The sequence below is a fragment of the Dunckerocampus dactyliophorus genome, chromosome 15 (genome assembly GCF_027744805.1).
Source record: "Dunckerocampus dactyliophorus isolate RoL2022-P2 chromosome 15, RoL_Ddac_1.1, whole genome shotgun sequence".
NCBI lineage: Eukaryota > Metazoa > Chordata > Actinopteri > Syngnathiformes > Syngnathidae > Dunckerocampus > Dunckerocampus dactyliophorus.
The window spans coordinates 13,799,284-14,837,500 of record NC_072833.1 but is presented as its reverse complement, the minus strand read 5'-3'; the positions used below and the strand labels follow the sequence as shown (position 1 = coordinate 14,837,500).

At 41.2% G+C, this 1,038,217-nt stretch overlaps 31 protein-coding genes, 1 long non-coding RNA gene and 1 other non-coding gene across 126 annotated transcripts in view; 20 read left to right on the top strand and 13 right to left on the bottom strand.

Moving 5' to 3' along the window:
* Positions 1–2,887, top strand: part of hacd4 (3-hydroxyacyl-CoA dehydratase 4) — a 6,824-nt gene extending 3,937 nt beyond the window's left edge. For all 3 annotated transcript variants that reach the window (XM_054752455.1, XM_054752456.1, XM_054752457.1), the window contains exon 7: positions 1–2,887. This exon is cut by the window's left edge and continues 55 nt beyond it. In XM_054752455.1, coding sequence (XP_054608430.1) covers positions 1–28 — 28 coding nt within the window. In that variant the 3' untranslated portion in view covers positions 29–2,887.
* Positions 1–20,840, bottom strand: part of focad (focadhesin) — a 24,876-nt gene extending 4,036 nt beyond the window's left edge. For 2 of the 7 annotated variants that reach the window (XM_054752443.1, XM_054752444.1), the window contains exons 1-45: positions 20,754–20,840; positions 19,589–19,705; positions 18,887–18,996; positions 18,685–18,759; positions 18,366–18,520; positions 18,171–18,269; positions 14,952–15,053; positions 14,647–14,860; positions 14,360–14,569; positions 13,794–13,881; positions 13,178–13,371; positions 12,852–13,112; positions 12,069–12,173; positions 11,892–11,993; positions 11,684–11,811; positions 11,482–11,608; positions 9,258–9,392; positions 9,069–9,119; positions 8,905–8,988; positions 8,701–8,824; positions 8,407–8,595; positions 8,209–8,330; positions 8,050–8,142; positions 7,867–7,955; positions 7,694–7,735; positions 7,501–7,609; positions 6,329–6,445; positions 6,010–6,248; positions 5,850–5,939; positions 5,619–5,766; positions 5,414–5,533; positions 5,128–5,250; positions 4,909–4,986; positions 4,224–4,295; positions 4,058–4,160; positions 3,905–3,985; positions 3,681–3,809; positions 3,492–3,607; positions 2,861–3,121; positions 2,699–2,788; positions 2,425–2,602; positions 2,206–2,303; positions 1,813–2,064; positions 1,649–1,724; positions 1–202 (exon numbers count right to left, since the gene is read on the bottom strand). The exon at positions 1–202 is cut by the window's left edge and continues 322 nt beyond it. In XM_054752443.1, coding sequence (XP_054608418.1) covers positions 129–202; positions 1,649–1,724; positions 1,813–2,064; positions 2,206–2,303; positions 2,425–2,602; positions 2,699–2,788; positions 2,861–3,121; positions 3,492–3,607; positions 3,681–3,809; positions 3,905–3,985; positions 4,058–4,160; positions 4,224–4,295; positions 4,909–4,986; positions 5,128–5,250; positions 5,414–5,533; positions 5,619–5,766; positions 5,850–5,939; positions 6,010–6,248; positions 6,329–6,445; positions 7,501–7,609; positions 7,694–7,735; positions 7,867–7,955; positions 8,050–8,142; positions 8,209–8,330; positions 8,407–8,595; positions 8,701–8,824; positions 8,905–8,988; positions 9,069–9,119; positions 9,258–9,392; positions 11,482–11,608; positions 11,684–11,811; positions 11,892–11,993; positions 12,069–12,173; positions 12,852–13,112; positions 13,178–13,371; positions 13,794–13,881; positions 14,360–14,569; positions 14,647–14,860; positions 14,952–15,053; positions 18,171–18,269; positions 18,366–18,520; positions 18,685–18,759; positions 18,887–18,940 — 5,397 coding nt within the window. In that variant the 5' untranslated portion in view covers positions 18,941–18,996; positions 19,589–19,705; positions 20,754–20,840 and the 3' untranslated portion in view covers positions 1–128. Of the gene's footprint in view, positions 203–276; positions 956–1,648; positions 1,725–1,812; positions 2,065–2,205; positions 2,304–2,424; positions 2,603–2,698; positions 2,789–2,860; positions 3,122–3,491; positions 3,608–3,680; positions 3,810–3,904; positions 3,986–4,057; positions 4,161–4,223; positions 4,296–4,908; positions 4,987–5,127; positions 5,251–5,413; positions 5,534–5,618; positions 5,767–5,849; positions 5,940–6,009; positions 6,249–6,328; positions 6,446–7,500; positions 7,610–7,693; positions 7,736–7,866; positions 7,956–8,049; positions 8,143–8,208; positions 8,331–8,406; positions 8,596–8,700; positions 8,825–8,904; positions 8,989–9,068; positions 9,120–9,257; positions 9,393–11,481; positions 11,609–11,683; positions 11,812–11,891; positions 11,994–12,068; positions 12,174–12,851; positions 13,113–13,177; positions 13,372–13,793; positions 13,882–14,359; positions 14,570–14,646; positions 14,861–14,924; positions 15,054–18,170; positions 18,270–18,365; positions 18,521–18,684; positions 18,760–18,886; positions 18,997–19,588; positions 19,706–20,399 lie in introns of those variants that run through there. The other 5 variants (XM_054752445.1, XM_054752441.1, XM_054752446.1 and 2 more) reach the window with 5 other exon arrangements.
* Positions 20,841–21,399: 559 nt separating this feature from the next.
* Positions 21,400–44,943, top strand: mllt3 (MLLT3 super elongation complex subunit). Of its 7 annotated transcripts, none has more exons than XM_054752452.1 (14): positions 21,400–21,540; positions 22,091–22,271; positions 31,544–31,626; positions 31,702–31,845; positions 32,146–32,184; positions 33,539–33,667; positions 35,177–35,713; positions 37,914–37,983; positions 38,857–38,910; positions 40,706–40,844; positions 42,968–43,064; positions 43,137–43,205; positions 43,289–43,360; positions 43,468–44,939. In XM_054752452.1, exons 1-14 carry the CDS (start codon positions 21,529–21,531, stop codon positions 43,597–43,599), a joined length of 1,758 nt encoding a protein of 585 aa, XP_054608427.1. In that variant the 5' UTR covers positions 21,400–21,528; the 3' UTR covers positions 43,600–44,939. The 7 variants fall into 7 exon arrangements, with proteins under 7 accessions (XP_054608427.1, XP_054608424.1, XP_054608429.1 ...); XM_054752451.1 differs by having other exon boundaries at positions 21,491–21,640; positions 43,468–44,941; XM_054752449.1 differs by having other exon boundaries at positions 31,544–31,845; positions 43,468–44,941.
* Positions 44,944–59,874: 14,931 nt separating this feature from the next.
* dvl2 (dishevelled segment polarity protein 2) lies at positions 59,875–72,917 on the top strand. The gene is made up of 15 exons (XM_054753809.1): positions 59,875–60,347; positions 63,322–63,391; positions 64,219–64,379; positions 65,088–65,197; positions 65,326–65,455; positions 65,524–65,614; positions 69,064–69,133; positions 69,210–69,349; positions 69,426–69,502; positions 69,601–69,668; positions 69,749–69,883; positions 70,184–70,315; positions 70,802–70,978; positions 71,138–71,362; positions 71,440–72,917. The coding sequence occupies exons 1-15, from the start codon at positions 60,187–60,189 to the stop codon at positions 71,997–71,999; spliced, it is 2,307 nt and encodes a 768-aa protein (XP_054609784.1). The 5' UTR covers positions 59,875–60,186; the 3' UTR covers positions 72,000–72,917.
* A 708-nt stretch (positions 72,918–73,625) lies between these two features.
* acadvl (acyl-CoA dehydrogenase very long chain) lies at positions 73,626–86,478 on the top strand. The gene is made up of 21 exons (XM_054753469.1): positions 73,626–73,749; positions 73,985–74,072; positions 74,151–74,214; positions 74,890–74,961; positions 75,050–75,122; positions 75,199–75,263; positions 75,355–75,489; positions 75,562–75,706; positions 76,543–76,672; positions 76,747–76,872; positions 77,019–77,217; positions 80,872–80,976; positions 81,045–81,131; positions 81,203–81,265; positions 84,273–84,374; positions 84,439–84,536; positions 84,625–84,697; positions 84,774–84,846; positions 84,930–85,002; positions 85,078–85,153; positions 85,341–86,478. The coding sequence occupies exons 2-21, from the start codon at positions 73,999–74,001 to the stop codon at positions 85,476–85,478; spliced, it is 1,971 nt and encodes a 656-aa protein (XP_054609444.1). The 5' UTR covers positions 73,626–73,749; positions 73,985–73,998; the 3' UTR covers positions 85,479–86,478.
* Positions 86,479–92,475: 5,997 nt separating this feature from the next.
* On the top strand, positions 92,476–125,267 carry dnah2 (dynein, axonemal, heavy chain 2). The gene is made up of 82 exons (XM_054800649.1): positions 92,476–92,614; positions 92,790–93,018; positions 93,100–93,210; positions 93,637–93,872; positions 95,449–95,640; positions 96,343–96,548; positions 96,695–96,824; positions 96,916–97,098; positions 97,176–97,384; positions 97,471–97,617; positions 97,700–97,856; positions 97,998–98,107; positions 98,184–98,313; positions 98,443–98,631; positions 98,713–98,857; positions 98,932–99,124; positions 99,196–99,396; positions 99,495–99,651; positions 99,841–100,015; positions 100,114–100,277; positions 100,356–100,517; positions 100,585–100,688; positions 100,774–100,930; positions 101,015–101,097; positions 101,174–101,354; positions 101,488–101,626; positions 101,710–101,927; positions 102,005–102,097; positions 102,179–102,304; positions 102,383–102,493; positions 102,615–102,803; positions 102,919–103,022; positions 103,094–103,283; positions 103,363–103,543; positions 103,628–103,755; positions 103,843–103,995; positions 104,072–104,197; positions 105,153–105,371; positions 105,465–105,582; positions 106,833–107,107; positions 107,467–107,619; positions 107,694–107,846; positions 107,989–108,080; positions 108,143–108,341; positions 108,426–108,650; positions 108,768–108,872; positions 108,947–109,135; positions 109,213–109,298; positions 109,394–109,524; positions 109,608–109,757; positions 109,853–110,020; positions 110,094–110,394; positions 110,503–110,635; positions 110,805–110,944; positions 111,028–111,238; positions 111,821–111,937; positions 112,010–112,151; positions 112,308–112,477; positions 112,562–112,678; positions 112,760–112,924; positions 113,020–113,142; positions 113,213–113,361; positions 113,743–113,809; positions 113,928–114,078; positions 114,165–114,313; positions 114,433–114,566; positions 114,662–114,806; positions 114,898–115,097; positions 115,182–115,308; positions 115,391–115,577; positions 118,887–119,035; positions 119,104–119,287; positions 119,402–119,592; positions 119,675–119,866; positions 119,996–120,180; positions 120,475–120,709; positions 121,065–121,213; positions 121,339–121,453; positions 122,073–122,249; positions 122,959–123,033; positions 123,106–123,256; positions 123,344–125,267. The coding sequence occupies exons 1-82, from the start codon at positions 92,579–92,581 to the stop codon at positions 123,496–123,498; spliced, it is 12,894 nt and encodes a 4,297-aa protein (XP_054656624.1). The 5' UTR covers positions 92,476–92,578; the 3' UTR covers positions 123,499–125,267.
* A 1,293-nt stretch (positions 125,268–126,560) lies between these two features.
* On the top strand, positions 126,561–191,236 carry LOC129167858 (lysine-specific demethylase 6B-like). 10 transcript variants are annotated; one of them, XM_054752473.1, is made up of 26 exons: positions 126,561–127,102; positions 127,600–127,703; positions 139,910–140,001; positions 167,237–167,287; positions 178,323–178,410; positions 179,530–179,651; positions 181,229–181,352; positions 181,519–181,614; positions 181,699–181,975; positions 182,075–182,152; positions 182,258–182,431; positions 182,509–182,685; positions 182,774–183,283; positions 183,637–186,509; positions 186,587–186,713; positions 187,562–187,667; positions 187,751–187,956; positions 188,031–188,128; positions 188,201–188,269; positions 188,341–188,489; positions 188,684–188,798; positions 188,877–189,064; positions 189,132–189,273; positions 189,344–189,470; positions 189,809–189,979; positions 190,065–191,236. In XM_054752473.1, exons 7-26 carry the CDS (start codon positions 181,234–181,236, stop codon positions 190,089–190,091), a joined length of 5,829 nt encoding a protein of 1,942 aa, XP_054608448.1. In that variant the 5' UTR covers positions 126,561–127,102; positions 127,600–127,703; positions 139,910–140,001; positions 167,237–167,287; positions 178,323–178,410; positions 179,530–179,651; positions 181,229–181,233; the 3' UTR covers positions 190,092–191,236. The 10 variants fall into 10 exon arrangements, with proteins under 10 accessions (XP_054608448.1, XP_054608447.1, XP_054608452.1 ...); XM_054752472.1 differs by lacking the exon at positions 127,600–127,703; XM_054752481.1 differs by lacking the exon at positions 127,600–127,703 and having other exon boundaries at positions 126,562–127,102; positions 182,261–182,431.
* Positions 185,880–197,765, bottom strand: LOC129167867 (uncharacterized). Its single transcript, XR_008566179.1, has 4 exons — positions 197,552–197,765; positions 191,766–191,871; positions 190,034–190,133; positions 185,880–189,258 (listed from the first exon to the last, which is right to left on the bottom strand). It is a non-coding gene; the product is annotated as an uncharacterized LOC129167867 (long non-coding RNA).
* Positions 193,630–202,433, top strand: tmem88b (transmembrane protein 88 b). 3 transcript variants are annotated; one of them, XM_054752502.1, is made up of 3 exons: positions 193,630–193,913; positions 198,516–198,917; positions 201,222–202,433. In XM_054752502.1, exons 2-3 carry the CDS (start codon positions 198,522–198,524, stop codon positions 201,501–201,503), a joined length of 678 nt encoding a protein of 225 aa, XP_054608477.1. In that variant the 5' UTR covers positions 193,630–193,913; positions 198,516–198,521; the 3' UTR covers positions 201,504–202,433. The 3 variants fall into 3 exon arrangements, with proteins under 3 accessions (XP_054608477.1, XP_054608478.1, XP_054608479.1); XM_054752503.1 differs by lacking the exon at positions 193,630–193,913 and adding an exon at positions 196,983–197,055; XM_054752504.1 differs by lacking the exon at positions 193,630–193,913 and adding an exon at positions 197,177–197,224.
* A 4,904-nt stretch (positions 202,434–207,337) lies between these two features.
* Positions 207,338–209,585, top strand: LOC129167866 (calcium-binding protein 2-like). Its single transcript, XM_054752505.1, has 8 exons — positions 207,338–207,504; positions 207,585–207,647; positions 207,727–207,862; positions 208,209–208,239; positions 208,458–208,601; positions 208,889–208,998; positions 209,144–209,291; positions 209,364–209,585. Exons 2-8 carry the CDS (start codon positions 207,586–207,588, stop codon positions 209,390–209,392), a joined length of 660 nt encoding a protein of 219 aa, XP_054608480.1. The 5' UTR covers positions 207,338–207,504; position 207,585; the 3' UTR covers positions 209,393–209,585.
* On the bottom strand, positions 209,343–230,297 carry tdrd7b (tudor domain containing 7 b). Of its 4 annotated transcripts, XM_054752495.1 has the most exons (22): positions 229,893–230,134; positions 227,866–227,961; positions 223,494–223,644; positions 222,280–222,486; positions 222,015–222,159; positions 221,123–221,309; positions 219,635–219,717; positions 219,060–219,268; positions 215,782–216,135; positions 215,398–215,702; positions 215,137–215,329; positions 214,129–214,240; positions 213,855–214,057; positions 213,649–213,783; positions 212,124–212,207; positions 211,852–211,986; positions 211,673–211,783; positions 211,434–211,582; positions 211,127–211,356; positions 210,872–211,055; positions 210,589–210,749; positions 209,344–210,474 (listed from the first exon to the last, which is right to left on the bottom strand). In XM_054752495.1, exons 4-22 carry the CDS (start codon positions 222,484–222,486, stop codon positions 210,254–210,256), a joined length of 3,408 nt encoding a protein of 1,135 aa, XP_054608470.1. In that variant the 5' UTR covers positions 223,494–223,644; positions 227,866–227,961; positions 229,893–230,134; the 3' UTR covers positions 209,344–210,253. The 4 variants fall into 4 exon arrangements, with proteins under 4 accessions (XP_054608471.1, XP_054608470.1, XP_054608469.1 ...); XM_054752494.1 differs by lacking the exons at positions 223,494–223,644; positions 229,893–230,134 and adding an exon at positions 230,229–230,297 and having other exon boundaries at positions 227,866–227,973; XM_054752493.1 differs by lacking the exon at positions 223,494–223,644 and having other exon boundaries at positions 229,893–230,137.
* Positions 223,962–239,355, top strand: LOC129167861 (dynactin subunit 1-like). Of its 6 annotated transcripts, XM_054752487.1 has the most exons (31): positions 223,962–224,093; positions 228,349–228,414; positions 229,909–230,103; positions 230,238–230,319; positions 230,396–230,427; positions 230,527–230,547; positions 232,580–232,603; positions 233,179–233,322; positions 233,470–233,493; positions 233,791–233,988; positions 234,124–234,328; positions 234,396–234,474; positions 234,578–234,737; positions 234,808–234,912; positions 235,043–235,234; positions 235,306–235,422; positions 235,495–235,647; positions 235,736–235,896; positions 235,974–236,142; positions 236,225–236,293; positions 236,399–236,611; positions 236,726–236,887; positions 236,968–237,099; positions 237,179–237,304; positions 237,368–237,510; positions 237,585–237,751; positions 237,857–237,975; positions 238,040–238,235; positions 238,321–238,394; positions 238,465–238,554; positions 238,640–239,354. In XM_054752487.1, exons 2-31 carry the CDS (start codon positions 228,373–228,375, stop codon positions 238,775–238,777), a joined length of 3,732 nt encoding a protein of 1,243 aa, XP_054608462.1. In that variant the 5' UTR covers positions 223,962–224,093; positions 228,349–228,372; the 3' UTR covers positions 238,778–239,354. The 6 variants fall into 6 exon arrangements, with proteins under 6 accessions (XP_054608462.1, XP_054608463.1, XP_054608465.1 ...); XM_054752488.1 differs by lacking the exon at positions 230,527–230,547; XM_054752490.1 differs by lacking the exon at positions 232,580–232,603 and having other exon boundaries at positions 238,640–239,353.
* fam113 (family with sequence similarity 113) lies at positions 233,166–246,704 on the bottom strand. Of its 5 annotated transcripts, none has more exons than XM_054752500.1 (9): positions 246,072–246,581; positions 245,750–245,828; positions 245,168–245,247; positions 244,741–244,973; positions 244,456–244,648; positions 244,097–244,337; positions 243,965–244,021; positions 242,979–243,119; positions 233,166–239,705 (listed from the first exon to the last, which is right to left on the bottom strand). In XM_054752500.1, the coding sequence occupies exons 1-9, from the start codon at positions 246,072–246,074 to the stop codon at positions 239,638–239,640; spliced, it is 1,095 nt and encodes a 364-aa protein (XP_054608475.1). In that variant the 5' UTR covers positions 246,075–246,581; the 3' UTR covers positions 233,166–239,637. The 5 variants fall into 5 exon arrangements, with proteins under 5 accessions (XP_054608475.1, XP_054608473.1, XP_054608472.1 ...); XM_054752498.1 differs by lacking the exons at positions 233,166–239,705; positions 246,072–246,581 and adding exons at positions 239,717–240,104; positions 246,593–246,704; XM_054752497.1 differs by lacking the exon at positions 233,166–239,705 and adding an exon at positions 239,717–240,104.
* A 128-nt stretch (positions 246,705–246,832) lies between these two features.
* On the bottom strand, positions 246,833–262,819 carry rpgrip1 (RPGR interacting protein 1). Of its 5 annotated transcripts, none has more exons than XM_054752485.1 (31): positions 262,687–262,761; positions 262,485–262,614; positions 262,347–262,400; positions 262,156–262,273; positions 261,818–262,023; positions 259,019–259,121; positions 258,805–258,939; positions 258,638–258,743; positions 258,522–258,545; positions 258,292–258,438; positions 258,149–258,222; positions 257,869–258,080; positions 257,076–257,161; positions 256,931–256,981; positions 256,323–256,496; positions 256,125–256,242; positions 255,890–256,053; positions 255,484–255,823; positions 255,245–255,405; positions 254,936–255,171; positions 253,649–253,764; positions 253,413–253,579; positions 253,272–253,328; positions 251,348–251,457; positions 251,190–251,256; positions 251,054–251,120; positions 250,920–250,996; positions 250,649–250,838; positions 250,493–250,577; positions 248,965–249,092; positions 246,833–248,877 (listed from the first exon to the last, which is right to left on the bottom strand). In XM_054752485.1, the coding sequence occupies exons 2-31, from the start codon at positions 262,570–262,572 to the stop codon at positions 248,729–248,731; spliced, it is 3,810 nt and encodes a 1,269-aa protein (XP_054608460.1). In that variant the 5' UTR covers positions 262,573–262,614; positions 262,687–262,761; the 3' UTR covers positions 246,833–248,728. The 5 variants fall into 5 exon arrangements, with proteins under 5 accessions (XP_054608460.1, XP_054608459.1, XP_054608458.1 ...); XM_054752484.1 differs by having other exon boundaries at positions 246,834–248,877; positions 262,485–262,623; positions 262,671–262,819; XM_054752483.1 differs by having other exon boundaries at positions 246,834–248,877; positions 262,671–262,819.
* A 1,348-nt stretch (positions 262,820–264,167) lies between these two features.
* On the top strand, positions 264,168–280,029 carry si:dkey-183c6.8 (protein O-GlcNAcase). The gene is made up of 17 exons (XM_054753648.1): positions 264,168–264,370; positions 265,340–265,391; positions 265,922–266,019; positions 266,075–266,205; positions 266,288–266,459; positions 266,542–266,640; positions 266,706–266,975; positions 271,636–271,722; positions 271,814–272,289; positions 272,354–272,528; positions 272,607–272,663; positions 272,737–272,822; positions 272,888–272,992; positions 273,055–273,146; positions 273,226–273,409; positions 278,317–278,476; positions 278,551–280,029. The coding sequence occupies exons 1-17, from the start codon at positions 264,337–264,339 to the stop codon at positions 278,685–278,687; spliced, it is 2,415 nt and encodes an 804-aa protein (XP_054609623.1). The 5' UTR covers positions 264,168–264,336; the 3' UTR covers positions 278,688–280,029.
* Positions 280,030–280,364: 335 nt separating this feature from the next.
* si:dkey-183c6.7 (urea transporter 1) lies at positions 280,365–290,646 on the bottom strand. The gene is made up of 8 exons (XM_054800648.1): positions 290,509–290,646; positions 289,684–289,873; positions 289,473–289,601; positions 287,068–287,257; positions 286,082–286,229; positions 280,967–281,101; positions 280,630–280,679; positions 280,365–280,547 (listed from the first exon to the last, which is right to left on the bottom strand). The coding sequence occupies exons 1-8, from the start codon at positions 290,633–290,635 to the stop codon at positions 280,365–280,367; spliced, it is 1,152 nt and encodes a 383-aa protein (XP_054656623.1). The 5' UTR covers positions 290,636–290,646.
* Positions 290,647–295,330: 4,684 nt separating this feature from the next.
* syt4 (synaptotagmin IV) lies at positions 295,331–302,251 on the bottom strand. Its single transcript, XM_054752569.1, has 5 exons — positions 301,978–302,251; positions 298,972–299,555; positions 298,580–298,903; positions 296,874–296,994; positions 295,331–296,588 (listed from the first exon to the last, which is right to left on the bottom strand). Exons 1-5 carry the CDS (start codon positions 302,012–302,014, stop codon positions 296,269–296,271), a joined length of 1,386 nt encoding a protein of 461 aa, XP_054608544.1. The 5' UTR covers positions 302,015–302,251; the 3' UTR covers positions 295,331–296,268.
* A 3,201-nt stretch (positions 302,252–305,452) lies between these two features.
* LOC129168085 (carbohydrate sulfotransferase 12-like) lies at positions 305,453–307,398 on the bottom strand. Its single transcript, XM_054752949.1, has 4 exons — positions 306,821–307,398; positions 306,518–306,661; positions 305,848–306,152; positions 305,453–305,764 (listed from the first exon to the last, which is right to left on the bottom strand). The coding sequence occupies exons 1-4, from the start codon at positions 306,977–306,979 to the stop codon at positions 305,518–305,520; spliced, it is 855 nt and encodes a 284-aa protein (XP_054608924.1). The 5' UTR covers positions 306,980–307,398; the 3' UTR covers positions 305,453–305,517.
* Positions 307,399–308,585: 1,187 nt separating this feature from the next.
* sema4f (sema domain, immunoglobulin domain (Ig), transmembrane domain (TM) and short cytoplasmic domain, (semaphorin) 4F) lies at positions 308,586–347,344 on the bottom strand. 2 transcript variants are annotated; one of them, XM_054800793.1, is made up of 15 exons: positions 346,694–347,344; positions 318,594–318,739; positions 318,445–318,504; positions 317,835–317,936; positions 317,645–317,756; positions 317,442–317,561; positions 317,206–317,360; positions 316,950–317,131; positions 316,404–316,533; positions 316,105–316,318; positions 315,236–315,345; positions 315,010–315,161; positions 314,845–314,900; positions 312,293–312,483; positions 308,586–312,217 (listed from the first exon to the last, which is right to left on the bottom strand). In XM_054800793.1, exons 1-15 carry the CDS (start codon positions 346,785–346,787, stop codon positions 311,612–311,614), a joined length of 2,430 nt encoding a protein of 809 aa, XP_054656768.1. In that variant the 5' UTR covers positions 346,788–347,344; the 3' UTR covers positions 308,586–311,611. The 2 variants fall into 2 exon arrangements, 1 of the variants encoding a protein (XP_054656768.1); XR_008573859.1 differs by lacking the exon at positions 314,845–314,900 and having other exon boundaries at positions 312,070–312,217.
* A 539-nt stretch (positions 347,345–347,883) lies between these two features.
* On the top strand, positions 347,884–393,349 carry m1ap (meiosis 1 associated protein). Of its 10 annotated transcripts, XM_054753276.1 has the most exons (15): positions 347,884–347,962; positions 349,749–349,828; positions 351,752–351,855; positions 353,565–353,666; positions 373,856–374,118; positions 374,188–374,385; positions 376,216–376,387; positions 387,858–388,004; positions 388,079–388,238; positions 388,764–388,905; positions 389,880–389,943; positions 390,950–391,092; positions 391,192–391,307; positions 391,390–391,468; positions 392,158–393,349. In XM_054753276.1, the coding sequence occupies exons 5-15, from the start codon at positions 373,861–373,863 to the stop codon at positions 392,371–392,373; spliced, it is 1,695 nt and encodes a 564-aa protein (XP_054609251.1). In that variant the 5' UTR covers positions 347,884–347,962; positions 349,749–349,828; positions 351,752–351,855; positions 353,565–353,666; positions 373,856–373,860; the 3' UTR covers positions 392,374–393,349. The 10 variants fall into 10 exon arrangements, with proteins under 10 accessions (XP_054609251.1, XP_054609250.1, XP_054609248.1 ...); XM_054753275.1 differs by lacking the exon at positions 349,749–349,828; XM_054753273.1 differs by lacking the exon at positions 353,565–353,666.
* dok1b (docking protein 1b) lies at positions 392,189–407,601 on the bottom strand. The gene is made up of 5 exons (XM_054753270.1): positions 407,227–407,601; positions 400,996–401,313; positions 400,741–400,840; positions 399,274–399,446; positions 392,189–398,989 (listed from the first exon to the last, which is right to left on the bottom strand). Exons 1-5 carry the CDS (start codon positions 407,281–407,283, stop codon positions 397,604–397,606), a joined length of 2,034 nt encoding a protein of 677 aa, XP_054609245.1. The 5' UTR covers positions 407,284–407,601; the 3' UTR covers positions 392,189–397,603.
* Positions 407,602–410,310: 2,709 nt separating this feature from the next.
* On the top strand, positions 410,311–417,502 carry nagk (N-acetylglucosamine kinase). The gene is made up of 10 exons (XM_054800926.1): positions 410,311–410,386; positions 413,138–413,222; positions 413,305–413,403; positions 413,466–413,607; positions 413,773–413,883; positions 414,763–414,875; positions 415,924–416,011; positions 416,083–416,180; positions 416,263–416,341; positions 416,416–417,502. The coding sequence occupies exons 1-10, from the start codon at positions 410,358–410,360 to the stop codon at positions 416,625–416,627; spliced, it is 1,056 nt and encodes a 351-aa protein (XP_054656901.1). The 5' UTR covers positions 410,311–410,357; the 3' UTR covers positions 416,628–417,502.
* Positions 417,503–417,542: 40 nt separating this feature from the next.
* On the bottom strand, positions 417,543–422,862 carry paip2b (poly(A) binding protein interacting protein 2B). Of its 2 annotated transcripts, none has more exons than XM_054800928.1 (4): positions 422,696–422,862; positions 419,409–419,575; positions 419,135–419,317; positions 417,543–419,039 (listed from the first exon to the last, which is right to left on the bottom strand). In XM_054800928.1, the coding sequence occupies exons 2-4, from the start codon at positions 419,562–419,564 to the stop codon at positions 418,983–418,985; spliced, it is 396 nt and encodes a 131-aa protein (XP_054656903.1). In that variant the 5' UTR covers positions 419,565–419,575; positions 422,696–422,862; the 3' UTR covers positions 417,543–418,982. The 2 variants fall into 2 exon arrangements, with proteins under 2 accessions (XP_054656903.1, XP_054656902.1); XM_054800927.1 differs by lacking the exon at positions 422,696–422,862 and adding an exon at positions 420,799–420,968.
* hspa12b (heat shock protein 12B) lies at positions 419,411–444,829 on the top strand. 5 transcript variants are annotated; one of them, XM_054800921.1, is made up of 17 exons: positions 419,411–419,599; positions 427,454–427,847; positions 427,987–428,148; positions 428,223–428,402; positions 428,871–428,928; positions 429,128–429,213; positions 433,424–433,548; positions 433,624–433,810; positions 434,957–435,061; positions 435,145–435,261; positions 435,881–436,058; positions 439,015–439,101; positions 439,560–439,664; positions 440,277–440,535; positions 440,607–440,710; positions 441,220–441,410; positions 441,576–444,829. In XM_054800921.1, the coding sequence occupies exons 5-17, from the start codon at positions 428,889–428,891 to the stop codon at positions 442,041–442,043; spliced, it is 2,052 nt and encodes a 683-aa protein (XP_054656896.1). In that variant the 5' UTR covers positions 419,411–419,599; positions 427,454–427,847; positions 427,987–428,148; positions 428,223–428,402; positions 428,871–428,888; the 3' UTR covers positions 442,044–444,829. The 5 variants fall into 5 exon arrangements, with proteins under 5 accessions (XP_054656896.1, XP_054656897.1, XP_054656898.1 ...); XM_054800922.1 differs by lacking the exon at positions 419,411–419,599 and having other exon boundaries at positions 427,517–427,847; positions 428,226–428,402; XM_054800923.1 differs by lacking the exon at positions 419,411–419,599 and having other exon boundaries at positions 427,517–427,847; positions 429,131–429,213.
* Positions 443,232–446,675, bottom strand: cct7 (chaperonin containing TCP1, subunit 7 (eta)). Its single transcript, XM_054800925.1, has 12 exons — positions 446,599–446,675; positions 445,922–446,005; positions 445,787–445,856; positions 445,618–445,724; positions 445,360–445,538; positions 445,113–445,284; positions 444,865–445,029; positions 444,597–444,785; positions 444,437–444,534; positions 444,222–444,354; positions 443,918–444,124; positions 443,232–443,840 (listed from the first exon to the last, which is right to left on the bottom strand). The coding sequence occupies exons 1-12, from the start codon at positions 446,602–446,604 to the stop codon at positions 443,610–443,612; spliced, it is 1,641 nt and encodes a 546-aa protein (XP_054656900.1). The 5' UTR covers positions 446,605–446,675; the 3' UTR covers positions 443,232–443,609.
* Positions 446,676–448,173: 1,498 nt separating this feature from the next.
* haus6 (HAUS augmin-like complex, subunit 6) lies at positions 448,174–456,303 on the top strand. The gene is made up of 16 exons (XM_054752617.1): positions 448,174–448,585; positions 448,673–448,768; positions 448,836–448,914; positions 449,579–449,711; positions 449,782–449,926; positions 451,551–451,610; positions 451,682–451,739; positions 451,808–451,981; positions 452,965–453,161; positions 453,235–453,364; positions 453,436–453,538; positions 453,616–453,676; positions 453,922–454,057; positions 455,154–455,252; positions 455,331–455,466; positions 455,532–456,303. The coding sequence occupies exons 1-16, from the start codon at positions 448,449–448,451 to the stop codon at positions 456,143–456,145; spliced, it is 2,358 nt and encodes a 785-aa protein (XP_054608592.1). The 5' UTR covers positions 448,174–448,448; the 3' UTR covers positions 456,146–456,303.
* On the top strand, positions 453,709–453,839 carry LOC129168582 (small Cajal body-specific RNA 8). Its single transcript, XR_008566295.1, has one exon. It is a non-coding gene; the product is annotated as a small Cajal body-specific RNA 8 (non-coding RNA).
* Positions 456,304–458,346: 2,043 nt separating the features above from the next.
* Positions 458,347–489,202, top strand: dennd4c (DENN/MADD domain containing 4C). Of its 6 annotated transcripts, none has more exons than XM_054752615.1 (34): positions 458,347–458,622; positions 471,973–472,284; positions 473,266–473,518; positions 473,594–473,663; positions 475,954–476,123; positions 476,197–476,438; positions 476,506–476,572; positions 476,651–476,709; positions 477,715–477,859; positions 477,942–478,117; positions 478,222–478,322; positions 478,406–478,630; positions 479,693–479,838; positions 480,026–480,064; positions 480,227–480,357; positions 480,837–480,969; positions 481,057–481,263; positions 481,341–481,469; positions 481,550–481,697; positions 481,767–481,865; positions 481,963–482,076; positions 482,832–482,963; positions 483,032–484,047; positions 484,124–484,310; positions 484,395–484,492; positions 484,562–484,737; positions 486,275–486,427; positions 486,509–486,701; positions 486,776–486,886; positions 486,977–487,114; positions 487,193–487,310; positions 487,385–487,541; positions 488,092–488,156; positions 488,238–489,202. In XM_054752615.1, exons 2-34 carry the CDS (start codon positions 471,986–471,988, stop codon positions 488,372–488,374), a joined length of 5,634 nt encoding a protein of 1,877 aa, XP_054608590.1. In that variant the 5' UTR covers positions 458,347–458,622; positions 471,973–471,985; the 3' UTR covers positions 488,375–489,202. The 6 variants fall into 6 exon arrangements, with proteins under 6 accessions (XP_054608590.1, XP_054608587.1, XP_054608591.1 ...); XM_054752612.1 differs by adding an exon at positions 458,901–459,005 and having other exon boundaries at positions 486,977–487,310; XM_054752616.1 differs by lacking the exon at positions 480,026–480,064.
* Positions 489,203–496,549: 7,347 nt separating this feature from the next.
* On the top strand, positions 496,550–694,122 carry LOC129194612 (adhesion G protein-coupled receptor L3-like). Of its 16 annotated transcripts, none has more exons than XM_054799784.1 (27): positions 496,550–496,823; positions 520,152–520,202; positions 548,850–549,006; positions 566,949–567,162; positions 604,637–604,746; positions 613,161–613,175; positions 615,283–616,083; positions 626,886–627,236; positions 636,110–636,213; positions 636,359–636,544; positions 638,874–638,912; positions 650,933–651,116; positions 652,966–653,088; positions 654,869–655,074; positions 657,139–657,315; positions 660,806–661,015; positions 662,039–662,259; positions 667,386–667,452; positions 670,202–670,293; positions 674,058–674,099; positions 675,705–675,731; positions 677,990–678,158; positions 678,245–678,367; positions 679,621–679,717; positions 687,206–687,325; positions 689,033–689,050; positions 690,241–694,122. In XM_054799784.1, the coding sequence occupies exons 3-27, from the start codon at positions 548,952–548,954 to the stop codon at positions 691,095–691,097; spliced, it is 4,608 nt and encodes a 1,535-aa protein (XP_054655759.1). In that variant the 5' UTR covers positions 496,550–496,823; positions 520,152–520,202; positions 548,850–548,951; the 3' UTR covers positions 691,098–694,122. The 16 variants fall into 16 exon arrangements, with proteins under 16 accessions (XP_054655759.1, XP_054655758.1, XP_054655767.1 ...); XM_054799783.1 differs by having other exon boundaries at positions 613,161–613,176; positions 615,275–616,083; XM_054799792.1 differs by having other exon boundaries at positions 613,161–613,176; positions 615,275–616,083; positions 689,033–689,084; positions 690,241–690,443.
* A 37,452-nt stretch (positions 694,123–731,574) lies between these two features.
* Positions 731,575–837,680, top strand: LOC129195007 (phospholipid-transporting ATPase ABCA1-like). 13 transcript variants are annotated; one of them, XM_054800682.1, is made up of 51 exons: positions 731,575–731,696; positions 734,329–734,459; positions 741,125–741,254; positions 746,708–746,801; positions 746,874–747,015; positions 747,089–747,216; positions 748,874–748,992; positions 749,588–749,785; positions 755,094–755,168; positions 755,250–755,445; positions 763,031–763,170; positions 763,918–764,034; positions 768,076–768,273; positions 769,453–769,658; positions 769,759–769,935; positions 784,045–784,267; positions 785,031–785,252; positions 786,939–787,143; positions 788,366–788,482; positions 789,703–789,874; positions 790,014–790,145; positions 790,219–790,358; positions 791,093–791,230; positions 792,747–792,961; positions 793,579–793,657; positions 794,797–794,999; positions 795,823–795,874; positions 796,108–796,206; positions 796,308–796,340; positions 799,566–799,702; positions 802,229–802,356; positions 804,679–804,777; positions 807,363–807,552; positions 814,358–814,452; positions 815,064–815,169; positions 815,325–815,399; positions 818,947–819,116; positions 819,700–819,877; positions 819,991–820,106; positions 820,912–821,056; positions 821,129–821,252; positions 822,223–822,352; positions 822,431–822,551; positions 822,795–822,857; positions 825,380–825,486; positions 827,351–827,492; positions 827,831–827,965; positions 828,964–829,067; positions 830,104–830,196; positions 834,539–834,782; positions 835,620–837,294. In XM_054800682.1, exons 3-51 carry the CDS (start codon positions 741,189–741,191, stop codon positions 835,761–835,763), a joined length of 6,732 nt encoding a protein of 2,243 aa, XP_054656657.1. In that variant the 5' UTR covers positions 731,575–731,696; positions 734,329–734,459; positions 741,125–741,188; the 3' UTR covers positions 835,764–837,294. The 13 variants fall into 13 exon arrangements, with proteins under 13 accessions (XP_054656657.1, XP_054656659.1, XP_054656663.1 ...); XM_054800684.1 differs by lacking the exon at positions 731,575–731,696 and adding an exon at positions 733,705–733,763; XM_054800688.1 differs by lacking the exons at positions 731,575–731,696; positions 835,620–837,294 and adding an exon at positions 837,315–837,680 and having other exon boundaries at positions 734,240–734,459.
* A 9,500-nt stretch (positions 837,681–847,180) lies between these two features.
* On the top strand, positions 847,181–852,687 carry LOC129168055 (caspase activity and apoptosis inhibitor 1). The gene is made up of 6 exons (XM_054752874.1): positions 847,181–847,363; positions 847,530–847,721; positions 849,747–849,831; positions 849,935–849,989; positions 850,066–850,121; positions 852,137–852,687. Exons 1-6 carry the CDS (start codon positions 847,259–847,261, stop codon positions 852,508–852,510), a joined length of 867 nt encoding a protein of 288 aa, XP_054608849.1. The 5' UTR covers positions 847,181–847,258; the 3' UTR covers positions 852,511–852,687.
* A 69,034-nt stretch (positions 852,688–921,721) lies between these two features.
* On the top strand, positions 921,722–994,180 carry elavl2 (ELAV like neuron-specific RNA binding protein 2). Of its 6 annotated transcripts, none has more exons than XM_054800127.1 (8): positions 921,722–922,178; positions 936,943–937,033; positions 938,002–938,245; positions 965,302–965,405; positions 966,484–966,637; positions 967,510–967,696; positions 967,924–967,962; positions 982,907–994,180. In XM_054800127.1, the coding sequence occupies exons 2-8, from the start codon at positions 936,962–936,964 to the stop codon at positions 983,235–983,237; spliced, it is 1,131 nt and encodes a 376-aa protein (XP_054656102.1). In that variant the 5' UTR covers positions 921,722–922,178; positions 936,943–936,961; the 3' UTR covers positions 983,238–994,180. The 6 variants fall into 6 exon arrangements, with proteins under 6 accessions (XP_054656102.1, XP_054656100.1, XP_054656098.1 ...); XM_054800125.1 differs by having other exon boundaries at positions 921,724–922,178; positions 938,005–938,245; positions 967,510–967,732; positions 982,907–994,179; XM_054800123.1 differs by having other exon boundaries at positions 921,725–922,178; positions 967,510–967,732; positions 982,907–994,179.
* A 23,421-nt stretch (positions 994,181–1,017,601) lies between these two features.
* Positions 1,017,602–1,020,059, bottom strand: LOC129167926 (doublesex- and mab-3-related transcription factor A1-like). The gene is made up of 2 exons (XM_054752626.1): positions 1,019,537–1,020,059; positions 1,017,602–1,018,357 (listed from the first exon to the last, which is right to left on the bottom strand). The coding sequence occupies exons 1-2, from the start codon at positions 1,019,997–1,019,999 to the stop codon at positions 1,017,714–1,017,716; spliced, it is 1,107 nt and encodes a 368-aa protein (XP_054608601.1). The 5' UTR covers positions 1,020,000–1,020,059; the 3' UTR covers positions 1,017,602–1,017,713.
* Positions 1,020,060–1,038,217: the final 18,158 nt, after the last annotated feature.

Here is a 1,038,217-nt window from a genome sequence, read left to right as displayed (position 1 = left end):
GTGGACCAAGAAGACAAAAAAGAAGTGACTGGTGTCTTAGAAAGTAAAGATACAATATAGATGCAAGCGTTCTTTTATTTAGACATCACTGCGTTTGCATGGTCCGAAGCTGTGTTTCTGTGTGTGGACTACCAGCCATATGCCCTGGTCCACACTGACTTCTTCTTGAACTCAGGAGAACACCTTAGGGCCAAGAGAGCAGCTGGAAACAAGGCAGACAAATTTAACAAGCTTATCACAAAATGTTTGTATTTTTTAGTTATTGTCTGAAAAACATTCAGTGGATTTATTCTTTTCCGTAAAATATACAGTACTTCACAAGAGTGAGTGCACCCCCGCTTTTCTGCAAATATTTCATTGTATCTTTTCATGGGACAACACTAAAGAAACAACACTTTGATACAATGTAAAGTAGTCAGTGTAGAGCTTAAATAACTAAACTTACTGTGCCCTCAAAATAACACACAGCCATTAATGTCTAAACCGCTGGCAACAAAAGTGAGTACAACCCTCCTGAAAATGTCCAACTTGTTCCCAAAGTGTGAATATTCAGTGTAGATATCATTATTTTCCAAGACCATTGTAAGTCTCCCAGGCATGGTGTTCACTCATGCTTCACGTTGCCTCTGAGATTCTCTTTCAGGCTTCCATGACATCACAGAGCTCGTGGATGTTAAGACACCCTGCACCACTCCACCTTCCATTTAAGAATCCCCCTCAGATACTCAGTGTGGTTTACGTCTGTCACCTTTACCCTCAGCTTCTTTAGCAAGGCAGTGGTCATCGTGAAGGTGTGTTTGGGGTCCTTATCATGCTGGAATACTGTCCTGCTGCCCAGTTTCCAAAGGGAGGGCATCATGTTCTCCTTCAGTATGTCACAATACATGTTGGTGCTCCCCAGTGCCGGCAGCACTCATGCAGCCCAATGTCATGACACTCCCATCACCATGGTTGACTGTAGGAAAGACATACGTGTCTTTGTAACTCTTCATCTGGTTGCAGACACGCATGCTTGACACCATCTGAACCATATAAATTTATCTTGGCCTCATCAGACAACAGGGCATGGTTCCACTAATCCTAATCCAATGGATCACGGCGAGGCATGTTCTGAGTGGAACCTGTCCTGTTAAAGCATTGTATGGTCTCGGCAACCGTGCTGCAGCTCAGATGCAGGGTGTTGGCATAGCCTCGAACTTCTAGGTCGAGCAACAATTCTCTTTTTCACACCCTCAGAGTTCTTTGCCACGAGGTGCCATGTTGAACTTCCAGTGATAAAGGAACACCAAATTTAATACACCTGCTCCCCATTCACACCTTAGACCTTGGAATAATGAGTCACACGACACCGGGGAGAAAAAATGGCTAATTGGGTCCAATGTGTACAGTTTAACATAGGGGGGAATTTACTTTTGTTGCCAGTGGTTTAGACATTAATGGTTGTGTGTTGAATTATTTTGAGGGGACAGCAAATTTACACTGATTGTAAAATAAAATAGTCAGCTGGGATAACAAAGTGTTGTTTTAGTGTTCTCCAGTAAAAAGAAAATAAAATATTTGCAGAAATTTGGAGGGGTGTACTCACTTTTGTGACACCGTTTATGAAATTGGTTCTTGATGATAATGAGTAGAAAGCACTGTATATCACCTTTGGCTGTGTTGATGGTTGAGCTCGTCAGACTTTGTTCAGGTCCCTCCGTGATGCTGAGAAGCCACTCTATGAACTAACCCACATGCATCCAAGAATATTTAATAACATTTCATAATGGAGTAGCTTTAACATGACACCAAGCTGAGGGTGCTGGTGATGACCTTGTGCGACTGGCAGCTCCATGGTTCTTTGTTGAGAAGTAGGGGCAGGCTGTGTGACAGTCCCAGCAGGCATTGGGGCAGGATGCGCTCTGTCAGCGACTCCTCGCCGTACAGATCGTGCGGGAGGGCAGCGGGCTTGGACACGTGTTGCCATGGGAACCACCAGGTTCTAATGCCGAGCAGGAGGGGCATGGAGTGGTCTCCCCAGGAAACAACGGCGGCGGCAAAGACTTGAAACAGGAAGTCTGTGGCCTGTGGAACATACCATTTGGATAGAGTAAATGTGTGTATTTTAGGGCACTCACACACGTGCATGCAAGCACAAATGCGCGCGCACACACACACACACACACACACACACACACACACACAAAAGATAGATGTCCAACATACCACTTTCGTGTCCACACACGTGACAGAGGTGGAGCCATAGGCAACATTTCGGATGAGTCCCATCAGCTCCAGCAGCCACTCCATTCGTTTGCTTACACCTGGAACACAGCAATCCATTGTGAGGAAAAAACTAACTTTGACGCCCTCTTGTGGGCAAACGTTTTACAGCATGAATTTCATTTCTTGAGTGGCTATTAAAAAACAAAACAAAAGAGTGACCTGTGTGAACGCTGGCAGCCAGACGACATTGGTAGAAGGTATGCACGAGAATCCAGCCCACTCGGTGGCTCGGCCAACCACGGAGCACACTGGCGATGACGTCATTCAGCCCGAGGAGGGGAATTCTGCCCTGGGATGCCAGGTAAGCCAAGACAAAGCAGGTTTTCTCCATCTGAGCCTAAAAAAAGCCCAGTCGTAACATTACGTATAGCAAAGAGTGGGAAAATATTACAAACAGCTCGCGGTACGACTTTTTAAATGGACTACATCGTACCTCAGTGACGCTGGCGATGCGGTCAATCTCAGTATCGGACATCTCACGCAAACATTTGGCGATCCCAACGTACAAATCCACTTCAGTAGCCTAAAACAAATTAGATTTCAAACGCATGTCCAAAGACTGAGGGCTCGCGAATGAGATTCTGTGTCGCCGTACCTTCATTTGGTTGGGCAGGAGGCTGAAGATCTTCTCTGTGGTGGAGCACAGTACCGCCCAGCACACGTTGGGTGGGTTGGGCAGGGCCATGGCCTGAGCAAGGCCCTGCAGCAGGGAGCAACACAGGGCGAGACGCTGGGGTTGAAGGTCATCCTGGAAGGCCTGCAGGCCCAGCATGGCAACATAGAATTGTAGCTTGTCCTCGGCAACATGCTTCATCCACAAGGAGAGATTCTCATAGAGGCAGGCCCGGGTCTGGGACTGGATTAGAGTGAGCAAGACATATTTGGAAAATGTTAGTATTTTTTTAAAATTATTTTATGAGCTCATTGATGTCACTTTTTAAAAATGTTGTAAAAAGGCTTTCTGTTATTAGTGTCAACATTTCAGCTTTTTGTCTTTACAATGTGCCTTTTTCTCTTTTTTTTCTCCCAATTAAAATTAAACAGTAGGTCACAAATGACCACTGGCTGCACTAGTACAAAGTACAAAAAATGCGTACATGTTGGCTGGCAGGTTTGCCATTTAATAGCCTCCACTGGTAATGTATACCTTTGTTTGTACAAACAAAATTTAAACATGGGACAAAAAGACAGTTGGCAAGTGTACCTAATGAAGTGTCGCTACTCACACTGATACTGTACACAAGAGGCGGGGACAGCCAGGAGCTGAGAAAGAGCGATGCATTTTGGGAATACTGAGCTTGAGCTGCAGCCAGCATCACACACTGATGCTGAACCTCCTCGCCTGTCACAGGAGAAAATATTTGAACCTCAGCGTGCACTGATTTGTGATGGACGCAACATCTGTCTACTGTTACCAAAGCTGAGCCTCATCAGAGGGGACAGGACAGTGCTCCAGTTGATGGGGGGGTACTGGAAGCTGGCTCCAACAGAGGCCAGAGCTGTCAGAGCTGTTTTGACCACACTCGGATGGGCAAACTCTGGACCTGCATCACGGCAACAACAACACAGTACTCACTGTTACACACTATGAACTACCGGTATGTTACGTAAACAAGGTGACAAATTAGAGCAAACTAACCTTTCTTTCCAGCTTCTGTGAGCAAGTCCACTACAGCTTTGATGACACTTTTCTCTGAGAGGTAGCTGAAATCCTGAGGCACTGAGTGAATGACAACAACAGCATATCGTCATAAGCAGACACGGTTGTCTCCATTTAAAGTGTGCTATCAACCTGCTGTGTGACTATGGACGGTGAACATGTGCGACAAATGCAAGTGACCCAGCAGGCAGGCACAGTTGGACTGCAAGCCAATCGCTCCTGAGAAGGTTACAATCTGCAAGCACAGAATTGAAACAGCATAATGTGCACAAGGAGAAAAGGGAAATGTGTCTTTTACCTGCGATATGGTGCGAATAACCTCATTAAGTCGGCTCTGCTGATGAGCAGAAAGCTCATGTTCACTCTTGAGCTGGAATACAGAAATACATTACTCACAAAAAGTTAGGGAATATTCTTCTTTCAGGTTAAATTCCAGGATGAATCTAAAATGCACTAAAACATTTACAGGTGAACTTAATTTGACCTTCTCTAAACTTTCGAACACACAATATCAACAATGTTTCAGTAATTTTTTACATAACTTGCTCTTATCTAATAAGGAGCTGAACGGCAAAAAGCAGTTGTCTGATCCACGAATAGACCAATTCATTTTCATTTTTAAGACAAAGTATGCCTTTCTGTGACTTTCCCAGTCTTTCTGTATCTCTGTTGCAAGCTGCCGATGACACTCTATGGCACTCTAAGCTCAGTGGCCACTTCCATCCGAGAACACACTGTTTGAAGCCTTGCAATGGTGAGGTTGATCAATCATTAGGTGTGGTCTTGGTCTCATGATGACAAAATGTGAACAGCATGACGAAGAGGACTGTTTACATACCAAATCTAACTGAACCAGGAAATGCATTCGTCTACACACACACCTGAATTTTGCCATTCAGCTCCTTGTTAGAGAACAGCAAGTTATGTAAAAAGTGCTGAAACATTCAACAGTTGTTTCACAGAAAAACAGATCTGATATTTACCTGAATGAGATAACTCTCTGATCCCACCAAGGCCACTAGTCCATTAACAGCAGCAAGACGCTGCATGGTGGGACATCCCTAAAAAACATCACCACATCACTAACAAATGGAGTTGATGGTTTGGGAGCATCAGTGTGCGTGAAGAATGGGATCAAGGCGCACGCGTGCGCGCACCCACACAACACATAAAATTTAACAGGAGGACTTCAAATGATGCACCTCAGCCAATAAAATCTTGACCCAGGCAGCCAGGAGACGAGGTTGGAGGTCCTCTGCTTTGCCATGACCGCATCGGGACAAGCCATGGACCACTAGGCCCAAAGCCATGGAGAACCCTGGAGTCTGATCATGCAGAGAAACAGAACAGTACAGCCTCTTTGTTATTGTTAGGGCAACTCCATCACATCTACAGTATTTGACTTTTAGTAGTGGTACATGTATACTCCTACTGCTAGTACACATTAACTCTTGTAATGCAAAATGTACACAAAGCCCCTGTGCTGACCTGCTGGCTTTCCTCCGTCCAGGTGCGCAGAGTGTTCATGACCTCCTCTGCCTTGTTGGCATCTATGATTGATCCACTGAAGGCCGAGACGCTGACACATGCCACAGAATATGACAAAACCTGCACAAGACCACCTTTAGTGTAATGTAGTCCAGCAAAAAAAAAGGCTAATTCGTGGTACATTGTTGTATTTTTATTGTTGCACCTCCTGCAGCATGCGCCCCTGCCCACTGCTGTCTTGTAAGGCGCTCAGTAGTTTGTCTAGTGTTTGGGTTACATGGCTGTGATGGTGCGTCTGTCCACTGTTGCAGAAGGCTGAAAGCACCAGACCCAGACCTAACATGCAGCCGGTACTAAGTGAAAAGTAAACATTATGTCAAAGGAGATCATATATTTGTGAGTGAATGGTAGACTCCATGCTTGCTGGTGCACGCACTTGTATTCTACATTGGTGTCAAAACAACAAGCTTCCAGAGCAGAGAGAGTGTCGAGGAGGAGCTCAGCGTCCGGCTGAGTGGAGACATCACTGGATAGCAATTGGAAAGCACCGTGTCAGTAATGGCCAGCATCGTTTTAACACAGAACACTTTCCTGACCTGAGGCGCTGATGGTGCAGGCTGGACAGCACCATACCCAGAGCCAGGCCCGAGTGGAACTGTATGGCCTGAGAGTCGTCTGCAGTGGGCGACCCAGGCAGACCAGTCCGCAGTGTTGACAACACCTGGTTCAGACCGTCTTGGTGCCACAGAACCAGCACCGGGACAAGCAGGGACAGGGCCAGGCTGGCGCAGGATCGAGCGATGGCGCTTGCTGTGTTGTCACCCGAATAGGAGCGCTGTGGAGAAGGTGAAGAAGCGCAAGCTGGAGTTTTCATGTTTTAGTTAATGGACGTAGACAAAGATGTGTACAACTTACATGCAGGTACCATGGAAACACTTGACCTTTGGCTTTGTAGTTGCTGCTGCTGATGCTGAGCAGGGTGTCGAGCACCATGGCCAACCAACTGCTTGTGGGCACAAACTCTGGTCCAGCCTGGTCATCATTGACATCACAGCATTTTTCAAATTACAATGTGTCATGGTCTACATCAGGGCTGTCCAAAGTGCTCCCTGGGGGCCACTTTCAAAAATTAAAAGTAATTCATTATTAATGACATATATTCAATATTGTATTACACTAATTTGCATGTCACTTTCAGCTCAAGGCTAAGATGTTCAGATACTGTAACTCTAAGCAATAAACTGTTTTTTGTACCATACCCCAGACTCTCGTTTCTGCATCAGAGTCCAAAAAACGGCCATCAAAGAAACCATCATGTCCCATCAACATCCCAATCATTGTAATACTTTGAGGCTGCACACCTACAATGGCCAATAGAACACTCATACGCTCCAAACACAGAAATGATACAAATCTACAAAAGTACCATAAAACAAAAGCAACACCAAAATGCTACAAATGTGAAAAACACATACAAACCACAAAAATAACTAACTGCATGACAGAAATGTGGCAAGTTCATGGAACAAAAATGGAAGTTAGCCAGGCTATCAGGGAAGCCAGACCTGAGGGATGTCCGTGTCCAAAGACAGGAGCGAGATGCTTAAAAGAAAGTTGGCTGACTTCTAAAGAGGCTTAATGAAAAGTTACATTTTTGTCGGTCATAATAATTTTCAATATTACACAGCAATAATAATTTTCAATATTACACAGCAACTGATTTACATAGCTAATGTTAGCGTGGCGTAGGTGTGGCTCCCCTGGTAGCCTGGCAAACTTCTGTTGTGTTCTGTGTACTTGCAGCATTCATCTCATGTAGTTGATTTTGGGGTGTGTGAAGGAAAAAAACGCTGCAAATGCCAAACACACCCATTTGCAGCATTTTTCCTTTGCATTTATTTTTTGATCTTGCAACGTTTAGTTGGTTGCCACAGTTTTAATTTGCAGTATTTTCCCGTTGGATTTCTTTTATGGCATTTTTGTGTTTTTGGTTTCCCGTGTTTGGATGGAGCGTTTGTACGTTGCTGCTTGTTTACCCACACCAGCCACCGTACACGTGTGTTAAAAAGAGACTTGGATGATCTTACCCCAAGGCCGGTGTCATTATCAGCTGGTAGGTTGCTCTCATATTTAGTCACGACAGCAGCCAGGGCGCTCAGAGCCAGCACAGAGTTTCCCTGAATAACGGGACTGTCCCTGAACGCCACATTGCACATAGATTATTTGCAGACATTAAGAGCAGCAATCAGATATTGATCAATTCAAGGGGTTTCCACTCACTTTGTTGCACTTTTGATGACATCTGCTAACTGATCTCTGGCCCTGAGAAGAAAATGACAGTCGAGTGGTGAGAGAGCTCTTAGAGTAATTTAGACCCACACTCGTTTTAATGAGTGTTTTATTTTTTATTTGAATCATCTGTGTATATGTCTGTGTGCGTGTGCGATGCTGACCACAGCCATCCACAGTGTTGCTTGTACTGAAGGTCTTCCGGGTTCTCTTTGCCTTGTTTACATATCATTTCCAACTCGGCATGTCGACCCTGAACACAATTCAAGTACAGCAGGTAATGCTGGGTCACCTTAGCAACCACAGAGATGGTATTCTCCTCATTCCTCCATTCCGACCACACACACCTCAAGGACCGCATGGAATGTGCGATTCATGAAGCCACGCCATGCCTGAGGCAGGAGCAGTGCACGGTGCCATTCGGACGGCTGAATGTTCACCTACAGACAATACAAAGAACGTTCAGGCATGTAATCCTGAAAAAGCAAAAGAGCACAAGGTCATACTTCGTGAATAAGAGTGGCCAGGGTCTGCTGATAGCTACGACTGCGGTTGGGAAGAAGGCGATGAATGGGTCGGCCTTCGCGGTCGGTCTGCTGGGGAAGCTCATAGCAAAGCAACAGGCCAGCTGCAGTATACAATAAGATCAATGCATTATTGCATGGAAAGTTTCATATTAGTATGTAAAGGTTGAATTGAACCACCTGCTAGTCCAGGTTTGAGCCCAGGCTGCTTGTTCTTCTCATAGTACTTAAGCATGAAGGACGGGATCCCTGCCACAGTTTTGCCCTGGTCCGAACGAAGGTTGCCCCCCTTGAGGGCAGAGAAATAAACCCCCCTCGGCATCTGGCTCATCTCCTGCTTCACCAGTGATGTTAAGAAGAGCTGGAATGCTGTGGTGGAGAGACAAGAGGAGTGATGGAACATTTAAAACAGTATATAGCGCCCTAATACATCACTCATTTTAAACGATGCGTCATGTGTTTTAAAACATCAACCTGGTAAAACAGGTGAAGCGGTGAGAGCCAGCAGCTTCACATAAGATGAGCCCAGCACGGAAAGGTCCTTCTCCTGTTCATCTTTCTCCTCCTGCTCATCTTCGTGCTTCACAGCAGGCCTGGCCTATACCATGGTCTGAACATTTAGAGCACATTCTCTCTGGGCACACTTGAGAGCAAGATGTGATGCAGATGACCACTTACTGCCTTAGGAAGATGATTTATCGTATGAACCACTTCAGGAAAGTCTGCCAAAGCCCGAAAACCACAGCTGGCCACCTCTGGATCCTGTTGAAAATTGTACATACAGTCATAAAAGCTAATTGGATGGATTGGATCGCATTACTTATTGTTTTCTATACACAAACCTCACTCAGGGCATAACTCCAGAGAAAGCTGACCACCTCCTCCATTAGTTTCTATAATATAGAAGAGGAACATTGTTTATAATAAAAAAAATTAATTAATTATAAGACAATCGCAATTAGTACAGTTTTTTTATGTCATGTCACATCATGTCAGACAGTATCTGCAAGGAAATGCTTTTGCCTCGGCACCTCGTACTCCTCAGACTTGACGGTGAGTTGAGGAACCAGAGCCAGAAGCTGAGCGACGGCCTTGACCATCAGTGGACGAGAGTCACACCTGAGCTCAGGTCCAAGACTTCTCCATGTTGACACCATGTCTACTACCTGCAAAAACAACCCTCTTCCTTAAAATGTCACCTTTAAAGTCACATTGTGGAACAACTACAAGAAGTGACCAAGCTGGTCTGCCACTTTTTAAACAAAATTTGTGAGTTACAAATGGTTCAAAAAGTGTATGCGTATCGATTCAAATATCGATAGTATCGGTACCAGGGTGGTTATTTTCTATGTTTATTTTCACAAATATCTGTATTTTTTGTTGTGTTGTTCAAATATACTGCTCAAAAAATAAAGGAAACACTAAAATAGGACACCCTATATCTGAATTAATGACATATTCTTATTAAATACTTTGGTCTTTACATACCGGTAGTTGAATGTGCCGACAACAAAATCACACAAAAAATATATGTATATTGTATATATTAATATATGGTTACATTGTTTAGAAACTGTAAATAAGTTCTTGGATACACTTTGGGGAAAGTCAAAGTTTTAATAGTTTTACAAATGTAATTTTACATGCAGAAAACTATTCAAAATGCACATGAATACATGTAAATGATGAATGAAAGGGATAAATTAACATTTAAGGTCACTTTTGCCTCCATTGAAGACGTGTTGTTGGCAAAGAGACAATGTGGCAGCAAGATCAATACCTACACCACCTTCGTGTTCTGACATACCGTAAGTTATTTCTTGAAATCAGTAGTGTTTCTCACCGACTGTAAAAGAATGTAAAATAAGATGAGAAACACTATTGAATTCAAGAAATAACTCATGCCTCCCACATCGTGTCTTTGGCAGCACATCACCACGTCTTAAATGAATGCAAAAGTAACATTTAGAATTGTTTTATGCATGTAAAACAATGTTTGTGTTAACATTTTTAAGACTGGTGCCATAACTGTTTTAGTTAGCAAAAAAACTAAAGTCAACTGCTGATGACATCATAGACGGGCAACGAAGCAGACTTCCATTTCCTGTTTCCATGTACAGTCATCCCTTGTTTATCGCAGTTAATTAGTTCCAGACCCAACCGCGATAAGTGAATTTCTGCAAAGTAGGATTCTATATCAATAAATGGAATCGTAGTTAGAGCATACAAAACCTGTTTATTACCTGCTAAATACAGTTTTGACAAATTATTAGAGTCCTGTAGACAATAAGTAACACCCCTTCATACTCCTGTTATTCTTTCTTTACGCCACATTGCGCAACTCTCATGCGCCGGCTACAGGATCTCTGAAGTGACACAAGAGACGGCTGCCCCTTCAACCATAGCAAGCTACCGAGCCAACTAGTTAGCCTCCAATTACTTATTCTAAAAGTAAGAAAGTGTTTAAAATGGAGTGGGGCAGAAGGACAAAGTAAGAAGCCAAATATGTACCACGTCCACACGAAACTGGACAAGAACTTTTTTCCCCACTACGTCATATCGGACTTTGCATCCATGGCTGCAGTGCAAGATAAAATGTAATCTGACCTCATGTCTCAATGTAACATTGCTGACGCTTTGTGACCAGAATACTACATATGACTTGTCTTTCAATATTTTTTGACTAATAATAGGTCATAGTCAACCAGTGATACTTTATTAATTCATTCATTTTTGAAAAACCGCGATAGACTGAGGAAGCAATGTTCGAACCATGAAGTGGCGAGGGACAACTCTAGTAGCAAGCTGCTAAAAGGGACGTTTTGTGATAAAAATACATTAAGAACACATTTGCACTCACAGTGTATTAATAACAAAAGAGGCCATAGTGTAACTGGAAAATGTACACACACAGAGGCAAAATATTGGTGTACATTTTCAATGTTAACCTGAAGTAAATGGGAGCAAACACTAACCCAGGTTCCACTGTATTTACATATTGTTCACAAATAACTTTGATGGCAAAAATAATTAATTTTTGCCTAAAATCTACACCGTGTGTTTTTTACTTTACTTTTATAATCATGATCAGCAAATTAAAGGTAAAAATCACAAAATGAATGCTCATTGATCTTGGGTATCGGCAATACTAGCCCTGTATTTATTTGGTATCGGAACCATACTGACATTTTTAGTATCACCTACCTCTACCGCACACTGTCTACAATCTGGTTACATCCCTGTTTAATGACCAACCTCTGCACGGCACAACTCCTGGAGTCCTTGCACAGCAAGAGCTGCAGGGGTTGCCTGGTCGGGTCTGGTGCACTGATTCAGAGTGAAAGCAATAGAGGCCAACATGTCGCTTCCATGCTGGTAAGGCCTGGGGCGCAAGCACACACACAGTAGGTAAAAGTATGACATGTTTCCTCAGCTCGACTTGTATCAGTGATCAGACCTCTCTCTGCAGATGTCCCGAAGGCAGGCAGCCCTGGCCAGCACCTGCTCCCACTGAGTGTCTCTCCCCATCACCACCCTGTTGTTCTGCTCAGCCATCAGACGCTGCAGCTCAGGGTAAACTCGGTCCTTGTGCAAAGAAACAAGCAGGTAAATAAAACTGATGAGGGATAGGATACCATAATTATTCAGTCACTACTGATTGAAACCTGTTTCTTCCAGAGGACAGTAGTGAGTCGCATGGCTACAGCTTTCAATTTGGGGTTGCTTGCAAGAATGTGGAGTGTCTGCAGCACCATTGGGATGCACAGCTGCAACAATGAACGTGTATGAATACACTTGAGTGTGCAGTGGCAGGTACAGGAGAGGCCAGAGGTGCGCAGTACCTTGTGCGTGCCGAGGTTCGGCAGGCAGTTGAGAACAGCGTGAGCCAGGCCTGGATTCTTTTCTTTGCCCAGCTTTAAGAGCAACACAGGAAGGAGTGACGGGACCTGCAGAAGGGCATGTGGAAGCAGATGAACACTTACACAACAGACTCACTCCTGGGACTGTGCTTCATGATTGGTTATGTCTGGATGTTGGCCTGTCAGGATTCTCAACTATTTAACCCATAGCTGTCATGCTTTGGCATTTCCAAACAAACTGGAGACATGAATGAGGGATGAGGTTATTAAAAGATGTCAGGTCTGTGCATTTGCTTGGCCTACACTGCACAAAACAAACACAATTAACACTGACAACTACAGGACGTAATGTCTGTAGAGGTCAAGGGGTTGCCTGAGGAAGAAAAAGCCAATGGATTCCAAATTCTCAATAGGCTTCTTCTACTACAAAAATAATGTCCTGTGCAAGTAGCACTGTGAGAACAATTAGAATAGCGGGGGGGGGGGGGGGGGGATCTCTTAATGAGCAGCCTTGACACCACGTGTTATTCCACATTATTGTCTGGAGCTTGTGACTAGTGTAGCAGTCCCACAGGCTCAGAGGGACGTCTGTCACTAGCAGAAAGCTAGCAGGCAGGTTTAGCTGTCACGTTTGTTAAAACAACAACAAAAAACACATAAAATGTCAATTAAATAGGAAATTGAGTTTTTATTAAACGCAGAGTATGTCACTGATTCACATTTATTCAGTAACCCAGGTAATAGAAGTGGTCCTCTAACACTAACCTGACGGGGATCCGCCACCGCGATGGCCTGAACGGCGTTCAGAGCCAACTGGCAGACATCCTCCCGACTGGTGATGATGAGGTGTGTGACGATGAGAGTGAGGGAGCTCGGCAGGCACTGGTTGCTGGACAAAGCCGTGGTGAGCGACAGCAGCCAGTCAACAGCTGCTGAAGGATGGTCCACCACTTGACGCAGTATGGACACAGCCACTCTCATCTCACTGAACCAGGAAGTCAAAAGAAGGGCTTCCGGTAGAATAGACTGAGAACAAGGAGAACATAAGACTTCTCGCAGTATTACTACCTGCTCTCCTTGAATAGTATTACCTGTTGGACTCTATCAGTCTGCTTGCTGATGCTGCAGAGCACGCTACCAGCAAGGTTCTTGTTGAGGGCATGCGTGTATCGCTCTGCAAGCGGCTCTGTGAGCTCTGAACAGGACAGAAGTTGCAGCACGGGAAGAACCAGGACTGGACTCAACCAAGGAGACAGCTCAGTGTGCTCGGGCACTAACGTCAACACTTAAAGGTGGAAATAGGCAAAAACACCATTTTAGGTTTTAAATAGGATGTATCATACCGGCACGTTTGTTATGACTAATTCAACATTCATATATTAAAGAGGTTTATGCACATGTAATTGCATGCTGGTGATTTCTTATAAGCCACTGACTGCAATTACATGCAATTATGCTCATGGAAGGAAAAGGTCTGACCGTTCTTCGCTTAACAAAAGGGACATAATTACACAGTGTGTGTCAGGAGCAATTACATGCAAGCGCCTTGTGAAGACATGGAACATCGAGGCAAAAATAAAAAAGATAATATTAAAATAGTACTAATTTGCACAATAAAACGGACCTACTTTCTCTCCAAATAGTATTACAATGATTGGTAGGTCAAAATTTGAACATGACAAGTAAACTTAATACATGTATATTTACCTAGACTGAGCAAGCAACTCTGCTGTGCTGCTGGGGCCTCAAACAGGAGCAAGGCCACGCCCATTAACAGCTCATCCAATGGCAGCTCCTACAAACAACTAGGTTAGCATTATTCGTCGGAATGCATAAAAGATGTACTTAAAAGGTGCTAACCCTTAGTAGCTCCAAATTTGACTTTTTTCAAACAAAAAAATATAAGAACACGACCACCGGCTAGCATACGCCAGCTATATTGGTTGCAGAGAACAGATTGTACAAAAAATGTCTGTATTCTTCATAATTACGAATTAAACTGAATGAGATTTGTCGTTCGGCCCAAAAAAAGGGGAGTGGCGTTAATGTGTCTCTCTCAGGTACATGCCTGTTGTCTGCACGCACATACTGTACACGCAGTCCCAGAGAAGCTCACGTCACCTTACATGGGGTGTGGCTTGCATGCTCGGAGTAGGAAGAAGACGGGATATAGTATGTTTGAATGCTAGCGCTCCCACCGCAAAACCAAAACATGACAGACAGCACCTATAAAGAAGTCTGATATGATTAAAATTCAAGTCATGCTGGTTGACCTGTTGGCACGAAGGGAGGAGCTGCATCATCAAGCTGGCAAGAGGGCGACAATCTCCGTTTAACATGAGGCAGCGCTGACATGTACAGAGCAGCTGGAGCAGGATTTTCACCCTCTCGCTCCTCCAGGGTTCTTCACACCGCTGGAGCAGACTGGGAAGGAGAGCACGGACGAATCCATGCAGCTCCAGCACCGCTTCCACACAATCAACCTGCCAATACAGATACCAAATGTTTATTTTTTTAAATTACAATACGATGAAATGGTCCACTAAGATGTTAGTATTACTGGCATGCGTGGCACCATCTGGCATAGACACTGGAGCAGACTGTCGAACACCAGAGATCGCTTGTCCTGAGGGACAGGCGGACCAACTGGATCTGTGGGGAGCAGCACCCTAAGGAGGCCTTGTCGAAGAAGGGTGTGCTCAGGTCGCCTCTGAGGTTGGCAGTAGAGGAAGCACAGGAGGGGGACCAGCATAGTGATGTAGGCAGGTTCATTTCTGCTTAAGTAGGTTGAATCACAATAGAATAATACTACAGCCATGACTGCATACAGTAACAGACTTTGGACAATGCCTTCAAGGTGCGTGCCTGTCAACAGCCTGCTGAACCAAGTCATCAATCTCGGAGAGAAGGGCCGGCCAGCAGTCCAAACGGTTCTCCAGGGCTGTTATGTATGGATGGGGACTACTCCTATTGAAGAGAAAAGACCACATTCACAGCATGTCCCCATTTGGAGTTGCAACGAGCTGATGGACCTTGAGACACAGAAAATGGATGAGACGTGTTGAGGTTTTATGTTGACAGGCTCAATTTTATTTTGCATCAACAGGCCCAACTCACACACATCCTGACACACACACACACACACACAACTCACAGAAAGTTAGGGATATTTGTCTTTCAGGTAAAATTTCAGGATAAACCTGAAATGCACTGCAGCACAAGTTATAGTGCATTACGTTGATCTGTAAAAGGTTATAGTGAATTTTAGGTTCCTTGTGAAATTTTACCCAAAAGCTGAATATCCCTAACATTTTGTGAGTAGTGTATTTAATGAAAGTAAGATGACCCCACTTCCAAACCACTATCAGACACCCAGGAAGACAACACGTGGACGATGTATCTTAAATGTCCTTGTTTAAAGAGACTGTAAATGATTAAGTGTGACATATTTTAAAGTCTTCCCATCTGTTACCAACCATTGCCCTTGAATCTGCAAGCTCATCGAGTCTAAACAGCTCAGGTCAAATCCAAGGTGAAGTCTTGATGGAGTATTCAGGCCAGAGGTTAACAGTGGCCCCCAGACAACACTCACCCTAAAGGTCCACTTAATTAATCCTTAGTCCCATCAATCTACACTGAAGGAAGTCAAAACCTGACTGACTGAGTGACTTCCCTCCTCCTTGCTCTCTTTCTGCCCAGTTGGAACATGTAACAATCTGATCGACCATCTCTCGCCCTCCTCACGTCCGCCCTGCAGTCATCATCCATCAACCTATCCCACTATTGCCAACCTTTCAACAGCCTCAGGAAGTCACGAAGGCAATATTCCTGCTTTTCACTCAACTGCAAGTTCTGAACTGACATGCTTCTTTTTTAAGATTGCTGCAAGAGGCTGCAGGTCAAACCCTTTCTGTGATAAAGATTTCACTGCGGAGTACCTCAGCAGGCAGACCAGACGGATTATGGGTATTTGGGAAAGCCCTATCAGGCCCGACTAACTCTTGCCAAGGGGCCCAAGCGGCTCCAGGTCTCTGTGGCAGATTACACAGGACACCAGCAAGTAGATGCTAAACAATGGGCAACAGTATGCACCTTCCATTAATCCAGTGACTCAGCAGTGCCAGGCCCAAGCCCATGGCGCCGCCCGGCCCCCCTTAAAACACATTCATCTTCTCACCGGGGAAGTTCAGGCCGGCCAGACAGATGCAGACAGCAGTGAGGGAGCGAGGGAGACGGATGGAAGAAGACAAAAAAAACGAGGAGTAGCCGGCAGGAGAGAAAGAATGCACAGGGTGAAGAAAGTAGCGTTGAAGGTAAGAGAAGGAAGGGAAACGTGAACGACAAAGCAGCTCAGGCTTTTTATGAGCCGCTGTAACTGATTAAGGAGGCCCCAGGATCTTGGCAGAGATTCAGAGTTGGAATAGGAGGAGGAGGTGCAGATTAGACCCCAATGTGGACCCTGGTGACTCTTTACAGTAAAAAAAAAAAAAAAGAGACAACAACAAATGAATAGTACTGACAATGAAAACAAGGTTTGTAAGGTTGCTTTCATGTGAAATTTCAGGATGAACTCGAACCTGTACAAGTGCACTAAGTTGACCTCATCTAAACGTTTGAATGCCCAACTGTTTAATGTTTCAGGACGGTACTTTTTACACAACTTGCTGCTCTCTAACAAGGTGCTGAACGGCAACACTCACAAAGATGTGTGATCCACAAATGTACCACAGAGGAGTGTCCCAATCAGATATTGATTTCAGGCTGATCAGCATAAAAAAAATAGTAGCAGCTTATATCGGCCTGCATCTAAAACATGCGTGTCCAAACTTCTACAAAAAAAAATCAAAAGATGCACGGGGCCACTTTGATATTTTTATTTTTTTCCTAAAAAGGCCAAGAAAAACATAATTTACAGTATATATATTTCAGGTCAAAGCTTTGTGTTATCATATTAGTATCAACACATCAGCGTGTTGCCTTCACATTCTGCTGTTTTAATTACAGTTGGTATGTAAACAGTTCTCTTCATCATGCTGTTTGACATCAGGAGACTAGACTGTCGCTGCGAGGCTTCAAACAAGATGTTCTCAGAGGGAAGTGGCCACTGAGCTTAAAGTGTCACAGAGTGTCATCAGCAGCAGCAGAGAGATACAGAGAGACTGAAAGTAACTGAAAGGCATACTGTATGCCCTTCCGTGAAAATGAAAAACAAATGTCACTTGTTGTGAATTTTGCCGTTCAACGCTTTGTTAGAGAACAGCAGGTTGTGCAAAAAGTAATGAAACATTGAACATGTGCATTAAAAAAAATTGAAGGTAAAATTAAGTTTCTCTGAGAAATGTCAGGCAGGCAGTCATTGTTTTACAACTCTTCATGTTATGATACACTCTCATTAATTAATACTGAACAAAAAGAAAAAGATAACTAGTTACATGCACATGGAGGAAGAATAAGTAGTCATGCGTCGCTACGATGAGGAAGGACAACTTTAGTTTTGTTCTTTTTAGTTAGGTTTTTCCCTTCGTTATGTCTCCCAAGTCTGACGTAGATTGAGGCACAGCGCATCAAAGAAAAGTACCAGTAAAGTGAAAGTGAAGTGAAATTAGACATTGTAAAATGCTCATAAAGAGGAAAAACACATCCACCTTGGCTGCATGTCCAGTCCAAACGCTACGACCATCATCGATGGTATGTTTGAACTTGTGAAAGGATCTGCTCCTATGAAATGGAAGGTGATAACAAAGCAGCGTAGTGGTCTCATTATTATGACTTCCTCCCTTGCAACGCCCCTTCCAGTATGGATACCAACCACAGGGATAAAAGTAAGGAGTACTTTTTTCTCGTTTTTTATTACGGTTTCATTTAATTCTTGCATTTAATTTTTTTTATTACTGTATTTTATACATCCTTCATGTGTTCTGTGTACAGTGTGAGTGACTTAGGGTATAAATTAGATACAAGTTCCAACTTACAGTAAACCTCTGCTTTTAATGCCATCATAGGAACGGAACTTGCAAGTAAAGTGATGTATCACACTTAAATGCCTGGACAAGCACAAATAGGGGCAGAGAGTATATGACTGACCTGATGGTGTAAGGACAGCTGAATTGTATGTCTCTGTCTCTGTGGTCCGCCTGCATCTGTAGCAACTGTCCAATGACTTTGACCAGCCCTTGCACATTTCTGGCCACGGCGTGGAGGCACAGACAAGTGCACAGAAAGGAAACATGAGATTTCTGTGAGGCATGTTTACATCTGGGAGGCGTCCAGGCCGTCTACCTTGAAGAGGGCAGCAAGTTGAGGACGCTGTTCAGGACATAGTGCAGGTCGGCGTGGCATTGGTCCACCAGCAGCACGATAGCGTCGCAGCAAGCTGAGCGCACCAGAGGGCAGTCACTGCAGCACTGCTCCCAAAGGGTCTCCATGGCAGAGCCCTGACACCACCACATTGGTTTAGTATTATTGCAACCATTTGATGTAGTGTACAACACTCATACTGAGCTTTATCATCATTGTCAAGGCAAGATCTGTCACTAGTATGTCTAAAGTCAACATAACTGGATTACCCATAACAAAACATTATTTTGAAGAAACTCACCTGTGTGGAAGACTGGCTGATTTGCTCATTTGGACCTTTCTCTTTAAGCACAGCAGCGACAAGCTTTCTCACTGCCTTCAAAACAAAAAAGCAGGGTACCGCCACATTTTTAAATTAGTTTGAAATCTGATGAATTTAGCTTTCAGTCAAATTGGTGTTTAATATTATTGTTGTTATTATAATATAGTTCTTCACAACTCACCTGAGCTTGTACTATGGGGCTCGCAAAGTCAAAATGTATCTTTAAAGCCTCCATCAAGACTGAGAAACATTACAAGTAGAGCTTAAATGTTGCCTCGGTGCTTCCCCTATCTGAAACATAAAATATCAGGTGTCACACTCTTGACAGACAAGTGATGTAGCCACCTGTTGCTTCATAGAAAGACTCAAAGGATGGCAGCACTCCGATGTATTCAACATGCAAGCCTTTGGAAGATAATCCCTGTCCTGTGTAGTCAAGTTATCAGCCTGAAGCAGTGACATAATTCACCATTAAATTATTCACAAGTCAACTCAATAGCAGCCTCAGCATGCATATGACTATTTGGGCAATTAAAAGCCATTTTAAAGTCACCAACAATGTCATTAGTTACTGTTGTGAACATGTTTTTGTGATTGTGGGTGTATAGTACAGTGCTGCACTGTATCATACTAACAGCTGTTTCCAATGCTGTGGTTATCTTCTAGCTACACAAGAGACAAAATATTAGAAACGCCTCGCACCACAACACAAAACCACAAAAATTAACAAAGGAACACCAATTCCAGTTTTAGCAAATCAAACATGTGCCAGAAGACGACCTTTATTTAGACAAGCAGCAGCATGCGTAAGCCGATATAATGGTTTAGCATTACTAGAAATACAGGCAACACGAGCCCACCCAAAACCCAACCCAACCCCCACCGTTATCTATGTGATAAGCCAGTGTGCTCTACTGTCCAGCAGCAGCACGCCGGCCACTGGGCGTCACTTCCAAAGCTGCCAGAGGTCGACAAGAACAGGTAAGTCAACTGCTCCTTCCTGCAACACAATTGACAAACATGTAAAGTTTTATGACAGAAAACAGCTCTGCTACTTCCTTGTACTTGTCAAAAAGAACATCTGTGAATTTTGCAATGTGCGAAGAGTTCATTTCCCAATCAAACCCGTGACCCAAGCTTTTATATTCTCATTTAAAGTCTATAAACGGTCAGTAAAACCCTTTAGGAGTTTGTGTTCGAGTAGTTTCTGCGGCATATTTTCCATACAGCTGAACAATATAGGCTGGCCTGGACTGCTAAGGTCTGCATTAGCGACAGAGAGGACAATGCTGGAGCACTTGTTGAGCCAACAGAGCTTTAGAAATGACACCAATGAGGCTTTACTGTGCAGGCCACACACACACACACACACACACACACACACACACACACGATTCTGAGCGGCCTTTCAGGTGCCAGAATAACCCTTTCAGGGTAAAGTTGGCATCTTAGAATAACAGCAGAGAAATATTTGGTATTCCTTAAAATACCCCACTATTGTCATCATTAGAAGTGGTTACATGTCAATCATTGCAAGCTGCTATTATAATAATCCATAATATTATAACCAGTACGTCTTATTTCCTCAACATTGCTCTTTTCCTATTCTTATTTATTTTATTGCCACAAAATAGAATACAAAACACATGTAAGAAAAAGAAAGTAACAATGTAGAAACAGTGGCTGACACCCACCCAGCAGCTGTTAAAGCCACCTCACCGCAACTTTTGGATAAACACGTTTTCAGAACAAACGACGTTGGGTTGATTGGAATGATGCCGAATGAAAGCGTATTGTTTGTTCTAACATTCAAACGCCCCGGTGGCATTACAGGTAAAATACAAGAACAAAAAGTGTTTTAGCAATTGGCGAATTTCTACATCATGTTCTGATAAGCTAACCGCGCAGCTATCCAAACATGCTACAATAGGTATACATCTACACATGCAATGTCGGACCTTCCTGGGACTAACTAGCTGAGGCGGGGCATGTAGCACACAAAATAAGATGTTAAGATTTCCATAAAAAAATACAATAAAACTTCCTACTTTGTTGGCAGTGTTTTAACTTTGCCTTATTTACAAAGTGGCTTCACAGCATTGAAGTACGGCGATGACCGAGGGTCAAACTTGCTAGTACAGTTGTTAGATGTCGCATTGTTCAAGATTAATATACAGTGTAATTACCCATGGTCTTAACATTACTGAGCATTCAACTAAACAGAATAATGCATGTGCAATTAACTTGTATGGTAGCCATTCTTTTGTTATTAATTTGAGTTTTAGAAAAGACATGCTGTTTTTTTGTCCCATTTTCCAAGGAGTACACGAAGGCAACATAATCGCTGCTTGTCTCCTGATCTCTCATTGGCTGGTCCTCCGTTGTGCCGCTGTACGTAGTTCTACGCATGCGCCCCTCAGCTCCGGCAAGGTGGACGAATTGAGTACAAGAGTGGCGGAAAAAAATTTACTTGTTGCCTTCAAAATAAAGGCAACGCAGGGCGACTTTGTCAAATAATATAATATCTTCAAGCATATAATAGGTAAATATGTCACTTTCAAATTTTAGTGTTATTAGAATTAATGTGAACAACATTATGTGCAAGCAGCGAAGGCTAGGTTGTGCGAATTGGTGTATTTTGAAAGTCTATAACGGAAGTGTCTCTGGACACATAGTTGTATTGATCACCGGCGAGTCTTCGAAAGTCTTGACTTGAGCTCAGTGGGGAGAGACCATGTTCGCCGTCAGACGCAAATTGTGCTTACCTTCACTCTCATTGCCAAGTCTTTTTTCATGAAATAGCTGCAACGCGGGGCCTCAGGGATGGCCAACTCGGTAAGTAGACCGTTTGGACCACCATGCTGGAATTAAGTCAATGTTTGCATGTTTCTCCGTTCTTGTCACACTGGAGGAGTCCGTGCTTTTTTCCCACTTGGTAAGGATTTAACCAGCACACTGCTAGCTTTAACCTCTGCGTGCTCCATCTTCTTCTTAAAACATGTATTCTTCTTAAATATATCAGGCTGTCCAGGGGCGAAGTAAATTTTCTCTAAACGGAAATGAGTTTGATCGGTGAGAAGAATATTATTTTTTTTATTATAAAGTTAATTGAGGGCCATTCCATTAGGTCTACTTGCACACATCGAGTGAGGTCCAATGCAAGCGGTGCATGCAGAAATTAACATAATAAATTACAGGCATTTCAGAATGTTTGATTAGACGTGCATTGCATCACACTGTGATACTGATGTAGTACCAAAGTATTAGAAACACCTCTTAGTATGAAGCAGTGTTACATGCGCATCTTTGTTGTATATATTATATAATATTAAAACCCTAAACCTTTGCAGCTCATTAATATTGTAATTTGCATCTGCCTCCTCAGGGCGCTGTTCAGGTGAAACTCGAACTCGGCCATCGCGCCCAGGTCCGAAAGAAACCCACGGTGGAAGGCTTCACCCACGACTGGATGGTGTTTGTTCGGGGACCGGAGCACAGCAATATTCAGCACTTTGTGGAGAAAGTTGTCTTTCACCTGCACGAAAGTTTCCCTAAACCCAAAAGAGGTGAGGTGTGCTTCTTTTCAGTCATGTCTCAACTTCGACCTGCTGTAGTAAGACAATATGATGCGTTCAATGCTTAGGAAGGATTTAGTGATCAGCTCTGTGAGGAGGGCAAACTGGTGCTTCCACTGGTGTTTCATTGCATGCATATTGTGCTTAAAGGCGGCGTGCATCATGATTGATTGTTGCTTTTTATCTGCATCATTTTCCCCATCCAAGCTGGAATTGCCTGCTTGTGTATTATATTATATTATACAGTGTGTGTGTATGTGTATATATATATATATATATAATTATAATGAATGATATAATGCTAAAAATGTTAAAATAGCCCACCTCAAAAACAGAGTTTAATTTTGCAGGTTTGTACTGAATAAAACACCCAGACTGTGCAATCAAGTAAAATACAGCAAAAATGAGACAAGCACGGTGAAACATGAAAGCAAAGGGTAAAAAACACCCAAATGTCAGATAAAACATAACTTTTCTGTGGAACTTTGTCATAGGGCTTGAGCCGCCAGCCTGCTCTATGCATGCACAGACCCCCACCCACTCTGCTTTCTTTGAAGCCTCCTCTTCCTGGTGCTGCTGTGACGTAGTCCCTCTGATCACCGTAATGGCCTGTATCACTAGAAAGTGCAGACTGTCGCTTCAGAAACCATTGCCATGTTTTCGCGAGTTCAAGGCTTACAATACTTTGAAAATAGCATTGCAAACCCAATTGCCGGCTACGGCTTTGATGTTAAAGGTTTAAAATCATTTGGAAACGTCCGGCGGGCCGGATTGAACGGCATAATGGGCCGGATATGGCCCGCGTGCCCAATTTTTCCGAGATCTGACATAGGGAGTATGCTGTATATCCCCGTTGTGTTGCGTTATTTATATCGGAGGATGCAGCTATGCAGATGAAGCTCGAAGAAAGAAGAGTGCAGCCGTAGCATGTGTGAAATCACACAGCCGACTGTTTTATGAGCTGTAATAAAACCATGACATGGAAACCGGAAACTTTGGTTATATAAAGTTTCAGGCGTAAAAAAATGTGCAGGGGATTCGCCATTGTTGTTGTTGTTGTTGTTGTTGTTTTTGAATTTGTGACCCCTGCACTCTGCCTTTTGTTAGTTAAAAGACTTCTTTTGTGAGCCTGAGCTTTGGCTGCAGGCCAGCGTTTGATTCCCAATGTAATTACGCAGCACACAGATCTGCATGGATTCACTGCACTTTATTCACCCATTCAGACTGATTTGTGGTAGATGGTCAGATCAAGGAGGTAATGATTGTGCGCTCTTCAAAACGTGCAATAAATAGCTTGTTAGGAATATTGAACAACACAGAGCATGCACGGCACAGAAATGTAATTTTATGTGTAATATGGATACAATTTCACTTGTCGAGATGTAAACGTGCGATGGAATCTCATTGCAGCAAACCGCTGCATTGAGGTGAATGACAAGATGTCTTAATAAAGCCACCGCCGCTGCTTCATGATTACCTCGCGTTTCCATGGGAACAGCCAAATGGCAATGCCTCCCCACCAAATGGAGCCATGGGTGACCCCTGTGCGATTTTTGGCAACCCGCTGCTGGAGCATGTTGTCGTTTGAATGCACTTAATGACGCCTCCTCGTAGGTGTTTGTGTTTTGGATTTTTGTCTTGCGTTTAAAGCTGCTGGTTTATGCCTCCAATGTGAGTCGTTTAAATGACTTCCAGAAAAGAAAGGGCTTACTGTTGGCCAAATTGGCCACCATATACACACTCACACACACACACACACACACGCGCGCGCATGCACACTGTCTGATGCTGTAATGATTGGTCCAACATGTTAGCCCCCTGGCATGAACCCTTTTAACTTCCCTTGTCCCTGCGCCCGTGCTTCATTTGTGGCTTGCCTGTATGCACCAGTCAAATCTGTGACCTCTTACAGATCCCGCACATATCCTTCACATCGGCCAAATATGTCTCAGATGCTCCACGGGTGCCCTCTTTGCTGTGGCTTTCCTAATATGAGCTCTAATCATACTGTATTCTGTTGCATGTGCAGGAACTGTAGCTGTCTGTATTTGTACACTGAGTCTAGATTCATGTAAGCTGTAATATATTATTAGACTGTGTTGTTAATGAGTTGTAAAAGCCAGTGTAGTCATTTTCCGCTTGGCAGCATCTCACAGCCAATTAATTAACTGTCGCTAATAATGACAATAAGTACAAGAAGGATTTTCTGTTTCACTCTATTTTGTATCACTAATACGGCTTATTTTATTGGCTTTCTAGTAAGGATGTTCCGATCAGGGTTTTATGCTCATCAGGGTTTATTGGCCGGAGGTGCTGTATAAAGGGGAAAAGTCAATTCCAACTGCAAGGGCGCCCAAAAAATAGGTACTTGATAATAAAATGAGTAATTAATTAATAGGGGGGGCAACAATGTCTTTTTTTTTTTTTTCATTTTTTTATCCAATATATATCACTCGTGAACCTTCCAGAGGATGAGACGACTTCTTTAAGGAGACTATGGATGTAAGACTACATTGGTGGAGCTGTAGCAGGACTCTTTAGGCTTAGGTGGGCTCCAAGTGAGAGAGCAGTCTGTGAACCCGGTGTCTTCCACCGCTGACAAAGTCTGCTCATCTCATCCGATGAGTTATTTTCAGGGTTATTTGCTTAGCCTTCTGACTATCACGCACACGAGCGAGTGTTGCCCACCATTTAGGCTGCATCAGCTGCCGTTTGACTGATGATCAGACCGTGAGCCTCGAAAACTCACCATACTTCGTCAAGTCTTTGTTCTTCAAATGGAAATGGATTGTTCAATAATATATTTTTTAGTTCAAAATAACAATTAACAAAATAAAATAATTTCAATATTTTTCTTATAGAAGTGTGTGGTGTATAACGAGTATAAATTGAGAGTCCAGGGTTATGATAGGACAGGTGTATCCAACTTGCAGTACTATTAAAACTTCAGAACTGTACATTGACAAAAGGGAAGGTGATGTGATCTATTTGTTTTTTTTTTTTTGACTGACAACATTTAATTTGCACTTTATTTACAACGCACACTTATTTGTCATTAAATAGTCATGTTTGAATACAACACTTGAAGCAAATATTCTTTGGTGAACTACTCAACATCAGCTGGCGAGCCCTGTGATAGTCACATTACGATTTTCCTGTTGAACAACTTAGACACACATCTAGTGTTTTGAAGACAAGCCATAAGTATTATAATGATAACGAGAGAGCAAGATTGTTAAGTGACACTTTAAAAAAGTAAGTTAGCATGAACGTAATAGCCACTGGCTCTTTGACTCTTTGCCTCTCGGCAGCAGATGGCTAGCTCGGAGTGGCAGTGACAGGCGAAATGTTTCAACAAAGATGCCACAAAGTCGAATGACATTGAAACATCAGCGATCACACACGCAGGCTTTGCCTGTGACAAGCTGACGTCAATTCTCACGATAATAAGGCATCAACTCAAGACACGTACTTTATCTGGTCAGACACCCGCAAGTGCTGATTCCGGTGCATGTTTATCAAAGTAAAGCACAGTGAAACATTTTTAGGATATTTTTAAATTGTTTTCAAACTAATTGTGGTCAATATGTGCATAAATAATAAGCTATACATGTCTGTATATAGCATATGCAGCATATGCATTCATAGAATATATTACTTAACATTGTTTAGAACTTTTAAATAACATTTTTAAGGTGTGGCGGGCCGTTACGCTCAATTACATGTAGCGGAAACCATGGGGCCGATACTGATCGGTGGCCGATTGATCGGAGCATGCCTACTTTATAGGTGTTTTTCCTCTATTTTCTATTTTGTAGGTAAGAGTTTGTTTTTAGAGACTCCCCTTAAGCTTTTTATTTTAAAGTTAATTGTGCGTTTTATGCACCTTCCAGTTAGTGTCTGCAAGAATCCAAAGAGCTGTTTTACAGTTGGCCGGCAATCATACCTCCAGGCAAAAGGTGCAATACAAGAGAGAAGTTACGGGTGGCATGAAAGGACTGCGGAGGGGCGGGCTTGCTGATACAGTACTTGGGGCAGCCACCACCAAAGAACAGGAACTGAGCCGTAAATCCCTCTCTCTCTCCCTGGCTTCAGTCAATGAGAGGAGGTTTATTGAAGCATGCTTTATGTGGCCTGTCTGTCTTAAACTCCTTTCTGCCATAAAATATACAGGCTATACTAGCTTTTTTTTGGCTCTATTACATGACATACTCATGTTTAAATGAATAGACGCCAAAAAGCCAAATATATTTGCTGAAAACTCTGAGATATATATATATATATATATATATATATATATATATATAGATATATATATATATATATATATATAGATATATATATAGATATAGTTAGAAACAATTAAAACAATCTCTTGTATTTGGTAGTAACAGTTAAATATCCACACTGACCAAAAGTAAACATCCATATTGACTGACCATCCCCTCATAGCAACATGAAATGGTTTGGTCCACTACTACCTTCACCTGCTTTGTAGCTGTAGCGTGTTGCCTGTCAGTCAGCAGTTTTGGCAGAGTAAAACAATGCTGCCAGCGCTTAGTAAAATAATGTCCGAAAAAAGGAAAGACAGAAAGGTGAGAGGGTCTATATGTAGCCCGTTTTTTTTTTGTAGCTTAGCCAGTCTGTGTGTCACTTGTTAGCTTAATGTTCACAGTGAAATAAGCAGTGCCCATGGTGATTACAAAAAAAATGTTCATAGGGCCCAGAATTCCTGGCACCCTTGTGCAAAATAAAATAATAAGAACGATTCCAGATAAAGCTGGAAATAGTCCACCAAGTCAGGGAAATTGAAGTAAATGTAGCAATACGACATAATAGAGCATGTCATTTAATTTAATGCCATGGCTCGAATGCACTTCTACTGCAGGAAAACATAGATGAAATCCATATACAGTCGTACCTCACTACATTGCTGTTGGGACATCGCGCCCTCACTCTATCGCGGGTTTTCAAAAATTTGTTAATAAACGGTCACTGTTTCGTGGTTGACTATCGCCTATTATTAGTCAAAAATATTGAAAGACAAGTTATATGTAATGTACTGGTCACTGGGCGTCAGTCATGTTACATTGTTGAGACATGTCGTTTTATTACATTGCCTTCACACTGCATGTAATCAGCCATGGCATGTCCAACATAATAGAGTGAAAATAAGTTCTCCTCCCATTCCGTGTGGAAGTGGTACGTTTTTGGCTACTTTGCCCTTCTTCCTCACTCTGTTTGAAACACTTTCTTAAAGGGATTGTTCTGATTTTTTTGACATGAAGTTGTATGACTTCCCCATCAGCATTGTAGTCCATTAACAGCGACTTACCCCCCACTTGGTCTCCCATGTCCGGTTCTGGTCAGGTTTCTGTGACGAAGAACATAGTTCCGCTTAGTTGCTGGTGACAATTAAGTACAGAGTTTGGCTTCTCAAAACAATATGCGTTCAAAAGATTAATCCATTTGCAGCACAAAAATGCCTTATGAATGCCTAATGAATACGTAAATTGGAGAGGTTAACTCGGTGGCTTGCCATGCTCGTGGCGGCTGTCTCGTATGTCCCTGCAGTGGTCCCATAGCCTGCATAATGTAGTGTAAACAAAGAATAATAGGACTGTAAAGATGGCTATAGGGGTGTTATTTAATAATATTGTTAAAAACTAATATTGTTAAAAAACATATTTACAAAGTCATAAACAGGTTTTCTATGCTCTAGCTATAAAAATATTCCTTTTGTTAATATTCAGTCCTACTTTGTGGAAATTCACTTATTGCAGTTGGGTCTGGAGCCAATTAACCGCGATAAACGACGGACGACTGTACACAACAAAAATATAAAGGCAACACCATTTGCCTAAATACCGTATATTTACAGAGATCCAGAGCATCACAAACATGCTCAGTGGGTGACATGCTCAGTGAGTTTGTCGTCCTGTGTTGTGGAGTGGCCCTCTGTAGTGGTGGGGTTATGGTATGGGCAGGCTTATCTTATGGACAGCGAACACAGGTGCGTTTTATTGATGGCATTTTGAATGCACAGAGATAACATGACAAGATCCTGACGCCTATTGTTGTGCCATTTATCCACAGCCATCACCTCATGTTGCAGCATGAGTGCAAGGCCCCATGTTGCAAGGATCTGTACACAGTACCTGGAAACTGAAAACGTCCCAGTGCTTACATGCTCACCCAACATGTCACCCATTGAGCATGTTTGCCACACCTGTGAGCTGGATGAATTATAAATGCTCACTAACACAAATTTAGACAAATTTGTGAACAACAGTTGACAGAAATAAGCCTTTTTTTAACATAGTCTAATTGATTCAAGCAAAGTGACTGCACATTTCTTGTAAACTGACTTTCTGATGTGAGCAATACACCTTGTAGCAGTGCAACAGTATTTCAATGTATTTGTTTTCAAAAAGAACTTAGTATTTCTACAATGATCTTTGTGCTTGTTGTCTCTTGTTCAAGTTCTAAGTCCATGAGAGTCAAACAATGAATATTGACTGTATCTCCTTTTTGGAGTAGCCAAAGGTCGCTAAAGTGATGTCATGTGGTCCAATTCTTGTTACAGTGTTGCATTAGAAGGTGTTTTTGTGGACGCAATGCCAAGCTGTTCTTCAAAGATTTAACCAGAAATCAAGAGTGTGAAGTGAATTGACTGCGTGTGGTCTTATGTAACGCTCCCATTCTCACTCAAAAAAATCCAGTTTCCAGCATTTTTCTCTGAGCGGCCACCTGTGGTGCCTCTTCCGAGTGACTTGGCTGAAAACACAAACTTGGATGTTTCTTTTAATCTTGCCAGATTAATCTTGACCCCGTCTACGTTGTCCAGTCTCTCTGTTAGCTGATTAACGCCAGGCTGTTTGGGTCAGCGGGGCAGTTAAGAAAACATAGTGCCAGCTTGTTTTTGTAAGACTGTGCCCGTTGGAGCGTGCTGCGATGCTTATCACCGCCTACCATTGTGAGGGCACCTTGTGCCATGGTTAAACGTATACACCATAAATTGTAAGATTACACATTAGTGATTGGGTCTTTTGGGTCCTTTTGTGTTGTCTTTATATTGTTACGTCCCACTAGGGCTACACGATTCTGCAAAAAAATGTGAATCATGATTTTCTTTCTTATAATTGAGGTCGAAATTCTCTGCGTTGGTTTTCTTTGCACCATGTTTAGGCCATGTGCTTAAGTTTGAAAGAATAGCATTGTGTTTCCTAATTATTAGTAGGGCTGTCTTCGACTCAGGATTTTCATCGTCGAATGTGATTTGCACGGGCATTACAATTTGTTGAGGATTTTGTAGCACTATGTGCAGAGGCTGACATCTCTTTAGAAAAGTTAGCAAAGCTACATCTGTTTCTAAAATACTGGGCAAAATTGACCAATGATGTTTTGCATCATTAACTGGAAGGATTTTTGCATTTAATTAACGGACATTTTATTCACTGACACAAAAAGCACACATTCTGTGGTGGTAAAATAAGTGGAAAAGATTTTTTTTTTTATAAACGGAATTTTAAAAAATCAAATGGAAAAAATGGAATTTAAGGAAAAAATAAAGAATTTGGAAACAAATAAAATTGATTTCTATAGGGCCCTATGCATCCATCTGAAGTGCTAAGGGCACTCGTGACACTAAGGCTGTTGTTGATGTTGCTGCTGAGATGAATGGCTTCATTGGGATTAGGCTGCATTAGGCGAGTTCTTATTTTTTAGTCTTTTGTTTTCCTGTCTTAAGCTGCCTGTCTACCCTGACCTCATTACAAGGCAGTCTGTGGAGAAAGGCCAAATGCAGAGTGACTGGCATTGTTCTGTGATGGGCATCTCATGTCAAACCAAGAGTGAGTGGATGAACGGTACTTTGGTGGCTGGCTAATTTTCCTCTTACAGGTCACTGGCTACTTTGTGCTTCTTTTCAACTTAAACTGACACATTTATTGGCTTTATGTCCTCAACTTGGAGAAGACATCTTAACAAATCTTCTATCAAGAATTAGTTGCCTGAAAAGTTAATTTATGGGCAATAAAAGAGTCTTAGGGATTGAGAATTTGCCAACATATGGCTTTCCCATAACATTATCCCATAACAGGGGTGTCCACACCTTTTCCACTGAGGGCCACATTCCGAAAAACTGATTGATGCGGGGGACCGATTTGATACATTTTGTGCTCTTTTAACCATATGAATGTGGCGGCCCTCTCACACAATGTTTGCTTTAGAGCATACATGTCAGACTCAGGCCCAGGGGCCAAATCTGGCCCGCACTGCAATTTTCATCCGGCCCGCGGAACTGTTTGGAAAATAGCATTGAGTTGGCCCGTCTCTCGTAGCTTATCAAACAAAGTGCTTACCGCGATCTGCATAATTAAGCGATTCCTAGTAGACTAGTCCTATGGCAGTTTAATTTTAAAAGTGTAAACAATATTGTATATGGCACAAAATTCACAGCGATTCTTAATAAGGGTGCCATATTCAGACCAAATGTCAAAATAACTTAACTGTACATGACTAAAAACAGCAGCATGTTAACTATTACACCCAGTCTGTACAAAATAACACCTTAACGAGGCATAAGACAGTCAAAAGTGATCATTTTAACTACAGCAAAGCATGCTGGGAAATGCATCATCCGCCCATTCCACAGCTGCAAACTCTTCTGGGTTACACATCTCACAGATTGTGATGTTTTTGTGTTGATATAAAATACTGGAGCTTTTGCCCAACCAAAACAACCATAGTCATATATCTGCAGACTATCGGAAAGTAGAAATTTCAAGCAGGAATGAATGGACACACAAAAAAAAATGCACATTTCCCTCCGCTCCAAAAAATGTCCATCCACATGAGTGAAGTTTAAAATCACCAAATCTCCATGTGGTATTCTCTCTGCAGTTTTATAACACATTGAAGGCCTCCATATGCTGTATTCAAGTCCACTGGGAATAGAGACTGACAAACATCTCTGAGTACCTCTGAGGCAAAAACACCTGAGCTCCAGCAGAGTTTGTTTATTCTAAAAGCCCACCAGGGAAAAGGGGGGCAAGTCTTTACCCTGGCAAGACTGACGAGGGGGAATTTTAAGCTTTAGAGCTGATTTTTACTGATACTTTAGCCCAGAACACGGGAATGAGAGTTAATTAGCTCTCATGAGCTTTGCTTGGTGACGAGTAGAAGACTTCCAAGCTGGTTTTATTTCCAAGTGGAATATGGTAATATTAAAATCATCCAGAATATCCTTTTTTTTTTTTTAGTTTGCAAAGATCCACCATACAAAGTAGAGGAATCAGGATACGCCGGCTTCATCTTGCCCATTGAAGTTTACTTCAGGAACAAGGTACACTTTACTGCACCTTGTAAAATGTGCACCTCCACGTACAGCTGCTTCAACATACGCACTGTTTCACCGCAGGAAGAACCGAAGAAAGTTCGCTTTGACTACGACCTCTTCCTCCACCTGGAGGGTCACCCGCCTGTCAATCATCTCCGCTGCGAGAAGCTGACGTTCAACAATCCGGCTGAAGACTTTCGTCGCAAGCTACTGCGAGCCGGGGGGGTAGGTGTGCTGGAGGCTGACGTGCTGAGGTGTGGTCATTGTTGCTGTGATCAGACCCTTGTCGTCTGAAGCTTTTATGACCTGAGCTAAGTGCTCTCTATTTACTTTGCCTCCACCCCTTTCTTAGCCTTCAAAGACAAAATGTCCAAACCCACATTGCCTGTCTGTGTCACTCCTGGAGAGACATTTAGAGCCCTCTCTTACACACATACGCATCTCCTTAAAATGAGTCAGTCGTCATACTGCTATGAGACTTTATCACAGCCTGCTAACGTGGTTTCTTGTTTTTTCTTTTAACAGCAACGGGACCCGCACAAACGAACCTCAGAGGACTCAAAAGTAAGACTTTAAACGTACCAGTCGTCCTCAAGTATTCAGCTTTGCCATTTGTTCTGAGTTCCCTTCCTGCGACGCGCTCCCAAGTCGACTTTCGAACCTACGCCACTCACACTGTACACGAAACACATGAAGGATGTATAAAATACAGTAATAAAAGGATTAATACACAAATTAAATAAACATTATAGTAATCCCTCATTTATCGTAGTTAAATGGTTCGAGACATGACTGTGATAAGTGAATTTCCGCAAAGTAGGATTACTTATTTATCCAATCCAATCCAATCCAATCCAACTTTATTTGTAAATCAAAAAGAGCTAAAATAAAATTATAAAAATGTATATAAGAAATATGTATAAAAATAACAGCCAGAATAAACGACAATAAAAACAAGACACAATTACAAATACAAATACGCATGTGTTTTGACTAATGATAGGCCGTATTTAACCACGAAACAGCATGATTTATTAATTTACAGTCGTCCCTTGTTTATTGAATATCCAGACCCGACAGCAATAAGTGAATTTCCGTGAAGTATGGTTCAATATTAATAAATGTAATATTACAGTAGTGTTAGGGTAATATAATGTAATGTCTCAAACGTTTTGTGTCATTACTGGCGCATAGTGATCAGAATACTTGTCTTTCAATATTTTTTGACTAAAGTAATAATGGACCATGGTCAACCACAAAACAGCGATCATTTATTCATAAATTTTTGAAAAACTGCTAGAGTAAGGGAGTGATGTTCAAACTGCATTGGATGGAGGGACGACTGTATGCTTGAAAAACCATGTTAGAGCGAAGCCGCGAAATTCGAACCGCAAAGTGACGAGGGATGACTGCAGTTAAAAAAGAACATTTTATAGGAGCAGATCCTTTCATATGTTCAAGAACACCATCTTTATCCTTGATAATGCTCACGTCCATTGGACGGCATAGACCAGGGGTGTCAATCTCGTGCCATGGAGGGCCGAGACACTGCAGGTTTTCTTTCCAGCCGGTCACTAAAGCAGGTAATTTCAATGATCACCACTTCCTCTAATTTGAGGGAAGGAGCTCATCAATCGAATCACCTGCTGGAGAAACTGGTTGGAGAAAAAAACTGCAGTGTCTCGGCCCTCCATGGCACGAGATTGACACCCCTGGCATAGACCAAGCCACTTGCGCATGTAACTAGTTCTCAAGTGAGTCCCGTATTTATAAACCAAACCACTTACTGTAGGTCGAACCTAAGTTTTGAAGTAATTTATAGGAATGCATCCTAACCATAAAATGTTGTAAACCGAGGACTTCCTGAAAAGGTAAAGGTTGCGTAGCTCACTGTGTTCTTTGACTGTACTTCTGGTAGGTGATGGTCATGCAGGAGGGCTCGACATCCTTGTTTAGGCAGCACATGAAGCTCCCTGCACTTCCCAACACCTCCTTGACGTCCTCTTTCTCTGATTCCCGGAAGAGCAAAAGCTCCCATGGGTCAAAGGTAAGTTATGGTTCCAGGTACAGCCCAAAAAACAAGAACATGTAAATGCAGTGGGACCTTGGTTAGCGTCATTAATCCTTTCCAGAAGGTCCCACTGTAACTGGAACAGACGCTAACCCAATACATTTTTCACATAAGAAATAATGTAAATCTAATTAATCCGTTCCAGAAAGCCAAAATGTTAACACAAAACAATGGTTTTGTCAATTAGGGATAAACCGTAACATTTAAGGCTATTTTTACCTTCATTGAAGATATGTTAGCAAAGGCATGATACAACACAATGTGGCAGAGAGATCAACACGGACACCACCTTCATGTTTTGCCATGAGTTCAATAGTGTTTCTCACCTCAATAACCCAAAATGGAGCCCAAGAAAGTTGCAAGTGCCAGCATTTGATAAAGAAGATGAGAAACACCATGCAAGTGGGGTCAAAATTGTGTGTGTGTGTGTGTGTGTGTGTGTATGTATATGTATATGTATATGTATATATGTATACATATATACATATATACATATACACATATACATATACACATATACACATATACATATATACATATACATATACATATATATATATATACACATATATATACACACACACACAGACACTTATACTATTGTTCTTGGCACCTCAAAGATCGCGCTGACATGTTTGGCAAAAATGTGCTCCATTCATTTTTGTCATTTGAATGTTAATGGCTGTGCGGTCACTTTGGGTCCCTCGCAAAACACTAAAACAGTTTTTTTATGTTGGCCTGCTGGGGGGGCTGGGGGGCGGTAGTAGTTTGGTAGTTTTACTGCTGTGGCTTGAGTTTAGAATGAGTTGGCAGTTTTACATCCTTAAGGTCCTCAGGTCACCAGAAGATAGGCCAAATAAAAAGCCTCTTGATCGTGTTTGGGAGGTGTAACACAGCCCGTCGTCTAGACTGCTTTAATGGCTTTACGGCATTGATGAAATATTGACTAGATGGCTGGAGGTGAGACCCAGGGACAAATGACCCCCCACCTCCACCAATGGTGAGAATGAATCCATTTCCTCCACGTTGAGATTGGACTGTACATGCTAAGAAACAACACTGCACAACACAATTGTTATTTGAGGATCATAGAGGGGGAAAAAAAAAGTCGAGCACTCTTGCAGCTGTACAAATCCGACCAAGACGAGCCCGCCTCGTGTATACAGCCACCACTTTAGAAATAAGCAGGCTTCGCCACACAACTTAAAATAAAGCTCTGTCAACTATCAGTCAGTCAGCTACAGATGTGGTCATTTTGTTTTTATCTAGGCTAACCTAGCATGATGTTAATATGTGACTGTAAATTTAGCACTGTAGCTCACATGCTAACATTTGTGTCCTCCTGTCCCACTCCTTAGTGTTACATTGTTGTATTACATATATATATGGCATCTATTGCGCTGGACAAGTTACAGTATTGATTTTAGGAAGCAAATCTATCATGTGTAATGGAAGCATTTTTCATTGGTCGGCTTTAATCCACAGGATGGCTCCAAAGGAAGTGGCAGTACGCTCCTCACCACAGCCACAACCACCAGCACCACCAACAGCAGCAGCTTCTCCAAACTCCACAAACCCTGCAAGGACTACAAAGACAAGCCTCCAAAAGACTTGAAAGAGACCAAAAGTGCCTTCAGAGACTCTTGCTGGGAGTCCAGCAAAGCCCCAAAAGAACCTTCCAGAAAACCCAAAGAGAACCAGCCACTTCAAGATATCAGTCCTAAAATGGGATTCAAGGAGCCCAAGTCTTTGTCCAACCATGGCTCAGGCAACAAGCGTTTGTTTGTTCCCGATGTGGACAATCACGTCACCAAAAAAAGCAAAAAGGGATTTGCGGATTCTTCGGGGAAGCAGACGGACGCTCAACATTCTGATAAACTGCTGAAGGAACGATCACAGATGCGGAGTTGTAAATTGCGTCCAGAGGGTGAGCAAGTGGACCACAGGAAGGTATCGACACTTCCTCCCTTCCAGGAAGTGGTGGACCCCAATGACTCTGACATGGAGTCCAGCAAGTCAGATGTGAGTGGGTATTAAACACTTTCGTTCAGTCACATGTGAGCTTTCAAGAAACTTTGCTGTGAAAAAGGGAAAGGGTGTGGAAAGGTATCCCATTCTTCTCCAAGGGGGGAGGGTTTTTTGGTGGTCAGTTGTTCTGTGGTGTTGCAGGGCTGTAAAATCCAATGCCTAACTCGGAGGAAGTCTGCTTTAATGGTGGTCTGCTTGGCAGTAGGGGTCTACGCAGAGGAATCACTAGAAAGGGTGGGCAACAATAAAACAAACAGGAAATAAAACATGTCATGAACTTTCATTTCAAGAGAATGAGAGAAGAGGTTTTTTTATTTAAATAAGTGAGGGGCAACAGACCTTCTGTTGGGGGGCTGTGTTAAAGCCAAATACTGGGATTTATGGTTTTATAACACCTGAGGAAAAGAGGAATCACCGCAGTGATTAGCAACAGAATAGCAAGTTCCTCTTTTAATTCATCAAGCACTTTACTCCCTGCTCTTTCCATTTGTCCATTTACATGAAACCCTTTGTTTTGTCTTAGCTGTGCAGAAGTGCCTTTTAAAGATGGCCTTTGCAGCAAAATAGGCTCGGGGTGTGTTGTAAAGCGGGCTGAGGAGGGGGTTGACAAGCGCCAGGTGTTTGATTCTCTCCAGACTAGCAACCCTGGTGGCCGCAAAGAGCTGCCCCTCGTTTGTCATGTGACCACTTGTTTGATCTGGGCTGTTTTCCACTGCTCACTGGGCCGGAAACTGCAGAGAAGAAGTGGAAATGTGGCGGATTAGGGGGAGAACGTTCCGCTCTTGAGGGAGCCAGCAAGCGCTGTTTCGTGTGTATTTGAAGTTGAAATAGTGAAGCAATGACTGCAAGATTAAATGTCTATTTTAAAGGTGTTCACACGTATAGTCAATGAATTTAAACTTTCCTTATGATGCCTAGAGGGAGAAGATGCAACCACATTTTGTTTACAACAGGGCTGCACGATTCTGTAAAAAATGTGAATCATGATTTTCTTGCTTACACTTCTAAGTGTAAGTGTTGCTTACACTTCTTTGGACGATTGTTTCACTCACACACTATGGTCAGGGCCATATGCTTATGTTTTTAACAAAACCACACTTTTTAAAAAAACTACATTTTTATCCATTTTCTATACCGCTTCTCCTCATGCTGGAGCCTATCCCAGCTGACTTCGGGCAACAGGCGGGGTACACCCTGGACTGGTCGCCAGCCAATCGCAGGGCACATATAGACAAGCAACTATTCACACCTATGGACAATTTAGAGTCGCCAATTAACCTCACATGCATGTTTTTGGAATGTGGGAGGAAACCGGAGTACCCGGAGAAAACCCACGCACACATGGGGAGAACATGCAAACTCCACACAGAAATGCCCAAGGGAGAATCAAACCCAGGTCTTCCCGATATCCAGATTGTTACTGTGTTGGCCAACATGCTAACCACTAGACCAATAAAATAGAAAGACGGAAAAGAATCCATCAAGCATGCTCGCTCACTTCACAGTACATCCATGCACGTAATAAAGATAAGTTAAAAAAAATAAAAGTCAATTAATTCATGTGATTGCTTCTCCTTCGAGCCAGGGCGGTGGAGCTAACTCGCCCTGGCCGGCAAGGCACACTGGGGGACGGGGAGAGTGAGGAGGAACTGTCTGCCATCATGGTAATGACAGTGCAGCGTAAGTTTGGAGTCAAATCGTAGCATTTGTGTTTGATGCACCTTGTTAAGTAAAATACAACATTTAGAAATGAGATCGCATGTTGGTGTGATTTTTTTTTTTTTTTCATTTTTTTGTGCAGCCCTAATTTACATAGCAGCAAACTTCAACTAAAGTCAAAGTGTCTTTGAAAGAAGGCTCCTTTGAGTAAGTTGCTTTAATGTGACATAAAGGTCCTAAAAAGGAGTGGCACTAAGATTTGTGACAGTCTGTCCATGCTGTCCAATAAATCAACAGACCAGCTGTGTGCTGCTGGTTGGCAGGAGGTGACAGCTCTTCCAGTCACTCTGTCTTTTATGGTCATTTCTCTTTTCCAAAATGCAGCTGTATTTTTGTCTCGATGGACATGATTTGACTGTTAATGAACACTGTTAAGCTTTTCTTAGACGCCATTTAATTATTTAAAAACACTTAGGATCGATTAAGAGACATTTTGTGTTTTTATTTACTGCTATTTTTCTCTCCCCGATGCTAGTCTGAACAGCCCAGTCCAGCCAGCTCCAGCTCCAGTTCAGGCTTTGGTCCCACACACCATAAACGCCAAGGTAAAGGACACCTTCTTAAAACATTTCAGTGAATACATTGGAAAGCCAAGTAAACTGTGTTCGGCATTGCACAAAACACACAAAAACATTATCTTAACAGTACAGTCGTCCCTTGTTTATTGCAGTTAATTGGTTCTAGACTCGACCATAAGTGAATTTCCTTGAAGTAGGATTCAATATTAATAAATGGAAATTTTTCGTATTTAGCATAGAAAACCTCTTTATGACTTTCTAAATACGGTAACATTCTTAGAGCCCTATAGACATGTAATAACACCCGTAGTCAACTTTATACCCACCTAATATAGTAGACATGGTAAGTGATAATAAGACGTTAGCATTGGGAAAGTTCCTTGGTGTTGTAGTATCTTGAACATAATTGTTTACACCACATTGCACAACTTTTACATGCAGGCTACAGGATCTCTGCAGGGACACGAGACAGCCACCACTTTAAGCATATCAGGCTACCAAACTAATTTATTGTAAAACTAAGAAAGGTTTTGAAACTGAGTGGGAAAGAAGGACAAAGAAGAAAAAAACATACCACTTGCACACGCATCCATAGCTGACTCTATGCGGTGCAAGTTACGATAATGTAATGTCTCATCAATGTAACATTACTGATGCCTAGTGACCAGGGTGGAATACTACGTATGACTCATCTTTCAATATTTTTTGACTAATAATAAGCCATAGTCAGCCACGAAACAGCGATCATTTATTAATTCATTTAAGAAAAACCGTGGTAGAGGAAGGGACCGATGTTGGAACTGCGAAGTGGCGAGGGACAACTGTAAATGCATATTGCACTGCAATCTTACTGTATCTAAACTTATGGGCACAATGTTTGTAATTTGTCTCTGGATGTAGTCATGGACTTGATCATCAGAAAAAGGGTGGCTATACCTGCCACCACCCACACAGGTAAACATTCCTGCTGGATAGCCCTCACATCCATGGAGGATCATTTTTTCCATCTCCTCTTTGAGCATGAAACCTCATTAAGTAATTTCAGCTGTGTATTACAGATAAAGCACCATGTGCTACCTCAGCAACATATATTGAGCCTACCACATTTACATTTCAACATTTTATAGGTCCCCTAATATTTATACAGTATATTTATATTAGCGGTGTCACAAGATCTCGCACGATGAAGACATGATGAGATTTCTCGTTTGGAGAAAAGCTGTCTCGGGAGAACAGGGCAACCAGAAGCCAATCAGACTGAACTATGGCATCGCTGCTATTAATGTTAGAGTAATATGGAGGTGGCAGTGCGCAAGGCATGATTGGAACCGCACATTGAGTGCGACACGCACACTATTAACCTTGCAATCCAGCCTATGTCGGTGTTCCCAGCGTCAGCGTCAACGAGTGATTTGTGGCTGTTGTTTCCATTGGAGTTGAACAGCTGCCGCCGTGTTAATGCTCCAAGTTAAGAGCAGAAATTAAAGTCAGGTGTGTCCGTGACAATGTATTGGAAGATAAAAAGTTAAGTTGGCGTCAATTTATGGGACACCTGCATTATTTTGTGACTGACTGTTAGTGTCATCTTGTGCATCGTCTCGTCTCTTGAGTTGGGTGTCGTGACACCTCTAATTTATATATATTGGTATACTACACATACCGTCGCTTCTCCACATCCCCTGCATGAAACACCACTGGTTTGTCTTTGTCTATGCTTATTTACAGCATCTCATCCCTCATTTTTGCAAACATTTAATTTTATCTTGTCATAGGACAATACTATGGAAAATAAATGTGTGTGTGTGTGTGTGTGAGTGAGATTAGTGCCTCCGTGCTGTCTTTCAATCCAGCCGTTTCCACCCACTGGTGTTTTTTTCCCCGAGCCGTTTCAATTTGTTGGTGGTACATGCCATGCTGCGGCTTGTGTTTCCATGACAGCCCATTTGGCTCCTCCTCCTTCCTGGGCTTCTGCTGCCTGAAGCATTCACTTAGCCTCAACACACACATCATTATTGTTTAAATAGCTGGCAACATGAATGAGTAAACCTCACAGAGAACATGTCCAAAATGTGAGCACCATTGTTATCTTGCACTGTCTTAATCCTCTTGCATGGAATTCACCAGAGGTGCACATGTTGTCGCTAGAATTCTCTTCCACTGCTCCATTATGACATTATTGGTGGAGATGGTGGATGTTAGACACCTTCCACTCCTCCACCTTCCTTCCTTCCGCTTGAGGATACACCACAGGTACTCAGTTGGGTTCAGGTTTGGAGGAGACCTACTTTGCCACTCCATCACCTTCAGCTTCCTAAGCAAGGCACTTGTCATCTTGGAGGTCTGTTTGGGTTTCTTATCATGTTGGGAAACTGCCATGCGGCCCAGTTTCAGCTTCATCAAGTCATAGCACATGTGGGAATTCATCTTTCCCTCACTGAACCGCAGATCCCCAGTGCTGCCAGCACTCAAGCAGCCCCAGACCATGACGCTACCACCACTATACTTGACTGTAGGCAAGATACAATGAAAGCTGTATTTTTTGTGGATAGTAAATCTATCCTGATGTACACTAACAACTCTAAAATAAGAGTTAAATTTCTCTATTCTATCTATTATCTATCTATTATTGTTCCTTGACAAGATATACTGTAATAAAATGGGTGCTGAAATGTGAGGGGTGTACTCACTTTTCTTTTATCTTTAAAGTGTCATCCCTATATGTTTTGTGTGTGTGCGTGTTCTTGCACAGTGCTGGGCCCGCTGCAGTCGGTGATGCAGGATCTGCACTCTGAAAACAACGACGACGATTCTGAGGACGACGAAGACCTCGACTTGGATTCGGACGCAGAGCGGCCAGCGCACACGCACCTCACACACCACCAGCGCAGGTAGGCTCACTCAAGGCCCATTCAGCTGTGACCCCACTAAAAAATAACACCTCCATAGGGGTGAATCAAAGTCTCACGCGTCTCTAGTCCCTTCATCATGGGAGCTACACTTGCTCATTGCCACTAAGACGGCCGCAAGCTGCACTCACGGACACTCCGAACAACACAACGTCTTTATGATGTGTGGTCTAAATCAGTGGTTCCCGAACTTTTCAGTCGCGTACCCTTCAGACATTTATATTCATCCTACATATCTTTTATTTCAGCTGGATGTTGGGATCCCTCCCTTTTGAATGGGTCGAACTTGAGCTTCACTTGAGCTTCACTTTTGTCCACTCTGGTTTAAGTCTGCATATTAATTTGATACCAAAGAGAAAGTTGAACAAACATGATAAGGCAGTATCCAAAGTACAAAAATACATACAAGCAGCGATAAAGCCTCATTTTCAGGGGAATCCCCACTCTCTCATCCTGACACACACATACTGTACATTGACAGGTTTTCACAGTGCGGTGATTGGAACATCAATGTAAATCAAACCTTTAAGATAAAACACTCTTAATACAATTGAGACAATTGGCGTGCTCCACTTTGGGAAACTGGGGTCTAAATGAACAAAAATACAAAGATAAGTGGATATTCTTATCACTCACTTTGTAACTCTTAATGCAGAAGTACAAGTTGCTGCATCGGTCCAACATTATAGCGTGTATAATTATGTAAAACTAAGACAGTAACAACATCAAATTAAAAGCAAAAAAGGAATGCAGACACACCATCCACCAGTTTGAGCCTGGAGTTTGTTTTTCAGAGGTGATTATTATAATGAGAGGTGATTATTATGTCACTGTTTAATGTTTGTGGTAAAACGCAGTGTGCAAGCATGAATTAACTTGAGGTTGTTCACGAACAAATATGCACATTAGCGCCCAATAACGTCATCAAAACGTACCTTTATGTATTCCCACATACAGTAGTATTAGCATTTGGAACCAAATATGAGGTAAAAGAAAAACGGGAAAAAATTTACTAATAACATAATGGCCCATATTTCCAAAATTTATATGCATTTACACAACATTTTATGTAGTTATTTACACTTTTTTTTTTTATACATGTATTTTTAATTTATTTATTTTTGTAATCATTGCACCTGAAACCTGCTGCCCACGGACCAGTACCGGGCTGCGGCCCGATGGTTGGGGACCCCTGCTTTAAACCATTTCTCCGCAACCTGTATTAACTAAGGAACCTTTACATTACAGTGCTATTGTAACAGGTGCTACCTTCGTACTTTGCTACGACTTCTTTTTTGAATTCAATAGTGTTTCTCCCCTTCTTTGACAAAGGGCTGGCAGTTGGAAATTATATTTACAGCTGTAGATTTGACACTCATTAAAATAATAGGCAGTGCTCTTGAATGCCTCACCAGTATACCGTGCACACTGCTTATTGGAGGAATAAAGGAGACAGATACGAGTTGTTCATCATTCTGCGTGAGTTCTATGAACACATAAACCGCCCACACGCGCGCACATGCACACAATAAAGGTGATTCAAGTGTTCCCTGGCCGGAACCTGACTGTAGTGTCCCAACTCTAAAAAGAACCACTATCCAAGATGCTTTCTTTGGGTTCTCGACTAGTTTCCATGCACTAGTTTGTTAGATGCACTGTTTGTATGATAATCAAGACGGTGTTTGAAAACCGAGACATATTTCTAGAAATCATTTTTATTCAACAGAACCCTACAAAAAAAACAGGTTCCACTTTTTTTTTGGAACACTTTTTCCTTCCTTTATTCTTTCATCATGGTATAAGCCATCTATCCATTGCTACACATTCTCTATTCTTTTTAATGACAAAATGGTGACACTTGATGACAAAGGTGAAGAAACTTTAAATGCCAAATTGAAGCAAAGGAAATATTGTAAGACTCAACATTTAACAGATATGGTGTGAATGAATTATCAATAATAGACATGGAGAAGGAGCGGGATTAACTAAAATCCGCTCCATGTTGAATTGTGCAATTGTAACCACGTGGTGTTCTTTAATAGAACTTTTTAAGCATGTCCCAAACAAATAAACCTTACCATACCATCCTGGGACTACCTTCTCAGGGTCAGTTTGAGTGACGGCAGCGAGAGTGACAGCTCCTCCTCCTCGCCGCTTTCACATACGGATGGCCCGGGTTTATTAAAGACTGCTAATACCCAGGTAATAACCACAATATGTTACATATTTCTAGACAGATGTACCAAATTTTTACAATTAAATTCCTCCCATCAGATACTGGAAGTGAAGAGTCCCAACAAGCAGAGCAAGCAGGACAAAAGCAAAAATATAGATGGTGACAAGGTATACAAGGTTCTTGGAATGTAGTAGTGTGTTATTGGGCGGCAAACACTTGAAGCAATTCTGTGTTTGCGTGTGCTGTGCAGGCTTACCTCGATGAGCTGGTGGAACTGCACAAAAGACTGATGACCTTAAGAGAAGGGCACATTCTGCAACAGGTAAACTGCTGTTGCTGCTTCTCAGAATCATTATTTCATTTTGCCAGAAGGCCTCCACCTTCACCAGAAGGACTCCACGCAGAAATGTCCTCTTTGCTTTTTTCCAGATTGTCAACCTCATCGAAGAGACTGGCCACTTCCACATCACAAATACTACTTTTGATTTCGACCTGTGCTCCTTGGACAGAAGTACAGTTAGGAAACTCCAGAGTTACCTGGAAACTTCCGGACACTTCTGAAGCCCTTTTAGAAGCTGGCAGCTTGATCTCTCCACGTATTTTTTTTTTTTTCTTTTGGAAAATAACTAAATGTTGGATGCAATGCGAAGAGCCCCGCTGTGGTTGGTTGGCTGGATCCAGTTGAATTTGGGGGAGGTTGTGGTGTGGGGATGAGCCCTGATGACCATCGGATCACCCGTAAAGCCTTTGAAACCTTCCAAAACACATGGAGGATCTTTTTGCTCTTAATGAATGTGCAGATGGTTGCCATGTATGCATCGCCAGTTCGGTCCAATCCGGTTTGACACCTGCATGGTCAACATTGCCTTACAAAGCTGTAAAGTCTTATTTATTGAATTTGTGTATGTGTGTGTGTGTGTGTGTGTTACAAACAGCAAAAAAAGAGAGAGAGAAAAAAGGAGACTTTGTTGAAGCACTTCACAGCAGACGTTATGTTTGCGTGACAGTTACTTTGACCCTCAGTCGGTCACTGACTTGAAATCATGTTGATGGAATCACATACAAATCCACTGCACATGTTTACAACAATCTAAAGCTACTTGTAAATGTGCAACTTAAATAAATAAGTATATATTGTATATGCAAAACAGCTGCCTGTGAGGCCAAACTGAGTGGTTCAATGACTAAAGTGAAAGATCACACAATCACACATCTTTTAACCAAATCCAGGAATGATGTGCTGCTCAGTGGCTACAAAGTTTTTGCATTTTTTTTGCCTTTGCCAATAGAACATGCCAAACGCACGAGTGTTTAAGTCACTAAAACTGCTGTTTGATCTGATTGCAAGGATTTCTAACGTTTTGAGGAAATCAGCAGTCAGCCAGAATGCGTAGACTGACGAGAACTGTTACGGGTGTGCGAATAAAATGTTATTTATTTTTTTGTTTGACTTTCAGCTGTTGCCTCAGAGCTCAGCGTCAACATTTCTGAGGACAATTCCTTTTTGTTTTGATTTGTAAGCTGGAATGTCTTGAGATGTTAGGGAACACAGATGGGCCTTTCCAAAAAAACCTAAAAGGGTGTACGTACTCCCTTGTCGTGTGGTTTTTTTGTATATTTTGAAGACATACAATAAATACGCTGTATGGTGTACAGATGAGACGAGCATGTTGTGGAATGTTTTCTTCTTTATCTTTAACGTGAAGTTGTTTAATGTTGCTTGCTGAAGAGCGTGTAATGTCTTTTTCTCAGGTGTAAAAGAGTATCTTGCTGTCTTGAGGTTGGAGCAAGACAGAATGGAACGTCTCCATGTAGAGTCAATCACAGTGCTCTCATATAGTGTAAGCAGGGAGGTACGGGTTCTTTTAAAATAATAAACCTACCATGGCTGACACACACACCCAGCTGTGAAAACTTTGTGAAACTTGAGCATATGGCATGGGTGTACAAATTGTGGCCCATGGGCCATTTTTTTTTTTATTGGCTCTCTGCATAACCTGAAATGTTAATTCTGTATGAATTAGTTATATTATGAAATATTACACTGATTTGCTTTGTCACCGATAACACAAGGTGGATGTTTTGTTCAGAAAGCTTATTGACATCTTTAATGTACATAATGTATTCAAGTGGCCCCAGCATCCTTCAGTTTTTATATATGCGGTCCTCACTGGAAAAACTTTGGCACCCTTTGGTTCATTATTATCATCCACGATTAAAATATCAGAAGAATTGTGATTATTGTGTGGCTAAAAGGAGACTTACAAGCTTTTCATGCATGCCGCACTCGGATGTAGGTGTTGCTAGGTGCTCCTTTAGTATAAGACTATATTTAGGCCTGCTGCAAATCCCAGCTCAGGCCTTTATCTGTCCTAGTTTCTTTTTTGGGTTTCAGGCTTGTGGCAAAATATGCTCACAAACTATGCCCCGTGTTTCTCCTGAGGCTAGTTCACTTCATTCCCACTGGAGAAAGTGAGCATAAAGGCTCACCAATGCGTTCATCAACTGAAAGAATGGAGCCTTCTGGTGGCCCCTCTGGTAGAGGTGGGCGGATCGATCCAAATTGATCTTGATACCAGGGTAATATCAGTATCTGATTGATACAAGCATGATAACGTTGATCATTTTTCAGTTTTTTTCTTTTTTCTGTTTAATTTCACAAATATCTGTTTTTGTTGTGTTTTTCAAATGCATATATATATAATAGAATGAGGGAAATGAAAAAACATTTTTTAAAAGGACTATCGCAATATTTCAAAAAATTAATTAATAATCTCTGTTTCGTGGTTGACTATAGCCACTAGCCGTACAAAAAATAATGAAATACAAGTTATATGTAGTATTCTGGCCACTAGGCGCCAGTAATGACACAAAACATTGATGAGACGTGACATTTCATTACAGTACCGTCACACCGCATGTAGGGAAAGGAAGTTCTCCTCTTATTCCCTGTGGAAGTAAGTTTTTGTGTTGTTTCCCCACTCCGTTTGAAACCCTTTCGTAGTTTTAGAGTGAACAACTTCAAAGCTACCTAGTTATCTCAGTAGCATGCTAGGCAGCTGTGGCTATCTCTTGTGTCCCTGCTGTGATCCCGTAGCCTGTGCAATGTAGCGTAAACAAAGAATTATAGGAGTGTACAAGTGACTACAGGGGTGTTATTTCATAACTACATAGTTCTAATAATGGTAAAAAAAAAAAAAAAAAAAAAAAAACGTATTTAGAAAGTCATAAACAGGTTTTCTATGCTGTAACTAAGAAAATATTGAATTTATTGATATTGAATCCTACTTCGCGGAAACTCACCGCGATCGGGTCTGGAACCACTTAACCGCGATAAATGGAACAACTTATCTATATTGCTTATATACACAAATATGTGTGTTGATGCAAATATTTTTTGTGTGCCTTAAATCTTTGTCCTGTGTTTTATAATGATGATTATAATCATATTAAAAATTAAAGGCAAAAATCACCAACTTATTCAATGAGATTAAAAAATGTTCAACTAAACAATATCAGTATCGGCGATACCAGCCGTGTATTTACTTGATTTCGGATCGATTAAAATATTCGTAGTATTGCCTACCTCTACCGTCTGGCCAGCAGGACATCCCAAATACCATTTCCTCCACTAAGAAAGGGGGTAGACCCTCGCAATCTCTGGAGACTTTGATTGTCACTCTGGCTCAAGTCCAAGACTGAGGAGAAAGGGCGACCGCCCCCACCCCGCTCCACTGAGTCAAAAAGCATCTCAAGGAAGTCATTAAAACTTAAGCATGAGGACAAGGCTGCCCTTCCTCCCTAAATATGACTTACTCGCTGGTATTTCAGACGTGCACTGAAGTAGGAGGTTGCCTTGGCAACTACAAAGATGCTATCATTACAAAGTACTGACATTCAAATACCGTCCAAGCTTTCATTTGAAGGTCAAATTACTGCTGGTGAATTCACAAACATGAATTCATGAATAAGTATGATTATTCTAGATGTGATCTTTAGTTGGAGTATGCACACAAGTACGGTTTGGAAGTCTTTTGATGTGCGTATTCATGGTTGCCAAGGCAACCCTTACCCGTTTCCTCCAGTGGGCACCAGGCACCAAATGAAGACCACCAAAGTATGTTTGACTGCCATTGTCCTCAAATTTGCACAGAGCTACAAAAATTCAAAGACACTTATGGTATGCCCCCCCCCCCCCTTACTTTACCCTGTGGCCAGTCATGTTGACCTTCCTGTGGCCTTCCCTGTGGAATTCTGGGTGGCAGAACGCATACAAATTAGCCTTGACTAAATCACATCACGTTATGTAAAGAACAAAAGCAAGCAGACTTCAAAAAAAGGCGAGGGAAGAGAGACGGATGCTGGATCTGATCATTGTTTTTAACCCTTTTCTCCCCTCCACCAGCAAATAGAGTCCAGCTTTTTGGAGCAGATCCCAATCTTAAAAGTAGTCTTTGATTTCAGGGGCTTTGGCACTGTTCCTTCTCCCCACTGCTTTGTTCCTGTTGATGGATCTAGGCGGCCCAGCGAACCGTGACCCTGCCAGCCCACCCCGACTGTGTGAGACAAACACACACACACACACACACATATGCAGACAATGCCAAAAGGAAAAGAAGGGGAGAATGAGGTTTAAAAAAGGTGGACAAACGTGCTGAAAGAGGATCTCTGAATCCAAGTCTCATCCCTGACATAGATTACAGACGCGCTGAGTGTGGTCACTGCTTTCATTGTGTCCGTTCTGATAAGTTAGCCATGTGTGATGGGCGACGACCAGAGTCTAGACTGTGGCCTATTCAGCTGCTCCCAAACACCTGTCACCACATGGGCCCGGCCGTGAACTTGAACAAGAAAAAGAGAAGAAAAAACACTCAAATTAACAGACCTCCCTCTAGCCTCTTCACTTTCAGTCTTATCGTCTTTTACTAGCGGTCACATGACAGGCGGAGCATCGTGTAGCATGATGACAGTTTAAAAAAAAAAATCTTTTACATCAGACGATCACTTTTTCCATCTTGTCGTTATTTAAACAGCATGCTCGGGTCTTGAGCACAGAATAGCTGCTGCCTGAATTAGGACGCAAGGAAGGAAAATATAACCACTTATTTTGGATGTTTGTGACATATACAGTACGTAATTGCTCTCCACAAGGTATTATGTAAAAACTTTTGGAGTAAATTTTGACGCCTCTTATTTGAGTAAGTAAATACAGGGCCATGCGGATAAGTATACTTCTTATTTGGCATTTTTCATTTTGTGATTTTTGCCTTTGTGATTATATTGAAAATATATTTTTTGGGGAATAATCTAACAACATTTAAAGTGCTGACCCTCTCTGCCTCCAAATTACACTTTTTTAAACCAAAAATGTAAAGAACACCTCCACCAGCTAGCAGTAGTGATTTAAAAGAACATATTGAATTAATAAATACTGTATCTATATTTGTCACATTTCAAAGTCAAACTTTGTACAAAATTTTCCTGCGGACGAATAAGATGATTGGTGTTTATGGATTTCACTCACCTCTGTCTCCTGTACATGTACATGTCCATCACGCATGCACATACACGAAAGCAGTCTCAGTATTGTCATAGTGAGGAAATAGCTATTGCCATTGGGACGTGCAATGTGTCAACGCTGTTGTTGTTGTTGAGCCACAGAAAATGTTTGCCTGAAAGTACAGTATGTTATGCTTATGCACCATTTATTCAAATGTCAAATGTTTAGTTGTCATATTTGGAGGTGTTTGAAGGTTATTAGTAATTACCTATTTTTGGGGCCCCCTGGCAGTCAAAGGACCTTTGAATTATCCTGACTTTTTCCCTTTATACGGCACCCCTGGCCAATAGCACTCATCATAAATACATTGAAAAATGTATCGTTAATCCATGTGATTGGTATCGGTCGATTTCCTGGAAGATCAGAATCGGCAGCATAAAACCCTGATCGGAGCATCCCTAATATACACTCAACAAAAATATAAATGCACACTTTTGTTTTTGCTCACATTTTTTATGAGATGAACCCAAACATACACAATATCATTATTTCTCTCAAATATTGTTCACAAATCTGTCTAAATCTGTGATGGTGAGTACTTCTTTGCTAAAATAATTCATCCCTCTTCACAGGTGTGCCATATCAAGATGCTGATTAGACACCATGATCAGTGCACGGGTGTGCTTTAGACTGCCCACAATAAAGGGCCACTCTGAAATGTGCAGTTTTGTTTTATTGGATGGGATGGGGGGTCTGAGGACTCAGAAAAACAGTCAGTATCTGGTGTGACCACCATTTGCCTCATGCAGTTCAACACATCTCCTTGGCATAGAGTTGATCAGGTTGTCAATTGTGGCCTGTGGAATGTGGAATGGAACTGGTACACACTGTTGTATACGCCAATCCAGAGCATCCCAAACATGCTCAATGGGTGACATGTCTGGTGAGTATGCTGGCCTTGCAAGAACTGGGATGTTGTCAGCTTCCAAGAATCGTGTACAGATCCCTGCAACATGCGGCAGTGCATTATTCTGCTGCAACATGAGGTGATGGATGTACCGCCAAATTCTCTGAAACGCCTTTGGAGACGGCTTATGGTAGAGAAATGAACATTCAATACACGAGCAACAGCTCTGGTTGACATTCCTGCTGTCAGCATGCCAATTGCACGCTCCCTCAAGTCTTGCGACATCTGTGGCATTGTGCTGTGTGATAAAACTGCACATTTCAGAGTGGCCTTTTATTGTGGGCAGTCTAAGGCACACCTGTGCACTAATCATGGTGTCTAATCAGCATCTTCATATGGCACACCTGTGAGGTGGGATGGATTATCTCAGCCAAGAAGAAGTGCTCACTATCACAGATTTAGACAGATTTGTGAACAATGTTTGAGAGAAATGGTGATATTATGTGGAACAAGTTTTAGATCTTTGAGTTCAAGTGTTGCGTTTATATTTTTGTTGAGTGTATATATGTGTATACACACACACACACACAGTATATATATTTTTTCTTTCTACAAAATTTAAAAAATAAATATCAAAGTCTCCCACCCTATCCTTTGCAAAGGATGGGGTGGTACAGTACAGTATATGGACCTACAGCATATTGACTTGTGTGAGAAATTTCAAGTCAATCCAACATATGGTTTTAATATACGTGCTGCCATGTTGTGTATTTGTCAGAAAAATAATAGCATGGGCAACTCTATTGTATTACAAAATCACAGTTTTCCAACTTTTATTTTTCATTTTTCCTGCTGTGCATCCAGGTCATACATAGACTTGAAGGAGATGTTCCTGGTTGAAATTTGGAGGTAGTGTAGTTGCAACAAATCTTCCTCCCGAGCCTCACTTCCAGCCTCCAAACTATCAGACACATCAAAAAGCTCAGTGCTGTTAATTAGCTGCCATGTTTTAATTTTGCTCTCATTCTCCTTGTTTGGACCAACAGATGCTTCCTGACTTGTGTTGTCCCTGCTGTGCATCACCTCCTCCAAGCTTCCGTGAAACAGCCAGGAGCTGGTTGCCAGGAGCCCATCACGACTTAACGCAAGTTCTGTTGTTCTGGTATGGTTTGGAAATGCTGCTGTGCTGGACGTCTGGGTTGTTGGTGTGATGCCTTCCAATGAGACAGCCCCACTAGCGTGACCAGGTTTCTTGGGCAGCCTAACTATGGGTGAGTTCCTGACAGTTGGTATGGTGAAATGTTTGACACCAGTGTAGTTTGCGTCGACGCGAATGCCTCTTACTGTGTTGCTGGTGAAGGAGCCGAGGAGCCTGGCTCTCCTCTCAACAAGCTTCCCTGATGTGCCGTTTGGCCTCAATCTTGCTCTCTTTTCAGCAACTGTGGCGCCCCCTGCCGGTGTGATATAAGCTGATGAGACCACACGACCTAGTAATGATGATAATGCTGCTCTTTGCATTTCCTTGCTGCTGGTCTCATTTTGCTTCTGTGGAGATGTCCTCCGGTTTGGAATTTTGCTAATATTAAGATGCCTCAACTGAGAGCTGTTCTCTTCTAAACCTTCAAAAATCTGCTGAACGACAGACTTGTATGATGATGCGACTTTGGCGACATCTGCTGGTTTAAAAGTGCTCAATGGTGGCAAGCCCAACGTTTTCAACCCTTGTTTCTTTTCGTACTCTCTGATCAGTCTGTGATCCGGATTTTTGGCTTGCTGGAGCCCAGATATGGATGGAGGGTCTGAGTTGTTCTGCGGCACTGGCAGAGTGGCTCTTCTCTGGCTGAAACTATATTTTGATGACAACAAGGGATAATCATTAGCTATTTTGAATGTATGGCCCTGTCCTTTATTCGCTGGAGAGAAGCTGTGAAAGGCCATAGAGGTTGCCCAGTGAGACTGTTTAAAAACCCCTTTAGAGCTGGAGATACTTCCGGTTGGCACGGCACCCAGGCTGTATGATTTCTTGCTGCCGCTTGCGTTGTTCCTCTGGAAATGTGCAACAGGAGGCAGAAAGCTTTGTAACGGTGTGCCTGTGCTAACTCCAGATATGTGCTGAATTGGAGCTAAAAGTGCCACATGCTCGTCTTTACTGTTTGATTGTTCTAAAGAAGGCCTGTACAGTTTAACTCCTTTACCTGTCTGTCTATTTGCTATTGCTGGATATGTACCAAGTGTCTGTGCAACTAAAGATGGCTGCAAGTCTTTGAAGAGAAACGAGTGGACTGTCTTATGTCTCCGAGTGGCATCTCCTGAGGCAGTTTGACTGCCACTGGATGCGAGCTCCTCAGTGTCCATGTGGTCTCCGTGATGTCCCCCTGGCACTGGCAGTGAAGCAGCCGTATAGCGGCCAGTCTGGAATGGACGACGGGGTGATGTTTGCCACACGGTTCTACCTCCCGATTGAACTCTTCTGCTTGCATCCACTCTGGAAGCATCTTCAGACGTATCTTCTGTAGGGTTCTTAGAGCTCTGATGTGAGGGCTGACCGGCTTTTAAAGGAGCTGTTTTCCGGATGAAGGCTGGGTACACACTTTTGCTTTGTCCTCTGTGCTGGGAGGCACTGGAGAAAAGGCTGTTTGTTGGTCCTGGCATCTCTGGTTTGGAGTCTAGACTCAAAGCTTCCTGGCTAGATTGATGTCCAGGAGAGGGCGACAGATACGGGCTGTATGCAGAATACAATGACCTCTTCACTCCTTGGACTTTCACTGGACTGGCTGCAAAGAAATGATTGTCGCTGATTATTTTTGAAGACACTTTTCAAAATAAAAATTAATTATGTATTTATATTATATAACACAAGCTAAATCAGCAGCACTCAATTCAACAGGCAACTTGTTACAATCGGGCCTAAAAACGTGCAGTTTAAGTGAACACAGGTTATATATGATTGTAAGTCATTGCTAGAATTACAACAGGCAAGCAGCATAGATTATGTAGATGCGGCTCGGAGAAACGGCTTCTCTGACAGGTAGCCGCAGCTAGCGGCCTGTGGAGCAGCGAAGCCGCTTACAACTGTCATTATTATTTATTAGTGGGGGTGTACCTGTACATTTAATTTAACATTTGTGCAATACAACTTCAAAGACGTTCATGCTAAACAACAAAAAAACTGCTGAGAGATCTGCTCTTCAGCAAAATATAGATGGGAAAATGAGGAGGATGAGGATGAAAAACAGGATTAAGAAGAAAACAAAAGCTATAGATGTTTGTTGAAGTAATGTCTTTATTATTTACATCATTACATTGAAAGGTTTGCAAGAGCTATTTTTGTTTAAGATTCGCTAATATAGCGAATATTTCATATATATATTTTTGTAATTTATTTTGTCCAGTAAGCCTTGAAAAGAGAGCTATTATTTTCTTACAGGCTGATTTTTCTAATTCAGAAGAAACATTTCTATTATTTCATTCCAGAAGCTATTTTGTCACCATTAAAACTTATCAAAGAGACAATTTTAGGCTTAATATATCATGTTGAGTAACCTCTGAGAAGCTTATCTGAATTTGTGTTATAGATAATATTTTGTAATAACAATTTTCTATCCATACAGAGTAGGCATACTTCAATTGTATTGAAATTATAAGGCATCTTTGAGTAAACTTTGATTATCATTTGAGTATTGCATTGCTGGGCAGAGGGACCTGGTTTTCGGTCATCAAAATATGGTCACATGCTACTATGCAATTAGCTCGTTACCGTTCTTTGTCGCAAGCAAACAATGGCTTGATAGACGGGGAGGGTCCTGGAACTGGATCTAATTACGGTAAGTAATTGCAGTAGTCACTTGTTTTGCAAATGTTGATCCGAAATTGAAGGGAAATGTCAATGTAGCAGCTAGCAGGATTGGTAGGGGGGGGGAATCAGTGTAGTGTGTGGTAGCGCTTAGAGCTGCAACAATTAATCGATTACCCAATTAATCGACAACTGTTTTGGTCATCGATTGATCATTTTTTTATTTAAATATAAAAATCTGATTTCAACCTCTCAAATGTAGATATTTTTTAAATTTCCTTAGTCATCCATTAAATCAGACCTATTATTTTTGTGTTTTAGCCAAAACAAGATATTCACACACATCAGCTTTGACTTTGGAAAAAAGTGATCATTTTTTCCTCTTTTCTGATATGTTGCGGACCCAACCACTAACTGCAGGCATTTGCTTCATATTAATTTAGTCCATCAACGGCCGATTACTCCGTTAATTGAAACAAGCTTCAGATTAATCGACTAAGAAAATGATTGTGATTGTATTTTTCTGTACATTTATTGTTTTACTGAAGCTATTTGACAAACATTTTGATTTTTTATTATTTAACATTATTTTAACAGAATAATCAAGCGGCAACCTGGTGTTTGTGCACTTATTTGCTCTGTCAGTTTAGATCTTCTCTTTCCGAATAAAGAGGGGGATATTAAAATGTGTTTTTTTAATGCGATTCATCAATTAATACAAAAAAATAATCAACAGATTAATCAGTTATTAAAAAAATTGTTAGTTGCAGCCAAAGTAGTGCCTTGATGTAGCAGCATTAGTAGACATTTTATGGATGTTTCGGTTAATTGCGTTTATTTGCTTTTGTGTGTGTTCTTGGAAAGTAACCCCCGAGAATAGAGATTAGTAGGGTTTGTTTTTAAACTCATATTTGCTTATTTTATTTTTTTCCCAACACCTTATCCTTTTTCTTTTATTTTATTCATAACTGCATAAGCTATCCAATGCTACACATTCTCTATTCTTTTCTTTTTAAACCAGAAAATGGTGACACTTAAACACAGGCGGTAGACAAAATGTAAGCAATCAAAATATTGTAACTGTAAACATGTAAAAGACAAGTTGTGAATGAATTATCAGTAATAGATATGGAGAAGGAGTAGTATTAAATAATCTTTGCTCCTTTTTACTCCTTTTTTAGACATGCTGAACCATGCAAATGCAGTCATGCTGTTCTTTTTCATGATGTTCTCTATTGTAACTTGTTAAGCATGTCTGGAACAAATGACCATGACAGTTAAAGACCTCTGTTAAGATAGACATGTGGAGCCAGCAGATTGTGGCCTGTTTTGGGCTCACCTCTTGCAGGACGTGAGCACATGATCAGTGACACGACAGCTGCACAGACCAGCACAAATACACACAGGAGTCTGCAGATGGTGACATATACGACAAAACACTCTGAAGAGCAATGCTGCAACTGGTGATAGTAGTAGATTGCCACCAGCCAAACCCCCACCACAAGTTTACCTGTTGACAAGTAGCATGATGAGCATCTTTATCTGTGGTTTGTGCTGCAGTTCTTTTACCTGTCAACAAACATGGAGTGTTCCTGCTCTGGTGAGTCTGATTGGAGGTAATGCCTTTCACCTGGCCTACTTTCTAGAATAGCAACACCTCTCTTGTCAGTGAAGGTATGCTAATCTTTTAGATAGATTGTTATATTAGAAATGTTTTTTAACAACAGGCTGAATCACAACATTATAGATTAATTTGGATTTTATTTAACAAACATGAAAAAATATCTCACCACTCTGAGGCTCGTCTTGGTCCTGTCACTACCGGCAGACAGACACACAATGACAGACTGACTTTGGGTACCCCTCAGTGGGGAGGCAGAAGAGGGTGAGCAGGCAGCTCCCATAGAAGCTTTGCTTGCAGTCCAGCTGCCTGGGACAAGTCCAGCCCGTGTTGTAAGTCCAGAAACAAACTGGACACTCAAGTTCTGAGTACATTCTTTCTGCTGCTTCAGAGTGTGTGTGAGGAATAAAACCAGCATCCCATATTTATACCCCACGGTGGGAAGAGGGAAGAGCCGGGAACGACTTTCCAATTTTGGGTCAAAGAATCGAATGCATCACTGCATGCAAAATATAGATGATGCAGTGGACTTAAAGGTATGCAAATGGCTCAAGATTACATTTTTTTCCAACCAAAAAAAATATAAAAACACCACCACCGGGTAGCATGTGTTACTGAGTTTATATTTTTTTTCTAATTATGAGTTAAACTGCTTAAAAACTGTCGTAAAAGTTTGTTCGGCCTAAATAAACAAACATTCATGGCTAATTTTAAAGTCATGTTACGATATAAATTCAATTATAGCTAACAAAGCGCTATCATCAGCTGACAACAAAGAAACTAACTAATGCGTGTGCCTGTGTTATGTGGGGCGTAGTTTACGTACTCAAAGTCGGAATATAAGCAGTATAGACATACTGCTTGAAGCACATTCAAAAGTTGGTGCCCACCTCTTTGAAACCCTTATAATGGTCCATGACCACACATGGAAGAAACGTGGAAGGCTTCCAGGTCTGACTGTCAGCAAGCATGTATTGTACACCAGCACAATCCCGTGATGTTTACTACTGTGGCTACATCATGTCTATCCCATCTGGTAAATAAGGAAACCAACAGTTTTTCCAACTTGCACGTCCTGGTTACCTTCATATCTCCAAGGGTTTAATTAACTGCCTGAGTTTACCTCACAGAAGGCCTAATGGGAGTTCTTCCAGGATAGATGCAGACCAGTCAGAGGGAGTAAATGGCATGAAAAGGGAAAAAACTGCCTTCAGATGTGTGTTTCATTTTAAAATTCATGCAAACATAAGAAGTAGGTATTGTTTGGGGTGACGTTCCAGCTCTTAAAGATGAGTCTCATTTGCTTCTTAAGTACATAACAATGGAGGATGCACTGTTTGTTTTGTGTTGGATATGCGCTTGTTGAGATGATTGGTAGCTGTAATCAACAGGAAATCTGGCTTTATCTTAATCCTAAACATACACTTAGACATTAGATTCGTGTCCTATAAGGATAAATGATTGCACATGTGATCCCCAACTCTTTTAAAGCGGGTGTAGTGCCCCTTCAAATAAACATGAGTAGGGAGAAAGGAAGGATGTGCAGAAATCAACACATTTCGTGGCCTGTTACTTCCTTACACAGCTCCTCTGTTGTACTGCTTGTTTTCATTAGCCTCCCAACTAGGTGACGGATGCTGAGTTGTTAAAAGGATGAATGCAATGAGTCACAGTCTGACGATGTCTGAGGATGTGTTTATGCAGCTCAGGAGCATGGAGTTGAAGTGTATTTGCGGAGCTCATTATTCTCATTTTTATTTATAATTAGAAAATTATATAAATAATATATTATTTTGTCTGCTGTTAGGAAACTATCATGAGGTGTAACCAGCCAGTGCACATCCTCATCATGATAGGACAGGCTGTTTCGCCAGCAAAGCCGTCCAAATGCAGACCTGGACACTGCCTCGGTGGAGCCTGTGGATGCTGAATGTCCCATCTGCTACCCGGAATAAAACCAGTGCAACAAATGTACCTGGATGCTGCTCACTGATCTAAAAAAAAGACTGGATCGAGCAACCTATTGTTTTCACGCGCCAAAATTTGAAGCCAGATTTTTTCGATCGCCGCCATCTTGGTGAGACCACCTTACGCGCCACAGCTTTGTGATTGTGCTGGTATACGAACGCAGAATTAGTGAAAAATCATCAAAAACATCAGAAGTGCCAGTGAAGGAAGCGAGGATGAGGAAACCCAACTTAAAAAGCACTTCCCAAGAACCTTCCACTCGTAAGTACTTTTACTTGGCACCTTTTTTTGACCTGATATATGTGCCACTACTTGAACGGCTTTGCTTTGAAAAGTTCTCGAAATGTAACCAAAAGTTAAAATATGAACTTTGATGGGTGGTTTTGCAAGAATTTTCTAGTTACACCTTCCTGTAACAACTAGGCCTTTTTTTGGTGCCTAGCCTAGCAATCAATGATAAAAATTATTTCTATGCAGTTTTTTACAGTAGGCTTTGAGTATTTGCACTTATCTAATGTCTTTTTGTACCAAAAAACAGCTTTTTTAAAAGCTACCACAACTACCAAGTTACATTAATTCTGATACCACACGATTCACGCAAAGGTAGAAGACGTGACAAAATTTCTGCTTTCTTCCTGCCTTAACCTTATCCTGAGATAAAAAAAAATAATGGTTTACCGTAGGAAAATAATTAGACAAAGATAGACTTTAAATTCCGTACGTAAACAATGTTTGCAGGCTGCCACACAGCCAATTTTTCGTCCGTCTCGAAGCTAAAATACATCTTACTAGCTTGATAAATGACACAAAAGCGTATAAATCTGAGTAGTTATAACCTTTAGCAGTTGATTTTGGTGGCTATACGATCAATCGAATTTTTCCCAGTGCGTTGCCATACTGCTGTCTCGCAGCAAAGTGGTCTCACCAAGATGGCCGCCGCAAATTTCCATTGGCTTCAAAAATAAAACAATAGAAGCTCGATCCAGTCTTTTTTTTAAATCAGTGATGCTGCTCCTGTGTATTCTGCTCTGAGTGTCAAGGATCCAGTTCTACCCTCGTGACAGTTTACTGGCCATCCGCTGCCTCTAGTGTCGCCACCTCACTCCTATTCAGAACGGTGATGCCCTCACCTTGCCCCGCAGCCCAACACCTGCTTTTAACCATGGAGACCCGTCTGCATGTTCACCCAAAGAGTGGTGCTCTCCCTGGAGGGTGAAACCAGGGACACCCTTTTCATCATCATGCCCTCCATCAACCTGCAGGTGCAGAAGATGCAGTCAAACAGACAATACGCGAGGTCGCCGAGCCTGATGAGCAAGGAGGGGTTCATTCAGCAGGTAAAGAAGAAATGTGTGTGCGTGCAGATAGTTGCTGTCATCTTCTGGCTGCTCTTTGTCGTCACTTGTGTGGTTGTGGTGGTTTTTGGCCAACATTTATTTAACTACAAATGTTTGCCTTGTGTTCCTCCGTGTAACTGTAGTAGCCATGTTTTGTCTATGCAGCTAATCTTCTGTACATCTAAACCTGTGCAAAGTAGAACCACAAAAATAAACATTGTCAATCTTTGTAAATGCACCATGCTTCTAATATTTTGTCTCCCTAGTTAAGGTTCTAATGCAATGAAGTGCTACACTATTACAAATTAATAATAAATGGGGGATTTAATACTTTATACACTCAAACATATGCAACACTTTTATTTTTCCTACCATTTTTCATGAGCTGAGCTCATAGATGTTTATTGTTCATAACATACACCTATCCATACCATAACCCCACCCCCACCATGGGACACTTGATCCACAACACAGGTGCCTTTTATTGATGGCATTTTGAACGCACAGGGATACCTTGACAAGATCCTAAGGCCTACTGTTGTGCCATTCATCCAATGTATGAGAGAGATAAGCCTTTTGTGTAGACCTTTGAGTTTAGCTCATGTATAAACGTAAAAACAAACACAACAGTCAGTGTTCTTTATTGTTTTGTTTAGTGCACAGTGGGGAATGTAAGTATTTGATCCCTGCTTAATACGTTTACCCCTTTACAAAGGTGAACATGTTACGAAACGGCTGGAAGCCGGAAATGGACCCCAAAGCATAGACGACAAAAGACAGTTTACAAAAATATATTAACATAAAGCGCTCTCAAATTGAGTGGAAAAAATGATTTAAAAAAAGAACAACAAAGTACACCAAAAAGCAGGGCGAAGCCACAGGTAAAAAGGTACTCACAAAGTCTAGTCTGGCGACTAAGGTGAGGCCAAGCACGTCTAATAAAGGCATAGGGAGAAGATTGCTCCCAGGTGTGACCAGATGGCTGCGCACAGACACCCACCCCGTAGATGCAGTGCAACACAGAGGCGATAGGCGGCAGCAGAGTAGCTCAAGCCACACTTAACAGAACAGTACAGAACTTTTGTTTATTGGAATGGAGAGAAACAGAACGTTTAAAAAACACACACAATGTTTTTGTTTTTTTTAATCATGAAATAACAATATAAATTATAGTTTAGAAATTAATTTGTATTTGCATTTAGGAACACATCTTTATCATAATTCTGAAAGAGGACACTTCTTACTTTCTGTGCACAACGCTTTATTTGCAATTGAGTGAATTATTTCTTTGTTTACAATTTAAGTTATTTCTATCTTTATTTATGTATTTATTTTATGTCTTTATCTCCAAATATTCAAAAAAAGCAAAGGAATGAATGAGATAGTGATGCTGCGGTGCTGTATTTTACATCTATTTTTTCAAACCAGTAATGTTTTTCTGTGGTTAGGGGGTACTTTGCTGAAAATAATATCCCTCGGTGAGTACTTGTGGCCACATTTAAATTAAAATTATTCCAGGAAAAAACTCCAACTAATAAATACAAAAAAACGTAAAAATCCAAAAACAATGTCAACGTATTGTATATGATTTTCCCATTAATAATAAAAAGTAGGCATGAGAATTGCTGGGAGCGTACTTAAGGAAAAGTGGGTGTACGTGATTGCGTCACACGCCGCGTTGGCTCGCAAAAAAAGTGGTGAAAACTTTTTAGAGACCCCCACCTCTCCCCTCCCCTTCAGCCGTATGTTTTTGTTGGGGGGGAAGTTGTTCGGAGTTCAGTTGGCGTCAATGTGTCATATATGTAGTTTTTATGTAGTTAAAATGTGATTGTAGACGTTTACTTTTGAAAACCGCTACAAGGCGCTTTGCAAAAAGGAGGGCTTCACTCGGAGTGGAAAAAAATCAGAGCGGCGACCATCGCTTCACCTCGCTAGCTAGCTAGCTAGCCTGCTACAGGCTGCTAGCGGCTGCCAGCTAACTCACCCCTTGTGTGTTTGTGGGAGACAAAAGCAGCCGCGGACATGGCGGAAACTAAAATAATATATCACATTGACGAAGAGGAGACTCCGTATCTGGTGAAGATTCCCATCAGTGCGGAGAGTATCACTCTGCTGGACTTTAAACAAGTCTTGAACAAGCCCAACTACAAGTTCTTCTTCAAATCCATGGACCAGGACTTTGGGTGAGTTTTCCAAATGAGTTGTATTCAGTATGAAGACTTTAACGTTGTTAGGTGCTAACAAGCTTCATGTGACTGGGATTTTTTTATTAAATGATGCTATGAAAAACTTTTTTAATTTTGAGAAAATAGTGCTTTTTTTTAAATAAGCCAGTGTGTGTGAACCAAGCCTTTGTGATCATGAAAAAATAGAAAGTGAGGCTGAACGTGAAAGCATCCATGGTGGCTCAATCCAATATGTCTAATGAGAAACTGCATGTATGCATGTGGAAGTGCTTCTCTCAACAAGTGTGTTCTCAGCAAACATCACCATTACAATTGGGAAGGGGTGGTGGTGGTGGTGGTGGTGGTGATGAGGGGTTGGCTGGCTTAACTGCTTTTTTTGTTGAAATCCTTGCCTATTCTTTTATTTTGTGGTTGCAGCCAGGGTTTTGTCCCCACTCCTTAACGCTTTGGCCTGCCAACAACCCTTTCATTCCCCTACTTCCTCTGCCCCCCATCCTCCACATCCTCCACTTACTCCTCTATCAATTAATCTTTTTGTGTTGGCGGCTAATCCTGCTGCAGAGGAATGCAATGCAATAGGTGAGACCCCTTCTGTAAACCCCAACGTAGACTCTAGGATCTGCTTTGTTTCCCTCCCCCAGTGGAGCCTGTGCCATGCAAGTCCCATTAGGAGACAGAAGTGAAATGAAAAGGCTTTGCAAAAAATGGGTAATTAGAAAAGACCACCCTGTTAACCAATGTACTATGACATGCATTCACTTGTAATTTCTCTGTGATTCCGTAAATATAAGATAACTATCCACTACTACATGTTTTATTATTTTCTCTTTAATACAAAAATGATGACACTTAAACACAGCAAGTGAACAAACCTTAAATTACAAAATGTAAGCAAGTGTAAACATGTAAAATACATAATATGAATGAACAATCAGTATTCGGTAATATTACATAAGCTCTGCTTCTTCCTATTCCCTTTCGGACATGTTGAATTGTACAAATGTAATCACGTGATGTTTTTTAAAGTAGCTGTTAAGTATGTTACAGACAAATAGACCATACTACATGGTGTTATTATTGAGCAGTAGAGTGTGGTCATGTAAAGTGGGTTGGTCCCTTGTCCCCCTTCACAATTGTACAACATTCGCCAATTAAGCACTACCAAATTCTCTTTCTTTGGGAATAAAAAATCAAACTGTGCAGCCTCATTTGAATACTGTATTTCCAACAGAGTTACGATGACAATTTTCAAACACAGCCCAGGGTCAGCTGTCCAATCAAAGCAGGAACAGACCCCACCCCCCCTTTCCATGCGACCCACAGAGGAGTGTGTAATAGAGGTGTGTTTTCATTTGGCCTGGTACGAGGCCAGCTGTCAGCCACAGCAGTGTGTGTGGCGTTTAAGGTGCGAGGGGGTTGCTGGGTTGGCTCAATCCAGGACAGTGTTTGGAAGCTGGGGCCGGACATGAACCATTTCCTGGGTGCCATCCACAGGGAGAGGATCTTGGGGTCCGTGGATGTTGTGGTGAGCCCCAGGCTGGCACCATGGCGTGTTCTCGTTACGTTCATTGTTTCACAAGAGATGCTGAGGAATTTAACATTACAAGGGAGTGGAAAAAGGGAAGTGGGGGTAGACAAGCTCTGGGTTTTGGGTTATCCGACAGGTAATACGTATATTTCTGGGCTGTACCTACCTCATTTAAAGACATTTTCAGTGTTTTTGAAAATATCAGACATTGGGTACGTAATCTTTTTGTAAGTATGAGGATTTAAGAATGTCACGATGGAGGCGTAACAAAACTTCAGTAGCAACACACGGCTCTCGGAAAGATGAGGCTTCCTGCAAACTCTCCTCACCAGTGGCCATAACAATCTGGTCATATGCTCACACCGGGACGCAAAAAACAGATCTTAACAGCTGCTTAAAGCCAGTGGATCCCGACCAACTCTCACACACATTTGGGGGAGGCCGTTGGAGCCTGTGTGTCCTCTTACGCCAACCCGTCTGCCTGTTAACTACTTTAATAATAACATTGTGGTGTGGCTGGGAAATGACATGCAGACACGCACAAATGTCTGCCAAACAGACTCATTCTACTTCCTTTTTACTTTGCTTTTAAGGACTTTAGAATTAAAAGGTTCATGTTCTTGTGAAGTGGTGTCATTTGTAAAAATAAAAAACATTTTAAAGGTTATGTTGCTTAACTGAAATGGAGGCATCATGGATTTACCGAGTAAACAGCTATTAAACTTTGTGAACTGAAACAATAGCAAAGTTTTTCTACATATTGCAAAACATTATTTAGAGACTACGCGACCAGTGGAGAAGCATATGGAGTGAGGTTCCCCAGGCTGGATGCGTTAGCGCAGTGGTTCCCAACCCCCGGGCCGCGGCCCGGTACTGGGCCGTGGGTCATTTGGTACCGGGCCGCACAGAAAGAAAAAATAATTTCCATTATTTCATTTTTTTTAATGTTTTATTTTGAAAAGTGGCCGGATTCTCTCTGTTACATCCGTCTCACTTGACGCATGTCCATTGTGCGTGTACTAACTTTATCTCTCGCCGCACAGATAGACTACTACTGTATTTTTACCATTTTTCTTTCACCTCATATTTGGTCTCAAATGCTGATACTATGTGGGAATGCATAAAGGTAAGTTTTGATGACTTATTGAGCGCTAATGTGCACATTTGTCTCAAGTTAATTCATGCCAGCGCACTGCCTTTTACCACACACGTCAAACAGCGATGTAATAATCTCTCTGGAAAACCTTGACTGGAACTTGAACTGGTGGATGGTGGGTCGGCATTCATTTTGTGCTTTTTAATTTGATGTTATTCATGTCTTAGTTTTACACAATACATAATAAATAAGATAAATTACATCGCTACAATGTTTTCTGCACCGCAGCTACATTAAGAAGATAGAATCATCTATTGCTAAGCTTTACACTCTTCCTGTGTTTTCAGGGTGGTGAAGGAAGAGATTTCAGACGACAACGCCAAGTTGCCGTGCTTCAATGGCCGAGTAGTATCATGGGTAAGACGGTTTTATTCATCTTCCATGAGAAATGACAAGCAGATGCATTTCCTTATTCAAAAAAGTGCAACTGAAGTGGTGTTTCTGTGATTATTCAATGAATAAAATACCATTTAAAAAAATTGAAGACTGCTGTGGAACATCTCAAATACTTTCTAGGAGGTGCAAATTTTCTAAAGGCTTGAAGGAGGGTTTTAAAAAGAGACAAAACCTCTTGTGACTGGACTTGGCCCGGTTTAGCAGGTTTTAGGCTCTAGCATCTGTTAAGTGCATAAGAATGAAGGGAGCGCATTAAAGCGAGGAGACCTAGAGGGAGCGATATGTGATCTGCACGCCAAGAAGGGTGGAGGGATCCCAGAAGACATGCGCTTCATGGTTGCACAGCCATTTGTGTGTGTGTGTGTGTGTGTGTGTGTGTGTGTGTTTTTGGGGAGGTGGGGGGGATTGGGCAGAGACGCTGAAGTGGCTGTTAAATTCAATTTAATTGCATTATTTAGTAAAGGAATGCATGCATTTTACGACAGAAGCCAGGAACTTCTAGAATAGTGTTATATATTATAGTGTTGTTTTATGGCAAGCTTGTACGTCATTGTTGTCCAATAAGTTGAGTGGTTTGTTGGTTTAACTGGAAAGGATACATGTCAAGTGTCGGATAGTGTTTCGGTGATCCCGTGAGACAACCACCTGAAAAGATAGCAGTGTCACCGTGTCAAAATAGTTGACTTCTTACCCCCTTGTGCCGCCTCCTAGACGCCACCTTTTCTCTACTTTTGCTCTACACTCCATCTCACACTGCTTTACTAATTGTTTACGTCTGTTTATGTCAGCTGGTGTCTTCAGATGCTGCAGCGGCAGAGCCTTCATCTCCAGCAGCACTTCCCCCAGCGGACCAGGCGTCCACCCAGCCTTCGCCCCCTCCGCCGCCGCTGCCGCCCCCGCCTGCAGAGAGAACCGGGGGTATTGGAGACTCCAGGCCTCCCTCCTTCCAGTAATCATTCAACCTCTCAATTGAAAATCCATCACTATTCAGTAACATTTAGATGTGATGCTTTCTACTGTAACCACAATACTGTATCTTTCTTCCTGGTTGTCATGCACTCCCACTATCAGGTTGCTCCAAGAAGAGCTCATTTAAAAACCTGATATCAACTGGTGTCGCCCTTATTCACATGACCACCTTGGGAACATTTGTTCTTTTCACTACGCATGAAGCTGTTTTGTTGATTTAAATACTATAAAACACCATTACACTGATTTTTTTTAATGAGTCCTTTTAAAATCCAAACAACAAATCTCATGTTTCAACAGCCAAGAACATTTTAAGTTCTGACTTTTTAGCCCATTGAGTGTACAGTCTAACTGTTCAACATGACTGACCTTATTGATTTGTTTTTTTTCGTCTTTTTGGATCACTTCCTGTCTTTTGTGGCTGCAGGAGGGTGGCCCGGCAGTGTTTATGCATTCACTGTCAAATTATACCATTTCTTTTTTAAACTTCAGTAAATGTGCGGTCTGCAACTGATGAAGTAAGCATGTTGAACTGGAGCAGAGCCAGAGTTCTCTACAAAGGGATCTTTAGAGAATTAAGTTTGCAGACCAAAGGACTTGTCTTTGACTCAAATAAAGATAGACACTTTCAAACCTTTCAGGTCTCTAGTGTGTTGTGAGTCCAACTTTAATCTCTCCTCTTTTGCAGTCCCAATGCGACGGGCAGTGTGGAGACTTTAGACGAGCAGACTGAAACAGAGTCTGTAGTTTCCTTCAGGAGAGAGAGGCCTCGGCACCGAGAGAGCATGGAGCAACATGGTGGGCTATCAAGATGTGGCAAGTCGCCATCTTCCTTGTGATATAATCAAGGAATGGTGGGAAGGCAGGACTGGCTGCGTTGTAAAAGGAGCAAAGCTGAACATCTCCCATGGTCCTTCTGATTTTAGGGCCTCGAATGAATGGCCAGAGCCGTCTGGAGCGCCACCTGGCAGGGTATGAGAGCTCCAGCACGATGATGAGCAGTGAACTGGAGACAACCAGCTTCTGTGACTCTGAGGATGACGACACCATGAGCAGGTGAGGTCACAACTTTTATTCATCTTATTTTGGACACAATTAAGTTATGTTTTGCTTTCATCTTGCAGGTTCAGCAGTGCAACAGAACAGAGTACAGCCTCCAGACTTTTGAAACGACATAGACGACGCAGGAAACAGCGCCCCCCTCGCCTGGAGCGGGTATGCACATCCCGCTCATGCGTCTAATGTACAGTAGATCCCTGCCTCGTCGCGATTCAGCAGTTCTCTCCTTCATATTGGCAGATGACTTCTCAAAAGAATGAAGTTTTGGATTATTTTTTATTTGCTGGAAAACGTCCACATTTTCTCTCCAAAAATAGTTAGCACAAGGTTTTTTCCTGAAACCCCATCTCATTCACTTATAAATAATAAATATCATAGCATGTACAGCATAATCAAAAAAGCAAACAATAACCTGCTACCCAAAAATGTCATACAACACTTTTCAATAGGGATGAGCGAGTACCCCATTATCTGTATCTGTTGACCCATCTAAATTATCCGCTAAAATCTTTAGCTGTACTTGGAGTGGGTGGGGCATAAAGCGGAAGTGGGCTTGGTTTAACCGGAAATGGGTTGTCTGAAATTTACATGGATTAATCAGAAGTTGCTACTGTATATTTATTGTTTGTTATTCAGCTATATACAGTATAATGTTGTGGCCAGTCACTGCAGGTTACTGTTACCACAGTCTGTGTACTGCCAAACAAAATTCTTATATTGTAGGTAGCACGCCTGTTTTATGATGACTTCATGGAATAAGACAAAAATGTGAATACATAATGAGGATTTTCTTTTATCGCGATTATGGATAATGACGAGATGTACTCGTTTCACGCTCGTATTCGGCAAAAATGCATTATCTATATTATCATTATGAGCTAATCACTACTTTTCAACAAGAGGGGAGAAATTTGATCTCAAGGGAAAAATTAAACTTAAAACACTTAAATGCGAGAACAATGCTAAAAACCCACAGCATTTCAGTATCAAATTCTGGAACGGATTGGGTAAGGAAATCAAACAAAGAACCAAGATGAGCGACTTCAAGAAACAATACAAACAGTTGATGTTTGCAAAATACAAGGAAGAAGAGTTTTGAACTACCGTGTACAAAATGTTCTGTCTAAGCACTACAACACTCATTCTTGTGAGTTCATTGTCAGTATTTACCTATTATTACGACTAAGTTCAGTTCTGTCTATTTAAACTGATTATTTATTTACTATTATACTAATTATTGACATATTACTACATGGTTACATTACACTATCATTTTCCGTTGTATCATTTTCCCATGTATTAACTGGTAAAGACTACATCAGAATACAGGAAGTGAATAAATGTATTTCATTTGATGGATGAGAGGTAGTATTTCAATTTCGAGTAGTGTGACCTACACCTCCAAAAAAAATCTTTGAGCTGTTGCTCTGCGGACTGTCTGTGTACGACTCACTGAGAGAGCAGTCAGGCCACCTCTGCAAACGCCTTTTCAACACATTGTTGAGGGGTGTCCAAATTTTTTCTAGCGAGGGCCACATACTGAAAAATGGAAGGGCCGTTTTGATATTTTATACACATGTAGGTATGCATGAAGAAGTTATATATATTTATATTTCAAAATGTGAAAAAGCATATTATTAGTATGAACTTTGGCCTTTGCTTTTTTTGCCATCTTTGATAATTTCATAATTTCCCAAATATTGTAACTTTCTTCTTTAAATCAACTTTGTAAATTTTCTTCTCGTAGTAATATGACTATATTGTCATGATGTTTTGGTTTTATTCCTGTAAAATTACAGTTACAATTACTGTTTTTTCCGTTTTAGCTGTTTTTTTTTTTAATTTGATATAAAAAATGTGATATTGTATTTTTAGAATGTGCCGCGGATCAATAAAAAAACAGCCGCGGGCTGCAAATCACTCCTGGGCCACACTTTGGACACTTCTGAATTGGTTTCATCTGCAATAAAACTCTCCTCTCTTTATTTACCATTGTTCACTAATGACGAGGGAAGCTAACAAGCTAAACCGCAACTCTAAGAGTGGTTGCTCACAGAGTTGACTTCACGTCTCATGCTCGAAGAGCTATAAAAGCAGTGGTGTTCAATGTGCGGCCCAGGGGCCACACGTCTTGTTTGTTATTGGCCCGCGGCGCATTGTAAAAATTAAAGTAAACAAACAAAAAAAACAGCAAAAATTGGATAAATAGAGCAAAAAGGATAATATAAAACAAAAGGCTGAAATGCGCAGAGGCAGACGGAGGGTGTTTTTTTGTTGGGTTTTTTTAGTTTTTATTTTTTTTATTGTTTTTTTTTTTGTTAGCAATTTATCGATTTTTAAGGAGGTGCCTAAGATCAGCATAGAATGACAAACTTTGATGTTTCATTTGTAGATGAAATAGAATATTACAATGTTGGTGTCAGGTTTGAAAGTAGTGAAAGGCTGAGAGCATTCATTCGTGGTTAGCCTCATTAATCTGTTCCAGAAGGCAGAATGTTCGACTCTAACCGAATAAATTTTTCCCATAAGAAATAATGTAACCCCAATTAATCCATCCAGTACATAAAGCACATTGTCATAGTTTTACAATAGTAGTTTTACATTCAGAAACACTTCAAAATGTATTTAAATCCAAATAAATGACAAATGAAAGGGATAAATTATCATTTACTGTCACTTTAACCTTGATTGAAGATGTGATTTTTGACAAAGACGGGGATGTGGCAGCGTGAGCCACTCGGTCACTCTGTGTTTTGCTATTAGTTCTTTCTTGAGTTCAATAATGTTTTTGACCTTCGCTGTCAAAATGCCGGCACTTTCTTTTTTTTTTCTTTTTTGTTTGGCTTCATTGTGAGTTATTTTTGAGTTATCTGTGCTCAAAAGAAAAGTAGAGGCTTTTGGTGTACCTGTGTTAGTTGGCAAAGAATTACAGAGTCAACTGCTGATGACATCATAGACGAGTGACGGAGCTGATTTCCGGTTCCTGTTTCCATGTAGTAGCAAGCTAAAAGACTACTAAGAAGGGCGCTTTATTGTTAAAAAAAACAAATAAAACAGCAAAAAACATTAAGAGCACAGTTGGACAGTGTATTAATACCACGACAAGATGCAAGCACAAACAGAGGAAAAATTTGGCGTAAATTTTGGACGTTAACTGAAAAACATGGTATCCATGGCATACGCTAACCGTGTTTCAACTGTACTTCCTGCAATGCTTGTGGCTTCTTCATAATAATTGTAAGACACAGCAAATTTTATCATCATAAATGTCACACGATTGACTCACTGACCCCTCACTGGGAAAAGCTGAACGAGTGGGGAGGAAAATCTTTCGTTATCATTCATTAGTGGTGAGAATCTATACAGTATGTTTTACAATTTAAAATGCCTGTAAGTGTGAGAGGCATATTATATACAGTAGCATATTATTCACAGTATCTCAAATAGGCATTTTAAGGGCTTTTTTAGAGGTGTCTTGGAACATAATACTCTGTTGTTTATCTACGTTTTTTTAAACTCATGTTTAATTCTTAATGCCCTCTGTGAATTTGATTTCATTTTGAGGGGCATCAAGTAGAAGTTTATGATTTGTTTTCCTGTTCTAGGCTTCCTCCTTCAGCAGTGTGACAGACTCCACCATGTCCTTGAACATCATCACCGTCACACTAAACATGGGTGTGTAGACTGTAGAGCAGTTCTTACTTATCGCGGCTGCATGCACATGTGATGAAGTCTGTTCCCCACAATGCAGAGAAGTACAACTTCCTGGGCATCAGCATTGTAGGCCAGAGCAATGAAAGGGGTGACGGCGGCATTTACATCGGCTCTATCATGAAGGGTGGAGCCGTCGCTGCAGACGGACGGATAGAACCTGGTGACATGCTGTTGCAGGTTAGTAGAGATCCAGATAACTTGATCCGAAATATAACTGTTCTTCTTTGCGCTTAATTGCTTTCAATGATTGAAGGTCAACGACATCAACTTTGAGAATATGAGCAATGACGACGCGGTGCGAGTGCTGAGAGAGATTGTGCACAAGCCGGGGTGAGTTAACTTTACTTAACAGACGCTTGAGCTCAGCGATGGGGGCAACGGCGACGACGACGACGATGATGATGACTATCTCTTGTTGTGTATGTTAGGCCCATTATCCTCACTGTGGCCAAATGCTGGGACCCCTCTCCTCAAGGTTACTTTACCCTGCCGCGTAGTAAGTAGCAAAATGACTTTTATTGTTATGTTGCATTTGTAAGGGGTTTATAACTGTGCTCTTTCCCTCCTGTGGTGAAGATGAACCCATCCGCCCCATTGACCCAGCAGCGTGGGTCAGCCACTCTGTAGCCATGACTGGCGCCTACCCTGCCTTCCCAGGCAGCTCCTCCCTCAGCACCATCACCTCCTCCTCCTCTGTCACAGAGACTGAACGTGAGTATCTTTTTGCTTTGGTGTCTGTGTTGATTAGTACATATCACCCCAATCTTCTCACAAATGTCTCCACTCCGAAAACTTTCACAGCAGCCATTCATGCATTGCTGTAAATTGTTTCCTGTTCCATGGCATTGGCACAAGATCACATCTGTCTCTCTGCTTTTGTCACTGCTCTTATGCGACGTGATAAATGGAGTCTGCTTCCGTCCTCCTTTTTGATCTTTTCAACTCCCTACAGTTTTATTTCTGTCCCTACTTTTTAGTCATGTTCTAATGTTCTCTTCAATCTCTCATCAGGGTTTGACGACTTCAATTTGTCACTCCACTCTGACATGGCCTCTGTAGCCAAGGCTATGGCCTCACCAGAGTCAGGTCTGGAAGTGAGAGATCGCATGTGGCTCAAAATCACCATCCCCAACGCTTTCCTTGGTAAGCAAAATGCAGAAGACCGTGTTAGTTTGCTAACCTTTGTGCTTCACATAACTTCACAGGGCAGGCATTATGTTCCCGGAATTAAAACCGTGTGATTTGTGGGCGATGGGGGAATCAGCGAATGTGTGAGCACTTGTCTTGCCTAAAAACAGTTGTTAAATTGGAATCACCTGCAGCTGAATCATCAGGAGTAATAAAATACATTTTATTATGCATTTTATACTATTTTCTTTTAAATAACATGTTTCCCTTGTCTTCAGTTGCATTCTCAAATGATTATGGTGGTATACTCAAACCTAGTTTCCTCTTTGTTAGTGAATACTTGCCGTTATTGTTTTTAATGTTCTACTTTGGGGAAAAAACATAATTACAATGTTTCCTAGCAGCAAATACCATTTTGGTGAGGGCATTGTGTGTGTGTTTCAACTGGCAATGCTGCTAAATTTCATTTTTATTTACGCTGGACATAATGTGTGCGTGTAGGCTCGGATGTGGTGGAGTGGCTGTTCCACCACATCGAGGGATTCCAGGACCGCCGTGAAGCCAGGAAGTATGCCAGCAATCTGCTGAAGGCTGGCTTCATTCGTCACACGGTCAACAAGATCACCTTCTCGGAACAATGCTATTATGTCTTCGGGGATTTAAGTGACTGTGAGAATTGTAAGTAACTTGTGCAAACCTCAGACTGACATGGAAGGGAACAATCTGTATGATTGTTAGCGTCAGTAAAAATTATGACACATTTGTGCTTCAATGACCATAAAAATACTTTTATGTCAAATCTATGATTTAAAGATCCTCTCATTTCCTTGCACACAGACATGGCCAACCTGTCCCTGAATGACAACGATGGCTCCAGCGGGGCCTCGGATCAGGACACCTTGGCCCCGCTGCCCCTTCCAGGAGCCTCACCGTGGCCCATGATGCACACGTTCCCTTATCAGCCCTACCCCACTCATCCCTACTCCAGCCAGCCACCCCCGTACCATGAGCTTACCAGCTACAGCTACGCCCCTGGAAGTACCGGCAGCCAGCACAGTGAAGGTGTGCATTAATAGCGTCACTGACACTGTTACAAGTGTGGCCGTTTGTATCTAATAATCTTGTGTGTCTGTCCCCAGGTAGCCGAAGCAGTGGATCAACGAGAAGTGAGGGTGAACGGCGCCGCGGCAATAGCAAAGGGCCTGGCAGCACTGTGGGTGGGGGGGAGAAATCTTCCTGTGGCGGGGATGGCGGAGGGGGGGACTCGCGTTCCGGCAGCGGCAGCGAATCCGAATACTCCACCCGCAGCAGCTTGAGGCGGGGCCACGGGTCAGCCGCCCCCAGTGAGCACAGCCACGCCTCCTCCCAGCGTTCGCATCATCACCGCATGCCCCAGCCCCCTCACATGTCCCCCTATCCCCCAGGTATACTACCTTACAACCCCATGATGGTGATGATGGTACCCCAGCACCCACACCCGGCTATGGCCGCCGCTCACGCCCTTCCTCACGCACAGCAGCTGCCCACAGCCCCCATGCACCCGGCTCTGCCCCCGCCCCCCTCTTCAACTCCTGGTGGACCACCTGGTGCTCCGCCCACCCGTGACCTGGGCTCTGTACCCCCAGAACTGACTGCATCGCGCCAGTCCTTCCACTTGGCCATGGGTAACCCCAGCGAGTTCTTTGTGGACGTCATGTAGTCTTGCTTATTTTATTGAGGATCTGGTGGTAGCTTTTTCTGCTCCTTACAAGGGCCTATTGGATCGAGGGCACTTGTTACAAATTTGGTGAGAACAGGGTTACATATTGACAAAATTAGATATGAAAGCAGTGACTCTGGGAGTTAGGATTGATGCGTCTCTGAAGGAATGTCCTTTTTCAAGGGATTTTAACATCTCCCTTGTCTAATGTATGATGTGACCAGTGTCACATCCTGTAACCTGACAGTCTTCTGGACAGTGCTTATTTCACAGTTTTTTTTTTTTATCTGAAATCAAGCTGGAGCTGATCCAGCTACTTGTGTTTGCATTCCCCACACGGAAATTGTTTAGAAAGGGGAACCACATTCACAAATCAGAGACTCAATCCAGGAAGCACACCAAGCTATTTAACACTAAAGGGTACCAGATACACGGATAAGATCCTGTAATTCTGTCTTGACATATTCAGTGGCTCCACTGAGTCTTTTGAGTGCCTTTGCATTTTTATTGACACACTCCAGGTACGTGGCATCACTTGTCTTTGAAAGATTTTTTACGCCATTGTTTGACAATGAACTTGTATGTTTATTCCTACTATTCATATGTACAGTGACACAGTACACAACACCAAGCTCTAATGTGAAGCACAAAAAGACCCAAAAAGGTTGTGTTTAATGAAATGATACTGAAAGTGGTACTTCTTAGGTGTCAAGTAATTGTGATCCAAAAGCCTTAGAGCTTTTCTTATTTTATGTTACTGACTCGCATTATTCACACATTTCTTTTTTTTATGAGTGACTATATAAATCGTGTATAACCAAACTATCAAGGTGCTAAATGAAGAGTCATCATTTTCAAATGCGATTGCATGTCTCTATTTCATATTGCTATCTTTTTGTGTAAAGAGAATAAACTTGATTTTGATGTTCAAAAATGCGCTTGTAGACATGTTTTGACATAATTAGCTTTCTTGCTAGCAAACTGAAAATAATTTTTAATCGTCCTTGAGGACTTTGGGATATGTAGTTTACAGTGACTTAATATCTACAAATAGGATCTTTTTTTTTTTTTTAACCAAAACTTCATTGAAACTTACACACAGTGTAATATACAATAATACAATTTAACAGGATGACAAGGGTACTTAAGACAAACCAAATAAATAAAAGAAATTAATAAAAAAAAAACGAATAACAGTAATGATAATTAAATAATGGGGCTTATTTTCTCAGATTACATTTATTACTTGTACAAAGTCTCTTGGTCCTCATGGCCTTGGAGTTTATAGAATAGGCCAAGTCATCCAAATGTGACATCAATAATACTTTAACCACAACAAATTTTTTGGTCGTTGGTTTGTAAACATTACACAGTGAATACGATATTTAGGTAAAGTTTATGTTCTCAACCTTATTTTAATTTTAGCTATCTCAATTCTGTCAGTTTTACCAAGTCCAAAGAGTTTATGCCCATAGTTATCTTGGATGTGGGTTCAAATCTGGCATTTAGAAAATTGTTTGAGTATGTACAGTCCCAGAACAAATGGGATATTGTTTTCTCTGCACTAGCAATGTACAGTAGTACAAGCCATCTTGAAAGCCGGCTGAACCACCCACCACACGTGACACTACAGATCCCATGAAGCATCGCGGCATCCGGGTAACCCAGCTGTGGGGCGGAGGGAAAAAAACTCATTTTATGGAAGGTCCATTTCTGCTCGTACATAAGGACGTTTAATATAGCCCACACGGTAAGTGATATAAATGTGTCTGCAACTATCTAATAGACATTAAGAAACTCACTGAATGCTTTAGTAAAGTAAATGACAGAAACAAACAGTCGTCACGTAACGTTAGCCGCTGTCATCAAAGCGCTAACTTAGCATAGCCCGTTTACTCTCTGTTTATCGATCATTTGATTTGTTTAGTTTTATCTAGCATTTTTTTTTAACTTGGCTTACTTTTTAAAATATTGTCTCTTTTTAGCTCACGGGGAAATCATGCTGCTTCTAAAAGTGGGACAGTCTTCTGCACTTTGTGGTGCCATTCTGAGGAACACACCCGGTCTGAAAGGGTTTGTAACAATATGTGTAACATTGACTTTTTCAAGTAATACCAAAAGTATATTTACATAAAATTTACTTTTATTTAGGGCTCAATTTCAGACTGTTGTTGCTGTGAAAAACACACGTCTTTATGCAAGTCAAGCAGCACAGGTACGTCGGAGTAATACAAATATTGTATATTTACAGTACATATTGTGTACATTTGCTTAAGTGACTTATTCTGTGAAAAATATATATTGTTTTTGGCACCCTCAGTGCCTTGGTGTTGTTGGTGATATAACATGGTCGTCCCATTCTGGGATAAGTAGAGGAAAGTTCACTGGTCACATGACCCACTTGTAAAGGTGACACTGCAGCTGTCCTGACAGAACTTGTGCAGGAACTCATGTATACTGATAAAAACGTCTTTTAACCCCTAAATGTGCCACGTTTAGATTTTAACACCTCAAGCTTTGAATGAATGTCCTGCTCATAGCTGAATTTATGCTTTGGCAGACATTGGCAAAAGTACAGCACCATCCAAAATCCAAATGCACCAAACACAGAAATGATCCAAAAGCAAACACAAATAAAAATAATAAAACTAATGCAAAATAAAAATGCTACAAATGCCAAAAACAGGCACAACCCCTTATCTTGCAAAATTTATGTGATTGCAGTATTTTTTGTGTTGTGTGTTTTCCCCATGTTGGCCACAGTATTTTTTGTGTTGTGTGTTTTCCCCATGTTGGCCACCCTAAACCGTAAACCGTAAAAGGCACAAGATGTCAGTAAAAACAATGTAATTCTCTTTCTGGAGTGATCAAAATTCTTGTTTTATCATAGGCAGTGTTGGAGAAGCCGGCAGCAATCGGGACTGATTCTGCCAGTGTTGTGGACAAGAAGACTGCTGCAGCTGTATGTTTCTTCCCAAAATGTCAATGTGATGAGTGAACTCAAAGTTTGCATATTGGTGACTAAGATTCTTTCACTTAATGTTGTGTAGGAGTCCAAATCTTTTGCTGTCAACATTTTCAAAGGGCAGATTGCCACATCTCAAGTGTTTCCCTTCCCTTCAGGTAACAAACATTTTATTGAGAAGCTATTAAAGTGTGCAAATAACTTTAACGGACCATTTATCTTGTGTGTGTTTAGTCTTGAATGAAGAGCAGGAGCAGTTTCTCCGGGAGCTCGTTGGACCTGTCTGCAAATTCTTTGAGGTGGAATCCTATCAGTTTGAGCTCTCTTGTCTTCTTTTCTCCGATTGTTGTCGTGCTTAAATAGTCAGTTGTTTCCGCTTCATATCGGCAGGAGGTGAATGATTCGGCCAAGAATGACGCATTGGAGAAAGTGGAGGACCACACCATGCAGGGCCTGAAAGAGATGGGCGCCTTTGGCCTGCAGGTGCCGGCTGACCTGGGTGGGCTCGGCCTCACCAACACTCAGGTGTGTCTGCTTGGTAATGACGTGTGAATGACTTCTACACAGTGAGTGAGAACTTTGTCTATCTCTCCTCAGTATGCCCGCCTAGTGGAGATCGTCGGCACTCACGATCTTGGTGTTGGCATCACGCTTGGTGCCCACCAGTCTATCGGCTTCAAGGGCATTCTGCTTTTTGGGAACGCAGCACAGAAGGAGAAATACCTGCCTAAACTTGCATCCGGTAATCTTGTACTTTAAAATTTGCTGTTTCCATACATGCTGATTAGGGTTGCATTATTCTGCAACATATGAATCACAATTTTCTTGCTTAGAATTAAGATTGCAATTCTCTGGAATGTTTTTTTTTCTCACACATACATGCACACACACACTACATTTAGGGCCATGTACTTTCATTTTAAAGAAACCGCACTTTATTATTATTATTATTGTTGTTATTATTGTCAATATCATTATTGTCATTGTCTTGCTTTGCTTGAAAGAAACTTCCAATGGTCTTTCTGCCATTCTTCATGGGAGGTCCCCGAAGGACAGTTGACTGGGGGCCTTTTTTAATAGAAATTAATAGATACATGCTCATGCACGGAATAAAGACAAGTCGCTTCTCCCTCGAGCTGATGAATGACAGCCAGCGTGCCTCACCGGCCGGTGCAACTTGGGTAGTTAGGAGGACGTGTCGACCATCATGCTAACGAACGTGCACCGTGAGTCCTTGTGTAAAATGGCAGCATTTGTTTCTGATGCAGCTCGTTAAGTAAAATTGTTGCTATTTAGAACTATTTACTCAAATTTTTACTCTAATATTTAGCTATTTAGTCGTGTGTTAGTGTCAATGGAGATATTTTTGCTTGTTTTTTTTTTCAGCCCTAATGCTGATTTAGTATCCCCGCTAAAAGGGTGTATATAAAGGAATTATTAAAAATGCAATCGTGAGTTAGTTTGAATCAAGATATTTTTGTTCAATGTTTTTTTTCAGCACTAATGCTGATTATGTATCCCCGCTAAAAACGTGAATGTAAAGGAATGACGATGAGTGACTTTTGCATGTATGTCCAGGTGAGCACATTGCTGCCTTTTGCCTGACTGAGCCAGCCAGTGGCTCTGACGCTGCCTCCATCAAAACCACAGCTGTCCAGTCCCCCTGCGGACAGTACTTCACTCTAAATGGTAGCAAGATCTGGATCAGGTGAGACCACATGTCCTACATTGTATACTCACATCTCACAGGACTATTTTCTCACTTTTTTGACTTGCTGGCAGCAATGGGGGTCTGGCCGAAATCTTCACAGTTTTTGCCAAGACGCCAATAAAGGATCCGAAGACTGGACAGATGAAGGACAAGATCACAGCTTTTGTTGTGGAGAAGAGCTTCGGTGGTGTAACACAGTGAGACTTTTTGTTTCTTCTGACTGGTGGTCACCAAAATGTTGTGACTAGAGTTGATACATTTTTAGTTTTTTTTGTTTTTGTTTTTGTTTTTTACTAGAGTTGATTAATTTTTTTATTTTTTTTTCCTCCTTCCTAATCTGAAGTGGGCCACCAGAGAAAAAGATGGGCATTAAGGCCTCCAACACGGCAGAAGTTTACTTCGACAATGTTCGTGTGCCGGCCGACTGTGTGCTGGGCGAGATAGGTGGCGGCTTCAAGGTTGCTATGAACATCCTCAACAACGGCCGATTCGGTATGGCAGCTGCCCTCTCTGGCACCATGAAAGGAGCCATCAACAAAGCGGTGAGTTATTAATGTATTATATCAGGGTTGTCCAAACGTTTCCAGCGAGGGCAGCAAACTGAATCAGGTTAGGGGTTGGGTTTAGGTGTTAGGGACCGAAGGCCCTCATCTGTGTTGTAATGACTGGGTTTTTCAAAAGGACAACGCTGCACTTCACAATGTCCGCCAGACAAAGGACTTCCTCCATAGCATGTGTCATACTAGGGCCGAAACACTGCAGTTCACTACAGGTCCAACCAGCTTCTCCAGAAGGTGATTAATTAGCTCCTTCCCTCAAATTGAAGGAGGTGTTGATCATTAAAATCACCTGCTTTTGTAACTGTCAGGAAAGAAAACCTGCAGTGTCTGGGCCCTTCATGGCGCGAGTTTGACACCCCTGTTCCAGAGTAATAACGTCACTCTTTTGAACCACCATGCGTGTTCCCCTGATCTAAATCCAATTGAGAAGATTTGTTGCAAGGGATGTTAACAAAAAATAATTTAAAGACAAAGCTTTGTGTTACGGATCATACTGTGGCCGAGTGGTTAGCATGTTGCCCTCGCAGTCAGGAGACTGAGGGTGCAATCTCCATTTGGGCATCTCTACGTGAAGTTTGCATGTTTTCCGCATGCGTGGCTGTTTTCCGGGTACTCTGGCTTCCTTCCACATTCCAAAAATATGCAAGATGGCCTAGGTCTCACCAACACTCAGGAGTGCAAAATTAATTGTAAATTCTGAATGTGAGTGTCAATGGTTGGTTGTGCCCCTATGTGCCCTCTGATTGGCTTGTTACCAGTCCATCGTGTACCATACAATACCCCGTCTCTTGCCCGAACTCAGCTAGGATAGGCACTAGCTCACCCGTGACCCTAATGAGATGACAAGCAGTATAGAAAATGGATGATGGGATTTGTGTTATTAGTTGTTTATTTGTCAATATTTCAGCTTTTTTTCTGGACATTGCGCTTTTTTGCTGTTTTTTTTTCTTCCAATTTATGCTTTTTTATTTCTACAATGGAGGAGGTGTGGCCGTATACGTGGACAAACATCTGAACTACAAAATGGTAAAGAATTCAAGATTCAAGAGAGTTTTTGTCATGTGCATGGTAAAACAGCAGTTATACCATGCAATGAAAATCTTATTCTGTTCATTCTCCCAAGGAAAAGAAAGAAAAACACAAGAAAGAATAAGAACATAAGAAACATAAACACATATACATAAATACCAAGAAATTAAGCAACAACAACAGAAGAGACATTAATGCAAGTAAATAATACAAATAAATAAATAAATAAATAAAGTGCTATGAGTGTGTGTTGCGTGTGGCGTGTCTGAGTGCTTCATTGAGAAGCCTGATGGCCTGTGGGTAAAAGCTGTTTGCCAGCCTTGTGGTCCTGGACTTCAAACTCCTGTAGCGTCTGCCTGATGGCAGGAGTGTGAATAATGAGTGTTGTGGATGTGTGCTGTCCTTGATGAGGTTGTGTGTTCTGCGTAGGACTCTAGATGTATAAATGTCTTGCAGTGAGGGGAGGGCTGCCCTAACAATGTTCTGTGAGGTCTTGATCACCCGCTGGAGTGCCTTCCTATCACGTGTTGTACAGTTACCGTACCAAACAGTGATGGAGGCGGTAAGGACACTTTCGATGGTGCATCTGTAGAAGCAACTCAGGATTGTGGTGGACATGCCAAATTTCCTCAGTCTTCTCAGGAAGTACAGTCTCCTTTGGGACTTCTTCAGAATTTGTTGGGTGTTGTGAGACCAGGTGAGGTCCTCGCTGATGTGTGTGCCAAGGAACTTGAAGGTTTTCACCCTCTCCACCTCAGTCTCACCAATAAACAGGGGTCTATGTGGCTCCTTTTCCCTTGTTCTTGGGTCGATGATCATCTCTTTAGTCTTATCTGTATTGAGAAGGAGATTGTTATCACGACACCAAGCTATGAGGTCCGCCACCTCTCTTCTGTATGATGTTTCAACACCACCAGTGATCAGTCCGATGACTGTAGTGTCATCCGCAAATTTAATGATGCTGGTGTTGTTCTGGGAGGCCACGCAATCGTAGGTGAAGAGCGTGTAGAGGAGTGGACTCAGCACACACCCCTGTGGGGTCCCAGTGCTCACAATTCTTGAGCTGGATGTGCGGTTGTGGACTCTGACTGACTGGGGCCTGCCTGTGAGAAAGTTAAACACCCAGTTACAGAGGGAGGGAGACAGGCCAAGTGTGAGGAGCTTATTTGTGAGTTTGTGGGGGCTGACTGTATTAAAAGCGGAGCTATAGTCTATAAATAGCATTCTGACGTATGTGTCCTGGCCCTGTAGGTGAGAAAGGGCTGTGTGGATGGCAGTGTTGACTGCATCATCCGTGGACCGGTTCTGGCGATATGCAAACTGTAGAGTATATGGAGGAATATGTCCTTTGTCATTGATAACATTTTAGAATGTATAACAATCGAAAGCTGTAAAGAAAAAAGCAAAAATGTGTTAATAAGTTGTGTGTACAGAACTCCAAAGTCAAAGATTGGAATATTTGAGGATTGGATTAAGACAACGTTTACAGACATAGGTCAAAAAACTACTTTCATATGTGGAGACTTCAATATTGACTTCTTGAACTCACACAAGTGCAAGGAAATAGACGACTTCACAGATACAATGTATAGTTTGAGTTTATATCCTAAAATCATTAGACCAAGCAGAATAACAGACCACTGTGCCACCCTCATTGATAATATATTCACCAATGACTTTGATAACAACACCATCAGTGGCCTGCTAATTAGTGACATCAGTGATCATCTTCCAGTGTTCACAATCTTCAATGAACATTATAAGAAAAAACAGGTGGAGGCAAAAAAGACTTTTCAAAGATTGCGTACAGAGGATAACATCCGTGCCTTCAAGAAAGGACTAGAAGAACAAAGTTGGGAGAGTGTCTACAGTGCAATAGATGTGGACGAGGCATATGACAGCTTCCTTGGTACTTATATAGAGCTCTACGATAAGAACTGTCCCTGGCAAGAAAAGCCCAAGAAGCAAAAGAGAAACAACCAGCCATGGATGACAAAAGGACTAAAAACGCCTGTAAGAAGAAGAACACATTATACAGGACATTCATCATTCAACAAACTAAAGAAGCAGAACAAAAGTATAAGACTTACAAAAATAAGAAAAAAGCTTTGTTCTTTCTTTCTTTATTTATTTAGTATTGTCATTATTATTATTATTATTATTATTATTATTATTATTATTAATGTATATGTGTATGTATATATATAATTTTTTTTCTTTTTCTTTTTTTTGGGGGAGGGCTATCTTACCGTTATCTATTATGTGTTATCCTGACTATCACAGAAAACATGACATGGAATGCAGGAAGTGAACAACATGTACTGTACAAGATGTAGATTTGGATGGGGGGTAGGATTAAATAAGCTTTGCTTCTTCCTACTCCTTTTGGACATGTAGAACTGTGAAAAAATGATTCATAAGATGTATTCCATTGTAACCTTCATGTTCAAATAAACTAAACCAAACCAAACCAAACCAAACAATGTGCCACCAATTTTAAAAAAGCTGCAGGCTGCAAATTGCCCACAGGTTACACTTCGAACACCCCTGCATTATTTGAATTAATCTCTAATGCACAGGTTAATGGTTTTTTCCCATTTTCACTAGGTGGACCATGCAACCAACAGAACTCAGTTTGGAAACAAGATCCACACCTATGGGACCATCCAGGAGAAGCTTGCCCGTATGACCATGCTGCAATACGTCACAGAGGTTGGTAGAACTTCAGCATCAACTTTTAAATCTTTTAATTGACTGATGTACTTTTGTGTATTCTGCAGTCTCTGGCCTACATGATCAGTGGCAACATGGACAGTGGAGCAACTGAGTTCCAGATCGAAGCTGCCATCAGCAAGATCTTTGCCTCTGTGAGTAGCTTTCCATGAACAGGATGTTAAGCCTGGGTTGCAGGTGCTCATTTGCGTATTTTTGTTAACAGGAAGCAGCTTGGACTGTGACTGACGAGTGTATTCAGGTCATGGGCGGCATGGGCTACATGAAGGTGAGGGATCATTCCACATCCACAGAATATACAGTGGAACCCGCTTAAGTTGGTTGCGCTTATGTCGCCAACCCATCTATGTCAATCAAGTCATCAAGTCCCAGTCCACCGTGTTACAATTCTTAATAAAAGTGCCGGCTTAAGTCAGCGTCAACATACTGTACATCAGGGGTCACCAATGTCGTGCCCACGGGCACCAGGTAGCCCCCCATGACCACATGAGGTGCCCGCAAGCCTGCTTTTCATTCAGGTTTTCAGTTAATAATGAAAGAACAGTAGAAAGAAATGCATTCTGAAATACAAAATGTGAGTTGTGGACACCAGCATTTTGTTAATGTTCTGGTAAAACAAGCATATTCACTTTTTTTGGGTTTAAAATAAGCTCTGAAAATAAATGTTACAAAAATGAGTAGCTCTTGGCGATTTTCATTTTGTAAAAGTAGCTCTCACAAGGAAAAACTTTGGTGACCCCTGCTGTACATAGTCGCATAGAAAATATTGTAATGTTGGTGAAATGATGATGAGCCAGCCTTTTATTGGTGTGTGTAAAACAGCATGTCGTCTCTGCAACACTTCATCTCTATAGGCTTGGCTCTAACTAACAAACGCCAATGCTCCCCATAGCCAAACCCCTGAACCATAGCACAAAACCATACACAATACTCCCGTCATTACTATATCATATGAAGACAGAATAACCAAAATAAAAATATGCACAATTGAGGAAAACTATACTAACAAACTGCCATAAGTTCAAAAATACTGGTACTTTATTGCCCATTCGCCGTTGTATCTTGATAGTCACAAGTAAATGTGCAAACAATGGTTAATTTCGGGTATGTCCACAACGGCCAGCGTTAGCCAGCCGGTCTGAAGGTTGTTGAGATAAGCAGGTTTCACTGTACTGAAGTGTGAGTCAGTTTAAAATAATGTTGCTAAAAATGAACCACGTAGCACCCCACTTATCATTGCCAGGCTCGTCACACAATGGATAAAGGCACAGTCACTGAATTTGTTTGGGTCATCAGAGGGGAACGCATTCTTTTCTGCAAGCACTCAAAGGGCACAGGCATGATAACCTGTACACGCTAATGCTGTGCATCACCTTTTTAAAGATCAGATTAACATACCTACAGTATGCGATTGGAAGCCAGTTTGCACATGCATGTACAGTAGATCCCTGCTCTTTATGTGAGTTACATTCCACGCCTACCAGTGAATGGCAAAAGTCTGTGAGTAATTAAAGGGATAGTTAGGATTTTTTGACATGAAGTTGTATGACATCTCCATCAGCAGTGTAGTCCATCAATAGTGACTTACGCCGCACTTGGTCCTGTGAGCCCAGTTCTGGTCGGATTTCGGTGATGAGAAATGTAGTTCCGGTTACTTATTGGGGTTACTTCAGTAAAAAGAGTTTGGCTTCTCAAAACAATATGTGTTCGAAAGAGTAATACATTTGCATAACAAAAATGCCTGCTCAAAAAAATCAGACCTCACAAATCGCTGGATTTATGTAACAGATGCCAGCCTGTGAGGCTGTGCAAGTGTATGTTGGTAAACATCACTCCCTCTGCCTTAAGAGCTGCGCTGAACACGCGGTCGACAGTCCGGGCTTTTGGCCGTGTGGTCAGCGCTCTCGTCTTCCATTGCGAAGGTCCTGTATTCGAGCCCCGGTGCGGGCAGTGTGAAGCAGGACGGGTTACATTTACTTTTGTCGTCATCACTGCATCTTCATCACACACACAACAATGGACAGCTGATAGCGCGCATTAATACGACGTCAGAGAAAGTAACGCCAAGCAATTTGTGAGGTCTGATTTTTTTTTTTTTTTTTTAGGAGGCATTTTTGATATGAAGATGTATTACTCTTTTGAACGCATATTGTTTTGAGAAGCCAAACTCTTAAGTTACTAAAGTAACCCCAATACCTAACAGGACCTACATTTCTCATCACTGTAATCCAATCAGAACTTTGCTCACGGGACTTCACGGGAAGTGTGGGGTAAGATGTCACTCTTAATGGTACACTGCTGATGAGGATGTCATACAACTTAATGTCAAAAAATCGGAACTGTCCCTTCAATACTTCCCTAAATTGTCTATTTTTAACACATAGCTCACTGCAAACCCTCCTGTTTGCTTGACGTTTACGTTATCCTCCGATTTTGGATCAACATTTACAATACAAATCACAGTTGGAATTATTAGATTCAGCTTCAGAACTCTCTCTCCAATTGTCATTGTTTGCCAACGTCCTAAACTAAATGCAAAATTGAGGTTTAAGCCTTAAATATGCCTCATACAATTATTAAATGCATTTAAAGTAGAAGATGTAGAGATGCTGGCTGTTGGCTTTCTTACCCATATCAGATATACCGATATTGTCCATTTCATTATTGATACCAATATCAACCGATACTGATGTAGGCAGCAGCTCTTCCCTCAAAGTAAAGTCAGGTCACATCTCATGTAATAAATGAAGATGTTATGTCTATTTTACTGTGATGCCACTGGATGTTAAATAAGACAAAATACTACAATATGCAATTTAAGTTATAGAAAAAGTGCCATTTATTTTAAACATTTTGTCTCAACAAAGACATTTAAAAAATCATGATCAATTAAAGGAAGACTGCTTACTTCCCCCTCACATACTTACAACTTTCATTGTGAATTGAAGCCATTTTTCTGAGACCCTTATTTTGTTAGATGCCGTCTAACAGGATGTAATGTGCCGTGTTTTTATTGTGAAGGGCGGAAGTGTGCTGTTTTCTCTTTGAGCTCTTGATGGCTGTGTGGTGTGATGGTGGATGGAGCTCCGTGGCCTCGATGGTTGGGGACCCCTGGCATTGACTTTTTAAAGAATGCATGTAAACTGGGATTTCACATAGAAATGTGAAAAATGGAGAAACCAAACTATTTTGTGATTCCGACTGCTTTAGTGTATGTACGTAAATGTCCTGACTATCATGCTCCCGAGCTAAGAAGTACATATGGTCTTCCACAGGACTCTGGAGTGGAGCGAGTGATGAGGGATCTGAGAATTTTTCGCATCTTTGAGGGCACCAACGATATTCTCAGGCTTTTTGTGGCCCTCAATGGCTTCCAGGTGAATACTGTTACATCTGAAAGAGACTGCATCACCTTTGACCCTTGCTTTGTCTGCTCCTCAGAATGCTGGCAACCAATTGAAGAGCTTGCAAAAAGCAATAAAGAACCCACTCGGCAATGCTGGGCTCCTGGCAGGAGAGCTTACCAAGAGAGCTAAAAGGTAACGTCTAAGTGCTCCATTATTTTTAAGTTTCAGTTTGATTCGCCATTACCAAATGGAATAACGCTGGCTTATCTCTCGCTTTTAGGAAGGCAGGCATGAGCACGGGCTTGACACTTCAAGGGACCGTCCACCCTGAATTGGCTCATAGTGGTGAACTGGTGTGTTAATCAGTCTGTTACTTAAATTTACTTTTTTGTGGCACATTAACTTTTTTTTTGTCATTCTGCTACTTAGGCCGTGAAAGCGATTGAACAATTTGGCATGGTCATTGAGGAGCTTCTTATCAAACATGGCAAGAAGATTATTGGTGAGTTTGTAGTAGGCCATGCACAACAATTTCCTCAGTACATTTGAGAAAATGGGGAGATAAACAATATTCTCCTATTGCAGATGAGCAGTTTGTATTGCAGAGAGTTGCCGACTGTGCCATTGACATCTACACCATGGTTGTTGTCCTTGCAAGGTACAGAAACATTCTTCTTGTCTGAGTGTGTCCACTATTATCTGCATAGCCTGGCATGATTGTTGTCCTCCACAGGGCTTCACGCTCACTCAGTCAGGGTCACCCTTCAGCCCAACATGAGAAGGTTTTGTGCGAGACCTGGTGTGTGGAGGTGAGATGTGCTTAAAAAAAACATGCGCACACACACATAACACACAACAGATATCCTCAATATAAGCTTGTATGTTTGGAGAATTCATGCACAAAGGATTTATTTGTATTAAAAGGAATTGACCCTTTATTGCATGATCTCCATTGGGAGATCCGAGTGAGGACATTTTTCTTGTTTGGTTCTTCAGGCCCATGATAGACTCATGCGGGACATCAAGGCGCTGCGTTCCAACCAATCCAGGCATCTCTTCAAGAATTTGCGGGCCATTTCCACGGCGGTGGTGGAGAACGGCGGAACGGTGGCGCCTCACCCGCTGGGTTTCTAAACACTCTTCTCCGATTGTGTCTTTTTTTTTTTTTTTTTTTCTTTTCACCCGCCGGATCTTCGAGCAACATATCACGAAACCTGTGGCTGTGGCACCCCGCCATCAGTATGAAGGGATAGTTCGGATTTTTTGACATGAAGTTGTATGACACCTCCATCAGCAGTGTAGTCAATCAGCAATGACTTACCTCCCACTTGGTCCCGTACACAACAAAGAGAAAGTAAAGCAGAGCGATTTGTGAGGTCTGATTTTTTTCGAGGACCAACTAACCGGAACTAATTTTCTCATCACCAAAATCCTACAAGAACTGGGCTCACGGGACAAAGTGTGGTGTAAGTCCCTGTTGATGGACTACACTGCTAAGGGGGATGTCATACAACTTAATGTAAAAAAATCCAACCTATCCCTTTAAGCTGGTAATGACGTTTTTCCTTCAGCGTGTTTATGGATGTGTTCAGGCTTGATTGTTGTATGTTACTGTTTGAATACTAGAGATGAACTTTAAGCCGTAAAAACCACAGAGTTTAGTCAAAAGCCGGTCAAAGAAAAACCGTGAACACCTCATTTCATAGATGTTGGAGAGCAAATGTCTTCATGATATGATTCTTTGCAGCCTTCCTGTTTGTGCTGAACATTGAACCTGTTGAAAGGGAGTGAAGTGTCATTTTAGAGCAAATATATCCTAGGTGATTTTTCTTTGTACTGCATTTAAAATGTGTTGAAATACTGGTACGGGATGTAAATGTTTTCAGTGCTGCAATTGCATGTTGCATAATTATGGAACATATGACCACGAATAGAGGACTACTGTACTGCCTTGGCCAACACCTAAAACCTGTATTTAACCCCCCATCCCCATGACAACAAAAGCAAATCAGCCAGTCTGATTTATTGCATCATTTTTAGCAAGGAGGGATTTTTTTTTTTTCTACTAAAATTGTTTTGCTGTAACAAAGCAGTTGACAACTCTTATCAATAAAGCTGCCTTAGCACAAATGCGCATTGATGTTGGATTTTTTTAAGTAACTTTCTGCACAGTTAAACAAGACAGATTTAGACTGACTTTCTGGTTCTGTAGCTGCATAGTAACATTTAATTGTTGTGCACTAAAATGCCGCTGCACTAAAATACACTTTGCTTTCACTGCTGGTGGGCCGTTTTAAGTGCTGTCAATTTAAGACCAGGTGCTATTTGGAGATGTGTAACGTTTGTCCTTGTTAGACTGTAGACTTGCATGTCACCTGGGGGTGTCCATAGTGTGGCCATTTATGGCCCATGGCTGTTTTTTTATTAAGCCGCGGCACATTCTGTGTAATACAATGAAACATGAAAACAAAACAAAAAAACTGCAAAAATGGAAAAAAGAGCAGTAATTTTATGGGACTAAAATAAAAAATGATCAAGAGAAAACGGTCATCTTACAAGAAAGAAGTTACATATATGAGGCTGTGGAAATGTAATTTTGGAAGCATGAAGGACAAATATTAAAGAAAAAATATATTTTAAAGTTGTAAAATTGTGTGAGACAGAATCAAGTTGCAATTTTTAGAAAAGTAGTTTGGGAAAAAGTTATGACAATGAAGTTATATTATTAATACAACAACAAAAAAAAAGAAGACAACATGCTTTGTCACCTAGAAACCAAAGCTGACATACAGTTTTTTTTCTTTTCTTGTCTGATAAGGTTTTTCAGTATGTGGCCCTTGATGGAAAAATTTTGGACACACTTGTACCAATTTGAAAACGTATTTAAATTCAGTTTACAAGCCACAATTAAATTGAAGTTAATGTGGTTATTATTATTTCTCGAAAATGATAAAAATCGGTCATTTTCTTTAAAATGATTTTGTTGTGGTTGACATCATTCCGTGACGACATGTTATGACGTCACCATAGGCCGTCATGATGAGTGAGGCGCCCTCGAGCTGACGTGTGCTCACAACCTGCTGTTGATAGCATGTATCTATTTTGAGCTTCCACTTAATATATTTATATTGGGGGGGTGGGAGCTGTCGATTCCTTATAAAAAGGTATGATTATTTATTAATGGCTTCTAAACGTGTGTAGAAAGTTAAGTGTTGTACTTAATGTATTCACTGCGATTTTGTACGCCATAAAATACGCGACTAATTATTCAACACATGCGTGAATTTCATTAATGGCGTTGGACCGGTGTTCTGGTGAAAAGTAAAACTCGGCGTGTTTAGTGTGGTCGCCATGGTGACAGTGTCCGCCCACTCTGCTTGAAAAAACTTAAATCCCGCTAATTTGCGAGTTTAAAGCGCTTCTTTTAAAAACTCGGAAGTCACAACTCAGGAACTTGAAGCTCTTGTGGTTTGTTGAGTTTAAATTCCTAAATAAATGTGAATGCTGGGAGATGGAGTCAGCAAGCGAGGAAACTGTAGAAAGAACTGAGGATGAGGAAGGCAACAATACAGGTTAGTACACATTATATCACAACAATTGCCTTCCTACAGGTGCCCGCAGTTTGATGTATTATCTATATTCACTTCATGGGTTTGGTTCACTTCATTTTAGGTTGTGTTTGCACTTGTAGTCCAGTATTCTGGTCCGGATCAAATAGGAAAAAAATATTCTTGGTGGTCCCTTGTCTGGTTTGCACTGACATGCATTTTTGTCAGCAGACCAAATTATGGTCTCATTTAAGTATACGCACAAAGTGGTGCCTTGAATGGACGGTGTATGTAAGGTCATTGTTCCATGACCTCACACACCCAAAACAACATGACATTTTACAGGTCAGATACTCTTGTAAGACTTTCCTTTCTATGACAATTTTTTCACAAGCTGACATTTTACTGGCTGAGATGTAACAAAGAGGATATAAATGAGTAGCCCCCTTCATGAAATCCAATAAAACCCTTGTCTTTTCAATGAAACGGCCTGATCATAACCCAAATTGTTTACAGTTGTAAACTGTTACAGTTGTAATGTGTGCCCACGAGAACCAAGACAACAGCTGCTATGACCAAATTAACATTTTTATTCATTTTCAGAATTGAAGAAAAAAAAGCCCTGCCCAAAATGATTACCCCCCTGATAATTAATAGTCAATAATATAGCCTTTCTGATTCCAAACTGAAAATAATAATTTCTGGTTGTTTCTTACAATTAGCCCATTCTTCCGTAGCATTTTTTTCAAGACCATGGACCAAATTGCTTGGCCTCCGAGCATGGACCCCAACCCTAACCCTCACCTTGAGCTCCCACCACAGATTGTCCATTGGATTGAGAGCTGGACTCTGACAGGGCCACTCCAGAACCTTAATTTTGGTGACCTTAAAAAACTTCCGGTCTAACTTCAATGCCATTGTCTTGTCGGAAGACCCAGCAATGACCTAAACCTAGACTGAGTGAAGACAGGAAATCCAAACAGACTGAACTACAGTTTTTATCCTCAGGCTATAACTGCACTAAACACAAAACAAAGTTGAGTTTTAAACCAAATGTGCCACAAGTCTTGTGTCTGATGTTTTCATTGCAACAACTTGGTGCGATTATTATGTTCTTGTCTATTTATTATCATGTCACCGACAAGGTTTGTACTGAATTTCTGTTGTACAAAGTGCAATGACACTAAAAACTATTCTGATTCTGAATCAGGTATGTGCAAGTACTGTATTTACAGTTCGAGACTTACATTTATCTCTTATTTGTTGATGATTTCCACTCAGTTTTCTGTTGGGTGTTGCTATGCATCGCCTGGTTATGGTTGCATTTGGTGACATTATATCTGGTTATTTGGTTCGTTGGTGCAGTTGGCATTCACACTTGCTTCACTCAACACTATGTGCTGCAATGTGTGCTGGCAAGCAGACTGAGATCTCTCAAGATGCATTCATTTTTTGTTCGGATAAAATGGACTCGAGTCCTGTTGCTCTGCTGGTTAGTTAGTTTGGTCAAGTGTGAATGCAATCCAGGACCAGAAGGACCAGGCCAAACTGGGATGGAGACCACCAGAGAGATGGGTCTTGGTCTGCCTGCCAGTGGACTTGAATCCTGAGTGAGGCAAGTGAGAACGCTGACCGCACCAATGCACCAGAAATTATGTCATCAAATGCGAGCGTAACCAGGCGATGTAGAGCAACACACAACAAAAATAAATCATCTCAAAATACGAGTTCAATGAAGCCCAGATGCTTAAATACAGTTAAATAAAAATAAAACATATGCCTCTTTTCAATAAAGGAGTCGTGTTGCTCATTACAGTTCACTGAAGTCATCAGGAACGCTGTTTCTTTGCAGCACATCAAATGTCAACTGGTAAAAAAACATAGAAAGGAAAGTTCTACGAGTGTATGTGACCGAGAAAACATCATGTTGTTTTGGGTGCGTGAGGTCATTGGAGAATGTACGCTGTCCAATGAAGGCGCTACTTTATGCATATGTTTAACTGACAGCATTGTAATGGAACCTTGGTTCTCAAATGCCCCAGTTTTCGTATAAGTTGTTGTTTGCCAAAATTTAGCCTTGCTTCTCATACACTGTCTGGGTTATCGCACGATATTGAGCTGCAACAAACTGGTGTATTTTACTCTTTGGCACGTTGAATCTAGTGGTATCAATAAAGATGTGGACGCACTACTCCCAGCAATGATTGTTTATTCAACCACCTTGGATCACACACCCAACAACAAATCTTGCAATACCTTTACACAATATTATGGTATCCTAAGGCACATGTAAGGCACATTCATTCTCTAATACGGATATTACACAAAAGTCAGGTTGCCCACCAGTGACGTGCGGTCAAGGGAGGCAGGTGAGAGAGAGCCTCACCAGCCATGATAAAAAAAAAAGAGTAACATAAAATAAAATGAATATTTGTCCATTAAACTGTATTCCTAATGTATTTTCTGTATGAGTCTAATCGTTAGAGTATGAGAATATGAGTCTAATCATCATTAGTCTTGCTAATCCTACAATGAAATACATAGAAATGTCATTGCCTTTGTCCTTATGTGCCTGTTCGTCTTTATAGTTGCCACAGACATTTATTTGCTGATGTAGTTCTGTATGTTTCTGTTGTTCTGTTCTTGTTGTCACAATTGTTGTTGTTGCTGCTGTTGTCCTTGTCTCTTGTCTCTCTTTTTTTTTTTTTTGTCCCCCTCTCATCTTCGCACCCCGCCCTGTTTTCTTTTCTCTTCTTCTCTGTCCCCTCCTGCTCCAGTCCGGTCGCTCCAAATTTGCTTAATAACAAGCATCAAAGTCAAATAAATTCTGTATAACAGGGGAATTGTATATCACACTTCTCCCTGGCAGAGTAAATCTGTTGAGCACTTGACGGCATTTAGATGTACAATTCTATCTGCTTTAAAGACTGGACAGGACAGGGGTAAAAAAAAAAAACAACATAGAAATGTCATAGGGGAGGCACTAGTACGCCTGCAGCCTGTAAGGGTGAGGTGTGCATGAGTTGGAAGGTGCTTGTCACTGCCATTCTTTCATAGAGGAAAAGCCAGTGTTTTTGTTTTTTTGAGGTTTTTTGACAGCAGCAGCCCTAACTAGCAGAAAGATAAATGCATTCGAGATATTTTTATGCTCTGTTCAATGAATGAATGAATTTGACTGCCAAGAAGGAGGATTATATACCCCAAGCTCACCAGAAGGTGATCAGACATTTGCAACAAAGTATCAGAACTTTTCCTGGAGAAGGAAAGGCTGCATGTAAAAGTAAAAACAGAAATGTTTTCAGTTAATAGAACGTTAAATAAATGGGCCTTTTTAAACAAAAGTTAATTATCTTCTTATTTTTCTTGTTATCCTCTTAATGAGCAACCTGTATTAACATAAAAAAACTCCAAAAGAGTCAGTGCCTCACCAACCGTGAACCTCACCACACGTCACTGTTGCCCACGTATCATTCTGTGGACTTGAGTGCCCATACAAAGAATCCCACACGTCGGTAACTCAGTCTTGTTGTGTTATCAATGCACTCTGTGAGTCCACCTGTGTTCATCATGTGTCTTTATTACAAAATGTGCCTGTTAGCCTGCTCTCAACTCCCACTCGGAAGTCATTGTCCCCCAGCTGCGTTACTGGTTGAGTAGTCACAACACAAGTCTCTTCTTTTTTTTTATTGAGTACGGCTGCACAATAACCAACGAAAGCTGCAAGCACCAGCACTTTGATAAAGAAGGTGAGAAACACTATTGAATTTAAGAAATAACTTGTAGCAAAGTGCGACAGTGTTGTCCGTGTGGCTCAGTCCTCCCCTCCTCCCTCCCCAGTCCTCGCCAATAAGAGACCTCAATCAAGATAAAAGTGAAATGTCCATTTCTCCCTTGCATTGGAATTTATATGCATTTCATATTGTTTTCTGCATGTAAAATTATAATTGTTCTTTGTTTAATTGTTGGATTTACATTGTTTCCTATGGGAATTTTTTTCAGGTTTTGTACAGTTCGATTAATAATGAAAATAATGAAAACCGAGCTACTACTGTGTTTGGTCTACGGACAAAAATGCAAGTGTGAATGCAAACCGTACCACAATAAACTGGCCACCAAGTATCTTTAAAAAAAATTTTGGTCCAGACCAGAGCACAGGACTACAAGTGTGAACGCACCCTTAGTGGTGTGTCCTCAAAATAATTAACAATGCTACCCTCTCTTATTTTTTCCTGTGATTACCTCAGTTACCTCAGAGGAAAAGGAAGACAACACTCACGAGAAGAGCGAAGACATTACCGAGGACGCCAATGAAGACAACAAAAATGGCCCCAATGATGACGATGAGAATATAAATGACACCAATGATGACAATGAAGATAACAACTCACACAACAAAGAAGGCAGCATTGAAGACAACGACAATGTTGACGATAACAAAGATTTCATCAAGATCATTCGTCAGGTAAAACTGGCTAATTTTATTATCTGCCACTAAAAAACACATCTACTGTATAACACATTTACTGTCTCGGTCCCTGCTGCATTTTGCCCTCGCAGAAGTTCATCAGTTGTGCGGACTTTTTGGGTGTCACTAAAGAGTCATGGCTGGAGGACCATGAGAAGGTGCTGGATAACTTCATTGAGGACACATCTATTCCCACTTTGGTGGTCTACTTTGACACAGACATGACACTAAAAGTGGAATATTCCATTCCACCACAGGTACAGTGTATTTCCTCCTCTGTAATTGGTAACTATAGTTCACCAGGATATGAGGTCTATGTCAAAGTGTTGCTTAACCTTACCAACTTCCTCACTAGGTAGAACAACCAAGTCGCTGTGCTTTCACACGGTACTGAACCAAATTGTTGACGTCATCTTCCACATTCCATGTCAGGTGGTGGAGGAGCTGGTCTATTTTATGCGCGAGCCAGGAGCCATGATCACCGCAGAGACCTTCTACTTAGAAGTGGAATATGGGGTGGTGCAGGGTGACCCCACTGAGAGCCTGCTTCACTTCCTGACCAGCTTACATACAGATGACAAGGACATTAGCAGTGACTGGGAGAAGGGCATCAAGGACAATTACACCAACGGCATGCACAATTACCTGGCCATCCTCACAGGTGGAGTGGGGCTCAACTTGATTTATTGTCATTATTGCATCATTAGGAGTATGTAATGTTTTCCATGTCATGTTTGAACAGATGACGTTAGTAAGAAGGAGGGTAAGACTGTGTTGTACATCCCAGTGGAAGGCCTGATTGACAGTGCTGAAGAGGGCAGCAAGGACAGTCATCTGGTGCAGAGGATGGAATGTAAGTACAGTATGTACAGTAAGCACAGTGCTAAGGATTTTCAAAGTAGAATCTGATTCGTTAAATTTTGTCCATAGTCGACTATTTTTTTTTTAGAGCAGAGCTAATGGCGATCCTGAGAAATAAACAGATCTCATTTGACTTTTTCCACCTCAAACAAACAGGCTAAAACACTCAGACAAACAAATAAGCATCGTAGGTGAGCAACAACAGTACCTTAATTTATTTAGTGACACAGAAAGCAGGACAAACATAACCAAAACACAGTCGCTGTCGGCACACATCAGAAAAGTGCACATAAAATAGGAACAACATGACTTGAATCGAATCGTCAAATAGTCGACTATTCTAAGGCACCTCTAGTGCAAGCGCTGAATAATAAAAGTCTCATTGTAGCGTATTCACGATTGCTCTCCACATTTTCAGCTGTCTTGATCCACTGGACGGACCAGATCAAGGAGCTGCTGAACGTCCAAGAAACCACCATGACCGACAACAGTGGTCCACTGCAGGAGATAGCATACTGGGAGCGCCACTCTGCCAAGCTCATGGACATGAGTCATCAGCTGCAGAAGGCCGGAGTCAAGCACATTCAGCACATGCTGGAGCTGGCCAACTCACTCTATGTCAAGCGCTTCTGCAAACTCGCCAAGGAAATGCAGGTGGAGACAGCCATTATTCACTGAGAAATTGTCAAAGAATGACCTTGGTACTTCCTTGGTCTGTCCCCAACCCTCTGACATATAGTAATTGTAATACTCCTAATCAAAATTTTAAAACCAGAAGAATTTACATTTTGCACTGTTGGATCTTAAGGAGGTTCTAAGTAGAGCTTCAAAATGCAAAAAACAGAAATGGTGTGAGACAAAACAAAACATTTGAGTAAGCAGTTTATGACAAACAACCATTACACTGAAATAGGCTGTTCATTAGCTGATCAAAAGTTTAAGACTACAGTCTTTAAAAGTTGAAATCTATGTAATTTTCTGTCAGGTATTCACACATGATCTTTTGATGACAAAGGCAAAAAAGCTTTCCCTCTTTGCATGCGGTCAGATTGTTTAGCTGCTTAAGCAAACCCTCTCACACCGTGCCATTGTTGCTGAGTTTGGACGCAATAAGACTGTCATTTTAAACTTCTTAAAAGTTCATGAGGGTTATGGAACAAAAAAGGAAAAAGGTAGACCCAAAAAAATGTCACTGGCCCTGAGCTGGAGGATCCGATTGGTTTCCCGTCAAGACAAGGGATGACCCTTGGCAAATGAAGGTTGTTACTGGTGCTGAGTGCAGTCCAATAACCAACAGATGACATCTGCGAGAGAAGGGTTTTAAGAACATTGAATGTCTTAAAAGAGCTTGTCTCCTTCAACACCACAAAATTGCGTGTTTGAAATTTGCATGAGAGTACCAAATATGGGACATTGAGTGGAAGAAAGGAAAAGGCAAGAAGCACAGTGGAGGGCACGCCATTATGTTCCAGGGTGCTCTTTCCTTCAATGCAACAATGGAGCGTCAGGTTGTGCAGGGGCATCAAATGTCAGCTGGCAATGTGGATTTCCTGCAGGGTGTAATCCTCATGACTGAAGGCCCTCATCTGTGTGGTAATGACTGGGTTTTTCAACAGGACAACACTGCAGGTCACACTGCCTGCCTGACAAATGACTTCTTCCAGAGGAATGGCACTCTTTTGGGCCATCCTACATGTTCCCCTGATCTAAATCCAATTGACAACATTTTGGTATGGATGGCAAGGAAAGTTTACAAAAATGGACAACAGTTCCAGACAGTGGATTCCCTCCGTGAAGCCATCTTCACCACATGGAACAACATCCTACTAGCCTCCTGGAAACACTGGCATCAAGCATGCCTAAACCAATTTTTTAGATGATTAACAAGAATGGCACAGCTCCTCATTACTGAGTCCTTTTTTGAAAATGTTATTTCTATTTTAGGGAGGCTTCTGGGTTTTTTTGCGCTATGGTCTTTTGATCAGCTGATGAACAGCCTAGTTCAGTTTAATGGTTGTTTGCAATAAGTTGTGTACTCAGATTTTTTTTGTCTCACTCCCATTTCTTCTTTTTGCATTTTGGTGTTCTTAGAAATCTTCTTAAGATCCAATAGTGCAAAATGTAAATTCTTTTTTTATCAGGAATGTATAATGGAAATATAAAACATAACCCCATGGTCAGTGGCAGTAGCACTTGCTCAAATAATTTCTTTGTTGTGTTGCCCACACAGGATTTATCTATGGAGGCACAATCCAACCTGAGATTCCTGTCCTTATTGGTGGAACCCTGTAAAGAACTGGCTCATGTTCAAATAAATGAACTCGCTCCCAAGCTGCAGCACATCGTCAGTCTCATTCGCATCATCTGGACCAACTCCACCTACTACAACACCAACGAGCGGATCACAGGCCTCTTCCTTAAGGTTCATTTACACAATTGGGTGGGCTGTGAGAGGAAGTTGGAGTTTCCAGGGGAAAACCCACACACACATTCATGGGTAGAACATGCATTCTAAGCACAGAGATGGAATGGAGAATCTCCTGACTGTGAAGCCGACATGGTAACCCCTAGGCCACCATTTACAAAATAGTTTGATAAAAATTAGGTCAATTGTCTTCAGTGCTCCAGTATTCTGAAAACATTGTTTGCTGGCAGTTATAAACCTTCTATATGCTGCTGTCTTGCAGACAAGTTACGAGATTATCCACCTGTGCATCAAGAGCATCTCTCTGGACAGGATCTTTGAGGGCTTCGTGACCTCCAGCAAGCAAGCCCTTAACGACTGCATCATGTGCTGCCAGACCTGGAAGAATATCTACGCGCGTGCCGTTGAGGTGCACCATGAGTAAGAGAAGGAAATCCATGCTATTTGGCGAACATATGACTGATGCTTTGCCTTCAGATTAAATTGTTTTGTACACTCCTACTCTTTTTTTTCTACCAGGCAATCTAAAAAAGGCTGGCTTCTGGACCAAACAAACATATTTGTCCCAGTTGATGCCTGTATTCAAAGGTTCAAAGACCTGCTTGAGGTGCACACATTTTAACTATTTGAAATACTGCATGATAGTACCAACTGTTTGTTGTGCGCCATACCAGAGATGCTGTTTGGCTTTCACCTCAGGTATGCGATACGCAGCAGCAGTTTGCCCGCTGGGAAGATGGCAACCAGAGAGCGCTGCCGTGCTTCAGCGGCTATCAGGGCCCCGAGCTTACTCTATCCCTTGTGAAGATTGAGGCCAAGTTTCAGCATGGCCTTCAGATCTTGCGGTCCGTTGACAAAAGCATCCTCGAGGTGGAGAACACTGGATGGCATATTGAGTTCAACAGGTGTGTCCTCCAGTTCAACTATTTTAATTGTAAAATTATAGCTAAATAAGATAGAAAGAATGATGCAACTACAATAATACAATGAAATCAATTTCTAAGGCAGATTAATGTCTGGGGTGTTTACATATGTTTGTGTTTATGCACAGGTTTCGTGCATTTTTAAAAGATCTTGATATAATGCTGCAGAACCTGATCACGTCTGTGTTCAAGACTGTCAACACAGTGGAGGAAGGACTTCGGCTGGTGGACATTTTTAAGCCCATTTCTGCCAGAAAGGTCTTTGCAACATTGCACTCATCCTCAGTGGTCACTGTCTCTATCAGTGCATGCTGCATTCAACTGCTGACCTCTGTCTGCCTTGCCACAGTCTATTAAGAGCAAAATAGACGAGATGGTGGAGGGAATACACAGCATCTTCAAGAAGGAGAACAGCATGCTCACCAGACAGATTGATCCGGAGACGGTGTCCATCCCTAACTATATGCCACCTTTGGCAGGCCAGGCCCACCGAGCGAGGGCCCTCAAATTCCACTTAGAAAGCCTCATGGAAGTCAGTCAGTCTGTTGTATGCAAGTAATTACTGAAACCCTCTTATATTAATAGCTTCTTTCTGCTCTTCCACATCAGGTGCTGAAGAAGATCCCCATCCTGCCCGAGTCACACAGCTGCAGGCAGGCTCTGGTTAACTACAACCAAACCATTCACACTCTGAACGACATGGTGACACAGAAGTTTGCTGAGTGGCGCCAAGGCTTGGAGCTGCAGTATGTCAAGAAGCTCGAGCGACCCCTCTTGCTGCATGGCAAAGACAACAGGATCGAGGTCAACTTTGATACGTGAGGGTCCGAAGTACTCTTCATTGTTGTTGTCCATTGCGCTCTGCAGAGTACCATTCTAGTTTGATGTGTTTTTACCCTCACAGCAACCTGTTGAACCTCTTTGCTGAGATCAAGTCCTGGAGTCAGCAAAATTTTGAAATCCCACAATTTGTGTCCGAGATTTACCAGGATCGGGAAGATCTTCGATGTCTCAGGGAGAGAGCACTGCACTTAGCCCGGGACTATAACAGGTCAGGAGACACAAATATGGACTGAACTATTTATAACAATGGAGCTCCTCCAAATACTCAATGGATGTCTTGTGTGAGTCAGGATCATTGGAATGCTCTCTCCAATTGAGCTGGGTCTGTTTTCCAAGAAAATCCATATGCTCGACAAGAAGATTCAGCCGGGCTTTACCAAACTCTTTTGGATGTTTAAAATATCTGCAAACACCTTCGTCAAGGACTGCATTGTGCATGTTTCCAAGGTTAGAGTTAATTAGAAACAGTCTTTCTGATTGTTTTATGTCCGAATTGGATTCAAGGTAGAACAAAAAAGATTCTAAAAAAGGTCTTTAAAATCCTATCTGAGATGTCTGACAGCCGTCTTCTCCATATTTCTACTACAGGTCCAGGTGATAGTTGACGGCTTCAAAGCATCCAATCTGGCCACTGCTAAACTCTGTCGCCAGATGAGTGAAACACTGCTCGTGAGGCTTGATGGGAAGACTTTGTATAGGTTAGAGATCATCACAAAACACAAATATGTATCAGATTTACCAGAACACAGAGAAAATCAGCATTATCCCTGCCAGGAACTGGGAATTTGAGAATGATCAGCAAACTCACCGACAGCGCCAGCAAGACCAACTACGGTCTGCTCTTCAACGCATTGTTGACATCATGACTTACATACACAACACCTTTTCTAAAGATGGACCTGAGGTACCTCAGCATTGATCGGTGTGTCCATATAGTGTTTTTTTTTTTTACTTAGAGGTGAGATTGTAATTGAAAATGAAACGTAATATCAGTCATCACCAAGCACTGTGCTGTGTAACCCTGTTGCCTCAGGTGCAGGAACACTGGGTCACATACACCGAGAAGGTGGACCACATGCTGGAGGAGGCACTACGCAGCAACGTGAAGCGCTCCATGCAGAAATTAGCACAGGCCATCAACGGAGACCGCAAATCATCACCCACTCCTTTGTTCAGAGTGCTGGTGTCACTGCGCCAGGCGGAACCCAAGGCTGATCTCAGGGTACCAGAAACTATTCTGGCCAATTTCAATAAAGCTGATCCAGATTGGCACTCATTTTAACTGAACATGGAAATGTGACAGGTTGAGTTCTCCCCATCTCTGCGAGAGCTTGCACAAATCTTGGACATTCTGCCTCAGCTCATCAACACTATCTCAAAATTCAAGCGACTGCCCGAGCTCCTCTCCTGCGAACATTCCTCGGAGAATCCCATACACGTCAACATCGGTTTGTGGCAAATGATTACTAGTCGCCAGTTTTACTGAACTGTTGCCAACTCCCCTGTACTTTTGATTGTGTAGCAAATGATGATGAGATAAAAGGCATACAGGCTGCAGTTGGTGCTGGGATGTCAGCCACCGCCAGCCGCCTGAAGGAATATTTGACCACCTGGGACAAATACAGGGACATCTGGGAGACCAACAAGGACTCTTACATACAACGTTACCAAAAACTCAATCAACCGGTTGCTTCTTTTGATGCAGATATACATAGGTACTACCCTGAGTCACACTTTTATTTGTTCTGATACAGGAAAAGATGATAATGAACATCTTTCTTCTCAGGTACACAGAAATAGAAACTAGTATCCAGCAGGAAGAGACAGTCACCAACTTCCAGTTCATCGTGCTGGACTGTTCGCCACTCAAAACCTCACTGGTGCAACACTGTAGTCACTGGCAGTCCAAGTTCATGCAGCTCCTTGTGCGCATCGCAGGCACCCAGCTCAAGGAGCTGCATGCCTCAATGAATCACAACGCCAAGAGGTGGGTAGTACTACAAAGTAACAGTAGTGGTGATGGCTAACAAAGGTGAAGGGAAAAGTAAGATAACAAGGTTTTGTGTGTGTGCGTATCTGTTTCAGGTTGAGTCAACCCAACAAGACACTGGTGGAGCTGAGTGAGAGTCTGCAGCTCCTTGAGTCTCTTCAAGGCCATTTAGTCAAGACAGAGGCTGATATTGTTCTGATTTATGAACAGTTTGCTGTGCTGGACAAATATGGTTTCCCTGTGGAGCCGACTGTAAGCACTTGAGTTATGCAACAGTTGTTCATTGAGATAATTAAGCATGCCCATTACTGTATGTAATATATACTCAGACACTTTATTCGGTACACCTGTATAGTCTAATGGCATCCAAAATGTCTGCCTTGACAAATATATTTGTACTTTGCTGTGGTTTATTTTAGTGCAACTTTTGTGTGCTTGCAGCTTCAGGACTTGCGGGGAACGCTAAACACCAAGTGGGAATGGTTCCAGCAGGTTCTAATCGACAGCGACGTGATGCTGCAAGGGCAAAAACAAAATTTCAAGAGCAGCTACATTGCCTCCTCTGAGGAACTCACCGAGAAGATCCAGACCACTATGCAGGAGTTCACCACTTCAGGTCACTCGCACTTTGTATCTTGTCCATACATGATGTAGAAATGCATGTTGGCTGCGTCTTACATACATCCAACACTATTTGCTTCTTTGTATGTCCAGGTCCATTTGATCCTGCAATCAACACCAAGTTGGCCCTGAGGCTCACATCAGAGCATCATTCCCATCTCGAGGCTCTAAAGGAAGAAGAAAATTCCATTCTGTATGGCCTGAGCTTCTTCAAGATAGAGCAGGAACCTTCCAAAACCATCCAAGCCTTAGAGAAGGTTTGATATATCATCAACAGACATAAGCCTATCCTATCTGAAATAGAGCGAGCTGTTAATTTGGTCCCTATGGTGCAGGACATCAACTACTTGCAGGAAGTGTGGGAGATTACGCAGGATTGGAACTCACACTGGGACAGCTGGAAGGGGGGGCATTTTACATCGCTTCGGACAGAGAATATGGAGAGCACAGCGCAGGAAATCTACAAAACCCTCCACAAGCTGCAGAGGTTACTCAAGGTCAGAGTTCATGAAAAAGCTGCAGATCTGACCTTGATGTGGCTCTACTGAACTTTTGGGTTTGCAGGATAAGCAGTGGGACATTGTTGATTTCTCCAAGAAGAAGGTTGACCAGTTCAGGAGAATCATCCCACTTATTGCTGACATGAGGAACCCGGCCATGAGAGACAGGTACAGCACAGACAGGTCTTGTGGTTTATTTGAATGTACAGTAAATTTGAAGATCATGCTACTCCTCATGCCATGGCTCTTCCAGGCACTGGAAGCAGATCTGTGCTCACGTACAGAGCTCCTTTGACCACACCAGTGATGACTTCACCCTGGAGAAGATCATTTCTCTGGGTTTTGACAAGTATGCAGACTCCATCGGTGAGATCTCTGGGGCCGCCAGCAAGGAACTCTCCATAGAACAGGTCCAGACTCATTAGCAGCAAGGATCAATATGCACTGAGCAAGTTTTTTCACATGGGCTTCCGTATTCCAACTTTTAATTGAAGGGTTTGGAGGAGATTAATAAGACATGGGCGGAATTGACCTTGGATGTTTCCCCGTACAAAGACAAAGGCCATTTTCGTCTGAAGTGAGACTAGACAGAATCGCCTCCACAAGTCCAATATGAAGAGGTATGTTACACTGCATTGTTTTCACTCTTACAGAGGCACAGAGGATGTTTTCCAGGCCCTCGAGGACAACCAGGTGACCTTGTCCACCATGAAGGCTTCTCGGTTTGTCAAAGCTTTTGACAAGGTTGTGGACAACTGGGAACGTCAGCTGTCACAGGTGATGGAAATCATTGAGATGATCCTCACGGTGCAGCGGCAGTGGATATATCTTGAGGTATATTATCACATACAGAAATGAGGCTTACTCTCGCCACATTTTGTTTTCAGATCTTTTATTTTCCCTTTGCCATCGTTGATTTTTGTGCCTGTTTTTCCCCCATCCTTTCCATGATTTTCTACACCTCCAGAATATTTTTCAAGGAAAGGACATCAGGGAGCAGCTGCCACAAGAGTGTAAAGAGTTTGAAGAAATTAGTTCAAGTTGGAAGACCATCATGACTCGACTTCATGAGAACAACAACGCCCTGCAGGGAACGCACCATCCAGGTATCCCAGAAATCGTTACACTAGACATTTGTATCACACTTTTTCTTTACAGATCATTTTAAATCTGGCCTGTGCTTTGTTAGGCTTGCAGGAGACGTTATCCAAAATGAATACCAAGCTGGAAGAGATTCAAAAGGCCTTGGACATGTATCTTGAGTCAAAGAGACAGATATTCCCCAGATTCTACTTCCTGTCTAATGACGATGTTCTGGAGATCCTTGGCCAGTCACAGAACCCGGAGGCAATGCAGCCACATCTAAAGAAGTGTTTCGACAACATCAAGAGCCTGCGCACTGAAAAGGTAAGTCACTTGTTGCAATGAGGATAACTGCACATACTTTACAGAGTGCTGCCATAGTGTGCTGGTGTCTCCTGTAGATGGGCAGAAGGTTGGACGCCACTGCCATGTTCTCCTCTGATGGGGAGATGATTGAATTTATCAAGGCAGTGCCACTGGATAAGCCTGTAGAGGTGCAGTAATCATGAAAAGCAGAATGGATGGCATTAGAACATACAAAAACAAGAGTGATTAATGGCTTGTGTTTTGTGTAGATTTGGCTGTGCGATATTGAGAAGGCCATGCGCAGCACGCTAAAAAATTCACTGCATGACTGCCTGGTGGCACTCAAGAAGATGAAAAGCCAGAGGGACAAGTGGTCCAAAGACTGGCCAGGACAGGTGACTTACCTTCCTTCAACACTCTGAGATCAATCGTCTTTGTCATTTTTAACTAGACTGATATTTCTTTTGTTTTAGATGCTGATCACAGCCAGTCAGATCCAGTGGACAACTGATGTCACCCAGGCATTGATTACCTGCAAGGAATTAGATGACAAGTCTGGCCTTAAAACCATGATGAAGAAACAAGTGCGCTTTTTGTGCCGCTTCATGCAACTTTGCCATTACTTGTCACTCAATGACCATTTGATGGGCTGAACATTTCCGAGCCACAAATAAACTCCTTAATCATACTTGCTTTCTCTCCCAGGTGTCTTTGCTCAGACGATATTCCGAGATGATCCGGAGCAACCTGTCCAAAGTCCTGCGTCTGAAGATTGTAGCTCTGGTCACAGTGGAAGTCCATGCTCGGGATGTCATCGCCAAACTGGCCAAGGCGGGCTGCAATGACGTGAACGCCTTTGAGTGGCTGTGCCAGCTCAGGCTCTACTGGGAGAAGGTTAAAAACAAACAGTATATGGATTAGTGCCAGTCAGAGGAGCACTGCGATAAGGTGTCCACTGACCTTATCACTTAATTTGTCATTTGTCTTTGTCATTTGTTTGTCACCACAGGATTTGAACAACTGCATTATTCGACAGACCAACACACATTTCAAGTATGGCTACGAGTACTTGGGGAACTCTGGAAGGCTTGTCATCACTCCACTTACAGACAGGTGGCCATCACTCATGAAGTGAAAGGATCTTTAAAAACTTGAATAGATTGTAACTCATTAACATTCTGCAGGTGTTACATGACCTTGACAACGGCGCTCCATTTGCATCGGGGTGGCTCTCCCAAAGGGCCCGCTGGCACTGGGAAGACAGAGACCACGAAAGACTTGGGTAAATCTTTGGGGATGTATGTCATCGTCATCAACTGCTCCGAAGGCCTCGACTACAAGTCAATGGGCCGCATGTTCTCTGGCCTGGCACAGGTAGGGAAGGAGGTGTTTGGGGGGGCATTTGCTCGCCATCACGGTCAGATGATCGATTTCCTGCCACCATCCAAACCAGACAGGAGCGTGGGGCTGCTTTGATGAGTTCAACCGAATCAACATTGAAGTGTTGTCCGTGGTGGCCCAGCAGATACTCTCCATCCTGTCCGCCCTCTCGGCGCTCCAAACCAGGTTCCAGTTTGAGGAACACAACATCAACCTGGTTGCGTCATGCGGTGTCTTTATAACGATGAATCCTGGTAGGAGAAATGAGATGTCAACACTGGAAACAGTTCTTATGAAAATGAACCGTTGGCATTAGTTCTGCTCTGTGTTTTTCTCAGGTTATGCTGGTCGTTCTGAGCTTCCAGACAACCTCAAGTCCATGTTCCGACCGATCTCCATGGTGGTGCCAGATTCTACTCTAATTGCTGAGATCATACTGTTTGGAGAGGGCTTTAACGATTGCAAGGTACTGGAAAAAAAATGTTTGCAATAATGTCTCAATCCTAACATCTGCATCCTCTTTTGTCCTTCCCATCCCTCATTTTGTTTCCAGCTCCTGGCTAAGAAAGTGTTCACCCTGTATTCTCTGGCCATGCAGCAGCTGTCAAAGCAGGACCACTACGACTTTGGCCTCCGTGCCCTCACCTCCTTGCTCCGCTACGCTGGCAAGAAGCGGCGAATTTGCCCTAATGTCCCCGGGGAAGAAGTGAGCACTTTAGTCTGTCTTTAAGGCTGCTCCTGTGTTTGTGTCCACATTTAACCTGCACAATTTCTATCCGTAGGTCCTACTCATGGCTATGAAAGATATGAATATTGCTAAACTAACTTCATCTGACCTGCCGTTGTTCAATGGCATCATCCTGGACTTGTTCCCTGATGTAGAAACACCAGCAATAGACTATGGCAAGGTAGGCAACCTTTTTTACTTTACAGGGTGGGTGGGGCAGCTGGGATAGGCTCCAGCATACCCATCATCCTGGACTTGTTCCCTGATGTAGAAACACCAGCAATAGACTATGGCAAGGTATGCAACCTTTTTTACTTCACAGGGGGATGGGGCAGCTGGGATAGGCTTCAGCATACCCCTGTGACCCTAATGAGCATAAGCGGCATAGAAAATGGATGGATGGGAGGGGGGCATTTCATTTAAGGTTATGGTATTAATTAATGAAGTTATTTTGTGTTGTGTATAAAACAAAGACTAGCACAACTTCCGGCCGCCACAATAAAAGCGCTGTGGGTTTCATCATGTCTGACTGCAATGAACAAAATCTGAAAAGTAGCAGTACAACATCATGAATAAAAAGCACAAAATGAATACAGACTCACCATTTGCACGAGCCTGGAGTTTGTTTTCCTGACAAAAGATTATTGTATCGTTGTTTAACTTAATAAACTGCACCGCTCCAACTTAACACAGATATAACGTCATCGCACCTCAACTTTATGCATTCAGACACAGTATCAGCATTTGAGATGAACGAAGAATAGGAAAAATATAAATCTATTTGTGGCATCATCAGAGAAAGATGGAACTTTCACTCCGAGCTCACAACTATGGTGTGTTCAAGGATGCCGAAAAAAGTGAATGAAACAAAACAAAACAACATAAACATACAAAAACTGTGGGGTTTGAAACAGTATATTTTTTAAGTAAAATAATCCTTGTTTCCCAAATTGATATGCATTTACATGAAATTTGATGTAGTTACTAACAAAACAATGTTTAAAAAATGTGTGTCCCGCCCACGGACTGGTACAGGTTGCCCGGTGGTTGGGGACCTCTGGGCTAAGCCAGTCAATACATTTCAAATAATGTTCTGCCTGCATAAAACCTGTGTTTTGCTGACATTTCTCTTTCAGATGAAGGAAGCCATCCAGATAGAACTTCGTCAGAACGGCCTGCAAGTGACTCCTTTTACAATGACCAAAGTCATCGAACTCTTTGAGACCAAAAACTCCCGACACTCGTCCATGTTAGTGGGCAAGACGGGCTGCGGCAAGACGGTCACGTGGAAGACCCTGAAAAGTGCCCTAATTGCCATGCACAACAAGGAAATGGCAGGCTTTGAGCTTGTGCAGGTATTTCATGTTCTCCATGTTAAAACCCTATGTCTTAAAATTGTGACATGCATTCAGTGCTGCTTTTTTGCATTGGGTCTCGCTTTGCAAAAGGATTATCCACTGAACCCCAAAGCCATGAGTCTTGGAGAGCTGTATGGTGAAAATGACTTGTCTACCAATGAGTGGACTGATGGAGTCCTTTCCAGTGTCATGAGAACAGCCTGCGCAGGTAAACGTGCCAAAAACAGATGAATGGTCTAGCTTTAAATTAGGGCTGCAGCTCCTGAATATTTTAGTATTAGTATCCTTAGACTAATCGTGTTATTGGATAAAACGTATTTTAATTATAAATACACAAGAGATAATAAGACATTTCTCTTGATAATGGATGAGCAATTGGTTTAATTTTTAAGATAATCAACAGTTCTATTTTTTAAATTCACATTGTACATAGGAACAAACTGTATTTTCTTGGGTCTGATGGACTACATTGTTGTGTAGTTCAGTTTATCCGAGACTGTTATTTCCTGAAAAAGGAGAGAAATAATTCATTAATTGACAGACTTAATTCCTTATTACAGGATGTTGATGGCTGTCTGTTTATAAACCCTAAACTTAGACAGGCTGACCAGAAATAAGACTAGTATTGTTTATAAGATTTAGAGTTTTTGAGTGTTCAAACTAAAATGAAGACACCTGTAGTGGAACACATTACTCTCAACCAAGCGAATGAGACACAGACTTCCTAGTTCCATTACACATCATTGTCTGCTAGAAATGACCAGCTACTGTTTAGTGAGCTAAAATGTTTTTATTTTCCATCTTCTTAAGTCACAGCGCTGTCTGTTTGCAGATGTTAACCTTAAGGGCAAACCATTGTAATCAACTAGCCACACAATCAGTGTTCATAATTAAGAAAACCCTCGCACCTCCACACAGCTAACATTATGCTCATAAAGTATAAAGTTAATTTCATTGATTTGTGCTACGTCAATTTTACCTTGTCTCTGGTCTTTCGGTTCATTCTGGGTATCTTCGGAGATGCTGCAACATCAAAAGCTCTTCTCTTGTGGTATGTAAGTGGAACGTTACAATGGAAGCACATCATGGTGTTAAACTTGCTGTTTAGCCTGAAATGTTCCGATACTTTCTTTCAACATTTTCTTTCTTTTTTTAATTTTGTTTGCCTTCTCTTTGGTCGTCAATGTTGTTTTCCCTCGTCTTTACTTTCTCTCCACTCCTTCAACCAAACATCTGCTTCTTCCTCTGCATGGGTGACGTAAGTGCATTGGAGACGTAAGCACACGTAAAGATTCAGGGAAAATTTCTCGATTATTTTTTGGAATCAAGGTACTCAAATTACTCGATGAATCGTTTTTCAGTCCATTGCTGTGTGTGTGTATGTGTGTGTGTATTTGTGTGTGTGTGTGTGTGCGTGCGTGTGGGTGTGTGTGTATGTGTGTGACTTGTCATTTTTAGATGACAAACCAGATGAGAAATGGATCGTGTTTGATGGTCCGGTGGACACGCTGTGGATTGAGAGCATGAACTCTGTCATGGATGACAACAAGGTGCTCACACTCATCAACGGAGAGAGAATTTCCATGCCTGAACAGGTGTCCCTGCTGTTTGAAGTGGAGAATCTGGCACAGGCCTCTCCTGCGACAGTGTCGCGCTGTGGGATGGTCTACAATGATTACGTCGACTTGGGATGGAGGCCCTTTGTCCAGTCTTGGCTCGAGAAACGTCAGAGGGTAACCATGATGACAAAATGCAATGTTGCAAAATACACTCAACAAAATAAACACTTGTTTTTGCCTCCATCATTCATGAGCTGAACTCAAACATCCAAAACTTCTTTCTACTGTATGTACATAATAGGCCTAGTTTTCTCAGCATCTTGATATGCCACACACTAGGTCGACGGATTATCTTGGCAAAGGAAAGTGCTCACAAACACAGAGGTAAAAAAAAAAAAAAAAAAAAAGACAGAGAAATAGGTATTTTGTGTACATACAGTAGAAAGGTTGTATGAGTTCAGTTCATGAAAAATGTGAGCTGCGTTTTTGTTTGTAGCGCGTGTCCATTTCCAACATGCACCATGTCTCTGCAGGCAGAGGTGGAACATTTGCAGCCTTTGTTTGACAGTTTCATCGAGAGAACATTGAGCTTCAAGAAGAGTAACTGTAAGGAGTTGATCCCCGTCACGGAACTGAATAGCATTATCTCGCTCTGCCGCCTCTATGAGGCCCTGACCACAAACAAGGTAACACAATGAGAGATGTTTGTAGTGTTTCCCCTCTCTCATGTAGCTAATAACCATTCATACCTCATTGCAAGGTTAACATGTCTGATGCAGACAGCCTGGGTCGGATCGTGGAGCTCTGGTTCACCTTCAGTCTCATCTGGTCCATTTGTGCATCAGTTGATGAGGATGGCCGCAAGAAGATGGATAACTTCCTGCGGGAGTTGGACGGCACCTTTCCCATCAAGGTCCGTGTTTGAGCATCACAACAATGCATTGTCAATCAAACAGTAATTTACATCAACAGTAGGCATCTAAGTGCAGCCTGATTATGAACTTCACAATTAACTAGCTACGATATACTGAATGTTCATATTTTCCATCCTGTAGGACACAGTGTATGAGTACTATGTAAATGTCAAGAACAAAGCCTGGGCTCCGTTTGAAGATAAACTGCCAAAGGGCTGGCGCTACAACCCTAAGTAAGTAGCAAGATGGCATCCAGTAACATAACAAAGCTTTTACAACTTTCCGTCTCTTACAGCTCCCCATTCTATAAGATCATGGTTCCGACAGTGGACACAGTTCGCTACAACTACTTGGTCACAGCAATGGTGAAGGCACAGTATCCAGTGCTGCTCACCGGACCGGTCGGTACCGGGAAGACCTCAGTGGTCCATGGCGTCTTGCATACTCTGGACACTGGCCAGTGGTCCACACTTACTATCAACATGTCCTCACAGGTTGGTGCTAATTGCCTACATAATTTATATGGTACATCTGCACAATTTAGCCTGCGTCAACATTTTAATGTCATGGCTGTCCAGACCACCTCCAACAACGTCCAGGCCATTGTGGAAAGCCGACTGGAGAAGAGGACCAAGGGTGTGTTTGTGCCAGTTGGAGGGAAGGACCTGCTCTGTTTCCTGGATGACCTCAACATGCCAGCGAACGATCTCTTTGGCTCGCAGCCGCCATTAGAGCTGCTGCGTCTCTGGATTGACTACGGCTTCTGGTTTGATCGTCAGAAACAGACGACAACTTATGTCAAAGTAAGAGAAGGCAGGAAGGCGTTTGTTTTTTTACTCTGGTGCTTCCTGTGTTTGTATTACCCTTGCACACCAATACATGCTCTGTATAAGGATGACTTATGATGTCACAACTGTTAGAAAATGTCGCTGCTGGCCTCCATGGGACCCCCTGGCGGGGGAAGGACTCACATTTCTGGCCGCCTGCAGAGTCGTTTCAACCTCATCAACATGACATTCCCACATGTAAGTCCTGCTGACCTTCATTCCAATTTGCAACATTTACAACATGCACAAAACTATGGCACTGATGTGTTCAGGACTCCCAAATCCGCCGCATCTTCAGTACCATGATTAACCAGAAGCTGCAAGGTTTTAAGGAGGACCTCAAGCCATTTGGAGGGTTTCTTACCCAGGCAACCTTAGAGCTGTATTATTCAGTTACAGCTCGTTTTCTTCCCACTCCAGCCAAGACGCACTACCTCTTCAACCTCAGGGATATCTCCAAGGTACATGTTTTAGAAAAGTCTACCTCCAAGCAACCCATATTTCAAATTTTTTTGTCTGTGCCATTCTTTTAATATAGGTGTTTCAAGGTCTGCTGAGAGCACATCCAGAGTTCCATGATAGTAAACAGAATATGGTTAGATTGTGGATCCATGAGTGCTTCAGGTAACCACTCACAAGGTTTAAATAACCCCTGGTGGAGTCGATGTTGATATTTTCCACTTTGTTTACGGTCTAATGACAGTTGTTGTCAATTTCAGGGTTTTCTCTGACCGGCTTATTGACCAGACTGACATAGAAGCCTTTGCCACGTTGCTAGCTGAGAAAATGGGCTCCCTCTTTGACCTTGTTTTCCACAACATCTGCCCTGATAAACAACCTCCAGTATTTGGTAGATTAGTACAGAATTCTCACATAGATATAGGGATGAAGAAAAGATGGTAGCATAAACTGTGATACTCTGGTGTGTTTAAGGTGATTTCCTCAGTGAGTCTGGGGTGTATGAAGACCTTTTGGACATGAATAGTCTCAAGAAATTCATGGAGACTCAACTGGAGGACTACAACCTGACGCCAGGCATAGTGCCCATGAACCTAGTGCTCTTTCGGGATGCCATTGAACACAGTCAGAACACTAGAATACAACTCCAAAATCATATTTAATTTTTTTTATTGGAATATTCCATGACATTCCATAACATTTATGTGTTACTGTCACAGTAACCCGAGTGGTCCGTGTGATCAGCCAGCCAAGGGGCAACATGCTGCTTGTCGGTGTTGGGGGTTCGGGCCGACAGAGCTTGTCCAGGATGGCTGCCTCCATCTGCGAGTACAAGGTGTTTGAGGTGGAAATCACCAAACAGTACCGCAAGCTGGAATTCAGAGAAGGTAGGCTGATCGGAGAGCTCTCTGCCACCCTCTAGTACCACCTTAAACAATGATTTTCCTAACGTGATTCCAGATGTCAAGAAGCTGTACCGTTTGACTGGTGTGGACAACAAGCCCACTGTCTTCCTCTTCAACGACACCCAGATTGTGGATGAATCCTTCCTGGAGGACATCAACAACATCCTGAGCTCCGGAGAGGTCCCCAACCTCTTCAAGCAGGACGAGTTCGTGGAGATCTGCAACGCCCTGTCCGATTCCGCCAGGAAGGAGAATGTGGTGGAGACACCCGAATCCTTATTCTGCTTTCTAATAGAACGCGTCAGGAGCAACCTACACGTTGTTCTCTGCATGAGTCCCGTGGGAGACCCGTTCAGGTATCTTCACACTGCCCCCCACCCTCATCTGCTACTGGAGTCATGCATCCATTTAAATGATGCCAAAGCAAAGTGTCTGTCACTACAAGGATTGCTTGTTGCCTGCAGGAACCGTATTCTACAGTACCCGGCACTTGTCAACTGCACAACCATAGACTGGTTCTGTGAGTGGCCCAAAGATGCCCTACTCGAGGTTGCTGAGCGATACTTGGAGGGACTGGAACTTGGATCCTCTGAGGGGGTGAGAGAAAGATCATTGCAAGCTTCTACATATAGCATTGGTTCATGCCATTAAACCTCTACCAAGGCTGAACAAACCTAATTTAATTTCAACCCATTCTATTAAGTTGTTTTTTGTAAACCTGCCAAATACCAAATACGATAATTACACTTGTTTCATGACCTTGCAGAGTGCAACAAAGGTGGCCTCCATCTTTGTGACCACGCACCAGTCAGTGGTAGAGATGTCACACAGGATGAAAGTGGAACTGAGGAGACATAATTATGTGACACCCACCAACTATCTGGAGCTGGTGACTGGATATAAGAAGTAGGCATTTGTAGAAGTCAACAATGATGGCTGCACTTTGTTTTATGGCTTTGTAGCCTATTTAGTTTCATCTGTTTATTCAGGCTTCTGGGTGAGAAGCGCATTGAGCTGGGGGAGCAGGTGAGCAAACTACAAAATGGTCTTTTTAAGATCAGCGACACAGGTGAGAAGGTGGCAGCCATGACAGTGCAGCTGGAGGAGGCTAATAAGCAGGTGGCTGACTACCAGAAGGAGTGTGACGAGTACTTGACTGTCATTGTACAACAAACCAGGGAGGCGGACACTCAACAGAAGGTCAGATATCCAAGGTACTCAGTGGTGATAATTAGGGCTATCAAATATTTTAGTGTTTGGGTATTCTACTGAAAATTCCTTCAATTAATCAAGTAATCGGATAAAACAATTTTGCTTCTTTTAAGTTTTGCTCGGGCAATTATAAATACACAAGAGAAAATAAGACATTTCACTTAAAATTGAATGGCCAATTGGTTTCATTTATATAATCAGCATTTATATTTCTTAAATTCACATTGTGCGTAGGAACAAACTTAATTTATCCATCATGCTCAATGGGCGCACGTCTTGGGCTATCGTGTTTAAAATGCTATTTGTTAGCTCAGCTGCTTACTTGGGACTTGGTGCTTTTGGAATGCATGTGTCCATCCGAGAGTGTAATAATTTATTGGAAAAGGAGAGAAATAATAATTAGTTAATTGTCATTACTAGACTAACTTACGTGACGTAAGCACGTTAGTGATTTTTATTTATTTTTTGTAATTGACATACTTGAATTACTCCAAAGAATTGTTTCACTCATTGTGATAATACTTTACATAATGTCATGGTTGTGGAAGTCTTTGCCTTTCTGTGTGTTAGACGGTAAGCGCTAAGAAGGAAAAAATTGCAGCAGAAGAGATGCAGTGCAAAGCACTGGCAGAGAATGCACTGAGAGAGCTGGATGAAGCCCTGCCAGCTCTGGATGAAGCCACCAAGGTATGGCTGATCTGCTTGTCTTATCCATCCACTAAATTGTGTCCATCAACTGTGAATTTTTCCACCGCAAAGGCTCTTGAGTCTCTGAATAAGAAGGACATGACAGAGATTAAGTCCTATGGCCGTCCTCCTGCTCTGGTGGAGAAGGTGATGCAGGCGGTCATGACTCTTTTGAACAAAGAGCCCACCTGGGCAGAAGCTAAGAGACAGCTGGGTGAGCAAGGAGCACTGTTTTTTTGTTACTCTCTTCAAGTGTTTCAAGGAAATGAAAGCAAATAAAAAATCATAGGAAAATCAACACCTCTGTTTTCAATACGTACTCTAAAACAAGAATAGTTGGTCAGTCTGTCACTTTGGATGCTTGTGGCAGGTGAGGCCAACTTCATCAAAACCCTGATCAATTTCGACAAGGACAACATCTCAGACCGTGTGTTGAAGAGGATTGGTAACTACTGCAGACAGCCCGACTTCCAGCCAGAGATCATTGGCAAAGTGTCTCTGGCTGCAAAGTCTCTCTGCATGTGGGTCAGAGCCATGGAGGTATGGCTTCTCACCATGAACCATCACAGCAACAACAACAATATGGGACAGAACTGAAAGCAGAGGTGTGTTGCATTGTTGCAGGTGTATGGGTGTGTCTTCAGAGTGGTGGAGCCCAAGCGGGAGCTGCTGAATAATGCCACGGCCCAACTTTCAGAGAAGCAAGCTGAACTACAGGAGTCTGAGAACAAACTGAAAGAGGTACCTACCCACGAGATACATCGGGACAAAGATATATGAGAATAGCTGATATGGTTGGTGATGATAATGGTTTGTGCACAGGTGGGGGACAAACTGGCCATGTTGAACAAACAATACGCCGAAAAAGTGGCAACCAAGGAAGAGTTGAAGAGGAGGTCGGATGATATGGAGGTGAAATTGGACCGAGCTGACAAACTGGTGAAAGGATTGGCTGGGGAAGGGGTCCGCTGGCAGCAGACCGTTAAGGTACGATACAATCTCCCCGCCAATTTGTATGATAGATTTTTTTATACAGTATTCTTGAGTGTGAGGTGAGGTGAGTGTCAATGTGTATGTGTCAGGGTCTTGAAGAGAACATGGGTTACCTGGTTGGAGACTGTTTGCTTGCAGCATCTTTTCTGTCCTATATGGGTCCCTTCCTGTCCAACTATAGAGTGGAACTGCTTGAAATCTGGATGAGAGAGGTGAGAAATACATTCAAGTGTTCAATTGTCACGCAGTATTTAAATGTCTATCTCTCTGCCCTCTCCTCAGGTCCAGCTCCAGGAAATCCCGTGTACCCCAGGATTCAGTTTTGCCACTTTTCTCTCAAACCCTACAGTAGTGAGGGACTGGAATATTCAAGGCCTGCCCTCTGATGCTTTCTCCACAGAGAACGGAGTTATTGTCACCCGTGGCAACCGGTCAGGAAACATACACAAGTGGTGGTTTGAATTAGGGATGTCCCGATCCAATGCGGCTGTATTTTGAAGATCGGATAATATTGGCTTCCGCCACGAGATCGGGTCGATCTGGTTGCCATATAACATCCGTAACTCTGGGCCACACTCCAACACGTTATGTACGGTAATGCGCCTATTTTTGGTCATGCTGTGTAATAAAAAAGTAAATTCAGCAATACTTTGGTTGCGTTATTTTTAATGCTTTGAATAGCTATTTTCAGAACCATATTCAATTCCACAAATTCATGAAGCTAAAAAATGTGGATTGGGACATCCCTAGTGTGAATGGTCATTTGAAAAACAAATGAAACAAAAATTTAAAATTGTGTTTTTCTGGTCAAGATGGCCACTGATGGTGGACCCCCAAGGCCAAGCTCTGAAGTGGATCAAGAAAATGGAGCTGAAGCGAGTAAGTCATACCCCGGATAGTATCTATACAGTATATGTATATATACTATTTAATAAAAATCCGGTAAACGTTAGAATTTTTTTTTCCAATGAATGTTCTTCTGTGTGAATGTGTGCAGGGTCTTAAACTCATCGACTTCCAGATGCCAGATTACTTGCTTATACTGGAGAACGCCATTCAGTTTGGAAATCCTGTCTTGCTGCAGAATGTCCAGGAAGATTTGGATCCTTCTCTCAACCCAGTTCTCAACAAGTCCCTGACACGAATTGGTTAGACGCACATAATTCCTATGTGATGGTCACTGGTCAAGTCGACTTTAAAAGTTTGAAGTGCCTCACTTTGGTTTGCTTCCCAGGTGGCAGGCTATTGTTGAAATTGGGTGACAAGGAATTGGAATATAGTCCAGAATTTCGTTTCTACATCACCACCAAACTGTCCAATCCCCACTACACTCCAGAGATTTCTACAAAGACTACCATTGTCAACTTTGCTGTCAAAGAGCAGGTTGGAGTTTGTTGGGGTTTTTTTGTTTACATTTTTTGTTAGGTGCAGAAGATTTCTTATCATTCATTTCCTTAACTTCTCTGTGAATAATGCGCTAATTTTAATGTGTGTGCTGGCAGGGTCTGGAAGCCCAACTCCTTGGTATTGTGGTGCGTAAGGAGCGTCCAGACCTGGAAGAGCAAAAGGACAATCTGGTGATGAGCATTGCTTCAGGAAAGAGGCGCCTACAAGAGTTGGAAGATGAGATCCTCAGGTGAACACATTAGATTTTCCCCCACTTTCAAAGAAAAAACACTTCTATTTGAAAGTGGATGACGTCAATTACACGACTGTTTTCCCCTCCACCAGGCTGCTGAATGAGGCGAGCGGCTCCCTGCTGGATGACGTGCAGCTGGTGAACACCTTGCAGACGTCCAAAGTGACGGCCTCAGAGGTTTCAGAGCAGCTGGAGACCAGCGAAGTGACTGAAATCAAGATTGACACTGCTCGAGAGGTCTGGCGCAAAAGCAAGCTAACTGTGCTAATCGATCACTTTCTGTTTTTCATGATAAAAATGAATTGAATTAAATTTTTCAATTTGACAGGCCTATCGTGCATGTGCTCAGCGGGCCTCCATCCTCTTCTTCATCCTCAATGACATGGGCCGCATTGATCCGATGTACCAGTTCTCACTGGATGCCTACATCAACCTGTTCAACCTCAGTATTGAGAAGAGCAAGAGCAGTCTAAAGCTGGAGGAAAGGATTATCAACCTCAACGACTTCCACACATATGCGGTGTACAAGTAAGATGCAGGCAGGAGTTGAGATCATCATTTACTGTATCATCATCACCATTAAAATACTTTCTTTTGCACATTTCCTTGCAGGTATGCGTGCCGGGGTCTGTTTGAGATGCACAAGCTCCTCTTCAGCTTCCAAATGTGCGCCAAAATTCTCGAGGTTGCTGGCACACTCAACATGGTCGAGTACAGTTTCTTCCTCCGTGGTGGAATTGTAAGAAAAGCCAGTTGAAGTGCATGAGTGATTCATCAAAATCTTCTGCGATGACCAGCGACTACTGTGTTTGTGTTTCTAGGTACTTGATAAAAGGGATCAACTGGAAAACCCGTGCAGTAATTGGCTCGTGGATTCCAGCTGGGACAATATCACAGAACTGGACAAGCTGCCCAACTTCCATGGCATCATGGCCTCATTTGAAAAACAACCCCGGGACTGGAAGCTTTGGTTCACCAGTGCAGAGCCAGAGAAAGCACCACTACCAGGTTTGATGTATAAGGCGTACTGGTGTTTAAGCCGCACCCACTAAATTTAGAGGAAAAAACAGATTTGTACGTATATAAGCCGCACCGGACTATAAGACGCACATGTCCACATCATAAAATGGCATAAAATGGCGATGGAGGAATGGATGGATGGGTGGATGGCTGCTGAGGTGCTGCAATGCCTCTGTCCACCAGAGGGAGGCTGACATCATTGCAGCTCCCCGGCAGACACCAATGAAATGCATTATGTGAAGATGGTTTAATCTTGAAGATTTCACTTATATTGTGTGCTAAATGGGAGCTGGTCTTCTTGCATGCTGATATGACTAATTACTGCATTTTCTATGAGCCTCAAACGAAGGATGTTCCAAAATTGGCACAAAAATTATTCCAAAAACAGAAGACACAGGAACCTGAAGACAAATGCTTATTAAGTTTTGGAATGTAAAAAATATTTCTGGGGAAACTGTGCCCTCTAAAATCGTAGGAACTTGGGAATTTGAACCACTGTTGTGCATGACGTGTCCAGTTTTACGAGATTAGAGGGTTCACTTTTTTAATTAATTAACGTGCATACTGTATGTTTTGCTTTTTCTTTGGCTTTTTGCATTTCTTTGGCAACACAAATTTAAAAACCCGCCCACATGGCAGTTTCTCAGCGATGAAGTCCCATGTAGCAGAGTACCCTTAAGCCAGTCAAATTAATGGCCCAGTGAAAAACAATGAAAACCAAGACATTTTCGTCACTTTCTAAAAAAAAACAAAAAAGAAAGCCAGAACAGGACAAATCTTGGGAAAACAGGATTTTTGGTCACCCTTATTATGATTTGTTATTTAAAGGGATAGTTCGGATGAAGATGTATGACATCCCCATCAGCAGTGTAGTGCATCAACAGTGACTGACCCCCCAGTTCGTCCCGTGAGCCGAGTTCTGGTCGGATTTTGGTGATGAGGCCGAAGACGAAATCGCGCGATACTTGCATGTGATTGCACAATGCATTGTGGGCCGTGGGCGCCATTTTAGGACAACTGAATTTGTTTATATCAAAGTTGTAGAGAGATTCACGACGTAACAAACACATTGACTGCACAAAAGAGAAAGGCCATGGACCGTCCCGAGACGAGGGTGCATGACTTCTGAATTTTACGGCTTAAAGAGAAGACCATTGTCATTTCAGAGGGAGTGGCTCCATTATCTACTCCGGTTCCCGCGTAACAGTCTATCAACCCGGCAGCGCATCAAAGGTGACACTCTGTGTTTCTGCCTGTCTCATTTTACATCCAACAATCACCACTCATTTCTGCTTCCAACAACAAAACAAAAGCATTCAAACTTACTGTAGCATGTTCGCGGCAGCCGGAGTCAAACATAGCACGTTACCAGGCATCCTCGCCAGTGCACTCCTGCGACGTCACTGCCGCCTGCAGTTGTTGTTGTTCAAGTTACATGTTTATTGGTTCTAAAATGTTGATATTTAGTGGGAAAATTTGCTTTGGTTAGAGTCTGTTTTGGTTTGAGTTGGACCTTCTGGAACGGATTAATGACGTTAACCAAGGCACCACTGTGTTATTTGTTGTTGTTGAACATTTATTTGTTCAAACTGTTCTTTTATATCACTAATGATTACATAAGATAGCCACTAGTGTTCTTCTGGTGGTCTACTGAAAGTGCCAAATATACCAATCCATCCATCCATTTTCCTCTGCTTACCCGGGTCCGGGTCGCGGGGTCAGTAGCCTCAGAAGGGAAGCCCAGAACACATTGCACCGGACCCTTATGCTTGTCCCCGCAAGTGGTGGGTCTATGTGGGGGAGATCCTGTGTGGCTTCTTCGGGCTGGGCCCCATGGGTGAAGGCCTGACCACCAGGCGCTAGCCTGCGAGCCCCTCCTCCGGGCCTGACTCCGCGTATTTATTCATAAGGTCTTCTGAATCACTCTTGGTCTGGCCCGTCACTTAGGACCTGTTAGCCTTGGGAGAACCTACCTGTAGCGACAGTTACGTCTCGTCCTAGTCGCTTCTGGGTGCGGGGAATTCAGGTAATAACGCGCTCCAATAATGCCATGTCCAGACGGATGCTTACGTTGGAATCAATGTGTTTATTGTATAAAAGGAATAAAACAATTAATTACACGTTGAAGATACTAAATGTTATGGCTGGTTGAATGTATGGGAGTGTAAAAGCGGTGCAATGATGTATGTGTGAGCGGTAAAAACCGTGTGACCTCCCGTCACCCTCCTTTCATGCACTATCACATCTGCACCTATATATGCAACACCTCCACACTGCCACCAGTGATCAACCAATCATAACACACCGCAATTACCCTAACACAAACCAGGTGAACTAAACCCAAAGCAACATAAATGGCTCCTACACTACCAGAAGCATATATCCCCAGACAACTTAGCTCCTAGGATCATTTGGGCACTCAAACCCCTCCACCACTATAAGGTGGTGATTCAAGTCAAATATAGTAAAATATAAAAATCAAAAAAACATAATGAAATAACTTCAGTGAATCTTTGCCCTATCAAATGATAAATCAATGAATCAAATACATGCACTTAATACTTTGTATATATACTTTGTAGTTGTATAAAATGTTTTTTCAGCGATTAATCATCATCATGTATATATTGTACATTGCACATATTTTCAGCTGTTTTATATCTAATTATCAGCATGTGACTTGTAACATAGTACATTCATTTGTAAATGACCGGGATCCACAAAGCATGTCGAAGGATTAGCCGTTCATCTCTTAGCAACAACAAAATGATCCTCTAACTTGCATAAAATTACCTACCGACATTGAAATGCATTATTTCAACTACAGAGTGCTCAGTATGTTGCATAACAATCTGCTTTTACAGATATTTACTGACCTTTCGACCTCCACACAATGTGACTTTCCTCGGTTGTTGTACCAACATGCTGACTTGTCCCCTCTGTCTTCCCTGTACCTGCACCACTACACAAGCAGCACCAAAGGCACACTGACATTCAGTGGTATCATTCAGGATTGCATTAATGCTTTACTTCCATTAGGATGCAGCAGCACAAACTTAAGTGCACATTTTGAGTGTGTTTTTGTTATTTGTTTCTAATTAATCATGGAGTGGTGCAGCAATGGACGCAATAATGATTGTTAAATTCAACTGCTGATCTCTCAGGAAGTGTCTTTTATTGCCCATCATCCCTCCAATGGGAGAGTTGTGTCTTTTTTTGAGTCTTTTCGAGTCTTTTTGTTTTTTGTTCCCAAACCGCCCTCGGTTAAGCCATGTTGCCTCTGTCTGCCCCCTGCAGGAGACTGGGAGAACAGCTGTAATGAGCTCCAGAGGATGCTCATAGTCCGTTCTCTGCGGCCAGACCGCGTCTTATTCTGCTCCACCACCTTCATCGTCAACAACCTGGGGCCTCGCTTTGTGGAGCCACCCGTTCTCGACATGAGGGCTGTGAGTACGTCATTTTTTACTTCTTACTACTCGCTCAGTGCTGACCCATAACCCTGTCTTCATACTAGGTTGTAGACGAATCCACGTGCAGGACTCCTCTGGTCTTTGTCTTGTCTCCTGGCGTGGACCCCACAGGAGCCCTGCTGCAGCTGGCTGAGACATCGGGTATGAGTAAACTCTTCCACGCTCTCTCACTGGGTCAGGGCCAGGCTCCCATCGCCAAGAGAATGATCCAAGAGGGCGTGAATAAAGGTAACTAATATTAATATCAGCATCCTAGAGTTTTGTCATTGATTTTACACATGACAAATGACTTGGAAGAGGTCTCACCTGTGAGTGCCTATTTCTTCCATTTGTCTGCTCCAGGTCACTGGGTCTTTCTTGCCAATTGCCACCTCTCACTCTCCTGGATGCCTGAGCTGGACAAGCTGGTGGAGCAGTTGGAGGTGGAGAAGCCCCACACAGACTTCCGACTCTGGCTAAGCTCTTCGCCACATCCCGATTTTCCCATAAACATCCTGCAGGCGGGCATCAAAATGACTACAGAGCCTCCAAAGGTAGAGCCTCGAGCACTGTGTTATCTCCACAATATGGACATATACACATGCATACATGGCTCATGTCCTCTCTCGTCCTCAGGGAGTGAAAGCCAACATGAAGCGTCTCTACCACTTGGTGACTGAGGCTCAGTTCACCCGCTGCTCCAAACCAGTCTTCTACAGGAAGCTGCTCTTCTCCCTCTGCTTTTTTCACAGCATCCTGCTGGAAAGAAAGAAGTTCCTGCAGCTTGGCTGGAACATTATCTACGGATTCAATAATTCAGACTTTGAGGTAACGAATGTTGATGGGGTTATCCATGAAATAATTGGCTTAATGAGCTGAGCTACTCGTGGAACCATGCTGTGCTCAATGTGCACCCGTATCCAATTCAGGCTGTTAACGTCACGTCGTCTCCCGCAGGTTAGCGAGAATCTTCTCAGTCTGTACCTGAACGAGTATGACAACATACCTTGGGATGCCCTCAAGTATCTCATTGCGGAGGTGAATTATGGAGGTCATGTGACTGATGACTGGGACAGACGCCTTCTCACCACATACATCAACGACTACTTCTGCGAGGCAGCTGTCACTGAGCCTTATTTCAAGTAAGAGGCACACAAATGATTCTATACTGTATACAGTACAGCCATAAAGGCCATGTCAAGATTGTCTACCAATTGCATTGGCCTGCGCTCGGCAACCTCCAAATGTGCTTAGACAGCATGGGCTGAGATGATTTTGACCAGTTAATGGAAATACCCTTGTGGCTTTCACTCCTCCTCACATCTGCAGCATGCCAGCACCACCCTGTGGACATGAAGTGGCTGCCACTTTTTTAATGGCGCTGTAGCTCACCAATATGCATTCAAAACACAAACATATTTCAATTATCTTCTTAGGTTGTCAACTTTATCCTCATATTACATCCCCCACGATGGACCCCTTTCCTCCTACAAGGACTTCATCAACATGCTGCCAGCCACAGAGCACCCCGACTTGTTTGGCCAGCACCCCAATGCTGACATTGCCAGCCAGATCGCTGAAACCAGGTCCTTGTTTGACACACTTCTGTCCCTGCAGCCACAAGTGACCAGCGCCAGCACAGCGGGTTCTGGACCAAGTCGTGAGGACAAGGTGTGGTGAAGGACAAAAAGGGAATTAAAGAAATGTGATTCACTTTTTGGGTCAAATTGTCTCTGATACAGCTACATTATACTTGTAATAAGGCCCATAAGGACAATCTCCTAAGTAAACAAACCTTGCCCTGCAACCGAGAGACGCCCATTATTTGGTTATGCAACACTGAGAGATGCTTATCACTGTAACGTGATACAGAATGGACTCCTTCATGGGCCAGCACTGTTCCCCATTACTTGGGTGCATACATTATTGTTCTCCTGCACTCTCCTGTCGCTCCTTTCCTATTGGGCTATATCTCAAATTCATCATCGTCTTCAACTGTGTATCCTTTGATTTGTACTCTCTGTAGGTGCTGGATCTGTTAGCCGACGTGCGCCAGACGATCCCGGCCGTGATCGACTACGAGGGCACCAGCGGACTTTTTCTGGATCCTTCACCGCTCGATGTGGTCCTGCTGCAAGAGATCCAGAGATACAACTCCCTGTTGAGCACTATCATGTATGATCCCCATGCTACATTGTTATTTTCAGCTAGTATAAGTCCAAAACCATCTTCTGTGCAAAATGTGCATAACTGAAGGGGGTAAGAGTAGCAGATTAGCATGTTGAATGTTTGTGTATTAGATCATCCTTAGTGGAGCTGGAGAAGGGAATCAAAGGCTTGGTAGTGATGTCATCGAGCTTGGAGGAGACCTTCAACTGCATGTACGACGCCCGAGTTCCACCATTGTGGGAGAAGGTGACACACACACACACACACACACACACACACGCACACACACTTTCCCTACAGTGACATCTACGTTTTCATCTTTTATCTTGTATTTCTGTTTTTAAAGTTGTTCTTAAATGTGTATTTACCCACTACACTGACTGGCTGTAAATGCTGCAACAAAGCCAACATCTGTGGACCTAATCATAGTGTAATAACCAGAGTAAAGCTTTCAAGGCCTGCCCTTCTTTCTGAAAAAGACCCTGAGCTTATTGAGCGCCAGCCAAAGGCTTATTACTGCTCGGTGTGTGTGTGCGTGCGTGGTTGTGTGTGTGCATGCGTCCGCGCGCGTGCATGTGCATGCGCATTCCATTTTATAAGAGCACTGTAGAGGTCTTAGCTCTGCTACCTCCAGCTGAGCTCCTCTGTTTAACTGACCACTTGCTGCACTGAAAACTTGCTTGTCCATTTCTCATCCCTGCTTTTCCAGTTGTCTTTGTTGTCTTTCTCTTCTCTTTCACTCATTGCAATAACAGCCTGACCGTTCTACTTATTCAACCTTGCCTGCGCACCCTGTAGGCTGCAACGCTAGCTAAAAGCAAACATAGTTGATTAAAAGTGACTGTGCTCTGTCTGGGTCCACCAGGCGTATCCCTCTCTCAAGCCCCTGGCGGCGTGGACCCGTGACCTCTGCCAACGAGTTCTTCAGTTTGCACGCTGGGCAGAGCAGGCACAGCCCCCCAACCTCTTCTGGTTGTCGGGCTTCACCTTCCCCAACGGATTCCTCACCGCCGTGCTGCAGTCAGCCGCTCGGCAGCACAAGGTGAGCAAATGATGCCACACAAGCAATATCATCATCATCATCGTTATTATTACCAGAATGCTCCAATTACAGCAGAGCATTATTTACCCAAACCTCAACAAGGACAGGGCGCTAATTGGAAGCTAGCGATAATTGCAGAGAGTCTGTAATTTCCTAAATATGAAAAGTCATTATATATAACAAGTTCATTTTTTATTTGAATAATGATTTGGAATGCATGAGAAAGTAGCTCTGTTTTGACCACATGGTAATTTATTAACAACTGCATTGGACAACACAGCAGCAACAGAACCAATGCTGTAATAGCGGTACGGAACAAACTGCTGAGCCAGCATTAATAGTGCTGATGAGTTTATTGAAAACAACAGTACGGCAAGTGGAACATGCATGAGTTTCACACCAACAGCCAAGTATCGGAGCCAACATTTTAAAGCGCATGCTGAGCTAGATAAAGCCTTTGGATGCGGCCCAATCATGATACTTATGTCAGAGTCAGCTACTGCCATCTTGTGGAGTTAATAAACACTACATCAGGAGCTTGCCTATGCCACAGCCAATGTTTTATTACGTGACTCTAAAGAAAGACCCAGGTGGTTATTTGCTTGTGTGGACCATGCACCCAGAGACTTGGCGGTTAGTTGAAAAGAGGTGTTAATTGGAGCATTTATGGTGTAGTAGTGTAAACCACAAGTGCCTTCCCTATGTGCAGGTATCAGTTGACACACTGTCCTGGGACTTTACAGTGTCCAGTGTAGATGACAGCCACATCCAGAACCCACCCAAGGTGATATCTTTCTAGCCACACGTTCTTATTTGTTTGCTACTAATATTAAAGTTTCTAATTGGTTGCCTCCAGGATGGAGTGTATGTGCGAGGTTTGCACCTGGAGGGGGCCGCCTGGGACAAGAAGGGCTTGTGCCTGGTAGAGGCCGAGCCCATGCAGATGGTATGTCCCATTCCCGCTATCAACTTCAAGCCAGTGGAGAACCGCAAGAAGATGGCGAAGAGTGAGGACCATGTTTTTGCTTTTTTTTCAACTTTGTGATTGATATTCACTGTCACAGCATTGTATGTCTTTCCATTCTTGTTTGCAGACATTTACCTGTGTCCTTGCTACTACTTTCCCGTGCGTTCGGGTGGGGCAGGCAGAGCCTCGTTTGTGATCGCCGTGGAGCTGAAATCAGGAGCCGTAAACCCGGATCACTGGATCAAGAGAGGAGCAGCTCTCCTAATGAGCCTGGACAGCTAACATACTCACAGGATACAGATGGATCTATGCATTTTTATTTTTATTTGTTCCCTCACAAACTCAAACAACAGTGTGCAGCAATCATGCAAATTCCTGTGCAAACTGGGAGAGGAGAAGAAAAGGACAGAGGCAGGAGGAGTGAACCTATTCAAACAAATGAATTTTAATGAAGCCTCGCAGAAAAGACACAATCTTTCAGACTCTGGACTTCCCTGCTGGCCAGGGAGGGAGAAAAGAAAACAAGAAGTGAGCTGGGAGGAAGAATGATCCGGTAATGAGAGGGGGGGTGGGGGGGTGGGGGGGGTTCAAGGTTGTATTCAGACTTAAGGATTGTCCCCTGAAAGCCCACCAGACTTCCTCTGGCTTTAAGAGGCTCTTTATCGGAGCTGGCTCATTCTGTGTGGAGACACTGGTGGTCTCCTTGTTGGTGGGTGGGAGATGGAAGAGGAGCGGAATTCACATTAAAATAAGCTTGTCCTTCGGGCTGCCTTGTAACATAAACATGTAGCTTGAAAGAAGAAGATACTGTGGGAATTATTTTGCTGGTGTTTGTTGTGAGCTGGGAATGACAAAATGAATATTCCAACACAGGAATGCACATTGCTTTCAGTGAGAAGGCAAATTTGCTCATGATGATAAGTAATGGAACATCTGGCCTTCAGTGAGGACCAGTCCAGTTCTTCTACACCAAAGGCATCCAAGCATGGACCTTCCTCAAAGTTGGAAGTGTTCACAATGCTAAAGAAGACAAAAATGAAGAGTGACGAAGGTGGTCAAGTCTAATGGATTCATTGATTGATTATGAGACTGTTGCCCAACAAGTGTACTGTGTATTATTAGGGTGCCTTCCGGACCAGAAATTTTAAAAAGATAGCATTCACTCTCGTCTTTTTTGTGAGCAGACTAAATAATGCTGTTAAGTATTCGCATAGTCACGCCTTGATTGGACCACTCATGTGACATTTCCGACTCGTCCAAAACAACATGATGTCTTCAAGGTTACTTACACTTGTAGGATGTTTTTTGTGGTGAAACAAAGGGAATAAGTCAAAAAGGTTCCTGGAAAGCATCTTTTGCACCCTAAACGTGCTAGTAGGACTACAAATGTGAACTCACCCTTAAAGTGCAAGTACAGGAGCTCTTCCTAATATTAAATCTTAAAAAAAAAAATTCTGCCAACCTAAGAATAGAATAGGGCTGAAACAAATTCAAATTTTCAAGTAACAAATCTTAAAGCTTACAGAAAGACAGTAACAAGACTGGAACAGTCCAAATGTTCCGCGCGGCAGGTTGGACTTCCAGTTTTGTTTTCATGTGATTTCCTGTTTATAACTCTTAATTTAGTAGTTTATTTTCCTGTTTGGCACTGTAGGCGGCGCCTTTAGTTTGGTTTGTGGATGCTAAGTATGCACAGGGTGCTGATTTGTAATCACTGGACTATTTTAGTGTAGTTGCTTTTGCTAGTTGCTAGTTCATTGTTGGTTTGACCTGTTTGTTGATGTCAACTTGTGCTTTTGCTCGCTTTAAATTTATTTTTTCGTGGACTTCTGCTGTATACCTGCTCTTTGCATTTCAACTGTATTCTGGTTTGCATTAGTTTGAACGCCTGTATTTACGTTCTCTCTTTTTGGTCATGTTTGAGGTTTTTTTTTTTTTCATCACCCTCCACAGTGATCCCATGTTGCTCCTTAGCCAGTTCCTGTGTTTTTGTATTTTTGACTCGGATACTTGTGAATCGTGTCGTACTTCACAAGCGCCCCTCTTTCCCCTAATAAAAGACTCATTTGACTGCAACTTGCAACATGTCCTGGAATCTTGGGGTAGTGCAAAACCTAACATAATGAACCGGCCAGATGAAAGCTACCACTCGAGTATGACTTTGTTGTTTTTGGAATGGTTGGTTTAGTATGAGTACCATAAGCCTGAGAAGTCCATGAAGTGGGGCCCTATCGCCTGCTTACTGCCTGTCTGTCTAGTCACCTCCAGCTGCTGCTTGATGCAAGCCAAAGGCCCAGTCACCCACAACTCTTGCTCAAGGCCACGATAAGTGACTTTCCGTAAAGTATGAATCAGTATTGATAAATGGGATGTTTTTTTAGTTAAAGCACAGAAAACCTATTTATGACTTTTCTAAATACGGTTTTTAACATTAGAGCCATGAGGGATCACTGCAGGGACATAAGAGATGGCCGCCACTGGCATAGCAAGCTACCAAACTAACTATTTACCTTCTCCATTTGACTTATTCTGAACTTAGTTTTTCAAACGGAGTGGGGAAGAAGGACAAAGTAAGAAGCCAAAAACTTACCACTTCCACACGGAATGGGAGAACTGTTTTTCACTCTACCATGCTACTACATGCAGTGTGAAGATAATATAACGTCATGTCTCATCAATGTTACATTATTGACGGCTAGTAACCAGAATACTACATATAACTTTCAATATTTTTTTACTAATAATGGGCCATAGTCAATTACAAAACAGCGACCATTTATGAATTAATTTTTTAAAAACCTCAATAGAATGAGGGAGCGGCATTTGAAACTGTAATGTTGCGAGGGACGACTATCAACATTTCAGCCTTTTCTCATTACATTTTGCTTTGTTTCTCTATGTTTCATGTTTGCCCGTTTTTTTGTTTTATTTTTCATTTATTTAGCCAATGTCCTGTGGGCCAATAAAAAACAAGCCATGGACCGCAAATGACCGCTGGGTCACACGTTGGACACCTCTTATGTAAACTCTTATGTAAACCCGGTATGGTGTATTACATTTTTTTTTTAAATCTTGAAACAGTGTAATCAATGAAGTGGTGATAATAGATGCTCTGCCTTGTGTATTTACCGTACTTAGAGGGACATTTAGACGGAATCAGCTTCTTGTCTGCCTGCTGTTTTCATTTGATTTCAACAGTTATCTCTTTTGGGGAAACATTAGCACTCTGCCATCTCCTCTCCAACTTTTCATTTTTGGAGTGACTCTTAACTGGACGTCCACTTCTGCATAACGACATTTGGGCAGGTTTTTTTTTTTTTTTCTTTTTTGTTTTTTTACAGTATGTGACTATGGAGGCGGGGCAGTCAATGTCCAAGACTCTTCCATCGAAAATAAACCTGCATGAGGGAAGAGAGAAAGGAAAGAAAGGGAGGGACGAGGAGGAAAGGAAGGCAAAGGGCTCTTCAGCGGGCACACACGGGAAAAGAGCCTCTGCGTGTCATCGGAATTAAAACTGCGCAGTTTCTTCTGCGGAGTGCCTGCGTGGACCTTCCTCTGTGGAATGTATTTGTGGAGCGGATCGGATCAGAGGGTTCCGGCAGTCACTTCAGCCTCCGATCCTCAATGATCAGGCAGTTTTTCCACCAGATGGTCTCTCGTAGCGGAGGAGGAGAAGCGATCATGCCTTGCCCATGGGCCAACACCTCCAATGCCTGCCATCGCATGTTTGCACCTCAAGGCGTCATGGATGTGCAGTGGGAGCGATGGGGGTTCTTTGGAGGGGAGAGGTATTTGTTTTTGCGCCAGAGGAGAGGAGATGCAGGTTTTCCGATTAAAAACGACGAGGCAGATCCCCTGGCAGATGTTTGAGGAAGGTGATGTAAAGGTAAGAAATATCAAATAGTACCTGCAAGGCAACATTTTGGGCACACAATCAATAACAGGCTGCAGCTACTGTAACACTCTGTCTCACACAAACACACACACACACACACATACTGTGTATTGTTGCAGGCCTTTTTGGACACAAACTCTCCTTTGTGAAGCATGTTTATGAACATACATCATGTCTGATTTTTGGAGTGCTCATGCACACTATGGAGACCCATTACAAGTTTTGCACACTTGAATGTGTCGATGGTGTTTTCTCCCAAATTCTGTTTTTCAGAAGGTGAGGTGTCGCAATCACCGTTTTAATAAATCAATGCGCAGAGTCGTGCCCACGCTGCGAACTGGCGCAGTGTTGCACAATTTTAGCAGGGGGGTGGGGGGGTAATGGTGGCTTTTTGGATTACATACGCGCTCGTTGTGGAGGAGGAGTGTCGTAGTTTGTCTCCCATATGTCATGTGATTAAGTTGTGGCGGGTTCTCTGCTTTTTCCAGGAAGAGCATTTGAATGTTCTTCCTCGGGATGAAGTCTTGTCTCCACCCCTCTCCCGCTGCACTTCATCCTCGGGGCCACTGGAGGGCGCCCCAGCACCACATTGGTGAGCTGAACGCTCAACGTTTGTTTTGGTATAAAACTTCGCTTTGCAACACTTTGAAACTTATACGCGGTAATAAAACAAAACAAGATCTGCATGTTTGGAGCAACTACTAGACTTTTACTTCAATTTAGTGTCTGTGTGTGTGTCTCTCACAAGAGTACAGTCGTCCTTTTCGATTGCCACCCCCTCGTTATATTGCTGTTTTCCAGAAATTAATTAATTAATACATGATCGCTGTTTCGTGGTAGACTATGATCTATTATACACCAAAAGATATTGAAATACAAGTGAGATTGAAATACAAGTGATATGTAGTATTCTGGTCACTAGGCGTCAGTAATGACACCAAACATTGAGACACCACCTTACATTACATTACCATAACACTACATGAAGTCAGGAAGTTATGTCCGACATCATAGAGTGAAAAAAAGTTATCCTCCCATCCCGTGTGGAAGAGGTAAGTTTTTTTGGCTTCTTTAGTTTAGAAGAAATACATTTAAGCTAACTGGTTAGCTCACTAGCTTGCTAGCTAGCAACCGTTAAGTCCCTGCAGCATAAGAGTTGTGCAATGCGATGTAAACAATGAATAATAGGAGTGTAATGGTGACTATAGGCATGTTATTTCATGTTTACAGGGCCCTAATAATGTTAAAAAACGTATTTAGGAAGTCATAAACGGGTTTTCTATGCCCTAACTATGAAAAGATTTGGTTTATTAACACTGAATCCTGTGTTGCGGATATTCATTTATTGCGGTCGGGTGTGGAACCAATTAACCGGTAGAAACGAGGGACGATCGTACACCCCTCACATTTCCTCAAATATTTTAGGATATCTTTTAAGGGGACAACGCTGAAGAAACAAAACTTGGATACAACATAAAGTAGACAGTGTACAGTTTGGATAACTGTGTAAATTTGCTGTCTTCTCAAAATAAGTACACGCAGTTAAACTGAACATTTTGGAGTGTGCTTTTATTGTGGGCAACCTACAGCACACCTGTGCAACAATCATGCTGTCTAATCAACATCTTCATATGCCACACGTGAGGTGGACAAACTATGAACTATGAACAATGGACGTTCACGAACACAGATTTAGACAGATTACTAATATATATAATATATATATACAATATATCGAGGGAAAGGCTTCTTGAGACGTCATCTGTACTTCTGTAAAGAAGATATATATACAATATATTCAGTATTTGTGAGGCATAGGCCTTTTGTGTACATAGAACAAGTTTTAGATATTTGACTTCAGCTCATGAAAAATGAGAGCAAAAACAGAAGTGTTGCGTTTATATTTTGGAGTGTATACTATAAACAGTACACACAGCAGTATATGGTATACCGTATATACTGTATGCTGTGCGTAATACAACACTTTGTCCAGTAGATGTCGATACATTCACACACATGCTTAAAGGGGCCCTATCCTGCTCGTTTGACAGGCTTTTAAAATAATATTGGTCTGCAGTAGGGCACCATAATAAAGTACAAAATACAAATCTCAAGTTGTGTACAGGGTAAATCTACATTCTTCCCCTTTTGACTGAGGCGAGAGCAGAGGAGCAGTGACCACAAGGTAGATCTTTAACTCCCTAAACACAAAAAAATATTTTCTTTGCTGCCTTACTCCGGTGCAGTAATGAGGCATTCAGTATTAGAGAAATGTGTGCTTTAAAAAAAAAAAACGCCTGCAACAAAACTTCCAAATGCCAGAGTTTTGATAAAAAAGGTGAGAAACACTATTGAATTCAAGAAAGAATTCATAGCAAAGTAGAAAATGTAGCGTTTTATCAACAGGATTGTAATGTAAACATTTATTCGTTAACACAGGTTGTAGGGGGAATGGTTTAAAGCAGGTGTCCCCAACCACTGGGCGGCGGAAAGCTTTAGGTGCAATGATGTAAAAAAATACTTGAAAAATACATTTGTAAATAACTACATCAAATTTTATGTAAATGCATATACATTTTAGAAATATGGCCATTATTTTATTTAAAAAATAGCATACAGTTACAAACCCACAGGTTTTTGCATTTATATGTTGTTTGCTGTGAGCAGCGATACGTCCCACGTTTTCCGGCTGTCTTTGAACGCACCATTGTGGGTGTGCTAACTTTCTCCCACGTTGCACAGATGGACAACTATACTGTATTTTTTTTTTTTTACCGTTTTTCTTTCACTTCATGTTTCCTCCCAAATGCTGATATTCTGTGGGAATGCATGAAGGTAAGGTTTAATGACGCCGTGGCGTGCTAATGTGCATATTTGTCCTGTGCACAAGTTCAACTTAATTAATGCTAGCACACTGCCTGTTTCCACACGCATCAAACAGTGACGTTATAATCTTCTCTCTGAAAAAACTAACTCCGGGCTCGTACCGACGGATGGTTGGTCTGCATTCCTTTTGTGCTGTTAATTCTACGTTGTTCCTGTCTTAGTTTTACACAATACGTAATAAATTAGACGGCTATAATGTACGATTTTTAACCACAACATAACATTTTTCAGGATTCTGAGACATGTAGATGAGGTGGTCCTTAAAATGTTGTATTAATACCACGTACACGTCGTTCTGATTGTGCACATTTTGTCTTAATTATGTTGTGAGTACTTGAAGAGTGTGGAGTTTGGAGAGCTGAGTCAGGATGGATGTGCGTGCGTGCGTGTGCGTGCGTGTGTGTGTGTGTGGATGGCAGGAAGCAGTGGGTGAGGAAGAGGACTCACAGGGGAGTTAGGCACCTTCCTCCTCTTCCCCCTCCTGCTCCTGTCATCATCATCCACGGGGAGGAGAGGCATGTTTGACATCATCCACCTCCGGCTGTTTTGTGAGGGTGTCTTAGCACATTCGACAAGTTAGTATAAAAAGAATAATTAATCAGTAAACATTGGAAAAGAACAGCAATTCAGGAAAGGGTAGAGTTTGAAAATGAAGCTCCTCTGCCTGGAGGCTTATATAACTTTGCCTGCAGGAGAGGGTGTTGGCTTTGTGTGTTGTCATGGCAGTGCTCTTTGGGGGGTGGTGTGATCCTGTGTGTAGGGTGACTCTGACAGCGTTAGCTATGTGGAAAATGCCCAACACGCCTCTGCTGGTAGGCTGACTCAAAATGCAGGAGGTTAGGATTTGTTTGGCCTTGGAAGAGGTCTAGTTCATTCATTCATTCTTCATTCCTGAAGAATATTCAAGAGTATTTGTCCTCTGCACAGTAGAAACACAGTGGTACCACTGACCAATGAAAATCTTACTTTGCAAGTTTCCCTCTACTTAAATAAAGAAGATGAAAGAAAACAGTTACAGAAAAACCTTGGTTAGTGTCATTATTTAAAAAATGATGCTAACCAAATCAAATGTTTCCATAAGAAACAATGAATAATTAATCCATTCCAGAAAGCCAAATAGTTTTCCCACAAAATATGTTTTTAATAGTTTTACAATTATAGTTTTACATGCAGAAAACAATTAGAAAGGCAAATAAATGATGTATGGAAGGATAAATGAACAGACGTGATTCTTGACGTGACTGTTCCAGAAAACACGATGTGGCAGCGAGAGCAGCGACCTTCCACCACGCCTTCAATGAAGTTAAAAGTAGCCTTAAATGTTCATTCGTCATTTATATGCATTTCAAATTATTTTATGCATGTAAAACTATCATCTTAAACCTATAAAAAGCGTGTTTCGTTTTAACAATTTTGAGAGTCACCTGCTGATGACATTGTAGATGAGCGACATAGCTGACTTCCGGTTGCGGTTGCCATTTTGTTAGCAAGCTAAGGATGCTAACAAGACCTTTTTTTAATGACGAACACAGTTGGACTCACCCAGTGTATTAATAACATCACAAGATGTGCACCATATTGTACACTAACTGGAGAATGTACGCAAACCAAGGCGAAAGTTTGGCACAAGTTTCTTATGTCAACAGAAAAACACGCCAACCGGGGCGGATGCTCACCAAGGTTCCCCAGCCTTTCATCCACACGGCAACGGCATTCTGGGTGGCCTGAAACTGTCTCTTAACGCGGGATTGTCGTTGCCGTGTAGAGAAGCAAACCAGTACTTCCTAAAAGCGATGACGTCACCGCCCCTGTCACGTGACCAGAAGTGAGCGCTGCTGACGAGCCAACATAATATCAGAATATTTCGACTGGCGTGGCTCTCCCCAGTTGACATTATAATGACATTTTTAGTCTTAAATGACTCTCAGAATGAATACCACTCCGTCGTCAGTCTAGACAGTGGACAAACCCTGGAAAGCAAAAGACGACGGGCTTTATGCGCATGTGTTCTTTCTTCTTCTATACTTTTCATGTCACGTGGTTCTGACTGTGTGTCTGTTTACAGCGCCAAAGCTAGGTGTGCCTTATGTATTATATTGTTTTTCACCCAGCGACCTGTTCCCGTCTGGTTCTGACTATTTACTAATCCGACACAGTGTGGATGCCATTTTTTTTCTTCAATTCGGCAAAAAAAATATCCCGTGTGGACAGGGCCTCTGTCTTGGCTTTCTGCCTCTCAGGTTTCAATCCCCCCAGCATGCTTCACGCCCCAGTCTACCCCCCCTTTGACCTGTGTGTCTACCCCCATTGCCCTCCCTCTCCCCCGGGCAAAAATCTTTTGTGCCTCCCTCCCCCTCGATTGCTCCCTCCCCAGCACCTCAGCCTTTGTGTGAGAGGCCAACGAGGGGAGAAGAGGAGCGGTGAGGACGTAGAGCGAGACAAGATGAATCCTTTTTTTTTGGTAAAGGCTTTAGATACGATTTTTAGATGTTGAGCTTGTATCTTAGCACCCTCACGCTCCATGTACAGTTGTGGGACTACAATAATCCCTCGTTTATTGCGGTTAATTGGTTCCAGACCCGTAGTTACAGCATAGAAAACCTGCTTACGAGCACTCTAGACATGAAATAACACCCCTGTCATTAGCTTTACACTTGTAACCCAATATAGTAGGCATAATAAGAGTAAATAAGCCATTTAAGACATAAATGAAACTCATGCTCGTGTGTGTTGCTATAATGTGCTTCATAGGGGACCTGATTCGGGGGCGGACAGGAAGTGAGTCAGAGGTTCAGAGTTGAGTTTTAGCTTGTTGTGGGTTACTGCAGCAACAGTTCCCTTTGTTTTTATTCGGGATTATTCTGCCTGTTGTGAGATAACTCAAACCTGCAATAAAAGCCTGTTGTTCTGGTGATCAAGTTTGGTGATTGTGTGTGTCACCGAATATTACAGTAACATTACTGGCACCTAGTGGCCATTGTGGAAAACTAGGAGGATTCCTAGGAGAATTATCCTCCTATTCCTAGGAGGAATAGGAGGATAATTCTAGCTAGCTGTCGCCAAGCTGAGGCAGAGTGACAGCCAGAGAAGGGAATAAATAAAAATGCCAGAAAAGTCGAACAACAATGAGTTTGACTGGCGCTGATTGACTTATCCTGTTATAAGCTGTTTTCGCAAGAATCCATTGACATTTTATATTTTTAATTCTCACGATAATACGGGTCAAAATGCCTTTTCAGCTCAATATGGGACGTGTACTTTTGTTTTTCAATACGTGACGCGTTTCTAAAGGGATGGTTGGCAACCCTAGTTGTATGGTACAGTTGTCCCTCGCTACCTCGTGGTTTGAACATTGCTAATTTATTAATAAATTAATAAATGGTCACTGTTTCATGGTTGACTATGGTCTATTAGTATTAGTCCCAAAAAAATGCATATTTAAGCAAATGTTGTGTATTCTTGGCCTAAATTAAGCAGTTTTAAATTACAAACATGGTCAAACTTTACAGTAAGCAGTTTAAGGCTATGCAAGACATTGATGAACTGTACCACATTGGTCACTGTCGCTAGTAACATGCACCAGACTTGATTGCCAACAACAGGCTTTTATTATTTCAGAATTGTTTATCTCGCAACAGGCACAATAATAACATTATAATACCAACAGTAACATAATAATAACACAGGCTACTGTTGTGGGCGTACTCCAGCAAACACTCAACTCTGAATCCCAGACGTCACTTCCTAGCCACACGTCCAGGAGACATGTATAGAAACACACACAAGCACGAGTCTTATCTATGTCTTACAGTATATGGCTTATTTTCACTCATTATATGTACTATATTGGGTAATATATGTGTAAAGGTGACTACATGGTTGTTATTTCATGTCTAGAGGGCTCCAATAATGGTAAAAATTGTATTTTGGAAATCATAAACTGGTTTTCTTTGCCCTAACTATGAAGATATTCCGTAATAACACTGAATCCTGCTTTGCGGAAATGCACTTATCGCAGTCGTGTCTGGAACCAATTAACAGTGATAAACGAGAGATTACTGTATACAGTTTTATACAAACAGGAGACTCCTTGCAGCTTTTTGTTCAAATAAAGTGTGTTTTATTCAACTTGACTTACTCTATTTTGCTCCTACAGAGGGACAAAATATTAGGAATGGCTCTCAGTACGATGCGGTGCTGTTCTACAAACCCAACAAGTAACACATTGTTAGACTGACAGTGTCAATCCAAAGTGAGCATTATTATTTTGAATCATTTTATGTCCTGAGATTGTGTACTTAATGAAGTGTCTGTTTCAGTGAGTGTGTGCCGATGTTAATATGCCCGTCACCGATAGTCAACATGCATTATGAATTTAACTTCCGTCAGGCCCTCCACATGCATTTTTAAAGTGTGTGTGTGTGTGTTTGTGTACAGTATGTGTAAAATCCACTCTCAGGGCATACAAGAGGAGAGAATATTCCTGGAGAGCCAGCTGCCGCCCTTGTCTGTTATCACAGCTAACTCCATTAGCGGAGCTTGTGCCACCAAGCCTTCCGCTGACACACACACACACACGGAGAGAAGATGATCAAATTTCCCGTGATGTTCAACTTCCCTCCAGTGTCATCGCCAGGCATTGTAGGTAACGTGTGGCCAATGTTATGGCTGTTACAACAAAATGTCAGCTAGCCCTCCTCTACTATCTCCTGTGAGGTGCTGACCTTTACCCACTGTCACACTAATGCTTGATCACTTAGATAAACTCAGGCTGCATACAAGCACAGCCCGTTACTTTGCGGCCTGGTCGTCCCCCTGTAATTAGGCCCTGGGGTAATTAACTGGCTAATTGTCATTGCTTGGTATACTTATACTGCTTATCATCAAATCCACGGGGGAAGCAGCATGGTTGTTATTAATTAGCCGTTCTTGAATTATTGACACACAAACATGCACATGCAACTCCCTCTGTGACCTGGAGGTCCAGTAATAATACTGCGTCTGCCTCTGTGTGTCTCGTGCATTGTTTGTTTGGACTTGTTGCTTTGTCAACTTCGGAGTGCTCTATACACGTGGGCCACATCCAGTGCCAAGTGCAGGCTTGTGTTGCCATGTCAACGCAATCCAAAATGCAGAGCTGCAAGGAGGCCCCTGATTGGCTGTGCTGCCATGCATGGGATTGTGATGCATGCTGTCAGCGGGCCAATGGGGAGCGAGTTGAGCCATGGCTGTTGCTAAGGGGAGTATCTTGGAACACAGTCAGCTGGGTTTACAAACTCTCTCTCTCTTTTCAGTCATTTTCAAGCTTGTTCGCTTGCGCTGCTTTGCCCTCATTGACTCCTTTTCCCCCCTCCTTCCTGTCTTCCCATCCCTCTCTCTCTGCTTTTTTTTTTTTAACACTTCTACATGTGCAAAAGCGGAAAGAGCACATGCTGGAAAAACTCACTGAATATTTAATGCACTCTTGTTCTGTGTGTTTCCTTCTTTGTTTGCGTGACTGTTGGAGCCCCCTCCGCATCCTTTTCGGTACACTGCAGTCAGCCTCATAACCTCCCCGTTGACTCTGCACCTCCCGACTGAGCCCTGCCTTTAAACTTTTGTGACATCATAAACTAAATTCTCCACAGCTGCAATTAGTGTCCCCACGTTGTTATTATTTATATGAAGAGCACTTGTGGTGTTCATATTGCAAACATGTGCGCTAAAATGTATGACAATTACAGATGTGAGGTCATGCAATGCAGAGAAAGAAATAATCTTATTGGTCACTTGTTGCTGATCAGTGGTTGCCAAGCCACCTCTTGAGCAGGCCAAGTATAACTTCATGGCTGTTCATTCCAAGCAGAAGTGTGCGGCATCCAGCTGTTTCTAATATTTAGGCTATACTCTACTCAAACCACAATAATAAACATTGTTGCATTGCCGTTGTAGTCGAACGTGTGATTATTTTTACAGTAGATGAGTCGATAGCAGCATGCTGGCGTGTATTCCGCAGCAGCATCATCCCAGCAGGAATGTTGTACGTCACGCTAACAAAGCATCTGCTCTCTCAACACATTTTCCATTTCCTCCTACCACACTTCCTGTTTCCTGGCGCTTATCCTCCCTTTGTTCATCTCTTAGCCACATTTCTTCCCTCCTTCCGCTGTCATCACTCGCCTCTCCTTCCGCCTCCTCGCCTTTGTGTGTGGAATGGATATGCTTTGCCAAGTGCACCGTCCTGCTTATGAACCACACAAGACGAGGATGTCATGTAAAGACAAGTGTTCATTCATAATAATCCTTAATATGAAGAGAATAGGGAAAACCAAGCAATTACACGTACACACAGACACACACTATTATCGGCTGTGTGTAAAGATGAGATCAAAAGCAGCAGAGCCAGCTGCCTCTGAGCCCCCCCGCTGCTTTAATTTGTGATCTCACCATGTGTGTGTGTGTGTGTGTGTGTACACCATATCAAGTTGTAGTAGCAGATGACAAAAATAGGCAGGAATGAGCACATGAAGACGTCTATTAGTTTCTCTGAAAATGCATGTGCCTGTGGTGTGTCCACCGCTGCAACACAAAGTTTCCTAGTGTGCAGCAGGCAGTGTGATGGCGAGCGAGGGTAAAAATAGAAAATCGCACACTTGGCTCACAGCTGGAAAATAGAATTTTAAAAATCTCAGAAGTCCCACAATAGCCTATTGGAAATGTGTTGTCCAAAATCTAGCCTTGATGTGGGAATTTAGACTTGGTTTTCTCAGCTATTCTTGCATAATCAATGCTCGGAGTTTTTGTTCGTCCACCCGCCGCCTCTTGAGGAATGAACACAAGTCCTCAAAGAGATTAAGGTCTGAGGTGTTTCCTAGCCATGGACCGAAAATGTCGATGTTTTGTTCCTGAGCCAGTTAGTTATGGCTTTTGCCGTATGACAAGTTGCTCCATCATGCTTGAAAAAGCAGTGTTTGTCACCAAACTGTTCTTGGATGGTTGGGAGAAGTTGCTTTCAGTTGTTTTGGTACCATTTTTTATCTATGGTTGTGTTCTTAGGCTAAATTGTGAGTGAGCCCACTCCGTTGATGATTTCAGGATGCTGTACTGTTGGCATGACACAGGACTGTTGGCAGGGCTCGCCTTTTCTTCTCCAGACAAGCTTTTTGCCGGATCCTCAAACAGTGGAAAAGGGGATTCATCAGAGAAAATGGTTTTACCCCAGTCTTCAGGAGCCCAGTCCTTGTACCTTTTACCAGTATCAGTCTGTCCCGGATGTTTTCCTGGAGAGTCGTGGCTTTTTTACTGCCCTTCTTTACACCAGGCCATTTTCCAAAAGTCTTTGCCTCACTGTGTAAACCTGCCTGCTACCATTCCTGAGCAAGCGCTGCACTGGTGGTGCCCCGATTCCGCAGCTGAAACAAGTTTTGGAGACTGTCCTGATGCTTGCTGCACTTTCTTGGGCTCCCTGAAGACTTCATCACAACTAATGAACCGCTGTCCTGGAAGTTCTTGATGATCTGATAAATGTTTGGTTTAGGAGCCATCCTACTAGCAGCAATATCCTTGCCTATGAAGCACTTTTAGTGGTAAGCAATGTTGACTGCACCTGTTTCCTTCCAGGTAACCATGGTTAACAGAGGAAAAACGATTTCAAGCACAACCCTCCTTTTAATGCTTTCAGTCTGCTATTCTCACACAAGATGACGGTCATCTCCCGCTTTTGTCCTTGTCAACACTGTCATCTATGTTACCCAGAGAATCACTAACATGATGTCAGCAGGTCTTTTTGTGGCAGGGCTGAAATGCAGTGCAAATTATGTTTTTGTGATTAAGTTCATTTTCATGACTAAGCGGGACTTTGCAATTCATGGCCATTCATCTTATCACTCTTCGTAACATTCTGGAGTATATGAAAATTGCAATTCTAAAAACCCACGCAGCAGACTTTGTAGAAATTAATATTTGTGTCATTCTGAAAACTTTTGGCCATGACTGTACCTCCGCTAAGGTGTGTCTGCTGCACGGGTAAACAACAGTCACTCGGAGCACGGCCATGTTGTCCGTCTGGCAGTATTCCATCCATCCATCTTCGATGCCGCTTATCCTCAATAGGGTCATGGGTATGCTGGAGCCTATCCCAGATGACGGGGGTACACCCTGGACTGGCCGCCCGTCAATCGCAGGGCACCTATAGACAAACAACTATACACTCTCACATTCATACCTATGGACACTTTAGAGTCGTCAATTAACCTAACATGCATGTTTTAGGAATGTGGGAGGAAACCGGAGTACCCGGAGAACATGCAAACTCCACACAAACTCAAACCCAGAGCTTCCTGATCTCCTGACTGTGTGGCCAACATGCTAACCACTAGCCCACCATGCGGCTCCTAGCAGTATTACACAGTTAAAAAAAAAAAAGAGCAAAGAATCGCAGTTTGTAATTTATGTAAGGCTGAAATAAGTCGTGGTGCAGGTGCAAACAATCAATGCAACAAACCTCATTCAGTCACTTAAGAAACCACCACAGGGTAGAATATGCAGCATTCGAAGCTAGCAATGTAAGCTAAAGCTAGCCAGGCAGCAGCTTTTTCACTCCAGTCCTTTACTTACATCACCACAAAGAGTGGATGATGAGAGCTGTTTATTTGTTCACTTGAACTTTATTCACAACTTTGCAGTAGGTACAATCCTCACATACATAAACATATGCAACTAGCCCGGGTCGCTTCCAGTACGGTGTCACACTCAAAATGTCCTCACCGCAACTTATGCTAACGTGAAACGTTTACATTACAATCCTGTTATAGCAGCGGCACGCTGTTGGTGCTTAGCAGTGAAAAGAGCAAAGCTTCTGTGAGGGAAAATTATGGCGTTCATGGCAGTGAACGACCACCCATTAGTTTGTCCTGTACATTATTATTTTATTAACTCCCTCAAAGTCCGTATTTGAGAGAACTACCTCCACTTCAGTTAAAATAATAAGTTTGTATTCGTTCCCAGGTATTGTTGATTGTTTTTCAACAAAATAAGATTGGAACATTGACGGTGTATGCTGTCAATTTATTTATTTTTTTTAAATCGGTATCAGTCAAAATCGTAGTCAGCAGGTCAGGCTTTTTAAAGATTGGTGATCGGCCAGAAAATTGTGAGTGTGCACCCCTAATTTAGACTTTTTAAAAGTGCTTTTAGTAAGCCTGACTGCTACCATTTTGTGTGTGCTAATGAGCTGTGTTTGTGCACACCTGTCTCTAACAGTGTGTGTCTTCAAGAAGCACTAATGTTCTTTATCCACTTCTTAAATTCTAATTATTTTATCCAGTTTTGGCATGTTGCCTCTCTCATTCAACCATCCTGCCGTTGTGCCATCCTTCGTTGCATGGCAGGCGGGGACAACAAGAGAAAAAGCTGTGAGGGGAAGGCGACGATGCACTCCTGCTGCACACCGCCTCTCCTTTGTAACGTTGTTATTTTTACCTGCGATGTTTACCGCCTGTTTGTTTGCCAATTTTTTTTGTTTTTTTCCACGAGACGACTCTGTGAAGGTTCATCTTCAAACACGATGATCAAATTGCCTCACGCGCGCCGTAGCTTATGTGTGTTGTAGTGGCGACAAAAATGCTTGAAGTGGAAATATTGCGCATATTCTGTTGATTTCAACAACTTCCCCATGATGTCCTCTTCTTTCCCATCTTTGCAATCCCCCCCAGCTCCCTCTGGGCCACTGACCTTCTCAATAAAAAGCTACTTCGGGGAGGGGACAGGGTTGGGCGTCTGTGTGTGTGTGTGTGTGTGTGTGTGAGACCCTGATGGGTCCTTCTAGAATAGTTTGATTAAGAAGAGAGGTTGGGATGGTTGGGATGGAGGGAAAACGGGGAAGATTTTGTATGACTCTCATGTCTTTTTTTGTTCCTGTTCTCCTGCGGCCAGGTGACAAGGAAGTGAGGGATGCTCAATAAGAGGAAGGCGAGAAGGAGGAGGAAGAAGTGGAAGAGTGTTAGCCTCGCCGACTGGAGCCACCGGTAAGCTGATATGTAGACAGAAAGGAAGGGTTGGCGGTAATGTGAGCTGTGGTGATTGTGCGTCCGACACAAAGGTCATTTATGTCGACACACATACGCACACACACATTTTGCCTTGTGGGATGTGTGTGTGTGTCTGGTATACGTGTAAAAAGCCCATTTACACCCCCCCCCCATATCAGTGATGCAATCACGATGCAAAATTGCCATGGCAGCTCATGGCTGATTGTCTATTGTAGCTGCCCTCTGGCTGTTGCACACTCAAACACACAATCCAAAGAAACACACAAATGCTACACAGCCCAAAACTGAACATTACTGCATCTTTGTCAATGAGTAATTTTTGATGCATCGATTTTGAATATGCAGGTGTACCTAATGTTGTTGCAGGAAAGAGAGTGACACCCAAACGGGACGTAAAATAAGCCTCAGTGTTTCATTAGACAAGACCTTGGCCCAGCCTCAAGGTGAAAGTGTATAGCTTTACTCCTCCTTCTCCTTGGGTCCAGGAGGTGTATCCTCCACCCTGCATCTTTCTTCCCACCCCTCTGGGGCCTTCCCCGAGCAGCGTGGCACATCATGCAGCCTGGCGGCAATCCAGGGGAGACGGCCCGCCTGCCTCTGACAGCCTGCCTCCCATGAGAGTGCAGACAAAGCTGGGACGAGGCCAGACACTCTACTCTGTCGCTTTATGGCCTTTTTTTTCCCTCTTCAGTCTTTGGCTGCTACCAATCTCTTTATTTCTTCATCACACCACTTTGTTCACCTTAAGGATTCTTACCTTTTTCCTATGTATAATATCTAAATAACACATACAACCCCTCCTCTCTTTGCAGTGTGTGTTATAGTGCTGTCGTTGTGTGTGGGCCCCCCCACATCAAAAGCAGTAAAGGCGAGCGCTCGTCACCAGGCTCGGCTTGTGTATATCACTCACTGCATGTGTGTGAGTGTGTGTGTGTGCCTATGTGTGTGTTACCCACTCACGCCGTTCTTTCCACCCCTCTTTTTAACATTATCACCAACAAATACACTTTAATTGCACTCCTGGCCCCTCCCTCCTTGTATTTGTAATTAAGAATGTCCGATAATATCGGCTGACCGATATTGCAGTTGCAATTTGCAGTGACTGTAAAGTGTTACGTTTTGCTCTTTGTGCGTAATGAGACTCCACCCAAATAGTAGCGCTGATTACTAACGAGAAACAAGTACCTCTGTATGTGCTTTCCAGCGACCGCAAAGCCGCTGTACATCTCGCCAAAAAAGAAACACAAAACCAAAATAAAAGCATAAAATGAAACGACATGTAAACTAAGGAAGACCAAAACTGAGGTCCAACCTGTCGTACGTCGTACATGACATTAAGTGTTGGATATGAGAGGGGATCTTAAGGTCTCTTCCTTCAATACTTCTAATATCTAATGTCACACTTAAGGAAGAATCACTCACACTCACAAGCAGAATTTTGGCACTTTCTATAACTTACATTGCATATTGTCTTATTTTGCACAAACAGTGTTTACTTGTGATATGTATCCAGCAGTGGTGCGTGATGCATTTGGTATCTGGTCCTTCAGTAGGCATTTAACTGGACAAAACATTTTTCAGCAGACACTGTGAGGGCCACTATCATTAAAAAAGTGATAATAAAAATCATCCATGGCAGAGTTTCAAACCACAATCATCCCTATTAAGCGTAGCTGACATCACCACTTTTAGGGGCGTGAGGGGAACTCCACTTGTCTTCCATTTGTCCGGCTTGTCTAGACTGACGATGAAGTGGAATTACTTCTGCGAGTCACTTTGGAGTATAAGACAAAAAATATCAGGAGAATGTTGACTGGGATTCATGCCAGTCAAAATATTCCGATATTATGTCTGCTTTTCGGCACGTGATGGCGATGGGGCGGTGACGTCATTGTTTTCAGGATGTAGTGGTTTGCTTATCGACATAGCAACAACAAGGCAGTGTTGCCAGATTTTCCCAGTGTGGAAACCGATTAAAAAAAATACCATTTCAGAACACCCAGAACACACGGATGAAAGGCTGAAACGATAAAATACTTTCGACCATTTCGACCTGAAACGTTCCTGTGTGGACAGGCCCTAAGAATAAACTGTTTACACTTTAATGACTGCAGGGCAGATAACAGGGGTCCTTCTTATCACTTTATCTTTTTCTTTGTCCTCCCTACTCAAGGGCATGCTGACCTGTGTGTGTGTGTGTGTGTGTGTGTGTGTGTGTGTGTGTGTGTGTGTGTGTGTGTGTGTGTGTGTGTGTGTGGCGTCAGTATGTCTAATCTGACTGGCCGCCACTTTATCTGCAGGACACTCCACCAGATCAGAGTGAGAGTGAGGTGGGGGCAGAGTGAAGCAGGGTGTTAGGATGATGAGAGAGGAGGAGGATGCTGTGATGAAGGGGAGGGTCCCAAACCAAATGTGTTTGATGTATTAAAAAAAAATGTTTGCTTGGGGCGGAGAGAGGAGGGAACTTCAAACGCTGGATTAGAAAGCTTGTTCACCTCATGTGCCCTTTTCTCCTTACTAGTACACACACACACACACACACACACACACGCATAACTTGAGGATTTCCTCAGATGCACGTGGTGCTGAACACATCCCAAGCACCCACAGTCGCCTTCCCAAGTTACAGCAATGTTTTCCGCTGTTGCCACGGCGCCTCTGTGTGTGTGTGTGTGTGTGTATGTGTGTTTGTGTCACGTGCATCTCTGGTAGACACTCAGGAGCTGCATGTGGTTTGTGTTTGTGTGTCTGACAGTGACTCACACACATACACACGCACACACACACAATGCCACATTCATATTGCCTAAGAGGAGCCAGATGTGCTTCCTCAAACTTTTGTATGTTGGACTTTCCTTTGTTCTCTGTTGCTGCATACACACTTGTGTGACATCCTTGTCTATTACGTGTGTGTCTGTTTGGTCTAGATCTGTAGTGTTCTTCGGTGCATACATGCTGACTCTGCTGCTTTTCGACTTGAATATCACACATTTTGTAGGGACAGTGGTTTGTTGTTTGTTGTGAGAGTTATGTTAGAGGAGAGCAAGTGTCCAGTGTTCACATCCTCTGTTCAGGTCACGAGGGTGAGACCCCGTGAGGTCAAAGATCAGGCCCAGGCATTCAAGCCCCTTGCACGTGTCTCCAGCAGGTGTCCTAGCAACTGGGCCGAGAGGCGCACACACTTGTGCGAAAAACATGTAGACCTCCCCAACTTGTGACATCTCTGTTATTTATGGACGCCATCTACCGACCATTGGTTTGTGTCCTGGCCTTTTGTGTTACTTCTCTTGAGCCAACATTATTTCAGAGCTGGGCGCGTGTAGGGACATGGCCGCCACCCTCATTAGGCGCACTATAACTCATAATGATGGCGTCATAAAAGCAAGTGAGCTGAAGACTTATTAGGAGGCGTAAATCACAGGTTGCCCTTGCCAGGCTGCCTGTGGCGTCTTAGCCCAACACTCCCATAGATCCGCATTGTCAGCAGAATCCTTCCCCCCGCTTTCTTGTGCAATGTGCAAACTGTCACACTCATCTCTGTGGGCATGAACAAGATGTCATGGCGATGGCAGCGAACAAAAGAGCGCATCAGGGTGGAGGCGCGGGGAAAAAGGGTGAGCATATGGGTGGAGCTAATTAAAAGAAAGTTTTAGCTGGGTGTTTATTCCCGCTGGCTCATGGTCCCAGGTGTGTACCAGGGAAGCGAAGACAGTCGTTCCCCATATGTTCTTTCTACTCCTGTCGCCGCCTTTTTTTGCATTCAGACAGAACGACATTGATTTTGTTTTTGCCACCAGTTTCTATCTTACCTGGGTCACGCGCCTCGTCATGAAGATGTGTGTCAGCGTTGCCCCACTCCGGTTTATATTTTAGTGTAGGAATAGGCTTTGACTCCCTAAAAATAGGGACTAAACTTGCTTACCCTTCCCTCAACAGAGCTTCCACTCCAGCCGGATAACCACCCCCGGGTTCTTGGGGTTCCCCACCCTGCTGTGAAATCGGAGCTGCTCCCACTGTAAATTCCACTCCCAGCCAACTACCCTGTTAAACTAGGGAGCAGGGTAAGGAGGGGCAGGGGGGCTTTGTCAAACAAAGGTGGCCAGCAATAGTTTAAAGGGCCTTCTGGTGTCCTAGGGCTCCTTTTTGGTCTCCTTTCCCTTCACTGTGTTGGGACTGTGCATGCATACGCCCCCAGGCTGTTGTCATGCGGAGTGTTGTGACTTACCTCCAGGACATACCTCTGTTTCCTAGTAAGCAGTGAAACAACATAAGAGGGGGAGGGTGTCAACAGAGTGATGGAGCAAGCGCATTCTTAGACGTGCACAAAGCATGTCCGCGGGGGAACTGCAGGCCAGCAGGATTCACAGACTTCTTAAAACAAGATGCCCCCTCTCCTAGTCCTTGTTGCGCCCACTTGGAGTGATTTGAAGCAAAAGATAATCTGTGGAGGAATTCCAGAAGACAAAACTCCAGGGATTATCTGAGGAAAATTGTGGATGATGGAATATTTAAGTGTTTACCCGAAATGATTGCTCAGATCGTGCCTTGAGGTTTGAATTTATGGATGCGTGACAAATTGAAGTTGACAAATGAAGAAAGGAATTTGCCTAAAAATATAACAGTTGTGTTTATTTCAGATCAGCCGTGTCCAGCATAGCAGGGATTTAGAATGGTGTGTTGTCAGATTGTGTTGATGTACACAAGATGCCCTACTTTTACTGGCTCATCAAAACAGGCTTTTCCTCCAATGGCGTCTGATGTTGCACGTTGTTACATCACGCTGGTATCTTGTTTGTTTGGATCTTGCTGTTGTGTCTCGTGCATGTAATTGTCAAAATGTCAACAGCGTGTGGGTGTGCGTCTCGTCTGGTCAGGACATTGTGAGTGTTTCTCTTTGTCTGATGATTAGATTTGTGGATGATGAAAAATCTGGACTCTTTTAAGCTTTTGGACAAGCTGTTTTGGACCCTGAATGAGACCCTCCTCGTGTCTGGTGAAGATGTGATCTCTTGACTCTGTAGAGACTGTTCTCTAAACCAGTGTTAATTGAGCACAGCTGTAGCTCATTAAACATTAATTGACTATTAATCACCTCTCCAACCTCTTCTCCACATAGTTTGAGAGAGAAGGCAACCAAGTTGTTGAGGGTAGCACAAAGAGAGCTTGTTCAGGCCTACTCCCAATCCTCACTCTGTCTGTGACCCATTCAGTTGCTTTTCTTCTAGACAAAACCATTGTGGCAGCTGGGCATAACACTGACAAGATGTAAAAATGGAAGGTGAAAGATCCTCCAGGTTTCCAGCTTTTGGTGGTTGGGGGCACGCAAGTTGACTGTACTGGACTACAGAGTGCACTGGTATGTAAACTGCACCCAGTAAATTTAATGTTTAAAAAAAGATTTGTACATATATAGGCCGCACCTGTTTATAAGCCGCAGGTGTCCACGTCATAACATGTAATATTTAGGACACAGAAATAAAACTTTTGATTAAATAAATGCTCTATTCCAAACAGTGGGAACAGTGCGTTGCAACATGGCTAGTTAAACAATGCTGAACAGTGAGTGTAATATAACTAGTTCAAAAGTAGCCTACTGGAAAAGTCATTCATCGCAGTCCTCCTCCACGTCCTCTTGTAAACTAAAAACACTTGTCAAAAGTCATTTTGACAAGCATCACAATTGAACAGCCTCATAAACTCTTAAGAAGTTGGAGTAATTTTACATTTGATCAAACTTACTTAAGATGTGTCATAGATCGCTGCTTAAGACTTAAAAACATGATATTGGCTTCCACTTCACTTGTACACGTCACTACTTCTTTAAGCTGTACTCTTAGCATTATGGGAAATGTAGTTTTTGCCATAAATTAGCCCCATCACTGTACAAGCCGCAGGGTTCAAAGCATGAGAAAAAAGTAGTGGCTTATACCCCGGAAATTACAGTAATTTGATTGCCCCTCTACAGCTTCATTTGGGATACACACATGCAGGTGCACGAACACAGCGCGTGTGTGTGTCCCCTCATAAAACGGGGAAACACTGGTATACCTGTGAGGTGGTCTGACTCATAGGGCCTGTCCACATGGGAACGTTCTCAGGTTGAAACAGTTTTATTTATTTTATTTGATTTGATAATTTCCGCCTTTCATCCATACAACAACACTATTCTGGGTACCATGAAACTGTATTTTTTGGAAACGGATTCCAGAGAGTGGAAATCTAACAACGGCACGTTGTCGTTGTCGTGTGGGCAAGCAGGAGAACCATGACTTTGGTGCCTTGTCGCCATCACGTGACCAGAAGTGACTGTGTACTGCTGCCAAAAAGCCAACATAATAGCTGAATACTTCGACTGGCATGACTCCTAGTTGACATTGTGTTGGTTTTTTTGTCTTTTATTCCAAAGTGACACGCAGAAATAATTCCACTTCGTCGTCAGTCCAGACAAACCGGACAAGCAGAAGACAGACAATGCATGCTTTCTTTCTTCTTCTATAGTTTTGGTGTGTCACGTAGTTTTGTCTGTGTGTCTGTTTACAGCGCCACATGTAGGAGTGCCTTATGTATTACATCAGTTTCACCCAGTGATTCGTTCCCGTGTGGACAGGACTATTTACTGATCCAACACTGTGTGGCCATGTTTTTTTTTTTTTCAACCCGCCAAAAAACAAACAAACCCAAGAGCGTTCCTGTGTGGACGGGGCCTTAGTGTCACAGTCTGTCTGCAGTGAGCAATTCTTATGTAACAGGAGATTCCATAAAAGGATCGCCTGCGTTGACTTGCATCTCGCCTCCCTCTCTTCCCCCTGCTGATTTGTTCAATGGCTGCTCAATTAAATATTCTCCAAAACACTTTTTTTCCCCTCTTGTCTGCTTCCATGATCCATTGCCTGCTCACTTTATCTCTGTCCCTTTGGCTGCATCCCATGGCCCACCACCACCACCGACCCCTCCAACCACCTCCTATCAGGCCATCTGCTTTCTCATCTCTTTTTGCTCTCCAGCACAAATAGTAAAAATGCTAGCACTTGCTGGCTGTGGGCCAAATCAACATAATGATAATCAATATAGGCAGAGGATTATGTCATGTGCCATCATATGTGACTGTGTAGCACCTGACTCATTTTGTCTTGCTTGTCTTGCTTGTCCTGGACAGCGGGCTGCACGGTGGTTAGCATGTTGGCTACCCAGTCAGGAGATCGGGAAGACCTGGGTTTGAATCTTCGTTGGGCATCTCTGTGTGCCGTTTGCATGTTCTCCCCGTGCATGCGTCCCACATTCCAAAAACATGCATGTTAGGTTAATTGGAGACTCTGAATTGTCCATAGGTGAATGGTGCCCTGCGATTAGTTGGCGACCAGTCCAGGGTGTACCCCGCCACTTGCCCGAAGGCAGCTGGGATAGGCTCTGGGGGGAAAAAAAATGGATGGGTGGATGTCTTGGACAGCTTTGCAGTGCATTGTGGGAAGTTGAGTGAAGTCTTTCCTCCTTAACAGAATTAAAATAAATATCTTTCTTGAACAGACCTTTTGTCCTTAAAACACTATAAATTCAGTTTGGACACTATGCATAGATGTTAAATTAAAAAAACGTACACATAACTTGTGTTTTGAGGACAGGACATAATTATTACAATGACAGCAAAAGCATTACTACTATTGCTATGTTCCTTGTGTGTGTGTGATATCCACTTGTACCTTCCCCAAGCACTGAACTAACCACATTCCTTCTTTTTTAAAAGACAAAACATCACTGCGGTAAAAATTCACATTTGGCATCCGAAGACCAGAAGCTACAGTAGGCGGATAGCTAGCTATCGGCAAGCTGAGGTTGAGTGACAGCCAAGGCAAATGCTAGATGGTGCTTATGCTTATGTAAATGTTTGCCTTTTCCGGTTGACCTTCACATATAAACTCTTGGCCAGTGTTGCAGTGTTGTAGGTCTGCTTATTATAAGTAACAAAGAACGACCGTTCGGCTTCCTTCAGTCATGTTGACTGAACTAATTATGTCTTTAATGCTGCGACAGACACAGTTGTCTGTCTTTCTCTGCATTCTTGAGTGATCTGGCAGTAATTTAGATTGTAGCTAAAGTTATATTAGCTTGAACATCTACTAGCAATGTGCAAGCAGCAAACATTTATTTTTCCACAATTATGACCCACCTGGCCACAATTAATTCAGGGTTATATCCCATCGTGTACTGTAGGCTGATGCTTGCGCAGAACACCGGCTCTGATCTGGTAGTGCTTACATGCAAGAGAGAGAACTAGTTTCCAATTGCATAATCTAGGTATGTTAATCTGATTCTTAAAAGCCAAATATGATCTAATTAAGGTTGTTTACAGTACATGCGTGTTCTAAAGTTAGCTTTAAGCCAATTCATGCAATATTGTGTTTTTTTGTCATGCATGTAAATGTATTAGTCAAAGCCAAAGCCAAACACGATTTAGTTAAGGTGTTAACATTAGGGATGCTCTGATCAGGGTTTTATGCTGCCAATTCCAATACCAATCATCCATGAGTGAGATCGGCCAAAACCGATAACATGGATGAACTGTACATTTTTCAATTTATTTATGATTAGTGCTATTGGCCAGGGTCGCCGTTAGAGAAGTCTAAGGGCCCCAGGCAAATAGGTAATTATTAAAAAATAAACATTTGGGCAGATATATACAGACCTGATCAAAATCTTAAGACCAGTTGAAAAATTGCTAGAATTAGCATTTTGCACATTTTGCACATCATCTTAATGAGGTTTTAAGTAGAGCTACAATATGCAAAAGAAAGAAGGCGGAGTGAGACAAAAAGCACTTTGAAAAAGTATTTATTGAAAAAAACAATTAAACTGAAATAGGCTGTTTATCAGCTGATCAAAAGTTTAAGACCATTGCTTAAGAAAGCTCTCCAAAACCAGAACAAAAAATGTTCCCAGTAGGACTCAGTAATGAGTTGCTTCATCGTTCTTGTTAATCATTGAAAAAATTGGTTTGGGCATGCTTGATGTGAGTGTTTCGTGGAGGCTAGTGGGAACATTGCTCCAAGTGGTGAAGAAGGGCATCAACTGTCTGGAAACTGGAAACTTCCCTTGCCATCCGTCCCCAAATGTTCTCTATGGTATTTAAATGAGGGGAACATGCAGGATGGTCCAAAAGAGTGATGTTATTCTCCCTGAAGAAGTCCTTGGTCAAGCGAGCATTGTGAACTGCAGCGTTATCCTGTTGAAAAAGCCAGCTGTTACCACACGGACGAGGGCCCTCATTCATGATGGATGCCTGCTGCAACATCTGTACGTAAGCAGGCGCCATTTGACGACCCTGCACCACCTGAAGCTCCAGTGTTCCACTGAATGAAAAAGCACCCCAGATCCTGATGGACTCCCCTACACTGTGGCGGGCAGAAAACATCTCAGGTGGGATCTCCTTGTCATGCTAGTAACGTTGGAAGCCATCTGGACCGTCAAGGTTACATTTTTTCCCATCAGACAATAAAACTTTCTTCCACCTTTCAATGTCCCATGTTTAGTGCTCGCTGCCAAATAAAAAAAAAAAATCAGTCTAATGGATGTTTGCTACAAATTACTTGCTCAATTTTTTTTGCCTCACTCCCATTTGTTCTTTTTGCATTTTGAATCTCTACTTAGAACCTCCTTGAGATCCAACAGTGCAAAATGTAGAATCTTCCAATTTTTCAGCTGGTCTTAACATTTTGATCAGGAGTGTAAATGCAGTGTTGGGCAATTTACTTAAAACAAGTAATTAGTTATAGTAACTAGTTACTTGAATTTAATTAGTAACGAAATTACTCCTTAAATGTAATTAGTTACAAGAGTAATTGTTCTGTTAGTTTTTGGAAAAATCATAAAATTTGTCAAAGAATTTGGATGTACCTTTTGTAGTGCTGTTGAGAAATATTTAATGATAAGAGATTTACAAAGGGGGCGGACACATGCATACTCTACATAATATAATATACACTTCACATGTATATTCATGCCTTTTACATCAATAATGCTGAAGTAGTGACTGTACTTCTGTCCTGAAAACAAGTTTTACCTTGACAGACTGCTTCATATTCTTCATTGTTGCCTCTAGTTCTCTTGTGTGGCTGTGGCGCACGTCTTATTACTTGTATGTCTCCCGTCTATGATGTCATCAGCAATTGGAAATACATATAATACATATAAATGATGAATGAAATGCATGTAAATGATGGATGAACATGATAAATGAACATTTATGGTTACTTTTACCTTCATTGAAGACCTGACTGTACCCAAAGACACAATGTGGCAGCAAGATCAACAGGGATCATCTTTGTGGTTTGCCCAATTCAATAGTGTTTCTCACCTTGCTGGCATTTGCATCTTTCTTTGGCTCCATTTTGGGTTATTGAAGTGAGAAAAACTATTGAATTCATAAAATAACTCATGGCAAAACCAGCAGGTAGTGTCCGTGTTTGTCTTGCTCCCACATCGTATCTTTGGGAACAGTCATGTCTTCAGTGAAAGTAAAATTTAATATTTATTTCTCCTTTTCAATCATCATTTATATGTATTTATATGCATTTCAAATGCTATACTGCATGTACAACTAAAATTTACTTTTGTGTATAATATAATTAATATAGTTTTGTGTTAACATTGTGTGCCTTCTGGAATGGATTAATTAGATTTCTTATGTGAAGAAATTATTTGGTTAATGTACGTTTTGGTTAGAGTCAGACGTTCTGGAGTGGATTAACGACGCTAACCAAGGTTCCACTGTATTTAGATTACAGTAACGCTGTGATTTTTAACGTGGCCACTCCCAACACTGGGTATATGTCATCTACTAGTATTATGTTGGACAAGTACAGAGTTACAGTGTATATGTAAAAAGTGGATAAAGTGCACAACAGCGGCCTTAGAGCCACAGGCGTGGACACAGCTCGTTAGCATTAAAGCTACAGACACGCACGACTGTGTTCCCAGTAGGACTTACTAAAACAACTTCCAAACTGTCTAGCATCAAGGCTAGATTTTTCTGTGAAAAATACTGTACTATAAAATGGGACCCTTAAAGACCATCAGAGTCCTCCAGACAGCATCATAAGTGTGTGTATGTTGTGTATGTTTGCAGCTGTTTGTGTTCTACATGTAGTGGTATGTGTGCATGTGCACAGTCAATGTGCAGCATCAGCCACTATAGCTGGCTCATACTCAGCTGCTATGTACCACGGCTCGTGCTTTCTGGAAGTGCTCTGGTACCCCGTCTGCCTCATAAGGAGCAGGAGGGAGCGGTGCTGGTTTGTGTGTGTGTGTGTGTGGGGGGGGGCTCTATAGGAGTAAGCGGGTGCAGTCGGAGCACCTATATTTCCTCCTGCCGCTGCGCTGGTCAGAGAGTGCATGCAGGCGCTCCCTGCTGTATTTTCAATCCCATCATCCTTCTCTCTCCCCCTCTCTCTCTCTTCTGGTTTTTTCTCCACGCTCTGGAATTTCATCTTCCATCCGCACGTGGCTGGCGCTCTGCGTGTGTGTATGTGTGTGTGTGTGTGTGTGTGTGCGCTTCTTTGGAAACATCTCCCAATAAAGAAACGCAAACATGAAATGTGTGTAACATTGCCAACCATGGGACACTTCTTATCCCGCTGTCGTTTGTCAATAGTACCTTTTGTACCATTAAACATGAACAAACATATTTTGAATAAATAGCACATGGTCAAACTCACGTACTGTTCCAGTGTGGGCGCACAATACTACCAGTGGTATTTCTTGCTTATGTGTTATTTAGAGCGCGTCTTTAAAGCAGTTTTATTGTTATTATTGTTACGCAAGACATCCATACTGAATGTCGGGTCAAAGCGCTGCAGCAATCGTGTGCATGAGGCGTGGAGGTAGAGTGTGAACACCAAGTCTCCGTCTGCTCTACAATCCCATCTGTTTGACACACAAGAGGAGTGGGGGGAGTGTGTAGTGGTGGTGGTGGGAGGGAGGAGACGAATGAGAACGAGGCCAGATCAGGCTGAGGGAGGGATGTGGAGGTGGAGAGAGGGTGGGGGGTATTGGTGTGTGTGTGTGTGTGTGCTGTTTAGAAAAAGGCAGGGAGAAAAAAAAAATCAGAGGCTGGGGGGTTGGGCTCCATTGGGCTGCATGTGTGTGTGCGTGTGTGTTTGTGCTCGTGTGTGAGCTCTCTGTTCCTTTCCTTTCTTTGTTTGACTACTGAGTGGGGAAAAAAGCGAGACAGAATATAGAGAGAGGGTGAGCAGGAGAAAACACACAAGAGGGGGAAAAAGATCCCAAACAAGTGTCACTCTTCTTACATATTTTTTTTTTACAAGAAGACAAAGAGGATTTGTTTGATTGGCTTTTTTTCTGCAGACTGCACAAAAATATTTTAGTTACAATTAGTGTCATATCTTGGAGTGGAGTGTGTTTAGTGCATTGACTAGCTGACTGTGTGCGTATTTGAGTGTGTGTGCCTGTGTGTGTGTGTGTGTGTGTGTGTGTGTGAGCCAAGGTAGTGGGGGCAGGCAGCCTGAGCAATTTAAAGGGAAAACACACAGCACACAAAGCTGGGAGTGCAGGCAGGCAGCAGGAACGCTGTGGAGCTGCTGGGAATCTACTGAGCTGGCTGCCGCTTATCCGACGGACCCCTTTTGGATCTTTTTTGTCCCACGCCGAAGTCCCCATCACCTCACCCCAGTGTCCCGTCCAAGCACGGTAAGACAAGCCTTCCCTGCCGGCTGGCCAGCCGTCAGACAATAGCGAAGGGGAAAGTTGTGTACCAGATGGAGAGGAAGCTAAGCTAAAGGCTAGCAGGCAGGAAGGAATGCAGCACAAAGGGAGCTTGTGTGCTCCAGCTGGGTTTATGCATGTGTGTGTGTGTGCCTCTTTGTGGACGGGACGGAATGTTTATGTCACAGGGCGTCCCAAACTTTTGCATGTGAAGGAAGCCAAAAAGCAGGCTTGTACAGAGGAGAAGTCTTGGAATTGTCATGGTGTCGTAAAGCTCAGTTGGAAAGCAGCAGGAATTTGAAACCTCATTTAAAAGGCCAACAAAGGAGTCAGGTTTGCTCCTCAGGCATCAGACATCAGGATTTTGGTGATCCTGTTCTACTGATTTTGATATTTTTGCCTCTTTGTGTCCTTTTTGTCTTACATCCATGCCCACCCACTCCAGTTTGCACAAAGGATTCCTACACTCCTTAGTTCAGCTGATGTGACCATGGTGAATGGTGACAAGTGACTGACAGCTTTACCTTTTCATCTGCATCTCTTATGAGAGTTCAGGAAGTGTGTGTCATGAGATTCAGTGTGTTGTGGTCACTCAGCTTGTTCTGATCACACTCGGCTGGTCTGCGGTCAGCACCTGTTTTGTAAGCATCCAGCTAAAAGTAGCCGGCTCTGTGTGTTTGTGTGTGTGATTGTGTGCTCCCCTTTGTGTAAGAGTGTGAGAAATACAACACTTGTTCTGGTGTCTGCCTGCAGATAATGATTGGCGTGTGTGTGTGTGCGTGCGTGTGCATGTTGTCCCTACGTTTAAATCATTGTAAACGTTCCTAGAATAAAACCGCTTTCTAGACATCTCATGTGTACTACTGTAAACTGATACTGTACGCACGCACACACACACACACACACACACACACACACACACACACGTGAGCACCCGGCTTGCACATGCGCACACTTCTACATGATACACTATTCCATTTGCAGTCCCCCCCACTCCACCTCCTGAGGGGATTTGGTCCTTCATCCTTCTCCGGAAGTGGAGCATCTTCACCTCTTTTTACATTTTCGATCCCCGCCCTTACTTCCCCTTCAGCTGTAGTCATCCCGCAGTGGCGTGCCAGGCACAGTTCAGCCAGGGTTGCCCCATTTGGAACTACAGGGCGCTAATGCTAATCTGTTTACACTTGCACTGCTGCTTCCTATGCAGTCTCCACAACATGCTACATTATTATTATTATTACATTAACTCATATGACCTGCATGCTAAAGTCAGTTAGACTGGAATTGATTAGGATTGAGTTGTGATTGAGTGGAGTAGCTTTATGCTTTCAGTGATTACATTTTTAGCTGTAGATAGTCAAGGCAATATGGCATGGTGAGGTGTTAATTTAGCAGTTTTATTGGAAGCATGCCAGTGTCAGGTCAGTGTGTTATCATGTTGCGCTATAGTATGGCCAAAATTAGAAATGTGTTGCAGATAAATGTGCACGTGATGACAGTGGTCTGTGAAGCCACTTCCTGCTCCGCCCACCCGCGCCCCTGCCTTTTCCTCGCCCTGCTCTTCCTCTGCAGATGTGCACACACACAAGATGTGACATGTAGGGGTGTGTTTTTCTCTGTGTGTGTCGCTCCCTCCTTGTAACCCTCCTCGCCCGCGGGGGCTGTCCCCTCACAGCTGAAGGGGGAGATTGTGCATTCATTGGAATGGAGAGAGAAAGGAGGGAGTGATTGAGTGTGCTGGCTGCATAGAGAAGAAAAAGAGAAAGGGGGGAGGGGCCAGCTGATGCCTTGTGTTTAAAAACAGGAGGGTGGTGGTGGTGGGGTGGAGGCGCAAGGGGTGAGGAGCAGACAGCCGTGGAGGAGGTGAGGGGAGGCTGGCTGGCGCCGTCTACAACGGCTTGCTGTACTGTTATGTTACTCTCGATGTAAATAAATGTACATTTGCTCAGGAAGTGGGGGAAAGCCCTTGTTATTAGGCACACCTGGACCACCTGATGACATCAAAAAGCCACAACCACAAGAATGCACTAAATTTTCACCTCAAAACTGAGCTTTATGTATGCATGCAGGTGTATTTAATGAAGGGACCATTATGAGTATACACAGTGTTCCTATCAGAGCTAAGAGTACACTATATGAAGTCTGGCACCATCTGGCCTCTTTGCAGGGTGTTGTAATTTTCGGCACATGCGTGGAATTGCATACAGGAGTTGTTAAGAGGGAGTATTTTTCCTGACTTTCTGCCAGTTGCTTCATGATCCAAAGGGGGCCGCGGTATATACTATACACACGCTTTAAACAGTAGCTGCATTTTGTTCTAAAGGCCTCGTTGGGTCACTGAGTTCAGTTTGTTACATGGCAGCAGGATTAGCTTTATGTGCTTAATTCTATTATGCATTGGCAGATTAGCTTTTTTGGCCTGGTTACTAATGACAAACGCAAGAGCACACGAGGTAGCCGCGGGTGTAATTAGCCTGGTAGAAGGCGGACTATACGGTGCAGGGGCAAGGATGACAACTTCCAGTGCCATTGGTCGGTTTGAGCCTGCGAGAGAAAGAGCGGAGGGGAGCAGAGGTGGTGTTGTGCTGAGTGTGCACATAGCGTCTTTGTGAGATGTAGCATGGGCGAGCTTTGTTGATGTGATCATGATAATGGCTTCCAGTTGTGCCAGTCGGATCAAGGCTACTTGTGATAGATTGACAGAACTCATGGATGTTGTGTACGCTGTATTGTTGACTGGCTAACACAGGTGTGTGTGCGCTGCATGAAGGTCAGAGGTCTTTAAGCTTGTGTTTGTCAAAGAATAACATGTGATGTTATAATGCATATTCCATACATTCGTCTGCATTGCACAACTGTTGTTACCCTTCCCTTCTTTTTTTCTAATGAATTGTTTGTGGCATTTATCAGGAAGAAAAGTTGACTGCAACATCGTCAGTGTCACTGTTAATGAAGTGCCAGTAAAGTGTTCCCCATGCCTTACCTCACTGGTTGCACTGGTTCCTCTGGTTTCACACACGTTTTCTCTCAGCTACACATATTTGCTTCTACACACTCACGATACAACATGAGATATGAGTGACTCCGCCTTGACTTCTATCAATGCAGATGAATGCATTAACCTGGTTGTGACGGCTCCTTCTCTTCCTCCACCTGTACACCTTCCTCACTGCGGTTCCTCCCCAGGGACAGCCTCTTTAACCCAGTTGCACAGTGAACCCTTACCCCACCGCTGGCTTGTGTAACTCGGAAGATAATGCAGTTTGTGATACTCAAGTCAAGTCAGCACCGTAGCCACACCACGACTCGCTTTTGCTTGGTGAGAATCACATACATTTTTCATACCGTTGTGTCTCTGTTCATTTGTGCTTGATATAGCTGAGTTTTGCAACTCAACGACAATCAGGTCGGAATGTTTCTGAGAATCTCTGTGAGTGTGAGGAGGACAGCGGGTGCACTGTGACCTTTATGGGTCTGGCTCTGCGTGTATACGCCCCCCAGACTGGTAACATGATCTGTCCCGTGTAGTGGAGCCCCTCCATATTCTCCCTGTCTGTCTGCACCCTCCTCCCTCTCCTTCCCCCGTCTTCTTCCTGCAGTGTCTGCTTGCAGCCTTCTCTTATTTCTTTGCCCTCTTTCATCCCTCCATCTCTTGTCTTCTTCTTTTTTTACCAGTGTAAGTCCAGTGTCAGTCAGAGCTAAAGTACAGCTGTCCAATCCCTCAGTGTGGTGGTCCAAACGGCTTTTGGCTCCACACACACACACACACACACACACACACACACACACACACACACACACACACACACACACACACACACACACACACAACTCATTACCTCTTATTACCTTTACAGGCATTAGAAAAACCTGAATTATTGCATGTATTTGGGTGAATTTCTTTGTTAAAACTTATATAAACACCTAAATTAGATTGAGTTGGGCTTTTTAAGGGTCAAATTAACACATGTAGACCATGTGATTGGAAACTGGAGTCCTCTTGTACACACTTACATTACCGTAATAGTGCAGCCTTAATAACATTAATTTCACAAGAGAAGAAGATGTAGTAACCAGTATTTTTAAAATTATATGGATAAAATGGCAGAACAACAGAAGAAGCCAGTTTTATTATGTGACATGGATGCCTGAGCACATCTCCGTTGGGTAGAAATGTATAAAACAGCCATGTTTTAACTCCAAAACAAAATTTTTGTTTTCAACATTGAATTAAAATGGTCTAAAAATAGTCTGCATTTTGTTAGTCACTGATAAATAGACAACAACAATAACGGTGGTAGATAACATAAAACGTATTCTCTGCTTCTTGTTGCCCTAAATAAAGTTTTAAAAAATATTTAATTGATTAAAATATCCGTGAGTGAGAAGAAATACAAACTTTATTTAATGATGTAAGAATGGAATTCCCAATGCCATTGACAAGTAATCCATGAATGAATTATAAGTACAGTCGTTCCCTGTTTCTAGTTATAATTGGTTCCAGACCTGACCGTGATAAGTGAATTTCCGCAATATAGGTTTCAATTCCAGATCTGGGTTCGTGTCTCCGTTTGGGCATTTCTGTATGGAGTTTGCATGTTGTGCTTGCGTGGGTTTTCTCCGGGTACTCCGGTTTCCACCCACATTCCAAAAACATGCATGTTAGGTTAATTGGAGACTCTAAATTGTCCATAGGTATGAATGTGAGTGTGAATGGTTGTTTGTCCTGCATGTAATCCGCCTCTCGCCTGAAGTCAACTGGGATAGGCTCCAGCATACCCCTGTGACCCTATTGCGGACAAGCGGTGTAGAAAATGAATACATTAAAGCATTCAGTGTTAATAAATATAATATTTTTGTAGTTAAAGCATATAAAACCTGTTTATGACTTTCTAAATACATTTTTAGAGCCCTGTAGACATGAAATATCACCCCATAGTCACCTTTACACTCCTATCATTCATTTTTTACACCACATTGTGGAACACTTATGCTGCAGGGACTCGAGAGTGCCGCTAGTTAGCAAGCTAGCGAGCTAAACAGTTAGGCCCGAGTTTATTTCTAAACTTAAGAAGTCAGAAACTTACCACGTCCACATGTAATGGGAGGAGAACTTTTTTCCGCTCTATCATGTCGGACATGCCATGGATGACTTTGTGACTTTATGCAGTGTTAAGGTAATGTAATGTCTCAGTTATTGTCATTACTGCCGCATAGTGAACAGAATACTACATATCACTTATATTTTTAGATGTTTTGACTAATAATAGACCATAGTGTACCACGAAACAGCGATCATTAATTAATACATTTCTGAAAACTTGCGATACAGCGGGAGTGATAATCAAACCGCAATATTGTGAGGCATGAATGTAATTCACTACGTAGTTGAAAGTTTGTTTTTAAATAGTCAGTCAAAGCAACCCACTCAATATATTTCCATAGAAGTTTAAAGTATCATAGACACAATAGGAGCAGTCAGAGGTTTTGCTCTATGCGTTTGAGGAGCACCGTAACTACAAGAGCCAAAGCAAATGTCATTTGAACATACATTAAAACCTTATCAATGGCATGTAACAGCAAAAGGTGGTCTCCTCAGAAATGTATGAATGGGATCCGTTATATTGCGTTGTGGAGACTGACACGTATCGATGGTGGCATATACATGCAAAAGGGAACTGGTTTTTGCTACATGCTTCATAGAACAACAGCAAACAGTGGGAGACGTCTGTGTAGGCTCTCAGTCGTACAGGAGTTGTCCATCGAGGGAAAGGCTTCTTGAGACGTCATCTGTACTTCTGTGAAGAAGGTGTCGGACGTTTCGCTCCTTATCCGAAGAGCTTCGTCAGTGAACAGTGAAGCTCGCTGACGAAGCTCTTCGGATGAGGAGCGAAACGTCTGACACCTTCTTCACAGAAGTACAGATGACGTCTCAAGAAGCCTTTCCCTCGATAAACAGTGGGAGACTTCTTGTCAGTCATACAAACACTTTGTCTCTGTGGGGGAGGCGGGGCCGCTAGCATACACACAGCAAAAGAGTGGAGCCTCGTGAGGAGCAATGCATGTGAGCGTGAATGTGAATGTGCAAGTGCATGTAGTAGAAATTAGGAGGGAAAAGGATGCTTGCAAAGCCAAATGCCATAGCCCCCGTGTGGGAATATTAATGAGCAAGGTCAGCCCATCAACACTAACAAGCCTGCATGCTGAATTTATCCGAAACTGGTAGCAACATAAAAGGAAACAAAACCAACTTGCCCACCTCAAACATATCCACCTGACCCCTCTTTTTCATGGGAAAAAAAACTACACATTGAGATTCAGAGCCTTCGTCCTGACAGTCAACGCTCACTGGGATGTTTGGTCAACAAAGTAAATACAAATGGAACATACATATTAAAGGAAATATTGCATTATTATGATACATGATTAGATACTACTGTTATTATTATTATTATTATTATTATCCAGTGTTCCCTCGTTTATCACAGGGGATAGGTCCCCAAAATAGCCAGCAATAAGTGAAATCCGTGAAGTAGCCAACTTTTTTTCAATGATTATGTAAGTTTTAAGGCTGTAAAACTCCTCGCCATACACTTTATACACTTTTCAGAAAGGCATTACCATTTTTTCACATTTCTCTTGTTTAGATACTCTAAGTTCAAACCTTCGTTTGAATTTTAATGCTCAACCTACGAGGTTGGACACAATTAAGTGACCCACGTGTATTTCACTCCTCTGACCGTGCCTCTTCGTCCTGGTTGCGCTTTGCTGAAGTGTTTTTTTATCCTTGTTAAAACATATAGTTGCTCTAGTCTCGTCCTCCACATTCTCCTTCAACTGAAGATTCATTTACAGTGTTCCGTAATGCCGCTCTACGGCCGCGTAACGTCTACCTCCCTTCAGCATGTCCACAAGTCCAACTTTTTGTGCGATGGTTAGCATCTTCTTCTGCCTGTTGGGTACAGTACGCTTCGTCGACATTGTGGGTCGGGGAGAAAACATGCAAACATGCAGAGTTCAGAGTCTCTGCAAGCTGTTTGCTAGCGATCAGACAACAAGAAACACGGCAGTTCGGCACGGAGATTGAATTGAAAATGGTCTGCAGCCAATCAGGAGGCAGAAGACAATGGGCGGGTTCTCCTTTAGTCAATAAGGACGTACAGCACAATGCGCAGGTTCTCCCTTAACCAATAAGGACGCAGAACACAATGCGCATTCAAACGCTGTAAAAAAAAAAAAAAAAACACAAAAAAAAACGCAAAACAGTGAGTCCGCTAAAGGTGAACTGCGATGGAGTGGGGGACAATGTATATATCATCATAACAGTGGTTTATTTGGTCTCAAAAAATGTTGACAATAATATTGTTTACTGTCCATTTGTGGGACAATATACATTTCAAAACGCACCTGCATTGTTTTGTGACTTGGTTAAAAGGTTCTTTGTCCTGTCACATTTTTTCATTGTACTTTTCTAACAGCCCAAATATACAGGCATTCCTCGTTTATTGTGGTTAATTGGTTCCAGGCCTGACCGTGATAAATGAATTTCTGCAAAGTAGGATTCCTTATTTATAAATAAAATATTTTGCAGTTACAGCATAGAAAACCTGTTTTGGACTTTTTCAAACATATTATTAGAGCCCTCCAGACATGAAATAAAAACGCATACAGTCACCTTTGCACTCGTATTATGCAATATTTTAACATTACTTGTACAAAACTACAGTGACAACTACATGATTGGACAAGCCGACTTTTTAATTTAACTGAGTCACAAAACAATGCAGGTACATTTTTAAATGTATTATAACTTTGCATGCATGACCTAAGCACGATGCTTTTAAATGTGTTAACTTTTTTCCACAAATTGAAACAAAAACTAAAAATCATAAAAGATAAAACAATAACGGTAGTTTTCGCTGCTACTATTAATCATTTATGTTAATGTATAGTTATAAAAAGATTTAATAGTTTTATGTTTACCCTAAAATAACTACAGTTCCCATAATGCATGGTGAGCTTCCAGGAAGTTGTGAAATACTGTAGATGCTATTATCACATGTTTTGAAGTCATATGCAGCGATCATGTTTTGATCTGACGTATTTGAAATAACTTTGTAACTGAAATGACTTTTCCGATGGAAAAAACAGCCAAATGTGACGAGCAAGTAATGCTGGGAACACCTAGTTAGGAAGGTTTACAGTGTGCTTAAAGTTCTTAATGTGCAGTTCCAATCCTGCCTTGCGCATTGCCACTTAAAGATTACTTGTATAAATCATTCACACACTGTAAAATTCAATTGGTTGACCTTACTTAAAAAAACATGCAAATCGAATGCCTTGAAAAACTAAGTAAATGTAACTTTATAGCCATAGTTGACCACAATAGATGTTTATGTTTTACTTGATACACTCAAGTGAGATGAACTTTTAAAAATAAGTTTGTTGTAATCTGAGTTGAGAGTGCTTTTGGATTTTACAGTAGTAGCGATGCCATAGTTCACTGTCTAATTTATATAATATTGCAATTTTGATTGGGTCCGCCTCATTGGAGCATTTGGGTTCTCTTTATTATTTTGGAGCGATGCTGAGGCACAAAGAGGTGGAGGAGAAGTGAGGGCAGGTCCCCAGCATTGCACATCATAAATAAAATGTCAGCAACGCCGGCGCATGTTAGCCAGTGTTCAGGCTAGCGTGAAATCTGCTCTCGCTCCACTCCTCCCTCCCTGTCTTATCTCTCCTCGCTGCCATGCGCTCACCCTTTGTGTGTGTATGTGTGCGTGCGTGCACAGGGTAATTGAGGTGTGTGACCTTGCTGTAGGCCTGGCAGGTGTGACGGGAGGCAGGCAGGAGGGATGGCAGACTGATAGCCTGCTTGTTTTTATATATGTTAATGTGTGCAATTCTGCAGTGGGAAGAAATATAAGTGTGGATGGGGGTTTGTAAGCACATTCTTTCTTGTGTACATGCATAGTGTTACAATTAATACAATTAGACATTTCTAAGACTACATCTTTGCATAATTCATTGGTCGTGTTTGTGTTCATGTTTGCACAGCGCCCTCTATCTGTCGTGTGTGCCGAGCTACACTTGACCTCCTGACACACATAATAAAGCCAAAATTAGAGTGGGCCCATGTGGTGTGCTTATGTAGCTTTGGGTGGATGAGTGGGCTCCAGCACTCAGCCAAGCCCTCAAACGAGCGTCCGGGTGACGTAAGCTCTTTGAATGCATCCGTAATTAAAATAATGTCCCATAATGCTTGATTGATGCGCAGGCCTTTAGCATCTATCTGCATTGCCATGTTGAGGCGGAGCTAAAAGGCAATGTGCCCCCACACGCCCATACCTCCCATCCTCTCTTCTTCTTCATCACGGTTGCTCCATTACACCGCCAAACTCCCCCCACCTCTTCCCTGCCTCTGTGCACAGTGGCAGTATGCATCTGTGTCATGTCACTGGGTTCTGGCGTCCCAGTGTAACCCCTCCTCCCTCTCCCACACACACATATAGCTTCTCTCGCTGTCATCTCCAACCTCTTCATCCTCCGCTTGCCTTCCCCATCCTCGCTCTAGACACACATTCTTTTAATATTCTCCCATCATGCAGTGCAAACACACACGCACACACACGCACACACACGCACACAGTCCTAGTACCAAACATTAAACTGTCCTCCTGCACAATAATAGAAACAAGCTTCTTCATGTCTGTGTGTTATAAAGCTGCATTTTCTGTATGTGTGTGTTTGAGGCCCCTCCGGAGAGAAAAACAGACAGGTGTGCAGCAGATTGGGTTCCGCCTCATTTCCTCTGCCCGGTGCAGCTGGTCAAGGACACGCACATACACAGAAAACACACAAAGACATGCCTTTATCACACATAGAGATGAAGGCTATTACCATGGCTACAGATTTGTGAATGGTGCACATCCATTCAGTCACCGTTACCATTTATACTATCATAATGTTTCTATATTAGTAGACGTAGGTTAGGGCACATTGCACATTTTTGTGTGTGTATGCCACCATGTCAGGCTCACTTGCGCTATGCAGCAAAGCCTTAGTCAATTTGCTTACGCTCATTTTGACTTTCACCTTCATTGATGTGAGGAAACAGAACATTTTCTTTTCACAGAGGCATCCCTGAGTCAACCTAATTGCTATGTGACACTGAAGTTAAATAGCATTGTGCAATTGCATGTTTGCACAGGCTTGGCATGACTTGCATCACACACACATGGTCTTAAATGCACTTTTTAAGTGTTACATTTAAGTGTTACAATTGACCCAGAACATAACACAAAATAACCAATGTTACAAACTAATGGAACTTTAAGTAATACTGTTTTGCTCCTCTGGTTCTAGAAGGATTTTGCGTCCCAAACTACTATCTACTAAATCTATCGAAAAGATTTGGGCAATTAAAAAAAGTGAATAATTTTGAGTGCAACTGTAGGTAAATGCAAAAGACACACTAAACTCAATAAAAAAATGAAGATAATGCTTCCAAAGTATTTGTTTTGTTTGGCTGCTGTGAGCAACAGCAGAGTATTACTCTGACAGCCAAAGCGAGTCGAGGCATGCCGGCAGCCTGCTCGTCTTCATCTGAACTTTGTTGTTTTGAGGTCGCAGAAGTGTCACCTCTTTAGCACTTCAACACCTTTTTCTAAAACAACTTCTCGTAATAAACTCTTCAGTCTCCCTCCTTGATGCTAGACTCCTTCATAACAAGCTTCAATGTGGTGTTTCTTTCCACATTGCGCCGCTAGATGCTCTTTGAACACTAATGTCCTGTTAAAAAGAAGGTTACATTCGGACTGGTAGGGGTCGAGTTATTGGGTAAGATTTGTATTTTAAACTGATATAAAATGACTAAACATCATGTATGATAAACATCTTGTTCATCATCATTTAATTCATCTAACTAAAAACTGAACCCTTTAAATGCCAGTTTTGATCATATACCACTCCCAAACGTAGCACCATGGAATGTTCGACACTAATTAGCCCCTGACACCAGTTATACCAATGGGCATGGAAATCAGTTGACATGTTAACAAAAAAATTCCCAAGAACCCTCTGCCTGAAATGGAACAGGAAGTCAGCCATTTAGATGTGAAGGCGCCATTTTCATGCGCTTTCTGTCATTTCCAGGTGTCGTACCTAAGGGAACTACACCAGGGAGATTCATTATTTGGCAAAATTGAATGAGGCACACTAAATAGAGGGGCGATAAGAAATTATGAAGTTTGTGAGTGCTCACTATGGGGCGTAGCTAAAGGAAAAGTCTGATGATTCACCATGAAACCATCAGCTTTGAGTTCAACATTGTGCCGTGCCACTTGCCGTACTAAAACTGTTATGGGATACTTATTATGTCATGAACATGCAGGCAGCATTCCTTCATTTCCATAATACATTAGCCATTTTTTAGAGTTTTTGTCACAGTGGCCTGTAACGCTGTCGCTCAGGGGTGTCCAGACCTTTTCCAGCGAGGGCCACAAAAATAGAAAGGATGCAAGGCCCACTTGTATATTTTGTAAAGCAGCATATGTCGATATGCTGAGAAGTTATATATATTTCAAGAGAAAAACTACATCTCAACTTGTGATATAGGTGAAAAAGTGTAATTTCATTACAAACTTTGGTTTTTGCTGGGGGGTGGGGGGGTTCCCCATACTTGCCGCTGTTGTCCAAATATTTCAAATTAAATAATCTTTGGAAATTTTCTTCTTTTGTAATATAACTTTTTCCCCAACCTAATTTTCCAAAAATGACTGCTTTATTTAGTTTTTTTTTGTTTCTCATAATATTACAACTTTAAAAAAAAGAACAATTTATTTCTTTAATATTTCAACTGTGCTACGAACATAACATACATTTTTCCTGATAATATGACCAGTTTGTTTTCGTAAAATTGCTTTTTTTCTCGTTAGAATACGACTTTATCTTAATATTTTGACATTTTTCTTAATCATGTGCATGTGTGTGGAAGCAGAAGAGGAGGAAGACCACACATGACTTGTGGTAAAACATCTCACAAATGTAAACACCCTTGTTGTGATTCTGTTTGTCTTTTCAGTGACTGCTCTCCATTGCTGTCTGTCTGACTTCCGACATTATCGTTTTGTGTGTGTCAGAGTCTGTCTGCCACCCTCCTCCTGTTTACGTGGGTGTCATTTCCTCGGCTAGTCCCAGAGAGGAAGTCACTTTGTTGGTTTCCTCAACTTGTGTGTGTTTGCGTGGGTGTCTTGAGTGTGTGTGCTCTGGTGGTGGCTTGTGAGCATGACCTTTCTCTGAGCCGTATGGCAGAGGTTCTGGAGTAAAACCACCCAGACCGCAGTTGGCCTGATGCACATCCGCCACGTCTGTCTGTAGTTCTGCCATATTTATTATTGAACATTTTTTGGACTTTTCATAGTGAGTTACATGTCTATTTTGTCAATTTTGCCTGAAGTCTGTATAGCTTGGAATTGGAATATATGCAGAAAAACCATCATTTGCCCACTTGCATTATCATTTGTGCACACCGTGTAGTTGCAGGAAGTACTTCTTGCATCACAGGCACATGCAAATGTATATAGGAGCCATTGTATAATTAGACTCTCACCTTCAGCACAAGCCCAGCAGCATTGCAAGAGTATGCTCACTCTTTCACTGCATGTGTACACAGCTAGTAGCGTGAAGAAGAAGGCCTAAGCTAGCAAAGAGCTGCCAAAAGTTCATTTAAGGATCTAAGCAGTCATGTCAAGGCATCAGGCTGTGACTTCAGAGCATCTAAATTGCCTGCAAATATTTGTAAAAAGCTAGGAATTTATCGACTGCCTGCTACTTTGTGTGTGCGTGTGTATGCGTGTGCGTGTGTGTGTGTGTGTGTGTGAGCAAGTTGGCCGCAGGCACAAAGCTCGTCGCCCCAACTTGAAGGCAGCCACAGAGTCAGCGGTGACTAAGCAGCTAAACACTGCGACTCGACTCACACCATGCAGGCCTGCACACGCCGCTTGCTACTTGGCCAAAGTTCTCAGTGTGTGCTGGGGTCGGGATGTACTGGATGAGAGGTCAAAGGTCACAGGGGAGAGGGGCGAGGAGAGACAAGTCACGTGTGGAGTTGGCGTGATGTGCATGCTTACAGTTTGTGTGTGTGGTGACATTCAGGCTGAACGAGACTTCATATTTTTCTTTCACTCCCCTCTTATCTTCCTCTCTTTCTTTATGCACCTCAAGGCCTTCCTCCTCCTCCTCCTCCTCCCATCCCTCCCCCACCCGATTCATCCCTTCCTCCCTCCTCCACTTCCTCACCGAGGTCCTTTAAGGCCCCACCCCTCTTCCTGTCTCTGGTGGTGGTTAATGTCAAAGGTAAAGGCTCCCACTGGTTAACCTTTAGTCAAAAGCTTCTGTGAGGCTCCTTCAGGGAATGATGGCAACACTGCAGTCATGTGACAAAACTCCAGTTTAGTGCTTGCCTGGTTGATGATTTACTTCCTGTTTAGTGTCAGACACGTCATCCATTTGTGCTCACATTGAATTGAAGGAGTAAATCCTACACATATAGACTTTCCCAACTGCACACACACACACACACACACACACACACACACACACACACACACACACACACACACACACACACATTACAGTGAGGCCAGGTGTGGCCCTTTAGGGGTTGTGACCTTTGAACTAGAGTTCAGAGGCCGGGGGGCTTTAACCCTCCAGGCTGCGAGATCAGTGAGTGCTGAGCCACTGTAGGTGCACCTTATTGACAAAGCTGTCTCACACATGCCTGAGTGCTGTGTCCATGTGCACGCACTCCATGGCGGCACATATGGACGCCGCTGTGTGTGTGTGTGTTTGATGCTGTGAGCCTGAAGCTAGAGTGTCAGCGGGGTGTGTGTGAGTGTGTGTGTAATGTAAAGACGAGTGCAGAGAATGGTAGAAAAAAATGGCTTCCCATGTGAAATGAATATGCCAAGGCACATCAAAGGAGGGGGAGTGTGTGTGCACCATGAGCACACTTCACAGGTGTCGTGCGTGGTCAGGGCATAAGCGGAGGTGTGTTTTGAGGGCGGGGAAGGACGGCAGAGGGCCACCTGTTCTGTTATGTGGCCTGCCATTGACACTGTGAGTCACACACACGTACACAATGCGGCTTCATAAGCCGGCAACATAATGAGCCCACCTCAAACGTCAAGGCTGCGGGATGAAAATGCGCCGACACCCAGCCCACTGGTTGATCTTTTAACTTTTGACCCTAGTATTAATCCATTGCTGACTGCCGCTTCAACTCACAGCGGAATGTCACAGATATGTTTGACCTACTTTTGGACACACACATGCGCGCGCGCGCGCGCGCGCGCGCGCGCACACACACACACACACACTCCTTATGCTGTTTTAACCAGGAAGTCAATAAAGAGACTACTGTTCCAAAGGAAGTCATGTTCGTTTTAGTGATATTATTTGGCCATTATATTTATCTATATGTTGTCTTATTTTGTAGGAGGCGGAACGTATGATGGTGGCCTGGTGAAATAGCACCCATGATCACCCGGTAAGTCTGCTTCCCTGTTGTTAAATTCTTTTTTGCCAGTTATAATAAGGCTGAATTCACACAGTTGTAGTGTGGCACTCTGGTCAGGACCAAAAGATACTAGGTGGTGTGGGATGGTATGGGATGGTTTCTTTGTTTGCTTGACAAGTTACACTAAGTGCACAATTTAACATGTCTGAAAAGGAGTGGGAAGAAGCAGAGTTTATTTAATCCTACCATTTGTCCATGGCTATTACTGATAATTCATTCACACCATCAACTTTACATGTTGACACTTACACTTGCTTATTTGATCATTTACATTTTGTTCACTTCCTGTATGAAAAGAAGGAGTTCAAATAATAACACTATAAAGCTTGTGCAGTGTTAAGGAAAATTAAGAACTAAACATTGCTAAAATAAGATTAAAATTTCATAAAAGTGATAAAATAGGAGTCAATTCTTCATCAAAATTTAAAAAAGAGACATTAAATTTGTGAGCGGATCAAATAATGCTCAGTAAAACTCACGCCTCGATTAGATCGTATATGTGACGTGTACATTGTGTGATGAAACTTGCATATTCAATCAAGTGAGGAAGATGTAGATAGATTTTTAGTTTGATGGTCAATGTAGCTGTTGAACTTGTGTGTGAGCAAGTGTACAATGTACAAGAAAGAGGCTAGATGTGTTGTAAGAGTGTACCCACGCTGTCATGATACATATCAAGTTGTGTAACGACGGGCGTGTGAGGGCTGACATTGTCTCACACATTCAGTGGCAGTTGCGTAAGTTGTCGAACACTCGTGTTGTTGGTTGTCAAGTACAAAAGGAGAAATGGATTTTGTTTGGCATTCAGAGACCCACAATGTGACGTCATGACAAATATGGTCATACAGGAAGCCCTGATATTGCAGTTTGAGGCATGCAGGGTTTGGACTATATATTATCTGTAGATTTCCTCAAGCACATGTAATGTGACAATAAATTATCATAAAGTGCAGTAATAGTGCAGTTTCTTTGTTCTGTTCTGTCAAAGGTTGCAATTTATACAAAACACTTAACATTTGGAGATTTTTCGACATTTCCCATTAAATAAAGCATGGATCTTAATGACAAAATTTAGGCATATGCATGTGACGTCAACTCCATGTGTCACCAAGGCAACGCTATCCTCCTTGGCCTAGGAAGTACAGCTGATAAGCAACACGTCACAGTGGAGGATTGCAGACGAAACATGAAACATGTCAAGGTAAAATGCCATCTAATATACCTAAAAACCAACCCATGTCTGAATATAAGAAACTAAACCTATATCCAATAAGAAGACAAAATGAACCTATTGGAGCGATCCTCCTTATTACAAGCCAGTGTACCATTTGCCATTTTAAGATGACTGTACGTGTTGAAACGTCAACACTGATATTATCAGTTAGTGTTAGTGCTGGACGCTGTGTCCTTGTATATGAACCCTCATTAGTGTGTTAACGCTGACATGGCGGCTGTGTGTGTGTGTTCATGTGTGGCTGTGTTCAACCAGTCTGTCTGCCTGGGTGGTGCTCTCGTGGTCTCCCACTGTGAGCATGGAAGCAGGCAGAGGTGACTTTTATTATTATTATTATTATTATTATTATTATTATTATGATCTGTCAGTCTCTCAGTGTACCCAAAAGGCTGACTCATGGTATGCCACACACACATGCGTGGTCCCACACAGAGTCCTACATACAGTATGAGAGGCGGAGAAGAGCCATCTGGAGCAGGGACACAGTCTCCTACGACTACACAAGCTGGAATGCATGCTTAATTTTGTCTTTAGTTTTTAAATGACGCAAGAGAGCTGCTAAATGTACAGTATATACAGTATTTTATGATAACTTGTCAAGCGAGTATACTATAGAATTGAAATTTCGATATAACTTGTACAGCTTGTATAGCTGTATAGATTTTATTATCCACTGAAAAAGATTCATCACGCAGCCATTATGGTCTAAATAGCTGGCAACACAAGTGAGTGAGTTTAGAGTGAGCGCCATTGTTATCAAGCACTGCCTTATGGGCTCTGGCCAGTTACTGGAATCCTCTTCTACTCCTCCATGATGACATAAATGGTGGAGCTGGTGTATGTTATACACCTTTTATTCCTCCCCATTTCCTTCCTTCTACTTGAGGATGCCCCACAGGTGCTCAGTTGGGTTCAGGTCTGGAGGAGACATACAGTACTTGGCCACTCTGAAGCTCAGCAAGGCACTTGTCATCTTGGAGCTGTGTTTGGACTCCTTGTCACGTCGGAAAACTGCCATGCGGCCCAGTTTTGGCTTCACAATATCCCAGTACATCAGATGTATGCTGTCCTCAAATGACAGCTCCCCCATGCTGGTGGCACTCAGGCAGCCTCAGACCATGTTGTTACCACCACCATGCCTGACTGCAGGCATGACACAATTTGATACAACTTGATATATTACTTACAGTATATGGCCAGCTATTTAGGCAATAATGTCTGGCTCTTGAGTCATTTTTAGTTGATAGTAAATCTATATTATACTATGTAATACTTTGTGTAGTATTATCCCTTGACAAGATACAGTATACTTGCTTGCTGGAATGGATACTTCTATATATGTGTATGTTTAGGGAACTGAGCACCCCTCCGCCCAACCCCACGCCACTCCACCCCCACGTACACATCAATACAAGAGTGCTAACCATGCACCAGTTGTCACATCCTGCACCACACATTTGGACCCCCCAGATCCATGCTTTGGCATCCTTTGTTGTATGTGACATGTGTTTAATATCTTCTTATACATGGTCTGTGAGCGTGTGGGAGAGTCATGTCCCACCCGTTCCCACATCTGTCAATCATCAAGGCTCTTCCTGTTCCCTTTGCAGGGCTAATGGTCCCCGCCTGCACTTAAATGAAGTGTGATAACAGTAATGTCAATGAATGTCACAAAGGCACACATTCAAGCTGTTTGAATGAGATGTTTATTGTGATATAGACAGTACCTGCACACAAGCATTCACCTTTATTGTGAATACATGACAATGTACTGCTTATTGAACTGTCAGTACCACTTGACAATAGACTCCATTGGACCCTGGTGGCACACACTTCACTGCTCATCACTACAACAACACTTCTGTTATCAGTGAGCAACTTGTTGTGATGTGAGGCAACACAGTGTTCTCATTATATTTGTCTTGTTGTTGTGGTTCAGCTAGCCCAAAATAACCTGTGTGAGCTTGTATTCTTTGTCATCTTCTTGCCATCATCCGTGACACACACACTCCCATTCTCCCTGCGGCAGCTAATTTTGCCTCCCGTTGTCTCACTGAGCCAGGACTTTCTAAAAATAGCCACTGTGTGTTTACACAGTCGCTTTGTCCGGTTTTGCTTTTTTATTACTGACCGCAAAAATGGCCACGTTGGACAGAAAAGCCTGGATGTTTTTGGCCTGTGTAAGAACCACGTTTTGGGTTTTAGAACTTCTGTATTGCACAGAAAACACACTTATCGGGAGGTGGAAGTCTCAGTAATAAGACCACTACACTGCTTCGTTATCACTGTCCATTTCATAAGCGCAGAACCTTTGGGATGATGGTTGCGACAGTGGAACAGCTAAGACTAAGCATGCTGCCAATGTTGGTTGGCATTTTTCCCCTGTCTCAGCATTTTACCATGTCTACATTAACTTCCATGATAGCTTTCCTTTTCTTTGATGCACCGCCGTCAGAAGCGTGTGCTTTGCACTTGGGAGACATAACGAAGAGCAAAAAGTTAATAAAAAAAGAACAAAAGTGACATTTTCCTTCTTCAATGTAGCTACCTGGGACTATGGACAATCATCCCTTGCTACGTCGTGGTTCAAAAATCGCTCCCTCACTCACGTTAAAAAAAAAAAATCACTGTTTCGTGGTTGAGTACAGCCCATTATTAGTAAAAAAAAAAAAAAAAAAAAAAAAAAGCATATATATTCAGCATTTTCAAGCATAAAATGGCTAAATGACTAACTAAATGAACTAAAATACAAATACACGACAGAAGAAGCATTCTAATTGTGAATGTAGTGTTCTACATTGGCCACAGGGGTGCCATTCTTCAGTGAGACAGGCCCTAGACTCGTCACTAAGGTTCCCTACGGAACCTTGGCTTTATTTACATCTTAAATGGAATATTTACTCTTATTTTGTCTACTATATTGGGCAATATAGTAGAGTGTAAATCCATTAAAAGCCACAATTCCAGAAAAAAACAACAAGGAACTGCTAACGGGTGAGTCTTATTTGTGTCTAATATGTCTTATTTTCTCTTATTGGATAATACAAACGTGAAGGGGACTACATGGTGTTATTTCATGTCTTGACGGCTCTCATAAAGTTAAAACCGTATTCAGAAGATCATAAACTGGTTTTCTATGCCATAACTACGAAAATATTTGCATTTATTAATATTGAATCCTACTTTCACTTATCGCACTCGGGTCTGGAGCCAGTTAACCGCGATAAATGAGGGACTACTGTATTATTCAGCCTACGTATTATTCCGCCACGCGCATGTAACTATTTTTTTTTTTTTGTACAGTATTAGTAATTTTTAGAAGTGCATCGTAACCATGAAATGTCATCACATGAAACGCCATAAACCGAGGAACGCTTGTACTAAGAAGATTAGCGTCTTCGCCTCATTCATGGTGACCCCTGGTCATCTTCTTTAGAGTTCTAAAATATTGGTGGACCAGCCAGGACACCTCTCATGTTGTGCTAGGCGGTAGGCGCAAATGTTGCCATTTAAAGTTGTTTGTCGCACATTAGAATGATCTGACAGCGTTTGTGCGAAGACATGATGGGGAACACTGGCTAATTTTATTAGCATTTAGCACAGTGATTGATTGGCTTGACTTATTTTGCTGACAAATACACACAAAATACACAAATGCAATTACCACTGCCTCTTGTGGCTTAAAGGTCAATTACAATTTCCACCGTTAGGGAGCATTTGAGCCCTTTGCAATTATTCCCTGCTGTTTGTTTATGAAAGCTGCTTTATAAAATGAATTCAGTAATGTATATGTGTGTATGTATTGTGTATGAGTGCATTTCAACACACTAAAAATAATATACATGTGGGATAATTGCTGAGTGGGTACATCTAAATATAACAACGCCGTCTAAAAATAGATCGTCACATGGAAATATGCTGGCTAAGTGTCCAAGCAGAAGGCACAGGAGTACACGTGTGCAAGGAGAGTGTGTGTGAAGAGGTGTCAGGTGGGCGGTTCTGGTACTGGGAGTCGTGATGCGGTCTGACTCGGTCCCACTGTGCGCTGTCAGGGAATTCCGGGGCCGTGGGGTGACGTCAGCGTGTGCGTGCGTGGCTGTGTCCCTTTAAAAAGTGAGCGAAGCGTAACCTGATCCGTGCGTGGCTCTAGTGTGAGAAGAGCTCGACGCGGAGGAACATCCCGGCACTCAGGCGGCCAGCTGACCGAAGCACACGCGGAATACTAGACTCCTAGTCGGCCACCTTCTGGCATTTTGTCCCGGTGAAGCACGGCGCTCCTTTTAGGGATTGTCAAGCTGCTTTTCTCGGGGAATTCATTTACCAAATTGCGGATATAAGGACTGTAAACACCTCTAAGGAACCGGATACACTGTTTGGATTGGATACTTTTCCTTAAGAGCGGTGAGTGTTTGGAGACCTAACGTAAGGGAATTGTTTGAAGAATGGCAATGAAACATTAGTTATGTATTAACGCACGAGTGTGTTATTGTAATTCCAGTCTTACATTGAAAATGATCAATGAGGTGGGGGAATTTTGCTGCGTGTTTTTTTTTCCCTGCAGGTGACCACAGTCCCACGCTGTTTTCTTTCTATTTACCACTACACACGTGTGTGTGTTTGGGGGGGGGGATTCCCTCACATTCCTGTAATTTGCTTGCAGAAACACAACTTTTTCTTTGCGATCGTGATTGGTCAGTTTGAGTAGTTTATGGCGAATAGAAAGGGAGAAATGCCTCTGTAAGGAGATCTCACACTATTGTGCGTGAGTTGGGGTGGGGGGTGGGCCGGTAGCCGTATAAAGTGAATGGAGCGCAGCCCCCAACCACCCACTCACCCAAAGTCAATCCTGACGCACACAAAGAGCCGGATTGAAAGGAAGTCATTTGCATCGGGGGGAGGGGCGCGGTTTGGGTGCCTTGGTGGGGATCATCATTGTCATCTAGAAGTAACGGAGGACTTTAATCAGGAGTGGGCCATCGAGGGGGGTGGTTTCGTTGCGTCATCAAAAGCTCTGTTTGCCACGTGCGTCCTGTGCGTATTTTGACGCGCAGCCAAAATGAAACAAAACGCAAAAGGAATATACATGCTATAATGACTCGCCAGTTTTCCGTGACGCGGTCTTTAAAGTTGTTTGCTGATGCGCGCCCCTTTATTGCGGGTCATAAAGTTTCACACCAGCCTCCTGGAGTGTGTTGTCTGTGTGTACGTGTCCAGAAACAAACCCTTTGAAGGCTGACTTCCGATCAGATCGATTGACATGGAAAAAACAGCTCCTTTTCTCTTTGATGTTGAGGTCAAAAAAGCCCCCCACCGCCCTCACGTTTGTCCTATGACAGTCGTAGGTAGGTGTGCGTGTGCGTGTGTGTGAATGAATGAATGAATGAATGAATGAACGAACAACCACCGCCCGTTTTACTATGACGTGAATGGTGACGACTGTTAAAGTGATAACACACATTCCAGCCAATGATGACATTAACCCGTTGTCCACAAAGTTCCTGTATGTCTGCCTTTCCACCACACTTCAAAGTTCAAGCTAATTTATTCCAAATCATCCTGGTGATGTGCGTGTGTGCGTGTAAATATACACAGACAATATTAGGTCCTTTTTTGTTCAAGTGTAAGTCAGTGAAGGGACATTCTTTCCAAATGTCTTCAAGCATGTCCACAGTGTCCAACACAGTCCTCTTAGTGAATGATGAAGTCATGAGTGTCCATTTCATATGTAAATAACAATACAATGTTTACATCACGGCGACAACACGGACAACATCCAGTTGTAGCTTTAGCAGTAGCCTGTTAGCATTAGCATTCTGGTTCACCTGGATTTTTTAACTAAACAAATGGCGTGTCGCCAACTACTGTTACAGTATAGTGAATATTTGATGCCATTTACTTTTTCACTCGTTTACTGCGTCCTCTATTTTGGTACATATCCCCAAGCAGCGGCTTGACTAGTCCTTTATTCTTGATCATCTTAATCTCACATTGCAAGTGTGTTCCATTAATCAGCGTGTTGAAAACTATTGACACTAATGGCCGCCTGGAACTTTTCCAACTGCGAGGAGAACCTTTTTACCCTGGTAGTTTTGGTGGAAACGCAGGGGGGTAACTCAAAATACCAGGGTAAAGTTCCTGAAAAGGGTGTAACGATGTAAGTGAGCCAGATTTTCGTTGAGTCAGTACAAGTAAGTCAATCGGGGTGTCCAAAGTGTGGCCTGAGTTAGTTTTTTCTGGTTTATTGTAAAATTAAATGAAGTCATTCATAATGGGATACATTATTAGATATTACACTATTATGTTTTGTCACAAATAACACAAAGCTAAACTGTTGTGTTCGGATAGCTTAGGATACACTAACCTACATTGGATTGGTTTTTGTTCAAAAAGTGTCCCCTAATTTGTTAATGTTACATTCCCGTTTGTCATATTTTGTTATTTTGTATTTGTTTTGTAGGTCACCACAAATGGGTCAGTGGGTTCCAATAAAGTGTTTACTCATCTTGTTGCCAGGCAACACGAACAAGTTGTTGTTTGCATTGGCTTTTTCGCCAGCAGAGGGGCCTGTGGCGCCTCAAGCATGTTGGGAAGGGTCTTCCCTTGCGTGTCTGAGTGGGTAAAGCGTGTGTATGTATTGGATGTCGCACTTAAATGAAGACAAAAGTGTGTGACACCACTCTGTCGCTGGGCTGGGGTGTCATTTCTTAGCCGCGGAACACCCTACAGAGAGGGCAGGTGTAGAATAACACACACACACACACACACACACACACACAGCAACAGGTCAAGTGTTAAAACACAGCTCGTAGTTGTAACTATACTGAGGCCCTGTCCACACGGGAACCTTCCTGGGATATTTTTTGGCAGGTTGGAAAAAAATGTGCATCCACACTGTGCTGGACCACTGGGTGAAAACATACACAAAGCACACTTACATGTGATGAAACTATAGAAGAAGAAAGAACGCATGCGCATAAGTCCTTCGTCTTCCGGTTTCCAAGGCTCGTCTAGACTTATGACAAAGTGGAAGTACTTCTAGGAGTCATTTTGGAATATAAGACAACAAAATATGAGAATGGGGGTGAGTCATGTCCGTGGAAATATTCAGATATTATGTTGGCTTGTTGTCAAAACGTACTCCTGGTCACGTGACGGTGACAGCGTGGCGACAGGCCGGTGACGTCATTGTTTCTGAAAGAACAGCGGTTCGGCTGTCTACATGAAAACGACAAGCCGCCGTTTTCAGATGTTCCCACACTGGAAGCCGTTTTTAAAAATTAGCGTTTCCGTGTGGATGACGGGTTGAAACGATAAAATACTTTGCCGCTTTGACCTGAAAATGTTTCCTGTGGATAGCCCCTCAGCCTGCTCCCGGGTTCCCCCTACAGTTGTGACTTTCAAAAAAACAACAATGTGATAAATACGCAGAGGCGTCACCATGACGACAAGAGACACTCAAACGACAGCACAGCGTTGCTTCAAACAGGTGAGTGTTTGTTAATGCATCACACCTGAACACCTGTGGCTCCTGCAGACACTTTCTTGTCGTAGTGCAGGAGGTTTTGGCGTCCATGTGTGGAATTCCACCATGCAGTGGAGGCTGACCTGTGTGGTGTTCTTCATCTTAGCAAGACACTTTGGACAACGGAAGCTGAGAACAGGCATGCTTGGATGAGTTTGGTGTGGAAGAAGCCCATCAGACAGCTTTGGAATGAACTTGAATGAACCCCACAAAATCTTCCCAGAAGAGTGGGAGCTGTTAACTGGAGGACCACGTCCACACTTTCTTCCATTTTCACCAGGTGTATTGTCCACATATACCAGTACTTTACTGTCTCTTCATATACCACTCGCTAAAGGTTAGGGATATTTGGTTTTCTAGTGAAATTTCTGGATGAACCTAAGATGTGCTATAACCTTTACATGTGAGCTTCATTTGACCTTTTGAATGTACATGTCCAACAGTTGAAGGTTGCAGTATTTTTCCTTAAATTTCAGTACTTTTCCTTAACACCTTTTGTGTTCTCTAACAAGGCACTGAATGGCAAAATTCACAGGGTGTTAGTGTGGAAGCATGCTTCTTGTTTCGTACTGCTTTGCAGACGTCCATAATTATGAAGCGCTCTGGGACTTTATGGAGCAGTGAGGAAAATGACATGGGTGTAATTTGGAATCAAACGTCATTCCCTCTTCATGTGGTCCGTTGTGGACAAGAGGCAGTAACTTCACCCCAGATTGTGTGTGTGTGTGTGTGTGTGTGTGTGTGTGTGTGTGTGTGTGTGTGTGTGTGTGTGTGTGTGTGTCTCATGAAGACCAACGTGAAGACCAAGCTACTCCGCAGACAGGCCCGGGATGTTCTCTGGACTTTCAAACAAAAAGTCCAAATGTGCCCACTGTTATCGTGTTGTCTGTGTGTTCAACAGCTTCATAAAGCCCAGATATGATTGGTTGCCAAGGCAACTGTTGCCCGGAGAGATTGTTTGATGTGAAGGTGGAGGTTGTCTTAGTCATCACATGAGGCACAAGTAAAACTTTGGGGGCTTTTGAAGAAATGAAAGAGAGGCGCCTACGTCCACTCAGTGGGTGTGTGTTGGCATTAGTGTTGAGTCACTGTGTCTTCTTCTGTCTCACACTTCTTGGTTGAGACAAAGCACAGAAATGTTGAGTAATCTCAGTGGTGACACACACACACACACACACACACACACACGCACACAGCCAAGCAACCTTCACCAGAAGCTTATGTGAGGAGATAAAACAAGGTATTTTTTCTTCGGAGTGACTTAACAGTGCTCTTGTTGTGTGGGTCATGAGTTGTTGCTCATGAGTGCAAGATGACTGTCAGGAGTGCTTTTTTTTTTCTCCAAGAAATGGTGACTTATGCAGAAGCGCATGTCCATTACGTCACCTTCAGCAACATTCTCAAAAGGAACGTACTGTACAACAGGAATGTCCAATCAGGGAGGCCAGTTTCCTCTCTTGCTGTGACGACAGCTTCCTCTACTGTCAGTGCTCTGTGCTTCCTCTTTTTAAACACACACACGTGCATGGTGTATAAAATGACTTTATTCGGTACACATTACCAGAGGTGTATGTGTTTGATGGACATTAGCAATGTTTATTGGCAGACTTGTCCCACAAGGGGAATTTACCACCAAAAATGGGGGTTTTTGACTTTCCTGTGAATTTCTAAATAAGTTTTTTTTTTTTTTTTTGAAGCAGCAAAGGGCTTTTTTTCTGTAGCATCCTGTTTGTATACATACACAATACCGAGGAAACTGATGATGTCACCACGTGTGAGAAACTCCCACTGCTCAAGGAAAGGGGCGGAGTTTAAGGGAAGCAACGTGGTGGGGTAAGCCCTGTCGATGCCGGTCACAACACACAATAATGTACACACTTTCACCGTCTCTGCTGAGCTCGTGATCAGTTTGCTGGCGTCGCCTTACCTGAGCTAGTGTGTTTACGGCGCCGTCTGTGTGCACAAGTTGGTAGGGGTCATGTGACCTGCAAGAGTGAGTGGACTAAGTGTTTGCAACATTTAGGATGGACATAATTTTTCAATGTGTCAAGTTTTTGGAAATGTGGAAAATTCCCTTTTCATTATTCTAAACTTCCTACATATTGCTTTCTTTGTGGGTCCTGTGATTTTTTTTTTTTTTTTTTTTTAGTTTTGGAAGAGGAAGCAGTGTGATAGTGAAATGTGGAGCGGCTCCGTCATGTCTCATTGACAGCTTGACAACAACACCTTTTGTGCTGTGTGTCTTCCAGTGTCCACGAGACCCCCGAGAGATGACAGGCAGACGAAGCTGAGGCGCAACGCGACTGTCAATCAGTAAAGTTGGTGCTGCTCTGGAAGGTAAACTACTTGCCAGTTAAGAGATGCTGGACTATCTGTCTTCACCAAACATCCCCGTGACGCTGGGGAGTAGATAAGCGAGGGCGGCGTCCCCCTGGCGAACTTAAGTGCACCATGATAGAAATATCCATCCTCCCAACTTTAAATAGAGTTTCAGAGATGCAAAGTGGGCGGGTGGATTGCGTAGAGAGCAGAGCTAATTTGGGAGCACAGAAATTAATACAGTATAGCTGGCCACAACATTAGGTACACCTACGCAGTCCTATCGCATCCAATAAAAGTGCTGCATGTTTTCAATGATAAGTAATAATAATAAGCATCATGTTGCATTCATAGCTGAGAGCTTTGCCAGTTGACTGACACTGACAGTTGTGTTCCATTAACTCAAATGAACTTGGTCTGTGTGTTGACACTTTCCATCTATTGTGTTGTCTGCTGGGGTGGGAGGCAGTCACCCAGGTGGTTTCCCCTTGTGTGTGTGTGCGTGTGCGTGCGCAGAGAGAGATGCGAAGGCATGTGGGCATCCTCACTGTCCCTCCATGTCCATCTTTTCTCCTTAATCTATCCTTCCATCCTGTTCAGACCGTCTGTCGCACACCCAGCGCCCCCTCTGTCATGCCTGTTGTAATGGGATTAAACCCCAGTGCGTATCTGCCAGCGGCCCACATTTCACACTTGGCATCACTTCCATGCTTGCATACACTACACTTGGCACATTAAGACTATTGTCATCATCAGAAAGTAGGATACAGTAGGCCAAGGCTGTTCAACTACATCATGAAGAGGGCCACGGTTTCAAAAATGTACAGGCCTAAGGGTGTATGAGGTGTATGTATGAGGGACAGTGAGGATGCCCACACGCCTTCGCATCTCTCTCTGCGCACGCGCACGCACAGACACACACACACACACACACACACACACACACACACACACACACAAGGGGAAACCACCTGGGGGACTGCCTCCCACCCCAGCAGATGACACAATCGATGGAAAGTGTCAACACACAGACAAAGTTCATTTGAGTTAATGGAACACAACTATGGGACGTGTGCTGTCCCATAATACCAGGAATGAAAAGGCACTTTATTGACATAAATGTCTTTGTCCCTCCAGTCACCTGGCTTGTGGGTCAGTGGCGCTGAAGACAGAGGAGTGGGACAGTCAAGATTTTGAAAGTGTTGGAGTGAGGCCCTCTCTGTGGCGCAGTGGAGGGCTTCACAGGCACAGCTAGTTTGGTGAGTACAAGCCCTCCATCACTATAATGTACAATATTCCACACTTGTATTTATTTACTAATATAAGTCATTCAGTCTAAAAGTACAGTACATTCTAAACATGAACATAATAAATCCATTTATCTGTCACGAGATCCAAACATGACTACATTTCTGTCTCGCGATAATAAACAAAACAAACTATCCACCCCACCCAGTTTTCCCATTTGGGGGGAAAAAAAACACCACAGGCAACACTCATTGAGACGCGAGACATTTGAACGGCAAAGTAAATACAAAGTGAACAGAGCACAATGGCGTGTGCGTTCACAATTACTGTAGTTTAATACATCGCCAAAGAAATGCTGCTCATTAATACAGTTGAAAAGCCAGCATTTCAAGAAATGCTGCAAATGTTTTGTGGACAGTACAAATTGCCTGTGAGAACATAATATGTGACGCCACTTCACGCCACAAAAACATTTTAAGTACATCATTTCCAGAAGGCAGTCTTCCCTGGTTCACCGTGCTACGAGACGGCCATTTTTGAAATGACTGCCCATAAGCGCATCGCTTGGCTCTGCCGCATCTTGCTCATGTCCCCATCGTCACTCCATGAGCGCCTGGACTTGCTCATCTGTGTTTTAGTTGGCCAGAGGACCGTGTTTATGGGCCACTGTAAGTTGTTAACGTGTTGGGCATTTCTTCTGCCTGGGTCATGTCAGCTAGATGGATTTTAATATCACAACAACAGGGCCTGTAATGTTTGCGAGCCAACTGTTGAGATATGACCTTCCTTAACAATTTTCTCATAGTAGTGTTGATATGCATTAGTGTTATGTCAGTCATGTACGATACCACCCATTTTGTTTCCAATTCGATACTGTGTAAAACTCAGGCTGGTATCGGCAATACCGATCCGATGCCAATACTTTGTGCAAATTCACGAATGTGTCTGGTAAATTTTTAAAAGTAGTGTATTCCATATCATGGCATAAAAAATACAATACATTCAATTTATTAATTAATTAAATAAATTATTGGTTTAAATAATGTAATAATTAGTTCAAGTAATTAATTTCATTTTAAACCCTGAAGTTTATTGAGGTAGCAGGGTGATTTACAATATAGCCAAGCTAATATACAACAACAGAAAAAACAGGACAAAATCATGTAAAATATGTGAAACTTGTGTTTTAAACAATAAAAAGGGAAAATAGCTAAATTAGTAAAAGCATTCAAATGATTAAGAACTACTATAAGAAAGAAGACTTTATTCACAAGTCACACATGGCTGTGTTTACCATCGCTCACCGTTTCAACAGACAAACGTTTCAGACAAACTTTACCTCAGATGATTGAAGTAACAAAAGTATCGATATTCTGATATGGGAATTGATTTTAGAGCATGAAGAGCTGGTATCGGAACTATCAATCAATATTTCAGTATCGATCCGCACACATCTTGCCAGGTCAACATTGTAAATGAGAAACTGTTCTCAATTGATCTTACCTGGTAAACTTAAGGTGAAATAAAATGTTGGATACTAGTATTGTACAATTGGGTACTAGTATCGGGCCTTTGCTCCTGTGCACAGGCTGGATGCATCACGCAGTAGAGCAGTTTGGCGGCCGTGGCACACGGGATTCCTTCCCTCTGGATGGAATCAACCGGGGACCGTGGACTCCCGTGGGCAGCCGCGCCTGGCAGCCACCTGGCAGGTCAGTTGCCCTGCCAACACACACACACAAACACACACACCAGGGTTAAGCTGTAATTAGAACAATAGCTCTTTGTTGGAAAGCTGACACAAAAGTCAGTTTTACTTGCGGGAGGAAGAAGCATTGCGGAGTAAACGTGTCATGTGATGACTGTGTTGCTCATCAGGTGTTTGCCTGGAATGAACCAACACCAGCTCCTTCCCCATCTACCTCCTGGTCCAATCAATGGACTTAACCAGCCCAGTAAATTCTTTAATAATGGGTGAGTGCACAGCATATTCAGAAAAGAACATGACTGTATGCTTTTGTGTTTCGTGTTTAACTCATTTGGTCCTACCTCTTCCAGGCCTATGCGAGGAGGAGGCGGGGGGGAGAAGCTCGATCTCCCACAGCCAATGTTGCAGAGGGAGCAGCCGAGACCTCATCCACTTCATCCTCCTCCCCCCCACCGGGCGTGGGAGCAACTGGGCCAGCTGTATGAATCCCACCATCCTCCTCAAGGACATCCTAACTTGCCTCTTCCTGACCACTCACTTCGCCTCTATAATGGTGGCTATGTGGGAGGCGGTGGAGCCCCGCCTAATCTGCATCTCCCCCCCAGCAGGCCTAACCAACCTCTGAAGGTGATTTAAAATGCATCATGATTTGTAAGGTGAATTTGTGCGCTGTTGCTGAATGTCCCCCCCCCGTCTCCCCCCCTCCCCCTCTTCTGCCGACTTTAGTTTGGGGGTCCTCAGGAGCACCTTGCTCCTCGGGGGCCGCCACTACTGGGAGACGAGATGTGGGCTCAGGTGCACCAGGTGAGTTCTCCTTAATTGGCTGTGATGTTGTTTCTGCACCCACACCATCAAAAATCACTAGGGCAGTCACACATTCTCTGACTGCTTATGAAACCTTCGTCTTAGCAGCAGAGAGCCCACCCTGGCAAAATGCCCGGGGCTCAGCTGAAGAGACCGGCCTCCCTGCTGGGCGAGCACTCTGTCATCCAGCACACTCCCCTGCCATCCATGCACCCGTCCACCCGCTCAGCCACAGAGGACTGTCCCAGCCCGAGCAAGAGGAAAAAGAGCTCAGATCAGGTAACAGTAAGCTCAATTTTTAAACCTTTTTAAGAATGTGATGTACTCCTTCACTCTGAATGCTTTCATCTGTGCAGGTACACCATCAGGCTCACCAGCGCTTCCCAGGACACAGCCAGGTTTTGTTATCCCAGCCCCATCACCCTCCTCCTAAACCAGCCTTCTGGAGCCCCCTTCACAAGGACAGCAGCACCTGGCAGCCTCAGAGTTCTGATCGCAAGAACCTGCCAATGCAAGACTTCCTAGCAAAAACTGTAAGAATAGTTGAGTTTTATTTGTGTGAATGAGTTGTATTGGCTGCCTGAACTACACTTTAAATGTTGTTTGTAAATCTTTTGTCAGGAGGTCCATAAACAAGCATTAGGAAGCTACCCCCATAAGTTGTCCCCTGCCATGTCCACTCAACCCACAGTGTCGCCTCCTCTGAACTCGTCGCCTCCTAGCTACAACCAGGGATGTGCACCTCCACTGCAGAGAGACCCCTTCCACCCTCAGTCTCCTCACTCCTCCTACCGCAGTCCCACATCCAAGCCTAGTCCTGCTCCCTCCTGCCAGGGCATGGAGCCCCATAGTCAGAGAGGTCCTCAAGGCGGTGGCTTGGCACCCTCTCAGCTGCCATCGACCCCGAGCAGAGGGGACAGAGATCTGCAACGGCGCACGCAGTCGTCACCAGCAAACCCCCCAGCCAGCAACAGCAGTGTGCCTTACAGCCACTTTCAGCCTCACCCAGGACTCGGCCACCATGGCCCCCCTGCACCTCCACCTCCTCCCACCAGCGCCTCCTCAGTACCTCAGCAGAGTGGGCCCTATGAGGTGTGGAGGTGTCAGACCAGGCCCAGCGGTCAGCCCCTGGTGAGTCCCACATTAGTAATCAAAAATGTTTTCTATTGTATTATTTGAATATGTCGGCCTTTTGCAAGCTAACATTTAATTTTCTGGCATACATGTTTAGTTTTGTTGTTAGAGCTGTAGAGTTAACGTTACCTTTTCAGTCAACTTGTAGGATTTGCCAAAGTGGCCTTAGGGGAGATGGCGCCATCTGTTGGTTTGGCATGTGAATAGCTTTTTGTATCTACTCTCGCTATTGCTGCACTGAAGTTAGAAAATAGTTAAAAAATAAATATGATAATGTTAGCCAGGTCATGCTAATGTTGATCCAAATTAGATGTCATGATGTACAGAAGTGATGATCATGTCTGTGGCAGGAGTCGGCCATCTCCAGACGTCCAGGACTGCTACCTCAGCACCAGCAGAGCCACAATCAGCCTAAGACTCACATCAGCTCCACACGGACCCCCGTCATCACTCCCAATTTACCCCATTCTGCTTGCTCCGCCGGTAACCACGGAAACAGCACGTCGTCTTTGTTTTCCCCAGGACCCCCCAGGACAGGCGACGACGTCATTAGCAGCAGTGGGTCAAAGCCTCCTTCAAGGTCTCCTGTGTACTACAACGCTCCTCCTCCTCCTCATCCTCAAGTTTTGACCTCTTCTCAGACATACTCCCCAACACACATTGCTCCCACTGTGGCCCCCCGGCACACCCAGTCCATCGAGGAGGCTCTGGACAAGCTGGACGCAGAGCTGGAGGGCCACATGCGAGCCGAGGAGAGCAGGAGGAGGAGGGACAGGGAGGACGAAGAGAGGCGCAGGAGAGAGCAGGAAGAAGAGAGGAAGAGAAGAGAGCAGGAGAAGAGGGAGGAGGAGGAGAGGAAAAAGCAAGAAGAGGAAGAGAGGAGGAGGCGGAGAGAGTGGGAGCTGCAAGAGAGGAAGAGGAGGCAAGAGGAGGAGGAGAGGAAAAGGAGGGAAGTGGAGAGGCTGCAGGAGGAGGAGAGGAAGAGGAGGGAGTGGGAGAAGCAGGAGCGGGAAAGGAAGAGGAGAGAGTGGGAAAGGCAGGAGGAAGAGAAGAAGAGGAGAGAGTGGGAAAGGCAGGAGGAGGAGAAGAGGAGGAGAGAGTGGGAAAGGCAGGAGGAAGAGAAGAAGAGGAGAGAGTGGGAAAGGCAGGAGGAGGAGAAGAGGAGGAGACAGTGGGAAAGGCAGGAGGAAGAGAAGAAGAGGAGAGAGTGGGAAAGGCAGGAGGAGGAAAAGAGGAGGAAGGAAGCAGAAGAGCGGAAGCAAAGAGAGAGAAAGCAAGAGGAGGAGGAAAAGAGGAGAAAAGAGGAGCTGATGACAACAAAAGCCAAGGAGCAGAATTCCATGAAAAACCTGCAAATACTTCTGTGTGGCCCCCCAGCTGCTGCTCCTCCAGCCACCGCCTCCTCACAGACCTCACCTCCTTACCCGTGGCTGAGCCGTGGCGGCACTCCCTGCCAGGCGCCCGATAGCGGCACTCCTCTAGGAAGACTCCGGCCGCCTCCACTGACACCACAGACGGACTTTGCCCGTGAGAAGCAGAGGCAGCGGGACATGTGGGGTAGCCCCCGCCCCACACACACTACCTCAGGGATGAATAAACCCCCCACCCTTGCCACATCACACCAGTCCAAAGACCCAACGGGTGCTCTTCCGACGCTCCGAGAGCCGCCCAAACTCTATCCGGCTTTTCCTAGAGACAACTTGCCGCCCTCTACTCTGACAGCACACCCCACCAAGACTTCACTCTACAAGGAGTCAGCTGACGGCTCAGACAGTTCTCCCTTTGAGGAAGAGACCTCTGAGTTGTCCACACTGCTCCCAGACGGCCTGGCCAACATCATGGCCATGCTGGATGAGTCCATCCAGAAGGAAGAGGAGATGTACCTATGCGCCCCACCCCTCCTTCCGGCGCTCAAACACCAGGAAGACTTTGGAGCCAATCAGCCTCACGCCAGCCCCCCCGTGCTCAGCCGCCAAGGCTCGCTGGCATCCCCCTGCAGCCGCACGTCTTCCCTCAACGAGGACGAGGACGACTGCCTGAAAGCCTGCCCCCCTGACATGGGAATGGGGAACAGCAGCTACCGCCACAGTGACCTGGCCAAACTTTATGGCCTTCCTGAGCAGGTCAAAAGTGAGCCCGATGACGATGATGAGGATTCTGAGACCCCGTCGTGCTCCCCACCACCTCAAAGGCCCCACCTCCACCAGACGGGGGTCAACAGTATGTTCAAGTCTCTGGCAACGGTCTTGGAGAGCCAGAAGTATGCCTACCGAGGCGGACCTTTCGGGAGGCCGCCGCCATCGGCTCTTGTCGGAGTCAAATATTCCTCGTCGCTGTCGTTGGGTCCGGATATTTGCCGCCAGCAGCAGGGTGGCTCTCCGACGTCCGATTCCACCAATACCCCTTTCAGTCCAGCGGCCCCACCTCCAAAGTCTTCACCACCTTCTCGGCTTGAAGACAGGAATGGAAACGTGGAGTGCGCTAGTGTGGAGCAAAATGGGGAAACTGAGAACACAGCCTGTTCTGTCAAGGAGGGGCATCGTTTGACCACCATCTCAGAGTCGTCGCTGGCAGAGCTGGCAGACAGCTGCCAGGTCATGCTCGCTCGAACACCACTCCTCAATGTGGAAAAAGATGCACGGCCCGGGAAAGTGGAAGGTGGACACAAGACCGAGAAGGTGAAGGAGCGACACAAGGACAGAGAGAGGGAGAAAGAGAAGAAGAGGAAACACGAAGATAGGAAAGAGAGGAAGAAGCACAGAGAAAAGAGGGACGAGGTAGCCTTCTCTTCATCCTCGTCTTCACATTCTAGCAGCAGTCACAAGAAGCACCGGGAGGGAAAGAGCCACAAGGACAAGAAGGACCGGCGGATTCTTTGCGACCTCATCCTCCAGAGCAAAGACGGCTTGGGAAAGAACCGTAATCACGACTCCGATAAAAAGAGGCGCAAGGATACTGCTGGTACGGCCTCCTCTAGCGAGGGTGAGCATGCCGAGTGGCGGTCGAAAAAAGGCGCCCAATCCGGCTCCTCGCTTGATTCCACCAACTTGCTGAGGCTGAAGGCGCTGTCGGACGGGCCCCCGAAGGAGCTGAAGATCCGGCTGATCAAAGTGGAGAGCGGCGACCGAGAGACCTTTATCGCCTCTGAGGTGGAGGACAAGAGGATCCCCTTGGAAGACATCAGCATCAGCAACTCTGCCGCTGAAATCATCTGCTCTTGCAAGTGAGGCCGACACAGGAAGAGCATGCTTTTCTTGTTAACATCTGAGATATGTGAATGTTGTCTGCATCTTGTTCAAGGGGCGCCCGAGTGAAAGGGAAGTTCAGGGAATCTTACCTTCTACCGGCTTTCTCTGTTAAGCCAATCATGGCGTCCGAGGAGCACATTCCAAGCGAGAAACTCAATCCGCCAACTCCCAGCATCTATGTGAGTAGACCACCTCTCACACCCATTTTGGCTTCTGCATGTTATTCCCCAAATAGACCGAAAATTGTAACACCAATGATAGGAAATATTGACAATTGAAATCCCCAGATTTAACATGATAGCTGCAAATGTACAAAAATCAATGCATGTATGATGGGCTTTGACTAATTCAAGATTAGGGGTGTCAAAGTAGTGCATTATTTGCACTTAATTACAGGCATATTGATTGCGTAATTTTAAAAAAAATTGCATTAATCACATTTTTAATCTCTTAATTTTACTGTTACTCTACCAAAGATCAGTGGATCTCAGTTGGTTCAGTGTTCAAGACGTGTATTACTCAGAAAAGTGCTCTGTTTTCTCATGTGTAACGCTTTATATGGACCTGAGGTTTTATCTTACTTTTACTCTCAAATGATATGGAGATTGGCAAAAGAACAGCGATCTTCCCCTGGTGGTCAAAACTAAAGGTTGCAGGCAGCGCTTGGGACTACTGTAGTCTCAAATGGCTGGGACACCTCAAAGTGAGGGCTTTTCTCAGCTATGTGTAGGTGAGATTTAAAAAATACATTAAATCAATTCATTTCTCAATTTTCTTAACACTAATTAGAGTATACAGTATTTAAAATAGATTTCATATATTATTGCACCTTGTAAATGATCAATTTTTTGCTAATGCTATTGAGAAAGTCTAAGGTAGTGTGTAAAAAAAAAAAAAAAAAAAACTATACAACACTAAAATATAAGTATATGGCACATTTGACACAAGCTGATAAAAATGTAAATGTTGACATTTGTCCATGTGTTTGACTAGTCTTATGGTTTCTTGTCCATTTTGTGTTGTGCAGCTGGAGAGCAAGAGGGACGCCTTCTCCCCTGTACTGCTGCAGTTCTGTACTGACCCAAAGAATCCTGTCACAGTCATCAGAGGCCTGGCTGGATCTCTGCGGCTCAGTAAGTTGCTAATTAGATAAAAGTTGCTTTGCGTTTTCGCTCAGCAAATAAACATGCTAACAATGCTCACTCTAATTTTTCAGACTTGGGCTTGTTTTCTACAAAGTCTCTGGTGGAGGCCAACGCAGAGCAGGCGGTGGAGGTGAGGACTCAGGTGCAGCAGCCAGCCGACGAGAACTGGGACCCCAGTGGGACAGGCCAGACGTGGCCTTGCGAGAGCAGCCGCTCACATACCACCATTGCTAAGTACGCTCAGTACCAGGCTTCCAGCTTCCAGGAGAGCCTGCAGGTAAGACAGTACCTTAGCTACACACTACTGGCTCTGTGTTGATCAGCTGACTAATAAACACACGGGTTTGGAAGGAGGAGAAAGGCAGTGACGAGGAGGATGAAGAAGATGACAAGAAGCCATCCAGCAGCTTGGAAGCACTGAGTAAAGACAACACAAAAGACAGTAGCAGGTGAGGAGAGTTGCAAAGTTTTACAAAACACTTGGAAGCAATAGGAATCACACATTGGGTGGTTTTCCACAGCGGTGACCAGAAAGCAGTTGGCAAGATCATTAAATTTGGCACCAACATTGACCTCTCAGACCCCAAGAGGTAAAAGCACCCCAATCAAGATGCTGGCTGTCAGTCACATGACTGCAAGTTGAACAACGGCTGTCTTTTAGGTGGAAGCCCCAGCTGCAGGAATTGCAGAAGCTGCCAGCGTTCATGCGCGTGGCATCCAGTGGGAACATGCTGAGCCATGTGGGACACACCATCCTGGGCATGAACACTGTCCAGCTATACATGAAGGTTCCAGGCAGCAGAACGCCAGGTAAGCTCATCCCGATGGCAAGCTTTTTAATTCTCATATCACAGGGCATGTACTTGTCTGAATGGCAACTAGCATTCCTGCTCATAACTTGTTAACATTTGACTAGGAACCAGTCACAAGTAATAAATGCACAAATGGCACACACAGAGATGCCCCAGCTGGAGTAAAAAGTGTCCTGTTTGTTCACCGCATAGGCCACCAAGAGAACAACAACTTTTGCTCCGTGAACATCAACATTGGCCCTGGAGACTGCGAGTGGTTCTCTGTGCACGAGAACTACTGGCATGCCATCAATGACTTCTGTGAGAAGTGAGTCCTCATGAAGATACCCACTTTTCATTGACTATTATTGAAAATGTGACATGCAATGTGACGTGTCTGACTCAGGCATGGGGTGGATTATTTGACGGGCTCCTGGTGGCCTGTGTTGGAGGACCTCTACAACGCCAAAATCCCAGTGTACCGTTTCATCCAGAGGCCAGGAGACTTGGTGTGGATCAATGCTGGGACCGTTCACTGGGTACAGGCGGTGGGCTGGTGCAACAACATTGCATGGAATGTGGGACCGCTCAATGGTGAGGAGTGCGCCACCTGCAAGCAGAACTAAATCGTCACTCATCAAAATGTCAACTGTGTTTGCAGCTTACCAGTACCAGCTGGCCCTGGAGAGATTTGAGTGGAATGAAGTCAAGAAGGTGAAGTCCATTGTCCCCATGATTCACGTGTCTTGGAATGTGGCCCGAACACTCAAGATCACTGACCCAGACACCTACAAGATGATCAAGTGAGTACATTAAAATGGACGTAGCTCTTCTATCGCATAGATACATTTAGATTAACTTTGTCTCTTGCAGACACTGTCTGTTGCAGTCCATGAAGCACATCCAGATCCTACGTGACCAACTGGTGTCTAAAGGCAAGAAGATCTCCTACCAGAGCAGAGTCAAGGACGAGCCCGCCTACTACTGCAACGAATGCGACGTGAGTACACATTCTACTCCCTCTGTATGTACTGTATGTAGCAGCAACAGCAACTAAGTAGTATGCACGACTGAGTGCACTAATCAAATGCTTAGCTATGTTGTGCGCATACTTGGTAGTACTTACCAATGTAAAGATAATAGTACTAATAGTAAGTATGCATCCATTTACTAGTACGTGCATGGTACATGTACTACAACATAGTGCTTATTATGTGCATGTAATTGGCACTAAGTGTGCATACTTAAGTATACATCCATAGCTGACCTATTAAGGAAGTAAACATGATGCAGCAATGTGTCCAATCATAATCATCGACTGAACGTGTGGTGCCACAGGTGGAGGTGTTCAATTTGTTGTTTGTGACGAGTGAGAGTAGCAGCAAGAAGTCATACGTGGTGCACTGTGAAGACTGTGCACACGAGCGCAGTCCCAACCTGAACAGCGTGGTGGTGCTGGAGCAATATTCAATGGAGGAGCTCATGAGCACTTACGACTCCTTCAGCCTGGTAAGCTAACGCTCTGGTCAAAGAATCCACACTGCTGAGAAAAGACTCCATTACCTGACTGCATGCGTATCATGCTCTCTTCTAGGCCTCATCATCCTCCTCCTCACGGTGACACCACTTCCTTCTCGCACGTCCTCAGCCACAACCAAAACTCCTGCAAGTCAGGACAAAAAGTTAGCTTATTTAAGATTTGGTGTTGTTGTTTTTGTACTACTGCTAAAACTTGCCGGACAGCCAGTTGAATTTGTTTACGCCCTCTTACTGTTTACAAATAAACACACAGCAAGCCGCCAATCAAACTTCAGTTTACTCTCAGATGGTGCTTTGTCTTGAATACTGAACTTTGTACATTTTTTGTGGTGTGCTGTCTTTTTTTCTTTTTTAAATCAAATAATTTATTGTTTTTTTCCTAAACTAGATATATATACCACATTGGCCTTGTCACTTGTATTTAGAAAAGAGCAAATGAAAAAATACTAACAGAGATATGGAGTTTTTTCTAAAGCATTAAGAATTTTAAAATTTACATTTGTTTGGAATGATTCAAGACATACGGGTTTTAATGACTTTTTTGTAGGGGGAGGGGCGATAATTTGTCTGTGTTGTAAAAATTTGTGTTTTTTATGAATTCTACATTTATCTCTCCTGGAAATGATTAACATTCAATTGTTAAACTATCAGGGTTTTTTTCCCCAAAATTCATCTGGTGCTGATTGCAAATTGTACATTTAATTTAAAAGCATTCCCTCTATTTATTGGATATCAAGGTCCTCCCTATTTTGACAGGGTTGTACACACTTCTCATTTTTGATGGTGCTTGCCAATAACATAAAAAACATGTTATGTTTATGTCCAAAATAATGCCACATTTTCCTGTAGACTAGAAACACACTGCTCACCTAATTTGTATGCTGATTAATTAAGGGGATTACTTTTTTCCCCCCCAAAGGTTTTGAGAAATTGCCATTTCTTTTGATCACGTAGGAGATTGTAATAATTTTATGATATAATCTGTTGCATACGATAATGGGATAGATGGTGCTAAAAGTTCTTTTTTTTGAGAAATCTATTTTTCCTGTTGCAATATTACATTTTTTCCTTCTTTGTGCTCATCTATTTATAAGTGCACTGTTTAGAGAGTTCTCACACACACACACAGACACACACACACACCAAACTGAGCCAGACATGTCTTAAAACACTTTGTGAATTTGTGTGACATTACTATGACTTATTAATAAACCTACAAGACTTGTATTCCCTTTCTGTGTGTGTGTGTTCATCATCATCAGGCCTTTTTATATTGTTGCAAAAGCAGCATGGAGGTTTACATTTAGACAAGCACAGTGAATTTAAGGAAGGACAAAATGTCACCACTAGCAGGGCAGGAACTTCAGCTTCCTGTCTTTGACAAAACATTGAAAGTCAAGCAATATGTTAACTCGGTGTGCCAGAACATGTAAGGAAACCTGATGGCAAATCATCAATTAGTGGCTGCTTTATTAGGTGTGACACACGGGAGCTGCTTTATTGGTGAATTCTACCTAGAAACTATAGAGAGTATGTGGATGCATGAGTGGTGAAAGGAAATCCTACGTCCACACAGGAAGGACACAAATGACCTTGTATCTGCGACAGCCATCATGTCACGCACAGGAAGAAGAAAGATGACAGCAAACATAAAATCACGTAGAAGAATGAAACAATCTAACACCCGGTTACAACATTAGGTACACCTGCACAATCCAATGAGAGCCAAGAAGAGAGCAGTATTAATAGTTCTTACATTATATAGAATGCACCTGGTTCATCTTCTTTCCCCCGCCCACTGATTGGATGAAAAATGGCGGCAGGTGAGTCGGAGTCGAGGACGGTGTTGACTGAGACAAGTCCTAGAAGAAGAAAGTATAGGTGTACTTCACGTCAGATGGTAAGAGTGGCCTGTACACTGTAAAACGTCACTGGCATATCACACCCACAACACACAGTTGTTGAAGCCCACAGAAGAGGAAAAGAAAAGGTAAATTGTTAATGAGACAGTGAGCTCGTCTGTACTAGTACTGAGTTGTACAATGACTGTTAAACAGGCTAGTTCACCTCTGGCAGTATGGCTGCATTGATTGAAACTGGTTGCCGGCTGGAAAGTGTTCTTGAGGTGACTTGCTACTGAACATGCATCACTGTCACTCCTTTTTCTTGCAGTCGATCTGTCAGTTTAAGTACATCCATATATATATATATATATATATATATATAATAAATTGTTTTAAGTATCTATTCTACAAATCTTAGACTAGTATGGGGTTTAATGCCAGGGCTCAATAGGAAGCAATCGCTGCTCACGCGTCTTGTATTTTAGCATGTGTTATATCAGTTATCACAACACAATATCAGTGAAGGTAATTATTGTACTACATTTTAAGACAGGTTGAAAAGATTGCAAGAATTTACATTTTGCACTGTGGCCATGTTGTAACTTGGGATATTTACACAGAAAGACACACTTTAAACCTTGCAATCCTACCCACACTTGGTGTTCCCAGCATCACTCATTGCTCCGGTAAGACGTGAGACCCTTTTTTCTCGCTGTTTAACAGCTGCCGGGGTCCAAGCAGTCCAAGCTAAAGCTGTAGTAATTCTACACTTGATCAAACTTATTTTAAGATTCGTCAGATAAAAACACGATCACTGTAGAAGACCTCAAAACATGCAATACACTCCTAATCAAAAGTTTAAGACCAGTTTAAAAACTGCAAGAATTTACATTTACAGGCGGTTCTAAGTAGAGCTTCAAAATGCACAAAGAACAAATGGGAGTGAGACAAAAATATTTTTGAGTAAGAATTTATTGCCAACAACCATGAAACTGAAATAGGCTGTTCATCAGCTAACAAGTTAAAAAAACAAAACAAAACCCTAAATTAGAAATAAAATGCTCAACAAAGACTTGGAAATAAGTACTGCCTTGTTAAGACCTCAAAAATTGGTTAAATTGGCCAATGACCCGAGCTCGTGAGCTTTCTCTGGTGGCCCAGCAGCCATATAGCAGCCATTGGCCAATTAACTACTTTGCTGGGAATAAAGCATTACGGGAAGAAGTTAAAATAGTTCTGTTTTTTCAATTTTAAACACTTATTGGTACTTGTATATTTCTTAGCTACCTTTTGAGTGTTAAGTTGCTGTGTGATGATTTTAGCTTTGAACATCAAATCAAAAAGCTGACGCATAAAGACGAGCACATACAGTAGAGGAGATAATTAACCGCACGATGATGCAAATAAGTCATGTAAAAGTCAACAACATTCTCCAGTTAATTTCCCTGCTGCCCTCATCACACCAACATGGTCAACACGACATGTTCGCTAAGCCAAGCAGGAGAAAGTCTCCATTTTCACACTACACATTCTTCCCTCTCCTCAACTTATCAGACACAGAACCTCGCCCAGACCCCCCCCGACACCCATCCCCCATGAAAAGAGGGGCAGGGTGAAGAGGGGGTGCAACACACACATGCCCTGGTTATGAGAGGTGGAATGCCTGCTGCAGGAGGAGGCATTAGAAGGGGGGGGGGCGATAAGTCTTGTGGGTGGGGTGAAAGTGGGAGAAGGCAGACAGCAGTGTGGACTCCATGAGATGGGGGGGGTGGTTAAAAAGGAGGACAGTTAGAAAAGTGACGTGAAGACAAAGAACACAGCTTATCACCAGCACTGACAGCTGTGGAGAGAAGCAGCAGGCCAGCCAGGCCACGGGAACGTACCGCGCTAGTAGATAAGGCTTCAGGTTTTGAAGCTCAACGCTCTTCCATCAGAAGAAAGGACATTTCCAGAAAGACAGAAACAAGCTTTGAGAACTTTGTTCGACAGAAGCCGCAAGAAAAGCAGTGAGCAAGCTGGAGGAGGAACAGCACGAGGTCCAGCGGGCCCCACACAGCAACGTGAGTGCAGCACCACCCGCACACCCCTTCACATCACACTGGCACCAACAGACACACACAATCAGCAGTCACAATCACCATGTATTTTTGAACACTTTCCTGCCAAGTCCTTCCTGCATTACTTCAACCTCAACAATGGCAACAGCATGCTAGCTGATGTCAGTACAAAGTACACAATTGAAATGAACATAAGCAAGGAAAGTTTGAAAGTTTCCAGCCTTAATCATTTGACCTTACAACTGACTACCAAATCTACACACACTGCTGCATTTCAATGAATTAGAATCTTCGAACAGTCCATTTATTTCTGTACTTCAAAAAGTGAAACTCTTGTATTCTACAGATTTACTACACACAGTGACACATTTCAAGAATGTATTCATTTCGTCATAATTTTGATGATTATAGTTTATAAACAAAAACCTTTTTCTGTAGTAAAAATCAGTAGCTCACGCAATTTGAAAAATTGGCAAAAAGTTCAATATTGTAAATAATTTAATTGTAAATTTTAATAAAAAATAACTGCAAAAACTTCCTGAGCCTTGAATTGATCTGTCTTCATTGAACTCCTCCTCAAATAGCTTTTACACAATTCTACTTTACTGACATGCGCTAGTGATATTAGCTTAGTAGTATAAAGTAAAGTATAGTATAGTAGTATAAAGTGTATGAGTGAGCGTATTTCTACTGCCTTTTCATGTGTTGTCGCAGCTTGTCTTCTTCCTTTGTTGCAGCATAAAAACAAACTAGACCAGCGATATACATTCCTAATGTTTCCATTAAGGAAATTCAGTATGTAGCTGTGTCCCATTTCGGGGTCTGCATCCTTGAAGAACCCAGCCAATGTGGTCGATGAAGGCTGGGTCCTTATGAGAATGCTCCAGGCTTATTTGAACACTTATGCATTAGTTTATAGAGGATCTCATTTGTACTTAGAAGTTTGTGAATGATTACATTGCCTTATTAGTTTGTGTTTATGTAAAAGTGTTAGTAGCATATTGACAGTCAATCAGCTTTGCAAACATACTTGATGATGTGCTGGACATAAACTCTCAAACACGCTGGTTACGCTCCAGATGATGTCCCAGAAAGACAAGTCCTCATGGCGATTGTTGTTGGAGTCCATATTGCAACACTCCTACTCAACTAATGCATATATTGTTTTTATAATACATTGTAATCTGTAAATAGATTTTTTTTCTATAAATGCCCAGGACTGAATTTTTTTAGACCCGCTATAAATGGTAGTAATTTAAACTGTATTAAGTACTGTAGAAGTGATCAACTGCAGTAGCAGAGTATCCTGTATTCCTGAATATTTGCAGGCAAGGCAGAGGAAATTCATGACACCAACAGTAGTTTTAGCACATTAATAACAATCACGGGTAAAAAAAACAAAAACACAACAACTCTGCTTCCAAATGATCTTCCAAAGCTCTACTGTATAAACGTTCTTATTATCCACTTCTTTGTGCATGGGTTGGTGTCCTTCAATTAGTCTTGTGATTCCATTTACTCCTGGAATGTTCTGAACAGAAAACACAAGATCACATTAACAACAGTGATGTAAACATAAAAGTTAACATTTGCCAATAAAATAAAATGTACATGTCCACAAACAATAGTACGTAACCGGATCCTGTCCGTTTACGTACCTAAAACAGTAACGTATAGTTTCACAGTTACAAATATTAGTTACACATAAGTGATACTCAGAAAGTCTATCAACTGCATGAAAAGAGTTGCAGATTTACTTCTAAAAAAAAAGTTCCATGCATGAGGCTGCCTGCACACTTGCACAGCCCCGATATGAGGCTCTCTTTCTGGGTAACAGTGACAGTACAAGTGACCACCACGGTGGTCGATCATAATTATGGTAGTCGAGGTCTGGTATTTTAACTTGAATTTATGTTTCAAATGTCACACAAATCTTTACATATAAGCCATTAAATGTTCTAATGAGTAAATAAACCTATACATGTACTTACGTTACAGGTCGTTTTGCCCTCCGCGTAGTGCCGCCATGTTGAAATACGTTTTCAGAGCTGGGTGCGAAAAGGATCTTGGGATATGGAAGGCCAGTAATGATAGTCCCCATAAACACTTGGAGATAATTGGCAGAGGACAACACATTTGTCGGCTGCGTTTTAAGGACCCTTGGAGCTTTTCCGAATTGGTACAGCCTTCGCGCACCGCGATGACGTCATGCACCCTGCAAATGCGCACTTGAAAGATGTAGCAGTCGCAAGACATCTGTGCACTGTCAGCTCCCGCTGCACGCTGACAACACAGCGGAGATCCACGCATCCATGAATCATGCATGCGCAAGGCACAATGTCGCAGAGTTGGAGCGGGATCTAAAACGTGAATGTTTCTTAATCATCGAATTACTACTCATTACACTCAAGTCTCATTGAGACTAGGTGACTTACCTGTGCAATGGAAGAACAATGTGTGATAAGTTAAACAAGTAGTCCAAACTAAAAGATAAAAGGTGGAGGCTGGAGGCGAGTCAGGATGTAATTATTACGCTGTCCAGACTTTGAGGGGCGCTAGCAAATATAAAATATTGAAGTGATGGCCAATTTTAAATGAACTAAGAATCTAATTTATTTGTAGTTCTAAATGTAATTAAAAGGTGTTTTTACTCACTTTTTTTGTCTCTCATACATAGTTATGCTTTTTTCTTACAGTAGCTGTTCCAAGATATGCAAATAACATGCAAATTAGCCAATGTCATTATCTAGCAATTTCTAGGACAGCCAATAGCCACTTTTCTTACTGAGGAGTTTGCAACAGTGCCCGAAACTATACAGCTAGAATAATGTCTCACTTCACCGCTAGTGTAATGACTAATTAGCTTAGCCGCTGAGCTAGCTACTAGCATGTATGTGGACGCTTACATTACAAAACCCATATTTTAGAGATGAAAAAAATCTGTGGAGAGTCCGTGCGGACGTCCTTAAAATGTATTTTTTTTCATATGATAGTGTATTTTCATTCGTATACATGTTTGTTAGGTAGATTACTTCATCTTCAATTTCTACAGTATATTGAGTGTTGGACCACATCAATTTGTGCTTGGAAAAATTACTTATAGCCTTTCAAATTCATGGACCAGAGCTATGAAAGAAGATAAAAGGTATATGGAAGATTCATTTAATTTATTATCCATCTGCAGACGAAATTTTATTAAAAATGAATTGGCCGTTTTGGGGATTGTTTTGCCCGGAAATACTATGCCGCGTTTGCATTGTGGTTAGTGTGGGGTGAAGACGAATACACAGCGTGCTGTTGCACTGCAGTGTGAGGTATATGCACTTGGCTTTCTTCCCTGGACTTTTTGATGATCAAAAACATGTAAATGGATACTCTGTTGGGTTTTAAAACAGATTTCCACAGCCTAAGTTACATATTTTGTAGTACTGCTGTCCGTGGGTCGATCACAGCGTTTGCCGTGACCCATTGTTAAAGCAATGGGGACCAAAAGGCACTATTTTCCGGTATAAAATCAGCTCTAACTTCTTTAGTATTTGGGGTAGAGAGGTGAATAAGGTGTTAAATTATCAAGCCATGCTTTATCAGATAGAATTAATAAGAGACTTGATTTAAAAAATGTCAACATTTGTAACATTTACCTTTGGTTGTCTTTGGTTCACTGTTCTTCCTCTGTGGTCGACTTATTCTGCCCACCGCCTGATTACAGTTATATATAAAGTCATATATTACCAAATAACTTTTAAACATTTAAAAACCCACGAACAACGACCAGACGATGTGACGCCATTGTGTTCAATCACTAATTGCACTTCCGGCGCAAACACCTGCCAGTGCCCACTAATGTGGCGCAGCGATAATCAGTGGACGTGTAGTGGAATTACAACTTCGTGTAGCTTCGTTCATCGTTAAGTTATCGTTCAGAAACAAACTGACAAAATAACCGTTACTCCAAGCTTTCCAGTCAACGTGGGCAAGTTATTTTTTAATAACCAAACCAACGACGCCATTACACAACCATGAAAGGCCATTTGCACTTCTGGGTTCAACATTGTGCAAAGTGACGTTTTGTGGTTAAGTAGTGGAACTGCAGGTACATTGTTTTTTTCATTTTTCAGCTTTCAGTTTTTAGCTGTTGGTTAGCTTTTTTTTTAAATTAGAAACAAGCAATAGTTTGCCCTAGTGATTAAATAAATTAAAAACTGTATCACATGATTACCATTGGAGCAACAACAGCTTTGAAATGATGATGGGTTGTGGGGGGAAAAAATACATGCTCACTGGTCAGAATATTATACCACTTACTGTATATTACACAAAACTGAAATCTCTAGATGTGTAGAGTAACACTTTGATGGCAGTTAGCCTTCATCTCTGAACAACACAGCATATGCGATAATTACGTGTTAGTTTTCCTTTTGGCCAATTAGCTGGTGATAATCATCAGTTTATAGATGACATGATAGCAACATAAAGCCTCTAACCTCCAAGTGAACCCAGAGCCACCAACATTTGATCTGCATTCAAAGGTTGTGTTGTCCTCTGTGTGCTGCCTCTAATTAACATGATAACACAAGCATTTTGAACATTGTTTATGTCGCACAGTTCACCATGAGTATCACTGGTACTCTGGAGAAGGGGGCACACCACCAGGTCCTGGACCTGTCTGAAGAGTTGCCGCCACAGCACCACCACCACTCTCCTCCTCCTCATCACCATCACAACAACCAGCACCTCCACCAGTCCAACTCGCTGGCCTCCACAGCCGCAGGGGGCAGGGAGACACCTTCTCGTGTCGTGGTGCCTCCCCCGTATTCTGCGGCCGAGGGCGGAGAGGCCCCACTGGAGCTACGGGGGTCCTTGGACTGCTGGGCCTGCTCGGTTCTGGTGACGGCTCAGAACCTTGTCATTGCTGCCATCAACGCTTGCCTGGCCGGGCTGGTATTTGGAATGATCCTGACGCCGGCCATCATCATGGTGGTCTTTGGCTTCCTCTGCCACTCTACAGTAAGATGGAGGGATGGGAGGGTTTGTCATATTATAATGAACATTTCCTGCATTTGGATTTTTTTTCCCACACCTGCCTTTCTAAATGAAACTTCAACTTATCTCCAGACTGGCATAATTAGCCTAGGGCGTTACGTACAAAGCTTGGGGCGGAAAAGTTGCATACGCCGTTTTCCACGCAAAGTACGGTACCTATAGAAACACAACTTGACGTGAGAATGTGCGCACCACTGCGCCACCTTTGTAGTTGGCGTATGCACTTTTTGGAACCTTGGCAAAAAGGCGACGCACATTTCAAGTGGTGAGGTGAAATCATACGTTTGAAAAAAACATGCAATGGAAGCCAGTAAAGATTTATCCATCATTGCATGAAAACATCACGCCGTTATTGACATAAACCATTTGTGGAAAGTGTTGTCATTTGACATGATATGATCGATATCATTTATCATAAACACCATTACGCACAAGTGTATTGTATCCCCACTAAAAGATACATGAAAAACACAACACTTGAATACTTCATAATTTTATTTTATAATCATGACAATATTGTGTTCGATTAATATTAATTAGAATAAACATCAGGTTGTCAAATAATTCCAGGGTTTAAGTTTACAAGGCACAGAGCTAATACATCCTTAGTGCTCAGTTTCTTGCTTTTTTTTGACAATTTATCAAAAAAATAAGATAAGTATGAAGTATGTCATCAATAGCAACATTTATTTACAGTACCTTGGCCTTTATTTGTGTGGACAGTGTCAGGGCCGTGTGCGTAAACTTACTCTTTCCTTTTCCTCTTTCGTGCTTTGAAATAACATACATTAGCTTCTCATAAAATAATTACAATATACCTAATATTTTGATGGTGTTAATGTCCCATTAAATCTAATATTTTTTAATTCTCCATTTTAATTTTCAACATACCTTCATCCCTGTTTTCAGTCATTGAGTCCACCTTTACGTGAAACAGATTTTGTTAAGCTTATATTAATCTAAAATGTGGTATCAATTGGGAAAACTGTACAAACATGCACTAAAAATGGAAATGTGTGTCTTGATATCCGACCACTTTTTTTTTTTTTTTTTAAGTTCTACCACAGTGTCCTCCAAATGTTATGTTTTTACCTCCTGCTCTCCAACTAAGAGTTCCACCTCAGTTTTGGTGAAGTTCCGCTTCTTCGTCTTCGGCTTCTCATGATTCAGAAGACCCGAGCGAAATGCAATCAAGGGTCATTATATATGGACGCCGCATTCATGAGGCACTTTGCTTTGACCATTTGTGGCGAATTGAAGGCTTGGAGAAGGCGCGACGTGGGGTGGAGTTGCGTACGCACATTTGGACAGCAGGTGAAGCACAAATAGTGTGAATGTGTGCGTACGCCACTTTTTTTTAGGTCTGAATAGTTTTGTCCGTACACACATATTGGGTTTCTGACGTATGCTGACTTTTAGTCAGAATTGTACTTTGGTGCGTGGAAAGTCCAACTCACAACGTTGGGTGGGGTTTGTCCTGCTTGCTCAGATGTCAAAGAGATGGCCACACAGCTTAAAAGGACTCTTGGGGACAAGAGACCTGCTGGTTGACCTAGTGGTCGCTTACCATTAGCCTGGCCCAATAGGTTGTTACGGCTCAGTGACCTGTAACAGGCGGCCAACAGACCTTTAGTGAGGCCAGTTAGGTCTGGATTCTCCATGTTCCTTTGACCTCTCATAATGAAACTTCATGTGACAGCAGCTTAGTGAAGGATTACGGCAGACCCGGCAAGGTGGAGAGAAGGAGGGACATCAAAAGAAGAAGGAATGTCTGGATAAAGACCCCCCCCGCTTTTGTTCCAAACATTACATTGCAAGAACCACACTTATTGACTGAACAGCTGCGCCGTTTATCTTCTTAAGTTCAGATAAGTTCTGTGAACACAGTGTCTACTCTGCACCCGTGTTTCTACACCAAACACATCTTCATCTGCTCCCCTCACGCATGTTTTGACTTTTCCCACTGGACGCGTACCATACGTCTTGTGCCTTAATAAACTCACCCTCGAAGCCAGTTCCTCCCTGCACTTCCGCATTCTGGTTGTGCGTCACAAGGTGATAAGGATGATTCAGTCCAGTCCTGACGTTTCCTGTGCCGAGTCTTTCACGCCTTACACAAAGTCCATGTGGCCTTTGACCTATGCACGTACTTTTATCTATTTCTTGCTGTCCTGTTTACATGAGGTGACATCCAAACACTACTTTCAAGCAAAGTTTATAAAAATGACAACAGATAACATTCTCTCTCTCTGCCCTCCCACCCAAAAGGTCCGCCCCCATGGAACCACCAGTTACTGCTCAGACCTGTTGACCGATGGGGGCTGCGTGGCTCTTTTGGTGGTGGGCTTCCTCTTAGTGACCCCTCTGCTGGTCCTGGCACTGGCCGCCTACTGCCGCCTTGCTCGTCATCTGCAGCTGGGCCTGTGTTTCATCCCGTACAGCCGGGCCGTCTACAAGAACCTTCCGGCGAGCCAGCACCGCGGCTTGGGTGCAGGCTGCTGTGGCGGGCAGGACAAGGATGGCGGGGGAAAGGGAAAGGTATGGGTGTAAGAGAGGAGGAAGAAAAATACTATACAATCAAACCGCGGTTTTCGTATGCCGCAATTTTCGTATGATTAGGTTTCTCGGTAAAATTTTGCCTCGATTTTCACGGCCTAGGTTTTCCTATAATATTGCGCATAACAAACTAGTCCGTTTACCATGTACTGTATCATTCCACGGAATCAAGTGCCCAAAGCGCCCTTCGCAGTTCTGACTTACTGTCTGTGCATTTTATATTGAGTGTGACTGCTAAATAACCTATCATGGGCCCAAAGAAACTTGCGTGTGACAGTAGTATGATAAAGGTGAGAAACACTAATACAAGAAATAACTCATCGCAACGTACGAAGTGGGTGTCCTTTCCCCTCCTCCCTTTGCTCATCGGTGTCTTCGTGATGTTAAATGCTCATTTATCCATTTCATTCATCATTTATTATTTTGCATTGCTTTCTGAATGTAAAACTATCATTATTCTCTATATAATTTTTTTTTGTTGATATTTTTCCGTGTCTGGAAGCAGTGGCGATGGCTGGTGAGGCACTGACTCCTTTGGAGTTTTTTTATGTTAATACAGGTTGCTCATTAAGAGGACAAGAAAAGGAAGAGAATGATTCACTTTGGTAAAACAAAAATGTTGTCGATGTTTTCAAATATTTCTTAGTCCCATTTAGTTATTTTTTTTTTTACTAACTGAAAAACATGTATGTTCTTATCTTTTATTTCTATATGAAATACATGCACCCTAATCTTTTCCAGGAAGTCACCCCCTGGTGAGCTTGGATATATACAGTAATCCTCCGTCTTAGCAGTCAAATTACTGTAATTTATTCATTCAACCTAGCATAAAAATATCTTGCATTTCACTTGCTTCTAGCTGGTGCTGGTAAAAAAAATAAAAAAACAAAAACGCTGGCTTTTCCTCTCTATGGAAGGACGGCAGGTACAAGCACCTTCCAGCCCATGCACTCCTTCAGGATGAAGCAAGGTACTGCAAGCACCTCCACATATGACATTTCCATGTATTTTATTGTCCGAGGAAGGATAATGATGTCACACTGCGTTTTTTATTTTACTTTGCCCATCACCCACAATCCTTACGTGAGACATGAACACGTCTTTCTTTACAGTGAGTTCTAAAGATATCAAAACAGCTAAAAAGAGGCAGCTAAGAATACACATAATGGGACGCAGCTCTTCTGCCTTATGAAAAAATTGCCATCTACGCACCATTTACATAACGTGGCCTGCATATTAACCAAACGACAGCGACATTGTTATTATTATTGTCATTAACATTGTTACACCGAAGAACTACTTTACTGGCGTAGTGACAGCTTGCCACACCACACAGGCTAGCTACTCGCCGGCTAACGACTAGCTTCAAGACACACTCGTTCACAACGCCTCAAGCCACTACCGAAAGGTAACACTACATATTGGAGCCGCTGCTGTGTTTTTGTTCTTGGGTTTGGAAAAGTTAACGGTTGGTGTAGCATTCCTTTCTATGTTGCGATGTGAAATCAATGCGCCCAAGAAAGAAGTTCCGGAAATGCTAAAAATGACCAAAGTACGGCAAAATGCTGTAAGTTAGTGACGTGTGATACCACTGATTATGTTTCCGACACCGAGTACAATTCAGGCTGTCGGCGATACCGATCCGATACTTTGCAAATTCAGCTATTATGTCTGATAAATCTTAAAAAGCAGTACATTTCATATCGTAGCATAAATAATACAAGACATTTAATTCATTTATTAATTAAATAAACTATTGATTTAAATACATTAATAATTGAATAATTAATTTAAATTATTTATTTTTAACCCTGATGTATATTGAGGTAGCGGGATTATTTACAATATAGCTAAGCTAATATACAACAAAGGAACAACAGAGGACTAAATCATAAAATATGTGAAAAATGTATTTTAAACAATCTAGAAAATAAGTAAAATAATAAAAACTTTAAAATACATGATTCATTATTAGGAACTACTTTAAGATGACAACTTTATTGACAATTCACACATGGCTCCGTTTATGATCGGTCAATATTTCAACAGACAAACATTACTTCAAATGGAAGAAGTATCGAAAGTACTGATATTTTGATTTGAGAATCAATTTCAGAGGATGAAGAGCTGGTATTGGAAGTATTGATATTTCAGAATCGATAGACACATCACTACTGTATTACGTTATCATTACTGTGCTACATGGTCACAGCATGTATATAAAAGGATAAAACACTGTTGGAGGTGTTTTAATAGCGGGCTTTGTCGGCGGAATAGGTGTGTCCCATTACGTGCATTAAGTAGCTGCCTCTTTTTAACTGTTTCATATGTTTCGAACAGAAAAGAGAAAGACGTTTGTTCATGTATCACATAAGGATTGTGGATGAATTCCAAAATAAGTGCACTTTTCCTTTGAAGACATTACACAGGCTGTAGAAAGTCATGGTGTATAACAAATGTTTCTGCAGCATTATATTATCAGCGACATGCTGACTCGGTGCACAAAACTAATAATAACATCAAATCGTAATAAATGATTGATACAATATAAATATGATACAATATAAATGTATTTTCTTTATGATTCCATTGATCGATTGTTTTTGACATTTTCTTAAGTAAAAATCACTGAATTTGAAACCCCAGATGAGGCCACATTGAGCGTGGCTTCTCGGCTTTGTGCGCCAACCCCGCCTACTGTCTGAGTGACACTGAGTTGGCTCATCGGGCCTGCCAGTTTCTGTTTTTCAGCGTGTCGCCAATATTATAATGTTGCAGAAACATTTATTATCCACCATGACTTTCTACAGCCTGTGTAATATCTTTGATGTAAGCGTCACATCACTATTCTTGCTAATCGGACAATAAAATACACAGAAATGTTGTACGTGGAGGTGCTTGCAGTACTCACTTCATGCTGAAGGGGCGTGTTTGAGCTGGAAGGTAATTGTCCCTGCAGTCCTTCCATAGAGAGGAAAAGCCAGCGTTTTTTTTTTTTTTTTTTTATCAGCACCAGCTGGAGGGGTGCAATTTTATTTTTCATCATCTGCCTCACCTGACTGCAGGTCATTGTCTGGAACGTATGAATTGGATTTACATTCTTATGAGAAAACTTGCCTCAGTTTTTGTATGTTTCAGTTTTTGTTGGACCTTTTCGAACAAATTACATACTATCAAAAAATGAGGTACCACTGTACTGTACTGTTAGTTTTCAATAAAGCAGGAAGACATGTAGGAATAGGAGGAGTCTAAATAGATGGAGGATATTGTAAAAGGCACATTTTAAAAAATCCCTCGTTCATTGCGGTTAATTGGTTCCAAACCCGACCGCGGTAAGTGAATTAGGATAGTAGGATTAAGTAGGATTAATACATGGAATACTGTCGTAGTTAGAGCATAGAAAACCTGTTGATGACTTTCTAAATATGTTTTTTTTTTTTTTTTTTACTATTAGAGACATGTAGACATGAAATAACACCCCTGTAACTACATTTACACTGCTATTATTTTTCGTCTACAACACATTGCTAATGCGCAGGCAACGGAATCACCGCAGGGTTTCTAACGGAGTGAGGAGGAAAGACAAAGTAACAAGCCAAAAACGTACTACTTCCACACAGAATTGGAGGAGAACGTCTTTTCACTCTATCATGTCGGACATGACATGGCTGGCAACATGTAGTGTGACGGTAATGAAATGTCATGTCTCGTCAATGTTTTGTGTCATTACTGACACCAGAATACTACATATAACTTGTATTTCAATATTTTTGACTAATAATGTGCCAAAGTCAACCATAAAACAGCGATAATTAATTAATTAAAACTGTGATAGTGAGGGAGTGAAATTAGAAACACGATTTTGCGAGGGACAATTGTAATACAGTACTAGTAATGTATTAACTCACCCATCTTCTTATTCGTATTATTTGTGCTCTTTCTGAACTGTTTCCACCGATTTGTTTCAACATTGTTTAACTGCCTTTCTAGAATGCTTAGTTTCATATTTTTTTAACATTTTGGATTATTTTGGTCCCATGCACGTGCATGTTTTATTTTTTTAACAAGTTGTCGTTTTTAACAAGTTAGTGAAGATGTTGATGACAATAAACTGCAAACAATTTGAAAATGATTGTGCCAATTCTTTTCTATGTTTAAAACTTGTGAATGCAGTGTCATGTTGTCTTGTTATCATTAAATATTATACTGATTCTCAAATGGCAGTACTAGGACCTCCGGAGGTAGCTGAAGGCACTCCAGGGGGTCATTGAGATTTGAAAATGTATACTGTATACACAGTGGATCGAAAAAGTATTCTAACCCTTCCAACTTTTCCCACATTTTGTCTCAGTACGACCACAAACATTTTGGGATTTTATGTGAAAGACCAACACAAAGTGGCACACACTTGTGAAGCAGAAGGGAAATGTTGCATCTATTTATTTATTTTTTTACAAATAAATTGTGGCGTGTAAAAGTATTCACCCCCTTTTCTCTGAGTGCAACCAATTGCCTTTAGAGGTTACCTGATGATTGCTGAATGATTAAATATTGACCTGTTGATTAAATAGAGTTCACCTGTGTGTAAACTAATCTCAGTATAAATTCAGGTGATCTGTGGCGACCGCAGACGTTTGTTAAGAGAATATTGGGGAGCAAACACCACAATGAAGTCCAAGGAACACACCAGCCATGTCAGGAATGAAGTCTGAAACAGTGTTAGGTTTATGGATAATTAAAGATAATTTACACATACTTCCTCAATAGTTGTGTACATAAACTGAGTACTGGTAATATGTAAATATAGCTACATAACGTTCATTAGGAGACACAGTATTAGCTGTATCACATCCAGCTAGCATTTGCTATCAAACATTACCGATATACAAGAATTGAAAATGATTACGCAAAAGACAATACAGCCGAAGTCAAGGCAACATATTACAAAGGTTTCAGCAATGGGCACATTTTCCATTTCATCATGAAATAATAGTTTAAGAAGCGGACGTGTAGAAAACACTGATTTCTGTAGTGGAGTTCATGACACGAAGCAAAGCCATCAAACAATACACTTTTTTTTCTACATAACTAGCCGCTACAACTGAACAGACAGCTTCTGTTATATATATAAGCATCTTACCACTGAGTTATCCGTAATCAGAATAATAAAGATGAAAGTTGCATCTTAGTGTATACCTTGAAACGCCACGGGGGAGCAAGAGCGAATCAGGAGGACAGCTTAATGTCAGCTGACTGATGTCAAACGACATCTACAAGTGACGTTTACGCGATCGACACAAACTACCTTGGCATCTACCTTTAGCTCGTGATCGACGAAATGGGCACCTTTGATTCAATCCATCAAGGAGTATCGAACAACTGGAAATCTACCAAGACACGGCCGTCCACCGAAACTTGTAGGCAGAACAAGGAGCTCTTATCCGAGACGCAGCCAAGAGGTCCATGGTGACTCGTAACAGTGACATCTAGCGACGCAAATGCGTCGTGTCTGCTCAATGAATGCGCATCCAGTACTACAAGTATATAGCAATACAAAATATAAATCAAAGCCTGTAGGCCAATGAGTACAGTCCAAGAGTTGTATTAATACAATTATGCCAATGCAAAGATTCCAATGTACTCTTTTTTGGACAAGGCTATAGTGGTATTAATACGACAGTACAATTGTGGTTGTAGGCTATTTGTAGTGTTGCAGGAGTGAATACTGGAAGATTGTAAACTAGAGGAGGAGGACAAGCTATTAGAAAGATTTCTCGGAACGGAAAAGTCAGCTGGCCAGGTCGAGTCTGTCACACTGCTGCTCCACGTTTTGCTGTATCTGGCACCACGTTCATCCAGTTATTTACCTGCTAAGCCTCTCCCATGGAAGGAGGTCAAGAGGAAAGGGACAAACAGAAGAGATCGAAGAGAAGACGAACAACAACTCTGGACGGTGTCTTGATTACTTCTCTCACCTTGTGGGGGACGCATAAAGGTAAGAAACAATTAGATGAAAGTGCATAACGTAAGAGAAAGTCCATAGACAGCACACTTCCATGTATTTGTGATCAACAGCATGTCCAAGGCAGTAGAAAGAACTTCTTCTACAATTTCTGCAGACTCCACCACAACAGATGGGTACATTTTAAACTTTTTAATTTTAAAATGAGCCCTTGAGCACTCACCAAGTTTGTTTCCATGTTTGGTCCTGCAAAAGCGGGCCAGCCTCATCTCAGGGGTCTCCATCAGGCTCGGTGTCTGAAACACCAAGGAAATCTTCCAAAAAGTCCAAGAAAAACACAGACAGCATGAACAAAGTCTACAATTCTGTGCTCAACAGTGTTTTTGGAGCTGTAAGTAGCCAACGTTCACATGATTTTTCACGACTATATGTAGTCAATTAGGTGCAGTATGTAGATTGATGATATTTTAAATGTTTTGAACTTGAGATGCTGAGTACAAATGTCAAATATCATAGTGAAGTCAAGCAGCACACTGGCTGATCCGTCTCAGCCTGCTGTATGTGCAGCATTAGCCGCTCGTTAGCTGGAGCTTAACGCCACACTTTGTTAGCGTCAGTGAAAGGTGACTTCTAAATGGCTTCATGTGTAAATCACATAAAATCTATGACAGAACCTGTAAAAATTTGACATTTAAAACGAAAAAAGGTTTTCAAAAGTATTGTCTTTCTTTCAACAGGACAGAGAATTGGCACAAGGTGAATTAGATGGTAAGTCTGGCTGGTCTAATGCAACTTACATGCATGAACAGTAAAATGAAACCTATCGGTGAAAGCTGAATATTGTAGAAAAGTTTGAGTGTGATTTGCATTTAAACTTAGTCCACTCAGGGTGGTTCCCCGCATCACAGCGGGATTAAAGTCAATGAATTAATCCACTCCTTGGACTGCTTCCAAGTGTTTTTTTCAATGCCTGAACCCTCTTACAGAGCTACAAGAGGCCTTCAAGGAATTTGACTACGACCAAGATGGCTACCTGAACTACAAGGATGTGGCTGAGTGCATGAGGACTATGGGATACATGCCCACAGAGATGGAGCTGCTGGAGATAGTGCAGCAGATCAAAATGAGGAGTGAGTTCACTCACATCAGGCGTGTCCAAAGTGCGACGTGGGGGCCATTTTCGGCCCGCAGCTTGTTTTTGATTGGCTCTTGGCATACTGTTAAAATGTAATCAATTTTTTATGAAATATTAGATATTAGACTAGTTGTCATTTATAACACAAAGCTAAGATGTGTCTGTTTTGTTCAGATAATGACGTACATTGGAATTTTAGCCTCTGTAATGTACACAATGTTTACAGTATTTTTAACAGATTTAGAGCTGTAAAACTGACAAGTTCATATTTTCCCCCTAAAGTGGGCGGGCTAATGGACTTTGAGGACTTTATTGAACTGATGGGACCCAGAATGATGGGGGAGACTGCAGACATGCTGGGACTCAAAGAGATCCAGTCAGCCTTCCTACAAGTGAGAATGACGGAAAATAATGCTCATTTTGCACATTTCTGAATTTGGTCATTGATTTCTATGCATTACCTACTGAGAATTGTATTTTATATAGATGATATTTGTAATGGAAACATCTTGGCCACATGGCTCTGTTTATGCAAAGTTTGACCTGGATGGAGATGGGAAGATTACGCAGGATGAAATGAAGGAGGCGATCAAGACCCTGCTAGGCGAGAAGCTGAAGAAAGGAGAGCTGGAGGAGATCCTCAAGGAGTTGGACATAAATGCAGACGGAAACATTGACTTTGAAGGTGAAAATAGGCTCACCCATGTGCATTTTCCTTTTATAAACTCACTGTTGTCATCTCTATGCTCCTCCTCAGAGTTCGTCATGATGCTCTCCATCCGCTAGTGTCCGCCAGCACTTCTGTAACCTCAACCATTGCACACACAGTAAATACTACATGTTGACTGCAACATCTCTTTGTAGTGAAAGATGCAATATATGGTGTGCCTAATTGTGAAGGAATGATAAACGGGGAAGAAATCAACTTGATGTGTAAAAAAAGTGCATGTTTTATTTTAATAAAGAAATTCAAACTGTCTTTCTCTGTTAACTTAAAAAAACATCTCACACAGAAATCGCTACCTCATTAGCTTTATTTAAAAACTCTTAATATCTTATGATATGCACATAGTGGTGGGATATAGCTTCAATAATAAATTAACTCCTGGTCCGTTAGTGCAGCTTAGAGCCTTGTCTACCACGTTTTAAACTTGAAGTAGAAAGTGCAACAACAACAAAATATGGTGTGTACTTTAAAAATCTACATGCTAGCTTTTATCATTCACCTTAAATAATACACGCATACTACTTGGAATGATATGCATAGCATGATTTACACAAGTAAAGGTCATTTGTGCACCAAATGTGTAGCTCACATTGGCAGGGTCATGTTAAAGGGGAGTGGGAGTTAAAGATGCTGCTTGAGATGTACGGTAAATAATTGTCACTGGATTGGTAACTCGAGCTGGACAGCTAAATAAGATGTTTCACTGTTGTTGTGGCACTGCAGTCACTTAAATCACATCCAAATATGGCCAGCAGGCAGGGGCCCACAATGTATTTTTTTTTTATCAATCCTCTTCTGTTCCATGCTCTTTCCTATCATCTTTCAGCCCCCTGAAACGTTTTAGTTGGATAAAGAATTTCCATTTCTATCCAAGCCTCTTTGTGTCTCGATCTAAGACTGCCCACAATGTTACTATACATCTACATGTCGGCAGCGAGCTCATCAGCAAAGTCTGCCATGATGTCATGCACCCAGATGTCTCTTTCTTCCTGTGAGGTGTCGACCAGGAAGACCGTCAACTTCCTGTCCCATGGGTTTGCGGCTTCCTGTGCGGCCTCCAGCTGGGCCACGAGGGGCTTCTTCTCCACGTGATTCCTGAAGACAATGGAGGCTTCCTCAGACCACTGCCTAGTCTTCACTCCTGCAGGTTGAGAGGTTTGTGAGGATAAAGCCAGCCACTATATTGACTTGGGTAAACAAGAGAGTGCCAGGGGGAGCTTAAGAAAAGGTCAAGTTTTGTCATTTTTAAACTCACCAGCCAGTTGAGCGGTGATTCCCTGGAAGGGCAGCTGTCTAAACTCCTTGTCAAGAACTCTGAGCTGTGTGCAGTTGACGAGCTCATGCTTACCGTAGTCCAACTCATACACAGAGACCAGCCCATTGGTGAGAACCCCCTTCACTAAAACCCGATACCAGCTGCAAAGAGGAGACGGTGGCTGAGCAGGTACATGTACGGAGAGCACAGCTGCTTCCGCCTGGCTTATTTAAAATGTACAGTGTATATTGTTTATACCCAAATAAAGCATTGCTTAACTCACTTGTTCTCCACCTTAGCAGCATATATCTGATTCTTCTCCACATTCAAAGGCGTTTTATCAGTTTGGTTATAAAAGAGGATCATCTCCCCCATCATCACCACCAGTTTGTACATATCCCTCCAGGGCTGCAGCACAAAGTGGCCTGGATGACACGCCACCGACACATATACATCTATGTTGTTTCCTGAGAGAGACACAAAAAGTCACCTCTCCGTTGAAATGAACTGCACAGGGAGCCTTTATGGTGATTATGACCTGCAGGGGGTAGCTCCAGCAGTGGTGGCAGCTGGAGAGAAGATGAGGAAGGTTGTGAAGTCTGAGATGGGCTGCTCGAGTTTGCGTTGCTGCCTCCACTGGGTCCTGACAGAACCCTTCTGAGATGAGGCTTGGCCACAACCGAAGTGGACTTTGGACTGCCGTTGGTGATGTCACTGTTGCTCGAAGTCTTGGTGGGTGCAGTGTGTGTGGAGAGCTTGATGGGACTGCTGGATAGGGAAAAAATGGAGGGGCTTTCAATTTTGTGAAAATGAGTGAGGAGAGGTTAAATGTGTGTGTGAGAAACCTGTGGCTTGTCAGGAAAACATCAGGTTGCTGTTTAAACAGGTCAGACTTGGCCATCTGATGGTTGAGACTACGGGCTGGGTCGTGGAAGTTCTTGTCAGTAAAGAGGTGAACGTAGACACACTGCTTGCTTTCGTCTACCTTGGCCACCTTCAGGTGAAAAGTCAGCGTGGGCAAAGGGGTTTATATGACGAACGAGAGACATAAGGACAACATGGGAGGCAGGGTTGCATCCATTACCTTCATGCTGCAGTCAGTGGTGTTGAGCACCTTCTCCCGAAGCCACTGGACAGTGTCTGGAGTCCAAGACCCGATGCTGACAGACAGGTCGGCCAGGCAACACTTGATGGCCTAAACAGAGGAGAAAATATTTGTGGCCATGTCAATTCCCTTCACTGTTTTATGGGCTTTTAACCAACCTGTGGTGGGATGGCCATGAGGTCACGGAGGAATTTCTGTGGGATCTCCCTGAGCTCAAACACCTCCACGGAAGCCTGGACTCCCACATCAATGAAGAGGATATCTAACACTCTGCTTCCATGTAGATTTGTAATCTAAACAGAAATAGTCAAGCATTAGGTACACATGCATTAGCACATTAATTGATGCAGCTCTCGTAATGGATCTCAGATTGTACCTATTGTTCTGGCTGTTGGGTGAATATTTGTTATACAGTCACAGACTGTCTCACCTCAATACGGGACCATTTCCCTTTGTATCGAGCCAGACATCCTTTGCCGCAAAATGGTCTGGATACCAAGAACTCTGACGTTACCTGGGAGAAATATTATATTACTGTTTATATTTTAATATATATTTTATTACACGTTATGTTAGGGGTGTCCAAAGTGTGGCCCGGGGGTCATTTGCGGCACGTGGCCTTTTTTTTATTGGCCCGCGGCACATTCCACAAACATAATTTAACAAGAACACTAACAGCAGCAAAAATGGAAAAATCCTGTCATTTTACAAGAATGAAGTAAAAAAAAAATGAAGAGAAAAAATTCGCAATTTTACAAGACTAAAGTTGTAATATCATGAGGAAAAATCATTTTAGTAGCATAAAGATGAAATATTAAAGAAAAATACTTTTTTAAACTCGCAATATTATGAAAACAAACAAAATGACAAAGTTGTACATTTTGGAAAATTTGGTTGCGAAAAAAGTTAATAATATAATATTATATATATATATATAAAATGTAATATTACGGGAATTATAGCTGAATTTCATAAGAATTATGAAAAGAAAATTTACAAAAACAAAATTGAAATAGTTGGAAAATTTTATACTTTTTAAAACAAATGTAATTAAGAGAAAAAAAAATCATGTTCTAACAAGAAAAAAGTCAACATTTTCCGGGAATAAGATCATAACATAATGAGGAAAAATTTTAACAGCATATAGTTGAAATAAGGATTTTTTTTTTTTAAGTCCAAATATTATGAGAAACAAACAAACAAAGCAAATTTTTGGGAAAATTTGCTTGGGGAAAAGTTATAATAATATGGGAATAAAGTCAAAATATTACAAATATAAAACTTGCAAAAATTATTTCAGAGTAAAGCTAAAATATTTGGGAAAAAAATGTAAAAATGGGGAAAAAAAGAGCAAAGACTAAAATTCATACTAGTAATACGCTTTTGATGCAGTATTTTCTTGAAATGTAAATGTATACACACACACACACACACACACACACACACATATATATAAAAATATTTACTTCTTAGCATATCTACGTGTTGCTTTACAAAATATAAGAGTGGCCCTCACTGGAAAACGTTTGGACACCCCCGCTTTATATTAAAGATGTAGTTATACACTAAGTACATTTTCTTGACAGGGACTCCACATCGCCAGATTTAAAACCTTGTTTACCTAAACACTGACGTAAAGCCTTAAAGGAGAGCAGAGGCACCATGCTGCTCACATCCTAAGTGGCTTGGCGATGCATCAAATCCAGATTATCAACCTAATCTCAATCTGTCCACTAATTTGAGACGGCACAGACACATTCACAAAAGGCTTCAGAGAGGCTGACATGTCAGTTTCATTGTGTTAACCATCACTGGAGATACAACAATGAACTGCAGATGCATGCATGCTACTATAAGCATGTTGTGAGGTAACATGGATTTATTTAAAAAATGGCAACAAGTGCCAGTCCCTTTATTTTAAAACATGTACACTACACATGTGACATAGCGGTAACCTGCGAGTGGAAGTATTTCTCAATATTCTCCAGGATTTCGTTGAGCTTGGCGAGGCCTCTGGAGGGAAGCTGACAATAGATTGTGCCGTCGGAGCAGACGCTGCTGATGGTCACATTCATGTAAGCACTGTTAACCTGAGGAATACACTCAATATAAGTCTAGTGTGCTGCAGACACGCATAAAACGCACCTCTTTCTACCTTTACCTGTAACGGACTGGTCAGGGTCTTATCCTGCAGGGCCTTCATGCAGGCTGCATTGATGTTGACATCGTCATCCTGCGATGTGTCATACAGGACTACCAGAGGGGTCTTCCCTCTCTCCAAGATCTCAGACAAAAGGATCCGGCCATTCGCCATCACCTCAAATTTCTTCAGCACAGCAGGCTCTTGGCAGAAAGGCTCCAGGCCTGGGCACACACGGTTGCATTATGGATGCAAATTATTCAAAAGCAAAGGTAGGGTGGAAAGAAAGTCTCACCTGCTAGTTTGCACTTGGTTGATTGGAAAGGGAGTTTGAAAAACTTCTCATGTAGCTCAAAAAGTTTGGCTTTGCTAATAACCTCTGAGAAGCCGTGGTCCACAAAGTACACCTATGAAGTCAAAGGCAGACCAAATTTATTAGCAATTCCGTTATGATATACCATATACTGAGGGCGGCACAAAAAAAGGAAAAAAATCAATTCATACTAACATGCGATCTAATTTTCTAAATGACAAATTTGACTTTTTTTTTTTTTTTACTGATGCTACATCACAAAAAAAATACTGGCACTTTACTGAAGAACTCACGCTGCACTATCGTTGGCATGATGGCCAACACAAGGCCAGTTGGCTCCACAGCCTTGGTTCTACCCGCTGACTGTGCAACCCAAGCGGCGAGCCTCAGTGGCTATCATTCATCATCTCGTGGGAGGAGGGATTGCATTATATAATTAACTTTACTTTTGACTTGTTTTTATTATGTGCATGAAAGTACTTTCGAGTGAGCGTGCATGCATGTTTTTTTTGTCAGCTGTCCTTCTGGGACCTCCCAAAAACTGCAGAAAGCCCATTGGAATAGACCATTATTAGACAATGATGAGTCCAATATTATTATTCATTCATTTTCTATGCTGCTTAATCCTCACTAGGGTCGCGGGGTATGCTGGAGCCTATCCCAGCTGACTTTGGGTGGGAGGCGGTGTCCAATAAGAGATATTATAATATTATGATATCATATAACAATTAGAAGATAACAATAATAAGATTATAATAATATTACATTAATATTATCATATTCATTATTTAAAAATAAACAAATTTAACATAAGCACGTAGCCCTGAACATGGGGTGTGAAAAAAAAAAATCATACAATCAAATGAATTCTAAATATTAAAAAAATCACAATTCCTATTTTTTGCAGAATTGTGCAGCCCTGCGTATAACTGGCATAAAAGTAGGATAGTTTACTTCACCAAATAGTGGTGGTCCTTGTTGACCACTCACCTTAACCTTATCTTCCATGTCCTCGCAGACCCGTGCCCTCAGAACTTCCTCCTCCTCCTCCGCCCTGACAGCCACAAGTTGGCCCAGGGATGGAGACGACAAACAAGTCAGTTTGCTCTTGTCTAGGTTGTAAAATTCCCTCATTTCATTCTCCATAGACTCCTGTGCCTGTGAGTAGCTCTCACCTATGTATCTATAAAAGAAGAGACATCTGTCAATCAGATCTGTCCAATCAGTTGTGGTTACAAAGCTCTCTCCTACCTGAGAAGGACTTCATTAGTGTTTGTGGCTTCCACCACCAACACAGAGGGATATTCCTCTTTCGGGATCTGCAGGGAAGGTACTGAGTGATCACAGACTCTCGTCTCAGCCTCCTGCTTCACCCTCTGCTCGTCCTCACTGGCCGACGAGCCTCTCCTGTTACAGCTCTCATCCTCTCCTCCACCTCCAGTGCTGCTCTTCCTGTACAGGATGGCCCTCTTTGGGTTGTCAGGCATGGGGTAGTCGATGGTGAAGATGTCGGAGAGGAGGTGAAGATTCTCGAGGACGTGTGCAGGCAATTTAATCTGATAAAAAGATGACAACATAAAGGGATTTACAGCTACAATTTCCCGCAAACCACTCTGTACAGTTTGTGCTGCTGACTTTATAGGTGTCCTGAAAGAGCTGGGGCAGCGCATGTGCCCACAGGCCGCTGGAATACTTCAGCAGCAGCTCCTCGAGCTTCAGCTTCAGCTCAGGGCTGAGGGTAGCAGGCGAAGAGGGAGGACTGGGGGACGACAAGTACCGGGATGGAGGAGGGTGAGAGCCTGAGCGCCTCAACTGGGGTCTCTGTTGGACAGGGGACTGCGAGGGTTTGTCTGCTGGGGAGCTGGAAGATGGGACACGGCCTGTAGTGGGGTTTGATTTGAGGATTAGTGAAGAAGGGGATGAGGTGGTCTGCTCCTTAGCGGGGTAGAGAAGCAGCTCTGATGGGTTACTGCTGCAAGTTCTCTCTACCTGGATGAAGAAATGGAACACACTGATAAGACAACCACTGTATTATGATTACTTTACGGCAGGGGTCAGGAACCTTTTTGGCTAAGAGAGCCATGAAAGCCACATATTTTAAAATGGATTTCATGCATTTTTAAGCAAGACCAACAATTTTAGAACATAATATGTCCCTGAATTTATTGTTTTTAATAATGTTGTTATACTGAAGCTAACCAATAACAAAATAAAATGCTTCTTACCATTAATGCGACTTCTGGTGCTGCATGATTTTGTACGTTACTCCGTATCTTTCTTTCTTTTCACCATCTTCTTCGTCAAAAGAGTTGGCTCTACAGAATTAGCTCACTGACTATTTGATTAAAAGAGGACCGTTTACTTCTTGACCTCTCAATGACCCGGGTAGGCTACCGCATTGTCCAGCAATAATCAAGTTTTGGTGTCTGACCCTGAAAATATTGGAAGGACAGCTGGCATTGGTTCTGGCCACCCGCACTGCGGTAGAAAAAATGCAGAAGAAAGTTTTATATTTTTATTATTATATTTATTTATTATTTTTATTATATTTTTACAAACTTAAATACAGCGTTCCCTCGCAGTTCACCTTTCGCGGCTTTGCTGTTTCACAGGGGTTTTTTGAGTTTTTTTTTTTTTGTAGTATTTAAGTATGAGCGAGGGGTGGAAATCTCTGGCCATCTCACGATTCGATGCAATTACGATTCCGAGGTCTGCGATGCGATGATAAAATATACAGTTTCTTTTTACTCACTGTGTACTACTTAAACAAAGCATATTTGTAATGATCCACAATTAAAATAAACATGAAACAGATTAATTTACTTCCATTATCTTTTAATAATTGGAAGGTTACATCTACCAACATATTTCGCATTGCACAGAACCAGCAGGAAAAGTAAAGTTCACCAGAAGCAGCATGTACAAAATTAACAAATGTCAGCGTATTCTGAGCAACCGACATAAAAAAATCTGCCATTATTCACAAAGTAATAGACTTCTAAATTCCAACTAAAATCTTGAGCATAGAATCTCTGACAAAATAATATTTTTGCTGTATAGCAAAGTCAAAAACAGCTTTCATGCAAAATACAGATTTCTGTACCAGCAGCTCTCATACAATAATAATGCTTGCAGACGTCAGTATATTATGAATAACCAAAAAACTAAGCTGCCCTTATTCACAATTGGTTTGCGTGGAAACGTGCTATGTGGTTTCTCATATTTGCCCATCCATTTTCCTCTGCTTATCCGGGTCAGGTCGCGGGGGCAGCAGTCTCAGTAGGGAAGCCCAGACTTCCTGGTACCCGACCACCTCCTCCAGCTCCACCGGGAGGACACCAAGGTGTTCCCACACCAGCTGTGAGACATAATCCCTCCAGCATGTCCTAGGTCTGCCCGGGGGCCTTGTACTGGCTGGGCACGCCCGGAACACCAGGGAGGTGTCCGGCAGGCATCCGGACAAGATGCCCGAGCCACCTCAACTGGCTCCTCTCGATGTGAAGGAGCAGCGGCTCTACTCTGAGCTCCTCACCCTGTCTCTTAGGGTGAGTCCAGCTACCCTACGGAGGAAACTAATTTCAGCCGCTTGTATCCACGATATCGTTCTTTCGGTCACAACCCAAAGCTCATGACCATAGGTGAGGGGGGGAACATAGATCGACCGGTAAATTGAGAGCTTTGCCTTCCGGCTCAGCTCTCTCTTCACCACGACGGTCAGGTACAGAGGCCGCATTACTGCAGACGCTGCACCGATCCGCCTATCAACCTCAAGCTCCAACCTTCCCTCACTCGTGAACAAGACCCCGAGATACTTGAACTCCTCCATCTGGGGCAGGACCTCATTCCCAACCCAGAGGGAGCAATCCACCCTTTTCCGACTGAGAACCATGTCCTCAGATTTGGAGGTGCTGAGTCTCATCCCAGAAGCTTCACACTCAAACCGCCCCAGTAAACGCTGAAGGTCACAGCCCGATGAGGACATCAGGACCACATCGTTTGCAAATAGCAGGGAGACGAGATCCTAAGACACTGAACTGCATCTAAGAATCGATTATTTTTCCCACCCCAAGTATGAACACGCATTGTATTATGCATCCTTATTGGCTAAGGGAGAAAACGGCCATTATCATCTGCGCCCTGATTGGCTGTAGACCATTGTCAATCAATCTCCTTTGTGCCGGACTGCTGTTTCCTGTTGTGTGTCCGCTAGCAAACATCTTACAGAGACTGTGAAGTCTGTATGCTCGCACGTTTTCTTCCCGACAAAACCCACAATGTCGACGACACGTTCTGCACCCTAAAGGCAGAGGAAGCCAACCATCGCACAAAAAGTTGGACTTCTGGACATGCTGAAGGAAGGTAGAAGTTACGCGGCTGTGGGGCGCCATTACGAATAAATGAATCTTCAGAACAAGGAGGAGGACAAGCAAAATAGGACAACAGCACCAATATGTTTTAACAAGGATACAAAAACGCTTCAGTGGAGCAGCGCCAGGACGAAGAGGCACGGTCAGAGGAGTGAAATATTTGTGAGTCACTTCATAATTTCTTGTGTCCAACCTCGTAGGTTGATCATTAAAATTAAAACGAAAGTTTGGATCTAGATAGTATTTGAACATGATAGAAATGTGAGAAAATATTAATGCCTGTCTGAGAAAAGCGTATTAAGTGTATGGTGAGGTGGAGACCAGCCTTGAAACGAATAATTGTAAAAAATTTAAGTTGGCTACTTTGCGGATTTCACTTATTGCGGGCTATTTTGGGAAGACGAGGGAAGACTGTAAATACATTTTATCGTGTTAAAAAAAAAAAAAGCCAAATGCAGTCATCAAAAGAGTCACATCTGTCTCCCCAGCCATAGGTTCCCTACCCCTGCTCCGTATTGCAAAACATACAGTGCATATGTGACATACAGTGCATATGTGCGTCCAGGTCTCTAGGTCTTTAATGGCCTCAGGAGGCAGGTCTTGTTTATAAAGCTCTTTGTAGATCTGAGGCAGTTTTGAGACCCAGAAACCATTGCTGTACTTGGCCAGGATATCCTTGATACATCTCTGGACCTGCTGAGGGTTGTAGACTTTTCCTTTGCATGAGCCCGAATTCTCATTTAAATGAGAGGGTGCTGGAGGATGTAGACACACAAAAACATGCAATTAGCACTCCAAGTACTTTAGTTTTCTATAGCCAGACACTCAAAGGATGGTTCACCGTTCCCATAAACAACACACTTAAGGCGAGAGATGATTGCTACTTTGCTCCCAAATTCACAATATAATCCTCTTTTATGCATAAACTACACTAAAAAGACTAACATGAAGAGTGCATCAGCATATTGCCAAAAAGCCTAACACAGGCTGGCCTCCTCACTATCAGGAAGTGTTACTCTAGTCTGCCGTTTACAATACATAACTCAATGCTATTTAAGTTTATTAGACGACCGTTTCCTTATGTCCCTAGTTTATTTAGTGACAGAAATTATCCTACTTACGGCTAATTTGTTGGGAATTTCTGGAAAGGTGAGCCTGTACCTCCTTCTGAAACCGAGATGGGAGTGTCATCCTCTTTTCTGACCTGCACAGAGGACCACATCATATTTGATATAGGACTCCACTGACTTACTGTAAATGGGTCTTTCAAAGGTGCTAGCCCTCCTTGGCTCCAAATGATACTTTTTTCCACCAAATAATATAAGAACATCACCACCTGCTAGCATATGTTACCAATAGTGGTTTGAGAGAACAAATAGCACGTTGAGAAAAAACGTACAAGAGAAAGCAGCCAACATAGCATTGGTGGAGTGATCTTTGAGTAAGAAAGTTTTTTAAGTTAAAAATGGATGCGATGGTTGCTATATTTCTGTTGAACCGGTGAGTAAAATTATTTTCCAGAACCTGTTTTCGTAGCATAACGTTATATTGTTTGTGATCTATACTATGGCTAAACAATCCTGTTGTGGATTCCACAAACAAATAAGTCTTTTCTGTTGTTGTGGAAAGATATACATCCGATGATAGCTAAACTTTGTCAAATTGCTATCATTAGCTGACAACAAGCATAACTAACTTTACCCTCATGCAGTTTGTTACAGCCTAAGTGCAATCAGCAATGACATGCATGTTCTTATGTCTTTCAATGTTTCTTATTTCTCTAACAACCTCATTGAGAAAGATGTTGTGGAATTGCATGGTTAGCATTGCATAGCATAGCCAAAACTGGCTAATAATGCTTCTGCCAACATTGTATGTTTCATATGTATTTATTTCTGGCTGTATAACTGCAAGTATTAGCTAAATGTCTGGCTGATGTACTACGTTTTGGTTGTTGCTTGATCACGTTACCTTCTCCTGCACGTGTGTGTGTTACGCTGGGCATGGCTTGCATGCTCGGAGCAGGAAGAGAAGGGGATATCGTACTACGTTCGAACATTTGTGCCCCTGTGCAGTACCTTAGCACGGCAGACAGCACCTTTAAGTTTGTCAAGCATCGCTACAATTGGCTCTGTATGAAATTCCAAATTTCTTATGGAGGAAAAAAATATTTTGGCCGGCATGCAGGATTACAGTGTAAACACAGTGACACTGTTTCAACTAAGAAACGTTTTAATATACAACTTATATACATTTACCTCTTCCTGTGGACACACACACATTGTGCTACAACAGGCCTGCTGTAGAGTGGAAGATCTAGAGGGATCCATTGAATGTGCTGATTCACTGTGTATTGGTTTAGATGTGTTAATCTACCAGAGAATAGAGGGGGATTAGGAAGGTCTGCACTCTGCCAGGTGTGTCCTGCCAACACACTGGGCTGGGACTGGGACCCCCACATTGTGCTGTCGAAGGCCACAAAGCCCACCGGACAGCCATGGTGACAGTGGGTGACATCAGTTGATAATGAATAAGCAAACTGAACACCGGATGAAGTTTATTCCAGGGATAAAACAACTAAGCGCCACATACACTGCAAGTTAATTTACCTGTGGGGTGTGTTCTGATTGGACATCTTTAGTGATTGCACCCCCGTTCTGCCCTCCGTCTGGCCATCCCTCACATCCCTTGATTGTCTTAAGTCTCCATATCCTGCACCTCGACTGCCACCTCCTCCTCCTCTGCCTCCACCCCGTCCACGGTGGCTTGGCTGCCTCAGAGAGTTTTGAGGTTTTGCTGCAGAAAGCACACATACAGACACAAACAGGACGCTGAGGCGAGGCAGTCTCTCAATGGAGGACATGTGTGTCATACATGTGACACCGTGGGTCAACACACGTCTGCTCCCACTCATACACTCCACACCCCCTTTTTTCACCTGTCAGGTTAAACACACACTTCATATACTCCTCTTCCAGTTCTCATTCTTTGTCAAAGTGAGGCTATTATCTCACAAATTACTTCAAGAGGCATGCATATGTACAATGACAGGAATTTAAAAAGGTTATATCATATAGGAAAGCATCACCTCACTGAATCAAGTTACAGTCCGAGGTCTTACTCTCCCTGAATATCAAAATCCCAAGCGCTGAAGCAAAAACGCTGAGGCTGATGCATGAATCAGCTGTTGTTGCTTAGCGCCGAATTCTCAGCTTCTGTTTGCTCGCTGTCACTGTCCCCCGGTGACTCCTCTCCTTTCATGTCATCGGTCCACCCCACACTCCACCATTCTGCTGCATTTCTCCCCACCCCAAGTCTTTTCCTGCTACAACGCCCCTCTCCCCACTGCCACCTCCTCAGAGTCTAAGAATATTCTGCTGAATCACACTCTCTAGTGGAGGCACTGCAAATGATCAGGCCCACAGAATGTGTCTGTATTGCTGCTGCACAGAGCAATGGAACACTGTTCAACCAATTTTAGTATCATGCGTGTTGGCTTACCATTAAGGACGAGCAGGGCGGCTGGCTTGACCCTCATCTGGGTGTTCACCAGGTGGGGTTGTCCAGTCTTCTTGGAGCCCCGCTGGCGAGCCATCACCTTGGCAATGTGCGCCATCTCTTTGTCCACTGAGGCAAAATACACTACCTGGAGACAAAGAAATTCAGATAACTTTAAGCATTGACTTCATACGGTCGATCAAGTGAAGGAGATCTTTCATGTTCAGTTTTCTAAATCTTATCTGTAACGGGATTAGTAACCTTGTACCTCTCCAGAGCGGCTGGGTTCCATGCGAATCACAGAAGGCATGCTTGCTAGCAGAGACTCCAGATGGTTGTGTCCCATCTGTTTATGTGGAATGTGTTCTCCGGTCAGCTCCTTGTACTCTGACTGAAGACGGGACAGCGACATTCCACCCTTGTTAGCTTGGAGGATGACTCTCAGCATTTTCTTTACCAGCTCGTAGTCTGACATCTTCAATAAAAAAAATAAATGCAGAAGGCAAGTTTTGTACAAATACTATGAAATATTTCAGTTTTATTTTGTTCTCCCAAACATGTGATACAGAGACATACTGCATTATGGTCTTAGAGAAAAGTGGCTGATTGGTTAGACGACTTTCATTTAAATACCTATCAGATTGCCAGTTGAAGCTATTTTTTGTAAAGGTTTATGTGTTGATGTAAAGAAAACACAGTTACTAGTCCTGAAATCACACATCCGGTAAGTCATGGGATGATGCAGACATTTTTGGTGAAATGCTGCAAAGTCAGTACATTCTTCGAGAAGACAAGCACTCAACTTTCCGTCAGTGGCTGCTGCCAAACCGCCATGCAAAGGAATTCACAATATGTTTTAAAGTACCAAACTATTATTCGCATAAAATGGTGACCTGATGTAAAAACACATTTGGTACTGGGGATTTATAATCACCCTGCCTGATGTGAAGACACCCCCTTGTGGTTAATATGACGGATAGTTTCGATCACTTGTTGATATTGAGGAAAAGAAGTGAAGGAATGACGTAACGAGTCACGCCCGACGAGCACTAAACTATTTGAATTACTTTTCCCCGGTCTTGTTTATTCGTGCGAGGACACCATCACCAACAGAGAGTCGCAAATATTTGAAAAGTGATTGTCTTGTTGACATTAAGTACTGGGACTATACCGGATCGTTAAATGATATCGAAATTACAAACGAGCAAGCTAACCAGGGAATGCTTGCGAAACACGAAAAACATAACTGTCCTTCAAAACAAACACCCGTATGAGCCACGTTTGCGTTTAAGTCAAGCCTGTTTCGCGCAACTTAACTTTATTTTGTAAGTCAAACAACGGAAGCTACATTTAAACTTCACTAACTTTGAAATACCGAGCTATCGGAGGCTATAAAGAGAAAACACAACCGAAACAACTTAAACAACGCAACGTTTCGTTGAAGTTCCCATAATAGTTAGAAAAAAATAAAAAGTGCTCTACCTTGCCCTCAAAATGCGAAGTTTGACAGGCCAGGTCCGGGATGGTGCAGTGCTGTCACCACCACAGGGTTTAGCGGCCGGATCTGTGGACGCGGTGTGTCAGGCTACCAGCCGGTGCAAGCACAGCCTCTCCGTTATCTGATTGGTCAGATCTGATTTGGATAAATACACGTCAATGAGTGCAGGACAAAACGCATCTCACGTTGACCCATGCATTATAGTGTTAATTTCAGAGAGCAAAATCATAATATAATACTTATTAAAGATTCGAGTGGTTATTCCGTATTTATTCAGCCTTCAACCAAAGCAAGAGAAAGCTATTTTAAAAATCGGATTAACTAGAACCAAATATATTTCAGTTGTTTTTATACGGACTTACAAAATGTCCTTTCTCACTAGAAAGACAATTTGTAGTACCGATTTTGGCTGACAGAGGGTGCTGTTGGAAATTGACCGCACCATTTCACCGGAAGTGACCTACCAAAGGAGACCGGAAAGCAGCAGAAAATCGAAGCCTTGTCAAAAAGTATAAACAATAGGATCCAGTTCAGTTTGCAGCAACAAATTGAGACACATTTGAAGATCGCGTTTTCTGACTGTGGTGAGTTGCAATGTTAAAGTACTACTCAATTTTAGTTTGAAGTGCTGTTATTGGTGTAAGCCTAATTGCCAGCGTTACCGCTAGCTGTGCTAATCTTAGCCACCCTTAACGTGTATGGGTGTTTCCCATGTGTTACTGTTTTACAGTATTATGTATTAGCAGATCCAGTCTTGCTTCAGCATGAATTAAGCCATCCATTAATAATTTTGATGAGCACAATGGCAGGTTAGGAACGTTGTGTCAAATGAAGGAATCTCGAATGGAAGCACATTGGCGTTCCTAAACAGCTTCATTTGACCTTTTAATAAGTATATTTGCATGGGAGGTACAAGTGCAACAGATCAAATATTGTCCTGCCTTTTCCCTGTTTAACTTGGTCATGGGTTGGGCGGATCGGTTCAAACATCGAAGGTATCGATACTAGTGTGGTGATATCGATATTTTCGCTTCTCTTCCACGGTATGTTTTTATCAAATATCTTAGTTCTTTCCTTTTATTTATCATATTGTTTCATTGTTTTCAGCTCATGTCTGGTGAGGCACTGACTCCTTTTGGAGTTTTTTTTTTAAATGTTAATACAGGTTGCTTATTAAGAAGATAACTAAAAAAAAACAAACATTGTTTTCAGAAACTTCTAAGGCCCATTTATTTATTTATTTAACTGAAAAACATCTGTGTTCCATCCATCCATTTTCTGTGAGAACATGCAGACTCCACACAGAGATGCCCAACGGAGATTCTAACCCAGATCTTCTCCTGACTGTGTGGGCAACATGCTAAACTAGGCCACCCTGCGGCCCTCTTATTATCTCTATATGAAATACATGCACACTCCTCCAAGAGAAGTTATGATACTTTGTTGTAAAAGTCTGATCACCTCCTGGTAAGGTTGGGTATTCTTGCATTCACTCAGCACAAGCATAAAAATATCTTGCATTTGGCTTTTTCTAAGTGTAGCTCTAACGGGCACTGCTGTTTGCGTATTTCAATAGGGTTTTTAAATAAGCTGGCTTTTTCTCTGTGCAAGGACGCAATTGACAAGCAAATTCCAGCTCACACATGCCTGACCCCTTCAGGATGCATCAGTACTGCGAGTGCCTCCCATATGACATTTAGGCCATGTCCTTGCAAAGAAGGATAGTTTCTAAAACGCACATTTGCCCTTCTCCAGTGTCAAAAAAAGTCTTCATCCACACAGTGGCGTTTGACAACAATTTCTGTCCACACGAATGCACAATCACAGGCTGTCATGCCCATGCCAAAGTAATGGTGGCGCTGCAGCCTTGGACTGTTAAGGCACTCAGAAGCGGCGATGACGTAATTTCTGTAGACAACACAATAACAAACATGGCGATTCCCCAGGAGAAGATACATGTGGCTTGCCAGCCAAGTAGTTTTACTTTTGAGTAGTTTATTTCACATTTGTCAGCAAAATTTATTGAATATAAAACTAAAAATGTAAGAAACAAGTTCTTTATTAAAATGTAGCAGGTGTTGATCACCACTACCATGCTGTGAAGTGTAGTTCATTTTATCGGTCAAGACACAACTCCATCTGCTGTGACACTATCATTGCTGAAATAATTCTGTGAGTCTGGCAAATTGTCCTTATTTAATTGCCTCCACGACAGTCGTGTAGCACAAAACAGGCATGTATAACAGGGAAGTTTTCAATGCGTGAGCGAAGCAGCTCAGTCAAACACAATCAATGTCCTTGCCATGCGAACATTCTCACGGCATTCTTTAAAGAAAAAAAAAAGACATGCTAGTGCAGTGATTACCAACCAAGGGTACGTGTACTCCTAGTGGTACGTGACCAAATCGCAAGGGGTACTTGGAAACATTTAATTTCCAAGATGATAACTAAATATTCTGTCATTTTAATATAAGCCAGACAATAAAATGAAAGGTGTGCGTTACAACTAGTTTCCCCAGAGAGACAATAACCTGTGGCACAGCTGCACCAAAATCATAACAGTTGTGTTACATTCTACTTTTGGAGAACAACACGTATAAATCAGGGTGCACTCATGGTATAACAAAAGGCTGTGAGGCTACACAAGACAAAATGGTTGGGAAACACTGAGCTAGAGGTCCGATCGGGTCTTGTCCCAAGTCACCGTTGTTGATGGGTGCACAACAGCAGCAGCAGCAGCAGCAGCATCCTCGCAAAGCCCATAATGGCACCATTGTTCGTCAATGTAAAGCGAAAGTTTACTCTTAAGCACACAAAGTCATTTCAGTTTGCTTAAAACCAGCAATGTAATGTTTGCCATTGCACGCATTAAATTATACTGTACTTATCTAGTGTGGAAATGGCGACACATGAATGTTACGACATCTGTCGGCAATAAGCAAAAAGCTCTGTCTTCGCTGTACACACACATACGCAGAAGCGTGTGTGTGTGTGTGTGCGTGCGTATTAAAAAAAATCTGTACTCGTGTGGATTAGTGATTAACAAGAATAATGATATCACAATTACATTAAAGACATTATAAAGGCTGTAGAAAGTCATGGCATACAGTTAGGGATGAGCCGGATACTCGTTTAAGACAAGTATAATGTATAATACGGATAATGCATTTTTGCAGTACGAGCACGAAACGAGTACAATTCGTCATGTCATTATTTGTAATCGTGATGAAGGAAAGTCCTAATCATACTTGTATTCACTCTTCACGCTCTGTGATTGGCCAGTCACACACAGCGACCGTCCCTCCCTAGACAGGCTTCCAACAGCCAGAGAGAGGAGTACGTGGTGAATTTGACAAGACAGAGTTGAAAACGACTCTTTGCGTCGGTCACTGCCGGTGTTTTTTTTTTTTTCCTTCCCATCTGCTTGCTTCTAATTTGGCTGGTGATATAAAGTCAGTTGGAAAACTTACTCGTAGTACTGAACGCGGTGCTTTTGAGAAAACTACAGTGAACAAGGCTGACAGATTATTTCCCCGTTTGCATGAATCACCAACTTCACAAAGATAATAAAAAATAATTAAATTATAAAGTCAACATTGCCAATATTATTGGCAACATGCTGACAAACAGAAACTGGAGGGTAGGCGGGGCCTGCGCACTAAGGCGAGAAGCGACTCAGACTGTGGCCATATTTTAGGTTTCGTCTCTTTATTAGCTCATGAAATTCAAGTTCAGGCACAAGAGATTTAGAGGTAAAAAGTGAAAGGGTTTGAATGCTAGTAGTTTTTCCTTGTTTATTTTCCCTTGAATTGTCCGTAATAAAAAGGGAATAACTATTTGGTTGATATTGTCACAGTCTTAAGCAGTGCTTATATATTGTTAAATTGTTTACAAATGTATGTTGATATAATACTTGGTTTGCCTAGCGTATTTGTCTTGTGTTACATTCTGATTATAATGATTATCAAATTAAACAAAGTAAAAAGTATCTATCTGCTGTACAGACGATACTGGTGTTGGTATCGAATAGATACCACAATTTGCAGTATCACCCACCCCTATTTGGTGATGCATGTTGGACCCCTCCTTTTTAGATGAGTCTCTTATTCTTTCCCTGAAGCATGCAAGGAAACATTGTCAGGGTGGAAAAAAACAGTGGAGCTAAGTAGTTATACAGATTGTGTGAGACTTATTTTTTTTTATTTTATTATTTTTCCAATGGCTTTGAGCAGGAGACATTCGTATACACCGCGGGTAAGTAACCTGAATGTTGAATATCCTACATAATCATGATGAATCACTATGTTATGCTGCGGTTCAATCTAAAACAGTATTATTTAGATTCAGGGCACTCACCATATTACGTAGGTGTGATTCATCTCAGTACATCTTGGGTCTTCATTGTGATGGTGCTTCATCGTGTGTGGGTATAACTCAGGCATATCGGTAAACCTGACGGAACAACTAAATCAGAAACATTTACTGAAATATAAATCAGATGAGTTTATAGCTGCAAAAAACCTGAACTTCACAAACATCTTGCTTCTGCCTGAATGAAGACAACCTTTCTATCCTGTTTTCTCCCCTGTGGTTATAAGCTGTTAGGCAGCATGACTTCACATGTTCTACTTTGTCTTGAATGGCCATCTTTGTGTGAGCTGAACCAAGTAAAAGCCTACTGTGGTCTGAAACATGCCTGTGAAATTCAAATGAGGAATATGTCAGTTATTTTTACCTCACTCAGAAAATACTTTAAATTGGGATAACTAATTTGTTAATTACATTTAATCATGCACGTAAGATATGAGCCCCCATTAAGACTCTTCATGTGTTTTTCAGCTGACCAGCCCATTGATCAGCAAAATGAGCAGCGGGGGAACTAGGGAAAGCGGAAAAGTTCCAAAGGTAACTTGTCAACAGTGTAAATGCCCTGTCACACCTTGACGATTTAGCCAGCTTACGCCAACGTATGAAAAATTTGGCCAATACGCTGGCGTACGTCGAATAAGTTATGGGTAAGTTTTGTATAAATAAGAGCACGCTGAAGCACGCCAGCATACGTCGTAGTACGTCCAAGTCGTCCAAAAATTTTGTGCATCCACAAAACTTTGACGTATGTCAACGTATGATTCATACGTCCCGCATACGCGGGCAATAAGTTATGCGATCGTTTGGATGTAGTAGTAATATTAAACGAGGATAATTAATGAAAAAAACAATAATAAAAATGATACAATCATACGTAATGATAAATGTTATTTGCCTTTGAAGAGGAGTGGTCGAGCATAGTCGTGGTGGAGGAGGAGGAGGAGGAGTTATTGAAAAAAGGACAAATCGTCGTCATCGTTAGACTCTTCTAAAAGAGGTAGTGTTCTGTGGGTGGTGTAGAATTACGCAGGCCTATTAACTCTTTATAAACTTTAATCACACGCTCTGTCCGGGTTGTATCATAAAACTCTTAGCCTTCCTCTCTCCTCTTCCTCGTCTTCCTGTATCTGTTGGTTCCATTAGCAGTGTCACAGTGCCTTCTGCTGGTCAAGCATGTACAGTATAAATATGGGTTTGCCGGTCAACCATGTAGCAGTATAAATATGGACTTATAAGGCAAAACACATGAAAAAATAGACCAGTCGGCTTGTGTTCGTATCTCCGAATGTTTGCACGTCGGATGTTCGTTAGTAGGGGACTTTTTATAAATGAGTCTAAAAGACAGCCGTGAAATACATGATCATCCGTCATAATGACACCACACCCCAGCAATGAACGATAATAAACGTATTCCATTCCTATTGCACAGTGCAACACTTTAATAATACTCAAACAAGTTTGGGGAATGGAACTAACAGGAGGGGAAAGGGGCGTTACAACCTGCGTCATCTCCATCAGAGTGAGAGTGGGAAGGGGAGGCTGTGGGTGGTGATGGATCCCTCTGTCACTGCCCTGATACTTCTTGGCAGCGGTCTTGGAAATTGTCTTCGGCATGATGCTGATGTTGACACTGCCATGTCTAGTGAGGTGAGTCATCAAGTGGCAGCCTTTTTATAGGCTACGGCAAGTCATCGTCGGCCATACGCTGCCGTGCGGTTTAAATAAGTTAGACTGGTGTTGAGCATAAGTTGTGAACGCCGGCAACATGCTACGCAGTCGTTGGTATAAGTTGTCTATAAGTTATAGAAACGTTCTATATCTATACTAATACGTCATGTATACGTCGAAGTCGTTATGAATACGCTATGTATATGCCCCGAATTGAAAAAAACATCCACAGTTCAACCTATGCCATCAAAAAAGCTGGCTAAATCGTGAAGGTGTGACAGGGCCCTAAGGAAGAACATGCTGAACTTTTTTTTTTTTTCTAATTTTGAGAAAAAAATCTAAATTACTTGTCTCCTCTCCTAGATTGGTTCTATAGTAGAGGTGACAGGAAAGGGTCAGCGTGGCACTGTTGCCTTCATTGGAGTGACCCTGTTTGCCTCTGGGAAATGGGTGGGTGTCAGACTTGATGAACCCAATGGCAAGAATGACGGCACCGTCCAGGGGAAGCGCTACTTTCCCTGTGAGGAAAACCATGGAATATTTGTCAGGCAGTCTCAGGTTTGTAAATAAAATTAATTACACGTACACAATGCCTAGCAGAATTTCTGCAGTTTTAACATTTCACAAATGAACATCATTCCTGGTGATTACATTGATCTGGGACTATCTTGCCATGTTCTCACCATATTCAGATCCATGTAGTTGATGATGGCTCCAGTGCAACCTCTCCAGACACTCCAGAGTCTGGTGCTGCCAAGATCCCTAGACAGAAAGGTAAACATGCACACTCTTAAATTCATTTCTACTGCCTTAAACTTAACAACATAATGAAATGTATTTGGCTCACTAGATATTCCAGAGACTCCAAAAACATCTAAACAGGTAGGCACCAATTATCATTTCGTTTCAGTTATCACAACAATATTTTTTTTAAACAAATAAAACAAGTTTCATTGTTGTTTTTCCAAATACTTTTTGCAGACACCTATGAGCGTTAAGAAGGTAGAAATGTTTGCATCCAGCTTTTTTTTGTTGTTTTGGTTGTCACACATAACTATCACTTAACCCATCTTATCCCTCTTTTAAAATATATACAGTAGATCCCCGTCTATTCGTGGAAATTTTTTTCTTTCTATAAAACTGGTGTGAAAAAGTGAAACCTTTCTGATTTCTTTTTTTTTTTTGCATGTTTGTCACACTTATATGTTATGAAAATGAGCAATATTTTAATTTGTTTGATGATCTGAAACACAAGTGTGACAAACATGCAAAAAAAATAAAAGAAATCAGGAAGAGAACACTTTCACACCACTGTACATACATACAGGGTGACTCATTAGTTTCCATACATAAGAATGTTGGACAGCTGTTTTTATTTATATAATGTGCTTCTATGATTACCATTGTTTAAAACCACGTATGTTTTGGCGACCTTGCATTAGCACAGTTGAAGTTATGTTTGTAATGGGGTTGGTGATATGTTCCTTGAGGTGATTTATGTCTCATCTGATACACCATGACTTTCAAGTGCTCCCAAAGATGGAAATCAAGAGCGGAGAGATCCGGGGATCTTATCTAAAACATAAGGAAATATTCACTGTGTATTTTCCTACGTATATATTGAATTTTGCCGTTTCACTCTCACGGTTTTTCAAAAATATATTAATTAATAAATCCTGAAAAAGCTGAAAGTCAAATAGGAACCCCCGACCTCACTTCCTGTCCGCTTCTCTTTCAGGTACCGTGGGGAACACATTTATAGTAACACCCACAAGCACGAGGTTTACCTATATCTTAAATGGCATAATTATTCTTATTTTGTCTACTATATTGGGTAATACGAGTGTAAAGGTGACTATAGGGCTGTTATTTCATGTCTAGAGGGATCTAACAAATGTTTTAAAACATTTAGAAGGTGGTCATCTATGCTCTGATTAAAAGCTAGAGTTCTGACTATGGAAATATGCAATTTATAAAGAAGGAATCCTACTTAGTGAAAATTCACTTATCATGGTCGGGTATGGAACCCATTAACCACGATAAACGAGAGAATATTGTGTGTGTGTGTCTGTGTGTGTGTACAGTATATACACTCCTAATCAAAATCTTAAGGCCAGTTGAAAAATTGCGAGAATTTGCATTTTGCACATTTGGTTGTTAATGAGGTTTTAAGTAGATCTACGATATGCAAAAACAAGACGGGGGAGTGACGCAAAAAACATTTGGAACGTGTAATTTAAACAAAACCAAAAAAAAAAAACTGAAATAGGCTGTTTATCACCTGATCAAAAGTTTAAGACCACAGGCTATAAAAGCCAAAATCTGCTCAAAATTTTCATTTTCTGTCAGGCATTCACACCGTCATGCCCTCCTGATGGCTAAAGCTAAGAAGCATTCTCTTTTTTTAAGTAGTGTGTGTGTGTGTGTGTGTGTATGTGTGTGTGTGTGTATATATATATATATATATATATATATATACACACACACACACACACACACACACACACACATACACTTATACTTTTTTTTTTTTTTTACAGTAACTTAAATAGAAAGTGATTTGATGGTGCAATCTGGAAGGGGAGGTACAGCAGCTATTATGAATCCAGCAGAGCATGTTACCTCCGCGAATAGCAAGGATCTACTGTAAATGTGTTGCCACTACACATGAGGATGTGACATTACACCTTTCCGAAGTTATCATCTGGTTTTCTTTGGCCACCCAGTTTCGCACAGAAGATGCACTGTTGTTTTGTGTGCACATTTTATTTGCATTCTCATAAAAGGCATGCACATTCAGAGGTCATAGCTTGCACTTCATGCCTCACGGACATGCATGTTTGAGGAAAGGAGGCTTTGCAAATATTTAACATGTTTGCATGAGATTGCATTTGTTATTGCACTAATTGGGGCTTTCTTAACTCTGAACAGTCAATGTAATCTAATACGGTGTGCTATTCTTGTGTTGCCAATCTCTTATCATGCGACGCTGGATGTGTCTTTGTGTCTGTGTGTGCTCCTCCTCTCCCTCCAGTCCTCTACCCGCCGTTCTGCCAAGGTGAGATTGTCAACAGTAGACTGGGGAGGTCAAAGGAAATTTGCATGGTTTAAGGAGTCAAGGAAAGGACACCGTTTTTGTGCAATAAGAATGAATGCCATTTTGCAAGTAGGGAACGAAACATACTTGTCAGGTCAAACAGAAAAGCAAGGTTACATTTTTGCTAAACGTAGTATTTTTATGACGGTATAAGCCTCTTTAGAGTTCTATTTTTGGACGTTTCAGTCTTGAGTGTAACACATTCTTAATCACGCTGTGGCAGTGGAGCACGCCGCGGCGTCTAGCACCAGCCACCTCCCTCCCTTCCCTCTTGGTACGCCTCCCTGGCCGCTCCTGTCTGCCACTCATGGTATGCTCCACCACGTCATGTATGTGTCACGGGAAGTGGTGAAACGTGCGGTCACTGAACATGGGTGCATTTGTCCTTTTTGGCTCAATGAAGGCACCAAAAAAGTGAGGGCACAAAAGGGTGGTAAATGTTTGGTCCAGTCAGGAAGTAATGTTAAGAATGCACTACATACTTTTCTTCTTTTCCCACCTCTCAACACTCTTTGACACTTGCCTTCTTTTTTCAGGCTTCTCGTGAGAGTCTGTCATCTGGTGATGTCAACGAGGTGGGCCTGTCCACCCCCCAGGGTGCACTGGGTGCTCCTGTCATCCCTCAGCCTGGTGGATCGCCGACAGCAGCAGCAACATCTGTTCCTGCTACTCCCAGCAAGGTGGGTTACTCAGAAAGAAGGGTGTAACAGTTGGTATTTAAATAACTGTCACTCAAATGTTTTCATATAGGTATGTCACGTTTCCATTTCATATCATTTTAATTTCAATGTATTTTCATTCCATCCATGTTGCTATTGTTGGACCAGGCGGAACCTACCATTTCCAAACAGGTAGTTTTCTAACTGCTGCATGCATGCTGATGGCATGTGTCCACAAACTAACTCAGAATGCACGCTCCTCCACTTTTAATGGTGTGTTTCAATTGAGGGTTTAAATCCCACTTAATTCACTTTGGAGCAAGAACATTTATCATCATTTGTGCTGGTGATGGGTTCTGACCAATGTTGTAAAAAATCTTGGGTAATGGGTGTTATTGTAGCAGGTGCAAATCCTTCCCATAGCAGCACCACAAAATTTAATTTTACCAACCTGCTTTCTTCTACCTATTGTCTGTCTATTGCTTCCAGGAGGAGGAGTCACTGCGGTCACAGGTCAAGGACCTGGAGGAGAAGCTGGAGACGCTGAAGATGAAGCGCACTGAGGACAAGGTCAAACTGAAGGAGCTGGAGAAGCACAAGATCCAACTGGAGCAACTTCAGGAGTGGAAAACCAAAATGCAGGAACAGCAGGCTGACCTGCAGAAGCAACTCAAAGAAGCCAAAAGGGTAAAAACAATATATGGCACAATAAAGTAATAATGTATACTTCAACTGTATGAAGTGAATGAATATTAAAAACTGAGAGGATTAAAGACAAAGCACTGTCACAACAGCTAATTTCTTTTTGTTCCATTCTTCTAGGAAGCACGTGATGCTCAGGAGGCCAAGGACCACTACATGGAAGAGATGTCGGACACAGCAGATGCCATCGAGATGGCTACTCTAGACAAAGAGATGGCTGAAGAGCGAGCAGAGTCACTGCAGGTGGAGGTGGACACACTGAAGGAGAGAGTGGAGGAACTTTCCATGGACCTGGAGATCCTTCGACACGAGATTTCAGAGAAAGGTTTGTACGCCACTCGCCCATTTGACAAATGCGGATTGACTCTTCCCTTCTGTTGTTTCTCCTGCAGGCTCAGATGGCGCTGCCTCCAGTTACCATGTTAAACAGCTAGAGGAGCAGAACAGCAGGCTAAAGGAGGCCCTGGTCAGGTGAGATTGTACAAAAAAACAAAAGTTTTAAGAATGCACTCAGACAAAGTTAAGTTTAAACATGAGCTTAGGCTTAAGCTATAAAGACAACTTTTCTTCCCAGGATGCGTGACCTGTCTGCTTCTGAGAAACAGGAGCATGTGAAGCTGCAAAAGCAGATGGAGAAGAAGAACACAGAGATGGAGACCCTGAGGACTCAGAAGGAAAAATTGCAGGTGGAGGTCAAGCAGGCCGAGGCCACAATCGATGAACTAAAAGAACAGGTGAAACTATTACAAATGTGAATACTTTCTTCAAACTTGTGTCTGAGGGTTTATGTTCATGTTGTACCAGGTGGATGCCGCCCTTGGCTCAGAGGAGATGGTTGAGACTCTGACAGAGAGGAATCTTGACCTTGAGGAGAAAGTCAGAGAGCTGAGAGAAACTGTGACCGATCTGGTCAGTGTGACTTTATTCCTATGGAGTAGGAGTGTCTCTCATTTAAGTTTCTCTACAAAAAGCTTCTTTGATTAAACACAGACACTCGGTGAAAATTACCCCCAAAAAACGGATCCTTCTGTGCCAACAGGAGTCAATTAATGAAATGAATGACGAGCTCCAGGAGAATGCCAGGGAGACTGAAATGGAGCTGAGAGAGCAGCTGGACCTGGGTGCCGCAAAAGTCAGAGAGGCGGACAAGAGGGTGGAGGCTGCCCAGGAGACAGTGGCTGATTACCAGCAGACCATCAGCAAATACAGAGACCTCACTAGTAGACTACAGGTGGGTGTACGTCAAGGTATTGTCAATATGGAAGCACTACGCGCTTTATGTATTTTGATTATGTGCACCAGGAGGCCAACAAAGAGCTGATGACTCAGCAGAGTGCAAGTACTGAACAAGTTCAACAACCTCCAACAGAACTTTTTGACTTCAAGATCAAATTTGCAGAAACAAAGGCGTATGCCAAGGTAGGACGATGCTGCTTCTTCAATGTCCAATGTGCTTCCTTCATTCTGCTGATCAACTGTGTGTGTCTTTAGGCCATTGAGATGGAGCTGAGGAAAATGGAAGTGGCTCAGCTGAACCGGCAAGTATCTCTCCTTACTTCCTTCATGCCCGATTCTTTCCTCCGTCATGGTGGAGACCACGAGTGCATACTGGTGCTCCTGCTCATCCCCAGGATCATTTGCAAGGTAGGAGGGCCAGTTAAAAATCTACCAGTCTACTTTTGGTGGTTGAGCCCATTTCTGTAATGTGCGTCTTCATATCTGTCCAACAAAGGCTGAGCTAATCAGCAAACAGGCGCAGGAAAAATTTGACTTGAATGGGAACCTGGCCCAAGGCACAGCACTCAAGGGGCCTCCAGGAGAACAGCGTAGTTTCGCATCAGGACTGGTGTACTCCCTCAGTTTGCTGCAGGCCACCTTGCACAAATATGAGCAGTAAGGCACATCCTTCATTACTTACAAATACTAGGGTGTAGCAGCATAATTGATAATGTCCTCTCTTGTTCCACCAGAGCTCTGAATATGTGCACAGTGGAGGTTTTTAAGCGCATGGGTACGCTCTACTCTGAAATGAGCTTCCACGAGCGATCTCTGGATTATTTCATCGACTTGCTGCACAAAGACCAACTGGATGAAACTGTTCAGGTGGAACCGCTGACCAAGGCCATCAAATATTACCAGGTAACAGAATATTCTTCTCTGTGCACACAGATTATAGCCCTTGTAATAGAAACTGTCTAAGTCAGTTTGTTCTGGCCTCAAGCAATTGTACAGCGTTCACCTGGCAGATCACACAGAGGACTGCACAGTGCAACTAGCTGACCACATTAAGGTAATTAAAGCCTTTCCTTCAATGGGGCAACATATCCTTGTGAAGTGAATAAGTTTGCTGTGTGGGTACTCACAACCAAATCAGCAATTCAACCTCTGACTGCAGTTTATCCAGAGTGCCTTGGACTGTATGGGAGTGGAGGTAGGTCGTCTGAGGGCATTCCTAGCGGTGGGCCAGGAAAACTCTACACTGGCTGTTCTACTGAAAGACCTGGACACTTCCTGCTCAGACATCAAGCAGTTCTGTAAGAAGATCCGCCGTCGCATGCCTGGTACGGATGCTGTCGGGGCGCCCGCCGCTCTCCATTTTGGACAACAGGTATAACAGGCACACAATATATACAATATTAGGCATACAATGTATACATGACAACTCAGTTGGGCCTTATCATAAAACACAAAAAACAAGCAGAGCTTATTCGTGTTGTGCAAGGTGTCCGAGGGGCTGACTGAGTGCAGACGGCAACTGACCCGTGTGGTTGCCGTGCTCCAGGAAGTGGCAGCAGCTGGAGCTCAGATGATCGCCTCACTTGGTGATCAGGAAGGATTGAATGCTCTTAAATTGGAGGATACTGTATGCAAGGCTGTGGAGCAGGTAGGGGATTATTGAAATTTATTTTGAGACCAGTGGACAGGGGAAGGTTGTTCAAGGTGTTCTCTTTGCATCCCACATAGGTGTATGCTGCTCATGGTCTTAATGGCCCCGAGTGTCTACGTCAGTCTTGCAATGCTATCATCGCTACAATGAACAAGACAGCCACAGCCATGCAGGAAGGAGAGTATGATGCAGACAAACCACAGGGCAAGGTATTTGTCCTTAACTTTGTCTCCTTAATGTACCAGGATATTTGAATCGCACATTAACCTGTAATAACTCTGATATTAGAGTCCTCCAGTGGAAACGAGAGCAGCTACGGTCAGAGCTGAGATGACGGACGCTGAGGGTCTTGGAGTTAAACTAGAAGACAGAGAAACAGTCATCAAGGAGCTTAAGAAGTCCCTCAAGATCAAGGTCTTCCAGTCAAACTATGAAATTCACATTTTGTGTAGAGAAGTTAAACAAAATCTTTTTTAGGGAGAAGAGCTGAGTGAGGCTAACGTCCGTCTGAGCCTGCTTGAGAAAAAGCTGGACACGTCCACCAAGGACGCAGATGAACGTGTGGAGAAGATCCAAACCAAACTGGATAAGAACCTTGACTTGCTGAAGAAGAAAGAAAAGTGAGAAGAGATCATAATTTCTCTCATGTGCCATCCCGTGCTTGCTCACACGCTGTCAATTTTCACAAACGCAGGGAATTTGAGGAGACGATGGATGCTCTCCAAGCTGACATTGACCAGCTGGAAGCAGAGAAGGCTGAGCTGAAACAGCGCATCAATAATCAATCAAAGATGACCATAGAAGGCTTGCGAGGCATGCCTGCTTCTGGAATTGCCTCTGTTGTTCAAGGACCAGCAGGGAGTAAGTGAATGACATGTCCACACAAAGTAATGTGGAAATAGCTTCAGATGTACGCCAAATTATTTTGATGAGGAATCACAGTGCTCCTATGTCCTCCTTCTGCAGCTTTGTCCCAAACAATATCAGGACCAATGCAAGTGGTGGACTCTCCTCTTCTCCAGCAGCAGCTTGAAGCTCAGAGACTCGGCATTAAACGCCTCAAGAACGAAAATAACAGACTTAAGGTATTCTGCTACAACTAAACTGTTCTTGTGATCGTGGATTGACCAAGTGTGTTTCCCCATCCAGGCAGAGAAGATGAGCGCACAACTGGCCTCCCTGCCTCCTCTCTGCCCTCCCAAACTGCCCCAGATTTCCACAGAGAGCTCCACGCCACCTGAGGGACTTAATACAGGCATCTACCGCAGGACTGACCAGCTGCTAGCGACCCTTCTCAAGCTGAGTGCAGAGGTAAAAGTGGTGGACATCACCGGGAAGACGTCAGGTGTGTGCACACGTCACAGCTGTGAAATATTTTTTTCTGGCATTTTCCAAATCTGACTTTCCGGTTTCCCACTTTCTACCACCAGTCAGTGCCAGCTCCCAGCTGCTTGAGCAGACCGCACGGCTGCAAAACCTTAGCGATGCTCTGGCCAAACTCAAGGTAAAAGCATATTGTACTTTAGATGAGCAACACTTGAATGTGGTTCTGAATATTCAAGTTCTTCTTGAAGGGTGAAGTAGCCGAGCATGTGGTGTCCCATCAGCCTGGAGCAAAGGCTGCAACTGACTTTGCCACCTTCCCAGTCTCCTCATTTGTCAAGGTGAGGCCCCACTGGGTGCACACTGTGTACAGTAGCACGCATTCACCAGCATGGCTTTCTCTTCATCTTGTGTACTGTTTCTTAGGCCAAAGAAGAGAAGAATGGCGGAACAGTGTTTGTGGGCCGCGTCGCCATTCCTTGCACCCGGGGACAAGAACAAGTCCACCGTCTTGTCCTGTCGCAGCAGCAACTGCAAAACGTGCACCGCCTCCTCATGGCCTGAGGCGCAACGCATTGCTTCTTTTATTCCCATTCCTACTTGTGATATTTTCTCATGTTTATAGGGTTAATACAAGATTTAGTGATTTGGATTTCACTTGTCACTTTCCAGGGAAATTAGCTAAATTGTCATATACGGGTACATCTCAATGAATTGAAATATGGTGCAAAAGTTACATGATAGGAGTTCAAATCAGACTAACGGAACAACTAAAAGGTTCATGAAGTTTTTGCAGTTCATTTGCCGATTACAGCACAAACCAGTGGTCTACAATACTGGAATTAACGATTTTTCAATTTTTTCTGGGTTAGGCCTTCTGAGTTTGGGGCTTTTGTCAGTTGTAGGCTAATCATCAAAATGATTAATACGTTCAAAATACTTCAAATACTTCATGTTTAACTTTTTGAACTGAATTGCGGAAAAATTCCAGATTCAAATTTGAGATATGCTTGTGTATATACAGTATCTATAATTGCATCAGACACACTCCCTTGTATTTGTAATAATTCCTATAATAAAAGCAACCACTTGACATTAATCTTCTACATGATTTTCATGTTGGAATGTAACTGTACAGTAATTTGTTTGAAATTAATTTCAGTTATAAAAACTAATAATGGCGCCACACGGTGGCCGAGTGGTCAGCATGTTGAGGGTTTGAATCTCCATTTGTGCATCTGACTGGAGTTCTCTCTCTGTGTGTGTGTGTGTGTGTGTGTGTGTTTTCTCCAGGTACTCTGCACACAACTTCCATATTCCAAAAATATGCATGTTCCACTAACTGGGTATTGTAAATTGTCCGTAGGTGTAAATGTGAGTGAGAATGGGTGCTTGTCTATATGTGCCCTGTGATTGGCTGGCGACTAGTCCACCACTAGTTCCCACCTCTCACCCGAAGTCAGCTGGGCTTGGTTACAGCTTGCTCGTGATCCTAATGAATGCAAGCGGTATACAAAATGGATGAGTGGAAAAGCCAAGCATCAGCTTTAATATATCAAAGTAACACATTTGATAATAAATCCTTTAAACCTGCATTTAAAAACAATTTAGGCAATACAAAGACTTCAAAACATCTTAAATAAAAACTGCTGAATGAAATTCAAATGTAACAACTCAAAACACCTCAAGTGGGATGTCAATATTGTAGTACAGATCAGCTAAAAGTCCACTTTGTGGTAAAAGTAATCATTAGAGAAATGCTGCCCGGGTCTGTGATAAGTGTACGGCTTATAGTGGTGCCTGACATGTCTATTCCTCATCACGTGGGGGCGGGTCCAGTCGTAGCAAGCTGCACAATGTGTATTTGAAGGCTCCGGACAATGAGAACACCCTTAACACAAAAAAAAAAGTTGGTTACTTGATCTACTTGCAGCTAGATCAGTGGTCACCGACCAGTCTTTGGACTTTGCCGGTCGATCACGAGAACATTTTGGAAAAAAATGTATCATATCAGTGCCCTCATCTCCCGGACAACGACAAACAGGTACGCATTTTGTCCACTGAACACGCCCGGACGCCTCGCCACTATGCAGGCAGCAACCCACGAGCACCAGCAAGGAATCTAATTCCCAAAACTCCTAAATCTGCATCGCTCGTCCACTACACTGAGCCAACAAGCTAGATAGTTGTGGTTTGCTTGTGAAGCCAACGCCACAACCCCAACCCGGACCAAGAGCCACAAAAGTAGGCGTGCCCAAGGTGCGGCTCAGGGGCCATCTGCTGCCTGTGATTTGTGCATCACTGCAGAAACAAACGGAAAAAAAAAAAACAGCAAAAAAAAGATAAAAAAATAAGCAAAAGGCACAATTACAAAAAGCTGAAATGTTGAAACCAACTAATAAAGCATATATTGTATGTATATATACAGTTGGGCAAAAAAGTATTTATTCAGCCACCAATTGCGCATGTTCTCCCACTTAAAAGATGAGCGAGGTCTCCAATTTTCATCATAGGTATACTATACCTCAACTACGAGAGACAAAATAAGAAAAAAAAATCCAGAAAATCACTGTCTGATTTTTAAAGAATCATTTTGTAATAATTGCTCCCACAGTTTTTTCTTCACACCAAGCTGCTTACCTATTGCAGATTCAGTCTTCCCAGCCTGGTGCAGGTGTACAATTTTGTTTCTGGTGTCCTTTGACAGCTCTTTGGTCTTGGCCATAGTGGAGTTTGGAGTCTGACTATTTCAGGTTGTGGACAGGTGTCTTTTACACTGATAGTTCAAATGTGTAATGAGTTTAAACAGGCGCCATTAATACAGGTAACGAATGGAGGACAGTGGAGTTGTTACAGGTCTGTGAGAGACAGAAATCTTGCTTGTTTGTAGATGACCAAATACTTATTTTCCACCATAATTTGCAAATAAATTCTTTAAAAATCAGACAGTGATTTTCTGGATTTTTTTCTCCCTCATTTTGTGTCTCATAGTTGAGGTATACCTATGATGAAAATTGGAGACCTCGCTCATCTTTTAAGTGGGAGAACGTGCGCAATTAGTGGCTGACTAAATACTTTTTTGTCCCACTGTAAGTGCATGCATATACTGTATACACACACACACACACACACACATACAGTCGTGATCAAAATCTTAAGACCAGTTGAAAAATTGCTAGAATTTGCATTTTGCACATTTGGATCTTTTAATGAGGTTTTAAGTAGAGCTACAATATGCAAAAACAAGAAGGGGGAGTGAGACAAAAAGCACTTTGAAAAAGTAATTTATTGAAAACAAACAGCCTATCCATCCATCATCCATCCATCTTCTATACCGCTAGCCTATTTCAGTTTAATTGTTATCAGCTGATCAAAAGTAAAAAAAAAACAAAAACAAAAAAAAAAACCTCTCCAAACCAGAACAAAAAATGTTCTCAGTAGGACTCAGTAATGAGTAGCTCCACCGTTCTTGTTAATCACTTCAAAAATTGGTTTGGGCATGCTTGATGCGAGTGTTTCCAAGAGGCTTGTGGGAACATTGCTCCAAGTGGTGAAGATGGCTTCACGAAGGGCATCAACTGTCTGGAACTGATGGCCATTTTTATAAACTTCCCTTGCCATCCATCCCCAAATATACTCTATGGTATTTAAATGAGGGGAACATGCAGGATGGTCCAAAAGAGTGATGTTATTCTCCCTGAAGAAGTCCTTGGTCAAGCGAGCATTGTGAACTGCAGCGTTGTCCTGTTGAAAAACCCAGCTGTTTCCACACAGATGAGGGCCTTCAGTCATGAGGGATTTCCACTCTGCAACATCTGCACGTAAGCAGCCGCCGTTTGACGACCCTGCATCACCTGAAGGTCCAGTGTTCCATTGAATGAAAAAGCACCCCAGATCATTAAGGAACCCCCTCCACTGTGCTGAGTAGAAAACATCTAAGGTGGGATCTCCTTGTCATGCCAGTAACGTTGGAAGCCATCTGGACTGTCAAGGTTACACTTTTTTTCATCAGAGAATAAAACTTTTTTTTTTATGTGGCGTTGAAGGAGACGAGGTCTTTGAATTTGTTTGTTTTTTTTTAAACCCTTTTACCAGTAAGGGCCTTAATTTGGGTCGAAGACTGCCTTGTGTCTTGATGGACAGCCAATTGGATCCTCCAGCTCAGCGCAGGTGTGATTTTTTGGGGTCTACCACTTTTTTGTTTCATAATGCTCAGCATCTTTCAAAAAATTTAGGATGACTGTCTTGCTGCGCCCAACCTCAGCTGCGTGAGGCCTTGCATATGCAGCTCGACAATCCGCCCACAAAAAGAGAAAGCTTCTTAGCTTTAGCCATCAGGAGGACATGACAGTGTGAATGCCTGTCAGAAAATGAAAATTTTGAGCAGATTTTGGCTTTTATAGCCTGTGGTCTTAAACTTTTGATCAGTTGATAAACAATTTTAGTTTTTTTTTTTGTTGTTTAAATTACAAACTCCAAATTTTTTTTGTCTCACTCCCTTCTTGTTTTTGCATATTGTAGCTCTACTTAAAACCTCATTAAGATCCAAACATGAAAAATGCAAATTCTAGCAATTTTTCAACTGGTCTTTTGATCAGATCAGAGTTTGATCAGGAGTGTGTATATATACACACACACACACACACACACACACACATCCCGCTTGTTGGGGGGTTGGTAGATCTTGTGCAGGTTCACGACCAAGACCAGGGATCTTGGTCTCAAAAAGGTTGGTGACCACTGAGTTAGATAATACAATGCTTACCGTATGGAAGTGGGTCGTGATGAAAGGAAGATCCATAGAATGCTTCATCTTCATACCAGTATGCTGGTGGGATAGCCTCAAAGTTCATGAAGCCGTTGACGCGAGCAGGATTGGGACAAAAGTTGTTTCTTGGGGGGTGCGCTGTGGAAGACAAGTGACAAACATGTAAAATTAGTAACCTACCAGAGACTGGGGCATTTGGGTAAGAGGCCAGACATTCATTCAGTAAACGTCCAAAGTGTGGCCCAGGACGCTTTTTGTAGCCCGCAGCATCTTATTTTTATTCGCTGACAGCACATTCTAAAAATACAATGAAACAAGACAACTAAAGAAAACAGCAAGTTAACAAAAGAGCAACAAGAAAGTTGAAATGTTTATACTAATAACAATAATAGGCTTGGCAATCATAACAAAGTTACATACACGTAAAAAAAAATAGACCACCCTTGTTCAATTTTTTGTTCATTTTAATGCCTGATACAACTAAAAGGTACCTTTGTCTGGACAAAGAACAATGACAACAACAATAGCTCATAGGAGTTACTTTTTTTTGGCAGTACAATGCTATAGCTATTCATGTAAGAACCAAAAGTGATTTTGGTTATCAAGAAAACCATGGAAGTTGCTCGATATCAGCTCTTTAACTCTTATGAGCTATATTTGTTATTATTATATTTGTCCAAACAAATTTACCTTTAGTTGTACCAGGCATTAAAATGGATCAATAAACTGAAGAAACAAGGGTGGTCTCATCATTTTTTCACTGACTGTATCATGCAATGACCTATGGTTGTATTTTTCAAATTCTGATCCAAAGTGATGATGAACCCAAAATTCAATGACCTATTTAATATTGATTCTGTAATGTTTTTAATAGATTTTTAGATTAATAGATTATTAATAGATTTTATAAGTCTACATCATTTTCCATTTTTGGGTTGCCAAAATAATAATGCTGATCTGGCTTCTTTGAACTTCCATCCTACCTTCATGTCTCTGAACAATTTGCTGGGCTGGCAGCTGATAAGCAACAGGAATTCTTGCTAAAATAAAGCAGAGTTGTCATAAGTAAACAAAATTTAGCAAAATTAATGTTTGCAAGGAGCCTTCCTCGTCACCATTGGAATTAAGCGGCAGTTTCACACCCCAGGCGTCTGCCACGTGCAGTGTCAACAGGGTGGTTATCCGGCGGTGGGCCAGAGCATTCCAGTGGACACCATCTTTAATACGATGATGCAGGGAGAAGCGAAAGTGGAAGTGGAGGTCCAGCACGTCCATCTTGTAGGCGTTGGCTAGGGCTCCGCTGTAGAAGTTGGCTTCGATTACATCGTGACGTAGATTGGCAGCCCTGTCAGAGATCTATGAGAAAGATAAAATAATAAATTACTTTATTTCAATTCACATAAACGGATCAAAATCGGTTGGTTTTGCAGCATCTGAAGTGTTTTGGGTGTGGACTATGTCTGCTCTGAAGTACCTCAGGAACCAAGAAGCCACCTTTGATAGTCTCTGCAAGGGGCATGGTGAGGTTCCATATGACCAAGCTTTCAATTGGGAGGATCTCATTCAACTCTTCAAAGAACCTACTGAGGTTCTCCTTGTAGTTTTCACCCCATTTTAAACCATACCTACAGGGAGGTTCACAACTTACATGAAGGCTGTGACATAAGCTGCAGGAGTACATGATTTACATTTGAATATACTGGGAAGTGACAATTTCAGAACTTAAGACACCCCATCCCCGTCCCAGCTACCCACTTACCTTGAAATGTCCCAAACACAGGAGTTGACGATGACCAAATCTGGTTTCAAACCATGACGGAAGTCATTGAAGATGCTCTCCATGTAGTCTGAGAAGATGCGCGTCACAAAGTAGAACCGAACCAGGTGGTGCGCGGACTGGTACTGCCGGACCTCCCGGTACTCTGTGCCATTGTGCAATAGGCTCAGGCAACCACCTTCTACCAGGCAGTCCTGTTCAAAGCTCATCTCACCCTGCACAGAGAAATACGTGCGAGAAGTACATTGGCCGCCTGGGGCCAAAACGCTTTCAACACAGAAATGATCCAAAACAAAAAACACATCAAACAAACGCAATGGGAAAACGCTGCAAATTAAAAATGCTGCACTCAAACAACACAAAACCAAAAACAAATGTAAACAAAAACACACAAATTATCATCGCTTGCCTTTCGCTTGAGTTGTGCTAAGTTGAGGTATTTCTCCTCCTGTAAAAGCAAGACAAGGTCTTTGTAGACGGACCGCTGAACTGTGGATACAAAAAGGATTCCACACATAAATTAACTAGTTCAGCCAGGTGGCTATTATTCAGAAATAGTCACCAGGGACGTCAGGACACACTCAACTCGACTCAATGCCATGACACACGATATTGGGTTCACGAGAACGAGACAAGACAACACTTTAACATTACTATTTAGAAAACTACAATGACAAAATACAGGAATGGGCAGACTTTATTTAACTGAAGCACAAAACAATGCAGGTACATTCTGAAATGTTGTATAACTTTGCATGTATAATCATAATGCTTGCAAATTGAAACAAAAATAAAAATTATATAAATTATTGCCCCTTATACTATACGTGTATTATTCTCAGTAACCACAGTTTACAGTCAGAGTTCTGGCTTACCGGTTTCTCTAAACGAGAAACGTTTAAATCTCGTGAGATCTCGTGACACCCTGCACAATGTGTGACTATTGGGGTGTCACTACAGGGGAAGGAATGAGTATTAATGGCGTACTTACTAGAGTCTCCCAGCACCACAATGAACTTGTTGTGGAAGAGCTCGCTGACATGATGGTGGCTCACAAACGTCATTTGCTCCTTTTTAAGAAAGTTACATTAATGGCTCTCTCTCAATAAATGCACAAAATGTAGCTAATTACAGCAATCATGACTGATGATTCACCAAGTTGCAGCATTAATAAATACCATTTGTAAACAACCATAGCTCATTAGGCCCACTTTGGTGTTTAACTTTGCTGAATGTTCTGTCATTGTATAAGAAAAAAAATACTTTCGAGCTATTAGCATGAATTATTCGCATCACAACTTCCGGGTACTTACCATTGTGGAAACAAGTGCAACTCGTCGACGTATACTAAAGCTAACTTTTACTAAGCTTTGAAGTTTTGTTTTATATATCGATAATCTGTTGCCGTCTATCAGCCAACGTCAGTTGGACCCTTATTTTTTTTAAGAAATAGCAGAATTTTATATTCGAAAACTAGCGGCTGAGTTTCTGTTGTCAGCAGGTGCTTCCGCGATTGGCCTGATCACGCTGCCTTTGGGGACTCTTGGAATCCATATGATTACTTTCCTTATCACGATTCCACGTAACTCCATGTAGCTAATAGTTTCAAAACATCATTCAAAACATTACCATTCATGTCGTTACATTCTTGATTTCGCAAATAAGTGGAGTAAATAACTCTGTATCTGTACATTTAAAAAGCAATAGCTCTCGTCTGACGGTTGTTCTGATCACGAGGCGTTTCAGGACACTCGGAATTCATACCATTACTTTCTTTATCATGATTCGCCGTGACTCCATTTGTCGCTAATATCTTCAGAACATTCATAATTACCATTCATGTCGGTACATTCTGGATTTCATAAGTACAGTAAATAACTCTGAAAACGTATCTGTACATTTCAAATGCTACAGCTCTCAAAATTCTATAAATAATCTGAATTATACTGTATTGAAGATGACGTCATCTCGACCGCAAGGAAACAGACATACAAAAACAATCGACAACAACGCCACAATAACAACACAGATTATGCCAGTGAAGCCAAGTGAACAATATGAAGCAATATATTTAATTCATTGAATATGACCAAGAAGTTATTACTTCATCTACAGTATATCCAGAAATTCGTCATGAATAGAGTGATTCCGTACAAACTATGACTTCAGTATTTATGTATTTACTCTCAATGTCTTTGCTTACTTGTCTTGTCTTTAATGTCCCAACTTATTCTAACTTTTATTTTGTATTTATTACCAATATATTCCTATTTTGTTATATGTATTAAAATTTCATCGTGTTTTTTTATCTTCCTTTTTCTTAACACTGCTCAAGCTACAGTATGTTGGGTCATTTTCTTAATTCCCATTTGCTTATTGGTATTTTATTTTTTCAACCCCTTACTTTCTATTCACGCCGAAAGTGAATAAAATTTAAATGACAAAATGTAAGCCAAATAAATAGTCACTGTCAACATGTAAAAGATGGGTGAATGATTTATCAGTAATTGATATGGAGAAGGGATTAAATGAGCTCTGCTTCTTCCTAGCCCTGTTCGGACATGTTGAATTGTGCAACTGTAAACACGTGATATTCTTTCATATAACTTGTTAAGCATGTCTGAAACACATAAACAACACCATAAGGGTTAAGTTAACAATACAGTACATAGGCTTTAACAGTTCTGTGATGTCACAAACATATACCCTATTCACAAAAAGTTCATGACTTATCAGCTTTTGTGTGAAATTTCAGGGTGAATGTAAAATGCGCTATGTCCTTTAAGGCCCTGTCCCACCTTGACGATTTAGCCAGCGCATGCCCGACGTGATCATTTTGATGCATACATTGAACTGTCAACGTTTTTTTCAATTTTGGGCGTATACATAGCATTTTCATAACGAGTTCGACGTATACATGACGTGTTAGTAACTTATATAGAACGTTTCTATAACTTATAGACAACTTATACCAACGAATGCGTAGCGTGTTGCCGGCGTTCACAACTTACGCCCAACGCCAGTCTAACTTATGCAAACCGCACAGCAGCATATGGCCGACGATCACGTGCTGTAGCCTATAAAAAGGCTGCCACTTGATGACTCAAATCATAACCTCACTAAACATGGCAGTGTCAACATCACCATCATGCCGAAGAAAATGTGGAAGACCGCTGCCAAGAAGTATCAGGGCAGTGACGGAGGCCGAGGACGTGGACTTAAGAAGGATCCATCACCACCCATAGCCTCCCCCTCCCACTCTCACTCTGATGGAGATGACGCAGGTTCTAACGCCTCTCAGGCATCGTCAATGCTGTCGGAAGCTGCTTCCCAGTGGCCTCCAGCTCCTCTCAGCCAACCCTTGCCAAGAAGAGAGCCAAGAAGACATAGTTTTGTCTCAATGTCCAAGAGGAGCAGCTTATGTGTGATTTCCTTTGTGAGAACACCATCCTCTGGGACATCAAGAAGACTGACTACCGGAGAGTGGACAAGAAGGCAAAGGTATGCTTGATATTATCTTGACGTATTACGAATTGTGCGTAACTTACAAATAATGTGTGTGAACCGGCGTCAACGATCGCATAACTTATTGCCCGCGTATGCGGGACGTATGAATCATACGTTGACATACGTCGAAAAGTGGAAACCTCACAATGGCCAGATAGTGTTGATCCATTGTTAGTGCGGTCTTGGTCTCATGATGTCAAAATGTGAACAGCATGATGAAGAGGACTGTTTAATTAAATTCCAATTCTTATTGAACAAGGACATTTATTGGTCAATTTATAGATTACACACTGCTGTGATTTTTGCCATTCAGCTCCTTGTTCAAGAACAGCAAGTTGTTGTGCAAATAGTGCGAATATTCCTAACTTTTTGTGAATAGCGTAATTAAATTTATGGACACATATTTTGCTTGGAAGTCCTTGACATCATCACAGTCTATTGCCTCTTTCCCCCTCTGCTCTTCCTATCCCTCTTGTTGGCCTTCTTCATCGCTGTTATCTTCAGCATCCTCTGGCCGGTGAAACTCTTGGTAAATACCAGTTAGGGCTTTTGCTGCCTCCAGAGACACTTTGAGGAATCCAATCACCTCCTTCTCATCATCCACGCGCACAACTGGAGAAAACACACAGAGATCAACAAACCCAAGCTGATACTACCTGCCTTGCATTTCATGTCAGTAAAAGTTTCAGAAACACCTACTGTCAATTTGCCGTTCAATGACGTCATTTCCTGTCAGCAGCAGTTCCTGCAGGTCCAAGAAGGAGCATCCGACATCCCAACACTCCTCATCGTCGTCCATTGGCTCGCTGACGACTGTGAACTTTAACCTGAGCAAACACTTTGTGATTTATGTCTGCACAAATCCAAGAAACAAGAAACACAACACACTTTTCTTCACAGTAAACCAGGAGTATCCAAACTTTTTCTATAGAAAAATGAAATGATGCGGGGAGCCTCTTTGATATCCTCTACATCTGAGTTTATAAAACATCCAAAAAACAATCCAGTGTAGGTCATGATATGCTAAGTTATATATAGTTAACTTCATACAAAATAGCGGCCATATCATTTCACTAATTTCTTTCTATTTAAAATTTTAATGAATGCATTTCCTGATCATCCAAATGCTAAATCAATAATACATATCGGCCAATATATTTTTCAGTTATTTAAAGAAATTCAAATAGTAAATTCAAATTGTAAATTCAATAGTAGACAATGGATTACTTTACTTTCAAGGTTTATAATCTACAATTTAAAAAAAAGAAAGTAATCTCTGGCTCATGTACATTTTCATAATCAATTATAACTGTAAATGACTGACTTACATTGTCATTTAAATTGTTCTTGAATATCCCAATCAAGGCCTGTATATACAGTATATATATATATATATATATATATATATATATATATATATATATATATATTACATGGCAAATCACTTTTTCTCATAACTTTTTCAATGTTTTCTTTTTAGTTTTATTTCCTGTTGCAGGTCATGTTTAATGTTAACCCCATGGAGGTGAGGTTTTGCATACTTTTGTGTTTACCTGTACAGTATAGCTCACCTTAAAAGTATAGCTCACCTTATACAGTATAGCTCACCTGTTTATGTTGCCTCACTTGGTTTCTTTTTACAGGCTCATGTGACTGTACATTTTTTTTTTCCATTTTGACACAGCGTATTAACACATTGGGTCTAAAATCCCCCCAAAACCTCAAATCAGAGTAGGGGAAATATTGATGTTGATATATTATAACTGTAAAAATGTCTAACGTGTATTTTTTTTCATCTTCAAAGCCAAGCAAAGCCTCAAGCATCTACAATTTACTAACAGTGTACACAAAGAATAATGTGTCCCCTTCCATTTCCTCAAGAAAGCTGACTATAACATCCTTGATGACCCAGAGGGAAAAGTCAGGCCTGTGTTTCCTTTCAAAGCCATGATGTGCGTCTTTTTTCCACCAATAGGAAGGTGGTGTCATGTTTCATTGCCTCTTTGCTTTCCCTTTGAAACCGTCAGCCTTTGTGCCGAAAGTGCTTACAAATGAAAGGTGACAAAGCAAATTGCTGTAATATATCTCACTAGTAATGAATAATTTTTATTTTCAGAATATGCCCTGGCCAATAATATGCTGAGGGCCAATAAAAAACGAGCTGCGGGTCAAAAATGGCACTCGGGCCGCACTTTGGACACCCCTGCTGTAAACGGACTTACTGTACCTGCCCTTGTTGGGGTCACTGCCTTCCAACATGGTGTAAAGATACTGTCTGAGTGGAGCTGACAGTGAACCATCCACATAGATGACTGGCAGAGACACAGAGAGATGAGCAGATAAGCAAAAAAAAAATGTTGACGCCGCTCTGCAATAAATGCACCTCGTGTGAAGTTGTAGTAAATCTCCTCCCCCTCTGTGGGCTTGCGGAGGGACACGGGCGTCTCTGTTGTTTCCATGGGGACGCCCAGCAGCCGGTATTCCACGTAGACGCGCTGCACCGAATCGTCCAGTGCCACATGAGAGGATGGTTCAAAGGTCAAGGACAGGATCTCCACTCTTAACTTGTCACCCTGAGTGGTGATGCCAATATAATGACTTACTGTACATACTGTATGATGAGCTGTGTTTTCCTCATCATGGTTTTACTTTACCTTTCTTCTCTTTTGTTTGGATGAAACAATCAGTTCGCTTGTTGAGGTCTCAGAGGACTCTGAGGGTTCTTCAGCAGCTGCACAGGAAATTGTGTCAATGAAGACAGACCACAAAGTAAAATGTAGCTTCTTACCACTCTCACTCCTTTCCTCCTTTTCCAGCTCTTCATACACTGACACCAGATCCACAGAGGAAATGTTCTGAACATCAGAACATTTCGTTAACCTCACACTGCCTCCATGACATCAATAGACCCCGTCAACACCTACCTGAGTAGCAGGATCACTAACAGAGCTTCTTCTCGGTGAAGTTCTGGAAGATGTTCCTTCTGATGACCTTGGGAGTTCAGGGAAAGGAGTTGTTTTTGTTTTTTTTTTCTGAGGTCATCTCCATCATTGTGCCACATTCTTCCATTGGCGTAACTTACTTTGTGATTGGTGAATGGGAGAGCACAATAGAGGCTTCCTTGTCATGAAGACCAGGTAACGTCTTACTGGACCTCTTGGTCTGGTCCGGTTTTATGTTGTCAAGTGGAGGCTACCAACAGAGAACACTCTGTTGCATCATAGTGCTTGTTAGTGTTGTGGTTAAAGGAAAACTGCACTTTTGGGGAATTTTGCCCATCATCCACAATCCTTATGTGAAACATGAAAAAGATATGTCTTTCTCTTTTCTGTGCTTTCTAAAGATATAAAAACTAGGGCTGTCAAAAATAACGCGTTAACGACAGTAACTCATTTATAATGATGTTACATTTTTTTGTGCAATTAACGCATGCGCACCAGAGCAAGCATACCTCTCTGTTATGACGGCAGCACAGTGGAGCGTCCCACACAGTCACGCAGAGTCTGACGCTCCTTTATAACTTCATTCTGACCTGAACAGCAGTACAATTCCAACAGCATATACTGTATGTATCTCCAACTCACACACGTCTCTAGTCCCTTCATCCTGGGAACAATACTTCCTCATTCTCATTACAAGAATGAGAGATACATTCAGGGACACTCCGACCGTCACAAAAACGACTTTGTGATGCGCGCGTGTGTGTGTAAATAAACAGGAAGGTAAAGAAAAACATGAAGTGGATAGTCATATCACTCACTTCGTAACTCTTAATTCGGATGTACAATTTGCTACATTTAAATATGCTGGAAAATACACGGAAAACAGGTAAATTTACCTTAAATTACATGAGGTCTTTGAACGTAACCCCTCATTGCTCATAATAACACGGTTTCAAGTGTGATTCAAATGTTCTGCTACTATTAAAGAGCCTAGTGTTAGACTAGACTAGACAAATAGATTTTTAGACTTGTGTGGTATCTTTTAGCTTAACTGACATATTCAGTTCATTTGGAGCTGTTAATACATACAAATATATAGAATCCTGTCCTGTCATTGATCTTTCTGTTCATTAAACACAGTAAAAATGGGCATATTTCAGACATAGTTGATAATGGTGATTAATCCATCCATCCATCCATTTTCTATGCCGCTTCTCGTCATTAGGGTCGAGGAGTATGCTGGAGCCTATCCAAGCTGACTTCGGGCGAGAGGCGGGGTACACCCTGGACCGGTCAGCCAATCGCAGGTGATTAATCATGATTAATTAATTTAAAAACAGTGATTTATCTAATTAAAAGTTTTTATTCATTTGACAGCCCTGATAAAAACAGCTAAAAAAACGCAGCTAAAAATGCATGTAATGGGAAACACTTATTCCACCTATAAAGCCGTCTGAAAAAATACAAAAAGTGCCAACGACGAACCATTTACATATAATGTGATATGCATATTAACCAGCAACATTGTTATTGTTATTATTAATATTGTTACGCTGATCGAACTACGTTACTGGCGTATTGACACCTTGCCACACCACACTGTCAGCTCCTATTGCCGACTAGCTTCACCACACACTTGCCCGCAGCGCGTCACTACCAAAAGGTAACGCTACATATTGGAGCTGCTGCTACTGCTGCTGTGTTTTTGTTTTTGAGTATGGTTGAATAAGTTTACGCTACGTGTAGGCGTTTGTTTTTATGTTGCTATGTGAAATCAATGCGCTTAGGAAGGAAGTTCCTGTAATGCTTAAAAGGATCAAAATATGCCAAAATACTGTAAAATTAATGTACCTGTTACTACATGGTTAGAGCATGTATATAAAACCATAAAACCTTGTAGGCGGCATATGTGTGTCCCATTATGTGCACTTTTTATCTGTTTTTATATCTTTTGAACGCACAGAAAAGAGAAAGACATGTGTTCATGTCTCACATAAGGATTGTGGATGATGGGCAAAATTCGGAAAAAAGTGCAGTTTTCCTTTAAAAGACATTTAACCTTACACAAGCTTTCATCTTCCTCAGCTTTGCTCTGGTTTCTCCTGCCTCAAGTTGATGTGTCTGTGGTAAAACAAGGCAAAAGCTGTAGAATGCAAAATATTGATGTCCTTACAGTAGATAGAAAGTCCACTATTTCAACTACACCTTGACTCTGGGTTTTGCTATCGGCCTTGGTGACTCTTCTGCTTCTCCTTGTCTTCTCACCGAGCTTTCTATCGTATCTACTGGTGGTTGAAAGGGGTACTTCCATTTAATCAGCACCCTGACAGTGCCCCGTGGACCCCCGGCTGGATCCCGCAGAACATAGTCACCTGGAGAACCAGAGAACTCTCCAGGTTTATGCACTTTACTGGGTATAAACTGGAATATTGCTTACTCACCTGTGATCTCCCTGCCGGTAGCCAGCGCTCTCAGTGGAATGGGCGTTTTAGCCAGGTAGGCTGGTGGTATCTGGTCATCGCTGTCATCAAATACATACACCCAAAGACTGCTTGACCTGCGGAATTTAAACATGAATATCGACATTTTGCACGTTCCACTGTGGTGTAATGGTGTACAGTAGGGTCTCGTGATTTGCACCGGCTACAAGACGCCCTGCGAATGGCAAAAAACCACAAATAGTGGATGCACCCATAAAAAGCCCTGGAAAAACATTTTTTTAAAAATCTACTCTAAACCAGGACTATTCAAGTACATAATGAAGAGGGCCACAGTTTAAAAAATGTAAGGGCTCAAGGGTGGGTCATGCGTTGTCCCATTATGCTCACTTGACATGAGAAACCACATTTTAAATGCTTTGACAAACATAGCATTCCACAAACGCTGAACAAAAGTTTTTAAACAAAGTTGTAGTATAACAGCACAATTGCATTTAACAACTAGAAAAGCACTCAGAGAGCGCAGACCTCCGGCAAGCGCCATAGTTCCCACCATATTGTGATTCACACCAAAATAATAATCCTACATTTTGATATATTTCTTGTGGAGTTATATGCACAAATGCCAAAAATGGTCCTCTCTTGCAATGTTAGAGAATCCTTTAAAAAAATAAAAGTAGTCAGTTCTTGCATGTCCCATTTCTGACAATTCCTGAAAATTTAATCCAAATCCATTCACAATTTTTCTAGTTTTTTTTAACACAAACAAACGGACAAACAGATAAACGTCGGCAAAAACATAACCTCTGCATTTGCGCTTTGCGCTTGGTGGAGGTAAAAATAAGGTGCATCACAGCAGTATTTTATGGAAAAGAGAGTTTATCAAATAAAAATAAATAGCATCTTAGCAGTATTTCAAGTAAATTAAAAGTGAAAATTGAAAAAAGTGATAATTGTCTTTCAAAGTTTTTATTTTCTGTGTGCGTGTATACGAACTGAGCGGATGGACTGCGTCAAAATTGTGATGTTTGGATGTGATGGTGATAATCTTTCGCAAAAGCAAATGTTGAGTGAATTGACTTGAGACAGCACCCTCTGCTGGATTCACAGCTGCAGCACTTTTTTACCCATGCAGATAGTGCCATCAAACCACTTTCTATTGAAGTTACAAAAAAACCCCAGAATCATTTACAATTTAAAGCACAAAAAAATAAATCTGTAAATATGTTTGGGAGCAAATGTTGAACCACAAATAGGCGGGGACCTATTGTATGGTGGTTTACAGCCTACCTCAAGTAGCGCAACACATCAGTTGTGACCGCAAGCGGGTAGCTGGAGGAGTCATGGAAAACTGGGTCCACATTACTCCGGACCGTTTGGGACACATGGGGCTGCAGGTCGTAGAATCTGTAGGTTAGGTAGGCATCAGGAAGGAGTCCAGGCCAGCGCCCTCTCAGACCCTCACAGTGCTCCAGCAGCAACACCAGCTCGTTGGGAATCCCTCCGCCAAAGTCATACAACTCCTGCTTTGCATAGAAAGTGATCATTCTAAACAGAACTCATGCATGGGAATCTTTGTAAAAGTTCACTTGGATTTACCACGTGGCCACCATCTTGCCAGCCAAGAGAGATCTGAGCCGGCATTTTCTGTGTTGCTGTGTTCCTGTCATTTTCTCCTACCGCCATGGCGTCCATGGGCTCTGCAGGTGGGAATAGGCGCACCCAGAAATCCACAACACCAACTATTTCCCCCACAGAACCTTGAAGAGAGAGAGACTCGAATTTGATGTCTGACAGTAAACAGACCCTGTCAATCCACTATGTGACTTTTTATGGACCTGTGATGTTCACACGCCCATTAATACGCTCCCCTCTCCTCTCCATGGCAGCCATCAGAGACACATGCCCACTTCCATGCGTCAGAAACCGAACCCCTCCTACTGCCTGGTGGAGCTCCACTCTAACCCTCGAACCCTGGACCTCCAGTCTGCCCAGATCGCGAGCAGTCAAAGCATAATGGGAGGTGAAGCCGTAGTTGGGTTGGCTTCCCGCCACCAGAGGTGTGGAGTGAACTTCAAAGTCCAAAAGGCTGTATGTACAGAAGGTCACCATGTCGTCACCTTGGTCTGGATCCATGCTGCTCATATTTTGAAGACCACCTGGAGTGAAGGTGGCAGCCTGTTGAAGAAAGAGCGCAGCTAGCCTCCAAACAACCATTAATACAATTAATGAAGTACTTTTTACCTTGATGTGAAGTTCTAAGAGGGACTCTCCAACCCTCAGTGGAGAAAAGGAAATATCGTCTTCAACAGGCAGGACTAGTTCCCCTCCTCCTGTTTGCCATGTGTACTGTATTGGTATGGTCTCTTTGTGGTTCTTTGTGTTGTACGCAATAGTTTTCAACTGGGCTTTAGAGTACACATTAAAGGTATTAGGTATTGATACTGATGGACTGTGCTGCTGCTGTTTCAGTTCTTACCTTGTAAGGTGTCGATCTGAAGAGCTCTTTTGGATAGCATTTTCTCTTTCTCCGCCATCCTCACCCTTGCCTCCTCTCTTTCACTCTCCAACCTTCTTTTGACTGTGTCCAACTCCACCTTTAGGTAGAAATACTTTGGGTTACACAGAAAATAGTGTATTGAAGATGCCAGTGCTGATGTTGAAGATGTGCAAGCACCTGAAGGTCTTTACTTATGCGATGCTCCAGCAAAAGAAGGCTCCTGGTTTTCTGTAATTCCAGCACTGTCTCGGCGTGTAAGACCTGATTGTTGGCAAGCTCGGGGTCCTCGTTCTCTCTATTAGCCCCGAGGAGATGTAAGCCCTCTCTGCTTTCCTGCTGCATCCGGAACGCCTGTTCGACATGGGAAGTAAATAAGAACACTTTCTCAAAGATTCAGTATGTTGGAAAAAACAGCCTAGGGCTGTGTCTCAGTTGGAATACAGGACTTCCGTCAGTATGCTTCAGCAAGTGCATTGTGTACACTGTGCAGTGGTGCAAATTTTGGCAGTGTAATGCTGTCCCAAGTCCACTACTGTCGTTGCGCATTTACCGGAAACGTCCTCTTCTTTTTCTTCTCTCTTTTTTAAATTGTGAATTGCAACCACTGAAGTTAGTGACTGGCTACTGTTGAGGGTCCATTACTGTGCACTCGCCATTTTGCATGTTTTGAGTGCAACATCTGGGTATTTACGCAGTGTGAACGCACTTATGCACTCAAAAGGCTAAGTGTAAGTATGGAAGTGGACCAATTGAGACACAACCTTGGGCTTTGTTTACTTACAGACCTTAATCTGAAGAAGTGTTTCGCTGAGCTCTTCATCACTCATGTCAAACTCCTGTAAGACAAGAGGACACAATAATTACAGTCAAGTTATCGAGCAGGTAAAACAGTCATTTATCCCTGTATGTCGTATACTATCATCTACTGACCTTAGTAACAGAGTCGAGTCTGTGCTGCAGAACAGAAATCTCTTCTTTGTACTGGAGTATCTGCTCCTCCAGATGTTCTAGTTTGGCTGAACATTAACAACAACAGGTTGAAAATATATTCCATCAGGGGGGTCCAAATCTTTACCACTATGGGTCACATATCGTCACCCTATTACAATAATGGCCTAAGTCATTTTTTGACAAAAATCAGTTTTTGGCCTAAATCATCTCTTGATAATGCTGGCCATCTCTGGTAAAATTGCCTAAATCCTTACTTCTATAGGACAATGGCCTATGTCAAGAGGGTGACGTAGGCCATTTTATTTTTTGCCTAAGTCAACATTTTTGATTGATTGGTTGGCCAAACATGATGAAATCATGAAACTCCATGGCTCTTACTTCTCATGTATCAGACCAAGCAAAAAAGCAGGAGACCCAACTGTACATGATTTGCGGGCTCTTTGGTTTAGCCCTGATGGCAAGGTCCAGCACAAGCTATCCTTCTCTGAGAACTCTGAGTCGGTTTTCCCAAAAACTTATGATGACTTATGAAAATATGATTTAGGCCATTATTTTAATAGGGTGAGAGAAACTGAAGGATGTGGGGGTCACTTTGACATATTTTAATTCATTAAACACACTAAAATCAACCAAAAGTGGGTCAAGATATGCTAATCTATTAAATAAATTTAAAAAAATAAACAGCTTTGAGGTAGAGGCGACAAAGGGATCCCCTTGAAATTGTTATTACTATTATTGCTATTATTGTTATTAAGTAAATTTCAGCTCCGACCTGCTTCCTGCTCTTTCTGCTCCTCCAGTATCTCCTTCTCTTGTCGGAGCTTTTCCTTCTCAGATTCCAGCCTGCCTGTCTCCTCCCTCTCGGCTTGCAGCACTTCCTCCAGGATCTTCGCGTCCGTCCCAGTGACGATGTTCTCTGGTTTGTCCCTTTTCTCGTACACCACCCTGTGTTCCCCCACAGGGCCGTTGTAAGTAGATAAAGTACTATGGAAGAGAAACGTGGATAAAGCCATTTAAAGTATGCTAAATACCAAGCAGTTTTGTGGTCTTACCTCTCAAGTAGAGAGTCGTAGCTTTCTTTTATCCGATCCTTCTCTCCTTCCAGGTCACTTATACGCTCTTGTAGCTGGAGGACAAAAAAAATACTTTACTGAATAGGTTACTTCAATGAATGAAGTCCTGCGTATGTCCAGACCTTTTCCAGGTTCTGCAGAGACAAACTGGCAGTCGTGAGTTGACCCTCCAGCATCAGGGCTCTCTGCCTTTCCTGCTTCAGCTCCTCACTCTGCTCTTCCACTTTCTCCAGGAGGGCAACCTGGCTTTCCCTCAGCAACATCTGATTCTGAGGTGAAGAAAAATAAAATATTGACATCATTAACAGGAGCAGTCAAGAACCACAGTGTGAGGCTTTCATTGCGTTTTCACCTCCTCCAGCTGTTTCTCATAGGCCTGCCAAGAAAGTAAGCAGAGAGTTGAAATGATGAACATTCTCCTACCCTCCTAGTGTGCCTAACGTTGTGGCCGGATAAACAGCATCACACCTGTTGCAAATCAGTAATCTTCTCTTGGGTTACCCGCAGGGCGGCACTCTTCTCGGAAAGCTGCTTTTGGAGTCGGATCACATCCAGGTTCTCTCTGATGGTTGCTCTGACCATAAAATGAGCAACTGTGACTCAGCTGTTATAAGCAACGACTGTGCTGTCCTCACCTATGTCTTTCAGCCTGTTGCTTCTTCATCTCTCTCATTGTTCCCTCCATCTCTCGTTCTTTATCTTGGAGTGTGTCTCTGAGGCTCTGGGTGGTCAGCTGGAGCTCCATCAACCTCATCTGCTCGCTCACACAGCTGGATGAAGGAGAGGTGGATTTTCAAGGGAGTTAGAAATGAATGGCAATGAAGAGGGATGATTTTTCAAAGATTTTACAATTTCTCCATCTCCCCCCTGGTGTCCTCCGTTGTGGGGCAGTAGCGGGGCGGGGCTGTCTGAGCCGCCCTCCTAACTCCAACATCCACTTCTGCACTTTTAGCTTAGAGGAGGAGAAAGACATGAAAGGGAAGGTCACATCACTGTTGCCAACTCGTCAGTAAGAAAAGTAGCTATTGGCTGACCCAGAAGTCGCTAGATGTTGCTACATGACGTCATTGGCTGATTTGAATATTTTTTGCAGATGACGTAGCAGATACTGTAGGAAAAAAAGCATAACCTCCTAGGAGAGACAAAAAAGTGAGTAAAAACACCTTAATTACGTTTAGAACTACAAATAAACTTGATTTGTGGTTTGTAAATTTAAAATTGGCCATCACTTCATCAAAATAAAAATTATTTTCAGATTTTATCTCGGCCAGTGCCTCTCAACGCCGAGACAGGTTAATAATTACATCTGGATTCACCTCCAGCCTCCACCTTTTATATTGCAGTTAGGACTACGCTAGGTCCCCAACTTACGAACACAATTGGTTCCAGACGACTGTTCTTAAGTCGAATTGTTCTTAAGTCGGGGGAAAGGTAATATTACCAATGATATAGGTACTACATGTACGTGTATACATATACAGTATATGTGTGTGTATGTAAATATGAGTTTGGATGCAGTAGTAATATTAAACGAGGATAATTAATGAAAAAAACAATAATAAAAATGATATAATAATACGTAATGATAAATGTTATTTATCTTTGAAGAGGAGTGGTCGTGGTGGAGGAGGAGTTATTGAAAAAAAGGACAAATCGTCGTCGTCGTTAGGCTCTTCTAAAAGAGGTAGTGTTCTGTGGGTGGTGTAGAATTAAGCAGGCCTATTAACTCTTCATAAACTGTAACCACACGCTCTGTCCGGGTTGTATCATACAGATACAATTTAGCTTTCCATTTAGCTTTCTCTCCCCAGCGTCTAACGCTTCCTCTGTTGGTCCCATTAGCAGTGTCAATCTCTGTCCCCACGATAACAGCTCATCGAAATGTCTGATCAACTTGTGATACTCTTCCTCATCTCTCAAGCAAACCCAACCGTCATTTACAATGGGATCTTGAGCACCACTGCTTCCTCAACCGCTATTATTACATAGATAGATATAAAGTATCTGTTATGCCTGTGAATATTCTCATTCATCCAGGTCATTGTATTCTCAGGTCATATCTATCTATTAGCAGTGCATTTTCTGCTGAGGAGACTCCCGCGGATACTACCACGTATGCCGCTACTGTGGTGTTTTTTTAAATTCCAGTTACCCCCCTCACCATTAGCGGTGTTTTGACAACTCACCACTTTCCCTCCTGCCACACCAAACACGGTGAAGCAAAGCATCAGCTCAAGTATATGCTGTGTATGGACTGTCATGGTGAGACAAAGGGTGGTTAAAAGTCTATAAACTCCTACACTTTGCATAAAAACACAGCCGCAAATGTTGCTCAGATTGAAGTTACAGATGTCTGCCATCTCCTGGTGTAAACTATTAACTACATGAAGCACCATAGTTGCAGAAATGGTTTGTTAAGTTCAGCAATGTCGCTGGTCGCAATTTTGCTATGAAACATTTACGTCTTAAATCCCACTCTAAAACAGGGTGACATCCACCCCGTTGGCATTGTGCATGCGTGATTGATGGCTGCATAGAGCTACACTATGCTCTCAGTGTGCCCGGGAAGCTGACTGTGCACTGACGACTTGTGACTGCTTTGCGGCGGTGCACACCTCTCACCAGCATCCGCTGGTGCTCAGTGAGGTCAGAAACTACATACATGCTTTCACTTTTAAGTCCCCAAATAGCATAAAACTTTCCAACGACACCAGAAAAAGTCTCGCATTTGAGAATGTATGTCACCAAGAGAGTTTGGAATGTCTCCAGAAAAGAAAAGATCAGTTAGGATAATCCATAATGCCGTGTATGGAGAACATACAAATCCTCTATTTCTAAAATCACAAATATTAAAATTTGCTGATCTAGTACATTTTCAATCAGCTAAAATTACGCGTAAAGCAAACAATAACCTGCTACCCAAAAATGTCATACAATACTTTTCAACAAGAGAGTAGAAATATGATCTCAGGGAAAAACTACACTTGAAACACTTATATGTGAGAACAACGCTAAAAACCCACAGCATTCCAGTATGTGTAATCAAATTATAGAACGGATTGAGTAAGGAACTCAAACAAAGCACCAAGATGAGTGATTTCAAGAAACAATACAAGCAGTTGATGTTTGCAAAACAGAAGAAGAGTTTTGAACCACTGTGTACTATGTTTTGAACCACACAAAATGCTATGTCTAATCACGACAACACTCATTACTCTTCATTCTTGTGAGTTCATTGTCAGTACTCACCTATTATTACCACTAAATTCAGTTAGGTCTTTAAACTTATTATTATTTATTTACTATTATACTAATTATGTGATTATTATTTATTATGATTGAAGAAAAACCATGACAATTATGTTACTACACTGTTACATTACCATATCATTTTCCATTGTAACTGGTAAAGACTACATCTGAATACAGGAAGTGAATAAATGTATTGCAGTTGAAGCCTTGCTTCTTCCTATTCCTTTTGGACATGTGGAACTGCAAATTGAACTATGTGATGTATTCCATTGTAACTTGTATGCATGTTCAAGTAAAATTAAACCATTACCATTACCAGATTTAGTCACCAAGTTGGCAACACTGGGTCACATGAGGGCAAAGCTTGGAATACAGCACACATACACACACGCACACCTTTGTTGAACTTGTATGGCGTGCGCCCGCCCAGGTCCAGAATGTGCTGCTTGGCCAGGCTGAGTTTGTTCTGTAAGATGACTTTCTGGCTCTCCAGCGTGGCCACACGGGCTTCCAGCTCCTGCAACGTGTCCTCCGTGTCCCTCTCTTTAGCGCTGCCCGACCCAGGCCGGGCCTGACGGAGACGTATCAGTCTGGTGGACATCCTTCGTAGAGAACGAAGCCAAGGCTATTTTATGCTTTTGTGCCTGTGTATGTATTTAAGGCTTTTTCTTTTGGCATGCATGTTGTACAAATGCATGTATACATTGGAGAACATTCTTTACTGTACATGGCACCTGCGCATCTTCTGCTCCTGTGCTCGTGAGTGCGTTCTCAACACCACATTCTCTTCTTGCAGGTGAAGGCAAAGATCCTCCAGTTGCTCCCTGGGGAAACGAAAGAGCCGCTGAGGATCTGAGGGAGAAAGACGAGAGTAATAAGTAAAAGAATGCACAAAATCATAAAGAAGTTGAAGGTGTGCACTCACCTTTGGTCATCATGATGTGATGCTTCTTCCATGGCTTCACATCACGTGGGGCATCTGCCGAGACAAGACCTTACGTTGTCCAACCCTGCCCACATACGCCCATCCCACATCCTTGTTTTTGAACAATTCTGAACAAACCTGGAACAGTCGGCATAAGTCCTCCCCTCATCAGTCCCACATCTCGGACTGGGAGATCCCCCGCTGTCTCATCCACCACGGGAGACATCACACCATCACACAATCAGCCGATTCAAAGTACCTGGATGGGCTTTAACATCTTAACACGCATGTTAACATATGTTACACATTGTAATTTGAGTTTACCCTGGTTTTCCAGTACTTTCTGCGCTCTGTTCTCTGTGTCTGCTTGGACAACATGAGTTTTAATCCATCTTCATCCTGTTCTCCTCTTGCTGAGCTTCTGCCAGTGTGAGCACTTTGGCTCAAGGTAAACCTGAAGACCACCTCAACGTTCCATCTGTTTGTGCGGGTAATCCTGCCTTTGCACTAATCTGATTACACTGTCCACTCGTGCACGCGAAAGCGAGTTCTCAGGTCAGTTTAACAGTGGGTGAGGAGAGACGTTTCTGTGTCGGAATGCAGGTCTCAGGTCTGTGGTCAAGTTGTGACGTGTTAATGTGTGATGGAGTATGGAGGAGGAGCAAACACAGGTTTGACAGGAAGTAACCAATCTTTTAATACACACAGACATATATATACACACACACAGTATATATATATAAGCTTATATATACACATACAAGAAAGTAAAATATAAAATTGCAAACACCTTTTCAAAGGCATTCACTGAATATACAAATGTACTGATGACACTTCTTCCGCTTCCCCGTCGACATCTACACTGAGCACCTGTTTGCAGGAGATAAAGGCGTGGATGAAGCTCAATTTTCTTCAGCTGAACAATTCCAAAACAGAAGCCATACTAATTGGTACACCACATCAGCTCCGCTCTTCCACCATCACCTGTATCACTTTTTCTGGCCAAAACATCCCCTTTTACACATCCTTCACCAATTCGGGTGTTAAAATGGACCCTCAACTCATCTCTGACACCCACATCAAATCTCTCTGTAAAACCTCCTTCTATCACCTCAGGAACATCGCCAAACTTTGTCCACTATTCTTCCTGACAGATGCAGAGAAGCTTGTCCACGCCTTTGTCTCCTCCAGACTGGACTACTGCAATGCGCTTGCCAGGGATGGCATGCGCATGTACATCCAGAACAGAGCTGCCAGGATCCTGATGAGAAATCACAAATATGATCACATCAACCCCATTGTGAAATCTCTTCACAGGCTTCCTGTCCCAATAGAATTCAAAGTCTTCCTCCTCACCCACCTGTGCCTTCACGGACATGCCCCCCACTAGCTTAAGGAACTCCTCACCCCCCAGACTTCCTTATGCATCGACAGGTCTGTACAACCAAAAACGCCCCTCAAGTCCCCAGAACCAAGCTCCGCACCGGGCCTTCTCCTCTGTGGCTCCAAGGTTGTGGAATGCCCTCCGTGACCACCTAGGGGCCCCACAGACTGTAGATGTTTTAAATCAAGACCTAAAAACTCAGCTTTTTAAAAAAAAGCATTTTTGAAATACCGTGTTAGTTTTAATTTTGTTTATAAACTTCATTTTTTCACTCACTGTAGCACTTTGAGATTGCTAAAATGTAAAATGCAATATAAATAAAATGCATTATTACAAATCTATGATTATTGCGGTCGGAAACGCAAATATAGCAATTAGGTCAAGATGCTGGAAATAACGAGCTTCTGTTGTGCACGTAAAGGCAGCACAGTGAGGTCCAGTATTGAGAGCAGCACAGTGAAGAGGAGGATGAGGGAAGAGGAGGAGGCGGCGAGCGGAGGAAGAAGCATGAAGCATTCAGCCACAAATTAGCCTCAAAGACGGCGGGAGAGCATCGCAGCTTCCCTGGTTGGTTTGCGGCCGACTGGACCCTGGAAGGGAGGCAGGATGGAGAAGCACTTTCTTTGTGGGGTGGTGGAAGGTAAAAGAATCCTTCACCTGTCACATCCTCTCATTTTCCCCACTTCGCTCTCATTCCCTCTCCGCCTTCTCCATCCGTTTGACCTACATTTTGTGTGGGCATGTACTGTAGCTTCCTTGCAGCCTTGAATGTGAAGAAGGTGTTTGTTGGCTGAAGAGCGGCCATGCATGAAGGCAGCACTTCCAGTCCGCTCAGGCAAGGAAAGGCATTGCAAGCCATGAATGTGATGGAAGGAAGGGTGCTGATGTTAGGAATGCGATGATGTTTGGGATGCTGATGAGATGACACTCTCCAGCCACTTCATTAGGTACACCTGATGAGCTCCAGCCATTATTATAATAAATAATGTTTATTACTGTGGGTAAGATGGGAGTGGCAGAACACAAATGTAAAAATAGCTCCCAGTATAATGCAGGTGTACCTAATGTTGTGGCCAGCGACTGAGGAAATTGTGACAGAATGCAAAATGCTAAACAACTAACAGTAATCAATGCAAACTTTGAATTAAAAGCTGTGGGTCATTTTTCAGTTACTACTAGTAATACCCTCTCCTCTGTGGTGTGGTAATTAGTCTTGGCGGGGAGCACTCTGCAGGATGCTTACATCAAAAAGCCACACTCCCTGTCGGCCTGAACCGGAGCAGAGTAATATTAACAGTACTGTATGTCTGATGTACATCTCACACACATATTCAGACACCACAAAGGGAGGAGGGGGACACTGGAGATGCTCCCATTTCTAAAAATAGCAGACATTATGGAGCTTTGAATTATGCCTCTGACAACCACGAGATGAGAGGACAGGCTCTGGTGAACACCACAGAGGTTCTAACTTTGACTTACTTGTACCACTTTAGGGATGAATTGTGATAGCAAATAAGCTAAGGTGGTATGCTGATAGCATACGTTAAATAATATTTGTCTCTATGGCATTTATCATCATTTATTATATTTCATTTTCTTTCTCCAGGTTTTTACGGGAGACCATGGTCAATGGACCAGAGGAAAGTTCTCTTCCATTGGTAAGTGTGCCACCATTGTGTGTTTTGCTAGATTTTTCCATGCACAGTCCAGACAAACAATTGCAAGGTGCCATAGGACAGCACCCCTGAATGTATGTTTGGACACAAGCTACTGTTCTCCTCACAAACAGTGCGTAATCAAATATTTTAGCATGCAGGACTTCACTTCTTCGATGTGTTGGTGTAGCAGCAGCCCCGTATGTGGCCATTGTCGTTATTTATAGATCCACTCTTTTAAGGCGCGAGTGTTCAGTGTTGCATAACTTTGGCAGAGTGGGCATGGCTGCACAGCGTGCGTGCGTGTGTTTGTGTGTGTGAGCGGTATTGTTGTTCATGTACATACCATCTGTCCAGGAAGCAGCATCTACCTACAGCAGACGAGAAAGAAATAAGTTGATGGTGTGAACATTTTCCTCATGCACATATCCGTTTACTCCTAGTACCATGCTATTTATAATTCAGGAGGTAATTTCCGGTAAATTATCCTCGAGATCAATACAGTGCCTGACTAAGTTTGTTCGCTTTGCTAGGATGCAGAACTGGGGTTTGAACACCTACTTGTACGGCCCAAAAGATGACCTAAAACACAGGCTGCTGTGGAGAGAAGTCTATTCACCTGAGGAGGAAGGTAAGAGTGTCCCATTCATCCATGTGTTCAGTCACCAACAATCCTCTCCTCTCAGGTCAGTTGCGTACTCTGATTTCGGAGGCCCATTCAAGAGGCCTCGGGTTCGTTTACGCCCTCTCTCCTGGTCAGGACATTGTCTTCTCGTCCGCCTGTGATCTGACGCTTCTTAAACGCAAGCTGAGACAAGTAGGAAGCGCCCCACAAGTCTCACCACATTGCAGCGTCGCACGCTCTGTCTCCAGCAGCTGTGTCTTCTCCCTGCCTGCAGGTCTCTGATCTCGGCTGCCGGGCATTTGCCATCTTGTTTGATGACATCGATCACTCTTTGTGCCAGGCCGACAGCGAGGCCTTCTCTTCCTTCGCACACGCTCAGGTCACCGTAACCAATGAGATTTATCGCTTCTTGGGGGAGCCACCTGTCTTCCTTTTCTGCCCGACCGGTGTGTGCCATGGACAACCGTGTCAAACCTTTAATTGTCTATTTAGAGATGAAAACTAATAATTTACCCCCTCCCTTTTTAGAGTACTGCGCTTCTCTGTGTTCCCCCAGTGTGTTGAAGTCTCCTTACATGCAGACCATTGGCGAGGACCTGCTTCCCAACATCACAGTCATATGGACAGGTGAGGTGCTTGTTGTTCACATTGCCATCTATCCCACACTTTCATACCCCGTCTGGGTCCCACAGGGAGTAAGGTCATCTCCAGGAAACTGTCTTTGGACTGCCTGGCAGATGTGGAGTCCATACTCCAGCGTCCACCACTCATTTGGGACAACTTGCACGCCAATGACTATGACTCCAGACGCCTCTTTCTGGGTCCGTTCAAGGGACGCGAGCCTCAGCTCAGGGACCGCCTGAGGGGCCTCCTCCTCAACCCCAACTGTGAGTTTGAGGCCAACTACATCCCTCTGCACACGCTCGCAAGCTGGTACAGAGCTGGGAGTGAGGAGAGGAAAGGTGAGGACATAGTTTATTTCCCAAATGTTTGCTTGCACCGACTTCTGTTACCCTTTGGAGTCCAGGGTAGTTTTTAGCGCTTTTACGTACTTTTGTGTTTACCCCTATATGTCACCATAACAACTGCTTATCTTGCTAGTTTCCTTTATTTCAGTACATCATCACGTGTGTGACTGTACAGTTATTTTTTCATTTTGACATCGTGTATCATCATGTATGGCCCTAAAATCCTCCAGAAACCTAAAATCCCAGAAGGGAAAATTAGTATTTTTCCTTGTGTAAAAATGTCTAACAATTGTAATGAACCCTTTTTATAACTAAGAATGCACATATAAAATGTATAATTCAAAAACTCATGTTTTTTCAAAGTTAAATGAAACGAAATACAGTCAAACCTGTCTTAGCAGCCACCTGTATATAACGGCCACCTGCCTAAAGCGGCCGCTGAAAAATCCCTTCCTGTGTATAGCAGTTTGGTTTGGTTTAATTTATTTCGAACATGCATATGTCCGAAAAGGAGTAGGAAGAAGCAGAGCTTATTTAATCCTATCCCCTTTTTGTAGCCCATCAATTGCTAATACATACATGTGTGTACATACACATACAAACACGCACATACATATAGATACACTTACATCTGCACCTACACAAGTACGCACATATATACATATACAGTATACACATATACAGTATACAGGTACACAAATGCTAAAAAAAAAAAAAAATGTTTTTTTTTTTCTCCCCCCTTTTTTCCTCCTTTTCCTTTCCTTTTCCCTATCTATTTATCCTGTCCTTCCTCTCCTGTTGATATCCACATCTTCTTTGGTTTTGCACTGCTAGTGACACTGAGTTTGTATACAAGAGTTCCTTTTATTAACTATGTCAAGGTTATTGCAATTATGCTTATTGTCATAGTCATATGGTCTTTAATATGTATCCAGAACACTGATGTCTTGGACAACAAGCACACTTGCGACTCCTGGACCTTCTTTTAGTTTGATGTAGATTTTCCCGTTAGTGCTCCAAGTGTTTTGAATCTTTCCTTGCTTCCTCAGGTCTTGTGCTTTTTTGGAGATGTCAGAATTGCGTTTTGTGAGATGCTCATTCATGTAGACGTTGGTGCCTCTTAGCTTCTTTCCCTGTTTCAGCAGTGCAGTTTTGGATTCCCTGTTGGTGAACTTAATGATGACAGGTGTGGTGTTGTTCCTGCCATGGAGTGGGACGCAAGTGTCAATACTGTTGACATCGACACCCACCTCCTTGTAGGAAGTTAGCAATCTGTTGCTTTATTGTAGGAACATCTCTTGACTTGGGTGTGATTTGGAGCCCTGTGAGGACCACATCATTCATTCGTGCCATCTGATCCATCTCGTCAATGAAGTTTTTAATTTGCTCCTTGATATTCTCCTTTGCTTCTTTCTCTTCCTCAAGGGTGGTGCGAAAGTCAGCATTGTCCTTCAATAGTGCCTTGATATCATCCTGTAGAATGTTGATATCATTGCATAATGCTCTATTTTCTTCCCTGGGGTCTTTAGCATCCTTAAGATCAGTACCTGAGGCGCCTTCCATATGGTTTATAGCCTTCTTGAGAGCACTGCGCAAGGCAGCATTATCTTCCAATAATGCCCTGATATCATCCTGCAGAACCCTAACATCCTTGCAAAATGCTGTATTTTCTTTACGGTTTATCGCTTCCTGAAGAGCAGAGCGCAAGGCAGCATTGTCATTCAGCAGTACCTTAATGTCATCCTGCAGAGCCTTGATATCTTCCATAGGGTATTTAACCTCCTTAAGAGCAGTGCTCAGGTCTGCAGTTTCATCTTGCAACTTCTTGACTTCTTTTCTTAGTTTTTTGATATACTTGTTCTGTGCTCTATTTTCTTCAGACTGTATCTCTGCAGTTGAATGCAGCTTCTCAGTTGCTCGCATTATTTGTGGTAGAGTGATCTCTCTACTCTCCAAGTGACTAGCGAAGGTTTCGTTGAACTTTTTGGTAGCATTTTTCCACTCTAGGTATCCTGGAATATTTAGGTATCCTGACTCAGAGCCAGAATCATTTTCCTTTGTGTTTGACATTGTTGCTAAGCAACCTCTTTGAACTTCAGCAGTTCGCTAGTTAGCTAGACTTGCTAGCAGGTATCGATAGTTGTATCTGTACCTCTTGACTATCCAAGTTAAAGTTGGGGGATTCAGCAAGCAGCACTGATCTTGTGTTCATGAAGTGTCGTCAGGAAAGCACCAAAATAGTTAAAATTTCCAGTATCATCAACAGAGCTCCTGCCATACACGTCCTTCCCCGTCAAGGAAAAAAAAAACAAAAAAACAAAACCTGTCTAATCACCTGTCTAATTACCTGTCTAGTCACCAGTCTAATGCGGCCAGCGGCCACCCATTTTGTATCCCTTGGTCAATATCTGACCGCATATAGCGGCCAAAATACCGACTCAAGCAGAAGCTTCATGCACGAAAAAGTTTCGTTTTTTTAATCAATGAAGCCGTCGTGTGTAGACTTTAATTACTGAGTCCTAGCTCAGTCACAATCATTCACAAGATCCACACAAACTGTTCGACAGAACAAGTTGTTCGACAGAAAAAAAAGCAGTCTTCTTTGGAGCTTGTTGCAGACAGTGACACCGTTTATTTCCTGTGTGAGACAATGTGCACTGGTCAATACTGTAATGCCCCATGTTGTGGGGAAGGAGAGACTCACGTCGCCGATGCACTTTATTATATGCGCTTTATTAACAGCGGAGAACACTGCAGGACTTTACATCCACGCCAACATAAACACACTTCCCAACTCTTTCGAGATTCAAGATTCAAGATTCAAGAGTTTTATTGTCATATGCACAGTAGTAACAGGTAGTTCTGCTATGCAATGAAATTCTTGTTCTGTTCATTCTCCCAGCAGAAAGAAAGAAAGAAAAACACAAGAAAATGAATAAGTAATAAAGTAATAACAACAAATTAAGCAACAACAACAGAAGAGACATTAGCTTTTCCAAAATGGGGACTTGGAAGAGCCTTCAAAGCACCTTTCATCTTGCTGTAGACTTGGTACAGGATGCTATTTGCCCTCGTGGGAAAGCTTACATGCTGGTAACATTTGGGGAGAACAGTCCCGAGGCTCTGTGTCCACAATACGCCAAAGTCCGATCTCCCCGGCAAGCGGCAAATGTCCCCAACCAGACCGCCGAGTCCGGTAAATCCTCCATCCAGCCAGGCCTCCGCGAACACACAGCACTCCCTGATCTCACGTAGAATCCTTGCTCTCAGCTCGTCCATCCTGTCTTCGAGAGCGCGGATGCTGGCCAGCAGCAGGCTTGGCAGCGGTGGCCCAGTCGCTACAGCCTTTAGCCTAGCACGCAGGCCGCCCCTCCTGCCTCGCCTCCGCCCCGGACACTCCTGGGCATTTAGCTCACCAGGCCCGCAGGCTGCTGCGTCCTCCCGACGCAGAAAGAAGCCAGTCCGAGAGGCTGAACGAAAGGTCATGTACAAAAGTTGTCTCTATGCCGCAATGCAACGCAGCACGTTGAATGTCCAACATGAACAACGAAATAGCAAAAAAATAGAAAAAAAACGGGAGAGTGAAACAGAGACGTCTGCCACGGAGGGCGCCATTCGACACTCACAGCTAGCACTCAGCCTAGCTTGCGCCGTCACTTCCCGTCACTTTCTGATGAACTAAAGCTGTAATGACACTCTGCCGTATATATAGTAGCACAGCTTTGTTCTGTGGGTGGTGTAGAATAACAAGCCTAGTTGTTCTTTACAACTTTTATCCGCAGTCCCACAGTGCCCTCTACTGGTCAACATGTAACAGTATAATTATATGCATCTGCAAACACAACAAGCTTCTAATCACAGACAGGTTAGTATGCGCGCACAAATTCAAAATGGCCGCCAACCTGTCTATAACGGCCACCTGCCTATAGTGGCCACTTTTGCCGTTTCCCTTTAGTGGCCCCTTTAGACAGGTTTGACTGTACTTTTTATAGCAATTTTTCACCGTCAAAGTCAGGCAAGACCTCAGGCAGTTACAGTTAACTATGTACACAACAAATAATGTGTCCCATTCAAAAAAATGTTTTTGTCTACCTCAAGAAAGCTGAATATAACCTTCTTGATCATCCAGAGGCAAAAGTCAGGCCTGTGTTGGCCTTTCAAATCCATGATGTGTGTCAGTTGTGCCAGTTGGCGGTTTGATGGAACTGTTGCCTCACATTTCACCCTCTCCTGCAACCAAACCGCTGTTCATGCTTTGATTGATTGATGACTTTTTTCCAAGATAGTAAGGTGATGTCATGTTTTATTGGCCGTTGACTTTCACTTTTAAAGCAGCTGCCTTCCTGCACTGAAAGCGTTTATAAATGAGAAATAACGTGACAACACAATGACACAACCATGACAAATATTATTGATCATAAATCTGGTTTTACTTGAGCAATTGCAACTATTTAAAGACCCGTGGGCAGTTTGAAGTCTTCACTTTCAGTGTGGGTTGAAAGGTAATGTCTGTGCATCATGCTGCATCACCTATTATGATAAGCCTGCATTTACTGGATTTTTGAGGTCAAAGACTCCTCGAGTTAAAAAGGCTATATCTAATAAAGAAAAATGCTGTTCTGTAAACGGAGCATCATATTTTTTCATCCTCCAGATCAGGAGCCAGATTATTGTCCTGACAGAGCTTTGTCTGCTGCACTCCATGACTGGATGGAAGAACTCAACCAGCCTCTGCAAGCAGGTAAATAAATACTGTAGATGAACTTTTTGCATCATCTTATTCTTGTAAGACCTATCTCTTCATAAAATGACTTCTTTAAATTCTTTCTTAGGTAGGCAGAGTGCACGAACAGATCAACGCTGTTCTGTTGCGGCGTCTCGATGCAAACCCCCGGACAGATCTGACTCCACCTCCACCTTTAGAGGGACCTCTGTGGTGGATAAACTCCCCGTCTTCCCCCTCAACTCTAGCTCGCCACCTCCCTCACCTACTAAGGCCAAAGGGGAGAGGGAGGTTCATGAAGGCGAGAAGTGGAGGCAGAACCATCCAGGCCAAGCCATCCAACAAGCCCTGGGAACCAGGCAAGGAGCACCTTCAGGGGGAGGCCGTGGACATAAGGCCCGGGGTCGTGGGCTCTGTGGTGGGAAGGGCCAACTGAGTGAGTCCCAGGTGCGGCTGCTGGTTGGTCTCCATTATCTTCCTCATGAGCATGGCCCATCAGCGCAGAAACTTCTTCAGGAACTCACCTGGCTGAAAACAAACTGCCACCTTGTCAGCGCTAACAGTAAAAAAAGTTTACCACAGAAGGTACGAGAAGAATCCATTTGTGTGTGGCCTTTTAGCTTCCATGACTCAATGAGTGTGTCCGCAGGTGGACGAATGGCGGGGCAGGGCCGCCGGGTTTCTGTCTCTGTGTGAAGACATAGCGCAGCTACACTGTAGTGTGGTGGGCGGGGCCAACAGGGCAGTACTGTATGACCTTTACCCGTACGTATGGGACCTAAGGAACATGGCACTTGTGGCCAAGGCCTTTGTGTGCTGGCTGGGTGAGGAACACGCACAATGATAATAATATCAATAAGAAAATAAAACAACAATAATAATAATGCTCGCCTGTCACTCAGATGGTCGAATGTTGAATGACAGCGCCACCATGGCCTCCTGGAGGAACTGCTTCCATTGTGAGTAATCATCTTGATCTTGTCATATCAAGTTGGATCCATCAGACTTGCAGGTCATAGTTGTGTGTGGCAGGGTGCGGGAAGGCGTCTGGAGGGGATGTGCTGGGAGAGGAGGCGGAGCCATGGGCGTTTAAAGGGGGCGTGTCTGGGGAAGTGCAGGTTTGTTGTATGTTTCTTTGTCTTCTATCTGTCCATAATTTCATGTGGTTGTGTCTTCTTGTCAGATGCTTCTCCCAGTAGGCAGCAGCAGTGAGCTCTTCACGCACCCTCCTCCTCTGTTCCCCACCTCACGTCTCTACAACATCCGGCCCTACCATAGCAAGGACAAGGTAGGCTAATGATTAAGAGGCCTTTCCCAGTTCCTTTTTCCACGTGGTGTGTATTCAAACAGGTGGAGTTGTATCGGATGGTGCGTCAGCTTCACCTGAGGTCCCAGTGTGGCCCAGAGTCTAGTGCTTCTCACCCCGATGTGGTAGGAGACAGGTGTGTGTCACATGATTGGGCTCGCATGAAAGTCCATCAATGGATCTTAACACAAGGTTTTCTCCTCCTTCATTTTCAGGTGTTTGGGACCCTGCCTGGCCTTGTGCCCCGAGTACAGCTTCATCCTGGAGGATGAGCTGGGCGTGTGCGGTTGCATTTTGGGCATCTTGGATGTGCGCTCTTTTGCCAAGCGCTGTCAGGCCAGCTGGCTGCCTGCCATGAGGGACAAGTACCCACCCAAAGGGGGGCACTCCAACACACAGGTGTGTAAACGTCACAAAGGAGCAGACACAAACCTAATCAAAAATTTGACTAGTTGAAAAAAATGCAAGAATTGTTTGCAATAAAATGCAAGAATTTGCAATTTATTGCAAACAACCATTAAAGTGAAATAGGCTGTTCATCAGCTGATCAAAGTTTCAAAGCATAGCTAAAAAAAAACAAAAGCCCCTAAAATAGAAATAACATTTTCAAAAAGGACTCAGTAATGAGTAGCTGCACCATTCTTGTTCATCCTCTCACAAATTTGTTTGGGCATGCTTGATGCCATTTTTTTCACGAGGCTAGTGGGAATGTTGCTCCAGGTGGTGAAGATGGCTTCATGGAGGGCATCCACTGTCTGGAACTGATGTCCATTTTTAAACTTCCCTTGCCATCCATCCCCAAATGTTCTCCATTGTATTTAGATCAAGTAAACACACAGGATGGTCCAAAAGAGTGAGGTTATTCCTCTGAAAGAAGCCCTTTGTCAGGCGAGCATTGTGAACTGCAGCGTTGTCCTGTTGAAAAACCCAGTCATTACCACACAGACGCGAGGGCCTTCAGTCATGAGGGATGCCTTTTGCAACATCTCCAACATCTCCATATGTGATTTGACACCCCTGCACAACCACAGCTCCATTGTTCCATTGAAGGAAAAAGCACCCCAGATCATGATGGCGCCCCTTCCACTGTGCCGTGTGGAAACCATCTCAGGTGGGATCTCCTTGTCAATGTCAGTAATGTTGGAAGCCATCAGGACCCTCGGCTCCTTCGGCTCAGGGGCTGGTGACATTTTTTTGGCGTCTACCACTTGACTTTTTTATTCCAGGATCTTTTAAGAATTTGAAAATGACTTTTCAACTTTTATTACATCCAACCTCAGCAGCAATGGCATGCCATGAGCTGCCTTGCTTCTGCAGCTCAACGAAAGCTTTTTTGCCTTTGCCATCAAGAGATCATGACAGTGTGAATACAGAAAATTACATTTTTCCCAAGATTTTGGCTTTTAAAGGCTGTGGTCTTAAACTTTTGATCATCTGATGAACAGTCTAGTTCACCTTTAATGATCGTTTGCCATCATTGCTTTCTCAGAAAATGTTTTGTGTCACTCCCATTTTTTCTTTTTGCATTTTGAAGCTCTACTTAGAAACCTCCTTAAGTTCCAACAGTGCAAAATGTAAATTCTTGCATTTTTTTCAACTGGTCTTTTTTTGATCCGGAGTGCATATTGGGTTACGCAGGCGGAATAGGAAGTGAGTGGTCAGGCAAAGAGCCAAACAGTTTCTGACAGTGGAGGACTTGGCTTCATCCTCTCTGCCTACGCTGTGCGTCATAGCAAGCAGACTGTACAGTGCCTTGCTAAAGTATGTCATATACAGTGTTTATTAGGATTTTTTTAGGTCGATATTTCAGCCTTTTATTGCTTTTATAAATGGTATGGTATGGTATGGTTTATTTGTTTCAGACACGCATAACAAGTTGTATTAAGGAACATCACATGGTTACATTTGGTTAAATCCTACCCCTACCCACTTACAGTATTTCACTTGGTTACATTTTGTCATTTACATTTTGTTTTCTTTCTTTGTGAAAAGAAAGGAAGGTGTTAAAAAAAATATGAAGAAACAAATGGGAGTTGAAATAATGACACTATAAACGTTGCACAGTGTTAAGAGAAAAAAATTAATAAAACTTGAAAAATAAGGATAAAATAAGTTTAAAAAATAGAAATATTTTTTAAAGTAATAAATAGGAATAAATTAGAATAAGTGGAGACATTAAATAAAACAAGTAAATCAAAAGCATTGAGGATAAATACAGTATATCAATACTGGAGTAAAAATTTTGACTGAATCACACAATTTTTAAGTAATTTCTGTATATAATAAAACATGTTACTTAATATTGTTGAATTTGGCATCATTGTTGTGAGTTGTTATTGGGGATTGTTGTTGACTTCCTGCTGCATCGAGTTTTTGTGAGTTGTATGTTTAATTTACTTGTAGTTGAGATGATGTCCATCCCTCCATCCATCCATCTTCTTACGCTTATCCGAGATTGGGTTGCGGAGGCAGCAGCCTAAGCCCAGACTTCCCTCTTCCCAGCTACTTTGTCCAGATTCCGGGGGATACCGAGGCGTTCCCAGGCCAGTTGAGAGACAGAGTCTCTCCAACGTGTCCTGGGTCTTCGCCAAGGCCTCCGACTGGTCGGAAGTGCCCTGAACACCTCCCCAGGGAGGCTTCCGGGAGGCATCCTGACCAGATGCTCGAGACGCTGCATTTGCAGCTGTTCTACACCAAGTTTCTCCCGGATGACAGTGCTTCTTACCTTATCTCTAAGCGAGAGAACAGCCATCCTAACTCATTTCGGACGCTTGTACCCGCAATCCTGTCCTTTCGGTCACTACCCAAAAGCTCATGACCATAGGTGAACGTAGATCGACCGGTAAATTCAGAGTTTTGCCTTTCGGCTCAGCTTCGTATTCTCCACAATGGACCGATGCAGAGTCCGCATCACAGCAGATGCCGCACCAATCTGCCTGTCGACCTCGTGTTCCATTCTTCCCTCACTTGTGAACCATACCCCGAACTACTTAAACTCCTCCACTCACTCCTGCCCCGGAGAAGGCACTCCACCTTCCTCCGGGTGAGAACCATGGACTTGGAGATGCTGATTCTCATCCCAGCCGGGATGCAAACCCGTCTAGTGAGAGTTGAAGGTCACGGCTTGATGAAGCCAGCAGGACCACATCATCTACAAAAAGGAGAGACCCAATCCTGCGGCCACCAAACCGGAACCCCTCAACGCCCTGGCTGCGCCTAGAAATTCTGTCCATAAAAGTAACAAACAGAATCGTTGACAACCGGTGTCATTTTCAGTATTTGTCTAGTAATTGACACCAAGTACTTTGGCTTCTTCATGTCCTCCATTTAACTTACTTTCTTTCCGATGTCAGGGTTGGGTTTTGTCAGATGTTCATTCATGTAGACGCTTGGCCCTTTCGGCTTGCTTCTCTGCTTCAGCAATGCCAACTTGTTTTTGCTGTTGGTGAGCTTTATGAAGACGACAGGTGTGGTGGGGTCCATGTGTCAATGTTGTTGACATTTGCGTCCACCTCCTTTGATTGTACAAAGTTGGCCACCTGTTGCTCTGCTGAAGCAACATTATCATGTTCTCTTCTGTTATCAGCTGTGCTGGCATAAGGCATAATTTCTTTCAACCTCCAAGACAACTACACCTTGGGAGATGATTTATCTTCCAGCAACGACCCCAAACTAGTTCAAAGACAACATGGTAAATGTTCTAGAGTGGCCGAGTCAATCCTAGATCTCAAATCAATTGAGAATTTGTGGCTAGACTTGAAAAGAGCTGCTCACACCCGATCCCAGAGCAAACTGACAGCTTGAGCTGTTTTGTAAAAAAGAATAGGGAAAAATTGCTGCGTCCAGATGTGCCAGCCTGATTGAGACATATCCACACAGACTCAGTGCTGCGATTGCACCCAAAGGTGCCTCTATTAGATACTGACCTGAAGACGTTGAATGCTTATGCATTGATTTACATTTCTTGTCAAAAAAGCCAAATACATTGACCATGAGTTCATTTATAAAAGCAATAAAAGGCTGAAATATCACACAGGGATTAATACCTTTGCAAGGCACTGCACATGTCCTTCACTCTGCAAACATGGTTCTAGCAGGCTGGAAAACTTGCATGCCAAATGTGACTCATTACACCATTCAAATTGGCCAAAATGCGGGTTAAAGGAAAACTGCACTTATTTTGGAATTTTGCCCATCATCCACAATCCTTGTGTGAGACATGAACACACGTCTCTCTTTTCTGTATGTTTTAAAGATACAAAAACAGCTCAAAAGAGGCAGGTAATTAATGCACCTAATGGGACACACCTATTCTGCCTAGAAAACCTGCTATTAAAACACCTCCAAAAACCTCCAACAAGGTTTTATGGTTTTATGTACATGCTGTGACCATGTAGTAACAGCTACATTCATGATAACATGTAATACTCACAGTATTTTGCCTTATTTTGGTCACTTAAGCATGACCAGAACTTCCTTCCTGGGTACATTGATTTCACATAGCAACAGAGAAATGAACGCCTTTTCCAAACTCAAAAACACAGCAGCAGTGGCGGCAGCTCCAATGTGTAGCGTTACCTTTCGGTAGTGGCGTGGGGCACTAGCGACTGAGCGTGTGGTGAAGGTAGATGCTAGCATGCGCGCATTCTTAGCTGCCTCTTTTTAGGTGTTTTTATACCTTTAGAACACACAAAAAAGAGAAAAACGTGTGTTCATGCCTCACATAAGGATTGTGGTTGGTGGGCAAAATTCCAGGAAAAGTGCAGTTTTCCTTTAAGGGTTACAAAGTTAAGTTCCGTTTTTATGTAGAGTACATACTGTATGTCAAAGTTCAGCTCATTATTCGCCTTTCGTGGCAGCCTTATGTACCAACGCTTATGCTTACACATGATTGTTCCAACCCAGACGTGGGTTAACTACGGCTAGTGGGTTATTTCAGCCTTGATCAGGCCTACCAAACGTTACAAAATAATTTTTGTTAAACCTTAAACATTCCCGCTGTAGCCGGATGCTCTTCCCTGTAATATATACCGTTCATTACGGTAATCATAGGGACTGCGTCACCGCAGCTCCAGGAAGAGAGCAGAGTGGGGGTTTGTTTACAGAACAGTACAAGCCTATGTGATGGAGGGGGACAGAGAAGCAGGCTTTCTACGACAGTTCTGTAGAAAAGTGGTATTTCATCGGACATTTGGCCGTAATTTTTTTCGTGTTTTGCCATTCTATTGTTATCTTTGCGATGAGCTCATATGTTGAATGAAACTGTCACTCGAGTGTGTACCTACAGTACTTGCTTTTCCACACAGGACTTGATCAAGTTGATGGAGGAGGACCAAGGAGAATACCCGGATTCGCTCGTCTATCATTTCCCCTCTCAGCTGCGTTTGGACGCACTGCCCGAGCTGGTTGATGTCAGTGTCAGCCGCACCCTCCTCGCCGCCCTCCTGACGGCCCTCAAAGCCAACGGTGAGGATGAGTGAGTGTTATTTCCAGAAACATTCGCAATATTGTCTTACCTCGGTGGCCTCTCTCTTATGCAGGTTCGCAGGGTGTGTTCTGTGAGGTGCAGCCGACGGACCGCCAGAGGCTGGAGTTCTTGACAAAACTGGGCTTTCTGGAGATCCTCAGAGGGGAAGCCAGGAGCAGGGAAGGGGTGGTGATGGGCAGGTTGCTCTGAGCACGCACCCCACCCCCACACTCACATGCACACATTCAAACACGCACAGCAACATGTAAAGAAATTTGCACGCATGCAGTACAGTAGATACACCGAGGCACTTACAATACGTGTAAAGGAAACAGTAACTTACGTAAAACCCCTGAGAATGTGTTAGTCTTATGGTGTCTCTCAAGTTCATACCAATCTGGACTTGAATTCAAACTCTACCATAGATCTCTGCCTATTTGCGGTTTAGCATTTGCGACCCTGCATATTCGCTGACTTTTTTCCCTGCCTAAATTGTAATTGCAATTGTTTCTTAATGTGTAAAACTGAAAGCATATACAATGTCATAAATTGACATTTAATGGGTGTGTCTATTATTTGTGGTTTTTCACCATTTATGAGAGGTCTTGGATGGTAACCAGAGAATATCGGAGATCTACCGTACAACATATCCAGGTAAAGGTGTACATCCTGAACATCTGAACTTGACTTCTCCTCACTCCACAACAATAGGATGTTGTTTGCTAGCTCTTGGAGTGTTTGCTTAGTATAGATGAATTTTTACATGCATGAAGAACTAAACATTGTGTCGCTATTCATGGGAAAAGAAAACCCAAAAATCACATAACGCTGTTAGAGCCATCATGGTTAAGTCACACACTCCAAATGCTTGTGCATGTGCATTAAAACCTACACCTACCTAATGTTTGCATCGGGTTTAAGTGAGTAAACCTTCATTTGACATCATTCAATCACAGGTGATAAGAAAAGAGAGATGCCATTCTGCCTTTCTTCGGAAGTAAGTTCCCAAATAGGCAAGCAAACTAACACACACACACACACACACAGAAATACACAAGAAGCACAACACACATCACACGTCAACTGAAAGTACACACTAAGAATGTTCATTTCTTGTAACACATGCAGGAGAAAAGCAGTTGTGTGAGTATTTTGTATTTATACCTTGCTTTTGCTTCTTTTCTACAATTGTGCTCAATCAATCAATCAACCAACCAATCAATCAATTACACACGAAAAGGCACTTTTGTATGTTTCTTATGACCAAACTCATCACATATCAGCACTGTCTGTGATAAAAGAGAAACAATGTGGAATAAAAAAAAAAGAAGAGAAATAACTAGAACAGTCATTTAAAATATGTCTACATGGGGAATAATGGCGGTAAATACTGTATTCTGACAAATAATCAATAAAGGCAACTTGGACCACTGTGAAAAAAAATAATAGTTAACAGTGTCTGTTTTTCTCACTGAGTTTACACACGTGCAGTGAACACATGTCATTTCAACAATGTTTTCACTGACTGACTAATAAAATGTAACCAAAATAACCTGGCAGTGTCCTTGTGTATTATTAATACTGTATATGTATGATTGCATTCTCTTCAGACTTTAAAGCAGAAACACACAAAGGGTTTGAGTATTTCTACACCAGCAGCAACATTTACACATTAATCTATTCTATGGGTTTATTGCCGTATAGTGTCAATAACTTGGGATGCACTGCTATCTTGTGGATGGAGTTATAAACTGCAACGAGTGTTCTAGGTCGAAAATGAATGAACAGATGCACGGCCGCCTCGTGGGCAAGATGAGAAACCGCAATGTGTATGCTCATTTAGAATCAGAGCGCTTGTGTTGATAAAATAAAATAATTAGTCTGTAATTACACGTCAGTGCTGTCTCCTTCCGCAGTGCTGCCGGCTTCCCATCGGCTGCGGGAGCGCAGGTTCTGCTCGGGGGCCCGAACCCGAGCCAGGGGGAGGCGGTGTGCAGCTAGACTGCCTGTCAGCAGCAGCATCAGTGTGGTCGTCAGTGTGGCTGCCCAGCTGCATGCTGGGAGACCCACCTAGGGAGCGTATATGTATTTTGTATATGTATTTTCAACTAGTTTGAAGCGGAATGACCAATATTACATGAAATGTACTTACAGCTCCCAGAAGATTGCTCAACGCTATGTCAGAATAAGCCGAGAGGAAAGCTGAGGAAGACACATGACAAAAGCTACTTTTAACCTTTACATTGTGCATGCATGTGCATACCGACAGGGCCAAAGGCACAGCAATGTCCAAATGCTCCAAACACAGAAATGATCCATACACATGCAAAATAAAGCTCTGGAAAACGCTGCAAATTACTGAAATCACATAAACGCTACAGGATGATAAACAAATGCAAAACAAAAATGTTCTTTATCGTCATCGTTGGTGCTGTTGGACGTTGCTGCATGTTTGCCCCCGTCGGCCACCGTACATGCATGTGTGTTACCACTAGCGATGGCCAACAGGTGAGTCCTCCAGCTGAAAGTGAAGAAAAGTCCTCCAACAGCTATGCAACCCAGAGCTCCATTGAAACCTGAGAGGCCCCGGTAGAGGCACTCATGGCGAACAGCCACGGATAAACCTACACACACACACACACACACACACACACACACACACACACACGCACACACACACACACACACACACAGAATTACATGTAAATAATAATCAGTCATAAATCAAATACTATGAATGGCACACAATCTAGTTAATACACTCAAATCAATACTAAAGGGTTCCAACGGGTGGCCACAAACACAAAGGGCATTTTTACGTTTTTTATTTGGTAAAAAAGGATTACAAAACATTTATACATTATATAAGGTTGGTGTCACCATTGTGTTGTGGGTGACAGAGCGTAATATTCTTATTGTTATTAGTATCAGCATTTCAACTTTTTCTGCTTACATTATGCAATTTTTTTACCCCTGCATTTTATTTTTGGAATTTGCCGTTGGCCACTAAAAAATGAGCCGCAAATGGCCCACTATTCACACTTGGACACCGTTGCACTACACCACTGAATTAACATGTAACCCAATTACAGAATACCACATGAGCCAGTCCATGATTTTATTTTTCTGTTGTTGTTGACTGGAAAGGACGTTCATGGCAAGAGCTCCGCTGTCGCTACTATTTTGGCACTTTTCTGACCACAAGTTGGAATCACAAGATCGGAACAGCTTGCTGACACCTTGGATTCCTTGAAATACACAAATTAGTGCCGATGGGGCCGCATAGTGGCCTAGTGGCCACACAGTCAGGAGATGGGGAAGATCTGGGTTTGAATCTCAGTTGGGCATCTCTGTGCGGAGTTTGCATGTTCTCTGCGTGCGTGGGTTTTCTCCGCGTACTCCAGTTTCCTACCGTATTCCCAAAACATTAGGTTAAGTGGCGACTCTAAATTGTCCATAGGTATGAATGTGAGTGTGAATGGTTGTTTGTCTATATGTGCCCTGGCGACCGGTCCAGGGTGTACCCAGCCTCTTGCCCGAAGTCAGCTGGGATAGGCTCCACCGTACCCGCGACCCAAGTGGGGATAAGCGGCATAGAAGATGAAGGGATGGACAAGTGCCGACAGCCGCTAGCAAGTGAAGCTAACCTGCTAACTGCTATGATCTAAGACATATCACGTGGAAATGGCATAACATTATAACATCGCACATTGCAAATCATAAACACTACAATCAAGAGAATGTAAATGTCTCTCCTTGATTACTTCGCGGACAACCTTCTTGACGTGTTTTGCAATCAAGCAAACCCACTTGCCGTAGTTTGTTCATGTCTGGATTCAAGTTTGTCCTATTACTTTTGTCCTCATGTTGTACTTCCAAAGCCTGTTATGACTGAAATATGGAGAAGCAGGTCAGCGTCTGCCCCCTGTGTGTTGCACCGAACATGCACTGTTGATACAACTGCATCACAGTGAAGCCCAAGAGCACCTTTGACCTTTGAAGTGCAGCTGCAAAGAGATTTCAAAATGGAGTGCAAAAAACCTTTCCTCATCGAAATGTACTAGGGTGTTAGCATTTTCAATCAATTGGACATTTTGCCTAACCAGGTCAGTTACCAAATATGGTTCCTAGCCTGTTAAAGCTAAGGTAGGCCGGCCCTGCCTCATCTGTTTTCTCTCTGCCCTATTCCTTATCATTCTGCTCCACCTACCTCACTGCTATGTGCCCTTCCCTGCTTGCTTCCTCACCCACTCTGCTTCCCCACAGGATCATTAAAGATTAATGAGGAACTGTGATTGATGCTGAAGTGATACTTTCTAATTTCCATTATTCGTTGCACCTGGAATAATGATGATATGCTGAAGGCAGGTTGTTGTTGCTGGATGAATGCAGCATTCAGTTGATTCTACTTTAAACTCCACCGCATTCTTCTTCAGTCTCTTTGCTTAATGCTGTTTTAATTGCAGCACCATGACTGTGTGTGTGTGCGCGTAAACTCCCACATGCATGACTCATAGCTGCACAACAGTGTCTTAGTAAAACTGCAAGTATAAAAAACTTCCATCAACTTTTACTCTCTGCTCTTAATGAATAGAATTGCAGTGAGACACATTAAAACCAAAAAAGAGGCAATCACAGGCTGGCACGACTATTATCGTCACCTCGGCTAATTGCTTGGAGTTTTCTGAGCCGCCTGTGGGCGACAGCGGCTTCTTTTCCGTTTTACAGTTTGGGCTCTTATACGTGCTGCCGACATTCAGTTAGGGTCGCCTGAGAGGGTTTAAAATCTGTAGTCATGTGACCTGGTGCAATGTGAACGTATATTCTATATTAAGGCCCTGTCACACGTTGACGATTTAGCCAGCGCATGCCCGACGTGATCATTTTGATGCATACGTTGAACTGTCGACGTTTTTTTCAATTTTGGGCGTATACATAGCGTATTCATAACGAGTTCGACGTATACATGACGTATTAGTAACTTATATAGAACGTTTCTATAACTTATAGACAACTTATACCAGCAAATGCGTAGCGTGTTGCCGGCGTTCACAACTTACGCCCAACGCCAGTCTAACTTATGCAAACCGCACAGCAGCGTATGGCCGACGATCACGTGCCGTAGCCTATAAAAAGGCTGCCACTTGATGACTCAAATCATAACCTCACTAGACATCGCAGTGTCAACATCACCATCATGCCGAAGAAAATGTGGAAGACCGCTGCCAAGAAGTATCAGGGCAGTCACGGAGGCCGAGGTCGAGGATGTGGACGTAAGCCTCCCCTTCCCACTCTCACTCTGATGGAGATGACGCAGGTTCTAACGCCTCTCAGGCATCGTCAATGCTGTCGGAAGCTGCTTCCCAGTGGCCTCCAGCTCCTCTCAGCCAACCCTTGCCAAGAAGAGAGCCAAGAAGACACAGTTTTGTCTCAAGGTATGTTGACGTATTACGACTTGTGCGTAACTTACAAATAACGTGTGTGAACGGGCGTCAACGATCGCATAACTTATTGCCCGCGTATGCGGGACGTATAATTCATATGTTGACATACGTCAAAAAGTTTTGTGCATGCACAAAATTTTTGGACGACTTGGACGTACTCTGACGTATGCCGGCGTGCTTCAGCGTGCTCTTAACTTATACAAAACTTACCCATAACTTATTTGATGTATGCCAGCGTATTGGCCACATTTTTCATACGTTGGCGTACGCTGGCTAAATCGTCAAGGTGTGACATGGCCTTTATGTCACGCAGGCACATCTCACAAAGGAATACATGGTTCCCCTAGACCAGTGTTTCCCATCCTTTATTGAGCCTCATTAGAAAAATCTCAAAAATGTTGCATGATGGACACAGAGGTTAATTATGTACCATCGCAGGGGTGTCAAACTCACTAAAGCAGGTGATTTTAATGATCAACCCCTCATTCAATTTGAAGGAAGGAGCTCATCAATTAAATCACCTGCTGAAGGGAAAACCTGAGTTTGGCCCCTCCATGGCACGGGTTTGACACATGACGTGATCAAGTGGAAGATCATTTATCTGCCGGTCGCTATACATCGCTGGGATACATCGATGAACAAAAACACAATATTTGTAGGAATCATATAATCATTTTCTAACCAATTAAGTGCAAGCCTGATGATCTGCCACTGCATGGTGGTTAGGAATCAATGATTTAGGTGTGTAACTGTGCTTTACGGCCATCAGCTAACATTATATCAAGTTGGTTCCGAGCCCAATAAGTACAGGTGGGCGGATTGATCCAAATATCGATATTATCAATACCAGGGTAGTATCGGTATTGGATCAATGGTAGCGTGATGCCATCGATATTTTGCAGTTCTGTGCTTTTTGTTCAAATATATTGTATATATTGCAACATTGTTATACTGTTTACAAACTTGGGGAAGTCTCACAGCTTTGGGAACAAAAATCCAAAGGATTTGAATGAGAGTCAACAGTAGCTGTTGCTTCTGTTTACTTATTTTGCAATATGGACATTATTTTGCTCACACAATTGTATTTAGTAAAACAAAATAATTGTATTATTTTGTTGATATTGTTACATTGTGTTCTGTTGTTGTGTTAAATATTGTTCAATCGTTCACAAATCAACAAATTGTTGGTCAGCAATCAACAAAATGATCAACAAATTAAAGGCAAAAATCACAAAATCTTTCAATGGTCTTGGAAAACGTCCAAGTAAAAAGTATTGGTATGATCAATACCAATGACGGGATGTGCAGTTGGTACCTGGGCCTTCAGTGGGCCGGCCAGAATTTTTTCGCCATACACCGTGAAAGCCAGTATAAAAACAAAACAATAATGATAGTAATGATAGATAGTATCTGCCACAGTGGGGCATCGAACAAGGTTCACCAGTGCAGAGCAACAGAGTCGTTCAGGGAGAGGAACTCCAAAACATCCAGCAAGATAGTGGCGACCGAAGACCATAAGACAACAGTCAATCGACAATAATATAAGTCCCCTTATTTTCGGATACATATAGTCACTAATACGCCTGACTCACAGTACTGCTAGTAACTTCGAGTCAGTGACTAATTTCCACTGGTGATCGGTGGTAAAGCTGGCACTCAGCAAAATGTGACGAGCATAAATAGAACGGCTCAGTGATTAAAATCTTCAGACAACTTAAAACATCTAAAGTACAACATCATCTGAAGCAGTTCACAATCAATATTTATCTAATAACGGGACAAAAATATAAAACCTTTTAAGTCAAATACATCTACTCACCAGAGATGTACATTTCTTGCTCCTCAGCCAGCAATTGGGGTCATAACTTATCTTGTTGAACAGTTTTGCTCTGATCAATCAATCACGACTAGGGGCCTGCAAGCTGACCCTAAGAGGCGAATTGAAAGTCTGATTGGCTAAGAAAACCCAGCCCCATTGCTAATAGTGTGTATATGACAGGGATCAGCACCACTTGGTGCGATACTGGGTAGTGGCGATACTGGCAATGCTGGCCTTGTATTTACTTGGTGTCGGATCAATACCAAAATTTGTAGTATCGCCCACCACACTGATAAGTCGACTAGAGTTGACTTAACTCGACTTGAGAGTTTGAAACTCACCGGCCACTGTTCCAACTGCTGAGCCGAGCAGAGCGTGGATGGCCTGCAGGGGGGAGTAAAGGCAGAGTGCGCCCAGGATGAGCAGCGAGGGCCCCAGGGCACCACAGGCGAAGATCTGGCCCACGCCAAGAGGGATGCCTTGCAACACCTGCGCAGGAGAGAGGACGTACCGGGATATTTACATCATAGGTCTATTTCCCGATGGCAGCCAGCCTCAGTGTGTGAGGACTGCATGGTTGCCATGGTGACAGCTCTTTGCTCACATGGCTGCCGAAGGCACAGTCAGAGTTAATACGCTGCTGTTGCGCAGGCATTCTGGGCAGAGTGTGAGATGAAAACATCAAATATAAATAGCATCCACGTCATCACCGCCTATGGTGGGACGAGCGCAGCGGCAGCGGACTACCAGGAAATGTAAATGGGAGAGGGAGAGATGGGGGACCTGGGAATAGCTCTCACATCGCGGGGCATATCAGAGGAAGTGTTGAGAAGAGGAGGGTGAAGTGACGGAGAAGGATGAGGAAACATTGCACTGCAGTGAGATGAATAGAGGACATAAATATGAGACGGGACATAAAAGGGATTTAGATGCTTCAAATCTCTATGAAGGGAATTCTAGCAAGTGACAAAAAGCAATGCTAAACAGAAAAGAGGCAGACAGCAAGAACAAAGAATGTGAAGGAACATCCTGTGCTATGGGAGTGTCATTCTGGACTCTTTTTAGGACAACAAACAATGTGTGTGCGTGTGTGTGAACTTTTAAAAAGTATTTTCAACAACAATTTATCTCATGGAGAAAAGCACTAATGAGTTTCCACCATTGGAGTTGTTAATTAAAGTGACAAATGGAGCTCCATTGCTAAGCGTGAGTCATAGCAGTCTGGATACATGTTCTTCTACCAGCTGGAGACTGCTAATTCTTGTGCAAAAGTAACATTTCAATAACGTTCTGGCAGCAACATGTGTCAAATAACAATTACTATTACCTCGGACGCGCTGAGCCCGGTGATGTTGGGCACCGCCGAGCTGGGCGGTATCGCCACGTGGTGCGGAAAGTAGGGGTTATCGGGGCCGGTGCACAGGAAGTAGAGGATGATGACCGCGTTGAAGGGAAAGACTGCAACTGGCAAGTCCCAGCGGTCCAACACAGGCGAGAAACCACTGAAGAGGAAGACACTAGATAGCGGGAGGGGGTGTGATAAAAAAGTTGAAGATAAAGATGTGTAATAGTAAAGCTAATACAGTTTGTCGACAGATTTTACACTAATATAAATAAAGAAGTAGGAGGAATGAAGCGTGAATAGTCAGTACAGGAGTAAAATTAATTTTAGATGATACATCATGCCTTTCCTTCACACTACACAGGCGTGCAGCAAAAAGCCCAACATGTCTGCTGTGTCAAATGCTTTGCCTAGCTGTCACTCAACAGCAAGCTAGCTAGAGTTAGGTGCATAGCTTCTGGTCTTCGGACGCCAAATGTGACTTTTTACCAAAGTGACATTTTGTTTTCAAAACAAAGGCGCAATGTGGAGAGTTCAGAGCTCGTTTTTGTAGTTTTGGAAAACTACAAGTGGATATCACGTTCATGGGGTACGTACTAACTTTGTGTCACTGAACAACTCTTCTGTTGTCATTGTACTAATTATGTCTTGCCCTCGAAACTCTATTTGAGTGTCATTATTTAATGAACATAAACACATAGTGCGTCCAGCCGTATGATGATGATACTATCAAAGGGGTCTCCATCTCGCCGGCTGATTTTGAGAAGCTCACCAAAGAATGTTTGCTTAATCACTTCGTAGTTTCTAATGGTAACTGTTGAGTTCAGACTTTACGCCTTTATATAATGACAAACTAAGCACAAAATAGCATAAAGACCATGGCCACACTGTTTGAGCGGAGGTCTGCTTGGTAGATAAAGTAGTGTATAATTTAAATGTTGCCAGTCATAAATAAAACACACATTTCTAGTAGTGATGAAAGTTGGAGACCCCTGGAACCTGGGCACTGAATTTATACTGTTTTAAGTTAAGTATGACAGATTTACAGTAATAAAGATATTTATTTGGTTTGGTTTGGTTTGGTTTGGTTTAGTTTATTTGAACATGAAGGTTACAATGGAATACATCTCGTGAATCATTTTTTGACAGTTCCACATGTCCAAAAGGAGTAGGAAGAAGCAAAGCTTATTTAATCCTACCCCCCATCCATTCTACATCTAGTACAGTACATGTAGTTCACTTCCTGGATTCCATGTCATGTTTTCAGTGATAGTCAGGATAACACATAATAGATAACGGTGAGATAACCGTCCCCCCAAAAAAAGAGAGAACATTCATAATAATGATAATATGATGACAATACTAAATAAATAAATAAATAAATAAGAACAAAGCTTTTTTTTTTTTTTTTTTTTAAACACAACAAAGAAAATTATTAAAAAAAATAAATAAATAAATAGAAATAAATAAATAACAAATAAAATTTAATTAAATAAATAAAAAATAAAATAAAATAAAATAAAATAGAAAATAAAAAAATAAATAAATAAAATAAAATAACAAACCTGACAGAACAATCAGGACTCTTCTGCCTTGTATTTGGCAAACATCAACTGCTTGTATTGTTTTTTGAATTTGCTCATCTCTGTACATTGTTTGAGTTCTTTACTCAATCCGTTCCATAATTTAATTCCACACACGGAAATGCTATGGGTTTTCAGCGTTGTTCTCGCATATAAATGTTTTAGGTTTAATTTTCCTCTAAGATCATATTTCTCCTCTCTGATTGAGAAATACTTGATTAGATTTTTGGGTAACGAGTTATTATTAACTTTATACATTATTCTAGCGGTTTGAAAGTGTACTAAATCTGCGAATTTTAATATCTGTGATTTTAAAAATAAAGGGTTTGTATGTTCTCTATACTTGGCATTTGTATTATTTTATTCTGTTCATTTTCTTGAACTAAAAGAAATAAATTATTGAACAATTTATTTCCCATGTATTCGTATTACTCCGAAATATGCATAAAATGTAATTCAAAAGTTTATTTTTTAATACTTACAGTTTTCAATTTATTAATGATAGCGCCCATTGTCCATTGCGCCCCTGGCCAATAGCAACCATCATTAATAAATTGGAACTGTACAGTTGATCCATGTGATCAGTATCGGTATCGGATGATTTCACTGATGGATGATCGGTATCTGAACCGGCAGCATAAAACCCTGATCAGAGCATCATTGTTCATATATAACATTGTATATACAGTATATTATACAAAACAATAGTTCTCTTAGTATATCTATTAGTATGATGCAGTGTAATAGAAGAACACTGCTGAATGAATACCACTTTGAGTAGCACGTGTACCTAATATTGTGTCTCACCTGGTAGTAGAGCCCAAACAAACTGGCAGCAGCAGCCACCAGTACCAGTCTCCAGCAGCGTTAAACACTCCCATTAGCAGAGACACCAGCATGCCATTAAAGCCATATAGGCCTCCACATACCTCTGCACTGTGCACACACAGAAAAGGACACTGAATGACCTAACCTGCACGTGTGTGTGCACGGCGGTGGCTCCATGGTTCAAGACAACCTGTCCTGTCCTAAGATGACCGCTGTCAGCGTGGAGATCATCACGCCCACAGTTCCCAGCAGGCCTTGCCAGGGGGAGGCCCAGTAGAGCGCGACCAGCATGAGAGCACCACTCAGCGGGTTGTTGGCTAGAATCACCCGGGAGACCCCTCTGCAGGCCCACACGGCCAGCTGCAGAATGAACCACTTGTCTGGGGAAAATGTGGCACACACGTGATTGCACTTGAATTTCTATGACCTGCATATCAAAAAGCATCTTAGATGTCAGACACATAAAGTACACCTAATGCAAGACCTGCATTTACATTGGGGAGAGCGGGGGTGGGGGCGGATCAATCCCAAAATCAATAGTATCGATGCTAAGAGTAGTATCGGTATCTACTAGCTAATAAGTTCCAGTATTTTGTAACATTGTTAGACTGTCTTATGTTGTTGTATTTATACTGTATAATTGGTAAGCTGTCCATAAAAAAGATTTTTTGGGGGGTTTGGCTCAAATATTCTGATTTTTTATTGTGATTCATGATCATGATTTTTTTTTTTTTTCATGATCAACAACTTAAATACAAAAAACACAAAATAATTCAATGATCTTGAAAAATGTATTGGCACCACCGGCCCTGTATTTATTTGGTGTCAAACGGATAAGAAAAGTTGCAGTGTTGCAAATTTGCCCATTTACGCAAGACAACAATTAGGTTAACGTCAATCAGTTATTGATTTTGGTGAGCCTGTCAGCTGCACAAGAATGCACCAGCATAATAAACACAAATGATAGATTGCGCTGGTGTGCTTAAAGTAATACAGCACAGAACAGTTTTCCTACCTTGCATGCACTTATCCAGATGCCCCATGTCACCAGTCACCATTATCAAACTGTTCATCAAACACTGAACGGTGCTAGTTGGCTTCCTGCTGGCGTCCTGCGCCCCAGCTTTAGTGTCCATCCACATGGCTGCAGCCTCCGTCCTTAATGTACTCCGGTAATGCTTTGAAAGGATATTTTTGCTGCTCTCGTTGCTTCTTTCAACCTCTTTCTAAGTTCACCCCCCCTTCTCGGTCCCAGGGGTTGACTTATAAAGCAGTAAGTTGGGTAAGGCATTCACTCCACCGAAAACATGGCAGAGAGGAGCAAAGTTCAAGCCCATGAGGAGAAAGACGAGGCTCTGTGTGTCACTATCACCCGTCTTCACACATAGTTGATTTTGGCTACTCATCCACCTTCTTTATGGCGGCATCTGCACCAATGTTTGTCTATTTGCTTCATTTGCAAAGCCATTAGCGGCCACCGTGTTATCACAAGTTGATTCAAAAGGTGTAATATGTAAGCTTTCCCTGCTGCTGCTGACTCATCCTGGACGGCAAAAAAAACACACACACACATTAGGCATACCTGCACAATCTAATGACATTAAAGGGTTGTGTATCACAAATTCTGCCTTCACACAATATTAGAAAGAGCTGTCAACATTATGCATGACAACAAGCTTCGAATGCTTCAAAGCTTGCAGCGCAGATGCATTCTGGAGGACTATTCATCATCTAAAGGCTGAAGGTCACATAAGTGCAACACACATATACACACACAATTGCTGGGTTGCAACTACGTGAACTAAAGGCAGTGTTTCTCACTTACGGGTTTGAAATGTTGGACAAACATTTCAACGTGGCCATCGTTCAGTTACCACAGGCTGCACACTTGAACTTAAAGTGCTCATGACACCAAAACACATGTTATCCTTGTTATTTCCACCATAACAAATAACATTGAAAGACGTATTTCCTATGTTAGATGTGTGTTCGAGTATTGGAGTATTTACTTTTTTTTTTTTTTTGGCACTTCCTTCGGGCGTGGTGGAGGCGGAGCAACGGAATGTCTGAATGTTACAATTTCCTCATAATAACTCAACCGAATGGCATGGGAAAGCTGAGAGAAGCTGCCAAAGATTGAGACGTAACAATTGCAAGAAGAGTGGAGGGTTTAGACCACATGTGTCAAACTCGTGCAATGGAGGGCAGAGACATGGCAGGATTTTTCTCCAACCAGTTTCTCCAGCAGGTGATTTAATTGATGAGCTCCTTCCCTCAAACTGAAGGAGGTGGTGATCATTAAAATCACCTGCTTTTGTGACCAGCTGGAAAGAAAACCTGCAGTGTCTCGGCCCTCCATGGCACGAGTTTGACACCCCTGGTTTAGACTGTGAGTGTCTCTCAGCATTGCCAACAATGAGCTGCTGGAAGAAGAAGAAGAACTGGATGAGGAGATAGCACTAATGAGCAGTCGTCTCCATGTTTCCATGGAGATGTTTCTCTTGCTCTGTCAGCTGTCTGATGTAAGACTATGACAACAGCCTTTTTTCGTTCTTCCTGAAGGCTTGGCAGCGAGCCCTGGAGGATTCTGTCCCCCCCACATGAGGTGTCAAATCAGCATTTTGACTTTGCTCAAGAAGTCACTCAAATAAACACATAAAGTATGTTTCTGGAGAAAAAAAGCAAGCTAGTGTGTCCTCTTCTTGCATTCAAGCATTCTACAATTGTTCATTTTAAATGACTCAACTGTTAGATAGCGCTAAGCTGACAAGATGGATTAATATTCAACACCATTTGAATATTTTAAGATGCCAAGAAGGTGCCAAGTAAATAATACTGTATGAGCACACTTCCAGAAGACACAGTGTTTGTTAAGTGGGTTGGACGCTGGAGCAAAAGGTTTTTTTACTCCAGCCAACACACAACTACAACCATTAGGGGTGGGAGGATGCACCCAGATATCGACAGTGTCAATTCCTAGTGTAGTATAGGTATTGGATTGAAACTAGCTCAATTTCTCTTCTGGTTTTATGCTTAACATAAAAAATGTGCACCCAAATTTTGCCCTGGTTTGCGTACATTTTGTGGTTAGCGTACAATATGGCACACGTCTTGTTGTGTCATTAATACTCTGTGTGAGTCCAACTGTGTTCTTAATGTATTTTTATCACAAAATATTCTTGTTAGAAGCCTATTAGCTTGCTAAACAACAACTGAAGGTCAGCTCCGTTGCCTGTCTATGATGTCATCACCTCTTGACTCGGTAGTTCTTTGCTAACTAACACAGTTATGTCACAGGTCTCAAAAATGTGAACACAAAACATGTTTTTATAGTTTTATATGGTTTAACATGCATAAATCAATTCTAAATGCGTATAAATGACGAAAGAAAGGGATAAACCAACATTTAAGTTTACTTTTACCGTCATCGAAGATGTGATTGACATGACAGTGACATGCAGTGAGATCAACACAGACACCACGTTCGTGTTTTGTCAGAAGTTATTTCTTTCTTCAAATTTATGAAATGCCGGCACTTGCAACTTTTTTTGGTTCGGTTTTGGGTTATTTTGCAGCCGTGATCAAAAGAAGCGGTGAGAAACACTATTGAACTGAACACAAAGGTGGTGTCCGTGTCGATCCCGCTGCCACTTCACTCTCTTTGTCAGCAAGCACGTCTTCAACTCAGGTAAACATAATCTTAAATGTTCCTTTATCTTTTTCATTTATCATTCATATGCATTTTTAGAATTGTTTCTGCACGTAAAACTATCATTGTAAAACTATAAAAACGTGTTTTGTGTTGACATTTTTGGCTTTCTGGAATGGATTGTGAATGGTAGTTATATTATTTTTGATGGGAAACATTTATTCAGTTAGAGTCCATCCTGGAACGGATTAAAACACGCAAACCAAGGTTCCGCTGTACTGCATTGTTGAATTTTGTTGATACAAATTATTTTTTTGTTTGCCTAAAATCTTTATTCTGTCTTTTATTTTGATTTTAATCATGATCAACAAATTAAAAGTAAAATGATCTTGAAACATTTCAAATAAACAGCAATGGTATCAGTATCTGTATCGGCAACACTAGCCTTGAACAGATACTTTGTATCGGATTGATCAAAGCCAATAGTAGTTTTTGCTTTTGTTATTTTGTACTATTGGCAGTATTGATTTTGTGGAAACAACTGTATGCAATACAAAGAATGAGGCAATAATTTTTTATATAAACATGATCAGCAAACTACTTTTGGTCCCGGCTGGGGGCGGAGTTACTGGGCATACCTGATGCTGATTGCTTCCAGCCTTTTTATGCCAAATGCTTGCAACACGTCTCCTTCATTGCACATGTGCAGTAATTCCCTGCTCCCTTGTTAAACTTTGATATTCACCTTTATGGACACTAGTTTGTGCTTGCTACTTTGGAGATGCGTCCAGTAGTTTCCAAACCTTAGTCTGAGCCTTGTGTGTGTGTGTGAATTAAACGCCCTGTATAGCTCCTTCATGGCGGTAATAAAATCAGACATTCAAGTGTGAGGAGAAGCACAGGAAGAGGGATGCAATCAACAGTGGCAACATGAGCAGGTGAGGGATGCTGGGGGGGTCAAGGGTGAGGAAGCTGTGTAACAGCCAGCAGAGAAAAATGAGGAAGGAGCGGAGAGAGGCTATGAGGAAGATCAAACGCTTTAAATTTGACTCCAAATGTTTACCCAAAACCAAAAACCTCAGCTTCTTCCTTTTCCTCCATTTGTTATCCTCTCTTTCACATCAGTCCTTCCCCCTGAAAGGCTCTGTTGCCATGGAGGCAGAGGTGAGGTGGAGGCAATGCTCAACAACCTTGTGATTGTGTGTGCCAGCATCCCATAATGCACACACACACACACACACAGACACACACGAGTGCTTTCTGCACAGGGAAATCAGACAGGCTCTTAGCGTCTGTCTTGTTTGCAGCCTTTGAGTGGCCTTCATGCTGTTGCCATGGCAACTCATATGATTTTGGACGCAACGTCTTGGCTTGTGGCTGGATTGTTTGACAGGATGCAATTTCTTCAGACAGGGGTATCCAAACTTTTTCCACTGAGGTCCACATACTGAAAAATCAAAGCCTGTGGGATATTTTATATATAGATTTTTTTTAATTTTGTGAAAAGGCTAAAAAGGTTCTGTTCTGATTTAGATGTTTATTTCTACACTCTTCTGCAGGACAATAAAAAAACAAACCACACTTTGGAGACCCCTGCCTTAGGAGATATCGCTTTTCATCAGAGATACAATGACTATCACATAACAAAATAGCATAATGTCCTTCCATTGCCAAGTAATACTTATTTGTTTTCCAAAAGCTTCTTTACTGGCTCTCATTAAGCAGTACCAGACTCATTCCCGCATCTGGCTAATCCATTTCTCTGTGCTCTCATGCGGCTGACAAATAACAGGCTGCCATTAAAGCCAGTTAATTAGCCCATTGTGGCCTGCTCAACAGTGCTGAGATGGATGGTGAGCGTCGCTGTGAAAAACGACGGTCAGGGATGCCTATAGCAGGTAGGTGTGGGGGTAACTTTGTTGAAATTGTCTGCCATTTCCATGATGACTCATCCCCTCCGTGCAGGGGCTGGAGAACTTTGTGCAGACAGATAGGATAAATGGTTTGGCGTTGGGCCTGGCTGACAGATTAAATATGGCTCGAAACGACAAGGCAAAAATGGGGGTGAGTCAGAGCAGCTTTGAGAATAATGGAAGACGTCACTTATTCAACATATTCATGCCCCTTTAATGACCTTACATGAAGGGCTGTGCATTGTGGGTCAAGTGCATACAAAGTCGGTGCACTGGAAACAATGTTCCGTCCTCACAGAGGCTTTTAGTCAATATTAAATTCAAACGGGCTGACTTCACCCCGGAGCCACTCAGCCGTTACATCATCAGTCTCAGAGAGCATGGGATGACATCATCCCCGAAGGGGTCCGTTATTTATTATTCATCTTTCTTTGGTTTGCCTCCATGAGCTGTGATGCTTTACTTCAGTATGTTTTTGTTTCAAAATAAATTGTAAGAACATGATGAGTAACACACTCACACAACTTGTTCTCTTCTCTATTTAATTTGAGGGTACCTACATTTACATTTCTTTGTGCTCACAGTAGAGGGGACACAACACAGACAGTAAACATTGCAATGCGCGCACACACACACACGCGCGCTTACCTTTGCAGTCTCAATTTCGGCGCATCAAAAACAAAAACACATGGTCTGCTGCAGTCCTCACTCAAACCACCTAATTTAGGCTTTATACTTAACAATATACTGTAAGAATACCAATTATAATTACAAAACATGTTCAAGTCCACCCAGAAGAGTAAAAAAAAGATAACAAATCAAATCTCTATATTTGTTCATTCTTGTAAAACAAATGGAAATAATGCACATTTTTTTTACAGCTTTTGATAAGGAGGAAGAAATGAAGAGACGTCTAAGCACACGGTTACCATGACAACCTGCCGTGTGTGATGTTGTGATGTCACAAGGTGATCTTGGGTGACAGTCTTTGGGCTCCTTTAACTCTATGGGGTCCTGATAGCCACGTCCCCCCCATTCTCTACACCTATAACTTCAAAGATGAGTGATTGATTGATTGATGACATCACTTTAGTCCCCTCCCCCTACCCTCATTGCCCTCACTTCCAATGGGTACAGGATAAGCAGGACGCTAAATCCTCCCCACGTTCATTCAGTCGCACTATTGGTTGCACCAGACGAGACAGCCAGCGTGTTAATCCTCAGACATAGCGTGCCACTTGGCGATCTGGCGGCGTGGGTGCTCACAGATCTCCCGCCAGTGCTCGCCAGCAGTGCCCACCGCCGACGTGCCCATCACCAGGCGCCCGAGGACCCGCTTTGGGCAGCGGGAGTTGCCTGCATCGGAGTCCATCAGCAGCAGCTCCACACTGTTGTCTCTCAGGCCCTCATCAGAGGGCAGGTCAAAGGTGAAGAGCTCGTTGAAGACGGGGTTGGGGGCGCACTTCTTCACGAGGGTCTTCTTCTTGCACACCCGCTTCTTCCCGTGGTACAGGTTCACTTTCACATACGGATCTATGACGAAAGGCGTAGGACAAGAACAAGGTCAGGAAAGCAATAAAATGGCGTTTGTCCTACAGCGCTTGCAGAGAGTCAAACGATTCTTTAAGAGGATCAATACGGCAATCAATAAGACAAAAATGCATGTCCCTAATGAAATGTGTGTGTCACTAAAGTGCTTTCGACCACACCCTGATCTGATTACAGCGCTGCACTGCTGGTGTTACCATGGCGACCCAGCATCCCCTCTCACTGTTTGGAGCTTTTTCATTCAAGGCTACAAAGTCATAGCTAGTGCACCTGTGGGTCCGTTGTTGTCAGTCTTGGGCAGGTGACGGGCCTTGAGGACGACCACGGTCAGAGTGTTGGTGGTGGACTGGTAACACAAGGAGAGCAGCAGCTCGCCTCGGCCGGAGGACTTCTGTGTGGACACCAAGATAAGACTCAGAGGAGAAGAGCTATCCACCGAGACACACTTCCAAGCTCTCCCTGGAGTATTGGATCATATCAGGCTTTAAACATAATACAGCTCGGCTGTCCAACACGGCTTCTCTTCTCCAGTTACACTGATATTACACTGATCATCTAACGATGCATGTACCACTGCATGCATTGTCATTCAGCATGTCGCCTGCCACATATGAAGTTCTCCAGAACAAATGATCCGTTTGTGGTTGGAGAAGCATCATACTGGAACTAAACCATACTGACCAGTTGGGATCTCACAAGACGATACACAATATTGGGTCTACGAGAACGAGACGAGATGAGATTTTAACATTACTTAAAAAAAAGATTACAATGAAAAAACATTAAAAAATACTAAATATGACAATACATTGCAATCTACTAATTTAATTTCTACTACGTTACACTCTTCTGCACTCTGTGTGTATGCTAGAGGCCCCGCCTCCACCCACCGGGACAAAGAGACTGTGTGACCGGCAAAAGGGCTCGCTCAGTTCATGCCATTGTTCTTTGGAACAAATGCGCCAAGGTGCTGAAACCAATGCACAGAGTGAACTCTCTTCCTGCCTGTTTGGAAACGAGGAAAAAACAGACACGCATGCACATGGCAATATATTGAGGCCGGAAAAATGATCATGTTCATTTTTTATTTATTTATTATCGTCCCAGGCTTAGTATGCACGAGAGATCTTGTCACGTTTTAATCTTGTGAGATCTTATGACACCCCTATTGACCAGCATACCACCTTTCAATGGAGGTAGCACTCCATCTATTCCATACACGGTTGGGATTGCTATGCTATTCCCTTACACCAGGGTTCCTCAATTACATTTGTTCGAGGGCCAGAATTATTCTCTGTAGACGTATTTGTTTAAATGTGAGCCGTCTTCTTCTACTGCTGCTTCATTGTGATGTGTACGCCAATCTCTTGGCCCCTGCAGAGCAGAGGAAGTACTGCACCAACGAGCACCTCTAGTTAAACTGAATGGTTTACATTATCTGGTTGATGTTTGGAGAGCCAAATGAAATGCTTTGGCGGGTCAGCTGTGGCTTCTGCGTTCTGGTGGAAGAGCGTTTACGTATTTGTTCTGTCTGTCACTATATGTCGCTGGAATAAATAGATGAACAAAGGTACATTATTTGTACAAAATAAATTGTAATTTTGGGACCCATTAACTGAAATCGGATCATTTCCATTCTAAAGCGCCCAGCACAGTGGTTGGGAATCACTGCTTTAGCGACAGCAGGAATTCATGTATGTATCATGGGATATACTCAACTGAGCAGGTGACAATACTATAATACTTGTACTGTACTTATATTACCGTCGATGCAGGGGAGGGAATTTTTTTGTACATTAAAGATAGTAATCCAATGTAGGTATCTGATACCTGATAGATATCTGAACAAAACATCCACATATTAACTGTGTGTATAATATCTACTAATGCAGTATATCTGAGAATACTATAAGAAGAAAGTATAAGAATTCATTTCTTTGGTTTTTTTGAGCCAGAGTACATGCAATAATTCTCACCTTGATATTCCTTTTGATGATCTCCCGGCTCATCAGCACGCGGCCTTCAGATAGGTCGATTCCCGATAGCGGCACCAGTGTCTCGCCGATGATCTCGTCCCTGGAGAACCTGTCAAAGCTGAGCACCATGAACTGGAGGGCCAGCTCCGACACCCTGGCCAGTGGGATCCCGTAGAAGCTGAAGGTCTCGTCAAACATCGGGTCCAAAGTCTTCCTCAGGACTCTGGTCTTCACCCGGTGCTTCTTCTCTGGCAGAAGCGTCAGCTTGATATAGGGGTCAGAGGTCAGCGACTGCTCATCAGTCGGACTCAGGCCATGGGCTTCCTGGATTAAAAATTGATCAGTCAAACATTTGTTTTTGAGAAAAAGTTGAAAAATGCACCTGTAGATACCTTAATGTGGACAATGAAGGCCTTCTTCTCTGGTTGGTACTCCAAAGCAAAGTGGAGTGTCCCGAGCCTCCCCTCTCTCTCTTCCACTTGGGGTTTATCCACAGCAGGAGTGGGTGCCTGGCTGGAGAGGGTGCTGGACGGCGAGGGGGGGTCCCGGCAGTCAGTCACACCACACTGGGTGAAACCGGCGTGTGGCGAAGACAGCTCCAGGTCGGGGGAGCTGCGCACCTTGTGGTGGTGGAAGGGTTTGGTAGTGAAGTTGCCATTCAGGTCCCGCTTCTCCAGGTCTAGATGCAGGGCCACCCTGGATCCGCCTGGGCTCAGCTTGGGGCTGGGCGGCATATTCCCATTCACGTCCGTTTTACTGGCTTCATTGCCTGGCACGGTGGTAGGGTCGGCAAAATTCTTCTTGCCGCTGAGGCTCTCTGGGTAGATGTCAACCCCTTTGAGCATGTGCACAAACTTGTACGGGGGCGTCTTTTGGCTTTTGGTGTTTTTGCGCTGGCAGCAGATCCACGCAAAGGCCGACACGGTGAAGACGAGGCCGAAGACGCTCACCACGGCAACACCAGCTGGGACCGCCACTGCAGAGCAGCACAGAGGAGGAGAAATAAATGCAATGAAAAATGGAGTCTTGGACATAAAAGGAACAAACATAAAACCATAAAACCATTCCATACAAAGCAGTAAAAATAACAGTTACAGGAAAACGAAATAAAACAGACACAATAATGCAGTTTCAGTTGCACAGTTACGATGTTCCTGCATTGGAGCAGGGGCTAGCGCAGTGCACTTTTTCCAGTGAAGGCCTGGCTTGGTTCTCGGTTTTGGTTTACTTACATGAATATTTATATTTTTGTTCAAATATACAGTATATATTTACGTCCATCCATTCATTTTCTATGCCGTTTATCCTCATTAGGGTCGGGGGGGGGGGGGGGGGGGGTATGCTGGAGCCTATCCCAGCTGAGAGGCGGGGTACACCCTGGACTGGTCGCCAACCAATGGCAGGGCACATATAGACAAACAGTCATTCACACTCACATTCATACCTATGGACAATTTAGAGTCGCCAATTAACCTAACATGCATGTTTTTGGAATGTGGGAGGAAACCGGAATACGCACGCATGGGGAGAACATGCAAACTCCACACAGAGATTCACCTATGTCTTCCTGATCTCCAAACTGCGTGGCCAACCTGCTAACCACTCGGACACCGTGCGGCCTACATATTTATACAGTATATCCTGTACAAACTCAGGGAATGAAGTCTTTGGACACAGGAGGGCTTTGTTGACTAAAATGAGAGTAGTTTCTCCTTTTGTCGAAGTTTCTGCTTTCGTTATGCTCAAACAATTGTGTGCAATAAAAGGGAATACTTGTATTATTTTGTTGATATTCATTGCTACATTGTCTTATATTGTGGTATTAAATGTGCTTTCAGCATTATAAACCCACCCTCTTTCTGCTCTACCACCGCAAGCCACCCCACGCGCAGCGCACACACACACACACACACACACATGCAACAATTATGTTTGTTGTCAGCTAATTATAGTGATTTGGCAAAGTTTAGCTACTTACGTTAGCTATCATTGAATGTATAGCCTAACACAACCACACATTGACTCAAAATTTTCGGCCGCTTCTCTCAGACTGCTTTTGCATATGTGCACTCACTACAGCGGTGAGCGAAGGCCAATCAATTCATTTGGGCCAAACGACAATTTTTTCCTAAGTTTAACTTCGAATTGTGACATTTATTTGTTCAGTCTGTTCTTTTAAAACACTATTGGGTCTTCTTATATTGTTTGGTTTTAAAACGTGTAATTTGGAGCTGAAGAGGTAGTTTTAGGTATTGTTAAATTGTTCAGAAATAAGTATGTAATAACTCAAATGTGTAATAGGATTTTTTTTTTTTTTTGCCAGGAAAGATTCTATGATCTTGAAAAATGTTAGTATCTTTATCGACAATGCTGTCCCTGTATTCACATGGTATGAGATCAATACCATCATTTGTAGTATCGCCCTACTCTCCTGTGTGCAACCCTTGTCTCATTTTGCTTCAGACTAAATCCAAAAAGACAATCCTGTGGTGCTTGTTCAGTTTAATTACAGTTCATCGTAGCAATACAGAAAAAAACTTGCCATGACAGGAGCTGTTGTTTTTGGACAGATCTTCAGAATTTTTCCACATGATCACAAAAGAGCAAACAGCATCTTATGCAACACCCAAATGGGATTTATGCTGTTTTTAGTGTTCAAGATGAGCCACTGAGGGGGCGTCTTTTGATGTATGACATCATTATCCCAACCAGATCAAATGTTCATTCTTTTCCATGACACCTCACTCCGATTATTGATGATGGACCGGAATGCTGCAGCTTTTTTGTCCAAGTGTGACTCAACGGTTTAATCGCCATGCAGGCCTAATGGCTCCATTGCAATGAGAGGTACGTGGGCCATCTCCTGCTTTTCATGAGATGCTCTACATTCAAAAAGAGCCAGATGAGGAGGGAACGAAAGAGCGGGCCGTCGACTTCCTTTTTGAAAGCCTGTCTCACATTTCTCGATTGACTGGTCTTAATATGCGTTGATTAGCTGCCCCGCCCTCATGTGTATAGCTTAGTCTGCTCTTACCGTATACAACAACATCAATCCACTAAACCGACGCCACAAAGAAGTGTTTAACACGACAAGCAGGCATGTACAGAACACAACGTTTATATTGTTTTGGTGGGTGACAACAGACAGATGGATGCAGCCGTGGGAGGGCTAGGCTGAGGGGACTGACAAGTCAAATCCAAGATAAAATCATAGAAATACTACAATAAAGATGTTTTTGTCGGTAGTTACAGTATATAGGTTTTGTGAAAAACGTACAGCGCACATGACTCAAACACAGCAGTAATTTTGAAGTACAAAAGGAAAGGAGTTACATCAGCGTTGCTCGATGAATTCATGATAGTTCTGGATAGCAAAAGATTCCAGGGTTTCGACTCACCGGGCTGGGTTCCATCCTCCAGCATCATTGGAGCCATGGATGCTGTCCGAGGTTCTGATGGTTCTGAGGTAACGGACGTGTTCAGCGCTTTGATTTCACTAAAATGATGGACAGGGAAGAGGAGGATGGGTGCTGGAAGTGGCCAGGACCAGGATAGAGATAGAGAAGGTTGTTTGCTCCTTTTCCGCGGCTGCTTTTCCTCTGTGTGTAAGAGCGCTTGTCCGTGCGTGTGTGTGCGTGTGTGTGCGTGTGTATTTGGTCAGGGGCGGCGACACCCCACTCTGCCTCCTCCTCATCCTCACCCTCCCTCAATGCGCTGAGCTCATCCGTGTGCTGACGCAGTGGTGACGTCAGAGCTGCCAAGCATCCATCTTCACGCTGATGGAGCAATATATTTTTGGGACTGTATTTTTGTGCACGTGTGATAAAATTCCTCCTGGCAACCATGGCAACATTTGATGTAGTTTTAAGACGCTATAGAATAGATGCTTGAGACAGAGCAGGACTGTGCAATGCATCTGGACAAGCTGTACACTGTCTAAAATAATGCTATGCTGACACCTGGTGTTCAAAAAGTAGAATGCAGTCTTTTGTTTTTAAAATGAATGGGAAAAAACGACCCGCGCCCCTCCTGAGGATTAAGCGGCATAGAAAACAATGAATGAATGGAAGATGAAAAAAGGTCTCTTAACTTTCAATGGTGCAAAAATAATTTTAATATTTCTGGAATTAAAATAATGATATAAATAATGTTGATTCTGTATTAGAAAAATCGGCTTGTAGAAAAATAATATCTCCCTTTTCAAGTTTTACCAGAGAAATAAATAAATGAACAATATTGAAGAATATTAGTTATTTAGTAAGGATAAGTGAGAACACCACTATCTGTATCTGTATCTGTTCACTTATTGTGAGGTTCAAACTCCTGTGGCACTTGTAATTAAAACACAGCAATATTACAGAAGAGACAAGAAAACAAGCATATCTTTTTACTCGCGAGGAGAACGGAGGAACGTACCAGAGTTACATTCCCACACCGCTGTGAATACGCTCTCCGAACTCTCTCTTTTTATTTGGGCATTCCCTATCTACAAGGTTGTGCAACTCTCAAGGATAGGGTGAGCAAGCAGTTGCACAAACTGTACTTGTCTTGTCTATGTGTGTGTTTCTGTGTGTCCATCACAGCCTTGAAGGACATCGGTTGATATGCAACTGCAGCCTTGGAGTCAACAGACACAATGGCGCCATAAGTCGCCACTTTCTCTGTTGCTGGGTCACAGCTGTATTCCTAAAACAGACAATTCTAAAGGGCAAACACACTTTAACACTACTACGACATATATGAGTGATAATTATATGGCTGGTTAATTTATATCCAGTTCCAACGCTCATCTAAAAGTGGGCGGGGCATAAACCGAACGTGGGCGTAGTTTAACCAGAAATGGGTGGGGTTTAAATCGGTGCATTATTTCAAAGGGATAGTTTGATTTTTTGACATGAAGTTGTATGACATTCCCATCAGCATTGTAGTCCATCAACAGCGACTCACTCCCCACATAGTCGTCCAATTCTGGCCGAACGTAGTTCCAGGTAGTTGCTGGGGTTTCACAAGTAAGGAGCTTCTCAAAACAATATGCATTCAAAATACATTTGCATCATAAAAACACCTACCGTACTTGAAAAAATCAGACCTCACAGATCGTTCTGCGTTATATTGTCTCCCGTCGTATCCCTGCGCACTGTTGCCTCTTCATTCTTGTGTATGTGACGAAGACGTTGACATGGATTGATCAGAAGTTGCTGTATTGTTTATTATTCAGCTATATGTGTACTGTGTATGTGTATAAGTGATCTGTAAGACTTTATTCTTTAATAATTCTTTAATGATCTGTGTGAAGTTGGTGATTCATGCAAACATCCACTGATGGCAAACAGGGAAATAATCAGTCAGCCTTGTTCACTGTAGTTTTCTCAAAAGCACCGCATTCAGTACTACAAGCAAAGTTTTTCAACTGACTTGATATCACCAGGCATATTAGAAGCAAGCAGACAAAAAAAAACACCGGCAGATATCAAAGTGAAACTTTCACGTCATAGAAAGACTTAAGACTTTACATCCAAAGGCTCCGCACATCAAACTGTATGCTTGCACAAATGACTTAAAAGCAAATCAATATTTATTAATAAAGTAATACTTACGCTTCTCCCGCTTTGCGCCGTAATGTTGACATTTTTAAGGGGTGGACGGAAGTGCGCAAAGAATTTTGGGATATGACGGGGCACGAAGGATGGTTTCAATGCAGACTTCTTTTCGATGGAGAAGGAGAACACATTTGTCGGCCGCATTTGGAGGAAGAATGTGCCTCAACTCGACAGGACAACACCTAAGACAGGCTCATCAGGAATAGATAATGAGACCTTGTTTGGACATGTAGACTGACTCTGATAAACCAGCCCCGGTGCCCCGGGGGCAAGCGTGTGGAGGCTGGATGTCCCTGATCTTGTCTGGCGGGCTGCTTTCTGGGTGGTGTGGTGGGTGGAGGTTGGGCGGTGCCTTGGTCAAGCGGTGGACGGCCATCCCAGGGTTGGCACAGGCCTCTTGCCTCTTGGGTGGTGTGCGGGGTACCTGCTGTCACTGGGTGGGTCTCCCAGGGCTTCCCCACCCCGGGAAGCCACTGGCAGTGAAAATGACTCCAGTGGGGGTCAGACGGATGCATGCACAGAGTGTTTGACCCTTCGTTATTTATTTTTGTTGCACGTTAGTTGTGGTCGTCACTGTTGACGAAAACAACACGTGTGCTTACAGCAACTGTGTTTCGGCTTTGTTCGTCTTGCTTTCTGTGTCACTGATATGTTAAGGGACTGTTGTTGCACACCTACCATACTTAGCCTGTTTCTTTGAGGTAGAAAAAGTCGCAAATTATTTTATGTTTATTTGTCGTGATCGCCATTAGCTCTGCTCTTAAAAAAAGTTTATTAGTTGTTTATGGACAAAACCTAAAGAATCATATTTGACTATGAAAATCCTTAGTCGAAAACAGCCCTAATAGACTGAATGAACAGCGCCCCTGCTGGTTGAAGCCAAGTACTATACTGCATTTTAGCTTAACTGCAGTTAAGCATCAATGAATGGATGAGCAGTAACCCTTCAAGTGTAAGGGGTTCGTCGTGGGTTTGCTCCCGTATGGAAGAGGAGCAAAATCAAACAACAACCCGTCCTCGTTACTTTTATGTTATTGTTTTGTCTTGTTTTTTTCTATATATCATATATTTCCAAACCTGAAGAAAAGTTTAATGTAAGAAAGGCAGCGTGCAAACATGCAACTTTAGCCATCCAGCATGCAATATAATCAAATTTTTTTCACTATTATAAACATTCTTTATTTTTCAGTTCGGTCACAAAAACCTGAATCAAACATATTCAGGAATTATCTATAAAAGTATGAACCAAATTATGATTATTAAGTCTTCTTGGAGGTGCTGTGCTCCATGTTGAACATCCACCAGAATTAGCAAGTGGCCCAAAAGAGGGCTCCTCCTCTACAGTGTGTCGTTGAGTAAAGTGTGAGGTGTTTCATAGCCAAACAGCTTATAGTCCCTCTCATAGAGCTTGTAGAGCCTCCTTCTGTCCTCCAGTGGCACTGCTTTAAACCAGTCTGACACTGACGAAGGGTTCGTCATGTTTTGGTAAGCCGGAGGAAATTTGATGCGTTCCTCCAGGTTCAAGGCTGTTAGCAGCTGCAATGCATCCTCCGCAAGCGTCTCCTGATGCCCGATAAAGTCATACCTGAGTAAAACAAACCGGGTTTTAGACTGGGTTTGTTTTTCAGCGCTGGAGAAGATGGAGATGATGGAGAAGATACAGCTTACTCGATGAAGCAGGGTTGACACTGGTGGTGAAACTGCTTCCAGTGGGGTTCAAACGGATGCGTGTTTGTCATCGGGTCCAGCAGGTACTGGACAAAGCTATAGAAGGAGGGGCGGATGCCTAACGCAAACGCCTCTGTCACTTTCAGTGGGGGGTCTGGCTGGTTTCCGTAGCGCCGCAGAAAGACTCGGCCATAAACTTCATAATAGTACTGATTGATCTTCAAGAACTTCTCCCGGAAGGCAGAGATGAGGCGCACAAAGGGTTCACGGACAAACATGAATTTGGTGTAGTGCTTCAACTTGGCCTACAAGCAAGATAAGATATTTGCTTCATCATGGCAGCATGATTGTTTACTTGTTTTATGCATCTGACCACATTTCCTTGTTGTTTTTTATATGACGGGAGGATCGCTTTCTCAATGTTCTGAACTCTTGTTTGAATGGCAGTGTTGTTCCACAGCAGAAGTCATGATGTTCTTGAGACTATGATTTCGAGTAGATACTGAATCAACAGCTCCCCTGCTGGTTGAAGCCAAATACTGCACTACATTTTAGCTTAATTGCAGTTCTTAAGCATCAATGAATGGATGAACAATAACCCTTCCTAGGTGGGAACAGTAAGGAAGGGTTATAGTCAACTGTAAACTATAAAACTACTGTAAATGCTCACCTCCCTCTCAACTTTTGGGAAGCTGGCAAGACTGGTCAGACCTTTTGGATTGTGGGCCACTTCGGGAGGTATGCCCTGGGGGTCAGGGTAAGGTTCACCGTGTTTCAGTACTTGCATGAACCTCTTCCAATTACCGCACGCCACCTGGAGAAAGGAACAAGATAAACTGCATCATAATTATAGCACGAACACGATGATCCCATTTAACAGATCAGGTTTTTCCACTCTGAACAAATCTTCACACCGCCTATTTGACAGAACACTTTGTTGCTCATGTTAGTGTGTTGTTTGTGTGGCCCCTACCTTTGGTATAAAGCAGTAAATGATGCCATGTTCGTCATCCACAAGGAGGTTATATAACACTTCATTGATACGTTTATCCTTCTCTTTGGAAAAGGCTTCCTTTTCTTCTTTGCACATGTCTCTCAGAATCGTCTTCCTCAGGTCCTGCTCCTGGACCATCCTCCTCGCTTGGAACCACAAATGGTACACACACAAGATCAAAGATTGCCATGTTCAGGGATCATCCCAAAGCAAGTACAGTACTGCTATGTCAATATAGATTTCGCGGGGAGTACTAGTAATTGCTGGATTTCAACCACGTGACCTAGAGGGAGTGTGTGTCACTTCCGGTGAGCAGACCGGGGGGCAAGCATAAGATATGGCCACATACAGTATAAACTCGGTATGTTTCTGCAATAGTTTGGAGATTAAAGCGAATAATGGTGCATGACATTGAAATTGTTTGCTCCAGTTGTCTGACAAGCGTGTACACGGTGTGATGCATGAAGACATGAAATAGTTGAAAACAAGACCATCAAACAGCAGTGAAAGCTTATCTTCAGCATCATAATGAAAATAATGCTTCCACCATGTCTATTTGCATTCTTACATCAAACCAGTCTGCATGAACACATTGTTATATGTATTCTTCATCGTTTCGCTGCATGCGAGCTCCATAGTCAACTTTCAGCTGGAGTTTACGCACTATTTCCAAGTTTGTTGCAGAAACGGTTTTTTTTCTACTTTATTTTTTAACAACTTTTTGAATAATCATACAGAATTTACAGAGGCAGACAGTCATAACTATAAAATGTACAATATCCCAGGCACAGTTCACATAGATACATGATATCTGATGAGCAAGGGGGTGGGGGGGCCATCAAATGGGTCACAATGACCATTTTCCCTATGAGTCTTGGTTTTTGAGTCCATAGTAGTCCGTTCAGTACCCATGGAATATGCACGTGCCTGCATGCATACTGTACATTTTTCTCTTAGGAGGCAATTCTTTCTGTATTTCACATTTGGAGTGCCAATAATTGTTTTAACTTTGATTTTAATATAAATTGTGCTTGTTGTTGCTCACTGGAAACTATAGCGCGTCCATACTCGGCCCCACCCGCCAAGAGCGACAGGGTTAGCAAACGACGAAAAAGGTGGCCTCTCTGCATTTTTTCGTTGTTTCCTGAACTTTTTTCCCGTGGTGATGGACTACCTAAGTAATAGCGTTTTCCGAAATACATATTTGAATGATTTACACATGCAAGAACAGTGCATGTATGCCGTATTTTTGCTCTAATTTGACATGACTTCTAGTCAAAAATACGCTTGTTTGCTCCCCATCTCTTAGAGGTGGGGCTGCTAACGACTGGATGTGATGTTATGTGAAACCCAGCAATAGAAAGGAAAAGTCAAGTTGACCTCGCTCTTCACCCTCAAGCAGGAGTCATTAAGACAGAAATATCAAACATTTATACCTGTTGGCATGTCCCAATAGTAATTGAGGGCCATCACACTGAATGCCACTAAAGCAAGAAGCATCCAGATATGTCTGCAAGATACCATTGTTGCTGGCCTTGGCCTTGGTTGTGTCACCCTGCCAGGGAAGAAGAATGAGCAAAACCTAGTACTATTTTATTTTAGTCTAGTACTTTTAATGTAAGAGTCGCAGAACTCACCTCGCAGCGTTGCCACCTGCCAGCGCGTCTGTAACGTTGTGATATTATCTCCAGTCAACGACTCGCCTATATACAGAAGTATGGAGGAAACTATTAAAAGGTGTGGTGACTATTGACTCAGAGGCACGGTTTAGTCCGCCTTTCTGTGAGATTGTCAAGGGATGACCACCCAGAGATGGTCAAGTACGAGATAATAATACAAAAAAAATAATACTAAAAAACCCCTAAGATTTATTATGTGGAATAGGTGAAATATGGATTTTCATTTTGCATTACATGTGCAAGAGTTGGGCTTTTTGACCGCAATTAGTGCACAGCAGAAGAACAGGTTTGGCTCATTCAACCTCTCCCAGTTGAGTGTAACATACAGTACTTCCAATTACCAATCATTAAGCAAAGCAGTTTCATAAGTCACAAGCTTTTATTTTAGTTTCATCAAATTGGAAAATGTGCCTTAAGTGGATTGTCTCTCCATATATTGCCATGTGAATGTGTGTTTTCTCCTCGTCTCTCGCCTCCAAACAGGCAGGAAGACGGTTCACTCTGCATTGGTTCAGCGCCTAGGCGCTTTATAGATCGGCGTTCAATATAGTGTAATTTCAGCACCGGTTTTTAAGCCGCACCCACTAAATTTAAAGAAAAACGATTCGTATATATATAGGCTGCACCAATAAGATGCAGGTGCTCATGTTGTAACACAAAAAGGTGTTGCACAAAGATTTTTTAAAAACTTTTTATTAAATAAATGCTCTTTTCCCCAAACAGCGCCGAACAATGTGTGTAATAAGGCTAAACAGTAGCCTACCAGAAAAGCAATTCATCGCGGCCCTCCGAAAGTCATCCACTTCAACTGTTGGAACAGCCAGCCCCACAATTCCCTCAAATGAACACATTTCTTTCACTTTCACAGATTCGCCTTTCCAAGTGTTTTTAAGTGCAATTTGCAATATTTTTTTTAACAGCATATGAACATGCATTGAGTTCTGCGTCCTTGTAGTGTATTTGAAGGGTCTATTGGTGCTGTTGCATGCATGCTATTCTATTTACTACTGTTGCCAGTAGAGGGTGTTGTATACTCATGTTGAAGACGTGTGCAGCTCCACCTAAGTCTGTTTACGTGCTTGCACGAGCAATTAACAACCCACAGCAGACAATTGAAGCCAAATATAGGGCCACAACAGTCCTTATTGGCTAAGGGAGAACCCTCCATTGTGTTCTGCGTCCTCATTGGCTGCAGACTATTGTCATTCAATCTCCTTCGTGCTAGCAAACTGCAGGGGCTGCTTGCTAACCGCCAATAAACAAAAGAAGAAGAAAATAAACCAACTAAATTAATTTTAAATTAATCTGTTCAAGGAGTAGGACGAGGACGAGGAGGGCAGGAGCAATGATTTAATAAGGATACAAAAATGCTACAGCCGAAGGCGCCAAGACAAAGCATGGTCAGAGGAGTGAATATGGTGAGTCACTTATTGTGTCCAATCTAGTAGATTGATCATTAAAGTTCAAATGAAATTTGAGTGTTTAAAATGTGAGAAATGTGAGTTATTGCCTGTCTGAGAAATGTGTATAAAGTGTATTGTGAGGGGTTTTACAGCCTTAAAACATATATAATTGTAAACAAACAAAAAAGGTGGCTTCTTCGGAGATTTCACTTATTTCTGGCTATTTTTGGGAACTTATCGCAGCGATAAACGAGGGAGCACTGTAACTAAATTATTGAGACTTTGTCTAAACCAGTCGTTCCCAAACTTTTACAGTCACGTACCCCTTCAGACATTTGTCTTGAAGCCATGTACCCCTTACTGTTGCACAGTTACAAAACATAAAGCATTTTTACATTTCATTAAATAGAAATATTAAACATGATTAATTGGTTAATTAATTTATATAAAGTAATTCTGGTTCAAACATGTGTATTGTGCATCGTCAAATTTTGTTAAAAATGTTTTACATGAGTACTGATAAATAGAATTTCTCTTGGAGATGAAGAAAGTAAGTATTCATCCTACATATCTTTTATTTCAGTCGGCTGTTGGGACCCTTTGAACGGGTTGAATTTGAGCTTCACTTTTGTCCCCTTGCAATTGCCATGATTTAAATCTGCATATTAATTTGATACCGAATTGAAAGGGAAAGTTGAACAAACGTGATAAAGCAGTATCCAACGCCATCCAAATGCCAATTCCACAACTGTACTGAGTGAAAGATGAAAAATTAAAGGAAATATTGCATTATTATGATGTCATTATTATTATATACTATCATAACATTAGATTATTTGGCCTCAGTGTTGACAATAATATCATTTAGCATCAATTTGTGGGAAAAACTGCACCTGCATTGTTTTGTGACTTAAACAGTTTGTTTGTCCAGCCATATATTAATTTATATACAGTAATATTTTTTTTTCATTGTATTTTTCTTAAAGGTAATGTCAAAATCTTGTCTCTTCTCGTTCTTGCGGACCCAATCTCGTGTATTGTCTCGTCTCATGAGGTGGGTGCCTCGTGACGCCTCTACATGCTTGTTGTAATTACAGATGACTAAAGTGGCATGTTTGCATGTTGCTTTTCTTACATTAACTTCTCTTCTGGTTTGGAAATGTTTTCTGATTTATTAGAAAAAAAAACAGACAATACAATAACACAAAGGGAAGAAGGGTGAGTGGATTTTTGTCCTCTTCCACTTGGGCGTCAAACTCGTCATCCTCAGCAGGCGGAGGAAGAACCCGGTACCGGCAGGTTTTGCTGGTCTCACACCAAAGAGCAAACCACTCAGTCCATCGCTCAGCAGTCCTTTGGTGCCTTTTGGGAGTGACAGAAGCATTGAATGTCAAACTTCTGTTTTTCAGTGCTCTTTGGAGAAAAGAGAGTGTAAGGAGGAGTTGGCCATTGCCTGTCCTTCCGTCATGCTCCAGCACATGAGGGTCATGCCCATGTCTGCATTAGCACGATTGTTGTGACGTACAGTGTATCTCCCCGCTTTTCTCTGGTGTCTTATTATTAGAGCTAACGTATGATTTTTCATTTTTATCTCTGGGGTCTCTCCATGACACCATCCAAAGGCAGTGACAACACTGTGGGCGCCCTTTCTGCTCCGAGTGGCTTCCATTGGGACGAAGATGCTGACATCAAATGGAGCTTTCTTCACATGGAGCGAGGGGTGCTGAAGATTTAAACATGGGAAAGCTGGCAAGCTCTTCCTCTAATCCTGCTATCCCATCCCCCAGGTCCTCGTCCATTTGAGCATCCCTCTCTCCTCCCTCCCTTCTCGCAGTCCGTCCGTCTAGAACGTCTACTGATAAAATATTGTAATTGGTATATGAGGTGTTTCCGCTCCCGTTTATGGCTTTGTTGCATGTCGGTGTGCCGCTAATATTGTTTCCATGGTGACTGCCATTGCCCGTGGTTGTAGACGCTATCCCGTTACGTTTTTCAGTCAGCCGGAATCCCTCATGGAGCAGGCTAGTACTGCATGGCGACTGTGGTGTGGCAGAAGAGCCAAGCATGTCCCGCCCCTTCCCCGGAGGGAGGTGGTCGCATGTGCTACTCGAGTGGCGACGTTTTGCAAAGTGGAAGAGCAGCACCCCAAATACCAAACCCCCGAAAAAGAAGAGGATGTAGAAGGCAACCACGTGGCGTGTGCATCCCCCTATGGCTCCTGCAGTGCTTGGGTCCTCTAACGTCAACTGATAGGCTGCTCTACGGCAGGGGGCGGGGTCATGGATTTGTCCTTCCTATATTGGGTAAAACATATTGATGAGGCCAAATTGTGAATGGAGGAGCTTTTATTAAATGTGTCTTCTCTGTACCTGACATGTGCAAACATAACTTCCCAGACCGTCCTTGGTGACAGTCACCTCTAGGTCTGGGTAACGCTGCTTGGTGAGACTGTGGGGGGGGTACTCCCAGCTACATGGCCTGGGGGACAACTGGGCGCACGGCAACAGGAGATGCAGACCCAGGGAAACGCGTAGTTCCTTGATGACTGGGGAACAACGTCCTAGGCAACAGAAAGAGAAGGGGAGCAGGGTAAGTCTTCCTAGATCACATGGGAAAATATATACAGTATGTAATATACACTCCTGATCAAAATCTTATGACCAGTTGAAAAATTGCTAGAATTTGCATTTTGCATATTTGGATCTTAATGAGGTTTTAAGTAGAGCTACAATATGCAAAAGCAAGAAGGGTGAGTGAGACAAAAAACACTTTGAAAAAGTAATTTATTGAAAACAACAATTAAACTGAAATAGGCTGTTTATCAGCTGATCCAAAGTTTAAGACCCTGGCTCAAAAAAATAACAAAAAACTCTCCAAACCAGAACCAAAAATGTTCTCAGTAGGACTCAGTAATGAGTAGCTCCACCGTTCTTGTTAATCACTTCAAAGATTGGTTTAGGCATGCTTGATGCGAGTGTTTCCAGGAGGCTCGTGGGAACATTACTACAAGAGGTGAAGATGGCTTCATGAAGAGCATCAACTGTCTGGAACTGATGGCCATTTTTAAAAAAACTTCCCTTTCCATTCATCCCCAAATGTTCTCTATGGGATTTAAATGAGGGGAACATGCAGGACGGTCCAAAAGAGTGATGTTATTCTCCCTGAAGAAGTCCTTGGTCAAGCGAGCATTGTGAACTGCAGCGTTGTCCTGTTGAAAAACCCAGCTGTTACCACACAGATGAGGGCCCTCATGAGGGATGCCCGCTGTGAATGAAAAAGCACCCCAGATCATGATGGACCCCCTCTACTGTGCCGGGTAGAAAACATCTCCGGTGGGATCTCCTTGTCATGCCAGTAACGTAGGAAGCCATCTGGACTGTCAAGGTTACATTTTTTGTAATAAAACTTTCTTCCACCTTTCAATGTCCCGTGTTTGATGCTCCCTGGCAAAGTCTAAACAGGCAGTTTTGTGGCATTGAAGGAGATGAAGTCTTTGAATTCCTTTTTGTTTTTTAAACCCTTTTCCCACAGATGCCGTCTGATGATTATTGCGCTGCAGTTGGCACCAGTAAGGGCCTTAATTTGGGTGGAAGACAGCCAATCAGATCCTCCGGCTCAGCGCAGGTGTCATTTTTTTGGGTCTACCACTTCACTTTTTTGTTCCATAATGCTCAGGATCTTTCAAAAAACTTAGAATGACTGTCTTACTGCGCCCAACCTCAGCAGCAATGGCACGCTGTGAGAGGCCTTGCTTATGCAGCTCGACAATCATCAAAACCACCATCAAAAAGAAAAAGCTTCTTAGCTTTAGCCATCAGGAGGGCATGACGTTGTGAATGCCTGACAGAAAATAAAAAATTTTCAGCAGATTTTGGCTTTTATAGCCTGTGGTCTTAAACTTTTGATCAGCTGATTAACAGCCTATATCAGTTGAATTGTTGTTTTCAATAAATGACTTTCTCAAAGTGCTTTTTGTCTCACTCCCCCTTCTTGGTTTTGCATACTGTAGCTATTGTAGCATATTGTGCAAAATGCAAATTCTAGAAATTTCTCAACGAGATTTAAGATTTTGATCAGGAGTGTACAGTTCCACGGCTTGGTTTGTCTGAGATTGACGATAAAGAAAGCTACTTTGTGAAATACGCCTTTACGTCTTTTTGAACCCACTCATATACAAAATGCCACAGAATGGAATTTGGACTACCTCAAGTTCTCAAGTGTTGGACAGGTGTGATACTACAGTGTGCACACCTGATGGTGCTCACAGAGGTCCAAGGAATGCTCAGTTCATTTGTGTCTATGTTCAGACAATTTTAAAATGTCATGTGATGTCAAGTTTCATTTCCTGTTTACTTTCGCAGCGGGTGCCCTTCTTTTCGTCCTGCATCAAATCGAAGGAACAAATGTGGGAAAAGAAAAACGTACAGTGTCACTTGGACACTGTGAACAGCCAGTGGCAACACAATGTTTTGGCTTGATGAAAAATATACCGAAAAATATAACGAAGTCGACGAGGTGCCTGTTTACAAGGCATTAGCTGAGAGCTGCGCCTTTGCCGACGTTACTTGGGAAACCCCCCTTTTTGAAGGAGTTGAGAATGAAATGGTGGCCACCACATCCAAAAGTCATTTTTTTTACAAATTTAACACTAGCTTTTTTAAAAACGAACAACGTAGAACATAATTACAAACAATATAGAAAATATTTATGCAAATTTGAAAAATCATGTCAGTGACCCTTTAAGATTCATGGGAAACTAAGATGTGTGGCCCTACCTGTTTGGCTCAATTAACCAGCCACCTGTTTGACTCAATTAACCAATTATGAGGAGTGTTCCAAGACTTCTGCCCTCGTACATTCCTGTACACAATAATGGGGTGTGTCCCAAGACTTTCACCCACATATATTCCGATACACTCACCCTCCTGGGCATCACATCTCCTCAAGGCGTCTTCTATGAAATCGCCACTACCAGGCCTGAGCGCACACACACACACACACACACACACACACACACACACACACACACACACTGTAGTTGATATTTAAATTTACGAGGCAGCCGAACATTGATGTCAGTACTTACGGCACCATCGAGGACATGCAGGTTCCCTTGCTTGGGTCCCATTCACAGCCCAGTTCTCGGACTCTGGCACACAATTTGCAGCTAAAATAGACTGTGCACTCTTCAGATTGTATGCGAGCAAGAGACCGGGGGCTGCCCACCAGAGCCCAACCCTAACAAACACAGTAGACCACTCAGCTGTACAGAATAGCTCGACATGCAACGTAAGAAAATCCATGGTACTTACTTGGTGCAGGAAAATATTGTTGACAGGCTCTGTTGCGTCAAATAAAGGAATTTCCCGCAGTAAGGTGGCATTCTCGCCCATTACTGCCACCTGGTGGAGCTCACCATAGTCTGCAAAGATGGCAAACAAATCAACAACACATCAAACGCTTCTAGTGTTTAGCATGTTGGCCAACACAGTCACAGTCTGGAGATCGGGAAGACCTGGGTTCGATTCTCCCTTGGGCATTTCTGTGTGGAGTTGCATGTTCTCCCACATTCCAAAAACATGTTAGGTTAATTGGCGACTCTAAATTGTCCATAGGTATGAATGTGAGTGTGAATGGTTGTTTGTCTATATGTGCCCTGCGATTGGCTGGCGACCAGTCCAGGGTGTACCCCGCCTGTCGCCCGAAGTCAGCTTGGATAGGCTCCAGCATACCCCCGCTAACCTAAAGAGGAGAAGTGGTATAACAAATGGATGGATGGATGTATCTGTGTGTAACATTTGTATTATTTTATGCAGTAAATCTTTTAGTACGCATCACTGAGTGTTTAGCATTTGGCTTCAGCGTCAGGAGATCGATGGTTGGAATCTCTGGGCATGTCTGTGTGGAGTTTGCATGATCTCCCTGTGAGTGCGTGGGTTTTCTCCAGGTTCTTCCTCTCACATTCCAAAACATGCATGTTAGACTATTTGGAGACTCTAAATTGTCCATAGGCGTGAATGTGAGTGTGAATGGTTGTTTGTCTATATGTGTCCTGTGACTGGCTGGCAATCAGTCCAGGGTGTAGCTACTCTCTTCTCTTGAGGAGAGGGATAGGCTCCAGCTCACCAATGACTCGAATGAGGACAGGTGTTAAAATGGATGAACGCAATAAATCTTTTACCTGTTCCAAGGTGCATAATTGCTCCTCTTTGGCCCTCGCTGTGGCCCATGAGTGTGACAGCCAGTTTGGTGTACTTGACTCCCTTCCTGACCAGCAGGGGCGCCGCGTTGACACTTTGCTGCATGAGGGGGTGATTCCTCACATATGCCAACAGGTTGTCTGGGATTTTCAGGGATGAGTCAAAGCCCTCGGCCTTAAGAGCGCTGTTCAGGCACTGTTCAGGAAAGAGAAGCTGGTGAGACATTGAAACAGACACCATGCCTTTTCAAACAAACATTGCACGTGTATTGTTTCAGTACCTGGCCAGGCCTCGGCGAGCCCACAGGTGTGGGTGTGTCTGTTTTGTCAATGCGCTTTTTAAATGGCCCGTTCATTACTCTGATGATGTCGGCCACACTGAAAACACACACTGCTGACTGCTCAGGCTCCCTACGACACAGGTAAGAAGAAAGAATTTAATCGATAGCCCCTATTCCACCGCAGGAATTTTAATCTGATTTAATCTGATTTTTAATTTTGAATCGAAACGTGTGCGTTTGGACCATGAGAACTGGGGTCGAACTGAAGTTCCTGGCCATTTTGGAGGAACCAAATTAGGCCCACCTTCAAATGTAATGTTTTTAAAGTTTCTGAAGCCTTTATGCAGGTTTTACAGTGCTGAACAGTGAACATATCTGATTGGGTGGCTACTTTGAAGTGTGCAAATGCAAAACACAATGGGCCACAGGAACTTTTAGTTACTGGAACTATAGTTACCAGGAATTAAATGTTCCTGGACATTTGATGGAAAAGGGGAGGATGATGCTTATCCTAGCTGGAGCAGAAGGCGGGTTTGTTCATCTTACCACTGTGTGGTGAAAAGGCCATAAAAGTGTGTGCTGCCGGCTTCTTGGGCCGAGTGTCGCACGGTGAAAACGTCCTGCAGGATGTCGTAGCGTTGATGTCTGAGTTTGTCCTCGCACACCAGCTCTGCTTTGAGGAAGGTGGTCCAGTGTTGCTGCAGCGTCCTCAGCCCTCCCACGTCAGACTGAAAGAAGTAAAAAAGCTAATCCAGAAATGTCTTCAAATCAGTGAGTAATCCATCACACGTTGGCTCCTCACCCTGCACACCCGTGCCACTCTGGGCACTCTCACTTTGGAATAGAATGTGTACTCCATGGCTGCCTCATTGAAGAAGAAGTAGATCCTGTCGTCCTCTCCCGTCACGTTGTTGTCGGCCGACAGCTCCACAACAGCTGAGCTCACGAAATCGGGTTCTATGCGCCAAGACCACACTAGACTTGCATTAGTACAATAATTTATGCAAGCACGCACGTCTAACTGTGCGCACACCTCACCGTCAAGCCAGTACACTTTTTGTTCGCTTCGGATCTGCTTTTGCTCGGGCCCCGTTGCCCGGGTGATGTCGAATTCTGTGCTGCGGAAGTTGATGGAGGTGGCGGCGTACAGAAGTCCACCTTAGAACGCAATAAATTAAGGATGAAGACGGCTGATTCTACCTGGAAACAAAGAAATGCATTCACCATGCATGCTAACTCACCTGTCATAACAGCTGTGAAGGGCTTCCTGGGGTCAAAGGGCACCTTCTTCCTCCCCATCTCCATGATCACTTGCCCATCCACATCTTTTTTTATAGTGAAGGAGGAAATCTCCTGCAGGACGGCATCAAGGGAAAGAATCTAATTGCAGCTTTGTGTTTGCATGTGACAAATACGATCCCAAACACTGACCAGAAAGGCACACTTTGGGTCAAAGGCATAAGTGCCACACACGTAGATGTGCTGTCCGTCTGAGTGGAACTCCAATAGGAGGATGTAGTTGCGGCAGTCCTCCTGCAGGGAAAGACAAAGAGCCATGAAAAACACAGGGAGCTAAACAGTCTGTCTGCTAACAGTGATTGATCATTTTAGGATTAGCTGATCCAAATTAACCTTGGTCCCACTAATGAGATTAATTGATAATATAGTATGGGCTGGAGGGAATGGAACCTTTCTATCCTGTCTTGTCATTTTAATTATAACGAGAAAGGTTATGTTACTCGGAACAAAAATTAAAAAACAAAAAAAGCATCCATGGTAGTCACTTTTGTGCCGTCTGGTTTGCATTCACGCTTGCGCTTTTGTGAGCAGACCAAATAAGGGTTTCAGTTAAGCACATGCACAAAGTTGCAGCTCGATTAGACGGCACCTGCAGGTAATTCCCCTCTAGTATCTTTCAGTTTACGATTGTGGTTTTTGGGCCACAAACTGCTCCAGAGTGACTTCCTCTCACTCTTTGAATGACTCAAATGACTCAAGCTTCTTACCAGTGTCTTCTCAGCAAACACACTCAATCTCTTACCTCTGTCTTTCCTTTCATCATACATATGTTCCTGCCCTCCTGCGGTACGTCCCAAACCACCTGAAACAAAGGACATTAGACACTGGAGGTTGAGGACATTGTCCTACACCGGCAATCACAGCAATCACCACTCTGTCCAGTGGTCTCACCGTGCGTGGTGTCTCAGTCAGCTTCTTGGTGTCTACTGCCACTATGGTGTCTCTGGCACCCAGGAAAAGCACGCCAGACGTAGGATCCAAGAGGAACGTGCTGAAGTTGGCCACAGCCCTGAACACCTCTGGACCTATGATAGTGTCTGTGGAGAAAGACAAGGAAGTTCCATTGTCATGAGACATACCACTTATTAAAACCAAGGAGGAATACAGCGCTAATACAAGATGAATAATGCAAGATACATTCAAATAGCACATTGTATGTCATCTAGTGTGTGTGTGTGTGTGTGTGTGTGTGTGTGTGTGTGTGCGTGTGTGTGTGCGCACATGCAGGCAGCATCTGACCAAGTTTGCTGATGTGTGCCAGGGATTCCACTGCCTCTTTTAAAGCCCTAAAATGCTTACATTTGACAGATTTTCTCATTTCCTGAGCACTCCTTGTTAACTCAACACAAACACACACACAAACACACACACACCAAAGGACAGGAAGTCACTGAGCCACAGCTTAACCCATCAGCAGGATGAATTCTGATGAATATATCATGTGTTAATTGTAGATAAAAGAAAGAAATTAATATGAATGACTGCAATCACTTTTCAATATATTTGCTCAGTCTGCAACACAATACACAGTAGTACACTTAATCATATATATATATATATATATATATGTCTGATAGTATCGCCCCGATATTGGCATACAAATGTAATATTGGTTGATATCGGTATCAGGTTTTTCTTGATCGTGAAAACCGATAATAAAAAACTGCTGTATATACTGTAAACCTATGGGCTCCCGTACTTGCCGTCATCGAGGCATCCTGCGGCGCCAATACGTGGAAATACTTCTTCACATCATGTGTTATTCCTGGCAGCTGGAACTGGGCCAGATATGTTGAAACCACGGGTGTGGGTGTGCCAGCACAGAGGCCACCAACGTTATCTAACTCGTTAGCTTGTAGCGGGGCCGGCACGGTGTCGTTGTCACTGTTATCAGTCGACATTTTTACCCAGGTCGAGGGTCACCAAATGTGGAGATGAGATTCACAACAACATAGGAGTCGAGGCAGGTGGCACCAATCAGTTTACTCTCCACTCAACTCAACAACAAGCAACAATTCTTTAGCAATAGCTAAGTGGCTACAGCCATAGGCTACAACAACCTCATGACTCGGAAACAGAAGATAGATAGACAGTATCAGTTGATATTGGAATCAAAACTTGAAAGTTGGACAATATCGGCATATCGGTTATTGGCAAAAAAAAAGCCAATATCGGACATCCCTAATATACAGTGTCTCACAAAAGTGAGTAGATTCCTCACATTTCTGAAAATATTTGATATCTTTTCATGGGACAACACTGAAGAAATGAAACTGTTGTACATCTTGTACAACAGTGTCAATTTACTATTCCCTCAAAATAACTCAACACAAAACCATTCATATCTAAACCGCTGGAAACAAAAGTGCGTACAGTTCTAAGTGAAAATGTTGGTTTTATGTTTCCCTCCATTTATATTTGCTTATTAGTCGGTTATTTTCATTGATGTCTATCACTCTGTCCAAGTTTGAAAAACGACCCAACACAACACACACACACACACACACACACACACACACACACAGTCGCTGTGTGTCTGTTTCCATTTCGCATGAATGTCATTCTTCATTCACCAAGAAGCCATCTGTTCAGCTAAAAGCCTCCTGGCACTTAAAAAGCCACTAGCGCTGTGATTTGCCCGCACATGGAGCCTAGCGTCCTGTAACAAGCCTGTGCAGGCTGCTGACGCGACACAACAAAGGCGCACAGACACACACACACACACACACGTACACAAACATGTAGACCAGGGGTCACCAACGTGGTGCCCTCGGGCACCAGGTAGCCCCCACGACCACATGAGGTGCCCGCCAGCCTGCTTTTCATTCAGGTTTTCAGTTAATAATGTGAGAACACTAGAAAGAAAAGTATTCTGAAACATAAAATGTGAGTTGTGGATACCAGCATTTTGTGAATGTTTTGGTAAAACAAGCATATTTGATCTGTTTGGGTTGAAATAAGGTATGAAAATCATTTCTACAAAAATGAGTAGCTCGTGGCCGTTTTCATTTTCTAAAAGTAGCTCTGGCAAGAAAAAACGTTGGTGACCCCTGATGTAGACAGCAATATTGCATATATTGTGTATTGAGTTATACAAATTGGGCAATGACAACAAATATTAAAAGACAATTCAGTGTCATCCATGTTTTCGTAAATGTCAAATGTGGCTTCAGACACACAATAGTTCAGAGAGACGACATGAGTGTTGGTGACAGAGTCCAAAGGCAAGGTCTTCTGGGATGTTCTGGTTCTCAACCTGCCCTCCTTGTGTACACGCATCATTCCTAGAGCGACACCATCTGCTATTTTGCACACAGATAAACTTTTAACATTTACACTTTTGGTGTACAAACAGGAGGTTGAGCCAGAGAATCTAAAGGGGAAAAAAATAAAACTGGTCCTAACATTAAAAAAAAAAAAAAAAAGCTCTTCCTTGGCATGAATCATTCATCATTTATTATACATTAAACATGACGGGGCAGGGAGTGTACGTGAGTGTGTGTCAGGTGAACCTCTGTTCCCCGTAGGGATGTATGATATACTGTAAATCAGTACATATAACCTAAAACATTAAATGAAGCAAAGAATGGAAGGTGGTGTTATTGTGTTGGAGGAGGGAGGCTGTCCATTAAGACTTGAATTAACTGCCTTTCGCTCTGGAGGGGACTCAACCTGCGTGCTCTCCTCTCCCTCCTGTGGGATTGGACCAACCAGGAACTGACAAATTATACCCCGACCCACGCCCCTCCTCACTGTGCTTCATCTGTCAATCAAAACTGATAGAGAGAAGAGAAGAGCCAACGCAGCAGAGCACGCACGCACACACACTGAGCCCTAAGGTGACAGGACACAGCTGTGACACCCCCACATACATTCATAGCAGTATTCCCCACATCCTCTCCGTTGTTCTGAAGCAACAGGATATGGCAGCTTAGTGAGTGTATCATTTACCATCAACATGAACACCTGATGACAGAGGGCGGCCGTCTACACACATCCTGTCGTTAAAGACGACCACAGTGAAAAACGAATGGGTCAGCCCGCATCTGTAGCGTAGACAAAATATCCCTCTGTAGATGTGTTGTCAAAACATTTATCATGGAGGCATAACAGCTCCACAGCATTATGCAAGCTTGCATAAAGACGAGAGGTGTGTTGCTCTGCAGCTGTGGTGTGAAAAAGATCAGTGACAAAACATGGGAGCAGCTGTGTTGATGCACCACTATCCAGCTAGGTGCAACTAAATAAATGTCTGGACAAAGATTTCAGTTTCACTACGCCTCATTTACAGATGCAAGCATGCGCATTTTCATTAAAAGCCGGTGATAACATAGCAAAAAAAAAGGCTGCAAAGGCCACATTAATACGTAAGTATACCGCACAACAGGGCCATCCAGTCTTTGTCCAGCGAGGGCCGCAAAGCAGGGAGGCATTTTGATACATTTTCTACATTAAAGATGCTACAACCAATCCAGTGTAGATCAAAATATGCTAAGCTATCTGAACACAACATTCACATCTTAGCTTTGTTTTCTAATAATATATGAGCCAAGAAGTGTGCGGGCCGCACTTTGGACACCTGTGCTGTATAATAAAAGACACCTGTGCACTCAGTAGCCTTTCTACATTGCACATGGACATGTAGGTGAAGACATCAAATGCACAAAATGACCACACAGTTGTCCTCTCTCCTAACATGCACACACACACACACACACACAGTATTTAGAGCAGGGGTGGGCAACCTTTTTGGGTCTGCATTGAGTTAACAAAATTAGCCGGGGAGTCGGACTATACATGCACACACTATTTTACATGCACACACTATTTTAGGCTTATAATTCTAACAGTCCGCCCGGAATTATTTGTCTTATTTTATCTGTAAGAGTGTCATACAATCTGCTACATGTGCTTGTGTCCCCTTTTTAAACATCAGACCACATCAAATTATGAAATTGAATTTTACAGTTGTTTTTTTTTTACTGAATGCTACACCTGGAATGGACATGAATAAAGGATGTGTGATATACAATATGAACTATGAAGGATAAAACATCGACAATTCATTTTTTACTTCCCAGGCAGTGCAGTGGATAGGTTAAGTTGTGTGTCACATTTGTTGACTTGTGGTTCTTTGCATGTGAAAAGCGACTTAAACAATTAAAAGGTTGTCTCAGATTGACCCTTCCTACTTGCAAGTCATGTTGCCAGTTTATATGTTAAAAGTTTAAATGAATTACTTTGGGAGCAAATGGCGGGCCAGATTCAAACGCTTGGCGGGCCGCATGTGCCCCTTGGGCTGTAGTTTGCCCTCCCCTGATTTAGCGCATGTAGGAAGACAAACATGAAGTAAAACCAACAAGCGATTGTTCACTTTATCAACTATTAGTTTTCATTATTGCTACTCTTAGAATGTTTTCATTCACATCATAGTAAACACCTTTAAAAAAAATAAAATAAAAAAATCACATCCCACATTCTAACCTCCCACGTCATTTTCCCGCTTGCCCAGTTCTCCCACCTCCACCAACCTACTCGCACCCTCTCCGGGGCAGCAGGCGGCTGGCTCGCGCTGATAAGCAGTAGCACTACTAATCAGGCTTGCCCTAAATTCACCCGTGCCTGTCAGAATTGGCATGTGAAAGTGTGTGTGTGTGTGTGTGCGTGCGTGCGCAGAAACCTGCAGCATCCCTCACGAGGGAGGTGTATGTACATAATGAGTGCTCACGCGTGACCACGTTTCACTGTGAATGAGAATCCAAACAATCTTATGATTGATTGAATGATTGTATAGCCCTAATGCAGCCAGCCAGCCACACTGTTGCATAACAAAGACAATATTAACTTAATAATCATAATTTAACCAAATAATTTTTGCACCATTGGTGCTCATAAACAAGCTAACAGGACACATACAGTACTACGGTTAGAACATCTTTAAGATGGCATCCTTTATTGCTGTAAAACCACAAATTTATAATAACACAGTAGGATTTTTGTTTGTTGGCATCACTTTCCTCCATTTGTGCACATTTTTATTTTTATTTTTCTGTTTTCATATGATATTTGTAGCCACGTGTGTATGCTTCTGAGCTGTGATTCAGGGTTTGGGCTACAGGGGGCAGTGGCATTTGCCTGCTAGTTGGAGACAGACCAAGAGAAAATAAATTGAAGTGTGGGGCCTAGCTGTAAGGTAGGGCTGTCTCCAACTAAGGATTTTCATAGTTCAATCTGATTCGTTAGATTCCGTCCATAGTCGACTGTTTTTTTGTGTGTGTGTTTTTTGCAAGATCAGAGCAAATGGCGATTCCCTCAAATGAAGAGATCTCATGTGCAATTTTTCCACCTCAGACAAAGAGGTCATAACACTCTCACTATCAATAAAATCGGATCTAATCGGACGCCAAAAAATGTGGATCAGGGCATTCCTACAGCGTCTGGCTGTGCAGTACAGTTTGAGTCCTCGAATGGTGGCACTTGTTTGTGATGCAGTTAGTTACAAAATATTTTTTTCTAACTGTCGTCATATAGGGGCCGCACGGTGGGGTGAGTGGTTAGCATGTTGGACACACAGTCAGGAGATCGGGAAGAGCTGGGTTCGAATCTCCGCTTGGGGTTTGCATGTTCTCCCGTGCTTGCGTGGGTTTTCTCCGGGTACTCCGGTTTCCTCCCACATTCCAAAAACATTCATGTTAGGTTAATTGGCGACTCTAAATTGTCCATAGGTATGAATGTGAGTGTGAATGGTTGTTTGTCTATATGTGCCCTGTGATTGGCTGGCGACCAGTCCAGGGTGTACCCCGCCTCTCACCCGAAGTCAGCTGGGATGAGCTCCAGCGTGCCCCCACGACCCTAGTGAAGATGAGCGGCATAGAAAATAGATGGATGGGTTTTTTTTCGAAATTAGATTGCATGTTAATGTGAATCAACATTTTTTCTGTTTGTCAGCCCTGTTCTGACTTTTTTGAGCAGTGGTTCATGCACACATGTTGCACACATTGTACACCACACCGCAGCTCGAACCCCTCATCACGCCAGCCCAAAGTTCCTTGCAATAATTATGTCAGCTACCGTAAAAAGTAGCACATCTGGACTCCATGCCAGTGCCCAACCTGCTGTGTAAACCACGCCTGGCCTGTGCCTGCTCCTGACAGCAGAACAAAGTGGACGGTGTGTGACTGAGTTAAATTGACAGATGATTAAAGTGGACAACTTTGACCACCGTCAACTGATTGTCCCAGAGGGGAGGGATGCGTCTGAATGCTTTTAACCCGAATGCCTGTCCTAATTGACATAAAAGTCACTGCACATCTTCCCCACTGACTTCCCTTCAAACTTTCAACATGTAAGTCCAAGTGACAATGCATGTATACTTTGATGACATGACACCCTCTTGGACCCGTGACCCCTCACCCTGTGCCAGCTGAAGCTTTCACATGTGAATCAGCAGCATGGTGCCGCCGCTGCTCAGTCGAACCAAAGCATGCAGAGATTCCACAACAGTGCAGCACTACAACACAGATGAAGTTGTTTTGTGCTTGTACCACCTCTTCCTTCCTTCCTCTCTTTGTCGTTCCGTCTCTACTATCGTCTGTCACTCTGATTGGCCGCCTCTTCAAGGTCAGCTGGATGGCAGTTTGTTTTGACGCTGCTCCAAATAGAATTTGTTTGGTGGCTAACATCATCGTTTTCAATGAGCTACTCACACTGGTCAATACGGGCAAATGGGCAGCAACGTCCAAACACAGAAGTTATCCAAAACCAAAAACACCATTAAACAAATGCAATGGGGAAAATTAAAAATCAGGATGGAAGGATGCAAGATCAACAACAAATGCAAAAGAAAATGCTGCAAATACCCAAAACATACACAAACCCTCCAAAAAAGACTACATGAGAGAAACATTGCAAGTTGATGGAACAAAACAGACGACTGCCAGCCTACAAGTGGAGTAAGACTTCATCTTGAAAGACATGAGCGGGATGCCCAAAACAAAGTTGACTGACTTTTGAAGAGGCGTAATGAAAAGGTACATTTTTTTTCATGTTTTTGTTAAACACTTAGCCGTAACATTTTACAATAATAATATAAAGCAATGGATTTAGTTAGCTAATATTAGTATAGCATAGTTCTGCCTCACCTGGTAGCCTGGCAACCTTCTGTTTTGTTCATGAACTTGCAGCATTTTTCATGTTTAGTTCTTGCCATTTGCAGCCCGTTTCTTTTACATTTGTGTTTTATCTTGCAGCATTATTGTGATGGCAGCATTTTTAATTAGATGCATTTGCCTATTGTATTCGTTCTTTGGTGTTTGTGCGTTTTTGGTACATTTTATATTTACGGTACAACATGTCTGAAAAGGAGTAGGAAGAAGCAGAGCTTACTGAATTCTACCCCCTTTCCATATCACAGCCATCGCCAATGAATTTGTTCACTTCCTGCATTCAATATACATGATTCACAAAAAGCTAGGGACATCAGGCCCTGAGGCGAAATCCCAGGACAAAGCCAAAGCGCACCAAGACCTCTGCATGAAAACCAGACCAACTCCCCACCCCCTGAATACACACGTCCAACTCCCAACGCCCCGGCACCCCCCGCACAACCCACCATCCTCCAACAAGGAGCCGAGCAGAAAAAACCCTCAAACTTCATATCCAATCTGTTTCAAGAATCCCTCGAGAGAGCATGACGCAAACACTGTAACGTCAGAGGCCAAGAAATATTGCATGAGAGTGTGTGTGTGTGTGTGTGTGTGTGTGCATGTGTTACGTCATGACTGTGAATCATAGCCTTCCTTGCCTTCTACTGTGCACTTGAATGCCTTAAGAGCCACACCTCTTAAACACACGAATAAAACATGAGCCAAGAGACCAGGGTGTGTGTCTGTGTCCGTGAAATTGTGTCACAAACAATAGATCAGCACACAGACACAAGGGTCCTCAAATATGATTGTGTGCTTTTATTTATTCATTGGCTACACAGCGCACGCAGTCCTGCAATCCTGAACCATGAGGCTAAATATACTTCACACATGCTTGACTTCTCAGACACCATCTAGAACATTGTGCCAACATTTAATGCACTTGAAGGTGACTCTCCTTACATAACACACATGCACATTTTAGAGCAAGAGTGAACGAAATGTATTCCTTCTAGTGCAATGCATGCACGAGTGTTTTTATTTGGAGGGGTCCAAAAGGTCATTTCCCACGATACCCGACCCCGTGCATCCAGGCTGCTGTTCTGTGATGTCATCATCACCTTGCTCCACGAGAGAGGAACTAAAGAGGCGGGGCTTTTCCTTCCTGGCTAATACAATGGAGACCTCCGTGCCTGCACTCTCTTGTCTGCACTCGTGCAGGGTTTCTAAACATGAGCGTTGTGAACTCCACTGCGCTGTTGTGTCGTCATTAATACAACATTACAGTACGGTGACGTGCTCTGAGGCTCATGGCTGGTGAAGCACTGACTTACACGTCTGAGGTGTAAGACCCCGGAGGTGCTGCAAAGTGCTTCGCTGTTTCAGCTTATGGATTGTCTGATCAGTTTATTGTCTGATCCGCAAGAATAACGATGCCTTACATTGAAGGCATTACACAGGCTGTAGAAAGTCATGGTGTGTAATACATCTTTCTGCAGAACAAAAAAAAAATGGGTATGGCGAGCCACTGCCACACTTCTGGTTTCTAATGTATTTGATCAGGAAATGCGTGTATTCAGTGCTTTTTACTAGAAAATGTTAAAAATAGGGCTGTGGCTCAATTAAAATACTTAATCACGATTAATCAGATTTTGTCAATAGTTAATTCATAATTAATCACACTTAATCACAGATAGAAGTGTGTTTTTATCTATAATAAGTAGGGATGTAAGTCTCTTTGATACACAACTATGATAACGACTTCAAATTTTACGTAAAGGGACATCAATTTTGGAAATATGGGCCATTATTTTATTGAAAAAAATAATATATATATATTTTTTAAAAAATAGGGCCGTTAAAGGAAACTCCCGCTAACTTTCTAGTTAAAAATAATAATAGGTTAGCTTTATATAGTGCCTTTCAAGGTACCAAAAGCACTTCACATTGAACCCATTACTGATTCACTGCTCAGTCACACACCAGTGGTGATAAACTAAATCTGTAGACACAGCTGCCTTGGGGTAGGTTGACGGAAATGTGGCTGCCAATGCGCAGTGACTGGGATGGAGGAAGTGGGGATCGAACAACCAACCATCCGGTTTCTGGGCGAAAATACTGTCATAAAACAGATCAGTGGACAAATACGGTGGAACCTCAGTTTTGGTTGGATTTGAATACGTAATGTGACCAGTAGATGCACGCATTACCTGAGTGAGGAATGAAAAGTGGATAGAAACATTGTGTTTTTTTATACCCTAGTCACACTACAGTAGAGTTAGAATGAGCCAGAATGCCGTCGTGGTTTATTCCTGGATATTTAAAGTGTATTCTAAAAATTCTGACTGCATTCTGTTCCCCTTGAGGAGCAAAATGGTATTACAAGGCTCACTTCCTCAGTGTAAGAGTAGAGGTGTCCCCATACAGCTTTTTCACTTCTGATAGCACTGAATATCGATACCGGTATCGACACAAATCAGCATAGGTTTGGCTCCCTGGTAGCCTGGCTTCCATGTACTTGCGGCATTTCTCATGTAGTTGTTTGTGGGGCTTGTGTGTGCCATTTTTGCCATTTGCAGCCTTTTTCGTTTACATTTGTTCATCTTGCAGCGTTTTTAATGTGCAGCATTTTCCCTCTGCATTTGTTTCATGGTGTATGAGTTTGGGTTTTGGATCGTTCTGTGTTTCTGTGTGGGCCACTGAACAATAGCGTTGGAATACACCACATACAAGACTGCTGACTGCTCGGGAAAGGAAATAAAACCAGTACAGAACTGGGTTTAGGTTTTTTTGTTCCACCATGTACTTCCTAAAATATAAAAAAGGCAGAACAAAAAGCTTGCTGTGAAAAACCAATAAGAGGAAGTATAACGATATAAAGATCACACAGCAAAATGACAGGTGTTCTAGAAACCTGATTCTGGGCTGTTAAAGAATATGACCGACAAAGAAAAGTTGGCATTCTCATGTAACTCACTCTGCCTGGCTTCCAAAGAAAAGAAACTTTACAACAGCGCAGGAAGTGCGCAAGGTGAAAATGTCTCATGCCAACTGAATACATTGTTTTAAACAAGTGATAGTTCTTGTAGGACCTTGCAGAGCGTTACATTATTGCGGCCATCTTTACTACCAAGAATATAAACAAATGAACTTGCCTGGAGGAGACGCTTACAGTGTATCCCCAGGTGTAATCCGCCCACTCATTTTTTTTCCACATGCACCTGCACAACCTGCCCCACAACTGGTGTGTGTGGGCATGTGCTGTAAGTAGAACTAAAAGTGGGTCGCCTGGTGGGGTCAATAGGGTGTCACAAACAAGTTGCAGTACGGTAGAGGCCAGCCTACCCGCGATCCTACATTCACAACGATGCAATTTGTCTGATCAAATAGGAAATTATTATTTGTTAATGGTAACTTAAATAGAAAGTGGTTTGATGGCACTATCTGCAGGAAAAAATCATGGTTTGATGTGTGTAGGTGACAGGCGCAGCATGCTTTTGCCGGATCGGATCCAAAACGTCTTCTATATGGTGTCACGCCTTGTGTGTCAGCCTGCGTGACTGTTTATTTCCCCTTATATGCCGTAGTTGTGGTTTCTATGCCCTATTTTGTTATACTTCCTGTTTTGTTCCACCTAATTTTCTGCCGCCTTTACTTTCTCGTTTTCTTGCACTTGCTGCTTATTTGTGTTCTGCTTATTTAGTTCAGCTGGTAGCGTCCTCCTTGGTTGGAGCAATGTTTGGTTTGTTTGTCGTACGTCTGTTGCCTGTTTCGCATGCTGTTACACGTACCTTTGGGCAAGCTTCCCTTTTTTCTGCTCTACTGCTGCGTGAAATAAACATTTTTACCTTCACTGGGTCCCGTCTCTGCATCCTGAGGTCATCGCCAACAAAACCCCATGCCACGTTGTGACGATATGCCCTTTTTTTTTACTGTATTTTATGAACAAAAAGATAAATTCCATTATATATTTCTATGTATTAACAGCTCCAAATGACCTGAAAATTGTAATCATGCTGAAGTATACCACACATGTCTGAAAATCTAAAACACCAGTCTCTTTGATAGTAGCACAATATTTGAATCACACTTTAACACTGTTATTATGAGCCATGGGGGGTTGCATTCAAAGATATCAAGTTATTTTTTTAAGTTGAATGCACTGTTTTAAGTGTAAATTGTATTTTCTGAGATTTCTGTACTTTCTTAATCAGAGTTACGCTAGTGAGTTATAAGAATATCCACTTACTGTTTTTCTTTGTCTTTCTGTTTATTTAGACCAGGGGTGGGCAAACCTTTTGACTCGTGGGCTGCATTGAGCAAAATTGGCCAGGGGGCCAGACTATATATTAAATAACAGTCCACGTGGAATTATTTTTCTTATTTTGTCTGTAAAAAGTGTCATACAATCTGCTATAGGTGCACATTAAACATCAGACATCAAATAACAAAATTGAATTTTCTAGGGTTTTTTTTTTTTTTTACTGAATAAGACACCCGAAAAATGAACTATGAACGATAAAACATTGACTAATAAAGAGTATGTGAACGTCCCTCCTAAGTTGTGTGTCACATATTTGTTGACTTGTGTTTGTTTGGCACCATGGGTGAGGTAGTTGTCTGGATCGCTGCATGTGAAAAGCTACTTAAACCATCAAAAGCTTGTCTCAGATTGACTGACTCTGACAGAAAGAAGACAGAGCATGAGTTGTTCATTGCTCTGTGTGCATCATATGAACAAATAAGTTCCGTGGATGAACATTTTGTGCATTGAGAGGGTTTCATCTTGAAGATTTAATTTCTATTGGTGTTCCAGTTCCCACACGGCGCAGCGGCGAAAACCTGTCACTGTGAGTGGGGTTTCCTCCAAAAATTAGGCTTTATCGTTGGTTGTATGTATTTCTGTACTTCAGATAATGCTTTATTGTGATTGTTACATTTTCCCCTTCAATTTGGTATTAAATTAATATGCAGACTTACACCATAGCCATCGTGAGTGAGATATGACATGAGTGATTTAAGTCCACCTCACTGGAGCTCCGCCACAGCCCTGTACGTCACCACAGTAGAAACAAAAAGAAGCGCGCCTTCATAAAGTATTGAAAGGATGAGTCTCATTTGGCCGTGTTGTTGCCTGAGGAGGCACTCCCTCCTGAGAGCTGCTGTTTCATTACGTAATCAGATCTGTCAGTCATGTGTGAGGAGGGCCGGCGAGCAGGAACACACAACAGAATCCACATTCACAATGTTTGTTTGTTCTCACACACACACACACACACACACAGGCACACACGCACACAAACACACACACAGGGTGTTATGATATTGAGCTCCACATATTCTTGCCATGGTTTTTCTGCCTCTCTCATCTCCCCGCAGTGTGACTTTCCCCTCAGCCACTCCTCAGCTTCAACCACTCCGCAAGCCAGCGGGGGTGGTCATTCTCGTCAAATAAGCCCCTGTCACACAGATGAGAAATCCCCCCTTGAACCGCTCAGACCAACTGTCTGCTTGATTAAAGCTAAAGGGAGAAGCTGAGAAAGGGACCGATGGACCTCCCTCTTCATCTGCTCTCGGGCCGATGAGACATGGCAGTTCGTCTTGACTTGAGCCAACCTCGTTTTATTACGTTGCTGCTGAGTGAAGGCTCTCTTAGCTTGATTTGTTTTGTTGTTTTTTACTACCTGAGAAAAACCGACGCCTCTTTTCCTCTTTCCCGTTTCAGCCTTCATGTACCGTTGAATTATGTTTTAATTTGTAATAAATTGCAATTGTAATGCAATTATCAGTTGCAGGGCTGTCTTCGACCAAGGATTTTTATAGTCGAATCTTATTCATTAGATTTTGTCAATAGTCGACTAATTGTCGAATATTGCTTTTTTTTTAAGAGCACTGCTAAGGATAATCCCTACAAATAAACAGATCTCATTTGCGACTTTTTCCACCTCAAAGAAAAAGGCTAAAACACTCAGATAAACAAATAAACATGGTAGGTGTACCTTTATTTTTATTTTCTGTAGTTAGTGACGCAAAAAGCATCTGCCTCTGGTCTTGCCAGTGTCAGACCCTGTTCTGTCAGCCCAAGTGTGTGGCGGTCGGCTAGCTCAATAGCATTGTCCGGTACGCCGCTGTTTAGTCATGTCTTGGTTGCAGGCCAAAAGTCTCGTACTGTGGGTGATGGGGAGTCATAACTCATCCATATTATTCATTTATCATTGGTAAGGAGAGTGTGCGGTGTTAGCTTAGCATGTATTCCTCCGCGCCTTCTTCACATTTGTTTACATCTTAGACGCCGCTTGCGGTGACAAAAACATTGCCGTGGCGAAATAAAATATCCAACAGCTCTTGTCGAGTGTAAGATGTTCAAGCAGATCCGATGTGAGCAAAATAATAACTACAAAACTGCTAATCGGGTAGAGACTGCGGGCTCCGCTGTGTGCACACGCTGTCATCTTGTATAGGTCTTCTGTTCATTTTCAATTCTTTAATAACACCAATGAGGCTGAATTTGTATCAAAATAGGCTATTTATAACAAAAATAAATACATTCTATGTAAAAATGTATGCTCACCAGCAGCCATGGGCGCCCCCCATGTAGTCAAAAGCGTACTATCTTGATCACGTGACATTTTCAAATGATTCGACTGGGAGATTGATAATCGAATTAGACTCCTCCGAATCGTCAAATAGTTGACTATTCTAAGACACCCCTAATCAGTTGGAATTGAACAACAAACATCTCATCCACTGTGTGAACAAGAGGAAAACAGCCATGTTTAATCTCCTCTACCCCCTGCTGTCATTATGGCTAACAGGGCTTTAAATCCACACATAAAAACTGCTTCTCCACCCAAACAATCACCAGGAAGAACTCGTTTGTGTGTGTGTGTTTGTGCGTAACACACTTGTGCGCACCACGTGCGCAAACGACGAGTGTTCAAACGCTAAACCAGGAAGAATTCCAGTGGTTGCGGCGTCAGCCATGTCTGTGGCAACAACACATGCATGCACACACAGACATTTGGTTGTGATTGTGGGCATTAAAAGGATAAAACATGAGAGAAAATACATCTCTACTTTAGTCCATAACCTTTGCTTTGTGTGCAATGTTTAACCGAGGTCGATAACAAGCACTTCACAATGGCTGGCTTGATCTGATGACAGGCCATCAGCCAACACACACATGCACATACTGTATACACAGACTCATACAGATAAGGTAAAAGCACAAAGGCACAGGGCAAACAAAGGTGTCATTACGGTGTGTGCTCTCCTCATAGCATATTGTGCAGAAACAAAACACATACTGTACTGTACGTAGAGGTTCATCACACTAATAATTACCGTAAATGCAAGCGTCCATTGTCTTATTTACTGTATGTCTATGTCCGTCTATGCCTCAAGCAAGAGCACATGCAAACCTACACCACATGCAAAACCAGTCAGGTTGACAACAACTGAACCATAGCACATCTCCAATGACACAGCCCCACGCCTCACCTTCAGTTGTGTGTGTACTGCAAGTCTCGTGTGTTTGTGTGCATAATGACTCATGGGAAAAGCCGCCCGATGGATACCCAAAACATCGCCCGTATGCTCCAGTGCACATGCAGGAGACAGCACCCACATGCAGCGCACAAGTCACTGCTGACTGACAAAACTTTTCCACACACAAAGCAGTACACTCCAGGTGCACACACTTGCACTGTCAGTAAGCCGTTTATACTGTTAATCATTGGTCAAACAAAAAGAAGCTCAAAAAGTGTGTGTAATGTGTGCAGATTCTAAACACACCTAGGCAGTACACAAGATTCAAGATTCAAGAGTTTTATTGTCATATGCATGGTAAAACAGGCAGTTATACTATGCAATGAACACACACACCCTGCCCGGATGTAACACACACCACGCTTCGGACTTAAAGCCTATTAGTAGATACCACGCCCCCAAATTACCTCCTAAATCCACACACTGGCACACATATGCACACACAGTGTGAGCTACCCCATATGTTTGGGGAGGGGGGATAAATCCACATTGCCTCTAAGTGTAATGCATTAAGTCCTATAGCTCCCTGTTAGCGCTGGAGCCAGGCCTTGCAAATAACACACACATTAGCAGATTGCTATTGCATTTGATCACTGTATTCTTCTGAGTTTTAGTTACATTATGAATCAAAATATCATACAAAGACATCCTCTTCTGGCTTCCCGTCTAACGGCCTATTTGTATCGTCCATGCTGCTTGCAATCCACACACACTGCGCTTAATATTCCTGCATTACGTCCATTGTGAGTCATCGGGAGCAGCAGCATTTTAATCTCATGAACTGCCGGATCCTATTTCAATTCAGTTCCATTTTGGCCAAGGGAGGACAGATGGGGGGTTATATAAGGAGCACTTAAACTGATGAGATTGCTCGAGATGCTCTTTGACGTCACGGCACCAGCGGGCCGATGACGTGGTACCTCTGCTGTCCAAAGCCCAATGCATTACTTACGACCATTAACTTGTTCATCCTTGTGTCTTTTGAGTCTGTCGTCGTGTTTTGTTGCAACATCATTTCCACATCAGTGTGGGACGCCTGCCTTAACTAAAAGATGAAAGTGTATGGTTTGTGTGCAACTCTAGAGACTCTCTCTATTCCCCCTGTACGCAGATAGACACACATGCACACACATAGCCTCAGCAGACACCTAAATTATGATAATGTGGTTTGCCATTAATGTATCCTTACAGCACTGTGTGTGTGTGTGTGTGTGTGTGTCCCAGACAGGGTGAGAGGCGAGGCAGCTACCGTACAGAGTCTCATTCAGTACACCGTTGTCTACCATTGCACACAAAAATACACTGCCTGGAAAAAAAACCTCTCACTGAGCGAGAGCAGTTTCTCATTTGTGAAACAACTGTGGAAAGACACATTTTGTGGTCGCGGAAAAGATGTCAATCTGTTTCGGAAAGGTGACATAATCGGAATGCATTAAGCATGAGAAAATATCTAAGATTGCTTAAAACACTAAAATCGGGTAAAGAACTGTCCAACTCATTATTAAAAAGTGCACAGTGGAGGAACTATGCCCAGTGGTCCAAATCTTCCATCATCAAAACAGGGTCTTGGCGTGAAATTAACACATCTCTGGACAGACATAAACGTTTGCAGAAGCTTGTTGAAATGATGCCACAGCAAATGAGTAATCACAGCTGAAGGTGGGCCAAGAAATATTAGAGCGTGCCATTTGTTTTGGCCAGGCAGCGTATATCAAACAAGAAAAGAGAAGCTGTACTGAAAATACAAGACAATACATGTAATCGCCAGCACATTCCAAAGATTCTCAATGGGGTTAAGGTCTGGACTCTGTGGTGACCAAGCCACGAGTGAAAATGCTCTTTCACCATTTGAGCCCTGATGGATCCTACAACTTTTGTGCACATAACGTTGTTGAACTGCAGCATCAGTGTGAATTCACACCACTTGTCAAAGCACACCATTTTGGGTCAGTTCTCAAAAAGCCCCTTCTCATGAAAGATGTTGCTACACTCCTCCTGTGCTCTTTCACCGCAGCCATGTTTGTCTTCCCTCATCCTTCCTTCTCTCCCTGCACCTAATTTCCACCTTACACGCTAATTAAAAGCGACCACAATAAAGCGAACAGAGGGGGTGGGAGAATGAGAGTGTGTGTGCACAGAGGGTGAGATTTAATGAGTGTTCACACACACAAAGACCACTTCTACAATGTAGTATTAACACACAAATCTCTAGGAGCAGCACAGTACAGTAGCACCTAGACACAATAGAAAGTGTATGCGTTCATCTGTGAGAGAAGTTTCCTTTGTTTCCTATTCCTGTCATGAAGGCTTTCCTTTAACCCCTACCCCCACCACCACACGCACACGCACACTTTAGACAGACACAGTTATCAGTTCCATTCAGAGGAGCCTCTGTGCACATTTTCCCATATGGTGCGCCACTGAGGTGTAAATGAGCTGCATCTTTCGATGAAAAACTGGTTGAGCCAAAGGCAGTCAGCGCAAACAGGCTCAACCTGATGAGCGAGAAAAAGGGAAAGTATATTTGCGTTATAATCCAGGTAGTAAAGATACATAGCAAAAGCAACACAACAGTTGCTGAGCTGGCATATACAGTACGTACGTAACGCATGGAAACTGTTGAATTACTCTTTTATTTAGTTTAGTCTCTCTCATTTCTGTGCGTGTGGGACCCATGCACAAATACGGCAACACATTACATGTGCACAAATCCTCCTCGTGCTCTATTATGTCTAGTTATTGATTGTATGAGCAGACACTAAGTAGAATGACACAATTAAAGATGTTAATACAAGATAATACACAGACACGCACACACACAGACAGAAGTATTGATCAGCTCATTATTACTTTTATTTTGGATCTTCTAATCAGTCTGAGCAAAGAGCCCCGACTCGCTGAGGTCTGTCTCATTCATGCATGAAACATCCGCAAGGTCAACACGTGGAGAGGATGCCGTCGCTGCCTCAGCGTGACCTTTGACCTTGCCCCAAATCTGGGATGCTGCTGGGTTAAGTCCTGAAGCAGATGGATCAGCCTTGCATTTGTATTAATAATGAACTAATTGATTACTAATTTCATGTCCCCGCACAACTGTAATTCAAATGTGTTGGACAATCATTAAATGACTTCCCTTTGTTATTCGCTATTCTCCTTCGCATCACCTTCAGTAGCAACATGATTGATGATGGTCCCAGACAGTGATCACAAGTAGAAATGCACAAACAAATCGGGGAAAAAAACATTTGCAATCTCGAGTCACACTAACATGCAATCTATTTCCTAAATGATGCAGATTTTTTAAACTTTACTTCATCACTACATCACAAACAAACACTGCCATTGTAATCAAGGACTCAGGCAGTGTTGTTGTTGGCACAACGGCCATCACTTCCTCCTCGCTGTTCACACCATTCAACAGCGAGCCTCGCCGGCCAGGGCAAATTGGCTGCGCTGCCCTGGTTCTACCCGCTGGCGGTCGACACCCTCTACTTAAAACCATCAGCTAAAAAAAAAAAAAAGTCTCAATTGGATTTTTGAATCGTGCAGCCTTTGCCGCAGCTATAGAACTTATCCTGTAGGGTATGACGACAACTACACCTTTAATTCCATCATAGCTCTTGTAAGGATGGTTTGATTTGATAAAAAAAATAGCTAAAAGGCTAGGCTGCACGTTAACTCAAAGTTAAATTGAAAAAGTGCTCGAAAACTCCACGGCTTAAGTGTACCCGCCTGTGTCTAAATGCCCAAAACTGTTCTCTATGAATAATAATTGCTTTCTACTTCTATCTGATAGGATTTCCATGCAACGGAGGGCTGGAAGGAAAGCAAGCTGATAGCTTGGAAGGAATTCCAATGAGCTGATGATTAATGCTCGAGGTGCTATCTTCCAAAACTCTAAAAGCATTTTAAAACTCCAGAGAAACAGCAGCGAGCGACACAAGATGGGTGACAGTGGAACCCGTTTATGTTTATGCAAGCCTCGGACAGGCTGACATAAGCGGATGGGGTGCACAGTCATCCTGCCTTGTCGTCATTCCACCGATATTACAATATTTTATATTCTGTGTGTGTGTGTGTGTGGCCTTTTGACATCTGACTCTGGCTGACCTTCACTCTGCGAGCTTACAGGAGCGCCTGTGTGGGCTGACCCTTGGCAAATAACAACGTGGGGGAGTGCTCCAACCTCAATGTGCGTGTACAGCGCTAATGGAATTCCCTGAGGGGCGGCTTAATGTCAGGGCTACACAGGGGGCGCATTATGGGTAAAAGCATGAAGAAGCGAGGTAATGTTTTCATGTATCCTGTATCGATTTGTGTCTGCTACCTGTTTAGGTAACAAACAAGGTGGGTCTGAAATACTTGTGCCCTCTTCTGGTTGCTTCCAAATAGTGAACTCCATTAGAGCTGCTACAATTTCATCGATTAAATCGAACAAGCTTCAGATTAAGCAACTGAGAAAATAATAGTAGTACTTTATTAATCCCACAGCAGGGAAATTCACCTGTTACAGCAGCAAGCAAGATACACAAGTAAGAATGCATAGTGATATAGTGAATACAAAATGGTTCAGGTGTTGTAGAGCCTGACAGCGGTCGGTATGAAGGACCTGCGGAACCTCTCCTTCTTACACCATGGGTGTAACAGTCTGCTGCTGAAGGAGCTGCCCAGGGAAACAACAGTGTCATGTAGCGGGTGAGAGGTGTTGTCCATGATGGATGTCAGCTTAGCCAACATCCTTCTCTCCCCCACTTCTTACACGGAGTCCAAAGGACCGTCCAGGACAGAGCTCATGACCACCAGCTGTCCTTCAATACGTCTTCTTTGACTCAATAATACAGTTCAGCAATTGCTGTTTGTGACATGTACATGTATACGTTCTCCCAGGCAATTCGTACTCTTTAGCAAACATTTCTAACATTTCTCGAAATGGCTTTTCAACAACATTGAGAGGTTGCATTTCTTTTGCAGTGTAGCGAGCGACACTGTCTGTGAGTGCCCTGTTTCGTTTTATATTTACTTTTCCGATCAAGCCCCTCATTAAGCACTGACTGTCGTGTTGAACGCTGTGCTGCACCGCGCCACACTGGAGCTGTGGCATTTGGCTTAGAAACTGTGGCTTTTGTGCCTTCAGTTATATTAGCGTTTGCTTGCTAACTTGGTAACTGCTAGCACGCTTTCTGTGTATCCACTCACTAGTAGCACCGCCTCCACGTACTGGGGGACATGAGAGGAGGGCTCACTCGCTCCGTTCATTCCACTATAGAACCAATGTGCACAGACACATGCAGAGTGAACCCTCTTGTCATCCAGCCTGTGTGGAACAGAGAGACGATAAAAACAAACAGGCATACATGCACATCTTGTTAAATTATCAACTTATTTTTTTTTGTCGTTTGATTAATCCATTTAGTGATTATCGTGAGAGGCCTGGTGACATCCCTTCAGAACTCCATTATGTCTCTCTATTGCTTCAACATGAAACTTAAAAAAATATTCTCCACACTTTTTGTAAATAGACACTGGCCTGTTTCTGAGCCAAACAAAGACAAAAACAGGAGAAAAGTCAAGCATATCAGAGCAAGTTAAAACAGACGCCAAAAGCCCTAGTGAGGACTCCTTTCCCATGGTAGCACCCAACCACACTAGCCTCTTTCAGCAACAGTATGATGGGAAAGTAATGGGAGGAGAGTGGGACAAGAATGGCAGTGAAATGGAGAACAAGATGCAAGGATGAGAAAGTTCTCCCTTGTTCTGGCATATAAGCCTTCCTTTTTATTTACAATACAGCGGCAGCACAAACACATAATCCACTGTAAGTCCACATGTGTTGTCACCAGCACTCTCCAGCCTGAACCTCCAGTGTGAAAGCATGTCACGCTGAGGATTTAGCACAGCATAACTGGACAAAACACCTGACGACAGCATCAAATCCTCTTGTGACTACTAAGAAACAACAGCAGCCCTCCCATGACAGAGTCTACTAGTTTCTGTTTTTATCTCCTGCATGTAGTAGAACAGAAGCGCTGAAAGGCCTGTGTCTCTCAGTGGGACTTAATTCCCCTTTTTTCCATAAGAAACCACCATCCACGCCCACACAAACACATAGTTTGCCTCTAGCCAAGTGAAAATATTGGCACTGAAGCGCGTGAAACAATAAATGTTCGTGACTAGAGCGACTCATGTTTGAATAAAGAGTCCGCTAAGCTCCACTTGACTATAAACACAGTAAGGCTGCACCATTGTGCAAAAAATATGAATCACAATTTTCTTGCTTAGAAATGAGATCGCAATTCTCTAGGATATTTTTTTTTTTTTTTACATATGTTTATGACCATGTGCTTTGTTGTAAAGAAAGCACACAGTTTTTATATTGTGATTATCACCATTATTATTATTATACTCTTCACTGTGCATGTGAATATTCTCATTCATGCAGGTCATTGTATTTATTCTCAGGGCATTGAATTGATCACAACTGGACTATTCAGGCTGTCCCGAGCAGGCTTAATCAGTTCATGTTCAAAGACTAGATAAGTCTTCTATCTTCTATCTGGTCTTTCATGCTCAAAGACTAGTTAAGTCTTCTATCTAGTCTTCTATCTTCTATCTGGGGGGGGGGGGGGGCAAAACGAAAACGACTTCAAAAACAACCTGAACAGTCCAGTTGTGATCGATTTAATGCCCTGAGACTTCTCATTGTCTTGTTCTGCTTTGAAGAAACTTCCAATGATGTTTATGCCGCTCTTCATGGGAGGTCCCGAAAGTACAGTTAGCAGGTTTCTTCTTTAAAATACAAATTACTAGAAAGACAACATAATCCATCAAGTGACAAACATGGCATGGTCGCTCACTCCACAAGTCAAGAGAAAAAGGTCAGTCAGTTAATGCGATTGCTTCTCCTGTGAGCTGATGAATGATAGCCAGCGCGCCTCGCTGGCCAAGACAGTGGGGTCAATTCAGCCTGGCTGGGGAGGCTCGCTGGAGGCGGAGAGTTAGGAAGAAGTGTCGGTCGTCATGTTAAGGCTAGGTCACAACCTGATGTATAGTTTTTTAGCCATGCCATTTTTAGCATTCCCCAAATTGCTGCATTTTTGTTTGTTTGTGGAGAACGCAGTTGTGGTGACCATGAAGGAGTAGGAATTCGACAAGCAAGGACGTACGAAATATCTGAACTTGCGTTGGCCGCACTAATTACGTATGTGGGGTGCACATGTGGCGTACGACTAGGGTTGGGCATAGAGTCTCGAGCATCGATTGGAACTGGGACTAACATTCAGATTCTCCCGCCATCGTTTAAAAGTTTTTATTTACATTGCTAGTTCCGATGTCCATTTCACCGACTGCAAGAAATAGCCCCGAACACAAACAAAGAAGAAGACGGCCGGCGAGCACCAGCGACAAGGAAGCAGCTAAAAAGAATGTTCACACATTCATGGTGTGGAAATAAGAGTACCTCATCTTTGATGAGCTACGTCGGACTTCCTAAGCAATCGGAATCAATAGTCAAGGGACCTTCTCAACTCACCCAACACACTTCTGGCCTTTAAAATAAGAGCGCTATCCTTGTTTACATGTGTTAACAAAATAAGGGTGAATAAAAAATAGCTTACACCAGTGCTTCCCAAATAGTGGGACGGGCATGAGAGGCAGTGGCAATGGCAGTGTTAGTGCAGACCTGCCAACATGTATGAATTTGTCATACTCCGCATTCAATTTAACTCTTGAACACGCAGTTTCACTGCTCTCCATTTTGTTGCATTTCGCTGGTTTCAGTTTCGAGTTCAGTCTGTACAGTACAGACAAATAAATAGATATTACCAGTTTCTCAATAGTATATCAAATCGCGGGAGGGTGAAAAAACAATTATGTCCCCCAGTGGGGGTATGACAGAAAATAATCAAGAACCACTGGTTTACACAAACATTGAGGCAGAAAACAAAGTATACTACTTTCCATAAGTAAACATCTTTTGTGAAAGTGTACTGCTGTAAAAACAAACTTCATAACTTTTATATTCATGTTGAATTGTTTGATATTTATATACTGGTTGAAAATACCCCTGTAAGAAATAGTAAATAGTAAAGTTGATAAAAAGTTCATATCATTAAAAACTTCATTGAATAGTTCAGACAATTCATCCAAAAATAATTCTGTTTAGCACCCTCATTTAAACCATGCAAACTTTTATGAACCTGCCTTTTAAAAAAAGCATCGGAATCGAGAATAGTTAAGAACCGGAATCAAAACGAGGACTCATATCGGAACCGGAATCATTAAAATTTAAACGATGCCCAACCCTATGTATGACACACATAGGAGTCCGCAAGTGCGACATATGAAAAAATGGACATTTTGCCCGAACCTGACACCAGCAAAATGTACGAAAGACACACGTTGGCCGAAGTGCGCAAGTTTGTCTGGCAACCTGAAAAAACGTAAGCGCCTGTAGAGATTGTTAGACATGACAAAGAACCTCTTTAGCCGGTCTACGGCCAGTCTACGGCTCAAAAATCAGCACGTCACTTTCAGCACGTTTCTTGCGTTTTTTTGCACGTAGACAGCCCGTAGGAGCCCGTACAACCGGTTGTGACCTAGGCTTTAATGCAAGTGCAGTGTGAGTACTTAAATTTAGATATTAGATTGGCTGTCAGTGTGAATCGAGATTTGTTTTTGATCTCATGTGCAGCCCTAAAACACAGAAAGAAATAGGACTGGTTGGCAGTGGACAGACACTTGTGGTGCCGTTAAGAGCAACATAATGCCTGCTAATCGTATGTGCCAGGAGCTCAACTGTAAATGGATCCATGCAGCCGCCGCCCTGCTGGGAGCCAGACCCCCACTCCCTCTCCTTGTGGTGCCGACACCCTAACGAGTTTCACGTGAGGAGCATTAAAAAGTGCTGGCTGACCTGTGGAACTCACTCTGATCCAGTCACAACACTACTATAGCCGGCCCTCTTCCTGCTTCCACATTGCAAGCCACACCCCACGTTTGTGGTCTAGTTACATTAGCTGTCATTGAATGTATAGCCTAGAGGTCAGCAACCTTTAGAATCAAAAGAGCCACTTGAGCACATTTCCACCAAATTAAAATCATTTGGTCTCTGAGACTGCTTTTGTGTACGCGCACGAACTAAAGGCGTGCACATACAGTACATACCAGACAGCGGTGAGTGAAAGACATAAACGCCAGTAATCTTATTTGGCAATTTTTACAGTTTAACTTCAAATTGTGGCAAATGTAATATGCTTTGTTTGAGTTTAGTTCCAACCAGTCCAGGGTATACCCCGCCTCTCACCTGAAGACAGCTGGGATAGGCTCCAGCATACCCCCGCGACCCTAGTGAGGATAAGTGGCATAAAAGATGGATGGATGGATGAGTTTAGTTCATCTGGTTGGTTTTGGGGTTTACTGTGGCATGCTATATTTGGTTGACCACTGGTGGCAGTATCCCTCACTACATCGCAGTTCACCTTTCACGGATTCGCTGTTTCACATATTTTTTTAAGTGCAATTTTGCATATTTTTGTTAACAGCGTATGAGCTCGCATTGTGTTCTGCGTCCTTGTAGTGTATTAGAGCGATGTAGTGGTGCTCTGTTGTATGTGTCTGTTATTGTATTATTGTATTATTGTGCTCCCAGCAGAGGGCGTTGTATACTCATGTGAGAGTTGAAGACTTTGGAGTCATCCCTCCACCTTGCCTGTGTTTATGTGCCTCAACGAGCATATTCGGAACCCACAGTAGACAATGGCCGGCTAAATATAGAACCACAACAGTCCTTATTGGCTAAGGGAGAACCCGCCCATTGCGTTCTGTGTCCTGATTGTCTGTAGACCGTTATCAAGCAATCTCCTTCATGCTGTTTCCTGTTGTGGTCAATGGTTGCTAGCAAACTAGCTAACCGCCAATAAAAAATATATAGGGCGCCATTACAGAATTAATGAATCTTCGGTTCAAGGAGTAGGAAGAGGAGGAGGAAAGTACGACGGCAGGAGCAATAAGTTTTAACAAGATACAAAAACGCTACAGCCGAACGCCCCCAGGACGAGGCAGAGGAGTGAAATACGCGTGAGTTAATCACTTAATCATTTCTGTGTCCAAATTCTGTTAAAATGCAAACAAAATTTGAACTTTGAGAGTGTTTAAACAACAGAGAAATGTGAGAAAATGTTAATGCATGTCTGAAAAAAAGTGTGTAAAAGTGTATTGTGAGGGGTTTTACAGCCTTAAAAAGTATAATAATTGTAAAACATTAAGTTGGCTACTTCGCAGATTTCACTTATTGCGGCCTAATTTGGGAACCTTTTCCCCCGCAATAAACGAGGGAACACTGTAGGGGTGTAACGTTCATATGGATGTATTGAACCGTTTCGGTTCTGCATGTTCGGTTCGGTCCACTTGCGTATCGTTTCAATTAGATTTTATGCTATTTTTCTCATTATATATTTGTTATCATCATCCTATTTGTACAAACAAATGTACCTTTCGTTGTACCAGGCATTAAAATGGAGCAATAAACTGAAGAAACAAGGGTGGTCTCATCATTTTTTCCATGACTGTATATGATTAAAGTCCCTCAATACGAAATACCATCACGTCCTCACTTCAGCCAGAAAGTTATACCAGCACTTTATGAAAATGCTAAAAGTGATGTCGTCAACGAGCTATCACATGTGTCCTCTATTTCACTTACGACAGATGGTTGGATTTCACGTGCAACAGAGAGCTATTTAACTGTCAATTACATTTTGCTACAATGTTTTAAACAATTGTCTAAATACAACTGTTTATTTTATTATTATTTTTCTATTTAAAAAAAACTCAAGAGTCTAATTTATTTGAAACATCATCCAAATGGGTCGCTTTTTATTTTTTTTTTTAAGTTCTGTTTGCATTTTTTTTTTAAATATAAGCATTTTTTCCCTTCTTTTTTGTACCGAAAATTAACCGAACTGAGCACTTCAAGAAACTGAACCGAACCAAAATTACATTTTAGTGTACCGTTACACCCCTACTGCATGTACTGTAGGTGTGGAAGTGACAGGGCTTCGGTTAGGGGGACGGGGATCACACGGTTTTTACGGTGTTCTTATATTTTTTGGTTTATAAAAATTTTATTTGGTGCCGAAGACATACAGCACCTTTAAGGCCACACCACGAGGGCACACACACCTGACCACTTGTTTATATAACATGGACAATCTTTGATTTTTGCGTTTTAACTGCTTCTCTCTCATGCACGGTAATGCGGGGGTAAACGTCACAAAAGGCCTACCTATGTATGTTTTGCACAAATATAGGACACTGTCAGTGTCTGTTGTCAGGCTAGTTGCGTAACCACACACACACGCACACACACCCACACCCACACACACAAAAAGCATACTTACACAAACTGCTGCCTTTCAAAAATGTACCTTGAACATTTATAGCATGCAAGAGTGTGAATTCCAAAGGGTTAATGCTCAGTGCGGAGCGCAGCACTGGAGCAGAGCCCATTAGGGGAGTCATGAAGGTCAACAGCGGACACACACCGTGACGCAACCTCCACATCTTTTCCTCCTCACCGCCTCTGGGTGTAAATACCATCCCATGGTTGTGGCCTTCCTCTTTGTCCAACAAACTTGTGATGAATATTTTTGTTATGATGGAGCTCTCCTCTCTTTCTCTCTTTCTCTTTCCAACTGTCCTTCATTTTGCACAAAACAGGAAGCCTGGCCAATCTGTATCGCTGACCCCGTGGGTCACAAAACAAAGAGGGAGCTTGTTAGAGAGCAGGGCTTGTCTTGCAGTCACACTTGGTTCAGTTGAACCCGCTTAACTCCGTCCCATTTATGTGGACAACTTCATCACGTACCAGTTAAATTTTAATGTCCGTGTTGGCTTACCTTCCCCACTCTCCCTCTGCAACCAAACTGCCTGCAATGCTTTGACTGACTGAAAACAAGCACCAATCAGAAGGTGATGTCATGTTTCATCGCATGCTTTCCTTTCAAAGCGGGTGCCTTTCTTTTCATCCTGCACAAAAGTGCATACGACGACGCCGTTACAAAATCATGGTTGATCATAAGTGTGGATTTACATGACCCATTCAACCCATTTAAAGACCGCTGTGCAGTGTGACGTCTGCACTTTTGACATTAGTAGAAATGGAGTGTCTGTGTGGCTGCGTAATTCTGCTGCGCCACCTATCATGCTGCACCGGTATAGACAACAGATAAAAGACTGTGGACCGCTTACAGTAATTTCGGTCCCGCTTATGTCAACAACCTGTCTATATGAACCAACTCATCAAGTTCTGGTCAGCCGTGTTAAGTGCCTTCTTAAGCTGACACTGGCATAAATGGTCGACCACTTTTGTGGACAGGGGCCATTTCTATGAAAAATGGGTCAGTTTATGTCGACATGCGTTGTAATATTGTTAACCGTCTCATTATCGCTAAGCAGCACAAAACGACAACAGCGGCATAACTACTGTCTATTTACATTAAATTGTGTAGATAGTGACTTCCTGTTCAATGCAAAGTAAGCTTCAAAATAAAAGCACAGCAATATTAACCTGGATTCTATCACAGCACAATACAACCATTTCAATTTTATAAAGATTGTTACCCGCCGGAAAAAAGATTTGCACCTCTTAATCAAGATTTATTGTGATTGTAGTCAAGAGTTAATTTTAGCTTGATGGTGTTTTTCTGCTACTTTCACAAACAATAGTTTAATCCATTCAACAATAACATGCGAATAATAAGAACATATATTAACATAAAATAAATGTAACCTTGTCATTGTGGTTTGAACTGCATACTGGGAGTTTATAATATATTGACTCGCACATGTACTGCATAATAATGTATGAAACACATCACTTTTATTTGCTGGACTTCTCAAGTGTGCACTAGACTAGACGGCACTTTTAACTGTTTATCATAATTTGCACAAAGCTTTTCATTATTGCTGCTACTTCCTCATTTTTTAGTTCCTTTACGTTTTTTTCCACGTTTCACCTGCATTCATGCCATAATGATTGTATCTGGTTTAGGGTTAGGGTCAACTGCTGCAACTGTGAATTTCTCTTGCAAATGATCTCGATAGCTAGCTAAATAAGGTAACCAAAATATTAGAAACACATACCTGTATGCTGCAGCACTGTGTAACAGCCCCACAAAAACAAACACGTTGTTTAGCTGATTATCTTTGTAAAGAAAGGTGTGTGTGTGTGTGTGTACTTAATGTTGTGTTTAGTTAGTCTACTATAAAGATCTGCACCAAGAGGCTACTAGAGCTACTCACCTTGCAATCCGCTTAGAGTCGCTGCCCAGGAGGCGCCGGGGAGCAGACAACACACCAGGAGTAGGATACACATTACCCCGGCAGGACTCATCATAACTCGGCCGTGGAGTGGAGGTCCGCTCGCTTGAGATATTTTCTGCGGTTGTCGTCCCAGACTTTCAGCTCCAGTGCATCCTCATTCAGGTTCTCGGTAAAGTTAAGAATAACACAGGACGGCAGCACTTGTCAAATTCCTGTTAAAACATTGGGAAGAGAGCTCCTGTCACATTGCTCCTGTATGTGCGCGCTCTGCACAAAGCGCGCAAGCAAGAGTGCGTCTACTCATTCATGGCAAATGTGTCGTTTTTGTGTGTCAGGAGGCGATCGGACGTTGACGTTGTATTATCTGCGAGCAATGCCGGTTAGAAACTGCAAAAAAGTAATCCAAAGTCTCGTCATCTCTCGTGGGATTAGTCAACAATATCCGGGATGAGAATAAAATGAAGACTGGCTGTTATGTCTGATTCCCATAGACTAAAACGAGTGGCTTTTCTGTGAAATAGTATGTGGAAATCGCACGGGGGAAAAAAAAAAGTAAAAGGATGTCGAGAGTCCGGTGATCAAAGACACAGCACAGCACTGTACGCCTCTTTGAAGACGATGTGTTGAGTGGTTAAGATGGAGAGAGCGACCACTTGGCCCCGCCCCCCGGAAGAAGCATCACCACAGGTACCGTGGTGACGCCGAGCGACCTGGATATAGATTTTTTTAATCACTCAATTTATCTATAAGACACAGTACATGGTCAGGATTCCCAATACCGACACTGATACCGATACATTTTACTTTAAGATTTTCACCCCCCAAATATTTTTTTATCAACAAATTTATTTGAAAACATTTTAACAAAATATATTGTTGTATATATAGCAATATAGGGCAATGTCCCAATATCAACAAAATACAATACAATTATTCTCTTTTATAACATGCAGTTGTTTTGGCAAAATAACATTAATTGTGCAAAATAACTTGGCTTTTTAATTGCCCCCAAGTCCTTCTGTGTCCAATTATCCCCGAGTATTGTTATATAACAATGTCAATCAACACACAACCAAAAAACACACAGACATTTGTGAAATTAAACGTAGAACTGAAAAAAATCGGTCACCGCTATAGTATCGACCCAATACTGCTATTACCACCCTTGGTATCAATACAGTCAATACTGGATCGATCCGTCGACCTCTGCTATTTTGTGGACACATTACACGCGCTTCGAGCATAAACGTAAGTATGTTTATTCCATCTATTATCCTTTATTCAAATGTGAAAAAAATAATACTGTGTATTTATTTTGTCTATTGAGTAGCCAATATTGGCCGTTCACCGACGTATTAGTGACGTTTCAATTAGCCGACGTTGACATTTATGCTAGTGCTAGTGTTGTTAAAGTAAGCCGTCTTTACTTATAAATCTGTTTTTTCAACTTGACTTATTGCTCTTGGAGGTGTGTAAAAGTTGACTTTGTGTAATTGTCTGTAAAAAGGCTTCTTTAAATGAATACAATATACATTACAGTATATATATTTAGCGACTAAAATGCGAAGGCTGAATGTGCAGAGGAGTTTAACTACTCACGTCTCCGTTATTATTATGATTATTCTCCTTTAATTGCCTTTGTAAAGATTGTGAACTGCACATCATCAATTTCCTTGTCAGCAGTATGAACATTTGCAGCCTTTTTAAATAATACATTTAGCATGTAATCAGATGTTCTATGTCAAATTTGTAACTATCCCTAACAGTGTGTTTTTAGCAAATGGTGATGTGTTTTTACAATAGAGGCATATTAACTTCTGTATGACGGCTATAGCCGTTATGCCCCTTTAGCACTCACCTGTCAATCATCTGATGCCATTCTTGTGGGCTCCGAATAGTAAAGATGATTAAACAGTAATTGAAAAGCCAGTGTCCCACTTCAGCTCCACGGGGTTTATTAGCTGTGATTGAAAGAAATTTCACAAGTCACTTGTCGTTTCTTTATTTAAAAGAAAAAAAAATGCACTGCTTTCTGTTGGCTGCCCTTGGTCTCCTATGAAGAGGCTGGCAATACGTAGGGAGCAATTTCATGGGGCAAAGGAGCAGACATGTACCCTGAGTCTCACACAAAAGAGAGGGGTCACGGAGGAGCCTGGATTAAAGGATTTGTGAGCCCAAGATGGCGAGTCAGGAGGAGGGAGAGGGGTCAGAGGTGAGCGAAGGACGATAAAGAAAAGCCAAGAATGCGGCCAAGAAGTGAACGGTGCCGTCTCTAATCGAGCCTGATTAAACTCACAGAGAACAAAGCTCATCTAAAGGCAACTAACTGCATTTGGATGACTAAACATCACTCTCGCCCATCACAGTGAATGTACAGTATATCTGTGATAGCCACTGCTAGAGCTTGGGCACCTTGAATCAAGTCTGCATGACTTTTGGTTAGGCAGCATATTTTTCTTTTAAAGCATATTTAGACAGACGAATCGCGAGTGGATAGTCAAAAATAAGGAATGCATCTCACTTCACAAGGTTCTCTACTGCCCACTTGTGGACAGGTGAAGCAAATGCTAAAAAAATTATACACAGTTGAGCACTGCTATTGGTGGAGGTTATGGTCCGAGACCCCCACAAATAGCGAAAAAACATATAATGGATGTACCTGTGATGCCTATTTTTTACACGCTAAGCCAGGGGTCTCAAACTCGTGGCCCGTGGGCCATTTGCGCCCCGCGACTTGTCTTCAAATATGACTGTAATACGGCCTGCGACAAGCCAATGTTACTCGTAGGATGCACACATAAGCCTACACTGAGCTAAGAGTGAGTGAGTCACTTAAAAAATGTGGTAAAAAAAATTCCACCCATTTTCTATACCGCTTGTCTTCATTAGGGTCACAGGTAAGCTGGAGCCTATCCCAGCTGAATGCAGCAAAATATATACTGTGAAATTATTTATTTATTTATTTGAGTCACCCTATTACTGTATTAAAATATTATTGTTATTGTGAGCCATGTATCGCATGTCGTATCATGAGGAACCCTGAGATTCCCAGCCCTACTCCCAATACTTGATGCGGCCCAGCCTCACTCAGACTCTACCTCCAGCGGCCCCCAGGTAAATTGTGTTTGAGACCCCTGCTCGAAGCCCTATAATGTGCCACACACTTATTAAACACATTTTAAATTGTACAATTTATAGATAGTACACAAATGAATGATAATGAAAATTCCATCTGTTCAGTAGAACAGATGGAATTTTGTTGAATGTGTTCTTATGCGTAGATTTCACTCTAATATCATCTTCAACGTTCACAATGATTCCTGCATAAGGTTCTTCACGCGAGTTAACAATGCAGAATTGCCCAATATTTTCTCGCTTTCTATCCCTTCCCCAACCTCCCTTTCTTCTTTTTAGGTATTTTGGCTGTTTTTCAGGGTCTGCATGACGCTGTGCTTTGTAGCGCCTTTTCTTCTGCAGATAGCGTACCATTCCCTGACAAATACGCACATGTTGTTTTAATCAATCCTTTTAAGGGAAGTATAAGAACTGTTGCAAAATGGTAACAGAGTGGACAGTAACATGCTGGACATTTTAGACTAAAGTTAGCCATTAATACTCCTGAGATGAGTAACATGCTGGAACCTGGCAACCACAGAGAAGGTTTACAACATATTTATTAACCACATTTTAAAATTTGCCAAAAATAGTCCAATTTATAATCTTTTGGGAGGAGGAGTTCTTCTTTACCACATCAGAGAGACATTCTCTAAGATTGAGAAAGAGTAGAGTGAGGAGGGATATTTACTCTGTTTCTTGTACAACATTTTTCTCCAAATATATTTAGTTAATTTTTTAAGTTCATGTAACCTGAGGAATGGTCATTGGGTGTATTTATGTTGGTGGATTTATGTTTGGAGAGAAAAAGCATGGCTGAAGACTTTTTATTAAAAAGAAATCATCAAATATGCGAGGCCGTGAACGCTGAATCACGAATAGATGGGTATCCACTGTATAACATGAGCTATAGTTTACATAATGCACATTATAAACAGATAAAGCAAGCAGACAGACTGACACCCTCCACTATTATTAACGTGCTGAATTGAAGCGCACATTTGCATACATTGAGTGCCGAGGTTGGCATAAATTAGCTGCAGACCTCAACCAGACAGTAGTATTCCATTAAAGGGATTGCCATGGGTGTTTATTTTCCCCTCACATTAATATTTACACCCTCATATAAGGAAGATGCAATATGTGACCCCACACGCTTATGCATTATTGCATCCAGCCTGTAAGCATTTAAGAACTTGGATCACTCTTTTACTTGAAAATGTGTGTATTGGTTTTAATCCAGGTCACAGTGCATGTGTGTGTGTGTGTGTGTGTGTGTGTCTGTTTGTGTGTGTGAGGTTTAGTGTAGGGTTAGGGCATGGGGTCACTAAAGGATTTATACCCCTCAGAAGCAAATGGTCACATTGCAACACATTTAGTTGAAAACTCTCATTTGCTCAAATATAAATAGTATGTCCACTCCTGACCAATGGCCTTCCCCTGCCCTGGGTTGACTTCACGTCCCTGTATCCCATGACTGCACTTTCCACCTCTTTTTTTTGTGACGTCCCCATTCCCTGGTCATGGTGGGTAGAGGTGTAACGGTGCACTAAAATGTAATTTCGGTTCGGTTCAGTTTCTTGAAGTGCTTGGTTCGGTTAATTTGTTAAAATGTAAACAGAACTTTTTAAAAAAGAAATAAAAGCGACGCTTTTGGGTGATATTGAATCAGTCATCAGTCACGGAGCAAGGAATTGGAACAAAACTTTCACCTCTGATGTTACAACAGTAGACCTTGCTGTGTAAGTGGCTGATGTAGGTCTCAACATTAACCCCAGGTAGCCCTCAAAATTGGATTAGGGCTTGAAGTTAAAGCACTGAACTGGCCACACGCCAACATAATCATCCTTGAATGCATACATTGTTATGCAAAATGTGCATATTATGACATTATGGCATTAAAAATCATGCTTCTTTCTGCAGGTTGCTTCAACCCAGTCTCCATTCTGCCACCAGGCACGAAGTCTCCCAGGAAGTCTGAAGGCTTAGAAAGCGGCCCAAAGGAACCTCGCCTGGCACCACAAAATGTAAGATATTTTCTGACCTGTGAAAGAGTAATCCAATTATTGAATACCAGCCAATCCAAGGGAGTAGTCAAAATACAGACCTGATCATTGCTAGAATTAGCATTTTACACATTTGGATCTTAATGAGGTTTTAAGTAGAGCTACGATATGCAAAAGCAAGAAGGGGGATTGAGACAAAAAACATTTGCAACTTGTAATAAAAAAAAATTCAATAGGTCGTTTATCACCTGATCAAAAGTTTAAGACCACAGGCTATAAAAGCCAAAATCTGCTCAAAATTTTCATTTTCTGTCAGGCATTCACACTGTCATGCCCTCCTGATGGCTAAAGCTAAGAAGCTTTCTCTTTTTGAACGTGGTCGGATTGTCAAGCTGCATAAGCAAGGCCTCTCGTAGCGTGCCATTGCTGCTGAGGTTGGGCGCAGTAAGACATTCATTCATAAGTCATTCTACATTTTTTTGAAAGATTCTGAGCATTATGGAACAAGTCAAGTAGTAGACCCAAAAAAATCACACCTGCGCTGAACCAGAGGGTCCGATTGACTGTCCATCAAGACACAGGGCAGTCTTCGACCCAAATTAAGGCCCTTACTGGTGCCGACTGCAGCGCAATAATCATCAGACAACATCTGTGGGAAAAGGGTTTAAAAAACCAAAAACGTATTCAAAGACCTTGTCTCCTTCAATGCCACAAAACTGCCCGTTTAGACTTTGCCAGGGAGCATCAAACATGGGACATTGAAAGGTGGAAGAAAGTTTTATTCTCTGATGAGGAAAAATGTAACCTTGACGGTCCAGATGGCTTCCAACGTTACTGGCATGACAAGGAGATCCCACCTGAGATGTTTTCTACCCAGCACAGTGGAGGAGGGTCCATCATGATCTGGGGTGCTTTTTCATTCAGTGGAACACTGGAGCTTAAGGTGGTGCAGGGTTGTAAAACGGCGGTGGATTACGTGCAGATGTTGCAGCGGGCATCCCTCATGACTGAGGGCCCTCATCTGTGTGGTAACAGCTGGGTTTTTCAACAGGATAACGCTGCAGTTCACAATGCTCGCTTGACCAAGGACTTCTTCAGGGAGAATAACATCACTCTTTTGGACCATCCTGCATGTTCCCCTCATTTAAATCCCATAGAGAACATTTGGGGATGGATGGCAAGGGAAGTTTTTATAAAAATGGCCATCAGTTCCAGACAGTTGGTGCCCTTTGTGAAGCCATCTTCACCTCTTGTAGCAATGTTCCCACGAGCCTCCTGGAAACACTCGCATCAGGCATGCCCAAACCAATCTTTGAAGTGATTAACAAGAACGGTGGAGCTACTCATTACTGAGTCCTACTGAGAACATTTTTGGTTCTGGTTTGGAGAGTTTTTTGTTATTTTCTGAGCGATAGTCTTAAACTTTTGATCAGCTGATAAACAGCCTATTTCAGTTTAATTGTTGTTTTCAATAAATTACTTTTTCAAAGTGTTTTTTGTCTCACACGCCCTTCTTGCTTTTGCATATTGTAGCTCTACTTAAAACCTCATTAAGATCCAAATGTGCAAATTGCAATTTGTAGCAGTTTTTCAACTGGTCTTCAGATTTTGATCAGGCCTGTATATGCACACACCATGTCCAATTATACAGTTAGTTCCATGTATGGCTATAAATTTAAACACGCTGTAATTCTTTTTAAAACACTGACAAAGAAATTCACCCTTCACAGAGATTTTAAAATAACGAGGAGGAGTAATGACTACACATCCATTCTGTTGTATTGTGGTTGACATGAATGACACCGTTACCGGCTCCTCCTGGTAAAAGAAAGGTAAAATGTAATTAACCGGCACCGCTCTAACCCGATTGCTAACATGTCACATCCTGGTGGATTGATTCCACAGCAGATGGTGTTATCAATTATTGAGCCCGAGAGGACGACACTGGCCTCAATCAGATTAAGTAGATTATGCCAACATTAACCCCCTTAACAGCCACGCTCAGTTTCTATCTGTCTATGCACTGTATGTATGTATCTGTTTGTATGTTTCTGTCTGTCTGTGCCTCTCACTTCTCTTGTTCACATCCCCTGGGTGCATGCATGTGCACTTGCTTAATGTATGCATATATCTTTAAATGTGACCTAAATACGCTACACACTCAGCCCTCCACGTGATATCCCACTCTGTACTCCGGTGCCAGCCTTCCACTCATCTCAATGCAAATGTCCTCTTAATCCAATAAAGCCACCCTCGCAGTGTGGAAGAGGCCGAGAGGGGTCGGCCAGAGCCCTCCGCCCTGCTGCGATCTAATTGTTGAAACAAGTGTGGTGCTGCAAAAGCGGAGTTCCTCGTCTTGCTGTGACATCAATAGTGTGAGGGGAGCTGCAGCGTATAAATCTTAGAACGGGATTGTGAAGGTTGGTGGGGGGTGGAGGAGACGGGAAGCAAATTTATAATCTGCCGACATCGTGTTTAACAAGAACATGGTGGATCACTTTAATGTAGGACATACTGTACTTGGCATGGGGTGACCCACATGATCTGACCGCTATAAGACATATAAATGTCTGTACTGTCAGTTTAGCTGTATGTTGTTTTGATCCACAGCCAGTTCCCTGTCAAAAGAAAAGCACTAAAATCACTATTATGGACACATTTGCTTTTGTAGCGCTAACAGCTGGCGTGCCCAGAGTGTGGCCATTTTCGACCAGCAGCACATTTTTTATTGGCCCTCAGCATGGCCGTGAAATACAATTTTGTAATAATAAGCTATATTGTTAGGTATTACACTAATAACAGTTTGTCAATTACAACACAAAGCTAAAATATCATAGACAGGGGAACCGCTTTATCTCGATGGCCCTCGGACCCTTGATTTGGGTCGTCTGATTTGACTATCAACCGTGGCAGTCAAAGCTTATGAAAATGTCATGTGATCAAGAGTGTACCATTCTAACTACATAGGGGTGCCCACAGCTGCTGCTGAGCATACATTTTTACGTCTTCGTTTTTGTCATGCATAGCCTATTTTGATACAAAATCATCCCAATATGCCTAAAAATGGAAAATGACGGGTGTTAAACAGAAGACTTAATGAGTCGCCAATGAAATCTGTTTATTTGTAGGGATTTCCAGTAGCTGTGCTGTGTGGTGTGTGGTGTGTGTCAAAGTCTTCACACCAATGACAATAAACTTTTCATACATGCTCACTAGGGGTGGGCATCTCTGGCCACCTCATGATTCCATGCGATTATTGACATTTATGAATCGATTAATAATCGTCAATGTCTGCATCATGATGCATCTAAGAATCGATTATTTCCCCCACCCCTAATCTTTCAATGGCTTACAATTGAAAGTAAATAAATGGATGTAGAATCTAGGTTAATACTGCCATGCTTTCATTTTTAAACGTATTTAGCAGTGAACAGGAAGTAACTGTGTGCACATTTTAATGCTATGTAATAAGATTTTTCACAGAAATTACCCATTTGGGTCTGAAATTATGTCGACAAAAGCAGTTGACCATGCGTGTCAACTTAAGCGGGCACTTTTTAGAAATAATAACACGTGGACCGCTACTTGATGAGGTTGACGTAGATGGGTACACTGTAGCTTAGCATGTATCAAGCTACACTGGATTGGTTTGAGCTCAGTCATGCTGGAACATGAAAGGAACTCCCCCAAACTGGTCCCACAAAGTTGGAAACACACAATTGTTCAAAAATGTCAGTCTTCTTCGAGACAACAAGGAAAATATCACGTTTTAATCGTCCCTGCCGGTTCTGTTGTGGACCAGAGCAGATGTGGAACATTCCAAAAAAAATACTTTGCATCGACACTGTGTAAAATCACATTGGTATAATTACCGTACACAGTAGCCAGGGATTACAATGACATGCCGGGAGCAGATTAGTTCATTCAGTGGATTCAGTGTTTGATCACAAAGATTATAGCTCACTATAGATCACTGATTAGGTAATTTAGTGCACATATGTGCAGCTCCCTGCAGTCATCATAGGCTTCAGGCTATCCTTGTGATGTGCAGAAGAAGTGTAATTGGAAATGTTCTCGGTGTATGTAGGGTACAGTGTCTTGTTGAACATGCGCCTCATTAAGTGATGCTACACGCAGCGTTGAAGGCTCTCTCCGTTTGGGGGTGGATGTAATTATAATATTTTCCCTATTTACTATATCAAGGTTCAAGCTGAACCTTGGTAAAGTCCTCGCATAGTGTCATTAAACAGACTTGAACAAATGACTGTGGTTGATGATGGTTTTGGCATTAAATATTCTAATGACCTCTGTTGTATTGCGATGACTGTTGAGCTCCTTACAGAAGATTTGGTAGATACATCTCTTTCGACAGCACAAACAGGTAGTTTTTCAGTGGTAAATTCAACCTGACATAGCAGTGTTCCACCTCGGGCAAAAGTGGCTGAATGCCGATTTGCAGCAGAGGACTGGGGGGATGGAGACAAATCACCAATAGATGCCAGAGCACATTAAATCAGTGTAGCCAGTCACTCAACCCCGCTTCTCTTGAAACGTTGTGACTTTTTGCTTGAATATCTAGTAAACTTGACCACTGACATTAAAAATCTATTTCAGTACATTATGGGCCTGATCTACTAAAGGCTTCCATGCATAAAAACACGCGCAAACTTGATAGGGGGCGCAAAGCTGATCTACTAACAGAGTGCACCGAGGATTGCGTCTGTCAGATGTACAATCCATGTTGCGTTTTGCCTTCATGGATATACAGAATATATGCAGATTTTCATAACTCACACAATACTGGGAGGAGGAGATGCAAATGTAATCATTTAGAACCTTCAATGTCATTTGTCAAACCCTGAAACTGTTTGCAGTTGGTATTTTTGCATCTATTTCTCTCAAGTTTGGAAGGCAGACGCAAACCACAGCATGCAACCACAGGTGCAATGGCAGACAATTGAGAGACACAATCTTCTGTGCAATTGTCAGAAATAAAAATAGTACAGACTATTAGTAGTTGTCACCTCATATTTGGTCGCAAATGCTAATAAAATGTGGGAATTCATAAAGGTAAGATTTGATGATGTTATTGCTTTAGTTAGTGCTTTTAATTTGATGTTGTTCCTGTCTTAGTTTTATGCAATACATAGTAAATAAGATAAATTTGATTGCTATAATGTAGGCGCTGAACTATTTACATTCGTTCTTGTCTTCAGTCATGATCAGCTATGGAGCATGCGCGACAATCCTTTTGCCAGCAGCCCAGGTTCTTGCGTTGTTTGACACGCACTGTTAACTGGTTGCTAGTCTTCCAATACCTGGTGCAAATCTCTACAATCTATTAATCTAAGGATTTACTATTCTTATCAAGCCAGGAGACGGCTACTGCAGCTGTATCTTTCGTTTGGCAAACCGGATATCCGGTCGCATCATATCATTCACAGCCCTAGTTGACATGAATATCATAACCTAATCAATCCTAAATTTGCAGCGTTTAATAGTTTATAGTGTAAATCCTGTTTATTAAATGACAAAATACACTAATATAACATTGTTATGATAATTCAATGTTTCTGCTGGAATTCACCAGTGTGTTTATTTGGCTCCTTCACCAAGACCTCCAACATCATGGCTTACGGCCTCTCTGCTCCACCAAACTCCCCATGGTGACAGCCGGCAGCAGACGCAAGATTCTCTTTTAAATAGGGCGATCCGCACCACTTTTGCGCCTGTTAAAAATTGCACAAGCAATCATAGCAGATGACCTGTAACACACCCACTAATAGTGTGTGCAATTTTTTTGTTTACTCACGCAATTTAGCGCCTGTTATTTGAGATCTTAGTAGATCAGGCCCTATGTGTTTTGTTGAAAGAAACATATACTTAGCCTAGATAAAGTGAATACATTATGGGAATGATTTATATGTTTTAATGTTTAATATTTAATAGACTATAGATGGTTTTCAGCTTGGTGGGTTTACTTGATGTATTCCAGGCTTCCATCGCCAAATCTTTCCTCAGCATCTTGTCTGTCTCCCTCTAGACAGACGCAAAGTAGGCTTGGGGGAGTGGGGAAATACTGTATGCTGATGGGGGGGGTGGAGAGAAAGGTGTGAAGAGCAGGTCTCTTTCTTATACACACACACACACACACACACACAACTGCTGACAGTCTTTCCACACAAACTCCTCCTGGGCTCTCTGCAGTTTAATTGGTGTAATTATATTAGCATAAGGCCGGACTGTTTCAGGGCACACCACACACACACGGCCGTGACGAAATTTTAATAGGCAGCAAATTGAATATTCTAATATTCAATAGTTCTCCTGCTGAGTGCCCTGAAGGCATGCTCTAATCATACTCTGTATATTTATTTTGTCAATTGCCACCAGGTCATGCGTTCATATTCTGAACAAAGATTAATGACTATATAGATTTGTCGGCTGCCGGGGGGAGGGGTTAAGATGATAAAAATGAGGTGACATGAAATTACATGAAATTTGACTTCTCTTTACATTATTTCCATATGTTTTTATTGGTCAGAATGTAGCTGCTGTTGACTGTACAGAGGATGTGCATTGATACAATGCATTAAAAAAATGTGAATCATGATTTTGATACTTAGAATTGACATTGCGATTCTCTGGGACAATTTTTTTCCACGCACACACACCAGGTAAGGGCCATGTGCTTACGTTTTAAATAAATCACACTGAACACCGGAAGAACAGTTAATGGGGGAATTATGAAATAGAAATTAATAGAAAGACTGAAAATAATCTATCAAGTTAAAAAGAAGGCACACTGGCTCACTCCACATTACATTCATAAAGACAAGTCCCTGTCCACAGGGGAACGTTCCTGAGAGTTTTTTTTGTGGCGGGTTGAAAAAATGTTGTGTCCATACTGTGCCGGATTTGTAAATCGGGAACAAATCACTGAGTGAAAATGATGTAATACACAAGCACACCTACGTGTGGCACTGTGAAGAAAAACACAGCCGGAACCACGTGACACACCAAATCATAGAAGAGGAAAGAAAGTCAGTCGTCTTATGTTTTTCAAGACTTCCGGGAGGAGGAATTACTTCTGCGAGTCATTATGGAGTGTAAGTCAAAAAAATATGACCTGAAAACGTTTCTGTGTGGATAGCCCCTTAATGCAATCTCCCACAAACTGACATTGAAAGCCTTTGAGACTGACCGATGGCGTCGGCTGTCAGTGTGTACAACCAGTGCAGCGCAACCAACTTGCCCTGGCCGGTGAGGTTTGCTGGAGGAAGTGTGGATCGTCATGCCAATAACAGTGCAGCGTGAGTGTTTGAATACAATGGTAGCACTGGTTTCTCATACAGCTTGTTAAAGAAAATGTTCAAAATTTGATAGATCGCATGTTAGTGTGACTCCAGATGGCTTTTTTTTTTTTTTTTGTACAGCCCTATTCTGATTCAAATATGACACTATCCCATTTTGCATATGCCATTTCAAGATGTTTCCACTCTTGGACAGACATGAAATCCTCTACTGTTTAAGCCCATATACACTAAGCCCTTCACATATTGATGAAGGCCTATGAACTCACCTCACCTACGCCATCCATCCATACATCCATACATCCATTCATCCGTCCACCCACCCGCTTTTCTTTTCCCGCACATAGCCGTGCCCCTCGCCTTAAAAATGAAATCTGAATTCTCTCTCTGTCGTTCTCTTTTTATTGATGAGGGTCTCTAGGTCTTTTGTTCATCCACCCGCTCATGTGGCCTGCTTCCGTTGCTGTGGCAACCGGCTGTATACACACACACACACACACACATACACACACACACACATACTGTTGCTTCGGGAGGGAGACAAATGGAGATGGAAAAAGGGAATGGGATGCACTTGAGAGGGATGAGCTGCCGCTTCAAAGTCAGAGGGAGGAAGACAGTGAGTTAGTAAAGGACACAAGAGTGGCTAATAGAAGGTTGAAAATCTGTGCATTTTGTTTAGCTCTGCAAACCAAATTTCTTCAAGAAGAACCTGCACAACGAAACCCCCAGAAGAGCCCCAATTAGACTGAGTGCTGCCACCTCAAAGGTTGACTTTGAAAGTTGAAACCAAGAGAGACAAATATTGTCAAAACAAGCTAAACAAGGATCGAGACAATAAATATCGTCATCTACGTCTGAACAGCATCTTCCTCCCGCCAGTCATCTGTGTTTGCCATGTTTGAGGCCCTGTAGGAATCCAAACCCCGCAGACAAGCGGCCATCTGCCATCTTGGCTCCGCTCCAGTGAAGCTTTGCCAAGCCAGAATGGCGCCTGCTGAAGCACAGGGCAATAACTCACTTTTTTACATTTTTAAAGTCTAAAAGCAGACTATTTAAACCTAGAATCATGCGAAGATTATTACAGACTGCGGGCTCAACTTTTAAGTCAATTAGTGGATGTTTTAAATTTGATTTAAATGACAATTTCAAATCTAAATGTATCTAAAGCCTTCACTGTTGTTTCCTACATGCTGCATTGCATTTCCTAATAATATGATTATATTAATCCTTGTCTGGAGTCCCTACTGGTGATAAAATCTGCATTTATGTTGGGCCTATTTCTCACTTTTATCAGGTCAAAAGGATTAAGGGGGTCTCATGTACTATGTCTATATAATTACAGATTACATGTGATTGATTACACAGCACACTCAGATGTGTATGCTGCCGTAATCATCGTCCCCACAGGGGCTGACTTTCTCTTATAACTTTATTCTGACCTGAACACATCAACAGCAGTGCAATTCCAACACCATATACAGTATGTATCTCCAACTCACAAACACGTCTCTAGTCCTCCTCGGAACTAGGTACATTCAGGGGCACGCCGAACATCCAAACAACGTCGAACAGGACGTGCTCCCAGCGACGCTACAATAAAAAAAAAACATACGCTAGCATGCATGCGGCAGCGGGAGCAAAACTGAGTTTGGTTGTACTTTAATTGAAGTATTTTAGAATTTACTCACGTTATTTTTCATCAATCCTCATCCACAAATCCATCAAAGTCCTCATCTTCTGTATTCGACACAAACAAAGCCGTCTTCTTTTCCGTTCGCTACTAGTCTGTTAAGTTGTCAGTGTTATTCAGCTCCAAAGCAAAGAAGGAAACTTCTCCTGTTGCTTCTGCCAACTTTATTTATTGAACGCGGCCACCAGACAGCAGCTCAAAACACACACACATCTCTCAGAATCGTCTCTCCTTCCTGCTTGCCCACAAGGCAAAGGTTAAACAAGCCCCACTACATAGATGTCCCGGCAATGCCTGTAAGAAATGACACCGTTTATTTCCTGGTGTGCACTGGTCAATACTGTAATGCCCCTTGTTGTGGGGAAGGAGAGACTCACGTCGCCGATGCACTTTAATCGCTTTATTAACGGCGGAGAACACTGCAGGACTTTACATCCACGCCAACATAAACACACTTCCCAACTCTCTCCAAACTCACAGCTAGCACTGAGCCTAGCTTTCCTGCTCGGGACGCCCACCGTCACTTCCCGTCACTTCCTGATGAACTAAAGCTGTAATGACACTCTATAAAAAGTAAAATATTAAAAACAAGCGTAAGACATTACTAGCACAGCTTTGTTCTGTGGGTCGTGGATATATGAAACTGATGAGGGGTAGGATTAAATAAGCTTTGCTTCTTCCTACTCCTTTTTTGGACATGCAAAATTGTGAATTGTACTATGTGATGTGCTACTGTTTGACTCATATGCATGTTCAGGATTAAAACCATGAACCATGATAATAACAAGCCTAGTAATGCTGTACAACTTTTATCCGCAGTCCGCAGTGCCCTCTACTGATCAACATTATTATTATTATTATTTTTCCCTTTTTTTCTTTTTTTTCCCTCTCCTGGTCAACATTCAAACTGGACGCCAACCTGTCTATAGAGGCCACCTTTCTATAGCGGCCACTTTTGCAGACTCCCTCTAGTGGCCGCTATAGACAAGTTTGACTGTGTGTGTATGTATATATATATATATATATATATATATATATATATATATATATATATATATAATTGTGTCCTGTCATTTATCTAAAATACAGCAAAAATGGGCATATTTCAAATATAGTGGCGAATGGTGATTAATCATGATTAATTAATTTCAAAACTTTTTTAATTACATTTTTTAATCATTTGACAGCGCTAGTAATTATACATATGCATGTTGTCTCAGTCCAGTTGCGATTGATTCAATGCCCTGAGAATACAATGACTGCATGAATGAGAATATTCACAGGTATACATATGCATGTGTTCTACAGTATGCTAAGTGAAGTCAATGTGAGGTCAAATGCTGTGTAGTGAAGATGCACATGTTTGTGCATAGGGCATGCGTGCTCAAGTAAACATATGTATGTGATATATGGTGTAATGCTGCAGATTATGATAATGTATTCAAATGTATGCACTTCTCAGATGGTGTGAGGATGGGATTGTCACATATAACGATGCTGGTAATAATAGTGTGTGTGCATGAGTGTGTGTGTGTGTGTGTGTGTGTGTGTGTGTGTGTGTGTGTGTGTGGCAGAGTCAGGGATTCATTCATCTGTGGGATTAATGTATTTAGAGTGAGATTAAACTCAACACCAAGCAGGGCCCGTCCTGCAGACATACAGTACAGATTCTTTCAGTTCTTGTAATGGCATGACTGAAGACGATATGATTAATCTAACTTGTTAAATATCAAATTTTATTCAAAATTTTAGTTGTGAACCTTTTCACATCAAATTGTTTTCCTGAACTTTCCAGTTCTGACCATTTTCATACTGTATATTGCTTTTCTTGGGTAAGACACAAACCCAACATGAGTTTGCCTGCAGCTTTGTGTTCATGGTGAATCAATGATTTCTGACATTTCAGTGGGGAAGGAGGATGCACTAACGTGACATGTAAGAAAAACAAAATCTTCCACCAGCTTGACAGGTGATGTCAAATTCTTCTTGCGAGAAAGAATTGGCCTCAGAGGGGCATGCAGAATTTTCCAGTTATCCTTTTCATCTTATAAATGCCTCTACAACCTTGAAAATCTGAATTATGAAAAGTAATAGCGCAGAAAAATAAACTACACAGACAAAATCAATACTTACAGTGATCTATTCATTCCAGTAGGGCACAATAACAAAGAAACTGTGTGACAGTACCACTGGTTCAGTACAATATATGCTGCTAAATAGTCTAAAATTACAATAAAATAATTGCCTCTGTATGTATGTTGGTGTTTGCAAATTGTTTTGCTCTCAGGCCTAATGGACAACTGGGTCCTCCACATCAGTCAATATAGGGACAACATTGTCAATATCAACACAAGTGCCTATTGACACACTTAGGCAATTTGTGGAAAAGGCACTTTAGGCCATGTTTAGTGGCCTCAATAAATGTTTTTAATGCATACCAAATTGCAAAAATAAGCTTCTGTACAGCTCATTCATCATCTAGTTGCTCTGGGCGGCTTAAATGTTATTTACGGTGGAGGAGGTATAAGATACATTGAGGCAATTGGATTTTTTTTTCTTTTCATGCATTATGTTACCTCCAATCTCAGTGATCTTTAACGGCTGCAAAGTTCAGAAGCCTTTTAAAGACAGCTAGATTTGTGCCTGAAAAAGTCATTAATATTTGTAATACTTGTGCATTGGAATAACAAATTGGAAAGATTTTCACCAGTGATTTTCTTCTTCTTTATCAAATATTAGACTGAAAATTACACATTGGTTTTGAATTGTGGTTCAAGAGAACTTAAAAAAATAATAACAATAATTCAGCTCTTTCAACAAATGTTCAGTTGGATTTCAATAAGGGCGCATAGAAGACCACTTCAGAATAGTCCAGTGTTTGGCCCTTTGCCATTCTTGAGGGCTTTTGGCTTTATATTTTGGGTCATTGTCCTGTTAGAGGGCACATCACCTGGGTCAAGACCAAGCTTTCTGACACTGAGCAACACGTTTTAAAGACGCCCTGTGACAGATGCATCAAAGCATCCTTAGAACATAACCGAGTCTGCTCCACGTTTCACAATAAGTATAGCTTTGTTTTCCCTGTATGCTTCATGAGTTCATTTGACTATGCAAAAAGCTTTAGAGTTGCCTCCCTGAAGCTTTGTAGCTTTAGCCTGTCAATGTGCATTTTGGCAAATTATATTATTTTTTATGTCTTACTTTTATCAGTTTCTAGTTATTTTCGTGACCATTGTGGTTTTTTCTTTCTTTCACAAAAGCATACCAGCAAGTTCAACCGAAGGACATTTTTATTACCCATGGATAGTTGAACCCTATCTAATCTGTTTACTGAAGAATCTACACAAAACCAAGGCAAAACAACTGCCAATGAGGTATTAAGTGTATTTGACACAAATACTGTAGTTGTGTCATGGCAAATGTCATCTGTTTCACCCAAAAACAAGGTAACACCCGAAATAACAAGAGTGGCACCAATGCCTTAAGAACGTCTCACAACAATTGGATTGTAGGGGCGTTAACAACCGTGATGGAAAACAACTTAAAGCCTAATATCCTTATTCTAAAATCCTCTTTCTCCACTCACCCCAAAAAAACACTTGCCAAATAATCAGCTTACAGTATGTGAAAAGACTGCTGGGCTTCACTGCTGAAGACAGCTGCAGTTGGACACTCCATGGCCACTTCATTGGGTACACCTGCAAATTCCAGTTAGAGCCAATAAAGTAATGCGGTTATTGTGTTTATCGTTTATTGTGGTTAATTAGTTCCGGACACGACCGTGATAACTGATTTTACGCAAAGTAGGCTTTTTATTAATGAATGGAATATTTTTGTAGTTGGAGCATAGAAAACCTGTTTATGACCTTCTAGGTATTTTTTTAAACATTATTAGAGCCCTCTAGACATGAACCAACACCACTATAGTCACCTATACTTGTATTACCTAATATGGTAGACTTAATAAGAGTAAATAAACCATTTAAGCCATAATTAAGACTTATGTGCGTGTGTGTTCCTATAAATGTGTTTCCTAGGGGAGAAGAGCCAACGGCAGCAGGAAGTGACATCGTGGCTTCAGAGTTGAGTTTCATCTTGCCATAGGTTGCGGCCACAACAGCAGCCTATGTTCTTATTAGGGATTACTGTGCCTTATGAGTATGTGTTCTGGCAATCAAGTCTGGTGATTGTGCATGTCTCACCGAACAGTGCAATAATATCACTGACACCTTGTGACTAGTGTAGAATATTACGTCAGTTGTTTTGAATGCCTTATATTTGTATTTTATTTCATTTAGCCATTTTTATGCTTGAAAATGCTTAATTTATGCTAAGAATATGTAGCATTAGCTTAAATATGCTTATGTTTTGACCAATAAAAACCGTGACAGAGTGAAGTCGCAAAATTCCAACCACAAAGTGGCGAGGGAGGACTGTACATACAATTACTCTATCAGTACAACTCATTGTGTGTGTGTGTAACTAAGTGTACCTAATGAAGTGTCCAGCATGCTTTGGTAGACGCTAATGTTGAGGTTAACTGATTGCGAATGACAAATCCTCTAACATAAGTTTAATCCCCCCCAAGAGGAGCCCCTACCCTGGCATCAGGATACACCCTGCATAACACACACACACACAAACACAGCTGGACAGTCATGAGACACAACCCCTGCTGTGTGGGAACAAACCATCTTGACAGGGAGAGAAGACATACGCACTCATATGCACTCAGTTTTCATTCACCTGTGCGCCTACAATCACACACACTCTTTAAGCTGTGTGTGAGTGCAGAGGACAAGTGCTAACAATGATATCACTTCAGGCTCTGTAAATCTCCTGCTACCTCCCACTGGGCGAGGAGTGCTGGGAGTGAAGAGACGAAAACGGGAGTGTTGGGAATGAAAGGGAAGCCTGTTGGCTCCTACTGGGTGATGAGTGTGTGAGGGAGAACAAGAGGGGGTGAAGTTTAAGAAAGGGCGGACAAGGAATGTCTCTGCATGGTGTGCAGCCGTAGGTCAAGCTTGGAGATTGCAGAGGACTACAGTAAATGGAGAGAAATGAGCTAACGTGATTTGTTCCTTGATGAGTTTCAGATAAAAGCCAGCTGGTGTTTTGCATCATGGCGACACAGAGAAACTCATAATAGATAATCATGTAAAGGGTCCGTTAATTGATGAATAATTAATGTATAATGGATGTAATCTTGTTAGCCTTTAGGTAGGACCACTGTGCTTGGGCCCTATGGAAGGATGCCAACAGAAACGATAAGCAATATAGTTTTGTACCCTTTCCCAAAATGATAAAATTCCGAGCAGTGTGAGTGTCTCTCATTCTTTGGTTCAGGTTTGACAATGTTGCAAGAGCATGAATATTTGGATAAAATGATCCTATTTGCATTAGTGATAGTGTTCATTTGATTGTATTATTCATGGTCTAAATATTTGCTCTCCAGCTGCAGGTGTTATTGTAAACAAAAAAAGCCTTGACCTTGTTTGTACATTATGACACTAAAATACCTGTACCATTTGTTTTGATCCCTTCTCTGATGACAAGTCGATCTAAAAAGCTATTGTCAGGCTTGCATTTTTATTTGAAATTTGTTGCAGGCTATAAAATTAGCCATGAAATTCTTCAAGGCCTTTATTTCTGTAGAGAAACCCAAAATGGACATGGTCATGGGAATGCATTCAACTGACACTTCTTCATCAATACAAAGAGGTGGTTGAGAAGGACTTTCTTAAGAAAGTGAAACATTTACATTTTCCTTGGAGAAACCACTATGATGCAAGTTTTTTCCTTTATTCGCCTTTCCTCTCCACCTTTTCTCCCCCCCAACCTTACTTGAGTCTTTCATGTATGGATCAGAGAATCGTGCCACTTATCGCAGCAGCCTAGAGAGGCTTTGCTACAAAAGGTGCCGTGACATGCCTGATTTAACAGCGTGCACACAAAGACCCCTCTATGGCGCCCCCTCCCTGACTTTTCTTTTTATCCCATCCATACACAGAATAACCCTGGTGCATCCTGTCTTCAAATACACTTTTTCTCAGTGTAGAAATAGTGTTACTCTTGTGGACTGTTGTACTGCTGCACATGCATGTCTATCCAACCTCAGCCCTTGTTCTCTCACAATTGGATTAGCGGGTGGGATTCCTTCATTCCTTTCAAGTGGGCATGCCGCCGATCCACTTACGATAGACTGCCTTGAATGCTGAAAAAGTGAAGAGGCGGGGAGGAAAAAGTAATCCTGAAAAGAGTGCTGAGGACGCAGGAACAGAAGAAGAATCCTTCAGTTGACCTTCAAGAAGTCATAACATTTTTATAAACAGATCAATAATAGACGATGGATATGTCTGTTTTTGTGTCCAACCTGCAGACTGAGCTCCTTTAGTTTGTGCTACCGCAGAAGAGTGCAAATAAGATTGTTCGTTGGTCAGAGCATTGTTCATGAAGTGTGGGTAGATCAAAGAGAGGACAGGGAAAAAAATTGCCAAAAATAATATTTTAGACTCTTAAGCAGAGGTGATTAAATTAAGACACAAGTGCAGAAGTAGACTTGTTGCCAGGGTGACAAGAGGCAGCAAAGCCCCTCTCTCCCCTGCAGCATTTCCTACAATGATGTCATGGATGGGCCCCTGGCCAACAGCACAAAGGCACCAGAGGGTGTCCTCGCTTGCATTCTCTGTCAGGTGCTACCCCACCAAGCCGCTCACTGTCTGTGCCTTTTTTTGTTTCTGACTTATTCAACTTTGGTCAGCAGGCGACCACAGAGGTCGGCAATCGTTTTCTTTTATTTCTGATGAAGAGCGAAGCTGCTTAGATTAACAAGGAGAATATTTCCCAGCAGCAGAGGTCGTTAAAAAGCCAGGAAAGGGCAAGCTTCAAGTTTGTAGGTTCCATTTCAATGGAGCCAAAAAGATAATGTCGATTATGTCGACGCCCCTCGGATGGCTGACTCACATCAATACCTCTGTGGTGGCCTCAGCTATCTTCTATGCTGTAGGCTGCTGGAGAGAGCACGGACAAGGACAGGAGCAGGATCGTTCGTCGACATAGACAGGTCGTCGACATAAGCCAGACCAACTTAAGCGGGTTCCATTGTAATATACAGAAAATGTATGAGGACATACAGACACTAAACGTGCTAAAAATATGGAGTTGATTTCTTGTTTGTAACAACGACATGCCAACATTGTTGTATGTAAACATTATTGAGGTCACAGGTTGAGAGAGAGAAAAGACCACACAAATTTGATGAAAAAGTATGTCTAAACATGGATGGAACCAACACTAGCTTGAAGATGAGTGCAGCAAAAATGAGCAAAATCATTTCTTATCTCTCCATACTCACTCTCTACATGTCGGTCTTATCGTGCTCATTAAAATTGTTTTTTTTTTGCATGGGCACAAAACACACTAAGGCCTTCAGCTTTATCTATTTTGAGATAGCTAAGAACCTAGCCTAGTTTTTTCTGTGTGGATTGAGCACTTTTTTAGCCCAAAGCAATTAGACAAAAGCTATAAGCCCTGTCAGCAGCTCAATGCATTGAGAAACAAATCACCAGACAAATATTTCTACTTTCCTTTCTCCATTCACTACTGCCTTTCTTCTCACTCCATTCCCTTTTTGCCGTTTTGCTGAAATGACTAAAATGATTGACTGCCAAAAATTGCCTGTTAACCTGCCCTCCCCCTTACATACACATCATACACACATACAGTGAGCAGCACACACCAAAAAAGCCAATCTCATCATTCATGTTTCATGCAAACTCTGGTGCACAGAGAGAGCCTAATTTCCATGACAACAGGGCGTAGGATTAGGTTCAACATAATCAAAAGTACCTTCATTCACAAGAGCACTCAGTCCAAAGGATGAGCAGAAGGACCAATAGGCCATTATGGAAAAGAGACGTGTGTGTATAACAGCAAGCTGTTAAGATGCGGAGGGTCTACAGTATTAGAACAAAAAGCATGAAGTGAACTCTAAATACGGACATAAATTTAAAAACCAGCCTGGCAGGAACCTTTAACCATAATGTTTTTTTATGTCTAATAAATTGGTTAAACCTCAAACACACAATACTGGTGGTGAGAACCGAGCAGAAGCAGCTGCAGAATTCAATCTTAGGGAGAAGCAACATCAGGGTGACCAGAGGCAAAGCTAAAGAGAACACGTTGACATTTTTAATGCTGCTTGCTTTGTGGCAGCGGCTAATCTCTCTCAGGCAGAGGCATCGCCAAAAATTGCATGCGCAGTCTGCAGAAATGCAGCCAGGAAGTAAATTCATCTTGTGGAAGCAGGTTGCTTCCTGTCAGTCTGGTTGTGTTATTTTCTGAAGTTTTGAGCCACCTGTGCATATTCTAGCGCCGTACTCTAACTCGCTCAGCTCTTTGCATCACAGCGTTTATGCATTCAATCATTTTCTGCAATTGTTAAATCCTTTCTGACTGTAAACACATAATACTCATTGACATATTGGACCAGCACTGATACTTCCTGGAAAACAGTTGAGAGAATGACACAGCTGATCCATGGGCAGATCAGATGACGCCCTGGAGACTACGAAGTACTAACTCTTTAGTGTCCATCTTCTGATGATGTCATGATGGTAACAAGACACAAAGACAAACATTGTCCACATGCTGGACATCGACATCATCATCATCATCATCATCATCATCAAGTGGTTTTCGTACAATATGGCTAGTCTTGTGATGTTGTGGAATCAGGTTTCATTATTAATCTGAATAACGTCTTGTCGGTCACCACCAAGCCATTTGCCCTGAAGATGTTGATTGCTGATGAGTCATCTGCCTTTACCAGAATCCTCTCCTGGTCTCATGATACATTACAAACAATGACTTATTGATGAGACTGCAGTCACCAGATCATCAGGAGCTTCTGTTTTGGTGGTCAGTGCGTTGCTCTTTACTGTTTTATCTCTCATGAATTTGACGCAAGACCCCTAAGCATGTATATTATTACACTACGGACTACACTTAACTATAGCGAGACAGTCCACCCCTTAGTCAGTTAAATCCATATTTTTCATTTTACCAAGACATCATTCTTCCTGTTTTGAGGCCTCCAGAGCCCTGACCTCAAACCCAAGCAAGCCATAATGTTATACAAGTAACTTTGTAATGAGATACTCATGTGCTCCTTGTGGCTGCACTTCCTGCCACACAAAGCACAACACTCATTATTCCATTAAGCCGCACCCTTTTTAAAACCCTTCCATCAGCTTGTGCATCTTTCTAATATTCTACTATGATTAATATCCTCACTCCAAGTGAGCACCACACACGCATAAAAGATGTTATTACAAGCCCTAAAGTATTCATACTTATCAACATTAAGAGCAAAGTACTTCCCGTTATAACTTTCTTAATCATAACGCTACAAACCAAAATAGGATAAAAGAGCACAAGGCTTTATCTGTATTTCTGAGTTAAAGCCGATTTAAAATGACGTCTACATTGATTTTTTTAAAATTTTTTTTACGTTTAGACTGGTATGAATCCCTTGTTTCTCCAAGCAGGAAGCCTTATCTTCTGTAGCTCTAGTAGGACAGTGGAAGCATGCTAGTCATGCTAGAAACAAACTGGTTTCGCAGGGGATTTTCTTATTTCAAGCTTTTTTTCCCCCATCTTATGGAATTAAACTAAAACCTGCCAAGCCAGTCAACAACAGTGACATCAATCCCACAGTCAATCAACCTTTACTCAACAATGCAACTCAGAATGGAGTGAGAATCATGCTTGTGTGACAACGCAACTGGTGTGTCAAATAAAAAGCTAAAGTACATGCCAAACTTTGCCCCAAATCCCTGAAAGTAAATCAAAAAAGGCACTGTGGATTAGCCTGCTGTTCAAAAGCTCCCATTGACCTAGAAGAGTGTGTGCTCATCACAAATAAATCACGAGACACACCACTGTATTCTTGTGTGTAACCTAATACACTAGATCACCACTATTTGCGGGGGTTATGTTCTCAGACCCCCATTGAATATGGAAAAGCTGCGAATAATGGATGCACCCTTAAAAATGCCTACTTTTGACACACTAAAGCTGATAACAGCCATCACCAAATGGCGAACGTCGGTCCAGATACGGACCCAATGATAGCCCTTTATGGACCTGTGACCAATTAAAGTGAATGGCAAATATAATAATAACACACACAGCACAGCAACATGCAAATGAGTGTTCACTAAGGATTGTATAAATTCTGGAGCAAAATGAAAACTCTCTCACTGACGGGAGAGTTGTGCAGGGGTGCTTCTGTTGAAGAGACCTTCCTCAAAGGTAAACAAAAAGAGGAATTGTGTGACAAATTCAGGCAAATCCCAATGTCAGCTACAACAATAATAAAATGTGAAACTTTAAAGGAAAACTGCTTCTTTTGGAATTTTGCCCATCATCCACAGTCCTAATGTGAGACATGAACACATATGTCTTTCTCTTTTCTGTGCGTTCTAAAGATGAGAGGCATGTAAGTTGTGTAGTGGTGGTGAGGCAACGCTCATGTCTCAGAAGTGGCTCTTGGCGGCAGCCATGATAGCTTCATGGCTGCCGCCCTTTTGTCATGTTGAACTTGCACATCAACAGACATTTTATTATGACCCTCACATACACATATACAATCCAAAAGCGATACTTGGAAATTCCCGACTGCGTGTATGCTAACTGAGGTCGCAAGCTTGTTGCTGTTTGGAGGACGTCATCACACACTCGCCGATATAATCGGCAGAAAAGGTGATACCGATATGAATGGATCTCATTTTTATGCCAGTATCTATCATACTGTACATCCCAAGTACTCACTAGTAATGGACATTAGAAGCAATATACAATAGAAAATATATACATTTGGCTTACGATAGACATTTTAATTCTATCGCCCTATCACGATAATGCATGTTAATGCTGCAATCTACCAGCAAAATTGAGAGCGACAAGCTGTAACAGGCTGCAACGCACCGTCAGCATAACAACTAAACATGGCTGAAAGCGAACTGGAGGAGCTGGTGAAAAAGACCGGTGCAACATCCATCAGTTGGACTTGTCATCCGTCCGGCCATCGGCTGAAAAATATACTGATGGTCATACAGAATATGTGGGCCAACAATTCCAGCAAAGAGCGGTAATACGACCAATTTGTTTTACCACCTCAAAATGTCATTGAATACAAGCAATGACAACTGAGTCGACACTTTGCATCTTTTGTGTCATTTAAAGGGACTGTCCCTCTTCGTGTCCAAATTACACGTTTTTTTTTAAACCAAAAAATATAAGATTGAACAAATAAGTGTCTAGATTGCTGAGTTAGTTTATCCATAATCAGAATAATTATGGTAGCTCGTGATTGACGTAATGGGCACCCCTGGCTTATACCCTTATGCATTTATGAAACATCCATCCATTTTCTATACCACTGGTCCTCATTAGGGTCACAGGTAAGCTGGAGCCTATCTTGGTCCTATCTAGCCAGTCAATCACAGCGCATATATAAACAAACAACCATTCACACTCGCATTCACACCTATGGACAATTTAGGGTTTCCATCCATCCATCCATCCATTTTCCTCCGCTTTTGCGGGTCTGGGTTGCGGGGCAACAGTCTCAGTAGGGAAGCCCAGACTTCCCGGCCCCCGGCCACCTCCTCCAGCTCCACCGGGAGGATGCCAATGCGTTCCCAGGCCAGCTGTGAGACATAATCCTGCCAGCGTGTCCTAGGTCAGCCCCAGGGACTTCTCCCAGCTTGGCATGCCCGGAACACCTTACCAGGGAGGCATCCGGGAAGCATCCGGACTAGATTCCCGAGCCACCTCAACTGGCTCCTCTCGATATGAAGGAGCAGCGGCTCTACTCTGAGCCCCTCGACGCCTTGGCTGCGCCTAGAAATTCTGGCCATGAAAATTATGAACACAATTGGTGACAAAGGGGAGCGTTGGCAGAGGCCAACGTTCACCGGAAACAGGCTCGACTTACTGCTGGCAATGCGAACCAGGCTCCTGCTCCGATTTTGTACAAAGGCCAAATGCTACGTAGTAGTGCGCCATCAATCTCGTACTCCCGGAGCACCCCCCACAGGACACTGCGAGGGACAGGGTCGAATGCCTTTTCCCACCTTTTCCTAGTCCTCAAAGCACATGTAGACCAGTTGGGCAAACTCCCATGTACTCTCCAGTACCCTCGCAAGGGTATAGAGCTGGTTCAGTGTTCCGCGACCATGACGAAAACCACATTTCACCTCCTGTAGCCAAGGTTCAACTAACGGTCGTACTCTTCTCTCCAGCACCCTGGAATAGGCTTTCCCAGGGAGGCTTAGGAGTGTGATCCCCCTATAGTTGGAACACACCCTCCAGTTACCCTTCTTGAAAAGGGCGACCACCACCCCGGTCTGCCAATCCAGAGGTACTGTTCCCGACTTCCACGCAAAGTTGAGGAGTCGTGTCAGCCAAGACAGTTCCTCAACATCCAGAGCCTTGAGAAATTCAGGACGAAAGTCATCCACCCCGGGAGCTTTGCCATTGGGGAGCGTTTTCACTACCCCAAAATACCTCTGCCACGGTGATGGAACTGTCCCTCAAGGTCCTGACTGTTAACCATTAAGCCATCGTGCTGCACTAATCCAAAGGTGCAATTTAAAATAGCACCTTCACGAATTAGGCTATCAATTACGAGACAACTGAGACACTTACAACCAAGATTGTGTTTTGGTTTATGTCCCTTTCTGCTTTTTCTTAATAAGGCTCCTTGCATGGTTCTGCTTACCGCTAAGGCAATGTGCGGGGTCTTTGTTTCTTTTAATAATTTCTGTAATTACTGCTTTGGTTTTCTTCCTTGTTGCCCTCTTATGAAATTACCAATAACATTCCTTTTTGCTATGCTCAGCCCATTTGATTTGAACAGGTTATGCCTATAATGCAGTGTCAGGTTTGTGTGTTACCATTTCGACACTGAAGATGTAAACATACAACATGCTTTTCTTGTTGTTTTTAGGTGACATGGATAACCAAAAGAAGCCATCCAGTTCCCCCAACACTGGAAGCTTGGTGTACTGGTCCTCCTCATTTCTACGGCAACCAGCCCGGGCCCTGATTGTAGAGGCACTGCCGCCCTGGTGGTCCATCACCTGCCCAGTACTCTGCGATGCCCTTGATAACTTCTTGTCCCTGGCCTGTAGTCTGGATGGACCCTGTAGGCTCCCACACCTCAGCTTGTACTCCATCAGCAAGCAGCAGGAATGCCTACTCCCATTTGTGGTAATAAAAATGGAGACAAGAACTTTGGTCATTATTTTCTGGCCTCTCATCTTTTCCGGTCTTTTTCAGCAAGTTCGCGGTAACCTGGCCAGGTTGCGTTCCTGCGTGGAAGAGCTGAGGTCAATACCGAGTGAAGGCTGCAGCAGAGGAGTGGTCAGAGGAGGCGAGATGCTGCGACAGGCGGTGCTGGACAGCCTACAGCAGTTTAAACAGTACATGAAACATATCGGGGCCAACAGCCAGGCCAACCACAACACATGTGTAGAGGTGAGCATGGAAAAACAAACATGATTGTTACATAAGGATTGTTGTTAGTGAGAGAGCTTTTGAAAAGCTCTTGCAGCATGTGCTTCATTTCCAGTGGAGTGAAAATACAGTACATTTTGTGCTTTGTTTTGATAAGGATGTGCTTTAATGTCTCTTCATGGTAAAGTTGTTGAAATCCACATTTTAAAAGTGTAAAAACATGAGTGCCAAACGTCCTTTTAAGCGTGCGTCTCTTTCAAGAGCCTGTCCACCTCAAGGCAGCTTATGTACACTTCAGTGCAGGGAATGGTCTCGTTTCACCAGCCGCTGAGCCATCTGTCCATCTGTCAACTGACATCAGAGAAGCTGCAGCGGTGCTGTTGCTCCAAAAAGATTCAATCAGCCGCAGCAGACTGTCCAATCACATGCTTAACTTTTAGCACCTACTTGTTGTGCATACTTCTTGCATGCACTATCATGGTGGTGCATCAGCATGGTTCTGTTTGTCGCTAAGTTGCTGCTGGCAAACAACATCCTCAATAATAATCATATTGGGATTCTTCCTGTTACCATTACACAAACATGATGATGCCCAGCACATTATAGACATATTTTTAAGTAAAAATTTGAAAAATAGAGCAAAAAGGAACAATATATACAAACAAAGTTGAACTGTTGATTCACAAGATCTCACCATACAAGACGAGATACGTACGTGACGAGATTTCTCATTTTGAGCAAAGCTGTATTGCGAGCACAGGGCAGCCAGAAGCCAATCAAGACTGTGAACTATGTCATTGCTACTATGAATGATAGGAAACATAATATGGAAGTGGCAGTGTGCAAAGCATTATTGGAAGCGCCCATTAAGTGCTTTAGGCACACCTGGCTATCCAACCTAGTGCCCCAGCGTTAGCGAGTGACATGTGGCTGTTTTTTCCATCTGCGTTTAATTAACAATTCTACAGTTCATCAACTTTACTTAAAGATTTGGCAGATCAACCTACGTAGATGTTCGGACTTGTCTGCACCCTTAATCACCGAGTGGTTCTATTGACACTCATTGCATTTGGCCAGCACCAACTTTCAAGTACCACCGGTTCTGTTTCATAACACACCTCATACATTGAAGAAATACGTGTTGACAATTTAGTGACACTCTTGCTATATTAAGCATATAAGTGCACATATAAGTGTTTCTTGCATCATGCATTTATTGGTCTATTAGTATGAATTGAATTCCTCACATCAAATAACTTTTGCACGATACTCCTGATTCGTGGAGATGCACATTTCTTTTATTCTAAACACTGCTTTGCCAGCAACTGTTGTGTTCCTCATGTCACAACATAAGATAACGATTGTCTTTGAGGCCAGATAAAGCCAAGTTTTCTGGCTTCAAATCACACACACACACAGCATCCAGTACGATTTACTAACAGTGTTTTATTGTTTGTCATGTCCCCAAAGTGCAGCCTCCGCTCCAAAGAATGCTTTGTTGAAAAGTCCACAAAACTAAAAAAGAAAAAAAAACAAAAACGCCGGCAGTAAACCTTTAGAAGAAATCTCCAGAGGTTCAAGTTGAACCGAACCATGTGGTTGATTATTCTGCAAAATGTTTGCTCCAGTATCTATTTTATTTATTTATTTATCCTTATATCGTTACTTATTCTAATATGTCTCTCTATTGCTCTGTGGTATTACCATACCACAAATATTATCGTCATATATTTCAGACATGTTGAATTGTGCAAATTTAAACACTTGGTGTTCTTTAATATAACTTGTTAATCATGTCCAAAATAAATAAACCATACCATAGCATACTATACTTTTTTTTTTTTTTTCCAGGTTACCGTGGTGACCAGCCGGCCAGGTCGAGGCGTTGTTCACCTTTTGGAGAAAGGGCTGACAGATGCTGACCTGGTGCCACTCAAACGTCTTTTGGTGGTGCAGCTCCACAGTGAGGCAGAGTGTGATCAAGATGCACCCTCACCTGAAGCCTCTAGTGATGCTAGTCAAGGTAGGAAGGAGGATAAAAACAAATGTGTCTTATTTCTTTCCTGAGCAGACTTGACTCCCCCGCATGTTCCACATACAGTCCCACCTAGCTTGTTCCTCATGGATGAAGCACTGACCCATTTATACTCTGTGTCTCTTAGAGCATGTGCCAATTTCTTCCTTGTAAGACGCCAAAACCGCTGCCGGAATTGAACAAGGCAAATGCCTAATTACAAAAATAAAATGTGTTTGTTGAGGGCCTCACTAAGCATTGTTGTTGTTGAACCCATCTCGCCTCGGGACTACTCTGTAATTGCACTTTAAAAATCTCGGAAGAAGACAGAGAAATGGGAGAGAAATGGGTCATGCAAAGAGGAGACGAGCTATACAAAGAAAAGGAAGAATTGAGTGAGTAAGTCGGAAATGAATATGGTACTAATCAGGAATAAGATGTTAATGTAAAAATTTTTTTGTCAACAATAATGTGGGATGATGCTGAGAATAGCAACGTGCAAGCAGCCTTGCAGTAATTGAAAATGTGTTTATTTAAGAGGAGCAGATAATGTCATTAGCCAGTCTGAATTAAAGCAATTACTAAGGATCCTAAGGAGGATACGAAAGAGAGAAGAGAGAGTAAAATCGTGGTGTCTAAAGGGTGGTCCGCAGGCCATTTTTGGCTCATTTTTTATTGGCCCTCGACATATTGTAATAAATGGAATATTTTTGTAATTACAGAATAGAAAACCTGCTTATGACTTTCTAAATACGTTTTTTAACATTATTAGAGCACTGCAGACATGAAATAACCCGCCAATAAGTCACCTTTACACTCTTTTTATTCATTGTTTACACACATTGCAACTCTTATGCTGCCGGGACGCGAGATGGCCACTAGCTGGCGAGCTAACCAGTTAGCCTCGAATTTATTTCTTCTTAACTTAAGAAGCCAAAAACCTATCACTTCCACATGGAATCGGAGAACTTTTTGTCCACTCTATTATGTCCAGAGTTGTTACTGCTTTGTTGTTGTTATACTGTTATCGCAATGTTGAAGAGATGTCTCAACCAAAACAGTCCTATAACATTCAGAGGAATTCAGGGCGTCCACCCCTGGAACCTTGCCACTGAGGAGTTTTTCGAATACCTCAGCCACCGTGATGGATATTTGTGTTCTCAATCTCTCTATAGAAGGGACTGATAGGGGCCTTGACGTATTCCTTTCACCGTCGGCTTACCGTAATTTCTGATGTATAAGTCACACCCACTAAATTTCAAGGAAAAAACTGATTTGTTCTTATACTGTATAAGCCGCACCGGTTTCTAAGCCGCAGGTGTGCGCTTCATAAAATGGGATATTTAGTGCACAGAAAGCTGTTACACAAAAAGATTTTTCAAACTTTTTATGAAATAAATGCTTTTTTTCCAAACAGTGCGTGCCAGACTGTGGTGCAACACTGCTAATTAACAGTGCAGAACAGTACACAGCCAGTTAAAAACAGTGCCGAATAGTGCCTGTACATACAGTAGCCTACCCTCATCCGTGTCAGAATTGAACAGCGTCCCAATTCCTTCGTCACACACGTTGTCGGCTTTCTCTCTTTTTCGGGGAGCTGTGTCGTCCTTCAACTGGCAGTAGTCCTACACGAAACAGCCATGTTTCCTGTCCTTACAGCCAAATCCATTGCCATACATCCATCCATCTTCTATGCCACTTATCCTCAAATCAAATGACTTTTAACGTGAAAGCGGCATCAATTTCATTTCTTCGTGTATGTTCTATGATGGAAGCTTGCCACTACCGGGTTGTCACTGCGAATGTGCACAACACGTCTACATTCCAGTACAATAGGTGGCAGTATGCACCTAAACGTTGATTGCGACCCGCCATAAACACAAAGCAGAAGAAGAACATCTACATCCGGTTGTTTATTTTCGGTAGTCAGTGGGTTTTTTTTATACATCTCCAAGAGAACAACACAGCATTTTCTGTTTTGTTTTATATGCTTTATTGTGGGCCACGCAGTGTTCTAGTGGTTAGCATGTTGGCCGATCAGGAGATCGGGAAGATCTGGTTTGTATGTTATCCGCGTGCGTGCGTGCGTGGGTTTTCTCCGGTTTCCTCCCACAAAAACATGCATGTTAGGTTAATTGGCGATTCTAAATTGCCCATAGGTATGAATGTGAGTGTGAATGGTTGTTTGTCTATATGTGCCCTGCGATTGGCTGGCGACCAGTCCAGGGTGTACCCCGCCTGTCCCCCAAAGTCAGCTGGGATAGGCTCCAGCATACCCCCGTGACCCTAATGAGGATAAGCGGCATAGAAAATGGATGGCTGGATGCTTTATTGTATCTTTATTTCTATTTATTGATGTATAGTATACGTGAGTTTTGTGTGCCGCTTGGCTTGCCACTACGTCTCATCTGCTTCAGGAGAGCATGGATGGCTTATGGGAATAAACCATCCATGCTCGGTAAGACTCCTTCAGCTTGGTGGGTCCCCTCACAGCTGGTGTCCACCATTGGGTTCGGGGGTTGCTGCCACGACTGGAACCGACCACCTTGCAACCACAGCTCAGCCTCAGCAGCGGAGGCATGGAATGCAGCCCATTCAGACTCAATATCTTGTTTTGACTAATAATAGGTCGTATTCAACCACAAAACAGTGATCATTTATTAATTAATTATTTTTTGAAAAAACGCGATAGAGTAGGGCGCGATGTTTGAGCGAGGAACGACTGTATTACACTTGTGATTACGACTACAAGGACAGAGAATACTAAGTGTGTACTTGTTTTACTTGTACTTTTTGGTGACTTCTCTGGACCTTTCCTCCTCTTCCTTCTTGTGTGTGTGTGTGTGTGTGTGTGTGTGTGTGTGTGTGTGTGGCCTTGGAACAGTGTAATTACACCATATTATTTCCACTTTTCTTTTAATCATACTCTGCTTCAGGGGATCTTAGTTAGCCCCATCAAAGCCGACATGAGAGGACTTTTCCTCTCTCCTTCCTTTTCTTCTCTCTCCTGTGAGTTAATTGCTGTCTCCGCCTCTTCCCTCCCTCCATATATCTCGTTATATGAGAATTAATAGGGCTTCTCTGTTTGTCTCTGCTCCCCTTTTACAGCTTATCAAATCCCATTTCCTGTCTGCTTTTATCTTATTTTTTACATTATCTTTCTTGTTTTAACAGATTCATGCTGCATTAACCCAGGCTGTGACCATAGTCCCTCATTTGAGAGCATTGATGACTTAAATGCAGCAGTCTGCAACTTTTTTTTATCCTGACAGGTTATCAAGTTGTAAGCATGCAGAGAGGACAATGCTTGCTCTTAACATGACAAAGCATAATAGAAAGATAGACAGATGTTGTCGGGCTCCCTGCAGATTTTCAACATCAGATTAGACAACTGATTGTCCTGTAAATACAGCCAAGGTTGTGGGCGTTCTCTTTAGTGTAATAATATGGAGCCTGGAACTGCCTGCAGTAAATGATTTATAGCTTTTCATCATGGTGACTGCCACCTCAAATAACTGAAGCATTTTTTGGGGGGGGGAGAATTGTTTTTCCTGTCTCTGGAACACTTAAGCCATCTTTACACCCCACGCATGTGCATGGATCAGCATACACAACACAAATCCGCTTTGAGCTGCCAGAATAGTGAGTGTTTTAACTTGCTGACTCACAGTTAATGACAGTTAAATAAGTATTGTGTTGCTCTTGTATTATATGACAGCAATCATTGAGACCTGCAGAGAAGTGTGGTGGTGGGATTTTCTATCTGCACAAAATCTTTAGAATGTCTTTTCAACTGCAACAACAGGCTACTGCCTTTTTAAATCTTGCTATCCTGCAAAACCCACATTGTACTCTGCTTGTTTGCTGAACTAAACAAAGCTACCACACAGCCACCTCCCCAATCATTCTGTTTTTATGCAGTCTGCAATATGTGTGATCGGCCTACTGTCCTCCCGTGGGATACTGCTAGACACCATTCCTACTTTTTCAGTAATGGCTTCAATGTAAGAACACCTTCCAGACTTCCTGCGCAGCTTGCGTTTGTGCTCTCTTTCTGGTTCTTTCTGTTAGTTAGTTGGTTTTCCGAGACAGTCAGCTAGTCGGCTTTAATGTGCAGTGGGTTCAAGCGCCTGGAAAGAAACCCCACTGTGAGCTTCTGACAAGCACCAAAATCAGTGGCAAAATGCAGATGAGTGAAGGCTTGTACTTTCTGTCAGCGTTGCAGTTTCGTTATTGATATATTCTTTTATTTAAAAAGAAATAATACAAATTTTAAAAAACCCTGACTGTGTCCGCCAAGAGAAAGATGGTGGCTTATGTCATTCCATGGCCTGCTCAGATTCCCCAAAAGGCTTGCTTGTTATCTTAAATTCCTTGTGTCCTCCTCCTTCCCTGTAAATCTTATCCGTCTAGCGCCTCTGTGAATTCTGTCTGCACAGCCCTTCCACTTCCTGTCAATTTTTGTAGATCATACTCTGCCAGAATCCCAGCACTTGATCTTTTGCCTAGTCTTCACTTTCCTTGTTCGCTATTACACGTAGTCCTTGCCAACATATCAGTATGTTCAGTGACATGTGAGATTCGTGGTCGCACATTAATAGGATAACAAGAAAAAAAAAGAAAATAATTGTAATTATTTGTAATTAATTGTAATAATTAATAAGTAATTTTCAAATACTGCTTCTTCCCGTTTTTTTTTTTTTTTATTGACAGAAAAGCATATGTGTCTTACTTTTTATTTGCATATGAAGTAGGGCTGTCAAAAATAGCTAGTTAATGGCGGTAACTAATTTAATTTATTAAGTTAAAATTTATAGCGCAATTAAGACGTGCGTGCACACCATGTCAAGCCACCCCTTTGTTATGACGTCAGGCCGAGGGACAACAGCTTCCCGACACACAGTCTGAAGCTCTTTTATAACTTTATTCTGACCTTAACACATCAACAGCCGTACAAATCCAACACCATATACTGTATGTACCTCCAAGTCACAAACACATCTCTAGCCCTTCTCAGAATGACACAATGACAATGACAATGACAGCAAGGTGCATTCAGGGGCACTTTGAACATCACATCTTTATTATGCGTGTATGTATGGTCTAGACAGTAGTCTAAGCAGAAATACAAAGAGAAACAATAAGTGTATATTGTTATCACTCACTTTGTAACTCTGTAATGCGGATGTACAATTTGCTGCATTTAAGTTTGCTCGTAAATCCCAGAAAACTACACTCAAAACAGTGAATTCAACTTAAAAAATTTTGTGGTGTCTTCGAATGCAACCCCTCATGGCTCATAATAACACGGTTAAAGTGTGATTCAGATGCTCTCCTACTATTAATTACTATTATATCAAATACTATTATATTAAAGAGACTAGTGTTAAAGAGCATAAAAATATCTTAACTGCATTTGACTTGCTACTCTCCAGCTGGTGCTGGTACTGTCAAAAAAACAGCTGGCTTTTCCTCTATAGCAGTGTTTCACAACCTTTTTTGTCTTGCGTAACCCCAGAGCCTTTTCATCATACCATACCAGTCAGGAGATTGGGAAGATCGGGTTCGAATCTCCGTTTGGCATTTCTATGTGGAGTTTGCATGTTCTTCCTGTGCGTGCGTGGGTTTTCTTCGGGTACTCCCTCCCACATTCCAAAAACATGCATGTTAGGTTAATTGGCGACTCTAAATTGTCCATTGGTATGAATGTGAGTGTGAATGGTTGTTTGTCTATATGTGCCCTGTGATTGGCTGGCGACCAGTCCAGGTTGTGCCTGTCGCCCGAAGTCAGCTGGGATAGGCTACAGCATACCCCTGCGACCCTAATGAGGAGAAGCGGCATAGAAAATGGATGGATGGGGTTTCCACGTATCCCCTGCAATTTGCTAGCCCTGGTTGGTTGGGAATCACTGTTCTATAGTAACAAGTACCTTCCAGCTCACGCACGCCCCCACTCCTTCATGATGAGGAGTGTACTGCAGCTTCTCAGCGTATGACATTTCTCTGTATTATATTGCCCGTTAGCAAGAATAATGATGTCACACCTACATTAAAGCCTTTACACAGTGCTGTAGAAGGTGATGGTATATAATAAATGTTTCTGCAACATTATATTATTGCTGACTGGTTGACAATAGATAAGCTGGGCTTGTGCACTAAGCCCAGAGTAGATGCTCGTGGCAGATTCATCTTAGGTTTATGCCCTGTGTTTGATCAGGAAATGTGTAAATTCAGCAATATTTACTTAAGAAAATGTAAAAAAAAAAAAAAAAAAAAAAAAATCCCAATGGGAATCATATAGAAAATATATTTGACAAATACAACTGACAAATAGTAGTATTTATTTTATGTTATCATTATTCAGTTTTATTATTTTTCAGGGCCTCACCTGTCTCACCTGACCACGCTTCACTGAGTCGGTTGTAGCCCATGAAAGGATTCCCTCCCATTTCATCTTGAGTACCATTCTCCTTTCTCGTTTCACCCTTTTGTCCCAGTGTCCTTTTCAAGTCTCCGTCAAACGCCTGCCATAAAGCAAACGTGCCCACGAGGCAATTAGGTCACACTGCTACTAGTGTGCGGAGTGGCTGTGTTGCAGGCCGGATGATCAATGTGCTATTTGTCACAGTCTCAAACAACATCAATGAGCTATTCACCATTGATGTCCATGGAGAGCAGCATGCAGACTGATGGCTGCTGTGTTGTGTGTCACTTCATAAGGCCACAGTCATATGAACACACGTATGCTAATTAACTTACAGATCATAGACAATGGTAATAAATAGGGGTGCCATGATACACTCAGCTCACGAGACGAGAATCCTCTCAGATTCGCAATTTGCGTGTTTTACACCCATAGACAGCTCTGTAGTTGTCATGATGTTTTCACCTCTAAATGCTGTCTCCAAAGGCACAACCGACTCTACCCAATCTGAGAGTAGGCCTTCAGTGTTATTTATTGATTGAATAAGTAATGCAATAGCACACACCTGGGCAACAAAACATGGCTGTCACTCACATCTTCCAATACTTTTGCTCACATGAAATACACCTTTCAAGCTCCATCAGGTTGGATGGGAAGTGTGGGTATACAAACATTTTCACATCTCTACAGAGATGTTCAAGCGGATTCAAGTTTGGACACGGGCTGGGCCACTCATGGACATTCACAGAGTTGTCCTGAAGCAACTCTTTTGAGGTCTTGGTTGTGTGCTTAGGATTGTTGTTCTGCTGAAAAATGAACTGGCGCGTCTGAGCTGAGGTCTGAGGTCAAGAGAACTCTGGAGCAAGTTTTCATGCAGGATGCCTCTGTTCATTGCTGCATTGATCTTTCCCTCTATCCTGACTAGTCTCCCAATTTGTGCTGCTGAAAAACATTCCCACTGCACATACTTCTATAGACAGGTTACAAATCATGTCCAATCACCTGGATTTTACAATATTTGAACTCCAATTAAGCTTTAAAAACCAGCAGGATGATTAGTGAAATCAGGATGTACCAGAGATCAATTTTCAGCCTCTTGGCATAGGCTGTGAATACTTACGTCAGGGGTGTCCAAAGGTGTCCCGCGGGCCATTTACAGCCTGTGACTGCTTTTTTGTTGGCCCTTTGCACATTCGAAAAATACGACTTAACAAGAAAAAACAGCAAAAATGGGAAAAAAAAAGCTGTCATTTTATAAGAATAAAGAGAAAATATAGAGTAAAGTCATAATATCAAGAGAAAAATAGCTTAAAGTTGAAATATTAAAGGAAAAAAGTCACAATATTTGAAACATACAAAAGAGAGAATAAAGCTGCAAATTTTGGGAAAATTAGGTTGGGTTAAAGATTATAATTTAAAAAAATGTACAAGAAGAAAAAAATACAAATTCAAAAAACAGCAAAAAAATATGTAATGTAAGGAGAAACAATTCATAATAATAATACACTTTGTCACTGATAACAAAAAGCTGATACATGTTTTTTTTCTTTAAATATAAAAAACATCTCTACATATCTACATGGGTTGGTTTAAAAAATCCTAATGGTGACCCCCCCGGAAAAAGTTTGGACATCCTTGACTTACGTTCATGTGATTTCTTCAGGTTTTTTTTATTTTTAATTCGTTTGCAAACATTTCAAAACAACATTTTTTTAATATATTCCATTTTAGAATAAGGCTGTAAGAAAACAAAATGTGGAAAAAGTGAAGCGCTGTGAAAACTTCCCAGATGTACCATGGCCACAGTGGACACTCTGCGTCACGCTGGTGTGGATTTAGCAACGCAAAAGCACACATTCCAGTTCCTTGTTGTCACACAAGAGGGGTAAATGACTGTCACTCATTCTGCTTACCGTACTTTGTGCATGTAATGTCTCACACAGAAGCCTCAGTCCTTTCCCTTTATTGTGGTGTCTCTTGTTTACCTTCTTACATGATATCTCATCTCCCTCTCTTTTTCCTCCTTCTTTCCTCACTGTGATTTATAATATTTTTCCCCTTCTGCTGGGTGTACATCAGCTTTAATAATTCTCCTCTCCCTCCCTCGCTTACAGTACGCTATGTTTCTGCCTTCCCATTCCCAGGCCTCACATCATTGCAGGGAATTGCTATCGATTTGCTTCAACTCGGCTTCCTCCATCTCCATCCGCTCCTCAAGGTTCTTCCTCCTATTTCTCTATTACCGTAACAATGAGAACACACCCTCTGTCTCCTCATCTATCTTTGTAATTTGCTCTCTAACCACACTCTAACCACTTGTACTTCTCTTTCTTTGAATATGTTGGGCCCAAATGTTTTGATCCACCTTCTCTGCTTTGTAAATCTAGATTTAGCACATGCAAGAGTTGGGAGCATCTCCACAAATAAGATGAAACATGGGTGGATTGTGGAAGAACATCAGAAGCAATTGCAACATTATTTAGTCCTTTTGATGTCCTCCTGCTTGCCACCCACAAGGGATCAGACCACAAGTTTACCCCTTAAAACAGTGGTTCTGTCTGTGGGACCCACCATCACCCTTATCACCACCACCACAAGCTGCGACCCAAATTGCGGATTTTTTTAAACGTAAACTTATCAGATATTTTATTCATTTAATAAATAACATTTATATATTTAAATTTGATATGTAAAAAGGCTGTTTGCAACGGTTAGGTGGCTGACTAGAGGGTGCTAACCTTTGAACGTGTTGCAAGCATTATATCCTGCCCCCCTCCTGCTCCGAGCATGTAAGCTGCGCCCCGGGTAACACACACATGTGCAGGAGCCTTTGCTCGGCGCTGGCGGTGTAAATTTGAGTTCGTTGCAGACAGGCCCTTTAATGAAAAGACTAAAGTGCAGTTTGAATTTGAGGTAATGCAAAATAGCACATGGTGTGCCAGCACAAAACAAGTTTCATGATCAGTTCAGCAGCAATACCTTTTTATCCACTTCAACTTCAAAAATGATTTGAAAAAAAAAGTGTGTGTAAAGGTTTTCAGTGCTTGTTATATCTAGGGAGTTGAATCAGAGCCATTTGCACATGGACTTGGATGAGAAGTGAAACAAGAAGATAAAAATCAAGCGAGTCCAGTTTCTCTGATTCAACACTCAGTAGGTAAGTTTAATAGTAAGAGGAGGACCATTTGTTCTGTAGACCACCCCTCTGCCTGGGACAATAGATCGAACTGGGTATTAAACAGTACAGTCATACTCTACCTGGTAGTCTTCATTATGGCCGGAATTCCCTCACGCTACACAACGTGAGCTTTCGCTTTATGGCGTTCTCTTCTCCGGTAGGTATCTAGCTGTGTGTCGTACAGACACAGTCAATGTCCTTTCCCCCATGCTCAAGCTTGACAAAGTCGCCCATAAACATGTCACACACCCTTTGTGGTGTAGTGAGCGAATAGCACAGACACGAAGTGTGTTCGCAGACATTGTGTCATTACGCTATTTTTTTTTTTTTTTTATAAACTAAAAATGGCGATCTACCAGTTGAGAATCACTGCCTTAAAAAGTGACATATACACGCAACAAAAATGTAAATGCAACACTTTTGCTTTTGCTGTCATTTGAGCTGAACTCACAAATGTAAAACTTTTTCTATGGACACAAAGCGCCTATTTCGCTCAAATGTTTTTCACAAATCTGTCTAAATCTGTTTTAGTCAGCACTTCTCCTTTGCCGTGATAATCCATCCACTTCAAAGGTGTGACATATCAAGATGCTGATTAGATAGCATTGTTATTGCACAAAGGCTGGCCACAATAAAAGGTCACTCCAAAAAGTGCAGTTTTAGCACAATGCCACAAATGTTGCAAGTGTTTTGGGAGCGTGCAATAGGCAAGCTGACTGCAGGAATGCTCACCAGAGCTGTGACCCATGAATTGAATGTTCATTTCTCGACCATAAACTGTCTCCAAAGAGAGAGAGAGATTTTGAGAGAGTACATTTTGGAGATTTTGGCAGTACACCCACCCAGCCTCACAACCGCACACCACAGCTGCTGCAACAATCGGTTGGCATAACCAAAGAATTTCTGCACAAACTATTTGAAACCTTCTCAGAGAAGCTCATCTGCATGCTCGTTGCCCTCGTCCAGGTGATGACATGACTGCATTTCGTTGTCGTAACCAACTTGAGTGGGCAAATGCTCACATTCTATGGCTTCTGACACTTTGGAGAAGTGTTCTTTTCATGGATGAATCCCAGTTTTCACTACTGTAGAGGGCAGATACAGCAAACAGTATGTATGCCGCCAAGTGGGTGAGCGGTTTGGTGATGTCAATGCTGTGGATGGAGTGGCCCATGGTGGCCGTGGAGTTATAGTGTGGGCAGTTGTATGTTATGGACAACGAAAACAGGTGCATTTTATTGATAGTATTTTTAATGCACAGAGATACCGTAACCCCCCCCCAGCCTGTGGGAAACCCTGGATGGATTGTCTTGGTAAAGGAGAAGTTTTGACTAATGTTAGTCAGCACTTCCTCTATCAGCACTATCCTCAGATTTAGACAGATTTGTGAACTTGAGAGAAATAGGCCTTTTGTGTATGGAGAAAAAGGCTTTGATATTTGAGTTCACGTCAGGAAATATGGGAGCAAAAACCAAAGTGTTTCCATTATACTTGTATTTTTGTTGAGAGCATATTCTTGGACTTCAGATCAAGTTCTTATTTCTTGATGATTCACTGATTCACCAGTGAAGTTATGTGAAATTTTTCAAATATTTAATACTCTCATCTCCTTCCAATGTCCCCTGTCTCACACTAATGGTGAATGGTCTCACACTAATTTTTGAACACCGGATGGAGGGAATGCGACAAGAAGGACGTTCTCCTGTGCACAAATAAATAGACGTTTGAAATGACAGCACAAATGGAAGGAGAGAAAAGGAAAATAAATGCAAAGGTTTCTCCGTGATCGAGAGCCTGTGTCCCCATCTAGTGGTCAGAATAAAGGATTATTGCATATGGAGTCATACAACGCCATCTAATTAGAAACATTGTTGCAGATCATCTGATGTTAGTGGACCTGCAGCAGGTGGACAACAATGTGATTGCAGTGGAGTCCATGTTAAAAGCATGGCTCCAAGAGCAAGGCGGGGACAAGGAACACCTCAACCTTCTTCTGCCCACCCCACTGGAGAATGCCATTCCAGGTTTGTCCTACTCCCACCATGCATGAAGAATGTTTCCTGCTGTGGCTCATGGCACTTTGGTAGTGTGTGTCTAGTGTGCATTAAGTGTGACAAGCAGGAGCGTCTGATCAGCCCCGCCCTCATCCCACTGACGCCCCACCTCGGAGTGAAGACGGAGAGCATTCGTGACTCTATGTCTGTCTCTAAGGGCTCAGCCAATGAGAGCCAAATACCACAGAAGCTGAGAGCAATCAAGTAAGTAAAAGGGCTAATCTGGTGACATTGTTTTCAAGTAGTATGAAAAAAATGTCCTTGTCCGCCCTCCATCATCTATGATGGGAAGCAGGAAATGTGTGTGTGTGTGTGAACCATGGATGTATTGTGGTTTGTATTCTGTTAACCCTTTTTATCAATGAATGGTTCTATTCTCTGATGGTGCACAGCAGTGAAATACTTCCCGAGATAAAAACCCTTCCCTTTCATCAGAGCCCATTTTGTTCTGCTCAAGTGCTTGGTGCTGAAATCATGTCCTTGTCTCAGTTATGTTGTCCAGAACTTGTTTGTGAGGGAATATTTGGCACACCACTGACAAAAACTGCAAAATGATGGGAAGGGTGGATTGGCTATTTTGGGACTCATACATGAATTGCAACACAAGACGAGAAACCAACAAGGAACATTGCATTCTGTGCATACCAGACAGTTAAAATAGGACACACAATTCTGTCTTTATACTGACCAAGGTTGTGTGTGTGTGTTTGGGTGGGTGGGTGCTTGCAGAGCCCTGCGTGCTGATGGCGTGTGTGAAAGCCTGTTGTATGGCCTGCCGTTGGTGATCCACCCCACCACCTGCTGGCAGCTGGATTGGGATGAGATGGAGAGCAACCACAACTTGTTTCATGCTCTCTGCTACACACTACAGGTGTGTGTGGACCACAAATACTGTAGCAGTTTCTGTACAGTGCATGTGGAAGTATTCACAGTGCTTCACTTTTTCCACATTTTGTTATGTTATATAGCCTTATTCCAAAATGGAATAAATTCATTTTTCCCCTCAAAATTCTTTACACAATACCCCATAATGACAACATGAAAAACATTTTTTTGTGATTTTTGCAAATGTAGTGAAAGTAAAGAACTAACAAATCACAATTACATATTCACAGCCTTTACCCTGAAGCTGAAAATTTAGCTCACACGTATCCTGTTTTCCCTTGAAATGTTTCGATGTACACAGACATCCTGCATTAAAACCTGCTCGAGAGCACTCTTGGCATCAGACTGGGGCTACGGTTAATCTTTCAGCAGGACAACAATCCTAAACACACAGCTAAGATGTCAAAGGAGTGGCTTCAGCACAACTATGTGAATGTCTTTGTGTGACCCAGCCAGAGCCCACACTTGAATCTCATTGAACATCTCTGGAGAGATATGAAAATGGCTGTACACCAACATTTCCCATCCAAACTGATGGGGCTCGAAAGGTGTTGCAACGAGGAATGGACGAAACTGCCCAAAGATACTGTGCGTGTGCCAAGCTTGTGGCATCCTCATCAAAGCTTGAGGCTGTATTTGCTGCTAAAGCTACATTAACAAAGCAGTGAGCAAGGGCTGTGAATACTTGTATTTATTTTATTTTTTTGTTTTGTCATTTTTAATACATTTGCATGTTCACAAAACTTTTTTCATGTTGTCATTATGGGGTGTTATGTGTAGAACATTGAGAAAAAAATGAATATATTTCTTTTTGGAATAAGGCCTGTAACATAACAAAATGTGGAAAAATTTAAGTGCTGTGAACACTGTACTGTTAGCAAAACTGCAACGCTATCAGAGGCCCTTATAGACAAATAGGAAATGTTACCATACCTTTTTTTGGTTGCGTTTGTTTTTCAGAGTCGTGACATGTTCCTGCTGCTACAGGCAGAATCCGCACAGAGGCTGACACCCGGAGGCTCAGGTGCATTAGTTAATTAAAAAGTCACGGTGGGCACCCATACCACAGACAACGTAATCTTCACATATAGATCATGGGTGCCTATTATGTTGATCGCGCGCTACCGGTAGATTGCCATGGTTGTTTGGGTCGATCACATAAACATCATTTTATAGATAACATATGCCATCAGTCAGCTGACATTAAGCTCCCCTCCTGATTCGCTCTTGCCTCCCCCCCCCCGCGGCGTCTGAAGCTACACACAGAGATGCAACTTTCATCTTTGCATGCAATTTGCTTCGTGTCCTTAACTCCACTACAGAAATTAGTGTTTTCTACACCTCTGCTTCTTAAACTATTATTTCATGATGAAATGGAAAACGTGTCCATTGCTGAAACCTTTTCAATATGTTGCTTTGACTTCGGCTCTATTGTCTTTTGCATAACCATTTTCAATTCTTGTACAGTATATCGGTAATGTTTGAAAGCAAATGCTAACTGGATGTAATACATGAACTGTGTGTCCTAATGAACATTACATAGCTAATTTGACTGACATATTACCAGTACTAAGGTTATGTACATAACTATTGAGGAATTATGTGTAATTATCTATATTGCCATATTGAATATAATTATGATATCAGCTACTTTGATTACCTGTAAACTTTCAAAATGTGAAATACTAATCATTAATATTTATAATAGTATTTCAAAGCTTACCAGTCATATTGTAGATATTTTATATGTTTGATAGAAAGAGGTAGATCATTTTGACTTGTACTTGTATGCTGAAAAAGTGCATGCATCCCTGATATACATGTATAATATACATAAATACATAGCCATATTTTTTTATAGAAAAGTAAATATATATATTTTCTATATTTATAGTAGGAGGTAGATCTTTGGGGCTTGGTCATTTTAAAAGTAGCTCGCAGGCCGAAAAGGTGTGAGCACCTCTGGCATAGATAAACAGCAACTTGCGCTAATGCTCTGTGTCCTTTGTGTGTCTTTGAATGCAACACAGGTATGTTTTCTCACTATGTCCTCCAGCCCTCAGCATCTCTCTCCTGCCTCCTGAAGCCAGTGATCTCCAGAGAACTGTTGTTGCCTTGCACACAGTCTCTGCCAGCGCAGGAGCCCGCACCCGAGGCTATGCAGGTCATACAAGTAAGGTCGGCTGTGTACTGCCTAAACAGTTACAAAGGCCCAGAAGCTGATTAGTGCTATTCGTGCACATTTGGGTCATGCTTCATGCCTCTCTGTCAGAGCTGCTTCACCCATTTGGATGAGGAGTGCGTGTTCAATCCCCTCTCTTTGAGCAGCAACCTGTACCAGCACCTCAGGAGCCAAGGCCTCCTCAACCAGCCTCGATATCACTACAGGCCAGTACCATCTCACTGGCTCGACATTTGTCATCGAGCTTTGTAATCCCGAACATCTGCCAATGCCACTTTGTGCTTCTAGGCTGCAGTCGGCTACCCACAGACACCAGCATCAACCACCAGATGGCGGTAAATCCACAGCCAGCAGACAACCCCGGCAGGTAAACAAAAGTTTTGAATTTTAAGGGTTTTTTTTTATTATTGGTGAGCTGCTGCTTATTTTTTTAAATTAATTTAAACATTCTCAATAACTCGTTATGATTGACTATAATGTATAAATGCATGAAATCCCACAGTTTTTATTTGAATCATGTTTAATTTCTGAGAGTTTGTGGAAGTGAGTCAGCATGTAAACAGGCTTTGTGGAACTTCATATGTACTGTAGTTTGAATGTTTTTGGTCGTTTCTCAGAAGACACTGTTTCGTCAGTTGTACGGTATATAAATAGGTCAGCCAAGATCTCTATGGACCATAACAAGGTGTTTCACTCTCCTCTCCCTGTAATAATAGTCCACAATATTAATATTAATGTTTATATCAATTAGGTCTGCAATATTAATGTAGGGCCAGCAATTGTTTTTTAAACTTTTGGCTCTGAACTTTGTGTCAGTTTGTGTTCTTTTGTTGTATCAGCCGAGTGGTCTGAAAGTGTGGCATTTTGGCAGTGTGACTCATTGGGCTCGTTAAGGCCGCTGACAGGCAAATTGTTTGAAAGACAGAATAAATATTCAACCACTCTGCTGACCTTTCTCTCTATTGTTTGGAAATGAATACAAATTCAGGCCTTGGTGGAGGTCTCTGCTTACTGCCATTTAGTTAGACTTTTAAAAAGTGTGTCTCTTCTCTTCAGCAACAAAACCAAGCACGTCAGTTGGGAATGAAAAGCAAGGTCAGGGCCACTGTGTCCCCTATGCCCTCTTCTTGTTCTTCCTCACTGGGACTCCCGCCTGCCAAGGGCTCTCGTCCCATTTTGACCTTCCTGAGTGGTGGCAGCCATCAGGCCTCAGCCCCCGCTCATCAGGAGCGGTGCGACGACAGCTCTGTGGTGAGACTGGAAGAGGACTGATGGGTGAGTGGTGGAAAGCTCAAATTCGGAGCAATACAGATACTAGTTGGAGTACATTTAGCACACCTTCTGGCTACTATTTAGTGACAAGAAGTGTTTCCTTGACACACACAGCACACACACACACCACGCTATCTACATTGTGAGGTTTTCTAATAACACCTCTGTCAAAAGAAGCAAAAGCCACTAAATATCTGGGTCAGCTGACTTAATTCTTCCACTCATCACGAGTCAAATGTCAGCACACTGGCTTAGAATACTGTTTGTGCATGTGTGACAAAGGAACATTAGGACGTCTTCCTAATTCCACCCCATAAACAAGAAAAAGATGAGAAGAAGGGAAACAGCAAGACAACAGACACAAAGGACGAGAGTGTGTTAAAAACAAATGATAAATTAAAGGGGGATTAAAAGTGTGTAACACACAAGCCTTATACGGGAAAAGGACATTTCCAAATGGTATTGACATATAGATATTAACATTGGTCTTAACACAGCTTTGCTGTTAAAGAGACCCAGAAAAAAAGTAGCGCACGAGAGGAGCCTCTATGCTCTCTTTCACCACCGTTCAGAGCTCTCTCTTAGGGGGTTGAAAGGTGCCGTACCACGGGATGAATGGAGGCATCAGATTTTTTTTTTTTTCAGTGTACTTTTGAAAATTGGGAATATGACAAAATCTTTTCTCCAGTTGAGTGTGTGTGTGTGTGTGTGAGAGAGAGAGAAAGAGAGAGAGAGAGAGAGTGAGATGTGTTTGAAATGGAGTCAATGCAAGTTCATGCTTTTACGCAACAGACCCATTTTGCAAGTATTTTCACGCACGTTAAGTAATTGACTCATTCTCCTATTGGTGCGTTGCTCTCATCCAGTATCACTAATTGTATATTCCTCACATAAGAGCCTCATCTCTCACACACACACACACACACACACACACACACACAGTCAGGCTTTAATCAGTCTCCCGCCATTCCACCCCCATGTTGAACCTTGTCACACCAGAAACGACCCAGTGACAAATGACCTCATGGCTTTGTGATGTCACAGGACTTCTGCATTCAGAAATGACAACCACAACGATGCTTTTGTCTCCAAAAAGAATTTGAGCGAACCTCCAAGTTTTCCTAGTGACATTTTGATTTGCTTCTGTCCCTGGTTCTTTGTTTCCACTTGCTACCTTTTTCGTCATTGTATGTAAATTCAGTAAGGTGGTTTGAATAGGAAACGAAAATGCAGTTCCTCTTTCAGCCTGCTAACTGTGAAAGAGAACCGCAATAGCCTAAGTGTGATTTTTGTGTGGGTGGGTGGGTGCATGTACATCTCATTAGTTTAGGAGACTTTAAAAAAAAATGTTCCACCTTTTGACACAAGTGTGACGTTAGATTTGACGCAAGTTTGGTGTTTTCTTCCTGTTTGGCGTTTATATGTTGTTCATTGGTGATGTTTTGTGTTACATACAGTTGTGTCAATGTCATTCCATTGTCAATAAATTGTCTAATTTGGTGGGAGCATTTTAAATACTTATGGATGGTCAAAAAGCTTACAATATTATATAAAAAAGTGCTGCCACTTCCTGCTTTTTTCTTGGCATTTTGTTTCCTTTTTTGTAGTAACAGAATCGGCAGCTCACAAGAACATTTCTTTATCTCCCTCTCGGACTCTGACATGCTGTGTCTTTCCTGCAGTTCTGGCCCCAGTGATAATACGACACAAAGCACTTACTACACAGGTCACAGACTGAGAATAATTAAGTGCATCCCCAGCTGCCCTGAGCGAGAGCAGAAAAAGGAACTGCATCTGCTGAGAGGCAAATCAGAAAGGTTGCACTCCTACGCAGTCTGAAAAGTGGAGTCTGCACATTCACTGCACAATATTATATAGAATATATATAATACAGAAGAAGCATACAAAGGTAGGAGGCAAATGGGTGAATGAAACTACAATAATTTCCAAATGCAACTTCAGGAGACACATTACTCAATTGGTTGCCTAAAATATGCTGCTAAAAATAAAAATTGGTGGTCTGCGGTGAGAGCGTTTCAGGCGTGTTTGCAAGCCTAGCAAACACTCTAATAGCAGAAAAACAGCATGAGACAGACTTGTAGATAATGTGTGCGCCTGAAGATGGATATCACCATGCTGCCTGAGAAGGAACCCGCTAACTCACGCCTACACCCACAGACTGTTTCCTAATACTCAAGCTTGAGCAAGGTATGAAAGAGGGCTTTTTGGTAGTTGCGTTATAGCCAGCATGGCCTGCTGTGCTAAAGTGAAAAACGCCAACAGAAGTTGATGTGAAACTATGATGTGAGGCCATCTTACGCTGGCCAACAGGGGCAAACATGCACCAATGTCCAAATGCTTCAAACACAGAAACTATCCAAAACCACACAATGCAACACACAAACGCATAAAACATGCTGCAATCACATAAACGCTGCAGGATCAAAAACCTTTCCTGGCCACCCAGCAGCATTTCTCTCATGCAGTTGTTTATGGTGTTCGTGTGTGTTTTTGGCATTTGTAGCATTTTTCTTTTGCATTAGTGTTTCATCCTGCAGTTTTATGTGATTTTTAATTTGCAGCATTTTACCATTGCATTTGTTTTATGGCGTTAGTGTGTTTTTGGTTTTGGATCATTTCGGTGTTTGCAGCATTTGGACGTTGCTGGACGTTTGCCCCTGGTGGAGACCTTGAGCATAGTCGCATATCACAACAGAGCATGCGCAATTACCGATGACTTTTTTTTGACAAACCAACCTGTATTAAATACCAAACGCTGCCTCTTAAGCAGGTCTTGAGCAATGAAAGCTCCAAACAGGCCGGCCTGCTGTTGCCGAATGAGGGACAGAGTGAAAAAACATTAACAGTTGATACTACCTTTTGACAGAGTGCACATATGCAGCTAGTTTTGGATACCGGTGAGGAAGTGTTGAGTCATTTCAAGAAGCAGAAAAATCTGACAAATAGGCTACCATGCGCCACATGTGTCTGGCTCTGTTGTCCTAAGTTCAATCAGAGTTGAATGAAAAACACAGAAGTTTGTCTGTCCCCTCTTGGCTTCTTCTTTCTTTCCTGCTCGGCCTGAAGGAACACAGAGGTGGGGATTGGCAGAATTGGGAAGCTCCAAATGTAACGCGGGTATCTTTCACAAAGCACTCCGGTAGCAGTTGAGGAAATAAAAAGCAGAGGGACGAAGGGGAGCTGGAGCCGCGAAGGGAACAGACTGTCCCTGTTTTTCAAGCCAACTGACACATGCAGCTGCTTCTTGCCAACATTCATCGTGTCAACGTCTTTCTCGTCGTCTCTTTTGTAAGCTCTGGAGAAACTCTTTCGTATTCTTCATGCTGCTGATTGGCTTCTTTGGGCTTCCATCATGCGATCTACCTCTGTCTGCACTTGAAATGCACCACACAATCCTGCCCCAGTTTCACCAACTCCACGGCAACCCGAAAAACACAATAGACGCGGTGAGGCAGATGGGGCGGAACAACAAGAAAGTTCAAATGAAAGCCGTTGTTTCATGCCTTGACGGCGTGATTAAGTGGCTGGATACGGAGCGGAACAACAAAAACAGAGCGTGGCAGAGGAGGGGAAGGGGTGGATGAGGTCAGACTTGTTTTTAGCGTCCTGCTCAGTTCGGAACAGAACGTCTGTTTTGCAGAAATAACTGTGACCTTGGTGGCAGAATACTCATGTTGACACTTTTGGAGGACTCTTTGAACTTTTCTGAGACATTGTTTATTGTTAGTTCTACTTCCAGACAGCACAGCTGTTTTTTTACATATACAGGTGCATCTCAGTAAATTACAATATCCTGCAAAAGTTATTTGATGTCAAGACTTCAATTCAAACAAAAGTCTGGATTATGCTCCAGTGTAGCCACTAAACCATCCCTTCCAATGCAGTCTCAGCATTTAGTTCTCTGCCGAAACGTTAGTGTTTCTCAGAGTCGATTCCCCTGCCACTTGTCACTTGACTATTTAATACCATGTTAGGTTCCTTCTTCGTGAGCAAACAATGGCAATTAAAGAGAGACAAGCTTAAACTTATTATTACTTATTGTTGATGCGGACTTCCCGTGCATCCTGTTCAAAAGTGTTCGTCACAATCTTTATCAAAGTGCTGGCACTCGCAAATTTTTTGGCCCAATGGTGGGTTACTGAGCAGTTGCACTCAATAAATAATGTACGAAAAGTGAGTCAGCAATGCATAGGAAGCTTTGTTTGGGCACTCAGTTTTGCGGAATAATACAATACAGGGCAAAACAGAGAGTTATGTGGATTACTGTAGAAAAACCAAGATAGTGTACGAAAAACGAGGCAAAAGATTGACGAAAATTTTCGACTAAAATTGAATCAAACAAAAACTGGTGCATACGAAGTTTGACTGAATATAACTATTGAAATGGTCCCCGCATTCTTTGATTTTTCAGTATTTTGTAAAGGTTTGGACACTTCTGGTGTAGTGGATGTGTAGAATGAGTTTCCCTTTTTTAATTGAACTACTGGGGAAAAACTTTAATCTTCAAAGATATTGTGATTTATTGAGATGCACCTGCATACATTTTATAATTGCAGGCATTCTTAGTTAGATATACAAGAATTAGGGATTCAAATCATTTCTGTCAACCTTCCCCAGCAGTTTAACAACAGCATGACCCCTTTTTGCCTGTTTACTTGAGACAAATAGGGGGTTGAGTTCCCATAGCATGCTTACTGCAAAAGCATAACAAGACGTTTTTCCACCACGTGGAGCCTTGGAATAACATCTAATCCACCTCTGGTATTAGTGCCCTTTTAAATCTCCTGCACTGCTGGAAAGCAAAGTGATGAATTGGTGCAGGAAGCACTAGTTCTTGTGGATCCTGCCGAACCTGTCAAATAAAATCTCCTGGCTGTCCAAAATCTTCTCAGATTGCACGAAGACATAATGCAGCAGTATAGTCCCTTTGTATGGGCCACAGACATTTTGTGAAAGCAGAGCTTAGCTGGTTCCAAAATCGAAGCGTTCTCGTGTGCGTTTGTGTGAAGAGGCAACCACAGAGCCTCGTAGCATCCAAACGAGCGCTCCCTTTTTTTGTGAAAACACCTTGTCTCACAAAAAAGGAGGTGCAGCTAACAAGGAAGACTTGCTCTCAATTATTTAGAGTCCGCAGTGGAAATAATCACAAAATGTGCTAAAAAAAAAAAAAAAAGCTGCCTTGTTTTGTTTGACATGTTTCTGGTGGTAATCAAATATCTCCCAAGTTATCATAGATAATGTCAGGTGACCTCAGCGGTGGCACTTTGGGTTGATTTAACCAGGATTTAGAAGGTGAAGCTTTCTGTTTTGACACTTTGCTGTACAGGTCCTTGTCCCCTCCTCCCCCTTTACCCCACATGTTGTTGTTGTTGTTTACATTACTGACAGGGCCACCATTTTTCCCAAAAGGCAACGGTACAGGCTCCTTACGAGCAAAATTGCCCCTGCTGGGTTTGGGGGTGGTCACAGGTTTGGGCCACCTTGGAGTCGGAGGGTGCTGTGCTCTTCGGTTCGTAGGAGAGTGTTTGTGAGACTCTCCATGGGTGGGGGTGCTGTAATTTCCCTCCGGTCCTGTCAGTGGCGCCGCTTCCTCCGGCCTCTTCTGGCTGGGCGGTTCCAGACGGGTTTCGTCATAAATAACCGTCCCCCGATGTGATGCACAACCCTCCGGCTCATCATAAATATGCTCCAGAGCAGGAGCAGGGGGTGCTCCCTCTGCTTGACCACCGGGGGGTCGCCTGTTACTGTTCACCCCTCTGCCTCCACCTCTGCCACGCCCTCCTGCGTTGGCTGATCCATTCAGACTGAGCATGCTGGTCTTGTGGCTCAGCTCCAGGCTGATGTGGTCATACACGTGTGAATACAGGTCGGGGGCTTTTTTGTGGTCATTGCCCCCATGGTGGTGCTCTGCTTGGACCCCACCTCCGGAGGTCTCGTCACCTGCTGTTCGCAGCCGAGGCGTTGGTACCTGGGGTGTGGATGTGCTGCTAGATGCGTTCTGGCCCTTGATGCTGTCCACTGGGTCAGAGTAGAGTCCGTCAGCAGTGTGCAAAGGCAGACGTACGGCATCAGCTGGCTCTGAATAAAGAGCAGCTTGTTCATGAGCCGGAGAAGAACACTTCGATGCCCCCTGGCCTCTTGGGGACCGTGGAGGTGTGTTTCCTTCACTCACAACCCCCAGTATGGCTGGCAGTTCTGGTAAACTCCTCCCTTTGTGTCTCTCAGCTCCACCACTTCCTTGCCCTCTTCCCCCTCCTCCTCCTCCTCCATCTCCTCCCTCTCTCTTCCCCAGCACGCCGTCTGCAGAGCCCGGCTTGCTTCCTCCCGAATCGCCGTCGGCCTCCCAGCTGCTACAGCTGCTGCTGTCTCCGCTGCCGGGTACAGTGGTACCAGCACTGCGTATGTGCTGCAGTGATGGCGGACACTCGGGATCAAAATAAATGGGGCAGCTCATGGGACGCTCCTCAGCCAGGGCCTTTTGTGACTTGATGGCCTGGTCCACAAGTGTGAAGATCTCGTTGCCTTGCTTGGTGTCAAAGGTGAAGTTACCGGGGCCCGAGTCACAGCGGCGGCCGGCCTCAAAGGAAAACATCACCTGGAGAAGTGACATGAGCCAATTTGAGTCACTGACGTCATAAACATGATGTTCTGAAAGAAAATGAGATAATGCTCGCTAGCTTTTCTCCTTTAGATTTTCATTGCATCTACTTTGCTACTTCATTTCACCTTAATGACTATTTCTGGAGCACGGTGCCGTCTCGCAGATTTTCAGTGTCATTTTTAAACGTCACTTCTCAATTTGCAGCCATCGAGAGGCAAAACCACAGACGCTAAAGCAGAAGATGGTCTGACCACATGTAGTCGTGTTCTTACACCCACCCGATCACGGCCATATCTCCTCAGCAGCTTGTACGGCCAGACAAAGACGTTCCTCTTTGTTTTCGGCTCTTTCAAGACCAAGACGTTGCTTTCAGCTTTCAGCCAGTAGTTCCCTGCCAGCCCGCAGCGACCCGAAGCCTCGGTCCACTGGATGCCAACCCAAAACTCGTTTACTACAGAAAAAACGAAACAGAATGACGATATTTTTTATAAGATATACTATACTGATACTTTTATTTTTTTCTAGATCCTATGTTCATTTTGTGATTTTTGCCATTAATCTGTTGATCCTGAATATAACCAGAATAAAACAAAGGACAACAATTTTAGGCTAAAAAACAAAATCAACAAATTTGTGAAACATGTAACAATGCATAAACACGACAATATAAGACAATGTAACAATATCAACAAACTAATAAAACTACTCCCTCATTTGTTTTTGTTACATGCAACTGTTCAAATCCTTTGGGTGTTTGTCCCCAATGTAACAATACAGTGGAACGTCCGTTTTCGTTATTAAAGGGTCCGTTCCAAAGGGTCCGTCTAAAACCGATTCGCATGAAAACTGAAATACTTCCCTTAGTAAACAATAAAAATCCAATTCTTCCGTTGCGGACACTCAAACATTTTAACAGAAAACACTTTTAATGCAGAGTGATTCTAATTTGACATGCAGAAAACAATGCAAAATAGCTATAAATGAAATACTGTAGATAAATGAAAATTTAACGTCACTTTTATCTTGATTGAAGACTGTGGCGGAGGAGAGAGCCACACGGACAACACCTTCATCCTGTGCTATGAGTTATTTCTTCAATTCAATAGTGTTTCTTAACTTCTTTATCAAAACGCTGGCACTTTCAACTTTCTTTGGCCCCATGGTGTGTTATTTTGCAGACGTACTCAATTGTTGTTTTTTTGTGGTGAAACTGTGTTAGTTAGCAAAAAACTACAGAGTCAACAGGTGATGATGTCAGAGTGTATTAACAACACGACAAGGCTGAGTCTTGCGTGGGATTATTTGTTTGGGCACTCAAGTCCATGGATTAATACATGGGCAAATGGACTAGTTTTTGGTGTTGGGTGTTGATACAAGATCGCTGAATAAATGGAGTAGTCCGTCCACATCTTTGTTAATACCACAAGATTCAATGTGCCAAAAGGTTTTGAAATACAACAGTTTGTTACATGCAATATTGTACGATAACTGAACACTGTATGAAAACCGAGGCAAAATTTTGGCAAAAATTTTCATCGAAAACCAAATCATATGCAAACTGGGGCGTTCGAAAACCGAGGTTCCACTGTATATAAATATCAACAATGTAACTATGTAAAGAATAAATATTTGTGAAAATGAACTAAAAAATATCAATCTCATGATCCATCCAATACTGATATTATCCATAGTATAAATATGTGGATCAATCCGCCCACCCCTAGTTTGTGCTAGAACATCCTTACCCTCCTCTCTGGAGTAATAGATGAGGTTCTCTGACATTTTCAAGTCCTGGGATCCCACGTCCGATTCTCCAACACCACCACTGCTGCTGCCGCTTCCACCCTGGGGAGACAGAAAGATGTCTTCACCAAATGTCTTTTTCATTGACTACAAGACCAATGTTAGTGTTAGGACTTCTGTGAGGTAGTATGGATGGAACGCTGTAAAAATGTTTAGAGCCGTTAGCAAGCCGATGGAAGCCAAAGAAAAAAGGATACCTGAAATGCAATGTCACACATGGTATCCATCCACTCCTTGGCAGTGTTCTTCTCAGCAGCGAACACGTGCGTCTTGTCGTTGGTCTCCACACAGAACACCGCCATGTTGTCTTTGGGACAGCTCTCCGTCAGCGCAGGTAGGATAGAGATGCACTCCGACAACCGGATGATTTTCTTGTCCAGCTTTCGGGTCTTCTCATTGGAGGTGCCGCCCGAACTGCCACCCGCTCCTCCCGACCCGTGCGAGTCGAAGAACTCGAGGCGGGCGATGCCGTTTTGGCTGGCCGGGTAGAGGACGAACCAGTTCTTCTTCCATTTCTGATGGGTACCACAATGTCAGTCAGTATTGTTGACATGATGCTTTTACAGTGAAACCCGCTTATCTTGATGCCCCTCAGACTGGCTGACGGACGTTGATGTAGGCGGTTGTCAACATATCCAAAATTGAAACCGAAACTAACCAATACTTGTGACTGTGGCCAACAACATAAGGAGACTACTGTGTGCGATAAAGCATTTTTAAACCTACTGCAGTTTGCTTCCTCCATTTATACGTTTTTTTTTTAAAGCATTTGGATTCCTTTGTTTTCTAGTAATGTTGTAGCGATGGGAGTGTTGTGTTTGATTCCGAGCTGTAATTCAAGGATTAGCTTAAAGGGGCCTGCTAGTTCGAGCCAGACCAAGAGTGAAGAGTTCAGTGTTGCCACGGCAACTTTCCAAACCCTCTTGGAGACATATTTTCTCAAAAGCAAATCGCGACAAATCGAGCAACTTTTTCTGGCATCATTGGAGCCTTTTGCGGTATTTGGAGATTTAAAAGTGAATCACGTATTGTTCTGCAGGTGCTCACTCAGTAGTCACAAGCGGTCAGCTCCTGCGGCACACTGAGAGCATAGTGGAGCGCTATTTATCCATGAATCATGCATGCGTGAGCGGTATCTAAAATGTAGATGTTTCTTAATATTCATTCAATTACTACTAATGACACTCAGGTCTCGTTCGGGCTCACTTACCTGTCAGTGTGTCAGAACGTGTGATGGGAGAACGTTGTGTGATAAATGAAACAAGTAGGCCTGACTGCAAGATAAAGGATGGAGGCTGGAGGCGATTCCAGATGTAATTATGACACTTATCACGCTATTACGACTAGACTTTAAGAGGCGCTGGCTGTGATCAAATATTAAAGTTCTTTTATTTTGATGAAGTGATGGTCAATTGTAAAATAACAAGCCAAGAATCTGGTTTATTTGGAGTTGTAAATGTAATTAAGGTGCTCATTTTTGTCTCTTACGAGGTTATGCTTTTTTTTTCCTGCAGCATCTATTATAACATCAGATGCAAATTTCCCGATGACATCATCTAGCGACTTCTAGGACAGCCAATAGCTACTTTTCTTACTGAGGAGTTGGCTACAGTGGAAGAGTTGCTGAGCCACGCTGGCCACATTGAAGTGTGGAGTGCTCCTTGCTTTAAGGTAGACCGTGCTGTTTTAGAGACACAAATAAAATCCTGACTCATCGTCATACCAAGGACATTACAATATTTTATACTCTTAACTAACACAGTATGTCTTGACGACAACGACAATAAAGCAGGGCTGTCAAAAATAACGTGTTAACGGCAGTAACTACATTAATTAATTTCATTAAAAATGTTTTGTTTTTTTCCCCCTGTCCTGTCCAGCCTTTAAGCCTTCATTAAAAAATGTTTACGTAATTAACGCATGCACATCATGGCAAGGCATACCTCTCTGTTATGACAGCGGTTGGAGGCAAGTGTAGCGTCCCGCAGAGTCTGATGCTCTTTTAGAACTTTATTCTGACCTGAACACAATAACAGCAGTGCAATTCCAACACCATATACTGTATGTATCTCCAATTCCCTTCTCTCCATCCGTCCTCGAAATAACACTTCAACATTCTACACCACACTCGCGCACGGTGCATTCATTAGTCCGAACATGACATGTTTATTATTTTGTGTTTTTGTTTTTGTTATATTGTGTATGTGTGGTCTGAGTAAACAGAAGGTACTGATATTGATATTGTTTTTTTACTAACACTGAAAAGTAACTGACTGGCACACACTCAATGCTAGTAAAATGAGTGGAAAAGGTGAAAAACAGAATTCTAAAAACTGAATTTTGGAAAAAATGAAACTGATTTCATAGGGGCCTAAGAGAGTTTGGTAAATAAAATGTAATATATGCTAAATCATACCACAAATTGATCTATAATCATGTCAAATGATTAGTCCTACCCTAAAAGTATTTTTCATGCCCATTTTTTCCAATTTTATCATTTATTGGATGGACTGTTATTGGATTTTTTATTACATGAGGGACCTGACTCACAGGTTTGTTACAAAAGCCAAACAATATTGTTGGTCATGCTGTGAAAAAGTAAATTCAGCAATGCTGAATGTATATTCAATTCCATAAATTCGTGTTTGTAACAAAAGCTTATTATAATAAATTATAAAATAAAAAAAGGGATCGGATCAACAAGACTATGAAAGAAATGGGATCGGATCAGAAGCCAAAAAATGTGGATCGGAACATCCCTAATCCATATTCGACTAATAGTGGACTATTTGGTTTGTTTTTTTTTAAGCAGAGCTAATTGCAATCCCGACAAACCGCTCCCATTTGCGACTTTTTCCACTTCAAAGAGGAAGGCTAAAACACTCAGATATCTAACAAATAAAAATGGTAGGTGTGTAACAACAGAACCTTTTATTTATTTAGTGACAGAGAAAGCAAGACGAGTGAAGTCGAACGATCGCTGTCAGCACACATCAGAAAGTGCACATAGAATATGAACAACATGGCTTGAAAAACAACAACTTGCCAAAACTCGCAGTTAGCAGCCTCATTTTTTACATAAAAATTCACTGTCAGAATGTAAAATGAAGTTAGCGTTGGTTGTTATTGTGTCATATGTAAGAAGCTGCTGACACAAGTTGCATTTCACTTTCTGGAGTCATCTTTAACCTTTTCAAATTACTGCCACACTTTGGATGATTTTTTGAGTAGCCTTTATAAACCCATAAGTCCGTTGATGTTGATGGTCTTCCTAGCATTCAAAGCTAGCGCTCACCTCAGCAATTCTGGTTTGTGCCACTGAAGCGGGAGATTTTTATTAATGTGTGGTAAGTATAGGTCTTCTGGTAAACCAGGGGTCGGGAAGCTTTTTGGCTAAGAGAGCCATGAAAGCCACATATTTTAAAATGTTTTGTTTTTCGAGAGCCATATAATATTTTTTAACGCTGAATACCACTGAATGCGTGCATTTTTAACCATTTCAGAATATAAGTCTCCGAAATTACTCTTTTTGTTATACTGATGCTAAAGGCAAAATGTTGATCGCCGTTTTCCAACATCTAAGCTGTTGTGTGTGAATATCTTGTTTTGTTTAAAACACAAAGACGACAGGTCTGATTTCATACATAACTCAGGAAATTAAAGATACTCAGATTTGAGAGGCTGAAATCAGAGGATATTTACATTTTTAAATCAAACAAGGATGAATCGACCACCAAAACTGTAATAGTATTTGTTGCAGCTCTACATGTGAATTCAACTTAAATTACGTGATGATATATACAGTCATCCCTCATTTATAGTGGTTAATTGGTTTCAGACCCGACCGCGAATTTCCGCGAAGTAGAATTCAATATTAAGAAATTGAATATTTTTGTAGTTTGAGCAAAGAAAACCTATTTGTGACTTTCTAAATACAGTTTTTACCATTATTACAGCCCTGTAGACATGAAATAACACCCCTATAGTCACCTTTACACTCCTGTTATTCTTTGATTACACCACATTGCACATGTCCTTTGCGCAGGCTACAGAATTGCTACAGGGACACGAGACGGCCACTGCTTTAAGCATAGCAAACTACCGAGCTTACTAGTCAGGCTCCAATTTATTTATTCTTAACTTCAGAAAGGGTTTCAAACAGAGCGGGGAAGACGGACGAAGTAAGAACTTTTTTCCACTCTATCATGTCAGACATGCCATGGCTGACTACATGCAGTGTGAAGGTAATTTAATATAATGTCATGTCTCATCAATGTAGAATACATCATATAACTTGTCTTTCAATATTTTTGACTAATAATATGCCATAGATAACCATGAAACAGTAAGCGTTTATGAATTCATTTTTGAAAAACCGTGATAGAGTGAGGGAGCCATGTTAGAACCATGAATTGGCAAGGGATGACTATATAATCGTGTCTTGTCATTTATCTTGCTGTTAATACAATTAAGTAAAAATTGGCATATTAGTTGCAAATGGTGATTAATCATAATAGATTAATTTGAAAAGTGTGATTAATCAGATTAAACATTTTACCAATTTGACAGCTGTAGAATAAAGCTTTCATACATGCGGAAAACTTTCTAACAATCTAATAAATAAATGGGTGTAGAATGCAGGTTATTATTGCCGTGTTTTTATTTTGAGGCTTAGTTTGCACTGAACAGGAAGTCATTGTGTGCCCGTTTTAATGCTATGTCACTAGACAGTAGTTACATTGTAGCACTGGTGATAATGTGGACGTTAACAACACAACAACACATGTCAAAATGACACCTTTTGATCTCAAATTTGATGTCAAAGTCAACTTAAACAGGCACTTTATGGCAATAAGAAGAGCACATGGAACGGGACTTGATGAGTCGTTCGACATAGACGGGTTGTCGACATAAGCAGGACCGGCTTCAGTGAATTCCACTGTATTTTGTTTTCACTACGACCACGGCTTAGCGTCTGCAAGCTAAAACCAGGATTGCTCCGTTTCATCTGCCAGTGAGAAAATTGGGCGGCAAGACAGGAAATGGGCTACAGGAAAAACTCCAAACAGAAATCAAAAATGTTGCCACATACATCTGTGCTGTTCAGCGAGAGAACAAGATTCAGGAACCACATGTGTGGATTTCAGGCCACACGCTGTAAGAGCGCCACAAATGACCACTTTTGCATCACGCCAACAAACACAACTCTGCTCAACAGTCTTTTATCAGACATTTTCTCTGCACAATGCAGTGTACAACTGCACAGGTTTCAAATTGGTGACAGCAAACTTTTCATTTATACAGCTTCAAATCGTGGAGTGGTGATTTTCAGGGCAGGAAACGGGACCAAAATGTTTTGTCGGCCCATGTCATATGACTAGAAAGAGGCACGCACCGAGACAAAGACCCTCTTGGAGTTGCTGTGGTCTTATCTAGTGGTGCTTATAGAGTCAGCAGTACTTAAGCAAGTGATGAGTGTACACTGTGACTGCACGATTATGCACAAAATGTGAATCGCTATTTTCTTGAGATCGCACACACACCATGTTCAGGGCCATGTGCTTACATTTGAAAAGAAATAACTTTTTATTATTATAGTTATTATTTCATATTAGACTCCTCATTGTCTCATCGTGCTTTAAAGAAACTTCGAAAGGTCTTTCTTCATAGGAGGTCCCGGAAAAGACAACTGACAGGGGACTTCTTTTGAATAGAAATGAACCAAAAGACATGAGCCATCAAGTCAAAAACACGACACAGTTTCTCACGCCACAGTATATTCGTGCACATAATACGGACAAGTCAAAAGAAGAATTGGTTAATTAATGCAACTGCTTCAACTGCAGGCTAATAAATGAGAGCCAGTGCGCCTTGCCGGCCAGGGCACTGGGTCCAACTCGCCCTGGTCGGCAAGGCTCGCTAAGGGACTGCTGAGTGAAGAGGAAGTGTTGGCCATCATGCTAACAACAGTGCAGCGTGAGTCCACGTGTAAAATTGCTGCATTTGTACGTAATGTAGCGGGACACAAGTTTTAATTGATATTATAGCAATTACACCACATGCAAATCAAGATATTCTGTTTTTGTGCAGCCCGAGTCTCTGTACCTCTTGTTGTCTCAGTGGTTGTGTAAAATCGATTTGAATCTACGTGTGTATGACTGTTTGTAGCTCATAATTATTCCAATGTGTGCTTTATTGGTTTTATTTGTCATGGGCAGAATTTCCTTCTCACTTGGCAGCTCGGAACAGAAAGTCAGCATTACTCATGTCCAGTATTTATCAGCTAATGCTGACAATGTGACTCTATTTATGTATAATAACTTACTTTTCACCAATAATGTATCCCAACGTTCTTCTGATTTATTGTGTCTTATTAGAATTTGATTGTTGTAATAACAATAATAATAATAATAATAAGTGAAGGTTACCTTGCCAAACTTTTGATGCTGAACATAAAGTTGTCCTTCCTTAACGTGGGTGTCCATGTCCAACAGGGACTCTTTCCTCCAGGTCGTCCCAAATTTGAACTTGAACTTGACAGAAAACAAATCACCCTTCAGATTGTTGTTCTTTTAAGATCTACATCCATGAACAACTTCCCCACTTCTCTCACTTCCGCTGCTCGGGCGTGAAGCGGCGATAACGGTATCTACAGGGCGCGGTGGCGAGAAACATGTCGCCGGTGTCTAAAAGGTCCAACAAATCACTGGGTGATCAAGAAGCAACAAAGTAAACAATAAAGTCCACAAAGTTTGGGGTGACTTGTCGACTTGACGCATGTCACGTCGAAGTTTGGGCGTGGGGGAGGGGCTATAATATGAGAAAAGACGAATCTTCTGTTGCAAATTTTCAGCATAAAAGCATCCTTCCTTGTCCCTTAAATGTAACCATTCATGTTAATGTTTTATGCCCTCATGTTTGTATAATGATGTATCTAAACATGTGTGTACGTAATCCATGAAACAAAGGGGAAAGTATGTGGATATGATTTTTTTTAAAACGCCGTTTTATTTTGAAGGTGGCTTGCTTCACATCGTATTTTCTCGTTAATGTTATTTTTTCAGCGCCTTCTTTTTTTTCCCCACACAGTGAACAACATTTAAATGACAAAATGCAAGCAAACTAAAACATTGAAGTGTTAACATGTATAAGATATGGTGTGAATGAATTATTAGCAGTAGACATGGGGAAGGGTTGGATTAAATGAGCTCTGCTTGATTGTGTAAATGTTACCACGTGATGTTTTCTTAATGTAACTTGTCCAGCATGTCTGAAACAAGTAAACCACACCATACAATACCATACCAGACCATCCTCTGTTGCTCTATCGCCACTCCTTCCTCTCCCACCTCCTCACTAGGCTGGGGCTATACTGCATATTTTGGTATCGATCCGATAACATGTAAATAACGGGTAGTATTAGCGGTGCTGATGCTGATACCTTTTTGTTGAACATGTACAAGATCGTTCAATGAGTTTGTGATTTTGCCTTTTAATTTGTTGAATCTCAGTATAATCAGAATAAAACACAGGGCAGAGAAAAAACATCCACACATGTATTTGTGAACAATTTAATAATATAGATATACAACAAAATAAGACAATATCACAACAATGTAAAGAAATAATACTGTATGTTGTTATATTGTAAGTCTTTGGACACAGGAGGTCTTTGGGGGCCAAAAAAATGTGAATGAGAGCCAATACTGTAGTAGTTTTTGCTTATGTTTAGTTAGGCTTGCATTATTTCCTATTTTACTCAAACAATTGTATATATAATAAAAGATAACTGTATTATTTTGTTGCTAATATCACAGTGTGGAATATTTTTTTATTAAATATTATTAAGTGTTTCACAATTCTTCACTGTGTTTTAATCTGAATATAATCCTGATTAAAAAAAAACAAGGGCAAAATGATCCTGAAAATGTTCAAGTAAAATGTATCGGTATCAGTATGTGGCTATAATGTTCCTGTATTTACTTGGTATTGGATCAATACCGAAATTGGTAGTATCGCCAGCCCCTCGTGCCAGGACTGAAAGGAAAACAGAAGTTACACAAGAGCGAGGAGGAGGAGGATCGATTCAAATGTTGAAAGTATCGATATCAAGGATTGCGTCGTTATTGGGTCTGGTCGATGTTTATTTTCCCAAATATCTATATTTTCTGTTGTTCATATTATTACACTGTTTTGTAGGCAAAAGGCCAAAGGATTTAAATCAGAGCCAAAAATTTTTGTTTTTGTTGACTTATTTTGGGCTATTGATGTACTTTGTTCAAACAATTGAATGTAATCAAAATATCAATCCTACTATACTCCTCGGTGTCGATATTTGGATAGATCTGCTCATCTTGTGTAACCTCTTTTGCTGTCAGCCCTGACACACTTACTCACATGCTTACTTGCACCTAGACCTAGTAAATGTTCACACTTTAGTCATGACCCAATGCAAAGTTGTATACAGTACTGTACTGTTTACTAAAACTAGTGGTAGTCTCCTGCTCCTTTAGAAAGCTGAAGTATTAAATCCAAATGGTGGGGACTGTGAACGCTCTGGCAGGAGAAGCTTGAAGCACTTTTTAATGCGCTGCAGATGCCTCCTGTTGGCTCTCAGCATTTGTCCCTGATTTCATCCCAAAACAAGCAGTGTGAACCCTCTGTCATCATTAATCCTGACTTAGAAAGGAGCTCATTCTGTCGATGGCTTTAAAATCTATCTTTGCTTCATTTGCCCTAAATTTGTGGCGCTCCTTGGAGACCACAGCACCCTTAGCATTTGTATATGTTGCCTAATGGGCTGGCCGGCTCTGTCTGGAAAAGAACACAACCCCAAATTCACTTTAGCATACAAACATAACACAGTATTTTATTGTTCCTATCTATGTGTACTTTAATGGATGGCTTTAACGGATATTGTGTGTTATTTACAGTAAATTTTAGTGCAGATTTATATGTGTATTAGGAATGGGCGGATCGATCCAAGTATTGATTGCATCGATACCGAGGATAGTATCAGTCTCAGGTTGTCAGTTTTCTTCTGTTTATTTAAAAAAAAAAAATTGTTTTTTGCTGTCTTTTTGTTATTGTTACATGTTTGAAAGAGAACCGATAGTATTTTTTGCTTTTGCTTAGGTATTTTGCACTACTGACTTTATTTTGCTCAAACAACTGTATGTAGTAAAAGAGAATAATTATGTTATTGTGTTCATAGTGTTTTATTTTATTGTTAAATTGTTCACTAATACATTTGTTGGTAAAATCGTGTTTGTTTGTTTTTTTGCTTGCCTAAAGTGTTCATTCATCACATTAAAGGCAAAATCATAAAATCATTCAATAATATTGAAGGAAAAAAACTCAAGGATCAGTATCGGCAATACTGGCCCAGGCTTTACTTGGTATTGGGTCGATACCAAATCTGGAGCGTCGCCCAGCCCAAGTGCTTATGTAGCGAGAGACACGATGCTGCCACCTACAGGTTGTTTGGTAGCACCGCACAGTCCAAACACAGTTCCTCGTTGATCATCACAGTCACGTGAAGACAATCAGGAAGTGAAACATGGCGTCAGTGTTCGGCGGCGTAGAAGGGTGAGAATGAATTGTTTTCCACAGTTTCACGACATGGATAAATATGTGCCTGTGTAGACGTGTAGCAGAGTGAAATTCATACCAACGTACGATGAAAATGAAGTTTCATGACGGTCTCCGTCAAAACTTGTGGCTTCATTTGCTCTACAAATTAGTATAGCATATTCAGTATATGGCTGAAGGCATCTACTGAACGAAGATATACTGTAGAATGGGCTAAATTATTCCAATTAATTATTGCTTTGTCACATATACAATGATGTCATGCAGGAGTGCACTGGGCCTCCTGCATGACATCATTGATAAACAAGAGACCAAACACACGGACGCTGTATTTATCATATCTGGCAATTTCAACCACTGCAACCTCAGGACTGTTCCCCCAAATATTACCAGCATGTGAGCTTTCCCACGAGGGAAAATAACATCCTGGACCAAGTCTACAGCAACATGAAAGGTGCTTTGAAGGCTGTTCCAAGACCCCATTTTGGAAAAGTCGACCACATCTCCATATTCCCTTATCCAACATACAGACAACTCCTAAAGCAAGCTCCCCCTCTAAGTACAGCTCTTAAAGTGTGGAATGAAGAAACTGATCAAGAGCTTCAGGACTGCTTTGGCTGTACAAACTGGGATGTGTTTAGAACTGCAGCGGTGATCAAAAACAGTGGATGAACTGTGATGTAAGGGCTAAGCTACGTGCTCGTTAGACTGCATTTGTCATGGGCACTGCTGAGGACTACAAAAAGGCCAGATATGACCTCAGGAGGTCCATACGAGAGGCCAAAATACAGTACAGACAGAAGCTGGAGGGCTACTATTCCACCTCAGACCCTCAGCGTATGTGGGCGGGGCTTCAGCACATCAAAGAGTATCGCCAGCGGAGTAGCGTAGCCACATCCAGCCACACCACACTTTCAGACGAGCTGAATGAGTTCTATGCCCGCTTTGAAACCCAAACTCCTGATGAGCAGAGAGGGTGGCTGGGCTTGAGCACACAGGACTCACCTCTCATGGTGACATCAGCTGATGTGCGCAGGGTTCTGAACAAAACAAAAACCCACGAAAAGCAGCAGGCCCAGACAACATCTCAGGCCGTGCACTTCGGGTTTGCTGATCAGAGCTAGCTGATGTGCTTGCTGACATATTTAACCTGTCGCTCGCACAAGCATCTGTACCGACCTGCTTTAAGTCCACCACCATAGTGCCCGTACCCAAAAAGAACAACGTGACCTGCTTGAATGACTATTGCCCTATAGCACTCACTCCTATTGTTATGAAGTGCTTTGAAAGAATAGTCATGACCCACATCAAAAAGAGCATCCCGGCCACTGTGGACCCCCTACAGTTTGCATATTGCCAGAACCGGTCCACGGATGATGCAGTCAACACTGCCATCCACACAGCTCTTTCGCACCTACAGGGCCAGGACACATATGTCAGAATGCTATTTATAGACTATAGCTCTGCATTCAATACAGTCAGCCCCCACAAACTCACAGATAAGCTCCTCACACTTGGCCTGTCTCCCTCCCTCTGTAACTGGGTGTTTAACTTTCTAACAGGCAGGCCCCAGTCAGTCAGAGTTCACAATCGCACATCCAGATCAAGAACTGTGAGCACTGGGACCCCACAGGGGTGTGTGCTGAGTCCTCTCCTCTACACGCTCTTCACCTACAATTGCGTGGCCTCCCAGAACACCAGCAGCATTAAATTTGCGAATGACACTACAGTCATTGTCCTGATCACTGGTGGTGTTGAAACATCATACAGAAGAGAGGTGGCGGACCTCATAGCTTGGTGTCGTGATAACAATCTCCTTCTCAATACAGATAAGACTAAAGAGATGATCATCGACCCAAGAACAAGGGAAAAGGAGCCGCATAGACCCCTGTTTATTGATGAGACTGAGGTGGAGAGGGTGAAAAACTTCAAATTCCTCGGTACATACATCAGCGAGGACCTCACCTGGTCTCACAACACCCAACAAATTCTGAAGAAGTCCCAAAGGAGACTGAACTTCCTGAGAAGACTGAGGAAATTTGGCATGTCCACCAAAATCCTCAGTTGCTTCTACAGATGCACCATCGAAAGTGTCCTTACCGCCTCCATCACTGTTTGGTACGGTAACTGTACAACACGTGATAGGAAGGCACTCCAGCGGGTGATCAAGACCTCACAGAACATTGTTGGGGCAGCCCTCCCCTCACTGCAAGACATTTATAAATCTAGAGTCCTACGCAGAACACACAACCTCATCAAGGACAGCACACGTCCACAACACTCATTATTCACACTCCTACCGTCAGGCAGACGCTACAGGAGTTTGAAGTCCAGGACCACAAGACTGGCAAACAGCTTTTACCCACAGGCCATCAGGCTTCTCAACGAAGCACTCACACACTCATAGCACTTTATTTATTTATTTATTGGTATTAATGTCTCTTCTGTTCTTGCTGCTTAATTTATTGGTATTAATGTTTCTTATGTTCTTATTCATTTTCTTGTGTTTTCTTTCTTTTTTTGGGAGAATGAACAGAATAAGAATTTCATTGCATAGCAGAACCACCTGTTTTACTGTGCATATGACAATAAAACTCTTGAATTTTGTATATACTTTTTTTAATTGAATAAAATTATTGTATATGATGCCAATTAATGTACAATGTCCAACTGCACATTAAAGACACAAAGGCAAGAAAAATCCTAATACTGATTGAAGGAATTGATGTCTGATATCTGTTTCTGTAGTGGCGGTACCCACTCCAAGGCAGTGTTGATGGCAGGAGATGGGAGGATCTTGGCAGAGACAGAGGGGCCCTCCACCAACCACTGGGTGACATAGATCTTGTTCTGTATGAATTTATTGAAGTTTAGGGGGGGGGAAAGTCTGTTCACTTTTTTGTGTGCCTGTATAGTTGGTTGGGTTGGACACGTGTATCCAAACCATCAATGAAATGATCCAGAGAGCCAAGTTGGAGGCAGGGCTGGATCCAAACACACCACTGCGCTCACTGGTCAGTCACAAACTGTTCTGTCCTTGTGCATCTGTATTACAACTACGATGCTCTGTGTGCAGGGCATGTCTCTCAGCGGGGGAGACCAGAAGGATGCCATTGACAAACTCATCGCTCGCATGAAAGACCACTTCCCAAGCCTTAGCCAACATTATCTCATCGCAAATGATGCTATTGGTGCCATGGCAACTGCTCGTGATTGTGGTGAGCAAACCCCTTGCTGGTTGCAATGTTGAAAAACTCCTATCGGCATTTGTATGTTTGTCCAATGCAGAACCAGGTTTGATACGTAGCAGCTGGCTGATTAAGCTTCCCCAACTTTATTATCTCAGATGATCCACATTGTAAAAGTTTGTCTTACGTCACCAGGAGGCATGGTCTTGATTTCGGGCACTGGCTCCAACTGCAAGTTGATTAATCCGGACGGCTCCCAGGTCGGCTGTGGGGGCTGGGGTCACATGATGGGTGATGAAGGATCTGGTGAGAAGGCCAAATATGGAAACTATAGAAATGAATGTTAAATATAGTGGTATTGTGTTCATTTTTAGTGACAACCCTTTATTGATGTCTTCATGCAGGCCTGTCTTACTACAGCTACTCACTATTTCAAGACTCCATGTGAATGGTGAAAAATCACTTCATCATAAAAAGCCCTTAAAGCTGTCTTTTTGATTCTATAAACCAGGGGTGTCCAAACTTTTGCCACAGATGGCCACATACAGAAACAATTAAGGTGTGAGGGGTGACTTTGACACATTTTGTGCCTTTTAAGATGAGAAACCCATTCCAGTGTAGGTCAATGTATGCTAGGCTACAGTATCTGAACAAAACAGTTTTTTAAGTGACAAAATTAGTGTAACATCAAATAATATAGCTCATTAATAATGAATCAATTTTAACACCCCTGCTGTAAACCCTGTAATATGGCTTTCACAGTTATTCGACACATTTTAAATTCAGTTTTACGCTAACAATTACAGGCATACAGTATGCAGTATTATACTTACAAAATGTGCAGTTACACAACATCACGTCTTGTCAAAACATCTTCCTGCTGCAAAATGATGAGTTGACTTGTCAGACAGCGCCTTCAGTTCTAGCATTCAAAATCTATACATATATTTACAATTTCAGCAAGAAAAAAGAAATCTGCAACTATGCAGGTGAGCGAATGTCAAACCTTGACTCAGTGGACATCTACTGTACATGTCTTTTGTTCTTTTAATTGGTCCAACTCCTCATCAGCCATATTACTGTGAACGTTTGCACACTAAATGAAAGCCATATAATAAGGAAACCATTGCAGTGATGGTTATAATGACTTGATTGGTCCTAATCAGCAACTTGTCTTTTTTTCAGCATTCTGGATTTCTCATTTGGCTGTAAAGACGGTGTTCGATGCCAAAGACAAGCTTGCCGATCCACCTCATGACGTTACACACGTGACAAAAGCCATGCAGGAGTATTTCCAGGTGAGAAGGCCACACTGGCCACTGCATCAAGTAAAAACAACCAAGTACAGTGGAACCTACTTAAGTTGGTCTCGCTTATGTTGACAACCCGTCTATGTCGACCTACATACCGACGACTTGTGTCTGCATAAGATTTGATATCCAAAAGCATCATTTTTGAAGCATTGGTCAGTTTATGTCAACGTGTTGTAGTATTAACTACGTAGTGCAAAACAATGCCAGCATGGATCAATGGCAATATTACCATCTCATAACTGGGTGACATTGGTTTGAGACCCTGGCACTTTTTTTTTTTTTTTTTTTTTTTAAAGTCGTCTGCCGGAAAGACGTAGTCGAAGGCCCAGGTACCAAATGCCCCGCCCACCCACTGTTAAAAACGTGTCTTTTAAAATCATTGCTTCTGAAAGTTTTCCTCCCGTGGTTGGGGGAACTCTGGTTTAACAGAAACACATAACAGAACGTGAGGCGGGTCAACGCATGTAATGATGACTGTACCTGCTGCTTAAGTTGACAATAAAGTTCCAATTAGCAAGTATACAGCTCTAACCGTCCACTCTTTCGAGTTACGTTTGTAACGGACTAGAGTGAAACGGCGTTCGCATGACTCTTCCTCCCCTTACCCTGCCCCTTCCACTCATCATGTTCACCACAAGTGTTCAATAAAGATAAAAGTGCATTTGTATATGTGAAAGTGCATTGTGTAGGTATGTATATGTATTTCACATTGTGTTCTGCATGTAAAATAAATTATTCTCTATATAATATGTTGTTTATTAATTTTTCTGGTTGTTTGGAACAGATTAATTGGAATTAATTATTTTCTATGTCCCGGTTTTTGGTTTTGGTTGGACCTTTTGGAACGAATTCGTGATGAAAACCGAGGTTCCACTGTATATGAAAACTACACACAAATGGAGGAAATCGATGTCGACAGCAAAATTCTTTATTTTACCCCGTTCTTGTGCCTCTTGCCAAAGTCAAATGTGCAAGCAACGGCTAATTTCAGTTCCGGTTCTGTTAACAACAGTTTATGGCGAATTCTTTCCAGGTGTCTAATCTAATGGGCATGCTGCCGCACCTCTACAGAAACTTCCAGAAGCCCCATTTTGCTGGTTTCTGCAAGAAGCTAGCGGAAGGTAAGGCAGAGCTGAACCCTTGAAGATGGGTTGAAAATTGCCCTTTTGTTGTGTGTGTGTGCGCGCTAAAGGTGCGGAGGCCGGGGACGCTCTCTGTCGACATGTCTTCACCCAAGCTGGGAGAGTGCTCGCCAAGCACGTGCAAGCGGTCTTACCTGCCGCACAGGAGGTGAAGTCCACACACGTTGTGTTCACACTGAATGATTGATTTCCTTTATGAACATTTCCTTTCCTTCATGCTGCCACGGCAGCCTCTACTGACTGGTGACCTCGGCGTACCCATCCTGTGTGTTGGCTCCGTGTGGAAGAGCTGGAAGTTTCTGAAACCAGGTCAGTGTCCAACATCCAACCATCACTTTCACACAGTCAGCTGAAACTTCCCCCTTCATTGTGTGTCTATAAAGGCTTCACTGAGGTCTTGGATAAGGTGGCATCGTCGGATGAATTCAAGGGCCGTTTCCTTGGCTACAGCCTCATGACTTTGCAACAGTCTTCAGCTCTTGGAGGTGCATGTCTTGGAGCTCAGAGTTTGGGTGATGTCTTAACGATGGATTACGCAGCCAACGCAGCCATCTTCTACCATCACTCCTTCAGTAGCAAGCAGAAAGATCTCTGAACCACCACAGTGCACTGTTAGAACAGTTAATGCACATCTTGTTTACCTGCAAGCTTTGATTACGGTTCTGAAGTCTGTTTAAAGAAAGAACAGTTAATGCACATCTTGTTTACCTGCAGGCTTTGATTACAGTTCTGAAGTCTGTAAAGTTTGTCAAATGATGCTAATGATTCCTAGTTAATGATTCCATTCAATGGCTCCTTGTTTGCTCTGTCAGGTGCCATTTTGGAGAATGTACGTACAGTGCTACAGTATATCTTTGCCTATTTGCAGTTCAGGATTTACTCCGCTGCGTATTCAGATTTTTTAAAACTCCCATTTAAATTTTTTAGTAACTATGAGAGGCGCATTAGGCATTTAGGGCTTTTTATGGATGAGACCATTATTTGTGGCTTTTCACCATTTGTGTAGGGGGGATTTGTGGACATACCTGTCAACGTTTGCATTTTAAAATATGGGAATTTTCCCAAGAATACTTGTAGTGAGCCTCACCTGCAGTGGTGTGGTGCAAGCCATGTTTTACTGGTGTAGGTCTACTGTTCTGATGTTTACAGAGCGTTGTCGAGGCAGAGCAGACACAAACTGCTGCTCAGGCTGCCAGCAGTACCGGAGGCTCTTTTTTTTCCCTCTTGAAGTTAATACAGGAATGGGAGGACACCAGGCAAGGAGGACAAAATGTGAGCGTTTCCTAGAGAAACTGGAGAATTGACAGGTATGGTCTTGGGACATAAGTGCTGAATAGTGGGATCTACTGTACTGTCAGTGATTGTCAAGTGCTGCTATCTGCAGGTAAAAATGACCAATTCAGGTTAATGTGATCTTTACAGTGTTCTGAGAACTGTACACTTTGAAAGAATACATTTTTCTGAACTAAATTTGTCTACTACGTTCTTGGGAAAGAAAACTCCAAACACATTTGTCTTTAGCATCTTTATTCATCTTTTTTCATGACTTTTGTTGATAATGCATACTCTGTGTCTTCTGGATCGCTTTCTTTTTTACTGCTTCGGTCATGTAACTCAAAACAAAAATCACCAAAACTGATTTCATGTTGCACAATCCACCTGGCGGACAATCCATTAGCTTCACTTGGGGGGCCACAAAAAGGAAGTCCTGCTTTGAGCCGAGCCCAGACCAAAAAAAACAGACGAGCCGCACGCGGATTAAAATTACATTTTACTTTTCTCCTAAAGTGCTCAAATGTGATGTTCCTTAAGTAATCAATGTTAACGGATTGGACTTCCTCAAGTAATCAATGTTAACGGATTGGACTTCCTCACACGCATGTTCACCGAGCCAACTTTCTTACAACTCAAAGGAGAAACAGAAAATGTCAGTCCAGAGAATTTCCTCATCAACGATCGGACAGGAGCACAAGCGGTCCGCCATGTAATGCTGTTAAAGCAGGCGGACACTGGTGATGACTATGGCCCCATAAACACATCCTCCCTACACTACAGGCTGCTGAACCCAGTAGATACAGAACGCCTCCATGCTCGGAACTTGAAGCAAACACAAAGAAAACAGGAGGATAGGCTACTTAAAAACCTGATGAGTATGGACGCTTGTTGCAATGCTGGACAATTTGGCAATGGCTGTGTTCCACACCAAACACCGGATTTTCATGTAATTGGCAACCTTTGAGTTGATCTAGCAAGAGAAGCATGAACTATTTGGTTTGGAATTGAGCTATTGAGTTATATGAACATCCTATGGATGCAGAGGAGCTGTGATGAAATCACAGCATGAACGGATCGGACTGTATAGCTGGACAGAGCAGCAAGACATCCACCACATCCCCCGAAAGTACAAGTCACTCTGGAACCTTGTCGGTATGAAAAGCCTTCTAATGTCATGGACTTTTTTTTTTTATTATTCCCAATTTTATGGAACACAAAGGCGTGAATTCTCAAGTTTATTATGACTGTTTTTGGAGGGAGGGCGCGTTTGTCAAGTCTCATATCACTCCATGGTAGCTGCCTTGGTTCCTGTGGGATGTCAGTGGGCGTCCGCGTGCTCTGTGAAGCCTTGACATGTGGCCTGAAATGATGCAATGATGCGCTTAGCGCTCACTGTAGGGCCGGACTGGTGTTACACCCCTCCCCCACCCCATTCCCAAATGTCCCTCAGTTTACAAGAAACAAACAGAAAATAAAAAGGAAAAAAAAACAGAAAAACAAATCCCCCCACCCCCCAACTGGGCCTGCCCACACGATGGTACTGCAAGTTGTGTGTGTGTGTGTGTGTGAGAATCAGTGTGCGCACTCGTGGCCGCCAGAGTCTGAGAATACGTGAGGATTGGTGTGTGTGTGTGTGTGTGTGTGTGCATAGGCTCCATGGGGGTGAGGGGGACTCCTAGTATTTCTTCCCCGGGACAAACTCCTTTGCTTCAGGATTCAAAACGCTCTTCCTCTGCAGCAACAAAAAAGAAGAAAAAACATTCCTGTCTGGGATGGGCTCCAGGTGTACTGCATGTGTTTCCGCCCCCCCCACCATCTTCCACTCACCGCCACTTCCTCCAGGTTGCTGTTGTGTTCACTGACAGACAGGCCGTTGAGCTGCTGCTGCAGTTGCTCCACCCCCTGGTTGTTGAGGTCACGTGACGGGATGAACCAGTGCTGGTCCTCCTCCTCCAGCATTTCCTGGAAGCAGCGCTCCAGGAACTCCTGCTCCAACAGCTCCTCCTCCACCTGAAGAAGATGACACAGAGGAGATGACACGACAATGAAGCACAAACAGGCATACAGGTGTGTATTTATTCAGCTGCACGCTAGCACAAACCTGTCTGTTATACTCCTCCTCATTCTCCATCCACATGTATTCGGCAAAGGGGTTGGTGTCATTGGCGTCGCTCACATGTCCATTAGCCACCGGCTCCTTGCCCTCTTTCCCCGGAGCGCCGCCTCCTGGTGTCTTGGCCACCTCTGGACCACTCATCTCAGCCGGCTCTGCACGAGCAGGACACGGTCACGGTCAGCATGAATGTTTAAGCAACATGGTTTAATTCATTTTGCGTGTGCTTCTGTGCACCCTACAGGGAGCTGCCACAAAAGCAGCCCCTGACCATCTGCTGTGGCTCCGAAGAGTTACTTTTAAGAAATTAAGCAAACAAAGTGTTAAAAATGTAAATCACAATTTTCCTTCTTAGAATTGGGATTAAGATTCTCTGGTATCATTTTTGTGCTTTTGTTCTAAAGAAATCTTTTTAAAAGAAGTCTTTAAGAGAAATAGATAGAAAATGAATCAATTCAAAAAACATGGCACGCTCACTCACTCTACAATATATTCATGCACATAATAAAGACAAGTAAATTTATGCGACCGCTTCTCCCGCAAGTTGATGGACAGCTAGCGTGCATCGCCAGCCAGTGCATTGGAGCCAACCTGCCCTGGGTGACAGTAAGAATGTCGGCCGTTATGCAAACGACAGTTCAATTGTCGTTATTTATTTTAGTAGGTTAGTAGAGGACATAAAGCCTCCCTGGATGAAAGCCATGGGGTGGGTGCTCTGCAAGCTTTGATTACAGTGCTTAGCCATGGGAGTGGACGTTATGTGCTCGCATGAAAAAGCTGCTTAAACTAAGTCAACATTTGGAAAGCGAACCACTCCATGCAAAATACAATCGAGACCAAGTTACAAGAGGTGCGTAACAGACGCCGTTTGGCCTCGCATAGCATCCACGGCTTCGTAACAGGTTATGTAACGTAACCGTGGCTCTCGGCCGGATGCTAGCTGGCTAAAAGCAGGTGTCCACGCAGGCCTACCTGGAAAGTTGGTAAAGGGATTGCACGGTCTAAGCCGTGGTGATGCTAACAGGAGGCTAGCTGGTAAATATACGTCGCACAGTGCTGTCAATGTGCAGGCCTTAAGACGACAGCGACCCCAACAACAACAAAGGGTTGAACGGATTCTTCGCGATTAGCTACAGTTCGCGCGCGTTCAAGGCTGCCCAAACACACACACCGTGCACCGTGAAGACTACACGGCGACTGAAATCATGAAACGTAATACACACGGCCGTGTGTGTGGCGAACAAATCCGAGTGTGTGTTAGCACGATGCTAACAGCATGGCAGCATCACCCAGACAGGTCAACAAAACAAGCCAGCGTTACTGTGTTTTACACAGACAATAAAACACACAACTTGGCTATTATCTGACCCTGCGTTACCTGGCATGGTGCTCTCGGTGTCCTGTTGACAGCGTAACGTGACAAAAAAACTTTGGTCTCTCGCCAAGCGAAATGTGTCTTGCAGTCGTGGGGGTTTCGGTGCAGCAACGCGATGGTGCGCCAGGGAGCTAAATCTTGTTAGCCACCTTGCTAACCGTGGAGAACTACATGATCACGTGATCAGTGTTATGTTTAGGCACTACGTAAATTCGCATTCTGTTTGCATTCTGGTGTTTGTCGTCATCAAGTGTTGTTATGACCAGGCTTGATGGCAGTTACTGTTATTAATTGATATTTATTCACACCTTCATTAATTAGACTCATGCCCTGGGGTCAGCTTCTACAAAAAAGGTAAAGAAATAAGATGAAAATAACTACACTTAAGGGGTGTTGAATGTAGCATGCGAACAAACACTCCGCCCTCCTCCTTTTTCATTATGTTGCCTTCCAGTTTCATTTTAAAGTTGGAATTTTTGCTTTTCTCAATTGGGACGCTGCAGGGTCAGTGTAACGTTTGGTAATTTAATTATCTTTTCGTGAGTGGGAAAAGAAAAAACAAAACCATTTTAGTTCCATTTCATTTTGAAATACAGAAAATAACCATGGGATACAAAGCGTTCTTTTTCTGTGTCAAAAAGCAATTACTACATCTCAAAAACAGTTGGAATTTTATTGTATATTTCATATTACCAAAACAAAATCACCAGTCAACAGTAAGGAAAAAGCAGACCAACTGCGACCTCCCTGTCGGTTCGGCAACACTCGGGTCCAACACTTTCTGTATCCGGTAAAGTCCGGTCTTCAAAATAAAAGCACTTCAGCACAATATAACTCGTTTACACCAAACCTGTATGCTTGTGGCTTTGGAGGCTAAAATGTCTTTGAAGCCCCATACTCAGAAATGATTTCAGACATGGCAAAACGAGACCTGACATCTGCCGAAATCTCTCGCAGAGACACTCTTCATTTGTTTCTGAAAACAACATACTGAGCCATGATTACTGTGTCTTTTTCCGATTGAAGGTACAGCACCACCTACAGGCCAGTCCGGGGCCTTGCATTTAAATAGCAACTAAGCTTTCGGCGGCCGAATATGTTTTAGTATATTTTTTTTTATTTCTGTTGACTGGTGGTTTTATTTTTGTTATATGAAATATACATAAAGCTCCACCCATTTATTCAGATGTATTTATTGCTTTTTGACTCTTAAAGAAGAACGCTTTTTAGGTCAAACCAGTCGTTTTTGTTTATTCCCCATTCACGAAAAGAAAATTAAATGACCAAAAGTCGCATATGACTTTGCCGGAACGGCTCATTGGACACCGAATTCAAAGTCACGAAGACAAGCATATGTTTTGTGCATTAATTTTTTTCCCATAAAAAATATTGTTTGATGTGTTTTGCGAGTCAGTGATCGTCACACGTGTACAATCGTTTATTGGTTAACCGGTGTGACGTACTTCTACCCTTGTGATGTATATGCCCTTATATTGGATATTTTAATGTCTGTGACGTTACGGTAAGTGTGTTCTTAGAAATCTCGCTTTCATATACTCGTCTGTGAACTACTGCAATGTAACGTCATGGCAAGTCAAAATCCCCAGGCACTTGCAACGCAGCATTACTCACAGCAAAAAACAAATGCCTGCGTGGCTTCACGAACCATGGGCATTTGTGTCAACTCCTCACTAACCAGCTACGACAATACATTCCAGTTGATTTTAATGTCATTTCAAATAATATGAGGATGAACAAGTCACGCAAGATCGTGCATTTGCACGGACTTGACAGAGAAAAAACACTTGAAGGTACCACATGTTGCAGAAGTGTCAGTTTGCGTCACCATTTTCTTTTAGTAGCAAAGCTGACTCTTCACATGCAGTCAAAACACACTCACCAAACTACTTCAGCTGTAAACAAGAAGCGAGTCAGTTGGAGAAAACGATCTTCTCTGGTCCTGAATGTCAAGGCTGTGTGAAATTCCCGATCTTTTTTTTTTTAGCCAGCACTTGTTTTCATTGACAGTTTGTTGGCGCTAAAACGGACAAAAAACACTGCAGCGTTGAAGGATAGAATAGCGTTGTGCTATGCCGCGTTTGTCCAGCTGTAGCCTTCGACCATTGGTTGAGAACTACGTCAATCAAATAGTTGGCGCGATACAATTGGCCAGTCGTGCTACACGTATAGTAAGTCAGTAAACAAACAATATATACCGCGTGTTCTTATTGTCCCTCTTTTAGTCAATGTGGCTTGTTAATATTTGACTAAGGCAATGTTTTGTTGCCCCACTTTACTACACAGATTATAACATTTGAGATGCGTTACATTTAAATACTAATGCCTTGTTAAATGTCGTGTCTTCATTTAAAAGTTCCATGTATGTTTTTAATCACCCTTTGGAGTTAACGAAGCAAATGCAGCACAGAGATCAACCTGTGAGTACAGACAGATAAAAAGACAGATTAAAGACAACCTCAGAGGAAACATCTGCCTTTAATAAGAGGATGCAGTACCGTATATCTGCAGTGGAGGGCGACTATAACATGCCAGTAATATCCACTGTACAGTATAGCGCACTCCTTTGGAGTTTTTTATTTTGTTAATACAGGTTGCTCATCTTGAGGATAACAAAACAAAAACGGAATAGTTCACTTTGGTTAAAAATGTCTTCGAATTGTTTTCAAATACTTCTAGTCCCACTGGTATAACGTTATTTCCATTTATCTGTATATGAAGTACATGTACATAATACCATAACATAAAATATTTGTTCTTTGAAATGTATTATATGATTCCAATGGTAACATTTTATTAAGTAAACATTGCTGAATTTGCACATTTCATGATCAAGTACAGAGAACAAACCTAAGATGAGGCTGCCCCCAGTGTCTCTTCTCAGCTTAGTCCGCAAGCCCTGTCTACCGTCAGCATGTTGCCAATAATATAATGTTGCAGAAACATTTACATTATACACAATGACTTTCATACAGACTTTCATACAGAGAAATGTCTGATAGGTGGGGGCATGCATTAGCTGGAAGGTGCTTGTCACTGCCTTCTTTCCTTTAAGAGGAAAAAGCCAACCAATGAATGAACTTGACTGCCTGTGTTTGCCCCCCTTCCTGATTTCTTTTTTTTTCATGTTTGTCACACTTAAATGTTTCATATACTCAAACAAATGTAAACATTAGTCAATGACAACACAACTGAACACAAAAGGCACTTTTTAAATTAAACTTTATATTATTAATGGAGAAAAAAATCCGAACCTACATGGCCCTGCAGCAGGGCAATAATCCAAAACCCACCAGGAAGTCAACCTTTGAATGGCTGAAGAAAAACAAAATGAAGACTTTGGGGTGGCCTAGCCAAAGTCCTGACCTGAATCCTATTGAGATGCTGTGGCATGAACTTAGAAAGGCAGTTCATGGTCGAAAACCCTCCAATATGGCTGAAATACAACAATTCTGCAAAGATGAATAGGCCAAAATTCCTCCATAGCACTGTATTGCAAGTTATCGCAAGCGCTTGATTGCAGTTGTTCAGCTCAGAGTGTATGTATGTATGTATGTACTTTATTTATCCCACAGCGGGGAAATTTACTTGTTACAGCAGCAAGACAAGTAAAGAGTACGGTGTAAAGAATGCATAGTGACTACAACATGGTTCAGGTGGTGCAGGTGTTGTAGACCCTGACAGCGGTCGGTATGAAGGACCTGCGGAACCTCTCCTTCTTACACCGTGGGTGTAACAGTCTGGTGCTGAAGGAGCTGCTCAGGGAAACAACAGTGTCATGTAGCGGGTGAGAGGTGTTGTTCATGATGGATGTCAGCTTAGCCAACATCCTTCTCTCCCCCACTTCCTCCACGGAGTCCAGAGGACCACGGAGTCCAGAGGACCGTCCAGGACAGAGCTAGCTCGCCTGATCAGTCTATTGATCCTGCTCCTGTCCCTGTCCGTGCTGCCCCCTCTCCAGCAGCCCACAGCATAGGCCCAACCAGTTATTAGGTTTAGTTGGCAATTACTTTTTCACCCAGGGTCATGTATGTTTGGATTCACCCCCCCACCCCATAACTAATTTACTAATATTTTAATTTGTTTGATGATATGAAACATTTAAGTGTGCCAAAAAAGGATAGGGTGCATGTACTTCATATACAGATAAAAGGTAAGAACACACGTTTTTCAGTCAACCAAACCAAAGTGAATTATTCTGATGTATTGTATTGTATTGTGTTATGTGCCCTGCGACCAGTCCAGGGTTTACCCCGCCACTTGCCCAAAGTCAGCTGGGCTAAGGTCACCCCATGACCCTAATTAGGATAAACGGGATAGAAAATGGATGGATGATTCTATTCTATTCTACCTATTCTATTAAAGTACTGCATCGTCTTATTAAAGGCAGATGTTTCCACTGAAATTGTATGTATTTAATTTTGTTTTGCTTTGTTACCTACATAGAGTGATTAAAAGCAAATACAGAATTTTTAAAGGAATGCAGACTCTATAAAACATCACATTTAACTATGCATTACTATTTAAATGTAACATTTCTCAAAAGTTACAAATTGTGTGATAATGTGGGCCAACAAAACATTCCCGTTGTCCAATATTAACAAGCCACATTGATTAAAAAGGGGGACAATAAGAACATGCAGTATATTTTGAAGACATTGACCCATAATTCTTTTATAATGACAGGTCCCCTGACTGCATGTCGCTGCTATGTACGCTACTTCCTTTCGACTTACTGTAGCTCCTGAGGGTGTGACAGTGCCGTGCTGTCAAAAATCCTTTACTGTTGTTGCACACTTACCAGAAATGTCAATCTCTTTTCTCTCCTTTGAATTGCAACCATTCAAGTTAGTCCCGCCCCTTTCTGTTAAGTAGCCACGGTGGCGATGAGTCAGGGTGGTTGAAGGTGCTGACCCACTTCGGCTCCAAATTACACTTTTTTAAAACCAAAAAGTATGAGAAGAGCACCACTGGCAACCAGATGTTACCAAAAGTCGTTTAAAAGAACATATTGAACCAATAAATGTCTATTGTTTTTACAATATTAAGTTAGCTTTGTAACAATATTTAATTAAACTAAAATTGATTGGCGTTCATGGGTTTCACTCACTGCTGTCTGTGTTGTATTCACATACATGTCCGTCATGTGTGCACATACACAAAAGCAGTCTCGTAGAAGCGACCGACAATTTGGGGCCATTGTGTAGTTATTAAGTGTGTCACGAGACACCCAGCTCATGAGACAAGACGATATATGAGATTGTGTCGAGAGAGATGAGATTTTAACATAAATTTTTACAAAAGTTTTAAGAAAAGTACAACGAAACAAAATATGACAGGACAAACAAATATTTTTATTTAACCAAGTCACAAAACGATGCAGGCACATTTTGAAATGTTTATTGTCCCACAAACTTGATACAAAGTTATTGTCAACGCAATATTTCCATTAACATGTCATCTTTCACTCTGCAAAATCATTAAAGTGGCGTTTGTGACATGTACTTTATCACAAGCAATTCGTAATATGTGTCAAATGTGTGCAGCAAATTTGGCATACTCGCTCGTCAGTGTTGATGGGCTCACCTTGCTCAATCGGTTTAAAGCCAGAATATTCCCACACTGGGGCTGGAGCATTTTGGTTTGCAAGCATCTTTTTCCCTCTTAATTTTTACTATGTTACCTTGCATTGCTCCTCAAAAGGCTCCATACACTCTTGTGCTGTGTGTGTGCTAGCGGCCCTGCCTCCCCCCCACAGAGACAAAGCTACTACCTGTATATAACTGACAAGAGGGCTCACTCTGTTCATGCTGTTGTTCGATGGAACACTGTTGCTCTATGGAGGATCTAGGTGCTGAACCAATGGATAGTGAACCCTCTTCCTACCTGTTTGGAGGCGAGAGACGAGGAAAACAGACACTCATGCACATGGTAATATATGGAGACCGGCAAAGTTATCCAGTTAATTTTCATTTAGCGTTAATTATTTATTATAGAGAGACAGTTTTTTCTGAACAAGACATCATGTCACATTGTAATCTTGTGACAGCCCTAGTAGTTATTAGTAGTCTACACATTCAGTGATAGCTATCTTTAGAAGCTAAACTTTGCCAGATAGCTATCATTGGTTGACAGCAAACATAACTAATGCGGGTGCGTGTGTGTTACGTGGGGCGTGGCTTTCAAACGCAGAGCAGGAAGATGGCGGGTTAATAATGCTTATTGCACATTCGAAAGTTACCATCCACCCATGCAGTACTTAACCAAGGCAGACAGCACCTTTAAGGCTCCATCGGTGGCCGTGTTGAGTGTAACATCCGGGTACTTTGCCGTACTTCTTTGTGTGAACGCACTAAGAGCGTGAATTGAAGCAAATGTAAGGCGTTGCACCACTTGAGCCACAGTTTGAAAACTGACCTCCTTGATGGCAAGTGTACACTTTAAACTCACACGTCGACATTGAACTGCAGCAGCCTTTCACATCTATATCAAAATAAATGTTTTTCAAGACCTTAAGTTGATTTATTGCTGGAACAGGTGCAGTATTTAGTTGCATGCAGATGTGGCTTAGTATAAAGTAATATCACATTGCATGTGTGTGTGTGTGTGTGTGCGTGTGTGTGTTATGGGTGTGCCTCAGTTTGCTTGAGGACTTCCAGGGTCCCAAAGATAATGTTGGAATTCATGAGAGGATTGCAGCGCGAGGGTTCCTTCCTGTCACCTGACTCCCATCACTTCCCATGTTTGGCTTCCTCCATCGACCTCGAAGGAGAGACGCAGACCTTGAGTCATTCGCCATCTGTTTTATAGTTTGGTGTCGCAGCTACAACACACACAGCTGCAGGCTCCCCAAAATTTGGAATAATGACACCCCCCGAATGTTTTCAAAGGCATGTGTGCAAGGACTCAGAAGAAAAGCACATGTGAGAATAATGGCCCATTGAAGATGCAGGGAAAACAACTAAATGTAAGAAGAAAAGCAATGTGATGGCAGGGGCCTCTTGGATTTGGAGCAATGAGGGGATACATGCCAGGTAATGGCTTCCAGACACACTGATTTCAAAATTCAATTACTGTGTGTGTGTGTGCGTGCCTGTATAACGCAGCGCAGAGCCCCGAAAGCACAACTTGGGTAAATGACATAACTGTGTTGCATGTTCCTTGAATAAATAGATAAGTCACATAAATGGGGACGTGAGAGGCGCCGTTATGGAGAAGATGAAAAGAGCAGAAGAGAGGAAGATCTGATTAAACAGAGGAAGGGCAAGTAATGCCAAGTGGGAGGTCAGAAAGGTAGACCCCCGCCCCCAACTAGGTCTCCATCACACACACAATGTAGGTAACTCCCCCCTCCCATGTGCTGTCAGAGTCCTCCCTCTCTTGTTAACTTTGCCACTTTTCCCTTCCAGCAGTGTAGCGAGGCTTCCAGTTTGAGGCTCAATGCAAACCGGACCTTTTTGTAGGAGGAGGAAGAGTTTTGATCAACATTGGAGCAATTCACAGTTTGCCATTTTCGAGTTCCTCCATCCAGCCAGGAGGAGAGGAGAAGAAGGGGGACAAAGATTCGTGTTGCAGCAGCACTCCAAAGGGTGAGTTGGGATTCCGAACAAACACTTTCACCCACAAACTGACATGTATTGCAAAGCTGAGAGCTCTTGGATAGAAGTAGATGCAAAATGAGTGCAGGTGTATCATCCAAAAGTCATCCTGGTTGCAAGCATTAATAAAGTGTCCCTCAAAGTAAACCTGACATAATATTCTCATTGTTAAAGGAGAATGTTTAGCATAGGCTGCATGTAATGTCATGGAACAGAATGGAATAGAAGTTGATGCCATTAACTTCTGACTACACACACAAACACACGCACACACACACACATGCACACACTCACACAATAACATTTCTGTTTGTCTGATAACAAACAGCCTACGTAAACAAGTCACACTTTATTTACTGTAACATGACACCAACTCCATAAGAATATTTTAACAACTTTTCTAAGACTCTGGAGAACTTTTTTGACACAGACCAGGATTCTTTTCCCATTTTTCCATAGACCCTGGCTCCTGTAAAGATGGCTGATGCGCTGGACCACAGCGGCCCTCCAGTGTCAAGTAAGACTCATTTATGCATGGCTGTGTTATCACTATGGTAACCTGCTCAATTTATACTTTTATTTGCATGTCAGTGGCCGTTGAAGCCCCGCCCCCCTTTCCAATTTATGTTCTAGTGTGGTATTTTTCTATGTTTTGCTCTGGAACTCCGGATTGTTGCACATTAGTTTCTCCTTCTCGGCATTACCTCTCTGATCAGTAGGTGGCAGCTTATCAGTGCCGTCTTCTCCAGCCACACTGAGGAATGACTGCAGCATCATGCCCCTCACACCGTCACCCTCGCCGGTAGACACGCACACACACACACTAACATTCCTACACACCCTTTCCTCTGCTACTTATAGCACTATTGAACAGGCAATTTAAAGCCACATCCACCCCACAGTGTTGTTAGTGGTTTGTAATAACGCGTTAGAGTGAAGCCTGACATAGCGCATCTTGTTTAAAAGGATTCATGTGTTAATCCAGGGGTGTCCAAAGTAAAACCAGATTAATGATCACGGATGTTCACCATGATTTTGTCATTGTGACGTTATCATTTGTTAGTGCTTTCAGCACAGGAAGGCAGCCCCTTTCAGAACGAAAGTAGACAGGCAATGAAGCACCACCTCCCTATTGGTGAATAAAAGCTCGTCATTAATCAATCAAAGCACGAACAGCCATTTGGTTGCAGAAGGAGAGGGGGGAAATGTGAGCCAACACTGGCATCCATTGGCCAGCTGATGCTGATCATGGCTTTGAAAGGCCGACACAGGCCTCACTTTTCTAATGTCACATTAGCACTGACAAATAGATAATTAAGAAGCCTACATACCCTTTATTCAGGCTCCCTGCGCATGCAGTCACGCGGGTGTGTTTGTGTTATCAGGCTCGGATAAAATGCGCATTTATGCGGACATACATTTTTTGCATTTTTTTTTAAACTTCAATCATGTGGATGGAGTTTTTTTTTAATCGGAGTGGGGGAAATGTGCATTTTTTAAAATATCTGTGTTCATGTTCGTTCATTCCTGCTTGAATTGTCTTCTTTCCAATAGTTGCCGATGTTGTGAATGTGTCATGACTGTTGATTGGATGAGCCAGGAAATGGGAGGGGGAGACGGCTGCAGATATGATTAAGGTTGTTTTGGCGTGGTTGTTGGTTTCAATAAAGTGATTGTGGGTCGACCACCTCTTCGTCATTCTCTTAACGTCCGGCCAAAAGCTACAACATTATATGTTTAAAAAAGCCGCAAGATGTGTAACCCGCAAGAGTTTGAAGCTGTAGAATGGGCGCATTACGCATTTCCCACCATGCTTTGTTGTAGTTACATTTCTTTTTGTGTTATGCCTCTTTAAGGTGTTATTTTGTACAGACAGGGTATAATAGTTTTAAAGTGGTGTCTTTTTTAGTCATGTAAAGTTAAACTATAGTTCGTACTTTGAGTGAGAATCTGTATACAATACATGGATAACTGATGCGCATGCGCAGAACGCCGCTCGCGTCACCGCTAAACAAACATTAGCTACAGTTAAGTCAAGGCTAAAGCTAAAGCAGCTAAAGCTAAAATGCCCCGGCGATCTTTCACAGCAGCATTCAAACTCTCCGTCTGCCGGTATGCAGAAGACTTTGGGAACCGGGCAGCAGGACGGCAGCACGGTGTGGACGAGTCAATCATCCGGCGTTGGAGAGCGGACATCGGCAAGTTGACGGCCATGCCTAGATCGAAGAAGGCGATGAGGGGCAGAGCTGCTAAGTGGCCGTCGTTGGAGGAGAAAGTCATCGCCTGGGTTCGTGAAAAACGTAGCGAGGGTCACGCACTAACAACTGTAGAGCTATGCATCAAGGCAAGGTGCATTGCAGAGGCTGACGGGATCCCTGATTTCATTGGGTCTAAGATGTGGGCTTTTCGGTTCATGGCCCGTCACAACATGTCAATGCGGCGGCGAACCCACATCTCCCATCGACTTCCCGACGATTTCGATAACAAGATTACCAAGTTCCAGCGATACATCATCAAACAACGGCAGCTGCATGACTACCCTCTGAGCCGTATCGGCAACGCAGATCAAATGCCGCTCACGTTCGATCTTCCAAGGGGCACCACAATCGCCAGGAAGGCAGAGAGGTCGGTCAGCGTCATCAGCACGGGGCACGAGAAAGATCGCTTCACGGTGATGCTTTCATGCACAGCTGACGGCGGCAAGCTCCCTCCCTACGTGGTTTTCAAACGAAAGACCCTGCCGAAAGAGAAGTTTCCAACGGGAGTCATCGTGAGGGCCCAGGAGAAAGGCTGTTTTGACGAAGATATCACCAAGGACTGGATCAAGAATGTCTGGGCAAAAAGGGTCGGCGGCATCACCAACCGACGCAGCATGCTTGTGCTAGACACTTTCCGTTGCCACAAGACGGAGCAGACCAAAGCCCTTCTTGCCGCCAAGAACGTGGATCTAGTCGTCATTCCGGGTGGTATGACTTCATTACTACAGCCCCTTGATGTCAGTGTCAACAAACACTTCAAGGATGCGCTCCGCCAGCGGTGGTCAGCTTGGATGCAGGAGGGGAAGAAGACGTTTACGAAGTCTGGTCGACAACAGAAAGCTGATCTACCGACGGTCTGCCGATGGGTGCTGGAGGCTTGGAACAGCATCTCCTCTGATCAGATTCAACGTGCATTCTTGAAGTGCTGCATCTCCAACAGCCTCGATGGAATAGCAGATGATATCATCTGGGAGGAGCAAGAAGTCGAGCAGGACTCCGGCTCAGACGACGAGGTACGCGCAGTATGAGAAGATTCATCTGATGAGGAAGACTTCTTTCTTCTAGAGAAAAAGAGAAGCAGTGAAAGATAAGATATCAAAACATCTCTGAAAATTGCAAATTTCTTCATTTTGATTTATTATTATTATTAATCTGTGCTTAGCCATAATATTAAAGATCTAGATGCCGAAGTTTGGCATGAGCGTTATGTTTGAGTGTTACTTTGGTGTGTATATATTATACACAGGTTGGCAGGTTGTGTCGGTAATAAACTTTTCTTCCATGAATTCCATTGCAGATGAATTGATGGACGGCAGATTTCTCCTTTCTTCTTCTTTTTCAAATTGCTTAGTACCTTCACGCGTGTTGATTTGAGATGAACGAATTGGCAAGCATTTATGAACTAAACTTTTTTTTTTTTTCCCCGCCGTGAGCCTGAAAATGGGGGTGCGGTTAATACACGGGTGCGGTACAGTATGCAATTTGTGCTTTTTTTGTGTTAACTTTTGGAAAGTTATGCTGCAGGAATAGTTATAACTGACAGAATTACTTTACTGCACAGATCATCATAAGCACGTTGTTTGATAGGGCTGTCCAAATACAGCTTTCGTAGATCCGATACGATACCGATATTGAAGCCTTGAATACAGGCCGATCCAATATAAACATGAATCATACGTACTTTTATTTATTGTGTGTTTTATCAAGTGTGGAATGTTGTCAAAGCACGAATCATGCACATTTTTATTACTTGTTTTGTTGTGGAATGTTAGAAAAGGCTTGATCAAGTGATATCGCACAAGTAGAGAGCAATAGTCTGCAACAGCAGTGAAGAGAAAAACTCAATCATTTACTTTATGCATGTGGGGTATAGTTTTATCCATAATGTAGTGGCAGCTTGGCATAATATAGCGAGGTTCATGGTGCTCAATGAAGCGTTTAAACCCGCCATCGACAGGGGCTCCTTCTTCTCTGCTGTAGCTAATGACTTTTTGCCGTCCCGATGTGATGCCGCTTCATATGTGCATTGAGGTTCGTCGGATTAAAATGACCCAGTTCTGTGCCACCATGCGAAACTTGTGCACGACAAGTTTTGCACTCAGCCAAAAAGTCTTTTTACTGCCACATGGCTGGCATTACTTGCTCCTTGCTACTTTGTGAGAACGCTAGCAAACACTGTTGGTGTGATCACATGGGCTCTATCCAGTCACTGCTGGATAGACGAGACGTGTTGGGGCAGAGTCTGTAATCGACTCCTTGTATCGGAGATTTGAGATGCAGGCCGATATAATCCTATATTGTTTTTTTGCTGATATTTGACCAATATCAATATCGAATCGGGGCATCCCTTTTGTTTGATTAGGCCCACAAAACGGGCCAACTTAATGCTGTTTTCCAAACACATAAAATGACATGGCAAGCCACATTTGGCCCGGGGCCCTTGAGTTTGACACATTTGGTCTGGATGATCAAAGATGTTATATGCGAGTTTCTGAAGTGGACAAAAAAAAATTGGGGGCGAATGGAACACATTGTTTGTTGTATCCTTTAATTTTGTTGTTTGGACACCCTTGTGTTAGTTGCTTAAGAGCTAAAGAAAAGTGTCTTTGTAACGTAATAAAATGTGAATGCGTGGAGTAGTCTATGCACAATACCGCTCACTAGTAACAATTGTTCATATAAGCATTCAACATCAGCTGTAATTGCCAAAAGAAAGACATCAGCAGTTATTTCAGGTTTTGTTTGCTTCTCCAGAGGGTGGAGGTCAGACCCAGGATGACATGTCCCTTCCTGGTCGTAGTGGCGATAGACTTCGGGACAACCTCGAGCGGCTATGCTTTCAGCTTCACACAGGACTCGGAAATCATCCGCATGATGAAGTAAGAGCCCTCCTTACTTCTATTCCACTGCTTTCTATCACTAATGGTTGTTGTTTTTTTCCCTGTTGTGTGCAGGCGATGGGAGGGCGGGGACCCCGGTGTAGCCAATCAGAAGAGCCCCACGTGCCTGCTGCTGACTCCCGATTTGCGCTTCCACAGTTTTGGGTTTGCGGCGCGAGACTTTTACCATGACCTGGATCCAGATGAGGCATGGCATTGGCTGTACTTTGATAAATTCAAGATGAAGATCCACAGTACTTGTGTAAGCTTGCTTTAAAAAATCCTCATTTAAAAGGTAGCAGCAGGATAATGGTACCCCAGAATCACAGTTGGGTACATACCTTAGATTGGTTCATGTTGAGTAGGATGACCAAATGTCCTGTTTTCCCAGGACATGTCCTGTTTTCATGTCCTATCCTGGCCGTCCTGTTTTGTTTTTTTTAGAAAGTTGACGCAAAGTGCCTGGTTTTCATTGAACTGACCGGCATTAGGGCACTCTGCTGTGTAATGTTTTTTCTGATTTTTTTTGGTGATTTCTTTGTCCAGTAACACTTGAAAAGAGAGCTGCTATTTTCTTACAGGCCAATTTTTCTAATACAGAAGCGAAAATTATTCATTCCAGAGATAAAAGTTATTTTTGCACCATTGAAAATGATCCAAGAAATGCTATTTTAGGCATAATAAAACACATCGAGTAATCTGAATTTGTTTATTTGCTTATATACTATTTTATAATATAACAATTTTCTCTCCATGCAGAGAAGGCATACTTTAAATGTCTTGAAATTACAGTATTAGGAATCTTTGAGTAAACTTTGAGTAACATTTGAGTATCTCATTGCCGGGCCAAGTGTCCTGGTTTTTGGTAATCAAAATACGGTCACCCTAATGTTGGGTACAGTAATGAAACATAAAACCGCTTAGCTTTTCTAAAAATAATAAAAACTAAATGATATATATTCTAATAGTTAATGCACATAAGTGCAACAGTTTGGATTATGATAGCGTTTTTAGTAAATGAAAGTTCCTTATTGGCTGAAGTGCAGCATTTATAGTTCCAGCTTGCTGCCCATTCCCCATCTCTAATGCACAATGGCAGCACACTGCTTTTGTCTTATCCCCCTCATTTTTGTGGTTTACGCATGTCACCTGGAAGTGTTCCCAAACGAGAGACTTTAACCAAGAAGAGGGTTTTCAACCTCTGGCTTCTCCATGGCTAGCCAACGGATGGACTGTACTGTGTTTGTGTTATGGAGAAGATGCATCACTGGGCAGTTCCACTTTTTGTTGCTGCACTGTGTGGGAACTCCAGTACCGAAAAGTCCAATGACGAATCCATGCACGGTTCCACCACGACTCACAGCTTTTTACACAGGTATAATGATATGAAGGCCTGTGTTTCCTGCAGGATCTCACTGTAGAAACAGAGCTGGAGGCCGTCAACGGTCGGAGGGTCCGAGCCATCGAGGTGTTCGCTCATGTCCTGCGCTTCTTCAGGGAGCATGCCCTGAAGGTGCTCACTCACAGAATATTCAATTTAAATTGAGCTTTGCTGGCAACCAACTGCACTTTTTTGTTTGTATGCTGTTGTTGTAGGAGGTGAAGGAGCAGTCCTCGTGCGTGATGGAGGGGGAGGAGATCCGATGGGTGATCACTGTGCCCGCCGTGTGGAGACAGCCTGCCAAGCAGTTTATGAGAGAGGCTGCATACCTGGTAGGAGCACACGTTACTGCAACTAAGTGTGAATCTAAAGAGCTTTATCAAAGATTATAATGCTTACTTTGTATTTACTGAGTGTTTTATTTCACAGCAAAATATTAGGAACATCTCCCGGTACCAAACGTTAGACCTCTTGTGTGTGTTCCTGCTTGCAGTTAATCACACGACATCTTACAAGTAGCACTCGTGCTCCGCTGTAAATACCTTACTGCACACACACTCACATGGAAGCACAGACTGAGCTGATGTGTGTGTGTGTGTGTGTGTGCACTTCCTGCTGGTCATGATGTCATCAGAAGTGAACAATGAGCGAGAGCGGCACACAAACACAGGAAGTTGTGAGGGGACCCCGCCCTATATTGCAGTATATACAGTATCCACTCCTCCACTTGACTTCCAATAGCATCCATTCTTCCTCTGGTCTCTCTTATCCCTCATGTCAGGTTCTCCACCTCTTGTTGCACCTTTCACACTTTGTTTATCATTCCTCATTCATGTTTATGTTGCACAGCTGTCCTTCAGTGTGTTTGGTTCTTCCAGAAATGCCCCCTTGCTGACCTACCTCATTATATGTAGGTCTACACTCTAATTTTCATCCATTCGGTATTCCCAGGCTGGTCTGGTGTCCCCTGACTGTCCCGAGCAGCTCCTCATCGCTCTCGAACCAGAGGCCGCCTCCATATACTGTCGCAAGCTGCGCCTGCATCAGGTGATAGACCTCAGCCTGCAACCAATCGCAAATGGGGTGGACGTCAATGGATCACGGCCGTTTGACTCCGGCTTCAGACAAGGTAGTGTGACAAGTGTGACCTCTGAAAATGAGTAGGTTCACAGCCATGACAATCCAAATAGCTGCCAACACAAGTGAGTACAGTAGTAAGATAACTGTCTGTCTTGCATACTGTCAAACATGGTGGTGGTAGTGTCATGGTGTTAGTCACCACTGTTGTCCTGCACGGTGGCTTATATGATGGGTCATTGGATGCAGTTTGCAACACCTCTGTTAACCCCCTTGTCTTCCACTATGTTTATGGGCCTGCAGTTCATCGCTTTCCACTTGGAACATACGTCATATCAATGTACCGTTATCATTGGTGCCGTCGGGGCATTTTTTGAAAAGAAAATGTAGTATGCATTGGACCCACAACCTTCACATGTTCCTTAATTTTCACATCTCCTCTGCGCTACTCACCGCTCACACCTTGCCCTCCCAGCTACATTGTGTCACCCAAACACAATCACAGCCAATCAATGTCCACTGACCATTGTTTTCCACCTGCAACAACTCAAGCACAAGAAGCCTAATGCATACAATTTTTTTTTTTTTTTTTATAAAAAGGCAACTTGCATACTGAAACTGTAAAGTTAGACATTAAAAATTTGATTAACACAATAAAAATAATAATGCAGTAAATATGACTAGTTTTAGCGGAATTAATGCACTCATTTGAAACTCCTACTTACTTACTACTTACTTAACAAAAAGCCCTTTCCAAATGAGTTCCATCTTACTATTTGAATAACCGGGATGTTTTTTGTGAAGATCATATCCTGTATTTTGATGTGTCTGGTTTTAACACCAATTTAAATTTAGCAAGAGTGCTTTGGATTATATAGAAATCAGACTGAAGATTTTGCAGAGAGAGGGAAATAGAGTAGATGGCTGTGCCATCCACATACAGGTGAATTAAACTGTTTCTGATGCCAACATTGAAATTATCGATGTACACTAGGTCCCCAACTTGCGAACATCCGACTTGCGAACATTCGGAGATACGAACGCAAGCTGACTGGTCTATACTTTCATGTATTTTGCCTTGTAGTAACTCAATATTTATACTGCTACATGCTTGACCAGTAGAGGGCACTGTGACACTGCTAATGGGACCAACAGGTAGAGGAAGAAGGTGGGGAGAGCGTGTAAAGGAGAAATGGAAAGCTAAGTTGTAGCTGTATGATGCAACCCGGACAGAGCGTGTGATTAAAGTTTATGAAGAGTTAATAGGCCTGCTTAATTCTACACCACCCACAGAACACTACCTCTTTTAGAAGAGTCTAACGACAACGACGATTTGTCCTTTTTTTTTAAATAACTCCTCCTCCAACTGCACCACAACGACGTATGCTCGACCACTCCTCTTCAAAGGTAAATAACATTTATCATTACGTATTATTATATCATTTTTATTATTGTTGTTTTTTTTCATTAATTATCCTCGTTTAATATTACTACTACATCCAAACTCATATTTACATACTGTACGCATATGCTGTATATGTATACACGTACATGTAGTACCTATATCATTGGTAATATTACCTTTTGTTGGACTTACGAACAAATCAACTTGCGAACGGTCGTCTGGAACCAATTGTGTTCGTTAGTTGGGGACCTAGTGTATAAGGAAAACTATAGTGGTCCTAAAACAGACCCTTGTGGCACCCCTTTACAAACATTCAGATAGTTCAATGGGAAACCATGAACCACCACAGCTTGAGTTCTGCCTGATAAATTATTCTCAATCCATTTACAGGATTTGTTATCGAAGCCAATTTTGTACAGATGCGCTAGAAGTACAGCATGATCAACTTTGTCAAAAGCTTTAGAAAGATCAAATTACAAGGGCAGCACAATCAAGTTTGTAATATCCAAAGCTCGTGCTATGTCATTCACAACCTTTATGGTTGCTGACACAGTACTGTGTCCATGTCTAAAACCAGACTGGGGGATGTTTAGGGTGTCACATTTTGAATAAGAATGAATAAACAAAATTACTTTGAACTTTAGACGACTATGTATGTGACAGAGGTGCAGCAGAGAGCAGGACAAAGTTGGAAACATGGACCGGGCGAGGGTGATTTCAAACAGAGAAAAGGAGGCAAAGGCATTATTCAGCAAAAGAATATTTTACCTACCCCCACAACCCCCACGTCTGCACAGCTCCACTTACAAGTCACCCAAGGAACATTCAAACACACACACCAAGCCGTACACTAAACACAGGATATTGTAATTGGAACAAGGTGCAGCCATACTATGATCTCACCCCCTCCTGGCTTGTCCTCCATTTGTATTTCAAGCCTTCACTCTCACTCTCTATATTACTAACACACTGCGCACACACACACACACTCAAAAGATAGCACTAGGGAGTAATTTGTACACATACACTGTTTTTTTATGTAAATGGTTTCCAGACTTGCCTTTCATTCCAGCCTCGCACACTTGTGCATGTATCAAGACGGGTACGATTGCGGTGATTTTTGTTGTTGTTGTTCAGCATCATTTGCAATGTGCGTATTCAGCTAGATAGAGTACAGCACGGAAAAGTCACACACGCATCCCAGTGTTAGTCTTTATTAATTTAACTCTGCTGGCCTGAGGAACTTAGACAAACCTGACAGGACACGCACACACACACACACACACACACACACTCGCACACAGCCATAAGTTCACATCACAATTCATCAAGGGACCAAATGGATATTTATTTTGTAATCAGGCTTCTTCCTGTCGCTTCATGGACTATTTATCATCTGGAAGCCATGACATCTCAGCACTCGTGCACGCTGCGTGTTGTGCACTGGCCTCAAGCTCTTATATTTTGACACTGACATAATTTTCCTGTCATTTTGCACCTCTCATGTAACTAAAAAGGAGCAGTTGAAAGATATGCATTAGTGTTCTTTTCTGTCATGATGAGGAAATGCCTTAACGAGTCACATCCATTTTGTGTGTGGCAGTGAGGGAGCAGTTGAGGCGATCCAGACACAGCAGGACCTTCATGGTGGAGAGTGGAACCGGAGAGCTGTGGTCCGAGCTGCAGACGGGTAAGGTTTGGATTGTCCTCCCCTCCGTGTGCTTTACCTTCACCTTTAACACTGACTGGGCAGTTTGAGACACCATTCATATCCTCTCATTGCTGCACGAGTGCTGCTCTCGGAGTAACAAAATTGCTTAGTAAAATGGTAACTAGGGACTCATCAGAGCAAGTGGCTCACTTTGCTGCATTTAAACGCCTGTTGAGTCATGGCAACAATCAAAGCCACGTGCCCCTGCCGACCGTCCTGATGCATTTTCCTGTCTGCACACACACACACACACACACACACACACACAATGCTTTCCTTTTCTGCTGCACTCAGGTTACCCGAACCCAAACCAGACCCTTATCGCTGCTATTATCATAAACAATGTCAGTAATCTGCAATGCCTGGAGGCGCTTGCACAGTGAATTCTGTTGTTGTTAACGGTTGGCAAAGTGTACTTTCATGCTTTTGTTTGGCAGGTGACAAGTACATCGTAGCAGACTGCGGAGGAGGAACAGTCGATCTGACAGTCCATCAAATCGATCAGCCTCTGGGAACTCTTAAAGAGCTCTACAAGGCCTCAGGTAGTGTTTGTTCAAACGTTTTAGGGGGCCCCTCCAGTGAGGTGGGCAATACTGCAGAGTTTGGCAATGAGGCGATAGCGAATTAAGGGCCCTCTATTGGATCATGATTATAAACAGAATAAAACATGAGTTTAGGCAACAAAAGATATTTTTTATCAACAAACTCCTTTGCGAGAAATTTAATAATATTTAATATAATATAAGACAGTGTAACAATATCAACAAAATAATACAATCATTCCCTTTTATTCCATCCAATTTCTAGAACAGAATAAAGTCACTAGTGCAAAATAAGTCAACAAAAGCAAAAACTATTATTGGCTCTCATTCAAATCCTTTGGGTGTTTGCCCTGCTGTGTCCAAGAACTTATGATATTACAATATATAAATATATTTATAACAATATCAACAATGTAACAATATGAACAACACAACAAAAAAATATTTGTGAAAATAAACAGAACTGAAAATATTGATCTCACTACGCTCGTATCGATCCAATACTGATACTGTACTACCCTTGGTTTTGATACTATCAATATTTGTATCTGCCTGCCCCCAAGCTCCAGGTCCTCTCAGGCAGCTTTACCTAAATGTTTATCCTTCCCTCAGGTGGTCCATATGGTGCTGTTGGCGTGGACCTGGCCTTTGAGGCCATGCTCTGCCAGATCTTTGGTGAAGATTTCATCCAGAGCTTCAAAGATAAGCGGCCAGCCGCCTGGGTGGACCTCAACATTGCATTTGAGGCCAGGAAGCGGACGGCAGCGCCGGGCAGGGCCAACGCCCTCAACATCTCCCTGCCCTTCTCTTTCATCGACTACTACAAGAGACACAGGGGCCAGAGCGTGGAGGCTGCCCTGAGGAAGAGCAAGTCAGTGTGTCTGTGTGTCATGGGGCAGAGCATGAATGGCCATCTACAACTACTCCAACTGTGTGTTCTAGCATGAACATTGTCAAGTGGTCATCCCAGGGGATGCTGCGACTCACCCAAGAGGCCATGAACGAGCTCTTCCATCCCACCATCTCTAATATTGTCCGACACATTGGTGAGGTTATGTCCCATTCCTGTACTTTTCTGTCCTGTCAAGGGGCACAGAGAATACATAGGATCTGGATCCAAGGGAACAAAATGTACTGCAATCTGGCATAACAGATATATTAGCAGAAAGTATTAGCGGTTAGTATTAAAGTATTAGCAGAACGTGTTAAATGTGATTTTCCAGATTGGCTTTAATCTGGATCAGATCTGGAACCATTCTTACCCACCATAGAAACCAGGTTGACGTTTCAAAACTTGGACAAGAAGTTCCACGTGATCAAAGCAGATATCCATCCATCCATTTTTAATGCCGGTAGGGTCACAGGAGAGCTGGATCTTATCCCAGCTGACTTGGAGCGAGAGGCGGTGTACACCCTGGACTGGTTGCCAGCCAATCACAGGGCACATATAGACAACCAACCAGGCTGTGATGTGAACCAATAGGCCACCGTGCGGCCCTAAAAGCAGATGTCACTGACAGTAAATCATCACATTTGCGTCTTTTTTGCCTTCTAGACGAGCTGATGTCCAAGCCGGAGGTACGAGGCGTGCGTTTCCTCTTCCTGGTGGGCGGTTTTGCAGAGTCGCCCATGCTGCAGAGAGCTGTCCAAAAAGCACTGGGCCGCACGTGCCGCATCATCATCCCACATGACGTTGGTCTGACCATCCTGAAGGGAGCGGTGCTGTTTGGGCTGGACCCCACCGTGGTGAGGGCGCAGGAGCATATGAAAGAACTTTCTGTCCAACATAGAAATAATCTTAAAACCACTGAAGGAGAAACGTTGCAATACTTCAATAAAAGAACCCCAATGTAATTGTTCTTGTGGAATACACTATGATCGTCGACATTTTTGCCATGTTGTCCATTGCAGGTGCGAGTGCGTCGATGCCCGCTGACATATGGTGTGGGTGTCTTGAACCGCTTTGTGGAGGGACGCCACCCACGGGACAAGCTCCTCATCAAGGATGAGCGCAAGTGGTGCACAGACATCTTGGACCGCTTTGTGTCCGTGGACCAGTCGGTGGCTCTGGGCGAGGTGGTGAGAAGGAGATACACGCCGGCTCGCCGCGGCCAAAGGAAGATCATCATCAACATCTACTGCAGCACCACGGATGATGTGACATACATCTCTGACCCGGGGGTCAGGAAATGCGGGATGATCACTTTGGACCTGCCTGAGCCGTCACCACCAGCAGCAGCATTAGGGGGAGCAGGAGGCCCGGCAAGGAGGGAGATCAGGGTCACCATGCAGTTTGGAGATACAGAGATCAAGGTTACAGCCGTGGATGTCATGTCCAAACGCTCCGTTAAGGCTTCCGTTGACTTCCTGTCTAACTGAAGTATCACAACACCAGCTGACAGGAGGATTTTTGCAAAAAGTGACAGTGTTGTTTTGAACTTCCGATTAGAATCCAATAATGGACGTTTGAAGACTATTACTCCAGAATACTACCTAGAGTCAAACGAGTCCATGTTTTAATCTAAGTATGCAGTGTACCCTCATTTATCACAGGGGGATAGGTTCCCAAAATAGCCGGCAAGAAGTGAAATTTGCAAAGTAGCCAACTTAATTTTTTTACAATTATATGTTTTAAGGCTGTAAACCCCCTCACCATACACTTTATACACTTTTCTCAAACAGCCATTCACATTTTCTCACATTTTAATATCAACCTACGAAATTGGACACAAGAAATTATTAAGAGAAGCATATTTCACTCCTCTGACCGTGCCTCTTCGTCCTGGGGCTGCTTGCTGAAGCGTTTTTGTATCCTTGTTAAAACATGTTGCTGCATCCTCGTTCTCCTCCAACTGAAGATTCACTGACAGTGTTCCGCAATGGCGCCCTAAGGCCGTGTAACATCTACCTTCCTTCAGCATGTCCACAAGTCCCAACTTTGTGGTGGTTAGCATCTTCTTCTGCCTGTTGGGTGCGGAACGTTTCGTCGACATTGTGGGTTTTGACGAGGAGAAAACGTGCAAACATACAGAGTTCTGAGTCTCTGCAAGCGGTTTGCTAGCGATCAGACAACAGAAAACACGGCCACTCCCTTAGCCAATAAGGACGCAGAAGACAATGGGCGGGTTCTCCCTTAGCTAATCAGGACGTAGAACACAATGCACGTTCATATGCTGTAAAAAAAAAAAAAAAACAAAAATTGCACAAAAAAAACTCACTAAACAGCGAGCGCCCCGAAAGGTGAACCGCGATGGAGGGAACACTGTACAGTACATCGTTACTGTAGGCTACTACCAATCAGTCTTGCCAGTGCGCCACTAAGTGGCAGAAAGAAACTACAAAAACGCATTCAATGCATCTTGATATCCTGATAGGCATCTCTCAGTAATGTGCTATGTCATGTTTAAGTACTGGTATAGCCCAAATCAAAGCTCTTGACACCCCACACTGTTTTATTTTCCATAATAGTATATATTTTTTTAACCAAGACCTTTTCAGGTTTCCTTGAGTGGGGCTGCTATGTGGGTGATTCTTGTCCAGATGTAAAAATAACACGCTGCGGTTAAGTCGCCGTCTGAATCTGTGCATTTATTAAGAATGGTCCAATAAATATGCAAGCAGTTAACGAATGTGTAAGCACTTCACATTTCAGTGCATCTCTTTCCATCATTGTCACAAAGATGAGAACTTAGAGCAGCTCCAGCCTTGCAGGAGAAGAACTGGGCCAGAGGTGGAAAGGATTGTGATAACATGATAATGTTGTTAGTCACACACCATTACGCCAAAACTCAGATGGAAAAATAATTAATACATGAAATGTATAAAAATGGGCTGCTTTTGATGACACCTGTTTGCTATGAGTGGGTAACTACAAACTTGGGCAATGATAATCCAAATGCTCACATCTCTAATATTGAGACTTCAAAGCTTGATATTAACTGGGTGTTAGTGCGCATGGGGTCTCCCGCGGCCTCTGCCCCGTCCAGCACCGCCTGGCGGTCCGTCCACACTGCTGCGTGGGTTCTTGATGGTCTCGTCGACTGACAGGATGAGGCACGCCGCCTCTGAGGCTGCAGTCAGAGCGTTGATACGAACAATCGACGGCTCCCACACGCAGGCAGTAAAGTTGTCTGCGATGTCCTCGTTGTTGATGTCCACGCCATACCACATTCCGCCCTGCAGAAGAACCAAGCCTCAAATCCGGAATGCATTTGGAGGCCCACATGGTGCCCTTTTGTGGAAACGATTCCTACCTGAGCGTGTTTAGCGCGCAGCTTGTTGAGGATGTTGGTGGCGTCGAAGCCGGCGTTGTCACACAGCTGTCTGGGGATGACCTCCAGGGCCTTAGCGTATGCACCTATCAAAAGCTGCTGCTTGCCTGGAATGGTTCTAGAATAATCCCTCAGGTACTTGGACAGCTCCATCTCCACGGCGCCGCCTCCTGCGACAACAGAGTCATTCTGGAACAAAAGTTGGACACTCAGCGTCACAGAGCAACAAATAGCCGTCCTCATAGCAGAAGCCAACTTTCATGATCTCATTCATTCATGTTCTCACCTTGATGGCTCTGCGCACAATCATGATGGCGTCATGCAGCGATCGCTCCGTCTCCTCTGTGAACTGTTCTGCGCCGCCCCTCAGGATGATGGTGCACGTCTTGGCCTTGGGACATCCCTTGAAGAAGTTATACCTACAAAAAACAAAAACACCTAAGTTGTCATCTGCTGCTGCAGGAAGCTGTTTAGTGTGTGTGTGGGTTTGTCTTGCTTCACCTTTCTCCTCCCACCTGCACCTCCTCAAAGAGCTCACACTGGCCCAGGACGTCGTCTGTCATATTACCTACTGATGTCTGAATGGAGCCCCCGCAGGCCTGGAGATCACATTACACAAATGAGCTGCTTTACGTTGTTCTTTATATCAATTTTGCCTCACCATCATGGTCCTCTTCAGGTCTTCCTCCTGGACCCTTCCAGCACAGAACAAGTCTCTGTCAGCAAAGTACTGAGTGGCCACGTCCCCAATGGGCAGTTTGGACAGAACCACCTTGGCTCCTGACTGGTAGATCTTCTCCAGCTTGTCGTAAAGAATGTTCCACTCTGCGTCTACAATAGCTTGGTAGTCCTGAAGACGGGGAGGATGATTACTACTTTAGGCAGGGCACGAGAAGAAAAGTGAACATTCTGTGCTGGGGTCTTCATACCTCTACAGATTTTACTCGAACCTCAGCGTTGTCCTTCTCGGCCTTCAGCTCCAGCTCTACGTTAAGCAAGGCAATCTTTGGATTTTCATAACGCTTGGGCTGCATCTCAAAGCCTGCATAGGAGAAAGTCTTCTTGAAGGCAACTCCAGAAATCAATTGGGAATCCTGAGGGAACCAAAAATAGGGCGAGATTAAAGCAAAATTGAGAAAGGCAAGCTTTGCTTTGTGGGAGGAAGAGAGAGGGGCACCTCCAGGCCTCCTCCCTGGACTTTCTTGATGCCAATCATCTTGAGGGACAGTAGCTCGTCAAGAGACATGACAGCGTCCACCACCATCTTGGAGAAGAATTCCTTTTGACCGGCAATCAGCTTGGAGTTGAGCGCAGTGGCCGCACACTTTTCCAAAAGCTGCCTCTGCTCTCTGAGCAGACAAGGTGGAGGATCAGCGGCCGACAAAAAGACTTTGGAAAGAGACGGAGGGGACGTGAACACTCACTGCTTGTCGTCTTTTTTCACAGGTACGGCGATCTCCTTGATCTTGTTGACAGCTAGGCCGGTGGCTGTGCGGAACGCTCGGATGATTGTCTGAGGGTGGAGACCCTCCTCCACGTACGGTTTCAACTGTTTCAGGAACTCTGCAGCTAGAAGAGTGACTGAGGTGGTGCCGTCTCCAACCTGAAGTTGTGTATGAAAGAATGATGGGAGTGTTAATCCATGTGGGAGACAACCACTTAGCTTCAACACCAATAAATACCTCAGCGTCCTGTGACCGAGCGATATCCACCAGGGTCTTGGCTGCAGGGTGAACCACATCCAGCAGCTTCAGGATGGTGGCGCCATCGTTAGAGATGGTGGCCTTCCCTACAAAATAGTTAGCTCCCTTTCATAAGGTTCCTGAAAACCCCTAAACAATTTTCTCTCACCTCTGTTGTCCACCATCAGTTTGTCCATCCCTCTGGGTCCAAGGGTCGTCCTGACTGCCTCAGAGATGACCTGACGAATACACAAGATCATTTCATCCATACTTACTTGCACACACAAGTAGATTGTTTTCCTACCTGGCAGGCATTGATGTTGCTGATTAGCTGAGGGATTCCCTGGGACGTGTCTGTCCCTTCTTTCAGCAGGATAACAGGTGTGGGCTGTGGACACACAGGAGAGTGACGGAGAGGACAGTTACACCTTTCTGGGGCATGGCCATTGCAAAAGAGGCAAGGTTAAAATCAAAGTCAACACAAGTAGCAAATATATAAAGTACTGTTGAATTCGAAGACACATTCAATTCGCCGATTACAGTATGTGTTTTTAGCAGCAGCTCATTTAGCTCTGTCATTGTGCTGCTGCTTCCATCAACACAAAGAGGCTAAATTTACCGCTCTTAAATGTTCACAAAATTACCACACAAAAAAGAACATACAATCTAGTAACAGGGCATATTTACGAAGTGCACTGTGGCTCGTATTTAACTTTGGTCGTTTAAATCACACCGTCACTATCATCAGTGGCTAATATGCTAGGTAGCATAGCAAACGCCCATTGGCAGTTGTTAGCCTGTGGATGCTAACAGAGTCTTGCGTGTTTTTAATGCGCAAATCTCCCCAAATAACTGCACCCCAGCACGGACAACAGAGTGGCATTTCATCGCAGGCTACTTTGAGTGCGATCCAACACAAAAAACACACTGATGACCACGGATTGTGCTTTTGAGTGGAGACGCGAGAGGAAACCCACTCACCATCATCTTTGCAGTTCCTTCGAGAAGCGTCGGACCGGCATTCGACCCCACAATGCTTTGCGGCGGAATGCTGCGTTCAAGAACTTGCGCCAATGTTTGCAATGACGTAATAGACTGGAAACTGGAAAAGGACAACGCTAAAAATGGAACGACTATTAAAAATACATTAAAATTTGATGAAATCACGGTGAAGACATGTAAAGGTTGCTTGCCACTAGTCATAAACACGATATTGGCCGTGTTTTAATTCCCGTACATCCACATTTACCTAGCATTTTAATTTGGAGGCTCATCCAAGTATCGATAACACCGATACCAAGGATAGTATCATTATCTGGTCGATACTAGCGTGGCGAAATTGAGATTTTTCAGTTCTCTTTTATGTTTATTTTCACGAATATCTGTGTTTTTTGTTTTGTTGTTCTTACTATTACATTCGTGATATTGTAATCATTATACATTGTTAGCTTGTTAACAATAATACGTTGTTGCGAATAAGGCGGCCAGTGTTGGCGGTGTTATGGTATCGGCAGGCACATGTTATGGATAACAAACACGGACATTTTGAATGCACAGAGATGTCGTGAAGAGATCCGAAGACACTTTGTTGTCCCATTCATCCACGACCATCACCTCATTCTGCAGCATGATAATGCACGGCCGAATTTTGCAAGGCTCTGTACACAATTCCTGAAAACTGAAAACATCCCAGTTCTTGCATGACTAGCATCCTCACGGGACATGGCACCCAATGTTTGGGATGCCCTGGATCAGCGTGTACAGTTTGGAGTGGCCTTTTATTGTGGCCAGTCCATTGTGGCCAATAATCATGCTGTGAGGTGGATGAATTATGAACGCTCACTAACACAAATTTTGCCATATTTGTGATCAATATTTTGAGAGAGATAGGTCTTTTTGTGTACATAGAAAAAAATGTAGATCTTTCAGTTCAGCTTTAAAAAATGGGAGTAAAAATGTGTTGCATTTATTTTTGTTGAGTGTAGTTTTGACACCATTATCTTACAACAGACTTGTATTGCCAGCTATTTAGACAACAGTGCCTGTATGGTGACTCATTTTCAGTGGATAGTAAATCTATACTGCTATACGAGCTGTACACTGGCTACTCTAAAGCATATCAAAGTTTAGTTCTGTAGTATTGTCCCTTGATAAGATAAATTGCTTGCTGAAATGTAAGATACTGTATCTATGATGTTTTTGTATGTTTTGCTTTAATGGATTAGTTCGACATGTAGCTACCCAGATATTCATGTTTCAAAGTATGTGATTTTTTGGGAACAACTGTACACCAGAAATTATACCTTAATGTGCTGCAAGAAGATTTCATCTTTGGCATCACGTCTTACGTTTTGTAGTGAAAGGATATTTATGTAATTAATGCCCACGTGTGTATTGTAAAACGCGGCATAGAAAGTTGTAATAGCTTAGTTTCCAAAGTACAGTACAGTACCACTATTATTAATGTAACTGCATTTATACTCCCACGCGATAGGAGGCGCGTTGTTAAATGAGCAAAACGGAAGTACAACGACTAACAATGTCCGGGTATATATATGAGACGGTTTGGCGGTTGTTTTATTTTGTTCAGTAGTACGCCTTGTTGACGGTAACGCAGGCGAGTAACTTTAAACTGACAGTTTAGTTGTCGGTTTTTAAATCCTGCTGTTCTTTAAACCGATATTGGGCATTAGTTACTCCTTTTGGCGTTTTTGTAACGTACATTGATCATTTAAAAACAAGCGCCGAAGCTAGCTATAAACGGAATTGTTAGTGTTAGCAAGAAGAATTAGCTAGCTGGCGTGGATACAAAACTTGTGCTTATTCTGGAGATGGCGAGCCAAACATTTTTACAAAAACAGAACGGTAAATATTTGTGGTTTTCTCTCCTCTCATTGGGCTTTCAGCGTGATAATTACCTCTTGTCAAATGTAAGCAAGACCAGCGCAAAACACGTCAACCTGGGACCGTGAGTCTTCTTTTGCAAAAAACAAAACGCCGATTCTTTGTTTTCTCTGCACAAATCGCACTCCCTAATTATCACTTGTTTGGATAGGACTATGTTTGACAAGCCCAACAAAGATGCTTTCTTCATTGTGATTAATTTCCTGTTGGAAAAACTCAATCCAACAAGGTTTCAACAGACATACAGGTAAATGATTTCTCAATCTTCAGTGGTTGTGAGTTTATTTCGTAAAGGAAATCCATTCTTTCTTTAGATTTTGCTGGCCCGTGGTTGGGAGTAAACAAGATGCTGAGTTCCGGAAAGTGACCTGCGCTTGGCTGCGAGAACTGATGGTGAGTAAGAACTAATTGGCTATTAACCTAATGGAGTCCTAGTACCTACAATCTCACGTGTGTGACGATACAGATATTTGAAACTACATTTTTGACAGTGTATTGACACATTGGGCCTTAAATACAAGTAGGGATTTTTTTGTGTGTAAAAATGTCTAATGTGAACACTTCTTATAAGTTAGAATGCAAATATAAAAGGTAGAATTAATAAACTCATGTACAAATTTAGCAAACATCGTTAAATGTGGTGAAATGCTTACAAAATAACAGAAATACTTACAATTTGCTAACTATGTACACAACAATTATGTCTCACTCCCCCATAAATGTATTTGTCCATTTGCCGAATGTAACATCCTTGATCATATAGAGGGAAAAGTCAGTCCTATGTCGGAATTCCAAAGCCATGAAGTGTGTTTTGATGTCAGTTGGCCACTTGGAGACAGTATTGGTTTACCAAACTGCTGTTCATGCTTCGAGTGATGGCAAGCTTGTTCCACCAAAACGAAGGTGGTGTCGCCTTCCTACACGTGAGAGATTGCAAATGAGAAATAGTCACGACACAATGACATGGTGCACAGAGGTTGTGGACTCCTGCAGCTGATTTTTTATTTTATTTTTTTATCTTTCAAGATTCATGCTGTTTCTGTGTCCTCTTCCTTAGGATCAAACTGGATACACAGGCTCCAAAATGGTTGCATCATTGCTACTCTCACCTGGCGGGCCTAAGTTCACCAGTTTGATGCTCCATTTAGCCAAACAGGTGATGCTGCAGGAAATGAAAACTTTGACCACAGGTAGGTCCTCCTGTGTGAACGAGATGAGCCATTTGAAATCAGTTATTTTATCAAGTATGTGTTTTGTTAGGTGACGGCTTTGTGCATGAGGCTGCAGCAATGCCCGCATCTTCACTCGACATGGCGAGCAAGAGACTCCACTTGGCTAAAACCAGGTTTTTGAAAGAAGCTGTACACCAGGATCGCTTACTGCGGGAGTACCACGATCGAGCCAAGTGAGTCCTCGGGGTGCTCATCCAGGGCATTTTCGACATCCTTTTAACTAAACTATTATTGTTATAGTGGTACTCATTACCTCCCATGTTAGGGCCTTAAACATCTTTTTAAAAGGTTTGACCCTTAAATAAGTTTGTACGCTTCGCTGCTCTCATGTAAGCATTTGGCTAGTTGTAGTTTTGAGTTTAGTCTCTGCATGACGTGTAACTTGCACCTCCCCAAAAAAGCTGAGACGCTCACTGTTAAGACTGTGATCGTTCGGCATATAGTGCATTATTTCCGTTTTGTATACCCCCGCGTCCCTAGTGAGGATTAAGCAGCATAGGAAATGGATGGATGAATGGGTGAACCATTGCCCAAAAAAAGTCAGACCTCTCAATCGCTCTGCGTTACTTTCTCTCCTTGCAAACTGTCGCCTGTCCATTGTTGTGTATATGATCCACAATGGATGAAGATGAAATCAAAAATGTGTGTGTGTGTGTGTGTGATTTTTTTTTTTTTATTTACATTTTTTATCTTAAACTGAAAATAAGTACACAGTAGACGCCCCTACAACGTAAATAATCCGTTCCGAGAACCTTTATGTTACAGGGATTTTATGTTATACGAAGCGTAAAATACATGTAAATAGACTAATCTGTTCCAAGATCTTCCCAAACTCACCCCTTTGGCACTTCAAAATATTCAAAGTCCACCAAATATGGTGGGAAAATTAGAAAACATTAGCATAAACATAGTAGAGTAACATTCCAATATAAAATAAGGTAATAAATAAGATTACTGTAAATGAATAAAACTGAAACAAAAACAATCCTACCGTTCACGAGATGTCTTGATCAAGAGCGCAAGTGGAGGCAGGAAGGAGGAGGAGGACTAGTCTGAGTCGAAACGCGACTCAGAGTCTAAGAGTCAGCTGGTCTCACAGACAAACGCACACGCACTACACGATAATGCTGTGTAAAAAAATGTAATTTGTAACTTAACTTAATTAAGTTAGTTTAAGGGCGACTACGAGGAGGAAGGAGTTTGAAGGGACAAGCCTGTCTCTCACAAACTCACATACGTGCTGTATAACTCAGCCAATGAGATGAGAGCGTAGGCGGTGCCCCGTTAATCAGCCAATGAGATGAGAGCGGAGGCGGTGCCCCGAAAATCTGCCAATGAGAGCGTGATGCGTCAGAAGGCGTCACTAAGTGTTAGTCTGAACTTGCACCGACTTGAGACGTTCGACTTGAGGCATTAATAAAGTTGATTGGGGAAAAAAAAAAAAAACTTGCACTGACTTGACGCTTTGTTATATGGAATTTCTTCTGTAATACGAAGCAAAAACTTTACATAAATTCTTTATGTTCAGTGGAATTAATGTAAAAGGAGGTTTATGTTATGCGAGGTAATACTGTATATGATTTAAAGCAGTGATTCTCAACTGGTGGGTAATGTATTGTTCCTGAGCAGGAAGGGGGGGGTATAAAGCTTGCAACACGTTAGAAGGTAAACACAAGGTTGCTGGGTCCCGCAGCCAAACCCGTTAACGTACCTTCTTTATAGTTTGGGGAGCTTGCTAGGTGGTTAATAACGTTAGCTTTGTGTTTACAGGTTAGTGCATCTTTTCATGTCTTTCAGGAGCATTGAGGATTCCCTGCAACACCTCAGAGCTGAGAGTAAGAAGTATGATGTTCTCAAGTAAGGGACTTAGTTTTTTCTAAGTTCTTGCTGCCTTTTGCAAGTTTATTCAGTTTTGTCTTCTATTTAAGACATCGTGTTGGTGATTCCCTCCAACCGGAAGTGTCATTCACAAAGAAAACTGAAATGGTATTCTTTAAATTTGAAAGTTGTGAGCATTTTCTCCAGAAGAGCTCATTATTAATGGTTGTGTTAAGGTTCGATCCCTGTGGACGGCCATCGATGAAATGCGGTTGACTACTGAAGAGAGCCAAAACGTGTTGGAAAGTGTCGTAAAAGGAGCGGTGGACCAGTACATTCTAGATGGCACGGACTGCCGCCTCCAAATTTCTCACAGCCTGCTTGAGAGGATTGAACAACTCCCCCAACAGGTGACTTTTGTGCCTTTTATTAAGCCTGGCTGGCAACACATTGTTTTGGGCATCTGCAGTTTTAAATCTAAAGAGCTGTTTTTGGCCATACAGTCTCCGATAGTATGTGGCTCAGCGTTGCCAGATATAAGATAATCATCATACTATAATTTCACCTTCTTTAATAATTCCAAAAATCTCATAATGCAGAGAAACAGATGTACACATCCTGCACTGCACATGCCGTTGTGTATTGTCTCGTGCCTAGTTTAAAGGTAAAACTGCCTTATAAGCTATACTATACACCAGGGGTGTCCAAACTTTTTTTCCACCGAGGGCCACATACAGACTAATAGAAGGACACGATACGATACATGGTCTCTGTTTGTTTTACGGTTACAGATCGTCCCGAGCAACATCAAATTGGGTATGTATCATAAATTTCCTTTAAAATACGATTGATTTCAAGCTTCTGGTACGCTAATATGGCATTTCCTATCTGGCAACATTAGTGTGGCTCCAAGAAGCCCTGTATCCACTTTTGACATACAGTGTAACTCTGCATGGTGCCATATCTCATACAAAAAGTGTGGGACAGGAGAACACAAATGTTAGCAGCACTAGCATAACTATTTGAGCTACAGTGCTAACATTACTCACATTTTAACAGCAACATCATGCTAGGTTAGTCTGTTCTCTGAAGACAAAACAAAATCATCAAACTTACAGCTCCCACATCTGTAGCTGGCTTGTGTGATCAGTTTTAAGATGTGTAGCAAAGCGTTTAAAAAAAAAAAAACAGTGGTGGGCGTGAACATGGAGTGGGCTCATCTCGCTGGAGTGGGTCACATTGTGGTACGTCCTTGAGGAAGATGGTTTTTTTTTTTTCCTTTTCGTCATGAAAAGTGAAGTTCCTTTTCTTTCAAAAGTGGAGCAAAGAAGTGAGACATATTCCTGTTAGAACTTTTTTTTCTAAGCGTTTTTTTTTAATGATTGTTTTGCAGTTGAGCTCTGGGAATGTGTATGAGGCTCAGCAACTGAACCTGCTTTGCGTGTTTGAGTTGGCAAACCATGCTCTGCGCCTCCTGAAGGAGGAGCGGTGCAGTGTCCAGAAGGCCCCCAAACCACAGCTCAACCTGATACATTTGGAGCAGAAATGTCAACAGATGGATCGTGGGCTGCAGGACCTTCAGCTGCTCAGGTTTGCAGTGGTGGAGGACATCATTTAGCATAACCAATTGCTTAAATGTAGTACTTAGCCTTGTTGCCTTCAGATTGAAGAATTCCAAGGAGGAAATCCCTGAGGTGAGGAGCCATATTAGAGACTTGGAGGCCGAGTGGGACAGGAAGTGGATGGAGACACTGAAAGACACGCCCTTGGTCTCGTTTCTCAGTGACGATCCAGTGAGTGCTCATTCAGTCAACTTTAGTCAATAGCTTTAAAAAGTGCCTGTCACATTACTTATTCTTTTTAGACCCCTGGCTTTCTTTCACCAATGGCACGCCTGTCATTTGAGCCATCAGCTGACAGTAGCTATGGATGTAGCATCTTCTCCCAGTTTCCTGCCAAGCTTCCTGGTGAGATGAGTCCAGTGACATTGCAACCCATTTTAAGTTAGATTGTAATGTCTTCTTTTGCTTGTTCAAACTTTCAGATAAGTCTGCAGAGTGTAAGGTTCCAGAGGGTGACGGCAATACTTGCTCATTCCTCAAAAGGTAATTGCTGTCATTCTTTGAATGTAATGTATTGGGAGGAAGATACTTGGACAGTCCTAAGCAGTGGTCTGTCCATCACTGGTCCTCCCCATAGCATCCCTGCTCTCTGATGACTGTGGTGAGTTGAGAGAAATCACCACAGACAGATACGGAGCAGACACTCTGCTAATTTCAGGTCTTGTAGACTTCTGTCACAGTGCAGACATGCCTCTGTGAATAAGACATTGCTCCTTGTTTGCACACAGCTCCTTCTCCACATCTGAAAATAATCTAGGAGGGGATATTGCAGCCTCTGCATCGCCCCAAGTCAACTCCTCTCTGGACTGGCTTTTTGATACGCCTCCATCACCTTCCCCGAAGACGCCGTCTGTACCACAACAGGTAATGTAACTGTTGGATTTTACATGAAGGGTCCCACATTATCCAGTTTTTTGCCAATTTTAAATAGTCAGAAGTACCACAATAGTGTTTTGGAAGTAGGGCTGCAACTATTTTATTTAGGGATGCTCTGATTGATCGGCCACTGATCAGTATTGGATGATTTCTGATTTCATGTGATCGGCATATGCCAATAAATGCCTTTCAACGCCGATCACCTGGGGCTAGTACTATTGCAGGCCGCAGCGGTCACTGCGTGCATGTGGTGTCTTGCCTTAACATTGTGGGCAGTGACCTCCTCCCACTTTCACGGCACCCCTGTCCATTAAAACACTCAATAAATTGCAAAATATATTATTAATCCCTGTGATTGGTATCGGACGATTTCAGTCCTGGATCATCGGTACCTGAATCAGCAGCATTACACCCTGATAAAGCATCCTTTATTTTAATAGTTGACTAGTTAATTTTAGCTCATGGTCAAAACCTATTATAGTAAATTCTAACAAGAACAAATATTTTTACTTTATTACTAATATAACATAATTAACATTACAATTACATATAGAATTCTAATATACCCAGTGCAGGGTGGACCTCGCCTCTTGCTCAAAGTCAGCTGGGATAGGCTCCAGCATACCCCCGCGACCCTGAGGATAAGCGGCATAGAAAATCGTTGGATGTATGGATTATAATATACATGTTACATATATTAGTATAATTATAACATAATATAAACTTTATTACTTATATAACCACCGTGATAAATAAACAGACTTGAAGTGCAAAATGTCCTGTAAATGTCAGTGCAAAATAAATTTTTATAGTATTTATATCCTATACTGTTAGGATTTAGCTGCCATTATTTACCTAAAGAAATGTGTAAACATGAGCATTCCTTATCATAGTTAAAACATTAGCAGCCTGTCTTTAAAAAAAAAAAAAAAAAAGTATTTGTCAAGGTTGTTTACACAGGATGGTGGTATTAACAGGCTCTAGGACATATTACTCGTAACATCATTAAAATATCCATTTTGCATAATCGAAGTAACCTGTTTCTGGGTTACCTCATCCTTGTGTCCATTGTGATTTGTTCCAGGCCACTGTGAGCATGATTGGTCATCTTCTTGCAAAGGTGACGCCCACCAGGGCCAAGACTCCAGTATTAGACATGGAATGTGATAACCTTGCTGATCAGGTACAGAGATTACTGTCTTTAAAACAATAGCTGACCTGTGGTTGCAGTTTTTTCCCCAACAAGTCTGTTTGTGTGAAGTTTGCAGTTGCTGTAGCTTCAACCAGTTCAACAGCAGACCAACTTGCAGATTTGGATCTGGAGTGGATTCTCGGCACCCTTCATGGAGATCCCTTCTCCACTAGGAAGCAGCTGCCTCGCACGCCTGAGAGTTTGAGTAAGTTATGTGCTACCTTTGTGTGCGCTCAGTGATTATTCATTTCCTGCCAATTTTTCTTCCAGTTTTGGATATAAAGACCTCCTGGCGTAAGGCAGTAGAGGAAGACGGCACAGAGAGAGCGCAGCAGGCACTTAAGTGTAACAACAGCATCACTGGGCACCTCACTCCCCTCGGTGAAGCTGGCAGCACTCTTCTGAGCTTGCCTGGCTGCTCAAACAGTGTGTGCTCCCCGAGCAACCAACAGGGAGCGGTGATCAAGTCGTCTCTGCTCTGGAGCACATTGAGCACTGCAGACAGCTTGAGTGGCACCACCACCGGCAGCAGCGTGCCACAGTTTAGCCTCGATCAAGAAACTCTACCTGAACTGCCCAGCTGTGACAGTTTCCTCAGCCTTGATGAAGAGGAAGATGAACCTCTCATCCACTCTCTGAAAAAAGACTGCACACTGTCTCCATTGAACTCAGGTCATTGCCAGATCCAGCAGCTGTGTGGTGGCTCCTTTGTGGGGAACATAAGATCACCTGAGTGCATTCTACTGGGTGATACTCCAGCAGAAGCCAATAAGGAGGTCTTTTCACTGGATCTAGATGCACTGGACGCACAGTCCCCCACAAAGCAAGAATACTGCCTCCCCACACTCATTACATTCTCCCCGATAGAGGACATGAAGTGTTAGCTACGTTGTCTTTGTGTATGGTGTATTTTTAACCTTATTTGTACATTTCTGTTTTGCACTAACCGGAAAAAGTCTTATCTGTAGTAATACACACGTGCAGTCCAGTTGTTTTTTTTTTTTTTTTTTTCCAGCCTCATTGCTTCTAAAAATCCTATTAAACTGAGCTGTGAATTTTTTGAATTTATTTCCACTACCACTCCCTTTTAATATAATTGCTGCAGTGTATGTCCAGAGGAGTCACAGCAGTTTGGTTTGTTAAAGTTAGTCATTTGTCATATTAGTTTTGACATTGTCAATGGAATTGTCTTAGGAAATTATAGGTTATATTTTGAAGTGATTTTCTTATGTCTCCAAGTATCGGTCACTTCAAATGACACTGAAATGTTTTCCTCTTTCAGATCATTGAGGATCTGAAAAGTTTCTTTGCGAGTCTGGTATCCTCATAAGCTCTTTCTGTAGTGTTTTTGCCATCATCAAGACCTAAGTGTCTAAATGTTGTCCACCAAGGGCTACATACAGTAAACTTGATGGCTGTGAGGGCTATTGTTCTTTCATTATTACATTTGTTTATCAAGTAATGCGAAGCAATCACATATACTTTGTATTATACTGTATTGTGCCTTCAACACCATCCAGCCGGCACTACTCAGAGTGAAGATGGAGAGTGTGGGAGTAGACCAACACCTGACTGCATGGGTTATAGACTACCTCACCAACAGACCACAGTATGTGAGGCTCCGTCACTGTGTGTCTGACATGGTACTCTGCAGCACAGGTGCCCCTCAGGGTACGGTGCTCTCCCCTTTCCTCTTCACCCTCTACACCTCGGACTTCACACACAACTCCACACAGTGTCACATCCAGAAGTTCTCCGACGACACAGCCATCGTTGGTTGTGTTTCAGAGGGGAATGATCTGGAATACAGGACGGTCATCAGGGACTTTGTCAGCTGGAGTGAGTTTAACCAGCTGCAGCTCAACACCAGCAAGACAAAGGAGATGATCATTAACTTCCAGAGGAAAACATTTCACTTTACACCGGTGAACATCCAGGGAGCGGACATAGAGTTGGTAGACAGCTACAAATTCCTGGGTGTTCACCTTAACAACAAGCTGGACTGGTCCGTCAACACCCACGCCCTCTACAAGAAGGGCCAGAGTCGCCTTCACCTGCTGAGGAGACTGAGGTCCTTTGGTGTGTGCAGGACTCTTTTATGGACCTTTTATGACTCTGTGGTGGCCTCAGCCATCTTCTACGCTGTGGGCTGCTGGAGAGGGGGCAGCACAGACAGGGACAGGAGCAGGATAAATAGACTGATCAGGCGAGCTAGCTCTGTCCTGGACGGTCCTCTGGACTCCGTGGAGGAAGTGGGGGAGAGAAGGATGTTGGCTAAGCTGACATCCATCATGAACAACACCTCTCACCCGCTACATGACACTGTTGTTTCCCTGAGCAGCTCCTTCAGCACCAGACTGTTACACCCACAGTGTAAGAAGGAGAGGTTCCGCAGGTCCTTCATACCGACCGCTGTCAGGCTCTACAACACCTGCACCACCTGAACCATGTTGTAGACACTATGCTTTCTTTACACTGTTCTCTTTACTTGTCTTGCTGCTGTAACAAGTAAATTTCCCCGCTGTGGGATAAATAAAGTACATACAATACAAGTAAGTAACAAGGTAAATTAATAGTATAAGTGTGATGTTAAAACTTTCAATGGTTCAACTTTTTCTCATTTATTTTATTCCTTTTCCGTGTGTACCTAACCCTCAGAAATGCCTGATGCAGGCTGCGCTTAATTTAAATTTTACAGCTATACTGGGAGCAGAAAATGGCCCCCAGGGCGCACTTTGGATGACCCTGTGCAACAGGTTTCTTGTAGAACTCATGTTTGTGTTTTTTTTTTCCCCCTAATTTTTGATCCTTCTCATTTTTCTGATGTGGTGCCATGTTCATTTTCATTCTTGGAATAAGCTATGAGGTGCAAATGACCCCCGGGCCAGACTTTGGCTACCACTGGCTCAGAAGGAAAAGAAAAGAAGCTAAACTGTTGGACATGTCATAAAAATAACGTGTCACGATATTATGTTACACGTACGGAGCTCAGTGGAAAAAAAACGTGAATGAAAACCACCTTTTCCGTTACGTCCGCTTTATTTTGAAACCAAACCGGAAGAGGCGTAGGGTAATGGCTAATAGCTCGCTTGTCAGTCCTTGTCAGTTGTGTCGACTCTGGGCGGTTCCGTCCTGACTTGCTCAACTTGAGGAAGAAAGCACACCAACCAGCCAACAAACATGACGAAACATGGCGCCGGCCTTTAGCGACAGACACGGTTGAAAAACTATGGCGAACTAAGTTAAGTCACCGAAGTTTTACAGTTTTCCTCATTTGCGCCAACACAAGTTAGCAAGGCGGGCTAAACAGAGCAAGTTGCTTACATGTCAACATTGTCCCTCACGGCGGTGTAAACAGCCGGTAAGTACTCACTTTTTGTTTTCTAAGATTTGAACAATGTTTTCAACTAACCACCACTTAACAACATGTGAGGCTACTTTAGTTTATTTTACATAAAAACAGGATCGATGCGCACAAGTGGACATTTGTTGTCCCGCTATCAGCAATGTTGTGCATTTTCGTACAATGCCGTACTTGGCTTATTTTATGTGCTCTGATGCAGCAACAGTTGGACATAGTAAAAAGTAACACCACTTAGTTCCCCACCTCCTTCCCCATCTTCTCTTTCTGCCATCCAGGCCCACCTTGACGCCTGATTAATCCGATTGTGGCCTCCTGTAGTCCGGCTAGACTTGCAGGTGTCGTTAGTCCTGCAGGTAGAATTACAAGTGATTATGTTGGAGGTGAGTGTGCAAGACGTAAACATTAGTTTTTCATGCTATTTCAGTTGTTAATAGTTGATAATTGCGTCGCAATAGTGGGGTTTTCTTTTTTGGTGCGATATTTTGGTTATAATGTATATGGACCACTGAGCAAAATCTACATATGCAGTACTGTAAAGTGGAATCCACTTAATGGGTCCCGCTTATGTCGACAACCCATATATATCGAACAACTCATCAATTCCGAGTCCACTGTGGTGGTGGTGGTGGTGTTATTACCATTATTATTATTAAGCTGCTTAAGTTAATGTCGACATTCACAATCGACCGCTTTTCTCGTCATAAAATCTGAGATCCAAGAAGTAATTTCTATGAAAATTGTTATGTCGGCATGTGTTATAGTGTTATCAACTTCCTCATTATGGCTAAACAGCTTGCCACAACAAAACTGCCTAGTGACACATCATTAAAACGTGCACACATTCACTTTCTGTTCAGTGCAAAATAAGCTTCAAAATAAAAGCTCGGCAGTATTAACCTGGAGTCTACACCCATTTTTTTAGATAGTTGGCCACCGGAAGAAAGTCAAGACATACAGTTGAAATTACTGCAGCACATCTGTTAGACGGAATATAAAATATTGTAATGTTGGCGGAATGACGATGAGGCAGGTGCTTTTATTGGTGTCTCCAAACAGCACTGTATACATTATAGCAAGATGCACATCACACTTCAATGTGGCCAACACGGGCGGCTTGGCAACTCTTAACAGGCACATGTCACTTCCCTCTGTATGCCAACACCTGAATTACAGCTCAGAACCATACACAATACTCCCGTTGCTGTAATATCATGTGAAAACAGAAGATCTTGCTTTCAAATGTTCACTGTCACGACCTGTTGGTGCAGGCAAAAAGACTTTTCTCTTTCTGTCTTCTGAACTGCTCAAGCAAGGTTGGATGAGCTTTAATGATTTTTAGCAGCTAATTCTTCAGTAAATAACGTGTTTAATTTACAAGGTTTCTTTTTAGGAAAATGCAATAGTGCAGGCAAGTGAAGCAGTAACAGTTTGAACACTGTGAATTGTTAGTTTACTTTAAAATAAATTCTTTATTGGCTCAAGTGCAGCATTAATACTTCCAGCTTCATGTCTACTGAACAATGGCGACATACTGCTTTTGTCTTACCCACTTGCCTTTGTCCGTTTACGTATTTCACTGGGAAGGCCAAGTGTTCCCAAACAGGAGATTTGAATAATAGAAGTGCACTGTATTTGTTTACCGAGCAGACGAGTAATACGAGGCACACTTCCTGGCCCTCACTCAATGTGCACCGTGTGAGAATCGATATGTCTCTGCACTGTTCCAATGTTCCGTTCTGAAAACTCTGACTATGAATACATGTACCATGACAACCCTATTGGACGCAGTACAACAATGATTTAAAATGTCTGAACCTCATAAGTGCTGGGCCACGTTTGTTGAAAATAAATCTCGTAAAATAATTTTTTTTCATTACATCTAAACTTCTACAGTACATAGATGATCTTGGTATCAAATTGAGAAGGAGGTTTTGATGGTTTGATGGATGTGATATCGGGGTGTCACGACATTAAGTGAAAAGCAAGAGAAAAGCATTCTCGCAAGAACAGGGCAGACAGAAGCCAATCAGACTGTGAGCTATGGCATCGCTACTGTGAACGGTAATACAGTAATATGGAAGTGCATGAGGCAGGATTGGAACCTCACATTAAGTCCTTTATGTACACTACTGTATAAACTTTACAATCCAGCGTACCTCTATGACATTTGGCTGCTTCTTCCAATGGAGTTGAACAGCTTCCGTGGTTAATGTCCAAGCAGAAGCTGTAGTAATTCTACATTTGATCAAAGTTATTTAAAGGCCCGGTCACACCGCCCGAACTTTGCTGTAACTTTGCAACGGCCAGTCAAAGTTTGGCGCCGTTAGACGCAAGTTCGTGGACGCTTGGGTCCGCTAGGCCAACGCAGAAATCTTGAACGTTGGACCACTGCTGCTTCGCCAGCTTTGCCCTGGCAGTGATTAAACGTTGCACAAACTTTGGTGGAGCGGCTGTAAGCGTTTTACGAGCGGGCATGGGATTGCTGGAACGGTGTCAGGCGTTGAAGCAGCGATGAAGCAGCGATCCATTGCGGTGATGAACTTTGGTTTGCCGTTGGTATGGAGGTGTCGGAGGAATTTGGCTCTAAATACGGGGAGAAATGGACCCAGGAGCCCATTTGGAATAGCCGTTGAGTGCAGACCTCAGTTATATCGAATTTGCTCAAAGTTACAGTAAAACTGTACTACCATGGATGCTGAGAGACTTGCTATGATTGGTGCACTAGTCCAGCAGCAGAATCAGAATCTCCTCAGATTGCAACAAGCTGTTGACAGAAGGAGAAGAGAGAGAAGAAGGAGAGACAGAGCTGATGGTGGAGCTGAGGAATGAGGATACACAAGCCTTCCAGCACTTCATGAGGATGCCACCAGCCCGCATGCGCAGAACGCTGCTCTATCAACGCTCGCGTCACCGCTAAACCAACGTTCGCTACCGTTAAACCAACACTAAAGCAACGCCGGCTTCAGCGGTGCACCGCTAGGACAACGCCCGTGTTTTCATTTTTTTCCCCATTTTGTGCGCGGTTACGAGGAACGCCACAGCAAAGTTCGGGCGGTGTGACCGGGCCTTTAGATTTGTCAGATCAACACATGTAGACTTGCTGCACCCTTAATCACAGAGCGGTTTAATTTATGCACAACACACACCTTGTACATAGAAGGGGTTCGTGTTGAATGGGTGCGCATTAAATGTGAAAAGTGTTTTTTGCATCATGCATATATTTGTCTTTAAATATATGTATAACATTGTTTTTTTTAATCATAAATATCAAAGATCAGCTGGACAGCCCTGACGTAAACAGACTAAGACAAGTAGATAAGACAAAAACAGTGAGCTGGCATTGTTCAACTGCAAGCTGGAACTATTATTGCTGCACTTCAGCCAATAAGGAACTTACATGTACTACCTGCCACTTATGTAGCTTAGTGGGCAACGATGTCGGCATCTGGCACGGGGACTGTGGTGTGATTCCTAGTCAGGGTAAATAGCAACATATGACAATATATTTTTTAAACAATACTGGCCCTCACAGTGTCTGTCTGCCAAGAAAGAATCTGGCTGGTCAAGTCCCCACTGAAGGCCCGGGTGGCAAATGCACCGCACGCCATCCACATAAAAGATTAGTAGTAGCAGCTACAACTGCTGTTTATTTGAACCTTTTATCATTTTTAGTTTTTGTTTCATTTTGTGGAAAAAGTTCAACAGTTAAAAGCATCATGCTTAGATCATGCATCTAAAATATTTCAAAATGTACCCCGCATTGTTTTGTGACTCAGTTAGATCAAAAAAGTCTGTCCTGCTCTATATTTTGTCATTGTTTTCTTAAAAGTGATGTTAAAATATCGTCTTGTTCTGATGAACCCAATATCGTGTCTCGTGAGCTGAGTGTATCGTGACACCCCTACTTATTACCATTGCCAATGATTTGTGAGTTCATGAGCATAAAACTCATGTTCCTGTGGCCTCATGAAGTGACACACAACACAGCAGCCATCAGTATCGTGATACCCTTCTTGTACATATATTGATGTTGCTGAGTAAGTGTCCATAAAGATGGAACTGTGTAATTTAATAATTTCCATCTAATGAAAAAAATCTGAATTTGAATTCTCTTTTTATAAATATGCCCTTGCGTCTAAAAGCTCAAGAAGTGATAAAAACGTCTGCCTGTTGCTAATAAAATAAACTGGAGCAGCTGTATAAATCTTTAGTTGCGAAATGTCGTGATCAATAGACTATGTACAGTACAGATGTCACAGAAACGTACGCACGAGGCATGTCCACCTTTATGGATCATATACTGTTTAGCCAAAATGTTATTGTGTCTGGTCCAAATCAGTTTGATGTGAACTCCAACAAAAGACAGACTCATTACCAAAATGTTTTCGCACTTTTTGTCATTTTTGCCGTCAGTTTTTTCTTCTTGTCTCGTGGGTTTTAGCAATAGAGGAGTAATACTTGCGCTGTTTGTCATGGCAAAACGTTAGCTTTCAAGCTATACAAAGTTTGTCATGTAAGTCTTATGATTTTAAGGAATGAAATGGATGCACGCTGGTCTCGTACTGTTTACTTAGTTTGATATTTTCCCATGTATGTGCATGTAGTTTGAATTGTCTTCCTCCACTTGATTTTATACCAATATAGCCAAACACCTCCACCAAGGCAACCATTTGGCACGTCATGGCTGCGGCGTCTCTTCTAGTTCACCCGGCACCGCTTACTCTTGTGCATGAGGTGTGTTGTGACCTGGAATGGCAGCACAATTGGAGCAGAGCGTGCACCTCAGCAGTCAAGTGCAAGCAAAAACACACCTTTGTCTGTCATGACTGCATTTTTGCAAGTTCACCAGGCCAAAAAAAAAAACATGTCAGGTGACCGAGAAGGAAAGGAAGTAGGGAAAAAGGTCAGGCAGATGAACAACACTGCGCCTGCCAAGGATTTTGTTATTGGACCACAGAAGTCAGCTGACTTATGAACAACTTTTCACATGTCAGTGCACTCAGCTAGTTCAATATAGTAGTTCTTTAACATATCTTATGGCTGTACAGTAGAAGCAGTATTTCCTTAGACATTCAAAAAGTACAATAAAACCCAGAGTTTAATGATAATAATAATAAAAATAATAATAATAATAATAAGAAGAAAAATAATAATAATAACAACAACAACAAATAAACCCTTCAACTCCATGTCGTGTGCACGTAATGTATATAGGGGCCTGGTAGCTATATGGTAAAAAGGCAACACTGAAAAGAAAACAAAAATATTACAAGGACAATAAAGTTGTAAAATTACGAAAATAAAGTCATAATATTACAGGACAAAAAACAGTCATTTTAGCAGATTAAAGCCATTATGTTAGAAGAATGGAGGTCAACTTTTGTGACCATAAAGCTAAAAAAATAATACAGCAATGATTGTAAGACTGAAGTTCCAATATTATGACAAAAATGTTTGAATTTTATGAGAATACGGCTTCAGTATCACAAGAAAAATGTCTTAATTCTAAAACAATAAAGTAAAAATGTTTGTTATATTACGTTATCATTTGTGATTTTCCAAGACTGAAGTTGCAAAAGTTACAAGGAAAAAGTCCTAATTTTCTGAGGCTGAAGTTGTAATATTTTGAGAAAAAGTCAACATTTTCTGCTGTAAAAAAAAGTCATGACATGAGTGGAAAAAAAAGTTGTAATATGAAGAAAAAAGCTAATTTTCAAGACTAAAATCGTAAACCATATTACAAGAAAAAAGACGTCATCTTGCGAAACTAAACTTGTAATATGTTGAAAATAAGTCTCAAAATAAAAATCATAAGATGATACCATAAAATCAAAAGCCTTCGACAGGTAAAGTTGTAATGTTATGGAAAAAGTCCTAATTTTCCTAGTTTGTCCTTTTGTCCGCTGAGCTTGTATAGACACATGCCCTCATGATTAATGTGTGTTATGTTCTATACAGTGTGTGTATGTGTGTATATGTATATATATATACACACACACACACACACACACACACACACACACACACACACACACACACACACAGACACACATACACCTCAGTGTATGATCTGGAATCCTGCTTGGATCTCTTCATGCGTACCCATTTTCTTACTTGGCCCTCGTACTTGAGCGTCTGTGCCTTTTAGTTTGGATCAGCCCAGGCTAAAAGCTAGTTAGCAAGGGCAATGAGTTTACTGTACCCGTGCTTCCGCTCAGTGAAAAGAATGCCCTGTCTCCCCAGGCCTGGTCTTGTCTTGTCACGTTTCTGCCCATTTTGCTTAATTCGGTCCCCCATGGGGCAGTCTGCTGTGTCGAAAGTCTTGCTTGAAGCTTGCTTTTGACACGCGTCAACAAACAAGTGTTAATGTCACTTGAAAATGTGTCTTTACTCACATACTCGGCAATGAAGGAGCTGTAGAATGTTTTGGAAAGATATTTTTTTTAATTGGATGATTGCAAAATGTGCATTGACAGCATTGGTGTGTCCCGTCTTGCGATGTTGTATTTTGCATCTTGGCCGAGTATCAAAGGAAAGCTGTGTTTTTAAGTGTTGCTGTCGCCGCAACACCACCACCAGCTTATCTACGCTCTCAAACACCTGTGCTCCCTTTCTCCACATTCATGGCAAACACGTGTGGCGGCCGTCGTTTAGCTTGAGGTCAAACGACTGGCTTCAATTTGACTTCACCTCCTTAGCTTGAGGTCAAACGACTGGCTTTAATTTGACTTCACCTCCTGCAAAACCCATGCCTCGCCTCAAGGGGAAGCAAGCCATGCCTCGCCTCCATAAATGATTGACACTTTGTGTAAAAACAAAAACCAAAAAAAAAAAAAAAAGAAGAAAAAGGTTTTGCAGCCTCAAAATAGTTGCCGATACCAAAGTAGTAAAAAAACAAGTTGTAGTTGTAGTAATTTTATAATAACAGTCTTAAAGTTGTGATTTGACAAGAAAAAGGTCATTATTCTTAAGATGTAAAATACTACATGAAAAAAGTCATTATTTTATGGAACTAAAGTCATAAAATATTGCAAGAAAAAAGTTGTACTCGAAGTACAATGTCATAAAGCAGGGGTGCCAACACTTTTTCAGCCTGCGAGCTACTTTTAAAATGACCCAAAGAGTTACATCCAACTATAAACATAGAGAATATATATATTTAATGCAGATTAAAAGTCAAAATGATCTACCTCTTCCAATAAAACAGGAAAACAGATAACATCTATTTAAAATGTAACTGGTAAACTTTGAAACTACTGTACTTAAATGTTCCATTAGTTTCCCGCCATGCGACAGTGCGCAGGGACACGGTGGGAGATATGACAAATTTTTTTTTTTTGGCAATTTAATGATGCAAATGTATTTCTCTTTTGAACACGTAATGTTTTCAGAAGCCAAACTCTTTGCTTAAATGACCCAGCAACCAATCAGAACTATGTTCCTCGTCACGGAAATCCGAACAGAACTGGACTCGGGAGACGAAAGGGGGGGGTGTGTAAGTCACTGTTGATATAGTCCACTGCTGACGGGGATGTCATACAACTTCACGTCAAAAAATCCAAACTATCCCTTTTAATGTTTGCCGTGGAGGCGCAACAGCGTATGAGGAGGGGAGCCTAATGTCAGGTGACTGATGTCATCTGACATCTACAAAGTGACGTTTATGACCTGTGTGACACATGCAATCAACCCACACCACTCAACGTAATGGGCACCCCTGTCGTAAAGTATTACGAGAAAAAAGTTGTACTTTTCCAAGACTGTGTTGTGTGACTGCGGGCTACAAGAAGAAAGTCTTAATTTTCTGATACTTACTTATTATGTTGTAATAAAAGTAGGAAAGGTCTCATTTTTCTGTGAATTAAGTTGTAATATTACAAGAAAAAGTCATTTTCCGAGACTAAAATTGTAAAACATTACAAGGAAAATGGCATTTTCTGAGACGAAGGTCAGAAAATATTACCAGAAAAATTTTCTTTTTTTTCTGAGACTAAAGTTGGAATATTACAAAAATGATTCTTTTCGTAAAAAATAGAAAAAGTTATTTGACAATAACAGCCAGCAAGGCGATTTAGTGATGTGCGGCATCTAGTATATGACGTGTGGCCTGTTAGGGTGAGTGGACGACAGTGGCGAATGTCACGCTCAGCTGTTGTGAGTGGATGTGAGTGCTTTATATACACACACACACACACACACACACACTGGCTGCTTTTGTGTTAAAACAATTACATCATAGTTTGTGTGTGTTGGGGACCAATTCAATTACATCTAGTTACTGTTTATCTCCATCTGGCTTGACATGTTGCCAAATTTAGGTAAACACACAAAACCAGAGTTTAAATATGGCAGCCAGCCCAGAGTTTCCCTCTGGGTCATGAGGCAAGTTAAGACCAGCGTTCTGGCAAGAATTTCCACTACCACCCGGAACGTCTGAGGCTTAGCTTACAAGAATGGTTGTTGGTTATGTCTGCACATTCAAATTTAAATCATATAAAGGTGATGACCCTCAAATGTTAATTGCACCTATGTAAGATATATTAAAGGTCCAGTATTATACTTTTTTTTTTTTTTTTTTTTAAACAATTTTAAGTCTCAGAGTTCCCATAGTAGTTCATTGGAAGTGTGTTGTCCAAAATCTAACCTTGATGCTGGAATTTAGCAAGCCCTACTGGGAACACGCCGTTTTGTGTGTCTGTAGCTTTAATGCTATTGAGCTGTTTGTCAATGTCTGTCTCCGACAGTGTGTGGCAAGAAGCACAGTTGTGCACTTTATCCACTTTTGAGATACACACTGTAGTGCTGCACTTGTCCAATGTAATAGCAGCTGTATATCACATACAACAATGTACTGTAACATGAAGGAGTAGGACAGGAGAACACAAACGTTAGAACACTAACATAGTTATGTGAGCTACAATGCTAACATTATACAGTGGAATCTCGGTGTCACTATGCGATCCGTACTGGAAACGCAATGGGTTTCGTCCATGCGCAAGACTACGTGACTGCCTCCATTTGCATATTTCTATGACTGCTCTTGTGCGACATCACGTGGTGTGGTATTTATTCATATTTTTACATTTATGACCATAAATGATCAATAATCATACTTCTTATATGTAACATATTGGATGGTTATTTTGTTAGTGATTCTTATGAAAAGACTTCGCTAGTATGTGGATGTTTCTATCGTCTTTCTTCACCACGCGTGACCCTACGTAAAAACTTATGCAATGCACTTAGCGCATGCGCAGATGCGCCACAGACGTAAACGTCATATCCGGGTATGTATAATATACATGAATAAATTCATTGAGACATACAACAACACGTAAAATGCAGTGATGTTTGAATGTAAACAACCACAAGCAGAGTGCAGTTTTGGATAAATTTAGAGCAGGGGTGTCAAAGTCGTGCCACTGAGGGCCGAGACAATGCAGGTTTTCTTTTCAGCCGGCCACTAAGGCAGTTGATTTTAATGATCAACACCTCCTTCAATTTGAGAGAAGGAACTCTTCAATTAAATCACCTGCCGTAGAAACTGGTTGGAGAGAAAATCAACATGATCAAACTTGCAGCTTGCATGTCTGTAGATGATTGATGAATGATTGGCAGAGCTCCAGGATGAATTTTAAGATGTACTGTATAGCGAAGCCTGCTTTTGGGCGTATACATGGGCTCATCTAGCGGTTCACAGGGCACAGGTCATGCTCACTTATTACTCATTTTGTCATGCAATATTGTGCAAATCTATTCAGATTTTATGTGGTGGGTAAAAAACAATGCTTGAACATCTGAGCAAAAGCAGTTCTGTGAGCCAAGAGCTCTTCTTCAACATCTGTGACCGCTGACCTCCTAGAAACAAGTAAAATTCACACAAAAAACCTGTCTATAAAGTATTCTCGGAAGAGTGGATCTTGCTAACGGCATCTAAGTTTGTTTCTTAAGAAGCAGAATGGCTGAGAAACTCAGAAACTGACTGGAAATTGTAGTGGTGTTTTCTCTGCCTAATCACGTATGGAGGTGCAGGTTGACCCTCCAGACAAAGAACATGACACTCGATCATCCGTCCACAAGAGTAACAGGTTTTTACTCGAGAAGGGAGCGGCAGCACACGGGGGGTTTCGAGTTACAACACACAGACTTCATATGAAGGAACTCTACTATCATTTCTTTACTTTTACGCTGCAGCCCTTTTGCCTTAAAGGCTCAAAAGTCCTCTGCTGTGTTATTTTTTTCCACTGGACTTTGTCAGTCATTAGAGTGGACAGTGTAACAAGCCTTTTTTGATTTACTCAGCTCTCTTAAAAGAATAGCTTTTTCTGCTACAGCTCGGAGGTCGAGGCAGCCTGGCATTGTTGGGGCTCGGTCGCCATGGCAGCGTCAATGCCCGTCTATCAGGGCTCCTCACAAAGAGTCATTTGTGTGGTTACCCAGGGGCGTGTGGGAGGCCGGAATTGAGGGGACACTATCACAAAATGCTTGCAGCTTAAGAAGTGTGTCATCCAACCTTAACTGCTATAGACTCTACTATACTAGATTCCATGGTATAGCTACTATAAAAATGCTTTGATGTTATCGTAATGTTTTTGAAATTATATTGTTCCCTAGTTGAATCCTGGTATGACCACCAAGATGAAACCGTGGAGACCGTTTCAAGAGTGCCCCAGTGCATCGCCGTAATGCGGAAAATTGGCACGAATTCCAAGTGTGCTTGGACGTCCCTGAAAAGTGAACCAATACCATTTCACTCCATCCTCTTTAACAAGAGCTTTTTCCTGACATTGTTGTAAGGCGGGGATTAAGGAATGTGTGGCGTATTCCGGGCACTTTTCCAACTACCTGGACTCTCGGGCGGGCAGGGAAACTTCAAAGCACGCCGAGACGGCTCATTCACACAGGCACGGCGCCCTGTTTGAGACTTGAATGAATAAATAACTTTCAATCTGATAAGCTGCACCGAAAGAATGAAGCTCTGGTCAAATTGTATTTGCAGCAATAAAACCGCAGATTTTTGTGAGACCTTAGACTTGTTTTTAACATGTTCATGCCTACGACGCAAGCTGCTTTGTAGACTAGGATTTTTGTAGCTGTGGTGGTGGGCTGCATGGGAGGCGGTCTTCCACAGTTGTATCCTGCCGCTGCTGCGTCATCCTCGTTATTTTTTTATTACGACAAATAACAATTTTTATGACTTATTTAGTAATTTAAATTATTTACTTAACTGTTTTAACCAGCATGAAGAGAACGTTGTAAAACTTAATTTAATGGCAAAGTTGCTAAGAGCACTTAAACTGAGAGTTTAAACTATTGAGTTACCTGACCTACCGTATTTAGTCAAATAGTACTATGTGACTATTAGTACGAAAGTACAAATTGTTGTACTATTTCACACAAACCTGAATTTAATTTGATGCCTCTTTTAGAGTAATATGAATACATTGGACATGAACTGTTCAATAATTTATTTTAATTCAAAATAACACAATTAACAGAATAAAATAACAATTTAAATATTTTTCTTATAGAAATCTGTCCTACTTTATATAAAACAGTATAAACGGAGTATGAAGGTAGATGAGGTTGTTAAGTGACACTTGAAAAAAGTAAGCTCGTACGTACCTCATGAATGTGATAGCCACTGCAGCTTCCCCGTGGGACAACAACAAGCTCAGAACGAACCGCATTGCTTGTTTGTTTGGAGCCCATGGACCAGAGGTTAGGCGGATAACTGTAGTTGGCTAGCTACCTACCTGCCGCCAGAGAAGCCGTGACAGTCAGGCAAAGTGCCTAAACAAAGATGCCAGAAAAGTGGAACGACAGTGAGACTGAAAGGAAAGCGATCACACACGCTGCCATCGATGGGCTTAGCCTGTGACAAGCTGCTATCAATTGACTGCACATTTTTCATTCTCACGTGAATAAGGGACACTGCGTCAGTACGGGAATGCATTCTTTTTATTTCATTTGTAAGGTGTGGCGGCTTTTATCGATCAATTACATGCAACAGAAGCCTTGTGCATTTCAAAACTGCAAGAGCAATAACAATGTTGGTGCGTCAGTACTTCCAAGGCAACTTGTTGAGGCTGTGAGTGTTTAAATAGTTTAGTTCCGCAGTCCGCTGACTCACCACTGGAAAAACTGAACTTGCTCACTTATTTTTTCAAATGCACCATGTTAAGTTTTGTTTCCAAGCTGCTGCACCAGCATGGCCGCGCATTTTACACCAGCATACACCAGATACATTCCAGTTTGTCTCCACAGTTTTAACTTGTCTCAAGCTATCTTCATTTAAAACGAAGGTGACTGCTAGATTTACGCCCTTGGCGGCATTTCTAAGCGTTCCTCTGCTCTCGGAGGTTCTCCCAGGACTCTGCTGACATGCTTGGAGCAGTGCACTGATAAAGCAACAGCCCCTAAAGGGTTCTTCTTGCTTTTTATTGGGTTCTTTATTATCTTCTTCTGTTGCTGTTTCCGGCATTCTTTGTGTATGCTGGCATGTTTAGTCCATCCTGCTTTCCTGTGCAGGATTTGGTTACATAAAAAGTCACTTTTTGGCTACAGTCAGTATGTTTCCATGCACTAAATTAGTCAGATTGCTGAAATAAGTCAGTTTGTCCGTTTTTCATACCTCAGCGTGACGTCCCTATTTATGCATTCAAAAGGAAGGATCCCAACAACCGGCTGAAATAAAAGATATGTAGGATGAATACTTATCTATTTATCAGTGCTCATGTAAAACGTTTGACCATGCAAAATACACATTTTTGAACCACAATTACTTACTTACTGTAAAGTTAATTAACCAATGAATAATGTTCAATATTTCAAGTTAATGAAGATTAAAAAATGATTATGTTTTTTAAGTGTGCAGGAGTGGGCCGCACGGTGGTCTAGTGGTTAGCATGTTGGCCACACAGTCACAGTCAGGAGATCGGGTTTGAATCTCCGTTGGGTGTGTGGAGTTTGCATGTTCTCCGTGCGTGGGTTTTCTCCGGGTACTCCAGTTTCCTCCCACATTCCAAAAACATGCATGTTAGGTTAATTGGCGACTCTAAATTGTCCATAGGTATTAATGTGAGTGTGAATGGTTGTTTGTCTATATGTGCCCCGTGATTGGCTGGCGACCAGTCCAGGGTGTACCCCGCCTGTCGCCCGAAGTCAGCTGGGATAGGGTCCAGCGACCGCGACCCTAATTAGGAGAAGCAGCATAGAAAATGGATGGATGTGTGCGGGAGTAGGGCTTCAAGTCAAATGTCTGAAGGGGTACGCGACTGTGAAAACATTGGAAACCACTGCCCTAAAGAATTACCAACTGTCTTTTTTTTTTCCCCCCCCTTAAAGTGTGCGCTGAGCCATGATAGAGGACAAGGGTCACCGCGTCACCGACTATTTTGTGGTGGCTGGGCTGACGGACAAGTCGGCGCCATTGGAACATGACCTCTCCGAGGCCAAGTCCAGTGGGCCCAAGGCGCCCATCACCGACCTGACCGTCATCAATAAGTCGGCGGGCGAGGCAGTGCCTGAGGGCTTCACCTGCATCGACAGCACTCCCAGTGGCCAACCGGCCAACCTGAACCACGGCAGCCTGAAGAGCCCTGAGCTCTTCCTGTGCTACAAAAGGACACGGGGGAAGCCGCCTCTCATAGACGTCGGGTGAGTTTCAGAATAGTATGCCTTTACCTTTACTTTAGTATGCCTTTACACTCAGTGTAACATCAATGCAAATGTCTGTATGTCATGTCACACTTCCTTCGGGAGGCTGTGGAAGGCTGCTTAGCAAGCTTAAATACAGAGGAGAAAACTTGCATCGTCATGCTTGAGCTAATTTTTACACTAGTGGTGACAGCACAGGATGTTGGTGTCTTATTTGTTGTAGATAAATTACTTACTGTGTGTGTTCTCCAAGCTGGCACATACACTGTCTCACAAAAGTGAGTATATTCCTCAAATTTCAGCAAGCATTTTTATTACAGTATATCTTGTCAAGGGACAATACTATAGAAAGTAAACTTGGATATACAGTACCTTAGGGTAGTCAGTGTACACCTTGGATAGCAGTGTACGTACATTTACTCTCCACTGACAACACAAGTGAGTAGCAAGATAATTGTGTCTACAGTCAAGCATGGTGGTGGTAGCTTCACGGTCTGGGGTGGCATGAGTGCTGCTGGCCCTGGGGAGCTGCGGTTCCAATGAATTCCAACATGTAGTATGACATTGTGAAACAGAGCATGAGAAACGAGGCTGCATGCCAGTTTTCCAACATGAGCCTGGACAGACCTCCAAGATGACAAATGCCTTGCTGATCTGATCTGCTGACTTTTAATCTGAAACCTTGGAGCGTTTCAGTCGCTCTTATTGCTCAATCTTATTGGGGTCTGAAGAAGGGATAGGCATATTGAATTCATTTATAGGTCATGGCAGATATTTATTGAGGTGACACAATTAATTCAGGCCCAACTTGTTTGCAAGCATAGAAATGAAAACATAAATAAACAGGAGGACTGTGTACTGCCAAGTAAGAGAGTGCGTTGCAATAACTACTAACTGCATTAAATGCATCAAGTCAATGAAATACAGTTCCCCGTAGTTCCCAATGCAGACATCAGTATGTCTGCTTCTCTGTCACATCAGCGTTCTCTATGAGGGCAAGGAGCGTCTCATTCAGGGCTGTGAGGTGATCCAGGCCACTCCGTACGGCCGCTGCGCCAATGTCAACAACAGCTCTGCCACCTCACAGCGCATCTTCATCACCTTCCGCCGTGCGCCGCCCGTCCAACCCCAGAACTCCCTGGCGGTGACCGACATCTGCGTCATCGTCACCAGTAAAGGCGAGACGCCGCCGCATACATTCTGCAAGGTGGACAAGAACCTCAACTGCGGCATGGTGAGTCACCGGGTTGTGCTACAGCAGCACACGTAAGTTAAGGGCATTTCTATGAAGCATTCTGTTGTCTTCCAGTGGGGCTCCAGTGTGTTTCTCTGCTATAAGAAGTCCGTGTCAGCGTCAAACTCCATCACTTACAAAGCTGGTGAGTCAAGGCTACTATGTTAACCTGTGCCTACACCATGTTTGTATACCATTAATGGTTGAATATGACTGGGGCATTTATTTTTACGTAAACCGAAGAGGATGGGGCATTAATTGGAAACAGGCACGTATTGGAGAGAGGCTGTTATTTCCTAAATGTGAAAACTCATAACAATTTCATTTTCTAGCTTTAATAATGATTTGGGGTGCAGGAGAAAGTGGAAAGGAAAATGTAGCTCTTTGACCACATGGTACAAATTTATTAATAACAATGTATTACTAGCGGACAGCCAATATGGATAGAGAACTAACATTTCAATGTCCATGGCACTTATCGAAATCACTGAGGAAATTATCAGTGCTGTAGACCAGGGGTGCTCACACTTTTTTAGCCTGCGAGATACTTTTAAAAAGTCCCAAAGATCTACCTACTACTATACATATAGAAAGTATATATATATTTACTATATTTATTTTAAAAATATGAGTATGTATTTATGTACGTTATACATGTATATCAGGAGTGCACGCACTTTCTCAGCATGCAAGTACAAGTCAAAATGATCTACCTCTTTCTATAAAACATATAACATATACAAAATGTAACCAGTAAACTCTGAAATTCTATTGTAAATATTAATAATTAGTATTTCACAAGTTTACAGGTAGTCAAAGTAGTTGCTGTCATAATTCACTTCAATATGGAAATAAAGATAATTACACATAACTCCTAAATAGTTGTGTGCGTAATATGTGCGTAATATGTCAGTCAAATTAGCTATGTAACGTTCATTAGGGTACACAATTCATGTATTACATCCAGTTAGCATTTGCTATCAAACATTAGCGATATACAAGAATTTAAAATGATTATGCAAAAGACAATGCAGCCGAAGTCAAGGCAACATATTGAAAAGGTTTCAGCAATGGGCACATTTTGAATTTCATCATGAAATAATAGTTTAAGAAGCGAACGTGTAGAAAACACTGATTTCTGTAATAGAGTTCATGACGCAAGGCCAGTAAACAATACACTTTTTTTCTACGTAACTAGCCGCTACAAGTGAAGAGGTAACTTTTGTTATAGATATAGACATCTTACCGCACAGTTACTTCATCCATAATCAGAATAATAAAGATGAAAGTTGCATCTTCGTGTGTAGCTTGAAATGCTGCGGGGGAGCAAGCGCGAATCAGGATGGGAGCTTAATGTCAGCTGACTGATGTCATATGACAACTACAAAGTGACGTTTATGCGATCGACCCAAACTACCTTGGCGATCTACCGGTAGCTCGCGATCGACGTAATGGCCGCCCCTGGTGTAGACTGTAGAAAGTGTGCAGCGTCAGTATTTATGGATTTGACAAAAGCCTTCGATACAATTGAGCACAATATCTTAATTCCAAAATTAGAAAGATATGGAATCAGAGGATTAGCTTTGAACTGGGTTAAAAGCTACTTAGCAGACAGGAGGCAATATGTGAAGCTAGGAGAATACAAGTATACATCTGCGAGCTTGAAGATATTGTGCGGCATACCCCAGGGGTCAATACTGGAACCAAAACTGTTCAATCTATACATAAACGACATCTGTAAAGTCACGAAGGACTTGAAACTGGTATTACTTGCATACAACTGATGCAACTGCATTCTGCTCTGGAGATGGCACACAGGAACTAATAAAAAATAACAGGAGTTAACTATACTAAAAACATGGTTCGATAATAACAGACTATCCCTAAACCTAAGTAAAACTAAAAGAATGCTATTTGGTAAGTGCAAAAAGGATACACTGGCGCAAATACAAATTGACGGCTTAGACATTGACAGGGTAAACGAAAATAAATTTGTCAGGGTCGTAATGGATAATAATGTCAACTGGAAATCTCCCATTAAAAATATACAACATAAAGTGGCAAGAAATACCTCAATACTGAATAAAGCAAAATTTGTCAAAATCACTCCATACTCTCTACTGCTCTCTGGTATTACCATATCTAACTTATTGTGTGGCGATATGGGGAAATAACTAGAAAATTACTCTTCACTCACTAACTATGCTACAAAAAAGGTCAGTTAGGATAATCCATAATGCTCCTGACAGGGAACATACAAACCCTACATTCCAAAAATCACAATTATTACAATTTGCTGATTTGGTAAACTTTCAAACAGCTAAAATTATGCATAAAGCACCCAGTGACTCTTGGAATCTCTGCAGTAATACAGGCATTAATAGGAGCATTTACGATACATCAGAATACTGCATGTGCTTTGCCTTTATCTCCAGGTCTCATCTTTCGCTACCCAGAGGAAGACTATGAGTCTTTCCCCCTATCAGAGTCCGTTCCTCTCTTCTGCTTACCCATGGGCGCCAAAATTGAGTGCTGGGCGCCGAACACCCGAGACCCTCTGCCCATCTTCTCCACGTTTGTCCTGACCATCAGCTCTGGTGAAAAGGTAAGCCATCAATTTTATTTTCTTACAATACGAAACCATTCTTGCTTTTGATGAGACTCTGCGACTGTCTCAGGTGTACGGGTCGGCCATTCAATTTTATGAGCCATACCCTGTGGAGCTGCTGAGCGAGAAACAGAAGGTTCACCTGGGCCTGCTCACCACTGTAGAGAAGAAAATGATCCCCAACCGGCCTGTGAACACCAACAAATGCATCTGCCTGCTCTCCCGCTGGCCCTTCTTTGAATCCTTCCGCAAGTTCCTCATGTTCCTCTACAAGCTGTCCGTCTCTGGCCCACACCCGCTGCCCATTGAAAAGTAAACCTAACTTGCTCTTTTGCACAGACTGGGAGTTGTCACTCAAAAATATCTATTTACTCCACAGGCATATTTCACACTTTTTGCACAATGTGTCCTTTCCTTCACCGCAAAGGCCTCGAATCCTGGTCCAAGTGAGTGGCCCAATCCTCCTTTCTAAACAACCATCCATGCCTTTGACATCTCTGTATTTTTCCCCCCCTTTCTCGAAGCTCTCTGCACATGACACCTTGATCCTTTCCCAGCCTGTGTCGACACCTTTACCCCTCAGGTAAGGTTGGAGAGTCTTATTCATGATGGATAAACAGTTATTTACCAAAGTACACGGCTTTGCTCAAAACAAATAGTAGTTTGTTACTGGCTGATTTCATTGCTAAGAAATAAAAGCCAGCAGTCCTTGATGCCTTGTCAGATCTGCTAATGTGTGCATTTGTTGTCCACGGCACTCATTTTGACCCTTGAATATGTCTGAATGCTTTGCTGCTTTCCGCGACCAACACAGGGGCCATCGGCAGCCTGTTGAATTGTATGAATAAAAAAAAAATGGGAAAAATGATTGCAAAAGGCATAATATAATGACAAATGGTTGAAATGTTTATCAATAATTAGTAACAATACAAACCAAAATACTGTATATAAAAATATCAGTACAGTATATATAACATACTGAGAAAGAGCTGATAATCCAGGCTTTGGGTAAAGCAAACAAATGTAATCAGTGCCTCAAGTCACTGACAAACCCATGGCCATAGCGTCATTTGTGAGCTGAAGTCTATCCCAACTGACTTAGGCAAGAGGAGGGGCACAGTCAATCACAGGACACATATAAACAACCATTCGCATTCACATTCACACGTGGACAATTTAGAGTCTACAATTAGGCTAACATGCATGTTTTGAGGCTGTGGTAGAAAGCTGGAGGTGGAGGCGAATTAGTACCACTGCCTAGGCCGGCGAGGCGCGCTGGCCATCAGTCGTGGGAGAACCGATTGCATTAATTGATTTGTCTTTTTTACGTGCATGACTGTATTGTGGCGTCAGCGAGCATGCCATGTTTTTGACTTGATGGGTTATTTTGACTTTCTATTCATTTCTATTAAAGTCTTGTCAACTGTCGTTCTTGGTCCATGAAGAACGGCAGAAAGGCGTCTGCCTGTGTGTAAAAAATGTCAGAATCGCAGCCTTAATTCAAAGCAAGAAAATTATTCACATTTTTGCAGAGTGATGTCTGTACTGTTTTCCATTGTGTCATCACACTGCTCTTCCTCCCTGTCAGCGGAGCTGACTACAGCACCCTCTTGATGAATCTGGGCTCTGAGAACTGTGCCACACTTCTCCACTTTGTGTTGCTGGAGAGCAAGATCTTACTTCACTCGCTCCGGCCGGCGGTGCTCACGGGAGTTGCGGAGGCTGTGGTGGCAGTGAGTATCGTCGAAAGGAAGGGCAAATTCTGTAAACCCGAGAGCCTCTTGGTCCTACTCCTCCTTCTCGTCCCATCTTCAGATGATCTTCCCCTTCCAGTGGCAGTGTCCATACATCCCCCTGTGTCCGCTCTCCCTCGCGGGGGTTCTCAATGCTCCTCTTCCTTTTATTGTGGGCGTGGACTCTCGGTACTTTGATCTTTATGACCCACCGCCGGATGTTGTCTGCGTGGATCTGGACACCAACACCATCTACTTGTATGTCGCCACTTGCTTATTCAGCAGCTGCCCATATGAGGACGCTGTTGAACTTTTTATATCTGTTTTTTACAGTATATTTACTGTATATCTGTCCGTTACAGGTCAGACGAGAAGAAGCACAACAACTGGAAGAACCTCCCGAAGAAGCCCTGCAAGAGCCTCATTAACACGCTGAGCAACTTGCATCGCCAGCTGGCCACGGGTACAAATAACAGTTCACCTCTGGGAGTATTACATTTGAACTGGTTTGAATAAACAGATAAATAGCTCAGATTTGCTTTGCAGTTTCAGTCCGGCCTACAGCACAGACGGGCTCGGCAGTGGACATGACCCCCATTGAGGCCGACTTCACCTGGCACAAGAAGAAGACGGCCCTGGAGATGGAAATCCAGGAGGCCTTCCTGCGCTTCATGGCTTCCATTCTGAAGGGCTACCGCTCCTACCTCAAACCCATCACCCAGGCGCCATCAGAGAAGGCCACAGCCGCCGACTCCCTCTACGACCTGCAAGGTAAAACAGACGTTGCGTCGTCATGGTAACGATCCGTCATAGCAGTCTTGATGTACTTTAGTGATTTTGTGAAAGTGCAGTCTACTGATTTTCCTGCATGTATTGACTTGAATTAGCTGAAGTGTTTTAGAAAATCAATGACCAATTTTCTAGACTAAAATAAGAACTGCTCAGACTGCTGATTATTTTCTGTCACACTGATCAATTGACAGACCTGCCACCATGTAAAAAAATGTTGTGCTCGGTACTGCACTTTGACACTTGAATACGATTGTGCACTTTTTTGCTCTCCAGGTACACATTTTGTTGCATTTAGCCAGTTCAGTTCAGTCTCTGAAACCACGCTCTTGTGTCAAGGTATCAGCGCATGATACATCGGCTTGCTCCTCTCCTCGCTAACCATCTTTCATAGTGTGACGTGCACCTCCAAAAAAATCTAAACTCTTGCTGCGGCGGCGCGAATCGTAAAGGCTGTGTCTGGTTGGTTTGTAGAACATTATTTCTTGGGTGTATACAACTCAGCCTACTTCTTCAAACGCCTTCTCCTCCAATTGTGGATACATTTGTAATAAAAACACAGCAATAAGCTGCAATAGCACTGCTCTTTTTAATGACTATGACTGACTATCACTCACTCGCGACGACCAAAGCTAAATAGTTGACTAGAGTTGTGGTTGTTCACAGAGTTCACACCACATCTTGCGTTCAGCCCTGACCAGATATAACATCTATCTACAGCCTGCGGCTTGTTTTTTTAGTGGCCCACGGCACATTGTACAAATAAAATTAAAGCAAAAAAAATACAGCAAAAGGCATAACGTAATGAGAAAAGCTGAAATGTTTATACCCTTAACTAATAATAACACAGAGCTTTGTTTTTAAAAATGTTTTGGGATTCTTTTTCTGTGTGTGTGTGTGGTGGTGGTGGTGGTGGTGGTGGGGGCGAGGGGGTATTTATAAAGTCTCCCAAGTTTGGCAAGTCTGAATTTAGTCCCAAATAGCCCTAATGGCAATGTGCTGACCTTTTTATTCAATCATCTGAGCAAATCTCTTTTCTTGCAGGTTTTCTCAAAAGCAGAGACCGTGCTCACCAGAAGTTCTACTCGCAGCTCACCAAGACCCAAATATTCATCCGCTTCATCGAGGAGTGCACTTTTGTCAGCGACAAGGATACCGGTTTGGCCTTTTTTGACGACTGTGTCGAGAAGGTGACACATCAGTTTGTGCACTCTTGTTTAATTTTTCCTCTGTCTGACCTGGGTTCCCTTCCACATCCAAGCTTTGGTTTTATTCCAGATTTATTGCAAAATTAACATTTAATCTGCTGGGAGACTAAGGTAGCTGAGGTTTTCTCTGATTCATTCTGTTGCCTTTTGCTCTTTCTACCTCACACAGCTTTTTCCATCTGATAAAATCACCGAGAAGGGCACCAAGGTAATTGCCTACTCTGTAATTAAATCTGTCTCTTGAAAATGAATAACCATTTCACCTCTTTATTGAAGTTGCATTAACATTTCTGCTTTTCAACCACAGTGAATGTTTGTCCTCTTCCATTTGAGAGGATTTTAGTGTCTCATCTTTTGCTCCTTGTCGCAGGTGGAAGGAGAGTCATCGGAGGACACCAGACTGCTTGAGCTGGACGAGTCACAGAAGAGTGAGCACACTGTCTTTGTGATGCCTCCCGAACCCCCAGCGGAGGACGGACACGAAGCGCCCAACAGATACACGTGAGGCCTCCTTTCTAACTGCACTCACTCAAACTCTTATACAGTATATACCCTCAATAACAGAGCTTTAATTGGAAGCAGGCAATCATTGTAGAAATGTCAAAACTCTGTATGTATATAACAAGTTAACTTTTTAACTGTGATAATGATTTGGAGTGCATGAGAATGTGGAAAGGAAAACTCTATTAACAAGCGTATTGCACAACACAGCAGCAACGGAACCAACGTTGTAAAAGCGGTACTTCTCAGCCAGCATTAATAGCACTGATGAGATCACTGTAAACAACAGGACAGCAAGTGTAACATGCATGAGTTTCACACCAATAACTGAGTAGCAGCATTTTCAAAGCTGGATGCTGACCAATTGTGATACTTAAAATGCAGCTACTGCCGTCTTGTGGCATAAATGACATCATGAGGTTGCCTACATTCACGGCTGTTGATGCCCATGTTTTGGACCATTCCCTCTGACCCTCCAGTTACAAAGGTTTCCCCCGGCTGACGATGGCGCTGTTTGACCGTCCCCGTGAGTTACGGCCCGCAATCAGCAGAGGAACAGCGGGCGCCAGTCTCTCCAGCAGTCCTGCTCTACTCGCCAAGCGGACCAAGCAGGTGAAGACAGCATTCCCAGGCTTTCTCCTCCTCAAACGCACCTCACAAGTATCATTGTAATGTCTGCTCTGCCCCCACCACCACCAGGAGATCAAACTGGCCTACAAGATGGCAAAGCGCTTTTACTCGGACCCGCAGCTGTGGGCTCGCTGTTTGTTCAGCCACTGTTACAGCCTGTGGTTCATCTGCCTGCCAGCTGCGCTATGCCTGGCCAAGTCTAAGAGCCGCGCCATGCAGCAGGCATACAATGTCCTTTTAAAGATGAGAACGACTGAGGTGGAGGTGTTGGATGAGGTTTGTCTCATCCAAATGTCTCGTGCAGTTTACATTACACATCAAATTCATTTTTGTGTTACCCTTGTGGCTCTCAGGTGTGTTACAGAGTGGTCATGCAGCTCTGTGGCGTTTGGGGTCTTCCCGTCATGGCCGTGCGAGTGCTGGTTGAGATGAAGAAAGCTGGCATTCATCCCAATGCCATCACATATGGATACTACAATAAGGTCCTACCTGTAGATTGTAAAGCATAATACAGACGCCACACAGACAGTTCCACAGCTGAGCACGTGCGCTTTCTCTATAGGCGGTCTTAGAGAGCCCGTGGCCAAGCAGAAACCGTAGTGGCCTCTTTATGTGGACCAAGCTGCGCAACGTGCTGCGTGGGGTGGCTCAGTTCAAGAAAGCTGTTAACCAATCTTCATCTAGGAAGAAAACCACATTGTCAAGCACAGGTGACGGTAGCCTTGGCAGGTTGCACTAAATGCGATCACGTTCATCAATATTGTTCTGATTTACTGTAGAAGGGCCATCCTTGAACCGTTTGAGCCACTGCAGCGCCGACAGCTCGGGAGAAGTCAACATGGAGGAGCACCTGACCGCAGACAAGCCTTGTCACACAAGTACAACACCTAACAATCATACATCACACCTTCATTAAGGATGTATTGAAGTAATGTTTACTCTGTGTGTGTCTGCCTGTCTGTCTGTCAACCACAGGTAGCCAGTCTGATCAAGGCTACGGCTCCAAGGATGAGCTGCATCAGGAACTGCCTGAGTCGTTGCATACAGCAGCAGCTGATGAGAGAAGCAAAGCTAAAGCACAACATAATGGTATGTATGTCCCAAAAAGACAATTGTCATAACAACTAAGCCCTAAATGCCTCGTTTAAATGTGCCAAACTTCATGTTTACTTCCTGCTTTGATGTGGCAAGCAAGGATGCAAAGTAATGGTGCCCTCTGTTGGTTGGTTCTTATTTTTTTCCATTTACAAAAGGACAGAGCAAATCCATGAACACTTACATGTAAATATGCCAGAATTAACCCAAAGGCTCTTTTACATCTGTAGTCCCTAAGACAATGAAAAAACACCAAACCGTCACACAGTAGAACTGTGTGACAATGACTACATGGATAATGAAATAAAACACAATAACAACATACAATAATAAGATAAAGTATTATAGTAAAATGAATGGTCACAGATCTGGTTCCTCTTAATCCATAGTTTGAGATGGATTTTAAATGAATTGAAGGTAGTAGAGTCTCTTATACCTGTAGAAACTGGGATGGTGTTCCAAATTCCTGTTATTATGACTGATAACACCTGTTGGCTGAATGTTGTGTGTCTGTAAGGTATTACACAGTTACCTCTGGTGGAGGCTCTGGTTACCTTTCCACTCATGAAGGATTTCATCTTAATAAAGTCACCCAAAGGTGGTGGAACAAGTTTCCAAGTAGTAAAGCCCCCTATTGCATTGTCACACCAGGGTTCCGAAATAGACATTTTAAGGGTGACACCCCTAAGTACAATTAAGTTGTTATTGTCATGTTCTTGTTGGTGCATTGATGTGTATTTTTAAATCAGAAGGTGACATTTCCGGATCAGTGGATTGTGCTGTCGCAGTGGCAGATCCCGCCAGTCCTGTCGATGCTCCCTCGTCTGTCCCCAGTATAGTGAAATTGTCCACAGGGAGCCTTGATGCTGGCAGGGAATCAGGTGAGTCAAAGAGAGATGGCAGAGGCGACAGTGAATGTACAATATATTTCAATGTCCTACTTTTGCAGGTAAACTGTTCCGAAGGAAAAGCACGACTGATAACGTGTCTCTCCCCGATGACGACGTCTCAATTGAAGCTGGTGACATGGGAGCTCAGCCTCAGAAGCAGCGGCAGAAAGCCTTTGCCGAGCGCAGCCGCAGCTTCAGCGCTGAAACGCGGGCCGGGATGCTCTCTGAGAAAGGCGTAGACCACATGGCCAGCCAGCTGGGTGCAGACGCCCGCATCTTGGCCGCTGCGCTCTCCACTGCACAGACCCTTTCCCCTGGCAGTGTGTCCAAAGCGGTCTTCCAGGACCTGGAGGAAGAGCCAGAAGACGATCAGGGCACGATTGTGAGGAAGCTACCCGATGAGGAAGCAGCATCAGAGGAAGGAAAACGACCTGAAGAAAAGATGGAGAAGCGGGAGAGGAAACGTACTGAAACAAGCGAGGTGGAGGTGGGGGCGGATCCTCTTTCCCTCCTGGTGTCAGAGGGCGAAGAGTCGGCGTCTGTCACCAGCCAGGAGCCTCCTCGCTCCATGCCCACAGTGGTGTCCCGCAACCTGGCCGAGGAGATCGAAATGTACATGAACCTACAAAGTCCGCTGGGCATCAAGTCCTCCAGCATGGAGCTCAAGCAGCCGCAGGATGAGTCCGCCGATGCCCCACAGTCCAAACAACCTCTGGAGCGCAGGTCCAGTCTTCCCGCACCTCCACCGAAAACTCCGACAGGGTCGCCAGCAGACACACCCAAACGTAGCCCCTCCGCTGTCACTCGCTCGAAGACGTTCGCGGCAAAGACGAAGCCGGCCGTCAGCAAAGCCGTTAGTCCTGCTGTGAGATCGTCGTCACTGACGGCACTTGTCAAGTCCTCCCAGGGGGGCTCACTGGGGTCGGTCATCAACTCCATCTCAGGCATCAAGATGGACAACTTGTTGTCTGGACCTAAAATTGATGTGCTCAAGTCCGGAATGAAGCAGGCAGCCAATGTGGCCAGCAAAATGTGGGTGGCTGTCGCTACAGCGTACTCCTACTCCGACGATGAGGTGCGTGTCGTGAAAGATTATTGCCAATGTTTTACACCATCTCTCTTACTTTATAGAATCTGTATTTCTCCTGCAGGAAGAGCAGGTTCCAAGCGGAGGTGGTTTCCCTGCCCGCCTGGATGAACACATGTTGATGGATGTAGACGACAGTCCAGAGGGAGGGGCCATCCCAGGATTGGTGGCCAACGGTCTCAACCAGAGCTGCACCAGCATCGGCAGCAGCAGCGGCAGCAGTGACACCGGAAGAGGGACGCAGCTAACACGTAGGCAGCAACTCTAAATCTGAATCTAAAGAAAGTGTTAATGATGGCCATTAAGAGGTTGTCAAATCCTTCATTTACCTGCAGTTGCGACCCCTGGGCGATCTGGCAGGGCTCCTGACTCAGAGCAAGGCTCCTCGCACCACGCCTCCTCTTCCAGCATCTTCCAGAGCTACGCACTTGAGGTTCAAATCACAGAAAAAACCTCACGTTGTCGTTTGCAGACTTTCATTTCAGCCGCGTCTTCCTGACAGGTGCTGATGTCCAGCTGCTCCCAGTGTCGCTCTTGTGAGGGGCTGGTGTACGACGAAGAGATCATGGCGGGATGGACGGCCAATGATTCCAACCTTAACACTAGTTGTCCGTTCTGTCGTGCAGCCTTTCTGCCCCTGCTGCATGTGGAGTTTCATGACTTGCGTGCGGCGACCGGGTACGAATGTGCACCAGTACACATAAATGCTCTAGTGCGGGGAATTTGATTTCTCTAAACTGAAAACAGGACGGCGCTTTAATTGGAAGCAGGCAATAATTACAGGCTGGTTACATACAGTACCAGTCAAACGTTTGGGTACACATTCTCATTCAATATCATGACCAAGTGACTCCAAACTTTGTACTGGTACTGTATAACAAGGACATTTTTAAATTTTAATCATGATTTGGGCTGCATGAGAAAGTGGAAAGGAAAGTGTAGCTCTTTTTGACAACGTTCTTATTTATTAACAAGTATAGTGCGACAACACAGCAGCAACAGAACCAATGTTGTAATAGTGGTAAGGCACAAACTACTCAGCCAACATTAATAGTACTGATGATGAGTTCATTGCAAACAACAGTACGGCAAGAGTAACATTCATGACCTTCACACCAGCAGATGACTAGCAACATTTAAAGTGGATGGGGAGGTGGCGAAAGCTGCAAAAAAAAAAAAAAAAAATCAAGAGGTTGCCTACAGCCACAGTTGTTAGAAGGGACCTATTATACTAATTGTCTGGCGTTTCTATTGTGTTCTGGACTCCTATAGACACACAATAACCACCACAGAAAGCTTTCTAGATCTTCCACTCTGCACCTCTTCCTGCAGTGTTTCCTGCCTCCCGCTCTGTGTAATTTACTCCACCCCAGTCCTCCTCCAGGTACGCCTCCCCCCTAGCCCACTCCGCTGTGATTGGTCACACTCCCAAGCGCGCCCAAGGATTTCCAGACAGCTGCCGAACCCTTTTTGTCTGATTACTTACACAAAATAAACAGTTAGGACACTGATAAATTGTTACTTACGGCTTGCTCTTCTGACTCTTCAACACCACCAGGTAACGTTGGAAAGGCGTTGGACTTCAGCAACAGTTTGGAGGATATTCCAGCTTCGAATTGTCCCATGTTTACAAAACAGTCCCATGTGAAGTGCCGTGAAGTGAGCATATTTTTGTCTTGCTGGACGGGAATCAGCTACTCCAACCACTTCTGCCTGATGCTTGCCTCTTTAGGCAACCCAAACAAACATTTCCTGGGATCCGTGCATGCTAACACGGTAAACAGAGCAGAGGGAAGCAGAGCGGTGGGAGGGCAGGCCTACTGCGTTTGCCCGGACATGCTTGTATAAGGAAGTCCAGGTTGCATTGACGTCAGTAGAACTCTTGTGTTTTAAAAAACTCTGTAAAACACAGCGTGCAGAGCCGTCCAAAACTGCTTTCAGGGCTCACTTCGAAATGCGCAAACCTCATTATGTGACGCGTTGGCATCGTTTAACACGAGAATACGACATTGTAACATTGTAACATTGTAACATTGTAACAACAATAATGAAATGGTCTTTGACCCAGCACTAATTAGAGACCCCAGCTGTGATTTGCTGTAGACCCACACTCCCCGACTACAGGAGACTCAGCTTGTTAACTGATTAGAGGCGTTAATCAGAGCATTTTCCTGTAAATCAAAAGTTCCGTAATTTTTGGTCATTCTTGATTCAGGTTCTACATGAATCCCAGTGCCTCAGGAGACAGTATTCACAGCACTAGTGGACAACCCACAGCTCACAGTGACATGAAGACACAGGACCTCGTTGATTTCCCCACAGAGGAACAAAGAGAGACTCTGGATAACTGTCCTGGAACCCATAAGAGGTACTTACTAAAGCGCCTCTTCATGTAGTCACCTGAATTAACGCCTCACCACAAGTCACCATCTTCCTGTTGTGTCTCTAGCCTGATTCCAGAACCAGTGCAGTCAGACCCGCTGGGCCTGCTGGAGCACCAGTCGTCGGGCAAGAAATGTGGTGGCACGTCGCTCACACGCAGCAACAGCGTCGGCGGCCCACTGCAGGGCCTGGACTCATGTCTTGGACCCGGCCATGGGGTCTCCACCACCAGCCTCCCCTGTAGCCTGCACGAGGTGTCGGTAGGTCTCTAAAGAAACTAACCCAACCTGCTTTGTAATGCATGTCGCTTAGCCTCAGTGTTAACGGCCAACAGGATGGAATGACTGCAACCAGGCCGAACCCCAAGCCTGTGTCAGTGCCGTACCTTAGCCCATTGGTGCTGCGCAAGGAACTGGAGACCCTTCTGGAGAATGAAGGAGATCAGGTGATAAACCTTAAATTCTCACACACACACTCACGGACATGCATGTTCATCCTTTACTGTTTCAAAACTGATTGAATGTGACCTCAACAGGTCATTTACACCCACAAGTTCCTTAGCCAGCATCCCATCATCTTCTGGAACCTCGTGTGGTATTTCCGCCGTTTAGATCTTCCCAGTCACCTGCCCGGCCTCATACTGACCTCCGAACACTGCAACAATGGAGCGCAGGTTCTATGCATCCATAACTCTGCCCTCATTATGGTTCTTTTACAGTCCTTTCAACCACTAAAGCAAGTGTCTGTGCAGCTTCCTCTGACATCACTGTCCCAGGACAGCAAGCAAGTGTACATCCAACTGTTGTGGGACAATATCAACCTGCACCAGGAAGCAGGAGAACCCCTCTACCTGCTTTGGAGGACCTTATGTGGGTGAAAATGGGATAGCTGATGCTGGTGTTTCATTCAAGATAATTTCTCCATGTGTTTTTTTTTTTTCCAGTGGAAAAGAAGGGGACGTTGGCGCCGACGGATCACCAGGAAATCCGTACGCTCCTCAATACCATTGTCCGAAACATCCAGACCAACGATGTGTACGGGCCCATCAACCTGCTCATCCGAGAGATAAAAAGGCGTCCAGATGGCATCAAGCGGCAGAGGTACGCCTCACTGTTTATGTTCAAAAGTAGGGCTGTTTGTATAAGCTAACTCTTTTACTCCTGAAGGGTGGCAACGTGCACCGTAATGCACCACTGTTGTGTTGCCCGCGCTTTTATTATGGCATACATAACGCCGTGGCGCCTGTAATCAAACCCCGTAAGTCAGACTGACTTGGAATTTCCCACACAGCACAATGCACGCTACAAAACATCCACTGTAACTTTACGGGAGGAGTGTCTGAACTTCTTCCACATAGGGCCACATACAAAAAAATTAAAGCATGCAGGGGCCACTTTGATATTTGATATGTTATGAATGTGAGGTGGACCAAGAAAATAAACAGCTGCAGGCCACAAATGACCCCCGGACCACCTCATCACCACAAACGTACTGAGGATTTTTGTATTACATGTGTGCTAGCATGTCGTCCAAAGCATTTTGTCCACAACCCATAGGGGGCGCCACACGTGATTGACAGTGGAAACACTCTCAATGCAGTTATTTGAAATACTTTGCATATGACTGTGTCATGTTTGTTATTTCCTCAAGGAGTACTTATAGAGAAATATTGTTTCTCTCACTTGTGGCCTTGGGACGGGAGAACATTGACGTTGGTGAGCGGATGCAGCATCATACCACCGTTTATTATTACATTTGTATTATTCTGTTAGTCTCACTCGAGTGTCATTTCTCAGAGGCCTTCGACAGGGAGTACCTGGTGGCCTACGAGGAGCTTAGCGCAGAGCAGCTCAAATCTCTGGAACGTATCGACCGGCCGCCCAGCGCCAGCGTGCAGCGGTGCCTCAGATGTTTTGGCACCCCATTCATCTAGTCTGTTATTATCGGGACACCTCCACGGTACACCCCGCGGGGATGCAACTTTTTCCCTGAACTGTTGGCCTAAAGTGTGTGTGTGTGTGTGTGTGTGTGTGGCGTCTTTAGCGCTTGTTGTATGTACTTTTCAAGTGTCTTATTGCCTGATGCTGACTGTTCTTAGTGCACTTTCTAAAACAAAAAACAAAAAAAACTCAAACTCATGTACATATTTTTTTTTAAAGGGGGGCACACACTTTTTGCTGCCTTTCCTGTTTGATTCAAGTCTTAATGAATTTTCAGTGCCTTGTTAGTGGTATGTACACGTGCAGGGAGTCGGACCTGTGATTTGTGTAAATATGTGTCGGCAGCATGAACAGGAGAAGTTGCAGACAATCGTTAATTCAAACACACGGTGGGCATGTTCGCCTTTTATGTTATTCACTCCTGCTATTCCTGACTCAGAGTTGATGTATGGTGTTTTTTTTTTGTTTTTTTTTTTACAGTTTCCTCACAGCAGCGTTGCTCGAGGCTTTTCATTACTGCTGTTTATTTTGAAAACATTCCAGGAAAGCATGGACAAAATCGAACATCCCATCATCCCACAGTCTTAACATGTTTGTCCTCCGAAACAACCAAACATAAAGAGTTTCTCTATTTATTTTTGTACAATTGACATGCAGTCCGTGTTTTTTAATGACTAATAACCCCTTTAATGTGTTATGAGATTAAAACCTGTACTAATTAAAAAAAACTAAAAATAAAATAGTGATCTCTCATTGTCCTGTGGAAAGGAATGTAATGTCTACACACAAGTGTGCTGCAATAAAACAATTATGAGACCAGACTGAAAGTAAAATGTCGTTTCTATCGTACAGTATACTGAGGAACTAAGGCACATACATTTTGACTAATTACTGAGGAACTAATGAGTAGTGGTTAGGGTTAGGTAGGTTTGTTCCTCATTAACTACTGTATTTTGTGTATCTTTTGTGTTACCGACCTTTTTTCTACATAGGCGAAGTTTTACATCTTTGATTTCAGCGTGTTTATATTTTTGTTGAGTGTATAGCACTCCGGCCTCAAAACTTGCAGTCAGGTGAACGAAGGTTAATATACCGTATGATGGTAAATCGGAATTACTGGAATTACAACAGGCAGGCAGTGTGGATTATGTTGACGCCGCTTGGAGAACCTGCTCCGACAACTAGCAGGGAAGCCGCCTACGACCGTTATATACATTTAAGCACACAGGAGATGAGATTTTTGTATGTCATTTGCAATTTATTAATGTACAAAATGTAAAACACAACTTGGCAACCATTTTTAACAATCAAAACCCTACAGAGTGACAGTAGTTAGACAGTTCGACCCAGTAGACCAATACCACTTGCAAGAGCAAGAGCAGTGCTAGATACAGTTGGCTCTGGGTGTGGCTCCTCAAGCTCGCCATCCTCATGGGCAAAAGCAGAGGCCTCTGTTTCCGCAATGCAACTACATTATTGTAATCAAAATAGAAGTGCCACCACCATTCCAAAATCAACACACATTATTAGTAACCAACATTTGAATCTATTTAAACGTAACTTCAAATGACTGAAGTGAGCATGTGACTGTGTGAGTAGTTTGTAGACATTTTTGACATTCTCTCTCCTGGCTACTTCCAACATGGGAACTGTGCTGATGCCGGCGCTGGGTTCTGTCCATCTGCCTTGTTTTTGCCTGATTTACTTCTATTTAGAAGTTGTTGCCGTTTAAAAATCAAAACTGAGGAAAAAAGGAAAAATGAATAAATGAGAAAAAGTAATAAAAGGGAGGGGGACAAGGTAAAAAAAAAACTCTGAAAAAGGAAGTGGAAGAAACAAAGGCAAAATCATTTCATGATCTTGAAAATTAGTATCGTTATCGGCAATACTAACTATGCATTTTCTGGGTATTGGGTCGATACAAATTTTGGGAGTATCGCCCATCCCAAGTACAAACAGGAACTGAAACGGTACAAACCACAACATTACAGCGCCCCGCGGTGGTCCAAAACGCCATTTTCCATTTCCAAGGCTCCACGGCTTGCACTGACTGGGACATTTTGCAGGGAGCTGACAGGGATTGGTGCTGGGATCGGGGAGCGCTAACAATACAGTGAAAGAAAGTGGTGATGATTCCACATTAAGGCAAAGTGTTTGTGGTGCTGCCTTCAAAGGAACGAAAGACATGTAAGGGGAGGAGAGATCCTGACGAGATTTGATCAGGGGCACCGCCCAGGAATTCTGGGTCCCATAGGAAAAACAATCACATTGGGCACCTCCTGGGCAGCTGTCACCACATCTCTATTTGGCCCTTGGAATTGTCCTAATGTTTCTTCCTAGAGGACACCCCTGTATACAGAGGCTACAGCACTTCACAGTGCTGGAGCAGGCGAGGCTGCTCTTTGCTTACCTTAGCTCTGCCGTTAACACAATATTCCTGGACAGACTGATAATTAAATGACTGGACTTCCTCTCAGACCTTGGACAGAGAGTCAGAGTGGGTCCTCTGCTGTACACGTTGTACATATGTGACTGTCAGCACCCACCCTGACAATGCTGGTCGGTAAAATACCACCGTGGTCGGCCACATCTCTGGTGGCGATGAGATGTGTGCAGCCAACACCTTGCTCCTGAGAACTGATCGATGAGGAACCTGTAGTCCATCACCATCACCATCAACGGGGAGTGTGTGGAGAGGCTGTCCACCTCTAAGTTCCTGGGCGCGCACGTGTGTGCAGACCGCCTGTGAAAGTCGAACACTCGGCAGTTCAGAAGCAGATCCAGCAGCGTCTTGACTTTTTTTTTTTTAAAAGCCTCAACAAAGTCAACCTGAGGAGGGCGCTGCTGACCATCTTTTACCACTGCTCCATTGAGAGAGCGCTGACGTACTGCAGTCGCGTGCTGTGCCGAGGTACACAGGAAGCAGTGGCTGTTCTAGCTATGGGCCATATCGGCAGTTGCCCTGGGCGCCATTCTCTAAGAGGCGCCACGAGGGAGAACGAGGGACGAGGGAGTGCTCATTTCCTCATCAAGTTGTGGGGGTGTGTGTTGAGGTAGAGGAACGATGCTGTTGGGGTGGGGGGTGTGTTATTCAACAACAGGTTGGACAAATTTATAAATAAGAATGAATTGCTCGCGGACAGCCACAACGGATAGAGCTAACATTTCACTAATCGAAATAACCGAGGAAATCATCAACGCTAAAGACCGCAGAAAGTGCATGCAGACCTGCAGTATTTATGGATCTGACAAAAGCTTTTGATACGATTAATCACAATATCCTAATTCAACAACTAAAAAGGTACGGAATCAGAGGGGTTCGTTTTGAACTGGGTAAAAAGCTACCTAGCAAACAGGAAGCATTGTGTGAAGCTAGGAGAATACACATCTGTGAGCTTAAATATACTGAGCGGCATACCACAGGGGTCAATACTGGGACCAAACTGTTCAATCTATACATTAATGACATTTGTAAAGTCACGGAAGACCTAAAGCTAGTATTATTTGCAGACGATACTACCGCATTTTGTTCTGGAGAAACCACACAAGAGCTAATAAAAAAGCCACAGATGAACTGACTACACTAAAAAGATGGGTTCAGGGATAGTCTGTTTTTATAAAACCAAGTAAAACTAAAATAATGCTATTTGGTAATAGCAGAAAGGATACTTATGCGCAAATATAATTGGATGGTGTGGATATTGGCATAATATATTTGGGGATCATAATAGATGATAATATGAGCTGGAAATATCACGTAAAACTTACAACTACAACTTCAAGTGGCAAGTTGTCACGTCTTGGCATGTCAGTGTTGTGTCGGCGACCCCAGAAGGCGGCCAGCAGGACCCAAATGCAGGTAGAATGTTGACTTTTTAATAAATAGCTGCTGTGCAGCAGCAGGGATCCAGGAATGACAGGTTGCAATAGCGAGTTATGCTAACACACGTGTCAGTAGAGGGCCGAGACGCTGCATGTTTTTTTTTTCTCCAACCGGTTTCGCCAGCAGGTAATTTAATTGATGAGCTCCTTCCCTCAAATTGGAGGAGGTGTTGATCATTAAAATCACCTGCTTTTAGCACGCACCTGAACTAAATACTGAGGACATAAAGTAGAGGCAGGTGCGCGTGATAAAAGAAAAGCAAATACAAAAACATGAAACGTCAATACAAAATAAGAGCATGAAAACAAGAACTAAGGCATAACAAGGGAACATAAACCAAACTGTCACGCGGGCTAACTCAGAGCGTGACAGAAATACCTCAATGTTCAAAATAAATTACCATTACATATAATATATTTTTAAATAAAAAAATCTGTGTCTTTATAAAGAAAAACTAGTAGTGAGAATTTGTGTTGTGTGGGGAGGAACAGCGTCAGTCCGCCCAAGGTGTCATTCAAGCCAGAACCTCCACTGACAAGAAGGCACGACAAAGGGTCATTAACACTGCCCCAAAAATCTCTCCCCTCCCTGAAGGACCTCTAAAGCACCCGTGATCTCAAAAGGGCACGCAGCATCCTGTGAGACCACAGACCCACCCAGAACCCCGGGTGGTTAAGGTGCTGCCCTCTGGCAGGTGATACAGGGCACTGAGGTCAAGGACAAACAGACTCTGGGGCAGCTTCTACTACAATGCAATCACAATAATTCATGAAAACTAATTTATGTGCCCTGCGATTGGCTGACGACCAGTCCAGGGTGTAGTCTGCTGGGATAGACTCCAGCATACCCCCGTGACCATGGATGGATGTATGTGAGTACTACAATAACCATGTGCAGTACACCACTGAATACTTGTGCAATAACATAGGTAAAGTCAGGTAAGGTCAAATATTCAATCAAATTCCTTGCTTTCTGCTCTACAAACACTTCATATTTTGACCGTACAGATACAGTATATGTATATATATACTATATAGCATTTTTTGTGTGTGTGTGGTTTTTTTTACGGTGTATGAACGCCATTACAGGCCGAGCCCAGCGCTTTAAAAAGAACTGCATTGAAGTTGAGTGTCTACCTCTCTCTTCCCTCTCTCGTCTGTCTGCACCGCCCATTGTTCTCTGCGTCCTGATTGGCTGGAGACCGTTGTCAATCAGTTTCCTTCGTACCGTCCCGCCATGTCTCCTGCGTCATCGCTAGCTTGCTTGCTGGCTTGTAAATGAATCTTCGGTTCGTCCGCAGCCATGTGTTTGAACAAGGACGCAAAAACGCTACAGTACAGGAGTGAAATATGCGTGAGTGACGTAATAATTGATTGTGTTGATCGTTAAGGTTGATCGTTAAAATTCAAATGGAGGTTTGAACTTTTTTGAGAGTGTTTAACCAAGAGAGAAAAGTGTATAAAGTGTATGGTGAGGGGTTTTACAGCCGTAAAACATATATAATCATTGTAAAAAAATGAAGTTGGCTACTTCGCGGATTTCACTTATTGCGGGCTATTTTGAGAACCCGATAAATGAGGCAACACAGTAGTATTTTCATAGATACCCTTTTGCACCAACAAAAACAGTACCCCAATTATGTTGTACACTGCAATGACAATAAAGACCCTAACACGGCTGTTATCACAGTATCAAAATCTGATGTTGACGTATTGATACCATACTGCACGATATTATTGTGATATTTTGCCAATGATAACAAAACTATCATGATACATCAAGGCTGTGATATCACAGTATCAGTATCAGATGTCGGTGTATCAATACTGCAGATACGACATAAAATAAGCTCTCCTATTAGTTCTCTCTCAAAGGTCTCCCAAAACAGACGGCAAAAAGTCTTAGAAGGAATGTCCTGAAGAAGAAACAAAACATAGTGTGTACACTCGCTCGTGACTGTATGGGCGTTTTTTTTGAAAGCCCGATTCGGTGTGTGGTGGGTGTTTGTGTGGGGACGGTGATGTAAGGTTGAGGGTGAGCAGGCACGACTTACTGTTGTGTACTGTTACCTTTTATTATGAAATGTTTAGCGTCAGCCATGTCTTAGGCTACAGCTAGCTGTCTTGTTTTAATGTCCTCCGTCCATTTTCATCCACCCATGCGGACACCAGCCTAAGCAGGGACTTTCCTGTCTGAGGCCACCTCCTCTAGTTCCACCTGGGGTGGGGGACACCCACCATGGAGGTGTTCCCAGGTCAGTTAAGGGACATCATGGTCTACCATGAGGCCTCCCCCAGTGTTGGACATGCAAAATTGGGTACAGTGTTGGATGGTGGTTGGTTCAGTTGCCAAATCCACATATTTAGAAATGTCAGAGGAATCCATTTCTGTAGTTCCGCTTGGGGTGGGGGACACTCACTGTGGAAGTGTTCCCAGGGCATCTGTGAGGCATAGTCCCTCCTAGGTGTGCCCAGAACACCTTCCAGGGGAGCCACCATGCAGGATCCAGACATGAGACACTACCTATCACCGCAAAGCCGGGCCTGGGGAAGGGGTCACAGACAAGCACCCCATTTGACTCATCTCAAAGAACCCAAATGGGACCACTCCACCAGACTACAGGTAGCCAAACTGGGGCCTGGTGCTGGGCGGTGGCCACCAAAGTCATATCGTCAGTATACAGTATAAGTCTCCTCCCACCTTGTCTCCTTCCACCTGAAGTGAGGTGGAAGTCCCTCGTCTTGGTCTGACATGAGACCTCCCCGGGTCTTCCTCATGCCCAGCGAGCCACATGGGACCACCCCACTGCAGACCCACTACCTGCAGGTGCCCAAAAACCAAATCAGCGCATTTTATGCATTTTGCCTAAAATGCATGAGAGGATTAGCAAAAAGCTGTGATAAAGCATCCACCTCCCCCAAACACATTTAACACACAAACGCTCACAATGCATCGGGATAAACATTTGTTCGATTGTTGCAACACATTTCGTACAGCTGAAGGATACGTTCAGTAGGAGGGCACACAACAATGCCTGCAAGAACAAAACAACACGAGTAGATAATTACGTAACTGTGCTTTCTTGCGGAGAAACACATATACGCTGCAAACAGGCATCACGTAGTGGAACGCTGGACAACGGAGGGATCCAAAGCTGTTCCGCAGGCTGCATACATACGGGTGCAGGAACCACGTTGATATTTTACAGTTTGTAAACCGACACATGTACATTTTGAAGAAAAAACAGCTTGCATCTCAGCTTTGAAAGAAAAGTGAATTAATGATTGAGAAAATGAGTATTAGTATTATTAGTGTGAACTTTGCTTGCCTTACGTGACACTTTTTGGCCCTTTTCTGCATTTTTGCTGTTGTGTTTTTCCAAATACTTTCTTCATTGGCAATATTATGACTTTATTCCCGTAATATTTTGATGTTATTCTTGTAATATCATACCCTTTTTCCAAAAATGTAAACTTTATGATTTCTTTCTCACAATTTTATGGCTTTAAAAAAAATTACATATTTTTTTGCTTTAATATTTGAACAATTTTGTTCTAAAATTTCATTTTTTCCCCTCCTAAGATTACAACTTAAATCTCGTTTTTTTCACATATATTTTTTCTCTTAATATTACAGCCTCATTGTCCAAATATTTATTCATTTTTGTAAAATTGCTGCTGTTTTATTTTATTTTATTTTTTTTCCAAACACTTTTTTCTCGTAATATTATGACTTTATAGTCCTAATATTTCCATTTTATATTTGTAAAATGATTAGGGCTGTCACATTATTTTCATCAAATTAATCACAGTTTTCAAATGAATTAATCATGATTAATCACACTGGCAATTAAGTGTGAAATATGCCCTGTGTTTTATGAACAAAAAGATAAATGAAAGGACGCAATTTTATATATTTGTATGTATTAACAGCTCCAAATGAAAAAAAAATCACAAAAATGTTAATGTAATTAATTCAGTAAATGAGTTACCGCCCTTAACAAGCTGTTTTTGACAGTCCTAAAAATGACTGCTGTTTCTTCTCTCCATTTGCATTGTTGTTTTTTTGTAGGTTTTTTTCTTGTATGTGATGCAGGGCAATAAAAAAATACAGCCACGGGTCACACGTGGCCCCCGCGCCGCACTTTGGATACACCTGCTGTGGCGGATGAACAGTGCAGCTCTGGAGCATGCTATCTGGTGTTTGCTGCTAGGGGGCGCCCGAGTATACGCCAACAGCGCACTCCACTCCTCCCACTCCACTCTCTCACCTTTCCACCGCTCCTCTCTCTCTTTCTGTCTTTGCCGGATTGGACTCATCCGGTGTGCACGCAATTTTGTCCTCCAAGTCGTGCAGTTTGGAGACTCATTTCGGATCGTTGGGAATACTCTTTTGCTTTATTTTGTGAGGCGCGCACAGAAAAAGGACGCATTGTACCACAAGCCAGGAAGTGAGGATGTAAGACGCATGGATGTGGACCCCCCCCCATTCCTTCCCCTTGGAGATATTTTGGATTCCCCTTTTTTTTGGATCGAAAGGCTGAAACTGGAAGCGCGTTGGTGAGTGTGAAGCACAACAACAACAAGAACAACACTGCTCCATGCATTCATTCATACAATCCATGCAACGTTCTCCCATCTAATTGACATTAACGTGGGCTGGCGGTGCGTTCAGATGTAATGGGACATTTGCATTTCCTCGTGCTGCATTGACAGACTGGAACTTTCAGTGTCGTCCACTGTTCCATGATTGTGTGATGCTACAGGATATAACATACAGTATTCCAGCTTATATGAATCATCTGACGGCACAATCGACCGGATTCCACTCATTAAAGGCTAGAAAAAGTCATTTCATTCATCTTTTGACAGAATATAATGTCCAAATTGACTTGGGACTACAGATATGATGCCTTGGAAGTGTTCGTCTGGACTAAAATGGAGATTTAAAGGTAGCGGGATGCGGCATTTGCAGGAATAAAAGTACCACATAAGTAAATGTTGCAAAAACATAGTGTAAACGGAACAGAATCATTGGCATCTATTATATTCAGTTCGGTAATCATTCTTATGTGTAACCATCGACAATTTACCAAATTTAATAGTACATTTTCCATGAATTTTACACCGTAAATGAACTAAATTAATAAATAAAACCATTAGAATCACTTTGCACTCAAAATAAAGTCAACAAAATATCAGAGGTAAAGAAATATATTGGGAAATAAAAATAAAATCGGAATAAAAAAAATACTACATATCTCAAAGATAAAAGTACATAAATAAAAATGAACACGTAATAAAAAAAATCTAAAACACCTTTCAGCATGACATTGACAAGCAATATAAGGTCACTAAAATATTACCAAATAAATAAATGAGAAATAGAGTATTATCAAATAAATACATCTAAATAAAGTCAGCAAAATCTTCCAAATAAATAAACACAATAAAAACACTTACTAACAATACTAAATAACACAAATGCATGGATGAAAAAACACAAAACGATAAAAAGACTACCTAAAACAGACTCACTAAAGCAAAAATATTACTAATAAATAAGTATTGCTAACTAAAATGTATAAAATGCTTATATGGAGATCGTCGGATGCAACATTTGTGGGAGTAAAACAGAGAAAATGATTTCAATAATAATAATCCTCATTTATTCATGAACGACTGTATATTCAGCTACATTCATGGTAAAATACAGAAGAAAAATTGTACGTTTTATATATTATGTTCATTTGTGAATTAAATGCCCTTTTTGTGTGCACCTGGGACAGTAGCGGGTCATATATGGTCCACGTGCCGCAGGTTGACCACGCTTGAACCTTATGGCTCCTTATACATCACTTCAAAGGCTCCTCTCTTTCACGCTATGCTTTTTTTTAAACAGGCAGTGTATTGTGTTCCACTAATTCAGGTTAATTTGTCACCCTCCTCGGAGGACAGGCTCTTGTGAACCACGTGAACCACTACATGAACGGCTCATTCATTAAAGCCAGCAACGGAGTTTCGGTATTGTTTGTTCTGTTATTTAATCCTCAACTCGTTTTAGCCTCTTTAAAAGTGCACTGACGCTATAAGAGGCTTGGAATTGTAGCAGCAAGTTGGTCTCTATGGCAACTCAAACAAGCACCAAAGCTACGTCTTTATTTGAATTTTTAATCACTAGAAATAATAATAATAAAAAAAAACATCTCAAAACGAATATTCCATGAATGTAACCTATAAATTTGCCACCTTGCACATTCCTGCTTGTTATTTTTTTACATTTTTTGCCATGTCTTGGACATGAACTAATGAAGTAAAAAAGTTCACCAAACAGCCGGTGACCCCTTTAAAAGCAACTCATGGCCCATTTGGCCCTGCTCGTTAGCAATTAGCATTATGATGACGGTGACATCAGGCGATGCCGTGACATCATTGCTGCATCGCTGCTTTTCTGTCCGTCGCCATTTTGTCTTATTCGATATTTCTGTCCTGATTTGTGCTGAGAAAAGTAATAGCAGACCTGAACTGAGCAAGGCCTGCATTTTTGTCTTTGAATGAGTTGAAATGTATTCTAAATACCGACGTATGCCAAATGCTATTTTTCTTTTTAGCATTAGCAATAGAATTAGAGGGAGAGCTCATCTTTTTTTATTTGATTTTATTTTGGAACTGCTTTTGTTTGAGTAAAATAACTGCATATCTGTACTGAGCAAGAAGTATTGATCAGGGGTGTCACACTCAATCGCACAGGGGGCCAAACCTCAGCCCACTTTAGGTCGCGGGCCAAACTGGACAGTGTTAGGTCATAAGGAGGTTCTAAATAGAGCTTCAAAATGCAAAAAGAAGAAATTCATAGAAATACAATTTTCCAAAAAGGACTCGGTCATGAGTAGCTGCACTATTCATTTTAATCACCTTAATAATTGGTTGCTCGATGCCAGCGTTTCCAGGAGGCCAGTGGGAATGTTGCTCCAGGTGGTGAAGATGGCTTCACGGAGGGCATCCACTGTCTGGAACTGACGTCCATTTTTGTAAACGTCCTTTGCCATCCATCCTCAAATGTTCTCAATTGGATTTAGATGTGGGGAACACACAGGATGGTCCAAAAGAGTGACGTTATTCCTCTGGAAGAAGTCCTTTGTCAGTGTGAACTGCAGAGCTGCCCTGTTGAAAAAGCCAGTCATTACCAAACAGACGAGGGCCTTCAGTCATGAGGGATGCCCCCCTGCAACATCTCTACATAGCCAGCTGCCGTTTGACGCCCCTGCACAACCTGAAACACCATTGTTCCATTGAAGGAAAAAGCACCCCAGGTCATGATGGCGCCCCTTCACTGTGCCGTGTGGAAACCATCTCAGGTGGGATCTCCTTGTCATGCCAGTAACGTTGGAAGCCATCAGGACCGTCAAGGTTCCATTTTTTCTAATCAGAGAATAAAACTTTCTTCCATCTTTAAATGTTGTCTGGTGCTCTCGGCCAAATTCCAAATGGGAAATTTTCTGGTGTTGAAGGAGACGAGGCCTTTGAAGATGTTTTTTGTTCTTAAAACCCTTCTCTAGCAGATGCCGTCTGATGCTTGTTGGACTGCACTGCACCAGTAACAACCTTCATTTGGGCTGACGATTGCCGATGTCTTGACGGAATGGAATCCTCTGGCTCAGGGCTGGTGACATTTGTTGGGGTTATCACTTGACTTTTTTGTTCCATAACCCTCAGGATCTTTTTAGACGTTTAAAATGACTTGTCTTACTGCGTCGAACCTCAGCAGCAATGGCGCGCTGCGAGAGGCCTTGCTTATACAGTACAGCTCAACAACCCAACCGCGTTCAAAGAGAGAAAGCTCTTTCGCCTTTGCCATCAAGAAATCATGACAGTGTGCCCAGCACCTGACCGAAAATGACATTGAATCCACATTTTTGCCAGGATTTGGGCTTTTAAAGGCTGTGGTCTTAAACTTTTGATCAGCTGATGAACAGCCTATTTCACTTGAATGGTTGTTTGCAATAACTGGCTTACTCAGTTTTTTTTGTCTCACTCCCATTTCTTCTTTTTGCATTTTGAAGCTCTACTTAGAAGCTCCTGAAGATCCAACAGTGTTAAATGTAAGTTTGTGCATTTTTTCAACTGATGTTAAAATTTGGATCAAGAGTGTATGGCTATAGTTGTTTTAGGCTATAGTTGTTTTAGCGTGTTTGTTTGTTTCAATAGAGTGATTGTTTATGGACCACCTTCTCTTCATCCTCTGGGCAAAAGCTACAGTATCGTACCTGTATATCAACACAAAAACATCCCAATCCACGGAATGTGTAACCCGGAAGAGTTTGCAGCTACGGAATGGGCAGATTACACGTTTCCCAGCATGCTTCGCCGTAGTTAAAATGATCACTTTTGACTGTCTTATGCGTCTTCACTGTGTTATCTTGTACTGACAGGGTGTAATAGTTCAAGTGGTGTCCTTTTTAGTCGTATAGTTCAATTATTGTTACTTTTGGTACACACTTAGTAAGAATGGTTGTGCATTTTTGGCCTCAGATCCGACATAGAAAGTATTGGAAATAGTTAAATCCCACATGGACTTGGGGCAGTGTTGAATGACACGGCGCAAACGTCTCCGTGAACCTGCGGTGAAACTTGTTGGCTTGTGTTTTAAATCACATTTGTTTTCCTGTGCTTTTTTGTCCAACTGCTGTAAGGCACTGTCAGCAGTGCAGTGTCCTGATGGCAGGGCGTAGCGTGGATCCGACCCATACATTCTAAATGACAGCAAAAACCCACAAACAAAATTTCGCCTGCCTTTTGAAGTGATCCGCTTTGCCTTTTTGCTCTTTTTTTGGACATTTGTCTTTCCTGCGGTAGTCCAGATTTTGTTACTTTGGCGTAGCAGCCTTTTTGTCGGTGGCACACTTTGTACTCTGTTTTATGTTTGGTCCTTAACGTTGTGGTATTGAATGCAGCTGTGCTAGTAGCAGCCCTTGAAATTGTCATTGTCATTGTCATAGACTGTAGACTTCCACACAGCTGACATGGCTTTGCTTAAAAAAAAGCACTTTACAGCAGCTGGGTGGGCTCATCCTCCAATCTCCAATCAATAAAAAAAGGCGAAAATGTGTTCAATCAGGATCAGGACATCTATAACTCAGATGATACTCAAAGTTTACTCAAAGATGAGTTATCATTTTAACGGATCTAAAATATGACTCCTTTGTATGGATAGAAAATTCTTATGTTACATAATCTAAATATAAATATTATAAATACCTATAAATAATATAGAAATCTATAAAGACACTAATTCCAAAGGAAGAACGTTCAAAAACCGCCATGAAAACGATTCCAAGAAGAACCTGAAATGCTCGCTAAGTGTTGGAATGTGACCAATATCTTCAGGAAAAATGTGCCGTCTGAATGTGCCCCCAAGAACTTGGGAATTTGAAGTGCCGTTGCGCATGACATCCCCGATTTTATGAGCCTTCAACTCGTTTAGAATGTGTTTTGCTTTTTCTTTGGCATTTTGGCAACACAAATTGAAAAAGCTCCACAACACAAAAGCACAACCTCCCCCCAAAAAAGCCTCTGAGGGATTAGGTCACATGCAGCAAAGTGCCATAATGCCCGTCAGTTTAATGCCTCAATGCAAGACAATGAAAACCAGGACGTTTTCATCACTATCGGAAATAAAAACCAGGACGGCGGGCAGGACACGACATGAAAACAGGACAAAACAGGAAGTTTGGTCACATTCAATTGAGTTTAAAGTCGTCCCTCGTTTATCACAGTTGATTGGTTCGAGAACCGACTGGAATAAGTGAATTTCCGTGAAGGTGGATTCAATATTAATAAATACAATAGTTTATAATATATAGTAATTAATTTAGGGCGTAGAAAACCGTTTTACAATGTTGTCAATATGGTTTTTAACATTATTAGAGCCCTCAAAACATGAAATAACACTCCTATAGCCACCTTTACGTTTGTCTTACCCAATATAGTAGATATAATCGGAGAAAATAAGACACGATAGGCATAAATAAGACAACATAGACGCACACACGTTCCTTGTTGTTTTTTTATGGACAGCGTACTTCCAGCGCACTTCCTTGCGGCTTTAAATGGCTTTACGCTCGTATTACCCAATATAGTAGACAGAATAATAGTAAATAAGCCAGGTCAGACGTAAATTAAACTCCTGCTCACAGCTGCAGTGTCACAGTAAATGTGTTCCCTCGGGAACCTTACTGAGGAGTCTAGTGCCTGTCTCACCGAACAGTGGCACCTGGTGACTAATGTGGATTTGTATTTTAGTTCATTTAGTTAGTTCATTTAGCCATTTAATGTTTCAAAAAGCTTCATTTAGGCCTAGTCTAAGTACAATTTGCGTAATACAGCGAGGGAGCGATACTCGAACCGCGATATTGCCAGGAATGACTGTAATTTTTTTTTAGCGTTAGCAAAAGCACTGCTATGAAAGCTCAACTTTGGCTATATTGCCTGACTATTTTGCGATGAGAAAAGCCATAGCAGACATTTACTGAGCAAGATGTACGTTTTATTTTTGTCTTTGATCGTGTAGAAATCTATCAAACGATGCCGTGACTATGAAGTAGCATAGTAGCTTGAAGGCTAATCCTTTTTATGTTTCCAAACTGATTAGGGCAGTAGTGCAGCCTAAAGGGACAAACAGCATTTCAAGTAAAGATGCCGGGAAGATCATACCTTTTATTCCGTTGTTGTTGGGTTTGTGTGAGCATCCAAAAATGTCAGCCTAGCATTTAACACAATCTTCCGACACTGCAGGACGTGTTAAAATGCACCCAAAAGCGATCAAACTGACAAAACCGCCATATATCAACGTCTTTACTACCCTATAAAAAGTCTCATATACAGTATTTGCATTTTCAGGTTTTTCTTGGGGAGGCGGGGGCTATATTGCTGACCTTTTCCATTTTGTTTCCGAGCGTTCAAACAAAGATGCAATGCTTCTCCGGGACGGGAGCGCTAAAAAGAAGTTAATTTATGGCCTGTTTGGGAGGCAGGTTGAGGCTTGAATGTGTAATCAGGAGCGCACCTGCAGCCCAGCATACAAATGATCGGACATGGCGGTTAGCATTTACGGCGCCCTTCCTATCCCCCACTCTGCAAAAACCAAACCAGTGGGACCTCCTGACAGATGATTTTATTGCAGTAGGTCCTTAAAAAGCGCAGAGCGCTCTTGTCCAATAGAGGATCTTTGACTAGCGTTTTTTTTCTTCTTTTCAGTAGGTCCTTAAAAAGCGCAGCGCGCTCCTGTCGTGTAGAGGATCTTTGACTGGAATTTATTTTCAGTAGGTCCTTAAAAACAGCAGAGTGCTCCTGTCATATTGAAGATCTTTGACTAGCATATTTTTTAGTGGGTAATTAAATACAGCAGCGCACGTCATATACAGGATCTTTGGTATTCATGGTCTTTATCAGATTCCACTTGTAGCGTATGAATGAATTGCTGCATTGCCCCTTCCCTCCGAGCTTTGGACCAAATTGATTCTTCTAATCAATACCTTGGATTGGATTGAGGGAACTTTGGCGGTGGGCTTCAACCGGAAGAAAAAAAAGTGTCCAATGGAGGTTTGCCTTGTCTCCTGCCGGCGTCTTTTGTTACCAGCGGAGTGCTTTAGCTTTGCGTCAGTGGAGCAAAGCCGTTTAAACGACTGCATTTTTTTTTCCTAGTCTCACCTTGAACCTAATTGAGTGCTCTGGGACAAAAAAAGTGCTGAGATCTTCGGTTTGTCCACAAGCGGTGGCGGACGTAGACCCGAGATTGTTCCGTGTTGTTTACAGCCTGGTTCCATTCATGAGCACGTCTCTCTCACCGCCGTTAATGAGCTTTAATGTCTTCTGCGGAGTTCTCAAGCAAAGACCAGGACTTTCATTGGTTGCCGTAAGACTGTAATCAGTCATGATGTCAAAACGTGTGTGTCCCCCCCTATCCCCCATCCCCGCGAGACACGATGCAGCTCATTCAGCCAAATAATAAGCAGAAGACAATGATACAGGTAGCCAGGGTAGTCGCTGGAAGGATGTTTTCTTTCATGGAAAATACTCCTTGAAGTCAGCTGGGATTTTCTGGAAACGGAGCAAAGAAGTCTTGATTGTTACTTTTTCAATGTATTCCCTATCCTGATGGAGCTTTATGGACTGAGACCATGAATGAAAAAGATCTTTGCTAGCCATTCTCGTGATGCCGCAAGACATACACTATGTATATAAAACGACTGTGAATATAAGAGCTGTCATATATTAGGGCTGTCAAAAATAACGTCTTAACGGCGGTAACTACTTTATTTAATTCATCATGCATTTTTTTCGGTGTTATTAACGCACGCACACCAGAGCAAGCATGCTCTGTTATGACGGCAGACGGAGTGCTACACTGCTCCGAAGCACTGTGCTTACCCACACAGTCACACTGAGTCTGACGCTGATTTATAACTTCATTGTGACCTGAACACATCGCAGCAGTACAATTCCAACAGCATATACTGTATGTATCTCCAACTCACACACGTCTCTAGTCCCTTCATCCTGGGAACAGCACTTCCTCATTCTCATTACAATAAGGAAGTGAGGAAGATGCATTCGGGAACACTCCGAACATCACAAAAAAGGCTTTATATGTGTGTGTGTGTGTGTAATTAAACAGGAAAATAAAGAAAAACATGAAGTGGATAGTCTTATCACTCACTTCGTAGCTCCTAATTCAGATGTGAAATTTGCTACATTTAAATATGCTGGAAAATACACGGAAAACAAGTCAGTTTACCTTAAATTACGTGATGTCTTTGAACACAACCCCTCATTGCTCGTAAAAACACGGTTTCAAGTGTGGTTCAAATGTTCTGCTACTATTAAAGAGACTCGTGTTCGACAAATGGAGAAATAGACAAATAGATTTTTAGACTTGCGTGGTATCTTTTAGCTTAACTGACATATTCAGTTCATTTGGAGCTGTTAATACATACAAATATATAGAATCCTGTCCTGCCATTGATCTTTCTGTTCATTAAACACAGTAAAAATGGTGATTAATCATGATTAATTAATTTAAAAACTGTGATTATTCTGACTAACATTTTTAATCATTTGACAGCTCAAATTTTTATCAATGTGGTAGTATTTTTTTTTTGGTCTTAAAATTGTTTTTACACAATCAGGTTGTCATATATTCAGGGTCAATGCTGCAATTTTGTCTTTCCTCCCCCCCCAAAAAAATGTGTAAAGAGGAAGTTGTCTTATATTCAGGTCAATATGGTAATTATCTCTTTTTTTGTCTTTGAGTTTGTGCTTAAAAATACGTTCTACTACACATGTGTCAAACTCGTGTCCCGGAGGGCCGAGACGCTGCAGGTTTTCTCTCCAACCAGTTTCTTCAGCAGGTGATTTAATTGATGAGCTCCTTCCCTCAAACTGAAGGTGTTGATCATTAAAATCACCTGCTTTAGTGACCGGCTGGAAAGAAAACCTGCAGAGTTTGACACCCTTGTTCTACTAGCTTAAAAAAAGAGGGTGGTCTTATACTTAAAAACGTTTAAACTAAAATATAATTGATTTATATTTGAGCCCATCCAGTAATTTGTTTTATTTTTGGTCTTTAATTTTCTCTTGAAATAATTTTAAAAGGAGGGCGTTGTCTTATAGGGTCGTCTTACATATAGGTCAATACAGTAATTTTGTCCTCTTTTTTGTCTTTAAAAAATGTTGTCTCTAAAAAAATCCTTCCAAAAAGAGCCCTGAACAAGAGGGGTCGTATATTTGAATCAATACGGTAATCCCATGGGAATAAAACGGTGATGTTATGAGAATAATTTCATCATCTGATGGGAAAAAAAAAAAAGTCATTAAAGAATGACTGAATTTTAGGTTGAAAAACGTTAATCGTTTTATGACAAAAGTGGACTACTTTCACAAGAATAAAAGTCTTAAACGACAAGAAATAAGATCATCATTTCACAAGAATTGCGTCTTAATGGTCGTTTTCCTGAAAGTCATCCTTATTTTACAAGAGGCTTAAGTGGGGGAGGATCTCTCCTGTTGAAAATGAGTCAACTTTCCTCCTGACTGAGGGACATAAATTAGCCCATCACCTTTGCGTTGCCAATTATTTCTGCTGTGATCCTAACGAGGTCTCTCCAGCTGCGTGAGACACAAAGCTCGCTCGCTGAAACCCAAAACATAAACAAGACTACAAGAAAGGAAGCCCGGCACCTGTGGCACCGGCACCCATGCCTCTGCTAAATGGACCAATGGTGCGGAGTTAGCCAGAAGACGGTTTAGGAAGGGACATGGACAAAGACGTTGTTGACTTTAGTGATCGATGACAGGACTGTTCATGAGTAGACAATGGGAATGAAGAAAAGGGATGAATGGATTGAGGAGAAAGAATGGTGGCTTAGAGAGATTCATCATCGTGGACAGAAATTCCATCAAGAGTTCCCCTGTAGTGACATCATCAGTGCTGTTTTGACAATATTTGATGTATACAGTATGGTTTTTGTCCATAAAACATATTAAAAAAAATGGCTCTTGAAAAAGAGCCACCTTATATTGTCACCTTATATTCAGGTTCTTCTTACATTTGGGTAAAAAGAGTCGTTAAAAACAGGTCTTGAACAGGAGGAGTCGTTTTATATTTGGAGTCAAAATGGTAATTTTGTTTTTGATGCTTTTGAAAAACCTCACGCGCATAATTTTGGAATGTGGGAGGAAGCTGGAGTAGTTTCCACTTTTTCCTCGTAAAAGTACGATGTTTTTGTCGTGTGAAATGACGACATTTTGTGTCGTGCAAACATGACTTTATTCTTGTTCTCGTAAAATGACAACTCCTTTAAATTGCTATTTTTAGCCTTGTGAAAGCGATGAAATTGCTTTCTTCACATGAAATGACAACTTTGTCATAGTGAAGTATTATTATGTAACTTATATCATACACCATATCTGATATCATCATATCTTATGTCATTTTTTCATAAAGTTTCCACTTTTTTCCTCTCGTCTTTTTATGGAGCCATTCTTGCAAGGCTACCACTTTATTCTGGTAAAATGAAGACTTATGTAACATTCCGACTTGTGAAATGACAACTTTTCTGGTAAAAGTATTATTCTTTCTTCTTTAATTGCGTCTTTATTGAACACTCCCCAGGGAGACCTTGGCTGCCTCTCGCAGATTTAGTTGTGAAGTTTGTAAGAAGGCACTTTTAATTACAGCGGTGAGGGTGAAATTGAGCAGGAATGAAATGGACAGACTGCAGACAGAGACTATTATTGGAACCTCTTCTGTTGCTGGCAAAGAGGGGCTCCGTACCCCGCCCCCCGCATATGACAGTCTGGACTACCATCCCTGGTACCCAATTAGGAAATACTCGAGAAATAAAAAGGACCCCAGGTTGGTTATGGTTTCCTATGACAAATCTTTTTTGCTTGTCGTAAAATTGCAACATTATTGTCGTAAAGCTGCCACTTTTTTCCCGATCATAAAATGATGACATCTTATCATGTAATCTTGCAAGATTCAAACTTTTTCTGTTCAAATGAGGGCTTTTGGACGATTACGTCGACTTTTGTAAGTCCTCATTTTAATGGACGGCGCCCGTGAATTGCAAATAAATGCGAATTATTGAGAAAGCCATAAAGTGTGTATTGTGCTACAATGAGGCAGCACCGTATACTACGCCACCTCGCTTCTCCCTTTCCAAACCCTCCTGCTCGCTTGACGTTGACTTCTCGTCTGATTTGGGATCAACATTTGCAATAAAAGCAACTGTGGTAATTATTAGATGCCATTATTCACTCGTGACAAAGGAAGCTAAGAAGCATAGAAGAACAAACCAAGTGCCTCACACGCTGCATAATGGAGACAAATGTTTTTCCTCCCTTTAGCATATCCAGAAGTTCAACCTTCTCCTGCAACAGTAATGCCTTTTTGCTGCACTTTTGTTTCTCGACAAAATCCTGAGAAGGTGCGGGAGGTTTGGGTGGCACTGCAGGGCCTGAAAACTCACACCAAAAATAACCCTTTTGACTTGCAAGTGAACCAGAGATGTTGTAGGTTGTGCTCCTTTCCTGTGGATGTGGCACCACTGGCAGGAAGTACAAGGTACAAACAAAAGTGCTCTGCCATTCAAACCTCACACTAACATGTACTGTATGCTGTGTTATTATGCAGTTATGTATTACACTGACATTTTATGCTCTATTAGCACATACAGTAGACGCCCCTACAACGTAAATAATCCGTTCCGAGAACCTTTATGTTACAGGGTTTTTATGTTATACGAAGCGTAAAATACATGTAAATAGCCTAATCCGTTCCAAGATCTTCCCAAACTCACCCCTTTGGCCCTTCAAAATATTCAAAGTCCACCAAATATGGTGGGAAAATATAAGAAAGCGTTAGCATAAACATAGTAGAGTAACATTCCAATATAAAATAATATAATAAATAAGATTACTGTAAATGAATAAAACTGAAAAACAAAAACAATCTTACCATTCACGAGATGTCTTGATCAGGAGCGCAAGTGGAGGCAGGAAGGAGGAGGAGGACTAGCCTGAGTCCAAACGCGACTCAAAGAGTCTAAGAGTCAGCTGGTCTCACAGACAAACGCACACGCACTACACGATAATGCTGTGTGCAAAATTTTAATTTGTAACTTAACTTAATTGTTTAAGTTAGTTTAAGGGCGACTACGATGAGGAAGGAGTTTGAAGGAACAAGCCTGTCTCTCACACAAACGCACGTATGTGCTGTATAACTCAGCCAATGAGATGAGAGCGTAGGCGGTGCCCCGATAATCAGCCAATGAGAGCGTGAAGCGTCAGAAGGCGTCACCAAGTGTGAGTCCGAACTTGCACCGACTTGACGCTTTACGTTATATGGAATTTCTTCCGTAATACGATGCAAAAACTTTACATAAGTTCTGGAATTTACATAAAAGGAGGTTTACGTTATGCGAGGTACTACTGTATTTACAAATTATTACCGATTTGGGGTCAATTAAATGGGTTTTCTGCAAAAAAAACAGACCTATTTTTGGGGAGAAAAAGCACAAATAGGTGGTCTTTCTCACAAAAAAAAATGGCTTCATAAAAACAGAATGAATTTGCTGTGTCGTGACTGTCGGATCTCAAATACGCAGACATCCACTGTATTACCACTTACACTTGTCTCTAAAAATAATGGTATTCATGGTAAATGAGAAGAATACAAAACTGCTTAGGTGTTTTGATAAATGACACGATACCACTTCCTCCTGTTTGCCTTGAGAACTTCCCCACTAACCGTGAACCGCCCCATGCAGCAGATGCACCGAATTGGTCACGCATAAGAGATATAGAGTGAGATATAGAATGGGGATAGAACTCCATTCTACTGGCCATCTGTCTCCGCGCCACAGTAGGACTTTTAACGCCATGCAAAATACGACGCCCTACAATTCCGACAATTACAACGTTATTGTCTTAAGATCACAGCTTTATTCATGAAATTGTGACTTTATTCTCGTAAAGCTGTGACCGCTCTACGACTTTCTTCTCATCAAATTCTGACGCTATTCGCTGTTTGCAATATCACAATTTTATTCTGGTAAAATGATGACTTTTGGGACAAAATTTGGACATTCGTGTAAAATACTTTATTTCCGTAAAATAGCGACTTTGGCGGAAAGGTTCCACTTTTTGTTGTGTACGACTTGTTTTCAAATTGTTACATTATTTTCATGAGATTGCAACTTTAATTATGCAAAATGATAACTTTTGTATTAGTACGACTTTATTATTGTAAAGTTATTACATGCTTGATGCAGAATGTATTTATTACAACCATTTTCTTCCTCTTATCCGGGTTGTGGGGGCAGCAGTCTCCCAGTCTCCGGCCACTTCTTCCAGTCCCACCAGGAGGACGCCAAGGCGTTCCCAGGCCAGCTGTGTGACATGATCTCTCCTGCATGTCCTACGCTTGCCCCGGGGCCTCCTCCCGGCCGGGCATGCCTGGAACACCTCACTAGGGAGGTGTCCAGGAGGCATTCGGACTAGATGCCCGAGCCACCTCAACTGGCTCCTCTTGATGTGAAGGAGCAGCGGCTCTACTCTGAGCCCCTACTGGATGAGCGAGCTCCTCACCCTATTTGTTAGGGTGAGTCTAGCCACCGCACAGAGGAAACTTTTTCACCACTTTCGGTCACGATCCAAAGCTTATGACCGTAGCTGAGGGTGGGAACATAGATCGACTTGTTAATTGAGGGCTTTGCTTCCGGCTCAGTTCTCTCTACACCACGATGGTCCGGTACAGCGACCTCAGTCCGACTGTCGATCTGATGCTCCAATCTTCCTTCATTTGTGAACAAGATCTCAAGATACTTGAACTGCTCCACCCGGGGCAAGACCTCACTCCCAACCCAAAGGGTGCAATCCACCATGGCCTCATATTTGGAGGTGCTGAGTCTCATCCCAGAAGCTTCACACTCAGCTGCAAACCACCCCAGTAAACATTGAAGGTCACAGCCCGATGAGGCCTTCAGGACCACATCATCTGCGAATAGCAGAGACGAGATCCTAAGGGGCCCCCCAAACCGGCCCCCCTTGACGCCTTGGCTGCGCCTAGAAATTCTGTCCATAAAAGCGATGAACAGAATTGGTGACAAAGGGCAGCCTTGGTGGAGGTTAACATTCACAGAGAAGAGGTTGGACTTACTGCTGACAGTGCGAAGCAGGCCCCTAGCATGCCACCTATCCCGTAGTCCCGGAGCATCCCCCACAGGGCTCCGCGAGGGACACGGTCGAATGCCTTTTCCACCTTTTCCAAGTCCACGAAGCACATGTAGACCGGTTGGCCAAACTCCCATGTACCCTCCAGCACCCTTGAAGGGTGTTGAGCTGGTCCAGTGTTCCGCGACCAGGATGAAAACCACATTGCACCTCCTGTTGCTAAAATGTATCTATTCATTTATTATTACTGATTGTATTACTTTATACTCGTAAAATTGTGACTTTTTTTGTGTAAAATCACAGTTTTATTCTCATAAAATTCTGATGTTTGTGATATTAAGGTTTTTATTGCGTAAAAATATGACTGTCTCCTCGCATTATTCAATTGTGAGGGTGCGTTCGGTGGGAATTGATCCCACACCTGTTGCACAAAACCGCTACACTTCTGTAAACCAAATGAAATAGAAATAGAAAATGATGCTATGTTGTGGTTGACAAGGCGTCATGTGTTTGTCAACGCTCTTCATGCTTTATAAAACCACCTACTTCCTCATGCATCGTCATTGTCTGGACAAACTTGAGCTCCTGTGTCGTATTTTATTAAAAAAAGCAGATGCTGTCATCACAGCGTGGCGTACATTACAACACAGACTCTCTCAGCTGTGGTAATTCTATCATTCCTCTGCTGGTCGGCTTTGACTTCTCATCGTCCTCGGGGTTGTGTTTAATAGCGAACTACAAATGTGATTTAGTGGACAGATAGCCTTGGGCTCAGAGGTTTTATCTGCACTGCACTCCGAAGCATCGTATGGAGCAGACGGCGTATGTAGGTGAAGGTTAGCACTGATGCCGTACATCTGGATGGAGACCTAGTGGGCTTGTAAGCACTTCTTCTGTGCAGTTGGCTGCTGTAATTCAGTACCAATGTGTGTTTTACATCAAGTCAATGTTGCTGAGTGTTTCAAAACACTGATATTTTAGTCATATGTCCCTGCAAACAACAACGATACATACTGTAGGTTGTCCATTAGGCTTGCGTACCTAATGGTGTGGCACATATTCACGACAGGAAGGAAGGAAGTAGAAAGTATTAACCAAATGTTATGAAGGTGGTCACAGTAATCTGTTACAGGAACTGACTGATGGGAGAATTCTCGAAAAAACGCAGTTATGTACAATTCCGTGAAATGAAGTTATAAAGTTACAAGTACAATTTTTTTTTCTAAGCCAAAAGTTTTAGTATTACGAGATTAGTGTTGTCATTTTAACCAGTAAATGTCCAAATTTCCCAAAAAATAGGTCAAATGATGAACTAGGATGTTGTCATTTTACCAAGCGAATGTGAAACCAAAGCTTCAAACCAGGGGTATCAAACTCGCAGCACTGCGGGCCATTTGCAGACCGCAGGACCATATTTTGTGGCCCCCTGCTTGAAATCAAAGATTAGTGGAAGTGCAGCAAATTCAGACGTACTTGCTAGGCAAACACAAGCCAATACTGAACTCAGGAACAAGGGGGGTCACTCAGCAGAACACAATCACAACCACAGTGCCAATACAACAACGACAGCACAACAGTCCAGGGTGTACCCGGCCTCTCACCCGAAGTCAGCTGGGATAGGCTCCAGCATACCCGCCAACCTAGTGAGGAAATGGATGGATGGAAGTTAATGCTAAACACGTAACTTTAGCAACTTTTTACAAAACAAGTACCGCAAAGCACACTGGGAAGCCAGAAGCACCCCCAGCGACGGGAGTGATGGCGGCTCCCAGCGTGCCTTGTGATTCCGGAGTGAATACTTGATGCGGCCCAGCATCCCCAAGACTCTACCTCGATACTGAGTTTGGGACCCCTGCTGTAAACTAAAGCATGAAGGAGGAGTAGCAGGGACACACTGAAACTAATCATAAAAGAAAGTATAATTACAAGAAAAAAGTCAGAAACATACAAGAATGTATTTTTTTTAGGCAAAAGTTGTAATATTACAAGATTGACGTTGCAATTTTAACAAGCAAATGTGAAGAGTAACTCCAAACGGCTAAAAAAGTCGTAAAGCTACATGGATAAAAATCCAATTTTGCCTCCAGAGAAAAGTTGAAAATTCATGTCATTTTCACAATTTCATTCCCACACAAATGTAATTCAGTAAATACAATTCAGAGAAAAAAAAATAACATTACAAGAGCAAAATGACGAGGAAAACAGTTATAAGAGTCACGCTGCATTTGTGTAATTCCCAAATTAATTAATTAATTGCACAAATACGTTCAAAAAATTAAATGACAAGAATAAAACCATATTTTTTCGAGACAAACATTGCAGCATTACAAGAAAACTGTTGTACATGTAGCAAAAAAAGCCAATAATAAAAATAATAAAACAAATTAAAATAATCCCAAAAATAATAATGATTCCTTTCTGTCAAGCAGTCTGCAAGTCATTGAAGGTGTGTATTAAGTTACAAGTAGTTTACTTCTCAATCGTGGACTGGCCCACCCTGGCAAATATGAAACCTGACCCTTGACGAGGGTGTGTGTGTGTGTGTGTGTGTGTGTGTTTGTACGAAAAATTGTTTATGTCTTCATGTGCGTCAGCAAAACAGCATGTTTATTTAATATTATTGGATGGCTTTTAAGAACGTGTCCGTGTGTGTGTGTTCAAGAAGCCTGTGGGCGGGTGGGCTCTTGGGGGGTCTCAGCACCCAAGGCGTCAAGGACATGTGTTGACAGGTGTGTGTGGTTGGACCAGAGTGGACTGCCCAGTCACACAATGCGTCCATTCAGGCTAGCGAGGAGACAACCAAGATATCGCAGGAACACAGGAAGAGGAGGATCGGGGATGAAGGAGATGGTGGCCATGTGGGGGCCACGGCAGCTTTTTTGGGCTGTGTGTCATGACGACAGCTCCTCCTTTAGGTGTGTTGGAGTTGTCGATAAAAAAAGACAACCAATAATGAAAGATTGCGGCATCAATTTCAATAGATTGCGAAGATGAAGTCATAACTACAGAAATAATAGATTTGAATAAAAAAATCTCCTGGTGTTATGACATCTTGTTTTAGAGTTAGCGTTAGCATCACGTGATCTCGGGGTAACGTAAGGATTACTGACCGCTAATGTGCAATAAACTGCACATATCCCAAAGTTTCAATGCATATTTTACCTTTTAAATAAAATAAAATACAACGATTTTATTTGAACTAATTATAAAAACATTATGACATTTTCACGTAAAACTACGACTTTGTTCTCGTAAAATTCTAATTTTCTTGTATGATTGCAATTTAGTTCATGTCGGAAGAAGCAGAACTTACTTAATTCTACTTCCTCTTCTTTTCACATCACTTCCTGTATTCAACACGCACTATTTACATTATTCTTTCATATAAGAAAAGCAATTATTTGTCCCCTGTTATCCGGATCTATGACATTCTCCAATCCGATCGTTTGTGATCTTCATAGCTAAAGGTTTCCACTTCCAGGTCTTCCTGTCCTGCAGACTTGCATGTTGTGCTGTGAGTGTCATTGAATACAGAAACATGGCTACCTGTGCTGTGTTGAGGGAACATCCGTTTTGTGTGAGTCTCTGTTCTGCACTGCCCTGACATTTGTCCTGGGTATAATTCGGAGCCCCGTGAGGACCGCATTGTTCATTCGTGCATTCTGATCCATCTCATCAATTGCATTTTTCATTTGCTCAATGACTTTTTTTTCCTTTGCTTCGTTCTCCTCCTCAATAGTGAAAGCAGCATTATCACCCAGTAGTACCGTGATATCATCCTGGAGTACCTTGGTGTCATTGCGTAGTGCTCTATTTCCCTTTTCCCTTTTTCCCCCCCTTAAGAGCAGCGCGCAAGGCAGCATTATCATCCTGTAGTACCTTGACATCGTCCCCTTAGTGCTTTGGTGTCCTCAATTTTCCTCCTTCAGGTTTATGACCTCTTCATTGATCTCCTAGAAGCTCTTCTTGAAGCTGTCGTTCTGTGTTTGCAGGCCTCTTAGATCTTACCTTATTTGTGCTACGTAGGCCTGTCACGATAATGGATATATTGATTTATCAAACGATAAGAAAAAAAAAAAGGTTGATAATTATGAGCCCTCGATAAGTTGACATTTACATGGATGCGCGTCTGATCCATCTGCTAGTCTCTCTGTGGCACACAGGCTGGATGACAAGAGGGTTCACTCTGCTTGTGTCTGTGTACATTGGCTCTATAGGAAATAGTTAGCAAGCAGACGCGAATGTGAACGGAGGCACAAAAGTGATGGTTTCTAAGCCGAATGCCACCGTTCCAGTGTGGATGTGAAGCAAAGCCTTCTTCCCGACAGTCACCTCTTACTGCGCCGTTTGATTGGCGGAGTCAAGATTAAATGAAACATCGCAAAATGGTGCACGTTCACAGTGTCACCCGCTACATTGCAAAAGAAATGCAACCATCTTGTGGCACAGTTGTGACATGATAAAATGTTCATTGAATAATAAAACAAATGATCATATGGTTTTAAAAAAGGTCCAAATGATCGATTATCGTCGATAAATTTTAGCACACTTAACGATCAGCAAAATTTGTTGATGTGACAGGCCTAGTGCTACAGTTTCCTGTTTCATCTCCTTCTTTAGGGCAAAAAATAACATCAAAATAACAACTTTCTGTGCCTCTGCGTCTAGTTGTGAAGACTTACATTCTTCGAGGAACCATATAATGTCAATTCCTCATCATTGAACTCCCAGGATGGCACTGTTTCTGATTGTGGACCCGAAATTACGTTCTTCGAGGCGCCATATAATATCAAATCATTACCATTCAACTCCCAGAATGGCAGTCTTTCTGATTGTGGACCCGGCTTTCCAGGATCGGTATCATTTTGCTTTTTGTTTTGCATTGTTGCTACGCAACTGCTTTGAACTTCAGCAGTTAGCCGATTAGCTTGGCTTTCTAGCAACTTGTTTATTTCAAAGAATCGCCTGTGCCGCTCGCCTGTCCGAGTTCAACTTGAGGGTGGTGTCAGCAAGTTGTTCTGATCTTGTGTTCTTGGAAGTGTAGTCAGGAAAACACCAAAACAGTTTGAAACACTAGTAGTGACAGCAGACCTCTTGCCATTTACGTCCTTTCCAGTCAACAACAAAGAAAGAAAAAAAACCCCACAAAACGTATGCCTTTTTTCTTGTAGTATTACTGTTTTTATTCATAAAGGTACTACTTTCTATGCGTGAAATTGTGACTTTGTGTTGCAATAATCAGACTTTATTTACATAAATGTACATTTATTCTTGTACAATTGTGCCTTTTTTTGTCATAAAATGATGGAACTCTGTTGTGGTATTTTTACATTATTCGCATTATTCTTGTCGAGTTGTTCCTTGTTATTGTTAGACAAAACAAGCCCTCCTATAGGTGATAAGGACCTCCATTACTTCCTGTCTTTGTTTTGTGACATTTCACTGGCTTAGCCTTAAGTGTCCAGATTGTATTTGCTCTAAATCCGTGGTGTATTTTATTTTTTATGTGGAATTACACATGTGGAGAGCACTTACGCGACTCAGCGCTAATCCTCGTCTGTGATGTCTTGCTGCACTCATCTGGAGTATGTCCTCCCCCCTTGTCTCCACGGCCTTGACCCTCCACTGAGCGAACGCTAAAGTCGTCCTGCAGCGGCGGCGGCGGCGTCGTCATCAAAGCCAAATGCTAAACCCCCACACCTTGCCGTCAAGGACCCCAGGGGTGTCAAGTCCCACTAGTGTCCCCCATACAATTTTCCCCTCTATTGACTTTTATGTTCTCCTACAAGGTTGATCATTGCGGTGTGGAGCACAAACACTGTGACTACCATAACAATATTCTGAAGCTAACATGCTAACATAGTAAAATAAACAACTCCAAGGTTTATCATCACGGTGCAGAGTGCAAACACTCTATAACAACATTCTGACGCTAACATGCTAAGATAAATGACTCCCAATGGATAATATGGTGTCGTGACATCTTGTTTTAATGTTAGCATTAGCATCATATGATCCTGAGGTAACATATGGACTACTGACAAGTAATGCGCCATAAACTGCATATGTCTGACACGTCAATGTATATTTTACATTTCATCTATTTTTATTATTAATATTTAATATTACTTTATGTGTCAACATTCGGTATACCGTACATAAACTACTGATGTCACAAAACCAACTTTTTTCACCACTACAACATTGTTCTCGTAAAATGTTGACATTCATATAAAAATGAACGCATTTTTTGCCATACAGCTAAAACCTTTTTCTTCACTTACACAGTATGTGGCAAACAGTGCTTTTATTTTGAAGGCTGGAAGTGTGTTGTGTGTGTTGAGAATGTCTGTTGACGGTTAAGAACTGGGAGCAAGAATAAACGTGCCTCTCCTTATTTCACTCAGACCTTGCACGATGTCAGTGGGCATCATAAAACGCTCCTTTGCATTAACAAGCGGCAAAAAACACAGTGTAACACACTCATAAGCCTAAATCGCACACACACAGCCGCACTAGCATGGTCTGCTAAACTAAGCTAACCCCTCCACCTTTCATTCACGCTCCATGAGAAAGGAGTTGCGACGTTGTTTTTTTTTTGCCAACTTTTGCTGGTGGGTCGCTGTTTCGACATGCTTAGTTTCGTAAGGGGGCGGGCTAGTGTTTGTGATGAGATTCCGCCACCATTGATGGGTCCGCCGGAGAAATACTTCCCCACACAAGTGTTCCTTCTCCTCACAATGACGGCATTTCATTCACATTATGTCAATTTCCACGAGATTCCACATTTAACAGTAGATTCCGTTTTTATTGTCCAATTCTGCGATTCCGTTAACGCGGCAATTATGGGGCCCTGCCCTCAGTTGTTTCCATCCTGCAAGTGTTAACACAATGCATCTCCATAGGTTGCTACCATGCTAGCTGTAACAATGCTTGCCTGGCATTGTTTGAATGGGATACACCCACCGTTGTGAGCATTCTGCAAGAGACGTTCCCATGTTAACACAATGGGTCCACTCAAGTTGCTAGCATGCTAGCGGTTAGCATTACGATGATGTGCTCGCATAGACACCAGCTTGTCAGTTGAAGCTTGGCCACAACAGGGTCACGATTACAGCCTTTGTTGAGAGACTGTATGCAGGTCACAATGGCTTAGTTACTGGCTGACTTCCCCCCTCCACTTCCACCTTGCTCTCAGCACATTTTCCAGTGGGCTGATAAAATAAGCCACACTTTGATGAGCTTTGGTGCTGACGGCTCAGTAAAGGCTTTTATATACGGAAGAGAGACACTACATCACACATGCTGCTTTCTCACATGTTCTTTTGTTTCCGTCACGGGCGGCCATTTGTGACGTGACCCAAAAATGTGTTGCCTTGAGGCAGAATGACGATTAAAGTTTTGTGCTTGAAAAGAGGGCGTGCAAATTCACTTTTTGGAGCAAATCCTGTCGACTTTCTGTTCGTGTTTGCACTCTTGTGGCCTTGATGCAGGAAAAGGCTTCAAAAACGAGCTTTTCTGACAAATTTCAGGTACACTGCAGAAACTAAATACGTAGCACACGCGTACATGTTTCTCTATTTGAACACATCATCAGGTGAAAAGCTGACTGACTGGCCAGATATACTAAAAGCACGCAAGTGTAGCTCATTCAAAATTGTAGTTTATTCCATACTGAATCTTTGCAAAGTGTCACTGTGGGAGACTTTAACCCTTTGGAGTCCAGAGTGGTTTTTAGCGGTTTCACATACATTTGTGTTTACATGGATATCTCACCTGCAAAACTGTTTATCTCGCCTCGCTCGGTTTCCTTTTTTTCAGCACAGCCTCACGTATGTAACTATACAGTTATTTTTCCATTTTGACATGCTGTATCAACACATTGGGCCTAAAATCATCCAAAAGGTATGTTTTTGTCTACCTCAAACAAGCGGAATACATCACCCTTGATCATGCAGAGGGAAAATTCAGGCCTTATGTTGACTTTTGAACTCCACGATGTGCGTCTTCACATCATTTGGCCACGTGATGGCAGTGTTGACTCACCCTTCCGCCTCTCTCTGCAACCAAATGGCTGCCCATGCTTTGATTGCTTGATGATGAGCTTTTTTCCGCCAATAGGAAGGCGGTGTCATGTTTCATTGCCTGTTTAGTTTTGCTGTGAAAGCGCCCGCCTTCCTGTGCCGGAAGCACTTACAAATGAGAAATGGTGAACATTATTGATCATAAATCTAGTTTTACTTGTAGTAACCTTAAATGTTCATTTATCCCTTTCATTCATCATCTATACGCATTTGGAATAGTTTTATGCATGTGCAACTATAATTGTAAAACTATAAAAACGTGTTTTGTGTTTACATTTTGGAAAGTCAACCTCTGATGACATGGCGACACAATTGACTTCCGGTTCCTGTTAGTATGCTAACAAAGACATTTTGTCATTAAAAATACAAGAAGAACTAAGTTTGCACTCACGCAGTGTAACAACAACACAACGAGACTCGTGCCATATTGTACTCTAACCAGAGAATGTACGCTGACTGAGGCAAAATTATGGCGTACATTTTTAATGTTTGATGAGCACGCTAACCTGAGCGGACGCTAACCAAGTTGCCACTGTTGTTGTTTTTTTTTTTGCAGGTTCGACATTTATTTATGACGCAATTTACACACAATTATGTATTTATTTATAAATACATAATATTTGTATTATGTATTTAATGTATTAATAAATAAAAATAATAAATATATTTTTTTCTTTTAATAAATTATGCCTTTTTTGCTTATAATATGACAACTGTATTCTTTACATTAAATTATATTAAATTTAATTGAATAAAAATATGTGCTCTGAACTTAGGCATGAATAATAATGCTATTTCATAATAATAATAATAATAATAATAATAATGATCATATAGTTTGTATTGCATTATTGCTATTTAAGCATGTTACTATTATACTCTTATAGGAAAAACATGTGTTTTTAATAATAATAAAATGTAATCAAATATATGATGCCATTTGCTTCCCCCCAAAATGAACCTGTGACCCGTTTAGGGCCTTTAAGCCTAGTTTGGAATCCACCGCATTCATGATAAAACTCTCCTATTATATAAACTCATAGACTTCTTCTTTGTGTCTTCTCTTTAGGATGGACGGTGACTTCTTTATCTGGAATGTGATGCATTCAGGAACACCAGGGTATGTACTGTAATTGAGCTTTCTTAGTGGAGTGCCTTGTCTTTGTCTTCCCAACAACAACAAGTTCTAGTGCGTACTCTAGCTGCATATGTTGTTTACATTGCTCCCCTACCACTCCACGTAGGTTTTATTCCCCCCCTCTGTTGGTTTTACGACGTCGTATTTAACAGGAAAAAGGCATAAAAAGTTGACACCCACGGGGGGGCCAGTATATACTGTATCAGCTCTTTTTCAAAAGTCGGCGTGGGGCTCGTTTTTGTGTTGTTGTTTTTTGTTTTTTTTTTACGCCGGAGGAATTGCAGTCGACCTGCGCACGCACGCACATTCCCGGGATAATCCCATATTAGCACACGTGAATTCATTTGCATTCCGAGGGCGATGAATGATGCTGACGCAGGAGTGATGCCGCTAAGGCGCCAGGTGAAAATGAAAAAAAAAAAAAGCCAGCATCTTTTTGAATAACACTGACAAGCAAGCAGCAGCGGCAGCACAGATGAATGTTCAGCGTGTCTTCATGTGCTAATGCTAATGGTGGCTAACTTTCACGGCACCAAAACCGAGTACAGTCGTCCCTCGTCACATTGTGGTATAAATTTTGCAGCTTCACGCTATCACAGTTCAATGTTTTGCTGTTTTGTGGTTCAATACGGCCGATTATTAGTCCAAAAATGTGCATATTGAAGCAAATTTGATGTATTTTTGCCTAAATTCAGCATTGGCCGGCATAAACATGGCTAAATGAACTAAAATACAAATACAAGGCATTAAGAAGCCGCAATGAAATTGAGAATGTAGTATTTTACATTGGTCACTAGGTGTCAGTAATTGTTCAGTGAGACAAGCAACAGACTAGATGGCCGGAATAACAAACTATGATTCCAGGTTTAAATGATCTCACAACAGACGCACACATAATCATCATAATAATAATAGTCCTATTAATAACAACACAGGCTTCTGTTGTGGCCGTAATCCAGCTAAAACTCAACTCTGAGCCCCAACGTCACTTCCTGTCCGCACATCCGGACGACATCTATTACACCACACACACGCACAAGTCTTATTTATGTAATAAATGGCTTATTTTCTCTGATGAGATCTTCTATATTGGGTAATATGAATGTAAAGGTGACTGTTGAGGTGTTATTTCATGTCTACAGGGCTACGTACAGGGCTACAAAAATATTCCATTTACAGTGTATTAATGTTGAATCCTACTTTGCGGAAATTCACCACAGTTGGTTCTGGAGCCAATTAAGTGCGATAATTGAGGGATTACTGTACAGTCGTCCCTCACTTAATTACTGTAGTTAATAAATGGTCGCTGTTTCGTGGTTGAATACTGGCTATTATTAGTAGAAATATATCCATATTTAAACAAATTGTACTCATTCTTGGCCTAATTTGAGCATTTTTAAGCATACAATGGCTAAATGAACTAACTAAATGAACTAAAATACAAGGACATGGCAGAAGGAACATTCTAATTGTGAATGAAGTACAGTACTGTGATGCGAGGGAACACATTTACTGTGACACACACACACAGGAGTTTTATTTACGTCTTAAATGCCTTATTTACTCTTATTATGTCTACTTTATTGGGTAATACGAGTGTAAAGCCATTTAAAGCCAGAATGTATCCAGAATAAAACAACAAGGAACTGCTAATGTGTTTGTGTTATCTTATTTATGTCTAATATGTCTTATTTTCTTTGATGACATCTACTATATCGGGTAATAGGAGTGTAAAGGTGACTATACGGGTGTTATTTCAGGTCTTGAGGGCTCTAATAATGTTAAAAACTGGATTTAGAAGATGGTAAACATGTTTTCTGTCATATGTATGAAGATATTCCATTTAGTAATATTTAATCCTACAAAAATTCACTTATCATGGATCGGGTCTGGAACCAATTAACTGCGATCAACGAGGGACGACTGTACGTCAAAACAAAAGCCCTGTTTGCTTAAGGGCGACCAATGCTAATGCTCCGTTATTTAAAAGCGAGTGCCCTGTTGATTTTTAGTTACATGCAACCCAAGATGACCAAATGATATAAAAATAAAAATATACGAATATATCCATAATAATAATAATTAGGGACGCCGATTATTATCGGGCGATTTCCATAAAAAATATGTGATCGGCATGTGCCGATAAATGCCTGTTAAAGGCGATCACAAAAACCGATCGGGGTGCGGTGGCAAACCCTACATGTGTGCTATGTCAGGTGGGGTTGCCAACACCCGAATTGAGCCGACAAAGGACGCACTTTGTTCTGTTTGGCCCCGTGAATCAACACTAGTAAAAACTCAATGACGTCAGTTTGACAGCTTGACTTTTTGTCTTTTTTACACCTGTTGCTAGCTGTCACTGGCGACAGCTACAGTTAGCCGCCTACCTTCTTGTCTTCGGACTCCAAATGTGACTTTTTACCACAGTGACATTTTGTTTTTAAAACTAACACGCAATCCGGTAGGTTCGGAACTTGCTTTTGGCCCACAAAGAAGTGGATATCACGTTCAAATGATGACAAATGAGCACAAAATAGCATAAATACGATGGCCACACTGCTTGAGTGATCTGCGTGGTAAATAAAGTTAGCATACAATTTAAATGTTGCCAGACATAAATAAAACACAAATGGCTGACAGCTCTAATAGTGATGAAAGTTGGAGACTCCTGCAATGTGGACACTGAATTTATTCTTTAAAACAGGACATTAAAATAAAGATATTTGTTTTTGTGTTGTTGCTATTTTGTTAACCGAACTGAACTAAAACAATATTATTGAAGAATGTATTTGTCATGTATTCATAGCACTCCAAAACTTGCATCAAATGAAATTCACGTTTGTGTCAAACAGTATAAAAATCGTTTCACAAAAATAAAGACAAAGAACAAAAAAATAAATAAATCCGGCCAAAAGTTTGTTTTTGAATAATTACCTATTTTCCAGAGGCCCTTGGAATTGTCTAACGGCGGCCCTGGCCAATAGCAGTCATCATAAATAAGTTGAAAAATGTACAGTTAATCCATGTGATCGGTATCAGTATCTCACTCATGGATGATCGGAATCGGCAGAATAAAACCCTGATCGGAGCATCCCTAATAATAATATATATAAATTGTATAAATATATTACGTAGATCAAGCTGTAAATCAAAATAATAACAACAATAATAATAATCATAATAATAGACTGCATAAATATTTAAAATACATAAAATATATAAAATACATATATTATCATTGTGATGATTTTTGTATAATATAAAAAAATCAGTGTATCAGTGTCAATGTGTGCTGCAGTGGTTTCCATGCAAGCCACCATTAGCATTAAGACCACAAGTCCTCTGATGACATGAAACATTTGCTTGTGTTATCTTAAACTCCCTCCATTTCTTTCCCTAGCATCCAGGTGTCTCCAAATAATGCAAAATAATGCAAATTTTTAAAAAAAAGGAGGCCTTTTCACCCCTAAGGTTTGGTTCCTGAGCCGGTCGCCTGTCGTCATTTGTTACCCGGACAACGGTTGCCGGCGAGGAAGGAAGCAGCTCCCTGTCGAGCATCAGAAGGCCTTCTTAAGTGCGCATCCTCCTCTGAAGGCACACGTCGCTTAATGAAGTCTCATAAAGACGCATCGATCCGCCGTGCAAAACCGACGTCGTCTTGGCGACAGCAGCGCGATGAAATTATGCTTTTTGTTTTTGTCCTTGTGGGCAAACTAGATAAATTCTTTTCTTAAATATGCAGTTTTGACTCATGTCTGAAACAGAGGCGGGCCTAAAATAGACAGAAACAATATCAATTTGTCCTATGATAGCCATTTAAATTCTCTGGCCTAATGCATGTTGATGACAGCAGTGCCCCCCAAAATTAGGAGTGACACTGTAACGTTAATGTAACGTAGCGTCGAGACAGAGGTGACTAAAGTATGTCCTTCCCTAGTGTGGAGTCGCTACTCTAAGGTCCTGTCCACACAGGAAGGTTTTCAGGTCAACACGGCAAATATTTCATTGTTTCAGCCTTTCATCCACACGACAACTCCCCTGAAACAGCATTTTTTGAAAACGGCTTCCAGAGTGGGAACATCTTACAGCACCACCTTGTTTATTGCCGTGTGGACAAGCAAAACAGTACTTTCAAAGCATGATGAAATCACCACCCCGTCGCCGTTATGCGACCAGAAGTGAGCAGTTGTGTACTGCTGCTGAAAAGCCAACATAATGTGTTGAATATTTGACTGGCTTTACCCCCAGTGGACGTTCTCCTGATATTTTTTTGTCTTATACGCCAAAGTGACGAAGTAACCAGAACGGACCTTATGCAAATGCATTTTTTCTTCAATAGCTTTGGTGTGTCACATGGTTCTGTCTGTGTGTCCGTTTACAGTGCCACATATACGTGTGACAACGAGACAAGACAAGATTTGAACATTGATTTTTGATAAAATGACTATGAAAAAATATGACTGGACCAACGAACTTTTCTATTTAAAGGGATAGTTCAGATTTTTTGACATGAAGTTGTATGACATCCCCATCAGCAATATAGTGCATCAAGTCGGATTTTGGTGATGAGGAACGTAGTTCCGGTTCGTTGGTTAAGCAAAGCGTTTGGCTTCTCAAAACAACAGGCGTTCAAAAGAGTAATACATTTGCATCACAAAAATGCCTCCTCGAAAAAATCAGGCGTTACTCTCTGTCCCGTTGAATCACTGCGCGCTATGTGTTCGACAGTGTTTCCATGAAGACGTTATGACTGCACTGCTGCGACGCGAGCACATACACAACATATGCACACACATACATAACCATGGACAGGCGACAGCAGAGAAAGTAGCGCCAAGCTCAGATTTTTTTTGAGGAGGCATATTTGTGATACAAGTTTATTACTTTTATGAACGCACGTTATTTTTGAGAAGCCAAACTCTTTACTTAAGTGGCCCCACTAACTAACACCGAAATCTGACCAGAGCTCTGCTCACGGGACAAAGTGGGGGGGGGTAAGTCGCAGTGGATGCACTGCGCTGCTGATGGGGATGTCATACAACTTCATGTTGAAAAATCCAAACTATCCCTTTAACTGAGCCACAAGACAATGCAGGTGCGTTTTGAAATGTTTCTTGTCCCACAAATTGACGCTCAAAGATATTATTGTCAACATTTTTTGAAACAAAAAAAACACTGTTGTAATAATATATGATAATGATAATAAGGGCTGTCCTTTTGATGTTTATAATAAAAAAACATATAATAAAAAGCATCATTATACACATATTTAAAGACAAAGGTTTGTGTTTTTATTAGTTATTAGTATCAATATTGTAGCATTTTCTAGTCACATTAGGCCTTTTTGCTGTATTTGGCTGTTTTTGTTTATTTTATTTCTGCCATCTTTTAGTGTAAAAGAGAGCTTAGTATAAAATGGGGAGTATTTCCCAACTATTGTCTGCCTTCAGTGGTCGTATTAGACCTTTAAAAGAGGCGGGACAATGTCTCTATGTGAGGGAATGCCTGAAAAGTGGGCAGGGGTGAAATTTGACCCTCCGACACTCACTTCCCCAGCTGTGTTCTGTATAAATGGCACCAACGTTGCATAGGGGGACTTCCCGGCTATTTTCCACCTTCAGAGGTAGTATCAAAGTTGTAAAAGGCCGATAAATGCCGGATCGGACGCTTCAGTTTTGCGGTATCTCTGTGTAACAGCACCTTTCATGACCCATCATCCTTGTCAAGCTACTTTTTACACCCCCGCAATATGCCAGCTTCCATATTACCTCTTTTGTATGCAATCCTTAGCTCCCTAGCCGTAAAAAGCAGCTACCTGCGGAAATTATTGATTTGCATCTGCGTTGCCGAACACCCGCCGGAAGGACCCCAAAGGTGCCATCATCACGTTTTTTTTTTTTTTTAACTACGGTGGCTCTAAAAACAAGAGGCTCGCCACAATCTGCTTCTTGGAATTTTATTTACAACACCCCGCCTGGTAATAAAGAGCACAATTTATGGCCTACTTTTTAATTAGAAATAATGTCTTGTAGAGTTTACTTGACGGATGGTTTAATCAATACATAGAGCGAGGCAGGGCACCCCAAACCCCGCCCCCACAGAGAATCAACATCAGTAGTAACCTAACGTAACGCGTTGCTTCTCTGAAGAAATATGCAGTGTTGTTTTTCTTTTGTCTGTCATCACTTCTGAGGGAATCAAGCTGCTCTGTCACAGCGTGTTTAAGCAAATATGCAATAAAGTAAAAGTCCTTTTTGTGGTGGCTTTCAATAAGACTTTGCAGGGAAGATTCGATTTGGATATTTTCTATAAATAGGTCTTTTTCTGAAAAAGAAAGTCAAATGTTTTTTATACCTGGTGCAGAATGCTGCAGGGGACGGGATTATAGTGCTTGAAGTTCAATGACGGGACTCTTATTGTGAAGTGTGAGAGTCTCAACTAGTACTTTACAACGTTTGACTTACATTTAAACCACTTAGAAATGGACCACATTGCATCATGTTTGGCGCGTTTTGTCTGGTAGGAATTCAGGAAGATTAACGGCCCCCCAAAGTAGGTCTTGCATAACCGTTTACTTTAACACGACTGAAGAGCAACAGGAGGAAATCAGCTCTGTTTGCACAGAAAATATTATCCCGTGGAATGTCGGCAAAGTTAATCATTGAAAACAATTCTATCAATGTTTCCTGAAGGTCTTGCTTGTTGTCATTCTGAGGGTGTTTGATTGGTTTTAGGTCAGGGTTCCACCTCACCCAACACCAAACACATCTGGGATGAACTAGAGCACGAGTTACTTTTCGCAGTCGCGTACCCCTTCAGACATCTGACTGGAAGTCATGTACCCCCTGCTCCTGCACACTTACAAAACGTAAACCACACAATGCAACATCTTCGATATATTATTAAATATAAAATAAATGATGACATTATATTCAAAAAATGTCTTATTTTTCAATTGCGCACTTAGGCTACTAATTTAAAACAGAGAAGGTTTTAGAGGATCTCCTGGCACTTTTGTCTTCTGTTTGGTGGATTTATTTGTATTTGTATGTGTTTTGAGTATTTCATTGGTGACAAGCTGTGGTAAGATGTGGTGGACTGTGATCTTTATGATCTTTTGCTGTGCTTTGGTCTGCCACAACATGGAAATAATCAGTACAGCGCAACTAATGTCACACGTAAACGTAATAACACTGAGCTCATACAGCTCAGAAAAATTTGTCACAGCACCACGCAAGACCAGCTCTCATTTAGCGCACAATGTAAATGAGCACTTTCAGTGCACACGTCATCATCAAACTTACTTATTTATTCATCTAACACACACACGGAGCAATGAAAACCTCATGCTGTCACCTTTCTTCTGCACTGTACTACCGGCTGTGGCTGTTCACATGAGGCGCTCGAGCGCATTACGTAAATCTCGGCGCTCATGTAGTCAAGTCGTTTTTTATTTTTATCCACGTACCCCCTTCGGCAATCTGCGTACCCCACTTTGGAAAACTAGGAACTTGAGCGAAGATCTCCCAAAAGGGTTGGTTCTAGAATGTCTATCCCTTGTGTCTCTCTTGTGTATTTCCTTCAAAGTCCTCTGTGGCTGGGAACACGTGTGGATTTAAAGGCTTCATGTGCGACAACAGCAGAAAATCTGCCGGGATTTCTGTCCGTTTTGTCCGTGCCACCTATAGTTTACCTGTCTGCTGCAAGTGCAACATAAAAAAGAAATTCCCGGGTGCAATCACCCTGCATTCCTATCAGGACAATGTTTTGACAGCGTCGACAGAGCGTGTAGACATTACCCACAGCAATACAAAAGCCAGAAGCAGTGACTAAATGTTTGCTAGGGGGAGATCAGGCGTTGCAACACCTGCATTCTACGGGAATACGCTCTTTTCTTTCCGGGGAGGGAATTAGGGGATGAATGAACAAGACAGACATGAGTAACCCTGCTGGCATAGAGTGCTTATCTACACGGCTTATGTTGCACAAAGGAGGGAGATAAGCTAAGACACACCAGCAGAAGATGGAGTGAACAGTTAATTATTGACTACACCACGGCTATTCTACGACCTTATTCTTATACCGTCACTATTATTATTATTATCTGCAATTTTAATGTTTCTACATTATATAATTTCAATGCAGGGCTTTGTCAGACATAGTCATGCATAGCCATACATTAGAATACAAGCAACAATTTCAATTGAATTAAATGAAATGAAATTAAAATCAATTCAATTCAATTCGGTTATTAAAAATAATGTTTTCCAGTGATTACTTCACCTGAGAGGCCACTGTACGCAAGCACAAGTGTTCCATTCACACCCAATTACAGCACAGGGGATGTTATCGCCCACCAAAAAAGAAAAACGACACTGAGAGGTTTTATCTGTGTTCTTTTTCTTTGTCCCATGTTCCTCACATAACAAAAGACCGGTAAAGCGATCCGCTGTATCCGCTGAGGACTATTATCTGGAACTGGTTTTAAAAAGAAGGTTTGATGGTAACAAAGACGGCAAACATCTGTTGTTCTCCCTTTGAACCTTTGGAAATATTCATATTTATTGATAATATTTGCTGGAAGAAAAATGCCAGCATGCGGCGGTTCTCATTCCTTGCAATGTGTCATTTATATGTAATACAGAGCAGTGATTGTATAGCAAAATTAGTGTATGCCAGGACCAGAACAAGCAAGCAAACAAGCTACGTCACGTCAGGCCACGTCACATTTCGTCACTATATGCAATCATGATGTTGCGTTACGCTACGTTGCGTTACATTGTGTTATGTTATGTCATGTTACATTAAAGCAAGAGATGCTCGATATTGGCTTTCTTACCGATATCGACTGATAAACCGATATAGTCTTCATTACTTCATGACTGATATTGATACCAATATTGGCAGTAAATCTCTCAAACTAATGTCAGGTCACATTTTGTGTGGTGAATGAACACATTACGCTTCTTTTACTGTGATTCCACTGGGTACTTTTCACAAATAAACACAGTTTGTGCAAAATAAGACAAATACTGCAAAATACCATACAAGGTTTTTACAAAAAGCACCACATTCATTTTAAACATTTTCTCTCAACAAAATAGCCATTAAAAATGATGACCCATAGTCAAATAATAACATGTTTCCTACTGTAAACAAGTAAGGCAGCTTAGTCTTAATACATTCACCAGTAATGCCATGTAACACTACGTAACGCAACACAACACAATGCAACCGAGCGCTACATGATGCGCCGTAATGTAACATAACGTAACGCAGTATAAAATACGTCTTCTTCTTCTTCTTTTTTCTACAGTACATTGCTTTGTTTACATAGTTATATGTGATTCATGGTAGAATACACTTATCAATACAGCACGTTTAATGCAATAGATATAATCTAATAACAATATCTAAATACTTGTACTTTATTAATGCTAAACATATTTATTAATAGGTCTAGTAATTTCAAGAAAGCAATGGGTAGGTATATTTATTATTAATAACTTCCTCTTGTATGGGACCTTCTGACCCAAGTACTGTTGTCGCAGCTTTCTTATATGGAAACAAGTAAAGTTCCATTTCCCGATCTATGGTTATTATCAGAATTCGTAGACTTGTATGCTCGCATCACAAAAAACAAAAGAATCAACAAAAAAAGAATTAGTCTTCCCCTGCCGTATTGTGGTTCAAATTACGCAGCTTCCCTTTTCAAAACATAATTTATTAATCGTGCCGTTTCATGGTTAAATATGGCCTAATAGTCAAAAAATACATATTTAAGCACATTTGACGTATTTTTTTGCCAAAATTAATCATTTTCAAATATAAAAATGGCTAAATAAAGTAAAATATACGGTACATACATTTGGCCCTCGCCACTTCGCAGTCGCATTTTGCAGCTTTCTAGTTTTTCTAGCATAAAAATGGCTAAATGAACAAAAATACAAATATAAGGCATTCAGAAAACGTGATATGTAGTGTAATATCTGTGGCTTGTTCAAGGAGTGAGGCCTGGGAAGTGACGTGTGTGAGTCTTATTTATGTCTAATGTGTTCATTTCTATTATTATTCAAGATTCAAGAGTTTTATTGTCATGTGCACAGTAAAACAGGCAGTTGAAATTCTTATTCTGTTCATTCTCCCAAGAAAAGAAAGAAAAGACAAGAAGAAGAAGAACATAAGAAACATATGTAGCAATAAATTAAACAACAACAACAGAAGAGACGTTAATACAGATAAATAATACAAATAAATAAATATGTCTACTCATATTGGGTAATCCGAGTGCAAAGGTGACATAGGGGTGTTATTTAATGTCTAGACGGCTCTAATGATGAAACCACATTGAGAAGGTCATAAACGGGTTTCCACTTATAAATGGACATTCCATTTATAAAGAAGGAATCCCATTGTTTACAGAAATTCACTTATCACGGTCGGGTTTGCAACCGATTAACCGTGATAAAGGAGGGACTACTGTATTTGTATTTTTGTACGGTGTGTTGATAGCCAGTTTGTTAATTTGTGTTGACTGACATGTTGCACGGCTGCAACATACCCTAGTGAGGACAAGTGGTATAGAAAATGGTGGATGGATGGATGGATGGATGGATGGATGGATGGATGGATGGGTGGATGGATGGGTGGGTGGATGGATGGATGGGTGGATGGATGGATGGATGGGTGGGTGGGTGGATGGATGGATGGGTGGGTGGATGGATGGATGGGTGGGTGGATGGATGGATGGATGGGTGGATGGATGGTTTGGATGGATGGATGGGTGGGTGGGTGGATGGATGGGTGGATGGATGGGTGGGTGGGTGGATGGGTGGGTGGGTGGGTGGGTGGATGGATGGTCGGATGGATGGATGGATGGGTGGGTGGGTGGGTGGATGGGTGGATGGATGGATGGATGGGTGGGTGGATGGATGGATGGTTTGAATGGATGGATGGATGGGTTTGGATGGATGGATGGATGGATGGACAGATGGATGTTGCATTATTTGCGCATACTGAGCTCAAATTCCATTTCCACGCTTTCCTGCTACTTTTCACCTGGTCTACACTTCTCATATTACTTATTTACCTGCAGCTGGGTTTCTGCCCGTCTCGCCATGTCATTGGAATTGTCGCTCCATTCCTTCATTTTGTCAGTCGTCGCCAAGTAAATGTGAGCTTGAGTCGCGGGTCACACAGTGCAGTGTAGAAGCTGATGTTTTTGTTTTGTTTTTTTTTTTCACCTCCGCTTGTGCTGACAGTGAGTGCGCATCAGCATGCTCACTTCCCAGATGTGCTCTGGCAGGCCCGGTGAATCATCTTCCCATAACAGGTGCACAGCACATGACAGCGGGATTGGTAATACAACGCAAGCATGGAGCTTTTTCTTTTTTTAATGGAAAAAATCGGTGGTGGTGGTGACGATTACCAGGGCCACTTGCCGGGCAGAGTTCACAGTGCTCATATCATAATTATAGATTTCAAAATATTTTCATGTGAATGTCAACTAGGCAGTTGGAATTGAAACTAGGGGCTGTGTTAAATAGAAGTATATACACATACAGGGTGTCCCAAAAAAAACATATACACACTTTAATTCATTGTAAACTAGGTGTTTTTTTTAGAATTTGTTACATTTTCTAAATGTAATAGAGTTTACAAACATCATTTTATTGTTTTGTCACTGCCTTTTTTCAAACTGACGTCCGTTCTGGTCCAGACACTGCCGACAACGCGAAGCAATTCCCTTGGTGTTCGCGTGCATCTACAGTATGTTTAATGCATGCACTCAATTCAGCGACTGTTGCAGATCTTATAGCATACATTTTGTCTGTTAGGTATCCCCATAAAAACATCTAACAAGTAGGCATGCTCCTATCGATGGGCTACCGATCAGTATCGGCCGATTTCTGTGAAAAAGCATGAGATTGGCATATGCCGATAAATGCCTTTCAACGCCGATCACAAAAGCTGATCACCTCCGGCTTGCACTATTGCAGCAGGCAGCCTGGAGCGAGCGTTCCCCACCCGCTTTCCTTCACACTGCGCAGGCGTGTTTAATACGGCATTTGAAGAACAAACACTTGACGGGGTATGGTGAGTTTTCGAGGCTCACGATGTGATCGGTAGTCAAACGGCAGCTGATGCGGCCGAAACGCTGGACAGCACTCGCCCTTATATGCGTGACAGTCAGAAGTCTAAAGCAAATAACTCCAAAAATAATTGAATTCATCAGACTAGATGACCAGCCTTTCTCGGACACCGGGTTTGCTGGCTGCTCTCTCACTCGGAGCGCCGCTGTGTGATACCTGGACGTCTTACGAGAGCTCCATTAGACAATGTATTCTCCAAAGTCTCCTTAAAGAAGGCGTCTCATTGTCTGTAAGTTTCACGACTGATATATGTTCTCTTGAAAAAGTCAAATATGTTTTTTTAATTCAGATGATGTTATGGTTCCCTTTTTCATATCATGGCCAACAGCAGGGGTGCCCCCCTGGCAGTCAGAGGACCTTGGAATCGTCCTCACTTTCCCCTTATATGCCACCCCTGGCCAATAGCACTCATCATAAATAAATAAATACATTTCATTTCCAAGTTCCACCTTCACATTGTAAATATACAATTTGCAATGATTGTAAAGCACTGTGAGGGGTGAGCAAAGCGTCTTCCTTTAATGCTTGTAATCTAATATCACACCTCAGGAAGAATCACTCGGAGTCATGCACGGCGTACCTGCAGCAAAATAATAACCAAATAATAATAACCAAATGAAAGTGTGTTAAACTACCCCAGTTTATAATTTCACTGATTGCGTTAGTCCACAGTTCCATACTTTGCGCTTCACCTTCTTCTTATATGGATGTTTGGGCCACATACAGTAGAAATGTGCAGCTTTCCTAATTGTAATCCCGCCAGCATTATCTGATTGAATTCTAATGTACATCACATTATGTTACGTCGCGTTCTGCAGCATTACGTATCATTGCTATGGTACACAGCATTATTATGTAGCGTTACGTGCCGTAAGTGTTACGTTACGAGCCATTATGTGATGTAGCGATACAAAGCAATATGGAGCATTACATAGCATTATGCTACCTGTACGTTCTATGTCCGTTATGTGCTGCTCCATAGCATTACGCTACGTTGCGTAAGGTTATGTTACATAGGGTTACGTTGCGCAGCGTTACGTTGCGCAGCGTTACGTTGCGCAGCGTTATGTTGCGTAGCGTTATGTTGCGTAGTGTTATGTTGCGTAGCGTTGCATAGCGTTACGTTGCGTAGCGTTACGTTGCGTAGCGTTACGTAGCGTAGCGTTACGTAGCGTAGCGTTACATTGCGTAGCATTACGTTGCGTAGCGTTACGTAGCGTTACGTAGCGTAGCGTTACGCTGTAGAGCGTTACGTTGCGTAGCGTTACGTTGCGTAGCGTTACGTTGCGTAGCGTTACGTTGCGTAGCGTTACGTTGCGTAGCGTTATGTTGCGTAGTGTTATGTTGCGTAGCGTTGCATAGCGTTACGTTGCGTAGCGTTACGTTGCGTAGCGTTACGTAGCGTAGCGTTACATTGCGTAGCATTACGTTGCGTAGCATTACGTTGCGTAGCGTTACGTAGCGTTACGTAGCGTAGCGTTACGTAGCGTAGCGTTACGTTGCGTAGCGTTACGTTGCGTAGCGTTACGTTGCGTAGCGTTACGTTGCGTAGCGTAACATTACGTTGTGTAGCGTAACATTACGTTGCGTAGCGTAATGTTACATTACGTTACGTAGCGTTACATAGCGTAAAGTTGTGTTGTGTTAAGTAGCTGTGCTTTATTCTACTTAACTTTTTTTATTGGTTGCTTGAATGTAGAATGACTAACTGAATAACAAAATGGACACAAATGAATCATTTAAGTTTACTTACTGTAAGTTGAGACATGGATACGCTCGTTGAATAAATTAATTTTTTTTGTTTTCTTGTAAAAGTAGACTTGTTATTTCTATTTAAAACATACATCTGATCGTCGTCCTGTATGGTTGGAAAATCAACGTAAAAAACGTTGCGACATGAGAGCACGTGTCAAAGCAGCATTTTAAAAAAATGTAGTTCAGTAGAATTTATTGTGCTTTACTCTAGTTAATTATATTTAGTGCTTGGTGGCTTGGATGGAAAAACAGTCGAAAACTAGAATAGAAGAAACAGCACCTTTAGTTTAATTTCATCAAGCGTTGACACATTGATACACTGCCGAATGAAACAACTTGTGTTACTTTACGTTAAATGTAGGCTATTTTAGTTCAATTTTAAAACATAAGTCCTGTATGATTGGAAGACAAACAAACGTTGCAAGAACAGAAGAGACAGTGCGTAAAAAACATTCTCGCTTGCAAGATGAGAGGCTGAAAAGATGCAAAGCGTCATACAAAAGAGGCGTGTGGTTTGAATGTGAAAATGAGGTCCAGGTTGTCGGTACGTCGTCCAAGGAGATTGATGGAGAGATTTAGCGAGGGTCTTAATTGTGTCGCACCATCTGCTTGACTTCCACAAGCTGCCAGCCATGTGACACTATCCAACACACTTGCTGACAAGCAGATGTGCACACGGCCATCTTGTCGCCAACAACATCAGTCACTTTACTCATTTATTTTTAATTTTTTTATGTCCACACTTAAGAATTCATGTCTGGAATGAAGAGATGCATCATGCACATTTGCATACTGTATACGCTGCAAGGCACAAGCTTCAATTGGTAGGAAATTACTTCCCGTAGAGCTTTGGAGGTCTAGTGTTACTTTCAAATGTAAACTTTAATTATTTAATAAAAATAAAAACCCTAAAGTAAGTAAAATGAAATAAAATTAAATAGCAGATAGATAGCTAGCGACATAGCTAGCTAGCTAGATAGATAGATAGATAGATAGATAGATAGATAGATAGCATATTGTTTTCTTAAGTGGTCCTACTAACCCGAACTACGTTCCACACCACCGAAATCCGACCAGAACTCGGCTCACAGGACGAAGTGGGGGGTAAGTAAATAAATATAATATGGAGGCTAACTAGTTAGCTTGCTAGCATGCTAGCCTGTGCATTAGCAGAGTGGTGTGTACTGTACAAACAATAATAGGTGTCTAAAGGTGACTATAGGGGTGTTATGTCATGTCTGATTGTCTCATAATAATATAAAAAAATATTTAGAAAGCCAGGTTTTCTATGCTCTAATATTCCGTTTATTAATACTGAATCCCACATGCACATGTGGGAGTGGCCTTTTATTGTGGCCAACCTTAGGCACGCCTGTGCAATAATACTAGTTATCGTGATAATGCTGTCTAATAAGCATTGCGATATGCCACACCTGTGAGGTGAATGAATTGTGAATTATGAAGAATATTTGAGAGATGTAGGCCTTGTGTGGGCATAGCAAAGGTTTTACATCTTTGAGTTCGGCTCACGAAAAATAGGAGCAAAAAGAAAAGTGTTGCGTTGATATTTTTGTTGAGCGTATAATATGTGCATAGTTGTATAAATAAACAGGTCTACAGTGTACTGATGTTTTTTTCTATAGCATACCAACGCAATAAAAGAACGGGATGAGCCCAATCTGCTGTGTTTTGTCATTTAGCTCCAGAATTGCAGTCTCCTGATTTAAATACTGGAAGGACAAACGCCAAATTTGTCATCCCTTACAGAAGAGAATCCAACATGGTGGACGTCGCCAGGGGAGAAAAAAAATATACAAGCAGGATTACCGCATTAGGGGAAAGAGTGGGATGTCTGTACAATGGTGGGCTTTATTTGCATGGCGCTCATCTTTATTAAATATAGAGCTTTTTCTCGGGGGATGCATGTCAGTTTCTTTTTCTGTAATGCTCTTTTTGAGACGGAAATACCGCCAATGTGAGGTAATGCATCGCCAAATGCTTCATCTAAAACAAAACAGTGCTTCAAAGCAAGTATTTTTTACAGTTTTATCCCACAGAGGAGGCTGAGAGTCAAATGCAGTTGAATTTATTGGAACATAGCGTGTCGAGTCAAAGATATGAATCAAGTTGTCTCTTGATCTACGTCGAGGTTGTCTATTTTGTTTACAGTGAGGCCGGTTGCCGTTTTTCCAACAACGGGAAAAAAAACACGCAATGACGGCTTAGAATAAATTATGCAAACTTTTTGTCCTTGCACCAAACAGTGCATCTACTGAATAGTAATGATGACAGTGGGAGGATGCAGAATAATATGACCGTCGCTTGTCATCAGGCAAATTGAGAGATGGGAAGTTGGGTTTGGAAAATAAAGAATAGTAGTAATAAAAGGCAAACATGTGGGACATTTATGAATTTTTATAGTAACTAAACTCTATATAACTATAACTACATAGCTAAACGCAATAATCAATAAATCAATTAACCGCACTAAAAAACGAACTCCATAATTTTGCCGTCCTCGATAAATTGGGGACATGTGCATGCGTGTTTGTTGGCACTAGCGAGGCGCTAGCGAGTGTACACACAGAGTGGTGCAAGTGAGTGTCATGAGGAGCATCAAGCAAGCAAACGCAAATGGCTGATTCTCCTGAAAGGGGTACCAGCGAATGAGAGTATTCACAGGCGTGCGGTCTTTTTCGGCAGTGGTCCCCAACCCCCGGGCCGTGGGTCATTTGGTACCGGGCCGCACAGAAAGAAAAAATAATTTCCATTATTTCATTTTTTTAATGTTTTATTTTGAAAAGTGGCCGGATTCTCTCTGTTACATCCGTCTCACTTGACGCATGTCCATTGTGCGTGTGCTAACTTTCTCTCGCCGCACAGATAGACTACTACTGTATTTTTACCATTTTTCTTTCACCTCATATTTGGTCTCAAATGCTGATACTATGTGGGAATGCATAAAGGTAAGTTTTGATGACTTATTGAGTGCTAATGTGCACATTTGTCTCAAGTTAATTCATGCTAGCGCACTGCCTTTTACCACACACGTCAAACAGCCATGTAATAATCTCTCTGGAAAACCTTGGCTGGAACTTGGAACAGGTGGACGGTGGGTCGGCATTCATGTTGTGCTTTTCATGTCTTAGTTTTACACAATACATAATAAATAAGATAAATTACATCGCTATAATGTACGCCCCCTCCCCCGGTCCGCGGGAGATTTGTGGGAAAACAAGCCGGTCCGTGGGTCAAAACAGGTTGGTGACCCCTGCTTTTCGTTGCACTCACATTATTATTATTACACATTAATGAAAAAATGATCATCCACCAGAACTTGCTATCATGTCAGTGATTGGCATTTGGTAGTGATGGGACAAATGCTCGAGAAGGATTTTGCTTTTTTAAAGGACGTTGAGAAATAGCTAAGCTATTGTATAGTTTTGTGTTATTCTGGCAAACTTTGTTGCCCTGCCACAGACACACACGACACCAAAATAGCTCATGTTTTCCAATGTAACCTTGTCCCTCCATCTAGTATAAGTGGCCCAAATTTGGTCGCAATGGGAAGAATTCTCTAGACTGTGTAAACTCAAAATACAAAAAAATGATCATTGCACTTTATCTTTGATGTTTGACTTCTCCCTCATTGCTCAACCGATGAAACCATTCCATTGTTAAAATGTTCAACTTATTCAGCATGAAGGTGCTTGTATTTTTCACATTCCGAAAACCTCTACATTTTCCATACTTCCACATGTCAGGTAAATTTGTGTCCTGAGGTAAGAACCAAAACTTTCGGAAACCTTTGTTTTATATGTGAAAAAAAGGCTCCATGAGCCCCATGAATCCCCTGTCGCCACAGCTTTATTTCCATAAATCTCCCCCGAAGCAGAAACGTCCTAACAATATTCCCTGAAAAAAAAGCGCTGATCCCGGCTGCATGAACATTATTTTGTCTGAATCATCATCATAAAGCTGGGGGGGGGGGGGCTAATGCAATTAAACGACACCGCTCGCTTCACAAATTGGATAGTGAGAAGGAGGAAGGAGGTAGAGGGGATAATTAAACGGCATTTAAGGAAAATAATACAATACAATGAGAAGACAATCACATCAGCAGAGCCTAAGTCACACACTATTAACACTTTGCTTCATTAAATGTGGATTTAAATGCTTTTTTTGCTATTTTATTTTGTTGCATTGTATTACATTCCTGTTGCAAGTAGCGATGGAAAAGCAAGACATATGTTCTGAAAAACAGCAGAGCGCTCCTGTCAAATAGAGGATCTTTGACTCAAAATAAATGACTGTGTCATAGTTGCCGCACTGTGGCCTAGTGGTTAGCATGTTGTCGTAGATCTGGGTTCGAAGCTCAAATCTCTGTGTGGAGTTTGCATGTTCTCCCCGTGCTCGTGTGGGTTTTCTCCGGGTAGTCCGGTTTCCTCCCACATTCCAAAAACATGCATGTTAGGTTAATTGGTGACTCTAAATTGCCCATAGGTATGAATGTGAGTGTGAATGGTTGTTTGTCTATATGTGCCCTACGATTGGCTGGCGACCAGTCTAGGATGTACCCCACCCCTTGCCCGAACTCAGCCTATGGCGATCCTAGTGATGATAAGCGGCATAGAAGATGGATGGACAGATGGATGTGTGGTAGTTTTGCCTTTTATTACATGTTACAACCCAGCTTCCCACATATCAATTTGACCACTAACAGCAAGCAACGGCAGACTTATTTTAAGGGTTTGTAGAGGAACAGGAAGTGGGGCGTTTTGAGTTGAAGTGGCCATTTTCTAAAGCAAGCTCCTACAGAATTTTTCCCATTGCTACCAAATTTGGACCCCTTATACTTGACAGTCGGAGGAGGTTAAATTGTGAAACATTAGATACTTTGTCATAGCGTGCGTCTGTGGCAGATTGACAAAGTTTGCCAAAAAACACAACTATAAATGAGTTTAGCAGTTTCTGGGTGTCCTTTCAGAAGTCAACCCCTCCTGAGAATTGTCCCCATCACTACCAAATTTAGACTACTTGTACTTCACAGTCAAGCTAGGTTAAATAACGAAGGATCTGAGGTAACGACATAGGGTGTGGCAGTGGCAGGGTGAAAAAGGCTGCCAAAATCCCCGCAAAACTACAGATGACTTTAGTCATTTCTGGGCGTCTTTTCAGACGTGAATCTCCTAGGGAATTTCTTCCATTGCTGCCATGTTTGGAGCACCTATACTACACGAACGAGCGACATAAAGTTGTGAAACATTTGAGATTTTGCTGTAGCGTATGCCTGTGGCAGGCTGACAAAGTTCGCCAAAAAACATTCAACTCCATTAGTTGAGCACCATACTAGCAGAAAAGTAGTTTTGGCTTCGGAGCTTTACCCATTTTATTCTGTAACTTGTGAGTTTTAAGTAACTTGAAGTACAACTTAGAATGTTTTGATATCCACTGACTCTAGCAATTGATTGACATGAGGTAAAAAAAGGCCAAGTACAGTCATTTGAGCGATAAATCCTCTTAAAACACAGTCCTAAATTGATGCCTACTCCTGCTGGCCATCTCGGCTGCGACACATCACTCATTTTTCAATCTCGCTCTGGCAAGATCTATCATACTCGTTTGGCACCCTCGACTTTGGAGATGGTCACAGATTCTTCCTCTGGAGGGGTTTAATTCATGCGTTAATGAGACATGGCTATCATTATTCTACTGGAGAGTCTTTTTTATCATCTTTCAATTTGTCTGCCAAAGAGTCGCCATTCTGAATTTGACCGACTAGAAGCCGCGATACTTTTCTCGTCCCTCGTCCCCGGTGGACGCATTTCTAAATACGAGCCCGGTGATGTCTTTCGCAGATGATGTTATTAGACGTGCCAGCCTGAGGCATCAGCTGTGTGTGTGTTGGACATCTGTCAATGCCCCCCAATCTCCTCCATCGTCCACCCCACCCGTGTTGAAACCAACTGGTCCAGGAATTCCGTGCCAGACTCTTAGTGAGACCCGTCTCTGCTCCGTGTCTGGATGATTATCACTGGGTATTTTCTGATTGTCAACGAGTAGGGGGGAGGGCTAGCAACCGGGAAGGCCTCAAAAATGGTTAGCAGGATTTTAATGTACTTTTAAGGTTCTTACTTTTAAGGTATTACATTCAAAACCAACAATTAATTTATTACTTTTGAGTCCAACATTGCAACATTCGCTAGTTCTTATGAATCCTTCGCAGGACACTTTTGACCCAACGGCACAATGTATAAGTAGACAAAAAAATTGCATAATTTTTCATCAACTAAGCCTTTTTATGCTGCCTGTAAAAGCCGGTTTGTTCCTGTGTTGCTTCTGTGTCACTGTTCATTGTAAGCGGCTCATAATGGGGGGGAAATGGATTCTGCCTTTGAAATAGCATAAAATATGTAACGTGTGTAGGTGAATTCCGTATACAGTAGCTATTTCACAATACTGTCTGTAAAAGCCGGCTTTTTTATGTGTTGCTGTTCTGTACAGGTGGCACTGATCGATATGGAAAATCATCTGGTAGTTTACCGCCTTTGTAAATATTATAAAATACATAACAGAGGCTGCATGACTCCTGTGTATACAAGTATTTCTTTCACACTTTCTGTAAAAAGTCCTTTTTTCAGCTTTTTCTGTGTTGCTGTTCTCTGTAAGCGGCACAGACAGACATGGAATGGTTAGACCAACTTGATCTGTCAATTTACAGCCTTTGGAAGTAGTATAAGATACATAACAGAGGTGGGCCGGTGCCTGTGTGTCAGGGTATTCCCTGATGGAATTCTGCAATATTGCCTGTAAAAGCTGGTTTGTTTCCGTATTTTTTTTTCGCGAGACCCGTCCCTGTCCAAATAGAAAGAGAAGACTTTGGCATCCCTTCCCTTCCTGAACTAATGAAAAAAAAATCCAATTTGGCTTCTCCTGCTTCATTTTGGAATTCATTGCTATGAGTTTTTGGATTGGCTCAAAACTTTGCATAGGTCACCTAAGGGAGTCTTTTGTTTGCATAATGCATGCAGATAAAGCCAGCGTGGAATTCTTAAAGCCACTCCCGGTTGCTTTTTAGCCCCGAATTCCCACTCTTATAACGTGAATCGTCGCTCCTCGGCCAGATTGATTATTGACTGCTCTGCGAATGCCCTCCTCGCTTCCTCGTTTGCTGCAAATAACATTACACAAGAGTGCAATTAGCACTTGGACTGAGGTCCCTGTTTCTGATAATTCCACTCTAAAATGTGCTGTAGCATGAGTGGACTTCCTAACATAGAAGATTACGTATCCTACAGAGGCTCTTATTCTTCCCAGGCTAATCCCACAGCCCTTGTTTGCACCAATCCAAATCCTTTACTCCCAATCCATGTTTTGCATTTTTAATGGCCACCGCTGTAACACTGTAGTGCCTAATTATGGCTGATGTTTATTTTCTCTTTGAGCACAAAGCTTTGGCGTGTCAGGCAGGGAATGTGATTTCGAGGTTCGCGGAGCTAGTTTGTTATTCTATGGAGGATTTTATTTTTTTATTGCAAGGGTAAATGGATCTAAAGTCAATGAAAAAAAAAGATAAAAATTCTGCTTCATTTCTTATATACAATATCACCTTTGGGATCGTGTGGCCCGTGGTGGTGGTGGGTTTATGTTATGGGCAGGCGTATGTAATGGACAACGAACACAGGTGGATTTTATTGTTGGCATTTTGAATGCATGGAGATACTGTGATGAAATCCTGAGGTCCATTGTTATGCCATTCATTTGAAAACATCCCAGTTCTTGCATGCCCAGGATACTCACCGGCCGTGTCATGTTTGGGATGCTCTGGATTGACTTATGCAGTATTTGAAGCAAATGGTTATCACACCAGATACTGACTGATTAGACTTTGGATACTCTGGAGGGATCATTTCTCATAGATGGCCTGGGAACACCGCGGTGTCCCTCCACTGGAAGGGGTGGCCAGAGACCAGGAAGTCTGGATTTCTTTTCTGAGATTGCTGTCCTTGCAACCTGGACCCGGATAAGCGGAAGAAAATGGATGGATGTATAAATTAAATGAAAAGGTCAGGAAATAAATTAACAAACCAGTAATCCAATAAATGAAGCAATAACAAAATAAGTAATTGCTTTAATAAATAAATACTATTATTTATTTGCTTGTTGAAGTTTAAAAATAGATGCACAATTTGATAAATTAATTCCTTATGTCACTGACTTCATATTTATTCAATTTTGTATTTAATCATCATAATTCCCCATGAAATGGCTACTATTATTACATGTAATGAAATAAAATTTTACATCACAGTGTAACAAAGAAATAAAAATCCTCTTGTACTTTGTTCCAGTAAATTTATCATAGACCAGTCGACAGAAGGATGAGGAAAAAAAAAAAGACGTTGTTGGTATTCAAGTAGCAAAGCGATCAATCATGGAGTGTTTGAGGTCTTTGGTAAGATCAGGCACCTCGAGACGTTCCTCTTTTTCCAGCCCTGAGAGCATTTGCCTCGACAAGAGAGGAGAGTATTGCTCTCTTTGTTCCCAGACATCCCCCAGGAGGATGTTTGCCCACACCAATCAAACTCTATTCTGATGACTGCCGGACCCCGACACTGCCTCTTCCACAGTCGCGTGCTTAGCAGGCGCCTCGGGGAAAGTAAAAAACCCAGAGTGGGGTGAAGGGTTAGCAAACGGGAAAGGCCTCATAAATTGATGAACTTTAAGGTTTTCTTGGCACTCAAGACCAACAGTTTACTAACTTATCTATTGTTTTTGAATCCAGAAATCATCCCGTTGGCATTGCAACGTTAGGAAGTTCTCATTGATCATTTGCAGGACGATGTAGACCAGACGATGCGATATATAAATAGTCAAAAAGTCGTCTAATATCGCATCTGCTAAGCCATTTCATGCTACCCGTGAAAGTTGATTTGTTTCTGAATTTTTTCCGTGCCCCTGAGCGCACATAATGCAGGGAAAAAGTTGGTTCGGTAATTTGCTGCTTGTAAAGTAGTATAAAAGATGCAATGCCTGTGTGTAAGGATATTACGTAAGGATATTCTGTAATACTGGTTGTAAAAGCCATTTTTCCCTGACTTTTTTTCAATGCGCTGCTGTTTTGTACAAGCGGCACCGACCGACCCAGAATGGGTGCGACATTCTATATCCAGCAATTTACTGCCCTTGCCCCATCAGAAATCTAAAAAAGGTGGGACAGCGTGTTTCTTGCATTGAAAATAAACAATTTACTCATACTTGAGAAATCATCACATTAGCATTGCAACATTTGCTAGATCTTATTGGTCATTCACAGGACTCTTTTGATTCAATGACGCAATATACTGTATAAAGAGACAAAAAATTACGCAATATCCCAACTACTAAGTACTACTACTACTAAGTACCATTTTATGCCACGATTTCCCATACATTCATTCATTTGTGGCAGCCCCCTACGTTTACATTTGGAACATTGAAAGTAAGCAATTCAGCGGAGAGAGAACGGATAAGGTAACTCACAAGGAGCCCACAAGAGTGCCTCATCAAACTAAGAAGGGGAGAAAGGACAAGGGAAGACCCCTTTAACTTCACCAGGACCTTACAGGGAGAAACAAGATCTGGGAACCTGAGTAGCCAAAAAGACAACGTGGAGGCTTTTCTCGATGAAACGCATAGCAACCCTGATAACATCTTACTCCTGGGTGAAAATCCAGAAATTGACATCTTCAAACCACCCACCATTTTGCTCGACACCAATGAACCAACATGGAAGGAGGTACAATAAGTGGTAAAAACGTGACGAGCTGCCTCAGCCGAAGGTCCGAGTGGCATCTCCTACAAGGTTTATAAAAATGCCCAGAGCTTCTCTGGTGGCTATGGAAGCAGTTGTGGAGAATCTGGAAAAAAGGCAGTGTACCATCACACTGCCACAGGGCAGAAGGATGCTTTGTACCTAAAGAGGAAGCCTCAGCAAGCAGTAGCCAGTTTTGAACAATCTTTCTACTCAGCATTCAATGCAAAATCTTCTTCTCAGTGCTGGCAAAAAGGTTGACCTCTCACATCATTGGAAATAGGTATCTGAACATCTTTACCCAGTAGGAGAGGTTCTGGGATTTCCAGGATGCCTGGAACATACAGGGATCTCGAGCCAGATTATCCATGAAACCAGGTCGCAGAAAGGCAACTTGACTGTAGCCTGGCTGGACCTTGCCTCCTCCATCAGATGCATTCTCCATGATCTAATTCAGATGGCTTTGAAGCATTACCATATGCCAGACCACATCATGGGTATAATCAATGCATAATTTGGAGGGCTCGAGCTGCTATATTTTAAGAACAGAGTCCACATCACATGGTGGCAGTACCCCAAGAAAGGGATTGTCACCGGAAGAACAGTCTCGCCTAGCACTGAGAGCAAGTGGTTGAAGAACGACTGGTTGAAGAATATTAAGAAATACGGATTTTCTGGGAAATTCAAGGCATGGCTTTATCAACACGGCTTGCTCCCAGACTGATGTGGCTGATGATGGTGGATGAAGTCCCATTAACAGTAATGGAAGAAGTGGAGCGAAAGCTAAATAAGCACCTTAGGAGTTGGCTTGGAGTTGCTTTAATCCATGCCCATTAAGGACTCAAAAGACAATAAGGTCTGGTAAGTGGGGTGAAAGACCAGGTCAGGACGGAAGTGGGAGGCCTCTGCAGCACTGGTCCAAGTGGAAGGAAATCTCAAGCTCAAAGACATCATTTGGAGCGTGCAAGGTCTGGGGATGACCCACTTTCAAATGTGGGGAAAAGCCAATCCATGGGAGAGGAGCTCTATGTTCCAGGCAGAATAGGAAATCTAGTGGAAAAGTGGAGGATAGCGAGAGAGCTGGAGCTGGAACCTCTGGGAGCCTTGACAGGGTGGGAACTCCCGGAGAGGAAGCTGATATGAGCAGACCTGTGGAGACTCGAGCCATTCAGGATCTTTTTCTTGCTATGACATCCTACCAACTCCTGTGAACCTGCTCATATAGGGAATGAGAGAGGACTTAATGTACAGGTTCTTTGGGAAAATTGGGACCATGGCACACATGCTGTTAGGTTGTAATATAGCTCTGCCCCAAGGCAGATGCAGGTGGCACCACGGTAAAGTGCCAGCCGTGCTCGTGACATCCTAGAAACCCAGAAACACTTCCTTGGGCAGGCAACCACCTGCCATTACATTTGTCAAGGAGGGAGATAAGCCAACCAGGCCCAACAACAGCAGGTCAAGTCCTGGAGTCATCCCAAGCGTGGGAGCTTATTGTAGACTTGAAGAGAAGGCTCCAGTTCCCGGATGTCGTCCACACAACATCACATCATGACGAAAGATCATCTTGGTGACGCTTACTGTGCTGTGGAAGGAGGGGTGTGAAGAGGAAGTCTGAGCGGTACAGAGATCTGGTTCAGGACTGGAGGGGACAAAGGATGGCAAACATGGTTGTATCCGATTGAGATGGGGTGCAGAGGCTTTGGAATCCAATCAGCCTAGAAGTTGCTGACAGTTGTGGGACTGACAGGAAGTGAGAGGCAGAAGGTGGTATGAAGATAGGATATGGGGCAAGCGGGAGGGAGTGAGTAGTGGCTGGCCACCTCTGCTGTTTTGATGACTTATTAGTGCACATTTGTCTCAAGTGAATTCATGTTAGCGCACAACGCAAAACAGCGATGTAATAATCTCTATGGAAAAACTCCAGAGATAAGATAAATTAGATCGCTATAATGTACGAACCCCAACTGTCGCCCCTCCCCCCCGGTCCACGGGAGATTTGTGGGAACACAAGCCGGTCCGTGGGTCAAAAAAGGTTGGGGACCACTTTTGTAAACAATGACACAAACCGAACAGGGTAGTTCTACCTGTCCACAGTTTTGCGTTATGGACAATTATGCAAATTAGATGGTAACATCATCTAGCACATCCCCCCCCCACCTTGCAACACATGGTAAATGGCAGACCTGTATGCTACGTGTAAAAGCTAGAATTTAGTTATGGATGCTATGATGTCGTTTTTAAAGAAGGTTTTATTAGATTTTGTACACTTGGCACGGCACTGGGTAATGATATTGAAATGCAATGCACTGGTGGGATCAGCGTTATTGACATTGGCATTTCATTCAGACGCTGAGCTGAAATTGATGTTGTTTGTTTGTTTTTATCCCCTCTTCCTCCTCCTCCTCGAATCTGACTGGGAATGAAGTGGAAAATTATGCATGTGCAGTTAGTCGGGAGGAAATTGAGACCTGAAGTCTAAAATACAAATAAAACAAGCTGGCTAACAAACAACAGAGGCTGACAAATGATAGCGGCCGTTAGCGGTGTCTTCAGTGGGCGTGGCCAGTATTGTGTTTTATGGACCATACGTTGGAAAATGCACGTCAAAGATTCTCTATATGACAGGAGTGCTTTGTTGTTTTTAAGTGCCAACTGTAAAAATGCTAGTCAAAGATCCTCTATGGGACAGGAGTGCTCTGCTGTTATTAACACATGTCCAAGAATTACACCCTGGCTGAGGTCATATACATCCATCATAACAATAACCCTGCCAATAATCCTGACCTGTTTTGTAGAAAAGTGCTGATGTCAGCACAAACACACAGGACGATATATTGATGCTTTAGCTTGAAAGGAAATCCATACATGCTGTGCACTGCTGAGGTCACACTATAAATATACAGAATAAATATATATAATATCTCTTGTCTCTAATATCCCGGTTTTGCCACAGGGGCCGAAATCAGAGCGTTTAGTCACCCGCTGTCCGCTAATGTGCTTCCTTTTAGCTTGTGTCCAAAATCAAGCCTGGCTGTAATGACTTGTTTGTGGGGCTGAGTGCCAATTGCTTCTGGTGGCTGATTAATGGCCAACTGTTGTCATGACAACCTACCTTAGCTAACCTAAAGTCATGCTAGATGTCGTACTTCTATGCTTTGAAAAAAACAGCAGGGCGTCCCTGTCTCATAGAAGATCTTTGACTAGCATTGGGTCCGTAAAAACATCAGAGTGCTCCTGTGACATAGATGATCTGTGACAAGCATTTTTGAGGTAAAATCCTTAAGAACAGCAGTGCGCGCTCCTGTCACATAGAGGATCTTCGATTAGTGTGTGCAGTAAGTCCTTGAAAACAGCTTACCTAGTGGATCTCTAGTGTTTTTGCAGTAAGTCCTTAAAACAGCAGGCGCTGCTGTCACATAGAATAAGCGACCATTAATAAAAGTGACACGACACCTTTTGGCCCTGAACCGCAGTTTGGGAATCCCTACTGTAACCCACAGCTGTGCAGTATTTTATGTCTGAATTTGTTGTATTGTATAGCATCACACAATTCTTAAATCATATTTTTGTCATACTTTATTCTTAAAATGTTGACGATATTTAATGCAGAAACATGAAATAGAACATCTTACGTGGCTTTAGAATGCTGTGTCAGAATCTTGATCAGGGTGCTGCGACTTAATTTGCAGTTGTTGTTTTTAAATATGAAAAGTGTATGCAAAAAGTATGCAAAATATTGTTTTTGTATATTTTTCTCATGGTGCATTTGTGCAGAAAGCTGACACATGATCTTTAATGATTAGATCATCTATGATCCACTAGAAGGCATAATCTGCTGTAATCTCTGCAAAGCGATACGATTGGTAGCGCTGACATTTAACCCTTTTACTCCTTAATCCCCCACCAAAAATTCCAGATTAGTGTAATCAGATTGTTTATGTTGGAGATAATAAATACAAAGGCTTTATTATGAGGACAAGCGGCATAGAATATGAATGAATAAACGAATGAATTTATTATGCAGAAACATGTCGAAGTCAGGGAAACTATTGCTCTATGTCAGTTTGCATTCATTTGTCATTATTTTGGATAACCTAGTAATGTATCCTGGAAAGATGTTTTTTTTTGACACTATTTTAGCACATGAAATATCATTGAATTTGTCAAATATATCACATACATATAAAACAATGTTTTTTCATTATTTTTGTATTATTTTTAGGCAAAGTATAACCTGAAACACTGCAAAGATTTTTTATTTTGTCATTATGTCTACTATGTGAAGAAATGTATATTAAATAATAATATAGCATATAATTGAAAACTAATAATAAATACGTGTGTTATTATTATTATTATTATCTTTATTATTGATATTATTATTATTATTATTATTATTAACATCTGTATTTATTCATTTGTAATTATTTTGGAATTATGTATGTAATTTCCTGACCGGAGGATACAAGAGACTATCTTGTGTTGTTTTTCAAAAAACCTTGCCACAACAATACCTCTCCAAACTTGATACTTAGTGTTATCTGATGGGGTCACGCACACACACACACACACACACACACACACACACACACACACACACACACACACACACACACACACGTAACACGTTGTAATGAAGTGAGATCGTGTTGCAGCCTTGTGAACAATGCCTGAGACGATGGGTGTGGCCGAAAGTAAACATGCAAATGATCTGAATATCATGAATATTAATCAATCCTAGCCGAGTTTGATTGATGAGCACTCACTAGAACATAATTAAAACTGTGATTATCATTTCCTTTTCAGTTTTGAGGATGTGAGGGCATCTTGAGTGTGTCTGATGGCTTGGAGTGCTGGACAAAAAACCTCTATATGGCAGGATTGCTCCTGTGCATACAACAAACGTAGGTTTGTGTTTTTTTCCAGGGGGAATCTGACATAAGCGTATAGTGGTGATCTGTCTGCTACCAGACCTCAGTGCTGACCTCCGCCGTGACCTATAGCAGCGGGCGGTTAGAGGGGGAGGCCATGTGGGCCGCACGCCTGCTAGTCCTTGCCAGCCTCTTTGCACCGGCCGCTATGGGTAAGTCTTTTATTTTTTTTATTGTTATTGCTTGCTTTTTTGCTGTCTTTTTGTATTTTAAGTGCCAGATTGTGTTGTTTTTATTTCTGATAAAAATGACACTGTTCGTCTTTAATTGTTAACTTGTCTTTAATGCAAGCTAACATTGCCTACTGTGCTGAAATCATGTCTCCCAGTTCAATAACACTCGTCAATTTGAATTTGATGTAATGCAAAATAACATACCGTAAATTCCAGTGTATAAGCCACTACTTTTTTCTTAAACTTTGAACCCTGTGGTTTATACTTATACTAATTTATGGCTAAATCCTAATCTGGTGACATCTCCTTTACCCCACTAAATGTTTAAATACTGTGCTGAGCCAAGGAAGCGGTAGTTCTTTCTTTGGCAGGAGCCAATCATGAGCTATCAGTGCACTCACAACGAGCTTGTCAACCCATTGCAAATCGCAGGAGGTCATTATATATGACAGTATAACAACACAACAGACTACGAAGAACACTTCACGAACAACATTAAATTCATCACACAGTAACTTAACACTCAAAAGGTGTACCTGACAAATACACAAACATGTGCCAGTATGAGTTTGAAATGAAAAAAACAACTCCCATAGTCCATTGTGTATGAGCAATGCATTCATTGGGGCGTAGCAATAACGTCAGCCTCCCTCTGGGCTCTGGGTCCTCTGGCTCCCTCTGGTGGACAGAGGCAGCTTTGCAGCGCCATCCACCATTTTTTATGCTGCTTGTCCTTCAATGAACTGCTCCACTGGCAGTAATGCATTACGGGTAGATGTTAAAATAACTGCTGTTTGTTATTTTAAACTCGTATTGGTACTTTGTATGAATATTTCCTAGGCACACTTTAAGTGTTAAGTTGCTGTGTGATGAGATTTATGTTGTTTGTAAGATGAAACCGTGAGTCAGACTGTTATATTGAGTAATGACCTCCTGCAATTTCCAATGGTTTGGCAAACTCGTCGTGAGTTTTTTTCCAAGATCATGCTTGGCTCTTGTCAAATAAAGAGCTGCCTGGTCCTCATGGACTTGTGCGTGCCAAAGTGTGTCATTTTATGACGTGGACATGTGTGGCTTATACACCGGTGCAGTTTATATATGAACAAATCTGTTTTCTCCTCTAAACTTAGTGGGTGCGGCTTATACACCGGAATTTACAGCAATAATTTTAATGATAATTTCAGGAATAATACATTTTTATCGTTCTTATTTTTAAAATATTTATCTATTTATAGAATATGTATCTAGGCATTGCTATGATATACTTTGATGCTTCAACCAGCATGATAGATAGTCATTCTTGTGGGGTTCTCAGCATTCACACTACAGCGTTTTTTCCTATCTTACTTTTTAGTTCTTCTTAAGCATTTTTTCAAACTTTTCATGCCTGGAGATCATTTCGGTTTAATTTGCTTTTTGTAGTGTCTTCTTTCTTTTTTTAAAAAAAAACTTTCAGACCCTAAGGATTGTTTTCCAGGAAATCATAAAGCCATTTAAATATAGATTAAAAAAGGCATAAGACTGGTCACCGTGTAAAAAATGTATTGCTGTCATTGTGCATGCGGGGACCTCCAATGGCCCCCCATCCCCAGAGAGGACTGACAGTGTGTCCTCTTGAGAATGTTGTCCTACTTCAGGATCTCTAGTCCCCAACTCCTTTGGCCCTGTCACACGAGACATGCACTGACGTGCAGCATTGACATGTAATGCTTCACGTAGCTGGACAACCGAAAGATGTAGTAGATTAATCATGAATCAATTCATCAGTTAGGGTTAGTAACAGGCCTGTGTTACTAACACAGAATTCAGAATTTCAGAATTCAATTCAATTCAATGGATGAATTTGAATTTGACCTGCCTCCACTCCACAGGATGCTGAATTGAATTTGAATTACAGGAAATGGAATTGAATTCAATGCAATTCAGAGAAATTCATTCTCATCACAGTTTAGTGAGAATTAGACACTTTTAACTTACATTTTCTTCCAAATGACACACTAACATTAAGCATACTCCTTAATGTTGGAAAGTTTAGCAGTTTATGAGAAGTCAAAGTATAAACCGGAGGGCCGCATAATAAAATAAAAAAATCAAAGGATGTGGGGGTCCACTATGATATGTTTATATTTTAAAATTTTGTAAAAAGGCTAAAAAAATGATTATATGTAAATTGACAAAGACATCAGCATTTCACATTCATCTATTTACATTGTGCCTGTTTGCTCTATTTTACTTATGATGATTATTATTATTATTATTATTTTTAACAATAAAAATGAGTTGCAAATGGACCCCAGGCCACACTTTGGACCCCCTGAATTAAATATTGTTAATATGAAAACCTAAAAAAATGGTCATACTTCATTGTTGTACTAGTGTAAAAATAAGTTAGCCACTGTTAATATTAAAACGTAAAAACAATACAATAGCCAATTTTTATTTTTAAGACAATAGAGAAAGGCGCAATTGACATCGTTAATTGCCCTGCGAGTGTAAAAATAAGTTAAATGCTGTTCATATGAAAACCTAAAACAATACAACAACCTTAATCGACAAAGGCTTATTGTCATTATTTTAACATACTTAAGTGTCATACAAGCGTAAAAAGAAGTTAACCACTGTTAATAATGACATGTAAAAAACAGCCATGATATTCAATCAACACGTCCTTGAGCATTATAATTTTTGTAAAGGTAGAATTTGTAGCTGTACCTTGTAGTGAGATGAAGTGCTGTTCTGTTCTCCTATCCAACAATTTAAAAGTCTTTACAATTGTAATGATCTGTTTTATCTGAGTAGGTTTCCAATGTTAATATTTGATTAAAAAAACAATTAATATATTTAACTATGTACTATAATGCCGCGCAGTGGTTTAGTGGTTAGCATGTTGGCCACACAGTCACAGTCCGGAGATCGGGAAGACCTTTTTGGGCATTTCTGTGTGGAGTTTGCATGTTCTCCCCGTGCGTGCGTGGGTTTCCTCCCACATTCCAAAAACATGCATGTTAGGTTAATTGGAGACTCTAAATTGTCCATAGGTATGAATGTGAGTGTGAATGGTTGTTTGTCTATATGTGCCCTGCGATTGGCTGGCGACCAGTCCAGGGTGTACCCCGCCTGTCGCTCGAAGTCAGCTGGGATAGGCTCCAGCATACCCCCGTGACCCTAATGGGGAGAAGCGGCATAGAAAATGGATGGCTGGATCTACTATAATAAAGTATTGTGCAAAAAGTCCATACAACAATATTTTTTATAAAATTTTATATACATACACCTTAATTATGCATCATGAATTTCTTTGAATTTGATGGAATTTCAATCGTACTTCCTGCAATTTGAATTTGAATTGCAATTCTGCTTCCTGTTTGCAACTGCACTTCAAATTCAAATTCAAGAATTGAATTGGAATTTAGAGGTCATTCTCAATTCAATTCTGAATTTCGTACAGCGCTGGTTAGTAAGGACCATCATGTTAACTATAGAGACACAAGATGAATGCTGGGAGACAAGCGGTTACACTGCAGTTCATGTGCACATTTAACACTTGACATTTACATGTCAAAAATGTGTCAATACTGAGAGACAATCATTCATGCAAATCTAGATTTTTTTATTGTGAGAGCGCTGAAAGAGATGTTTTGACACTAGTGTTTTTAGTGTGAAAACATTGTGAGAATGCAGAGAGGTGAGCATTTGCACCAGTGCTATTTTACATCAAAAATATATTGCGTCAATTCCGAAAGACGAGCACTCACACTAATTGTTAATGCTGAGAGACAAACATTCACGCTAGTGTTTATGAATGCCCAAAAAAAGTATCACTTGTGATACACAAGCATTGAAATGAATGCTAAGATGTGTGAAAATATAAAGTCAATGCTGAGAGCACAGCGCTCACACTCATTCTCACAACATACAGTAAGAAGTCAGTACGATGTAAAAATGTGCTGCCATGGTGTCAGTGACGTTAGCCGTTTGATAAACATACAAACAAAAAGCCCCGCCATAGTTTTTGGTCACAGTGAATAACAATAGAAAATCAATGCGGCAAACAACACTGCAGCACATTCATCATGTGTTTTCCGTGCATGCAAAAAGCTCCAGGGAAAAGATTTGATATTTATTCCTCTTAATACCGTCCTTCGAAATCAGGAGATGGTGGGAGCGCTCATAATGGATGGAAGTGTGGTGTCTTGCCGATTTTTCCTGCTTGGAAAACGAGCGCATTCATCAAGGAGGCAAGCAGATGGTCTAAAACGGGAGCCACAACATCAAGGCCTATGAAGGGAATCGGTCGACATTCATCCATGCTCCCCCTATTGTTTTCAACTGGCAACTACTGCAGTGCACACAATAATAACTGTAGTGTACAGTGTATACGTCACACGACTGTCATGTTAGCTCACAAAAAACATGAGAGGTATCTGGGCTCAACATTGAACATGCATAAAAATGCTGTTGTATTTTAAATATTGCTATTTTTTATAATTGTATAATACTTGCTGATAGAACTTAATTACTAATTCTCCTGTATCATTTTTTTCCTCTTAGTGTATCTGCGGATTGCTATGATATGCTGTGATGGATTATTATTATGTTCCTGAATTATTTTCCATGTTTAGCATTCAAGCTTGGTTCTCAGCATTCATTCATGCACAACAGTGTTTTTTTGGTTTTGTTTTCGAAATGTCCTACTTCTTCTGCAAGTTAGCAAGTAAACAGGAATAGAGACGGTTGGGCTCGTCCACCAATGCAGCGAACACGGTGATGCTGGGTCACCATGACAACCAAATCCAGAGTAACATCAAAACTGTGATTTTTTTAACATCAAATGACGACGTATGTTAGCTTTAAAAATGCTGCAGTGTTGCATTGCTCAGGTACATTGCACCGTTAGCCGCTGTGGCACTTAATTCCGTCTTCTTGTGGCAGGGCGCCGCCTCCATCTGCTTGAGGCGTCCTTGGATTTGCCTAATTTACTTAATTAATTAAACAAATGATTTATTCCACCTCATATTTCAAAGTGAGGAGTGAGGAGGTAGTGAAAGTTATTTGTTGAGGCCAGTGAGGGGTGCTGTGTTGTGTTGTGACAAGCAAGAAGCCTCTTGAAGCATTGCAAATATGCACACTGGATGTCACTCATTCCGTTTTTTTCTAATTATATTTGCATCTCAATGCGACAGGAGTTTGAATACATAAATCTGCATTCAAAATATTGATCAAGTGAGTGCTTTTTTATAATGCAACACTGACGACAGAAGAAGACGCAAGAAAAACAAGTTGGCGGCCTTTTATTTAAGATTTGTTTTTGTTAACTTTATTGACACCTGTGAGAAATCAAACTTAGCATATTCCAGTGCTTCTGAAATAGTGGGGCGGAACCTCTCGGGGGGGGGCGCACAGAGGTGTCGGGCGGTGCGTGAGAGGCATGGGGCACTATACTCATTTTTTTTTTTTAAGGGTGGCAGGTCGGTCAGTGTATTGATGCTGGGGCCAGCAGCTCATACAGTGGTTTGTACAAAATAAATTAATCAATATTACAGGTCTTCAATAGTATTTCAAATTAAGGTCTGTGTGAAAAAAAAATCTGTACCCTAGGGGGCCATGACAGAAGAACATTTGACAAGCCCTGGCATATACTGTATATGTAAAGAAATGCTGTTGCCGGGCAGAAAAGCCATGCAATTATGCCTCCCCTGGAGAATCTGGGAGTGGGGATGCTGAGAGCCAAACATTTACACCGGTGATGTTCAAACAACCACAATGCTATTACTATTGTGTGTCTCGAATTGTGTTGTGCAAATGCTGAGAGGTGAGCATGTTTGCTGTTACTGCGTATCAAAGATGTTTTGTGTAATGTTGAGAGACTAGCATTCACACGATTGTTTTGCATCATGAAATACGCAGTACGAATGCTGAGAGGCCAGCATTTATGCTGCCATTTTGCGTCGAAACTGTGTTTTGTAATGCTGAGAAACTAGCATCCATGCTACTGTTATTCTGCACCACAAAATACGTTGTGTGAATGCTGAGAGATGAGCATTTATACTGTTATTTTGTGTCAAAACTGTGTTGTTTGAATGCTGAGCGATAAGCACCGTCAGTGTACACGACAAAATATTGTGAATGTTGATGGACAAGTCTTCAGACGAGTCTTCGTGTGCGTCCAAATATATACAGTGGAACCTTGGTTAGCATCAATTTGTTCCAGAAGGTCAGCCTCTAACCAAAAAATGTAGAAATAATGTAAATCTAATTAATCTGTTCCAGAAAGCACATTTTTATAGTTTTACAATTATGGTTTTACATGCAGAAAACAATTTGAAATGTGTAGAAATACAGTACATACAGTATAAATGATGAATGAATGGGATGAATGAACATTTAAGGCTACTTTTACCTTCATAGATGACATAGACATAGATGACTTCAAGTTCCTTTTGCCCTTTTGTCAAGCGACCGAATAGGATGCTAACAAGGAAGGATGTTTTGTGGTAAAAAGACTATATTAAGAACACAGTTGGACCCATGGACTGTATTAACAATTCAATTCCATTCAATTCCATTCATATTGCGCCAAATCACAACAGCAGTTACAGTATGTCATGGCACTTCACACATGAAGGTCACATTCATAAATGAAAACAGAGAACCAGTTGAAACCCCAATATATGATATACTGTATATATTATATATATATTATATATATATTATTATATAATATATATTCCAATATTTTTTCCACAAAGTGAGTTTTATACCAAAAGCACAAAAGAACAAAATATGACATAAAGTGCCCTTTTTAAGAGGACTTTTAAAAATTTCAGCAGCAACTCAAATGCTTGTTTAATCATCTCTAAGCATTAAGGGGACAATTAGCTCATTGTCTCCATTTTCCACAGGAAACGATGATGCACCATCATTTACATGAACTGGGTTTGTAGTTTTATTAATTTTCCCTTTCAGTGACATCTCGAATGTTGCTGTGTGGTTTAAATGTAGCCACTCCTCCGCCCAGTGTTTGCCGCAGATGGTGCTTTGTGAGAGGTGTTGCTTCTCCGGAGCACAGTACTCGCCGCTGTGAGTCGGAGCTTTTCTGAAGCTCGGTGCTAGCTATCCACAGCCACTCCTGGCGCGATGTGTAGTTGCTCCGAATCCCGGTGTTAGCCTGGCCAGGTGTGAGGCGCAGTCACTCCGCAGTCACTCTGAGGCCCGGTGCCAGCGGCAGATGATGCTTATGGCGACGGGTAGCTGTTCCGGGGATCGGTGTTAGCCTCTGCTTCCAAAGGCCGGTGCTAGCGGGAGATGACGCCTGTAGCAAGGTGTAGCTTTTCCGGAGTTACAGCACAAATCCAGTCTATATCGATACAAACGATATGTTTGTTTTTGATAAAAGAAATATCGATATTTAAATATGTTGTGTAAATGCTGAGACGCCTCCAAACATGTAACCAAAAATGCTGAGCCTTGCATTCGCACTGTTTATGCACATCCAAAAATGTATATTTTCAATGCAGAGAGACAAGTATTAACATTTATCTTATGACGTGTCACAGATCATGCAATGCGAGGAAAACGTGTGTGTGCGTTAGCGAAGATAAAAGACTAGTATATAAAATACTGTAATTCCCGTCTAAAGTACCGGAACTGTAAACGACTTGACCTTGGCGTCTCTCCGAGCAAGGAGGCGACGCCATTAGCAGTCGAGCGCTACATCCAATACGTCCCGCTGTCCTTCCTTTTATTGTAATGAGAGTCCAATTAATAAGAAAATGGCTTCTCAGTGGAGGAACCTTCTTTTGTATGGAAATGACCCCACCAAAGCTCCTTATCGATTTGCCTGAGAGACAATCACAAGATTATTCAATGACAAAACTGGAGGAGAAGAAAAACACCAATAGATATCTTGGAGTGGCATCTGTAAAGTTGAACACCCCAAAAGTGGTATAGTTCTGATTGGATTCAAGATTTACTGGGGAAAGTATGCCTCAAAGGTCAAATGTGGTGTCATCAAAGCTCATGAGACTGCTCACCGAGCATTGGGAGGATTAACAGGAACAAGTGTTTTTCTTTGAAGTGTGGTTTAAACCGTAGAAGTGGTGATTAAACTTTACCAAAAAGACAAAAATACAGGGATCACACTACGATTGGTGCTCTTAATTGCGCTGATGTTGTCAGTCCGGTTGTCCTGAATTCGTAATGCCAGCCTCATACCTGTCAAGTCGAGTACTCTGAAAATAGTACAATTTGGGGTAACAACACCTGAGCATCTACAACATGTACGCCATCAGTGTGTTTTTCTTTTTTCGTGTGTTACGTGATGATAACCATAGAACAGAAAATGGAACTTAACTTGCTTACTAATAGATACCTTACAGTGGCACACGTTGAGCACAGCGAAAGTGGAAACATTTTGACCAAAATTTGAGGTTTTTCTTTTTCTTTTTTTTGGTTCTTGTTCTGGGTTTTTTTTTTTATGAGGCCACCACATAAGTCTATGAAGTGTGATGATAGTCATAGAACAGGAAATGGAACTTAGCTTTCATATATGACAGATCCTGCAGTAAAACATAAGCAATACAACTGCTCGATCTTAATTTCGTCAAGCAGACGCTATCTTGCAGTACCGATAGATGCCTTACCTAAAACCTGGCGTTTGACCAATATTACGGGGAAAATATGACTGAAAAGGGTTCACAGTTACTCCTCATTTATTGCAGTCAATTGGTTCCAGACCCAACCGTCATAAGTGAATTTTTTGGAGTAAGATTCCTTCTTCTTCCTACTCCTTCTTTTTAAATTAAGTATTTTCAATGCTAAGAAAATAGAAAATCTGTTCAAAATCTTCGAAATATGATTTTTAACATTATTAGAGCCCTCGAGACATTAAATAACACCCCTATAGTCACATTTGTATCCGTATGTCCAAATACAGTAGATATAATCAGAGAAAATAAGCCATTCAAGACATAAAGAATACTTGTGTGTTGCAATAAATGTATTCCGGACGTGTGGACAGCAAGTGACCTCGGTGGTTCAGAGCTGGATTACAGCCACAGCAGCAGCACGTGATGACGATGATGATGATTATTATTATGTGATTCTTATTGTGCCTGTTGTGACACAATTTAAACCTGCAATAAAAGCCTGTTGTTCCGGTGATCAAGTATATTACTGACACCTAGTGATGAACCACCTAGTACACAATTTGAACGTGTCTTCTTAATTTCTTGTACAGTAATCGCTCGTTTATCACGGTTAATTGGTTCCAGACCCAACCATGATAAGTGAATTTCCCAGAAGTAGGATTACATTCTTCATAAACAGAATATTTTCGTAGTTACAGCGTAGAAAACCTGTTTATGACCTTCTAAATACAGTTTTTAACATTATTAGAGCCCTCTAGACATGAAATAACACCCCATAGTCACTTTTACACTTGTCTTACCCATTATAGTAGACATAATAATAGAAAATAAGCCATTTAAGACATAAACACGTTAGTATTGACAGCGTACTTCATGTGGTGGCTGTTGTCCCATCAATGTAATGTTACTGACACCAACTGAACAGTGTAAAATAATACTGTAATGTCGCTGTCTGTGGTTAAGAAGAGACTCATGATGCACTTCAATCGCTTTGTTAACAAACAGAGAACAAATATGCAGTGAACATTCAACAGGAGCTGCTGTCGACCACAACTCACGCCAGTCACTGCGCTCTCCACCCTGCTAACTCTACGAAACGCAGGCAACTCTAGCTAGCTGACGTCACACACACCCTTCCTAGGCCCAACTCCTTGAGTCACAGATATTACACGACATATCAGATCTTTTGAATGCCTGATATTTGTATTTGTGTTCATTTAGCCATTTTTTATGCTTGAAAATACAACATTTTGCCCAAGAATATGTAAAATTTGATTAAATCTGCATATTTTTGACTAATAATAGGCCGTAGTCAACCATGAAACAGCTATAATTTATTAATTAAAGCTACGACCAATGTTGAACAAGCTCTCGCACCCCCAAGCATAGCTTTGTACGCCCCGAATAAACACAGCAGTTTCAAGAGGATTAATATAGAATATAGAATTAATATTTCTTTAGTCACACTGCAAAATGCGAACCGCAAAGTGGTGAGCGACGACTGTATTTGTATTTTAGTTCACTTACCCGTGTTTACGCTTGAAACTGGGGCAAAACGTGTAAAATTAGCTTAAGTGTGCATTTATTTACTAATAGGCCATATCAACCACAAAACAGCATGATTTATGAATTCATATGTTTGAAAAAAAATGTGATAGAGTGAAGCCGCTAAATTTGAACCGCGATATAACGAGGGACGACTGTAATTTTTTAAAATGAGTATTTTGTTTGTTTTTGGGCTTTTTTTGTGATGCCACCACACAAGTCTATTAAGTGTGATGATAACCATAGAACAGGAAATGGACTCTAACTTGCTTACATGTAGGTGCTGCTGCAGTAAAACAGAAGCAATATAATTAATTAGTAAAAATCACTGACAAGCACTCTCACACATTAATTTCACCAAGCGGATGCTAATTAGCATGTCGTTAATGACTAGCATAAAATGACTGGCAAAGCTTCCATAGTTCCATGTTGAGTATCATTACCAGCATTACCTTTAAAACGGCACTAGATGACCTTCCTGTTCCCCGGCCGTTACAGTAGTTTTACTTTATTCTAGTTTTATTACACAGCGGTTCGCTTATCTTTACACTTTTATGGCAGTAATCGTCCATAATTCATGTGTTTACCAAGCGGAGTGCTGTGCAGAATGGGAAAACATCCCGCCTAATTTGCCTGCACATTTGCGCAAATACAAACGTGCATCTTCAGCCTCTTGACCTCGCCGTCAATACCCGTCCTCATTAAACGCCATCCCCCCCACCCCTCCAGTGTGTGGTACCAATTTAAACTGCATCACTCAACTGTTTCTCACCGTCTTCCTGCTAGCAGGGATGCTAATTCATTTATGGGGCAGACATACGGTCAACACGACTATAAAACACGCAGGTGTTTAACCCTGCCCTGACACCCGCCGTGCTGCTGTCAATCATAGCGCGGCGTGCGAGTACTTGGCGACTCCTAATATCAAGGTGCTATTGATTTTCCATTCATTATAGGAGGATATAAAAAGTGAAGGGATTTGTTAGCAGCGTGCCAAAAGGAGGTGGTGGTGTAGCTTTTCACTGCACGCCCAAAGTGGCCTGAGGTGGGACAATTCTGTATTCCAGCAACAATACACCTCTAAAGTCGCCCAAAAACGTTGGCAGTTGAACCACTGCCATGCAAGCGTTCCTCATCAGATCTTCAAAACAATAACTCTGCTTTTTTTTCTTTTTTTCTTTTTTTTTTAAACAGTAGTTAGGGTTTTTACACCTTTTCACCCCTGAAACAATTAAAAATGTTAAATTGAGATAAATGCAATGCGGATCGCCCTTAAATCATCTAAACAATAAGATGTAATGCAAAGATGAGATGCTAGTAAAAAGACATTAACCGCTGTCATAACAATCTAAAAACAATGAAATGCTCAGACTTAAAGGAAAACTGCACTTTTAAAAAAACATTTTTGCCCTTCATCCACAATCCTTAAATTTGTTGCCCTTCTATTGGTCCCGTTCTTGACCGTCTTTGCAGGGAGGAGCATTTCTTACATTTTCTGAATAATTAATAATAAGAATAATAATAATTTCTTGTTTATTTTTTCTTCTTTATTTTTTTAATTCAGAGAATAAATGCTGTGATATTTTTATGAACGATTCTTTAATTTATTCCCCATCTGTGAATGGCTTCCTCCTTCCTCCTTACGATCTCCAGTGCAGTGCAACGCCAGCAGCTCTAGTTCAGTTTGGAGACTTCATCCACTTCTTGAAAGTATGTTTGCTCTGCTCAACCTTCCGAAATCGCTCCCTTACGCCCATCTGCAGTTAGGTACTTTTCAGAAAAAGCTGAGTGCTTGTTTTGAAAATGTCTTTCAACGTTATTTTCTGTTGTTGGCTAATTTATCGCCACATATCGTCGCACACGATTGGCAGAAAATATTGGATATATTGGATTTTGATGTCAAATAGTTTAGTAGTTCTTCACAATCAGAGCAGCAAATGTTTTAACACACCATCTCGCTTCCCCCGCTAATAAATCTTCGGTTGCCAAAAAAAAATCTTTGCAGTTTCCTATGTGTGATATCGCAGCTCCACACCTGCTTCTGTGAAAACACGCATGGCAGGTTCCTCTGGTGTGTTGGATTACAGCGTGTCCACATGATTTGTCTGGCAAGCGCATATACACCATGCTTTTTCTATGATTCCGCGCTTGTTATCTCAACACGAAAAAGCTGTCGTTTTTGAATGTGACAGTGGAAAAAAGAGGATGTTGTCATGCTGCGACGTAGCCGCCGTGGCTAATTGCTAACAATGATGACATCACTCCTTAGTATGTTGGCGGCTGTTGGATCGCTCTTATGCTCCTTTGTTGACACACAATAGCTTCTATGGCGATGTACAGTATGCATTAGGGAATACCAATTCAATTTATTTAAATGAGTGTAGTTCATTGATTTTTGGAAAAAAACTTAAAAAAATGTAAACCCAAAGTTGGAGGACAGCTGTGTAAAAAAGGGAAAAAAATGTGGCTTTGCTACACATCTTAAAATGAAGCTCTGCCAAATGACAACTATTTGTTACATTGTCATATCTGATATGACAAAAATGCAAAAATGTTAATCAAAGATCCTCTAAATGATAGGAGTGCTCTTCTGTTCTATAACACCCACTGCTAGTCAAAGATGCCCTGAATGACACATTTATTTCCCATCCATCCATTTTCTATGCCGCTTCTCCTAATGAGGGTCGCTGGGGTATGCTGGAGCCTATCCCAGCTGACTTCGGGCGACAGGCGGGGTACACCCTGGACTGGTCACCAGCCAATCGCAGGGCACATATAGACAAACAACCATTCACACTCGCATTCATACCTATGGACAATTGTGAAAATAAAAGCGAGTAAGACATCACCTTCCTTGCAAAACCCTCTCAGTGTGCGGTTGTTCCAACAAAAGAAAGTCATTATTATGGTGTCATTTTGCTCCGATAGATCAATAAAAAAAATAAATAAATAAAATAAAGTGCTCCTGTCTTTGAAAACAGCAAAGCCATCAGGGAAATAAAGTAATTGCATCCAGTTTAGGGGATGAAAGCCTTCAATTACGTTCCACTTAATGGGAACAAAACCATTGCTGAAGGTTTGGACATTTTTACGCATTCAAAGCGGGCTAGCCTTGCACTTAAAGGCCCATTGTACATTTTTATGCATTAAAAGCTAGACTTGCGCTTAATATATTAATATCAAAAGGTCCATATTCTGAAACGGATTCTCACATTAAAATATCACCAATTAAACACATTTTGTTATGACTTTATTTTGTACTCAAAGTTCAGATTCATATAAGATGCCGAACAATTGGCGGCACCTTTACAAATTATGATGTTGTAGTGACTCAAATGTCAAAATAAGTCCCGTATCGGCACTAGAGTTGGAACAAAATACTGATATCATAAAGAAACATCGTACACCAACAATCACCACTATTAGCAAAACACTGTCTTATTTCCAGGATGATAAACAAACGGGCGGTACCTTTACGAATTATGGTGTCCATATAAGTTCCTGTAATCTCAATAGATACGGTAAAAAATATTGATATGGTTATACCAACCATATGACCATAACCATAACCATTCTTTTAAATGTAGCATTTTTTCTATGACAGCTGACTTTCTGGATAATATTCTGCTCTGCGTTAAAAAAAAAAAAAAAAAGGTCGTCGCCTGAGGCCATATGTAAACATCATTTACTTGGGAGAACAATTTTCCTCAACTGTTTCACACTTGAAGATAAATAATCCCTCATGCATTATTGAAAAGAATTCAAAGAAGTACTCTTGGAAATCAGCTTCATACAGAATAACCAACCCACCCTCCCCTTTTGAAAGTGGGACGGGCAGCATCCTCCGCATTCACTAATGAATCATTCGCCCTGGGGGCGGTACCCGTCCACCATCACTCGACGGGGTTTGATGTGTTGAATCAGCTCCCTGCCGTCCATCTTTCTTCCATTAATTGAATGAAGCAGCACCTGTTATAAAATGAGAATACCGTACACTAACATAATTAACCAACTCGGAACCTCCGAAATTGTATTTTTTGTTGTTGTCCGATTGATGGCGCCAGTGGTCATGAGGCTATGTGACGCAATAATATAAAAAAGGGATGTCCGGACTTTTTCCTCCGGCGACCAAATAGAGAAAAATGGATGCAGGGGACCACATAAGTGATATTCGTCACCTTTTGTTGACTTAACTTCCTTTGACCTTGTAGACGTGGAAAATGCAGTCGCAGCATAATAGGCGATGCATGATGACGCAGCCACACACACTCCCTTTCACCTCTTGTACCACCTTTAAGCTGCCTACAAATTTTTAAATGGTTAAAATGGATCAAGTACAGTTATTTTTAATCAATAATATTTACCATGATGTCATTGTTTTGTCACGCTATTTCTCATTTTAGGTGCTTTAAAGCCCACTTTGATACATTTTGTGCATTGAAGATACTAAAACCAATTCAATGCCAGGGTTTCCCATAGGATTTTTTGAAGCTGTGATGGTGGGCTGCATGGGAGGCTGCTGTGTCGTGCTGCTGCTGCTGTTGGTTAGAATGTCAACATTCGGGTCGTTTTCACAGGCTTGAACAAGAAATGCATTCATTAACTTTAAATACCTTTCTCTCTGCGTCGTCTTCCTCTCCTTATCTGTCAAGTGCCAACAGGCCAGACAGGTGATTCCGGTGCACGTTTTCAAAATAAAGCGCAGTGAAAAATGTTTGTGATATTTGATATTTTATTTCCAACTACTTGTGGACAATATGTAAATAACAGGCTGTACATATACAGTATCTATATAGCACAGGGGTGCTCACACTTGGGCTACTTTTAATATGACAATGTCCCAAAGATCTACCTCCTACTATACACATAGAGAATATATATATATATATATTTAGTATATTTATGGACATTAAAACATATAGCATATATAAAATCTAACCGGTAAACTTTACAACTACTATCCAAAATACTAATGATTAGTATTTCACATTCACACTTTAAAAGTTTACAAGTCATCAAAAATAATTGATATCATTGAGTAATTCCCAATTCAAATCAATATGGCAATAAGGATAATTACATAATTCATGAATAGTTACTGTATGTACATAAACTGAGTAGTATGTCAGTGAAAATAGCTTTGCAGTGTTCATTATACATACAGTTAATGTATTATGTCCAGTTAGCATTTGCGAAGGAGCATTACAGGTGTTGTACAGGAGATATTAAAAGGATTATACAAAAGACAATGCAGACGAAGTCAAGGCAACATATTAAAAAGCTTTTAGCAGTGGGCACAGTAGTTTGAAAAGTAGTTTTGAACAGTAGTTTGAAAAACCAACTTGTAGAAAACACACATTTCTCTCACGGCGTTCATGATGCGACGCACAGCCATGAAACGACTGCCTCCTTTTCTACTTAGCTACAAGTGAATGGATAACTTTTGTTATTGATATAGGAATCTTACCGCTGAGTTAGTTAGTATCTGTAATTGAAATAATAAAGATGACAGCTGCGTTATCCCCGTGTGGCTGTGGACAACTGTTCCCAACTTTTTTTGCCGCTTAGGCACAAGAGCGAATCAGGAGGGGGCTGACGTCAGCTGACTGATGTCATATGACATCTACAAAGTGACGGTTATGATGGGTGACACGCGACCCACACTACCGTGGCAATTGCCGTAATGGGCACCCCTGATAGAGCATATACAATATGTCCATTCAAACAATGTATTAACGTTTTATCTTGGCGCTGCGCCACGATCCATTACCGTATTTTCCAGACTATAAGTCACACTTTTTTTCATGGTTTGGCTGGTCCTGTGACTTACGCTCTGGAGTGACCTATATACTGTATGTTTTTTTTCACACTGACAGCCACGAGAGGACGCTCTAGGCTTGTGTGCCAGTATCTGCTAGTCCGATCACTCCTGCACCACTGAAAATGTCCAATGTAAACATCAACTTATAAAGTTGCCCCCAAAAAGAAAATTGTTTTCTGCAGATTACAAGCTGCAAGTAAGTCCAGTGTGACATATATGTTTTTTTCTTCTTCATTGTGCATCTTTGGCTGGTGCAACTTACTCCAGAGCAACTTATAGTCCGGAAAATACGGTACATGTCGCAGAAACCCCGGTTGAGGGGAGTAGGGGGGTTGCTGGTGTCAAGACCTGACTGCCTAGTGTGATTTTATGTTGAAAGCCTGACTTTACGGTCTCCAGGGTGTACTGCGAAGCAAATTTAGTGGGTTAGCAAGGTCTGTTGAGTCTAAAGCCAGGCTTGTGTGTACTACAAAGTTGGCTCTCTTTTAACTCGGCTAGATCACCATGGTATTTTAAGCTTAGCTCATACCAAGGTTATGTCCGGGAGTTCATCTTAAAATTGGCTATAAAAGTGCCGCTGTTTGACTGTGCATTCGGAGATCACCATTTATTGAGAACTCGGTGGAACTGGGAGCGGCTTCTTTAACAGCACAATGATCCACTAGCTAGTACTATTTTCTGTAAGATCTTTCGCTGAGGGAATACGCTACATTTGCTCACCTTTTGAGCTGAGCGTCAGGAATAAAATGCGATATGAAATATTAATTCTGCCAATGTTAGCAGACGTATGTGCCACAGCAGTCCTTGCGTGAGTACTCCGCCCGTTGATCTTATTTTACAATATTTGCTGGAGGAATAAGCGCTCTCCGGCATCAATCAACTTCAACAAAGCACTGCTTTGAACAAAAAGGAAAAACTTGACACAAAGGAAAAACTCACCACAAAACGTGTCAACACTGCCACCTAGTGGTCACCACGAGTTAAAGCAGGCTAAAATATGAAAACAATCTAGATATACAGTATGGAATGGTGAAAAAAGATAGTTGTTGGTGGTGACAGTGTTACTTTCGGCACCGTTAATCTTTTTGAACTCCTCATAATAATTTCTTGGTCACCTTGTGTAAAATACACCGGACGGGATTGTTCCGTTTTTGCACGGAAGTAGAATAATGTGACGTCAAAGCGTCCCCTTTTATGTGAACGCACACTGAGCACAAAGCTGAGAAGCAGACTTGACAAAGTAAGTTGATAACCACCGTCGCAGTAGCGTACTCTGTTTGGGGAATTCAGGTTTTGTTTAGCTGCATCATAAGCACAAAGGCCGGGGATGTTGAGCCACTTTCCCAGTACAGTGTTCTGGACCATATCGGATGCTGTGCTGCTCCAGCAGAACCGCAGAGAATGTTTTATAATGAAAGTTGAAATATGGAAAAATATTTAAATGGGAGGGTTCCAGAAATTACGCCAGTTTCCCAGTGAAAACACGAGGATTGACATGTTTGTTGGACAATAATAAAAAACAAACCGTGGGCTGTAAATGGCCCCCAGGCCTCACTTTGGACACCCCTGTACTCCAGCCATTGCTCCCGTCAAATAAAGTATTGTGTCTAGCTTGCTTGGCGCGTGCACTCGTGTCCATGCATTCATGGATGCTTGTCAACTTTTTAATAATGTGTTTTCTGGTGTCGTGTCTCACTTGGCTGCGCATGTAATGACTGTTTATTTTGCCCACAGCCAAATGTTGTTGATTATGTTTGATCAGTGTCCATCTCCCACTCCACTTTTGCCCTGCCCACCCTGCCTGCCCACGCCAACAACCGAGTGCTCCCACACACTGTTCTCTGTCAGGTCAATTACTAGCAGAAAGTCCACATATTAAAGCTACTGTTTATTTTGTTTTACTGCAGCCTTCAGTCGAGCACCCATCCCCATGGCGGTGGTGAGGAGGGAGCTGTCATGCGAGGGCTACCCCATCGAGCTGCGCTGCCCGGGTACCGACGTCATCATGATTGAGAGTGCCAACTACGGGCGCACAGACGACAAAATTTGCGACGCCGATCCGGCGCAGATGGAGAACACTCGGTGCTACCTGCCCGACGCCTACAAGATCATGTCTCAAAGGTAAGGCAAGCATTAGCATGTTGGGCAAACTTGGACTGGATGTGGTGACGGGACGAATAGTTTCCAATTTTTTCAGATTCCGAGCAGGCTTTCTAACTTTCTGCTGTATCTCGTCAGCTTGATGGAAAAAAAGTGAAAGAAAAACCCATCACGTTTCATGGAGGAAACAAATGAGCAACATGATGAATGATGAATTATTATGTTTTATTTGGCAAATTAGTATGAGTACCAGTATGAATACAAGTAGCAGTATCGCAGTAGATGATGCATGATGCATTGTGTCGTGGAACTTCACCAGATGCGGAATTTATGGGTACTACCATGATGAATTCCTGTTTCCGGGCAGGTATGGGCAGGTAATAAAGATATAGGTATCGCAGTATATTATGTTGTTATTCCGATACAGCAACATCCTAGTTCATGTACAATCAAAACAGGCTCTTCTTGTATGAATTATGATGATAGAGTCACTCAAAAGGGTGTGACAAAATATCAGTATTGTGATACATAGTATTTTATTGTGTTCTCACCAAAATACAACATCAATATTGTTATTCTGCTGAAATGGAGAAATAAAATCCAGTATCTGCACTGCACTGCATGATTGGGAATAAAAAAATTATATTCTGACGTATCGTATCACAGGCTTTCACCATGGCTGAAGGAAAAAGCAAAATGGGCCCTGCCATTAACATTATGAGCTCTGGTGCTACGATGTATCGCAGCTATTTGTGTCTTCCCATATGTCAATTATCACAAAATTGGTGTATCGTGATGTTATCATTGACAAGATAGCGGAATAATATCATATCATGAGTTAACGATACGATACCAACGATCGACAACATTTTAACATTTAATAGACATGTCAAGGTCAACAGAAATTGGTATTTGCGTTACCCCGCTAACCACGTCTGTAATACGACTACTAAGTTAATTTATATCTTACAGTATATATATCCATGTATAATCTTGCATGCCGACCCTCCCGCTGGCTCCCCATCTAGTGGTGGTGAATGGCTTCAAGCTAGTTAACATTCACGTCTTGTTTGGAAGACTATCAGCTTCTGCTGTGTCTTAAGTCTGTGTGCTAAGCTCGCATCCATCACCGGCAGATAGCCTACCCCACGACCCCCCCCCCCCCCGCCATGTCACCCGCCTCCCCTCGCTAGCTGTCGATACCCATTTAGGCGTCTCGTCCTTTTCTCCCCGCCATTGATATTCAGAGTTCAGAGCGCTACCGCCACCTGCCCAAATGCTGCTGCACCACCGTGTTCCTAATAGCAGCCTGCGTCGGAAAATAAAGGTTGCGGCACATCATTCTGCGATAAATGCGTGGCTTTTATTCTCTATTCACATACTTAGGCTGCGTAGCATTGCACCACTAAAAAATGGCAATAAATTGGATACTTAGGAAGAGGTTTCGTATTTTTCTGGGTATTTGGGTTTGCCAAATTGGCTAACATTGTTGAATTTCTGAATTATTTCTCCGGCATCATATTATTCCTGCGATTTTAGCAAACTATTAGCGTATTGTTAGCTGTTTGAACACTTTGGAAACACACGGTCTAGATATGGCGCCAGGGTGAATTGTTTACGATTTTCCCGGCTGTTGGGTTGCCAGACAGGCTAACTTTGTTGAATTCCTGTATTTCCTTGGAGACATTATTCTCAGAAAGGCAAAAAATGTTGTTGAAGCCAGCATGCTAACTTTCGACAATGATGATGAATGGCATATGATTCCTTAATAAAGTCAAGCATTATCTAATTTATAATACCTTATCTTATCTATTGAATGTCGGCAGTTTGGACACACCCAGACTAGACACGATGCCAGGATTCGGAGCTTTAGATTATTTTTTTTTAGCAAGATAGCAAGCAAACTGCCTGACTTAATCCGGCTAAATCTTTTGCTGGCCACCTTTTTTTGTGAACAAGTTAATGTTGAATTCCTTTAATTCATTTGTACAACTTCACTGAACCACTAGTTTATGAAGGTTAGACATGAAACATCAGAAAATGTTGTTGTAATCCTGGCGCCCTCCCCCATCCGTTTTACATCAATTGCAATACATTTGTTCACTTCCTGCATTCCAAATGCACTCTCTTCTGGTTCTAAGTAAATGTTCCTTCTCTAGCATTCGTAGCTAGCCATAAAGGCTGTCTGTATTTATTAGTGCTTAATAAAAAAATGTTAACACACTGGTGCCTACCTGTGTGATATTTGACATTCGCCACATGCGTTCATTCGTTGTTTGAGAAGTTGAGCGTTTATGCAAACTGCAGAGCAGGGAGGCCGCTGGATGGCGGGGGCTTTGGAGGGGTCACAACGGTATTAATCTCACATCTGCTCAGCGTGATAACCTCCCCTCTTAATGTCAGTGCAAGATTTCCATTTGCTTATGCAAAAAAATATTAAATATGTATGCACATAAAACACCATGAGACATAAAACCTTTTTATTTTTTATGTGCAGATTTATCACAGCGTAGGCAATTATAGCATTACTTGTATATCCCTTTTTATTGTTCAAGCAACAGTGCATATAAATGATTAAAGTTTACACGTGCTGAATTTAACCACTTGTTGGATGTTTATGGGCTACATTAGCATCTTTTTGAAAACAAAAATCTAAATACAGTTTTTGAATTGAATCGTATTGTTCTAAATCAGATTGTAGTGATGGAAAATCAAATTAAATCTTCAAAACTAATTTATTACAATAATTATTATAACAATATTTATTATTATTACACATTTTTCTACATCTTGACTAATTCTTACAAAGCCATCCCAAAACCTATATTTTTGGTTAATTATTTTGTTTATGTTAAGTGCGAAATGTTTTATATATTAAATTCATTAATTAAATTAATATAATAATTTAACTTTACATAACTCATTCTAGGAGAATAAGTTGGTCACCCTTTATTCCTAAAATCGCAAATACAGCAATCCCTTGTTTATCGCAGTTAACAGGTTCCAGACCCGACTGTGATAAGTGAATTTCTGCGAAGTAGGATTTATAAATGCAATATTTTCGTAGTTACAGCATCAAAAACCTATCTACGACTTTTAAATACGGTTTTTAACATTATTAGATCCCCGTAGAAATTCATTAACACCCCTATTGTCCCCTTTAAACTCGCATTACCCAATATAGCAGACATAATAAAAGCTAATGAGCAATTTAAGATATAAATAAGACATGCTCGTGTGTGTTGCTATCAGTGTGTTCCCTAGGGGAGCGGAGTGGCGGTCGGACAGGAATTAACATCGAAGGTTCAGAGTTGAGTTTTAGCTTGAGCTTTACTAATCATAGGCCGTGTTCAACCATGAAACAGCATGATTGGTTCATATATGTTTGAAAAACTGTGATACAGTGACGCTGCGAAATTCCAACTGTGATGTGGCAAGGGACAACAGTACTTATGATTTATTCTTCATTCCTTATTATTATTCTGCATCAAACAATGTTTCTGTGAATTATAGCTTATGTATTACTTCTTTATTGATATATTTATTATTTATAATGTAAATAATACATAGATAAATAGGGAATGAATATATAATCATATATATATATATATATACATATCATATATTTATCTATTTATTTATTATAATAAATAGATAAATATATGAATAAAGAAATAATGAACATTTAGGTGCTTTATTTATATTCCTGTAATAGCGAAATACTTAGAAAACAAGCCAAACTATTATTATTATTATTATTATTATTATTATCATTATTATCATTATTATCATTATCATTATTAATTTTTATTTTTTATTTTTTATTATTATTTTTTTTTTTTGTTGCTGCTGCAATTCCAAAGCATCCCCGGTCTCTTTGTGTTTAAATGAAGGGATTTAAATGAATGCACAGGCAGTAAATAAGTGAAAGGAGGGGATTCTGTGGTTAAATCCACCCCTGCTGCTAAAATAAAACCCTCATCAAATCTGCGAAATCAGGTCAAAAAGAGAAGAAGGTATAGGAAGGATTATTCTGTATAGGAAGACGACAGATCCTGCCATCTGCTTTGTAGTCCTTATCTCAGCATCATCGTTTCCCGTGAAATATTTATTTTCTGTGTTTATATAAAAAAAAAACAACATGTCATTGAAAGGCTGCGTGATATTTATCAACCTTCAACATTGATCGCATTGTACGCAAAAGAAGGACAAAAATGAATACAATTAAGGGGAGTATAAAAAAGAACAGGATATTTTTTGGTGCTTTTTCTCCTCTAGGGGTCAACGCTAGTGGCTGTCCCTTGAGGTGCCTGCCGAGATACGCATAAGGTGATATATAGCTCTGATATAGCCTGTAATTACTGGCTGGGAAGGTCCAACGCTGCCATGGGGGAAAGGAAGACAAGGGGGGGACAAAGAGTGGGAGTCAAGGAACACTGAAAAAGGGTCATTTGATAGCACGAGGGAAGAGAGTGATGCCACAAGCTACAAAAAAAGAGTCGTTGTAATGCATCATGTCACTAGGAGACCAATATTCAAGAGAAGACTGAGGGTGACTCCAGCAAAGCGGAGACTGAGGAGCAAATAAAAACGACACCACAATACAAAACATTGGCATGCATCTTTTCAAATGCTATAATTACTTTTCCAATTTTTTGAAGATGCAAGGAGATCAATTTTGACTGAGCTGTGACTGAGGACGACTGCAACAAAGCAAAGACTGTGGAGCGTTTAAAAAAAAAAAAAGACCCCGCAACAGCTAACATGAGCAATGCGTGTTTCCAAATGTCACGATTTCTTGTTCAATTTTTTTTAGCTGCTCGGAGACCAGTTTTATCCAAGAGGAGACTGAGGGCGACTGTAGCCAAGTGAAACAGCTAAGGTTGGCTTACGTGTTTTTAAATGTTAACACAAATGCTAACATTTCTTCGAACAATGAGCTACCAGTAGTGGTTTTACATCACACATATGGAGGGTTGTATCGATTAATTTGGACAATGATGCAATTAGATTTTATCCAAGAGGAGACTGAGGGCAACTGAAATGAAGCAGAGACTGCGAATCATTAAAAAAACAAAAAAAAAGTCACTGCAACAGCTAACGTCAGCATGCATGTTTTCAAATGTTCCAATTTTACAATTTTATTCTAGAGGACACTGAGGGTGACTGCAGCAACGCAGAGATGACAGAACGTAAAAAAAAAAGATACTGAAACAGCTAACGTTAGCGTGCATGTTTTCAAATTTTATGATTTTGTCAACAGGTGAGAAACCAGCAGTGTTTTTTCATCACCCATACGGAGGGTTGTTATGACGCATTATTACAAACATGTGACTCGACTTTATCCAAAGGGGGAATGAGGGCTATTGCAGCCAAGCGGTGACGGCGGCGCATGTAAAATGTTACAAATACAAATTTCTTTACATCACCCATACGGAGGGGTGGAACAATACATTGTTACTTTGTTACAGTTCAATTCAAAATGATTCAATTCAATAAATGTGAATCGATAAATATTTTTTTTGTTGCAAATAATAAAACTTGCGATTGTCTTTTTTTTCAACTGTTGGGGTTAAATTTCTGAACAGACACACGAAGACAACTGCGGCCCACAACGCTTTTTTTTTTTAAACAACAACAATAATAGACTTACTGTAATAGTAATACAAAACAAATTCCATCATCTCTGATAAACTAAAGAATAAACACGAAAAGGTTGACTTTTCAAGTGAGAGGTAGGCAGCGAAGTCCATCAACTTTTTCAAGGTGAAGGTTGATCGTGTGGTCTCAGCAGGCAATTCGGGGGAAGAAAAAAAGATACAAAGGACAGAGTGGCACCTCACTCAGATCTTTGATGTCAGCTTCAAGCTTTGGCTCTCAAGCCCACACACTCCCTGACTGAATCATGAAAAACAGCCAATTTATTGTAAGGTTATTGTATTATGAGCTTATATAAGCTGAGGTAGCTGAATCATGTAAATCAGCAAATTACCATCCGCCTCAAATGACCCCCTTAGCGAGTGGGAGGGGCCAAGACGTTGCTTTATGCCGCTGGCGCTTTCCTTGACCACGTCATGCTCCGCTAGCTGCAAAGGACGTCGACGGAAGTAAGACTCATGAGTAAGAATAGTGGACGACTCACGTGAGCTTCCCCCGCTGTGTGATATCGACAGAAAATAGCATAATTAGTACGAGTGAGGCCACTCTTGTGTTGAAATAGTGACCGGGGTCCTTATTTGCTTGCAGAGAGCACTCGGTCTTTATTTATGTATGGAAAGGTACAAAACACTATAAAATGCCGTGTACAGCTGTCATTTCAAGGACAACACCTGCTGAAACTTGGTGTGGACCATGAATGCACCGCCAGCGATGCCACTAAATCCGACACAATCCATCCCAGATACCAACCACCTGCCGAGTTGTTTTATCCCCCACCCCCGTGTAGGCATCACTGCCTATGTATCGTATAGCGCGACAAGTGTCCCATGATTATTCAACCACATGGCCTACTCTGAAGTACTTTTGTTCTGAAATACTGATGAGGCAGGATTTTGGGGAGCTGTCGCAATCAAACCATGCAAAATATTGAATCCAATCTATGATGACATAGCGTCGCCAAAAGATCACAGCACTCACAAATTTTACACTCACAAATGTTAACCGAGAGGAGACTGGGGGCAGCTGCAGTGGAGTGGAGACTGTGGAGTATAAAAAACAGTAATCTTTTATGCATGAGTTTCAGGTTCATTGGTTCCAGACGCAACCGCGATGAGTGAATTATGAGTCGTATTCAGTATTAATAAATTGAATATTTTTGTACATTGAGCATAGAAAACCTGTTTAGGACTTTCTGAATACATGATCTAAATACCATAAATCTAAATACCATTATTTACCATTATTAGAGCACTCTAGACATGAAATAACACCCCTATAGTCACTGTTACACTCACATTACCCAATATAGTAGATATAATCAGAGAAAATAAACAATTTAAGACATAAATAAGACTCGCACTCATGCGTGTTTCAATAAATGTCTTCCGGATGTGTGGGCAAGAAATGACGTTGAGGATTCAGTGTGGAGTTTTAGCTGGAGTACGGCCACAATAGTGTCCCGTGTTATTATTATGACGATGATGATGACTGTTATTATTATTTGTTATTATTGTACCTGTTGTGGGATAAATAATTAATAATAAAATAATGAAAGGTTGTCGTTGGTGCGTGTTCCTGGTGACAGCTAGTGGCCAGTGTAGACTACAGTTCATAAATGTGTTGCATTGATGTATTTTTTAGGGCTGCTCCGATCGATCGGCCGCCGATCAGTATCCGCCTATTTTTGTAAAAAACGCGTGATCGGCATGAGCACAAAAAACGATTGATGTGCGGCGGGTGTGCTGTGTCACGTAGGGTTGCCAACACCTGTATTGAGCCGACAAGGGACGCACTTTGTCCCGTATTGCCGCAAGAATCAAAACTAGTTTGTAAAACCTCAATGGCTTCAGTTTGACAGCTTGCCACAGGTTACGCCAATTGATGCCAGCGTTATCGCCGTTCGACTTTTCTTGCATCTTTGTTTAGTGTCACTGAACAACTGCGCTCCCTTGTTGTCATTGTACTAATTGTCTTGTCCTCAAAACACTATTCAGAGTGTGTCCAGCCTTATGATGGCGATACTACTACAGGGGTCTCCAAGCTCAGCAGCTGATTTTGAGTCGCTCACAAAAGCGGCGGCCCCAACCCGCCTACTTGCAAGTGCGTGTTGTCTACTTGCAAAAACGTGGGCAAAATTTGAGGATCCGTACGTGGAGAGGACAGCCTCAGCGCGAATTTGGGAGCACGCAGACATGACGTAGCACTTTTAGTGTAGAAGGAACTCCTGCTGCGTGCGGGCTGCGTCGATACGTGTGATGCCCGTGCCCTCTGTTGCCAATGACCGCCCCCCCCAAACACACACACAAATGAAAGCACGCAGACCTCCACCAAGCGCTGTAGTTTCCCCCATTTTGTGATTCACACCTTTCCAAGTGTTGTGGCTATTTTATGTGGAGTTATATGCACAAATGCTGAAAATGATCCTATCTCACAATTCTCTCCTTTTTATTTACTTTTTAATAGTGAAATAACATGTTTGAGACTCTTGGTCGGCTATGTAATGAATATAATATAATAATAACGAAATATGTTTTATTTTTGAGCAATTACTGTTGTAATTTACTTTTTTTAAACCATCCTGTGGACTGAGGTACAGTGGTGAAGTGACCCCCACCCCCCACAGCTCATACTCTGTTTGGTTTGGTCACATGGTGGACATTTGATGACGTCTGAGCAGCATGGGGGCGCGAGTATCCCGCCTGTAGAGGGCGCCCATCCGCCACACATCTTGACTTGAGTGCTGAACACAAATTCTGATGGAATGGGCAGCATCTTGAGGCGGCAGCAGCAGGGACTTCTGGAGAACCTCGGAAGGTCGTTCCCCCCTCGACAGTGGGCGTAAAAGGGCACTTACAACATGAGAGTGAGTAAGGACACCGTGCGTGAGCAGCAAATGCAAGTACGATGACGTGGCAAACACACGGAGATCGTACATTGCAAGCACGCTGTGAGCATGTACAACTCATCATGTGCGCAACGTACGACGTACGCCAGGCGTGCGCAACTGTGCGAGTGACATGCTCCCTCCCTGCTCTTGCCACTCCCTCCCCACTTTTTCAGAAAAAAGTGGCGGCTGTGGCCTCTAAAAACACTAAAAACACGCATCGGTGGGTTGTGACCAAGGCCAAAGGGTCAAAGAATATTTGCTCCAACTCTTAGTAGTATTATTTCTATTAGAACTGTTGAACTTTATGTCTTTACATAATGGCAAAATAGCATAACGACGATGGCCACTCTGTTTGATAAATAAAGTTTAAATCTAATAATGTTTCCAGTCATGAATAAAACACAAATAGTTGACAGCTCTAATAGTGATTGAAGTTGGAGACACCTGGATGATGCTGTCGGGGTGTTTCAGACTAATTTCTGAGCAAACATACAAGATTCGATTCAGAACACAACACGTCCAATATGATTTGATTCGATAGCAATCGACAGATACATTTTGTAACAGATATCATAATTTCTTTCAAGCAGTTTCAGACTAATTTGTGAACAAACATAAAATATTCTGATTTTATCAGAATAATATTTGGCTGATTTTTGGTGTGATTTCTTTTAAGGACTATGAATCGAGACCGAAATTTTCTGTTGTTGCCGAAAACAGATACTTCAACTTTGCGTTTGATATATTTGGATCATCTTGGATATGATTTGATTCAAAGTATATAAATCAATTTTTTTTGTTGCCAAAAAAAGCACAGTTCGCTGTCCGAGTGGATAGTGGCAATTCATGTGGACCCCGGGAGAACGCCAGGAGAGGGCAGCAAAATCGGGAGAATTGGGAGGGCTGGCGCAAATGCAAATGCAAATGCAAGAAAATCTGTGTACTGACAGGCAATTCCAATAGGGACCACTACATCCATATTTAGTGAAAAAACAGAGCAAGCATTTGACTAAACTACTTGTCTGAAATCTAAACAGACTAGACTTGACTGTGTGACAAATTCCCTTTTGAGTTATCAAATTAAGTCATCAATCTGATTCACTCTACATTTCAAATTGTTGAGTTGGTATCCTGACAGACAAGATGACTCATGCGGCTGTTGCCCTTAGCAACCTTGCTTTTTCTTTTTTTTGGAGGACAGAAGGGGTTTTAAGAGAAGGCCAGCAGGAACAAACAGTGCTGAGATTGTTCACTGATTTGGACTTACAGTGAAGTAGTAGACGCTGCAAATACCGCATTACAAGTAGGGACGGGCACCGAAACCGAATTCCGCCAGTACTACCGAGCGCAAACTCACATAAAATCAAAAGGTACCATTTTTCGGTACCTAAGTGCCAATCTCTGTGGTGTGTTGGCATCGCGCCTAACAACATTCAATTCACAAGCAAAGGAGACGAAGCCAGAGGGAGTGTGCAATGTTTACACCAACATGGACACAAATTTAAGCTACAGAAGCGGGAATAACGCAAGTATTTTGTTAGTCAGTAATAACGCGTTGGTAGATTGCATAAAAAATATGTGAGAAAGAACATTCACAAAAAGCATCTTTAGTATACTTTATTTAGTAATGTAAGACTGGAATGTCCATATACAACAATATAGACGTCATCGACATGTGATCCAGAAATGAAAAACAATTCACCACTTAGCAGAAAGTTGTATTGTATTGTATAGTAGCGTGTGTGTGACTGACCTCAATAGCGATTTTTTTCAATGCCTTTGATGAGCACCACGACCACAAGGACCAAAGCGGATGTCATTTAAACACACGTTAAAACATTAAGGCCCGGTCACACCGCCTAACTTTGCTGTTGCGTCCCTGGAGCGGTGAAAAAAATCCATCACTGCTCGTAACCGCGCACCACTGTTTAACAGGAGTTGGCCCCCGTTAAGGCAACGCCGTATACGCTCAGCCACCGCTGATGTCCCTCCTACCGCTCCGAAAGTTTTGAACTGCACAAAATATTCCCAGCGGTGAGGAGCGGGCAATTTTCCGCTACGGCAAAGTTAATCGCGGCTCCAACAACGCCCAGTCAAAGTTTGGCGCCGCTAGACGGAAGTTCGTGGACGCTTGGGTCCGCTACGCTACGCTACACTATTTTGTGCGTGATTACGAGCAGTGATGATTTTTTTGACCGCTCCAGGGACGCCACAGCAAAGTTAGGGCGGCGTGACCGGGGCTTTACCAACAACATGAAAGAGCTGTACAATAGAAAGTAATATTATCTAGTCGACGGACGGCTTTAGCAAGGATGGATTTGCAGCTAATAGCATGTAGCTTCGTCTTCTTTTACACACAAAGCGATTCAATGACCGCAATCGCCTCCTTTTTAAAAAGAAGTGCACAAGAAACAAAGATACATTGTACTTCACAGCAAGTTTGCAGTTTGTATTACCTCAATTTGCTAAATATTATATCTTTTTATTTATTCTTATTCCATCCTCTTTTGTTCATATTTTAAAAGGATATTTTCCCTCCGTGGACCCTCATCACACAATTTTTCCAGAGAGGAAAGGAAAGGAATAGGAGTACCGATAGCTGGGTTTTAATTGTAGTTAAAGGTTTTCTTGTTGAAGAATTGTGCGATGTTACAATGCAAACGGTTGGACGTTGTTTTGATACATTTGTTAAACATCATATATATCGGGGGATAAGTATCTTCAATTGAAAGAAAAAAACATTGAAATAGGAAATTGATATTTATCACCACATAAACACACACAAAAGTATGGAAAATTGGTACTGTTGAGTACCAATTTCCAGGCACTGATTCCCAGGCAACGGGCATCGGTACCGACTAGGGTCAGATGTCAAAAGTATCCAACCCTAATTACAAGTTATTGATAATAGCTCAAATTCATTGATTCACTGTTCAATTGTAGTGAAAACTCAGAAAGTGAAAGCCGCAAGAGGACCAACACAGTGCAAAACATGAATCTAAGCAAGGTGAAATACTGGAAATCCTGGTCAAGTCAAGATTTTTGTCGCAAGCATTTTGGCAAGTCAAATATTCCCGATCCTCCCGATGTTCCCTGGAAGACTCTCGGGAGACTCCAACCTTTGCGATTTTCCTGTTCAACTCCAATCTTCAAGATTCTTCCGATGTTTCCATGGAGACTCCAGTTTTTCTCGGGAGACGCCAACCTTCAAAAGTCTTCCGATTTCGCCCCCAATTTTCTCTTCTCTTCTCTTTTTCAATTTTTTTCATATAGCTAACCCTTAAAATGAGCGTTTTGTTTTTCCGATTGTGTTTCTTTAGCCAACAAAGTTATCAAAGTTTTGAGCGGAAATATCCAATCCTCTGTGGTAGGAGCGCAAAAAACGAAAAAAATTCAATGGCTTAAGGGTAGAAGAAGCAGCAGAAGACATCAAAATGTGTGTTGCCAATTAAATGCAGAAGAAGAAGAAAAAGAAAAAGTGGAGGTGCAGGGATGAGTGAAGAGAGCGCAGAGAAAGCAAATATCAGATGGAAGGTGAAAAAAATCATGTAAAAAGGCGAGCTGGCCTCTCAACCACCTGCTCCTGACTGAATTAGCCCTTTCTTTACTTCAAAATTGCTCCCCAACTCTGACAAATGGACGGAGGCCTCCTGCGTCTGAAACTTGACCACGGCATTTGCTATATATTTTACAGCCAAGGATATTTTTCTGCATGGATAATCATCCCAAAAGTGAAGAAAACCATCACAGAAATCTCCAACGTTGAGGATTTGTTAGCAAAAACTTGGAGGTAATAAAGTCTACAGGGCATTCCAGCTTCTACCTCCTGAGATAGAGCACATTTCCCTCGACATTTTATTTCACTTTCACAAAACTGCAGCATAAAGTCCCCAGAGGTCGGGATTAGACCAGACTTCAGCGTCTCCTCCCGTAGATGCTACTGGGGTGGTGGGAGGGAACAATTAATGAACTGATGGACGTGATTAATGATCAATGGAGACCAGAAGCAAAGGCAAATTGTAGCACAATACTTGTTTTACTATTTTTGTTTTATTGTTAATTAATACACACACACGCGCACATACAGACACACATTATTATCATTTAGGACTGTCTTCAACTAAGGATATGCATAGTTGAATCTGATTCGTTAGATTTTGTCCATAGTCGACTAATAGTCAGATGTTTAAAAAAAAAAAAGCGGAGCAGAGCTAATTGGGAAACAGATCTCATTTGGGACATTTCCACCTTCAAGAAAAAAGCTAAAACACTTAAACAACACAAACAAACACTGCAGTAAATACCTTAATTTACTTAGTGACACTGAAAGCAGGACAAACAAAACCGAAACACGGTAGCTGTCCGCGCATATCAGAAAAGTGCACATAATGTAGGAACGACACAGCTCGTAAACAACAACTTGCCAAAACTCAGTTAGCAGCCTAATTTCTTCCACTAAAATTCACTGCAGGGGTATAAAATGAAGCTGACGTAACAGCTTTAACTGTTTTAAATAACACGCCATGTTGATCATATGGAAGAAGCTGCCGACACAAGTTGCACTCCACTTTCTTGAGCCATCTTTAACCTTTTGAAAGTAGCTTCACACCTTGGATGATTTTTTTAGTAGCCTCTGTGAGCCAATAAGTCGGTCGACATTCGATGTTCCTCAAAGCTAGCGCTCACCTCAGCTCCTTTGGATGGTACCACTGAGGCGGGGGATTTTATTAATGTGTTAAGTACAATTCTTTATTAACACATATTAGGCTGTTTTTGTATCAGACTAGACTATTTAAAGCAAAAGACAATCTTTTTAAAAATGTGTCCTTAGCAGCAGCCGTGGGCACCCCCCCATGTTGTCAGAATGGTGAACTCCTGATCACATGACATTTTTATATGATTCAACGACGAGATTGATACTTGAATCAGACTCCTCTGAATGGAATCGTCAAATAGTCGATCATTCTAAGACACTCCTACTGTTAGTATTATTATAATTACATAAATTCAATTTATTTATTTAAAACATTTTTTCCTACTTTTTGAAAAAATAATCTTCGTAAAAATAGTATTAGACGTACACTAAAAAAGCGATCGATACCCTTTGTTGAGTTGTCAGGTTAGCCATATTGGACTGGACTAAGACTAAGTATTGTTTATTTGTCATCACGCTACGTCTAAAATGTTGTACTTTGCATTATTCTCGTTTTATAATTAACGGTGACTAATTGTCGGTAAGGTAAAGTAAGGTTGTTCCCGTGCAGCATCACCGTCCATTAATATTTTGGGAGTTTAGAAAAACAAAGCTGCCTTTAGAAACTTTTAATACTTCTGAGGAGATGTAATTTGAAGGGAAAGAGAGGTGTCATGGCAAGTCTACAATGTGTCAAACTGTTTATTTCTGCTTGTTGGCCAACTGTGTTTCAGTTAGCAGCAGGTTGTTTTTTTGGATTTCTCATTCCATCATTGCTGGCATCACTTCTGCCCTCAGGCTTGCCTCACCAAGCAGGATTAGTTGGAAGGTAAATGGGACCAAAACATTTCTACTTCCAGCTTTGTTGCCATGGTTTCTAAGGGCGACTGCCAAAAAGAACCTCAATGGAAGTTTAAAAAAAAAAATTCTTTTATGAATAGATGTGTGCTCGGGCACGCCATTGAGTGGAAAAATGTTGCTGCACTTGGTCCAGCGTAGTGACAAGGACAAGTACGTCCACATTGTGCATGAACAAGAGTAGTAGCAGGGGGTACTCATTTTATTCATTCAGAATGAATGCATCGTAGCAATCTCCGCACAACATGGACATGTGCTCCCAGAGGCTATTGAAAGCAAAAGTGAAGACCTTGTTTACGCTTTCACGTCATTACATCAATTTTTATATGTAATATTGCAGCAAATAACAAAACAAGAAATACCCCCCCCAAATAATCCAATAAATGTAATAAAAATGTAAACATGTATAATAATACTAATAACAATAACAAATTATATTAAGACAGATCGTACCATACCATACCATACCATACCATACCATACCATACCATACCATACCATACCATACCATGCCACGCCACGCCACGCCACGCCACGCCACACCACACCACACCATACCATAACATACCACACTATACCACACCATACCACACCACACCACACCACACCATACCATACCATACCATAGCATACCAGCTACTGTACATTAAATTCAGTGTTAGGTTTTAGGATGGTGATGGTTTGACCCTTGAACAGATCATTTCTTTTTTTTACATGACTTTTTGAAAAAAATATATATACTTTTTAAAATGAAGTTAATGTAATTGATAGAATGTATAATAATAATATTTGCAGTTAAATTACATTTCATTCAATTCGCTTATACTCGTTTAAAATCCTTTTGAAAGCAAACCAGGCTATTTGAGGAACTGGCGCTGTCCCTTGACTGCATTCCAATTAGTAAGCACAGTGTATTGCTGACTCCCACCAGATATATAAGTATATAAACATATATATAGATATATGTATACACACACACCAGCATATGCACTCCCTCCCTCCTGTGTACATTTTTCATCTCCAGGCACTGTCGCCATGGTAACATCCGTGTCCATCTTTTGGTTTCTATCTTCAAAGCTGCTTTTTATTTACTTATTTTTTTGTGTGTGTGAAGGGCTAAACATGCTTCACAAAGCGCAAGGCTTAAGCTTGCAGGAGGGCGTTAAGCCGCTAATTACCTCGCACACGACAAAGGGATGAAGGCGGTCTATCTATATGGTGAACACAGTCCTCCTTGTAATCCTAGCAGTAAAACACTGACCTTGCAGGGTTGTGAAGATGCCTTTTTTTTTTAAGAGTCTGGGCACACCATCAAATATCGTGGGCCGATCGATGAGCGCCACCTGCTGCGACCTTCCTGGTTCGCATCTCCATAAAGAAAAGGAGGTTTGAGGAGCGACCTCAAATGTTCGATACGGCGGAAAGGAAAGGAGGCGAGGTCAGCTGTCGATAAAGCTTGGCGACGGTCCAGGTCCATATTAGCATGCCGTCGTCCTGAAGGATGGGATTAGAAAATAAATAAATAAATAAATAATGCGAGACGACTCAGTGTCAACATGCCTGAGGAGCTGCCAGTCACACCGGAGTAGAAGAAAGACGAGTTCACTGACCCGTAAAAAGCAATATCGCAATTTGTGTTGACGCCACTGCTGTGACTGAACACTACATTCTAGCCACAGGTATGGAAATATTCCAATTTTGAGAGTAATAGTTTTTTTATATGGCTTGTTAATAGTTTGGAATAAGTATAGTAGTTAGCGTTTTGACACCGCGGCAAACTACAGTCACAATAATACACAACAATGTAGAGCGTGTGCAAGTGTAACTATAACCTTGTGTGTTATTTGTATTTATTTGGTAAATGTTTTAAAAGTTTCATAGTTTTTTGTTATTATTTTATTTTTTTACATTGACCTAAATAAATGTCTTTATTTTGTTTTTTGCCATTATATTTTAGAAAAACTAAAAATCCTGTAGGAGATAAAGTAGAAATGGCAGTAGTCTATTCCGGAGTCAAGATGTTGCTATCCTAAAACCTAAAACGTATAAATTCCATTAGTGCTGTCAATTGATTAAAAAATGTAATCAAGTTAATCACATGTCTACTCTGTGATTAATCATGATTAATCACAATCATTGTCCAGCTGGTCCAACTTCATTGGCGTTTCATTTCCATCCAGTTTGTGAATTCTTTTGACGACAAGTTGTTGTCTTTTTATCTGAGCCAGGTGCACTCAGCCAGTGTAGCTTGACGCCCACGGCTTGATCCCACGTTGTTAGCATCCTTGCTAACCTTAGCAAAGATACGGTTTGCCCAGACTCCTTGTGCTTCGATGAAAAGTCACTACACTACGTCAAAACAGATGAATGACAAAAATCTGTTATGCGCCCCATTCTTTTTTGTTCATTACTATTACCGACTGAGCCACTGAGCAGCCTGGACAGAGATACACATAGTGACTGTCGCGATGCCAGATCAAAAATGAACGGTTGCCTTAACAGAAAATGTAGCTTTCTTTCCGGCATGCATTCTGTTCTCAACTAATTGTGCGTTAGCCATATTGTACTGATAAAAACCCTGACTTTGTTAAGCCATTGTAGCTAAAAGCAACACCCTGTTTAACAACATAACATGATGCAGTATATCCGTGATGGGCAAGGTGTGGGCAGAGCACCTGATGTGGTCCGCTGTGCAATCCTGACAGGAGCTGGTCCAAACATGTAACTTGATGATTCATATTTATGTAAAAAAAAATTACATACAAAATTGCAATTCCAACTAGCCTAGTGCTACTAATCCACGTTAGATACACCTCATGTTCATGTTTGTAACGTGCAACTTCCTGTTATGCTCGTATAAATCAGATGGAGGGCGGGGGATGTGCAATAACTTCCTGAATCGATTTGTTTTTTAGCGGCTGAGGCTTATTCGCTGGGGCCTGCCCGTCTAATGATTTACGATTTCCGGAATGAATTTTTCTATTCTTGCCAACAAACCACGCCGCTCCCTATCTGGCTGCTGATGCTTGATTTATCTTCCAAAGAAAAATCCTCCCCCAGTCCCCCACTTGGGAACTCCTGGCTCGTAGGCCCATTTTAATCTCATTCCAGAGGGGATTTGTTTGAAAAAAAAGAGGCCATATTTTTCAGGAAGCGCAGTGATATGAATATTAACATGACACATATTGGAGGGGAAAGGATAATGTCACGTGGGGAGACAATACAGGAGTCCTACACTTAGGAATTATATGGGGAATTTCGGAAACGAATGCTAACGGATGCTCTCTGGCCTGTAAAGCAAGACAGAGACACTACGTCAAAAATTTAGGACTGAACTTATTTCCAATAGACATTTTTCTAGTGTTATTGTTATGGGCTACTAATTTTCAGGTTAGCTATATTGCACTGAGCATCCTGGACAGATTTTGTTGCCAAAAACACACAATATGTCCCTTCTTTTTTGACGTATTGTAGTTTCATTAATATCCTCGAGTAATTATCAGGTTGGCCATTTTTTTACAGCGCAGTCTGGACTTAGACAAGCATACGGCTTTTGTCTCTGTATTAAGTCAAAAATGGACGGTTACCTTGTAGTAGGAGTGTGCCGATACAACTTTGTCACTTGGATATTTCAGCCTTGAATATCGTCTGATACCGAAATCAATCCAATGTCAACACGAATCATACATACTTTTATGATTTTATTTTGTAGTGTGGAATGTTAAAAGGCTTGATCAAGTGTTATTGTTCAAACTAACAGCAGTCAGCAACAGTAGATATGAGGAAAACTGACGCATTTACTTCTTTGTGTGTCTGGGGTACAGTTTTATTGACTATGTAGTGGCAGTTTGGCATAATGTAGCGGGGCCCGAGGTGCTCAGTGAAGCATTTAAACTAGGGATGCCCCGATCGATCGGCCACCGATTAAACACGTGATCAGCATATGCCCAGTAAAGCCTTTGAAAGCCGATCACAAAAGCCGCTGGTGTTCGACTTGTCTTGCCTCTTTCTTTACACGCTTCGCCTAGCTGCCACTGGTGGCAGTTAGCTAGCTAGCAAGCTAGCTAGAATTATCCGCCTACCTTCTCGTCTTCGGACTCCAAATGTGACTTTTTACCGCAGTGACATTTTGTTTTTAAAACAAACGAGCAATGCAGTTAGTTCGGAGCTGGCTTTTGTCCCACAGGGAAGTGGATATCACCTTCATGGGGTACTTACTAACTTTTTCAAGTATCGCTGAATATCACTATCTTGTTGTCATTATACTAATTAGGTCTTGTCCTCAAAACACTATTTGTGCGGTTGTTTAATGAACATAAACACATTCTGTGTCCATCCTCATGATGGTGATACTATGACAGGGGTCTCCTCGCTCGCCAGCTGATTTTGAGTAGCTCACCAAAGGGTCAAAGAATATTTGCTTTTACTCTTATTATAGTATAGTGTACCTTTCTGAATCACTGGGTGTTTCAGCCTTTCAACACTAGACACCCTCATCAAAGGCTAGGCAGTAAGGTCCCGCCCTGGGACCAAAAAACTGCCCCACCCACCGGGTTGTCGCTTAGCCTCACTCCTTCCCCCCTGCACCCCCACCCTTGGGTACGGGCAGGAAGGAAGGGGGTGGGTTTAAAACTTCTTTAGGGTGGTCGGCAGGTGGGTACCCTCCTTCATTGGTGTTTTGATGATAGGCCCACTGATAGGCCCATGACACCTCCAGAGAACTCATCGGCAACACCTGGCGTCCCAGGTGTGTGCCCCCCTCTGCTTTCAGCCCAGCAAGTGTCCTTGCGCTTGATCCATATCCACTGGCTGCTTCTTTCGGCCGCTGCAGAGACCGATCTTATTGTCTGTCGCAGAGCCTGTCCATGAATGCCAAGGTCTTTCATAAGCCTGATGCTAGAGGAAGCCACAAAACCTCTGCATCCTACGTCAGCTGGATAGACCTTGGCCTTCCATCCTCGTTGTTGTGCACTGCTGCCAGATCTGTGCAGCGCAGTTTCTTTTGTTCGTAGGCCTCTGAAAAAAAAAAAAAAAAAGACAATCCACCCAAACGTTTATTTTTTAATAATTACCTATTTGCCAGAGGGCCTTGGAATTGTCTGACAGTGGCCCTGGCCTATAGCACTCATCATAAATACATTGAGAAATGCACAGTTAATCCATTTGATCAGTATCAGTATCGGTATCGGCCGATCTCACTTATGGATGATTGGCAGCATAAAACCCTGATCGGAGTATCCCTAATTTAAACCCGAAATTACTCACCATTGATAGGGGCTGACCCTTTTTTGTTATAGCAAAGACTTTTTGATGTCCCACGCTGTGCAAATATTTGATGGAGCCGTGGTCTCAAATCCCCTCAAATGCGCGATGAGGTTGGTTTTAAAGTTTCCCGGTTCTCTGCCACCACAGGAAACTTATGCATGACAAGTTTTGCACTCAACTGCAATGTCTTTTTCGGACTTTAACGAAAATACTGCCACACGACCGACATCAATCCTGCTCCTGCTAAACATGCTAGGCCACGCTGTTGTTGTGATCACATTGGCTCTGCATGGTGGATCCGGCGCTGCTGGATAGAAGTGCTGGAGATGAATCTGGAATGGACTGCTTCTTGCTGATATTGGACCAATATCCTATACGATATCGAATCGAGACAACCATTACTTTAAATACTAAACATTTAAAAACACACTGACTGCCTTGAATGAATATAGATGGATTTTAGAATTGATATCTTTGATTTGGTATGGTTGGGTTTAGTTTATCTGAACATGCATGCAGGTTACAATGGAATACATCTCATAAATCATTCCACAGTTCCACATGTCTAAAAGGAGTCGGAAGAAGCAAATCTTATTTCATCCTTAAACCCCATCCATTCCACATCTTGTGCAGTACATATTATTCACTTCCTGCATTCCATGTAATATTATTCCATATAACAATCGGTGGGGTTTGTATGTTCCTTATACTTGTCATTATGAATGATCCTCACCGATCTGTTTTGCAGTACATTGAGTGAGTGAAGATTGCTTTTATAATTATTACCCCATATCTCCACCCAATAAGTTAGATATGGTAATACAAAAGAACAGTTAAGAGTGTAGAGTGATTTTTGATCAAGAACAAATTTTGCTTTATTCAATATTGACGTATTTCTCGCCACCTTTTGTTGTATATTCTTGATATGTGATTTCCAACTCATTTTTCGTCTATTATGATCCCCAGAAATTTATTTTCTTTCACTCTTTCAATATCCACTCCGTCTATTTGTATTTGATCGTACGCATCCTTTCTGCTATTTCCAAATAGCGTTATTTTAGTTTTACTTACGTTCAAGGATAATCTGTTTTTATCAAACCATGTCTTTAATATGACTATTTTATCCTTGACCTTTTTATTTCTTTCTTGTGTGCTTTCCCCAGAACAAAATGCAGTGGTATCATCCGCAAATAATACCAACTTTAAGTCCTTAGTCACTTTACAAATATTGTTGATATACAAATTGAACAGTTTTGGTCCCAATATTGACCCCTGGGGTACTCCACAAGTGATATTTAAACTCAGAGATGTGTATTCTTCTAGCTTTACAAATTGCTTCCTGTTTGCTAGGTAGCTTTTAACCCAATTCAAAACTATCCTCTGATTCCGTACCTTTCTAATTTTGTTTAATTTTTTTTTCTATTGGGATTATTGTAAGATTGTGCTTTTGTAAGATCCATAAATACCGCAACTGCACATCTGTGGTCTATAGTATTAGTAATTTCCTCCGTGATTTCAATCAGTGCCATAGAAGTTGAAATGTTAGCTCTGTATCCATATTGACTAATTCATTGTTATTAATAAATTTGTCCAACCTGTTATTAAATAGCTTCTCGATAATTTTAGAAAATTGGAGTAATACAGAAACTGGTCGGTAATTTGTAAATTGATGTTTATGCCCATTTTTGAAAATTGGAACCACTTTAGCTATTTTCATTTTGTTAGGAAATTGAGATTCCTATCTATGGTTTCATTCCGTCTTTGTTCCTTAGAAAGATCTTTATATGTCAAAAACGGGTCGCAGATCAAGCATCCGTAAGCGACCCTGGTGGCAATGTAGGTGGAGTGTCTGCCTTGCCCAAGGACAGCAGTGACTGGGATGGAGGAAGTGGAATTTGAACCAGAAACCATCCCTCCGGTTACTGGACGACCCGCTCCACCTGCTGACCGAAAGTGTCCCATTGAAAACCACTGAAAATACAATTAATGGTCGGTTAGATGTATGTTTTTAAGGACCTAGATATTATTGGCCAAAACTGGCATAAAAATGAGACATCAGTTCAGCATAGTTTTTTATGCAGATAATGAGCAAAAAGCGACAAGCTGGTCCGCAGTCTGGAATACCTTCAAATTGTGAATATTCAATTTGCAATGATTGTAAAGCGCTGCAAGCGGGGAGTAAGGCCTCGGGAAGAAGAATATCGGTATATTGGATATCGGTAAGAAAGCCAATATCGAGCATCTCTAGTTAAAGCACTCATAATAAATCCAGTTTGCCACATGAATGACCTGCATGTGGTGCTAATTAGGCGTGGTCAGCCAAAGGTCAACATCATCTTTGCCTCCGCTTGAAATTCACAAGATTTACATTTTCCTTCTTTTCTTTTCATTTTTATTCTTGACGAGTCTAATCCCTCTCAGCCATGCACACAGATTATTGGCTTTTCATAAAATGTTTGCATCACAGTCCTACAGCTTGCTAATATTGTGTTTTTGTGGCAGATAAGCCCCTTGCAGTTCATCCCAGTGCAACAAGAAGCGGCAAGATGATTAACTGGAACGCAGAGCCTCTGGAGGCTAGCTTAAAAAGTTAGCTCTAGTTTAACATATAGCAATGCAATACAAGATCCCAATCAAAAATACTCAGATTTAAGAACGTGTTTATTATTGTGCATTACGGCTATAAAACTGCACCGCACTGCACTTAGATATTTTCACTCACCTTATTACTAGCTATTACTATAGTGTTTAATTTATTAGTATATATTTTTGTTTTTTTGGTCTCTATTTACTCCACATTAGGGCCACTTGCACTATCAAATGAAATGCAATACAAGATCTCAATTAAAATTGATTAGATTACTGGATAGATTTATTCTGGTGGTTTGCAGCTGTAAAACTGCATTGCATTCCTTTTAGATATGTTGGGTCATCTTAACGACTCTTATTATGTTGGTTAATTTATGAATGAGTTATTTGTTTGTATTTTATGTACCGTAAATTCCGGTGTAGAAGCCCCACCGGTGTATAAGCCACACCCACTAAAGTTAGAGGAAGAAACTGATTTGTACATATATAAGCTGCACTGGTGTATAAGTCGCACGTGTCCACGTCATAAAATAGCATATTGTGGCATGCACGAAAACCAGGAAGCTCATTATTTGACAGGAGCCAATCACGAGCTATGAAAAAAACTCACAACAAGCTTATCAACCCATTGGAAATTGCAGGTCATTACTCAATATAACAGTCTGACTCAAAGTGTCATCTTACATAGAACACTAATCTTATCACACAGCAACTTAACACTGAAAAGGTGTGTACCTCATAAATACACAAAAGTTTGCCCATAATGCATTCCGTTTGAGCAAAGCATTTCATTGGAGGACAAACAGCATAGAAAATGGTGGATGGCACTGCAATGCTGTCTCTGTCCACATGAGGGAGCCATAGGAGGCCAGAGCCCAGAGGGAGTTTGACGTCATTGCAGCGCTCCAATGAATGCGTTGCTCAGACGCAATACATTATGGGATAACTTTAAAAGAGTTGCTTTTTTCCATTTTAAACTTGTATTGGTACATGTTTGTGTGTTTGTCAGGTTTATCTTTTGAGTGTTAAGTTGCTGTGTGATGAGTTTACTGTTATTTGTAAGATGACACAGACTGTTATATTGTTGTACTCTTATGTCACGGTGCGGTTAGGTGCCGGTCTGGGAACCCCAAATGCAGAGGCTGGAGGCAGGTAGGTGAGTACAGAATTTATTCTGTTCCAGAACTCACAACGAAAAGCGATGGTGACAAACAGATTCACCATGAAAAAATAAAACACAAATAATGCCGGTTGGAGGCAGAGTCTGCTGAGCGCTAGCAAGAGACAGGAAACAGTACGAGGCTGAGAGACACACACGGCTGGAACGTGGTGTAGCGAAGGAATAATCCGGCGTTCTCCAGCTGTCCGTAGTCCTCTTAAGTAGTGGCGTAGGCACTCAATAACAGGTGCGTTCAGCAGCTCCGCCTCCAGCCAGGAACTAAGGATCTGGACAGAAACACAGAAAAGGCACGGGAGACGGGGGCAACGAGAGAGAGCCCGTGAAACGTGACACTGTTATATATAATGACCTGCGATTTCCAGTGGGTTGACAAGCTTGTTGTTAGTGCACTGATAGCTCGTGATTGGCTCCTGCCAAAATAAGAGCTACCGTTTCTTCACTATTTAAACAATTTGTAGCAGTTCTGAAGCTAAAGGAGATGTCACAAGATCACATCAGGGCGTAAATTAGCTGCAATGCTGTATAAGCCTCAGAGTTTAAGAAAAAAGTTGCGGCTTATACACCGGAATGTACAGTATATATATTTTGTCTTTATTTATTCCACAACATTACGGCCACTTGTATAATCAAATGAAATTGAATAGAAGATTTCAACAAAAAATTATGTGATTTAAGAATAGGTTTATTAAATTGTGGTTGTAGTTTTTTTACATGTCAACATCTCTTTAATTGACGCACAATTTTCAGGACCTGCCTGTCGGGGAAACGAACAAGGCTTTATGTGTGTGCGCGTGTGTGTGTGTGCATGCAGTGCCAGGAGACAGGTGGAATGAGAGAAGATGGATGCAGCTGGGAAAGATAATGAATGAAGTAGAGCGTGGGCGGGCGAAGACCATCACTAAAAGCGTAATGGCTCCCAACAGAGGGACGAGGATATTGACCCGTCCGTCACTTTTCTCCCTACTCCCCCTTCTAATAAATACAGCTCCTTGCAAATGTGCACACATCGCAGCGTGTAGACAAACAATAAAAACCTAGCAGACTAAAAGAGAGGCGGGTTCTGCTTTTGACATGTTTGCTCTTGAAAGCAAATGAGCCGTCTGCGGTCTTTTGACAGAGACCATCTTGTCAGACATGTCAAAGGTGGAAAAATGGCAGCCAAAAATATTTTTCTCCACAATTTGCACTCGTTTAGTATTCCCTATAACATTTCAAAGGGTTTTGAGACCTCATAATTCCATGATGGGCCGCTTTAAATGCAGTGGAACCTCGGTTTTTGGATGCCGCAGTTTTTGTATGATTATTTTTTTGGTGAAAATTTTTCCCAAAATTTGACCTTGGTTACTGTAAAATACTGCACGTAGCAAACTTGTATTTTACCCTTTGGCACGTTGAATCTAGTGGTATCAATAAAGATGTGGACGGACTGCTCCCAGCATTGATTGTTTATTCAGCCATCTTGGATTACACACCCAACACCAAATCTTGTAAGACATAGTTTATGCCAGGGGTCGCCTACCTGTCGATCGTGGACTACCAGTCGATCTTTGGGAGTTTGCCGGTCGATCGCAAGAACATTTTTGAAAAAAATGTAATATCATATCAGTGCCCTCACCTCCCGGAGAGCGACCAACAGGCACGCATTTTGTCCCTTGAACACGCCTGTACGCTGCGCTGCTATGCAGGCAGAAACCCGCAAGCCCCAGCAAGAAGCCCAGTCCCCAAAACCCAGCCGGAGGTACACTAGTACACTGATTCGACCCCCCTGGGCTAGCAAAAAGGTCGAGCGAGAGAAGGAGGGAATGACAGAGCACTGCAGCGATGTGCATACGCATACAACAGTAATTATTGCACGCTAATACTGCTCAAAGTCTGCCTTTCCTACCTCAAATATAACACCATAGAAGTGCACGTCCAGAGTCTTGTGCAGGTTCACGGCCAAGACCAGGGATCTTGGTCTCAAAAAGGTTGGTCACCACCGGATTACGCAACACTACGGTTGGTATCCTGTAAGGCACAATTATTTGGCAAACTCAAATGAGAATATTGCACAAACTTGTTGCCATTTTTCGCAGTATCATCGAGGGGACTCGAGTGCCCGAACAGAGAATCCCGTGCTTTGGTGTCTTGTCGTGTTATTAACACACTGTGTGAGTCCAACTATCCCTAATAATGGTCATTTATATGCATTTGGAATTGTTTGGAGCATGTAAACCTACAATTGTTTTACATCAAGTGTGTCTTATGTTAACATTTGTGGGTATGTGGAATGGATTAATTGGATTTATATTGTTTCAAATGGGAAAAGTTGTTTGAGTTTTCATACGTTTCGGTTTTAAATGGACATAACCCATGGGCTGCAGGTTGATCACACTATCCCTAACTATTATGTAGTTAATCGTGGCTACTAATTACAGTACTGTATGTTTTTTTGGGAGGGGCCCAAAATGATATTTTTCCATGGGGCCCCATATGCCTGGCAGCACCCCTGGGTGTACCTAATGTTGTTGCTCATGTTTTCATTTCATATTTAATTTAAAATATGAAATATGTGTTGACACGTGTAATACTTTGATAGATGTATTTTTACATTTGTTTTCAATTAACAGCTGCAAAATACTGGGAAAAATCGGGAAACTTAAGGCTAGAAGTGTATTTTCTGAGTAGTGTATTTATAGTTTATATAAAATATATATATTTACAAGGAGTGTCACGAGACATTTGGTTCAGGAGATGAGACGATACACAAGCTTGGATTTATGAGAATGACACAAGACGAGATTTTAACAATACTTTTAAGAAAAGTACAATGAAAAAATATAAAAAATATATGACAATATATTGCAATATAGTAATACAATTTCTACTATGTTACGCTCTTCTGCACTCTGAGAAGAGAAAGAATAGCGAAGAGAATGTATTGTGTATTGTTTACACATGCACGCATTTTTTTTTTTGTCGCACAGTTTGCCATGGCAATGCGTGCCATTTATTATTTATTTATCATTATGGCATGCCTGAAAAAGCGTGAAGACAGTTTGCATTCTGTTTATGCATAAATTACACACTTGGCATGCAATTTGTCACCGCAAACGGTGCGCACTGGCACAAAATGACCATGCTCCCGCACAACTTATTTACACCTTGTCAGGTAGTGTTTACGTCTAGTGCACGACAATAGTACGCGCAACGCGTGAAGCAGTGCTGGCATTATTTGGTCCCGCTGTGTTACGCTCTGTCTCGCCAAGCAACAGCAGGCAACACCCCTAGCTTTATTAATTCCTCGATTTGCAAGGGATTTCCAAGATATTGAACTCCAGAGAAGAAGCTCATGCAAAAAAGAAAGGTAGGTCTATATTTTCTCGCAGCTTTCTCGCAGCTGCAGATAGAGAATGTGCAGAGAGCAGGAGGGAGGGAATAAACTAAAAAAAAGAGGCAGCTGACAGTGTGGGAGAGGGAATTGCCGACTAGAAGACATCGCTTTGGGCATTATAACACTTATTAACAGAAAATCACAAGAAATATCCAAGAAGTGACAGAAATTCTTGAGAATTTCCCCCTGACTTGCTCCAAGAGGTGCTGGAAAAGTTAACCCATTCATGTGAATGAGACACGCTGAGGCACGCTTTGATAGCACGCTTTCACTTTGCATTCACGAGTACCTCACGGAAATTATGCGCGCCACAAAATTTCAATATTCTTTGCGCACTGGCACACAGCCCTACACAGTTTACACATACTTCACACCTGTTTACGACCAATTTACCCATCGGCATGCCATTGGCACGCAAAATTGTGACAAAGTGCGTGCAATTGTAAATGCCGCTTATGACTGACAAAAGGGCTCACTCCGTTCATGCCACTTTTCGATGGAACAAACACGCCAAAGTGTTGAAACCAGTGCACGGAATAAACCCCCCTTCCTGCCTGTTTGGAGGCGAGAGACGAGGAAAACAGACACACAAGCACATGGCAAATAAATAGAGGTCGGCAAAATGATTGAGTTCATTTTCATTTATTGGATTATTAATGAATTATGATCATCCCAGGCCTAGTGCTAATGAGACATTTTTTTCTGAACGAGAAAACTTGTGTGTCCTGTGACACCCCTAATATGTACATATTTTTCATAGAATATTTGATGATACATATGCATCGTTCAAAATGAATGACTACCTACTGTACACCCACCTTGCGAAATGAAATGCAAAATGGTTACGGTAATTCCACCTGGCAGCTCCATCCCAGCTCATCTCTATGCATTCACACAAAGCGTCAGCATTTGATAGAAGAAAAGCAAAAATAAGACACACTGTGGCATGCTTGTGCATATTCTCATTCATCCAGGTCACTGTATTATCAGGGCATTGAATCGATCGCAGGTTGAACAGTCCAGTTGTGATCAATTCAATGCCCTGAGAACACACCGTAGCAGCGTCGGAGAAAGTTACAGTAGTGCAAAAGTTTCACTTTTGCATTTCATAGCAGATGACCATGGTGCTTTGAAGGACGGTTGAATAAAGTGTGAAAAAGTTGGTTTTACCGGATTCATGTAATAATTATTTTTCCTTTTTTAGTGTATTTAGTATAGAGTGTGTGTGTATGGGTGCCTGTAAGGCTGGGTTCAGAGTAAGGAGGGGTGCCCTTCAGGAGGCTTTTGCACGCCCCTGTTCTCAACACACACTACAATACTTACAATCAATAGTTTCAGCAGTCCCAACAGTTTTGAAACAGTTACGTTGACCAAGTTTCTTTATTACACATTTATTTAAAATAGATTTAAATTCTCCTTAAGTAACAAGCTCACATAAATTTGCAGTCTGTAACTTGCTTCCTTGTGTTCGCAATGAGTTTGCAATGCTTTTTGTTTTTTTGCAACACCTTAAGCTGCTTCCGTATACTTTTTTCTTTTCCTCTTCACAGTGGTCTTGTCACTTTGTGCGCCCTCGCCTTTTGTCTGCGTTTTTACATTCACTCCAGCATCTGTGATTGCTTGCACCCGCCTGTGCTAAAATTAAAAGCACTTTTTACCTGCACTTTGCTCCTGTCTCTGCATCCTGTGGTCACGCAACATGCCTAGACAAAACAATAACTTTGAATTTGTCTGCAGTGAGCACTAGCCTTAACTGATTTAGATGAGACTGTAGCATCAATCGCAGATGGTAAGTAATCAAAGGCTTGCTTAATTGATGGAGGAACAATAGATGACTTTAGCATTAATTAACAGCAGCACAATGCTATGAGCAAACTTGCAGGTGTACCTAATTTTGTGGCTATTAATTGTTAAGATTGTGGCAATCCCAATCTGAAATGAGTTTGACACGCAATAGGAATGAAAGGCCACCAAGGCCATGGTGTGAACAAAAGGATCAAAGCTAGAAGAACTATACAGCACACTTAACACCAACAGATTAGCAGACACACATGAGTCCACTACAAATACAAAACATGTAAGCATGTAAACTTGTAATATTCACAACTACTTACAAAGCAGTCCGGCAAAGAATGCTGGGAAGCAGGAAGTTCTCCCAGCAAAGCATAGCCCTCACCTAGCAGGTTAGCTGTCCTCAGCAGCCTCAGTGTCCATGACAAAGTCCTGCTAGTGTCATGGGTGTTGCTAGCATCGCCAAGCGTGTTCCAGCAGCTTCCTGGCCAACTCAAGTGCTGTCTGTCAGGAGGCTGGCCCTCCAGCCTGGCCTCCCTCTCCTGTGATGCCAAGGACAAGGCATCGAAGGCCACCCGTTCCATGGTTGGTGTGGTTTGCTCGTCACCCCCCAAGGTCGCTAATGCCGTGGATCGTCTCCAAACAGCACTCTCTTCGATGGGCTGCCCATCGCCCCCTTAAGGCATCCCCGGTGGCAGGTTCCCAAAAGTTGGGGGGTAAATTTTAGTGCCGCTGAGAAAAATACAGTGGGAAACATAAGATTTGTCCAAGAATGATTTAATGTACGCTTTTCTTCCTGTCCAATAGAATATATTTTGTCTCTTTCTACTGATCTGGGATCAGCTAGTGATTACAGTGACTACAGTGCTGTGATCTGCTGCAGTCCCTTGTGCCTCCGTCGTCAGATGGTGGCCTCCCTCTCTAATCTGCCCGCTTTAGCAAACGACTGCTGAGAATGGGGAAAAATGGGACAAAAAAAATCTATAAATAAGCTAAATACTTCTAGTGAAACTGAAGTAATGCCCAGTGCTTGGTTTGGATCTGCAAATTCTCCTCAACCTGAGTCCTTTGCCAGTCCATACCCAAAATCTGGCACAAGGAAACTATCATTGCCTACCCATCTACTGTCCTGTCTCACTTCTCTGCGTCCCCCTCTAGCTCCTTGAGCTACTCTTCCGCCTGAACTTGTCATTGACGCCCAGCACCCCGATGAGCAAGCAGGCTTCCACCACGGCCGGAATGGTAGAAAACTTGAGCCATCCTAGTAGATCTGACTGTCGCCTATGACACCGTGTGGCACCAGGGCCTCATGCTGAAACTGCTATGGGCCATCCCAGACTGCAATCTTGTGCGGTTCATTGCTAACAACCTGTTCAACTGCAGCTTTGTCCTCAAAACAAATGACAGTCAGACCAGCCACTCTTGACGTCTCAGAAACAGAGTGCCTTAAGGTTCAGTACTGGCTCCAAAGCTGTTCCAACATATACATCAGTGACCTCTTAATAATTCAGTATACTGTATGTATAGTTCAAAATGAAATTATTTATTTATACACCTCAACAAGGGGGCTTGTTGCCAGCTCACAGTGAACCTGAATGCATCACCCCCCAAAGAGCACCTGTCTGTTCTAGTTGGGATTCGCACCTGCAGCCACTTGGAGAGAGCACCATACCTCCAAACTTATGAACAAGGCCCTGCCAGATACCCACCACTGTCCTCACAGTCATGTCCAAAACTCCAGGCTTGACCATTAATGCCTGCCGTCCCGTCAACCCTTTTCACGTCATGCTGACTCCAATTTCAGTTTTGGAGAATTTACTGGCAGGACATTACCCCACCCACTCAATGCCCAGTCCTTTCTACTATCACGCCGCCACCAGGAGGGGATCTTCCACACAGGGTTTGGGCCACTCTAAATCACATCCGAACTGGTGCCCATCTGCAGCCTGTATCTGCAGCCCAAAAGACCAGGCTGTACAACATGTGCTGCATGAGTGCCTCATACTTTGTCCATTGGAAGACATCATCCTTGACTTGGCCTTCCCTAATCCTGACACAGTGAACTGGCTGCGAATTTTTTCTGCGAAGAAAAATATGCAGCTAATTCTTGGATGCCAGCTAAATTGAAGTATGTGTGGTACGCTGAATAAGGTCTAGCACTATGAGATGTTAGCATATCTCATGTGATGTAATGCACAATGGTGTTTTTTTGGGGACGTACGAAAAAAATTAACATTTTGTCCAATCCTGACACCAGCAAAACCTTGGAAAGACACATGTTGGCCGTACGGACGATGCACAAAGATGTACGAAGGGCGTAAGTTTGTCTTGCGACCTGAAAAAAACATAAGTGCCCGTAGAGTTTGTTTGACATGATGAAGAACCTCCGCGGGCGGTCTGCGGCCAGTCACGGCTCAAAAATCAGCATGTTGCACACGCGCCCTCCATGCATTTCTTGCGTTTTTTTTCACGTAGACTGGCCATAGGAGCCCGTACGACCAGTTGTGACCTAGAAAAAGCGGTTCTTTTAAGGTGGACTGGCTGAAAAGTTCCAGGACTGGTGTCACAAAAGACTTATTTCAGACCCTAACTTCAAACTAAGAGTTTTCCCCGTCAAAGTAATCCCCCAGCATGTGTACAAAGAGTTATTGTGGCATTTGCTTTGTTCAGTGTGTGAGATGAGTCAAGAGTTGTAGCAGGACAACTCATGGCTGCTTCATCATGACAACCTACCTGCCCTGACAGTTCCTGGCCGAGAAGAACATTGCCGTGCTGGAACAAACTCTCTACTCGCCCGACCTGGCTCTGTGTGCTTTGTTTCCTTTCTTCGAAGGGGAAAACTTGTAATTTGTAGTTTCTTACTAACATTCCAGTGCTGGAACTTTTCTGACACACTTCGTATGTGCGAACAGGTGAATCTGGCTGAGATTTTTATTCTTTTTTGAATGAGAAAGGGCTGCTCTGAAAAACATGCTACAAAGCCAAAGTAGCAAGCCAGTTTTTGGAGTGAAAAGTGTGGACTGAAGTACTGGTGTGCTTTTATTTTGATGGCCCGGCTTACCAGATAGAGGAAGCTTTACGCCAAGTTTGCCTGAGTGTTGCTGAAGGGACTGGAAGACGGTTGTGTTTTTGGTTGACATTTTTTATTACATTTTTTTTTAATTCAGACAAAAGTCAACATATACAAAAAAATATGACATCAATTTCAAGTTAATTTCCAGGATGAAATAGTGCCACAAAAGGCTCCAAAACAGAACGAAGGTATACTGTACATAATTAACCAAATAAATGGCAAACAAGAAAAGGAAGGAAAATGTAATTCTAAACTAGTGGTTTTCCTACAAGATTTACATAATGAATTGGATGAGATACTGTAGTTCCACATCTGATGGCGCTCACAGAGGGCCAAGGAATGCTCAGATCGTTTGTGTGTATGCTCAGACACTGGAAAAAGCAGGGGGAACGTAGGTCTCATGTGACATTTTTTAGGACGAGTTTTGCCAAAGAAAAAGCAACAAGTGTAGTTAATTCAGGTAAATAATGCACAGAGCAGCGATAAAAAGGATTTTTGCATGTAGGTCAACATGAAATCTTCAGGATTAAGTGCGCAATCATCCCGCTGCATATGAAGCATGTTTGTTTAATCCCTCAAGAGGAAAGAAGTTGTTATTCCAAACTATGATTGCATTTTCAGATTTGGTCCCAGCTTAGCTTCTGTTGACAAATGTAAAAAGAAATAAACATAAATACACTGTAATTGTTGGACATTTTGGACGAGTCGTACTAGTTAAATCTTCCCTGTACGTCTTACATTGCTGTCATAAATGTGACACAAATAAACAAAAACATATTTAGTGTTTATGAATTACAATTCTTTTTTAAACATGAACACAATAGGGGTCTCACCATTTATATTTGATAAAGCGGGTCTACTCTGAGCTTCTCCCGGATGGCCGAGCTCCTCACCCTATCTCCTGGGTTCAGTCCAGCCAAACCCATTTCTCCTGCTTGTATCCGCGGTCTTGCTCTTTCAGTCACTACCCAAAGCCCGTGGCCATAGGTCAGGGTAGGAACGCAGTCCGATAGAGCGACCGCATTACCACAGACGCTGTGCCTATTTGCCTGTCGACGTCACTCTCCAACATTCTTTTACTCGTGAACAAGACCCACGACCGGGATGAAACCACCGTGCATCTCCTGTAAACAAGGTTCAACGGTCGTAGTCTTCTATCCAGCACTCTGGAGAAGACTTTTCCAAGGTGGCTGAAGAGTGTGATCCTGTTGTTGTTGGAACACACCCTCCAGTCACCCTTTTTGAAAATCCGAAGGTATTGTTCCCGACTTCCAATGTTGAAGAGACGTGTTAACCAGGGTAGTCCCACAACATCGAGAGTCTCAAGGAATTTCGAACGGAACCTGTCCACCCCTGGTGCCTACTTATTGACTACCTTAACTACCTCAGTCATGGTGATGGTCTCTGTCCTCAGATTCTGCTTCCTCTTCGAAAGGTGTGTCAGTGGAATTTAGAGGGGACTCAAAGTATTTCTTCCACCGCGCAATTATGTCCTCAGTTGAGGTCAGCAGGCTGCGGACAGTGTGGACAGGGCACTGCTTCTGCTTTCAGAAGTGTCGGATGGTTTGCCGGAGCCTCTTCGAAGCCGATGAAAAATCATGCTCCATGGCCTCATAGAAAAAATCATGCTCCATGGCCTCATAGAACTCCCCCCATACCCGAGTTTTTGCTTCAGCCGAAGGCACGCACCGCTTCGTCTGCCTGGACTTCCCAGCTGCTTCAGGAGTCCAATAAGCCGTCCTTGGTCAGTAAGACTCCTTCTTCAGCTTGACAGCACCTCTAACTTCTGGTGTCCACCATCAGGTTCAGGGGTTGCCGCCATAACTGGTACCGACCACCTTGCCACCACAACTCTAATCGGCCACCTCAGCAGTGGAGTCACGGAATATGACCCATTCAGACTCAATATCCTCGGCCGCGTGCGGGATGCAGGCGAAGCTCTGCAGGAGGTGCGAGTTGAAGACTTGTCGCACGGGAGACTTCAAAAATGTTCCAAACGCTTCAAACGTTCCCAGCACACCCTCAATATACACTTGGGTCTGTCAGGTCTGGCCAGCATCCCCCCCCCGCCATTTCATCCAGGTGCACCCTCTCCTTCCACCTTTGTCCATATGGTCTGCATCACTCTTTGTCTGACCGTCACCTAAGACACGTTTGCCTTGGCGATCCAACCAGAAGCATTTAGCCCCGACAACATAGGTCCTCGGATCACTCAAGCCCCACCACCACGATAAGGTTGTGATTCGTGGAGAGGAATCCATCATGATGAAAATAAAAAGAGAAATAAAATGTGCTGTATTTTTGTAGGAAACCGGGCGGTGGTTGAATTGTGTACAATATATATAATAAATAGCAAAACATTTTAGAAAAAAAATAATAAAAAACATGAATAAAAATACAAATTGCATGGGAGTTTTTTAAAATGTGTTGCTCAACTATGCTGTAATATTCTGTATTTTTGTAGGGATGGGCACAACAGCGTGATCAAATCAAAGAACAAATTTAAAAAGTGACATTTTTTTCAAGTACCGTAATAAATATACATCTATATTAAACACATTTAAACAAAAAAACAAAAAATAGTCCAACTTGAAATTTACAATAATTTACAATGATTTTTTCTCACAGTGGCTCATTATCCCACACTTCTAAAAGCAAAACGTATGCTGTACTACAATGTTCTCCCTAATTTTCCAAGTATCTGAGCATACACAAAAACGAGCATCCCTTGGATCTCTGTGAGCGGCATCAGACGTGCACACTGTCAACCTGTCCAAAACCTGAGATGTGAGAACTTCCATCCTGTCATATTTTCTATACAGTATGACTGGTTTCAAACAGACGGCAAGGAGGATTCCACAATGTAGCTTTCTTTATTCCATACCTCAGACAAAACAAGCCGTGGTCTCATACAATTAACCATCTGAAGAAGTGTAAAAAAAAACCTAGTTTATCATTTTATTTTCTTTATTTTCCTGTTTATAATGTTTATTAAGTATACTTTAATTTCCTTATTTGACTTTCACTTTCGGTTTGAAAGCAGCCTGGAAATTTACTGGAAATTGATGGCATGTTTGTTGTGTATGTTTACTTTTGTCCAAAAAAACTAACTCAATAAATAAAATTAACTCTCAACCGACCTTTCGGTCCCTTCAGCAACACAAACTTGGCGTAACACTTCCTGTATCCGGTACGTCCAGCCATCAAAATAAAAGCACGGCAGTAAAACATGCACAGTTGCTCCACACATTCACTCGGAGAACTGGCTTGCTACTTTGGCTGTGCAGCATTTATAAAGCAGCCCTTTCGCATTCAAAAATGAAAAAAATCTCACCCAGTTTCACCTCTTGTTCTTCTCTTTCCACACTCCGACAGCCATCCATCCATCCAGCAATCCTTTTTCTATGCCGCTTATCCTCACTAGAGTCGCGGGGGTATGCTAGAGCCTCTCCGACAGTCAGTCCACCTTAAAAGAACCACTTTTTTTTTTTTTTTTTTTACTTTGGCTTGGTGAGTCGCTGTTGCACTGCCCATTTGTTTCGCCATAATACGGGGTTAGCAAGCAGTATTAACTGTAAGCTAACCTGCAAAGCAGCGGCATGTGCTACGTAACACGCTGTTAATGAATTGATTGGCTGTGGAAGCAAATACGTGCAAGCTGGATGTCATCCTTAGCTGGACACGAGTGTTCATCATTGTGTTATACAGTATGTTAACCGCTTGTTGTTCCCTGTCACTCGCTGAGTTGCATTGCAAAATGGTATAGAATAAATTGTTACATGTTTATTTCATTTACAGTTCAGCTTTGGTTGCGCAGAGAACTCGAAAGCAGTGCGCGATTGCGCACGCGCGCAGCTTAGCGGGAGCGTTGCTGTACTATGCTATGCCATGCGACGATACGCTAAACTCCGCACAGCCACGAGGTGTCATGGGATTGCTCCACTTAACCCCCCCCACCAAAACATACGCTAGGCTATGTTATGCTATTCTCTACTATGCCATGCTAGGTGTCTTGGGATTGCTACTGCATAATGTCCTGTGATGCACTAACCCTGCCGTGATCCTGCTCGATTCACTTCTTTTTCATTTCTCTGCGTGCATGTTACATTTCAGAGAGGGGCTGCATTGTCTTTTACGTGACACCTGACCTCCCACCTATCCCCAGATACCAACCCCCCACTGCGCCCCCACGTGAAAAGAATAAAAGGAGATAATTGTTTCTCCGTCACAATGAGCCCTTATTTACTTGAGTGGCATTTACTGCCTAGTAAGCGTGGGTGGGTGGTCTTCAGGGATGGGGGGTCTCGCTATGTGGTTCATGAAGCCATAAAGGAAGCTGACTGTATCTCATTACAGCATTATTTTCCCTCTCATGACTTGGATTGATTAGTGGGCAGCCAATCAATGTTAATTAAGGTGTAGAGGGTCCTTTAATTGTGCTGTATGAATCATTGTGTCAGACCACCACCCATCCTGCCTTGACCTTCAAAGGGTAAATGGTATTTACTGTATGGCAAAGATAATGATGGTATAGATTCAGAGCATTGCTACAAATTAGGGATGTAACCTCTGCTTCTATGGCTATCATCGTATTTCTTTTTTGCGCCGTCACTGGTAGTGAAACAAAAAGTTTGTTATAGTAAAGGCGTAGTTTCATGAGATTTTGAGACTGTACCATTTTTGTACCATCTAGAAATTTGCTTGGTTTTCCATCCATCCATTTTCTATACCGCTTCTCCTCTTTAGGGCCCAGCTGACTTCGGGCGAGAGGCGGGGTACACCCTGGACTGGTCGCCAGCCAATCGCAGGGCACATATAGACAAACAACCATTCACACTCACATTCATACCACACAAAATGCCCAAGAGAGAATCAAACCCAGATCTTCCCGATCTCCAGACCATTACTGTGTTGGCCAGCATGCTAACCACTAGACCACCGTGCGGCCCTGCTTGGTTGTCCATATGAAAAATGTCAAACAAATATATCCTCAAAAAAAATCTTTAAATGTCATATTTGTGTTTGTTTGTGTCATCTTGCTCCATGATGATACTATTTTTGATTCTGAGGGGCAAATCTTTCCTTGTTGCAAACAAGAAAACAATAAAAAATAGCATCAAATAGAAGTGAAACTAATCTTCCAACATTGTATTTTTGTTTGTTTTTGTCATCTGTCTGACGTAACGTGACTGGAGTGTACCATTTTTGACTTCGAGATGGGCGCAACTCATCCATTTAGACTCCAATTGTCAAATAGAAAAAGAAAATCCCCCAAAAATGTAAACATAAAAAAACTGCAATTTTTTAGTTTTTGTTTGTTTGGTTGTCTGTCCATGTGACATCGCATGACAGGACACAACCATTTTCCAGATAGCGCTTGACATTTAGCGCTTCCGTCGTGACTGAAACAACGAAATGCCACGTGAAAATTTTCTGCTGGCTTCAAAACAGAAAAGGACAAGGAGTTATTTGAGAATAATGACAGGTACAATAAACAACAGGTACACATAAACTTGCATGCCAGGAGAGAAACCAATACATCTTGACTCGACGGTTTCGTGAAAGAAATCTCTACCCTCTTGTGTGACGCTACTACCGGTATATAGGATGCATATATGATGGGAGGAGCCAACTAAAATGAGGGGAAGGCTATGTGGGACCTATGGAGGACATCCAACACAAAGGATCAGAAGATATCATTACATGCTGGCATCTAAGAAGTGTCAAATCATCATATGATATCATCAGAAAACACACAAAGAAGGCTACTATCAAGAATATTATTTGATTATTAATGATGATCTGACACAAAACTGGAAAAAATATCGTCAAAGTGAAAAAAGTACAGTATTTTTGTTTTTCCTTGTTTCGTCGTTGTCCATTTTTGATTCTGGGTCAGGAGCAACTCTTCACTTGTGACTCAAATGTCAAAAGAAAGAAAAAAAAAGTCTTGAAACAGCATATTTTTGTTTGTTTGGTTGTCTGTTCTTAGGACGTAGCATGACTAGATCATACTATTTATGATTTCGGGTAGGAGACAGCTTCCACTGTGACTCAAATGACAAAAACATCCTCATTGTTACAATTATTCCTCATTTCCTCCCAATTTTTTTCCTTTTCTCTTTCAGATGTAATAACCGGACCCAGTGCGCCGTCATTGCTGGCCCGGATGTGTTTCCAGATCCCTGTCCTGGAACGTACAAATATCTGGAAGTCCAGTATGAATGTGTGCCCTTCAGTATGTACTCCCTCTTTTTCTCTCAACATTCATTTCCTGTTTTGTGACTCATCAACGCTCTTTTTATTAGCGCAAAAACACTGAATGTGATGACTAGCACTGATGTGACCTCGACGTTTCCGCGTGTAAAAATCATCACGTTAATCACCAGGGCGGAAATGTTTACCCGCTTGTGTGACACTGTCGGAATCAGGTGTTAATGCGAATCGAGGGCTTTTTTAGCATCATGCACTAAGAGACTATGTTGGTGCCCTCCGAAATTGACGAATAGCAGATTTGCTGCACTTTAAGGCACAGAAACAGACTTCTACTGTCCCTCAGACCTACCCCCAGACAGGAGTCACTTTAGGGGTACAAAATCGTGTCAATTTGGTGGTAGCCTCTAGGTTACAGCCTCTGTACGCAGGACTCCTTTCATCTTAAGGCACAGAAGTTGACTTATCGCTGTCAGATGTCACTCCCAGGGTCCAAAATGTTGTTAATAGGGTGGTTCCCCTCCAAAGTACTGCCTCTGTACGCCTTGAGACACAGAAACGGATGCCGACTGCACTTCAGACGGACGCTTAGTCACTTTAGGAGGTACAGAATCTTGTGAATGGGGTGTTACCCTCCAAGGTACTGCCTCTGCATGCTTCACTTTTACTGGACTTGTTCCACCATGAGGCCTTCAGACCTATCCCCAGACCTCATGCCCTTTTGGTTCTCGTGTAGTGGTCCTTGCTGACATGCAAAAACCTTGGGCTTGTCCATACGGCCCGCTTGGAAAACCCTCTCAATTGGTCTGCCCAGTAGCTAAGCTCTTTAAGAGAGTCTTGTTGGAAAACTGCCTGGTTGCTTTGTTCCTGGTGTGTTCCCGTGAGGGAAGCAGGGTCTTCAGGGTATGACTGAATATGGTCGTAATTTTTAGTAGTGACTTTCCATCTAGTTGCATGGTCCATGTATTTCCTTACATGCGCTCATGTGAGGCCAGCTCAAGGTCATCTGAAGTGCAAGATCAATAGACATCCTGTAAGTTACATTATTGATTTTATTAATAGAAGATTGGACCCGGCCGCTAGCTGACTATTCATCATGTTTTCATTTCAACAACCATTGTTTGATGAGTGTGTGTGTTTAGACGGGAAGCCACAATGGCAGCCATGTTTGTTAGCTTGTGTATCTCCTCCCCTCGTGCACTTTCTAGATTACCTTTAGGCAGAACCTTTATGAAGACCCATAAACATGTCCAATAGATGGCATTCGTCTCCGCCCCCTTTGCTCGCTCTGCTGCCCGTCTATTCTTCTTTGTTAAAGCCTTTCACTGTAGCAACAGCTCCTCCCTAGAAAATCAGATGCCTATTGAGGTTGCAAAGTTAGGAATTTGACCAACATTGTCATAAAAAGTCAGGCAAAATAAATGTCTACTGTCTGTTAAACAAGCATCAATGGACTAGCAACACAATATGTTCCCTTTTTATTGGGCTTTTTGCGGCTTTTTTGCTACAGCAGGCACTTGTCATCACAGATAAAGTGCAGTGTTTTATCGTTTTTAAGTACAAACTAAATAATGAACCAACATTTTAGTAAATAATCAAACATAACATAACATACTTTACAAACATGCTGACATCACTCATACCCTTTGCTAAACACGCTAGCACAAGCTAACACACACTGCTGTTGTAAACACCTGAGTTCCGCATGATGGCTAGAACTGCTGCTGCTGGATAGAAGTGCTATCACGGAGACAGGAATGGACTGCTTGTATCGAAGTGTGTGTCGGGGATTTTAAATGCAGGCCGATAGTTTTTTTTTGGCTGATATCGGTCCAAAATCCATTATTGATATCTTCTCGAGACATCTCTAGTAGATAACTAAGATGCAAGTACCAGACTGCAATTCGGAATTAGACCAAACAACAAATATGCGTACGTTTAAGACTTCAATTTATTGATTTTCCATTTAATAAGGTATGGCAAGATGTTTTATCTTTTTTACTATTAACTTATCAAAGGTGCTGTCCTTCTTTGGCGCCAAATAACACTTTTTTCAACCAAAAAAATATGAGACCGCCACTACCGGCTAGCATATGCTACCAATAGTGGTTTAAGAACAGACTGAACAAATATATGTCAATAATTGGCACAATTACAAGTTAAACATTGTAAAAGTTGTCGTTTGGCCTGAATAAAATGATTGGTGTTCCTGACTTTCACTCGCTGCTGTCTTGTGTACGCATACACGTCTGTGGTACGTGCATATACACAAAAGCAGTCTCAGAGAAGCGACCGACAATTCGGAGCCATTGTGTGGTTCCGACATGCTATACATTCAAGGATAGCTAACATGAACAGCAAAACTTTGCCAAATTGCTATTATTAGCGGACATCAAACTACATGGGGGGTGGCTTGCAATGTTGGAGCAGGAAGAGGGCGAATTTATAATGCTTGAAGCACATTTGAAAGTTAGCATCCTCCATGCAGTACCTAACCAAAGCAGACAGCATGTAAGATGAGGTCATACAATTCGGAATTCCACCGAAATCAAACAAAAGAAATGTGCATACGTTTAGAACTCAGGTTCTTGATGATCAACTGATTTCTTTCTTTCTTTCTTGTTCTTTTTGTGCTATTTTTACACCTGTCATGACTTATCCAAGTTAAGGTACAATGTTTAAGCATTGTATCCGATTTACTAAGAGATTGAATGTCTCACATATCAAACAATAACGTTTCAGAGGAAACTAAGGGCAAACTAAACCTTGAATGATACATTGTAAAGTTGATGGTTCTTTGAACTTGATAGGGTTAGTATTGTCATTTAGCTGCTGTTTGTTGCAAATAAGGACAACATAACACAACAGGTTGCACATCCTCTTCCAAAGTTCGCAAACAAGAGCCAAGACATAATCGCACAATTCCATTTATTCATTTATTTAGCTTTGTTTACGAGCACTTCCTGCCTAATTGCTTTTTAATCCATTTTGCTAATAATAACAAGACACAGAGCTAGCAGCGTGACGTGAGCCCCAGTCCAGTAATGAGACTAGCATGTTTTTGGCAAGCGCTAAGAAACACCTGCTCCCAACGTCTGGCCTTCTGTGTTGGCAGGTGAGACCATAAAATGGATTCCTCTGCACACAAGCATGGCTTACAATGCAGCATGCCTAATGTGGCGTGATGATTCAGTGGTCACGCTGCAGGTAAACGCCACTTGTGTGACCAGGACGCTCATTTGTCCTGTTTTGTCATGTGCTCCTAAAGGCAGCATGCAGGCAGAGGTAGCTTCTTTGATACCCTAGAGCAGGGGTAGGGAACCAACGGCTCGGGGGCCAGATGTGGCTCTTTTGATGACTGCATCTGGCTCTCAGACATGTCTTAACACAATAAAATGTATTTATTAAAATTTTTGTTCACTGACATTTTAAAGTAAAACACCACACAAAAAAAGAACGTTAAAAAGAATGTTGAAAATATAAAACTGTCTTGTACATGATGATGATCCATGCATCCATTTTGTAGTGCAATGCGGGTGGCCAGTGCCAATCCGGGTCAGACACCAAAACTCGATTATGACTGGATAATGCAGCAGCCTACCCTGGTCATTGAAAGGTCAAGAAGTAAACTTCCCTCCTTAATTTGATAGTCGGCTAGCCAACACTTTTGACAAAGAATGCAGCACCAGAAGTAGCATTAATGATAAGAAGTATTTTATTTATTATTGATTAGCTTCAGTATAACAACGTTATTAAAAAGAATGAATTCAGAGACTCTAAAATTGTTGGTCTTGCTTAAAAATGCATGCATTCAGTTGTAGTCACTCTTAAATGTGGCTTTCATGGCTCTCTTTGCCAAAAAGGTTCCCGAACCCTGCCTTGGAGATTGGGACCAAAAAGTTTTCAAATGTCTTCAAAGTGGCACAAAATAGCAAAGTTGGAACATGTGAGAGATTTGAGGGTTTTACGTTTCACAATGCACCGTGGTCATCTTGTTTTTACACTGTTTTATTTTCGTTCATTCCTGTGAGTCACATTTTCTGGATGTTCCTGAACATTCCTGAAATACTTTTTTAGTGGTTAACTTCTTTTCTACACTTGTAAAATTGAATTAAATTGAAATGAATGAAATGAAAATGTTCACCAAGCAACATCGTGCGCCACATCTTCATCATTAAAAGTCCAAACTCAGTATTTTGTCATTTGCCGTAACAGTTTTGTTGTGGTTATAATTTGACACTGGAACAGACTATTTTTATTTCCAATATTTCTGAAAAATGAAAAAAGGGTCTACTTTTAACAATAATAGTGGTGAAGGTATTTTTACACTTTCATGTCTTCGTCATTGAAAGTTAAAGACGAGTGTTTTCCTGTTTTTTATGTTTTGATGTTTTAACTCTATTAGTGGTTAGTTTCTTCTTACACTTTTGTAGCAATATGTAACAATAAACTCTCTTCTCTTATTAAAAACAATAATAATATTTTAAGTCTTTTTTTCGGCATTTGTCATCTGTCTATTGACTACTGTTTTGACTTTTTGGTGCAGATTTTTCCCTTTTGTAAACCCGAAGCTGTTGTTTCTCTCCCATAAACAACAAGATGCAGCGCATGAGATTAAAAGGAAAGCGGGCTTTTGTGTCACAAAAATCAAAGCCTCCATCTAAATCTGAACGTTTTGTCGAGGTGCCAGGTGTGCAGCATCAAGCGCTAATTAGAGGCGTGTCTCTTCAGGGGGTCTCCATTCTAATTAGACATCCCTGTGCTAATCAATGTCCAGTTTGTTTATTCCCACGCTGTTTGCTGGCATCCAGTCACTTAAGATGTAGGCACAATCACCCTCCAGCTCATTTCGGAGCATTTGCACCAGTTTTTGGTTCAGTACAGCCTTTCAAATGCATTTGAAAAGCAATAATGGTCTTTTTCCTTCTCTACTTTTGCTTCTTTCCTCGTTTTTTCTTCGTTTTCCTTGTTGCAACCTGTTGTAGCTGATATAGCGGAATTCTTGCAATTTTGCAACATTATTTTTTTTGAGTGCATCCTTTCAGAAACACAAAATTGTCACTTTCCTCTTCCGTTTCACCTCTGCATCGTTCCTCATTTGAAGAGAACGCAATGTTGCGCTGCGATAACGTAACATTTTTGGGTTTTCTCTCCTTGTTTTTCTTGGTTTCCTTAGTTTTGCTTCGTTAGAACTACTTTTCTCATTTGAGGAGAACTCAGTTTAGAGATGATACAGTGGAATTTGCTATGTTTCTATGAATTTGCTAGTTGCCGGCAATGGCCAGCTAGGGCTCCTCTGTTGGCCTAAACACTGTCAGAAGCACTGACCTACATTTATCTTAAATTCTAATATTTGTTCCATGAAATTGTGTTAATTTATTACCAACAGTCTCTTATCTTTATTTTACAGCGTGTCTCTGAGCTGCACTGTTCCCAGTACATGTACTGTACAGTATGTGTATGCTACGTTGTTTTTAGTCAGATTTGAGCTTTTATGTGTTGCCATATCTACTGTATGTAATCTGCCCAGCGCCTTCAGAATCAGGACTGCTGGCCCATGTCACATACACACTATTAGCAATGAGGCAAATTTCAGATTAGCCCCACAAAGGCCAACTAGCTGGCTCACAGTAACATCAGCATTTTTCCTCTGATTGGTTGATACCCGTGACCCTCGTGAGGATAAGCGGCATAGAGATGGATGGATGGATGGATGGATGGATGGATGGATGGATGGATGGATGGATGGTCATTTTGCCTCATATGCTTTTAATTCCTGCTCTTTGTTTTTCCTCATTTGTCCGTGTTTTGGCGTTTTACTCATTTCTCACTGATTTTGTGAAATTTGCAAACAAACTAACTGTATTTTTTTTTTCAAGGTTCCGTCCACGAGACAATGTTTTGTGTTTTTTGACGACCCTTGCTTTGACTTCCTGCTGTACCTCGTCCTACCTAGCATGGGTGCTTTGTCTTGGGGCAATTGCCAAGTCCTCGTGTCCAAAAAAATTCGCCCCAAATCCCCCCCCGCCCACCCGCCCGCCCCGTGTTGTCAAGGTTATATGATAACGCCTTCGTAGCACAAGCGACGAGCACAAAGAGAGTACTGTCGAGAAATGTAGCGACGAGGAAAATGACGGGACAAAGGAGGATCCAGCGAGACGACGTCCTCCCCTGTCCTTAGGCACATGCTATTCAAAGCCACGTAATTTGTGTCATTAATTAAAAAGCTGATGGGATGGCGTTAAGGGGGGGATATGGCCGCCGCTCCTCGATGAATCTCTATTATCCGTCTAATGACACCATTCTGATACCTCTCTCTGCCATTAGAGCAAAATTGGGAAGCGTTAATTATTCAAGTGGAAATCCATGCAGCTGTTAGCGGCTGTATGCTAAGCAGGAAGTAGACTCAGCACTGGAAATCATAAGAATAGTAATGATTCATTTATGGATCAAGATTCAAGGGTTTTGCCACCTTGTTGAGCAATTTTGTGTTTTGGGGATATGGGAGACAATGGTTCCTGTTCTGCTTCACTTTGCCGTATTTCCTGATCCAAGGAGTTAGTTGCTGATTGCGACAGATTACATAAAGTTTGTGACTTTTAAAGCGTAAAATAATTGGTCAAAAACGACCGTATTTGCATATGGCCTCTTCTGCTTCACTTTCAGTTCTGTATTTGCTTATGGGAAATGTTTATGTCATGTTTGTTTTTGAAGCTTTTTAATTATATCATTTTTCAAAAACGTTTCAAAAACTATTTGAATCGGAGTGTCCAATTCTGCTTCGTTTTGGCATATTTCCTTGTTGAGGAATTTTCAAGTTCTTTTAGACTGAAGCCAGCCTGCACTTGAAAAGGCTGAGAGGATCCTAGAGGCCGCTTTGTCAACTGGACTCCAGTAGATTTTCTTGAGTTTTTATTTAACACTTCAACTACTGTATTTACAGGAGCCTGTCAGGTTAGGTTGATAACGTTTGAATCAGAGAGGGATATCATCGAATTACTACTCAGACTCAACACAGTTGTATCTTAGAATTATTTAGATTTAACTGTAATTTGTGCACACCTGGAGGCTAAACGGTGGATTAGGCAAACTGTACCTGTGGATTTGTCCTCACCAAATATGACATTGCTATTATTAAACCAAATATAAAAGTAACCAAAATCGAGAACATCTAGAAATGGACGTTTATTTTTTTTCAAACAAACAAAAATGTATAGTTTGAAGTCCTTACCCGGCCACTGCACTGTCAATCCTACCAAGCTAACAGGGCTAACATCACACACGTCCATAAATCACTCATGAAGCTTATGTCCATATTTCCATCTATCAGCGTATGCAGCCGTGTGGGGATCATGTCGTATTTTGCTGGCAAACATACATCCCAAAAATAGTGGGGCTATTTTGTATTTTTTTAGCAGTGCTGCCGTCTTCATAGTCTTTCAAAACCCCGTCGTAGCGATGCTGGCATTTCAGGTGGCCGAGAAGGTAGAGCGGTCCCACAGGATCGACCAGGATCTACGCCATGTTTGTTTACAAGTGAGCTCATGGGAGGTGTGAAGCGCATCACAGAAAAGGAGCGCTTGATTTGCTCACCTGAGCCCAGTGACACACACCACAGTACGTGTATTGGAAGGTTTTTATTAGTGATCGATGATCTGAGCTATTTTTAAAGGATTTATTGGTATGATGTCATAATTCCTCATAATTATCGGAGCGATTAGTCCACCCCTAGTAATCAGTAAACAGTAAAGAAGAAATGGATATTGTAAACTGTATAACTGGATGAATATTGGAGAACAAAAATAGAAGAAGTACAACATTTTAACCATACAGTATATATCTGAAAAGTTACAAATGTACAATAGCACCCCTTTAAAATAATTTGTCAAAAACATCTACTATTTGAATTCCAGTGTCCTATTCTGCTTCACTTTGCCATATTTCCTTGTCAGAAGACAACTGTTTTATGATTTTGACAAATATTTCATAATCTGAGGACACAAAGTATGTGGTGTTTGAAGCTTACAATAATTAGTCGAAATTGTCAACAATTAGCCTCGTATGGTCCTGTTCTTCTGCATCGGAAGGCCACCGTGCTGTGATTTCGCTGAATATCAGAAAGTTTACGATATGTTAGCTTAACAGAATTTGTAAAAGAAACGTCAGCTATTTGAATAGTAGCTTGTTATTCTGCTCTCGTCGAAGGATTACCATATTGTGATTCCGACGAATATTTCCTCATCTGAGTTGTTCTCCACTGTGATTCCAGTATGGGAAAGGTTCCCGACATGTTTGCTTCGAAGAATTCTTCAAAAACTTTGACTTCGGCATGTTTCCGTGTTTGCGGAGTGCTGTATTGTGATTCTTTTTATATTGTGATAAATCAGTTTTAATTAATCTGTCTTTTTCTCTCTTTTTCCCCTTCATGCCTAAAAACAGAAGTGGAGCAAAAAGGTAACTAAATGCCAATAATTGTCTTTATTATTATTATTTTTATGATTATTAAAAAATTGCCATTCAGTGTAAATATTTTGACATAAATACAGCAGATGTGCCTTGGATGGGTTTTTTTTTCAATCTCATTTTCTTCTCCAAGCGGAGCCTTATCAGCCGCATACCATTAAAGCTAACGCTATATAGGCTGATCAATAGCTTGTCCAATAAGCTGTCAGCATATTTTGATTATAGCTCTAACACGATGATGGCTATAACCTTCAGGGACTCGCTAATCAATACAGGGGAGAGATTATAGCAGCCATATTCATACCTTATCAGCTTATTCACGAGCTGTAAAAGTGTTATCTTTCTGACAATAAAATGGTGTTTTTTAAGAACGTAAACAACATTCTCACAAATGGCTCAATTGCATTTTTCTTTGTGCGTCCTCTTAAAGAGACCAAGCATGAAATGTTCCAAAAGTACTTCAGAGCTAGGGACCGCTATCTGCAATGCATTGTGGGTTGGAAAAAATACCAAAAACAGATGAGTCTGTCCAATAGACTTACAAGAATAAGTACGATGTAAAAACTATTTGCGTTGTGTCTGTCCGTGTTGTGGGAGGTTTTTTTTTACTGAGATTGTGATATCAGAAAGGTTTTCAAAACTTTGTTACTCGACATATCGTCCTATTCTGCTTGAGTTGGTTATATATCGTACAGTAGTAGTGCAGTACAGTAGACGCCCCTGCAACGTAAATAATCAGTTCCGAGACTGTTTACGTTATAGGGTTTTTACGTTTTTACGTTACACGCCTCTAACGTTTTTACGTTATATTACATGTATTTTACGTAAAATACATGTAAATAGCCTAATCCGTTCCAAGATCTTCCCAAACTCACCCCTTTGGCCACGATGAGGAAGGGAGGTTGAAGGGAGAAGCCTGTCTCTCACACAAACTCATGTACGTGCTGTATAAGTCAGCCAATGACATGAGAGCGTAGGCGGTGCCCCGATAATCAGCCAATGAGAGTGTGAAGCGTCAGAAGGCGTCACCAAGTGTACTCTGTTAGTCATGGAAAATGTTTCCCTCTCTCTGTCGCGCGAGCTATTCAAATCGAATTTCTGAACTTGCACCGACTTGACGCTTTACGTCAGGGGTCACCAACGTTTTTCCTTGTGAGAGCTACGTTTACAAAATGAAAATGGCCAAGAGCTACTCATTTTTGTAACATTTATTTTCAGAGCTTATTTTAAACCCAAACAAAGCGAATATGCTTGTTTTACCAGAACATTAACAAAATGCTGGTGTCCACAACTCACGTTTTGTATGTTCTTTCATTATTAACTGAAAACTTGAATAAAAAGCAGGCTTGCGGGCACCTCATGTGGTCGTGGGGGGCTACCTGGTGCCCGCGGGCACCACGTTGGTGACCCCTGCTTTACGTTATATGGAATTTCTTACGATACGATGCAAAAACTTTACATAAATTCTTTACGTTCAGTGGAATTTCCGTAAAAGGAGGTTTACGTTATGCGATGTACTACTGTATTTTGATTCCAACTCTCTTCCAATGAGTACTGCACAGTGATTATGATGGTTTTAGGGAAAGTTGTTTAAAGCTTGTGTTTTGCTTCACTAGCAACCGTCAACTCACAATGCATGATTATAAAATAGTAAAAGAATTCTTTAAAATATATAATTGTATTTTGACTATAATAAAAATTATTATTACAAATTCTGAATGCATATTTTTACATTTTACGGCATACATTTAGGGCATTTTTTGTATACGGAGTGGAGCTCCAGTGAAGCTCCATTTTCCAAGCTCCTCGGGGGCCGTCAATACGACACTAACCCAACATCATACCACCCGGGCACATCCCCCTCCACAGCTTAGAGGAACTACTCATATGCCATGTGTCAATGGGGACACACTTTTTTTTCTTACCTGCGGGGTATACAAACATCTTTAGAGATTACAAGAAAGAGACATTTGTGTTTTTCTGCTTTTTAGCCACTTGACGGATTTGTAGCTAGAAGAAACTGCCATCACAAAAGCCTAAACGCCACTACCTGCCAATGTAACTCCGTACTTGTTTTTTCCCTATTTTGGCTCCTCAGTATTCCTGTGCCCAGGGCTTCTCCGCAGGGTCTACCAGAGCGAACACCTCTTCGAATCAGACCACCAGTCCGGTGCGTGGTGCAAAGATCCTCTCCAAGCTTCTGATAAGATCTACTACATGCCGTGGACGCCGTACCGGACGGATACATTAACCGAGTACTCCTCCAAGGAGGACTTCATCGCTGGGAGGCCAACAACGACGTATAAACTCCCACACCGCGTCGATGGAACCGGCTTTGTGGTGTACGACGGCGCACTGTTCTTCAACAAGGAGCGCACACGCAACATTGTCAAGTTCGACCTGCGGACTCGCATCAAGAGCGGCGAGGCCATCATCGCCAATGCCAACTACCACGACACGTCTCCGTACCGCTGGGGGGGTAAGTCGGACATCGACCTGGCCGTGGACGAGAACGGCCTGTGGGTGATCTACGCCACCGAACAGAACAACGGGCGCATCGTCATCAGCCAGCTCAACCCGTACACACTGCGCGTGGAGGGCACCTGGGACACGGCATACGACAAGCGGTCGGCGTCCAACGCCTTCATGATCTGCGGGATCCTTTATGTGGTGAAATCGGTGTACGAGGATGACGACAATGAAGCCACAGGGAACAAGATCGACTACATCTACAACACGGAGCTGAGTAAAGACGGCTTCCTGGATATCCCATTCCCCAACTCCTATCAGTACATTGCCGCTGTGGATTACAATCCCAGAGACAATCTGCTCTACGTTTGGAACAATTACCATGTTGTGAAGTACTCGCTGGATTTTGGCGTACTGGACAACCGACTTGGTAAGTTCATGTTCTTGGCTACCGCACTGCATGTATAGGTTTGGGATACAGTGAAGAGAATCCTTGCAGAGGGTTTGACCCTGGTTCAGAGTTGCTATCATGGTCCTAAAAATGCCAAATACTTTATACTCCCAATGTTGTGGGAACTCACACTGAAAAGCAGCTCCAAGGTTTCTAGTGCCTGTTTGCGGTAGTTCTTCCCTTGGTGGTTATCAGAAAGGTGCTTTTGGGTGTTTGCACCTTGCAGCCAGGAGGTTCTGAGTTCAAATCTTGGGCTCAGACCTCCTTGTGTCGAGTTAGCAATGTTCGCCCCGTCTACATACTGTTGGTACTTTGGGTACCCCAGGTACTCTGAGCAGTCTGGTTTCCTGCCGACCAGTCTTGGCAACCAGTCTAGGGTGTACCTGGAACGAAGTATTTAGATGGGGACTGCCGTGATAATCAATTCATTTATTCCGGGGATGTTAGTTGCCGTTAGTCCGGAAGGGGGTGGGGGCGGTGTTTGTACAACAAACAGCCCTGTAATCTAATTTGTTGTGCTTAATAAGAGGGAGCTTGTGTGTGTTTTTCTTTTATTGGATATGACTTGTCATGCAAAATCAGCTGCCCTCCAGACGAATGATTACAAATAGTAAACTCTTTGCAGTGGGTAGACAGGTGGAACACACATATATAGACGAATTAATTAAAAAACTGCTCGGGAACGGGGGAGTAAATGAAAACACTGTGGAGTAGTAAAGCATTTGATTGACTGCAGCAAGAAACGTGACAACGTCAAACGTTGAATTGGTGACGGTTCGCGCTGCACGTTTTTTCACAAATTTTTTAGATCGTCAGAGCCAATCCGAGGCAGGGTGGGCTCATCAGGTCGGCGGGATTTGGTAGAAAATTGAGAAAAAAGGCGTAAGTTGAGGAACAGACATTTCTTTTAATTCTGAATTTATTGAACATCTTGGGAGTAATTGTGATGGTTCACTGAGTTGCTACGAGGGAGAAAGGAGGCCATGATGACCCACGCTACTCTGCCTCGGATTGGCTACTTGCAGACATTAGGCATTTAAAGTGACCAATCACAAGAGTAGGGGTGTTGCCTGCCCCCAGACTACCAAAACTCAACAACAAGCGCATAGAAGACAGAGAGTGACAGGCGAGCGCACAGAAAGTGGTCTGTGGAGGTCGGTGCGCTGTTAATGGTTTTTATGCATGCGGATATTGCCACTGTATTGATGCCATAGACGAACCAATTCTGTTTTATTTTTTACTTGGTCCATACTTGGTATGTCGCTCGTCATAAGGGTCTGTTTGAGCTACTCTTTGTCTGGTCCCTCACCTAGGAGCTGTTTGTCTTGGGTAGCCCTATAGGGGCCCCGGACAACTTAGTTCTAGGATCATCAAGACAATCTCCTGTCATTTTAATTGACTAAAATGTATTTTTTTGTGAATTAAAACAAGACTAAAACTTAATCAATTTAGATGACTGAAGTATAACTAAAAACTACTAATTACGACAAACTAATTACTTTATTAGTCAAACTAATTACTACACTAAAATGATCGTAATCGGTACCGACCAAATTTTGAGCACTTTCTTGTCTTGCAGTTTGCTTGTTAGAAATAACCGAAAATAACTTTCGATTATGTATGTATATTTGCGCTGTTTGTTTTGCTTGTTAGAGGCTAATGTTAGCACTATGTCGTCTTATCGCTGCACTAAATGGACAAGTTTTTACCGTTTTAATTACAGAATCAACAGATGGGCAAGGAGCGGTTAGGCAGTGCTGTTTAGGTTCAGTTTTTCATCGTAAAGGATCCAACTTTTCAGCACTTTTTCGTCATAGGTTGCTTGCGTAGCTAGACACATATAAGAAAAATTATTTGTTCCTTCAAAATTATTAACAGAGATTACGCCAATTTACATTGACGTTTGTTTTACTTCTTTGCTAATGTTAGCATGCAGCACTGTATCATGCCTGTCTTTTGCTGTTGAATAATTGATCATTAAAATGATCAAATGATTGCTGATTAATCGCATTTTGATGTATTTATGCATTAGCGTCTTTTAATACGTCCATCCATCCATCCATCCATCCATCCATCCATCCATCCATCCATCCATCCATCCATCCATCCATCATCCATCCTGCCTCACCAAACATTATAGTAACATACTGACAGCTAGTGACCAGTGTAGAGTACTACATATCATTCGCAGTGTTTTTGAATGCATCTTCTGAGTGCCTTATATTTTCATTTTAGTTAATTTCACCATTTTTATTGTTGAAAATGCCTAATTTAGGCAAAACATATGTAAAATTGTCTTCAATATACATATTTTTTGACTAACAATAGGCCATGTTCAATCACGAAACATCATTTATGAATTAATATATTTCAGAAAGGTCGTGATAGCGTGAAGCCGTGAAATTCGAACCGCAAAGTGGCGAGGGATGACTGTACAAGTGATATTTACCGTGGAAGCTGAGGCATGCCAGTCGCCTCCACAACCCCGGAACTGTGCATTCCTACCGCAGTGAAAGGCAAGGTGCTGAGGTATGCTGAACACCTCCACAAGCGTGCAGCTCAAGTAAAATAAACAAAAACATTTTTTTAAAAATGGAGCAGAAAGGCATAATGTAAGGGAAAAAAAAGCTGAAGTGTTGATACTTACAGCTAATCTTGACAGAAAGGTGTTTCTTTAAATATGTATAATATATGTATGTGTAATGTTTTTGTTTTACAATTGTATTTATTGGCTAAGTAGTGTTATGGTTTGTATTTTGTTCCCTTATTATACGGGATATAAACTGAATTGTGACCTTAATTTTCCGAGGTACCTACTGAACCGTGAAGGTGCTGTACCGTTACACTCCTACTGGCTAATATGGTAGAAGAAGAAGGCACAAACATAAAGAAGAAAAATGACTTTAATGCATCATGAAGTAACTTTCGCGGAGTAGTTAAAAAAAAACGTACTTTCTTGTTATTTTATTGTCTCCACTTTGATAGCTTTCCCTGGCATTTATTGGCCAAGTGTATTATTTTTACAGCAGCAGGGTAATATTTAGATATTGTGTTTTTTTTTTTTAATCTGCTGAGATCCATAAAAAAGTCATAAATTGCCGTGCAGCACAGTTTTTAGTTTTTACATCATGTTTATTTGCTGCTTGTGCAGGGCTATTCAACTGAAGATCCTCTACGGGGGCTAGAGCGCTGGGCGGTTTTTAAGCACCTACTGCAAGTCAAAGATGCTCTATGTGACAGAAACACTGTTTTGAGGTCAAAGCTCCTCTACATGACAGGGGTGCTTTGATGAAGGAGCCAATTTAACCCAGGAACAGACCTTTCTACATCTTTCCATTGTGTTCCATATTACTTGATGTTATATTTAAATGTGAGTAAAAACACAAGCATTAATACCGCAACAACTACATTGGACTGAGTAGTGAATATGTGTGACGCTTTGAAAGAGCCTCTGAGGCACAAACAAAGACTTCCCTTGTATCCATGCTTAAAAAAACGTAGCATGGGTAACAGAAGCTGCTTGTGGTTCTCCTGCATTAAAGCCACGTTGTGTTGACATGTCACAGGAAATGCACAAAGTGCTAATAAGCATGTAGCCTACATTGGTAAGCCTTCAAGCTAGTATGCATTGGCTTAAAGTGATGCAGCATGGTGTAAGGGGAGTTCTGCCATGATGGAACCCAACGGAATAACTCCCATTATAACCCCACTCCTTGCAAACGTTTATGGCTTAGAGACTGTTAATCATTTTAGGTTCTAAGTGTTTGGTGGGTTCCCCCTACAGGGGGAGTGCACACATCTGGCGCAGAGGAGCACCATCCAGATGGAGACAAGTAACAAAATTACAGAAACACAGACAGCAGAGAATCCACAAAAAAATATATTGGACAGAAAAGCAGAGTTGCATTTTACTACAACAGAAGAGCCAACTAATGACGTCAGGGATAATGTGGGTCAACACTCAATTTTGTTTTGCGTTTTTACATACGTTTGTGTTTACCTTTACATGTATATTTCACGATAACTGTTTAAATGGCCTTGGTTGTTTTACGTATTTCAGTACAACCTTTTGTGTGTGGTAGGAAATATACATTAGAAGTACCAATACAAGTTTAAAATAACAAACAGAAGCTATTTTAACATCTACCCATAATGCATTACTGCCAGAAGAGCAGTTTATTGGAGGACAAGCAGCATAGAAAATGGCGGATGGCACTGCAGTGCTGCCTCTGTACACCAGAGGGAGCCAGAGGACCAGAGGAGCCCAGAGCCTAGAGGGAGGCTGACATCATTGCGGCGACCCAGTGAATGTTTTGTTCAGACGCAATGCATTAACTTTAAAAGAGTTGTTTTTTTTTCCACTTCAAACTCATATTGGTCCATGTTTGTATATTTGCCAGGTATACCTTTTAAGTGTGAAGTTGCTGTGTGATGAGTTTAGTGTTGTTTGTAAGATGACACCGTGAGATAGACTGTTATACTGTATATAATGACCTCCTGCGATTTCCAATGGGTTGACAAGTTCGTTGTGATTATACTAATAGCTCGTGATTGGCTCCTGCCAAAGAAAGAGCTACCGTTTCCTCATTGACTCGTGAGCGGCACAGTAGTAGTAGTAGTGAATGAGTAGTAGTATTAGTAGTAGTACTGCACCGCTGTACAAGTATAAGCTACCGGAATTTATGGTAATTCTCATTTCTCATATAATTTACAAATTTAGACACAGTTAAATGTAGTCAAGTTGTAATTATAATAATTGTTTACCTTCAAAGCCAGTTGAGGCCACAGGCAGTTAGAATTTACAAACTATGTGTACACAACAAATGCAAATCTGTACATTTGCAGACAGTCCTCCATCCGTTTATTGCTGCTGTTGACCTTCTAGTGCAGAAATAGGAAGAATCGGTGTGTTGCTACAATAATTATAGCATTAAAAATAACATGATGCGTGTTGTGTATTGCTTGTAACGAGAACTTTAAAGGACGGCGTAATGGAATTGCTTATCAATCGCTGTGTGTTTTCTGTCATCCGACGCCGCCGGGAAAGTGCTTGGGAAAATAAAATGATAAAAGTGCTGTCATTTAACGGCGCCATCTGTGTCAGGCTCACAAATCCATCACTCGCGGGAGGATGGTGATGGAAGGAGTGGGGGGGGTTAAATTATGCAGCCAGACATGCGGTAATGCTTGGATATCATCTGACATGATGAGAGCCATAATGGGTGGCGGCTATGCATTGTTTGCCAATTAATTTCTCATTCCCCGGCTCTCATCCCGGGACTTGAGAAGGCATTTATGGAGGTCATGAGTATGCAGTAGGTGTACCGCATATAAATATATAAATGCACCTTGCAGTGTTTGAGTTTAATGACAAGAGGAGACAAAGCTTTCATGGGGTCTCCAGTGTTTACCAATCAGCATGGGCAAAAGCCATTGTTTGCTAACGCAGTTTCATTTCATTTCATGAGTAAACTAAGGTGTTAAAGCTACAGTAAGCTAAGTGGTACATACAATGCCGGAATAAAAGAGCCCTGCTAAAAATTTGCGACTTTGGTCGTTAAAAGTGTAAATGGATGACATCACACGTTGAGCGTCCAATCTTGTCCACCATGTGTGAAAGAGCCAATTGGAGGTGTAACTGTGCATAAAGGTTGAAATAGTCAAATTAGGAGCTAATTGGGTTCAGCACAAGGCTGGAAGAGTCACTTTACCCTCTCTAGCGTTTTAATTCATTTTTAGCCCCCAAAGCACCTTTTACTCCTCGTTTGATCTCGGCGAAAATGTCTGGCAAGTCACACAGAGCAGGATCATTTCATAATAGATGCTTTTTTTACACCTCCTGGAGCAAAACGGAGTCGGTTTATGTATTTGTAGGAGCCAAGCGCCTTGGGATACTGAAAGGCAGCCTAATTAATTCGGAAGAAAGGCTTTGAAATAAAGCGCAGTGCCTGAAAACAGGAGTTCAGAACATTCAGACAGGGTTCCTCCCATCCCGTTAAACATAGTATGTAATTGATTCATATGATTTGCGAAGTGATTTTCAACCAGTTTCAACATAACATCAGATGTATTATATAACACTGGCAGTGAAACAGGAGTTCAGAACATTCCGAGAGATGATCCAGCCCCGAAAAAAAAAAAAAAAATCATAACTGATCAGATTTTAAGTAATTGAAAATAATTCTGTAGACATTTTTACAACAAAAATGACTGATTCATACAACTACCGCACAATATGATGGTGTCCTTCGTGACATCAGGGTGGCGGTTCAAATTCTGAAATTTTGTGCAACTTTAGAGGCACGTTATTCCAGAATATTCTGGTCTAGTTCTGAACTGTACGAGCTTTTTTCCCTGAAAATGTATTTCCGTTCTGATTCATTGGGTGACATCAACCATGAAGACGGTTTTAAAATTCAACGTTTTTTTTATGACTTCAGAGGCACATTACTCCTGAAAATTCTGGCCCTATTATGAGTTTTTTGACTCAGGGAGTATTTTTTATTGGAAAATTTCAAACCATTCCGATTTGTACAACCTTTGCACGACATGATGGTATCCTGCATGACTTCAAGTGTGACGGCAGATCAATCGACACGAGTTCTGAAGCAATTTTCTACCAAAATTGCCTCGGCTTTTGTTGGTTTCTGCTTGTCCCTGTTTTTTCCGCTGTATTGTGGAGCAAGGTAACCATTTACCCTACTTTTTCCAAAGACTGTACTACAAATTCTGCCCTAGCGAAAAGCAGTTGTGTTATTGTGTTTTTGACCGAATTGCACAACCACGAGAGTCCAATCCAAATTTCTGCAAAATGTTGGTCCAGTCCGAATCGTATGATTTAAGGTTCTTCAGTGCTTCCAGTGTATTTTCATAAGAAAGCTTCATACGTCCGTTTGTCCAGGACCTCATTTATACAGGAAGTCGTCTAATTTAAATGCTTTTTAGGTCCCAGGGAAGATTCAGGGATATGGACACCGCAAAACAAAATGTCCTTGTGTTGTCTCCAAGGTGATGGCGGCTGTGGACTGTGTCTACTCTTAGCATCCCCACCCCCAGTCCCTATCCTCATCCCCCCTTTTTTGTGGTAATCTGCTGTAAAAGACACAGAAGACAAGTTTGCTCAAGGACACTTTCAACTCCCAGCACTCTCTGGTGGCTTGTCGGGCATATTTAACATGCACACATGGACCATGGACGTCATCTGTTAAAAAAAAAGAAAAAAGAAAAAAGAATGATGTACCTAGCTGTGCACTCAACGGGATCGTGCAAAAGTATGGAATTAGATTCCAGACGTGGCTTCCCAGCGACTTTGAATTAACCTCCAGCTGTGAGTCGTCTTTCTTTGCTTGGGCTTATTAAGAAAATGATAACTTGTATTGTTTGAAGAGGCTCTGCACACTGTAATTATTAGCATCCCACCGTCTTGCACAGACAGCCACATAAACTTCAAAGAAAGTTAGAGAAATTGCAAGCTCTGAAGTGAAAACTCGAATTGAAGAATTAAAGAACACGTCTGTTGGGGTCCAATTCCAGGGTTTTCCCAATAATGTTTTGAAGCCGTGGTGGTGGGCTGCATGGGAGGGCGGACTGCCGTCACTGTGTCTGCAATTTTTGTTTTTTTAATTATGACAAATAACAATTTTTATTGCCTATTTATTTCTTTATTAACTTAGAATAGACTATTTTCGACAACCAGCAGAACATGAACAGAGAACACTGCACGACTATTAATTTAATGGCAAAGTTGCTGAGAGCACTTCAACTTAGAGTCGAACACGTCGAGCCTCCTTTTGTTTCCTGGCGTATTTAGTCAAGTAGTACTATGTGACTAGGACAAAAGTAGTACTCTGTGACTAGTACAAAAGTACAAAAATGTTGTGCTATTTGACACAAACCTAAATTTAATTTGATGCCTGTTTTAGAGTAATGCGAATACATAGGAAATGCATTGTTTAATAATTTTAAGCTTTTTTTATGTGACTGCCAACATTTAAATTGTACTTTATTTACAAAGCACAGTGTGCTCATTTGTCATTAAATACAGGTGTGTTGGTTTATAAAACTAGTAAGAGGTGAAGCAAATATTCTTTGCTGAGCTACTCATCATCAGCTGGTGAGCTACTTTAGCTTACGAGCTACCTGTTGGAGACCCCCTGTGATGGCGTCACTGTCTAAAGCTGTACACACTGCGTGTTTCTGTTGCACAACTCCGACACACAACGAGCGTTTTGAAGAGAAGCCATCAGTATTATAATGATAACAAGACAGCAAGATTGTTAAGTGACACTTGTACGTTAGTGTGTACTTAAAAGTAAGTTAGTGCGTATCCCATGAGCCACTTGTAGCTCGCCCATGGAACAGCGAGCTAGCTGCCGTCAGAGAGGCAGTGAGAGCCAGGCAAAATGTGTAAACAAAGATGCCAGAAAGTCGAATGAGATTGAAACGTGAGCGATCACACACGCTGGCACAGTTAGGCTTGGCCTGTGACAAGCTATTGTCAACTGACTTCACATTTTACAGACTAGTTTTCAGGGCAGATTCTGGTGCATGTTTATCCAAATAAAGAGCAGTGACATATTTTATGACATTTTAAATTGTTTTCAAATGAATTGTAGAAACTAATGTGTGTAAATAATAATCTATATATGTATCTATATGGCATATGTATAGATTCATATAACATATATTACTTAACATTGTTTTCAAGTAAAAAAGAAAACAATTTTAAGGTGTGAACGCCAAAGTTTTGTACAACTTTCAAGGCACATTATTCATTAAAATTCTTATCCAATTCTGAATTTTACAACTTTGGGTGTATTTTGCCCCCCAAATTTTGGTCCAATCCAAACTGTCAAACCTCAAGGGTACTTACTTGTTCCCAAAATTGAGATAATCCAACATTATTGTATTTTGCTCATAAGTTGTCTTTAAATGTGAAAACACTTTAGCCAGCGTTTTTTTTACAGGATAAAAATACCCTCAGCAAATTTAACCCTCCTGACCACAGCTACTATTGTGATAATTCTCTTATCGCCAAGAGCTCATATGCACACCATGTAGCTGCTAGCTTATCTGGCCTCATTGCCTTCACTGACCTCACGGGTCTTCTTTCGCTATCTTAGCAGCAACTTGGCCCAATTTCAATTACAGCCTTGTGTTAGGTGCTTCTATTCACCGACAGGCGGATACGGTCTATTTGAGGTCACTACTCCTCAAATATAAAAGGCATTATCATAAATATGGGGTTAATAAACAGCAGGGACTTTTTTTACGCTAGGTTTTCATTAATGTGATATGCAATATGCATGCACTACCCGTGTTAGCATGCACCAAGACAGGCAGGAGTCTCAGTTAGCAAAGAAAGCCTGTTTGTATTAGAGATTGTTGTTACGTTTCATTAGGACATGGACTTCTACCTGTGAGGGACAAGCCAGGAGAAGACTACATAAAAAAAGGACATAAATTAATTACATTTTTTAAAAATAAAATCCAAATAATAATAATAACAAATATAGTTAATAAAAAATGAATATATACTCATAATAAAAATAATAATAGATAATAATGATACTACAATTATATTACTACTACTTTCACTACTACTGATAACAATAATAATAACAGCAATAATAATAGAGATGTAGACTGGCAATATACTGTCTGTGGTAAAAAATATGGACGAGCAAAAGAAATGTCGAACATATTACTACTACAGTCGTCCCTCGTTTATCACGGTAATTGGTTGCAGACTCGACCGCGATAAGTGCATGACTGTGAAGTAGGACTCAATATTAACAAATGGAATATTTTTGTAGTTCTGGCATAGAAAACGTGTTTACGATCTTCTAAATACAGTTTTTAACATGATTAGAGCCCTGTAGACATGAAACAACACGCATATAGTCACCTTTACCTTTGTAGTACCCAATATAGTAGATATAATCCGAGAAAATAAGACATATTAGACATAAATAAGATAACATAGACTCACATGTTAGCAGTTCCTTGTTGTAGTGAGTAAACGAGCCATTTAAGACGTAAATAAAACTCCCGTGTCACACTAAATGTGCTCACTAGCGGACCTTAGCGGCGGGCGGACAGATGTGTAGAGGACAGGAAGTGACGTTGAATGTTCAGAGTTGAGTTTTAGCTTGTTGTGGGTTATGGTGCCAACAGTATCCCTTGTTATTATTATGATTATTATGTTATTATTATTATTGTGCCTGTTGTGAGATAATTTAAACTTGCAATAAATGTCTGCTCTGACAACCACGTCTGGCCCTTGTCTCACCGAACACCGACACCTAGTGGCCAATGTAGAATACAGCGCTACATTTGCAATTCGAATGCTCCTTCTGCCTTGTATTTGACTTTTACTTCATTTAGTCAGTTCATTTAGCAATTTTTATGCTTGAAAATGCTTAATTCAGGCCAAAAGTAAGTACAATTTGCTTAAATATGCATTTTTGTTTTACTAATAAAAAGCCATATTCAACCACGGAACAGCAATCGTTTATTAAAGTTGTTTTTTTTTGTGAAAACCCGCGATAGAGTGAGGGCGTGATGTTCAAATCGGGACGTAGCGAGGGAGGCCTGTACTCCTAATAATAATAGTAATAATGCAAAATATGAAGACAATTTAAAAACTGTCCAACATAACAATCAGAATAACTATATAACAAAATGTACAAATGAATTCATATTTTATTTTAGCCAATTTGCAAAATGTGGACACAAAAAACTCACAAGTAATCTTATCCTTCCGTGCTCTTCTCCACCAGAGTCTTCCTCTTCCATAATGGTCTACATGGACACCACCACGAGGAGGACAACCACGCATCCCACCACCACCACTACGACGACAGTCACATCCACACCAGCAAGGACCACCACGACCAGAATGCCTGTCACTACTGCCCAGTGGCCCCGAGCCACGTCCACGGCGTCCCCTCCGGCCCAGACCTTCGAGGGACGCTCGGTCTCGGGTGGCAATGATGAACGATCGCCCTCTTCCTCCAGGCTTCCTAACATTAGGGTGGAGTACTGCAGTCCCCTGGTCATGATGGATGTCTCTTGGCCCAAGACGAGGCAGGGGATGGTTGCTAAGATGTCCTGTCCTCCTGGAACCATAGGTAATGTTTTTGGCGTTTTTATCGTAACACTTACAAATGTTATAAGGAAAACTACTCTTTTACTCTTTTAGCCAGCATGCGAGCAGCAGCAGGAAGTTAGATCAAAATAATCGCTTGTTACTTGGCGGATTTTGTGATGTTTCCTAGCAACGAGGGGGTCAAAGGCTCACCCTGTCCCACAATACACAGATTGGATAGAAAGAAAACACAGTCAAAAGAACTTTTCCAAAACCCCACAACAATAAATCGCAATTCACTCAAGTGTCACAGCTAAGCAAATATTTAATGTAACCAGCTAGCATGCACAACAACTTCGATACATTAGATGTGCTCTTTTCACGTGGGTTCCGTTCTCGGGCTACCAGCGAATTGCGAAAACCCACAAATAATTGAGATGCCCATAAAAATGTTTAATATTTTTGACACACGGCTCGCTTCCCCTCTAAAGACCTCCTGCTAGTTTGATGTTGACATTTCTCCTCCGTTTTAAGATTAACATTTGCAATAAGGTTACGGTGGTCTTGCGGTTAGCATGTTGGCCAACACAGTCACAGTCTGGAGATCGGGATGATCTGGGTTCGATTCTCCGTTGGGCATCTCTGTGTGGAGTTTGCATGTTTTCTCCGGGTACTCCGGTTTCCTCCCACATTCCAAAAACATGCATGCTGGGTTAATTGAAGACTCTAAATTGTCCATAGGTATGAATGTGAGTGTGAATGGTTGTTTGTCTATATGTGGCACATAGGGTGTACCCCGCCTGTCGCCCGAAGTCAGCTGGGATAGGCTCCAGCATGCCCCCGTGACCCTAAAGAGGAGAAGCAGTATAGAAAATGGATGGATGGATTTGCAATAAGATTTATTCGATTACATTCAGCTCCAGAACCTTCTCCTTGTCTGCCAGTGTTCCCTCGTGACACAATTCATGTTGAAGCCCTAAATATACCTCACACATTTATTAAACACACTTCAACTATAAAATGTACAGGTACTCACTACTAATGAATGACAATCGAAGACACAGGTGTCAAACACAAGGCCCGGCGGCCAGATGCGGCCCGCCACATCATTTTATGCGACCAGCTAAACCCTTGGAATAAATGTATTTGATCTGTCATTTTGAAAGAAAAATTGCACTGCATGCGGTTCTTCTAAACGTCAGTATTATCTCATCATGCAGCAAGATATTCCAAGCATTTTTCATAAACAAATACTTGAATGTCTGCTCGTCACCATGACATTCCCACTTCACTTCTCATTTCGAAGTTATCCATCAATTTGTTAGTAAGAATATAATAATCTAATGCATGGGCAACTGTGTAATAATATTATGAGGTTATAGTCATATTTAGATTCATACAAACTGACAGTTACAAGTGGCCCTCTGAGGGCAGCCGTAACTGCGATGTGGCCCTCAATGAAAATGAGTTTGACACCCCTGATCTAAGATGATAGATGAACAGACGCAATCTGAGTCACGTGTTTTTTCTTCAATCTCAACACTTGAAGAAAAAACAACATCAGTGAAGATAAAAGACAAACGCCCTTTTTAAAACAGTGGAACATGTATGCTTCACATATTAACACATATTTAGCAATTATCACCGAAGTCTGCTGAATGAGATGTGTTTTCTACAGGAAAAACAACCTATTCTGGGAGAAAAACCAATCTGAGATTTTTGGTGTATATATAACGACAGACAATACTGTGAATATTTCTGGATATTCACTTGGCAAACGGGGGCGAAGGGTTAACCTGCCCCACCACACAGAGAAACGACGGGGACAGACTGACAAACAATGTTGTCAAAAAAAAGTCATAGCCAAGAAATTTCCGTCGAATTTGTCTCGTAACACCAAAAAAATGTATCAAAAATGCGACAAGTTGTTGAGCGTGTAGTGCAGAGCGAGACAAAGGCTGACCCTGGCCCATAAAACTGATCAAGGACAGGGAGTGAATGACACAAGGAAATAACTCAAGAAACATTGATGTGTGTTTTAATTTTGGTCTAAAAGGCAAATTCTGCTTTAGAGGACAAAAAAAAAAAAAACGTTGATACTTGTCCGATCTTTTTTGTGTGCAAAATAGGGGTTGCAGTTTTGTTTGTATTGGGTAAAAAATATGGCTGACGTTTGTAACCTGATTTACTGATCACAGTGAGTGATCAATAAATCAATGACATTCACGCCATGAATATTTGAACACATACTGGAGACCCACAGGTTACATTAGGATTCTGACAGTTGTCCGATGTTTTTTGTGCGTTAGTTGCAGATTTGTACGCTTGTGAGTACTTATGATCTCTGTCGTGAGTTTTTCTTTTGAGATTTTTTATGCTACGTACAACTATAGAGCATGATAAACAACTGAAGGATGCCGGTTGGTCGTCAACAATCGTGCATTTCTCGTTTACTACGGGATTTTGGTGTTTTTATCAAGAAAATTAATCTGACACTGTATGAAAGCCTCGCAACGTTTTCATTTATTTATTTATTTCCACCACCCTTGGGCGCCCTGGATTGAATTTGAGATGAAAAGGGGACTGTGAAGACAAAGAAGCCTGCAAGAACTGAGGCTAGCCTAGAAACCTCCATATTGTGGATTTGTTTGTTGGATGGAGAAGTGCTATAAAAAAAAAAAAAAGTCAAATATCGGGAGTGACACTCCAATCCGGGGTCCTCATTAATGGGCAACACCATCCCAGACCTTCCTAACAGGCGAGATAAGAAAGAGCGCATACATCCCATCCTCTTCAAAGACCACTTGCTCTTCACACGGCAAAAAGTCGAACCCGCGTTTTCCTCTTTCTACTTTGAAACTTCCTCGAGACTCCCCCCTCCCCCACATCCCCCCGCGCTTCTATCACCGCTGTCACCACCCCTTCCCCAGTCCCCCGTCTCCTCCAGCTTTCATGCTCAAAATAGGACCAAGTGAAGACCCCCACGCCCCCACCTTCCTCCTTCCCTTATCTCATGAACCAATCAAACATAAGGCTGTCCAAGGCGGACAGGGGAAGGAAATTATATGTCAATCAAAATTTATGTGTTAGCGCAGGTCGTCTGAGCCTCCAGCAACCAAGCAAGGACAGTTTAATGTCAACTTTTTTTTCCAAACCGCTTCCGAGTCATATTTGCCCTCGTGCATGACATAAATCAATAACAAAGATTTGGGGGCTTTTTGTGTATTTTCCATCGTTTTTCAGATGTTATCAAAGCTGCTAAGTGTACCGAGGACCTGTATTTTTTACAGTGAAGGTTAGAAAATAGGTGCACTCCAAATGTCATGTAAGGCACTAATGATATTTGAAGTGCATTTATATTCTAAACTTTACGGCAGGGGTCACCAACGTGGTGCCCGCGGGCACCAGGTAGCCCCCCACGACCACATGAGGTGCCCGCAAGCCTGCTTTTCATTCAGGTTTTCAGTTAATAATGAAAGAACAGTAGAAAGAAATGCATTCTGAAATACAAAATGTGAGTCGTGGACACCAGCATTTTGTTCATGTTCTGGTAAAACAAGCATATTCGCTTTGTTTGGGTTTAAAATAAGCTCTGAAAATAAAATTTACAAAAATGAGTAGCTCTTGGCCATTTTCATTTTGTAAAAGTAGCTCTCGCAAGGGAAAACGTTGGTGACCCCTGCTTTACGGTAATACTGTCAGCCTGCCTCTATATAAACCCTCGTTTATTGTGGTTAATTGATACCACACTCAACCGTAATAAGTGCATTTCTGCATAGTAGGATTCCTCCTTTATAAATAGAATAATTTTGTGGTTATAGCAGAGAAAACCTGTTTACGACCTTCCAAATATGGGTTTTAACATTGTTATAGTCCTGGACATGAAATAACATCCATATAGTCACCTTTACACTCATATTACCCAATATAGTAGGAAATATCATAGAAAATAAGCCATTTATGACATAAATGAAACTTGTGCTCCAGTGTGTTACAGTAAACGTATTCCAGACGTGTGAAAAATAAGTAACAACGGGGGCTCAGAGTTGAGTTTTAGCTGGATAATGGCCACAACAGTAGCCCGTGTTATGATTATGACAATGATCATTATTTTGTTATTATTATTGTGCCTGTTGTGAGATAATTCAAACCTGCAATAAAAGCCAGTTGTCCGCCGATCAAGTCTCACGCTTGTATGTTTCACCTACTGACTCCTAGTGACCAGTGTAAACACTACATTTCACAATTTGAATGCGTCTTCTGGATGTCCATCCATCCATTTTCTATGCCGCTTCTTCTCACTAGGGTCGTGGGGGTATGCTGGAGCCTATCCCAGCTGATTTCGGGCGACAGGCGGGGTACACCCTGGACTGGTCGCCAGCCAGTGGCAGGGCACATATAAACAAACAACCATACACACTCCCATTAATACCTATGGACAATTTAGAGTCACCAATTAACCTAACATGCATGTTTTTGGAATGTGGGAGGAAACCGGAGTACCCGGAGAAAACCCACACACGCACGGGGAGAACATGCAAACTCCACACAGAAATGCCCAACGGAGATTCGAACCCATTCTTCCTGATTCTTCCCGATCTTCTGACTGTGACTGTGTGGCCAACACTAGACCGTGCGGCGCTTCTTAATGTCTTATATTATATATATCTTTGCTTGAAAATGCTTCATTTAGGCCAAAAACATTAAAAATTTGCTTAAATATACATATATTTTTTTTACTGCACTGCAAAAACTATAACTCAAGAAAGCAAGCAAAAGTTTATTTTTTCCTAAAGAGAAAAAACATTCACATGAGAAATATAATCTTGCATTAAGCAAGTTTATCTCGCCAATTCTTATGAAGATATTTTTTTTTATTTTTGCCGGAAATTACTTTTTTTTGTTTTAATAGCAAGCTGAAAACCTGACATGCATTATTCTTCAGCAACAGGTAAAGAATACTTCTCTTAAATGAAGAATAAAACTGGTTACCTAACTTTTTAAATTTAAAAATGGACTCACACAGAAAATATACTGTATCTGTAGATTTGCTTATTTTGGGCCAATGTGAAGGCTGCACTGCAAATTTCCTAGGGTGTACCAAGCTTTATTATATTTAATCCAGTCATAAAATGTTATTAATCTTATGTTTAAGATGTTTTTACTAAATACAAGCTAAACACTTGTGAGTTTACATGCAAATCAAGCCAAAAAAGATTCCAGATATTGTTGATGACAATAGTTGTTTTTAAATTTAAGGAATTTTAGACACAATGACACAATTTGAATAGGTTTCATGTTTGTTGTGATGTTGTCTGGTGATAAACATAGCATTGGAAGAGTGGTTGTGTGCGCAGGTAACCACATATGGTTACAAAATTGAGGCCGCACCGTGGCCGAGTGGTTAGTGCGATATAGTTTCAGTCACGTGACCCGGGTTCAAATGATTGTTGGAACATCTCTGTGTGGGGTTTGCATGTTCTCCCTGTGAGTGTACACTGGCTTCCTCTCACATTCCAAAAATATGCATGTTTGGTTAATTGGAGAGTCCAAAAGGTATTCTTAGGTCAAATTTGGTCTCTTTATCTTTTAAGAACATTTCGCCTAATTCTTACCTTATAATAAGAACATTTTACTTAAATCTAGAGTGATGAGACTTAAACTTAGACCTGATTTCTTATTTTAGGACTATTTATATTCTTAAAGTCACAAGAAAAATATTGTACTAAGCAAAATTTGCATACCCCATTAGCACATTTTTTTGCCTGATATAAGAAAAGTTAAGATAAGTTAAGATAAGATAAGATATTCCCGGTTTACAGCAGCAAAAGCAGTACAAAAGCACACAAGAGCATAGAAAGTGCAAAATCAAGGGAATACAAATCAAGAAGTTCTATACACTATTTACAGCTATGTACGTGTTGATCAGCCACAGGTTTATTGTCCCATTTTAAGTTAATTTTGTTGAAAGTATGGCTGTTTTTGCAGTGTCATAGGCCACAGTGAACCACGAAACAGCATGATTTGTGGATTAATATAGTGTATGTTTGAAAAACCATGAAAGAGTGAAGGCACTCAAGACGTTTGCAGTGCACTCATGTTCTAAGCTTGCATGTAAAATTGGTGTACGGCATGAAGGCATTTAAGATTTTAGAAGCACACTCATAGTCTGCACATTAAGGTAAAACTGGTCGCTACCACAGTGCATCCTTCAAAGGCACTCATAATACTGTATGTGGAGTGCACCCACATCACAGGCTTTCCCACATGCTTAAAAGGTACTCAAGATACAGTCAAACCTGTCTTAGCGGCCACCTTTATAGAACGGCCACCTGCCTATAGCAGCCACTGAAAAATTCCCCGCAGCAAATTTACATGTTATAGACCCTGTGTATAGCACTCACCTGTCCAACGTGGCCAGCGGCCACCCATTTTGTATCCCTTGGTCAATATCTGACTGCATATAGCGGCCAAATTACCAACTCAAGTACAAGCTTCATGCACGAAAAAGTTTTGTTTTTCAATCAATGAAGCCGTCGTGTGTAGACTTTAATTGCTGAGTCCTAGCTCAGTCACAATCATTCACAAGATCCACACAAACTGTCAGTTGTTCCACATAAAAAAGTCGTCTTCTTTTGAGCTTGCTATTTCCTGGTCAAACATGTAACTTTAAGAGCATTTGCACCAAAACATTACCGCAAATTAGGTTGGGAACAGGACGTGCTCCCAGCGACGCTACAATAAAAAAAAAAAAAAAAAACATACGCTAGCATGCATGCGGCAGCGGGAGCAAAACTGAGTTGAGTTGTACTTAATTGAAGTATTTTAGAATGTACTCACGTTATTTTTCATCAATCCTCATCCACAAATCCATCAAAGTCCTCATCTTCTGTATTCGACACAAAAAAAGCCGTCTTCTTTTCTGTTCGCTACTAGTCTGTTAAGTTGTCAGTGTTATTCAGCTCCAAAGCAAAGAAGGAAACTTCTCCTGTTGCTTCTGCCAACTTTATTTATTGAACGCGGCCACCAGACAGCAGCTCAGAACACACACACATCTCTCAGCATCGTCTCTCCTTCCTGCTTGCCCACAAGGCAAAGGTTAAACAAGCCCCACTACATAGCTGTCCAGGCAATGCCTGTAAGAAATGACACCATTTATTTCCTGGTGTGCACTGGTCAATACTGTAATGCTGCTTGTTGTGGGGAAGGAGAGACTCACGTCGCCGATGCACTTTAATGGCTTTATTAACAGCGGAGAACACTGCAGGACTTTACATCCACGCCAACATAAACACACTTCCCAACTCTCTCCAAACTCACAGCTAGCACTGAGCCTAGCTCTCCTGCTCGGGACGCCTACTGTCACTTCCTGATGAACTAAAGCTGTAATGACACTCTGCCGTATAAAAAGTAAAATATTAAAAACAAGCGTAAGACATTACTCATTACATCAGTTATTATTAAGCCTCTAGCTTCCTTTTAGTAAGTAAAAACCTTGGCTATGATTGCACTACATTGTCATGTAGACCTACAAAGTACACTTGGAAGAACAAGAGGTGAATAAATGTATTGCAACTGATGTGAAACTCCTTTTTGGACATGCAAAATTGTGAATTGTACTATGTGATGTGCTACTGTTTGACTCATATGCATGTTCAGGATTAAAACCATGAACCATGATAATAACAAGCCTAGTAGTGCTGTACAACTTTTATCCGCAGTCCGCAGTGCCCTCTACTGGTCAACATTATTATTTTTTTCCCTTTTTTTTTCTTTTTTTTCCTCTACTGGTCAACATTCAAACTGGACGCCAACCTGTCTATAGAGGCCACCTGTCTATAGCGGCCACTTTTGCAGACTCCCTCTAGTGGCCGCTATAGACAAGTTTGACTGTATTTGGAGGGCACTTATATTGTAAGCTTTACAGTAAAACTGGTAGGTGTCACAGTGCATACTTCAAAGGCACTCAAGATGCACTCAAGCGCAGTTATACTATATACATTACGATAAGATTGGTTGCTGACAGTTATTGAAATATATTTGTAGTGCCAGGCAGTTTTACCGTAACGCTTAGAATATGGGTGTACTCCAAATATCTGGAGTCCCTTTGTGGCGCAGACCATTCTCACATTTAAGCTTAGAATGTCTATCCATCCATTTTTTTACCGCTTCTTCTCATTAGGGTCATGGGTAAGCTGGAGCCAGTCCCACCTGACCTGTGTGCACTCCAAATATCTTGACTTCCTGTTTATGTATTGTGGTGATGACCAGTTTTACCATAAAGTCAACAATATAGGTGCACTCCAAATATCTTTTGCGTATGTACAGTCATACCTAGGTTTTTGTGCACCCCAGTTTTTTTATGATTTGTATGGTTGTGTTGAAAATTTTCGCTAAAATGTCGCCTCGGTGTTCGATCAGTATTGAACATAATAAAGTAGTTGAATGCCCAAACAAAGCAGCCTACATGCTGGTGACTCACTGTCCATGCATTTTTCATTGAGAGTGACTGCTAAATAACCCATCATGGGGTCAAACAAAGCTGTGCGTGCCATCGCTTTGATAAAAAGAGTGAGAAACGCTCTTGAATTTGATCTCACCAGTATGTATGGAAAGTCTTGTTTCCTGTGGGAAATTTTTCACAAATATTTTCATCTTGTGGAATGAATTAATAACGAAAACCAAGGTACCACTTTACTATGGTTGCGACCCATTTTACTGTACAGCATGTAATACGGGTGCAGACAAAATATCTGTATATCTAATATCTGTTGTGATGCACTATGGTAGAAATCCGTTTTATTGTAAAACTTCCAATATGGGTACATTTAAAATATCACAACTACCTTGTTTGCCTATGTCATTTTTATTATAAACTACCCAATTCTTAATTTCCTGTCTTTCGTCCTTGTCTAGGCTTGGCCTCCTATGCTTGCATGGGTCCTGAGGGCTACTGGGACCCCCAGGGGCCCGACTTCACCAATTGTACGTCCCCTTGGGTCAACATCATCAGCCAGAAGGTACGTTTCCTAGTGTCCTCCTGTCTCGAATAAGTCCAATTAAAATCTAAGAGGCTTGGATATTAGCAATAAAGGTTAAACAGCATTCATTTTCAGGGACCATGCATTGTGCAGTGTTGCAATAAAATTTCGTCATTTCTCGCAGCTTAAAGCCGGCGAGACAGCTGCAGTGATTGCCCGAGAGCTAGCAGAGCAAACCAAGAGCAACCTTCAGGCGGGGGATATCGTCTACACGGTGAGAGCCATGGTGCAGCTGGTGGATCTACTGGACGTCCAGCTAAGGAACCTCACACCCGGTGGCAAAGACAGCGCAGCGCGCAGCCTCAACAAGGTATCAGGAAAAAAATGCTCACACGTACACCACATCGAGTAGTATCGCAAATTAAAAGTATTGATGAAGGCTTTCCAGATACACTCCTAATCAAAATTTTCAGACCAGTTGAAAAATTGAATGAATTTACGTTTTGCACTGTTGGATCTTAAGGAGGTTCTGATTAGAGCTTCAAAATGCAAAAAGAAGAAATGGGAGTGAGGCAAATATCTTTTGAAAGCAATTTATTGCAAACAAGCATTAAAGTGAAATAAGCTGTGCATCACCTGATCAAAAGTTGAGGACCAAAGCCTTTAAAAGCCAAAATCTTGGTAAAAATGTGGATTCAATGTCATTTTCTGTCACGTATTCAAACATTCTCTCTCTGAATGCGGTCGGATTGTTGAGCTGCATAAGCAAGGCCTCTCACAGCGCGCCAATGCTGCTGAGTTTGGATGCAGTAATTACAGTCATGTGAAGATCTTGAGGCTTATCGATCAAAAAAGTCAAGTGGTAGATCCAAAAAAAAAGTCACTGCCGTCCGACATGGGACAATGATAAAAGACACAGGACGATCTTCTGCCCAAATGAAGGTTGTTACTGGTGCCTAGTGCAGTCCAATAACCATCAGATGACATCTGCAAAAGAAGAGTTTTAAGAAGAAAAAATGTCTTCAAAGACCTCATCTCCTTAGGCGCCACAAAATTGCCCGTTTGGAATTTGAATGAGAACACCAAACATGGGACATTGATAGGTGGAAGAAAGTTTTATTCTCTGATGAGAAAAAATGTAACCTTAACGGTCCTAATGGCTTCCAACGTTACTGGCATGACAAGGAGATCCCACCTGAGATGTTTTCCACATGGCACAGTGGAGGGGGGTCCATCATGATCTGGGGTGCTTTTTCCTTCAATGGAACAATGGCTTGAGGTTATGCAGGGGCGTCAAACGGCAGCTGGCTATGTGGACATGTTGCAGTTCACAATGCCCGCCTGACAAAGGATTTCTTCCGGAGGAATAACCTCACTCTTTTGGACCATCCTACGTGTTCCCCTCATGTGAACATTTGGGGATGGATGGCAAGCGAAGTTTACAATCATGGACATCAGTTCCACACAGTGGATGCCCTCCATGAAGCCATCTTCACCACCTGGAGCAACATTCCAGAATGGCGCACCTACCGTAAAGCACCGTGTATAAACCGCACTTTTTTTCGCACTCGTAAGAAGCAAAAAATCGGGGTGCGGTTTATACACGATGACAGGTCTGTGACCAGACGCAGAAATTGACGAGAAGTCCATTTTAGAATAGCCGTCTGTGGGTCAGACAGTTGCTTTGACTTTAGCGCCCTCTGCTGTTCAGTTGCTGAAAATGCTAGTGTATGCAACTAACTTATCTGACGGCTGTCTGTATTTTCACACAGTGAAACGATCTCTATATACACTGAAGCTAACCTAAGCTTCCGTTAAAAGATTGCAGTTGTAAAATACAATACAACGTTGGAGTTTATTCAAATTCACACTGAAGCAATGCAATAAAATAATAGAGAAAAAGTCAAGTCAAAAACCAAAAAAAAGTTATTTTCCCACTATTTTATCTTTGAACTTAGTATGTGGGTAGCCAGGGAGATAATAAAATTTTGTTGTAGTTGTCTTGAACCTTAAGGAGGTTGCTTGAGGTCAAAGTTCACCAGTAACAAAGCCAAAATGCAAGTAGCAACAAACCACAGCGACACAACCACATCAAAGGAAAGGTCTCAAGGATGACTTTCCAGATCTGGATTTCGTTAGTATACTCGCATGTGATGACACGATGACCGTAGAAGAGACTTACGTTGTATTCTGTTCCACACTGGAATTAAAGCTCCGTCCATGGTCCTTTGAAGGTGTCTTATGCATTGGCATTAGAGTGGGCAAACAAAATACTTCCTTGCTGCTGAGTTAGCTAAAAGAGAAGCAATCAGGAGTGAAATGCAAATTGTCCACTGTTAGCTACCGTAATTTGCTGAAGCGGCGAAGGAGAACACCTGTTCCACAATGGGGGTTTTTCTGCTACAGATGTCCTTATTGAGATTTTAGTGGCAATAAAGATGGCCGAAAGGACTCAGAATCATTCACACCGAAGAATTAAGCACATGCCTTACTAATACAATCTCAAAATTGGTGTTTGGTGTGGCAAATGGCACACAATGGTGCAAAAAGTGATGGAGTTTCGTATGGGCTTTGATTCAGACACTGGGTATTCAAATGGCATAGCCTCAGGTGTTCTGTCATGATCTGAGATTTTGTTTTAGTCCCCCTACCTAGACATACTATATTTCTCCTAACAACTTTTCCTTATTTATTTGCAGCTGCAGAAAAGAGAGCGTTCATGCCGTTTTTACGTTCAGGTATGTGGACTTTTACTTCTATTTTGAATGCAGTTTTGATTGTGGTCAATAGCTACCAATTTAACACCTATGATTTTTGTATCCCTTAGTGGAAAGGTGCCAAAAAGTGGTACAATACTCAACAATTTTGGTGCCCTTTTAAAAAATGGCATATTGGAGTGGTATGACCTTATTAATTAAATTAATAAGTCAAAATTCCAAGTCAGCTACAAGTCCTGGCATGTTATGATTGGCGTGATACATAATGCATGCATGTCCCAATTTTCCGGTAAGGCTGTACTCAGCGACTTTTCACAACTTTTTTTTCACTGGCAGATTTCGTGATTCCTGGTATTTTTAGCTGTCGTCAGTTTTAGTGAGGTTTTTTTTGTGTTTTTTACCTTCTTTATCCAATGCTTGCTCTTGCAACTTTCTCTGGCTCCATTTCGGGTTACTTTGCAGCTGTAATCAAAAGAAAAGCAGAGACTTAAGGTAAGAAACACTATTAAATTCCAGAAATAACTCATGGCAAAACACAAAGGTGGTGTCCGTGTAGATCTCACTGCCACATCGCGTCTTTGGCTACAATCACGTCTTCAATGAAGGTAAAAGTAACCTTAAATGTTCACGAATCCCTTTCGTTCCACATGTACTCTATATGCATTTTGAATTGTTTTCTGGATGTAAAACCAATATTTGTAAATCAGTGTGTTTAACACGGTTAACGCAAAACACAGTTTTTGTTGCGTACATTTTTGGCTTTCTAATTGGATCTATATTATTTCTGATTGGAAAAATGTATTTGTGTGTTTTGGTTAGAATCGCTTTCTGCTATGTGTCTCAGTTAAACCATTCCCCCTGCAAACTATGTTAACTAAGGACCCTTTACATTACAATCCTATTGTAACAGATGCTACCTTTGTACTTTGCGACGACTTCTTTCTTGAATTCAACAGCGTTGCTTACCTTCTTTATCAAAATTCTGGCACTTGCAACTTTTTTTGCATCCATCCATCCATTTTCTACGCCACGTATCCTCACTAGGGTCGTGGGTATGCTGGAGCCTATCCCGGCTGATCTCGGGGCCAGAGGCGGGGTACACCCTGGACTCGTTGCCAGTCAATGGCAGGGCACATACAGACAAACAACCATTCACACTCACATTCATACCTATGGACAATTTAGAGTCACCAATTAACCTAACATGCATGTTTTTGGAATGTGGGAGGAAACTGGAGTACCGGGAGAAAACCCACGCATGCACAAGGAGAACATGCAAACTCCACACAACGCCCAACAGACATCCGTACCCTAAATTTAGAAAAAGCATAGATTCCTCTAACACTCTGAAATACATAGTGTGCTTGAATGTGTCATGAGCGCTTGGCACATTGCTTGAGGAAGACATATACAGATTTCTTCATCGTTCTGTGTGCAATCTACGAAGAGATAAACCACACACGCACACACACACAATAAAGATGATTAAAGGATTCCCTTGCCAGAATCTGTCTATAGTGTCCCAACTCTAAAAAAAGCACTCTCCGTTCTTCACAGAGATTGAGTCACCAACGTATAGATGCTTTCTTTGGGCACTCGACTCGTTTTTTAGGTGCCCTGTTTGTCTGTTACAATAACCACGTTTCCACCGTATTTTAAAAGAAGAAAATATAGATCATTAATTTATTATTACAACTGTGACAAATCAGCAATAAATAGTAAACACATTTTGGGGCTTCCTAATGTTTTTGAAGATGGAAAACCAGCCTAACATATGTCAGGTCGTCGTTGAAAATATGCATTTTGGCACTGATTCATACGTTAGTGGCCGGAAATTTGAGAATTCTTGGAGGGAAAATGCTAATGTAATGTATTTTCAATGTTTTTGCATCCTTATTGAGGGTACATACATTACTGTTAAACAGGGGGCGTCTAAATGTGTTGCAGAGTTGCTGTTAGTTGTCTTAAATTGATGTTGTCTTTGAACTTTAGCATTCATTTATGTTTTATATTATTTGGCATTTTTTGTTGGAGGAAATTCTGAGCAAATGCCGAAATGATGAAAAACACATTTTGGTTTAGGAGCGGATGGCTGGGGGTGGCGGGAAATGTCATGATCTTGCAAGGGAGGCCCCCCCCTCGATGAAAAAAAAAAAAGCAAGCCAATTTGTGGGGAGATGAAGATATCCTCGTAAAACGCAAAACCTCATCTGGCGTGCAGTTGTGCCTGATGAATCTCTGTCCATTCAGCTTGTATTTATTGGGCTGGGTTTTACACTACATTAACAAAGTATACACTGCATTAATAGCTATCTTAGATAGACACATAAAACAGGACATTTGGATTATAAGGTGTGGGCATTAGCGATGGAATATTTCATTGTAAAACTCCTTGATGCAATCTCTAATTATTTTTATTTTACTTTATTTTAACCGCCAGAGTCTCTAATTAGGTCAAAAAACATTGGCTGTGGCTATGGACAACCTCTTGATGTAGTTTGATTTTATTTTATTATTTTATTTTATTCATGATTTTACACAGGCTTGTAGTGGGGATGCAGTTATGGCATAGCTGGTCGTTCGATCTCAGTCAATAGCTACTAAGACAAGTACACAAAATAATAATACAAAAAAATAATAACTGTAATTTAATCAAATAATTTATTAATTTTATTTTTATTTTCATAGTGTAATTGTAATATACTGTATAGAACAACCAAGGGTGTCACGAGAAACTCAACTCACTGTTATGATAATATATAACAATAAAAATAAATAATGATAATACAGATCGCTGTTTTTCTCAACTTTCTATTTACGTTTATCAACTTTTCTATTTACGTCAGGGCTTTACAGCAGCCCTTTGATATTTCTAATTAAAAAAAGAACAATTCAGAATCAAAAACAACTTATACACAATTTACACACATCGTATTTGCAATTAGGCACGTTCCACTTCGGACACCCATGCATGTTTTGCCAGGAAAGCGTGGTGCAGCAAGCGATTGTGTCCAAGCTCTTGGTCAGGCGCTGTTGGTCAGGGGCTGGGTTGTGAAGGGATTTTACAGCTTCCACACGTTCATTGCCCAGCATTACAGAGATGGAGCTCACTCCCGCTCGCCTGCTCGGTAGATTCTTTGTCTTTGTTGATCTCTTGTATTTAATTACCGAATAAATGCATGATGGAAGAAACACCCTTACTCGCTAAATATAGCGTCATTGTCGCTTGGACATTTACAAGTAGCAAGCAGCTGTTTAACGCCGATGGAAAAAACAGCCACACGTCACTCGCTGACGCTGTGAACACCAAGGTAGGTTAGAATTCCAGGTGTGCATAAACACTTTACGTGCACTTCCAGTAATGCCTTGCACAATGCCACTTCCATATTATGTTTATTATCATTCATTGTAGTGATGCCATAGTTCACAGTCTTGATTGGCTTCTGGCTGCCCTGTTGTCACGATGCAGCTTTTCATACAGCAAACGAAAAATCTCAGCACTTTCTAATTTTGCGAGATCTCGTCACACGAGAACCCAGATCTCCTAATTGTGCAACCAAAATGCTAACCACTTGGCCACCGTGCGGGTCCCATGATTCCCTAGTACAAGTAAATAAATAGTTCTTGTATATAAGAGTTTGACAAGGAGTTTATTAGAGAGAGGTCTTCATTTGTTTTAATACATCTTTTGTGTAGATTTCTTTCACAAACAATGGATATTTAAGGATCAACTGCAAAAAGGGTAGCAAAGATCCTCTATGTGACAGAAGCGCTGCGCTGTTATGAAGGACATACTGCTAATCAAAAGTGCTCAAAATGACTACAGCACTCTGGTGTCTTTAATTAACATAATACATTGCAGCCAAATGCAGGGACGGACTGGTCATCAGGAGTACCAGGAGGTTTCCAAGTGGGCCGATCAATAACGGGCCGATTGACGGCCGCTTATGTATATTATTTGTTTATTGCTGCGCCTTGCCTTGGAAACTACGATAACTAAAATCCCGGGCCGGGCCGGGAATATGTCGCTGCAGACATGACACAACAGACAATAGAGAGGGCAAGCTGGCAGTCAGAGCCGCCCCTCCCGACACGCACAACAACATGATCCATGGGCCGGCGGGGTTGGGCATTCTGTGCAAGGGGAGCCGTAAGTGCATCGCTGCCGTGACACGTACATGCAACGTCAAATCAGTCCGCGGCTCTCTCACCAATTAGAGAATAAAATCTCAAAATTCACCCGCTCTGTTGTCAGTCTTATGGTGTAATGGTACATGCTACTCCTTATCAAGGCAGAAGGTGCAGGTTTGAACCCAACGCTGGAGAGTTTTTACTTTTTAAACAAGAGAAGGCTTGTAATGGGAGGTGGGGTGGGGCCAGTCTGAACCAAAAAGTCCAGGGCTTGACCACCCCTGACCAAATGTGTATTGTAACAATGCTATATATGGAAGGAAGTATAAGGTATTAACATAAGGAGAGGACACAGTTTGCTGAGTGCTCAGCATCCAGCAGCTTCATCCAGCTCTTCATGCGCTTTAAAATGTTGGTTGCACTACCCAGCTGTTGGTGAGATAGCCATGCACGTTACACTTGGCATCGTATTTGTTTACAATCAACTCATCAGTGGTATTAATGCTGGCTGAGCAGTTTGCTCTTACCGCAATTATAACATTGGTTCGGTTGCTGCAGTGCAATACATTTTTTTACCTGATTCACATGTGATCACATGGTTACATGTGATTGATGCTTTTATGTCCAAAAATGTTCGATTCTTGGAAGAGAAAAATTAGAATCTGATGTATTTTGGGAATTTTTGCATTGTTATTGAGTAAATACGTACATTGCTGTAAAACGGGGGGTGCCAGACAGATGCAAACACTCCCCAAAGTAAGTTATATAGTAGTTTAAAACATGCATTTTGGCACTGATTGATACTTTAAAGACCAAAAATGTGGAAATTCATGGGTTTAAAAAAATGCTAATTTGCTGCATTTCGGGTGGGATACACACAGTACCGTAAAACAGGGGAAGTGGGAGAACAACCAGACAACGCATTAGATTGGTCCTTTAAAACATACAGTACATTTTGGCACTGATTGATATTTCAGAGGCCAAACATTGGGAATTTTTCAGTAAACAAATGCTAATCTGTATTTTGAGTATTTTTGCATCGGTTTTAAGCTGCTTGTGACACCAAAAAAAAGTAAATAAATAAATAAATAAAATGAATGTACTCACTTAATAAAACATCTTTTTTGTCATACTCCTGTCATAGATAAACAACTATGAAATAGGAGTGAAATGAAGTGGTGATTTTGACACCCCTCCCCCAGCAAGTTTTCTGAACCGACGGCATCTTCGCTGTGACGTCACTACCAGAACACTTTCCGGGATTCAGATTCAAACACATGCAGCCATGAACTCACAGCAAAGCCAAGAAAGTAGTATATTCACAACAACAACACAATAATAACATTCACTGATATTGTGTTGTGGTTGCTGTGACGTAACCCCATAGTATTCTTCTAAAATTCGTAGAATAGATCTCGTAAAAAAAAAAAAATGTATTTACTTCCTGAAACTGACAGATCGACTGCAAGATAGGCTAGAAAGATGAGTGACAGCGAGCAATTCAGGTCTAGAACACTTACGGGTGACACCGGTAACCAGGAACAAACAAACACAGCCTTGACCACAGGAGAAGAAAGCGATATATTCACAACAATAACATTCACTAATATTGTGTTGTGAGGCGTGTGAGGTGTTTTACTGACAGTGATAGCTAGAACAGATATCACATTTGCCACCTTGCTAGCGCGTCAGTTAGGAATCCACAGTGCATTAGCCGCCATGAGCACTAGGCCGGTCACTATGGAGCATATTAGCAGACTAAATGTGGTTTGACTCACGCCACCTTGGCACGCTTTTCCACGGTCAAACCTCTTGTGGGTTTTTGTCTATTTATTTCCATCTGTGGAGCAGTATGGTAACATTTGTCCCACAAAGTTTTTAGAAATGTGAACACTCTTACTTTGTCTCCTCGAATGTTCCAGCAAAGATAACACAATGAGCGGGCATAATATAAAAAAAATATGTAACAAACTACAGAAATGCATCCAGGACTGGACCATAATAGTTAAGATAGCATCGGAGTGAAGGGGAAGTTGCAGGCAGGACCGTCTGGTGTCAACGTCACTTGCCCCTCCTCCTCCAGACCCGGAAGAACTGCCCGAATTAAAAAAAAAAGGTAAATATTTAAATATTCAAGTACACATCTAACACAGGAAATATGCCTTTCAGTGTTAATTTTCACGAAACTAGATTAAAATGTGTTTTAATGCATCCATTACTGAAAAACACGGATGGGGTATCAGATGCACAAACAGCCGAAAATACACACTACACTCTACCGCTATTCCAACATTGGTTCTTTTTCTGCTATTTTTTGCGATACTTATTAAAAAAGACAGCTTTTCATTTCCACCTTTTCTTGCACGCTGAATCGTTATTAAAGTAAAAAAGTCAATCTGTTTTTATTCAAATTTCACAAATAACAGCCTCCCTAAATCCAATTAAAGCTCTGTGTTCTTTGAGCTTTAGCTAAATAAACACCCTGGCTGTAATTACATCATTTACAATGTTATTGTAGCAGCGGCTTGACTGTACTACATCATTATCATGCAAAGTGATGCAACGTCTGCCCACCAACAACAATCTTTGATGTAATGATTCACTTCTGACATTCAGCCAGAGGCTCAGGTTGATTCACTCTCAATTAGGGAGCTTTTTTGTTGTTGTTGTTGGTGTTGCTGTCCTTTAGGCGCTGACATTTTCTTCTTTGCCTCTTTGTTCACCACAGCAAGAAATAATCATATCACCTGTGATGGACAAACAAACAACAATTGCTGTACAGTCAGTCGTCCCTTGCTCCATCGCGGTTGAAACAACGCTCCCTCGCTCTATTGCGGGTTTTAAAAAATGCTTTAATTAATAAGGATTAAGATATGACAATGGATAAAAGGCTGATCTTTTTCTTTCATGCGATCGACCCACATTAAGTTCAAGTTACTACAGCAACAAGGAACTTCCCAGTGCTAAGAGTAAGTTATGTCTTATTATTGCTTATCATGTCTACTATATTAGGTAATACGAGTATAAAAGGTGATTATAGGGGTGGTACTGTATTGAATGTCTACAGGGCTCTAATCATGGTCAAGCTGCTATTTAGGAAGTCATAAACAGGTTTTCTATGCTCTATGAAAATATTCCATTTATAAATATGGAATCCTACTTTGCGGAAATTCACCTAGTGTGTTCACGGTCGGGGCAGGAACCAATTAACAGCGATAAATGAAGGGCTGTTCTGATGTACTGGTTTGATGGCTGGATGGTACTTGTAGTGAAGTAGTTGCCCAGTTCACCGTTTTATCAAATTTGCTCGTACAAATCTCCAAAAAATGTTACAAAATGCATTGAACAAATAAAAACTTCATCACTAATAAACCCCTTACAGCTAATATGCCTGGTGCTCTCTGTAGTTGAGGAAATAGTGGTAGTTGTCCCATTCTGGGATGGCACATTGCGCTCATAGAGCCTGATCTACTAGAGCAGAGGTCAGGAACCTTATTTTATATATTTATATATTTGAAGATGAATTTCATTGAGAGATAAATAATATTTATTGACATTGAATACAACCAAATGCGGGACCGCACAGTGGCCTAGTGGTTAGCATGTTGGACGCACAGTCAGGAGATTGGGAAGATCTGGATTCGAATTGCCTTTGGGGATCTCTGTGTGGAGTTTGCATGTTCTCCCCGTGCGTGTGTGGGTTTTCTCCGGGTACTCCGGTTTCCTCCCACATTCCAAAAACATGCAGGATGGGTTAATTGGCGCCTCTAAATTGTCCATAGGTATGAATGTGAGCATGAGTGATTGTTTGTCTATATGTGCCCTGCGATTGGCTGGCGACCAGTCCAGGGTGTACCCCGCCTCTTGCCCAAAGTCAGCTGGGATAGGCTCCAGCATACCCGCGACCCTAATGAGGATAAGCGGCATAGAAGATGGATGAATGGATGGGCAACCAAATAAGTGCATATATAAGCAAGACTAGCAATTTTAGAATATTATAAGTCTCTGAATTTATTATTTTTAATAACATTATTATACTGAAGCTATCAAATAATAAATTAAATACTTCTTACCATTAATGCAACTTCTGGTGCTGCATCATTTTGCACCGTAGGCCGTATCTTTCTTTTCACCATCTATTTCGTCGAAAGGGTAGCCTCTCACTGACCTGTATAGGCTACCGCATTATCCAGTAAATATCGTAAGGACAGCTGACATTGCCTCTGGCCACCCGCATTGTGGTAGGAAATGGATGGATGGATTAAAATGCATGAGAAAGTTTTGTATTTTGAACATTATTTTTAACACTGTGATTTTTAAATGTTTTACTTTAAAATGTCGGCAAAATAAAATATAAATGAATACATTTTATCGTGTTTAGAAATGTCTGAGAGCCAGATGCAGGCATCAAAAGAGCCACATCTGGCTCCCAAGCCATCGGTTCCCTTCCCCTGCATTAGAGGTTTGGATGTTTCAAAACAAGTCCAAACTTGATTGTGTGGGCAAAGCTGCGGCCGTTCCATGGGGGCCTTTTTTGTTTTTGTTTTTTGACTGCCCCTTGACTTCATGTCATCGCATGCAGGGGTAGCGCAAAACGCTCGCAGAGTGCTCTGTAACAAGTTGAGGAAATATGGTAGTATGAGTATAAAATTGTTTTTAATGAAAATGCATATCAACAAATAATGACCGTGTGTTTAATAAATCTTAATAAATCTTACCAGTAATATGACTGGCACGCTCCATTATGAATATTCCATTTATAAATAAGGAATAACATTATAAGATAGAGCTCATGAGCTCCCACTGGTGGCCCGGCAGCCATTGGCCAATGAACTGTTCTGCTTTGAGTAATGCATTATGGGTTGAAGGTAAAATAGCTGTTGTTTGTTATTTCAAACTCGTATTGGTATTTGTCTTGTATATTTCCCAGCGACCTTTTGAGTGTTAAGTTGCTGTGTGATGATTTTAGCCTTCTATTTAAGATGACACAGTGAGTCAGAGTGTTATATTGAGTATAGTTATAGTTATATTGAGACTTCCTGCGATGTACCCCGCCTGTCGCCTGAAGTCAGCTGGTATAGGCTCCAGTATGCCCCAGCGACCCTAATGAGGAAGAAGCGGTATAGAAAATGGATGGACGGACGTGTGTGGTTTATAGTTCGGTCTGGCTTATATACTGTATGTACCAATCTGGTTTTCTGTCTAAATTTAGTGGGTGTGACTTAAACACCGGCACGTCTTGCACACCCGAAAATTACGGTATTTTGTTTTAAAGTAGGCCTACACATGCGTAACTGTGGTCATCCCCACAGTGCTGACCTCCTCACGCCGGGCTCGACGACCACATATTTCCACTGAGTGAGAGTTAAGTCGAGCAGCGCTAGCCAACCAGCTAAAAAAACCACTTCTGTTTGTAGTATTCTGTTTTTGCAACAGGTAAAATAAAAAGAGATTCAATCTTTAAAAGTCTGTATAAGCTTTGTTATGTTTTGAGGCTCCAGACTATTTTTGGACGAAGGAGCAAAATGGCTCTTTTGATTGTAAAGGTTACTGACCCCTGTACCAGTATAAATGTAAAAAAACACCATTCTGCTAATATACTTGGTACTCTCTGCAGTTGAGCTAAATAGTGGCCTTTACCTGTCTTTGACAAAATTAAATAATATTTAAAATAATAAACATAATAGCATTTGAAACATGGCTTTTACAATCCTCTTGATCAAAAAAAAAAGCATCCTCATACTTCCATCCTCACCGTCATTTTTTAAGAAGAGCAAAGGGAATACTGTATTATGGGGCCAGGGGGTTGGGAATTCTTCCACATTTTAATGGTTTTTCCATGGAGAACATGTAGCCTGCGAGCCTGTTGGATCCGGAATGAATGGTGGCCAATTAGCATTCAGTGTCTGAATCTTGCCATTGGCATTTTTTAAATCTTTAATGGCTCTTAATTTTTCATCTTGTCTTGCAAACGTTCCGGTTTGTTCCTCGGCCGCTCCAGCATTGTTGTCGGCAGATTAAAGCAGACGTAATGGACACTATTAACGAGTGGCGGACGGGAAACTGGAGCGGAATAGTTATGTGGTTAGACGCTAAGTATCGGGTTCATCCATGACTGCTGCATTTTTTCCCACCAGTTCGTATGAAGTGAATGTCAGCATGGAATTGCCTTTTGGGTAAAGGGCGCATGGTGGCTGAGTGGTTAGCATGTTGGCCTCATTCGGGAGCTTGTGAGTTCATATCTCAGTTAGAACGTCCCTTTGTGGAGTTTGCATGTTTTCCTTGTGTGTGTTTGAGTTCTGTCTGGGTACTCTGGCTTCCTCCCACATTCAAAAAATGTGCGTGCTAGGTAAACTGGAGACTCTAAATTGTCCGTAGGTGTGAATGGTTGTATGTATCTATGTCCACTGTGATTGGCTGGCAACCAGAGTGTACTGCCCGAGGACAGCAGGGATCGGCTCTAGTGAAGACAAAATGGATGCACACTACTGGTGAAAAGTTTTAGAACACACCAATGTTTCCAGTTATTTATTGAAATTCAAGTTGTTAGAGTCCAGTGAATATAGCTTGAAATGGTACAAAGGTAAGTGGTGAAGTGCCAGAGATTTAAAAAAAAAAAAAAGGTAAGGTTACCCAAAACTGAAAAATTGTGTGTATTTCAGAATTGTACAAAATGGCCTGTTTCAGTGACCACAACATGGGTCAGCAATTTAAAGCTGTTCTGCAGAAATGGATGCTGATCAAGCCTTGGCAGTTGGTGCAACTAATTCCTACAGTGTTCCAAGTTCTGCAGTACTTACTCCTCTGTCTGCATAAACAGAACACACTGTGGTGCTATACCCTCATGAACATCAGCTTAACAGCTGGAGAAAGTAATTTGCTACGACAGAAATGGCAAGAAGAAAGGGAATTAACAATGGACAGACCATGTCAGCACTTCAAAATGTAGCTTTTTCCTCCAGAGAAATTGAAGTGTTCTAAAACTTTTTACCGGTCGTGTACTTTTGATTAAAACTACATGTAGTTGGGAATTCTGCCTTTGTCTTTGAAGTTTTTGTTTAAGTGCACTCATTGGTGATTGACCATTGGTGATAGATAGATAATGATGTTTCATACAAAGTGTACATACAAAGGTGTACACGTGTCACTATTCAGAATTCCATAATTTGTCACAGGAAGCTATGCGGGAGTTTGTTTTTTTCTTTAGTCAATGGGGCGCCAGTTGATTGTGCCACAAATGCTGCCTAAACAAATATGACCGGTAACAGTTTGAGTGTTTTTTACACCTTTTTTTCTAATGGTAGTTACTTACAATTAAAGATGATAGCATCAAGCCACGTACAATACGGAAATTCCACCCTTGTCTCTGGAGTTTTTGTTAAAATGCACTCAATAACATTATATACACTTTATATTTAGTATAATTTAGTCACATTCCTGTGGAATGCAGTTGTCCCTTGCTACATCGTGGTTCGAACGTCACTCCTTGACTCTATCACGGGTTTTCAAAAATTAATAAGTAAATGATTGCTGTTTCGTGGTTGACTATGGACTATTATTAGTCCAAAAAATATTGAAAGACAAGTTATTTGACTATCGTGACTACACTGTGTGTGCGTGTGTGTGTGTGTGTGTGTGTGTGTGTGTGTGTGTGCATATATATAATATATCATATTTTTCTCCCCTCTGTTTAAAACATTATGGGTACAGTTCACTTTCATCCTTTAGATACAATCTACACCAGTAAATAAGTGTCAAAGGCAACACAGGTATATTTTTAGCATCTGCCGTCTTCAGTAAACCTCCTGTTTTCCACCATGTGGTCCATATATGGTCCCCTACGTGGTACAAGCTTAAAACGCTAGTGCTGATGCCACCATCGTTAATTAGAACTCATGCTATCTTTCCAGGCCATGGTGGAGACGGTGAACAACCTCCTGCAGCCTCAAGCCCAGGCGGCCTGGAGGGAGCTGGGCACAGGCGAGCAGCTGAGGGCGGCCACCACACTGCTGGACACTGTGGAGCAGGGCGCTTTTGTGCTGGCCGACAACCTGCTCAAGACGGACATTGTGCAGGAGAACACGGACAACATTCGTGAGTAATGTACATGTAATACAGATATCCTCAAAGTTTTATAATGGTTAATGATTTATGGGTAATTAGTTGTCAAGTTGTCAATTTTACAGTTTGAATTGTTATTCCAATGCTCTTCAAACTTTTTTCGGATTCGGAAACAAAATCCTTGTTTAGTGGATCGTCAAAGATGGAACACGAGTCGGAATTTGTAGTTCAACACTCATTATTTACACTCGGGTGTCTAAAACTTTGATAACCGTAGCCTCCATGTATGTAAGAAATTGCAGCGACTTTCAGAGGTCAATTCCAACGAGAAGAAGCCGCAGTTAATCCTCCCCAAACCCCATGATAGCTCCTGATTCCCTCGATTCCTCGATTTTTCATCACAACCCTCCACCCCTTGGTTGTGGTTGCGTAAGCCATCTTGCAGCTGGTTGTTTCTCCTGGAGGCTACACTTTCAACGACGGTTTAAATAACACGGTAATCTGGGGAAATCTGTGCGATAAAGCTGCATAATAAACAAATTAAAGTCTAAAAAATGAAAAGCTAGGTGCGACATCGGTAATTAGTTGAAGCCATGTTTAAATGTGAACCACCTAGAGCTGAAAAAAGCCAGTAAGGCCTAGTAAACATGTCAGCAGCACATAATTAACAAGACTAGCAAGCAGCGAGCACTATAAAGTCCGTCGTCTTCATTCACCTTCCCAAACGAGCCGCCGGAATCTTCCTTAATACCCATGTGAATTGTGTGCCAGATATCATAAAATCCATTTTATGCATTCGCCTTGCTCCTGCTTCCTTAAAAAGGAAAGAAAAAGAGGGAGCAGAGGACCTATATTCCCAGGGTTGTCATGGCAACGCAGAGATGAGGGCCATGCAGGACGCCATCGTGTTTTTATTTTATCCCCAATTTCCTTCGCAAGACCCAACAAGGAAATGTATGTTGATGCGTTGTGAATTTAAAATTACTCATATAAAAAATCAATAATAAATGATACAGTGGATCCCCATGTATTCGCGATTCAGAATTCACGGCCCCACAAATTTGCTGATTTCATTTTTTACATTTTTATCTTTTTTGTCCGAAAATAGGCCGTTTATTCTGCAAAAAACACATCTCATTCACCCTAAGTCAGTAATAATTTCTAAATATGTGATAATATCCATCCATCCATCTATTTCCCACGCCGCTTCTCCTCATTAGGGTCGCGGGTATGTGGAGCCTATCCCAGCTGACTTCGCGCGAGATGCGGGGTACACCCTGGACTGGTCCCCAGCCAATCGCAGGGCACATATAGACAAACAATCATTCACACTCACATTCATACCTATGGACAATTTAGAGTCGTCAAGTAATGTGGTAATATATATGTGATATGTGATCATTTAAAATATAATAAATGTACAGCGTATATGTACCACTGTTAAAAAGTTTGTCTTTATGCTTCACTGATGATGTTTTTTGTTAAACGTTGAGATTTTTGCACTTTGTTCGAAGGTTCTTGAACACACATCAACAAATGAAAATCGTTGAATCGTACCGTATGGAATGGTATTGAGTCATTCTGTTTAAAATATAGAGTTTTTTAATCATATCGTAACCCGTATATCGAATCGTCTACCGCAAAGAGATTTACATCCCACCTTATTTTTGATTAAAAAAACTTGATTAATTAGGAGTTATCTATGGACAAAATGTGATTAATCACAATTAAATCTTTTAGTCGATTGCTATGAAGGCTATGAATCATAAGTTAGCGTCTGACATAGAACACAAACACTGAAGCGAGGTTCTTTGTTTGTATTAATGTTGTACTATACATGAAATACGTTTTTGTATTAATAGTATTTTTTTAATGCACGCAGAGCTAGAGGTTGCAAGAATGAGCACCGATGGGAATTTGCTCGATCTGAAGTTCCCGCAAACGGGCGGACAAGGCAGCTCCATACACTTATCAGCAAACACGCTCAAACAGCACGGAAGAAATGGTAAGTTGCATTTCTTATTGTTTCTTATTGTCTAATATACACAATCTTAACCTATCATAACCTATCATACTCTGTTATGTTCTGTCATACCCTATTTTAATATATCTTACCTGATCCTATCAGACTCTATCCTAACCGATAATGAAGTATAATTTCGTATCATATTCTGTCTTGCCCTCCCTAGCTTATCCTACCCTGTCTTAACCAGTCAGACACTATCCTGTCCTACTCCTGTCCTACAATTTCCTATCCTATTCTACCCTATCCTAACCTAAGATATCCTATTCTGCCCTACACTATCCCATAATAATGATTCTTATTACGTCATCACCCTTCACCGCTTGCTGGCTGCGACGTAGGCAGATCAGATAATTCAATGGTTTATAATAAATGTTTGCTTCCACTGTATGACTTGCAAAAGGGCTCACTCTGTTCATGGCGTTGTTCTGTGGAACAAATGTGCCAAGGTGCTGAAACCCATGCACAGGGTGACCTCCCCTCCTGCCGTTGTTCTATGGTACAATTGAAACCGGTGAAACCAGTTTGGAGGCGGGAGATGAGGAAAGCAGACGTGCACATTGCATGCATGGCAATATATCGAGGCCGTCAAAATGATCGAGTTCATTTTCATTGATTGTGTGATTAATTATTTGTTCTCTTATTGTCCCAGTCCTAGTGCCCACGAGAAGAGATCTTGTGACTCCCCTAATTAGGATTGTCAAAAATAACACTTTAATGGCGGTGACTAATTTATTTCATTAATTACATTGACATTTTTAGCGGAATTAACGCATGCGCATCATGGCAAGCCACACCTCTCTGTTATGATGGCAGATGGAAGCACAGTGCAGCATCCCCACAGAGCCATACAGAGTCTGATGCTCTTTCATAAAGATCTCGTTAAACCACCAAGAAATTGCCTTTGACGATTCTATGACTATTTCCTATGTGGCTGAAGCTCATTACTGTAGCGTTGCAAGTCATTTTGCCGGCTATGGTTTATGTGTTAAAGGTTCAAATGACTCTACATACTTTGGAAGAGTCTGGCTGGCCGGATTAAAACGTTCAGAGGGCCATAATTTGCCCACTCCTGGCCTGACCTATCATACACTATCCTATCCCTTACGTGGCAACCTTTCCTCAGCTGGAACACCTGCCGACAGTCTTCGTATCCTGGCAACTAGCCTTCTGTCACCTCAGTGTCCAATAATTAAACTTGAATGTACCTCCAAGGAATGGAGATGGACTCGTGCTGTGCACCTGTTTCTAACGGTGTGAAAATGAGACCGTTAGACTCAACAAGAACAGTTCAATTTTTAAAACGTATTATATGCAAATTCCATCACCCTCTTAGACTGCGGGGGAGTAAAGCCTGGATCGTTAGGACAGGGTGGTGGATATATTTCCCCCCGTCATCTGGCGTCAAGTGACCCAAATAGTTTTCTTTTCATCTGGCTGAGCGATCTGAATCACGGGGGGTGGTAACTCTCCCTCATCTCACCGGTGAAAAGCCAGACAGCAGGAGAAGGATAGTGGACGAATATGAATGAGGCGAAGGAAGAAAACACGTCTCTTTGTCAGCACAGACAAATGAGTTCTTGGCTGCGCAACTTTAAGTAATTGTTGATGCAAAAATGTTTTTCATCTTGTTTTTTTTTAAATAAGACTTCTTTTATTACACAATTCTGTAACCTCGATCTTATGAGCAGTTTAATTGCATTTGGTTGGTTTAGACTGTAATTTTTCACGATTAAACTTGTTCTTTTTCCCTTCTTCACAGGAGAGATAAGGATCGCCTTTGTGTTGTACAACCACATCGGAGCGTACTTGTCCACGGAGAATGCCAGTATGAAGCTGGGCAGCGACGCCATGGCGACCAACTACTCCGTCATCGTCAATTCACCCGTGATCACTGCTGCCATCAACAAGGACGCCAATAAAGTCTACCTTTCCGACCCAGTCATCTTTACTATCAGACATCTGCAGGTACTTTCTTTATAGCGTCTTCTAGCGCAGTGGTCCCCAACGTTTTTTGACCCACGGACCGGCTTGTGTTCCCACAAATCTCCCACGGACCGGAGAGGGGAGGGGTTTCATACATTAGAGCCATCTAATTTATCTTATTTATTATGTATTGTGTAAAACTAAGGCATGAATAACATCAAATTAAAAGCACAAAATGAATGCCGACCCACCATCCACCAGTTCAAGTGGAGTTTTTCCAGAGAGATTATTACATCGCTGTTTGACGTGTGTGGTAAAAGGCAGTGCGCTAGCATGAATTAACTTGAGACAAATGTGCACATTAGCAGTCAATAAGTCATCAAAACTTACCTTTATGCATTCCCACATAGTATCAGCATTTGAGACCAAATATGAGGTGAAAGAAAAATGGTAAAAATACAGTAGTAGTCTATCTGTGCGGCGAGAGATAAAGTTAGCACACGCACAATGGACATGCGTCAAGTGAGACGGATGTAACAGAGAGAATCCGGCCACTTTTCAAAATAAAACATTAAAAGAAATAATGGAAATTATTTTTTCTTTCTGTGCGGCCCGGTACCAAATGACCCATGGCCCGGGGCCGGGCCGCAACCCGAGGGTTGGGGATCACTGCTCTAGCACATATTTATAAGTAAAAAAAAAATTCATGAGAAGTGCAAATGTGCTTTGATCAACTAAAAATATTATGTAATTAAATTTCAGGATTTGCATTTATTTTATTTGTTTTGTTTTTTAATGTATTTATTTTAATTCAAATTTTATGAAAATGTTTTTGTTTTTGTTTGATAAACTAAAAGTAAAATACAACGAAACTAAGTAAATAAAATAAAAACAAACATTTCATGCCAACATGAAGTTTGGTAGTCAACTAAACCTAAATTAAAATGAAACATTTTGTGACAAACAGGACTTTGCTTTGATCAACTAATACGAAACTCAACTAAACTAAACTGAATTAATCTCAACTAAACTAATCTAAACTAAATCTTAATCTAAACTAAACTAAACTTAAGTAAAATAAAATGCAATCACTGACAAGCAGGAATTTCCAAATCAGCTGAAAATCAAATTCTATTAAGTTGAATAAAGAACATTTCATGACAATAATAATTATTATTGTTATCGTTATTATTATTATACATTTTATTTGTTTGCGCCTTTCAAGACACCCAAGGTCACTTGACAATCAATCAAATAAAGACAGTTCAGCACCCACAATAAAAATAATGAAAAGGAAAAATAACCCATGATTAAAAACAGAAATCAAGAAGTCGAGAAGAATGAGCAGTTTTGAACAAGCATGTTTGAAGTTGTGATTTGAAGGTGCCAACTGAGTCAAGTAGATGAATGTGTAGTGGTGGTAGTGTGTGTGTGTGTGTGTGTGTTCTGGGTACTGAGCAGCTGGAAGCCCGAACGCCGAAAGTAGCCATCTTGAAGCGAGGAGTCAGGAGCAGAACAGCGAATGAGGAATGGAGTGACCGGGACGGGTTGTGAGGAAAGATCATATCATGCAAATATAGGGGAGCCACGTTATGTAGTGCTTTGAAGGTTAAAAGGAGGAGTTTCTACTGAGTTTGTTGTCTGACTGGAAGCCAATGAAGCTTTAAGAGAATTGGTGAGATGCGGTCTGAGGCTTTAGTGCGGGTAATTATTCTGGCAGCGCTGTTTTGAATAAGCTGTAGTTGATGAATGAGTTTCAGTGGGAGACCAGTGAGTAGGGAATTACAGTAATCAAGATGGGAAACCAAAGCATTGATGAGAATTTCTGTTTAATGCTGGGAGAGAGAGAGAGAGGGCCGAAGTTGTTATGAAGATGGAAAAACGCTGTGTGTGAAATATTGTTCATGTGGGTTTTGAATGACAGCGTGCTGTCCAGGATGACAATAACAATAAAATAAAAATTGGATTCATTAACATAAAATAAAATAAAATTATAAAAAAAAAATTGCAACAGCTGTAAATTTCCTAAAAATGTAAATAAAATACAATAAATTACAATAAAATGCCCACCAGCAATTTCTTACAAAATACATTTTTGCATTGCAGCAATCCGAGGAGAACTTCAACCCCAACTGTTCCTTCTGGAGTTACTCCAAGCGAACTATGACTGGCTTCTGGTCCACCCAGGACTGCCGCCTACTGGGGACCAACAGGACGCACACCACCTGCTCCTGCACCCATCTCACCAACTTTGCTGTCCTCATGGCCCATGTGGATGTCAAGGTAAGCCAATGGGTCACTCACTTTCTGTTACGCTTGTATGGCTGATGATGGGGGTGCCGTTCATTTCTGGCCACCCCCATGTGCCCGGGGTGGGCCTGCTGTCTCTTGGTTGTCCTGGGGGGAGGTCAGATAGGTGTTCCTGTTTCCCTGTGGCGGACTCTGTCATTGTTTAACTTATTGTTACACTTGTATGGCTGATATTAGGAGTGCATTTGGTCTCTGGGCACCCATTGCTCCCAAGATGGGTCCACCTCTGCCCTCATCCACCCCTGGTGACCCCAGTTTGAGGTCATCCTGGGCTTTGGGCAGATTACAGTTATCCTGTGGCACTGTTGGTCCCAGTGATTTACTTATTTTTACACTTAAATGGACAATTTAAGGGTGCCCTTTACCCCGGTTGCTCGGCCTGGTTAGAGGCCAGGTGGACGTTCCTAGTTCCCTTCCCTTAAGTGCTAAAATGGTTACTCTGTGGCCAATGTTTGACCTTGGAATGGATTATTTGTATTGTAAGGACAAGCAGGTGATGATTTGCATGCATTTTCATTTTCATTTTCATGGAACTTTCTGAAAACATCAAAAACATTGAAAAACAAAACATCCCCGAAACAGAAAGCTGTGTCTTGCTGATTAGTTTTGTATCCCTTGATGGTTTCTGGGGCGTTTGCGACAGGGCGTGCTTTGATGTGCTAACCTTGAGTCGTCCTGAGACATAACCGCTGGATGTTTGAGGAATGGGTGATAAACAATCAAACGGTTGGGTTTTTAGTGTATATTTTCCATCTGATAGTGGTGCATGTCTGGTGAATGTCAAACAAACAAAGATACCCACAGCAAGCTTCCTACTTCATCAGGCAGCACTTTGAACAGCCCCCTTTAAAGGGTCCTGATGTTGCCTTTTAATTTAAATTTGCAGAGATAGCACCACTCACACAAATTTAAAGGAATGACAGATACCTTCATATAGCCCCCCTGGGAGGCATCAAACCCTCGGTATAAAGTGCCGCTATTCCGAATCAGCGGCACATCCTGGAGCATGATGTAGAGATTTAGGGTGTAGCATCTATCACTGTCTTTGAGGATCGCCACAAAGCGTAGCATTGATGACAAAGGACAGTCAAGGTTGGCTTTGTTTGGCCATAGCGCTTCGCTCTGACAGACAGACTTTTATTATTTTTTTCTCCCTCATCATGACAAAATAAATCTCATCAAATGACTCCACCGAGGCCACACAGTAGACGTGTGCGAGCGTGTCGGCCTCGCAGTCACGAGACTGAGGGTTCAAATCACCGTTTGGGCGTCGCTGTGTGGAATTTGCATGCTTTTTGCATGCTTTGGTTTTCGCCGGGTGCTCCGGCTTTCTCCCACGGTGCAAAAGCATACTGTCCATGTTAGGTTAATTGGAGACTCCATAGGTATGAATGTCCTGTGTTTTGGCGGTGACCAGTCCAGGATATACCCCGCCTGTTGTCTGAAGTCAGCTGGGATAGGCTCCAGCTCACCCGTGACCAGAAAGAGTGCAAGCAGTGTAGAAAACTGATGGGTAGAATAACTCTACCGATGACCCCTTACAGCAATGTTTTGTCTTTTTTGAAAGGGGCCTTAAAGACCAAAACACACAGGACTTTAGTACCATCGCTATATACTTCCTCACACAAATTTAACAAAAATTGTTTGTAACTGTTGGCCACAGCTTGACCCTGGAGCAGATTCATTTTCTGAAATGCGAACAAATCAAAGGTCAAACAGGAACAGGAAATTCATGAAAATTAGAGACTTAGTAGGACTTTATCGTATGTTTGGTTAACTTGTATGACATTTAATAACGTCCAAAAGTCAGTTTTTATGCGTTAAATAAGTGAACAAAAACGTCCTATGGGGAAAATTGGACTAAATCTGCCCTAAAGCAGTCATATAGTACGTGAATATGAAAAGACAAATGTGCGACTTGGCGACGACGGCCTGACACAGCCAGTGAATTTGGGGTGTAAATTACCACTTCAGAGCCCCCCTCTGCCCCCCGTGGACTCGCATCATGGAGGCTTTTTGCTGCCAGGTGAGGTGAGATTGCATCATTTGGCAGCCCACGTAGGCCCAAACCCCCCTTCAACCCCCGCTACCCCCCAGGCCATCATCCACCTCCAAGAATAAAGAAATCATTCTACAGTAAATCCATCACTGAAGGTGTAGATACACTCTCTGCCCTTCGCTCTGTTTCTACAACAGTCTCCCTTAAGATTCTCTCTTCTTCATTCCCCCCCTCCACTGAAGGTGAGATTGTGATGGATGGAGCCGACACAGCTCGCTAGGCTCTGTTACGAAGCGTGCCGGCACAAACAACTTTCCACTGCACCACACAAACAAAAATACTGTTGTTGTACCACTGCCCTTTATTAGCGACAAGCTAACATCCACTCCGTCGAATGAGCTAATATAATACTTCCATTACAAGTTCACTACTGTAGAAAAATATCATGAAAAATGGGTGTTTTCCTTCGTCAGTTGATTGTTAATAGGATAGGATAAACTCTTTGACCCTGCAAGAGATTATTTTTATTTTTATTATATCCTCTGTGGGAAACTTCAACTACGAGGCTTCCATTATTATTTAATTTTACAATCCTGTATCAGTTAATTGTTAACAGGTTAGGAGATCTCACTTCTAAAATGTTATTATACAGCCCCTAATGCGGAAACAAGCTAACATCCACTCAATCTAATGAGCCACTACGAGACTTGCATTCCAAATTCACACATTTGAATATGATTGTTAAAAAAGGGTGTTTTCCTTTATTAATTAATTGTTAATAGGCTAGGCGAGGAGAATCTCCCTTGGGATATTCGGAACTCCCGTTTCCATACTTACAGTATGTCATAGCTCCTGCCAGGTGGTACTTCTTTAAACAGCAATATTTTATTCTAATGATCTAATAATTATTCATGCTTATTGTGGTTGTATTTATTTTTCTTATTTTAGATTTTTTTTTAAACAATTTTAAAAGCCTTCAGTTTTTGAATTTTAGATTTTTTTTAAACAATTTTAGAAGCCTTCAGTCCACAATTATCATAAATTCTGATCATATTTGATGATGATCAATTCATCCATTTTCTATGCGGCTTATCCTCACTAGGGTCGGGGGAATATGCTGGAGCCGGGCAGAGGTGGGGTACACCCTGGACCGGTCGCCAGCCAATCACACATAGGGCACATACAGACAGGACATACAATATGTAGATAAACAACCTCCGGACAATCTAGAGTTGCCAATGTTGCATGTTGTTTTTTGGAATGTGAGAGGAAACCGGAGTACCCACGCACAGAGAGAACATGCCAGCTCCACACAGAGATGCCCAAGCGCAGATTCAAACCCAGGTGTTTCTAACTCATCTCCTAACTGTGCGGCCAACATGCTAACCACTCTGCCGCCATGATGATTGATGATAATGCTCATTATGATTATGTTAATAATGTATATTTCCCTGTCTCTTGCAGAACACAGACCTGGTCCATGACATGCTCCTGGATGTGATCACGTGGGTGGGCATCCTCCTGTCTCTAGTCTGCCTGCTGGTCAGCATCTTCACCTTCTGCTTCTTCAGAGGCCTCCAGAGCGACCGCAATACCATCCACAAGAACCTCTGTGTTTGCCTCTTCATCGCAGAGTCCCTATTCCTGGTGGGGATAAACCGGGCCGACCAGCCTGTAAGATGACCTTAATTTGTATTTGTATTTTTCTATTATTATTATTATTGTTGTTGTTGTTGTTGCTGGGTACAATCATACCCAACTGAACAAATCAGGAAGTTAAAGGTGTTTTTTTATGGCTGTGATTCATGGCCCTCTCACGGACCACACAATTAATGTCCACTCAAGCCTTCACACGTTTAATTGAATCAATTCCAGGGACAAAATAAGCTAGTAATGTTCAACTGCGCACATAATGAGTTGAAGCCGTGTACGTACTATATAATGTTAGAGCAGCACTGTTCAGCTAAATTGTTCTAGAGGGTCACATTTTGACAAAGCTAAGCATCTTTACTTATTCTTATTTTGTATGTTATGTTAACGGGCCTTCACACTGGTATCTCATATACAGGATCTTTGACTAGCATTTTTGCAATTTGTCCTCAGAAACGGCAGCATGCTCATGTCATATGGAGGATTTTTGACTTATTGCAGCAGATTCCTAAAAACTGTAGTGTGCATCTGTCATATAGAGGATATTTGAATCACATTTTTGTGTTGTAGGTCCTGAAAAAAGCAGAGTGTTCCTGTCATATAGAAGATCTTTGACTACCATTTTTGCAATTTGTCCTTAAAAACAGCAACGGGCTACTGTCATATGGAGGATTTTTGACTCACATTTTTTTGTTGTAGGTCCTTAAAAAAGAGAAAAGTGCTCCTGTCATATAGAAGATCTTTGACTAGCGTTTCTGCAATTTGTCTTTAAAAACATCAACGGGTTCCAGTCATATACAGAATCGTTGACTAGCACTTTTGCAGTTTGTCCTCAAAAACAGCACAGAACTCCTGTCATATCTTTGACTAGGATCTTTGACTAGTATTTTTGCAATAGATCCATGCTCTGCTGTTTTTAAGGGCCTACTACAAAAACGCTAGTCAAAGATTCTCTATATGATTGCTATAGCTAGGTTGCTATGCTGTGATGAGAGTGTTTTCTTGGATGTAGCCTCATGTTGCTTCCTTAAATCCTTTCTTTCCTAGATTGCTTGTGCCGTCTTTGCCGCTTTGCTGCACTTCTTCTTCCTGGCGGCCTTCACCTGGATGTTTCTGGAAGGTGTCCAGCTCTACATCATGCTGGTGGAGGTGTTCGAGAGTGAGCACTCCCGGCGCCGCTACTTCTACATCGTGGGTTACGGCGTCCCAGCACTTATCGTTGCCGTCTCCGCGGCTGTGGACTATCGGAGTTATGGCACAGAGAGAATGTGAGTACCATCTTTCTCCCTAAAGGAAATAATGGAAGTAATGATAATGTATGATATGCTGACATGCTTAGCAGTTAGCCCACACCAGCTGTAGCATTTGTAGCTGGTGGGGCCATCGTTCTTCCTGATGGATGAGGCGATAGCTTGCCACCATAAATAATTAAAGGCCCGCCACCGCCAGAACAATTACATTGGACCAGTGAAGGATGAGGGACGGGACATGCCGTGACACAGCGGAAGGAGGAGGAGGGTGACGGAGGATTCTACCGCAAATTGATTTGAGGATGATGGCAGGGTCATCTCAGGTGTCCTAAAAGTCCAGACTGACCTTTTCTAACTTAGAAAAATGTTTTTTTTGTTTGTTTTTTTTATTATAGGAGGAACTCAATGCATTTTGAATGAGATAGCTAAGGACAAAGGTCAAATCAGGACAATGTCCTTAAGTCTTGACGCAATATTAAACTTTCATGGGTACTTCTTACATTCAGAAAACAATAAACGAAAAATAGAGTTCCGATAAATACAGTGGAACCTTGGTTAGCATTTGCCCCAGTTAGCGTATATTCCGTTTTGTGTCGTAAATTTTCGCCAAAATGTTGCCACAGTTTTGCATACAATTCCTGGTTAGTGTACATTACGGCGTCCAACTGTGAGCGTAGGAGAAAAGCTGTACATGGTCATTGACAGCATTCTACTAGTCACGGGAGATCATCAAACTTTCAGGGATGAATTACCGTAATTTGCGGTATATAAGCCACTACGTTTTTTCTTAAACTTTGAACCCTGCGGCTTATTCAGTGGTGAAGCTAATTTATGGCTATGTTCTAATCTCGTGACATCTCCTTTACTTCAGAACTACTTCTAATCGTTTAAGTACTGTGCCGCTCTCGAGTCAGTGAGGAAACGGTAGCTCTTTCTTTGGCAGGTACCAATCACGAGTTATAAGTGAATTCACAACAAGCTCGTCAACCCATTGGAAAGCGCAGGACATCATCACTCAATATAACAGTCTAACTCACTCTTACAAAGAATGTTAAAATCATCACACAGCAACTTAACACTCAAGTGGTAGCTAAGAAATATAATACAAGCACCAATACGAGTTCAAAATTCAATGAAATATTTTAATGGCTTCCCATCATGCATTTTGGCCCAGCAAAGAATTCCATTAGACATGGCTGCCGGGGTAGAGGGAGCCAGAGGAGCCCAGAGGAGCTATTTCAAATTAATTTTTTTATTACACTTGACTCGAATGGACAAGTTATTTTAGGACAAAGGTAAAATCAGGATATGGTCTTTGATGGCGTTCAACAGAAAATCCAACTTTCAGGGATTAAATCTCTTTAATTTAAATACAGTGTAGGGCAAATTCATTCTACTCCATCAATTTCTATTACTGTTGACTCAAAATGGACAAGGTATTTAAGGACAAAGTCAAACAAGTATTTTGGCTTTGAAGGTTTCCGTCAAAATTGGTGCCAATGGAAGGTTTGAGCACTTCAGTAAAAACTGCTAGCTGGCACGAGGAGAGTTTATGTTTTGACCGGCCCACGTTTTTTCTCCTTAAGCATCAAAAAGTAGCACAAGAAGAGCTCCAACTCCAAAAATTCAAAGACGAGGAGAAAGAAGGGACAAAGCGTAAAGGAAGGAGAAGAAATTGACATGCCTGCAGCTCCTGCCGCCCACCAACTCGTTAAATCTGTCTGTGATCTGAGGAAGGCAGGCACAAATGAACAACGAATGGAAGCGTCCACATAATTTATAGCGTCGGCATGCGGCGCGGTGCGCTTTGAAGAGCTGCCAGCTCATCTTTTGTTTTTGCGCCCATATGTGTTTTTCCACTGGAACGCCGTCTCATCCTTTGACATCAACGAGAGAGGAGGGGGTGTTTTAGTGCTGAGTCCTGTCACTTCCGATAAAGCGTGAAACACGAGTAAACACCACATCAGCGCCAGACGACTAAGTTGTTTGTGTTTTTGTTGGAGAAATTGATCCGTTTCAGGCAAAACAGCATATTAAAGACAAGAGCATTTTCTGGACTTCGATGAAAACCATCTTGTTTCATGCTGTTTTTTTTGTACGTTTTAAATGTAAACGACATTTTAAAAACATGCAAGTGTGTTTATTGTTTTAATCCGCACTGAAGGGTCCACATACTTGCTCTGGAGTGGCGGTTTACCCACCAGCTACAGGTGCATCTAAACACGATGCGGATACTGCATCCTCACAATTAAAAATGGTACTGGTGCCCCATCTTTCCAAACTGTTTTGGTTTGCCCGCCAACAAAAAACGATTAAAAATGGCAAAATAGTGTGGGTACTCCAGTTTACTGTACAACCACAAACAGTTCCAGTTTTCCCTGAAACTAAAACCAATGCAGGTGCTTCAGTTTCCCAAACAAGTAAAAACTGTATGTCACCTCACAAGTAAATATCTGGTTTCTCTGTCTGTCTTTTTTCTCCCAGAAACTGTTTGGCTATCAACTAAAAACTGTCGGTTGTGGGTACACCAGTTTCCCCCCCACTTGCAAAACCAGTTCATTTTTCCCACAACTAAAAACAGTTTCAGTTTCCTCCATAACTAAAACCAATATCGGTGTTTGATTTGCTCCGCAACTAAAACGAGTTCCAGTTTCCCCAATAACTGAAAATGGTTCCGGTTTTAGTTTGGTTCTGAATTCTCCAATTTTCTTAGTGACTAAAATAAATGGAGCGCAATTAAAACCGTACAGGTGTCCTGCTTTCCTGCACAAATAAAATGGCACAGTTGCTCCGGTATCTTATGTTGTTGCACTTGGCAAAGAACCTCTACCTTCATTTGCCTTAAAATGTCCGACCATTTCCCTCACCTCTGTTCTTTCGGCTGAGCAACAACAGCACTGTGCTAAAATGTCATATTGGCCTGTCCAAAAATGGAGGTGTCTGTCCGCAGAAAGTAGCGGAGATTAAAAGATTAATAATTCAACTGAGTCATGACTCATTTTTTTCTCCCGTCCACCAACCATCCAGCCATGCATTCACCGACTTCTTCTGTGTCTCCTTACCGACTTGTCATTGTGGTGATATGAAGCAGGAGGTCAGGAGGGGGGGTGTCGTTTCATTATTGTTGTAATTGCAGCGAGTCATCGGAGCTTGTATGAGTCTTTTGTCTCTGGTTGAGGTTGTTCAGGTCAAGGTCAAACCAATTCATTTGGAGTGATACAGTCGAGATTCAGTTTAGGACTAATTAAATCATCGTAAGTTATCATCTGGGACGCTAATTTGCTAAGTTAACCCGGAAAAATGGAATGAAATCAAGATAAGGTCTGACCTTTAGCAGCCTTCATGTTCCTGTTTCATTTCCACACAGTGCTATGCTATGCTATGCTATGCTATGCTATGCTATGCTATGCTATGCTATGCTATGCTCTGCTTCACTACACTACACATGTCACAATATGATCTCTTTTTTTACCTTTGCGGATACTTTCATGTTTCCGCCATCTAAAATATTAATTTTTTAATTGATCGATCATTTTCTCTCATAGACAAATGCAGAATTGTGGACTCGAGTCACATGACTTGGACTCGAGTCAGACTTTAGTGACAATATCATCGACGACTTGCAACTCCGACTTGGACTATGACATCAATGACTTGGGACTGACTGTGACTTTAGTCTGATGACTTGAAAATATTTGAGATTTTCAGTGAGTGCGTTGAGTAAAATGTGTCCCATTCAATGTATTAAATTAACGTGACTGTTATTATGTCATTTCCAGCAAGACACCAAATTTTCCCATAGAATTTGCCTCATTGAATGCATCTATTAACATCCAGTCAGGTTTCAGGACAAACAAGGATGGTGTGGCTACATTTCTGTGAGCACCAGACTGCTGGAGAGTGGCAGCGATTAACACCGGGATGTGTCAACGTTCTACCGAGGATAATTTCATTTTCATTCACAAATTTTATTTGTAAAACACTCAACAGTGCATGCAACTTGTTAGGACTCAAAAATGTAAAGCTTTGGACTGACTCAACCTGTCTTGTCCTGACTTGACACCTGACTTGGACTTGCAAATCTTTACTTGAGACTTGCGATGAAGAATTGAGACATACTTGAGACTCGCAAAACACTGACTTTCTCCCGCCTCTGGACAAATGGCCACCCTTTTCCTGAAGTTTGTGTCACTTAAGAGCTGTGATGGTGTCCTGAAAAACTGTGAAACATTTTCCGACCATTATCATACTGTTTAAAATGAAATGATCGTATTCACCGTTTGAAAATCCAGTATGCATGCACAGTGGAATATCCACTATTATGAAAATCCTAAAACCTTTTCCTAAAATTCATGTGACGTAACTTGAGATGAAATGGTTTGTCAATAAAAAGTCATATCGTTTCAAAAGTAAATTATTGTCGTAGCATTATACCGTGTTTCGCGTCTGAGAGTACGAAGAAGATGTAATGGTGCTATATAATTTATGGGAAATGTCCATCCAAAAAACCTGAAGGCTTTTATGAAGTTGTAGTAACAGTAGAAATGTTATTGTCGCATTTACAGTTCGTAATGTTTTAGCCATTTTTAGTATCTGAGAGTCGTTGCCAACTACGCAACAAACGTGAGGAGGAACATGTCAAAGTAATTGATGATGCTCAAGATTGTTAATGGCGACTACATCGGCTACATAAAAATGAGCAACACTCCAAAAATACGTAACTCAGCAATAAATGAAAACCCGGAAGATAAACGCAGGTTGACATTCCTAAAATATATGATTGGCATGTACAGTATCATGTTGTTTGCATATTGTTGTCCGATCTGTAAGTGTATTTCAACAATTCAGACCATTTAATATGATGTCAGATGTGTATCTAAAATAAAACAAAGAAAACAATATCACAAAAATATCCAATTAAATGTCCAACAAAGCAAATAAAAAACATTTTGTCGAACACCGGCAGTCACTTTCAGTACAACAGGACAGGAAAAGTGAGTTCCAGGTGTTAAACCTGGGAAATACGCTTACATAAAAGTGTTGCACCGCTTTTTTTTACGATGACACATTTCCGGATCACCTTCGTCATTTCATGTTGGGTGGCCTTCATCCAGAACAGTGACATGCTATGCTTTTGCTTGCAGTTGCTGGCTTCGTCTGGATACCTACTTCATTTGGAGTTTCATCGGACCGGCAACCTTGATCATTTTGGTAAGCCCCACCCCTTCTTAACACCCCAATATGTCCATTAACCCCACTTAGCCTGCAAGAGGCTCGCTTAAACGCTCTGCGGAGATCTGCTATTTTTTTTCCCTTTTTTTGAGCAGCCGTCGAGGAAAACGAATGAAGGGAATATGTCGCACTTTGTCACCCAGCTGCAAGTCGCAGGGACTGAACTCTGCTCAGTATGCGGCGTTACAGTAATCCGGCAAGCGCCACGATGATTGATTTTGTTCCCAACCCTTTTTTCTCTGTCGTTGCCTCGCCTCACAGGCACACACACATAAAAAGTAGGCTATTGTATTGCAACATGCTTTCTAAACTGGGAGAGTCTCCATTTCATTTATATTTTTTGATCATTTATTGACCTCCTTTCCCGTAAGTGGGTCATTTTCTATTGGATCAAAACAACTTTTTATTCATATTTTTGTGCAGTAAATGACAATGTTAGTAAGATTGGCTTCTTTAAATGGGAGTTGAAATATTCAGAGATTGGTGTGAAGGTCCCATTAAATTAATAACAAGTTCGGCTGTCTTCGACTTCGGTATTTCATCATCAAATCTCATACGTTAAATTTTGCCCTTAGTCAACTTAGTATCCAACTTTAGTGACACAGAAAACAAGATGAAAAAACTGAAACACAGTCGCTTTTCAGCAACGTGCCCACCTCAGACAAGTGTCTACACATTGTCCCGACAGTCAACACTCACTGAGACGTTTGGTCGGCAAAGTAAATCCAAACGGAACGGCACTAAAGTGTGTGTGTTCACACAAAGTCATCGCAAAAGAAATGCTGCTCTTTCATACAGTTGACAAGCCAGCATTTCAAGAAATGCTGCAAACGTTTGAGACAAAAAGCTTTATATGACATATTAAAAAAACTATTACATTATTATGCTATATTATTATTATTATACACAGGTATTACTGTAGCAGTGGGGTTTTTTTGGTGTAAAAAAATGTTGACAATAATATAATTTTGCGTCGATTTGTGGGACAACAACATTTCAAAACGCACCTGCATTGATTTGTGACTTAAATAAAAAAAAGTTAAATAAAATAGTGCAGTCAATGTTATAATCTCGTCTAGTTCCTGTGGTCCCGATCTCGTGCATCGTCTCGTCTCGTGAGTTGAACACACATAGTCGTTTTCAATTGTTAGACAAATTAGGCTAATTTTGTATTGAAATAGGCTATGTATAACAAAAACAAAGATATTCTATGTAAAAATGTACGCTCGGCAGCAGCCCCGGGCACCCCCATGTCGTCAGAATGAGACAATCTTGATCACATGACATACGATTCCACTGCAAATCGAATAATTGGTGGTTAATTTTTCCCGATTATCAATTTTGGGAATTTCGTCAAACGCTGCATCAGAGTGGTCTAATAGTACAGGCGGCATTTATTCGACGAGCAGGCACGCAATTTGTCGACAAATCAATTTTGTTGTTCACGTTTTTCACTACGTAACCTAAGTAAGTTAGCAGCACGAGCGAAAGAAGATAAATGCCACACGGCACAGTGCTTTTGCGTGATGTTTTGCGTGATGTTTTCGTAATGTCTTTTGATGAAATTACGACTATTTTATCTATTGTAGAGTCATCAGATGTGTGTCTACACAAAAACAAACAACATAAAAGCATGAAAAAGTCAACATTAGAAAACTATTAGCCATGCATCAAAGAAAAAAAATGGACGTCACAATTTTTTTGCGTTGTTAATTGGGCCATGGCATTAGGTATACCATTTTGTGGCAACAGGAGCTGATTAACAAGCTAAAATTTATAATTTCCAAAGTTTCACTTTTACAATAAGTGCCATAAAAAGCTTAAAAAAAAAAAAAAAAAAAAGATAAAATTAACGTGAGCAAATTAACTGGCTAATTTCTGATGCTTTGCTTTAGCACTTTGCGCAGTAAAAATGTCCTTGTTATTCCTTTCATACATTTTTATCACAGCTTAATGTAGAGGTGAGTTCTATACCAGTGCTACCTTTATTGAGGCAAGGCACATGTTTTACATGATTAAAATCTCACTGCACACCACCAAACAAAAGGTTAATGATGTACCTTCCGCCCTCTAGTGGAAGAACTTTGAATTGTTCTGACTGTCACCATACATACAGTATGTCGCTGGCATAGATTATTAACAAAGCTACATTATTTCTTGTGAATAAAGAATCATTTTCTGAGCAAGTAAGTTCTTGTTGCACAGTAGCTGGGAGTCACTGGTCTACACAACTATAACGTTAAGTACAATTCACGTAGAAGTAAATGTTTGGAGGGGGTTAACGTGGGTGAAGTTTTGCTTCAGCAATTAGTGGAGTAAAACTTTCCTCATTTTTTCAGGCAAATTGAAGAAGGTGAAATATATCAATGACAAATCCAGTTTATCCTGTGGGATTTTGGGTAAAGGGGGCTGCTAAAAAATGAGTCAGGAATAGTTAGAATTAGTGAAAGAAAACCTATTAATAGCCAGAGGCTTTACTTGCAGAGACTACCTTTAAGTCTTTAAGACTAAGAGGTATGAATAAGTCATGTGGAAGCATGCATCTGTCATCCTTTCATCGTGTTTTTTCCCCGTTGTACCATCATAGAGGTTTCCGAGGATTTTGCGCTCTGTTTGGCAAAGTGGGGGCGTTCCGTGCCGTGGCATCGGCGGCCGTCTTTGAGTGACAAAGTGATTTTAAAATGAATAGTGCATGCTTTATTTCTTTCTTTTTTTCTTCCATCCCCAGCTCAACGTGATCTTCCTGGCCATTGCGCTCTACAAGATGTTCCATCACACCGCGATCTTGAAACCAGACTCCGGTTGCCTGGACAACATCAAGTAAGAGACGAACACGTACTAGACTGAATGTCCATTAGCAAGACGTCTTTTTTTTAAATGAGAGACGTAAGACTGGTGTGATTCACTGTGGCTTATTATACTAAAAATTCTTTTGTTCTTGATATTTTCAAAAGCCCATTTGAGGAACGGAGCCCGGGATGAAAGTAACACAATGCTTTCCAAAACCAAACAAAGCAAAACAAACTGTGACAAAGCCGAGCTGATACTATTTAGTGTCACTTTTGATTAATCATTATTCAGAAATAACATCTGTATTCCAATCATTTTTAATACATCTTTTTTTTCAAGTTTTCAATATATTTTGTCACAATTTTATATTGTATTTAATCAACGCATTTCTATTAGGGATGGGTGATATGGCCTAATATCCACATTGCGATATACAGTATATTGCAGCCCCTTGCTGTAATGATATACAGTAGATCACAGTATATTATTTGGCGTATAAGTTATAATAGTACCATTTCAAAACAGCTTTCAGGTTACAAACGCTCCTCCTCCCTTGGCTGCTGACGTATGCGGTAACGTATTTCGCCATTTCCGGTCTTTGGACATGTGCATTCACAATGTTGTTGCACTGCGTAGATGTTGTATTATTCTGTCTCTAGACTCTTTGATCACGCATTGCTAATGTCCTGTTCATAGCTGATTACTCTCCACTGTAACCAGCTAGACCACTAAGCACACATTTTTATTGTTTTGATTGTATATCGTACATATTGCAGAACCCTAAAGCACTTAGAAGCAGTCCATATTTTTCTGACTGTGAGGATTTAAACCATTTCAAACATTTATATGGTAGTTAATTGTTAATTCACACATTTTTCTGCTGCAGCCTGTTTAGACAGCAAATTAGTCGTCCATCAGTTGCTATTTTAATATCAATTCCCCGGTGGCAAAGTACACCATTACACATTTATTACGAGAAGAAATTGTATCATCCCTTGCTACATTGTGGTTTGAACATCGCACCCTCACTCTATCGCGGTTTTTCAAACATGAATGAATTAATAAATGATTGCTGTCTTGTAGTTGAATATGCCCTGTTACTAGTTAAGCGGACTATACTTATTCTTTTCCTAAATTAAGTATTTTCAGCATAAAAACAAATGAGCTAACTGAATAAACTAAAATACAAATACAAGGCAGAAGAAGCATTGTATTTGTGAATGCAGTATTCTACATTGGCCACTAGGTGTCAGTAATTGTTCAGTGAAACAAGCACCAGACGTGATCTCAAGAACAGGCATTTATTGCAGGTTCAAATAATATCACAACAGGAACAATAATAACAACATAATAATCATACTGTTGATGCCAGAACCTAAACTCAAACTCAACTCTGAACCTCCGACGTCTCCTCCTGCCTTCCACACATCTGTCCACCCGCCACTAAGGTCCCCTAAGGCAGTGGTTCTCGATCCAAACTGCATAAATGTTTCAACTAAAACTATTACAATATTTTATGCTGTATTTAAAAGGGTCTGTTTGTGACGATTACGCGGCTGCCTAGGGGGCGTTTACTTTCTAACGTGCCCACTTCCTGCTCAGGAGCAGTACATTTTTATCCATGAATTCAAAAAATATTTGAATAAAAAGTGTGTGTAAAGGTTTTCAGTACGTGGTGTAGCTGAGGAGTTGAATGACAGCACCTGGACTTGGACCTGGATGACAGGTGAGACACCTTTAAGAGAATCAAGCTAATCCTGTTGCTCTGATTCAACTCCTCAGATAAACAAAAAGTACAATTCAAGATATACAAATTTCACTTTTTTCTGATTAACTCAGCAGGGAATTTTAATAATAAGAGGAGGTCGATTTCTTCTGTAGGCCACCCCCTGCCTGCATCAATAAATCTAACTGGGCATGAAACTGTACCTGCGATCCTTGTGGGCGGAATTCCCCTCGCGACACAACGTGAGCTGCAGCGGTGAGACATTTGTCTCTTTATAGCGCGCTGTTCTCCAGCAGATATCAAGGCAATCTGGCTGTGTTAAGTCCACGCTTAATGTCCTTCCCCTCCTGCTCAAGTTGCCCATAAGCATGGTATGCATCTTGTGGAGGTAAGCAAATAGCAGAGATGGTCATTACACTTTTTCTTTGTGAAAATGCGACCCACCAGTTGAGAATCACTGCCTTTATTTACGTCTTAACCCTTTAAGCGCCAAAGTCGCAAAATTGCGACAAGCAACATTGCTGAATTTAACAAGCCATTTCTGCAACTATGGTGCCTCATGTAGTTAACACTTTACACCAGGAGATGGCAGTCATCTGGAGGTTATGGAGTTTGAATCACTAGTACGTTCAAAGAGTATTTTAATTTTAATTCTGAGCCCAGTGACATCATAATATGCAAATGAGATGAGTACATTTACTCCCATCACAAACTTCGGTTCATACTGATGATTTTTCTAATTTACAGTATGCCTTTATCGCTAATCATTTTCAAGCTACAACCTTTTGGAAAAAAACTCTATTATTGTTATTTCATGTCTAGCGGTCCCTAAGAATGTTAAAAAACATTTCGAAGATCGTAAACAGGTTTCCTATGCCATAACTATGACATTTTTCGATTTATTAATATTGAATCCTACTTTGAAATCAATTTATCGCAGTCGGGTTTCAAACCTATTCATCGCGATAAATGACGGCCAGCTGTGTTGTCATTATTTTTTTATTATTCTTTTTACAATGGAACATTTTATGTTCTTTTAATCTTGTTATTTTATATTTTAATACAATTTTGATGGCAATTTTGCTCGTCAAATGTTAAAAAAAAAGAATATGGTTACAATAAAATTACATTTGAAAATCTGCCTAGCTATTTCAATTTTGATTTAATTTTCAATTGCCACTGCAGCCCGCTTAATCAGCAAATTAGCAATTTTAGATTACTGGTACCATTACACAATTAAATCTTTTAAAGAAGAAATAATGTCATTTATATATATATATTTATTTATTTACATTTTTTTTTGTAACTTTAAAGAAATACATAGTTGAGTAAACCCAGTTTTAGGTTTGTATAACGTTTAAATTATGACTACTTTGCACTGCACAAACAGTTGCATTTTCAAACATTTGTGCAACTTTTTTGCAGATAATTTTAGTCAAATCCAGAATTTTTTCATCTCAGTGGCCACTTTACTAAATGCTGTACTTAACTGTCACCTTTTGTCCTCACGATCAAGCAGCTTTTCTTTTCTGAAAACCGATTTCAATTTTAATCCCTTTCAACAGCGTCTATATCTCTTTTCGTAAGCCGTCCTTTGTGTCATTTTCTCTCAGTATTGACCTGCCGAGAGCTGTCAGTGGTTATGATTTATAACCGTGGCCTCCAGTAATGCGGCCATCCAGCTAGCTAGCTAGACCCCTGGGCGCCTTCCTTTTAAAGCTTAAAGTCGCTTCAATGAAGTCTGCCGCCACATTCTGCTTGACCACTTGGGGAAAAATGGCCTCTGACGGGTGGCTTTTGCTCAGAAAAATGACAAATCTGTGCTTGTATTTCACCATAAACAACTCAAGGTTGAGCCGTTTTATAACGGCGATCCCATGCTGGCGCTTCTTCATGCTTTCTTTATGTATGTTTATCATTTTGAATTGAATTGCTTATTTATGACACAATACTCATATTTTGTATGTCAGGATTTCTGTTCCGATTTCATCACTTTCTTTCATTTCTTCTCATTCTCTGCTTCTTTTGACAATTTTATGTTTTTCATCTTGTTTTTGTTTCATTTTAGCCGCCGTTATTATGACGGATGTGTTATAGTAGAGTGGCACTGGTAAGCGTTTTTTTTTCAGTGTAGGTTAGAATGGATGTTGTGTTTGCCGTGTTTTTTCCCCGACCCACCACCTGTTGATGTTTTTGCGTGTTATTGTTCCAAGCACCCCCTGCAGTTGACAGGTGGCATTGTTTTCACAATGAAAAAGCCCACTTAAGTTTTGGGAGATTTAATGATTGGAAATTGTATGTTTGGCGGTGGTAGGTGAGTTACGGAACTTTCCGAAATTGCAACTTTGTTGTGTTATGCTGCAACGATTAGCGCGGTAAAAATGTCTTTTTTTGTGTATTTTTAATGCTTACTGTCCGTAGTGGTTTCTACAGCCATAACAACAGATAAACACAATTGTATTTAACACCTGGGTGAATGCTAATTTCCAAAGATGGCTTTTAGCTATTAGCATGGTACGACTTTCGTCATAATTTTTTGGGGGGGAATTTTGATTGCAGCTTACACTGTATACACTGTAGTGGTTTGCACTGCCATACCATAACATTAGGTATATATTTTTGTCTTAAGTAAATTCAAATTCACATAAATTCTAGTCTCACGTAAGATTAAACCATTTATTAAGAAACATTTTTTACTGTATCCCACTTCTGTCGCCAAATAAAGTTATCAAATCTTGAGAAACACCCCTCAGTTTAATGCAGTGCAGTTTTACATCACTACAAACTACAACCATAATAAAAATAAAAAACAACTGTCTCAATTAAAACCAAAACTAAAAAGTATTTCTTCCTGTATCCCACTTCTGTCGCCAAATAAGGTAGAAGCACCTTTCAGGGTAATGCAATGCAGTTGTACTGATATACTACTGATAGAAGTATTTTCTGACCGTATTGCACTTCTATCGCCTAATAAACATACCAAACTTTCACCAACACCTCTGTGTAATAAACATACCAAACTTTTACCAACACCTCTGTGTAATAAGATGCAGTTGTGCATAACACCAAACTGCAACCATAATAAAAACATACTTTCAATTAAAACTAAACCCTATCCATATAAAGACGTGTTTCTTACTGTATCCCACCTGTGTCACCAAATAAGGTAAATAAAAGCACCTCTCTGCACAGCTGCAACCCACAATAATGAACATACTATTAAAGATGGCAATTTAGCAAGCCTCAATTTAAGTAGTATTGTTATCATTGCAAATGTTCATTCAGGCTAGTTTTTGTATTGGATCTTAGTATAATACCAAAGTGTACATAAATACCATTATTTTTGTACGCTTTGGTTTAGGGTAAAATTTGCCCTATTTTTCAACTCCCAATGTCCTCTACATACAGTAGAGGACGGCACCCACCAAGCTTTGATGAAGTACCTCCCCAGCCAGGTCATTATGGTAAAAAAAAAAAGATGTGAAATTCATAAATCACCAATTTGGCCGCACACCTGACCCATTTATTAGCTCTTTAAGCAAGGTGTTTACAACGGCGTTTGCGAGCAGAGGTAATGGTACATCGCAAACAAATACGAAAAAACGGCAGGTAGGTGTTGGTGTCAGTAAGTGGATTCTGTGAACCCCCCTTTTCGTTTTTCCCCCCGCTTATCTCAAATTCTGGATGACACTTTTCTTGTTTTTATGTTGCTCAGCTATCAGGATTATGAACCCAAGATCAAGTAAGGAGGAAAAAGAACCCTTTCCCCGCCATGAAAAAACACCATCTTTCATTTCCCCCGCCATCTCAGCTCTGCCCCTGTGGAACCATTAATGTGATTTATGGCGCTAAAGGTCAGAATGAGGAGCGCTAAGCTAGCTGACAGATGCGGCGAATAAAGATTAGTTTTTAAATGGCACCTGTTGGAACACACTGTAAAATGGCGCGTTCAAACGTAATAAATCAACATGAAAATCGGCAGGGTCGACAGTATTGACAGTTTTTCTTTGGAATGCAAAGAAAAACTGAACTCAACGTTTGCCATCAAAAGTTGTTTGACAAGTATGGGGAGAGATTCTGCATTGATATCGAGACACAATCCCGTTTTTTGCGGAAGATTGGTTTGTTTTGGTCGTCGATTTGATTTGACCCCAGAAAGTTACAATGCTAAAAATGCTAGCTGAAATAAAAAAAAATAATCCCTGGAAGTTTATCGTTTTGGTCATTCATTTGACGCAACCCAAGAAAGTTTGAATATGGTGGCTTAAAAACTAGCTCGGTACCTCGATCATATTTGTGACAGATACGTGATGTGACGGAGAGATCGATAGGTTTCGTATGTCAACATAATCTCAGAGGCTTTATTGTTTTTGGTTGTAGATTTGAAATTGCACCACAAAGTTGGCACACACTTAAATGTCGTGGCTAAAATCGCAAGTCATCTGGCTAGCTGAATCGTCTCAATCATTACTTTTTTACGTCAACTTAGTCCCCCGGAGGTTAGGTCGTAACATTTGGAGAAGTTAACTAAAGTAAAGTTTGCTTGAAAATTGTGTCGAAAAATGTAAGAGAGAACACGCCTAAATATTGTTTTTGTAGGTTGATAAAATTCCAGAAAGTTCGGTTAGCATGAAATCGTAATGCGTCACGATCCAAATATTTGTATGGGACGGATACTGAATATTTTTGCGTTGAAGCTTAGGGAAAGATTGTGACTCAATGCTGACACTGTTGGACATATTGTCGTGTTGTGTAATAATTATTTGGTTTCTGCTTCTGTCGCCAAAAAAGGTTACGGAAGCATTACAAACATCTTAATTTTAAAAAAGTAGATTTTGAAAAACTAATACAGTTGTTTAAGGTCACCTAACCATAGACGATTAAATGTACTCATATATGGATTGGGCTGTAAAGCTGTTGGTTGCAATAAGGATTTAATGTTTAATGATCCTAAAATTGTCAAAATGGTTGTGTCAGACATGTTTTGTGAAAGACTGTGACGTAGTAGGTGCTAAAAAGCACTAAAACTCCCTAGGAATTGTGTGCTTTACGACTCTATTTGGTCCCACTTCTATCGCCAAAAAAGTTCCTAAAATAAGTTAAGCCTCTACTCTGTTTTTGTTTCTTTTCTGTACTAAATCTACTTAGATAAATATTGGGGGGGAAAAATAATGTCTCTGTGTGCTCGTCTTTAAAGGACACGTCGGCCAGCTTAAGGCCAAATTTACAAGACACTTTCACCAATTAAATGGACTCAAATATGGATTGCGCTATAAATCTCCTGCAGTAAAATTAATACTATTTGTTTTTATATTCAGACCCCATTACAGAATATATGAACTTGCGCTTTTAGAATCATCTAGTGCCGTCGCCAGGACAATACGAGACTATAAAAACAAAACGGAGAGTGCATTTGCTGACGTTGTGTTGTCATCTCATTTGTTTGTTTTGTCCACCTCCCATAGCCCAACCTTGATTTGTTTTCAACTTTTATTTCTTTAACTTTCAAAAGTGACAACAAGGATGTTTTTTGTTTCATAGCGGCCTTGTTTTTCAGCCAATATCGCTCAAATTGTACCCACACATGTTCGTCAGCCCCCTAAAGGTGTATTTATGCAGTACGTCCTTAATAACAGCAGAACACTCCTGTCACGTAGAGGATCTTTGACTAGCTTTTTGGCAGTAAGTACTTAAAAACGGGACCGTGCCACGGTCATTTAAAGGACCTGTGACAGCTTAAAGTTACAGCTTTGAGTTTTGTTTTGAGTGTACTGAGTTAGTCATAGCGCTAATCACAGCGCCATCATGTTGCCTATTTGTCAGGAAAAATAACAGCACAGGCAACACAGCAGGGGTGCATGTTTTGGCAAATTTTCCCCCATTTGTGTGCAGCAGTTCAGGAGTGGATGCTTACACAAATATAAAGATGTAACATTTTCGCCCTTTTCCCGCCCGTTTTTTGAACATACGTTACCACATGGATGTTCCGTTGTGTTGAAGATCATGGGTGATTGGCGCCATCGCCCTGCTGTGCCTGCTGGGCCTCACCTGGGCCTTCGGACTGATGTACGTCAACGAGAGCACAGTGGTCATGGCCTACCTCTTCACCATCTTCAACTCCCTGCAAGGAATGTTCATCTTCATCTTCCACTGCGTCCTCCAGAAGAAGGTACGCATTTTGGATGGACGTGCATGTCAGAATTTATTTGCAGTTTGTCTGACGAGTAGGTTTTTTTTGTTTTGTCTTTGTTTTAGGTGCGTAAAGAGTTCGGAAAGTGCCTCCGGACGCATTGCTGCAGCGCTAAAAGCATGGAAAGTTCCATCGGTTCTAAGGGAAGTGCCTCTCGGGCTCCTGGACGTTACTCGACTGGCTCACAGGTTGGTTGTTTTCACAAACACAAAATGAAGGACTGGTTGGTTGTTTTCGTTTTTGTTGCTACCACTGTAGTCTTCCAAAGCCACGTTCTGATCTTCATTTTTGTCTTGCCATTTCTTGTCATGCCACTCACATTAGAACACAGCTTCGTCATGTTGTTGTTGTTGTTGTTTTCTGCTTCGCGATGAGTGTTTCCACTCCTGCCAAAGCGCTGTGTATCATGAAAAGCTTATTCCCAAGATGCTGCGTACAAAAGTAGCAATATTTGTAATTGAACGCACATCCATCAGGATATGGACACGGTTCATTTATAGCGTGGCACCTTTTATGACAAATCTGGGGAAAAAAGGAACAATTTAACGGACTTCTTATATACAGTACTTGTATGTATGAGGCGCTTCCTGAAAAACAGTGCAGTAGCCGCACTTTAATTAAGATTATTGATCGCATCCTCCACCTTTGCAGCATGAATTATCGGAAAGCATCAGCTTTAATTTTCCTTGATGAGTCATTTACTTTTTCTTTTTTTTTTTAGGAGGATTTATTTCATAATCAAAGACCAGAGCTGTTAAAAACTAATTACTGATGAGCGGGAAGCTGGTAACATTTTTTTTTTGTCAATGAATTAAATAAAAACGAGATAAAGATGTTGGGAAGGGATTCAATCAGATGGGAGCTGTATTTAATAAAAATGAAAATGCAAATAAATGATAAAAGTCATCATAAGTACAAATAAAAACAACACATTTTTTATTTTAATGATTCTTGATGCATGATAATTATTAAATATCTCTCACCATTGTCTCATTTAAAAATATATATATTTTTATTGTTAATCATGAAATAATTTGACATTCTAATCATTTCTTAATGATGATTGTGAACGCACCGGTGTGAATGTTTGTCTCTTCGCATGGATCTACATGGTTCTAATAATAAAGCTGCGACCTGTCATGTTTTATTTTTGGAGATGGCCCTTTTTTTTATTTTGGAGTGTGACTGCCATCCTGTGAGCCCCTCTGACGCAGGATTGAGAGTTGTCAGCAGCAACAGCGGCGGCTAGCCAAAGACCCTTAGCTTGTGCACCAGCCCGTGGGACTGCGGCATAATTAACTAGGATCAAGCTGTCTCTGATTGAGCGCCCCCGAGACGCTGATTCGGAAAGCCTTGACTGATGACTTTATTATTGACTCGGTGCGGATATTCCGTCTTTTAATCTTTTTTGATATTACTGCTGTTTCCCCCCCCCCCACAGAGCCGCATACGACGTATGTGGAACGACACAGTGAGAAAACAGTCCGAGTCGTCGTTCATGACTGGTGACGTCAACAGCTCAGCGTCTCTCAACAGAGGTATTTGACTCGTCTTCTGATATCCTTGTTCGTTTGTTTTTGTGGGGACACTTTCTCCCCCATTTGGGTAAAACTGCAGTACTGATTGTAATTTCATTGTACTAAATAGGGTCCTAACAAATGGGCAAAAGTCTTCCAGAAAGTGGCACCTGCACTTGTGCTTTTTGGACAAATTTGGCATGCAGGGAGAGTTACAGATGCGTAATTTTGTACTTCAAAGCAAATATCTCACAAAGATCACTGTAAAGAAATACGTAGGACAAAAGCTTTTTCTGGTTTTTGTGCCCTTCCCGATCACTATGTGGGTTAACCACAAGGTGGGGCTAAAGTATGAACAAATATAGTCCCAAAACTCATTCTAAAAGTCGTACAATTAAATTTAGATTTTATTTTAATGGAAGGATTTTGGCTTTTGGCTTTTTTTTGTGATGCCAGCACAGAAGGCTATCGATGATGTTTGATAACCATACTGCTGTACCAGAAATGGAACTTGTATTTTATTATTCAATATTCATTATTTATTCTAACATAGGACAGTTCTTTTTCAAATAGTAACAATACATTTACAGCAATGCCGTCGATGGAACATCAACCATCAGCCAATCCTTACATATGAAACTGATCTTATCCACCGATCTTGTTTACCTGCCTTACTAGCTCTGAAAGTCAGCCACTGTCCCCTTTTGCTCTGTCCGACTGACAGCTAGCAGTCGAGCTAAGGCTAAAGCAAAAGCTTGCTGGAGCAAAGAGCCAGGCACCCCTAATCCCGGTGCACCCCTAATTCTATGCAAAATTCCATACATAAACGCAAAGCAAGACAAGTTTGTTTATAGAGCACAATTCATACACAAGGAAAAAGTGCTGTATTGCTGTATTGTTGTGTGATTCGTTGAGTTAGTTATGAGTATGAGTTGAGTTACTTCCACACCTACGGTGGCCTGACTTTGACCCTCGAATGGATTACTGCTGTTTAAATTATTTGGCAACAGAATGGATGTATTGTGTCTCATAAATTGCGCAAAAGCAGGTGACTACATTTAAAAACACTGAGGCGGTGATCGGGTTAATAATTCAGAGGTTCTCCTTATGGAGGAGCCACCATGTTGACGACTCTTGAGTGGCTAATTATGACCGTCTTGACACGTCCTCCTTGTGTTGCAACATCCATCCATCTTTGTAACGGTGCATTAGTGTCCACGCCAACCACAAATTTAGTACCAGTGCGACTGCGGAGATGGGGGACGTTGGGGAGGGCGCGTCACATTATGGATGGATGCCAGTTTGTGGCTCCATGCCCGACCAAGCGGAGAGACTCCTTAAGCTAGCTAATGCATTATGATGAAATGCTTTTTATTAACGGCTTTTTCCACGCTGGGTTTTTTTTCCACCACGTTGATTTTTTTTTTTTTTTTTTACAAGGCCATTCAGCAGTTTTTTTTAAAGCTTGAAGAGGGATTGGTGATGCTTGATGAGCTGGGGAAAGAATAGAGGTTCTTTATGATTAATAATGGATAACTAGAGCTTTAAAAAGAACACATCACTCCCTTTTTTCGAGCATTCTCCTGCTACTGTAAATAACAGATACAGTTATGGGGAAAATGAGCAGACCACCCGTGTTCCTTTAGTTTCTTGTTCATTGTAATGCCTGATGCAACCAAAGGGAGCTTTGTTTGGACAAATAGAATGACATTTCTGTGCAGTACAATTCTACAGCTACAGTATTCATGTAAGAACTGAAGCAATTTTGGTTATTGTCAAGAAAACCACGGCACTTGCTTGATATCAGCTCTTAAATGAAACTCTTATGAGCTACTGTACATTTATCATCATTATATTTGTCCAAACAAATATGCACCTTTAGTTGTACCAGGCATTAAAATGGATCAATAAACAAAGGTGCTCTAATCATTTCTTCCAGGACTGTATAATGACAGGGAAAATGTGATCATAACCATAGAACAAATGAATGAAATCGAATAGGAAATGTCTTAAGTAATATTTGAACTGTCGTAGTGTGAAAAGAAGCTACAAAACGTCAAAGTAAAACAACGTGCCCTCTGAAGATTTAGTCCAAATCATGTACTCTATGTCCAAATTTTGCACACTTTTTTTGGTTTGTGTCTCTCCAGTGAAAGCACACATTGCCAGATATTGTGATTTTTGTTTTATTTTTTCGGTTTTATCCCGTGAAAAGCAGATATGTCCAATTTTTCATCTTTGGGGGGTCCTTTTTGTCCAGGAAATGTACAGGTATGTTCATTGACAAGTGTGCATCTTCAAATCTGCTAATTTGGCGTGTTGGTAGGGGGTTTGTGTATGTTTTTCTTCGCTTCTCATCAGTTTAAATCAGCGGTTCTCGACCGGTTGGGTCGCAGGACCTGCCGTCACCCTTCAATGACAGGCAGATTTGCTATTTTTTTACGTAAACTTCTCAAATATCTTATTTATTTAATAAAAAATATTGATGTATGTCAATTTGAAATGTAAAAAGACTGTTTGCAACAGCTAGAGGGTGCTGACTTTTATTTAGTTTAGTTTAGTTTTGTTTTGCAAGCATTATATCGTGCCCTCTTCCTGCTCCAAGCATGTAAGCTGCGCCCCAGGTAACGCACACATGCGCAGGAGCCTCTGCTAAGCGCTGGCGGTGTTATTTTGAGCCAGTTGCAAACAGTCCCTTTGTTCTTATCTAAATATATCTCCAAATGTAGCTTTTTTTTGGTAAATCCAAGAAAAAAAACCCTTATGGAATAGAAATAAATACACATTTTCAGCACTCTGCAACTGTGAAAAAGCTTCTTAACTTTCATCGGGTTCTTTCCCGTTTAAATCTGATGCACGGAAAACCAAATATCACCACCATTCAGCGCGTGGCGGAGATTGCAGAGGCACTAATCACACGGCCTACTGTGAAAGTATCTCGCTGCGTGGAGGTCGGCCGTTAGGGAAGTGACGAGTCATTTGACAGTGGCAGACACTTATATGGGGGACACTTATACGGGGGACAGACATCCCATAAATTGGAAATGACCTCCAATGTGATGGAGGCGCAGTAATGACCACTTTACATCCACTCAGGTTATTTCCACAGCGTCTGATTTTCTTTTTTTTGGTGCTCTCCTTGGCTAGGAGATGTCAAAGAAAATAAGCTAGCAAGCCACATGCCGTCTTTTACTCTTTTAACGTACAGTTTTAACGTAAAAGAGCTCATATGGCTTGTATGAAGCCATGGCGACCCCTTGTCAAGTGTCAAGTACATGTATCTCCAGATTTAACATCATTTTTGCCAATGAAAAACATGTATCTCCATATTTCCTATTTTTTGTTTTGCCTTGTGAAAAGCATGGATGTCCAAATTTTGCAATTTTGTCATTTTTGCCGATGAAAGACACGCTTCTCCAGATTTTATAACTTGGTTGTTTGTGCCAAGACATGTATGTTCAAATTTTGTATTGTTGAAAAATCAATTTGATCGCAAGTATCTTCAAATTTTGTATTTTTTGTGATTTGTATCCAAAGAAAAGCATATACTGTATCTTCAAACGTAGTCTTTTTCCTTTAACCCATGAACACCATGTATCATTTTGCAGTTTTTTTGACATTTTTTCCAAAAAGACCCCCCAAAACTATTTCTAGCATATTTTTTGGACAAAAGCAAAAAAATCTCACAAATTGGACTTGCCTTTTTTTACCTGACATTGTTGCTTTAAAGCTATAGTTGGGATTTTCTTCCATGAAGTTGTATGACATCCCCATCAGCGGTGCAGTGCATCAACAGCCACTTTTCCCGCACTTTGTCCTGTGAGCCGAGTTAGTCAGATTTCAGTGTTGAGGACAGCAGTTCCAGCTGGTTGGTGGGGTAAGTAAAGCGTTTGCTTCTCACAACAATATGCGTTTAAAACAGTAACACATTTGCATCACAACACCATTTTCCACGAAATAGCCAGACCTCACACTCGATCTGCGTTATTTTTTTGTATCACTGCGCGCTGCCACCAGCTGTCAACTGTTGCACACCTGTTGCACGCCTGTTGCACACCTGCTTCACTGCTGAAAGTAAGTGAAAGTAAGCATGTCATCGTGACGTCATCGTCTTCTGGGTATGTGGCACTGATCTGTATGAAAAAAATCTGGATAGGCCATTGGTCAATGACTTGTGAAGCCACGCGGCCGCCATATTACCACTCACAATAAACACTTTTCGGAAAAGGACTTATGTAAGAACTTGTGAGTTGTTAAGCCTGTTGTTAGTTTGTTACCCACTCACACTAAATGCACAACAGGTGTGCTTGAGCTTAGTCATAAGGACTCGGGTATGATCATTTTTAAAAATTCTGTCGATATCATACCATACCTGAGTCATAACGGCTTTACATAGGGGGCCGTGGGGGATATGCAAACAAACAACCGCGACTGGACTACTAAATAATTTGTGGTTGTTTGCAAATATAAAAAATATGTTTTTTTTGTTTACCCGAATTTCAAATGAACCCCCAAATGGAGGCAATGTTTATACAATATATTATTAGATATTACATATTATTCCTGTGGTTTTTGTTCAAATATATTTCTATATCAGAAAAGAGGTTATTTCTATTTCATAACACAAACAAAAAAAAAATAAAAATCAGCAAAATGTTAAATGATTTTAAAACTTGTCCAAAGTCTCTCTCTTTTATGATTCATATTTTGTACAGACGAGAGCATAGTGAATTGTATGAAAGTAAGAAAAAAAAGTAAAGGATCATGACCATGGATTTTAGTGGAAAAAGGGGAAGGGATATGCAGTTAAAATGAAAATCTCTTTCTCGAGGAGTAAAACTAAGCATTGCTATAGGGGAGTGCTGAGCCAGGGTGCAGAGTAGAATTTTGTTCCGAAGGCAATGAGAATTGGAAGGGGAAAAGTACATTTAATATAGCCAAAAGATAGAGAATAACGTATCAAATCGTTTTTAAGCGATGAAGGTTGCGTTACTTGAAGGAATGGGAGAATCTCCCCGCTTTTTAATTTAAAATATAGATGTTGTGCGAGCCTCTTCATCTGCTTTGTACACTCTGTACAGTACGCTGTGCGAATGTAGTCTGCTACGTACGACATGTGAGTGGTAAGATGGCCTCTCTGTGGCTTCAGCGGCTTGGACGGGCGCGTGTGACGTATGATCGATCCAGATTCTTTTTGTCCAGATCAGTGGTATGTGGTGGTCATGGGAGTAGTGGACCTGTCAAATACACTTGATTCGCTTTTTCTTCTTTTACATCACTTTCACTTCAGTATTCATATTTAACTTGTCTGTCTTTATTTGAAACTCCTTTTAAGTGACTTTTATGGCGACAGTATGTAACGTGAGGATGTTTTGTACGCCTGGTAGTTTATGGTCCAGTAGCAGTGAGGCTTCGTGACGTCATCATCCAGCGCGGCGAGTCCCAGGTCAAAACATACGCTTACGTACGTAGAAGCAATAAATGGTGTGCAACGGCTTGCGGGAAAGAAGGAGAAGAGAGGAAAGGCTGAGAAGCTGTAGTTTTTGTTGACCTTGTGTTTGTTTTCTTACACATTTACACTCGCGTTTCTGATGTATTCCTTTTTTACATTACCACGTTTCTTTACACTACTGTGCGCCATCTGCCAACACTTCACATGCAAAGTATCTGTTTGCTCCCCCGGTTTGGTCTCACCATTATCAAAACGTATTATCATAAGCCCACTACACCACGGTATCCTGTTCAGTGTCTCTGCCATCAAGACAGAGGACCCATCCCGACTCCCTCAGCGGCAAAAGGTACAAGGAGGCCACATTACTTGCTAGTTGTTGCACCATTCTTTCAAACGGTTGCACAAAAAAGTCATTTGGCCCGTACAGGCGAGAAAGTTTCAACACCTAATTGAAGATACCATAACAGATTAATTTGCTGAGAAAGAATGTCCCTCACCTTTAGGTGCAACGTGCAGGTTGGGATTGCACTATTTAAAGTAAATAATTAATCGTGGCAAGCTATACCACCCTCTGTTCATCTTGATCTTGTATTGCAGTTTTAAACATTTTTTTGTTCTCATTGATAATTAATTTTAAGTATGTCAGCATTATTTATAATTTCCACCTGATTCCCTGACAAAAAACAACGGGAATCAAGGAAACCTCACCTGCACTGTCCACTATCCAGGTATTTATTTCAATGAGTCGTTTCCGATCGTATCGTTCTAAATGAATCAATAACGTTCTTGAATTTTATCGGCAACTAGGAATCATGATATGAATCGAATTGTTCTTAAAACCTACACCCCTCGTCACACCCTGACTCTTTTCCATCTTATTTTGACTGATTTCCAAATGACACTGGACATCCTTGTCAACTTTTATTAGAAACACATACAGCTAACATACACTATACTGTATAATGTGACTGGAAGCATACTCATAGAAACGTGGGGGCGACGTCACTTAATAATAATAATAACAGTCATCATATAATGTTATGTTACGTAGTGGCTTCTCTTGGTGTTTTGCTGCACAGAACATTACTAGCTGATTCTTGACAGCCTGTTCTGAGTATAATGCTGTCATCTAATTAGGCGGCATCTAATTAGCTAGTATATAGTTTTTACCTGGGGTGTTAACACTATATGCGGTGTTTCCTCCTCTGTCTTGGGTGTGTAGGGAAAATAATCCTTCTCGCTGAAGTGTGCACTTTGGTACCCACTTTATAGCAAATATGGCAAGAAGCCAAAGTTGTCTCATAGCAACGTCCGTGACAGGAAAACGATGGAATATAATAGGGCGATTCAGACACATTCCGTTGTTACAGCCCAGCATCTTTTTTGTGACAATACCGCTCTAGCCTAGCTCTCAGTTTAGCTCTCCCGCGTCGCAGCGGTCCTCATCCGCGCATGTCAACACCGTGGAACACATACACAGGCAGCAGCAGGCAGTGATGCGAACAGAGAGAAAATAACGCTGATCGATTCTCGCTTTTTTGATGCAAATGTGTTACTCTTTTTAACGCATGTTGCTTTGAGAAGCAAAACGCTTTACTTAAGTGGCCACCCACCAACTATCTGGAGCTACCGACCAGAACTCTGCTCACAGGACCAAGTGGGGGGTAAGTCACCGTTGATGCACTACACAGCTGATGGGGATGCTATACAGCTTCATGTGAAAAAATCAGAACTATCCCTTAAAGCTAATATATCCACTTGCCCAACTATCACTGTAAGTCATTACATGTACATTTTGCTAATGCTAATTCTTAAAAAAAACAACAATGGCAATCCTTTTGACGTCACAGTAACTCTGCATTTATTATATTTTGCCCAAAAATGAGTGCAGAGTGGGTTTTGCTGCGCAAATGCACTACAAATGGCTGGTTGTGTCATCACTTCCATTTGTCAATCCACATGCATTAATGATCATTTGGATGTTAATCCCTCCAAGCTGAAATGTATGTTCCTTCTCTGTTCCTGTTCCTGTCCTGTTGTCACTGTGGCTGCTGCAGGGGCTAACCATCTTATACCTAACGCACTCCTGCGTCCTCATGGCACGAACAATCCCTATAATACATTGCTTGGGGAGTCGGCGGTCTATAACAACCCTCTGGGCATGTACAACGTGCAAGGTGTGCTCGCTTCTCTTTGTTCTTCCCACCAGCTGGAGCAGCGTTTTTGCATGGTTTCTTTTGTTCGACGATCATTTTTACGAAGAAAACAAACAAAAACACTGCTGCAGATGTTGTGTTTTGTCTGTTTTTGCACATTTGTGTGGCCACATTGGGTATAAAGCTGGAGCAAACAGTCATCACCTTCAATGACCGTAGAAATGCATACAACCACCATGTATCCCACTGAGCATCCTCCAGTTGTTTATGAGGCTAGATACGAATAGAATAGAATAGAACAGAATAGAATACAATAGAAGAAGCATTCCTTTGATGCCTTAGCATAAAATTATGAAAAAAAACCTAAAATATTATATCAATTTGTAATATAAATACAGTTGATCCCCGCACATTCGCAATCCAGCATTCACGGCCCCACAGCTTTGAGGATTTTTGGTCAAAAAATTAATACAAAAAAATATTTGAAAATAGGCCATTTTTCCACAGAAAAGACATCTCATTCACCCTAAGTCGGTAATAATAAATAAATGCATGGTAATACAAGTAAAACGTATAGCGTACATGTACCAATGTACCATGTTTACATGCTTATGTCATGCGTTTTCGTCTAGTGATGAGCTTTTGCACTTTGTTTGACGGTCCTTGAACCCACCAGAGTTTCTCTGAGGCGCAAAAATGAATCACATGAAACAAAACTTGCAGCAAGGTGAACGTAGGTCAATATATATTTGTACATTCGGACGGCCGTTTACACAAAGTGGATATTTTTATCACTGGAATTACTGGACTTGCAACAGGCAAGCAATGTGGGTTACGCTATGTGGCTTGGAGAAACACCTTCCCTGACAGCTTACCAAGACGACTCAGCAGCCTGCACTGCAGGGCCGCCTCGTACTACCGCTAGCCACTTCAGAAGGAGATGGAGGCGGCCCCACAACAGGCGCTAAACGCGGTTGTAGCTTCATCTTTTATATTGATCATCATTGTCATTCGTAAGTGTTGAGCACGTATACATTTTATACTTTAAAATACATTTAATAAGTCTGTGAGAGATATATTTAGGTTGGATTGTGCATTTAGCTGGTTAGATTCCATTGCCAGTGAACAATGGCAATTGAAGAGAGAGGTTTCTGGGGCTGAATCTAATTTACGGGAAACGCGTGGATCTACTGTAGATGATTTATATATATTTTTTTAAGTTAAAATGGGGGGAAAAGGTGATTATAACATTTGTAAAATATGTATAATACCAGAGTAAAATATTACAAAGAATATTTTTTAAATAATTATAAATTATAACTTATAAAAATGAACTTAAAATGATTTAAAAGAACAATTACATACACACATACATATTATATATCATACATCACACATATCAGAGTCAAGTCAAAATGACATAGTATATAAATATGATATATTATACATATTTTCATGTTTTTTCAGGCATCACAGCATCAGAAATATCATGAAATGCTTGTTTATTTGCTATATTGTATACGGAACACTCCCAAAAGTTTGGGAACACCTGCAGGTGTTCCCAAACTTATGGCGATGCTCTGCCAAAATGTGCATGCTGACTTATTGCATTTATTATTATTCTTATTTTCATCCGCATACTGTGCGTATGTGTGTGCATTTCTGTTCTATTCTACTGTTTGGCTTATTGTCTTCTTCTTGTCTTTCCCCTCATGCTGTCCCTTTAAGAGCCCTACAGAGAGACAAGTATGGGAGTCAAACTAAACATTGCTTATCAAATGTAATTGACTTCTTCGGCTTCTACTTCCTTTTTCCACTCTTCAATGCTGACAAAGTCATTCTACAAAGGCCCCGATTTCAAATTGAAAAGAAATAATAATATGTAATGATAATAACCTACATACTGTACATTCATTGGTTTCTTTGATGTGTGAATTCTTACAGTTGGCATTTAAATCCAATTTGACATGTAAGAAAGATCAGTAGGTATTGACTTGCTGAACATCGAGCAGCAATCATCCTCGCCTTTGTTCATGCGCTTTGTTTAAAACACTTACTTTGATTGTTTTTTTGTACATGGAAATTAATGCCATTGATTTGCTCGTATGGGACAATATGGTTGGTTCCTGATTCACTAGTGCATTTTGAAGTGCATGGACGTGATGTGGTTTATTTTATTTGATATCTTTGTGATTTGTGCTGTGTGCTATGTGCTGTTCTTTGCTTAATGTTGTCCATCGACAAAACCACAGTGGAAATCAGAGCTCGGACATTTTCCCCATTGAAAATAATGGGAACCACGTGGCGTAATTAGCGGTCCGTGTCGGGGTCAAACAGTAGCCCATGTCAAATTTTTATGAACTGTACAGGCGATGTTTTCAAGTAAATCTTGAGCATTCAGCATTATGACCTTTTCACATACAGACACATCATTGTCGCTTACAGCCTGGACACTGACACGCTACGCTATCCTCCTATAAAGACAGTTTTGAAGTAGGTTCTCCAAAACAGCAGAGCACCACTGTCATATAGAGCATATTTGACATGCATTTTTGCAGTAGGTCCTTAAAAACAGCAGTACTATACGTACATTGTTATCCGATCACACGCATTTTCAGACGCTTTGTCCAAAAATGTCATGTTTTAATGTAAGCTGGAGAAAAAGCCAGAAACATTAGGATTTTCCTTTGATGAAATTCCTGAACTGTACGACGCTTGGTGGAGCGGGCTGTTGGTTGTCATTGCATACTTAGCATGTGTGCTTTTTCATTTCCCAATTTTTTTTTGTTTCCAAAAATAGCACTTTGTCTAATTGTGATAAAGTTCTTGAGGATCGTAGTGTGAAAGCCTAGCGATCGCTGTAGCTACGGCAATTTCCTCCCATCATCCACCACCCATCTAATTTCTAATCTCCATGGTTCCTTGTGTCATTCCAGAGGGAATCCTGAACAATGCCCGGGATACAAGTGTCATGGATACTCTACCACTGAATGGTAACCACGGTTACAGCATTGCCAGCGCCGATTACATGAGTGACTGCGTCCAGATCATCGAGCGGGGCTACAACCACAACAAGGAGACCACCCTGGAGAAGAAGATCCTCAAGGAGCTGGCTTGCAGTTACATCCCGTCCTACCTGAACAACTCCCATGAGCAGAACCGGAACCTCGTGAACAAGCTGGTGAATAATGTCAACAAGGAGGGCGTCGGGGGCGGGGGCATGGGTTACGGGATGAGAGCAGGGATGGGCGTGGCCTTCCCCTTGCACCACGATGAAGGCTTGGAGTTAATCCATGAGGAGTCAAACGTGCCGCTCCTGCCTCCTCTGGAGACCCTGCACAATCACCTCCACCAGTCGCCACCGCCCCTGCCGCTGACCCATCACCACACCTTCACATCTGCCGCCCCCTCTCCTCCTTCTTCCCGGAGGCGGATTCCACAGGAGAACACCGAGAGCTTCTTTCCGTTGCTTAAGCACACTGAGGATTCATCTCCGAGCCACAACCAGAGAGACTCGTTGTACACCAGCATGCCCATGCTGCCGGGCCACCCTGATGATGTGCCCCCGGGTACAAAGGAAGGGGGCGAGGGGAAGAGTCCAGGCGCCAGCTCGGACGATGTTTACTACAAAAGCATGCCCAACCTCGGCTCTGGGAACCACCTTCATCAGCTGCATTCCTACTACCAGCTAGGACGAGGCAGCAGTGATGGTTTCATCGTGCCGCCCAACAAGGAGGACCTGTCCCCAGTGGGGTCCCACCAGGAGCCCTCACACCTAGTCACCAGCCTATAGGCACCACCCCCTCATTGCACCATCATGTTATACATTATCGCCCATGTTTCCATCAGCAGCCAAAAGGGCGGTGACCATGCTCGAGTTATGTCTCGGAAAAAAGGCTCACTAGCGGACCTATACAAATCCGGGCCACCCCAACGACATGTCCCCTGGTACCAAGGAAGGGGACAAGGCCAAGAGTCTAGGCGCTAGTACAGACGATGTTTACTACAGAAGCATGCCCAACCTCGGCTCCGGGAACCACTTCCATCAGTTGCGATGGTTTCATCATTCCACTTAACAAGGTGGACCTGTCCCCACCGGGGTCCTACCAGGAGCCCTCACATCTGGTAACCTGCCTGTAGGCTCAACCTTCACAAAGCACCACCCTTTTATACATTATCTACAGTCCATCAGTTGTCGGCAGCCTTTTCATGCTAAAAGTGTGGTGACTTTGTACCATGCTCTGGGCCGCCCTACCAAAGTAGGGGCCGAGGCCCGGGGTCCAGGCGCTGTTTCGGATGACGTTTACTACAAAAGTATGCCCATCCTCGATTCTGGAAACCACCTCTATCATCTGCGATGGTTTCACAAGGAGGACCTGTCACCAAAGGGGCCCCACCAGTAGCCCTCACAATTGATCACCAGCCTGGAGGCGCCACCCCACCACCCCACCACAATATTATACATTTCCTAGCGTGTTCCATCATCTGTTGTTGGCAGTGCTAGCCTTTCGATTTAAAAGGGCGGTGACTTCGTACCATGCACGAGTTAGGTCTCGGAAAACAGACTAGCTTGAGGAACTATACAAATCCACCAAAAACAAACAAAAAAAAAGACTATTTTATTACCCTTGCATTGACTTTTTCCAAGGATTATTCTTTGTTTTGTTGGAGCTGCAGCACATTTTGTTTGCTGAAGAATCAAAGAATCATAGCCGTTCTTCTTCTGTTTATTTTAATGTAATAAAACTAATAATAATGAGAGATATTTCTATGTAATTGTACAGTAACTAGCATTGCACATAAATAGGACATTTTGGTTTCAGAAGACCCCGCCCCCCTCCCCCCTTTAAATGTTGTCTATCATAAAAACAAACAAAAAAACATGGAGGCATTATTTGTGCAATGTCTTTTTTTTTCCTCCCCTTTTTTCCAAATAAATAGGAGTGTAGATAGCAGTGCTGGTAAAGAAAGATTTCTCCGATTGACAATTAATAATAAAAAAAATTTAAAAAATTGAATAATTGACGATGAGCACTTGGCACTTGTACAAAGATGGCTGTTCGACTTATTAAAGAAGAAAATGATTTTGGATTGATGATTGGTAGTGGATTTATTTATTGGGCTACAACCTTTTTGCAGCGTAGTTTAACAATGTGTACCGTCTAAGCTTTGCAGGGCTCGCAGGTAAGGTGAGGTTTCCTACATTCATTTTTTTTAATCGTTTTTTTCAGTCTACAATGAGCAATAATACAGTGGGACCTCAGTTTTGGTCATTAGTCTGTTCCAAAAGGTCAGACGAAAACTGAAACACAGTCATTTTTTGCAGAGGAAATAATAATTAGGAAATAATGTAAGTCCAATTAATCTGTTCCAGACACCCAAAAATATTAACAAAAATACATTTTTATAGAGAATAAATATAGTCTTACATGCAGAAAACAATGCAAAATAATTATAAATGACAAGTGAAATGAATAAACGAACATTTAACATCACTTTTAGCTTTATTGAGGATTCTTGTTGACGGCAAGGCGAGTAGCTGTTGGGAGCGAAGAGAAAGGGACCCACACTTGACTTCGCTTGACGTGAATCACACCAACAACATTTCAACAATGTTCCATCCAAGAGTCACACGACTTTATTTACATCGACGGATGCAATCACATGCATTTTACAGCAAACAAAACACTGCTTTACGGCACAACACGCCACATGTGGCGATGCTGCTGTATGCTACAAGCATCTTCCATCGTGTGGTCTGTTTTATTAACACTTTCACCCCTTTCGCAACATTGGTTTCCTTGATTTCTTTTTTCTTTGCAAGTGTGGTGACCCACATGAGTTAAAAAGGACCAAGGTGTTGTATATGGCATCAATACAGTTCATCAGAGTGCATAAAGACCACTCGCTGTGTGCTCACGGTCTCTGAATAATAGCTCATGGCCGCTCTCCGTGCCTTCTGCGCGCTCATTGTTGATGAACCGGATAGACTCACTTTAAACACCTATTGTCTCCAGGGTCAGAACCAACCCAGGCAGAGTAATCAGCGGGTCATCAGGCGGGTCAACATGGCCTCCTTACTCTCCCGTAGCAAGTCAGTAGACCATCACAATAACTCCCAAGCTGCTCAATAAATTCATACTTTAAACGTATGTCTGTTCTTCAACTCTGACATCTCCATCCTCAAGTTTTAACCAAATTCTGCCACCCGCCCCCCTGGAGAAGTTAGGCATTTAAAGTGACCAATCCGAAAGGAGATGAGGATCAGGGGATGTCTCATCAATGCCCACCCCCAGAGTACCACAACTCAGCAACTACGAGCGCACAGAAGGCACAGAGTGACCGCGAGTGAGGGTTCGCGGCTTGGAGGCTTTTTTTAATGGTGTATAATCAACGTTTCTGCAACGTTATATTATTAGCTACAAACAGAAAGTGCCACAGTACGTGACAAATGCACTGGTTTGTTACGCACAATGTTGGATGATAACCGAGACAGTGACAGTGTACGAAAAATTTGTGCAAAAACTTTCTTATAAAAACGAATCATACGAAAACTGGGGCATTCGAAAACAAGGGCTGTCAAGTGATTAAAAATTGTAATCAAATTAATCACAGTTTTCCATTCAATTAATCATGATTAATCACCATTTGCAACTATGTGTGAAATATGCCTTTTTTTTACTGTATTTTTATGAACAAAAAGATACATATTAGCATGTATTAACAGCTCCAAATGAACTGAACATTTAAATCGAGCTAAAAGATAGCACACATGTCTGAAAATCTATTTGCTGAACACCAGTCTCTTTAATAGTAGTATATAGTATATTTGAATCACACTTTAACTGTGTTATTATGAGCCATGAAGAGTTGCGTTCAAAAACAAGTACTTTAAGTTGAATATTCATTATTTTGATTGTAGATGTATTTTATTTCCGAGCATACTTAAAAGCATCCAATTGTACTTGCGCAGTAAGAGTTACGTTAGATCCACCTTGTTTTTCTTTGAGTTTATTTAGACCACACATACACACATAATAAAGACCTTATTGTGATTTTTGGAGCGTCTGTGAATGCATCTCACGGTCATCCGGTGACAATGAGGAAGTCTTTTCCTGAGGAGGACCAGAGACGTGTTTGTGAGTAGGGATGCTTATGTGGTGCTGGAATTGCACTGCTGTTGATGTGTTCAGGTCAGAATACAGTTAAAGAAGAGCGTCAGACTACGTGTGACTGTGTGGAGACGCTCCGCTATGCTTCCATCTGCCGTCACAACAGACAGGTATGGCTTGACATGATGCGCATGTGTTAATTACGCTAAAAATGTTAATTATGCCCCGGTTAGCATGTTGTCAAAATTCCGTTAGTCCAGCCAATATTTTGCCTGGGTTTGTGTATGTACAATATAGCGCACATCTTGTGTTATCAATACACTGCGTGAGTCCAACTATGTTTGTGTATGTGTGTGTGTATTTTTTATTACAAAACATCCCTGTTAGCAGCCTATTAGCTTGCTAATACATGGAAACAGACAGCTCCGTTGCCCAGCTATGATGTCGTCAGCGGTTGACTGTGTATTTCTTTGCTAATTAACACTGTTACACCACAAGTCATAAAAATGTTAAGAGTTTTACATGCATAAAACGATTCTAAATGCACATAAATGAGGAATGAAAGGGACAAATGAACATTGAAGGTTACTTCTACCTTCACTGAAGACGTGACTGTCAAAGACAAAATGTGACAGATCAACACGGACAAAACCTTCGTGTTTCGCTGTGATTGCTTTAATTCAATTATGTTTCTCACCTTTTTTATGAAATGTTGGCTCTTGCAACTTTCTCTGGCTCCATTTTGGGTGATTTTGCAGCCGTGATCAAAAGATAAGCAGAGACTTGAGGTAAGAAACAGTAGTGAATTCCTGATATAACTCCAGATCCCGTCTTTGGCAACAATCACGTCTTCAGTGAAGGTAAAAGTAACCCTAAATGTTCATTTATCCCTTTCATTCATCGTTTATCATCATTGAGAAGCAGTTGTTCTCTGCATGTAAAACTACAATTGCAAAACTATGAAAACACGCTAACATTTTTGGCTTTCTGGAATGGACTTACGTTATTTCTTAGCTAAAAATTGGTTTCAGTTTGAGACAGACCTTCTGCAACAGATTAGTGGCTCTAACCAAGCTTCCGCTCTGTATCATAATAAGCTTGAAAAAGTATGTGTTTCAACAAACTTCTTTGTGAACTATTTAACACGTGTTTGTCAAGGCAGACTGTTTGGCTAGCTGCTGGTACATGTGCTAACGGACATATCGTAAGGTGAGTGCGCATTACGTACTTTATTTATCCCTGAAGTCCCAACTGAAGGTCTGCTAGTGTAAAGTATACCTTATGCAGCGAGACACGTATCAGTTACATACAGTATTGATTCCGCTGTAAGGTTGGCTTAATTGCTATGATACCCTCCAATTTAGCGACCTACGGCCCCACCCACTTCCGGCAAACACCAGCAACAGCTTCAGCGTACCCAAGTATGGATAACAGGACATGTGACCGATCACCACCACCCGGGTGAGTTCATGGGCTTTGTTTACTGTTTGCTTGACATCCAAGCTTTAGTAATATTCATCAGAAAAAAAGATTTATTCTTTAAAAAATCGACTAAAAATAGCATAATACTGGTCAACTTACATTCATATACTCGATTCATAAAAAAAGATGTATATTATACTCACTATATTATTTTTTGTATGGCAAATTGTCTGTCAAAAATGGCTGTCTTTTAATAATAACCCTGATCATAATCCCAATACGTTTACATTTTTACAAGGGTAACTCAGTGGCCCTGGGCTGTGGCGCCCCACCAACACAATTTTTCTTCAACTATAAAAATGATATATGATACATTTCCAGAAACTGCGAATAAGGCAGCTGGGATAGGCTCCAGCATACCCACGACCCTAGTGAGGATAAGCGGCATAGAAGATGGACGGATGGACATTTCCAGAAAGGATACAAAATATGATGTAATAATAAATAAGCCAGAAAAAAGACAACACAAATCTAAAATACTTCAAAATACTTCACAATATTTCACAAGCGCCCCTTAAATTGAATTTGACTTACATCCTTATTTACACAAATAAAAGTCTCAGTCAAGAATGGCAGTTAGCTTACAGCCTCCAAGTAGCGTTAGCTTATTTGATCACATGCTATCCATCACGTGGGGTTGAAAAAGCCATGATTTACTGCAGCTCCTTACCTTTTATCTTTGGGTCGTTTCTCCTCTTCTTTCTAAATCGTGAACCCGATGGCTTTGACTTTCTCTTTTCCGTGTTTTGTTGACAGAAATTAACAACACTTAATCGTCATCTCCCGCCATCACTCAAGTAGCAGTCAAGGCTAAACCAAATCATATTGACTCACAATTCCCTCCTCTTCATTTCACATTTTTGTCGTGCAATAACATCTCTTTGAGACTCTTCATCTGCGATATATTTCATATATTAAGAAGGAAATGTTTTATTTTTGAGCGATTACTGTTGGAATTGACTTTTTTAACCTTGTAATTAAGCTGAGGGCCCATGGCCCCACCCCCTGACGTTTGATGACGTTTGAGCAGCCAGGTGGTGCAAGTATCCCGCCTGTAGAGGGCACCCAACTGCCATACATGTTGTGACTTGATGACGAAATGAGCTGTGCAATAATGAATAGGATTTTTTTTCCTTTCTCCTTCGCGGCCCTCCCCTATAAAATGCCGCCCTGGGCAACTGCCCACATGGCCCATAGTTAGAAGCACCACTGGGTAAGGTTAGAAGGGTGGGGCCTGGCACTGGAGAGAGCTGCGGACACTTTTAACCTAATTTGTTCCCCTTCAGTTTCAGTTAGGTTATTTTTCCTAAGTATACCCACAAGACGCCATCCCTGGTATTGATGGTCTTCCAAAAATATCCACAGAGAAGGGGCTCCCCTCAGACGCACTGTCAGCAGCATTAACTCTGTAACTTACGATATTGCTACGTATTTGGCCAACACCTTAGCACCCCTGGTGGACAAAACACCACATAACCTCCAAAACTCAGTGGACTTTGTTGAAAAAATCTGGAAACTGAAACTATGGTTTCATTTTTGCCCAGAAAGGAGGGATCTGAACTCCTTTAAAGGAACAGCACCAAGTCAGTGGTACAGACATGTGGATGACACTCGGGTCTAAAATAGAAGCCTTCACCGAGCACATTAACTCAGTGGACAAAAACATCAAGTTCACATGTGAGGATGTCCAAGACAATAAGTTGGCTTTTTTGGACTGTGACGTCCACATTGACGATGACAGGGGACTCCATGTTGGACTCCATGAAAACCCCCACACACTGACCAATACCTACTTTTTGACTCACACCGCCCACTGGGACACAAACTGGGCAGTGTCACAACCCAACAGCACAGAGCTGATAATGTGTCCACCAGCCCACATGCCAAAGAGAAAGAGCGTGAGCACCTGAGGGATTCCCTCAAAACCTTTGGTTACCCCAGCTGGTCGTTTGTGAAAAGTGCATCTCGTTCCAAAAAGAACAAAAGCCATGTGGATGAGGAAGAAAAGAGAAGCAGATGCAATAACATTGTCATCCCGTATCTGAGAAACTCAGAAGGATTTTTAACAAACAGGATTTTTAACCAGTGAACTTCAAACCTGCTAACACAGAGACAGGTCGGTCCACCCATAGACAGGCCCCCATACCTAGAAGAACAATCTGGTGTATGCCGTCCAGTCCAGTGCAGTTAGTAATTCAATGATTTTATATTGGGGAAACCAAGCAGCCGCCAAGCGGGCGCACATCACTCATGATGAGGGCGTGTGCACAAAGCAAAATGGCTGCTCCGAAGCACACAGTAGATGTCACGAGACCAGAACGCGACCACAAAGTAGCCGCATCACTGTATAAGCCGCAGTGTTCAAAGCGCGAGAAAAAAGAAGATATACATCGGATATTACGGTAACCTTAAATGTTCATTTATATGAACTGTATTTACTGTATACGCATTTCAAATACTTTTCTGCATGTAAAACTATAATCGTAAAAATATAAAAACGTGTTTGGACATATTTGGTTTTTTGGAACGAATTAATTGGATTTACATTATTTCTTATGGGAAAAATGTATTTGGTTAGCGTCCGTTTTGGTTAAAGTTGGACCTTTTTGAACGACACGAACTAAGGTCCCACTGTATACTTAATGTCAGTTAAAATGGAGGCAAAGCCTCATGAAGTTTGCGGCAGTTTTTTTAATGTGATTTTTATTTGTATTACTTTTATCGATAATTTTTGAAAACAGGCTACAAGCAGGAGCCGTTAATGCTGCACTATAAAGAACTTTGACAAAAAATGTTCTACAAATAAAATGATAATTCACACTATTCAAACTGTTACTGTTCCACGTGTCTGCATTATTGCCCTTTAAAAAAAAAAACGAAAATCTTGTTAACTATTATATATTACTGTATTCCATATTTATTGGTTTTATTGGACAATTACCTGCAAGCACTTTTCATTTTTTTTAATCTTTAATTTTAAAAATCATTAAAGCTGTTTTCACAACAGCTAGCCGTTTCATGTTTCGCATTGTGTTACCTTAGCGTGCCCAAAATGAAGCATGACCTTAAAAGTGAGGTACGTACTGAACCGTGATTGGCGCGTCGTTACACCGCCTCTGGTGATGGGATCAAAACAGACACAAAAAAACCAAACAAACAACGATCACATTGAAACATCCCAGCATTCCCTGCAGTGCAATTGGAAAAGCGGTACCAGCTGTCACGTCGGTGATCATAGTCATTCACAGGTGTTTTTCTTTTTAGGGGGGTTAGTTGGTGACGATTGCAGCAGTTATCTCTAGCAACACCTGCTTGTTAGGGTACGGGGCCCACAAGGGAGCAGAAGCCTAACATTTGACATTATGAAATGACATATGTCAAAATCCATGTAGGGGGTCACCAATCAATAGCTGAATGCCTGGCAGAATCCCAAATGAAAGGTGAATCAATGTCATCTCTACCTTTGTGTATTGGGACAACCTGGAGAAAAAATAAAATGCGTGTCCTGTCTTTTTTTTTGTGTGTGTGCAGGATAACATTGATTCAAGGTGGTGGGGTTTTTGTACAAGGTCACAGCATCGTCGTTGCAATGCATTGTGGGTGAATTTAGTTTTGCTTTACTGTTTCATTGCAGAAACATCGTGGAGGATCCACCTTTACTCTCACAAGGACAAAATACTTCAGTAAGAATGATGTTTTTCTGCACAGAAACTTTTATTTTCCGCACCATTATTGAAATGCTGCTCCTTTTCATGACTCGCAATCGCTACTTGTGAAAATAATGTTTGCTCACAAACGGGTGCGTCTATCGCTTTTATGTAACGTGAAATTGGTCACATCGTTGAAATCAAGTAGACTCTCAAAAGACGTGAAAAAATAGTATAATAAAAGACAAATTATGAGTATAAGGTCAGAGCCATACTGCCAAGGCAAAAATAATTCCAGTACAATACAGTCATAAAGTGACAAGATAAAAGTTGTCAACTTCTAAGAGTAAAGTCGAAAGAAAAATATAGATATTCTACCAAGTTGGAGTATTATGAGGAAAAGTCATATTTTACAGGAATAAAGTCATAATATTCAAAATGTCATTGTAGCAACTCAAAATGATTCTCAGTAGTTTGTGTGGCCCCCACGTGCTTGTACGCATGCCTGACAACGTCGGGGCATGCTCCTAATGACACTACGGATGGTGTCCTGGGGGATCTCCTCCCATATCTGGACCAGGGCATCAATGAGCTCCTGGACAGTCTGAGGAGCAACCTGGCGGTGCCGGATGGACCTAAACATAATGTCCCAGAGGTGTTCTATTGGGTTTAGGTCAGGTGAACGTTGGGGCCAGTCAATGGTATCAATTCCTTCATCCTCCAGGAACTACCTGCATACACTAGCCACATGAGGTCGGGCATTGTGGTGGACCAGGAGGAACCCAGGTCCCACTGCACCAGCGTAGGTTCTGACAATGTGTCCAAGGATTTCATCCCGATACCTAATAGCAGTCAGGGTGCCATTATCTAACCTGTAGAGGTCTGTGCGTCCTTCCAGGGATATGCCTCCCCAGACAATCACTGACCCACCACCAAATCGGTCATGCTGAATGATGTTGCAGGCAGCATAACGTTCTCCACGGCATCTCCAGACCCTTTCACGTGTGTCGCATGTGCTCAGGTTGAACTCTCATCAGTGAAGAGCACAGGGCACCAGTGGTGTAGTTGCCAATTCTGGTGGTCTATGGCAAATGCCAATCGAGCTCTATGGTGCTGGGCAGTGAGCACAGGGCCCACTACAGGACGCCGGGCCCTCAGGCCACCCTCATGGAGCCTGTTTCTGATTGTTTGGTCAGAAACATTCACACCAGTGGCCTGCTGGAGGTCATTTTGTAGGGCTCTGGCAGTGCTCATCCTGTTCCTCCTTGCACAAAGGAGCAGATACCGATCCTGCTGAGGGTTGAAGGACCTTCTACGGCCCTGTCCAGCTCTCCTGGAGTAACTACCTGTCTCCTGGAATCTCCTCCATGCGTCCAGGTACCGCAGTGATGCCTTGGTCCAGATCTGGGAGGAGATCCCCCAGGACACCATCCGTAGTCATTAGGAGCATGCCCCGACGTTGTCAGGCATGTGTACAAGCACGTGGGGGCCACACAAACTACTGAGTCATTTTGAGTTGCTACAATGACATTTTGGCAAAATGGACCAGTGTGCTGCATCATTTTTTCACTTTCATTTTTGGGGTGTCTTTGATTTCCCCCCTCTATAGGGTGATCATTTTCATTTCTATCAAATGATGTGGCATCATTTTGTTACTAATACATCACCCACTTATTATCAGGAAAGATATTCAAGATCATGTTCAGATCAGTTTGTACGCACGGTATGAGTAGTGCTTAACTTCACGCATGTCCCTACGTACAAGTACAAGTTGATAAATTCCACACTTTACGTTGGAGCGTTCTTACGCATGCTCTACACACACACCTGTGCGTAAGTACTCTTCATAAATGAGCCCCCAGGTTTGTTTTTTTGTACTTTGAGTGACTCTGGTTTCCATTCGATGCTTACTTGCTTTGCTTTGCTTGTTTATTTTGCTGCTTTGGTCAACTTCTATTTTTTTGTAGTTTGTATTTCAGTTTTCTCCTCAACTTTATTTTAGCTTCTTTCTACACTCTATACCAACTTGTTACCTTCTTTGTATCTTATTGTTTCATAAATGACCTCCTACTGTATATTTAACATTTGTCTGTGCATCTCAAACTCCTCGTTAAAATGTAAAAGACGTATCCGGCCACATCATTATGGAGCCACATGAACCAAGTCATGGAGCAGCAACCCTCACCTTCTCCAACTAATGCTTGTTGAAACCTTGTCATCCCACCTTCTCAGACTCACTACTGCAAATTAAGCGAGCCCAATGTAGAATAGAGCCTCCATCATTAACTGGAGCAGTTTTTTTTTGTTACTCGCATTGCCTTCGTTCCACTCACACACAGACCCGCCCCTCCCTGTCGAAAGAAACCAACCTGTAGACGTGTCTCTAGTGACTTAAGAACATCATGATTTGCCATTTAGATTTTTTTTGCAAAGGCTGTGCTCTGTTCCTTCCCCTGGGCCGGCCATATGATTGTTCCATTGAGGTACTCCCTGCCTTCACCCAGGTTATATAATATACCTAAACCGGAACGACAGGCCCGGGAAGATTACATATTCCTGCACGCATTCTTACCCAACCAGAGAAGGAGGTTTGGCTAAACGGTTGAATTTTGCCATGACACCACAGCAAATTCCAATAGTTGATCTGATCACAGCGACAGAATCAGCTATTAGGAAAAATAACCTAACTGAAACCGAAGGGGAACAAATTAGGTTGAAAGTGTCCGCAGCTCTCTCCAATGCCAGACCCCCCTCCTAACCTTACCCAGTGGCGCTTCTTACTATGGGCCACATGGGGGAAAGGGAGAAAAAAAAGTATTATTGTTCATGCATTCCTCTTGACCACGAGGGGCAGGTGTCTTTTTTGTTAAAAAGGAAAAATGGCTATCTGAGACCATGCATCAATTATCACTCTCAATGCCGTGACCATTAAGAACATATCCATACTTCGCGCGGGAATGTTGTTACGCATGCTCTATGCACACGCTTGATGAATGCGTTCCTCGGAACAGACGTCGCAGAAAGTCATCCATGAACTGCCACAGCCAAAAGTCTTGCCCTCTTTCTTCTTAAAGGAATAGTTGTTTTTTTGTTTTTTTTTCACATGAAGGTGTATGACATTCCCATCAGCAGTGTAGTGTATCAACGGTGACTTACCCCCCACTTTGTTCCGTGAGGGGAGTTATGGTCGGATTTCGGTGAGGAGGAACATAGTTCCAGTTATTTTCCGGGGATGCAGTTAGTCGTTTCTCTTAAGCTGGAGTTACATCCCAACGTATGTGTTACCACACATGCAGGCTTTGCAAATTTTGGGAAATTTGTTGGCAGCATGTAGAGGAAGTAGCAAGTGTGTCGTACTTAGGGATTCGTGACACCCACGTGCTCGCCACTCGCCCTCCGTTGGTAGCTTTTAGATCGTGAGTTCGGCGTACGACTCGTGTGTCCTAGGTGTGCGTCATGTAAGGCTGTTGTATGTTTCACTCACTGGGGACGTACGATGTGTGGGCATCGTACGAGGCTCGTGAAGCCCACTCACTTCGATTGCAAGATGGGTGTGCTGATTTCCTACGGCACCTACGGCTATGGTGACCGAGAGGACCAGAGTGTACAGCGGGAAGAGCCGCCCGCGGTCGCCGGGTAAGGTGAATTAATGCCGGGTACGGAATGTGAGCAGCCGCTGTGCGTCCACGTAGGTTGGGACAACCAGAGTGTACAGCTGGAGGAGTCGCTGGCTGCGGGAGGAGCTGCTTCCGTGGCCGGGCAATGTACACAATGTACTTTTAAACTTTGCATGCTGTCTGCGGGTTTGAAAATCCGTGCAAACAATGTGCATGTCTCTTGCGATATTCCCCATTTTTACACATCGCCAGCAAGTAGGAGGAGGTACGTCGGGATTTAACTACGAATTTATTGTTGTAACTTTGAACAAATTTTCCCCCCTTGCAGTAAAGCAAAGATAAGTAATGGTAGACGAACAAAGTCATACTGTTATGGGATTTTTTTCCTCATAATTTTACTAAAGAATTTCATTAATGTTATGACAAACGAGCTACATGGACCGAAATAGTTTCTTTATCGGGTTCAGAAGATCGTCTAACAAGTATTTTTTAATTATTTAATGACGCACTCCTGATCTAAATTTTAAGGCCAGTTGAAAAATTGCACATGTTTGCATTTTGCACATTTGGATCTTATGCAGGTTCTAATTAGAGCTTCATAATGCAAAAAGAAGAAATGGCAGTGAGACCATTAAGATGAAGTAAGCAATTTAGTACAAACAAGCATTAACGTGAAATAGGCTGATTTAAAACTTTAAGACCACAGCCTTTAAAAAATGCGGATTCAATGTCATTTTCTGTAGCATCTCTTCATGGCAAAGGCAAAAAAGATTATTCTCTTTGAACACGCTCGGATTGTTGAGCTGCATAAGCACGGTAAGACAGTCATTACAGTATAAACTTCTTTCAAGATCCTGAGGGTTATGGTGAAAAAATGTCACCAGCCCTGAGCCGGAGGAACCCACTGGCTTTCTGTCAAGGTACAGGATGATCCGACAAGGAGATCGCACCTCAGGTGTTTTCCACACGGCACAGTGGAGAGGGCGCCATCATGATCTGGGGTGCTTTTTCCTTCGATGGAACAAGCATCAGGAGCTGGTGCAGGGGGTGTCCCTCATGACTGAAGGCCCTCGTTTGTGTAGTAATGACTGGCTTTTTCAACAGGACAACGCCGCAGTTGTCACTGACAAAGGACTTCTTCCACAGGAATAACCTCACTCTTTTGGACCATCCTGTGTGTTCTCCTGATTTAAATCCAATTGAGAACATTTGAGGATGGATGGCAAGGGAGGTTTGTAAAAATGGACATCAGTTCCATGAAGCTATCTTCAGCACCTGGAGCAACATTCCCACAAGCCTCCTGGAAACCCTGGAAGCTCAAGATCCAACAGTGCAAAATGGAAATTCTTGCAATTTTTCAATTACAGTTTTTATCAGGGGTTATATTACCAAATGAATATAAGACCGCTACATTCTTGTAAGATTACAACTTTTTTTTCTAGTAGTATTCCAACCTGATTCTTCGTATTTTCTTGTAGTTTTCCATTTGAGTTCTTTTCAATCCCCTGAGTAATGAACACCTGAATGAAGGCTAGCTGTGTGAAGTGGACTAGTGGTCCGACAAGTCGATAGAGTCCCCATTCAGCGCGACGCCTCTATCGCCAATCAAGGAAGATAATCTTTTGAATTAAGAACGAGAGAAAAAAAACAGGGTTAACACTTTTGATGTGATAAGAGGCCTTTTGTCAGCGCGGGCGATGGTATTTTAATTAAATATATGAAGACGCGGTCGTGGCCCAGATGCCGGAGTCTAAACAAAGATAGCATCATCTAATCAAAGCCAAGCCCCGAGTGTTTCAAGGGCAGAATTATTTTCTATTAGGGCTCTTCTCCTCTGGGATCCAGCCAATTTTCTTTATTATGATAGAATCAGCATATTGCAGATGGAAGCCGGCGATAGCGTTGCGGCATGGGGCCGGAGGACCACAGGAATGTTAAAAAGCTGACAACATACAGTACAATGTTATGTCCTAACCTGTCTGTTTGCGCTCCCTAGCCAATACTCCCTTTTGCTTTTTAATGGTGTGGCGCCAAGCTGATCCTTGCTTGATTCCAATCAGTGGAGAAAAGACCTGCCATCAGCATGTAAGGTCAACATTTGTAGTGTTATTATTCTTATTATTTCATTATACTGTATATAGACACAAATGCTCACATTAAAATAAGAGAAGTCTTTGAAAAATAGCAGCTCTATATTATTTATTTTTTGTATCTCATTTATATTTTTTGTTTTTCAGTAGTTTAGCTCCGAAAATCTTCGGCAAAACGCAAACTTTTTGTAAGACTGCAGACTGTGAAACTTGGTTAGCATGTTGGCCACACAGTCAGGAGATCGGGAAGATCTGGGTTCGAATCTCCGCTTGGGCATTTCTATGTGGAGTTTGCATGTTCTCCCCGTGCTTGCATGGGTTTTTCTGCGGGTACTCCGGTTTCCTCCCACATTCCAAAAACATGCATGTTAGGTTAATTGGAGACTCTAAATTGTCCATAGGTATTAATGTGAGTGTGCATGGTTGTTTGTCTATATGTGCCCTGTGATTGGTACCCCGCCTCGCACCCAAAGTCAGCTCCTGCATACCCCAGTGACCCTCGTGAGGCATAGAAAATGGATGGACACCACAATTAACAGCGAGACACTGAGTTCATGAGACGAGACGATTGGGTCTACGAGGATGCGACAAGATTCTAACATTACTTTTAACAAAACTACAATGAAAAAATCTAAAAATATATATATGTATGACAATACGTATATCACAATGTACTAATTTAGTTTCTGATATGTTACACTCCTCTGCACTCTGTGTGGTGATGAAACCAATGCACAGAGTGAACTCTCTTCCTGCTTGTTTAGAGGCGAGAGACAAGGAAAGCAGACACGCATGCACATGGCCATGTACTGAGGCTGGCAAAATGATCAAGTTGATTTTCATTTATTGTGTGATTAATTTATTATCATCAGCCCTGGTGCCCACAGACGTTTTTTTCTGAACGAGAAACGTTTTAATCTTGTGAGATCTTGTGACGCTCCCTGTAACAGCACAACTAGACATTTTGAAATTGTATGTGTAAATGTACGTCTAACCTTTTCTTACATTGGAAAATGTAAAATGTTAAGCCTCAAAATTGTAATTTTTTTGCAAGTAGGAATGTCCAAATTTATGCCGGCACAATTGTTGCCGGCATCATGTTGTTTTTAAGAAAACTATTTGAAAGCACATACAGTATACCAAAGTTACCGTCCAATGCTCGCCAATTTCATTTAGTTTCATGACAAACATGATTAAAAAGGTCACATTTCACAATTGCATGCACAAATATACATTTACTCTTTTATTATATTTAAAGATTACATTTCTGGTCTTTTACACAAATTTATTTGGCAAAATGACATCACAAATTGTGCTTTCTCGCTTTTGGGAAAACTGTAACAGCCCAACATGTCTGTTTCATTATATTGACTAACAGAAGCCTCTGATTGTGATTAACATAGGCCAGGATCCTCACAGCCTTGAAGCGATCACAATCGGACTGTTCGAGTTGATTTAGATGGCTTCAGCATTTTATGCTCAACAACTAGGTAGGACAGCTCTAGTCTGACTAGATAGGACAACACAATTCTGAGGGGTGGGTGCAGGAACCACTTTTCAGAGGTAGACTACCTTCTTTTGGCAGATGCACGCCAAAACAAGAACATTTTCAGTCTTTTGTGGTGGAAAACGACAGTCATTAAGATACGATGGAGTGGGACATCTGGCGGCTAACGACTGTCATCGTGTACTTTTTAGAGGGTAAATTATTGAATCTTTTAGGGAGGGGTCAAAGGACAGCATTGTATGTGCTAAGGAAAACAGGAATCAACATTTTTCTCTTTCTGATATGTTGTGGACCAAACCGCTAACTGGTTGTTTTTTGTTCATGTTGATTTGGTCCATCCCGGCCCAAAAGAGAAAAGAGGCAAAAATGTTGATCACTGTTTTTTAAAGTCAAAGATGTGTGTGTGTGTGTGTGTGTGTGTGAAGATCTTGTTTTGCCTTAAACACAAAGAAAATAGGTCTGCTTTCATGGATGACTAAGGAAAAAAATAATCTTATTTAAGCGGTTGAAAGCCGACAATATATACAATTTTTAATCAAATAACCATTAATCAAATACCAAAATGGTTGTCGATTGACTGGATAATCGATTCATCAGTTAATTGTTGCAGCTCTGCTCTCCCTTCCTAAAAGATTCAATAATTTAGTCTCTAACAAATAAACACGACATAACCACCTTGGTTTCAGGTGCAAACAAGAGCTGTCCTATCTAGTCAAATGAGAGCTGGCCTACCTAGTCGTTGAGCATGAACTGATGAGGGGTGAAATGTCTTCTAAGCTTTGAAAGGCTTGGGCCATGATGTTAGTTATTTTTTTAAATTTTTGACATTTTGTCAAAAAGCTAACTCTTTGCATGTCATATATCCTTTTGATGCGTGTGATTTTGCAATTTTATGCATAAATGGACATCTAAGGTTTCATTATATCAATGAATGGAAGCTTGTGATTGGTTGAAATGTGTTTGTGTGCTGGATTTGTCCAACAGCCTCATGACTAATCTTTGTTGGCATCATGTAAAAAGTATAATTAAGCTGAATCATCCTTCCGATGTTGTCAGACTGAACTTTAGCAATTAGCTTGCATGACTCGCTACCTTGAAAACATGCCAGTAAAATGATTACGCGCTGCGATTAAGAAATACGACCGTCCAGAGTCGTGAAAAGTTATGAGTTACAATGCTCTCACCACGGACTTCATATTTTTAGAGCATGATAAATCGGCAACAAAATTTTATTAAGCTGATGCGAACTGAAGCGTGAAAGCTTTTTTTTTTTTAAGTTATTTTCTGCCTCCTTTGGTTTGTAATAGAAAGACCTCCATTCATTCAAGTCGTATTGGAAATAAACAGATGAAAGAAAAAGTGAGCCAAAGGGCAGGAACCAATCAAAAAGTAGTACTTGCGTTTTTTTGTATCCAAATGTCACGGAGTGCGCTTTGGTTCAATAAGTCACACTGAATGACTGCAGCAGGAGTTGTTCTCTCCTTTAATGAAGCAAGAAAACACTTTATCTGCCGTCCATTGACCTTAAAGCAATTACCTTAAGCGCAAACCAAAATCAATAAACTTCTGCCACCGCATGTGTGTGTGTGTGCGTGTGTGTGTGTGTGTGCGTGCGCACAGGACACACCAATATGTTTTCCAGCCTCTATTGTTGATGTCGATGTACAGTATTTCTACATGAAATAGTCTGTTTCTAGCCTTTATTGTTTCTGGCAAGCCTCCAAAATATTTATTAAAAAACATAATATTAATTATAATTATCCCCATCCTAATTTTTGTATCTTGTTCTGGGGGGGAAAAAATCTACTTTAATCTCCAATCAGTGGGGTTCATAAATCCAGTGCAACCATTCAGATTTGGCTGGTTTATTGTTTTTGCTTTTTCCATGTTCACGGTGTCACCTAGATGTTTAGTCTCACCTGCTGCTTATCTTTTGCACTTACGAACCTTTTTGCTCTGTCGCTTTTTGCTGCCTTCTGCCTACATGACCATGAGTACTTGACGACACTGAAGCCAGCTTCTAATTTGCCATCCTCAGATCTGATTTAAGGTGATATTAACGTAATATACAGTTTGTCCACTGATTGTCTGTTTTTTGTGACACTTCTCAATGTGAAAACATTTAGGTAAGACATTACCTTTGCAAGAAACCCACTACTGTTTCTGTGAAACCTTTATTTTATTTGTGAAAATGCAATGAAGGCACATTTATACGTTTGTTCAGCATCTAGCGCATATTAGAGCTGGTGCTGTTTGAAAACCACTGGTCCTAGACTTCTCAAATCTGGACTGGATTCATCTACAGTACAGACCCTGAAGTTATGTCTGCAGATTCATGCAGTCCAGATTTGACGAGTCTAGGTACAACGATTTCCAAACAGCACTTGGTCAATGGTCTATAGTCTATAGTCTAGCTGCTGAAAAAGAGCATAAATGTACCTTGATTACATGCATTGCTTGATTGCATTTCCTTAATAGAATAAAAGTTTCACAAATCAAAAGCTATGTTTTTATGAACCATCAGTCTGTACAATAATCTAGTCCAAATTTGAGAAGTCTAGGTGCAGTGGTTTTTGAACTGGACCAGTTCTTATATGGTCCAGATGCTGAAAAAATGGAGAAATGTGCCTTTTATTGCATTTTCACAAATCAAATAAAAGTTTCACAAATGCAATAGTGAGTGTCAGGTAAAGGTAATGTCTTACCTAATAAGTGTCACAAAGTCGCACTGCCCATTACGTTAATTCCAGCTTAAGTGTCGAATCAAAAACTGGCCAACTTCGTCATGAGTACCTGCACCTGCTCGTGCCTAACTAAGACTCTTTTCTGCACTTTGCCTGTTTCGTTGCCTACTGGGGGTCCGGCATTCGGCAGCTCGTGACAGAATGAACCAGCCAAAAAAAGATGTCCTGTGAGACATTTCCAGACTATTATTATTATTATTTTGAAAGTCACCACTCAGTATGAGCTTATTTGTCGCGACCACGAGGCACCTGAAGCTCTCATGGAGCTCCTCCTTAACCTTAAGGCCAGGATCGATAAGTTGGACAAGCCTTGTGGCGGGGTCGCCACGCCTGCTGGATCCAAGACCCACCTCCAGCCACTTTTCCACCCATCTGGCGTCCCTGGGGATGTCAGAAATCTGTCCACGGGGGTTAGGATCAGCTGTGCATCCCCATCCTTTTCATCATTTTTCCTGTGTCTTTGCATACTGAGTGTCCAGCATTCGACAGCTTGTGAGACTTTCATTATCTCTTAGTTTACATTGTACAAAACGACTGAAGGTTCCATTGCATCTATGATAAAACTAAATGGCCACAAGCACTCTTGAAGTGAGTACTGCGAGAAGTGACCCTCTTTGCTCAGGATGTGCAGTATCCACAAGAGTAAAAGATAAAAAAAAAAAAAAATCACATGGCCGATGAATATCTACCCGACAGCCCTTTTTGTGCCTGGGATGACCTTGTAAAGATGTCAATTCCCGATACAAACGGACAGATGGGGGTTGTTCCAAATGAAAGCTTTGCACAGGAAATTGACCTGTCAGACAGATTTGAAGGAGACAGAAAAAGGTATCATGTAATGTTGATTTTCAGGTCAGAAATATATTTGAGCACGAGGAAGAGGCTCTGCAAGCGGTTACCAAGTCCAGCATTCATGATGTTATTTAACCTAAACACATTTGTTTAGAAAAAGAACACACTTTTTAAAGGTGAGATATTCAATTATGGATGAAGTAAGGGGTTGCTATGGCCTTAAGAGTCTATTTATACTTATTTTATGTTATTTCCATCCAATCGGATGTCTGTAAAGTCATTTTTTGTCTTACTGTACATTGCCATTGCTACATTGCCATTTACATGACAATTCCCATACACTATAATGCATGTGTCATAATCAAGGCCCACGGATAGCATGACCATTTTGTCAGTTTCAACCATTCCTGAAATGTTATTGAACACAAGTGGCCACAGTATTTTATACAGTATAGCACTAATTGTACAACTATTGATACTAAATGTGCCAAATTCGGACTCAAAGTAACAATAGTGTGACTGTACATGACAAAACACTATATAACTGTAATACTATTACAACTTGTCTGTACAAAATAAGATAGTCAAAGCATGCTGGGAAACTCATAATCCACCCGTTCCACAGCTGCTAACTCTTCCGGGTTACACATCTCGCGGATTGCGGTGTTTTTGTGTTGATGTAAAATACTGTCGCTTTTGCCCGGACGTTGAGAGAATGACGAAGAGGTGGCCGAGCAACAGCCACTTTATTGAAATGACACCACACCATAGCGACCATAGTCGTACAGTATATCCGCAGCCGTTTCCAATCAGCAGTCAGGACACATTCATAGCCCTGGAGAGGATCGGAAAACTAGAAATTCCCAGCAGGAATGAACGGACGCAAACGCGGAGATCGGATGCCATCGACAACATTAATCGGCAACATCGGCTCTGCGCACACGGGAACCCGTGAGAAAGACCATACTAAATGCGCGGGTACTCGCAAACGCCGGGCATTTACAGCTTATGGAAACCCGAGCATCTAGCTAGCATCCAGGGTGCTTACAGCTCAGCTTCCCTGAAGAGGCTTCATTTGGAAGTAAAGCAAAGAAGTTCTATCCACCCATTTTCGAGGCCGCCTGTACCACTAGGGTCGTGGGTATGCTCACCCCAGCTGTCTTTGGGCCAAGACTGGTCGCCATACAAACAACCATTCACACTAACATTCATGCCTATGGACAATTTAGAACCTCCAATTAACCTAGCATGCATGTTTTTGGAATGTGGGAGGATGAACCCGGAGTGAACCCACACATGTACAGGGAGAACATGTATATTCCACACGGATGGTCCAAGACACGAACCCACGATCTCCTGACTGCCATGCTAACCACTAGGCTATCGTGCGGCCCCAGTAAGTTCATTTTGCTCTACATTTTGTACATACTTATATTTAATTTTGGCAGTTTAACCTTCAGAGAAAGTGTCACTGTATAATTGTCTTACAGGTGTAAAAATAAGAATCACTCCGTGAAAGTGCTAAAACACATCTTTAAATGACCTTTTACTGTCTTGCTTTTTTTATTCACCATGTGTGCGTTGTGTAGCTAGATATACCGTATATAAGAACTGAAAGCGAGGCTTTTCTAACCAGGCACATTCTTTACAGGCAGCTGTAGGCTCCCAAGCCTTAACAGCGTTGAGGGTACTGTAGTAGCCCACTGACAAGTAACACTAACAGTAAATGTCATTAACAATCATACGCGCAAATGATCCAGCTTCATATGTCAATTCTAAGCCCCCCCAGGAGAGACATCAAAGAAGGGCGAAATGGTTTTGGCGGAGCGATCAATCAAAAATAATGCATTCACATATACACTTGGTGGTCTCGCGGGAAGCACACCTAACTGATGCAATTTGAATACTAAATAAGAAACGACAAGGTGTCTTTTTTTTGTACATATTTATGCAATAACACAGACGCTGCTGGTGTAATAGGATTGAATTTGATGCAATCATATTATTTGTCAGAAGGGATCATCACTTCTCTCCGTGTTTTCTCAGTGAAGCCCCAGTTTCCATGAACTATATCCGGTTCCACTGTTAGCTAAACTGCGCGGTAGTGATGGTAAACTCGACCGCTTTTAGTCATTCGAGTTTTTATGAGTAACTCACTAAAGTGAATAGAGTGCTCGGTTCACTTGAGTCGGGTGTCACAGAGCGTATGCCCCCCCCCCCCAAAAAAAACCCTCACACAGAACCCTCACTCATACATAGGCATGTATACACACTAAGTAAACACCTCATTGAGATGGTTTGGTTTGGTTTTATTTGAACATGCATGCAGGTTACAATGGAATACATCTCATGAGTCATTTCATAGTTCCACATGTCCAAAAGGAGTCGGAAGAAACAAAGCTTATTTAATCCTACCCCCCCATCCATTCCACATCTAGTGCAGTACATATTATTCACTTCCTGTATTCCATATAATATTATTCCATATAATAACCAATGTCATAATAAACAAATAATAGTAAATTACAAGAAGCATGACAAGAAGCAAGCATAATAAAGCAAGTTCAAGACTCTTCTGCCTTATATTTAGCAAACATCAACTGCTTGTATTGGTTTTTGAATTTGCTCATCTCGGTACATTGTTTGAGTTCTTTACTCAATCCGTCCCATAATTGAATTCCGTATACTGAGATGCTGTGGGTTTTTAGCGTTGTTCTCGCATGTGTTATAAGTATAAGTGTAATTTTCCTCTAAGATCATATATCTCCTCTCTTATTGAGAAATACTGTATGACAGTTTTGAGTAGCACGTTCTTGTTAACTTTATGCATTATTTTAGCAGTTTGAAAATTTAATAAGTCAGCAAATTTTAATACTTGTGATTTAAAAAATAAAGGGTTTGTATGTTGTCAAAATGCGGCATTATGAATGATCCTCACCGATCTGTTTTGCAGTACATTGAGTGAGTGAAGATTGCTTTTATATTTATTACCCCATATCTCCACACAATAAGTTACATATGGTAATACTAAGGAACAGTAAAGAGTGTGGAGTGATTTTTTTATCAAGAACAAATTTTGCTTTATTCAATATTGACGTATTTCTCGCCACCTTTTGTTGTATATTTTTGTTATGAGATTTCCAACTCATTTTTCATCTATTATGATCCCCAGAAATTAATTTTCTTTCACTCTTTCAATATCCACTCCGTCTATTTGTATTTGGTCGTACGCATCCTTTCTGCTATTTCCAAATAGATGCTTGGCCCATTGCAGAGATACGACTGGATGTGACAGATCTGCCCCTGAAAAAAAATTAACAGAATTAATAAAGCATCTTTCTACAAATGAGGCTGGTTTCACCGTGGTAATCCAGCATAGAATTGGTAGAGCAGGGGGTGGCATGGCTCAGGTGGTAGAGTGGTCCAGCCAGAAGGTTGAGGATTCGAACCTCCGTCCTCCCGTGAATATGTCATCAGTAGGTAAATGTGCTAGCTTTGTCAAAGCGCTTTGAGTGCCTTGGAGGTGGAAAAGCGGTACACTAGTGAAAGACCATATACCATTTCCCATGGAGCGTCAGATGCAGGCAGCCAAGACTCGGTGGAAGCCAGTTGATCGCATCTCGGCCTGCCCGAAGAGGCACTCGCACCATCTCTTAAATATCTTTTCAAGTTGTTCCTTTTTATAGAAATAGTCATCATTTTCTTCACTGTTGATTCAAGTGCAAATGAAAGAAGAAGATGAAGAAACTGGAAGTAGAGGACTCAAGTCGAAGCGCAAAGTTCCAGACACTAAGTGAGAGTCTCGACTGAGTTTTTAGCAGGTGAAAGTGTAGCAGGTCGAATAAAATTCAAAGTCCGAAATGAGGCACTGTAGCCAGGTTACAGCTAGAATCCAAAAAGGTTTATTCCAAATCCGACTTGTACAGCAAGACAGCTGAATTCTGTGAGTGAAACATCACATTTTATGCCCTCTTCCCAAGACAATAAAGTTGGCCACTAAGGAGGAGCTGTCTTTTTTTTTTTTAGCTGTTCTGGCCCTCACCTCTCCTGTTTAAAAGGAGTCAGTTGTGCGCAAAAAGTACCATACTTCTGTCATCCTAAATCTTCTCTCCGTGCTAAGACACATCCTCACTCAGCAAAAGTCCCTCCATTGTAACGTGATATTCTTCCGGTAACAGCATATATGCTCAATGCTTTCTCATACATCTGTGCACCACGGTGGACTCTGTTGCACAAAAAAAGGAACTGACTAAGTTAGTTACTGAGGGGCCATATTGACGTCGGCACTCCAATCACAGAGGCTACTTGAGGTCATACTTCAATGATTGTATTTACTGGAGTCAAAAGTTTTAAAGTACATTATTTCAGAAGGTTACTCATAAAGGTTATAAGGCAGCTGTTTTAAAGGATATAAAATCGTTTATATGAAGTACATGCACCCTATCCTTCTCCAGGAAAAGCTCTGATACTTTGTTGTAAAAGTCTGATCACCTCCTGGTGAGTTTGGGTACTCTATATGATCCTCCATCCTGGCAGTCAAAATCATTCATTTGTTCAGCAGAGCATAAAAATATCTTGCATTTGACTTGTTGCGCTCCAGCTTTAAAAAATAAAAGTTGGCTTTTCCTCTCTTAAGTTTAGAATAAATAAATTGGAGAGTCTTGCTAGTTAGCGCCGTCGCTTGCCATGCTTAAAGGGGCGTCTGTCTCTTGTGTCCCTGCAGAGATTCCGTAGCCTGTGCGTAAGAGTTGCGCAATGTGGTGTAAACGAAGAATAATGCAAGTCTTAAGGTGACTGTGGGGTGTTATTTCATGTCTGCAGGGCTGTAATAATGGCAAAAATCAGCTTTAGAAGGCCATAAAACAGTTTTCTATGCTCTAATTATGAAACTTTTCCGTTCATTAATACTGAATCCTACTTTGCGGAAATTCACATATCACTATAATGTATACGATATATACAGTGGATCCCCGCACATTTGCGATTCAGCATTCACGGTGCCACATATTCGCTGAAAAAGAATAGTAGGTAAAAAAATAAATAATTAAATATATATATATATATATATATATATACGAAAATAAGCAATTTTTTTCATAGAAAACGTATCTCATTCACCCGAAATCAATAATTTATACAGTATATATACTTCATACTACAGCATAAAATTTACATAAAATACAAAAAATTTACATACACTGAACAAAAATAGAAACACAACACTTTTCGTTTTTGCTCCCATTTTTCTAAAAAAACAAAAAACAAACTCAAACTAAACTCAAAGATCTAAAACTTTATTTATGTTCACAAAAGGCCAACTGTGTTGCGGATGGGCCATTGTGTATGTGGGGTTAGGGTATGAGCAGGCGTATGTTATTAACGGCCAACACAGGTGTGTTTCATTGATGGCATTTTGAATGCAGAGATACCGTGACAAGACCCTGAGGCCCATTGTTGTCCCATTCATCCACAGCCATCACCTCATGTTGCAGCATGATAATGCAACCCCCCCCCCAATACAGTTAAACAGCACATTGTGGAATGGTCTCCATCATCATGCTGTCTAATCAGCATCTTTATATGCCACACCTGTGAGGTGGATGAACCATGAATGCTCAAAAACACACATTTGGCAACACTATTCGAGAGAGAGAAGCCTTTTGTGAACATAGAAAACGCTTGATTTAATTTCAGCTAAAAATACTGTACATATGATGATTTCAGCATGCATATATACTGTATATTCCAGTGCGTGTGCACATAGTGACTAACATATTGTGCCCAAGAGGAGGGAGTAGGTCATTTTTTAGCGCCTGTATATTTTTAGCATTGTTGAGAGTAAAGAGTGCGAACATAACTGCGACTGTCGGAGTAAAGAACACTCCTCTGCACCCAGTCTGCTCCATTTGTTCACTCTAAATTGCCAGCCGAGACAAGGCCATTTGGACGCCTACCATTATGATCTACTCAAATGCTCAGGGTACTCGTCATGGTTAAGGTCTCCTGCGAGGAGGAGAATACCATGACAATATTAGAGATAAAAACAAAATGAATAATGGTGGCCGAGGCTGTGAAGACATGGGTGAGATCAGCTAGCGCTGGGGCTCATTACTCTCGAGAAGACGGAGAGACATACGTCAAGGGACAATTTAAGGTCACATAGACTGATAAAAACAATACCAATCTATATCAGTTGACTGGTGACAAAGGTCACCAAAATGAGCAATAAAGTCATACGCTCCTGAGATCACACAATTTGGAAAATATGAAATAATATAAGAGTTTAATTGGCAGAAAGTCAACACAAGTCTTGGCTGTGTATGGCTGAGCATGGCAGTGAAGGTTAATGAATAGCCACAAGGCGCTAACAACAGACTATTTCTGTCTGCGGGACTTTTGAAAAATCAAGCCCTCAAAACCAGTTTTGCTTAGCAACATTGAATTTGGCAGGCAAGTCTGCTATTTTGGCTTTTTTCTGGGGTTCCTCATAAACGAACTTGTTCTTGAGACTTTGTCCGATTGCTACCGAATTTGAACCGCAACTACCAGACAGATGAGCAATGCAAAACTGTGAAAATGTTAATTTGATGTCCTTCGTCTCTTTCTTCGTTCACATCCCTCCACCATCTTCATTCATATATAGAGAAATATACTTGTTTTTTGCAGGATGTCCCACCGTGAAACCTCATCGTGACATCTTTGCTTGTTTGCGTGATCTTAGTTTAATTTGCATTTATTCACCGTACGGCTTTTCATTTATATGCTAAAAGCCTGACTGTGTGTGTGTGTGTGTGTGTGTGTGTGTGTGTGTGTGTGTGTGTGTGTGTGTGAACAATGAACACAACTAAATGAAACGGTCATGATCTTTTAATAATTAAAAAGCCCATATTCTTTATTAGCTTAATAACACCGCTTCAGACCTTATCATGCTGACCTGTCTGTAAGGAAACTGCATTTAGCGCCATGATTCACTGGGTCAATACCATGCTAACCACAGGCAGTTAAAGAAAAACATGGCTAGGTACAGTTGGTTTTTTTGTCTGTTTCCTGTCCTGGAGTGAAGCCTGACTCCAAAGTTGACCAAAACCTCATTTTGCCGAAACACAACCATGGTGAATAAAACAACCCCAGTGCTAAACACCTCGTACCGTAAACGCATAGACCATCAAAGTTCAGTTGAAATTGTTAGCCGCAGATTCCTAAAACAGCAAAGTGGTCGTATCACGTAGAGGATCTTTGAATAGTATTTCTGCAGTAGGTCCTGTCATATCGATTATCTTTCCCAGGCAGAAGGTCCTTTACTTTGACGCCTGTCATTTGATGATCTTTAACTAGCGGGAGGGCCTTAAACGCAGCATAGCAGTCCTGTCGTATAGAGCAGTGTTTCCCAACTTTTTTTGTACCCCCAGAGCCTTTTTGTCACACCATAGTATGACAAAAGTACCCCGTTCTCTCATACGTGTTGACAAGTCTCCAAAAGTAGAATGTAACACAACTGTAATGACTTTTGTGCAGCTGTGCCACAGGTTATTTTCTCCTTGTAGCGCACACGTTCCCATTTTATTGTGTGGCTTAATATGAAATGACTGAAAATATTCACTTGTCATCTTGGAAATAATTTATTAAATGTTTCCACGCACTCCACTAGGGGTACACGTAACCCTGGTCGGGAATCACCGATATAGAAAAAACAGCAGCGCCCTAACATGCCCTCCATGCACGTTAGAATAATTTTGACTCTAAATTGTCCATAGTTCTGAACGTGAGTGTGAATGCTTGTTTGTCTATATGCGCCCTGCGATTGGCTGGCGACCAGTCCAGGGTGTACCCTGCCTCTCGCACAAAGTCAGCTGGGATAGGCTCCAGCATACCCCCGCCACCCTAATGAGGATCAAAAATGGATGGATGGATGGATGGATTGTTGTGGACATTGTTTACCGTTCCAGATCAAATCCCAAGTCCTCGTGTCTTTTTCCATTGACAGGTGAAGTTAGAAATAATAAGGTGACGAGGCGAGGAATTACAGCGCGGCAGTGACAAGCAATTTGGTGAAACACCTCGTGCCTTTTCATCTCCAGGCAGTGGTAATCCATTACTGAGCTCTAATAACGGTGCCACTCATATAGCCACCTCCCCCACCATCCTCCTAGAACCTCACAGAGTCGCGCCTCGGGTTAAGGGACTACTACAGCGAGCCGTATGACGATGACGGATGTGAATGTCGACTGCAAGGACGGATGATGATTAGCAAGAGTCGAGGCCACTCCGTGGGAGGCCTCCTCCCGACAGTATGTCATAGCAAGTCATCATGCAAGCGGACAGGAACAGGACAGTGCTAACGCCAAATCGTTATTATTCTTTAGCGCTTATTAATACGCATATACTGTATGGAAAGTGACAGTTGAAAAACAAACAACACATTTAATTTATTAGCGTACTATATTATCTGGTTCAGTGGTTCCCAAACATTTCACAGTCGCGTAGCCCATCAGGCATCTGCCTGGAAGTCACTCCTGCACGCTTAAAAAACATAAACCACACAATGAAACATATGTGATATATTATTACATAATTATACATTATGACAATATATTAAAACACCGTGTGTCTTTTCAACTGCACATGCAGGCTACTAATTTAAAACGCAGAGGGTTTTAATAAGAAAGATAAGCTACAGTATCTCCCGGCAGGTTTGTCTTCTGTTTGGTGAATTTATTTGTATTTGTGTGTATGGAGTATACAAGTGGTGACAAGCTGCGGTAAGATGTGGTCAGCTGTGATCTTTATGCTCTTTTGCTGTGCTTTGGCCTACAATAAGATGGAAATAATGAGTACAATGCAACTAATGTTACACGGAAACCTGGAAAGACTTGTAAACTTAAAAAAACAAATGCACGTACAGAAATCATTGCGGAAATTAATTCAATACGAGGCTTATAACTGAACCAAATGGACATATAAGCACATTTAGCATGAGATTACGCACCAAGTGAAAATGTACATTATTAAACCTCACCTATGTGCATTTACACACAACGGGAGAATAGAAATACTAGGGGTGTCAAAAATAGCACGTTAACGGCAGTAACTAATCTATTTCATTATATACGTCAAACGTTTTAGCGTAATTAACACATGCGCATCATGTCAAGCCATACCTGTCTGTTATGACGGCAGATGGAAGCATAGCGGAGCGTCTCCACACAGTCACACGTAGTCTGACGCTCTTCTTTAACTGGATTCTGACCTGAACACATCAACAGCAGTGCAATTCCAGCACCACATATGCATCCCTACTCACAAACACGTCTCTGGTCCTCCTCAGGAAAAGACTTCCTCATTGTCACCGGATGACCGTGAGATGCATTCACAGACGCTCCAAAAATCACAATAAGGTCTTTATTATGTGTGTATGTGTGGTCTAAATAAACACAAAGAAAAACAAGGTGGATCTAACGTAACTCTTACTGCGCAAGTACAATTCGATGCATTTATGTATGCTCGGAAATTGCAGAAAATACAGCTACATGTGAATTCAGGTTGAATTACATGGTGCCTTTGGCTTGTAATAACACGGTTAAAATGTGTATCAAATGTTGTGCTACTATTAAAGAAAGAGGGTGTTTGGCAAATAGATTTTCAGACTTGTGCTATCTTTTAGCTTAAATTTTCACTTTATTTGAAGCTGTTAATACATACAAATTAGGGATGGCACAGTTTTTAAATTAATGGTTAATTAATTAATCATGATGAATTAATCATGATTAATCACCAGGACCAACTATGTGTGAAATATGCCCATTTTTACTGTATTTAATGAAGAGAAAGATCAAGGACAGGACAGGATTCTATATATTTGTATGTATTAACAGCTCCAAATGAACTGAATATGTCAATCAAGTAAAAGATACCACAAGTCTAATAATCTATTTGTCGAACACAAGTCTCTTTCATAGTAGTAGAACATTTGAATCACACTTTTGATATTAGTATTTCAAACGGTTGTAGCTTGAAAATGATTAGCGATAAAGGCATACTGTAAATTCACTCATATATTTTGCATATTATGGCGTCACACGGCTCAGAAATGGTCAGATCCCCGTCTCCACGACACCCAACAAGCTCATCAAAGCGTCTAATCCACTTGTGATACTCTTCCTCATCTCTCACCCAAACACAGCCATCATCGTCATCACTTAGAGCGGGATCTTGAGCACCACTGCTGCCTTCTCTGCTATTCGAGTGTATTTTCTGCCGCACATTCCGACGCGACTGTCCCTGTTTCCGCGTTTTTTTTACTTTACATTCCCGTTACCCACCCCTCACCGTAGCGGTGTTTGACCTCCAGTGCTACACGCACCATCTTTTAGGAGAAACATATGGATCCTCTGGGATGTCCCCTCCTGCAACCCAGAAGAAGCTCCAAAATGTGCTGCTTTGTGAACTCATAGCGGGCAGACCAGCTGCCGGGAGCTCCCGTGTAGCGGCACTTCAAACTCATTAAACTCAGAAGAGTTACGAAATGACTGATAAGAATATCCAATTCATGTTTTTCTTTATCTTCCTGTTTATTCATACACACACACACACACACACACACACGCTTTATAAAGCTTTTTTTGTGATGTTAGGAGTGTCCCTGAATGAATCTCGCATTCTTGTAATGAGAATGAGAAATAACTGAACGAACTAGAAGGCGTGTGTGGGGACTGTGTGATGACGCTCCACTGTGCTTATGACGACGGACCCGTCTGCCGTCATAACAGCGATGCGTGCTTGCTCTGGTACGCATGCGTTAATTACACAAAAACATTTAACGGAATTAATGAAATAAATTAGTTACCGTGGTTAACGCGTTATTTTTGACAGCCCTAATACAAACATATGGAATTATGTTCTGTCATGCATCTTTCTGCCATAAAATGCAGTGAAAAAAAAATCACCCCTTTCACCGGGTGCAGGCTGACGCGTAGCGCGTCGTCGTTAGCCTGAACAGAGGAGCTTGGCTTGGAGGTAATTAGGAACAAAATCAACACGTCCAACTTTAATAAGCCGTCGTTGCTTAACAGTTACAAACCGATGCCACACTTTTTAGTGCAACACATTTTTTCATTTCTCAGTTAGACCAGGGGTGTCCAAAGTGCGGTCTGGTGGCCATAGGCGGAATACGTCTCTTTTTTTATATTGGTCCTCAGCACATAGTAAAAATATATAGTTAAACAGAAAAAATAGGGAAAATAGAGCTTTAAGGCAATAACACAAAGCTTTGTCCTTAATTATACTGTATATTTTATTGAACCTTTTTACAAAATATTTAAAAATAGATATACTGTATATGTGCATGGCTCAGATCAAGGGTACCCAAGTGTTACATTTAAAATGTTAAACTCGTGGATAGACCTTGGTAATGTTATCAACACAAACTTCAAACATTGCAAAACACACACCCAACATACCAGAGCTCGAGACATCTTCCTTTTCCCATGGCAACCCTCCGAAGTTCACTCTTTCTTAAATGTAAAGTACATAACTCGGTGTCCACTCGGTGTTAGACTTTTGTTGAAATAATCTTATTTTACTCTTTTATATACAAAAAATCACTTTAGTTGCAGAGTTGAGTAATTTTTCTATGAATATATATACCATTGTAATCATCATGGGGTTTGTTTTTCCATGGAATTATGTTCTTCAGCAGGCGGACACGAAGGTTATGTACTTTTCACTAACGATTACACAACAGTTATTTTTTTCTACACTGAGAATATTTGAATAAAACACATTAGAAACCAATTTCAGACATCATTCTTTAATTCTAAGTAGAAATCATGACAAAATTATCAGGGAAAATATTGTTAATTTCACAACAAAAGTAGACATGCTTTACATGTAACATTTCAGTGTCCAAATATAGACACTTTTTTTACAACATAGCCGTGCTAGCGCAAAATAAAAACATGAACAGGCTTAATTTATGGTTTGGTAAGCTTCCTCACTCTATAAACGTCAGAGTGATAGGGATAGTACTCATTGTTAGAACTACAATTTCAAATACTACTCAAGTGAAGTTGAAGACAGCAAAGGGTACCCTTGATCTGAGCCATGCACATATACAAGTATCAAAATGGCCCAAAGCATCCTTTGACCTTTCAGTATGTGGCCCTTGGTGGAAAAGGTTTGGACACCCCTTCTTTAAACACTGTCATTTTAACATTCATAGCTGTCTCAAATGGCTCTATATAAGGCTTTACTGGAGTAATAATAAGCAATGACAGAGCAGGCGTTCAATGCTTTAAAATGTCTTAGGAAAGGATTGTGCTGCACCAATGCAAATGTTGACACGGCTATTAAAGCTGTGACAACCCGGTTTGAGGGGTATAATCTCAACCTCAACTCAAAGTCTGTCTCACATTTTGTCCCCAGAGCACAAAAAAGTCTCAATATCTTCTTCTGCAATGCAACTTTAGCTGTCAAACTGCTCCTTAGCTCATTCCTGCCATCCACCGAAAAAAAAAAAAAAACATGGAGGTGAGTGCCTTTTTAGCTGAAATGCAAAAAAAAAAAAAAAAAATACCCCCTTTTTTGCTGTCATTGCTACTTTGGCTTTCTGGGAGATTTATTTATTTGATTCTGTCTCTCACGTCCCCGTTTAAAAAAAAAAAAAAAAAAAAAAGGAAAGGAGGTCTGTGGGCTTTTCATATCAGTCAGCATGATGGAATGCACCACTTGTACCTCCTTGGAGATTAAGCAGCGTGAAATGTCAATTTAGAAGAAACGGGCAGAAAGACTAAGTTGAGCGCGGGATGAAGGGAACAGAAGAAACCAGGACAAAGACGGAAGATTCAAGACTCGTCCTGTGAGAACGGGGAAGACATCAGGGAGGATGAAATATTTGGACTTGAACTGCCAAGCAAATCTGACTCTATTCTACGAGTAAAATGTAGAAAGTAAAGTGTGTTTTTTTTACTGTTGATGTTTTACAGACCTACTATAAAAATACCTCTGTATAACAAGAGCTCTCTGCTGTTTTTAACGACCTACTGCAAGTCAAACATCTTCTATATGACAGGAGCGCTCTGCTGTTTTTAAGGAACTACTGCAAAAAGGCTAGTCGAAGATCCTCGATATGACAGGAGCGCTCTGCTGTTTTTAAGGATCTACTGCAAGTCAAACATCTTCTATATGACAGGAGCGCTCTGCTGTTTTTAAGGACCTACTGCAAAAAGGCTAGTCGAAGATCCTCGATATGACAGGAGCGCTCTGCTGTTTTTAAGGACCTACTGCAAAAAGGCTAGTCAAAGATCCTCGATATGACAGGAGTGCTCTGCTGTTTTTAAGGATCTACTGCAAGTCAAACATCTTCTATATGACAGGAGCGCTCTGCTGTTTTTAAGGACCTACTGCAAAAAGGCTAGTCGAAGATCCTCGATATGACAGGAGCGCTCTGCTGTTTTTAAGGACCTACTGCAAAAAGGCTAGTCGAAGATCCTCGATATGACAGGAGCGCTCTGCTGTTTTTAAGGACCTACTGCAAAAAGGCTAGTCGAAGATCCTCGATATGACAGGAGCGCTCTGCTGTTTTTAAGGACCTACTGCAAAAAGGCTAGTCAAAGATCCTCGATATGACAGGAGCGCTCTGCTGTTTTAAAGAACCGACTGCAAAAACGGCCTTTTTCCTGTGGAAGCTTGGTGGAAGGTTAATGAAGCCACCTTTTCCCCATCATGCCCACTGGGTGTTTTTATGGCGGGAGAATTAATTACTTGTGACAAATACACCTTGCGCTCAGATGAAACGTCGTTTTCAGCCAGGCGGCCTGTGAACAAAAACATTTTTCCAAGGCGTCGGTTATATTAGCCGTGAAGTCGCCTATAATCGCTGGACGCTACGAGAGTAGTCGCCTCAAATGTACGTGCTTTGGTATGCTTGACATTATCTCGTCTCATTTTGGCCCTGGAAAGGGTATAAAAATACTTTGGAGTCTAATGGTTCACCTTATTAGTGTAGATGAAACCATACGGGACACGACTGACCCCATTGGAGAATTACCTGCTAGCAGTTCACAGCTTTTTATATTTAATTTGAAAAATCTTTCAAGCTGTTTACACAAAAGCTCAGCGTGTCATATGGTGAAACATCAAAAAAAGAATAATAACGTAAAATAAATATGAATATTTGTCCATTGAAGTGTATTATAAATGTATTTTCTGTATGATTGTAATCATTTTGAACACAATCCTGAAGAGGTCAGGTGTGTGTGAGCTGGAAGGTGCTTGTCACTGACGTCCTTCCACAGAGGAAAAAGCAAACGCATTCAATACATTTTTATGCTCTGCCGAATGAATGAATGAATACCCAGACTTACCAGGAGGTGATCAGACTTTTACAACAAAGTATTTGAATTTTTCTGAAGAAGGATAGGGTGCATGTGCTTCATGTACTTCAAAAAATACGTAATTGGGTCTAAGATGTACTGTATGTGAAAACTTTTTTTTTAACACACAGACATGTTGACTGACATTTTCTAAACGGGGTTGCCACTGAAAAGATGGAATTTTGGTCTCTGATTTTACCCAAAATGAACCCAACCGTGACCTTAAAGCTGAGGTATGTATGTGCCACTGGACCCCCTGACCCTCGGTTGTTCAGTATGAAAGTTGATCCGGGTCCAACAAAAATAGTGTATTTGTGTTTGTGTATTTGTACACTGTGCACATTGTCACCATGACAAAGAGGCTCCTATCTGGCTGTATCCTTTTCTAATCCTCTGGGGAGTTGGCAACTTCAAGGACCTTGTAAATCACAAGTTTAGTAATTTTGGTATCATTTGCATGATCCATCCAGGGCGTGGCAATATATTCACCCACCTGTCAAGTAGTCGTGAAATTGTCCCGTATGGCTAAAAATGTTGTTCGTCCCCAAAGAAAAGCGTGCGGAGGATACAGATTTCATCCATTTTAAAAAGCGCTGTTGTCCATATCCTGCGGGAGACGGGACAGCGGCATTAGTCAAAACAAGGGACACAGTGTGTATACAAAGGCCATACTGCCACAACAGATATATTAGCAGTCTAGCAGCCTCCATGGGATACGTCATATATTACTTCACGCTGAACTCATCAACTATTTAATTTTTGGTGCACCCGTGACTACTTTTAGCATTCCTTGCTGCGTTTAATGAGCATTTCTATTACAAAAAAAGCTATACATTATTTGTTTATTACATTATTCTAGCTAGCCTCTAATCAGAAAACAAAACAAGAGACATTGTTCTTTGGGCATTATATATACAGTATATATCAGTGACATGCGGTCAAGGGAGGCATGTGATGAAAAATACAAAAACGATTAAAAACATGAAATAAATATGAATATTATTTCCATTGAATTGCATGATAAATGTATTTTCCGCATGATTCCAATTGTTTTTTTTTTATTGTCATAAGTAATAATAACAGATTTCCTGATCAATTACAGGGAAGGAACTGAAGGTGAGGCCACTGTGAGTGCCCCGCCTACCATCTGAGTGCACACTGAGTAGGATGGTGGTGCCTGGCAGTTTGTTTGTCAGCATGTGGCCAATAATATCATTTTGCAGAAACATTTATGAGACACCATGACTTTCTACAACCTGTACAATGCCTGTAATGTAGGTGTGACATCATTATTCTAGCTAACCAGACAATAAAATACATAGAAATGTCACGAGCACTAGCAGAAAATGAAATGCATTCAATATAATTTTATGCTCTGCTGAATGAATGAATGAATTTGACTGCCAAGATAGAGGATTATATACCCAAACTCCAAAGTCTTGCTTTTGTTTTTCTGCAGCCATTCAGAGGTGGACTTGCTGATGTGTTTTGCATCATTGTCCTCCTGCAGAAGTGCGTTTCAGCTTGAGGTCCAGAACAGATGGCCGGACATTCTCCTTGAGGATTTTTTGGTAGACGGCAGAATTCATGGTTCAATTTATCACAGCAAGTCTTCCAGGCCCTGAAGCAGCAAAACAGCCCCAGACCATCACACTACCACCACCAGATTTTACTGATGGTATGATGTTCTTTTTCTGAAATGCGGTGTTACTTTTACACCAGATGTAATAGGACACACACCTTCCAAAAAGTTCTACTTTTGTCTCGTCAGACCACAGATACATTTCCCAAAGGTCTTGGGATCATTAAGATGTTTTCTGGCAAAAGTGAGACAAGCCTTAATGTTCTTTTTGTTCAGCAGTGTTTTTTGTCTCGGAACTCTGCCATGCAAGCCGTTTTTATCCAGTGTTTTTTCTCTTTCGTCTGCGTGCTGTCGCCTGTCCATTGTTATGTATGTGATAAAGATGGCTGCGACGCTCACATCTTCATTCGCTGCGCCATCTTGTTTACATATGTGTTCCACAGCGCATGAAGATGCTAACATCTTCTAAGTAACGCTGAGTGATTAGTGAGGTCTGATTTTTTTTTGAGGAAGCACTTCGCGATGCAAATGTATTACTCTTTTGAATGCATACTGTTTTGAGAAGTCAAACTCTTTACGTAAGTGGCCCCAGCAACAAACTGGAACTACATTCCTCTTCACAGACATCCAACCACAACTGGGCTCACGGGACCAAGTAAGTCACCGTCGATGCACTACACTGCTAATGGGGATGTCATACAACTTCCTGTCAAAAAAATCCAAACTATTCCTTTAAGTGTGACAAACATACAAAAAAAAAGACGTGTGCAGCTCCACCTCAGTAATTAAGAACCCACAGCAGACAGTAGCTGGCCCAATATAGAGCCACAACAGTCCTTTTTGGCTAAGGGAGAACCCGCCCATTGTGTTCTGCGTCCTGATTGGCTGTAGACCATTGTCAATCAATCTCCTTTGTGCCGTCGCTCGCAAGCTAGCTAAGTGCGTGAGCTGCTTGCTAGCCACCAATAAACAATATAAGAAGAAGAAGAAGCAGCAACTAACCGACTAAATTAATCTCCGGTTCGAGGAGGAGGACGACGGCAGGAGCAATATGTTTTAACAAGGATACAAAAATGCTACAGCCGAACGGCGCCAGGATGAAGCACGGTCAGAGGAGCGAATAGGCATGAGTCACTTGTTGTGTGCAACCTAGTAGATTGATCATTAAAATTCAAATGAAATTTTAACTTTGAGAGTGTTTAAAATGTGAGAAAACGCCAGAGAAAAGTGTATAACGTGTATTGTGAGGGGTTTTACAGCCTTAAAACATATATAATAACTGTAAACAAATAAAGTTGGCTACTTTGCGGATTTCACTTATTGCAGGCTATTTTGGGAACCTATCCCCCGTGATAAACGAGGGAACACTGTACAATATACCGCTTATGTGTATATATGTATGTATGTGTGTATATACATGTGTGTGTATCTATATATATATATATATATAATATACTGTATATATATATATATATATATATATACTGTATATATACATACATACATACATATACAGTATATGGGATAACATTTAAACATAAAAATTATGATATAACTATAATAATACAAATAAAAAATCTAAATAAAAATGAAATAGACAACATATTAGTGCATATGATATCAAATAAAATAAAAAAATATATATATATTTTGTTTTGCAATAATTTCAAATGTTTATGTAAGAAAACAATGTAAATGTGCTGTCATGTCACTCATGCAAATGTGACTGAGGTTAAGCTGTCCTCTCGCTAAGTGCAGTATGTATAGATGTGCTGTGGTGCATTGCAGATATACAGTCCAGTTTATTTGCTGCACTAAGGCGATGACTTATCTTCACCTCTTAAGTCAGTAGTACAGTACAAAAAGTGCCATGCATGCAGATGCATAAACCCTGCTTTTTTTTTCGTGCACACAATCCTCCGGCATCGACTATTTTCCTCTTGCAGTGTGTTCTCCAGTACACAAGTCAGTTACGCTACAGTGGAGCTCAAGGCTGAAAAAAACATAACAGTGGTGATCCATATTTCCTGATGAACTGGAGGAGGAACACAAGGTTTTTCGATTTTCCTGCATCATAAGTGTTGTTTATTGCATTACCATATCATACTTTGGAGATTGGATTTGGAGATTCACGTGAAAGTAGGTGGCCTGGGGTCGGTGGTCACGGCAACAGGAGAGACGCCACATGTAGCATCGGAAACTCAAATTGCTGGAATGTTTTGCTTTATGTCGTACTTTCATACTGCTTATTTACAGTATATCATAAACAGCACAATTACTAGTATTCCTTAGGGCTAAAAACACTTCAAATATATGCATAAATTCTCGTTTTTGCAAATCTTCCACAGGGTTTTGTTTTTAAACCTATACATAAAACGCTAAAGACAAGCAACGGAAATTGATTTTTTTTTAAAAATGTGATTAAAATGATGGCAAGCGACCTTTTTATGAGGGCTGGTGAATACATTTGAAATTTACTTCTAATCAAAAGCATAAGTGCTCCCAAAAACAGACCCTCTGTTAGCAGCCTATTAACCATAAAAAAAACATTTTCTTTACCCATCCATCCATCCATCCATCCATCCATCCATCCATCCATCCATCCACTTCCACTTGAACGGGGTCGTCCAGCAAAATACGACATGATCGCCCCTGCTTACACTGATAGATGGAAATAAAGACATCAGCTTCACTACCGATTTATGAACGTGTGATGTTAGCCCTGTTAGCTTGCGAGGTCTGACAGTGCAGTGGCTGGGACTTCAAACTATACACTTATGTTTGTTTGGAAAAAAAATTACATTTGTAGAAATAGAACTGTTCTCGATTTTTGGTACTTTTACATTTTGTTTAATAGTAGTGATGTCATGTTTGGTTAGGACTAATCTACAGGTTCAGTTTGTCTCATCCACCTTTGTGTTTCTTACTTCCAGGTGTGCACAAATTAGTTACATCTAAGTATCGTATTGGTATCGGTCTTGAGAAGCAGAAAGTTATCATATCATTAAAAATATATATATTGTGCATCCCTAGTACTCAGCGATGTAGGCAAAAGATGTTCTTGTTATCTGAAAATTATTAAAACATGTCTCGCGTCAATGTCCCACCATTCCTGGATCCGACATCCACTCACACGTTCCTCAGAACAGAGACTGCCATAGGCAAGTCTTGCCCTCCCTCTTCCTAATCTTAATCATTTGGTGAAGGAAATGTTGACTCCTGTTGCACAAAATCCTTGAACTTGCCACAAACACGCAGGGTAGAGCAAAATATTTACTGTACTTCCGTAAAGACACGGCAGAAGCATGTGACGTTGGGCTCTTTCGCATGTGCGTTCCTTCCCGGGTACTTTGACTTTGACGTACCATGAACATCTCAGCAGGGGGATGTCCAATGGCCGAGTAACCTCATCTGGCTTCTCTCAATGTGGAGGAGCACTGGCTCTCTTGGATGGCAAGAGCTTCTCACCCTGTCTCTAAGAGAGAGCCCAGCGCAGCCCGATCTTGTCCTATCTGTCACTGTGTGATAAATAATGCATTTCAAACTATCCAGATTGCATTGATTTTGATTTTTTTTTATGACTTTTTATGCTTGTGATTGTTTTTGTATGCGCATTATATGAAAAACATGTTTTTTTAGTACCATAGCGAAAAAATAGTGAGAAAATGGCGGTAAAAGAGGCTAAACCGCCCCATATCCTACCATTACCCACATTTTGTCCATTCTATTTGTATCCCAACAGACAATATGTGGCAGATTATTTTTAGAAATTATTATCCAGGTGCCCTTTTAGGCATTTTTTAAGCAGCGCTATAGACGCCATTCAGTGCGAGCGATTACTCCTGAACGAGGTCTGCCTTTTGTGTGCTCAGATTGGAAACTCTTTCTGTGCCGTCTGAATGGTGAATGAAGCCCGGCAACCTCACGATCCATTCAAATGAATAGGATCGTTGGGAAGCGGCGTTATCAAACCCGTTCGGAAAAGGTCAGCCAACACAACAGCCGTGTGTAAAGGAGGATTTAAATGTAGCCATTGTGTCCTAGTCTTCCCTTCTATGTAGTTGCTTCAAACAAACTGTACATTTTTATGCATGAACGTTCTTTCAGACTATGTATTGTGTTCAGGGGCTTAACAAAAACTCTATAGGGGACACCACCAACTGGTGGCAATCTGATCAACCGGTAAGACAAAATTTGCCCCCTTGCTTTGCCCACTCGCACTGACAAAACGTCAATGCTCAACATTTAAATATGATCCACCCTGTCAAAATGTGAGCGTGAGTAATAAACTAAAAAAAAAAACATCAGCTAAAATATATTTCCCGTCATTTTTAGACATTTCCTGTCGCCACTACGGAATAACGAGTTTGGAGCTGAGTTGAGTTTTACGGTCATAAAACTACCTCATCTACACTAAAAAGCATATAAAAAAGCTGACAAAAGTGCTGTTTAAAATTAAATAACAAAAACAAATAATGATGTAAATGTTGATGAATGATGTAAACACTTAACTATTCAATGTCATCCATGTGTCTAATATATGTTGTCAAAATTTGAGAGCAATAAGATAAACCCCCTTGAAGTATTACATTGAAGTGTACCACCCGGACGGTTTAGACATTTCCTGTCCTGCCGCTAGTGAATAAAACATTTGAAGCTGAATTATTAAGAGTTTCAGGAGTCATTAAATGCCTTTGTAACCATAAATAAGCTATTTTAAAACAAAAAAATGTGGTGATCTAGCCTTCTGGTAGGGGGTTATGACAGTTTGTTGCAAAAGCCAGTCTTTGCCATCATGTTCCGCCCACACACATTCATGAAAACTTCATCCATATGTCTAATATACCTTGTCAAGATTTGACAGCAATCCGATGAACCCCCATAAAGTAGTAGCTTAAGGTATATCATCATTTTTAGACATTTTCTGTCTATGCTTTTCCCTCATAAGAAAGCAATGCCAAAGCACTGTTTAAATACGGAAACATTTGCTTGAAGAAAAACATACCTGTCCACGGTCCGCAGTTTGGACACCCCTCATCGATAGAACCACAAAGCATCCAAATATGGAGGTGTTCTTCTACTCCCACATTGTCAAACTCGAGTGAAAAGTTTCCAAAAAAAAGTGGAAAAGCTCGATCAGACGTGCTTGTGCCTGTGTTCACGCCGTGTGGGACACGTTTTTTTATTTTATTTTTTGGCTTAGTCAAAACATTGCAACAGCATCTGTCGAGGAAAGGTTGGCGTTTGTTTTTTTTTGGTTTCCCTCAACTTTCCTGGTGTCTTTTTTTTTTTTTTTCCACCTCAGGACATGTCTCCGCCTGCAAAGAAGAAGAAGACATGGCACCAGAACAATGGAAAGCTCAGCTGTGACCTCCTTTAAGGCAACACCTGTGTTGGCAAACATGTTCCCTCCATCTGCAGAGAGGAGCAAAGAGTGGACGGTGTGTGGAGTAAGTATGGCTTTTGTCATTTTTTGCCATGTTCTTATTATACCGTGTGTTAAAACTGAATGAAATGTGGACATTGGAAAGGTCCGAGTTATATTGTGCTGCATATAATAAATACATTTATAAAATAACAAACAAACAAACAAAAATATTAACTAATAATAAAAAAATGCAAAAAAAACAAACATAGAAAGTCTAAATTGAAAGATACTAATTTGGCACTGAAAATGGGGGTTTGCTATGATCTACGGCGATGTACTAACTCATACACAAAGGGAGTCGTTTGACCTCGAAAAAAAAGCCCAACCACTTTTAAAAAGAACACGAGCATCTGTTATTGCCATGACGACCCAAAACATGCAATTAAAAACGTGTATATAAAATTGCATATATTTATTGTTTATTCATATTTCCAATTTGACTAAATAGGTAATAATGTTAAAGATACAAAAATAAATGTAATAATTTTTCATTTAAATTAGTTAAAAGCGTTGCTCACAGGCAGGAAAAAAACAATGATTAAGGATCTTTTTTTATTTTAAATAATAATAAAAAAAAAAGTAATATACAATTTGGACTGTTTTATGATTTTGTTATTATTTTTATGAGTGATGCCATGGACTCATGGAAGTCACAGCACTAGCTTTGCTGCTTCCAGCCACTAGGGGTGCATAATTACACTGAATTATGGCTGAATAGTAAATCCCATCTAGAGAATCAATTCCATGTTAGGCCCCATTTGCGACTATGTGGCGTGAAACAGCTTAAAGTGTTGATATTTTCTTAAGGAGGGAAGTGAATTTATTAAGGGTTTTATAGCAACAATCATCCATGCTAACAAGGTGGGGGTGGTTTATTATGCTTTGTAATGAAGTGTGATATGGAGCTTGTTTTTATACAAAAGGTAGACAGGAAGTAAACACTGGGTATTTTGGTGCTAATGAGGACTCATGCGTGCTGAAAAACAACCAGTTTTTCCAATGGTAATGCATTTTTAAAATAAATATTACAATTAGAGATGATAAATAATAGCAAATAGAATGTATTGCATGGTGCTGCGTTTCCTGTCATGATTGTAATCAAACCGCCATGTCCCTCGGGCACTTTCAAACTGTTCTTTGGTACTTTCATTTAAGTTCTCACACTGCCACTGAACATACAGGTGAGACCTTCACTGAAGCAAAATAATTGCCTGGCCTAATGATGTGCTGCCGCTCCGAGGGAGCAGCAATGCCAGAGCGCACCTGCTGTTCTTGTATCAGTAAACCTGCCGTCCCGTCTAGAATACTAATAGAAACACAAGGAAGGAGTGCTTCTGCAGCATCAAATACATTTTTGTTGTTGTTTTAGGACCATAAAACATAGAGTTTAAATGTAGCCTTTACCACTGGAGAAGAAGCATGATGGACGGCAACCCGAAAACCTGAAGGTGGACCCCATAAGTGAGGGGCCTGCCAATCTGAAGAAGCTTGGCTGGCTTGTGAAACAGCTAAAGCAGTCGCATGCGGCCTCTGCAGCAGCAGAAGCAGGTCGAGTGTGGGATGACTTCGGTGAGGCCACGGAGCATCATTTTATGTCAGTGGATAGTGGAAGGAATACTTCCACGGTCTCTTCAACCCCACTGACACACCTTGGCCTGACGTATCTGACTGAGGTAGTCCGAAAACGCCTCTGTGGCAATATGATGAGATTTGTGCAGAATGGTACCTAAGGGGTGGCACAAGTAAGCAGAGCCAGAGGTCACGAGCGCAGACTAACACATCACCGTGGCCGAGGTATCTAGGATGATGAAAGCCAGAATTACCTCAAGGCTTTGGATGTTTCACGGCTGTCACGGATGGCGTGTCTCTTGAACATTGCTGGGAAGTTGGCAACAGTACCACTGGATTGGCACACTGCAGTTGTGGTCCTCTTTTTTTTTAAGAAGGGGGCTGTAGTGTCTGTTCCAAATATAGGGGGAGTCACAGGTCACAGGTTTCGTGTGGGGGTGCTCCAGGAGTATGGGTTCAGGGCCCACTGTGTACGAGCCATCTGATTCTTGTATAATTGGAGCAGAATTCTTGTTCGTTGGTAAGTCAAACCTATTTACTGTGAATGTTGGCCTCTGCCTAGTCATTATCTTTATAGAGTAGCAGGAACAACAGCAGCAAAAGCACGAAGACAAAAGCAGCAGCAGCAGCAGCAACAACAACAGCAGCAGCAGGTAACAGCAGGAGCAGCAGTAGCAGAAACAGCAGCAGCACAATAACACCTACAACAAGAATGAGAAATGACAAATTAAAGCAAAAATGACTGGTAGAACAACAATTATTTTGTTGCCAATCGCAATAAAAATCATAATAATAATAATAAATTAAAAATGTAAACAGAGAAAAGTAAAAAAAACATACAAAATAATATTTTGGAATTAAATACATAAAAAATACAAAATGCTAAATGCTATTGTAGGCCAACATCCTGCAGCTCACCATGTGACCTAGCTAACAAGCATGTGTATGTGTGTGCACGTGTGCCTGTTGTTGCTTGCAGTACAAGGTAAAACACGCTGTAACACACACCACCTGTGTGCTATCACTGTGGCTACTGTCGCCATGGTGGGATGAGCAGAGGTCATTTGCATGCTTTATGACTGCAGGTAAAAGGAGACGACGCAGGTGGGCAGAGCTTCAAGTCAATAAGGACTTCAATGAGGACTTTTATTTTGATGCTTAAATGCACAGCTCTCACATGGCCGGCAGCAAGTGGTGACAGCAACACAGCTTGGAGGTAAGCTTGTTTTTGTCATATATGTCCTTTTTGTTTTGTCTCTGCTAGAATGACTTCTTCATGGCTTACAGTAGAGGTGTGCAAACTTTTGCCACCAAGGGCTGCATACTGAAAAATTGCAAATGCAGGGGACTATTTTGATGTTTTTAATTTTGTAAACAGGTTGAAAACAACCCATGGAGATATGCTAATACGTGCTAGGATGAATAAACAGCCTGCATGGCAGCTTGGTGTTATAGGTGACAAAGCATATTATTATAATTAGTGTTATTAGTATTACCCTTTCAACTGACTTATTGCTCTTTTTTTTTCCATTTTCACTGTTGGTTTTAGTTGTCTTTCGTAATTGTACTTAAAATATACTGTGGGCCTATAAAACACGGGTCTCCGGAAGGCACTTTGGACACCACTGGCTTACAGAAATTAAAAAAAGAAGAAGCAATGGTCACATAATTATGATGTGTCATACAGTACAGTGAACTTTAACTTGCTTCCTTGTTAATGATTAGCTTTGGTGGCTCTCAACTTTTACCTTCTTGAATGACTTCTATGAAATACCTGAGTGTACACACATACTATATAAATACATACACAGTATATACAGTATATATATATATATATATATATATATACATACATACTGCATATACATGCGCTCCCATGCGTTATACATATATATATATTTGTATATACACATTTACATGTCCACAAAAAAATGATCTGTTGTGAATTTTTCACTCATGGCTAGCTGATGAGTAAGAGATGACTTTCCAAGTTATTTCGCCGACTTAGCTGGCCTTTCAGGTGGCTCCTTCAGGGGCGGGTTTGTGTTTGTACAGAAATACCACCATGAATGAGGAATCCGCTGGGGAAATACTTCCCCACACAAATGTTTATTCTCCTCACGATGGCAGCATTTCATTCACATTATTATGTCAATTTCTGCGAGAGTCTGTTTTTAACAGTAGATTCCGTTAACGCCACAATCATTGGACCCTACGCATAGCAGTAGCTTGCAATGTTGCGTCTCTTTGGTTCTGGCGTTTATGCTCACCCTCAGCAATTTTTATTCTGTGATCACTTTCTTTGCGGAGACACTGCCTTGTTGAAAACAGTAGCTCCCCCTTGTGTTTAAACTAAGAAGTACAAAACAATTAAGTACAGTGGTGCCTTGGTTAGCGTCAATCCGTTCCAAAATGGACTCTAACCAAAGCAAATTTTCCCATAGAAAATAATGGAAATCCAATTCATCTTTTCTGGACACCCAAAAATGTTAAAACACATTTTATAGATAATAATTATAGTTTTACAAACAGAAAATGATGCAAAAATAATTACAAGTGACAAATAAATGGACAACTAAACATTTAACATCACTTTGTTGGGAAAAAAAAACTCACAAAACCATCAATTAACAAAATAACACAAAATAAACACATTATTCTGCTGCAACCACAATTTGCAAAAATGTAAAAAAAAAAAACGTTTGAGCTGCTTGCTAACCGCCAATACTGTAAACAACAGAAGAAACAGAAGAAGCTAACTGTGTGGGAAAATACGACCACAGGAGCAATATGTTTTAACGAGGATACCAAAACGCTACAGACGAACGCCGCCAGGCCGAGGAGGCACGGTCAGAGCCGAGAAATACGTGTGATTCACTTGATAATTTTTTGTGTCCAACTTAGAAGGTTGATCAGTAAAATTCCAAAGAAATTTGAACTTTGACAGTGTTTGAAGAAGAGAGAAATGTGAGAAAATGTTCATGCCTGTCTGAGAAACGTGTATAAAGTGTATGGGAAAGGGTTTTACAGCCTTAAAACATGTATAATAATTGTAAAATACAGTATATAGTTGGCTACTTCGCGGATTTCACTTATTGCGGGTTATTTTGGGAACCTATCCCCTGCGATTAACAAGGGAACACTGTATATGGTGTTGGAATTGTACTGCTGTTGATCTGTTCAGGTCAGAATTAAGTTATAAAAGAGCGTCAGACTCTGTGTGACTGTGGGGACGCTCCACTGTGCTTCCGTCTGCCATCATAACACCGTCTGCTCTGGTACGCATGCGTTAATTACACAAAAAAATGTAAGGTAATTCATTAAATAAATTAGTTACCGTCGTTAATGCATTGTTTTTGACATCCCTAGTACATACATTCTGAGATTTGTGACTACGCAATGTTTTGGGATGGAATCCACACGCACACTGCTATAAATGAATCCCCTGCTCTGCCAAACACCACAGCAGCGGTGAAGAAGGCTCAGCAACGACTCCATTTACTGAGAGTGAAAACAAACTGCTGGTGACCTTCTCCCGAGCCACTGTTGGAAGCATACTAGCATACTGCATCTCGGTGTGGTACGTAGGGTGCACAGTGGCAGACAAAAAGGCGCTGCAGAGAGCGATCAACACAAAAGATCACATCGCCGGGTCTCACAAACTCAGTAGAGCCAAAAACATCATCGAAGACAATTCCCACCCCGGCCATCACCTGTTTGACCTGCTGCCCCCTGGAAGGTGTTTCAGGTCGCACAAATCAAAACAGACTCTCTGGGATAACTTCTTTCCCAGCACTATCACAACCTTAAATTGCCACAATAAAAACACCAAATAAATGTCAATGTAGAAAACCCCCCAAAACTAAACAACACTTTTTCTTATTTTATTTCTTTAAAAAGGCAAAGGCCTCGCACGCTTCTTCTTCTTGTATTGTATTTTGATTTTTCGTCCCTCATTTTACAGGTGCTACAATGTAAGCACCTGCTGTTTTTTCATCTAATCTCTTGACCACATTACCACGTTAGACAAACAAAAGAATCACCATATTGGAACCTAATACAGTATAAGAGATGTTCATTGACCAAGAGGTTTATTATTGTGGTCGCTATGGTGTAGTGGTGCACTGCATTATACTGCTATTGTGTCCCTGTATGTAGCGAAACATGAAACAGTTGGTGCAGTGAGGACATTGGGGACATTAAGAAGGGGGGGGGGAGACTGATTGAGCTACCTTGAGAGGGCCTACGCCTTCTCCTTATTTTTTATTATTATTTTCCAAATGCTGCTGACATTCTGTGCTGTCTTATGCTCTTTTCCGTGTGACAAATATCTGGTTAGTCCTTGCTACCTAGGTAGTAATGTGTTGTCCCCCAAATGCCACACATGTGTCAGCATTTTGTGTCATCTCAGTAGTTTCAGTAATTTATTTTTCCTGCCTTTATCACAAGTAATACAGCCGTCGTGCTTCAGTTAATCTCCAGGTGCACACCACAGCGAACATGGCATCTGTAAGGATGACATTTCCGGTATTCGTTACAAACAAACTTAAACTGTATGACTTATTGGTGAGAATATTATTCAAAATGTATAATATTATTTAATCTAATTAGTCATCATTGCTAGGACTGAAGACGTCATCACCGCAACACCCAACACCAGCACAGCAGACGTGGCATCTGTAAAGCTGACATTTCCGCAGTATCCTGACAATTCACATTATGATATATTTCATATTATTAGTATTATTTTAATAAATGGCGGGAGGATTGACCCCCATTCCCTACTGGATGCATGGTACTCTCTACAGCTGAGTAAATCAATGCCCCCCGTCCACGAAATGAGAAAAGAACAGTAGTTGAAGCACAGACCAGAATCTAAAAGTTTTTAATTAAAGGCCAACTTTATTATCGATATCCTATATAGTATATACTATAGATATTATCTAGCACAGGGGTGGCCATTACGTCGATCGCAAGCTACCTGTAGATCGCATAAACGTCACTTTGTAGTTGTCATATGACATCAGTCAGCTGACATTAAGCTCCCCTCCTGATTCGCGCTTGCTCCCCTGCAGCGTTTCAAGCTACACACGAAGATGCAACTTTCATCTTTGTTATTCTCCTTATGGATGAATAACTGTGCGGTAAGATGTCTATATCTATAACTAAAGTTATCTGTTCACTTGTAGCGGCTAGTTACGTAGAAAAAAAAAGTGTATTGTTTACTGGCTTTGCTTCGCGTCATGAACTCTCCTACAGAAATCAGTGTTTTCTACACGTTCGCTTCTTAAACTATTATTTCATGATGAAATTAAAAATGTGCCCATTGCTGAAACCTTTTCAATATGTTGCCTTGACTTCGGCTGCATTGTCTTTTGCATAATCATTTGAAATTCTTGTATATCGCTAATGTTTGATAGCAAATGCTAACTGGATGTAATACATGAACTGTGTGCCCTAATGAACGTTACATAGCTAATTTGACTGACATATTACCAGTACTCAGGTTATGTACACAACTATTTAGGAGTTATTCACTTCCATATTGAAGTGATTTATGATAGCAACTACTTTGATTACCTGTAAACTTTGAAAATGTGAATGTGAAATACTAATCATTAATATTTACAATAGAATTTCAGAGTTTACTGGTTACATTTGGATATGTTATATGTTTTAGAGACTTTTATGTTTTATTTTGACTTGTACTTGCACACTGAGAAAGTGCGTGCACTCCTGATATACATGTATAACGTACATAAATACATACTCATATTTTTTGTTAAATAAATATAGTAAATATATATATACTTTCTATATTTATAGTAGTAGGTAGATCTTTGGGACTTGGTTATTTAAAAAGTAGTTCGCAGGCTAAAAAAGTGTGAGCACACCTGGTCTAGCACTTCATTACCGATGCCGATATCAGCCGATATTGATATTTCAGCAGCTCCTCCTACAAACTAATATTGTGTAATGAATGAACACATATTGCTCCTTTTACTGTGATGACACTGGATGTACAGCCATCCCTTGTTTATCACGGTTAACTGGTTCCAGACCCGACCGCGATAAGTGAATTTTTGTGAAGTAGGAATAGATATTAATACATGTAATATTTTCAGCAAACTTTTTCCTTTCTGACGGGAGTCGAATTGTTCTTTTAGTAGGTTGCATGTTTATATACCCATAGAACACTATTCTGTGTGCCTTTAAAGATCACTCAAAATGTCTAAAATGGATGGTGATGAAGCGGTTTTCTTTTGAAAAATGGCTGGGATTGAATAAGTTAAGGGACTACTATTACTACTATTAAAACATTATAATTTGAATTAAACATAATAATGGTAATTATTATTATCTTTCTTAGTGTAACTTGGTGGAAATATTTAAAAATTACATTTATTTTAAAATACCATTACATATATTAAAAAGAAGAATCTGACGGCACGTTTTCTGACCTAACAGCACTGCATATTCAATTCTCAGATGATGTTTATAGCCTTTATGTTTGACCTCTTGTCTGAGTGCAGCTCTTGAATGCAGCACGGACTGTTCTTGTACATAAAAGACCTCTTTGTAGGACACAATAACCCAAAATAACAGCAATTTTACAACAGAGAAAGACCTGCCAATACAGAGGTGTCAGTTAGCATAGAAAATATTGTTTCCCTAAGGCTAGCGAAGCGCTAATTTAGCCATTTGGGAAGAAAACCTGGTGTCAGGAGCCTAAATGACAGTGAATAAAAGGGAGCTGCTGCTGTAAATAATGTAAACACACAGAGGGGAAACGGCAGGAAGAAGGAAATGGAGCGTTAAACGTCAAGGCCAGCACTCCCTGGGCGGAAATATGCCCATTCCCACCTGCTCCAACTGGTGTACATATTCCATTCCGAAGAAATTGTGGGCCTGTTTGACAATATGTGAAATTTTTCTTTGATGCGACCCAAGAAAAATCCACTAGCGACAGCTTTGACACTAAGCCTCAGTTAGAATAAAGCCTCGGAATAACGCAACAAACACAATTCAACTCACACTTACAGTAAATAACAGTGGCCTTTAGGGGTCAAAAAGGCTGTGTTTTCAGCTAAATGTGAGACTTTGCCAACCATGTCAAACTGACATTGAATGCGAAGAACATATAACGGTGGCCTATAAGGGTAAAAAAGTTGAGTTTTAAGCCAAGTGAGCGACCTTACCTTCACTATCAAACTGACATTGTGTGCAAATGGACAGACTAGAGTTCATTTTCCGTTGGCAAGAAGCTGCAGTCCTTTTTATTTGATGCAAACCAGTATAAAATCCACTCAACCTATTTTTGTTACAGAATTACAAACCTCAACTTCATTGTGATACATTGTTATATTTCTTTATCATTTTCTCGAGTTATTCAGAGCTGGCAAAGAGAGCATTGAATGGGAAATGAACAAACGTATTAGCAATTGATGTGAAACAGAGGGAGTAGGACCGAATAAGCTCTGCTTCTTTGTACTCCTTTTGAACATGAGGAATTGTGAATTGCGATATGTGATGTATACTGAAGTGAAATTAAATGTTCAAATAAATCAAATCCAAAATCCAAAAAAAATGTTTGGCCCCCCCGAGCGTCAATTTGGAGAAAGCTGCTATTCAATACAATGTATGAACAATCTTTGGCATTGTATATCATGGTGTTTAAAAAGGTTATTATAATCAATCTGAACTGCTGATTTCTGCTGAGTATAGTTCATAATAATATTTAAAAAATTTTAAAGTAATAATTCCGAGAGCAGACGCTTGCACCCTAAGCCCTCCCCCAAGTCTCTGGTAATGTGAATGATTAGCAGTGGCGCCTCTGTATTAAAAAAACAAATAAACCTTTTTTTTGCCCACCCCCTGCAGGTTTTATTAAGTGGACCAGTTGCCATAGAGACGCGTTGGCAGGATATTGCCGGGATAAGGCGTAATGGGTCTCCTGACGCAGTTCGCTCTGCTCCTCTGGAAGAACTTCACTCTGCGAAAGAGACAAAAGGTGCCCATCAACCCCACTGTTTTCCTTTTGCAAAAAATGTCAACAAAAAAGGTTACCTCGGGCGACTAAGGTATAGGAGATTGTCTCCTATGGATTTAAGCTGCCTTTAAGTCCCTCCCACCCCCTCACTGGGAACAAGAGCAATCTTGCCTTTAATACCGTCCAATTCAAAGTGTCACCTTCCATTTTAAAATGTCTACTTCTTGTGCACATGATGTCACATTGGCTGTATTATAGTGCTAACAAAGTCAGTCCTCAGCTTAATGAACAGGGAAGAGGAACTCCTGTGTGTGTGTGTGTGTGTGTGCGTGTGTGTGCATGTGTGACTTGAAGGGCAAATACTCTGTCCGGCTTTAACACGCAAAATAATAAGAAACACACAGAGGGTGTAGTATGTGACAAAACCCCATAGTAATCTTTCAAAAGAAACAGCTTGGAAACATGGCCACCAAATTGGAGGTTGTGTGTGAAGGGACTGACAGATGTGCAATATGACAAACTCAGGCCACTCAACAACTCGAGTGAGAGGCAATGGTGGCCTACATGCCGGCTGCGTTGTGTGCAACCGGACAGACAAATGCACGACATGACAAACACCATGCAAATCACGCTTGTTTAAACCAAGTGAGTGATTCTATGTGAACGGACGGACAAATACAACTACCATTTGTTTCAACTTTTTAAAATAATTTTCTCCCATAGAAAATAAGTGGAAGACAGAAATGATGGGACTTCCTTAATGTCTCGAGGAATGTGGCGCTTTCGTGCATAGATAATGTCCTCCTCTGAAATGATGCGAAAGACCGGAGGCATAAAACCATGCCAGTTATAAAACGTTAAAAAGCGCTTGGCGAGGCATTCATATAATTGGTCATTAACCTCTATGAGGACCCTCCACCAGCGCTGTTGTCGTTGCCAACTCCCACCAGTCTTATCTAATAGTCATTTTTCATGTCGGGACAAACAAACTGTCCCCCTTAACTATCCTAAAGACAAATTAGCACCGCATATTTCTGTATATTTGGATCCTAGTTTCTGTGTACAGTAAAGGCGAAGACATTGCAAAACAGCAATTTTAATTTGCCTGAAGTTTCTCACCTTTTTTTCTTTGATGTCTTTTGTTCGCGGCGGCAACAGGCACCGCTGTGCTCCAGCCACTTACAAAACAAGTGGGTGGGTGCACTGCACAGGATCGAAAATAAAAGACTGAATGCCCTTTAATAAAAATAATAATAATACATTTTATTTATGAGCGCTTTTCAAAAGCTCAAAGATGCTGTGCATGGTAAAAGCAAACAAATACAAGTGTACAAAATAGCAAAATAACAGTAGAAAGTGAAAACCAAAAAGTAGAGTTCACAATCTGAATTCCGAATTATGGCCCTTCCAGCAGGGAGTGACCTCTTATTCAATCATCATAAAAGGTGAGGCAATAAAATGATGATCATGTGCAGATGGTGAGTCATGACGACCAGGAAATAGTAGTGAATAGTGTCCAAACTTGGCCAAAGGTGAGGTTTGAGTCAAAGCCCACAGTAGTCCTGATCACGCGCAAGCAACTTACTGTAGGCGTATCATATAATTTATGTGATGGAATTTATGCTCCTCCTGGCGTTTATTAATTAACAGAAATAGACACAGAAATATAACAGCAACAGAAGTAAAACAGAAATAACAGAAAAACTTGAAATAATCTACACATTCAGAAGCCCCTGGTATGCTTGGTCATGCAATTAATGTCATAGCTCCTTCTACCAGCTATTAATGACAACCCCCATCTTGCATAATGAAAATAAGCTCAAAATAAGCAACAAAATTATAGTCCAATGTCGGCTCGATCGCACGCAAGCAGAATAGATTGATCATTTCATGAATGGAATTGCAATGTTGTAATTAATTGCTCCTCCTGCCAGTTATTAGTGACAACCGCCGCCTTGTGTCATAAAAATAAAAATGAAGACTCAAAATAATCCACAAGGGCATAGTCCTTGTACAATTGTGTCATGTAATTCCTGCGCTCGCTCCTCCCGTGTGTTATTAGCAACAACCGCCACCTTGCGTAATAGAAATAAACAGAAAGACTAGAAAGAATGCACTAAAGGTATGGTTGATCATGCGCAAAACATGTGTCATATAAGTTCTGGAATGCTTCAGCAACTGAAATAAACAGAAAGACTCAAAATCAACCTCAGAGTCATATAGCTCATGGTGTGTTTGGCCACAAACGCACAATATAGACATCTCAAATAATTAAGGTGAGCGTTCCTCCCACTTGCTATTATTGATAACCGTTACTTTGCATCATATAAATAAACAGTAAGACTGAACGTTAAAACCCACAGTACACTTGGACACGCATCGGAAACACATGCAAGTATCCATCCATCCATTTTCTATGCCGCTTTTCGTCATTAGGGTCGTCGGGGCATGCTGGAGCCGATCCCAGCTGGGATATAAAGGTATATGTTATATAATTAAAGTGATCACTCCTCCGACGGGTTATTCATAATTGCCACCTTGCATCATAGAAATCACATGCATCATAGAAATCAAGTCTACAGTACGTTTGGTCACAAACGCAAAACGTGAAGCAGACGAATATAACCTGTGGAGGCACTTTCAGATGAAACATCACAACTTTGACACAATCTATCCTCTCATCCCCACTCATTATTGACACGTGGGGCGGTTTTGGATTTCTAAATTTGGACCCTTGCAAGTCTCTAGATTTTAGTGGCTTTCTGCAGCACGGGTAATATGAGTCTGTCGTGATCCATTTATAGCTCTTCGGACGGGGGCGAGCGCTTGATGTGCAATTCTCCACCAACACCAAAGGTGAAACACTCACTTCATGAGACAAGACGGTACACGATATTGTGTCTATGAGAATGAGACGAGACTAGATTTTAACACTGCTTTTAAGAAAGGTACAATGAAAAAATATTTAAAATATATAATATATTGCAATCTACTAATTTAATTTCTACTACGCTACACCGAGACAAAGAGACTGTATGACTCTGATTACAACTCATTTCTACATCTGCAGTAAGTGCAATGAGTTTCATGACAAAGTTCAAGGTATAAAAAAATGCAATCATTTGCTCAATCATCAACTACTCTTCAGCCAGCTAGACACCTAGAGCTGACACATTTCACACCTGTCATTGACAAAACAGTCGAAGAGATTACCTGCAGTCTGAGTCCATCAGCGTGCTGCCTTCATGAGTTACCCAGTGGATTTCTAAAGTCTGTGCTAAGCACAGTTTGCTACCACAACTCACTCATCTAGTTAACATCTGTGTTCCGACTGGAAAATTTCCAAAGGTCCTAAAAACTGCTGTCATTTAGCCTCTTCTGAAGAAGAGCAGTCTTAATGTCACAGTACTGAACAACTATGGGCCCATATCAAACCTGCTATTCTTGGGAAAAGTCTTAGAAAAGGTTGAATACCAACAGCGTACTGACTTTCTGCTGTCTAACAATGCATTTTATGCTTTCCAGTCAGGCGTTAGGCTCCACCACAGCACTGAGACAGCTCTGATCAAGGTGACAAATGATATCCATCTGCACACAGATGCAGGCAAAGTCTTTAGTTTGAGTTCTGCTAGATCTGAGTGCTGCCTTTTGCCACAGTTGACCATGTGATCTTATTACAGAGGTTAGAAAACTGGGTGGGAATCTCTGGTACTGCTCTAAATTAAAATCTTTAATCTTTAAATCCTATCTGGAGGACAGGAACTACTTTGTTGGAATTGGTAACTGTGTCTCAGACCAAATGACTATGATCTGTGGCGTTCCCCAGGGGTAAATCCTGGGACCCCGATTGTTCAGTCGGTACATGCTTCCTTTCGGCCAGCTAATACTCGGCTGCAATGTGTCCTATCACAACTATGCAGATGTCCCTCAGATCTACGTGTCACTGACGGCAGGCGAACATAGTCCTACAGATTTACTCAGTCACTACATCAAGAGATCAGTGTGTGGATGCAAAAGTATTTTCTCCATCTTAACTCAGGCAAAATTGAAATTATTGTCGGTGGCCCACAGAAACAAAGAGAAAGTGTTATTTGTCACATTGTCCCTAAGACTGTCTCTCTGAGACTGTATAAATCAGATTTAGAGAGTCTAATCTATGCCAAAAGTACTTTAAGGGCCTTCTCACTGGGCTCTCTAAACGATCTATAAAACAGCCGCAGTACATTCAGAATGCTGCTGCTGGAGTCCTGACTAGAACCAGGAATTATGACCATATTCAGTCCAGTGCTTAGATCTCTGCACTGGCTTCCTGTTGCTCAGAGAATAGACTTTAAAACAGCTCTGCATGTGTACAGGTCTTTTCATGGTCTTGTGCCAAAGTACATCTCTGACATGTTAGAGCCACATGAACCATCTCGGGCTCTGAGAAGCTCAGGTAGTGGTGCCCTGCGGTGCCCAGAGTCAGGGCTAAACACGGTGACGATGCGTTTCACTTTTATGCTGCCAAAATCTGAAACAGTCTTCCAGAAAATGCGCGACAATCCTGAACTTTGGCAATGTTCAAATCCAGGCTGAAAACACTTCAACTGTGCATACTGTGCAACTGTACAGTATATATGACGACTGAAAGTAGTTTATCTGTACTCTTCATTTTTAATACATTTTTAATGTTTTTGTTTTATGGAATGATTTTATGTTTAATGAAGTGATTTTACCCTTCTTTTCTGTAAAGCAGTTGAATTACCTAGTGTACCAATTGTGTTCTATAAATAAACTTGCCTTGCCTTGCCTATGACTGACAAAAGGACCCATTCTGTTCAGGCCATTATTCTATGGAACAAACACGTCAAGGTGCTGAAACCAATGCACAGCGTGAACCTTCTTCCTGCCTCTTTGGAGGAGAGAGACGTGGAAAACAGACATGCATGCACATATATTTAAGGCTGGCGAAAATGATCAAGTTCATTTGTGTTTATTGAGTGATTAATTAATTAATTTATTTTTGTTCCAGGCCTGGTGCACACAACATTTTTTTCTGAATGAGAAATTGTCACATTAATTTAAAAAATTAAATCTCGCAAGATCTTGGAACACCCCTGACCAAAACGTTAGGGGCAACCATAAGACTCTTTGGCTCTTTCTCTTTGACGAGTAAACAACAGCGGCTGAAGCTAACTAACATATTATATACGGTGAAATATCTCCATAGAAATCCTTTTTTTAGTTATCATTTTTTAACAATACCATCTGGCCCTCACAGTGTGTGCTGAGAAAAAATCTGGCCCTTGGACAAATGTAATTGATGGCCCCTGCTTTAGACCTTATTATTGTATCTCTAGAATACCACCTTAAGGGTAAACCACCAGAGGTCAAAGCCCTCATGTCACACAGAATGACCCCCATTAACAGATATTTGACCCCCATTAACAGATATTTAAGTGGTTTCTTTCAAACAAGTTGTTTTTTTTGTGCAGGTGCGGTTAGTCGTGGAAATTGTTTGGCCTCTCTTCCTGTTCTTCATCCTGGTGTGGGTTCGCTTCACAAACGAGCCAACGTACAAAGGCCAATGTAAGTATTCAAAGTCCGACGCTAATCTTGACGCAGATTTGATGAATGAATTCCCACACTTTTTTCCGCTAGGCCACTACCCGAATAAAGCCATGCCGTCGGCCGGCGTCTTGCCTTGGATTCAAGGCATGCTGTGTAACATTGACAACCCCTGCCGGAGTCACCCGACACCAGGGGAGACGCCGGGACAAGTCAACAACTTTGACAACTCCATGTAGGAGCCATATGTTAAGAAACACTTTTTGCGTCTTTGAGAGCAACGTCCTTCTTACAGGATTATCTCATAGAATTTCTGGGATGCTGATCGAGCTGCAAGACCTCCTGGTAAACAGATCCATCGTCAGGAATGTCCAACGACTAGTTGATGATGCCAACCAGTGGACTCTGGTCCTCTCCCAGTCCAGCTTCAGTAATGGTAGGAGCTTTTGAAATAGCCATATTGACAGCCATATTCATGAGGCACTTTAAGTCACCAGTGTGTGTGTGTAAGTGACAGAAAGAAAACCTCTGACTCACTTGGTGGAGAAATCATTAAGCACCACCTGTTGGTTCGCATCTACAAATCTAGATCCCGAATATGAGATGACCCCTCTTGTTCTAGAGCACCTTTTTGTCACTGGCGTGTGTGTATGTGTGTGACAAGAAGGAAAGCTCTGACCTAGCTTGGGGAGTTTGGGCCACCTGTTGGGTCACATACTGTACATAAATATGTAGACCCCAAATATAGGATGACCCCATCATGTAATTTTTTTTGCCATTTTTTTCCTCTGGGGTTTGTGAGTGAAAGGAAGAAAAGCTTTGTCTCACTTTGGGTGAAATTGTTTGGCGCCACTCTTTGGTTCACAACCTTTCTTTTTCAAGACCTGGTTTTGAGCTACTTTTTGGTCACTGGTGTGTGGGAGTGACAGAAAGAAAATCTCAGACTCGCTTTGGAGAGAAGTTGTTTAGCGGCACCTGTTGGTTCGCATGTATACACCTGTAGATCCTTTCCGAGACCCATTTTTGTGCTACTTTCAGGTCATTGGTGTCTGTGTGTGACAAGAAGAAAAGCACTGACTTGTTTGGGAATTTTGTGGCACCTCCTATAGACCCTAAATTTAAGGCAGCACGTCTTTTTCAATACACGTAAAAAGGTTAGAGCTGCAACAGTCACGCCCTTATGTCTTTGTGTTGTTGGAATGACACGTCCAGGGATGTGTTGTCCTCATTTATCCATCCAAAACAACGGGGCGTGATTATTTACGACGTCGTTTTGCATGAAGACTTGACAGATCATTTGTCTTGATAAGTTGCTGCTTTGCATTAGGCTAATTTGGCCGCCGAGCTATTCCGATCTAAATTGCAAATAGGCAAAGAGGGAGGCGTTGCTTCCGCCGCCGTTATTCAACAAAACATCTTGCATTTGCATTTTGTGGGTCGCTAGCTTGGTAATATCCAAGATTAAAATCCATCAAAGGGGCATAATTAATGGCGTGTCTGAGGTGAGACAGCCAAAAAAGGTCGTTAGTAACACAGAAAAGACAAGGTGCTATTAAAAGTTTAGAATAACAAAAGGTGTTTGCATTGTTGGTTTTTGTTTTTGCTTGTTTTGTTTTGGAAATGGAAGTGTGTCGGTGATTTTGATTTAACGTTTGTTGTTCTAAATCTAAACGTTTGTCCGTTAAGGTTTCTGTAAATTTATTTTAACGTATTACAGTATTTCGGATTATTCTTGTTGGTAGTTTGCGTCGTTTGTTGGTAGTTTGATTTATTTGATTTGATCTATTCCGTGTTGGAAAGTTTATACAATAAGGTTGTCGTGAATTTATTTTAACATTTTTATTTGGGATTATTAGTTTGCATAGTTATTTTTTTTTGCATCGAGAAGTTTACCCGATAAGGTTTCTGTCAGTTTATTTCAATATGTTATTTGGGATTATTCTCGTTCTTGTTTGTTTAGATTTTTTTTTTTAAACTGCTTTTAATTTCTTTGTTATTCTTCAAACTGTCTATGAGTTTATTTGAACATATTATTGAAGGTGCAGCTCGTTTTTTTTTTGTAGCAACCTAACGATTCTTTGTATATCAACCAGTAGCGCTAAGGAGCATTCTACAAGACAACGAAACATTGTCGGCACATTTGAGAGAGGATTTGTCAGTGCCGCTTCCTGTGGTCGAAAGCCTCATGACCGCAAAGATTTACACCAGTCCGGTGAGTATATAATAATAATAATAAAACGCAGTTGCTATTCCTAACTGTTATTCCTGCTAACCGTCACCTTGTGTAATACAAATAAACAAAATACACTCAAAGACAAAGTCTACTGTATGTAAAATTGAACAAACGCTGCACAACAAGTGTCAAAAGTACACAAAGTAGTAAAAGGTGAGTCATACATTTGGCAACCAACATTTCCTGAAGTTGTCAGTTCAAGCAATACCTATAAAATGACACAAGGTGTCAGTATTGCAGTCTTCAAAAAGTGAGTAGTTTGACTTTATTGTTGTTTGATTTAGTCTTATTAGACAGTGATTAAAACCTCTTTAAGGGAGTTAAATTTGGGGATTTTTGAAGGTAAAGAAGTGCCCGGGGTTGTATTTTATCGAAGAGAAATTCACATTAGTTTTTATTATTAACATTGTGAGGCACGGCAGTAAATTAAAATGGTGGCGCTAATAGACAAGAGTCTCGTTTCTACAAGTCCACCAATGTGATGTGAGGATACCTTAGCCCATTTGTGGAGTGGATTTGTTTTTTGTTTTTTGAGAATTGTGAATTTCTATCTATCCATCCATCCATCCGTTAGATGACAGGCGTCCTGACACAAGGACAGCTGGTGGACATCCTCTGTGAAGGTGAAGACATAGACCAGTACATCCAGTTCAGCAGCCCAGATGAAAAGGACGCCTTTAAGAACGTCAGCTGTTCGCTGAGCCCTCAAGAGCTTGGAGACACCCAGCAGGAGTTCCTGCAGAACCTGGACCCCAGAAAAGTGTTTGGACGGGTGAGTTCTTTTTTTGATGTAAGTATGATTATTTTCAAACAGTTGATTGTATTTTTTATTTTATTGTCATAGTTTGACTTTATTTTAGTTTCATACAGTTTTGTTTTTGAAAAAGGAGTATGTATTTTGACGTCGATATCAGGTATTTTGTCTTGCTTAGATAGTTTTTGCAGCGTAAGTGCAAAAATAAGTTAACCCACAAATATAAAGTTAAAACGTAAAAAATACTCAACTTGTGGGTCATGTCACAGGTACGACTTACATGTTTGAAATCCCACAATCACATACAAATTAATTCAAAACATAATTTTTTTTAAATTTTACATTATGTCTCTTTCTCTTACAATAAATCTACCATATCTGAAACAAAACCACACAAAGTAAAAACATCAAATACTTTGAACAACCTTTACAGGTGTAAAGTACTTCTCTCAGTCTTGGCCACAGCCGAGACACCTTCCTCTCCATCATGAGTCATTGCGGAAGTTGTATTAAACTGGAAATTGAACGCCACTGTACCTTAAACTGGGTAACTGCGTATCAGGGTGACTCGCGGCGTGCCTGACTGGTATTGATTCATCTGAAAAGTGGATATAATGTTCAGTTCATTTATGGTGGGCTTCTTACACATGGTATTTGCAAAGGATGAGTCTATGCATTTACATTAGGCAGTTAAAAAAAATTGCTGACCTGCAAAAGGCACACAAACACGTCGGATCAGCCACATGACATGCACCAAAGCTATCCGTCATGAATGTTAGCTCCAAGCTAGGATATATGACTTGATTGCTAATGTTCTTAAACACGTGCAGAGCTGTATAGCTTAGCCACGGGGCTTCCAGGCATACCCACAGTCCTGGACAGCTTTCTTGATTTTTTTCTTTCAGGATTCATCTGGAAAGAAAGAGCATACAATGTGTACTGATTAGAAACGAATGTTGAATAGTGTAAATAATGTAGAGGTCGAGGTAGAGGTCTTACCATCACTAGTCTGAATGGAACCTCCGTGGGCATCTACGCTGCCAGGATGTAGGGATGGTCGTGTCATCCTCTATCTCAGTACTTGAGGAGTCCATCCGCTGCAGACGTTTCTGACCTGCTTTAGTGTAGAAGTCTATTTAAAGAGAAAATGTTTTTGAGCCACTAGCAGAGAAAACTTGCTAAATGCATTCTACATAGTGCATCGATTCAAAAGCTCACCTGTTGTGTGCCAGACTTTCTTGACTGAATGTTTGGCCCAGCTTGCCCAGCCCAACACGACATCACACATTAAGTGCAGCAGATGAAGCGCCGTTTAAAAAATGACACCATTTCAGATCATTTCTTAGAAAGTGGTGAAAAGACATTTAAAAGGGAATAACAAATTGTGTCAACACAAACCCGCATAATTCAGTAGTGTTTTCACACACCGTGGCGTCAGGCAACCTGGCCAATCAGAATAAGGCTATTCCAAATTATTTTATAATCAGCAAACCACTTTTATTAAGTCCAGTTGTATCCATATTGTTCTGTCTATCTTTAAAAAAAAAAACATGTACCGTATTAATGTTCTACATGGGTGGAGATGTACAAAGCCATACACATCCATTAGCCCATCTTCCCTTCTTTTTTCCCCTTCTTCTTCTTCCTGAAATGGCAGTTGACACCGTATATTACCGCCAGCATTAGTGTGTAACAGGAATTCCAGCTACTATATTTCCCACCCTGATTATGGGGTGCAGGTGTGCAGGTCTACCACAAGATGATCTCCCACGCAACTCCATGACGTATCAATCATCTTTCCTCTCATCTATGGAACAACATTGTTTCAGTGTCACTGCCGTCAACATGTCAAGTTTCATCAGTTTGGCTACGTTGATTCAGCATCTGCTATGCATGGATATTTCTATGTCAGCCATTCTGATGGAAAATCAATAACAACCAACATTGTTTCAATGTTACCTTGCTATCTGGGGTCTTGAGCCTGGTCCTAGAAACCTGAAGATTCTCCGCAGCCCTGAGGACCTCCGGCAGAGTGTTCCACAAATGGGGGCCGTCATACTGAAAAGGCGCCTCCCCGTGTGTGTGTGTCCTGACTTTTGGGATAATGAGGAGACCGGTACCGGAAGATCTCAGGGTCCGCGAGTGTTCATATACAGTAAGCAAATTTGAAAGATAAGAAGGCCCAAGATCCATAATAAGAACCTCAAATCGATCCTGAAACGCATGGGAAGCCAATGTAGTGGTTTTACTACAGTGTGCTTGATCATGCCCACATAACGTAGACATGTCATATACAGTCATTAATGCGCCTGCTCCTCCCGCCACTTATTCAGCCTAAACACAATCTTATGAGATAGAAATGAATAGAAAGACTCAAAATAATCTGCACATTTAAAGCCCACAGTATGCTTGGTACCGCACTAGCATATGAACGTCCTTTGTGTGTGTCATATAATTAATGCTATCGCTCCTCCTGCCAGTTATTAATGCTGAACGCCACCTTACGTAAAAGAAATAAACACAACAACTCAAAATAATCTACAAAGTCAAAGCCCACTGCATGCTCATTTATGCGCAGGGATCATAGAATGAATTTGATGACTCCTCCCACCAGTTGTTAATGTTAACCACCACCATGAGTATCAGAAATACACAAAAAACAGTCAAGACAAATATAATAACACAAGTGGTTATTTTGTAGATGGCACAGCAAACAAAAAAAAGACAACCTGTTTCCGTGGAAGCAACGTCTAAATCATCGTCTGCCATTCAGTAGCTCAGTGATAAACTCTTGAATTTCTCGCCTTGTCCTTTCGTTCATGTTATTGTTGTTGTTGTTATCATTGTCAGCCTTTAAGTCTTGATGTTCCTCCTGCAGTCATTTGCTGATGGCTTCACCATATCTTGTCCTGTTGCTTTCTTTTTGATTGTTCAAATAATCTTCCCTACAAACTTTCCCGCCTTATCACTTATTTATTGGATTTGCTGTGCCACATATTTTCCCCTCAAAGATAAACTCCACAAGAACAAACAAAAAAAATAAAAAATACAGGGTGCGTTGCATAAAATCCCAGCAGGATTTAAAAACAGGACATCACTTCTTATAAATATTTCCAGGCCACAGCATGTATTTTAATAACTTCAATGGGACACTCGGAGGTCAACATGAAAAGGAGTTTTGTATCTCCTGCTATAACAAAAATAATGACCAGTCAACAGTTATGCTGCATACACAGTGGTGTGAAAAGGTGTTTGCCCCCTTCCTGATTTCTTATTCTTTTTGCATGTTTTTCACACTTAAATGTTTCACATCATCAAAATAATTACACAACTGAACACCAAATGCAGTTCTTAAATGAAACTTTTTATTATTAAGAGTGAAAAAAAATCCAAAGCTACAATGGTCCTGTGTGAAAAAGTGATTGCCCCCTAATCCTAAGAACTGGTTGGGCCACCCTTAGTGGCAACAACTGCAATCAAGTGTTGATGATAACTTGCAGTGAGTTTCTTACAGCGCTGTGGAGGAATTTTGGCCCACTCATCTTTGCAGAATGGTTGTAATTCAGCCACATAGGGGGGTTTTCCAGTATGAAATGCCTTTTTAAGGTCATGCCACAGCATCCCATTAGGATTCAGGTCAGGACTTTGACTAGGCTACTCCAAAATCTTCATTTTGTTTTTGTTCTCCCATTCAGAGGTGGACTTGCTGGTGTGTTTTGGATCATTGTCCTGTGCAGAGTTTGTGAGGTCACAAACAGATGGCCGGACATTCTCCGTCAAGATTTTTTTGATAGACAGCAGAATTCATGGCTCATATTTTACTGTCGGTATGATGTTCTTTTTCTGAAATGCGGTGTTATTTTTACGGCAGATGCAATGGTACACACACCTTCCAAAAAGTTCAACTTTTGTCTAATCAGACCACAGAGTATTTTCTGAGACGAGCCTTAATGTTTCTTTTTGTTCGGCAGTGGTTTTGGTGTTGGAACTCTGCCATGCAGGCCATTTTTGCCCAGGTCTTTGGATGTTGTTGTGGAGTCTTTTGTGACCTTTTGGATGAGTCGTCGTTGCGCTTTTGGGTAATTTTGGTTGGCCGGCCACTCCTGGGAAGTTTCACTGCCATTTGTGGAGTCGCAAAGCTTTAGAAATGACTTTATAACCTTTTCCAGACTGATAGATCTCAATTGATCCCAGTTAAGTTATGTTTTAACGGGGCAATCACTTTTTCACACAGGGAAATCACTTTTTCTCCATTAATAATAAAAGGTTTCATTTAAAAAATGCATTTTGTGTTCAGTTGTGTTGTCACTGACTAATATTTAAATTTGCTTGATGTTCTCAAACATTTAAGTGTGACAAACATGCAAAAGAAGAAATCAGGAAGGGGGCAAACACTTTTCACACCACTGTATGTGTTTTGAAGTGACGTTCAAACAAGCACTTTTGTAAAAGTGTGTTATAACTTAAAAAAAAAAAAGAAGAGCATAAAAGTAAATAACGTGTTTTCTTTGTAGACCGTTTTAAAAACATCTGTTAAGGCACAGGTGTCAAAATCAAGGCCCGGCGGCCAGATTTGGCCCACCATATCATTTTATGTGGCCCGCGAAAGCCTTGAAATAATGCATGTCAAAAGGACACTTATTTTAATATTATTTTTAAAAATATTTGTATATACATTGTAATTCTGTTATTAATATTAATTTTGTCTACTTTTTTAAGCTTTATTTGTCATTATTTTACTTTTATAGTATTTTTGTTTTTACTTAATATAAATATATTTAAATAAGTCAAAATTGTAATATATAGAAAATATTTTTACAATAATATAAAATGTAATATTTAAAACATATTTTTACAATAATTTAATAAACATTTACTGTTACATTTACAATAAATAATAAAGTAAAAACAAAATGAATAATATTAACAAACAACTTTTTTTTTTTAAATCAGAAAGATAATCTTTCTTGCTAAATGTATTTGTTGTCTATATTGACAGAAAACCTTATATTTTTTGGTTGTCAAATCCAATTTAAAATGACAATTTTTTTTATTACGAATTAATGAAAAAAGTATGTAATAATTAATTAACAATTTTGTAAAATGGAATTTTATAAAAAGTGGCCCTCTAACCATAAATGCGATGTGGCCCACGGTGAAAACGAGTTTGACGCCCCTGTGTTAAGGAGTCCATAAAGGCATTTTTTAAAAAGAAAATGTTTTAGTCACAAAAAGAGTCAAGAAAAATTACGATTTCAGTTTTTATTTATTTGTAAAGGTGTTTTAAATTCATGATTGACTTTTTCTACTCAATATATTCCATCAGCTATTTTTGGATGCAGCGGATGTGCCAGCACTGCTTGCAAAAACCACAACAGATGCGCTACCAGTGCTGAAGGAGGTTAGCATTCCGCTCATTTCTTCATATTATCTTTTATTTATGATGATAACACTATATGTGTGTTTATTTTTCTTAAACCAGGTGAATCGCTTGCAGAACTCAGGGATTGTCCAACTGTCTTCTTCGTTGGAATTCCAAGGGGACATGATTGGCAGCATCAATATGCTTCTGTGTGGATGGCAGCTTGACACCAATTCCACCAACGTGACCCTCGCTACCCCAGAGACAAGACAAGTGCTTAGCAACCAGTCTGTCTCCAGTGAGCACAACACTTCTAGTAGGTGCTACTTCCTTTGTTATTTTGCTCAATATCTTTGTAATATGCACTACCAGTCAAAGGTTTCTGTATGGACGTGTACTTGTACGGGTGTTTACTCAGATGGGATGTGTACTTGTGAGGACTTAACAAATGAAATTGTGGAGAAGTGTGGACGTTTATCTTTGAAGAGCCGACTTAGCTCGATAGGTTCATAATATACAGTACTAGTCAAAAGTTTGGAGACACTGTTGCATTATGTTGAATGAGAAAGTGTCCAAAGTTTTGACTGTATCATGTGTACTTGTGACACAGATTACTTGTAAGGATGTGTACTTTTGAGGTCTTAACAGTGAGTGTTTAAATATGAGGGCGTTTATCTCTGAAGATGTGTTTGCTGCTGGAAAACATCTTCTCCATCCTAGCAGTCAAATTAATTCATTCCTTCAGCAGAGCATAAAAATATCTTGTATTATATGTAAAAATATATTTACTGCTAGCGAGGGCTACTGTTGCCAAACGAAAATGCTGCACATTCCAGCTCATGCGCGCATGACCCTTTCAGGATGCAGCGGAACTGCAAATGCGTCTTTTATTTCTTGTATTTTATTGTCCGATTAGCAAGAATAATGATGTCACACTGTCAGTATATTGAAGACATTAAACGGGCTGTAGAATATCATGGTGTGTAATAAATATTTCTGCAACATAATATTGGCAACATGCTCACAAACAGGAACTGACAAACACAAACTGGTAGGCGCCACGATCCAACTCAGTGTGAAGTGTGCAGTGAGACGGTCGGCAGCCACGCACGCAGCAGACTCACTTTACCAGGAAATGTGCAAATTTAGTGACTTTTACTTTATGTTAAAAATGATTCGACTCAAAGAAAATACATTTACAACACAGTTCAATTCAAAAATATTAATGTTTATGTTATCATTGTTATTTTTTTTATTTGAGGTTGTGCCTCACCTGCCTGCAGCGGACTGGACGTCACTGTTGTTGCATTATGCTGAATGAGAACGTGTCCCCGAACTTTAGATTTACTGTAACTCACAAAAGTGAGTACACCCCTCTCATTTCTGAAAATATTATATTATGTCTCTTCATGGGACAACACCGAAGAAACGAGGCAATGACACTTTGATACCATGTAAAGTGTACAGTGTAATAGTTCAAGCAAAAAAAAAAAAATCACAATAATCCGCAGTGCCTTTTTATTGTATTTGGGTGGATACGTACTTGCGATAATGCCTTGTATCCTTATGAACGTTTACTATAACAACCATTCCACTTTTTTGTTGGATCTTTTGCAAACAAGCATTTGCATTTAACCAACAGAAAAGACCGAGATAAACAGAATGGCTGCTTATTGTCGAGCGATGTTATGTGCGGCAATGTGGCCTGGGGCTGGATGGACAGTGCCCGAGGCTGTGAGGCATCTGTGAAATACGTAATGACGCTTCAACAGATGATTGAGGCAGGTCTTTTCAAAGACGTTCTATGCGTTTTTTCCACAACATTCCAAAGCTCGCTCTCTGACTTGCAGTTGTTCAGGGTTATGACAGCCTAATGCAAAATTGAAGCTAAACATGACCAAAAATAGATAGCACAGCTACGTATAGTACTGAATTTAGGCCTTAAGAGCAAACAATTAGATTTTCATAAGATTCTTGGAAATACATAAGTAGCACTGCTGAATACAAAAAAAAATAAACGCAATGACAAATTAGCGCAAACATGTTCGCGCACTAATGGCTGTTTTAGCTTTGCCGTCCTAGTCATTTGGTACACTAAATGAATGCGATAATGGACAATTACGAGTGCTTTTGTTGGGCATTAAAAGCAAAGGCTTTATACAACTTTAATGCTCAAGTTTTGTTGTGATGTTCCCTTCCCAATTAGCATCTAAATGTTTTTATTCCAATGACGGGGAATCAGTTTGTAGTTACTATGTTTCAAATAAGTGTAAAAAAGTAGTAGTTTGTGTTCATATATTTGGCTATTTTAATGACTTCTTCATATCATGTGATGTGAGGAAGTTCAAACAGATACTGCTAAAAAAATATAAGGTAAAAAAAAGTCATAAATTCACTTTATGATGCAGTTTTTAAATACAAATAATAAAAAAATGTTTTTTAAACGTGGCTGTTTTTTGTGATGTAAGGGAGTTCATACAGACAATGCATTATAGTTGCAAACAGCTTTTTAAAAGTCATAAAAAACAGATGGCCTTTGACACACTTTGTTTTTTCAATTTATGATGAATGTATAGTATCTCTATGATATTTGTACATTATGTGATGGGAGGGAGATCATACAAACACATAAAAACAACATATTCTAAAATATATACAATGGTGTGGAAAAAGTGGTTGCCCCCTTCCGGATTTCTTATTTTTTTGTCAAACTTAAATGTTTCAGATCATCAAATTCCTTTAAATATTGGTCAATGACAACGCAACTGAACACAAAATGCAGTTTTAAAATTAAACTTTTTATTATTAAAAGGGGAAAAAAAGTCAAAACCGACATAGCCATGTCTGAAAAACTGATTGCCCCCCTGTTAAAACATAATTTAGCTGGGATTAATTAAGTGGGGAAAAGCCATTTCTAAACCTTTGGGACTCCAGCAAACCACAGTGAGAGCCATTATCCACAAATGGGGAAAACATGAAACATTGGTGAACATTCCCAGGAGTGGTCAGCCAACCAAAATTACCCCAACAGCGCAGCGACCACTTATCCAAGAGGTCACAAAATACCCCACAACAACATCCAAAGAACTGCAGGCCTCACTTGCCTGAAGTGTTCATGACTCCACCATAAGAAAGACACTGGGGAAAAAACGACATGCATGACAGTTCCGAGACAAAAAACACTGCTGAACAAAAAGATCATCACCAAAACATCAAGGCTCGTCCCAATTTTTGCCAGAAAACATCTTGATGGTGCCCAAGACCTTTGGTAAAATACTCTGACGAGACAAAAGTTTAACTTTTTGGACAGTGTGAGTCCCATTACATCTGGTGTAAAAGAAACGCTGCATTTCAGAAAAAGAACATCATACCAACAGTAAAATATGGTGGTGGTAGTGTGATGGTGTGGGGCTGTTTTGCTGCTTCAGGACCCGGAAGACTTTCTGTGATAAATGGAACCATGAATTCTGCTGTCTACCAAAAAAATCCTGAAGGAAAATATCTGGTCTGTTTGTGACCTCAAGCTGAAACCAACTTAGGTTCTGCAGCAGGACAATGATCCAAAACACACCAACAAGTCCACCTCTGAATGACTGAAGGAAAACAAAATGAAGACTTTGGAATGGCCTAGTCCAAGTCCTGATCTGAATCCTATTGACCTTTTAAAAAGGCGCTTCATGCTGGAAAACCCTCCAATGTGGCAAGAATTCTGCAAAGATGATTGGGCCAAAATCCGTCCATAGTGCGCTCTAAGAGACTCATTGCAAGTTATTGCAAGTTACTGCTCATTGCAGTTAACAACTGCTGGATTGCAGTTGTTGCTGCTAAGGGTGGCCCAACCAATTGATAGGTTTAGAGGGCTTTTTCACTTTCACTTTTTCACACAGGGCCATGTAGGTTTGGATTTTTTCTCCCTTAATAATAAAAAGTTCCCTTTTAAAAACTGCATTTTGTGTTCAGTTGTGTTGTCACTGACTAATATTTCAATTTGTTTGATGATCTGCAACATTAAAGTGTGACAAACATGCAAATATATAAGACATCAGGAAAGGGACAAACACTTTTCCACCTACATGTATATATACAGTATATATATACAATACATGATTTATTTCGATGTTTTAGGGCAAATGTACATAAAAATAGTCTTATATATGGTTTCATAAATAGGCTCGTAAATAAAATAAATAAATAATAGCTGTTTTAATGACCGTTTCACATACAGTATGCAGTACGTGATGTGATTTGAGGTTGATATAGGAGATGAGTTCATACAGACGCTCAATAAATTGTCTGAGACAGGTTTTTATAAAAAAAATAAAAACAGATGACAGTATTTGTTTTTTAAAGTATCAATGTATACAAAAATATGTGTTTATATATATTTGTTTGACCTATTTGTTATGACATATTGTGATGTGAGGGAGTTCATACAGAGTAAGCAAGTAAAAAAGTTTAAAAAAAAGAAGAAGAATGGAAGAACAGAGAAAAAAGTAGCAGTAAAAGTCACACTTAAGGGTACTAATGCAGTACCTGTAGCGGATACAACCCCAATGACAAGCCAAAGGTACCAGCCAATTCTCAGGTCACATGTAAGCAGCCGCTTTCATCGCAATTAAATGGTGGCCCTCCTTACCCGTCACCATCTTTACCATATGCTCCTGGGAGGGCCACGAGAGAACAGCTAATGGCTGCCGTCCTTTATTTAGATGCTGGCCAGATGTTGTCTTCTTCAACAACAGATGTGCAATCATAGTAGCTAAGTTAACAACTGGACAAGACGCTTATGAGCTTTAATGTCAGCTAGAGGAGATGATCAGTCAGAAATATGGCGTAAAAAGTGTTGCAAGTATGTTCAGAACAAAAAAATAACTCTTTCCAGGGTGTTGCTTTTATTATTATTACAGTACATAAAATACAGTAAAGCCTATATATTATTTTTTTTCCTATTTATTTATAAACATATAGATATAAATGAACAACCAGAAAATACAAATAATTTGTAGCATTACAATTATGACTTTACAATGCATGTTCAGTAATATCATTTATTTTGTTTTATAAAAAATGAAAAAAATGACTTTCATTTGTTTTAAAAATTGAAGGACACCATTTGTATAAATGTATTTTAAAACATGTCAGGATTGGGCTTTTCTGGATAAATTGCGGTTGAATCCCAAGATGCTGACACTTAGTTATCGCCTTGGGTTGTAAAATTCTTTATTACAATCAAGTCTTTATTCCAATTGTGATACTCTTTATTACAATCCAAGGCAGTACGCACAAAGTAAAAGAAACAAAGTACAACGAAAATCTACAGTGCAGAAAACAAAAAGACACTGTGTACAAATGAAGAAAATGAGTCACCGAAGGCAAACAGACCAGGCGAGCTACCAGACTGGCAGTAATGCAACAGGATATGAGGACAAAAGATAGCTTACTGAGGAGACATCAAAGGCAAGATGGAAGACGTCCATGAAAAATTAATCTAAGAATGCATGGCGTGCAGGAGTCCACATGAGGAACTGAGCCTGCGCCTTCCTGTCACAACTGTCGCGATTAAGTTTGGCCACCACACAGACCACCTGCGGGCACTGGTGACTCCACCCAGCTAAGGAATCATCAGTCTTTGAGAGAACAAACCGAAAGATAAGCAGTAGGCGGTACCAAAAATGACACTAATATACGACAACATACAGTATGAAAACCTCACAGAGCAACTGACCGATGTCACCGAGAAGCATGACAGGTTCTTGGATCTTACAGCCACCAAGAGGTCCCTGGATGACCATTAGACCTTCTGATCAGGCTAACCAGTCTCTGATTGCACTTCGCGATGTGTGACAGTGCAGCCCGGGGGTCGTGTAGTTGGGCCCAGCGAAGGAAAGTGGCCACCAAAGACACAGAGAATCCAGACTACGGGGAGGGAAATAAGGGAAGTTGGAAGCCAGGGTATTATGGGCGTATCCCACCCAAGGGAGATATCGGGACCATGAAGTTGGGTGGTTGTTGACAAATGCACCTAAGGCTGCCTCCAGATCCTGATTTACTCGTTCCATTTAGCTGTTGATTTGGAGACGGTACCCTGACAAAAGAGGTGATAGGTGAGTGTGAAGTCGAATCCAGAGAGCAAGAGGGCCTAACAAGCCTGGTGAGCAGTGGGGCGTTGAGCGGAGTGGAGGTAGTAGCTGTATCTGTGGTCTGTATAGATGACAAAAGGATGAGCAGACCTTTCGAACCACTGAGCTCCATGGAGCTCCCGGTTGACAATGTGATCATACATTCCACAGGGGAAAGACCCTTTGAGAAAAACGCAAAGGGATGCCTATGGTCAGAACCTGGACCCCAGTGTCCACCTCAACAAAGAAAGGCAGAGAGGGGTTAGGATGGACAAGCACGGGAGCAGGCGTAAAAGAAAGACCTAGCGTCCAGACAAAGGAAACCTTAGAAGATGTAAGCTTATTCAGATGCTCATCGTCCTTACTCAAGTCCTGTATAAAACCAGGAGAGGTTGGCAAAACCCAGAAACCTCTACAAAAGCTTCCTTGATGTAGGAGTAGGCCAACCACTGCAAGGATTTTAGCGGGGTCAGGTCTAAATTGACCCTTCTCCACAATAAACCCCAGAAATAGCAACCTAAGAGGAATAGAAGGTACACTTCTGTGCTTAAATGAATAATGGATTAGCCAACAATCTTTGAAGGATCTTTGACAGTGAAGGTGAACAGAAAAATTAAGGATTCGGAGCATTCCGTTCATAGTCCATCGTGACATAGTGGTGCCCGTAGACTAAACAGACAATTTTAGTGGACGTCAGACCAACTGTTGCTTGGAGGTATGGGTTCTGGTGTGCATCAAAGGATGATTACAGTCGGCGCCCGGCTGAGCAAACTGGACAACAAGTGAAGACACCCTGCTGACTAGTCCCCATAGCTGATAGATGGATGGATCTCCCAGATGTATAGGCTCAACTTCACTGGCAGCCTTGGGAGTCGGTCCTTGGATACTTGAAGGTAAGATGAGCAGATCCAAATGAACTCCCTGAGGTGAATTTGGTGGACATGACTGGAGATGAGGTGTGGGATGACTCCGTGGCTGCAGCTGGTGGTTGGCTGGTGCTCTGGGTGCGAAGATCACTTACTAAATCCATAACATCCTCCAGCGTTTCTTCATGTCGATCAAGGCTTTGACTGTGGGCCAACAAAAATATCTCGTGATCTGCCGGATTCATTCTTATTCTGTCAGTATTGGGCTTAGCCAAATTGTCGTTGGATCCCAAGATACAGACAGTTAGGTGAATATAACAAAATGGTCTTTATTACAATCCAAGGCAGTACATAGAAAGCAAAAAGAACAAAGTACAACAAAAATCTACAGTGCAGAATACAAAACGGCACCACATAGATACCAAATAAAAATGGTGACAAACAGGAACAAAAATAATGAGTCACTAAAGGCGACTTGACTGGCCAGCTGCGTTTGGTAACTCGACCCAGCTCAGGAATCGCTCAACAGAACAAACACAGAGAACAAACAGAGAGGGAAGGAGTAGGTGGTATCAAAGTAAAGCAAAAATGCCAGTAATATAGGACATGATATAAAAAAAACAGTGTGACGCCAAAAAATGAATGTTACAGTATCTATATATGAGGTATATGATATTAATAGTAATATACAACATATTGTATATGGCATAATTATATTACAATAATGATTAAAAACATGTATGACAATGTTATATGTATTTTTTACTATATTTACTATATTTTTACTATACACATTTATTATTATTATTATTATTATTATAATTATTATTTCTGCCAGGTTTTTAAGCAAAAATTGAATATCCCCCATCCTCCTTATAATTAGTAAGTTTCTTCAAGTATTCTTTGGCTTGTGTAGGTTCTTTTTGTCAAAGCCTGGTGGACACACTGAAGGGAACCCCTGGCCTGCGCTACCTTTGGAAGACCTTCAAGCTGTTTTTCCAAGGCAAAGTCCTTTTCACACCGGACACCCCTGCTGCTCGCCTCATCATGAAAGAGGTAAAAATCTGTTTAGATCAGGGGTCACCAATGTGGTGCCCACAGGCATCAGGTCGCCCCCCCCATGACCCCTTGAGGTGCCCTCAAGCCTGCTTTTCATTCAAGTTTTCAGTTAATAATGTGAGAAAACTAGAAAGAAATGTGAGTTGTGGATACCAGCATTTTCTTAATGTTCTAGTAAAAGAAGTCTTGTTTGGGTTTAATAAGCTATGAGAGTAAATGTTACAAACATGAGTAGCTCTTGGCCATTTTCATTTTGTAAAAGTAGCTCTCACAATATAAAAAACGTTGGAGACCGCTGGTTTAGATGGACGGCAACAAAAGCTTTATTACCTCATGTGGAAGACTGGAATAACAACACCACGGTTAATAAGCAGGCAGGCTTTCAGCAAATGCAGCAAGATATTAGCATCATCTCGCATCAGCAAAACAAACAAGGATGTGTCACAGCACATGCACAATTACCACTTTCCTCTCTAGGGTTGTTTACAAGTCCGCCATTTATGAAATGGCCTACTCCAGGGGATTAGCGCTGTATTCTCTTGTTTGAATTGTTTGCACAGATAAACTGGTATTGATGCTTTTCCATTGACAAAAGCAGCTAAAACGAGGTGCTACACACTAATATAAAAGCAATGTATTGCTGCTTTCAGTCTGCTCGTTGATGAAATCTTGGCATTCTTGGCATTGCCGAATATCCTCCAAAAACCTCATCATGTTTCTGTATTTTTGTTGTTGTTGTTTTAGGCTAACAGCACCTTCAACGCCTTGGCTATACTAAAAGAAATGGCCGACGCATGGAACAAGCTGGGGCCGCGTGTTTGGGATTTCTTCCAGAACAGCCCACAAGTCAACATAATTCGGGTAAGTTTACCATATCAATGATGTTAGGAAATACCAGAACCAGGATTTCGGAGGGTCTGCAGATTGTTCCAATTAAAATAAGTTTTGAACGGTCGTAAATCTATAAAACCGTGTTTTCAGGGTTGAGCTTTACGATATCACCCACCTTCAACAACGTTGAGAATTACCTGTACCATGATCCTCTACTTCATGTACAACGTACGTTGAAGGAAATTTGAGACTTTTTTGGGATCCACGGATCATTCCAATTGGGGAAAAAACCCTCAAACGGATAGTCTAAAATATATGAAACCAAGATTTACTGCCACTTTTTAAACATCAGCAACAACCTCAGGAAGTACCTTGACTGACATTTGGGGCTTTCTAGGGATCCATGGATTGTTGCAAACTAAAATAACTTTCGAACTGAATTTTGTAAAGATATAAAACAAAGTTCTACCTGAACAATTTACAACTAACAACTGTAGAGAAGATGGAGCGAACCATAACTTTGTATGTGAAGAAGTGGCTTGGGGTCCCTGTCAAAGTAACTTCCAGTTGTGGATGTCGTTTTGTTCGCTAGCTAATAGGATGCTAACAAGGAACGATGAAAAAGGAGGAAAAAAATTAAGAATACAGTTACTAACACAACAAGACGCGTGCCATATTTTACACTAACCAGAGAGTGCACGCAGAAAGAGGCAAAACTGTGACATAAATTTATGACGTTAACCAAAACCAAAATGTTAACTAGGGAGGACGTTAACCGAGGTTCCACTGTATCAGAACTCAGATTTATAAGGTTTTGACCAAGTTTTGATAGGCTTTCTGGGGATCCTTGGATCATTCCTGGTGATGGGAAGTACCTGAACCTGCATTGTGGATATTTCACGGAGCATTTAAACAATTTTAGATGGGAATTTTCTGATTTTACTGCCATTTCCTGCCTTCTGCAACACTGGGTAATGCCAAAACTTGGACGTTTTTGGTCCTGGGGAGGCTCCGTATTGTGCTGTGCCAAATAACTTTTGAACAGAATGTTGTCCCTTTGTGTTTTCTTCTATTTTTCATACTTTTACAACATCTTGTCCTACAATCGTACCATGAGTGTGTCTACTTTTAGCAGACAGACAGTCTTGAGCAGTGGTCCCTACCCTTTTTGAGTGTACGGACCGGTTTGCATTCCAACAAACCTCTGTCTGGCCGACAGAAGTCAATTTGGGAGCTAGCATGTAATGTAATTTAATGCCGTGTATTCATTGTAATTGTGTATAAAACAAAGACAAGCACAATGTAAACAAGGGTCTTACTAAGATGACCACTGATGTTGTGAAAGCATGATATGAAGGAAGGAGGACAGCAATGGACTCGAGAAGTACTTTATTGATACCCAACTTCGTTTTCCATAACACATTAGTCGTCAAGAGCTCAAAGATCAACAGCACACTTCCAGCCTTCACAATAAAAACGCTGCGCGTTACATCCTTTCTGACTACACTGAACACAATAAGAGTCTCAGAAGAGTAGCTTACAACAACACCAAATTAAAAGCTCAAAATGAACACAGATTTTCCATTAGCACGAGCTTGGATGATCCCGTTGTTGTTTGATGTGAGGGTGACAGGCAGAGTGCTAGCACGAATTAACTTGACACCGCAAAAAGCGCTCAACACCGACATAACATCATCAAAGCTCGCCTTTATGCAAGCATACACAGCATCAGCATTTGCCAACAGAAGAGGTAAAAGAACGGGACTATTTGTGGCAGCATCAGAGAAAGATATTACACAAGTATGTTGTGTTCAAGGACCGGCGAACACTGTGGGACTAAATGGCGGGGACAAAAACATGCAAAAACTATGGGCTTGCTAACAGTATATTTTTTCCAATAAAAAAACAGCCCATATTTCCAAAATGTATGTGTATTTACATAAAATTGGATGTAATTATTTATAAAACTATATTAAAAAAAAGTGCCTTTTTTTAATCATTGCTTATGAAAGTTTCAGCCCCGCCCACAAGCCGGTGGTTGGGGACCCTTGGTCTTGAGAATGAAAACAAAGACATTTCCTGGTCCAATTATAAAGAATCACTTATGGATGATGTACACACACTGCAAAAGAGAGTCTGTTCGGTATGGAAAGCAAGGCAAAGAAGTAATTAGGGATAAGTAGAGGATAATTTTCATCCTGGCAGAAAGGATTATCTATAGAAGTAGAGGACATGGACACTTTGCCTCCACCTCTATCGTCTCCCTCTCTCTCTTGCAGTATTTCCTTGACACTGACATTACTCTAGTGTCACTCCAAATGAGCTTATAGGCAGCTGGAGAGGAGAAGCTCTGAACAGGCGGGGTATTCATTACCCTAGCGCTAACCTTTACACAAATGGGGCCTCGCTAGCCTCCTTTGTCTTCATTTTCTTCTCCCCAGCCTCTCTCTTCTCTCCTCTCTTTCGCTACCTCAAACCATGTAGCTCGTCATCGCCGGCCGGTTGTTCAAGGTCACAGACATGTTTTGTCTTTGATGAGCCCATGGTTACGACAACGGCATTTTGTAAAAAACAAATAAAGGAGTTAAAAAGACCTGCAGTCCCAAAAAAGTCCCTATAATCTGTGGCGCCAAAATACTTTGGAAGAAATGCCAGCATACTTGTAATACATGTACCGTGTTCCCTCGTTTATCGCGGAGGATAGGTTCCCAAAATAGCCCACAATAAGTGAAATCCGCAAAGTAGCCAACTTTATTTGTTTACAGTTATTATATATGTTTTAATGCTGTAAAACCCCTCACAATACACTTTATACACTCTTCTCAGACAGGCATTAACATTTGCTCACATTTTAAACACTTTCACAGTTCAAATTTCTTGTTTGAATTGTAATAATCAAGCTACTAGGTTAGACACAATAAATTATTAAGCGACTCACGTGTATTCACTGCTCTGACTGTCCTTGTTAAAACATATTGCTCCTGCCGTCGCCCTCCTCCTCGTCCTACTCCTTGAACCAAAGATTCATTTAGCTTGTTAGCTGCTTCTTCTTCTATATTTTATTGGCAGTTGGCAAGAAGCTCACGCAGTTAGCTAGTTTGCTAGCGACAGCACAAAGGACATTGATTGACAATGGTCTACAGCCAATCAGGACGCAGAACACAATTTGCGGGTTCTCCCTTAGCCATTAACGACTGTTGTGGCTCTATATTTAGCCGGCTATTGTCTGCTGTGGGTTCCTAATATGCTCGTACCGCACGTAACCGCACTGAGGTGGAGCTGCACACGTCTTCAACATGAGTATACAACACCCTCTACTGCTAACAGTAGCAAATACAATAACAGACACATACAACAGAGCACCGATATATCGCTCTAATACACTACAATGATGCTGTACACATGCATGTTCATACGCTGTTCAAAAAATGCAAAACTGCACTTAAAAAATCAGCCAAAGAGCAAATCCGCAAAAGGTGAACCACGATGTAGTGAGGGAACACTGTATCCTCCAAGTTTTATAGTCATTACACAAGTGGCCAATGACAGCCATGTTTTGTAACTTAACCAATCTTGATAACATTTTCCACACATCCGTCCCCTAAAGGTGTGTACCAAATTTGGTGATGATTTGCCAAAACACCCTAAAATTACCGTGGTTTGTTGAGCTGGGTGAGAAATTTCAGGTCAACCGACTAATGGAGTTTAATACCAGTGCTACCATGTGGTGTATTAGTCAGGAAAATAATAGCACAAGCAGCACAACAGGGATGCATGTTTTGACAAATTTTCACCTTTATGCATGCAGCGGGAGGAGTAGAAGAGTTACATCACGGGGTGGATGCTTTTCAAAATAACATGACCTATTTTTGAAATGGAACTGTTGACATTTTTTACTCGGATGTCATCCAGAACCCTCCCCTTTTGCAGCAGTTGAGTATCCTCTTAATTCTGACTTTTTTGCCGTTCAAGTGCTTTCAATAATCACGCTATTCCTCAGTGGGAGTTCTGTACACAACCACAGGTTTTGTGATGACTTGTTGTTAATGGTCCAAATCAATGTCGTTACAGAAGCTGCTGGCCAATCCGATGTTTGCAGCAGTGCTCGACCAGCGTCTGAATGGCACAGGCTTGACGTCAGCGCTTATCGCCAACTTCCTCTACAATGGTCCCCCGGAGGGTCGACCCGCTGACATGCCGCCGTACGACTGGCGGAACTTTTACAACACCACCACCCAGATGTTACAGTTTCTCTCCGACTTCTTGGGCGTATGTATGAAGTTTATTTTATTTTCGCATCCACATTTAAGAGGCTGCGTCAAAACTTAATGTTACTTTGCTGGAAAAAGAAAAATGTTTTATCGAACTGCCTTTTGTGTTCGTGGAACAGATCGTTTTGTTGCTTCAGTAATAATTACTTTGTTAGAGGCCTCGCTAACGCTCCCAGTTGATGTTATTGATCTGCAGCACAGTTGTTCTACACTGCATGATAATAAAAAGTGTGTCCACACACACAAAATCACAGGTAGGTATTTGCAAGATATTGTTTGTAGGTTTATGTATGCAAACTAAGCAAATGTACAGTTTCAAAACATTATTTTGCAAGAAACGACAACAGCTGGTCGTGTTTAGTCTACTTTAATTTAACAGGGGACAGATACAAAGAAAATAGAGAGCAAAAAGCAATAACAATAGACAACAGCAACAACATAATTGGTCTGTGAAGACAAAAAAATGTCAGAATACCAAAAACTGCTGCCAAAATATTATTTACAGTATTAGTACCTTTATATTAGTATGTTACATTTTTTTTTAACTAATTCAGACACTGCTGTTTTTTTATTGAAGAAAAAAAAATCTATGAAATCCATTTAAGTTCAGATATATTGTAAGTATTTGCTTATTACTATTATTAGTTGCTGAGATGGGTCATTGTTATTTTTTCTACAGTGTCAGATTTGAATAAACCTGACACTCAAGGCCACCTCCCAAAAACTGCTGTAAGTAAATTGTATACTAATGTTTTTACTTTAAACAAGTCTATCTTTTAAATCTACTCCAGCCTAAATTCTACATATCAAATACAAATTATGTCGTTTTTTTTTACCCTTTAAGCCAGCACTGTATGTTTACATAACCCCACAGATTTTTTTTTAATGACAAAAACAAAAATAATAATATAAATAGCGACACACACAAAAGCAGTAGAAGGTGAGAAATTTAGCTATAAGATTTGAATGGAAAAAGTACCACCATTTGATGGATAAACTCCAAAATTGAAAGCCAGTCATCCAAATTGAAATCTTATCATAAAGGTTGCATTTATAAAAGTGTTGCTTTTTGTACAGTTTTGCCATTTTAGGCTAATTTAAGCAACAGAGATGACAATTGTAAAATGCTTTGTATTAATCATTGTATTAACATTTTTTTTGTTTTTTTCTTTTTCAGTGCTTGGACTTGAACAAGTTCGAGGCGGTGCCGAGCGAATCCCACCTGGTGAGCGAAGCCTTGGAGCTCCTCAAAAATGACACTTTCTGGGCCGGCGTAGTCTTTCAGAACCTGGAGCCCGACTCCGACCAGCCGCCTCCTCATGTGAGGTATACGATCCGCATGGACATCGACGAGCTGGAGCGAACCAACAAACTGAAAGAACGGTATGTAAAAAAACAACACCTGCTAGTGTTTGGTTTAACTTGGTTTAAGAAGGCACCGACGATAACAACAACAGCATGTCGGATTTTTTTAACTAATAAGATCATGGTCTCCCGGGGCCCGAGACAACTCTGCTAATGACCTGCGCTACATCTGGGGAGGCTTTGCCTATCTGCAGGATATGATGGACCACGGCATCATAAAAACACACACGTCCAAGACACAACCACTTGGCGTTTTTGCTCAGCAAATGCCATACCCTTGCTATGTAGATGACACGTGAGTACAAATGTTTTTTTGGTTTTTTTATCTGCAAAAAGGCTAGTATAAGATCCTCTATGTGATCACTGTGGCATCGAAGATGCTGCTTATGTCTCAAAAAATCTCCCTCTGATTAAGATTGCCTCTGAGAACATCCCTGCCGTCGTTATGCGCTTTCATTAAGTCCTTCTTCGTGCGGGAGGTATTTTGTTTGTTTATAGACATCTTAAGACATCGTTACATTTTAATTACCTTACAGTATCCCAGCATAAGCATAAGCGTTAAGGGGGGGGGGACAGATGGACAAAAAAAAAAACCCTAATCAGGATCAGTCTGATGTTTTTAAGGCTCCACTGCAAAAATGCTAGTCAAAGATTCTCAATGTGACAGTCCTGGCACAGATTTTGCTGCCTATCTCTTAGAATATCTTCCTCTCACCAAGACTTGATGGGAGACAATCCCTCTTGTTGTTATGCTCTTCCATTCATAACGAAAAATCACAGTGATGCCATCAAGAGGGCAGATAAGATAGATTGGGAAGATAGATATTACCAGACGTGATGTAAATCAGTGCCACTTCTTAGGGATCTAATTTTCAATATCAATTATCTTACAGCATAACAAAGGCACAGACATACAAAAACAACAATATTGCATGATAGTGCAGATATATTGTATGATATAACAATATTGCATGAGTGGGGACAGATGGACTACAAAGAAGACCAAAAATCAGTAACCCCCTGGTCTCGTAATAAATGCACAGACACACAACATTGCATGCTAGAGCTAGCTTTAAGAGGGGACAGGCAGAGATTAAAACTAGTCCTGTATTCTGTGAGTGCAAATGATGGATAAATAATTACAGAGGATAAATGAAAGCCATAAAAGTGGCGCAATACCCTCCAAGTCCCTCCGCCATTTACTTCATGATCTGATAAATTATTAAGCTGTGAAAATTGCTATTTCATTCATCAATAATTGAAATGCGACAAAAGAAGATGCGATGGAACACATAGCGCAAGAGAAACAGTGAGGCATGATGGGTAAAGTTCTTTGCTGGTCATTTAATGTTTCTGTACTAAGCATTTCAAAAGTATTAGTATTTAACACGATGCGCTGTTTTAGTAGGAATAAAGTGCGACTAAAAATGCTACAATTTGGAGCGCAACTGAAATGTTCAAAAAATGGTCAAAAAATATTCCAAAATTATTTCCTTTTTTACATTTTTTTAAATTATATCGTCGCAGAAGGGTGATGATAACCCAGGGGTGTCAAACTCGACAGGGGGCCAAAACTCAAAGCCTACTTTAGGTTGTGGGCTGAACTGGACATTACACCCCACCGCACCCCCCAACTTTGTATCTCTCTATTCATCCTGACATTTTCAACGCTGGTATATTTCTGCATATTGAAAGTATTAAAAACCTTAAAACCTTCTTCTCCTTTTAACCAACATAATTGGTGAATGAAGTGCACGCACACAGATGAATTTGTGAACACGACAGCATATGCCCCAATCATCTAGACTGAAAAAATAGCAGTATGGTCAGATATAGAGAAAATGTCTCATTAGCACTGCAAAATAGAACAAAAGAACAAAAAGCAGCCTACACACCTTGAATCTGGCACCCTTATTAAGAATAGTTGTGAATTTCATGCTCTATACAATATTGTTTTTTTAAATGAAAATGCCAGAAGAGTATTTTATACCGGAGGAATGGCTTAATTATGCCGATCACTGTAAGCACTTTGTTTGATAAAGTCTGTGAGGCGGGCCAACTCAGTGCTATTTTCCAAACACTTCTGCATGCCGGATGAAATTGCAGCACAGGCCAGATTTGATACCACATCTGTGATAAGTCTACCGCCAGCAACATAAAGTTATTGGAGCATAGCGAGTCATACGTATATATACGTACAGCGGTGTGAAAAAGCCCCCTTTCTGATTACGTTTGTCATACTTAAATGTTTCAGATCATCAAACAAATTGACATATTAGTCAGTGACAATACAACTGAACACAAAATGCAGTTTTTTAATGAAAGTTTTTATTATTAAGGGAGAAAAAAGTCCAAACCTACATGGCCCTGGGTGAAAAAGTGATTGCCCCCTAAACCTAATAACTGGTTGGGCCACCCTTAGCAGCAACATGAACACTGACCTTAACTGAGTTCTTTGGATGTTGTGTTGGGGTCTTTTGTGACCTCTTGGATGAGTCGTTGCTCCTCTCTTGAGGTAATTTTGGTTGGCCAGCCACTCCTGGGAAGTTTCACCACTGTTCCAGGTTTTCGCCATTTGTGGATAATGGCTCTTACTGTGGTTTGCTGGAGTCCCAGAGCTTTAGAAATGGCTTTATGGCCTTTTCCAAACTGATAAATTTCAATTAATCTCCGTTAAGTTATGTTTTAACAGGGGGGCATTCACTTTTTCACACAGCGCCATGTAGGTTTGGATTTTTTTCTCCCTTAATAATAAAAAGTTTCATTTAAAAACTGCATTTTGTGTTCAGTTGTGTTGTCATTGACTAATATTTAAATTTGTTTGATGATCTGAAACATTAAAGTGTGACAAACATGAAACAAAAAAAAGAAATCAGGAACGGTGCAAACACTTTTTCACACCCCTGTATATTTATTATATTTTACCAAGTAGATGCTAACGATTATAACCATTTTATTATTTCCGTTATTAATAATAATTGGTACATTATAATATTTTTTTTTAAATATAAAGTAAACAACATGACTATATATGATTTGTATTTTTTATATTGTTTACATAAATTACTTGATAATCTATATACAATTTAATGACACCGTATTTATGTTAGACAACTCTAAATAATATAACTAAACAAGCAGTATAATTAAAAATACATATGATTATGTGTATTTCTATTGAAAACAACTTAAATTAACTCAATACATCAAATATTTATTTGTATTTTTATATATTCATATAATAAAAGAATTAAAAGAAATAAAAATAGAAATCTGTCCTGTTCAACTTAGAATAAATTGAGTGTCCAGGTCGCAGGGGTCTCCAACTTTCATCACTATTAGAGCTGTCAACTATTTGTGTTTTATTCATGACCGGCAACATTTACTCAAACAGTGTGGCCATGGTTTTTGTGCTCTTTTGTCATTATATATAAAGGCATAAAGTCTTAAGTCAACTGTTGCAGAGACCCCTGTGAGACCCCTGTGATAGTACCACCATCATAAGGCTGGACACACTATGTGTTTATGTTCATTAAACAACCACACACAAATAGTGTTTTGAGGACAAGACATTATTAGATGACAATATGAGAGAAAAATTGTTCAGTGACACTTGAAAAAGTACATACCCCATGAACGTGATATGCACTTGTGGCTTTCCCGTGCGACAAAAACGAGCTCCAAACTAACTGCATTGCTTGCTTGTTTTAAAAAACCAAAATGTCACTGTGGTTAAAAAGTCGCATTTGGAGTCCGACAAGTAGAAGCTATGCAGATAACGCTAACTAGCTAGCTAGCTGCAAAGTACAGCCAGTCACAGCTGGGCAAAGCATGTAAACAAAGATGCAAGAATAGTCGGAGATAGGTTTGGTAAGGGAGTGATCAAGCACGCTGGGATCGATTGGCGTAGCCTGTGGCAAGCTCAATACGAAACGTGTCATTTTGTGGGCAACCCTACCTGACACATAGTGTCTGCCGCCGCACGCCGGTCGCTTTTTGTGATTGGCTTTGAAAGGCGTTTATCGGCATGTGCTGATCACGTGTTCTGTGACGGAAATCGATTGGAGCATCCCTACTATAGAATGGTTAACTTGTCTACTTTACACTTTAAAAAAGTTACTTTTTCTAAAGCTGTTTTAAAACATAACAACAGAGTTCTATGATGGTGACTTTTAATTGACCTTGCATTGTTTCCTATGAGAGCTGATATATATTTGTCAACAGAAGTGTGCTCTACTATGATAAAATGGAAAACATATTGTTCAATATAACGGTAGGGAGTGCAGTCTTTATAGTGTTGCCATTTTTACTTTATTATATTGTGTTTGTGTGCCACAATCAACCACAGGTGACACCCCCCCCCCTCCCACCCCCCAACCACTATTAACCTCCCTGGTGGCATTTTGCACTCAAGATAACCAAAGCATTATTTTCATTTCGCTCCTGCTGTCTTCCTGAGATGATGCTACAGGATACATTTTGACACCCCCTCCACATCCCCGCCAATAGCACATAAACACATCCTTTATCAGCGGCCTCCGCCTCACCTCACGCTCGCCAATCACTGCATCTCTTGTTGGAATCCCTGGGCTGTGATCTCCATCAATAAATAGGTCTCTAGCATCCCCACTGTCTGCTGGACAACATTCTTTTACTGTGTAAAAAAGGGGGAAAGCCTGTCGGAAAAATCTGAGTATTGAAAACAAAATAAGGATGCATGGTGGCCTAGTGGTTAGCATTATCTATTAAAATAAGTTTAGTCCTTATATTTGTTCTTCTTCTTGTTGATTTACAATAATAATAAAGGTTTACTGTAGAATGGGAATGTTTGTAACACCATTATTTGTCCATTCATTAGTATGTGCAATTCATTAATTGAATGCGCTGTCAAAGCCACTTCATTTTTTCCCTCCTCTTTGCATTTACTCAGAAAAAATTTGCATGTGAATAAAAGAGTCTTCGCATTGTGAGGCTGATAATGACATTGAGTAAGAATGTAGCTCAACAGTATATAAGACAGACGGCGGGAAGCAGTCTTTCAGTGTCCCTAAATATAGGTCAGGCTGTGCCAAATGTAACGGGAGCCTGGCGACACCTTCCCGCCGTGGAGTTCTCTTACTTAAGCACCTTTGATCGATCCGCCTATGTATAATGCAGGAGCATCTGGTGGCAAGGTTGTCGGTGTCAGACACAGCGCGCTTGACTGATCCTTCACAAGGAGTTAAGTCTCTGGCGTTCCGTCAACTGTTACATAGACGTCAGCATTAGTATTCAACACTGTTCTCTTGCAGGCTGCATAGCTATGTTAGTGCTAAGACACATCAGGTGCAGTCCTAACATCCACATGTATATGAAGCCATGGTGAAGACCGTTATTGTCTTGTTGTCTATTGTTGTTTTCTACCTTGTCCTTGGCAAGCTTGATGATCAAGAGAATATATTACAACATTTTTAACTCTAATTAAAACAACTATTTAATCCTGATGCCCAACATTGACCACCTGACTAAACACTAAATAACTAACCCTTGCCAACTAGCATTTAATGCCAACTGTTTAAATATTAAAATTGGTGAGCAAACCATATACCTAACGCCAAACCTTAACTTTCTAATTCTGGCCAACTTACCCAAACCTGAAGCAATAACACCGACCCAAATCCACCAACATCGTAACCATAACCAAGTATCCATAACCTACTAACACTGACCCTAATTCGGTAACACTTGCCATAAGAAACTGACCCTAACCTACTAACCTTAACCCTAATAAAATACCCTTACCTTAACCAATTAGCCGTTGACCCATAACCCCCGAAACCTGACCCTAACCTATAAATTCTGATCCACAAACCCTAACCCCAGTCTCACTCTCACTCCCTCGTCCTAACCCTAACCAACCAACTGTTAACCTAACCTCTAACCCTACATTTGACAAAGTCTATCCTAAAGCTTCCAATGGATCTTTGTCCAGTTCACTTAACAGTATTGGAGGACAAGGTGGTGTGTCCTAAAAAAACAACCTGGCATATTGTCCTGGTTGTCCAATGAAATGAAGACAAAAGAAGTAGGACAATTATATAAATATGATTGACAGCCTTCTATTTAGCTAGCTAGCAAAAAAAAAATGGTATGGTCGAAGTAATTAAAAGTACTAACTAGCAATTAACAGAAGTGGACATTTTAAAGTGGTGTCGACCATGGAGACATGAGCTGAAGTATTATTGTATGCTCCTGATCAAAATTGTAGGACCAGTTGAAAAACTTACGAAGGTTCTAAGTAGGGTTTCAAAATGCAAAAAGAAGAAAGGGGAATGAGACAAAAAAAAGACATTTTTCAAAAATGGACTTAGTAATGAGTAGCTGCGCCATTCTTGTTCATCACCTGAAAAAGTCGTTGCTTCATGCTTCATGCCAGTGTTTCCAGAAGGCTAGTGGGAATGTTGCTCCAGTTGGTAAAAATTGCTTCACGGAGGGCATCCACTGTCTGAAACTGGTGTCCCTTTTTGTAAACTTCCCTTACCATCCATCCTCAAATGTTCTCAATTGGATTAAGATCTGGGGAACACACAGGATGATCCAAAAGAGTGACGATATTCCTCTGGAAGAAGTCCTTTGTGAGGCGCGCATTGTGAACTGCAGCGTTGTCCTGTTGAAAAAGCCAGTCTTTACAACACAGACGAGGGCCTTCGGTCATGAAGGATGGCCCCTCACAACCCGAAGGTCCATTGTTCCATCGAAGTAAAAAGCACCCCTGATCATGATGGCGCCCCCTCCACTGTGCCGTATGGAAAACATCTCAGGTGGGATTTTCTTGTCATGCCTGTAACGTTGGAAACCATCAGGACTGTCAAGATTACATTGTTTCTCATCAGAGAATAAAACTTTCTTCCTCTCGCAATTTTGTGGCATTGAAGGAGACAAGAACTTTGAAGACATTTTTTGTTCTTAAAACCCTTCTCTTGCAGATGACATCTGATGGTTATTGGACTGCACTCAGCACTGCTAACAACCCTCATTTGGGCGTGTCTTGCCGTGTCTTGACAGGATCCTCCGGCTCAGGGCCGGTGACATTTTTTTGGGTCTACCACTTGACTTTTTTGTTTTATAACCCTCAGGATCGTTTAAGAAGTTTCAAATGATTGTCTTACTGTGTCCAACCTCAGCAGCAATGGCGCAACAACCCGACAGCATTCAAAGAGTGAAAGTGTTTTTGCCTTTGCCATCAAGAGATCATGACATAGTCAATACCTGACAGAAAACAACATTGAATCCACATTTTTGCCAAGATTTTGGCTTTCAAAGGCTGTGACCATAAACTTTTGATAAATTGCAATAATTGCTTAATCAAACATTTTTGTCTTACTCCTATTTCTTCTTTTTGCATTTTGAAGCTGTGCTTAGAACGTCCTTCAGATCCAACAGTGCAAAATGTCAATTCTTACAAGTTTTCAACTGGTCTTAAAATTTTCATCAGAAGTGTATCTGCATTTTTTATTTGATTTTCTTCAGTTAACGATACACATTGTGAACTGAGTCAGTGCCTCATAATAAAGCCAATGTAGCACTTTTATATATTTCATTGGAAGGATTATTGACATGGCATTTTGGTGACATTATGAAGACGCTGTCTTATTGTGTCGGGACAGCATCTAGTCATTCATTGCTGGAACAACTCGCAAACTTTATGAAGGTGCCATTGTGATAGAATTAACAGCATTGTTATCAATTTTTGCAGATATAGGCACTGCAATGATTTGTCGAAAATGGGAAGATCATTTTTTAATTACCCAATTCGGACCCAAAATCACCAACTTTGAAAAGAATGGTATTATTCATCACACAGCTTGAAACGTTTATGAAATTAAGATTACATCGTTGTAAATAAGAGTTAGCAGGGACGGTTGCTAATACTAGCAAACTTTAAAAAAACGACTTCAAAGATGTACCTCCTACTATAAACATGGAGAATATACTGTAAATATTTACTATATTTATGAATAGGAGTATTAATATACTTTGTACATGTTCAGGGTGTCCCAAAAAATGTATACACACTTTAAATAATTGTTTAATAAACGAGGTGTTTATTATAATTAGTTACATTTTCAATAAGTAACACAATTTACAAACATAATTTTATTGTCAAACATTTTTATTTGTCACCGCCTGTTCTCAAACTGACATCTGTTCTGGTCCAAACACTGCGGACAACGCAAAGCAATGGAATCGCACACATTACAAAACAATTCTCTTGGTATTTGCGTGCATTCACGCTTTATTGGAATGAATTTCCTTTCTTCAAAGTTAAGTCTGGCTGCCGTCATTCATTTCCATGGGTTTAATCCGCAAAGATAAAACAAACAATTGAATTATCAGACGCTAAAGGGTGTGTACAATTTTTTTGGACTTCCCGTATGTCGGGGGTGCGCACACTTTTTCGGCATGCAGGTTACAAGTCAAAAAGATCTACCTCTTACTATTAAACATACATATATACTGTATATAATCTAACAGGTAAACTTTGAAACTACTATACTAAATACGTATGAGAAGTATTTCACATTCACAGTTTCAAAGTTTATAAGCCAACAAAATAGTTGATATCATTCAGTACTTCACACTTCAATTCAATATGGGAATAAATATAATTACACATAATCCCCAAGTAGTTGTGTACATAACCAGTTCATGTATTATGTCCATTTAGCATTTGCTATCAAACATTAAAGATATACAATAGACAATGCAGCCGAAGTCAAGGCAACATATTAAAACGCTTTCAGCAATGGGCACATTTTCCAATTAATCATGAAATAATAGCTTCACAAACAGAAGTGTAGAAAACACACATTTCTATAGTGGAGTTCAGGATGCGAAGCGCAGCCATCAAACAATTGACTTTTTTCTGCATAACTAGCGGCTACAAGTGAACCGCTAACTTTTGTTATAGATCTAGGCATCTTACCGCTGAGTTAGTTTATCTGTAATAATCACAATGAAAGTTCCAATTTCGTGTGTCGCTTGAGACACTTGCCTGTTCACCACCTGTGGTGGCCTCAGCCATCTTCTACGCTGTGGGCTGCTGGAGAGGGGGCAGCACGGACAGGGACAGGAGCAGGATCAATAGACTGATCAGGAGAGCGAGCTCTGGACAGTCCTCTGGACTCTGTGGAGGAGGTGGGGCAGAGAGGGATGTTGGCTAAGCTTACATCCATCATGGACAACACCTCTCACCCCCTACATGACACTGTGGTTTTCCTGGGCAGCTCCTTCAGCAGCAGACTGTTACACCCACGGTGTAAGAAGGAGAGGTTCCGCAGGTCCTTCATACCGACCGCTATCAGGCTCTACAACACCTGCACCACCTGAACCATGTTGTAGTCACTATGTATTCTTTACTTGCGTATCTTGCTTGCTGCTGTAACAAGTAAATTTCCCTGCTGTGGGATAAATAAAGTACAATACAATACAATACAATACAATACAATACAATACACTTACTTTGCCACGGAAGCGCAACATTGAAGTGATGTTTAAGACGTGGGTGACACGTGTTTGCGATAAATCAATGTAATGGGCACCCCGGCCTGAAGAGGTCTTTAAAAAACTCACACATTTGACCTTAAAGACCAACAATGTCAATTTTCTAAAAACTGCTAAAAAAAAAATACGACATATTAAATTTTTTTTCAGCTTTAAAAGACTCAGTCTGTTAAAACTCTTTATCCTGAAAGATGCATATCAACAGTTTTTAACACTTTGAAGGCCAGTATGTTTGGGCAGAAAATGTCCGCTTCCCACAAATTACTGTAAAAATATTAGCTCTTAATATATATACAGTATATATATTTTTTACTTTAAACCAGTCCGTTTTTAAAACGACTTTAGTTGGAAGTATACATATCAAGTATGAATTACTGTATATTTGGGGGATTTTAACTCTTCAAAAGGCAGTAAACTGCATGCTTTGAATGAGAATAATGGTAGACAAATTTCAAAATTTTAAATGAAACGCCAGTAGTCCCAATTCAAATAACAAAATAAAGGATGACCTTAATGTATGTTAAGATAAATGAGATCAAAAATGTCATTTTTGAATGGGACATTTTTAGTCACAAGGAAAAACTGTGTCACTGTTTGTGTCACGTTGCGATTTTAGGCTAACTGAAGGAACAGAAATGTTTTGTATCTGACAAACTGGACCTTTTTCAATCAATGCAGCCAAATGGCTCGGAAAAGAAATAAAATAAAAAATGTCCCCCATGATCTTTTAAGGGATAAAATGACATTTTCCCTGTGCAACCAGCTTCATCCAAGCTATTGGAGGAGTCCTCCCCATGTTCCTGGTCCTGGCCTTCATGTACACCACGTGCATGACCATCAAAGGCCTGGTGCTGGAGAAGGAGCTGCGGCTCAAAGAGGTCCTGCGTGTCGTCGGCGTCCGAAACAGCGCCCTGTGGCTTGCCAGGTTCACCGAGAACATCGTGCTGCTCGCTGTGCCGTGCGCTCTCATTAGTGTCATGGTTAAGGTCAGTAGAATAGCACCAGCTTAGCAGCCCAGCGCTAACCTCTTATTGCTATGTAATCATCACCAATCAGACTCCCATTCGAATGATTGTACATGATTTATTGAATTATCTGTGATCGCCGTCGCTAGCATGGCTTGTTCGCATTATCAATTTTTCCAGCTGTAATTACGTCTGGTAAATAAAAAAAACACTCCCGACTTGAACAGCTGGGCCGCCCGTTGGTCTAATGTGTTTGCAATTTGTAAACATTAATAACGATAAATCCTGTTTAGTTGGAGGGAAGGAGAGAAATGCATTATTATTTATCACAGGCCAGCACGGCAAGTTCTAAATGCTAATTTCACACCACATTAATAATATTAAATGGCAATCAAGCAATAAGACATAATTTGCATAAGAATGTTGGGATTAAGTGGGGACATGGTGTCTTTTTCAAGTACTGTACAGACGTTTTTGCAAAGACTTTTTTGGTGATGTTTTTGCTGATCCGTGGACTGCTACTGAAACGCAAGGCCGAGGGATGTTGCGAGACCCGAAACACCCAATGATCCCGGGATACATCACTGAGGATGCGTCTCAGTCCATCCATGAGATGTATGAAGTTATGTATAGTTGTAAATTGTCAAAGATTACCAAATTCCTGTTATGGTGAAAATATGCTACATTAGATTGGTTCAAGAGAGACAGTTCCAATGTTTTGGCTCCCATGTGTTACAGTCTGTATGTTATGGGTCATAATACTAGATAGATAGTGTTTAAAAAAAAAAAGAAAGAAAAATGAATGAAATTGGATACCCTCAACACACCAACATTGAATTTTTTAAAAATTCCTGGTAAATAAAAAATAAAACATTTTTAAAAATCAACTACTAATATGGCCTATGGTTAATTAAAATTCATGTGCCACAATTCTGATGTTTTTGCTCTCATGTGGCCCAATCTGAATAGGTCACGGCACCATAGAGAGACAAAAAACCCCAAAACTCATAGAATCATATATCCACTATCTACTCAAGGTTAATTACAAGACACCCACGGTAAATCAAAACTACAACTTTGCTCGAAAAGGCTAAATTCCAATTAGGAGTGTGATGAAATATCGATATATGGTACTACCACGATATTTAATCTTACAATGGATTGTTGATAAGCTCAAGCAAGTGCATCTCCCCTGATGCACCAGCATTGTTGAAATCAGAAGAGTGGACTCGCTCTGGCTTTTCTAATATGGATGGACCAAGCTAGATAAGGACTTAGCAGTGTGTAAGAAGTGTCTCACTAAAATTCACTGCTCCGAATAACAACTGCTGAAGTGAGACATTGCTTTTAATTCAAAGGTACAAAACATGACAGCAGTATTTGCAGTTAGGTAGATGCTATCCTGTTTTTGGGACGAGCATTGCAAATTAGGCATGGCTACACGTGCTATAGTATATGGCATGCAAAATATAAACTAGGGCTTTTGTTTAATTTTGTCTGACCCTGAGGCCGTATTGAGCTATTGTTGTTATCGTGAGTTAAATATTGCGAATCAGATAGATACTTTATTGATCTCCAAGAGAAATTCACAGTTATCAGGAGGCGCCCTGATACTCCCAGCCCTAATTTCAATGTTTTGCTCTTACAGTATGTGGCACAATTTGGAGACATGTTATGGTAGAGTAAAGAGGGAAACAAAAACAACAAAAAAATGCATGGAATTGAATATCCTTGACACCCCCACAGTGAATTAAAAACACCCATGATAAATCAGAATTATATACAGCATATGGTCTAAACATGCTACATCACATCATCAATACTGTACCAAAAAAAAAAAAAAGGATGAACGGAATCAAATATCCCTTACACGCCCATGGTGAATTAAAAAAATGCTAGATTGAAACTACAGATATGGTGTAAATATAGAGGTGCCCTACATCCTAGGAGAGATTTACGCCACATGGTGGCGTAGTGGCACACGGTGACAAGTGGCACAATTACGATGTTCCCACAAAAAATGAACTGAATCCACCTTGATGCACCTGTGTTGATTTTTTGTTTTGTTTTTTTTTTAAATGGGAAATCTAAAGTACAAATATGGTCAAAATATGCTACCTCAGAGGTGCCCTAAATCTAGTTTGTTTTACGCTAGATAGTTTTGGCGCAATTCTGATGTTTTGCTCTGATGGTTGCATAAAGACAAACCCCTTAAGGCAAACTTAATAGGACAGGAAGCACACAAAAAAAACAGATAAAATACGGAGATTATTGGAAAAACTACCAACAGGGTACCAAAATCCATAATTCCATATTCCATAATAGGCTATCAAAAATGTGGTACCCAACCAACTCAAGTGGTGCTTGAAATGCTATTGACGGATGTCCCTGTTGCTGAGAATTTCCAAAAGAACAGTGGGCCTCATTCACGAAACGTTCTTACGCACAAATGTGTTCTTAAAGCCTTCTTACGAAGATTTTTGGCATTCACGAAACGTGTTCTTAACTCACAGTTCTTAGATCTAAGAACAAATTCTACGAACGCTCAGGAGGACTCTTACGCACAAGCAAAGCTTGCACTTTCAATGCGCAATCGCCCTCATGATGGATTTTGCAACCTGATCCCACAAAATGTAGTGCAAATAAAATATCCCAACAATTATTTATCATCAAAACAACTAAAATATACTCCATTGATAAATATATATTCAAATCCCAATTCATCAAAAAAAAAAAAAAAGGCTGGCTGGACGTGCGCTGCGCAGAGAGAGAATGTAAAGGGACCATTAGATTTATTTGCTGAAAGCCACGAATATTTGATGTCCCGCTTCAGGCTTCAGGCTTCCCTCTGTGTTCTTGCGGGTGTGCAGGATCATCAGAATAACATCGCAATGAAACGTGGTGTGCCTATTGCGCACGTAGCACCCCCAGATAACGACATGCGCCCCCAGCCACGTCTTGAGCCAGAGCACGGGGCTGCTGTATTAATTAGGCAGCGTCTAATCAAATGTAACCACAGAAAAAATAAATTGTCACACACAAACTTTGTATTTTGACTTTATTTTTCCATCATGATTGTGTAAATATTTTCTAGAGTTTCCGAAATTGTTTGGTTTCTGATTGATGGCCCACGTCCCGTTTCCTCCAGATCCCTCCGGTGCAGTCCAATCTTTTTTTTGAGTCTATTTTAAGTCAAACCACTTCTTTTTAACCTCTGCGGTGGCGCGTTTCTCAGTGGAAACGGCATTTATGTTTCCTGCAATGGTGCTCCATGCCGACTCTTTTTGGATGGCCTGATGACCGGTGGATACACGTGAAAATAAGGTGGTCTTGTGTTCGCTCACTCCTTGTAAAAGCACCTCTATTTCAGTAGAATTGAAGTTTTTCTTTCGTTTGTTGTCCAGCTGCTCCTCAGTCTTGCCCTTGCACGTTGCCATCTCCGCCTCCAGCTGCCCGTTGCGCACGGCACATTTTTGACCTTATATAGGAAATAATAGGCGGTGACCTATGCAAATTAGGGCTCACATGCACGGGCATCGCAGTTGGCATTCATCAACCTAAGAACACCGGTGTGAACGATTATCCCTACTTAAGAATGTGTCGTGAATGTAGCGCAGTTTCCAACCCGCGCCTTCTTCAGTACACTTCTTAAGAAGACTTTTAAGAAGATGTTCGTGAATGAGGCCCAATGTACACACTGGCCACTATATGTCATTTGCACCACAAGAGGGAAGAACATGGTGGTGTCTACAAAGACATTGTGATTCTTTTCTTGACTTTGGATCATCCATACAAGGATGCAAACATCCGAACTCTGCTTTCTGCTACTCAATACGATATAAATCACGTTTTTTTCTTTGGTTTTAGTATGGCTCCCTTACTCCCCCCTCCTCCAGGTTCCTGCGAGCTCTGGCGCGCTCCCTCCCCTTGTACATGACGCTAGCCTGGATTTACTCTGTGGCCATGATCATTAAGAGCATCGTGGCTGAGAAGGAAGCCCGACTCAAGGAGACGGTGCGGATCATGGGCCTGAGGAGTTCCATCCATTGGCTGAGCTGGACTGTGTCCGGTGCGGTACCATTGGCTGTCAGCTCTCTGCTTCTTGCACTTATACTCAAGGTGATCCTGTTGATTGATAAATTATTTGAGGAGAATCCTATCTTAAATTTTGGGGAGTTTTGAACAACCTACTTGACCCTGAGCCTCCCATCGCTCTCGAACAGGGTAAAACCAGTGAAGCATTGTTTTTTGGTCTCTAAATTCAGAGGTAGGGGTCCTAACCTTCATTTTGGAGAGTATTGACAAACAGGAATAGACATCATCAAGTTATTTTTCCTGCTCTGATGCTCCCATCCCTCTGGAACAGGGTGAAAACAATGTATCACTGCCACTGTCAATGAATCGTCACTCTGTTTAATCTCTTTAAAATCAAGGTTAGGGTCCTCGCCTTCATTTTTGACACTCTTGAATGACAAAAGTAGGCATCATCTTGCTTTTTTCCTACCCTGATGCTCCTCTCACTCTGCAACAGGGTAAAATGCAGAGTAAAATCAACGACACATTGCAGTTTTTGGCAATTTTATGTCTCTAATGTCCGAATAAAGGTGTCAGCCTTCATTTTGGAGATTTTTAACCAATGACAATTGGCGTTATGGACTTGTGATGCTGCCATCACTCTGGAACAGGGTAAAAACAGAGTACCACAACCGTTTTTCACAACAGTTTTTGGCAGTTATAACTGTCTACAGTTAAGGGTATGGTCCTCCTCTCAACCAATGTAAAAAATGATCAGTCCCAATCCTATTTGCCTGAAAATAATTATTAATAATGAATTCAGCCATGTTGTCTTCTATGCTCTCAACTGTATCTTCTTTTTACGCAGTACGGTAAAGTACTCCAGTATAGCGACCCCACTGTCATCTTCGTCTTCCTACTGGTATTCTGCTTGGCCACCATCACCCAGTGCTTCTTCATCAGTGTCTTCTTCTCCAAGGCCAACCTGGCGGCGGCGTGCGGCGGTCTCATCTACTTTGTCCTCTACCTGCCGCACGTCCTCTGCTATGCCTGGAGGGACGTCCTCAGTTTTGGGGTTAAGGTTGCCGCGGTAAGTTCTCAGATTCTAGGATGGTAGCTTTAAGGTGTTTGGCAGTGGAAGACAAACCACTGATCAACGTTCGTCACTTTCCAGCGTGACCTTTTATGACGCCACAGTGGTCATTTGTCCCCAAGATGTCCTTTCCACAGGCAAAGACATACTGCTTTGGCAATTAGTACTGTCTCCAAGGTTTGTGTTTCATGTCCACGAACGTCATTTTTCTTATGAATCATGCACATTTCCACTATGGCTTTATATCGTGGTTTATGTTACTGGCATCGAAACAGGAGTTCAGAACATTAGAATTATAATTTTAAAAGCAAATCCAGTAACACACAAATATAAAAAATAAATATGAATACATGCAATATAACACATAATTTAAAACATCTTAAATAATTTTTTTTAAATTAATATAGTGTAATAAAAATTGTTTTTGTATTTGTTTTGGTATGATGAAGTTTAATGAATTTAATACATTTCTTACAATACAGGAGTTCAAAAGATTAAAATAATAACAAAATAATTACGCAACATTAATTTAAATTGAATAAATATAACAAAATTGAATGAAGTAAAAATAATAATAATAATTACAACAATTAAATCAATTTAAAAATGAAATGAAACACATTTAAATGTAAATATATAAATATAATATATAAACAGAATTTAAAAAATAAAGTAAAAATGTTAAACACAGAATACTGAATACAGTACAGAATACAGTACACAATATATGAAAATTGTAAACATACATACATAATAGTAAACAAAATGAAAATAAAAATACAATGATATTAAATTATTAAAATAAATAGAATACAGTACACAATATATGAAAATTGTAAACATACATACATAATAGTAAACAAAATGAAAATAAAAATACAATGATATTAAATTATTAAAATAAATAGAATACAGTACACAATATATGAAAATTGTAAACATACATACATAATAGTAAACAAAATGAAAATAAAAATACAATGATATTAAATTATTAAAATAAATAGAATACAGTACACAATATATGAAAATTGTAAACATACATACATAATAGTAAACAAAATGAAAATAAAAATACAATGATATTAAATTATTAAAATAAATAGATAACATTACATGAATATAACAAAGAAATGCATATTCCTGCTTATAACATAAAAAAATATACAAACTGTTACATACAAATTAAAAACATACATAATATTGATTGCAAATGTTTTTTTATATATAATACAGTAAAAGCAATCCTAAAATAGATGTAAATAATAATAATAATAAGGTTATTTTAATGAGAAAACATACAACTTAAAAATATTTCAAAACATTTGAACTAAAAGAATGCTAAGAAGATGTTCCCAAGATTGTGTCAAAAGCTATAAAAGCAGAGCCGATTGAGGCTACTAATCCAGTGGCTCCATCCACAACGCGGAGACAGCCAGAATCCATGATGGTTAGGCTGGGAAGCCTCAGGAAATGTTTCTTCCTGAGTACCAGTGCTGTGAGGAAATGAGGCGTGATGCCAGCAGCTGGCGATGCAGAGTGATAGCCTGCTAATGTTTCCTCCATGTTGGATTTATGACTTGTTTTCAATCCATATGCTAAAGCATTTTATCATATTTTATGGCTGTTCCTGAATGCAATACGGGCATTAAACAAGATGCTAACAACGACTTATTGTTGTAGAGTTTATTGTCCTGCGTGGCTTTCGGCTTTGGATGCGAGAACTTCTCCAAGTACGAGGAGCAAGGTGTCGGCATCCAGTGGTCCAATGTGGGACAGAGTCCCGAGGACGGCGAGCGCTACACGTTCATTGTGTCCATCGCCATGATGCTGTTCGACGCCGTCCTCTACTGGACGCTCACGTGGTACATTGAGAATGTCTTCCCAGGTTTGTTTTTGGCATACAAACGACACGCATAAGCATGCTGCTAACTGAATTGAGACATTTTTGAACCTCTGCAAGCAAGAGATATTCCAGAAATGTTAGCATTTCATTTTTCTTGGAATATTGTCATGGTTGAAATTGTTATATCGGAGCATCCCAAGTTAAATGATTCAAAGTCAGTTATCACGTACCCCATGAACTCTGCCACGAGGCTCTGATGGCCACAAAGCTTCTTTTTCTTTCTTTTTGTTTTTTTTTTTTAAGAAAAAATATCACTTTGGAAAAAAATTACATTTGGAGTCCGAAGACCAAAAGCTAACGGCTAAATGCTAAAAATTAACTGCTGAGTGACATGCAGGCAAAGGGATTAAATAAAGATGCCAGAAGCGTCAAAGCGCAATGAGTTTAATTGGCGAGCGATCAAACACGCCAACATCGATTGGCTTAGCCTGGAACCCATTGACGTTTAACAGACTAGTTTGGATTTTCACGGTAATAAGAGACAAAGCGCATTCCTTGTCAGCTCAGTATGGGACATGTCATTTTGTTTCTAAATACGGGGCCATTCCGTTTTTCAAAAAAACGGTTGGCAACCCTGCAGGCTGTTAACATGCTAACTGTTAGCATGCTAACAACCAGCATTGTTATTGTTTTTGTTTGATTATGAAACTGCCATGGTTAAAATGGGGAGTGACGAGACACCCAGCTCAGGAGACGAGATGACAAAGGAGATTAGATCCACACGATCAAGGCATATGCTGTGACATTTCTCTGTATTTTATTGTCCAATTAGCAAGAATAATGATGTCATTAACATGATATTGGCAACATGCTGACAAACAAAAAGGAGCACGCGCCATCCGCCATCCAGTGCACTTAGACAGTAGGCTCAGCTAGCGCACTAAACCGACGGGGGAGATTTGCCGCAGCCTCATCTCCGCTTCCTGCCCTGTATTTGATTAGGAAATGTACAAATTCAGTGTTTTTTTACTTAAGAAAATGTAAAAAATTATTTGAATTATAGAGAAAGTGTATTACTAACACAGCTCAATAGACAAATATTACTATTTAGTTATTGGTTATTAGTCACTGCATGATACCTATTTTGCAAACGTCAGCATAGCAGCTGTTTGCGTACTGTGACATTTAGCACTGTAGTACCTGTCCATTGAGGTAAGGGATGTTCCCATGTTAACACAATGAATATTATTACACTTGTACTCAGGCCAGTATGGGATCCCCAAGCCCTGGTACTTCCCTTTTACTGCATCTTATTGGTGCGGGAGGACACCCTTGCCTTCCATTGTTGACGACCTGCAGAAGGACACGAACTTGGGCAATGGTATACACACACACACACACACACACACACACACACATACGCACGCTGTGAATTGTGTCGTCATTTTCCTCTTCATCGTCACTTCAGATGATAAAAACACACTGATGGATGAAATGCTTCCAATTAGCATTCGGGCTATTTTTAATCTCCACACATTTCTAAGCAGGGTTAGCGCTAATTAGTGTTTTTACACTTTATGTTGAAGAAGAGTCACATTTATTATTAAAGAAACTGATAGTGATGTAAATGTGCTCAGAAAGTGGACATACTTGTGGAAAATAGTGCTTAAAGATGAATGCCAGTGGCGTCGTGTCTCGGCATGCGTACCGAAACTGAAATGGCATCGGTGCCGACCTAAACGGTAGGAACCAGACCGAAAAACTACTGTAAGTAGACATTGGTAGAGTAACTACGTCATATTTGCTAAAAAAATTTTTGTCTCCTTCGCTTGTCGCTTGTCCTCACTAGGGTTGTGGGTATGCTGGAGCCTATCCCAGCTGTCGGGTGAAAGGGGGGGTACACCTTGGACTGGTCGCCAGCCAGTCGCAGGGCACATATAGACAAACAACCATTCACACTCACATTCATACCTATGGACAATTTAGCCTCTCCAATTAACCTTCCATGCATATTTTGGGAATGTGGGAGGAAACCGGAGTACCCCGAGAAACCCCACGCACGCACAGGGAGAACATGCAAACTCCACACAAAGATGCCCAAGCGGAGATTCGAACCCAGGTCTTCCCGATCTCCTGACTGTGTGGCCAACATGCTAACCACTGTTTAATGCATATAAAACTATAACTGTAAAACTAGAAAAAGGTGTTTTCTGTTGACATTTTTGAGTCAACCGCTGATGACCTCATAGACGGGCGACGGCGCTGACTTCCGGATCCTCTTCCCATGTAGTAGCAAGCTAATAAGATGCTAACAATAAGAAGACAGTTGGACTCACGTCATCTTGAACCCTAACCGGAGAACGTATGCAAACCGAAGCAATTTTTTTGCATACATTTTTTACGTTAAAGGAAAAACACACTAACCGGGGCGTACGCTAACCAAAATCATAATGATAATATCAATAATAAATATAACTTTTTAAGCTTTATGGTTAAATGAACTGCTTGTTTTTAAGATTGCCCTGCCCCAGGTACCATCATCTGATGCTGTGCCCCAGTCTGAATAGCATATTAGTGTTTTTGTTGTTGTTTTTTCAATAGAATATCTGGAAAAGGCCGACCCCAATATGACAGCTGGGGTGTCGGTGCGGAACCTGGTGAAAATCTACAAGACTGGAAAGAAGCTGGCTGTGGACGGGCTGAGCGTGGACTTCTACGAGAACCAGATCACCTCCTTCCTGGGCCACAATGGCGCCGGAAAAACCACGACGATGTGAGTTGTCATATGGATTTCTCATGCATTCCACCCTGTATGCACACAAAAACATCTGTTGCAATTAAAGTACATTTGACAGAGATACAATGAGAGAAATTTTGATGACACATCATAGAAATATTGAATATCTGCGCAGGTCCATCCTCACGGGCCTCTTCCCACCCACATCTGGTACCGCCCTCATCAACGGCTACGACATCCACACCGACGTAGACAGCATCCGCAAGTACTTAGGAATGTGTCCTCAACACAACGTCTTATTTAATGAGTAAGTCAATCCAGTCAAAGATCCTCGAAACCCCCATGTCCACTCTTTGAATAATTATGGATGCTAATTACAGGCTAACAGTGGAAGAGCATATATACTTCTACGCCAGGTTGAAGGGACGTAGCGCCACTGAGGTGAAAGCGGAGATGGACCAAATGATTGAGGAAATTGGCTTGCCGCACAAGCGGAAGGACCTTGCCAAGAACCTATCAGGTATGGTTAGCTTTAATAACTGGCGGGAGGAGCTATTTTATTAATTATAGCATTGGCTTGTGCATTATCTAGCATACTGCTGTTATTGATTATTTGGATTATTTTGCGTTGGTCTGTATTTCTGTCCTGCCAGGTGGCGGTTATTTTCAATAACAGGCAGGAGAAGAGATAGATTACATCTATTATGCACCACAGCGACCTTGCATAAATGTGCATTAACTAGCATTCTGCTGACATTTATTTGCGACCTTTTGTTTATTTATATCATACAAGGTGACATTTATCATTTTATAACTGGCGGGAGTGGCAAGTACATTGATGAAACGGCACATCTACCTTGCATATAGCAAGTGAACTCGTGCATTCGTTGGAGTTGTGTATTGATTTTGTGGATTGTTTTGCGTTGTTCTGGTTGTTTTTATCATGTAAGTTGGCATTTTTCATTTATAACTGGCGGGAGTAGCAATTACATTGATTATACTACACATCTACCTTGTATAAGTGTGCTTGTGCCCTACCTAGTGCACTGCTGGACTTGAGTTTATGGATTATTTTGAGTTGTTCTGATTATTTTTATAATGCAAGGTCTCGTTTTGTCATTACTAACCAAGGGAAGAAGCACAAACAAAGCATTGTATTCTATGTAAAATCTAAATATGAGCATCCAAGTGCTTGCTAAAAAAAAAAAACACTAGCAACAAAATGAACAAAAAACCCTTTTCCTGTCCTTTTAGGTGGTATGCAGAGAAAGCTGTCAGTGGCGATAGCGTTTGTCGGCGGATCAAGAATAGTAATCTTAGATGAACCCACAGCAGGGGTGGATCCCTACGCCCGCAGGGGGATCTGGGAATTGCTGCTAAAGTACAAACAAGGTACGCCATCACTGCAAGCTTCACCCTTTGAAGTTCGCAACGCTACCGGGAAACAAACATCACAGAGCAGAGGACCTTATCTCAATATTTCCACTATCTTGTGTGTGCTATATTTCCCACAGGACTGCAATCTATTTGTGGCGATTGTGGGTTGCGTAGGTGGAGGCTGGGCCGTAATCATGAACAGTCATGGGAAAAATGATGAGACCATCCTTGTTTCTTCAGTTTATTGATCCATTTTAATGCCTGGTACAACTAAAGGTACATTTGTTTGGACAAATATAATGATGATAACAAATATAGCTCATAAGAGTTGAATTTAAGAGCTGATATCTAGCAACTTCCATGGTTTTCTTGATATTAATTCTTACATGAATAGCTATATTGCATTGGACTGCCAAAAAATGAAACTCTATTTTTGTTGTCATTGTTATATTTGTCCAAACAAAGGTACCTTTAGTTGTATCGGGCATTAAAACAAACAAGAAACTGAAGAAACAAGGGTGGTCTAATCATTTTTTCCATGACTGTAGTTGTCGAATTTGCATAATTGACCAGGACACATTAGCAAAATGTCAGTAAAAAAACATGAAAAGCAAAACAAATATTTTTTGAACTACAAATGAGTGTTCTTCTGTAGCTTCTTTTTGTTGTTTTTTTTTTTGTCACAAACAAGACAGACTTGCCTGTGACTGCTTTTAGGAGGAGGGGCTCACAGGAGCACTTTGGTAATGGTTTAGTTTATATTGAACATGCGTACTAGGATGCATCGGATTATATCACATGTTTACAGTTTCATAATTCAGCATATTCGAAAAGGAGTCGGAAGAAGCAGCGTCTATTTAATCCTACCCAGTCTCCTTTTCACAACAATTTCTTCACTTTCTATATTCAATATCTACCATTTACCAACGTTTTGTAATGATAGAAGATGGTAAAGATGTGTAATAGTAGAGTTAACACTTCATAGATATCTATGACAGCAATAGAAATGTGGGTTTAGACATTAATAAATAGATAAACAAATAAATAAATAAGTAATTTGGGAGTTATAATTGACAGAAACTTTGTTCATTCATGTGTTCATTCATGTCAGAATCACCAAAAGTCTCTTGGCTACATTTATTGCACGTTGCCTTTTTGAATAAAAGAATCTAGTGGGCTCTGACTACCTGCTAATTGTAGCAGCGAAGTCGCTAGGTTGGCAACACCGATCCCTCTTATTCTGTGGCAGACCAGGTGTGTTATAATGTGTTTGCTAGCAAGGGCGAACAGCTGGCGCCAAATTGATTTGTGGCAGGCCGCCACAAATAAATTTAATAAATAAAATGAACGTATGAGAAAAACAGTGATATTTAAAAAATAATAATAATAATAAATATATAAAATTCTAGTAAAATTAAGGTTGTAGGTTTTTTCTTTGGGTTTGTTTAAGCCAGCAACCAGACAATAAAAGGTGCTTAAAAATGAAGGACCTATTTCACCTATTTCATTCTTATTCTTCTTATTATAATAGGTCGCACTATCATCCTGTCCACGCACCACATGGACGAGGCGGACATCTTAGGCGACCGCATCATAATCATCTCCAATGGCAAGATGCGCTGCTGTGGCTCGTCCCTCTTCCTGAAGAAATGCTTCGGCAGCGGCTACTACCTCACGCTAGTATGCGATGGGGTGGGCAAGATGAGCGCACAGCGGGGCGGCGTCCTTATTGATCAGGCCAAAGAGGTACGAGTGACAGTTTTATCATAACAAATAATATGCTGACTTACTGGTAAGTCTCATAAAATTCTTACCTAACGTTTGTAAAATAGCGACTTTATTCTCAAAAACATTGTGACGTTCTGCAGGACAGGAGCGAGCGTCCCCTGTCCTGCGCTCTTATTTTGGCGGGCTGTGCCTTCTCCGGGAAGAAAGAGGCAGCCGCTTCACGCTTGGTGGCCGCGCAGCTGCGGTGAATTAACATTTGTGGCGGATAAAAGGCCAGCGCCGTCGAATGTTCCTCGTTTCCTCACCGGAGCTGTTACCTAGACTTTCCTTACCTGTTTACATTCCTATCGTGTTGTTTTCCCACAGAGCCTTTTTCCTCTGTCGCTTTTGGTTTTGTTCCTGTTCTTTTGTGAGTTCCTGCACCTGTGCAATTAAAGAACTTTTGTTTGCACGCCACCGCCTCTTCTCTGCATACCGGGGGTCAAGCTTCCGACAGCTCCGCCCGAACGTGACAAACATATGACTCTATTTTGCAGTTTTCTTCTCGAACGTCTTTCTCGAAAACAAACAACTTTATTTTTGCCCTGTTCAACTGGTTTTGTACTAGTAACATTTTGTAAAAACCCAATTCACAGGAGCAGCGACGCGCTTCCAAGCGATGCAGCATGGACGGCCACATCGGGAGATACACATGGAACAGCATGGAGCCTTCAGGTCGGCCCTTTATATCCCATCACTAATGTAAATACAACCAACAGCATTGTATTCCACAACAATGGTAACTTTTTAGATGTCTTTAGGTGCCTTCAAGAAGTCTTGTGCTGTCTGTTAAGGGTCATACAAGCTGAATTTGGTTTCTTGTGCCCAAAAAAATCTGATGCTACAAAACTGGAGGTGTTTTTAGATGCTTTGAGAGTCTTATGAGGTATGCTTCGTGCTAGCAACCTTATTTTCTTCGGCCTAAAGTCTAGGTTCCCAAAGTGGGGTACGTAGATTTCCAAATTGGGTATGTGAATAAAAATTAAAAATGGCTTGACTACATGAGCACTGAACACTGAGATTTACGTAATGCGCTTAATTTGTGTGCCATTATTTAGTTCAGCCGGTGGCGTCTTGCCGTCGTCTGAGCATTGTTTGTTGGATGCTTGTTTGTTAATGTCTCATGCCGTCCTGTGTGTTATTGCCAGGAGCTCTGCAAGTGTCCCTTTTTTCTACTCTGCTTTTGAGTAAAATAAGACTTTTCCCGTCTCTGCATCTTGGGAGTCATCGCCACACCATACCGTGACAACATATCGTTTGGTGTTAATGGAATTACTACTGTTGATGTGTTCAGGTCAAACTAAAGTTATAAAAGATCACCAGTCTCAGTGTCCATCTGTCGTCATAACAGAGAGGCGTGGCTTGCTATGATGCATATGCATTAATTAAGGTAAAAAAATGTAAAGTCATTCATTAAATTAATTAGTGGTTGCTGTTAGCGCGGTATTTTTGACAGCCATAGTTTTTAGATGCCTTCAAAGTGGAAAAAAATCTGATTTCACAACATTGGAGGTGTTTCCACACATTCTTAGGTGGTCTTGCACAATTTAGTGTCATACAAGATAACTTTGGCTTCATTTGTGCAAAGAATCTGATGCCACTGGAGGCTTTTTTTTAGATGTCTTTAAAAAAGTTCAGCGAGTTAAAAGTACATCAAGACTTTTTGAAGGCACCAACATGGAATATTCTCCAATGACCAAGTCAGTGAAGCCAACAGAGAATGTTTTTTACTTCCTGAAGACAAAGACACCATACGTCACAAACCCCCACCCCAAAAAAAAAACAGCAACTGAAGTCGGGCCTTGTCTCTGCAGATTTGACAGCACTCAGTCAGCTGGTGCACCGCCACATCCCCCGGGCGCTCTTCTTGGAATGCATCGGACAGGAGATCACCTACATCCTGCCCTACGATGGAGCCCATGATGGCTCCTTTGCCCGGCTCTTTCACGATCTCGACCTGGCCATGGCCGACCTGGGCTTGACCAGCTATGGCATCTCCGACACCACGCTGGAAGAGGTACAGAACATGAGACTGTATACTAGTTGGATGGTCTACAATAAAGGAGGCTTATAAAGAATATGCACTCACCACCAGTGTGTCCGATTGACACAAAATCCTGTACATATATTATATGTATACATATGTACTGTATGTTCTATGTATGTCTTGATAGAACATACAGGACTCATCACAGAACCTATGCTGCAGGACGCACACCTGGTCAGCCATCTTGGTTTGAAGATGCCATTGTTTGATTTTTTTGCCATTTCCAGGGTTTATACAAACTCATCTTAGGGTTCATGCGTCAAACTCGTGCCATGGAGGGCCGAGACTCTGCAGGTTTTCTCTCCACCCAGTTTCTCCAGCAGGTGATGAGCTAATTTCCTCAAACTGAAGGAGATGTTGATCATTAAAATCACCTGCTTTCGTGACCGGCTGGAATGAGAACCTGCAGTGTCTTGGCCCTCCATGGCACAAGTTGTCACTAAAATTGAACCCTGCAAACCCAATGGATGGGCGACAGTATAAGGCGAAGATTGAGTTTATGTTCTAAGGTTTAGGTTGGGTTTAGTGGCAAAGGTTGCCGATTCGTCATTAAACATGAAGTTGCGCGTATCTAGACGAAAACTGCTGCATATGAAGAAGGTCCCACCCTGAGGAGATCCAAACATCTGGTTCCATAATTTGAGACTGCACCTAGTGGAGATAGGAATTATGCCATGCATCACGGAATTCCTCTAATTAGACATTTTAAACCATTTTTGGGTGGGAAGATCATTAGTTTCAATGCTTTTTTATAAATGATGACATGTGACACTCATGAATATTGTTTTCCCAGATATTTTTAAAAGTGGCAGAAGATCCGGGAGCGGATGCAGACATTTCACACAGTAAGTTAAGTTTTTTTTCTTTATCTCTTTCCTCCTTTTTTTTTTTTTTAAATCCCTCTTCAAAAATCTTCAATCAAAAATCACATTTCGTGTTGCTTCTAAAACACCCAGCTTTTACAGGAAATGATATATACCGCCTGAGCGGGCCCTTATTTATTTTTAAACTCTTATTTATAACACCAAAATTGGGTCAAGCCACAAAAAAAGAACATATTTTACTTTTATTCTCACAGCAACAAAACGGGAGAGAAGCAGCGGAAAATCCAAGCGGAACAGCATTGTCCTCACCACCACCGTCCATCCCGAAACGGAACAACAGGACGAGACGAGTGGCAAGTCTCATTGAATCTATTTCAGAATAGGGGAGGGAAGAAAAAAAAGTTTAAATAATGCAGCTAGGTCAGTCTGTGTAACTTTTTGTGGTTCCACGCAGGTGATGAAAAGAAGTTTGCAAGTAAAGTGGAAGGTAAGCTTGAACATCCTTGAAAATAACTCATTAAAATACCCTTTATAATGTTCATCAATTAAAAATTGTTGGCAGGACAATAAGGCAAATATGTGAAATATGCTCTGTGAAATCAGATGTGTAAATTTGTGGTCCAAGACTTTGTAATTATCGCTTCTAACGCTGCATAAATACAGCAAAAAAAAAAAAAAGTTACATAAAATAGGGATTTTATGTATAATATGTCTTTTCATATGAATATAAAAGGAGCATCCTTGAAAAAAATACTGTAAAAATATGTTGAATATGGCACATAATGATAGTTTCACCATTACAAAAAAGTATTCCAGTTTTATTTTTCATATACACATAGTACATATAATGCATATGCATACATAATATATTTTAATTCATTGCATCATATATTAATTATTTTGAAAACAATTGGATTGTCTATAAAATTTAAGGAACATTCTTGAAAAAAAATCTAAACATAAAACAATATCCATGAACATGCTGATTAAATGTTAATTTAATTAAAAAGAAAATGCAGCCATAACCTCAAGTATTATTAGCTCGTTTAAAGATACATTCCACCTGAAGGATATACAGAAGAAATATGAAAGCTAAGAAATTGGATTAAAGAAAACTGTGATATCGTAAATGCGGCCTCTTTGGGTATAAAGGCACTTTGGGTTCAAAGTAAAAGGAAAAAAAGATAAGTGGTCTGTATCATACAGTATGTTCATTGTTAACAATAATGAGGACTTATTTAATAAGATATACAAAGTTTGGAATAAAGATTTAAAAAATTTGACACCAAAATAAAATGGAAAGCGTGTTTGCACCTTCCTTATAGTGTTACAACTAATGAAAACCCGTTTGATCCAATATAAATGAATTACAGGAATATATTTTAACAGAGATAAAATAAACACGTTTGACACCACAGTGACGCCAAAGTGACTCCCTCATACATGCTGTCTGCTGCTGTGGGGAAAAAATACAAAAAATAGGACATTGAAAGGTGACTTTCAAGTGTCTGTAATCAGAGATTTGTGTTTTCCAAGATATGTGCAAAATAAGATATCCCAGTGGTATGAGTTCATTTTACAATACTACTGGAAAAATGAAAATGCCCCAGATTTGGAAAAATTGAAATCATTATTGACATACTATTTAGGTATTGAGAAATCTATCTCAGCAGACAGTAACAGAGACAAGCAGTTCCTCCATAGTTCAGTGCTGTGTGGAGGAAATTATCCGATGCCTTACAGCCAATGACGTGCAGTCAGGAGGGGCAAGTGAGACAGAACCCCAGCAGTCATGATGGGGAAAAAAGCAAACAATAACGTAAAACAAATATTAATATTTGTCCATTGAACCGTATATGCATTTTCTGTATGAGTCCAATCGTGTAATGTCTATAATGTAAGTGTGACATTATCTTTGCTAATCGGACAATAAAATACATACTAGTAATGTCATATGCACACAGGCACATGTGCGTGCGTGCGTGTGTGCGTGCATGCGTGCGTGAGCTGGAAGGTGCTAGTCACTGCCATCTTTCAAAAGAAATGAAAAGTAAGCGTTTTTTTTTTTTTTTTTTTATTGCAGCAGCAGCTCTAGCTATCTGCTTTCAAGATATTTTTATGCTCTGCTGAACGGACGGACGGATGGATGGATGGATGGATGGATATTTTTTATGCTTCACTGAATGAATGAATGCATTTGACTGCCAAGATGGAGGATTATATACTCAAGCTTACCAAGAGGTGATCAGATTTTTCCAGCAAAAATAGTTTCAGCCATTTCATACCAACATATTCACGCAACCCAGTTTTCCAATCTGGGAACACTCACTGAGACGTTTGATCTGCAAAGTAAATACACTAGGTCCCCAATTTACGAACACAATTGGTTCCAGACGACCGTTCTTATGTCGAATTGTTCTTAAGTAGGGGAAAAGGTAATATTACCAATGATATAGGTACTACATGTACGTGTATACATATACAGTATATGTGTATGTATGTAAATATGAGTTTGGATGCAGTAGTAATATTAAACGAGGATAATTAATGAAAAAAACAATAATAAAAGTGATATAATAATACGTAATGATAAATGTTATTTACCTTTGAAGAGGAGTGGTCGAGCATACGTCGTTGTGGTGGAGTTGGAGGAGGAGTTATTGAAAAAAAGGACAAGTCGTCGTCGTCGTTAGACTCTTCTAAAAGAGGTAGTGTTCTGTGGGTGGTGTAGAATTAAGCAGGCCTATTAACTCTTCAAACTTTAATCAGACGCTGTGTCCAGGTTGTATAATTTAGCTTTCCATTTAGCTTTATCTCCCTAGTGTCTAACTCTTCCTCTGTTGGTCCCATTAGCAGTGTCACAGTGCCCTCTACTGGTCAAGCATGTACAGTAGCAGTATAAATACTGATTGAGCGACTACAAGGCAAAATAAAATAAAATATAGACCAGTCGGCTTGTGTTCGTATCCGCAAATGTTCGCTAGTCGGGTGTTCGTAAGTTGGGGACCCAGTGTACAAACGGAACAGCGCAAAATGGTGTGTGTTCACACAAAGTGTACTTTGTTGCATTGCAAAAGAAATGCTGCTCTTTAATAAAGTTTAAAAGCCAGCATTTCAAGAAATGCTCCAAACGTTTTATAGACAGCACGGATTGCCTATGGCAAAATACAAGTCAAAAACAGCAAGTCCCTGACTTTACAGAGTGAAAGATGAAATATTAAATGAAATGCTGCATTATTATGATTGATTCTTCTTCTTCTTATTATTATTATTTATCATAACATTAGTGGTTTATTTGGTCTCAAAACATGTTGACAATTATATCGTTTAGCATCAGTTTGTGGGACAGTAAACATTTTGTGACTCGGTTAAATAAAAAAAGTTTGTTTGTCCAGTCATATTTTTTCATTGTCCTTTTCTTCAATGTTAAAATCTTGTCTCGTCTCGTTCCCGTAGAACCAATGTCATGTAGTGTCGCGTCTCGTGAGTTGGGTGTTTTTTAAATATTAATTTTAAAAAAGGATTATCTTTGTGGCTGCCTTGAAAACACTTGAGTGGTAGTGGGATATATAAAATGACTATTCATGAGTTTAAAAAGAAAACGTTTTGAAGGAGCAGCTGGCGGCTTTGATACCAAACACCTGAGCAGCCCATTAGCTGCTCTGGAGCGCATGATGAATAATCACCCAGCGGGGTTTAATGTCCACATCAGATCTACAGAGGAGTGGTGGTGGCGGACGAGGCTCGGCGGTGGTCACCGGATGGGAGCTGATCAGGCGTCAGTTCCTGGCACTCTTCATCAAGCGCTTCCACCACGCCCGGAGGAGCCGCAAGGGACTCATTGCCCAGGTAATAGTCGCCGTCTGTCATGTTGATGAATCCACGGCTAATGCTTGACGAATGTTAGCTAGCGTTGTGACGGTGATGCGGTAAGCGTGGGGATTGTCATCTATCTTGTTGGAGTTCATAAGGGAGCAGAACCAGAAGACGACAATGTCTTGTAGCTTGAAGTGCTCATGACACCAAAAAATCTTTAAAAAAAACAAAAGGAAAAGTACTCACTTAATAAAACATTTTTGTCATACTGCTGTCATTAACAAACAAATATTAAATATGAGTGAAATGAAGTGGTGATTTTGACATGCAAAATAAAATACCAGTGAGCACAAATCTCTGCTTATCCAGCCCTGGCATAAAACCCTGTATTGTTATTTTACAATTTGTAAAATAGATCTGGTAAAAACATATGGATTTGCTTACCAAAACTGACAGATCGACTGCAAGATAGGCTAGAAAGACAACAATCCATGTTTAGCTAGTAATTCACATCAAGAACACTTTCCGGCAAAAGCTGGCAACAAACTTAGCCAACACCATCTTGGCTGTGACGTCACTACCAGAATACATTCCGGGAACCGAATGCAAACAAATGCAGCTATGAACTCACAGCAAAGCCAAGAAAGTGACATACTCAAAGTGACAGATAACCCAATAACAACCAATCACTGATCATTGTGTTCTATAGAGTGTGATATGTTTTACTGGTAGTGACAAGCACGTTGCACAGAGCTGAAGACAAGTGATTGCAATTGTTTAGCTAGTAATTTGGCATGAAAACCCATATTATTGTAAGATTTGTGGTGACGCTGCAATCACAGACAACCCTTTATTGTTGCACGCTACAACAGATAGCACATTAGCCGCCTAGTTAGCATGTCATAAACAAGCCAGTTACGAATCAACACCGCATTTACCCAGCACCATAGGCTGGCTACTAAAGAGAATATTAGTAGAGAAAAATGTGGATTTACTGCCACCTTGGCATGCATTTTCACGGTCCAACGGCTTGTAGGTTTTTGACTTTTTATTTCCATCTGCTGGGCAGTACCAAAACATTTGTCCCTCGACGTTTGCTGACGCATCTGACAAGACAAATGCTGTCTTTTGGAAATGTGAACAAGCTTACTCTGTGAATAAGCTTTGGTATCAATATCGCGATTGACTGGCACCTAAAAGCCAAACATGCGGCAAGTTTCTTTAGTTTTTATTTTTATCATTTCACGTTGCATGCTAATCATGTTTTTCCATTTCTGCTTATTAAATACGACCAGGCCATAATTGCTGAGATGACAGGCCACTATTAGCCCATTAAGTGGACGTCTGTATGATTGCTTTCTATATAATTCCATAAGTCAACACCAATAAACAGCCAGATTTCTGACATGTCAACATTCATTTCTGTCAGGAGCTCTTGCTAAGGTACAGCCATTACTTGTTAGTATAATGGACATCACATTCTAGACTAAAACAGAAAACACAAGTCATAAGGCCAGGAATGAATACAGTGGTTCTAGGAAAGAGCCCCGGGGCACACCCTTGGTTATATTATACAGGACATTATACACCCCCAATCAGAATTTTAAGACCAGCTGAAAAATCACAAGAAATTAAATTTTCCACTGTTGGATCTCTCATTTCTTCTTTTTGCATTTTAAAGCTTTACTTTGAATTAGAACCTCCTGAAGCTCCAACAGTACAAAATGTAAATTATTGCAATTTTTCAACTAGTCTTCAAATTTTGGTCAGGAGTGTACATACAGTTTTTGTTGTCCATGTTGTACATATACAGTACCTGCCCATACCATAACAACACCACCACCATGGGCCACTCCATGCGCAACACAGGCGCATCTTATTGATGGAATTTTGAATGTACAGAGATCCTGAGGCCCGTTGTTGTGCTGTTCTTCCACGACATCACCTCATGTTGCAGCATTATGATGAATGGCCCCATGCTGTTAGGAGCTGTACACAAATCCTGGCCCTCTCCTTTAAATAAATCCCATGCCGGCGAAAAACTTTGCGATAAACTCATGCATTGTTCATGGCAAACTGCTCTGGCTTTGCGAGAGGCCCTAATGACTTTGTTTTTTGCCGCTCTCTCAATAGGAGACGCACCAGCTGTCACCTGCAATTACCGTCAAATAAGAGAACAAGGCTGAGAGAAAGCGTTTCGTCCATTAAGCTTTGCGCCAATTGCTCTTTATCTTCCTGATGCTGCTGCTTTCTCGGCAGTCTTAAGTTGAGGATTTTCAACGACCAGCCTCTTGAATTTACAAAGGCCAATTAATCAAGCATGCGCCAATGACGACCTACAAGTGATTAAACATTAAAGATATCTGACCTTTAAGCCGCCTCTTGATGATGAAATGAAAAAATGAATTACACGCCAGAGAATTGGATGGGAGTAAAAAGAAAAAAACAACAAAAAGAATGCAAGAAACTAATTATTGAAGTATAGTTTTGTGTCCCAACACAAAATTCCCTTGACAAATATGACGTTTTAAATGATTAATGTCACTCTGGTTGGTTTAGGTGGTGTTGCCTGCCGTTTTTGTATGCCTCTCCCTCATCTTCTCACTCATCGTCCCGCCGTTTTATGAATATCCCAGGCTGGAACTCCAGCCCTGGATGTACGGATTGCCTCAAAGCACCTTTTTCAGGTAAGCGCTCCATGCTGTGACCTGGTTAATTGTGTTTTTCTAGATTTTGCCTTTCATCTGCTTGTATAAATAGTTTAATATCTCAGGACCTATACATGTTTTTGTTTACGAATAGGACAATTTGATTGCCAACATTCACGCTATAAAAAGTTGTAAAACAGGTCTAAGATGTCTTAATCAATTCATAGTCCCAACGCTGTCCACTCCCCATTGGATAAGAGTGCCAATCACTGTTATCTCAAAGATAATCCCTACTGTCTTCACTGACACCTTCAGGTATTTCATGTCCCCTGACGTCCCTTTCAGACACAATTAACGTTGGCCTCAGTTTAAACGTAATTGACCTAACATGCTATTTCTAGTCAGTCAGCTTTGCTGCACTGTGGGCGCTGTGTTTTTTATTAGGGGTGTCACAAGATCTCATGAGATTCTAAAATGTCCAGATTTTTCATTCAGAAAAAAACTGTTTCTTGGCCACTAGGACTGGGACGATGATAAATTAACTAATCACACGATAAGTGAGAATGAACTTGATCATTTTGCCGGCCTCAATGTAGTTACATGTGGATGTGTCGTCTGTTTTCCTCATCTCTCGCCTCCACACAGGCAGGAAGAGAGTGCACTGGTTTCAGTGGTGCATTAGTTTCACCACCTTGGTGCGTTTGTTCCTTGGAACAACGGCATGAATGGAGTGAGCCCTTTTGTCAGTCATACAGTCTCTTTGTCTCGGCGGGTGGAGGCGGGGCAGGTAGCGTACACATGTGTGGCCTCATGAGGAGCAATGCAAAGTAACATAGTAGAAATTAAATTAGTAGATGGCAATATATTGTTATAGATTTTTTTTGCATTGCACTTTTCTTAAAAGTAATGTTAAAATATCATCTCTTTTTGTTCTTGTAGACCCAATCTCTTGTATCATCCCATGACGCCCCTATTTTTCATACATATATGCCAGTCTTTCTGACGTTATCTGCATGTAAATGCTCCAATTAATGCCTTTTTTCAAGAGTGCCCTAAAATCGCAGAGCTCAACAAAAGCAAATAACCGCCGGGGTCTCTAGTTTGGTAAAAGAATAAACAAAACAAAAAACACTGACATTGGCTGTAGACAATGTCCTGATGTATTTTTTTTTTTCAATGAACACCACAAGATTGCAGTCGCTCTATTTTGAAATATTGTGAGTCGTAGACATCCAGCAGCTTTAATCAACCTCTCCATGTGCTTTATAATGTTGGTGTGAAACTCATGCGTAGTTTGCTCCTTACTGTGATTACAACATTGGTTCTGTTGCTACTGTGTTGCAGCGATATACTTGTTAATAAATGACCATGTGGTCATTTTTGCTAATCTGATGTATTTTGGGCGTGTTTTTTGGTATTGAGGATACACGCATTACTGAAAAAATGGGGTGCCCAGCAGAAGCAAAAACAACACCAAAATACTTCAGATCACTCATTTAAAACACATTTTGACACTGATTGATCGTAAAATTTGTGGAATGCATGCATCTGTATTGAGGATACATACAGTATCACAAAATACAAGAGGTCAGCAATGGCAAAAACAGGCCAAAATGCATAATATCGTACTTTAAAACATGCATTTTGGCACTGATTGCCACTATGCTGTTGTTACAACACTGGCTCTGTTGCTACTAAGTTGTAAATTACTTTGTGGTCGAATAGAGCTATGTTTTCCTTTGCACTTATTGCACTCCAAATAATTAAAGTTACACATTTAACTTGTTTTAATTAAAATGTTGTAAAAAATAAAGCATAAAACACACATAAAAAATAAAACACACCGGCTATGATTACAGTATTTACGATATACAAACCAATACTTTATCATAGTCTTCCTCCTTGCTCAAGTTTGTCTATTTGGCCAAAATGACCTCTACTAAGGCCAATAATAATTCCATAATATTGTCTTTTCACTTGAGCACCCTTGAAGTGTCCTCTCTTAAACTAAAAGGATACCAAATGATCCGTTTGAGCTTCTTCTAATGAATGATCATGATCATCAACTAGCTTTTCTTCTAATTTCTCAGCTGCTAACTAGGATTCATTAGTTCCACCACTTCCGTATATACGCATGACTCTCTGTTTTTATTATCCGGGAACACGAGTGGCAAGCCAGCCGTTGTTAATGGCGGGACAGATGGCTGCACGTCATCCTTTTTTTACTATCTTGGATTACACAGGCGTACGACCTTCATAGAGACGCCTCTTGATGAGATGACAAGCGCTATCATGTCATTGTTGGACGAAAGATGTCCGTCTGTGGTCTTTACATTGACTTTATGCTTTATACATTCACAGTAATGATGCAGCAGATAACACTGAGGTGTCTCAGGTGGTGGAAACCCTGGTGAACCAACCTGGCTTTGGTACCCGCTGCATGGACGGAGATCCCATTCCGTAAGTACTAGCACTAGTAATGCTCATAATAATCAGTACAATAAAGTCAGTATCAATATTTATACCACTCTGGTTATTGTGAGGTATAATGGCATCATACCTCACCATATTGATGCTTTGTCACACTCCTAGTTAAGATACTGTATTGTAAGAAATGATACGATATTAATATTTTGTACAACCCTTAGTATACATATTGTATCATACACAGTGATACTGATATTTTGTCCTAATACACAATATTGATATTTTGACCCCCATTATCGGTACTGTATTTAAGTATATGTGGCAATATTGATGTACTGTCCGACCACTAATATCAATTCAACTATACAGGGAAAAGCCGAAAGTGGGGAAAAAAAATCATACGGGATGATATGTTACATTGCAATATTGTAACAGCTAATGACACCAAAACCTGCAAAAAGGGACATGCATGATGATAACCATAGAACTGGACATTCATCACAAACGGATTGTGTTCAACCTTTTCACGTGCCACCTCAGCTTGTCCAACAAGCCACCAGAAAACAATTTACTTTTGTTGTTCGCTTGCTGTTGGGACATTTATTTATTTCTTTTTTCCTCATGAAATGTCCTTTAAATGTCAATGGTTTTAAATCAGAGATTGTGTTGATTTATGGCGCCGTACATCAGCTATGTATATATTTAATGTGAGTGTGCCATGGGCATATAAACATGTCAAGCTAGCGACATGGTGTAGCTTTTACTGCTTTCTGCATGGAGGAATATGATGGAGTAACGCACTAGTGCATCTTTTGTTTTTCCCCTGCATTAGTATTTATTCTATTACTAGTAAATAAATACAAATACATCAAAAATAGATGAATACATAAAAAGGAGTTAAGAAATAACTCATTTAAAAAAACTTTTGCCTGCTTTCTGCATGAAAGGAAATATATACACTGCTCAAAAAAATTAAAAAGGAACACTTCAAAAACACATCAGATCTAAACTGGGGGAAAATGATCTTAAATATGTTTCCTGATAATAAGTGGGTGATGTATTAGTAACAAAATGATGCCACATAATTTGATAGAAATGAAAATGATCACCCTATAGAGGGGGGGAAATCAAAGACACCCCAAAAATGAAAGTAAAAAAATGATGCAGCACACTGGTCCATTTTGCCAAAATGTCATTGTAGCAACTCAAAATGATTCTCAGTAGTTTGTGTGGCCCCCACGTGCTTGTACGCATGCCTGACAACGTCGGGGCATGCTCCTAATGAGACTACGGATGGTGTCCTGGGGGATCTCCTCCCAGATCTGGACCAGGGCATCACTGCGGTACCTGGACGCATGGAGGAGATTCCAGGAGACAGGTAGTTACTCCAGGAGAGCTGGACAGGGCCATAGAAGGTCCTTAAACCCTCAGCAGGATTGATATTGGCTCCTTTGTACAAGGAGGAACATGAGCACTGCCAGAGCCCTACAAAATGACCTCCAGCAGGCCACTGGTGTGAATGTTTCTGACCAAACAATCAGAAACAGGCTCCATGAGGGTGGCCTGAGGGCCTGACGTCCTGTAGTGGGCCCTGTGCTCACTGCCCAGCACCGTAGAGCTCGATTGGCATTTGCCATAGACCACCAGAATTGGCAACTACACCACTGGTGCCCTGTGCTCTTCACTGATAAGAGCAAGTTCAACCTGAGCACATACGACACACGTGAAAGGGTCTGGAGATGCCGTGGAGAACGTTATGCTGCCTGCAACATCATTCAGCATGACCGGTTTGGTGGTGGGTCAGTGATGGTCTGGGGAGGCATATCCCTGGAAGGATGTACAGACCTCTACAGGTTAGATAATGGCACCCTGACTGCTATTAGGTATCGGGATGAAATCCTTGGACCCATTGTCAGAACCTACGCTGGTGCAGTGGGACCAGCAGTATATATTAATAACAAAAATTAAATGATAATATGATCATTAATAAAAATGTATACAAACATAACATAAATGGTGCGCTTTGACACTGCTAGCACATTTACCTACTGATGACGCACCATCAGGAGCAACTGGGGCTTCAGTATCTTGCTTCGACATGATCACCGGAGGACTGAGGATCGAATCCGCAACCTTCAGGTTGGGAGACGACCACTCTACCACCTGAGCCGTGCCGCCCCTAAATTAATTTAAAAAAAAGATGCATAAAAGAATATGATGTACTAACTCACGAATACTCTCGTGAAATAGCATTTACTCTATTAGTGATAAATAAATACAAGTAAATCAATTAAAAAAATGCAAAAATAGACAAAATCCAGAAAATGCAAATCGTCAAATAAATATAACAATACGAACAAAATAACATATATACAAATACATACAAAAAATAACCCAAAATTACAAATAACATCATTTTTAAACAATTTAAAAAGCAGACAAATACAAAATAAAAAATAAGAAAATATCAGCAACGACAATAAAACAATAAAATTAATAAATACACACAGATAAATAAACTAAATATTAAAATATAAATAAATACAAATAAAAGTGATAATTACAAATAAACAAAAAAAGTCCAGTGAAATTAAATCAAAATACGTATTTACCCGCAGGAATCTGCCTTGCGTATCCCTTGGCTCTGATTGGCTGACTCCGTCTGTGGATCAGTCAGTGGCCGACATCTTCCTCCACGGCAACTGGAGCATGTCTGACCCCTCACCATCCTGTCAGTGCAGCACTCCTCAACGGGCCATCATGCTGCCCGACTGCCCCCCCGGTGCTGGGGGCCTGCCGCCTCCTCAGGTACCTTTTTTATATTTCATACACAAATACTCACTTATATGGAAGTGTCCCGTTACCAATATTTACATGTGCAACAAGGGAATTTGCATTATGCTGTGTCCATTGGTTAGAGTTTGGTGTGGCAGATGAGTGGGTGGTGCAACTGAGTTCCACGTTCATAAAACCAAAAAACAGTCTTATATTAATTGCACAGGCCATGTTTTCATTTCATTTTTAGTTAAGTGTTTTTTTGCAGACTGATCATCTCGCCTCGTGGTGTTTTATAGGGATTATATACTGTATATATGTTTCAAGTTCAGTTATCATCAAGCTTGTAACTCTGTCGTCGTGTCATGTATAGAAAAAAGCTAAAGAAGAAGCAAGAGCTTGGACTTTAAGCAGTACGTCCTTAACAACCTCAGAGCGCTCCTGTCATACAGAGGATCTTCAACACGTGTTTTTTTTTAGTAGTTCCCATCCTCTTTGTGTGCCCTTGAGAAACTCCGTAAAAGACGAGATGAAATAAAACACATGGGCACCACATGTGGCACGGTGTGGGAATGATGGTTTCCATAGAAACGTCAGGCGATGCTAAGCCTTATTATCAATTCCGAGGTATTGACTCTTGGTGTTGTTTAACCTTCATAGATGAATAGCCGTGCGCAGGAATTGATAAAGCCACCACGTACGCCGGTGTACGATTGATGTCTTTATCGTTTGAGCAAGCGAGAGCGGTGTCGCTGTACACATTGTTTGCAAATGAGTCAGCCAAGACTGAGCTGACGGCTCATTTTTGTGTGAGGTTTACAGTGGAACTTCTCAGGTCGTACTCCCATTAGAAATAAGGGAAACAGAAACTCAGTAACAGTAACTTCACCAGTGGTGTCCATTGTTACCTTGACATTTTAACCTTGTAAGAATGTCCAAAGTGGTTATCAACGGTTTTTGTTGATTTGGTAGCTACATAAGAGGTGGCATTTTTAGCAAATAAAGGTACAACTTGTTGTGGTTTGTTGTAAATTGTTTATGAATGTGTGACAAGTGTACAATCTCCTCAAACACACAGTCAATGACGTCATTATGACAAACAACCTATATAATACGCCCTCATTGAGACCTTCAGTTTGACTGATGATTTGTTTGTCACAAATTGGTTTTGAATATTTTACGAGTGACTCCTCTCTGTAAGCTCAAAACCATCCCTTCAATTTATTCCCTCAGTGAGACCTTCAATTTGACGTATAACTCGACGTGGTTTGTCACAAATTGGTTTTGAACGTCTTACGAGTGTCTCCTCTTAGCGCAAACAATATTCCTTCAGTTATGTAGTTAGCACCGTAGCACAAATGTGGGTCTCACTACTTTACGACAGAGTATAACACAAGTACGACAAAAAAAACGTTTTTTTTGTCATTTTAGGGCATTTTGAAGAAAAAAAACTACAACATGGTTTATCTCAAAGTGATTTTTGAAGGGGTTACGACTGTACGATCACCTCAAATGCTGTCTTAATTTTAACAAGTTATCCTCATGCATCTCACATTTTTCAAGATTGTCATTATTTCACGATATTGTTCAAATGTATCCTATTTGTCCGCCATGTTCGTTTGTTTTGAACGTCTTAACTTGAACGTACGCCTGTCACGATAACAAATGTTGCTGGACATAATTGTCCGACAAATTATTGTCGATAATCGATATTATTGACAACATTTTTAGAGTGTTTTTTTTCATAAATTATATGGCATAATAATGAGAGTACATCGTATCAAAAGCAATAAACTTTAACTTCTCAAGAATGTTTGACATTGTAATTGGAATGTCAAGAGCCTTTAAATAAATTAAACAAGCAAACAACAGAATAAATTAAACAAACAAAAAAGACAAAAAAAACTCAATTAAAATAAAATGGACTCTGTTTCTGTTAAGAAAAAAACACTCCAATAAAAACCACACATGCAGTTATGTAGTGTATTGTTAAACTAATGTATGGGGTCATATTTGAGCTGGACAACATTGGAGGTACGATAAAATCACAAATTCATTTTGAAAGTGTTACGGGTGTACAAATGCTGGGTCTTAACTTTAAGGATAAATATGCCTAAATTATCGCATTATTCTTAAAATTTGCTGCAAAAATTAAAATTGGCCCACATTTGACCAAAATAAATTTTAATTTAAGGCCGTTTTGACTGATTTTGAACACGATTGATTACATGTATACAATCTCCTCCTGGGTCTTAATGACGAATTACCCCTCTCACATTTTCTCTATCATTACAATATTGTTTACATTTCCCACTGTTGTTGGCCACATTTGTTTGCTTTTCAGCATCACGCGGGATGCGTCAGATTTTGCCTTGAACGCATTTGGGTGTTTCCTTTTGCTTGATCTCCTGCAGCAGAAGCAGTCTACCATGCAAAAACCTTGCCCATGAGTTTTTTTGTGTGCAAATTGTACTGGGGGAGTGTCTGTTCCACTTTATGAAGGATCACTCTGCTAATTAGCTCTCTCTTGCTAACTAAATATGCAAAAGAAGAAGAGTGCGTCTTCCTCAGCAGGCAATGTGTCGCACGGCAGCCTAATTGGATGCTTGAATGGAGCCATTTATTCACGGGAGGGGGGGAGAACATCTAATTAGGCTCCTTTGACATCAGACGCTTTTTTTAGCTTAATTGTCTGTTATCATAACGCTGTAAGGGAGGAGATGTGCTCCACACTTTGGGGAATAAATATCACCTGCAGAAGACAACTTTGCTGGATTTTGTTCAGGCCATGTGGATTTTGGTCCCTCCGTTTTATTATTAAAAGCAAATTCAGTCAATAAAGGGATGAATAGACATGTGTAACAGTCCCCCCGGTGGCGGCGACAGTGACACACAGCATTTTTAGTAAGTGCTATGATCTTCTTGTGATGACTTTAAAAAATTACAATACAGTACAGTGTTCCCTCGTTTATCGCGGGGGATAGGTTCCTAAAATAGCCTGAAATAAGTGAAATCCGCGAACCAACTAGCCAACTTTATTTGTTTACAATTATTAGATATATTTTAAGGCTGTCAAACACTTCACAATACACTTTTCTTAGACAGGCATTAATATTTTCTCACATTTTAAAAATCTCAAAGTTCAAATCTACTAGGTTCGACACAATAAATTGTTAAGTGGCTCACACGTATTCACTCCTCTGACCGTGCGTCGTCCTGGCGCCGTTCGGCTGTAGCGTTTTTGTATCCTTGTTAAAACACATTGCCCCCGCCGTCGTCATCCTCGTCCTACTCCGTTTAGCTGCTTCTTCTATTGTTTATTGGCGGTTAGCAAGTGGCTCAAGTTAGCAAGTTTGCTAGCAACGACATGGAGACTGACAATGGTCTACAGCCAATCAGGACGAAGAACACAATGGGCGGGTTCTCCCTTAGCCAATAAAACTTGTGGTTCTATATTTAGCCGGCTATTGTCTATTGTGGGTTCCTAATATGCTCGTACAGGCACGTAACCACGTAACCTGAGACAGGTGGAGCTGCACACGTCTTCAACATGAGTATACAACACCCTCTTCTGGTAACAGTAGTAAATACAATAACAGACACATACAACAGAGCGCTGATAGATCCCTCTAATACACCATAAGGATGCAGAACACAATGCGCGTTAATACGCTGTTACAAAAAAAATTAAAATTGCACATGAAAAAATCGCGAGGGAACACTGTGCACAAAATATGCAAATCTATTATAAAATTAGATTTAGGGTTTACTACCACATGTATATTTTTATATGTATACATTTTCTATATATTGAAAGGCGTATTTATCTCTTTACAATTTATATTTTTTAATTTAGATTATAGTAATTTATTGCATAATGTAAATGCAAAAAATGTAAAATATTCACAAATGTGTATATATTACTCATATTTATATATTTTATTCATAGCATAATCATAGTTTATATAGTACATAGTATAATTTTTTTAGGATAATTTACTGCATAATGTGTATTTCTGTCCATGTCTTTGTCTTTAATCAGCATGCAGAAAAAAATAATTATACAGTAGAGCCATGCTTTTTGCACGAGTTGCAATCCACACCTACCTGTACAAGCAAATGGCAAAAATCTGCGGGTTATTGATGCTCAGGGTGTCCTGATGCAACTTTTTCACTTCTGATACAATACCGATATTGCAGCCTTGAATACTGGCCCATTTTTTTGGAGTGTGGAATGTTAGAAAATGCTTGATCAAGTGATATTACTCAAACAGAGAACAATAGTCAGAAACAGTGGGTATGAGGAAAAACAAAACTGACCCAGTTTATGCTACCTACACTGGTGTATGAATGTGAATGAATGTTTGGTGGTGGTCGGAGGGGCCGTAGGTGCGAATTGGCAGCCACGTTTCCATCTGACTACCCCAGGGTAGCTGTGCAACAGATGTAGATTACCACCACCAATGTGTGACTGAGGAGCGAATGAGTAATGGGTTCACTTCATTGTGAAGCGCTTTGGGTGCCTTGAAAAGCGCTATAAAAAAAATCTAATCCAATTTATTTCTTTATGCATGAGGGGTATAGTTTTATCCACAAAGTAGTGGCACCTAGGCATAATATAGCAAGGTGCGATGTGCTCAATTAAGCGTTTACACCTGACATTACTCACCACAGATAGGGGTTGGCTTTTTTCTGTTGCAGCTAATGACGTTTTGCAGTCCAGTGGGAGTTTCCCGTGTGATGCCGCTTCACAGGTGTGATGAGTTTGGGCGTATTAAACTTCCCAGGTTCTGTGCCTCCACGGGAAACTTGTGCATGACAAGTTTTGCACTGAGCTGCAACATCTTTTCTGGACTTTAACGAACAATACTGCCACACAGACATCATTCCTGTTCCTTCCTACTTTAACACGTTAGCACACGCTGTTGTTGGAATCATGTGGGCTCTATCTGGTGTGGAGTCTGGAATCGATTGCTTTTATTAAAGTGCCAATATCAGATTTTAGATGCAGGACCGATATAATCCGATACGCGTTCTGTTCTCTTACACGTTTTGTTGATATCAGCCCGATATATGATTGCAATATCAGGTTGGGACACCAGGTTATATATAAAGTTAGATCCATATTTATTTGAACACTGACAAAAGTTTTTTTTGTTTTTTTTTTTACCCGTCTAATGAAACCTATTCCAATTATAGTTAGAGGATGGACATGGACATAAAGTGCAGACTGTCAGCTTTCATTCAAGGGTATCCACATTCAAATTAGATGAAGAGTTTTGGAGTTTCAGCTACTCAACATGTGCCATCCCATTTTAAAAGAAACCAAAAGTAATTGGATCATTGATTCAAAGGCCATTTCATGGGCGGGTGTGGGCAGTTCCTATGTTGTCGTTACCAATTGAACACATAAATGGCCTGCAGTGTGGCGCTTGCATTTGGAAGATCTTGCCCATGAAGACAACATGCAGTCAAATGAGCTCGCCAAACAAACCATCTGCGAAATTGCTACAATATTAAGACTGGCAAAATTTACAATTTGGTAGATCCTGAAAGCAAGCCCCGGTGAACTTGGCAGCTCAAAAAGACTTGGTCCAAGTCCAGGGAAGACAACAGTGGTGAATGCTTGCTGAATCATTTCCATGGTGACAAGAAACCCCTTCAAAACAGCCAGTCAAGTTAGAAACACTCCAGAAAGTAGGTGTGTCATTGTCTTAAAAAAAACATCTAAAAACGCCAGCACAGTTCTGGATGAACATTCTTTGGACAGATGGAACCAAGATCAACCTCTACCGGAATGATGGCAAGAAAATATTGTGGAGAAAGCGTGGTACAACTCATGATCCAAAACATACCATGTCTTGTGTAAAACATGACGGAGGTAGTGTGATGCTTGGGCATGCATAGCTGCCAGTGGCACTGGGTCACTGGTGTTTATTGATGATGTGACACAGGAGACAACCAACTGGATGAATTTTAAGGTGCTCAGAGACACACAGTCTCAAATCCAGCCAAACTGATAGGGCGGCGTTTCATACTACTGATGGACAATGACCCAAAACAAACTTCCAAGCAACCCAGGACTTTATTAAAAGAAAGAAGTGGAATATTCTGGAATGACCAAGTCAGTCGCCTGGTCTCAATCCACATGAGCATACATTTCACCCAAAGACTAAACTTCAGAAAGAGAGGCCCACAAACAAGCAGCAAGTGCAAACCACTGCTGTACAGGCCTGGCAGACCATTAAAGAGGAGGAAACTCAGTACCTGGTGATGTTCATGAGTTCAAGACTTCAGTCATTGCCAGCAAAGGGTTTTCAACCAAGTATTAAAAGGACATTTTACTTTCAGTTATTTATTACTTACTTTTACTAATTACTTTTGAGCCCCAGAAATGGAGTTTTGTTGAAAAAATGCTTTAGTTCCTCACATTTTTATGCAATCTTTCACCTGGCGAATTAAAGCTGAAAGTCTGCACTTTAATCACATCTGAATTGATTCATTTAAAATTCATTAAATTTGGTTTAAAAAAAAACTAGGTAAAAGGTAAAAAAAAAAAATATATATATATATATATATATATATATAGCTATATTTTCACCAAAAATTTGCCAATTTGCAAGGCTGTGAATGTATTGTGCACTTTACTTTTAATTATATCTTTATTATATACACATTTTTGCATTTATTGACTAACATTTAATGCATTATAGAAATGAATGAGTGAACAGCATGCATTAAACCTTTTTTATTAAATTTATATTATAATTGTTAGTAATCACATCATTTGAAACCATGTAAAATATTTATTGGACTATATCTTGCTTTATTTTTACAGAGGATCCAGAACACAACCGATACGCTCCTGGATATGACAGGACGAAACATGACGGACTTCTTGGTCAAGACGTACAAGTACTCGGGCAAAACAAGGTACTGATTCATAGGTATGCAGTAAAGTATATACATGTGCATGTGTGTATCTATCTATACATATACTGTACAGTGTATATATAGATATATACAGTATGTATATGAAAATCAAGTCAATTCAGTCATTCAAGTGGTGACGTGCCAGAGGTTAAAAAAAAAAAAAGATTGTTACCGAAAGCTGAAAATAATGTGTATTTTAGAATTAAACAAAAATTGGGTCACGATTTAAAGCTGCAGAAATGGAGGTTGATCAAGCCTTAGCGGTTGGTGCAACTAATTCTTACAGGTGTTCCACGTTGTCGAGTATTTACTACCTCCTCTGTCTGCATAAAAACAGTGTTCGGAACACACTGCTACTATACCCTCGTGAACATCAGGTGAACAGCATTGTACTAGAGAAATTAATTTGTTGCTACAAAAATGGAAAGAAAAAAGGGAATTAACAATGGAAGAGAGACAGACTATCTTAACTCTAAAAAATTTATTTTTTTCCTCCAGAGAAATGGGACTAGTCTAGTAGTGTACAGTAGTGTACCCCGCCTCTCGCCCAAAGTCAGCTGGGATAGGCGCCAGAATACCCCCTAGTGAGGATAATATATACTTATTTTTAGGTATGGAGGGATCACCGTTGGGGCAGTCAATTCTCAAGTGCGTCTGAGTGAGGCGGCCATTGAAGCCACGATGGAGAATTTAAAGGGACTCTTTGGTTCTTTCCAGGTGAGCGAAATATTTATGTATATACAGTGATATAGACGGATAGATACTGTATGTAGATTGATGTATGACACACACACATCCTGCATATACTGTATGTATATTTTTTTTATTTTAAGTTTCCTTAGAATAAAATCTTTTTTTCCATTTCCATTTAGGTAAACATGACCGACGAGATATTCCAGACCAGTGAGACTCTGCTGAAGAAGCTTGGAACAAAACACAACGTCAAGGTAGAACTCTCATAGGGAACACTTTTTCACACTTAAATGTTTCAGATCATCAAACAAATTTAAATATTAGTCAACGACAACACAACTGAACACAAAATGCAGTTTTTAAGTGAAACTTTTTATTAGAAAAGAAAAAAGGAGAAAAGAAATCCAAACCTACATGGCCCTGTGTGAAGAAGCGATTGCTCCACCATTAAAACATAACTTAACTGAGATTAATTGAGATCTATCAGTCTGGAAAAGGTTATAAAGCCATTTCTAAAGCTTTGGGACTCCAGCGAACCACAGTGAGAGCCATTATCCACAAATGGCGAAAACATGAAACATGGTGAACCTTCCCAGGAGTGGTTGGCCAACCAAAATTACTCTAAGAGCGCAACAATAACTCATCCAAGAGGTCACAAAAGACCCCACAACAACATCAAAGAACTGCAGGCCTCACTTGCCTGAAGTTTTCATGACTCCACTATAAAAAAGACACTGGGCAAAAACGGCCTGCATGGCAGAGTTCCAAGGCGAAAACCGCAGCTGAACAAAAAGATCGTTAAGGCTCGTCTCAATTTTGCCAGAAAATGTCTTGATGATCCCCAAGACCTTTGGTAAAATACTCTGTGGTCTGATGAGACAAAAGTTGAACCTTTTGAGAAGGTGTGTGTCCCATTACATCTGGTGTAAAATTAACGCTGCATTTCAGATGCATGAAGAACATCATACCATCTGTAAAATATGGTGGTGGTAGTGTGATGGTCTGGGGATGTTTTGCTGCTTCAGGACCTGGGAGACTTGTTGTGATAAATGGAACCATGAATTCTGCTGTCTATCAAAAAGTCCTGAAGGACAATATCCACCCATGTGTTCGTGACCTCTAACTGAAACCAACTTAGGTTGTGCAGCAGGACAATGATCCAAAACACACCAGCAAATCCACCTCTGAATGGATGGAGAAAAACAAAATGAAGTCTTTGGAGTGGCTTAGTCAAAGTCCTGACCTGAATCCTATTGAGATGCATGACCTTAAAAAGGCTGTTCATGCTTGAAAACCCTCCAATGTGGCTGAATTACAACAATTTTGCAAAGTTGAGTGGGCCGCAATTCCTCCACAGCGCTTTAAGAGACTCATTGCAAGTTATCGCAAACGCTTGATTGAAGTTGCTGCTAAGGGTGGCCCAACCAGATATTAGGTTTAGGGGGCATCACTTCTTCACACAGGACCATTTCAATTTGGATTTTTTTTTCTCCCTCAAGTTTTTTATTATTTTTATAATTTTGTGTTCAGTTGTGTTGTCATTGACTAATATTTAAATTTGTTTGATGATCTGAAACATTTAAGTGTGACAAGCATGCAAAAAAAAGAAATCAGGAAGGGGGCAAACCCTTTTTCACACTTCTGTTCATGGTGTGTATAAATGTACAAACAGCTCCAAAAAATAAAGGGAACACTTAATCAATCACAATGTCAATCACACTTCTGTGAAATCAAACTGTCCACTTACGAAGCAACACAGATTGACAATCAATTTCACATGCTGTTGTGCAAATGGAATAGACAACAGGTGGACAGCAAGACACCTCCAATAATAATAATTATTATAATACATTTGATTGCCATTGATCATTTTTGTGTGATTTGGTTGTCAGGACATTCAACTATGTAAAGAACAAAGTATTTAATAAGAATATTTCATTCATTCAGATCTAAGATGTGTTATTTTAGTGTTCCCTTTATTTTTCTTTAGCGGTGTAGATATATACTGCTCAAAAAAATTAAAGGAACACTTCGAAAACACATCAGATCTAAACTGGGGGAAAATGATCTTGAATATCTTTCCTGATAATAATTGGGTGATGTATTAGTAACAAAATGATGCCACATCATTTGATAGAAATGAAAATGATCACCCTATAGAGGGGGGAAATCAAAGACACCCCAAAAATGAAAGTGAAAAAATGATGCAGCACACTGGTCCATTTTGCCAAAATGTCATTGTAGCAACTTAAAATGATTCTCAGTAGTTTGTGTGGCCCCCACGTGCTTGTACGCATGCCTGACAACGTCGGGGCATGCTCCTAATGAGACTACGGATGGTGTCCTAACTCTTACCTAAATTAACATTTAATTCACTCACACTACACAGAACACACAAAGGACATGAAATACAGTAATAACACTAAATCCAAAAAGTAAACAGTAATAAAAAAGGGGGGGAAAAAATCCTTGCCTTTATCGCTGTGGTTTATTGGGTATGGGGGAAGTAGAAGAGGCAGGAGAAGCGTTGATTCTGGTCTTCCAGCCAAAGAACTAGCCATCTTTTCATCTCAATAACAAGATTGCTATTCTTCTTATATTACTGACGCTTTAGGATCCTTTAACATGCTCAAAAACACTTTAGCAATTTTCTGCAAGTGTGTGTGTGGTGGTCCCGGCTGAGGAGGACGGCTGTGTGCAGAGAGGACCGTTGACTATGCTGATGGCGTGGTTGTGGCCGACAGTAGCCTGTTTTGTTTTTGCAATGAAGTTGCTGATCGACCACCACCTCATCATCCTCACAATGTCCGGGTAGACGTTACAATAGGACCTTTATCCTTGATGATGATCGCAACGGTCGAGTGTTGAGACCAAAAGTACAGCCAGCATTGATGGGTGTTTTTTATTATGTTAATGTTTACGTCCATGGGGATGACTTTACTGTTTTTCCAAGTCTGACCAGAGTGCCTTCACGCCTGGGAGCCATAATGAAGTGGATAAGTTAACTAATAAGAGATGTTATCCTTCTTCAGTGTAGCTGCACGTGAGCGTAACACATTGTGTATTCTTCCGCTGCACGCTGTAACTACTTCTCGAATGAGCCTTGTATGTACAAAGAAAAATTAAGGTTTTATTACTTTATTGGACCATGTTTGTAACCATGAAATGTCCTAAACTGAGGACGTGTAAAGAAGCCCCGGTATAGACTAGCCCTTTTCCGTACGATGCCTTTGCTGTGTCATCCTCAGGTCTTTAATAAATCTATTTTAGCAGCACCACTAAAGCATCAAGCTGTGTATGTGAGAGGCAACAGAAGCATTTTATTAAAAAAACACGACACGTGAGCGAGACTTTTTTGTCCTAATTAGCATTGCACCAGCAGCGGGGAGTCCGCCTTTTCCTCTTTCATCCATTTCTGTTTCTTTCTTTCCAGCCAGAGAGCCATGAGCTGAGAGAATTACTTACATTGAAGGAATAAAGAACAATGTGCAAAAAATATAATGTAGAATGGGAAATTTGACTCCACATGCTAGCAGTAGGGAAAAAAAGGCTCGGTGCGCTGGCCTTTGAAGTTCAGAGGAGCATATGTGAGGGTCATGGGTCACTAATTCTGGACAGGACAGTCAAGAGTTCTTCCGGACCAAAAATTCTCTAGAGGGGTTGTTAAATAAGACTTTAGTCTTGTCTCAATACTTCGGTCCATGCAGAGAAAAACAGGTTAAGAAAATACGATACAAAGGGGCTTTGTCAAGTCTCTCAGGTGTCTGTGAAACAGCTAAGGACAGTTGTTGTTGTCTACAGGTGTGGTTCTACAACCAGGCATGGCACGGCGTGGTGTCCTTCCTCAACGTGGCCAACAATGCTATCCTGAGAGGGAATCTGCAGACGGGACAGGACCCCCGCCTTTACGGCATCACCGTGTCCAACCACCCCCTTAACCTAACCAAAGAACAGCTGTCCTTCATGGCCCTGTGAGTCCAGTCAATAATTATGGACACCCCACGGTGTCCTATCTGTGTTTTTATTAGCTAAAGTGCTAAGAAGCTATTGCAAGTCGAAGATCCCCTATATGCTAGGTTCCCAAAGTGGCTGCAGGGGTACGCCAATTGTCATAGGGGGTACTTGAATAAAAATTCAAAACAATTAGTGCCCAACTCACAATTACGAGCGCACATTCAGAGCAGAAAGAAGGAAGGAGACAGAGCATGAAGTTCTTCATTACTCTGTGTGAGTTATATGAACAAGTAAGGAATATTGATGACAATGTTGTGCATTAAGAGTGTTTTATCTTGAAGATTTAATTTATTTTATTTACATCTCCCCGCATTGTGAAAACCTGTCAATGTACGTATGTGAAAATTAGGCTTTATGGCTGGTTGTATGTGTTTTTGTACTTTGGATACTGCTTTATCATGTTTCTTAAACATTCCTTTTCAATTTGCTATCAAATTAATATGCGATTTAAACCGCATTAGCTTCCAAGCCCAGCACGTACTGTAGAAAGTTTGTTTCAAGTAGCGTGTTTTACAACAACTGTCCATGTTGAATGTCCAGGGCCACGACGTCCACTGATGTGGTGGTGTCCATCTGCGTCATATTCGCCATGTCCTTCATCCCCGCCAGCTTCGTCCTCTTTCTCATCCAGGAGCGTGTTAGCAAAGCCAAACATCTTCAGTTTGTCAGCGGAGTCAACCCGGCCGTCTACTGGCTGGCCAATTTCGCCTGGGACATGGTAAGCATCATTTTACCATACACTGATTATGCTAATATAATTATAGTAGTATAGATTATAGTAATATAAGACTTGTAATCGTAATAATATTTATAATCATTTGTGTGGGTCAGTGCAACTACGCCATCCCGTGCGTCATCGTCATCGTGATCTTCCTGTGCTTCCAACAAGAATCGTACGTCTCGCTGCACAACCTGCCTGCTCTGGTTTTGCTTCTGGTTCTCTATGGGTAAGCCCTAATTGTAACCATTTAATGTTCATATTTCTTGTTTATTTAGCAAGATAATAACGTGACCCAAATTAGCGCTAAGGCAGCTCTAGAAGGATCTTACATTATGCCCTGTAGTCAGACACTATTTCAAAGGAGAATGGCTTAAATGCTAACATTCTAACATGGCAAGATATGAACTTAAGCAGAGAAAGTTGTAGTACGGCAGCTCTATAATGACTTTGCATCATGTCTTGTGGACATTATTTTCAAAGGATAATTAATTAGATGCTAATGTGCAGTACGCTAAGCTATAGTAAGATAAACAATGTAGCCAAAGTTAACGCTGAGGCAACTCAATGTGTCTAGTATACATCTGTATAACTCTATCTATATATTTTTAATGATTCCCTGTAGTCAGATGCTGTTTCAAAGGAGAATTGTTAACATGCTAACAGCCATATGCTAACATATCAAGATAGCAACTTGAGTACAGAAAGTGCAATGGCAGCTCTATAAGGACCTCATGTCTTGTGGACATTATTTTCAAAGGAGAATTGAGGAAATGCTAATGTGATAACAGTTGTTATGGTAACATATAGCAATATCTATGTGATTACAGAAAGCACTAAGGCAAGCCCATAGAGACTTTACATCATGCTGTGTTAGGTCAGAGTCCAGAAGGCTAATGGGACTGAATAAATTGCTAACAATGCTCACAGTTTGCATGTTAATAGATGGCAAGTTAAGGAAAACAAACCGCTCAGGGAGTACTATACTGTATACATATTTTTATTTTATATTCATATTGTTGTGGGTGATGCAGGTGGTCCATCACCCCCATGATGTACCCAGCGTCCTTCATCTTCAGTGTCCCCAGCACTGCCTACGTGGTGCTAACATGCATTAACCTCTTTGTCGGCATCAACGGCAGTGTGGCCACATTCGTCATGGAGCTCTTCGACGACGAGGTACCTAATCAAGTGTCCAATGAACATACAGGAAAGGCCATACCATGTCTGTGTTTGTGTGCACACCCCCAGACAGTGTCCTACATCAATGACATCGTCAAGCAAGTGCTCCTCATCTTCCCTCATTTCTGTCTGGGCAGAGGATTGATTGACATGGCCAAGAACCAAGCCATGGCTACACTCTTTAGCAGCTTTGGTAAGTTAGTATAACAACTGTTAGCATGTTAGCATTTGAGCTATTCTGTGTAGTGTCTGACCACAGAGCATGATGGATAATCCTTGCTATCTTATATGTTAGCATTCCGTCCTTAGTAATAGAAATGATGTCTGATTACAGGGTGTGGTCCTTAGGAAGTTGTTTTTGCACTAACTTGTCTCACCTTGCTATCCTGTTATGGGTTAGCATACCAACTGTTAGCATTTTATATTATGAGACTACAAGACATGTACAGTATATGTATAATCCTTTGGGTTTGCCTTGGCACTCACTTTACTTCTCGTTAACTATTTTCTATTAGCATTCCAACTGTTGGCATGTTATTCAGTCTCATCTCAGGCTTTTGAAATGCTACCTGACCACAGGGCATGTATAATCCTTCGAGGGCTGCCTTAATACTAACTTTACTGAAGTTGCCATCTTGCTACTGTTTCTGAGCATACCAACTGGTGGTTAGAAAAACAACTCGCCATATTAAGACAGTAGATCCATGCCCATTGTTAGCATGCTAGCTGTTAGCATTGTTCGTGTAGTTCAATCGTGAGCCCAACACGTACTGTACAGTAAAAGGTTTGTTTCAAATGCCGCGTGAAAAAAAGAAGATGCCATTTTCGTAAAAAACACTTTTCTTGTCGGAGCAGAATGATTAGTGTGTTAGCGTTTTGGCACTGTCATCCATTACGTGTTTTTTCTTTAAAGCCTAAGTGGCATTTTAAGCTGTCGCACATAAATACATCAAAACAACTCAAAGAGCAGCTCGCTGTCAGCGTGACATGTTGTTGTTTTGATGCTCGTCCCACACTCTCTCGCTCTCTCTCTCTCTATATATATATATGTATATATATATCTATATCCATATCTATCTATCTATCTATCTATTTATTATTATTATTATTATTATTATTATTATTATTATTATTATTATTATTATTATTATTATTATTATTAGGGGAGAACCGCTTCCAGGATCCGCTTAGCTGGGACATGGTGGGCAAGAACCTATGTGCTATGGCCATACAAGGGGCGGCCATGTTTGCAATCACCATTCTCATCCAGTACAAGTTCTTCTGCAAGCCGAGGTGACGTCACATCGTTGTACATTTAGCGAACAAATGTTTGTCATAAATAACAAGCATTTGCGTATTTTTTTTTAACAGGCATATTTCTGCAACTCCGCTATCCGCCGAGGAGGAGGACATCGACGTTGCTCAAGAACGGGATCGGGTGTACACGGGAAAAGCCCAGAATGACCTTTTGAGGATCTACGACCTGACTAAGGTGTTGTTTTTTTGTTGCTGGGAGGACAAAATGCTAATATGGTAACTAACAGTCACTATACTAAGATACAGTATGGCAAGAAATACGTTGTTTTGATGCTTAAACTGCAGTGTTGATGTTGTAGAAAGCCTAACCTCGTTAATGGAGCACACTAGATGCAGTATTATAGGCACTATATATTTTCTGCTGACTATTCTATTTATACATGCTAAATATTGTTGTCATCTCATTGGCTCCCTGCAGGTGTATCCAGGGAAACGTACCCCTGCTGTTGACCGTCTATGTGTGGGTGTGCCTGCAGCAGAGGTAAACCAAATATTTTCTTTTTGTTTTATTTCATTTTACATTGGGAAACTAGATTTATATCAATTTATAAATTGATCAATAATAAAATATCAAATCAGATATACAGTTTGTACATTTCATCCAAAAATACACATACAAATATTGTGAAGCATTATTTTAAATTATTATATAATTAAAATATCGGATTTAAACAATGAAAATAGTCCTTTTTTTTAGATTTTATTTTATAATATACAATATTTCATTAAGAAAATGAGGAAAAGGGTTTCTATTAGATTATATTCAGTTTGAGTGGTTAAACACATATTTTATTGATAAAGAAAATGTAAATATAAAAAGCCTCATCTTTTGTAACTTTAATTTTAATAATGTATTTAAATTTTCAAAATGGGGAGGTGGTTACAGCATTTTAATATATACATTTAATTTAATAATTCTTATTTTGTTTACATAAACAAAATGAAGTCTTGTGACAACTACTGTAAAATCCCACGTGACAACTCACGTGATTTTTATTAGGTGATAAATTAATACATTGAACAAAATTTGTGTTTCCATTGTCGTAAATGGTATCAAAATACCAAAATATCCAAAATATCTACTGTTTTGAACACCCATTCTTTTCAGTGGTAACCTACTTTCTGTGTTTAGTGGGGCTTCTAAATGTCCATATTGGGCTGTTTTTTCAACATAATCTGAAATGCTGACAAGCGCTGGTATCAAGCCTTTCCTCCTTGGCCGCTGTTTACTCAGAGCTCAGTGGAAATGCCAAGATCAGTATTGTCATTCATCAGCACACATTCCTATGCATTATTTACTGTACATCAGGCTTAACTTTGCTGTCTCCTATGTATTTTCACCCTGTACAGGTTGCTAACATGCAGCCATCAGTGAGGGAAATCTAATATGTGACCGATTTAGAGCATCCAGATAGGAGATAGGAATGCTAGTGTTTTGAAAAACCTGCTTAACCCTTTCGAATGCTGTTTTTAGTTGTTTTTTTTGGCTAAAATGGCTAAAAATAAATGATACCCTAAGTAAACGTAAATCTGTCTTTGAACCATTTGGTATGGCATGGGGTCTTTTGAAAGCTAGCAAGCTGATTTAGATTCACGTACATTTTTGTCAGAAACATGTGCCTTCAAAATAAATAGTATGGAGGTTTGTACTGGAAAACACAAGGGGGCCGTAGCTCGAGTTCTTAGCAACCGGTAATCCCATTTCAAATTTGACAGTGATAGCACAAAAATTCTTTTCTGTGAGATTTACAGCCATGACTGCTGCTGCCTTGGCGATACCGCCTCGACAATGAACTTGAGATGGTGAACCCGAAGTATGTGAAGTTCTGCTCGACTTCAGGAGTGTACCCACTGATGGCAATGGCTGCTGAGGAGTCCTGGGCCATGACATTTGTCTTCTTTAGACAGATCGTCAATCTGAACTCTTTGCAAGTGTGTGAAAGGCGGCTGACAAGCTGCCGAAGGCTTTCTGCTGAGAGTCAAAGCTTTGTCATTAGTGAGGAGCATCATAAGAGTCGAGCAATGTTAAACGACTTGCCGCCAATCTTGGTGTGAATATACATTCCCTCGCTGCAGTCCTTGGACGAATACTGGAGGAGCATGGGGAAGAAAATGCCGAACAGCGTTGGTGCAAGGACACGGCCTTGTTATAGTCTGCTGCTGAGTGGCAAGGCTTACAAGCTTGCACCATTGAAGATGACAGTGCTATGCGTGGAATGAGGAGATGATGTCTAGCAGTTGTGGGGGGGAAACCGATCTTCTGAAGTATCTTTAAAGTCATCTGCTGCTATCAACACTTCTCCTGCAGCTGGCATAATGAGAAGATCATGCCTATAGTTGGCTGGCTGGCTCGGACGCCACACTGGGACTAGATGCGGGAGGCTAGGGTCTGCATGTGTGCCAAGACTACATGGGTGAAGGCCTTGCCAAAAATGCTGAGGATGGAGATGCCCCTGTAGCTATTACAATCGCTGCAGTCACCTTTGTTCTTGTACAAGGTGACAATGTTGGCATCTCACATATGCTGGGGGATGTGGCCCTAATTCCAGCAAAGGCATTTTGTGCAGGGGCTAGAGCAGTACGGATTTGCCATGCCATCAGACCCAGACACTTTCCCACTAGCGGGACAGTCAGTGTCTCTTCCAGTGTAGGTGGGTGTCCAGGTCTTCTATAACGGGCTGGTCTGGGGTGTCTTCTCCAGTCGAGCTACAAAACCTGGGCAGGGTAGTATGGAGAATCAAATGTTGCCCATGAAGCAGTCAAAGCTAGTACAGCTTGGCACCGGAATTACATTAAAGACAAGGTCAGACTGCCTTAGGGACTCCAGCTTCGGGTTTGATGTCGGGGTTTAATCTCCTAACCTTCTTCCATGGCCGCAAGGCAGTTGGGGTACTTTTTTACGCACGTAGGTGTGAAAAAAATAGCTGGCCCATTCCTGTCATGTACATGATCTTTGACTAGCATTCGTGAATTTATTGACTATATATGTTTTTTCTCCACCAGTGTTTTGGCTTGCTAGGAATCAACGGTGCCGGGAAGACCACCACTTTTAAGATGCTAACAGGTGACATCCCTGTCTCTTGCGGAGAGGCCTTCCTCAATGGATACAGGTGTGTCACTAGCCAGTAGCTTAGCATAAGTTTTTCAAATCTGATTTAATACCAGAATGGTGTTACATTTTCATTATTTTCAATGATCACTATTTCCAGTATTAACATTACTATTGTTGCTGATTGGCTAGGAGAAATCACATGGTTCTACTGCCTTATAGTGCGGTGGCCATTTTGGCTCCAGTTGACAAATCCGTCCTTCCAGCATTTCACACGCTTTTTTTTTTAAGTTGTTGCAGTCAAAAATGCTTGAGTGATTATTTTGCTGCAGCTTTTTCACAAAGTTGTGGCAAAAGTTGTGATGTTTTGGAGCTTATTTTTTCAATAACATTGATTTTATGAATTTCTTATCAATGTTTTAAGTGTTCTTTGTAATTTTAACCCTGAAAAGCACAGGACTTGAACAAATCTAACAAAATATGCTTTATTTTCATATTAAACTCAAGTGCAGAGCACGGCAATTTACCAGTGCCAGATCTTGTGGGACTATTTTTAGATGCCTGATTTTGTAGGAGTTTTTCCCAAAAATTGTGATGGGAGTTCTGTTTTTTTAGGTGTTTGTTGTGATAAAATTGCAGGTTGTGGCTTTCCCATAGTGTAATTATGATATTATCATAATTATGTTATTGTCATTGGTAGATAAGAAGGTGTTGTTGTGGGAATTGGAATTGAGTAATCTACTAAGGGTAGCAATTCAACTTTAAAAGAACGTCAGACTCTGTGTGACCGTATAAGAACGCAACATTACATTAGCCACTGCAAGAAGTCCTGAAAGTTTAAAAAAAAAAAAAAGAAACCACAACAAGGAATTCTTCCATGCTATGTATAAGTCTATATTGTGTCTTATTTTGTATTATTATGGCTACTATATTGGTTAATACGGGTGTAAAGGTGACTATAGGGGTCTAATAATGTTAAAAACCATACTTCAAAGGTCGTAATTATGTTTTCTATGCTACAACTACAAAAATATTTCATTTATAAATAAAGGGATCCTACTTTGTGGATTGGTCTGAAACCGATTGACCACGATAAATGAGGGATGACTGTACCCTTCAAGGGTCAATACTATAGAAATGACACTTTCCATACGAGTTGTACACTGACTACTCTAAAGTATATTCAAGCTTCATTTCTAGTATTCTCCCTTGAAAAGATGTACTGAAATTAAAATACACAGATTCTTTATTCATAAGGTGTATCTATAGGCTTAGTGTATTTACCTACATCTCTACTGTGTTGTCTACAGGTTACAGACTTCTCCATGTATGTTTTGCAGTTTAACAGTGCTTGGCAATCAAACTTCTGAAGTTCCAACACATTGCATGTAGTTCGCCCCCGTTTTTGTTGAGCACTATTTGGGAATCGTTGAAAGCGGTGAGTTTTAATGGTAAATGAGAGGCGATTAGAGCTTGTCAATGGAAACAAGGAAATGAGGATGTGGAGGGTCGATGCAAGGACACATTTGATGTGTACAAATTCGACTGGTACAAATGATGATGATTGGCCAAAATGTGCAGGGAACAAATTTGGTGACTTACGCTGTAAAGCCTAATTATGACAATAATTTCAAATATCAACTAACATTATTCTTTACAATGATTAACAATGAACAGATATTTTAAAGTAATATATTATACAACAAGAGAAGAAACTATAAAGAAAATGCAAAAAAGCTATATTTATGTGGTGAATCGAAAAGAAAAAAATAAAAATAATGACTTGGTCCCACCCCCACCCCCAAAACAAAAAAAAGTGTAATCACTCTGAAAATTGTAAAGATGTAAAAAAAAAAAACATTTACTTTTTTTCTATTTCTATGTATTTCATTTTTTTTCCTGATTTCCTCACTTCTTTTTCCTAGCATACGAACAGAAATGGCACACGTGCACCAGAACCTGGGCTACTGCCCCCAGTTCGACGCCATCGACGAGCTGCTAACTGGCCGGGAGCATCTGGAGTTTTACGCCAGATTGCGAGGTGTTCCGGAAAAAGAGGTCGCCATGGTAACTTTTCATTTTTTTTGTTGTTGTCAGCTGTCAAGAGGAGATGATTAGCATGTTGCAGGCCTAGATAGATAGAAGCCATGCAGCAGAAAAAATGGCCGCCGGTAGAAAAGCAGATGTTGTGCATTATTCACCACTGTTGAGGCCTCCCAGAACTCCTTTCTTTCTCACTCTCGCTCTGCATCAAAAGACTGCTGGACTGGCCTCGACCGCAGGCTTGAACCCGGCGCCAGGGCTTTGATGTGCCCACTGTGGTTTACTGTACATTCTGGGTATTGTGTGTTGCAATAAAAATGTGCTGCAATGCGGTCACTGTCCTCTTTCTCTGTCCTAAAAAGGTGGCCGAGTGGGGCATCCACAAATTAGGCCTGGTCAAATACGCCACAAAATCAGCAGGGACATACAGCGGCGGGAACAAGCGCAAACTGTCCACTGCCATCTCCCTGATTGGTTCCCCTACAGTCGTCTTCCTGGTGAGTTAATGCTTACGGTAAAAAAAATACACTCCAAAAATATCTCCATCTCTGGTAAAAAAATAAAAATTAAAAATAATCTTTGACTGGTGCTTTAGCAGTAGGTCCTTTTAAAAACGGCAGAGCGCTCCTGTCACATAGTGGACCTTCAACTTTTGCAGTAGGTCCTTAAGACGTCCATAATAAATAACATCGCTAAAGAGTAAGGTCCAAAAGCGTTTGTCCATGCACCATCTATTGTATTTACTGGACCAGAGCAAGGCTGGCCTTCGATTTGAGCCGGTGGGACACTGTTGTTGCTGCACAATTGTCTGCATACGTAGGCCGGGCGTCCTCGAGATACATGAACAGTAACACTTGGACGGCAAACGGCCATGGTGGAATCAGCCCAGGGGACTTGTAGGAGGTCTGGAAGGAAACCCAGGCTGTGGAGCGAGTTACTGGCGCCCTCGCTCTAATCATGCATGGACAGACGTACCCTGAGGAAAAGTGTCCTTTTTGTCTTTTTTTTCTACTGCCGGAGACTCTAGAAAGTGTCCAACTACTGAACTGAGACACTGACACATCATGGACACATTTGATACACCTGCACAATGAACTGTATTTTCTTCTTACAATAAAATGTTTTTTTAAACTTGATCAATACATTTAATACAAAATTAATACTAATATAGGAATTAAAAATCTTAGCTTGGCGTTGATGGGGGTTTTTTTACGTTTAGGTTTTTTTTTCATTATTATTACTGATGGATTCATGTATTTGTTGATGTATTCATCCATTGAAAGCGTGACTAGCTTTTTAATTGAATTGGTTCATAGAGCAAGCCCTGCTCGATTTAATCATGTGTAGAATCAAGTCAAATCATTAAAAAAAAAAAGTCTGCTCTATAAATAAATGAAAAGGAAAACGCAATACCATAGACGACCATAGAGCACACATTACACGATATAAATGAAATAAAATTAAAGTAAAGTAAAATGAAATAACATTTTTGCAGGATGAGCCAACCACTGGGATGGACCCCAAAGCTCGGCGCTTCCTGTGGGACTGCATCTTGAGTGTCATCAAGGAGGGACGCTCTGTCATTCTCACCTCACACAGGTCGGACCATCTGTCACCATTTTGCTGATAATTCTCTTAAATCCTTAATACATGTTGATACACTCCTGATCAAAATTTTAAGACCAGTTAAAAAATTGCAAGAATGTACATTTTGCACTGTTGGACCTTAAAGAGGTTCTAAGTAAAGCTTCAAAATGCAAAAAGATCTTTTAAGAACTTTTAAGAACATGACTGTCTTACTGCGTCCAACCTCAGTAGCAATGGCGTGCTGCGAGAGGCTTTGCTTATGCAGCTCAACAATCCCACCGCATTAAAAGAAAAAAGCTTTTTTTTTCCTTGAGATCATGAAAGTTTGAATACCTGACAAAAAATGACATTGAATCCACATTTTTGCCAAGATTTTGGCGTTTATTATTATTCTTTTAAAGGCTGTGGTCTTAAAGTTTTGATCAGCTGATGAACAGCCTATTTCACTTTAATGGTGGTGGTTCGCAATAAATTGCTTATCCAAAAAATGTTTTGTCTCACTCACTTAAGCTCTACTTGGAACCTCTTTAAGAGCCAACAGTGCAAAATGTAAATTCTTGCAATTTTTCATCTGGTCTTCAAATTTTAATCAGTGTTGTACACACAAATATATGTAATTGTGTCCTGCCATCGTTCTGTTAATAAAATAAAATAAAATATATATGGTCTTTCTTCTAAAAGGGGGCATGATGCACAGACTACAGTGATTTGAAGCTATAAACAAATAAACATATACTGCAAACACATTGAATCAACAGGGGAAACAGCAAGTGGTACTTTATTTTAATACGCACATTGAAAATTACAACTTTAATTTTTGCTTGCTATGTTACGTTTTTGGTATCCCTTTCAGGAGAATTACCCGTGTGTGTGTTTGTGTACACATGCGCGCACACACACACACGTATAAATTGTATCATTTGGTCCTTTTTTTTTTTGGAAAGATTTAAAAAGATGTATTCGATTTTAATTTGAATATGTGTTTAATTTTATTTTATATATATTAGCATGAGTTATTGTCAATAAATGTTCTTATTTCACTTAACAGTATGGAAGAGTGTGAAGCACTGTGCACGCGCATGGCCATCATGGTCAATGGGCGCTTCAAATGTCTCGGGAGCATCCAGCACCTCAAGAACAGGTACATTTATTTTATTTAGTTTATTTCGTATATATACAGTATATACAGTGGTGTGAAAGTGTTTGCCCCCTTCCTGATTTCTTGTTTTTTGCATGTTTGTCAGACTTAAATGTTTCAGATCATCAAACAAATTTAAATATCAGTCAATGACAACACAACTGAACACAAAATGCAGTTTTTAAATGAAAGTTTTTATGATTAAGGGAGAAAAAAAAAAATCCAAACCTACATGACCCTGTGTGGAAAAAAGATTGCCCCCCCCCCGTTCCTCCCACCTACCAAAAAAGAAAGTAATTGAGATCTATCAGTCTGGAAAAGGTTATAAAGCAATTTCTAAAGCTTTGAGACTCCAGCAAACCAAAGTGAGAGCCATTATCCACAAATGGAGAGAACATGGAACAGTGGTGAACCTTCCCAGGAGTGGTCAGCCAACCAAAATTACCCCAAGAGCGCAACAACGACTCATCCAAGAGGTCACAAAAGACCATCCAAACAACATCCAAAAAACTGCAGGCCTCACTTGCCTCAGTTAAGGTCAGTGTTCATGACTCTACCATAAAAAAGACACTGGGCAAAAATGGCCTGCATGGCTGAGTTCCAAGACCAAAACCACTGCTGAACAAAAAGAACGTTAAGACTCGTCTCAATTTTGCCAGAAAACATCTTGGGAAAATACTCTGTTGTCTGACGAGACAAAAGTTGAATTTTTTGGAAGGTGTGTGTCCCATCTGTGTCACATCTGGTGTAAAAGTAATGCTGCATTTCAGGAAAAGAACATCACACCAACAGTAAAATATGGTGGTGGTCGTGTGATGGTATGGGGCTGTTGTGCTGCTTCAGGACCTGAAAGACTTGCTGTGATAAATGGAACCATGAATTCTGCTGTCTACCAAAAAATCCTGAAGGAGAATGTCCGGCCATCTGTTCATGACCTCAAGCTGAAATTAACTTGGGTTCTGCATCAGGACAATAATCCAAAACACACCAGCAAGTCCACCTCTGAATGGATGAAGAAAGACAAAATGAAGACTTTGGAGACTCTTGCGGTGCATGTGGTCTTCATGCGCCCATATAAGCACTGTGGAACATATACACAGCAATGGACAGGCGACACACATGTGATACAACGGGAGAGAAAGTAACGCAGACCAATTTGTGAAGTCCAATTTTTTTCAAGGAGGCATTTTCGTGACGCAAATGTATTACTCTTTTGAACGCATATTGTTTTGGGAAGCCAAACTCTTTACTTAAGTGGCCCCACCAACTAACCGGAAATATGGTCCTCATCCCCGAAAGACACTGCTGATGGGGATGTCATACAACTTCAGGTCAAAAAATCCAAACCATCCCTTTAATTGAATATGGCATTTAAAGAACAAACACTTGACAGAGTGTGGTCACGTTGCAGCATCCGTCAAGCGAGAGATAACGTTGTCATCACTGGGCAACACTTGCCCGTATGCGTGTGACTGTCAGGAGGCTACGCAAATAACCCAAAAAAATAATTGAATTCATCAGACTAGATGACCAGCCTTTCTCAGCGGTGGAAGACACCGGGTTCGGAAATGAAATAAATCATAAAACAATGCAAAACTAAGGACATATTGGTAAATAATTGAATCATTATATATAAAGGTTTTTGGGCTAGTCCTACTGCTACTATTAAATACCACTTTCTTACATGCTGCAATAAACTGAGCTATTTATTTATCAACAGCATTTAGCTTGCATCATCGTGTCCATTTCAGGCCATAAAGAGTATTTACGAGATAACAGCACTTAAGCACTTTTTTTTTTTACTTGCGACTGTAAACCTTAATGCATTTTGTTAGCGCTCATCACTCTAAGCAACATTACTGAACACAGGAACAGTTTTTATTTGTTTATTTTTTTTTTATTTAATGTATTATATTTTTGCATTTTTTAAAATGTATTTATTTATTCATTTATTTTATTGTTTGTTTATTTTTTAAACTGCCGTTTTCAAATTGCATTCATGTCGCACTGTTAGCCGGCATAGAGATGATGGATAGATAGATCCTCAATGAACAAAGTAAAAGAGAACAAAGTATTAGCTAGAATGCTATCCACGCTGCTAATTCCTCATTAATCGTATACTTATCTCCTCAGAGCGCTGCATAATTAATGTTTCATGAGGTGCGAGGCCACGCTAATGAGCCGAAAGGCAATTAACGACTGTCGGCTCTTTTTACAGTAGCCGTCACTAACGCGACGCTACATGATTGCGCTAACATGTCACCTCGGACCTCGCCTGCGGGGATGAATTGTTTTTTACGTGGAGTTTCATCAATCAGGCCCAGTTACTGTCCGATGTTTTCTGTGAATTCATTCTTAGTGTTTTTCAGAAGTTACGTGACTCCATCACCGTAAGTTATTTGATATAAAAATAAAAGTATAAAAGCTACTGTGTTTTTTTTGTCATAAATAACAGTGGTTTACTTGTTTTCACACTTACAATTTTGAGGAAAATATGGCTCTTGAGCACGAAACTTCGGCTCTCAAGCCACAATCACATCGGAAGTTCGGTAAAGTCAGGGCACTCGCATTCAGAACAGGAAGTCATGATTCACATTATTTGTTACAAATGTTAATGATTGTGTGTTTTTACTCTTTTGTCATAACTAAATTTTACATGTGGCAATTGAAAAAGTATACCTCTTGTGTAATTTAATGATAAAAAATGTTTTGAGGGGGGCGGGAGTCATGCAAAACTTTGGATATTCAACCACAAGATGTAGAATACTTAACAATACTAAGAATTATTTATGGTGTCGCATGTGTTTTGTTTTGTTTTGTTTTGTTTTTTTGCAGCATTTATGCCGAAAATTATTTCTAAAGAGTACAGAGTAAAATACACAGGAAGTTACATGAAGTTAGAGGACTTGCGTTTCAAGCAGGAAGACTCCAACAGTACAAAAGTTAAGGAAGTGTGGTTTTACTTTTATTCTGTGTTTTAATAATAAAATAATAATATATGATAATAATATGCCCTTAAAGTTGCACATAACATTGAAATTTAAACCGCCATTACGAGACGCATATCTCAGTTTTACCAATGAATTGTTTTCATGTGTTCTGTAGCTTTTTTTTGCGACCCTTCTTGACCATTCGGAGAACATCTGATGGAGAAGAAGTTGGGGGAAGTTCAGGGACTCGCATTCAAAGCAGTAAAACCTTTGCATTGTAATTTGTTGTTAATTGGGACACTTATTCTGGAACTGCCTTTCGGAGAGCGCAGACCTCCAAGTGCCGTAGTTTCCGGTTAAACCACGCCCACTTTGAGTACAGATACAAATCATTGAGATGGTTACAGGTTCCAGATACAGGTAGAGTTCCAGATAGTGGTGTACTCACTCATCCCGAATTCACACCAAAATAATAATCCTACATTATTTGGATCAGTCTTTGATATTTTTTAGAACCTGTTGGAAACTTGTCCTGTATTGTTTTTCCCCTGTGCTCTGACCATTTTTTCTTAGTGGCGTTATATGCACAAATGGCGAAAATGGTCCTGTCTCACAATGTTAAAGAATCCTTGAAAAAATACCTGGATCCAGATGGTGACCCGGATCACCACCCAAATTTTTTACCAGTCCTTCCATATCCCATGTCCGACAATTTATGCAAATTTCATCCAAATCCATTCGGAACTTTTCAAGTTATTTAGAACACAAACGTACAAACAAGCAAACGCCGGCAAAAACATAACATCCGCGCTGTGCTTGGCGGAGGTAATTATGTGAAGTTCGGAAACTTGCGTTTAAAGGAATAAGACACCATTTTTACAAAAGTGAAGTGCATGTGTTTTTGCAATTTTAGTATTGTAACTTATTTTTATACATGTTCCATAATTTTAGGAAAAATATGTTTGTAGAAGATGAATTATTCCCGTTTTTTTTGTTTTTTAAAAGATTTTTTTTCTGAAACATTTTTTCCAAAAATGCTAGCTAGCTGCTAACCGCTTCCCAAAACTTGGGGAAAATATGTAGCTAAAATGAATTATTAGTGAAATATTTGAGTTATGTTTCATTTTAGAACTTTTTTTTGTGAAACATCTTTCAAAAAATCGTACAAACAGAGAGGAAAATACAATGTCGGTTACTTGAAGTTTGCGGACTTGAGGGAGGAAGACTCCAACACTGTGTTTTTACGTTTCTGTGGTGTTCAGTGTGGAAAATATGTCTCGAAAGTCAAACAAAATTTGGGCATTTCAGCTTCCGTCGTGCATTTTTTTACGTTTTTATGATGACTTGTTTTTAAATGAGTTTATTCGTTACTAAAGATTGCGGGGGGGTTTATGCTGTGATGTCCTCCATTCCAGGTTTGGTGATGGCTACACAGTGATCATACGGGTCTCCGGCTCCCCTCCACTGTTGAAACCCGTAGAGGACTTTGTCAGTCATGCATTCCCAGGAAGTGTCCTGAAGGAGAAGCACCACAACACGCTGCAGTACCAGCTTGCTTACAGCCAGGGGGCGCTGGCGCACATCTTCAACCAACTCAGTAGACAGCAGGAGAAGCTGTGCTTGGAGGACTACTCTGTGTCCCAGACCACTCTAGACCAGGTAACATGGACAAAATAACGCATGTTTGGACTTGATTCTACCTCCTACGTGTTTGGATTTCAAAATAATGGATATAGACGTAGTCAAACTGTCAAACCTTTCTTCACCTTTCAAACAGAAGGACATACAAGTGTAAAAATGAGTTGACCACAATTAATAGTAAACACATGCTAACTTTAATGAGGTTTTTAAAAATAGGCTTTTTTGGTCACAAAATACACTATCCACCACAAAAAACATAATTTTTTTGTCCAAAAAGACACATTAAGAACAAATACAGAGTCACGTGCTGATGACATCATAGACTTTTGGTTTCTGTTTCTATATATTAGCAAGCTAATCGGCTGCTAGCAAGGACGTTTTGTGATAAAAATACATTTAGAACATAGCTGGACTCACGCAGTGTATTAATAACAAAACCCCAAACTTATTTATGTTAACCAAAAAGCACTTAGGTTTGCCAAAAAATAAAAAAGATATAAATAGAAACAATAATACACAATAATAGCGCAAAAGCTCAAAACCACCCCATTAAAATGCTTATTCATTTTACACTAGACTCAGCACTACAGGCCAAAATGCCCTGCCTACTTTGTTGCCATGCTCCGCCCACACGCTACGACGAAAACTGAAACCCTTTCTGTCTAGTTTACGTGCATCGAGTTCAACGGCGATCTGACAAATCGTTTAGGGCGGAGTTAGCTTTTGTACGAGGCGTAGACAAGACTTCAAAACACGCTACTTCGAAGCAAAATGTCCAACTTCGTTTTTGGGCTTCTTGAGACTTTTTTGTGCATCCTGTCGTGACAAGTATGTTTTGTATCGTCTAACCTACAGGTGGCGGGGGCTGAGGATTTTTTTTTTTCTCACAATTGCTTTAAATTGTGGGGCTTATTGTTGATCCCTGTCTACCTTATAGACTTACTTGACCTTGTTTTTTTTTTACCCAACGACCCACCACCATCGCACACTCAGTGGTGAGTGTGTCTACTCTCAAAAGCCTGCTATTACCTCAGCGTCGGACGACCAGGTGGGAGGCGAGGATGACCTCTAAGGAGGCCAGAAAGGTCGTTGGCCCACACCACGGGCTCTTGGAAAATGTGTTGTCTAATGTGGCAGTTGAGTGTTTTCCCAAAAGTCCAAAAAACTGGGGGGAAATAAACATTATTGTCCAGTATATTCTGCATATGTATGCATTAACCCTTGCTGTTAGCCTCAGACCTGCAGATGTCAGTATGTAAATCAAAGCTGAGACAGGAGGTCATGTGACGAGGTCGCACGGAACCTGTCGGGAGGTCGAGACGCTCGCCACTCAGTTGGTGATTTATCAAGAGGAGGACTCGACCTCAAGTAGAGCTCTGGGCTCACACTACAATTAATATTGATCCCAGCCAGCTAGGCTTGCGCTGATATGTGGACGGGAAAGTCACCATTTTGAAAGGAGAACGTGACTTTAATGGCAAAATAATTTGAACAAATGTGATTGAATATATGAACATGAAAAAAGCATTTTTAATGTAAAACTGGTCAATTTTATTGAGAATAAAAGCCTTGATAATGCGCACTTCCAGTCCTATAGTTGACGCTAGTTGACGCGACAGTGGTTGACTATCAATTGAAGACTGAGTGGTTTTATATGAATTAATAAAAAACATTAAATTAGTTTAAATACAATATTTAAAAATATTTACATTAAAAAATGGCATTAAAAATAGGACAATATTTTAACAGCACAATATTGAATATTGATTCTTATAATAAATCTAGTTTTCCACACTTTAAATGCCTCCACGTGTAATTTTACTGCCAAAATATATGCAGTGTTTTTCATTTTTAAATATTTTGGATTTGTACAGCTACTTTTATATTATTTTATGGACTTTTTCACTATTTTTTCTTATTTTTGTAACTATTTTTTGTAAATATTCTCTAGCTATTTTTTCACTTATGCTGAGGTTTTACATTCCAAAATAAAATAGTTTTATTCAATTTTTTGGTTTTATTTTCTTTATTTTCTGCTCATTTCTTTTATGTGCCGTGGAACCTCGGTAAGCGTTTCCACAAGGTCTGACTCAAAGTGAAGTGGGGGGGGGAGAATGCGATTTCACGACAGCAGCGGACCTGAAAAAAGGCTGAAAATTGATCAATAAAAAAAGCAGAGGCTTGTGGCGTAAGTGTGTTACTTAGCAAAGAACTACATAGTCAACCACTGATGACATCATAGACGGCCGACTGAGCTGGGGTACAATGACTTCCTGTTCCGGTTTCCAGTTCAGAGCACGCTAACATTAAGGACACAGTGGGACTCACACGCTGTTTTAATAACACTTGAAGGTGTACTAACCAGGAAATGGACGCAAACCGTGGCAACATTTTTGTGTACATTTTCGGGATAAATCAACAGGCAAACTGGCTGACTGGGCTAATTACACTGTGGTTTGATACTCCTTTTATATATTCATCTACCACTGTTTGTCTCTTTTTTTTATGTGATTTATGACGGTTTCATTTTGAATGCCTTTCTTTTTGCAGGTTTTTGTCAACTTTGCCAGAAGTCAGCATGGTGAGGAGGACTCTCAGGGCTACGACAACACAGTGGACACCTCTGATGAAGGACCAAAGTTGCAAAAAGTGTAAAATAAATAAGTACAAATAAATAAATGCATAAAAAGCCATAAATAGTGCACTGAACTGTATATTAAAACTATTTATTATTCTAGCAAACATGCTTGTCTTCCTCAGGTTCAAACTTTGATTAGATTTCCAAACGTTATTTGAAATATGTGCTTAGTGTACATGTGCTGTAGAACTCGCATTTTGTTATTTCAAAAGTAGGCTGCCTCGTTGCCTCGCTTACACCGAAGACGGACTATTTTGCAAGAGAAATTTGAAGGCAAAAATAATAAAGTTTGTAAAAATATTTGTTGGTCATTCAGTTTTTTTTTATGTGTTTATATTGTTGATACACTCGTTGTACACGTCATTATGTAGCAGATTTATTGCTGCAAATGATCAAATAACTTATGAATGAAAAATCAATTATTCATAAAAAGTGAAGATTCTTAAAATAAATGATGGTTTTCTAAAAATTACAATTACAATGTCTCCATGAGTAAATACACATATATATGTGTATATATCCCCGTGTGTGCGTGGGTTTTGTCCCGGTACTCCGGTTTCCTCCCACATTCCCAAAACATGCATGTTAGGTTAATTGGCGACTCTAAATTGTCCATAGGTATGAATGTGAGTGTGAATGGTTGTTTGTCTATATGTGCCCTACCATTGGCTGGCGCCCAGTCTAGGGTGTACCCCGCCTCTCACCCGAAGTTAGCTGGGATAGGCTCCAGCACCCTAGTGAGGTCAAGCGGCATAGAAAGTGGATGAATGGATGTGTGCCTTGTCTTGTTAATGGGGTTGGGACCATCAGTTGTGTTGTGTGTCCAAACTTTTATATATATATATATATATATATATATTAGTATGTGTGTGTGTTTAATTTTGTAAAGCATTTATATATTTTTTTATAAATTTTTAGCTATTTTTAAAATTATTTTTGTTATGTATTTATTTTTCTATCCTTTTAAATATATACTGCATATAGCTTTTTCTAATAATTTTATACTTTTTAGCTTTTTTTTCCCTATATTTTTAAAAATACTTATTTTTTTCTCAACTTTTCATTGTTTTTATACATTTTTTATACACATACATTTTATTTTTTTAATTATTTTTGTTATGTATTTATTTTTCTATCCTTTTAAACATATACTGCATATAGCTATTTTATTTTATTAATTTTATACTTTTTAGCTTTTTTTCCCTATATTTTTAAAAATACTTATTTTTTTCTCAACTTTTCATTGTGTTTATACTTTTTAGCTGTTTTTCTTTATTTTTTTAAACATTTTGGATACTTTTCCATGTTTATTCATACATTTTTTTCTGTTATTTATTAATTGTGTCTGCCATAATGAATAGTTTTTTTTAAATTAAAAATATATATAACTCAATTAAAAAATATAAATATCTCATCACCACATATAGTAAGTCTTTTTTGTTGTTGAATTTTTCTTAATTTTTCAGATTATTTCCAATTAATCCAGTAAGGGCTCAACTGGTATCAACAAAGTGGTGGCAAATAGACGGAATGGCTTTAACTGGCAACACCTGCCCTCCCATGAGGTTGCTTCATGCTGGGGTCTTTAGAGACCACCAGCAGCGATGAATGTCACACTATTTGCCGCAGCAACAATCTTTTCTTTTTTTATTTGATCACCTTTACAAGCTGAAGTTAATGTTGTGTTTCATGACATCATCTCTCCCTCAGGCCTCCGCAGCTTCTCCGGTCACCGCTTGTTTTCTGTGACGGCTTTATGGAGGTTTATGATACACAGCACCCCTATATGGTCTTGATGCCACATTTTGGGGCCTCTAAAGGATATAAATGGTGACCTCAGAGCCCAACAATTAGTCCTTTAAGGCCCATAGTTGCTGTTTGTGCAGTCATTGGTCAGCCTTCGTCAGGTAACATACACTATACTGTGCACTGATTAGTCAATAGTGTATTTTAGGCCTGTAAAGAGTACAAAGCTTTACCTTGGTATCCAACAATCAATCCTGTGCGGCATGTAGTCATTGTTCGTGCTGTCATTGGCCGGTCTTCGTGTCACTTATTATACACACATTGGCTGTGATGCCTCCATTTATAGGCTTGGAAAAGGTAGAAACCCGATGAAATCAAGTGGCCCTACGCCTTGGGTGACGCTGTCAGCACAAAAGCAGTTCCCAGAAGACTAGATTATTCTCTCGTGCAGTCTGTAGACAAAACCTTGAGCAAATTTTCGCATGACAGCCCCAGGCGATGAGATGCATGTTGGCAAACGTCCGCTAACTCTTCTGCAGAGCTTGCAAGTTGAGCCAAGAGCAGACTTTTTTATGGCTGCATGGCTCGTCGAACTCGATATAAGGTCCGTGCTCGGACGGGAGCTTGAGAGTGGGAGAATTTCTTTCAAATAAATGTCACAAATCAGGAAAAAAGAAGTCATAAATGGAAATGAAAATGAATCGTATTAAGATAGATATCAGTTGTAATTATTATTACAAAGCCAGGACTTTTTTTTTAAGAAATGTAAAGAGGAAATATCAACTCAATTGAACAATAAGTAGTAATTACATGTATAATAATAATAGTATTAATAAATATAATATAAAATATAATACATAATAATATACAAATACAATAATGAATATTATTTTGATTCCAAAACAAATAGATAAAAGAGTAAAACATGACACACACACGCATGAAATAAACAAATAGCAATTCATGCAGCCATCCGAAAGCGTCAACCACCCTCGATAAAAGTGGCGGTGAAGCCGAGCGTGGCTTTCCGTTCACCATCATTGACATTTTCCAGCAAGAAACTCTGTCCACACAGCGGCTGACTTCAGAGATGCTAGACCTCCAGCAGGGCAGTGCAGGTGCCCCCGCTAATGCCCGTCAATGGTTCGGTCCTGCGTGTGTGTGTGTGTGTGTGTGTGTTGCACTTGTATTCTCATGGAAAAATGTGGCATTTCCGTGGCAAACAATGTCATTTTTTTAGCCTGATATAGTATTCTGGTGGCAATAAATTGAATTGTTTTTTTTTAACCAATGCTTACTAAGTAAAATATGTTGCTTTTGTGTTTTTTGTGAAAATATAGTGTATTTTGAACCCAGTATTGAATGTTGGTGGTATCAGGTAATATTTCTGAACCTAATAAAGTATAATTGTATATGGCTGGTGTTTTTTTGTTTTGTTTTGAAAACTTAAGAGTATTTTTTTGTATATTTTGAACCAAGTATTTGGTAGCCAAAAATAGTGTTTTTTTGACCAAGTATGGTATTTCTGTGCTAAAAGATACGTAGCCAAATATTGCAATATTGGCAAAATATAATATGTTTTGAAGCAGGTACAGTATTGTGGTGGTAAAATACAGTACTGTAGAGTGTCCCCTTGCTTTATTGCTGTTTCACATATTTTTTTAGTGCTTCTTTTTTTTTTTATTACAGCATATGAATGCTATAACAGGCTGAGCCTGGCCCTTTAAGAAAAATTGCGTTGTGGGAAGTTGAGCGTCGATCTTCCCTCTCTTTCTGCACCGCCCATTGTTTCCTACGTCCTGATTGGCTGTAGACCATTGTCAATCCACCTCTCCTGTGTCATGGCTAGCTTGCTTGTTTGCTAGCTTGTAAGTGAATCTTCGGGTAGTCTGCTGCCATATGATTTAACAAGGATAGAAAAACGCTACAGAACGGGGGAACGGCGCCAGAGACGAAAAGGCACGATCACAAGATGAAATATATGTGAGCGACTTAATAATTTCTTGTGCTGATCATTAAGGTTGATCATTAAAAATCAAACGAAGGTTTGACCTTTTTTGAGAGTGTTTAAACAAGAGAGAAATGTGAGAAAATGTTATTGCCTGTCTGACTAAAGTGTATAAAGTGTATGGTGAGGGGAAACTATCCCCGCGATAAACGAGGGAACAATGTTCACAACACTATTCTATCAGTATATATCGAAATGTGGCATTTTTGTGGTGTTTCTACAACTACTATGGTATTTTGTCAACAAATCCAGTGTTTTTGAGCCTAGTACATTAGGGGTATTTTGGCAAAATAGAGTGTATTTTGAACAAAGTTTGGCATTTTGGCAGCAAAAGATACAGTTTTTGAGCCTAATGTATTGATTTTTTGGCAGAATAGTGCTTTTTTTTTTAACCAAGTATAGTATTTTGTTTGTTTTTGACTAAAAAACAAGATATAGTGTCTATAAGTCAAATATAGTATCTTTGTTTGAGAGTATAGCAAAATCCGGTATTTCCATTGCAACAGAAGGCATTTTTTGGCAAACGATGGTGTTTCTGAAACTACTGTAGTATTTTTTTAGTAAATGGCACTGTTGTTGAGCCAAGTCTGGTATTAAATACCAGTATTTACTAATACTCTTTATTTTGAAACAGATTTTGGTGGCAAAATCTGCATTTCTTCTAATGTCTCAAAGACCTTTATGTAGGAAAGGACGCTGATGCAGGACATTCATGTTCAATTAATGGTGACGATTGATCCCCTGTTGCCTTACTGCCCTCTAGTGGCTGCTGTGTGCATCACTTGATGTTCTCATTGAGCAAGCTGCGTCGCTAAAAGACTAATGCACTTTGTTTTTTGTTTTTTTTATATAGTAAACAGTCTCTAATGCAAACTTTATTGTGAAAAGCGCTGCTGTCATCAGCTCATCTATCTACATTTCTTTACAGGCTGTAAAATGAATTGAGTCGATATTGATCCATGGACAAAGTCATTACTTACTGATCAATCAATCATTTTTGTGGCAAAGTAGAGTGCTTGAGCAAGGAATGTGAACTTAAAGGAATTTTAAAAGGAAGTCAGTCATGTGGTCATACCTGCATCTTTATGAAATGCTTTATGTCTGTGTGTTTTAACTGTTTTTATTGTTTGTTGTTGTTGCTCCTGTAAAGGCCGAGCATTGTAAATTAGCCATGGCTACAAATGCTAAAGTATAAGACATGTAAAATGGATGTACTTGCCCTTATCGAATAAATAAAGGAAATGAATTGTATAGTTGTGCCAACTATACATTTCTTGAGCCACATACGGTGTAGTGTTATACAAGGTTGTTGGACCAGCCTGGACAGACTATACACACACAATTAAAGACATATTATGTAACAATTCTACCTTGAACTACAGTTCCCTCGTCATTTTGGTGGTAATAATCATTCATAACACGTGGTTGGTTGCCACGGAGACCCGTAGTTATGGTCTTAGACCAGCCATGACCAGCACGAGCATTGATGCTAACATTAAATGCCTACTTTGGTCATCTTTTTGTAATTTGTTGCCATGGAAACCCCCTGCCCATAGGCAGTCTACAAGAGTGTTATTATTTTGCAGTCTAGCAAAATGCGCATTTTATGGGCAAAATATTATGTTTTTGATGATCTATTTTGTGACACAATATAGCAAAAGATATTTCTGTGTGTTTTTCAGTGCGGTGGAGTATTTAATATGACAAAATTTGGTACTTCCATGGCAACATAAAGTATTTTTGTGGAAAACGTTCATGTTTTTGAGCCTTGTATAGCATTTTGGAGCTGTCATTTCCTGACCGTTTCAACAAAGCAAATTTGAATGCCAAACTCTTGTGTTTTTGTGCTGACGTTATGATTTTGTGGCAAAATGTTAATTTTCATGGGAATATAAGCCATTTTGGGGGCAAAATGTAGTGTTTTTGAGCTGAATGTTAGATTTGTGGCAAAGTGTATGGTTTCCCAAACTGAGGGCTGGGGGCCAAAATCAGGATTGGGTCCATTTTTGTTGGGTCCCCTCTTGTGAAGTGCTGATTGTTGTGGTTTATTATCATTATTTATGTTGAATATATGTCAATGCCTGATGTATTTTATGACTCTTTTCAAACCTGCTTCCTCAGACTACCTGAATAGAGTTGTTAGGGGAGATGTGCCAACAAAACCGGTGTTGGCAAAGTCACCTTCTGCTACCTCACCACGCAAAGATGGCGCAGCGGGCGCCACATGACCTTCGGCCTCGGGACAGATGGCAGGTGCGGACCCTTGGACCAGCTAATGAGCGAGGCGTGCCAAGTGTTGTAGGACACTGGGGCATGGCCTAGGTTGCTCACCTTGGCGGTGGAAACCCTTGATCCCCTACTTTTCAATTGTTACAGTTTCACCTTAAAATACTGTGATATTATATTATAGTACTGTATATGATCATTAAAAGGTTTGCTGCCATGGAAACCCTTGATTTTTTGGTTTATATAAGTGTTAAAGCAGCCAGGACACATCTTCAGATGTTTATTGTTATCATTTTTACCATAAAAAGCAGTTTATTTGTCATTGTGGTGGTAATAATGATTAATACCATGTTTGTTGCCATGGAGACCCCCATTTACTCTGTTTATTTGGTCTATAAGAGTGTTGGACCAGCCACAACACCTCTTAAATTGTGTGAGCGAGCGTTAATGCTGCCTACGATGGTCATCCTTTAGTTGTCTGTTGCCATGGAAACTACTAATCATCAACATGGGTGGTCTACAAGAGTGTTGGACCGGCCAGGACCCCTCTGACGATACGTTAGCACTAGCTTATGTTAACACTAGCCTTGGTGTTAACTTTACATGCTAACATTCTGCTAATCTCTTTCTTCGATGTGATACAAACAATTCAAGGAATAATAGGGAACAATTCTACCTTAAAGTCACTGGCTCAACATTACATTTTTTTCAACCAAAAAATATAAGAATACCACCACCGGTTAGCATATGCTACCAATAGTGCTTTAAAAGAACAGATTGACCCCCCCCCCAAAAAAGCATCTATATTTTTCACAATTACAAGTTACCCTCCAGGCCGCACGGTGGTCTAGTGCAGGGGTGGCCAACCACCGGGCCGGGGCGCAGTACCGTTCCATTTTTGCTTGTTTATGTTTGTTGTGAGTGTCTCACTTTGTTTGACAGTCCTTGAACGCACCATTGTACGTGCGCTAGCCTTCTCCCACACTGCACAGATTGTCAACTATACTGTATTTTTGTTGGGTTTTTTTTTTTACTTCATATTTGCTCCCAAATGCTGATACTCTGTGGGAATGCATCAAGGTAAAGTTTATGATAGGCTACACGTTCAATGATCGCTAAGGTTAGTTAGCTGAAAGCTATCATTAGCTGACAACTCACGCATGTGCGCGTGTTACGTAGGGCTAGCTTACATCCTCAAAGCAGGAATAGGTTTGGTACAGTATGTTCGAAAGTTCTTGTTGGAAAGATGTTCGCGGCCTTGTATACCCCTATTTGCCGACATTGGTGGTCTATAAGTATGTTGGGTGAGCCAGGACACCTCCAGCCTTGATGCTAACTTTACATTCTAAAAAGCACACTAAATCCCTGTCTTTTGATGTTTTACAAACAATTAAAACAATGGTAGGTAATTACGTTTTTAAAAACTGTTTCCATGGAAACGGCGCCTTCTGTGGAACATGTGGTTTACTAGCCACAATATTAGGCACTACACGCAGAATAATGCATCACAGTTCAACACTACATTCACATTCTAAGCGCGCTGTGAATAAACACCTCTCTGAGAGCGTCACTCAAAACCCTAAGTTACCCGTGACCTCATTCTTTTTATTCGCCGCCCATTGGAGCCGATTCTGTCCAGGGAAGTCTTTCAGCGACAGGAAGGGATGGGAGAAGCAGTCAGAATATTAGTCACGGATAAATCAAGGGGCTTATGGGACTTTAAATAACGCTGGTGACAGTTTGGAATGGCAGTAATATATCAGACGGGGCCACTGTCAGTCATGCTTAGCGGCTGCCTGTCGACTTGATGTTTGGAGAAGTGCAGTGTTTTGAAAAAAGCACATTGCATACTTTTACTATTAAGTATTAATATCAATCAACGCTAAAATGTGTACTGTATTGTTGAGTAATGATTTGATTTATTTACAATGTATTTACATTTAATGTTATTTTATGTTATAATATGTTGTACACCACCGTGCAGACGTGTCCGCGGTGTACCGTGGTGACGTTAGTTTCGCGTTGGACGCTGGATATTCGGCTGGGTAGCTACAGCGGTAGTTCCCTCTCACCGTGCCCGGACTACTGTCACGGTGTAGGGAGCTCGCACGGGAAGTACTGCTCGAACCGCTGGTTGATAATAGAGACCTCACAAACACTACTTAAACGTGAGGAAACGGCGGCAAAAAAAACCTCGCAAACTCCTCTGTTACGGAGCTTGAATGGCAGTTTAGCTAGTGCAGCCGTGTGTGTGCGCGCGACTTAGATGAGTCTATTTTCACCGTGTTGTGTTTTCCTGCTTTAATGTAAGGAACATTTTACATTTCCCACTGACGACGTGCAGGTTCTGTGTGAAACGAGACGAGAGGCATGTTTATTCTTGCACCCAGCGCGTATCAACCGTCAATTGCCATTCTCAACACACACGACACATTCCGGCCTTCAAAATAAGAGCGTTTTCGTCACATTTGTCCTTAAAAATTAAAGTTCTCTTTGTCACATTTGTCTAATTGTATAAACAAAATAAGGGTCTCATTAAAATATCTTACATTAATAACATGATTGGAATGACATCTATGACTACATCTTCCTTAATCACAAGCACGGGCATTACAGTTTGTTGAATGTTTGGTAGCAATATGTGCTGAGGCACACATCCCATTAGAAAAGTTAGCTAAGCTACATCCGTTTCTCAATTACTGGACAAAATGGGCCAATGATGTATTGCATCAATAAATGTAAGGATTTTTGCATTTCATTCACTAACCCAAATAGCACACACTCTATGCTGGGAAAAATAAGTGGAAAAGGTAAACAACTGAATTCAAAAAAATTAAAACGGAAAAAACAAGAGAGTTTGTTAAAAAAAAAAAAAAAGTCATATATTCTAAATCACACCACAAATTGATCTATAACCATGTCAACTGATTAGTCCTACCCTAAAAGTATTTTGCACGCCAATTTGATCTTTTATTGGACCATACTTGACTATTTCTGCCATCTTTCACTTGCATAAACCACTTTTTGCCTTGAAGGCGGCCTATGCACTACAAAAACACAACAATAGATTTTTACACTGAAACATAGCTTGTGGTTTGCATTCCTCTCTAATACCGTGCCAGTTCCATCATTGCCCTCTTAACAGGGCGCACATGGGAGCAGATGTTGCAAAAGAAAGCGCACCATAGTGATTGTGATCGATGCGCAACGGCCCACCCTATTCAGCGCATAATATGGCGGACGGCATCAGGGTAACAACCTGTATTATGTGGAGACAGCTGTCGCCATGGCGCCTGGGCAGGACTATATTGCCTAGGCTTCTGGGCCTTATTTCAGCCAAAGGCAGGGAAGCCATTTAGAGTGATTTACAGCTTGCATGTGTCGACACCACCTTGAAAGATGCACCCTTGTGCTGGCTAAAGGACATACAGTATATGATACCAGGATGGTGAAAAGTAGGATTTTAGAGGGTAAGGAACCATATTTGGTAGCTTAAACTGAAGTCCGAATGTCCCTCCACGATTATTATTATTATTTCCTCTTTAATTAATTTTTTAAATTCCAGGCATAAAATGAGTAAATTTTGCATTTTTTATTACTAAAGATATTTTAAATAATTCTAAAGTATATAACATCATAAAAGAAAACACCGAGGTAAAAAACAAAACATACACTTTTGTCATTCACCGAATGAAAGTCCCACCATTTTGCCGTTAGAAGGGAGCAGTTCACATTTGCAGTCCCTTGCTTTCGTAGAAGAAGAGAAGAAACAGTCGCTTGCTGATGACGTTGCCACCACGCGACGTTCACCACAAACAGGAGCGGCTATCATGAACCAGGCGTGAGTGATATATTTGGAGTTTTTTGTCGCCTAAAATGCTCAAAAAGAAGTCAAGCAGTGGCGAAAAGAAACGGAAACACGCCCCGTCCGATGAGCGGCATCGCGGGAGTAAACATAAAAGTGCTGAGAGTAACAAAGAGGTGAGATTTTAAAGCTAGCTTAGAAGCTGGGGGTGTTGCGCTTATTGACCATCTGTAGCTTTTCTGTAGAGTAGCCCTTATTTTTTTTTTTATATGGTTTAAACTCTAAGAATGCAGCTTTAATATGACATTGATAGTTGAAGGAAGTACACCTATGTTCATTCAGGACGCTAAGGATGAGCTCGCCGACGCAGAGCTGGACAGGGTTGGCAGTGACATTGAGGAAGGTGGGCTCGATCTCGGGGTGCCATTCCAGCCCATCACCGCTTATGTGAGCGACAAAAAGGAGATGCTGGAGCAGTGCTTCCGTGTGCTGGGAGAGAAGAAACTACGCAGGATGCTGCCCGAGGAATTCAAGGTGAGGTAAAATCACTGAACATTAATTCTAAAGGTGATTTTAATGAGACAAAAGAAAGAGGACAGAGTTGTCTAAAATACGAGGAACACTGAACGCTGCATACACTGGGCGTTGCTGTCTTTGTACAGTGGCCCCTCTGTTTTCGTCATTAATCTGTTGCAAAGGGTCTGTCGAAAACCGAATCAATGTTTCCCATAAGAAATAATGTAAAGCCAATTAATCAGTTTCAGACACCCAAATATATTAACACAGACATTATAGAGAATAATTAGTATTACTTGCAGAAAAAAATGTAGAATCCATCTAAATGATGAATGAAATGGATAAATGAACATTCAACATTACTTTTACCTTTATTGATCTTGTTGGCAAAGACTGCGATGATTGGCGAGGGAGAAGAGGATGGGACAGCCACAAGGACACCACCTTCGTTTTGCTACAACTTCTTTCTTGAATTCAATAGTGTTTCTCACCTTACTTATCAAAGTTGCAACTTTGACCTCATGGTGGGTTATTTTGCAGTCGTACTCAATCACAAAAAAGCAGAGACTTGTGTCGCAGCTGTGTTAGTTGGCCAAGAACTACAGAGTTATATGGTGACGTCATAGATGTGGTGATGAAACTAGGGGACAACGACTTCCGGGTGGGATTTTAAAACATGCTATCAAGCATTTTTTATCATAAAGACATGTTATGAACACAGTTAGACTCATGCAGTGTATGAATAAGTTGAGTCACCAACGGGGGTTGGTGACAATGGGAGTATTTGGGAACGTGATTCCGTGCGCAATATGAGGGCGCTGCCTCTGGATTGCATCTGGATTGGCAGACTGGGGATAATGACCCCTTTTTTAAAAAGGGAGACTGGAGGGTGTGTTCCAACTGTCATGGGATCACACTCTTCCGCCTTCCTGCTAAGGTCTATTCAGGGGCTCTGGAGAGGAGGATCCGCTGGATAGCTGAATCTAGGATTCAAGAGGAACCGTGTGTTTTCGTCCTGGTCGTGGAACTGTGGACCAGCTCTACACCCCTTGAGGGTCCATGGGAGTTTGACCAACCAGTCCGCATGTGTTTTGTGAACTTGGAGAAGGCATTCGACCGTGTTCCTTGAGGAATCATGTGGGCAGTACTCTGGGAGTATGGGGTATCGGACCAGCTAATTCAGGCGATTGGTTCTCTGCATGACCGGTGTCAGAGTTTGGTGCGCGTTGCTGCCAATAAGTCAGACTCCGCCAGCACTGCCCTTTGTCAACGATTACTTTTATGGACATAATTTCTAGCTGCAGCCAGGGCGTTGGGGAGAGTCGTTTTGGTGGTTGCAGGATTGGGTCTCTGCTTTTTGAAGATGATGTGGTCCTGCTGGCTTCGTCGGGCCGTGATCTTCAAGCCTCGCTGGATCTGTTCGCAGCCAAGTCCATGCACATGGTTCTTGCCCGGAAAAGGGTGGAGTGCCATCTCCGGGTCGGGGATTAGATCCTGCCCCAAGTGGGGGAGTTTAAGTACCTCTGGGTCTTGTTCACGAGTGAGTGAAGGATGGAAGGGTCGACGGGCGGATTGGTGCGGCATCTGCAATGATGCGGACTCTGCATCGGTCCGTTGTGGTTAAGAGGGAGCTGAGCCGAAAGGCAAAGTTCTCAATTTACCGGTCGATCTACATTCCTACACTCACCTAGGGTCATGAGCTTTGGGTCGTGGCTGAAAGGACGAGATCGCATACGTGGGGAGGTGTTCAGGGCACTGGATCTGCTGGGAGGAGTTGGACGAAGTAGCTAGGGAGGGGGAAGTCTAGGCTTCCCTGCTTAGGCTGGTGCCCCCACGACCTGATCTTGGATAAGCGGTGGAAGAAGGATGGATGGAACATTAAATAGTTAGATATCTTATGATTACTCTATTATTTTATTTTATGAACTTATTTAATTGTTAATGACATTTTCAAGCTCCAGTTATTGTGGGCAAATGACAAAAAAATACTTTTTTAACCTATTCCACTAACTTTCTTTTGTTTTTCGTCACTTTGTCCCTCAGGACTTTAGCTTAGAGGAAATCCAAAAACTGTGTTGGCAGCAACTGGAACCGATTTCAGAGCGAAACATTGTGCAGATCCTATCTGGTATGATTATTTCAGGTTTTTTTGTTGTTGTTTTGTTTTGTTTTGTTTTTTTTTTACCTTTTCACGTGCGCACTAATAGCTTTAAAATGTTTGTTGCATTCAGGGGAGCAAGTGACTGAAGAAAACATCAAAAACACACAACAATCCTCAGAAAGCCAGTGAGTTCCTAATGCTAAGTTTTGTTATTTTAAGCAACATCTTTTTAACATTATTTTTACACATTTTTTTATGAAGACGAGACAACAACATAGTGTGCGTGAAAGAAGCAACAAGTGACAACACCAAGCAAGGTAAGTTACGCATGCAGAAGGAACTATGTCATTGTAATATGTCATTGTACTAACAATTATGGGATGAAAAAAACGCCCCCAAAGTTGAACAAATTGTCCCGCGATTTAGCTTTTTTTTGCGCGCCTTTTTGCGTTTTCCTTGGCTTTTATTTTTCGTGACTCTTAAGGAGGAGCCCCCGACTAAAGAGAAGACAAACGTGAGAAGAGAAGAAGAATATACATCGGAAGTTACCGCGTTCAAAGCAGCAAGTCGACGTATGCATCGCTACTCGTTGTCAAAGTTCATAAGGTAGAGTGGCTAACGTCTTTTTACACTTGACAAATGTTGTAAAATAGCAATCCGATTTGTTATGTTAACATTGTGTTTTTACCTTTTATGACTAACCGTGTTGAACTTCTTTTTACGCCTGTGTGACAGCTCCGAATGTAGTAAAGTAGCCGTTTATTATGGAGTGTTTTTAAGTTTTGTGGCTAGCGGTACTTAACTTCATTTTACGCTCGCATGACAATGAATAATTGTTAAGTAGCAATGTGATTCATTATCTATTGTTTTCACATGAACTATGTTTTACATCGTTAACAGCGGTTAACTTCTTTTTACACTTGTATGACAACGAAGAAGGTTGAAAAGTAGGAATGTGACTAGTTAAGTTATGCTTTTGTCGATAAAATCCTGATAATTGTTTGTTTTATGAATAACAGTGGTTAACTAGCTTTCACAATTGTGTAACACTTAAAAATGTTAAAGTAGCCATGTGACTCCTCTTTGCGTTTTCATGTTTTACGACTAAAAGTGGTTAACTTCTTTCTGCACTTGTATGACAGCTAAGAATGATTTAAAGTAGCAGTGCAACTTGTTGTGTTGTGTTTTCATGTTTGAGTACTAACAATGTTTCACTTGTGTGACAATTCAGAAACGTATCAAGCAGCAATGCGTTTTGTTTTGCAGTGTTTTGTGTTTTGCTGCTAACAGTGGTTAAAAGTGCTGTTCCTCTCTGGCTTCAAATGGTGTGTGTTTTACGTGGGGTGTGGTGTGAAGAGGGCGGGATATATCTGTTCAGATGCCCGCGCCCCCATTGCAGTACCCAACCATGACAGGCCGCACCTTTAACGTCTTTTTTCCACCTGTATAACACGTTTTGTCATGAAAAAACACATGATACACACATTTTTTTGTTTGTTTTAGCAAATAGTTCTCTTGACACTTGTGTGACAATGAAGAATATTGCACTGTAGCAATGCAGCGCATTACACGTTCGTCGTTAAAATATGTTAAGTTGTACGTGTTTGACTACTTTTTGCAAATAGCAGAGGTTAGCTTCTTATTACACTTGCAGACCCGTCAACATGTACGCATTTTTTGTACTCGGCGCGCATTTTGCTGAGTGCTGCCATGATTAGTCGACGTAATCGACCATTAAAATTATTTGACGTAATTTTTTTTTTTTAAGTCCACACTTCGTTACACTGTTGACGAGCCAATCAAATCTGTGCGTTGGCGCTAGACATTGCAACTCTAGCTACAACAAATGAGTGATGGATACAGAGAGACAAGTGAAAGTTGTTGGATCTTGTATGTATGCGTGTGTTCGAAACAGACGACAAGGTGTATTCCACATGCAAGCTTCTGGACTAGCAGCAACTCTGGCCTTCAGGCTACTCGGTAAACATCAGCACAACACTTCCTCTATCTAGTGAAGTCCGGCCTGCAAAATAAAAGCATGCCAGTAAAATAACACGGGTATACCACAAAACTTATGGGGAGAGAATAGAGATTCGTACATTAGCTTGATGAAAATTTCTGTACTTGGGCCCTATTTGAATTTTAGTTGAATGCCCCTGATTTAGTTAGTTTTTTACTTTTTATAAAATAAAAACTTGTGTAGTATTGGTTAACTTCTTTTTGCCTTACATTTTCATTCTTTCCTATGGGGAATCAGTACTAAACTGTACTAAAACATGATTATGGTGCATTTTTGCATTGAGATGAACCCGGAATTTTTTTTTTTCCCCAGAGGTCAGTGCCTCCAGCGAGGACAGTGATGTCCTCAGCATCAACGCCGACACTAGCGACATTGAAGCGCCCAAAGACGAGCAGCCGGTGGACAAAAACGGTGCAGCGGTTTGTCCGCCCAAAGCGGAGGCCATCCAAAACGATATTGACCGAAGCGTCAGTGAGATATTAGCGTCCAAGGATGAGGAAGCTAACAAGGAGGGTCTAGCATTATCCGTCCAGGACGTTCCGAGCCGTGCCGTTGTCGCTGCTAACGCCGCAAAAACGTGTCCGCCATCACTTCGGCAGCTGGAACTTCTTGAATTGGAGATGAGGGCACGCGCAATAAAGGCCTTGATGAAAGCTAGTAATGGGAAAGCAGCTAGCCAGGGATAAAATGCTGCACGTTTTGATATTAAAATGAATCAATAACCAAATAAAATGGGCCCGTGGCCCATTTTTTAGCCCTGACCCTCAGTTTGTCAACCTGCTCTATGTGTATCATCACTCCACCATGTTTTTTTTTTTAGTTTTTAATCAAACTGTTGTAAATAAATGGAACGCTAACTTGTACCAATGGAGTGTGTTTTCCTTTGTGTCCACGCGATGGCAGTGTTACTCTGCCATAGAGCATCCAGGGTCTCAGCTGTAAAATGACTTGGGGCATTTGCGTTCCTGCATGAACTTGAAGCATTTATGCAGATGCATTGCTCCGTGGGGGGGATTTGCATTTAAAAGGCTTATTTCAGAGGCCGGCAAGGTTAAATGTGCTGGTATCTATGCATTTCATTGATTTCTAGGGGAATGGATGCGGACTCTATGCGTGTGCAGTTTATTGGTGGCATTCTTACTGCTATTATGATGACGTACATGGATTATAAAGCAGAAATATGTAAACTTATGTTGTGGTATCCTAGATCAATATACATTCAGCAGAATCTATGAAATACTTTTGTTCTTGGTTAATTGCCAAAATTCAACTTTAGAAGTAATTATAGTACATTTATTTTCATTTCAGTTGTAGTGGTAAGTGGTACATATCGTTCTCATTTAAATTTTATTTTCCATTGTATCATTGTAAATATTTGTTCTGTTCAAACGAACCACACATTTTTATTTTTTTAAAGGCCCGTTTAAACAGGGTGAAAGAGACAAAAAGTAAATTAATACATGAAAAACCTTCAGATGATATGTAAATATTACTTACTTAAAGAAATAAAAAATATTTTAGTTGATAGAGAATCCCTTATTTTTTCTCAAAAGTGTTTTTATGCAACAGGAAATGGAATCGAACTAATGACTCTTTCTGACAAGCAATAAATAACAGTGTGACTCAGTGGTCACATTTAATTTTCTGGCATCAACATTTTTCTTTTTCTTTTTTTTATCAAAGATGTCCAGTGTTTGTTTTTTAATTAAACAATCATTTCTGCAACACGGCCCATTAGTGTTCCAGTCCTTTATTTATTTTTAGCAAATACAAGTAATGCTATTCAGGACTTGTTTTTCTCGTTTGTTCCCATCTGCGAAGCCATCAAGTAGCTGACTGCAAGTTAGGAACCAGGACCTGCAATGGGTCCCCATAATAATCCCAAGTTAGTTTTTGCCCGCTGCTGTGTGGTAAGTGTTTTGCGTTATAAACAGAAACTGATTTGAAACCCTTGTTCTTGTTGTGTAACCTGGCAGGGGGCCTCTGCGGCTACACCCCTACTCCATGACAACCCGCATGGGTGGCCAGTGGAGGTTAGTTTGCATACTTCACACCAAGAAAAATTAACTAGGGAGACGCTGTTGGCATAGCAAATGAATCAGCGTCGCAAGTGCCGTTAATGATCTATTGAAATGAACTACTTGTCAGGCGGGGGCTGAATGCTTTTGCACACTTATAAGATTATTTCTGGGCGATTAATCAAGGTCTGCTGAAGTGACTCGAGTATTAATCAATCAGGTAATTCTCCTGCAAGACTCAACAATTAAGAGTTTTTTTTCCTACCCTGCACAATTAAAGGTCACGCAAAAGTGATGAGTTGCTTAGAAACGTAAAAGATCCGTCATGTGTCAAGCGGTTCAGTGTTGATAACCTAACCCAAGCAGAATGTGAGAAGTAACGATATGTCGTAAAGAGCAATCAGGGTTGTGAGAGATGAGCAGCAAGTTGTTTCTCACGCAGTTTTCGCTAGTTAAGAACCACCATCTTGCGCAAAACAAGCGCTTTTCTATCACTTCGAGTATGTGTCCACATGCCAGTGGATGGTCAAAATCCGGTCGTATCCGAGTGTTCCGCGGGTGCCTTCTGGGTCGTGAGCACCCCCACCGCCCGTCCTAGCCGAGAGGTACCTACGTGTCATATCACTCTCCGGAAAGTTTAGTTTGCAGAGAAAACAAGTAACACAAAGTTAATCCATGGTTAGCTGAGAATTTTCCGCAAGGTACTTGGTAAAAGGTTGTACCTAAATGCTACATAGTGACAGACGTGTATTTACTGTTCTTCATTTCACCCCGTCCTTCACAAATGTTAATGCTGAGCGTAAATGCACACAGGTGAGCTTTAATAATGTTAGCTCTGTGCTGCTGTGCATTTTCGCTTGGTGCCTAATCTCATATGCCATAGCCTCGTACTGAATTAATTCTCTTATTGATTTCTCTATGTTATGTGCCTTTGTTTTCATTATTATTTCTAATTATTACCTTTACATATAACGTTTCTTGCATTGTACTGTTATTTCCATGTTGTTGCAAACCAAAGCACAGCGAAAGAGCGTAAAGATCACATCTTGCCACAGCTTGTCAACACTTGTTAGAAGAAAATTCTCCACACAGAAGACAAACCTGGTAGGAGATACCTTACCCCTCTAAAACCCTCTCCGTTTTAAACTAGTAGCCTCTGTGTGCAGCTGAAAAATAACACATTATTTTTTTGTGGGGAGGGTACATGACTTCCAGTCGTGAAGAGGTACGCAGCTGTGAAAAGTTTGGGAACCACTGCTGTAGTGGATTCTAGTTGGAGTGGGTCTTTTTCTGCAAAAGGGGGGCTACGCCAAGGGAGCGTTTCCATGGTAACGCAGCAACGGCTCGACGCTGCTCTCTGGGGTAGTATCCATGGAGCTCCATGCTTGGGAAATGATGAGGGAAAAAAGGCCACAGAGTGTCGGCTCATCTTCTTTAGCATAGTCTCCCACGGTAGCACACTTTTGCTATTCAGTCAAATGGTGAAAACAGAAGCTGAACCTTCAAATTATTTTTTTTGCATAAATACAACCTTTGGTGTCAGAAATGCCACATTAATTCCCAACACATCAATGCCTGTCGGAAGATGATATGTCTGAGAAAATAACCCAAAAGGCTTGGTTGATGAGGGGATGCCTGGGTGGGCCCTCTCTGTAATTTCCAGTCTTTGTTTAGCATCAGATGCGAGTTTGTCCCCTCGCAACCCATTTTGTTCACCATTCACAACAAAAGTTGTCTTAATATGATGACAGAGGTGAAAAGCAGACTGTTGTTTTTTTTAGTTAGTTTTTACCATTAATTTTAGAAATATGCAAAGAGTAGACAAACAATTCCGATTGTTGTTTACTTAGCTTGGTCGTTAGTTTGTTCATTAGTTAGGTTCTAGGATTTGTTAGTTTGGTTGGTTGGTTGGTTGGTTGGTTGGTTGGTTAGTTGTACACAATCAATTTCCTTGAAATTTGTGGTGGATAAAGTTTCGTAGTTAACAATATTTTGTTGTTAGTTTGTTCATTTTTAGAATTCCACAAACACTAGACAAATGATTTTCATAGTTTTTTAGTCAGTTTGTTTATTTGTTTATTCGGTTGGTTGGTTGGTTGTTGTACACAACCGATTTCCTGTAAATTTCGAGAGCTCGAGAGGTTTATATTTATATTGTCATTTACTTCAGCCCTGTCCACTGTGTCGGATCAATAAATAGTCACATCCACACGGGAACGATGTAACACATAAGGTTCACCTACATTTGACACTGTAAACGAAAACACGCTTCAGACAGAACGACAGGACGCACCAAAACTTGCCGTGTAGATGAAAGGCAAACGATGAAATACTTTACCGTTTCGACCTTGAAAATGTTTGTGTGTGGACGGGCCCTTAGTTCCTTTTTAGAATTACGTAAAGACGACACAAATGACGTTGATGTTTGTTCATTTGATCCTCGGTAAGTTAGTCATTTTTTGTTCCTTGTTAATCCTTTGAGTTCATGTTATATTCTCTTAACGCTGCTTCAGACAGCCTTTCATAGCGAGCGCATGTACAGTAGCACTCTGTTGCACACAGGCAAACCCAAAAATAAATAAAAGCATTGTCTGTTGACTTTCTGCTGTCGGCATCAGCCTGGCTTAAATTGTCTGGGAAGGCAGTAGAGCATGAAATTGAGTTGAGAACTGTACGCCTTGCAGACGGGGGCGCACACACAAAGAGGGTCTGTTTTTATTCATATGGTGAGGAAGGGTCAGTTAAAATGACAGCTTTGGAGGTTGGAGATTTTGGCTGTTTTAAAAAGGTAGAATGCTATTCATGCCTGTGTTGCACAAAGGTCACGTGTCAAACTTTTTCCACCAGAAAAATTAAAGGATGCGAGTGGCCATTTGTATGGTTCACCTTTCCCTGTGTCTTGTTGTTCATTTTCTGCAATTTTAACAGGAGACTTAGGTCAGTCAGAAAACAGGGTACGACAGCAAAGTGGAGACTGTGGAGTATTAGCAGGCTAAGCCAACGTTAACGAGTGCGTCACTTCTTCCTGTGTGTTCTCAAATGACCAAGTCTGATGATGAGTCATTTAACCCTGGAGGACCAGAAATAGTACTTGGTAGTACCTGCTTTCGTCAATGGAAAAGCTCTAATAGCATGTACAACCGCTAACTATGTAATGGAAAGGGGGTCAAGGGAAAATACTGTAACTTTTGGTGCTAATTGTAACCACATTTCTTCATTTCTCAATGAATAAAACATGAATACACCAAGAAAAAGCACGCCGTGGGCCATAAATGATAGATGGCCTCTGGCCAGACTTTGAACATCCCTGTTCTAAGGGCTTAAGTTGGTTATTGTGCCCCTGCAGTGAGGTTTTTATTTCGTCACATTGACAGTGGCCGTCATTGTTACAAATGCCATTGATGGCGGCGGCCGCGCACGGAAGCTCAAAAAAAAGGGCAATTTGACTTGAATCACTGGGTAGCAATTGAATTGCCTCGCGGCGAAAAAAGATGAACTCCGTGAGGAAAACAGCACCGCAGCGCTTTAATTTCACTCAAACGTTTGTGTTGTCCAGTTGAGATACAAGCAGTGGTACATATTTATTTTTAAAAACGAAAAAAAAACATTGTCTTTTTCTCTTGCCACCTCGTGATAAATGTGTCGCCAGCGGGTGATGTATGCCTGAAGACTGTCAGGGGTAACTGCTACTTTGAGTAATAGCCTCTATCCCCTCCTTGGTGAATGCAATCATTCAGGTGTTGCTTTTTTTGTTGCACTTTGTTTCTAGACTTTGTTCACTCCCGCCTTCCAGATAAAGGTTGTTAACTCAAATTAAAAACCATAAAAATTAGCGGGCAGTAAATACACTGCTACAGAAACCAGCAAAGATGCATCACTGATTGCCGTGAAATAGTCTCTCAATTTCTGTCATATTAAATGTGGCATCGAGATAGCATTCCTGTCGTCATGTTAGCATAATAAATCCAAATATAGTTTCCCGATCAATGTTCGTTAGACCAGGGGTATCAAACTCAATTGCACAGCAGCCTAAAACTCATAAGTCTAGGACCGAACATGATCCTGCAATTTTCAACACTTGCATATTTCTGCATATTGAAAGTATTAAAAACCTCCTTAAACCCTTTTTGTTGTTTTAACCAACATCATTGGTTAATGTAGCACACTCATGTGCATCATCAGTGCACAAAGAATGCTCGTTTGATATTGCTGTCACAACATGTAATGTTGGCACATTAGCAGTGACAAATGGAGAAGTAAGCAGCCGACATAGCTTTTATCCCAGTTGACAGCGTGCGCAGTGCCGGGATTGGAACACACCAATAATATAATGCGCGTCGGAGAGGGGGGAAAGGGGCATTTTAGAAAATATCTGCGCTCCTGTCTGTTGAAATTTCTACTTTCCGACAGCCTCTGAGGCAGTGAATGTATCCTAACTGCTGATTGGATGAGCCTCGCAAAGGAAGGGGGGATACTGTATATAGCTATGGTTGTTTTACAGTACAGTTGTTACCTCCGGAGGTTATGTTTTTGCCGGCGTTTGTCTGTCTGTCAGTCTTTTTGTCTGGTTGTTTGTCTGTGTTCAAAATAACTTGAAAAGTTCTGAATGGATTTGGATGGAATTTTCAGGAATTGTCGGAAATGGGATATGGAAGAACTGATTACATTTTGGGAGTGATCCGATATTCAAAATGTTCCCAAAATTCACCCTTTTCCCTAAAAGTACTAAAAAGTGCTAGTGCCGTATTTCTCAACCGATTGAAGACATCTACCTATATTTATGCTGAAAAAAAATTCTAAAATTTTCCCAAAATTCACACTTTTCCGTAAATCTGCTATCACCTACTGCTGCTTCCACATTTCAAAAACCGATTCACCTCATTCCAACATGAACTCATTCAACAAAGCCACGACATTCCCACATTTTTTCTTCCGGAATGCAAAATGCCTTTGATCTAAAGAGTTCTAGCTACTTCTATATTTCTCAACTGATTCAGACCGTTCCAACATCAAAGCATTCATATAATTAAAGGCATTTGTGCCGTTTTCCACATACCAATAAGTCCCACTTTTCTTGACATTCCCATTTTTCAGAATGCAAAATGCCTTTTTGATCTAAAGAGTTCTAACTACTTCCACATTTCTCAACCGATTCAGACCGCTCCAGAGTTAAAATTCTCAACGTATTTGGGACATTTAGCCGTCGTTCATTGCGCTATCATGCTAGGTGTTAGCATACTAGCATTTTTTGTTATTTTCATTGGTAGGACACATATATAAACACTTAGCACTATCATGCTAGGTGTTATGTTAGTATAGCAGCATGTTAAGTGTTTGCTTGTTTGTTTGTTTTTCATTATTCCATAATTTTCTCCTCAGAATTGAGTGTTTCCATAAGTTTTTCCCTCTGCTTGGTCAAAAAAAAAAGTAACTTTTTTTGTTAGTGATTTTTTTTTTTTAATTTCTTTTCCTGTTTCTGAAAGCCAGAAAGTTGCCGTTTGAAATGACTTGAATTTTGTGCCATGTCTGTGATCTGCTTTTTTACGACAAAATGAAACAACTGAATGACACCTTCTGAGACTGGTGATAATAGGCCAGGGGTAATAGGCCTCTCTTGGCACACGTTAGAGAGCGTGACCAGAGTAGACATACTGTATTTAATCGCTGCATTTTTCCACTGCTTGACCTTCATCTTATCCTTATCACAACCTTTGGCACACTTAGTATCGACCGGCTACAACCAACTATGACCACTGGGTTACACATACAGACTTACCACAGGATGGCCTCCCCCCTGCGCGAGGGGGGGGCTAAGCTAGGTAAAAGATCATCTGACCTGAAGTGCCTTGGACTTGTTCCTGCACTCGTGTAGAAGACGAGGCCCTGCAGCTGTGTCATTTTTCCTGGTACATTAAATTGTTCAAATTGAGCTGTCGTTTTCCGAGACTTGCAGTGGTGTGAAAAAGTCTTTGCCCCCTTCCTGATAATTTTTTTTGTTTTTTTTTGTTTGTCACACTTGTTTCAGAACATCAAACAAATTTAAATATTAAATTAATATAAATATTATATTAATATATTAAAAATGCAGTTTTCAAAATTAAACGTTTTATTGTTGAAGGAGGAAAAAAAAAAAAATCTAACGAGTCGTTGCTGCTCTCTTCTGGTTGGCCGGCAACTCCTGGGTAGGTTCACCACTGTTCCATGTTTTCGCTATTTGTGGATAATGGCTCTCGCTGTGGTTTGCTGGAGTCCCAAAGCTTTAGAAATGGCTTTATAACCTTTTCCAGACTGATAGATCTCAATTAATCTCAGTTAAGTTACGTTTTAACAAGCGGGGCAATCACTTTTTCCACACAGGGCCATGTAGGGTTTTTTTTTCACCCTTTATAATAAAAGATTTAATTTAGGAACCGCATTGTATGTTCAGTTATGTTTTCGTTGACTCATATTGAAATTTGTTTGATGATCTGAAATATTTAAGTTTGACAAACATGCAAAAAATAAGAAATCAGGAAGGGGTCAAACACTTTTTCACACCACTGTATTTTATAATTAGCTTAAACTGTAAGTTCATTTTTAAGAGGACAAGAAATATTGTTTTGACTGGTTAGTTAGGTTGTTACATCCTTAGTTCATTTTTAGAGTAATGCTAAAACTATGAGGTATTATGTATATTAAGTATTAGCAGGGGCTTTGATTGTTGTTTAGTTAGTGGGGTTAGTGGGATAATTAGTTTTTTTTAATGCAAGAACTATACAAACAATTCCTATGAAACTTGGCAAAGCTTCAATTATCGTTTAGTTTGTCTGTTCGCACGGTTGTCGTAGGTTCGGTAATAGAATAACGCAGACCATTTCTATGAAAGGTTTTGTTTTGGTTGTCGTTCAGTTAGTTTTTAGACTTACTGTATGCAAAGTTTTTTTCTCTTTATTTACCATTTTAAAATTTGATGTACTTGAAGAGGAGGTGACTTGAAAATCCATCATATCTATTTTAAGCACAGCGTGTCCCCAATCAAGTCAACTCAAACTGCAATTCTCCCTGAAACTTTGGCCATTCAAGGCAATTGCAGAACAACTCAAAGTGACAAAGCATGTGATTGGAATCCCATTATGGCCGTCCTGGGCTGCAGCTGATACCTGGCCCCCCACACCTGCCCCCCTCTATCAGTGCCTCTGTGGTGACACCACGCCACAGATGACCACACGGGTCTCACACACACACGTGCACACACACACACACACACACACACACACACACACACACACACAAGTGTCCCGGAATGCTGCTCATCAGAATTTAATGGGGCAGCAGCATGACGCATCAAAGGCAAGTAGATGGTCCCCTCATTTAAAGCCTTTTAATGGGCTCTTAAGGCGGACAAAACATTGACTTTATTTTTCTTTGTTTAAGCACCAACTTGTCATTCAGCTCTCAAATATTGATGCCAGTCCGGGGAGTTCTTGCCTTGTTTTCGCATAATAATAGCCGAGGGTCTCAGGAGAGGATTGCAACGTGTAATAAAACATCCATCCATCCATTCATTTTCTATGCCGCTTCTCCTCATTAGGGTCGCGGGAGTATGCTGGAGCCTATCCTAGCGACAGGCGGGGTACACCCTGGACTGGTCGCCAGCCAATGGCAGGGCACATATAGACAAACAAGCATTCACACTCACATTCATACCTATGGACAATTTAGAGTCTCCAATTAACCTAACATGCATGTTTTTGGAATGTGGGAGGAAACCGGAGTACCCGGAGAAAACCCACGCACAAATGGGGAGAACATGCAAACTCCACACAGAAATGCCTAACGGAGATTCAAACCCAGGTCTTCCCCATGTCCAGACTGTGACTGTGAGGCCAACATGCTAACCACTAGACCACCGTGCAGCCATGTAATAAAACATGTATCGTTAAAAAAAAAAAAAAACAAATATATATATATATATATATATATATATATATATATATCTTTGTTAGTAGTGTGCTGTCTGAGCAGAATGAACCAGTAGATGCAATGACCAGCCTTTATTACGAAAGCAGACACAAAACTAGCTAACAGCTAACAACAAGCCTAATGTACGACGAACAAATGGACAAACTCATTAACAAAATTACTTAAATCAAAAACTAAATTACATGGAAATCATTTGTGTAGTCTTTGCATGACTGTGAAAACGAACAAATGAATCTGCGAACGAATAGACAAATTCGCTAAGTATGCGAAAATAGAAACAATACCTCGCGTCCTCCTGGGACATCTTTTGTGTAGGCTGTGTTACAACCAAACAATCAAACTCGCTTACTGAATGACAATAGTTTAATGGAGATGCTTTATGTCGGCTTAGCGTCATTCTAAAACAAACTAACTCAAACAACAAACAACACCTCTCGTCCTCTACAAAGCTTCTTGGAAATCCTTTGTGTAGGTTTAGCGTCCTTCTGAAGACAAACAAACAGACGAACTAACTCACTAACTATATGACAATAGAAACAATACGCACAAATGAAGAACAAAACAAATGAACATGTGAACAAACTAACTAAATGATAATAGCAACACTCATCCTCCATTGTTTCATGGTAATCTGTTGTGTAGGCTCAGTGTTACTATCAAAACAAATGAACTAACTAACTAACTCACTCAATGATAACCTCTCATCCTCCACTAAGATAGAAATCCTTTGTGTGGGCGTATTGTTGTTCCACAAATGAACATACTAATGAATGAACTAACTTAATGCACTAATTGACAGTAGAAACAATACTTCCACTAAGTTTCACATGGATCCTTTGTATAAGCTTTGCGTTATTACAAAAATGAACGAACGCACAAAAATTCAGAACAAACATACAAACCAACAACCTAACTAACAACAATAAAAAGGAAAGCTCTCATCCTCCACTAAGTTTCTTGGAAATCTTTTGCGTCGTTCGCATTATTCTAAACGCAAACGAGCAAATGAAGGAATGAATTAATAACTACATCATTAACTGAATGACAATCCGAGCTTTCCAAAAAAAGGGCAGTACTGAATCTGCTGATATCAGTGAATATTTACATTGAGCGTCACTTAAAAAGAGCATCCCGGGTATTGTTTGCCTATTTTAGAGGAAGTAATAACTCCATTTTGCAATTTGATAGACTTGAAGCCAAGGTCACACTGTCTTGAAAAGTCATCAAATCTATTTAATATTGATTCCTGTTGAAAAGTCAACAGATATGATGCCAGGGAGGGAAGAAACACACAGATACATTACAGGGAGATCAATTTCTGGCACGGAGTCCCTAAGTGGGATTACCGTAGATGTCTTTTCTACAAAACCTTGAGGCATTTACTGGCAGGGGGCCTCATAAAAAATTCAGTGACAGGGAGAGGTACTGGAGTACCGTGTTTGTCTGGCTTCTTCCTCAAGATATTGGACGCTGTTTTTAGTCAAAGATTCTATTAATGACAGGAGTGCTCTGCTGTTTTGATGTTTTTAAGCACCTATTGCTAGTCAGAGATCCTTGAAATGATGGGAGCACTTTGTTTTTTGTTGGGGGGTTTTTTACTACAGTGAGGAAATGGTCAGTCAGTGCTTTTGGTGTTCTGCAAGACGACTCATTTCAAAGGGCTTTTTGCTTCAATGAGAGCCGTATCACCTCCTTTTCATTTTCTTTCTTTCTTTTTAAGCTTCTGCAGACTACATTCAAGAAGCTTTTAAGTTCAGTGCACAGAAACCAACAATTGCATCATTTGGGGAACTTGAAAGTCTCCAACCGTTCTCTCCGTCAGCGTTTTTTAGCTTCCACTGCCGTCGGCGATAACAAATAAGACACAACATGCAGAAGTTTGGCAAGTGTGGGAGATTTGGGTCGAGCAAAGGGTGGGGGAAAGAAAATCGAATTTGATTTAAATTGCATTTGCTCTCAAGCATCGGAAGGTTTTCAGGCAAGACGGATGTGACAGTGATTTCATTTGTCAAAGTAGATAAATCATACGTATTGAGCTTGTCTCGCTGATTTCATTTGTTACAAGGAGCCGCGCTTAAATATAGACATTGAAGGTTACGCCGCTTTTCACTTGGTTGCTTTTTTGCAGCCTTCAAGAAGACTGAACTACGTCAAGTTCCACCGTTTCTGCTGCCTCAGCAAACACTCATGGTTTAGCTTCAAATATGCGGATGTGTTAAACGAGGAAAACTGTATTCAAATTCCATTGCAGCTAATCTTGGATTAATTCATTTGTATTTGTACAATTATTTAATGCATATTTCATGGAAAATAATTTTATATTTTATTATTTTTTAAATCTCTGCGTACCCCCGTACCATTAGTGGTTACTCATTCCACAGTTTGACAAGAAATGATCGATGTGAAAAGGCAATTATATCTCCTATTTTGATAGGCTTGTTGGATCTTTGATCTGTTAATGAGTAAGGACGATGGAACAACTACACCAAAATACATATATTGTATAAATACAGTTATCATGCCACTTGTAATGATTCAGTTATAGCATTCAGACCGTGTTCAGCATTTGAGTTCTAGTTGTCGTTTGGTGGTTTTTTTTTGGTGAGTTTGTTGGTTCATTGGTTTGTCAGTCGGTAAATTATGGTATGATGCAAAAACTACACTGAAATGCGCAAAACAAACCAATATAATTTTCCAAAAAATGTTTGACTAGCACAGCGTCCAGGAAGAACCTATCAAACAATATTTGCTTGTTTGTTGCTGGGTCAAATAATTGGTTGGATTACACAAACCTACACCAACCAATGCAAAAACCACAATCAATTCCCACAATATTTTGCCAAGGTGTAGCGCGGTGTACCATTAAAACATGTTTGCTTGTTTGTTGTTGTTTTTTGTTTGGTTTGTCACTTAATTAGTATGATGATGGAAAAACTGCACCAAAATATGCAAAAGCCACAATCTCGGTGTAGCGCAGTGGCTCAGGAAGAACCCATAAAGACATTTTTGCTTGCTTGTTATTTATTTGCTTGGTCAGTCAGTTAATTAGTAGGATTAGGGAAAAATAACACTAAAATACACAATCAGGTTCCACAGAACATTGCCGAGTGGTAGCTCTGAAGAACCCATTAAAGCGTGTTGGCTTATTTGTTTGTTTTTTTGACTGGTCGGTCAGTTAGTTAGTCAGTAGGATTATGGAAAAGCTCCACCAAACTACGCAAAAAAACACAATTTTCACAGCATATCGCCGATGGGTAGTATGGTAGCCAGTGAGGAACCCACAGAACTACAGTATGGTTGTTGTTTTGTTGCTTGGCTGGTCAGTTAAATAGCAGAATTATGTAAAAACTACACTAAAATACATAAAAAAACCATGATCCATTTTCACAAAACCTTGCAGTTGTGTAGCGCAGCGTCACAGGAAAAACTCATCAGAACACCTTTGCTTGCTTATTGGTTGTTTTCATTGGTTGGTTTGTTGGTTAAAATACGCAAAAACCACGACTGAGTTCCATAAAACTTTGCTATTTTAGTTTGTTGATTGGTTGGTTCAAGTAGTTTTATGAATTACAGAGTTACACAAAAACTACACTAAACTACGCAAAAGTCACAAATTTCCCCAAAACCTTGTTGGTTTATCCAGTTTACATCCTGGGATTTTGCCGTCTACTACCATCAGGAAAAGGTCCATTTTTGTCACATGGACGTTTTTGTTGAACTATTTTTTTAGTTACTACTTACTTTTTTAGTTACTATTTTGAATTAAAGGACTGCATTGTTTCTTTCAGTTAGCTACAGTGGTTGTAAAAAATGCAAAACCACAACTTTTGTCCATGGATAAAACAAAGCATAACTTCTTCCAATAACATATAAAGAAACAAAGAAAAAAAATGCAAATAGCTAACCTGCAAATGCAAGGTAAACGGGGCTCACATTAACATTGATCAGGTTGTGCCCTCCCTCCTCACTGGGTGTCAAAGCCCCCCGTGCTGTCCAACCCTCTGCATTAATTATTCCACAAGCAAAGGCTTCATTTGACTAATCAGCAGTTATGGGACCGGGAAGCCCCCTTGAGTGGCAAATGCCAATATCCACTCTGACGGCAAGGACAAAGCGAGGCGTGACGATAGATCAACAAGCCGATATGGACAAACCCATCCATCATCATGTCAGCCAACGTGTCCACTGGGTGAGTTCAGGAGCTAGCTAGATAGCTAGTGGGGCAGGTAAACAAACTGTAGCGTGCAAACGATGGCCTCTCAGGACTCTTAATTACGACAACGAAGGTGATGGATTGATGCGCAAAAACAGTGCAGGTTTTATTCCAGAATTTTAATCACGTCTTTGAAAATATGTGAGAAAGCAAAGGTTGCAAGTTGACACTAACTAACATAGTTTGATAGTAGCCGACGTGTCACCCTTCCGCAAAGTTATATTTTGGTGTCGTTTTTACATAATCCTACTAATTAACTGACCAACAACAAAAAAAAAACATGGTTTGATGGGCTCTTCCTTGGTCATAGCAGTACACCTCTGCCAAATTTTAAGGAAATGGATTGTGTTTTTTGCGTGATCCCACTAATTAACTGACTGACCAAATAAAGGACAACAAACCAACAAGCTAACATGTTTTTATGGTTCTTCCTAGGCCAAAGCGCTACCCCGCTGCCGTGATTTCCGGACTCTAAAGCACACTGGTGTATTAGCCGCACTTGTGTATAAGTCGCAGCACCAAACGGCACCGAACAGTGCGTGTAACATGTAACCAGCCTTTCGAAGCCCGTTGGTGATAGTGTAGCATTCGAGGTGTAAGGCGTCTGAAGTCATAATTTGACAAGACAAAAACTCACGAACTTGTACTGTTTTGGAGCGGACGCGCTGGCTCTGTTTATTCAACACGTGAGCACAGCGTATCACAACAACAGCCGTCTTTACCTGACGTCATCCATGTGCCCCACTTTGCAGGCATGACCAATCAACCTATGCTAAATCACACTGTTACAAGAGTGATGGGTGGCGGTCTGAACGATCCAAACAGAAGCTGTAGTAATTCTACACTTGATCCAACTTTCTTAAGATTTGTCAGGTCACAACATGGTCGCAGCATAAGACTTGAGGTTTTCCTCAGCTCAGCTCGTATTTAAAGTTTCTTGGTAAACTTGTTTCGTTTACGCACGCGTTGTATTTGACAAGACAGAGCTGTAAACGGTTCGTGTTGCGTCGGTCACTGCTGGCGTTTTTTGTTTTTTTTGTTTTTCGTCTGCTTGCTTCTATTTTGGCTGATGATATACAGTCGTGGAAAAAATGATTAGACCAACCTTGTTTCTTCAGTTGCTTGTTCATTTTAATGCCCGATACAACTAAAGGTACCTTTGTTTGGAGAAATATAACAATGACAACAAAAATAGCTCATAAGAGTTAAATTCTTGAAGTACAATGCTTTACTGTAGCTATTCATGTAAGAAATTAAGTGATTTTGGTTATTATCAAGAAAAACATGGAAGTTGCGACATATCAGCTCTTAAATTCAGCTCTTATGAGCTATATTTGTTATCATCATCATATTTGTCCAAATAAATGTACCTTTAGTTGTGCCAGGCATTAAAATGGATCAATAAACGGAAGAAACAAGGGTGGTCTCATCATTTTTGGAAAACTTTGCTCATAGTACTGAACGCGGTGCTTTTGACAAAACGAAAGTGAACAAGGCTGACAGATTATTTCCCGGTTTGCCATCACTGGATGTTTGCATGAACCACCAAGTTCACACAGATCATTAAAAATACAGTTTACAGATCACTTACACGCATACACAGTACACACATAACTGAATAATAAACAGGAAATATAGCAACTTCTGATCAATGCATGTACATTTCAGACTTACAATAGTGTGGCAATATAAGCCCCACCCATTTCCAGTTAAACCACGCCCACTTCCGGGTTATGCCCCGCCCACTCAGAGTACAGATACAGATCATTTAGATGGGTGAACAGATGCAGATATTGGTGTACTCGCTCATCCCTGGTAAATACAATAGTTCTGATAATTACATTTCAAAATGGTAACTGCCATATTTTGGGATATAAAAATAAATGACGTAGCACTGTAACATACAGTACATGATGTCTTCTTGCATTTCATGTGCAGTACGCTAACAGCTAACGCTAAATGCGACAGAGTGGAAAACACGTTACATACGATAATTGCATTTTGAAACGTACATTTTCGTTTATGATATAAACATCACTAAGCGAGACAGCAGACTTTTTGGAAAATATACGTATGTTAAAAACGTAAAGTGGGGGTCACTGTTTCAATGTTTGTCCGCTCTTTTTCACCAAAGTGCTCATATTGTGAAGGATCTTTGAATGACTTCCAGCTATGTTTGAATTGGATGTTTTTTCATTTCAAGCGCATGAAATATTCAAAGGACAGACATGCTCTTGACCTTAAAAGCCAGCCGTGTTATTATTACGATATAAAAACTATGCAATTAACTGAGGTGTCTGTATTTTTTTTGTACAAAAAAAGCTTCCCGGAGTAAATGCTATATTATTAAGGCAATTTCCGTGGTGACATGTTAATGGAGATGTGGCTGTTAAAAGGAGGCGCTGGATGGAGGTGTAATGATGGTGTTAGAGCTAAGAGGTCGGCAACATGCATGTCCAATTACAAATGCAATTTTAAAACCTCAAAAGAACTGGAGCATTTAACCAATATATACTCGTATTTAATGATAAAAAAATAATAAAACTAGTGTGCTTTTGCTAGCGCTAGCAGTCGTAGCTCGACATGCTACTACGCATGGCATTTCCATCGTACAGGTTCCTGGGAAATCTGACCCATGCCACCCACTGTTTACTTTGGTTGCAGTAGTATGATGCAGGTAGCTCTAAATATGGACCCATTTTTTGCATTTTCCATCGTAAAGGATCTCACTTGTATCATCCCATTTTTCAGCATGTTTTTGTAAGTGTATTGTATTATGGTGCAAGTAGCGCTAAACACGCTACAACACATCAGCCGCCGTTTGCATTGTACGGGTCCTGAAATATCCGATCCATACGGTCCTACTGTTTAGCATGTTTTCATGATTGGTTGAAGCAGTACGGTGCTGCTAGCACTCGGCATGCTGCCACGCATCTTCTGTTCCACTTTTCAGTATTTGTTTGTCAGCAGTAGCAGGTTGCGCTAAACATGCTGCTACAGATTTGTTGCTGTTTCCACGGTAACGAGTCATGTTTAGCATGTTTTGTTAGTGGTCGCAGTATTGCAGTGCAGGTAGTGCTGAGTCTGCTTCCATGCATTGTTTGCCATTTCCAGCATGAGGGATAATGTAATATCCCTCATGTAAATGCCACGCATTTTTTGTCGTTTCTTTTGTAAAGGATAACAAAATATCCCACCGCTACCGTCCCACTATTTGGCATGTTTTCTAAACAGTCACAGTAGTATGGTGCAGGTAGTACAGAACATACACATTTGTACACCATCGCCATCTTAAATGGTCAACTTTTGATTTTTCCGTACACAATTCACGAGGGATGCGCCGGATACTCGTTTTAGACGAGTATCTGTTACGGATAATGCAAGCAGTACGAGCATGAAACGAGTACAACTCGTCATTATCATTAACTGTTATACAAATGTAAACTAAGTAATAATATTATGTTAAAACATTTAAATGATGAATTACGAAAAGTGTATTTTTTGTTGTATGAAATTCTTGAATAAAATAAAAATAATTTTGCAATAAACTTTGCTGCGTTTTGAATAACTTGTTACATATTGCACAAATTATTACAAAATGTGGATGCTGCGCTTTTTTATTAGAAAATGTGGCAAAGTTTATTACAAAATGTGTTCAAGCGTCTGATTACAAAATACGACAGATTATTACTAAATGTGGTGTTATCGCATAATGAGGTGAAAATGTATTACATTGTTACATCAGGTGGTGCTACAAGTTTTAATACTAAAAACGCCGCAGTTTAGTGCCGTTTTAAAGGTGGGTTTTTTTTCCCCTTGAAAATTATAAGTCAAATTCCAAGTGTTATCCCAAATTCCGCGACTTCCAGCTCGCCTTAGCTGCATTGGCTTGCATTGTAATACCACTTTCCTCCACTGGGGGTGTGGAATTGCTGGCACAGAGTTTTAATGCACGGTGGATGCAGCACAAGTACAAGAAACACATGAAATACAGTACAAGTTGACTAGCATCTTGTTACGGAAAAACAAAAACAGCGAGGTATTGTAGTGGTTTTACCAAAAGCTGATATTTGCAGTAAAAGTTATCTGGCCATCCTTCCACTATTTTCGTTAACCCTTTTTTTCCTGACAGAAAATATTAGCGCCATCACGGATCGTTAGATTGCTGCGTCAAAGAGAATGTTCACGCAGCAGGGCAGTTAAGCGCTTCGAGACGGTATTTAATTAGTCAAATGGCTGAGGGTTGGGTTCGAGGACAGTTGTTCAATAAGAGTTGGAACACAATGGAACTAGCAGGAAATGGCCTGATAGCACCATCTAGAAAAATACCCTTGCAAAATAGCATGCAAAATAATCGAAAAAACATTCAGTTGTCAATACAGGCAATGCTTAGCTTTATGCCCAATTAACTTTAACTAAGAAGTCAATCTCATCTGAATAAAAACATCATTCAAAGCAAGCCATTTAGCTGCAAGCCATTAAAGCCATTAAAGCACAATTAGACATTCACACCGGGATTCACAATAAGACGCATTTAGTCAGCTGCAGATTTATGTTTTAATCTATTTGACGCGCATTTATATATTTTTTTTAGCAATTGATTAAGACATGCTAATTAATAATTATTAAATTAATGCATTATTATTCTTTTTACGTTATTAGAGGTGAGGTCTTTATTTACGCATTATTACACTCATAATACATGTTTTTATGTTTTTTCCCTAAATCATTGTACTTAGTTATGACAGTAATGATAATAATAATAATCAAATCACAATGTCTAATGATTCTTTGCGATTGATTACAGTCTAAAAAAAAAAGATCAATACTGTGATATATCATATTGTTGTCTTGAAACAAATATTGTAATATTTTGTATGGTTGTCTTGAAATAAAGTATCGATACCGTGACACATTGTATTGTTATAGCTAAACAAAGTATTAATATTGGGATGTATTGCATCGTTGTCTAGAAACAAAGTATCGATACTATGACATATCGTATCGTCTCTAAACAAATTAACAATTGTGTCATCTTGAAATACCATGATATGTCGTATCGCTGTCTCTAAACAAAGTATATTGTGATATTTCGTATAGTGGTCTCTAAACAAAGTATTGATACTGTGATACATCGTACAGTATTGTTGTCTTGAAAGAAAGTATTGATATCGGGATGTATTGCATCGTTGTCTAGAAACAAAGTATCGATACTATGACATATCGTAACGTCTCTAAACAAATTAACAATGCTGTGATTTATTGTATCGTCTCAAAATACCACGATATGTCGTATCGCTGCCTCTAAACAAAGTATATCGCGATATTTCGTATAGTGGTCTCTCAACAAAGTATTGATACTGTGATACATCGTATTGTTGTCTCGAAAGAAAGTGTTGATACCGTGATATATCGTATTGTTGTCTCTAAACAAAGTATCGATATGGGCATATTGTATATTGTTTCGTCTAGAAACAATGTATCGATACCATGGTGTATTGTATTTCGATACATATTGTATTTCGATACATCATATCGTTGTCTTCAAAGAAAGTATTGATACTGGGATATATTGGATTGTATTGCATTTCCATTGCAGCTGTAACATCAAAGGCCATTTGAATTTAACTCGCTACATGCTAGCAGGTTGCCAACAAACCAACATATGGCACACATTCGCCCATATATGGTCATTATGCTCCGAGTGACAGCATGATGGATGAAGTCTGCCACCTCTTTAATTCCTTTGTCTAAATGTTTTATGAAATCAAGATAGAATTTAATCAATCCCACATGAAAACCGCGGCCGACATTTTGATTTATACGCGTCGCCGAGGTTGCCAGACGAACTGAAGGAGGATGACGGCCACACATGAATTTAACCGCGGGGAATGATGGCTTATGATCAATGGCGTTCCCTTGCGAGGAATCGACTATGTTAATTCATGGCTCAGTGTAAATCCATGACTATAAAGCTTTGCAGACAAAGATCACTCAGTTTATTTTTCTGTGCTTGTTTATGTAAATTACGTTGCTCACGTTAGGTGGGTGATGCATAAACTCAATACTAAGCGCTTTTATTGCAGAGGAATTGATCATGTGCAGAATAAGTGCGAAGAAATTGTAACAAATGTAAATCAGAATTTGTGGAAAAGTGTCCTTTCAGCAACTTGAAAAAATGCAATTTCGCAACAGCTGAAAAAACGACCGAAAATCGACCCGTCGGAAAAGTGAGGTTTTTTGCCATCTTTGGGTCCTGCCGGGACCCCCAATGAATGTGTGGTGGGTTTGGCCCACCTCGCAGACTGGAAAATTGTCGTTTCAGCAACTTGAAAAAATGTGATTTCGCGACCGCCGTGGCACTGAAAAAAACGGGTGAAAATCGACCCATCGGAAAAGTGTCGGTTTTTGCCATCTTTGGCTCCTGCCGGGACCCCCAGTGAATGTTTGGGGGGGTTTGGGTTTGGCCCACATCCCGGACCGGAAAATTGTCGTTTCAGCAACTTGAAAAAAATGCCATTTCGAGACACCCACGACCCTGAAAAAACGGGCAAAAAGCCTTTTATACTTTCATATGCATGCTGTTGACATGAACGCATGCGGTAGAATCTGAAAAGTCAGAACACCCCTGAGGTCGTGCAATTTGGAATACAGGGCAGAATTTGAACTTTTAACGTGCATAAACCCAGTATTTGCTCCGATGTAGCCACAACTCAACATATGTTCCATTTCGATCTACACATTTTGCTTTTGAGCACTAGCTATAAGGGGCACCATATTTGTCATGTTTTGGCGCATACTAGACTCTCACATAGGTCAACATTTCAAAAGTATCTGATCTGGGAAACATTGGCATTGAGTCGGAGTTTATAAGTCTCCTTTTAAACATAGTCTGTGTTCCCCATGGGAAACTACAAATGAACCAAAATACGTCGCAAAAGACGACGTAAAATGTTCTCTTATTGGTCACAAGAAAGTAAACCGGAAGATGTTTACTTGTTGGGAGGAGTGAGGGAAACATTGCTAATAAACACTATGGACAGCCTACAGTCCATCAATCAGGTGACATCTTCACCCTGCATCACACCGACGATGTGTTTACGACCTGTAGTTATGCCTCTGTGATGCCTTTGGGGACAAACCTGATACGTTGCCAGTTCTGTTAGCATGTTTACACCAAAATTAACTACAATTAGCTTGAAACTGACCAAAAGGTGCTAACCATTACTCTCGGTAGATTACTCTATTTTCTCGGATGGAAAGGTCACAGTTGAAGACTTCCTCGAGGGTCTTTCACCACATTACGCCGCCGTCTACTCGCGCTCAGGTGTCGTTAAACCTCAATCTAATGTGACAGCATTATTTTCTTGTCCGAGAGACATTAGGATGGCCGCAGGCTAGCGGGACATGGGAGTCGTCCAACCTGAAAATGCTATTATCTAATAATAATAATAATAATAATAAGATAATCAGGTAATAGATATCAAATAGATCATCTATTTCAGCCTCCAGCGGATGGAGAGAAAAGAATGCTCTTGTTTTCTGTGGAGCCAAAAACCCCTGAGGAAAGAGTGCTTTTTCATTTATGGTTTATTTTTGCTTCCTAAGGTTAATTGTTGACTCCCTGCTGATGTTGTCTGAGCAATTTGTTGTAATGTACCAAAAACTGTACTGTGCCATCTTACATACTTTCTCAATAATTGTTCTGTTCAACATAGTCAAGTTATTTCTCCCAATTTGTCCCAAAATTGATAATCAAACCAACATATCTAGGCTAATAGAAACATATTTTATTATGTTTATCTTGTTTTTGCAACTACTTTATTCAATGTATCATTAATTGTCACATTACTGGGACAAAATATCGCAATGATATTGTTTGATGGCTTTTGAAATAATGTGATGTTAATGTGGTGTTAAAAATGTTACTGTACTGTAGTATTGACTGTGAGTCTACATCCTTCACGCAACTTCCTAGCGTGTGTTCTTAATTCATTCTTAAGTGTTGCAAAAAAACACCACAAAAAGCCAAAGAAAAAGCAAAACATACGCTTCAAGTTAAATGTTCAGTGCTAGCTGCGGTACGTTCAAGTCTCAGGTTTTGTAAGAGACACATTTTTCCGGAAATGTATTCCGAATTGTAAATAAAATAAAACATCGCAATCACAACAAATTTTGCGTGACTTTAGATCCATCCATCTATATTTTCTCAATTGTATACAATGCACTGTGGTTTGAGGGGTTCTACTGTATGACAATTACAAGTTTATCGGTTTAAAGGTGCTGTCTGCCATGGTTGGGTATTGCAATGATGGGGCTCGCGTTCGCACATTCACAATTCCGCCTTCTCCCTGCTCAGCATGCAAGCCACACCCCACGTAACACTCACACGCTGGAAAAGGTGACGTGAGCTTCTCTGAGATTGCGTGTTTGTGTATGTGTGCACACTACGGATATGAGTGATACATGGTGAGTTGTAGCGACCTCCGGAGTGATTCAACTTTAGGGTTTTCACTGTCAGGATTATGAGTTTATTTGTTGAAATGAATATTGCAATTAAACAATATATTGCAACTGGACAACATTTTGTGCAACTAGCATATTTTCCCCAAATTTTCTTCCATGATGACCTCAGGCCATTCCTACTTGAGTGATCCCACTGCTCAAGGATTTCGCGTTTATTTATTCACCGTAGTATTACAATTAGGGATGCTCCGATCAGGGTCTTATGCTGCAGATACCGATCACTGTACATTTATCAATTTATTTAAGACGCGTGGTATTTGTCAGGAGTGCCTTAGACCAGTGGTCCCCAGCCTTTTTTGACCCACGGACCGGCTTGTGTTCCCACAAATCGCCTGCGGATCGAGGTTGGGGGTTCGTACTTTATGGCCATGTAATTTATCTTATTTATTATGTATTGTGTAAAACTAAGACATGAATAACATCAAATTAAAAGCACAACACGAATGCCGACCCACCATCCACCAGTTCAAGTTCCAGCCAAGTTTTTCCAGAGAGATTATTACATCGCTGTTTGACGTGTGTGGTAAAAGGCAGTGCGCTAGCATGAATTAACTTGAGACAAATGTGCACATTAGCTCTCAATAAGTCATCAAAACTTACCTTTATGCATTCCCACATAGTATCAGCATTTGACATCAAATATGAGGTGAAAGAAAAATGCTAAAAATACAGTAGTAGTCTATCTGTGCGGCATGAGATAAAGTTAGCACACGCACTATGGACAAGCGTCAAGTGAGACGGATGTAACAGAGAGAATCCGGCCACTTTTCAAAATAAAACATAAAAAAAAATGAAATAATGGAAATGATTTTTTCTTTCTGTGCGGCCCGGTACCAAATGACCCGGGGGTTGGGGACCACTGCCTTAGACAATTCCAAGGGCTCCTGGTAAATCGCTAATAATTTTTAAAAAATTACCCTTTGGGTGGATTGTCTTTTTTTGCCTTTTTTTGTGTGAAACGATTTTTGTACGATTTGACACAAACCTGAATTTAATTTTGATGCATGTTTTAGAGTAATATGAATACATGGGAAATAAATTGTTCAATAATTATTTTTTTTAGCTCATGGTAACAATAAAATAATCCCTATAAATATCTTTATGAAATAGAAATCCGTCCTGCTTCACTTAAAAGAGAATAAACTGAGTGTCCAGGTTGCAGGGGTCTCCAACTTTCATCACTATTAGAGCTGTCAACTACCGTATGTGTGTTTTATTCATGACTGGCAACATTTAAATTGAAAACATTATTTACCAAGCAGATTTCCACTCAAACAGTGTGGCCATGGTCTTTATGCTATTTTGTTCTCATTTGTCATTATATATAGTAGTAGTATAAAGTGTGAATTCAACAGTTATAAAACAAAAACTATGAAGAGTTGCATCAAATATTGTTGGAGCCTTTTTGAGCTATTCAAAATCAGCTGGCAAAATAGGAGACTCCGTATCACCATCACAAGACTGGACATGTTCATTAAATAACCACGCAAATAGGTGTTTTGAGGACAAGTTGTAATTAGCATAATGACAACAACAGAGCAAAATTGTTCAGTGGCAAAAGTTTGCCTGTTTGTTTTAAAAACGAAATGTCACCGTGGTAAAAAGTCACATTTGGAGTCCAAAGAATAGAAGCTAGGCGGATAACGAGCTAACTGCTAGCTAGCTGCCGCCAGTGCAAAGTACAGCCAGGGACAGACAGTAAGGGAGAAAGGGCGTAATCAAACACGCTGGCATCAATTGGTGTAGCCTGTTGGCGACCCTCAGCAGACATGGAGGATTTGCCACCACGCTCCGATCGTTTTTTGTGATCAGCTTTGAAAGGCGCTTATTGTCATTTTTTTTATTTTTATTGTTATTGATTTTTTTTTAGCAAAATTGCCTGATATTGATCGGAGCATACCTAATTACAATTAAACAAAAATGTCGCAATTGGACCTAATTTTGTGCTACTTAAGATGCATGTTTTCACAAATTTCCATCCATATTTTCAGAATTGTATGAAATCAGGGGTATTCCGGCTTGAGAGGTTCCACTGTACAGCAGTCCCTCGTTTATCGCGGTGAATTGGCTCCAGATCCGACTGCGATAAGAGAAGTAGGATTCTATATTATAAAATGGAATGTTTTCATAGTTCCAGCATAGAAAACCTCTTTATTGGTTTGGTTTAGTTTATTTGAACATGAAGGTTACAATGGAATACATCTCATGAATCATTATCATTATTTATCATTATTTCACAGTTCCTCATGTCCAAAAAGAGTAGGAAGAAGCAAAGCTTATTTAATCCTACCCCCCATCCAAATCTATATCTTGTACAGTACATGTAGTTCACTTCCTGCATTCCATGTCATGTTTTCTGTGATAGTCAGGATAATACATAATAGATAACGGTATATATATATACTATATGTCATGAGTTAGAGTGCTGCTCTGCTGCCATCTTATGGTCTCTCGTTGCAGCGCACCTGCCCACCTTGGGGAGGAGCTCAGACACACCTGTTTTCAATCTTCGTTGGACTATTTTAGCTCTGCTTCCATGTTCAGTGATTGCCGGATTGTTTTCCCATGTTCACATGTTCCATGCTCCTGTCCTGTCTTCTATGCCTTCCCTTGTTTCTGGCCTCAGCTATTTCCTGTAAGTACTACTCCTGCAAGTTCCTGTCAGCCTTTTTGCTACAGTCTGTTTGTCGCTATTTTCAAGTTCTCGCTCCTGCGCAGTTTTCCATTGCAGTGAAGTTTTGTTACCATTTTCTGCTAGTTTTTCAGCAGCTACCTTAGTTAGCATTTTTTTGTATTTTTCTGTTTCCCCTGCCAGTTAGTTGTGCAGCGCCTTTAGTTACTATAGTGTCATATTTTTTTTGTATTGGAATAAACCTTCGTAAACCTACACCCGTGTCTTCTCTGCATCTTGGAATCCGGTTACCGGCTGTGTGCCACCCCGTGACAGTACAATCCGGCCATGGTGGATTCCGCAGAGTTAGACTACCCGATTTGGGGTCGGGACACAGAAGAACTGTTCAGCCGCACCTCCCCCCAGCCGATACCACGGACGGTTCCCTCGCCGCACTGGGAGCGGCGCCTCGACCCCGCCATGGCTGAGACCACCGGCAGTTCCACGGAGGAACCCATGCAGCGGGGAACAGGTCGCCTGCCTACGGCGGAACTGGCTCGACGGCGTCGCCTACGCCTCTGCCTATACTGCGGAGCTGCGAACCACCTCATCGCGGCGTGCATCATCAGGCCACCTCGCCGCTCTCAATCACCCCCAGACAACGTCAAAGGTACTCGCCCTCCAGCTGACGCAGGTCGAGAATCGGCTGGTGATCGACCACCAGTATCAGACTGTGAGTACCCTGTCAAGCAAGGTAACAAGAGGACCACACAATTAGGGCTACATGTGGCTGGAACAATTAGTGGGGGGGGGAGGAGCATACCAGTGTCCGCATTCATTGACTCTGGAGCGGACGATAACTTCTTGGACTCAAGTTTCGTCAATGCTCATAAGATACCTAAGGTTAAGTTGTCTAATCCTAAAGTGGTTCGCTCCCTTGATGGTGCATTGTTAGCGATGGTGTCATATCAGACCGAACTGGTGTCTCTACGACTCTCGGGTAACCATCAGGAGATGATTCGATTCTTTATTATTCCCTCTCATTCAGCCCCCGTCGTACTTGGATTGACCTGGTTAAAACTCCACAACCCATCTATTGATTGGAAGAGCATGACTATTAACTGGGGGAATCATTGCTTTGCTAATTGTCTCCGATCTGCCGTACCCGAGAGTCCAATTAGTAGACCTATTGACGAGAAGATTGACTTATCTAAGATTCCCATGTGTTACCATGATCTGGCACGAGTATTTAGTAAGGATAGAGCCCAGAGTTTGCCACCCCATCGTCCGTACGACTGTGCAATTAAAGTCATGCCCGACGCACCATTACCTAGTGCTAGGCTTTACAACGTTTCCGCACCTGAACAGAAGGCCTTAAAGGATTATATCACGACCTCGTTGGCAGCAGGGCTCATCCGCCCCTCTTCGTCACCACTGGGGGCTGGTTTCTTTTTCGTTGAGAAAAAAGATAAATCCTACGCCCGTGCATCGATTATCGGGGGCTCAACGAAATTACTGTAAAGAATTGCTACTCGCTTCCACTCATGGATTCAGCATTTTCGTCCCTTCACTCCGCTAAGATATTTACGAAATTGGACTTGCGTAACGCTTACCACCTGGTCCGCATTAGGGAGGGGGACGAGTGGAAGACAGCATTTAACACTCCACTGGGTCACTATGAATACCTGGTCATGCCCTTCGGGCTTACTAATGCACCTGCCGTGTTTCAAAACCTCATCAACGATTGTCTTAGGGATCTTTTAAATCAAGTCTGTTTTGTCTACCTGGACGATATATTAATTTTTTCCAACTCCTTACAGGATCACATTCGCCACGTACGCCAGGTCTTACAACGGCTTCTGGAGAACCGCTTGTTTGTGAAGGCAGAGAAGTGCGAATTTCATGTTACTACGGTCTCGTTTTTGGGATACATCGTGGAGAAGGGCCAACTGAGAGCCGATCCCGCCAAGATACAGGCGGTGGTCGATTGGCCTTCTCCCACATCAAGGAAGCATCTACAGAGGTTCCTTGGGTTCGCCAACTTTTATAGGCGTTTCATTCGCAATTACAGCAGCAAGGCGGAACCTCTGACGAGGCTTACATCCACCAAAGTACCCTTTGTTTGGTCTCCAGAAGCCGAAAAAGCTTTTGTTAAGTTAAAGTCATTATTCACATCCGCACCAGTACTTACTCACCCTAACCCCTCTCTACAATTTTTTGTTGAGGTCGACGCTTCGGATACAGGAGTGGGAGCTGTCCTGTCCCAACGTTCCCCAGTCGACCAGAGGCTCCACCCGTGTGCATTCTTCTCACGTCGCCTCACCAAGGCAGAGGGTAATTACGATGTGGGTAATAGGGAACTGCTTGCCATCGTTCTTGCGCTGCGGGAGTGGCGGCATTGGTTGGAGGGGGCAGCCATACCTTTTGTCGTCGTAACAGATCACAAGAATCTAGCTTACATTCGTACAGCCCAAAGACTGAACTCTCGTCAAGCTCGCTGGTCACTTTTTCTGACAAGATTCAATTTCTCAATCACGTACAGACCTGGCTCCAAGAATGTTAAACCCGATGCTCTTTCCAGAATATTCGACCCTTCCAAGAAGGATGGACCACCAGAGACCATTTTACCTGTAGCCCGGGTCTTGGGGGGCCTTCGCTGGGACATCGAAAGGAGAGTCTTGGAAGCAGCGGCCGAGACAGATCGGCCCGAGGGGTGTCCAGAAGGAAAGCTGTTCGTGCCACCAGAACTCAGACCCGAAGTCCTTCGCTGGGGCCACACATCTAAGTTTTCCTGTCATCCCGGGGTCCAACGTACCCACTTCATCTTGGCACAGAGGTTCTGGTGGTCATCTATGTTGGCTGACACCAAGGGATACGTCGCAGCCTGCTCTGTCTGTGCCAGGAGCAAACCATCCCATCGCCCTCCTGCTGGATACCTGCAACCACTACCCATCCCCTCCCGCCCCTGGTCTCACATTTCCTTGGACTTTATTACAGGACTACCCTCTTCACAGGGAAAGACTGTCGTACTTACTGTCGTAGACAGATTCTCCAAGATGGCACATTTTATCGCTCTCAATAAATTGCCGTCAGCTCTCGAGACCGCACGCCTCCTTGTAAAACACGTGTTTCGTATCCATGGAATTCCTAAGGACTTGGTATCAGATCGTGGACCTCAGTTTACCTCCAAGGTTTGGAAAACATTTTTAAAAGCATTGGGAGCTTCGGTCAGTTTGTCTTCAGGTTATCACCCACAGTCCAATGGCCAGACAGAGCGGGCCAACCAAGATTTGGAGTCCGCACTTCGATGTGTATGCCATCGACACCCCTCCTCGTGGGCCACCTATCTTCCTTGGGTGGAGTACGCCCACAATTCGCTCCCCAGCTCGGCTACAGGTATGTCCCCATTTAAGGCTGCATATGGCTACCAGCCTCCCTTGTTCCCTTCCCAGGAAGCAAGCACCACGGTTCCGGCAGTTCACTTGCACCTACGGCGAGCCCAGCGCGTATGGCGAGAGACAGAGGCGGCCCTCACGCGCACCGCTGCACGCAACCGCCAAGTTGCAGATCGCCACCGGATTCCTGCTCCCAATTACAAGCCAGGACATCAGGTGTGGCTCTCAACTCGTGACCTACCTCTAGCAGGGACCAGCCGGAAGCTTGCTCCAAGATTCATCGGACCTTACACCATCAAGTCCATTATCAATTCATCGTCGGTCAAGCTTCAACTTCCATCCTCGATGAAGATTCATCCTGTATTCCACGTCTCCCGCATCAAACCAGTATCATCCAGTCCACTGTGCCCTCCGGCCGAAGCTCCGCCCCCGCCGCGTATGATCGATGGCTCGCCCGCTTATACAGTGAAGGCTATTCTAGATGTCAGAAGAAGGGGTAGAGGGTGGCAGTATCTGGTCGATTGGGAGGGGTATGGTCCGGAGGAACGCTCCTGGGTTGCCCGCTCCTGTATCCTTGACCCCACCCTCATTAGTGTCTTCTACTCGCTCCATCCCGACAAGCCAGGTAAGCCGCCAGGGGTCGCCTTATAAGAGGGGGGAGTACTGTCATGAGTTAGAGTGCTGCTCTGCTGCCATCTTATGGTCTCTCGTTGCAGCGCACCTGCCCACCTTGGGGAGGAGCTCAGACACACCTGTTTTCAATCTTCGTTGGACTATTTTAGCTCTGCTTCCATGTTCAGTGATTGCCGGATTGTTTTCCCATGTTCACATGTTCCATGCTCCTGTCCTGTCTTCTATGCCTTCCCTTGTTTCTGGCCTCAGCTATTTCCTGTAAGTACTACTCCTGCAAGTTCCTGTCAGCCTTTTTGCTACAGTCTGTTTGTCGCTATTTTCAAGTTCTCGCTCCTGCGCAGTTTTCCATTGCAGTGAAGTTTTGTTACCATTTTCTGCTAGTTTTTCAGCAGCTACCTTAGTTAGCATTTTTTTGTATTTTTCTGTTTCCCCTGCCAGTTAGTTGTGCAGCGCCTTTAGTTACTATAGTGTCATATTTTTTTTGTATTGGAATAAACCTTCGTAAACCTACACCCGTGTCTTCTCTGCATCTTGGAATCCGGTTACCGGCTGTGTGCCACCCCGTGACACTATATATACTATATATACTGTATATATATATATATATATATATATATATATATATATATACAGTATATATATATACGTATATATATATATATATATATATATATATATATATATACAGTAACTATAATAATAATAATAATAACAATACTAAATAAATTAATTAATAAAGAACAAAGCTTTTTTTTAATAAACAAAAAAACCCAACAAAAAATAACAAACCTGACAGAACAATCAGGACTCTTCTGCCTTGTATTTAGCAAACATCAACTGCTTGTATTGTTTTTTGAATTTGCTCATCTCTGTACATTGTTTGAGTTCTTGACTCAATCCGTTCCATAATTTAATTCCACACACGGAAATGCTATGGGTTTTTAGCGTTGTTCTCGCATATAAATGTTTTAGGTTTAATTTTCCTCTAAGATCATATTTCTCCTCCTTGAGAAATACTTTATTAGGTTTTTGGGTAACGAGTTGTTATTAACTTTATACATTATTCTAGCGGTTTGAAAGTGTACTAAATCTGCAAATTTTAATATCTGTGATTTTAAAAATAAAGGGTTTGTATGTTCCTTATACTTGGCATTATGAATTATCCTCACAGATCTTTTTTGCAGTACATTGAGTGAGTGAAGATTGCTTTTGTAATTATTTCCCCATATCTCCACACAATACATTAAATATGGTAATACTAAGGAACAGTACAGAGTGTGGAGTGATTTTTGGTCAAGAACATCTTTTGCTTTATTCAATATTGAGATATTTCTCGCCACCTTTTGTTGTATATTTTTAATATGAGATTTCAAACTCATTTTTTCATCTATTACAACCCCAAGGAATTTATATTCTTCCACTTTTTCAATATCCACTCCATTAATTTGTATTTGGTCGTACGTGTCCTTTCTGCTATTACCGAATAGCATTATTTTAGTTTTACTTAAATTCAGAAATTCAGATTTTAATATGACCATTTCATCCTTGACCTTTTTAATGAGTTCTTGTGTGCTTTCACCAGAACAGAAAAGCGGTGGTATCACCCGCTTATGACTTTCTAAATATGATTTTTACCATTATTAGAGTCTTGTAGACGTGAAATAACACCCCTATAGTCACCTTTACACTCCTATTATTCTTTGTTTACAACACACTGCTAATACGCAGGCTACGGGAAAAAGCTGCCGCTTTAAACATAGCATGCTAGTGAGCTAACTAGTTAGCCTCCAATTTATTTATTCTAAACTTAAGACAGGGTTTCAAATGGAGTGGGGAAGAAGGACAAAGTAAGAAGCCAACAACTTACCACTTCCACACGGAATGGGAAGAGAACTGGGAGGAGAAGTATGTTATTTTGGACATGCCATGGCTGACTCCAAGCAGTGTGAAGATAATCTAATGTCATGTCATGTCTCATCAATGTAACATAACTGACGCCACAATAGTGGCCACAATACTACATATAACTTGTCTTTAAATATTTTTGACTAATAATAGTCCATAGTCAAGCACGAAACAGCGATCATATATACAGTAAATTAATTAATTTCCCCCTAAAAAAGCGACGTTCGAACCGCAATGTAGCGTGGAACAACTCTATAAGGATTACATGTTTTAATGTTCACATTTCAGCGCAAATGAACCACTAACCCCTGAAATATTGTACGACTTTAGAGGCATCGTTTTCACGAAGATTTTTTGTCCATATTTTCTGAATTGTATTATCGTTCCACTTCAGGGGTTTAGGGGCACTGATTACATGTTCAATTGTTCATAATAATATTCGGAAGTATTATGAGTTTATTTGTTTACATTTATCAGGGGTGTAACGATCCGATATTGATGTCAGATATCGGGCCAATATCAGTAAAAAAAAACAGTATCTGATTATAATCGACCTGCATCTGAAATCTCTGATACTGGCACTCTGATACAAGCACTCGATTCCAGACTCCGGCCATGTGTATTTTTCATTCAAGTCCGAAAAAAACACTTGTCATGTGCAAGTTTGCCATGGTGGCACAGAACCAGAGAAGTTTCATACGACCAAATCATCCTGCATTTGAAGCAGCGTTACACGGATACCTCCCGTGGAACGACAAGAAGTCATTAGCTAGACTGGAAAACATGACCAGTCCGTGTCGGTGGTGAGTAATGTCGGGTTTAAAAGCTGAATTGAGCGCCTCGGACCTCGCTATATTATGCCTAGCTGCACTACATTGTGGCTAAAACGATACCCCGGTCGCTTAAAAAAGTAAATCGGTCCGTTTTTCTCATACCTACTGTTGCTGGTTAATGTTCTCTGTCAGAGTAACATCACTTGATCAAGCCTTTAAAAGTATGTATGATTCATGTTGATATCGGTATCGGCCAATATTCAAGGCTGCAATATCGGTATTGGCTCGGAACTGAAAAAGTTCTATCGGGACACTCCTAAAATTGATATTGCAGTTCAGCAAAATAACGCAATTGTACCAAATTCTGTGCACCTTTAAATGCATATTTCAAAATAAAAACAGATAACCCCTGAAATTGTGCGTAATTTTAGAGGCATATTTTTCCCGCATGGAAGCTTCACATCTTTTGAAGTAATGCTGGAACAGTGGAGGCCCTGATTCCCTTCCCTTCCCCCTGCTGAAGTCATCCAAAAGTCTGGCCTTATTCTGCCATATTCATCCCCTACTTACAGGAAAGCACTTAATTGATGGATGAGGACGTTATGGGAGATGGCAGGAGTCGTTATGCTGGCTATTTCCCCTCAAATGTATCCCTCGGAGCTGGTGGCTGGTGAAAAGCACAAAAGTGGATGATTGATTAGGAGATAAACCGGAAAAGAGACAACTGGATTTTCGTCAAAAAACAACAATGTAACTAAAATTTGTAGATGCCAACTGGCTGAGCTTTCAAACCGCCTCACTTTGATGTATCAGTTTTCTTCTATTTAAAAAAAATGTTTATTTATAAATAAAAAAACAATATTAAATAAAACTAATTCTTTAGTTTGATTGTTAAATGGTTGGGAATGAGGCCGTTAATGAAACCTTTTGGGGTAAACAAACACGACACTCTGCTGTTTGGAAGCAATTACAGCCTGTCCGCTATGCTAATTAGCCTCACTTGACAGGAGATAAATAATAATTAAGGGAGATAATTGAGATGAGTGTGCGCACCCTCACCGTCCATGCTTTTTTTCTCATGTTATTTATTGAGGTGACACTCTCTTTACATTTTTACATATGAAATAGTGGCTTTAATGGACATTTCTGTGTTATTTAGAGACAGACGTGGATAGAACAAGGTTGAAGGCTGGCATGCTAATGCTAAAATACATTTAAAACTACTGTATACATATAAATGTGTGTGAATTCATTAAGTCATTTTAAATAAAAGTGCCTGATATTTGAGTTTTACGGTAATCCCTCGTTTAAAATTAGATTTAAAGTTATAGATTTAATAGTATAGAAGTCATTGGACTTCACAAGTGGCACGGGAGCTTGTTTTAAAATATTTTAAAGCATGAAAACATGTTTTAAATTACTGGGGCCACCAGTGGACGTCATGGGGGATGGAGCAGCGAGAGAAAAATAAGATAACATATTTTTAAACCGCTCTTCCCCTGGGGGGGGCGCCAGTGGACTTCATGGGTGGCTCAGCAGCTTGCAAAACATCACGTTTTTTATCTTGTTTAACTTCAGCTATGTAGTGCCCTTGAAAAACTATTATTTTTTAGTAGTATTAAAATACATGTAGTAAATACTATTTTCCTATATTGTTGCTACCTCGCTGAGTCCCACTTCTTTAGCGTTTCCTTGCTGCGGGTTGCCTCGCTGAGCGTCTCCATGGCAACACCTTGTCATGTCGCTGTGTGCCACCTCATTAGACATACCAAAGTACAATTTACTCCTATCTCCTGGTCTTTATGCAGTAGTTGATAGGAAGCAGTGTGCATTTTGGCTTTAAAGGCTGTCTTAACATGCTAACGGTGCATAGATTTTTCCATCAGAGTGGTGAGAACATCCACAGCTAGCTAAATTGGCCTAATGGACCCGTGACATGTCCCTGAGTGACGGCAGAGGACTCATCTTAATGGACGCCGCTCGCGTTGTCTCGCAATTACCGGTACATCCTTTACAGCAGTGGTTCCCAAACTTTCCACAGTCGCGTACCCCTTCAGACATCTGACTGGAAGTCGTGTACCCCCTGCTCCTGCACACTTACAAAACATAAACCACACAATGAGACATCTTTGATATATTATTAAATATATTATTTGTTATGACGATGTTTTAAAAAGTCATGTTTTATTTTTCAACTGCGCACCCAGGCTGCTCATTTAAAAGGGATGTAAGATGTTTCCTGGGAGGTTTGTCTTCTGTTTGGTGAATTTATTTCTAACAAGTGGTGACAAGCTGTGGTAAGATGTGGTGAACTGTGGTCTTTGGTTTGCAACAACATGGAAATAATCGGTACAATGCAACTAATGTTACATGTAAACGGAATTATTATCAATAATTAGGAAAACAAAGGCACATAACGTACCGAAATCTGTAAGGAAGTGAATTCAATATGAGGCTTATTATTGAGACAAATGGACGTATGAGCACATATAGCGTAAGATTATGCACCAAGCGAAAATGCACAGCAACACACAGCTAACATTATTAAAGCTCACCTGTGTGCATTTACGCTCAGCATTAACATTTGTCAACGAGGACGTGGTAAAAGGAAAATAGAAAACACACGTCTGTCAGTGCAGCATCGGAGAAAGTCACACATATAAGTCCCAATCTGCGTCACACATGGTGTGTTCAATGTGGCTGCAACGCCCAACAATTTGTCAATTTGTAAATTCAGCATTTTCAAGCATAAAAATGGCTAAATGGACTAAAATTCTAACACAGGCATCCCTTGTTTATCGTGATTAGTTGTTTCCAGACCCAACCGTGTTAAGTGAATTTCCGCGAAGTAGGATTCAGTATTGAACATTTTTGTCATTGAGGCATAGAGAACCTGTTTATGACTTTCTAAATACAATTTTAACCATTATTAGAGCCCTGTAGACATGAAATAACACCCCTGTAGTCACCTTTCCACTCCTATTATTCTTTGTTTACACCACATTGTTCATTTGTAATGTGCAGACTATGGGATCACTGCAGGGACACAAGAGACAGCCATGGCGTCAACCATTAGCAAGCTGGCTGGCGAGCTAACCTCCCATATGCAGGGTGTCCCGAAAAAACGTATACACTTGCTGCAACAGTCTGTCATGCCAAGGTTATTTGAGAAGACTTTTAAAATGAGGAGTTTTATTTTCAGCAAGATGGGGCATCCCCACACTACCATCGCAATGTCAGATCCTTCCTTGATGAGATCTTGGCAAACCGGTGGATTGGAGGGAGGGTTTTCATCGAATACCCTCCTCGTTCACCAGACCCAACACACCACTAGACTTTTGGTTATGGGGACACCCAAAAGACAAAGTCACTATGAGATCTGCAACAGTCACTAAAGTGAGTGCAGTTATTGAACGTGAACGTACGCAAATATCAATGGAATTGTTTAGTGATGCGTACAATTCGAACGCTTCGCGTTGCCAGCAGCACCTGGACCAGAAGGGACGTCAGTGACAAAGCGATAAAATGATAATAAACAACTAGTTTACAATTATTTAAAGTGTGTATTAGTTTTTTTTGGGACACCCTGTATTTACTGTATTCTAAACTTAAGAAAGGGTTTAAAATGGAGTGGGGAAGAAAGACAAAGCAGCCAAAAACTTACCACTTCCACATGGAATGGTCGGAGAACATCTTTTCCCTCCTATCGTGTCGGACATGCCATAGCTGACTCCACGCAGTGTGAAGGTAATGTCATGTGTCAATAATGGATAATTACTGACACCTAGTGGCCAGAATACTACATATACCTTTGTCTTTCAATATTTTTTGGCTAATAATGGGCCACAGTCAACCACGAAACAGGGATCATTTCTTAATTTTTGAAACACCGCGATAGGGCGAGGGAGCAATAATTGAACCGCCATGTTGCGAGGGATGACTGTTTATGGCATTCAAAAGATGCATTCAACGACGATGATGTAGTATTCTACAATAGTCACTAGGTGTCAGTAATGTTACTGTAATGTTCGATGAGACACAGTCACCAGACTTGATCGTCGGAACGCTGTAAATGATATGTAGTATTCCACACTGGTCACTAGTTGTCAGTAATGTTACTGTGATGTGTAACTGTGCTAGCAAAGAACTACAGAGTCAACCGCTGATGACATCTTGATTGGTGACGAGGCTGACTTCTGGTTTCTGTTTCCATGTGTTAGAAAGCTAAGAGGATGCTAGTAAGGATGTTTTGTGATCAAAAATACCCTAAGAACACAGTTGGACTCAGGCAGGGTATTAATAACATGGCAAGATAAATAATCAATAATGAAGCAAAGTTGGCTGTAAAAAGATGACCCGGACACCCAAGTATGTAAAACTTTGCAAGGCAATTCTAAAAGGGAAAGAGGATATTTTTTGGCAGCCGAATTTATGGGAAATATCTCACTTTTTATGTAAGTTTAGTTTGTACCCATATATCTATCCAAAAGCTTGAAGGGTGCTTAGAGCGGAGAGGTCAGAGACATATAAAAGGAGGACATCTGCGTAGCCTTCAGTTGCACATTGTTTCTACATATGCCTGTAATGGAAGGATTGGTATAAAGGGCTATTAAAAGAGGCTTGATTGCAAGCACAAAAAGCGATGGGCTTAAAGGACAGCCCTGTTGTGTAGAGCGATAGAGGTGAAAATACTGACATTGAAGAGTTAGCCCACGAAATAAAACCGTTGCCAAAGCCGAATCGCTCCAAAACATAAAATAGATCATTCCACTCAACTCTATCATACGCCTTTTCAGTATCTATAGTGAGCTTCTTGGGTGTTGTAAGAATATACACTATATACTGTAGTGTATTGAAAAGACGACTAAAATTTTAAAAAAGTACCTATTTCAAATGAACCCAGTTTTATCTGTAGAAATAATAGAAGGGAGAATTGTTTGCAGACATAGAACCAACAACTTCGACAATTTAAAGTCAACATTCAACACACTAATAGAGCGGTAAGAAGTGCATCTACACAGTGAAAAGTTTTAAAAACAATTTCTGTCCACATGAATACGCATTCACAGGCTGTCATGCGCATGCCAAAGTAAAGGTGGCGCTACAGCCATGGACTGTTATGGCAATTTCAGCCAATCAGAAGCGTCGATGACGTCATTTCCTTAGACGCACGACAACAAATATGGTGATTCACAGGAGAAGATACACACAAGGAGAAGACTGCTGGCGAAGTAGTGTCACTTTTCAGTAGTTTATATCACTTTTGTCAGCAGAATTTAGTGAGTATAAAAGTGAAAATGTATGAAGCATGCTCCTTATTAAAACGTAGCAGATGCTACCATGCTGTGAAGTGGAGTTCATTTTATCGGTCAAGAAAGAACTCCATCGGCTGTGACGCTATCATTGCTGAAATCAAGCAAATTGTTCTTGTTTAACTCATTCAAGACCAAGGACGTTTTTATAAAACTCAACACCTGATCCCAACAACGCATTTATACGTCTTTTATGTTTTTTTGCGCGGAAAGCAAAAAGAGGTGATGACGCAACTCTACACTAATGCATTTCACTTCGGAGCAATTTTAAGCCATAAAAACAGCCACACGGTGGCAGCAGTGCATTTGATAATGGCTCGACGGGGATCATGTGAATGGAAGCATCACACATGGCAGGAAGGAGGAAGTGGGAGAGCACGGAGGACTCTAGAGTGCAGAAGGTTACGCATTGCAGGGAAATTTAAAGCATGTACACCCACGCACGCACATGAATGCGCGCCTGTGTGCACACACATGCTTTACTGTAAATGGTTCACGGTGTTACATTTGTACATAAATTGTTATTTTGATGTAAAACAATGACTTTTTTGTGTTGTTTATGTTGGTATAGTTGTTTAGATATTTCAGCTGTCACAAAAATAAAAAATGATTTGTGTCAAAGTAAAAGTTCTGCTTGAAGCTGGTTGTCTCCCTTTTCTAGTCGGAGACTGATATTTTCCTGAAACCTACCTATGTTCTACTGCTGATTACAAAAAAAACGGAAAAAGGTAGAAACTATTTTTTTTTTCTGATGAAAGACAGGAGTCTATTCTTTCCTTTGGTAGGTGACATGTTTATGTAGCCTTAGAACACAATATTCTGTGTGCCTGGAAAGATCAGTCTAAATCGTGTAAAATGGACGGCACTGAATGGGTTGTCTTTTGAAAAATGGCTGGAATTGAATGAGTTAATTGCCTCCATGACAGTAGTTATGCAGCACAAGACGGGCGAAGTAGCTCTGTCAAGCGCAATGCTTATGAAAGTTGTCCCACCAGCTAGAGGTCCGATCGGGTCTTGTCCCAAATCGCCATCTTTGGCGTGAGTGTCGCAGACGTTTTTGAGAGCAAAACAGCAGCAGTTTCAACCTCCGAAGCGCATGATGCCGCCTGTTTGTCAATGTACAGCGAAAGTAGGCGTATGTTTACTCTTGCCATTGCGCACAATAAATTATACTTCTCAAAGTGGAAATAAAGGCATAGAATGGTTACGTGATCTGTTGGCAACAAGTGAAAAGCTCCGTATTTGCCGCTCACACGCATACGCTAAAGCAAGAGTTTACCAAAATCTTCACCCTGGCCGGAGTTTGCCAAAAATTCAAATTAAAGCACAAAAACCTTCATTTGCGTGTGGATAAGAGGCCAAAATGCATAGAGTAATATGCGTGGTTGTTTTATCTGTATTCGTGGGGACATTGTAAAAATGTGTTTTGCTCATAAGCTAGGTATTTTTTTACTTGCTATTTCTATTTTAGTGGCAGCAGATTTTTGCGCCACCAGTTGAAAAATGACACTGCGCTTTGAAGCACCATGTTTAGTATAGATTAACAGTGTTGAAAACTGGACAGTCAGACTAGCCTGATGCAAAATAAGGCATGCTAATGAATGTAAATGCTAACCATACACGTTTTATGGTTGTTTTAACATACCTCAAAAGTCGAAAACAATATGTCCTAGAATCCCAACCTACAATTATTTAGCAAGTTTTTCTTATCGCATATAATGTAAATAGAAAAAAGACATTTTAGTGTCACCTTTATTTAACTGACCAGGCAATTATTTCATGAACATTTTAACATTCAGCCACGCAAGTGTAAAAATAAGTTGCCATTGTTGCTTAAATTGCCTCAAAATGTAATCTTTCATTTTTTGCCGAGTATGCAAAGCAGGCAAATGACCATTATGATTATGCGTCATTAAAATTCCGATGAAAAAGATGAAGCCACCCTCCTATTGGTAACATCCATCAATATGCTAATTTTAACATTTAATACTCACTTCTTTCTTGCCTGGGCTCTCTGGGAGAGAGAGAAAAATCAGCAACTTATAAAAGGACAGAGTGGTCACATATACTGTATGGGCAATTTAAGATAAATGTACTTATTCTCGCTAGTGATGTGTGGACTGATACTGAAGTAGCGGTACTTCTGATACTAGATCATTGTGCTTTAAAATCGATTCTCAAATCAAAAATATCGATACTTTTGATACTTCAATCAGAGTCCGAGGTAACGTATGCAGTGGAAAGTAAGTAAATCAGTGAGATCTCGTCAAAATGATACGCGGTTGGTGGGAACTACTTTTTATTTTCTTGCGCTTGGGTAAGTGCGTAATGGGTAAGTGCGTAATGTGTAAGCGCAGCGGCACACTGCTTAGTCAGTCAGGCTCAGTCTTTTGAAACGAAGGCAGATCGCAAACAGAGATGTGCGAATTATGAGTTACTCTGCATTCTTATAGTAGTTCTTCATAATGCATTTTTATGGTTTTACTATTTTACTTTTTTATTGTTTAAAACACCATTTTCACACATTTTGTATGATTTTGTCCTCTGTTTTTAGCTTTGCTATATTGTAAATCGCGCCACTACTCAATATACTTCAGAGTTTAAAAGAAATACTTTGATGTCTTGTATTATTTATGCAATTTGCTATGCTGTGATTTGAAATACACTGCTTTTTTTATTTACCAGGTGTATTAGGTGTATTTGCACAAAGTATCGGATCGGCATCGCTGATACTCACCTGAATTTTACTCAGTATCGGATTGGAAAGGAACTCAGTGGTATAGTGTATCACTGATTCTCACATTAACAAGTCAAAATATTGATATACAGCCGTCACACATTGTGATTCAAATTTCGCGGCTTCACTCTATCACAGTTTTTCAAACATACACCATTCCGGTGTATAAGCCGCACCCAGTGTATATGCTGCATCTACTACATTTAGAGGAAAAAGCAGATTTGTACATATGTAAGCCGAACCGGTTGCCGCACGTGTCCACGTCATGAAATGGTGTATCACACGCACAACAAGGCTGTCAACCCATTGGAAACTGCAGGGCATCAGTATATAGAAATGTATAACAATATAACAGTCTGACTCACAGTGTCATCTAACAAAGAACACCAAACTAATCACACAGCAACTTAACACTCAAAAGGTGCACCTCAAAAATACAAACATGTGCCAGTGCGAGTTTAAAATGAAAATAAAATGCATAATACATTTTGTCTGAGCAAACATTTCATTGGAGGACAAGTGGAGTAGAATATGGATGGATGGATGGATGGATGGATGGATGGCGCTGCAATGCTGCCCCTGGCCACCAGAGAGAGGCTGACACTTAAATGGCTTATATTCTATGATCATGTCTACTATATTGGGTAATACATGTGTAAAGGTGACTATGTGGGTGTTATTTCATGTCTAGAGGGCTGTAATAATGGATTAAAAAACGCACAATGTGTGTTCTCATTATATGCCACAGTCTTCAATTTGCTGTAGCGCTCCGTTTTTTCACTGCCCTCAGTCTCCTCTTGGATAAATAACAAAAAATAAACCCACATGCTAACATTAGCTGAACGTGTGGCTGCTTCATCGCTCCTCCCGCTTTTTTCCCTGCCCTCAGTCTCCTCTTGGATAAATAACAAAAAATACACACACATGCTAACATTAGCTGAATGTGTGGCTGCTTCATCACTCCTCCCGCTTTTTTCACAGCCCTCAGTCTCCTCTTGCAAAAATAACACAACATAAACACATATGCTAATGTTAGCTCACTCAGTCACTGATGATACTCCACAGTCTCCAATTAGCTGTTGTAGCCTGTTTTTTCACTGCACTCAGTCTCAGTGGAAAATTAACACACATGCTAACATTTGTCCTGCCTCTGACACTACCTCCTAAGCCAGAAAAACACCAGCATTTACGGGCAGTACAGTGAAAGTGGCTAATGATGAGTTGTTATTTTCCACTGTCTCCCAGATGATACAGTTACAGTATCCACACTAAATTGATTCTTCTGCCCTTTTCTCCCAGGATAATTTACATGTAGGCCTGGGATAATCCTGGCTAAATTATTATGGTCCCAAGTTGTAAAGGTCACGGATAGCTGTACGTTGTCTCGAGTCATCATCAGCGCCTGGCACACAGGGGAGGTGAGAGACAGCATGGAGGGGTGATCAATGCGTAGATGGCTATTAGGTAAGTGCGGCTGAAAGGGCAAATGTATTTAACTGAGCCACTGTTTCCATCACTTAAATTGAACATCAGCACACCGGGAATGGCGTCAGTGCCAACAAATTGACCTGGAAATATCATCAAGGTTTTTTGTTTCCTCCCCGAAGTGCTGCATAGTCATCTTTCTTGGCATGACAGGCCTCAGAACTCAACCTCCAAATTGGACAAAGGTCACAAAGAATAAGGGCTGTTGTAACTACCTGTCATCACCCTGTCCACCATTGATGTCCACTAGAGACGGGAGAGCCCGTGTGACAAACCACATCATGTAATTAAAAAGACAAATATAAAGATAAACAGAGAAGTCATGGAAAAAAAACAAAATGGAGACTGTATAGTAGCGGCAGCGCCAAAGCGTTTTGTTTTTTATCCCAGAGGAGACTGAGGGCAGCGAGAAAACATACAGTCAGACATAAAGACATACAGTTACCATATTTTTTTTAGTAAAGACCAATCAACCGTGATGCTACAATGATTGGCATGTCGACCCCCCCATGGCTGCACCGCTGGAAAAAAAAATTAAGAGGATTTTACGGTTCCTTTTTTCAGATAATGTATTTGGGGTGCAGCCAGGAATTTTGGGGCCCATGAAAAAAAAAATCACATTAGGCCCCCCTTTTAAATTTTTTATAGATTTTTGGGGCCCCTGGCAGTCAGGGGCCCTATACGGCGCTTCTGGCCAATAGCACTCATCAAATTATTCTCACTCGTGGATGATCGTATCGGAATCGTCAGCATAAATCCCTGATTCAAGCACCCCTACTAAACAATTACTGCAATTCTTCCAGTATAACGTTCAGATTATTTTTAAGTAACAACCTGTTGTGTTGCTTTATTGAATTAGTTGCTAACCACCCAATCACTGCACGAACAGTGACTGAAAAAAGGGCCAGCGATTGTCCAGGAAGGCAAGACTTAAGGCTTAAATAGGGATGTTCAAAAATGTCAAAGTGTTCTCATGTTCCTAGCAAAACACATTAAAACCAATTTTGTATTTCCGTTTTTTTAAGTGATGAGTGGTCAGGGCATGCTGCTCTACCAGGGAGTCAATATCAGTTTAAAAAAATGAAAGGCAGGAAGAGCTGCTGGGAGCGTGGGCGAGTGGAGCCTCTTCTTCTTTTTTTTTTTTTTCCACATCTTTGCCGGCCTGTCTCCTTCATCAGCAGAGAACTCCGCTCTGGAAGAAGACACCTGCTGTTTTCATCTTGTGATCACTCACTGGCTGTCAAGAAGAAGAAGAATATTGATCCGCTGTCCCAGTAGGGATTGGCTGCTCTGTTCTACAGTATTATTTGGAGTGCTTCCTGTACCATATAAGGAAATTATGAATGGGATTTGTGCCATTCAAATTGAACATGTTTGATTTCTTCCAACAGTGAGCTCTGAGAATAAAACAGAAGTGAAGAGGGTCCTTAAAGTGGGCGTCCTCTCGCTGGCGTAATGGTAGCTGTCAGCGGCTAATCATGCTGTCAGCTGTCATTACTTCTAAAGCCTCCGTCTTTACTTCTTAAAGCACTTAAATTCTTCCATGTAGGTACAGGCCAGTGATGGCTGCTGGTCTTTGAAACGGGAGATGCTCGTTGAGGTCTGACATACATTTAATATGATTTTAGCAACGCTGTCTGCTGCCGTTGTGGCTGGGCTAACTAGCAAGCTACTCCTCCCACCACGCTGATATGATTTAAAGAACACAACTCAATAACGCTGGTATTATCTAGTTGACTTACAATGTATTATGTACAAAGTGAGAATATAGCTGTCTGCTAATAGGAGTCTGCAACACTCTGTCACATGGGAAAAGCTCACTCCTTTGGCTGCTGTCTGTCAAGATCAAGGACCCCCTTGCTCAATAAGACCCCCAGTGAAGCTCAGCTTCGTGGGAAGTGACATTTTCTGCCGGTTCATCCAGTCAGGGTCTTACTTTTTTGCTGTGAGCTTCCATAAACCGAAGCTGGAGCTTCAATGGAGATTTACTATAGCGCCCATGGTGCTGCCAGGGAAGAGAGATCGCGTCAGACAGCAAACTCACTCAACGGCAGATTAAACATGAAGAAAATAACGAAACAAAGTGCATTCTAGCACACTTTTAATGCAGTTTTAAGTCTACACATTTAAGTTTAAAAATACATATTTGACATATGATTTTATTGAATTTAAAGGACAAGTTCATCCTCATACTAATACTAATAAAATACTAAGACTCATTTGCACACTGCTGTGCTGTAAGTGAATGTGTTATGATTCTCATAGATTTTTCATACTGGCCTATAAGTGATGTTGTTTTCTGCGCTCTCACACCAGACTTCGGTGAACACTTCTCCTCGAATGATCTGTATTTTTTCTCATAATGCCGCGTCACAGTCCCGTTTATGAGACACTGCCGTTTGGCACTGGATTCTGGAAGAATGAACATGTACTTGTCTATCCATTCACTTGTAAAAGTTTGGCTTTCTGCATCAACTTTTCTCACTTTGAAGCAAGCCATGGTTCTCATTCACTTCTCTGCAAGTACACAAACAGTTTCATTGGCTCATTTTGAGTGACGTCACCGCATTTGCCGTCACGTAACCGCAATAACTGAAGTCATTATGCCTGCAATCTGCCGCTGCTTTCGGTCCGCTAGCGTGATTATATGTTAATATGATTATATTATATTATAGTTCCCTTTCACTTTAATTGGTCATGGGTCCATAAAGGGCCATTTGTCTTTTCTCACTCTTTTTCTCACTCTTCTTTCAAATAATCTGTCTTCTCTGTCCAGAATATGTGCATTATTGTCTTCAAAAGAGTGCTGTTCCTCTTTGAGGTGCAGGTAGACGGCTGAGTCTTGACCTGAAGAGTTCATCCGTCTGTGTTGTGACTTGCGCCTGCTCAGTGGCTGCTTGGTCTCCCCCACAATAGAGCTGTCCTATCTAGTAAAACTCGAGCCGTCCTCCCTTGTCGTTGAGCATGAACTGATGAAGCTTGCTTGGATGAGAGGCGAAACATTTTCTAAGACAACCTGAACAGTCCAGCTGTCATTGATTCAGCGCCCTGAGTCATAACAGCAACGGTAGTAAAAGCCGCGAGCATCTAACGATGTATCACTATTAACAGTAAAACGTCAAAATCAGGTGTAACTTTTAACGCTCTTTGTGCCATATGTCGCCACAACAAACCCCACACTTGTGCCACTGATGTTATCACTGTTAACTCATTCAAGCCCAGCCTTTTTTCAAAAGACATCCCCCTTAATACCGGACATTTTAAACGATTTTGACTGATCTTTGACTGAAGGCACACAGGATATTGTGTTCTATGGCTACTGTATATAAACATGGAACCTACCTAAAGAAAGATTTTCATGCGGAAAAAAAAAAATGTTTGTTTCTACCTTTTTCCGTTCTTTAGTAAGCAGCAGAACATAGGTAAGTTTCAGGAAAATATCAGTTCAGAAGATAAGGGAAAAAAACAGCTTTTTGTGAAAAGATATATTTCAAGCATAACTTTCACTGACACAAATATTATTTGCTTTTGTGAAAGCTCAAATATTTAAACAACTATACCACAATATAATTTTTACATCAAAATAACTATTAATTTACAAATATAACACCGTGAATTAGTTACAATTTTCACATTTGGAACCAAAATACGTGTTAAAATTTCCCCACAGTGCGTAACCTTCTGCACACTATACTCCTGCACGCTCTTCCACTTCTTCCTTACTGTCATGTGTGATTTTTCTTTTTACGAAATGGCTGTCGAGTTCTTATCAAAAGCACTTCTGACATCTAGTGGCCGTTCGTATGCCTTAAAACTACTCTACAGCCACATGCATTAGAGGGGAGTTGCGTCTTTGGTATTGAAATGTAAAAATGACAAAACACTCATTTGATAACTACAGTAGCGCATTTGGTAATGCAAGCTGCTTAGGTCACTTCATTCACGGGACTTTGGGTGTACAGTGTATTGTACTTCTTAACTTTTTACTTTTTTTCTTATGTGTGCTGTTGCAAAAATTGACAAAGAAAAGGGCAAATGCAGAATGTAAATGATCCTGATGCTGAAATCTTTTTTTTAATTATTTTTTTACCAATGTTAATATTAGATCATAAACAAAAATATGTTGGCACTTTAATGTTCTTCTTCTGTTAACACTTGTTGTGTCTGGTGTCACCAAAAAAAGCCCCCAAAAACCCAAAGAAAAAGCCAAATGCGGTCTTGTGAATCTTTGATTTATTTGTTATGCCACTGCTGTGTCTCCCAAATATGAAACATTTCCCAGTATTTCCCCTTCCATTCCTGTGAAAGTCCAGTTCTTCATTCTCATCGTCTTCCCACCAGCCGTGATTCCAGTGCAATCAAGGCTCTTTAAATATCTACGCCACATTAATGAGTCACTTGGTATTGACTTTCTATGGTGAAGTGGAGGTGTGGAAAGGGCGTAACTTGAGGCGGAGATGCGTACGCACACTTCTATGAACCACAAATTGCGCAAATGTGTGCGTATGCTATTTTTTATTGGTCTGAATATTTTTGTCTGTTTGCCCATTTTGTGTTTCTGGCAGACTTTTAGTCAGATTTCCACACACATTTTTATAGACGATGCCCCTGATCTTCCTCCTGCTTCTTTTTTTCCAAGAGTAATCAATACTTGCTTTTGGCTGTAAAGTAACCTTTTCAACCACTAAGGAAATTCAGGCCATTTCTCATACCACGCCCCTATTGATTCCCCCATCTTTATTCTGCCATTCACTGGTAATCTTCTTTATCTACAGCACATGCACAGCTCAGAGTGGAGCGGAGTCCCCCTTTCTATTTGCCTCAATGCTTTTTAAAGGTTCAGCTGGGTCACTTCCTCTCTCTGCGGCAAGGGCAAACGCATCCCGTTGTGCGTTAGTCAGATGAGCAGCCATACTACCTTGTCTATTTCTGTCCCCGTTTAAAACTTTATCAGAAATATAGGAAATCATTGCTTCTTGTCACACTCGAGCCGCAGCATCATCGAAACTAGTCAGTCTCTGGTGTGATCACCACATCTCCTTTGCATAAACTTGATCAGGTTGTTGATTGTTGCATGTGGAATGTTGGTCCACTCCTCCTCAATGGTTGTACGAAGTTGCTGGATATTGGCAGGAACGGCTGTCGTATACGCCGATCCGGAGCATCCCAAACATGCTGAGTGGGTGGCATGTCTGAGTATGCTGGCTATGCAAGAACTGGGATGTTGTCAGCTTTCAGGAATTGTGTACTGATCCTTGCAGAATCTTGTCACGGTGTCCCTGTGCATTCAAAATGCCATCAATGAAACGCACCTGTGTTTGTAGTCCATAACATACGCCTGCCCATATCAAGGTGCCATTCATGCTGTCTTTTTCAAGTGGTCTGTAGATACCAGCATTCATATGACCGAACAACCAATCAAAATTAACTCCCAGAGCCTGGTGGTGTGTCCAACATGGGATAAACCTGTGGGGCTAAGCCCACTAAGTCACTTGCCTCCAATTCGCCTCCATGGGAGCGGTGGTACAGGCAAATCCAAGCAGATGCATCAGTATCCTACTGGAACCTGGGGTGGTGACCAGACACTGGAAGCCTGGGCATTCCCTTCTCCATGACCCAGGCACCCACCCTCCTCACCTTCTATCCTACTAACCAATAAACCAACCTAGCTACCATGCATCCATACTATAAAAGGAGAGAGTTAGTCATAAATCCATGCCCTCATGCCTGAATCACCTACAATTAGCATTAATCAGTGTAAAGACCCACCAGATCTTTTCGCTTTGCCGTGTTTTCCCCTGAGTGGTGCAAAAGCTCAATAAGCTAATGCAGTACGATGTTGGAGAGTGCCTTGCATAAAACACTTCCGCCTTGATTTATGAGGCTTTTAGCTCGCGTTATACAGTATGTGCTACAATTAGCGCTAGGTGCCAATAAGGCTAACAACTCAAGGACATGGTCCTAGCTCGGCACGCTGCAGTGTGGTGGGTAGTGGAGCGGGTCAAAGCACGGGTGATGTGACCTTTTTTGTTTTTAGCTCATGCTTGGCAGAGGTATTGAGTTTGCCGTTAGCATTTTCAGTACCATTTGTGAGGTTTTTTTAGTTTGTTAGTGAGCAGTTGGTAGAGTTTTTATTTTTCCATTGTTTCTTAACTGATTCAATACCAAAGATGTATTTACATGGTCTCATGAAAGCGAACGCCCAATCCCAAAGACGCATTTATACGTCTTTTATGTTTTTTTGCGTGAGAGGCAAAAAGAGGTGATGACGCAACTGCATACTAATGGTTTTCACTTTTAGAGCAGTTTTAAGATATAAAAACGGCCACATGGGTGGCAGAATTGTATTTGATAAGCGCTCAGCATAGATCATTTGCATGTAGAAACACACTCGACAGCGAGGAGGAAGTGGAAGAGCATGGAGGAGTGTAGTGTGCAGAAGGTTATTCATTGTAGGGAAATTTTAACATATGCACACGCACACACACACAGTTTAGTTCCAAATGTGAAAATTGTAAATAGTTCATGGTGTTATATTTGTAAATTAATTATTTTGATGTAAAACAACCCTTTTTTGTTATGTTGTGGTACAGTTCTTTAGATAGTTGAGCTGTCACAAAAGCAAAAAAATTGTGTCAAAGTGAAAGTTATGCTTGAAATGTATAAAAATGTACATAAAGTGTTTTTTTCCCCCCTCTTTTAGTCAGGAACAGATATTTTGTGAGATGTACCTATGTTCTACTCCTGATTACTCAAGAACGGCAAAAGGTTGAAAGACGATGAAAGACGGGAGTCTAATCTGTTGTTTGGTAGGTTCCATGTTTACATAGCCGTAGAACACAATATTCCGCGGGCCTTGAAAAATCAGTCAAAATAAAATGGCCGCTACTGAAGGGGTTGTGATTTGAAAAATGTCTGGGATTTAATGAGTTAATTAGCTTATTTGCTAGTTCCTGCTAGGCAGAGGTATGTTTTCACCCCTGTTTGTCAGTTTGTTAGATGCTAGATGTTATTTAGTTAGCTTATACTCGGTGGAGGTATTTTTTCACCCCTCGCATCTCAGTTAGCCGTTGGCAGAGGTATTGTTTTGATCTTGTTTTGTTAGTTCTACTTAGTTACCCTCGCCACTTTGCGGTTCAAATTTTGCAGCTTCACTCTGTTTTGTGGTTGAATACGCCCTATTATTAGTCAAAACATAAGCATATTTAAGATAATGTTATGTATTTTTTACCTAAATTAGGCATTTTCAAGCATAAAAATGGCTCAGTGAGCTAAAATATAAATATAAGGCATTCAAAAGACGTTGACGTAGGATTCTAGACTAGTCAATAGGTGTCAGCGATGTTACCGTAATGTTCGGCGACACACACAATCACCAGACTTGATCGGTGGGGGGCCCAGAATTCCTGTCGGTTCCCCTGGTGCTGTGTGCGCATGCTCAGTGCATAAAAACCCTACACATAGAGCTAATACTCCCTCAATGAGAGCACCACTGCCATCAACTGTAGTGGATATGCAATTACACTTTATTCTTGTACAGCAAAAAAAAAAAACATGTTCCCCGGGGGCAAACGCTTCCATTGCACGTGCCCACCAGGGGGGTACGCCCCACTATTTGAGAAGGACTGCTCTGACCCAGGTTCCTCCGGGATGATGCTTTTCACCTTATCTCTTAAGGAAGAGGCCAGCCACCCTACGGAGGGAACTCATTTTGGCTTCTTGTACCCCCGATCTTGTCCTTTCGGTCACTACCTCAAAGCTCATGACCATAAGTGAGGGTAGGAACGTAGATCGACCAGTACATTGAGACCTTTGCCTTTCGGCTCAGCTCCCTCTTCACCACAACGGACCGATAAGCATCACTCCAGGCGTTGCACCAATCTACCAACTCACGATGCGTTGTTCCCTCACTCATGGACAAGATCCTAAGGCACTTGAACTCCTCCACTTGGAACCATGGACTTGGACTTGGACTTGGTGGTGCTTAATCTGCATTTGAGTAACAGTAATTGAGATCTCATCCTCGGCCAAAAATTGCACTTCTTTTTACACTTGCTTAATGGCAACAGCTTGACCCTGGAACGGACCATTTCTATTTGCATTGATTCCCTTCGGAAAACCAGTTTATTTCTATGCTACTAAACTGCAGCGTTACCTTTCTTTTAGTAATTACAGCTATTCCAGTTTGGAGCTTGTAGCTCCGCAGTCCATTTATGGGACATTTTTTTTGTAACATTGCCCTTTAAAAACGTCCGTCGTAAAGTGCATCCACGGTCAATGTTTATGAACGTCCATTAAAGGCGAACTTAGCGTAGCGAAAAGTTAACGTCTTTGAAGCGAGGAGAGGACAAAGCAATCATTAAAGTGCAAATGAGGAACAACGTTGTAGGTCACAGAAGAGTGTTGTTAATTTATCGAGATTACATATTGTCACTGTTTTTAATAACGCCCAGCAGCATCGGAAACTACTCGATGCCAGACTATGTGAAGCGCTATCAGGAGAAAGCAGACAGGAGAAAAAAAAATCAATGGCCTATTTTCTCCTCCATCTTATAAAAAAAAAAAAAAACAACAGTTATAAAAGAATCCTCTAAAGGTTAACATTTGTTCTTTGGAGCCTGTGGGAGGAAAGAATTGCTCAGATCTCTGGCATTTCATCCTTTATCGGAATGTGATGCAATGTGCCCTGACATTCGTGAGCATTCTTTGAGAAGATATATCAGCTGTTTTTTATTCTTTTTGGTGGGGGGGTTTGTAGCAGGATAGCACAAAAATGCCTGGGATCATTGTTCACACTGCAAATTAGAGTATTTTGTGACATCGTTACTGCCTCTTTCTTATCAGAGTGCATGCTGCTGATTGCAGGAAATGGCATACTGTAGTCAAATCACAGTCCCAGAATGATGTTATTGTAATGTTTTAGTAGCCTTTTGTTTTTTTGTTGGACTAGAATTACACAAATATGACATATAGGACAGTTTTCCTTCAATTGCGGAAAAGGGTACGTCGTCAAACACAAAAATAGTAACATTTCTGCTAGCGTAGCCTTTTTTGTGTGTTTGTTATCAGGATTACGTAAAAACAATTTAGGCCGTATAGGATTTTTTAAAGTTACATTGTTTTCGCTGTAAATTTGAGATATTTTAGGACATTTTTATGACCTCTTTCTTATCCGTGCGCACACAACCAAGTGCGAAAAATGGCACAATGTGTTCACACAAACATGAAACCGCCCAGAATTCTGCCTTTTTGTGCTTGTTAGCTGGATTACACAAAAACGATTTATGACAAAAAGGATTAAGTTGTTCCATTGGTGAGGCTGCTTCGTAGGGTATTTTGCAACATTTCTTATTGGCTGTTAAACATTGTTATAGGACGCCTTTACTTGTTTTTCCATAGGTTCTTATTTTGTCATGTGCTCTTCAAGGATGTGACGTACGCATCGAGTGGCATCACAGTAAAAGAAGCACAATGTGTTCATTCAGACCTGGCAATAGTTGTTGGTATCGGTTGATATTGGTAATGAAGTGCTGCACAATAACAGTACTGCATATCGGACATCAGTAAAAAGCCAGTATCAAGCCCCTGTACTTATTTGTGCTAGTTTTTGAAGCATAATTCAGAAATGACTTACGAAGTACTGTATACTTATGATGACAGGCTTTCTGTTGTTGTTGTGTTGTTAACACTGCAAATTAGGGGATTTCTGACATGTTTACTGCCTCTTTTTTATTGGCGTGCACGCTACCATCGTAAAACAAACAAAAACAGCAACATTTCTGCTATTGTAATATTTTTAGTAGCCTTATTGTTGTTTGTTTCAGCAGGATAGTGTAAAAAATACTTACAGAGTATAAGACTGATGCCGACACTGCGAGTTAGACAATTTTCTGACATTTGTACAAATGTATTTGCAAGCAATGCATGAATACTAATGGTATAACAGCCCCACTGTTGGTGATTCCGACTGCACTTTAACATTTGAAGGGCAAATACAAAATAAAACAGCAGTAATCGATGCGATATTAACCTCCCACCTTGTATTTTGTGCATTTAACCGCAAATAAAATGCACCACAATGGCTTTGTGTGCTCTGTAGGGAGTTGTTGACAGAGCTATTAGTCTTTGAGATAGCACTAAATTCATCATAGTCACTGCGGTTGGTTGACAAATTCATCATTTCATTACGTCGCCACAGGGTGGTGTTTGAGGTTTGTGATAAGATAGAAAACAAAAGGCTGTCAGGGCGTTGGACTCAAGTCTCCAACAACCGAAAAGCTTTATCAATCGAGCATAGTTCATCTCAGTGTCCTCTACTGTATCTCATAAGTAAGACGGGTCACTCATATCAGATTAACCACAAAAAGAAAGTCATTGTCTTGACTTCCTTTACATAATTCCTCTATCTGTGCGTCACACTGGGAGTTTATGGCGCGTATCATACTATCACTGGCCACAATATTAGGTACACCTGCTTTTTCAAAGACAGCAATGCTCAGGCAGATTTTTACAAATAAATGTTAAATTATTGTTTTTAGTATTTTTTTCTTCAGTATTTTTGTTTATATTTCATATTGTTTTTTTGTCTTTAATTGTATTTTTTTTTTTAAATTCAAAATCAGGTGTTGTAAACGAGGCGTTGTAGTCAAGACGGAAATTGTCTTGATTGATTTTGCTTTAAAAAATATTTTCCAAAAACATGTCTTGAAAAATGTTGGTTTTGTTAAATTAATGGTCGTCTTCTATTCTAGTCAGTATGGTAATTGTGCCTTTTTGTCCTTAGTTTTGACTTCAAAAGTTATGTTTAAAAAAAAAACTGTCTTGAAAAAAAGGAGGTTTGGTTTGGTTTGGTTTAATTTTATTTGAACATGCAAACAGGTTACAATGGAATACATCTCATGAATCATTTCATAGTTCCACGTGTCCAAAAGGAGTAGGGAGAAACAAAGCTTATTTAATCCTACACCCCCATCCATTCCACATCTTGTGCAGTACATATTATTCACTTCCTGTATTCTATTTAATATTATTCCATATAATAATCAGTGTAATAATACATAAATAACAAATAAATAAAAAACAAGCATGACAGAACAATAAATATAATAATCAATATAATAATAAATAAATAAGGAGAAGGCAAGCATAATAAAGCAAGTTCAAGACTCTTCTGCCTTATATTTAGCAAACATCAACTGCTTGTATTGTTTTTTGAATTCGCTCGTCTTGGTGCATTGTTTGACTTCCTTACTCAATCCGTCCCATAATTGAATTCCGTACACTGAAATGCTGTGGGTTCAAGTGTTTCAAGTTTAATTCTCCTCTAAGATCATATTTCTCCTCTTATTGAGAAATACTGTATGACTTTTTTGGGTAACAAGTTATTGTTAGCTTTATGCATTATTTACCAGTTTGAAAATGTACTAAATCTGCAAATTTTAATATCTGTGATTTAAAAAATAAAGGGTTTTTATGTTCCTTATACTTGGCATTATGAATGATCTTCACAGATCTTTCTTGCAGTACATTGAGTGAGTGAAGATTGATTTTATAATTATTACCCCATATCTCCACCCAATTAGTTAAATATGGTAATACCAAAGAACAGTTAAGAGTGTAGAGTGATTTTTGATCAAGAACATGTTTTGCTTTATTCAATATGGACGTAATTTCTCGCCACCTTTTGTTGTATATTCTTGATATGAGATTTCCAACTAATTTGTTCATTTATTATGATCCCAGAAATTCATTTTCTTTCACTCTTTCAATATCCACTCCGTCTTTTTGTATTTGATCGTACGCATCCTTTCTGCTATTTCCAAATAGCGTTATTTTAGTTTTACTTACGTTCAAGGATAATCTGTTTTTATCAAACCATGTCTTTAATATGACCATTTCATTCTTGACATTTTAATTCGTTCTTGTGTGCTTTCCCCAGAACAAAATGCAGTGGTATCATCCGCAAATAATACCAACTTTAAGTGCTTAGTCACTTTACAAATATCGTTGATATACAAATTGAACAGTTTTGGGCCCAATATTGACCCCTGGGGTACTCCACACGTGATATTTAAACTCAGAGATGTGTATTCTTCTAGCTTTACAATTTCCTTCCTGTTTGCTAGGTAGCTTTTAACCCAATTCAAGACTAATCCTCTGATTCCGTACCTTTCTAATTTTGTTGTTAAAATATTGTGATTAATTGTATCGAAGGCTTTTGTCGGACCCATAAATACTGCAACTGCACACGTTCTGTGGTCTATACAGTAGTATTCGTAATTTCCTCCGTGATTTCAATCAGTGTCATAGAAGTTGAAATGTCAGCTCTTTATCCGTATTGACTACCTGCTAGTAATTCGGTGTTATTAATAAATTTCTCCAACCTGTTATTAAATAGCTTCTCGATCATTACCCCAACTTTAGAAAATTGGGGTAATACGGAAACTGGTCGGTAATTTGTAAATTGATGTTTATCTCCATTTTTGAAAATTGGAACCACTTTAGCTATTTTCATTTGTTAGGAAATGTTCCAGTCTGCAATGATAAGTTACTAATATATGTTAACGGTTCTACAATCTCATTGATAACCCTTTTAATTTTTTCCATTTCGATTCCATTACAATCAGTTGATGTTTTTGCTTTAAAGTTTTTGACAATGTCAGTGATTTCCTTTTTAGTTACATCAGTGAGAAACATGGAATTGAAATTCCTATCTATGGTATCATTCCATTTGTCCATGGTCCAGAGTTTTGGAATTTCTTCTTCCAGTTTTCCAATATTTCCAATATTATATAGTCCGATATTTACTAAATAATTGTTGAACATTTCAACTACCTCATTCATACCATCCTTATTAGTGAGGGTAGTCTGCTTTCTTAATGCTATTCCTTATAATACTATTTAAGATTTAAGTTATTTTTGTTCTTAACTAGTAAAAATTCCCTCTTGCACACTCTCAAGATTGTCGGCAACTTATTTTTATAAGTTTTATATATTTTATTCCTGCTTCTTTAGTTTGTTGAATGATAAATGTCCTGTATAATGTTGTCTTCTTCTTACAGGTGTTGTTTCGTCCTTTTGTCATCCATGGCTGGTTGTTTTTCTTTTGCTTCTTGGACTTTTCTTGCCAGGGACAGTTCTTATTGTAGAGCGCCATATAAGTGCATAGAAAGTGATCATGTGCTTCATCCACATCTTTTGCACTGTAGACACTCTCGCGTCTTTGTTCTTCTAGATCTTTCCTGAAAGCGCTGATGCGCAGTCTATCTTGGCTAACTAGACAAAATCTAAGTAAAAAACAAAAATATTGATGCACATATAAAAGACAACTTTTATATGTTTGTTTTTTTACTTTAATTTTGTCTATTTAGCCAAAAAAAAAATGGGCCTTGAAAGAGAAAGAGCTGTCTTATATTCAGAGTCATCTTATATTCTGGTCAGTATGGTAATTCTGTCTAATTTTGTCATAAGTGTTTTCCAGAAACAGGTCTTGAAAAAGACAGCTCGTGTTTTTTTTCTGATTAATATTGTCGTTTTTAACAATACGGTAAGCTAATACAAACGGGAAAACGGCGCAAAACTGTTTAAAACATCATATAGCTAAGTTTTTTTCAAGTGTCTGTTTTGTTGACGATAAGGGAATGTAGCATCTTTGCATCTTCAGCAGCCCTGACAGGATGTCGTACTAATGGATGTATTAAGACTAAGTGCAAATTTGAGAGAAAGCTTAACTCTCGTTCATCAATATGCCAAACGATGTAGAACTGCAGGATTTTTATCCGGCTTTTGGCCTGGATATAATCCTTCTGGACCCAAGCGCTCAATACTTTAAGATGCATTCACTGCCATCTGGTTAAATAAACTATTAGACAAACAGCTCAGGCTTATGTTTGTATCAGCATCAATCGCTTTAGCTACTGTGGTTTCTGTCATCACTTTAGCTACAATTATTGATATGTTTTCTAACATAGTTATCATGTTAGACTAATAAGTGGTACTGAATAAAGAAAACATTAATGCTAACTCTACTTGTTAAGTAGCATATAGCCTATACAATGACTGATGATAATCTCTAGCATGTCAGTAAATGCTTTTAGCAGCCTAATGGCCTCATTAATCAATAGGAAACACTTCAAAGATCGTCGTAAAGTGCCTAGTGTTGGCGCTAAAAGCACAAACTCTCAGCGAGGAATGCATTTTTTTTGTGCAAACACCCATTATTTAGTGAACTACTACACAATAGCACAGAGGCATATTTATTTCATCTTTGAGGTCACCCTTCAGTCCTTCCACCGCCCCCCGCTGACATTTTCCAACTTGACATTCTGTGACATTTCTGCTTAAATATTGCTGATACTCCTGCAGTGGAATTAAAAAACGAGATCAGAAGCCTGAAACCCTCTCGTTGCCATCACGTTCCAGGTTTTAAGAAGCAGAGGCGTTTACGGTTTTTGCTAAAGATATACAAAAATAATGTATTTTTTCACGAGTACCGTACCTAACGGTGGTATGCTAACATCACTTAGCAACACTGTTGCTTCCAGATGTCCACTTATGTGCATTTGCAGACCAGTTTTCATACCAACACCGGTATTGTACACTTGATATTGACGGTGATGTGAGCAGCCACAACCTCTTCTCGTGCACTGAATGCAATGAAAGACAAACGCTGCGAGATCTCTTTGTAGACGTAAATGAAATGAAACTGCAGTCAAGTGTTTGTGATGACTTGTAGTGAGTCTCTTACAGCGCTGTGGAGGAATTTTGGCCTACTCATCCTGACAGAATTCTTGTAATTCAGCCACATTGGAGGGTTTTCCAGCATGAAGCGCCTTTTCAAGGTCATGCCACAGCATGTCAATAGGATTCAGGTCAGGATTTTGACTAGGCCACTCCAAAGTCTTCATTTTGTTTTTCTCCATCCATTCAGAGGTGGACTTGCTGGTGTGTTTTGGATCATTGTCCTGCTGCAGAACCCAAGTTTGTTTCAGCTTGAGGTCACGAACAGATGTTCGGACATTCTCCTTCATGATTTTTTCGTAGACAGCGGAATTCATGGTTTGATTTATCACAACAAGTCTTCCAGGTCTTGGAGCAGCAAAACAGCCCCAGACCATCAAACTACCACCACCAGATTTCACTGCAGGTGTGATATTCTTTTCCAGAAATGCGGCGTTACTTTTAAGTCAGATGTAATGGGACACACAACTTCCAAAAAGTTCAACTTTTGTCTTGTCAGACTACAGAGTATTTTCCCAAATGTTTTCTGGCAAAATTGAGAGGAGCCTTAATGTTATTTTTGCTCAGCAGTGGTTTTCGTCTTGGAAGTCTGCCACGCAGGACGTTTTTGCCCAGGGTTTTCTTATGGTGGAGTCATGAACACTGCCCTTAACTGAGGCAAGTGAGGCCTGCAGTTCTTTGAATGTCGTTGTGGGGTCTTTTGTGACCTCTAGGATGAGTTGTTGCTGCACTCATGGGGTAATTTTGGTCGGCTGGCCACTCCTGGGAAGGTTTGCGTGGGACAAGCAGAGATAGTCGGACAAGGCAAGATGGGGTAGCAACAGCCTTTAATCTTGCTGACTGAAGTCACCAGCAACGATAAAAACTTCTCCGTGATGTGCAAGCTGCTGTCCATTTAAAATAGCAAGCAGAGAGCAAAGTGCTATGCTAACGTTAGGATCTGGGTCTTCTTGCACAAAACTAGATTTAGGGATTAATCCAGGATATCGTGGTTATCCTGGTTCAATTTATCCGTGATCCGGTTACACAAAAGTGGGCTATGTTATGGCATACTGTAAGTTACCATGGAGGTTTATTCTGTGGAGCTAGCCTGCTCCACACCAACAACAGAGGTTGTTCAAGTACAATTGACCGTTGATGGAAGAAAATAAACAAGAAGCACCAAACTGGACAGCAAGGAGCCACTGCGCCAGCCACCATCTTACTACTACTGTCACTGTCACTTCTATGCGTTGGGTTAGCTGTCATAGTTTGCATGTTACATGGCAAAAAACACTTTATCGACTGAATATCAGGCTTTGCAAAGACGATAAATACACATATAATAATATATTCAAGTGACGAAAAAAGTAGAATGTTATTTGCGTCCTCTGTTCCCAGCACTACAGTATTGGAAACAACGTCGCTGAGACGGAGGAGGAGATCGGTTGGTCCAGGCTGCTGAATTTTTCATGAGGCTCTGGAAAGGTTGGATAAGCTCCACACACACAGACACACACATCTATAGAAAAATAAATAAATGGGAAAGTGACCCCCGCAGATGAAAGATTAGTACCGGGATTGATTATGTGTTTCCAAAAAAAAAAAAAAAAAGGTACAATTTGACAAAACCATGTTGTAAAACAACATACATGTTTTGATTTACGCATTTTTACCTCAAATGTACAAACTGTTTGGAAAAATCCATTAAGTGGGAGATCATGCAGAATTGATTTGTGTATTAAAAGTGCTTAGCTTGGAAATCCAAGCATGGTCCCCATGCAGGAAGAGGACCATATATGGTCAATGCCATCATGGCTCATTTTCTTGTACAGTCGAAGCAATGACTGAGTTTTCTTTTGTTCACATTTTCGTAAAAAAACCTGACACGAATATCCTGGTTTTATTGAGTTGGCTCTGTTATTAACTGTAAATGCATCCTGTAAAATGATTTGCAGTGGAAGTCATTATGTGCTGTTTAGGAAATATGACCGCAATTTCTGCTCCACAGATAATATTGACGAAGCACACGAACTTTGGAAATCCAATAAAAACGGTTACCTTTTGTGTCCGCGGCATCACGCTCGTTAATTAGCGTGGGAAGCGTCTTATGACACCTTTTGTTTTGCAAAGCAAGAAGTGAGGCCATGATTATGGGGCAAATGACTCCACGTGAATGAAGCGGTAAGTTAATTATGTATTGATATCTAAAAATGGTGTAGAAATCATCAGCATTGTTATCGTTGACTTCTATTTTGGTGAGTGCAAGATTTTATTTGAATGATATTGTCTGCAAACTGGACATAAAATGCCAGCAGTATGAACGTGAAATTGGTGAAATGGGACAAAATAAGACAGCCTTCCTGCCGTAAGCCAAGTCGGTCATCACGACAGGCTTGACTGATTCCTCGTCTCTTGTGGGTTTTTTTTGTGCATTCACCTGTTTGATGACGCTCCGGTCCGTAAATCCTTCTACTTGCAATTCCACGTTAAAGTTGATTTAAAGTTCATGGAACGCCGCAGGACATTTAGTACCGTATGATCGTCATCTCGTATGGAGGCTGCTTCTTATTGAAACCACAAAAAGACTAAATAGCCTGGCTGTTCCTTTTCCCGCATGCTGCTTCCAAAAGATGTAATAGAGCTCATTAGCCTGGCATTGAAGGAGCTCCATGTTGGGAATTCATCCCCAAATATCTCCTCTTTAAAGCCACTGATTGCTGACACTGCGAGATGAATACCTTTAAACAGATATTGAGTTCAATTCAGAAAAAGTCAATCAAAAATAATGAAAAATGTCTCCGCTCCCGTTTGATTGGAAGCGTCTACTTTCTTTACCTTTTGGGAAATTGGATCTTTCATTAGCTGGCACAACCAAGTTGTTGTTTGTGTTTATTCAGGGTCTTTTCCTTCGTTAAAACAAGGAGGTCTTGTGTGTGTGCATGTGCGCGAGTGTGTGAATGCGTGCTCGCTTGTTTGTGTGTGTGTGCGTGCGCTCATCATATTATATCAGTGAGTCGTGAGTCAATTCCTCTGGATCATTAAAATGAATATTTCGGGATGCATTAATGAATTAGCGTGACCTAAATTAGCTGATGTTTCTTGACTATAGAGGAACCAACCAACGTGTTCACTATGTGGGGAAAAGCACTGGAGAAATATTGCTGGTAAACTTGATGGAATTTTCCATCCACTTTTCATGGAAAGTTTAACAGATGTTTTAAAAAATATATGAATAATTTTAAAATGACTCAACTGGAGAGAGTATCAGACAAAAAAGGGGAACACTCCATTCACACTCAGTCAAAAATGCCGCCCCATTATTCAAACTGTCCACTTAGGAAGCAACACAGATTGACAATCATTTTCACAATCTGTTGAGCAAATGGAATAGACAACAGGTGGTGTGTTTTTCCACTTCAATTTTGAGCGTGACTCCAAACCCAGACCTCCATGGGTTGAATACATTTGATTTCCTTTGATAATTTTTGTGTGATTTTGTTGCCAGCACATTCAACTATCTAAAGACAAAAGTATTTAATAAGAATATGTCATTCATTCAGATCTAGGATGTGTTCTTTTATTTTGTGTTCCCTTTATTTTCCCTTTTTTTTGCGTTCTATTTAGCTTTATCTCCCCAGCGTCTAATGCTTCCTCTGTTGGTCCCATTAGCAGTGTCACAGTGCCCTCTACTGGTCAAGCATGTACAGTAGCAGTATAAATACTGATTGAGCAACTACAAGGCAAAATAAAATAAAATATAGACCAGTCGGCTTGTGTTCGTATCCGCGAATGTTCGCTAGTCGGGTGTTCGTAAGTTTGGGACGTAGTGTATGTGTGTGTGTGTATATACAGTCAAACTTGTCTATAGCGGCCACTAGAGGGAGTCTGCAAAAGTGGCCGCTATAGACAGGTGGCCTCTATAGACAGGTTGGCGTCCAGTTTGAATGTTGACCAGTAGAAGGAAAAAAAAGAAAAAAATAATAATAATGTTGACCAGTAGAGGCCACTGTGGGACTGCGGATAAAAGTTGTACAGCACTACTGATGTTTTTATTCTTTTTTTTGTGTTTTCTTTCTTTTCTTGGGAGGATGAACAGAATAAGAATTTCATTGCTTAGTATAACTGTCCGTTTTACTATGCATATGACAATAAAACTCTTGAATCTTGAATCTACTAGGCTTGTTGTTATCCACGACCCACAGAACAAAGGTGTGCTAGTAATGTCTTACGCTTGCTTTTAATATTTTACTTTTTATACGGCAGGGTGTCATTACAGCTTTAGTTCATCAGGAAGTGACGGGAAGTGACGGTGGGTGTCCCGAGCAGGAGAGCTAGGCTCAGTGCTAGCTGTGAGTTTCGAGAGAGTTGGGAAGTGTGTTTATGTTGGCGTGGATGTAAAATCCTGCAGTGTTCTCCGCTGTTAATAAAGCCATTAAAGTGCATCGGCGACGTGAGTCTCTCCTTTCGCACAACAAGCAGCATTACAGTATTGACACACATTGTGCACATTGTCTCACACCAGGAAATAAACGGTGTCACTTGTTACAGGCATTGCCTGAACAGCTATGTAGTGGGGCTTGTTTAACCTTTGCCTTGTGGGCAAGCAGGAAGGAGAGACGATGCTGAGAGATGTGTGTGTGTTCTGAGCTGCTCTCTGGTGGCCACGTTCAATAAATAAAGTTGGCAGAAGCAACAGGAGAAGTTTCCTTCTTTGCTGGAGCTGAATAACACTGACAAGTTAACAGACTAGTAGCGAACGGAAAAGAAGACAGCTTTTTTAAGTGGAACAACTGACAGTTTGTGTGGATCTTGTGAATGATTGTGACTGAGCTAGGACTCAGCAATTAAAGTCTACACACGACGGCTTCATTGATTGAAGAACGAAACTTTTTCGTGCATGAAGCTTCTACTTGAGTTGGTAATTTGGCCGCTATATGCAGTCAGATATTGACCAAGGGATACAAAATGGGTGGCCGCGTTAGACAGGTGACTGCTATACACAGGGTCTATAACATGTAAAGTTTCTGCGGGGGATTTTTCAGTGGCCGCTATAGGCAGGTGGCCGTTCTATAAAGGTGGCCACTAAGACAGGTTTGACTGTATATATATGTATATACTGTATACTCCTGATCACACAGACCAGTTGATAAATTGCAAGAATTTCCATTTTGCACTGATGGATCTTAAGTAGGTTCTAAGTACAGCTTCAAAATACAAAAAGAAGAAATGGGAATGAGGCAAAAAAAAATTGGAGTAAGCAATTTATTGCAAACAAAGTGAAATAGGCTGTTCATCAGCTGATCAAAAGACCACAGCCTTTAAAAGCCAACATTTTGGCAGAAATGTGGATTCAATGTCATTTCAGTGTTCTATTCAAACTGTCATGATCTCTTGATGGCAAAGTCAAAAAAAGGTTTCTCTCTCTGAGCGCGGTCGGATTGTTGAGCTGCATAATTAAAATGAAAAATTTCACCGGTCCTGAGCTGGAGGAACCGACTGGCTGTTCTTGTCTGATGAGAAAAAAAATGTAATCTTGACAGTCCCGATGGCTTCCAACATTACTGGCATGACAAGGAGATCCCACCTGAGATTATTTCCATATGGTACAGTGGAGGGGGTGCCATCATGTTCTGGGGTGCTTTTTCCTTCAATGGAACAATGGAGCTGCAGGTTGTGCAGGGACGTCAAACGGCAGATGGCTATGTAGAGATGTTGCAGGGGGGCATCCCTCATGACTCAGGGCCCCCGTTTGTGTGGTAATGACTTTGTTTTTCAACAGGACAACGCTGCAGTTCACAATGCCCACCTGACAAAGGACTTCTTCCACAGGAATAACATCACTCTTTTAGACCATCCTGTGTGTCCTGATCTAAATCCTCTTGAGATTTGGAGATGGATGGCAAGGGAAGTTTACAAAAATGGACATTAGTTCCAGACAGTGGATGCCCTCCATGACGCCATCTTCGCCGCCTGGAGCAACATTCCCATGAGCCTCCTGGAAACACTGGAATCAAGCATTCTCAAACCAATTTTCCAGGTGAACAAGAATGGCGCAGCTACTCATTACTGCATTATTGTTTTGAACATTTTAGTGGTGTTTCGTTTTAGTTTTTTTTTTAAACATCTAATTTGATTTATTTTTAGAATTTCTCTTTATTTTCAGTTTTTTTTTTTAAATATATATTTCAATTTTATTTATTTCCTTGGGAGTTAATAGGAGGAGTGAGAATGAACAGGACATGTCAGGTAATTTACAGCAATAAGATAAGCTCAATCATATTTTATCATTTCTCTAAAATACTTTATGCAGATATGCAGAAAAATATATATTTGATATTTTTTCATAAACAACATTTTTAGCTTCATTTATTTTATTTTGTATGTATTCATGTACGGTAGTGATAAAGTTTGTCACACTAAAGCTTTTGGTTCAGACGTCAAAGCACATGGCACGTGGTGTTCCAGACATATCTCAAGGTTCTGCTCACCTTGTAATTGTGATAAACTATGCATGAGGACAATCAAGACTCAGTCTCGGACAAATAGCACGCAAAGCTAATATTTTTGCTCGAATTAACGAATGGATTCAGCTCAGAAAGCAAACAGTGACGGTTAAAACTTCTACATTCAAAAAGGCAAACGAATAATGGAATGATTAATTATTCGGTGGCGATAATGGCAATACTGTCGTTGCATGCAGTGTTTTTTGTGCATGGACCACATGTTGCATTCTTATTTGGATGGCGTTCAAATTTTGTGTGCTAGTAATAGTGCTTGGTCGCAAAATAGCTGACCTGTGTGCGGCCACTATTGAGCATGTTTACGTTATTGGTTGCACTAGTACAATACGGTTTGCTAGCTAAACAGCTTTTCTTTTTTTTTTTTTTGCTGTTGACATTGTAAAGGGTCCCAACATGTCTGACCCGTACTTTTTCTTTTTCTATTGTAAAGTTTTGCGAAATATCCGATGACCTAATCACCAATGTTGTTGTTTTACTGTTTTCATAGTAAAGTGTGCCGTACTCTATGACTTTTTAGCAATTGTTTTCTTTTGTTGGGGTAGCAGTATTACAATGCCTTTATTTTGTCAAAATATGCCATGCTGCAGTTTTGCACAGTGTCCGTCTTAAACCTTTTTTTTCGATCATGAAGGGTCCAAAATATCCAACACGTTTACATTAGCAGTCACAATTTTACGAAAAAGTAGTGCTAAAAAGACGAATAAAAATTTTTTAATCTGCTGTGTCCGTCATACAGGATCAAAAATTGTCCTACCCGAGGTTAGCAGGCATTACGATAGTATTTGCTTTCTTAAAAAATGCTTCTACACGTTAGTGTCTCAGAGGAACTGCTATTGACATTTGGAATTCTGTCGCAAAAGGTCATTTAAAATACTGGTCTGTCAGGTGGCCAATAAGGAGGTGAAGGGCGCTCAACCTTGACATTGAACAGCAAAAGCTGACAGGACCTGTCGGATCAGCCATGTTTTTGTGTAAGTGCTTATGCTTAATGTAATATATAAATCTAAATAATTGTGTTTTTTTTTTTGTTGTTTTTGTTCGAGCTATACTGGTAAGATCACACACCCACACCAAGAAGTGCCTGTCACCCCTGTTGTGTTGTGTTGTTACATCATCTTATATCACGTTACCTTATATTACGTTACGTTATGTTTATCTTATTTTATGCTATGTTATTTATGCTATGCCATTCTATGATATGCTATGTTTTCTTATGTTATGTTCATCAGCACGCATTCCCACACTGAACCGTTTTAAGCGTTTTAGAACGCAGACATTGTATTTCAAAACCGACAATTACGTTTCACAACTGCTCTGCTGTGACAATTTTAACTTCTGTCAAATCTTAGTTGTTTTTTTTTTAGCGCTGTGCCTTTAAGAGTCCCACCTGTGAGGCCACGCCCACTCCAGAAAGTGCTAGAAAGGTTTTTATTATAACTTTACATATTTTTTTTAGTTTTCAGTTTCACTATCCGTAATAATTGTAACGTTTCATGTAAAATAGGAATCAAAATAAGTGTTCCTTTTTTCCTGAGCTGTGCCTTCAGGATCCCACACTTCATGCCCCGCCCACTCCAGAAAGTGCTTGCCACACAAAACTGGTGAATGCTAGCAAGATATTTATTCATATTAGTCATATTATTATTATTATTATATTTCTTTTTCATTTTTTTTGTCAGACAAAGCTACCCCTTAAAGACCCCACCCTTTTAACTCTGTAATTATTATTGTTAATAATGGCAATCAACTCACATTTCTTCAGTTTTCTGATTTATATTTACTGATATTTTTATGTGACATTGGATGTCAAATATTTTTCAGTGCAGTGCCTTTAAGACCTGCGATTGGCTGGCGACTAGTTCAGGGTGTGCCCCGCCTCTTGCCCAAAGTCAGCTGGGATAGGCTCCAGCATACCCTCGCAACCCTAGTGAGGATAAGCAGCAGAGAAAATGGATGGATACCTTTAAGACTCCACCCAGTGGAGGCCCAGTCCACACCAGGAAGTGTTTATCATACCAAGCAGGTGAACACAAGCATGATGTTCTCTCCTCTGTTCACTTATGGATGCATTTGAACGCAAAGTAATATCGGGTGTACTTTCATTCGTATACATGTTTGTTAAGTAGATGACTTCTTCCTCTTCAATTTTGTATCAGATTTATATTGAGTGTTGGACCACATTGACTCAAACAAATGCTTCAAATGTTAAAGGTCACCTATCATGCATTTTCTCTTTTATGACCTATAAATGTTGTTGCGATGTTGTATTCTCGTGTTAAACGATGCCAACGCGTCAGATTATGAGGTTTTCACATTTGGAAGTGGGACCTGAAAGCAGTTTTGGACAGCTCTGCACGCTGTTTAACGCCGAGTTCCACTGACGTCAATGCAACCCGGACTTCCTTATATGGGCATGCCCAGCAAACGCCGTAGGCCCGCTGTTGCCAACTCTTCATAAGAAAAGTAGCTGTTGGCTGTACTAGATGTCACTAGATGAGGTCATTGTCCAATTTGCGTATAATTTTGTAAAATACTGTCGGAAAAAAACATAACCCTGTAGGAGAGACCAAAAAGTGAGTAAAAACACCTGACTTACATTGGAGAAGTACAAATAAACTTAATTTTTGGTTTGTTAATTTGAAAATTGGCCATCATGTCATCAAAATAAAATAATTTGTGTATTTTTATCTCGGCTGGCGCCTCCGAAAAGTTCTCCCATCACATGTTGGCAATTGAAACTTTTTTAAATTAGCACAATTGAAGGGCTAACAGATTATGCTGTGTTTATTCTGTTAACATGACTCAGTGTGGTTTGTGAGTAGCACACTCTTGTGGTGAGTATATGTAATAGCAACTAAGCAACTGAACATCGCAATACAGTTGGTTTATCAATTACTTACATTTACCCAAAGAATTGTAAGCTAATCCACTTCATTTTACTAATAAAGAGTAGCAAAAGACTAACAATAAAATATAAACACACCTCCTCTTTTATCCAGACTTACTGAAGATTAAGAAACATTTGCGTTTTAGATCTCGCTGTGTAAAACAGGGCGAACTCCACCCCCGCGGCATCGCGGCTCGGAAGCTGACTGTATACTGCCGGCTCGTGACTGTCTTTGGGCATGGCGGACCTGTCAACAACACCCACTGTTGCTCAGGGAGAACACAAAATGCAGAATACCTGCTTTCACTTTTGAGTCCCCAAATACCAAAAAACTCCCCAGCGACGCCAGAAAAAGTCGCTAGATTTGTCGCTACTCGCTTTTGAGAAAATATGTTGTCCAGGGGGTTGTAATGTCGCCAGATCTAGCGCCAAAATCGCCAAGTTGACAACACTGTGTGGGCCTGCCCTCCCCACGCTTTGCTTTGCTTCGCTCTGCTCTGTTTACCGTGTTAGCATGCATGGCTCCCAGGAAGTGTTTGTCCGGGTGTGGTTGGAGTTGCTGATTCCCGGCCAGCAAAACAAAAATATGCTCATCTGTCAACGGCAGCTCATACGGGACAGTTTTGTGAACATGGGACAATACGAAGCTGGACTATCCATCACTGTTGCTGATGTCCAACGTTACTTGGTCGTGTTGAAGAGTCAGAAGAGCAAGCTGTAAGTAACAAAAGGGATTCGGCAGCTGTCCAAAAGTCCTCGGGAGCGCTTGGGAGTGTGACCAATCACAGGGGAGTGGGCACGGCGGATGGCATACCTTGAGGAGGGCAGGGGGTGGACTAAATTACACAGACCGTTTGGGCGGGAGGGAGGAAACACTGCAGTAAGAGGTGCAGAGTCTAGAAGATCAAGAAAGCTTTCTGTGCGGGTTATCATGTGTAGCTCAAATATGGAGTGGATGGTAGATTTGATACATTCCTGTCATGGATGATAGCTAGGTATTTCTTTGTGGTTAGTGTGGGGTGAAAACAAATACACAGCTTGCTGCTGTACTGCAGTGTGAGGCATACACATGAAAAATTGATTTTCTTCCCTGGACTTTTTGATCATCAAAAAATGTACAGTAAATGGCTACTCTGTTGACTTTTAAAACAGATTTTCACAGCCTAAGTTATTATATTTTTTGTAGTAACGTTGTACTCGCCAAGGTCTGTGGGTTGATCACAGCTTTTGTCTTGACTCAATGCTAAAGCAATGGGGACCAAAGGCAACATTTTCCTCTATGAAAATTGCTTTAACTTCTTTAATATTTGGAGTAGAGAAGTGAGTGAGGTACCAAATTAAAGTTCAAGGTATGTTTTATCAGACAGAGTTAATCACACACTTGATTTTACATATTTAACTGTTGTAACATTGCTAAATGATATTATTGTCTATTTTCGAAAAAAAAAAAAAAGAAGATAGCCTAACTAGAAAGTCAAACAGGATTTGTCAGCATCTCTCTCCTTTTTAAATCATCTGTCCTCATGTGTGATCTTTAAAATATAATCTACCTGCAAGATCTTGACATTCTTCAAAAAAACTCACTTTCTATGCTATCTAAATGCTAATGAGCTAATTGATATTTCTGAGCATGAATAAGTCTTTGCCTCTTAAAGCCAGGAAAGCACAGCAGAGGGACTTAAAACATGGGCTGTCATTAAAGGGGCCCATTTCCAGCTTTCCATTTCCACATTTCCAACTTTTCAGAACCTCTGTACTGTATATATTTAACATGCTGCGCTATTGCAGTATTGATCTACATGTCATACCATGAGGTTGGTGTGTTTTTAAGTCATCCCTGGTCTAATTTTTCTGCCACTGCTGCATCTCGTGAATGGTCGGCTACGGAAACTGTATGAGATTTCCACAAGATTATTAGAATTTCTCAAGTCACAACTTGAAGAACTCCATGTCACTTCTCCAGTGGCAACCGGTGACTACTGCTCAGTACTGTTTGTTGCTTTTTCTTGAAAATAGCAGCCAGAAGGCGCCTTCTTGGATGGAGGAATTATGTGTCTAAACATCTATAAGTAAGTCAGCAATGAAAAGAGTTTTTATTTACAGGGAGCTAAAGACCTACCTCAAAGCACAGTCTCCAATATTCATCCAATTCTAGCCAATATCCAATTCTCCTTTGTTGTTTGCTGATAACCATTAGCACGTAACTGGTTGAGGGGGGAGTATCTCTGTGCAGCTCTGAGCGGTGGTGGGGTGGGGGCTGGAGCCTACCTTTGACTCCTGACCAATCGCAACAGAGTAGACGTAGCAGTCTGTGGAATCCAAGCGTTTCGGCCAAGAGGAGGAGAATGCCAATGTACACAACTTGAAATTCATGGAGTATTTTGCCCGTGAATATTCTCGTTCATCCGGCTTATTGACAACCTGAAAAGTTGCGATCATTCAAAAATAGTGTTTTTAGTTCTCTAGATGTTTTAGTTGTTGCTTAGATTAAAAGTACAGTTAAAAACATGCATTTATGATTTGTTTTTTCGTCAGGATTCTTTTAAATCACAGAAAACCAAATTTGGCGCCAGGTGAAGACTTTCCAAACAGTTCTTAATGTGTGCTTGCAGCAGGCAGAACCAGTATTCAGTTTTTATTTGTTTCCTTCGAATGGCACCACATTTGTAACTAATTTAATTCCAATCCATTCCATGTTATGCTGATGAAACTAGAATGAATCCATTCCAGGGTGAAATTGTTGGCTAAACGTGCAGTTCATTATTTGCTCGCTGAGCTGAGGTCTTGCGACGTGTGTTCACTTCTCACGTGACGTGATCTGTAGTGATGAACAATTTTTTGGAATAGGTGTCACCAAGAAAGGAAAAGAAAAACACCAATTGACACCCAGAACTGATTTACTACTGATTTACTTTAAAAAAAAAAAAAAAGTAATTACAGTCGTCCCTCGCTGTTCGAATTTTGCATCTTCACTCTCATGGTTTTTCAAAACTATATTAACTAATAAATCATGCTGTTTTGTGGTTGAATACAGCCTATTATTAATAAAAAAAATATGCAGATTGAAATTTTTTTGCCAAAATTATGCATTTTCTAGGATAAAAGTGGCTAAATGAACTAAAATACAAACATAAGGCATTCAGAAGATGCATTCAAAGACTTAATGCTATGTAGTATTTTACACTGGTCACTAGGTGTCTACTGAAATGTTCAGTGAAACACACGATCACCAGCCTTGACTGATCTGCTGCTTGTCTCACTGAACAATTACTGACACCTAGTGACCAGTGTAGAATACTACATTCACAATTAGAATGCATAGTATGCATTGCATTTGTATTTTAGTTCATTTAGCCAGTTTTATGTCTGAACATGCTTAATTTAGGTAAAAAATATGTATAATTTACTTAAATATGCATTTAAAAAAAAACTTTTAGGCCGTATTCAACTATGAAAAACCATAATATATATATATTTGAAAAACCGTAATAGCGTGAAGCTGCAATACTCAAAGCGCGATGTGGCGAGGGACGCCTGTATTGTTAATCGTAAAAACTGAGGTCACTGGGCGTACATTGATGATGCCATTGGTAGCAACGGCCAAACTTTTTTTGTACAAATGTCACAAAAGAAGGCCACATCAAGAAAAAAAAAGGCATCTTACAGAAAACGCGCAATTTTGTTGACGTCATTCATGACAAAGGTCGATCTTTTTGCAATAAATGTCTAAAAAAAAATCTAACTAAAAGAAAAACCGATTCGTCATGTATAACGGTGTTGTGCTGGTGGTCCTCTACCACAATTACGTCTGTGATTAAGAGGTGCTTTTTCAACAACTGACAAATTGTACAACGTTTTTGGGGCTTTGGGTAAGATCATTTTGCATATATAGTGTGTATACTGTATGTATATGTATATGTATATATATATATATATATATGTGTGTGTGTGTGTGTGTGTGTGTGTATAAAACTGTATATACTATATTTAAATGGCTAAATATAAATATACTCTTCAAATGCCCCCCGCCCCCTCCCTACGCTCATATAAGCGCAAAAACACACTGCTCTTCCAAAAAATAAATAAATAATACAATTTAAAATCCCACTTTGTAAGAAAGAGGCGTATGCAAATATATGGGCGAGGCTTAGCTCTCGCATGAACGACCGCGGAGCGCCTGTGTGTGTATACTTCCACGTTACGGCTGCGAGGAGCGAGAAAGAGGCTGTGATTCGGCTCTGTATAAATTCGCCAGCTGGGACTATGTTCCTTTTTAAAAACCCAAGGCTTCTCCACTGCGCCGCTTTGCACTCAGTGATGTCGCCTATTTATGTGACCCGCCTGTAAAGCGAGAGATAGGCACAACAGCCGAGGGTTTCGTCTTCCTTTTTTTTTTTTAAATTATACATTATTTGATTCCTTTTTCATTATTATTTCTTCTGTTGTCCCCACCTTGTACCCTTATGTCCCCTTTTCCCCTACCCCTTTCTCCTCCTCCTTTTGTTCCATGCTGAAAGTGTGTTATTTGGTTTAATAAATATTTCAGTTCCTTCTCATTTTATATCTCGTTTGCCTTTTATGTTGTTAACCAACAAAGATACATATATAATTTGACTTATTTTGACTGCGAGATCTAAGGAGTTGCATTAATAACGGTAAGATTTGTTTTTGTTGTTTAAAAAAAGATTTGTCACATTGTCGCTCGTGAGGATGATGATATACTGTAGTGCATGTCATGACGCGTTCAGGTTCCCTCCGACGCGGTTGAATCGCAGCAGGATGAGTGGATTCTTCACCAAAATATGTGCATGTTTTTTGGACTTATATGCTTTGCAAATGTTTTTGAGTCATTGTATTACATTTTATTAGCATGGTCAGGATATATTTGCTGTGTGTAATGTATTTCAGTATAATATCTGGTTTCGTATTATTGTAAGTGTTGGTTTTCATACGTGGCTCTTAATTTTAAGCCTTCCACTTTCACTTAATTTACATTGTTTGATACTTTACATTAACATGTCTAACTTGCCTTATAATACATTCATATATATTAAATTAATGCTCAAAATATTAGAAATACTTGCTTTACGTCGCCAGAGTTGTGTCTATTGCCTGCATTGAGGACACCTGCAGCCAATCAGCTCATTAATTCACTTCCTGGAAGAGCCGCAGCGGGCTCTTTGATTGGCTCAGAGGTCTGATTAGTTTACTTTAGCCAGCCTGCGCCACGTCACCGCCCCCCTCCAAAGTCGCTCCCCCGTAATTTACGAAGAAGTTTGACGTGAACAGACTTTAAACTGCCTGCTTAATCACCTCAGAAGGTAAGTCGCCATTTAATGTTAGTCTAATTTATCGTGGAACATTTGAAAAAAAAAATGTGGCGTGATGCTACTTACAAGTGTTATCTTACTTCTCACATGCAGCTAGCTAGCTGGGGCATGTGGGCTGCCATTTAAAAAAAAACAAACAAACTTCGTTTTAATGCACTAAATATTTTGTATCAAACCTACACGTGCGTGCTTTTATTGTAAATCTGCTCTTATTTATGGAAGTTTCGAGCAAAATGAATCACAAGCGCTAAATCCGCATTTTGCCTGTCGTCCGTTAGGCGCATGCGCCAAGGTTCCAACCATGTGGCTTCAATTTGAATAATTACACACAATTTCGGTCGTGTTGGCAAATGCTTTGGCGTGTGTTAATCTTTTTTGCATAGTCACTGCTCCTGCACACGAACACAGACATTTCTAATTAACTAGAGCCCGACTTAAATTGGCTTTAAGTCATTATTACCATTAGTATTAAATGTAGAATGTGTATAATCTGGTCATTTTAGCGGTATTTTTCTATATTATAGCGTCAGCATTTTTTCTATGCATAAATGTAATGGGAGGTAAAGGTGCTATCCTTCCAAATTACACTTTTCAAAGAAAATATAAGCACATCACCACTGGCCATCATATGTAACAATAGTGGTTTCAGGGAACAGACTGTACAAAAAGTGTGTGTGTATATAAATTTTGTGTAATTATTCAAATTGAAGCCACACACAACACACATCACAATTACAAGTTCAACTGAATCATACCTAAAAGATGTGGCGTTGATAGTTGGTTGTCACTCATGGCTCTTGTGCAGGCGCATGTCTGTAGAGCATGCACATACAGTCTGACAATTACCAGTCATGGCTGAGCAGAAAGTAGGCAGGACATGGGACAGGACATTTGAACACTAGCGCCCCCTTTGCAGTACCTAATCATGACAGACAGCACCCAAGTTTAGTCTTTGTTTTGTGCACAATTTAGTGATCTTTAGGTTGTGTGTGGGGGGGGGGGCGCACTCTGTGGGTTGGATTTTTAGCAAATGAAACAACCTCAAGTTAAAAAAAAAATAATTATTTATTTATATATATATATATATATATATATAAATACATTCTGGGTTGAAATAAATCACTCATGATGTGCCAGTGTTGATTGTCCAAGCTTTAATGAAGTATAATTCCAGTAAATCGTACTGGTGTTTGCAAATAAAAGCTCTGCAGTGTATAAAATGGTTTTGCTCATGTTTCATTGTAACTGCTTGGTTGTTTACTCTCAGGTGGCTGTTGCTAATTAGCTGATTAACCTAACTAGTGTTCCCCCATTTTTTTAATTTGTCTGCATTAGTGTTTGTGAACACACAATAGATATTAGTATTGAATGGCTATTGTGTATAATTTGGTAATTTTCCAACATGATCGTGTTGGCCAGTTTGTTGTAAATTGACCCAATGTGCATTAGTTTGTTTTTGTGCACAATTTAGTGAGATTTATGGTGTGGTTGGCTTGGATGTGTAGGAATATAATGATCTAAGAAGTTATTTTGGGCAAAGTCTTTGAATATAATTTTTGTGAGTTAATTTATTTACTGCTGATGCACCAGAGTTGTTTTGTCAGCCATTTTTGCTCTTTATAGCGAGGAGTGGTTTTCTTTTATGTATTATTGAGCCTGCACTCTTCTATATAGAGGCTGCTGATGGATGCAGGACAACAACTAAATGCGGCAAGGCTGCTTTGTGCAGCAATGTGTCACTGAGTAGCTTCAGATTTTTTTTTTTTTTTTTTGTCCTCTTTGCCCTAATGTGGTCATGGGATCATTGCTGTCCTTCAATTATCTGCGAGGTGGAGGAGTTTGGTCATGTGTGGGTCATTACCAGAAAGTGACAGTGCAGCTGTCCTTGAACTCTTGGCCTGTCTTCTCCTTCTCTTGTGTTATGTAGCATTAGTGTGTCAGCAGTAGAGTACTACACTATAAGTATGACTTTTTGTCTTGGGAGCAGCCATAGCTTTACAATTGACTGACTGGGCCTATTTACTCATAGTGGCTTAAATGTCTTATGTTCTCAACTGCGGTAATGTGATCCTTGAGTTCTTAATATTTATGCACGAGTTTGTTTTCCCATGTTTATTAGTTTATTAGTTGTACTGTACCGAGTGGGGCCTAGGGCAGACCTGGACAAAATACCACGGGGCACATCTGCGACTTTAAGCCTTTCAAACCGGCCAGCCGGACTTTCCCAAATTATAGTTTTAAACCTTTAACATCGACGCTGTAGCCAGCAATAGCATTTGCAATGCAATTTTCTAGTGGTGTCATGATGCACTCCGCTCACGAGACGAGACAATACACGATATTGGGTTCACGAAAACGAGAAGATATTTCAACATTACTTTCAAGAAAACTACAATGACAAAATATAGGACTGGACAAACAGACTTTAATTGGGTCACAAAACAATGCAGGTAAATTATGAAATGTTTAACTTCCCAAGCATGACATAAGCATGATGCTTTTAACTGAACTTGTTCTACAAACTGAAGCAAAAATTACAAAAGTAAAAATAATGGCGGCAGTTGTAGCTGCTACTACTGATTTTATGTTAATGCGTAGTGACCAAGACACCCGTAGATTGCAGTAGTGTAGTTTTGTTTATGCTAAAAGAACTACAGTTCCCATGATGCTTAGCGTGCAGAACCAGAAAGTAGAAGATGCTACTATCATGTTTGATACAAGTCTTATGTGTCGATTGTGTTTTGAGCTGACAAATCTTAAGCAAGAATTGGGATACTACAGCCTATACCTGGACCTTAATAGCGTGCGCAAAGCACTTGATGTGCAGCTCCAATCCTGCCTCTTGCACTGCCACTTCTATATTACGTGCATTTTCATTCACAGTAGCGATGCCATAGTTCAGTCTGATAGACTTTTGGTTGCCCTGTTCCTACGAGACAGATATTCTCTTAAACAAATACTGTCACGTTTTAATCTTGCGAGATCTACTGGTCATTACAGTTCTTCACAGAGACTGCCTCACAGCAGCTTTGGTGACGCAGAGTAGGTGGGGGACTGTTAATTTACAGAGCAGGCAGGCAGAGACACAGAATCAATTAAGCTATTTATGACAAAGTTCTGCCAAAAAGTGATATTTTAACACACATTTGGGTGTTTTACCCTTTGCTTTCATGTTTCGCCGTGTTTGTCGCATTTTTGCTGTTTTGCTTGATTGCAAAACATGTTGAGGTGGTCAGAGTAAATGAGGGACTTTCATATACTTTTAATATTATACTCTTAATGTTTTAGTTCATAGTTCATGTTATATATCCCATATCTTTTAGTCATGTACATTCTGGCTGTCTTATTCGGTAAAAATGTGTAAAATTCAAGCCTGTCACACGTGCTGTGGTAAATGGCCGTGACCCATGTGGGGTCAGTATGAGATTCTGACGGAATAACTTTAGACAAAAATATCAGTTTCATGGCTCCTCCACATTGAGAGGAGCCAGATGAGGTGGCTCAGGCATTTGATCAGCAGGAATCATACATACTTTTATTACTTGTTTTAGTATCGTGGATTGTTAGAAAAGGCGTGATCAAGTGATATCACTCAGCAACAGCAGGTTTGAAAAAAACAACCTGTTTCTTTATGCGTGTGAGGTATAGCTTTATCGACAGTGTCGTGGAGGCTTGGCATAATATAGCGAGGCTCGAGGTGCTCAATAAAGACCTTAAACCTGACATTACTCACCACCAACAGGGCCTGGCTCTTTTGTTATAGCCAATGACTTTGTTTTTTTCATCTTTTGGGAGTTTGGAGTTGTCAGACCATCTTTTAGTGTTAGTATTGACTAGCGTTCTTACAGTAGGTCCTTTTTATTTATTATTTTTTTAAACAAAAAACAGCAAGCGCTCCTGTCATATACAGGATCTTTGACTTTCCAGCTGTTTTTGTTGCGTGTGTGACAGTGGTATGAGAGCATCTTTCGCGTAGTTGGCATGCTCTTGTGTCTGGCTTGGCCCTGGGTGTCACATCTGCCATCCACGCTCGTGTCTGGATATTTTGAACTCGTGGGCTTTTAGTTTTTCAAGGACACACCACGGCGCTTCCTTTGCTTGGCAGCTTGTCACGCACTCTCGCTCGGTCGATTGAATCCTCGGAGAAGTCAGCATAGTGAAGATTCATGCCTCCTCGCTTTAAAGTGCTCAGTCACATCATTGCACGCTGATCTCGCCGTTGCCTTGAGGTGCGAGCTGAGCGAGTTAGTCACCAAACAGTTTGACGCTCCAGTGTAGTGTGGCGCTCGTATGTTTACAAACATGGCGCATCTGATTTAATCTGCTTTAAAGGTACGGCATTGCCTTCTGTTGAGACTTTTTATTTTAGATGCCTTAATGCAGGTCTATTAGTACATCAAAACCACCATAATCACGTGTAGAAACGCCGTATTGAATCAACTTGCGGCACCTCGCCCTACCTACCATGCAATTCTAAAAACAAAATCTCAGAGGAATTGCTGTCAAAATCCCCAGTGCACTGAAGCCACAAATACATAAGCACTATCGTATGACACACACATAAAATGATCCCTGTTTTCGGACACTTTTTTTGGATAAATATTTTGATAACTCAGACAAAATCATCAGCGAAGCAACCGTTAATGCTCTAGTTTATGCATATGTTCAATTAAACGCAGTCTTCCATTGTCTACAAATGCAAAAATAGCACAGGGCGTCTCTCTTACCCACCAAGTAAAAAAAAAAAAAAAAAAAAAAAAAAAAAAAAAAAAAGCAGCCTTAACCGCTGTAGCTGTAGACAATCTCTTGATTTTTAAAACGATTAACTCCACAAGATGGCAGCAGCTGTATTTGAAATACAATATGTCACATACAAAAACAGCATGCCAAGCTGTGTCGGCATTCAAAGCATGTCTTGTGCTGTATCTAGGTAAGATGTTATTTTATGGTACTTTGGTGTTGAACATTTCGGAAATTTCAGTGCCTCTCCAATTGCCTGCTTCAGTTAATGCGCCATCCTTTTGCACAGTTGGTACATAGACAGTATTCACAGTAATAGATTACCTTTTAAAAAAAGATATTTTTTAGGTACTCAACAGTTGTTTGACTCTGCTTTTGTTGATTTAACGAAAGTTAGCATCATAACTGCTTCTGTTCACTAACTTTGCGGGGTGGGTCTCTGTGTTGTGGCAGAATCTCCCATACCACCAACATATGTGCATGCATGCAAGCATGCAAGAGAAAGTGAGCATCTGAATGAAAAGCTCTGACTCGGTTGGAGAATTCAATCAGCATCACAACGTCAGTAAAACTAATACAGTACATCGACTGTTTCTCAACTTTCATTGAGTATCCTCTGGCCTCAGGCACCTAGTCTTAAAATTGTAATTAGACGTGGTCTGCATGTGTAAATAGCTCTAAACCCCTCCAATATAAGACAATCTGTCTTTTTGGACTTTTCACTAGAGAAATACTGTAAGTAACACTACAATACAGAGTGTCTTGTATTCGGGTCAATACGGTAATGAATGCGGAGCTATTAAATGTCATTCATAGTATTTGCGGTACTTGTAGTTTTTTCTGCTAAAACAATCTAAATGTGAGGCCTCTTACGGGGAACAAGATGCTTCAATGTCTGTGCTTACAAGGTGTTTGCTTGGCTTGCTGGCTGGCTAGCTTTGGAAGAGGCGTTGAGCCAAGATTTTCTCATCCAAGTGTTTTTATCTAATGAAATATTTCTGCCGCCCTCGTGGCGTTCTCTCAAAGTGGGATGCTCGCCAGTGTTTTGTGCTTTTCTTTTTTTGTACTGTGATTTAATAAAAAAAAAAAAAAAAAAAAAAAGATGGAGGTTGAAGCAAGTCATTTTATGCTGTCTTTGTGTTGTGATATCTTGGTATGTTAACAAAGCTGAAATGGCCACATTCTGTATTTTTAGAAGCTGGTTGTTACTCTAACAGATGGATAGAGCAGAAGGACCATTGGGTTGCTCACGTTGAAGGCTAAACAAACTATTTTTTTTGGATTGGACTATGTGATGTGGTGGCGCTGAGCATGTTTGGACACGTTATGTTACAGTTTAAAAATCGAATACAAAGCCGTATTCATGCTAGTCCGGAGGTGTCCAATCCACGTACAGTCATCCCTCGTTACATCGTGGTTCGAACATTGCGCCCTCCATCTGTTGAGGTTTTTCAAAAATTAATTAATAAATGATCACTGTTTTGTGATCATTTAAGCTAAGATTATTAGTAAAACAAATGCATATTTAAACAAATTGTACGTATTCATGCCCTCAAATATTTTCAGGCATAAAAATGGCTAAATGAATGAAAATACAAATATAAGGCCCTATAATTTCAGAATCTCGGAACCGCTGAATTGGCCAATAAAAACGGAATCTACTATTAAATGTGGAATCTCGAGGAAATTGACATTTTGTGAATGAAATGCTGTAATCATGAGAGGAACGAACGTTTGTGTGGGGAAGTATTTCTCCAACAAATTGCTCATTCGTCCTCACAAACACTAACCATTGCCCCTCCTGAACTAAACAACTGAAACACTGGCCAAGTCGGTGAAAACACTCATACTTGTCACCGAGCGTGAGCTCACGTACAGCAATGGCCAGCGTAAGCTGGCTGGGTTAGCGTAGTTTAGCGGAGCACGCTAGTGAGGCTGTGTGTGTGATGTCCACTCAGGCTGTATGAGTTGTGTTTCAGGTAATGTAACGGAGCGTTTTAGGATGCCCGCTGACTTCCTGTGTGAAATAAGGACGACAGTTATGGCTGCAAGGAGCACCCTGCTAGCTATCTCACTTAGCAACAGTCAAAATACACTTTCAACCCCAAATTAAGAGCTGTGCACATCCTGTCACAGAGTGCAGAGGAGTGTAACATGGTAGAAATGAAATTACTAGTTTGCAATACATTTTTTTCATTGTCCTTCTTAAAAGTAAAGCTAAAATTTGTCTTGTATCCTTCCCGTAAACCCAATAATGTGTATCATCCTGTCTCATGAACTGAATGTCTCGTGACACCCTTAATGCTATGAGATACTAATATTTTGTAACCTTTTTTCCCTTTTATAAAATATGCCTCAGGCCAATCAAATGATGTTGATGTTGGTCAGAAATGGCCCCCGTGCTGCACTTTGGACACCCTTGTGTGCTAGCCCTTGTTTTGTCACAAACAATACAACCTTTATTACAAAGTGACTATTGTAAAAGCTCCAATTAGGTCCACTATTCAATTAAGTCTCTTATAGTTACTAGTCCTGTAGTCTGCAAAAGCAAAGAACTGCTGGGGTCTCTAATTAGGTCAAAAAACATTGGCAATAACAGCTGTGGCAAGAAGAAATCTCCTGATTTAGTGTTTCATGAATTCCACAAGATGACGTTTGCTGCAATTGAAGTAGGATGTCCTGATCCGATCTTCAGGATCGGGATTGCTAATCCGCTGTATTTTGAAGATCGGATAAAATCAGCTTCTGCCACGAGATCGGGCCGACCCGGTTGCCGTATAACGTTCGTAACTGTAGGTCACACTCCAACATGTTAGGTGCGGTAATACGCCCCGAAACTGGTTGCCATTTGACTCCCGCCACCCGCAAGAAGAAAAAAACGTAGCACCACCATACAGACATGTCCGCGGTGTACCGTGGTGAAGTTACTTTCACGTTGGATATTCTGCTCCGTAGCTACAGCGGTGGTTCCCGCTCACTGTGCCCCGACTGCCGTGTCATGGTGTGGGGAGCTTTCACGGGAAGTGCTGCTCTAACCGCTGGTTGTTTATACTAGGGGCCGTCAATAATTTACTCCTGCGTTGAGAGGTTGTTAAAAAAATGTTTTAAAAAAGTGATTTTAAAATCACACCACAAGTTGATCGATAACCATGTCAAATGATTGGTCTTACCTGAATAGTATTTTGCACACCCATTTTATCTTTTATTGGATAGACTTTTATTGGATCTTTTATTGCATTAAGGACCTGACTCACAGTTTTGTTACAAAAGCCAAACGATATTGTTCATGCTGTGTAATAAAGTAAGTTCAGCAATACTTGGGTTGAATTATTTTTAAACTTTGAAGAACTGCAATTGGCTGGTGACCAGTCCAGGGTGTACCCCCTCACCTGAAGATGGTTGGGATAGGCTCCAGCAGACACACGACCCTAGTGAGGATGAGAGATAGAAGATGGATGGATGGATGGGCTTTGAAGAACTATTTTCATCAGCATATTCAATTCCACAAACTCATGTTTGTCACAAAAGCAATTTAAAAAGAAAAAAGAGAGTTATCAGATCGACTTTCATCAGCCAGACTTAAAATAAATGAATAAATAAATCGTCTCAGATCGGAAGCCAAAAAATGTGGATTGGGACATCCCTAATTTGAAGTATCGTGAGTGGTCAGAGTCCAACAGCTTTATTTACCTCTGCATGTGCTTAAAAATGTTACATTTCTGTACTGTTTACAATGAGCTCATCAGTCTTAACACTGACTAAGCAGTTTGCTTCTTACTAGGGGTGCACTGGTTATCATTTTTGGCTGGTTACTGATTTGTTTTTTTTTTTAAATAACTGACAGCATACACCTTCAATGTTCCAGTCTTATTTTGTTGAAAAACTTTACCTGTGAAACAGTACAAGCTTAACAAATTGCACATTAGGTCGTTCTGTCAAATATAAAAGAAAAGTTTAGAAAATTGCGGAGAGGCTTAATGTCATATGACGTCTACAAAGACACTATGATGTGTGTGACATGCGACCCACACTCCTTCGCAATCACCGTAATACAGTATAGCATGCGTTCAGTCATACAACGCATACTGCTTAACTTTGTTTTCACGTAAATAACAACACATTTTCAAGGTGTGGCAGCTTTTATTTTACTGCTGCGCTGCGCCACTGGATGCATTTCACAAATAATTTTTACAAAATAAGACATACCACAACATGCAATACAACCTATAGAAAAAGTGCCATATTCATTTTAAACATTTTGTCTCAACAATCTGAAAAATCATGACCAGTGAAAGGAACATACATTACTTGTCCCTCACATAACCAGCACTTTCATTGCATATTGAAGCTATTTTTTTGAGACCCTTATTTTGTCAGATGCCGTCTGACAAACGCGCAGGATTTTATTGGCCAGAAGTGTGCTGTTTTCTGTTTGGACTCTTGACTAATAAAACATGTCAACCGTTCTTTTGTCATGTTACACTTGCACGACGTCAGCTGCCCATCAACCACAATCCTTATGTGAAACATGAACATCCATCCATCCATTTTCTATACCGCTTCTCCTCTTTAGTGTCGCAGGGGCATGCTGGAGCCTATCTCAGCTGACTTTGGGCGACAGGCGGGGTACACCCTGGACTGGTCGCCAGCCAATCGCAGGGCACATATAGACAAACAACCATTCACACTCACATTCATACCTATGGACAATTTTTTTTTTTAGAGTCGCCAATTAACCTAACATGCATGTTTTTGGGTGTGGGAGGAAACCGGAGTACCCCCACGCACGCACGCACAGGGAGAACATGCAAATTCCACACAGAAATGCCCAAGGGAGAATCGAACCCAGGTCTTCCCAATCTCCAGACTGTTACTGTGTTGGCCAACATGCTAACCACTAGACCACCATGTGGCCCAGCATGAACATATTTCTTTTTTTTGTGCGTTCTCAAGAGAGAGAAAAAAAAAACTCACGCCATCAATGTTCCATTTACATAAATGACCTGTATATTAACCAAGCTACAGCGATATTGTTATTGTTGCAGCTAACACAAAGAACTAGATTCTTCTGGCGGCGTAATAACGCCGCAACACAACACAGCGCCTCAAGCCACTGCTGAGCGGTACACTGCCTGTTGCAGCTGCTGCTGTGTGATTTGAGTTTTGAAAAGTTAACGCTAGGTTAGAAATCAGGCTGTGTACGCGTATTGAAGAAGGTGGTGGCAATAAGCCAAAAATTTGGTCAACTTTTACATTCCACACGCTACCTACTAAACAACCGGACAGACTGAAGACTGAATACTACTTGCTCTCATCTTCGCTACAAAGACTCAACAAGATGTTTATTTTTTACCTGTGGACTATGTGGAATTTACCAGCTCAAGGGGAGTACAAGTCTTGTGCTGAAACACACAGCCATCCCAATGAGAGCAGACATTGTAAGTGACTGTTTTCATTATACTGTTATCCGTGAAATATTTAGCACTAGAGCTAAGCGGCATAAGGGGGTGTCTTACCTAGGTTCATAAATACACAGGACATGATGGAAAATGTCCTTTTGTGCCAATAGATGGTAATCGCATGAGGTGTGGAGAGTGGCGTGGGAACTTTATCTCAGCCATGGGAAGGATGTAAATTTTGGGGCACAACATCAGTAGTGTACCTTTCTGAATCGGTGGGTGTTTCAGCCTTTCAACACTAGACACCCTCATCAAAGGCAGCCAACTACAGGGTGATTAAGCCTGAGCCTGTGTCCCATGCCCAATCATGAGTAAAGTAGTGCCTGGAAAGTGGAGGGAGATGAGCTAGGCAGTAAGGTCCCGCCCTGGGACCAAAAAACTGCCCCGCCCACCGGGTTGTCGCTTAGCTTCACCCCTTCCCCCCCACGCCCCAACCCTTGGCCTTCCATCCTTGCTGTTGTGCATCTGCTGCCAGATCTGCCCGATCTGTGTAGTCAGTTTCTTTCGTTCGTAGGCCAAGGGGACCATAGCACCAAGTCTTGCCTGAGGGTGGTGGTTGCAATCTCTGGGGGAAAGATTAGTTGTTTGCCAATATCAGCTAGCATCTTCCAATCCTGGGCCATGGCTAACTGTCCAGTTTCTGGTTTGGTAGCTGGGTGGTTAGGCTGTTTCTGTCCCTCTCGAACAAATGTTGGCAAAGAGATGAAATTGGCAGCTCTCAAGGGCAAGGAGTTGATGGTGTTCCTCTTGCTAACAAGGGCTGCTGCCAAACTCTTGAGGACCCGATTGTGTCCTCGCCATACCACGGAAGTTTTTTTGTGGATGGGTGCACATCATATGTAGCGCTTATGATGAAACTGATGTTTCTCGCTTTAATTTTCCCTGAGCTGCGTCCAGGTGAGATTTCTCTTCTCCACGCCTTCCCACCTCATCCGTTGTCCACTGATAAACCTGTAGTTCATCCTCCACATATTCAGGCTAAAAATATAAGGTTCTGGTTCCCGATTTGTCCAAAAGTTTTGGTCCTCAGCGACGCTCATGAAGTCTGCCATGATTAGTAGTGGAAAACAGACACGCGCTTGACATGCTGCCTTTGTTGATGGAAGTAGCGTTAGCTCCTATCGGCTATGTGAAATCGGTGCGCGAGGTTCCGGTAATGTTTAAAATGATCAGAGTAAGGCAAAATACTGCAAGTATTACATGTTAGCATGACTGTACCTGTTACATGCATGATCACCTAATGTTTATAAAACGTTTCTTTTTTTTTTTTTTAAGAGGGCTTTATTGTCGAGAGAGGTGGTCCCATGACGTTCATTGTTAGAACGTTCTTTTTAGAACGCACAGAAAAGAGAAAAAAATTGTGTTCATATTTCGCATAAGGATTGTGGATGATGGGCAAAAAAAAAGTGCAGTTTTCCTTTAAGACTCTCACTGACACATTTACAATCCAACAGCAAGACTTGGAAATAATTCCGGACCGCAGGCATTTTTACTCAGCTAGTACGCTTGTTGTGTGGAGCACATTGATATCGGCAGAAAAGCAGTTACCGATTATGAACAGATCTCATTTTTTGCCAATATCCCTTATTACTGTCACGTTCAGCAATTATGGCCTGGCAATTATTTGAAGTGTACGTTTTGTGATTTTCAAACATTTGTGAACGTGTGTGTGTATGTGTGTCTGCGTGCAGAAAGGACAGATGACTTTGACGACAGTAACCTCTTTTTGTTTTTGCAAAAATGACATTGATCGACCGCCTCCTTGTCATCCTCCAAATATATTGTATATTTTGCTGTATTTCTTAGAATAAAATTGACATTTTAATAGGAAAAGTCATAATTTCATGAAAAAAATTCTATAACAAAGTTGAAATTGTAGAAATAAAAATTAGACAAATACAATGCTATGAGAATAAACCTGACCTTTTTAATAGGAAGAAAAGTCTATGAGAAGTTGACAAAGTTAATCACAGCAGTGTCATAATTTAACAGTCATTTTATGAGAATAAAGTTGAAATCAGTCATAATTTAACAATATTATTTTTATTATGCTTTTAATTTGTTTTAAGTGTTTTTGTAATTAAATACAATCCTGATCAAAATTTTAAGACCAGTTGAAAAATTGCAATAATTTTCATTTTGCACTGTTGAATCTAAAGGAGGTTCTAAGTAGAGCTTCAAAATGCAAAAAGGAAAAAATGTGAGGGAGACAAATTCTGAGTAAACAATTTATTGCTAACAACCATTAAACTGAACTAGACTCTTTATCAGCTGGTCAAAAATTTAAGGCCATAGCTTAAAAAAAAAACCACGAAACCCTACTAAAATTGCAAAATTTTCAAAAAACGACTGTCATGAGTAGCTGCGCCATTCACTCAAAATTGGTTTGGTCATGCTTGATGCCAGTGTTTCCAGGAGGCAAGTGGGAATATTACTCCAGGTGGTGAAGACTGCTTCACAGAGGGCATCCACTGTCTGGAACTAATGTCCATTTTTGTAAATGTCCCTTGCCATCCATCCTCAAATGTTCTCACTTGGATTTACAGTAGATCAGGGAACACACAGGATGGTCCAAAAGAGTGATGTTATTCCTCTGGAAGAAGTCCTTTTGTCAGGCAGGTACTATGAACTGCAGCGTTGTCATGTTTTTCAACCCAGTCATTACCACACAAACACCAGGGCCTTCAGTCCTGAGGGATGCCCCCTGCAACGTCTCTAAACAACCACTACCGTTGGACGCCCCTACACAATCTGAAGCTCCATTGTTCATCGAAGGAAAAAGCACCCCAGATCATGATGGCGCCCCCTCCACTGTGCTGTGTGGGAAAACATCTCAGGTGGGATCTCCTTGTCATGCCAGTAACATTGGGAAGCCATCAGGACTGTCAAGGTTAACATTTTTTCCACCTTTCGATGTCCCATGTTTGGTGCACAAATTTCAAACGGAACATTTTGTGGCGTTGAAGGAGACGAGGCCTTTTGAAGGCTTTTTTTTTTTCTTCTTCTTCTTAAAACACATCTGTCACAGATGCCGTCTGATGGTTACTGGACTGCACCGAGGATCGCCCGTGTCTTGACGGATAGCCAATTGGATCGTCCAGCTCAGGGCCAGTGAAACTATTTTGGGTCTTCCACTTGACTTTTTTTGTTCCGTAACTCTCATGAGCCTTTTAAGAAGTTTCAAAATGTCCCATCTCAGCAGCAATAGTGCACTGCGAGAGGCTGTGCTTATTTAGCTCAACAGTCAGACTGCGTTCAAAAAGAATGCTTTTTTTTGCCTTTGCCATCAAGAGATCATGACAGTGTGAATACGTGACATAAAATGACATTTAATTCACACACATGCCAAGATTTTGGCTTTTAAAGCCTGTAGTCTTAAAGTTTTGATCAGCTGATGAACAGCCTATTTCACTTTAATGGTTGTTTGCAATAAATTGCTTACTCAGTTTTTTTTTTTGTCTCACTCCCTTGTCTTGCATTTTGAAGCTCTACTTAGCGCCCTCTTAAGATCCAAAAGTGAAAAATGTAAATTCTTGCAGTTTTTCAGGTGGTTGTAAAATTTTGATCAGGAGTGTGTATTCATATGGCGACCTTATTCTCGTAACACGACTAAAAATAAGTGTGTTGTAATGCGACTTTCTTCTCATAAAATTACTTGTCTGAACTACAAAGATCCAATGCTCTTGCAGCCTGTCACTGGCCTGTGTGCCGCAGGTTGCTCACTGCACTTTTGTCACTGAGGGAGCACAGTCTTCTTGACTTTAATGCAAAGGCAACAGACAAGCGGTCTTCCCCCTTCTTCCTCCTCCGCTTGGTTGGCATGCCATCAGTGCTGTTGCTTCTTGCTGTTGTGATCTAACATGACGTGCTTTCTGTGTCCACATTTTCAGACGCCATCTCCAAGCTAACATGGCAGTCAGACTGTGCGATGTGGCTTCTCTGCTTAGAAGCGGTTCGTGGGCGCCCGAGCCTTGGACTGGGGTGTGTGCCACTTCCTCCTTCCTCTTCTTCATGTCTTGTTTTGCCAAGCGCGTGTGTCGTATAATGTATTCTTGACATCTTTCTTTTTCACTTTGAATCCATTTGGGAATGTTGGTGACTGTCACTATTGAGTGATAAGTGGTGTGAGTGGGGCCTGTGCACATGGTGTATCTGTTTGGTAAAAAATGGCACTTGTTTTAATTCATCCCTCAAGAGAACCTGGGGGCATTTTATGCTACTCATTTTTTTTTTATTTTCATGCCATTTGTGATCTGCTGTGTTGATTTGAGTATATGTGAAATTTGAGAACATTTTAGAATTTCTGTTCATTACATTACATACTTACTCGTCGAGACCAAAAGCGTCTCATTGGGGAACATTTTTTACAACAAATGTATCATAACTAATGGTCTTCTGTTTTAAATTTGTCCACCAGATGGTGCTACTTTTTCCATTCAAAGCCATGCTGTTAAATGTCATCTTTTACTGTTAAATTGATTAATTTCATTAATTACATTAAAATTAAGCAAGGGTGCGTTTCTGATGTTGGATAATGAAACAAAATTAAGTAACATAAATATTAAAAATATGTCTTTTCAGGCAGAAGTAGTTGAAATGATTGGCACATTTAAAGTGGAATAAATATGAATATTTTTACTGCAGTTTTTGGGAAGCGGACATTTTCTGTCATGGGAACCGTGAGTGGGATCTTTTCTCCAAAAAAAAAAAAGTAGCAATGTGTGAAAATCAATGTTGCTACCGAACATTGACCCATCTTTGGGCATAATTAATCGTAGTGCTGTAACGTATCTGGCCTTTTTAAGGGGTTGCAATTGTAATTAATCGTGTATTTCAGGCTCAGATAGTTTAAACTGGGAAAAAACATGAATACTGTATGTAGTTTTTAGGATCAAAACCACTTCCATGATGTGTTTTATTTTTTTTTAACTCTCCTGTTGTCTCTTTAGCAGGTAATCGCCGCCATGGAATCACAGCTGTCCAATGGGCCGTCGTGCAACAACACGAGCAACGGCCCGTCCACCATGTCCAACAACTGCTCCTCGCCCGTGGAGTCGGGCAGCATGGAGGAGAGTAAAACTAATTTGATAGTCAACTATTTGCCTCAGAACATGACACAAGAGGAGCTCAAGAGCTTGTTTGCCAGCATCGGCGAGATCGAGTCCTGTAAGCTTGTCCGGGACAAAATTGCAGGTAACATCAGGTTTTTAAAAATGCAATTACAAGTGGTATGTGGGCTAAATGACTCCTGTAAAATGCCGCCTATTTTTCTCACGGTATTACATTTCCATCAATATATTATTTTCACATAAAAAAATCTTCATTAAAAAGGACAGAACCTGTCCTCTTCATTAAAATCTACATTTATGTAATGCAACTATTCTCATAAAATTACAACTTATTCTCCTGAAATTCATTTCATGTACATTTTTTTGCCTAACATTTTCCCAGATATGTAAACTAATATCTCTAGTTTTACCCCATTTCTTGTAAAATTATTAGTGCTGTCAAACATTTGAATTTTTAAAAATCAAATGAGTCATTTTTCAAATTAATCAGCTTAATCACCATTTGCAACTATGTTTGAATTATGCCCATTTTTATTGTATTTTACTAACACACATGATAGGACAGGATTATATACAATATGTTTTGGCAGCTCCAAATGAACTTTCAGTTTGAATCAAACAAAAATACCACACGTATGAAAATGTATTTGCCCAACGCTAGTTTCTTTAATACACTAAGTGTACTAAGTGACACTAAGTAATTTAAGTTGAATTCACAGCTTTTGAGTGCATTTTCTGGGATTTTCAAGCACACTTAAACGCTGATTTAAAAAAAAAAAAAAAATCCACAGCGTTTTTCTCGGTCTTTCTAAAACACGCATATTGAAGATGTGATGTCTCTCTGTTTGGAGTATCTGTGAATGCACTTCACTGGTGGTGGCGAGAACGAGTTTTGTTCTGAGGACGAACGGACTAGAATTGGAATTGCACTGCTGTCAGAATAAAGTTATAAAAGAGCATCAAACTCTGTGGGGATGCTACACTGTCATCTGTTGTCATAACGGAGAGGTGCGGCTTGCCATCAAGCACATGCATCACGCAAAAAAAATTAATGTTATGAATGAAGTAAATTAGTTAAATATATCTTTCACAATACGACTTTATGGTTGTAAAATAGCAAAAAAAAAAAAAGATGTAACATTGCAACTAATAACTGACCATCAGGAATATCCCGATCAGCACTTTTGGCCTCCGATCCAATCAGATTTTTTTTTTGCCTCCGAGCCAATCCAAGGTTTTGACAATGTTATGGATAATGGACCTGGAAATGTTTTTAGCAAGTAACTAAAGTAAACACTGACATTTTTATAAAGCTTTTTGCTAGTTTTGCTATTTTGCTAGTAATTTAAATAAACAATAGAGAGATGTGATGACAGAACATGGCGTGGATCTATACATTATAAAACACCTCAAAACCCCACTTTGTCCACGATGGAGATAGTTGGTTGTCACAAGTAATACGTTCGACTACCTTTTCAGTGATCTGCTTTGCCTCTTTGTCTCTCTTGGATATCTGTCTTTCCTCTGAAAGTCCAGAGTTTGTTACTCTGGCGTTGCAGCCTTTTCGTTAGTGGCCTTGCTAACCGCTTCATGCTCTGTTTTATGTTTGGTCCTCAGATGACCTATTAAATTTGTTTTATTGAATGCAGCACTGCTAGTACCACCCCTTTAAAATTGCAAGTGACTATTTTTGTTTACAGTGCATAAGTACATCCACACAGCTGACATGGCATTTACTTTCCAGCCTGCTGCACTTTAGCATCTGCAGTAAAGATTGGGGGGGCTCATTGTCCAATCGATTAAAAAATAAAAGGTAAATATCGACCCAATCACGATTTGTACTGACGATTACAACTATTATCTCAATTTTATGTAAAAATGTGTTATTTGGTGTGACCTTAATTTAGTCTCCTAAAAAATGTTTCCTCATTTTTAGGCATTCTTGTGTTATTCCAGTTTGTGTAATACGGTTGATTCACAGATTTTTGTTTTTTTTTAACTTTATTTTTTCTAGATAGGCCTTTTTTTCCTGCATGTTATTAAAGAGCCCACAATTTTAACATGTTTGTCTTTATGCTTCACTGATGTTTTTTCATCAAGCGTGGGGATTTTGATCCTTGAATTCACCATAGTTGAATACACCGTAGTGTGCTGTGAGATGCAGAACTTTGACGATGGAAGCACAAACTTTGACAGTCAATCTGGCCTCATAAATTGCAGCATAGTGAACACAAGTGAATATATTATTGTAAGCCATTACTGGAATTACAACAGGCAAGCAGTGGGCATTCTCTAGCTTGCTAGCATCTAGCATTAGCCTGATGAAGCTAAAGGCTACACTCTGACTCCGATTCAAGCTGTTTATCAATCCTCTGACACTATCATTCATTATTGGTGAGTAGACATGGGCCAGTTATTGGTTTCAAGGTATACCACAATATGAAAAAATCAGTTTCAACACCACTAAAATTTTCCATCATACTGTCCCTGAGGTATGAGAGAAAGTGGAGGTCCAGCGAGACCGCTTTGTGAAAATACTTTGGGCTTTGATGTGTTGAAACCACGGGCATGGGCTGCATTGCCGAAAGTCAGGCAACTTAACTGTTGTGGCATACAGAGCACTGACATTAGCTGCCTCCTTAGTATTGAGCTGTTGTCACTGTTGTTGGTCAACATATTACTCAGTCCGAGGGTCACCAAATGTGGAGATGTGAGTCAGAGCGTGACAGGAGTTTAGGATCAGTTGTATGTTGTTTTATTATAACAAGAAAAAAAGGTCGCCACAAAACATGTGCCCCACAAAACACTTCCGTCTCGTGGTCACAAGAAGATGCAGCATTTGAAAATATTTCATGAGAATATAACATGAAAAAAGAAAGTTGTAGCTCCAATTTATTTTTTAAATGGATAAGTGTTAATATGTCAAAGTTGTGCATTGTTGAGCGTTGATAAATGAAAAGACTAGTAGGGTATAGTTGGTATAATAATCAGTGTTTACTTGCAAATTCACACGCTGCATGCTGACATGCCAGTGGTCCTCCCTCGCTCTGTTGGCGGCGGCAGTGTTGCTTTTAACTGTCATAATCTTTTGGGAACTCCTGATAATGCTCCATAATTACTCGCTCATCTTGTATAAAATACACTGGCTGGGATTGTTTCACTTTTCAGTAGTAATATGACGTCAAACGGCCCTTATCATGTGAGCGTGCACTTAGCACAAAGCCGAAAACCAGACTTAACAAATTAAGTTGATAACCGCCGTCGAAGTACCGTTCAATTCTGTTTGTGGAATGTTTTGTTGAGTTGCATCATGAGCACAAAGCCTGGGATGGTTGAGCCATTTTCGCAGAATACCCTCTCAGTCGCTACAAAAACACACGTCACATGGCCCTGAAATGGTAACTTTGTCTTAAATCTTAATATCTTCTATAAACAACTATATTGTGGGTTACACTAGTAAATTAATCAAAACTCGGCAAATACACAATCCAACAACTCCACAACACTTGTGTGGACAAGTTGTGAAGTGCATATTCACCACTATGAAATAACATAAGATTACGATTTTTTTTTTTCTTCTTTCAGATTTTATAAATAACAGGCACGAAAAAAGTATTCAACACTGTTTCCTCTGTTTGTTCAATATGTTTGCAGTATATTTTCACATGGCTATGGCTTCAAATTACTGTAGTCTGTGCGTCATGACCCTTGAAGTAACTGCACTGTCGCTGGTACGTCTTCTAGGAGAATCACACACGTTTGCTTGCTTGTTACATCTCACGACACTCACTTGCACCACTCTGTGTACACTCGCTAGCGCCAACAAACACCCATGTATGTCAGTTTGACTTCAAATGATCAATTAAAAAGAAGGGGTAAGGTTCTGGAGCTGAATCTAATATAATAATTACAACAGTCACTTTTATTGCAAATGTACACATTTCTATGAGTGTATCAATTACTCAAATTTTTTTTTTTTGCCATTTGCTAGTGGTCCCGCTACATAACCCGTGTGGAAAAACAAGGATTTACTGTATTATGACTTGATTCCTTTAAAAGTGCACATGTTTTGCATATGACATTCTTGTAAAATAGCTAATGTTGTTCTATACATCGGGGGGGGGGTCCTACATTGATTGCGAGCGACCGGTTGATTGCAAAAGGAGTGTAGGTCGATCGCATGTGTCACGCATGTCAAATGACATCAGTCACCTCACATTGCTTCCCTTCTGATTCACTGTTGCGCCTCCACAGCAAAGTGGTGAACAATACAGTAAGTCTCAAGCAACACACGGAAATGCAGCTTTCACCTTTTATTATTCCGATTATGTACATGTATAAACAACTTCAGCGGTAAGATGCCTGTATCTAAAACAAGTTATCTATTCGTCTTGTAGCGACTAATTATGTAGGGAAAAAAGTTGTTTGATGGCTCTGCTTCACGACCTGAACTCTGCTATAGAAATGTGTTTTCTACACTTTCATTTGTGAAACTGTTATGTGATGATTAATTGGAAAATGCCAGTACAATGACATTTTAGCCAAATGGACCAGTCTGCTGCATCATATTTTCACTTTCATTTTTGGGGTGTCTTTGATTTCCCCCTTATGTGGCATCATTTTGTTACTAATACATCACCCACTTAAACATATTCAAGATCATTTTCCCCCCCAGTTTAGATCTGATGTGTTTTCGAAGTGTTCCTTTAATTTTTTTGAACAGTGTAGTTAGGCACCAAAATGTCTTTGATCTTAGAGGGCTAAGATAAGAACTTTATTGATCCAACACAGTAGTCATTCACATTACATCAGCTATAGAGCACCAAGTAGTGCCGAAAAACCATACACAGTATATAGATATATAAATAGATAGTAGTTTTTATGCAATAAAATAGGAACATGAAAGTCATTAATCAACATAATCAGCAAATTCATGTATTTTAAACGATAACCCTTTAACTAAAAATAAATTAAATCGTTCCAAAAATAACAAAGCACAAGAAGCGCAAACGTATTCTTATTAAATTGTTATACAGATACAGAGATGGGTGGAGTAGCCAACAAAACTGTACTCGTTTAAGAGTATTGTTACTTTACAAAAATTTACTAAAGAAATAGATATGTGATGTTGCACATATCGATATCTGTTGATACCGGAATCGGAAATTGAGTTGGACAATCGGTTTTTGACAAAAAAGCCAATATTGGCCATCCCTAGTCATATCTTTGTAAATGTAGTAAATATATACTGCATATTCTCTTTTTATAGTAGGAGGTAGATCTTTTGGATTGGTCATTTTAAAAGTAACTTACAGGCTGGAAAAAGTGTGACCACCCCGGTTCTACATTATGCTTCAAAATATGCCGTGCCTTAAAGTAAACTCTTTTTTTTTTTTTTTTTTTTTTTACGCGACATTACGGCTTTATTATTCTGACTTTTTCATGAATTTTTAAAGCTCATCAATTTTTTTGTGTAATATTACAGCTCTGCTGCATTTTTTCTCTTCTTCTTATGTGGGTTCATACAAAAACAGTTGCATATGGTGTTCTGAGAATTTGTGGGTTAAATGTTTTGTGGCTTTGGGCCAGATCCCATACTCCCATGGGCCGTCTAGGGCCCATGTGCCACAATTTGCCCTTCCCCGCCATTAATGTAGGCAATAAAATTTACATGAACTTTAGACTGAATAACTCGGAAAAGTCACATTTTTTGCCGTGGAGTATGCACCCGCTGACACGCAAGCTTGAAATATGAATGCTGTGTTAATATTTGATAGTGGCGAATGTATAGCCGGATGCTGAATCTTCTGCAAAGCTCTAAATGCCTTAACTTGCCTTTTTATTTATGCTTACTGGATCTGTCCTTAGATTTTCTTTCTACAGCACATCGTTCGGAGGCTCTTTACTATAGCTAGCGTTTGCTAGGGATAGAGAAAAATAAGTTTCATAACTGAAGAAATTCATTACTTGGCTATTAAAAGTCTTAATGTAAAAAAAAACCCCCAAAAAACTATAAAATGAAAGTATTTAAAGTAGTTGATAAAACATTTTCAAGAGTGAAATGAGAGAGAATGAAATGCAGTGGTCATTTTGACACGCTACCCCAGCAAGTTTTCTGAACCAAAGGCATCTTGGCTGTCACGACCAGAATACATTCCGGGAACCAGGTTCAAATACATGCAGCCATGAACTTGGAGCAAAGCCAAGAAAGTGACATATTCAAACAAATAACACTAACAACATTCACTGATATTGTGTTGTGATAACTGATATAACACGCATTAAAAAAATCCTCATGTATGTTTGTTTTTTTTTTTTTACTGTCAGTAAATGACTCTGACAGTTGCAAAATAAAAGACCAGTGAGCCGCGATCGCTGTTTATTTAGCCCTGGAATGAAACCCCCATACTATAAGATTCCTAGAATAGATCTAGTTAAAATGGATGATTACTTACTGAAACTGACAGGCTAAAAAGACGAGTGATGACAATCCATTTTTGCTAGCAATTCACATTGGTAACACTTGCGGGTGACACCAGCAACCAGGAATGAATGCATGCGAAGAAAGTCTCTCATTCACAACAATAACAACATTCACTAATATTGTGTTGTTTTACTGGCAGTGATAGCCACAGCTTTGCACAGAGCTGAGTGTGACCTGCCACTATGAAATAATGTAACATTAAGAGGTTTTAAAAAATATATATTTATGTTGTGACCTTCTTGAACCTCAATGAGTCCTGTAACGCGGCACTTGCATACTACAATAGCGCATCTTCAATGTTGCATCATCTCTGAAAAATCCCAGAATGGAGCGGAAGACCTGAGACAAGGTAAATTTAATGTAGTGCAAATCAATGAGATGAATGCTTATGTACCTTACTAACATTATCCTTGCGGAGGGCTAGCTTCCTCATAACTATGACTGTCGAATTCACATGTGACTCGTTTGTTACGATGGTAACGTGGCTTCATACAGGTTTGAGTTCATCTGCAAAAAGACAGCACTGCAAGTTAAGAATATTGGGAAAATAAAAACATTTTAGCTCACAAATCAGTCGCTGGTCATTTGTAGCAGACAATACTGTGTAATGGAACAAGGATGTGTGTGTCTCACTCACTTGGTTAATGGATTAAATGTCGTAATGTGTTCCACTACAGTAGGTGTCCATTTCATTTTGAACACTGCAAAAACTCAATCTTATTAAAAAAATAAATAAAATTCTAGTCAGCCGGTTAAAGTTTAGGATTGATAAATGCACAGCCATCACCATAACGTAATCGTTTGTCTCGGATGGATACATTTATCTCCAAAGCACGACTGTATCATCCCATGCAAGCAGCTGAGCTAACAAATTGCATTTTAAACGCGATAGTCCAAGACATGCGCCCACTGAGCATGGTGGATACTGTTTGTTCCAATGTCAAATGTGAATTTCACAAAACTGTTAAAGATCCAAAACGTGAAAACAATTGGTTGTTCATTAAGTGAAATGTTTTATTTTCTCTGTTTAATGGCTCTGTAAACAGAACGAATAGATTCTATCTGATTAATCAAAGGAATTTCAGTAGAATACTCAATTACTAAAATATTTCATAGCTGCAGCCCTTTCCTATGGCAATGTTTTTTGTTTGTTTTTTTTTTGTTCTGTTTATCATTAGAGATGCTTGATATTTGCTTTTTACCGATATCCGGTGTACCGATAATGTCCAGCGCTTCATTACCAAAATCAACCGATTCTGATACTGGCAGCAGCTCTTCCCTATAGCTAATGTCAGGTCTCTCCTTGTGAAATGAACACATTATGCTTCTTTTACTGTGATGCCACTGGATGCCTTTCACAAATAAACACTGTTCGTGCAAAAGAAAAATCATGAACAATTAAAGGAAGACCTCTTGCCTTTTCCCTCGCATAACCAGCGCCTTCATTGCAAATTGAAGCTATTTTTCCAGGAGCCTCATTTTGTTAGAAGCCGGCTGACAGGATGTAATGTGCAGCGTTTCTATATTGAAGACTGGAAGTGTGCTGTTTAGTTGTTGGCCTCTTGACATCTGTGTGGCTACGACGGTAAGACAAAGCTGCATGCTAATAAAAAGTGCCACCTGAGCTTCATGGTTGCCATCCTTGAGTCATGTTAAGCTGACGCAATGTCACCGGACATCTTAAGTCCTTCAGTTACACATGTGTTACAATCCAAAGATCAAACTTGGAAATACAGTCATTCCAGACTGTGGACATCTGAGCTAGAAATACCGGTTTGAACCACTATCTCATTTTCATGTCAGTATCAGCCTTACTGGACATCCTCTACACCATAGAAGGGCACAAGAGGCATAGCAAAAAAGACAAAAGAAAACACACTTGTAGACTTGGTAAATTTGCAAACTTTTTTATTTTACCTTATTCTTGTGAAACTTGCAAATTCCTCCTGAAAGTACAACATTCTATCATTTTTTTACTTGATTCTCAGAAAAGTTCACATTTGTTTTTACAAATTACTGCTTTAACACCATCAAATTGCACTTTAAAGAGCAACCAGAACCTTGACTATATGAATTGCTTATTTCCAAACGGCGCTGAATAGATTTGTTTTACATAAATCAAGGTTTTTGCATAAATAGCTGCTCATTCCAACGGCAATATCACTTCTCCAAATTGCTACGGTGTGCCAAGTTCCACACACGGCAGTGACAGTGGACGTGCTGTCAATCATTTTTCTTTTATTCCATATGCCTCTGTCGTGTCCTCCAAATATTTTTTTTTTTCAGTATTTTCACCTACAGTTCAATGAAATTCCTCTTTTTTTTGTCCTTGTCTTCTCAGCTGATTTAGAATGCCAGCAGTCATTGTAACAATGCAGTGAAGGGTCTTTAAGTATCTGGCGCATTCACTCACTTTGCATTGATATTCTATTGCAGGGGTCGTCAAACCTTCTCAACCTCTTTGTTGTGTCCCCCTTCGCCACGCTCTAACATTTTAGCACGCAAGTGCGAAAACTGCGTAGTTTTAAAAGTTTCAAATATACAACTTTCTGTCGGACCATGAATGCATCCTGGCTGAGTTCTGACTGGTGATTGGATGTGCGCGAGAAAGGGAAGGGGAACCGCTGTTTGCCTGTCTGCGTTCTTTGAGACAGGACAAATGTCTTTTCCCTCACGATAAGCTAACCATCAACTCATTCAATCCCAGCCGTTTTTTAAGACAACCCGTTCACGACTGTCCTTTAGACTATTCTGATTGATTTTTCAAGGCACACAGAATATTGTGTTCTACGGCTATATACTGTAAACGGGGAACCTGACAAAAGAAAGATTGCATTCCTGTCTTTCATCAGAAAAAAAGTTTGTCTGCCTTTTTCCGTTCTTTAGTAATCAGCAGTAGAACATTGGTAAGTTTAAGGAAAATATCAGTTCCTGACTAAAAAAGGGAGAAAAATGGCTTTTTATGAAAACATTAATTTCAAGCATAACTTTCACTTTGACACTTTTTTTTTTTTTTTTGCTTTTGTGACAGAAAAAATTCTAAACTATACCACAACATACACAACACAAAACAGGGTGTGTGTGTGTGCACGCACGCGTGCGTGCGCACGTGTTAAAATTTCCCTTCAATATGTAACCTTCTGCACGCTACACTCCTCCACGTACTTCCACTTCCTCCTTGCTGTCATGTATGCTTTTTCCCATTCAAATTCACATGCCCTTATCAAATGTGTTTCTGCCACCTTGTGCCTGTTTTTATGGCTTAAAATTGCTCTAAAAGTGACGTCCATTAGTGCGCAGTTGCATCACCACCTCATATGACCACATATGTTCACTGATTGATAGTTAAGTTGAACAGTGTTAGTCAGCTAAAAAAAAACAAGCTGTCAATTCACTGTGCTGCACATTTCTTGAGACGTCAGGTAGTGAAGGTTAACCAACATACTATCACAACCCCACTAGTTTGCATCCGTTACACGTGTGCACTGCACTTGTATTTGTATTTTGTTGTAACAGGTAAAATTAAAAGATTCAAACTTTTAAAAGTATATAACATGTTTTAAGCTGATGTTTTGCAGCTCCAGACTACTTTTCTTTAGCGGGTAAGTGGGCAAAATGGCTCTTTTTGATAGTAAAGGTTGCCAACCCCTGTTCTATGGTGAAGTGGAGGCGTGACGAGTGTGTGAGGTGAAGTTGCGTACACACACTTCATCCAAAGGTGGGATTTATAAACCACAAATTGTATGATAGTGTGCCTGCGCAACTTTTTGTAAGTCAGAATATGGGTTTTGGGTTTCTAGCATACAGAGTCGGGATTCCATACAAACCTTTTTAGATGCCCTAGTTCATAGTAGGAGATCCTTTCACATGTTCAAGAATCTCATCTTTATCTTTTGGTATTTGTGGCGTTTGAGAGGCTTGGACCGGACATGCAGTCAATGTTGATTTCTCTGAGAGTTTACAATGTCTCATTTCACTTCAGTTTCACTTTCATTTTATTTGGTGTGCTGTCCCCAGAAGAGCCTGCCTCACACTTGGGGAGATGTAGAGGTTAACAAGTTTACTAAAAAGAGCAAAAGTGATGTCATCCTTCCTCAGTCTAGCGACAGCGACTACATATTACTCAGCCTATGTATTCTTCTGCTGCACGCACCTAACTGGTTCTTATTCTTTTTGTACAGTATGAATAATTTGGGGTAGTGCGTTTAGTAACCACGAAACGTAACACGGAACGTCAAAAAATGTGGACCACGTGTAATGGTGACATAGCAAAAAAAATTAAAGCTGCTCAGTGAACTGAAGTCGCTTGGGAGATTCCACTATTATATGCTGAACTGTCATACGTGGAGTAAGGTAACTGCTGTAGGCATGGGCTGGTATGACTGTGTGATAACTTTGGGCAAAAATATCACTGTTTCATGGTAGTATAATTACAGCTCTAAAATGTTGTTTTGAAATATCTGTATTGAAAAGAAAAAGTCCAAACACTAGGGGTGTAACTATTCAGTCACTGTATTCAAGTTACTTTATATTCCTACGATTCAACTACGTGGATCTGGATTCTCAAGTTTCCATTCAGGACGACATAAAAATTGATCTAACATTGTTTAAAAAGTAATGAATTGATTGAATCAATACTATGGAATAAAGCATTGGATTTCAGCACGGCAGGCTTTATATGGATGTGTGTTATTTTAGCACATTTAATGATAAAGACGTTAAACGTTACTTGATTCAGTCTCCCTGTCTGTGACGTCATCTTCCGGGTATGTGGTGGTCATGGGAGTTGTAGTGGACCTGTGAAACACAGTTGATTCGCTGCTTCTTACGCTGAGCCGTACGTCAACATCACCACCATATTTGGATGTGGCAAGAGTCGGAGTAGAGAAGATGCGTCATTCGTGTGCTGAATGGAAGAGTACGACTCGTTGTACTGTCCAAACCAAATCTCGGAATAGCCTTTCACAGGTAAACCTTACTTACCTTTGGTAGTATTTGGCCTGGAGACTGCATGAATTGGCCATAATAACATTTAGAGCGTTTTGAAAGCATAATTTGCCGACGTTGTGGAAAACACTATTCCCGCGCACAATTCATTCATTGTCATCTCTCACTCTGTCACTATTTTCAGGCATACACACATGCACATACATGAAACGTGTATGTTTGTGTATCCCAGACACACACGCATAAATGAGCACACGCTGTGCTGGCAGAACAAATGTGGAGTGATGAGATGAAGAATGTGGGATAGTTGACACTAACGAAGATGTGACTGGGTGATTAAATGTAATATAAACATGAGTTATATGTTGATTCTGCCCGTACAGGTGAGCGTCTCAACACCTATTTGAAGATACCATACCACATTCATTTGCTGAGGAGTTTGCATATTGTCCCTCACCTTTGGGTGCAAAGTGCAGGTTTAGATTGCACTATTTAATGTAAATAATTATGGCAAACTATACCAGCCTCTCTTCATCCTGATTGCATTTTTAAGTCATTTTTTTGTGCTCATTGATGATTTTTTCGTTAGTGAGTCAGCATTAATAATAATTTGTACTTGATTCCTTTACAAAAAACAGGAATCTAGGAAACTTCACCAGTATTGTCCAGTATCCAGGTATTTATTTTAGTCCCACTGGTTAAATTTTTAGCTAAAACGTTACTAAATCAGTTTAAAGTTACTAAACCGTTGTGGATGGTATCGTTGCAGATGAACAAACATCGTCCTTGAATCATATCTGCAACCACGAATCGTGATACGAATCAAATTATTACATTGAATCATTACACCCCTACCAAACAGTCATTTTAAACCATATAATAGAACACAATGAAAGTGCAACATATGTATTTTAACATTTAAAGTAACAAAAATAATGAATTTTCTAAATGAATAAAATGCAATTCTGAACGCAGTCTACTGTGGTGAATCCTGCAACTCTGTTCACAACACCACAAATACAGTACACTAGGTCCCCAACTTACAAACACAATTGGTTCCAGACGACCGTTCTTATGTCGAATTGTTCTTAAGTAGGGGAAAAGGTAATATTACCAATGATATAGGTACTACATGTACGTGTATACATATACAGTATATGTGTATGTATGTAAATGAGTTTGGATGCAGTAGTAATATTAAACGAAAATAATTAATGAACACAATAATAAAAGTGATATAATACGTAATGATAAATGTTATTTACCTTTGAAGAGGAGTGGTCGAGCATACGTCGTTGTGGTGGAGTTGGAGGAGTTATTGAATAAAAGGACAAATCGTCGTCGTCGGTAGACTCTTCTAAAAGAGGTAGTGTTCTGTGGGTGGTGTAGAATTAAGCAGGTCTATTAACTCTTTATAAACTTACACTGGGTTGTATAATTTAGCTTTCCATTTAGCTTTATCTCCCCAGTCTAACGCTGCCTCTGTTGGTCCCATTAGCAGTGTCACAGTGCCCTCTACTGGTCAAGCATGTACAGTAGCAGTATAAATACTGATTGAGCGACTACAAGGCAAAATAAAATAAAATATAGACCAGTCGGCTTGTGCTCGTATCCGTGAATGTTCGCTAGTCGGGTGTTCGTAAGTTTGGTTTGGTTTGGTTTGGTTTGGTTTAGTTTATTTGAACATGAAGGTTACAATGGAATACATCTCGTGAATCATTTTTTGACAGTTCCACATGTCCAAAAGGAGTAGGAAGAAGCAAAGCTTATTTAATCCTACCCCCCATCCATTCTACATCTAGTACAGTACATGTAGTTCACTTCCTGGATTCCATGTCATGTTTTCAGTGATAGTCAGGATAACACATAATAGATAACGCTGAGATAACCGTCCCCCCAAAAAAAGAGAGAACATTCATAATAATGATAATATGATGACAATACTAAATAAATAAATAAATAAATAAGAACAAAGCTTTTTTTTTTTTTTTTTTTTTTTTTTTTTAAACACAACAAAGAAAATTATATAAAAAAAAAATAAATAAATAAATAGAAATAAATAAATAACAAATAAAATTTAATTAAATAAATAAATAATAAAATAAAATAAAATAAAATAGAAAATAAAAAAATAAATAAATAAAATAAAATAACAAACCTGACAGAACAATCAGGACTCTTCTGCCTTGTATTTGGCAAACATCAACTGCTTGTATTGTTTTTTGAATTTGCTCATCTCTGTACATTGTTTGAGTTCTTTACTCAATCCGTTCCATAATTTAATTCCACACACGGAAATGCTATGGGTTTTCAGCGTTGTTCTCGCATATAAATGTTTTAGGTTTAATTTTCCTCTAAGATCATATTTCTCCTCTCTGATTGAGAAATACTTGATTAGATTTTTGGGTAACGAGTTATTATTAACTTTATACATTATTCTAGCGGTTTGAAAGTGTACTAAATCTGCGAATTTTAATATCTGTGATTTTAAAAATAAAGGGTTTGTATGTTCTCTATACTTGGCATTATGAATTATCCTCACAGATCTTTTTTGCAGTACAGTGAGTGAGTGAAGATTACTTTTGTAGTTATTTCCCCATATCTCCACACAATACGTTAGATATGGAAATACTAAGGAACAGTACAGAGTGTGGAGTGATTTTTGATCAAGAAGATATTTTGCTTTATTCAATATAGAGATATTTCTCGCCACCTTTTGCTGTATATATTTAATATGAGATTTCCAACTCATTTTTTCATCTATTATAACCCCAAGGAATTTATATTCTTCCACTTTTTCAATATCCGTTCCATTAATTTGTATTTGGTCGTACGTGTCCTTTCTACTATTACCAAATAGCATTATTTTAGTTTTACTTAAATTCAGAGATAATCTATTCTTGTCAAACCATGACTTTAATATGACCATTTCATCCTTGACCTTTTTAATGAGTTCTTGTGTGCTTTCACCAGAACAGAAAGCAGTGGTATCATCGGCGAATAAGACCAATTTTAAGTTGTTAGTTACTTTGCAAATGTCGTTAATGTACAAGTTAAACAGTTTTGGTCCCAGTATGGACCCCTGTGGTACTCCACACGTATTGTGTAGACTCCCAGATGTATATTCTCCTAGCTTTACAAATTGTTTCCTCTTTGCTAGGTAGCTTTTAACCCAATTTAAGACTAAACCTCTAATTCCGTACCTTTCTAATTTTGAAATTAAAATAGTGCGATTAATTGTATCGAAGGCTTTTGTCAGATCCATGAATACTGCAGCTGCGCATCTTCTGTTGTCTATGGCAGTAGTGATTTCCTCCGTGATTTCCATCAGTGCCATAGAAGTTGAAATGTTGGCTCTGTAACCATATTGACTACTTGCCAATAATTCATTCTTATTAATAAATTTGTCCAACCTATTATTAAATAGCTTCTCCACAATTTTCGAGAATTGTGGTAACAAGGAAACTGGTCGATAATTTGTAAATTGGTGTTTGTCTCCTTTTTTGAAAATTGGAACCACCTTGGCTGTTTTCATTTTGCTTGGAAATATTCCAGTCTGAAATGATAAGTTACTAATATATGTTAACGGGTCTGCGATCTCATTGATGACCCTTTTAATTGTTTCCATTTCGATTCCATGACAATCAGTTGATGTTTTTGCCTTAAAATGGTTAACAATGTCAGTGATCTCCTTTTTGGTTACAGCAGTGAGAAACATAGAATTAAGATTCCTATCGATAATATCAATCCCTTCATCAATTGTGTCTTGTTTTGGAATTTCCTCTTCCAGTTTTTGTCCAATATTTACAATATATTCATTTAACATTTCAGCTACCGCATTCATGTCATTCCTGTAAGTGTTTCCAACCATGAAATAGGGAGGATAGTCTGCTTTCTTAACGTTGTTCTTTATAATACTATTTAAGATGCCCCAAGTTGCTCTCATGTTATTTTTGTTCTTATTTAGTACGTGACTATAATATTCCCTCTTACACACTCTCAAGATAGTTGTCAACTTGTTTTTGTATGTCTTATACTTTTGTTCTGCTTCTTTAGTCTGTTGAATGATAAATGTCCTATATAATGTGTTCTTCTTCTTACAGGCGTTTTTTAGTCCTTTTGTCATCCATGGCTGCTGGTTTTTCTTTTGCTTCTTGGGCTTTTCTTGCCAGGGACAGTTCTTATCGTAGAGCTCCATATAAGTACCAAGGAAGCTGTCATATGCCTCGTCCACATCTGTTGCACTGTAGACACTCTCCCAACTTTGTTCTTCTAGACCTATCTTGAAGGCACGGATGTTGTCCTCTGTACGCAATCTTTGAAAAGTCTTTTTTGCCTCCGCCTGTTTTTTCTTATAATGTTCATTGTAGATTGTAAACACTGGAAGATGATCACTGATGTCACTAATTAGCAGGCCACTGATGGTGTTGTTATCAAAGTCATTGGTGAATATATTATCGATGAGGGTGGCACAGTGGTCTGTTATTCTACTTGGTCTAATGATTTTAGGATATAAACTCAAGCTATACATTGTATCTATAAAGTCATCTGTTTCCTTGCACTTGTGTGAGTTCAAGAGGTCAATATTGAAGTCTCCACATATGAAAATAGTTTTCTGACCTATGTCTGTAAACGTTGTCTTAATCCAATCCTCAAACATTCCAATCTTTGACTTTGGAGTTCTGTACACACAACTTATTAACACATTTTTGCTTTTTTCTTTACAGATTTCAATTGTTATACATTCTAAAATGTTATCAATGACAAATGACATATTCTTTACCATTTTGTAGTTCAAATGTTTGTCCACGTATAAGGCCACACCTCCTCCATTTGCATTGTTCCTGTTTGCACACGTCATTTCATATCCTTCCAGCTCGAAGTCCATTCCTTTGTTAGCATTAATCCAAGTTTCTGAGATTGCTATAACTTTGAAAGGTTCTTTGAATTGATTCAAATATTGTTTAATATTAGTAAAGTTTGCGTTCAAGCTTCTGCTGTTTGTGTATGATGGATAACTTGTCGTCGTTGATGAAACTGTTGTTGTATTGCTCCTCCGTATAATAACGGCAGTCGTTTGTAATGTGAGAGAAAAAATTTGAGTCTGGATCAATGTCTTTTTCCATATCCAATTGTTTGTGATCTGTAAAGTGAAAAGTGTCCAATTGTAGATCTTCTTGTAGCATATTAAAGCTGTTTTCCTCCATGTTGGGAGACCTCAATATCTTTCTAGGTCCTTGATGTCTTTGACAGCAAGAACTCTGGCCTCTGGTCCTCCATTTGCTTTGATGAAGATTTTGCAGTTTGCACTCCATGTTCCTTGAATCTTTCCTTGCTTCCTCAGATCACGTGCTTTCTTCGCAATCTCAGCGTTGCGCTTGGTCAGGTGGTCATTCATGTAGACATTTGTTCCTTTCAGCTTCTTTCCCTGTTTCAGCAGGGCAACCTTGTATTTCCTGTTGGTGAATTTGACGATGATGACGGGTGTAGTGCGGTTCCTCACATACAGTGGGATGCAAGTATCAATAGATTGGATGTCTACATCCACCTCCTTCGATTGCAAAAAATCAACAACTTGTTGCTCTGTTGAGGCGACATCCCTTTCGTCTGGTTCTTCAGTATTCGCCACTGCTCTGGCATAGGACCTTGGTTTAATTCGAAGTCCCGTCACGACCACGTCATTCATTCGTGTGTTCTGATCCATATCATCTATGGTGTTTTTCAGCTTCTCAATGATTTTATCCTTTTCTTCACGTTCTTTTTTGAGAGTGGCTCCCAGTGCATCATAACTTTCCTGTAATTTTTTATTCTCCACTCTCAGACCTTGCATTTCTCTTTGTATGGCGTTGGTAGTCTCTATCAAACTGTAAATTAGTTGATGCAGGGAGTTGGAATTCTCCACAAGTTGCTGCATCTGTTTTCCATAATCCTCCATGGTTTTCGCCATAGTATACTCACTCTTTTCCATTGAACTTCTTTCTTGCTTGTTTGCGCGGTGTTTAACCTTCTGCAAGGCTGTCGCTGTTGCTTTGTCTATATTTCCACTCAGGTGTGTCAACTGGTTAACTGTGTCATCCTTGTAAGGTCTCGGCGGCGGTTGTGGTAATAGGTGAGCACCTCCAGTTGTCTCAGGAATCTGTTCAACATCCGTATATATGACTGAATCTGGAGTACTTCGACCAGAACTACTAGAGCCACCGCTTGTTGCGCTTCTTCTCCCTCGAGCCTTTGACATTGTTACTGTTGCTAGGTAACGCCGTCAGTTAGCCGTTGACTTGTGGTGCAATGCCTTCGGTGAATAATCTTCGTTATAACGGCGAGTTTATCTCTCACCAGTATCTCACCAAAGTCCCACCAGTCCTCGTGGGCCGAAAAAGCTGCACAGGAAAACTCCAAATGTTATCCTGTTATTGAAATCAGGCTTCAAACCGCGGCTAGCATGATAGCTTGCTTGTAACGGCTGTCGGCTCCCCTGATTGTCTCTTTTGGTGAGTTTAGTCCACTCGCGGGTCCAAGTTGAGGCAGAAGTCTCAGCACTCACTTGCAGAGTTGTAATCACAAGTTGTGATCACGAACTGTATTCACCAAGGTCGCAAAAGTTTAAAACTCCGGTAATAGTGGACGGAGCTTTTCCGTGAGCGTCCTTTCCGTACAACAGGAAGTGACGCAAGTACGCAAGTTGGGGACCCAGTGTATTTTCTTCGTGGAAAAACAAGGCTAAATGCAATCAAGTGGCTCAAGAAGGTCACAACATAAGTCAAAAATTATAATGTTACGTTATTTCATGGAGGTGAATGTGAAGGTCGCACTTTTTCACAAACTTCCGTTTCCGGGTCATGTGATTGTTGTTAGCAAATAAGACATTTAGTGGTTATTGCTTGTCACTGTTCAGTGGAGAGAAAACAGTTTATATCACTTATCTCCTGTCTCGTTCTGAATCACATCTCCACATGACCCTCGGTGTTAGTAATGTCGACCGACAACGGCAGCAACAGCGCAGCCACACTGGCGCCGCTCAATTCTAACGAGGCAGCTAATGCCGGTGCTATCTATGCCCAGTTTTTGGCAACACAGTTTACACCTGTGGCTTCAACACATTGAAGCACAGTTCCAACTGTGAGGAATAGCACAGGACGCAAAGTATTTCTACGCAGTGGCCACGCTGGACTTCCACTTTCTCTCATAACACAGGAGTGGTATGACGGACAACTTAGATGGTTTTGAAACCATGAATTTCTCATACCGTGGTATACCTTCAAATCGGTAACCAGCTCATGTCTGAAGTACTGTGTAATTGAAGCATATTCATTAACATCTCCTTGGTAAAATGTATTGGCAAGGCCCAGTCCATTTCCTCTTCGCCATCTCTGGTTTCCTTCAAACGTGCCAGATAAAAAGCACACTTATCTACTTTGACATTTGAGGCCCATTTTTTCCCCCGAACATTTTAGTTGTGTACTAAATTTAAGAACTTATGACAATCATACAAGCGTTAAAATAAGTTAACTTGCTCTGTGTAAAATGCATTTACGTTTAGCATCTGCTTGGTAAATATTAATCTGCGTATTAAATCTTTGTCTTCAGCAACCAGACGGTTTCCTGCGTCGCACTAAAATGTCAAGTTCTTGTTCTATAGTTATGATCTCACTTTTCCTCTTGCCACTTTGCATGGCAGAAAAGCCAAATCAAAAGCAAACACTTGGATACTTTGACATTTTGATGCCTAGTTTCCCTGATCATTTTGCTTGGTTAAAATTAATTTGTTCAATTCCCTGTCATGGTTATTATGACACTTTACTTTTTGCTACTCTTGGTACCAGGGGCATGGCAGAAAATCTGAACAATAAGCAAAACACAGTTTATTTTCAGAGTTGTGCGTACTGCTGTTAAATGTTGTAAAAATGAAAGTGACTTCACGTTGTTAGTCCCTTTTTAATGTTATTCAAAGCCTTAAAGTTATTTCTAAAGCAACAAAATGCTCTGATTTTAGCACTTCATAGACTACAACGCCGCTTGCTTTTGTCTCTCCCCCCCTCCCCCAGGCAATGGATTTAAGCCGGCCTACTTCGTGTGCGCTCTTCTGATAGATGAGACGCTAAGTAGTCATCAGAGAGATGCATCCTTCCTCTTTCCTTTTAAAACCTTCCCCCTCTGGCGTGCTGCATGTAGTTATTAAATACAGCAAGTTAGTCAACTTCTCTCATATGTACTTTTGGAAATAGTCATCTTTGGTCATTTTTATCACACAGGCTTTATTAGTTTATTTTTGGTATTTGTGGAAATAAGCAAGGTTCTTATGCAGGGGTGCGACGATATATCAATATATATCGTAATTTTTAACCCTACGATGGATTATAGATACGCTCTGGGCGTCTTGTTTTATTAAAATAGTATACAACCACTATAAATGTCTTCCACTGTTCCACGTCATTGAGTCACCGTTTTACATGTCATCCAGGAGTAGCTCATCGCAAGAGTGGCAGAGAGTTGGGTGGAAGTCAGAAGAGAAGAAAACATGGGGGCCAGAATTCCCGGTTGAAGCCTTGCTATTGGCTCATATGAAAAAAGGAACCATAAAATCACCTTAATTTAGACAAAAACATACTAAACATAGACAAACCCCCCACCCCCACAACTCTATCCTTGGGTAATGCCGTAAGAAAATGTTTAGGGTGTATAACAATGTGTTAAAGTAGAGTTAAAGTTTGTAGAGCAATATATAATTCAATTCCCTCCACTCTTATTTATTGTTCCTGTTGATGTCGTTCGCTTCATATACTTCCAGCTCAAAATCCATGTCTTTCTCAGCATCAATCCAAGTTTCTGAGATTGCAATTACTTTGAAGGCTTCATTGAATTGTCTGTGGAATAAAAGCAGTTTTTTCTTTCTTTTGTTGTTGTCCGGATCTCTTTCGGTCTCTAATCGTCTGTGGTCTGGATCCTTGATATCCTTGCCAAAAATCACTCTGGTCCTCCATTTAGCTTGATGTAAAATTTGCAGTTGGCACTCAAAGTACCTTGACTCTTTCCCTGCTTCCTCAAGTCATGTGCTTTCTTCACGATGTCAGCATTGTTTTGTCGGATGCTCATTCAGGTAGACGTTTGGACCTTTCAGCTTCTTTTCCTGTTTTAGCAGCGTAGTAGAATTTTCTGTTGGTGAACTTGACTATGATGCCAAGTTATTTCTGCCTATCAGTGGACTGCATGTGTCAGTGACTACGTATACATGCAGTCGCTATTCGGGTTAAGGTTAACAATCTGGTTTCTGAAACATTCATAATAACTCATTTGTAGAGAATGAATGTATTACATATTTTATTTAAGAATACATTTGTTTTATTTTTGGAAAGATTTATTTTAGTTAAAGGGGTAGTGTTTAAAATACATTAATTTGCTGATTATTAGTTTGCTAACTTTCATGTTATTTTGTTGTTTTTTTTTTTTTTTTTGGAAAGGCGCTTTATGAACGTGTACATTTATTTGTATTCACCTACAGCGCAGCCTTGCCACATCCAATATGGCGACGACGTTGACGTAAGGCTCAGCGCTCGATGCGGGGTCTACATATATGGGTTTGACGTTGTATTGTTTTGTATATTCGTATTGTATTGACAACGGCACTTCCTGTTTCCTTGCGTGTTTTGCTGTACTGTTGTAAATGGCTGCTAAGTTACATGTTTAGAGCTCCCATAGTTGTTAATTAGTCAGCATTATTTGTTGGTGGTGTCTTGTTATCTACCTATTACATTGCTGTGATGTTTTCTTTGCTCTTTCTTTAAAGACACCATGAGTAAGAATGGTATGTGGAATGGTACAACATAGAGACAGACAAAAAATAAAATTAACTCTGACTCTTGGCAAAAATTGCACCTCAATCATAACTAGACGCAATAAACATTTGACCCAGTCTCCGTTAAGATTTTTTTAATTTAATTTAATTTTTTAACTCCAAGAAAAACCACACACACACAATTATGTAGTGTATTGTTAAACTAATGTAGGGGGTCATATTTGAGGTGGACCCCACAATCTGGCGGCGGAGTAAAATGCAATGTTTCTGATGTCCTTCAACACGTCTTCTTTTATGCAGTTCTTTTATACTGTTATACAGTTCAGGAATTGCTGTTTGTGACATGCACTCTCCCAGACAATTCGTACTGTCTGTCAAACTAACATTTCCCAAAATGTTGGTTTTTCCATAACCATATTGAAAGGTTGCATTTCTTTTGCAATGCAGTGAGTGACACTGTCCACCAGCGTGCACCATTTTGCGCTGTTTCGTTTATATTTGGCCGACCAAACGCCTCAGTAAGCGTAGACTGTCTGGACGAACGCTCTGCTGCACCTCCACACTGGGGCTGTGGCGTTCGGCTTAGAAACAAAAATCGCTTTTGTGCATTCCTTCATATTAACGTTGCTTGCTAACTTGCTGCTAGCACTCTCTCTGTGTATCCACTCACGCGTAGCCCCGTCTCCGTGTACTGGGACAATGTACATGAATGGCTGACAGGAGGGTTCACGCTCTCTGTTCACTCCACTATAGAACCCTTGCGCACAGACACGTACTTATGTATGTATGTATGTATGTATGTATGTATGTATGTATAGTACTTTATTAATCCCACAACAGGGAAATTCACTTGTTACAGCAGCAAGCAAGATACGCAAGTAAAGAATACATCGTGACACATGGTTCAAGTGGTGCAGGTGTTGTAGAGCCCGACAGCGGTCGGTATGAAGGACCTGCAGAACCTCTCCTTCTTACACCATGGGTGTAACAGTCTGCTGCTGAGGGAGCTGCTCAGGGAACCCAGATTGTCATGTAAGGGATGAGAGGTGTTGTCCATGATGGATGTCAGCTTTGCCAACATCCTTCTCTCCCCCACTTCCTCTTACATGCAGTGTCAAACCTCCTGTCATCCAGCCTGTGTGGTAAAGAGAGACGAGGAAAACAAAAACGCATACATGCACATTTCAATTTATCGAAGCCGTTTTTTAAAATCATTTTTATCGATTATCGTGACAGGCCTACTCTTATCAAATAACATTTAGTTTCACTCGGGGCTCAGTGATGGTCTGTTTTTTTTATCAAACCATCTTTTTCGTGAAGTCAATTCATCTGACTTTATTAGCTCTTGTGTGCTTTCTCCAAAACAATAATACTAGCTGTAGGTGTTACGTGACTTTACAGATGTCATTATTATATAGGTTGAACAGTTTTGGTCCCATTATTGACCCCTAGTGTACACCGCATGATATATTTAAGCATATGTATATTCTCCTAGCTTCACATATTGCTTCCTGTTTGCTAAGTAGCTTTTTACCCAGTTCAAAACTAACCCTCTGATTCCATACCTTTTCTATTTTTTTAATTAGGATTTTGTGATTGTGTAAAAAGCTTGTTGGCCTTCTTTGGAGAAGAAGATACAGTCATGGATAAAATGATTTGACCACCACACACGCGTCTTTCTCTTTTCTGTGCCTTCTGGAGATAGATTTCTTTACAGATTTCAATCGTTATTTATTCTGAAATGTTATCATTTGCAAATGACATGTTCTTTACTACTTTGTAGTTCAGATGTTTGTCCACGTGCACAACCTCTGCTCCTCCACTTTTGTTATTCCTGTTGATTGTAATTAATTTTATATCCTTCCAGCTCAAAATCCATGCCCTTTTCAGAATGAATCCCAGTTTGACATTGCAATTACTCTGAAGGGTTCCTGAATTTGCCTCAAGTATTGTCTGTTATTTGCGTACATGCTTCTGCTGTTTAAAATTCAAGATTCAAGAGTTTTATTGTCATGTGCATGGTAAAACAGCAGTTATACCATGCAATGAAAATCTTATTCTGTTTATGTCGATAATTGACAACTTATTGTCGACATTAAAGCTATTATTGTATTGTTCCTCCGTGTAGTAACAGTAGTCATTTCTTATATGGGGGGGAGTATGTGTCCGGATCTACATATATCTTTTTTCAATTCCAGTTGTTTGTGGTCTGGAAAGCAAAAGGTTTCCAGTTCTGTGTGGTCTTGTCCTGCAAACCTTTGTGTTGTCGTGCCTTTTAAATGTAAATAAATGGGTTCAGTCCCTTGTGACATGATGATGTCAAATGATAATGCATGTAATTCTTCCTTCTGCATTGTTCTTGTTTGTGAGTTGTGTTCCTTTTCCTTGTTGTCTTGGTGATATGAGCTTTAGTATTTTTCCCGGGCCTTGATGTCTTTAACAAGCACTCTGGCCTCCGGTCCTCAATTTAGCTTGATGTAGATTTTGCAGTTGGCACTCCAAGTGCCCTGAATCTTTGCCTGCTTTAAGTCACATGCTTTTTTGGCGATGTCAGCATTGCGTCTTGTCAGACGCTCATTCATGTATATGTTTGTTCCTGTCAGCTTCTTTCGCTGTTTCAGTAGTGGGGTTTTGATTTTCCTGTTGGTGATTCATCAAGCAGTTATATGCTGATCTCCACATGGGTCAACGGCTGAGACAGCATAAATGGCTCCCCGTCTTTCTGCTTTTTGGGTGGCCCCATGGCTGTTACCAGCTCTGTTGGTGGTAGCATTCTTTCCAGGGATGGCCTTTACGGGGTATCCGGACCAGAGGACCTGAATCAAATTGTTTTTTTTTCCTCTGCATTATTGCTAAGCGATTTTATTTTGACAAGTTCATACCTCTCACCAGTCACAGTTGAAGTCAGAGATGTTAGCCTACTATTCTAATGATCACGAGGGGTGGTCAGGAAGACGTCAAAATAATTCAAAACTCTGGTGGCAAAAGCGGAGCTCTTGCCATAAACGTCCTTTCCGGTCAACAGGAAGGTATTTTTTTATACAGTATATGTTTATTTGTGTCTAAATAAAACATTTTAATAAAAAAAAACATCTTTACCACAAAAAAACATCTGCGGTCCCTTCGGCAACGCTTGGGCAAACGGCCATCAAATCAAAATAAAAGCACGCCAGTACTACATGCACAGTTAAACCGCAAATTCAGTCCACACCTTTCATCCGAAAACTGGCTTGCTACTTTGACTTTGCAGCATGTTATTTAGAGCAGCCCTTTCTCGTTTGAAATAGTAAATATTTCACCCAAATTCACCTGCTGTTTTACTGTTCGCACATACTCTGGAAGCTAGTCCACCTTAAAAGAACCACTTTTTTATTTTTTATTATTTTGTTGTAATTTGGTTTGGTGAGTGGATGTGGCACTGCCTGTTCGTTTGGCCATAATATGTGGTTAGCAGGCAACATTTAGTTCTCTTAACTCTGCTGCACCAGTAGCTATACGGCAACTTCCAAAACAGCGGTATGTACTACGTAACATGCTGTTATTGAATTGGCTGGCTGCATAAGTAAATGCATACCAACAGGAGCTTAACATTGTCTGCACAGTGTTCCTCATTGTTATAGGTTGTTGCCACTTGTCGCCTGTTACTCACGGAATTATTGCAAAATGGTACAGAATAAACTATTTACAGTTCAGGTTAGATTTTATTTATACCATCACCCCATGTTGCAGCATGATAATGCAAATGGTAGGCACACAGGATACTAAGTGAGTGTTTTAATAGTAGTTTTAGATCAGTGGTTCTTAAATGGGCGTGCATGAAGGCACACCAGGGGGCAATTGTAATATATAGTACTGTATGTACTAGGACAGTGGAGAAGATAAGTATTTGACCCCCTGTTCATTTTGTAAGTTTACCCCCTTACAAAGCGCTCTCTCTCTCTCTCTCAATCTCGATCGCTCTTTTTCATACATATACTAGGATTGTCAAAAATAACGCGTTAACGGCAGTGACTAATTAAATTAAATTTAATCTTTTTGTGTAGTTAACGCATGTGCACCAAAACAAGCACGCCTCTGTTATGACGGCAGACGGAGGTACAGTGCAGCGTCACCACACAGTCACACAGAGTCTGACGCTCTTTTATAACTTCATTCTGACCTGAACACATCAACAGCAGTACAATTCCACCACCATATACTGCAGGGGTCACCAACCCGTCGATCGCGAGCTACTGGTCGATCTTTAAAGACTTTGTCAGTCGATCATGAGAATATTGGGTGGGGAATTTATTATTACATTAGTGCTCTCTCCTACCGGAGAATGACCAACAGGCATGCATTTTGACCACTGAACATGCCCGTACGCCTCATCGTCCTCCAGGCATGTAACCCACAAGCTCCCGCCAGGAAACCAGTCAACAAAAAACGACCGGAGGTGTCAGCGCACATACACTGGATTGCCTCGCCGCAAAAGCATGTAGCGGTTAAGTGAGTGAGAGAGACGGAGAGAGAGTGTGTGTGTGTGAGTGACAGAGCACAGTGATGTGCCTGTGAACACATCAGTAGTTCATGGTAGTTGCACATTAATATCAATATCTGCCTTTGTTACCTCAAAATTAAGGCACAACTATAACTCCATTGATGTTCATCTCCAATAAAATCTTTGAGCTGCGTCTCATTAGGGCTGTGTTACTTTGACCAGTCTCTCTCACCATTGCTCGCCCATGACACTGAGCCAACAAGCAGAGATGTAGTTTGCTCATAAAATTTTCATTGTATCACTGCAGAAACAAAATTAAATTAAATTAAAAACAGCAGGAAAAAAATGGTAAAAATAGAGCAAAAGGCACAATGAGAAAAAGCTGAAATATTGACACAAACACCCAATAACACAAAGCTTTGTATTGAAGACAAAGCTTTAGATATGTATTACTCTTTACTTTACGTTCTACAAAAAATATATATATTTTTTTATTTTTATTTATAATTTATTATTGTTGGTTTCTTCCTGCCCACCTGTCGTCTGTTGTCTAACAGCATGTGAAATTGTCAGTCTGTGTTGCTTCCTAAATGGACAGTTTGATTTCCCAGAAGTGTGATTGACATTGTTTATAATCCTGTCATTTATCTTTCTGTTAATTAAAAACAGTAAAAATGGGCATATTTCAGACATTGTTGCTAATGGTGATTAATCATGATTAATTCATTTAAAAACTGAAGCAACACCACCATGCAGATATGTCCACAGTGTACCGTGGTGAAGTAAGTTTCACGTTGGATATTCGGCTCTGTAGCTACAGTGGTAGTTCCCCATCACTGTGCCCGGACTGCTGTGTCATGGTGCTGGGAGCTCACACGGGAAGTGCCGAGAATTTGTTAAAGAAAAATGTCATATTTTGAATCGCACCACAAATTGATTTGTAATTTCACAACAAAAGTAGACATGCTTTACATGTAACATTTCAATGTCCAAATATAGACACTTTTTTACAACATAGCCGTGCTAGTGCAAAATAAAAACATGAACAGGCTTAATTTATGGTTTGGTAAGCTTCCTCACTCTATAAACGTCAGAGTGATAGGGATAGTACACATTGTTAGAACTACAATTTCAAATACTAAAGTGAAGTTGAAGACAGCAAAGGGTACCTTTGATCTGAGCCATGCACAAACATACAGATATATATATATATATATATATATATATATATATATATATATATATTACCCCCTCACTCGTGTGTGTTAATAATTGTCAAAGTATAATGTAACACAACTATTATGATTTTGGCTCAACTATGCAACAGGTTATTGTCTACCTGGGGAAACTACTTTTAGCGCACACGTTCCATTTTATTGTATGGCTTAATATGAAATGACAGAGAATATTTATCATCTTGGAAATTTAGATGTTTCCATGCACCTTGTACCTTGACATCTGTTAATCATGTGGTTGCAGGGCAAAGCCTGGGCTACGGCTTTGTCAACTATGTGGATCCCAAAGATGCAGAGAAAGCCATCAACACTTTAAATGGCTTGAGACTTCAGACCAAAACCATTAAGGTAAGAAGGATCCTGTCGTCATTCCTGACCAGCCAGCTGCACAAGTCGAAGATATGGTAGTCGACAGCGTAATGAGAGCCTATTGTTAATCTGGGCACACGCCTTGGGCCTCAAGTATAACTGTTACTATGGTTTCGTGTGTGTTTAGCGGGAGGTGGCGATTATTAGTATTCATCAGGGCGCCTGTGTTTGCGTCATAAGGTGTGGGCCTGTTGTGATATATTTAATCAATTTTAATGAAACCTGACGCTGACGCCGTCGATCTACCTCCAATATTGTGGCACATCATGCGTCCAATGGCTGCTCTGTCAGATGTGTAAATAAACCCTCGTAAGGTAGACGAATGCATTAGCGTCAAGTCATGTGTGAAGGTGAGACTCGGGAGGGGGATGAGCAGGAGCTATATAGCATCCTAGATTCTTGCACAAGTCCTCCAAGTAACATTTTCATCAGGCTACGCTCACACTTGTCATGTTTGCTTCGGTTAAAATGAAGTCCAATTTGTTTGTTCTGCTGGTACTTGTTTGGTCAAGTGTGAAAGCAGAGGCTGCTTGAGAAGTGGATCTCTGTTTCCAAGTGATGTATGGTGCAGTTTGGTTCACTTGAGCTCATGTAAACGCTCCACGGACCAAAGACCACAGACCCATGTTCGAAATGACAGCAAAAAGCATGCAGAAATGAGAAATATGTACAGTAAGAGAAAATGCTTTGGAAGTGCTTTCTGCGCTCTCGCTCTTTACTGTGCAGCCTTTGGTCCTATGACAAAAATACTAACGTAATCAGGGTTCTGTCCATACCTTGGTTTTAAGGTCATCTTTTGGTCAATTTTGGGTTCAGTAAGGCAACAAAATGCAACACATAGCTTTAATGATTTTTAAAATGACATTCTGGGCTGCACTGACGTAGATATAAATACTTCCTGTCCCTCACTCAGTGTGTACCGTGTGGGAACTCTGTTCAGCCTCTGTACTGTACCGAAAAATGTGATTTACAAATACATGTACCCTTACACCCATATCAACTACACACATACATGTGTATTTCAATGAAAGTCAAATGCTCTATCCTCTCTTCACAGGTTTCCTACGCACGTCCAAGCTCGGCCTCCATCCGTGATGCAAATTTGTATGTCAGTGGCTTGCCAAAGACCATGACTCAGAAAGAACTGGAGCAGCTCTTCACTCAGTACGGCCGAATCATTACCTCACGCATCCTGGTGGACCAGGTGACCGGTGAGTTGGAGGCTACAGCTGTGACCTTTCCTATCATTATATTATATACTTTGAAAAGTAGAAAAAATAAAAATTTGTCTTAGGCCTCCTCAACAGGGGGCGACAAAATATGCATCCGGGGAATGGGAACATGATAGCAAAATGCAATTTTCCACCCGAGGTGTTCATAAATATGCATCTGGTGATGGGTAGAATATATAAGAATGGGCGGGGGGGGGTTCATGATATCTGCAGCGAGACTCGTTTTGTGGCAAGAAATGAAAAGCATTGAGAGATTTCCCAGCTGTCTTGTGAAGAACCTCCTAATAAACTGAATCTTTCATCAAGGCCGCACCCCACGACAGTCTCACACATCATACCAGTCGCACAACACTTGTTCAGAATCTCAGGAGACTTTTTAAAATGAGACACCAAAAGTCAGTCATTTCTGCTAGCACACTTCCCAATCGGTTATTCTTTCATTCCACATAATCAGAGTCCTCACATATTACGATTTTTGATCGTAAATATGTTTAACATTTGTTGTCAAGTCCAGACTGTATTTCAAACAAATCGAACCACAAGATAAATGCTCAGGTGCCACTGGAAATTATCCAATTTCTCTTAATTCGTCCAAAAATGATTTACGACAAATAATTAATCTTCATCTGTCTATGCTGGCAATGTACTGTATTGTGACTGAGAGAAGAATTAAAATGCTCTTCCACTGGATGGCAGAAGGTAGAGATTTTTCTAAACTAAATAATGTGCCTTGTCTCAATAATTGTTGGGGAACACTGGTCCAAATCTCACACACGTTTTTTTTCCCCCATTTTTTAGCTGATTAAATCATTTATAAAAAAATTAAATAAATTGTACGTTGTTCTTCTCAGGTCTTTCCAGAGGGGTCGGCTTCATCCGTTTTGACCGACGAGTGGAGGCCGAGGAGGCCATAAAGGGCCTCAATTGCCAGAAGCCGCCCGGCGCCACCGAGCCTATTACAGTGAAGTTCGCCAACAACCCCAGCCAGAAGACCAGCCAGGCACTGCTCTCCCAGCTGTACCAGTCGCCCAATCGAAGGTACCCAGGACCGCTCGCACAGCAAGCACGCTTCAGGTAATAGACATGCAACTAAAAAAAATAAACAAAACAATGAATTCATAACAAAATGATGGCATAGCAGCAATATGATCATTTTTAACCTCCATGTTGACGTAGAAGTCTTTTTCTGGATTGATGCTTTCTGAATGACAGTTATTCCATTGTATTGACATTAAAATGCACTTATTTTTGTCTGGTGTCTATAGGCTGGATAATCTGTTGAACATGGCTTATGGTGTGAAAAGGTATGTCCATTTTACATCTTCCTTAGTATTGCAGTAAAAATGTATTTCTTTTTTCAAGTTTTTACTTTCCAGTACAATATACAGTCATCTTTTGTTTTGTCAATTGGTTCCAGGCTCGACCGTGATAAGTGAATTTCTGCAAAGTTGGATTCAGTATTAATAAATTGAATATTTTTGCAGTTATGGCATAGAAAACTTGTTTACTATCTTCTAAATATGTTTCAAATTATTAGAGCCCACTAGACATTAAATGGCCATATAGTCACCTTTACATTTATATTACCCAATATAGTTGTGATATATTGTAATCAGTAATCAGAAAATAAGGCATATTAGATGCTAGTAAGATAACAGACTCATACATTCACGGTTTCCTTTTTTTCCTTTGGACAGCGTACTTCCTGCGGTGACTATTGTCTCATCAATGTATTGTAATGGTGGCGTTAAATGGCTTTACACTCATGACCCAGTATAGTAAGAGAGACATAAGAGTAAATAAGTCATTGAAGACATAAATAAAACTGTTTGTGTGTGTCACAGTAAATGTGTTCCCTTGCGCAGTGGTCTCCAACCTTTTTTGACCCACGGACCGGCTTGTGTTCCCACAAATCTCCCGCGGGCAGGGGTTCGTACATTATAGCGATCTAATTTATCTTATTTATTATGTATTGTGTAAATCTAAGACATGAATAACATCACATTAAAAGCACAAAATGAATGCCGATCCACCACTTCAAGCCTGGAGTTTTTCCCAGAGATTATTACATGGCTGTTTGACGTGTGTGGTAAAAGGCAGTGAGACAAATGTGCACATTAGCACTCAATAAGTCATCAAAACTTACCTTTATGCATTCCCACATAGCATCAGCATTTGAGACCAAATATGAGGTGAAAGAAAAATGATAAAAATACAGCAGTAGTCGAGAGAAAGTTAGCACACGCACAATGGACATGCGTCAAGTGAGACTGATGTAACAGAGAATCCGGCCACTTTTCAAAATAAAACACCATGGAAATTATTTTTTTCTTTCTGTGCGACTCGGTACCAAATGACCCACGGCCTGGGGGTTAGGGATCACTGCCCTAGCGTACCTCAATAGCGAGTGGAAAAATGTGTAGGATAAGTGACGTCGTAGGTTCCCCTTTTGAGTTTTAGCTTGTCATGGGTTATGGCCCTAACAGTAGCTCGTGTTATTAGGATTATTATGATGATGATGTGCCTCTTGTAAGACAATTTAAACCTTTTCTGGCGATCATATCTGACTCTAGTCTCACCGAGCACAGATACCTAGTGGCTAATGTAGATTACAGTACTACATTCATGATTAGAATTCTTCTTCTGCCTGTTGTATTGGATTTTAGTTCATTGTTAGTTGATTTAGCCATTTTTATGCTTAAATGCTTAATTTAAGCCATGAATAAGTACAATTATCTTCAATATGCATATTTTTTACTAATGGGTCATATTCAACCACGAAACAGTGAGGATTTATTTTGTGAAAAAACGCAATAGAGTGAGGGCGCCATGTGCAAACGGCGATTTAGCGAGGTAAGACTGTGTGTGTGTGTGTGTGTGTGTGTGTGTGTGTGTGTGTGTATGTATGTATGTATATTAACATGATCATCCTTACCTTTCCACTTATAGTAAGTAATGTGGTGTCCATTTGAACTTTACTTTACATCACAAAATTATTTAGTGAAAAAAAAAAATCATCCAGGGTCTCATCTATAAAAGTGTGTGTGGAATTCTGACAAAGTCTGTATGTCAGAAACCCAAAATGTGTGTACGGACAAAAATATCGTGACTTATAAAAAGTGACAGACACACACACACACACGGTTGAAAAATGGCAAGAGTCTACATTTTGATTTTAAGGAGGTTCTAAATACAGCTTCAAAATGCAAAAAGCAGAAAAGGAGTGAGATAACATTTTAAGCAGTTTATTGCAAACAACCATTAAACTGAAATAGGCTGTTCATCAGCTGATCAAAGTTTCAGACCATAGCTCAAAAAACCCAAAACCTTCCTAAAATAGAAATACATCTTTCCAAAAAGGACTAAGGTAATGAGTAGATATGTCATTTTTGTTAATCGCCTCAAAAATGGGTTTGTCCATGCTTGATGCCAGTGTTTCCAGGAGGCTAGTGGGAATGTTGCTATATCAATATGGCTTCAAAGAGGGCATCCACTGTCTGCGACAGATGTCCATTTTTGTAAACTTCCCTTGCCATCCATCCCCAAATGTTCTCAGTTGGATTTAGATCAGGGGAACACACAGGATGGTCCAAAAGAGTGACGTTATTCCTTGGGAAGAAGTCCTTTGTCAGGCAGGCACTGTGAACTGCAGCGTTGTCATGTTTTTCAGCCCAGTCATTACCACACAGACACCAGGGCCTTCAGTCCTGAGGGATGCGCCCTGCAACGTCTCCACACAGCCACCTACCGTTTGACGCCCCTGCACAACCTGAAGCTTCATTGTACCATTAAGGGGGGAAAAAGCACCTCAGATCATGATGCTTCAATGTCCCATGTTTGGTTCTCGTGCAAATTACAAACGAGCAATTTTTTTGGCATTGAAGGAGATGAGGTCTTAGATGCTTTTTGTTCTTAAAAGCCTTTTCTCGCAGATGTCCTCTGGCTCAGGGTTGGTGAAAAGTTTAATTTTAATTATGCAGCTCAGCAATCCGACCGCGGTCAAAGTGAGAAAGCCTTTTTGCCTTTGCCATCAAGAGATCATGACAGTGTGAATACCCGACAGAAAATTACATTAAATCCACCTTTTTGCCAATATTTTAACATTCGAACTCCCAAGGCAGTCATTTTGACTGTTTTCAAAATTTGCAATGTCATAACTGGGTTAAAAAAAAAACTATGTACCCATAGGACCCTGACTTTTCCTAAATGTGTGTGTATTTTATTCTAACATTGTTTTATCATTAAAATTTCAAAACACAAAAGAGTTCTGAGTATTACTACCTCGAATGACCATAGCAGTCAAATTGACTGCCTGATTTTTACAGGGGGTGTCATATTTCACTATTTGCTACATTTTTCCCGCCCTTCCTCCTGCTCTATTGGCTGTTTGTTTTTTATGCTCTGTGATGCTAAAACCTAGCTGTAGCGTCACTCTAAACCCAAGAGAGACAAAAATGACAAGTAGAAAGAAGGTGACAGCTATGGAGGCTTTAGCCTTGCTTCAGAGAAAATGGTTGCAGTTCGAGTTTGCATGTGTAATTGCAGAGAAGTTATGTTGTGTCAATTCAATCAAACACTCAATAACTATAGTTTTCATTTAGTGTTCTGATGTGTTTTTTACCTATTCCACCAATTTATTTTTAGATCTTTTTAATGATAATCCAAATTATATACAAAGAGTCAAAATGACTGCTATGGTCATTCTAGTAGTTGCAGAATTCTGGTACACCGAGTGTTAAAGGCTGTGGTCTTAAATAGGGAGAAATACTGTAGGGAGATTAAAACGTGACATGATTTTTTGTTTTGTGAAAAGCTGTATCAAGAGAACAATTCAGCCTGAAGTCTGAAGTCTGAGACTAAACTATGGCATCACTACCAAGAATGATAACACACAAAATGGTAGTGGTGGTGCGCGAGGCAGGATTGGAACTGCACATTGAGTGCTTTACGCACACTATAAACCTGGCAACCCTACCTACCTTTGTGTTCCCATAGTCAGCAAGTGAGATGTGGATGTTTTTTGTGTTTTATTTTCATGGAGTTGAACAGCTGCCGCCATGTTAATGTCGAAGTAGAAGCAGTAGTAATTCTACCTTTGATGAAACTTACTTAAGATTTGTCAGATCAGAACTAGTTGATATTTCAGACTTGTCTGCACCTTTTTAAAGATGAGATTTTATCATTACTTTTAAGAAAAGTGCAATGAAAAAATATTTTAAAATGCATGACAATATATTTCACACTGTGTACTGTATGCTACCAGCCTCGCCTCCACCCACTGAGACAAAGAGTGACTGTCTCACTGACAAAACTCCGTCCATGCCGTTGTTCTATGGAACAAACGCGCTACGGCACGGAGTGAACCCGCTCCCTGCCTTTTTGGAGGCAAGAGACTAGGGAAACAGACACGCATGCACATGGCAATATATTGAGGCCAGCAAAATTCTAAGAGTGCATTTTCATTTATTGTGTAATTTGTCCCAGGCCTAGTGCCCATGACTTTTTGTCATATTTTAATCTTGCGAGATCTTGTGACACCCCTATTAATCACCCCTATTATTTACGCTCTTTACATTTGGCTTAGTGCCAACTGTAAAAGCACCGGCTATCACCGGTGGAAGTTAGCTATTAATGCTCCAAGTTAGTAGGCATGAAAGTCAGGTGTATCGGTGACAATGTATTGGAAGGTAAAGGATTAAGTTGGTATCTTGCTTGCTAATGATGCTGTGGCGACCAACTCTGCTTCAAAACAGACCTCATACATAGACGAGATCCTTGTTGACACTTTACCACCATGATCACTATATTTACCGAGTAGCGGTGCACATGAAAAGTGAAAGACAGGAGGTGTTTCTTGCGTCATAGATTTATTTGGTAATTAAATACAAGCGGTAAACAAAGGTGAAGTATCCGCAGCGCAGGTGAGCGAGAGTGAAGCCCACCTCGGATTGTGTAGTAGTATCACTGTGCAATGCCGGTCTGAAAGCTGCATAAACCCCTCCACAATGCAACCCAACTCCTTGACCATCGACGCAGCCAAAAAGGCAGAGCTGGGACACACTCCGTCGCCTGCAACGCCTCACCTTCCTGGCGAAACATGCACTGGTGTTCAGAGTGTGGCCCAGGGACCTTCTGTGGAGTGTGGCTCATTGCAGAAATAAACAAAAAAAACAGTACAAGTGGGGGGAAACAAAGAGCAATAAATATACTACTAATTAAAACACAGATTTATCTCTAAATATATCTATGAGATAGGTGTTTTCATTATAAACCTCAAAGGACAGCTGGACAGCCCTGACGTAAATAGACAAAGACAAGTAAGACTAAAACAGTGAGCTGTCATTGTTCAACTACAAGCTGGAACTATTAATGCAGCACTTTAGCCAGTAAGGAACTTGCATATACTACTTGCCACTTATGTATAATGTAAGCGGCTGATTTGGTATGGTGGGTAACATCGGCATCGGTATACTGTATTGTCTTTATTTTTATTTTATTTTTTTAAACAAACTTGGCCCTCAGTGTCTGCCAAAAGAAATTCTGGCTGGTCAAGTCCCCATGTCAGTTCTCATGAACCCATTATTGTGTATTGTTTTGCCTTGTGTGTGTATCGTGTGTGTGTATATGTGCATGAGTGTATCGTGATGCCCCTATTCTTAAACTTTTCATCAGCTAAACAGCCTATTTCAGTTTAATGGTTGTTTGCAATAAATCGCTTACTCAGTTTTTTTGTCTCACTCTTGTTTCTTCTTTTTGTATTTTGAAGCTCTACTTAGAACCTCCTTAAGATCCGACAGTGCTAAATGTAAGTTCCTGACAACTGGTTTTAACATTTTGATCAGGAGCGTATGTTGACGAGCACATACAATCGGGAATATTAGATTTGATTGATAAAATCTGTCCGTCACTGTTGTGTAAAATAGCAACACTTTCCACTCTAGTTTTAAAGTCAATAACGCAGTGAATGGTTTGGTTTGGTTTGGTTTATTTGAACATGAAGGTTACAATGGAATACATCTCATGAATCATCCTTTCACAGTTCCACATGTCCAAAAGGAGTAGAAGGAAGCAAAGCTTATTTTATTATATTCCTATATTATATATATTCCTAACCCCCATCCATTCCACATCTTGTGCAGTGCATATTATTTACTTCCTGCTTTCCATATCATATTTTTATATCATAATCAGTGCAATAATAAATAATAAAAATAACGAACCTGACAGAACACTCATTGTAATGATCAAGACTCTTCTGCCTTGTATTTAGCAAACATCAACTGCTTGTATTGTTTTTTGAATTTGCTCATCTCTGTACATTGTTTGAGTTCTTTACTCAATCCGTTCCATAATTTAATTCCACACACGGAAATGCTGTGGGTTTTTAGCGTTGTTCTCGCATATAAATGTTTTAGGTTTAATTTTCCTCTAAGATCATATTTCTCCTCTCTGATAGAGAAACACTGTATGAGGTTTTGGGGTAACAAATGATTAACTATGCATTATTCTAGCGGTTTGAAAGTGTACTAAATCTGCAAATTTTAATATCTGTGATTTTAAAAGTAAAGGGTTTGTATGTTCCTTATACTTGGCATTATGAATGATCCTCACAGATCTTTTTTGCACTACATTGAGTGAGTGAAGATTGATTTTATAATTATTAGCCCATATCTCCACACAATACATTAAATATGGTAATACTCAGGAACAGTAAAGAGTGTGGAGTGATTTTTGATCAAGAACATGTTTTGCTTTATTCACTATTGAAGTGTTTCTCACCACCTTTTGTTGTATATTTTTAATAAGATTTCCAAGTCATTTTTCGTCTATGATCCCCAGAAATTTTTCTTTCACTTTTTCAATATCCACTCCGTTTATTTGTATTTGATCGCACGTGTCCTTTCTGCTATTTCTAAATAGCATTGTTTTAATTTTACTTCAAGGATAATCTGTTTCTGTCAAACCACGACTTTAATATGACTGTTTCATTCTTGACCTTTTTAAATTAGTTCTTGTGTGCTTTCCCCAGAACAAAAGGTAGTGGTATCATCCGCAAATAATACCAACTTTAAGTACTTAGTTACTTTACAGATATAGTTGATATACAAATTGAACAGTTTTGGTCCCAATATTGACCCCTGGGGTACTCCACATGTGATATTTAAGGTGTGTATTCTCCTAGTTTACAAATTGCTTCCTGTTTGCTAGGTAGCTTTTAACCCAATTCAAGACTAATCCTCTGATTCCGTACCTTTCTAATTTTGTTGTTAAAATATTGTGATTAATTGTATCGAAGGCTTATGTCAGATCCATAAATACTGCAGCTGCACATCTTCTGTTGTCCATAGCAGTAGTAATTTCCTCTGTGATTTCCATGTGCCATAGAAGTTGAAATGTTTGCTCGTTTGTTTGTTGTATCCATATTGACTACCTGCTAGTAATTCATTCTCATTAATAAATTTGTCCAACTTGTTATTAAATAGCTTCTCCATAATTTTAGAAAATTGAGGTAACAAGGAAACTGGTTGATAGTTTGTGAATTGATGTTTATCTCCATTTTTTGAAAATTGCAACCACTTTGGTTATTTTCATTTTGCTGGGACATTTTGCTGGTTAATGCAGTGACTGATAAACTAAACCAATAAAGAATTATGTTAATTTCAAACACGACTTCACTTAACATGTGTGTCACCTTTTTGCCATGTCTCCAAAAAGTGTGACCGCCAGGTACAAAGTTGTCGGACTGGTGTGCACAATGTCACGTCAGGTTGTTTTTGTAGATCACATACGCTGCACACAACTTTTCGGCCCAGTTTTGCGCATGCGCAAGCTTTATAGGCGACACCCCTGAGTACAAACAAATGGTCACCACTAAATAACTGCTTCTCCTCCAGAAATGAACCTCTATCTTAGTCTGTTCCTCCATTACACTAAGAAATCAACGTTTCCTAAATGTTTTTGTTTTTTATTTTTTGTAGAAAGCTATATAATGATGGCTGTTGGAGCTGCTACAACTATCGTTTATATTGATCTGTAGTTATGTAAAGACACTTGTAAAATAAATTGCAGTAGATTAGCTTTAGCTTCACACGTAAATGAGCTACAGTTCCTATGATGCTAAGAGTGTGAAAGCAGTAAGTAGTGAAATACTGTAGACGCTATCACTTTTTGATAGTGAAGACTTGTGCAGCGATTGTGTTCTAACCTAACAAATCTTAACTTTTGATCAATTGTCGAATTACAACAGTTTCTCCGTGGCCATTAGCACTGTGCCAGCACTTTGGGGGGTGGAGGACAGCAACATGTCACAAGCGAGTGATGTTGGGAACACTAAGGGCTGGTTGAATTGCAAGGTTTATAGTGTGGGCAAGCACTTGTTCAGTTCCAGTCCTGTGTCGCGCAATGCCACTTCCATATTACGTGTATCATTCACAGTAGGGATGCCATAGTTGATTTCTGGCAGCACTTTTCCCACAAAAAATGTAAACCTTATTAATAAAGAACATTTTCAGGGTTTTACCTTTCCACTTAAGTAAAACAGTAAAAACCAAATAAGAAAATGTATCATTTCACTCGTGTATTTGTTACATATACTTTGTCTTTTAATAATTATTTTCATGATCATTTCATTATCTTTTTACAAAGTAACAAAGTATGAAATGCAATGTCGATAAGTAAATGCAAAGAATAGTTTTGACATTTGTGTGATACATTTTATTCAGTAATATATTTTTTTCATGCTTATTACCTATCAAGTTATAGTAAGGCGTGTCGCATCTATGCAAAGGACGAGAGCTGTTTTGCACTTTCTTGGCTGCTGTTGCAGCACATTGCATGGACATATTTCAAGTGCATTCACCTTGATCTATTATGGACAATCCCTTTTTTATTTTTTTTATTTTTGCATCAGACTGCTTTCAGCTGGATTTCTTATATATATATATGTTTATATATATTTTTTTTTTCCTCCTCATGAAGTCGACTTTTCTCCAAATTCCTTCTCCTGACGCGCTACAGCTCACCAGGTGACAATAGACTTGCATTTTTTTTTTTCTTTTACCCCGCCTGTCACGGTGAATGTTTCCTGAGAGGCTAACTGGAGCGGCTAATCTCACACGACACCTGCTGCAATAATAATTCCTCGCCCTCCCTAAGTAGTTGAACATTTCCTACATTTGGAAGTTGTAAAAACGACATTTATCGCAGGCTTTGGTGCACTTTGATATGTTAAAATCTAGCATTAATGTTGTCGTTTGTAATTCAGCTTCCCTTTTGAGGGCCATACTTCATTTATGAAAACATATGATGCACTATGAGGAATTGTGGCTTTAATGTTTTTGGTATTTAACCATTTATTTTAGTGTACCGTAATAATTTGCTGGATTAAATGCCTAGACGTTGCTGCTCCACCTCAGGGTAGCATTTGTACGTATCGATATGCATATTAATGCAAAATATGTATAACATTCTATAACCAATAACTGGGATAAAGTTAGGGTTTTGAAGATTTGTTTTGCTCCTTTTTTTTGTTCCTGATTAAATGCTCTCTAACACTCATATTCAAGTGCAGCACCTTCATATTGAAGTGCATTTTTATACAAAACAAGTATGCAAAACCATCAAAACTGCGATAAATTAGCAGCTTTTAAGTTGTTTTGTTTTTTAATAATTTGCCAAATTTAATGCTGTCGCGGGCCTTGGCTTTCCCAATTCTGTTGTCCATTTTAGCACTTTGGCTTTCACGTAGTTGAAGGTGAAAATGAGCTGGACAAGAGCCAGACAATATGCAAGCTTTGTCATACAAGCTTAAAATATTTTGGGAACGCGACAAATATGAGAAACCACATAGCACGTTTCCACCCGAACCAGGAGGAAAAACAGGCAGCCGAAGTTGATAAACATTGAACAGGTGATGGCTAAATTTTCCACCAAACTTGGAAAAGGTGCTGTTATGTCACCATAACGGCGTGCTTCATTACTGGTGACTGGAAGCTAGCGTCTGATGTGCTACAAACGAGGAATGAATCAGAGCCACACTGGTGTGAATATGGCTGAACTGTTCAATAATGTGGCAGAGGCATGTTGATTACTTGTGGCCTATTCATTTGTATTATTTGTGAATAAGAAATTGACAAACTATTGATCACAAAAAAAGGCGCATCAATAATCGTTTTATCATCGCATCGCAGGTCTCTGAATCGTAATCGAATCATTACTTTGCAACGAAGCAAAAGCTGTTTGGAAGGAACATAACCTGCGGAGGCACTTTTAGATTAAAAACATCAAAATTTTGACAGTCCATCCGCTCGCTTTGGATACGCGCACACAGAAATTAGAAACTATGAAAGAGAACCACGAGTGAGGATGGATTATCTTTTCTCGGTCCTGCTGTGATGCAACGTTTTATTTTTTTGTTTTTTGGCACTTTAATTTACTTGAAATACTGCTATGTTGATGCTTTTGAGGAAACTTTTGTTTCCTGTCCATGAAATACTGCTGTGCACCTTATTTTTGTTAAATGCACATACTGTACGTATGCTGTTAGACTAAAACAGCTTTGTTTCAAACGCAGAGTTCAATGTTTGTGGAATGCGGTTTGTAAGTCATGGAAAATAAACGTTCATCCCTTGGGCTCTTACTTTTTTGAAACTGTGCCCCTCTTCATAATGTAGTCGAATATCCCTTCCTTTGCGTGGTATTTAGCTAATGATGTGATCTTGAACGATTTAAATATGACTTGTATAAACATGTACAGATGTCCCTCGTTTATTGCGATTAATTGGTTACAGACCTGGCAGTGATAAGTGAATTGCCGCAAAATAGGATTTCTTATTTAGAAATCAAATTTTCGTACAGTTTAGAAAACCTGTTTACGACGTTCTAGATAGGTTATTTTTTTTATTAACATTAGAGCCTTCTAGACATGAACTAACGCCCTATCGTCGCCTTTCCATTTTAGATACTTTTATTGATCTCCAAGAGAAATTCACATTTACACTTTGCAATTTGCAATATACAGGTAGTGCACATAATCGGAGAAAAATGAGCCATCTAAGATTGTGTGTGTTGCTATAAATGTGTTCCAGACGTGTGGTGGACGGGCAGTGGCCTCAGGGGTTCAGAGTTGAATTTTAGCTTGGAGTGGATTACAGCCTCAACAGTAGCTCATGTTCGAGTCATTATGATTATTATTGTTGTGATGAATGTTATTGTGACTGTTGTGAGAAATAAAAGCTTGCTCTGCTGGCGATCAAGTCTGTGCCTCACCAAACATGACAGGAACATTACTGACCTAGTGACCTGTGTAGAATGCTACATAGCATCACGTTTCTGAATGCCTTATACACTCCTGATCAAAACTTTAAGAGCAGTTGAAAATTTGCAAGTATATTTTGCACCGTTGGATCTTAAGGAGGTTCTAGTTTCAAAATGCTAAAGGAAAGGGAGTAAGCAATTTATTGCAAACCAGCATTAAAGTGAAATAGGCTTTTCACCAGCTGATCAAAAGTTTAAGACCACAGCCTTTAAAAGCCAAAATCTTGGCACATGTGGATTAAATGTCATTTTCTGTCAGGTATTTACACTGTCATGATCTCTTGAGGGCAAAGGCATAAAAAAGCTTTCTCTCTTTGAACGCGATCAGATTGTTGAGCTACATAATCAAGGCGTCTCGCAGCGTGCCATTGCTGCTGAGGTTGGACGCAGTAAGAAATTGGAAACTTCTTAAACGATCCCGAGGGTTAATGATCAAAAAAGTAAAGTGGTAGACCCCAAAAAAATCACAGAAAAAGTCACCGGACCTGAGCTGAAGGATCCGATTGGCTGTCCGTCCGTCAAGACACGGGACCATCCTTGGCCCAAATGAAGGTTGTTACTGGTGCCAAGTGCAGGTCAATAACCATCAGACGGCATCTGCACGACAAGGGTTTTAATAACATCTTCAAAGGCCTCAATGCCTTCAACGCCACACAATTGCCTGTTTGGAATTTGCAGGAGAGCACCAAACATGGGACAATGAAAGGTTGAAGAAAGTTATGTTCTCTGATGAAGAAAAAATGTAATCTTTACTGTCCTGATGGCTTTCAAAGTTGCTGGCATGACAAGGAGATCTCACCTGAGATGTTTTCCATATGGTACAGTGGAGGGGCACTATCATGATCTAGGGTGCTTTTTCCTTCGATGGAACAATGGAGCTTCAGGTTGTTCAGGGGTGTCAAACGGCAGCTGGCTATGTGGAGATTTTGCAGCGGGTCATCTGTTTGTTAAAGACTGACTTTTTCAGCAGGACAGCACTGCAGTTCACAATGTCCACCTTCTTCCAGAGGAATAACATCACTCTTTTGGACCATCCTGTGTGTTCCCCACATCTAAATCCAATTGAGAATATTTGAGGATGGATGTATACAAAAATGGATATCAGTTCCAGACAGTGGATGCCCTCCATGAAGCCATCTTCACCACCTGGAGCAACCCTCTAGACTCCTGGAAGCACTGGCATCAAGCATGCCCAAACCAATTTTTCATGTGATTAACAAGAATGGTGCAGCTGCTCATTACTGAATCCTTTTTTCAACATTTTATTTTAGGGGAATCTTAGGGTTTTTTGTTTTGTTTTTTTAGCTGTGGTCTTAAACTTTTGATCAGCTGGTGAACAGCCTGTTTCAGTGTAATGTTTGGAATAAATTGCTTACTCACATGTTTTAGTTTTTTTTTTTTTTGTCTCAATACAGTTTCTTCTTGCATTTTGAAGCTCTGCTTAAAACAGTGGAAAATGTAATTCTTGCAATTTTTCAAATGGTCTTAAGATTTTAATCAGGAGCGTATTGGCATTTTAGTTAATTTTGCCATTTTTATTTTTTTTTTTTGCTTGAAAATGGTTAATCAAAAAATACATAACGTTTGTTGCAATATGCAAATTTGGCCCAAACAGGCCATATTCAACCATGAAACAGCATGATTGCATATCTTTTTTAAAAACTGTGAAGCCACGAAATTCGAACCGCGATGTGGGGAGGGACGACTGTAGTACCCAAAATGTTTCATACTTTTGATAGTTTCAATATACTGTACTAGTATGAAACGGATTTATTCCATACATTTTAATTAAAATGTGTCAAATTTCATAAAAACGCAGTACAAACGAGTGTTTGATGTAGTACCAAAAGTGTAAATGTTTTTTGTTTTTTTTTAATCTTGAAAGGTTTTGTTTTTATTATGATGGATTTAATTATTATTAACCTGTATTTAACGAGATAAAAAAACCTGTTGAGATCAGGATCTCTTTCACAAGGGTGACCTGGCCAAGAGGTCAGCGTCACACGTGGCAAAAGTGGTGACAATATACAATGTATATGAATACACTTACTTTGTAAAGGGCAGGTAATTTGTCCGAAATACACGAAAGCTATTTCACTGTTCTGTGGTCTCACGCTCTTTGTCCGACAGCAAGGACCGAAAGGCTCCAAAAGGGATAAGTTCTGAGAGCTTCAGTTAGGATTAAATGCTCTCGATAGGCCTAGCTTACCCATATAGACTTAGCATTTTCGTTTATAGTCGTTTACATTGTCGTTTCGAGCATTTCTTAGTGACGAATGATGAGGCTAATCCGTAATGTCTCTGCAGCACCACTTTCCTAAGCGTGTGTGTTGATGCAATGTCGGGGCATGCTTTCCTCTTGCCCCCTTTGATCTTCTTGCCAAAAGTTGAATATTTCAGTAACAGTGGTGCTGGGTCATTTCCCTCAAAGGGGTACCAAAAGCATGACATAGCAAGAAAAACACCATTTTCTAACCAATTTGTATATTCAAATAAAGTCTCACTCGTTCTGTTTCAGTTTATGAAGGAAAAATATCACTTTTTGATATTTTTATGACAGAAGAGGCACCCTTTTACTGAAATCTCAATTATAATGATTTGCACTTAAAAAAAAATGTGATTATTTTTCTGTGCATACACAAACAGTAATTGAAAAATGATATTGTGCACTATATTATTACAATTTGTAACAGTCAGGCTTTTTCTATGAATTTATTTTTCACATCTTACCGTTTTCTGTGTTGGGCTGACCAAGGCGTGACTTGCGTATATTTCACGTAACACAGCGCTAGTGGATGGACCCTGCTTTCAACTCAACACCATTGTTGGATAGCACAAGAGTAACGCCACAATGCAGACATCAGCCCATTTGCATGTAGACCTCCTCGACTCACTTTTAGTTACATTGTGTGTGTGTGTGTGTGTGTGTGTGTGTGTGTGTGTGTGTGTGGACTACGCACGTAACGTTTGGAGTTTGGTCAAAGCACATGTTTTGGATGCAGCGCAATGAAGCGATGTACCCTGTACTCCGGATATCACGGCAGCTAAAACGTAAATGGCGATGCGCAAACGAGCTGAAATTGAGATCAGATCGTGGTTGCATACACAACAGACCCGATGCAAATATTCAACACTTTCCCTTGTTTAGTCAATGTTTGCAGTCATTGGGGTTGTCCATCCTTTTTATTTCAATTTTTACAAAATGTAAGCATGTAAATTAGGCCACTTTTTTCGTGCTTTTGGAATCCGTTATCTGCCAGCTTAAGTTGCTAGTTACATAGCCCTGTTTATGATGTACCCTCCCAAAAACTATTTGAAATATTAATGTTCATCATCTACTAGCAAGTGTGAATATGAGAAAATTTCCTGAGCGAGATAAAGTCCTTAAAATCCTCCAGGGGGGTTATTACTTAACAAGTGAATCTTTCAACACTTCCACTGTAATTGATAAGAACATTAAGCAACATTTAATAAATCGTAGTTTACTGCTTTAAAAATACTCGCATTTTTGTGATGAAAAGCGTCACTTAGCTTCATCTCAAACTACTGCATTCTCCCTGGCGGACACTGTTTGTTGTGCCTGTGAACAAGGTTGACACCTTTTGGTAGTTTAGATTTTTTTTTAAACAAATAAATAAATAAAATAAAATGTTTTCCCCTCTTCTACGCTCCACTGGCGTAACTCCGCTGACATTTTTCTCCAAACCGTGCAAACAAGTATCATAATAGATTATGCATTTTGATGTAGTTTTAAGCACGTTAAGACTAAAACAGTCATATGTTCCGGTACTTCAAGTTGAAGGCAAAAAATCAGTTTTTATGAGATGTTTGGGGGCCCCTGGAAATCACAGGGCCCGCCTGAGTTTGCCTAATGGTAAAGTCGGCCCCTGAATGTTGGAAATCTATTTGACTTTGCTTTGTTTATGTTTACAGCAGGTTCTCCCCCATGGCCATTGACGGGGTGACCAGCCTGGCAGGCATCAACCTCCCAGGCCACCCTGGCAGCGGCTGGTGCATCTTTGTCTACAACCTGGCCCCTGACGCCGATGAGAGCATCCTGTGGCAAATGTTTGGGCCATTCGGCGCCGTCACCAACGTCAAGGTCATACGCGACTTCAACACGAACAAGTGCAAGGGGTTCGGCTTCGTCACCATGACGAACTACGACGAGGCGGCCGTGGCCATTGCCAGCCTGAATGGGTACCGCCTTGGGGACCGCATGCTGCAGGTGTCGTTCAAAACCAACAAAACGCACAAAGCCTAAAACACAAATGTACCAACATTAATTTTCTACGTTATGAAAACGAATCTGCGGGATTTCTTTGGTTGTTTTTTGCTTTGAAATTTTGTATACTTTGAAAAACGGGTACATAGGTTTAGTCGTTCCGTTGCGCCAAGTCTTGTGCGGTGTTGTGATTCCTTTTTGTATCCCGATTTATTTTTTTGCTGCCTCGAGTGCTTAACTTCCTTCAGACTATTTTATCGGGTTTGTCGTATTATTCTCAACGTCCATCGGCCACATAATGTCGCTTACTTTAAAGTTGTAACCGGGAAAGACACAAAAAATCTATATATTGCCAAAGAGCGAAGAACCTCTTTGGGTTTAAAAAAAACAAAACAAAAAAAAACAAAAAAAAATCTATTTTTATAAAAAAAAAAAAAATCCAAAATAAAAAAATTGGAGCAAACTTTTTACTGGTCCTGAAACAATAATACGGGGGAAAAAAAATATTTTGACTGGGAAATTTCTTCGTATGACAACCCTTGTGAGCTTAACGGGAGAGGTTGCAGCCGGGAGACCCTTGTGATGTAAAAAATGTTTTGTATCCTCTTTGCCAATTTCTGTTTTTTTTTTTTTTCATTTGCCGCTTAACGATTTGACTTGACGACAAAACTGGGCCTCTAATCCACAGTATATATTTTTTTGTTACGTTGAAGGCCATCAGTTGAAATTTGTCGCTCTGTTTTGGTATGTAGATAGTTTCACTTCTTCCGAGAAAACCTGGTTATGTTATGTGTGTTTATTTATATATATATTTATAAATATATATATATATATATATATATATATCCTGTCTTTAAATGCTTTAAAAGTTATAATATAAGTGACAAAATTAGGCAACATACTTCAAAGCCCTTAAAGAGCAGTGTGCCATATGCATTATACTGTGGTTTTTTTTGTTGTTTTTTTTATTCATGTAAAACATTTTGCATTGTGATGCCCCCAATTAGACTTTGTTTTTGTTGCGTTTTTTTCTAAAGGGTCTGGCATGCAAATATGCTCCCTTACTTCTTATGGCTTTAATGTAAGGACAGTTCATTTAGCTGTTTTGTTGTTTGTTGTCGTTGGAAAACAGATTGTTTGAGTATATAAAGGAGCGATGTACGTGTTTGGTTTTTTTCAAGTCCAAAAACAATTTAACCCCAACATACCCCTTTTGAGTACATCAATAAATAAGTTTGAAGGGCAAAAAGCTGACTTGGATTGTTATTTTTTAAGTAGGTTCTATGTAAAATGCAACAAGAGGGAACGGGAGAGAACAAGTGGGGTTTTTTAGGAAAGGATTTATTGCAGACAAAGCGAAATAGGCCGTTCATCAGCTGTGGTTTGAGACCACAGCTTTTTAAAAGCCAAAATCTTGGCAAAAAAGAGTTGATTTGAAACGAGGAGCTTTTTCCGCTGGCTTTAATACATTCATGCAAATGCAGTCAGAGTAACAGTTGCACGATTAATGCCATGTTACCTGGTTTCCTTTTTAATTTAGGGTAACTGAAGGACTTAACAGACGAATAACCGTGAGTCCTGGTTCAATTTAAAAAAAAAAAAAAAAAAAAAAAGTGGAGTTTTTGAACGACTCAGTCAATACTCGACCATCAGTGGTCTAAATTAGGAAATGCTTTGCTCAGAGTTTGACTCTGTAGCACTGAAAGACAAACGGCTCCTTGCTGCAGCATGAGGTCAAAAGAAGTACAAAAGGAACACGATAGGCCGTCTCCACATGTTGCATTGTGCTTCTGAGTTCATCATTTCATATATTTTTGTGAATATCACTGACATTCACGACTGATCACTGCACTCGTGGCCTTATGAGACACCGTTTTCATGTTCACGTTTCTAGTTGCACTAAATGTGCACGATGACGGGAATGTTCTGCTTTCTATTTTCCTTTATTTCGTACTCTAAGTGAAGCAGGACATACAGTCGTGAAAAAATTAGGACACCCCATGGACGCCTGTGTGTTTTCGAACATATTTGGTCATATGGATATTTAACACGGTGGTCTAGCGGTTAGCACGTTGGCCAATACAGGAACAGCCTGGAGATCGGGAAGACCTGGGTTCGATTCTCCCCTGGCATTTCTGTGTGGAGTTTGCATGTTCTCCCCGTGCGTGCGTGGGTTTTCTCCGGGTACTCCGGCTTCCTCCCACATTCCCAAAAACATGCATGTTAGGTTAATTGGCGACTCTAAATTGTCCATAGGTATGAATGTGAGTGTGAATGGTTGTTTGTCTATATGTGCCCTGCGATTGGCTGGCGACCAGTCCAGGGTGTACCCCGCCTGTCGCCCGAAGTCAGCTGGGATAGTCAGCATACCCCCGCGGCCCTAATGAGGATGAAGCGGTATAGAAAATGGATGGCTGGATGGATATTTAATATCAATTTTAACAATCTTGAGAGATTCCATGAATAGAACTAAACAAATAAAACTGAAAAAATGATTTTTTTATAACTTTGTGTAAAATGTAATTTTAAATAAATGCAATTTCTGTTGAGGAATAAATTAGGACACCCCCACATTCAATCCCACTTAAAATGGCTAACGTCACACACAGGTGTATCACATCAGGTGCACATGATTAGAACATCATTACCCAGCGTTTTGAAGGAGGCTTGCCTTATTTAAACCTCACATTTAGTTTGGTGTGCCCCTGACTGATGGAGTGAGCGAAAACACCACGGTGAGATCAAAGGAGCTGTCTGAGGCCTTCAGAAAGAAGATTGTAGACGCTTATGAGTCTGGTAAGGGATTTAAAAAGATCTCAAAAGAATATAAAATCAGCCATTCCACTGTCCGGAAAATAGTCTACAAGTGGAGGACATTCAAAACAACTGCCAACATGCCCAGGTCTGGCCGCCCAAGCAAGTTCACCCCGAGAGCAGACCGCAAGATGCTAAAAGTCTCCAAAAACCCTAAAACGTCATCAGGGGACCTACAGCAGGCTCTTGCTACTGTTGATGTGAAAGTGCTTGCCTCTACAATCAGAAAGAGACTTCACAAGTTTAACCTTCATGGGAGGTGTGCAAGGAGGAAACCTTTGCTCTCCAAGAAGAACATGAAGGCCAGACTGAAGTTTGCCAGAGTGAATGTAGACAAAGACAGGACTTCTGGAATAATGTTCTTTGGACAGATGAATCTAAAATTGAATTATTTGGACGCCAGAACAGAGGACATGTTTGGCGTAAACCCAATACAGCATTCCAGGAAAAGAACCTCATACCAACTGTGAAGCATGGAGGTAGAAGTGTCATGGTTTGGGGATGCTTTGCTGCAGGAGGACCTGGCCAGCTCACCATCATAGAATCCACCATCAATTCTATCGTGTATCAGAGGGTGCTTGAGGAACATGTGAGATCATCTGTGAAAAAATGAAAGCTAAAGCGAAACTGGACTCTGCAACATGACAGTGACCCAAAACATACCAGTAAGTCCACCAGGGACTGGCTGAAAAGGAAGAAATGGAGAGTCCTCAAACATCTCACAGCTGAAAGTATTCTGCGTTGAGTCGGGCAAACTTTCTTCAGACCGATGTCAAAGACTGGTAGATGGCTACAAAAAGCGTCTCACTGAAGTTATGGTGGTGGGGTGTCCTAACCTTTTCCTCAGAATATGCATTTTTGTTGATATATTTTGTTTAATGAGTAAAACAATGTTATTTTTTGTTGTTTACCTGCAATTAAATCACTTTCTTTTCCAGAGATAAAGAAAAACAAGATCAAAGCTAGCAGTGGTGAAGACATTCAGGCGTAGAAGTTGTCCCTTATTTTATTGTCAGGGAGTTGGCAACCCTAGTTGGACATATGCAGTCAAAGGTCAAATTAAGTTCACCTGTAAGGTTATTCTGCATTTGAAGTTCATCCTGAAATTTCAACTGAAAAACCCACTACCCCTAACTCTTATTTTTTTTTTTGTGAGTAGTGTGAACGTGCGGTTATGTGTGCGTTACCCTTGTCCAGTCTTCTCGGAGCCTCCTGTTCCACCATGAAACATGAACACATTTGAAATCTTACTGCACAGCAACTACAGACAAAACTGCAATGGCAAACGCTCCCTCTGCTGTGGAGAGACGTGTTCCAAGCACGACGTTCACATGAACAAAACTGCACCTGGAAAATCAGCGTGTTGGCTTTCAAAAGAGCTCAAAGAAGACACGCCTCTCCTCCAAATTGCTCAAGCACAGCTTTATATTGACTTTAGGTACAGCTTCTTTTTAAGCGTTTTAGCCTAAAGATTCCAGAATACTACGGGACTACAGACTTCAATTAAAAATGTTTTGTTTTGAGAACATCTTAAACATCTGTCAACTTTTAGAGGGACTTTGCAACCTATCAGTTTGAATCTTAGTTCTGCATTATGCATACTAAAATGTAGGTCTGCTAAAACTATGTATAATGTTAAATACAGTGTTCCCTCGTTTATCGCTGCATAAGTTCCCAAAATAGCCCGAAATAAGTGAAATCTGAAAAGTAGCCAACTTTATTATTTTTTTTTTTTTACAATTATTATATACTGTACATTTTAAGGCTGTAAAACACCTCCCAATACACTTTGTATACTTTTATTACACGGGCATTATCACATTTCTCTTGTTTAAACACTCAAAAAAGTGGAAACCGTGGTTTGATCAACCTGCTAGGTTGGACACAAGAAATGATTCAGTGACTCACGTGGATTTCACTCCTCCGACTGTGCCTCTTCGACGCCCTGGCACCATTCCTCTGTGCTATAGCTTTTGGTATCCTATTTAAAACATACTGCTCCTGTCGTATTTTCCTCCTCGTCCTCCTCAAACCGAAGATTTATTTATTCCGTAATGGCGCCCTACAGGCGCAACTACTACTTCCTCCTCTGCTTTTTGGGTGCGACCGCGGGTGCCTTTGACGGTGCAGTACGTTCCGTCGACATTGCGGGTGCTGTCGGGGACAAAACCTGCAAACATACAGCACTTCAGAGTCACAATGCTAGCGATCGAACATTTCTGGGAATTTGGCGAGCCGAACGCATTCTGTACCGCACGGGACGGCACGGAGGAGACCGATTGACAATGATCTACAGTCCCTAAGCCAATCAGGATGCAGAACACAATGCGTGGGTTCCCCCATAGCCAATCAGGACGCAGACACAATACATGTTCATATACGCTGTAAAAAAGAAGAGCGCTAAAAAAAATTCTGCGAGTCCGCGAAAGGTGAACCGCGGCGTAGCGAGGGGACACTGAATACGGACTTTTACTCCCGCTGTGCGTGCACCGCCATTGTTGGGCTCTAAATATCAATCATCAGGTGTACCACAGTGGCTGGTCATGATGCCTCTTTATGGTTTGAATAGAATACGTTGGGATTATTCCGATACAGTAATGAGTTATCATCTACAAGTACTCACATTCAGTCATTATATGATGGATTTTAGTCACAGTGCTTTTTCCGCCGACACTCAGCAAGGCTATTTTCTTGAGAGGACTTAGTGTGCTATTAACTCGTTCAACACGAGGTAAGGCCGCTTGCTAATAATCTTTACATCATGATTACGGAGACCTGATAAAAAATGGGCACCTTTTGAGATACTTATGAGCTGCGGCGCTGCTTTTTGTTCATCGCTGCAAGCGATACATGATTGATGCGATGCGTCGTGCCTTTGCGGCTGTTAAGTCATTTTATTTGGTAGTTATGATTCTCATATTTATTTGTAATGTTCTACATTTTAGTGTTTTTATGTTTTTGTATTATTTTAGCTGAAAGGCTAAGTAACGAGCGCGGGACAAAGACAAGGACACGATGTCGACAAAAAGACAGTCGAGTGGGAGTGACGCCATGAATCACTGCAAAAGATGACAAATGCTGAAAAAAGGACAATGGACGGGGGACAGAGAAGACGACAAAACATGACAATCCACCGATCCACCCATTCGCTGGGTCCAGAAGCCGAAAATAACTGTCTCCGTCCCTCACGCCCCTCTGACGTCAGCAGTAACACGTTTCTCCTGTGGTGTCTATCTAGCCTCTTTGCCCCGCACGCGCTACACCATCCTTGACTCAAACGGTAAAAACTAGCAAAATAAATTCCGTACGCTGACATATTTACGCTTGTCTGTCCGTTCTGTTAATTAGTTAGCCTCGAGCGAAAACAGGCAATTACAAAAAAATACGTAAAGTGTCTTTTGGTTCCTTTGTCTGTCAGGCTACTTTCAGTTCATGGAGAAAGACGAAAGATGTCCGTACTATTTGTATTCTAGAACGGGGTGGGATGGGGGTTTTTTGTATCATGACTGAAATCATAAAAAAGGAAATGAAATCTGACCAAAAAGCGTAAAGCAAAACACTTTTTAAAAAGTGCATGTCTGGTTACTTTCGCTTCGTGGAAAATTACGTAGGATATTTGGACTGTACCATTTCCAATGTAGGGCAGGTTGGATGTTTTCATGGAGACTTAAAACGACAAACGGTTAATAAATTCTACCACTGAGAAAAACGGTGTGGCGAGATACAATGGAACCTCAGTTTTCGTAACCCCCGGCTTTTGTTGCATCGACAAAAATATGTCTCAGTTTTGGCACACTGTCTTGGTTATCGTACGGCCAAACCAGTCGAGTGCCCAAAGACAGCATCCACATGTGTGACATGTTTGAAGACTGAATAGTGGTTCTGTTAGAGTTGGGACAGTCTAGACAGAATCCTGGGAACCCTTTAACCGTCTTTAGTATGTGTGTGGGGGCGCTTTATTTGTTCACAGAACGGGCACAGAATGATGAACAACTCCGCATCTGTCGCTGTCCTTCCTCCTTTCAGGCACTGTGCGGGGTAAGAACTCATTGCAAATTACAAAGGTAGAGTCTGTTAAAATAGGATTGTAATGAGTTCCTTGGTTAACACAGGTTGCAGAGGGAACGGTTTAATGGAGACGCATGGTGTCATTGGTGTCTCACAGATAGATAGTGAGCTGGGCCAGTGTGTCATTTATTAATAAATGTCCGCTGTTTTGTGGCTGACTATGGAGTGTTATTAGTCACAAAATATTGAAAAACCAGTTATGTAGTATTCTGGCCACTAGGCGTCAGTAATGTTGCATGACATTAGATTACATTACCTTCATTTGCTGTGGCAAACGTCAAAATTAAATTATTCTCTCTGTGCCAAAATGTTATAGGCTTAAAACTAACAAGCAATAAGATCAACGCATAATTTGTCGCAACAAAATCTAGACGGTAAATAAAAAAAAAAATCCCATCTGTTTCTTTATGTCTTTCTCTTTATCTGCGAGTCTGCTGCCAGGAGTTGCGAGGATGTCAATCACGACCGCTGCCACCCCTTCCCCTCCCCTGCGGAATAATGGTTGTGTTGCATTGTGTCGGATTGCATTAGGTTTGAGTGAATAACGGTGGCTGGCGGAGCTAGCGTCATGTTTTTTGAAGCCGAGCGCCTGCGACAGGCTCTCCCACACTGTTCCCTGACTCGAAAACATTAAAAAAAACAGTGAAAGGGACATTTGCTACATATTGATTGACAGTCTTTTGCGTATTTTGGGTGATAACAATATTTCTTGGCATTGAGCTCCCACCTACTAAACAGTCTGGAACAGGAGTGTTGACACCTTGGCTTTGAACCTCATTGGCTAGCATTAAAATGAATGTATAAATCACACGGTGCAAAGTTTTATAAAGTGCCTGTGCAGAGTCAGTCACTAACAATCGGGTGATGTTGATGAATATGCATGACGATGATGTAACAAACGCCTCTGAGCTGACCTACTTCTACGACTCCCTTCTGACAGCGTTGCAAGTGATCCCGACTCTGTGCTGTTAGAGGCTAGGCTAGCCAACTTTCCCAGACGTTTCCCCGGCTTAAATTACAATGAAAGTCAAACAGCATGGCACCCGGTCAAGACTCTACTATATTTGATTGCGTTATACGGTTGGTGTGTTTGCATTTGATCATTTTTAGATACACTAGCTGAGAAGGCTAGTTGTATACGCCAATGCAAATGTTTTGTATAAATCGAATGTGTAGTTTCTGCGTGGAAACTTATTACTAATCACTTCAATGATACCTGAATAAGTCATGATATTAATAGAACAACAATCTTTTCATGTACTATCTATCTTCCACATAGAAACGAATACACAAAACAAAACAAAAACAAACACACAGAAGTAAGGACGTTGTAATGTTCCGTGGAAATCAATAACATTTTTGCAACAAATGGTGATCAAAATAATTCCACCCCTCTATGTCATGTCATGCGTACATTAATAATAAGAAGAAGAATGGATTAGATTGTATATAGCGCGCTTCAAGGTACCCAAAAGTGCTTAAGAATAACATGAAGCATGGAAGGCTTATGGTTTAACTGTCCTGAATCAACAGAATGCTCTGTGGTTCAAAACGATAGAAGGATTTAAAATAAATACAATTCTACCATCGCTAACGACTTCCAGAAGTAAAGACATTTGGGGACTTGATGATACGCTCATCATACAACACGAAGACATTCTTGTAACTTCTATGAGTTATATCACAATAAATCCAGGATTCCCAAATGCTCTTAAAACTGTAATCATCACTCCAATATTCCAAAGCGGGGACAAACATGAAGTATGCAATTATAGACCTGTCGGCATACGTCCTGCGGTCTCCAAGGTTATTGGGAAAGTCGTTGTTGAACAGTCAGTGGAACATTTGAATAAAAACAACTTCTGACTGTACATCCTATGCAGTTTGGATGAAGAACAAACCACTTTACGGAAACAGCATGTTATTTCCCTGAGCAGGTAAAAGCCAAACTGGACAAAGGAGGGCTTGTGGGGGCGTATTTTGGACCTTTGTGAGGCACACGGTGCTAATTTCTAAGATACGAGATGATAATCGAGATTATCGTTTATCTCACGGTGCACGGAGTTGATCCAATCATATCTTAGTGACTGTGTGCAACATGGAAAGAACTACAACTACAGCTTGTAATATGGGTGTCCCACAGGGTTCCGTTTTTTGACCATTATTTTTCACTATCTACATTAATGATCTTCCTTCGGTGTGTGGTGAAGTGGACATGCACATGCACACACATGCCACTGTCATCCATGTCCGTGGAAAGGATGCTGCGAGTGTAGCTAACAAACTCACTACAGTTATAGACAATATCGCAGACTGGCTTACACTAAAGTCTGTACCGCAGATTTTTGTCCAAAAACCCCCCTACAAAGTTCGTATTGTGAAGGAGTTCAAATATCTTGGTGTTATTTTGGATCCAACATTTGGATTTAAAAAGCATATCCATAAAATGTGCAATACTGCATTCAGACACATTAGAAATATGCTCTCTTACAATGCTGCACAAATGTATTTAAATTCTATTCATATTCAGTCATATTAATGTGTGTCTTCTTGGTCTCAAGCAAATAAAAGGACATTAAAGCCGCTAAAATCACTCTATAACAAGGTTTAAAAGATATGAGAAGCTTTTCAGGTATGATTGTTGTCAGATCCTCAGTAAGTATAACATAAAGTTTTGACAATTTAATCGTCTACTCGGATGTGCAATTGATTTGTAAGATTTTGAAGAGATTTGTACAGTTGTGCTCTGAGAAGACCACCGGAACGTCTCGGTGTACGGCTCGTAATGACTGTAGACTTCCTCAAAGAAGCTCAGCCTTTGCACAGACAGCCTTTTCACTTGGAGCCATCAAAGCACGGAATAACCTTCCAAACAGTCTGAAGCTATGTTCTGACCTGTACGATTTTTCTCGAAAACATCAGAAAAGTGTTACTGGGATACCAGCGGTGTCAACATGAACTACGTCAATGGTCATTTACGAAGTACGGTGATATAATCATTTGCAATTGTTGGCTGAGGTGTGAGGAGTGAATGGCTGTACTGTAGATAGGCATATGGTTGGATAAACTATATGGATGTTGAGTATTTTATTGATTTTATTGACATTGATTTGATGTTATTGTGTTAACCCACCTGCCCGGGGACTGCACATGGAAAGTAGCTATATCTAAATCTGGTGTAAACCATCTCTTCTTTTTGTAAAGATTAAAGTGATTAAGATTAATGTGCACATTGTCCCTGTTAAATAAATAATCAACTAAACTAAGAATAACCACTTGGCCAACACTAAAAAGAAACTATACTAACAATAACAAAGTCTCAATTGTGCTTGAGCTAGCCATATAGAAACTAGCAAAACATGCTAGGATATTTTTCTTTTTATTTTACATGAAATTAAAGCACGTAGACGTTAGTATGAAACATTTTCTAGAAATTGGTCAACTACAGCCGTGATCTAAACAATATCACTCACCAAAGCATTTGTGAGATGATGAACTGTAGTTTTGGCGTAACCCTGCTAGCTAAACAGCTAGTAGTCATTTAAGCAATACCACTCAACTGTGGCAATGTGGCAGGGAATGGTGATGTGTTGCACCACTGTCAGCTCAGCACAGTTAGGACGCCCATGAGCTGCGGTGACCTTTATGATACCTCTGAAGGAGGTGGGGGGGGAGTTGGTGGTTTTCTTCTTTGTCAAATGTACGCGGCACGGATATATTGTATGGATAGAATATACTGTATAAACGCTGACATACTGTACATGTTCGTGCAGCATCAGTCTACTCTAATGCGACTGGAAGGAGGAACAGAGCAGACGGCTGGCTGGAGATACACTCTCACTGGCCCTGAAGCATGGCTCTTTATTTAGCAACACACATACACACGCATGCGTGCGCACACACACACACACACACACACACACGCATGCTGTACACTCCCAAAGGCTTCATGGCACTCTACCTGCATCTACTTCCATCATTATTAACACGATTTTAACAGAGAGAGAGGAGAGCCTTTACTCGTCACTTAGACAGAGGTACAAGCGGAATTGTGCAATCACCCCTCCATACATATACAGCATACCCTACAATATGACGGGGGGGGGGCAGGACAGGGTGACTGGGTGATTACTGTACAAGGGGAGAGGGAAGGGAAGAACTGGAGGAGGAAAAAAAGCTCCAAACGATGCTCCTATGGAGCAGCAACCTGCATGCTAACATACATACATACATACACAGTGCATACTATAATACTTTAAAAATGTATTATTATTCTTATTATTATGTAATTGATTATGGATGATTTTCTAAATTACATTTTTCCCAGACTGGTGTGCCTTCCTTTTTCTTCTGTAAAAACATTAAAAGCCAATAAATTAATTAGAATAAAACCATAGGTGTTTGTAAAGGCAAAAAAATGAAATAAATGAATAAAGCTTTTAAAACGATAATTTTAAGATTATGCATTCAATTATTAGCATAAAATTACAATTGTCAAAAATATTTGTCTATTTTTCTCAAGCTACATTTTCTAAAATATGTACATACGTTATTAGTTAATTTCATTCATTTATCAACAAATTTCTATTATATATATTATATACTGTATACGCTCCTAATCAAAATCTTAAGACCAGTTGAAAAATTGCTAGACTTTGTATTTTTCACTTTTAGATCTTAATGAGGTTTTAAGTAGAGCTACAATATGCAAAAGCAAAAAGGGGGAGTGAGACAAAAAACACTTTTTGTGGTCAAAAAATAACAAAAAACTCTCCAAACCAGAATAAAACAGTTTCTCAGTAGGACTCAGTAATGAGTAGCTCCACCGTTCTTGTTAATCACTTCAAAAATTTGTTTGGGCATGCTTGATGCGAGTGTTTCCAGGAGGCTCGTGGGAACATTGCTCCAAGTGGTGAAGATGGCTTCACGAAGGGCACCAACTGTTTGGAACTGATGGCCATTTTTATAAACTTCCCTTGCCATCCATCCCCAAATGTTCTCTATGGGATTTAAATGAGGGGAACATGCAGGATGGTCCAAAAGAGTGATGTTATTCTCCCTGAAGAAGTCCTTGGTCAAGCGAGCATTGTGAACTGCAGCGTTGTCCTGTTGAAAAACCCAGCTGTTACCACACAGACGAGGGCCCTCAGTCATGAGGGATGCCCACTGCAACATCTGCACGTAAGCAGCCGCCGTTTGACGACCCTGCACCACCTGAAACTCCAGCGTTCCACTGACTGAAAAAGCACCCCAGATCATGATGGACCCCCCTCTACTGTGCCGGTTAGAAAACATCTCAGGTGGGATCTCCTTGTCATGCCAGTAATGTTGGAAGCCATCTGGACCGTCAAGGTTACATTTTTTTTCATCAGAGAATAAAACTTTCTTCCACCTTTCAATGTCCCATGTTTGATGCTCCCTGGCAAAGGCTAAACTGGCAATTTTTTTGGCATTGAAGGAGATGAGGTGTGATTTTTTGGGGGGTCTAACACGTGACTTTTTTGTTCCATAATGCTCAGGATCTTTCAAAAAACTTAGAATGACTGTCTTACTGCTCCCAACCTCAGCAGCAATGGACGCTGCGAGAGGCCTTGCTTATGCAGCTCGACAATCCGACCACGTTCAAAAAGAGAAAGCTTCTTAGCTTTAGCCATCAGGAGGGCATGACAGTGTGAATGCCTGACAGGAAATAAACATTTTGAGCAGATTTTGGCTTTTATAGCCTGTGGTCTTAAACTTTTGATGAGCTGATAAACAGCCTATTTCACTTTAATTGTTGTTTTCAATAAATTACTTTTTCAAAGTGCTTTTTGTCTCACTCCCCCTTCTTGCTTTTGCATATTGTAGCTCTACTTAAAACCTCAAGATCCAAATGTGCAAAATGCAAATTCGAGCAATTTTTCAACTGGTCTTAAGATTTTGATCAGGAGTGTATATCATATAAATATATTTTTCAACATTTTTAATCGACATGTTCAAGCTGCTGCACCTTCCCTAAAGTAAAAACTACATTTTTATCAAATATTTATTCATGTCAATAATTTATTACATTTATTTACATACAATTTCAACATTTTTCAAAATAAAAATGTTCCAACTGCCGCGCCTTCCCTGAAATACAAACAACATCCTTATTATTCATTAATTTTAATATTTTTAAATATACAGGGTACATTAAAACATACATATTTATTTATTTATGTATTATTTATTTGAAGCTGCTGCTGTGTCTCCCCTGAAGTAGAAACCACATTTACATTAAATCTTTTTTTCATGTTAATATCTTTTTAAAATACAATGTTATATTCAAGCATACAAATTTCTTGTTTGACCTTTTTTTTTCCCCTTTTTTCTCAAGCTGCTGCGCCTCCCCTGAAGTCCTTTGAAGAACGCTTGTTGTGACAAGAAGCTTTCTAAGAAGCTGTCAAGTTGAGTTTGTCGTACAAAGATAACAATTACATAACTGGCTGCGCTCTTTGTTCACATTATTCCATAGTGCTGATGTTGTTCCAGAACATTCCTCAGTCAGTATTCCTCAGAGAGGGCTTATCTTTTTTTTTTTTTTTTTTCGAACTCCATTTCAAGCCAGTCACATCTGCCTCATTTACTTGTTCGGCCATGTTTGATTCACCCCAGTGGGTTGAGAGTGTTAGCTCGTGCACTTATGATCATGTGTTTGTGTTTTCAGCGTGTGTTTTTTACGTGTGTGTGTGTGTGTGTGTGTGTGTGTGTGTGGACCAAACAAAGCCTCTTGTCTCACTGGCATTTGTCGCGCTGGCCCTTTAAATATGACCAGAGCTCAAGGCGAAGGACGAGGCAACTTGGCTAACCTGATGGCAATTATCTACATGTCCGCTTGCTAATTGCAATAAAAGATGACAGGTGCCCCAAATGATTTCCACCCGCCCGTGAGCTTCTGTGTGTGCCTGTCTGATGGCTTATGCTAGCAAAATAAAGATAGCAGCCCTAATGTGGCTTCAAACAAACGTCTGTGTTATTTAGCTGCACCGCTACATGACCACTGAACAGCGATATTACCACAAACGTTTACGACAATGTGTTTTTTTTTTTTTACACGGCATGGGGAGCAGGTGTGTTTAATTCGGTGCCGTCACGCACACGCTGTCCACTGGAAGTTCAACATGGCACTCCATGTCAAAGAACTCTCTGAGCATGTTGCCATGGGCCACCAAAGAAGTCGAGTGCCCTTGCTCAGCATCATATCCAGAGGTTGTGTTTGGGAAAAACAGGCGTACAGTATGAGTGCACCCAGAATTACTGCAGAGATTGAAGGGGCGGGGGGGTCAGCCTGTCAGTGGCCAGACCATGTACCGCACTCTTCATCAAATTGGTCTGCATGGCTGTCATTTTAGAAGAAAGCCTCCTCGAAAGATGGTGCACAAGATAGCCTGCTGCTGGAACCACCTCTGTGTCAGCGTCCTGGTGGCTGTGGGATGATGGACTCCTGGTGCAGACCACTCCTGTGATAGTCTTTCCTCACTCTGTGCTCAAATTTTATGGGTAAGTGCGTGTGTGCGCACGGCTGGGGTACGGGAGAGGGGGTTATTGTTTTTAACTTTGTAATGCACTTGAGTTGCATTTTGTATGTATGAGAAGCACTTTCTAAATAAAGTTTGATTTGATTTAATTATAGTGTGTATGTGACCTGGACCAGCACTCCTGACTGTGAAGGTCCTTTGCAGATCACATTGATACAGCAACACATAGAAGCTCTAATCTAATTGGACAAAAAAAAATCCAACATACACATAAAATAGTGGAAGCAGTGCAGGCAAGAAACACGCTACTAAATAAAAATAATAAGACACTTGGGAACAAATTAATAGTATTTCAGAAAACAAATACTAGCATTTGCTGTAAGTTGGAAATGTAGGCATCACTCGGCGTCACACTTCCTGTTTTCCTGTATTTATTTTGTTGCAAGGATTTGCTGTGCGCTGAGAACACCAGATCAGAGCGCGACTGCGCACGCGCGCAGCTCAGAGGGACCGTTGCTGCACACCACTGATTTTGTGTTGCAAAAATCATTTTCTGTGGACCGTTGTGTTTTGTGTGGCATTCTTGGTGATATTCTTCTTTTTCGCACATCTTTTTTATTTGCGTCTTTTTTGTGTGTGTGTGTGTGTGTTTCGGTTAATTAGTTGCTCGGTACTCCCGGTATAAGTCCGCAATAAGTCGACAATAACAATAAAAGAAGAAGGCCAAGAGACTGTGATGCTATCATTACTGGATGGCTAGCTTTACATTCAAATTATTCTGAATTTAATGAAAACAACAAAAATCCTTTTTAAGTGCTTTTTCATTGGCTTTTATCTATTTTTTCTTCATTAAAAGGGTACAATATCGTATTCAGACAACAGAAAAATGCATGTGTGAAATATAGAAAGAAGTATAGCATTTAAAGCGATCAAGCCTACAGATTTTGCATGAACAGCATAATGACGTAAAAAAGGCTTGAACTTCACTGATGTGACTGACCTGCCGTATCCAATCACGTTAGGACTCTGCTGTTCATTTCTGACGTACGTTATAAACGGCTTTGACGGACGCTGCGAGACACGATAGGCGAGGATGAAGAGACGCAAGGCAGCTAACCCAACATGTACTGCGTGCGTTGTTGTTTAGCCATGGCCTTGACATTTAACAAATTGATTCCCTTCACTGCCTCGCATTTGTTTGAACGCACAACGCCAATGACTGTGTAATCCCGTTTTAATTAGAAGCATGTTGCACGCTAAACTGGCGCGCTCTATTCCCCGCAGCTACGCCACGCTGGCAACCAATCAATCACCAAGGCGCCGGTTGCTGCGGGAACGAGGAAGGTGGGGTGATGGACCTCCTGCACAAGCGTCTTAAGTGGTAAATGATTGCTGGAGTATTTTATCTATCTCAGTGGCACATCCCAGGAGTAAATTAAAAGCAGCACACATGAAATAAATCTAAATAGGAGACCAAATGAAACAAATTGAATGGCAGCGTCAAGGACTATGAAGTCAGTAGGAGACAGGAGGGACGCTCAAAGGAGATGAACAGAAACGAATGGTAGGCTACGCCAAATACTAACAAAAGAGAAAAAACAGTAGTCTCCACCAAACACTAACAAACAACAAAAAACAGTAACTAGGCTCGGCAAAGCGTGAGAAATCAGCACTGTTGCTTTTGCATAATGGTACTCGCTAACAATACATCTGCCAACAAACAGTGGTGAATACAATAGCAAACGCTAACTAACAATGAGTGACAAATCAGTGCTGTGGTTTTTGCATCATTCTACATAATAATTACTTGCGAATGAACAAGCTAACTAACAAATGGGCACGAAAGCAATACCCCGCACAATCTCCCTGTAACGAACAAGCTAATAAACGGCAGCCTTCGCCAGTCGCAAAAAGTCGGTGCTGTAGAGTGTGCGTAAATCTGCTTACAGGGCCCAAAATGATTATCCATTAAAACGTTAATAAACCGAGTTAGTGTTGTATATTTTCTGCTTAATTTTGCATACTAGCAAACTAACAATACCGCCGCCAAGCACTAACCAAGGCTGGGACATCAGTGCTAAATTGACTCAGAAAGTTAACAGCTAACAAACGGGGGCTCGGCCAAGCGCTAACTAGAGCTTCAAGAGCCTCCATCAAGTGCAAGAAATAAGTGCTGTAGTTTGTGTAATTCTACATACTATTTGCTAATTAACAAACTAACAAATTGTTTTCAAGCGCTAACAATCAGTACCTTCAAAGTACGAGAACTCAGCACTGAACTTTGTGTCATTTTCCTAACCAGTTAGCCTCCACAATGTACAAAAGTGTGGTAGTTTCTACCAATGAACTAACTAACAAGCTAACAAACGATAGCCTTCGCCAAGGGCTAATTGACTAACAAACCAAAAAACATGGCAGCTTCCATCAAGCGCAAGCAATCAGTGCTCTGGATTTTACGCAATTCTGCTTATGAACGACCGACCAAACTGGTGCCAAGTGCCAAGTGCTACCTAACCAGCAATCAGTGTCAACCTTTAGTGTAACAAAACATGGTTCACAACAATACTTTTACCAAGCGCTAACTAACAAACGGGAGCCTCGGCCAAGCGCGAGAAGTCAGTGATGTAGTTTTGGTGTAATTCTGCTTACGAGCTTATTAACAAAAAAGCGGTTCTGTGCGGCTGCTTACTAACAACTTACAAAACATTTTTAGCGTATTGTCCATATGTACGCAATGTCTTCTAACAGCAATTTTTGTCCAGAGAAATACACTTGAAGCAGTGCTGACTAGCAAACCCTGCTTGTCCATATGTCCCTCCGTTGGGAATCTTTGTGTCCAAACTCCTCCTGCCTCCCACCACTTCCTGAAGTCTTCCCAATTAAAAGTTGCACACATCAGCCTCCAGATGGTTGTTACTACAGCTAAAACTTTTCTCCCGCTGGTTGTGTTGTCAGTGGAGAAATCAGTTACCTGCAAGGATTTTCTCCCAACACGCAGTTGGCGCGGTTGGCGGATGCTTTGGGAATCATTGTGCGCATGTTAAGTCCCCAAAGTCCACGTTTTAGACACACAAGACAAGCGAGGAATTGAAGTAGATGGAGTATTCGGTCAGGGCTCATGTCACATTCACAGACAGTCAGAAATCACAAAACTCTTGAACATTACGGTACACAGAACTGCCAGGTCGCTGATCCCCTGAAAGTGTCAGTAATAACCAGGCAGTGTAGTGATTTAATTCTTGTATTTAGTATTTTATTACTGAATTTGATGTCCTTTATGTCCTTTTCCTCCACGGTATGGAAGAACATCAGTGACAAGCACCTTCCAACTCACGCACGCCTGACCTCTTAAGGATGCAGCGGTAATGCAAGTGCCTCCCGTATGACATTTCTATGTAGTTTATTGTCCGATTAGCAAGAGCAATGATGTCACACTTACATTAAAGACATTTCATGGGCTGTAGAAAGTCATGGTGTATAATTTAGTCATCTTGATGTTTTATACCAGCTTCGTAAAGTAGTTTTTCAATTATCGGTGGAAGTCGGGCTATATGAAACTCCACTCCAACTGACCTAGTGGTCACTTTCAGTAGAGATTTTCCTAGATGTTTGCCAGTGATAGCAGTGTTTACCGTGCTTTCTGCTCTGCCTGTTCCTCGGGCTATAGCTGCTAACAAATCTCAGAGAGAATGCATTTCGTGCAGGAAGGGCTGCTTGTGTATTTTTATTTATTTATTTTCGTTTCTCCTAAGGGATGCAGCTAGCTAGTTTCTAGTGGCGGCATATTATCCTGCTCCAGCTGTTGCAAGGAGACAGCTTCAGGTATTTATGGCTAGCATAAAAAAAAAAAAAGAAGTGAATTTTCTGTGAACACAACAGCAGCGCTACTGATTTACAACAAACTAAATAAATAAATAAATAAGGGAGCGCTCTGTTTGCATAGGACGTCTGTTTTGTATCCTCCCAGTAGGTTTAGCTGCGTGCGTGCCCACCCGCCCGCCTGAGCTGCAGCACCAGCAACAGATAACAGATGGTCCCCCCCCCGCATTAGAAGTGTTTTATTTCCCCGCGGAAGCCAGATATGTCAGGAATAAGCATGTGCAACATTAGTCATTTGGAATATTCATGCACCCCTAACGCCGCCTGACGCTTTCCTTTCACAGCCAAAACACCAGAGAAACTCTCTTAAGGAAGGAGAAGGAGATGATCATCATCTGACCTTTAGTTTAGGAGGTTTTACAACCCCCCCAAAAAAAAGACATGTTCTTAGGAATTAGAGACATGTCATTCCTCAATCTCTAAAAGCATTCAGATGAGCTAACCAGGGTGGATACGGTGGAACACATTTCACTTGACAGTAAATGATGGCAAAAAACATACAAAGCTGCACTAAAAAAAAAAAAAAAAAGACGCAAATAAAGATGCAAAGATGTGCAAATAATATGCAAAAGAAAAGGCTAACGACGACCCGCTGTGAATAACGTACAGTCAATGGCGCACAAATAATGTGCAAAGAAGGCTCATAATGGCGGCATAGCCGAGTTGATGCACCCCAGCCATATTTTGTTGTTATATTATTATAAATGATTATGATCAAATAACAGCCAACTTTTAATTACAAATATAAACATAACCATCATGTTTGAATACATTTTAGAATAATAATCATTATTATTATTATTTCGGCCGCACGGTGGTCTAGTGGTTAGCATGTTGGCCACACAGTAACAGTATGGAGCTCGGGAAGACCTGGGTTCGATTCTCCCCTTGGGCATTTCTGTGTGGAGTTTGCATGTTCCCCCCGTGTGTGTGTGGGTTTTCTCCGGGTACTCCGGTTTCCTCCCACATTCCAAAAACATGCATGTTAGGTTAATTGGCGACTCTAAATTGTCCATAGGTATGAATGTGAGTGTGAATGGTTGTTTGTCTATATGTGCCCTGCCACTGGCTGGTACCCAAGTCAGCTGGGATAGGCTCCAGCATGTCCCCGCGACCCTAATGAGGAGAAGCGGCATAGAAAATGGATGGATGGAAGGATTATGATTTAGAAAATGGTAAATGGGGCTGCACGGTGGCCTAGCGGTTAGCATATTTGCCACAGAGTAAGGAGGTCTGGAAGGTCCGGGTTCATATTCTCATTGTGCATTATATTATATGCATGTTAGGCTAATAGGAGACTCTAAATTGTCCATAGGTATGAGTGTTTGTTTATACTGTATGTGCCCTGCAATTGGCTGGTGACCAGTCCAGGGTGTACCCCGCCTCTCACCCAAAGTCAGCTGGGATAGGCTCCAGCATACCCCTGGCAAGGCAAGTTTATTTACAGAGCACATTTTGTACACAAGTTAATTCAAAGGGCTTCACAGAAAAGAAGGCTAAAATCATTCCATAAAACAAAAAATGAATAATGAATTAAAATTAGGGATGTCCGATATTGTCCAACTCTCAATTTCCGATACCGATATGTGTAAAATCACATATCTCCTGTTGTGGAATTAACACATATTTGTTGTGAAGCTAATGGATACAGCATCAGCAAGCAGGCTGTGCCAGTATCCATTTGCATGTTTTGATCATTAAAAAGTCAAGTGTCATAATTTTCATGTATTCCCGGCACTCTTAGTGCAGCAGGACGATGTATTTGTTTCCACGCCACACTGCAAATTGCATGTACACAGTAATTCCAGACCGAAATGAACATATTTCACACCATTTGATTTTAATGAAATTTCATGTGCGGATAGATATTTAAGTGAACTTATATCCAACATACCTTTTATCTTGTCCTGAGAAAATCCATGTGTTTGAAAGGCTTAAAGTTGGACTTAACATTGGAAGCCATCGTATGAGTCGAGGTGGTCCAACACTCAGTGTAAATCCGATACGAAATGGAAGAGGAAGAAGTAATCCAACTAACAAACGTGTATAAAAATGAAAATAAACCCGATATCATATGAAAACACAGCTTTTTCAGGGATGTCTCCTAATCCAGTGCACACACAGTGTCAGAGTTTACCGTCGCTTACTTCCGGGAATTGTAACATTCCTACTAATGAGGATAAGCGTCATAGAAATGGATGGATGGAATGGAAGGAGCGAGCTAGTGTGCTACTAACCACCCATGGTTGTTTACATGCTTGAGAGGCGGTTTGATGAGGTCATTTACATGCCGGAAAATACGGGAGCCCATAGGCCTATACTGTATACAGCATTATGTTTATTATCGGCTTTCGTTATAGGGAAAAATCCTGATACCGATATTGACCGATATTACGTTTTCATGCCAATATTGAGCCTATAATATTGGTGGGCAGATCAGACGTCCCTAATTGAAGAGTGCAGATAAAATGCAATTGTCATATGCAAAGCTGAATAGAAGTGTTTCATCCTGGATTTGAGCATTGGCAAAGTTGAGGGTTGTCGCACATCTTCTGGAAGACTGTTCCAGATTTTGGCAGCATAAAGCTGAAAGGCCTCACCGTGTTTAGTTCTGACTCTGGGTACCCACAGGAAACCACTCCCTGAGCTTCTCAGAGCCCCAGATGGTTCATGCGGTTGTCCCATTTCAGAGATGTATTTTGGCACAACACCATGAAAAGACTTGTACACAGGCAGAGTTGTTTTAAAGTCAGGACAGGAAGCCAGCGCAGACACCTGAGCACTTGACTAATATGGTCATATTTCCTGGTTCTAGTCAGGACTCGAGCAGCAGCATTCTGGATGTACTGCAGCTGTTATACAGAGAGCCCGATGAGAAGGCTGTTAGAGTAGTCTAGAACGCTAGAGACAAAGACATGAATTAGTCTTTCTAAATCCGTCTTAAACACTATTCTCTTGATGTTGGCAATGTTTTTAGGTGGTAAAAAGCTGCTGATGTTATTGATTTAATGTGGCTGTTAAAGTTCAAGTATGAGTCCATTATTACCCCTAGATTTCTAAGCAGATATTGGTTTTAGAGAAAGAGTCTCAAGGTGACTAATTACACTTTCTCTTTCTTTCTAACCTTAGTGAGGGTAGACAGCATAGAAAATGAATGAATTAATGGTAAAAATGATTTTAAAAAAATGCTCAATTTTAGCATATAACAATAATTCCATTCACAATGTCCATGTGTTTGTATGGTCTTTGATGGAAGGATGGCTAGCCTTTTAATCCCCATCCTATGACGAAGCAACAGTAAGATAAGGTAGGCAGACGCTGCTATCTAATCTGAAGACACTTTTTTTCTATGGAAATGACTGCGGCCTTATCGCCAAGTGTGGCCAAGCAAAGGGACTCAATCAAGTCGCTGCCCAGCGATATACTGAAGGTCTCACTTTTTTCTCTCATCTATTTTTTTTTAATCAGGCAAGAGGAAATGAAAAGGATGGTATCTTGTGTGACATTTTTTTTTTTCCATGGAGGAAAACAAAGTGGTTTGGAAAAGAAAGAAATATGGCCGCAGAAGTGAAGAAATAAAGGTCTCGGCGCAAATATTTATATTTCATGGCGTCCAAAGTCGCACCAAAGTTTGGAATTCTAACCACCTGTCATGCGAGATCAAGCGAACATCACGATAAGTCTGCTTCGTGAGCAACAACACGATTGGCTTTGTTTTTTGACAAAGAAGGACTCGCATCAACGAGGGGTGTCATCGTGTAGATTGGAAGTTTACATGAAGCAAGCGAGACTTATATTCAAAACTCACCATGCATGTCATCTCTTGTTCACGTATTTCCCCTGTAGTGTTGATAGTGGTTATAGTCGTAACAGTAGTAGTACTAGCTGAGGGTTATACTGTAGCTAGACACGGAGCTGTAGCATCACTTAGCATCATGCATGCAAGTGCAGTTTTGTTAAATTCAATAAAGGGCTCTCCAAAAAATTAGAGAGGCGTACTGTCCCACTTTTCAGTGGCCGTTTTACGACAGAGAGGAATTTTTACACCATTTATACCACAATTTGAGTTATACGCTGTTTCGCTGCGTTTTTTTGACGCAACTATTGCAATCCTGCCTACACCCTGACGTTGGAACGTGGTCACAATTCATCAAAATGAAGCCACTTTTGTTGTAGACGTGGTTTAAAAGGGAAGATAAATTGTGTGTGACTAAGCTTTAGCACTAATTGCTAATTCTTTTAATGATTAGCCGGTTGTACTCAGCAAAAGATACACTTATCTTAGTTAACATTAATGATATCAATGATATAAAAAACCAAGTGTCATTTCATCGGCTCTTTTCCCCTTTGGATAAAAAGCAAGACGATGAGGCGGATGGATCGATATGTGATGGTCTATATTTCACTTCATGCCCAGGGAACATTTTCATAAAGGCCAGAAACGGGGTGGGCTTATCAGTGAGCTAAATGCCAATGTAATTATTAGTGTCTGGAAATACTGCAAAAGGGAAGCGCGTCCTGAGGCGCTGCACCATATTTAATTAATAAATGTCACTGGGTAAAAGCAGTAGGCAGTGGGGAAAGATCGTAGTGATTGAGTTCCTGCTGTCCCACAACACCAGTTTGCCTTGGAAGACCCTACCAGATCCCCAGACAACATTGGGTCACTCAGGTACTCCATTACCCTAACGATTCATGGAGTGGCTTCCGTCAGGGCGTTCACGCTCACCCTTAGAGATATACAGTAGTAAGGAGGTGAGAGTCGCAAAGTACAGCGTATTTATTTTAGATGCCCCAGGGGGACGCCCCCTGAAGAGGTCACCCGAGATAGTGGCAGTGTCTTGGGTAGCAGACCAAGGTTTCAGCGCAACATATGTAAAGTCCCAGCCACCCTGCGTCGTTCTCCAGGGCTTCCCCCAGGCTGGGTCTCCCCTCTGTCCCTCATCTGCTTTTAGTTTGGGAGACCCAACCAGGATCCCTGAACAACGTCGCTCCCGGGATCACTCAGGATATTCCAACCTCTCCACCGCGTGAAGGTGCTGATTCACAGAGGGGCATCTGTCAGGGTGTCCCGGCTCCCACTTGGAGAAAGAGTCTCAAAGTAGAGTCCAGAAGGGTGGGTTCCTACTGTCCCAAATTCGCTCTTAGTTTGACTCGTCACCAGGGACCATTTTGCCTTTAGCGACCCTACTAAGGCTGTGGACTTCTAGCATCTATTTACTTTCTCTCAGTCTCTGGGGAGTTCTGAACTTCTGTTTCAATTCAGTGAAGACAGCCTCTCTATAAAGTTATTTTCTTTTATATGTGTGTTTTGCCGTGATTTCTTCTTATACCAGGTCTAATAACTAATATTACTGGTCAGGATTCGTTCTCCTGTACACACTAAGGGGGAGCCCAGCAACCCTGACTAATGGTCCATGAATCACCTTTATGTGTAGGAGGGGTTTGAGTACCCGAGTGATCCTGGGAGCTGTGTTGTCCAAAGGCCCCGGCAGGGTTTCTCTAACTAAGAGGCGCAGCCTGGGGACTGACCTGGGAGGTGTTTGAGTACCCGATTGACCTGGTGTAGTCCGGTGCACTTGGTAGGGGTCTGCCAAGGCACCCCAATACTTCATCCCGTGTCACTTCTTGAGGTTGGTGTCTCCTGGGGGCACCCAAAATAAATATTCTACTTTCTCCCTCCTTGCCCTATCACTAAGGGAGAGCTCTGGTGGATGCCCACCGTGAATCACCACCTAAACATGATGGAGGGGTTGAAGTACCCAAACTGGGGGCAAGCTTGGGGAAGGGTGCTTTGTGGAAAGAATAGCCATATGTTTTAGAGCACATTTACTAGGGTTGTGAACGATAAACCGCATATCCGGTTTCACAAGTGAGAGATTTGGCTGCCCCGATAGCAGCCTCCTGTATCGATAAGAATCAGCCATAAATCCTTCGATTAATCGATTGCAGAGACCAGGTATCGCAAGAGAAGCTATTGGTTGACAGTGTGTCTCTTAAACACACTGTCAACCAATTGCTAATTTCTCTTGCGAAGGCTGCCGACCAAATGATTGTCGTGCATGCTCCGTAGATGACCATGACTGAAGACGAGAATGGATGTGAATAGTAGCAGTGTTCTACCGCTAGCTAGTCACCGTGAAAGATTTTGAAGACATCAGCAAAACAAAAACCTAAGGTTTGGAACGTCTTTGGATTTTACAAGAAGGACAGAAAACTCGACAAAAGCCACACCATTTGTAAGCCTTGCAGAGCAGCTCTGAAGTCCAAACATAGCACAGCATATTTTGACCAGCCAGACCAACTGAGGCTAGTATGTACCCTTTCTTCAAGGCATGCCACTTACCTTTTTTGGTGTGTAACTAGTTTAATTTTAAATGTTGCACCTTGGTTACCTAACTTGAGTGTTGAAAACACTATGCTCAGTCTGGTTGGTTATGGTTATGACATTCTGAGTGTGGGATTGTTTACAAGCTAACACAGCATTTTCAGTGCACTCATGTGCAATGAAAAGCGCTATTTACTTATCTTTGCGTGGACACATTTTTGCCACTTTTGAAGAAATGTGTCATTATTTAAGGGACTTTGCACTATTTATGTATTTAGTATTATTGATTGGCTTCTGTTGTTTTATTGATATATGATCTCGTCAAACAAAAAGATGTTCATTCAGCAAGTCTTTTTATAAATATATTGTCTTTTTCATTGTATTGCAACGGAATGGAATCGTCTATCACAAAGAGATTTACAACCCTAATATTTACAATGTGTCCTCTGTGGGTCAATATGTCCAGTTTGCTTTAGCTCTATTGATTTTTGGGAATATGATGGAGGGTGGGAGGCCTTGTTGGTGAATTTCTGCAAGCTGCAAAGCAAAAATAGGACGTGGTTCTCACTTTCTCGAAGCTGGCACAGGTTAAATGCTGCTCACGGCAGCAGATTGGCCAGCATGGCAGGCTGAGAGGAAAGCTGGGAAGGTTCTCACAGGGGGTGTGAATACATGCCGATGCCAAAATGGCAATGAGTTACTTCCTTAGTTTCAGCTTCAAAAATGACTTTAGCATATTTAATAGCAGTCGTGGTGAACATCCGTCTTCCAATGCAGCAATATAAAGTTAGAAAGAAATATGAGAAATGTGTCATTAGTGTGATTTATTCAGTCATTGCTGTACTTTGTGGCATAAGAAGGATTTATCTTGAGATATGAGAATTACCAGTGGATTAACTGTGCTAGGTAGCTTTTTTTTCAAGGCCCATATATGAAACGACACCAAAGGAGGTCTTCATTTTTACTAACTAACTACTGTATATATACATGAAAGGATTGCTATTGAATCAGAACATGAATGGCAATTGTATGTGAAATAAGGACAGATTTTGGTTGGTATGGTTATATATGTGTAAATTTACTATAATATATAAATAACTTTATTAGGTATATATTTTTGTAATTATATAGTTTTTTCATAAAAAGTTGACCTATCAGACCCAAATGAACAAGAAAAGATGGACATAAACTGCAGCTTTACCTGCACACTGCCCAGAAAATGCTGGTTGAGACTGTAGAAGCCTAAAAAAAGAACATACAATATGTTATTCCTGCTATAAATAGGAATAGCAATGCGAAGTGACAAAAGGGGACCTAGAAAAGCACAAACCAGGTTTCTTTATTACAAAGAAGGAAGGAGAGAAAGATGGGCAATCAGGCAATGAGTCAATCATGCTGTGCCAGAACATTTGCTTTCTGGGTAAGGAAACTAAGGGAAAAAAAGCATGCCAAGAGTCCACAATGCAATCAGGAGGCTTTGTGCATGCTGCTATGACAGCCATTTCCCTCGCCAACATTCATACGCACAAAAGAAAACTTCCTCAACCCACTTTTTCAAGCCAAAATGTGACCCAGACAGAAGACTTAAGAGTGTTCATCATTAGCAGAATGGAAATGATTGGAACTTAAGGACTTCACATGAAGCTAATTGTGCAGATGCACCAGTTAGCTTACAGGGCTAATTACACAAAAGCTAAATGTGGAAATTTGCGTTTTTCCCCACCAAAGGGAAGTGTTGTGTCTATGCAGGAAAAAAAAACATTTGGAAACTCAGGAACCGTTCATTATTCATATCATTAACCAAATACTAGGCTAATGACAATCTTTTACAAATTTCTTTTTGCCAATTTCTGCAGCATGCAACTCTGTCCCACCCAACTGTCTTTGGGTCAAAGACAGTGGTTTAATGTGATTTCTGAGTTGATTTAAAAAGTTTAAATGGGTTCATAGCTGCTATATAAATATATTTAAAATGTATAGTAAAAATGATTAAAAAGCTATGGTTAAAATGTTAAAAGTGACACATCTTCTCCAAAAAGAATCGTTTCAGTGACAGAAAGAGTGAGTGATCTTCTCTTTATAGACAATCTTTGACGTTTTTCATCTCTCTCTGTAAAGCACAAGTTAGCCACGGCAGAAAACAAGTTTGAAAAAGCTCATAAACAAGCTGCGTCTGCTCTAAAACGGTTGAGCCTTGGGAAACTTTCGTCTTTGTGAGTATCTATGTGTGCAAAGTACTTAAGATATCGATGTCAAATGTTCCTGAATTACTATTGTTATGTGTATCTCTGTGTTTTAGCTAGCTACGTTACTTGTGTTTAGCATATTTAATGTACATTTGGCGATAGTAATAACATTTTTTGTGTGTTACAGTTACGCACGCATACATGCACGGCAAAGAAAGCTTCACTGAAGCAAGAAAAGTAAGCCTTGTGTAGGGGAAGGTGTGGTAAAGTGAGACACTTTTTACATTTCCTTCCCTCCAGGCAAGCTAAAATGATCCAACACAATTTGCACATTTATTATTAGTTCAGTGTGTTTTCTAGCAACAAACCACATCAGAATGTGTTTAGGACAAAGGGTTGTGGAAATATGATTGTATTAAAAAAAAGTGGTCAAGTGTCTCACTTTGCCACAGACCTGGTGTAAAGTGAGACGGACCAGACAAATCAAGCGTTTAAAGTGAGACACTTACTCTTTCCCTGTAAAAACTACCATAACCACGCATGTAGCAGTAAGACTCCTAACAGCTAACTTGACAGCTACACATTCTAGGACTAATGTCAGACAAGCAACAGAATCATGGGGATTGGTCAAAAAGCACATTTTTCCTCAGCACTTGAAATCAATCCAAACAAAATCAGAGTCAACTTTAATGTTTAAAAATTATAATGTTGGAATAGAAGGGCAGTGAACTTTGAAATGACAGAACCAGTTAGATTAACACATTACCCAGCTATTACTTGTTTGGGGTAGAATACAGGGCCCTTACAGCCACATAGAGCAGTCTGGGACTCAGAAGCTTTGTGGCAATATTAGTTAGTTACCCTACACAGTCATGTGATCTCTTGCATACCCTAGTCTACCTGCACATTGTTTCGCTGTCCAATTGTCAGGGACGGGGATATTGTTTTTATCTGCATATTTAAGTGCCAGTTGGTGACACTTGAATGGATTGAGACCAGGAAACTGGTCATCTAGTTGTATCAATGTGTCCATATTCCTACCCTGAAGTCCCTTAAGAACTTTTTTTCCTGCCTTGACTTCAGTGGCTGCCTTCTCCATCTCCTCAAGGGATGCTTTGCCCCAGGTTGTCTTTCTGTTGTATTTTCTTGACATAATTGCTTCTTTCCAATGGTCATAACATAAAAAATGTAACAAATGTAAAGTAATATTACCTTAAAATATGTTTCAGTCAGACTGTACCCCGGAGCATGTGTCTCACTTCACCACACAGACACCTTTCCAGGAAAAAACACCCTTTGTAGCATTTCAGGCTAATCTTCAGCTAGCATCAATCACAGAGTTTTCCCCAATGGTAATTCATGAACATGGATGATGTACTGTAAGTTGTTCTGCCTGAATCAATTCGCTTTGACACAATCTTTGATTAAGTTGACAGGAAGAAATGTTACTTTTACGTGCAAAAAACATACTTTTATCAAAAAAACATACTTATCAAATCACCAGGAGGTTTTTTTCTTCATAGCCTGGGGGAAATGGAGGGGCTTGGAAACATCATGGTCACATGACCACAAATGTGTTCCTTTGTCTAAATATAAGGGGGGTGTCTGACATTACCGCGCCTTCCCCTGCGGAGTTTTCTTTATTGGTTCTCTGGCTGTCTAGCAGCATACAGTCACGTGTTGTGAGGACAGCACACACTCTTATGTATTTAGTAATACATCAACTAAACATTTTTGCAATGTAGCGTCGCCCATCTATCTAGTATACACGGTTGGAATTTGGTAGCAATCCATCAATTTCGCTAGGACAAGTTTGCATTTTTTGCACCCCTGGGAATGGCCAAAAATTACCCTAAAATTTCAGTGAAATATTCCTTTGCATTAACAGCTCTACTATTTACATAAAGTAGTGCGTGACATGTCTTTTAACCGCATTTTTCAAAATCGACTGAGTCCTTGCAATGTGCCACCCTCCCACTTGCTGGTGAAGTCTTTGCGTAGTAAATGTAAGACCTACAAACACTGCTTGCTTCTAAGTAAAACGGATGACTTTCGGTCCATTTTCGGGCATGGCTTTGGACATTATTTGTGCATCTTGTTACAACAAACATGTTTACCAGATTACATCTTTCTAGAATATGCAGCTAGCAGGGGCAAATTTTTTTTTCCCACACCTCACGCTTAGCCCCGAAGGAATTCTTGCTGCAAGCAGCTCATTTTGTGTAATCCTGCTAACTTCATGTATGGTCTGGAAATGCCCCAAAAATATTGTTTCCTTCAAACTAAAATGTCCGACTTCCTGTTCATTTTCAGGTATGAGGCCTTGAGACTTTTTTGTTTGTCCTGTCATTATACACGTCGATAAGATTTCCCTGTTGATCAGACGTACAGGTGGAGGAGGCTATTTTTTTTTTCTGCACCTCTTGCTTTTTTTTTTTTTTTTTTTTTTGGGCCTACAAGCAGCTCCTTTATCCACAGTTTGTGGATAAAGACAACGTGTACCAAAATCGACTGGGTTCTTGCAATTCACATGTGCCACATATCCACAAAGTCTCTTGGAAATCAGTGGTGCAGTTTTTTTGTAGTCCTGTTAACATCATGTCTCAGAAATGACTGCAAAACTGCTTTCTTCAAAGCAAAATGGCCGACTTCCTCTTTGTTTTTAGGCAAGGGTACCGGGGACTTTTTCATGCTTTGATTTTTTTTCGATCGGACATACTTGTTGCAGGGGCTAGTTTTGAGTCCTTCCTACAAACAGCCCCACAAGGCTTAATAATGTAGTGCTTGATATGTTCCCTACCATAACATTTACATAACAACCAAAATTGACTGTATAATCCTGCAAAAAAAAACACAAACCAACCTCTACTCAACAACTATTTACTAGTACTCCACTTTTGTCATTATTATGTACACCACACAGCATTTGACACATGAGCGGCTCGGATACAGTACTTTTTATTCCCAAACTCTCGCTTGGCAATATCAGCCCATCCTCAAGTCACTCCATCTTAGAAAGAAATAATAAAAAGGAGAGTGCAACCGGTCTCATCCCTGGCTATAGTGCAGAGCCGTAGCAATGGAAAAAGCAAGTGTAAGGAGGATAGATGGCGAGAAGTCAGGGAATGAAAACGGCAGAAAAGATGGGGGGGGGGTTTCAGGGGAAAAAAGGTGTGAGGTAGAGTGGGCGAAAGAATGATAGAGCCCCTGGAGGAAGAGGTTCAAGTCTTAGGCTCTTCAGAGTATAGAGGGAGGCGGGGGCTATGTTTACTAATGGACGCCATCACTCATCGGCTGGCGTTGCCCTGGCGATAGCAGAGGGCTAGTCGTAAAAATTAGAGAGGCACAGCAAGAAAATGGAGCACATCAGCAGGAGATTGTGGAGCGACGCCTGGGCTGTGGAGCATATTATCTTACCGAGACCATTCTCTATTACCAATTGGAGGGAGTGCACACACTATATCGTGTTGTAATTACATTCATTTTCATTTAATGTGCAGTATCTGTTTATGGCAATAGATACCATACATAGATGTAGAATTACGATATTTGAGAAGATTTTGCAAGCCCTCGTTGATGTAGTTCATACATGACTTGAACAATTCCATTGATTTGTTTTTGCGCTTGCCATCTTACTTAGTAGTATTAATCAGTTAGTATAGCCTATGATTATAATACAGGGTTTATCATTTTTATTATATGAAATACATACCTATAGCTATGTGTTTTTTCACAAAAAATGATTCATTAAAGCGATTTTCTTAGTTTTGTCAGATTTTAACCACACAGATGACAATATAATGTTACTCTGGGCAGAAGAACTATATTCTGTCAGTTGAATGAAATTAACTCGTGATCCATAAATAAATTATCTTATTTAATGAACAGTATCATGATTTTGCATACAGCTTTCTCTGCTACCTATTGGAAAGACAAAGAAAAACAACAAGTGGATGTTTTTATCACTAAAACTCAAAGTAACTTTCTCTTGGTGTAAAAACATAATCATTAAACTCTTAAACTCATTAGTTCATAAAATGCAAACAAACAATGGACATCTCCACAATTGTCACCTTTCTTCATGCCAAAGCAGGACCTAACAAGCGCTGACTGTGCGCTGCGTGCTGGCCAAGCGCTGTTCACATGATAATGCGTACAAGGCCACTGCATAACTTTTAATGTGGAAGTACAATTTTTACCACGGGAAACTTGTGCAGGATAAAAGTTCAGCTGCAACGTCTGTTTACTGCCACACTGCTGACATCACTCCTGCTCTTTGCTGCTTTATTAGCATGTTAGCACACTGTTGTTGTGATCACGTGGGCGCTATCCGGTTGCTGCTGGATAGACTTGCTGGCGCGGAGTCTGGAATTGACTGCTTGTATCGGAGTGGCAATGTTAGACATTTGAGATGCAGGCCGATATAATCTCATATTGTTTTTTTTTTTTTTTATTAAGTATTGACCCCTAAAGAAATTGAAATGACTGGAATACATTTTTAAAATTAGCATTGGCATAATTGCCTATTAGTAATGTATCACAAAAGATAGCGATACGATACTTACTGGAAGAAAGTTATTTGTGTTAATTTGTGAGTCAACAGTGTTTTTTGCCATGCTACTCCCTCACTATATGAGGAATGCCATGATGTTTCATAGTTTAGTATCGGCTGCCTGTCTAGTTTTGCACTGTTCAAATTTGGTAGCGATCCGACAAATACCGTAGGCAAAGTTTTTTCCTGGAAATTACCCTAAAATGGCCTGCTTCAAACCAAAACCAAAATGGTCAACTTCCTTTGTTCTTGAGGCTTTCTTTGTAAGTCCTGTCATGATAAACATGCCTACCAGATTTTCTTTGCTCACTTTGCCTGTTTTTTGTTTTTTTTACGTACAGATTCTAAGCTCAGTAATCATAGCTGAATTCAATTTTGTTGCTTGCAACTTCAGTATATATCAAAGTATTTGTTTTGAGAGATCATGGAGCACTGAGACAATTTTGAATCATTTGACATTTAAACGCTACAGCGCTGCCAGTGGCACTTGAGCGAGGCGATGAAATTACTTTTTTTTCCCTGAGAATCGAGGGGCTGCAGGTGTCGCTTTGTACATTACTGGGAGGAAGGAGAGGCAAAACAGTGAGCGACAATTGCAAATAAAGTGTTTGAGCCCAAATAGTCCGTAAAAGGATTTTGTTGTCACATAGACACACATAACCATAGATTATAGTACAGCATGTATGTTTTGACAGTAATAGTCGGCACAAGGCAGTAGGAGGCTGCAAATAGGATGTTTTTGCACATTTTAGAATTGATTACAGGGAAAAGCATAGACAGAAAATATAATTAATCTACTTTAGGCACGAGGGCCTGAATTACTTCTAGTTCTTGCCTGAATTCACCAAACATCTATCTTGTTATCTTTATTTTCAATGCAGCTGGTCATTTTCTGCAGTAGTCCATTGAGGCAGCGAACTAGCTGGGCCTGAATTAGCTCAATGTCTATCTAGTTGTGTTTGTTTTTGCGGCAGCCTGTTTAGGCATCAGGCTAATAGTTGGGCCAGAATTAGCCAGACTTCTCTCTTGTTCCGTTTATTTTTCTACAGTCTGTTCGTTTAGGCAACTAGCTAGATGGGTCGAAATTAGCTGAACTTCTCTCTAGGTCTGTTTATTTTTCTACGGCAGCACATTCGAGCAACTAACTGGTTGGGCCTGAATTACTCAAAACTTCTCTGGAGGTATCTTTATTTTTGTACGCCAGCTCATTTAGGCAGCAAACTAGTCCTACTTTTTTGTACGGCGCCCCATTTATTTTTTTTCACGGATTCAACAGACATTTTGACCCTCTCAGGAAGTGTCCACCTCTGAGGTCCACATTCTAAGAATAGATGGCCCTGCCTGACGTAACCCTGCCATATCAACACTGAGAGGAAGACGATGACTGTGTGGTAGGGGTGGGGGTCGAGGAGCGCCGGGTGATGCTTTAGCCTGGATCTGCCAATCAACTGCTTCCAGGAAAGAAACAGTGATGGATGTAAAAGGACTACCTAGAACAGAAATACTGTCTGTCATGATAAATACACAAAAACAACTACAAAATGACAACCATAAGTATGAAGTGTGCAACAGAATCAAATATTGATATCATGCCTGTTGCTATTTTTTGAAATTCAGTAATGACATACTAGCATCAAATACCGTTATTGGGATACTGATATTGCAATGCATATATATTGTTACCTGTTATATAGTACAGTATTGTTATACCAGCACCAAATATTGATATTGCAATGTATCATATTGTTGCCTGTTATGGTACAACATTGGTGTACCAAATTAAATATCAGTATTGCAATGTATAGTACCTTTTATTATGCTGGATCATTGTACCAGCATCAAATATTGTTTTCACAATGTATTGTATCGCTACCCCTTTATAGTACAGCAACAATATACTAGCATAAAATATTCTGCTCACAATCTGTTGGCTTGTTCCTTGAGATAGTACAGTGATAGTACGACATACTGTAGTGTAATAAACAAATGATGCAACTGTGAGATACCGTCCAACTATATGTCAGATCATTTTATGCTATTGCATATTGTAGGAGCAATCATTGTTATTGCAATATTGACATATCCTCCTCAATTATAGTACAGTGTTCATAACCTTATCGGAATAAATTATACATACAAATATATATATATATATATATATATATATATATATATATATATATATATATATAAAACATCAAATGACGACATAACACAATCATATTATTCTTTTTTGAAATGTGACTTTTGATACTGTTGATTTGAATTTGTGGCTAATTGAGCATATGCCAAGAGATCACAGCTTGAGCTGCAAAACCTCCCGCCATGGACCTCTTTGTAGCCCAGGTATCCTGCAGAAAAATAATAAGTATGTCATATATAGTTGTATGTATAGGTTTATATGGAATATTATTGTGAGAAGAAATTGGATAATAGTACCCTTTTTAATGATGGTGCAAGTATGCCCCCTAGCGGAGGAATGAAGCTGTTGCTAGCTCAGTGTTCATATGGAAAAAAAGATTGGAGGATCCGTTTATTTTAGCATAGTAAGCTAAAAAGTGGCTCGTGGGTATATTTAACTTAGCACAAGCTAATCTTCTTTTTGGTACTCTAATTTCAGCTTGTCCCATTAGGGGTTGCCACAGTGGATCCCGTGTTTCCATCTTGCATTTTGTATCCTTCTTCGTTTTCCCCTGCATGTCTTCTCTAACCACATATTTAAACGTCTTCTTTGGTGTTCCCCTTCTCCTCCTCCCTGGTAGCCCCATCTCCAGCATCCTTCTACCAATATAATAACAATCTTTCCTTCTCACATTGCCAAACCATCTCAGTCTGGCCTCGCTGACCTTGTCTCCCAGACGTCTAATTTGGGATGTTCCTCTGATCTACTCGTTTCTAATCCTGTTCATCCTCATCGCTCCCAACAAAAATCCAAGCATCTTCAGCTCTGCCACCTCAAGCTCTGTCTTCTGTCTGTTGGTCTGAGCTGCCCTATTGCCGTACAGTATTTATTTTTAGAACTCTCAACTCATAAAAAGGTGCAAAAAATAAAGAAAAACTGACAACAGGATCAGCTTTTTAAAAGTTTTATTCATGTTACAAATGACTTTGTACAAGATGTACATGCACAACAAACATAAGCTTGATGTTTGACTTGCTACCTGAAACAAGAAAGGGCTTTAAAAACGATCACTTGTCATTGGTCAGACGTTTGTACAGACTTGCGCTGCAGAGCAACTCTTTACTCTGAAGGTACGAAAGGTCTCGGATCACACTGGGGAACGAGTACGCGTCCAAGGATGGAGGGCGCAGCGGAAACACTGGCATCAGTCCGGACGTCACATATGGTGACATAAAACCAGCCATGCTAGCGTTTGCCGCAGTCGAGTAGGCAAGTCGTAAGGGATTGACTCCAAGGTGGGGGGTTAGCCCGTAATCTCCAACTACGGGTGGCATGTAGACTGGCGAGAAAGCGGATTCCTGCGATGGCTTCTGAGTCGGATTGCTATCTTTGGCGGTTAGCACCAACTCGATGGACTTCACAATGTCGCCTTTGCATGATCTTACGGTAGTCTCAAGGGTGTCACGTTTCTGATGGGGGAAGATCTTGGCTAAGATTTCGGCTGGTTCCCGATCTAGACTTGGCATGTGGTAGTCCTTAGGTTTCTCCAACTCGCTACCCGAATCCGCATCGGAAGATACCGACGTGGGGCTTGCTGTACGCTGGTCTGTCATCAAATTGTCCTTGTCTGGGGCTGTGGGCCTTGAAGTGGGTGGAGCCATGAGGGGTTGGACCATGAATGCGTTGTAAGCGTGCTTGCTCAGGCTGTCATCTGAAAAGAAGAAAAACACGATTGATCGAAAGAGCGTACACATTAACGTACAGGGAGAATTTGACAGTACAGCAATTGAGCAAAAACACCTGACATCTATGTGGCTTAAGGGAAGGCTTAAATATAGCAATAATACAACTAATCACGTCATCAAAAGTGTTCTTTTTGACATATTCTTGCTTTGTACGCCAAAGGCACAGCTCTTGGGTTTGGCATTGAACAAATTATTACTGTATGTGGTAGGCATATCTTGAGAGACAATGGTAGCGCCCCGGGGCAGGACGCAAGCCTGGGCAGAGTGAATGGAGACCATGTGCTGCCCATTCAACATGTGCCCACTTCCAGCCTCGCCAGCGTGGTCCAAGGGTACGTGGTCCAAGGGTGAGCGTTACAATTTGGAGCTGGTTTGGGCTGCAGGAGCAAGGTGGTTGAGGTATCTTGCCCAGGGACACAGTGACAGTGACTGGATGGAGGGAGCAAACCGCCAACCTTCCAGTTTCTAGACAACCTGCTCTACCTCCTGAGCCTGACTGAAGTAACAGTGATTGAGCCCTTTAAATTCTGCCTAGCAACTAGGGGCTACACAACATTGAACTTTCCTTGCTATGTAAAACGTTATAGTAATTATTTTTTTATCATAAAATATGGGGAAAAATTATAATACAAAATAAAAATGATAAAAAAACTACATTATTTTTAGATATTTGCGCAGTTCTGTGATTTATAATATATCAATTGTTAAAACTATTAAGTGTACTGTAGTGTTCTTGCTCTTGCGTTGTAGTACTTTAGACACCAACATTTTTTAAACATCAAAATAAATGATCTTTAACTTGTATAGCGCTTTTCCACTGCTAGCACATTTACCTACTGATTGTGCAGCATCAGGAGCAACTGGGGGTTCAGTATCTTGCCCAAGGACACTTCGACACAATCACGGGAGGACGGAGGATCAAACCCGCAACCTTCAGGTTGGGAAACGACCACTCTACCACCTGAGCCATGCCACCCCAGTCTTAAAAAAAAAACAACAACAATAAAAAAAATATATATAATGCAATTTATTAACTTTGTAAATGCCATTTACATGGTGTAGGTGTACCTAATGAAGTGTCTGCTGGTGTTCCTATGCATACATTGATAAGTGTGCTAAAATGGAACAAAATAGTATCAACTCACCATCTTTGGAGCTCTCTGTTCTGAAAACATCAAAATCAGATGAGTGGTTCCTTGTAGTGTGCATCTCGGGCCCCAATGGTGAGCCTGCAGGCTGCCCAGGCACACCAGTGATCGGCGCCCCTCCTGCAGGGTACAAAAGGCGGATCTCCCTGGCCTCATTCTCCTCCTGTGCCTGCTGCCTTCTGAGGGCCACCTGCGCCGCCATCACCCGCTGCCTCTCTGCTATGAGGGTACACTTGGCGCACACACAGTCCCTCCAGCGGCAAAAACGCTTGTGGCCCTTGAGGGCAGACACCATGCCGTGGTTGCGGCACCGGGCGCACTTGGGAGTCCGTGGGTATCCTCGCTCCAGCACTGGAGCCCGGAGGAAAAGGTGTGGTGGTGGTGGAGGAGGAGGAGGGTGCAGCAAGGCCGGGGTCACCTTTAAGCCGGTCAGGCTGAAGGGTCTGGTGCTGGCGTCCATGGCGAGAGGACTTCAGTGCAGAGTCAGGACGTCTGCTGGAACTGGCAGCCTGGACCTCAGGCCTTTAAGAGTCAGCTCTGCAGGTTGTTGGGGATGAAATTCAACACCATAGTCCCACCCCTAAGGCACTCCTTTCCATCCTCTCAGTGTGTTCATTTGTATCCTGCTTTAACCGACTTTGTGCCAAGCACATAGCATGCAGAAGACTATTACTTTTTAATGATAGTACTACTATTTAATGCTGCTGTTACTTACAAAATAATAAAAAAAAAAATTATAGCTAAGGACACTGTATTATGAATAGTCTATGACAGGGGTGGGGTGGGCCACTTGCAGTCCACCGCTCGATTTTTATTGGCCCTCAGTGTATATTCTGTACACCAAAACGAAACATGAAACATTATGGCTTATGGAGGATTCGATTAAAATATTGAATGTTCATACAAGATATCACACTAACAATAATTTGTAGTGATTCGGGGGTGTTTAATACAAAATTAGATCAACGGAAGAAAAGTGAATAAAATCAAAGTGGCTTCTGTATCTTTTAATTTTTCTTTATGTTGCCGTCGACGTAATAAGTTTGGACACCCCTAGTCGATGATACTTGAATTAGTTAACGGGTGGTTGTTGTTTACTGTCTTCAAGCAATAATAGCATAGCTAGATAAATCAGTAGGAACAAATTAAAATGGGCATAAAAGTGACCAGTCCAGGGTGTACCCCGCCTGTTGCCCAAAGTCAACTGGAATAGGCTCCAGCCTATCCCCGCGACCTAATTAGGAGAAGCGGCATAGGAAAAGAATGGATGGATAACAAAAACTTTGTAGTCATTTGGAAGAAAATAAACAACCAAACTTACAGTTAAAAAAAAAAAGAAGAAAATGTTGCGTTTGTCACATACATTTTTCCCCCTCTATCCTGTAGAAACAAACCTTGTAGCCTCAGGTCAGCTTTGAGTCAAATCCTCTCTAGTTCGTCCTCCCCCTGTGGAGCAATCAAACGTCACTATTAGGATGAGTTTAACACAACAATGGCCCCCGCTTGCCACAAAGCAACATGTGATTATCGACCTGGTTATTCTGTCCTACAAATTACCTGGCATCCCATCTGTCAACAAGGGAGCTAATCACACCTTGTCACATGTTTCTTTCACTCAGCAAGCTCCGGTTACAAGCAACAGATTGGCACCAATGGAAACTACTAAAACACTCATTTACTGTCTGAAAAAAAAATACCTAAAAAGAGCCCTGCGGTGGGAAAAGACTTTATACAGTGCTCTCTGGAAGTATTGGAACAATGGGGGTCAATTTCTTTATTTTTACTGTAGACTGAAAATGTTTGGGTTTGACATAAAAAGACTAATACCAAACCAGAGGACAGCAATTATTGAAACCAGAGAGGGTTTCAATAATCTATGGGTGAACAAGTAATTGTCCATCTGATTAACTGGACAAACATTGGTCATATCTAGAATGTCTTGAAGAAGAAAGACACCACTGGTGTACTAAGTAACAGACATCCAACAGGTAGACCAAGGAAAACATCAGCAGTTAATGACAAACATTGTAAGAGCTGTGAAGAAAGACCCGAAAACAACTGTTCGTTACATCACAAGCAACAGCCTGCAGAGGGTAGGAGTGAAGGTATCACTATGTACTGTTCAAAGAAGACTTCATGAACAGAAGTACAATGGCTACGCCAGACGATGCAAACCATTCATTAACAAGAAAAATAGGAAGGCCATGCTGGCCTTTGTGAGACAAAAGTTTTATGGATAGATAGATTTTTGAGGCTCATGTCTATTTTTGGAAACTTCCCTTGCCATCCATCCCCAAATGTTTTCAACTGGTTTTAGACCAGGGTAACATGCAGGATGGTCCAAAAGAGTGACGTTATTCTTCTGGAAGAAGTACTTTGTCAGGTGGGCATTGTGAACTGCAATGTTGTCCTGTTGAAAAACCCAGTCATTACCACACAAAAGCCGTCAGTCAGTCATGCCCCCTGCAACATCTCCACGTAGCCGTCAGCCGTTTGACGCCCCTGTACAACCTGGAGCTCCATTGTTCACCTCAGATCATGATAGTGCCCTTTCCACTGTGCCGTGTGGAAAAAAATCTCTGGTGGGATCTCCTTGTCATGCCAGTAACGTTAGAAGCCATCAGGACCGTCAAGGTTCCATTTTTTCTCATCAGAGAATAAAACTTTCTCCCACCTTTCAATGTCCCTTGGGCAGTTTTGTGGCGTTGAATGAAATGAGACCTTTGAAGATGTTTTTTGTTAATACAATAATGACGCGCTGCGAGGGGCCTGACTTATGCAGCTCAACAACCCTACCTTCATTAAACAAATTTAGACATTCATGCTCCATTTGAACATTCATACATTTCAACACAATTTCAGTTCAGCTTCAGCTCATCTTCTAAAATATTTGTACACTCATTCTACATTTCAACATTCATACATTTCGACAGCATTTCAGTACAGCTTCAGCTCATCTTCCAAAATATTCCTACAGTCATTCTACATTTCAAAGTTAAACCATTTTACAACATTTCAGTTAAGCTTCTGCATTTGCAATTCTGCATTTCAGGCATTCTCTAGTTTATATATAAGATACATAAATAAGAGTAGTTTATACAAAAATGTACATTTTGCAAGTGAATCACTTTTCTGTATTACATATCGTAGACATATTGAAGGTAAAGTGGGTTTGGGGTGTTTTTTTGTAGCTCCAAGCTGCCATTTTCACCTGTTCCTCGCTTGGATGCCCTCTCCATCCGTCCCGAAAGTAGTGGATGTTATCAGGAAGAGATCCAATACCCGACACCTGGAAAACATCTGAAACACAAAACAGTGCATTTGCTGTGTTTTTTTAACAAAATAATCCACCGGCACAGAAGTAGAGATGAAGCGACATGATTGACTAGCAAACGCTAAAACAAACGTCAGTGAGGCAGATTGCCGTGGGGATGCTGACTTTTATCGCATCAGCCACTGTGAAATGGAATTCTGGTTTGTGTTTGCGTCTGGCAAGTTTATTCTGGTACATTACCACAAAACTCGTTTTTAGTAGTAGGTTGATATGAATGCAGTATACCAGTGGCCAGAATTTTTTTTTTGCCAGGCCCGATGAGAGCCATCAAACAAGAAAGCAACAATGAAAGTAATTATGTGCAAAAGTGGAGTTTTCACCCATGTAAAGCGACAATGCTGTTAGCAAACACACCAAACAGGAATATAGGGGAACTCCAACACATTAAGTAAAATTCCTGCGACCCTAAGATTGCTGCGATACGAACACTCTATGGATAATAAAATAAGTCCACTTATCTTCAGATACATAGTCACCAATACACCTGACTTACATTGCTGTTAGTAACTTCGCGTTAGTGACAAATTTCCAACAATGTTGCGGTTACGTTGGGACGCAACCGCATGTGACGAGCCTAAATAGAACAGCTTGGTGATAGTTAAAATAGAGTTAAAATAAAGTTAACCAAGGCACCACTGTACTGTAAGAACCCACTGATAGAACATTTAGTATGTTGAATAACACCTATTATTCTGTGTACCTTAAAGCTGACTCATTTACAGTACACCCGTAGCTTCTTCATGGATCAATTTGCTCGCGTACCTCTTGGGGTATGCGTACCCCTGGTTGGGAATCCCTGGTGTATGTCATCAATAGATTTCATCAGTTGAGGTCAATTTAGAAAGGTGAAAAGTTGCATCATCGTGAGTCATATATAAATAAAAAAAGACAACTACATTGTTTTTCTAGTATGTCCAGTCAAGTGCTTCCTAGTACCATGGTAGATAAGGCCAGACAGTGTCTTAATTGTCTTCCATGCGCCCCTATCAGAGCGCCTCCCAATCTGCTCATCAATCTCGCCAAACCTGACGGGCCAAAAGTGGGAATGGAGGTGGATTTTCAATAAGTCATGGTAAAACAGCAGAAAATGCTGCTTCGCTAACGTGTTGTCAGGTGATGCTATCTTTGCTACGTGACGCTAAGGAGTTGCGATCAAATTCCCCTCTGTTGGTGTGCGTAAAGGTTATGACCTCTCATCAATCACGGTAGATGTACAAAAGTTTTGGGTCGCCACTAGTTGGAAGAAAGTGTTGCATTTTTAGGGCTGACTGCGGCTGTCTTTAAGGATTTTCATAGTTGAATCTGATTCATTAGATTTTGTTTAGTCCGGTATTGTTTTTTTTAAGAGCACCACTAATGGCGATCCCTACAAATAAACTTTTTCCACCTTAAAGAAAAAGACTAAAACACTCAGATAAACAAATACATTTGATAGGTGTGCATAAAGGGGCCACACGGTGGTTTAGTGGTTAGCACATTGGCCACACAGTCACAGTCTGGAGATCGGGAAGACCTGGATTCGATTCTCCCCTGGGGCATTTCTGTGTGGAGTTTGCATGTTCTCCCCGTGTGTGCGTGGTTTTCCTCCGGGTACTCTGGTTTCCTCCCACATTCCAAAAACCAGCATGTTAGGTTAATTGGTGACTCTAAATTGTCCATAGGTATGAATGTGAGTGTGAATGGTTGTTTGTCTATATGTGCCCTGCAATTGGCTGGCGACCAGTCCAGGGTGTAGGATAGGCTCCAGCATACCCCCACGACCCTAAACAGGAGAAGCGGCATAGAAAATGGATGGATGGAGGTGTGCATCAACAGTATCTTTATTTATTTAGTGACACATAAAGCAGTTCACCTAACTGCACAGTCCTCCGCCTGTTTTGGCGGCCGTTCTATCAGTCCGAAGTGTGTGGCGATCAGCTAGCTCAGTGGGCATCGGTACGCCGCTGTTTAGTCATGCCTCGGTGAAAATGATGACGTTGCAGTTCAAAAGCCTCTTACTGTGGGTGATATGGAGTCATGACGCTTCCATTTTACTCACTAACTGCACATTAGCAAGGAAAATGGTAAAGAGAGTCTGCGCAGTGTCATCTTGAACATCTCGTGTTCCTGCGCGCCTTCCTCGCCTTTGTTTACATTCTCTATGCTGCTAGGGAGCACTTCTGCCCAGCTGGGTGGTGTGTGTAGACTTCCGTACTATGGAGATCTCAGGAACAAGTCAAAGATTTGCACTGCCAATATCCAAACTCTTGTTAAGAAACCAGACCCGACATAAGCAAAATAATAGCTACAAATCTGCAAATCTGGAAGAGATGGTGGGCTTTGCTGTGTGCACATGCCGCCATCTTGAGTAAGTATAGGTCTTCTGTTAAACACACACATCATTTAAAAAAATGTTTTAACACAGATGAGGCCGAATTTGTATCAAAATAGGCTTTTTTTAACAAAAAACACATTCTGTGTAAAATTGTATGCTCAGCGGCAGCCGTGGGCACCCCCATAAAGTCCGAATGGTGCAATCTTGATCACATGACACTTGTGTATGATTCGACTGTGAAATTGATAGTCGAATCAAACGCCTCCAAATCAAATCGTCAACTATTCTAAGACACCCCTCGTGCTGACACAGGAATTTCCTGTAAATGTGGTTTGTTGACTCAAATTCAGAGAGTACCAGGCATTTATTTTAGGTGGTCTTTAGCAGATTTAGCCCTCCAAAGTAGTCAAACCTGCTTGGAAATAAAAGTGTATTTTATTTCATTTATGATGATTACGTTGATTAAGATGTGACCTTTCCTGTGATATGCCTATGCCCTTTTTCACTTGCGACACATTGTGATAATTTAGCACTTAGTTTCCTTGAAACACACAAAAAAATGCTGACAAACATACTTAAAAAGGTTGTGCTTATTTTCCATTAAGTTGTGTATTTTGACTGTATCCCCTAAAGAAGTGTACTCAAGGACCTAAAGTGTTCATTTGGCATCACCTGAAAAAAACGTTTCAAGCAACTGTCTTGTTTGTGCAGACACACACACACACACACACACACACACACACACGTGCATGCGCGATTTGATGTCACCATTCAAACGTATTGGCTGGCTCCAGCTCGCCATTGTTCGCTGGCGATGAGGCGTCATCAAGCTAAGTGAGGGCCCCCGATGCTTACCTACCAAGCCAGGACCACCAGTACAGCCGTGAGAAGAAACACAAGAATAAAGAATAGGGGATGACAAGATGGCAAAAGATTACACAATGTTCTCCTGCACCAGCGCACCAGCGTCCATCGTCGTTTCAGCAACATAAGGCAACATGATTGGAAGGAATAGTAATCTATTAAATGTTCATTTATACTTTATGTACACATCAAAGTGTTAAAAATTGTGCTTATATTGTAATATTAGTTATAATATATATATATAGTTAATTTAGTGTTAGTCTAGAGTTCATTTTGTTTTATTCAATGTATAAATTATTTTAACTGTATAAATCCCTGCGATTGTCTGGCGACCAGTCCAGGGCGTACCCCGCCTCTCGCCCGAAGTCAGCTGGGATAGGCTCCAGCATTCTCCCACGACCTTAATTAGGATAAGCGGCATAGAAAATGAATGGATGGATGTAGGAATCCTACTAATTGTCTACTCATTTATTATTATTATCTATTAAATTCCTTTTTTTTAGCATTTATAGCACAAAATACTTTTAATTAGTTTTTTTGGGTGGGGGTTGCTGCTTTAATTTTGATTTAAAGTGCTCATGACATTCAAAATAAATGAAATTTATTTGAAATAAATGATAACGAAATGAAAGTACTCACTTCAAACATTTCTGCCATACTGCTGTCATCTGCCAGTAAACAACTATAAAATCCGAGTGGCTGTGACGTCACGTCGAGGACACTTTCCGGCAACCGCACTCAGGCTATGAACGCACAGCCAAGCCAAGAAAGTGACATACTGACAACAATAACACAATAATAACATGCCCTGATGTTGTGTTGTGATGAGTATGATATAACACACACAGAAAAATGGCCACAAGCGTGTTTTCTTGGACTGTCAGTAAGTGACACTGACAGCTGCAGACTGCAAGATGCAAGACCAGTGAGCAGAAGTCGCTGTTTAGCTAGCCCTGGCATGAAAACCCATATTATTCTAGGATTGCTGGAATATATCTAGTAAAAAAATATGGATTTACTTACTGAAACTGACAGATCCACTGCAAGGTCGGCTACAATACGAGTAACAGCGGTCCACCCATATTATTATTCTAAGATTTATAGAATATTAATAGAGAATATTAGCTGAAAAAATGTGGAATTACATTCTGCCACCTTGGCTTGCTTTTCCATGGTTGAACTTCTTGGTTTTTACTTTTTGTTTTACATGCATCAGTGTCAGTGCTTGATAAAAGATAGTAATACACATTCTGTACCAAACTTTCCATTATCAGTATCAAAACAATTGTCCTCGAAATGTGCTGAAATAGCGAAACATCTGAGGCGGTGAATGGTATCTTTTGGAAATGTGAACAAGCTTACTCCGTCTCCTTGAGTGTTCAATACAACGAGCGGACATAATATGAAAAATATATAACTAATGACAGAAATTCTTCCAAAACTGCACCACAACAACATAGAATCCAATGGAGTCGTTGGGCACTTCTGGCCGTTTTCGGGTGGGGGGGTTCTTGGCTAAACATCACTTCCTCCTTCTTCACCTTTTCAATGGTAAAAAGTGTCAAAAACGGTTTCAACATTTCAGCATGCATCTAACCTGGAAATATGCCTTTAAATGTTATTTTTCATGGCAAAAATTAACTTGTTTTTTGTTGTCATGAGCACTTTAATGTAGTATATAAATTTTATAATAAAAAATTCTCAAGTATCCCAAAAATATGTGATTCCTATTAATTGGCACCTAATTTTTGCATGAAATCCTACAAATTTGTTTTTTTTTTTGCTGTTAGCATTCATGTCATAACTGTCTCTGGCAACTATTTCATCAGCTATGATGAATTTATTACCATCATTCAGTCAGTTGTACATTGAACAAATGTATTGCAACGGAGGTGAAATGGATGATGGGGAGGATTAAATAAGCTTTGATTCTTCCTATTCCTTTTCGGACATGCGGAATTGTGAATTGTGCATGTTGAAGATGAATTAAATCATTACCATTACCTTAAAAAGAAAAATTCTTGACTTTTAGCTCTGTTTCTATTTTTCATTCTATTTTTTTAGGCCTATGGTTTTAATTTAATTTATTGTATCATAAAACATTCTAAGTACGATAAATCACCGTGTATAAACCGCACTTTTTTTCCACTGGTAAGAAGCAAAAAATCGGGGTGCGGTTTATACACGATGACAGGTCTGTGACCAGACTCGGTACGGGGAGAAATCGACTAGAAGCCCCTTTTAGAATAGCCGTCTGTGGGTCAGACAGTTGCTTTGACTTTAGCGCCCTCTACTGTACAGTTGCTGAAAATGCTTGTGTATGCAATTTCTTTCTAACTTATCTGACGGCTGTCTGTATTTTCACACAGTGAAACGATCTCTATATACACTGAAGCTAACCTAAGCTTCCATTTAAACATTGCAGATGTTGTAAAATACAATACAACGTTGGAGTTTATTCAAATTCACACTGAAGCAATGCAGTGTTATGTGTTATGTACAATACATGAATAACTGATCCGCATGCGCAGAACGCCGCTCTATCACTGCTCGCGTCACCGCTAAACCAACATTCACTACCGTTAAATCAAGGCTAAAGCAACGCCAGCTTCAGCGGTGCACCGCAAGGACAAGGCCCGTGTTTTCTATTTTTTTTTCCCATTTTGTGCGCGATGACGGGCGTTATCGAAATTCGGCCCCCTCTCCCTACCGTTCAAGGGACGCTACAGCAAAGTTTGGGCGGTGTGACCGGGCCTGTACCCTCTCAAAATGCCACGACGAACTTTCACCGCAGCGTTCAAACTCTCCGTCTGCCGGTATGCAGAAGAGTTTGGGAACCGGGCAGCAGGACGGCAGCACGGTATGGACGAGTCAATCATCCGGCGTTGGAGAGCGGACATTATCGGCAAGTTGACAGCAAACTTTTTTTACATGAATTCCTTTGCAGATGAATTGATGGACGGCAGATTTCTCCTTTCTTCTTCTTTTTGAAATTGCTTAGTACCTTTTACGCATGTTGATTTGAGATGAAAGAGTTGGCAAGCATTTATGAACTGAAAATTGTTTTTTCCCCACCGTGAGCCTGAAAATGGGGGTGCGGTTAATACACGAGTCCGGTTTATACACCGTGATGTACGGTATCAAAAATATGTACAAATCCTACTAATTGGAAAGTATTTTTTGTATGAAATCCTACTAAATTACAGTTTGTTTTCTGCATTTTTGCATTTTGTTTTAGCATTCATACCATAAGAAAATACTTTTAGTTCTGTTGTTGTACTCTTTTTCCTTCTATGTTTTTTATTTTAAATTTCAAGCCTGTTGCTTTAATTTGATTTCATTTAAATTATACTTAAAAAAACAAATTCTGACCCAAAAATATGTTAATATTTCTGCAAGCCTATGGATTTGATTTAGTTTAATTTAATTATAAAATTATTTTTTTTAACTACTCTCAAATTTTCCATATATGTAAAATCCTAATAATTGTCAACAAATTTCTGTGTGAAATCCTAATAAACGTGTTTTTAAAAAAAAATGTTTTTAGTGTTCTAAAAAAGTGTTACAACTTAAAAGCAGGATACCCCTGACATGTGAACGCATCAAGTAGGTGCACTCAAGTTTGTTTGTTTTTGGCGTGTTTTTTTTTCACTGTGTAGCACTACACAACAGCCATTGAAGCCTGCCATTAAGACTTTTAATAACGCCTAATGACTCGTCAAAGGGCTCGTTATTTAGAGAGAGCGCCAGGATTGACGGGAAAAGGACAAAAAGGACACAGCGGAGGTGTGGTTTTTTTTTGTTTTTGCCGTGACATCACAGGCCCTTTAAGCTGGCCTTTGTGGACCATTCTCACCAGCAGGTTGTTTTCTAGTCTTCTCATTAGGACCTGATCCCAAAATTAGAAGCTCTGCATCTGGCCGTACGACGACCCCATGTCAAGGAAAATACCTGTGGAGCTTTTGGTGCTATGGAATGCAACCTTTTCTCCTGCAGCCACCATTAAAATCCTGCTTTTATATACTGGGAATTAGATCTACCCATAGAAAATAATACAAATGTCAGTTCCAGGGTCAAACTATAACCATAATAAATATACCTGTACAACCACATATCAGATTGTCAGTATTTATTATGTATTATCTCTCTTCCTCTCACACTCCCCAAGAAATAAAAAAAAAAGCAAAATCCGCACCAAAACACCCTTAACATCCCGCCAGTTTAGGCTATGTCCACACAAACACAGATTAAAAAAAACAAAACACACAAATAATGCATTTTAGCCTTTCGTCCACACACAAACGTACTTTTTTGTCCTTAAAATGTAAGTATTTGGGAAACTCCGGCCACGGCTGCTGCCGCTACGCTTTTGCCTGTAAATGCGTTTTCGTGTGTACACAGATTGTTTTAAAACGCCACAGTGTGGATGGAGATTTTTGTAACAAAGGAGAGGGGGCGGAAATATCCGCCTTCATGTGGACATAGCCTTAATCTATTATTCTATAATCTATTTTTTCCTGAACACTTCTACTGATTCCGATTTATATGTAATTCATATATATTCTTATATGTAATTTTTCACCCAAGCATTTGTGTAAAATGAGGGTATCCACTGTGAAAGGTAAAATACAACAAATACCATAATTACCATAACTTTGCTAACAACTATGTTGATACTGGTCCTGCTTTGGAATAAATGGTGCCAAAAAGTCAAAGAAAACGTAAAACTCAAAGACGAATGCAGTTTAAACAAAAAAGTTTTGTCTGGCGTTTAAGCATTTTGGTCAAATTCTTAATTGTAAGTTCGCAACTAAACGGCCGAGCTGTGAAATTTTGTACTTTACCCGCAAATCTTAAACAAATTCCGAATTGTACGTAGTTTATTACTTCATATATGAACTAGTACTTAATACATTATTTCGTATTACTCCTAATTGAGTTGACCTTAATTCAGGTCCGTGCTACTTCTAGGGTATATATTTCCCGAAAAGAAAATATAAAACACACAAAATGTTTGATGATTGCAGTTCAAACTTTCATACATTTTTGTAGAATTCTGCCGATCTCTGATATAGGACGCAGTTTGTTGCTTTTGTTATCCAAAACATTTTGTGTGACTTTAAAAGTATATTTCTCCTGAAAATATCAGTCAATTGACATAATGTACTTGAATTTGTTTAATGAATTGTACAAGACATTGATGTGGTATAGTGACATCAAAAGACATGTCGACTTTGATCGTTGTTAAACACTTATCTTTTATTGACGTTTATAGCACTTCAAATATAACCTGGTCTGTTCCCACAATGGCTAAAGACGATCTTGAGCAAAAATCAGCACGTTACGATCAGATAAAGACTGTGAACGTTTCAGTGATGACACAACATGCAAGCTGATAAAGACATCACATTTATCTCTGAGGCAGGAAGAGCTTTAAAACATTCCCATTTCAACAAAAAATGTTTTCTCTAACTCCTGCTTTGTTCCCACATGTGGTCAGCACTTGTATTTTTCGCCTTTTTATCGCATGTTAATCTGCATGAAGCTAGTCCATACTTGTCAATGAACTGCTGCAGTAGTAGGCTTATCTGTTCCTGTGCCTGTCCCCCCCACAAGTTTGGAACCACTCGTTAAAAGTAAACCTTATTTAATTGAATGTCATTTTTAAGAAATAATTACAGGCCTGTTTTTTGTTATTGTACTAAATGTTATGGCTTTAAAGGGCTCATGTCACCGAAAAAAGTTTGAAAAAAACTAAACAAAATGAAAGTACTCACTTAAAACATTTTTGTCATACTGCTGTCATAGATCAGCTATGAAATAGGAGTGAAATTAAGTGGTAATTTTATGAAGATTTTGATACGCTCTCCAGCGAGTTTCTGAACCGTCACTATCTTGCACCCAGAACCCTTTTGGCAATCACTCCAGCCATGGAGGCACAGCAGAGTGAGGAAAGAGAGCTATTTTCTGAAATTTCAGACTAGCTCCGCCTCCTCCACACCCGAAAGAGCTGCAGATTTTTATTTAAAATTCTAAATATTTCAATATTCGAGTACACTTCTAACACAAGAAATATGCCTTTCAGGGTTATTTTTCACGGCATAAATAACAAGATTAACGTGTTTGGGTGTCTGAACACTTTAAACTAGAGGTGTCACGATAAACTCAGCTCACGAGCCGAGATAGTACACAAGATTGGGTTCATGAGAACGAGACAATATTTTAAGATTACTTTCAAGCACTCTCGAATGACAAAATATAGCACTGGGCAAACAGACTTTTTATTGAACTGAGTCACAGGTACATTTTGAAATGTTTTATAACCTGCATGACCTATAAGATGATGCTTTTAACTGTTGAACTTTTTTCCACAAATTGAAACAAAATGAAAATGATAAAAGTAAAAATATAGATGGCAGTTGTAGCTGTGACCAATAATTTCTGTTGATGTGTAGTTGTGCAAAGACACATGTAAAACAGATTGCAGTAGATTAGATTTATGTTTACGCTAAGGGAACCACAATTCCTATGATTCTTAGCGTGCCGTCCCAGGAAATAGGTCCGAATTAGATGCTACTATCACATGTTTTCATCTGGCAAATCTTAAGTAAGTTTGATCAAATGTAGAATTACTACAGCTTCTGCTTGGACGTTAACAACGCTGCAGCTGTTCAGCTCCACCAAAAAAAAAACAGCCACACGACGCGAGTGCAGGTAGGATTGCAAGGTTTATTGGTGTGCGCAAAGCACTTAATCTGCTGTTCCAGGACTGCCTTGCACACTGCCACTTCCATATTACTTTTATTAGCATTCACAGTAGCGATGCCATAGCTCACAGTCTGATTGGCTTCTGGCTGCCCTTTTTCCGCAAGACAGCTTTTCTGTAAACGAGAAATATCGTCACATTTTAATCTTGCGAGATGTAGTAACACACCTACTTTAAATGTAGTACTACTACTACTAAAATACATGTAGCATAGCATGGTAGAATGCCATACAAAATATATAAAGTAATTAGTATAAAACACACAAAAAGCATGTTTTGACATGAATAATTGTCCAGGAAAAAATATGGACTTACCTTAATTAATAAAATAAAATCTTAATCTCATTATTAAAATCTTTAATAATGAGAATTTAGGATTAGAAACAAAAAGTAAACGTAAATGAGTAGAAACTCTTTTTGAGGGGTTGCTTGAAAAAATAAAAAAATCAACAGATAATTCAGCTTTAAACAGAAATTATTTCCAGCTTGGTTGCAATGGGATGAAGAGTTTAAGAAGAATTTAGCTTTCATTCCCATTCAAAAAGTGGACTTTAATTAGGAAAAAAGCAACAGTTTGACAGATTCTAGTGGGATTTAATGAAAAAGTGCACTTCAGTTAGTAGATGAGTTACATATATAGACAGCTTTTAGTTGGACTTCATACAAAAAGTTCCAGCGTAGTTCACATCAGATAATAACTTAATGCACATTTCCTCTTTCCTAAGAGGATTTGAGCTTTATCCCCAACTTTGACAAATTCTCTCCCTTCAAAACACACTTTGATCCTCTCAAGCAGGCAGGGGGTACGAGGGTCCCCCACTCGCTCGCCAAAAAAGGGTGGGTGACCCCATGTTGGGAGAATTGTTTTTAGTCTTGCTGTGGCTATGCTACAACATCTAATCCCTCATGTCGTCAACTCAATGCACACACTTTTTGTGTCCTATTATTTTGTGAAGAGAAGGTTGGGGGGAGGGAGGACTTAAGGTGGACCGTTTCCACAACAAAACAACACACAAACAGCACGGCACTTCCGAGAAATGAGATGAAAGCCAGTTGAAAGCGACAAAAAGCCGAATAAATCAAAGCATGGTGGGTATTGGTGTTGTGGCCGTGTTTGGGGGAGTTGTAGGGTTTTAAAAACACAGGAGCAAATTCAGGTAATAGCACTTTTAGCTCTCCCCCAGCACTGATACCTCCTCTTAAAAAGCATCGAATCATCCTCTTTAGTAATTTGTTCGGTTTCATCTCGCTTGATTACGATCAAATAGTTTGTCAGCTGAGCATGCAGAAACAAGCTGGTACAGGGTTCAGCACGCTACGAGGTCGTGAAACCGGAAAACTTGTTTTGCCACAATTAAGTAAATAAAGCATGACTTTTGTTTTTCCGCAGTATCGCACATTATATGTCTTGTCTTGACACTTGCAGTTTTGTGTCTTTACATTTTTTTTTTCCGGTGCAACTTGATAGTCTTGTTTCCAGTTAATCTATTCCAGTTAATCTAAACTAAGCTTGATCTAATAACGTGTGAAATCCACTTGACACTAACTCCCATAACAGGACATTTAGGTCATTAAGATCAAAGGAAAGCGGCCAGCAAATGTCATGTTGTCAAGCATGCAGGGCTAACTGGACACATTTGTTGGCTATTATGCTAGTATCTGTCATTAGTGTGGGTTTGCGCATGGATTTTGTAGGATGTAGTATAAAATGTAATAACAACATATTTCATAGGCACCTGAACATTTAGTTCTGTTTTTTTTTTCTGTTTTATATGCTACAAGTTAGCCATAATGGAAACATCATGCTGGGAGCTCACTGCTTGCTATCAAAGCAGCCACTTGAGCCGCACTGTTAAAAGGTTGATAATGCTTGTTAATGCATTATGTTTAGGTCAATGTTTGGCTAATGTTAGCATTGTTTTGTTGTTTTAGCACGTCTCTGTGGACACGCTTACAGACAAGTTAACCTGCGGAATGCGATGCTCACACTTCGCTGAGGCTTGTTTTATAAACATTCATGTTTACAGGCGCATAAACGCTTAAAAACCACAAGGATTTCACACTAAGACAATTCTGGAATTCCAAAAACTTTTCAGTCAGTGGAAAATGTGGTTCCATGAAGGCAGGAAAATCACAACTAATCTTATCTAGTAAAAATACAATAAATCATATGCATTATTATATTATATTATATTGTATTGCATTGTATTGTTAGACCATTGTGAGAAGTGTTTGGAAGCCATCAGGACTGTCAAAGTTACATTTTTTTTCTAATCAGAGAATAAAACTTTCTTCCACCTTTCAATGTCCCATGTTTGGTGCTCTCGTGCAAATTCCAGACGGGCAATTTTATGCCGTCTGATGGTTATTGGACTACACTCGGCACCAGTAACAACCTTCATTTGGGCTGAGGATCGTCCCGTGTCTTAACGGACAGCCAATCCTAATCGACGACGGGCCAATGAAATATTTTTGGATCTACCACTTTACTTTTTTGATTTTGCTTACTTTTTTGATCCTTAAACCTCAGGATAGTTTTAGAAGTGTAAAATGGCTATGCTATAAATATACTGCTCAAAAAAATTTAAGGAACACTTCGAAAACACATCAGATCTAAACTGGGGGGAAAATGATCTTGAATATCTTTCCTGATAATAAGTGGGTGATGTATTAGTAACAAAATGATGCCACATAATTTGATAGAAATGAAAATGATCACCCTATAGAGGGGGGAAATCAAAGACACCCCAAAAATGAAAGTGAAAAAATGATGCAGCAGACTGGTCCATTTTGCCAAAATGTCATTGTAGCAACTCAAAATGATTCTCAGTAGTTTGTGTGGCCCCCACGTGCTTGTACGCATGCCTGACAACGTCGGGGCATGCTCCTAATGACTACGGATGGTGTCCTGGGGGATCTCCTCCCATATCTGGACCAGGGCATCAATGAGCTCCTGGACAGTCTGAGGAGCAACCTGGCGGCGCCTTATAGACCTAAACATAATGTCCCAGAGGTGTTCTATTGGGTTTAGGTCAGGTGAACGTGGGGGCCAGTCAATGGTATCAATTCCTTCATCTTCCAGGAACTACCTGCATACACTAGCCACATGAGGTCGGGCATTGTGGTGGACCAGGAGGAACCCAGGTCCCTCTGCACCAGCGTAGGTTCTGACAATGGGTCCAAGGATTTCATCCCGATACCTAATAGCAGTCAGGGTGCCATTATCTAACCTGTAGAGGTCTGTGCGTCCTTCCAGGGTTATGCCTCCCCAGACCATCACTGACCCACCACCAAACCGGTCATGCTGAATGACGTTGCAGGCAGCATAACGTTCTCCACGGCATCTCCAGACCCTTTCACGTCTGTTGCATGTGTTTAGGTTGAACTTGCTCTCATCAGTGAAGAGCACAGGGCACCAGTGGTGTAGTTGCCAATTCTGGTGGTCTATGGCAAATGCCAATCGAGCTCTACGGTGCTGGGCAGTGAGCACAGGGCCCACTACAGGACGTTGGGCCCTCAGGCCACCCTCATGGAGCCTGTTTCTGATTGTTTGGTCAGAAACATTCACACCAGTGGCCTGCTGGAGGTCATTTTGTAGGGCTCTGGCAGTGCTCATGTTCCTCCTTGCACAAAGGAGCAGATACCGATCCTGCTGAGGGTTGAAGGACCTTCTACGGCCCTGTCCAGCTCTCCTGGAGTAACTCCCCGTCTCCTGGAATCTCCTCCATGCGTCCAGGTACCGCAGTGATGCCCTGGTCCAGATCTGGGAGGAGATCCCCCAGGACACCATCCGTAGTCATTAGGAGCATGCCCCGACGTTGTCAGGCATGCGTACAAGCACGTGGGGGCCACACAAACTACTGAGAATCATTTTGAGTTGCTACAATGACATTTTGGCAAAATGGACCAGTGTGCTGCATCATTTTTTCACTTTCATTTTTGGGGTGGGGTATCAGGAAAGATATTCAAGATCATTTTTCCCCAAGTTTAGATCTGATGTGTTTTCGAAGTGTTCCTTTAATTTTTTTGAGCAGTGTATATAAATGTCTTACTGCGTCCAACCTCAGCAGCAATGGCGCTCTGCGAGAGGTCTTTCAAATGCAGCGCAACAATCCAACTGCAGTCAAAGAGAGAAAGCTTTTTTGCCTTTGCCATCAGAGATCATATCATGACATTGTGAATACCTGACAGAAAATGACATTGAATCCACATTTTTGCCAAGACTTTTGGCATTTAAAGGCTATGGTAAATAAACTGCTTACTCCAAAAAAATTTTGTTTCACTCCTATTTCTTCTTGTTGCATTTTGAAGCTCTACTTAGAACCTCTTTAAGATCTAAATGTAAATTCTTGCAATTTTTCAACTGGTCTTAAAATATTGATCAGAAGTGTATAATCCCCCATTTTTGCAGTCAGATTCATTTATTCATTCAGCAGAACATACAAATATTTTTAATGCATTGACTTGTTGCCGTTCAATAATGTAAAAAAATTAATTAAATCCAGCCCTGACTTTTCCTTTCTGTAGAAGGACGGCAGCAACAAGCACCTTCCAGCTCACGCATTTTTTTTTTCATGAAGACAGGCGACGTTTTTCCTCACCTGCCTCCCCTGACTGCACGCTCTGGCCCGAAAGTTAGCTGGGATAGGCTCCAGCTCACCCATGACCCTGATGAGGAAAATCAGTATAGAAATTGGATGCATGGATTATATTGTATATATTATTGTTATAACAATATTCTTGACATCATTTTTCTTACAAAATTAATAGGATTCTTGGAAAAAAAATCCATGAAAGTTTAAAAGTCAACTAAAGACGATGGTACAGCACAGTATTCACAAAAAAAGACCTTTGAATGTTAACTCTCTTGTCTCAAATATCCCAAAAACCAAAACCAGTCTTAAGATGCCATTCTTGCAATATATGCACCCCCACCCACCACCCCAAACCACCTTAAAATGTGCAAAAATCACGACAAATCAGTTTCATCGTAACGTCTCATCTGTATCTTTTTGGCAATCATGGATTACAAAGATTTATCAGATGACAACACGTGGAGTTTGACACGCTGCTTTTCACGACAGATATTCACATCTCAGATCGAATCAGTTTGTTCTTGTGCTACAATCCTCTGAATATGATGCAGTGGAAAGATCCAACATCTATGATGCAATCTACGGTTGCAGGATGTACCATCACAATGTTTCATGTAGTTTTATCACTAACGACAAACAAGCTTCTTAGCTTTCTTATTATTAGTAGTAGTAGTATTTTTCTTATTAACATAGCGGAATACGTTCTAAAAAACAATTATTAGCTAGACTGTCATGATTTAAGTTATCATAGAAGAAAACAATACAATTATAGCGATACTTGCCACTGGTATATCCGTGAAAGCTA

Bases quoted from the DNA above. Each gene is read 5' to 3' on its own strand.
- mllt3 (XM_054752448.1), top strand. From the start codon at position 21,581: ATGTTTGCATGTTTCTCCGTTCTTGTCACACTGGAGGAGTCCGTGCTT. The intron at 22,272-31,543 runs GTGAGGTGTGCT...TTTTTTTTTTAG, and splicing joins TTTCCCTAAACCCAAAAGAG to TTTGCAAAGATCCACCATAC. The intron at 35,714-37,913 runs GTGAGTGGGTAT...CCCCGATGCTAG, and splicing joins TGGAGTCCAGCAAGTCAGAT to TCTGAACAGCCCAGTCCAGC.
- dvl2 (XM_054753809.1), top strand. From the start codon at position 60,187: ATGGCGGAAACTAAAATAATATATCACATTGACGAAGAGGAGACTCCG. The intron at 69,350-69,425 runs GTTAGTAGAGAT...CAATGATTGAAG, and splicing joins CTGGTGACATGCTGTTGCAG to GTCAACGACATCAACTTTGA. The intron at 70,979-71,137 runs GTAAGTAACTTG...CCTTGCACACAG, and splicing joins TTTAAGTGACTGTGAGAATT to ACATGGCCAACCTGTCCCTG.
- acadvl (XM_054753469.1), top strand. From the start codon at position 73,999: ATGCTGCTTCTAAAAGTGGGACAGTCTTCTGCACTTTGTGGTGCCATT. The intron at 84,847-84,929 runs GTGAGTTTGTAG...CTCCTATTGCAG, and splicing joins ACATGGCAAGAAGATTATTG to ATGAGCAGTTTGTATTGCAG. The intron at 85,154-85,340 runs GTGAGATGTGCT...TTGGTTCTTCAG, and splicing joins GCGAGACCTGGTGTGTGGAG to GCCCATGATAGACTCATGCG.
- dnah2 (XM_054800649.1), top strand. From the start codon at position 92,579: ATGACACTAAAAGTGGAATATTCCATTCCACCACAG. The intron at 97,385-97,470 runs GTGAGGGTCCGA...TTACCCTCACAG, and splicing joins ATCGAGGTCAACTTTGATAC to CAACCTGTTGAACCTCTTTG. The intron at 107,108-107,466 runs GTAACCATGATG...ATGTCTCTGCAG, and splicing joins GGCTCGAGAAACGTCAGAGG to GCAGAGGTGGAACATTTGCA.
- LOC129167858 (XM_054752477.1), top strand. From the start codon at position 181,234: ATGCATCACGCAGTAGAGCAGTTTGGCGGCCGTGGCACACGGGATTCC. The intron at 182,686-182,773 runs GTAAGAATAGTT...ATCTTTTGTCAG, and splicing joins AAGACTTCCTAGCAAAAACT to GAGGTCCATAAACAAGCATT. The intron at 188,799-188,876 runs GTGAGTCCTCAT...TGTCTGACTCAG, and splicing joins ATCAATGACTTCTGTGAGAA to GCATGGGGTGGATTATTTGA.
- tmem88b (XM_054752502.1), top strand. From the start codon at position 198,522: ATGAGTATCACTGGTACTCTGGAGAAGGGGGCACACCACCAGGTCCTG. The intron at 198,918-201,221 runs GTAAGATGGAGG...CCCACCCAAAAG, and splicing joins GCTTCCTCTGCCACTCTACA to GTCCGCCCCCATGGAACCAC.
- LOC129167866 (XM_054752505.1), top strand. From the start codon at position 207,586: ATGTCCAAGGCAGTAGAAAGAACTTCTTCTACAATTTCTGCAGACTCC. The intron at 208,240-208,457 runs GTAAGTCTGGCT...ACCCTCTTACAG, and splicing joins GGCACAAGGTGAATTAGATG to AGCTACAAGAGGCCTTCAAG. The intron at 208,999-209,143 runs GTGAGAATGACG...GTTTATGCAAAG, and splicing joins TCCAGTCAGCCTTCCTACAA to TTTGACCTGGATGGAGATGG.
- tdrd7b (XM_054752494.1), bottom strand. The intron at 221,310-222,014 runs GTAAGCCAACAC...TGCTTTCTGCAG, and splicing joins CGCCCTGCTCGTCCTTAATG to CAAAACCTCAAAACTCTCTG. The intron at 214,058-214,128 runs GTGAGACTTTCT...GTGTGTGCCCAG, and splicing joins AACCAAGTGCAAACTAGCAG to GCCTGGAGCCTTTCTGCCAA.
- LOC129167861 (XM_054752492.1), top strand. From the start codon at position 228,373: ATGAGCAGCGGGGGAACTAGGGAAAGCGGAAAAGTTCCAAAG. The intron at 233,323-233,469 runs GTGGGTTACTCA...TTGTTGGACCAG, and splicing joins TTCCTGCTACTCCCAGCAAG to GCGGAACCTACCATTTCCAA. The intron at 237,752-237,856 runs GTAAGTGAATGA...CTCCTTCTGCAG, and splicing joins TGTTCAAGGACCAGCAGGGA to CTTTGTCCCAAACAATATCA.
- fam113 (XM_054752498.1), bottom strand. The intron at 244,974-245,167 runs GCAAGCGATGAT...TTCTCTGTGCAG, and splicing joins TAGCACAACTCAAGCGAAAG to GGTGAGATGAGCTTTGAACA. The intron at 240,105-242,978 runs GTAAGCATTGTA...TTTTGTGTTAAG, and splicing joins TCACGACCCACTTCCATACG to GGTGTTCTCATTGTCCGGAG.
- rpgrip1 (XM_054752484.1), bottom strand. From the start codon at position 262,572: ATGTCTCCCGTGGTGGATGAGACAGCGGGGGATCTCCCAGTCCGAGAT. The intron at 258,940-259,018 runs GTAAAATCTTTG...TCCTTCATCCAG, and splicing joins AGGGGGGAGATGGAGAAATT to CTGTGTGAGCGAGCAGATGA. The intron at 255,824-255,889 runs GTAAAAAGTACT...TTTCTTCAACAG, and splicing joins TCTTAGAACTTCACATCAAG to GCTGCCACCTTCACTCCAGG.
- si:dkey-183c6.8 (XM_054753648.1), top strand. From the start codon at position 264,337: ATGGAGAAGCACTTTCTTTGTGGGGTGGTGGAAG. The intron at 266,460-266,541 runs GTGTGTGCCATG...CTCCCTTTTTAG, and splicing joins CTTCCTTTTCTGCCCGACCG to AGTACTGCGCTTCTCTGTGT. The intron at 266,641-266,705 runs GTGAGGTGCTTG...TGGGTCCCACAG, and splicing joins CATCACAGTCATATGGACAG to GGAGTAAGGTCATCTCCAGG.
- si:dkey-183c6.7 (XM_054800648.1), bottom strand. From the start codon at position 290,635: ATGTGGATGGACACTAAAGCTGGGGCGCAGGACGCCAGCAGGAAGCCA. The intron at 289,874-290,508 runs GTAGGAAAACTG...CATTTTCCCCAG, and splicing joins TCTGGATAAGTGCATGCAAG to ACAAGTGGTTCATTCTGCAG. The intron at 286,230-287,067 runs GTAATAGTAATT...TCTCCTGCGCAG, and splicing joins CCGGGCTCAGCGCGTCCGAG to GTGTTGCAAGGCATCCCTCT.
- syt4 (XM_054752569.1), bottom strand. From the start codon at position 302,014: ATGGCTCCAATGATGCTGGAGGATGGAACCCAGCCCG. The intron at 298,904-298,971 runs GTATCTACAGGT...TTTTTAATCCAG, and splicing joins CCTTCATTGTCCACATTAAG to GAAGCCCATGGCCTGAGTCC. The intron at 296,995-298,579 runs GTGAGAATTATT...GTGTCCACACAG, and splicing joins TCATCAAAAGGAATATCAAG to AAGTCCTCCGGCCGAGGCGA.
- LOC129168085 (XM_054752949.1), bottom strand. From the start codon at position 306,979: ATGGTCCAGGAGCAGGACCTGAGGAAGACGATTCTGAGAGACATGTGC. The intron at 306,662-306,820 runs GTAGGGGCCACA...TCCTTTCTCCAG, and splicing joins TTTACTGCTTTATACCAAAG to GTGGCGTGCGGTAATTGGAA. The intron at 306,153-306,517 runs GTGAGCATTTAC...TCTTGCTTGTAG, and splicing joins TCCCAAAAGTTGAGAGGGAG to GCCAAGTTGAAGCACTACAC.
- sema4f (XM_054800793.1), bottom strand. From the start codon at position 346,787: ATGATGAGTCCTGCCGGGGTAATGTGTATCCTACTCCTGGTGTGTTGT. The intron at 316,534-316,949 runs GTAAGATGAACA...CCTGTGTCGTAG, and splicing joins GGCCTTTTCACCACACAGTG to GGAGCCTGAGCAGTCAGCAG. The intron at 312,484-314,844 runs GTGAGTGTATCG...TCTGTTGCCTAG, and splicing joins GAGATGTGATGCCCAGGAGG to GACGTTGTTCCCCAGTCATC.
- m1ap (XM_054753271.1), top strand. From the start codon at position 373,861: ATGGATAACCAAAAGAAGCCATCCAGTTCCCCCAACACTGGAAGCTTG. The intron at 389,944-390,949 runs GTGCATTAGTTA...AATGCAACACAG, and splicing joins GCTGACACCCGGAGGCTCAG to GTATGTTTTCTCACTATGTC. The intron at 391,308-391,389 runs GCCAGTACCATC...TTGTGCTTCTAG, and splicing joins CAGCCTCGATATCACTACAG to GCTGCAGTCGGCTACCCACA.
- dok1b (XM_054753270.1), bottom strand. From the start codon at position 407,283: ATGGACACCCACGTTAAGGAAGGACAACTTTATGTTCAGCATCAAAAG. The intron at 399,447-400,740 runs GTAAGGATGTTC...TTTTTTCTGTAG, and splicing joins CTATTACTCCAGAGAGGAGG to TAAACGAGTTTTGGGTTGGC. The intron at 398,990-399,273 runs GTGGGTGTAAGA...TCACTTCTCCAG, and splicing joins GGAGATATGGCCGTGATCGG to GTGATGTTTTCCTTTGAGGC.
- nagk (XM_054800926.1), top strand. From the start codon at position 410,358: ATGGCGTCAGTGTTCGGCGGCGTAGAAGG. The intron at 413,404-413,465 runs GTCAGTCACAAA...CTCTGTGTGCAG, and splicing joins ACACACCACTGCGCTCACTG to GGCATGTCTCTCAGCGGGGG. The intron at 413,608-413,772 runs GTGAGCAAACCC...TTACGTCACCAG, and splicing joins GGCAACTGCTCGTGATTGTG to GAGGCATGGTCTTGATTTCG.
- paip2b (XM_054800927.1), bottom strand. The intron at 419,318-419,408 runs GTTTGTGCTAGC...CATCTTCTTCAG, and splicing joins AGGAGGAGTATAACAGACAG to GTGGAGGAGGAGCTGTTGGA. The intron at 419,040-419,134 runs GTGAGTGGAAGA...TTGTTGCTGCAG, and splicing joins GCAACCTGGAGGAAGTGGCG to AGGAAGAGCGTTTTGAATCC.
- hspa12b (XM_054800920.1), top strand. From the start codon at position 430,477: ATGCCCCGGCGATCTTTCACAGCAGCATTCAAACTCTCCGTCTGCCGG. The intron at 433,549-433,623 runs GTAAGAGCCCTC...TGTTGTGTGCAG, and splicing joins GAAATCATCCGCATGATGAA to GCGATGGGAGGGCGGGGACC. The intron at 440,536-440,606 runs GTCAGTGTGTCT...TGTGTGTTCTAG, and splicing joins GCTGCCCTGAGGAAGAGCAA to CATGAACATTGTCAAGTGGT.
- cct7 (XM_054800925.1), bottom strand. The intron at 444,786-444,864 runs GTATGAAGACCC...CCCCGTCTTCAG, and splicing joins TTCGAGTAAAATCTGTAGAG to GACTACCAAGCTATTGTAGA. The intron at 444,535-444,596 runs GTGAGGCAAAAT...TGTGATCTCCAG, and splicing joins ACCTGAAGAGGACCATGATG to GCCTGCGGGGGCTCCATTCA.
- haus6 (XM_054752617.1), top strand. From the start codon at position 448,449: ATGGCGAGCCAAACATTTTTACAAAAACAGAACGGTAAATATTTGTGG. The intron at 448,586-448,672 runs GTGAGTCTTCTT...TTGTTTGGATAG, and splicing joins AAACACGTCAACCTGGGACC to GACTATGTTTGACAAGCCCA. The intron at 453,365-453,435 runs GTGAGTGCTCAT...TATTCTTTTTAG, and splicing joins CGTTTCTCAGTGACGATCCA to ACCCCTGGCTTTCTTTCACC.
- dennd4c (XM_054752611.1), top strand. From the start codon at position 471,986: ATGATAGAGGACAAGGGTCACCGCGTCACCGACTATTTTGTGGTGGCT. The intron at 481,470-481,549 runs GTCCTACCTGTA...CTTTCTCTATAG, and splicing joins CATATGGATACTACAATAAG to GCGGTCTTAGAGAGCCCGTG. The intron at 486,887-486,976 runs GTGATAAACCTT...TGACCTCAACAG, and splicing joins TGGAGAATGAAGGAGATCAG to GTCATTTACACCCACAAGTT.
- LOC129194612 (XM_054799783.1), top strand. From the start codon at position 548,952: ATGTGGGCCGCACGCCTGCTAGTCCTTGCCAGCCTCTTTGCACCGGCC. The intron at 567,163-604,636 runs GTAAGGCAAGCA...TTTCTCTTTCAG, and splicing joins TACAAGATCATGTCTCAAAG to ATGTAATAACCGGACCCAGT. The intron at 627,237-636,109 runs GTAATGTTTTTG...GTCCTTGTCTAG, and splicing joins CTGTCCTCCTGGAACCATAG to GCTTGGCCTCCTATGCTTGC.
- LOC129195007 (XM_054800682.1), top strand. From the start codon at position 741,189: ATGGGTCTCCTGACGCAGTTCGCTCTGCTCCTCTGGAAGAACTTCACT. The intron at 807,553-814,357 runs GTACCTTTTTTA...TTATTTTTACAG, and splicing joins GGGGCCTGCCGCCTCCTCAG to AGGATCCAGAACACAACCGA. The intron at 815,170-815,324 runs GTGAGCGAAATA...ATTTCCATTTAG, and splicing joins GACTCTTTGGTTCTTTCCAG to GTAAACATGACCGACGAGAT.
- LOC129168055 (XM_054752874.1), top strand. From the start codon at position 847,259: ATGCTCAAAAAGAAGTCAAGCAGTGGCGAAAAGAAACGGAAACACGCC. The intron at 849,832-849,934 runs GTATGATTATTT...TGTTGCATTCAG, and splicing joins CATTGTGCAGATCCTATCTG to GGGAGCAAGTGACTGAAGAA. The intron at 849,990-850,065 runs GTGAGTTCCTAA...TTTTTTATGAAG, and splicing joins CAACAATCCTCAGAAAGCCA to ACGAGACAACAACATAGTGT.
- elavl2 (XM_054800123.1), top strand. From the start codon at position 936,962: ATGGCAGTCAGACTGTGCGATGTGGCTTCTCTGCTTAGAAGCGGTTCG. The intron at 937,034-938,001 runs GTGTGTGCCACT...TTGTCTCTTTAG, and splicing joins CGCCCGAGCCTTGGACTGGG to CAGGTAATCGCCGCCATGGA. The intron at 967,963-982,906 runs GTATGTCCATTT...TTATGTTTACAG, and splicing joins ATGGCTTATGGTGTGAAAAG to CAGGTTCTCCCCCATGGCCA.
- LOC129167926 (XM_054752626.1), bottom strand. From the start codon at position 1,019,999: ATGGACGCCAGCACCAGACCCTTCAGCCTGACCGGCTTAAAGGTGACC. The intron at 1,018,358-1,019,536 runs GTGAGTTGATAC...TCTTCTTTTCAG, and splicing joins AACAGAGAGCTCCAAAGATG to ATGACAGCCTGAGCAAGCAC.